General features: G+C 40.3%; 14 protein-coding genes, 1 long non-coding RNA gene, 1 other non-coding gene and 4 pseudogenes across 43 annotated transcripts; 12 read left to right on the forward strand and 8 right to left on the reverse strand.

Annotated features, from left to right (window-relative positions):
• The first annotated feature begins 478 nt into the window (after positions 1–478).
• On the forward strand, positions 479–72,861 carry ACSM1 (acyl-CoA synthetase medium chain family member 1). Of its 6 annotated transcripts, none has more exons than XM_070460971.1 (15): positions 488–589; positions 11,292–11,405; positions 13,011–13,251; positions 51,735–51,945; positions 54,807–55,014; positions 57,006–57,146; positions 57,901–58,060; positions 59,952–60,031; positions 62,747–62,870; positions 65,061–65,141; positions 65,688–65,789; positions 68,555–68,682; positions 69,574–69,673; positions 70,665–70,784; positions 72,515–72,861. In XM_070460971.1, the coding sequence occupies exons 3-15, from the start codon at positions 13,060–13,062 to the stop codon at positions 72,599–72,601; spliced, it is 1,734 nt and encodes a 577-aa protein (XP_070317072.1). In that variant the 5' UTR covers positions 488–589; positions 11,292–11,405; positions 13,011–13,059; the 3' UTR covers positions 72,602–72,861. The 6 variants fall into 6 exon arrangements, with proteins under 6 accessions (XP_070317070.1, XP_070317075.1, XP_070317072.1 ...); XM_070460970.1 differs by having other exon boundaries at positions 13,015–13,251; XM_070460972.1 differs by having other exon boundaries at positions 491–589; positions 11,301–11,405; positions 13,015–13,251.
• Positions 72,862–80,009: 7,148 nt separating this feature from the next.
• Positions 80,010–107,220, forward strand: LOC110152618 (transport and Golgi organization protein 1 homolog). Of its 3 annotated transcripts, none has more exons than XM_020916407.2 (18): positions 80,010–80,441; positions 83,133–83,264; positions 88,395–88,416; positions 90,210–90,298; positions 90,560–90,637; positions 90,729–90,839; positions 91,520–91,591; positions 91,741–91,839; positions 99,357–99,429; positions 99,578–99,716; positions 101,051–101,152; positions 101,787–101,847; positions 101,950–101,985; positions 102,063–102,130; positions 102,253–102,347; positions 103,412–103,482; positions 105,346–105,508; positions 107,056–107,220. In XM_020916407.2, exons 1-18 carry the CDS (start codon positions 80,376–80,378, stop codon positions 107,067–107,069), a joined length of 1,491 nt encoding a protein of 496 aa, XP_020772066.2. In that variant the 5' UTR covers positions 80,010–80,375; the 3' UTR covers positions 107,070–107,220. The 3 variants fall into 3 exon arrangements, with proteins under 3 accessions (XP_020772066.2, XP_070316832.1, XP_070316831.1); XM_070460731.1 differs by lacking the exon at positions 80,010–80,441 and adding an exon at positions 81,131–81,227; XM_070460730.1 differs by lacking the exon at positions 80,010–80,441 and adding an exon at positions 81,974–82,078.
• A 10,287-nt stretch (positions 107,221–117,507) lies between these two features.
• Positions 117,508–117,828, reverse strand: LOC139032831 (cytochrome c oxidase subunit 7A2, mitochondrial pseudogene; annotated as a pseudogene).
• Positions 117,829–176,098: 58,270 nt separating this feature from the next.
• Positions 176,099–193,800, reverse strand: LOC110123392 (T cell receptor beta constant 1-like; annotated as a pseudogene).
• Positions 193,801–225,472: 31,672 nt separating this feature from the next.
• Positions 225,473–248,966, forward strand: ACSM4 (acyl-CoA synthetase medium chain family member 4). Its single transcript, XM_070460992.1, has 13 exons — positions 225,473–225,673; positions 227,833–228,043; positions 231,180–231,387; positions 237,919–238,062; positions 238,789–238,945; positions 240,885–240,964; positions 242,565–242,688; positions 243,322–243,402; positions 243,538–243,639; positions 244,088–244,215; positions 244,306–244,405; positions 247,265–247,384; positions 248,544–248,966. The coding sequence occupies exons 1-13, from the start codon at positions 225,473–225,475 to the stop codon at positions 248,628–248,630; spliced, it is 1,743 nt and encodes a 580-aa protein (XP_070317093.1). The 3' UTR covers positions 248,631–248,966.
• A 391-nt stretch (positions 248,967–249,357) lies between these two features.
• Positions 249,358–256,653, reverse strand: THUMPD1 (THUMP domain containing 1). 2 transcript variants are annotated; one of them, XM_020913671.2, is made up of 4 exons: positions 256,354–256,653; positions 254,920–255,094; positions 253,714–253,962; positions 249,358–253,365 (listed from the first exon to the last, which is right to left on the reverse strand). In XM_020913671.2, the coding sequence occupies exons 1-4, from the start codon at positions 256,582–256,584 to the stop codon at positions 252,941–252,943; spliced, it is 1,080 nt and encodes a 359-aa protein (XP_020769330.1). In that variant the 5' UTR covers positions 256,585–256,653; the 3' UTR covers positions 249,358–252,940. The 2 variants fall into 2 exon arrangements, with proteins under 2 accessions (XP_020769330.1, XP_020769329.1); XM_020913670.2 differs by having other exon boundaries at positions 254,920–255,097.
• Positions 256,654–308,823: 52,170 nt separating this feature from the next.
• ACSM3 (acyl-CoA synthetase medium chain family member 3) lies at positions 308,824–361,688 on the forward strand. The gene is made up of 14 exons (XM_020873777.2): positions 308,824–308,972; positions 316,005–316,274; positions 317,063–317,273; positions 338,537–338,744; positions 341,493–341,636; positions 345,289–345,445; positions 345,928–346,007; positions 347,212–347,338; positions 348,409–348,489; positions 357,009–357,110; positions 358,085–358,212; positions 358,317–358,416; positions 360,918–361,037; positions 361,434–361,688. The coding sequence occupies exons 2-14, from the start codon at positions 316,074–316,076 to the stop codon at positions 361,518–361,520; spliced, it is 1,746 nt and encodes a 581-aa protein (XP_020729436.1). The 5' UTR covers positions 308,824–308,972; positions 316,005–316,073; the 3' UTR covers positions 361,521–361,688.
• Positions 317,602–377,407, reverse strand: ERI2 (ERI1 exoribonuclease family member 2). 4 transcript variants are annotated; one of them, XM_070460982.1, is made up of 9 exons: positions 377,318–377,407; positions 373,505–373,572; positions 373,335–373,418; positions 372,451–372,578; positions 371,689–371,845; positions 370,227–370,327; positions 369,572–369,653; positions 364,073–364,161; positions 317,602–321,519 (listed from the first exon to the last, which is right to left on the reverse strand). In XM_070460982.1, the coding sequence occupies exons 1-9, from the start codon at positions 377,338–377,340 to the stop codon at positions 321,469–321,471; spliced, it is 783 nt and encodes a 260-aa protein (XP_070317083.1). In that variant the 5' UTR covers positions 377,341–377,407; the 3' UTR covers positions 317,602–321,468. The 4 variants fall into 4 exon arrangements, with proteins under 4 accessions (XP_070317083.1, XP_070317084.1, XP_020729434.2 ...); XM_070460983.1 differs by lacking the exon at positions 317,602–321,519 and adding an exon at positions 325,506–327,113; XM_020873775.2 differs by lacking the exon at positions 317,602–321,519 and adding an exon at positions 360,908–363,869.
• Positions 377,408–377,685: 278 nt separating this feature from the next.
• On the forward strand, positions 377,686–436,634 carry REXO5 (RNA exonuclease 5). Of its 4 annotated transcripts, none has more exons than XM_020873772.2 (20): positions 377,686–377,775; positions 377,882–378,026; positions 384,460–384,572; positions 385,527–385,653; positions 386,759–386,855; positions 390,088–390,231; positions 408,642–408,730; positions 409,964–410,079; positions 413,226–413,364; positions 413,507–413,601; positions 417,966–418,068; positions 419,965–420,056; positions 420,780–420,900; positions 426,283–426,387; positions 426,882–427,019; positions 430,324–430,416; positions 431,044–431,260; positions 431,508–431,692; positions 432,826–432,944; positions 436,351–436,634. In XM_020873772.2, the coding sequence occupies exons 2-20, from the start codon at positions 377,886–377,888 to the stop codon at positions 436,430–436,432; spliced, it is 2,316 nt and encodes a 771-aa protein (XP_020729431.2). In that variant the 5' UTR covers positions 377,686–377,775; positions 377,882–377,885; the 3' UTR covers positions 436,433–436,634. The 4 variants fall into 4 exon arrangements, with proteins under 4 accessions (XP_020729431.2, XP_020729430.2, XP_020729433.2 ...); XM_020873771.2 differs by having other exon boundaries at positions 377,690–377,779; XM_020873774.2 differs by having other exon boundaries at positions 377,690–377,779; positions 431,044–431,122.
• Positions 436,635–441,673: 5,039 nt separating this feature from the next.
• On the reverse strand, positions 441,674–495,904 carry DCUN1D3 (defective in cullin neddylation 1 domain containing 3). Of its 7 annotated transcripts, XM_070460987.1 has the most exons (6): positions 495,276–495,427; positions 491,569–491,714; positions 490,774–490,814; positions 490,580–490,671; positions 448,497–449,032; positions 441,674–447,119 (listed from the first exon to the last, which is right to left on the reverse strand). In XM_070460987.1, the coding sequence occupies exons 5-6, from the start codon at positions 448,925–448,927 to the stop codon at positions 446,636–446,638; spliced, it is 915 nt and encodes a 304-aa protein (XP_070317088.1). In that variant the 5' UTR covers positions 448,928–449,032; positions 490,580–490,671; positions 490,774–490,814; positions 491,569–491,714; positions 495,276–495,427; the 3' UTR covers positions 441,674–446,635. The 7 variants fall into 7 exon arrangements, with proteins under 7 accessions (XP_070317088.1, XP_070317090.1, XP_070317089.1 ...); XM_070460989.1 differs by lacking the exons at positions 490,774–490,814; positions 491,569–491,714 and adding an exon at positions 489,044–489,119; XM_070460988.1 differs by lacking the exon at positions 490,774–490,814.
• LOC110138424 (mitochondrial import inner membrane translocase subunit TIM44 pseudogene) lies at positions 471,513–495,620 on the forward strand (annotated as a pseudogene).
• Position 495,905: 1 nt separating the features above from the next.
• LYRM1 (LYR motif containing 1) lies at positions 495,906–529,174 on the forward strand. Its single transcript, XM_020895496.2, has 4 exons — positions 495,906–495,994; positions 521,397–521,588; positions 525,519–525,611; positions 528,521–529,174. The coding sequence occupies exons 2-4, from the start codon at positions 521,430–521,432 to the stop codon at positions 528,635–528,637; spliced, it is 369 nt and encodes a 122-aa protein (XP_020751155.1). The 5' UTR covers positions 495,906–495,994; positions 521,397–521,429; the 3' UTR covers positions 528,638–529,174.
• A 3,492-nt stretch (positions 529,175–532,666) lies between these two features.
• Positions 532,667–769,147, reverse strand: DNAH3 (dynein axonemal heavy chain 3). 6 transcript variants are annotated; one of them, XM_070460976.1, is made up of 64 exons: positions 766,171–766,427; positions 765,167–765,234; positions 763,895–764,200; positions 763,447–763,496; positions 758,407–758,511; positions 757,674–757,896; positions 752,944–753,016; positions 752,509–752,674; positions 749,583–749,772; positions 747,744–747,939; positions 742,167–742,292; positions 740,578–740,773; positions 738,246–738,425; positions 734,141–734,277; positions 731,376–731,481; positions 731,005–731,183; positions 723,139–723,323; positions 721,781–721,904; positions 715,914–716,067; positions 714,987–715,131; positions 705,481–705,692; positions 701,607–701,698; positions 694,419–694,533; positions 691,321–691,437; positions 689,745–689,924; positions 688,931–689,067; positions 685,610–685,811; positions 683,632–683,724; positions 679,718–679,828; positions 672,949–673,063; positions 667,098–667,296; positions 665,260–665,368; positions 664,917–665,030; positions 663,973–664,149; positions 661,638–661,729; positions 659,366–659,585; positions 658,648–658,782; positions 650,648–650,759; positions 648,803–649,044; positions 646,229–646,329; positions 643,754–643,859; positions 640,042–640,171; positions 627,501–627,746; positions 608,584–608,687; positions 605,771–606,065; positions 602,414–602,593; positions 597,924–598,047; positions 597,686–597,842; positions 597,313–597,456; positions 595,167–595,833; positions 593,704–593,869; positions 590,648–590,864; positions 586,571–586,753; positions 575,874–576,072; positions 562,284–564,425; positions 557,123–557,348; positions 553,996–554,240; positions 552,018–552,134; positions 546,213–546,367; positions 545,220–545,387; positions 543,883–544,025; positions 540,267–540,471; positions 539,189–539,326; positions 532,667–533,068 (listed from the first exon to the last, which is right to left on the reverse strand). In XM_070460976.1, the coding sequence occupies exons 4-64, from the start codon at positions 763,483–763,485 to the stop codon at positions 532,715–532,717; spliced, it is 12,210 nt and encodes a 4,069-aa protein (XP_070317077.1). In that variant the 5' UTR covers positions 763,486–763,496; positions 763,895–764,200; positions 765,167–765,234; positions 766,171–766,427; the 3' UTR covers positions 532,667–532,714. The 6 variants fall into 6 exon arrangements, with proteins under 6 accessions (XP_070317077.1, XP_070317078.1, XP_070317080.1 ...); XM_070460977.1 differs by lacking the exons at positions 765,167–765,234; positions 766,171–766,427 and adding an exon at positions 768,885–769,147; XM_070460979.1 differs by lacking the exon at positions 763,447–763,496.
• On the forward strand, positions 540,227–546,583 carry LOC139032830 (uncharacterized). The gene is made up of 2 exons (XR_011485451.1): positions 540,227–541,976; positions 546,087–546,583. It is a non-coding gene; the product is annotated as an uncharacterized lncRNA (long non-coding RNA).
• Positions 618,192–618,268, forward strand: TRNAR-CCU (transfer RNA arginine (anticodon CCU)). Its single transcript has one exon. It is a non-coding gene; the product is annotated as a tRNA-Arg (tRNA).
• Positions 725,155–727,658, forward strand: LOC139032845 (protein SET-like; annotated as a pseudogene).
• On the forward strand, positions 768,441–787,807 carry LDAF1 (lipid droplet assembly factor 1). Of its 2 annotated transcripts, none has more exons than XM_020895498.2 (5): positions 768,441–768,549; positions 771,088–771,284; positions 782,103–782,271; positions 784,416–784,554; positions 785,842–787,807. In XM_020895498.2, the coding sequence occupies exons 2-5, from the start codon at positions 771,189–771,191 to the stop codon at positions 785,921–785,923; spliced, it is 486 nt and encodes a 161-aa protein (XP_020751157.2). In that variant the 5' UTR covers positions 768,441–768,549; positions 771,088–771,188; the 3' UTR covers positions 785,924–787,807. The 2 variants fall into 2 exon arrangements, with proteins under 2 accessions (XP_020751157.2, XP_020751158.2); XM_020895499.2 differs by lacking the exon at positions 768,441–768,549 and adding an exon at positions 769,162–769,256.
• Positions 787,808–812,988: 25,181 nt separating this feature from the next.
• ZP2 (zona pellucida glycoprotein 2) lies at positions 812,989–845,773 on the reverse strand. 2 transcript variants are annotated; one of them, XM_070460993.1, is made up of 19 exons: positions 843,925–845,773; positions 842,132–842,177; positions 824,196–824,275; positions 823,179–823,262; positions 822,666–822,760; positions 821,094–821,246; positions 820,342–820,383; positions 820,037–820,201; positions 819,219–819,315; positions 818,950–819,131; positions 818,142–818,268; positions 817,305–817,492; positions 817,126–817,217; positions 816,902–817,026; positions 816,558–816,747; positions 814,854–814,989; positions 814,683–814,779; positions 814,188–814,271; positions 812,989–813,184 (listed from the first exon to the last, which is right to left on the reverse strand). In XM_070460993.1, exons 2-19 carry the CDS (start codon positions 842,155–842,157, stop codon positions 813,039–813,041), a joined length of 2,109 nt encoding a protein of 702 aa, XP_070317094.1. In that variant the 5' UTR covers positions 842,158–842,177; positions 843,925–845,773; the 3' UTR covers positions 812,989–813,038. The 2 variants fall into 2 exon arrangements, with proteins under 2 accessions (XP_070317094.1, XP_020751142.2); XM_020895483.2 differs by lacking the exons at positions 842,132–842,177; positions 843,925–845,773 and adding an exon at positions 824,371–824,525.
• A 1,831-nt stretch (positions 845,774–847,604) lies between these two features.
• ANKS4B (ankyrin repeat and sterile alpha motif domain containing 4B) lies at positions 847,605–859,056 on the forward strand. The gene is made up of 2 exons (XM_020895484.2): positions 847,605–847,857; positions 856,851–859,056. The coding sequence occupies exons 1-2, from the start codon at positions 847,694–847,696 to the stop codon at positions 857,923–857,925; spliced, it is 1,239 nt and encodes a 412-aa protein (XP_020751143.1). The 5' UTR covers positions 847,605–847,693; the 3' UTR covers positions 857,926–859,056.
• A 3,877-nt stretch (positions 859,057–862,933) lies between these two features.
• On the reverse strand, positions 862,934–885,521 carry CRYM (crystallin mu). Its single transcript, XM_070460995.1, has 8 exons — positions 885,249–885,521; positions 884,622–884,775; positions 882,688–882,750; positions 877,140–877,241; positions 869,603–869,786; positions 865,877–865,998; positions 865,104–865,188; positions 862,934–863,289 (listed from the first exon to the last, which is right to left on the reverse strand). The coding sequence occupies exons 1-8, from the start codon at positions 885,416–885,418 to the stop codon at positions 863,225–863,227; spliced, it is 945 nt and encodes a 314-aa protein (XP_070317096.1). The 5' UTR covers positions 885,419–885,521; the 3' UTR covers positions 862,934–863,224.
• Between the last annotated feature and the right edge of the window lie 2,634 nt (positions 885,522–888,155).

Below are 888,155 nucleotides of genomic sequence, written 5' to 3' on the forward strand. Positions count from 1 at the left end.
TGCCTGTAAATACAGGCTTTCTTAAAATGTATACATCTTTTTTTGGAGGATAATTGCTTTACAATGTTGTGGTGGTTTCTGCCATACATCAACACGAATCAGTCACAAGGGATATATATATATACATCCCTTCCATCTTGAGCCTTACTCCCTCTGCCCCTAACCAAGCACAGGTTTAACTACTAGGTGATGCTGCCACCTGTCTCTCACTTAAATGAGAACACTGGAGACATAAGACTGGGAAAGGGGAGCAGGTTATCCACAGAGAACTTGTGAAAGTGCTCCATTTGGCTTTATTTGTTCATTCAAACCACAAGGCAGGCTGACAATAATTGGAAATTATGTGATACAGTTTGCTTTTCTAACTGGCTTTCTCTCCATGAGGGATTGTGATTGCTTTCTGCCCTGTTACATGTGTGAATCTCCTCCCCCTTTTGAATCATTCCATTCCTGCCAAGTTCTCCACCCAAGCTGTAGTCAGGAACCAAGTTCTGTTGTATAAACACAGAGAGAACTGAACTTCTAATCAGAAGAGAACTGAACTTGCAAAGTCCCCAACGTAACCCAAGCATCTCCTAGACAGTACCAGGTAAGGGACCACTTCTTTGGGTGTATGTGTCTGTGTGTGTTTGTCTGCCACAGGGCAGTAAAGGCAGTAATGGCAGTAAAGGGCAGTAAGGCAGTAAAGGCAGTAAAGGGCAGTAAAGTATGTATAGAGCCCTGAACATGAAATCTGAAGCCCTAATTTCAAATTCTAGCAATGCCCCTTACCGACCTGGGGCAAGTCTCTTCTCTGACACTTATTTCCTTTGTTGCAAAGTGAGGATGGTGAAACTGAGACAGGGATCAGAGGGAATACATGGTATGCTCAGCACCATGACTGGTATACAGGTGATTGATTTAATGTTAGATATTTGAATGTGGTAGGGTGTGGGAGGAGGGTGCTGAGGGGAGTAAAAAAGACCTAGAAGTTAAAACATTGAGAAGAAAGCTCCATTATGTGAAAATTTGTTCAAATCACTTAAGGTGAATGCCTTTTATTAACAGTCTATTTTTTAAATATCTAACTTGGTAGGGATTGACTTCAGTATTTTCTGGGAGTTAGAAGACACCTCAACATTTATTAAGCCCTTATTCTGTATCAGACACAGCACTGGGAAATTGATTATATAGATTATCTCACTAATCTTTATGAAGCATAATGAGTATTCTTACTCACTGTACACAGTGAGAATTATTACTATGCCCTCCAAGTCTGGAGACATAAATGGTGGTCGAGATCACTCACCTGGTACCAAGTGGAGCCAAAACTGGCTCTGTAATACTGGGATCCTCTATAATGTACTAAAAATGTTGCCTCATGAAATAAATAGCTTTTTCAGTCCAAATGCTTATGAAATCAAAGCTCTGTTGTAAGAACTCATCAAGGCACTCTGAACAAGTCGTATGAGGTTAAGGTTCATTTTAACTGAATTACCTCTTTAAAGACCTCATTTTAACTGAACTACCTCTTTAAAGATTCTGTCTTAAATATAGTCACATGTTGAGGCACTGAGTGTTAGGACTTGAACACATAAATTTTGATGGGGCACAATTCAGCTTATATTAAAGAGATAATTTCCTCATTATTTCTCTTTATGTTGTCTTGGTTTTAGCCACTTATTAAAGGGTTGTATGGAATGTCCTTGAGTATTTTAAGGACAATCTGTGGCTATGTAAACACCTGTGTATAAAATTAGCAACTGAGTCTGGTGTTCTTGCTCCAATGGGATCACGCATGTGAAGAGAGGTATGTGTTGGAAAAAAATAGAAGGAAGAGCAGGATTTTAGAACTATCTCTGCTACTAAATTTGCCTTGCAACTTTGCGGAAATCCCTATCCGTCTTGGAATCTGGCCCTATGGCAAAGATTTTAAGCTCAAGTGTCAACAAACATTAGATAGGTAGAGTCAGTGGAGAAGCAGGTAGCTGTGGGAAAATAGAGAGTGATGGACACTATGTTGAATTGGAGAACATTTCATTTAATGAAGCAGGCAATTTTCAGGCTTCCTAGGTGGCTCAGTGGGTATAATCCACCTGCAGTGCAGGCAGCACAGAAGATCCCCTGGAGGAGGGTATGGCAATGCACTCCAGTATTCTTGCCTGAAGAATCCCATGGACAGTGGAACCTGGCAGGCTACAGTCCATAGGATCTCAAAGAGTTGGATATGACTGAAATGACTTAGCATGCACACAGGCAATTTTCAGCTCCTACCAGTTGATGCCAGATTGAAATAAAAGCTTTCCAGGCCTTCTAAGTTTTCAAGAGAAATCTTCAATTCATGTTTTAAAGAAAATCTCTCTGTGTTTACATATTGGCAATTCAAATTATTTTTCTCCAAAGGGTGAGAGTCAAACATCTTTGGGTCTTTCTTCGCTTAAGTGTTCTGATAAAACAAAAGACAGTGGTATTTTAAAAAGAAGGGGAAAAAAAAAAGAAAGGCAGTGCTGTTGAGGCAGTACAAGTACAGACTGGAAAAGAATTTCTAGACACAGAGTATTGCACACAGGCATGAGTTTATTAAGAATAAAGATAAAGTGGGCACTGCGAGCACAGCGGGCTGACAACTCCTAACAGACTAGGGAGAGTCAACAGTTTCTGTGGGTTATTAGCCAATTTTTATGTCTCAAAACAACAACAAAAAAATTCCTTCTGGAAGGTTGGTATTAGATGATTGGTTAGGGCACTGTAAAATGAGCACTGGGGTGGGTATTTTTGCCTAATATAAGTCAAGAAGCCTGCTGGTGATGATCGGGGGGGCTTTGGCAATGTTACAAAGGGGCTCAGTCAGCTTTGGATATGACCTTGGTTCTGGGCTCCACTTCCGTGGCCTCGGTACACAGCCTCACACCTGTGGCCTGGGGACAAGACTCAACATTCCCTGCTCTTCTTATTAGTAAGACACACCTTCGGCCCCTTAACACTCTGCTCATGTCTAACTAGCTGCCTATCCAGCTCTCAGGTTATGAGGATACAGGTCATTGGGAAAGAGATGGAGACCATCGCTGGCTTCTTTCTGCTGGACAGGGGCTTCATGGGGTCCCGGGTCCCAATGACTGCTCTCTGTCAAGGTTTACCTGCTGAGGGAGATGAGAGTCCATGGAATGACAAGGCAACTGTTTCCAGTGTAGTCCATGTGCCAACCAGCTGATATCCTTGTAGCATCATCTGCAGATTTATTTGTATTCTAGAAGAAAACAAACTTAACAAGAAGATTAGGGATACATGTCCCAAAGATTACATGTCCCAAGGGATCTAGAAGAGGGGATAGTAAGGAGCACCAGGACAAGACATTGGTCTGTGATGTTAGTGTTTCTCTAGGTATGAGATGATGCAAGAATTGGGGTTCATGAGAATATTTTCTTGAAAATATCTATCTGAAGGCCTGTCCTGTCAGTTTTTCCCAGAGTGTAGAATGCCTTATTTTTAATTTCTACCCTGAACTCCTTTCAGAGGGTGGTGAATGTCCGCAGCTCCAACGGCTCCTGATTTAATCTTTGTAGAGGCAGATGGCAAGTGCCAATTTCCAGTCAGCAGGGCCCTTCATGGCTATAAATTTGGTCATTGGTTTAGGGGCTTTTTATTTCCCCCATTTATTTTTATTAGTTGAAGGCTAATTACTTTACAACATTGCAGTGGTTTTTGTCATACATCGAAATGAATTAGCCATGGATTTACATGTATTCCCCATCCCAGTCCCCCCTCCCACCTCCCTCTCCACCCCATCCCTCTGGGTCTTCCCAGTGCACCAGGCAAGATCATTTCATCCCACAATGATAGGAATGCTCATTCCCAGGTCTAGTGAAGATTTTTCTAACAGGTCACTTAATATGCTATTGTTGGACTTGATCATGAAAATAGTAAAAGTTCTGGCCAATACCTGCCTTACTAGTAGTCTCTTATAGTCCAGGAAAGCATTCCCTCTTGTTGATTCTTCCCATATCTAGAGTTATGCTGCTATAATCATTGATCTCATATGGAACTATATATCATTTTATTAGAGACTCAGTCACACATTTGGTAATGTAAGAGATGACAATTTTGTGTAAGAGACAGCAATTTTCTGAAACAGGCAGTATAGCAAACAATAAAGGTAGCAGTAATAGTAAGTTTACAAGTAAAAATTTAAGAACTTTTATCAGATGCAGTCCAGTATATCCCAGGTTGCCTGATTTAGTGTGTTAAATGACTGTAGCCTGGTGTTAATCTCCTGGTTGTAGATCATGGAGCATCTGATCTTTATCCAAAGATTGACTGTAAAGTTAGTCTTCAGAAGCAAACTTAGAGCATCTTTCTATTAATTCAGTTAAATCTTGTAACAGAATAACATCTTGTTGCAAAGGACTAACTGGAAAGTGAGTCTTAGTAAATACAGACCTTAATTAACAAAACTAGTATTTACCATTTACTGAAACACAGTTTTTTGAAATTACCCCCATTTTTATTAAACACAGCCAAGACTAATTTGTTTTTAAAATAAATTTGGTCCTTTGACTATAGATGTCATAGGCCTGTCATCAGATTTTACTACAGTGGATTATTTTCTCTCTTGGAGGTCCCCAAAATACTTTGAGATTTCTGTACATTCAAGACACAGTCTTTTTATTTACCTAGTAAGGCTGTTCAGAACCCAAGTGTCTCCAATTTCTTGAGGGACAAGGCGGAGAGAAAGGAAAAATGTTTTAATTTTACCCACAAGTATAAATGACCAAATTATTTTGAACCATAAGGAGCTTGAGGAGAACAGCTTCTTTATATCTAAAAACAAGGATTAGAAGCCAAGTAGTATGTCAGACAAAAGGTCATGAAACTTATAATTATATTTATTTATTTGATCCTATGTAATTAATTTCTGTTCTTCTGTCCTTGCCTGATGATTGAGGATGATAGTGACAGTGATAGTTTTAAGAAGTTTGTGAAGCCTTTATTCAGACTTGCATGATTTGTTCAGTGAAGTGGGTGCCTTGATCACTGGAGATTGTAAACCATATACCTAAGTGGAAGACACATTTTAAACATTTTTTTTTCTCCATTGTGAGAACATCAACCTTGCAGCCAGGAAAGGCTTTACCCCATTAAATGAAAAATGAGGTTTATCAAGGAGCCAGGAAAAGTCAAGCAGCCATTTTGGATTTCCCATGACTCTGACTATTTGACTTACAGTCATTGTTTATCCATTTTAAATTCCCTGATTTAGGAGTAGATGAGGGGTTAATTTTTGTAGAAGCAGAATGAGCTTTGTGTGTGTGTGCCATAACCCTCATAGATCATTGTGGAATAATATTTATTTTATCACAGTAACAATGTTTTAAAAAATAAATCAATTAAGGGCAAAGAAATTCACACAGTCCATTATCAAAAGCAGCATTCCAAGAAAAGTTTGTTCTTTTAACAAGGAGAGAAAAGTCAAATTCCAGTTTGGTACCAGCTAATATTCACTGTGAAACAAAAGTTATTCATTTAACTAAAGTAATAATAAAAGATTTCAAAGGCAATTCAATGTCTTAAGAAACTTGTACCATGCACAAAACTCTCTTCTTGGGGTCCATATCTCACAAATCTTCTCTTCACTATTTTCATCACTTTATTTGCCCATTCAGAGACCCTATAAATCAAAACGCATAAGTTTGCCACCTATAAATCAAACTTATTTCCTTTCCCTTAATAAAGTAATTCCATTCCTTATACCTTTTTTTATTATTAAAAACACACATCCTACTTTCCTTCAGCAACCATGAACTGTCCTTTATAACAGCATTCTGTAAATTGGAAAATGTAAATCACCCAAAGCTCTTATCTTATTTGCATTTTCTTAAAAGCTTCTTCACAGTGTGTTCTTAAGATGTTGTTGTTCAGTTGCCCAGTCATGTCTGACTCTTTGCAACCCCATCGCCTGCAGCACACCAGGCCTCCCTGTCCTTCACCATCTCCTGGAGTTTGCCCAATTCATGTTCATTGAATGGGTGATGCTGTTCTTAAGATATGTCAATGTTAATTAGGTTAACAAATATTAATACCAATCAATGGTGAACTTTTCCCCAGTTCATGTGAACCGTTTCTCTTTTATTTAGAGCTGTTTGATTTATAAGTGCTTACTTTTCTTTAGTCCAATTGAATTAGAGCTCATTTACAAATTAACCTTAGCAATATTACCCAAAGACAGAGACACACACTGAGATATACATATATATCCAAAGAGACACAGATCTCACAGTTTTCTGCTTACGATTTAAAATGTCTCTTTGCCTCTTTTTTCCTTGGCTTGAAGCTCTACTAATTAACATAAGGCTGACATCTCAGGCAGAGTGGGCTTTGTATCTCAAGGACATGGTAAGAGTTAACTTTAGAATTTTTCCTAGGCATATTTTTGCTTCTCTCAAGACTGGAGCTCCAAAAAGAAACATGTTTCAACAAACCAGTTTTGTCTAATTGCATGTGCAAGAAGAACAAATCTTAAAATTTCAAAAAGATTTCATTTTAACCAGTTTTATCCAGAATCTAAAGAATATCATGGCCATCTTGTGTCAAAAATGTCATCCTCCTTTTTGTAGTCATCATTTCAGAGCTAAAATATAGACCAAACAGTGCTCAAATTGATTCTGATGACAGGAGCAAACTGACTGATAAAATATCATCCTAGTAGGGATTGTTCCTTCAGGGAGATGGGGTCTATGTTCAGTCAGAAGAATCTGAAGCAGTAAGGGAATCTGAAGGAATGGGGGAAATTTCTTCCCTCCCCACTGCCACCTCCTGCAAGAGATAGTAGAAGTTAGAGGGGGATTCTTTACAATTTTTTGGAGTTTTTTTGTTTTGTTTTGTTTTTTCCTTTTCAGGTTTATGATTATGGGAGAAAGTCATGGTCTAGGACATCTAATGGAGGGAGAGCCATAGGAAGACAGGGGATAAGGTGACAACAGAAAGGTACATGTAGCATGAGCCCCTTAGATCCAAATTCTGACTGAGTGCCATAGGGAACAGCAAAAGAGATCATGTAATTTACTGTGCCATTAAGAGGCCATTTTTCTTGGTTCCCCAATATGTAGGTTGGCATTAGGTAATTGGGTAGGGCAGTATAGGGTGAGCACTAGGGTACGCATTTTTGGCTAATATGGGTCAGGAATCCTGATGGTGATGATCGGGGCCGGGGGGGGGGGGGGGGGGGCTTTGGCAACATTACAAAGGGGATCAGTTAGCCTCTGAGGTGACCTGTTGCTTCTCACACCTGTGGCCTGGGGACAGAACTCAGCAAGTATTGTTGACTGACAGACACTAAAAAGGAAGGGGACATACTTTAGTTCACATGGCCCAAGGATCTACACTGACAAACTCTACAAGACGAAGCTTTCATATATCTATCCTCTTGTTGACTTAAAAAATATACACAACCTAAAAATTGAGTGTTATGTTTTATCTGGTGGAGAATTTTAGCACTTCAGCCCATGAGACAGCATCTCAAGTGACCCTGAGAGAACTGCTCCTGGAATCAAAGTCTTAAATTTTCCCACCGAATAAAACATACCTGTTGACTTTTAGATTATGAATATTTTTTATGTTGACAGTTATAGTGACTGCAAAGAAGGGACCCTGACCAAATTCTTCTTCTCCACCTGAACCCAGTGAGTATCCAGAGCCTTGGTACCATCAGAGGCCCCTTGTGCCCATTCACTTTCCTGAGGAGTCCAGACAAATTTGAATGAGTGCCTCCTGGTTCTAGGATCTCCTGTTTATTGGTTGATGATCCTAAGTTTTATTCGGTGGGAGAAGAGGTTATCCTTGAAACTTGGTTTCAAGAAGAGGTACCTGGGTTGCTCAGTCTAGACATTGAGTGGGTTATCCTCAGTCAAAAGACTGGGGAGATTTTACTCAGTTTAGGTGCTTAGTGGGTTATCTTTGATGTAAAGTGCACTGAGAAGATTTTGTTTGGGAAGGTTATCCTCAGTGTAAAAGGTACTGGGAAGACTCAATTTTGATACTGAGTGGTTGGCTATCCTCAGTTAGAGACTGGAGGAAGACTTAGTTTAAACACTGAGTAAAGTGGGATGGAATTACTAGGGGGAAGATGGACCTGTCATTTTTCCTTTTATTGGCTACCTTAATAGAGTTTTTTGAAATAAACTGAAATCTTATGAGAGCTTCTGAGCTCCGAAGAAGGGACTCTCTCCTCCTGGCTGGCAATGGCTTTCTCAGGGAGCTGAGAAACCTGCAGAAGTGGCAGCGGAGAGACCTCATACAGCCCAGCCTATCCCCACGGGGAAACGCAGCCATGTAATTAACAAACTGCTCAACCAAGTATGCACATAAGAATTGGCCATTCTGTGACCTGAGCACCTGTGGAAGTCTTACACTCCAATGGGAGACTGGAGACATGTAAGATGGGGCTGAAAAAACTCTGGGGCAAAATCAGAGAAGTTACACTCCCAAGCAGCACATGCTGGCCCAGCACACAATCATTACTAGCAATTTTATCTCAACAAACTGACTTCAATATGGAAAATAAAGGTTTCAAAATAAAAGAAAAGGAACAACAGATTGCCAGCCTCCAGCTAACACCCCAGCTGGGTAAATGTACATGCAAAAATTGTAAGTATTTACTTACGTAGAAATTGAAGGAAATCTCACCCTAAAAATTGAGGAGGCTCTTTCATTGCTTACACAGTTAAGTTACATTAAGGTTAAAAGCTAGCTTAGTAAAAATATCTTTTTAGACTTTAAACAAAGGCTTTCAAGGGAAACTTAGTTTTTGAGATATAAATGTTCTACCTGTTCTTCCTAAGACATTCTGTGCTGCTGTGCTTTGTTTGCTCATGTTTTTAAAAACTTGACCTGTTAGGTAGTTGGAATAGGAAAAAGGAATCCAAAATGGTGGTGGCTAAAAGATAAAGAAGGGAAAAAACCCACAAAAAATGGAACAAAAGAAAATCTGAGGACAGGCGTGAGAACCTCAGGTGAAACAAACAGCCCTCCTGGCTAGCCCAACTTACATAGGGCAGGCTCAGGGGGAGGAGAAAAAACATAAAAAGAGGAGCCAAAATTGAGCCTCTCTTCTTTGGGGTCTGCCTGCCCTCATGCCTCAAGGTTGCATTTTCCCTTGCTTGCCAAATAAAACTGAGCTTTAACTGAGCTGTAGCACTGGTCCACTATTTCAAATCTTTGCTGTGGTGAGATGGAACCGAAGAAATTACACACTCCCCCGACATGGCCTTTGCTATTTTTGTGTTTTTTCTGGTGGCTCAGACAGTAAAGAATCTGCCTGCAATGCAGGAGACCAGGTTCAGTCCCTGGGTGGGAAAGGTCGCCTGGAGAAAGAAATGGCTACCCCCTCCAGTATTCTTGCCTGGGGAATTCCATGGACAGAGAAGCCTGGTGGGCTACAGTCCATGGAATTGCAAAGAATTGGACATGACTGATTAAGAAACACAATACAGTACTGTTTTTGAGAGTAAATTCTCCAAATTTGGGCTTCCCTGATAGCTCAGTTGCTAAAGAATCCACCTGCAATGCAGGAGACCCCATTCAATTCCTTGTTGGGAAGATCCCCTGGAAAAGGGATGGGCTATCCACTCCAGTATTCTTGGGCTTCCCTTGTGGCTCAGCTGATAAAGAATCTGCCTGCAGTGCAGGAGAGCTGGGTTCAATCCCTAGGTTGGGAAGATCCCCTGGAGAAGTGAAAGGCTACCCACTCCAGTATTCTGGCCTCTAGAATTCCATGGACTGTATAGTCCATAGGGTTTCAAAGAGTCGGACACAACTGAGCAACTTTTACTTTCTCCAAATTTAGGTTACATCATTCCCCACTCTCTAATGGGGAAGGCTCTTGCATATTTATGATTTGAATCACTATTAATATACCAGCTGAGCCACAAGGGAACCCCAAATAAGGAAAGAAGTAGGGGAACTAGACAACAAGTGAAATTGAAAGTCAGTGAGTCATGTCCAACTCTTTGTGACCCCATGGACCCATGGAATTCTCCAGGCCAGAATACTGGAGTGGGTAGCCTTTCCCTTCTCCAGGGGATTGTTCCAATTCAGGGATCGAACCCAGGTCTCCTGCATTGCAGGCAGATTCACAGATTTGGGCTTTCCTACTACCTCAGTTTGTAAGGAATCTTCCTGCAATGCAGGAGACCTCAGTAAGATTCCTGGATCAGGAAGATCCCCTGGAGAATGAACTGGCAACCCACTCCAGTATTCTGGCCTGGAGAATCACACAGACAGAGGAGCCTGCTTGGCTACAGTCCATGGGGTTGCGAGAGCTGGACACGACTGAGCAACTAAACCACCACCATTGATTTACATTTTATAGATACAATGAAACTTCAAAATAAATGTTACTGAGATAAAAGCTTTGAGGTAAACTCTTCTATTTTAGAGAAATCTATTTAAAATAATCTTTCCAGATAACTTAAAATTCTAAAGTTGGGCTAATTTAGGTTAAATGATAAAAGTTTATTGAATAACTAGATAATTTCACTAATGATATACTGAGATATAAATTACTAAATAGAAAAACTAAAAGTATTTAGAAATATTAATGAAAATGCTTGATGTCACCCCAAAATGTTTTCTATAAGAAAACAAGTGCTTTTAGAAATTATCACTGCTGTTTATGCTCACCAATCTATAGAATGCCAATGTAAAAAGCAGTTCATAATTACTTACTTCTTACCTTTTACTAAGAGTAAACTCTGGGAGTTAATGATGGACAGGGAGGCCTGGCATACTGCAATTCATAGGGTCACAGAGTCAGACACGACTGAGTAACTGAACTGAAGATTTTAAGAGTTGAAGTTTCTAATTTAAATATGTAGTTAAAGCTATTAGAAATAATACAGTAACATTTTAGCATACAGTAGGAAATAAAATGTGTGTTTTCAGTAAAGAAGGTATGAGGAATAAAATTGCATTTTATTGCGAAAAAAGAAGGAATGAGCTTGTTGAACTTATTTGGATAAACAATGAGACTAGGTACAGAATGTGATGAGAGACTATGAAAAGGAACCCTGAGGAGGAAAAAGTTTTATGCATAGTCAAGGTTCACTAAATTTAGACTGACATTAACTAAATGGATTTGGCTAAGTAAGCTAATATGAAACTGGAATTTGATTTCTCTTTTACTTTGATTAAGTTCTCTTTTACTTTGGTTAAGTTTCTCTTTTACTTTGGTTAAGTTTCAGTGACCTATGATCCTGTTGTGTTTTAAATCTTTGTTAATTTTTCTAACAAACTTCTCAAATATCAAAATCTAATTAAAGTTCTTTTAGCTTCCTGCTGTCTTTGGGATGCTTTGAAGAAAAACCTCTGAGACATCGCAGAGAGGAATGTTAAACCAAGTTTATTTGGCATTCAGATTTGGCGAGTGATTGAAGGTGAACTTTACCTTGCTTCATTTAATTAACAATAATCTTCTGATGTTCAATCTATCTATCCTCTGTTGCAAAATTTTAATTGGTTCCTCCTCTCACTTCTTCAGAGCAATTCTCTCAGAGTCACTTGAGATGCTGTCTGCTGGGATTCAAGTCCTAAAAATTCCCACTGAATAACACATAACTATCAACTTTTAGTTTGTGATTATTTTTTAAGTCAATACTCTTCTCTGCAGACAGTAGCAGGGTTCAGAGGGCAGCACCAAAATTAATTGGGGTTAGGTTACTACAAGTCTAAACAGATTGGAAACAGAGTCAAAATATTGAAAATAAAGTTTTGTTGATTTCTTTCATGGGTCTATCATCTAACAGTATTATCTTGTTGCTGTAACTGAGGGGGAGAGGGCTTAATTATTTGTAGGGACAAACTGCTTCAACCTCAAAACTATTTGTGAAGTGGGTTTCTGCTCATAGAACAGAAGTTCTTGCTTAAGCCAATTTCCACCATCACACTTCAAAAAGTATCCTAGTAAATGAGCATTCTATCCCCATGTCAGAAGCATTTGTTGGATCTGGAGTAGTAAAAAGTTTTTATTTTGTAGGTCAAATGATGGTTTTGTAATAGGTATCTGAATGCTGCCCTGGGGAAGACCTTGAGGCCAGATCCCTGTGTAGTAGGGAGAGTGCTGTGATATTAGCCTCCTCTGTCTGAGTGTGATGGTGCATATTTGTCAATATTCTTATAATACCAAGTGACAGAAATGCAATCTCAGACAGGAAAAATTGTTGATCCACAGAATTCAGGACAGGATATTAACAAGAGCCTCAGGAGCAATAGTTATGAACCAGAGACTTGCATGCCTCTAAGATTCTCTCTACCCCTTGTTTCCATGTCTCTGAAAATTTCCAAGTTTTCCTGTCTTATGCAGAGCAGTTATCTCCACTTTATAGGAATTATAGCCACTGACAGTTTCCAAAGTGTATATTTCATGGCTTCCACTAAGGCTTTGGTAACACACACACACACACACACAGAGTTTTGAAGAAGGATTATGATTAGCCCAGTTTTTGTTTTTATATATATATATATATGTGTGTGTGTGTGTGTGTGTGTGTGTGTGTGTGTGTGTATAATGGGAAATGATCGACCAATCAAATTTGGATGTGGTGGGATCATCTAAAACTATGACAGTTTTCATAAGAACCACATACTTGGGTTCAATAGGAAGAGATATTTCCAGAGCAAGGAGAGCATGACATACAGGACTTTGAAAATACTGTTTCTACCAAAAACGGGTGGCCACGTGGCCTCCATCCCTGGGGGTTAAAAGAAAAGGAGAAGACCCTTAGGAATATATGCCTACCTCATCTAGTAGCTATAGCCCCTCCTCATAATTTTTGCCTTGTGATTCTTCACTTGGGAAAAGAAATTCCCAGCTAAGTCAGTTTAGCTGTGCCTTCAAATTTCAGTGAGCTGTTAGTTGTGTCTTCCAAATTCCAGTGGACAGAAACAAAGCTATTACTCTAGTAATTAGCCAGCAATGTGCCTTCATTTTGTGGAAGGAATTTCTGCTCCAATGACCAACATATTAATCATCTCTTCTCAAGGCAGGTAGTGACCTGAGAATTCTGTCTGTTTCCTGAGGACTGCTCCACTATGCAAAGGCTGATGAAGTTTCGGGTCCTCTGGGGCATCCACATGTCCTGCCCTGGCTTCCACCATGTCCCTCAGCACCTGCGCTGCCAATCTTTATCAGGAGCTGGAGCCCTAAGATTGAATGACTACGACAGACCTGAGGCATTTAACTTTGCAAGTGATGTACTGGACCACTGGACTCAAATGGAGAAGGTAAGGAGGCCTCTGTGTTGGGTGCAAAAACAAGATTCACCTCCTTCTCCCAAAGGAAGAGGGGCACAGAACTAAAAGGGCTTTTGACTAAGCTTACAATTTTCATGGGAAAAGCTTATGTTTTGGGGTTAAGTTCTCAGCCTGGACACTTCCTCTATTCTCTAAGCCCTAGTGGCTTTATCTGTGATATGGGGATAATCTCATTTAAGAAACAAGATAGTAGGTGAAAGTATCTGGTACTTAGTCAGGTAATCATCACCAAGTGTCAAATTCTAATCACAGGTCAGCAAGTTGATGTTGGTCTGAATTCTCATCTTCAACTAATGAGACTGTGAGTCTAACTAGAATTCATCTCATAAAATGTCGGGTTGACTTTAGGTTACACCCAGAGGGAGGGTGTAACCTTGATTGTGCACATGAACATCTGACACATGTAACTAAATCATGTCATCTATCTTCCTATGAGGATGGCAGGTATAGCTGGAGTCCTCCCTATCAACTATCTACTTAAACGTGGCTTTAGGGTATATCCAGAGAAACCCACCCCAGTGGTCTCTGCAAAAAAATGCATTCTTGGTTTCTCTTTTCCCAAGAGAGGCATAGTGGTGACACTAGGAGTTGGGTAGACAACGGGGGGTGTTTCAGCTACAAAGTTCCAGCTGGCATTTTCCACATTGTGAAAGCCCACTCAACACTGTATTTGTTCAGAAGAAAGAATTCACCTGATATGGAGTCAAGGAGTTGATGTATTTTTAATTTACCATGAGCATACATTCATACTGAAAGCTTAAGGCTGCAAAGGTTAAGGCTACTGTGAGTGATGCCAGGATTTGTGATCTCCAGAGGAGAGGATTTTGATCTGGGGCTGGAGATGAGGCTTGATCACTCAGAACTTTCTGTATAGCAAAGTTTTATTAAAGTATAAAAGAGATAGAGAAAGCTTCTGGCATCGACATCAGAAGGGGGCAGAAAAGATACCCCCTTGTTGGTTTTTAGCAAGGCATTATATATCTGTTAGCAAGCTGCTAATCTGATAAAAGAAATGCTCAAGACTGAGAGAGTTATGGTTACTGAGAGAGTTACTGAGAGAGTTAAGGCCCCTCTCCCACAACATGCATTTTGAGATAAAATGGCAAAAGGGGAGTGATCTCCAGCCATAAAACAATTGACATGAATCTTGAAGAAAGGCAGATTTCCAAGCAAATACTTAGTTTCATTAACATAGCTTAAGCAAACTGTTTCCATAAGAAAAAGGCACTTGTTTGCTGAGCCATTAGCAGCTCAAGGTTACCTTCAGACAGAACCAAGTGTCCTCATGACAACACAGGATTAGAAGAGAAAAAAAGTCTGCCATTTGCAGTTTATTTCCTCCTGTTGCTTGGAGAGCTCTGGCCTTCCTACCTGACTGTTAACCCTCTCAATATGTTAGCATTCAGAACTTATATGCCTTTTACGGGGACTTTTATCCTACCTCCATCTTTTTCCTTTTTCTGAATTTCCAAAAAACTCCAAGGAAAATAGAGCCCTCACTTTTGGAGAGCCCTTTTTGTTTATGTGCCTTGCCAAGCACTTTGTGCTTATTATTCTGATAAGATGGACACTTTAATCATCCCCATTTTTGATAAGGAAACTGAAGTTACAATCGTTCAAAAATCTACAGAATTTGCTTATCTAATAAGTGGAGTAGCAGGATTTGGGTTCAGGCTGTCTGATTCTATAAGTTAATCTTTAACCTGGCCTCGTGAGATGATGATGTCAAAACGTCTCTGCTTTCAGACTACAAACTGACTTTCATCACTGCCCAGATCAAAAATCTGGTTAAGATCTTTTGAATCACAAGATGGGCTAGAAATGTCATAGTTTTTATTCTGCATTTATCTTCATAAGTTCCTTGTTAGTTCACACATCAACCCATGGAGTTTATCACCATATAAATATTTGCCCAGGGAATGCCACATCTTTGTTGGGTTTTATATTGTCAACTAAAAAAATACACACACCTAAAAGTTTTAGGTTTTATTTGGTGGGAATTTTAGGACTCGAGTCCAGGAGACAGTATTTCAGGTGACACTGAAAGAGCTTACTTCAAGCAGGAAGGGGAGGAGCCAGGCTCTATACAAGACATATGCATACGTCTGAATAAATTTGCATAAGTTTGAATATGAAAAAAATTAATGTTAATTAAGAAAAAACTAAGTCTCTCACATAAAGAGATTTAGCAATCTTCAATGTGTCCAGGCTGGCTGAAATCACTTCTTTCATACGCATCTAACTCTCTGGGGCCAATCCTGTTTTCTTTATTGTTAACATACAAATTTCTTGTTTACCACAAGAGATGGTGAACGTGGCAGATGGCTGCCTCTCACATCCCCAGCTCCTCGGCACTTACCAAGAAGGAAGTATCTGATGGCTTCCAAATAGATGGCTTTGTTTCACTGTGGCTCAAAATTTGCATTTGAAAAAGGCTTGTTTACTAGAAGACCACAGAGAAAGAAATATTTCATTTTACAGTCCCTCCCTGTGGTCAGAAGTTAAACCTTATTGGGAGACATTTCATGACCATTGTTTCTTTTTGTCCCATGGTGCTTGGAGGCTCATCTCAGATCAGGTGAAAGTTCTTTATCGATATGTCACTGCAGGTGTTAATTTCCAGAGTAGGCCCATTGATGGATAATAAATTGATCTGGATCTTCTATCTTCTAACCTAATAGGATCCAGGAGATATTTCCCTTGTTGCTTCTTCTCATACCTAAAATCATACTATTACAATTATTCTAAGTTATAAATGTGATCTATTTCTTCAAGATATTTATCTGTCTTTAATTTGTCCAGGGGCCTGGTTATACATCATGTAACACAAGAGACAACAATCTTATAAAATAAACAAATTACAAGCAATACAGCTAATAATGTTAAAGTTACCAGTAGAGACTTAAGCCATGAGCTTCCAGAACTGAAAGGTTGCTGCTGAGCCATAAAAGACACCGGGTTTCTTGGCCTCCAAAGGAGAGTAATTCAATCCGGGGCCAGTGACGAGGCTTGATCGCTCAGAGCTTTTGTGTAATACAGTTTTATTAAAATATAAGAGATAGAGAAAGCTTCTGGCATAGACATCAGAAGGGGGCAGAAAGGGTGCCCCCCTGATAGTCTTTAGCCAGATGTTATATAGCTACTAGCAGTCTGCTAAGTAGAGAAAGGAAATGTCTCAAAACTCAAAGACTGGCACCAGGCCCCTCACCCACAACATGCTTTTTGAGATAACATTGGCACAAGATGAGTTGTCCTGGGCCAAAAAATGATTGCCATGAATCTTGAAGAAAGGCAGTTTTCTAAGCAAAGACATAGTCTCATTAACATAGCTTAAGAGATTATTTGCATGAGTAAAACATTTGTTTGAGTCTTAGGTGGAACCAACTTGAAGAAAGACAGAGTATAGGGTAAACACATAGTTCATTAACATAGCTTAAGAAAAACATTTCCATAAGAAAAACATATTGGTTAGCTAAAGGTTTGAGAAAACTTTTAGGTTAACTTTGAGAAAAGTTAAGTTCAGGTGGAACCAGGTGTCATCAAGGCAACACAGAATTTTAAAAGAAACCCCCTTTTAAATTTGTATAGAGAAAGGGAAAAAATCTGACACTTGTAGTTTGTTTCCTCCTGCCGCTTAAAAGAGAGATAAAAAAAGATCTGACACTTGCAGCCTATTTCTTCTATTTGGGACCTCTAGACTTCCTGCCTGTTACCCTCTCTGAACCAAATCATCTTTCTAGAAGATCACCAAATCTAGGAAGTGGATCATCTAAGGAAGAAATCTGATTTTTCATATGAGTTGTTAAATGCATAACATTAGATGATTGTTGTATATAAACACAACATTTAGTTTGAATTATAGCACAGTTGCCCCCTTGAGATGCTGTAAGGATATCATGGGCCATATGATTTTGCAATTCAGCTTTTCATATCATAGAGACCTCAGAATTTGCCTGGTTGCTATCATTTAAGGCCTTTTGAGTGAATTTTGTCAAAGATTTAATGTGAGAAATAATATTTTCCAATCTTATTGAAGGTCCCAAGATAGCTGCTAAGTTATCATATCAGTGAAGTACAGACCTCTTGATCCATCAGGCTCGTATTGATGGTAAATTTGCTGGAGTCAGATCTAAGTTTGTTTGTACAAAAGTAGCCTTGAACCCAAGGGAATCCTAAAGTTCACTTTCCTATCCATCTCAGCAGAAGCCAAGGCCATAGACTGGACCCACAAAGCCATGGAGTCCCATTAGGTGCCAGCCAGTATATTTCTGGTCATCTGACCCAATCTGTTCCATACTAACCACTGTCTTTATGAAAAATGGTATATTGGCAGTTTTCATAAGACATTTAGCCTAATTTTTTAGTGTTATTAGGTTGATTATCTTTGATGTAATTTAATTGTTCCCAGCATGGTGGGGGTGGGGGGTGGGGGGCTTAGGCTTAGATGACCATAGCCTGGTATTAGCTAGATAAATCCACCCCATAACTGAGGAAACATTCTTCCTAATAGTCTGGAGTTTGCTTTTTTTTTTTTTTTTTTAATAGGAATTTATCCTCTTGTTCCATTAGAGTAAACTTAAGGGAAAAATTCATATTTATGGCCAAGTTTAGAATAAATATATTTGATTGACCAGGTAGGTGGGTCCCATTTAGTGACATCAGTACTAGCCCAGACTGAACTATAATTCCTTTCTTCTAAAATATATAAACTTTCTAAGAGCCATTAAGCCAGAGCCTTGGAGGGTAGAAACCCACAAAGGTAAACTAGAGGTACTGCTGCTGCTGCTGCTAAGTTGCTTCAGTCATGTCTGACTCTGTGCGACCCCATAGACGGTAGCCCATCAGACTCCTCCGTCCATGGGAGTTTCCAGGCAAGAGTACTGGAGTGGGTTGCCATTTCCTTCTCCAACCAGAGGTACTGGATGCAGGTAATTGACCACAAACCCAACAATTTGACTGATTTCTAAAATTTGCATAAGATCCTGCCCATGAGAGAAAAACATTTGATTCATGTGCAAGAGTCTAAGACACCAAGAAGAAAATGTTATGAAAAATCATATGGGTTCAGGTCTAGTATCTTAGGTCAGACTTCTGATGGTGTCTTCTCATTCTGGTGTTGGTGTTTTCTTATTATCAGAACACTGCTTTAACATGAGTTTGAGGTAAGCAGAGAACTGCTCCAGCCTGGTGTAGGAGCCGCTTTTAATTGGAAATATGAACCCAAGAGGCAATTCCCTTCAGTTTTGCCACACATGAGCTTGCTAAAAGTATCTGATAAGGGCCCTTCCATCTAGCTTGGAGGGAGTCCTTTAAGTGATGCATTTTTCTATATACCTAATATCCCTCTTTCTCAAGAGGCAGGTCAGGTGGTCTGGTATTCCCATCCCCTTCAGAATTTTCCACAGTTTATTGTGATCCACACAGTCGAAGGCTTTGGTATAGTCAATAAAGCAGAAATAGATGTTTTTCTGGAACTCTCTTGCTTTTTCAATGATCCAGTGCATGTTGGCAATTTGATCTCTGGTTCCTCTGCCTTTTCTAAAACCAGTTTGAACATCTGGAAGTTCACAGTTCATGTATTGCTGAAGCCTGGCTAGGAGGATTTTGAGCATTATTTTACTAGCATGTGAGATGAGTGCAACTGTGCAGTAGTTTGAACATTCTTTGGGATTGCCTTTCTTTGGGATTGGAATGAAAACGGACATTTTCCAATCCTGTGGCCACTGCTGAGTTTTCCAAATATGCTGGCATATTGAGTGCAGCACTTTCACAGCATCATCTTTCAGGATTTGAAATAGCTCAACTGGAATTCCATCACATCCACTAGCTTTGTTCATAGTGATGCTTTCTAAGGCCCACTTGACTTCACATTCCATCATGTCTGACTCTAGGTGAGTGGTCACACCATTAGGATTATCTGGTTGATGAAGATCTTCTTTGTACAGCTCTTCTGTGTATTCTTGCCACGTCTTAATATCTTCTGCTTCTGTCAGGTCCATACCATTTCTGTCCTTTATTGAGCCCATCTTTGCATGAAATTGTTCCCTTGATATCTCTAATTTTCTTGAAGAAATCTCTAGTCTTTCCCATTCTGTTGTTTTCCTCTATTTCTTTGCATTGATCGCTGAGGAAGGCTTTCTTATCTCTCCTGGCTATTCTTTGGAACTCTGCATTCAAGTGGGAATATCTTTCCTTTTCTCCTTTGCTTTTCACTTCTCTTCTTTTCACAGCTATTTGTAAGGCTTCCTCAACCATTTTGCCTTTTTGCATTTCTTTTCCATGGAGATGGTCTTGATCCCTGTCTCCTGTACAATATCACAAACCTCCGTCCATAGTTCATCAGGCTCTCTGTCTATCAGATCTAGTCCCTTAAATCTATTTCTCACTTCCACTGTATAGTCATAAGGGATTTGATTTAGGTCATACCCTGAATGGTCTAGCGGTTTTCCCTACTTTCTTCAGTTTAAGTCTGAATTTGGCAATAAGAAGTTCATGATCTGAGCCACAGTCAGCTCCAGGTCTTGCTTTTGCTGACTGTATAGAGTTTCTCCATCTTTGGCTGCAAAGAATATAATCAATCTGATTTTGCTATTGACCATCTGGTGATGTCCATGTGCAGAGTCTTCTCTTGTGTTGTTGGAAGAGGGTGTTTGCTATGACCAATGTGTTCTCTTGGCAAAACTCTATTAGCCTTTGCCCTGCTTCATTCTGTACTCCAAGGTCAGGAAGCAACAGTTAGGGGGCATTTATGACTGGTTTACTAATGGAGGCTGGAACATGGACATTTACTAATGGACATGGAACAACAGACTGGTTCCAAATAGGAAAAGGAGTACATCAAGGCTGTATATTGTCACCCTGCTTATTTAACTTATATGCAGAATACATCATGAGAAACACTGGGCTAGAAGAAGCACAAGCTGGAATCAAGATTGCTGGGAGAAATATCAATAACCTCAGATATGCAGATGACACCACCCTTATAGCAGAAAGTGAAGAAGAACTAAAAAGCCTCTTGATGAACCAGAAAGAGGAGAGTAGAAAAAGTGGGCTTAAAGGTTAACATACAGAAAACTAAGATCATGGCATCTGGTCCCATCACCTCATGGGAAATAGATAGGGAGACAGTGGAAACAGTGTCAGACTTTATTTTTCTGGGCTCCAAAATCACTGCAGATGGTGATTGCAGCCATGAAATTAAAAGTCGCTTACTCCTTGGAAGGAAAGTTACAACCAACCTAGATAGTAATTTAAAAAGCAGAGACATTACTTTGCCAACAAAGGTCCATCTAGTCAAGGTTATGGTTTTTCCAGCGTTCATGTGTGGATGTGAGAGTTGGATTGTGAAGAAAGCTGAGCACCGAAAAATTGATGCTTTTGAATTGTGGTGTTGGAGAAGACTCTTGACAGTCCCTTGGACTGCAAGGAGATCCAACCAGTCCATCCTAACGGAGATTAGTTCTGGGTGTTCATTGGAAGGACTGATGCTGAAGCGGAAACTCCAATACTTTGACCACCTCATGGGAAGTGTTGGCTCATTGGAAAAGACCCTTGTGCTGGGAGGGATTGGGGGCAGGAGGAGAAGGGGATGACAGAGGATGAGATGGCTGGATGGCATCACCGACTCGATGGGCATGAGTTTGAGTAAACTCCGGGAGTTGGTGATGGACCGGGAGGCCTGGTGTGCTGTGATTCATGGGGTCGTAAAGAGTCGGACACGACTGAGCAACTGAACTGAACTGAACTGAATATCCTTGTTGTAAGTCATGAGACATCTGATCTTCATTTGAGGATAGTTTGCTGTGTTATGTTTCAGAAACAAGTTTAGAATGCCTTGTCAATACTTTGGTTAAATTACTTGCAATAATACGACTCCTTTAAATAATACAGGATTATATAGACATTTATCCAGTCTCATTGGTCTCCGTGTAAGGAAGACAATGATGTTTGCCAAAAGAAGTGGATCTGATGCTGAGGAGAACCAATGGAAGAAACTTAGGCCAAGGAAGAAGCATCTGTTATTTTAGCCAATTGAGTTTTAATTGTTCCATTTGCTTTTTCCACTAACTCAGAAGACTACGGGTGATAGGCACAATGGAATGTTGCATAATCAGCCAAATTTCCTTAACAATTTGTCCAGTAAAATTGGTCCTTCTGTCACTGTGCAGTTTAAAAGGAATTATCCAGAAGGGAATCACTCATTCTAAAATCACTGTTTCTAAATTTCCCTACTGATTGTGCCATGGCCCTTCTGCATGGTTAAAGATTTGAGTACAATGTAATTAGGAAACTTGGGTATTTCTGTAACATATGACATTTCAGTATAATCACTAGAATTATGACTGATAACATTATATCAGGACATATCAGATGTAAGGGATTCCATAAAAATTTTGGGATATCTGTATTAGTGATATTTATCTATACATTGTAGCCTAAAGTTCATTGTTAATCACTTGACAATGTTTTTCAATCAAAAATACCAAGTAAGCTAGCTTAACGTTCATCTCTGAGGTTCCTCAGAGAAGTTTCTTTGAAGAATCCATCCCAGAGTCAGCTGGAGGCTAAAAAGCATGGTTACATTTTGATTTGGGGAAATTTGTTAGAAATATAAAAAAGATTTTAAAACACAGGATCACAGATCACTGAAACAATACCTATTCATTTAATGAAGGTCACAAAGAAAATAAATATAGAACATTTAAGGGCATAGAAACTCACACAACCTGTTATCAAAAGGAACATTTATAACAGGGATAAAATTTCCAGTCTTGCATTAGCTCACTTAACAAAGCAATTTACTTTTGTCAGGGGAATGGGTAATTTCTTCGGTTCTGTCTTGTCACAACAAAAATTTGAAACAACAGATGTTAAATCCCTTGGCACATCACAGCTCTCAGACAGTCCATGTGACAGCTCTCTGCTCTCAGACGGACCATGTTATACCTCTTGGTTCTCAGACAGACAGTGTTATATCTCTCAGACAGATCAGTGTTACAGCTCTGTGTTACAGCTCAGTTTTATTTAGAAAATCAGAGGAAAATGCATCCTCGAGGTGTGAGGGCATGCTGACCCAAAAGACACAAAGAGAAGAGCAAGAGAGAGCAAGAGAGAGAGTGAGGGAGAAAGACCTCCGGCCCTTTGGCTCCTCTTTTTATATGCTTTTTCCTCCCCCTGGGCCTGACCTATGTAAACTGGGCTAGCAGGAGTGCTGTTTGTTCTACCTGAGGTCCTCACTCTGGTCCTTGGACCTTCCTTTGTTCTTTTATCATGGACTTTTCCCTTCCTTGTCTTTTAGCCATTGCCATTCTGGACTCCTTTTTCCTATTCTAACTACCTAACATTTCCTCCTAAAGAGATGGGAGGCCCAATTCTCTGGGAATAGAGTCTTCAAGGTCTTTCTGGCTACTTCTTACTGAACTGGGATGGTGAGGGGTATTGGGCCTCCCCCTTTTGCTAGTCTCAGGCCACAGAGTCCTTATAGTGGTGTCCCTCTAAGGGTGAGTGTTATTTGCTGTGGTCAGCTGTAGTTTTATATATCCTTGCTTGAACTGGCACTGCATGTTGTAGTTTGTTGACCTGGGCAGAGACAAAATGGGTTAGACAATGGATAATACATGGAGCAATCATAAGCAGCATCAATATGGCATAACAAGGACTAGTAGTGGCATTAGCCAACTCCAAATTCCCTTTGCCAGGATGGCTCAAGTCCTTCCTTGTTCAGGGATCAGAAGATCTATCTCCTGTCTGTTTTGGAGTACAACCCCTGCCAAGCTGTGTTGGCTCTTTGGAGCTATCCTGAGAAATATCCCCAGAAACTAGATTTTGGGGGTGTTCATTGGAATGGCACTCATTGGTTGTTCTGAATAGGTATCTGAGAACTCCCAGGGGCTCACAGGTGTATTGAGTGTCCTCTTCTGTTTTCTTCCACGGCTTGACTCATGAGTAGTGAATCCAAGAGTCATGTCCTGGTACCATGACCAGTGTGGGGGTAGAAAGTATTAACAGGGTAGGGGCCCTTCCATGTGGACTGGAGTTGAGCCTTTGAGGATCCATCTTTCCAGACTTTAATTAGGGCTTGAGTCCCTGGATCATACAGTGGTGACCCCTTAGACTCTTTTGGGTCCTGGTTCATACCCCACAGGTATATATCCTGTTGGAATTGCCCAATGGCCATGGTATAAAACTGGAGGGTCTGAGCCTCTGGATCTAGGAAGAGGTCATTGACATAAACAAAAGGTCTCCCATATAGCATCTCATAATGACTAAGACCAACCTGTTCCTTAGGGGAAATACAGGTGTAGAGGAGAGCTATTGGTAAAGCCTCCTTCCATCCCAGGGAGGTCTCCTGGGTTATCTGTTTTATCTCTGATTTTAAGAATTTAAAAAATTTAAAAATCAGACTCTTTCTACTTTTCCTGAAGACTGAGGCCTCCAGGCACAATGGAGATAATAAGTAATGCCCAATGCTTTAGAGACCCCTTGGGTGACCTTAGAAGTAAATGGCGTACCATTGTCACTTTGTAATGACCTGAGCAGACCAAATCTCAGAATGATTTCATGAAGCAGGTTTTTGTTTCTTTTTTTTTTTTTTTTTTACCACCTCCTCAGCCTTCTTGGTCTGGGTGGGAAAGCCTTCAATCCATCCTGTGAATGTATCTATCATGACTAATAGGTATTTATACCCTTGAGAAACTGGCATCTGGATGAAGTCCATCTGCCAGTCCTCTCCTAGGTAAGTCCCACATCGTTGGACAGGCTGGGCCAGCTGGGGTCTTTGAGTTCCTTGGGGGTTGTTTAAAAGGCAAGTGGGACAAGAGGAAACCACTTGCCTTATAGTCGTTTGGAGGCCTATTCCTCTGAAGGGCCTTTCTAGTAATCTTTGGAAGGCCTTTTCCCCTAAATGAGTGGTGGCATGTAAGGAGTTAACCAACTTCCATTGGAGGCTCCCAGGCAGAAAAAGGAGTCCCTCCTTTTGGAACCACCCCATATGATCTTCTGGAAAGCCCTCACTCTTAGCTTTAAGAGTCTCGCCTTCAGTATATGAAGGCGTTTCTGGCAAATTAGTCTGTAGAACTAAGGTGGCAACCCCTATTAGGTCACTGTTCTGTAACAACTGCTCTCTTAGCTGCCTGATCGGCTGCTTGGTTCCGTCGTGCCACTTCGGTGCCCCCTTCTTGGTGTCCTTTACAGTGGGAGAAACCTCAGTGGGCAGATGGACTGCCTCCAAGAGTCTAAGGATTTGATCACCATATTTGACTGGGGACCCTCCGGTAGTTAACTGGCTCCTTTCTTTCCAAATAGCATCATGTGCATGTAGCACCAGTAAGGCAGACTTGTAGTCAGTATAAATGGATACTCTCTTTCTTTTTCCCAGCTCTAAAGCTCAAGTCAGGGCTATGAGCTCAGCTAATTGGGCTGAAGTACATGGTGGCAAAGGCTTAGCCTCTATGGCCTCAAAATTGGAGGCTACTGCATATCCGGCTCTTCTTTTTCCATCCAAGACAAAGCTGCTTCCATCAGTGTACTGGATTTCCTCAGGGTTTGTCAGAGGATCTTCCGACAATCGACAATCGCTCTCAGGAATTTATCCAGTGGTCCAAGGTTTCCAGGCAAGAATGAAAGGGGAGAGAGCCCTCGGGGGTAGGCAGGAGGGTGGCTGGGTTAAGAACATCACAAGGGGATATAGTGAGGCCTGGATTTTTCCATCAGCACTACTTGATACCTGAGGATTCTTGATCAGACATACATAAATGGCCTCTCCCATTTAGGAGTTGTTTCACTTGGAGGCTGGTAAAAAATTAGTTAGTTTGCGCCCAAAAAAGAGCTTTAAAGATCTTCTATCAGGATTGCAATAGCTGCAAGATTTCAAAGGCAGGGAGGCCAGCCTCAGGTGGTTGGGTGGAGCCTCTTGGATAAGTGAGCTACAGGGTGGGGCTCAGATCCCAACCTTTGAGTTAACACTCCCAAGGCTATTCCCTCTCTTTCGTGGACATAAAGTTGGAATGCTCTTTCTGGGTCTGGCAACATCAAGGCAGGTGCTTGAGTTAAGGCTTGCTTCAGTGTAGCCTCTTCTTTCTTTTGAGGAGTTCCCCACAACAGTGGGGTTGAATCATCCCGTCCCTTTAAACTTTCATATACTGCTGCTACTGCTAAGTCACTTCAGTCGTGTCCGACTCTGTGCAACCCCATCCCTGGGATTCTCCAGGCAAGAACACTGGAGTGGGTTGCCATTTCCTTCTCCAATGCATAAAAGTGAAAAGTGAAAGTGAAGTCGCTCAGTCATGTCTGATTCTTCACGACCCCATGTACTGCAGCCTACCAGGCTCCTCCACCCATGGGATTTTCCAGGCAAGAGTACTGGAGTGGGGTGCCATTGCCTTCTCTGAAGCTTTCATATAAGGGCTGGGCAATTAGACCATATGTTGGGTGTCCAGATTCTACAATACCCAGTTAGCCCCAGGAAAGCTCCCAATTGTTTTTGAGTCATGGGGGAGGGCAACTGGAGGATTCCTTGTACCCGATCAGAGGACAGCCCCCTGGACCCATGTGTAATCTGAACTCCCAGGTAAATGATCCTTGTCTCAACTATCTGTGCCTTAGCATGGGAGACTTTATATATCCCTTCCCTGCCAAAAAGTTTAGAACCTGAATTGCATGTTGTTGGGCATTTTTCTCATCTGGAGATCAGATTAGTAGGTCATCTACGTATTGAGAAGGGGACGGCAGAGGATGAGCTGGTTAGATGGCATCACCAACTCATTGGACATGGGTTTGGGTAGGCTCCGGCAGTTGGTGATGGACAGGGAGGCCTGAAGTGCTGCAATTCATGGGGTTGCAAAGAGTTGGACACGACTGAGCGACTGAACTGAACTGAACTGAACTATGTATTGTACTATTTTCCCATTAGGTCCCAGGTCCAGATCTAGGAGATCCCAGCTAAGGGCCTGTCCAAACAGGTGGGGGCTCTCTCTGAACCCCTGAGGTAATACTGTCCAAGTCATCTGTTGGTGTCTTTCTTCTGGGGCCTCCCACTCGAAGGCAGAAAGATATTGTGATTCTTTAGCCAGTGGTATGCAAAAGAATGCATCTTTGAGATCCAAGACTGTAAACCACTTGGCACTGGGTGGGGTTTTTCCCAAGATTACATAGGAAACTGTGATTACACAGTTTCACTTATGACTCAGAGATCCTGAACCATTTGCTAGATTCCGTCCTTTTTCTTTACTGAGAGGATTGGGGCATTAAACAGTGAATTGGTGGGGACCAATAGCCCACAGCAAGAAATTTATTTATTAAAGCCTGTAGTCCCTCCTAGGAGAAGGCAATGGCACCCCACTCCAGTACTCTTGCCTGGAAAATCCCGTGGACGGAGGAGCCTGGTAGGTTGCAGTCCATGGGGTAGCTAAGAGTCGGACACGACTGAGCGACTTCACTTTCACTTTTCACTTTCATGCATTGGAGAAGGAAATGGCAACCCACTCCAGTGTTCTTGCCTAGAGAATCCCAGGGACGGGGGAGAATGGTGGGCTGCCATCTATGGGGTCGCACAGAGTCAGACACGACTGAAGTGACTTAGCAGCAACAGTCCCTCCTGAGCCTCTCTTCTGAGGGGATATTGTTTCCGGTTAGGAAATCAAGTGGGATCTCGGAGGACAATGATGACCGGTTCAGCTTGGTGGGCTTGTCCAGGAGTCCCCTGGTCCCACACCTGGAGGTTAGTTTTGTCCTCCCATAGTTTTTGGCCCCTCTCTATTGGAGAGGGTATAATGGATTTTTCAGTAGTAACCAGAAGCTGTAGGACTCTAGGGGCTAAAAAGCTTCCCATCACAAGGGTGGTCCCCAGTTTAGTGAATATATTTCTTCCCAATAAGGAAGTAGGACACTTGGAGACCACCAGAAACTGGTGGGAAAATAGTTGTCCATCCCGCAACAAAGAAGCGCTCAGGTGAATCTTTTAGTAGTTGTTTTTCCTGTAGCACCCAAAATGATACAGGTTTGGGAGGAGAAGGCTCTGGAGTAGGTGATCAAGACAGAGTAGGTAGCCCCCGTGTCAACCAAGAAATTTTCAGACCTACCTGCCACATCCGGTTGCACCCTTGGCTCCAGCCCCATCATGGTTATGTGCGACAGGTGGTCTGGCTGGAGCGGGCTGCTTCAGTCCTGTTGAACCATCATGAGGGAAGATTTGGTGCTTGACCTTGAGGCTCTTGGGTCCCCAGGGCAGAGTGACACCCGATGTCCCAGTTGATGGCATTTATAGCAAGCCATTTTAGGAGACTTGTCACGGTTTGGACATTCTTTGGCCCAATGTACACCTGTCTACAGATTAGGCATTTGCTCGTGCCTTGTCCTTCAAAGACTTGGGGTTTGCCATATGGCTTCCCTGGAGGGTGGCCAGCATCTGGGCATGCCTTTTCTCTTTCCTTCTCTCCCTCTCCTGGGCCTTGGCCTCCTTCTCCTGTTCTCTGTTATAAAAGATATTGGGGGCTGTCTGGACCATCTCATCTAAAGAGGAAGTAGGGTCCTGCTGCTGTAGCCGTTGTAACTTTATTCTGATATCTGATGCACATTGGGACAGGAATTTGTCCTTTAAAACCACCTGTCCCTCCTAAGAGTCTAAGTCCAGATTGGTAAAATTTTGGAGGGCCTCTTTTGACCTTTCCAGAAAGGCAATGGGGTTCTCACTGGGCTCCTGAGTTACTGCTGAGACTGGACTCAGTCCCACAACTAATAGGCTTCCTTCTATTTGCACGGGTGGAGTTCCTTAGGGGTGAGTCTTTCTGGAGCTTATCCTACCCAGTACTGTTGCCACCTGAGAGTCAGGCATCCCCGGGTCAGGGTGCAGATCCCCAGGCAGGCTGAGGCATGACAGCCTCCTGGAGATTGAATCGCCAGGCAGACCGAGGCAGGTTGTCCTCCCGAGAATTAGGTCCCTGGGCAGGTCGAGGCGTGACCACCTTCTGGGACCCTTAGACTGGTGGATCCCAGAGCAGGTTGAGGCATGACAAACGTTAGAGAACCAGATCCCTAGGCAGGTCAAGGCAGGTCAAGGCAGTCCATGACTGGAGTTGGGCGTCCCCAAGGTCTCCAGCATGACCAGTGCTGGGTAGGATTAAGGGGTTGTAATTTTAACTCATTACCAGTTTGTTCACCACAGATGGGAACAGATATCATGATGTAAAGCAATCCAAGCCTGTTCCCTGAGACTGGGAACCTGGTGAAGCAGTCATAAGCCTTATCCTCTCACTGCTCTAAGGGATTGTAAGTTATTGATCCTAGTCCTCCATAAGAGCAGGTTAGGGTGTCTCCAATGGTAAACAATTCATTGTCATAGGCCCACTTTAGGTAATAACAGAACCAATGGCAAAGGAGTGGGTTATCTGGCCCTGTTAGGGGCATTAAAAGTGTTTTACTAATAGGCTGGGTGGAGCAATGTTGCCTACAAGGGGGCAGGGTCCTGGTTGTAGGTGTTAGTAAGTGTCTCAAGAACAAATTGATAAGAGACAACAGATAAGATGTTCTATAAAAGTGGAGTGAGATTTGATCCTGGGGTATATTTGTAACCTTCAGGGAAGAGTGCTAAGAGTTTTGGCCCAAGCGGCCTGCAGGGCCAACTCCCAAAGTGGCAAATATTATCCCCAGAAGCCAATTGCCTTTGAAGGGGTGCCAACTCATGGACTTCTAGCAGACACTATGTGCCTGTCCCTAGTTGGTTCACTGAGAGATACTGATGTTGCACATGTTGTAGGAAACATGGAAGATGAAGGCCTGAATATCTAAAGGGATTGGATATTACACAGTATTTCCCTCCCAGGGGCCAGCTATTTTCTGATTGTCCCTCTAGAAGATTGTAGAGGCAACACTGGGGACCTGGACGGGGCTCAGGAAAAGAGCATGAAACAGGAGGGAAGGGGCAGGGCATAACTTTTGAAAGAATGGCACGGCACAAAGGCATAACATAAACCAATTAAAATCAGTTGGGTCCAAGATGACAAGTCAGATTCAAGGAAACCTTAATCTCTGATCTGTAAGCTAAATGACACACATAGAGATGGCAGGACTGCTCCAAGCCACTGTCAGAAAGATGAGGAGTAGGTGGTTCCCCAATGGTTGAAATGATCCTCCCACTCCTTAGCAATTGAATTCACCTCCCCACTCATGGCCTAAATCCTTGCCCTCTGCAATGGCCCACACCCTGCAGAGTGTGCTTCTCTCTGAATCCTAGCAAATCCACCTCTTACCTATCGCTGTGTCTCGCACTGAATTTCTGCAAGTCTCGCACTGAATTTTTGCAATGAGACATCAGAGCCTGAGCTTCACTAGGTCCTGAAGCCAGGCATCATGGGTTTTGGCTGGGCTCAAGTCCCAGGAGAGAGGAGCTGAAGGACGGGAGGAAAAAGCAGTGGGCAAAACGTGCCAAGTAATCCCCTTCATAGCCTGCCAGAAAATTTGCTAAATACCTGACCTGTGCTCACAGTTTTCATTGGCCTGGTCCTTGGCACAAAGATTAAAGACAGAAGAACCCCCACCAGCTTGGGCAACAGCTACTGGGGCTCAGCAGATAGTGCTTTTGCGACATACCGAGGAGTAACCTTTCCAGAGTCCCTCAGTTGTGCCCACTGCCACTCGCCTTTTTGCCAAGTGTTCAAGGAAACAAGAAATGAGAGATTGTAAAGGAATTAAAATTTCATGAGGCATATGTCCCTCCAGCCATAAGAGTGAGAACCTCCTACCTAAACCGGAGGTCATCTCAAATCTGAGACTGAGCCCCATGAGCTTTCTACTGAGTTAGTTTTTCACTGTCCCAATTTCCAGTGTGATGGGCTTCTTGTCACTTCCCCTGTGCTGGGTTTTCTTCATGTTCCGCTTCCACCATGGGAGCTTTTGCCAAGTCGGGCTCCTGCTGTGCTTGGCCTCCTCCTTGTGGGGACCACACCGAGCTTGTTTCAGCCAGGTTAAATCGGAGTCAAGGCAACACAAATGTATGGGGAGCATGTAATTTCCTCAGTTCTGTCTCATCACAACAAAAATTTGAAGCGACCGATGTTAAAGCCCTCAGCACATCACAGCTCTCAGACAGTTCATGTTACAGCTCTCAGCTCTCAGACAGACCATGCTATAGCTCTGGGACAGATCAGTGTTACAGCTCCGTGTTACAGCTCAGTTTTATTTAGAAAATAAAAGGAAAATACATCCTCAAAGTGTGAGGGCGTGCTGACCCAAAAAACGCGAAGAGAAGAGAGAGAGAGAGGGAGAAAGAGAGACAGAGAGCACGTGCGAACATGGGAGAGAGACCGCCTGCCTTTTGACTCCTCTTTTTATATGTTTTTTCCTCCCCACCCTGGGTCTGCCCTATGTAAATTGGGCTAGCCAGGAGTGCTTTTTGTTCTACTTGAGGTCATCACTCTGGTCTTTGGACCTTCCTTTGTTCTATTTTCACAGGCTTTCCCCTTCCTTGTCTTTTAGCCACCGCCATTCTGGACTTTTTTATCCTATTATAACTACCTAACACTTAGTTAACGTCAATCTAAACGTCATTAATTCTTGACTGTGTGTAAAGCTTTTTCCTCAGGGCTCTCTTCATAATCTCTCATCCCTTTTTGGATCCAACTTGTTTCTCCTTTTTCATCCAAATAAAATTAACCAGCCCATTTTTTCTTTTTCCTCACTAAATTGTAATTCCATCTTTCATATCTTCTTTATTGAAAACTTATCTTTCCTACTGTATCCTGAAAAGTTATGGTATTATTTCTAATAGCCTTAATTTCAAATTTAAATTAGAATGCTCAACTCTTAAAACCTTAATTTTAGTAAACTAAGAAGTAAGCAATTATGCACTGTCTTTACATTGACATTTTATAAATTGGTGAGCTTAAACATCAGTAATAATTTTTAAAACATTTCTTTTTTATAGAAAACATCTTAGGTAATACCATTTTCATAATATTTTCAAATACCTTTAATTTTTCTATCTAGTAATTAATGTCTCAGTATTTTTTAAATAAACTTTCATCACATGGCTTAAATCAGCACAGCTTTAGAATCTTGTTACTAAACAACTGGAAAGATCATTTTAAGTGAACATTTCTAAAATATGATTACTTTAAAACTTTTGTCCCAAAGTTTTTAATCTCATTTATATTTACCTTGAATATTCATCATGTCCAGTTATTTTCTTGCAAGAGATTAGTAAGGTCTTTATTAAACTTAGGTAACACAGAGTATTACACTTAATTTTGATGACTCTTGGTGATTTGGTCACTAAGTTGTGTCTGACTCTTGTGACCTCAAGGACTGTAGCCTGCCAGGCTCCTCTATCCATGGAATTCTCCAGGCAAGAATACTGGAATGGGTTGCATCTTTATTGACTGAGCTACAAGGGAAGCCCATGACATATATTAATTTAGATACACAAACTTAAACATTAATATCAGGTATCAGCTTAACAGTGAATATTTTCCAATTTACCTGAATCTGAAAGTTATCTTGGCCAGTTTTCTTTAAATGTAGTGATTTTTATTAAAATTAAGTAGAGTTCTTTATAAATTCAATTCCAACGATACCTTTTAGAAGTAGAGATATCTCATATGTATAATGTGTATATAAACATAAGCAAATTGGAGATCTCATGACTTTGTTGCAGGAAGGGGGACATCTTCCAGGGCCCAAAACTGGGTTCTTGTCTAACACTCAGAATTGAATTGTCCAAGGAGACACATGTGCTGACAAAGCAAGAGATTTTATTGGGAAGGGGCACCCGGGTGGAGAGCAGTAGGTTAAGGGAACCCAGGAGAACAGCTCTGTCACATGGCTCGCAGTCTTGGGTTTTATGGTGATGGGATTAGTTTCCCGGTTATCTTTAGCCAATCATTCTGACTCAGAGTCCTTCCTGGTGGTGCACGCCTTGTTCAGCCAAGATGGATGTCAGAGAGAAGGATTCTGGGAGCTGGTCAGATAAGTGGTGTCTCCTTTTGACCTTTTCCAAACTCTTCCTGTTGGTGGAGACTTACTAATTCCGTGTTCCTTACTAGGACCTCCTGTCATAAAACAACTCATGCAAATGGTTACTACAGTGCTTGGCTAGGGTGGGTGGTTTCAATCAGTGTGCTTCCCCTAACAGCTTTACTAAAAGTTTAAATATGAACCTGAGAACCCGTTTTGATTCCTGGGTCCTGAAGACCTGCTGGAGAATAGGCTACCCACTACAGTATTCTTGGGCGTCCCTCGTGGCTCAGCTGGTAAAGAGTCCGCCTGCAAGGTGGGAGTCCTGGGTTCTACCCCTGGGTTGGGAAGATTCCCTGGCGAAAGGAAGGGCTACCCACTCCAGTATTCTGGCCTGGAGAATTCCATGGACTCTGTAGTCCATGGGGTCGCAAAGAGTCCGACACGACTGAGCAACTTTCACTCACTAGATACTAACCAGGAAGTACAATATTGATGTTAAGTTACTGATGCTAGTTAACAAACAGTTGGAATACCATAAAGTTGCTTGTTCAGATGATTATGGCTTACTGTCTGTAAAGTTTGGCTGAGGGAACATTCTCAGCAATTTTGATTTAAAACTGCCACTTTTTCTCCCCTCATTTTTAGGTTTCCCAAGTCTTGCCTGTTTAATTGGGCTTAGTCTCAGCTCCTAAAGGCCTGTATTCATATTCTGGTATAGACATTTGTGAGACAAAGGCAGTTGCTCAGTTTCTCAAAGAATAGTTTTTTCACCTAAAGTTACTAAAATCAGTGGCAAGATTTTTAATCAAACTGAAATGTAATTTACAAAGTTCTATGCTTTGTAACTTTAAAGTTTGAATCTACCATGTCTCCAAAGATTTGTACAAGGCACTTAGCAAAGACTTTTCTGAGTTTATAAGTTAAACCAAAGCAAAATCACTATTTTCTTTTTAATTAACTTTTGTATGTTAGTTCCCTGTTTACTTATTTTGCATGACTCGGGTAACTATTGGTTTTCTCAGTACATTTAGTTAATATGTCCTTAGTGGCAATCTCTATGCCTTGTTTATCCCACAGTATAATTAAATAAGAATTGTAACCACCTTAAATAAAACCCATTTAAAAATATCAATTGATATACCTTTATCTAAATTCCACCAACCTCTATACCTTTAACTTTAATTTTCCTAAGGACCAATCAACAAGCTTTGATCTTATGGGAGAATTGTAAGGTATAGTTCAGGCCGAGGCAGAAAAAGAGAGATGACCTCAACGGAACTCAGTTCAGTTCAGTTCAGTCGCTCAGTCGTGTCCGACTCTTTGCGACCCCATGAATCGTGGCATGCCAGGCCTCCCTATCCATCACCAACTCTCAGAGTTTACTCAAACTCATGCCCATCGAATTGGTGATGCCATCCAACCATCTCATCCTCTGTCATCCCCTTCTCCTCCTGCCTCCAATCCCTCCCAGCATCGGGGTCTTTTCCAAAGAGTCAACTCTTCACATGAGGTGGCCAAAGTATTGGAATTTCAGCTTCAACATCAGTCCTTCCAATGAACACCCAGGACTGAGCTCCTTTAGGATGGACTGGTTGGATCTCCTTGCAGTCCAAGGGACTCTCAAGAGTCTTCTCCAACACCATAGTTCAAAAGCACAAATTTTTCAGCACTCAGCTTTCTTCACAGTCCAACTCTCACATCCATACACGACCACTAGAAAAACTATAGCCTTGACCAGATGGACCTTTGTTGGCAAAGTAATGTCTCTGCTTTTAAATATGCTGTCTAGGCTGGCCATAACTTTCCTTCCAAGCAGTAAGCATCTTTTAATTTCATGGCTGCAGTCACCATCTGCAGTGATTTTGGAGCCCAAAAAATAAAGTCTGACACTGTTTCCACTGTCTCCCCATCTATTTCCCATGACATGATGGGACCAAATGCCCTGATCTTAGTTTTCTGAATGTTAAGCTTTAAGCCCACTTTTTCACTCTCCTCTTTCACTTTCATCAAGAGGCTTTTTAGTTCCTCTTCACTTTCTGCCATAAGGGTGGTGTCATCTGCATATCTGAGGTTATTGATCTTTCTCCCGGCAACCTTGATTCCAGCTTGTGCTTCTTCCAGCCCAGCATTTTGCATGATGTACTTTGCATATAAGTTAAATAAGCAGGGTGACAATATACAGCCTTGATGTACTCCTTTTCCTATTTGGAACCAGTCTGTTGTTCCATGTCCAGTTCTAACTGTTGCTTCCTGACCTTGGAGTACAGAATGAAACAGGGCAAAGGCTAATAGAGTTTTGCCAAGAGAACACATTGGTCATAGCAAACACCCTCTTCCAGCAACACAAGAGAAGACTCTGCACATGGACATCACCAGATGGTCAATAGCAAAATCAGATTGATTATATTCTTTGCAGCCAAAGATGGAGAAGCTCTATACAGTCAGCAAAATCAAGACCGGGAGCTGACTGTGGCTCAGATCATGAACTTCTTATTGCCAAATTCAGACTTAAACTGAAAAAAGTAGGGAAAACCACTAGACCATTCAGGTATGACCCAAATCAAATCCCTTATGACTACACAGTGGAAGTGAGAAATAGATTTAAGGGACTAGATCTGATAGACAGAGAGCCTGATGAACTATGGATGGAGGTTTGTGATATTGTACAGGAGACAGGGATCAAGACCATCTCCATGGAAAAGAAATGCAAAAAGGCAAAATGGTTGTCTGAGGAGGCCTTACAAATAGCTGTGAAAAGAAGAGAAGTGAAAAGCAAAGGAGAAAAGGAAAGATATTCCCACTTGAATGCAGAGTTCCAAAGAATAGCCAGGAGAGATAAGAAAGACTTCCTCAGTGATCAGTGCAAAGAAATAGAGGAAAACAACAGAATGGGAAAGACTAGAGATCTCTTCAAGAAAATTAGAGATACCAAGGGAACATTTCATGCAAAGATGGGTTAGATAAAGGAAAGAAATGGTATGGACCTGACAGAAGCAGAAGATATTAAGAAGAGTGACAAGAATACACAGAAGAACTGTACAAAAAAGATATTCATGACCCAGATAATCACAATGGTGTGATCACTCACCTAGAGTCAGACATCCTGGAATGTGAAGTCAAGTGGGCCTTAGAAAGCATCAAGGGAACTAGGTCACCTTTATTTAGGCAAGGAGGGGCGACAGTCAGTCTAATGACCAGACTGAGGGCAAGAGGGATCAGGGAGGCTTCATATTTAAAGGGAGGTTTGTGGAAGGGAAACATTAGTCAGGTGGGATGTTTTGGGTATTCTTGAGATGGCATTTGTAGTTGGGCAGGGGGTGATAAGCCTTCTGGGCAGGGAGTGATAAGTCCCAGATAGATACAACTGGAGCATCAGGGTGGGACCTAAAGTTCGGTTTTGTTTTCTCTGATGATTCAACAAGGGCCTTTGAGACTGCTGTTTTCTTTTCTAGGCCCAAAGACTCCTTCAAGAGTTTAGAAAGCTTTTTCTCTTTGTTCCCTGTTTGTTTTACCTACTTTTATATAAAAGGCTCTGAGATCCCCAGATTTGGGTAGAGTTGAGGAAGTCAGGCCCTTTGACGTAACTGTCCAAATATAACTGTTGGTCAGATATCCCAGGTTAAATTTTTCTAACCCTTAAATATTTAACTTTGAACTTTAAACAGAACAGACTTGTTTGGCTTTTAATGTTAGGGATCAGTAGGAGGTTACTCTTGGCTCAATTAGGTAGTGTAGTAATATCAAATCTTGTTTAATTACATTAAGATCTATTTTATTTATCACATTTAAAATAACCATCGAAAGAATTTTCTTATTCATTTGAGGTAACTGCTTAAAAAAATTTTTTTTACCTCACTTAAATAATATTTAGATATTTTTCAAGTTTTTTGTTGATATTCTTCAGCTCAGTTCAGTCGCTCAGTCATGCCTGATTCTTTGTGACCCCGTGGAACGCAGCACGATAGGCTTCCATGTCCATCACCAACTTCCAGAACTTGCTCAAACTCATGTCCATCGAGTGGGTGATGCCATCCAACCATCTCATCCTCTATCATTCCCTTCTCCTCCTTCCTTCAATTTTTCCCAAAATCAGGGTCTTTTCTAAGGAGTCAGTTCTTCACATCAGGTATCCAAAGTACTGGAGCTTCAGCTTCAGCATCAGTCCTTCCAATGAATATTCAGGACTTACTTCCTTTAGGATTGACTGGTTTGATCTCCTTGCAGTCCAAGGGACTCGCAAGAGTCTTCTCCAACACCACAGTTCAAAAGCATCAATTCTTCAGCGCTCAGCTTTCTTTATAGTCCAACTCTCACATCCATATATAACTACTGAGAAAACTGCAGTTTTAACTAGACGAACCTTTGTTGGCAAAGTAAAGTCTCTGCTTTTTAATATACTGTCTAGGTTGGTCATAGTTTTACTTCTTCCAAGGAGCAAGCATCTGTTAATGTCATGGCTGCAGTCACCATCTGCAGTGATTTTGGAGCCCCAAAAAATAAAGTCTGTCATTGTTTGCATCCTTTCCCCATCTATTTGCCAAGAAGTGATGGGACTGGATGCCATGATCTTAGTTTTCTGAATGTTGAGCTTTAAGCCAACTTTTTCACTTGCCTCTTTCACTTTCATCAAGAGGCTCTTTTGTTCTTCACTTTCTGTCATTATGCTGGTGTTATCTGTATATCTGAGGTTATTGACATTTCTCCTGGCAGTCTTGTTTCCAGCTTGAGCTTCATGCAGCCCGGCATTTCTCATGATGTACTCTGCATATAAGTTAAATAACCAGGGTGACAATATACAGCCTTGACGTACTCCTTTCCCAATTTGGAGCCAGTCTATTGTTCCATGTCCGGTTCTAACTGTTGCTTCTTGACCTGCATACAGATTTCTCAAGAGGCAGGTAAGGTGGTCTGGTATTCCCATCTCTTTAAGAATTTTCCACAGTTTGTTGTGATGCACACAGTCAAAGGCTTTGGCATAGTCAATAAGGCAGATGTTTTTCTGGAACTCTCTTGCTTTTTGATGATCAAGCAGATGTTAGCAATTTGATCTCTGCTTTCGCTGCCTTTTCTAAATCCAGCTTGAACATCTCAAAGTTCTCAGTTCACATACTGTTGAGGCCTTGCTTGGAGAATTTTGAGCTTTACTTTGCTAGCATATGAGATGGATGCAATTGTGCAGTAGTTTGAGCAATCATTGACATTGCCTTTCTTTGGGACTGGAATGAAAACTGACCTTTTCCAGTCCTGTGACCACTGCTGAGTTTTCCAAATTTGCTGGCAGATTGAATGCAGCATTTAACAGCATCATCTTTTAGGATTTGAAATAGCTCAACTGGAATTGCATCACCTCCACTAGCTTTTTTCATAGTGATGCTTCCTAAAGCCCACTTGACTTTGCATTCCAGTATGTCTGGCTCTAGGTAAGTGATCACACCATCATGGTTATCTGGGTCACTGTATAACCTTATCAGTATCTGTAAGGCCCATTGAGAGGAAGGTCACAGTGAAGCTTCCCAAACCAATTTTTCATTACAAAAAAAAAAGTTATTATTTTAATTTCACTTTTGTTTTATAAATACAACAGAGCAATTGTTTACAATGACAGAGTTCTAGATTTAATAATTTTGGTAGTTTCTCTAATTTTGAAAGGAGTCATCATTTGGCCACCAATAAATTATACCTCCACAGAGATGCAACCAATTGAGATTCAAAAAGTGAGACCTCTTATGGGCCTAAGAGGAACAAACAAACACACAACAGAAAAACATAGAAAGATCAGATACAACATTTACATCTCAAAGACATGGAGAAATCTGAGCTTCCCCCAGAAGCCCTTGTTTAAGGTTTTAAGGTTTTAACAAGCTGGCTTTTTAATTTTTAACTGTGCACTCATTAAAGAGTCTCCTCAATTTTTAGGGCAAGATTTAATTTCTCCAGTTAACTAGTTACAGGCAAGTATGAGATCTGTTCCTTATGTCTTTCTACAATGGAGTCACCTTGGTGTCTTCCAAAAGAGATATTTCTTGGCAACTTTCAACTGAGCCCCTCCCCACCAGTGCCTTTCAACCAGGTGGGTATTTTCTAGGTGTCTTTCAACCAAGCTCTACTCAGTATCTAGACCCTGGGTGGTATGTTCCATTGTCTTTCAACCAGGTCCCCTCCAGTTCTTCAACTGAGAGGGGGTCAGTTACCTACTATACCTCACCAAATAAAACTTCAGGATCTCAACCAATACGAGAGATCCGAGGACCAGGAGAGACTTACTCAAATCTGTCCCAAACTCCCAAGGAAGCAGATGGGCACAAGGGGTCTGTGCTGGTACCATAGGTTTGCCTTCTCATAGAGTTCAAGTGGAGGGGAGAAAGCTGCTCTGGATTCCTTTGTGGTTGCCGAAACTGTCAACTAAAAAAATACACTCAACCTAAAAGTGGGAGTTAGGTTTTATTTGGTGGGAATGTTAGGACTCGAGCCCAGGGGACAGTATCTCTGGTGACCCTGAGAAAGCTGACTCCAAAGAGGTAGGGGAGAAGCCAAGCTATATACAAGTTTGCAGCAAGCGGCAGGTAATCTGAATATGAAGAGATTACTGTTGCTTAAGAGAATACTAAATCTCTCACATGAAGAGATTTAGCGATCTTCAATGTATGGGAAGATGCAAGCATTCAGCCTTGCTTGAAATCATTTCTTCCACATGTATCTAACTATCTGGGACCAATCCTGCTTTGTTATTGTTCACATATGAATTTCTTGTGTACCATAAGAGATGGTAAATGTGGCAGATGGCCACCTCTCATATCCTCCAGCTCCTCAGCACTTAACAAAGAGGAAGTAGCTGCTGGCTTCCAAATAGCTGGCTTTGTTTCATCTGGGCTCAGAAATTTGCATTTGGGAAGGCTTGTTTACTAGAAGACCATAGAGCAGAAAATATTTCATTTCACAATACCATCATTATCAGTCACTGTCAGTTCCTCCATATCTCCAAATTTCTCCTACCCCCAGCATCCCCATCCCATTAAAAGTCATCCTCATAACAGTTCTGATCTGTCTGTTTCTAGTTTTCCAATTGCCTTGATCATGATGAATAGCTCTCTAGTGGCCCGTGGTATCTGTCACCCAGCAATCTCTCAATATGTATTTGCGGAATACAATAATTTTGAAACTTACCTTAAAAGAACACTGTAGGGACTGATGTTACTACTATGAAAAACCTTCCAGAGGGCATGTCACTACAGTTCACCCTAGCTTCCTGGGCCTCCTTTTACAACTTAACAGGCATCACTCAGAATCTGACCCATAGCCTAGTCAACAACACAACCCAAACCACAACAAATTGACAGAACTTCAGTTCAGTTCAGTTCAGTTCAGTTGCTCAGTAGTGTCCGACTCTGTGACCCCATGAACCGCAGCACGCCAGGCCTCCCTGTCCATCACCAACTCCCAGAGTTTACCCAAACTCATGTCAATCTAGTCAGTGGACCATCTCATCCTCTGTCATCTCCTTCTCCTCCTGCCCTCAATCCTTCCTGGCATCAGGGTCTTTTCAAATGAGTCAGCTCTTCACATGAGGTGGCCAAAGTATTGGAGTTTCAGCTTCAGCATCAGTTCTTCCAATGAATACCCAGGACTGATCTCCTCTGGATGGACTGGTTGGATCTCCTTGCAGTCCAAGGGGCTCTCAAGAGTCTTCTCCAACACCACAGTTCAAAAGCATCAATTCTTCAACAAAACTTAATTTGACTCAAGTTTCAACACATTTTATTTATAAAAATGTTAGAAATCCAACATTTTAATGCAATTTTTTTTTTTTTAGCCTAAGTCAGGCAATATAGGTTCAAGAATGGAATATAGTCACATTCAGACCATTTATAACTCCTGACTATCCTTGGAAATTAAACCTTATGTTACTATCTTTCTCTAGGTTCCTAGGATATTACATTCCAATTGATTGCTGGAGCAGCCTCCCAAATCTATTCACAAGAGGTCACATTCATGTCCAAAATCATGTATTCAGATAGAAAAGTAAACAACATACACCTCTCCATCATTCCTATTTTGATAGTATGACTCGCCACATCATGTCTCAGGAGAGATGAATATAACATTTGTGACACTGACTTCTGTTTATTTGGGCAAAATCATGACAGGAGCAAATTCTTCCTACTAACTCCTGATGCAAAGACATAACTGAGTGACTAAGCACATTGCTCAATAAATATGCTCAAATATCTATTAACCACAAAGCTTAAGAAAGCAACAGCTGAATGTCATTGCCACATAATGTCTGACTCATTGTCTTATATTATCTCCCCAAATAAATTAAGTGTTGAAGAACTTTCTAGATTTCTTAATATACCATGGTCATGTTTGCCTAGTTTTTTTATTTTTGTTTTTGTTTGTTTGTTTGTTTTTGAGCCAATAGGTCCATGTTTTCTGGCTTTTGAATTTAATTCTGTGTGCAAGCCCCCATACAGCAAGGGAAGAAAAATTTTTTTTAGAGAGGAAAAGGATATGGGGAGGGTTATAGCAAAAAGAGTCCATGGCTTCAGCTGAGTCCTTGTGAAGAAAGAAGAGTCTTTCTTTTCCCCTTTGGACTCTCATATCACTACAGCATGTGAGAGCTCCCCTGTCTCGTCTCCTACCTGTGTGTATGCTAAATCACTTCAGTCATGTTCGACTCTTTGTGACCCTGTGGACTATAGCTCACCAGGCTCCTCTGTCCAAGGATTCTCCAGGCAAGAATACTGGAGTGGGTTGCCACGTCCTCCTGCAGGGGTATCTTCTTGACCCAGGGTTGGAACCTGCATCTCATGTCTCCTGCATTGGCAGGTGGGTTCTTTACCACTAGTGCCACCTGGGAAGCCCAAAACCTGGTTTCTTAACTCTATTTAATTGAATCGCTGTTCTTTTTTTTTTTTTTTTTTTTTAACAATACAAAACCTTCATTCCTATATGGCAACAACCATAGAAGTAATGGTTACTGCCTCTCTGGAAGACACATGGCTCTCCAGTTTGTCCCAGAGGAATCTGGCAGACTTATCCCATTTGTAGTTTGTTTAGTTTCTATATACTCTGAGTTTACAATTTCTGGGATTAAAAACATGATTGTTTCAGCTTACCTAAATATTACTGGTGTAATACATATTATTTCCAAATTAAACAATGCAAAAATTTAATTTCCAGAACTTTAATCTTCTTTTATAAATTAAAGTCTGTATATCAATCAATTAGTTATGCATGTGAAATTGATACTCCATGACTGTGTCTCCTAGTTTGACATATCATATCACTTATTGATCATTTGATGAGTCTGTAAGGGGCATACTCATTGCATGCTTATTTTCAACAACAATTTACAAAAGCATAACATGGCACTTAAGATTTTAAATTATACATAAACCACCTTCTTTGTATATTAAATTACAATCAATCTGATATGTAACAATATTTAAAATTAATAGTTTGCTACAGGAAATTTAATTGCTGTGAAATTTTAAAAATCAAATCATGTTTTATATAAAGAAATAAATTCTAATCTTATATTTAGATATTTTATTGAAGTATAGATGACTTACAATACTATACTGGTTTCAGCTGTACAACATAGGTGATTTAACATTTTCATACATTACAAAATGACCTCCATGATATGACTAGTTACAACCTGTCACAATACATAGCTATTACAATGTTATAGACTATATTCTCTATGCTGCACATTTCATCCCTGTGACTCATTTATCTTATAGCTGGAAGTTAGTGCCACTTAATCCCCTTCAAGTATTTCATTCATCTCCCCCTACTGGCAACTATCTGTTTTCTTTATCAGTAAGTTTTTTTATGTTTGTTATTTTTTGGCCATTTACTTGTTTTTTTATGATTCCACTAGAGAAATCATATGGTATTTACTTTCTCTGACTACTGTAAGATACCCTAGATATCTATTTTTCAAAAATGTCAAGATTTCATTATTTTTTATAGGTGAGAGTAATATTCCATGTGTGAGTGTGTGTTTGTGAGTGTATGTGTGTGTATGTGTGAATGTGTGTGTGTGTCCCAAAATAACAGGCAAGTTTGGCCTTGTAGTACAAAATGAAGCTAGGCAGAGTTTAAGGGAATTTTGTCAAGAAAACATGCTACAGTCTAGCAAGCACCATTTTCAAAACAACCCAAGAGACTATTCTACACATGGACATCACCAGATAGCCAATACCAAAATCAGAATGATTATGTTCTTTGCATCCAAAGATGGAGAAACTCTATACAGTCAGTAAAACCAAGACCTGGAGTTGATTGTGGCACAGACCATGGCTCTTTATTTCAAAATTCAGGCTTAAATTGAAGAAAGTATTAAAAACCATTAGGCCATTCAGATATGACCTAAGTCAAATCCCTTAAGATTACACAGTGGTGTTGATGAATAGAATCAAGGGATTAGATATGGTAGAAAGAGGGCCTGAAGAGCTATGGATGGAGGTTTGCAGCATTGCACAGAGGCAGTGACAAAACCATCCCAAAGAAAAAGAAATGCAAGAAAGCAAAGTGGTAGTCTAAAGAAGCCTTACAAGCAGCTGAGAAGAGAAGTGAAAGGCAAAGGAGAAAGGGAAAGATACACCCAACTGAACGTAGAGTTCCAGAGAATAACATGGAGAGATAAGAAGGTCTTCTTAGATGAACAATGCCAAGAATTAAAGGAAAATAATAGAATAGGAAAGACTAGAGATCTATCTCTTCAAGAAAATTGGAGATACGGAGGGAACATTTCATGCAAGGATAGACATGATAAAGGAGAGAAACAGTATGGACAGAAGCATAAAAGATTAAGAAGAGGTGGCAAAAATACACAGAAGAACTATACAAAAAGATCTTAATGACCTGGATAACCATGATGGTGTGGTCACTCAACTAGAGCCAGATATCCTGGAGTGTGAAGTCAACTAGGCTTTAGGAAGCATTACTTTGAACAAAGCTAGTAGAGGTGATGGAATTTCAAATACACTATTTCAAATCCTAAAAGATGGTGCTGTTAAAGTGTTGCACTCAATACATCAGCAAATTTGAAAACTCAGCAATGGCCACAGGACTTGAAAAGATCAGTTTTCATTCCAAACCCAAAGAAAGGCAATGCCAATAAATGTTTAGACTACCATATGCTTGTGCTCATTTCACATGCTAGCAAGTTTAGCATGAACCGAGAACTTCCAGACATATAGCTAGGTTTAAAAAAGGCAGAGGAACCAAGGATCAAATGGTGAACATTTATTGGATCATGGAATCCAACGACGGGCTTCCCTGGTGGCTTAGATGATAAAGAATTCCCCTGCAATGCGGGAGACCTGGGTTCAATCCCTGGGTTGGAAAGATACCCTGGAGAAGGGAACAGCTACCCAATCCAGTATTCTTGCTTGGAGAATTCCATGACAGAGGAGCCTGGTTGGCTACAGTTCATGGGGTTGCAAAGTGTCAGACATGACTGAGTGACTTTCACTTCACTTACTGGATCATGGAAAAAATCAAGGGAATTCCAGAAAAATATCTACTTCTGCTTTAGTAGATAAAGCCTTTCACTATGTGGATCACAACAAACTGTGAAAAATTCTCAAAGAGATTACAGTACTAGACTACCTTACCTGTCTCCTGAGAAAACTGTATGCAGTACAAGAAGCAGCAGTTAGAACTGGGTATGGAACAACGGACTGGTTCAAAATTGGGAAAGGAGTATGACATCCTGCTTATATTGGCACCCTGCTTATCTAACTTCTATTCAGAATACATCGTGTGAAATGCTGTGCTGCATGTATTACAAGCTGGAATTAAGATTCCTGGGAGAAATATCAGCAACCTTAGATATGAAGATGGTACCATTCCAATGACAGAAGTGAAGAGGAACTTAAAAAAAAAAAAAAAAAAAAAACCTCTTGATGAGGGTAAAAGAGAAGAGTGGGAAGCTAGCTTGAAACTCAACATTAAAAAACTAAGATTGTGGCATCTGGTCCCATCACTTCATGCCAAATAGAAGGGGGAAAATTGGAAGCAGTGACAGATTTTACTTTCTTGGACTCCAATGTCACTGCAGACAGTGACTGAAGCCATGAAATTAAAAGATGCTTACTCCTTGGAAGAAAAGCTATGGCAAACCTAGACAGCATATTAAAAGCAGAGGCATGACTGTGCCAACAAAGGCACACATAGTCAAAGCTATGATTTTTCCAGGAGTCATGTATGGGTGTGAGGGTTGGACCGTAAAGAAGGCTGAGTACCGAGGAACTGATGCTTTTGAACTGTGGTGCTGGTGAAGACTCTTGAGAGTCTCTTGGACAGCAAGGAGATCAAACAAGTCAGTTTTAAAGGAAATCAACCCTGAATATTCATTGAAAGGACTGATGCTGAAGCTGAAGTTCCAATACCTTGGCTACCTGATGCACTCATGGAAAAGACCCTGATGCTGGGGAAGATTGAGGGCAAAAGGAGAAGGGGGTGGCAGAGGATGAGATGATTTGATAACATCACCAACTCAGTGGATATAAATTTGAGTAAACTCTGGGAGATAGGGGAGGACAGAAAAGCCTGGCATGTCCATAGGGTCTCAAAGAATTGGACATGACTTAGTGACTTGATAACAACTATCTCTATTTCTATATCATCTATATATCTATATCTACATATGCACATGAGCTAAGTCGCTTGAGTCATGTCTGACTCTTTGTGACCCTATGGACCATAGCCCACCAAGCTCCTCTGTCCATGGGAGTCTCCAGGCCAGAATACTGGAATGGATAAGCTGTTCCTTTCTCCAGGGGATCTTCCTGAACCAGGGATTGAACCCAGGACAATATATTTATGTATTTGTCCATTCATCTCTGGATGGACTTCTGGGTGACTCCTTTGTTTTGGCTATTGCTAATAGTGTTGTAATGTACATATCTTTTCAAATTAGTGTTTTTTCCTTCAGATAACACTCAGAAATATAACTACTAGATAGTACAGTAATTCTATTTAACTTTCTGAGAAACTTCCATACTGTTTTCCATAGTGATTTCACAAATTTACATTCCCATCAACAGTACATGAAGGTCCCTTTTTCTCCACATCCTTGCCAACACTTGTTATTTGTTGTTTTCTGATAATATCCATTCTGACATGTGTGAGTTGATATTTCATTGTGCTTTTGATGTTCATTTCCTAGGTGATTACTGATGTGGAGCATCTTTTTATATATCTATTGATCATCTGTATGTTTTCTTTAAAAATATCTATTCAAGTCATTTTCCCATTTTTAATTATTTTCTTTTTTGTTGTTGAGTTGTATAAGCCCTTTGTATATTTTAGGTATCAGTCTTTTCAGATTTATCTTTGGCAAATGTATTTTCCCATTCAATAGGCTGTCCATCTGTTTTGTTAAAGGTTTCTTCTAATGTGCAAAAGGTTTTTATTTTGATATAATCCAATTTATTTACTTTTTCTTTTGTTGCCGTGGGCCTAAGGATATTCAAATAAATACTACTCAGATTAATGTCAGAGCATACTGTTCTGTGTTTTCTTCTAGGGCTTTTCTGGTTTCAGGCCTTATATTTAAGTCTTAGTTCCATGCTATTTATTTTTGTATATTGCATGATAAGTTGCTCTAGTTTGATTCTGTGGCACCTAACAGTCCTGTTTTTTCAAACCATGTATTTAGCAGATTGTATTTTCTGCATTTCATAGTTTTGTCTCTTGCTGTGGATTAGTTGACCAAGTAAGTGTGGTTTTGTTCCTGGACTGTATCCTATTCCATTGATCTATGTGTCTGTTTTTGTGCCAGTGTCATATTGTTTTGATTACTATGGCTTTGTAGTATGCTTTTAAGTCACAGGAGTATGATACTTACAGCTTTGTTCTTTTTTTTTTTCAAGATTGTTTTGGCTATCTGGAAAATTTTAGAATTCTTTTCTTTTAAGTTCTGATGTTTTGATAAGAGTTGCATTAAATCTATGGATTTTGGGGGGAGTCTGGTCATTTTAACAATGTTAATTCTTCCAATCCATGTTCACAGTTTCTTTCTATTTGTTTTTGTTGTCATAAATTTCTTTCATCAATAAGCCACAGTTTTCAAGATACAAGTCTTTTACTTCTTTGGTTAGATTTATTCCTACATGTCTTCTTTTTGATGCAGTTGTAAATAGGATTGTTTTCTTAATCTGTCTTTCTGAGAGTTTGTTATTAGTGGATAGAAATGCAACAGGACCCATAGAGTTCAAAGTTGTGTTGCTGAAGGGTCTACTGTATTTGCTTTATGAATTATATATTCTTATGTTGTGTACATATGTTTATCTTCTTGTTGCATCAATTCCTTAATCATTATGAAATGATGTCTCTTCTTTGTCTCTTGTTACATGCTTTGTTTTAAGGTCTGTTTTACCTGATATGTGTATGGTTATCCCAGCTTTTTTTTCACTAGCATTTATATAGAAAACATTTTTCCATCCCCTTACTTTCAATCTGTGTGTGACTTTAGATCTGATGTGAGTCTTCTTGTAGGCAGGATATAATCAGTCTTGTGTTTTTGATTTTGCTTTTTTTTAAACCATTTAGCTACTCTATGCCAGTTGATTAGAATATTAATCCATTCATATTTAAAGTAGGTTTTGCTAGGTATGTACTTATTGACATTTTGTTGTTTTCTGCTTGTTTTTGTAATGACTTTTTTGTTCCTTCTTTTTTTGCTCTATTCCCTTATGATTTGATGTGTTATGTTTGAATTTCTTTCTCTTTTGTGTGTGTACCTATTGCACGTTTTTGGCTTTTGGTTATCAATATATATAAAGTTGATGATCCCTTAAAGTGAGATGCTTTCTAACCACCCTGCATTTTTACTGTTCCCCCCATGTTTGTTGTTTTTTATGACATAGTTTACATATTTTTCTTTTACATATCTCTTAACTGCTTATTGTGAATATAGATGATTTTATTGCTTTTGCCTTTTAACCTTCTTCCTAGCTTTACAAATGGTTTCTGCTGTTGGTGAAGTGACCTAATGTGAAACCTATGGGCTCAGCAGCACACTCCCCTCTGGTCGCTAGAATTATACGTTCTGTGGTTCCCCCCTCTGTGATCATGTGGGCTCTTCTGTTAAGGCATGGCAAACTACTGTGGGCATGCTGGCAGACAAGGTTGGCCCCTAGACTTGTTGGCTGATATTGTCTGTAACATGTAGTGGTTGCCAACTGGTGGGCAAGGCTGGTTCCTGGTGGTGTTAGCCATGTGACCTAGTGTGTTCCAGGGCTGATCTTGGCACACTGGTGGGTCAACCTGGATCATGGAATAGCTTCAGGTACCCAACAGTGGCTACCTGGAGCTGGTGTTGGCCTACTGATGACTGTGGTCATCTTTAGATTTAATTTAACCCTGCAATTCCTCATTATTCGCTATTTATATTCCAGAATTTTTTAAAATGTATTCATTCAATACATTTGCTTTATGCAAGATGCTCTTCTAAGTGCTTTGATAAAGAATTTAAAAGTTATCACTAATTTTTTTGTTCTATTGAGATAGGATTGAAATATAATAATCACTGTATTCTTAAAAAAAAAACAAAAAGAAGCAGTTTTTCAAGTCAAACTCTTAACACACTAATATGCACAGCAAAATATTTTGCCATAAAATCTGGGATTTTCATTGTAGGAAAGCTTTTTGTAATGGATTTAACTTTTTAAAATAGAGGTGAGTTTATAAATATTAATGTAAGTATTATAATAATGTACACTTTTTATTCCTAATTATTTTGATATTTTTATTGTCTTTCTTTTCTTGACACATCTCGCTAAGAATCTACCAATTTTATTAATCTTTTCAAAACCAGTTTTTGTTTTACTGGTATTCTGTATTGTGTATTTGCTTTCCATTTCATTGATACTTACTCTTGTCTTTATTATTTCTTTTCATGTACATTCGCTTGATATAATTTTCTATTCCTTTTTTTATTTTTTAGCTTATTGAGTTGGAAGATTATGTCCCTACCTTTCAGCCTTCCCCTTTTCTAATATATACATTAAAAATATAAATTTCCCACTAAGCACATTCTTTTGGGGTACAAATTTTGATATGGCATATTTTGTTACCATTAGGTCAAACTCTCTTTATTTGCCTTTTTATTGGCTAGTTTCCTGATAGTTGAGATGAGCTTCTCCTCTTGTTAATGATTTCTAATTTAATTGTGACCAAACCACATACCCAAACTTTTGAAATTTCTGGTGGTTAGTAAACATTCCAAAGGCAATTAAGAAAATGTAAAGTATATCATTGTTGGGGAAATGTATTATCTATGTGAATTATGATTCGAATTCTATGAAATCTATCATATTCTACCATTAATTTATAGAAATTCTACTTTTATTTTATTCTAATTAAAACTGAGGCAAGTCTTTTTATAGTCAGTAAACTCACATGTTTTAACATTCAGAAAGAATCATATCATTCGTCAATCACATGAGTAATTGGTCTACCTTTCCAATTTTTGTATTCAAATTATATTCTAGTTAAAGATTAACAAGGAGTAAGTTTCTATTTATTTAAATCAACTCTTTTAATCTATAATTTGCCTATAATATAGTTCAAACATTTTAAATGAAATTTTAATAAGTTTTAGTATCACATGACCATTTCCTTTTGTCCTTTTCTAATCAATATCCACCCACCCCTACCTGGAGCCCCAGGTAGCCATTGATTTGCTATCACTAGCATTATATTTCTCTTTATTAGTATGTCATAGAAATGGAATAATATAGGAATAATTATATAGGAGCAATATAGGAATAAAAATAATATAGGAATAATAATAAAAAAAATATGCTCTTTTGTGTCTGGTTTCTTTTGCTCAGGGTGTTTTTCAGATTCATCTATATTGCTTTGTGTATTTCTTCTTCATTAATTTTTATTGCTGAGTCAGTAGGTTTTAAAAAAATCTATTTCTCAACTTCCCTTGGCTTCAAATCTCACTGCATAAAGCTTTAAATCTCATATAAAGTTTAAAGGTTGTGTTTTATCTTCTTCATAATATGCTAATCTTAGTATCATATTATCAGATTAATTCTGAGCACAAAAACCCACAACTGTTTAATCAAGATCTTCAAGTTGCTAGAATTCAGTCTGAATTTCTGTCTGAATTAAAGCAAATATTGTTTTCACTTTGATACCCCAGAATTTCTATTATTTTATAAAATCCTACAGAAATGTTACATACTCTGTTCCCCTTATACAGAGAATGCACAACTAGTCATTTATATTTGCTAACATTCCTTAATTCAATGGACAAGAGTGGTTTTTTTTAGCACTGATTTTTCCATGTGTGTGTGTGTGTGTGTGTGTGTATTGTATATATATGCTACTGCTAAGTTGCTTCAGTCATGTCTGACTCTGTGCGACCCCATAGACGGCAGCCCACCAGGCTCCCCCGTCCCTGGGATTCTCCAGGCAAGAACACTGGAGTGGGTTGCCATTTCCTTCTCCAATGCATGAAAGTGAAAAGTGAAAGTGAAGTCGCTCAGTCGTGTCTGACTCTTAGTGACCGCACTGACTGCAGCCTACCTGCCTCCTCCGTCCATGGGATTTTTCAGGCAAGAGTATTGGAGTGGGGTGCTATTTCCTTCTCCATACACACACACACACACACACACACATAAAAATTTATATAGGTATGTGTGTATGCATGTATGTATATAAATCATATATCAGGTGAGCCACACTCTAGTGTTCCAAGTATATGAGGCAAGGCTGATATGATCACGTTTGCACTTATGTGGGAAGAATTGCTGGAAGATTATACATCAAGCAATTTTCAGTGTTGACATTCAGAGACTGAAATTGTGATAAGGAATTTGAAGAAATTTTTCTGTTAGTAAAATTGTGTGTTGCCTGAACTTTTACTCCAAACGTGTTTTCTTTTGGGAAGTTAAAAAAAGCTTAAATCATTTTACTTAGGTAAAATTAAAGATTTGACTTAAACAAGAAAATGAAAATTATCCATAAACACTTAAAACCATTCATTTACATGTGCAGATGGATGTCTTGTACACCATTGTATCATGTAGGTTTAAGAACAGTGCCCAAGAAATAATGAGAATTAGCAGATATATAGTAAATAAATGAATGAATGGATGGATACTATTATAGAACTGAAGACTCAATGTAAATATGATTTTACTTTTCTAAATTGATATTGTATGATTTTTACTGCAGAAACATTCTGAAAGCATTTTTGATTGGTTTTATCATATCCCATTACATAGAAATAACAGTTTTGTCAACAGTATTTAGTTGAATTCTGTTTTTTAATCCAGTTTACCAACCTAGATCTTTTGACTGGGGCATTTCATTCATTACATTTAAAGTAATCATAGATGAAGATGACTTACTATTGTTATATTGTTGTTTCCTTGATATCACAGCTTTCGTGTCCCTCAGTTTATCATTGCTGCCTTCCTCTGTGTTTAGTTGATTTTTTGTAGTGATATGTTTTGATTTTCATTTCCTTTTGTGTATATTCTGTAGATAATTTATTTATGGTTACCATAGAGATTGTATATAACATTCTAAATTATAACAATTTATTTTAAACTAATAGCAACTTAACTTTATTCACATCCAAAACCCTACTCTTTTCCAGTTCCCTTACTTCTTCCTATATTATGTTACTGATTTCACAAAAGATATCTTTACATATTGTGCACCCATTAACATAGTTTATAATTATTTTTTATGCTTTTGTGTTTTACATATGGTGAAAGAATAAAAAGTGAAGTTATGAACCAAAATTATAACAATACTTCTTTTATATTTGTCTGTATATCTATCTCTATTAAATAATTTTATATTTTTGTATTTAAGTTACTCTCTAAAGTTCTTTCAACTTAAACTCCTCTTAGCATTACTCATAGGGAAAGTCTAGGGGTAATGAAGTTTAGGGTTGGTTGGATGGCCTCACCAATTCAATGGACATGAACTTGGGCAAACTCTGGGCAATAGTAAAGGACAGGGAGGCCTGGCACCCTGCAGTCCATGGGGTCACAAAGAGTTGGACATAACTTAGTGACTAAACAGAAACAACAAATTTTATTGAACACATACTATGCGCCAGGCACTTTTCCTTCTAAAATAATTAATTTAAACTTTACTATATTCTGGGTAGTATTAATCTACCCTTTCCATAGAAGAGAAAACTGAGGCACAGAAAGTAACCTGCTGTCCATGTGGAAAAAAGGCAGACACACGGGAGAATAAAATTTTTAAGCCTTCAGTAAGTGACATGAAGGTTATTTGTGGTTTTACGTGATTTAAGAGGAGAGGGTTACAGTAGACCAGGAGTTGGCTGGATCACACATCCCCCCAACTTCTCTTGGCTCTGTAAATGTTTTAACACAGGATCTCGGACCTTGAGCTACACTCACAGGAACATGACTATGGTAGTGGACCGACCAAATTAGTGCCCTTTCCTTTGAAGCAGGACCTAACATGTGGTTTATGATCTTAACCAGGAGGGCAGGAGAAGTCCAAACCCAGCCCTGTGGTGGGTGAATGACCAAGGCGATGAAGTGAAGTGGAGCTTCAGAGAGATGACAGACTTAACCCGTCGCACAGCCAACATCCTCACACAGGCCTGCGGCCTTCAGACGGGAGACCGTTTAGCCTTGATTTTGCCTCGAGTGCCTGAGTGGTGGCTGGTGTCTGTGGGCTGCATCCGAACAGGTTAGTGACCAAAGAGACCTTAGGATGAGCCTAGAGCTAATGGTCCTGAAATATTAGGTGCTTCCTCTTCCCCTAGTTTTTTTCTTCTTAATAGTCTTTCCTTCTGTCAAATTCCTTTAAATACTAGTTTACTCCTTCTCATTCACTCTTTCCCTTATACTCACACCTATCAAGCACAATGTGATAATTCTCCCTTCCTCTCTCTCTCTCACACACACACATACACACACTTTCTCCTACACAGTCTCAGACATTCTTACTTCTTTATAAGATTCATCAGTTATTAACATTTTGTCATATTGGATCCTCTCTCATCCCAGGGAGTCATTTAAGAATCAGTTGCAGACACTGTGACACCCATAAACACCAGATAAATACTGAAATATGTATCTGCTAAGATTCATGACATTTCTTTCACATAACTGCATAAGAAATCTCACTCTGATTCAATATAGTTACCTGATGTACATCCAGAGTCAAAATTCCTCAAATATCCCAATAATGTCCTTTATAGGATTATTTTTGTGCTTAAATCAAAAACCCAGGATTTCCCCTGGCAGTCCAATGGTTAAGATCTCATGCTTCCAATGCAGGGGTCACAGCTTCTAGGAACCAAGATCCCATGTGCCACACTGCACAGCCTACTGTTTGGTGTGTTTTTTTTTTTTTTTTTAAACAACTGTATAAAATCCAATTGAGGATCATGTGTTGCATTTAGTTGTTGTATCTCCACAGTCTTCTTTAATATAAAATGTTTCTCTACATTCTATATTGTCTATGTGACAATACAATGACAGTTTTGAAGTGCCTAAGCCAGATGTGTTGCAGAATATCCCTCAAAATGTGTATTTCTGTCTCCTTCTTTATGATTATATTCAGGATGAACATTCTTAGCACAAGTACTAGAAGGACTTGTGTCTTTCTTGGTGCACCACATTGGGGATACACACAGTTGGTTTGTCCTAACATCAATGACACTGTTATATCACTTTAAAAAGGTAGTATCCAGTTTTGTAAAGGTACATTTTCCCTTTGTAGTTAGTAAGTAATCTGTCATGTAATATTATGGGACTGTGTGAATATCCTTTCCTGAGCTGTCTTTCACTTTATGACTTGAAAATTCATTGATGAGTCTTGACTGAATTAAATATTTTAATGGTGGTTTTATATTAGGTATTTCTATTTATATCATACACTTCACACTTATTAGCTGGCATTCTTCTGTAGAGATTTTCCTTTCCCTTTAATGATTGTCTATGCATTGACCTATATAAACACTACGAGGCTCATGGATTCTTTTTTGAATCAACTTCAGTTCTGTCATGCATGTTCATACAGTAATTCATGTTCTTGTTCATATATTCTCTCATATTTCCTCACAAACAGTTGTTTAATCCATCAAGATCAAGAATTAACAGCAATGGCTGAGTGAGTATGGAGATGCCATGCCATCTGTATCGTTAAGAGATGTTCCATGATTTATATCTAATCCCGTTCACACTCTGCACACTGTTCCTTGAACCCAGGGTAAGGCACGAGCTGAGGCTGGAAGGAGACTCGCGGAGCCAGAGGAACTGCAGACACATTTATTCTCTCCTGGCTGACGCAGCAGCCATAGCATAACCTAACACAACACAACCTCTTTCCTGCCTGGGACAAGCCGCTGTAGCAGCAGACACGTATTTTCTCTCCTCTCGTGGCTGACCCAGCGGGACACAGCCGTGATCCAGCAGGAATGCTGCTGCTTTGTAGGCGGAACTCCTATCTGCCCGCAGCACTGAACCCCCGACCAAGCGGGAACCTCGTGACGCGCATGCGCCGTGAGATAAATGCACTCAGCTGCTACGCAGTCATTATTTACAAAACGTGGAGCGAGAGAGCTTGAAGACACCGTCTTGGCTCATTTGTTCTCTCTCCACACATGAGAGATCCAAGACATGAGTTGAGACCTCTGGGATAAAAAGAATGAAAGAAGAGTAGACGCAAAGGATGAAATTTTAAGAAGATGCATAGTACATGAAAACAATTCTGAGTCAGGAGTAGCCTAGATGGAGAAGGGTCATTTTGAAATAGAGAATGTAGTTGTGTGAGAGAAAGGTGAAGAGTGTGCAGTGCTCACTCCAATGTCAGGATGACGAGAAGAGGGTTTTCCTGGAGAGAGGGCACAGGTGTTAGCAAAACCTGTGCTTTGGGAAGGACACAATTAGAATTTAGACACAATTTAGAAGAATTGTGAAGGAGAAGAATCAGTGCACTGTGGAACATAAACAGGCTAGTAACATGGAAGGTGAGTAGCAGGAAGACTCAGAAAAGGGCACCTGGTGGGAAAATTAGAATCCAATAGAAGCACACAAAACTTGAATTAATTGTTGGTGATGGGAGAAGGAAGGTAGGAAAGTTGAAAAGAGAGTGTGGTTAACTTAGGGTATGAGGAACAAAGGAAACAGAGGAAATTCAAGGTGACACAAGAGATGGATAGAGAAAGAAGTGAGAGGAGAAAAAATGGGGGCAGAGATGCAGCAGCAGGGACACTGTCCTACTTGTGTCTTTCCCAGATCCCATGGATAGTTGTGTAAAGAAGGACTCTACTGGCTAGATCCATCCACAGTAGAAAAGTTTAGGGTAGGCTTTTCAAATTTTTCATGTGCATAGAAATCACTTGGAGATCTTGTTAAAATGCAGATTGAGTTAGTAAGTTTGGGGTTGGGGGTCAGATTCTGTGTCCTAGGTGGTACTGATGCTCTGGACCGTTTGCATAACAGAGGCTAGCAGATTTCTATGCAGATAAACCAGGGCTGAAGCCCTTGGTTGTGGAGCTGTGAAAACGAAAGAAAAACAAGCAGTTTCCTTCTCATACCTAGGGGTCATCTACATGCCAGGGACCACCCAGATGAAGGCCAAGGACATTCTCTACCGACTACAAGTGTCTGGAGCCAAAGCCATCGTGACCACAGATACCCTTGCCCCAGAGGTGGATTCTGTGGCACCTGAGTGTCCTTCTCTGAAAACCAAGCTCCTGGTGTCTGACCACAGCCGTGAAGGGTGGCTGGACTACCGATCGCTGCTTAAGTGAGTTTCTGTTCTGACAAGTGTACTTTCTGAAGAATGGCAGAAGGCTACTCACTCCCAAGTGCTGGTAGAGAATCAGCCAGTGGGAGGAAACTCACCAGGTCTGAGCTTCTCTCTCCAGATATGTCACTGATTTGCTAAGCAGGCCTCAGTTAGGTCATTTTCCTCTCTTAGCTGCAAGTGTTTTTATCTGTAAAATAGGGAAATTGAGCTTCTATGCCTCTCTCACTAATATATATATACACTAATAATATATACCCTTGTGCAAAGATACATAGAGTCAGAGGGTTATTGTATTTCATTTTCCTTATAGTTGGAGAATCTGAAACATTATTTTTATATAAAAATTAACATTTACAGGAGTTGAATGGAAAGTTAAGATGAATTTTTAAGGTGAAACTTGAGACAGTGAAGAATGAGGCTGTGGCTGACAGGCAGTTTTAGGAGCACTTTCCGTCTCTTAGGGTAGGTGCCAAGAAGGACACCTTGAGGGAAAAGTCAGGGAAGTATTGGAGGTAACAAAAACTCCCTCAAAACTGATTCTGCAAGCCTTCAGGCATTTTTCATATCACACACAAATCATGCTGGATTTGTTTTCTTAAAGTAACTCCACAGTTTTTGAAGCTCTTTAACCACAAAAGGCAAATATACCAGTGGAATCACATCTTATGCTAGATTACAAAGAAAATTGAATGAAAATAGCCTAAACAAAGAATATTCATTTGAACTCCCCTAAATTGCCCAAAGTCAGTATGGTATCATTTCTCCGCAACAGCCAGTGCTTCCCCCAGCACTGGGATTATTTGCAGTCTCTCTGATTGAATACTTGCAAGGAAACTTATATTTACCATCAAAATAGGCTCAAGAAAGAGACTCTCAGTCTAGGAGAAGCTCCCACATACAAAGCAGCAATATGTGGGATATGAAGGAACCTGGTAGCTCAGCTGGTAAAGAATTCACCTGCAGTGCAGGAGACCCCAGTTTGCTTCCTGGGTCAGAAAGATCCCCTGGAGGAGGACATGGCAACCCACTCCAGTATTCTTGCCTGGAGAATCCCCATGGACAGAGGAGCCTGGCGGGCTACAGTCCATAGGGTTGTAAAGAGTCGGACATGACTGAGCAACTAAACACACAGCACAGATTCTGCCTGTGTGTGTGTGTGTGTGTGTGTGTGTGTGATATATCACTTCCATTCTCCCTAGCTTTTTCTTCCCCACCCCTCAACACCAAGTTTATGAGGTTAAATTCCTATAAAGGTAGTCTGTGGGGCTTTTCAGGTGGTTCAGTGTTAAAGAAATTACCTGCGAAGTAGTAGACACAGGAGATGTGGGTTAGATTCCTAGGTCAGGATGATCCCTTGGAGAAGGAAGTGGCAACCGACTTCAGTATTCTCACCTGAGCAATCCCATGGACAGAGGAGCCTGGTGGACTCTAGTCCATGGGGTCACAAGAATTAGACACGACTGAGCACACATGGGACTTAGCGACTAAACAACAACAAAGCTAGTCTGTGTAAAAAACAAGGTTAGCAATTTGACTAGGAGCACAGTGTATGGATCAGACTGAGTTTGAACCCTGGCTCTGCAACTTGCTGGCTATACGTCTTTAGGTAAGTTACATAATCACTCTGAGCCTCCGTTTCTTCATCTGCAAAAGGTGCATAAAAGCATCACTTACCTCTTAGGGTTGTTCTGAATATTGAATGAATTCTTACTTGTAAATCATATAAAGCCTTGTCCAGAATCATAGGAAATACTATTTCAATGTTTGTTAAATTAAGAAATAATCCATCATATTTTCCCCGTTTTTCAAAAGGAAGAAATGTCAGGTCACCTATCTGAGCCTCCCATAAACTTTGTTTGATGCCTAATACTGGGAGTTACAAACCCCATTTTTCTAACTCAAAGCCTCATATTGTTTCTTTTGCTGCCCCAGAGAAGGAAAAAGTAAGAAACATGACTTCTGTCCTTTTGCATTGAATTCCTTTGCAGATCAGCCTCCCCAGATCACATCTGTATTAAGTCAAAGACCCTGGACCCAATGGCCATCTTCTTCACCAGTGGGACCACAGGCTTCCCCAAGATGGCAAAGCACAGCCACGGATTTGCTTTACGATCCTATTTCCCTGCATGGTAGGAAAGGGGGCACCAACTTAGAAGCTGGGCCACAGATATGGGGTGGAGTGTGCATGTGTATGTGCTGGGAAAGGAACTCTAGGTGGAATTGACCCCATCCTGTTTATTCCTTTTGCTGTCTTTGGTTCAGACCCCTAAGGGTGTGAGTATAGGCTAGGTATAAGTGTTTGCTGACAGAGACCTCTGAATGTCAAAAGAGGAAACTTTGGGTCCTACCTAAGCACCTTCAGAGGAGATGGGTAGAAACAGAAGGCATTCTGAAAACCACACAAATGACAGGCCTCTGCGTCCCTGTCAGTGGCTTCAGGGTTTGGTGGGAAAGATAAAATCCTCCAGCAGTATGACCTTACGTGACAGATCTTCTCCCTCCTCGACTGTGGACAAACTGGGCGTGGAGTTTCCCAATCATGAGCTCTTAGGGGAAATAATATCTGAAACTAAGCCACACTAAGCCACTTCCCTATCGTGGAACAAATATAGAGCTGAAGCTGGGATAACTATTTAATCAATGTTAAACCAAACTCTTCTCCCTCTTCTTCCCCTCCTCCAAATAATAATATTAAGACCAAACCATGTTCTATATATTTTCTAGCTTTTCAACCAAACCAGGGGAGGAGAAGGCTTTTTGGAGACAGTTGATATCTGTACTAATGATAAAAACTGAGTAGCAAAACCCTGAGGAATGAGGGTGGAAAGAAGGGGAGGATAGTAGTCACAGTAGTATCTGAGGCCAACCGTATTTTGGAGATAGCAGGAAATTGTTGCAGCTGAAGACGTCTGATATCTTCTGGTGCCTGTCAGACACAGGCTGGATTCTGGCTAACTTGGGGTGCCTATTTGAACCATGGACAGCGGGGTCTACAGTCTTTGCACATCATCTGCCTCAGTTTGACCCTAAAGTCATTATAGAGGTAAGAAGGTTAACCTTTCAACATCAACAAACTCCCAGAAGAAAGTCATTTCAAGCTGAAAAGTTGGACCCAATTGAGAAATATTTTATTTAGCAAAGGAGTCTCTTAACACAACCCTGGCTCTGGGTTTCTTAAAGTGTGAAGCACTGAATCAATCATTGTATCAGAATTACATCAAGATGTAACCTTGAAGAAAACACACATGCCAAACCTTTCCCTAGACCTATGGATCAGACTTTGTGGACTTGGGAACCAGAATATAATTTCTGAGAAATAAAAGCAAGCTCAGGTCTCATGGATCCTGGCTCTACCAGGGCCAGGTAGCTGGAGTGTGAATGTGTGTGCGTGCATGTGGGTGTGTGGGGGTGTGTGTGTATACTCAATTTAATGATGTGTTGAGAAACAGAGGCCTTTGAATATGGCAGAGCTAGTTACTTATCCCATGTTTGACATTTATTAGTGGCACTCTGAGCTTCAGTTTCCTTATCTGTAAAATGGGAGTTTTAGTGGTTGCTATCTCCAAAATTGTTGGGAGTATTAATGAGATTATGTGTGAAGTGCTTAGCCCTGAAAGTAACACATAGAAAATACTCAATAAATGGTAGCAGTTGCTATTAAGTATACATTACGACAGTAATTGAGGTCACCTGCATGAACACCTTCTCTGTATTTCTCTTCACCTGAAAATTGTGTCTCCACTCATTCCCCTGCTTTATATCTCAGAGACAGACATGCCTCTTCCCCTCTCAAAGGCCAGCTCCCACTTGGCACCTGCTGCCAGTCTTGTTCTTTTCCCTGCCCTCTGTTTGGAGCCCCTCTCTATTACTCTTAAACTCACTACACCTTTTCTCCTGTATTTTCAATCTGTCACTATTCATTGATGCTACTCCCTCAGTCAATAAACATTCAAAGTTCCTCATCCTAAAAATATCTTCCCTTCACCATGGTACACATTGGACCGACCCCATCTTTCCTTCCTTAATGTCAAAATTGTTCCATAGAACATTCTCCACTTGGGACAGCCACAGCCTCTTTACCCAGCTTACTCCTGAACATTGCACTCTTCCAAGACCCTGCCCTCAACTTTCCCTCCCTTCCAAGTAATTTCCTTCTCTTCAGTTTCTCCAGCAGGCGCATCTACTCAGATGGCTCTCAAAATTATCTCCTCTTTTCTCTCCCAGATAGTTTCACCACATCTTTCTGCTGGCTGATTAGGCCTATCTGATCATCCCTTCAACACCCGAAACTGCCCCTTCAATTTCTCCTTCCCTGATCCTATATCAATATCTGCCTCTCCTGCATTATTTTCTGCCTTCATTCTACCAGTCTCTGAGGCATAAAGCTGCACAAACGACCTCAATCTATTACCTTTCCTCTTCCCCCGGCAGGTCCAACTCTCCTTTCCCTACAAAGGGTGTCCCTAAAGTCTCAGTGTATTTTAGGCTTGAGTTATTTCAAAGTATTAACTCTACAAATTTACTCAAAACTGCATTTGAAAGTTTGTTCACTATAGTTTATACTTGTTACTTCCATGAACTTTTAATAATAAGCTTTTGAATTGACTTATTATTAGTTTCAATCTCTCTTATTGAAGATGGGAGATAGTGACTAAAATGAAAGGTGTCAAATTAAAAAATTACTATTCAAATTCACAAAACTTTCCCTCCATCAATTCTTTGACCAACACCTCAACTTAGGCTTTCTTGTGTTCCCCCACTAGTACCTGACACATGCCATGTATAAAATTCGTGCTCAATTTATATATTGAAAGAATTAACAAATGAATAAATGGGCTCCCCTAGAGGAAAGATCAGAATTAAAACGCTAATAACAGATTTGTATTTTAAATGTTAATTGTACAAATAAAGTTTCTTCTCTCCTCACTTCCTAGACATTGTTCAAATATCCAATTACCCAATGCCTTGCTGCACCTTCTGTGTATCGAATGATTTTGCAGCAGAATTTTGCCAGGTAAGGTAGAAGTGGCTGTGGCTGGTAACAAGAACATTTGGGTACCATTTTAAGTAATCTGATACACTGAAGTCTGTTTTTAACTATGGTTCTTTGAGGATATTCTATGTGTGTGTGTGTGTGTGTGTGGTAAGTGTTGGTGGTGATAATTAGCAGCCAGTCTTAGTTCTTTACACAGGAATCAGAGAACCAAATGAAACATTGAGTGAACCGTCATCATTTTGTTTCTTTTTCTTTTTTAAGCATTTTTGTTGTGAAATAAACATACAGAAAACATTTACTGAGTTGCTGAAAACAAAACATCTATGTAACTACTCACTGAAGTCATAAAAAGAGAATATTGCCAGCCCCCCACAGCCCTTCTCATGCGTCTCCATCTCCCCTAAAGGAATCTACTGTCTTGGCTTTCATGGCGTTAATTTCCTCATTTTTCCCTTAGTTTACCTCCTAAGGAAATATCCCCAGAAAAATTGTTCTATTTTACTTGCTTTTGAACCTCATGTAATTATACATTGTTCTATAGTATTTGGCCTAGTTTTTCACCCTTATGTTTCTAAGATGTGTCTGCACTGTTACCTGATACTGGAGTCAATTTTATAAAAGTACCACATTTTTAATGAATTATATTAGTGGACATTTGGATAAGTTTCATTTTGGGGTTGATTAATGCTACATCAAATTCTTGCACATGTATAGTGATACATAAACACACATTTCTGTAGAACTTCTCTGGGAAAGGAATTGTTAGGTCACACTGACATTGGACCCTACTACTTTGTTTTCCAAAGTATTCAACCAATGTATGCTTACACTAGGAGGGTAGGAGAATTCCCATTGCTCCATATGTTTGGTAGTATTCAGTTCAGTTCAGTTCGGTTCAGTCACTCAGTCGTGTCCGACTCTGCGACCCCATGAATCGCTGCACGCCAGGCCTCCCTGTCCATCACCAACTCCCGGAATTTACTCAAACTCATGTCCATCGAGTCGGTGATGCCATCCAGCCATCTCATCCTCTGTCATCCCCTTCTCCTCCTGCCCCCAATCCCTCCCAGCATCAGGGTCTTTTCCAATGAGTCAACTCTTCGCAACAGGTGGCCAAAGTATTGGAGTTTCAGCTTCAGCATCAGTCCTTCCAATGAACACCCAGGACTGATCTCCTTTAGGATAGGCTGGTTGGATCTCCTTGCAGTCCAAGGGACTCTCAAGAGTCTTCTCCAACACCACAGTTCAAAAGCATCAATTCTTCTGTGCTCAGCTTTCTTCACAGTCCAACTCTCACATCCCTACATGACCACTGGAAAAACCACAACCTTGACTAAGACAGACCTTTGTTGGCAAAGTAATGTCTCTGCTTTTTAATATGCTATCTAGGTTGGACATAAGTAGTATTAGTTATTGTCAAAGTTTTAAATTTTGCCAACCTAATATGTTTATATTCTCTGGTTTTGTTTTTGCATTTTCACGTTTGTGGATTATTTTTTAACAAACTTGAAATCTGTTCTTTGAACCTTATGATCGATCATATAACTCTTATTTAACTTACATAACTCTGAAAGTGAAATGGCTACTTCAAAATCAGAGCTAATATGTTTTAGACATAAGAGTTAAAATATTAAGGAGTTCAGTTTATTAAGATAACTGACACACAGCTTGATTTTATTCACGAACCCTCAATCTGGTTGAAGTATGTTTCCAACTTTACTTCAAATCTTATATTACAGTCTCTTCTTGTAACAACCCTGAGAAGGTGACCAAACCTAGTTAAAGTTCAACCAGGGCTTAACTATTGACTCCACTGGACACTCTGCCCATTTTATGTATTTTGGATAAAGCTCAATAAGAATGAGAAACATGCTCTCAGTGAAACCAGTCATCCTGTCCATTACTACTGGCTCTGTTTTTGCCAAGAGAGAGTGATGAGGGAGTCTGCCACCTCCCTCATCCCTAGAAGCTGTTCCAGCTCAGCATCATGCCAACTGCTACTAAGACCTCAATCACATTTACCCACTTCCTTCAGGGAATCCATCATTTTGTGATAGTTTCTGTGTTATTTATGGACATTGTCATGGAGAAATGGATGAGAGGATTTACACACACAATGTATCTGGCAAACTACTGCAAATGTTCACAGCAGACTTTTCTGTTCAGTCCAGAATTCCTTCAGGGCTGCTACCTGTGATCCTTTTCTTTTCTTACAGAAAGCTCAATCTTCCTGATGTCCTGAGCAATTCACTTCCAACCCCCAATTCATGTTCTCCAGCCAGAGAATAAACAAAAACTCTTCAATTCATATAAGTCCACTGAAGACAGTGTAGTTTTATTATCATCCTAGCATAACCTCGGGGTCTTATCCCTCAGTCCTTATGGTTTATGAAATATCCCTTTTAGCTACACAGAATGCTTCGAATGAGTTCTAGGCACACTCCCCACCCCCATTAGATCAATATCCAAATTCAATCCTGATCTCTGTGATTTAACCCCTTAGACTCACCACTACCACCACTTAGCTTCTTCTAGAGAAGTTAACAGGGACCAAAAGGAAATGAGTGACTTCCACCTGGATCTGACCATTAGTAAAATGCCCAAAGGCAAAGTAAGAAAGTGAAGAAGCAGAAGCATGAGTGATCCAGATGATAGTGCTGTTAACATCCTGGGCCTAAAGTAGAGCACCCAAGCCTAATCTGAGTCTCTGTTGACACCTTGCCTTCCCCTCAGTCTTAGGTTCCCCACCCTGGAACACTGCCTTACTGGTGGGGAAGCCCTGCTGCCCGAGGAGCAAGAACAGTGGGACAGACAGACAGGGGTTCTGCTCTACCAGGCCTACGGACAGTCAGAAACGGTAAGTGAAATGTCCCTTCTGGACCAGTCAAGATGTGCTCATCCACTGGGCTCAGGAGATAAGCTGAATCATGCTGAGGATGTGCAGAGGCACCACTGTATGCACAGCATTGCTCAAAGTCAATGGGAGGCTCCAGAGCTCTTAGCTAATTTATCCCAGACAAACTGACAGAGAAGACAATTCGTAGCTCATCCATTTGTCAAAAGACCAACGTGCTGAAAACTACTGGAAAAAAACTTAGAAAAGGGTCTAAGGACATGGTGCCACTGTACCTGTGATAATCAGTTTAAGGGAGCCCAGGAGGGGCAGTGGGATCAATGGCATTCTCCAGAAACATGCAGGCCACCACCACAGATCCTGTCCACTTCACCATCTCTTCCTAGGCAGCACCTAGAGGAGCAGGCAGGAACTAGTACTAGAAGTTCGCTAGTTCATTTCTGCCTGTTTAGAGAACAGACAGCTTTGATTGTGAGACACTAGCATGGGGAGAGACTTCTGTATACACCCCCATATACACACAGCGTGATCCCCAAAAGGATCACTGACCAGTCAGGTGGGCAGGACATTCATAGTATCAAGCGTGTCTTAACCTCAAGGACTTTATCCATGATAGTGTGATCAGGTACTTTTCTTCCAACACTTTCTCAATCCATTTCCCATGCTGGACCAATCAAGTTTCCCCTACCTCCCTATCATCCCCTTAGGTGACAGAGGGATGACTGTCATCTCAGGACCTGTAGCAAAATAGATGTTCTAGACCCAATTCACTTGTCTGACATTATTTTCCAAAACAAAAATTAAATAATCAGTTTTGGGGTCTGCTTCCAGATCTGAGAAATGTTAAGACTCTAGGTATGTCCTTGCTGGTTTACAGTTTATATTCGGACAAGGAGAATGAGGTTAGAACTACACACTACACTCACGACACTTGACCCTTTTTCTCAATGACTCATGACAGAATACTCTCTGATACCTAGATGGTGCTTCATTTCACCAAAAGTTTTCACACCTGTCCAAGCATCTGTGCAACATTTTCTACATGCCTATAGTATGACCAGTGACAGCCAGGGAGAAAGTGCTTCTTCTTCCAGGAGCTCAGACCCCCGTCCAGATCTCAACCTTCCAGTTATAGGTTTCAAGACTGTAGGCATATTACTGAGCCTTGCAGAGTCTAGCTTTCCCATCTCTAAAATGGAAATGCAATGCCAATCTTGCAAGGTTGTGATAAGGTAAATGAAAGAAACTATACACATCTCTGGGCACAGTGCCCAACTCTTACTGCATTTATGGTTTTCATTGTTGGTTTTTAGGTAGATATTGTGTTTAGATGCTGGGGGTGCAGAGATGGGTGGGACATCTCTATTCTCTGAATGCTCAGTATCTACTGAGGGAAACAGACTAACAACAACAAATATAATGCCCTATTGGCAGCAATGGAAGTGTGGGGGAAAATACTACAGAAAGAGAATCTTCCAACTTACTTTTCTTGGGACCTGAATGATAGTTAGAAGTAGTTGTTTATTGACTACTTGGTGTGTGCCTGGCACACACTCAAAAGCACTCAAAGTGATAAATGTTATAATTATCCTCCTTTGACAGAAGAGGAAATCAAGGGGGATTAATTGGTACATGGCTAGCGAAGGGTGGAGTCAACCTGTGGTCTATCTGGGTATAAAGCTCTTAACTCTAGGAAGAATGATATTTTAGAGAACTGTTAAGAAGGAAAAATCTTCATCAGGAAGACTGAAGGCGTAGGCCAGTACAAAAGGAACAACATAAACAATGTGAATAATTTCAACATAACTCTGAAAAGTAGTTGAGGCAGCTCCAAATAAATGTTTATTAAATGGACTTGTGGCCTTCTCCCGGCACACTGACACATGTCCAGCATACAGTGTGAACTCCGCAGCCTAAATTACATGCCCCCAGCCTGGAGCTTACTCCTCTGATTCTTCTTGGCCTCTCCCACTGGAATCAGATCCAGCATCAGGCTCAGTCCCAGTTCAAGTCAGATGCAGCGAATGCCTGCTGACTAGAGTTGGGTCAATACCTTCCAGCTTCCCCACAATGCTATGCTTCTTCGCATAACATTAAATGACATTTGTGAGCATGGATGCTGTGTTTGATTCTTGCAGCTTTGTGATCAGCCTAGACTCTTGGCCAACCCCAGTTCTCTTCTTTTGTCAACAGGGAATAGCTTGTGGCACTCTCCGGGGGATGAAGATCAAGCCAGGTTCCATGGGGAAGGCCATCCCACCCTTTGACATTCAGGTTTGATGGGAAAGATGTTGGCAGAGAGCAGTTGGTGTTGGGCTAAGATGAGACCATTGTGTGGCATGAGATGACAGAACCGGCCATGCCTTCCAGTTTTCCTTTCTCCTCTTCTGCCTACATTTCCTCTAATTTCCTGGGGAGGTGTCTGGTGAGAACTACAATGTCCTGGGCACGAGTGCAGTTTGCCAGGACAGCGAGAGGCCTCACTCACCCAGCCTGGTGAAAGAGTACTTCTAGCAGCCCTGGAGGCTCTCTCCACTACTTTTGTTTTAGTCTTTCCTGATCCATGTTTTCTAGCTTGAAGACACATTTGGGATGCGTATATATCTATGAAACAAATAGATGCACCCATGACTTGGATTTCACCATTTGCTGGCTTCGAAGACTCCTGACAGTTTTATTATTTTCTGAGATGGCTCCTCTATCCCAACCCCGTTCCCCAGTTACCCGTACTGTGTCACATGAATAAGCCAGGCAATATTTGGGTGGGGCAGGAATGTTGGGGATCCTTGCAGGGTGGGATTCACAGATCTCTTGCTCCAGATCATTGATGACAAGGGCAATATCCAGCCTCCCAACACGGAAGGAAGCATTGGCATCAGGATCAAGCCCACCAGGCCCATAGGCCTCTTCATGTACTATGAGGTAAGAACACACCATCTGCTTCCAAACAGGCTCCAAGAATCCTCACAGGGAGCTGTGTAGGTGATAACAGACTGGACTCAACTCTGCATCCTGAAACTTCTTCCATCTTCCTTTATTCACGCCAAGTCAATGAAATCTGCTTTAATTAATCTCAAAGCTCATAATGTGGTCCCACATCCCTTTCTATCATAACCCATCTGACACTTACAGGATAGATAATGGAGTAGATAACAGCTTAACTTCAGAACCAATAGACTTGAAGTCCAACTATCTCTTCTGGTTAAGAATGTTGGCTTTGAATGGGTCCAAATCATACCAACCTACTACCAACAGGATGCACACAGATCTATGAAATCTTGCTGAGCCTCCAGGAGTGTCATTATCCCCTATTTCAGAGGAAGAAACTGCAGATTGAAAGCTTGACATGTCTTCCCCAAGACAAATAAATGGCAGGATTAGGGTTCAAAGTGATGTGTTTTAGGGCCCAAACTCTAAATGAGAAATTCAGTGATTAGAGAAATCTACAATAAAGGAATCTACAAAAAATATAAGGAAACCTGCTATAACTCTTCATCAGACAAACTCTAGCTAGCAGTGGCCACTAAAAGGAAATTCTCAGCTTCCAAGATTGACTGTGTAAGTGTAGACAAACCCTGAAACTGATCTCAGACTCCATCCCGTTTCTATAAAGTCACAACCACTGGTGTCACTGTTGTCCTCACACTATGGCCTGAAGTGGGAAGGGAATCCTGGTTCTCTTGTGGTGCTATGTTGAGAAGCAATTATGCAAGCCTTAGCCTTAATTCTCAGTAGCACAGTTTAAAGGTTGGATAAAAGAGAAAGAAACACAGAGTAACAGGCATATAGATCATCAGTTCTTAATCCTGCTTACAAGTTAGAATTATTTGAGGAAATATTTTTTAAATGGTAGGATCCAACCACAGAGATTTTTGTTAAATTGAATTGGGGTGGTCAAGAGAAATGACTTAAAAGAAAAAAATTGTACATGATGTATTTTATTTTGCAAAAGTGTCTTCACATATGGCCACATCGATTTCTCCCATTTCACATGCTCTCATGGCAAGGAGACATCATGTTGCATTAAGATTTGTTGGTTTATATTCTGTTCTTTCATTTCCTTTTTCTTGAAGTAAAATATATATTTATATATATTTAACATAAAGCTTACTCTTTTCACTATTTTTGAGCATACAATTCAGTAGCACTGAGTAAAATTTATAATATTGCATAACCATCACCACTATGCATCTGCAGAAAAATTTCACCATCCTCAGAAGAAATTTTGTTCCCATTGAACTGTAGCTCCCTACTCCCCTTCCATGGGGTTGTTCTGTCCATTATTGAAAGTAATATATTGAACTCTTTAATTTTTATATAGAACTGTGTATTTCTCCCTTGAATTCTGTCAATGTTTATTTTATATAATTCTGATTTCTCCCTTTAATTCTGTCAGTGTTTGCATCAAATATTTGGTACTAGGCTATTAAATGCATTCTTGCTTCTAAACGTTATATAGTCTTGGTGAGTTAACCCTCTTTTCAATTTATAATATCCTTTTCTTATCACTTGTAACAGATTTAACTTCAAGTTTACTTTGTCTAATGTTATTAGATAGCTACCTCAGCTCTCTTTTGGCTCCTAATTGAAGGGAATATCTTTTTCCACACATATGAGTGCAGATAAAAAACTAGGGAAATCTGAGTAAGATTTGTGGATGGTATCAATGTTAATGTCCTAGTTGTGATATTGAACATTATTTTTGCAAGATGTTACTATGGGGAGAAACTGTGTAAAAGGTAGGTAAGATCACTCTTATTATTTCAGATGAAAGCAGAGTGTTAGTTGCTCCATCATGTCCAACTCTTTGGGACCCCATGGACATGGGGTAGCCTGCCAGGCTCCTCTGTCCATGGAATTCTTCAGGCAAGAATACTTGAGTTGGTTGCCATTTCCTTCTCAAGAGAATCTTCCCAACCCAGGGATTGAACTCCTGCATTGAACTCCTGGGTCTCCTGCATTGCAGGCAGATTCTTTATCATCTGAGCCACTAGGGAAGCCCATATTATTTATTATGCTGTGTTTAGTCATTTATTGTGTCCAACTCTTTGTGACCCCATGTACTGTAGGCCACCAGGCTCCTCTGCCCATGGGGTTTCTCCAGGCAAAAATACTGAAGTTGGTTGCCATTTCCTCCTCCAGGGGATATTCCCAGCCCAGGGGTCAAACCCACCTCTCTCACTTCGCAGGTAGATTCTTGACCATCTGAGCCACCAGAGAAGCCCAATTATTTCTCATAACTGCATGCAAATCTACAATTATCTTAAAAGTTTAATTAAAACACCATTTTCATAGTCTTTGTGTGAGGCTCAAATAGGTAATATTTTGATAAGAAAATTCATTCAGCAACATTTATTGACACCTCCCATCTGTCCAGGCACTGTGTGAATGCTGAGCTTATAAGAGAGAATAAAATAAATGGAGTTATACTCTAGTAGAAATTTTATTCTACTGGAGTACCACACAAAATTGAGTTGTTATTTTTTTTTAATGCTCTTAAAATTTGTTTAGTATTGTTCATTATTTTACCCGTAGCATGCATTGAGTGCTTGCATGCAATGAAAATAGAGATAAAAACTGCCCAAGTCGGGTAGAGCAGGATTTGAAGCCAGTATCTGAACCCTGTGTTGAGGCTCATCATCTCTAAACTCACTGCTTTCAACAAGGGAGTGCTGTTCTCTTTGCAGAATAACCCAGAGAAAACAGCTGAAGTGGAATGTGGGGACTTTTATAACACCGGGGACAGAGCAACTGTTGATGAAGAGGGCTACTTCTGGTTCCTTGGGAGGAGTGATGATGTCATCAATGCATCCGGGTAGGTGTAGCTGACCCTAGCCAGAAGGTATCACTCCCATATGCCTAGTGGAATCTAGCTTGCCCAGACATTCCTTCGTGCGTTGGTGATAAGACTCTCAGACTAGTTCTGAAGCAGGGTAAGACATCATGCAATTTAAAGGGGCTGGGAAGGAAAACTTTACTTTGGCCCCTCTTTGTTGAGGGAGCTTATTCTGTGTGCTCCTCTGATGAAGCACAGAAAAACATAACAACAACAATAATAAAATTCACCTTTATGGAATATGTATTATGTGACAGTGCTCTGTGCAGTGTTTTATACAATCCACTTCTCAATGCTAGAAGGTAGATGTGATTATCCCCATTCTATTTTTGTTGTTTTTTTTTAATTGTAGGGAAGGTGGCCCACACTGTGCAGAATGAGGGACCTTAGTTGCCTGAGTGGAGATTGAACCCATGCCCTCAGCAGTGGAAGCACAGAGTCCTAACCACTGAACCACCAGGGAATTCCCTTGATTATGCCCATTTTACATGAGGAAACGGAGCCAGTGACCGGTGAAAAAAAACTTGCCTGAAGTTTCAAAGACAGTAGAGGGTGCAGCCCAGATTTATAATTATAATTATAAATTTATCATTTATAAAGAAAATAAAATGACACATTACATAGTTTAGGAACAGGACATAAAATTTCAACAAATGTTAAAGATAAAGAGTTTTCATGCCAGAGGAAGCTGCTTGACTTCAGGAATTCACATTTCAGTCCTCTGAACACAGGCCTTTGCACAGGCCTCTGGCTCCCTCTGACAGTTTCCTTCTGTGCCAGGGGAAGATGTATCTCTCCAAAAGGTGAGATCTGAGGGCCTGGGTCACCATAGCCCTGGAATTTGCTCAGAAGGAACCATTGGTCCTGCAGGTACCGCATTGGGCCAGCAGAAGTAGAGAATGCCCTGGCAGAACACCCAGCGGTGGCCGAGTCTGCTGTGGTGAGCAGCCCGGACCCGGTTCGAGGAGAGGTGAGGAGGAGGACATGGGGGTCATCGTGGCTGGGTGTGGGCCTGGGAAGACCCAGGTATGGTCCAGGCCCATACCTACCCAGCCTTGGGTGGAGGGAGGGCCGTCAGTGTAATGTGCACTTATACCACGTTGTCAGCAGGCAGCACTGTGGCCTCTTCTTTGACTGAAATGATGCTGATTGGGAATGCCGCTGCTGATGCCATCTAGGAGTTAATGAACGCTTTCGATGCACTAGTTCATTTATCCCTCACAGAGCACAATGAATTAAGGACTTTTTTTATACCTTTTTACAGAGAAGGAAACAGAGGCATGAAGAGGTTAAATAACTTGTCTGGATTACACCGCTAATGAGTGGTAGAGTCAAAAGGGAAATTGCGGACTCTGGGTCCAGAGGATACATTCATTGATTCAACAAGTGTTCATTGAACACCTTCTGTGTACAATCCCTGTGAAATTAAATGAAGACATAAATAATATGAAACTAAGAGATTACTAACACTTATTAAATGCCAAGTTTTAGCAATTATTAAATGTCCATAGAACTCTACCTACAATAATAGTGAAAATGGTGGTGATAACAATGATAGGAATGCAGATAAATTTAAACTAGCTTCATGTTTTATATGCATTATCTCATGGCATCTTTACCTAAACCTGATGAAAAATGAACCTCTTCTCTCCCCATTTCACAGGAAAGGAAATTGAGATTAAGAGAAGTTAAGTGATTTTTTCCGGGGCAAAAAGTGGAAATCAGAAGTATTTGGATTTCTAAAAGCTCAATTGTCAATTTGTTTTTCCATTAATTTAATGAGCATTTACCCTTTATTTTATTTTTGGCCACACAGTGCAGTGTGGTATGTGGGATCTTAGTTTCCTGAACAGGGATGGAACAGTGCCCTCTGGTGCAGAGGAGAGTCTTACCCATCGGAAGTGCCAAGCATTTACTTTTGGAACTCTTGCCTGAGTCTCCCCTCTGGTTCATCACTACAGGTAGTGAAGGCATTTATTGTCCTGAACCCAGAATTCTCGTGCCGTGACCAAGATGAGCTCATCAAGGAGCTGCAGCAGCATGTGAAGTCAGTGACGGCCCCTTACAAGTACCCGAGGAAAGTGAGTGAGAGCAGATGGATGGGGTCTGGTCTTTTTGAGTGGTTCTGGGGATTCCACTGCCTGAAGTCTCATAGGATGTAGTGTAGCTGGGGTGAAGCATTAGTACCCAAGAGGACTAAAATTTTTGTCTCCAGAAGAAGCTTTTCAGCTTATGGGTGTGGGGGAGCCCACTTAATTGGATAGAACCTCTATCCTGTGTCAGAAACTCATCCATTGCTGGCATGTCAACCTAAAGAAAAAATATTAGACAGCTGTCCAAAGATATCCACGTGAGTTATTTATAATCTTTCAAAATTTGAAAACAACATCCAAATCAGCAACTTCCAAACTTTTAAAAAACATTATTTGCAGTGAAATATACATTTTACTAGGGCTTCTCTGGTGGCTCAGAGGTTAAAGCATCTGCCTGCAATGTGGGAGACCTGGGTTCGATCCCTGGGTCGGGAAGATCCCCTGGAAGAGGAAATGGCAACCCACTCCACTATTCTTGCCTGGAGAACCCCATGGTGGGCTACAGTCCACAGGGTCACAAAGAGTCGGACACGACTGAGTACTTAGCTAACTAATATATTTTATATTGCAATCCAGTATACATATACACAAATAACAAACAAAAATTAGCAAAATGATATTTATCCTAACAATGTGTAATACATTCTGATACTTTTTATTCAACTTCATTTGTTTTAAACTCCATGAACAACTTACAAAAAATTTTCAACAATAGAGAAAGGTTTAAATTATTCAAGAAATCTAATATTATTCTGTAACTTAAAACGTGATTTTTATTTTTAACATAAAAATATCATGACAATGTATTATTGAGATAATAACGCAGGCTATAAAAGAATATATATAATACTATACTATTTAAAACAAAAAGTTAATATTTCCTTCTTTTGTAATAATACTTTGCTGCATTGTCTGAATGCTTACAATCCATACATATTATAAAGCCATATATCTAACATTTATTGAGCATTTACTATGTGTACCAGACCCTAGACTAAATGCTTTACGTGCATTTTTATTTTATTTAATCCTCTCCATAACCTGAGAAAATCTTCCCAGTCTACAAAGAGGAAGCTGAGGCTCAAACACTCAAAGTAAATTGCCTGAGATTAGAATAAATAAAAGGTGGAATTTAAAACCATGTGTACCTGACAACAGAGGTCATGCTGTTAAGATTAGGATCTGATGCTTTTTCAAGAGCAGAATATAGGATGCATAGCAGTTAAGAAGGGTTTGATGTTATTGTGGGTAACTAACAGTCCCAAATTGGTAGTGGGTTGTAACAAGGAAGATGTCTTTCTTGCTCATGCCACCTGTCCACCATGGCTGTCCTGGGGCCTTTGTTCCACATCTCCTCACCTTGGGACCAGGATAAAGGAACAACTGCCTTGTAGGTACCTACCAGAGTACTAGAAGAGATGGACAGAGAAGGTGGCCTGTCTCAGTGATTCCCAACTTTTTTATTAGAGGTGGCATACTTCACTCCTACTCATATTTCATTGATCAAAGTACATCAAAGAGCTGCATCCAACTTCAGAGGGTAGGAGAAGAATTTGACAAATGGTGGACCCCCAAAATGGTGGCACCAGACTGTCCCAGAGTGTCAACCTGTCTGGGGGTCTGTGAAGGGGCTAAGGAGGAGAGCTGCTGGGAGTTGATAAAAGATGACGGGGGTCAGGGGAACTCAACTGGAATGGGTTTGATTTGTCTTCATCCAGGTGGAGTTTGTCTCAGAGCTGCCCAAAACCATCACTGGCAAGATAAAAAGAAGTGAGCTTCGGAAGAAGGAGTTTGGTCAGAAGTAGTTGGCAAAAAAACTCAGAAGTCATCCTGTGATCTTGGCCAAATTCCTAACTGCCTCAGTTTCCTCATGATGGTGAGGATGAGGAGAGGAATGTTGAGAGAGATGACTTGAAAGAGAACCAGGAGGGACAACATCCCAGCATTTTGGTACTTTCAAATTATCAGTCACTGTCCTTTCTTCAAGTTCCCTGTTCCTCTAAGATTGCCCAGGTGAGTGGGCAGAATGGAGCTAAAAGAAATAAAATATTTGAGTTAGCATCAACAGTGACTCTATTGTGTGTTTATTTTGTGAGATATCTGGTGCTAAATGCACAGTTCAGTTCAGTTCAGTTGCTCTGTCATATCCCACTATTTGCGACCCATGGACTGCAGCACACCAGGCTCCCCTGTCCAACACCAACTCCCAGAGCTTGCTCAAACTCATGTCCATCAAGTCAGTGATGCCATCCAACCATCTCATCCTTTTCTCCTGCCTTCAATCTTTCCCAGCATCAGGCTCTTTTTCAAGGAGTCAGTTCTTTGCATCAGGTGGCTTCAGCCTCAGCATCAGTCCTTCCAATGAATATTCAGGACTGATTTCCATTAGGATTGACTGGTTTGATCTCCTTGAAGTCCAAGGGACTCACAAGAGTCTTCTCCAACACCACAGCTAAATGCTGGCCCTCTGTAATTCCCAGAATCCCCATCAAAGTTTGCCCCAGGGCCTGACTCTCACTCCTGGTTCCAGAGACTCTGGGTGACCCCTCACACCTACTCAATGACCAGGAGCTGGAGGTCTAGGAGGACAGTCTGTGGGGCCCCAGGGGTCTGGCTTGCCTCTCCCCATCTAGAGGGTGGGCAGGAGGCAGGGCATCTGTGGTGTCTCAGGAATGGAGCAGAGGGGAGGGCAGCCCAGCCTGGTGACCACAGTTGCTTGCCAGACCATCTCTCTTCTTCTACCACCCAGTGGATCCACTGCCTCTCCTCCCACTAATAATGCTGATGCTGGTGCTTGCAGGTTCAGCTGGGGTCAGCACAGGCTAGTGAGAGTCCTACCCTCTGGGGATCCAGGAGTCCTGCAGGACTCCACCAGTTCTTCCAAGGGACACAGGAGCTTTGTTCCCCAGCCTCTTCCCGGGGGCCCAGAGTCCTCCCCAGACACCGCTCCTTATTGTGCCATTCAGGGCCTTCGATACCCCTGGCCTGTGATTCTGTGAACTAATCCTTCACTCCACTCATCCATGCAGATTGAGATGGAACCACAGAGACTGGAAGGAGGGGAGTCAGATCAGTTCAGTCACTCAGTCGTGTCCAACTCTTTGCGACCTCATGGACTGCAGCACACTAGGCTTCCCTGTCCATCACCAACTCACAGAGCTTGCTCAAATTCATGTCCATCAAGTCGGTGATGCCACCCAACCATCTCATGTTCTGCCGTCCCCTTCTCCTCCCACCTTCAATCTTCCCCAGCATCAGGGTCTTTTCTAATGAGTCAGTTCTTCGCATCAGGTGGGCAAAGTATTGGAGTTTCAGCTTCAGGACTGATTTCCTTTAGGGTTTACTGGTTTGATCTCCTTGCAATCCAAAGGACTCTCAAGAGTTCTCCAACACCACAGTTCAAAAGCATAAATTCTTCACACACAGCTTTCTTTATAGTCCAACTCTCATATCCATACATGACTCCTGGGAAAACCATAGCTTTGACAAGACAGACCTTTGTTGGCAAAGTAATGTCTCTGCTTTTTAATATTCTGTGTAGGTTGGCCATAGCTTTCCTTTCAAGGAGCAAACAGGAGATAGGAGTTGAATCCGAGAGGGAGAGAAGGACACACTGTCACCCTTCTCACCCATTCCTGGGGGTCACCGATAGGCAGAGGGGGTCACCTCTGCAGCTGCCCTCTTTTGAGATGCACAGATAATACAGACTCACAAGGAAATATACAGACACCACAAACATGGAGACACTCTGGCACGGAATCCCCCCAGCCTCCCCTGGGGACTCAGGTGGTGGGCTCATGTACGGCTCACATGCAGACTAACAAAGGCAATGAATGAAACTCTGAGGGGAGCACATAGACACACACAGGTGCACATACTCAGGGCCATGGGAAACATCTCACAGGACAGACCCACACATATTTTATGGAGGCACAAACACAAACATGCAGGCGGAGACAGATGCAAACACAGAACATAGACACATGCAAATAGATATGAAGAAGAAGACAATAGATACAAAAATGAACATCTAAATGAACAACAACTTCACATACAACACACTCTCATACATATAAAATACAAACACAACTCCAAGGACACATATGCCCCGAGACACATACACACATATCTGATATGTAAGACCCCAGTCACAGACACACACAGATTTACACAACCAATGTACACTCAATTAGTGACAAAGATGCAGACACACAAGTACGTAAAGAGAAAAACAGAGAGACACTCAATAATACCTGTGCAGTGGAAAATTCACATTCACAATCAATATCCTCACAGACACAGAAACTCAGACATACAGGTCCATCCATGCAGACTTATATAACCACAGTCACACTCAGGCTGGAATCCATTTTGGTTAAAAGATGTGTGGGTACATTGGGGAGAACCCTGAGTCAGACCAAATATGAGCAAAAAGCACAACAAAGCAAACTGACTGGCTAGAGGGAACTTGGAAAACTGCCCCCATGTAGGCAATTTAAGCCACCTCAAAAACGTGATTCTAGCCTTCCACATGTACTTTTCTTCTAATAAGTTGTACCTGCTTCATTACCTTCTGTCTCTCTGCTGAATTTTTTATACAAAGAAGACAAACGCTAAGCTCCTGTTTCAAGCCCAGTAGCTCTTGTGGTCTAGTGGTTAGGATTCAGTGCCTTCACTGCCACAGCCTGGATTTGATTCCTGGTCAGGAAACTAAGATCCCACTTCAAGCCACTGAACTGTGGAAATCAGCATGACCTGCCCCATCCAAACTGTCATGGAAGGGAAAGTTTGCAGCTATGAACCATGAACAATGCTAGGATTCTTGGCCTCCAGAGGCAGTAACGAGGCTTGATCACTCAGTGCATTTGCATAATAAAGTTTTATTAAAGTATGAAAGAGATAGAGAAATCTTCTGACATAGACCTCAGAAGGGGGCAGAAAGACTGCCCCCTTGCTAGTTTGAAGGAAGAAGTTATTTATCTATCAGTTCAGTTCAGTTCAGTTCAGTTCAGTCGCTCAGTCGTGTCCGACTCTTTGTGACCCCGTGAAGCACAGCACGCCAGGCCTCCCTGTACAGCACCAACTGCCGGGGTCTACCCAAACCCATGTCCATTGAGTTGGTAATACCATCCAACCATCTCATCCTCTGTCGTCCCCTTTTCCACCTGCCCTCAATCTTTCCCAGCATCAGGGTCTTTTCAAATGAGTCAGCTCTTCACATCAGGTGGCCAAGGTATTGGAATTTCAGCTTCAACATCAGTCCTTGCAATGAACACCCAGGACTGATCTCCTTTAGGATGGACTGGTTGGATCTCCTTGCAGTCCAAGGGACTTTCAAGAGTCTTCTCCAACACCACAGTTCAAAAGCATCAATTCTTCAGTGCTCAGCTTTCTTTATAGCCCAACTCTCACATTCATTCATGACTACTGGAAAAACCATAGCCTTGACTAGATGGACTTTTGTGGACACAGTAGTCTCTGCTTTTTAATATGCTATCTAGGTTGGTCACAACTTTCCTTGAAGGAGTAAATGACTTTTAATTTCATGGCTGCAATCACCATCTGCAGTGATTTTGGAGCCCAGAAAAATAAAGTCTGACACTGTTTCCACTGTTTCCCCATCTATTTCCCATGACATGATGGGACCAGATGCCATGATATTAGTTTTCTGCATGTTCAGCTTTAAGCCAACTTTTCCACTCTCCTCTTTCACTTTCATCAAGAGGCTTTTTAGTTCTTCTTCACTTTCTGCCATAAGGGTGGTGTCATCTGCATATCTGAGGTTATTGATATTTCTCCCGGCAATCTTGATTCCTGCTTGTCCTTCCTCCAGCCCAGTATTTCTCATGATGTACTCTGCATATAAGTTAAATAAGCAGGGTGACAATATACAGCCTTGACGTACTCCTTTTCCTATTTGGAACCAGTCTCTTGTTCCATGTTCAGTTCTAACTGTTGCTTCCTGACCTACATACAGGTTTCTCAAGAGGCAGGTAAGGTGGTCTGGTATTCCCATCTCTGAGAATTTTCCACAGCTTATTGATGCTAATTTGAAAAAGGAATTGCCTCAAAACTGAGAAAGTGGCACCAGGCCCCTCACCCACAAAATGTCTTTTGAGATAGCATTGACACAACATGAGTCATCCTGGGCCATAAAGGAATTGACATGAATCTTGAAGAAATGCAGATTTCCAAACAAATATATAGCTCATTAACATAGCCTAAGAAAAACATTTCCAAAAGAAAAATTCATTGGTTAGCTCAACATTTGAGAAATGTTAAGTTCAGGTGAAACCAGATGTCATCATGGCAACACAGAGTTTTAAAAGCAAACTTCCAATTTTGTATAGAGAAGGAAAAAAAAGTCTGACACTTGTAGTCTGTTTCCTCCTGCCACTTAAGAGAGAGATTTTTAAAAAATCTAACACTTGCAGTCTTAGTCTTATTTCCTCCTCTTGGGGACCCCTAGCCTTCCTGCCTGTTACCCATTAAGAAGTAGGTGTTTTCCTGGCTTCAAACCCTGTGCTAGGCTTCTGTCCCATTGCAAGGTCTTGCAGAGGGCTGTGCCCACGTCCTGAGATGCCAGAGCGGCCAGCATGGGGTGGCTCTGAGGACAGGACATACTCTACGGACAATGTGCACTTGAAGGGGGGTGTTGCATGGGGTTTAGCAGACCCCAAGGTCAAGAGAGGGAAAGAGGGGAGCCTCCCCAGAACCTCTGCTATGTGTCAGAGTGGGCTGTGCTCTCCTACAAAAACACAGTAACAGTAAAGGCATCATCAAGACTATTGTATAATAAAATTATGATCACCACAGCGATGGCTGACCATCAGCCCGAGGTGGAAGAGTCAGGTATGACCATGGCCACCTGCTTTGCTTCATCTTCAGAGCAGGGCTGACCCTGAGCAAAGTTGGACTACAGGTAAAGCTTCTTTCTGGCCCCTTCTTTCTCTGGAGACTCCAGTCTCAGCTTCTTCCTCTCCCAACATTCCCTCCTAGACCTAAGTCCCTCCTGACCCTTTTCTCAGCCTGGGTAAAGCACATCTCCCTGACCACTCTGAGTCTGATTCTGTATCTGATTCTGTATCTGTGCAATGAGGATGCAGATGCTATGGACCATAAGAAGATGCCTGCAAAGTGCAGTGCTGAGCACAGGCTGGAAACAGGAGAGACCTTGAAAGGCTTCATACCTCCTAAGCTGTGAAGTTGCCCTTGGGGAGACGGTGATGCTAACACGCACAGGTGCTCAGCACATGACCCCCCTTTACCCTCATGACACTTTTTGGATGCAACAGTGGACACTCCCATTTTAGGGAAGAAAACCCACCCAGGGTCCCACTGCAGGTGAGCAGCACAGCTGGGTCTCAAGCCCTTGGCTCCTGGCCCTGTCTCCAGGGGCCAAGGAGGACTCTCCTGGATGAGAGACTGAACGGGTTTTGGGGATGCTTCCTCGGCTGCACAAATGGTCTCACAGTTTCCAGGCCCCTTAACTCTGCTCACCTCTTACTATCGTCCTTGCTTGAGCTATAACTAGGGTGACTCCCCAGTCCCTTATAGGCCTCCCACTCACTTCTGGCCTACTCTGACTCCCACCCTCTTCTGTGCCTAGTCTGTCTGTTTATAACTAGATAGCCCAACTGTGGAGCTTAGTAGGCAGGCAAATGCATCTAAAGAAAATTAGACACTATTGTTTTGTTATCTCTGGTTTTTGTTTTGCCTTTTTTATCATTTCTTTGTATTTATGGTAAAATGCATTGATTTTTCATTGTAACATTAATAGAATGCTTCCTGTTTACAATAAATTTCCATAAAAATAAAAAGTTATAGATTTAAAGCAACTATTTTAAAGCTGCCATGGGCCTGAATGAGCTGGGAAACACTGTAGATCATGCTGAAAAGTATCTTTAGGAAGTTTACCTCACAGTATGGCCCAGAATAGATGATCACCAGTAGGGTTTGTCTAACCACCTGGGTCCTTTGGCCCTTGCCCACCTGTTTGGCTCTCCCCACCCAGCATTCCTGGTATTGCCAAGTTGCTTGGGTGTTGTCCTCAGAGTCCCCCAGAAGAGACATTAATAAATTTAGGGTGGATTTTATTACCCTTGTTTAGGTTCATAACCTAAAGCACATGCTTGTATCTAACCCTGTTTCAGGTATTAAAATGTCTACATTATTTACGGATGATTTTGAGACCATACCATCTTGTCACACAAAGAGGAATTCTCAGGCCAGAAGGAAAAAAGATTTTATTGCTATATTATCACAACCATATAGTTCAGTTCAACTGTGGCTTTGGAATTGCTTTGGAATTGCTTTTTACCCATATTTATTTGTAAGGGTACTTCTCAATTCCCAAACTTCAAAAATACTAGTTAGCTTTCATCTTTGACTCTTCTAGAACAATTACATTACCAAAAACATGCTCTGTGTGATTTTGTTCCTCTGAAATACATTGAAATTTGCTTTGTGGCCAAAATAAGTACTGTTAGTTCTTGTAAATATACTATATGTGCTAAAACTAATGCTTCCTTTACAGTTGTTATATGATACTGATGGATATATGGGTACAGTTGTATGATTAAAATGTCTGGTCACTAAGTTGTATCCGACTCTTTTGCAACCCCATGGACTGTAGCCCACCAGGCTCCTCTGTGCGTGGGATTTCCCAGGCAAGAATACTGGAGTGGGAATACTGGAGTGGGATGCCATTTCCTCCTCTAGGAGATCCTCCCAACCCAGGGGTGGAACCTATGTCTCCTGCACTGACAGGCAGATTCTTTACCACTGAGCCACCAGGGAAACCATCATGATTAAAACGATTTACTTAATAGAAGATCTTAATAGATCTTCTACACCTTACAGATTTCCTGTGTGCACGTTGTATAACTTTCTGACGGAGGGGTGGGAAAACTACCCACGCTGCTTGTGTATTTGATCATTCTTGTATTTCTGTCATTAATTGATTTATACAGTTTTACGCCACTGCCCATGGGAAAACCTGGGAGTTCTCAAAGGAAGCCCAGAAGTGGGGGACAAGGAACCTGGATTCAAGAGGACGAGAAATCATAAGGTCGGAAACGGTTCCAGAGGACCAGGGTGAAATGGCGTTTGAGGCATCAGCAGATAGGGGAGGGGCATTCTAAAACCGGGGTCGCGAGGGATGTTACTATGACGAATCAGAGGCTAAGGCAAGGGATTGGCTGAGACAAAGTTTAAAGCATCCCTGTTGCTATAGCATCATTCAAAGCGGAGAAGACGTGGAGGGAGACGGAGCCCCATCGTCCACTCCAACTGCTCCTACGGTTCCACTTGAGCTGGTTTTTGTTGCCTCCTGACTTGCTGACCTTCTGGCCTACCGACCTGTCCGGAACCCTCCCTTCTCCCCTCTGGGACTTGCTTGATCCCCTGCTACTTTTTCCGGAGCCCCTTCTACTCCTCCCAGGAGGCCTCACCTCCTTCCTGCCACACCCCCTCCCCAAGCCCCTCCCCAATTCCAAATCCAACCTCTCTCCACCCCTCCCCACACCTCCCACCCTACCTCTTAGCGGGCAACCTCAGAGCCCCTGAGAGGACCAGGGTATGGAGGTGAAGAGACTGCTCTTCTGGGTCCTCCTACTCAGGTCTCCGCTTTACCCAAAGATGCATGTGAGTAGCACCAAACACCAGTGGCTTCTTCCTTTTTATTGGGCTTACTTAAATAACTGATTTTTTCATGGCACGCTCAATGGGAACTCAGTTCTTCGTGAAGACCAAGGTCCTCAGGGCAGGTTTCTTGACCAGCCGGAACCAGCTCTCGCCGCTGCTGTTCTCATCGTTGTCCTGGCCCTGTCGCTGCTGCCTGTATCAAACACAGCAGGGTTGACAGGATGAAACCTGAAATAGTAACTTGATTTAGTAAATGAAGGAAGTGGGAATGTACTAAAAGTTGTTGGGTCGTATATCAAAAATGGATGAATTGTATGATATATGAATTATGTCTCAATAGTGTTTTGGTTTGTTTGTTTTTGTTTTTTTTTTAAGTAAGGAACTCTTATTTATTAGGAGTCCTGGGCTCAAAATTAGACTGGCTCCTGGAAAGCTTGTCAAGATCCTGCTTCAAGCTACACAGGTGCAGGGTCCTCCTCTATGAAGTGTGTTTTCCTGTAAGCACACCCTTCCTATTCATGAAGTTTGGCAGCCCTGCGAACAGTGGTATTTAAGCTTTGGTTTGGTACTAGTCTGCTAAAAAGGGAAATGCCATTTGTGCTCTGTGCTTTCTGGTTTGTTGACTTTTATCAGCTTCTGAGGCATCCCTTTCCTTGTGCTTCTGAATATTGCCTTCAGGGGCTCTGCCCAGCCAGATTGATGGGAACCCTGAGAGCCCAGTCGTGTGGCTGCATCCTGCTGGGATGTTCAGACTGGGGAAAGCCTTAGGAGTGACATAACCTGGAGGTGAATGAGACATTGTCCTTCCTGTAATGAAGTGTCTGTGTACAGAGTGCTGATTTACCAAAAACAGAAAGGTTCTTCAAGTCCTTAGAATTGTTCAGATATAAAGAAACGCCAGGTTCACCATACTATGAAAGTTTTCACTGCCATAAACATGTTCCTCCACACCCAGGAAAGAAAGATTAAAACTGAGAACACCCCAAAGAGATAAATGGATTTGTTCTCTTTGGCATGCACCAGGTTCTGAGGGATCTGGAAAGGCCCAGTGCCTGGGACAACCTTTGCATAGAGTCATGCCACATGAATACCTCCACCTGTTTCTTTTGAGCCTACAAGGGAAGAAATGTCTACATAATCTTTGTTGGAATTTTTTTTCCCTCAAAGGGATTGAGACTGTATTCTCATAGATTAGTTAAGTCCTCTTTCCACTACCTCATCTATGGGCACTCGGATAAGGCAACTTGCCTTGCATTTCCCACCTCCACTCTTGTTTGTGGCCACTGACTGTGATAACCTCAGTTTATTGACCCCACGGGATCAATTCTAGGTAGGAGTCAGCTGCTGGTGTCAGCATTTAGACAGTTGCCATGCAGAACAAGAGTGCCCAGGCCTGAGGATGTTTCACCAGTTACTGACCAGATGGTGTTTGCCTTCTGTGTGCATTTGATCTGTGTTTAACCTTTGTGCTGAGAGCCCCATTTCCCTCTCACAGTGTCTACTCAAAGACAGTGTATGATTCCCAACAGCACACATTTTACTGACCTCAGTCATGAGGGTTGACACTGAAAATGCTGTTGATTTCAGAAGCTACTTTCTAGAGTAGAGGGATTTTATTTGTACAAAACTGAAACTTGGTATGTAGATTACTATGAATCACAGTGAGTTTCTTTTCTCCTAAAATACTTACATCGCTAGATTTTGGAAGAAAATATGCTTTCCTCTTGTTTTTATTATTCAGACACATTGATTTTTTTATAATAATTTTCATGGTTGCTATTAATTGTTTAGGTGCAATGCTATAAAAGTTGAAAGTGAATTCCTTTTATGGACTGTTTGGAATTGTATTTTTAGCTAAATTCAATTCTTATCATTTTAATCATAATATATGAGATGATGCTGTTGTACAAATCATTATGTACTCAGAAGTCTGACATTATGTGCTCTTGTTCAGAATCAAAGTGCACTTAAAAAAAACTCAATGTTTTTAGAAACTTGGGCTAAATAGAAATTTTTAATTAATTTTGGTTGAGAAAATAATTAGTTTTATTGCACCAGAAGCTGCCCATCTTTGTCACTTATTTCCATATTGATAAATATGTCTGTATTATTCTCATTTATATGTTTAACATACATTTTTATTCTTATATTTCCCATCCTTCTATACATTTTGGAGTTATTTTAGGAAACGTTCAGTAGGAGTTTTTCCAGGTACTTCATTGAGATACAACAGAAGATGTAGATTTCTCATCCACTCTGTTTGCATTCACTTATTTTTCAATTTTAAGATGTCTTCTACATTCATAAGTTAATTTCTGTTAACTATTTTTAAATGTTTGTTAGCAAAATAAAATCTCTGTTTGTGTATCAGACTTTTTTTCTACAGCTCAAGTGTGGAATAATTTACCTATGATAGCGAGTACCTCTTCAGCGAGTACAGTCTGTTGATATTTGACATGTGTGTGCAGCAATAAAACCATTACTACATTAAGATTGTAAACACACCCACACTCCCAAAAGTTTCCTCCTGCTCCTTTAGAATCCTGCTGTTCCCTGTCTCCTCCATGAGGATATGTAAGAGGGATGTAGGGGCCTCTTGGAGGTTAGTTTATGTTTTCTAAAGTTGATTCTTTGTGATGGATATTCTGTAATTGTCTTCAAGTTTCCTCATCATCTCAAATATTATTTCAGCTGGTGCATATTCTGCCTGACCATTTCCATCTTGTGCCTGATGCTTATGAAATTCTTTGGAAGCTTACCATGATTACTGCCTCCTTGGGAATTTCTGCATTTGTTGTTTTCTTCTGGAGGACTATCCTTGCTGTGAGTATTACTAAAGCATATTACTAAAGCACCTTATAGATATGCTTTTAATCATCCATGATGGGAATTTTTATAGTCACAGACATTTTATTTGCATTCAGTTCTACAAATGTCCCTCCAAGCAGCGCTTTCACTGAATCCCACAAATTTTAATGTCTTGGATTTATTTTCAGTTAGATTGACATCTTTTCAAATTTCTGTTGAGATGTTCTCCTTGACCCATGTTTTCTTTAGAAGTATGTTGTTTAAATGCCATTTTTCATGTGATTTTCCAGTTGTCTTTCTATTACTGATTTCTACTTCAGATCCATTGTGATCTGAGAATATCCTTTCTGTGCCATTGTTTTCAATTTGTTAAGTGTTTCATGGCTCCCAATTATGGTCCTAGTGAATGCTCTGTAAGAGTTTGAGAAGAATGTGTATTCTGCTGTCACTGGTTGAAGTCTTCTGTAGATGTCATTCGACCCAGCTGATTGATAATGTTGTTCAGTTCAAGTGTATTCTTATTGAATTTTTATATTCTGGATCTGTCAATGACTGATAAAATGTTTGATTTCTAACTCTAATGATGAGTTCATCTATTTATCCTAGAAATTCTGTCAATTTTTGTTAACTGTTGTTAACACATACTTATGAAGTATTGCTATGTCGTCTTGCAGAATTGACCTCTTTATCATTAAAGTAATGCCCTTCATTATCTCTGACAATTTTCTTTACTCCAGAGTGTGCTTTGAAGGCTAATTTCAGTGTTTGCAGAAGTCTAGGTTGATGATTCTTTCCTTTCAACACTTTTAATATATTTCATTCCACTATCTTCTTGATTCCATGGTTCCTGAATAGAAGTCTGATGTATTTCTCTTTGCCCTCCGTGGGTATGGTGTTATTATTACCCAAATGCCCTTCACACCTGGCTTCTATGTAAGTTTTTCTTTCTCTTATATGTTATATAAATTTATAAACAACATATAAATATATATGTATGTATTCATTCCCACATGGAAATCTGTGAGCATCCTGAATCTGTGGCTCAGTGATTATCCTTATTATCATTATTTTAGAAGTTCTTGGTCATTACTGTTTCAAATGTTTTTTGCTTTTCCTACTGGTATTGCTATTATGTTCAGGTTATATCCTTTGTAATTGTCCCACTGTCTTCAATCATTTGTGCTTTATTATTAGTTTATTTGCATCTGTTTAAGTTTCTACTGACTTTTTTTAAGTTCATTGATTCTTTCTCAGCTATGTTGAGTTTTTTAATTAACCCATCAAACGTGTTCCTCATTTCTGTTATAGTGTTCTTAATTCCTCAGTTTTCCTTTGGATCCTTTTTCCTCATCTATTCTTGCATATTGTCCACTTTGTACCATTGGATCCATTACCGTGTTAATCACAATGGTTTTAAATCCCCAGAGTTAATGATTTAATTGTCTCTTCCATATTAAGTGTGATTCAAATATTTGCACTTTGAGTTCAAGCTGTATGATTTCTTCCTTTAGTATGCCTTGTCAGGATTTGTTGCCAGCTCCATATTGTGCCCTGTTGTGGTGGAACTGAGGCATTATATGTAGGCCTTTAATGTAAGATTTTATATTTATCAGGCTAGAGGGTAGGCTGAGTTTAATATAGATGAGACAGGAAGGAGAGAGAGAGAACGCTGGAATTGGGCATTTCCCTTTGCCGATGTCACCTTGTCTTTGGGCCAAACTTAGGCTCTAGTAAAACTGTTTCTCTTGAGGACTTGACTTCCTTTACTGAGGGATAGTTGATGTACAATATTATGCAAGTTTCAGGTGAACAGCATAGAGATTCACAATTTTTAAATGGTACACTCCTTCATTTATAAGTACTATCAAAACTATTATAAAAGATCTTTAGTCAGTGTTTTTTATGTTTCTCCCCTGGCCACAGTGTACATTCTCCTTGATGAAATTACTGTGTGTGCACATCACAAGGAGTGGGGAGTTATATTTCACATCTTGAAGAACTGAACATCTACATAGTCATGCAGATTTCATCCTCTAAGGAAAATATTTCCATATGGATTTATTGAAATGTATTTTCCTTTTTCTAGAATAATGCAATCCTCTTTCATTCTGTCACTCAAATAGTTCCAGCTTTGGACATTGGGTCACTTTCAGGTGGTTCCCGTGTTCTGTGAGAAATGCCTTTGGTATTTTGATAAGGGATTGCTTTGATTATATAGATTGCCCTGGGTAGTAGGGTCATTTTAACAATATCAATTCTTCCAATCCCTGAACACAGTATACCTTTCTATGTCTGATTTCTTTCATCAGTCTCATAGATTTCTGAGAACAGGTTTTTTTAAACTCATAGGTTTCTGAACACAGATTTTTTTTTAATACAACTGTAAAAGAGATTGTATCCTTAATTTCTTTTTTTGATAGTTGATTGTTATATAGAAAACCAACAGATTTTTGTATATTAATTGTGCATTCTGCAAATTTACAAAATTTATTAATGAACTCAAGTTGTTTTTTTGTGGTATCTCTAGGATTTTCTGTGTACAGTATCATGTTATCTGCAAATAGTGACAGTTTTACTTCTTCCTTTCCAATTTGGATTGCTTTTTTCTTTTTCTTCTCCGATTATTCTTGCTGATTTCCAAAACTATGTTGAATAAAAGTGATGAGTGAATGTCCTTTTCTTGTTCCTGATCTTAGAGGAAATTCTTTCAGTGTTTCACTATTGAATATGATATAAGCTGTGGGTTTGTCATGGATGGACTTTATTATGCTGAGGTAGTTTATATATATATATATATATATATATATATATATATAAATATGTGCTAAAATTTTCTCCATCTATTGATGTGATCATATGAATTTCATTCTTCAATTTGTGAATGTGTTGTATTACACTGATTGATTTGTGGATATTGAACCATCCTTGCATCCCTGAAATCAGTCCCATATCACAATGTATGATCCTTTTAATATACTGTTGGATTTGGTTTGTGAGTATATTGTCGAGGATTTTTGCATGTTTGTTCTTCAGTAATATTGGCCTATAATTTCCTTTTTTGTTTGACATTTTGTCTATTTAAAAATAGAAAAGAGTTCAGTGTTTATTTTTAAATGACTGTTTTCCCTTTCTCATGCCAACAGCATGTGGAGATTATTCCCCCAATATTTACACATCCTTTAGGATTCCGAAGATAAAACTGATGAAAGATAGGGGATCCCCTATCACTGGGCAATCTGGAATTATTAAATTTCATGCTTGTCCACACAGAGCCCCCAGGACTTCATCCATTAGAGTATAGTTTTCTCTCCCATGACGTTCCGTTCTGTAGAGAATTCTGACCTTGGGCCTCTGCTCCAGTAACTGATGATTGCCTGTATCTGCAAGTCTGTTTTTCTAATTCTCTAGCAAGAGTTTGCCTTGTGACTTCAGTTCTCTGAGTGATCTATGAAGAGTTTTGATTTTTTCCAGTTTTCTGGCTTTTGTCTTTGGATGAGTGACAATTTCCAAGTCCTTACAAGTTGGACCAGAATCCAGGAGTCTAGCTCTCCTCTTTATTTCCTTTTAGAGTATAAACTTTAATAGAAATTAGCTTTGAAGTGACAATGCTTTGCAAAATACTCTAATCTTTTTACTCAAGAACTCAGTGAGCAAGATAAGTATATTCTCATTGGAAATATAACAGTCTATAAACTGTTCTCTTCATGATGAAAACATAAATATCGAGTATTTGGTGACCCCATCCTTCTTTTCACATGCCCCTGCCTGGGGGATTAGTTGACAAAGGACAGTAAAGCTCACTGTTTTCTTGTGCAATGTGTAAAGTTAATGATATTTTAATATCTTGGTAAATCTTGGTGCTAGCCTCAGAAAGCTTTCAGTCTCAATCTGAATATTGCTTATGGTTTTCAATGAGGAACTATGTTTTACGGTGAAGAAAATGTATCTTTGCATAATATTAAAATGAAACTCTGCCTGGATTTGATTGAGCTAAAATTCCTCAGGTTAGAATTCATATATGGGAAGCACAATTTTCCTTTCTTGAAATGTGAATTGTCCTTTCTTTTGTTGCTTGTGCTTTTCCTCTAGCCATCTCCCACCTTCTTTCTCGTAGATTACCCTCTGTGTTCATGGGTCTGGAAAATTCAAACCATGATTTGTTTCACTGTTTATCAGTTCAGCAAATAGCCAACTCCCTGAAAGATTTCAGAAAAGCTTCTAGTGGGTGAAGAGGCATATCTCAGCATGAAGATCTTGCCTTTTCCTTTTGGAAGCTTTTAAAATAATCCCAGACTCTGAACTGCAATGTACATATTGCATTTAAGAAAATAAATAATAATGCTTTAGTCTATTTATAACATTGTGTTATTAAAAATAAATGGATTGATTATCAAAACAAAATACATTGCATTATCAAAATTAAATAGATAGGTGTTCATTTAATAGAATGCAAAAGATCTTTTGGTCAAAAATAAGTTATTTACCTTTGTGTTCCTTCTCAGAAATTATGTAGGAAGTAGCCTGACTTAAATAGTAAATTCTAATTTTTTTTGTTATTTTTAATCATATAGGTCATTATCCTGAATCAAAATGATTATTATAATTTTTGGATTATTATTTTGATATTTTATCAGGAACTATTTGTTGTTGTTCAGTCACTCAGTCATGTCCAGTTCTTTGCAGCCCCATGGACTGCAGCACATCAGGCTTCCCTGTCCTTCACCATCTCCCTGTTCTTGCTCAAACTCGTGTCCATTGAGTGAGTGATACCATCCAAACATCTTGTCCTCTGTCGTTGCCTTCTCCTCCTGCCTTCAATCTTTCCCAGCATCAGGGTCTTTTCTAATGAGTCAACTCTTTGCATCAAGTGGGCTAATTACTGAAGCTATAGATTGTTAAAATAATATGTTTTGCACTGGGAAGACCCAGAGGGATCGGGTGGAGAGGGAGGTGGGAGGGGGGACCGGGATGGGGAATACATGTAAATCCATGGCTAATTCATTTCAATGTATGACAAAAACTACTGTAATGATGTAAAGTAATTAGCCTCCAACTAATAAAAATAAATGGAAAAAAAAAGAAAAAAAAAGAAAAAAAAATAATATGTTTTGATATCAACTTTAACTTTGTTTCTTCCTTCCCTAGGTAAAGCCCCCAGTATATCAAGGTAAGAGTTTAAGCTTTAGATTCCTTTCTGATATTTTCTCAGTACTTGTTTGATGTTAGTTTCAATTCAGCTAGAAGTAAATACAGTGACTTTTTGTATTTGTCTAATTGACTTCTATAAGTATAATTTTTTAATTTATTTTTTTAATTAGAGGATAATTACTTTATAATATTGTGATGGTTACTCTTGAAAAATTTCTTGCTCCTGGGTTGAAGTCTAATGTTATTGTAGAGGGAAGTGCCACCCATTGAGATAAAAAAAAAAAAAAAAAAAAACACTAGGAAAAGATCACAGGGGTGGGGAGTGGGGAGAATAGGATGGATTTAGTTTTGCATATAAATGTTTAGGAAGCAAGGGATGATGAGACTGAAGTTTGGAATGAGTACCTGTCATGACCTGGTTCTTGGTGAAAGGTAAAGATGATGACACAATACTGAAGAAGCTTCAAGTTTAAGGAAGAATGCAGATATTGCCAGGCATTTTGTGTCACAACAAAGGATGAAGCCGTGGGTTATGAGTCTGAAGTGGAGGAAAACATTCATGCCACTGGAGAATGAGTGGAAAGGAACATGATGCAAAATAGGGACAGTGAATTCGGTGTGGGCTTTATAGATAGTGGTGATTATGCGGGCTTCTCAGTTGAGAGCAGGGTGGCTGCTGGCACGTGGTAGGCCCTCAGAGGTCGGTGTTCATCACAGTGCGGGAAGCAGTGCTGGCAGGAATAACAGTGATCTCCGCATCCGAGCTTTCACCTTGGGCAGACAGAAGATAAGCTTGCACTGTGTGGTCAGATGCGGGAATGAAATGTCTGTTGGGGGAGTCTGGAATTGCAGGCTGTGTTCTTGAGCTTGACACATGTGAAAGTGAAAGTGCTAGTCACTCAGTCGTGTCCAACTCTTAGCAATGCCATGGACTCTAACCCCCCAGGCTCCTCTGTCCATAGGATTCTCCAGGCAAGAATACTGGAGTGGCTTGCCATTCCCTTCTCCAGGGGATCTTCCCAACCCAGGGATGGAACCTGGCTCTCCTGCATTGCAGGCAGATTCTTTACTGTCTCAGCCACCAGGGGCTTCATACATGTGTATACACCTGTAATTGGGTGCTTTACCCATTCTGTCTTCCTGAAAAGCGATGGTAACATTCTCCATCCTGGGGACGAAAATGCCATTTTTTAGGGACTGCGAGTTTTCCTGGTCCTCTAGCACCAAGTTAGTGAAGCCCACATTGCATGCAAGTGTGTTCAGTTCCAAAGAGAAAGGCAATCTGCAGGGCATCAGGAAGACATTGGAAGTCTTTCAAGAGCCTATCAGTCAACATTTTGAATTTGCCTTCTGTGGAACTGCAAATAGGGCCTGGATGTGGGTTGAATCTGGATGAAATAAGGAGTTTCTTTTTCTTATAGCAACATTTATATTCACCTTAGTAATTGGAGGCAAGAATTTTCAGTTAACAGGATGTTTGCTTTTCCAACTTCATCTTTGGTGACAGAACAGCTAGTTGAAGTGACTGAATTTTCTGAGAATGGTACTTATAGATGGGGAAGAATTTAGAAGTCGATTTAATGTTTTTATTCATCTTTGAAAGCATTTTACATAGGAATCTCATTGAACTAATGTTTCTTATGTTTTAAATTCTGCTAGCTAAACTTTGCTTGTTTTAGACATAATAGTAAATAAAAAAGTTATATGAAGAGAAAAGAAAAAGATAATATATGTCTGCTGCTTACACTGAGATAATTCCATTTTAACTGAGTTTTTCTACTAAATCTTAGAAACTGTTTTATCTATCTTTAGTTACCTTGCAGCAAATATCAGCGAAAATCAATAATTTTGTGAAGGAAAACAGACAACTTGCAGAAAATATATCCATTATGGAACAGAAGGTATCATTTCCTTTTGTTATTTTTCATGATTTTACCTTCAACTTCTTCCACCTCTGAGAGTTCAGTTATTTTTCTCTGTTTTATTTCATCCTACTCTCCTATTTCTTATGTTCCATAAGCAGTCCAGGTTCATAGCAAGCTCCATAGTTGTAAAGCACTGTTTTCTGTATTTGTGGAAGGACCCACAATGAAAAGACAGGTTTGGCTGGCCCTGTAATCAATATTTGTAATGTTGATTTCCTTTTGCACATATTTGCATAGATCAATGACTCAAAGAAACGTCTTCAAGAAACTAGGAGACAAAATAAGATGCTCTCTCATGAAGCACTAAAATTTAAGGTAATAATCCCGTCTCTACCTGGGATTACATTCTGAAAACAGAAGTAAAAGTAATGAGTAATTATTACTGATTCAATTTGTTTTGTTACAGGATAACATCAAAACAATTGAGAGGGCTAATGAATATCTGAATGACCTCCTTCAAAGTTCTCATGCTAGGTTGCGGTCTGTGACCAGTCAGAATGTCAAGACACCCAACTTGGTAAGAATTTGGCTGCTGAGTTTATCACAGTTAGACTTTTGAGGCTTTCTGTGCATTGGGTGAATTGAGGGCTCCATCTTCTCTTACTACTCACCACTGTAGATTGTGGGTGTTTGGGAGCTGAACCTCCTTCCGAACAATGGTCTGGAATATCACTTACTCATATCTCCATGACTTTTCCAGTTTCAGAGACTCGGAAGTTTTTTTATTTTCCAAGTTTTCTCACTATTTGGCACTGCCTTCACATAGACAATCCCAGGAAATATATGAGAGGTGAAGGAAAATATCTAGCCAAGTTGTATGGGCCCTATCCTCCTTTATGCTGAACAAAGAATTTTCAATGTGAATTTGGGAACATTTTCTTTATTTTCCATCAAGAACACCCACTGATGAGCTCTTTGACATGGACAATTTTCCACCCTTGTCATCCAGTCATCTCTGTTGTTATTCAGTGAGCAAGATTTTTATGAAGCTATGAAATACTTGTGCCTTAATGGCTTTCTTTGTTCTGCATTTCTTTATGGGCTGGACATTTTTCCTGGGCCCACCCTGGATCTACTCTCAAATGAAACTTAGGGATCACCCTGTGATGTGCTTGTTTGATATGACCACTTTTCAGCATATCACTGAGTGTATCCACTAGAATCTCAGTACATTTTTTGTTTCTATCCTATGTGCAGATACAGGAAAAAGAAAATTCTGCAAAGAACATGAAAGATGCTCTTTTAGCGAACACCTCAGCAATTTCAGAGGTAAACTACCTATATTTGCTGCAGGATTTCCACTGTATACATTAGTTTTTACAAAGGACAAATTTTCACATCTTAGAAGCTTAAAATGATATCTGCTTGGAATTGTTTTTCTTGGGAATTAAGTCATTGATGAGAATGTTTTGCTTCAGTTTGAAAGTGCCTTTAATGAAGCTTGTGTCAAGGAAGTGGAAGTGAAACCTGAAGAACTGCGTGAACAGAATATTCAGCTCAACACTGAGAAGAATCAGGTAACAAGTTTTACTCTCATTGACTGTTTAATTCAGAGAACTGGAAAATGGTTACTTCCCTTTCAATTTTTTAAAAAATTCTATATTGGAATATAACTGACTGAAAATGTGTTAGTTTCAGATGTACAGTAAAATGATTTGGTTATACATACACATGCAACCTTTTTTCAGATTTTTTCCCATATAGGTTATTACCAAATATTGAGTAGATTTCCCCATGCTGTATAGTAGATCCTTGTTCATTATCTATTTGAAATACAGTAGTGTGTATCTATTTAATCTTAAATTCCTAATTAATCCCCCTACCATTCTTCTTTGGTAACCATAAGTTTATCTTTTATGTCTGTGAATCTGTTTCTGGCTTATAAATAAGTTTATATGTATCATTCTTTTAGATTCCACATATAAGTGATATCATATATTTGTCTTTCTCTGTCTGACTTACCTCATTTAGTATGATAATCTCTAGGTCCATCCATGTTGCTGCAAATGGCATGTTTTGCCAAAAGTTTTTACTTTCATTTTAAATTCAATGGATTCAAACAAAATAAACCACTCATGACACACAAATAAAGTTTCAATTTTCTATAGAAGATTAGTTTACCTAATTTCAATATACAGTCATTAAAAGATAGGAAATAGAAACATCAGAGAAAAGTAATAGCACACACATCACCAAGTTGGACTGACCTACATCCAGACTTGAGCAGCATTGGAAAGTCCCTCGTTAATATCAATTTGAAGTGTGAGTGTGTGTGCTAAGCTGCTTCAGTCATGTCCGACTCCTTGAGATTCCATGGACTGTAGCCCACCAGGCTCCTCTGTCCAAGGGATTCTCAACCCAGGGATAGAACCCACATCTTTTCATCTCCGCTTGTGACTCAGCTGGTAAAGAAACTGCCTGCAGTGTGGGAGACCTGGGTTTGATCCCTGGGTTGGGAAGATCCCCTGGAGAAGGGAAAAGCTACCCACTCCAGCATTCTGGCCTAGAGAATTCCATGGACTATACAGTCCATGGGGTCACAAAGAGTCAGACGCGACTTAGTGACTTTCACTCACTTACTATTGGAAGATGGGTTCTTTACCAGTAACACCATCTGGGAAGCCCTACAATCTGAAGTCCCCACTGGGAAATGATCCTGGGAGGTGCTCCACCCTAAGAATGAGACTTCAAATTGCAGTATGGCAGGCTCCAGCTTATAATCCCAGGCAGCAAATTGATAACATCATCAGTTTGAATGCAAAAAGGCAGCTCTGGTTTAATTTTTACAATGCTGTTTGTTTGTCCTTGTGAGTTGTAGGATTTCACTAGACCCTGTCAGTTCAGTTCAGTTCAGTCACTCAGTCGTGTCAGATTCTTTGCAACCCCATGGACTGCTGCATGCCAGGTCTCCCTGTCCATCACCAACTCCCGGACCAAACTCCTGTCCATTGAGTCAGTGATGCCATCCAACCATCTCATCCTCTGTTGTCCCCTTCTCCTCCTTCCTTCAATCTTACCCAGCATCAGGGTCTTTTCTAATGAGTCAGTTCTTCACAACAGGTGGCCAGAGTATTGGAGCTTCAGCTTCAACATCAGTCCTTCTAATGAATATTCAGGACTGATTTCCCATAGGATTGACTGGTTTGATTTCCTTGCAGTCCAAGGGACTCTCAAGAGTCTTCTCCAACACCACAGTTCAAAAGCATCAATTCTTCGGCGCTCAGCTTTCTTTAGCGTCCAACTCTCATATCCATACATGACTACTGGAAAAAACCATAGCTTTGACTAGATGGACCTTTGTTGGCAAAATAATGTCTCTGCTTTTTAATATGCAGTCTAGGTTTATTGTAGCTTTTCTTCCAAGGAGAAAGCGTCTTTTAATTTCATGACTGCAGTCACCATCTTCAGTGCTTCTGGAGACCAAGAAAATAAACTGTCACTGTTTCCATTATTTCCCCATCTATTTGCCAGGAAGTGATGGTACTGGGTGCATGATCTTTGATTTTTGAATGTTGAGTTTTAAGCCAGCTTTTTCACTTTCCTCTTTCACTTTCATCAAGAGGCTGTTTAGTTCCTCTTTGCTTTCTCCCCAGATCTTCAAAAAAATACCATTGATAGTTTGATAAGGATTGCATTGAGTCCTGGGTGGTATGGTCATTTTGATAACATTGATTCTTCCAATCTGAAAACATGGTATATCTTTCCATTAGTTTGTGTCATCTTTGAGTTCTTTCATCAGCATCTTACAGTTTTTGGAACGCAATTGTTTTGTCTCCTTAGGTAGGTTTATGTTTAGGTTTTTAATTCTTTTTGATGAGATGTTATATGAGATTGCTTCTTTATTTTCTCTTGCTGTTATTTCATTTTTGCTGTATACCATACAAAAGATTTCTGTGTATATATTTTGTATCCTACAACTTCACCCAGTTCATTGATGAAATCTAGTAGTTTCCTTGTGGCATCGTCAGGATTGTCTATGTATAGTATCATGTCATCTCTAAACAGTGACCATTTTACTTCTTCCTTTCCAATTGGGACTTATTTTCTTTTTCTTCTCTGCTTGCTATGATTATGACTTCCAAAACTATGTTGAATTAAAGTGGACGGGGTGAACATCTTTGTTGTTCCTGATCTTAAAGGAAATGCTTTCTGCTTTTCAACACTGAGGATGATGTTAGCTGTGAGTTTGTCATATATGTTCTCTATTATGTTAAGGTAGATTCCCTCTATTCCCATTTTCTGGAAGGTTGTTTTTTTTTTTTAACAAATTGTGTTGAATTTTGTCACAAGCCTTTTCTCTATCTATTGATGTGGTTATAATGGCTTTTACTTTCAATTTGCTAATCAATCTAGTTGATTTTCAGATATTGAAAACTCCTTGCATTCCTGGGATAAATAAAGATGATCTTTTTAATGTATTTTTGGATTCAGTTTGCTAACATTTTGTTGAGGATTTTGTGTGTGACTATGTTCAAAGTTGATATTGACCTGTAATTTTCTCTTTTGTGGTATCTTTTTCTGCTTTTGGTATCAGGGTGATGGTGGATCACAGAATGAACTTATGAGTTTTCCTTTACCTGAAACTTTGGGAAATAATTTCAGAATGTGTTTAATGTTTGAAAGAATTCACCTATGAAGCCGTGTAGTCCTGGTCTTTGGTTTGTTGATAGTGTTTTAGTAATGGTTTCAATTTCAGTCCTTGTGATTTGTCTTCATATTTCCTGTTTCTTCCTGGTTCATTCTTCAGAGATTGTAGCTTTCTTATAAGAATATATTCCTTTCTTCTGGGTTGTCTGTTTTACTGACATATAGTTGCTTGTAGTAGTCATTTACAATTCTTTATATTTCTTTGATGTCAGTTGTAACTACTTCTTTTCTTTTCATTTCTAACCTGATCGATTCAAGCCCTCTCCTTTTTTTTCTTCATGAGTCTGGCCAAAGGTTTATCAATTTTGTTTATTTTTTTCAAAGGACCAGATCTTAGTTCCTTTGATCTTTTTTATTGTTTTCTTCATCTTTATTGAATTTACTTTTTGCTCAGCTCTTTATGATTTCTTTCCTTCTACTAACATTGGGTTTTGTTTGTTCTTCTTTTTCTAGTTGATTTAGGCACATGGTTAGGTTATTAATTTGAGGTTTTCCTTGTTTCCTGAGGTAAGATTGCATTGCCATAAACTTCCTCTTAGAACTGCTTTTACTGTGCCCCATACATTTTGGATCATCATCTTTTCATTTTCATTTGTCTCTAGGTATTTTTTAATTTTATCTCTGATTTTTTTCTTTTCAGTGACCCTTTGTTTGTTCAGTAGCATATTGCTTAGGCCCCCAAGTGCTTGTTTGTATTTTTTTTCTTGTAGTTGATTTTTTATTTCATGACTTTGCAGTCAGAAAAGATGTTTAATTTGATTTCAATTTTCTTAAATTTACCAAGGCATACTTTCTGGCCCATCATGAGGTCTATTCTAGAGAATGTCCATGTGCACTTGAAAACAATCCATATTCTACTGCTTTCAGATGGAATGTTCTGTAAGTGCTAAGTCCATCTTGTCTAGCATGTCCTTTAATGTCTGTGGTTCTTTATTGATTTTCTGTCTGGATGATCTGTCCGTTCATGTAAGGGGTGTGTTAAAGTCCCCCACTGGCAATGTCTACTGCCAGTGTCTCCTTTTATGGTGTTAGCACTTGCCTTATTTATAGAGGTGCTCCTATTCTGGTTGCATATATATTTACAATTGTTATATCTTCCTCTTTCATTGGTCCCTTGATCATTATGCAGTGTCCTTCTTTTTCTCTTATAATGGTCTTCTTTTTTGTTGTTGTTTTAACTGTCTTCATTTTAAAGTCCAATCTGTCTTATATGAGTATTGCTATTCCAGCTTTCTTTTGATTTCCATTTACGTGGAATACCTTTTTCCATCTTCTCACTTGCAGTCTGTATGTATCCCTAGACCTGAAGTGGGTCTCTTATAGACAGCATATATACAGGCCTTGTTTTTATATCCTTTCTGCCATTCTGTATCCTTTGTCTCAAGCATTTAATCCAGTTACTTTTAAGGTAATTTTTAATAGGTATGTTTTTATTGCCATTTAGTTAATTGCTTTGATTTGTTTCCATAGGTCTTTTTTCTCTCCTTCCTCTTTGTTCTCTTCTATTTTGATTTGATGGCTATCTTTAGTGGGGTTTTTTTATTCCTTTTTCTTTTTTGTGTTTATATCTATTGAAGATTTTTGGTTTACCGTTACCATGAGGTTTTGATATAGCAGTCTGTATAAACACAAGATTGTTTTCAGTTGGTTGTCTCTAAATTTCAAATGCATTTCCAATATCCTGCATTTGTACTCTCTTCTCTTGACTGCTGGGTTTGATATCATATTTGTGTGTGGATAATCTCCTCCCTTTACTATATTGTTGTTTAGTCTCTAAAGTGTATCCAACTCTTTGCAACCCCATGGTCTGCAGCTTCCTTGTCCTTCACTCTCTCCAGGAATTTACTAAAATTCATGTCCACTGTATCAGTGATGCTATCGAAATATGCTTGCCTTTTTTTTTCCATTTATTTTTATTAGTTGAAGGCTAATTACTTTAAAATATTGTAGTGGTTTTTGTCATACATTGACATGAATCAGCCATGGATTTACATATATTCCCCACCCCGATTCCCCCTCCCACCTCCCTCTCCACCCCATTCCTCTGGGTCTTCCCGGTGTACCAGGCCCGATACTTGCCTTTTTTAAAAAAAAAGATATTTAGTTTATATATTTATTTGTCTACTCTGGGTTTTAGTTGCAGCACACAGGATCTTCAGTTTTTGCTTTGGCATTTCCTTGTGGTATGAAGGTCTTTAATTGGAGAATGCAGGATCTAGGTCCCTGACTAGGGATCCACCAAGGCTCCCTGCTTTGAGAACACAGACCTTTTGTTCCTGGACCACCAGGGAATTCCCCTGTATGTTTGCCTTTACCAATAAGTTTTCTCATTCATAATTTTCATGTTTCTGTTGTGGCTTTGTGTTTCCTGTAAGAGAATTTCCTTTAGCATTTGTTAAAGCTGGTTGGGTGCTTAGGGCTAGGGTTAGGGTTAGACAGTTTGATTAATATGTGTCTCTGTGTATTCCTCCTTGAGTTTACCCTCTGTGGCACTCTGTACTTCCTGAATGTGAGTGACTGTTTGCTTTCCCTTGTTAGGAGAGTTTTCACCTATTATCTGTTCAAGAATTTTCTCAGGCTCTTTCTCTCTCTCTGTTCTCTCTCTCCCCCATAATGCAAATGTTGGTGCATTTAATGTTGTCCCAGAGGTCTCTTAGACTGTGTTTATTTCTTTTCATTTTTGCCCTTTTAATCTGCTTCATGGCAGTAATTTCCAACATCCTGTCTTCCAGCTGCTCACTTATCCACTCTACTGCATCATTTATTCTGCTGTTGATTCCTTCTACTGTATTTTTCACTTCAGTTCTTGTATCCTCCAGCACTGTTTTCTGTTCTTTGTTTCTTCTAGCTCTTTGTTAAACATTTCTTGTATCTTCTAGGTCTGTGCTTCCATTATTTTTCTGAGATCTTAGATTGTGTTTACTATCATTACTCTGAATTCTCATTTGGGTAGATTGTTAACCTCCACTTCACTTAGTTGTTCATCTGTGGTTTTAGCTTATGCCTTTGTCTGGAACTAATTCTTCTGCTGTCTCATTTTGTCATCTGACTTTTTGTGCTTGTGGTCTTTTTCCCACAGTTTGCAGGGTTGTACTTCCTCTTGCTTCCTCTTGCAGAAATCTGCCTTCTGTTGGGTGAGGCTGGTCTAGAGACTTGTGCAGGCGTCATGGTGGGAGTGCCTTGTGCCTATCCACTGGTGGGTGGAGCTGGGTCTTCTTCCTTTGGCATGCAGTGCCAAGGCAAGGAGTGTGTTTAGAGATAGCTCTGGGCTCAGAAAGGTTTTAGGCAGCCTGTCTGTTAATGACTGGGGCTGTGTTCCCACCCTGCTGGTTGTTTGGCCTGAGGCGTCCCAACATTGGAGCCTACAGTCTCTTGAGTGGGGCCAGGTCTGGGTGACAAAAGGACAGCCTCAAGGAGAGCTGATGTCAGTGAGTATTTCAAGGAACTTCCATCACCAGTGTCCTTGTCCCCACATTGAGCCATAGCTGCCTCTGCCTCCTGGAGCCCCCTCCAAGACCAGCAGGTAGGTCTGGCCCAGGCTCCTATGACGTCATTGCGTCTTCCCTGGGTCCTATTGCTCATGAGACCTTGATTGCACCTTGCAAGTGTGGAGTGTCTCTTTCCCCTAGTCCTGTGGCCTTTCTGTGATCAAGCCTCACTGACATTCTAAGCCAAAGAGGTTCCTCATCCCAGTGACAGATGCCTAGGCTGGGGAGGCTGACGTGGGTCTCAGAACTGCCACTGCTGTGGGAGAACATCTGTGATATAATTACTTTCCAGATTGAGGGTCACCCACTCCAGTGGCTCAGCTGGTAAGGAATCCGCCTGCCAATGCAGGAGACACAAGAGATGCAGGTTCAATCCCTGGGTCAGGAAGATCCCCTGGAAAAGGAAATGGCAACCCACTCCTGTCTTCTTGCCTGGAAAATTCCATGGACAGAGGGGCTTGGTGGGCTACAGTCCAGGGAGTTGCAAAGAGTTGGACATGACTGAGAATGCATGCAGGCAGGCAGGCATCCGACGGGTATAGCATTTGATTATGTTGTAGTTGCGGCCTTGATGCTGTTTTTTGTAGCTTCTTCTTTGTCTTTGGATGTAGAACTATTTTTTTTGCTAGGTTCCAGTCATTTTTGTCTATGATTGTTCAGCAATTCGTTTTGATTCTGATGTTTTTGTGAGAGGAGGTGACAGCAAAGTCCTTCTCCTCTGCCATCTTACTTCGATATCTTCCTTACCAATTTTTGACTGTGCTGTAATGCGCATAAATCAAATGAATCATTTTAAGTGCACAATCCTCCTGTATTAAGTATACTCACATTGTTGAGTATACTCACATTGTTGATCATTACTTCTTGAATGTTTTTTTTATTTTCATGTCTGTTTAAAGTTACAAGATGCCAATGCTGAATTTAAGGATTCAGAGCTGAGAACCTTGAGAATCAAAAACTGTGAACTTGTAGGTATGTTGTTTGTTGGGAAGAATGCCCCACATAATGGAAATAAGTTTGCTGGGGGGAGGCACAGAATTCTTCTTGCCTTCAGGGTTCTTCCTCACTTTTTTCCCCACCCCAAACAACTTCTCACACAAAGAAAATGCCTTCCTTCCAGAAGGTGAAAAGAACCTGAAAGACATCTGTGATGCACTGAGGTCTGTGAAAGCAGAGAAGGAAATGGAATTAAAAATGCTGAAGAGAAATGAAGCCTTCCTTACTGAATTCTATGAGCAAAGGAAAATGGCTGCAGAAGAGTAAGATGTTCATATGTTCCAAATACTGTTATATAAATGAATGTGTCAACCTATGTAGATAATCACATTTCTTTTAGAATAGGTTCCAGGGTAGTTTTGCCAAATTCATCCAACACATTCCTCCTACCTTGATTTCCATAATCCACATTTTTCTTTCTGTTCTAAGTGATCATCACACATTCTTTCTTACAATTTATTTGGGTAGTAGAGGCATTGTCCCAGTGTCAATTAAATTAATCCCTGATCCCCTCTGGATCCATTTACACTGTCCTTCAAGTTTCAGTCCCAGCACATTGTCTGGCTCTCCCAACCCTACGTCAAGTCACATTTTATTCTGCACTCAATACCTTACCATACAACCACGACACTATAGCTAGTCTAAAGCACTTCCTTAAAGATTGCCTGGGAGGCCAGACAGAAATGCAGGTACCCTTTTCTCTTTAGTATTTTTATCCTTGTTTCTAGAATTTTTGAATTTTGCACATGAGTCCATAGAAGAGTATCAGATTGAAACCCTGTGAACTGGAACCATGAACAAAATAATCTGACAAAAAACACAGCCCATCATCCCTTGTTAAGCCATTGACCTTTACTGTTCTCAATATCAGTGACTCAGTCTTGTGAAAGTAGGTTAATACCCTGAAGTTGTTAGTTTTCCATCTGAAATCTGTCTCCTGGAGATAACACCCTGAGTGTGTGACAGTTCACATCATTTTAATACAGCACTAAGATTTGCTTTTTATTCTTGGATCTTTTTTTTCCTTTGAAAAAGAGGTAGGAATTCCACTCCTGAACCATAGAAATTTTGGATAGTTATTGGAGAGTGTTAATGAAGCCATATCTTCAAAGAGTCTCTTTGGCTGATTGTCAGCATCAAAACACAGCCTGGATAAAGAATCAGGTTTCCCCAGGAAGGCATAAAACTAACTGTGGTCCCCTGCTTCATCATAATGTGTTTACTTGGGATGAGTTGATCAGATATCATTTTCCACATTGAAATAAATTGAGTCTTTACCATCTCAATCGCAAGACTGACCCTGGGAGGGCACCTAGTACATTTTTTTCTATGACTTTATGATGAATTAATAGGAGTAAAGAACTGTAAAGAGAAACTTAGATTGCAGAGAGACTTGCTAGCAGGTCAAAGTTTGGTTTTTCTTTAATCCTAGATGGGGGACTTCAGTTCATTCATCGGATTATGTTGTCAGTCTACGCACAACATGGGGACGTGGGGAGGAACATTTGAAGCTAGACCCTCAGAATTCTGGGAGATAAGGAAGGCAGAATTTCACACTGGCTACTGGACAATATATATATATCTTTTTCCATCTTAGGAAACTGAAAAAGAAGCAATGTGAGTGGATGGAAAGGGAGAATCAGCTGTCCACTGCAGAGGAAAATTTGAAATTAGTTTCAGGAGAAGCACACAATTACAAGTAAGGTTAACTACTAAATACCAGTGGTTCATGAAACTGCTTTTCAGTTTTTGATTTTAACTTTTGTGCAATGTTTGGAACCAATTAGCCCAAAAGTTCAGAAGATATATACATAGAGAATGTATGGGGAAAAGGTAAATATTACAAAGAACAAACAGTTTGTCACTAATCATATACTGATCCCCAAAGCTGGCCAGATTGTATGGAAACTTAGCAGAAGTTACTTGAGAATGACCCTTGTTTTAGGAAGAACTGCATCCACTAATTTAGTAGTGTCACTAATGGACCTAGTTTTTGCAACCCTGGAAATTATGGTAAGAATATAAGTACAAAGAGAATAAAAGCTTTATGATCAGTCACTCATCACACAATAAATTAGAGAAATATTGAAAATGTATGGTAATTATATCAACTCAGAACCCTGTAGGCATTATTTAAAATAATAAATAAGAGAAGAATGTTCACAGTAGGTTTGCTCTTACTTTCACTTTATAATCATGTGAAAAGTGCTTTATATGTATTAATAAATTGCATTTGGAGATAGATATGAGGATAACAGGAACTTGGGCAATTATTAAAATCATGCTCAGTGTTAAGCTTTATGTGATGAAAGCCATTGTATTATAACTCACAGGCAGCAAATTGAACGAATGCAAGAAGAACTGCAGCAGGAGGAGATCAGCTTCAGACACCAGGTGACCTGCCTCCACCCACGTTCCTGAGCACCTCAGGCTGCTTGAGGGGGGGCCTTAGCCTTCCTCATCCTGGAGGGTTTATTGATGTGTTGCCTTTTTCAGATTTCTCTTCTTGAGAAGAAGGCTCAGGACAACCAGGTAAGTGTTTTTCTTTCTTTCTCGCCTTCATTTTGTAGTTGCCACAGCTGAACTTGGGTGTGCTTCTCCTCCCACAGATCAAGGGTCGGATTTTGGAGAGAGAGATGGCAGAGCAGAGCAGGGAAGCCGCGTACTTGAGACACAGGTATGGGATTTCCCGTTCAGTTTGTAAGGGTGTCTTTGAGGTGGTAGGGCTAAGCCATTAGTGTCTAGTCAAGGACTGGTGTTGGAATTCTCACTGAAGTCCATTCCTTTTCTATGTTCAAGATTGGCAATCATTGAAAAGCAGGGACTGCAAGAGAAATACGGGGTGCCGAAACTGGTGCAAGGAAGACCTGGGACGCAGAGACCCCCCGGGAGAGGTAGGGAGCACATTGCGAAGTGCAACAACTTAACTTCTGCTGCAAAACCGCACCGTGTCTTTCTTTCTCCTGCGAGTGATGACTGTGTTGTGTGTTGCCCGGGAACGATAACCAGTGCACACTGAAGACAAGAAGTTGTCTCAAGGAGTGACAGATGTTTTCCTCCAATGCCTCAGTCAGAATGACTTTCTGGGCCTGTGCCCTGTGATTGGTGGAGCTCAGGCCCCACCACTTACTGAGGACCCTCCCCATCCCTTTAGCCCCCAACCTAGGTTCCTCTAACTAAAGAGACAGGCCTGGAGGGCAAGTGGGTCCAAGCTTTCTTCCCCACCTCGAAAATATGGGAGAGAATTTATTATTTTTATTAGCAAAATGGGCATTTATTTACTGTTTTTGGTGGTTCCTTTATTCTGTTTGTTTTATTAATTTACAATGGGTTACGTATTCCACTCAAAAATTAAATTTCTATGTAAGTTTGCTCCTCTAATATCATTGCCATGACATGCACTTTCATTGATGAATCTCCACAGCTTTCATTTTCTCATTACTATAAAATTAGTCTAAGTCTATTTCCCTTTATGAATATTTATATAATACCTGGTCACATATAGAAGACAACTTACACAGAGACAGGAAAATTGAGAAATTCCCCTGTGGCCAAAAATAAGAATTTCTGCTCTTCATGTTGAGGGTTTGTTGATATTCTACATATCCAAGGATATTCTCATTTCAGTTTCTAATCTGAGATTAATTTGGGATTTCCTCAGACGCATATTGGGAAATGGTTGCTTCAGTGTTGATTTCCAGCTAGGTGAGACCTATCCACAGTTGGTTGATTTGTTATGAAAATACATGAACTCTGGCCCTGTGGTCTTCCTCAGAGGTCAAGGTCTTGCTCCCCCTCCTGGGGATCTCTTGAGGCATGGGGGAAACCCTTGGCCTCTGGTAATGGACCTGAGAGTGGAAAAGAGTGTAAGATGGTGGAAGAAGGCATGTAGGATTGTTTTTCTTTCTCAGAATCTATACAAATTGGAATAAACCTTCAATCACTTCTTCTTTATCAGATACAGGACCTGGCATGGCTCCCATGACAAACAGCAATTCTTTCCCTACTAAGGATGTACAAAAGGGCCAGGTAAATGCTGTGGTCATTCATGGTTGTAACTATTTCTGGAAACTTCTTTTTATACAACACCCTTTCTTGACCTCATCTCTAGACTGTGTGGTTGATTGTGCTGTATCTATCATGTCATTTTTACTTGGGTAAGCAAACTCCTCCCCAAGAATCTACAGGCTTCTCTGTTTTCAGCTAGTCACGTTTGGTATCCCTCCCAGAGCCAGCGGAAGCATGGGTTGACAGTGGTCTGTCGCGAGGTCAGGCACACTGGCAGCAGCATTCCTGAGAAGTGTGGCATGTTGGCGTAAGTCCTCCTAGAGGAGGTTGCCATTAGGCTTACCACAGAGACTAAATCTAAAATCACTGCAACTGGTGACTGCAACTGTGAAATTAAGATGCCTGCTCCTTGGAAGAAAAGTTAAGACAAATCGAGACAGTGTCTTAAAAAACAGAGGCATTATGTGGCAAGAAAGGTCCGTATAGTCAAAGTTATTGTTTTTCCAGTAGTCATGTACTGGATGTGAAAGTTGGACAGAAAGGAGGCTGATTAACAAAGAATTGATGCTTTTGAACTGTGGTGTTGGAGAAGACTTTAAGAGTCCCTTGGACAGCAAGGAGATCAAACCAGTCAATCCTAAGGAACTCAACCTTGAATATATTATATATATATATATATATATATATATAATAAATATATATATATATATATAAAATCAGCTCCATACTTAAGTCTCCTGGCACAGTAGAATCCTTCCTGGTCTCCTTTATTTGGGAATGTTACTAGATTACTGAAATGTGATTATTACTATTGTTATTTTGTACCTCTGTGTGTTTTGCGAAAATTGAATGTGCTTGGGTAATATAAACTTCATAATTCACTGCTATCCCATCTCTGTTGGAAAATATGCTAAACAGAATCCTTCTAGTGACACCTAGGTTTAAAAATCTCGATTTTCAGAAATCTTATATTTTTAGTAGAGCATGTACACTAAACAGAGTAGTGGAGAGGAGAAGGTCAATAATAGCCTGCAGGGGTGATTTCCAACAAGTCCTTACATTGTGTTCATGTAAGCAGGTTGTGTTGTGTCCTTTAAGCTGTTATAGCTGAGACCTCTCTCATCTTACATCACAGGATTTATATACCTGAAATCAAAACATGTTTAACTTAGTTCTGTTATTTAGAGTGATCAACTCTTTTTTTTTTTCCCATAGTATGCATTTAATCTGCATCCCATAGGGTGGTTGAAGTACAGAGTCTCCTGTGTATTAAGATAAATGGAACTGGGCCTGTCTGTTTATAGATTTAGGATTCCCTGAAATCTGAAAACAGATGCACGGCTCCCCTGCAGGCCTCCAGGAATTCCCATCTCCCGGGACATCTTTGTGCCCATGGGCAGCACTTCCAAGGAGGCTAGGTCTCCTTTGTCATTAAGAAGCACCGAGGATGAGGGCATGGTCTTGCAGGCAGAGCTTTTACCCAGGAGTAGCTATGATTCCATGTGCAGAGAATGGGCTTTTCATTTCCTTTCATTCTCTCTGTTCTTAGTGTGTTCTTCTGCACACGGAGGCCTTCCTGTCAGGAATTTGCTACTTGATCATTTTGGTATTTCCTCTGTTCATCCTCTGAGACAGGACCCTTGACTTTATACATTTACAGATGCAGGCATTAGCATGTGTTGACAGTGTTTTATACCCTTTTCACCCACACTGTGGGCAGGACCCAGAAAGATGTGTGGAGTTGTCAGGCATTAGGCTGCTCCCTTGGAACCTGGAAGAGGGGAGGGTACCAGGTGCTGGCACCTGCTTCACTGGGTTTCGGCTTTTGTTGATATTGGGGCTCTTGTCTGTCATATCAACATATCTTAAACTTCTGTTCTACAGGTCAGTATGGATGCAAGAGGGCCCTTTCCTTTCCCAGGACCACCCAGCATGCCCTACCCCATGGGCTGCCCTTTATCACCACTCAAGGGCTGTGGGCCTCTCCCACCTCCTCCACCCTGGCGTCCTCTGGGACCCCACCCAGTGCCTCCACATCTTCCAGATGGTAAGATGATCTGAAGGGTATGCTAACTTGTGAAGCATCTTCATCCATTTCTCTGTTGAGTTTTTAGAGGCAATGCAGATATGTATACTGATGGCTCTGTAATGCAAAGACAAACCTGACTGAGGTCTTGGAACATTTATTCCTCAAGTTTCTCAGGTCATACATGTGATGGGCTGGTCGCCCAAACTGAGCTGGGCATCAGGTGTTCCTGCAGAGGAGGAAAGAGGCTTTTTAGAGAATGAGAGAAAGACCAGTTTTGCAGATTCACCTCATACAGAAGCCACTTGTTGGGTTCTGTGAATCATAAGACACATCTCTAATTTCAAGGATTAAAATATTCCTTGAGAGAAACAGAGAGAGAGAGATAAATGATACATAAGTGACCCAGAACTTGTGATCCTCATAACAGAAGCACCAGTTCAAGGCCCTAGAGTGCAAAAGAGGGATCTGTGAGTCACACAGGAATACATAGGATGTTTTAGAAGAAAAAGTAAAAAGTGAAGTGGTGTCACTTAGATGGAACTGGAAGGCCATTCCCAGCAGGGCAAATGGTTTGGGCAGGAACTCTGAGGCAGTAAGATGTCCACACGGGGCCGCTGTGTGTTGAAATGACACAGACCTGGCAATGCATGATCCCCTTCAGATACCACTGTTGCCATAAAGCCCTTAGATAGTCATGTCTCATAAAGGTTATTGTTTCATTGGATTTCTGAAAGTTCTGCTTATGGGTGAAAGAAGGCTCTGGATATCAGGGAAACAGAGATGTTTAACTTGGTTATTTTGTGTGGCTGAAGTTTTTTTTTTTTTTTTTTTTTTTGGTCCAATGATTTGAAAACACAGTCAGGATCTAAATGAGCTGAAGAGCTGCCTTGGCCTTCAGCATAAGGCGGGCTCTTCCCAGGGAATTCAAGGTTGATCCAGAGCCACTCCTGCAGGACCCCTGTCACCACATCCCTGCATCCTCTAGTCCCCACCCTTGTCAGCTTTGCATCTCCCACATTTTCCTCACAGTATACTATACATGATTCTTTGCTTGTATACCTGTTGTTCAGTGCCCAGTGCTCAGTGGGACCTAGACAGAGTGTGAGCTTTTTATCATTAAAACAGGGATAATATTGATTTCTCATGTCATCATGAGAAAGATGAGATCAAGTACATATAGAATTTTGCAGACTGGCTGACACATGTTTGCTCTTGTAGTTTAAAAGAAACTGTCTGCACCCAGAATCATGAAAGATACTCTGGAAAATATGTTAACCTAAGGATATAAGCCCTGAGGCCTAGAGCTTAGCAATCTGTGCTTTAAAAGACAAGGCCAAGACACTCTTTCCCCTGTAAAAATTCAGGCCCTACTAGTTAAAAAAGAAAAGAAGAGAGTGTGTACATTCAGAGACCTGACAGGAGTTGTTTTCATTACGTATAGAGTCGCAGATGCAGGCACACAGTAAAGCATTCATCAGAGATCACAGATGTATTAGAGAAGGCAAAATGCATGTAGGGAAAAATCAGATTATGTTGAAATAAATCCGAATATCTTTCCCTTACAGGAGAACCAGTTTAAATTTGAAGAGACTCTTGAGCCATGGCAGGCAGACTATGGTAATAGGATCCTTAGAGAAGGTGTCAGATCTACATTCTGGCCCGAATGTTTCCCTGCCCCTTCCACTACTGTCTCTCCCATTGTCAGCCCTAATAAACCTTCCACGCTTCTACCTCTGTGTCCATGTCTGTTCCCTGGAGGACCAACAGTCACAGCCATTGTGTACACAGGGAGTGACTCACTTACACCCAGGTCACAAACAAGCAGGACCAACAGTGATGGGGCAGAAGCAGGGTCATCCGGTGAGGTAGTGTTGAGTGCAAGGGGGCCCAATAGATCCTTCCAGGGTGCTGGACACATCCTATGCCTAGACCTAGGGATGGTTGTGTTTATTCAGTATATAAATACTCGCTGAGTACATGGATCCTGTCAGTCACAGGGGTGTCTGGTCATCAGAGAGACAGGCATCTCTCCCCACGAAGTGGCCATTTCCTATTGTGAGGAATGGAGGAGGTGCTAGGAGTGGCTGAGAGAGTCCAGTGCAGGGGTCCTGCCTTAATCCAGGCTTTGTACTCTTCTTCCCCCACTCTGCCAGCTGTCCCCAAGTCCAGGTGGCTCTGAGTGGGGTGGGTAATGGCAAAAGTTTCCTTACTAAGTCCCATGAGCTCCCTTAATCTTCCACAATCTCTTTATTGAGAAATGTGCAGTGATGGTTGAGACTCCCATCAATGTCAAGAAGAAGGTGTTGGGTAGGAATATCTATCTCCCTTCAAGTCCCCCAGTCCAACCCATCCTGCCCCAGTAGCCCTTGGAGCCTGCATAGTCCCCCTTCCGTCCAAGTGGCAAAGGCATCCTTCCTCCAGCAGCTCTGGGGTCAAGGCTGGGCCACCAACAGGTCCAAGGAGTGACTGGGCCACCCAGGATTAGCTGGGAGCCCCAGGGCAGCAGAAAACCTCAGCGTGAGCAGTCTCTCTGAAACAGATTCTCGCCCACTATCAGCAGAGCCTGGGCCAAATCTCGCCAATGAGGGTGGGCCCCGATAGGAATGGACTGGAGCAGCGTGCCTGAGGGCCTGCGGAGAGACAGGGGAAGGGATAAGCAGAGTGGTTGAGAGAGAGAGCTAAGAGTCAAGTCCCGGAGAGTGACAGAAAGTGACAGAAGGGGACAACTGTAAAGAGAAGCAGAGACAAGAGGAAGCAGAAAGGAAGGAGTTGGCCAGGCCAGTGCGTGTGGTGGGGAATGATGGGCCGCACTTGAAGCCACTCTGTGAAAAGACCCAGAGTGGAGGAGGCAGAAAAGGCAAGATTCCTGGGCATCACAGTTGCTGGAGTTGTGATGCTGCATCCTTCCTGAAACTGAGCTTCCTGGGGATCATCACACTTGGAAAGACTTGTACCTTCCGTTTTGTTTGAGATTGCTGGTTCCAAAGGAGTAGCTTTCAGGAGTAGAGCTTCCCTTTGGCAATAAACCCTACAGTCTAGCTTGTGGGGAGTTGACCCTGACTCCTTATACACCTAGTCATGCTGCATTTCCCACCGCACCAGCTGGGACTTCATTGTTCAAACCTGACTTCAGGCAATGTGCTGGCCCCACTATCCATAGCCTGGAACTAGCGAAGATGGAATTGAATCCCTTCTGAGGTTATCAGGCTTCAAAGACACAGGGTCTCTTACTGTCAACCAGGCTTCCCTGGTGGTTCAGATGGTAAACTGTCTGCCCGCAATGCGGCAGACCCGGGTTCAATCCCTGCGTCAGGAAGATCCCCTGGAGAAGGAAATGGCAACCCACTCCAGTATTCTTGCCTGGAAAATTCCATGGACGGAGGAGCCTGGTGGGCTACACAGTTCATGGGGTCACAAAGAGTTGGACACGACTGAGCGACTTTACTTTCACTTTACAGTCAACTGGAATTCCTTCCAACCCTAAGGAGCTGGGACCACCAATAAATTACTGAGTAGTATCAGATAAAATGTACTGTGGGTTCACACTGAGCAGTGTAATGTGCACATTGACCACATTATTTAAGTGCAGTGTTGCATTTACATAACACTCTTAATAACCCATTTTGTGGAGTTATTGAGGAGAGACAGAGGGGATGTGAATTTCCCAAGGTCTCATGGGAGGTGGGTACTATAACTTTGCCTTGAGCCAAGGTCTACCTTGGAGAAGGATTCCACCTTTTACAGTCCCCTTCCTGTGACCTGCTCCCTGAGGTGGTGAGGAAGATGGTTGACTCTATATTAGGAAATTTCTCTTCCAAAGACATTAAGTCATGCATCACTCAGGACAGACATGGTTATAGTGTGTTCACTTGTGATTCAGATTCTCAGTGGCTTCCCACAGGAAGGTTTAGTTCTCTCACAAACTGCATATTCACAGAAGGTCAACTGTGTTTCTGTTCCACATCATCATCTTGGTGACATTTAGGTTAATAGTTTAATGTCCCTTTGGAACATAAACATTCCTGTGACGTTTCAAGGAAGACTTGGTAAGGCACCATTGTCTCAGGAAATTGACTCCCTACTAGTGTTAAGTCATGTATCATCATAAATAATGGTAAAACCCCTCAATCCGATATGCATATGCCTAATACTTAAAATATAAGTAGTTTAATGAAATGTAAAGCACTGCATTGCTTTATTCCATGACAAACAAAATGTAACACTTAAAATGAATTGCTATTTCGAATGGGAAAGTGGTGAAAACAGCAGTGACATTTTTGCAGGGATGCAGGTACTGCAACTCTCTGGAACAAGCTAAGTAAGTTTACAGTGCTTTTCTCCATCACAATCATCTACTTCTGATCATAAAAAAGCTAAAAGCCTGTGCACACATTACCGAGCAACATATCAAATACACAGATCACAGGATTCACACAGACACTGTCAGTATTGTCGCCTTAAGATATGCCTGACAGTGCAGGCATGGGTGTCATTATGAATGATCTGACACTTCAGCATCTGCACAGAAAGTCAGGTGAAGAGAGGGAGACGTGGGAGAGTGATAACATGGGGAAAATGCACAGCTAGTCGTATACATGCATGTCAATTGCCCAGCCACAAACCACCCTGTGTATCTTTGATCGTTTTCCTTAGTGACTAGCATAACAGAATCTTTGAGGCACAATCAAAAATACAATCCTGTGCATAGTGCAAGAACTATGATCAACAAAAGAAAAATTTTTTAAAAAGACTCACATAGATTAACATGCGGAAGTTAGATTAAACGGAATTCAAAACAAACACTATATAAAAATTTTTTTAATGAAATTATTAAAAATAAAAAATAACTTTTATATATCATATCAATTTCTTAAAAATCAATTGAACATTTGAGAGCAGATATCCTAAATTATATTTGAGCTGAAGAACTCAAAAGAGAACTTTGGTAGGTTGGACTCCTAGAAGATTTAATTTGTAAGCTTTAATATAGTTAATAGCAAATATCCCACACAAACAAAAAACCTAGAAAAATATTGGGGAAAAAAAGAAGAAGCTATCTAAATAATTAGGAAATCATAAGCTTATTTATTTATATGCTGCTACAAATCTCCATTTCCTTATCTGTACAACACATGTATGCATTGCTTCTTCTGTGGTTTTCCCTGGGGAGGAGAGGCTACCCTGAATCTGTTGAAAGTGCTCTGCATGAGCATGTGGTCTGAACTGGGTTCTTCTTGATTGGTTGGTTGGTTGAGGATTTTGAAAAATGCAAATGTCTTGAGTATTTTGGAGAATCTGTATCCTCATGACTCTGTCCTCCCTCCCTGAGCTTTGCCTGCTTACTGCTCTGCCAATCCTAAGAAGAGACCTGAGGAGGAAATGTGGTGTTGTGGCCTTTGGCAGTGCAACCACATATGATAGGGATTTCCCCTTTTCCCTGATAACTCAGTTGGTAAAGAATCCACCTGCAATGTAGGAGACACCGGTTGTTTCGATTCCTGGGTCTGGATCACCCACTGGAGAAGGGATAGGCTACCCACTCCAGTATTCTTGACCTTCCCTTGTGGTTCTGGTAAAGAATCTGCCTACAATGCATGAGACCCAGGTTTGATCCCTATGTTGGGAAGATCCCCTGGGCGGGGGGAAGACGACCTACTCCAGTATCCTGGTCTGGGAAGACGACCTACTCCAGTATCCTGGTCTGGAGAATTCCATGGATTGTACAGCCCATGGGGTTGCAAAGAGTCGAACACAACTGAGTGACTTTCAGTTTTCACTTCACTTGCACTGATATGAGTACATCTTCATTCCTGGATGATGTAGTTTCCTGCCTCTTTTCCATCTCCCAGGCCTAAATCTTCTTGCCCAAACCAGATCATGTCCATGACTCTAATCTCCAGTTTTGCTCTGCCTAGATCACAGTGATTCTTACTGTAGTCAAAATCTCAGTAAGAAATTACATCCTATCCAACATATACTCAAGGCTTCCCTGGTGGCTCAGATGGTAAAGCATCTGCCTGCAATGTGGGAGACCCAGGTTTGATCCCTGGGTCAGGAAGATCCTCTGGAGAAGGAAATAGCAACCCACTCCAGTACCCTTGACTGGAAAATCCCATGGACAAAGGAGCCCGGTATGCTACAGTCCATGGGATTGCAAAGAGCCGGACACGACTGAATGACTTCACTCACTCACTCATTAATGTTTAAGATTGTTGACATAATAATGTAAACACCTTGAGTCATCAACGTACTAGATATAGTATTGCTGCAGGAAGGGGGACGCCTTCCAGGGCCCGATAGTGGGCTTTTGTCTAACACTTGGAAATGAATCATCCAAGGAGACATGTGTGCTGACAAAGCAAGAGATTTTATTGGGAAAGGGCACCAGGGCAGAGAGAAGTAGAATAAGGGAACCCAAGAGAATTGCTTTGCCATGTGGCTTGCAGTCTCCGGTTTTATGGTGATGGGATTAGTAGCCAATCATTCTGACAGAGTCTTTCCTGGTGGTGTATGCCTTGTTCAGTTAAGATGGATGCCAGAGAGGATTCTGGGAAGTGGTTGAACACGTGGTGTCACTCTTTGACCTTTCCTGAACTCTCCTGGTTGGAGATGGCTTATTAGTTCCCTGTTCCTTACCAGGACCTCCTGTCATAAAACAACTCATGAAATGGTTACTATAGTGCCTGGACAGGGTGGGCAGTTTCAGTTAGTGTGCTTCCCCTAACAATATGAAGTATAATACTTTCATTGTGCCTAAGTTTAACATCAATAAAGTATTGTATCTGTTACAAATTTGTGAGCCCCCCAAAAAAGTACCTCAATGTGAAAAAACGTTTAAAAACTTTAAGAAAACCAAGATTTTTTTTTTGTCATTGTCTGTGCACAGGTTGGAAAACAATTTCCAGGCATGAGACAGAATGAGAAGGAATAAAGTTTATAATTTGTTAGAACATTGTGCCAGCTCAAGGGAGAACTGGCGTTGAACAGGGAACCCTTGTCCACCTTTATACCCAGGGTCACTGCAGATGGTGATTGCAGCCATAAAATTAAAATATGCTTACTCCTTGGAAGAAAAGTTATGACCAACCTCTACAGCATATTAAAAAGCAGAAACATTACTTTGCCAACAAAGGTCTGTCTAGTCAAGACTATGGTTTTTCCAGTAGTCAAGTATGGATGTGAGAACTGGCCTATAAGGAAAGCTGAGTGCCAAAGAATTGATGCTTTTGAACTGTGGTGTTGGAGAAGACTCTTGAGAGTCCTTCGGACTGCAAGGAGATCCAACCAGTCGATCCTAAAGGAAATCAGTTGTGACTGTTCATTGGAAGGACTGATGCTCAAGCTGAAACTCCAATATTTTGGCCACCTGATGTGAAGAACTGACTCATTTGAAAAGACCCTGATGCTGGGAAAGATGGAAGGTAGGAGGAGAAGGGGACAGAGGATGACATAGTGGGGTGGCATCACCGACTCAATGGACATAAATTTGAGTAAATTCCAGGAGTGGGTGATGGACAGGGAGGCCTGGCGTGCTGCAGTCCTTGGGGTCACAGTGTCAGACACGATTGAGCGACTGAACTGAACTGAACTGAATACCGAGGGTGCAAGGAGTGGGATAGGGGTCTTGTGGGCCATTTGCTAATTGAATGAGGACGTATACTGGGTGGGGGCAGAGAAAGGCAAATACCTTCTCCATGTGCGGCTGGTTACAGGAGGACCTGAAATTCGTTAATAGTTACAATATAGGGGAGGGAAGGATGATAATGGTTTTTTTCCATTCCTGCATTCCAAGACCCTCCTCGGTTTTATCTGCTCTTTCATCCTTCAGTCACCACATTTTTCAGTAGACAATATGAGAAAATAAAAAAATACTGAAAACAGTTATACATGATCAGGATTTCCTAAGACTGGATTAAATTTTGTTGGGTAAATGACTTATGGGAGTGAAGTAAGACTTGGATTGGGCTTTTTTTTACTTTCTGTTTAGAAAAAAGTTTTCTTGGAATACATTTTTGATAACAGATACCTTTTTTTTTCATTTATTTTTATTAGTTGGAGGCTAATTACTTTACAGTATTGTAGTGGGTTTTGTCATACATTGACATGAATCAGCCACAGAGTTTTTAACCTATATTTCCCTTTAAATATATTATTGTCACTTTGGCTAACTTTCACACTGACCCATGGTCAGTTGTATTTTAAAATATTACTTGGTGTTCCTTTGACAAGTCTTCCCAAATCAAACTATAATAAACTTCCTTTGACCTCTAGCTAACTTTGGGCGCTTCAAAGTTCCCCTGAGGAACTCAAGGGAGATACTAAACTAATCATGCTTATTTGGTGTGTTTGGTTTAAGGGAACTGTTGTCAAATGAATAATAAACTTTGTTATATAATATGGCAAATGATACAGATATTCTAAAGATTACATGGAGTTCCGAAAAATCTGATATGTCTTGGTAAAATAATTTTAGTTATTTGAAAATGTTACATGTCACAGCAGTAATCAGATTAAAATTTGCCTTTTTTTAAGCCTTTTGTTAATATAGACAGTTATGGTTTTACTCTAATGCCTTTGCAAAATGTCTCATCTTCAAGACTCATAAAAAAAGACTTTACAAGTTTCTGACTTTCAAAATATAATACTGAACTGAATAAAAACTTGAAGAATTCTAGAGAAACCTGACGACTTCATAAAGCTGTTAACAAAAAGGATTATTTATATAAAACCTAAGTAAACTGGTAAATATGGTTGCAATTTTTATGGATTTCAAGGATTACTGGTTTAAATTTATGTTTTCCAGGTGAAAGAAAAACTTCTCCAATTAATTATGACTTCCAATAGTTTGGTAGATTTTACCTTTTGGAACATATATCATTTTCTGTCTACCTGGTCAATTCTGCCAGTAACACACACTCATCTCAAAGATTAGGCTATGCATAAGTATACATGGCCCATGCAATGAAACTGCAGATAGCTCATTAAATAAAGTATGGTTCCTTTGGTCACTCGCTTATCGAAACTGGATTACAACTAGTTATTCTAATCATCTAATCATTGTTTAAGTTTGTTCTTTGTTTTCAAATTATGCTTTGTGTCTCCCTACTGCATTGTGTCTTTGTCTACATTATTTATATCCAGTTTAACTTATAAGATTGTTTCTCTTGCAGGAACCAGTGTGTAATCAGGCCTCCAACAAAACTTCTATGGCTAAACATTTTAAGAAAATCACATTTGTAATATCAAATATTTGTAATACTATGATTCTAGGCATGGGAAGGAGCAACAAGGAAAAATGTCTCCTGGATTATAGTTAGAATCCAGAGAGTTTTTAATTACTGATGGGGCCTGATCTAAAACTTAACACCTGAAATGAAATATCAAGAAATTGTGACTGCACTGGGATGAGCCACCTAGTCATGTGGGACAAATGTTGATCATGAAATGTTTCCCAGATAATGCTCATTCATGACCAAGAAGGGAAGACTTGAAGAATGGAATCAGCAATTAGAGCCCTTCAGTGTGAGCCAGTGAACCCCAAGGAAGATGAATACAAGCCACTTACTAGTCATTAGACTGCAACCATTCCAGCCACTTCCTATGGTGAACCCCAAGGAACCTCTGAGAGTGCAGGATTGCAGACCCCGGATGGGTGAGATACATACCAAGGAAATAATTTTAATGAGCCCTGACTTTTGCATCTCCCTATTCAGAAAACTAAGATCATGGCATCTGGTCCCATCACCTCATGGGAAATAGATAGGGGAACAGTGGAAACAGTGTCATACTTTATTTTTGGGGGGCTCCAAAATCACTGCAGATGGTGATTGCAGCCATGAAATTAAAAGACACTTACTGCTTGGAAGGAAAGTTATGACCAACCTAGATAGCATATTAAAAAGCAGAGACATTACTTTGCCAACAAAGGTCTGTCTAGTCAAGGCTATGGTTTTTCCAGCGGTCATGTATGGATGTGAGAATTGGACTGTGAAGAAAGCTGAGTGCCAAAGAATTAATGCTTTTGAACTGTGGTGTTGGAGAAGACTCTTGAGAGTCCCTTGGACTGCAAGGAGATCCAACCAGGTCATCCTAAAGGAGATCAGTCCTGGGTGTTCATTGGAAGGACTGATGCTGAAGCTGAAACTCCAATACTTTGGCCACCTCATGAGAAGAGTTGACTCATTGGAAAAGACCCTGATGCTGGGAGGGATTGGGGGCAGGAGGAGAAGGGGACGACAGAGGATGAGATGGCTGGATGGCATCACTGACTCAATGGACATGAGCTTGGGTAAACTCCGGGAGTTGGTAATGGACAGGGAGGCCTGGCGTGCTGCGATTCATGGGGTCACAAAGAGTCGGACACGACTGAGCGACTGAAGTGAACTGATAGATTGAATGTATTATTCCCTGGTGGCTCAGCTGGTAAAGAATCCAGCTGCAATGCGGGAGACCTGGGTTCAATCCCTGGATTGGGAAGATCCCCTGGAGAAGGGAACAGCTATCCACTCCATTATTCTGGGCTGGAAAATTCCATGGACCGTATCGTCCATGGGGTCACAAAGAGTCAGATACAGCTGAGTGAATTTCACTTTCACTTCATACATAGAAAAGGGCTAAATTTCTTAATTTGAGATCCTCTCATGTATTTGAAGTTCAGTTTTTCTAAGTCCACCAGTGTAAAATAAACACTTTCCAAAAAAAATAAAAGACAAATCTCAACATTTGAAACATTGGCAATGAGAGCAGACACTCCCTGAAAGATCCATCTGACTAAGCAGAAATATCATCACCCCCTTTTCCCACAAGGTTGTGGAAGGGACTTTGACAGTGGGGAATTGTTGCACAGAAGAAGCCAATTCTTCCTACATTTTGGAAATTGTTTCTTTCACTTGCTTTTCATTGCTTTTGCTATTATAATAATACAGAATGGTCTGCCTCAGAGAATCCTGCCCCTCTGTCTGACTGTTAAACTAAAGTGCCTTGTTCAAAACTCTGTTCACCTGTAGGTGGCAGGAAGGAAGAAATTAATTCATCACTGCCTCAGGCTTGCCGTTCTAGGAGATGTTTGCAAGATTAATGGCCTTTTTACTTTGATTCCTCACCTCCCGTCATATCTCTGACCTATAAAAAACCTGGCATCCAGACCAGATAAGATGGTTATTTGGGGCTGCTAGCCTGCCATCTTCTCAGTCAGCTGGCTCCTCAATTAAAGTCTCTTCCTTGCCTCAACCCCTCATCTCTCATATTCACTGGCCTGTCATGTGGTGAGCAGAGCGAGCTTGGACTCAGTAACAAAATACACTGAATAACCAATATAGAGATCTTCCAAGAAAATAAACTGATGATATACACTTTCCAAATTATGTTGGGAAGAGAACCCCAGGTAACAAGTGAAAATTCATGCCAATGCATATATTCTTTCACTAATTTTTAGTGGCTGTTTTCCAACAACTTTGAAGTAGCTTAAAATTATGGAGAACATGGCAAGTAAGTATAATAAAACTTACATTAGTTTAAGCTTTAATATTTCATTTATACTCAAGTGAAAGTCGCTCAGTCGTGTCCAACTCTTTGCAACCCTATGGACTGTACAGTCCCTGGAATTCTCCAGGCCACAATACTGGAGTGGGTAGTCATTCCCTTCTCCAGTATTTATACCTGAAACAGTGTTTATTATAATTTTATTTTACTGCCTTTAATAAAAGTAAAGTCATTAATAATGTTTTAAGAATTTATTTGTTAGCTTATCTCCTTTTCAGCTGAAAGACTTGCTGTGTTTTACAATTTGTCATGATCTATGATGATTTTAAATAATTTTGAGTGATTCAGCTTACTAAAAATTCATTCAAAGGACCTCACTGTAGTTATTATCATTAAATAAAAGGTTAAGACCACATTAGAATTGGTTAAGATTGCAGTAAGCAAAGTTCATGCATCAGTTGTCTTTTGTTGTGTTTTTTTTTATGGTAAAGACTGCTTTATTGGTGGCAGTTATACAAGTCAATAAATCAGTTATGTATCAGATTACTGGTCCACAGAGAGCTGAATGGAATTGAACCAACTGATTGCTGGGAGGATAAACTGAAATCAATCCTGCTTCTTGGGAAATGAAGCCACAGCCAGCTGATGTATGGCATATGCCATTCCTCCAACTGTAAGAATCATGGTGGCTCTATACAGGAGGACATCAGCCATTCCACTCTTCAAATGCACTGGAATTCCATTACCTTTCTGAAACAGCTTTTGTTTCTTTGGAACCTTATTTTCAACGGCCGGTGTGAAGCAGTACTTATGGTCCTCTTAGTAATCTGATGGAGAACAAGAAAATTCCGTAGCATCTTGGCTCAGTTACTGCTCACCAACCACGACAGCTGACCACCAGGAACCCACGCATCAGATTTAGAAGCAACAGTATGATGGTGTTTTCTTTTAATTTAAAAAATTTTTTTACAATGGTGCTGTTCTCTCGAAACATCCCACCCTCGCCTTCTCCCACAGAGTCCAAAAGTCTGTCCTATACATCTGTGTCTCTTTTTCTGTTTTACATATAGGGTTATCATTACCATCTTTCTAAATTCCATATATATGCGTTAGTATACTGTATTGGTCTTTATCTTTCTGGCTTATGTATTTCTTCAATATATGGACATTGATGTGTGCCTTCATACATTTACAATTTATTTTTCTTTTTTGTGTACTTTCTAATTCAGATATATTCAAATGTTTTCCTATGTTTTACATTCATCACCTATATTTTCAAGGCTCATTTCATTTGCTGTAAGAAAGGAGATAGGCCTTGTACTGAGCATGTGGCTTTATCTAATATCAGAATTGGTTTTTTTATATCTTTATTAACACCACTATATTGAAAATATCATCCAGTAATGACAAGTTACATATATAATCACATCTCACTGGAGCACAATGATTTTATTTCCTCATAGTGTATTTCTTCATTTGATATTTTGTGTCTATGCATATTTATTGGCTATATGTATATTAGACATGAGACTCTTCCATCAGTTCATTGAATTTAAAAGTGAGGAAGTATTTTTCTTGTTACAGTCTCAGTAGTTACAGGTCTAGCATAATTACCTAGGAGCATTTTAAATTCTTTTTGAGTTTTATTACACAATAAGTGCCATAACTCATCCATAATTAGCTGTGTTCTTAGGTGTGTTGTTGTTTTTCAGTCGATAGTTATATCTTACACTTTGCAACCCCATGGACTGCAACATGCCAGGCTTCTTTGTCCTTGCCTATCTCCCAGAGTTTACTCCAACTCATGTCCATTTAGTCAGTATTGCCATCCAACCATCTTATCTTCTGCTGCCTTCTTCTCCTCCAGCCCTCAGTCTTTCCCAGCATGAGGGTCTTTTCCGTGAGGTGGCTCTTCACATCAGGTGGCCAAAGTATCAGAGCTTCAACTTCAGCATTATTCCTCCCAATGAATATTCAGTGTTGATTTCCTTTAGGATTGACTGTTTTGATCTCTTTGTAGTCCTAGGGACTCTCAAGAGTCTTCTCTAGCTCCACGGTTTGAAAGCAACAATTCTTTGGCACTCAGCCTTCTTTATGGTCCAAAACATCCATACATGACTCCTGGAAAAACCACAGCTTTGACTATTTGGATCTCTGTTGGCAAAGTTACATCTCTGCTTTTTAATTTGCTGTCTAGGTTTGTCATAGCTTTCAAAGAGAAAATGTTTATTCATTTCATGGCTGCAGTCACCATCTGCAGTGATTTTGGAGCCCAAGAAATAAAAAGTCTGTCACTGTCCATTTTTTTTCCCCACCTATTTCCCCATAAAGTGTTGGGACCAGATGCTATGATCTTAGTTTTTTGAATGTTGCATTTTAAGCCAGCTTTTACCCTCTCTTCTTTCACCTTCATCAAGAGGGTCTTTAGTTCCCCTTCATTTTCTGCCATTAGGGTGATATCATTTGCATATCTGAGGTTATTGATATTTCTCCAAGCAATCTTGATTCTAGCTTGTGATTCATCCAGCCTGGCATTTCACATTATGTACACCACATATAAATTAAATAAGCAAGGTGACAATATACAGCCTTGTCATACTCCCTTCCCAATTTTGAACCAGTCCATTTTTCCATGTCTGTTTCTAACTTTTGCTTCTTGACCTGTATATAGGTTTCTCAGGAGGCAGGTATGTGGTCTGGTATTCACATCTTTTTAAGAATTTTCCAAAGTTTATTGTGATCCACACAGTCAAAGTCTTTAGCATAGTCAATGAAACAGATGTTATTCTGGAATTCTCTTGCTTTTTCTATGAACCAACAGATGTTGGCAATTAGATCTCTGGTTCTCCTACCTTGTACATCTGGAAGTGGTACAACTAATTCCAGCTTGCACATCTGGAAGTTCTCAGTTCACATACTCTTGAAGCCTAGTTTGAAGGATTTTGAGCATTATCTTGCTAGCATGTGAAATGAGAGCACTTGCGTTGTAGTTTGAATGTTCTTTAGGATTGCCCTTCTTTGGGATTGGAATGAAAACTGACCTTTTGCAGTCCTGTGGTCACTGGCGAGTTTTCCAAATTTGCTGAAAGAGTGAGGGCAGCAGTTTCACAGCATCATCTTTCAGGATTTTAAGTATCCCAGGTAGAATTCCATCACCTCCACTAGCTTTGTTCCTTCTAATCCTTCCTAAGGCCCACTTGACTTCCAGAATGTCTGGATCTAGGTGAGTGACCACACTATCAAGGTTATCTGAATAATTAAGAAATTTTTTTACAGTTTTTCTGTGTATTGTTAACCTCTTCTGCTTGTTAGGTCCATACTGTTTCTGTCATTTAATATGCCCATCTTTCCATGAAGTGTTCCCTTGGTATCTAATTTTCTTGAAGAGATCTCTAGTCTTTCCCACTCTATAGTTTTCCTCTATTTCTTTGAGGAAATAGAGGTTTCACTTAAGAAAGCTTTCTTATCTCTCTTTGCTATACTTTGGAACTCTGTATTCAATTGGGTGTAATTTTCCCTTTCTCCTTTTCCTTTCACATCTCTTCTTTCTCAGCTGTTTGTAAGACCTCCTCAGACAACCATTTTGCCTTGCATTTCTTTTTCTTGGGGATGGTTTTGGTCACCACCTCTGTAAAATGTTGAGAACCTCCAACATAGTACTTCAGGCACTCTATCAGATCTAATCCCTTAAATCTATTTGTCAATTCCACTGTAAAATCATAAGGGATTTGACTTAGGTCATACCTGAATGGCCTAGTGGTTTTCCCTACTTTCTTCAATTTAAATCTGAATTTTGCAATAAAGAGTTCATGATCTGAGCTGTAGTCAGCTCCCAGTCAATAAAGAGTTCATGATCTGAGCTGTAGTCAGCTCCCAGTCTTGTTTTACTGACTATATAGAGTTTCTTCATCTTCTCCTACAAAAGAATATAATCAATCTGATTTCAGTATTGATCATCTAATGATGTCCACTCAGAAGAATTATACAAAAAAGATCTTAATGACTCAGAAAACCATGATGGTTTCATCACTCACCTAGAATCATATATTCTGGACTGCAAAGTCAAGTTGGCCTTAGGAAGCATCACCATGAAAAAAGCTAGGGGAGGTAATGGAATTCCAGCTGAGCTATTTCAAGTCCTAAAAGATGAGGCTGCAAAAGTGCTGCACTCAATATGCCAGAAAATTTAGAAAACCCAGGAGTGGCCACAGGACTAGAAAAGGTCAGGTTTCATTCATTTCAATCCCAAAGAATGCTCAAACGGCCACAAAGTTGCTTTCATTTTGCATGCTAGCAAAGTAATTCTCAAAATTCTGCAAGCTAGGCTTCAATAATATATGAACCAAGAACTTTCAGGTGTTCAGTTTGCATTTAGAAAACGCAGAGGAACCACAGATCAAATTGCCAACATCTGCTGGATCATCAAAAAAGCAAGAGAATTTCAGAAAACATCTACTGCTTCATTGGCTACATGAAAGCCTTTGACTGTGTGAATCACAACAAACTGTGGAAAATTGTTAAAGAGATGGGAATACCAGACCATCTTACCTGCCTCCTGAGTAAAATGTATGTAGATAAAGAAGCAACAGTTAGAACTGGACATGGAACAATGGACTGGTTGCAAACTGGGAAAGGAGTATGTCAAGGCTGTGTATTCTCACCTTGCTTATTTAACTTATGTGTAGAATACATCATGCAAAATGCCAGGGTGGATGAAGCACAAGTTGGAATCAAGATTGCTGGGAGAAATATCAATAACCTCAAATAAGCAGATGACACTTCCCTTACTGCAGAAAGAGAAGAGAAACTAAAGAGCCTGTTGTTGAAAGTGAAAGAGGGGAGTGAAAAAGCTGACTTAAAGCTCAACATTCAAAAAATGAAGATCATGGCATCTGGTCCCATCACTTCACGGCACATAGATGGGGAAACAATGGCAACAGTGACCGACTTTATTTTCTTGGAGTCCAGAATCACTGCAGATGGTGATTGCAGCCATGACATTAAAAAAGATTGATCCTTGGAAGAAAAGCTATGACCAACCTAGACAGCATATTAAAAAGCAGAGATGTTACCCTGCCAATAAAGGTCCATCTAGTCAAAGCTATTGTATTTCCATTAGTCCTATATGGATGTGAGATCTGGACCATAAAGAAAGTTGAGCATGAAAGAATTGATGCTTTTGAACTGTAGTGTTGGAGAAGACTCTTGAGAGTCCCTTGGACAGTAAAGAGATCCAACCAGTCAATCGTAAATGAAATCAATCCTGAATATTCATTGGAAGGACCGATGCTGAAGCTGAAGCTCCAATACTCTGGTCACCTGATGCGGAGAACTGACTCATTGTAAAAGACCTTGATGCTGGGAAAGATGGAAGGAAGGAGAAAGAGGACGACTGAGGATGAGATGGTTGGATGGCATCACTGACTCCATGGACATGACTTTGAGCAACCTCAGGGAGTTAGTGATGGACCAACGCAGGGAAACCTGGTGTGTTGCAGTCCAGGGGTTGCACAGACTGAGCAATTGAACTGAACTGAACAGGAATCTTAAAGTTGTTGTTACAGGACGTGACCACAAGGCACCAGCATGTCTTCATGCCTGACTCTGGGTCCTTGGGCAAGCAGAGCCTTTTGCGAGTACTGCCAATTAGAGTCAATAAACCAGGAGAAACACCCAAGGCTTGTGTCTCATTACTTCTTCCCCCTTAGCCCTGAGTCCAAGGACTCATCTTAACTCCTGCAAAACCACACTGCCAAAGGTGCAATAATCCATAGCTGAGGTCATACTAAGGAAGGTGCCGGTGTTGAAATCTTCAGTCCAAGGGACACAGGGAGCCCAGGGTGTTTGGAAATCTCTTGCAGACCAGAGTTTCCACTGCATTTGGGTGCAGTTCGCTTGGATTTCCTCGATGAAGGCCAGCCAATATCTAGACTTTGGTGGGCTCAAGGAGATGGCACGAGCCACTCCAGGTCCATCTGGGGTCACACTGCCATCCACATGCTGCAGGCTCCCTCAGCATTCCACACTCCAGCCTCGGGGCCCCCCGCCTCTCAGGCTCCAGGGATGTGCCACTGCTCACATCAGAGCAGCCTGTGATTTTCTCCTTGTTTGTCCTATAATTGGAGCTGGGCTGGACACGTTAGTCACAAGCTTGGGGGGCTGGGGTTTTTTTGGTAGGTTTTTTTTTTTTTTTTTATGAGTGGTTGATTTTTTGCCTTTTTTCTTGTTTTTCATCTACAGAAACAAGATTTACATATAGATAGAAACATACATTCTTCTTGGCTTCTTTTTCCAAATGGGTTGCTATGGAGTGTTGAGCAGGGTTTCTTGTGTTACATACTGGGTTTCTTTGCTGTTTTGTTTTGTTTTTATATTAGTGAGCACATGTTAGTCTGAACCAGTTCATTTCACCCTGCCACCCACCATTCTTTTTTTGGTAAACATAAGTTTTTCTTCTCATTCTCTGAGGCTGTCTCTCTTTGCTAAACAAATTCATTGTATCCCATTCATAGGGATGCTGAATATTTTCCATGTGTCTAATGCAATCTGTATTTGTTCCTCAAAGAAATCTCATTTTCTACTCTGGCCCATTGTTTTTTGTTTGTTTTGTTTTGATCCAGGGGAGGTTGTGTGTATTTCCAAAATGTAGCTGCATGTGCTGTTTGTATATTTTGGAGACAAATCCCTTATGGGTGTCTTCATCTGTTAATATTTTTCCTTTTCTGAGGGTTGTCTTTGTCTTTCTTTTAGGGTATCCTTTTCTGTGCAAATGTCTTTAAAGGTAATTAGGTCACGTTTTCTTATTTCTGATTTATTTTCATTATTCTTAGAGGTGCATGAAAAAGTTGCTTAATGAGATTTAAGCAATGCATGCATGCGTCCTAGTCACTTCAGTCCTGTTCGATCCTATGGGACCCTAAGGACTGTAGCCTGCCAGGCTTCTCTGTCCACAGTATTCCAGGGAACAGTACTGAAGTGGGTTGCCACACCCTCCGCCAGGGCATCTTCCCGACCCAGGGATCAAAGCCATGTCTCTTACATCTCCTGAATCAGCAGACAGGTTCTTCACATAGAATGCGAATGGGGAAACTCCCATCCTTTGTGATACAGTCCTCCAAAGTTTCCTAGGATCCGTGCCTACAGTTGACACTTTTAATTATTTGTAGTTGCTTTTGGTATGTGGTGTTAGGAAATCTTCCCAACTCATTCTCATTTACATTGTTTAAGGGACCTCTGCACTGCCCTCCCTCAGGGTTCTTAGCAATTTACATCCTCAACTGCGGTGGAGGAGTGTTCCCTTTTGTCCACACCCCCTCCACAACTTACTGTTTGCGGAGGTTTTCACAGTGACCATTCTGATGTGTGCAAGGTGATACTGGGTGGTAGTTTTGATTTCCATTTATCTAATACTTAATGGGGTTGACAGCTTTTCATGAGACTTGTTTAAAACATGTGATTTTAACTAGCCTTTTGAAACCAGCTTCTCTAAGTTCTGCCCAGGTTTAAAATCATGTTGGCTGACCAGCCCTAGGACATTGCCTGAGGGGAGGTTGTTCTCACTGACGACCCTTGGCCTTTGTGAGTATTGAGTGCCTATCAGCATAGCTTTCAAGTGGTTTTATGGCAAAAAACCTAGAAGGTGACAGCATGTCTTCAGCCCCACTCTTACTATTCACTGCGGTAATTTCACTGTTATTGTGTATCGGTGAAGGATTCTTTTGTGTTGTGTTTCTTTCTGGTGTCCAAGAACTTGGTTCGGTTCCACCCAGACTTTCATTAGTTTGGGGGTGGTTTTTTCCTTTACAGTGATTACGAGGGGTTCTTGACTTTTCCTGTGGTATTCAGTATGTTTGTGTAGCTTATCTATTTGAAATATATTCACCTGTAGATATTTATTCCAACCTCTTAATTGCTCCCTTTGCCCTAATATTTTCCTTCTGAGAATCAGAAGTTATTTAAGTTTCTGAGTCTGTTTCTCTGTGTAAAGTATTTTTTTTGCATGAATTTTTAGATTCCACCAGTTAGGGACATCATGTGATATTTGTGTTTCTGTCTCTGACTCACTTTCCTTGGTATCCCAATCTCTGTCCTTCCATGCTTAGACCACTTTCATTATCCTGTTCTGTTTTATATAGTAGCAGGATTGCAGTGGAGAGGTGTGCTACTTAGACCTCTTTTTTTTTCCCCTGACACATTTGCTTTCATTCCAATGTATTGGCTCTTGCAAGTCACACTGCCCTGAAAGCAAGGGCACATGGGTCATCTCAAATTCACATTTTCTCTGGATCTAAGCCCAGGAGTGGGAGAGTGGGATTCGCCCATCACATGGTTCCTCTATGCTGTTTTTTTGTTTTGTTTTGTTTTGCTTTTTAAGGAAACTCATGCCTCTTCCCATACTTCCTATACCCATTTACATCCGAACAAAGAGAGAAGGAGGATTCCTTTTTCCCTATGCCCTCTGCAGGACTTCCTTTTTATAGACCTTTTGATGTCAGTCTTTCTGAGCCATGTGAGGTGATTCCTGGTAGTGGTTTTGATTGGCATTGTTTCAGGAGTTCCTGATATGGAGTATATTTCCAGGTGCTTCTGGACTTTAAACAGTGTGAATACTGTTGCCCTCCTGAAATTGGCTTCTTGAAATTGGACTCTACTCTGAAATCTTTTGGGATGATTTTCCTAGGGACATTACCTGAGGGCAGCTGTCACTTACTGGTGCAGGGGCCATTTGATACAAGGGAAATTTCCATACAAAGATGAGCACAATAAAGGACAGAAAGAGTATGGACCTAACAGAAGCAGAAGATGTTAAGAAGAGGTGGCAAGAATTCAGAGAAGAACTGTACAAAGAAGATCTCAATGGCCCAGATAACCACGGTTGTGTGATCATCCACCTAGAGCCAGACACCCTGGAGTGTGAAGAGAAGTAGGCCTTAGAAAGCATCACTACAAACAGAGCTAGTGGAGGTGATGGAATTCCAATTGAGCTGTTTCCAATCCTTAAGAATGATGCTGTGAAAGTGCTGCACTCAACATGTCAGCAAATTGGAAAAACTCAGCAGTGGCCACAGCACTGGAAAAGGTCAGTTTTCATTTCAATCCCAAAGGAAGGCAATGCCTAAGAATGTCCAAACCACCGCACAGTTGTGCTCATCTCACAGGCTAGCAAAGCAATGCTCAAAATTTTCCAAGCTAGGCTTCAACAGTACGTGAACCTTGAAATTCCAGATGTTCAAGGTGGATGTAGAAAAAGCAGAGGAACCAAAGATCAAATTGCCAACATCTGTTGGATCATCGAAAAAGCAAGAGAGTTCCAGAAAAACATGTACTTCTATTTTACTGACTATGCCAAAGCCTTTGACTATGTGGATCACAAAAAAACTTTGGAAAATTCTTAGGAGATAGGAGTTCCAGAGCACCTTACCTGCCTCTTGAAAAATCTGTGTGCAGGTCAAGAAGCAACAGTTAGAACCGGACATGGAATAATAGGCTGGTTCCAAATTGGGAAAGGAGTACGTCAAGACTATATTCTCACCTTGTTTATTTAACTTATACACAGAGTACATCATGCAAAATGCCAGGCTGGATGAAGCACAAGCTGGAATCAAGATTGCCAGGAGAAATATCAATAACCTCAGATATGTAGATGACACTACCCTTATGGCAGAAAGCGAAGAAAAATTAAAGAGCCTCTGATGAAAGTGAAAGAGGAGAGTGAAAATTTTGGCTTAACACTCAACATTCAAAAATGAAGATCATGACATCTGTTACCATCACTTCATGGCAAATAAATGGGGAAAAGAATGGAAACAGTGACAGACTTGATTTTGGGGGAGCTCCAAAATCAGTGCCTAAGGTGATTGCAGCCATGAAATTAAAAGATGCTTGCTCCATGGAAGAGAAGTTATGACCAACCTCTACAACACATTAAAAAGCAGAGATATTACTTTGCCAACAAAGGTTCATCTACTCAAAGCTATGGTTTTTCCAGTAGTCATGTATGGATGTGAGGGTTGGACGATGAACAAAGCTGAGCTCCAAAGAATTTGTGCTTTTTTCTGTAGTGTCAGAGAAGAGTCTTGAGAATCACTTGGACTACAAGGAGATCCAATCAGTCAATGCTAAAGGAAATCAGTCCTAAATGTTTATTGGAAGGACTGATGCTGAAGCTGAAGCTCCAATACTTTGGCCATCTGATGCGAAGAACTGACTCATTAGAAAGGACCCTGATGCTGGGAAAGACTGAAGGCAGGAGGACAATGTGAGGACAGAGGATTAAATCGTCGGATGGCATCACTGACTCCATGGACATGAGTTTGAGCAAGCTCCGGGACTTAGTGATGCACAAGGAAGCCTGGTGTGCTGCAGTCCATGGGGTCACAAAGAGTTGGATGCTACTGAGCGACTGATATTAGGCTCATCTGAACGCAGCGGCCAGGCTGGCGCGCCTCTACCGGGAAGGGGCTTTTAGTGCCGAGCGCACCTACAGCGCGCCATCAGGGCTCCTGGCCTTGGGCCGCAGCAGCAGGTGGGAGTCTCTGAAGCCAGCGAGTAGGGGCTGGAAACGACCCGACCCATGGGTCTCTGGCACCCCAGCGTCATCGGAGCACCGAGTGAAGGGTCGCAGACTGTGGGTGAGGGGACAAGGTGGAGGTGGGTGGAGCAGGGAACCCAACCCTAAACCTACCTGTTTGCACAGTTGCGGAGCCACCTAACCTGGCCGTCGTGGGAAGGGCTCGGCTTTCGAGTAAGGTTTTGAGGTCACCCCCCAGCCTACTGCTGCTGCTGCTGCTAAGTCGCTTCAGTCGTGTCCGACTCTGTGCGACCCCACAGACGGCAGCCCACCAGGCTCCACCGTCCCTGGGATTCTCCAGGCAAGAACACTGGAGTGGGTTGCCATTTCCTTCTCCAACCCATGAAAGTGAAAAGTGAAAGTGAAGTCGCTCGGTCGTGTCCGACTCATCGCGATCCCATGGACTGCAGCCTACTTGCCTCCTCCGTCCATGGGATTTTCCAGGCAAGAGTAGTGGAGTGGGTGCCATTGCCTTCTCCACCCCCCAGCCTACCCCTGGTATTTCACTGAAATCTGCAGGTGTGAAGCTCAGTCTCATGCGGGTTTTCCCAAGGAGCCCAGTGACCATCCCCCCGCCCTTCCCCCGCTCCAAGGTGTCTGCAAGCTGAACCTGAGAGGGGACTTTGGCCTATGGGAAGTCCAAGGGATTGATCCTGCATGGTGATTTCATCTGCTGGGACACCGCAAAACCCTCACTCTGGACAGCTGGCCCATCCCTGCTGCCTGCACTTCTGCAGCCCAGCAGGCCCTTGGTCACCTGCTGGGATGGGAAAGGGGAAGGGCTCTGAACTGCATCCTAGAAGCTTTCCAGGGGTCATGGACTTAAAAACCTGGTGGCCACCCAGGCAGAAGAGAAGGGAGGAGGGCGTCTTGCTATCCTTTCATTGTGGATCCAGTGGCTGTCCTGCTGAGAGGGGCCTTTCCACCGGCACTTTGTGCAATGGGGCTGTGTGTACGCTGAGAGGAGCTGGGTTGACTCAGTACCCACCAGCCGGGAGGCCCTGTAAGAGGGGAAAAAATGAGGCAAACAGATGTTTCCTGTGTCCAGCTGAGTGCTGACTGGGAGGTCGATCTCAGAGGACTGAGGAGGGAAAGAGCTCGCTGCAGAAAATGGTAGGTTTTTAGTGAGATTTCTGTGTGATGTAGAGGATGACCAGAGATGTTCTTTGGTGTAAGGTGTCCGGTTTTCCTGGCACTGTGTCTTGAGAGGACTGTCCTTTCCTCTTTGCATACTCTTGGTTCGATTTTCATGAATTAACTGTCCACATACACATGGGTTTTTTCCTGGGCTCTATTCTGTTCTTCTAGTCCCTGTGTGTGTGCAGTTCCTCACTGTTATGGTGACTACAGCTCAGTGATGTAGTTTGAAGTCAGAGAGGAAGATGCTTCCAGCTGTGTTCTTCTTTCTCAGGGTCTTTTTGGCTGTTCAGGGTCCTTAGTTGTTGCTTACTAATAATAGGAATATTTCTATGAAAAATGACTTTGGATATTATATTGTGGCTATGGCTTTCAATGCATTTGCTCATGGCTTTCAATGGAACAGACATTTTAAGAACTCATTCTTCCAGTGCATGAGCGTGGAATATTTTAGCTTATTTTTTTCTTCAGTTTCTTTATCAGTGCTTTCTAGTCTTCAGACTTTCTGGTCTGCTATGTCCTTGTTTAAGTTTGTTGCTAGATGATTTATTTGTTTTGATGCAATTAGAAATGGCATTCTCTTAATTTTTCTTTTTGATTTTTATTAGTGTATAGAAACACAGCTGATTTTGTATGCTGATTTCAAAGTATTCAACTTTACTGAATGTATTCTAATAACTGTTTGTGAATTGATGTGGAAAATTGTATTGTAAAATCTCTGTTTCTCCTTCCCTAGGTCATCCAGAGGACCCAAGACATGGTGGCTACTAATCGATTCTTCCCACAGTGTTTCTTCATTTCATGTGGACTTCTACAAGGGCGATGAGCATCACAACTTCCCTTTAACTTGATCTGGGTAAGTCTTGGCCTCTATAAGAAAGTTTCATGCTTGTCTTATCTGATTTTCTGTTGTGGTATTGATATGGTTGTTTTGAAAACGAATTTACTTTCAGTAATTTAAAATGTACAGAAAACTAATAATAGTAAAAAGTAGTTACATTTGCCACATCACCTAAAATACTCCATGTGTTTTATTCAAAATGGGCACATTCTCCTACAGAACTAACACATAACCCCTGAAATCAGGAAATCATATGTTTTCCACATTATAATGTAATTCACAGGCCCACTTCCACCTTCAGCGATTGTCCCAATTATATGAATATATCTTTTTTTCCCACCCTCATCCAGGTTTTCTTTTTGGGGGGCATGTTACTGAGATGTTTGGTGATTTGAATGACCTTGGTGGATTTAAAGCAGACAAGGTGAATATGGGATCTGGGTGGGCTTTTCTGTATGGATTTTTTTCACTAAAGATGTTTTTAATATTTATTCATGTTGTAACATGTATCAATACTACATTCTTTTTTCCCTATTGTAATCAAAAATAAATAACATGCCATTTACCACTTAAATCATACTAAGTATACAGTATTATAGTATGAACTACCTTCACTTGTGCAAACCAGTTTAGTAACATGTGTACCTTGTGTATGCTTTGGGGAAACCCAAGTAATTGAGTCAGTGTCTAAAATGGCCCAGGATATCATCTTAGATATCACCTTCATCTAGAAACAAAACAGGGACTTCCCTGGTGGTCCAATGGCTAAGAATCTACCCTCCCAAAAAGAGGGCCCAGGTTCAATCCCTGGTCAAGGAACTAGATCCCACATGCTGCAACATAGATTTGCATGCCGCAGCTATATATCTGGCTTACCTCAACGAAGGTCAGCCTGGCACAGCCAAATGAATAAACACATTAAAAAAATAAAAACAAAAGAAAAGAAGGGTATGGTTGTTGTGAAGATTTACATCTTAGCCTTCCCTATTGATAAAGAGTTTCACAAGACTGTCTTCCTTCTATCTGGTATACAGAGAGACTTCATTTGAAATGAAGATGTCCCTTGTAAATGTGACTCACCAAAGAGCCATCTTGACTTGGGTTTCAAAGCTGATCATGTCCTCTTTAAAAAAAAAAAAATTTCTCATGCTAAAGAGGTCTATTTGGGGTAGCATTTGCTCCCCTTCACTTGGATGTATCCCAGTTCGCTTACACAGTCATCTACCAAAAACGTCCTGATATTTGAAAGTTTTTAGCTATTACAAGTAGAGCTGCTGTACATAATTGCATGATAGTTTTTGTTTGGACACTTTTCCAAGGCCGTTTTTGAAATACTAGACATGCATGTTTGATACTCAGGTGAGCTTTGTTTAGTTTTGGGAAAAAAACAACTAAGTTGTTCTGTGGCATGTGGGATTTTCCTGGATAAGGGCTCGAACTTGAGTCTTTTGCATCGGCAGGTGGATTCTTTACCCCTGAACCACCAGAGGAGCCCCTCTTTGGTTTTTCTTTTTTTTTTTTTTGAGTTTACTGGTTCTAATAGGTGTGGAGCGATACTTCACTGTTGTTTTAATTTGTAATTTCCTAGTGATATATGATTTTGAGTATTTTTGATATGCTTATGTACTACCCATATATTTTCTTTGGCCAGGTGTTCAGATTTATACATTTTTTATGAGGTTGTTTGTTCTACAGTTTTTGGTATAATTTGAGTATAATCCTTTATCAGATATGTATTTTATAAATATACTTCTCTGTTTGTGGCTTGTGTTTAGGTGTTCTGATTAAGGTCTTTCACAGCATTAAAATTTTTAATTTTTTAAAGTTCATGTTATAAAATTTATATCTTTTTGGGATAGATTTTAGATTTTGTTTGTTTAAAGTCATAAGCAAACTGAGGTACTGAAGACACAGTTTTGCATTTCGTCTGTTGAGAAGTTTGAGTGTATCTGGTGTAAGTTGTAAAATTTCTGTCTATATTCATTTGATTGCATATGGTTTTCAATTAATTGTATAACTGATTTTGGAGAAGTCATGGGAAGTCAGTTTCCCCAAGTGAAACTGCGTCCATGAAACATCAACTCTCTTCAACCCCTGGCAATCACTTTCTGGTTTTTCTGGCTTTGAATTTGACTTGTTTGGATATCTCATACTAGTAGAATCACAGAATATTTGTCCTTTTTTGGTCTGGTTTGTTTCACTTAACGTAATGACTATAAGGTTCGTCCACATTGTAGCATTGTCAGAACTAACTACTTTTAAAGACCAAATCATATTCCATTGTGTGTATACCACAGTTTGTTTATGGAATTGTCTGCCCATGGACATTTGGATTGCTTCCATTTGTTGGCCAGTGTGAATAATGCTGTTGTGACTGTGAGTGTAGAAATATGTAATTTTTTTCAGCCCCTTTTTTCAAATCTTTTGGGTATATAACCTGATTTGGAATTGACATATCATATGTTAATTCCATGTGTTAATTTTTGAGGAACTTCTATAATGTCTTGCAGAGTGGATACATCAATTCACTTTATGTTTTGTATGGCAGAATATTCTTGAAGCTTTTGAATGTACCCTATTTTGCATATTCATTCATCCACAGATGGATACTTGAATGGGTTCTACTTTGGGGCTATTGTGGATAATGTTGCCATGAATAGTTGTGTACCAGTTGTTGTTTGAACAGCTGTTTTCAGTTCATTGAGGTGTATATCCAGGCATGGAATTGGTGAAGTAAACAGTATATTTTCATCTTTCTGAGGAAATGGCAAACTGTTGTGCATATAGTCTGTACCATTTTCCATGTCCACTAGCAAAGTGTAAGGTTTCCAGTTTTCTACATTGCTGTTTATATTTTGATCTTGATTATAATCATTTAGTGAATGTGAGCAAATATTGCATTGTGATTTTAATCTGTATTTCCATCATGACAGAAAGGAAATATATCTAAGATGATTTTATTATAATCTCAAACCTCAGCATCCTGCTTAGTAATCATAGCTCTCGCATTACCAAAAACTACTAACAGTTATCCTATATAAAATTCAAAAAACATTAAGCCCCAAAATCATTCATCAAAATTCATTAGGATAACACTACCAATTCTACCATGTTAATAAATCCAAGCCCGCTACAAATTTGTGACATCTTTGAAGAAAAACCTTATAAAACTAACAAGAGAAATAGTCCTTAAAATACAATGAATGTCATCATTATTCTCACATGAAATGGAACCATGGAAATGAAATGAAAAATCATCATTGTGTTTTAATTATAAGAACACTAATGACCAACACTTGAAAATTTGAGATGTTAATCAAAATCGTTAACAGTGCATTTATTGATCTACCATCCCCATCAAATATCTTATAATAATGAAACACCATTGTTTGCTTTCATTTGTTTAACTTTGTAAATAACAACAGATTTATTTCTAGCAATTCATTATATATGAAGTACAATAACGATCTTCTCATATGTAAGTCATATGTACCAATATGTAAACAATCTATGGATTATTTGTTACTTACTGAAAGTGGAGGTTCCATATTCACTGTTCATTTATTCATGTAGCAAGAGGCTTGCAGTGAGGATTTTATACCTTACTAGAGATATGAAACAGTAGATTCATCTTACTGTTTATTAGCCACACCATTGTCACCTGTTACAATGAGGCTAAATGTCCTTTTGGGGAGAAACAGTTATTCCAAATTTCATTTTAGCCATTCTTCCCATTGTCACTAACTTAGTCAAAAGAATCAGAGGAGGATTCTCAGTTGATAAAATCACCTTTATTTGATTCTTTGCCTTTCACTTCATCCTCCCATTTTTTATTGCAGTTTTAGCAGTTGATTACCTACTATTCTTTCATGAAACAGAGTCTAGTCATCCAACAGGGATCCCATCCTGTATGGAAAAATCTCATTTCATCCATCCTACAAAGTGAAGGATCTCTTGGTTGCTTTGTTCTTATTAAAAGTCCTAACTAATTCTAGTAGTAGTCTCATCTGAACTTCTAGGAGACCAAGAAAATTTTACTGTAGCTAACCCCTTCAACACTCCCCCCTTACATCAAACTGAAATAATACTTGTAATTTGAATATGCTGTTCTGTGATCCATTCACAATAAATAAGTGTATTACCCTTTATCTTCTCAATTGTCATTTTAGTCAGTTGTCCCTGTACTTTGTGTATTAAAACAATAAAGTGAAACATTCTGATCTCTTAGCTAATGTTTCTTTAGATTCCTAACAGTGGACCTATTAACACTAACTTGAATTGGAAGAGAGTTCATTATCACCGATACATTATCTTTGAGAACTAGCATCTGTCTATAAGTTCAGTTCAGTCACTTAGTCGGATCTAACTCTTTACAACCCCGTGGACTGCAGCACACCAGGCTTCCCTGTCCATCACCAGCTCCTGGAGTTCACTCAAACTCATGTCCATTGAGTCGGTGATGCCATCCAACCATCTCATCCTCTGTCATCCCCTTCTCCTCCTGCCTTCCATCTTTCCCAGCATCAGGGTCTTTTCCAAGGAGTCAGTTCTTCACATCAGGTGACCAAAGTATTGGAGCTTCAGCTTCAGCATCAGTCCTTTCAATGAATATTCAGGACTGGTTTCCTGCAGGATTGACTGGTTTGATTTCCTTGCAGTCCAAGAGACTCTCAAGAGTTTTCTCCAACACTACAGTAAAAAAAAAAAGCATCAATTCTTCGGTCTCAGCTTTCTTTATAGTCCAACTCTCACGTCCATACATGACTACTGGAAAAACCATAACTTTAACTAGATGGACTTTTATCAGCAAAGTAATGTCTCTGCTTTTTAATATGCTGTCTAGGTTGGTCATAGTTTTTCTTCCAAGGAGCAAGTGTCTTTTAATTTCATGGCTGCAGTCACCATCTGCAGTTGATTTTGGACCCCCCAAAACCAAGTCAGTCACTGTTTTCATTGTTTCCCCATCTATTTGCCATGAAGTGATGGTACTGGATGTCATGATCTTTGTTTTTTGAATGCTGAGTTTTAAGCCAGCATTTTCACTCTCCTCTTCCACTTTCATCAAGAGGCTCTTTGGTTCTTCTCTGCTTTCTGCCATAAGGGTGGTGTCATCTGCATATCTGAGGTTATTGATATTTCTCCCAGCAAACTTGATTCCAGCTTGTGCTTCATCCAGCCCTGCATTTCACATGATGCACTCTGCATATGACTTAAATAAGCAGGGTGACAACATATAGCCTTGATGTGCTCCTTTCCCAATTTGAAATCAGTCTGTTGTTCCATGTCTGGTTCTAACTGTTGCTTCTTAACTTACATACAGATTTCTCAGGAGGCAGGTAAGGTGGTCTGGTATTCCCATCTCTTGAAGAATTTTCCACAGTTTGTTGTGATCTACACAGACAAAGGCTTTAGCATAATCAATAAAGCAGCAGTAGATTATTTCTGGTTTTCTCTTGCTTTTTTGATGACCCAGTAGATGTTGGCAATTTGATCTCTGGTTCCTCTACCTTTTATAAATCCAGTCTGTACATCTGGAAGTCCACAGTTCATGTATTGTTGAAGCCTGGCTTGGAGAATTTTGTGCATTACTTTGCTAGCATGTTGAAATGAGTGCAATCGTACAGTAATTTGAACATTCTTTGGCATTGCCTTTCTTTATTATATATTGGAATAGCATGGATTTCTAATGTGTTTTTTAGGTGTCCAGGAGTTTGATTCAGATATGTATAGACATATATCTATTCTTGCTCTGAAAAATGTGCTCTGAAAAGTTGTTCTCTGTGCGACTCAGTATGTCCTTTCTGATTATCTAATGGATACATATTAGCATGTATGTGATGATGCAAAAGTATTAATTTATTCTTCTTTCTCTTTTTTTTTTTTTTTTGGTAATCATAATTTGGTTTTCCAAGTTTGTAAGTCTGTTTCTGTTTTGTATAGTAGTTCATTGTATAAATTGACAGATTCTACCCATAAGTGATATCTGATGATATTTCTCTCTCTCTCTCTCTCTGATTTACTTCACTGCACATGGTAATATCTTGATCCATCTTTGCTACTGCCAATGGTATTAGTTAATTCTGTTTTATGAGTGAAGAGTATTCCAGTGTCTATTTGTCTCACTTAGTCTTCATTTTTCAATCTCTGGCCTTGGTCGATTCTCTATCTCAGCTCTAGTAAATAGCGCTGGTCTGAATATAGGGGTGCACAAGTCATTTCAAATTATGAATTTTTCCATATCTGAGCCCAAGATAGGATTGCTGGATCATATGGTGCCTGTGTGTTGAGTTTTTTAAGGAACATCCATGCCGTTTTCCATAGTGACTGAACCCATTTACACCCCCACCAAGAGTGTAGGAAGATTCCCTTTTGTTTCCAAGCTTTGCAGCCTTTAATCTTTGTGGATCTTTCTGATGATGGCCATTCTGACCATGGTGAGGTGATTCCTCAGTGTTGTTTTGATTTGCATTGATTTGATAATTAGTCATGTGGAGTATGTTTCCATGTGCTTTTTGATCTAATACAGTGTGAGTATAGTTTACTGTGGAAATTGGCTTCTTGAATATTGACCCAGTTTTGAATTCTTTTTTTGGTGATTTACCCCAAGGATTTTATTGAGGCAAATGTCCTTTCCAGTCCTGCATGCCTTGTGAATATTCAGAGATCACTAGCACCAGTTTTAAAGTTGTTATTATGGGAAATGGCGACAAAACAGCAGCATTTCTTCCTGCCCAACTCTGGTTACTTAGGCAACCAGATCCTATGGGAAATCCTTGCTCCTGGATTGTCAATTAGAGCGGAATGCGACAGAAGTAACAGACAGCCAGGGTGAATTGTGTCTCTTGACTTCTTGTCCCTTAACCTTTACTTCCCGGACACGTGCTAATTCCTGCAACTCCACTCTGCAGAGGGTGATGTCATCTGTAGGTGGGGTGACCCTAAGGAACCAGGTTGGAGTTGGGATCCCCACCACCAAGAGCCTTGGAGCCCCGAGGACTTTTCAAAGCTCTTCCATCCCAAAATTCCAGCATTCTTTGGGTGCAGTAGGCTTGGGTTGGCTACAGGAGGACCTCACCCAACCCCTGGAACTGGAGAGTCTCCAGGTCTTTTGGTAGAGGGCTCATTGCCGGGCACATCTCACTAGCCCTCTCAGATCCAAGATACTCCAGCCCTGGGACCCAAGTCTGCTCATGTTCTAGGGGTGTGACACTGAAGAGGAAAATTTAAAACTTACACTCAGCTAGAAATAACTTCATGCTCATTCTGCTTCTGTAAGATGCTTGCTGCACTGAACTAGGAACAAGATGACCTAGCAACCAACTCTATGTAACCATAAGATACTCTGCTAAGCATGGAACATTCTGTTCCTGCTTCTATGAGTTTCTGTTTGAAAATTCCCTGAATGTAAGCCATACCAATTCCTATGCTCTGTAACTGCTCATAGCCCATAGCAATCAGGTAATCAATCAACCAGCTGTACTTGTGTGTACTCACCCTATAAGAGTAAAGCTCACCCTGAACTCAGGGCCCCAGAACTTCAGAGCATTAGCTCATCTGGGACCACCAGCTCAATAAACCTGAGTTCTCCAGCCCTCCAAGTGTGGTGCTTGGGTTCTCAACAGTCCAACTCCTGCAGTGTTTCTGGAAGCCTCAGTGAGATTCCAACCACACCGGCCCCTTAAGCCACCAGACCAGTGGCTCAGCCAAGCCAGAGCAGAGGAACTCTGAGACAAACAAGGAGGCATGCCACCTGATGGTTTTCTGGGTTCTCTTTCAGACTGGTGTTCTGACTCTCCGGACAGCTGAACCCTGACCAGACTCATTGGAGGGGTGGACCAACTAGCCAAGTATGGCCACAGGATAAGGTAAGGCCCTGGGGCACAGAACCCAGTCAAGTCCCGTCTCTGGATGCAAGAGGAACTTGATCACCTGCTACAGTCTTCAGTAAGAAGACCACCAGTTAGGGACCTTCCCAGAGTGGGGAGGCACTGTGATAAGCTCTGATCCGAATGGTGTGTGAGTGAACACTCTGGTTCGTCCTCGTTCCGGGGTGATTGTGTGGCTCCATGGCCGCGTGGCTGCAGAGTCTGAGTGGGCCCTAACCTGCAGTTCCGTGGTGACATCATATGGCTCAGGGCCGTGTCTGTCTCTGGGGGACCCAGTCCCTTCCTGCAAGTCAGATCCTGGTCAGGGGCTTATACTGACCCACCAAAGCTAAGAGACACCTAAGTTGCCCGTGGGAATGTGGCCAGGAGGGCACCTGAATGGTCTCCTCTTTTGAGGGGGCACCCACCCTTGTTTGTCTCCGTGCCACCAACACAGGGCCGGATACAGAGGAAGGGGGACAATTGGTTACTGATTTGATTTAGAAGTTGCATATGTCCAAATGGCCCTTTTACCCTAGGGCCCTCCACCAAAACCACTTTCTTAAAATTTTTAAGGCTCACTCTCCCCTTCCATCAGTTGACTCTTTGAGCTGACTTATTGAGAAATTGGGTTTTTCTCAAAAAACTTGTCCCTTTTGCCAAACAGATCTTACCTCCCTCTCTCTTGGTCCCCTGAGCCAGCCCATGTGGAGTGGCACACGCTGACATGCTCCTGCATACTTTTGGGTTTTCATTACAAGGCCGCCTTCCTCTGTTGCCTTTTCCTTCATAATCCCCTGATTCCCCAAGGATTTAAGGCCCTTCACTTAGGTGAGGAGTACACATACTGCTCTCTCTGCCTGCTCAGCGCCCTCGAAAGGGTCAATCACCCCAGACCCCGTCCGGAGCCCCACCTGAAATTATTCCTCTGTGAATCACATTACAAGGGATCACCTCCTTTCAGTCCTGTCTCCCTGAGGCATTTAGTGATCAGGGCCATCTTCAAAGAGGCATATAATTGCACTATCTGGGAATACTAGGCCTTCCAGGACTGGTGACCTCCATGCTACCTAGGTCTCCCTAAGATGAGGCCCTTCCTGTGTGTCAAGATGGGGTTAAGATGACCTTGAGAAAACTCCACACCCTGTGTGAGTCAGAATGGCCCACCTTTGGGGTGAGATGGCCTGCAAAGGGTACTCTAGACCTTCCTATAGTTGGAGCTGTATCTGAGTGATACAGCCTGGGCACGCAGACCAGTTTCCACACATAGATTCCTGGTTACAAATTGCCAATCAGCTGCCTCCTTGGGTTCAGTTCGGGACCACCAGATGGATAGTGATTACTGTGTTGATGCTGCATTGGAGGTCCTAGATGGGGTGATAGTCATTCCCTCCAGGCTTCTTGACTGGTAGCAGCAGTGATCCAGGGAGACTGACACTCAATCAGAATTTCAGCACTGCATAGGCTTGGATGTGGTCCCAAATTCCCAGGTATGCTTTCCGTGGTACTGGATATTGCCTCTGTCTGACAGGAGTGGCCCCTGGCCTCAGGTCCACCATGATGGGTGCATGGTTTTTGGCCAAACCTGGGGGCCCCTTTTCTGCCCAGACAGCAGGGAACTCTTATAGCAGGCTGGTTGGATTTGTTTGTTCTCTCCCTGAAGAATAGGGGAGTCATTCATCTTCCCTGGGCACAGTCACAGCCATCATCAGAAGTGGACTCTACTGAAGTCAAGCCCTGCAGGGGCTATAAATGTTTATTTGTGGTAGTCTTCACCTACTCAGGATGGGCTGAGGCCTAGCCCCCACACACTGAATGGGCACACGAGGTGGCCAGGCCCTACTAAGAGACATAATCCTGAGATATGGGCTACCCCTCTCCATAGGGTCTGACAACAGGCCAGGGTTGCCCCTCTCTGTAGGATCTGATAACAGGCCAGCCTTTGTGTCTGAGATAATCCACACTTTGTCCAAGACACTGAGAGTCAAATGAAAGCTCCACACCGCTTACAGGCCACAAAGCTCAGGGAGAGTTGAGTGCATGAATTGGACCCTCAAGACTATGTTAGCTAAGCTCTGCCACCCAGTTACTTTGGGTCGACATGCTACCCCTAGCCCTACTCTGAGCCCAGTGCACCTTGAGGTCCTCAGGCTATTCTCCCTTTGAGATCTTATATGGGAGACCACCCCCAGTGATAGGGAAGCTCAAGAGAGACCCCAACAACTAGCTGACCTGGAGATGTCCCGACTCCTCCAGACCCTGGGAAAAGTCTTCTGCCATATTACTCGAGAAACCATAGGAAGGATTTTCATTCCTTTGAGCAATTGGTTTCATCCCTATCCATCAGGAGATGAGGTATAGGTTACAGACCACTTCAGCCAGTCTGGACAGGCCTTCATATGGTCGTCCTGGTGACCCCTATTGCTGTTAATGTCACAGGTGTCACCCCGTGGATTCACCAAACCAGGGTGAAGAGAACAGCACCTCTAGAAGGGCAAGAGACCTGGACTGCTGGGGCTCATCTGAACCAGATGCTTCTGATTTTCTTTCATAGGCACCTGAATCCTGCCCAAGATCTTCAGCCCTGCTCCAGTCACTTGAGGGCTGGCTGGTCCATGCACGACAGAAGCTTGAGGAATTCAATGAGGGACATCTGAGAGTCAGGGTTGTGATGACACCCTGCCAAGTAGGGACTGGTTGCACCACTGGCCTTGATGCTTTCTGTGGGTCAAACGCGAGGGGTCACTTTGGCTATAATTTACCCCAAAGTAATGGGATTATTAAGTGCATTCAAATGTTTTGTGTAATAGTGGTTTATATTTCGCTGAGCTGTAATGCATTAGAAAGTAAAATAGACCCCTCATGTACTCCATGCTTGCACAAGACTAGCTCAGGTCAGGGGGTCACTTGGACCTTGTTTTACCATACTCGCTTCTCCTGTCAAGGAGAGGTCCAAGAAACCTGTGTGCATAATGAAACAACCTATTTTATTTGTCTCCAAGAAGACGAACATAGTTGTTTTGACCCCCTGTTCCCCTCCAGTGAAGACTGGTTAGAGGTTAGGCACCAAAGAGGGACTCTGATTAACCAGACACTAATTGAAAATTTAGAACTTCCGGTGTCAGTATACTCTGATGCGTGTGCTGCTATTGGGAAAAAAACCCCTGAATGTTATAAATTGCGGGAGCTTATCATGGGAACAAACGTACACACACAATGACAAATATATGTGTGAATTAGCATTCCCCAGCTCCTGCTATGGTGACCACTGGGCTTACTGCCCTTCCTGGAGCTGTGTCACATGGGCAACCTGGGAAGTTAACAGCAAGATAGCTCGCCTTCAAAAGGGAACTGCTAGCCCCAGTTGTAAACCAGGGACATGTAATCCTGTCAATTTCACTATCTTCCATCCGGGAGACTCACAATGGAAAACTGGCATCAAAATCGGTATTTATATCCATGGGACAGGTGTTGACCCAGGAACTGTGTTAGAGTTCCACCATATTTCTATTCTACTCCAGGATTCTTTACAGAAGGTCTTCCATTCTTTTTATGAAGAGGTAGAAAGTGGTCCCCCCCGCTCCAATTTCAGTCAAAACTAAAAATCTATACTTAGCTCTAGCAGAAACCATAGCCCAGACATTAATGGTTACTTCTTGTTATGTAACCATTCTTGCTATGTGAGGGGGGAATTAATATAGGAGAACAATGGTCCTAGGAAGCTGAAGAATTAGATCCTCAGAGACCCTTCAACAACTCAGGGGAATTCAAGAAAACCAGGGTCAGAATTTGGTATTGAAAGACTTCCATAATTGGCAAGAACTGCCTGGCACAGTGCGGCCCATTATTCAATGTTCTGGTAGGAAACCTGTCTTGTCTTGGCCAAAAATATTATGATTCAACTACTCACATTTCTGATTGGTGGGGAAGCCCAAACTATACAGAGCTTAATCCTCACCCTCTAGCAAGCTTCCCTGATTTAAGACCAGCTGGGATGACTTGTCCACTGAAGGCCGTTGGTCTGCTCCAGAAGGATTTTATTGGATTTGTGGGGCTAACACATATTCAATTTTGCCAGCCAACTGGTCAGGGGCATGGGTATTGGGGACTGTCCATCCCTCCTTTTTCCTTCTTCCTCTAGCCCAAAGTGAATCACTGGGAGTCCCAGTTTATAAAGACAGAGGCCTCACCAAAAAATGCAGGTCTCTACAGATTGGAAACTGAAAAGATGACGAATGGCCTCCTGAATGCATAATCCAATACTGCGGGCCAGCCATTTGGGCAGAAGATGGGTCCTGGGGCTACCAAGCCCCAATTTACATAGTTAATAGACTTATCTGATTCTAGGCAGTGGTTGAGATCTTTACTAATGAAATGGTCAAGTTTCTTAACTTATTGGCAGAACAACAAACCAAGATGCATAATGTTATCTCTCAGAATCACCTGGCTCTAGATTACTTACTGGCTACAGGGGGAGGGGGCATCTGTGGGAAGTTCAATCTTAGCAACTGTTGTCTACAGATAGATGATAAAGGCAAGGTCATAGAAGAAATAACCAGGAAAATGACTAAAATAGTTCCTGTCCCAGTCCAGACTTGGAAGGGATGGAATCCCAGAGAGCTATTTCTTATCTAGGAGGATTCAAAACTCCAGTGGGGTTAGTCCCAAGGAGGACCTTGGGACCTGCCTCCTCTTATCTTGCCCCTTGCCATTATTCATGAGGATGGTTTCCAGTCTAGCTGAAGCTGCCACAGACAGGAGGGCTACCACACACCTCCTAGCCCTGAGAGGTTATCAGCTCCTGGGCCATCAAGCGGTTGATGCCTTATAAGATTTAAGGGGCATCAAGAGGGGGACCCAGAAGAGGAAAATTGAAAACTTACCCTCAGCTAGAAATAACCTCATGCTCGTTCTGCTTCTGTAAGTTACGCTTACTGTGCCAAGATAGGAACAAGATGCTCTAGCAATCAACTGTAACCATAAGATGTTCTAATAAGAATGGAATGTTCTGTTCCTGCTTCTATGAGTTTCTGTTTGCAAATTCCCTGCATGTAACCTATAGCAACTCCCACGCTCTGTAACTGCCCATAGTCCATAGCATCCAGGTAACCAATCAACCAATGCCAACTGTTCTTGTGTGTACTGACCCTATAAGAGTAAATCTCACCCTGAACTCGGGGCCCCAGAACTTCAGAGCATTAGCTCGTCTGGGACCACAGGGTCAATAAACCTGAGTTCTCCAACCCTCTGTGTGTGATGCTTGGTTTCTCAACGGTCTGACTTCTGCAACAACACCAGCCTAGGTCACCATGTCTGAGGGAACTAGAGTCAGCATTTCCATTTTTTTTTTTTTTATTGTATCATTCGAACTGGAGAATATAAGCGATTTATGATGTTATAGATTTTTTTTTCCCCAAAAGACAGCAACTTTATTCACTTATTGGAAAAGAAAATGGCAACCCACGCCAATGTTCTTGCCTGGAGAATTCCATAGACAGAGGAGCCTGGCAAGTCGCAGCCCATGGGTTAGCAAAGAATCGAACATGACCGAATGATTTTCACTTATTCACTTATGTATAGACTTCTGTACGTTCTTTTGGGGTGCTTTTCCCATATAGGTTATTGCAGAGTGTTGAATAGGGGTCCACATGCTATACAGTGGGTCCTTCTGGATTATTTTATTATTAGGAGTGTGTATATGAACCAGCTAATTTCTCCCCACCCACTTTCCTTCTTGGTAACCGTTAAGTTTCTTTTTCTATGTCTGTGAGGCGGTTTCTCTTTAGGAAAAGATGTTCATATGTATCCATTTTTTATTCCACCTAGAGGTGATATCATATAATCCTGGTCTTTTCCTGTCTTTCTACTTCACTTAGCACGATCACCTTTATTTTCGTCTTTGTGACTGTGAATGGCCTTATTTCATCCTTCTTGATGGTTGAATAATATTGCACTGTGTCTGTGTACCCATTTCTTTATACATTCATCTGTCCTTTCACACGTGGGTTGCTTCTCTGCCCTGACTACTGTCCCCAGCACAGCCGTGACTGCAGAGGTGCAGGCGTCCTTTAAAGCTTTGGTGTCCTCAGGATCCAGAACCAGACATAGGGTTGCTAGCCCATGAACTTATATGTTTAGTTCTTTAAGGAAACTTCATACTATTCTCCCTAGTGGATGTTCTGATTTACATTTTCAACAACAGTGTGGGAGAGTTCCCCGTTCTCCATACCTACTTTAAGATTTATTGTTGGAGATTTTTTGAGATGGCCATTCTTGATCTTGGTGATGCAGCAGGGAGATCTTAATTCACTGCCCAGGGTTTGAACCTGGGAGGCCTGGATGAGAACCAGGAATCCTAGCCACCAGACCAGCAAGGGTTAGATGCTACAAACTACTTTTCCCTGGATCTTTGCCCTCAGTCAAAAGTGCATTTGTCACAGAGGCAGAAACTATAAATGCAGGTACAAAGTTTATTATTAGATACACAGTACAACAACAAGTGGGAGAGCACATAGATAAACCATTTGTTTAATTAAGACAGAAGCAAGGCAGAGATGCACACCCAGAGAGAAAGGGTGTGGGTGTTCCCCCCCCAGTGAGGAGTGCAGTAAAGAGGAGGTCAAGTCATTTATATAGGGCAGTTCTTCCAAGTCTTTGTCTTCCTTCAGGCCAATTATCTTGTTTCTTTTTCCACACCTGACTTATCCTGGGACCCTCCCTGGGTGTGCACACACCCCTCAGTCAAGATGGGTCTCGAAATGAAGGCTTCTGGGAGGAGCAAGATTCATCATGGCCTGGCATTATTCCTTGACTTTTGACCCACAAGGAGCTTTTCTGTGCATGTGTAGCGTCTCCCTTGTCCAAAAAGAGGAGGGAGGGAGATCCCTTAATCCTTTACTCACACAGGGTTTTGTCCCCTCTTTGTCCTTGCCTTGACTACTGCCATGACTATTACCTTAACGTGTTTACAAAAGACAAACCTGGCTATTTACCCTGTTTCTGTTTTTACTTTCATTTTGGAGGGCAAACAGGAGGCTAATTTAAATACCTTAACTGGAGCCCATCTGTCTTTTGTCTCAGGAAATGTAAACAATTCTAAGTATTCAGCCTGCAGCCTGCTTCTTCATGCCCGGTGTAATGTAAACAAGAGGTCAGTTGTAAATGTCAAACCTAGAGCCTACCCATCTCCTAACTCATTCTGACTGGTTTGAAGTGATACCACTTTGGACTTGATCTGCCTTTCTCTTATAATTTGTGATGCTGAGCATCTTTTCATGTGTTTCGTGGTCCTATGTCTGCCTTTTTCAGAGAAATGTCCATTGAGATCTTTGGTTCAATTTTTTTAATTGAGTTATTTATGTCTGTTTTTTACATTGAGCTGCACGAGCTATTTCTACATTTTGGTTTTTTTCTTGTTTTCTACATTTTGGAGTGAAATCTATTTCATTTGCAAACCATTTTTTCCCACTCTGAAGGTTGTCTTTTTCTTTTGGTTAGGCTTTCCTTTGCAGTGCAAATCCTGTTAAGGCTAATTAGGTCCCATTTATTTTTGTTTTATTTTTCATTAGTGTAAGTGGTGGATGAAAAACAACTTGCTGAGATTTATGACAAAGTGTATTCTCCCTATATTTTCCTCAAGAGTTATATAGTACCTGTCCTTTTGTTCAGATTTTTAAGCTGTTTGGCATTTATTTTTGTGTATGGTGTTAGGAAGTATTCTAATTTCATTGCCCTTTTCATTGTTTAAGGAAGCTCCACACTGTCCTCCAGAGTGGCTGTCCTCGATTTATATTGCCAGCATCAGGGTAGGAGGGTTTCTCTTTCTCCACACACTCTCCAGCACTTATCATTTCTAGGGTTTTTACCAACGGCCTTTCTGAACAGTGTGCGGTGATACCTCAGTGCAGTTTAGATTTGCAGCTCTCTGTATGTATCGATAGTGACATTTTTTCCATGTCATTTTTCGAATGGGTGTGAGTGAAACATGCTTCTTGAACATCTCCCTGCTTTGAATCCCTTTTTGATGACCATGCCTAGGACATTTCTTGAAGGCAGGTGTTTTTTACTGATAGCCCCACAGGCCTTGTGAATGTTAAATGCCTATCAGCGCAGCTTTTCAGCTGTTGTTACAGAAAATGGCCACAAGGCAAGAGCATTTCTATTTTTTGTTGTTGTGTTTTTCATTTTTATTGTATATTGTGGTAGCATAGATTTCCAATGTTGTCTTTGTTTTAGGTATCTAGGAAATTGATTCAGATATACATAGACAGGTATCTATTCTGGATCTGGGTTATTTTCCTATATAGGTTATTATGGTGCATTGAGTAGGATTCCCTGTGCAGCTCAGGATGTCTTTTCTGATTATCTATTGGATATATATTAGTGTGTGTAGGTTTATGCAAGAGTCTTAATTTATCACTCTTCCTAACTTCTTTTTTTTTTTTCCTCCATTTATTTTTATTAGTTGGAGGCTAATTACTTTACATCATTCCTAACTTCTTTTTGACAAGCAGAAGTTGGTTTTTGAAGCTTGTGAGTCTGTTTCTGTTTTGTATAGTAGTTCATTTTTATGGATTGATAGAGTCCACCTGTAAGTGATATCGTATGATATCTTTTTCTCTCTCTCTCTGATTTACTTCCCTGTGTATGACCATGTCTTGGTCCATCTATTCTTCTACCAATGGCATTATTTCATTTTGGTTTTTGACTGAGGGGTATTCCAGTGTCTTGGATCCCACTTAGTTTTCCTTTGTCAGTCTCTGTACATGCTGGTTGATTGTCTGTCTTGGCTCTAGTAAATAGTGTTGCTCTGAAAATAGGGGTGCACAAGTCATTTCAAATTTTTATTTTCTTAGGTTTTGAGCCCAGGAGTGGGATTGTGGGATCATATGGTACCTGTGTGTTGAATTGGTAAGGAAACTTCATGCTATTTTCCATAGTGGCTACACACACTTACACCCCCACCAAGAGTGTAGGAAGATTCCCTTTTGTATCCAAGCTCTCCACCATTTAATCGTTGTGGATCTTTCTGATGATGGCTATTCTGACCATGGTGTAGTGATTCCTCAGTGTTGTTTTGATTTGCATTGATTTGATAACTAGTCATGTGGAGTGTGTTTCCATGTGCTTTCTGATCTAATACAGTGCGAGTACAGTTTACCTGTTGAAATTTGCTTCTTGAACGTTGGCCCTGTTTTGAATTGTTTTCGATGGTTCACCCCATGAGATTACCTGTGATCAGGTGTTTTTTCCAGCCCTGCAGGCGTTGTGAATATTCAGAGGCCATCAGCACCAGCTTTGAAGTTGTTAGGGGAAATGGCCAGCAGGAGCATTTTTTCCTGCCCAACTCTGCTTACTTAGGCAATCAGAGCCTGTGAGAAAGCCTTTTTCCTGGATTGTCACGTAGAGCAGAACTTTCCAGAAGAAACACCTAATGCTTCTTGTGTTTCATGACATCTCCCTCTTACCTTTTAGCCCCTGGACATATCCCAGGTCCTTCAGCACCCCTCCATGGGAGGTGATGTCATTCGTAGGTGGGGCAACCCATAAAGAAGGAAGCTGGAGGTGGGAATTTCACCACCAGGGACTTGGCACCCAGGGGACTTTTCAAAGCTGTTTCATCTCAGAGGTTCAGTATTCTTTGGGTACAGTATGCTTGGTTTCACTGCAGGACACCCCCCCCCCACCTTGGATCTGGTGATCATGGACTTATGCAGAGGGCAGCAGGAAGTTCAGGTCCAAGCAAGGAAGGCTCATCATCTGGCACATTCTCTCAAGCTCCCTCAGATCCAGGACACTGCAGCATTGGAACCCAAGCCTACTCAGGTGCTAGGGATGTCACATCAACACTGGTCACCATACCTGAGGGGAGTGGAGTCAGCATTTCTTTTCCACTTTTTTAAGATATGATTTTTTTCCTTAATTTGTTTATTTTTAATTGAAGGATAATTACAATATTGTGATGGCTTCTGTTGTACATCAACATGGATCAGTCATAGGTATGCATATGTCCCCTACCTCTTGAGCCTCCCTCCCACCTACCACCCAATCCCACCCCTCTGGGTTGTCACAGAGCCCTGCTTTTAGTTCCCTGAGACACACAGCAAATCCCCACTGGCTATCTATTTTACATATGTTAGTGTACATGTTTCCAAGCTACTCTCTCCGTTAGTCCCACCTTCTCCTTCCTACCCAACATGTCCATAAATCGGTTCTCTATGGCTGCATCTCCAGTGCTGCCCTGCTAACAGGTTCATCAGTAGCATTTTTCTAGATTCCATATATATGCATTAATATATGATATTTATCTTTCTCTTTCTGACATACTTCATTCTGCATAATAGGTTCTATTTTCATCCACATCATTAGCACTGACTCAAATGTGTTCCTTTTTATAGCTGAGTAATATTTAATTGTACATATGTACCATAACTTCTTTATCCATTCATCTGTCAATGGACATCTAGGTTGCTTCCATGTCCGAGCTATTGTAAACTATGCTGTAATGAACACTGGGATACATGTGTCTTTTTCAGTTTTGGTTTTCTCAAGGTATATGCCCAGTAGTGGAATTGTTGGGGCATATGGTAGTTTTATTTCTAGTTTATTTTAAGAAATCTCCATACTGTCTTCCACAGTGACTGTCTCAATTTACATTCCCACCAACAGTGCAAAGGGTTCACTTTTCTCCATCCCCTCTCCAGCATCTATTGTTTGTAGATTTTTTGATGATGGCCATTTTGCCTGGTAAGAGGTGATATCTCATTTTAGTTTTGATTTGCATTTCTCTAATAATGAGTGATGTTGAGCATCTTTTCATGTGTTTCATCAGTATGTCTTCTTCAGAGAAATGTCTGTTTAGGTCTTCTGCCCACTTTTTGATTGGGTTGTTTTTCTGATATTGAGTTGCATAAGCTGTTTGTATACTTTGGAAAGTAATACTTTGTCAGCTGTTTCATTTGCTGTTATTTTCTCTCATTCTGAGGATTGTCTTTTCACCTTGTTTATAGTTTTCTTTGCTGTGCAAAAGCTTTTATGTTTAATTAGGTCCCACTTATTTATTTTTGTTTTCATTTTCATTATTTTAGAAGGTGGGTCATAGAGGATCTTGCTGTGATTTATGTCATCGAGTGTTCTGCCTATAGTTTCCTCTAAGAGTTTTATAGTTTCTGGTCTTACACTTAGGTCTTTAGTCCATTCGGAGTTTATCTCTGTGTATGGTGTTAGGAAGTGTTCTAATTTCTTTTTTTTACATGCAGCTATCCAGTTTTCCCATCACCAGTTATTGAAGAGACTATCTTTACCCCATTGTATATTCTTGCCTCTTTTGTCAAAGGTAAGGTGCTCATAGGTGAATGGGTTAAGCTCTGGGCTTTTGAGCTTGTTCCACTGGTCTATATTTCTGTTTTTGTGCCAGTACCATACTGTCTTGATGATTATAGCTTTGTAGTATAGTCTAGATTCAGGAGGGTTGATTCCTCCAGCTCCATTCTTCTTTCTCAAGTTTGCTTTTGCTATTTGGGATCTTCTGTGTTTCCATACAAATTGTGAAAATGCTTGCTCTAGTTCTGTGAAAAATGCCATGATAATTTGATAAGGATTGCATTGACTCTGTAGATTGCATTTGATAATATACTCATTTCCACAATATTGATTCTTCCAACCCAGGAACATGGAATATCTCTCCATCTTTTTATGTTGTCTTTGAGGTCCTTTATCAGTGTCATACAGTTTCTGTACACAGCTTTTTTGTCTTCTCATTTTTTAAAAATATAATCTGAATTGTAGTATATATGTAATTTGAGGGCATCTCTGATGGCTCAGTGGTAAAGAATTCATCTGCAAAGCCAAGAGACATGGGTTTGAACCTAAGGTAGGAAGACCCCTGGGAGAAGGAAATATTCACCCACTCCAGTGTTCTTTGCTTGGAAATCCCATGGACAGAGGAACCAGGTGGGCTACCTTCCATGGGGTCACAAGAGTCAGACACAGCTTGGTGAGTAAACCACCACCACATGTATGTGATTACAATGTTGTGGGGTTTCCCCCTGATATACAGCAACTATGGGGCTTCCCAGGTGGGGCACTAGTGGTAAAGAACCCATCTGCCAATGCAGGAGACATAAGAAATGCAGGTTCAATCCCTGGGTCAAGAATATCCCCTGGAGTGGGGCATAGCAACCCATTCCAGTATTGTTGCCTGAAGAATCCCACAGACAGAAGAGCCTGGTGGGCTGTAGTCCGTGGGGTCGTAAAGAGTTGGACTATATAGCAGGTATGTTCACTTGTACATTGGTGTTTATATTCTTTTGGGGGTTCTTTTCCTATAGGTTATACAGTGTTGAATAGGGTGCCTTGTGTTATACAGTGGGTCCTTGTGGGTTGTTTTATAAATAGTTGTGCATATACATTAATCTGAACCAGCTAATTTCTCCCTGACCCCCAGCTCTTTTTCTTCGTAACCATAAGTTTCTTTTCTAAGTCTGTGAGGCTGTTTCTCTTTGGAAAAGAAGTTCATTTGTATCTATTTTCAGATTCTTCCTAGAAATGATATCATATGATACTAGTCTTCCCTTGTCTTTCTTGATTCACTTAACTTGATCATCTCTACTTTGCTCCCTGTGGCTGCCAATGTCATTATTACATCCTTCTTCATGGCTGAGCAATATTGCACTGTGTTTATGTACCTCATCTTCTTTATCCATTCATCTGTCCTTCTACATTTAGGTTGCTTTCGTGTCTTGGCTATTGTATCTACTGTGGCCATGATTGTAGGGATGCAGGTATCTTTTAACATTTTGGTATTCTTCAGATCTACACCCAGGCATGAGATTGCAGGGTCCCATGGTTCTTGTGCTAACTGTGGTGTTGGGGAAGACTCTTGAGAGTTTTGGACTGCAAGGAGATCAAACCAGTCAATAATAAAGGAAATCAGCCCTGAATATTCATTGGAAGGACTGATGCTGAAGCAGGCCTCTGACCTTGCCTCTAACTGCCTGGATACTGCCGTGACTGTGAGTGCCCTGACTGCCTGCTCTGAGTACAAGACTTGTGGCACCACAGATAAGATAATGGACAAATCTTGAAATTGTTGAGCCCCTGAAGTGGGGCTGGCTGACCAAGCCCCATGCTTAACAGTATTCCATTTACAAGACAAAACAAACAGTATTAACATGAAACCAGAGCTGCAATTTGCTCACAGATTGATGAAGGCATCAGTTTGTGTCCTGGGATTATCAGCAGGAACCCTGAACTGAAATCTTTGAACTCTCACCCACAGAGTGGACTTAGTGCCTGGGACCTTTTCCCAATTGGGACTCCAGATGTGCTGTGACACGAGACTTCCCAGAGCCATTTGAGTCTGAATGTTGGTCAGAACCCAATTTGATGATGTAGCCTCTGCTGTTTTTATTTCTGTTTTCTTTTAATGTTAGTATATTTAGAGTCAGCTAGATAATTCTCTAATAAACATTGGTATTAATTATTAATATAGAATAAGTGGCCTATTTTGTTACCAAATCCTTTGAACCTGAGACAAAAGTGAAAAATGAAAGTGAAAACTTTCAGCAAAACAATAGCCTTCACTCTTTTTTTGGCGGGGAGGCTATTTGTATATTTGATGAAGCTATAAGAGCTGTTTATGTATATTACAGACCAATTCATCCTAGGTATCTTTGTCTGCCAATATTCTTCCTATCCTGAGGGTTGTCTTAGTCTTTCCTTTAGGATTTCTTTTGCTATGCAAATGATGTTGAGATTAATTAGGTCCCGTTTTCTTATTTCTGGTTTATTTTCCATTATTCTAAGAAGTGCATGCCATTGATGGCAAAGCATCAATGGCAAAGCACTTTCAAAGTCCTTCAGAAATATTCCTCTGGAATTTCCTAGGATCCACGCTTACACTTGGAACTTTATATACTTGGAATTTCTTTTGGTGTATGGTGTTAGCAAGTCTTCTCATCTCATCCTGTTTTTCATGATTTGAGGAACCTCCACACTGCTGTCCATCATTGCTCTTACTAAGGTCCATTCTCAACGTCAATGGAGATGAGTTCACTTCTGTCCACACCCTCTCCACAGGTCACTGTCTGTGCAGTTTCTGACCATGGCCATTCTGACTGGTGTAAGGTGATAGATACCCTGTGGTACTTTGGATTTCCATTTTTCGAACACTTAATAATGTTGACAACTTTTCATGGGACTTGTTTAGAATGGAGTGATTGAAACTTGCCTGTTCAAATTGGCTTCTTGACGGTCTGCCCAAGTTGGACTTCCTTTTCACTGACCAGCCCTAGGACACTTTGTGAGAGGACGTATTTCCTACTGACTGCCTTGTGGGCCTTATGAATATGGAGTGCCCATCCACACACCTTTGCAAGTGGTTTTATGGCAGAAAGCCAGAAGGTGACCACAAGTCTTCAGGCCTCACGCTGATTGTTTTTCTGTTATAATTTCATTGTGGTTGTGTACTGGAGTAGAGTTAATTTTTGTTGTGTACAAGAACTTGATTCAGTTCCACTTAAACATTCATCTATTCTCTTTTGGATTCTTTTTTCCTATGAGGTGATTACAGCATGTTCTCTAGCCTTTTCCTATGGTATTCAGTAGGTCCTTTTGGCTTCTCCATTTGACATCTATTAAAGTGTCATTCAGAAAACTAAGATCATGACATCTGGTCCCATCACCTCATGGGAAATAGATGGGGAGACAGTGGAAACAGTGTCAGACTTTATTTTGGGGGGCTCCAAAATCACTGCAGATGGTGACTGCAGCCATGAAATTAAAAGATGCTTACTCCTTGGAAGGAAAGTTATGACCAATGTAGACAGCATATTAAAAAGCAGAGACTTGACTTTGCCAACAAAGGTCCGTCTGGTCAAGGCTATGGTTTTTCCAGTGGTCATGTATGGATGTGAGAGTTGGACTATGAAGAAAGCTGAGCGCCAAAGAATTGATGCTTTTGAACCGTGGTGTTGGAGAAGACTCTTCAGAGTCCCTTGGACTGCAAGGAGATCCAACCAGTCCATCCTAAAGGAGATCAGTCCTGGGTGTTCATTGGAAGGACTGATGCTGAAGCTGAAACTCCAATACTTTGGCCACCTCATGTGAAGAGTTGACTCATTGGAAAAGACCCTGATGCTGGGAGGGGTTGGGGGCAGGAGGAGAAGGGGAAGACAGAGGATGAGATGGCTAGATGGCATCACCGACTCGATGGGCATGAGTTTGAGTAAACTCCGGGAGTTGGTGATGGACAGGGAAGCCTGGCGTGCTGAGATTCACGGGGTCGCAAAGAGTCGGACATGACTGTGCGACTGAACTGAACTGAACTGAACTGAAAGTGTATGTCATGGTCCGTGTGTGGGTTGGAAAAGAATTTCCAGATGGGAGAAAGAATGAGAAGGAATTAAAGTTTATCAGAGTGGGAGACAGTCAGAACAGTGGGTGGGCTCAAGGGAAAACTGACACTGAACAGGGGTCCTTAGTCCACTTTTATACTCAGGGTACAAGGAGCGAGATAGGGGTCTTGCAAGTCTTTTGCCAATAGGATAAGGCACGTATACTGGGTGGGGGGAGAGTAAGGCAAATAATTTCTCCCTGTGTGGGGTAGAGGGGGAAAGAGGTTATACTGCTCAGGAAGACCTGAAATTCATTCTGCCTTAACGGTTTCTTTCTGAGAATCATAAGTTGGTTTTGTAAGTCTGTGAGACTATTTCTCTTGTGTAAATGAGGCCCTTTGTATGAATTTTTAGATTCCACCAGTCAGGGTTATCTTATGCTATTTTTCTCTCTCACTTCCTTTAATATCCCAGTCTCTGGGTTCATTCATGCTGTGGCCACTGGCATTATTCTGTGCTGTTTTATGACTTAGCAGGATTCTGGTGGAGAGGTGTACCTCTTAGACTTCAATTTCTGTTTTTGGACAATTGGTTTGATTCTAATGCTTTGGCTCTTGTAAATCACGCTGCCCTGAAAACAAGAATGTGTGTGTCATCTCAAATTCTGATTTTTCCTGGATTTAAGCCCAGGAGTGGGAGAGTAGGATAGCTCGATCAGAAGTGTTGACTAAAATTTATAGTCACAACCTGAAAGTAGAGAGTTATTTTATTTGGTGGAACGTTTAGGCCTCTGAGCCCAGGAGATAGCATCTCAGTGGCTCTGAGAAATGTGCTGCAAGGAGGCAGGAGGGGAGACAGGCTATAGGCAAGTTTGCAACAGAGGCAGCAGGTATTCTGAATATCAAAGACCAGGTATCAAATCAAGGAATTTAGCGTTCTGTGTAACGGGAGTTGCAAGCCTCTGAGCTCACTGAACTCTTCCTTTCATATGCATCTCTGCGATTTGGCATGAATCCTGTGTCCTTGTTCACCTTGCTTCCCCAGCTCCTCAGCAGTCACCCTGAGGGTTGGAAGCATCTGAAGGATCGCAGTTTGGGGTGCCCTCATTCACATTTGGAGGCCAGAAATCACTGATGACTGTGACATGTCCTGTTTATTAATATGGCAAGAGGTATTTTCACTTCAAAGAAGGTTATCCTATCTTAGTTTTTTTTGTTTTGTTTTGTTTTGTTTTTAAAGAAATTCCTATGCTGCTTCGCATATTTCCTATACCCATTTGCATCCCAATGAAGAGGAAAGGAGGATTCCTTGTTCTCTAAGCCCTTTGTGGGACTTAGTATCAATAGATCTTTTTGAGCAATATGGTCTTTCTGAGCAATATGAGGTGATTCCTCATGGTGGGTTTGATTGGCCTTGTTTTAGGAGGTAGTCATGTGTGATAGGGCCCACGTGGGATATCATTGATAAGATGGCTTGTTACCTCACAAACAAAGAATAAATCACAGTGATCCTTGAGGCTGACCAAATTGCCCAAATGGTATCCTGTTATCTCACTGGCACCTATCTTCTCAAAACGGCAAGACCACCCGATTCCAGACCTCCGGCTACATGACCATCCCTCAGAGAATTTTTCATTGGTGGGATGTAAGAAGGATTCCATCAAAAAGGGGGACACTGGTTCTCCTTAAGAGCCAGTCACCGTCTCTTTTCCCTCTAATAAATTTCCCTTTTCTTGGCTGACTGCCCGGCTCACTCTTTTTCTCTGCACTCGCCTTACAATGTGGAGTATGTTTCCAAGTGCTTTTGGACTTGGACTCTGCTTTGAATTCTTTTTCGATGAATTATCCCGGAGACGTTACTTGAAGGGAAGGAGTCATTTACAGCCCCTCAGGCCTTTAGAATAAAATTTAGGCTTCCCTGGTAGCTCAGTCAGTAAAGAATCTGCGTGCTATGCAGAAGACCAGGGTTCAATCCCTGGGTCGGGAAGCTCGCCTGGAGAAGAAAATGGCAACTCACTGCAGTTTCTTGCCTGGAGAATCCCATGGATGGAGGAGCCTGGTAGGCTACAGTCCATGGGGTCACAAAGAGTCGGACACGACTGAGCGAGGAAATCACCACAGACTCCTTGAGTCTCGAGAACGGGTTTTAAAGTTGTTTTACTGGACACAGCCACAAGGCGGCAGCAGTTACTCATACCCAACTCTGGTTCTTTGGGCAGGCGAGAGCCTCAGGGAAAATCCTGTTCATGGATTGTCGATCAGAGTGGAATACTTTGGCCACCTGATGGCGAACAACTGACTTATTGGAAAAGACCCTGATGCTGGGAAAGATCAAAGGCAGGTGGAGAAGGGGACGAAAGAGGATGAGATGGTTGGATGACATCACTGACTCGATGGACATGAGTTTGAGCAAGCTCCAGGAGTTGGTGATGGACTTGGAAGCCTGGCATGCTGCAGTCCATGGGGTCGCAAAGAATTGGACACGACTGAGCAACTGATCTATACTGATCAGCAGCTTTCAGTGTTATTGGTATGGAAAACGGCCACAAGGCGGCAGTATTTTTTCATGGCCCTTTCTTTTTTTCTTCTTCTTCCTGTGTAATTTCATTTTGATCTTATATTGGAACAGAGTTGATTTCCAATGTTGTGTCTGTATAACGTGTACAGGGACTTAATTCAGTCATGCATAAATGCATATCTATTCTTTTTCAGGTTCTTCTTCCCATATACAGAAGATCCTAAAAAGTACTGAGCAGCAAAACTCAGAGAAGAGAATAAAAAAGCAGCAAGAGGTTGTGAAGGTGTTGGAAACAAATGCAAAACCCAAGAAATGTAATCCAGTAGAAGCAGGGCTCTACAAATTTAAAGCATGGAAACTGGATTCTGGTATTCTTTTACTGGGGGTGTATTTTCCTAGGAAACTGCCAGAGAAGACACCCACCTTGCCTATTGGCTTTGATTTTGAAACACAGAAAAGAATCAAACAGCGAGAAGCAAAGAGGGTATTGGAAGATAAACAATCTAAATTTAAGCAAAGACTTGCCCTACAGTATTTTGTTAGGTGTTGTGGGTGTCCCTGATAAGAAAGAAATTCCACTCACTGTCCCCAGGACTCCTGCCTTTGTTCAGAAAAAGAGAACCCCCAAACCCACCCAAGATGATGAGGATGAGAAGCAGTCAGCAGCCAATAATTGCCCCATTATGGAGTACCTTTTAAGCCCAAAATCCCAGTAAGGAAACCGGTGGAAATACGTCCTTTCTCTTTTGATTCAGAAAAGTCACTTACAGAAAGAGAAGAAAATAAAACAGCTGCAGAAAAGGGAGGTGCCCAAGTTCTAGGAGCTTCCTTTGCCTCATTTTACCCCCATTAACCTGCAGCAGAAGGTGAAGAACAAAACTCGGTTGAGCCTTCTGCTTGGCGCCTGGCAGAAGAGGAGCCTGAAGGCACAGTCTTGGGTTCTCTCCATGCCCCGGTGACAAAGAAGGCTCCTCCTGGTGTGATGGAAAGAGCAGCTCTGGTGCCCAGATGGCATCTGCAGCCGAGTTTAGTGGTGGAGTCGGCTGGAGAACTTGGGTGGTACCCCCTTAGTCAAGGGCTGCTCACTTACAGGAATCTATATTGCTTCCATCCTTCTCTTCTTTTTTATATAAGCCAGAATATATAGTTGATTTAGTTTGTAATTTATTCACTTAAAGTGTAATTTTTACTGCTTTTATCCTTCACTTTTTATATTTAAATTTAAAAATAAATACACTTGATTTAGTTTCTAGTTTATGTCTGATTCTTTCCTCTTCTCAGTGCAAAATGAATTTGGAGTTAAGGAGCCCCTTGCTGTGAGGAGGGAGCCTTGTTAACCGCCTGACGAGGAAGAGACTGGACTGACGTGTCCTTCATGGAGGCTGTCTGCTGGCTTCGGATGGAGCTGCTTGTTCAGGCACCTTCTTCCCTTTTGGGTTCTGACAATGAGGGAACGCTGAGCAGGACATGTTTTAAGTCCTCCTGTGATCTGGCTTGGAATCAATATGTTTGTCTTACCAAAAATTAAAAGAGGCAGTTCCATACTCCTCTCAAAGTGATTATTAGCATTTACATCTCATCAGCACCTCAGTGTTCTCTTTCCTCCATGTCTTCTCCACCATTTACCTTTGTAGACTGAGGATGGCCTTTCAGACAGGTGCCGTGTTCCATCACTGTGGTTTTGATTTGCACTTCTCTAACAATTCCTGATGTGCAGCACATTTTCATGGACTTTGATTTTAACTAGTGTGTGTGGAATTGACTGTGGAAATTTTCGTCTTCACAGTCTGCCCAGTTTTAATTTATTTTCAATTAGTTACGCATGGAAATTTTTAAAGTGCTAGTATCATTAGAGCCCAGCAGTCCTTGTGAATATGAAGTGTTTATGTGTTGCAATGAAATAAAAATTAGTTTTCTTTTTCTCTTTTGTCTTTTGAATCCTTGTCTACTTTAACTACTCCTGATCTACAGTCCGGAAAAGACAATGGCAACCCACTCCAGTACTCTTGCCTGGAAAATCCCATGGACAGAGGGGCCTGGTGGGCTGCAGTCCATGGGATCACAAAGAGTCAGACACAACTGAGCAACTAACACACACAAACGCACACACACACACACATACACAGGTGCAGGATATAGCTTACATAACAGGTTAGCCTTCTGAAAAGAAGGAAACTTAATTATCAATGCAGACTGTAGATCTGCTGCTGCTGCCGCTGCTAAGTCACTTCAGTCGTTTATGTATGAAATTCTCTAAGAATACTGGAATAGGTTGTCATGCCCTTCTCCAGGGATATCCCGCACCTATCACCCTGTAACTCTGCATGAGCCACACTTTACATCTATTATCTTTTAATTTTACACTAGTCACATCCTGATGCTTAACTTTATGATACTCTCTCTACAAACCTCCCCTTATGGTTTGTTTTTCCCTCTTTTTGCATTACAGAAAGAAAGCTGCGGTGCAGTCCACAAAAGACAAAGGACCCAACTCCTGGGACTGCCAGCCAGACCCAAGTTACTGGGCTCTCTGATGCCAGCCTATTGACTGTTTTGAAACAATGCAAAAAGAAAGAGTACAGGATCCTTACATGTTTGTTCTTTATCTCCAGCCTCTGACTATGAGCCCCAACTGCGTGATCCCCTTCATTCCCCATGGAGGGAGACACAGTTCTTGAGGCACAAGCCTACTGTGTTCTCTCCTCTGCCAGCTTGTGGATTAAAGTCATCTTTCTATTTCCTCCAAAAAACATTTATTTCTACAAAGGTATAAGGGTCCTATATTCTTGTTCCTTTTTGCATTGTTTCAAAACAGTTCATAGGTTAATCTTCTGAAAAGAAGGAAACAGTTATCAATGCAGACTATAGATCAGCAACAGCTAAAATAGAGGAGGACTCAAAAGGCCAAAGAGAAAATACTTTTTCTTATTTCATTGCAGCATAAGCGATAGCTTGAAAGTTTCTGTTGCAGGAAATGCAAAAAAGGCAGGATTTCTTCATGCCCTAATCCTGTTACTACAGTCACCAGAGCCTTAGGGTTACTCCTAGTCCATGGTTTCTTCTGGCACATGCCAGAAGCCTGTGTCTCATTAATCTTTTGTTTTTTTTTTTGTTTTTTTTTTTCAAAGTTAGTGTTTACTTTCTTTGGAGGATAGCCGACTTACAAAGTTGTGTTTGTTGGTGTAGAGATTCTTCGTCAGTTATTCCATACACATATTGATTCATCTGTTTTTTTCACATATACATTATTACAGAGTGTGTAGCCCACCACTCTTTCTAAAATAGGCCTGTGTTGATTCTATAGTCTATATGTATTTGTGAGTATAAATGAATCCCAGCCTCCTAATTTATCTCTTCCACCCCCCACTCCCCTTTGGTAACCATGTTTGTTTCCTAAGACTGTGCGTGTATTTCACTTTTATAAAATAGCTCATTGGTATCAGTCTCTCCTTCTGAAGTACTTCACTTACTATGACTGTTCTAGATTAATCTATGATTGTTCTAGACTATCCCTGCAATATGATTCATGACTGAATCATATTCCATTCTATGCAAGTATGACTTCTTTATTCATTCATCTGTCCATGTACACATTGGTTACTTCCATGTCTCAACCGTTGTAAATGCTGCTGCAGTGCACGCGTGTGTGCATTATTGTTCAGTCGCTACTTCTATTTTGCAAAACTGAAACAGCCCCCATGAGACACTCAGTCCCCATTCCCCTCCCTCAGCTGCTGGCACCCACCATCCTGCTTTTTGTGTCTGTGGAACCGACTGCTCTAGGGGCTTTGTTTGAGTGGACGCAAGCATCATTTGTTCTTCCCTGTCTGCCTTATGTCACCGAGCATAATGCCCTCAGGGTTCATGCACGCTGTAGCCTGTGCCAGAACTGCCTTCCTTTCAGGCTGAACAACATTCATTGTGTGGATGGACCGTGGTCTCCTTGTCTGTTCTGTCGAGGGGCCCATGGGATATCTACATTTATCTCTCACATCTTATAATATTTGTGGAATAACTTCAGAAAGTCCCATGATCCAAAAGTCATTCACCATTAGCTACTTTATAAACTATTTTATTTTGAAAACCATCAAAGCTCAGAAGAAGCGAAGAATGTATGTGAACCTCACTTGTGTTTAGGAATGAACACTTTAGGATACTCATTTTATTTAAGCCCCAGTGTGTGTGCCATGAGTGTGTGTGCTCCTGTTTGCAGACATGTGCTGTTCATGTGCACGGCGTGTGTAGGTGTGCACGTGCATATGTGTGTGTGAGGGTGGTGGTGGGTCATGGGGTTTGGGCTTGGAGCCCCAGGTGGGCAGGCAGGCGCAGGTGGGAGCTCCCCATGGGTTCTCTGCTCTGATGGCATCTATGCCCTACCTCTGCCCACATTCTCTGCTTGGATGCAACATGGTGCCCTGTGGGCATCAGCCCCAGCATGAAGTCACCTGACCGGGAGCCTAGGAGGTGTCAGCCCCCTCCCACACCCACCCTCCCCACCACTCCCCCCACCCAGGCTGCAGGGAAACAAGACCTGAGTGCACTCCACCCAGAACTGACCATCAGGATGGATGGACCAGCTCCCCACACTGGACCATGAGGGATGGTCCTTCCTGGGTGTCAGGGGCAGCGCCTCTGCTGGTGAGCCCCCTGTCCAATAGTGAGAGATCCCAGGTATGTGCGTGTGCCTCCTGGGAGCACAGCCCTAAGCTACTTTGAACCTGACCAAGTTCTGTCTACGTGGTAGATTCAGACCTCTCCAAGTCCTGTCTACACTGATTATGTTTAGATGAGACCATGTGCTTCTACAATGAGAACAGTTACACCTGACCGGGTTCTCTGTGCAGTAGGACGTGGAGACCTGGGTAAAGACCTAGCCTGGCCTCTGTCCTGGAAAACCCCATGCCTGCATCTGAATGTCAGTGCTCAGATGTCTGGGGTCTAGATCTGAGGTCAGTTTCTCTGGTTAACCGTGCTCTTCTCTGAGTGGGGTTCCATGGTCCTCCCAGGGGTCAGCGTTGAGGTAGGGCTGCTAGGCTTTCCCTCTGACGGGTACACCTTCCCTGGTCTCGAGACACCTCAGGTAAGCTCCCTGCTTTTTGTCGTTCAGCCTCTAAGTCGTGTCCAACTCTTTGTGACCCCATGGACTACAGCATGCCAGACTTCCCTGTCCTCCACTGTCTCCTGGTGTTTGCTCAAAATCACATCCGTTGAGTCGGTGATGCCATCCAGCCATTTCATCCTGCATTGGCAGGACATGTCTCCTGCATTGGCAGGTGGATTCTTTACCCCTGAGTCACCAGGGCAGCCCCCAGCCATCTGTATTTAAATAAGCCTCTGGGTGATTCTGTCATGTCTTAAAGTGTGAGAACCATGGTTACAAGATGTCGGTAGAGCTGTGATGAATGGACCTGGGGAGGAGCATGTGGCAGCGAGATGCCAAAGACAAAAATGGGTTGAAAGAAGAGGGATTTCCTCTTCTAACCAGGGAGCTACCTGACATGTCTCAATGAGCCCGCATCTGGTGTGTTTTCTCTGCACCTCAGCGGGACAACAGGTTTGAGCCTGCAGGAACCAAGGTAGTGTGTTCAACATATCATGACAGCTGTAAGAACAGTTAATATCACACAGAAGCGACCGGAAAAGAGGAGGATTTCTCTGGGACAAGTTGGGGGAGGAGAAAGACCCTACACTTCTATCTACCAAGCCAGGAGCTTACAAGAACTCACTCGTTTCCACTGTAGGAGCTCAACCAGCAGAGACCTGGTGTCCTAACCAAGGGTCATGGGAATCGGGGTGCAGGGTCTAGAGAGAGGGGTTACCCTGGAGACTGTGGACATGTGACTCCAGTTTCAGGGTCTGGGGAGGGGGTCACCCTGGAGACTGTGGACATGTGACCCCAGTTTCAAGGTCTGGTGAGGGGGTCACCCTGGAGACTGTGGACATGCGACTCCAGTTTCAGGGTCTGGGGGTGGAGTCACCTTAGAAATTGTTGATGTGTGACCGTAGGTGCAAGGTCTGGGGGTTGTGTGGGTCTCACCCCTCTACACCAGTCAGGATCATGTGTACCCAGAAACCCCGTCTCGGCCCTTTTCCTGCAGCATGTTTTGTTGCCTCTGAGATTTCCAACATTGAGAGTGTTGCCCTGGCTAGCCTGTGGCCCTTTGTCTCATCCTGTCACAGTCATATGAAGTCAGGCCCTTGGGGCAGCTGTGCTCCATGTTCTGCTGAGTGACCGATAACCCTTGGTGAGCTCTTTCTGAACCCCACTTGAGTCTGGCCCCAGCACAGTGAAGTCTGTCCACTGATCCCAGGCTGTGAACCCCACTTGAGTCTGGCCCAGGCACAGGGATGCCCGTCCATTGACCGCACGTTGTGGTGAAGGAAAGGAAGCATGTGTTGTAGGTGCTGAACAAGGAGTCCAGGGCAACCCGTGCTTAAAAGGCTCACACTCTCTGAAGGCTTTCGAGGGAAGCTTAAAAACAAGGTTAAGGAGGGTGTTATGGAGTGGGTGATCTGCTCAGAGACCTCCTCCTGATTGGCTGGTGGTGAGGTCATCTGGAGTCAGCATCATCACCTTCTGGTTCTAACGGGTCTGGAGTCTGTGTACATGTGGGCAGCCTGCAGTCAACTTCTCCACCTCGTGGGCATATCAGTGTGTATACGACAGCTCACAGGGCACGGCTTGGAATTTTATCTACAGCCATTGAGGAGGAACATAGGTCTTTGACTTTGTTTAATGGCTAACATTGTTTTGTCTTCCTTGAATGTTTTCCTTTCATGTTCTCACTTGAAAGAACCTGCATGTTCTCACTTCTCTGATTAAGTGTACTTTTTGGAGATCAGAGAAGCCTCGGAGTCTAAAGGTTTTCTACAGACAGGAGGCAAACAGAGGACATGCTATGTTATTCCTTAAAATTTGATTATTTTTTGGATTAATGGATTAATCAGTGCTTCATAGGTTCTTCTCTTGTTTTATTCCCACCTCATCCTGGGAAAGTCAGTTTCACTGATTAAAAGACACAGTAGGGACTTCCCTGGTGGTCCCGTGGCTAATAGCACTTAGAGTACGGGAGACCCAGGTTCATTCCCTGGTCAGGGAACTAGATCCTACATGCCACAGCTAAAAGATCCCTCTTACCAGATTGGCCCCAGTCAAATATTATAATAAATACATTACACATATAAATAAAAATTCTGATTAAAAATGAAATACTTGGTAAAACCCACACGTAGCCGTTCTTGCAAGTCCTTATCCAGAGAACACAAGGCCGTGCTCCGTGTCCACAGACGGGATCCCTTGACAGTTAGAGAGATGTCACTGGACAAGCAGTGCATCGAATACCCAGAACTCCGAGAGGCAGTGTTCTTGATAAAGAGGCAGGATTTGTGATTGCTGAGTTCAGTCACTTATTTCACTCTTTCCTTAAATGTAAGTCTATGCTTGAAACAGAGCAGGGCCCTGTGATCCATGCACCACCACCCCCGCCCCCCGCCCCCCACACCAGATCCTCTGCCTGCCTTTTGTCTGTGGAAAATTTCGGTCGAAGAGTAACTTTAATCAGAGAAATGAGAAATGCTGAAACAAAGGAGAACAGTCAAGGAGACTAAGTAATAATCATGTGGTCATCAAGCGTCCTCAAGGACGTTTTGTTCCTTCTCGAGGTCTGTAAATAATATTCTGAGTCACATCCCGTGAGCTGTCTTATAGCTACCAAAACATCAGGTGGAGAAGCTAATTACACGATGATCAGATTGTACCCAGGACATGAGCTGCCACAATCCAGAGAACTGGCCACAAAGAAAAGGGAACAAACTGACCCTGGAACTAAAGATTAACTCTACTTTAAGAAAGTTAATGCTGGTCAGACTACCGATGACCAATTTCAAGATGACAGTCAGCGCTGACTGTGCTGTTTCTGTCTGTATCCCCACCCCCTACCCATCTATTAAAGTTCTCCTGCCCTGCTTGTGGGGGAGGGAGGGGAGTCAGCCTTTGGACAGAGGTCCAGCACCCGGCCCCCCAAGCTGCTGGCATCTAAAATAAAGCAAACTTCCCTGTCTACCAACCTGCCCTGTTTATTGGCTTTTGGGCAGCGAGCAGCCAGACCATACTCTTTCACTAATATGCTGATTAACGATTGTTTTGATAAACAATTAGGCATTGATTTAGGTTTATTTACTGTTCACTATCTGTGGGTTTATGCATTCTAATATAAGCTTTATGCAAGGAGAAATATTTCTTGTTACTAATATGAACAGTATTGCTTCTATTAATTAATTAATTCATCTGGTATTAATTCGTAGGCATGTATTTACTATTGGTATTTAGGTGATGGCATGATTGACCTTGAATGCTTTCGTAATTGATGGCAGCTCTTAAGCCAACTGTGGTGAGGTATATGCTTATTCTCTAGAGACGTCTGTTGTTGTTGTCATTGTTTAGTTACCCTGCCATGTCTGACTCTTTGCAACCCTATGAACTGTGGCCCGCCAGGCTCCTCTGACCACGGAGATTCTCCAGGCAAGAATATTGAAGTGGGTAGCCATGCCCTTCTCCAAGGGATCTTCCCCACCCAGGAATCAAACCTACATCTCTTACATCTCCAGCATTGGCAGGCGGATTCTTTACACTGCACTACCAGGGAAGCCCAGAGACATTTGTACCCTGTATCTAAAAATCTGCATCTAAAAACTTGTGTCTTTTAAAATAACCCTGAAAGTTATATTAAAAGTTATGTTTTTAAATAATATTTAAAGTTGAACTAAAGTTCTTTTCTGGACAACCAGCTATCACCAGGCTTATAAGATTTACTAATTCTACTCATAAATCATTGGATGAGTTTGTTCTTGTAACTGCCCATGAGCAGCCCCTCCGGCTCCAGGATATTTAACTTCTTTCATCATCCTTTATGGTACTTTATCTGTAGCACCAGCTTTAAATTTCTATCTTCTACACATAAATGCTAAGTGAATCTTTCATTTACTTATGAGAGTTGAATCTGGTGGGAAGTTTGGGCTGGTTTTAGCACAAAGTGTTCTGAGGTTTAAAATCTCCTCTAGGCTTCACTTTGATCCATCCAAGCACACTTTCCAGGATGCTTGTCTTGTCAGGACTTATCTCTTCTTGTATGTTAGGAGCTTATTAATGGGTTATGAAGTTACTGATATTGGAGATGGTAACTGTGTGTGCTTCATGACTCCATCAAGCTCTTTATTCTTTATTTACCACTAAATTCTCCTTTGGTTTTTTTATTTCATAAAAACTTTTGTATAAGTTATGTTCCTGAGATACAAAATGTAGCCTACATCTTCCTCTCCCATGGGCTACGTCTTGACCAAACATCTGATAATTATGGTAACTATGCTTTCTGCAGCAGGGTTCCCCAAGGATGGGGTTTACCAGAGTATGTTGATTATCAAACAGGCTCCTCTCGAGGAGCATGAATCACTGTCAATTTCTCTAACTTTTAGGCTGATGCTCATCCTATTCTGGTGAATAATTTTGTGTTATAATTATGCGAACATAAGGTTAAGCATAGAGGGATATCTAATCCCAGTGTGGATCTTCGTTGTGGTGTAATCAGAAGTATTAAAGTCAGCTTCATAGCTTATTTATATATTTTTATTATTTTTATGTTTTAATTTAAAAACTTGTCTTCCACTTTTATTAATATGTAATTGACGTATAGCACTGTACAATTTTAAAATATATGACATAAGGCGACTTACATACATGATGAAATGATTACCACAAAAAATTTAGTGAACATCCAATCTTATATAAATACAACATTAAATAAGTGAGAAATTTTTTGTGTGTGTTGAGAACTCTTAAAACTCTCTTAACTTTCATATGCAACTTACACAGTGTCAATTTTATTTTGTAGCTTATTTTCTTTTAGCTATGGATTTTTACAGCTTCACTAGGACTTAACTTTATTTTGAGGTAATCTTTAACGTGCTTTACACTGGATTTCTACTGATGTGAGTTAATCTGAGGACCAAAGCGGCTGACATACAATGTGCCAACCCAAATTATTAGTTAATATAACTTACTCAGACTTCCTCTTGTGTGTTTTAGCCTCTCAGTTATCTCCGACTCTTTGTGACCCCATGGACTGTAGGCTGCCAGGTTCCTCCGTCCATGGGATTCTCCAGGCAAGAGTACTAGAGTGGGTTGCCACTTCCTCCTCCAGGGGATCTTCTTGACCTGGGGATGGAACCTGCGGGTTCTCCACCTGCTGGGCCTCCTCTTAGGGCTTACCTTTCATTCCAGCCATTTCCCACAGGGCAGGGTTACACAAAGCACAGCTTTTATGCACCTGGTATCTGCTCCTTTTAATCTTCTATGTTTAGAGACCATTCTCACTGGATTCAGATAGTTACATGTATAATTGTATCAATATTAGACATTAGTAGACTGGAACTTGTGTGTTTATGGGGTTATTAAATCCATCCAGGCATTTACAGGGCTTCACTTTAATTATTAAGCTACATCACCCACCAGGTTGAGTAGGACTTTGTATGGATAAGATGTATGTGTTTAAGCGATATATTGGTATTCAGTGTAGTAGTTTGGGTTGGATTAAAATTAGAATTGAAATATTTAACTTTTTTTTCTTTTGAAGATTATTAAAATATACTTCATTGCTTGTTTTGTTTGAGATACATGGCAGGTCCAGGGGGATGTCTTTTTTTTTTTTTTACATACATTCCTTTTTTATTGGGGTATAGTTGCTTTACAATGTCGCATTGGTTTCTGCCATACAACCAAGTGAATCAGCTAAGGTATAAATATATCCTCTTCCACTTGAGCCTCCCTCCTCCCCATCCCACCCCCCTAAGTCATCACAGAGCACAGCGCTGAACTCCCTGTGTTTTACGGCAGATTCCCACCAGCTGTCTATTTTACAAATGGTAGTGTATATATGTCAATGGTACTCTCTCAACTCATCCCACCTTCCCCTTCCCTGACTGTGTTCACAAGTCTGTTCTCTAAGTCTGTGTGTCTATTGCTGCCCTGCAAGAAGGTTCATCAGTACCTTGAATCAGCATGTAGTTCAGTAGGCCAGGACACGGGGGCTCATACACGTTTCATTAGCTGGAGCACAATTAGCTCCTCATGCTGTCTACTCCTTGCCCAGTGGCCAGAGACAGACTGGTCTGGAGGGGAAGGGGCATGTATTCAACAAAACTAACTGGAAAATGGGACGGCAGGGGGCGCAAAAGAAAGATAAAGACCATTACAGTATACTAACACATATATATGGAATTTAGAAAGATGGTAACGATAACCCTATATGCAAAAAAAGAAAAAGAGACTCAGATGTATAGAACAGACTTGTGGACTCTATGGGAGAACCCGGGGGTGGGATGTTTCAAGAGAACAGCATCGAAACATGTATATCTAGGGTGAAACAGATCACCAGCCCAGGTTGGATGCATGAGACAAGTGCTCAGGCCTGGTGCACTGGGAGGACCCAGAGGGATGGGGTGGAGAGGGAGGTGGGAGGGGGGACCGGGATGGGGAATACATGTAAATCCATGGCTAATTCAATGTATGACAAAAACCACTGCAATGCTGTAAAGTAATTAGCCTCCAACTAATAAAAATAAATGGGAAAAAAAAATAAATAAATAAAGTGGCTCTGCCTGGTAGCTTTTGTTAAAAGCGCTAAAACAAAAACCCAGTTCCAGGAGCGTCTCCAGGAACCAAGCCTGCAGCTGACTCAGAGCATCTGTATTAAACCCAGCCATGCCACTCTTGGTGTCTCGCCACACGATCATTTACATGGAGTCCGTCAATTTATTGGGCTTTCCTGGTGGCTCAGCTGGTAAAGAATCTGCCTACAGTGCAAGAAACCTGGGTTCGATCCCTGGGTTGGGAAGATTCCCCTGGAGAAGGGAACAGCTACCCACTCCAGTATTCCAGCCTGGAGAATTCCATGGACTATACAGTCCATGAGATTGCAAAGAATAGGACACAACTGAGCAACTTTCACTTTCACTTTGTCAATTTATTACCACTGCTACACTCAACAACACTTTAATACATCGTGTGTATCTCTGCAGTTTGCTGTTGTAAAATCATGCAGAATGTATAGTGATATAGCTCAGTTCAATTGTGGGTTTCCATTAAACAGCTTCAATCTACTCATCCATAAGATAAACTTTTAACCATGGTCAGAGTGCGCCTATCCCAGCTCACAAGATGGTTTTAAAAACCAAGTAAAGTAACTCATTTTTTCATTTATTTGTTTATTTTTGGCTGTGCTGGGTCTTCATTGCTGCTCAGGCCCTTCTCTAGCTGTGGCAAGCGGAGAATACTCTCTAGCTGTGGTGTGTGGACTTCTCATTGCAACTTCTCTTGTTGCGGAGCACAGGCTCTAGGGCACAGGCTCAGTAGTTGTCGTTTACAGGCTTAGTTGCTCCACAACATGTTGGATCTTCCTGGACCAGGTATTGAACCCGTGTCCCCTGCACTGGCAGGCAGATTCTTCACCACTAGACCTCCAAGGAAGCTCATGAAGTAACTTAAACACAAGAGAATTTTATGCAAGCCATACATGCAAACAATTCCAGTAGTTGAAATTCTTCAGAAGGAAGTAATGAGCATACAATTTCAGTTTTATATTTAAAGCTTTGCTTGCATAATAGTTTGAAATCATTTCTTAAAAACACAGCAATACCCACACCTCCAAACAGGAAACTGATGTAGTGGAATGCTGTGGAGAGACAGCAGGGAACTGTGGGTTTATCTACACACACACTAATCAGAAAAATCATTAGTGGCTGTTTTCTCTGGGTAGTGGAATCACAGAAAATATTTAAAACTTTCTGTTTGCTTTGCAGTAAGTTATGAATTTTCCCATATATGTATAACTTTGATAATTTTTTAAAAAGAGAATACTTGAGGGAAAAAATTCAATGTTTCCCTGTAAAACAGCATTTAAATAGCTCTTCCCAGAATTTTCATTTTACAGAATTCCATTATTCAAGACTTGCAGTAGAACAGTAAGTGCAAGGCCATTCCTGAGCATTATCAGAAAAGTCTGTTTAGCAAAATCACTGCCTTTCCAAGTAATCACAGCAGCAAAAGAAAAGGATTTCTTTTCCATTTCCCATCATTATAAGTTTAAATTAAATTCTCTCTTCTCTTGGTTTCTTTGTTCTCACATCTGTGCTGTTTCTCTGTGGCTTAGAAGAGGGTCATTTTGTGACATTGTCTTGTCTCTATGGAAACTCTAAGAAAATACAGAAAGAATTGGCCAAGTTGGAACAAACACACACAGTGAAATCCATTCCTTTGGTCCTTTTGTGGACTGTGATTGTCCAGGGCATCTCTGTCTCCTCTGGTTCTGATGCTGAAATGCTTCACCTCGTTTTGTACAACCTCAGCCCCCTCTGAGACACGGTGTCCCTCCGACCTGCGGAGGAAGGCTTTGCTCCCTACATAACAGCACCAGCAAGAAACTTGTTCTCATCTGGGCTAACGTGTCTGGGGATCCGCGGTGAAGGAAACAATGCTTTACTTGCTTTGTGTACAACTTTTCCTTCTCCTTGATGGAAGCTAAGGCTCTGTATATGTTATTGTGTTCTATTCAGACTACTTAGCAAAAGGCTTTATCCTTTCTTCTCTGCTGAAACTCAAATGAGAGCCTTTTAAAATGTAACTTCTCTCTTCAGGTAATGCAACAGTAACACATATATTGATGTGTGTGTAATATAGCATACACTTTGCCCAGATGGACTTATTGTTAGAGTCCACACGGGGCTCATAGCGTATTATTTAAAGATGATCCATTGTGGTGACCTGCCAAACAAGGGATGAAGTCACAGTGGCCACATTGCCCTGTGGCATCCTGTTTTTTTCTTAAAGTGATATCCTGCTTTTCCCTGCTGGTGCCAGTTTCTCAGGACTATGTGACCACCCCACCATGAGACCCCTCTGACTACATTATCACAAGACCCCAGCTGCGGGCTGAAGATAAACAAAGGCCCCCTCCCTTCAGGGCACAATTTCCCATCGATAGGGTATAAGAAGGGTTGGTTGTGAAGGAAGAGTACTAGTTTCTCTCTAAAGCCAGTCACTTGCTTTCTTCCTATAATAAATCTTTCTCTGCCTGACTGTCTGGCTCATTCTCTTTTTCTCCACACTCACCTTACACTTATAATAGCAAAAATTTTAATGAAATTATTTAATATGTACTGTTTTCCAAAATATGCCTTGTTGAAGACCAGCTCAGTGGATGAACTGAGTAGAAGCTCAAAAGCACTTCCCAAAGCCACACTTGCAAGAAAATGTCACGGTAAATGTTTGGTTGTCTGCAGTCTGAACTAATCCACTACAGCTTTTGAATCCCAGTGAAACTATTACATCTGAGACGTATGCTCAGCAAATCAATGAGATGCACCAAAACTACAAGGCTTGCAGCCAGCATTGGTCCACAGAAAGGGCCCGATTCTTCTCCATGACAGTGCCCCACCACACGTTGGCACAACTAACACTTCAAAAGTTGAACAAATCGGGCTATGACATTTTGCCTCATCTTCTATATTCACCTGACCTCTCGCCAAATGACTACCACTTCAAGCACCTTGACGACTTTTTGCAGGGAAAACGCTTCCACAGCCAGCAAGATGCAAAAATTGCTGTCCAAGAGTCTGTCATGTCCCGAAGCATAGATTTTTTTTTTTTGCTACAGGAATAAACAAACTTATATACCATTGGCAAAAATGTGTTGATTCTAATTGTTCCTATTTTGATTAATAAAGATATGTTTGAGCCTAGTTATAATGACTTAAAACTCATAGTTCTAACTCATATTTCTGTTTGCCCCAAACTAATAGATGGACAACAGGCACATAATAAGACGCTCAGCATCACTAATTATAAGAAATGTAAAACGCTTGAAGTACCACCTCACACCAGTCAGAATGGCCATTATCCAGCCCTCCTCATAGATAGGACACAAGTCAGCGGTCTTTATGTATCTTTGTACCTATTTGTGTCTTTCACTTATAAAAATAATTAATAACAGAGAGGCAGAAAGTAGCATGATGTTTTGAAAGGTTCTTAATTCTCATCAAAGGAGAATTTCTAGCAAAGTATTTATTTTAGATAAAACTGAAAGATGATATTAAATGTGAAATTATGAAAAAGAAGGAACTGAAGAAGCTCTGAGGCAAACACTGTTTAATTCTTTTGTCAATCACAGGGAGAGGGTACTAAATGTTTAATGGCATTCTAATTATGATAACCTTGGAATTAGATTTCTCCAGCAGTGTTAATGCTGAGGGAAACTATTTAATACATTTTTAAAATGTCGTATAGGTGGGATTTACATAGATAGGAGCAGTTATATACACATTCAGATAACTAACATTTGCTTTGCTAATATGTATCACTGTAAATCTAAGACAGGACACAGAACAATAGATTGAAACATTTGTAGAAGCAATGAAACAGGCAAATTAGCTAGTTGCCATGGATTTTTAATTGGAAAATTGCTGAGTAGATCCAGGCATGGTATGGTATTTTACCTTAGTATCTTCCCTTATCAGATCATTTCAATAATTTGAGGATGTGAGAAAGAAGCAGCACATCTTTTGTCTTACATAGTTTGTGATTGCAGGAAAAGGGTGTTCGATATTCTATATCTGAAAGACTAGAAGGCTTTTAGTCCTCAGGGCAACGACCAGTGTGTTTTAACTCTGCTCCCTTGGGCACATGGAGCTTTAGAACTTCCTATAAACCCAAGTTCAACACTGTTCCTTTGCCTAAGTCTCACCTCTCTGAGTAAGCTAGTATTCATGCTACCCTCAGGAGCATGGGTAAGCAAGTTTCATCTAGAGAACTAAAGTGAATGCCCACGGAATTTCATGTAGAAAGAAAACAATCTTCCAATCCAAAGCACAAGGTCTTGTCTGTTTAGTAAACACAAATGTGTGTCTTCTTGCTTAAACCCTTTAGTGTTGCAAGTTATTGTTCTTATCAAAACTTTAGTAAAACGTCAAGCAAGCCAGTATAATTAGGAGCAACCTTGACTGGAAAAGGAGTCTATGTTCCCTGCCAGGAGAAAGCTCTAGATAATAATACTTGACCAAGAAATGTGTCCACTCCAGGCTGTGTGACTGCAGCAAGTTGTTTCCCTTTTTCTTTCACATATTTATATTTATGGGCTTCCCAGGCGGCTCAGTGGTAAAGAATCCACCTGTCAATGAATGAGGCGCAGGAGATGCAGGTTTGATCCCTGGATTGGGAAGACCCCTGGAAGAGGAAATGACAACCCACACCAGTATTCTTGCCTGGGTAATCCCATGGACAGAGAAGCCTGGCGGATTACAGTCCATGGGGTCACAAAGAGTACAAGTGACACAATCATTTAACAGTTTGCGAAGGACACAGCTCAGCACTATCATTTAATAGTCACAAAGGTCATGACTGAGCACAGTCATTTAATAGTTATTTTATTTCTTTTTTTTAAGGCACATTTTATAGAGAGAATAAAGGCTGAGCACAATTGAGTTCCCAGAAGCTAGAATGGATATCCAGCCTATTAAATTGATCATATCACCAAACGTTAGCAAAGTCCTTCATATTCCAGCCTTATCAGCAAACTCGTCCGTCTGTATAGGTATTTAAATACTGCAAGACCTGAAACAAAGCAGAAGCTGGGAACACACAGTTTGCTTTGGTTTGAAGAATTTTTTTTTTTTAATCAAAACAGCATTTTCAATGTTAAACAAGGAATGGTGAAGCCCTCTAACTCTTCAGGGCTATAACTGTCAGTTCCTGCTGGTTAGTTTTATTTTCAGTACTGTTTGCAAAGACTGTTTCAGTACAAATAATCTGTGGGAGAGAGACTTCTCTGAGTGGGGTCTGAGGCCAGATCCAGGGCACTCTCTTACTAATACCATTTAAAGACAAAACTCAAGTGAGCACTCCTGGATGGCAACTTACTCTTGGCCTGTGGATCCATCAGACTGGCTTTTACATGGAAGTTCCTGAGGATGAATGTGTGTGATTTAATCTGCTTCTCAAACCCAGGATACCTGAACACTTGCTCGAGATCCCCAAGGAAAACAGAGATCTTGAAAGGACAAAGCAAAGTTCACCACCAACTCCTTTATGATGGTCTCCAGTGATAGATGTAACACGGAGAACATGCCTACCATCAGATGGTCCCCAGAGCCCGGGACCCCAGCAGGAGGACCACAGCCACAACCATGGGCCACCCAACTTGGAGTATCAGACCTTCACTTCCTACCACGTCTCCCAGCATGCAACAAACAATAATTTTGTTGAATGGATGAGAGAGTATCGCCCTCATGACAATGAAAGATGCTCTGGAGCGAAGAGCCTGGATGGAGGGAACTGTGCGTGTCTCATCACCTGTAAAATGTGAGAGTCAGTGGCCTTATTCTGCACAACACACACACCCAGAACACACACACACCATATGTGTGGGACACACACACACACACAGAACACAGCACATACACAACGCACACACAGAACCTTTTTCATGGGAGTAGAGTAAGCAGAGGGCCTTGGTCCCTTTGGGCTGCTATAACAAAAGACACAGTCTTGGAGGCTTATAAACAATAGATGATTCTGGAGGCTGAAGCCCAAGTGTGGTTCCGGTCAGGGTCAGGGTCGGGTCCACGTGGACCTCACAGGGAGGAAGGGGGAGGGGTCCCGTGGTCCTTCTATAACAGCACTGACCCCGTTCCTGAGGGCTCCACCCTCACAATGAAGAGTCTCCCCTAGGCCCCACCTCCTAATACTGTCACATGGCCATCAAGATCTAACGCGTGAATCTAGGCACAAACGTAGCCGGAGCTGAAGTGAACATCCCTGGGCCAAACTTTTGAATTATTGCTTTTTCTATCTTTTTTACTTAACAAGATAAATTTAAAAGCCAGATGTGATTAACCAGGATTATTATGCTTTTTAAAATTAAAATTAATAGAAATGTTGCACCAACTTTGCATACTTGTGATAAACCACCCTTGATTGTGGTGTATAACTATTTTTATGCTTTGTTGGGTTCTATTTGCTAATATTTTCATGTAGATTTTTCTGTTTATGTTCATGAGAGATATTGGTCTGTAGTTTCCTTTCACTTTTTAGAATTCATTTTTGGCTGTGCTGGGCCTTCATCGCTATGTGAGATTTTCTCTAGCTGCGATGAACCGGGGTTTCTCTCCACTTGTGGTGCATGGGCTTCCCTTTGAGGTGGCTTCACTTCTTGTGGAGCACAGGTTCAGGAGGTGTGGTGCACAAGCTTAGTCGCTCTGTGGCATGTGGAGTCTTCCCAGACCAGGGATAAAATCTGTGTCCCCAGCATTGGCACATGGATTCTTATCCACTGTACCAACAGGGAAGTTCATTGTATGACTTCTGTTGTTTTAAATTTCTTAAGGTGTGTCTGTGGCCCAGAATGTGGTATGGTATATCTTTGTGAATCTTCCATGTGAGCATGAGAATAACGTGTGTTCTGTTGTGGCCATAATTAAAAGATGTGAATTGTATCCAGTTGATGAATGTTATTTTTTTGATATTTATTTATTTGGCTGTGTTGGGTCTTAGTTGTGGCACCCTGGATCTGCATTGCATCATGTGGAATCTTTTGTTTCCGATCACAGACTCTCTAGTTGTGATGTGCAGGCTCAGTAGTTGGGGGTGTGGGTTCTAAAGCATGTGGCTTCATAGTTGCAGCACACGGGATTAGTTGCTCCGTGGCATGTGGGCTCTTAGTTCCTGAACTGGAGTTTGAACTCACGTCCTTTGCATTGCAAGGCAGATTCTTAACCACTGGACCACCAGGGAAGTTCTTAGATGTTATTGTTGAGTTTAACTGTGACCTTCTTGATTTTCTGCCTAAAGATCTGTCCATTTCTAACAGACAGGTTTTGATATCTCCAGTTCGGATAGTGGATTTACCTATGTCTTTTGCACTTCTATTAGTTTCTCCTTCACACAGTTTATCCATTATTAGGTTCATTCACAAGAAGGATTGTTATGTCTTCCTGATAACTGATCCCTTCACCATTATTTAATGCCCTCTTTATCCCTGATACCTTTCCTCACTTTGAAGTTTGTTCTCTGAAATTAATAGGCTAATCCTGCTTTCTCTTGACTACTGTTTACAAGTGTATTTTCCTTCCTCTGTCTTTATACAAAGCATGAGTTTCCTATAGACAATGTATGACTGAGCCTGCTGTTTTGATCCAGCTTACAATCAATTATTGGTCATTTATACCACTGACTTTCAAAGTGATTATTGATGTAGTTGGATTAGTATCTACCATATCTGTTACTGTAGTTTATTTGTTGCCCTTCTCTGTCTAATTTTTTTCTACACTTTTTCTGCCTTTTGTGATTTTACCTGAGCATTTTGCATGATGTCATTTTCTCCCTTTTATTAGCATATCACTTAAATATTCTTTTTTACTTTTTTTAGTGGTTGCTGTAGAGCTTGCATCATACATTTACAGCTAATCAAAGGCCACTTTCAAATAATGTCATAATCCAAAGGTAGTATAAATACCTAAAACAACAAAATAATCCTAGACCCTTCATTCGATCTCTTGTATCTTTGCTTCATTCAATCCTTTGTATCTTTGTCATTTTTTAAATTTATATACAAGCATGTTGTTGTTGTTTTCTAGTCACTAAGTCATGTTCGACTGTTTGTGACCCATGGACTGTAGCCTGCCAGGCCCTTCTGTCCGTGGGATTTCCCAGGCAAGAATACTGGAGCAGGTTGCCATTTCCTTCACCAGGGGATCTTCCTGACCCAGGGATCGAACCTGGATCTCCTGCATTGGCAGGTGGATTCTTTACTGCTGAGCCACCTGGGAAGCCCATATATAAGCATGCATTGGCATATATAAGTATATAATATATGCTTGCATAATTGAATATACTGTTGGTAGTATTATTTAACAAAATGTTATCTGATAGATACATGAGAAATAAGAAAAATAAAAGTTTATTTTGACCTCACTTTTTCTTTCTTACTTTATGTAGGCCTGAGTTTCTGACCTTCTCTCTAAACAACTGTTTTTTCCTTTTGTCTAAACAATTTATTTTTTTCCTTCTCTAAACAACTTATTTTTACCATTTCTTGCAAGGCAACAAATTCACTCAGTCTTTGTGTGGCTGAGAAAGTCTATATTTCTCCTTCATCTTTGATAGATAATTTTGCAAGATATAGACTTCTAAGTTAGTCATTTTTTTCTCAACACTAAATACTGTACTCTCTTCTTACTTTCATGGACTCTGAGAAATCAAATATAATCCTTAACTTTGTTTCTTTAGGGTGTTAGAGAATGCTTAAAGAAAATTTATGCAATGCAAACTTTAACCCTTCATGAAGCAATCAGTCCCCACTAGGAAAACTGCAAAATGGGGGTGAAAGCAAGAAACTTTTCTAAGAAAGAATGAAGAACAAGATGGAGACAAATATGAAATTTCTGATTGGCTGGGCAACATAGTCAATCTTGTTTAGGATGAGAAGGAGCAAGGTCATAACTATAGAGCCCAGAATTGGCTTGGCCTTTGGGGATTGACTGGCTGGATATGCAGTGTTTCTGGTTCAGAGAAGAATTATGGCCAGAGACACAAAAGTCATGTTAAGTTTTGTGTGTTTTTTTTGTCCATCATGACACTTTTATTGATTCAGTCAATTTCACATGTTCGGGGTGCGGCACTCCACCTGCAGGGCAGCTGAGAGAAGGAGCAGACATCCATAAAGGAAGGAGATTAGAGAAAGAGAGAGAGAAACTCTTGAGCAACACAGACTGGAAAGATGTTAAGGAGAATCCAAGGCCAGAACGACTTGGGATGCACTTTTGGAGCTGGTCTCAGGAATCCTTCTCCTTCACCATGGCCATCAGCACCAGGACGCTGACCAGCACAGCATACAAGGTGGGCTTCCCCAGCAGGATCTCATAGAGAAGGGTGGCAGACAGGACCCCTTGCTGATAAGACACGGAGGTGACACCACAGTCTGCTCTGCCCCAGGCCTCAGTGCTGATGTTCTGGGTGACAGGCTTGGCCCTGTCCTCCTCCTCCACTTGTCCTGGTCCGTGAGCCCATGGAACTGGACTTGGCAGTGAAAGTGGTTGCGGGGGTTGTGCCAGAAGGCGGCGTCACTCTCAGCTGGCTGCTCAGACAGCATCTGGAGTCATCTCGCGTGGGGTCGTGCTGACCCCAGTCGTGACATGCTTCCTGTTCATCCACCAGGTCAGTTCCACATGGTCGGGGTAGAAGCCCGTGGCCAGGCACACAAGTGTGGCCTTCTGGGCCCAGGAGATCTCTGCTTCCGAGGGTTCGAACACAGCCACCTTGGGTGGATGCACCTGGCTCAGATCGTCTACGACTGTGAGCTTGGTGGCTGGGCAGAAATACTGCTCATATGAGCGTGGAGGAAGAGCCCCACACTCCGTGTTAAGTTTTAATTTGCTGCCACGGCACCATAGGCAGGAGCAGCTCAATCTTGGACCTAGAAAGTTATTTCAACACCAGACAAGATGCTTTTCTTGGTTTTCCCCCCTCTGATGTCTCTCAAGATTTCTTGTTTCTTTAGTCTTACATAAATTGAGCATAAAATTCCAGCCAGTATTGTTTCATAACCCTAAAAAAGAAGATGCTGTTAAAGTGCTGCACTCAGTATGCCAGCAAATTTGGAAAACTCGACAGTGGCCATACAACTGGAAAAGGTCAAATTTTATTCCAATCCCAAAGACGGGCAATGCCAAAGAATGTTCAAACTACCACACAACTGTGCTCATTTCACATGCTAGCAAGGTATTCCTCCAAATCCTTCAGCTGGGCTTCAGCAGTATGTGAACTGAAAACTTTCAGATGTACAAACTGGATTTAGAAAAGGCAGAGGAACCAAGGTCAAATTGTCAACATCTATTGGATCATAAAAAAAGCAAGAGAATTTCAGAAAAAAACATCTACTTCTGTTTCATTAACTATGCTAAAGCATTTGATTGTGTGGATAACAACAAACGGTGGAAAATTCTTAAAGAGATAGAAATACCAGATCATCTTACCTGCCTCCTGAGAGACTTGTATGCACATCAAGAAGCAACAGTTAGAACTGGGCATGGAACAATGAACTGGTTCAAAATTGGGAAAGGAGTACATCAAGGCTGTATATTGTCACCTTGCTTATTTAACTTCTATGCAGAGAACATCATGTGAAATGTGGAACCGGATGAGTCACAGACTGGAATCAAGATTGTCGGGAGAAATGTCAATAACCTCAGTTATGCAGATGATACCACCCTTATGGCAGAAAGTGAAGAGAAACTAAAGAGCCTCTTGATGAGAATGAAAGAGAAGAGTGAAAAACCTGGCTTAAAACTCAACATTCAAAAAACTAAGATTATGGCATCCCGTCTCATCACTTCATGGCAAATAGATGGGGAAATAATGGAAACAGTGACAGACTATTTTGGGGGGGCTCCAAATCACTGCAGATGGTGACTGCACCATGAAATTAAAAGACACTTGCTCCTTGGAAGAAAAACTATGACAAACCTAGACAGCATATTAAAAAGTAAAGACATCACTTTGCCAACAGGTGCGTGACTATTCAAAGGTATGGTTTTTCCAGTAGGCATGTATAGATGTGAGAGTTGGACCATAAGGACGGCTGAATGCCAAAGAATTGAAGCTTTCACACTGTGGGGCTGGAGAAGATTCTTAAGAGTCCCTTGGACTGCAAGGAGATCAAACCAGTCAATCCTAAAAGAAACCAATCCTGAATATTCATTAGAAGGACTGATGCTGAAGCTCCAATACTTTGGTCACCTGATGCTAAGAGCCAGCTCATTAGAAAAGACCCTGATGCTGGGAACGATTGAAGGCAGGAGGAGAAGGGACAACAGAGGATGAGATGGTTGAATGGCATCACCGACTCAGTGAACATGAGTTTGAGCGAGTTCCAGGAAACCATGAAAGATGGGGATGCCTGGAGTGCTGTAGTCCATGGGGTTCCAAAGAGTGGGAAACAACTTAGTGACTGAACAACAACTTGTTTCATATGTTTCATTTGTTTCTCTCTGCTCCTTCAGTTAGACTCTGATGACCCCCATGTGGGTTAGGTTTGAGCTCCTAGGTTTCCCCAAGTGCAGCCTTATTAAGAAGAACAGAGTGCTCTATCTGTCAGAGTATAAAGGGTTTTCTCACTGATATTTAATGTAAGGACCTGGTTGAGCTCCTCAGGATAAACCCCAAAAAAATAAAGTCTGACCCTCTTTCCACTGTTTCCCCGTGTATTTCCCATGAAGTGATGGGACCAGATGCCATGATTTTAGTTTTCTGAATGTTGAGCTTTAAGCCAACTTTTTCACTCTCCTCTTTCACTTTCATCAAGAGGCTCTTTAGTTCTTCTTCACTTTCTGCCATAAGGGTGGTGTCATCTGCATATCTGAGGTTATTAATATTTCTCACAGCAATCTTGATTCCAGCTTGTGCTTCCTCTAGCCCAGCGTTTCTCATGATGTACTCTGCATGTAAGTTAAATAAGCAGGGTGACAATATACAGCCTTGATGTACTCCTTTTCCTATTTGGAACCAGTCTGTTGGTCCATGTCCAGTTCTAACTGTTGCCTCCTGACCTGCATACAGGTTTCTCAAGAGGCAGGTCAGGTGGTCTGGTATGCCCATCTGTTTCAGAATTTTCCACAGTTTATTGTGATCCACCCAGTCAAAGGCTTTTGCATAGTCAATAAAGCAGAAATAGATATTTTTCTGGAACTCTCTTGCTTTTTCGATGATCCAGCAGATGTTGGCAATTTGATCTCTGGTTCCTCTGCCTTTTCTAAAACCAGCTTGAACATCTGGAAGTTCACGATTCACATATTGCTGAAGCCTGGCTTGGAGAATTTTAAGCATTACTTTACTAGCATGTGAGATGAGTGCAACTGTGCAGTAGTCTGTAGTAAAATGCTTATAAACCATGTCCACAAGAAAGGCACAGGATCTGTATAAATAAAGCAACTGAGTCATTCTGAAAGAAGTAATGGAAAATGCCAACAGAATGGAAAAGTATGAGAAGAATAAAAGTATCCATTTCTCCCAAATTATCATAGAATTCAGTCTTAAAGGACCACAATACTTTACAAACATTTACCATGTTAAACTATTAGCACCATTCTCAAATTGGTAGCTTTAGATGAAATATGAGTGTAGTGTTACATCCATAATTTATTTTGGCAGCTAAATGATATTAAACTAGATAAACACTAGTCTTATCTTTATAAAAATAAATAAGATTTAATTACATCTTCAAAAGCATTTAAATTCAGCTTAATTTCTCATTCTGATTTCTTTATATTTTTCATTCCAGTTTATCTTTTAATTTTAAAGATAATGTTGAAGTAATATAATTTTCATTGAACAAATTGAGGTTATCTATTGAAGGGAAAGTAATGTTTAAATGGAAAAAAAATTGAGTCATACTTTGTAAACTTTTAATGCCTTCATTTTAGCAAAATCACTGTTTTCAATTATTTATATAAATACCCCTTCCCCCCCCCCAAAAAAATAAATAAATAAATAAATAAATACCCCCTTCCCTTCAACAGAACATGAAAACTGTGCAGTGATAGTGGTCTTGGATATTTTATCAAATTTCAGTCACATAGCACTCATAATTTCACACATGTTAAAGTCTCGTCTTGGAGATTCACATATTACTTGGTAGTTTATTGGTATTTGTAATTTTATCTTTAAAAAAGTAAATAAGACACACTCACCTCACTTGTACTGTGGCTCACGACTGTTAGGAGGGGCTGCAAGGGAGTTCCTGAGTTCATCTGAGAAGCTGGCAGATGGGTGGGGAAGCGCGGGCGTCCTGATTGAGGAGCCGGAGAGGGGACAGGGCACAGGGGGAGCCTGGAGGAGCTCTAGGCCCAGAGAAACTATGGAGGGGCTTTGACCACGCTTTCTTGACCACAGTACTTATTTATTTTTACTGCGGTATCTTTATGCTTTTATTTGTACCTTTTACTACTGTAATACAGACAAAATGGAAGACAAGTATTGGACTGTGGTAAATTCAGCAATGTCATATCACTTAATCTAGTCCTTGGTGAGGATTATTCTCAACATCATGATCTATGAAGCTATAGCACTGATTATTGTAAAACCCTTTTTGCATAAGCATGAAAATACAGTATCATGGGTCTGAAATGTTTCTGAAACAATCTCATAAGAAATAGAAACTTTTATTTGTTTTTTAAATATTTATTTTTCTGCACCTGGTCTTGTTTGTGACATGTGGGATCTAGTTCCCTGACCAGGGATTGAATCCAGGAGGAAAAAATGCATTGCCTAATTGCATTGGGAGAAAAAAAATTTTTTCCCTAATTTTTATTTAGTTGTTAGCTCTGAATATGGCCACTAGGTTTCTATATAGGACAGTCTGGATATGATGAAGAATTTAAGAATAGAAGACTTAGGAGTTTTGTGGTGGTAAACAAAGCAAAACAGGGGAAAGAGCAAGTTAACACTTTGCTCTAAATGTGAGACAAGTGCAAGTTCAAAAACGCAAAACGTGGTGGAAAAGGCCTCTCCAGTATTAATTGAGGAAAATATTGTGTGATGGGCCAGGCAGTTTCCAATCCTGTGAACTGTACATTCTAGTAGGCAGAGGGGACACCCCATTTTCTGAACCCCAAGCATGCCCTTGACGTGTTTTTATCAGAGAGTGTGGTTGAACCTATTTGAGTTGTGTGAAGCAGCAGAATCCAGTGAGCCAAAAATGCACACGCTCTGACATTCTGCAGTTTATGAGGAAAGCCTTACAAACAGGTTTTAGTGAACAGATTTCACTCCTCATGTTGCTTCCATTAAATATTTTTTTTTCCATTTATTTTTATTAGTTGGAGGCTAATTACTTTACATCATTGCAGTGGTTTTTGTCATACATTGAAATGAATTAGCCATGGATTTACATATATTCCCCATTAAATATTAACTGTTCCATGATGAGGCAGAACCAAACAGGGTCAAAATCACACATGGATCATTGGAGTCAGACTTTGTAAAAAATGTTTGCCATGCTAAGTCACTTCAGTCGTATCCAACTCTTTGTGACCCCAAAGATTGTAGCCCACCAGGCTCCGCTGTCAGTGGGATTTTCCAGGCAAGAATACTGGAGTGGGTTGCCATTTCCTTCTCCTTAAAAAAAAAAAGTTTATTTATGTATGTATTGATTTACGGCTGCGCTGGGTCTTCGTTGCTGCATGGGCTTTTCTCTAGTTGCAGGGAAGGGGCTACTCTAGTTGCAGCGCATGGGCCTCTCATTGCAGTGGCTTCTCTCGTTGTGGCATGCAGGTTTGCTGCTTGTGGCACGTGGACTCAGAACTTGCGGGCGCTGTGATGTGCGTGCTCAGTACTGGGGGCCCAGGGGCTTAGTTGCCCCACAGCATGCGGGATCTCTCTGGATCAGGGATGCAACCCAGGTCTCCTGCTCTGGCAGGGGATTCTGTACATCTGAACCACCAGGGAAGCCTTGGGGTTAGTCTTTTGATAAGTGAGCCTCAACAAGATATAGCTGAGCCTTATGGATGACCATGGTCCTCTTACTTGCATTCATTCTCCCTAATAATAATCACTGGCATTTATTGAGCGCTCTCTGTGTACCACGCAATCACAATGCTCTTTAAATGCATTATCCAATTTGTTATGTAACTGTACCAAAGATATGTTGGATATTGATGTTTAATGTCCCATTTTCAAGTAAAGTGCATTCACCACCATCTATTAATACTGTTTCCATGAGCTCAGCTTCTCTGGCTTAATCCTGTTATGGAAGGCTTGCAAGACACAGGTCTCAGCAGGTTATAGTTGAAGGATTTTCTTCTAATGTATTCTTTTATCATTCACGTTTAATGTTTTTGTGTTATGCCTACTGGTGTTGTTTCTTACTGAAATTAGTCCATTTCTACCTAAGTACATCTCATAATGTCAGCATATTATTTGTGAATTCCATAATTGTAGCTTAAATCGTGGATGATACTTTGGCATGAGTTATTTTTTTCTTAATTTTGTAATCCTATGTTTATTGGTTTTTTATGCAAAACCTTCTCTTGATCATCACTTTCTCCTTTCCTCCTGTCTATGATTTTTATCTGTTTCTTACAACTTAAATCGATTTGTTAAAAAAAATCTTATCATCCAGGTGGCCTGTAAAATACTTTCTGCTATTTTTAGATAAGAAAAGGGAGAAAAGAATTCCCTGGTGGGCCAGTGGTTAGGGCTCCATGCTTCCACCGCAGGGGCTCAGGTTTGACCCCTGGTCAGGGAACTAAGATCCCACAAGCCACTGGGCCACTAAGCCCATGAGCCACAACTAGAGAAGAGCCATGTGCTGCAAGGAAGACCCAGCACAGTAAAAATGAAAATATTCCCTCCCTCCTGTGTCCCACCTCATCCCACACCTCTAGCCTGATACATATGTGTACTCATGACTGATTCACATTGTTGTAGGCAGAAACCAACAAGACATTGTAAACCAATTATCCTCCAAACAAAAATTTTAAAAAATAATAATATCAGGCCTCCCCTCAAAAAATCAGTGGAATATGTAATGAAGGTACATGAGTCAAAATTCATTTATTTGAAAAAAAAAAAGTTAACAATGTATAAATTTAAATGAAAAAAATTTTAAAAGTCATGAACTTTGCTTTATCTTCCCGGCTTATGTATTAACCCTTTCCTTTCCCAGGGGTAGGGGGTGGAAATCTCATGAACTAAAACAGAATATATTCGAGAAAGACAAGTATTTGAGAAGAATTGCAGCAAATTTGCAAATATTTATTGGCTTGTGCAAATTCAATAGCTAAATCACTTTATGAATTTTTCCTTTTTCTCTCATGAACCCTTTCTAAATGACTCAAGATGCTGTCATTGGTAACTCACATGGAGCCTGGCTATTTTTAATTATTGGTTCAGAATTCAGAAAGACAAATAAATACATATGCAAGTGTTTGTGTATTCACTCAAATTTTCATTTAAAATTTCAGAATCAATAGCAAATGAATATATTAACTCTTTTGCTCTAGGGAGTATATTTCTACTTTCAATATTGGTGGTGGATGCTTAGTCACTAAGTTGTGTCCAACTTTTGTGACCTCATGGACTATATAGCCTGTCAGGCTCCCCTGTCCATGGGATTCTCCAGGCAAGGATACTGGAGTGGGCTGCCACGTCCTCCGCCAGGGGATCTTCCCAACCCAGATATTGAACCTCATCTCCTGCATTGGCAGGAAGATTCTTTACCCCTGAGCCATCAGAAGTCCATTTTCAATAATAAATGACTACAACTACTGTGCATTTTTGAGCTGAGTAAGGTAACACAGAGTCAAATTATGTTATTTTTCTATTCATGAAACAATATTTAATGTGATGAACTAAGGGCAAAGTCATCTTTGAAACTGCGTTATCAGAGAAATAGGTAATTAAATTAACTTTTAACCCAAGAAGGTTCTGCAGTGGTGATCTGACATTGATTAAAGTTGTATGAAAACCACAGTGTTTTCACAAACTGTTTAAGAAGAGAGAAAAAGTTGTAACCATGCATCTAGGTATATCTTCTCTTCCTGGAGTTGCAGTGCCTTTCAGAAATGCATGTCTTTACCCCTGTCCCAGAACTGATTTTCAAGTGTGCACAGTTTCAATTATTAATCATTATGGAATCATGGGAAGCAAATCCTTTCTTAGATGCACTCATCTTAACCATTAATATCATCCTGTCTTTAGTACATTCAAACATCAGCTTTTCACCTCATCGTCATCTACCTTTGGATCCACATACATTTCTGATATTTTTTGAGACCAGAAAAGCCTAAGGAAGAAGAAAGCCCAGAAAATAAATAATTACGTTGTTTTCTCCATGTGTACTTGCAAATTGTCAGCAATTTCTCATTTTTCCATGACCTGAGGTTAGTTTTCCCTTAGTGAGTTTTTCTTCACACCTTTAATATGTGCTGTGTTTTATCACAGAAAATGCTGCTTTTCAATGAATTCCAATCTCTTCTTTGAAAGCTGTCAGAAATGTTCAGCCTTGTGTGAACAAAAGAACAAAAACTGCCTAGAACAAATCTGAAACTGTAATACCTGAATGCTATTCTCCACAAAGAAATAAACAAGTGTTTTAGAACAAGATAATAGTAATATAATAAAAATAAGATTGGGAGTAACAAAAGAATCAAGCAATAAAGTTTGAAGACACATTTTAGCTCGGGAAAGCAAACATAAGTTGTGGATAATTTGTATGTGCTCAAACAAATTAATTAGTGCACTTTCAGGGTGAAATGCACATTGCTCTGTTTAAGGATGTTTCTTTTTATCTAGACAGATATCTTAATGCCCAATCCAAGGGGAAGATATCTAAAAGTCACATTATGTGTGCACTATAATTATATCATGTCCATAGTTTGAATAATTCTGAGTTTGTATATTTACATAAAAAGTTTCACTGGAAATCCAGAACCACAACTAAATTTGTTCAAAAGGTCAGTGGTATTGACGGGTAAGAAGCAAAGTCAGGTGAATCATCTGGAGAACAGAGCAGAAACTATTTTAAAATAAACACCAGTTTAAACTGTTCTGACTATGGCATTTGGTATGCCTGAGTAAATAGGATATTGTTTCATAAGACAATTTAAAAATGACATGAAAAAAGAACAACCTTCCAAATTAACAGCTTAAAGTCCATTTTGTAGTACTGAAATAAAAGGACGAAGTTTGAAAAAAGAGAAGAATCAATAAAAACATATTTGTGAGGAGATGAGAGTACCCGCCTTTTGTTTAAATAGTGTGTTGATTGAATATTGGCTTGGATTACTGCATTCAGCCTTTGAAACCGTTCCATGCACAGCACTGATGCTAACTTCCAATGTAATGCCAGGGCTGAGTCACCAGAACCGGGTGGTGGGATTTTACCAGTAAGGCTTTGTGCTGTCCCGTTTCAGTGTGGACCACAGGAGAATGTGGGAGATGTTGCAGGGCCTCAGGCAGAATAGGGTTAGGATGAGCACAGTCACTGCAAGCTGGTGTGCTGGTGATAACTTGCATTCTAAGATGCGCCTTCAGAGGCAGATATTATTGAATGGTAAGAAAAAAAAAAGATATTTCCCTTGATATGAAATTAACCCTCATGCTCATTACTATGTATGAAATAGTAACAAATGAGAACGTACTATATAACAGCGAACTCAGTGCTCTGGAAGAAAGTCCAGAAATGAGGGGGTTTATGTACATGTATAGCTGATTCACTTTGCTGTGTGGTAGAAATGAACACAAAATTGTAAAGCATCTATACTCCATTTAAAAAAAAAAAAAAACCTGATTGGATACAAGGCACTTGTGTAGGCTCTAGGGTGGCAAGCACTGGATAAGCAATCGGAACCTGTCCTCGTGGAGCTCAAGGTCTAGTGGGGAGAAAGAGAAGATGGGGGATTAATAAATCCATAAACAAAGGAAACTGCAGAGATATATGTCGTTAAGTGCTGTGAACAAAACAAGAGCGAAGCGATTTAGGGAATTTCTGGCGATGATACAGTGTTTGTAAGGATGGCTAAGGGTATCTCTCTAAGAAGGTAGCATTTGAACAACAGCCTGAGAGTGCAGGAGCTCCGTGTGTGCCAGAGACGAGGGGACACTTGTGGAAGCGTGTTCTCAGGAGAGGGAACAGAACCTGCGAAGACCCTGAGGTGGGGGTGCAGCGAGGAGGCCTGTCTGGGGCCAGTGAGTGGGAGCAGGACTGAGGAGGCGCAGGGCGTGCAGGTTATTTATTGTGACGACTGTGACTCCTGCTCCAAGTGACAGGAAGGCTTTTGAGGGGAGTGGTAAAGAGAGGTTTTTGTCGACTTAGTGTGAACAGCCATTAGATTTACATTTAACCTCCAATTCTATCACACTGAGGATTCGATTTTAAGTTTCCAATATAATATTAAGGCTTCTTAGGTGGTGCAATGGTAAATAATCCACTTGCCAGTGAAGAGATGCAAGAGACACAGGTTCGATTCCTGGGTCGGGAAGATCCCCTGGAGAAGGAAATGGCAACCCACTCCAGTATTCTTGTCTGGAGAATCCCATGGCCAGGGGAACCTGGGGGGCTACGATCCATGGGGTCGCAAAGAGTCAGATACAACTGAGCATATTGTCAAATGAAGAAAAGCATTAGAAATGCCCAGGGGTCCAGTGGCAGCTGGAGAATGAGATGTTGACTGTCTCGTGAATATGAAACCATCTTAGGAGATGATACACACTTTCTCTAGCATATAAACCCTTCTATAACCATAGTACTCTACAAAAGGCACTTTCTGACTTTCAAATATTTCATGTGTATGTATTCTTTCTGTTATAAAGAATGTAAGATAGTAACAGCGCACTTTATTGATCATTAGAAAATATGTGTTTAACAGAAAGTTGTTTTCAAAAAGCAGAAAAACACCCAGCAAAGATCATTAAAATGATTTATTTTTAAATTCCCTTCTTAGAGTAGGTCACTGCAGTCAATAAATGTGTTTTGCATCCTTTTCAGCACAGTTATAGTCTTGCTATTTAAGACTTACAGCGTGGACCTTTTGTTAGTCTTATTTTTTTGGTTTTGATTATTGTTTTATTTTTGGCTGTGCTGGGTCTTCTTGCTGCACACAGGCTTTGTCTAGCTGCTGAGACAGGGGGCTACTCTCTAGTTGCCGTGTGTGTGAGGGCTTCTCCTTGCTGTGGCTTCTTCTTTGCTGTTGTCGAGCATGTTGTGGGCTCTGGGTGCACGGGTTTCAATAGTTGTAACTCTTGAGCTTAGTTGACCACAGCATGTGGGATCTTCCCAGACCAGGGATTGAACCCACGTTCCCTGAATTGACAGGTGGATGCTTACCCAGTGGACCACCAGGGAAGTCCCAGTTGTTAGTCTTGATACATGACGCTGTGCCCCTGGATCTTGGCGAGTTGGTTTTAGACTCACAAACCCTACAAGTGTGTCTCACTGGAAATAAAGCTGTGATGATTATCTTACTCCTGAGAAACAGTCATCAGAAACATTAGTCTAGTTTTTATTGATGTAAACACACTATTTTTCACAGTGAACCATAGTAGGCCCTGGAATGTTTCTGTCGTCCTCGATGCTTGAGAAGAAAAAGTTTTCCTTTTTTTTGTATTGAATTACTAGTCATGAGTAAGGAAGTCTAATCTTTTTTTTTTTTTTTCCTTGACACACCTGGGTAAATAATTCAAATGTAATCCTTTCTTTTAAGTGATAAGAAATCGTAAATTGTCTAATATGTGCTTAACTGACTTTGTGCTTAAGATCACCAACAGTGAGACTAAAAATGATAATAATGAAACACAGCCATTATTTCTGCTGATGATGAATTTTTAATAGTAAGTACAGAGCTGAACCTCTACTATTCTCTTGCCATTTATGTAACATGAGCCAAAATATTTCCATTTTAGATCCCATTACATCGTATTCCTTGGTGGCTTAGAGGGTAAAGCGTCCGCCTGCAATGCAGGAGACCCGGGTTCAATCCCTGAGTCAGGAAGATCCCCTGGAGAAGGAAATGGCAACCGACTCCAGTATTCTTGCCTGGAAAATCCCAAGGACAGAGGAGCCTGGGAGGCTGCAGTCCTTGGGGTCGAAAAGAGTCGGACACGACTGAGCGACTTCACTTTCACTTTCACATTGTGTTATAATTGTGGAAATTGTCACAGTTCCCCACTCCACACTTTAGGAATGTGTTGTAACAAATTTTTATAAGTCAAGATATATAGGTCAAGCAAGTTGTTTCCACTTGGAAAAATAACCAGGCTCAGCCTGCGGCAAACCTTCAGGAAACATCTCAGTGGGCTGTTTAGTTGGCAGAATAACATGACCAAAAGAGAGCCAATTACATGAGAAAAATAAGGGCCACTTTTGTCAGCCATGGCATGCATAGTTTTCTTGCAATAAAATGATGGTTATAGTCCTTGTTTATCTGAAGTTTTTAAATGTTGTGTTACAATAATATTTTCCTTCAGTACATTTCACCATCTTGTAACATTTCTTTGCAATCATATAACATTACTCAATATTCTTACTTAGTAAAAATGGGCTCAATGTTTTTTTTTCTAAAAATTTATTTTGAAATTTATTTGGCTGCCCTAGCTCTTAGTTACAGCACGTGGAATCTTTCATCTTCATCGCAGCATGCACACTCTTTAGTTGTGGCATGTGGGGTTGAACTCACACCCCCTTCACTGGGAGCATGGAGTCTTAGCCACCGAACCACCAGGGAAGTCCCTGGACTCGGTATTTTTGATTCATCTAATTGCCACTGTCCTTCCTTTTATGATACATTTGGTCTTGTGCTTGAGCATTTACTATTTGAAATAAATTCACTATGCTTCCATTTATTATGTACTTTTCTCCACTGCAACATGGTATCTTAGATTCCATCTGGTTTAGGTCATGGAGATGAGAGTGAGGGATGAAGTGTGTGTGGAGCTAATAGTACCATCAGTCCCAGTTTTCCCCAAACATGAATTCAGAAACACCCTTCACTCCTCCATCTCTGAGTCCCTCTGTTTTGTGGAACACACCGAGCACTGCTGATCAAATAGAGCCTTACTGTTTTCCTTTGACCTGTCATTGTTAATGGGCTTACCTGGTGGCTCAGATGCTAAAGAATCTGTCTGCAGTGCAAGAGGCCTGGGTTTGACCCCTGGGTTGGGAAGATCCCCTGGAGGAGGGCATGGCAACCCACTCCAGTATTCTTACCTGGAGAATCCGCATGGACAGGGGAGCCTGGTGGGCTACAGTCCCTGGGGTCCCAAAGAGTCAGACACAACCAAGCGACTAAGCACAGCGCAGCACATCATTGTTGATGAAGCAATTATAGGCCTCCGCTAGTGGCTCGGGGGGTAAAAAATCCGCCTGCAATGCAGGAACCACAGGAGACTCGGGTTTGATCCCTGATCAGGAAGATCGCCTGGAGCAGAAAATGGCAACCAGTCAGGGAAAGTTTCATTTTAAGGAATCCTATATGTTGTTTTCTCTTTCTCAAAGGCCCTCTGTTCCCTATCAGTTCCTGGAAAACAGGAACGAAAAGAGCTGCAGGCAGTTCTCAGGACTGAGGTCATGAGACGGAGCGCATACGTGGATTCCTTTCCGTAACCTTTTACTTTTCTGTAAAACTACTTAGTCGTGTTCCTATTTCTCAAGATATGGATCGTCTTCTGGCCCTGTGACATTGTTATGCCCCTAGTTACTCTTGTTATGGCCCTATGATGATTTTTATTTCCTTAGTTACTGTTCTTATGAGTCTGGTTTCGGTGTTCTTGCTCAATTTTATTTTCTGCCTAAAGCTTCCTTGTATGACAATATATAAGCACACGCTGCCTAAAATAAAGCACCCTTGTTTCACTCGAGAATTGGGTCCCCCACATGCTTCTTTTCATCGCTTTCTCTTCGTCGACTCTCGTCCCTGGGTCCCAGTCTGCAAACATGACAACAGCAACCCATTCCAGTATTCTCACCTAGAGAATCCCACGGACAGAGGAGCCTGGCTGGCTACAGTCCGAGGGATCACAAAGAGTAGGACATGACTAAAGCACGCACCCACGCATGTGACAAGTACCCTTCAGTACCTCAATGAAACAGTAACCACCAGTAATATAGATATTTCCATCCTACTTCTATAAAAGCAACAGGAAATACTTTTTTAAAAAATTGGGTCTCATATTCGCTTTGTTTCTGTTCAGTTGCTAAGTTGTATCCAACTCGTTGTGATCCCATGGACTGCTGCCTATTCATACCATTCATGGGGTTTGCCAGGCAAGAATATTGGAGTGGGTTGCCATTTTCTTCTCCAACAGACCACATTTTGTCAGAACGCTTCCCTGTGACCTGTCTGTCTTGGGCAGCCCTGCATGGCATGGCTCATAGCTTCATTGAGTTATTGCAAGCCGTAGAGAATCCACCTGCAATGCGGGAGACATTGTCCTGCCCCTTTGCCAGGACAAGGCTCTAATGTATAAAATAGATAACTAATGAGAACCTACTATATAGCACAGGAAACTCTCTCAATGCTCTGTGGTGACTTAAAGGGGAAGGAAATCCAGAAAAGAGGGGATATGTGTGTACACGTGGCTGATTCACTTTGCTGTACTGCAGAAATGAACACAACAGTGTAAAGAAGCTAACTATACTCCCACAAAAGAAAGTGAAGAAAAATAACAAGACTGCTACAGTTCTGCTCACAGTCATTAGAATGAGCACAGCTCAGTCAGAGATGCAGGAATCTTCTAAAGCCTTATGAAGTATTCAAAGCATCATTCATGAGATAAGAAAATGGTGAATAAGATGAATGTTAGCTAAGCCTGCTGTGGTAATCATTTCACAACACATATCAATCAAAACTGTCATGCTGTATGCCTTAAACTTAAATAGGGATGTATGTCAATTATTTCTCAATAAAGCCGGAAAAGTAATAAAATAAACTTTAAAATTAAAAAACAAAAAAATTAGGTCTTATTGGGGCCATTTATATAAGCCCCCTGAGAAGCCTTCTGTCTTCAGGGGGGGTCTTCCTTCAAACAGCAACCTCCCCTTTTGAAGTTTCAGTGTTTCTTCAGTCCCTATGTGCGAAATTCAAAGCCTCTGAAATGGTGTACAGAAGTGCTCCGAATCTCAAACTTGTAAATCACCCTCACCTTCTCTTACATCCTAACACTTCTTTGTCTTAGGTATACCGAGTCATTTGTGATTATTTCTGTTCATCTTCTCTGCACACGTTGTTCTCTCCTGACTGCCTGGAAAACTCCCAGCATCCTCTAAAAGGTAACCTAAGTGTTAATGTCCCTAAACTGAATCCTATTCAGGATTGAGCACCTCCCCTGAAAGGTTTTCTTCTGGACCCTGGACCTGCTTTCCTTGTGCTGGGGCCTGGCTCAGCCTGGCGACCCGCTACGCTGAAGCCCCACGGTGAGCTGTATGTGCCATGAATAATTTGTATCATAACACATCAGACACCACTGAGCAACTGAACAAGGACTCACAAGCAAATCTTTGACAGTTGCTATTGCAAGGAATGGCCACAAGACTACAGGCTTTTCTCAAACCCAATTGTGAGTACCTGGAAAATGAAAGCTTTTGAGAATTTTAATTCAGGGTTGTAATTTAGTGTGGAATGTACCTGAATGAAAACCCAAAAGCTTTTGTGTTTTTCCTGAGTATTCTTTTTTAAATTAAACTTTAGTTCTTATTATAGTAACACTGATAGGCAACGTGTTGTTGGTGGCAGATGAATGGAATATATTTTCTATTTTGCTGTTATGTTATTTCTGCTTTCTCACATTGTGCCCTGATTAAGTCTAGAGACGTAACTCTGTTTCTTTTAATTTGCCATCTAAGCCACTGGGGAAACCCCTCATCGCTTTAGCAGAACAAAATTTATACCACTAAAGTTAGAAATCTGATTATGAAATAACATGTTCCCAATTATTTGGAAGTAGTTAGGTCTTTCTCTTTGAAAGGAATGATTTTGAAATAACCCAAACTTTGGGCAATCTTGAATTTCTGTGTTAAAATAGCAGAGGTATTTGAAACATTCTTTCCATTTATTTGAACTCTTCTCTGACAAACTAGACCACACAGTTCTTTTGCCCATTAGGCTCAGGCAGTTTGATAAAAGAGAATGAAAAAAGCAAGACATCTCAGATGTCCTGAGACAGTCTGGTAAGTGATTTGTCCCACAAGAAACTGCGAGGCTTGAGTTCACTGCTGCTGATGCATAATACACCTCATAAGCATGGACGGGTGACTGAGCATGATCTTTTGTCAACCAGAGACCAAGGGTTTCAGGAAAAGTGACAGTAAGCTCTCGCCTCCCACTGACTGTGAATCTGACTTCCTGAGCTCTTGAAAGTGAAAGTCACTCAGTTGTGTCTGATTCTTTGTGACCACATGGGCTGCATACTCCATGGACTATACAGTCCATGGGATTCTCCAGGCCAGAATACTGGAGTGGGTAGTCTATCGCTCCTCCAGGGGATCTTCCCAGCCCAGGAATCGAACCAGGATCTCCTGTATTGCAGCTCAGATTCTGAGCTTCTTTCTTTAATGAATTCCATCCCATTGCTTTCCTCCCTGATGACTGATGGTGACAATAGCCCACAGAGCACAAGGTCTGGTCCAATACCTGATGACGGGCTCTTCTCTTCCCTTTCCAGTCCTGCCTTTTCACCTCTTTCTCTTTCGTCTGCTCATTGCTCACCTTTGGATTATCATTGGGAGGCAGTGGACAGGTATTATCCTTCATCCAAAACAGAACAAGTGAAAATGCATTGCTATCCCAATAGGAACATTTTAATTTAGACATAAGAGCAACTTACAATGAATATGGACATGTACGGTTTTCCGTAGATTTGTTCTTGTTCAGTCACTCGGTTGTGTCTGACTCTTTGGGACCCCATGGACTGCAGCACGCCACGCTTCCCTGTCCTTCATCATCTCCCAGAGTTTGCTGAAGTTCATGTCCATTAAGTCGGTGATTCAATCCAACCATCTCATCCTCTGTCACTCCCTTCTCCTCCTGCCCTCAATCTTTCTCAGCATCAGGGTCTTTTCCAATGAGTCAGCTCTTTGCATCAGGTGGCCAAAGTATTGCAGTTTCAGCTTCAGCATCAGTCCTTCCAATGAATATTCAAGTTTCATTTCCTTTAGAATTTACTGGTTTGATCTGCTTGCAGTCCAAGGGACTCTCAAGAGTCTTCTCCAGAACCACAGTTTGAAAGCATCATTTCTTCAGTGCTCAGCCTTCTTTATGGCCCAACTCTCACATCCACACATGACTACTGGAAAAACTGTAGCTTTAACTAGACAGACATTTGTCAGCAAAGTAATGTCTCTGCTTTTTAATATGCTGTCTAGGTTGGTCATAGCTTTTCTTCCAAGGGGCAAGCATCTTTTAATTTCATGGCTGCAGTTACCATCTGCAGTGATTTTGGAGCCCCCCAAAATTAAGTCTGTCACTGTTTCCATTGTTTCCCCATCTATTTGCCATGAAATCATGGGACGGGATGCCATAATCTTCATTGTTTGAATGTTGAATTTTAAGCCAGCTTTTTCACTCACCAGTTTCACCCTTATCAAGAGGCTCCTTAGTTCCTCTTCACTTTCTGCCATAAGGGTGATGTCAGCTGCATTTCTGAGGTTATTGATATTTCTCCTGGCAACCTTGATTCCAGCTTGTGATTCATCCAGCCCAGCATTTCAGTGATGTATTCTGCATAGAAGTTAAATAAGCAGGGTGATGATGTACAGCCTTGATGTACTCTTTTCCTGATATGGAACCGGCCGCTTCCTCTGCCTCCCCTTGGGACCCTGGTTGGGCGGAAGTGGCTGCCACGTGACGGGGGACACAGCAGCTTGGAAAAGCACAAGTGACCTGGAAGTGGGGCCTCCCTCCCACTCTCACCCATGCAGCTGGACCACGCAGAGGCAGACGCCCCAGTTCTGGCCAAGCCTTCCCGCAGTGCCCATGACACTCTGCCTGCATCCTGCAGACACCAATCTCGCAGATAACCTGCTCCAAGCATCCAATTCAGAGAGAGAGCAGTGAACAATGGGATACATGTGTCTTTCTCAATTTTGGTGACAATATACAGCCGTGTACAGTTCTAACTGTTGCTTCTTGACCTGTATACAGATTTCTCAGGAGGCAGGTCAAGTAGTCTGGTATTTTCATCTCTTTAAGAATTTTCCACAGTTTAGTGTCCAGTTTATTAGAACTGGACATGGAAAAACAGACTGGTTTCAAATCGGGAAAGGAGTACATCAAGGCTGTATATTGTCACCCTGCTTATTAAACTTATATGCAGAGTACATCATGAGAAATGCTGAGTTGGATAAAGCACAAGCTGGAATCAAGATTGCCGGGAAAAATATCAATAACCTCAGATATGCAGATGACACCACCATTATAGCAGAAAGCGAAGAACTAAAGAGCCTCTTGATGAAAGTGAAAGAGGAGAGTAAAAAAGTTGGCTTAAAACTCAACATTCAGAAAACTAAGATCAAGCCATCTGGTCCCATCACTTCATGGCATACAGATGGGGAAACAATGGAAATAGTGACAGACTTTATTTTGGGGGTTCCAAAATCACTGCAGATAGTGACTGCAGCCATGAAATTAAAAGACACTTGTTCCTTGGAAGAAAAGTTATGAGCAACTTAGATAGCATGTTAAAAAACAGAGACATTACTTTGTCAACAAAGATCCATCTAGTCAAAGCTATGGTTTTTCCAGTAGTCATGTATGGATGGGAGAGTTGGACTATAAAGAAAACAGCACTGAAGAATTGATGCTTTGGAACTGTGGTTCTGGAGAAGACTCTTGAGAGTCCCTTGTACAGCAAGGAGATCCAACCAGTCCATCCTAAAGGAAATCAGTCCTGAAGGATTGATTCATTGGAAGGACTGATGCTCAAGTTGAAACTCCAATACTTTGGCCACCTGATATGAAGAACTGACTCATTAGAAGAGACCCTGGTGCTGGGAAAGAGTGAAGGCGGGAAGAGAAGGGGACAACAGAGGATGAGATGGTTGGATGGCATCACTGACTCAATGGACATGAGTTTGAGTAAGTTCTGGGTTTTGGTGATGGACAGGGAGGCCTAGCATGCTGCAATTCATGGGTTTCGCAAAGTGTCGGACATGACTGAGCGACTGAACTGAACTGAACTATTGTGATCCACACAGTCAAAGGCTTTGGCATAGTCAATAAAGCAGAAGTAGATGTTTTTCTGGAACTTTCTTGCTTTTTCTCTGATCCATCAGATGTTGACAAAATGATCTCTGGTTCCTCTGCCTTTTCTGAATGCAGCTTGAGCATCTGGGAGTTCACATTCACCTACTACTGAAGCCTAGCTTGGAAAATTTTGAGCATTACTTTGCTAGCATGTGAGATGAGTACAACCGTGACTAGTCTGAACATTCTTTGGCAGTGCCCTTCTTTAGGATTGGAATGTAAACGGACCTTTTCCAGTGCTGAGTTTTCCAAATTTGCTGGCATATTGAGTGTAGCACTTTCACAGGATCATCTTTTAGGATCTGAAATAGCTCAATGGAATTCCATCACCTCCACTAGCTTTGTTCATAGTGATGCTTCCTAAGGCCCATTTGACTTCACATTCCAGGATGTCTGGCTCTAGGTGAGTGACCACACCATCGTGGTCATCTGGGTCATGAAGATCTTTTTTGTATAGTTCTTCTGTGTATTCTCCCACCTCTTCTTAATATCTTCTGCTTCTGTTAGGTCCATGCCATTTCTGTCCTTTATTTTGCCCATTTTTGCATGAAATATTCCCTTGGTACCTCAAATTTTCTTGAAGATATCTCTGTTTCTTCAAGAAAATTTCTTGAAGAGATCTCTATTTCTTCATGAAGAGATCATGTAGGCCCGATCAGATCCCAGGAGCCCAATTTCCTCATTTAGTGGCATTTTGATATTACCAAGTGATAGTCCATCATACACACGGAGCACATCTAGTTGAAGCTTTAATCTGTCGGTGAGGATTTTGCTGTTTATCGGTGTTGCCTCTTGTAGGTGGTGCTGCAGTGCTCATTGGGGTGCATGTGTCTTTTGAACGATGGATTTCTTGGGATCTAGGACTGGATGGGGTAATGTTAGATCCTGGACCTAGCCTCTCTCAATAGTTTATTTTCAGGCATTTGGAGACTGTCAACTATCCTTTGTGTTGCCAGACTACCTTCCCACCTATTGTGTAGGGGGTTCTTTTTACTCAAGGCTCTCTCCCACATTTATTGTTTGTAGATTCATGAGGATGCCCAATCTGAAGGGTGGGTTTTGACTTCTGGTTGTCATTTTTGATTGGCATCCCTGCAGTAATTAGGGATGCAAAGCATCTTGGCCTGTGGTGAAGACTTGGGTTTTGTATTTTTTTGAAAATTCCTTAAAGGGCATGCAGAAAATTTCCCTTTGCTTTTGCCTTCCTAAAAGTCCGTTGTGTTTGGAATTCCTTTCTGCAGAGCCCACCCCAGGAAATGGCCTCAGGGTAGCTGTGATTAACAACCCCCCAGGACATTTGAATGTTGGCTTAAAACTCAACATTCAAAAAATGAAGATTATGATATCCGGTCCCATGACTTCATGGCAAATCGGTGGGGAAATAATGGAAACAGTGACAGACTTTATTTTCTTGAGCTCCAAAATCACTGTAGATGGTGACTGCAGCCATGAAATTAAAAGACACTTGCTCCTTGCAATAAAAGCTGTAACAAATCTAGACAGCTTATTAAAAAGCAGAGACATTACTTTCCTGACAAAGGCCCGTCTCGTCAAAGCTATGGTTTTTCCAGTAGTCATGTATGGACGTGAGAGTTGGACCATAAAGAACGCTGAATGCCGAAGAATTGATGTTTTTGAATTGTGGTGTTGGAGAAGACTCTTGAGAGTCCCTTGGACTGCAAAGAGATCCAACTAGTCAATCCTAAAGGAAATCAGTCCTGAGTATTCATTGGAATATTGATATTGGACTGATGGGCTGATGCACTGGACTGATGCTGAAGCTGAAACTCCAATACTTTGGCCACCTGACGCAAAGAGCTGACTCATTGAAAAAGACGCTGATGCTGGAAAAGATTGAAGGCAGGAGTTGGAGACGACAGAGGATGAAATGGTTGGATGGCATCACCGACTCAATGGAGATGTGTTTGAGTAAGCTCCGGGAGATAGCGAAGGACAAGGAGGCCTGGCGTGCTGCAGTCCGTGGGGTCGCCAAGAGTCGGACACAACTTAGCTACTGAACAAGGACATTTGAAGACGTGCCATTAAGCACAGGTGGGGCCGTTGTCATTACAGGAAGTCTCCACAAGGTGGCGTCAGTACGTTCCCCTGCCGGCCTCTGGTTCCGCAGAAAACCAGAGCCTTAGGGAACGTGGGCTTCCTGGGCTGTGAATTGGAGTGCCAGAGCGAAATACCTGCAGCCTTGTGTCTCACGGCTTCTTCCCCCTAAGGCTGCACACACCCTACCCCCACACTAATCCCAACCGGGACCACGGCACCCAGCTGAGGCTACTTAGGTGCTAGGAGGCTGCATTCTAAGGAAGAAGGCTTGAGCTGGGAACCCCAGCACCAGGAGATGTGCAGGTTAGGTGACTATTGCCTCCACGAGCCTCCAGGCTTTGATCCCACTCAGGACTCTGGTCCCAGCTGAGACAAGCCAACAGTTGTGATTTTCAAGGGGCTCAGAAATAATAAAATTAACTAAAAAGGGGTTCAGTGAAGGTCACCTTGCCAGGCTGTCTGGACCCCACCCCAGTCCAACCTTGGGACTCAAGCCTACTCAGGCTCCTGGGATGCCATAGAAGCCCAAATGAGGGAGGTTGGAAAGAATAAAGTTGGCACTGATTTTCTCTCCTTTCCTTTGACTTCATGCCGATGCTGTGTAGGAGTAGAGTCAATCTGCCACCCTGCGCTTGTAGTCAGGGTACAGTCGCCTGATTCAGGCACGACGTATCCATGGAGTATATCTAGTCTTTTTTGGGTTCTTTTGCCATAGAGTTTATTGCAGAAGGTCGAGCAAAGTGCTGAGCATCTGGTCCTTGTGGCTTATCTATCTCACATACACTGTTCTGTGTATATGAGGAAGGAAGGAAGAAAACAGTCTATGTGGAGTATCTCTTAGAGATGCATGTTTCCATGTATATAGGTGAGAGATAGAGATTTCTGTATGTGGAAGGGAGGAAGGAAGGAAGCTGATAATCCTTGTGAATTACTATTTCAGACACAGATATGTGTCTATATTAGTCCCAACCTCCTAATTTATCCCAGGCACTTCACTTTTTTCTTGAACTCTTGGTTTGAATTTGAATTCTCAGTCTGTCTTCAGGTTGTAAATTCTTTCTTTTGTTTCACTTTTTTTATTTTGCCTAGAAGGGACGTCTTATGTTATTGCCTTCCTTTGTTTGGCTGAGTTCCTTTAGGGTATGATCCTTCTAGATCTATCCCTGTGGCTACCAGTGGCACAACTTCCTCACTTCAGTTCTGGTTTTATGGCTAATAGTCCATCGGACATATGTAGCACATCTTGTTTAAGCTTAATCTGTGAGTGAAGATGTTGCTGTCTCTCTGTGTCAGCTATTGTGAGTAGTGCTGCAGGGCTAGTTGGGGTGCATGTGTCTTTTCAAATGATGGATTTCTCGGGATCTAGGCCCAGACATGGGGATGTCAGATCCTAGACCTAGCCTCTCTTGACGGTGTATTTTCAGGCATTCAGAGATTGTCCATTATACTGGATGTTGTCAGTGTACCTTCCCGCCTACTGTGTAGGGGCGTTCCCTTTCCCCAGGCTCTCTTGCCTTTAGTGTAGCCTCCTGAGGATGCTCTGCTGGGACTTGATTTCTTGTTTTCATTTTGATTGGCATTCCTGCAGTAGTTAGGAATCCTGAGCATCCTGTCCTGTGGTGGACATTTGGGTTTTTGTTTTTTCCATGAACAGTGTGAGGAAAATTTACCTGTGGCAGTTGGCTTCCTGAAAGCCAGTTGTGCTTCGAATTTATTTCTGCAATCCTTGCCCCAGGACATGTCCTGAGGACAGCTGTCATTAACAGGCCCCAACGCTTGAGAAATACAGGTGCCAGTAAGCGCCCGAGGTGCAGTTGTAGTTACAGAAAGTGTCCACAAGGTGGCAGCACTTTCCCTGAGGCCACCCCTGGTTCCTTAGGCAACCAGAGCCTTAGGGCAACTTGGCTTCTTGGGCTGTGAATTGAAGTGCAAAGTGCCTGAGCAACACTTTAATGGATTATGTCTCACTTCTTCCCCCTAAAGCATCACCCCTCCCCTCCAGACTCATTCCAGCCAGGGCCACAGCACCCTGCTGAGGAGCCTAGGAGGCTGAACTCTCAAAAAGGAAGCTTGAATTGGGAACCCGAACACCAGAGGTCCTGGGGGCTAGGTAATATTTCCAAGGTCCTGGAAGATAGAGGGTCGCATCCCCATCCTTTGGGAGCATTAGGGACTCTGGTCTCAGTCAGGGAAACCAGACAGAAGAGGTTTAAGAGGGGTCTCAATTAAGGGCTTGTTGCTTGGCTGTCTCAGCTCCACCTCAATCCAACAATGGGACCCAAGCCTGCTCAGGCTTCAGGGATGGGATGGCAGTGCAAGTCAGGAAGGTTGGATGGAATAAACAAGGCAATGCTTTTATTTTCCTTAATTTCATGCCTATGCTATGTTAGAGTATATTAATTTTGTGCTTTTCTGTTTGTCATCAGCATATAGCTGCCTGATTCATTTATGAAATATACAAACAGCACATCTGTTCTATTTGTATTCTTTTGCCATAAAGGTTTTTGCAGAAGGTCAGCATGGTTTCCTGTGCTGATCATCAGGTCCTTGTGGAGCATCTAGTACAGACACAAATTTCTGTGTATGTGTTATTCCCAACCTCCTAATTAATTCCTTGGCCTTTCCTTTATTTTTAAAAAAATTCTTGTGTTTGAAATCTCAGAATCAATTTTTGTGTTGTAATTTGCTTCCTTTGTATCTCTTTTTAAATTTTGCCTAGAAGGGACATCATATATTCTTGTCTCCCCCTGGCTGATTTTGCTTAGAATGTGATCCTCCAGCATCCATTTCTATGCCTACAAGAGGAATAATTTCATAATTTCAGTGCCAGCTTTTCATTGCTGAATAATAGTCCATTGTTGGTAAGTCCCAGGTCCTTTTTGAGCTTTAATCTGTCAGTGGACATTTTGCTGGGTCTGTGTCTTAGCTCTTGTAAGTAGCTCTTGTAACATTGAAGTGAATGTTGAGGTGCATGTGATTTTTTGAATAATGGCTTTCTCAGGATATAGGCTGAGATGTGGGAATGTCAGATTCTAGGGTTAGCTCTCTTGAAAAAAAATTTTTTCTGCCATGCAGAGGCTGTCAGTTCTAGCAGCTATTGCCAGTGTTCGTTCTGCCGAACATGTGGGTGGCTCCCCATTCCTCCCTGCTCTCTCCCACATATATTGACTTATGAGAATGGCCTTTCTAACTGGTGGGATTTGATTTCTTGTTGCCGTTTTGATTAGCGTTCCTCCTGCAATAATTAGCGATGCTGAGCATCTTGTCTTGTGGTGGTTAGGGTATTTTTCCTTTCATTTTTTTTCTTTTAGGCATGTGTGGGAAATTTACGTTTCGATTGGCATCTTGCAAGTTGGGTGTGTTTGCAACTTTTTTCTCTAATATTTACCCCAGGGCCTTTCTTGAGGCAAGCTGTCATTGACAGCACCCCCTCCCCGCCCCCCGCGCCACCTTGTAAATTGGAGTGCCAGTAAACGGCTTTGGTCAAGTTGTAGTTGCAAAAATTGTCCGCAAGGTGGCAGCACTTTTGAATACCACTGCGGTTCCTGGGGCAAACGGAGCATTAGGGAAAGTTAGCTAGGATTATGGAATAGAGTGGAATGTACCTGAGCGAACATTCAAGGGGTTGTGTCTCACTATTTATTCCCCCTAAAGCACACGCACGCACACGGCTTCCAGACTACTCCCAACGGGAGCCACAGCACCTGGCTGATTGTGCTTCAGTGCCTGAGCAGTCTGCACTCTCAGGAAGGAGTCTCCAGCACCAGGAGACTGGAGGTTAGCTGACTCCTGCCCCCAAGGTCTTTGAGGACCTGATCCCACTCGGGCCTCTGGTCCCAACCAGATCACAGCGGACTGTATAGGCTTAAAAAGGGCTCAACGAACACCCTGACGGGCTGTCTCGAAAACACAACAGTCTAGCCTGGAGACCCAAGCCTGCACAGGCTCCAGGATGGATCACACCCCAAGTCAGGGAGATCGGAGGGAATAAAGCAGGCCCTGTTTTTCTTTCTTTTTCTTTAACATCGTGCTGATGCCATGTTGGAGGATAGTCGATTGCAGTGTTTGCTTGTCCTCAGTGTACAGTCACCTGATTCGAGTAGAACATATCCGTGGTTTATCTCTATTGCAGTTTTGAACTATTTACCATAAAATGTCAAGAAGAGTGCCAAGCATCAGGTCCTTGTGAATTATACATCTCAGATACACTTTTCTGTGTACATAAAGAAGGAAGTTAGGAGATAATTTTTGTGGATTATCTCTTAGAGATACAGATTTCTGTCTTTAGAGATACGGATTGCTCTCTATATATGGAAAGTAGAAAGGAAGAAATGGGATAATCACTGTGGATTATCTATTACAGTACAGATTTCTTGGGTATGTGTGCCCAGACGTCCTAATTCATTCCTGGGCCATCACTTACACTTCTCTGGAATGCTTCCTTTGAATTCTCAGAGTCTCTTTTTGGATTGTAAGTTTGTTGTCTTATATGTCTACTTTTATTTTGCCTGGAAGGTACCTCATAAACCGTGGTCTTCCTCTGCCTGACAGACTTCCCTTAGTGTATGATCCTTCAAGGACCATCCCTGTGGCTACTACTGTCATAATTATCTGATTTCAGTGATGGTTTTTTATGAGTGAGAAACAGTCTACTGTATACATGTACCACAGCTTGTTTCAGCTTTAATCCCTCATTGGAGATTTTGTTGGTAGTGTGTCTCGGCTATTAGAAGCAGTGCTGAAGCTTTGTTGGGCTGTCTGTGCCTTTTGATCAATGGTTTTCTCAGGATAAAGACCAAGGTGTGGGAATGTCAGATCCGAGTTTTAATCTCTCTGAGAGTTTTTTCCAGGCTTTCAGAAACTGTCCATTATATTGACTGTTGCCAATGTATATTTCTAGAGACAGCTTAGGGGGATTCTTTTTCCTCCGAGCTCTTGCCCACATTTTTTGGTTGTAGATTGGTGATGATGACCGCTGTGACTGGTGGGATTTGATTTTCCGTTGTCGTTTTGAATGGCTCTCCTGCAGCAATTAGGGATCCTTAGTATCTTGTCATGTTGTGGAGGTTTGATTTTGTTTTGGCTTTTTTTTTCCCCCCCTAAAAGGTTGTCAGGAGAATTTGCCTTTGACAATTGGGTTATTGAAAGTGGGCTGTGTTTGGAATTTATTTCTCCATTATCCGCCCCAGGACATTTCCTGAGGCGGGTAAAGTTAATTTCTGTCATTAACAGAAATCCAGCCCTCCTGATTTGAGTTGCTGTTGAACGCCGGAGAAAATGTTGTAGTTACAGAAAATGTCCACACGGCGGCAGCATTACTCAGGCCTACCTTTGGTTCCTGGGGTAACAAAAACCTCAGGGGAAGTTTGCTTCTTGGGCTGTGAAATAGGGCGAGTGTGCCTGAGCTAACCCGAGAGGGCTTGAGTCTCAGTAATCTTTCCCGCTAAAGCACCGCACAAACAGCCCGCCCTGGCTAATCTTTCCAGGACCACAGCACACCGCTGAGGGTGCTTAGGTGCTGGGAGGCTGCACTCTCAGGAACAAGGCTTGAGCTGCGATCCCCAGCTCCTGGAGAGGTCGAGGCTAGCTGAGCCTTGCCTTCAAATCCCTGGAGGCCCTTGATGCCATTCAGGACTCTGGTCCCAGCCAGAACGTAGGAGACAGTAAACCTTTAAAAGGGTCAACCAAGGGCACCCCGCCAGGCTGTGTCAACCACCCCAGTTCAGCAGCGGGACCCAAGCCTGTTCAGGCTCCAGGGACATGATAGCCTCCCCAGTCAGGGAGGCCGGAGATAAGAGAGGAGGCCCCGCTCTTCTCTCCTTTTCTTAGCATCCTGTCAATGCTGCGGTGCAGTACACTCAATTTGCAATCTTGTGGTTCTTGTCAGAGAACAGCTTTCTAACTCAGGTATACGTATTTATGGGATGGGGTAGCTCTATTTTTTTTTTGGCCATAGAAGGATGAGAAGAGTGCTGAACATCAGCTCCTTCTGAATTATCTATCTCCGTGTATACATAGGAAAAACTTAGATAATTATTGTGGATTATCTCTTAGAGTTACAGATTTCTGTGTATCTGTGCAAGGAACGAAGTTCCCAAAGACCATGGTCTCAGGCTAATTTCAGGGGTTTAATCTGCTGCACCTGGGGGTGCAAGAGCTAATTTCTTTCCTCTTCTTCCATCTCATTGCCCCTGGTGTTCTGCTTTGGTTTTGGACACAGCTCTGCCTGTATGCTGCTCTGGTGTGTTCTCTGCTCAGACAAGAAAGGGTGAAGGCCAAGAGTTATTAGGGCTCACTTGTTCAGTCAGGCTGGCATATGGTAGCCACAGCTGGGACTTACTGGGGAATGCCTGCAGCTGTAGAGACCTACTAGATGTTGCTATAGTCAGGTGTGTCATGCACTCTCCCAGAGGAATTGGCCCTGCATCATGAGCTCCTAGGAAGAGCCAAGCTGCTTAGGCTCCCAGCAAGTGGCGCACAGTAACCTCTGCCTGCTCACAGCTTGGAGGCAACGGCCACCTCTGGAGTCAAGACCACAGGGGCTTGTTTTGTCCTCTGCCTCATGTATTCTCCCTGGCTTTGGCAGTGGCTAGTGGCTTACGTTTTCCCCTCTGGAATCATAAACTGAAGTCCTTACATAAGCATAAAGTGAGTGATAACTAATGTAAAATTAATAATGTGCTATTATTATTCGCAAGAGTTGGACACGACTGAACAACGTTCACGTCATGATGATCATGATTATTCTTCCTGTTTGATAACTTTGCTTTCAAAGAATTACATTACTGTACATTATGCCCTTTTTACTCTCTTTTAACTGGAGAAACTGCATTTCAGTCTATCATCACAAATAAGCAGGTTTTTTTTAATATAATGTTTCTGGTATTGTATTATGAATATGACTGTAATACTATATGCCAAGAACTTTTATGATTCATTCATTAATGCATAATGTGAAGCAATCATATGGTTTACTCTAGGCTACCATAAAGCAATCATATTTCTGCTTCTTCATTATCAATGCATGAATCATTGTACCTTGTAATGATATAAATAAAATTTTCTTTTTCATATCATGTTTTCATTTTTGATGTCTAGCATTAGTAATACATATAACACCTACAGTATTTTGTATCATGTAAGTAATATTGATGTTTGTACTGACAGACCATCTTGTAAACAGATGGTATAAACTTAAAGTATTGATAAATACAGTATGGCAACTCACTCCAGTTTTCTTACCTGGAAAATTCCATGAACAGAAGCGCCCAGCAGACTACGGTCCATGGGGTAGCAAAAAGTTGGACACAACTGAGTGACTAACACACCTGAGATAGCACACATCCACAAAATATACATAAATCTGTTTATAACAACAACTGACGGACCATCTTATAAACAGATGATGTAAACTTAGCATATTGATAAATACAGTATAGTACTATAAATGTATTTCCTCTTCCTTATGCTTTTAATAGCTTCTTTCTCTAGCTTACTTTATTGTAAGAATATAGTATATAGTAAATATAACACACAATATATTTCAATAGACATTTATGTTATGGTTTCTGGTCAGCAGTAGGGTAATAGTAGTTAAGTTTTAGGGGATTCAAAACTTATACACAGACTTTCAACTGTGCAAGAGTCAAATGTATATTAAAATTCGAGAAGACACATTTTAGAAAGAGAACAATGAATGCAAAGGTCCTGAATTAGGAACACCCTTGGTGTGTTTGGTGAACAAAAAGATGGCTGGAGCATGATGACCAAGAGAAAGAAGGTGGTAGTAGATGAAGCTGGAGAGGTGAGTAAGAGCCAGAATATGTGGGAAATGGTTCTCAGTGCTCATTAGAATCAGTAGAAGTGCTTTAAAAAATACACATGACTAGGTCCCCTCTCTTCAAGAAACCAATTTAATTAGACTTAGGTAGGGCTGAGACAGAGGTGTTGTGAAAACATCTTTGGGGATACCAATGGATAGCCAAGGTTTGGACTTTCTAATACTGAGACTTTCAGAGAAACTGGAGTAGGAAGACACATGTGAAAGATTATGTGCAGAAACAGAGAATTAATGAAGGCTACCCCAGTAAGCTAAAGAATTATTTCCAAAGAATTGCTCTTTCAAGAACATTCCCCCACAGAGAACTCTGAGCAGTCTTAATTGCTAGACCTCCTGAGAACATAAAAGCATCCTCTGCCAAGAAAACTTAGCCCAAGAGACACCAACTAATAAAATGTCAAGACAATCCATCTTTCAAGTAAGCTGATGTGTATTGAATTTCTATAATGTATCAGACATTGTGTGCTTGGCACATCTTTATAAGATCTCATTTTATCTTCACAACAATTACATTTTACCTATGAAGTAGATCCATTTTAAAGATGATAATACTCATCTTGGAGAGATTAAGTGTCTCACATAATGCCACACGTTAAGTGGCAGAGCTGAAATGTGAACTCATGTCTCTCTGATTCCAAAAATTCTATGATCGTCACCCTGTGCTGTATGCAAGACCTGGTTTGCTAAGGTTACAAAGCCTTAGCTGGAAGCAAAAGCAAAGAGGAACTAAAAACCCTCATGATGAAAGTGAAAGAGGAGAGTGAAAAAGCTGGCTTAAAGCTCAACATTCAGAAAACTAAGATCATGGCATCTGGTCCCATCACTTCATGGCAAATAAATGGGGAAACAGTGGAAACAGTGACAGATTTTATTTTCTTGGGCTCCAAAATCACTGCAGATGGTAACTACAGCCATGAAATTAAAAGATGCTTGCTCCTTGGAAGAAAAGTTATGACCAACCCAGATAGCATATTAAAAAGAAGAGACATTACTTTGCCAACAAAGGTCCATCTAGTCAAAGCTATGGTTTTTCCAGTAATCATGTATGGATGTGAGAGTTGGACTATAAAGACAGCTGAGCACCGAAGAATCGATGCTTCTGAAAGTGGTGTTGGAGAAGACTCTTGAGAGTCCCTTGGACTGCAAGGAGATCCAACCAGTCCATCCTAAAGGAAATCAATCACCCTAAAGGAAATCCATCCTGAATATTCATTGGAAGGACTGATGCTGAAGCTGAAACTCCAATACTCTGGCCACCTGATGCGAAAAACTGACTCATTTGAAAAGACCCTGATGCTGGGAAAGATTGAAGGCAGGAGGAGAAGGGGACAACAGAGAATGAGATGGTTGGATGGCATCACTGACTCAATGGACATGAGTTTGAGTACACTCTGGGAATTGGTAATGGACAGGGAAGCCTGGCGTGCTGCAGTCCATGGGGTTACAAAGAGCTGGACACAACTCAGAGACTGAACTGAATTGAAGGTTACAAAACAGTCAATCTTTTTTTTTTTTTTCCAAAACACTGCTTCTCTAAAAAAATTCTTGAGTTTCTTATGAAATAACTCCAGATATAGAATGAATCTAAGACATTCTGGTTAAGTGATAATTGTAATAGTCATTACCCAAAACTATCCATACCTCCCCATGTAGTGATAGAAAATGCAATCTAGCCAAGAGACAAGTTCTGGACAATGAAAGGGAATGAGTGAGAACAATTTTCATCATTTCTAGGATAGAGCACATAATTTCTCCCTATACCACATCTGCTAGCAACCCTTCAAATAACAGTTGTTCCATCAGCCAATTCACAGGAGAACCATGATGGACAAGTAGTAAGAGCAAAAAAATAAAGGAATTTTTGTTTTTTTTATCAATGACTGAGATCTGTGGGATTGTTATACAGCATAGCACACTTCATCATTTATCCTGATACAGATTTGATCCCCTGTGTGTGTTTTATAGGGATGACAAATTACCAGTTCTATTTACATAAGACACATACCCCAAAGCAAGTATATTTTTTGTTGTTGTTGCCAAGTCTACATGAAATTTAAAATTCCAAATCCTTTAGTGAAAAGCATTCCTTGAGACATTTTTTCAGTATTAAAAAATCAGTTGTCAAGGCAGTTGAGAGGAAGATTAATAAAAGCCACATTCAGACCACAAATCCTTCCTTGGACAGAAAACGCATATATGAACCAAACAAGGGTAAAAGGAAAGTCCCCAAAAGAAGAACCTATGCATATTAATGTTCCAGTGGAAGAAATACATCAATTTATTCAGCAAATATTGACAAAGTTACTAGATTCCAGATATTGTTCAGAGTTATAGAGATAGGATAGTGGCCAGAACAGACAAAGATTCTTCTTTTCATGGTGTTCATATTACAGTGGAGTGAGGGAAGATAATGGCATGGGTTTGAAAGCATTTAATTGTGCCAGTATAAACCCTCCTCATTTCTCATATGATCTGAATAAATGAGAAATGTGGAAAGCCAACAACTGCATTCTTGCCTCAACATTTAAGGTTAAGTATGAAGCAATACATGTGGTAATGTGACCTATATCATTTGGAGCCCTGAGATGCAGGTCATTAATTTGTCTTAAACTCTTAAATACTGGTTTTTTATTTCCCTTCACAGGAAACAACAGCTCTTTCTTCTTCTAGCTGCACCTGGAGACCTGGCCATTCTCCTGGAGAAAGAAGTTGTATTGATGCTTTGATCCTACATCTGGCATCTAAGGTTGCCTTCTTCCTCTTGGGAACCTCTGAAGCTATAAGAGTACGGTTTAAGAGGAAATTCTTTCATGAGAGTCTACTGTTGGTTCCCTCTAGTGTATTTTTAATCTAAGTTATAATGTTGTTCATTGCTTATTGTCTATTCTTTATTTCTTTTCCTGTTGCTATTGTTCAGTCACCAACAGCAATGTCTGACTCTTTGTGACCACATGAACTGCAGGTCACCAGAATTCCCTGTCTCTCACCATCTCCCGAAGTTTCCCAAGTTCATTTCCATTGACCAGGTGATGCCATCAAACCATTTCATCCCCTGTTGCCCTCTTCTCCTTTTGCATCCAATCTTTCCCAGGATCAGGTTCTTTCCCAATGAGTTGGCTGTTCATATCAGGTGGCCAAAGTATTGGAGCTTCAGCTTCAGTATCAGTTCTTCCAACGAGTATTCAGGGTTGGTTTTCTTTACGGTTGACTGGTTTGATCTCCTTGCTGTCCAAGGGACTCTCAAGAGTCTTCTCCAGCACCACAGTTTGAAAGCATCAATTCTTCAGCACTCTGCCATCTTTATTGTCCTGCTCTGACATCCATACATGACTACTGGAAGAACCATAGACTTGAATTTATGGACCTTCATTTGAAAAGTGATCTTTGCTTTCTAACACACTGTCTAGGTTTCTGATAGTGTTCCTGCCAAGAAGAAGAATCTTCTAATTTCATGGCAGCAGTCACCATCTGCATGATTTTAGAGCCCAAGCAAAGGAAATCTGCCATTGCTTCCACCTTTTCCCCTTCTGTTTACCATGATGTGATAGGACCAAACGCCCTGGTCTTACTTTTCTTAATATTTAGTTTTAAGCCAGCTTTTTCACTCTCCTCCTTCACCCTCATCAAGAGTCTCTTTAATTCCTCTAAGCTTTCTGCCATTAGAGTGGTATCACCCACATATCTGAGGTTGTTGATATTTCTCCTGGAAGTCTTGATTCCATCTTTTAAGTAACTTATTTCTTCTAGGCCTTTGTTAAACATTTCTTCTGTCTTTTCACTTTGTTTAACTTACTGTGTTTGTGGTCTCCTTTCTGCAGGCTGAAAACCTCATAGTTTCTCTTATTTGTAGGGTTTGCCCCCCATAGGTAGGGTTGACCTAGTGCATTTCGAACAATACTCTTTGGGGGAACTTGTGTCTGTATTCCGGTGGATAGAGTTGAATCTTGCCTCTCTGAAAGTCAATGCTGTGTCCAGTAATGTGTTTGGGGTTGTCTATGTGCTTGGTATTGTTTGGGCAATCTATCTGCTAATGGGCAGGGTTGTGTTCCTGTTTTGCTTAAGGATTGGTATCAGGCATCTGGCCCTGAAGCTTGCTGGACGTTGGGTGGCATCTGGTCTTATTGTTGAGATGGAGGCCTTTGGGACAGGTCTTGCCAATTAATACTCTACGGGATTGGGAGTTCTCTGGTAGTCCAAAGTCCTGAACTTGGGTTCCCTCACCTCGGTTGTTGAGGCCCAACCCCTTACTGTAGCACTAAGACTTCACAGGCCATATAGCACAGAAGACAAAATCCAAAGACTAAAGGTGAAAGCAACATTTGACAGCCAAGAACACCCAAAGAAACTCAATGCCTACAAAGAGAAAAGTGAAAAAGGAAAAGAGGATAAAAATGGAGTCAAAAAAGGAGCACTCAAGCCAATAAACAAAGCCATAAGTCAAAACAAAAACTAAAAACTAAACTAGAAAAAATACAAAATCAAAAACACAGGGGAAAGTGCAATATAACTAAAAGAGTACTGTAAAACTAAGGAAATAAAACAAAATGAATATCTAAAAGTAAGATGTTTTTAAAAAGCAATAAGTAGTTTACAAAAAATAAAAATTAAAGGAATAATAAAGAAAGGACAATACTAGAACAATATGCAAAAGGAAAAAAATAGAAAATATACAGAGAGGTAGTAGAAGAATGTCCTCATGATTCCTCCATTTTCCACTTCATACAGTGTGCTCCAGGCAAACTGCCTACTCAGAAAGTCCTCCAATATTTTTAGGAAGACCTCTGGACCTGTTGTTGGCTGTGTGGGGTCAGCTCACACTCAGATCTTGCCTTACTCCATCTGGAACTTGCTCCCAAAATCCACAACTGCCCCTAAAGTCTCAGGCTAATTGCAGTGATTTAAGCTGCCGCACCTGCAGCTGCAGGTGCCAATTCCCTTCCTCTTCTTTAGTCACACCGCCCCTGGATTTCTGCTTTGATTTTGGGCCAGACTCTGCTTATAGGCCACACTCTGGTGTCTGTTCCCCACCCATTCAAAGGCAGGCGAAGGCTGAGGCTTATTAGGGCTCACTTGCTCAGTCAAGCCACAGAAAGGGCAGGGTACGGCAGCCACAATCGGGATGTATCAGGGAGTGCCTGCCATGGTAGAGACCTGCTGGATGTTGTTACAGTCTGAGGGGGGCTGTGCAGTCTCCTAGAGGAATTGGCCCTGGACCATGAGCTTGGAGGAAGGTCAGCGGCGGCCTGCTGCAGGGCTGGGGCACTGAGTATAACAGTGTGTGCATCGGACCTTCTGAAGGAAGCCATTATCCTCATTACCTACACCAAAGTTTGGCCTCAGGTCAAATAACAGGGTGGGAACACAGCCCCACCCTACAACAGAAAATTGGATAAAAGATTTACTGAGCACGGCCCCACCCATCAGAAAAAGACCCAGTTTTCCCCTCAGTCAGTCTCTCCCATCAGGAAGCTTCCATAAGCCTCTTATCCATCAGAGAGGAGACAGACTGAAAACCACAATCACAGAAAACTAACCAATCTGATCACATGGACCACAGCCTTGTTTAACTCAATGAAACTATGAGCCACCTGTGTAGGGCCACCCAAGACGGATGGGTCATGGTGGAGAGTTCTGACAAACCATGGCCCACTGGAGAAGGGAATGGCAAACCACTTCAGTATTCTTGCCTTGAGAACCCCATGAACAGTATGAAAAAGCAAAAAGATAGGACACTGAAAGATGAACTCCCCAGGTCGGTAGGTGCCCAATATGCTACTGGAGATCAGTGGAGAAATAACTCCAGAAAGAATGAAGAGATGGAGCCAAAGCAAAAACAACACCCAGTTGTGGATGTGACTGGTGATGGAAGTAAAATCCAATGCTGTAAAGAGCAATATTGCATAGGAACCTTGAATGTTAGGTCTATGAATCAAGGTAAATTGGAAGTGGTCAAACAGGAGATGGCAAGAGTGAACATCAACATTTTAGGAATCAGCAAACTGAAATGGACTGGAATGGGTGAATGTAATGTAGATGACCATTATATCTACTACTGTGGGCAAGAATCCCTTAGAAAAAATGGAGTAGCCACCATAGTCAACAAAAGAGTGTGAAATGCAGTACTTGGATGCAATCTCAAAAATGATACAATGATCTCTGTTCATTTCCAAGGCAAGCCATTCAATATCACAGTAATCCAAGTTTATGCCCCAACCAGTAATGCTAAAGATGCTGAAGTTGAACAGTTCTATGAACAATTACAAGACCATCTAGAACTAACACCCAAAAAAGATCCTTTTCATTATAGGGGTCTGGAATACAAAAGTAGGAAGTCAAGAAATACCTGGAGTAATAGGCAAATTTGGCTTGGGAGTACAGAATGAAGCAGGGCAAAGGCTAACAGAGTTTGGCCAAGAGAATGCACTGGTCATAGCAAACACCCTCTTCCAACAACACAAGAGATGACTCTACACATGGACATCACCAAATGGTCACTACCAAAATCAGATTATATTCTTTGCAGTCAAAGAGGGAGAAGCTCTATACAGTCAGCAAAAACAAGACCAGGAGCTGACTGTGGCTCAGATCATGAACTCCTTATTGCCAGATTCAGACTTAAATTGAAGAAAGTAGGGAAAACCACTAGACCATTCAGGTAGGACCTAAATAAAATCCCTTATGACTATACAGTGGAAGTGACAAATAGATTCAAGGGATTAGATCTGATAGGCAGCGTGCCTGAAGAACTATGGATGGAGGTTCATGACATTGTACAGGAGAGAGTGATCAGACCATCCCCAAGAAAAAGAAATGCAAAAAAGGCAAAATGGTTGTCTGAGGAGGCCTTACAAATAGCTGAGAAGAGAAATGAAAGGCAAAGGAGAAAAGGAAAGATATACCCATCTGAATGTAGAGTTCCAAAGAACAGCAAGGAGAGAGAAGAAAGCCTTCCTTGGTGATCAGTGGAAAGAAATAGAGGAAAACAATAGAATGGGAAAGACTAGAGATCTCTTCAAGAAAATTTGAGGTACCAAGGGAATATTTCATGCAAAGATGGGCACAATAAAGGACAGAAATGATATGGATCTAACAAAGCAGAAGATATTAAGAGGAGGTGGCAAGAATACACAGGAAAACTATACAAAAAAGATCTTCATGACCCAGATGACCACGATGGTGTGATCACTAACCTAGAGGCAGACATCCTGGAATGTGAAGTCAAATGGGCCTTAGGAAACATCACTATGAATAAAACTAGGGGAGGTGATAGAATTCCAATTGAGCTATTTCAGATCCTAAAAGATGATCCTGTGAAAGTGCTACACTCAATATGCCAGCAAATTTGGAAAACTCAGCAGTGGCCACAGCACTGGAAAAGGTCAGTTTACATTCCAATTCTAAAGAAGGGCAATGCCAAAGAATGTTCAAACTAGCGCATAGTTGTACTCATCTCACATGCTAATAAAGTAATGCTCAAAATTTTCCAAGCCAGGCTTCAATAGTAGGTGAATGTGAACTTCCAGATGTTCAGTCTGGATTTAGAAAAGGCAGAGGAACCAGAGATCAAATTGCCAACATCCGTTGGCTCATTGAAAAAGCAAGAAAGTTCCAGAAAAACATCTCCATCTGCTTTATTGACTACACCAAAGCCTTTAACTGTGTAGATCACAGCAAACTGTGGAAAATTCTTAAAATATAGGAATACCAGACCACCTGACCTACCTCCAGAGAAATCTGTATGCAGGTCAAGAAGCAACAGTTAGACCTGGATGTGGAATAACAGACTGGTTCCAAATTGGGAAAGGAGTACATCAAGACTGTATATTGTTACCCTGCTTATTTAACTTATATGCAGAGTACATCATGAGAAATGCCGGACTGGATGAAGCACAAGCTGGAATCAAGATTACCAGGAGAAATATCAATAACCTCAGATATGCAGATGACACCACCCTTATGGCTGAAAGTGAAGAACTAAAGAGCCTCTTGATGAAAGTGAAAGAGGAGAGTGAAAAAGCTGGCTTAAAGCTTAACATTCAGAAAACTAGGATCATGACATCTGGTCCCATCACTTCATGGGAAATAGATGGGGAAACAGTGGAAACAGTGACAGACTTTATTTTCTTGGGCTCCAAAATCACTGCAGATGGTGACTGCAGCCATGAAATTAAGACGCTTGCTCCTTGGAAAAAAAGTTATGACCAACCTAGATAGCATATTAAAAAGCAGAGACATTACTTTGCCAACAAAAGTCCATCTAGTCAAAGCTTTGGTTTCTCCAGTAGTCATGTATGGGTGTGAGAGCTGGCCTTTAAAGAAAGCTGAGTGCCAAAATATTGATGCTTTTGAACTGTGGTGTTGGAGAAGACTCTTGAGAGCCCCTTGGACTGCAAGGAGATCCAACCAGTCCATCCTAAAGGAGATCAGTCCTAAATATTCATTGGAAGGACTGATGCTGAAGCTGAAACTCCAATACTTTGGCCACCTGATGCGAAGAGTTGACTCAGTGAAAAAGACCCTGGTGCTGGGAAAGATTGAAGGCAGGACGAAAAGGGGATATGAGATGAGAATGAAATGGTTGGATGGCATCTCCAACTCAGTGGACATGAGTCTGAGTAAACTCCGGGAGTTGGTGATGGACAGGGAGGCCTGGTGTGCTGCAGTCCATGGGGTTGCAAAGAGTCGGACATTACTGAGCAGCTAATTGAACTGAACTGAACTGAACTGAACTGAACTGGAAGAGCTAAGCTGCTTAGGCTCCCAGCAAGGTGCCTACTCACAGTTTGGTGGAGCCGCCACCTCTGGGTTCGAGACCACAGCAGTGGCATTTGGTTTGCTGCCTCAGGCACTCTCCCTGGCTTTGGCAGTGGCTAGTGACTTACATTTCCCCCTCCGGGGTTGTAAACTGCAGTCAGGTCTATCTCCACCGCTGGTACTTCTGCCCGTTTTAGTGGCCTCCACTGGGTATACATACAGCTGCTGTCTGGGAGTGGGCAGAGTTAAAGGGCCCTGAGGCCAATGATCTCTTGTCTCTGGGAGGCCCAGTATTTTCCCTGGACTCCCTCAGCTGTTGTATTTGCCCCCTCAGAGTATCTTTATGGCAGTCAACCCCTAATCTTCTCCCTGTGGTCCCACCCCTACCCCTCATGAGCCTGAGCTTCAGCACCCAGCCCCCACTCTCTGTGATGGGTGTGAGTTCAAGCCGTTTCTCAGCTGGAAAATGCTGTTCAGTAACCATCTCTATGGTGAAGTCTCTCTTTTGAGCAACTGTTGCCGCATTCCCCTCTGAGGTTTTGAAGCTGCCCCCAGCCCCCTACCCCCGACTCTTGAGTGTGCGGAAACTTTTCCCCCACAACTCCCTCCCTGGGGTGCAGGTCCCTGTCCCGAAATTCTTTGTATCTTTTTCTAATCTTTATCTTTTGCCCTACCTCATTCTAAGGAGATTGGCTTGCCTTTTTGGAAACCTGGGGTTCTTCTGCCAGCATTCAGAAGGTGTTCTGTAGGAGTTGTTCCACATGCAAATTAATTTCTGATGTATTTGTGGGGAGGTAGGTGATCCTCCTGTCTTATTCCTCTGCCATCTTGGAAGTCCCCCACAATGGAGTCTTGTCAAATTTTTTTTTTTTTTTTTTTTTTTTTATAGGAAAAAATTTTATTTTTTTATTTTTTTTTTTTTTTTAATTTTTATTAGTTGGAGGCTAATTACTTTACATCATTACAGTAGTTTTTGTTATACATTGATATGAATTAGCCATGGATTTACATGTATTCCCCATCCCAGTCCCCCCTCCCACCTCCCTCTCCACCCGATCCCTCTGGGTCTTCCCAGTGCACCAGGCCCGAGCACTTGTCTCATGTACCCAACCTGAGCTGGTTATCCGTTTCACCCTAGATAATACCCATGTTTCAATGCTGTTCTGAAACATCCCACCCTCGCCTTCTCCCAGAGTCCACAAGTCTGTTCCATACATCTGAGTCTCTTTTTCTGTTTTGCATATAGGGTTATCGTTACCATCTTTCTAAAGTCCATATATATGTGTTAGTATACTGTAATGGTCTTTATCTTTCTGGCTTACTTCGCTCTGTATAATGGGCTCCAGTTTCATCCATCTCATTAGAAGTGATTCAAATGAATTCTTTTTAATGGCTGAGTAATATTCCATGGTGTATATGTACCACAGCTTCCTCATCCATTCGTCTGCTGATGGGCATCTGGGTTGCTTCCATGTCCTGGCTATTAAGCATTAAAATAATCCTCAGCCCTCAGCAACAACTTAACCTCTCAAAGTTCCAGTTCTCATTTGTAAAATAATGGTACTACTAGTGCCTACTTTATAAGAGTTTTGTAAGGATTACAATGAAATAATAGCACATAGGATCCCAGGAAATTATGAAGTATTGTACTCATGTTAAAATAGCTGTTCCTACTATGTGAACCATTTCCAAATGAAAGAAATCTCTGAAGGTGAAATCTGGATTGGTGTGCTTATCCCTGAGGAGTGATTCAACATTCTTAGCCTTCGATTCAAACAACTTACCTAAGGGGTTAAGTGTATATTTTCTATTCTGATATGATTTGCAATGTCCCCTAGTAACCTGTGGGTTACAGTTGCTGTATTCCCTCACTCACCAGGGATGGAGTATGTTCCCTAAGCTCTCAGTCAATGGTCCAAGCTGCATGTCCATATACTCCCTGGGGTCTACTGCATAACAAGGTCCCCGATGTTTATCATCACTGGAAGAAATATTGGTCCTTCCAAAAGAATCATTAGAGGGCTGGTGGCAATCTAAATCTAATGATGGTGACTTATTACCTCGCCTTCCTAGTTACTGCAAGAAGCTCCCACAGGACACCTGAATAACCAAGTAAGAAAGCATAGAGTACATGCTGCTCCTTGCTGGAGGGAGAATACAGTTCTTATAATCCAAAAGAAACATTAAAAGGCCTCAGAGAGGCTCAAGGAGCCAAATGGATCCCAAGTCACCGTTGGATAACTTTACCCCAAATTTTGGATGAAAGCACTAACAGGAAGGAACGTGTGAGAAGTGGAGTTTGGGAACAGGTTATCCAGGAACTACTGATTTTTGCAGGGGCAGGGGTATTCCTGAAAGAGAATATTGAATACCGTCTCATATCCCCAACTCTGGCCTTGAGGCTGTTATAATAAGAATTTAATAAGCAAGACAGATATCTAAAACTGTCTGTCCAGCAACCATCTTCCTGGAGTAGCCTGTCTCCTCAACTATAAGTCTATCAGGATAGCTTTCATGTTTTTCCTTGACCCCATCCCCACCTTGACTGCTATTAATTTGTTCTTAACCAAACCCAAATCTTTTCTCCAGAGTTTTTCAAATTATAAACCTATTTATAGGCACTCTCTTGAGTGGCAGAGATCTTAAGATGAAAAAAGGCCAGTGTTCAGTGTGGAGAAAGCCAGTTTTGGGGGGAATAAAAATCTCTCCACACAGAGAGGGAATTCCCTGGGGGTCCAGTGGTTTAGGATTCAGAGATCTACTGCCCTGGCCCTATGTTTGATCCCTGGTTGGGGAACTAAGATCCCACAAGCCAGAAGCGAGGCCAAAAATATTAAACCAAAAACAAACAAAACACACACACACACACACACACACACACAAAACAACAATGAAATGGAACAACAACAACAAAAACCACACAAAAAATAGAGACGAGAAAAGGAAAGTACAGATTCCTTGACATTCAAGAGTCTCTGGTTTCCGAAGGTCCAGGTGTACTCTGGTCTTCCTATCATTTGATCAATGCACTCTTGATTCAAGAAGCTAACAAACACTTCCTTTCCAGCAAGCTATGTAGATTTGGGTTCTGTCACTTCCAACCAAAATGGTCTTGACCAATAGATGAAGCTCATATGGGCCAGAAACAGAGTTCAATATCCAAGCAATCTTTCTATTTCACCTCTGGAATGCCTCCAACTCCTGTGTGCCTCTGGAATCTTCACTTCCTACACATTTGCTAAACACCACCAGAGTAACCATCCTAAATACCTCTTCTTCACAAGTATACTCTGATTCCCACATCTCCTTCAGCACCACCAGTAGGGCTACCCTCTCTATAAACCTGTTCACATGTCACATGTGAAGTAGCTCTTCTCAGCCAGAAGGTAATACGCACCAAAACAGGTACCACCCACATCTTATTCACCTAGTGCCCAGCAAAAGGCATAAAATACTCTAGTGTCCAGTGATTATTCGCTTCCCTGGCCTGTCTCTGTGTGGAGTTGATATGATCCTTACCAGGCTGCTTGACTTTCTGGAAGATACTAATCTAACCCTCATCCCAGCTGATTACCTGCTCTTAACTTCTGTGTTCATTAAAACTCTACTCCCAGACATTCATAGTATTTGCTTTTACTGTATGTTACTGAAATGTTATGGATTGGGTACAGAAATGAACTAAAGAGAAACCTCTTTGTTGAATTTACTATAGGAATGACAGTAAAAATGACGGTCACAGTAAGATACAAAAGAAAATTCTCCCTCTGGTCTCAGTATCAGGAAAACGTGAGATTTTTCTGCACAACTGGTCTGTATTACCTTTATGGACACTCCATGTGCCTGATCATATTCCCCTCTAGGGAAAGCTCTTGCCAAACTGCTGGCACACTTCCAGCAAATGAAATAGGTCTTTGTGGCATGTGTTATGAGTGTTTCTCTCACTCTGGTTTGTATCTTGCTTTCCTATTCTATTTTTTATTTACCTGTATTTCCTCATCTCTCTTTTTTAACAGAAAAATATTTTGAGCAATTCTCCAATAACCACAATCACTTACTGATGTAACCACTTGCTGGACACTGCACCACTTCTCAATCCTTGGAACCAGATTGGAAACAATCAACATCATTTTCTCTTCCACACTGATTTTCATACAGTACTTTTTAAGTAAGAGATCTAATACGTTCTTTATCCCATTTCCTTGAATATAATTTTTATTTTAGAATAGTTATTTACTTACAGAAAAGTTGCAAAAACAGTACAGAGTTCCCATATACCTGTCACCCAACGTCCCCATTGTTAACATCTAACATTACCCTAGCACATTTGCCTCATTATGAACCAATTTTAGTACATTAGTATTAACTAAACTCCACAGTTTTTTATGATCTCACTAGTTTTTCTGTATTGTCCTTTTTCTGTTTGAAGATCACTTTAATGTAGTAATGTGAAACCATATTACATTTAGTCATCATGTCTCTTCGTTTCTTTCGGTCTGTAACAGTTTTTCAGACTTTCCTTACTTCTGATGACCTTGACAGTTTTAAGGTGTGAGGTGTGCTGGTTGAGTCCTTTGTAGAACGTCTGTCAAATCAGGATTTGTCTGATGTTTATTCCGTGGTCTGACTGGGGTTATTGGTTTTGGGGAGGAAGACCGCAGAGGTAAAGTGCCATTCTCATCGTACATGTCAAGGGTGCAGGCTATTAACTTGGCTTGTCACTGATGATATTAACCTTGATCACCTTGCCAAGGTACCATTTCCAAACTTTCTCCACTATAAAGATAGTTTCTGTACTCTACTCTTTAAATCACATTGCTAAGCACAGCCCAAACCCAAAGGGAGGGAAGTTGAGCTCCACTTCCTTCATGTGGCACCTACATAAATTGTTTGGAATACTTTTGCCCCATTTATTTATTGAATCTTTTTTCTTATAAATATACTCACAGTTATTTTCTTTTTCCTCAGCATCTTTTTAAAGGTTGAGTTGGATGGTATTTGGAGATATTAAATGAGGTTGTTTTCAGTTCCAAAATGTGTTCAAAATCCTTATCAGCATCAGTAATACTGAAAACAGGTTTTCAACTGAAGAGCCAGGCTTTTATAAATCATTGTGCATTTTTTAATAATTCATTGTGGTGTGTATCCAGGAGCTTAATTATGCTTATGAAGAACTAAAGACTCTGGATAACTCAGAACATAGGGTGGGAAAAGATGGCAAGAATGTGTAAATACCTTTATTCTTGCCCTGAAGATAAAGGTTAACTACAGGGTGGGCTGTGTGCCTGCCCACGAAAAGGCTCTCTACCCAGGGACAGAACACCACACACACACACACACACACACACACACACACACACACACATTCCAATAGTGCACGTTAAGTCTGAGGGAGCATAGCCTGAGAGGTCTTATGACCCATTTCTAGAGAGAAGCCCACAAAGCTCTATATCTCCATATATAAATGTGCCCCACATGTACAGATGAGTAAAAAGGAAATGATGGTGTGGAAGAGAAGACCTAGATGTCCCTAGCACCCCAACATGACATAGAAGAGCATCTAAAAGTGTTCCAAGAAGGGTGCTGCAAAGAGGTGGAAGATTTTCAGGCAGGACTATAAAGAGGACCTTTCAACTCTGGTAGCTATAGAGCAAAGAATGCTGGGGACAGTTCACAGTAGATGAAGCAGAAGGGTGCAAGAATTAAAGATCAGTGAGGGTTGCACCTTTCAGTAGGAGTACCATAGATGATGTCAATAACCATGGACCAGATTCTGTTCTTTGATTCCAGGATGACACATTAGCTCTCTGAATTCTATACCACACCCTGGGAGATGGAAAGGAAGGTCAGTATGTTGACTGAATTTTAGCTTTAAACTGGACAAAAAAAAAATTTTTTTATTGGAGGATAGCTGATTTAATATATTGGGTTAGTTTCTGCTGTACGGCAAAATGAATCTGTTACACATATTCCTATTCTTTTTTAGATTCTTTGCCCATACAGGCCGTAACAGGGTATTGTACATAACTCACCTTTTCAATATTGTCATCCACCATTCCCTAAGAGAAAGCTTTGCTTAAGAAACTTGTCTATTTACCATCCCTGACTAGGCCTGCTTATTATTACCTCCATGTCTTTCTCCATGTCGTAGTCTCCTTCTGACCACCAAAAGCTCTCTCTTCTACCTATAGTCTTGCCATCCTCCAAAGCCCAGTTCAAGACTCACCTCTTCTTAGAAGCTGCTCAGGCAACTCAGCCTGCAGTGAGCTGTATTATATCAGAGCTCCCACGGGGAGATGGAAAGAACAAAGGAGAAGGATGCCTCTTCCTAATGAGCATTGTCGTTGTTTACCCCTCGCTACTTGCCAGGTGCTGCCTTCCCCTTATAAGGACGCTTGTGCTCACCCAGGTAATCTGGATAACTTCCTTAACTTAATCACATCTGCAAAGTCCCTTTTGCCACTTAAGTAACATATTCACCTATTCTCAGGGAGAGGCTTTATTCAGTCTACCACAATGGAGTTCATTTATTAAAGGACTAAGGCTCATGTCTGAGCCCAAAAGATATACTGCCTTCTGGATATCACATGAGGTACCAAAGAACACAAGGTGGAAATTGCCACTGTCAGATCACCATCACCACCATTGCCACAAAAAGCAACATTTAGGCACAGACTTCATGCAATCCAATCCTTATTGCTTATAATGGACATTCAAAAAGGCAACGGCAGGCATAGTTTACATTCAAACTGTCAATGACATTGTCCCAAATGGTTTCTAGTGAGGTAACATTAGGACGCGCATCTAGTCCTGTGGTAGCACACAGACAGTGCTCAATGAAAGTCAGGAGTTTGGAGGATTTCTCATAATCTCTAATTAGTGAGTTGAGAGTTCCAGTGTGATTTCTCTGGCTCTCCTTGGGCAGGTTTGCCAGGCCAGATCCATTATTGCCCAGTACTCCTGGGTTATTCAATAGTCATGTCAAGAAGTCCTGAAAATATAGTCCACTTGAGTAGTATGAATCTTCATATTGTCAGTTCAATGGATGATGATAATCTAATAAGTGGGCTTCCCTCTGGCAGCTCAACTGGTAAAGAATCCTCCTACAATGCAAGAGACCCTGGTTCAATTCCTGGGTCAGGAAGATCCCCTGGAAAAACGAATGGCTATCCACTCTAGTACCTTGGCCTGGAGAATTCCATGGACAGTATAGTCCATGGGGTCATAAAGAGTCTGACACAACTGAGCAACTTTCACTTTTCACTTTCAATCTAATTGGTAGAGTTAAGCCATTGTTTGGCACTGAACCATGAGAGGAGGTTGCTCCTACATTTCCTCCCTCCTCCTCAAACTGTGTCTTATAAGTTGCTATCCCTTTAACCACAGGTTGTTCAGAGAAATAAGAACTCTCCTCCCAAGGGATTGTGATCCTCCCAGCTACACACCAGAGACTTGGGGCTACAATGGCATAGATACCACCAAGAGAAAAGAAGGAAGAAAGCAAATTTCTGGCAGATACAGTGTGGAGTCTTTGTGAAGGAGCTGAAGGCTTTCTGGATCAATAAAACCATTTTCTGGTAAGGTAAAAAGTGCATGTGATGTCATGAAAGTGACTTTAGTAAATGAGAAGTTGTGAAAGTGTATTTAAATCCATAGAAAGCTCTAAAAGTCACATTGTCTTGTCTTAACTGAATAACTGCAGACCCTGGATAAGAATGTCTCTTTGACAGAAAAATGGGCTGTTCTTCTATTTAATGAAGTTTAGTAGAAATATTACAAAAATCTGTGATAGTATTTCCTTTCACTGGTCTTGGAGACAACAAGTGCAAGCTGCTTGCTAGATGAATGGCCTTTGGTAAACTGCTCACCTCTTAGTGCCTCAGACATCCTGCCTTCTAGGTCTGTTGAGAAAATTAAACAAGTTATTGGATAGAAATGCCTAACAGTGCTCAATACGTGTTTTTCACTGTTCGTTTCCCCTAACACATTGGAAATAACTGAGACTTCAAAAATTGCCTAGTTCAACTCTTTCACTTTTAGAGATACCTTCTGGAGAAATTTTGTTAAACACATTTACATACAGATTTCTACAGAGATAATGTCTTGACCCAAAACAGTCAGTAATTCCTCAGATTTGATCCTGGAATCATATTAACTTTCCACAGAATACAAAGTCAGAAAATGGGTCTCTTCAATGCAAAATGGCAGCTCTTCAGAGTTTTGTGGTCTCCTTAAAAATTTGTCCATACTAAACATTTAAGAGAATCAAAAGCAGACAGATAGGAAGAAAATTATTGGCAAAAATATTTTAAGTTCAATTAAGAAATCCTACTCTATATATTTTTACTTGTTTTTATCAGTAATGATCATGTTTGCACATGTAAAGCCATTTCACTCTGTTTACTCACATAACATAGGGGATGCTGAAATATATATTCAGATCCAATCTTTTTATGATGTGGTTTTAGATTTGTTGATATGTTAATTTGATGATTTATTAAAGCATGGAAAATTTGCCCATAGAGATATGCAAAATAAAACAATTCATGAAGAATTAGTTTTCAATTTGGAGAAGATTGGAGAGGAAATTTGCACTAAAAATATTCACTATATTTTCTGGACTACTTTCTCCGAGAAGCAAGAATACTCCTGGTGTCCCATATCTTAAGCGTCTTTCCAATACATCATTAAAATGGAACCAAGAAAGATCAAAATGATGTATTAATAAGTGAAGGTCAGAATGTTTCAGATGGATTGGGGCTCATTTTAGCCCCAAGAGCCTGTCAGGGCATTAAAAGAGGCAGAAATAGGATAAGGCACCAAGATGCTGGTGGCTCCAAACCAATACTTTTCTAGGGTTTTTGTACATCAAGCAATTAAAGCCTTCTGCCAAAAATAGTTCTGAGGTTTGATTTTTTTTAATGTGCAGCATCTACTGAGTCCTAGTCATATACCTTGCACTATCCTAAGGCACTCATTTGAACCCTACAACTAGCCGATTAAGAAGGTACAATTTTTACTCTCATTGCACAGTTAAAATGAGACTTAGAAATATTAAACACCTTGACAAGATCATCCAGAGTGGCAAATGCGGATGCATGATAGTATGTGGTATGTGTGTGTGCATAGGTGTAGTATATGTGCCTGTATACATGCATGTGTGCATGTGTGTATTTAGGAGGGGGATGGGTTCTCGCTTTCAGCAGAATGATCCTTCTCCTTTCTACCTGGACATAATAAAGATTTTTTAATATCAATGATATTGCCAGACTTAATTTATGTAACTGTGGCTAAATTGGGCTTCTGTGGTGGCTCAGATGCTAAAGAATCTGCCTACCAAGCCAGAAACCCGGGTTTTCCTGGATTGGGAAGATCTCTTGGAGGAAGGCATTGCAACCCACTCCAGTATTTTTGCCTGGAGAATCCCACGGACAGAGAAGCCTGGCAGGCTACAGTCCATAGCACTGCAAAGAGTTGGACATGACTGAAGCGACTGCTTGCACAGATGCATGGCTAAATTACGCTGATCTTTTCTTAGAAGTTTTCATATTTTCATACATAAAAATATAAATATTAGCCAAAAAAAGAAGTAAACATGATCATTTTGTTAAAGTTCAGTCCCCCATTCACGTCCAACTCTTTGCAACCCCATGTACTGCAGCACACCAGACTTCCCTATCCTTCACCATCTCTCAGAGCTTGCTCAAAGTCATGTCCATTGAGTTGGTGATGCCATCCAATCATCTTGTCTTCTGTTGTCCCCTTCTCCTCCTGCCTTCTATCCTTCCAAGCATCAGGGTCTTTTCCAATGAGTTGACTCTTCCATTCAGGTGGCCAAAGTATCGGAGTTTCAGCTTCAGCATCAGTCCTTCTGATGAATATTCAGGGTTGATTTCTTTTAGGATTGACTGGGTTTGATCTCCTTGCAGTCCAAGGGACTCTCAAGAGTCTTTTTCCAACACCACAATTGGAAAGCATCAGTTCTTCGGTGCTCAGTCATCTTTATGGTCCAACTTTCACATTCATACATGACTACTGGAAAAACCATAGCTTTGACTATACAGAACTTTGTTGGCAATGTAATGTCTCTGCTTTTTATCACACTGTCTAGGTTTGTCATAGCTTTTCTTCCAAGGAGCAAGCACCGTTTAATTTCATGGCTGCAGTCAACATCCACAGTGATTTTGCAGCCCAAGAAAATAAAGTCTTTCACTGTTTCCATTGTTTCCCCATCAATACGCCATGAAGTGATGGTACTGGATGCCATGATCTTAGTTTTCTAAATGTTGAATTTTAAGCCAGCTTTTCACTCTCCTCTTTCACCTTCATCAAGAGGCTCTTTAGTTCCTATTTGCTTTCTACCATCGGGTGGTGTCATCTGCATATGTGAGGTTATTGATATTTCTTCCAGCAATCTTGATTCCAGCTTGAACTTCATCCAGCTCAGCATTTCGCATGATGTATTCTGCATATAAGTTAAATAAACAATATACAGGGTGACAATATACAGCCTTGATGCACTCCTTTCCCAATTTTGAACCAGTCTATTGTTCCATGTCCAGTTCTGATTGTTGCTTCTTGACCTGCTTACAGGTTTCTCGGGAGGCAGGTAAGGTGGTCTGGTATTCCAGTCTCTATTACTGAAGATAGTTGTATGAGACATGTTAAGTGCTAAGGGTGCAAAGCATAGCCTCTACTCACATCATCAAGATAGGTTAGGAGACAAGGTATATATGTTAAAAACAAGAGTTAATGACACAAGGTAGACAACTGTTGCATGAATAGTATAGATGCATGTTATGGAAATTCAAAGGAAGAAATAAATCAGAGAATTAGGAAAGAAAATGTTAGAATACAGATAGCAGTGCAGAAAGGGAAGGTTACTTTATCAGTGTCATAAAGCTAGTTTTGAAAGAGTTGAGAGTAAATCACAAGTTTCCTGATTCATTTTGTAAGACTGTTTCATGGAACTATGCTAATGAAAATGATCTTAACAATAGCATTAATTAACACTTTGAAGACACTTTTTACATACTGGGCATTTTACAGACATTATCTTATTAAATTCTCATAATAACTGTAGGACAGAGGTGCTGTATTTTTCCCATTTCACACATGAGGAAATTGAGGTGTAAGAAAGATACTTTTCCTAAAGCACTACAGCCAGAAAACAGCTGATCCAATAATTAAACCAAGGTTTCTAAAGAGCTATAATGAGGGCAGGTAGTGTGGCCCAAAAACTAGGGGAATGACGGGTCAAATCTAAGTGGTGGGAACAGACATTTATGAAAAGTGAGTGGGCTGCTTTACTGGAAGAGGAAATTCAAGAGAGGACTTAGCAGATAGAGATAGAACAGAGTATGAAGCAGACAGAAGGAGGTCTTGAATGTCAATCCAGGCAGCAAATATTCTATTTGTCTATCATGTGTTTGGGAAGAAGGTAGGAACAGAAGATAGGAGCTTGACAACTCTATAGTTGTGGGCTGTTGTTGCTGTTGTTTTTAAGATTAACCTGGTCACAAACAGAATGAAGAGGAAGAGTCTAGTAGTAGAGGACTGATCAGGGGCTAAATCCTCAGCTCTAAAGAAAGATGGGGTGTTTCAGGTGTTCTCCAAACTCCCGAGGGTACACAGCTACAGGTCCATTTCCCGATCTCACCACAGAGCATGGGAAGAGACTAACACTCCTCACCAACCTTTCCCCACAGACTGCAGTATTTTCACATCCACACAAGCTAACAAAGCCCTTTGGAACCATGAAGATTTTTTTCCGCTACCAGACATTCAGATTCGTCTGGCTCACAAAGTCCTCTGGCCAGCGCTTCCACAAAAGTCACCAGCCGGGGGTGCCTCTGACTCTTGCCGACTTTGAAGCCATAAATCGCTGTGAGAGATCATTGCCTAAGAAGTTTAACTTTGCTCGGGATGTGCTGGACCAGTGGTCCCCAAAAGAGAAGGTATATGATGATGGGCTTCCTTTAACTGCTTGGTGTCTACCTATCTCTCAGCCTTCCATTTCCTCATTCTGTGGCCATTTTTAATTCCATTCTTTCATACCTCTTGGTTTCCTTTGTTTTCCAATTGCCCTTCTCTCTCTCCAGGGAAGAACTTTGCACCTCAACTATGTATGTCTTTATCCTCAGCCCCCGTCATTATGGTTACTCAAAGAATTATGCATCTTTCCCCTCATTTTCCCCAAGTTGCACATAGCAGCTCTTTGTTCTCCAATTCTTCTGTTTGGGTTGGGAACAAAAAGCAGTAATTTGAGCTTTGGTTTTATGAATAGTCATTGGTGCAGAAGCAGAGGTTGAGAAGGAAAAAGCAAAGAGTTTTATGAACTGTTTAGTGTATCCCCAGGTCAAGGTCCCTGCATACTGACACCCCAGCTCCCAGTCAGGCACTAAGCTGAACACTTTACTTATCAATGCTTACCGAAGTGCACTTCAAGGGCCTGTGCTTCAGAATATATACTAGATGTACAAGGTACTGAATATGTGGAATTAATTCTTCCTATTAAATAGAATGGACAGTCTTCCTTCAAATCTATTGTCTTTAGCAGCTCTCTTATATTTAATGCACTCACTTTTGAACAGAGAGTGCAGGTAGAAGATGAAAATCTCTAGATAAAATTTAGGGACATATTTTGTTTTCAGTACACATATTTATTTTTCAGTAACCCATTTTTAGCAAGTTGTACTGATTTTCCCATTATGGTGGTATTAATAATTAAACATATTTTCCTTCTTAAGTAAAGCATACAAGTAAAAATGAATCAACAATGTAAAGAAGCAAACAAAGAACAATAGCACAAGTGTAGACAGATCTGGCAAAATAGTGATACTCAAGTGACTAACGATTGAGAAATACTAATCTATATTATTTCATCAAATCCCCATCACCACCCTGAGATAAGGGGGCTGCAGATAAGGAACTTAACCTGCAGAAGTTAAGCTACTTATCCAAGTTCACCAGTTCAAAGGTAAATGAACCAGCTTCTGATCTTACAGAGCTTTAATCCATTGGGTAGGGATGCATCTATGATGTCACAAAGTTTAATGGAATAAACGGGAATGTGCATACAAAGCTGCAGGAACATAGAGAAGTCAGAGAGGAGCAGAAGTGGAAGCTCAGAGAGACTTGACCAAAGAAGTGAAAGGAGAACCGGGCTTCGAAGTATTTTCCAACTAGGGAATATAAGGGGAGATTTCCAGACAGGGGAAGAAAAGGGAGTAATATTTCCCCCAAGTAATACATAAAGCAAAGACGTTTTACAGTACAGACTTCTAGATTCACGTATAAGAAATTTGCTCCAGAAAGCAACCAAGCTCCTTCCACAAAGGCCCTCCATCTTGTTCTCGGTTACCTATGAAAGCCATAGCTTGGCCTTTCGGGTAAAAAATGCTAAGTTCCTAATCAGCCTTAGTCCATTCATTTTGGCTTTTGATTGGAAGAGAATCTAACTTAAACCAGAGAAAAAAGAAAGTGAAGTCGCTCAGTTGTGTTCAACTCTTTGCGACCCCATGGACTGTAGCCTATCAGGCTTCTCCGTTCATGGGATTTTCCAGGCAAGAGTACTGGAGTGGGTTGCCATTTCCTTCTCCAGGAGATCTTCTTGACCTAGGGATTGAACCCAGGTCTCCCGCATTATAGGAAAATGCTCCACCTTCTGAGCCGCTAGGGAAGTCCTAAACAAGAAAGACATTTATCAAAGGGATGTGGGAGAACTCACAAAATTGGGTTGGAACCTGGAGTTTTTACAAGGACGGGAAGCGGGACAGATGCATAAGCGCCAAGCGCCAATAGACAGATTTTGCTCCAACCATTTTCTATCTCTTTGTTCTTCTCAGAAAACTCTAAATCAGGGACAGAAGGTGTGATTGGCCCAACTTTGGGTCACAGGCCCACACATTGATCAGGGGAGGACAGGCACCCTGATGGGTTGTCTCAACAAGGCAGTATTTGAGAGAACAGTGGCTCCCCCACAGACAAACTGGGTGCTGTTACTGGACCCCACCAGCATGAGTGCTGAGGGAAAGATACCAAGGATGTCCCATCTATTTGATGACCACTCATTCAAGCCTTCTCCCCTCTTTCCCATGTACCTATGCATACCTAGACAGGAGAGAGACCAGCCAACCCAGCCCTGTGGTGGGTGAATGGCAAAGGGGATGAGGTGAAATGGAGTTTTGGAGAACTGGGCTCCTTGTCCCGAAAGGCTGCCAACGTGCTCACCAAGCCCTGTGGTTTAGAGAGAGGAGACCGAGTGGCCGTGATTCTTCCCCGAATCCCAGAGTGGTGGCTCATAAACGTGGCATGTATGAGAACAGGTCAGTGCCAATATTTAACATTTCTAAATCATGCAGAAACAGAAAAAGACTGAAAGTAGAGGTTTTTCTGAATTGTTAGTCCTGACTGAAATTATGCTTACAAAGAACAGAAAAATTGGGTTGAAATTAGAGACAATCATGATGCAATAATAACACATTACCTCAAGAGAGAAGTTTTATTGGTGCCCGTTTGCAAGAAAGGAAACTTATGTTCAGAAAGGTTGTCTTCCCAGAGTCAAGCTAGGAAGCTATGCAACTGGGACTTAAACACAAAACTCTATAAAAGCAAATGTGGGTTCCTCTTTACAGTGCTGGTTATGATATGTTCATCCAGATACTCCAGAACTTACTTCTCGGAATATATTTGGATTCTCCCTGACATAAAATTACTAAAGGAAGAAGAAAGGACTTTATAACAAAATGACCTTTAAGACTAAGGTTGTAGATTCCAGCTGGAAAAACTTTGCCTCTTTCCAGAAAATTAATGTATTAAATGACACATTTTTTCTGCCACAGTAGTAATGTATAATGTACCCCAGTAAAATTTCTACAGAAATCTTTTCCTTTCTAGGACAGAGTTCAGCAGAAACCATGGCCTATGAGTTGGCCATTTATTTTTGTAAATAAAGCTTTAGAGTTTTAATGGAATACAGCCATGCTCACTTATTTACATATTGTCTATAGCTCTTTTTGCACTACATCAGCAGAACTGCTCATTGAAGCAGAGATGGTACCACTCACAAAGCCTAAAATGTTTACTATCTGGCCTTTTACTGAAAAAGTTTGCACACATAACATAAATGTTTATGTCAATCAAAAATAAACAAGAATACCAAAAGATATACTACTATACAGAACACGAAAACATTTGTAACAATATCATTAATAATAGGAAAAAAATGGAAACAACTATACAGGAACTATTAAATAACTTAAAAACTAGCTGAGAATGAAGTTTAGTGGAGGTGTGGTTATTGCTAATCGAAATTATGATGCCTCAATTTGCTGGAATGTCATTAAAAGAATAATTATAAGGATTTCATAATAGTGTTGAAAAATGCTATCATTGCCAATATTACATAAAAATAGCAATATATAAAATTCTTTTTACATTCACTATAAAAAGGAATTTGCAAATGTGAAACCAATTGTGGGTTGGAAAGAGATTAAAGGCTTTATTTGTCTTAAAAATATACTAATATTACTTAACCTAATGTATGCCATTTGTGAAATGCTGAGATTAAAAACAAACCCACAAGCAAAATGGTCAAAAATATACAATTAATTAAATGTTAAACAAGAAGCTGAGGATTATGTTTTCAAGTTCAGAATAATTAAATCTCAGTAAACACTGAGATACTAGTACTATGCACCACATAGCTAAATACTTTGCTTTTGTTGTAAAGCGTAAAAATCTGAAATCCACTAGAAGAGAACTTACTCCTGACCCCCAAGCTATCCATTAAATACATCCACATCACAAATCCACCAAGAGTACTAATAATTTCTGAGCCCCTAAGAACAAGTGGTTTGCAAAATAATCTTATATTTTTACATTGAGCGAATGAGGAGATATTTTCTTGATTAACTTCCTATCACATCAAATATTTATTCATCTTCTCAAGAGGGGATGACATGTAAGAGCTTTTAAAATACATTCAGTAATTAAAGTTTCCTTACTAGGAATTCAACTCCATATCTTCCTATTTAGCCTACTTCAGGGAACTCGCCAAGAAATAAGGAGTCTGGTACATGACACAGGTCTTGGGAGTCTGGGAAGTGTATCTTTGAATCTTGGTTCTGCCACTTACTTTACAGCCCCTCGGCTAGTTGTCATCTGTATGCTGGGATTAATTTTAAGTGAGACACCAGGCATATATTACATAATAAATGGTAGTGGCTCTTTGTCATGCTTTACATACATTCCACTTTCTCACCATTGATCTGCTTTAGAAAGTGCAAACCACTTTCCCTCTGTTTTTCATCTAATTCTCCCATGTATGTTCTTATCATAATGAACTAGTACTTTAAAATCAGGCCCATCACAGGCCAGGGTTTAGAATTATGTGTAAAAGTGGAATAAATTAAACATTGCCAAAGCAATGTAGGCATACATCAATGAGCACAGACCACTGAGAAAACCCAGGTTTGAGGGCTGGCTCTGCCACTTGCTTGGCTCATAATCCATCAAATGGAAATAACTGCATTGATTTACATGGTTGCTTAGAACAGTGGTCTCCTAGTATTTTTGGTTATACAGTCTATCAATAAAAATTCTTGGGACACATATACTCCCACCTGGATGTAGTTATTTAAGTTGTTCTACTTTGCTAATACAGTATATATATTATAAAATATATGCAAAAATGAGATAAAGTCATAAACAGAATTCCATATCTCCAATAAACTTTTTAAATTCTAATTTCTTCTCTTATCCCGAATGGATTATCTTGCCAAACTCAATTTGTAAACCATAGGTTCAAATGATTGGATGAGTTGATGTTCATGAAAATGCAAACCTGTAAAGTGCTGTAAAATGTAAAGTACTGTTTAAGTGTGATGTAACAAGACTCAAATGTTCCATTAAAAATGGTACATAATAATAGCCCACCATTATGACAGCTCATGGTAAAGAATCATCTGCCAATGCAGGAGATGCAGGTTCCTTCCCTGAGTCTGGAAGATCCCCTGGAGAAGGAAATAGCAACCCACTCCAGTATTCTTACCTGGGAAATCCTGTGGACAGAGGAGCCTGGCAGGCTACAGTCCATGGGGTGGCAAAAAGAGTCAGACATGTCTTAGCAACTAAACAACAACAGCGTACTGCTTACTATATGCCAGAATTACTATTAGTTTCCCCGTTTTACAAAGAAGGAAAGGAAGACACAGAGAGATGAAGGAATAAGTTCAAGGTCACAAAGCAAGTATGTTACAAAGATGGGATTAGATCCAGGGACTGTCGGACTCTGAAGCCAGTGCTCTAAGGATCTCTCAGAGACTTCATGGTCCTGTGGGATGTCCCTGGAGACCAAGACAAGGGTAGCTGAAGTTTACATTTTGCAGCTATTTGCCACGCAGGCACAAAGCCCAAGTCTCCACAGTCCACAGTCTATTCAGAGCCCTGTCTCTTTCCCAGGTCTTGTCTTCATGCCAGGAACGACCCAGCTGACAGCAAAAGACATCCTCTATCGGCTGCGAGCATCTAAAGCCAAGTGCATTGTGGCCAGTGACGAGGTGATCCCAGCAGTGGAATCCATTGTGTCAGAGTGTCCAGACTTGAAGACCAAACTCCTGGTGTCTCCACACAGCCAGAATGGGTGGCTCAGCTTCCCAGAGTTATTTCAGTGAGTATTTTCCCCACATCACTTCCAGTGCCAGCAATAACACCAGTCACAACTACATCTCAGAGTCTCCTAGCCTCCCAGGACTCTTGCATACTGTGAGTTGATCCAGGCTCCTTCTCAGGAAAAAAAAATAAATCACCTAATAAAAAGGTTTTAAGGACAGAGAAAGGATGTAGCTCTGCTTCCATTTCCCTCCTTTTTACCAGGGCCTGAGATGAGTGTCCTACATGACTTAGCATTTGCCTAAGTCCTGGAGCACATCTCCCACAACTCTCACTGCCTTGACTCTGCCCACCATTTTTTTTTCCTTAAATGTGGTCCACCTCAGGGCCTTTGCACTTGCTGGTTTTTTTTTTTTTTTCTATCTGGAATTCTCTTCCTCAGTCCTTTTCACAGTTGATGACTTCCTGTCAAATTTGAACTCAAATGTTTTGTCCTCAGCGAGACTATCTCTGACCACCATGTCTAGAGTAGAGTTCCAAGCCAGTCTACCACATCATCCTGTTGTTTTCTTCATAGTACTCATCACTATCCAAATATCATATCCCCTCATTTGTCCCTGTATTTACTATTTTTCGCCTCTGCAGTTGACAAATGAGGACCCAATTCTGGCACGGCACTCACTTTTAGAAAGTTGTGTTGGAACCTGACCACACCCACTTGTGTACATATTGTCTAGAGTGGCTCTCATCTTATAAGAACAGAGTTGGGTGGCTACAGCAGAGACTCTATGACCCCCAAAGCCTGAGATATTTATTATCTGGGTCTTTACAGAAAAAAATTTCTATCCCTGCTCTAAACAGTAGGCTCCAAGAAGGCAAAGCCACTATTTGTCTGTTTGATCACTCTATTTCTAGTTCCTACCATTTGGTTGGGCCCTAAGAAATGCTTACCGAGCACTGAACAAAACAGCACACTTAACCTCAGTTTTCCTTATATGTAGAATGGGATGCACATGTCTCAAGTGTTGTTTTGAGGATAAAATAAGCTAATAAGCAAGAAAGTGCTTCCTAAACTGTAAAAAAGGGAGTAAAATGTTTATTAAATCTATTATCCTTCAAAGAGCTGATAAGTAGCTTATGTTTTTTTTTTTAAATATTTTGATTAGCTTATAAAAAGAAGACATATAAATTCTGTTGAATAAAGGTAGTTTCCATTGCTGGAATAAAATTTTACTAGTAATCAAAACCAAACCCTGTTGATCAGACCCAAAATGTTTTCCCACAGCTATGCCAGAGAATGCTGTTTGTGTCTTTCATAAACTGTGTACCTCTGGTTAAGTCAAATAACATCTCTAAAACTCTGTGTCTTATCCATAAAATAAGGATATGATAGTATCTACCCCATTGAGTTGTAGAAAAATCAAATGTGATGAAGCATGTGAAGTTTTTAGCATAATGCTTGGTACAGAGTAATCACTCTGTAAGATTTATAGCAATTATAGTTATTATTAGTCTCAAGTTAATAAAGCCATTCACCTGTGCAATAACTCCCTAAGGTAGTGTTATTCAATTGAATATTCATATTCCTTAGTAAAATATTTTTAACACACTCCCCTAATACATATGTATTTATTTATTTATAAATTATATACACGTACTTTTGTGCACCACACAAATATCAAAAATAATTATTTTAAAGAATTAATTCTAAAATAAATATAATTTGAAATTCTATTTTCTTCTCATCCCAGTCATCTTGCATACACTCCTGGGCAGCAAGGTCCCCCACTTTCAAGACACCTGTCCTAAACAACTCTGCCACATTCTGTTGAGTCCCCAGAAAACCTTTAAAGTGTCACAAAATCCACAGGAGACAGAGAACTTTGAACTCACATGAATTTCAAATTGAAATTTATACATTTGGGGAGTATTTTTCAAGGTAAAGGAAATCCTCACTTCAAACTAACAACTTTGGAGTGTCATAACTTGACAACTGCCATGGATTGTTTCTCTAAAAGCTAAGGAAAAGAGAGCCATAAATTGCCAACAACTGGCCGTTCTCTCAGAAAACCACGCACAGCCATAATTAGGACTATTTCACTTGGCTAGAGTCAATCTTCTGGGGGTTCACTTTAAGGTTTCTCACTGTACTTCTGTCTCCCATGGATAGACGTTCATGAACATTTTCCAGAATATTATACTAGAATGGGGAAACAGTTAAAATTATGGGCCTGACTGATATTTCTCTTTTCCTGTCCTAATAAAAAGGACCCTTCCCTTCAGCTCAAGACCCTGGATTCTGATCATAAGGGGCTTAAAACAGTGTTCCAGGAAGAAGAACTCTATGAACAAAAGTATGGAGGCAAAGAAAATCCCAAAATGTGCAAAGAAAGGACTGCAAGCAGTTTGGGGTGGCTGGAAAATAAAATATGAAGTCAGAGTGGAGGCCAGAAGAGCGAGCAGAGGCCAGATAATGGCCTCTCATATAAAGATCTGACTCCTGGCGATCCCATGGACTATACAGTCCATGGAATTCTCCAGGACAGAATACTGGAGTGGGTAGCTGTTCCCTTCTCCAGGGAATCTTACCAACCCAGGGATCAAACCCAGGTCTCCCACATTGCAGGCATATTCTTTACCAGCTGAGCCATCATGAAAGCCCAAGAATACTGGGGTTGGTAGACTATCCATTCTCCAGTGGATCTTCCAACCCAGGAATAGAACCAGTGTCTCCTGCATTGCAGGAGGATTCTTTACCAGCTGAACTACAAGGGAAGCTCAAAGATTGAACATGTATGCTAAATTTTTAACTTTACCCTATGAACAAAGGATCTGGAGAGGGAAATGGCAACCCACTCCAGTATTCTTGCCTGGAGAATTCCATGGACGGAGGAGCCTGGTGGGCTGCGGTCCACAGGGTCACAAAGAGTCAGACACGATTAAGCAATTAACACATGAACAAGGGACGCCAATGAAGAGTTTTAAGAAGTGAAGTGTCAAGGTCAGTGTGCAGTTTTAAATAGATTTCTCTGGCAACTGCATAAAAAATAAATTTGAATAGAACCAAACTGGAACCAGAGAGACCATCTGAAAGGCTTATCTAGGGGAGCAATGATGAAATTCTAAGGCCAAGATCTGATGAGTAGTACTGAGAGAAGGAGGCATGCTAAAGAAAGAACTAGAAGGATTTGGAAACTGATTGGACATCAAGAATGAAGGCAGGAATCTTCTGCTTTTAAACTCAGATGACTTAGTGGGTGGGATACTATCAGCTGGAGAAAGAGTTTAAAGTTGTGTGCTCAGTCACTCAGTAGTGTCTGACTCTTTGAGAGCCCACAGACTGTAGCCTGCCAGGCTCCTCTGTCCATGGGATTCTCCAGGCAAGAATACTGGAGTAGGTTGCCATGCCCTCCTCCAGGGGATCTTCCCAACCCAGGGGATCAAACCCAGGTCTCCCACATTGCAGGCGGATTCTTTACTGTCTGAACCACCGATTGAGGGGACTAAGAACAAACAAATGTGTAGCAAGTAGTAGATATTTGAGTCTTGGGCTCAAGGAGGTAAAGATATAAATCTGGAATCATCAGCATATAATCAATTCCAAAAAACTGATTACATATATAACTCATGTATGCAAAGAAAGACTCAAGTCATACAGTGGAAACCCTGCTTGAAAATCTACTTGTCACTCACAGATTATAATGTTTCTTTGTTTTAAAAATCAAAAGCTTTATATCAAAAGTTTTACATACTAGATTAAGAAGCATTCAAAGATGAGTTGGGCTTTTCTGGTTTGTTTTTGTTTGCTTGTTTGTATCAGATACTGTGATGAAATTCCCCTTTCTCCAGTCCAACACATACCAATTTCACCATATATTTTACTGAAAACGTCAATACAACTGAATGGTCTATTTTTATTTGGGGAGTGGGGACGAGGGGCGGCATAGGCAAGTTACCAAGAAAACCACATTAATATTTTATGAAACTATATTTGACAATATAGTATGTGTTTATATCATTAATCCATACTGTTTTAAATTTTCAGTGGCAATCTTAATCTAATTAGCATGGGTTAAAATGGTATCCTTCAACCTGAGATATTAAAAATATAGTATGTGAGTTTCAAAAATCCATAGGTGTTCTATTGGGTATCAAATACTGAGTAGCAAACCAACTCAAAAGTTAGTGATGTAAAACAATCATTTTATTTGCTCAGATTCTGTGAGTTAGAAATTCATGTAGGTCTCAGCAGAAGCAACTTATCTCTGCTCCACATCAGCTTGACTGGAGCTGGAGGATCCAAGTGGGTTCACTCATAAGTCTGAGACTTTGGTGTTAACTAAACATTTCTCTTCTCCCTCTTCTCCCACACATGCCCTGTCTCTCCAGCAGGACAGTCTGAACATTTTTATATGGTGGTTGTGTTCCAGTGAAAAGTGAAACTACAAAACCTTTGTGGCTTAGGCTGAGAAGATGCACAACTTCTGTCATATTCTGTTGGTCAAAGCAAATCTTAAGACCAGCCCAGATTCAAGGAGAGAGGACACAGGCTCCATACCTCAGTGAGGCATGCTTGGATGGAAGGAATTGCTGGGGCTGTCTATGCAGACAATATTACATAGATATTATTATCAGTTAACATGCTCTTAGCTTTAGCAATAGAAGACCCAAGTAAGCATGGCTTAAACAATACAAGTTTATTATATTACAAATAAGAAGTACAGAGGTAGAATGGAATGAGAATTGGTTAATTCAATGTTTTTTGAAGATAATATGGACCTAGATTCATTCATCTTTTCATCATGCCATCCTCAGTGTGGATGATAATCCCTCTTGTGATCCCAACATGGCTAGGCTAGTTCCAGACATCAAGTACTCTTGCAGCAATATCCACAGGTCAAAAAGCAAGATGAATGGGGTAGGGGGAGGCAGTATTTCTCCCTTGTGACTCTTTAGAACAAGGAAACATGTCTCATAAAGCTTTTAAATCCCTTTGACATAATTGCATCTTATGCCCATTCCTAACTCAGTAACTCAGAGAAGGCAATGGCACCCCACTCCAGTACTTGCCTGGAAAATCCCATGGACGGAGGAGCCTGGTAGGCTGCAGTCCACGGGGTCGAGAAGAGTCAGACACGACTGAGCGACTTCACTTTCACTTTTCACTTTCATGCATTGGAGAAGGAAATGGCAACCCACTCCAGTGCTCTTGCCTGGAGAATCCCAGGGACGGGAGAGCCTGGTGGGCTGCTGTCTATGGGGTCGCACAGAGTCAGACACGACTGAAGCAACTTAGCAGCAGCAGCAGCAACTCAGTAATTACTAAGGGAAGAAATTACCATGACTGACTTAAGCTAATCAAGATTCACCGCCCACCCCCCGTAGGTATATAGAAAGCAGCCTCCCCTGAAGCACATGATTGCCTAATACTAGAACAAAATCAGAGTTTTATCAATTTCAGGGAAGAAAAATAGGATGCTACATATGTCTGCCTGCAATATTGAAGATATTGAATAAAAATAATTAAACAGTTTAATTCAAATACCAAAAGATCTTCCTATAAATCTTAATAACAATTACAAAGATTCAATACATATTTTTAATTTTATGAATTAGAAAAAAGTGCTTAGGGGAAAATGTTTAAATAAATGAAATAATATCCTTTTGTTATTGATATTGAAAGGTATCTTGGCTATTTATAGGGAGATGCTGCTACTGCTGCTGCTAAGTCACTTCAGTCGTGTCCGACTCTGTGCGACCCCATAGACGGCAGCCCACCAGGCTCCCCCATCCCTGCGATTCTCCAGGCAAGAACACTGGAGTGGGTTGCCATTTCCTTCTCCAATGCATGAAAGTGGAAAGTGAAAGTGCAGTCACTCAGTTGTGTCCGACTCTTAGCAACCCCATGGACTGCAGCCTACCAGGCTCCTCCATCCATGGGATTCTCCAGGCAAGAGTACTGGAGTGGGGTGCCATTGCTTTCTCCAATAGGGAGATGGGAGCTTTGAAATAAGAGACAGGGGAATTGCTGGGTGGTCCATCCTAAAGGAGATCAGTCCTGGGTGTTTATTGGAAGAACTGATGTTGAAGCTGAAACTCCAATACTTTGGCCACCTGATGCAAAGAGCTGACTCATTTGAAAAGACCCTGATGCTGGGAAAGATTGAGGGCAGGAGGAGAAGGGGATGATAGAGGATGAGATGATTGGATGACATCACTGACTCAATGGACATGAGTTTGAGTAAACTCCAGGAATTGGTGATGGAGAGGGAGGCCCAGCGTGCTGCAGTTCATGGGCTCGCAAAGAGTCAGACACGACTGAGCGACTGAACCGAACTAGTGGTTAAGTGGTTAAGTGTTTATGCCCTCACTTCTGAGGGCACAGGTTCAATCTTTGGATGTAGAACTAAGATCCCACAAACCCTGCAGCAGAGCTGCGAAGTCCCTGTAAGTTTTCTTGAGAAATTTCTCTCAGGGAGGCTTTGGATTATGTTCTGGTGTCAAGAAGACATAAGTAGCAAAGCAAAAGACGATCAGAGCTAAACTGGTCTGCCATGTTCAGTCATCATCTTGGGGCCCATACTTTCAGAACTGCTTCTGCAGAGCACAGTTGTGTGGAGACGGGAAGTCAAGAACCAATGGCCATTTATTTCACCAGTGGGACCACGGGCTCTCCCAAGATGGCCCAGCACTCTCAGAGCAGCCTGGGAATTGGGTATACCCTCTGTGGAAGGTAAGGAGGAAAACTGGTTTTTTTTTTTTAATTATCCCCTGAGCTGCCAACATGTATATCCATTTGCCTAGTTGGCATCTCTACTTGGATGGCTATTAGCTATTTCCAATGAAACATCTACAAAATAGAACTCTCAATGTCTTAACTCAGGAAATTGTACCATCTAAGCAACTGGTCAAGCAAGAACTTAAGAATGACCTTGATTCAGTCCCCACAACAGCATGTCTGGCTCCTTCTCCTTTTGGCCAAGTAAATCTGCCCACCCAGAAAGGCCTTCCAAGATGTCCTAAAACTATCACATTACCCTATTTTCCTCATAGCACTTATCACTATTTGAAATTATGATATTTATTTATATAGTTATTGACTATCTATATCCCTAAAACAAGGGCAGAAATCTGGTCTTCCTTGCCCTCTGCTATAGAACAATGTCTACTATAGAATATTTGCTTAGTAAATAGCTGTCACCTCAATGGACAAACTCAGAAAACCATGCCAAGCCCAGACTCCCACTCTACCCTCAGACTACCTAAGATACTGAGAAGTCCTCTAGCAAGGATGAGAGGTAGTGCTGCTCATCCGGCCGTGGGGCTCCTTGTGATCCTTCTCCATGGCCATTGAGGTTCCAAGGCAAGGCCATCCCCTAAGGACACAACTTTGTTTGCTTTCCTGCTTCTTTGTTTTATTTCAGCTTGGTCTGTCTTGTTGCTTCCCCATATCACTTAGGTATTGGCTAGACCTGAAGTCCACAGATATCATATGGAACATGTCTGACACTGGCTGGATCAAGGCTGCCATTGGCAGTATGTTTTCCTCCTGGCTTCAAGGAGCCTGTGTCTTTGTGCATCGGATGGCCCAGTTTGACACCGACACTTTCCTGGATGTAAGTCACTACTTCAAATTACATATAGTTAGGTTTCTCTCATCTTCCCCAAAACCATAGAGACTTGATTCCTCAGAATGCAGGACTTCTTGGGCTTATGAAAATCATTTCTTTTTTAAGAAGTAAAGTCTCCAGAGACTTGGCTTTAGAATGTATTTAACAGAGTGAAGAAGGAACACCCACAACACTCTTAAGCATAAGAACCCCTCTTGTGCTTCAAGTTGTTCAGGATTTGCTAGTATCACTAAATCAGTGGCCACCTGAGAGTCTGGTTCTAAATAACAGATTAAGTCTCAAGTCTAAATAAATCTTTGGTTTCTGTTTCAGCAAAACAAAGACAATAGTTGATAAATCCAAACTCTTGTGTAGAGATTGAAGATGGTGTCACCTTTCTCCCAGAGTAGCACCTTTCATTCTCCCCTCACCCTATGCTTCTCACTTTGCTAATTCTCAGAACCCAATATTCTTCTTGAAACCAAGCACATCCATCCTTCTCAGCCAGCAATAGCTAGAATGAGGTATCAGATGGTTCCGGTTTCTTTAGCCTTTAGAAAAATGTGATTCAAGGCCAATTATTTTTCAACCCCATGAATGATCAATCAAGTTTAACAAAATACTTGTTATTAAAAACACCACACCTGTGTGTGACTAAAAGCTATGCTCACCCTGTTATTTTGCCAACTCGTTTGACGAGAAGGTTTGTGAGTTTTCAAAGAAATTGAGGGTAACATAAGAACTTGGGTCTCTACATCAGATTTGTACAGTGACTTCAAGTAGATAAGTTAATTTTACAGTTTTAAAATTAACATTTATAAAATAAGAATATTTTATTCTTTATGAAATATTCTTTCATAAAGTATTAAATGTTATGTAAATATAAATATTTAATAATATATTAATATAACATCACATATAATTATATATAACATTATTAGTATTCTTATTTAGTATATTCAATGAGACAAAATGAGAATAAATATTAAAATAAAATATTCTCTTTATAAAATATTAAATGCATAAGATCTAAATATCTTATGTCATTGACAAATTACATATTAATATAATATTGATATATCTGTTTCATGTAATATTAAATACAAATATTAAAATTGTTCCCATTCAGTTGCTAAATTGTGTCCTAATCTTTGCTACCACACTGACTGCAGCATGTCAGGCTTCCCTGTCCTCCGCTATCTCCCAGAGTTTGCTCAAACTCATGTCCATTGAGTCAATGATGCTCTCTAACCATCTCTTCCTGTGACACTCTTTTCTCCTTTTGCCTTCCATCTTTCCCAGCATTGAGGTCTTTTCCAATGAGTTTTCTCTTCACATCAAATGGCCAAAGTATTGGCACTTCAGCTTTAGCATCAGTCCTTCCAGTGAAAATTCAAGGTTGACTTCCTTTAGGTTTGACTGATTTGATCTGTTTGCTGTCCAAGGGACTCTCAAGCGTTCACAATTTGAAAGCTTCAGTTTTTCAGTGCTCAGCCTTTTATATGGTCCAACTCTCATATTCATAGATGACTACTGGAAAAACCATAGATTTGACTATATGGACCTTTGTCAGCAAAGCAAGTGTCTTTTAGTTTCATGGCTGCAGTCACCATCCACAGTGATTTTGAGAGCCCAAGAAAATAAAATCTTTCACTGTTTCCATTGTTTCCCCATCTATTTGCCATGAAGTGATGGGACCAGATGCCATGATCTTAGTTTTTTTAATGTTGAGTTTTAAGCCAGCGTTTTCACTCTCCTCTTTCACTCTCATCAAGAGGCTCTTTAGTTCCTTTTGCTTTCTGCTGTTAGAGTGGTATCATTTGTATATCTGAGGTTATTGGTATTTTTCCATGAGATGATCGCATGTCAATGAAAGAAAAGAAGAGGTTGTAGAATTGCCTTTAATTAACCACTGCTGATATTTTTGTCTTTCTCCATCATCCAGACGCTTACCACTTATCCCATCACGACCCTCTGCAGTGCTCCCACCGTGTACCGGATGCTTGTGCAAAAAGACCTTAAGAGGTATTTGGGCAGAAATCTCCATTTGAACCACAAACAAAAGTTATAATCCAGCAACATAGATCTCCCCTTTTCAGTACAAGATAGTTTCCCAGTCTCACCATTACTGACATTTTGAACCAAATAATTCTGTGTCATGGAGTGCTGTCCTTTGCTTTGTAGCATTCTACCTGGCCTCTACCTTCTATTAATCTATATCAGTAGGACTTCCCTCTCCATCAGTGGTGATGATCAAAAATGTCTCCAGACATTACCAAGAGTCTCCTAGAGGGCAACCTCCCACCCCTGGCCCCCAACATCCCCAGTTTAAGAATCACTGGGAAACCCTCTAGGAGCAACAGAACACTCTTCCAGAGACAACAAGAGTTCTGTAATCACAGCGCTTTCATCACCCCTGCCCTAACACACACACACACACACACACACACACACACCTATATTTATACTCCCTTGAAGTTAATAAAGTCTTATGACTTAAAGCTTATATTCAACTTAGCCAAATCACCTGAACATTAGGTGAAGTTGCAAAGTATATTTATTTAACTAACATGAATTTAATACATAAGGAGAGAGAAAGGAAGAAACAATTTAAGTCATTACAGTCACCTGCTTCTCCCCTAAACCTGGATCCTTCAAAGACAAAACAAAACAAACAGGAAAAGTGCATCCTTTGCTCCCCCAAGGTGTGGATGTCTAGGAGGGAGATAGCTATGAGAAACAATAAAGGAGACATGAACCTTCCCTTTTCCTAATCAACTCCTTGTGACCCTCAGAATGTGACATCTTGCTCAGATTTTAAGATTAATTCAAGGACTTCTATTCTGAATAGGCACAATTCATTTTCTACCAAATCCTCCCTCCCATTATGGACCTCACTATGTTAGAATTGGGCTGTACCAAGCTTTCTCACATGAACCTGGTTGGGCAATTGAGTAGGAAGCCACTGGTTAAAAGCTCAAGCTACAAAGTCAAACATGCAAGACTCTGCTCCTAATAGTGGATCTCAATCACTCAAGAGGACCTTGCTAAGGCTCCCTTAACTCCATCCATAAGAGATATTTAAGAGCCACCTCACAGATTGTGGTAAGAATTCAACAACAGCAACATGTTTGGTGAATGAGATACTTGACAAGTGATAAATGTAGAGTACAGATTATTCAACTCTGCTCTTTATCATCTGGGAGGGCTTGGGCAAGTTCTTTACGTTTTTTCAACCTCAATGTCTTCATCTGTAAAACAGAGTTTGTGAAGATTATGAGTGCTCCGCAAACCCTTTTAATGTCATAAATGTTCGATTAATATTAGCTATATTTCTTGGCTCTTAATAAGTGCTTAATATCATTATTAGCATTCTCTCCAACATTTTCCTCTCTTGAATAACCTGCTAAAATGTAAACTCCACCAAGAAAATGTTTTAATAACATACCCCATGTGCCTAGAACAATGTCTGACAAGAGTAGTTGCTCAACAAATATTCTCTGAATGAACTTTCCTAAGACTTGCCCTTCCTCACTCTTTGCTTATTTCCAATGTCCTAGTTATCTGGCAATGAAAGCCACTCCTATTTTGCTCCCCAAAGACCTCAGTGAAACTCTCTCTCCAGATATAAATTCAAGAAGCTGCGGCACTGCTTGACAGGAGGGGAGCCACTCAATCCAGAGGTGCTGGAACAGTGGAAAGTGCAAACTGGGTTGGAGCTGTATGAGGGCTACGGACAGACAGAAGTGGTATGTTTAATGAACGAAGCTTAGCCTTTCAAACCCAGGACTGACAACCGAGCCCCCGAAGTGTTCCCATCATGCTCTAAATTGTGATGGTATTTCCTAAAACTTCTAAATTGCCCAGCTAGGTTTGACTGCAGGGGAATTATGATTATTCTTGGCTTCCCTGCCTCCTTCTCACACAAGAGAAGTCTCAGAGGTGTTAGAGATTGAAGAGGTTCAAAATTGAATAGCTCCTCTTTCCAATGCACTGGGAAGGACCCCAGAGAGTCCCAGTGGGGCTTACTAGAACTTAAAGTGCACTTAATGGTACTCAGCCAAAAGGAGTGATTTTCAAAGTGTAGTCCTCAAACCAGCAGTATCAGTAGCACCCAGGAATTTGGTAGAAATACAAATTCTTAAACCATGGCCCCTCCCTGACCTACGAATGAGAAACTGGAATGGGGCCCCAGCAATGTGTTTTAACTGATACATACTCAAATTTGAGAACTACTAGTCTCAAATAATATATTTTGGAAGATGAGCTTGAATACTTGGAAAATCAGTCAAAACTAGGTCTTGGACTTCATTGTCATGATATATTAATAGCTACAGAAAATGAATTTTTACATTGTGACATAAAATATATCTTCTTAATAGGGAATAATTTGTGCCAATCAGAAAGGACAAGAAATTAAACCAGGCTCAATGGGGAAAGGAGTACTACCCTACGATGTCCAGGTGGGTAATACCCAACTGGTTCAATAAAGAAGAGACTATTTCAGATTTCTGCTATTTGTTACACAACTGTTAACCACCCATTTTCATTCTGTGAGAAGAAAGTTTTAGGTACCTAAATTGTTTCTTTCATTCTAGATTATAGATGAAAACGGCAACATCCTACCACCTGGAAAAGAAGGGGAAATTGCCCTCAGGCTAACATCTACACGACCCTTCTGTTTCTTCTCTGAATATGTGGTACAAGAATGTAGAACTTTAATAGACTTTAATAGAAAAGGTGGTATAATAGGGAGTCATACAGACGTGGGTCCAAATTTCATATCCCACATGTTTTGCTACCTAACCTTGGACAAGTCACAAAATCCAAGTCTATTTCATCAGCTGTAAAATGAAAAAAAAATTATCTCTCTCCTAAGGATTTTGTAAAGATTAAACTCTATGCGAAAGAAACCAGTTACTTTGGTTGTCCTCAGAAAGGACACCTGGATAGGCTTTAGGGGGTGAGGGGGGAGGTAGATATGTGGTGCCATGGGTGGCATAGATAATATTTTTTATTATACTCTTGTGTCCTTTTGTATTCTTTACTAGGAACTACCTTTTTAAATCTTTTTTTTTAATTCACGGGTGCCACACCCCTTCTTCTATTCTGATCAAACTAATCCCCAATGTTATATTTGATTCATAGGACAATCCAGAGAAAACTGCTGCCACCATAAGAGGGAATTTTTATGTCACTGGAGACAGAGGAGTGATGGACAGTGATGGCTATTTCTGGTTTGTTGGCAGAGCTGATGATGTCATCATATCCTCTGGGTATGTACATTTGCTTTTAGAAAGTCACGATTTACCAGGGGAAATCTCCTGCTTAGGTGTAGATATCAAAGGCTTCTTTTCCTCTTCTAGGTACCGTATTGGGCCATTTGAAGTGGAGAGTGCACTAATTGAGCACCCAGCGGTTGTTGAATCAGCTGTCGTCAGCAGTCCCGATCCAGTCAGAGGAGAGGTAGTATGAATGTCACTAATTAAAGTGGCAATCTTGTATTTTCAAGTTGTCCATCTAATCACTTTAAAGAAGGAATCAAAAGTAGTCATGTAATACTCATTATGAGACACACACACACGGCAATATATACTAGGCAATCAACTTTACAAGTGAGTTGTGTACCAAAGGGAATGTTATAAGATTCTTTTAGTAGCAAATGACAGAAACTCAACTCAAACTGACTTGTATTTCTTTTTAAAAAAGGAATCTATTGGCTCACACATCCAAGGGTCCATGAGATGTCAGGAAAACTTTGTCTCTATTTCTTGCTCCACTGTTCTTTATGTTGGCATTATTTGGGCAGGTTCTTCCCACCTGATGGTAACAAACTCCAGACACACTTAACAAATTACAGCTTAACAACCCCAGGAAAGGAGACAGCTTTTTGCTGTCTTTGCGAAACTCTTTGCTATCTGGCTTGACTTGGATCATATGCCAGTCATTGACATAGGAGTTAGTGTCAACCCCATCAGAGAGGTAAAGTAATCCTCCATAGGCAAATCAGGGTTCTGTTACTGAAAAGGGAAGACCAGATACTGCACAAGCAAAAGCAGAATTTACTATATGTATGATTGTTGTGAAATTCAGACTATACTTTCTCATAGAAACAGTGCAAATAAGAGATTGTGACCAAGTTCCCAAACAAATCCCACAATCCTAATTAGGACCCAATGAAAGGGACTTCAGGGAATGACAAAAAGTAGCCTTAGTTTTTGATGCTCAGTCACTCAGTTGTGTCTGACTTTTTGGGACCCCATGGACTGCAGCACACAAGGTTTCCCTGTCCTTCACTATCTCCCAGAGTTTGCTCAAAATCAGATCCATTGAGTCAATGATGCCATCCAACCATCTCACCCTCTATCACCCCCTTCTTCTGCCTTCAATCTTTTCCAGCACCAGGGTCTTTTCCAGTGAGCCGGCTCTTCCCATCAAGTGGCCAAAGTATGGAGTTTCAGCTTCAGCATCAGTCCTTCCAATGAATATTCAGTGTTGGTATCTTTTAGGATTGACTGCTTTGATCTCCTTGCTGTGCAAGGGACTCTCAAGAGTCCTCTCCAGCTCCACAATTTGAAAGCATCAGTTTTTTAGCGCTCAGCCTTTTATATGGTCCAACTCTCACATCCATACATGACTACTGGAAAAACCATATTTTTGACTACATGGACCTTTGTTGGCAAAGTGGTCTTTTTTAATATGTTGTCTAGGTTTGTCATAGCGTTCCTTCCAAGAAGCAAGTGTTCTTTTAATTTCATGTCTGCAGTCACCATCCACAGTGATTTTGGAGCCCAAGAAAATGAAGTCTTTCATTGTTTCCATTGTTTCCCCATGTATTTGCCATAAGTGATGGGACCATATGCCAGGATCTTGGTTTTTTGAATGTTGAGTTTCAAGTCAGCTTTTTCATTCTTCTCTTTCATCTTCATCAAGAAGCTCTTTAGTTCCTCTTCACTTTTTGTCATTAGTGTCATCTGCATATCTGGGGTTATTGATATTTTTCCTGGCAATCTTGATTCCAGCTTGAGCTTCATCCAGCCTGGTATTTCCCATGATGTACTCTGTATATAAGTTAAATAAGCAGGGTGACAATATACAGCCTTGACAGACTCCTTTCCCAATTTGGAACCAGTCCATTGCTCCATGTCTGGTTCTAACCATTGCTTATTGGCCTACATACAGGTTCTCAAGAGGTAGGTAAGGTAGTCAAGCATAACCATCTCTTTAAGAATTTTCCACAGCTTAGTTGTGTCCAACCCTTTGTGACCCCATAGACTGTAGCCCACCAGGCTCCTCTGTCCATGGAATTCTCCAGGCAAGAATGCTGGAGTAGGTTGCTATTTTCTTCTCCAGGGGATCTTCCTGACCCAGAGATCAAAACCAGGTCTCCTGCATTGCAGGCAGATTCTTTACCATCTGAGCCACCAGGGAAGCTCCAGCCTTAGTTCTAGGAGGAAGTCAAATAGTATGAAAGAGAGAATTTTCCCTTCCTCATGGAAGTTTCCTATATACTCTATGTCGAAATTTCAAAAACACTTTGCTTATCAGCATTCTCCCACATGTCTCTCTGTATTCCTGGCTCAAATTATACTTGACCTTCTGTGGATCCCATACTCATACTTCCAGTATCACCTCCATGATCAAGGGATCCTGTTGTTCAAAAAAAAATACTTTTCTCCTGTCACCAAATTCTCCTTCTCTCAATATAACTAACTTATTTCAGCTGAACATCAGAAGTAAACATGAATTAGAATCAATGTATGAATTGTTAATAATTTATATTCACCTCAGTAATTATTTAGTTAGTGGGTTTTAAATAGTATTACAAAGAGAAGCAAAAAATATAGTCAAGAAAGACTTTTTATAGGTAGATCAGTTGTTTCTGAGTCCATCTCTCAACATACACACTTTCTCCATCAGGCCTCCTCAAAACCCTCTCAAAACACATATTCTCTAACCCTCCAATAATCCTCTACTACTTCTTAAGTATGATGGAATAAGTGGCTACCTGTCAATCAAGGACTGCTTATTTAATAAACAGGATTAGTCTGGTTGGACTAGTGTGACATGAAAATAAAATGAAGCCTTTAGCTTTACTGAACCACTGCATTCCTCACACCCTCAAACCATTTATCTGGAATTAGACCTCAAAACCTCACTGTATAGGTTGTATTCAAGCTTTGTTCATAGCTGATCTCCAGCAAGCGGATGCATTACTTAACCTACTATTAACAAACAATTAAGTATTGATGTTCAGCATTGGTTCCAAACTCTTTAGTGTGCCTGAAAAAGAAATATATTGATATAAACTTTTTTCCCCTACAGGTAGTGAAAGCTTTTGTTGTTTTATCTGCACCCTTTAAATCATCCAATCCAGAAAAATTAACTCTTGAACTTCAGGATCATGTAAAAAAATCAACTGCCCCTTACAAGTATCCAAGAAAGGCAAGTATTGTCCCCAAAAGTTAAATGTGTTACCAAATAACTATCTAAACTAGTAAGCACATATATTAGCTTTTGATTTTATAGTAACTCATTATATAAGTAGAAGACACCTGTTTCAAGTTTAGCTCTAAGAATTTTGCTTTAAAATACTTTATATTAGGATATTACAGATGCTTGAAGAAGGAGAATCTTTGGTCATCTCTACAATACTAAGTAACTACTAAATATCCTTATCAGACTAATCAGTCCCATTTCATATGAGAAAAAATAGTGTCCAATTGTTTTCAAAGACAGCACATGACTTATCTATCATAGTACTTTGGGGACATTATACCTTTCTAAATTCAAAGCATGTGACTTTAAGTATTAAGGGATCAAATTCAAGGGACAGGAAGAAAATATTATCCAAAGAAACTCTGGAATTTTTCCTGAAACCTTCTCCAAAGGAGGGATTTAAGGACAATTCTATATAAAGACACACAGATGGCACTACAATTTCCTTCTAGTCCCAGAATCCTATTCGTTGATATTGACTGATCCTCTACATGAGAATTGTTTCAGTTGGCATCATTTCAGCTAAAAGGTAGTTAATTTCAACCTAAGCAACCTAATTTCCATTCAGTTTACTTAATCAGTGCCTAGTTTCTTTTCATAAATGTTTGAGGATATTTTAAAATACAGTAGTCATATCTTGAGGGAGAGCAAAAAGGGTATTTTACTGTCAAGTCAGGGCCTAAGTGGAAAATTGTATATACTCAAATTCATCTTCAAAAAGTCTCCCCAGAACTTCCAGGACCCAGTTCTTAAAAGGTCAAAAACCCAAGAATTAACTTGATGTTTCTCTTTGCACTCAGCTGTGGCCTCCATCTCCCTGGGGAAGTAGAGACCTAGGTCTGGTTTGAACTAGAGGAAAGCAATAGAACAAAGGGACTGTTCTTCTGTAAAGCAAACGGGCGTTACAGACCAGCATGATGGCACTCCACTGTCATCTTCATATATAAACAGAACAGTTTCTGGTGACCAAGACATTCAATTAGCTTAACATGACAGACACTGACAGTCAACAGACACTTGATCAGACACTTAAAAGTCACATGCTTTACTAGTGGGCATAGCAAACTTAATCAAGTGTCTCATTATATGTTTTTCTGTTAACTAGGTGGAATTTGTTAAAGAACTCCCAAAGACAATCACTGGGAAAATCAAACGCAACGTTTTAAGAGACCATGAATGGGGTCGAACCTAGCCTGATGAGAACACCGTGGCATTAAGCAGTTAACAGGGCTGCTTTCTTTTAGTCCTTGCTTCCCAATAATTCAGTGACTACTCTCTTAAAATGCTTACGATCTTTCCTGGTTGAAAAACTCTACTGAATTTTTGTTTTGCACTTCGCCAAAAAATAAGTAAGTAAAAATCTAAAAATATTTGGGAAGAAAATGATGACCAAACAACAAAGGCAATGATAAATGGCTTGTAGTGTTTAAAATAGCAGGAGTCAAATGATTAACTAGAAAAACATAATGGACAATGAATTTATCTTGTGCCTGATTAATTCAAAATAAAGATTAGAAGTATTCTAAGAGAAATGCTCAAGACACAATTTCTTCTACTTTAAATCTTTATATGCTACTAATTCTTTAAGGTGAATCAAAACACTTCTGTTCAAGTAAGGACTCTAAAGAATTCAAAAGTCAATAAATGAACTTAATTAAGTACTGTACTATATACTTCATTTGGAAGCAAACTCACTGTAAAATATCTAACACTTGAATTAGACATAAAATGCTTAAAAGTTTTTAGTTATTGAAGAGAAACTAATATTTGTATCTTTACTTTTTGGACAATGCACATGACTTGATACATAATTTGACATAAAAACATCTTTTATGATTAAACTACTTTATAATTACTTTATAAAAGCAAGAGCTTTACTAAGAGGCAGAAAGAAAAAGTAGAGATAGAAAACACTAGTCTTTAGGGAACTAATTTATTTTTATTTTTCTGAAAACATTAGGAACAATAAAAAAAAAAAGCTGAATATCTGGCCATATCAAAAGCAAAATACAAGTAAAAACAAATTCAGAAATCATGTTTAATCATAGAGAAATATGTTTTAAAATGTCAAATTTAACACTTTCCTCCATAAAGCAAAACAAGTTTACTAAACCACAACACTTAAGTGGAGTTTAATTTTTTTTAAATAAAAATTGAGAAAAAGCACTCCATTCCCACCCTGGATTCCCATCATATATAAAATAATATGCTCAAACATGAGTGGAAACAAACAACTGGTAAACTTGAAAATAAATCTTTCAGTGAATGAACTCATATTCTGACAGAACAGAACTCAGATTCCAACAGAACACAGTAGTACCTTGTATTTGCAGAAGAGCTTTTGTCACACTTAGGCCTTACCAAATACAAATATAAAAGGGGATTAAAAACAAACTACTAAATCAAAATCTTTATGTAGAGTAGCAGCTTTCACAAAATAAAATGAACTTAGTTCCATACAATTGTATGCATACAGCCAATTTTATTCCCAGAGTCCCAGAGTCTTGTACTATCAAAATAAAAGTATCTTTGTCTTGGAAAAAGTCTGATGAAGGCACCAAAATCCTATTATTCACGTTCCCCCAATGGTACTTAGAATGCTTTTATTATCCTTTCAAGGTAACTTCAACTTATTAAGAGTTAACACTCTAAAGATATATAAGGAAGTGCCAGTCTCATCTGCATTAGCAAGGTCCTTTCTACGAATATAGCATGGGTTGGCCTGTTCATTCACCTCTGACTCTTTGCAACCCCATGGACCATAGCCCACCTGGCTCCCCAGTCCACGGAATTCTCCAGGCAAGACTACTAGAGTGGTTTGCCATTTCCTTCTCCAGGGGATGGATATTCCTGACCCAGGGACTGAACCTGCGTCTACTGTGCCTCCTGCATTGGCAGGTGGATTCTTTGCCACTGAGCCACCTGGGAAACTATTCTCTTTGCCCCATCCCAAATTCTTCTGGTCTGGTTAACCAGCAGAATCACTAGCTTAGAAGGATAAAAATTATTTCCATGTTCACTAGCCAATAAACAAATACAGCCATTGGTGCAGAAGACTTAACAGTTATACTGCCAAACTTGTTAAAAAATAAATCCAACTCCAAAAACTAATTTCACAACCCCTCAGTATTCTCAATTCAGATATTTTATTTTGCAATCCTCTTTGTTATCTCTCTTCTTTTTTCAGTGTTACCCAGGAGGAACCACTGAAAAAACTTGCAAAGTATGTGTGTGTGAGCACCAAGTTGAAGGATACTCATGTTTCAGAGAAATCCACAACAGTGAGATTAGGACTCAGTTTTTCCTCTCTCAATGACAAAATCTCAGGCTGAGATTTTGAGAAAGGGTTCCTCACCCAGTCATATAGTGTTGGGAAAAGGAGAGGAACTGCTATTTAATTTGGTTTTGCAATTCTTCAAGGAGAGTTTAAATAAGGCTTGAGACATTGCTTTCTTCATTCTCTAACCGAAGTGTCTATGGAAATCAAGAGTGCCTTATGCAACATAATTATCCCTAAGAGTCAGTTTCTTTTAATCCAAGACTCCTGTCACTTTTAAGAAAAATATATTTTTCTCCAGGCCCTCATAAAAACAGCTCATTTGTTCTTGCAATGAAAAAATGTCTAATTAGACCATTCTTCATCTTCAAAGCACTTAGCAAAATCTGGCCTAGTGTATTCTTGTACTTAGAGAACTTACTGGTAATTCACTTTTCAGCTCAAATATCCTGTGGCTAACTCTTCCTCAGATAAGCATTGGATTTCTGTATGTAAGAGATTTTATTTACATGCTCTTGGTTCAGGTTTTAGTTGGTTCTTTTGTTTTAAAAACATTCTTGCATAAATGTATATTTAATTAAGTTAACCACTTTTGTAGCATTATTTAAAACTTTCATTTCATCTCTATGCTTTTTATATCTCCAAGTTTTTTCTTCACACTGTGAAGAAAGCAATGTGCTGTAATCACCAAAGTCAGGATATTCTTTTATTAAAGTGATGCAAAACTTGTCATGGAGCCAGCCACTGATGGGGCACTAGGAGTACAGATGACAGACCACTGAGTTTTCAGATATGAAGACCTACTAAATCTTATTGACCACTGTTTGGAGAGGCTCCTAGCAACTTAGTTTTCTTGAATTTACAAATCATTTTGTATTGAATTTTCTGATCATTTACAAATCTTACAAATGCTACAGCATGACAAATATTCATGAAACCTGTTGATTCATCAGCTCACACAGAGAAGCTGCTGCTTTTAATACAAAACCTCTTTAGCATCACGTAAGTCAATTTATTATACTGACAGTAAAGTCTTTTCAATTTCCTGTACTCCTTCTTGATCTAGCTAAATGTTGGTATTATTAGATTCTTATCAATTATGTGAATTTTTCTTTTCTGGAAAAAATTATACCACTAAATAATTTGCTTTCGAAACCTTTTCACTGAATGTGATTTTTCTGAACAGAAGTTTTACTGTCCTGGTATTCCAAAGCCATTAAAATAATCATCTTTATTTGTCAAGGGGCTATGATTTACAGTTACAACTGCTAAAACAAATATTCAGTTTGTAAGTTGCATTTCACAAAGGATATTCCATTCTAATGGAACGGGACAGCTTGGATTATAAATCCCTTTACATTGTAAAGGAGCCTACAGTGTAAAGCATTTGAGTCCCTGTTGCACTAGTGGACTGCAGGGACTCAGAAAACACATTCTTTATAACCAACCTTATCAGATATGTCTGTAATTCTAGGCCTAGAATGGAGCATTTTTCGTTCAAACCTTGCCTTCAAAAATTGCACCACTGCACCATCAGATTTGTTTGTGACAAATGTTATTAAAACATAAAAACGAGCATAACTTCCACTGTAGGGGTTATGGGTAGGATCCCTGGTCTGGGAACTAAGATCCCACACGCTCTGTGGTGCTGTCAAAAAAAGGGGGGTGGGGAGTGGGATAAAAACAAAACAAGAAAAATCCCAAAAAGTAAAAAAAATTCACAAAACAATTCACTTCTAACCTATACAACCCATGTTTGTCCAATGTTTATAACAAAAAGTGGCAGCGGACAACTGAGTTGCAATACACAAATATTCCTTTCTTAGAATGGAAATTTCCCTCTTGAGTGTTGATTTCACAGAACCTGTTCACTCCTGTAGGTCAGCTAGGAGTGCAGAAGGGGAGAGTGGGGAAGGTAATCATGAGGGACAGGCCAACATCATTCCCCTACCACCCTCTGCTCTGTGCAGTAGTGTTCACCAATTTATCCAAAGTCTCTTCTAACCCAACCAAATGCATGTGGGCCTACTGCACACTGCCATATAGGGTTGAAAGACCTCTAACAAAACTATTAACACAGCTGCTCCACTACTGTGAGTAAACGATTATGCAGAACTCAATATCGAAAAGTATTTTTAGTCACAATTTTATACGGAATCCCAGCAATATCTCACAAAACTGCAGTTGAAAAATCCACCTCCAACACCGAACAATTTCTTTTCCTATCAGAGATCATTTTCATTTGATTCAGATCCTTCTGTGACTTGACTTGCAAGTTCAGGTTTAGGTTTAGCCACCCCCTCATTCACCACCTGTGTCTCAGATATTGATCCTGTTGGACCCAGCTCCTCACTGTTCTCTGGTACCACTTGCTGGTTATTTTTTCCTTCTGCTGGGTCATTTTGACTTGATTTGTCACCAGATTCCAATTTAGCTTCTTTCCCATTTCCTGTTTGTGCTGCCTGCTTTGGGTTAAGCTGTGACAAGTCCTTAGCACTTTTCACCACCTCCTGGAGATTGTATTTTCTGAACAACATGTAATCTTTCACAACACTCAGGCAACAGACAGCTTTAATGATTTCTACTACCACTGTGTACTGTGGATTGGTAAGATCCACTTTATTTTCCGAATTGAGGCTGCCTACTATTCCTGTAACAAAAAGGAAAATAAGATAAAAAAAGATACCATTAAGCTTGGTGGATAGAAAAACAATCTTTCACCTCCCCCTATTTAGAATTTGTTAAATTTATAGCTAACCTTATCAGAAATGTAGTTGTTGAAACACTACATATACTAGTAGTGTTATACTATACTATATCTAACTACCAAAAATAATCTCATACCCAATATATTGAAAAGTTAGGCTTGATATTATTTAATGACATTTTAAAACACTTGCTCTCACTCAAAAATATAAGCCCTAAATATTAAAAAAAAAATCTTAAAAGCAAATATTTACCATGGCACACCTTTGCAAAATCACTAAGAGAAACATACCTGCCAATTCTTTGATAACTTCTTCTCTATTCATATGGCTGTTATTCCGAGATTTGTATACAATCTGAAATGTTCCTTTGTTTGGAGCTTTAAACCATGGTTCCAAAAATGTTTCTGCATATTTTTTCATATCTTCTAAGAAAGCCTTGCATGTGCCTGAGATGGGCAACATTCGTAGAATAACCCGAGTCTTCTTCTTCTTGGTTTTGTATATATCTTGGAGAATATGATGCACCAATTTCTCAGGTTCTAAAAGAAAAAAATCAACACAAAACAAACAGGTAAGTTTCAAAGTCCTCACACATTGTAAACTCTTCAAACTGTCTAAAAAGAATTTTCACTGGCAGTGACATAAACTGACAGTAGATTAGAAAAACTTATGATAAAGAATTTTAAGCAAGTTTAACCAATCATTTCTTCCAACTAATATTTCTTTGGTGCACTCTGCATTAATACTGTATCTAATATTTTAACTCCGCTTTTATCAAAAACAATTGTTCACGAAGACTCTGGAGTTAACCTATTCGTGATGTCTGATTTATCTGATGACAATGTCATCCTGTTGTTTTCCTATAACAGCAGCAACAAACTAATAAACATTAAAAGAACATGTTTTACAAAAACAAAAATCTTCAAGTCACTTAAGATTTAATCAATCCACTAGCTAAGTTTGTACAGAAGTCTAGATTTCAGAGTCATCCCTGAGCCACAAGATCATAATGCAGTCCTTAGGATGCATCCTGACTACATACAATTCTATTTGGGGCTGTTCAGTGTTTTCAATATTTTTAAATGAGTTAGCTACATTTAGAAACATAGAAACTTCCAGATTTCCAACTTCTTTTGAAAAATCAGAAGATCTGGCTCTCCTGAGACTACATTCCCAAATGTCTGGAGCCATTCCAAATTGGGAGAGCTGAGTAGCGCCTGCTCCTTTTAGACAGAACCATGTACTCTTGTTTTGCCTAAAGTTAAATACAAAGGAAGTGGCAAACCTAGGTTTCTACTCCTAAGCCCATGCTAGTCCACCACCCCATTTCACCCTTCCACATGCCTAGCGCCAACACAGTACTCACACAGAGAGGATGCAACCAAATGATTAACTGAGCCATGCCCATGAAGCCATTTTGTAGGCAGTGTTCTGAGACAGGGTGATGTCCTGGTATTAGAGGATCAATAATCTTAAAGTGTATTAGTCAGACACACCTATCCCAAGTGTCCTGATGAAGACTACATTATTCGCTCCACTCTCCACTGACTGGAATCTTCTTAGCCTCATCTCTGTGGATGCCTTAATGTCACCAACTTCTTTCTTCAAGGCAGCTTCCACATCATCATCTTCTCCCTCACTTTCAGAGGGTTGTTGATCCTTATCTGCAAACTGCTTGCATAAAATTAATGAACAGAAATGCCACAACAGCTCAAGTTAAAAGCTCTTAATTAACTATTTATGTAAACGCCACCCCCAGGGGCAGAAGATGCAATATTAACAATAAAGTTTTTTATTTAGACACCACCTACTCCAAAATGTGGAGAAAGAAGGGAGTTTCCTCAGACTACCATACATATCATTTGAAAATGTTTTCTAAAGCATCTTGACAGTCTGGGACAGAGGGAAATGTGCTCACCAGATGAACCATTTCAGGGTGGCCTTTAACCCTATCAACAGATATCTCTGTGCCTGATATAACACTCTCCTTTCATAAGATTAAACCAAATAGTTACGAAGTTAAAAATCCTTTACACTTGTACTACTGAAATAGTTGAAGAACTTGCTCAAGGTATCCACATAGACAGGACATGCACTTGTTGCCCAGTTCTCGGCTCCACTAGTGATGAATGTGGTTGCCAATCAGGCACTAATCTTACACATTTATGGAGCTTTTTTTGTTTACAGGGATGTTATATTACATACACATGCAATTTTTTTAGCCAACTTTCCAAAGTCCCATAACATTCTTTTTATGTAGCTCAGCAGAATTAAATAACATGTTCATTCTCTGAGCTAGTAAACGACAGTACCTTACCTGAATTTAAATTAAATAACCTTTGTACTATGCTCCTCCATTTAATTCCCTGGGGTGTGCATGTGTGTGTAATGGTCCGAATCCTAAACCAATAATATACTTATTTCCAAAATTGAACAACTAGATTTCATACAGTTTTGTTATAAAATATTTTTACTGCTTGAAATCCATTTTTATAAGCATTTGAGAAGAAACTAGCACTAGTACCCAAACCACTATTTTAGAGATGTTACTGCTTAGGACAAACACTGTACATTACAGCCATACTGTTCCAAATGGTGGCAAAAACCTTAAGCACGAACCAGTGTCCTGGTGAGCAATACTTCCCAAAGCTAAGATGAGAAATAGATGTTTCTGAAAGAGCTGCAGAAACAACGCCTGAACCGAAAGAAGCAATCTATACCTGGAAGCCACCGTGATTAACAATGGGGGTGGAAAACAAAGAGGTGCAAGCATTTCAAGCACAAGACCAGGTGGGGATGGGGCAGGCGGGGGGGAAATATACCTAGGCGAGGCCACGCCTCCTCACCGCCACTCTGGCGGCCAAATTCACGCAACTAGCTTGCCACCCTTCTCTTTTCCCTCAAAGGCCTGCCCTCCCTGGGACTGGTACCTTTTCTGGTCCATACATGTCGTCGCCGTATTCGTTGAGCAGGCTATAGGCCTCCTCCACGCACTTGCGCTCGTTCATGTTACAGGTGATAAGAATGCCCTGTAGCCCGGGCTCCAGCTGGCGGGGCCCACCGCCATCCCAGCGCCGAGCCCGCTTGGCCTGCACATACTGAGCCTTGCCTTTACGCTTCCCGCCGCCAGGCTGAGGAGACTGCTGTATGCGGGCCGCCATGTTAGGTCAGCGTTGAGGCCAGCAAGAAACGTGTTTCTCCACAGCCCTGGCCGCTGCTGGCGCGGGCTGATTACGTCAGCTGTGTGCGAAGACCTCCCCTAGCCCCTCCCCCGAGCCTCATTCCGTTCTACGCCGGGTCCTAACGCCGGTACTAAAGAGCGGAAGGCTGTGGCGCAGTGGCGTGAGGCCCGCCTCTCGCCAGGACCGACAGTCACTCGCCTTAGCCTCACCTCGGGAAGAAGCTGTTTTCCCTGGTGTAGGGGCCGGCCACAGGTGGCAGCAGCTTACTGCATCCAGTATCAGCAAATCGGCAGCCCTTTCAGCAGTGGCGTTAGTGGCAGTTTCCAGAACATTAATGCCGGTTCAAGCCTCCAGGATTCCCCAACTGGAAAGCCAGTGCGGAGAAGAAGACAACAAGCCGGGCAGTTAGGCAAAGAAAAGGAGATTTATTAAAGCGAAATGAAAGAGTGATTGGCTCTCGAAAAGAACCCACCCTTCTGGTGAAATCTTCTTATACCCAGTAGAGGGAAACTGGGTCCCCTGAAGTGGGGTGGTTAGCTTATCTTTAGCCTTCAAGTGGAGTTTGGCAGTCACGTAGTCTTGAGAGAGCCAGAGGTGTCCCACGGTAGGGTGATCTTATAGTCTTGGGAAAGTAAGTGCCAGCGGTGAAAACAGGATGTTGCTTGGGCAATGTGATCAGTTTCGTGTGTCACTGTGATGTTATCTTTTGTTGGCGAGGTTAGCACAATGAGGCCCCATGCAGACCCTATCACCAACCATCTTTGGCACCTGTTCCTCCAGCCTTCCCTATAATTCTATCAGCTTTCCAAAAGTTTCCAATAAATTCCTTTTTAGCCTAAATTTGCCAGAATATGTTTCTGTATGACTTACAACCAGGAATGGTGGGTCACATAAATGTTTCACACTGCTTTCTCTGTGATTTTATCCATAGGCTCAGCAACTATCATGTTAATATATTTATCTTAAAAATCATTGAAAAGATACCCGTTTTGAGGTATGTGTTCAGGAGGAGTAAGTGCTCCCCACACTCACCCACAGTTACTACTCAGGTACAAAGTTGTTGCCAGATTTGAGTTGCCACAAACCCTAAAGGAGGTAATCTGCAAAAGGTGGACTGAACTTAAGAGTCAATAATCTTTTATTATTGGTAAACAATCTTTTTTAGCCCCAGGTTTACCATTATTTCAAGAAACCTTTTCACCATCTTCCTTTTTGCTTTCACTTTTGCTGCCACCTTTACTTTTCAGAATGTCATCTGTGGAGTTTGCATAGCATATGTTTCTGGAGATCCTGAGCTGCTTGTGAAAAGCAGTCGCATTACACTGGCCATGCTGTGGTGTTGTAGCAGTGGTCTCACATGGGACCTAAGGCATAAGGGGCCTTTCCCTCCCTGGCTTTGGCCCGCATGCTCGTTGAGACAGACACCAGCTGTAACAGTCCCATTGAGCAGCGGTCAGGGCACCCCAGTGGGACCGCCCCTCCCACCCAACCAAGTGAGCAACTGTCAACCAGCAACCACCTTATAGCCCTGTTTTGCCATTGGTTGGTACCACTGAAAGCCCCTTCCCCCCTCCCTATTGTATAGAAAAGGACCCTGAACCCTGAGTGAGATGAGATGGTTTTTGGAGACTCTAGTCCACCATCTCAGTCTGGTAGCCTTCTAATTAAAGTCATCATTCATTGCTCCAACAACTTGTCTGTTGATTTATTGACCTGTCATGTGTTGAGCAGAATGAGCTTGGGCTCAGTAACAAATTTTGGTGAGCCAGCCAGGAGCCATGCTGCTCGTGGTGAGCTGACCCCACTTGTGGAATTTTCAGGTAAGGCCCTAGCAGCTGCCAGTACATTTGTCCTGAGGATCTTCCCTTCAAAATTTCCTAAAGTGGCACGGGCTGCCCAGTGCTTGGCAATTGGAGCAAGGAATTGACATTTGGGAGCTGACAGGCTCCATATAGTAAGGTAAGTTGCTCTGGTGTGTACAGCTGGGAACATATTCCCCTCTCAATTTGGGCTTTTCCTTTAAAGGAAAAGCCAGGTTTCAGGGTACCCTTTTGAAAGGGGGAATTGTTGAATTTACCTGATTTTGTGAACTGGTTCATTTGCTTTTGTTTTTTGTGTCCATTCATAATGGAATCTGTTTGTGTCTTTGGTTTTAAATTTCTGTTTTGTGATTCTTGAACTTATCAAATAGGGGAAATATTCCATCTCTCCCTAAGAAAAGCCCTTTGGGCTGTATCCTAAATAAATAGGCAAGATATAGCTGTGGGCCCATGACTAAGAAAGAGATGATAGCCTGTTGGTAATGGTGTGTGGTCCCAGTATACACTAGAATCAGGAAATCGATGACCCTTAAATGGCTCACTTAATTATATGATCTCACAATTAAAATTGTTTTGTGAAAGGGCAGGTAAAAATGATGAGATTCCATAGGTAGAGGCATTTATGCTATTACATCAGGAAGAAAAGTCAGATGGCTACTGCCTTATGGTGCAGCAATCTGGAAGGAAACCTATTCTACAAGAGGGAGAGGGAGAAAGTGAGAGTGAGGATATTTTGTTTCAGAACTTAAACCCAACTCCTCCACTGGTGGAGCCACCAGTATATCCCCTCCTTGTGGAGATCAATTAGGGGTTTCTATGTTAACACTCAGGGCACAGGAGCCTGGCTTGGCATCATCATCCAATTGGTAGGGAACCCAATTTGGATTGGGAGCCACTTCTAGAGCAGGGCAATTTCCCTTGCACCAATATGCCATCAGTTCAGTTCAGTTCAGTCGCTCAGTCGCCTCCGACACTGCGATCCCATGAACTGCAACAGCCTCCCTGTCCCTCACCAACTCCCCGAGCCTACCCAAACTCAAAAATAAAGCATCCAGCAAGAGGCACTGGAAGGGGAAAGGAGCAACCCTTCCCACCCCCCTTGCTAGTTTTTAGCAAGGTATTATATACTTTTTCAATTGGTTACTAATAATAGGTCAAGGTTGTAAAGGTCTTACCAAACCCACTCCCACAACATATATTTTAAGATAGTAAGATTAGCCAGAAGAAACAGGTTTCTGTAAAGAAGGAGAAACATGTCCTCCAGAGCAAGATACATTGTTTCATTAACATAGCTTTAGAAGGACATTGGGACAGTCTTATTAGCAAGATATATGGGTTTGTTGAGCAATTAGCAGCTCATGGTTTGAAAAAGTTAGTTTCAGGTAGTCGGCATAGCAACACAGGATTCAAGGTGCCTCTTACATGACTAAGGCCCAGTGAAGGAATGTAGAGGAAAAAAACGTCCGCTGTTTGTCCATTCACCTCTTCTCTTCGTTTGGGGACCCTGGAGGCCTACCTGATCATTAACTGTTTTACCATAAAGACAAAGTTACTCCCAGCTCTGGCCTTAGGACTACCAGACTTAAAGAAACCTTTCAAATTGTATATCCATGAGAGACAAGGCAAAATCACCGCTGATGGTGATTGCAGCCATGAAACTAAAAGATGTTTGCTCCTTGGAAGAAAGGCTATGACCAATCTAGACAGCATATTAAAAAGCAGAGACATTACTTTGCTGACTAAGGTCCATATAGTCAAAGCTATGATTTTTCCAGTAGTCATGTATGGATGTGAGACTTGGACCATAAAGAAAGATGAGCACCGAAGAACTGATGCTTTTGAACTGTGGTGTTGGAGAAGACCCAACTTTTGTGAGTCCCTTGGACAACAAGGAGAGCCAACCAGTCAATCCTAAAGGAAATCAGTCCTGAATATTCATTGGAAGGACTGATGCTGAAGCTGAAGTTCCAATACTTTGGCCACCTGATGCAAAGAACTGACTCATTGGAAAAGACCCTGATGCTGGGAAAGATTGAAGGCAGGCGGAAAAGGGGACAACAGAGGATGAGATGGTTGGATGGCATCACCGACTTGATGGGCATGAGTTTGAGCAAGCTCCGGGAGTCAGTGATGGACAGGGAGGCGTGGTGTGCTGCAGTCCACAGGGTCACAAATGGTTGGACACAACTGAGCAACTGAACTGAACTGAATGTGGCCAGATGCCATGATCTTAGTTTTTCTATTTCTTTTTATCTTAGTTTTTTTTTAATATATATTTAGTTTTAACTGGCTCTTTCACTCTCCTCCTTCATCTTCATCAAGAGGCTCTTTAGTTCCTCTTTGCTTTCTGCCATTAGAGTGATATCATCTGCATATCTATGATGTTTCTCCCACCTATCTTGATTTCAACTTGTAATTCATCCAGCCCAACATTTCTCACGATGTGCTCAGCATATAGATTAAATTAACTGGGTGACCCCAGACAGCCCTGTCACACTCCTTTCTCAATTTTGAACCAATCAGTTGTTCCATATAGGGTTCTAACTGTTGCTTCTTGACCCACATACAGGTTTTGAAGGAGGCAGAAAAGATGGTCTGGTATTCCCATCTCTTTAAGAACTTTTCACAGTTTTTCATGATCCACACATTCAAAGATTTTAGCATAGTCAATGAAACTGAGATAGATATTTTTCTGAAATTACCTTGCTTTCTCTATAATCCAATGAATGTTGGCAATTTGAGCTCTGTTCCTCTTTCTTTTCTAAACCCAGCTTGGACATCTGGAAGTTCTTTGTTCACATGATGCTGAAGCCTAGCGGGCAAGATTTTCAGCATGACCTTACTAACATGGGAGATGAGGGCAGTTGTCTGATGGTTAGCACATTCTTTGGCACTACCCTTCTTGGGAATTGGGGTAAGGATTGACCTTTTCCAGTCCTGTGGCCACTGCTGGATCTTCCAGATTTGCTGACATAATGAATGCAAAACCTTGATGGCATTCTCATTTAGGTATCTGAATAGTTCGGCTGGAATTTCATTGCATTCACTAGCTTTATTAACAGCAGTGTTTCTTATTAACAGCATCTACTAGCTTTATCCACTTGACTTTGCACTCCAGAATGTCTGGCTCTGGGTGACTAACCACAGCATTGTAATAATCCAGTTCATTAAGATATTTTTTATACAGTTCTTCCAAGTATTCTTTCCATCTCTTCTTGATCTCTTCAGCATCTACTAGATCTCTACCATATCTATCCTTTATTGTGCCCATCTTCGGGCGGAATCCTCCCTTGATGTTACTGATTTTCCTGAAGAAATCTCTAGTCTTTCCCCTTCTGTTGTTTTCTTCTATTATTGAACACTCTTCATTGAAGAAGGCCTTCTTGTCTCTTCTAGCTATTCTTTGAAACTCTGCATTTCTCCCTTGCTTTTCGCTTCTTTTCATTCTTCCACTATTCATAAAGCCTCCTCAGATAACCACTTTGCCTCCTTGCTTTTCTTTTTCTTTAGGATAGTTTTGTTCACTGCCTCCTCTGCCCATAGTTCTTCAGGCACACTGTTAACTAGATCTAGTCCTTGAATCTGTTCATTACCTCTACTGTGAATTCATACGGGATTTGATTTAAGTGATACCTGGCTGGTCTAGTTTTTTTTCTGGTTTTCTTTGGTTTAAGTCTCAATTTTGCTATGAGAAGCTGATGATCTGAGCCACAGTCAGCTCCAGGTCTTGTTTTTGCTGACTGTAAACAGCTTCTCTGTCTTCAGCTACAAAGAGCAATTTGAGATGATGTCCATGTGTAAAGTAGTCTCTTGTGTTGTTGGAAAAGGGTATTTGCTATGACTAGTGCATTCTCTTGGCAGAATTCAGTTACCTTTTGCCCTGCTTCATTTTGTTCTCCAAGGCCAAATTTGCTTGTTACTTGAGGTAGATCTTAACTTCTTAATTTTGCATTCCAATCTCTGATGATGAATAGAACATCTTTTTTAGGTGTTAGTTCCAGGAGGTCTTCTAGGTCTTCATAAAACTGATCGACTTCAACTTCTTCAGCATCAGTGGTAGGGGCATAGACTTGGATTACTATGATGTTGAATGGCTCGTGTTGGAAACAAACCTAGATCATTCTGTTATTTTTGAGGTTGCACACAAGTGCTGTATTTTGGACTCTTGTTGTTTATGAGGGCTACTCTGTTTCTTCTATGGGATTTTTGCCCACAGTAGTGGGTATAATGGTCATCTGAATTAAAGTCACCCATTCCTGTCAATTTTAATTCATGGATTCCTAGGAGGTCACTGTTTATTCTTACCATCTCCTGTTTGACCACATCCAATTTTCCTTTATTTATGGACCTAACATTCCAGGTTCCAATACTGTTGGTCCTTTAATGGACCAGAACCTGGTGGTCCGGAGTCGACAATAAGAAAGTAAGAGAGAGAAAGAGGCTGATATCTCCTGGTTTATGTGGAGAGCCAATAAAGCCCTATTCTTAGAGCTCGCGCTGCTGCACGTAGGCACCAGGCGCCCTCTCGAGTGGGTGAAGGCACAGTGCGCCTTCTCGAGAGGGTCTTAGAAGCCTGGGCAAGAACGTGAGCTCTGCGAGCCTCTGCTCTACAAGGAATTAGCCTGAAAGAGAGAGAGAAGGAAAGAAAGACATGGGGACCCAAGCTCTGATGGAGCAAAGGTGTTTTAATCAACATGGTGTGGGCATATATACTGTCTTACAAGGTAGTTATTCTCAGCAAAGATAAAGATTAAAATTCCAGATATACAAAACATAACATGATCCCTATCAAAGACAGAGTTGCAAACAATCGCTTTTTACTGTACGGTTCATAAAAGGAAGAGGGTACTTATCATCGTAATGAGAAATGCCTGGATTCCTCAGCCCCGGGAAAGGCGTGCCTCTCCTCTTAATTCCTGAGTATTCAGGAATTAATAAGGACCAGAGGATTCCTGACAGATCCAAAACAGCACACAGGAAGCCTCTTGTTAAATGCTTCCTGACACAATACAATACTGTTCTTTGCAGCACTGGATTTTACTTTTGTCACCAGAGACATCCACAGCTGAAATTCACGTCTGCTTTGGCCCAGGTGCTTCACTCATTCTGAGGCTATTGGTAATTCTCCTCTGCTCTTTCCCAGTAGTGTATCAGACAACTTCAGACCTGGGGGATGCATCTTTTGGTGTCATATCTTATTTGCCCTTTATGCAATCCTATATACATATATATAGATATAGATATATAGACGTCTGGAGAAGGCAATGGCACCCCACTCCAGTACTCTTGCCTGGAAAATCCCATGGACAGAGGAGCCTGGTAGGCTGTAGTCCATGAGGTCGCTAAGAGTCGGACACGACTGAGCGACTTCACTTTCACTTTTCACTTTCATGCATTGGAGAAGGAAATGGCAGCCTACTCCACTGTTCTTGCCTGGAGAATCCCAGGGACGGTGGAGCCTGGTGGGCTGCTGTCTGTAGGGTCGCACAGAGTTGGACACGACTGAAGCGACTTAGCAGCAGCAGCAGCAGCAGAAGCATATAGACATCATTTATATATCTATATCTATCTATCTATATATATATCTCAAAATGATGCTTGATAAGACTTTTGCCGTTCTCCACATTTCTCAACTAAAGCTCAAAGCTAAGAATTAAGGGGCACTGTCTCAACCCTTTCCAGTGTAAAAAGAACTGTAAACAAAGACTAAGTTAGGCACGGCTCTCTAAGTTTGGAAAAAGATGACTTAATTAGCCCTGCTACATCCACACCACTCTGCTTCTCAATTTACATCAAAGCCTGGTGAGAGGAGAGAAGAGAGTTCCTTCACCTCCCTTTCCTACTTCTTATTTCCACTTTAATCAGTGCTCAGAGAGGGGCATAAATAAAGGGAATCCCTTATAAAGGTTAAAGGTGTTTGGGAGGAAAAGAAACTGGCATCATATTCCTGAGTTGATGTCCCCTTCCACCTGGTTAAGTGAGAAAATGAGCCAGGATGGCAAGGAGAGATAGGTGGCAGGATACAGAGAGGGGGAATGGGGTGGGACACAACCAGAGAGGGGAGGACTGTCGCCCATGACAAGGTGTTCTTAAGATGTGTGAGTTATCTGTGTCAAGTAAACTCCCGGAAAGTACTTGGGCTTAAACAGGTAGACCCAACAGAAAGAGGATTAAAGTCACACTGTCATGGTAACTCCTGTGACCCTAGTATTTTTTCCTTATCCCCAACAAGAGAGTATCTAGAGGTTAGAATTGGGAAGGGAGAAAAAGTGGGAGATCGATAAGACTGCTTGTTTCTATTCCAGGCACTAGACTTGGAGGAGAAGCAAAAAGAGTGGTCAGCCCTCCTGTCCACTGCTGGGCCTCAGAAGCACAGAGCAAGTCTGTGCTGAAGGGCAAGGAACAGATACAATGTACATCGTGTTTGACATTTAAATTTTGAGTGGACAAACTTTTAATAACTGAAAGTGACTGGAAAGTTGTAGGACTATCCCAAGAAGTCTTTCATTTTTCTCAGTTTAATTACTGTGTGTTTTGGTTTGTTCCTCCTTGGGTTTACCTACCTGGGACTCTGCCCTTCCTAGACATGAGTAACTTTCCTTTCCCATGTCAGGGAAGTTTTCAGCTATTATTGCTTCAAATATTTCCTCGGGTCCTTTCTCTCTCACTTTCTTCTCCTTCTAGGACGCCTATAATGTGAACGTTGGTGCATTTAATGTTGTCCCAGAGGTCTCTTAAACTGTCTTCATTTCTTTTCATTCTTTTTTCTTTATTCTGTTCTGGGGCCTTGATTTCTACCATTCTGTTTTCTGGGTCAGTTATCTGTTCTTCTGCTTCAGTTACCCTGCTATTGATTCCTTCTAGTGTATTTTTTAATTCAGATATTGTATCATCTCTGTTTGTTCTTTAATATTTGCCTCCATTCTTTTTCCAAGGTCTTGGATCATCTTCATTATCATTATTCTGAATTCTTTTCCCAGCAGGTTTCCTATCTTCATTTCTTCTAGTGTTTTATCTTGTTCTTTCATGTAGGACATATTCTTATGCCATCTCATTTTGTCTAACTTTCTGTGATCGTGGTTTCTATTCTGAAGACTGCATGATTGTAGTTCTTTTTGCTTCTGCTGTCTGCCCTCTGTTGGATGAAGCTGTCTCAGAGGCTTGTGCAGGCTTCCTAATGGGAGGGACTCCACGGGTGGGTGGAGCCGGGTCTTGTCCCTCTGAAGGGCAGGGCCATGCTTAGGAAAATTTTAAGCAGCCTGTCTGCTGATGGGTGGGGCTGTATTCCTGTTCTGTTGGTTGTTTGACCTAAGGCATCCCACCATGAAGTCTACAGGCTGTTGGGTACAGATAATGGCAGCCTCTGGGAGAGCTTATGGCAATGTGTAGTCCCTAGAATGACCACCACCAGTGTCTTTGTCCCCACCATGAGCCACAACCATCCCCTGGCTCTTCAGGGGACCCTCCAGTACTAACAGGTAGGTCTGACCTGGTGTCTTATGAGGTCACTAATTTTTTTCTCCTGTGTGCGTGGGACCTTGCATGTATCCTCCAAGAGTAGAATCTCTGTTTCCCCTAGTCCTGTGGACTACCTGTAATTAAACCATACTGGATTTCAAAGCCAGATTCTTTGGGGGCTCCTTCTCCTATTTGTTGGACCCCCAGACTGGGAAGTCTGATGTGGGGCTCAGGACTTTCACTCCTGTGGGAGGGCCTCTGTGGTATAATTACTCTCCAGTCTGTAGCTCTCCATCCAGCAGGTATGGGATTTGATCTTATTGTGACTGCACCCCTTCTACAATCTTGTTGTGGCTTCTTCTTTATCTTTGGATATAGGGTATCTTTTTTGCTAGATTTCAGTGTCTTTCTGTCAATAAATGTTCAGTGGTTAGTTGTGATCTTTGTGTTTCTGTAAGAAGAGGTGAGCCCATGTCCTTCTATTCCACTATCTTGAGCTCAAACCCACCTCCAAGAAGTCATTAAGTGATGGAAAAGGGATATTGAATATTGAGGAGGAAAACAGAAATTGAGGGGGAAATAGTTTTGAGTTAAGAGTCATTTGAAAAGCTACATATAAATAGTTACATACATATGTAACTAATTTTTATAGATATACAATAAATATAGATTTACGTATCTATATCTATATATATCTCCCTTGCACTCCCTACAAACACACACGTACACACACTGTTTCACAACACATTTGGTGACGACTTTATTCTTTATGTCATTCTGTATCTTTTATACTGCATGTATAATGCATATGTTCTTTTTACAAGTTAAAATAAAGTGCCATTTTCTTGATGTAGATATTCACCAAAGTATTTCTCTTTCCTCCTTGGGTATACAGCTAGACTAATTTTCAGCCCCCTGTAGGTAAGACTGGAGAAGCATGGGTAGATGTGATGCATGCTTCTAGGCCTAAATTCTTGAGATCCTCCACAAATGTGATTTTCCTTTGCTCTGGCTCTTACTCTCCTGCTTGTCAACTTGCTTATTTTAGAGGATCCAATACAGGAATCTTAGGAAGCCTAGGAGAGAGTGAAATCTATGAATATAAGGACTCTGACTACTGTATAGAGGTGAGCCATCTAGGAAAGTCCATCAGCCAGGAACTCCTGCATTAGACTTAAGCCTCTGAGTTTCGGGTTTGTTTCTGCAGCACAGCCTGAAAGAAAGAAAGTGAAGTCGCTCAGTCGTGTCCGACTCTGTGCGAACCTGTGGACTGTGTCCATGGGATTTTCCAGGCAAGAGTACTGGAGTGGGTTGCCATTTCCTTCTCCAGGGGATCTTCCCGACCCAGGGATCGAACCCAGGTCTCCCGTATTGTAGACAGACGCTTTACCGTCTGAGCCGCCAGGGAAGTCTAAGGCTGTGTGCAGCACCGCCTAGCACACCTTAACTAATATACTGGGAATCTAAAGTTTGTTCAAAATGTCTGTACTATTCTTGTTAAAGTCTTATTGTCTATAGTGGTTATGAACACTGTCTTTCTGATAAATTAAAAGAATAGGCCTCATAAGAAAATAAAGAGAGTGTGGGTTTTGAAATCTGACCTGAGTAGAAAGCCCAGCTCTGTTGTTTCTTTGGCGTCTCAGAGGGAAATTTTAGCCTGTTAGCCAGGCCTCTCTTTTCTTGCCAAAACACCATACTGTGCTTCTTACTTCTTCCTTACAAAATGCATATGAAGTAGACTTCTGTCTGAAAGTAGATTACAAAATTGTTGAGACAATTCTATAAAAATTTTTCCTTTTTCCTGTAGAACCATTGATTAAAATGTTTTATTTTTAAAGAATTTTTTGGTTATTGTTTAAATTGTTTGGGGGATATATTCATAACTTCAGACTAATTTAATAATACATTTTGAGAAAAGATTTAGCCAGCCTTGGCTGGTGTGACAGGAATTCAGGAGGGATGGAGACTATTCCAGGTAACATTTTCCCCTGTTTGACTTAATGGTGTCAATTCCACAGAGCACACACACCCAGCTTTTGCAAGTGATGGAAAACCTCAATGGGGCTCAGAAAAGACCTGCCATTTTCCCTCTGCTTTTGTATACCAGAGTTGGTCTACATAGGGGTTAGGGTCTATTGGGGAATAAGAATGGAAAGATGGGGTCTAATCACATATTGGTTATATCACCTTGCCTTTTCCTACCCTTTTCCCTTCCCTTGGGAACTTTATGGGTAGGCCACATAAGGACTGTTTCAACATGTTCATTATCAAAGTCTTTGCTCAAGTCAAGTTGATTCTAAGTGTAATCAAATGACTTGACATTAAAGTAGGATATTACCCTCCTAACAGAGTCACTTTCAAGCTGTATGACTTATTTTGTTCTCTGCTCAACATCATTTCCTCATTTTTAAAAAATGGGCATAGTTCTACTTACCTTACAGAGATGCTATATGACATATGAAAAACATTCAAGAAATGGTAATCCTCTTCCACTCCATGTAAGATGTTCTGAGGGAATTAAAGCTTAGGGACCTTTAAGAAGGAGGTGTTGGAGAAGACTCTTGAGAGTCCCTTGGACTGCAAGGAGATCCAACCAGTCCATCCTAAAGGAGATCAGTCCTGGGTGTTCATTGGAAGGACTGATGCTGAAGCTGAAACTCCAATACTTTGGCCACCTCATGAGAAGAGTTGACTCATTGGAAAAGACCCTGATGCTGGGAGGGATTGGGGGCAGGAGGAGAAGGGGACGACAGAGGATGAGATGGCTGGATGGCATCACCGACTCGATGGACACGAGTTTGTGTAAACTCCGGGAGTTGGTGATGGACAGCGAGGCCTGGTGTGCTGTGATTCATGGGGTCGCAAAGAGTCCGACACCACCGAGTGACTGAACTGAACTGAGCTCAACTGAAGAAGGAGGTGAGCATTCTTGCTCATGCTTTCCTTAAGCCTTGTGCAACAATGTATCTTGCCCAAGAACTGGCCTTTCTTTAGGTCCCCAGCTAATGATCACACAGCACATTACTCATGGAAATACTTTTCTTAGAGTCTGTGTTAATAATTATAATTGTAACAAATCTTGCATGGGAACCTGTTTCTCAGCAACAATATATCTCACCCAGAAACACCTTGCCCAGAACCGGTTCCTTCTGACTAATCTTGTACTGAAAGTATCTCAGCATGTGTGCCTTGGGAAAGGGTCTAATGGAACTTGAACAACTTGAAGTGTTCTTTTTATCTATTCTCAGCAGCCAGTTGAGAAGTCTGCAATGTCCTGCCTAGTCAGGCAGCTACTCTACTACCCCCTTCTAATGTCTGCGTCAGTAGCTTTTTCTGTCACTTTCACTTTAAGTAAAAATCTACACAAAGCTCTGAGTGACTGAGACGGTCTTTTGATCCCAGAGTTAAATATTCTTTGGAGACCACGAAACTGGCAGCACTGTTCACTGTAAGATATCAGTTCCAACATTAAACTTATTTTCTTGTTGTTATCTTATGATGGAAAAGGAGGTATGTTAAAAGAATCTCTCAAAAATCTGGTGTTGACTGGGAAGTGCATTTATTTGTTCACATTTTTCTTAAGACAGGTGGGTATAAGAATGATTCCAATCACTTAGGTCAGAATTCTCCAGGAGAATTCGTTTCATAATCTTAGAAGACTCAAGTGCAATGGGTTAGTCTCTGGGATTAAACTTGGAGTGAGGGTGGTTATTATATTTGAGTTGCGTGCTTGAGAAGAAAACCTGATCTACTACTTCCAGAGATAACAGATCTCCCTGTAAAATAAGGGGATGTAGGTGTTAACAAAATACACTGGGTAAATCTTAAAGCTCTAGTTGGTTTCACTGAACAATTTCTGAATTGAAAAGTGTCCCATCTAGCAAACAGAGAGCAACGCCAAAGAACTACAGAGAGGGAAAGGTGTTTAAAAGCAAGACAAAGAAGTCATAGACAAATACTATTATTTCAGATTTATCTGTGGGGGACAAAGGGGTCTAAGTGGCAGATGACTTCATCCTTCTTTTGAGGATGGAAAGGATTACCTCATTGGTTCTGATCAATAAATTTCTTATTGACCTATTAGAATTACATTCTTGGAGAATGTTGTGAGCTTTTGAAAGACTGCAACGAAACAGGGAGATTATTGTGATTATTATAAGCAGGATAATTCCCAACATTTGGAGTGTACTTTGGAGCCCTGGTCCCTAAGGACCAAAACAATCAAAATCAAATAAGTTGAAAAAAGACTGAAGTAGTCATCTTTTTAAGCCAAGTTGGATCACTTCAGTGGTCTCACGTAACTGAATTTTAACCTCCCAAGAAGTGTTCATCTACATGCAGTGGGTGGTGTTGGCTACAACACAGACACTTCCTTGTTCAGCTAAAAGGCAATCAAGGGCTAACCTATTATCAAGAATGACTTTGGCCAAAGAATCTAAAGATTTTGGTAGACAGTTATTGCTAAAGCAGCAGATTCTGCAACATTTTTAAGAGTTAAGGAGAGGCTCCTTGTTTGTAGGGAAGTAAGAATCTATCTAAGCTAATTTTGACTCTTGAATGCCTCCTGGTAATTTCCATTTGAATCAGTATAAAGGTTTGTAGGCCACACAGGTAGTTTTATTCTGGTACTGTTACTTTATATTCCTTTCTTTGTATAGATCCTGAATGCAAAATTCCCCAAGTTTATGGTAGTTAAGCAGAGATAGGGGTTCTTTGGCAGCCGGGGCAGATATGATCTTTTTTTTTTTTCTAATGACAAATCGATCAGTCTGAGAAATTAACTACACCCTCCCTCTCCTTAACAAAGGCCTAGGAGATACAGTCAATGGTGTCATCTTTCCAGGCTAAAGGAAGAAAGAGAAGAGAGGGTTTTATATCTAGCTAACGTATCAAGTCCTAATCTGGCATCTTGGAAGGAAGCAGTCTACTTTGATGTCAGCTACTTATCTTCCCAGTCAATTTGATTTGGCATTCTCCGATGTTTCTATGGAGAAGGCAATGGCAACCCACTCCAGTACTCTTGCCTGGAAAATCCCATGGCTGGAGGAGCCTGGTCAACTGCAGTCCATGGGGTCGCTAAGAGTCGGATACAACTGAGCGACTTCACTTTTACTTTTCACTTTCATGCATTGGAGAAGGAAATGGCGACCCACTCCAGCCTTCTTGCCTGGAGAATCCCAGGGGCGGCGGAGCCTGGTGGGCTGCCGTCTATGGGGTCGCACAGAGTCGGACACGACTGAAGCGACTCAGCAGCAGCAGCAGCAGCAGTGTTTCTACTGGATCAGATTTCAGGTAGAGCCTTCTTTAGCTGTGAGATGTATGTTCAAAGTTCAAGTCCCTGAAGTTTGGCTGCCATCTGGATAGTGAAGAGGACCTGAAACAGTCTCTTCCAAGGAGATCTAAGAGCAGTCTTGGTTCTTACTATCTCCAAATCAGAAGGATAGGGGGAAAAAATGTAAATGGTAGTTTGGAGAGTTGTAGCCAGATTTCAGGAAGCTGGAAGAATTTAAAATCCAGTCCAGGGAATTCCCTGGCAGTCCAGTTAGGACTTGGCACTTTCACTCTCGAGGCCTGGGTTCAATCTCTGGCCGAGGAACTAAGATCCCACAAATGACACAGCCAAAGAAAGGAAGGAAGAAAGAATCCAGTCCAGTTTGCAAGTATAAAAGAAAACCCCAAAGTTGATTAACAGAATTATAATCTAACATCAACAAAAAAAGTGCAAATATAATTTTTCTCTTTCAATTACTACTGTTTTTCTTTCTTATTTTTCTAGGATAATTAAAGTAAAACTAATCTGTTTACATAAGACTTAGACTAAATATTTACATAAATACAATAAGAATAGTGATTGGCCATACAAATTCCTTTTAAGACTGCTTTGCTAGAACTTTTTATAAATTTAAACTTTCAAGGCCAGGAGACCAAACTAAAGTTCAAGCAAGTCCTTAAAGCTGTCTGATCATATCTGAGTCTATTCATAGTTATTTCAAATGTTATTACAGTCAGAGCATTGTTTCTAATTACAGTGTTTCTAATTGTCCTGTTACGAGATAGCAGCTTTTTATTGAACTTACGTAAATACCTATGTTGCCAGAAAAGAACACTAAACAGGTTCCATATATTGGAGACAGGTAGGGAGAAAAAGTAAATGTTTCATCTTTGTTTACAAAGGTATATTTTATCAAATTGATGTAAGTCCAAATAGCTTAGGAGAAAATATTTACTTAAATCTGGAATAGGAAAATATTTGAGAACTGGCAATGTTGCCAAAAGAAGTCATAAGCACTGTAATTATCTTCCTCAGCTTATTCATTCTGATGTTATTAATTCTTATTCTTGAATCCTCTTTTCCTCCTAGTTCTAGAAGAAACTAGGAAGAAAAGAAAATTACCAGTTCAGTTTTATGATCTTAAAGTTAGCAGAAAACTGCACTTGTCAAAGTTCTTTTCCATGAATTTTCTTTGAGAATGAAGCACTTTTGCAGGAGGGCTTTTGGAAAAGCATCAGAGTAAAACAATAATTCTCTGCAAATGACAAAGAGTTTAAAATGCCCATTATGATGAGAGTTCATTATAATGAAATTAATAAGGAAATTTGGTTATATCTGTGACAAACAACATTTTAAGATAATAACTAGAATTATGACTGATAGTACCAGGATGCATCATATTTCCAGGATAATAGCTAGAATTATAATAATAATTTTAAGATAATAACTAGAATTATGACTGATACTACCAGGACACATCATATTTCCAGGATAATAGCTAGAATTATAATAATAATTTTAAGATAATAACTAGAATTATGACTGATACTACCAGGACACATCAAATTTCTAGGAATTTCATACAATTTCTGAAGCAAATCTAACCCATATAAACAAAACAGAAAGAAGGCTTTGTGTTACTTATTTGACACTACTTCCCATGTAATTTTGAGACAGAAAGACAAGAATATAGCCATTTTGGAAAAGAACTGGGAAATGGGCTTGGGCAAAACAGGCCTTAGAAGCTAATGAACAGAGGCCTTAGGGTCTGAGTCCCAGAGACAAGAATCAGAAATAAAATATTAACTTTATCTCTGTTACACTAAGGAGTGTATCTAGAAATTCAACTATAAACTTTAACTTTATGTCTTTTGGTGTTTTCTTGCAGAAAATTCTCATGCACTCCTTTCCCCTAATAGAACCACTCCCTATTCCTGAAGCCATCTACTACTGATCTAGAAGTCTGATAATTTCCGGAAATTATCAGTGATCATGAGACACACTTTCCCTTTTTTATAAAAGTAACCTGCCCATTCTATCCCTCGAGTTGGCACTTTAGTTCCCACTTTTCCTTTGAGCACACACTATCTCTTTTAATAAAAAGCTTTGTTTGTCTTAAAGTCTTATGGAAGCAATATTCATTTCTATGGTATTGCTGTTCAAGAATCAGGAGAGGGCCCCTTAACCTACCAAATAAGCCTAAATAAGCTGTCTACCTTTTTATAAGGAGAGAGAACAAATCTTTTGAAATGTTTTAGACACCTTTTGGAAATTTTCAAAGTTACTTTGTGGTCAAAAAGGACTACATACAGAATTTGATTCGGGGAAGTTTGTCACAAGATATCAACAAAGGTTTTAAAATACTTGGTTAAATAGGATCATAGGTCACTGTGAAACAGCACTTAGTTACCCATTCAACTAAAGTGACAACAGAAAATGTTAAGGTAAATACAGAAAGTTAAATAGCTTTCTTTTTAACGTTAGCTCTTTTAATGGAGAAGATTAGAATTTCTGAACACAGAAGCTTATTTGACAAAACACAGAATTCCTATTTTTAGGAAGATGATTTTAAAAGGTAAGTAAAAACCTTTTGCAGTCTGTTATCAAGAGCAAACAAATAGCCCAGAAGACTTTGTTCTTACAGCAGAGAGAAAACCAAATGATAATTTTACAGCAGTTTATTTTTGGTATTAAAACCCTTATACTTAATTAAATTCCAATCTTAGCCAGTTTTGACTACACAAAAATATTCCTTTCCAAAGATTTCTCTGTCACGAATCTTCTTTTACTGAAAACACATATCCTACTTTCCATGTACATGGAAATGTTTTCCTTATTATTTCCAATAGCTTTAATCACATATATTAGAATTTTTAACTCTTAGAAATCTTTAATTTTGAAATGAAAACTAAAAGGTACATGTTCATAACTATTTTTTACATTAGCATTCTGTAATTTGGCAAACATTATTTTTAAAATAATTTCTAGAAAAATGTACTTTCTGAAAGAAAATTTCTCAGCCTAGAATTAAGCATCAGTTCAGTTCAGTCACTCAGTCATGACCAAGTCCTTGTGACGCCATGGACTGAATCAAACCTTGCCTGTCCATCACCAACTCCGGGAGCTTGCTCAAAACTCATGTCCATCAAGGGGTGATGCCATCCAGCCATCTCATCCTCTGTCGTCCCCTTCTCCACCCACCTTCAATCTTTCCCAGCATCAGGGTATTTTCCAATGAGTCAGTTCTTTGCATCGGGTAGTCAAAGTACTGGAGCTTCAGCTTCAGCATCAGTCCTTCCAATGAATATTCAGGACTGATTTCCTTTAGGATGGACTGGTTGGATCTCTTTGCTGTCCAAGGGACTCAAGAGTCTTCTCCAACACCACAGTTCAAAAGCATCAATTCTTCGGTGCTCGGCTTTTTTCATAGTCTGACTCTCATATCCATATGTGACTACTAAAAACCATAGCTTTGACTAGATGGACCTTTGTTGGCAAAGTAATGTCTCTGCTTTTTAATGTGCTGTCTAGGTTGGTCATAGCTTTTCTTCCAAGGAGCAAGTGTCTTTTAATGTCATGGCTGCAGTCACCATCTGCAGTGATTTTGGAGACCCCCAAAATAAAGTATGTCACTCTTTCCATTGTTTCCCCATGGATTTGCCATGAAACGATAGAAGTGGATGCCATGATCTTAGTTTTTTGAATGTTGAGTTTTAAGCCAGCTTTTTCACTCTCCTCTTTCACTTTCATCAAAAGGCTCTTCAATTCCTCTTCGCTTTCTGCCATAGAGTGGTGTCTTCTGCATATCTGAGGTTATTGACATTTCTCCTGGCAACCTGGATTACAGCTTGTGCTTCATCCAGACACACATTTCACATGATGTACTCTGAATATAAGTTAAATAAGCAGGGTGACATTATACAGCCTTAACATACTCCTTTCCCAATTTGGAACCTGTCTGTTGTTCCATGTCCGGTTATCACTGTTGCTTCTTGACCTGCATACAGGTTTCTCAGGAGACAGGTAAGGTGGTCTGGTATTCCCATCTCTTGAAGAATTTTCCAGTTTGTTGTGATCCACACAGTCAAAGGCTTTGGCATAGTCAATAAAGCAGAAGTAGATGCTTTTCTGGAACTCTCGCTTTTTTGATGTTCCAGTGGATGTTGGCAATTTCATCTCTGGTTCCTCTGCCTTTTCTAAATCCAGCTTGAACATCTGGAAGCTCTCAGTTCACATACTGTTGAAGCATGGCTTGGAGAATTTTGAGCATTACTTTGCTAGCAGGTGAGATGAGTGCAATGGTGCAGTAGTTTGAACATTCTTTGGCATTGCCTTTTTGGGGGAATGGAATGAAAACTGACCTTTTCCAGTCCTGTGGCCACTGCTGAATTTTCTAAATTTGCTGTCATACTGAGTGCAGCACTTTCACAGCATCATGTTTTAGAATTTGAAATAACTCAGCTGAAATCCCATCACCTCCACCAGCTTTGTTCGTAGTGATGCTTTCTAAGGCCCATTTAACTTTGCATTCCAGGATGTCTGGCTCCAGGTGAGTGATCACACCATCGTGGTTATCTGGGTCATGAAGATCTTTTTTGTATAGTTCTTCTGTGTATTCTTGCCACCTCTTCTTAATATCTTCTGCTTCTTATAGGTCCCTACCATTTCTGTCCTTTATCGTGGCCCTCTGCATGAGATGTTCCCTTGGTATCTCTAATTTTCTTGAAGAGATCTCTAGACTTTCCCATTCTGTTGTTTTCCTCCATTTCTTTGCATTGATCACTGAGGGAAGCTTTCTTATCTCTCCTTGCTATTTTTTGGAACTCTGCATTCAGATGGATATATCTTCCCTTTTCTCCTTTGCCTTTCACTTCTCTTCTTTTCTCAGCCATTTGTAAGGCCTCCTCCAACAACCATTTTGTCTTTTTGTATTTCTTTTTCTTGAGGATGTTTTTGATCACTGCTTCCTATACAATGTTATGGACCTCCATCCATTGTTCTTCAGGCACTCTATCAGATTTAATCTCTTGAATCTATTTGTCACTTCCACTGTATAATCATAAGGGATTTGACGTAGGTCATACTTGAATGGTCTGGTGGTTTTCCCTACTTTCTTCTATTTAAGTCTGAATTCTGCAGTAAGGAGTTCATGATCTGAGCCACAGTCAGCTGCCAGTCTTGTTTTTGCTGACTGTAGGGAGCTTCTCCATCTTCAACTGCAAAGAATAATCAATCTGATTTCAGTGTTGACCGTCTGGTGATGTCCATGTGTAGAGTCTTCTCTTGAGTTGTTGCAAGAGGGTGTTTGCTATGACTGGTGTGTTCTCTTGGCAAAACTCTGTCACACTTTGCCCTGCTTCATTTTGTACTCCAAGGCCGAACTTGCTTGTTACTCCAGGTATCTCTTAATTTCCTACTTTTGCATTCCAGTCCTCTGTGATGAAAAAGTGAAAAGGACATTTTTTTTTTTTTTTTTTTTTAGTGTTAGTTCTAGATGTTCTTGTAGGTCTTCATAGAACCATTCACCTTCAGCTTCTTTGGCATTAGTGGTTGCAGCATAGACTTGGATTACTGTGATATTGAATGGTTTGCCTTGGAATGAACAGAGATCATTCTGTCATTTTGAGGTTGCATCCAAGTACTGCATTTCAGACTCTTTTGATGACCCTGAGGGCTACTCCATTTCTTCTAAAGGATTCTTGCCACAGTAGTAAATATAATGGTCATCTGAATTAAATTCACCCATTCCAGTCCATTTTAGTTCACTGATTCCTAAATGTTGATGTTCACCCTTGACATCTCCTGCTTGACCACTTCCAATTTACCTTGATTCATGGACCTAACATTCCAGGTTCCTATGCACTATTGTTCTTTAAGCATTGGACTTTACTTTCATCGCCAGTCACATCCACAGCTGGGTGGTTTTTTTTCGCTTTGGCTCAGCCTCTTTATTTCTTCTGGAGCTATTTCTCCACTCTCCTACAGTAGCATATTGGGCACCTCCTGACCTGGGGAGTTAATCTTTCAGTGTCATGCCTGTTTGCCTTTTCATACTCTTCATGGGGGTCTCATCGCTCAAAGATTTTGTTGGGTGTATTGTTTGATGGGGAAACAGAGCCTTGCTCCTGCTCTTGACTCTTTTACCCAGGTCTCACATCACCTCCTTTCCCTAATTAAGAACTACTTGAATCTCATTGGATCTCAGGGAAGGTCGTGGAGGATGAATGAAGGCTGTTTCCTATTACCAAAGAAATAGAGGAGACAGAAAGGCCTTGTACCCAGGAACCCCACAGGACTTTGCACAATGTCAATATCAGTTAAGATAGGTGTCCATTTTTCTTTGTTTAATATGGGAACGCTTGCTTTCAATTCTACTTCTTAAGTAACTGATCTTGTCTAATTGCGGTATTTTCCATAGTGGGCATTGAAATTCTAGGCTGTCTTTAATGACATTTTTGCCATTTTTGTAGATATTTACAATCTTCCAGGACTAGTTCTTAGACATAAAATAAACAAGTGTGCTGAAAGATGGCACACTTGACTTTTTAGAAATTATGGATCCTATCTTTATTATTATTATTACTTTAGCTAAGTCTTTGGGTTTTTCAGAGCCAGATTAATACTTAAGAGGAGCGTGTCATGGGGTTTGGGGTTGCATGGTGTTTCACAGTGTACCTCACTGCAAGGAAATTTTCTTGAGGTTGGCAGGTGGCCTGGTTTCAATCTAACTCATTCCATGACCCACTTATCCTGAAACAGGAGTCTTGGAATTAGGTGGAAACACTCTTAACAGCCATTAAATGTTCAACTGTGCCCACCAAGTTTTGCAGCTTATTTTGACCTCTAAGATTCCAATTAGCAATTAGTCTTTACCTCATGTTCACTTTAACAGAAACCAACAGTAATGAAGGAAATGGAATTGGGGACACAATGAATAACCAAAGAACTGGGGGGAAAATTGAACCAGATGTCAACTGGGCTTCCCTGGTGGCTCAGATGGTTAAGACTGTGCCTGCAGTGCTGGAGATGTGGGTTCCATTCCTGGGTCCAGAAGATCCCCTGGAGAAGGGATATTCTTGCTTGGGAAATCCCATGGACAGAGGAGTCTGGAGGGCAACAGTCCAGGTGGTCACAAAGAGTCGAAAATGACTGAGCAACTGAGCACATACACAGAGACATCATTTAATGGTGACTGTGGATTGATTCCAAACAAACAAACAAGGACTGTAGACTAAACCACCAGCAGTTCTCAGCATGGAATCTGAGACAGACCAAGGCCTGGGGTTTGGAAGTTACTGAATACTTTCCAATAGAAGTCTCTGTGAGCACTGCCAACAATTCCCGTGGAATGCTGAACTGAGGACAGGGTTGAACCAACAGACTTCAGAAGTAAATGGGTATTGCAGATGAGTGGCTCCACATGAACGTGAGACTGTACTTCTACTAACAGTTGCCGTGTGGATCTTGTGACAAAATTAAGGGCCGGGGTTTCTACTAGAACACCTGGGAATTGTAGACTGAAAAGAGAAACAGACAGGGGATTTGACACAAAGAGAGCAAAGCTCAGAACTTACCCATGGCCTCAGAAATGGCAGAAAAGACAATGAACTCAGAGGAAACAAAAGTGAATACCAGGTTTTTCTAGTGGCTCAGACAGTAAAGAATCTGCCCATAACGTGGGAGACCTGGGTTTGACCCCTGGGTTGGGAAGATCCCCTAGAGAAGGAAATGGCAACCCACTCCAGTATTCTTTCCTGGGAAATCCCATGGACCAAAGAGCCTGGTGGGGTATAGTCCATGGACTATAGTCCAAAGACTTGGACGTGACTTAGCAATTAAACAACAACAAAGACAGGGAAAGGTATTTTAAATGCAAGACAAGAAAAAGTGAATGTTAGTCACTCAGTCTATCTGACTCTTTGCGACCCCATGGACTGTAGTCCACCAGGCTCCTCTGTCCATGGAATTCTCCAGGAAAGAATACTGGAATGGGTTGCCATTTCCTCCTCCAGGAGATCTTCCCAACCCAGAGACTGAATTTGGTTCTCTTGCATCATAGGTAGATTCTTTACTGTCTGAACCACCGGAGTGGCCAACAAGAAAGTCATAAGCAAAAAAGATCATTTCAGGCTTAGGTAACATAGTGGCAGATTATCTCATATTTCTTTGAAGGATGGAAAGGATTACCCATCAACGCTGACCATAAAATTACACACTGATGGCTTAGGATAGCATTCCTGGGGAAAGCTTTACCTACAATTAGGTTAGGTAGTAAGTACTGGTTTTAGCACAAGTGACTCCATTTGGGGCCTTTTTTTTTTTTCTTTTTTTAACATAGATGTTGATAATCAATAGCTGCATTGGATGGATCAGGCCGGTATCTTAATATCATATAAGGTGAGCCTACTAAACATATTTCTCCAGATTTCATGCAATAGGAACTATAAAATATTATTTATGTAATCTTTTTGCTAAAAATTGACCTAGCTTCTAGTTCTAACAATCAGCTTACAAAAAATAAAGATAGAAAAACATGTTATACTTAACCACAGGGATGAATTAGCAAAATCCAGAATTTTGAAAACTCTTCAGGATAATTCCCTATCTTCTACAACAAATTATAAGTTAAAAAGATGAGGGATATGGAATTTATGGATAAAAACCTAAAGTATATATCAATAAAATGCAATGTGTGGGCCTTGTTTGGACTCTGAGTGAAAAGAAAATGATAAAACAAGACTTTATGAGTCATCTAATAAAATGTGAAACTTTTAAAATGACTTACCAAAAAAAATGATTTACCAATATTTGATAATGATAATAAATGATTATTATGACTTGTTCAAGTGTAATAGTGGTACTTTTAAAAAGAGTCCTTATCAAAAAAAAAAGTCCTTATCATATAGAGATACATAAAGAAGTATTTATGGATTAAATAGTATTATATTTAGGTTTGTTTAAAAGTAATGCAAAGAGAGGAAGGAGGGGGGTAAGGCTATAAATGAATTATTCAAGTTGAGTGATAGATTCACGAGGTTCATTATACTCTTGTAGCTATTTTTATATATGTTTGAAATTTTTCCCATAATGAGGGAGAAAAAGACAGAGATTGAGAGCCAGACAGCAAGAGAGAGCCAGACAGCCAGACAGAGAACAAAGAAGTAAAAGCAACAAGTATAGATAATATTTTGAGAAATCATGCTACCAAAAGAAAAGAAATGAAGAGGTGGAGGAAGACAAATGGCCTAAGATATTTTTGTTTTAATATGGGAGATATTCTCATGTGCTTGTGGCTGGCTATCTTTCTCTACTACAGTCCTACTTCAAAAAGAGGAAGAAATTGATCATGTGGGAGAGAGGAGAAGTGACTGAAGTATAGTTCTTGAGTAGTGGAGAGAGGATGATGTCAAGTGCACACTGGAGGGATTGGTCTAAGCAAGGAACTTGGACAGCTCATTCACTGGAAGGAATATAGAAAGTGTGGGCAGAGTTGAAAGAGTATTGGTTGATTAAACATTAGGGGGTTGAGGACATTCTTTTCTGGCTACTTTCAAATCTCAGTGAAATAAGAGGAAGGAAGGAGAAGTAGAGGTTTAAAATAGAGGAATGTATGAAATAGTTATCTCCAGTTACAGAAATGTAGTGGGCCTTCCAGGCAGTGAAGAAGGGTTCACTTGAATTTTTAAAGTCCATCATCAAGTATCACCAACTTCCAAAATGTATTTCTCCAGTACCGTGTTAAGCTGCTCTTGCGAAGGCACAAGATAGGCAGAGAGCAATTTGGAGCATGGCAGAAAGTTGGGTTTTGCCAGAGTAATATTGTGAGGAAGAGTAGTGCAAAGGAGTTGAGTAGTACATAGAATCTAAGATGGGTGAGATTTAAGTGAGGGCATGAAGAAGCTGATGCTCAAGTTAATGAACTGACTATTTTAGTGGATTCCAGAAATTATTCCCATACTAGTTGCAAGTTTGGGGGGGTTCCCACACCCCCAAACCTCTGACTAACTGACTGCAAACTTAGAGGGTTTCACAAGCACCTCATGCTTGTTCATTCACTAGAAAAATTAATATAATTCATAAAGGTATTAATTTGTGATTATAACTTTATTATAAAGAATATAGATCAGGACCAGCAAAATGAAGAGAAGCATAGGGTAAGGTCTGGGAGGATCCCAACTGCAGAACATCTGTACCCCCTCTCTGTGGATTCAGAGCATGTCACCCTGCCAGCACACGGATCTGTTCATCATCCAGGAAGGTTCACTAAGTTTTTATTGGGGTTTCATATATAGGCATTCAATTCAGTTCAGTTCAGTCACTCAGTTGTGTCCAACTCTTTGTGACCCTGTGGACTGCAGCATACCAGGCTTCGCTTTCCTTCACCAACTCCTGGAACTTGCTCAAAACTCATGTCCATCAAGTCGGTGATGCCATCCAACCATCTCATCCTCTGTCATCCCCTTCTCCTCCCACCTTCAATCTTTCCCAGCATCAGGGTCTTTTCCAGTGAGTCAGTTCTTTGCATTAGGTGGCCAAAGTATTGGAGCTTCAGCTTCAGCATCAGTCCTTCCAAAGAATAGTCAGGGTTGACTTCCTTTAGGATTGACTGGTTTGATGTCCTTGCCACTGTCAAGAGTCTTCTCCAGTACCACAGTCCAAAATCAATTCTTCGCTGCTCAGCTTTCTTTATGGTCCAACTCTCACATCCATACATGACCACTGGGAAAAACCATAGGTTTGACTAGACGGACCTTTGTCAGCAAAGTAACGTCTCTGCTTTTTAATGAGACATTAGTCTGCCATCTTCTCAGTCAACTGGCTTTCCAAATAAAATCATATTCCTTGCCTCAACACTTTGTCTCTCATATTCATTGGCCTCTCTTGTGGTGAGCAGAGGGAGCTTGGAGTTGGTAACAAGTTTGTCTTAGCCAGCCAGGAGCCTTGCTGCTCACAGCTAGCTGGCCCCAGTCAGGGAGTATTGACTAGCAGCTAGCAGCTGGGACCATTTTTCCTAAGGGCCTTTCCTTCAAAATTCCCTGAAGTGGCACTGGTCACCCTGGCACTTGGCAGTTGAAGCAAGGAATCAACAAACTTATTCAAGTCAATGGACTCAATTTTCTAGGGTACTACCCAATTCACTAGTTGGTTCATCTGTTTGTGATTTTGTGTGCCCTTTTGTATTACAAGTTGAGGGACTTGATTTTGTAGGGTAAATCACTCTAGTGTGCACACTGCATTGTGCAAATTCCCCCCTCAATTTGGGCTTTTCTTTCACAGGACAAACCAATTTGGCTGGGGTACCCTGTTGGAGGGGGAAGTGTCATTGGACTACCAGTGTGGGAACTGGTTCATTGGAGAACTAGCTCTTGTTGGGCTAAGTCTACCTAGATGTAATTAGCTCATTTGTTTTGTAGGGTAAATTTATTTACCTGAGTTGGACCTGCTTCATCTGTGCATTGATGCTGGAAATTGTTTGTGCTGTTTGTAACGAAATTTGCCTGTGTCTTTTGTGTTTTGGTGTTATCAAACTTATAAAACTGGGAAATATTCCATCTGTCCCAAAAGAAAGCTCTTTGAGGCATATACTAGGCATATATTAGGATTAGAAGAGCAACAGACCCTGAATGGCTCACAATATACAATCTTACAGTTAGAAGTGCTTTATAAATGAGAAGGACACTCTGATAAGGAAAAGGCCTGGGACTTCTCTTGAACTTGAGGCATCTGATTCCAGTTTCCCCTATAGGAGCCCCGGGTAACTTTGACAGTGGGGAACTTCAGCTCCAGTTTGGGGACCTCCCCCTGGGAAGGAAAACTCTGACCTTTTGGTGAAAAGTCACAAGTCTAGTGGGCCTGGGAAGTTACATTAATGTGACTTTCAGGCTGGCTAGGCTTTGGTTTATTCTGGTTACTTTGGTAACACAGAGACATCTGGTACTGTTTTCTTTAAGGCTTCCTCTATTTTTTCTTGTTTCTTTCTCCTTGAACCCTCTGTGAACAGGCAAGTGGCTGTGGAAGCAATTTAGGAACTCTGGTCAGGGTTACTCTCTGGTGTGTTCTGAAGGCTCACAGCTCACTGTGCCCCAGTAGCTGCCACCCAAGTGGGTGAGGGCTCTCCTTTCTTCATCCTCCCATAAGTTGAGGGTCAGGTCAATTTTAATATCATGCAGGCACAGGTCAGGCACTTAAAAGCTATTAGGGTGCCTGCAGCTTGAAGACTCCCTTGATAGGGTAAGGGTAATATGGAACAAACCAGGCTCTTAGAGCACCTGCCCCCAACAAGACAACTTTCACACATCATGTCAGGCACATATTGGTTCAAGTAGAACACTGAGTCCACCGCCCCTCCCTGCCACCTTCCTGGTAGGATTACAAGACACATTCCTCAGCCTCCCTTCCCTGTCTTTCCTGTTGCCTTAGCCTCTTTCCCCCTCCATTCAGATTGATTTGTGGGAGCCTGGGTGTTGTCTCCGGGCCTTCCTTGGAGGCCTTCACACCTAGACTAGAGAAGGAGAGGTGGAGCTTTCCAACATGGGTGGATGGGTATGTCAGTCTTTCGGCAATCTTGATTTCAGCTTGTGCTTCATCCAGTCCGGCATTTTGCATGATGTACTCTGCATATAAGTTAAATAAACAGGGTGACAATATATAGCCTTGATGTACTCCTTTCCTAATTTGGAACCAGTCTGTTGTTCCATGTCCAGTTCTAACTGTTGTTTTTGACCTGCATACAGATTTCTCAGGAGGCAGGTCAGGTGGTCTGGTATTCCCATCTCTTGAAGAATTTTCCACAGTTTGTGGTGATCCACATTTGGAAGGCAAAGGGCTGCTACAATCTCAGCCCCAGAGATGGCATCTTCCATCAAACTGTGAGCAGGCTCCTAGCTGCTAAGCACATCTTCCTGAGATCCTGGATGGTTGGCATCTGCCAGGTGGGTTGCAGCCTGAGATCAGCTCTCAAAGGAGACATATGGCACACGTGAGATGTGCTCTCATGGCACACCCAGGAAACCAAGCGGCCAGGACTGGGGAGGTGACTAAGACGCACGGCCCACCTGGACAGTGTGCTCACCAAGCACCTGGTCACCTGAGCTGCTCACACCTGGGAAGGGCACAAAACACATGCCCATCCCACAGAGACTGAGCCAGAACTGTGTTGGTATCTCCTGTGAAGGTGTGGGTCAGCAGTGGCCCGCCGCAAGGGCTCTGGGTGCAGCAGACCTGGGTATGGCATAAGTCCTCTTGCAGGAGGTCACCATTAACCCCACCATAGTACCACCAGAACTTACACAGAACTGGAGAACAGACTCTTGGAGGGCACAAAGAAAACCTTGTGTGCAGCAGGACCCAGGAGAAAGGAGCAGTGACCCCACAAGAAACTGACCCAGACATAACAATGAGTGTCCAGGAGTCTTCAGTGGAGGCGTGGCTAAGTGGTGGCCTGCTTCAGGGTCAGAGGCACTGAGTTCAGCAGTGTGTGCATGGGACCTTTTGAAGGAGACTGTCATTATCTTCATTACCTCCACCATAGTTTGGTCTCAGGTCAAGCAACAGGAAGGGAACACAGCCCCACCCATCAACAGAAAATTGGATTAAAGATTTACTGAACATGGCCCTGCCCATCAGAACAAGACCCAATTTCCCCCCTCAGTCAGTCCCTCCCATCAGAAAGCTTCGATAAGCCTCTTATCCCTATCCACCAGAGGGCAGACAGAATGAAAAGTAACCACAATCACAGAAAAGTAACCAAACTGATCACATGGACCACAGCCTTGTCTAGCTCAATGAAACTATGAGCCATGCATGTAGGGCCACTCAAAACAGACAGGTCATGGCAAGAGTTCTAACAAAACAAGGTCCACTGCAGAAAAGTAAAAGTGAAGTCACTCAGTCGTGTCCACTCTTTGCGACCCCATGGACTGTAGCCCACCAAGCTCCTCCATCCATGGAATTTCCTAGGCAAGAGTACTGGAGTGGGTTGCCATTTCCTTCTCCAGGGGATCTTCCCAACTGAGGGATCAAACCCAGGTCTCCCACATTGTAGGCGGATTCTTTACCCTGTGAGCCACCATGAATGTGACGGAATGGCAAACTACTTCAGTGTTCTTGCCTTAAGAACCCCATGAACAGTATGAAAAGGCAAAAAGGTATGACACTGAAAGATGAACTCCCCAGGTTGGCAGATGCCCAATATGCTACTGGAGAAGAGTGGAGAAATAGCTCCAGAAACAATGAAGAGACAGAGCTAAAGCAAAATCAACACCTAGTTGTGGATGTGACAGGTGATGGAAGTAAAGTCCAATGCTGTAAAGAGCAATACTGCATAGGAACCTCGAATGTTAGGTCCATGAATCAAAGCAAATTGGAAGTGGTCAAACAGGAAATGGTAAGAGTGAACATTGACATTTTAGGAATCAGCAAACTAAAATGGACTGAAATGGGTGAATTTAACTCAGATGACCATTATATCTACTACTGTGGGCAAGAATCCCTTAGAAGAAATGGAGTAGCCATCATAGTCAACAAAATAGTCCAAAATGCAGTACTTGGATGCAATCTCAAAAACATCAGAATGATCTCTGTTCGTTTCCAAGGCAAATCATTCAATATCACAGTAAGCCAAATCTATGCCCCGACCAGTAATGCTAAAGAAAGTGAAATTGAACGGTTCTACGAAGACAATACATTGGAATATGTAATGAATCCATGCACCTTTTCCAAAGGTATACTCAAGAAAGAAGAAGCAACAAAGTTATAAATGACAGTCATCAATCAGATGAAATAATTTAGATGAAGTTTGCTTCTCTCAAAGAGACCGCGACTGGGCAAGTGGTGAGGAAGGAAATACAATGTACTTTTAACTTTGTATGGAAAATAATGTTCAGTTTCAAGCTGCTGAACATAGTTCTGCTGTCGCCACATAAATCCTTTACTTCAAGTTACTATCCAAATGCTTTATTAAAACTCTACTTCTGGTCTTTGTTTTGAAACCTGTTGCTTTTATTGCCACTCCCTGACCACTGTCTTCTGAAGCTTCTACTTCTTTCCCACTGTCCCCTGACACCTGACATCTCAGTTGCCCTCGTGCTATCCCCTGAAGCCTTGATTGCCTTTCTGCTGTCCCTGGAAGTTGCGATATCCTTCTGTGGTCCTTACAGCTCTGGTTGCAAAGTCATCTTAGGAAGAATGTGATTTGTTCTATCTGCCAAAAACCCAATTTTTAATCCCTCTTTTGTAGACTGATGGGTTTTACATTGCTGTACCTAACTCAGGATTCAAATCTGGAAGTAAAAACTGAGGCCTCTCTGTGTCCTTGTATGTATCTCTGTCTTTAGATAACATTGCCACGGTTGATTTGTAAAAGGGTTAATTGGCTTAAATAAAAGTAAGAGCTTACAAAGCAACAATTCTAAATATAAGAGAAATAAAGCTAAATAAATTTCAGGTTCACATGAACTGGGAAATATTCAATACTAAATTAGTACCTGGTATTTATGTTTAAGTTAATTGACCTAATAGACAGGTCTTACATCATCAACATTAAGTATAATATTTAAGTATAGTGCTTAATATTTATACTGGAGGAGGGCATGGTGGCAACCCATTCAGTATTCTTGCCTGGAGAATCCCATGGACAGAGGAGCCTGGAGGGCTCATGGGGTCACAAAGAGTTGGACATGACTGAGCAGCTAAGCACAGCACATAATGCTTTTATTGTGCCTAGGTTTATTGTAAGCTAAGTAAGTTCTTATTATATCTGTTCCAAACGTGTCAGCAAGGAAAGTAACCCAATGTGAAGGAACTACTGAGGAAAGAAAGTGCAAATGAGAAAAGAGTTTTGAGTGAACTTATAGAAACATATGTTTTAGATCTCTCCAGATATTCTACAACTTGAAAGCTAAAATTTTAAAATAAGTTAAGTGATGAAAAGTTTATGGAAAATGGACCCCAAAAGGGTTTTATACATGATCAGTCAGGAATGACTAAGTTTAAAAGAAGTTTAATTAAATAAATGAACATTTAAAGTAAGCTGGTGTAAAATGTAGATGTGGCTTTTCTGTTAAAACAGATGTATTTTCTGAAGATGCTAAACTGCCTTTGATAACAGATTTTAAGTTTATTTACCTTCTAAGTAATCTGTATTTGCCTTTGAAATCTTTTATTGTCACTTTGGCTAAGTTTCACAGTGACCTATGATCCTACTGTGTTTAAAAAAAAATTTTTTTTGGTGTCCCTTTGACAAAGTCTCCCAAATTGAATTATAGTATGTTCCTTTGACCTCCCCTAACTTCAGGGTGATTCAAAGGGCCCCTGAACTATCCTAAAGGGAGATATTATGTTAATTAGTTTCACTTGGTATGTTAAACTATAAGGGAGTTGTTGTCAAATGAGTAATAAATTTTAATTTATATTATATGATAAATGGTACAGGTATTCTAGAGATTATATAGAGGTCTAAGAATCTGATAGACAGAGTGCCTGATGAACTATGGATGGAGGTTTGTGACATTATACAGGAGACAGGAATCAAGACCATCCCCAAGGAAAAGAAATGCAAAAAACCAAAATGGCTGTCTTAGGAGGCCTTACAAATAGCTATGAAATGAAGGGAGGTGAAAAGAAAAGGAGAAAAGGAAAGATATACCCATTTGAATGCAGAGTTCCAAAGAATAGCAAGGAGAGATAAGAAAGCCTTCCTCAGTGATCAATGCAAAGAAATAGAGGAAAACAACAGAATGGGAAAGACTAGAGATCTCTCCAAGAAAATTAGAGATACCAAGGGAAATTTTCATGCAAAGATGGGCTCAATAAAGGACAGAAATGGTATGGACCCAACAGAAGCAAAAGATATTAAGAAGAGGTGGCAAGAATACACAGAAGAACTGTACAAAAAAGATCTTCATGACCCAGATAATCACAATGGTATGATCACTCACCTAGAGCCAGATATCCTGGAATGTGAAGTCAAGTGGGCCTTAGGAAGCATCACTACAAACAAAGCTAGTGGAGGTGAGGGAATGCCAGTTGAACTATTTCAAATCCTGAAAGATGATGCTGTAAAAGTGCTGCACTCAATATGCCAGCAAATTTGGAAAACTCAGCAGTGGCCACAGGACTGGAAAAGTCAGTTTTCATTCCAATCCCAAAGAAAGGCAATGCCAAAGAATGCTCAAACTACCTCATAATTGCACTCATCTCACATGCTACTAAAGTAATGCTTAAAATTCTCCAAGCCAGGCTTCAGCAATACGTGAACCGTGAACTTCCAGATGTTCAAGCTGGTTTTAGAAAAGGCAGAGGAACCAGAGATCAAATTGCCAACATCTGCTGGATCATCAAAAAGGCAAGAGAGTTCCAGAAAAACATCTATTTCTGTTTTATTGACTATGCCAAAGCCTTTGACTGTGTGGATCACAATAAACTGTGGGAAACTCTGAAAGAGATGGGCATACCAGACCACCTGACTTGCCTCTTGAGAAACCTATATGCAGGTCAAAAGGCAACAGTTAGAACTGGACATGGAACAACAGGCTGGTTCCAAATAGGAAAAGCTCAAATATCAAATATCAAGGCTGTAGATTGTCACCCTGCTTATTTAACTTATATGCAGAGTACATCATGAGAAACGCTGGGCTGGAGGAAGTCCAAGCTGGAATCAAGATTGCCAGGAGAAATATCAATAACCTCAGATATGCAGATGACACCACCCTTGTGGCAGAAAGTGAAGAACTAAAGAGCCTCTTGATGAAAGTGAAAGGAGAGTGAAAAAGTTGGCTTAAAACTCAACATTCAGAAAACTAAGATCATGGCATCCGGTCCTATCACTTCATGGCAAATAGATGGCGAAACAGTGGAAACAGGGGCTGACTTTATTTTTCTGGGCTCCAAAATTACTGCAGATGGTGACTGCAGCCATGAAATTAAAAGATGCTTACTTCTTGGAAGGAAAGTTATGACCAACCTAGACAGCATATTAAAAAGCAGAGACATTACTTTGCTAACAAAGGTCCGTCTAGTCAAGGCTATGGTTTTTCCAGTGATCATGTATGGATGTGAGAGTTGGACTATAAAGAAATCTGAGCGCCGAAGAACTTATGCTTTTGAACTGTGGTGTTGGAGAAGACTCTTGAGAGTCCTTTGGACTGCAAGGAGATCCAATCTTGCAACAAGATCAGTCCTGGGTGTTCATTGGAGGAACTGATGTTGAAGCTGAAACTCCAATACGTTGGTCACCTGATGCGAAGAGCTGACTCATTTGAAAAGACCCTGATGCTGGGAAAGATTGAGGGCAGGAGGAGAAGGGGACAACAGAGGATGAGATGGTTGGATGGCATTACCGACTCGATGGACATGGGTTTGGGTGGACTCCAGGAGTTGGTGATGGACAGGGAGGCCTGGTGTGCTGCAGTTCATGGGGTTGCAAAGAGTCAGACATGCTGAGCGACTGAACTAAACTGAACTGAAGAATCTGATATTTCCTTGTAGAATATTATCAATCATAATTCTATAGTTTCACTCTGATGCATTTGAAGAAAGGCCTCCTCTTCAAGATTTATAAAAATTAATTTTGGATAAATACAAGTTTCTGACTGAAATGAAGTGAGCGAAATTTTCTCAGTCATTTCCGACTCTTTGCGAGCCCATGAACTGTATTATACAGTCCATGGAATTCTCTAGGCCAGAATACTGGAGTGGGTAGCCTTTCCCTTCTCCAGGGGATCTTCCCAACCCAGGGATCTAACACAGGTCTCCCAGACTGCAGGTTGATTCTTTACCAGCTGAGCCACAAGGGAAACCCAAGAATAATGAAGTGGGTAGCCTATCTCTTCTCCAGTGGATCTTCCTGACCCAAGAATTGAACTGGGGTCTCCTGCATTGCAGGCAGATTCTTTACCAACTGAGGTATCGGGGAAGCCCAAGTTTCTGACTATTAGACCATAATGCTGAACTGAGTAAGAAATTGAAGAATTCTAAAGGGAAACCTGGTGACTTCAAAAAGCTGTTAACCAAATGGATTGGTTAGATAGGATTGAGTAACCTGGTAAATATGTTTGTGATGTTCATCATTTCTATCTAAAAGCATTACTGGTTTAAATCTGTGTTTTCAAAGTGTGATGAAAACATCCTTAAATTAATTATGACTTACAGTAACTTGGTAAATTTTACCTTTTGTGAGCAAAACTGAAACATTCATCTTTTTTTCTCTACCTGGTTGATTGTGCCAGTAACATACCCTTGTCCCAAAGATTAAGCCATGCATATCTAAGTACACATGGTTGGTACAGTGAAACTGTAAATAGCTTATTAAATCCAGTTATGGCCCCTTGGTCTCTCAATTATTGCAACTGGATTACAACTAATGATACTAATCATGTTTAAATTTGTTCTTTGTTTTCAAATCATGCTTTGTTGTCTCCCTGCCACACTGTGTCATCATCAATGTTACCCTTGACATTGCAATGTTAATGCAATACTTAAATCCTGCTTAATTTATAAGATCATTATCTCTTACAGTAACCAATGTATAATCAGGCTCCAACAAAACTTCTGTTTTGAGAAAATCACATTTATAACATAAAATAATTGCAATAGTGTGACTCTAGATATGGGAAGAAGCAAACAAGGGAAAACGTCTTCTGGATTATAACTAGAATCCAGAGAATCTTTCATTATTGATAGGGCCTGGTCCAAAAGTTAACACCAAGAGTGGCATATCAAGAATTTTTGCATGATCTAGGATGAGTCTCCCAGTGCAGTGGGACAAAATTTGATCATGAAATGTCTCCCAAACACTGGTCAAATTCCTGACCAAGATGGGAAGAGCTAAGAAAAATGGAATATTTTCTGGCATCAGTGGTTGCAGTCCTCCAATGTGAGCTTGTGAGCCCCAAGGAAGGGGAATCAGACTGCAGTTACTTCCTATGGCAAACTCTGAAGAAACTCAGAATACAGGATTACAGGTCCCAGATAGCTGAGGTATATGCCAATGAAATAAATTTAATGGGAAAGCCCTGACTCTTGCATCTCCTTATACAGAGAAAAGCACTAAATTTCTTAAGTTGAAATGCTGCCTCCTGGATTCGAAATTCAGTATTTCTAATTCTACAGGTAAAGTAGACATTTTCCCAAGAGGAAAGAAGAAATCTCAAGTTTGGAACACTGACACCGATGGCAGACACTCCCAGAAAGATCCTTCTGATGCAACAGTTAGACGGGTCACTGCCCCTCTTCCCACAGTATCGTGGAGTGGAAATTGACAATGGGGAATTGTAACCGGAAAGAGTCTATTTTGACTCTTCCGTGCTAGATCTGTTTCTCTAACTTTAACCCTTGTTTTTTGCCTCTTTTGTTATTATAGTAATACATAATGGCCTGCCTCAGAGTCACTGATAGCTGTGACATCCTTGTTTATGGATATTCTATTTCACACAATGCACAAGACAGCCTCTACAGCAAAGAATTAATTCTCTGATGCTAAACACAGGTGCTGAGTCTGAGAAATCTTGATCAAATGTATAAGTGGACTCAGTACTCACCAATAGTCCTTTTCAAACAGCTTCTCCCTAATGTATTCTTTAAAGATTTTCTTCCTAACTGAATTCAAAATGTATGGGTATATATATATATATATATATATATATATATATATGTATTTTTTTTTTTTTCCATCATGAGGGCTTGTAATGACTGCATTCCCTTGCTTAGTTGACAGTACCTTTGCATTGAGTTTATATGGAGACAACTTGGCTGGGTGTAAATTTCTTGTGTTAAATTTTATTTCCCTTGGAAAACCACAGACCTAGTTCCACTGTCATGTGGCATTAAATATTACTATGGCTCAAGGTCAACCAAGTTCATTTGTTCTGGTATGTGCCTGTTATATAATAATTTAAAACAATTTATTGGCACTTGTCTCTGATTCCTAAGTCCTTGGAAACTTGTGGAATTTCCTGAATAACAGAAGTTCCTTTATTATTGATGAATCCCTTAAGTTACACCTGAGTTTATGCTACCAAGACTCAGGATGAAGGGTTTGATCACCAGAGAAATCACTAATGTGATTTTGTTACTGCATCCAAGCTTGCTCTTCTCTCCACAAGACAGGCCAAGAATATGAGAGAAGTGTTGAGGCAAGGAATATGACTTTATTTGGAAAGCCAGCTGACTGAGAAGATGGCAAACTAATGCCTCAAAATACTATCTTTTGAGGGTCTGGATGTCAGGTTCTTCTATAGATCAGAGATGGACACAGGTGAGGAAACAAAGTAAAAAGATCATTTAATTTTGCAAGTATCTTCTAGAATGACAAGCTTCAGGCAGAGGGATGTATTAATTTCTTCCTTTCCACCATCTAGAAGTGGACAAGGTTCTGAACAAAGGCACTTTGAGTTTAACAGTCAGGCAGAGAATCAGGATTCTCTGAGGGAGGCCATTATGCATGATTATATTAATAATAGCAACGAAAGCAAGTCAAAGAAAAGTTCCAATACGGAATCAGAATTGATTCTTCCTTGCAACACAAAAGCAAAAACAATGCCCAGTTGTGGATGTGACTGGTGATGGAAGTAAAGTCAAATGCTTAAAGAACAATATTGCATAGGAACCTTGAATGTTAGGTCCATGAATGAAGGTAAATTGGAAGTGGTCAAACAAGAAGTGGTCAAACAAGGAGATGTCAAGAGTGAACATCAACATTTAGGAATTAATGAACTAAAATGAATTGGAATGGGTTAATTTAATTCAGATGACCATATATTTACTACTGTGGCAAGAATCCTTTAGAAGAAATGGAGTAGCCCTCAGGGTCAACAAGAGTCTGAAATGCTGTACATGGGTGCAATCTCAAAAACAACAGGATGATCTCTCTTCATTTCTCAGGCAAACCATTCAACATCACAGTAATTCAAGTCTATGCCCCACCACAAATGTCAAAGAAATTGAAGCTGAATGATTCTATGAAGATGTACAAGAACTTCTAGAACTAACACCAAAACATAGATGTCTTTTTCATCACTGGGGACTGGAATGCAAAAGTAGGAAGTCAAGAGATACCTAGACTAACAGGCAGGTTCAGCCTTGGAGTACAAAATGAAGCAGGGTAAAGGTTAACAGAATTTTGCTAAGATAATGCACTGGTCATAGCAAACACCCTCTTCCAACAACACAAGAGATGACTCTACTCATGGACATCACCAGGTAGTCAATAGTGAAATCAGATTGATCATATTCAGTATCAGCTATGTTGCTAATATTGAAGCTGGTATCAGCTACGTTGCTAATATTGAAGCTGGCACATGCCATTCTGAAATACTCTAACCCTGCTAGCACCTGTAACTGCACTCAGCCAAGAGCTCTGCACACATCTGTGCCTCAGCTGGGCCTCAAACTGCCAAGTGATAACTCTGCCCACCAGCACCTGGCAGCAGCCATGTCCTGGCCCTGCAGCTGCGGGCCATCCTCACCCACCAGCATGCCACAGCAGCAGCGGCAAGTCTACACAAAGGAAGATGAACAGAGCCTACATAAAAGGTACTTCTTGAGCACCTCTCTCTATGGCCAGGTCAGACGGTGCTTCTGAACCCTATAGGACGTCTCCTATATAAGTCACTCCTTCAAGATTCAGAGAGGTAGATGACTTTATCTACTACATAGAAACAAACATGGAGAATTAGGGAAAATGAGGGGATGAGGGAATGTATTCCAACTGAAAGAACAAGATGAAACCTCAGAAAAAGAACCAAGTGAAACAGGAACAAGTAATCTACCCAATAAAGAGTTTAAGGTAATGGTTCTAAACATGTACATTGAACTTGGAAGATGAGTGGACAAACACAGTGAGAGCTTAAAAAACAGACAGAAAATATCTAAAAATATCAAACAGAAGTTACTATGAACTGAAAAATATTCTAGAGGTGTTGAACAACAGACTGGATAAGATAGAAGAATGAATTAGTGAGCTGGAAGACAAAGTGATGAACTCAGACAAGAGAGAAAAATAAGAGAATTTTAAAAAGTAAAGATAAATTAATGAACTTCTGTGATAACATCAAAGATATTAATATTCACAATATAGGAGTGACAGGATGGGAGAGAGAAAGAGAAGGGGTCTAGAAAAAATTATTTGAAGAAATAGTGGCTAAACATCTATAATCTGGGGAAGGAAACAGACATCTGGATCCAGGAAGCTCTGAAGTTACAAATAAGATGAATCTCAGGGGGGAAAAAAGTTGAATGTAAAGATAAACACATCAAGACACACTATAATTAAAATGTTAAAAGTTAAGAATAAAGAAGAAATCCTAAAATCAGCAAGAGAAAAACAACTAGTTATGTGCAAGGGAAACCCTATAAGGGTATCAGCAGATTTTTCAGCAGAAAGTTTATAGGCCAGAAGGGAGTGGCATGACTTATTCAAAGTGCTAAAAGGAAAAAACTTCCAACCAAGAATTCTCTACCCAAGAAGTTTATCATTAAAAAGAATAGAAGGATAGATTAAGAGTTTCCTAGGTAAACCAAAACTAAAGGATTTAATCACCATTAAACTGACACTACAATAAATAGAAAACACATGAAAATAAAAATCTCACTATAAAATGTAAATGTATTATAAAGGTAGTGAATCAGTTACCTATAAAGCAAGCAAAAAGACTGAGAGATAAAAGTAGTAAAATAAACCAGTTCAGTTCAGTCGCTCAGTCGTGTCTGACTCTTTGTGACCCCATGAACTGCAGCATGCTAGGCCTCCCTGTCCATCACCAATTCCCAGAGTCTACCCAAATCCATGTCCATCGAGTTGGTGATGCCATCTGACCATCTCGTCCCCTTTTCCTCCTGCCTTCAATCTTTCCCAGCATCAGAGTCTTTTCAAATGAGTCAGCTCTTCGCATAAGGTGGCCAACGTATTGGAGCTTCAGCTTCAACATCAGTCCTTCAAATGAACATCCAGGACTGATCTCCTTTACGATGGACTGGCTGGATCTCCTTGCAGTCCAAAGGACTCTCAAGAGTCTTCTCCAACACCACAGTTCAAAAGCATCAATTCTTCAGCACTCTTAGCTATCTTTATAGTCCAAATCTCACATCCATACATGACCACTGGAAAAACCACAGCCTTGACTAGATGGACCTTTGTTGACAAAGTAATGTCTCTACTTTTTAATATGCTGTCTAGGTTGGTCATAACTTTCCTTCCAAGGAGTAAGCATCTTTTAATTTCATGGCTGCAATAACCATCTGCAGTGATTTTGGAGCCCAGAAAAATAAAGTCAGCTACTGTTTCCACTGTTTCCCCATCTACTTACCATGAAGTGATGGGACCAGATGCCATGATCTTAGTTTTCTGAATGCTGAGTTTTAAGCCAACTTTTTCACTCTCCTCTTTCACTTTCATCAAGAGGCTCTTTAGTTCTTTTTTGCTTTCTGCCATAAGGGTGGTGTCATCTGCATATCTTAGGTTATTGATATTTCTCCCTGCAATCTTGATTCCAGCTTGTGCTTCCTCCAGCCCAGCATTTCTCATGATGTACTCTGAATAAAATAAACCAAAATTAAAATAATTAGTTAAGTAATACATCAAATAAAAAGATATAAAATGTATCATCAAAAGAATAAAATGTTGGGGTGGGGGGTGAAAACATAAAGCTTTGAATGTGCTATAATTTAAGTTGCTATAAAACAGACTGCTTTTTAATAGAATGTTGTGTGTGAATCTTATGGTAAGTACAAAGAGTAAACTTACAGTAAATACACAAAAGAATCTAAATATAACACTAAAGAAAACCACCAAAACATAAGGGTAGAGAGAAAGAGAAAAGGGAAAAGAGAGGAAACACAAAAAGAACCAGAAAGCAATCAACACAATGGCAATAAGCAGACATCTATTAATAATTACTTTAAATGTAAATGGACTAAATTCACCCATCAAAAGACACAAAGTAGCTGAATGAATAAAAAAACCCAAAATACATTGATGTGTTGCCTAAAAGGGACTCATTTCAGAAGTAAGGACACACAGAGACTGAAAGTGAAGAGAGAAAAAGATATTCCATGTAAATGGAAATGAAAAGCTGAAGTATCTACACTCATATCACACAAAACAGACTTTAAAACAAAAATTTTCAAAAAAAGACAAAAAAGAGCATTACATATGATGAAGTGACCAATGCAGCAAGAAGATATAATTTTCATATGCATCCAGCATAGAAACATCAAGATACATAAAACAAATATTAACATCATATATCAGGAAAAAGACAAGGATGCCCTTTTTTCATCATTTTTATTCAACGTAATATTTGAAGTCATAGCCCTGACAATAAGGCAAGTAAAAGGAATGAAAGGCATCCAAATCATAGAGGAAAAAGTAAAACTATCATTATTTGCAGATGACATGATCCTATAGACCCTAAAGACTCCACCAAAAGAAAACAATGAGGACTAACAAACAATGGGTTATTGCCATTGTGTTGATTGCTTTCTGGTTCTTTTTGTGTTTCCTCTCTTCTTTTTTCTCTCTTCCCTTATGTTTTGGTGGTTTTCTTTAGTGTTATATTTAGATTCTTTTGTGTTTTTACTATAAGTTCATTCTTTGTAGGTACCATAAGATTCACACACAACATTCTATTAAAAAGCAGTAAAACCAAAGAATACAAAATCAATATATAAAAATCAGTGGCATCTATACACTAGTAACAAACTATCAGAAAGATAATTAAGAAAATAATCCTACTTACATTTGCATAAATAGAATAAAATACCTAGTAATAAATATAACCAAGGAGGTGAAAAACCTGTACACTGAAAACTATAAGACATTGTTGAAAGAAATAGAAGATAGAAAGAAATGCAAAGATATACAAAGCTCATGAGATGTAAGAATAATATTGCTAAAGTGTTCATATTACTTAAAAACAATCTACAGATTCAATGTAATCTCTACCAATATGCCAATGGCATTTTTCACATAACTAGAATAAATAATTCTAAATTTTACATGGAGCCAGGAAAGAATAATAACCAAAAAATCTTGAGAAAGAAGAAAAAAGTTGAAGGTATCACATTTTCTGATCAAACTATACCACAAAATTATAGTAATAAAAACAGTATTGTACTAGCACAATAACAGACATATAGATCAATGGAACAGAAGTGAGAGCCAAGAAATATACCTACACATATATAGACAATTAATTTGCAACAAAGGAGAAAAGAACATATTATGGAGAAAAGACAGTCTCTTCAATAAATAGTGCTGGGAAAACTGGACAGCCACATGCAAAAGAATGAAATTAGACTATTACATTTGGGCTCCAAAGTCACTGCAGATGGTGACTGCAGCCATGAAATTAAAAGACGCTTGCTTGTTGGAGGAAAAGCTATGACCAACTTAGACAGCATATTAAAAAGCAGAGACATTACTTTGCCAACAAAGGTCTGTCTGGTCAAAGCTATGGTTTTTCCAGTAGTCATGTATGGACATGAGAGTTGACTATTAAGAAAGCTCAGCACCGAAGAAGTGATGCTTTTGAGATGTGGTGTTGAAGATTCTTGAGCGTCCCTTGGACAGCAAGAAGATCAAAGCAGTCAATCTTAAAGGAAATCAACCATGAATATTCATTGGAAGGACTGATGATGAAACTGAAGTTCCAATACTTTGGCCACCTGATGCAAAGAACTGACTCATTGGAAAAGACCCTGATGCTGGGAAAGATTGAAGGTGGGAGGAGAAGGGGACAACAGAGGATGAGATGTTGGATGGCATCATCGACTTGATGGACATGAGTCTGAGCAAGCTCCCAGAGTTGGTGAAGGACAGGAAAGCCTGTAATACTGCAGTCCATGGGGTTGCAAAGAGTTGGACATGATTGAGCAACTGAACTGAGCTGGTACATCATACACAAAAGTTAAAAGGTGATGAAAAGCTTGTAATACCTGTGATAACTGAAATAATAAAATTTCTAGACAAAAAACAATATCCTCACCCACATGGGTCTTAATGATATTTTTGTGGCTCTAACTCCAAATTAAGGGAAACAAAAGCAAAAATATACAAATGGACTACATCAAACTAAAAAGCTTCTGCACAGTGAAAGAACCCATTATCAAGATGAAAAGGGAGGGGGAGGAGCCAAGATGGTGGAGGAATAGGACGGGGAGACCACTTTCTCCCCTACAAATTCATCGAAAGAACATTTGAACGCTGAGCAAAGTTCACAAAACAACTTCTGATCTCTAGCAGAGGACATCAGGCGCCCAGAAAAGCAGCCCATTGTCTTCAAAGGGAGGTAGGACAAAATATAAAAGATAAAAAGGGAGTCAAAAGAGCTACGGACGGAGACCCGTCCCAGGAAGGGAGTCTTAATAGAGGAAGTTTCCAATCACTAGAAAACCCTCGCACTGGCGGGACTGGGGGAAGTTTTCGGCAATCTAACTGGGAGGAAAAATTAAACAAGGCCCACAGATTACGTGCCTAAAAGCAACTCCCAGCAGAAAAGTACCCCAGACGACCGTACCTGCCAGCAACAAGCAGGGGCAGAACGGAGAGGAGCGGGTGGCATTGCTTAGGGTAAGGACCGGCCCGAAGACCCTGAGAGCAATCGGAGGGAGCTTTTTTAAACTGTGGGATAGCAAGGGTCAAAATTAACCGGCCCGAACACAGTGCCGGTGGTTCGCAAAACAAAGGGACTGAGAATCTCCAGAGAAGAGCCGGCCCATCCCTGCTGGAGGTAGGAGGCAGGGGGTAGGGGAAAAGGGCAAACTCAGCCCCTGAGAAGCCACCCCCTCCCACACTGCAAACAGGCCCCGGTTCCTATATAAAGACTTCCTGAGACCCGACTGGCGGTGCGCACGGGGGCCACGGAGGGAAAAGGTGCTCCATACCCGGGGAGAGTGCTCCCAAGCCTCTGGCTGCCTGAGCCGCTCGCCGTGGAGGGAAAAGGCACGCCTCATCCGGGGAGAGTGCGCCCAAGCCTCTGGCTGCCTGGGCCGCTCAGGCCGGGGAAGGCACAAAACGCAGGCGCAACCGAATCCACGCTTTTGTGGAGTACCCGAAAACTGGAACCGCACTCAACGCAGGGACTGCTCCATATAGAGCAGCCGGGAACCTGAGCAGTGTAGACGGGGAAAGCACTGACACCCGTGAGCGGGGCAAACCCAGTGTGGCCGGAACACGGTGAGTGCTATCCACACAGAGTGGTATCTGTCTGCAGCGCCCCGCCCTCCCCGTAGCAGGACTGAACTGAACTAGTGAACCTAAATAAGAGATCACCTCTGCCCGCCTGTGTCAGGGTGGAAATTAGACACCGAAGAGACGGCAAACAGAAGCCAAATAAACAAAGGGAACCGCTTCAGAAAGGACCGGTGCAACAGATTAAAATCCCTGAAGGTAACACTGACTACACCGGAAAGGGCCTATAGATATCAAGAAGTGTAAGCTGGAAAGAGGAGCTATCTGAAATTGAACTGAACCTACACTGACCGCAACAACTCCAGAGAAATTCCTAGATATATATGTATATTTTTTTTTAATTAAAAAAAAAATATTTTTTTCTTTCCTTTTTTTTTTTAAATTTTTTCTCTTTTATTTTCTTTTAAAATTCCCTATTACTCCCCCATTGCTCCTCAACTTTCATTTTCATATATTTTTACGATTTTTTTAATTAGGGAAAACAATTTTTTTTCTTTTTTTTCTTATCTTTTTTTCTCTCCTATTTCCTTTTAAAGTCCTCTAATACTCCTCTGTTATTCCTTAATTTTCATTTTCATTTCACTATAACCTTGCCAAAAAAAAAAAAAAGAGAGAGAGAGAAACCCTATTTTTAAACCGAACTTCATATACATTTCTAAATTTTTTTTGTGTTTTTTGTTTTTAAATATTGTCTTTCAAAGAGTCTAACCTCTACACTAGATTTTTAATCTTTGTTTTTCAGTATGTGATATAAATTTTGGACATTTAAGAATCCAATATTCAGTTCCCATTTCTATTCAGGAGTGTGGTGATTACTTGCTCCCACTTTTGACTCTCTGTTTTCTACCTCAGAACACCTCTATTTCCTCCTTTCCCCTTCTCTTCCCAATCCAATTCTGTGAATCTTTGTGGGTGTCTGGGCTATGGAGAAAACTTTAGGAACAGATAACTGCGTAGATCTGTCTCTCTCCTCTTGAGTCCCCTTTTTCTCCTCCTGCTCACCTCTATCCCCTTCCTCCCTCTCCTATTCTTCATGTAACTCTGTGAACCTCTCTGGTTGTCTCTCATGGTGGAGAATCTTTTCACCATTAACCTAGAAGTTTTATTATCAGTGCTGTATAGTTGGAGAAGTCTTGAGACTATTGGAAGAATAAAACTGAAATCCAGAGGCAGGAGACTTAAGCCCAAAACCTGAGAAAACCAGAAAACTCCTGACTACATGGAACATTAAGGAATAAGAGACCATCCAAAAGCCTCCATACCTACACCAAAACCAACCACCACCCAAGAGCCAATAAGCTCCAGTACAAGACATACCACGCAAATTCTTTAGCAATGCAGGAACATAGACCTGAGTGTCAACATACAGGCTGTCCAAAGTCACACCTAACATATAGACCCATCGCAAAACTCATTACTGGACACTCCATTGCACTCCAGAGAGAAGACATCCAATTCCACGCACCATAACGCTGACACAAGCTTCCCTAACCAGGAAACCTTGACAAACCAATCATCCAACCCCACCCACTGGGTGATATCTCCACAATAAAAAGGAACCACAGACCACAAGAATACCGAAAGCCCACTCCAGACACAGCAATCTAAACAAGATGAAAAGGCAGAGAAATACCCAACAGGTAAAGGAACATGAAAAAAGCCCACCAAGTCAAACAAAAGAGGAGGAGATAGGGAATCTACCTGAAAAAGAATTTAGAATAATGATAATAAAAATGATCCAAAATCTTGAAAACAAAATGGAGTTACAGATAAATAGCCTGGAGACAAAGATTGAGAAGATGCAAGAAATGTTTAACAAGGACCTAGAAGAAATTTTAAAAAGTCAATTAAAAATTAATAATGAAATAAATGAGATCAAAAACACTCTGGAGGGAACCAAGAGTAGAATAATGGAGACAGAAGATAGGATAAGTGAGTTAGAAGATAAAATGGTGGAAATAAATGAAGCAGAGAGGAAAAAAGAAAAAAGAATCAAAAGAAATGAGGACAACCTCAGGGACCTCTGGGACAATGTGAAATGCTCCAACATTCGAATCATAGGAGTCCCAAAAGAAGAAGACAAAAAGAAAGGCCATGAGAAGTTACTTGAGGAGATAATAGCTGAAAACTTCCCTAAAATGGGGAAGGAAAAAGCCACCCAAGTCCAAGAAACCCAGAGAGTCCCAAACAGGATAAACCCAAGGCGAAACGCCCCAAGACACATATCAATCAAATTAACAAAGATCAAACACAAAGAACAAATAATAAAAGCAGCAAGGGAGAAACAACAAATAACACACAAAGGGATTCCCATAAGGATAACAGCTGACCTATCAATAGAAACCCTTTCAGGCCAGAAGGGAATGGCAGGACATACGTAAAGTAATGAAAGAGAATAACCTACAACCTAGATTACTCTACCCAGCAAGGATCTCTTTCAGATATGAAGGAGAACTCAAAAGCTTTACAGACAAGCAAAAGCTGAGAGAATTCAGCACCACCAAACCAGCTTTTCAACAAATACTAAAGGATCTTCTCTAGACAGGAAACACAGAAAGGTGGTATAAACGTGAACCCAAAACAACAAAATAAATGGCAACGGGACCACACCTATCAATAATTACCTTAAATGTAAATGGGTTGAATGCCCCAACCAAAAGACAAACGCTGGCTGAATGGATACAAAAGCAAGACCCCTATATATGCTGTCTACAAGAGACCCACCTCAAAACAAGGGACACATACAGACTAAAAGTGAAGGGCTGGGAAAAAAATATTCCACGCAAACGGAGACCAAAAGAACGCAGGAGTCGCAATACTCATATCAGATAAAATAGACTTTAAAATAAAGGCTGTGAAAAGAGACAAAGAAGGACACTGCCTAATGATCAAAGGATCAATCCAAGAAGAAGATATAACAATTATATATGCACCCAACATAGGAGCACCGCAATATGTAAGGCAAACACTAGCGAGTATGAAAGAGGAAATTAATAGTAAAACAATAATAGTAGGAGACTTTAATACCCCACTCACAACTATGGATAGATCAACTAAACAGAAAATGAACAAGGAAACACAAACTTTAAAGGACACAATGGACCAGCTAGACCTAATTGACATCTATAGGTCGTTTCACCCCAAAACAATCAACTTCACCTTTTTCTCAAGTGCACACGGAACCTTCTCCAGAATAGATCACATCCTGGGCCATAAATCTAGTCTACCTTCTCCAGAATAGATCACATCCTGGGCCATAAATCTAGTCTTGGTAAATTCAAAAAAATTGAAATCATTCCAGTCATCTTTTCTGACCACAGTGCAGTAAGATTAGATCTCAATTACAGGAAAAAAATTATTAAAAATTCAAACATATGGAGGCTAAACAACACGCTTCTGAATAACCAACAAATCATAGAAGAAATCAAAAAAGAAATCAAAATATGCATAGAAATGAATGAAAATGAAAACACAACAACCCAAAACCTATGGGACACTGTAAAAGCAGTGCTAAGGGGAAGATTCATAGCATTACAGGCCTACCTCAAGAAACAAGAAAAAAGTCAAATAAATAACCTAACTCTACACCTAAAGCAACTAGAGAAGGAAGAAATGAAGAACCCCAGGGTTAGTAGAAGGAAAGAAATCTTAAAAATTAGGGCAGAAATAAATGCAAAAGAAACTAAAGAGACCATAGCAAAAATCAACAAAGCTAAAAGCTGGTTTTTTTGAAAAAATAAACAAAATTGACAAACCATTAGCAAGACTCATTAAGAAACAAAGGGAGAAGAACCAAATTAACAAAATTAGAAACAAAAATGGAGAGATCACAACAGACAACACTGAAATACAAAGGATCATAAGAGACTACTACCAGCAGCTCTATGCCAATAAAATAGACAACTTGGAAGAAATGGACAAGTTCTTAGAGAAGTATAACTTTCCAAAACTGAACCAGGAAGAAATAGAAGATCTTAACAAACCCATCACAAGCAAGGAAATCGAAACTGTAATCAGAAATCTTCCAGGAAACAAAACCTCAGGGCCAGATGGCTTCACAGCTGAATTCTACCAAAAATTTAGAGAAGAGCTAACACCTATCTTACTCAAACTCTTCCAGAAAATTGCAGAAGAAGGTAAACTTCCGAACTCATTCTATGAGGCCACCATCACCCTAATTCCAAAACCAGACAAAGATGCCACAAAAAAAGAAAACTACAGGCCAATATCACTAATAAACATAGATGCAAAAATCCTTAACAAAATTCTAGCAAACAGAATCCAACAACATATTAAAAAAATCATACACCATGACCAAGTGGGCTTTATCCCAGGAATGCAAAGATTCTTTAATATCCACAAATCAATCAATGTAATACACCACATTAACAAATTGAAAGATAAAAACCATATGATTATCTCAATAGATGCAGAAAAAGCCTTTGACAAAATTCAACATCCATTTAATATTAAAACTCTCCAGAAAGCAGGAATAGAGGAACATACCTCAACATAAAAAAAGCTATATATAACAAACCCACAGCAAGCATCACCCTCAATGGTGAAAAATTGAAAGCATTTCCCCTGAAATCAGGAACAAGACAAGGGTGCCCACTCTCACCACTACTATTCAACATAGTTTTGGAAGTGTTGGCCACAGCAATCAGGGCAGAAAAAGAAGTAAAAGGAATCCAGATAGGAAAAGAAGAAGTGAAACTCTCTCTGTTTGCAGATGACATGATCCTCTACATAGAAAACCCTAAAGACTCTACCAGAAAATTACTAGAGCTAATCAACGAATACAGTAAAGTTGCAGGATATAAAATTAATACACAGAAATCTCTTGAATTCCTATACACTAACAATGAGAAAACAGAAAGAGAAATGAAGGAAACAATACCATTCACCATTGCAACAAAACGAATAAAATACTTAGGAGTATATCTACCTAAAGAAACAAAAGACCTATACATAGAAAACTATAAAACACTGATGAAAGAAATCAAAGAGGACACAAACAGATGGAGAAATATACCGTGTTCATGGATTGGAAGAATCAATATTGTCAAAATGGCTATACTACCCAAAGCAATCTATAGATTCAATGCAATCCCTATCAAACTACCAACGGTATTTTTCAAAGAACTAGAACAAATAATTTCACAATTTGTATGGAAATACAAAAAACCTCGAATAGCCAAAGTAACCTTGAGAAAGAAGAATGGAACTGGAGTCAACCTGCCTGACTTCAGACTATACTACAAAGCCACAGTCATCAAGACAGTATGGTACTGGCACAAAGACAGAAATATAGATCAATGGAACAGAATAGAAAGCCCAGAGATAAATCCACGAACCTATGGTCACCTTATCTTCGACAAAGGAGGCAAGGATATACAATGGAAAAAAGACAACCTCTTTAACAAGTGGTGCTGGGAAAACTGGTCAACCACTTGTAAAAGAATGAAACTAGAACACTTTCTAACACCATACACAAAAATAAACTCAAAATGGATTAAAGATCTAAATGTAAGACCAGAAACTATAAAACTCCTAGAGAAGAACATAGGCAAAACACTCTCCGACATAAACCACAGCAGGATCCGCTATGACCCACATCCCAGAATTTTAGAAACAAAACCAAAAATAAACAAATGGGACCTAATGAAACTTAAAAGCTTTTGCACAACAAAGGAAACTATAAGGAAGGTGAAAAGACAGCCCTCAGATTGGGAGAAAATAATAGCAAATGAAGCAACAGACAAAGGATTAATCTCAAAAATATACAAGCAACTCCTCCAGCTCAACTCCAGAAAAATAAATGACCCAATCAAAAAATGGGCCAAAGAACTAAACAGACATTTATCCAAGGAAGAGATACAGATAGCAAAAAAACACATGAAAAGATGCTCAACATCACTCATTATCAGAGAAATGCAAATCAAAACCACAATGAGGTACCATTACACGCCAGTCAGGATGGCTGCTATCCAAAAGTCTACAAGCAATAAATGCTGGAGAGGGTGTGCAGAAAAGGGAACCCTCTTACACTGTTGGTGGGAATGCAAATTAGTACAGCCACTATGGAAAACAGTGTGGAGATTTCTTAAAAAGCTGGAAATAGAACTGCCATATGACCCAGCAATCCCACTTCTGGGCATACACACTGAGGAAACCAGATATGAAAGAGACACGTGCACCCCAATGTTCATCGCAGCACTGTTTATAATAGCCAGGACATGGAAGCAACCTAGATGCCCATCCGCAGACAAATGGATGAGGAAGCCATGGTACATATACACCATGGAATATTACTCAGCCATTAAAAAGAATTCATTTGAATCAGTTCTAATGAGATGGATGAAACTGGAGCCCATTATACAGAGTGAAGTAAGCCAGAAAGATAAAGACCATTACAGTATACTAACACATATATATGGAACTTAGAAAGATGGTAACAATAACCTTATATGCAAAACAGAATAAGAGACTCAGATGTATAGAACAGACTTGTGGACTCTGTGGGAGAAGGCGAGGGTGGGATGTTTCAAGAGAACAGCATCAAAACATGTATATTATCTAGGGTGAAACAGATCACCAGCCCAGGTTGGATGCATGAGACAAGTGCTCGGGCCTGGTGCACTGGGAAGACCCAGAGGGATCGGGTGGAGAGGGAGGTGGGAGGGGGGACCAGGATGGGGAATACATGTAAATCCATGGCTGATTCATTTCAATGTATGACAAAAACCACTGCAATGTTGTAAAGTAATTAGCCTCCAACTAATAAAAATAAATGGAAAAAAAAAAAGATGAAAAGGCAACAGACTAAAATGGGAGAGGATATTTGTAAATCATATATCTCACAAGTGCTAATATCCAAAATATATAGAGAATTCATATAACCCAGTGACAACAACAACAACAAAAAAACAACTAGGTGAAAAATGGGTACAGAGTCTGAATAGACATTTTCCCCAAGAAGACACAAAGAAGAGGGAAAGATGTTCAATATTGCTGATTATCAGAAAAATCCAAATCAAAACCATAATAAGATATTCACACCTATGACTATCATCAAAAAGATAAGGAGTAACAAATGTTGGAGAGAATGTGGAGGAAAGGGAACCAACCCTCTTACACAGTTTATGGGTACGTCTTACGGAAAACAGTATGGAGATTTTTCAAAAAATTATGAATAGAACTACCATATGATTCAGCTATTTTACTTCTGGGTATTTATCTGAAGAACAAAAAACCCCACTAATTTGAAAAGGTATATGCATCCCTATGTTCATTGCAGAATTATTTACAACAGAAAAGATGTGGAAACAACTTAAGTGCTTATTGACAGATAAATGGAAAAAGAAGGTAACAGATAATGGATAAACATATATATGTTCATATATGTGTGTGTGTTTAAATAGAATACTACACAATCATAGAAAGGAATGTAATCCTGCCATTAGTGACAACATGGATTGACTTTGAGGCATTACGCTAAGTAAAGTAAGGCAGACAGAATATGAAAAATACCATATGATTTTTACTCATGCATGCGTGGCTTCCCTGGTGGCTCAGATGGTAAAGAATCTGCCTGCAATGCAGGAGACATGGGTTCAATCCCTGGGTCAGGAATATACAACAAATAAAATAAGTGAAAAACACAGAGAATAAAACAGTGGTTACCAGAGGGTAAGGGGGTTTAGGGTAGGTGAAATGCAAAATTCAACTGTATGCTGTATGGATGGTAACTAGTCTTGTAGTAGTGATCATTCTGTAGTGTATATAGATGCTGAACTATAATGCTGTGTACCTGAAATGCATATAATTAAAAAAATATCAGGGCCCCAGAGATCTGTGGTACTATCATTAAAAAAAAAAAAGTAACATTTGTGTCATCAGAATCTCAGAAGTTGAGAAAACTAGGGCAGGTCTTTATTCAAAGAATGGTTAAAAAGTTCTAAACTTGGGCAAGAAAAATAAACTATAGAATTTGGCAATATATGAAAATAATTATACAAAAGGACCAAGTGAGTTTTATTCCAAGGAAGCAAGGCTGTTTAATATTTGAAAATCAATCAACATAATCTACCTTATTGACAGGGTAAAGAAGAAAAATCACACGATGGTGTTAATTAATGCATAAAAGACATTTGCCAAAATTCAAGCCTTACTGATGATAAAAACTCTCAGGAAAATAGGAATATACAGGAGAATTTCCTACACTTGGTAAAAATTTTTTGTAGATGCTCTTTATCAAGTTAAACATAAAGGACTGAATGTTTTCCCATTAGTATCAGGAACAAGGCAGGGATGTCTGCTCTCAGCACTCTTAATCAACATAGGGCTAGAAATTCTAGGCAGTCTTTAATAAGACAAGAAGGAAAGTAAAAGGCATATAGATCTGAAAGGAAGAAGTAAACCTGTCCCTGCTTGCAGATGATATAATTATCTACATGGAAAATCCCAAGGAATCAACAAGAACGACAACACACTCCTAAAACTAAAAAGGGACAAATAAATTCCTCATTTTGTTTAAGTGAATTTGATTTGGTTTTTGTCCTGTGTAACCGAGTCGTTTATCTTTTCATTTTCCCATCAAATATTTATTGAATGCCTAAAATTTGCCAACTGTTCTAGACGATAGTGATACATCCATGGAAAAAAGAATTGCTTATTTGTCAGGGTGGTAGTAAGAGATGTAAAAAGTTAAAACAGGGTAAAGAGACAAAAATGAGGGATGCTATTTTAGAAAATGTGGTAAGGGAAGACTTCTTTGAGAGGACATCTCATAAAAGAGGGATTTGGTGAAGGCAATAGTCCAGGGAAGAATGTTGTAGGCAGTGGGAACTGTAAGTTCAAAGATCCAAAAGCTGGAACACATATGTTACAAGGAAAGTGAGGGGGCTGATGTGGCTGCAGCAATGAGGGAGAAAAGGAGAGGGCGGTGGGTCAGAAAGGACACTGCGCCAGATCATGCAGTTTCTTGTAGTCCATGTAAAGACTTGAATTTTTACCTGGAGTGAACTAGAAAGTGTTGAAGGCTATAAACAGAAGAGCAAGCTGACACTATTTATTCTTAGTCCTGACCGGTTCAACAGGTCCAAAGATAAACATAGCAACTGGTTCACTGAGACCTAGAGCAACCTACACTGTAATTTCTTTCCTTTCTATTCAAAACCCCTTTGTTTTCTTTCACCCTTTTCTCTTTCCTTCTGCTGAGAGAAAATTCCCTCAATCCCTTCATGAAACTAACCCCTCCAGCAATTCCATGGACATTTTCCCTCTAATAAATACATTATTTTCCCATTCCTGCAAAAGCCTGTGGTATGTGTAAATTATTAACTATAAAAGGGATAAGTAACCTCAGGGGATTGTGTAAACTTACAGTGTAAACTTAGCCCAGAAAGTTTGCTCCTCCCTCCAGAATTGTCTTCACCAATCCAAGCAAGACACTTCTGAGCTTGACACCAATCCAAGCAAGACACCTCTTCCAACTGTCAGGCTATTCTCTCTTTTGGTTATTACCACCACCAAAGCAGATGCAAGAGTTCAAGTTTCAGGGATCCTCCTCTAGGAGTTAAGTCTGCCTCTGCCATCATCTCCAGCTGTGTCGGAATCTGTCACTTTAGTGAGTACCACCTTATCTGTCTTCTAAGTAAGGTTTGCTGGGCTGGCACATGTACTTTTAAACAAAGATAGCAAACAAACAAGACCAAGAAATCAAAAATGGTCTCACTGAAATCTTGGGTAGCTGGGGTGTTTCTATCAGAATTTGTCAGTTGTCGTGTAATACTATCGAGTAAGTGACCAGGAGTATGTACACAAAAAAGGCTATAAACATAGCAGCTAAGTTTTTCATTTTAAGCTTTACATGCTATTTAATTTTTTAAAAAACATGTTCATTTGTTAATTTCTTAAAAAATGTTTTTTAAAAAAATTCAATTGAGTCCAAGTAGCAGCTGAGTTTTTCACTGTACTGCTTAGCTCCCTGCCCTGCTCAGTGGCAAATAAGACTCCATCTTCTGCATCATCCAGGAAGTATGCAAGCTTCTTCTAGGAAATCTTAGGAAACATGCATGCAAACTCAAGGAAATAACCTGGGGGCAGCCACTTTTCTCCGCTACATGGTCAAGCGTAGATCTAAAAACTCTGTATAGAAGTTTTAAGGCAGGATCTTGTTAGGTTGGGGAAAATAGTGGGATTTTACCTTGCTTTCAGGCTATGTATACCAAGCCACCATTATTGATTGGATTACTTGATAGGAAAGATAGTTATGGAGATGTGGGGTGGTGAAAACTCTCTTGGCACTGCAGCTTATATGGATGTAGAGGCTACATTGCAGATGAGACCCTGAAAAGTTCATCTGACCAGAAGTAGTATTGTCTTTATTACAAGAGTTTTCTATGGCTCATTATAAAAATCCAGGCTCACACTGGGAAACTTATCTCAGCTCTATCATCTACAAAGAATACTAAAAGCCTAGAAAATGGACGTTATGAAAAGTTAAAATCACTGAAAAGACAGGAAAAGGACTTTGTTGGGGAAAAGGTGGTCTTAGTTTTGATGATAAAGATGTTGGGATTTTCTTTTTGGTAGAACAAAATGCTTAGGCCATTTTAAGCTCCAAATGCCTGGCCAATTTTCTTTTCAACATATGTTTGAAGGATTCTGAATGCAGTGGAGAAAATTGTTTGAAATTTTCACCTTAATTGCAAAATAACGAAAACAGTTCAAATGAAGATTGATAGGGGACTGGCTTAAGATATTATATCACAGCTGTTCTGGAATGCCATACAGCTATTTAAAAGAAAAAAGCAAAATAAGGAAGATCTGTGCACAGATATGGAAAATACTCCAAAGTTGTATTATGACAATAATAATAATAATAATAATAATAATGGGCAAAATTGTGTGTATTCTGGACTACATGTGGTATAAAAGTGGTGGAGAAAAAAGAAACTATAGTCATTTGCTTGGATATATATAAAGAAACTTTGAAAAAATATGTAGAATTAATAATAAGGTTTTCTGAGGGAATAAGGATGGGATGATCAAGACCTTCCCTAAGAAGAAGAAATGCAAAAATGCAAAATGGTTGTCTGAGGAGGCCTTACAAATAGCTGAGAAGAGAAAAGAAGCTAAAGGCAAAGGAGAAAAGGAAAGATATACCCATTTGAATGCAGAGTACCAAAGAATAGCGAGGAGAGATAAGAAAGCCTTCCTCAGTGATCAGTGCAAGGAAATAGAGGAAAACAATAGAATGGGAAAGACTAGAGATCTCTTCAAGAAAATCAGAGATACCAAAGGAAGATTTCATGCAAAGATGGGCACAATAAAGGACAGGAATAATATGGACCTAACAGAAGCATAAAATATTAAGAAGAGGTGGCAAGAATACACAGAACTATACAAAAAAGATCTTCACGACCCAGATAATCACGATGGTGTGATCCCTCACCTAGAGCCAGATATCCTGGAATGAAAAGTCAAGTGGGCCTTAGGAAACATCACTATGAACAAAGCTAGTGGAGGTGATGGAATTCCAGTTGAACTATTTCAAATCCTGAAAGATGATGCTGTAAAAGTGCTGCACTCAATATGCCAGCAAATTTGGAACACTCAGCAGTGGCCACAGGACTGGAAAAGAAAGGCAATGCCAAAGAATGCTCAAACTACTGCACAATTGCACTCATCTCACACGCCAGCAGAGTAATGCTCAAAATTCTCCAAGCCTGGCCTCAACAATATGTGGATCAAGAACTTCCAGATGTTCAAGCTGGTTTTAGAAAAGGCAGAGGAACCAAAGATCAAATTGCCAACATCCGTTGGATCACTGAAAAAGCAAGAGAATTCCAGAAAAACATCTACTTCTGCTTTATTGACTATGCCAAAGACTTTGACAGTGTGGATAACAACAAACTGGAAAATTCTTCAAGAGATGGGAATACCAGACCATCTGACCTGCCTCCTGAGAAATCTGTATGCAGGTCAAGAAGCAACAGTTAGAACTGGACATGAATCAACAGACTGGATTCAAATAGGCAAAGGAGTACATCAAGGTTGTCACCCTGTTTATTTAACTTATATGCAGAATATATCATGTGAAATGCTAGGTTGGATGAAGCATAAGCTGGAATCAAGATTACTGGGAGAAATATCAATAACCTCAGGTATGCAGATGACACCACCCTTATGGCAGAAAGCGAAGAAGAACTAAAGAGCCTCTTGATGAAAGTGAAAGAGTAGAGTGAAAAAGTAGGCTTGAAAGTCAACATTCAGAAAACTAAGATCATGGCATCCAGTCCTGTCACTTCATGGCAAATTGATGGGGAAACAATGGAAACAGTGAGAGACTTTTTTGGGGGGGCTCCAAAATCACTGCAGAGGATAACTGCAGCCATGAAATTAAAAGATGCTTCCTCCTTGGAAGGGAAGTTCTGATCAACCTAGAGAGCATATTAAAAAGTAGAGACATTACTTGGTCAACAAAGGCCCATCTAGTCAAAGCTATGATTTTTCCAGTAGTCATGTATGGATGTGAGTTGGACTGTGAAGAAAGCTGAGCCCCGAAGAATTGATGCTTTTGAACTGTGGTGTTGGAGAAGACTTTTAAGAGTCCCTTGGACTGCAAGGAGATTCAACCAGTCTATCCTAAAGGAAATCAGTCCTGAGTGTTCACTGGAAGGACTGATGCTGAAGCTGAAACTCCAATACTTTGGCCACTTGATGGGAACACGGACTTACTCAGTAGAAAGGACCCTGATGCTGGAAAAGATTGATGGCAGGAGGAGAAGGGGACAACAGAGGATGAGATAGTTGGATGGCATCACCAACTCGATGGACATGATTTTGGGTAAGCTCCGGGAGTTGGTGATGGACAGGGAAGCCTGGCGTGCTGCAGTCCATGAGTTTGCAAAGAGTTGAACACGACTGAGCGACTGAACTGATCTGAAACTGGGCAGCTATGTGATGGGGTGGAAGGCAGATTTTTCACTGTGCACCTTTTATAAATTTCTAAATCATTTGAAGGTATTATCCTCCAAAATTAAAAACAAAGTTATAACAGTAGAAGCAGTGTTGTGCTGTGCTCAGTCTCTGTCTGTGGCATAATGGACTGTAGCTGCCAGGTCTCTCTAGCCATAGGATTTCTCAGGCAAGAATACTGGAACCAGGTTGCCAAAAACTTAGTGTTGACTACTTAACTGTTTCCTTCCCATCGAAGGAAACACTAATTCTGTAAGAAGGAAGAGAGCTGCAAGATGTGCAGGATATAACCTGCCAGCAAATAGGAGAGAAGCTTTGTTCCTTCCACTCAACTGTCACTGCCAAACAGAATGATGTTTGAAGATTCAGGGGTTCATTTCTATTCTAAAAAGCAGCCTCTTCTAGAGCCTAAGAGAACTGCCAAGGGATCTCTGGTTAATAGTTAACACTTTTCCTCGCACAGCTTCAGACAAGGGGAAAGTGATGAGTAATAATTGACTAAACCTGAACTTTTAGAAAAATCTTATCCTGGGAACATTTCCTCTCAAGTTTCCTGTATATTAATGTCTCATATCACTTCAGTTCTGAGCTATTATCAATATAGGTTAGCACTATCAACAAGAATTTTCTGCAATGATAGAAATGTTTTGTGACTGCACTGACATATGCATGGTAGCCACTGGCCACATGTGGTTATTAGGCCCTTGAAATGTTGCTGCTGCTGCTGCTGCTAAGTCACTTCAGTCGTGTCCGACTCTGTGCAACCCCATGGACAGCAGCCCACCAGTCTCCCCCGCCCCTGGGATTCTCCAGGCAAGAACACTGGAGTGGGTTGCCATTTCCTTCTCCAATGCATGAAAGTGAAAAGTGAAAGTGAAGTCGCTCAGTTGTGTCCAACTCTTCGTGACACCGTGGACTACAGCCCACCAAGCTCCTCTGCCCATGGGATTTTCCAGGCAAGAGTACTGGAGTGGGTTGCCAGTGCCTTCTCCGTGAAATGTGGTTACTGTGGCTAAAGAACTAATTTTCAAATAATATTTAAATTAATCTAAATTAGCCACATGAACAGTGCAAGTCGTCGCACAATTCTGGTTAAAGTAGGAGAGGCACTTCTCAGGCCTACTATAATTCTGCTGTGTTGTGTGTGTGTGTGTGTGTGTGCGCGCTCAGTCCTGTCTGACTCTTTGCAACCCGTTGGACAGTTTGGAGTTACTGAAAAAAAAACCATGGTGTGCAAAGTTTCTGCCTTCTGAAGAAGTCATTTATTCATTCAACAGATACTTATTTAGCAGTTACTCTGGCCAAATGCTATTATAATTCCCATGAACATAATAGACAATGCCCATACCCTCATAAACTTTACATTCTAGTGCAAAGATTAGCAAACTATGGCCCATGGGCTAAATCCAGCCCTCCACTTGCTTTTGTACAACTTGTGAACCAAGAATAATTTTTGCATTTTTAACTATTTGGAAAAATAAAAAATGGAATAACAATTCATGATGAGACATATTAGTATTTTTAGTAACACAGTTATGACTTTATTTATGTATTTCAGTGGCTGCTATCTCAACTAGAATTGAGTGGAGCAGTTGAAACAGAGACCAAATGGCCCACAAAGCCTAAAATATTTATTATTTGACCCTGTACAGAAAAAGTTTGCAGACTCCTAAGCTAAAGGATAGTAATATGCTAGACACCATGATAAGCACTTTGTCTCATTTAATCTTTGGGACAACTCTCTGAGGGTGATTCTACTAGTCTCTTCATTGGTAAAATGTGAAACTGGGGTCTGAAAATGGGTATTTCTTTTTTTTTTTTTTTAAATGGGTATTTCTAATAAGCTTCCAGGTGATGCTGATATTGATTGTTCATGGATCATAACCTCCAAATCAGTGACTCTCTGCCTTGGTTGCACAGCAGAATCCTCTGAGGAAATTTTTAAAAATATGATTCCTAGGCTCTAACCCCAGAGATTCTGATTTAATTAAGACTCAGGCATCAGTACATTTATAAAACTTTCCTCATGATTCAAATATATAACCAGGTTTGAGAAGCACTGCTCAAATGAAATTCCATTGATCTGTAGACCAACATTCTAGTTCTAATTCTCATATCACATTAATGCAAGTTGCTTCCCTTCTGTGGGATCCTGTTTTCTTAGCAGGTGAAAAATGAGGAGGTTTAAATCAGATGATCTCAAAGGGCTTAATCTCATTGCCTTGTCAGGTCTGTCCACAAATAGATCAAAGGGTCAGACGAAGTACCCAGGTCTCCTTGGCTCCTTGGCTTACAGTAAATCTCAGTGAAATATTTGTTGAATTAATATCTTTATTATCATAATAAATCATTATATTAAGTAACCATGAGGATGCATTGAGTGCAACAATATGATGCCCAATTGCCAGGTCCATTTAGGGTTAAATGTATGGCTGGCATCCATTATTAATCATTGTTTGGAAATATATCAATACATAAATGCTTCCACACAGCTACTCTGCCTTACATACCATAAAGTTAGAATTGAAGCTAAAAATGATGATTTAATGATTGTGAGAATAGTGTTTCATTGCAGGAAATTTAGAAGATTACATAAAGAAGAAAACCCTTAATCCCTAAAACTGTTTTTAAATAGCCTCAATTATGAGACCTCAGCCAAATAAATGACATTGTGATCAAATGATTCCCCGTAGGAGGGAGGGCTGGGTGGCCCAGAGAGGCCCCTCCTACAAAAGGCTAAACTCTATTTTCATATCTCTGGTAAATGCAGCTCCAAGCCTGGAGGTAGTGTGCGCTCCTATCTGGAGCATGGGAATTATAGTCTATAAACTAGAGGACCTTTGACAGTACTTTCATGAGTAACTGGTACTTTGCTATCTCAGTTTCTTCATCTATGGGTTATCCATTGCTAAAAATTCTCAACATTTCTACACTCCTTTTGAAATCCTTAGATGAAAGAGATTAAAAGCTTAATTATTTGCTTTTATTGAGAGTAACTGGGTGACCCAGATCTTTTCTTTTTTAGAAATGTATATGGGAGGCACTAGCCCTTACTCGTCAGAAGAATGGGCTAGAATGAGACAGTTCTAGGTTCAAATCCAATCAATGCCTCTGTTACAGACTGAATGTTTGTATCCCAGTTCAAAACAGTTCTTATGTTAAAAGCTTTGACCTCCAATGTGATGGTATTTGGGGATAGGGCCTTTGGTAGGTAATTAGGTTTAGATGAGGTCATGACAGTGAGGCCCCTGATGGGATTAGTATCTTCCAAGAAGAGGAAGGGTTCTCTCTCTCTCCATCATGTGAGATCACAGAGGGACAGCAACCACCTGCAAGCTAGGCACAGAGACCTCATGGGATAACTGAGCCAGCCAGCACCTTGATCTAGGACCCCCTAGCCTCCAGAACTGTGAAAAATAGTTATCTGCTGTTTAAATCAGAGAGGACCGAGACAACCTCTTACTCATCATATTCTCCATCTGCAGAGATAATAGCATCCACTTCACAGCGTTACTCTGAAGATTTAATGATAAATTGTATGTAAGTGAAGCATTGAGCACAGTATTTGGGACATAGTGAGTTCTCAGAAAATAGTACTATTATGATAATAATAATAAAACTTAGCTGCTTGAGGATACGGCTGAAACAAATGCATGTCTTTTTGCTTGTCTTTTAGATGGATTGGTGTCTGTAGAAATCCTGGGTGCTAAAATACTTAGCCAGACTGACGTTAGCCCTTGTCACCATGAGGATATTACCTTGTGCCAAATATTTTCAGTGCCTAGCAATTCCTGGCTCTATGAGAGCATTGCATAAAGATTACAGAACAGTGACCCCTCAGAATTTCTCCAACTATGAATCCATGAAACAAGACTTTAAACTAGAGATCCCAGAGTACTTCAACTTTGCCAAAGATGTCCTGGACCAATGGACCAATATGGAAAAGGTATGGAGCAAGGACCAGTCAGACTGCAATTTCTTAACTGAGAGTGATTTTTTTCCCCCAGGGGACATTTGGCAATGTCTGGAGACACTTTTGTTGCTATGAGTTGGGGGAGGGTGTATGCTAATGAGTGGAGGCTAAGAGGTGCTGCTAAATACCCTGTAATGCATAGGACATCTGGTTCACCATCAAGACTTCCATGGTTGAAAAAGTCTGGGTTATAAAAATGTATGATTATAGGTTAATTTTTTAAAAAATAAAAAGGAGTAGGGACTTCCCTGTTGGTCCAGTGGTTGGGATTCCACCTTCCAAAGCAGGGAACATGGATCTCACATGTCATGGGGCAACTAAGCCTGCTGGCCACAGGCCACAACAAAAGATCCCATGTGCTGCAGTGAATATCCTGTGTGCCACAACGAAGACCTGAAGTGGCCCAATAAATAAATAAATATTAAAAATAAATAAAGGATTAGAATGAAATGTGAACCCAAGAATAAAAAATGGTAGGAAATGAGGCAAAGAGCACTGAGAGAAATATAAAGGGATGCAAGAATTCTACCTTTATGGAAAGAAAATAATCAGGCTAAATGAGAAATCACATGTACTGAAAGAAGTGACATGGCTCTCAAAATCTAGAAATAATGACCCCAGAGTTACTCCCAAATACTCCAAGTAAGTCCTAACTAAAGACCTGTGAATTTTCTTCAGAGAAAATATTACATTAAATCAGTTGAAATAGAATTTAGCTGCATAACCACCTTTAAATCTATGACTGGTTTGTCTTTCCTCAGGCTGGGAAGAGACCTTCCAATCCAGCCTTCTGGTGGATAAATGGAAACGGAGGAGAAGTGAGATGGAGTTTTGAGGAACTAGGCTCTTTATCAAAGAAATTTGCAAATATACTTACAGAAGCCTGTGGCCTGCAAAGGGGAGATCGAGTAATTGTGCTTTTGCCCAGGATCCCTGAATGGTGGCTTGCAAATATAGCCTGTCTGCGCACAGGTTAGTAGTTTTGGCATTGCAATATTTAAAGTATGGTGGGTGAGAGATTTTACAAAACATCTAAGTAATCATGAGACATTTATTTTGGCCAATTATTTGAAGAACTATAAACAACATGGTATTATTCTCAAGAACCTTAGAAATGTGTTGGAAACATGCCGTATCTTTTGACCTAACTATGAGTTGGGCTTTTTTTTTTTATAATGAAATAGTTTAAGTTAATACCAATCAACAATCGAACACCTATATATCAACTTCTTCTCTCCTCCTATAGGATCCACAATCATCTGCAACTCAATCAGTCACAAACTCAAGGAACCCATCCTAGTTCTTGCATCAAAACTTTATTCCTCTCATGGTTAATTATCATTCATCTAGTACCCCAGGCAACTGTGACTCCTCCTTCCTAATCAGTTCTTACATCTTATAAATTTGACTTCCTATGTGGCTCCAAAGTACCTCCTCTTCTTCTCCAACTTCCCTTTTCTCACTTCATTTTTACCATCTTCTGAGTGGATCTAGAACACACATGTTATCTTTTTATTTTGTTGCTTGATAATATTTAATAACTGTTTGTTGCCTACCAGATAAAATCTGAGGTGAACTGTGGAAGGTTCTAGCTATCTTCCATTTGTTTTTCTCATTTTCCCACACTCCTACTCTTCAGCCATCTCAAATAGTTTCCTATAAGGTCTGTGATTTTTCTTGTCTCCTTGATTTTGTGCACACTATTTCCTACGCTTAGAAAGCCTTTCATTCATACCTAATCCCCTGGACAACTCCTATTAAACTTAAAAGTCTCAGTTCTAATGTCACCTTCTCAGCAACATCACCCTGATCTCCCCAGTCTAGGTGCTTTCTCTTTTGGGCTCCCCTAAAGACATAGTGTGTGTTTCTAATTTAACTTGTACTGTATTATCTGGGCATACTATTTGTTTATAAATCTGTCATTCTCATCATTTCACTTCAGTTCAGTCGCTCAGTTGAGTCCTACTCTTTGCAACCCCATGAACTGCAGCACGCCAGGCTTCCCTGTCCATCACTCCTGGAGCGTGCTCAGACTCATGTCCATTGAGTCAGTGATGCCATCCAACCATCTCATCCTCTGTTGTACCCTTCTCCTCCTGCCTTCAATCATTCCAAGCATCAGGGTCTTTTCTAATGAGTCAGTTGTTTCCATCAGGTGGCCAAAGTATTAGAGTTTCAGTTTCAGCATCAGTCCGTCCAATGAATATTCAGGACTGATTTCCCTTCGTATTGACTGATTTGATCTCCTTGCTGTCCAAGAGACTCTCAAGAGTCTTCTCCAATGCCATAATTCAAAAGTATCAATTCTTCATCACTCAGCTTTCTTTATGGTCCAACTTTCACATCCATACATGACTACTGGAAAAATCATAGCTTTGACTAGATGGACCTTTGTTACCAGAGTAATGTCTCTGCTTTTTAATATGCTGTCTAGGTTGATCAAAGCTTTTCTTCCAAGGAGCAAATGTCTTTTAATTTCATGGCTGCAGTCACCATCAGCAGTGATTTTGGAGCCCCCAAAAATAAAGTATCTCACTATTTCCATTGTTTCCCTGTCTATTTGCCACAAAATGATGGAACTGGATGCCATGGTCTTAGTTTGCTGAATGCTGAGTTTTAAGCCTACTTTTTCACACTACTCTTTCACTTTCATCAAGAGACTCTTTAGTTCTTCTTCACTTTCTGCCATAAGGGTGGTGTCATCTGCATATCTGAAGTTGTTGATATTTCTCCTGACAATCTTTATCCCAGCTTGTGCTTCATCCAGCTCTGCATTTCTCATGATGTACTCTGCTTATAAGTTAAATAAGTAGGGTGACAATATATAGCCTTGATGTATTTCTTTCCTGATTTGGAACCAGTCTTTTGTTCTATGCCCAGTTCTAACTGTTGCATCTTGACTTGCATATGAATTTCTCAGGAGGCAGGTAAGGTGGTCTGGTATTCAGATCTCTTTAAGAATTTTCCACAGTTTGTGGTGATCCACAAAGTCAAAGGCTTTGGCATAGTCAATAAAGCAGAAGTAGATGTTTTTCTGGAACTCTCTTGCTTTTTCGATGTTCCAGTGGATGTATAGAAAAACATCTATTTCTGCTTTATTGACTATGCCAAAGCTTTTGTGTGAATCACAATAAACTGTGGAAAATTCTGAAAGAGATGGGAATACCAGACCACCTGACCTGCCTCTTGAAAGCCTGTATACAAGTCAGGAAGCAACAGTTAGAACTGGACATGGAACAACAGACTGGTTCCAAATAGGAAAAGGAGTACGTCACTGCTGTATATTGTCACCCTGCTTATTTAACTTATAAGCAGAGTACATCATGAGAAATGCTGGGCTGGAAGAAGCACAAGCTGGAATCAAGATTGTCTGGAGAAATATCAATAACCTCAGATATGCAGATGACACCACCCTTATGGCAGAAAGTGAAGAAGAACTAAACAGCCTCTTGATGAAAATGAAAGAGGAGAGTGAAAAAGCTGGCTTAAAGCTCAACATTCAGAAAACTAAGATCATGGCATCCGGTCCCATCACTTCATGGCAAATAGATGGGGAAACAGTGGAAACAGGGGCTGACTTTTATTTTTCTGGGCTCCAAAATCACTGCAGATGGTGACTGCAGCCATGAAATTTAAAGATGCTTACTCCTTGGAAGGAAAGTTATGACCAACCTAGATAGCATATTGAAAAGCAGAGACATTACTTTGTTAACAAAGGTCCGTCTAGTGAAGGCTATGGTTTTTCCAGTGGTCATGTATGGATGTGGAGTTGGACTATAAAGAAATCTGAGTGCTGAAGAATTGATGCTTTTAAACTGTGGTATTGGAGAAGACTCTTGAGAGTCTCTTGGACTGCAAGGAGATCCAACATCCTAAAGGAAATCAGTCTTGAATATTCATTGGAAGGACAGATGCTGAAGCTGAAACTCCAACACTTTGGCCACCTGATGCGAAGAGCTGACTCATTTGAAAAGACCCCGATGCTGGGAAAGATTGAGGGCAGGAGGAGAAGGGGACGACAGAGGATGAGATGGTTGGATGGCATCACCGACTCAATAGACATGGGTTTGGGTGGACTCCGGGAGTTGGTGATGGACAGGGAGGCCTGGTGTGCTGTGGTTCATGGGGTCAGAAAGAGTCAGAGACGACTGAGCGACTGAACTGAACTGAATGGATATTGGCAATTTGATCTCTGGTTCCTCTGCATTTTCTAAAACCAGCTTGACTATCTGAAAGTTCATGGTTCACGTATTGTTGAAGCCTGGCTTAAAGAATTTGGGGCATTACTTCGCTAGTGTGTGAGATGAGTGCAATTGTGCAGCAGTTTGAATGTTCTTTGGCATTGCCTTTCTTTGGGATTGGAATGAAAACTGATCTTTTCCTGTCCTGTGACCACTGCTGAGTTTTCCATTGCTAGCATAGTGAGTGCAGCACTTTCACAGCATCATCTTTTAGGATTTAAAATAGCTCAACTGGAATTCCATCACCTCTACTAGCTTTGTTCGTAGTGATGCTTCCTAAGGCCCACTTGACTTCTGGCTCTAGGTGAGTGATCACACCATCATGATTATCTGGGTCATGAAGATCTTTTTTGTAGAATTCTTCTGTGTATTCCTGCCATGTCTTCTTAAACTCCTCTGCTCTGTTAGGTCCATACCATTTCTGTCCTTTATTGTGCCCATCTTTGCATGAAATCTTCCCTTGATATCTCTCATTTTCTTGAAGAAATCTCTAGTCTTTCCCATTCTCTTGTTTTCCTCTATTTCTTTGCATTGATTACTGAGGAAGGCTTTCTTATCTCTCCTTGCTATTCTTTGGAACTCTGCATTCAAATGGGTTTATCTTTCCTTTTCTTTTAGCCTTTAGCTTCTCTTTTTTTCTCAGGTACTTGCAAGGCCTCCTCAGACAACTCTTTTGCCTTTTTGCATTTCTTTTTTTGGGAGGGATGGTCTTGATTACTGCCTCCTGTGCGATGTCATGAACCTCTGTCCATAGTTCTTCAGGCACTCTGTCTATCAGATCTAATCCCTTGAATCTATTTGCCACTTCCACTGTATAGTCCTGAGGGATTTGATTTGGGTCATGCCTGAATGGTCTAGTGGTTTTCCCTACTTTCTACAATTTAAGTCTGAATTTTGCAATAAGGAGTTCATGATCTGAGTCACAGTCAGCTTCCGGTCTTGTTTTTGCTGACTGTATAGAGCTTCTCCATCTCTCGCTGCAAAGAATATAATCAACATAGTGATTAGTCATTCTCATAGGACTGTGAAAAAGCTTCTAAAAGGCAATGATATATTCATCTCTGTGACTCCAAAGATTGGCTTACAGTAAATTTCAGCGAAATATTTATTGAATTAATATTCTTATTATCATAATAAATCATTATATTAACTTTCTTAATTTACTATAATCATTACTTGCATTTGAGGAGAGCTATATGCTCTAATCTCATGTGTACATGTAAATTATTCACTGGAGTTGCACAGTCTACTTTTGCATAGTTTTTTTTAACAAAATGACTGCTTTCATGAATACTGTTAAGCTCACTCTCTTAATAACACAGGGCTTCCCTGGTGGTTCAGTGGTACCTGTCAATGCAGGAGATGCAGTCTCAGTCTGGGTTGGGGAGATACCCTGGATAAGAAATGGCAATCCACTCCATTATTCTTGCTTGGGAAATCCCATGGACAGAGGAGTCTGGCGGGCTACAATCCATGGGGTCACACAAGTGTTGGACACAACTTAGCAACTAAAAAACAGCTTAGTAACAGACTAATGTGTGTGTGTGTGTGTGTGTGTGTGTGTGTGTACTATTTATTTATTTATGGCTGCAGCAGGTCTTCTTTGCTGCACGGACTTTCTCTAGTTGCAGAGACTGGGGGCTGCTCTCTAGTTGAGGTATGTGAACCTTCGCATTGTGATGGCCTCTTTTGTTGTGGAGCGTGGGCCCTAGGGCAAGAGGTCCTCAGTAGCTGCGGCTCAGGAGCTACAGAGTGCGGGCTCAGGAGTTGTGGCACACGGGCCTAGCTGCTCCAAGGCATGTGGGATCCTCCCAGACTAGGGATCAAACTGGTGTCCCCTGTCTTGCAAGGTGGATTTTTAACCACTGAAGCACCAGGGAAGCCCCATTAACAGACTATTTGATTGCCAGGACTAGAAATCCATTCATATTAAATAGTTCAATAGTGAAGAAAAATTATTGAATATTTACTGGAGAATTTTACAGGGGAAAAAGTGCAGAAAGAAAAACTTGTCTCTGTAAGAGGACAGGCTATTCAGCAGGCAGTTTCTGTCTCTACTTTTTCTGCTCTGAAGCTGCTGCATGAAGGGGGACCCCTTCCAGGGCCCAAAACTAGGCTTTTGTCTAACACTTGGAAATGAATTGTCCAAGGAGACATATGTGCTGACAAAGCAAGAGATTTTATTGGGGAAGGGCACCCGGGTGGAGAGCAGAAGGTAAGGGAACCCAGGAGAACTGCTCTGTCACATGGCTTGCAGTCTTGGGTTTTATGGTGATGGGATTAGTTTCTAATGGGTTGTCTTTAGCCAATCATTCTGACTCAGAGAACTTCCTGGTGGTGTATGCCTTGTTCAACCAAGATGGATGCCAGAGAGAAGGATTCTGGGAGGTGGTCAGACATGTGGTGTCTCCTTTTGAACTTTCCCGAACTCTTCCAGTTGGTGAAGGCTTTTTAGTTCTGTGTTCTTTACCAGAACCTCCTGCCGTAAAACAACTCATGCAAATGGTTACTATGGTGCCTGGCCAGGATGGGCGGTTTCAGTCAGTGTGCTTCCCCTAACAAAGCCACAGGGCCTCTTGTCTCTGATTCTCTCAAATTCCTGCTCCTTTGACCTCTTCTTTCTTGCTAAGGAATAATTTCTCTTCATTTTGGTTGGTACATGGTTTTGATTTGCCAGACAAATATCTCAGGTCCTAACCTATGTCACATACACTAATCCACTCAGTCTCTTAAAATTTAAGGCAGAATCTGATTGGCACATCTTAGATTAGGCTAATCAGAAGTGACAGAGGCAGCTTCAACTGATAAAGCTTGGTTATTGGGGCTGTGGGCAGTAGGAAGGCAGGTTCTCTTAGAATGAAGGGGAATAAATGGTAAATCTAATATACTAACAATGCTAGTCTTCATAGTAGAATTAAAAATGAACTTATAGTTATTGGATTTCTTAATAATTTTTCCCTTTTAATAAAACAACTAATTTTTTCAAGTAACCTCAGCTATTTATGTATTACATAGGGCTATATGCATGTGACAAAATGATAAAGAAATGCAAAGGAATGGTTAACACAATATTCTGGATCATGACTACCTGGTAATTTGGGGCAGAGCTCACAGAAGGCTTTAAACATATTGTTAAACTCTCTTTTTAAAGCTAGATGGTGGGGAATTCTTATTTTCATATTTTTTAAAGGGGATACACTACATAAACTCTGTTGCGCAGTTGGTAGTTTTTGCAATAAAATATGAAAAATATACAATTGAACTGTGCCTTTGGAGGAGTCTTAAAATGTTTGGGGATGCATTACTAAAGGGTATAGTAGTGAGAAAACTGTTACTGTGCTTTCAAAAAAGGAAAAGTACATAGTACTAAAGAGGGATAATGTTACAATATAGCATTCGAAATCAGAATTACTGGAAACTTGGGAGAAATATAAGCTCTTCAGCTCCATTCAAGATTTACCGAATCTAAAACTGGGGTTGAGATATAAAAAACCTAGAAATATGTTTTATGAAGCCCTGCAGGTGATTTTGGTGCATGTCCAAGTTTGAGAACCACAGAACTAGAAGAAGTAAGCCTCTCTCTTTCTGGGGGCCTGGAGAATGACAAGAAAGACCTTGGTAAACTAGCAGATTTTGCTACTGGTCACTAACCAGCTTATGTTAGTGTGTGGAGAGTGGAGCTCTGCATCTTAGGACAGGCCTCTCATTATCCTGTGTATGATACAGGGTGTATAAAATTACCAATTTATTAATTTGCCTGAAGGGCCAAAAGACTCTGGCAGAGTAGCCCTCTCTCCCTGCTAACAGACCTACATAAGACAAAATTAAGCCAGAAGTTTGTTTAGCGGACAAAACAAGTAACTTTCATAATTTAATTTATTGGCACTGGGGTTTGAAAGTTCAGTTTATCCACCTCATCTTATTATACCCATCATCCTTTCAAGCAATAAGTGTTTACTGGTCACTTGCTATGTTTTAGGAGCTGTCAGACAGAGTTAGGAGTCAAGTAAACACAGAGTTGATAAGTGTGACAAGTGCTATAAAGGAAACAGCACAAGAGCCACTGTAATGTATGAGGGGTACTACTATAGACTGAGAGAAGGTCAGGCACATAATTTAAGCTGAAACTGAGGGATGAGGCAGCCAGAGGGAGAAGGTATGGGTGATGGGAACATTCATTCTAAGCAAATGGAAAAGTTTCTACAAAGGTCCTGAGGCAAGAAATAATTTGTAGATTTGAGAAAATGGAAACAGTGCAGTGTGAATATAGTTACTGGCTAGGGGCCACCTCATCCCAGGGACTATAATATGTAAAATCCCTTAACAGAGACTTCTCCTCTAGACAGGCTTAGATGAGTACTATCAGGATTTCCTCTAGTAAGTCTCCTTTTTCTATGTTCTGTGGCTGCAATATCCCTTTCTGAAACCAGTTTTATATTAATATATTATATATAAGGGTATGGCTTAATCTTGCTGCTCTGTGAATCATTATGTCTGTTTATATTGACTATGAATATCTCTATTCTATTTTATATTGAGTTTACAGTTTAGCTCTTGGAAGGCAATCTATTTCCCTTATTTCCAAGTTCTTAGAGAGATATGCCTATAGTCTCCAGGGCCAACAACAAACTCATCATATTTTCGTTTTCAAACTCTTGCATATGTATGGTAGGTCAAATTCCTTTACAACAGAAATCTAAGTATATAATCATTAAAAGAAATAGTAATTGCCAAGAATATGTTCCTTTAAGTGACATTTACCACAAAAAGCTACTATCCCACCCAATCTCGGCCTACAGGTCTTGAGGAAGTTTATATAATACTTGTGGTCCCTCCGGAATTATAATAAACATTCACTCATTTTGAAAGATTGTTGCTGAGCCGTGAAAAGACACTGGGATTCTTGGCCTCCGGAGGAGAGGAATTCATTCCGAGGCCAGTGACGAGGCTTGATCGCTCAGAGTTTTTGTGGAATAGAAGTTTTATTAAAGTATAAAAGAGATAGAGAAAGCTTCTGACATAGACATCAGAAGGGTACAGAAAGAATGCCCCCCTGCAAGCCTTTAGCAAGTATGCTATATACCTATCAGCAAGCTGTTAATTAGAGAAAGGAGATATCCTAAAATTCATAGAGGCACCAGGTCCCTCACCCACAACATGTATTTTAAGGTAACATTGGCACCTGGTGAGTCATCCCAGGCCATAAAATGATTGACATGAATCTTGAAGAAAGACAGGTTCCCAAGTAAATATATAGTTTTATTAACATAGATTAGGAGAACAATGTACGAGTAAAACATACAGGTTTTTGAGCCCTCATCATTCTGAATCTTAAGCGAAGTGACTTGAAGAAAGACAGAGTCTAGGGTAAATTACATAGTTCATTAACATATCTTAAGACAAACATTTCCATAAGAAAAAATGCATCGGTTAGTTAGCTCAAGATTTGAGAAAAGTTAAGTTCGGGTGGAGCCAGGTGTCATCATGGCAACACAGAATTTCAAGAGAAACCTCCTTCTAATTTTGTATAGAGATGGGGAAAAAAATCTGACATTTGTTTGTTTCCTCCTGCCGCTTAAGAGAGAGATAAAAATGTCTGACACTTGCAGGCTATTTCCTCTGTTTGGAGACCCCTGGGCTTCCTGCCTGTTACTCTCTCAATTTGCTCATTTTATCATCACAAGAGCCTTATGATTAGGAAGAGAAAAATCTCATTTTATAAACAGAGAAGGGAAAGCTTTCATAGTTGGGGAAAAAGGAACATTAAGTCATTTGCCCAAAGGCATTCAGAAACTCAGTGTAGAGCCCAGTACACCCTCTAGAATTTTCTAGAACTTTTTATAAAATTTGAAAATAAAAACAGTTCTTTAAAAATCAACTATATCTCAATAAATTAAAAAAAATCATCTAGATGTGGTAATTCAACATCATGGTAGTGTAAGATGTTTCCTTTTCCTCTCCCCTTCAATTTGCAACAAGTAAAACATGTAACTCTACAAAGGTTCCTCTGCCCAACACACCAGGATACCAGAGAGATCCACACATCTGTACATCTGAAGGTGGATGGAAAAGTACATAGGAGGTGGAAGCAAGGGAACAAGGTGGGGGAGTGCCCATAATCCTGGCTCTCCGACCACAGAGGATAAACACACATCTGAGAAAGAACTCAGTGGTAGCTGGGGAGGTGGTGTACACAACTCCAGCTTCCCAGTGGCAGCAGTACCTGCAGCTAAAGGGAACCAGGCAGCAGCGGCAGGGCCTGCAACAGCCCGACCAGCTACAGGGGTGCCTAAGGCTCCAGCACCCCTGCACAGGGCAGCAGTGCCTGCAAACCTGGCAACCCAGTGGAGCAGAGGTGCCTGCCATCATGGTGCATCCAGTGGTGACATGAGCAACAACAGCCACACTTACAGCAGAAGGCACCAAAGACTCCAAAGGCACAAGCAGTGACGATGAGGGCTCCAGGCACACCCCTGACAGAGGTAATGAGGGTGGAAAAGACTGAGTCCATAGCACCGTCAGAGGCTGGTCAGGTTAGGGAAAACAAAGACTCGTGTTGTAGTGCCACCTGCTGGAAAACAAAAGACGGTCCTCTAATTACCAATGTATTGAATTTTTAGGATCAAAGTAAACAAATCTTCCCAGGTGGCCCCTAGTAGTAAAGAATCTGCCTGCCAATTCAGGAGACACAAGACATGCTGGTTCAGTTCCTGGGTCAGGAAGATCCCCTGGAGTAGGAAATGGCAACCAACTCCAGTATTCTTGCCTAGAAAATTCCATGGACAGAGGAGCCTAGTAGGCAAAGAACTCAATAAATGATATAAAGAATGCAATAGAAAGCACTGGAAATAGAGCAGACCATAAAGAAGAAAGAATTAGCAAGCATGACTTCAGAAATCTAGAAATGATCCAGACCAGAAAGGATAACTAAATTTTATTTTTTTTAATGCAGAATTTCTAAGAGATCTATTTGATTCCATTAGGAAAGGCAACATAAGGAGGCTTCTGCAGAAAAACTAAAGCTGAGGGAGTCCATCACCTCTACACCTGCCTTAGAGGAAATGTTGAGGGCTTCTTGAAGATGGCAGAGTAAGAGTACATGGCAGTAATATCCTCCATGAACAGATCAAAAATACATCTACTTGTGGAAAATTCTCACTGAAAACTAATTGGAAACTGGCAGAAGGACTTCTGTACAACCAAGGCTATAAGAAAGACACACATGTAAAAGGGTAGGATGGGAATAAAAGTGATTGAGTTGGGGCCTGTGCCCCTGGGAGGGAACTTAGAAGAAAAAGGAGATTTCTTGGGTGGACACCTGCCCTAGGGAGTGAGTAGGTCAAGTCACAGACTGGGCATCTCAGCCCTGGGGACCCATATGGAGGAGGCAACACCCACTAGCTGCTTGGAGAACTATTGGTACAGATAGAAAGGCTGGAGAAGCTTAGATTCCTCTCATGAGGAGCACACAGATGCTGGTTTGTCCCTGGGCAGGGCAGACAGAGGTCTGCCCTAGGGGTTACCAGGTTTTCTGAGACCACCCCATTGTGCACCCTAGTCCAAGGTGACCAGTTTCCCCTCATTCCACACCACAGCATGGCACTAGATATAGGGCAACCACAATCCAGGAAAAGACATGACAATAGGCTACATCTAAGTGGAGCCCCAGACACCTACATAGACAGAATACTGGACCTCTAGACACAAAAGCCCTACTTCCTTTATCACTTCCCACCTTTGGGCAAAGGTCCTGGTGCAGGAAGAAGGAAAAACACACATTCAAATGGAACAGTGCCAGCTCCAAATGGCCAATAGACACATGAAAAGATATACAACATTACTGATTACTAGAAAACTATAAAATAAAACTACTAGATATAACCTCATACCTATTAGAATGTCTATCATCAAAAAGCCTACAGATAACAAATGGAGAGGATGTGGAGAAAAGGGAACCCCTGTACACTGTTAGTGGGAGCTCAGATTGGTGCAGCCACAGTAGGGAGGTTCCTCAAAAACTAAAAATAGAACTATCAGATGACCCAGCTATTCCATTCCTGGGTATATATCTGGAAAAAATGAAAACACTAATTCAGAAAAAAGCTACATGGACCCTAATGTTAATAGCAACACAATTTACAAAGTCATGGAAGATATGGAAGCAACCCAAGTGCCCACCAATAGATAACTGGATAAAGAAGATGTGAGATATATAATGGAATATTATTCAGTCATTAAAAAGAATGAAATTTTGCTATTTGCAGCAACATAGATGGACCAAGAGAATATTATGCTTAGTGAAATAAGTCAGACAGAGAAAAACAAATACTATATGTTATCACTTATATGGAATCTAAAAATAACACAAATGAATGTGTATGCAAAATAGAAACATTCACAGATATAGAAAACAGAGTGGAAGGGAGGGAGGGAGGGACAGATTAGGGGCATGAGATTAACAGATACAAACTACAATGTATAAAATACACAAGCTATAAGGATATACTGTATAGCACAGGGAATTATAACCATTATCTGTAATAACATAAAGGAGTATAATCTGCAAAAATACTGAATCATTAGGCTGTACACATGAAACTAATGTAATATTGTAAATTAACTAAACTTTAAAAAATAAAACATTGAAAGGCTCTTCTACCAAAAACAAAAAGGCAGAAGTACACAAAACCTTGAGGAAGGTAATAGAATCAGAAAATTGCAACTGTACATCAGAATAGGTTGTTAAACAATTATAGCATAAAGGTTAATGGGGGAAAGCAATAAAAAATAGCTACAGTTACTTCAATTTGATAATGAACTCACAACACAAAAAGATAATTTTGAAACAACAAAATAATTTGAGACAACAGAAACATAAGAGGGGAAGAGAGAAAGGAGAGAAACTGTATAACTAAATGAAGAGAAAGTGAAAGTGAAAATCTCTTAGTCATGTCTGATTCTTTGCAACCCTATGGACTATACAGTCCATGGAATTCTTCAGGCCAGAATACTGGAGTGGGTAGCCTATCCCTTTCTCCAGCAGATCTTCCTGACCCAGGGATCAAACCAGGGTCTCCTGCATTGCAGGAGGATTCTTCACCAACTGAGTTATCAGGGAAACCCCCAAGTGAAGACAAGATATTATCGGTAGCAAAAGGACTATTGAGATATAGTGCAACCAGAAAACAAAGATAAAATGGCAGTACTAAATCCTCATTTATCAATAATTACCCTAAATGTAGATTCATTGGTAAAAACTTAAAAAAAAATTTTAATTAAAAAATTAAGTAAAATTAACTAAAAAAAAAATTAAGTAAAAAAGTAGCTGGATGGATTAAAAATAAGACCCAACTCTATACCTCCTCCAGGAAACTTCTCTCAGCTCTAAGGTCAAAAATAGCCTCAAATTCAAGGGATGTTAGATGATACTCCAAGCAAATGGCAGCCAAAAGAAAGTGGGCATAGTCATACTCATATCAGAGAAAACAGACTTTCAAGCCAGAAGATACAAAGCCAGAAGAGATAAAAGTGGACATCATATAATGACAGAGGGGATGATCCCTCAAGCAGACACAAATAACTGATATCTATCTATGTATCTATATATCTATATTTGTCTATCTGTTGTCTGTCTATACATACATGTATGTACCTATACATGTATGTATCTATAGATATATGTATATCTATACATATACTTACATGTATGTATATACATACACATTTAACACAAGAGTAGCAAAACATATAAAGACCTACATGGAGAAACTGACAGGAGCATGATAATGGAAGGGGATTTTGCTGCCTCACTTACATCAATGGACAGATCATTCAGAGTGTCAATAAGAAAACACTGACTTTAAATGAAACATCAGACCAGATAAACTTAATAGATTTATATGAATATAGCATAGCCCATCCAGTGCAACAGAATACACATTTTTCTAAAGTGCACATGGAACATTCTCCAGGATAGATCACATGTTAGGTCACAAAGAAAGTCTCAATACAATCAAGGAGATTAAAACCATATCAAGCATCTTTTCTGACCACAATAAAATGAAACTAGAAATCAGCTATAGGAAATCTGGAAAAATTACATATATGTGAAGACTAAACTATTGGCTCAATGAAGAAATCAAAGGAGAAAATTTAAAATACCTAAAGACAAATGAAAAGAAAAAGATGATATACCAAAATCTATGGGATGTAGCAAAAGTGGTCCTAAGAGTGAAGCATATAGGCCTACCTCATGAAATAAGAAAAACCTCAAATAATCTAAACCTTATACCTAAAGGAGCTAGAAAAAAAGAATAAAAAGAAAAAAGAAAGAACAAAGCAAGCACAAAATCTGTATAAGAAAGGAAATGATAATAAAATAATAATAAAAGTTAGAGCAGAGATAAATGAAATAGAGACTTAAAAGACAATGGAAAATATCAATATAACCAAGAGCTGGTTCTTTGAAAGGATAAACATGACAAACCTTTAGCTAGACTCACCAAAAAAATAGAGAGAAGGCTCAGATAAATAAAATCAGAAACAAAAGAGGATAAATTACAATGGATACAATAGAAATACAAAGGATTATAAGTCTACTATGAAGTCTACTACTATACACCAACAAATCAGACAACCTAAAATAAATGAATAAATCCCTAGAACCCTACAATCTTCCCAGACTAAAGCATGAAGATATAGAAAATCTGAATTGACTGATTACTAGTAAAGAGATTGAAACATTAATCAAAAATCTTCCCCAAAATAAAAGTCCTCCAGCAGACAGCTTCACAGGTGAATTCTATCAAACATTCAGAGATTTAATAGCTATCCTTCTCAAACTCTGGGGCTCCCCAGGAGGCACTAGTGGTAAAGAAACTGCCTGCTAAAGCAGGAGACTTATGAGATGCAGGATTGATTCATGGGCTGGGAAGATCCCCTGGAGGAGGGCATGGAAACCCACTCCAGTATTCTTGCCTAGAGAACCCCATGGACAGAGGAGCCTGGCAGGCTACAGTCCATAGGGTTGCAAAGAGTCGGACATGACTGAAGCAACTTAGCACACACACATGCACTTCTCAAACTATTTCAAAAAAATTGAAAAGGAGGGAATGCTTCCCTAACTCATTTTACAAAGCCATCATTACCCTGATTACAAAATCAAACAATGAAAACACACAAAAAGAAAATTACAGGCCAATGTCTCTGATGAATATACATGCAAAAATCCTCAACAAAACATTAGCAAACCAAATACAAAAATGCATTAAGAGGATCATACATCAGGATCAAGTGGGATTTATTCCAGGTATGCAAGGATGATTCAACATCTGCAAATCAATCAATGTAATACACCACACTAACAAAGTGAAGAACAAAAATCATATAATCGAGAATTCACAGGTGATCCAGGAGTTTGGACTCTGCTTGCTCACTGCCAAGAGCCTAGGTTCAATCCTTGGTCAGGGAACTAAGATCCCATAAGCCACAGGGCACAGCCAAAAAAAATTTAAAAAATATCTATATCTATATCTATCTATATATATATCATATGATCATGTCAATAGATGCAGATGCAGGAAAAGCATTTGATAAATTTCAACACTTATTTATGATAAAAAAAAAAAACTCTCAAAAAGGGGATAGAACAAATGTACCTCAAAAGGCCATTTATGACGAACCCACAGCTAACACAATACTGGTGAAAACCTGAAAGCTATCCCTCTAAGATCATGAACAAGACAAGAGTACCCAATCTTACCACTCTTACTCAACATAGTGCTAAAACTCCTAGTGACAACAATTAGGCAAAAAAAGAAATAAAACACATCTAAACTGGAAAGAAAGAAGTAAAACTGTCATTATTTGTAAGTGACATGATTTTATATATTGAAAACCCTAAAGATTCAAACGAATGAAACTAGACCATTATCTTACACCATTCATAAAAATTAACTTAAAATGGATTAAAGACATGAATGTAAAAACTAAAACCACAAAGCTCCTAGAAAAAAAAACACAGACAGTATGCTTGACATTTTTCTTAGCAATATCTTTCTGGATATGTCTCCTCAGGCAAGGGAAGCAAAAGCTAAATTAAACAAATGAGGCGACATCAAAATAAAAAGCTCTGCCCTGCAAAGAAAACCATCAACAAAACAAAAAAGAAAACCTACCAAATGGGAGATGTTTGCAAATCATATCTGATAAAAGGTTAATATCCAAAATATATTAACTCACGGAACTTCCCTGGTGGTCTATTGTAGGACTCTGTGTTTCCTTTGCAGGGGGCATGGGTTTGATCCATGGTTGGGCAACTAAGATCCCACATGCCACACAACACGGCCAAAACCACACACATACACAAAAGTTAACTCATGAAACTCAACAACAAACAGTCCAATGAAAAAATGGGCAGAGAACCTGAATAGACATTTTCCCAAAGAATATACATGCTGTTCAACACCTGTATGAAAAGATGTTCATCAGCATGAATTATCAGGTAAATGCAAATCAAAACCACAATATCGCTTCACATCTATTAGAATGACTATTGTCAAAAAAAACAAGGAATAACAAATGTTGGAGAGGATGTAAAGAAAAAGGAACCCTCATACACTGTTGGTGAGACTGTAAATTGGTGCAGTCACTGTGGAAAACAGTATGCAAATTCTTCAAAAAATTTAGAACTACCATATGATCCAAATATTCCACTTCTGGTTATTAACCAAAAGAACATAAAAACACTAATTTGAAAAGACACACGTACCCCTATGTTCATTGCAACATATGGAAACAACACATGAACCCATCAACAGATGAATGAATATAGGATATAGGGAATGTTTTATACACACATACACACAAACACACACACAATGGAGTACTACTCGGCCATAATGAGGAATGAAATCTTGCCCTGCAACAACATGGATGGACCTTGAGGGTCCATAAGGCAGACAGACAAATACAATATGATTTCACTCATATGTAGAATATAAAACAAATAATAAAACAAAATAAACAAAAATAAAATAACAAAAACAAACTCAGAGAACAAAATAGTGGTTACAAAGGGCAAGGGGTTTGGGGTGGGAGAAATGGGTAAAGGAGGTAAGATGAGCATGGAAAATAGTCTTTGGTTATAAGTTAAATTATAATGTTGTCAATTTATAAGTCAAATTATAAGTAAATTTACAATTATTAATCAAATTATAATTTCTAAGTCAAATTAAAATGTGCACACAAAACATATGTTATAAACCAATGTTACTGGAATTAAAAAAAATCATCTAATTCACTTTTGCAAACCTTGATATGCATATGAATCACTGGGTTCTTGTTAAAATGCAGATTCTGATCCAAGAAGCCTGGGAGAATCCTGAGATCCTGCATTTCTAACAAGCTCCCAAGTGATGTGGATGCTGCTATTCCAGGGAACACCCTTCAGTTCATTACAGTCCCTCCGTCGTGTCCAGCTCTTTGCAACCCCATGGACTGCAGCATGCCAGGATTCCTTGTCCATCATCAACTCCCAGAGCTTACTCAACTCATGTCCATTGAGTCGGTGATGCCATCCAACCATCTCATCCTCTGTCATCCCCTTCTCCTCCTGCCTTCAATCATTTCCAGCATCAGGGTCTTTTCAAATGAGCCAATTCTTTGCATCACGTCGCCAAAGTATTGGAGTTTCAGCTTCAGCACCAGTCCTTCCAGTGAATATTCAGGACTGATTTCCTTTAGGATTGACTAGTTAGATGTCCTTGCAGTCCAAGGGACTCTCAAGAGTCTTCTCCAACACACAGTTCAAAAGCATTAATTCTTTGGCCCTCAGCTTTCTTTATAGTCCAACTCACGTCCAAACATGACTACTGGAAAAAACCATAGCTTTGACTAGGTAGACCTTTGTTGGCAAAGTAATGGCTCTGTTTTTTAATATGCTGTCTAGGTTGGTCATGGTTTTTCTTCCAACGAGCAAGCATCTTTTGAGTTCATGGCTGCAGTCATCGTGTGCAGTGATTTTGCAGCCCGATAAAGTCTGTCACTGTTTCCATTGTTTCCCCATCTATTTGCCATGAAGTGATGGGACCAGATCCATGATCTTAGTTTTTTGAAAGCTGAGTTTTAAGCCAGCTTTTTCACGCTCCTCTTTCACTTTCATAAAGAGGCTCTTTAGTTCCTCTTCACTTTCTGCCATAAGAGTGGTGTCATCTGCAAGTTATTGATATTTCTCCTGGAAATCTTCATTCCAGCTTGTGCTTCATCCATCCCTGCATTTCGTATTATGTACTCTGTATATAAGTTAAATAAGCAGGGTGACAATATATAGCCTTGAAGTACTCCTTACCCAATTTGGAATCAGTCTGTTGTTCCATGTCTGTTTCTAACTGTTATTTCTTGACCTGCATATAGATTTCTCAGGAGGCAGGTCAGGTGAAATGGTATGCGAGATAGCAATAGAGACATAGATGTATAGAACAGTCTTTTGGACTCTGTGGGAAAGGGCAAGGGTGGGATGGTTTGGGAGAATGGCATTGAAACAACATATATTATTATATGTGAAATGAATAGTCAGTCCAGGTTCGAGGCATGATACAGGGTGCTAGGGGCTGGTGCACTGGGATGACCCAGAGGGATGGGATGGGGAGGGAGGTGGGAGGAGGGGTCAGGATGGAGAACACACATGTACACTTGTGGTGGATTCATGTCAACGTATAGCAAAACCAATACAATATTGTAAAGTAATTAGCCTTCAATTACAATAAATAAATTTATTAAAAAAGGATTTTCCACAGTTTGTGGTGATCCATACAGTCAAAGGTTTTGGCATAGTCAATAAAGCAGAAGTAGATGTTTTTCTGGAACTCTCTTGCTTTTTCGATGATCCAACGGGTTTTGGCAATTTGATCTCTGGTTCCTCTGCCTTTTCTAAAACCAGCTTGAACATCTGGAAGTTCACAGTTCATGTACTATTGATGCCTGGCTTGGAGAATTTTGAGCATTACTTTGCTAGTGTGTGAGATGGGTGCAACTGTGCAGCAGTTTGAACATTCTTTGGCATTGCCTTTCTTTGGGATTGGAATGAAAACTGACCTTTTCCAGTCCTGTGGCCACTGCTGAGTGTTCCAAATTTGCTGGCATATTGAGTGCAGCACTTTCACAGCATCATCTTTTAGGATTTAAAATAGCTCAACTGGAATTCCATCACCTCCACTAGCTTTGTTCGTAGTGATGTTTCTTAAGGCCCACTTGACTTCACATTCCAGGATATTTGGCTCTAGGTGAGTGATCACTCCATTGTGGTTATCTGGGTCATGAAGATCTTTTTTCTATAGTTCTTCTGTGTATTCTTGCCACCTCTTCTTAATATCTTCAGCTTCTGTTAAGTCCATTCTGTTTCTGTACTTTTATGCCCATCTTTACATGAAATGTGCCTTTGGTATCTCTAATTTTCTTGAAGAGATCTCGTCTTTCCCATTCTGTTGTTTTCCTCTGTTCCTTTGCATTGATCACTGAGGAAGGCTTTCTTATCTCTCCTTGCTATTCTTTGGAACTCTGCATTCATATGGGTTTAACTTTCCTTTTCTTTTTGCCTTTAGTTTCTCTTCTTTTCTCAGCTACTCTTAAGGCCTCTCAGACAACCATTTTGCCTTCTTGTATTTCTTTTTCTTGGGAATGGTCTTGATCACTACCTCCTGTACAATGTCACGTACCTCCGCCCATACTTCTTCAGGCACTCTATCAGATCTAATCCACTGAACTGATTTGTCACTTCCACTGTATAATTGTTAAGGGATTTGATTTAGGTTATATGTGAATGGTCTAGTGTTTTTCCCTTCTTTCTGAATTTAAGTCTGAATTTTGCAATAAGGAGTGCATGCTCTGAGCTACAGTCAGGTTCTGGTCTTGTTTTTGTTGACTGTATAGAAATTCTCCATCTTTGGCTGCAAAGAATATAATCAATCAAATTTCAGTATCAACCATCTGGAGATGTCCATGTGTAGAGTTGTCTGTCTCTTGTGTTGTTGGAAGAAGGTGTTCGCTATGACCAGTGCATTGTCTTGGCAAAACTCTGTTAGCCTTTGCCCTGCTTCATTCTGTTCTCCAAGGCCAAACTTGTCTGTTACTCCAGGTATCTCTTGACTTCCTACCTTTGCATTCTAGTCCCCAGTGATGAAATGGCATCTTTTTTTTTGCTGTTAGTTCTAGAAGTTATTGTAGGTCTTCACAGAACCATTCAGCTTCAGCTTCTTTGGCTTTATTGTTTGGGGAACAGACTTGGATGACTGTGATATTGAATGGTTTGCCTGGGAAACAGAGATCATTCTGTCGTTTTTGAGACTGCACCCAAGCTCTGCATTTCAGAGTCTTTTGATGACTCTGAGGGATATTCCATTTTTTCTAAGGGATTCTTGCCCACAGTAGTAGATATAATGGTCATCTGAATTAAATTAGCCCATTCCAGTCCATTTTAATTCAGTGATTCCTAAAATGTGGATGTTCACTCTTGCCATCTCCTGTTTGACCACTTCCAATTTACCTCATTAAAAAATTTAACTCATTTAATCCTTAATAATCCTATAAAGAAGGTAGTGTTATTATAATCCCCATTCTACAGATGCAGAATCTGAGACTCTCAGAGGTGAAGTAGTATTGTTCAAGACCAAGCTCTAAGAGTATCTGTCTCTAGGACACGCTCTTGACCACTACACTGTACCTGACTGTACCTTACAGTACAGTTTATAGCAGATGGGAATAGAAGCACAGAAAAGATGAATGCATCAATCCTTCTCTTGGGAAAGAAGGTATAAAATTAATGTATGTTTTAAGAGGCCCTTTGGCCACCTGATGCAAAGAGCTGACTCTCTGGAAAAGACCCTGATGCTAGATAAAACTGCGGGCAAGAGGAGAAGGGGGAGACAGAGGATGAGAAGGTTGGATGGCATCAATGACTCAGTGGACATAAAGTTTGAACAATCTCAGGGAGATAGTGATGGACAGAAAACCCTGGTGTGCTGCAGTTCATGGGGTCACAAAGAGTTGGACACGACTTAGCAACAGAACAACAACAAAAGAGGCACTGAACCAAGGTGGTTAAATTACAGCTTAAGTCAGGCTGCAGTGATCAGTCCATGCACTGCCCCTGCTACTTCAGTGATCCAGGCAAATTACTGATAGGGTGGACTAAGAATGCTGCCTGCCATATCAGCAAACAAAGGATGTTTATGGCCACCAAGACATCAGCTACTACCGCTGCCTCCAGTGATGAGCCCTGAGGGAACTCTGGTTGAGAAAGAACAGAATATTAGCCCTAGATAGTTAAGGTGCATATCAAAGGAATGAGATCAGTGAACCTAGACTCTTGCATCTTCCCATACACAGAAAAGCACTAAATTGATTAACTTGCCATGTGTGGTTTTCTTTAATTAACAGTAATCTTTTGATGTTCCAACTACCTGGTTTTTGTTGCAAAAACCCCTGTATATCCTGACTTCTCCCTTCACCCTTCAGAGCAGTCCCTCAGAGCTATCTGAGAAAGCCCTCAGAAAGTCCTCCCAATAAAACATAATTCTCAACTTTTATGTTGTGTATTTTCTAGTTAACACTAACATTTGTGTTTTTGGTAGAGATTAAATGTTAAAATATGCAAACACTTACACAGCACCTGACACTCAAAGTACTCAGTAAATGTTGGGTAATATTCTTTTCAATTCAAAACCCTCTTCAAGTTAAGGGTTATGAATGGTCTCCAGACAGAAAATAATCAATTATCCAGGATTTAACATCCTTTCATGTTAGATCAAAAGGGTCCTAGACTTTGCGATGCCTTTAAATGCAAAAGTATAGTAATGAAAGGAAGACAAACAGATACCCTGCCTGGAAAATCGACTAACTCACCCTGAGAAACACTGAATATACATGGGTTATCTATACTACCTTAATTAAGATGATGAAGGAAATCCTTTCTAAATACTTTATTTTCTTCTCTTTTAGGGACAGTTCTAATTCCAGGAACCACTCAGATGACCCAAAAAGACATCCTCTACCGATTACAATCTTCAAAAGCAAAGTGCATTATTACCAATGAAGTTTTAGCTCCAGCAGTTGATGCTGTTGCATCTAAATGTGAAAATCTGCACTCCAAACTAATTGTGTCTCAGAGCCCCAGAGAGGGTTGGGAGAACCTAAAGGAGATGATGAAGTGAGTAACCATAATTGTTGTATAACAGCTTTCCAAAAAGAAACACAACATTGATAAGATAGTCAATCCTGGATTAACCAGAAAAATGAAAATTAAAAGAATAGACAAAGGGAACAACTGGTGATTATAGTGCAAAGCTCTGAGGCAAGGAACTGGTGGTGTTTTTCATAGGTTGGGATCTCAAGGAAGCACACCATAAGACAGACATTAGTTGTATAAGTTTATTAAGAAGTTATCTTAGGACCAATACCTGTGAAGGAAAGGGAACAATGTGGGATTGGGCAGCGGTTGAAATTTATCATCCATGTACTTCAAAAAAGCCATCAGTCAACCTATGGGGATCACTGGAGTTTGGATAGCCCTTCAAAGCTATGTCCAGCTAAAGCAAGAGGTCCAATGCTAATAAGTAACTGGGTACAAACTGTCTTTACAAGGAGGCTGACCTTAAGCAAGGCAGCTATCTTCAGCCAAGGTAATATCTAAAGAGGGATTTCAGCACCTGAAGGGAAGCATGTTCTAAAATTCTGCAGCAGGATCTAGGAGGTGCATCACAGCATCAACCACAGAGCTATTATCATCTCCCACAGGAACTAATCAGAATCAATCCTTCTGTGGAGGCTGTATTATTCCCTTGCTGACAGCGACATTTCTATCAGGTTATAGTAAGAAGAATACTTAATAGATGCAATTAATAAAACTATTACACAGATATTCAAGTCCTGCTATGGGGTGCTTCTAGGGGTCACTTGGAACTCTTTGTCCAGTATTGGTTATCTTAGCTTTAGGGTGGCAGCAAATTCCGTCCCTGGAATGAGCTTCCTACCTTTACTCTACGATTTTGGAGCAAGTTTGCAACTATGGACTTGTTCTTTGTCATTGTTTAGTTGCTAAGTTGTGTCCGACTCTTTGTGATATCATTGACTGTAGCCCACCGGGACTTGTTATGACTCTTCTAAAATAGCTAACATTTATTGTGTGCATACATGCTCAGTTGTTGTGTCCCACTCTTTGAGACCCCATGGACTGTAGCCCACCATGCTCCTCTGTTCATGGAGTTTTCCAAAGAAGAATACTGAAATTGCCATTTCCTATTCCGGGGGATCTTCCCAACCCAGGGATTGAACCCATGTCTCCTGTGTCTCCTGCACTGGCAGCTGGATTCTCTATTGAGTTCTTACCAAAGGCCAAATTCTGTTCTAATAAAACTATTGTTATAATTGTATAATGTCTAACACTTACATGGCACTGATTATGTGCCAAAAACTGCACTTCAGATATATTGGGTTGGCCAAAAAGTTCATTAGTTTTTCAATAAGACATTATGGAAAACCTCAAACAAACTTTTTGGCCAACTCAATATTAACTCATTTAAATATCACAACAAACTATCGGGTAGGAACTGTTAAATATACAGATGCTCATGCTCAGTCGCTTCAGTCATATCCAACTCTTTGCAACAATATGGATGGGATTTTCTGGGCAAGAATAGGGTTGCCATTCCCTCCTCTAGGGGTTTTTCCTGACCCAGGGATCAAACCCACATCTTCTGCATTGCAGGTGGATTCTCTGGTTAGACAGATAAATAAGGTCAAATGTTAGGATGTGGCAGAACTGGGTTTCACACTCAGGCAGTCTAGCTTCTAAGCCCATACTATTACCTGCTAGGTTTACTGCTTCTGAGAGACTGGTACAATAAACCTGCCTTAGGTTTCATGAGCAATAATATCTGTGATAGAAGTGATAGGTACACAGTTATAGGTACTAGCTTCATAATGAAAAAAAATTATGGAATCATAGCCTAAACATTTGGTTTAGCTATGTTAGGATTTAAAAATAAAAATAGTTCTCATAGCTGAATATTTCTGATTCACTCATTTTCCTAATAAAATATTCAATATTTCCTAATAAAATTCTGTATGATTCTCAGACACTCAAATGTACAGAGTTTACTTCCTCTCAGCTGCCCTGATGTATGACATATATAGAAGCCCAATTATCCTTTGGAACCAAAATGTTTTCTTTCTTTAACTGAAATCCTTCCTTCCCTAAGTGGATACTTAGATCTTCTTCAGTCTTTTTGCTTACTATATTCAGAACTATGTAGGCTCTCTTGTGGGAAACAGAAAAACCATCCTTTTGAGGGGTAAGCAATGGTTTTTTACAAAAGGGATAGATGATAAATATACAGTATTTGCAGGCCATGCAGTCTCTCATAGCTACTCACTGTCATAGTGTAGAAAGCAGTCATAGGCAATATGTAAAAGAATGGACATAGTTGTGCTGCAATAAAACTATCTGTGAAAACAAAAGGCAGGCCATATTTGGCCCATAGGCCTATAGTTCAATGATCCCTGCCTTATACCATTACCCATGACTTCTATTAACATACTTTTTTTAAAAAAATCACATTTTACCTCACATATACTTGATTAGAAGATCATAGAATACTCATTCTGTAGAAGGTATGATAAAATTCTTGAGGTTTTTTGTAATGCTTGCGCTCTTCTTTATCACACAGTAAAAAGCTATGAAATCAACCTGTTATAAATTGGCTATTGATGGCAAAGTTTAGCTTGTTTCCAGAAAGTACCTTAAAAGATGGAGAGAGATGGCTTTTACCTTGGAATACAACCTAAGTCCCTGGGGCTTAATCAATGAGATGAAGAGGTCTGAGTAAATCCTTTTCTCTGGTAACAGTCTATGATACTGTGTTTAATGTATACAATCATTGTAATTCTTCCTTCATAGACATGCCAGTGACAACCACACCTGTGTGAAGACAAAACACAATGAGATGATGGCCATTTTCTTTACCAGTGGAACAAGCGGCTATCCTAAAATGACTGGACACACCCACAGCAGTTTTGGTTTAGGATTATCTATAAATGGAAGGTATTTTCACAGAACTGTAGTTTGAAGTGTCAATGCTACAAAAATGATGATTCCTTTATTTGTATTTTAAATTTGTTTCCATATATATATATATAGTTAAGTTTATGTATATATCTCAAGTGTGTGTGTGTGTGTGTGTATATATATATATATATATATATATATATATAAATATATATATATTTATATCTCAAATGTATATATGTTGTTGTTGTTCAGTTGCTAAGTCGTGTCCAACTCTTTGTGACCCCACGAACTGCAGCACGCCATGCTTCCCTGTCCTTCACTATCTCCCGGACTTTGCTCAGATTCATGTCCATTGAGTTGGTGATGCTATGTAGCCATCTCATCCTCTGCTGCCTTCTTCTCCTTTTGCCTTCAATCTTTCCCAGCATCAGGGTGTTTTCCAGTGAGTCTGCTCTTCGTATCAGGTGGCCAGAGTATTGGAGCTTCAGGTTTAGCATAAATCCTTCCAATGAATATTTAGGGTTGATTTCCTTTAGAATTGACTGGTTTTATCTCCCTGCTGCCCAAGGGTCTCTCAAGAGTCTTCTCCAGCACCACAGTTTGAAACCATCAATTCTATGGTGCTCTGCCTGCCTTATGGTCCAGCTCTCACATCCATACATGACTACTGGAAAAACAATAGCCTTGACTATATGGACTTTTGTCAGCAAAGTGATGTCTTCTCTTTTACTGTGCTGTCTAGCTTTGAAATAGCTTTCCTTCCAAGGAGCAAGTGTCTTTTAATTTCATGGCTGTAGTCACTGTCCACAGTGATTTTGGAGCCCAAGAAAAGAAAATCTGTCACTGCTTCCACTTTTCTCCATTTTAAGTGATGGGACCGGATGCCATGATCCTAATTTTTTAAATGTTGAGTTTTAAGCCAGCTTTTTCACTCTCCTCTTTTATCCTCATCAAGAGGCTCTTTAGTTCCTCTTCACTTTCTGCCATTAGCGTGGTTTCATTTACCATGCTGAGGTTGATGATATTTCTCCAGACATTCTTGATACCAGTTTGTGATTCATCCAGCCTGGCATTTCCAATGATGTACTCTGCATATAAGGCAAATAAGCAGGGTGACAATATATAGCCTTGTCACGCTCCTTTCCCAGTTTTGAACCAGTCAGTTGTTCCAAATAAAGTTCTAAATGCTGCTTCTTGACACACATACAGGTTTCTCAAAAGACAGGTAAGGTGGTCTGGTATTCCCATCTCTTTAAGAATTTTCCAGTTTATTGTATATATCAAGTCAATTCTTTGTACAGTCAGTGGCTCAGACAGCAAAGAATCTGCCTGCGATGTGGGAGACCTGGGTTCAATCCCTGGGTCAGGAAGATTCCCTGGAGAATGAAATGACAACCCACTAAAGTATTCTTGTCAGGAGAATCCCATGGACAGAAGAGCCTGGCGGGCTACAGTCCATGGAGTCACAGAGTCAGACATGACTAAGCACAGCACAGAAAATACAGTCAGCAAAAACAAGACTGGGAGCTGACTGTGGCTCAGATCATGAACTCCTTATTGCCAAATTTAGACCTAAACTGAAGGAAGTATGGAAAACCACTAGACCATTCACATATGACCTAAATTAAATCCCTTACGATTATACAGTGGAATTGGCAAATAGACTCAAAGGATTAGATCTGAAATACAGAGTGCCTGAAGAACTATGGACAGAGGTTCATGACATTGTAGAGGAGGCAGTGATCAAGACCATCCCCCCAAAAAAGAAATGCAAAAAGACAAAATGGTTGTCTGAAGAGGCCTTACAAATAGTTGAGAAAAGAAGAGAAATTAAAGGCAAAAAGAAAAGGTAAGATATACCCATTGGGATGCAGAGTTCCAAGGAATAGCAAGGAGAGATAAGAAAGCCTTCCTCAGTGATCGATGCAAAGAAATAGAGGAAAAAGACAGAATGGGAAAGACTAAAGATCTCTTCAAGAAAATTAGAGATACCAAAGGAACATTTCATGCAAAGATGGGCACAAAAGTACAGAAGCGGTATGTACCTAACAGAAGCAGAAGATATTAAGAAGAGGTGGTAAGAATACACAGAAGAACTATACAGAAAAGATCTTCATGACCCAGATAACCACAATGGAGTGATCACTCACCTAGAGCCAAATATCCTGGAATGTGAAGTCAAGTGGGACTTAGGAAGCATCACTACAAACAAAGCTAGTGGAGGTGACGGAATTCCAGTTGAACTATTTCAAATCCTAAAAGATGATGCTGTGAAAGTGCTACACTCATTATGCCAGCAAATCTGGAAGACTCAGCAGTGGCCACAGGACTGGAAAAGGTCAGTTTTCATCCCAATCCCAAAGAAAGGCAATGCCAAAGAATATTCAAACTACTGCACAATTGCACTCATCTCACACACCAGCAGAGTAATGCTCAAAATTCTCCAAGCCTGGCTTCAACAGTATGTGGATCAAGAACTTCCAGATGTTCAAGCTGGATTTAGAAAAGGCAGAGGAACCAGAGATCAAATTGCCAACATCCATTGGAACACTGAAAAAGCAAGAGAGTTCCAAAAAAACATCTACTTCTGCTTTATAGACTCTGTCAAAGCCTTTGACTGTGTGGATCACCATAAACTGTGCAAAATTCTTAAAGAGATCATAATACCAGACCACCTGACCTGTCTCCTGAGAAACCTGTATGCAGGTCAAGACGCAACAGTTAGAACCAGACATGGAACAACAGACTGGTTCCCAATTGGGAAAGGAGTACAAGGCTGTATATTGTCACCCTGCTTATTTAACTTATATGCAGAGTACATCATGTGAAATGCTGGGCTGGATGAAGCACAAGCTGGGATTAAGGTTGTCGGGAGAAATATCAATAAAATCAGATACACAGATGACACCACCTTATGGCAGAAAGTGAAGAACTAAAGAGCCTCTTGATGAAAGTAAAATAGGAGAGTGAAAAAGCTGACTTAAAACTCAACATTCAAAAAACTAAGATTATGATATCTGGTCCCATCACTTCATGGCAAATCGATGGGGAAACAACGGAAAGAGTGACAGACTTTAATTTCTTGGGTTCCAAAATCACTGCAGATGGTGACTGCAGTCATGAAATCAAAAGATGCTTATTCCTTGGGAAATAAGTTATGACCATCCTAGACAGCATATTAAAAAGCAGAGACATTACCTTGCCAACAAAGGTCCGTCTAGTCAAGGTTATGGTTTTTCCAGTAGTCATGTATGGATGTGAGAGTTGGACTATAAAGAAAGCTGAATGCCAAAGAATTGATGCTTTTGAAATGTGGAGTTGGAGAAAATCTTGAGAGTCCGTTGGACTGCAAAGAGATCAAACCAGTCAATCCTGGAGGAAAACAGTCCTAAATATTATTGGAAGGACTGATGTTGAAGCTGAAACTCCAATACTTTGGGCACCCAATTCAAAGAACTGACTCATTGGAAAAGACCCCGATGCTGGGAAAGATTGAAGGCAGGAGGAGAAGGGGACAACAGAGGAATCAATGATCGGATGAAATCACTGACTTGATGGACATGAATTTGAGCAAGCTCCAGGAGTTGGTGATGGACAGAGAAGCCTGGCATGCTACAGGCTATGGGGTCAGAAAGTGTCGGACACGACTGGGCGACTAAACTGAACTGATTCTTTGTTTACCTAGGTTCTGGCTGGATTTGACCCCTTTGGATGTCATGTGGAATACCTCTGACACAGGCTGGGCAAAATCTGCATGGAGTAGTGTTTATTCTCCATGGATCCAGGGAGCATGTGTATTTGTACATTATTTGCCGCGGTTTGAGCCAACTTCCATCTTGCAAGTAAGGCAGAGCACAAGAGGTCAATATTTAGAAGTGAATTAGCACTATTATTGACAGGACTAGTGAATAAAGTAATTTGTAGAAATTAGAGTAGATAACATTATTTAAGGTATTCCACAATAGAAAATCAGTAAGCCTGAAAAGATATACAGAGGAAAGGTGTGAGAGTGTTTGTTTGTGTGAAAGTCGCTCAGTCGTTTCCAACTCTTTGCAAGTCCATGAACTGTATTATACAGTCCATGGAATTCTCCAGGCCAGAGTACTGGAGTGGGTAGCCTTTCCCTTCTCCAGGGGACTTTCCCAAACCAGGGATTGAACCCAGGTCTTCCGCATTGCAGGTGGATTTTTTACTAGCTGAGCCACAAGGGAAGACCATGAGAGTGTTTACATTAGAATAAATAATGGTCTAAGTTTTACTATGTCTACCATAGGTATTTAGCACTTATTAAAAATTGTGTAAGGTCACTTCTTCTAAATTGCAGACACTTTCCAAGTTTCCCATCACAGTCTTCTGTTCAGCACCAACTGCATATAGAATGCTTGTACAGAATGATAAGGCCAGGTAAGCAAAGTTGGTAAGTGGGCACTTATGGGCAGAGAGGAAAGGAAGAGGAAGATACAAAATAAAAGATCTCTCTGCCTAAAAACATATCTCCAGATCAGCAGATATGGTATTTAGCAATCTTTTCTCTTCCTTGTCCTTCTTGCTTATATTCTGTACATGATAACTACTATATCCAGTGTGGGTTCCCTCAAGCAGAGAGAGGAAAGATGGTTCAAGCCACATGTATAGCTCTGAGCCCAGTGTTTATCCTTTGTCTGTTATATGAGCTGAGAAAATACACGTCACCCCTATTCAAAACCCTACCCCAGAAAACAGGAAAGAAAATGAATATCTTTTACTTTATTACTGATTCCATTTGAAAGTATTACTTGGTTACTACTTTTAAATTGATTTTATTTAATTTTTAAATAGGAAATAATTAAATTAAAATTCAGTTCCAAACTATAATTAATAATACTGTATTACATATTTGAAGTTGCTAAGACAGTAGAGCTTAAAACTTCTCATCACAGGAAAAAATAGTCTTGTAACTATGTAGGGTAGCAGATGTTAACTAGACTTGTTGTGCAATCATTTCACCATATGTGCAAATATCAAATCACAACATTGTAAACCAAAAAGTAATATAACATCATAAATCAATTATATTTTAATGAAAAAAAATTCAGTGCCTTGGTTACACTAGTCATGTTTCAAGTGCTCAATAGTCACACAGGACTAGAGGATACAACAGTGGACAGCTCAGTATAGAAATTTCTGTCATAACAAAAAATTCTATTGTATAGTACAACCCAGGAGCATCTTCATTCCTTCCATTCTTTTTTAAACAACTGTATAGTGTTCTATTGTATAAATGCTCCATAGTCAATTTAACCAACTAGGAAGCTTTTTATCACTGATTTAACATAATATTATGTGGTACCTTCCCTAGGGATGGCATGGTTTTTCTTTGCAACAAGTCACGCCACCCCCAATCCTCCCCTCCCTCCCCCGCCCTCTGCCAATAAAATGGAGAAAAAGAAAAAACAAAACTTGGTGTTTGGGAGTCATTTCATGATAAAAGGTTTTGTTTATTTTGTGTCAGAGAAGAAAGTTAAGGAAAAAACTAAAATATTTTGTACTGAAATTTCACTAGAAATAATCCTAATTTCCATTTTTATCCATTTTCCTCCTAAATTTAACTCCTTATCTGTCTTCTAAGAAACTATAAGTTCAAAAGCTTAAAGCACTGTGTAACTGCTGGGGAACCAATCAACCCTGAAGTGACTGAACAATGGAGAAACAGGACAGGTCTGGATATCTACGAAGGATATGGACAGACTGAAACGGTATACAGACTTCACTGAAAAGACACGGCTGAACTCAATTCAGTCAGATAAATAAAAACCAAAGTGCTACCATGTGTAAAATAGCTAGTGGGAAGCTGCTGCTATATAAGACAGGGAGTTCAGCCTGGTGCTCTGTGATGACCTAGAGGGGTGGAATGGGGGTGTGTGTTGAGGGCATTGTTGTATGGAAGAAACCAACACAACACTGTAAGGAAATTATCCTTCAATTAAAAAAAAATTGTTCATTGTAGCTTTGTGATTGAGGGATAGGGAGGGAATGGAGTGATTAGAAGAAACAGTTTCTTTAAAAAAAAATGAGGGAAGACGGTTACAAAAGAGCTCTGTAAGAGATGCAATTGTTTAGATAGTCATTCACTGAGGAAAGCCACTATATAATTGACTAGGACCAGGGCATTAAAAGTTTTTAGTTCAATAATACTAAATCTATAAAAAGATTTCTCTTTGTATAATAAGGCAATATCTTAGGGCTTTGCTGCAAAAATAGAAAATGCTGAGCTCCTTGTTACTTGAAATATTAAGTTTGCTGGACAACTCCTTCACAAGAACACTCGAAAAAGGTTTATCTAAAGAGCTCATAGAAATAAGAAGAAATTCTAGAGGAAATGAAATAACAAAAATTGTTATGTAGGAAACAGGGATAAGATAGAGCAGATAAGGAAAACACTGAAATAAATTTTTCATTGTCTTTATATACTGCTTCAATTTATGAACCATGAGAAAGTAGTACCTGGTCAAAAATTAAAATAAAAAAAATAAAATAAAAACAAAAATTGATGAATTTATTAAATAGAAATAGCATAACAAGTATCATGTGAATATGAGCACAAATGTTTTCATACATATGGATGTTTTAGTAGTTACAAATTTACTTAACATTTTAGCTGTATTAGTATCTATCTATAATTCTTGAGAGCAGAAAATACGTTTTAATGTGAGCCTGGTTCATAGTAAGCTCTGAGTAAATATTTATTGAATGAATGCATGGTGGATAAATGAATAAATATAAGTTATTTGTAATGTTACTTTACTCTTTTTTTATTCTTAACTAGGTACTAATCTGTGGAAATTTTAAGGGAATGAAAATTAAGCCTGGCTCAATGGGAAAACCTTCTCCTGCTTTTGATGTTAAGGTTTGTACATCCCTTTCCAGGAAAATATTTAACAACCCAATCTGTTTACCCCTATCCCACTTCTACTCCCTTACACTATTAGTTTTTTATTTATTTATTTATTTATTTTTTCATTTATTTTGATTAGTTGGAGGCTAACTACTTTACAATATTGTTTTGGTGATGATTATGCTACTTCCATATCTTAACTTCCACATAAAGATGGAAAGGGTTTAGAAACATTAGCTTGTCTCTTTTTTTCTCCAAAGCAGTTATTTGTGCCAAATAGTTTTATGCATTTTATAAATATTTATTTCCAAAAGGAACCTATGAGAGACATAGCAATATCAGAACCATTTTACAGATGAGGCTGAGAAAGGTTAAAGGACTCACCCAAGGTTACATAGTAGCTGCTAGTTCTAGAATACAATCCTAAGCAATCTAGTATGAACATCCATACTCTTAACTGCAACACTACATTACCGCTTCTGGTTAGGGAGCTCCAGATCTTCTAAACAGGTTGACTAGGACAAAAGAGGCTACAATTCAACAGTGGCTATAGGTTATCCCTCTTCCTGCAGCATGCCTGGCCAGTTCCTGGCAGTCAAGAAACTATTTTCATCACTTGATCCTGAGGGGGCATCCTATTACCTCATTAGTGCACTTTGCTCAGGGTTAGAATTGTTCTCAGATCAATCCAGCCAAAGTTAAGTGTAGACAGAGGAACTTATATTAATACATAAAACCATACCAACAAAACCACAAAATGGATGAGTTTACAGAGAACTCAGAATCAAACTTAACTACAACTAATCTTAGTTGTGGATTAGACCAATGTTTCCCAAGCTTATCTGATCATAAAGAATCATATAGGTACATGTTAAAAATACAAATTCTCAGGCTTCTTCTTCTCTAGAGAGTCTGATTCAATAAATTTAGGGTAGGATCCTAAAATCCTAAGGTGTTTTAAACAAGCACCTCAGGTAATTCTAACTCTGCTATGAAAACTTGTCTAAAGGTAGGATTGCCTGATGGCTTTTATTCTGGCTCTGCTATTCATTACTGAGTATCTCTGGGTAAGCTGTTAATGTCTGTTTCCTGATCTATAAAACAGGGACCAAGGTGAACAACTTGTTCCAGTCTGACTGGAACTTATTTAGCTTTCAGTTCAATTCAGTCACTGTCGTGTCCGACTCTTTGCAACCCTATGGACTGCAGCACACCAGGCTTCCCTGTCCATCACCAACTCCCGGGGCTTGCTCAAACTCATGTCCATTGAAGTCGGTGACACCACCCATGTCTCCTCCTGCCTTCAATATTTTCCAGCATCAGGGTCTTTTCAAATGAGTCAGTTCTTCGAATCAGGTGTCCAAAGTATTGGGGTTTCAGCCTTAGCATCAGTCCTTCCAATGAATATTCAGGACTGATTTCCTTTAGGATTGACTGCTTTGATCTCCTTGCAGTCCAAGGGACTCTCAAGAGTCTTCTTCAACACCACAGTTCAAAAGCATCAATCCTTTGATGCTCAGCTTTCTTAATGGTCCAACTCTCACGTCCATTCATGATTACTGGAAAAACCAAAGCTTGGACTGGATGGAACTTTGTAAGCAAAGTAATATCTCTGCTTTTTAATATGTTGTCTAGGTTGGTCATAGCTTTTATTCCAAAGAGCAAGCATCTTTTGATTTCATGGCTGAAGTCACCATCTGCAGTGATGTTGGAGCCTAAGAAAATAAAGCCTGTCACTGTTTCCATTGTTTCCCCATCGATTTGCCATGAAGTGATGGGACCAGATGCCATGGTATTGTTTGAGTGTTGCGTTTTAAGTCAGCTTTTTCACTCTCCTCTTTCACTTTCATCAAGAGGCTGTTTAGTTCCTCTTCATTTTCTGCCATAAGGGTGGTATCTTCTGTGTATCTGAGCTTACTGATATTTCTCCCAGCAATCTTGATCCCAGCTTGTGCTTCATCCAGCCCAGCATTTCACATAATGTACTCTGCATATAAGTTAAATAAGCAGGGTGACAATATACAGCCTTGATGTACTCCTTTCCCAATTTGGAACCAGTCTGTTGCTCCATGTCTGGTTCTAACTGTTGCTTCTTGACCTGCATACAGATTTCTCAGGAGGCAGGTAAGGTGGTCTGGTATTCCCATCTCTTGAAGAATTTTCCATAGTTTGTTGTGATCTACACAGTCAAAGGCTTTGGTGTAATCAATAAAGCAGGAGTGGATGTTTTTCTGGAAATCTCTTGCTTTTTCTATGATCCAACAGATATTGGCAATTTGATCTCTGGTTCCTCTGCCTTTTCTAAATCCAGCTTGAACATCTGGAAGTTCACAGTTCACATACTGTTGAAGCTTGACTTGGAGAGTTTTGAGCATTACTTGGCTAGCATGTGAGATGAGTGCAATTTTGTGGTAGTTTGAATATTCTTTGGCATTGCCTTTCTTTGGGATTGGGATGAAAACTGACCTTTTCCAGTCCTGTGGCCACTGCTGAGTTTTCCAAATTTGCTGGTATAATGAGTGCTGCACTTTCACAGCATCATCTTTTAGGATTTGAAACAGCTTAACTGGAATTCCATCACTTCCACTAGCTTTGTTCGTAGTGATGCTTCCTAAGTCCCACTTGACTTGACATTCCAGGATGTCTGGCTCTAGGTGAGTGATCACTCCATTGTGGTTATATGGATCATGAAAATCTTTTTTGTATAGTTCTTCTGTGTATTCTTGCCACCTCTTAATATATTCTGCTTCTGTTAGGTCCATACCATTTCTGTCCTTTATTGTGCCCATCTTTGCCTGAAAAGTTCCCTTGGTATCTCTAATTTTCTTGAAGAGCTCTTTAGTCTTTCCCATTCTATTGTTTTCCTCTATGTCTTTGCATTGATCACTGAGGAAGGCTTTCTTATCTCTCCTTGCTATTCTTTGGAACTCTGCATTCAAGTGGGTGTATCTTTCCTTTTTCTCCTCTTCTTTTCTCATCTATTTTATGGCCTCAGACAGCCATTTTGCCTTTTTGTATTTCTTTTTCTTGGTGATGGTCTTGACCACTATCTCCTGTACAGTCATGAACCTCTGTTCATAGTTCTTCAGGCACTCTGTCTATCAGATGTAATCCCTTGAATCTATTTGCCAATTCCACTGTACAATCATAAGGGATTTGATTTAGGTCATATGTGAATGGCCTAGTGGTTTTCCCTACTTTCTAAGTCTGAATTTTGCAGTAAGGAGTTCATGATCTGAGCCACAGTCAGCTCCCGGTCTTGTTTTTGCCGACAGTATAGAGCTTCTCCATCTTTGGCTGCAAAGAATATAATCAATCTGATTTCAGTATTGACCATTTGGTGATATCCATGTGTAGAGTCTTCTCTTGTGTTGTTGAAAGAGGGTGCTTGCTGTGACCAGTTCTTCCCTGGTAGCTCAGTTGGTGAAGAATCCACCTGTGATGCAGGAGATCCTGGTTTGATTCCTGGGTCAGAAGATCCAGTATTCTTGGGCTTCCCTGGTGGCTCAGCTTGTAATGGATCTGCCTGCAATGTGGGATACCTGGGTTTGATCCCTGGTTTGGGAAGGTCTCCTGGAGAAAGGAAAAGCTACCAACTCCAGTATTCTGGCTTGGAGAATTTCATGGACTACATAGTCCATGGGCTGCAAGAGTCTGACATGACTGAGCAACTTTCACTATTTAGCTTTAGGCCTGAAAGTATTGATAGTATGTCCTGAGGATACACCCCTGCCTTAGTCAAGGGCAAATCAAGATGGTTAGTAACTATATTAATAAAAGGATAGATTTTATAGGTTTCTAGTGAGGATTAATGCAATAATATTTCTAAAGAACATAGAAAAGTGCTTGGCACATAATAAAGATCCATAAAATAGGTATTATTAGAAATATAGGCCAATGGAACAAGATATAAAGCCCAGAGATAAATACACACACCTATGGGTACCTTATCCACAGAGGATGCAAGAATATACAATGGAGAAAAAACAGCCTCTTCAATAAGTGGTGCTGGGGAAACTGGATAACTACGTGTAAAATAATGAAATTAGAACACTTCCTTAACACCATACACAAAAATAAATTCAAAATGGACTAAAGACCTACATGTAAGGCCAGAAACTATAAAAGTCCTAGGGGAAAACATACGCATAACACTCTTTAACATAAATTGCAGCATCTATTTGACCCATCTGTTAAGAGTAATAGAAATAACAAAAATAAACAAATGGTACTTAATTAAACTTAAAAACTTGTGCACAGCAAAGGAGACTATAAACAGATGGAAAGACAACCCTCAGAATGAGAGAAAATAATTGCAAACAAAACAACTGAGAAAGGATTAATCTCCAAAATATATGAGCAGCTCATGCATTTCAATATCAGAAAAACAAGTAAACTAATCAAAAATAGGCAGAAGATCTAAACAGACCTTTCTTCAAAGACACATGGCCAAGAAACACATGAAAAGATGCTCAAAACTGCCCATTATTTGAGAAACGGAAATCAAAAAATCAAAGAGGTATCACCTCACAATGATCAGAATGGCCAGCATTGAAAAATCTGCAAACAATAAATGCTGGAGAGGATGTGGAGAAAAGGGAATCCTCTTGCACTGTTGGTAGGGATATAAATTGATACAACCACTATGGAGAACAGAATGTAAATTCCTTTAAAAACTAGGAATAAAGCCACCACATGACCCAGTAATCCCACTACTGGGCATATACCCTGCGAAAATCATAATTGAAAAAGACACATGTACCCCAAAGTTCATAGCAGCACCATTTACAATAGCTAGAACATGGAAGCAACGTAGATGCCCATCAACAGATGAATGGATAAAGAAGTTGTGGTATATATATACAATGGAATATTACTCAGCCATAAAAAGGAATTAATCTAAGTCAGTGGTAGTCAGGTAGATGAAACTAGAGCCTGTTACACAGAGTGAAGTCAAGTCAGAAAGAGAAAAACAAATATTGTTTATTAACACATATATATGGAATCTTGAAAAATGGTACTGATGAACCTATTTGCAGGGCAGGAATAGGGATGCAGAAGTAAAGAATGGACTTGTGGAAACAATGGGGAAGGAAAGGGTAGGACAAACTGAGAGAGTAGCATTGACATATATACACTACCAGGTATAAAACAGATAGGTAGTGGGAAGCTGCTATTAATATACAACACAGAAAAGCCCAGCCTGGCACTCCATGATGACATAGAGGGGTGGGAGGGAGGCTCTAGAGGGAGGGGTAGTTATAGTTATGACTTATTTGGGTTGTTGTATGGCAGAAACCAATGCAACATTGTAAAGCAATTATCTTCCAATTAAAAATAAAATAATAATAATAAAAATAAAAAGCAAAAGATAGGTGCTATTATTCACTCCCCCTTGAATTTGTTTCCTTTGAAAAGCTTTTCCAAGATGAGATGGTAGAGCAGCACTAGTTACATTGAGTAGAAAGACTTAATAGTTCATTGGCTAATATTAACAGGCTGTCTTAAGTTAGAGAAATATTGATGATTAAGCATTATCTGCAATACAAGTAATCAAGTTGGCATTTCACACAGATGTTTTCTCTTGACGACAACCCCCAACATACATGGCTATCAGGGTCTCACAGGCATAGCTGTATTCATAGACATCCCAACTGCAATGTACCACCAGTTCCCCCACTCATTCAAGCCCAGTGATTTATTAGAACTATCTTTGAATGAAAACTTGTGTGGACGAGAGGAACAGTGCACCAGCATCTCTACCTTCATTTGTTTATCCAAATCTTTTTTATTGTGGTAAAAAACATGTAACTTAAAATTGATTAGTTTGACCATTTTAAAGTGCATCATTCAATGGTATTAAATAATACCGTATTAAATAATGTTGGGCAGCTGTCACCACTATCCATCTCCATAACTCTTTTCATCTTGGAAAACTAAAACTCTATATCTACTGAACAATAACTCAATTCCTCTTCCCACCTGACCCTCACAATCACCATTCTACTTTCTGCTTCTATGATTTTAACTACTTTAAGTACTATATATAAATGGAATCATACAGTAGTCATTTTTTGTAGTCCGCTTCTTACATTTAACATAATGTCCTCAAAGTTCATCCATGTTGTAGCATGTATCGGGATTTCCTTCCTTTGAAGGCTGAATAATGTTCCATTGCATATATGTACCACATTATGCTTGTTCATTTGTTTATTGAGTGCTTGGGTTGCTTCCACACTTTAACCGTTATGAATAATGTTATGATAAACACAGTAAACAAGTAACTCTTTGAAACCATTTTTTATTCTTTTGAGTATATACCCATTAGTAAAGTTGCTGGATTATATGGTAATTTTATTTTTAAAATTTTTTATTGGAGTATAGCTGATTTACAATGTTGTGCTAACACACAACAAAGGTATACAATAGGTATACAACAAAGTGAATCATTTGTACACGTGGTAATTTTAATTTTTTGAGAAATTGCCATACTGTTTTCCACAGTGGCTGTAACATTTTGCATTCCCACCGATAGTGCACAAACATCTTTACCAACACTTATTATTTTGTTTTTTTGATAGTAGCCATCCTAATAGGTGTGAGATTGTAGTTTTGATACGCATTTGCCTCATGTGGTCAGCTTCATTTTTAACTCTTTCCCACGGGCTTTTGTTATTGTGCCCCTCCTTACCTACCTAGGAGCATATTTAGTGATATTCTAAAATCTGAGCACGTACTCTAACTAGCTGGATGTCAGATTTTTGCAACTTCAAAGATCAACACTCATAATTTTCATATTTAAACATTCTAAGACCCTTTGAACAGGGAGGTAAGTGATTCTCCCCAGAGATAGAATATTTTACCTATGTTCCCATCTATTAAATAGTAGTCTGTGTAAAGTAATCAGAACTCTTAACATATCTCTTTCCTATCAATAATACCTTGATACCTGCAGCCAAGTATTAGATGACTGGGTGGGAATTTACACGTTTTTATTTGTAAAAATTTAAAAGTAAGTTCTTACATTTAGAATTCCTTTGCCTTTTCAGTTTCGTATTGGGGACATAAACCCTTTTTGTTCTGGAAAGGGCCGGATAAAGATATCCTTTGCTAACAAGCTACATCTCAGATGTGAAGGGTGTATATAAAAGCAGTGTAGAGTTTTCATATTTAGAAACAGCTAAAAGAGCAGAATAGGTAAGCAAGCAATCTGAAAAATGCTTAGTTGTATTTTTAGAAAATGAATTGGACTCCCTGGAAAGATTACACAGAGAAGTATAATGATGAAAAGCACAGGCTCTACAGTGTAATTGCTGAGATTTGAATTTCACCTCAGTCATGCACTGTGTGGCACAACTCTCTGTGCCTCTGTTTACTTACATGTAAAATAAGCATAATGATGATACTCCTAACCAGATAGGGTTGTCTAAGGATGAAAGAAGATAGCACATGTGAAACAGAGCATTAACATTTACTATGTAGGATGTGGTAAGTTCTTAATAAATGCCAGCTACTATTAGGTACTTCAGAGAATATGAGAGGATTAAGAGAGCAAGGCTTCAGCTTACCCACCACTGTCTCAGCCACAAAACAGTCCCCTTTTCCTGATAACTCACATTTGGCTTCTGAGGTAAGATTTTGTTTGTTTCACAAAGTTGGAAAACCAGTAATGAAATACTTACGAAAGAAAAAGACAATAAGATATACAACAAATGATAAAAGCGGGTTGCAAAACACTATATTATAAAGTGATCCTGTTTTTTTCTGTCTATATCATCTCAAAGGATATTACTAGAATGTGATTATTGCTGGATGACAGAATTAAAGAAAAATTTTATTCTGTCACATTTTGCTAACCTGTATTTTACAATGTAATTTACAATAAGAATTTAAATAACTATTTCTCTTAGGAACTTAGTTTTTAATTTTAATTTTGCTTAATTTTTTAAACTTAAAGTTTTTCTGAAGTCTGCATTCTTTTTTTATATTTTTTAAAATTTTTTTTATTATTATTTTTTTTCCATTTATTTTTATTAGTTGGAGGCTAATTACTTTACATCATTACAGTTGTTTTTGTCATACATTGAAATGAGTTAGCCATGGATTTACATGTATTCCCCATCCCAGTCCCCCCTCCCACCTCCCTCTCCACTCGATCCCTCTGGGTCTTCCCAGTGCACCAGGCCCGAGCATTTGTCTCATGCACCCAACCTGGGCTGGTGATCTGTTTCACCCTAGATAATATACATGTTTCAATGCTGTTCTCTTGAAACATCCCACCCTCGCCTTCTCCCAGAGTCCACAAGTCTGTTCTATACATCTGAGTCTCTTTTTCTGTTTTGCATATAGGGTTATCGTTACCATCTTTCTAAAGTCCATATATATGTGTTAGTATACTGTAATGGTCTTTATCTTTCTGGCTTATGAAGTCTGCATTCTTAAATGGCAAAAAAGAAAAAATGCAATGCAAAGATTTCAGATGTGGCATTAAATAAAAATTTCCTTAAATAAATTACTCTGTTTTATCCTAGATTTTAGATGTAAATGGCAATGTTCTACCACCTGGAAAAGAAGGAGATATTGGCATTCGAGTTCAACCTAACAGACCAGTTGGCCTTTTTACCCATTATATAGTAAGAGACTTATTACTAAATAGCATCTCATTTCCTATTTATTTCTCAGAAGTGCCGGGTAACTATCCCTATTTGCCACAAAATACAACTAGGATAGGTATTTGGCCTTTTCTTGAGAGATTCGTTGTCCTGAACAGTAATCCCTCAGACAGGGAACTGAAGAAACACCCAAATGCTTATGAAAGAAGGGCATGCTGGTCCCCCCAGGCTAGATCCCTGCTCCAAGCCCATGAAAGTAAAAGGAAGGGGACCCTAGAAAGAAGACTGCCCTCTTAACATCATTAATCCACTCCACTGTAAATCAGCACCCAATAATTTTCCTGAAATCTGGTTAGTGGTCTCCCTTCATGGAAAGAGTGAGAGAAACAAAGAATGGGGCAGTGGACTTAAGTAAAACCAAGCTCCTCACTGTTTGCAAACATACTTTCATCTCTAATTACAGTATACAAATTAGAGAAAAGTTTACACCAATATAATCAAAGGCCCAGGTTCTGTCAGTAAATTTTACATAATGTAACAATACTCTCTTTTGCTTCCTGCCAAATTTACAGAATCAATTTTCTATTTTTGTGTAAGCCAAACCAAATACATAACAAACACACAATAAAACCCTGTTCTTTGACTCATTAGGTATTGGTACTTTCTTTAACTCTGTGTATTGACTTCTATTTTTTCCTGAGTGTTGAGATATTAACCAATTAGCAAAAGACTTATTTAGCCTACTCCTCTAAGTTCCTGCAATATTTATTTTGTGACCAATCTAAAAAACTTCCCAGCACGCCTAGTCTTTGTAGTTATAGTTTACCTTTCTGATATTGGGCTGGCTCAATGTTAGACTTCCATCTCTATCATGTTAGCTCCTCTTCATTCTAAGAATTCTTAAAAACACCAAATTTTTTTTTCTCCTTAAATATTTAAAAATCCAACTGGATCAAAGAATAACATTCAAAATAAAATTATTACTTGTTTTACAGGATAATCCTACAAAAACAGCTTCAACTCTACGAGGCAGTTTCTACATCACTGGGGACAGGGGCTATATGGATGAGGATGGATATTTCTGGTTTGTTTCAAGAGCAGATGATATCATATTATCTTCTGGGTAATTTTCATCTGTGGATATGTCTGTGTTGACTGCTTGTTAGTAGTTTGGAGTGAACTTTTTGCTCACCTTTATAAATTCCTGCCTTATGTTTTATTTCCCAGTTACCGAATTGGTCCGTTCGAGGTAGAAAGTGCCCTGATTGAACACCCTGCAGTTGCAGAGTCAGCTGTTGTCAGCAGTCCAGATCCCATCAGAGGAGAGGTAACTGATTCATATCTACCTTAAGTTTGTTGGCAGTCTAACACATACTTTTAAACAGTAGTTCATTGAAACAGAGTTACCTAAATGATTCATTCACTAATTATGTAATTTAGAGACTCATTATTAAATATGCTAGTCAGATAGAAATATGCTAATCAGAATGAACTGCTACAGAATGAGACTGAAAATATACACAATATAAAGAATTTGAATCCTTTCCATGGAGTATTGGGGCAAAGACAGTGTGAATGCTAGGTTCACACCAGAAGCGACCCCATGGGCTGTAGCCTACCAGGCTCCTCCATCCATGGAATTTTCCAGGCAAGAATACTGGAGTGGGTTGCTATTTCCTTCTCCAGATCTTCCCTACCCAGGGTCGAACCCAGGTCTCCTACATTGTAAACAGACGCTTTATCATCTGAGCCACCAGAGAAGTCAGAAGCTAATTAGATAGGTTCAAGTTGTTACTCAGATCTGGAAACTAACATGGCCTTAGTGTAGCTGAGGATAGGCTGGCATCAGATATCAAGACTAGGAACAAGGTCAGAGATAGGAACTAAGTAACCAGAAGCAAGTTGGGTCAGTCAGTAAGTAGAGGCTTCAGGAAATAATAAACAAGACAGAAGTCCTGAAAGCTTACTTCCTTTGGGGCCGATCACATGGTAGTCTGGGTTTAAAGATTCCATGACACTCTTCAGGTCCTTTTTGCCAGGCATGGTCAATAATATTCCACATTCCAGTAATGCAAGTAGGGAAAAGATTCAGTGATTATTGAAGTTTGTCCCTTTGCTCTGAATTCCATCAGTAGGTAGAATGAGTCTCTCCCCTAACATCAGTCATTTCCTCCTCTGTAAAAGGATTCTGTGAGGGGAATTACATTCCATATTTTGTAATAAATCTATAAGGGAAAAGAAATCTGAAAAAAAAAAAATCTTATCTATATCTGAGTCACTTTGCTATACACCTGAAACTAACAAAACAGTTAATCAACTATACTTCAACAAAAAAATGACAAAAAGAGAGAAGATACAAAGTTGTAATGTACAGCAGGGTTCCATTTTTAAGTATAAATGTCTTAGGAAAAATAGAAATAATTCACACCACTTTGCTGGTTTTCTCTGGAGAATAAAATTAAAAATGATTTTTAATTTCTTTAAAAAAAGTTTGTGAGGATTAAATAAGTTAACATAGGTATAGGACTTATAACAATACTCAGCACATATTAAGTCATTAAAAATATTAGGTATTAGTTGTAGAAGTATAAGATTTTTTTAACCTAAAATCTGTAAGTGGGCTTCAGAGTTTCCCTGAAATTCTGTGCAAGAGAAATTACTACAACCAATACCTAATATTTTTAATGACTTAATATGTATGTTCCAGGTATTGTTATAAGCCCTATACCCATGTTGATTTACTTAATCCTCATAAACTCCTTTCACAGAGAAGGAAATTGAGGCAGAGATGTGTCCTAACTTGCCTGAGATTACAGGCAAAATGTGACTCAAATCCAGGTTGTGTACTTCAGAGTTCATGCCCTTAACCATGTTAGATTGTTCTTTCTTAATTTATCATTTTCTGTAATGGTTTATAAAGAATTCTGTAAAGATAAGTTAGATTTTATCCAAAGTGCATGAGTAATCAATATGCAAACCAGTAATTACAAACACTAGTTCTTAAAATAACTTGCCTCTGCACAATTCACTTATAGCAAGGATGAAATTTTTTAATTCATAAAAATATTGATAAGCAATATAACAAGCATAAATACAAATAAATTTTATGAAATGTCAAACAATGAATAGAATAAAATGATATACATGCATAGACACACATACACAACTGCCTTGCGTCAATAGAAGTGTCTATGGAATAAAGAGCGGACAGTCTCAGTGAACTGTTTCTTTTAACAAGGATATGGCAAACCCAGTGAGAAGACTGTTTATTAGGACCATACTGAGGGTGGTGACCTAGACTAGATCAGGATGGGTTCTTTTATAAAAGACCGTGCTTAGCGCACTGCCAAGTTTCCAAAAGAAAATTTTTTGAAGGGGATAACAGATGAGGCAAGAAGTCAAGAGCAGAAATGATCAGAAACAGGTCAGAAAGTAGTTTAAGATGTAGTGAGATGAGACAGTTCAAGTATAGATCAAAATCAAAGTAGGGGTTCCAAAAGCTCTGTTGTATTAAGATCCCCTGGAGTAGGAAATGGCAACCTGCTCCAGTATTCTTATCTGGAAAGTTCCATGGACAGAGGAGCCTGGCAGGCTATAGTCCATGGGGTCAGAGTTGGAGACGACTGAGCAACTGAGCACTCACGCACACATTAGATATAAAATCTAGGTGTGGGAGTCAATTGGCTGGCTTAAGAGCATAAAGCTGAGATCAGACCCTAATAAACATTTTGGCTCACCACATGAGGTATTTATTTAGATTTCCAAGTTAAGTGAAAGATACATTGAAACATAAAAATATACAACTCATCATTCAAATATTTATTTTAGGTAGTAAAGGCTTTTATTGTTCTGAATCCTGATTACAAGTCACATGATAAAGAACAACTAAAAAAGGAGATTCAGGAGCATGTAAAAAGAAATACAGCACCTTACAAATATCCCAGAAAGGTAGGTACTCTAATTAAGAACAGTATTTGCTTAGTATTCCGGAAGTTTTCAGCTGTTTATTTTTTCCATTTTAATGAACATTCTCTTGAAATGTGCTATACCAAACATTTCAAACTGAACTAATGACATGGATAAGAAACAGAATCTTTGAGATTAAAATGAAACTCTTAACCTAATTTGTAGGGTCATTTGGCTTACTGGACTTAATAGTAAATACTAAATATTAAAAAAATATCCTCAGCAATATCCCTTCTCCCTTTTTTCGCTGTTACCAAAAAACCCCCCAAATGGTGTCCTGATTCTTTCACCCAGAGTTCATAATGGAACTGTTATATAATTGACTTTGTCTAAAGATGAAAACCTCTGGCCTAATTTTCTTCCCTTGGATATCTACAGGTAGAATTTATTCAAGAGCTGCCAAAGACTATTAGTGGGAAGATAAAAAGAAATGAACTGAGGAAGAAAGAATGGGAAACAACTTAAGTCTATTCCATTAATTATGATGGTCTCTGTAAATAAGACTCTGTAAAATCAAAGATTATGAAAAGGTGGTAAAAAATGTAATAGTATGCTTATAAACTAATTGATTTAAAATATCCTGTGGTTATAACCTCATAGGCTAGATTCTGAAATAAAACATTCAATAAATTCCTCTGCATTGGTGTCAATGTTTTTATAACTGGTAATATAAAAAGAATACCACCAGTTGTTGAGGAATTTTTAGACACATAGTGTAGAAGCAATTTCTGAACTAAATCTCTGACCTATTGCATTTCAGATCTTAGTTGAGTAATTCTACCGATACATTGACTATAAACCAGAACCAATTTTTAAGGGTTGAAATAAAATGAAACAAGTTATAAAGTTTTTAGAAAAGTCTTAAATAATAGATTATCATAATTCTCAAAGTACAAGTATCTACCTGAAAATAGTCTAGGGATTTTTTATTGGTCACATTGTTATTCAGACAAGTTAAAAACAATTTAAAATTCATTTCAAGGTCTAAGTGTAAAAGGATATCATATATTGTACACCTGAAACTGATATAATATTGTATGACAATTATAATTCAATATAAAGAAATAGGATATCATGTATTAATATTGCTATTATATTTAATCTGATAAATACAGTTTACCAAGTATTTAATTTGTGGTTCTTCAAAAAAGTGTGGTAAGTTTGGTAACAGTTAATATATGAAATATAAATAAAATAGTATAAGACATTATCAGCATACTCACGTGTGGAAATTCAGGGGACAATCAGGATTCATACATGGAGAGAAGACAAATTAGATAACTGGTGTATGAAATTAGAAGGCTGTGATATTATTGTTTTCTATTTTCAGTGTGTGTGTGTGAATGTGCTGAATAGCCCCAGAGTAGCTTACAGAGCTCAGATATGCCAAGTCCTTACAACATGTAGCCCTATATGTAATTTTTACTGCACTAAAAGTCACACTGAAGTAAAAACATAGTTTAGACATAAAAAAGGTCAATTTCTCATTGAAGGTCTGAGTCTCAATGAATTTTTAGTAGAAAAATTTACATTTCTGTCACAAATAAGGTTTGTTTCTAGAGAACTAAAAGTGAGTCCTCCTGGGGAATGAGATAGAACTATACTGTTCACTCTTTCCTTTTGAAGTGTTTGTTCCCACTTGAAATAACCACAGCATTTTCTCTTTTCTTGGTACTTCCCAACAGGACAACAATAGAAGACTTTCCCATGGTTTGGTCCATTATTAGAAACAGTAAGTCTCTTAGATCTTCGGCCACACTTGCATAAAGGAGGTGTTATTTTTCCACTCTTCCAAGGCTCTTGGAGATTAACTGTAGAAGTTAAGACAGAAGGGAGGATCTTCCAGGAAGAAATTGCTGCTGGGGAGTCATTAGATGATGCAGGCTTTTCTTCATGAATAGTGAAAGTCTGTCTTTTTGCTGGTGGGAAAAGTGGAGGACTGGATGGATTCCTTTTACTATCATCTAAACAAAGAGGATGTTTCCCCAAAACTAAAGGATGAGACACATTGGAATTAACACTTTTGAGATTACTTGATTTACATTCAGGTAATTTAAAGCCAAAAGTATCTAAACCTGGATCTTTGGCTTCCTTTATATTATAAACAGTGGTATGGGGACTCTTATATACAATAGACTTAGAGGTAACAGATTTTTGAGGAGTTTCTTCTGTGCCTCCAAAGTTTTCATGACTTAACATTTCAGATTCTTCCAAAACCATTACTCTTTCTCCAGAATTAAGTGAAGTGTCTACATTTGAGTCACTAACGGGAGGTATACAATATATATTTTGCTTGGGCTGAGATGCTGGCAGTAAAGCTACATCCTCCCAATCAGCCAACATAGGTAAACAGTCAAGAGCAGAACTGACTTCCATATCAGAAACATTATTAAAAGATGAAATGGTAGTTGAAACAGGTACCAGTTCTGAATCAACTGCTGAAGTCTTAGAATTGATATTAAATGCAAGATGTTGGTTTATTTGCTTCTGCATAGGTGTATTCCAGCTGGAAGACTGCAGCTTCCCTAGAGAAGTCCAGGACTTAGGAGCATTAAAGAGAGATAAACAGCTTCTGACATTGCAAAGACCTGCTTTTATGCTGTCCTTTTGCTGTAACTGATCCTGCTGTACCTTTATAGGAGAATTCACACTAACAGACTTCATTTGAATTTTCTTGTAAGATTTTATTGAATTTTTAGGCTCCCTACCATATATGCTGGGATCATGAGTGTTATTGGTACAGGCTGATGTTTCTTCAACTTGATCCATATTCAAATTTCTGGTGAAAATGTTAGGATTCCTCTTAGTGGAAACCTATGATTCCACAGACAAAACCAACAACTTTAGAAACTCTGCATTCATAATTTCTTTATACATTATATGAGATGACAAAAAAAGAAAAACGTCAGCACTGATTGATCTATAAATGACAGCATACATAACATCAACATTTCAGTTAGCCTATGATTACTTCTGGAGTTTGAAATAACAGAATAAAGAGGCAAGACACCACTAACCTTGTTCAAAGACCTTGTAATCTTCATTAAGCAACCATCCCTGATCATCTTCCAAGCAAGAAGGGCAGTATTCCGAGAATCATCCAACCCTGAGGAAACAGATATCAAAGACTGAATTTAGTGGTACTTATATAAAGAAATATACTACCACCTAAGCAGAAATTGGAACATACAGTTGGTTTTATGATCATCTACTAATTTTCATCATAAAAAATGGTCTTGTGGAAAGCTGCGGCAGCCTCACCAATGTAAGATTTCCCACATTTAGTCACCTGGTCCTGAACTTTTGTTTGTTGGGAGTTTTTTAATCAATCTTGATTTCAGTACTTGGGATTGGTCTGTTCATAATTATTTTCTATTTCTTCCTGGTACCTTTCTAGGAATTTGTTCATTTCTTCCAGGATATCCATTTTATTGCCACAGAGTGACTGGTAGTAGTCTTTTATGATCCTTTGTACTTCTATGATGTCAGCTTTTCTTTTTTGATTTCTAATTTTGTTGATTTGAGTCCTCTCCCTTTTTTTTCTGGATGAGTCAGGCTAAAGGTTTCTCAATTTTATCTTTTCAAAGAACCAGCTTTTAGGTTCACTGATCTTTTCTATCATTCTCTTTGTTTCTATTTCACTTATTTCTGATCTTCATGATTTATTTCCTTCTATTAACTTTAGATTTTGTTTGTTCTTCTTTCTCCAGTAGCTTTAGGTATAGGGATAGGTTGTTTGAGACTTTCTTGTTTCTTGAAGTAAGATTGTATTGCTACAAACTTCCCTTAGAACTTCTTTGGCTCCAGCCCATAGGTTTAAGATCACTGTGCTTTCTTTTTGTCTCTAGGTATCATTCTTGTAACACCATACATAAAAATAAGCTCAAAATGAGTTAAAGACATAGATGTGAGACTGGGCACTATAAAATTCTTGAGAAAAACACACAGCACTCTTTGACATAAATCGCAGCAATATCTTTTTTTATCTGTTTCAGAGTAATGGAAATAAAAACAAAATAAATGGGATCTAATTAAATTCAAAAGCTTTTGCAAAGCAAAGGAAACCATAAACAAAATGAAAAGACAATGCACAGAATGGGAGAAAATATTTGCAGATGATGTGACAGACAAGTTATCAGTCTCCAAAATTTACAAACAGTTCATGCAGCTAAATATCATCAAAATAAACAACCCAATCAAAAAGTGGGCAGAAGACCTAAATAGACATTTCTCCAAAGAAGACATACAGATGGCCGAGAAGCACATAAAAGATATTCAACATCACTAATTATCAGAGAAATGCACATTAAAACTAGAGATCCCTCACCTCACACCAGTCAGAATGGCTATCATAAAAAAATTTACAAACAGTAAATACTGGAGAGGGTGTGAAGAGGAAACCCTCCTACATTGTTGGTGGGAATGTAAATTGACACAGCCACTATGGAAAACACATGTAAGTTCCTGAAGAAACTAAAAACAGAGCTACTATATGATCCTGAAATCCCACTCCTGGGCACATATCTGGAGAAAAACATGGTCTGAAAGGATACATGCACCTCAATGCTCACTGCAGTGCTGTTTACAATAGCCAAGACACTAAAACAATCTAAGTGCCCATTGACAGAACAATGAATAAAGATGTGGTACATATATATATACAACAGAATATTGTTTGTGGTAGTTATACTAAGTCATGTCTGACTCTTTTGTGACCCAATGGGCTGTAGCTCACCAGGGATTTCCCAGGCAAGAGTATTGGAGTGGGTTGTCATTTCTTTCTCCAGGGAATCTTCCCAACATAGGGATCAAACTCATATCTGCATTGCAGGCAGATTCTTTACCACTGAGGCACCAGGGAAGCCCAATGGAATATTACCCAGTCATTAAAAAGAATGAGATGATGTCTTTGCCACAACATAGATGGACTTAGAGATGGTCACAATGACTGAAGTAAGTCAGACAGAGAAATATCCTGTATCACTTATGTGTAGAATCTATCTATCTATATATACAAATGAACTTATTTATAAAATAGTAACAGACTCAGAGACTTAGAGAAAGAACTTATGGTAACAAGGGGAATGGTTGGGGGGAGCCACAGTTAGGACTTTGGGATTGACAGATACATTCTGCTATATTTAAAATGGATAACCAACACAGACCTACTGTATAGCACATGGAATACTGCTCAGTGTTATGTGGCAGCCTGGATGGAAGGGGAGTTTGGGGAGAATGGATACATTTACATGTATGGCTGAGTCTCTTCACTGTTCACCTGAAACTATCAGAACATAGTTTGTTAATTGGCTATACTCCAATACAAAATAAAAGTTAAAAAAAAAAAAGAACAATAAAAATTAAAACAAAAATAAAATGGATGGGGACTTCCCTGGTAGTTCAGTGACTAACACTCTGTGGGAGGCTGGGGTTCAATCCCTGGTTAGGGAACTACATTCTGCATGCTGGTAACTAAAGATTCTGCATGCTGCGACAAAGACCACAGATCTCATGTGCCACAGCTAAGACCCAGTATAGCCAAATAAATTTAAAAAATTATTTTTTTAAAAAGGATAATCAGCAAGGAACTACTGTATAGCACAGGGAACTCAGCTCAATATTATGTAACAACCTAAATGGGAAAAGGATTTGAAAAAGAATAGATACATGTATATGTATATAGCTGAATCACTTTGCTGTATACCTGAAACTAATAACACTGTTAATCAACTATAAAAGAAAAAGACTAAAAAAATAAAACCACATGATTATCTCAATAGATGCAGAAAAAGATTTTGACAAAAATTCAACACCCATTTATGATAAAAGCTCTGAAGAAAGTGGGAATAGAGAGAACTTACCTTAAAATAATAAAGGCCATATAAGACAAACCCACAGCTAACATCATTCTCTATGGGGAAAAGCTGAAAGCATTCCCTCTAAGATCAGGAACAAGGCAGGGATGTCCACTCTCACCATTTTTATTCAACATAGTTTTAGAAGTCCTATCCATGGCAATCAGAAAAGAACAAAACCAAATAAAAGGAATCCAAATTGGAAAAGAAGTAAAACTGATACTGGATGCTGATGACATGATACTAGTCATAGAAAATCCTAAAGATGCTACCAGAAGACTACTCGAGTTACAACGAATCTGGTAAAATTTCAAGATATAAAATCAACACACAGAAATCTTGCATTCTTATATACCAACAATGAAAGAGCATAAAGAGAAATTAAACAACTTCATTCACCATTGCATCAAAAAGAATAAAATACCTAGGAATAAACCTACTTCAGGAGACAAAAGGCCTATACTCAGAACACTTCACAATGTTATATGAAATACAGCATATCTTATGATACTGATGAAAGAAATCAAAGATAACACAAAGAGATGGAAAGATATACTGTGTTCTTGGACTGGAAGAACCAATATTGTGAAGTAACTATACTACCCAAAGCAATATACAAATTCAATGTAATTCCTACCAAATTATCAGTGGCATTTTTCACAGAATTAGAACAAAAAAAGTTACAATTTGTAGGGAAACACGAAAGACTCAGAATCGCCAAAGCAATCTTGATTAAAAAAAACAAAAAAACATAGCTAGGGGAAGCAGGCTCCCTGACTTCAGACTATACTACAAAGCTATAGTAATCAAAATAGTATTATACTGGCAAAAAAACAGATATATAAATCAAGGGAACAAGATAGAAAACCCAGAGATAAATTCATACACCTATGGTCAATTAACCTATGATAGAGGACGCAAAATATACAATGGAGAAAAAACAGTCTCTTCAATAAGTGATGCAGGGAAAACTGGACAGCTACATGTAAAAGAGCCAAATTAGAACACTCTTTAACAATGTACACAAAAATAAACTCAGAATGGATCAAAGACCTAAGCGTAAGTCCAGACACCACAAAACTCTTAGAGGGAAACACAGGCAGAACATTTTCTGACATAAATCACAACAGTATTTATTTTGATCTACCTGCTAGAGTAATGAAAATGAAAATAAAAATAAACAACTGGGACCAAATTAAATTTAAATGCTTTTGCATAGCAAAGAAAACAATAAAGAAAATGAAAAGACAACTCACAGAAATCAGAGAAAATATGTGCAAATGAAGCAACAAGCAAGGGATTAATCTTCAAAACAAACAAACAAACAAAATAAATGGCTCATGCAGCTCTATGCTAAAAAAAGCAAATTACCCAATTAAAAAATGGACAGAAGACCCAAACAAACATTTCTACAAAGACATACAGATGGCCAAAAGCACATGAAAAGATGTCCAACATCACTAATTATCAGAGAATTGCAAATCAAAGCTACAACGAGGTATCACCTCACCCCAGTCAGAACTGCCATCATCAAAAAGTCTAGAACCAATAAATGCTGGAGAGGCTGTGGAGAAAAGGGAGCCCCCCTACAATGTCAGTAGGAATGTAAATTGGCACAACCACTACAGAACAGTATGCAGATTCTTTAAAAAACTAAAAATAGAACTACTATTATGATCCAGCAATCCCACTCCTGAGCATATATTCAGGGAAGACCATAATCTGAAGATATATGCACCCCAATGTTCACTGCAGCACTGTTTATAATAGCCAAGACATGGAAGCAATTTAAATGTTCATCAGCAGAGGAATGGATATAGAAGATATGGCACATATATATAACTGAACATTACTCATCCATAAAAAGGAATGAAATAATGCCAATTGCAGTCACATGGACTGACCTAAAGATTATCATACTACGTGAAGTATATCAGATAGAAAAAGACAAATATGATATCACTCATGTGCAGAATCTGATTTTTTAAAAAGATATAAATGAATTTATTTATAAAACAAAAACAGACTTTCAGATATGAGTGGAAAAAGGGGTGAGGTATAAATCAGAAGTAGTGTGAACATACACATACTATCTTATATAAGACAGATAACCAACAAGGACCTACTGTATAGCTCAAAAAATTCTAATCAATGTTCTATGATAACCCAAATGAGAAAAGAATCTAAAAAAGAATACATGTATACGCATGTAAGAATCATTTTACTGTACACCTGAAATGAACACAACATTGTCAATCAACTATACTTGAATAAAACTAAAATATATATAAAAAATATGACCAACATTCTGTAGGGACCATGTTTTATGCGTAATCTAATAGTCTTGTTCAGTTTTTTCACTAGTCTACTCTATTATTTGGGCATTTGTTTATAATCTCCACTTGATATGGCTAATTCTTTTCATTTTTTTTTTTAAGAAATTAGAAATCCACTAGGTAACAGTCTTATATAAAACCTTACAATATTTTAAGGAAGTGGTCATTTGAAAATTTTGGAAACAATCTGAATGTACAGACTAGGGCTTTTTTCAGGCTGAGGATATTCTTTGTTAGTGACATCATTGAAAAATGAGATGCAAATGGAAGACTATATAAAAATAAAATGACTTACATAGTAAAATTAATCTCAAGATATACTAACCAAAATGTTCTCGTCCCAAGAATTGCATTCCCACTTCCTGCAGGGCACCACTGAGTCCTTTCGGTTTTCTTTTATAGAAAATCTAGTCAAATAAAAGACAATACATCTTAAAAAATAAATACTATGTGAAAGGCTATGTATTTAGCCATTTACTTCTCATGATTTTTATTCTATTAGATTTGAAATGTGCTTTTTTTGTGTTGTTTTTATATACTTTAAGAAGAGTATTTATATGGATGCTTCAAAACAAAATATTTTGTTTGTAGAAACCCATACCCATGTGTGAAGTGAAAGTCGCTCAGTCGTGTCTGACTCTTTGTGACCCCACGGACTATACAGTCCTTGGAATTCTCCATGCCAGAATACTGGAGTGGGTAGCCTTTCCCTTCTCCAGGGCATCTGCCCAACCCAGGGATCTAACCCAGGTCTCCTGTATTGCAGGTGGTTCCTTTACCAGCTGAACAACAAGAGAAGCCCAAGAATACTGGAGTGGCTAGCCTATCCCTTTTCCAGCAGATCTTTCTGATCTAGGAATCAAACTGGGGTCCCCTGCATTGCAGGTGGATTCTTCACAAATTGAGCTATCAGGGAAGCCTATGTGTAGGATAAAGTTTAATAACTTTTCAATAGAAGGAAAATGAACATGCCCCCTTACCTTGTAAGTTACTCTGAGATCAATCCAAGAATTAAGGAACACAGGTTTTAACAGTTGTTTTCTTTTACATTCATACTCCAGGCAAACCCCCAAGTCCCAGTCTGCATCAAGAATATTAGAACAAAGTCAATGATGCTAATGGTTTTTACTTGTGCCATTATTTATAAACAAAATGCTGAAAGTTGACATAAAACAGAATAACAGGACTTAGAATCACATACACTATATTTTATATATAGTATATATAACATATGGTATATAATTATATACTATGCAACACATAATAGAAGAGTAAGATTTTGCTGCCCTAATATTTAACAATTATTCATAACTTACTATTAAGAAATTAGGTCAGTAACTAAGTTTCAAAATGATTTCTTAAAAGCCCAGTAAAACAAACTGACATTTCAGAAAGAAGAGTAAGGTGTCACATTACAAGGCTTAGATGGAAAAGATTATCTGCTTTCAACATTTTATAAAATATTAATGTAACTGAGAAACCAAACATCTTACAGGGACCCTGTTGGGCTGTAACCCAAAGCCATGCAAGCACTGTACTTGCCCAACCTCAAAACCAAAGAAAAGAGCCCAGAGTCAGTGACAGAAACATCAAGGGTTTAATGAACAGGGAGATTGTACATGTCTGAAGCAAGGTCTTGGAGCATACTGCATCATGTGAAGCAGATGGTGGGGAGGACATGGCAGCAGTCTTCGGCAAGGTGTTAGCAGTTATAGAGAGAATTGACATCAGTTGGTTCATCAGTTACCAGGGAAAGCAGCTGAGGAGAAAGCCCTTCATGTCCCTTTGATAAGCTATCATGGTGGAGATAAAGATTCTGGTCTAAAGATTAGAACAATCACTAGCTGGGGCTAAGGGCAAGTATGTATTAAGAGGAGAGGTCAGTTATATGAGTAGGGTGTAGGTCAAGCAGGGGTATACAGAGAACAAGAGAACAGCCATCTTGATTGGCCTGATCATACAGACCCAAACACAATTATCAATGCCATGCTGTCAATAACAGAACATTGTTAACAATGACTATTAATGGCAATACTCTATCAGGGCATATAAAAGATCTACTTTAAATGGCCCATTTTTTCCCTTGATGTCTACATTAGAAGCGTGAATGTATAAAAGCAAAGAATGCAAGTTGAATATGGACTCTTTTTATCAAAGTTGTAGAAATACCATGATAAAAAAATTTTCACTGGTCTTTGCCCAGATTCAGGAGAATAGAGAAATCTAGAAAGATTCTTAAGAGTTAGAGCTTAACTTTTAAAGGTGTTTAAAATTTTAAAAATATGAATAAGATTACTTTTGTTGGTTAACATCATGCTAGACATTTAAGATTTCTTTTTGTGGCCCAGGAAGGTAACAAATATAATTGTTACTAGAGATAAAGAATTATCTAGTGGCAATGCTACTCATTAATGATTGCTAAGTATAAGTTATTTTTTTTACCTGACCAAGTAACAAATGCACATAATTTTACTTCAGCAGTGGAAATATCTGAAACTGTAGTAGCAAAAATAATTTTCTTCTGTTGCTGAATCTTCTGAATCCATTTACAGAACTGAGATAAACAAATCTTCAGAGGGACTCCTTCATCAACTTGAGCCTAAATAGAGTCATATAATCTGAATTCAATAACTGAATTCCATAATTATTGTGCAAATAATTAGACACTATGAGGAGGATATACAAAAGGAAGAAGAGGTTTTAACTGGCAGTTTAGTGAAAAGATGTTTAAACACATAGGAGAGAGATAATACAACAATTAGAATTCTGCAAGATAAGAAAAATTACATTGACTAATCTAAAATCACACAGAAATACAATAAAGATATCCTGATAGGCAGAAATTTGATATCACTTAATTTCCATAAAATGTATTTGATATACATTTTTATAACACTATTCTTTCCAATTTTTTTTCCCCATGGGGAAATCTTAATTTCTCAACCAGGGATCAACCCCACAACCTCTGCAGTGGGCGTGCAGAGTCATAATCATTGGACCACTGTAGAAGTCCAATTTTTTCTGATTTTTAAAGATTCCAACGGGCTTCTGGAGGGGACAGTATTTCTAGCAGTGAATGAATCTAATTCCACATGGCATATAGCTTTTCTTTCTGAAAGTGATTTCTGAATTTCAATATTTACATCTTTCCTGCTTGTGTTTTGTTGTAATGGGAGGATGAGAAGTGGAAAAGAGAGGGCATACCTGCCTTATGCCTGTCAGTTCCATGCAAAATTCAGAAAGAATTGGATGTTCCTGAGGCTGAACATAAGCATGAAACTCAGATTCAATCTCTCCAGTTGATGTGTTCAGTAATACAGCTGGAAATTCAACTATATGAAAGAATCATCAATTGACAGTTGAATACATAATTGTTAAACTAATGCTGCAATCACTTTAAATTAAGTATATACTGATATTACCTTCACATAGTACTATTAAACAATCATTGTTTTAGTGAAAGCACATTAAAATGACCAAAGCAGTGCAACATAATGGTTATATAAAATTATGCCAAAGAATAAATCAAACTATTAAAGTTACAGGTATATCTATTTAAAACTCTTGAATGTATTTCCATAATTAGAAGACCATATGAAAGTTGAAATATAGTTCTTTTTGCAAAGGTATTTTTTTATCAGTTTCTACGTAGTTGAGATTTTGAATATAATCCCAAAACAATTATTTTATATGGTGACACACTTAGGTATTAGGTTTGTGGGTCTTTTTTGTCAAGTCAGATTTCATAGTAAATTACCAATCCGCAGATCATTTTGTTTTCTTATTTAGCATTGCATATGCTGTGTGCTATGGAGAAGGAAATGGCAACCCCCTCCAGTGCTCTTGCCTGGAGAATCCCAGGGATGGTGGAGCCCGGCGGGCCGCCGTCTATGGCGTCGCACAGAGTTGGACATGACTGAAGCGACTTAGCAGTGTGCTAAGTCACTTCAGCCATGTCCAACGACTCTATGGACTGTAGCCCACCAGGCCCCTCTGTCCATGGGACTCTCCAGGCAAGAGCACTGGAGGGGGTTGCTGTGCCCTTCTCCAGGGGACCTTTGGCCATTGGCAGTAAAGTTCAGACTTACTTATTTCCTGACTCCGGTGGTGTTTCCCGTCATTCCAACATGTGGACTCAAAATCAAGGACAATTAAGTAGTCAAACAACTGCTCTGCAAGAGATCAGAGTGTCCTTATGTATTACCAGTGTTAAAAGTGCAAGACTGCAGAATGTAAAGAAATGAGGCACATTACTTACTAGATTTGCTTCTTCCTAGGTTTCCATTTGCTGGTGGAATTGACTTTCTCCTAATTAATCCAAGCTGCCTAAAAATGTAAAACAATCCAGGTTATGTTCAACAAACTCATTCAAATTCCTGTTTACATAAGTTAACAAACTGATGGTATAACTCTCATTATTAATGTACTAATGTATTGTGATTGAGAGGAAACTGAACTAGACTTTGAGGGCAAAAGACTTTGGTTCTTTGCACTCTTCTGACTTTAGTAGTCATTCTACCAAAGAATGTTCAAACTACTACACAAACTACTATACTCATTTCACATGCCAGCAGGGTAATGCTCAAAATTCTTCAAGTGAGGCTTCAAACAGTACATGATCTCAAAATTTCCAGATGTACAAGTTCGATTTAAAAACGGCAGAGGAACCAGAGATCAAATTGCCAACATCTGTTGAATCATAGAAAAAGCAAGAGAATTCCAGAAAAATATCTACTTCTGCTTCAATGACTACACTAAAGCCTTTGACTGTGTAGATCACAACAAACTGTCAAAAATTCTTCAAGAGATGGGAATATCAGACCACCTTACCTGCCTCCTGAGAAACCTGTATGCAGGTCAAGAAGCAACAGTTAGAACCGGACATGGAACAATAGACTGGTTCCAAATTGGGAAAGGAGTACATCAATGCTGTATATTGTCACCCTGCTTATTTAACTTATATGCAAGAGTATATCATGAGAAATGCCGACATGGATGAAGCTCAAGGGGGAATCAAGACTGATGGGAGAAATATCAATAACCTCAGATATGCAGATGACACCACCCTTATGGCAGAAAGTGAAGAGGAACTAAAGAGCCTCTTGATGAATGTGAAAGAAGACAGCGAAAAAACTGGCTCAAAACAACATTCAAAAAATGAAGATCATGGCATCTGGTCCATTTCATGGCAGACAGATGGGGAAACAATGGAAACAGTGACAGATTTTATTTTATTGGGCTCCAAAATCACTGTGGATGATCACTGCAGCCATGAAATCAAAAGATGCTTGCTCCTTGGAAGAAAAGCTATGGCTAACCTAGACAGCATATTAAAAAGCAGAGACATTACTTTGCCGACAAAGGTCCGTCTAGTCAAAACTATGGTTTTTCCAATAGTCAAGTATGGATGTGAGAATTGGACCACAGAAAAGGCTGAATGCTGATGAACTGATGCTTTCAAATTGTGGTGCTGGAGAAGACTCTTGAGAGGTCCTTGGACAGCAAGATGAAACCAGTCAATCCTAAAGGAAATCAACCCTGAATATTCATTGGAAGGACTGATGCTGGAGCTGAAGCTTTAATACTTTGGCCACCTGATGTGAAGAGCTGACTCATTGGAAAAGATCCTGATGCTGGGAAAGATTGAGGGCAGGAGGAGAAGGGGGCAACAGAAGATGAGATGGTTGGATGGCATCATCAACTCAATGGACAAGAGTTTGAGCAAACTCTAGGAGACAGTAAAAAAAGGCTGGCGTACTGCAGTCCATGTGATCACAAAGAGTCAGACATGACTAAGCAACTGAACAACAAGTCATTCTACCTGCATGGGCCTCAAAGTGCATATTTGCAAACAGACTTTCTCTGTGCTCCTATTATTTTATAGTAATAATGAGGAACTCAAGTGGTTGTAAAGATGCATTGAAAACCTAATTTAATTTTGCTTTTGTATTTTTCAAGCCTTTGCTATGTAAATAGCACAGTGGAGAGGAGAGAGGGCAGATCTAGTCTTCCAGGAGTTTAAATTATCTGGGTAAATAAACTAGATATTCATGGAAAACTAGTGTAAGGTAATATATAATAAAGGATCCTTATGGGCAATATTCTAAGTCCACAGAAAGGGAAGAGCTTGTTACCTGAAGCCTCTTGGTAGGTGTCAAGCCAAAAGACCACCAAGGCAAAGAGGAGAAGGAAGGATTTATTACTTGCAGCAAGTAAGTATAACAGCAGGGGTCTTTCCTGGTGTTTCCCACACCAGTGTCACCCCTAAACTGCAAAACTGGGTAAGTTTAAGCTAAGGGTACATGCATATTTCATGTAGGGGCTTAGGTGGTTGAGATTCCAAACATTAGCTGATTGAAGTCAACAGAGTTAAAAAGGTCAACATCATCATCCCTTGGGTTACAGGTGATCAGATGGTTGAGTGCTTCAGGCTAATCTTTACCATTGAAACAGAACTAGGAATTTTTTTTTCTTTTTCTTTTTGGCAGCTTGCAGGATATTGGTTTCCAGAGCAGGGATCAAACTTGTACCCTCTGCAATGGAAGCTGGGAGCCCTAACCACTGGACCACCAGGGAACTCCCAGGACTAAGAGTCTTTGCTTCTGAGATATTATCTTTGCCATTGTTACTTCCCTTGCCTGGTAACAGTTATTTGTTTCTGCATTCTTTTGTTTCCTTAATAGCATTAATTCCCGAACTTCTCTGGCAGTCCAGTGGTTAGGAATCCACTTGCCAATGCAGGGGATATGGGTTCAATCCCTGCTCCAGGAAGACTCCACACGTTGAGGGGCAACTAACCCCACGCAGCACAACTACTGAGCTTGCCCTCCTCAACTACCAAAGCCAGTGCACCCTAGAGCCTGTGCTCTCTAACAAGAGTAGCCACCTCAATGAGAAACCTGCAGACCACAACTAGAGAGTGGCTGCTTGCTGCAACTAGAGAAAAGCCTGTGCACAGCAACAAAGATCCAGTACAGCCAACAACAAAATAAATTTTTTTTAAAAAAAGATCACTGTGGCTAGCCTCAGACCACAAAATGGCTTATGCCAAACATGGCTTCTTTAATATTGAGAAAGTCATGTCTGGTTGTCTTTCTCCAGAGAATATCTGCTTCCATGCTTATTGAGGTCTTAGGCTTACTGACATCTTAATTGTCCCGAGACAAAACTATTCAATACTTTGCTAAGTAGTTTAACAAGGCACACACCACTCATTATAGTTTCCCTGTTTGACCTGTGATGGGAAGTTGAGAATAATGGCTAACATCTTTTGATTGTTTACTATATAATGGTGGTGGTCGTTGAGTCAGTCTTCTGACTCTTGCGATCCTCTGTCCACGGAATTCTCCAGGCAAGAAAATTGGAGTGGGTTGCCATTTCCTTCTCCAGGGGAATCTTCCCAATTCAGGGATCAAACCCTGGTCTCCTGAACTGCAGGCAGATTCTTTACGGACATATTACTCACTGAATTAAGATGGTGATCTCATTTCATCCTCAACAACCGTACCAAATAGTCCCTTCTGCTACCTACATTTAATCGGTGAGAAATCGAATTCGGCAATTTGCCAGAAAACACGTATTTAGTATGTGAAACCAGAATGATTCAACTGTGAAACCAATGCTTTCACGAATGCATTCCACTGTTTCTATTAATCAGAAATGTGAAAAGCGTGTCCAAGAATCAGGAAAAAGGCCACGATTCACACTATGAATTAAACAGATCACTAGTAAGTGGTGGGGTGAATAGCTTGGTAGGTGGAGGGATCTTGATAGCTGCCGGTGACCTCCGAATGGTCCCGTAGGGCCGTTCTTAATGCTCCCGGAGACCTAGAAGAGGCAGACACTGGCTCAGGGGCACAGAGTCGAGAGCCCTCCCTGGTCCCTCCACGCTCCTACAAAGAGCTAACTGAGGCTCGAGACTGAAGTGCCAAAAGAGTGACCTTCCAGTTCAGGCTGGCCAGTGCACGCCCAAACTGCAGAGAATGGAGGCTGAACACGGCGGATACTGACGCGGACGCCAGCGCCGGATCAGGAGCGATCCCCCGCCACCGCCCAGAACCGCCTTGCATACCTTGCGAGTCTCTTGGTCGCCATCCCTGACGTTCCCTTGCCTCAGCCCAACTGCCGGAAGTCGCTGTACCCCCACTTCCGGCCCATTCAAACGGCCCGCGCAGTTGGGGAGGCTGCTGCGGCGGCTTCTCTGCCCGTGGCTGAGGCAGAGGCGGAGGTCATCTTTACTCTCCCTCCTGGCTTCTTTTCGGCGTCTTCGGGGATACGGAGTCTGGGGAATGGTTTTTGGCAGAGAAGCAGTTAGAAAGTGCCCTCTTCCCTCTTCCTAACTGACGGAGGCGCGTTTGCGCCGGTGGGGGACCGTTTCGAATTCGGCCTCCAGCGTCGGCAGTAAAGCCGTTTGCCTTGGTGCTGCGTGGTTTTCTGCGCGGAGTAACGGGGAAGACGGTTGGCGCCCTCGCTTTCCGCGGTGGGCGGGGAGCGCTCAGTAAACTGATTTGAGAAGATCTGAGGAAGGTGGTAGGTAGGCTGTCGAAGCCCTTGCTCCTCCCCACTCTGGAGACAGCCCGGGCCATCAGGGCGTCGGGCTTTTCTCAGAGAGCTAAAAAGCGATCTTTCTCAACAGGCTCATGGAGCCAGAGAGGCAAAGGAGCGGGAGGACCCTCAAGAAGGGCAGAAAGAGGAGCCGGATTCCGAGCAAGCTGGTCGGGGCCGCTGAGGCGATGAGATCCCGTTGGGATCTTGAGGAAAATCAGCAACCTGTAGCCAAGGTGAGCAATGGGGGATCCCGACTGGGCAGCCCTAGGCAGTTTGGAACTCCCAAATGATAATACAATACCACTTACCTTGGGGCTGATATTGGCGATTTAAAACCGGTATTGTGCCTGGCACACGAGAAGAATATTTGTTCAACAAATATTTTGAAGTCTTCCGTGTTCAGGAATTGTTCTAGGCTCTGCAAATATACCAGTGCATAAAAGCACAAAATTTCCTGCCCCCGTGCAGTTTACGTTCCAGTAATGGAATAATAAGGCTGATAATCTATCATTTCTTGAGCATTCTGTGGCATCCATCCCCATAGTCATCAGATTTCTATTGTCTTTCTAGGCACTGGGGGAACATTAGTGAGTAAACAAAGATCGCTACTACCTTTCTAGTGGAGAGAGAAGATAAACAATAGTAAGGGAATTAGTGCTATGAAGTATTTTAAAATGCGATTCCTTTTGGGGGAGCCTATCAGATTGGCAAAAAAAAAATAAGGTTAGCGTGGTAGAAAGTTGAAGGAAGTTGACAATCTCATCACTTTATTTTGAAACCCCTTTATTTTGAAACCGTCTCAAACTTAAAATTTGCGAGGACAGTATCAGAAACTACCTTCCACCCATATATTTTAGTGTTTACATATTTTCTAATATCTACATAACTAAAATGCAACCAGCAAAATCAGGCAATAACATGGATATATGCTACCATCTAATTTTCAGATCTCATTCAAGTTTCTCCAGTTCTAATAACATCCTGTTCAGCAATAAGATCTAGTTTAGAATAAATGTGTTACTTTAGTTGTTATGTTTCCTTCAATGTAAACAATTGTTCAGTCTTTGACATTTGTGGCTTTACTACCTTTGAAGAACCTGTACCAGTTATTTTGTAGAATGTCAGAATGTCTCTCAAGTTAGGTTTGTTTTCTCATTCATCTTTGACAGGAATGTCACAGAAGTGATACTATGTTCTGTTGTATTTTATCAGGTTGTACCCTAATTTGATTTGTCCCAGTACTGATGATATTAACCTTGATAATTTGATTAAGAAAGTATGTGCTAAATTTCTCTAAAGTTGCTCTTTTTCTCTTATTTTGTGGGGAGATGCTTCCTCATTAAACTTTCAGTTTATTCATTTTTTTGTTAGTATGAATTTGTGGATACTCAATTTAATCAATGAATTATCATCCATTACTATATTTATTTTGGTGCTCAAAATATCCCAGATTTGGTCATTAAGCTAACTTCTGTGTCCCTTTGACATGGACCTGTTCATTCTTGAGCATTTCCTTGTTTTTCTGGCACAAAAAGATATTTCAGACTCTTCTGTGCTTCCCCTGTCTTAGCCTGAAATCAGCCATCTCTCTGAGGAGACTTGGTTCTTTTTAGTGGAGAATGACATTTAGAAATTAAAGATCTGGGTGCTAGATGTGCTGATAGCTGTTGGGAAGTCAATATTCCAAATGAGAGCTAAGAGATATGTGTGTATAGATTTACACACATATACATATGTATACATTAAAATACCTTTATATTTATAGATATATCTATACATATTGAAAAACTGTCAATTCATACCCCTATCTTTGCTTCCAGTCCAATTCCACTGAGTTCATTCTAGTTGTCTCCCTTTTTATATATATAACTTCCTTATATAGCTGAAAAATTTGACTCTCTTTATCTTCTAATATATTTAATTTGGTCCCCTCTTCCTGCCATTGCCTCACCCCCTCACACCCTCCTCACCCAGCTTAGGCTCTGGTCATTCTGCATAATGCACCAGGTCACTCTTCATTGTGAATGCTTTCATTGCTACTGTGATAAGCTACTCACATGGATGCCTGCACATATCCTTTTCAGGCTCTGAATTCAGTGACACTACTATTTGTCCCTCAGGACTGGTGCCCTCCTTACCCTAAACAATTTCTTACATCTGATGCCAGCTTCACTACTCTCCAGTTCCCACTGCATGGATACCCTCCTCATTCTGCTCAGGCTTTGACACTTCACACTGAGCCACTGTCCTGCAGTGTATATTCTGGTTTCCTAACCCTTGTTCAGTCGCTCAGTCATGTCCAACTCTTTGTGACCCCATGAACTGCAGCATGCCAGCCGTCTCTGTCCTTTGCTAATTCCTTGAGTTTGCTCAAACTCATGTCCATTGAGTCAGAGATGCCATCCAACCATCTCTTCCTCTGTTGCCCCCTTCTCTTGCCCTCACTCTTGCCCAGCATCAGGGTCTTTTCCAATGAGTTGGTTCTTCGAGGCAGGTGGTCAAAATATTGGAGTTTCAGCATCAGTCCTTCAGCATCAATTCAGGGTTGATTTCCTTTAGGATTGACTGGATTGATCTTGCTGTTCAAGGGTCTCTCAAGAGTCTTCTTCAGCACCACAGTCCGAAAGCATCAACTCTTGGGCACTCAGCCTGCATGCAGCCTTCTTTCTGGTCTAGCTTTCACATGCATACATGACTACTAGAAAAACCATAGCTTAGACTATACAGACCTTTGTTAGCAAAGTGATGTCTTTGCTTTTTAATACACTGTCTAGGTTTGTTACAGCTTTTCTTTCAAGGAGCAAGCATCTTAATTTCATGGCTGCAGTCACTGTTCACAGTGATTTTGGAGCCCAAGAAAAAACATTTGTCACTGTTTCCATTTTTCCCCATCTATGTGCCATTTAGTGATGGGACTGGATGCCAAGATCTTTGTATTTTGAATGTAGAGTTTTCAGCAAGCTTTTTCACTCTCCTCTTTCACCTTCATCAAGAGGCTCATTAGTTCCTTTTCGCTTTCTGCCATTAAAATGGTATCATCTGCATATCTGAGGTTGTTGGTATTTCTCCCAGCAGTCTTGATTCCAGCTTGTGAGTCATCAGGCTGGCATTTCTCATGATGTACTCTGCATATGAGTTAAATAAGCAACATAACAATTTACAGCCTTTGATGTACTCCTTTCCCAAGTTTGAACCAGTCTGTTGTTCCGTGTCCGATTCTAACTGTTGCTTCTTGTCCTGCATACAGGTTTCTCAGGAGTCAGGTAAGGTGATCTGCTATTCCCATCTCTTGAAGAATTTTCCACAGTTTGTTGTGATCCACACAGTCAAAGGCTTTGGCATAGTCAAAGAAACAGAAGTAGATGTTTTTCTGGAACTCTTTTGCTTTTTCTATGATCCAAAGGATGTTGGCAATTTGATCTCTGGTTCCTCTGCCTTTTCTTAATCCAGCTTGTACATCTGGAAGTTGTCAGTTCATGTACTGCTGAGGCCTAGCTTGAAGGATTTTGAGTATAATTTTGCTAGCATGTGAAATGAATGAAACTGTATGGTAATTTGAACATTCTTTGGCATTGCCTTTGTTTGGAATTTGAATGAAAACTGACCTTTTCCTGTCCTGTGACCACTGCTGAGTTTTACAAATTTGCTGGTGTATTGAGTGCAGCACTTTAACAGCATCATCATTTAGAGTTTGAAATAGCTCACCTGGAATTCCGTCACCTCCACTAGCTTTGTTCATAATAACGCTTCCTAAGGCCCACTTGACTTCACATTCCTAGGATATCTGGCTCTAGGTGAGTGACCACACCATCATGGTTATCTGAGTCATTATAACATCTTTTGTACAGTTTTTTCTGTGTATTCTTGCCACCTCTTCGTAATATCTTCTGCTTCTGTTAGGACCTTACCGTTTCTGTTCTTCATTGTGCCCATCTTTGTATGAAATGTGTCTTTGGTATCTCTGTTACCGAGTCCAAGCTTGCTCTGCTTACCACACAACAGGCCAGTGAATCTGAGAGATGAGGTGTTGAGGCAAGGAAGAGCCAGCAAACTGAGAAGATGGCAGATTAGCACCTCAAAGTAACCATTTTATTGGGGTCTGGATACCAGGTTCTTTTAAAGGTTAGAGAGAAAGAAGCAAAGTAAAAAGGCCATTAATTTTGCAAACATCTTCTAGGATGGCAAGCCTCAGGCAGGGGATGTGTTAATTTTTTTCTTCCTGCCATCCACAGGTGGACAGGGTTCTGAACAAAGACACTTTAGTTTAACAGTCAGGCAGAGGGGCAGGATTCTCTGAGGCAAACCATTCTGTATGATATAATAACAAAAGCAATGAAAAGCAAGTCAAAGAAACAGTTCCAACATGGAGTCAGAATTGGTTTCCTCTCTACAACATCTCCCGTTTTCTTGAAGAGTTCTGTAGTCTTTCCCATTCTATTGTTTTCCGCAATTTCTTTTCACTGTTCACTTAAGAAGGCTCTCTTACCGCTCCTTCTGGAACTCTGCCTTCACCTGGACTTTGTCCTGTGTAGTATGCTCTCCCTATCCTACTCAGGTTCTGACATCCCATATTTGGCAACCATGATTACTTACTGCTATATATAGAGTCCTTCATACATTGTCAATATTGTATATTTTTATTTGGTAAGTATAAATTTGTATATTCTTTCAGGAGTTAGCAATATTGTCAGAATGTAAGGTATACATGATTATTTGACCAGGAATTTATCCTGAGAAAATAGGTGTGCAAGGATGTCTATACAAGGATCTTCATCATAATATTGTTTATAATTAAACAAGTGTCATCAGTAGGGAATTTTTTTCAGATAAGCTGTAAGTTTTTAGGTAAATTGAGAGAGTGGACTATTATTAAAATTGACATTTGTTATATTTAACAGATATGGAAAGATATTTACAGATTCTTTTTTCCCCCCATACCAAGCGGTTTGCAGGATCTCTTTTTCCCTTACCAGGGATTGAACCCTGAGCTACAGCAATTACAGTGTGCCAAATCCTAACCACTAGACTGCCAGGGAGCTCCCTCCCTGGGTTTTTCTTTTTTTTTTGGTGGAGGGAGTTGGTTACAAAACAATGTAAACTATAATCCCTTGGGGACAGTATAATATAGAGATAAAAAGAGCTTGAGCTTTGGAGCCTGCTTTCTGATTTTGGTTCTGTACTTATCTGTCATTCCTCCATTTCTTTATTTGTAAAATGGGGATAATAGTAGTGCCCACTTACGAAGAATTAAATGATTTAATAGATGTGGGTAAGAAGTGGGTAAGTGCTTAGCATTAGCTTTAGTCACATGGGAAAATAGCAATAATAATAATATCTGGTGTTTACTTATCTTAGGGCATGTTGGGCACTGGCTTCAGTACATTACTCTTGCCTCAGTACATTACCTTGTTGGTTTTCCCAATAATCTCATAAGGTAGAATTATAATTATTCTGTAAATGAAAAAGGTCAAAGTATTTGTCCCTAACCTCTTAACATCTTACGGCACTTAGGATGGTAGAGCTTGGTATTTGACCTTAGGTAGTGGTAACTCCGGAGAAGGCAATGGCACCCCACTCCAGTACTCTTGCCTGGAAAATCCCATGGGCAGAGGAGCCTGATAGGCTGCAGTCCATGGGGTCTTGAAGAGTCTGATATGACTGAGTGACTTCACTTTCACTTTTCGCTTTCATGCATTGGAGAAGGAAATGGCAGCCCACTCCAGTGTTCTTGCCTGGAGAATCCCAGGGACGGTGGAGCCCAGTGGGCTGCTGTCTATAGGGTCGCACAGAGTTGAACATGACTGAAGCAACTTAGCAGCAGCAGCAGCACCAGCAGCAGTGGAACTCTAGGGCTTGAACTCTGAGGCCACTCAGACCAAAAGGAAAATGATATGAGTTGTATTTGAATTGTACAAGTACATGAATTGTACAAGTACAGGTGACTTATTTTCACCTGCCTATTGTCAGTTTTACCCTTCTCTAGTATCTGACTCTTTTTTAACAAGCATGAATTACTTTAATAACTTTATGTAAGTACGAAGCTGCTTTAAGGAGAGGCCTAAAGTCTGACTCACTTGCTTGGGCCGTACTGATCTATGATCTGACTTCAACTTCACTTTCCTCTCATATCTCCATTGCTCTGCGAAACATGCAGTCTTGGCTCCAGCCAAACCAAACTACGTATTTAATCACAATGTTTTCTCCTACCTGGCTGACTCATTACTTTCAAGGTCCAGTTCCATTATTTTCTTCTCAGTTATGCTATCTCTAAAATTCTCCAACCCCCTAATACAGTTAGTTTTAGTCTCTTTGCTCCTTTATCTTTAGAACAGCACCTACATGTTAAATAGGAATTACCTGTTTCTGCATTTTTTTCACCCTGGTAGAATGGGCTTCTTAAGAGCATATTTTATTCATCCTGCTATCCCTAGCACATAACAAGTTAGGGATATCTATAATTAAGGTTCTGTATCAGTGTTTATTAAATATCTTATTAATAATGTCATATCACAGGTTGTTTTAGACCTTCATTTCTAATTAATTAGAACCCTCCTTATGTTTATATTATGGTAAAATAATCAGAAACTAGAATATTAAAAAATTTGCCTTGTTTTTATTGCTGTTGTTTATAATCATAATCTGTTATGCCCTGATTTACTTTTGCAGAAAGCTCGATTATCTACCATTTTATTTACTGAAAACTGTGAAATAACCCATGGCCAGCTATGTGAATTGCTGAAGTATGCAGTTCTGGGCAAATCCAGTTTTCCTAAACCCAGGTATGAGATGAACTTTAAAGATGGATATAGACCTGAGGTTTCAAATTTGTATCTAGGGAACCATATCTGCCTGACATTTTTTATTTGTCATCCAGAATGTCCTAATTTTTTAAACAAAATTACTAAAAATTTAAATTGGAAATTTCTTTATAAAAATCCATATTTCTTAAAAAAATTCTGGCAACTGTCCCTATGAATAGTGGCCTCTCATTTTACATGTATACTTCAGTGTCCCACCTGGCCTGCTTCCACCTGGCCTGCTTCCCTTATTTATAGTATCTGTCTGGCTGCTATAGGTATTTTAGTTTATAACCTCTGATGGAGACCTGATTGAAATAACATCATATATTAAGAATTCCAATCTTTTTTCTTTTTTATAAATCAAGGGCAAAGAGAATATGACTGTTCTGGTATTCTTAGTGCCATTATTAAATGTCTAATGAAAATTGTGTTCAGGTATGTACCAATAGAGAGATTTTCAGATGTACACTTCTGTGTGGGGGTGGGGTAGCTAAATATGTCAAAAACCCTCTCTGCTTAACAGATCCTGCCATTGCTCTGTCACTTTACCTAAAACTGGCTTTCTTGAAGCCAGTCATGTGCTTACTTGTTTAGAAAGGATTGTAGAGCAGATTGGGATGTTGAAGATAAGCCTTTGTAAATTGAGCTTAATTAGTTCCAGTTCAAAACAAATCTTAATAGGATTTTGGATTTGAATTCATTGTGTTTCACTTGGTATTCTACTTGATTTGAATGAAATAAATAATTACCTCAAGAGATCTTTGTTTAAATTCTGTGCTGTAATAGCTGTTCTCCATTTTCAGGCAGTCAGTGAGCAGTGATAAACTCTGATAACTGTTGCTCAGTGCTTTTTTCACACTTCCCTTCTGAATGCCTGTAACTGACTTAAAAGTTTCAGTCTTAGCTGTATGTATTGGTTTGATTTTTCAACAGCTGGTGCCAGCTTTTTCACCAAAACCACCTGAACAACGTGGTGGTTTTTATACTGCAGGGATTGAGTCAGCTACACTTTTACAAGTTCTATTTGGAATTTGGATTTCTCCGAAAGGCATTCAAACATGTAAGTCAAGAAAACTTTTTATTTGGACTTGATTCAGGTTCTCACACGTCAAGACTAGTGCATGTATTTCAAATTGTGCTGCTTGGCACCCTGATTGAACAAGAAGTAGAAGTTGTAGAAAGCTAAAAAGGTTTCGATTGATACCTTGTGTTGGGATTAATTTGTCTCTGATATTTTTCTTTTGGTAATCTAGGCAAAATCTCAGATTGCAATCTATAGTTCCCAGGCTGTAATCTATAGGTCCCAGATTGTAGTTGACATTGTCACATTTTATTTGAGTATTGGTGTTTTTAAAAATTGTAAAATTTATATAAAGTCCATATTTTTTGGCCTCTCTTGACAATATCACAAGATTGAGTTCCTTTAAGACAGTATCTGGAGCTGAATAGCAGCTGTCCCCTTTAGAAAGGGCATGTACTCTTCATTTTCCCATAGCCTCCTCCATTCTTTATCAGAGTGTTTCATCCATTTACCCTTGAGAGCATTTGAATTTGTTAGCCCTAACCTAATTCTCCTTGGGTCTTCATTTTCTTTTCTGCTCTAATTTATTGAATGCTACCTATGTGCTCAGCCCTTTATTACTCAGAGTTAGCATGCATCATCTTTAATTCTCACAATAGTCTTATAAGAGATACTTTTTAAAATTCCCGTTTTATTCATAAGGAAATTGAGTAATGCATCCAAATTACAGCTCGCAAGTGGTCAATCTGGAATTTAAGCCCAGGTGAGCCTGAGGCTTGAACTCTCTATCACTGCTTTTCTGTGTCATTTTTACCTGGCATGTTATCCACTAAAGAAAGTAATGGATATGAAAGTGCTTTGAAAAAGAAAGGGTACTTTTCTTTTCTGAGTTACACATTTTTTAAATGTTTGTTTCTTTAGTATAATGTGTAGTCAGGGAAGCAAAGAAAATTGCTAGGGTAGGATAAATGGTGCTTCACTTATTCAGTCATTTTTACACATTAAGGAAACAGTTCTCATTTTACAATGCAAACAGTTAAGGTCCAGATTTTTCATAGCACTGAGCTATGTCAAAAGTCTAGACCTTTGACAGTATTTTAACTGCTTTCAAACATTTTTGTAAAAGGCTGTTATGTATTTTCAGAAATTCTGCTTGCCTCCCCCTTCATCTGATTTCCTAGCTGATATCATTGGGCTGCAAAAGAAACAAATAATTGGGAATCTGCCCAAAGCAATGGAAGGTATGATTATGACTCTGGTTTGATGGTCTGCTCATATGGATATGCTTTGTTGTTGTTTAGTCACTAAGTCATGTCCAACTCTTTGCCACTCCACAGACTGTAGCCCACCAGGCTCCTCTGTCCATGGGATTTCTCAGGAATACTGGAGTGGGTTGCCATTCCCTTCTCCAGGGGGATCTTCCCGACCCAGGGATTGAACCCCCCAGCTCCTGCCACATCTCGTGCATTGCAGGCATTCATTGCTGCTAAGCCACCGGAGAAGCCCTTGGATATGCTTACAATTAGGTTTATCAGTCAAGTTTATTTTTGCAAACAACAAAACTCAATTCCAATTAAACTAAGCAGAAAAGCAATTTTGTGTGTGTGTGTTTTTAAGGAAAAAGAAAAGTATATTCCCTGGTTATCACTGACAGTGGACTCTTATGAATTACTGTGAATCATTTTTAAACTGTCACTGGGTCTTTGTACACACAAGTGTACAAATGGGAAGGAAGAGCTTACCTCTTACAAACATAGGGGATGCTCACTAATACTACTCACAGTAGGGAATAGGCAAGTTTAGATGCTGGCCAGCTAAAGTATAAACATCGACAATAGCAGTGTTTTTCAGACTGGGTTGTGTCTCATTAGCAAGTTATAGCTGACCTTGTCTTTTGAGGGGCAAGGAGGTGAGTGATGGAATAGACCTTAACAGTTCATTGCAGATAGTAAGGTAAGTATTGTTCAATACTGCTTTTTGTATGTGTATTCAGAAATAATTAAATTATTGAACAGTTGCACTGAGGGAACATGAAAAAGTGGTGAGGAAAAACCAATGATTCCTTTCCATATTCTCCATGACTGTGTTTCTTATTATCTTCTATCTCAAAGCATCTAACTTCCTATCTTTGCATTGTTCGCCTTTCCTTCTTTCCAATAGATGTCCATATCAGACCTGAAACTTCATTTAATTTGACATCCACTGTGTTTTGTCATATTTGAGTGAATCACAGAGTAGTCATTATGAGAGTCAAAACTCTTGTAAAAGCATTGAGTTGTAAAAGAAAGGATGTAATCTGAAAAAAGAAATTGATGTGACTGATTGATTCACAATTGATGTGAATTGTTGAGGGTGATTAGGGGTGGAGATGGAATAAGAGGGGATGTAATAGTGAGAGATGAGGCTTAGACGTAGGTTTAAACTTTGTTTTTCAGGCTGTAAATGCCATGCTAAGAATTTTGGGTTTATTCTGTAAGCATTGAGGAACTAGAGGGTAATAGCTAATTCTCCGTCCTAAGGATTTTGCTTCAGTTTCTCAACTTCAATATCACAGTCCCTAAGTTATAGTCCATTAGATCATAGCACTTTGATCTTTCTTTACTTCAGTCTTTCTTTGAAGTATTCGTCTATTCTTCTCCAGTTTACCCACCTCTTTTGTGGATAACTCCTGCATCTTTAGCTTTGATGTCCCAAATTGCAGGCCTACATTTTCTCAGCTGCCTGCTGGATGTTGGTACCTTGATACTACATTGTACCTTCAATCGTAGCATAATTAAAAGCATTTTTTTTCATCCTTAAATAATAGACTTCCACCTTCAAATCCTCTTTTCTGTTAGTATTGTTTTTCTCTAAGACACCAGTCTTGAATTTTAGAATTTCTTTTCTTTTGGCTCCCCATGCCCAATCTGCATGACTCATTCCCTTTGCTATTAAGAATCTCTATTCAAATGTTACTTTATAAGAGAGACCTTCCCTGGTTATAAAATATATGACATTAACCCTTTTCCTGCCCTAGCACTCCCTTTCCTCCTTTACTTTTCTCCATGGTCCTTATCCTTACCTGATATATTATGTGTTTGTTTATTGTCCATCTTCTCAATTAGAATTTAGCAGAATTTGTTGATTTTGTTCATTGGGGAATCTACTGGGTAGAGCAATGCCAGGCATATATGATAAGTACTCAGTAAATATTTTGTTGACTGAACTGAATTATTCTGTCACTATGCTTTATCAGTTTTTCTTCTGTAATGTTTGTTCTATCCTTTTTCTTCCATCCCTTCACCATCATAATCCAGACTTTTTTTTTTTTTGCCAGAATTATTGCAGTCATTTTTCTCTCTACTACATTTTCTCCATATCTTTGAGATTGATCTTTCTTAAAGTAGTGTTTGGTTATGCCACTTCCCTTCTCAGGAGCTTTCTGTTGCTCCATAAGTCCAAACTCTTGAGCCTGAAATTCACAGGGGTCTACAGTTCACTTTTTTCCTCTTCTTTCAACTTGTTTCTTATACTGCTCTTCTACAAAGACCTTTTTTCCTTCCTGGCTTGTCTAGTCATTGCCTTACCAAGTTTGGTTTGTACATTTCTCTTACTTGGAATGCCCTCTTTTCTTATTTCTGATACTTTGGCTCTGTGGGTTGCCAGGGCCAGTTACTCATTTAGGCCACCTTAAGTGAGAGGGTATTATTTGAAGGATGCATATGGACTAGAAAGACATCAAGAATCTAAGTGCCTCTGGTGAATACCTTTTCTTTATCCCCCCCTTTTTTTTCTTTATCCTTTTCATGGCATCTTAGCTTCTTTGTTTTCTGTTCTAACTGATCTGTTCTCTGTATTTCTACTTCAGTTTTGGAAGCAAGAAAGCTGATCAGCTTAGCTAATACCCTTGTCCCTTTTGAGCATGGCAAGGAATATCAAGTTACTGGTCAGTTTATAGTTGGCTCCCTCGTTAGCCAGGTCCCCACTCTTAATCCAATCAGTAACTGATGCTTCTTAAAGAATAGGCTTGTGTTTGAGCAAGTGGTTAGGGGTGCAGTAGATTTATTAGGAGTGGCAGACACTGTAACAGACTAGTGTTTAGTTGCTCAGTCGTGTCTGACTCTTTGCATCCCCATGGACTGCAGTATGCTAGGCTTCCCTGTCCATCATTAACAGGCTACTTTAATACAGCAAATATCTGAATTCTACTCTTTAAGACTAGACTCAGCTAGTCTTTTCCTCTCTCAAACCGTTTCTGACTATCTCAGCCAGTGTGTTCTCCCTTTCCCTTTTATAGCTTTTATTGTTACAACCCATTTGAGACTTTTGCTTTGTGCTCCTATAAATATATTAGAGTGCAGATTCCTTCAAAGTTGGGACTGGCCTTATAAACCTTTTGATCTTCACCATGTTTACCCTATACAGCATTAAAAGACATGTCCTCTGAGGTCTTATAAACACTTTATAACATATATGTGGTTGTCTTTGTTTCAGGGGCTTTACCTTCTGCCAGCTCAAAAGTTAGCATCAACTTGCAAAAAGACCCCATCATTCAGAAGTATGGCTCTAAGAAAGTGGGCTTGACTAGTTATCTTCTCACAAAGGAGGAAATGGAAACATATCACTTTCCATTACAAGGTTGGTATAGATTTTATCCTATGTTAGCAATAATGGAAGAATGTCAGTTTGCTTAAAAACATTACTGTGGAAAGTTCGTTTTTATGGACTGCTTTCCAAGTGACTTATTCCATCCTCTATTAAAGAGGAAATACTTTAAGTGCAGGAGAAGGAAATGGTAACCCACTCCAGTATTCTTGCCTGGAGAATCCCAAAGAGCCTGGTGGGCTACAGTCCACGGGGTTGCAAAGAGTCGGACACGACTGAGCGACTTCACTCATTCACTCACTCATTTTAAGTGCAATATTTCCTAAAGTGTAGGATGTATACTGTGACTGATCTTAGGTAGTACATGAACATGACCTTAAATAACATTGAAATATTTTGTGGGAATAAAAAAAATTCCTTTTTTATTTTTCTTTCATTCCTTCTTAGTGTATTGAAGTCAATATGTCTTTAACATTTTAACACTTCTCTAGTACTTCTAAGAAAGGCAATGCCAAAGAGTGCTTGAACTACCACACAGTTGCACTCATCTCACACGCTAGTAGAGTAATGCTCAAAATTCTCCAAGCCAGGCTTCAGCAATATGTGAAATGTGAACTTCCAGATGTTCAAGCTGGTTTTAGAAAAGGTAGAGGAATCAGAGACCAAATTGCCAGCATCTGCTGGATCATTGAAAAAGCAAGAGAGTTCCAGGAAAACATCTGTTTCTGCTTTATTGACTACACCAAAGGCTTTGACTGTGTGGATCACAATAAACTGTGGAAAATTCTAAAAGAGATGGGAATACCAGACCATCTGACCTGTCTCTTGAGAAACCTGTATGCAGGTCAGGAAGCACCAGTTAGAACTGGACATGGAACAATAGACTGATTCCAAATAGGAAAAGGAGTATGTCAAGGCTGTATATTGTCACCCTGCTTATTTAACTTATATGCAGAGTACATCATGAGAAATGCTGGACTGGATGAAGCACAAGCTGGAATCAAGATTGCCGGGAGAAATATCAATAACCTCGGATATGCAGATGACACCACCCTTAATGGCAGAAAGTGAAGAGGAACTGAAAAGCCTCTTGATGAAAGTGAAGGAGGAGAGTGAAAAAGTTGGCTTAAAGCTCAACATTCAGAAAACTAAGATCATGGCATCTGGTCCCATCACTTCATGGCAAATAGATATGGAAACAGTGTCCGACTTTATTTTTGGGGGCTCCAAAATCACTGCAGATGGTGATTGCAGCCATGAAATTAAAAGACGCTTATTCCTTGGAAGGAAAGTCATGACCAACCTAGATAGCATATTTAAAAGCAGAGACATTACTTTGCCAACAAAGGTCCATCTAGTCAAGACTATGGTTTTTCCAGTAGTCATGTATGGATGTGAGAGTTGGATGGTGAAGAAAGCTGAACGCAAAAGAATTGATGCTTTTCAACTGTGGTGTTGGAGAAGACTCTTGAGAGTCCCTTGGACTGCAAGGAGATCCAACCAGTCCATCCTAAAGGAGATCAGTCCTGGGTGTTCATTGGAAGGACTGATGCTGAAGCTGAAACTCCAATACTTTGGCCACCTCATGTGAAGACCTGACTCATTGGAAAAGACCTTAATGCTGGGAAGGATTGGGGGCAGGAGAAGGGAATGACAGAGGATGAGATGGCTGGATGGCATCACCAACTCGGTGGACATGGGTTTGGGTAGACTCCAGGAATTGGTGATGGATAGGGAGGCCTGGTGTGCTGGGATTCATGGGGTCCCAAAGAGTTGGACACGACTGAGCGACTGAACTGAACTGAACTTACTTGTAATCTTCCTCCCACCCACCCACACCTCCATTTTCTTTAATAAATAGGTCTAGGCTCAGAGCCTTGGTCAGTTATGTAGTAAGACTTTAATAAAAATTATTTTATTTATTACCTCTTAATCACAGAAATGATATTAAAATTCCTTTAAAAAAAAGCCCTATTGAGATATAATTAACCTACCATACACTTCACCCATTTAAAGTATATAATTTCAATAGTTTTTAGTATGTTTACAGATTTTGTCAACTATTGCCACAATCAGTTTAGAACACTTTCATCACCCCAAAAGAAACCTTGTACTATCATTTCCTACAATGCCTTTAGCCCAAGGCAACTACTAATTACTCTGTTAATAGATTTACCTATTGTAAATATAAATGGAATCACACAGTATGTGGTCTTTTGTAACTGGCTTTTTTAGCCTAGCATAAAATTTTCATGGTTTATCCATGTTGTAGCATGTATTATTATGTTATTTATTTTCATTCTAATGATATTCTATGTATTTTTATACATTTTATTTATCCAGTCATCAGTTGATGATATTTGAGTTGTTTATACTTTGGGGCTGTTGTGAATAATGCTACATCCAGATGAAAGTTTTTGCGTGGGTATATGTTTTCATTTTTCTTAAATATGTACCAAGGGGTATATACCTACCAAATCCTATAGTAACTCTATGTTTATCCTTTTAATGAACTACCATACTGTCTTTTTTTTCCTTTTTTAAAAAATTTAAATAATTTACTTATTTTAATTGGAGGCTAATTACTTTACAATATTGTGGTGGTTTTTGCCAAACATCAACATGAATCAGCTATGGGTGAACATGTGTCACCCCGTCCTGAACCCCCCTCACACCTCCCTCCCCACCCCATCACTCTGGGTTGACCCAGCTTTGAGTGCCCTGCTTCCTGCATGGAACTTGCACCGGTCATCTGTTTTATATATGGTAATATACATTTTTCAATGTTATTCTCTCAAATTATCCCACCTTCACTTTCTCCCACATAGTCCAAATGTCTGTTCTTTACATCTGTGTCTCTTTTGCTGTCTTGCAGATAGGGTTGTCATTACCGTCTTTGTAAATTGCATATATATTCTATATAAATTCCATATATACAGTGTTAATATACTGTATTGGTGTTTCTGTTTCTGACTTACTTCACTCTATATAATAGGCTCCAGTTTCATCCACCTCATTAGAACTGACTCAACTGTGTTCTTTTTTTTTTTTATAGCTGAGTAATATTCCATTGTGTATATGTACCACAACTTCCTTATCCATTCTCTGCCAATGGACATCTAGGTTGCTTCCATGTCCTAGCTATTGTAAACAGTGCTGCAGTGAACATTGGGGTACATGTGTTTCTTTCAGTTCTGGTTTCTTCGGTGTATATGCCCATCAGTGGAATTACTGGGTCATATGGAAGTTCTGTTTCCAGTTTTTTAAGGAAATCACACTGTTCTCCATAGTGGCTGTACTAGTTTGTATTCCCACCAACAGTGTAAAAAGGTTCCCTTTCTCCACACCCTCTCCAGCATTTATTGTTTGTAGACTTTTTGATGGCAGCCATTCTGACCCACATAAGATGGTACCTCATTGTGGTTTTTGATTTGCATTTCTCTAGTAACGAGTGATGTTGAACATATTTTCATATTTTCATTTTTGTTAGCTATCTGCATGTCTTCTTTGGAGAAATGTCTATTCAGTTCTTTGGCCCACTTTGATTGGGTCATTTGTTTTTCTGGTATTGAGCTGGATGAACTGCTTATATGTTTTAAAGATTAATTCTTTGTCAGTTGTTTCATTTGCTGTTATTTTCTCCCATTCTGAAGGCTGCCTTTTCACCTTGCCTATAGTTTCCTTCATTGTGCAAAAGCATTTAAGTTTAATTAGGTCCCATTTGTTGTTTTTTGTTTTTATTCCCATTCCTCTGGGAGGTGGGTCATAGAGAATCTTGCTGTGGTTTATGTCAGTGTTCTGCCTATGTTTTCCTCCAAGAGCTTTATATAAAGTTTCTGGTCTTACATGTAGATCTTTAGTCCATTTTGAATTTATCTTTGTGTATGGTGTTAGAAAGTGTTCTAGTTTCATTCTTTTACACGTAGTTGACCAGTTTTCCCAGTACCACTTGTTAAAGAGATTGTCTTTTCTCCATTGTATATTTTTCCTCCTTTGTCAAAGATAAGGTGTCCATAGGTGTGTGGATTTATCTCTGGGCTTTCTGTTTTGTTTCATTGGTCTATATTTCTGTCTTTGTGCCAGTACCATACTGTCTTGATGACTGTAGCTTTGTAGTATAGTCTGAAGTCAGGCAAGTTGATTCCTCCAGTTCCATTCTTCTTTCTCAAGATTGCTTTGGCTATTTGAAGTTTTTTTGTGTTTCCATACAAATTGTGAGATTATTTGTTTTGGTTCTGTGAAAAATACCATTGGTAGTTTGATGGGGATTGCATTTAATCTATAGATTAATTTGGGCAGTAAACTCATTTTCATTATATTGATTCTTCCAGTCCACGAACATGGTATATTTCTCCATCTATTTGTGTCATCTTTGATTTCTTTCATCATTGTTTTATAGTTTTTTGTATATAGGTCTTTTGTTTCTTTAGGTAGATTTATTCCTAAGTATTTTATTCTTTTCATTGCAGTGGTGAATGGATTGTTTTCTTAATTTCTCTTTTTGTTTCTTCATTGTTAGTGTGTAGGAATGCAAGAGATTTCTGTGTGTTAATGTTATATCCTGCAACTTTACTATATCATTGATTAGCTCTAGTAATTTTTTGGTGGTATCTTCAGGGTTTTCTATGTAGAGGATCATGTCATCTGCAAACAGTGTGTTTTACTTCTTTTCCATTCTGGATTCCTTTTATTTCTTTTTCTTCTCTGATTGCTGTGGCTAGGGTTTCTGAAACTATGTTGAATAGTAGTGGTGAAAGTGGTGAGCAAGACTTGTCTTGCTCCTGATTTTAGAGGAAATGCTTTCAATTTTTGCCATTGAGGATAATGTTTACTGTGGGTTTGTCATATATCGCTTTTATTATGTTGAGGTATGTTCCTTCTACGCCTGCTTTCTGGAGAGTTTTTATCATAAATGGGTGTTGAATTTTGTCAACGGCTTTCTCTATGTCTATTGAGATAATCATATGGTTTTTATCTTTCATTAATATGGTTTATCACATTGATTGATTTGTGAATATTGAAGAATCCTTGCATCTCTGGGATAAAACCCACTTGATCATGATGCGTGATCTTTTTACTATGTTGTTGGATTCTGTTTGCTAGAATTTTGTTGAGGATTTTTGCATCTATGTTCATCAGTGATATTGGGCTGTAGATTTCTTTTTCTGTGTCATCTTTGTCTGTTTTTGGTATTAGGGTGATGGTGGCCTCATAGAATGAATTTGGGAATTTACCTTCCTGTGCAATTGTCTGGAAGAGTTTGAGTAGAATAGGTTTTAGCACTTCTGTAATTTTTTTGGTGGAATTCACCTGTGAAGCCATCTGGTCCTGGGCTTTTGTTTGTTGGAAGATTTTTTTATTACAGTTTTGATTTCCATGCTTGTGATGGGTCTCTCTCTTCCTGGCAGTTTTGGAAGGTTATGCTTTTCTAAGAATTTGTCCATCTCTTCCAAGTTGTCTGTTTTATTGGCATATAATTACTCATGGTAGTCTCTTATGATCTTTTGTATTTCTGTGTTGTCTGTTGTGGTCCTTCATTTTCATTTCTAATTTTATTGATTTTATTCTTCTCTTTTTCTTGATGAGTCTGGCTAACTTTGTCTATTTATCTTCTCAAAAAACTGGCTTTTAGTTTTGTTGATCTTTGCTATAGTCTCCTTTGTTTCTTTTCCATTTATTTGTGCTCTGATTTTTATGATTTCTTTCCTTCTACTAACTTTGGGGTTCTTCTTTTCTTCTTTTTCTAGTTACTTTAGGTGTAAAGTTAGGTTGTTAATTTGATGTTTCTCTTCTTTTTTGAGGTAGGCTTCTATTGCTATGAACCTTCCTCTTAGCACTGCTTTTTCTGAATCCCATAGGTTTTGGGTTGTTGTGTTTTCATTTTCATTTGTTTCTATGCATACTTTGATTTCCTTTTTGATTTCTTCCATGATGTGTTGGTATGCAAAAGTGTGTTGTTTAGCCTCCATATCTTTATATTTTTATTTGTTTATTTTATTTATTATTTTTTTCCATTTATTGTTATTAGTTGGAGGCTAATTACTTTACAGTATTGTAGTGGTTTTTGTCATACATTGACATGAATCAGCCATAGATTTACATGTATTCCCCATCCCGATCCCCCCTCCCACCTCCCTCTCTGCCCAATCCTTCTGGGTTTTCCCAGTGCACCAGGCCCAAACACTTGTCTCATGCATCCAACCTGGGCTGGTGATCTGTTTCACCCTAGATAATATACATGTTTCGATGCTGATCTCTCAAGATCCCACCCTCGCCTTCTCCCACAGATTCCAAAAGCGTGTTCTGTACATCTGTGTCTCTTTTTCTGTTTTGCATATAGGGTTATCATTACCATCTTTCTAAATTCCATATATATGTGTTAGTATACTGTAATGGTCTTTATCTTTCTGGCTTACTTCACTCTGTATAATGGGCTCCAGTTTCATCCATCTCATTAGAACTGACTCGAATTCTTTTTAATGGCTGAGTAATATTCCATGGTGTATATGTACCACAGCTTCCTCATCCATTCGTCTGCTGATGGGCATCTAGGTTGCTTCCATGTCCTGGCTATTATAAACAGTGCTGCGATGAACATTGGGGTGCACGTGTCTCTTTCATATCTGGTTTCCTCGGTGTGTATGCCCAGAAATGGGATTGCTGGGTCATACGGCAGTTCTATTTCCAGCTTTTTAAGAAATCTCCACACTGTTCTCCATAGCGGCTGTACTAATTTGCATTCCCACCAACAGTGTAAGAGGGTTCCCTTTTCTCCACACCCTCTCCAGCATTTATTGCTTGTAGACTTTTGGATAGCAGCCATCCTGACTGGCGTGTAATGGTACCTCATTGTGGTTTTGATTTGCATTTCTCTGATAATGAGTGATGTTGAGCATCTTTTCATGTGTTTGTTAGCCATCTGTATGTCTTCTTTGGAAAAATGTCTGTTTAGTTCTTTGGCCCATTTTTTGATTGGGTCATTTATTTTTCTGGAATTGAGCTGCAGGGGTTGCTTGTATATTTTTGAGATTAATCCTTTGTCTGTTGCTTTGTTTGCTATTATTTTCTCCCAATCTGAGGGCTGTCTTTTCACCTTGCTTATAGTTTCCTTTGTTGTGCAAAAGCTTTTAAGTTTCATTAGGTCCCATTTGTTTATTTTTGCTTTTATTTCCAATATTCTGGGAGGTGGGTCATAGAGGATTCTGCTGTGATTTATGTCGGAGAGTGTTTTGCCTATGTTCTTCTCTAGGAGTTTTATAGTTTCTGGTATTATATTTAGATCTTTAATCCATTTTGAGTTTATTTTTGTGTATGGTGTTAGAAAGTGTTCTAGTTCCATTCTTTTACAAGTGGTTCACCAGTTTTCCCAGCACCACTTGTTAAAGAGGTTGTCTTTTTTCCAATGTATATCCTTGCCTCCTTTGTCGAAGATAATGTGTCCATAGGTTCGTGGTTTTATCTCTGGGCTTTCTATTCTGTTCCATTGATCTATATTTCTGTCTTTGTGCCCGTACCATACTGTCTTGATGACTGTGGTTTTGTAGTATAGTCTGAAGTCAGGCAGGTTGATTCCTCCAGTTCCATTCTTCTTTCTCAAGATTACTTTAGGTATTCGAGGTTTTTTTGAATTTCCATACAAATTGTGAAATTATTTGTTCTAGTTCTGTGAAAAATACTGTTGGTAGCTTGAATCTATAGATTGCTTTGGGTAGAATAGCCATTTTGACAATATTGATTCTTCCAATCCATGAACACGGTATATTTCTCCATCTGTTTGTGTCCTCTTTGATTTCTTTCATCAGTGTTTTATAGTTTTCTATGTATATGTCTTTTGTTTCTTTAGGTAGATATACTTCTAAGTGTTTTATTCTTTTTGTTGCAATGGTGAATGGTATTGTTTCCTTCATTTCTCTTTCTGTTTTCTCATTGTTAGTGTATAGGAATGCAAGGGATTTCTGTGTTAATTTTATATCCTGCAACTTTACTATATTCGTTGATGAGCTCTAGTAGTTTTCTGGTAGAGTCTTTAGGGTTTTCTATGTAGAGGATCATGTCATCTGTAAACAGAGAGAGTTTCACTTCTTCTTTTCCTATCTGGATTCCTTTTACTTCTTTTTCTGCTCTGATTGCTGTGTCCCAAACTTCCAAAACTATGTTGAATAGTAGTGGTGAGAGTGGGCACCCTTGTCTTGTTCCTGATTTCAGGGGAAATGCTTTCCATTTTTCACCATTGAGGGTAATGCTTGCCGTGGGTTTGTCATATATAGCTTTTATTATGTTGAGGTATGTTCCTTATATTCTTGCTTTCTGGAGAGTTTTAATATTAAATGGATGTTGAATTTTGTCAAAGGCTTTCTCTGCATCTATTGAGATAATCATATGGTTTTTATCTTTCAATTTGTTAATGTGGTGTATTACATTGATTGATTTGCAAATATTAAAGAATCCTTGCATTCCTGGGATAAAGCCCACTTGGTCATGGTGTATGATCTTTTTAATATGTTGTTGGATTCTGTTTGCTAGAATTTTGTTAAGGATTTTTGCATCTATGTTCATCAGTGATATTGGCCTGTAGTTTTCTTTTTTTGTGGCATCTTTGTCTGGTTTTGGAATTAGGGTGATGGTGGCCTCATAGAATGAGTTTGGAAGTTTACCTTCTGCAATTTTCTGGAAGAGTTTGAGTAAGATAGGTATTAGCTCTTCTCTAAATTTTTGGTAGAATTCAGCTGTGAAGCCATCTGGTCCTGGGCTTTTGTTTCCTGGAAGATTTCTGATTACAGTTTCGATTTCCTTGCTTGTGATCGGACTGTTAAGATCTTCTATTTCTTTCTGGTTCAGGTTTGGAAAGTTATACTTTTCTAAGAACTTGTCCATTTCTTCCAAGTTGTCCATTTGATTGGCATAGAGTTGCTGGTAGTAGTCTCTTATGATCCTTTGTATTTCAGTGTTGTCTGTCGTGATCTCTCCATTTTCATTTCTAATTTTGTTAATTTGGTTCTTCTCCCTTTGTTTCTTAATGAGTCTTGCTAATGGTTTGTCAATTTTGTTTATTTTTTCAAAAAACAAGCTTTTAGCTTTGTTGATTTTTGCTATGGTCTCTTTAGTTTCGTTTGCATTTATTTCTGCCCTAATTTGTATGATTTCTTTCCTTCTACTAACCCTGGGGTTCTTCATTTCTTCCTTCTCTAGTTGCTTTAGATGTAGAGTTAGATTATTTATTTGACTTTTTTCTTGTTTCTTGAGGTAAGCCTGTAATGCTATGAACCTTCCCCTTAGCACTGCTTTTATAGTGTCCCATAGGTTTTGGGTTGTTGTGTTTTCATTTTCATTCATTTCTATGCATATTTTGATTTCTTTTTTGATTTCTTCTATGATTTGTTGGTTATTCAGAAGCGTGTTATTTAGCCTCCATATGTTTGAATTTTTAATAATTTTTTTCCTGTAATTGAGATCTAATCTTACTGCACTGTGGTCAGAAAAGATGACTGGAATGATTTCAATTTTTTTGAATTTACCAAGACTAGATTTATGGCCCAGGATGTGATCTATTCTGGAGAAGTTTCCGTGTGCACTTGAGAAAAAGGTGAAGTTGATTGTTTTGGGGTGAAATGTCCTATAGATATCAGTTAGGTCTAGCTGGTCCATTGTGTCATTTAAAGTTTGTGTTTCCTTGTTAATTTTCTGTTTAGTTGATCTATCCATGGTTGTGAGTGGGGTATTAAAATCTCCCACTATTATTGTGTTACTATTAATTTCTTCTTTCATACTCGTTAGCGTTTGCCTTACATATTGCAGTGCTCCTATGTTGGGTGCATATATATTTATAATTGTTATATCTACTTCTTGGATTGATCCTTTGATCATTATGTAGTGTCCTTCTTTGTCTCTTTTCACAACCTTTATTTGAAAGTCTATTTTATCTGATATGAGTATTGCGACTCCTGCTTTCTTTTGGTCTCCGTTTGCGTGGAATATTTTTTTCCAGCCCTTCACTTTTAGTCTGTATGTGTCTCTTGTTTTGAGGTGGGTCTCTTGTAGACAGCATATATAGGGGTTTTGTTTTTGTATCCATTCAGTCAGTCTTTGTCTTTTGGTTGGGGCATTCAACCCATTTACATTTAAGGTAATTATTGATAGATATGGTCCCGTTGCCATTTACTTTGTTGTTTTGGGTTCACGTTTATACCACCTTTCTGTGTTTCCTGTCTAGAGAAGATCCTTTAGCATTTGTTGAAGAGCTGGTTTGGTGGTGCTGAATTCTCTCAGCTTTTGCTTGTCTGTAAAGCTTTTGAATTCTCCTTCGTATCTGAATGAGATCCTTGCTGGGTACAGTAATCTAGGTTGTAGGTTATTCTCTTTCATTACTCTAGGTATGTCCTGCCATTCCCTTCTGGCCTGAAGGGTTTCTATTGATAGATCAGCTGTTATCCTTATGGGAATCCCTTTGTGTGTTATTTGTTGTTTCTCCCTTGCTGCTTTTAATATTTGTTCTTTGTGTTTGATCTTTGTTAATTTGATTAATATGTGTCTTGGGGTGTTTCGCCTTGGGTTTATCCTGTTTGGGACTCTCTGGGTTTCTTGGACTTGGGTGGCTATTTCCTTCCCCATTTTAGGGACGTTTTCAGCTATTATCTCCTCGAGTATCTTCTCATGGCCTTTCTTTTTGTCTTCTTCTTCTGGGACTTCTATGATTCGAATGTTGGGGCGTTTCACATTGTCCCAGAGGTCCCTGAGGTTGTCCTCATTTCCTTTGATTCTTTTTTCCTTTTTGCTCTCTGCTTTATTTATTTCCACCATTTTATCTTCTTCCTCACTTATCCTATCTTCTGTCTCCATTATTCTACTCTTGGTTCCCTCCAGAGTGTTTTTGATCTCATTTATTGCATTATTCATTTTTAATTGACTCTTTTTTATTTCTTCTAGGTCCTTATTAAACATTTCTTGCATCTTCTCAATTTTTGTCTCCAGGCTATTTATCTGTATCTCCATTTTGTTTTCAAGATTTTGGATCATTTTTATTATCATTATTCTAAATTATTTTTCAGGTAGATTCCCTATCTCCTCCTCTGTTGTTTGACTTGGTGGGCATTTTTAATGTTCCTTTACCTGTTGGGTATTTCTCTGCCTTTTCATCTTGTTTAGGTTGCTGTGTCTGGAGTGGGCTTTCTTTATTCTGGTGGTCTGTGGTTCCTTTTTAGTGTGGTGGTTTCACCCAGTGGGTGGGGTTGGACAATTGGCTTTTCAAGGTTTCCTGGTTAGGGAAGCTTGTGTTGGTGTTCTGGTGCATGGAACTGGATGTCTTCTCTCTGAAGTGCAATGGAGTGTCCAGTAGTGAGTTTTAAGATGGGTCTATGTGTTAGGTGTGACTTTGGGCAGCCTGTATGTTGATGCTCAGGGCTATGTTCCTGCGTTGCTGGAGAGTTTGCATTGTATGTCTTGCTCTGGAACTTATTGGCTCTTGGGTGGTGGTTGGTTTCAATGTAGGTATGGAGGCTTTTGGATGGTCTCTTATTACTTAATGTTCCATGTAGTCATGAGTTTTCTGGTGTTCTCAGGCTTGGCGCTTAAGTCTCCTGTCTCTGGATTTCAGTTTTACTCTTCCAGTAGTCTCAAGACTTCTCCAACTATACAGAACTGATAATAAAACTTCTAGGTTAATGGTGAAAAGATTCTCCACCGTGAGGGACACCCAGAGAGGTTCACAGAGTTACATGAAGAAGAGAAGAGGGAGGAGGGAGATAGAGATGAGCAGGAGGAGAAAAAGGGGGACTCAAGAGAAAAGAGACAGATCTACGCAGTTCTCTGTTCCCAAAGTGTTTTCTGTAGCCCAGACACCCACAAAGATTCACAGAATTGGACTGGGAAGAGAAGGGGAAGGGAAGAAATAGAGGTGTTCTGAGGTAGAAAACAGAGAGTCAAAAGTGGGAGCGAGTAATCACCACACTCCTGAATAGAAATGGGAACTGAATATTGGATTCTTAAATGTCCAAAGTTTATATCACATACTGAAAAACAAATATTAAAAATCTAGAGTAGAGGTTAGACTCTTAAAAATGCAATATTAAAACCAAAAACAAAACCACAAAAAATTTTAGAAATATATATGAAGTTCGGTTTAAAAATAGGGCTTCTTTTTTATTTTTTTGCAAGGTTATAGTGAAATGAAAGTGAAAATTGAGGAGTAATAGAGGACTTTAAAAGAAAATAAGAGAAAAAACAAGAAAAAAAAATTTTTTCCTAATTAAAAAAAATCGTAAAAATATATGAAAAGGAAAGTTAAGGAGTAATGTGTGAGTAATAGGGAATTTTAAAAGAAAATAAAAGAGAATAAAAAAAGAAAAGAAAAACATTTTTTTTAATTAAAAAAAAAAAGAAGTGAAAATATATCTAGGAATTTCTCCGGAGTTGTTGCGGTCAGTGTGGGTTCGGTTCAGCTTCAAATAGCTCCTCCTTCCAGCTTATACTTCTCGATGTCTGTAGGCCCCTTCTGGTGTAGTCAGTGTTACCTACAGGGATTTTAATCTGTTGCACGGGTCCCTTCTGAAGCGGTTCCCTTTGTTTACTTGGCTTCTGTTTGCCGGTCTGTTCAGTGTCTAATTTCCGCCCTGTCACAGGTGGGCGGAGGTGGTCTCTTGTTCAGGTTCGCTAGTTCAGTCCTCCCTTCGAAGACAATGGGCTGCTTTTCTGGGCGCCTGATATCCTCTGCTAGCGATCAGAAGTTGTTTTGTGAAGTTTGCTCAGCGTTCAATTGTTCTTTCGATGAATTTGTAGGGGAGAAAGTGGTCTCCCCGTCCTATTCCTCTGCCATCTTCTATCTTTATATTTTTAAATAGTTTTTTCTTGTAGTTGAGATCTAATCCTACTGCATTGTGATCAGAAAAGATGCTTGAAATGATTTCAAGCTTTTAAAATTTACCAAGGCTAGATTTATGGCCCAGGAAGTGATCTATCCTTGCGAATGTTCCGTGTGCACTTGAGAAAAAGGTGAAATTCATTATTTTGTGGTGTAATGCCTTATAGCTATCAATTAGGTCTAACTGGTCTATTGTATTATTTAAAGCTCATGTTTCCTGGCTAATTTTCTGTTGGTTGATCTATCCATAGGTGTGAGTGGGGTAATAAAGTCCCCCACTATTACTGTGTCACTGTTAATTTCCCATTTCATACTCATTATCATTTGTCTTAAGTATTGAGGTACTCCCTATGTTGGTTGCATATATGTTTATGATTGTTTTATCTTCTTCTTGTATTGATCCTTTGATCATTAGGTAGTGTCCTTTTTTGTCTCTTATCATTGTCTTTATTTCAAGGTCTATTTTATCTGATATGAGTATTGCTACTCCTGCTTTCTTTTAGTCTCCATTTGTATGAAATAACTTCTTCCAGCCCTTCACTTTCAGTCTGTATGTGTCCCTTGGTTTGAGGTGGGTTTGTAGACAGCATATATAAGGGGTCTTGTTTTTGTATCCATTTAGCCAGTCTTTGTCTTTTGTTTGGAGCATTTAACCCATTTACATTTAACATAATTATTGATAGGTATGATCCTGTTACCATTTACTTTGTTGTTTGGGGTTCATTTTTATAAACCTTTTCTGAGTTTCCTGTCTAGAGAAGATACTTTAACTCTTGTTGAAGAGCTGGTTTGGTGGTGCTGAATTCTCTCAGCTTTTGCTTGTCTGTAAAGCTTTTGATTTCTCCTTTACATCTGAATGAGATCCTTGCTGGGTAGAGTAATCTTGGCTGTAGGTTATTCTCTTTTATAACTTTAAGTATGTCCTGCTATTTGCTTCTGACCTGAAGAGTTTCTATTGAAAGATCACCTGTTATCCTTATGGGAATCCTCTTGTGTGTTATTTGTTGCTTTTTCCCTTGCTGCTTTTAATATTTGCTCTTTGTGTTTGATCTTTGTTAGTTTGATTAATATGTGTCTTGGGGTATTATTAATATGTGCCTTGGGTTTATCCTCTTTGGGACTTGCTGGGGTTTTTGGACTTGGGTGGCTCTTTCCTTCCCCATTTTGGGATGTTTTTGACTATTATCACCTTAAGTGTTTTCTTATGCCCTTTCTTTTTGTCTTCTTCTTCTGGGACTCCTATGATTCGAAGAGGTCTCTGAGGCTGTCCTCATTTAATTTTTTTTTTCTCTCTGCTTCATTTATTTCCACCATTCTATCTTTCACCTCATTTATCCTCTCTTCTGCCTGTTATTCTACTGTTTGTTCCCTCCAGAGTGCTTTTAATCTCAGTTATTGCATTGTTCATTATTAATTGACTCTTCCTTATTTCTTCTAGCTCTTTGTTAAACATTTCTCATATCTTCTCAATCCTTGTCTCTAGTCTACTTATCTGTAACTCCATTTTGCTTTCAAGATTTTGGATCATTTTTACTTTCATTCTTAATTCTTTTTCAGGTAGACTCCCTATTTCCTCCTCTTTGGTTTGTCATGTTCCTTCACCTGCTGAATATTTCTCTGCCTTTTCATTTTGTTTAGATTACTGTGTTTGGGGTGCCCTTTCTGCAGGCTGGAAGTTTGTGGTTCCTCTTAATTGTGAAGTCTGCTCCCTGTGGATGGGGTTGGAATAGTGGCTTGTCAAGTTTTCTTGGTTTGGGGAACTTGCGTCTGTGTTCTGGTGGGTGGAGCTGGATCTCTCTTCTCTCTGGAGTGCAATGAAGTGTCCAGTAGTGAGTTTTGTGGTGTCTATGGGTTTGGCATGGCTTTGGGCAGGTTGTCTTTTAATGTTCAGGGTTGTGTTCCTGTTTTGCTGGAGAATTAGCATGGTGTGTCTTGGACTGGAACTTGTTGGCTCTTGGTTGGAACTTGGTTTCAGTGTAGTTGTGGAGACTTTTGGGTGAGCTCTTGTCTATTAATGTTCCCTGGAGTCAGGAGTTCTCTGATTTTCTAAAGTTTTGGAGTTAAGCCTCCTGCCTCTGACTTTCAGTCCTTCTCTTACTGTAGCCTCAAGACTTCTCCTTCCATACAGCACAGAAGATAAACCCTTAGGTTAATGGTGAAACAATTCTCCATAGCCAGGGACACCAGGGAGATTCACAGAGTTATATAGAGAAGAGAAGATGGAGGAAGGAGAGTTGACCTCGAGGAGAAAAGGGAGAGTCAAAAGGTAAGAGAACAATCAAGCCAGTAATCAAATCCCTAAGTGAAAATGGATACTGAAGACTAGATTCTTAAAGGTACAAAATTGCTAACAAATATCAAGAATCAAAGATTAAAAACCTAGAAAAGAGGTTAGACTCTCATAAGTACAATATAAAAAATACAAAACAAAATCAATCACAAAAATTAAAAAAAATTATAAATATGGAATTTGTTTTTATAAACTAGGTTTTTTTTTTGAAAGGTAATAGTAGGCTATAAAAATGGAAGTTAAAGGAGTAATAATTAAAATTTTTTAAAAAATTAAGAAGTGATAATAGTAAAAATATACCTGGGAATTTCTTTGGAGCTGTTGTGGGCAGTGTGGGGTCAGTTCAGGGTCAGATAGTCCCTTGTTCCAGCTTGTACTTGTTCTCAAGGTCTATAGGTGCCCCTCAAATGTGCACAGTCTCAGTATTAACTGCCGGGTTTTAGTCTGATGCACCACCTATCACTTTCAGAGTGGTTCCTCCTTTGTTTATTTTGGCTTCCTCTGTTTGCAAGTCTCTTCAGTGTATAATTTCCACCCTGACACAGGGGTCAAAGGTGGTTACTTATTTAGGCTCACTCGTTCAGTTGTGTTGTGGGGAGGGAGGGACACTGCAAACAAATACTGCTGGCGTGTGTGGGGAGTGCTTATGGTGGATGGACCACACTGGGTTTGCCACAGCCCAAGGTGGCATGTACTTCTCGGGTCCATACTTCTCAGGCTCCAGGGTGCTCTTCAAGGTCTCTGTCCCAAGTGGGCCCTGCATTTCGTGCACTTCCCAGGTCTAAGCTGCTCAGGTTCTTGGTTTCTCCACGGAAGCACAGACCCTGATGGGCTTCCAAGGTCCTAGCAGCTTATGTGAGACCTGGTGCTTGGTGAGTGCACTGTCCCAGGGGGGCTGTGTGTCTTATTCACCTCCCAGGTCCTGGCTGCTTGGTTTCTCAGGTGTGCAGTAAGAACACAGTCCCAGATATGCCATATGTCTCTTCTGGGGAGCTGATCTCAGGCTGTGATACTCCTGGCAGATGTCAACCGTCCAGGATCCCAGGAAGACATGGTTAGCAACTGGGAGCCTGCTCAGTTTGTTGGAAGATGTTGTCTCTGGGGCCAAGATTACAGCAGCCCCTTGCCTTCCAGCTCTGGCTGTCACATGCCTGTCTCTCCACCTTCGGGGAGGAACAGCCCTATACAGCAGCTGGCTTGCTGTCTTTGGTATTGTCTCAATCCTTCATTATGTGAGCACACCAGGGATCGCCATGTGGTGTTAGAGCCTTTTGAGGGAAGGGTCTTTTTTTTGTCTCTGGGGAGCCCATGGTTTGGGTTGCTGTCTCACATTAGCTCCCTCAGATTGTCCTCAGGGCATTCAGGCCTGGTCCTCGTCATGGGCCTCTATGCCACTTCTCCATCTCCACTTGTAGTTGCAGTTAGGCACATATTCTGTGGGTTTTGTTTTTTTTTTCTCCTGGTTGTGTTGCCCTCTGAGATTCCAAAACTCCCCACAGACATGCCTGTGAGAGGGCTTCCTACTGTTTGGAAACTTCTCCTCCTTCATGACTCCCTCCCCAGGCTGGGTCTCCATCCCTAAATCTGTCTCTGTTTCTGTCTTATATTTTATCCTACCTCCTTTCAAAGAGATTGGACTGCCTTTGTGGGTGCCTGGTGTCCTTTGCCAGTGTTCAAAAGTTGTTTGCTCAACATTCAAATGATCTTTTGATGAATTTGTGGGTGAGAAAGTGGTCTCCCCATCCTATTTCTCCTCTATCTTTGGACCACCTCCCCCCAAACTGTTTTACAAGGCAGCTGCATCATTTTACATTCCCTCAGCAATGTATAAGGTTTCCAATTTCTGCACATCCTTACCAACACTTATGCTCTTTTTGATTATACCCATCCTAGTGTGAATTAGTATCTCACTGTGATTTTAGTTTGTATTTCTCTGATGGCTGATGATATTGAGCATCTCATTATATGCTTATTAGCCATTTGTATATCTTTTCAGATCCTTTGTCCATTTTTTAGTTGAGCTGTCTTTTCAAATTAAATTACTGGAGATCTTTTTGTATTCTGCATACATAACATTCCTTTTAAAATAGATTTACTTAAGTAAAAAAGCTATTTGTAAGATGGAGTTCACAGTTCATATATCATAGAATTGCCATGAAGATTGAGTTAATGTACAGAAAAAGCTTAGCATGGGGCACATAGTGCTTTAAAAAAATTATTTTGTGGTATTATTGATACTAATACTACAGATAAGGAGGTCAACAAGTACAGTGTCTCCAAGATTTGAGAATATTCCTTTTTGGTTAGACTATTTTGATTCTTTTAATTGTAATCAGTTGGAAATTTCAAGGTACTGTGACATAGAAACTGGTCAAAGCTTTTCATACTCCCCTTAGTTTCTTGTCAGATAAAGTCTAAGTGTTACCTTTACTGTTTCAGCCTCTATCTGAAGGTAGGAGTCTTCAGTGATTCAGACACTTTTGGGCTTCTGAAATGAATGTGCCTGATTTATTGACTTAGGAAGGGGTGTCCTAAGCCTATATCTGAGCCTCTCTAGGGAATTTTCAGGCTGGAAGTTTAGAAAATGTGGCACATTTCTAAAAAGAGATCTCAGAGAAATTTTAAGGGTAAGGTTGAGTACTAGAGTGTATATGGTGAATGTTAGTTAAACTTTTAGATCTCTGCTATGGTGGAATTTCATTCCTATTTTTTCTTGTTTTGTTTAGGAAAGAAAAATACCACATACAGTCATTTGCATACTTTATTCATCCTCTGTTAGTGCCTACATGGAAAAGGTCCCGTGACTTTGGATTTAGGTACAATTTGTTATTGCTAATAAGGAGGAAAAAATTGTTACTTGGTAACTGCAAGGAAGTCTAGGCCCTAGTATCCCCAATAACAGCAGCCTACATTATTCTCCCCAAATATAAAAATGAGTAGATGGAGAAGACCCAGAGGGATGGGGTGGAGAGGGAGGTGGGAGGGGGGACCGGGATGGGGAATACATGTAAATCCATGGCTAATTCATTTCAATGTATAACAAAAACCACTGCAATGTTGTAAAGTAATTAGCCTCCAACTAATAAAAATAAATGGAAAAAAAAAAATAAAATGCCTTACTTGTAAAAAAAAAAAAAATTAAGGACAGAAATTATTTCATTTAATCTTCATATTTCAGATGTCTTAACATAGAGAAGATGCCCCACAAATGTGGAATCTCAGTTTTCCCTGAATAAATATAGGAGTGATATTTATCATTTCTAGTTCTAAAGGTAAATGTTTTATTCCTTTTCCTCCTAGGTTTTCCTGACTGTGAAAACTTTGTACCTACCAAATGTAATGGTTCTGTAACAGACAACAGTCCTCTCTTTGGCCTTGACTGTGAAATGGTAAGTGCTACTTTTGATTTTCCACTGGAGTGTTGCACACTAGGCTCTAGTTGTCTTGATTGTGTTCAGTTCTAGCATTCAGTTTAAATAACTGAAAGTTGACCTATTTCATCACATTTTAGGAAAATTGAATCTTTGCTTCAGGATGAGGAATAAATATCACAAAAGTTTTCTAACTTGTTCAATCTAATTTTTGATTATTACTCAAAATTGATTGCTTCTTGTTTTTTTTTTTAAATTTTGCTGCACTGGGACTCTGTTGCTGTGTGCAGGCTTTCTCTGGTTGCAGCCAGCAGGGACTACTCTGTAGTTGCAGTGCAAGGGCTTCTTGCAGTGGCTTATCTTGTTGCAGGACATAGGCTTTAGGGCACATGAGCTTCAGCAGTTGGAGTTCTTGGGCTTAGTTACTCCGTAGCAGCATGTGGAATCTTCCCATTCAGGGACCAAACCAATGTCCCCTGCATTGGCAGGCGAATTCTTAATCACTGGACTACCAGTTGAAGTCTGCTTCTGTCTTTTTCACAGGTTTTTTGTCGTTGTTGCCTTGAAGACTTGCCTCAATTACCATTGGTTTGACTTGGTTTTACACATTTAAGATTAGAAGGATTTCCCTGCTTAAGCTTCCTTTGTGTTTTACTTTGTCTAAACCTCCTTTCAAATGCTGTGTATTACCTCACTTAGTGCTCAAGTAATAGTTTCTCAACTCTTAACAGTGGATAAGACCTAAGGATTTGGAGTCATATCAGGGTGTGTATCCTGGCCTTGCCTGTCTCCTTGGACAAACTAATTCCCTAATTCTCCCTCTGTGAAGTGAGGATAATGTTAGAGGCTATTTCATGGGGTTATTATGAGATGGTATATAAAATACCTAGTATTGCATTAGATAATAGTGCATGCTAATAAAAATTACTTTGTAGTGATACTTAGCATAATACTGGGTTGTAGTACACAGTAGGTGGTACAATTATAATTGATGTTATTGTGTCTGTCGCTCTTAAGCACATCCTTCCCAAAGAAATTGTACTGTGTTGGTTACCTTTAACTATAATAATGTTCAGCAGCCTGCCTAGCTTTAATTTCATACATATTGGATCTTCTAGTCAGCAAACAGCTGTACTGTTGTCTCAGGGACCCCAGTAGATTAGAATAGATGACAGCTGATATAGTCTTAAATAATGAGAGAAAGCAAGAGCTTCCACAGTTTAGCAGCCTAACTACATCCTAATCTTTCAGTGCCTTACATCCAAGGGAAGAGAACTAACACGTATCTCACTGGTTGCTGAAGGAGGCGACTGTGTTATGGATGAACTTGTTAAACCTGACAACAAGATTGTGGACTACCTCACCAGGTATTTTTTTTTTTTTTTTCCAACAATGCAAAACTGAAATTATTTTTTTTTTCCCAATTCATTTTTTTTTCCATTTATTATTATTAGTTGGAGGCTAATTACTTTACATCATTACAGTAGTTTTTGTTATACATTGAAATGAATTAGCCATGGATTTACATGTATTCCCCATCCCGGTCCCCCCTCCCACCTCCCTCTCCACCCGATCCCTCTGGGTCTTCCCAGTGCACCAGGCCCGAGCACTTGTCTCATGTACCCAACCTGGGCTGGTTATCTGTTTCACCAGATAATATACATGTTTCAATGCTGTTCTCTTGAAACATCCCACCCTCGCCTTCTCCCAGAGTCCACAAGTCTGTTCTATACATCTGAGTCTCTTTTTCTGTTTTGCATATAGGATTATCGTTACCATCTTTCTAAAGTCCATATATATGTGTTAGTATACTGTAATGGTCTTTATCTTTCTGGCTTACTTCGCTCTGTATAATGGGCTACAGTTTCATCCATCTCATTAGAACTGATTCAAATGAATTCTTTTTAATGGCCGAGTAATATTCCATGGTGTATATGTACCACAGCTTCCTCATCCATTCGTCTGCTGATGGGCATCTGGGTTGCTTCCATGTCCTGGCTATTATAAACAGTGCTGCGATGAACATTGGGGTGCACGTGTCTCTTTCAGATCTGGTTTCCTTGGTGTGTATGCCCAGAAGTGGGATTGCTGGGTCATATGGCAGTTCTATTTCCAGCTTTTTAAGAAATCTCCACACTGTTTCCCATAGTGGCTGTACTAATTTGCATTCCCACCAACAGTGTAAGAGGGTTCCCTTTTCTCCACACCCTCTCCAGCATTTATTGCTTGTAGACTTTTGGATAGCAGCCATCCTGACTGGCGTATAATGGTACCTCATTGTGGTTTTGATTTGCATTTCTCTGATAATGAGTGATGTTGAGCATCTTTTCATGTGTTTGTTAGCCACTCACCAGGTATTTTTAACCCTGCCTCCAGCTCTTGATAGATGTCAGACTAGAGTGAAATGAGACTTACCAGGAATAGCCTGTAGCTTCTGTTTAGTTAAGTATTATCTATTTATTATCAAAGAAAAGGCTTGGGTACCACAACTGTAAATTTTAATACTGAAATTGTACAATGTCGGTATATAATGCTCTTATTCTTCTTGCTTTCTAATTTTCCTGTGACTTTAAGTCACCAGAATATTATCTTCCTTGTCATAGAATCTGACAGTTGTAGCAACTGCCAAATACCTTTGCTCTCTCATAAGACCCCATCAGAAAAATCTATAAATCATCTTTTGGTTGTCAAATGATCTTAGACCTTAATCTCCTTTGGCCCCAGAAACCAAAACAAAACTAAGTTTTTCCACAGCAGAAATTTGGAGATCAAGAATTTTTTTTTTATCATTCCAAAGATTAGCATGCAATTTCAGAATGTACACAGTACTGTGATTAGGCAAAGAAAAGCCAGGAAATATTACTGTTGTTGTCCATTGTAGTTACATCTATCAGTTCATGCTTACTTAGGCACAGAGAGGCCATGATAATGATGAAGACTGTCCTATTAGTAGACAAGACAATTACATAATATTACTAGGGAACAGTCATATGTGACAAAGCTGTATGTATAAGCGCATTTGTCATAGTATTGAAAAAATATGGGAATATGAATATAGGGGGTTGGTTAAAAAGAAAATAGGGGGTTGGTTAAAATATTCTGTCTACTTAATGGAGTACTCTAACCATTTAAAAGGGTGTGCTAAAATAGATTTATTGATATGAAAGCTTGTTCATGACATATAGAAAATGTTATGTTTATATTATATAGCAATATGCATTATGATTGCCACGTGGCTTATGGGATCTTAGTTCCCCAATCAGGGATCAAATCTGGGCCCACCACAGTGAAAGCAGGGAATCTTAACCTCTGAACCACCAGGGTAGTCCCATGATAACATTTTAAAAATTTTATTTATTTTTTCATTTTTTTAACTTAAATTTATTTATTTTTAATTGGAGGACAATTGCTTTACAATATTGTGTTGGTTTCTGCCATACATCAACATGAATCAGCCATAGGCACACATATGTCCATTTCCTCATGAATCTCTCTCCCACCTTCTACCTATCCCATCCTACTAGGTCGTCACAGAGAACTGGATTTGCACTCTCTTTATCATATAGCAAATTCCCATCAGCTATCTATTTTACATATGGTAATATATATGTTTCCATGCTACTCTCTATTCAACCCACCCTCTCCTTTTCGCCATGTCCACAAGTCTGTTCTTTATGTCTGTGTCTCCATTGCTGCCCTGCAAATAGGTTCATCAATACCATATATGTTCTATATGTATAAATTAGTATATGATATTTATCTCTTTCTGACTTACTTTACTCTATATAATAGACTCTATGTTCATCCACCTCATTAGAACTGACTCAAGTGCATTCATTTTTATGGCTGAATGATATTCCATTCTATATATGTACCACAGCTTCTTTATCCATTCATCTGTCCATGGACATCTTAAGTTGCTTCCATGTCCTATCATAAATAGTGCTGCAGTGAACATTTGGGGTACGTGTATCTTTTTCAATTATGGTTTTCTTAGGGTATATGCCTAGTAATGGGATTGTTGAGTCCTATGGTAGTTTTATTCCTAGTTTTTTTAAGGAATCTCCATACTGTCTTCCATAGTGACTATATCAATTTATATTACTACCAACAGTACAAAAGTGTTCCTTTTCTCCATACTCTCTCCAGCATTTATTGTTTGTAGATTTTTGGATGATGGCCATTCTGACAGGTGCATTTCTCAAATAATGAGCCATATTGAGCATTTATTCATGTGCTTATTAGCCATTGCATTTTTATAAAAATGAAACATATATGAATATATATGTATCAAAAAATATGAAAGGGTATTAAAGTGTAAAAAGTGATCTCTGGGTAGTGGGATTATAGGCAGTTTTTAATTTCTTCTTTGTTTATTTTCAACCTTATTACACTGAGCATTTATTAATGTTTTGTCAATTTTAAAAAATATTCTTTTCAAAGTGACTTTCCAGGGAGGAAAACTTAGTAATACCCTGGCTTGTCCATTTCTCTTTTTTTTTTTTGGTGAAAGTTTTTCAGGAATCACAAAGAAGATTCTTAACCCAGTGACAACCAAACTCAAAGATGTACAGAGACAGCTGAAGATGCTTCTTCCTCCTGATGCTGTGTTAGTGGGCCACTCCTTAGATTTAGATCTCAGAGCACTGAAAGTGAGTATCTGATTTAGGACTTAGTTTTTCTAGTATATGTGCCTGTTTTATCTATCTTAGAGCTAAAGCCTTCTGTTCCCCAGTCCACTTATTTTTTCCTTTAGTATAGGATGCTACTCATTCTCTTCTCTTTCCTCCTCAGATGATACATCCATATGTTATTGATACGTCATTGCTTTATGTCAGAGAGCAGGGCAGAAGATTTAAGCTCAAGTTCTTAGCTAAAGCTATTTTGGGGTGAGTTTGTTTGAATATTATAATATTATCCTGATAGGCTGCATATAAATTAGCATATTGTGTCTTACTTAAAGCATATTGCAAAAGTTCAGCCTCTCTTCGTTTCCTCTCTCTTAGTTTGTAAACATTATTAGGAATTCTGAGATCCTAACTTCAGAGGGAAGTATGACTCATAAATGAAAATACTTGTAGCTGAAGGTTGATGGATAGAACTGGACAGAGGGGCAGAAAAGTTACCCAAAACTTTGAAACAACATTCCTATATTGAATGTATCCTAATACGTATAAACACATGTATAATGATGTTCATTGTAGTGTGGTTCAAAATAGCCCCTAAATCTTCAGATATTCTACAAGACTAGTTAAGTAAATTATGGTTATCTGTATAACTAATGGTTTGTTATTGAATGTGATGATTATGTGCTAATAGTTCAGTTGCTCAGTCATGTCCGACTCTTTGTGACCCTATGGACTGCAGCACACCAGGCCTCCCTGTCCATCATGAGTTCCTAAGGCTTACTCAAACTCATGTCTATTGAGTTGGTGATGGCACCCAACCATCTCATCCTCTGTTGTCCCCTTCTCTTCCTGCCTTCAATCTTTCCCAGCATCAGGGTCTTTTCAAATGAGTTAGTTCTTTGCAGCAGGTGGCCAAAGTATTGGAATTTCACCTAGAGCATTACTCCTTCCAATAAATATTCAGGACTGATTTCCTTTAGGATGGATTGGTTGGAATGCCTTGCTGTCCAAGGGACTCTCAAGAATCTTCAACACCACAGTTCAAAAGCATCAATTCTTTGGTGCTCAGCTTTCTTTATAGTCCAACTCTCACATCCATACATGACTATTAGAAAAACCATAGCTTTGACTAGACGGACCTTTGTTGGCAAAGTAATGTCTCTGCTTCTTAATACACTGTCTGCGTTGGTCATAGCTTTTCTTCCAAGGAGCAGGCGTCTTTTAATTTCATGGTTGCAGTCACCGTCTGCAGTCATTTTGACTGTGACTGGTGATGGAAGTAAAGTCCAATGCTATCAAGAGCAATATCGCATAGGAAACTGGAATGTTAGGTCCATGAATCAAGGTAAATTCGAAGTGGTCAAACAGGAGATGGCAAGAGTGAACATCGACATTTTAGGAATCAAGTGAACTAAAATGGACTGGAATGGGTGAAGTTAACTCATATGACCATTATATCTACTACTGTGGGCAAGAATCCATGAGAAAAAATGGAGTAGCCATCATAGTCAACAAAAGAGTCTGAAATGCAGTACTTGGATGCAATTTCAAAAATGACAGAATGATCTCAGTTCATTTCCAAGGCAAACCATTCAATATCACAGTAATTAATCCCAAGTCTAGCCCTGACCAGTAATGCTGAAGAAGCTGAAGTTGAATGGTTCTATGAAGACCTATAAGACCTTCTAGAACTAACACCCAAAAAAGATATCCTTTTCATTAGAGGGGACTGGAATGCAAAAGTAGGAAGTCAAGAAATACCTGGAGTAAAGGCATATTTGGCCTTGGAATACAGAATGAAGCAGGGCAAAGGCTGATAAAGTTTGGCCAAGAGAATGCACTGCTCATAGCAAACACCCTCTTCCAACAACTCAAGAGAAGACTCTGCTCATGGACATCACCAATTGGTCAATACTGAAATCAGATTGATTATATTCTTTGCAGCTAAAGGAGAAGCTCTATACAGTCAGCAAAAACAAGACTGGAAGCTGACTGTGGCTCAGATCATGAACTCCTTACTGCAAAATTCAGACTTCAATTGAAGAAAGTAGGGAAAACCACTAGACCATTTAGGTATGACCTAAATCAAATCCCTTACGATTATACAGTGGAAGTGACAAATAGATTCAAGGGATTAGATCTGACAGAGTGCCTGAAGAACTGTGGCCAGAGGTTCTTGACATTGTATAGGAGGCAGTGATCAAAAGCATCCCCAAGAAAAAGAAATGAAAAAAGGCAGAATGGTTGTCTGAGGAGGCCTTATAAATAGCTATGAAAAGAAGAGAAGTGAAAGGCAAAGGAGAAAAGGAAAGATATACCCATCTGAATGCAGAGTTCCAAAGAATAGCAAGGAGAGATAAGAAAGCCTTCCTCAGTGATTAATGCAAACAAATAGAGGAAAACAATAGAATGAGAAAGACTAGAGATCTCTTCAAGAAAATTAGAGATACCAGGGGAAATTTTCATGCACAAATGGGCACAATAAAGGACAGAAATGGTATGGATCTCTCAGAAGCAGAAGATATTAAGAAGAGGTAGCAAGAATGCACTGAAGAACTATACAAAGAAGATCTTCATGACCCAGATAATCACGATGGTGTGATCACTCACCTAGAGCCAGACATCCTGGAATGCGAAGTCAAGTGGGCCTTAGGAAGCATCACTAGGAACAAAGCTAGTGGAGGTGATGGAATCCCAGTTGAGCTATTTCAAATCCTAAAAGATGATGCTGTGAAAGTGCTGCACTTAAGTCAATATGTCAGCAAATCTGGAAAACTCAGCAGTGGCCACAGGACTGGAAAAGGTCAGTTTTCATTCCAATCCCAAAGAAAGGCAATGCAAAAGAATGCTACTGCACAATTGTACTCATCTCACACACTAGCAAAGTAATGCTCAAAATTCTCCAAGCCAGGCTTCAACAGTACACGAACCATGAACTTCCAGACGTTCAAGCTGGTTTTAGAAAAGGCAGAGGAACCAAAGATCAAATTGCCAACATCCACCGGATCGTCAAAAATTAAATGAGTTCCAGAAAAACATCTACTTCTGCTTTATTGCCTATTCCAAAGCATTTGACTGTGTGGATCACAATAAACTGTGAAAAATTCTAAAAGAAATGGGAATACCAGACCATCTGACCTGCCTCCTGAGAAATATGTATGCAGGTCAAGAAGCAACAGTTAGAACTGGACATGGAACAACAGACTGATTCCAAATCGGGAAAGGAGTACATCAAGACTGTATATTGTCACCCTGCTTATTTAACTTATATGCAGAGTACATCATGAGAAATGCGGGACTGGATGAAGCACAAGCTGGAACAAGATTGCTGGGAGAAATATCAATAACCTCAGACGTGCAGATGACACCACACTTATGACGGAAAGTGAAGAAGAACTAAAGAGCCTCTTGATGAAAGAGGAGAGTAAAAAAGTTGGCTTAAAGCTCAACATTCAGAAAACTAAGATCTTGGCATCTGGTCCCATCACTTCATGGCAAATAGATGGGGAAATGGAAACACTGACAGACTTTATTTTTTTGCAATTTAAAATCACTGCAGATAGTGGCTCCACCCATGAAATGTGCAATAAGGGGATGTCTAAGATGTTACTGAGAAAAAACCTGGGGATTATTCTCCAATTTATAGGTTAATCTCCATAAAATGGAGATTCAGAAGAAGATTCAAAGATTTTGAGATATTGATATGCTGTAGATTAGATTTAGATATATCTATAGACAGAAGTATATGTATTTTTAAAAATTTCAAAAAATAATGAGACTTCTCTGGTGTTTCAGTGCTTCCAGTGGAGGGGGCACAGGCACTATCCTTGGTCAGGGAACTAAGACCCATATGCCACACAGTGCAGTCAAAAAATTTAAAAAAAAATAGAAAACTTTTAAGTAGATAATAGACATGCATGCATGCATGCAAAATTGCTTCAGTTGTGTCCAATTCTTTGTGACCCTGTGGACCATAGCCTACTTGGGTCCTCTATCCATGGCATTCTCCTGGCAAGAATACTGAAGTGAGTTGCCATGCCCTTTTCCAGGGGATCTTCCCAACCCAGGGTTTGAACCTATGTCAGTTAACTCTACCTGCATTGTCAGGAGGCTTCTTTACCACTAGCGCCACCTGGGAAGCCTGTATATTAGACACTTGTATACAAATAGAAAATTTCTGGAAGATAACTTTAAAACCACAGCTACATCTAAGAAATGAGACAAGGGATTGACTAGGGAGTGAACCAGAGACTTTTTATTAAATAGCCATTGATGATGTGCTTACTGTAGACAAAGCCATTCCTGATCATTCTGTATTCTCAGTACCTCTCAGATCTTGGCACTAAGGAATAAACGAATCTTGATTGTTGTGATTCAAATCTAATTACTGGGATGCTAAAATTTTACATGTAGCTAGAACTTTGGGGTAGTTGAAAGAATCTGTTATTAAAGATGCTCTCAGGACTTCCTGGCCTTTCAGTGGTTAAAACTCCATGCTTGCAATGTAGGGGGTGTGAGTTCAATCCCTGGTTGAGGAGTCCCACATGCCGCACCTCACAGCCACAGAATTAAAAAAAAAAAAAAAGAATGCTCCCAGGTACCTCAATTTTACCTTGACTTTCCAGGAAGGATATACAGTGTCCAGATAGGCTTGGTCATGATGCCACAGAAGATGCTAGAACAACCCTTGAATTGGCTCGGTATTTCCTCAAGTATGGCCCAAAGAAGGTTAGTATCAAGGTGAACATATATTTGAAATTAAGATGTGTATCACTAGCATAAATATAGTGGTTAAATGTCTCTGAAGTTAGACTTAACCTGTTTTTCAATAGGTGAAATGATATGTGTTATAGATGAAGTGATATATGTTATAGGTGAAATGATAAGTGATATCTAAGGCAATTTCTCTGAAGAACTTTCGTTTCTAGTTTTTAGTTTCTAGATCTGTGAAATGGGAACACACTTCTCTGGGATATTGGTGAGGGTAAATTAGATATTGTATAGTATAATGTTCTTAGCACAGTGCCATGAATATATTAAGCACCATAAAGTGGTATTAATCATTATAGCTGATAGAATTCCAGTGGTTAAGACTCTATGCTTCCATTGCAGGGGGCATGGGTTTTATCCCTGGTTAGGAACTAAAGATCCTGCATGCTACTTTTAAGTCACTGTAACTGATGTTAATAATTGTGATAATTATAAATATCTACATAGATTTTTGCTCTCTTGGGGTAGCACTGTTTCAACAGCAGTTGCCACTTGATTTCTAGGAAGAACTGCATATCACTTGAGTAAAATCTAAGGGAATCTGAATTAAGCATGGGCTTTAGTTAATAACACCCTGGAAAAGAATTTATAAAAGAGTGTATATGTGTAACTGATTCACTTTGGTATAAGTAGAAACTAACACAACATTGTAAATCAACTATACTCAAATAAAAATTAAAAAAAAATAACATCAATAATTGTGTCAAATATATAATACTAATCTAAGATATTAATAATAGTTGAAAATGGCAGTTGAATATGTTTGGGAACTCTATACTCTCTTTATAATTTTTCTGCAAATCTAAAATGATTCTGAGTAAGAAAACTTGTATTTCTTACACGAAAAGTCCCAAAGGGCTCTCACTTTATACAAAGAGAATAAACTAGAATATTTTTAATAATTTTGTATTAATATAATAAAGTCTTTTTTTCTTCATATTGCCATGAAAACCATTCTTTTATAATTTCAAAGGTTGCATGTTTACAGAGAAGTAAGTTTTAAGTGACTTTGGAATGAATGAATTGTCATTGCTTTTCACTTAGCCCTGCTTGATCCTTTCCCATATTCATGTCACATCGGCAGCTGGTAACAGATTGCCATTCTTGGCTAAGCAGCCAGAAGCAATCTGGTAAGTGCTGAACCCAGTCTAGGACTGTGGCATCAGCAAAGTTCACTGTCTACAGAAGCAAAGAACACCACTTGAATAGGTTTTTCAGGTTTGAGCATTTTGTTTGTTTTGTTTTTTAGCCTCATATACTTTCAGTTCAGTTCAGTCACTCAGTCATGTCTGACTCTTTGCGACCCCATGGACTGCAACACGCCAGGCCTCCCTGTCCATCACCGACTCCTGGAGTTTACTCAAACTTATGTCCATTGAGTCGGTGATGCCATCCAACCATCTCATCCTCTGTCATCCCCTTCTCCTCCTGCCTTCAATCTTTCCCAGCATCAGGGTCTTTTGAAATGTGTCAGTTCTTCACATCAGGTGGTCAGGGTATTGAAGTTTCACTTCAACATTAGTCCTTCCAATGAATATTCAGGACTGATTTCCTTTAGAATGGACTGGTTGGATCTCCTTGTATTCCAGGGGACTCTCCAAGAGTCTTCTCCAACACCACAGTTCAAAAGCATCAATTCTTCAGCACTCAGCTTGACTAGATGGACCTTTGTTGGCAAAGTAATGTCTCTGCTTTTTAATATGCTGTCTAGGTTGGTCACAGCTTTTCTCAGTCACCATCTGCAGTGATTTTGGAGCCCCCAAAAATAAAGTCTGCCACTTTTTCGCCATCTATTTGCCATCAAATACTTTACAAGATATTAAATGATTTTTTACCACTTTATTTTCCTTTAAGATTGCGGAACTAAATCTGGAGGCACTATCTAGTCACCAGGAAAGCCAAGAGCCAAAAAATAAAGCAGAATTAGTTCAGCAGCTAAACACAAGGTAATATTTTTCAGTTCTAAATATTTACAAAGATAAATGGAGTATCTGATTGCTTATTTAACAACAAAACCTGGCAATTTCTTTTCTCCTTTTGAGTCTATTGAAAATGTTTACCAATAATATGAGTAACATTCTTCCATTACAAAAACTATGGAGGGAAAACTACCATCTACTTCCTTGAATAGCATGTTTTTCTAATTTTCTGAATATATTGACTTGTCTTACACAAAAAGTGAGATTGAAATACATTGAACTAAGTAGCATGAGAGGAGATATAGACTAGTGAGTATTTTGATTAAAGGAGTCGGCTATAGGCTGATGTCTTGCCCAGATTGGGGAAAATACAAACAAAAAACAGATTCAGAAGGGGTTTGTCTCTGCAGCATAGTAAATATATCAGATCCTTAGAATCTAGCCTAAACTTTGATAAAGAGCTTTGAATATATTTTTTGTTTATCCTTCCTCTCCCTAAATTGAGAGCAGCAATGACAAATAAAATGTCTATAATGGTGGACATGTTCTGTATCTGTGCTATCCACATATGTGAACCTTTTAGTACATATGACTACTGCGATTAAGGGACTGAATTTTCATTTTATTTAATTTTAATTAAAATAACCACATGTTGCTAATTGCTACCATGTTAGACAGTGTAAGTATAAAGAAGTAACTCTTGGGTTAGGGAAAACTGTTATTCCTACCTTAACCTCTCCTTCTTTACAGTGTTTTAGAATGCCTGGACTCAGTGGGCCAGAAGCTCCTTTTCTTGACCCGGGAGGCAGATGCCAGTGCACTTTCTTCTTCCCAAAACTGTCAAACTATTAAGTGCCTTTCAAATAAAGAGGTGAGTGACCCACTGTGTCTCTGAAGGTTGTATTCACAGCAGAGGCTAATGTAACCCTTCGTAACCTATGCCAGTATCGAGCTGTTTTTCATCAACAACCTTGTGTACCATTAGCCAGTCTTGCTTCTGTCTCAAATTTTGTATGAAGCACTTTTAGTCTTAGTTACCCAATAGGAGCAGAACTGTCAGCTGCCAGTGTCTTTTTCCAGATTCCAGCAGGCCCGTGGCTTTGGCCTTTGAATTTCTGTCTCTCATGACATTGGTAATTTCGTTTTGGGTTTCCTTATAATTACATTCAGGTTATGCAGACTATATTTTTTAGCCAGATCATACATAAGTAATATGTCCTTCTCCAGGTACCACATCAAGAGGCATATTTGTCCATCTTTCCCTCTCTTGTTTTTATTTTGATGATCTTAACAAGATGTTGTCTGCTTTCTCTGTTAAAGAGTTACTGCTTTTTCCCCTTACTTCAAATAAGTACTATGTGAGGATATACTTTAAGTAAAGCAGATACCCTGCTTTTCATCAAAATCCCCTCCTGCTCTTATATTTAGCAAAAACTGGTGATTCTTAGCTGAACCAATTTTACTGTGATTGTTGTACAAGGAGGAGTTTCCAACTCTGTATACTTCCTCCATATTTACTAGTTGTTACTCAGCATTCTATGAGCAAGAGTCCTCCCATTACCTTATTTATTTGTTCATTCATTCATTAATTTCATGTGGCCCTGTTTTATTTCAGTATGCTCAGTTGTGTCTGATTCTTAGTGACCCGTTGGACTCTAGCCGACCAGGCTCCTCTGTCTGGAATTTTCCAGGCAAGAATACTGGAGTGGGTTCCAATTTCCTACTCCAGGGGATCTTCCGGACCCAGGGATTGAATTCACATCTCTTGCGCCTCCTGCACTGGCAGTCAGATTCATTACCACTGCAGCTTCTGGGAAACCCTATTGATGTCTGTACATTTATGCAGAATAACTACTGTGCAGCCAAAACGGGCATTTCATTTCTGGACAATTTGAACTTTTTTTTAATATGAAACTTAAATATTAGTAGGTATCCTCCTCAGAGGATATTTTATTACTCTGGTTAGGACTCTCAATACTGTGTTGAATGGAGGTGGCAGGAGCAGGCATCCTTGTTCCTGATCTTAGAGAAAAAGTCTTTAGTCTTTCACCTTTGAGTATGATGTTATCTGTGGGCTTTTCATATATGGCCTTTATTGTGTTGGGGAAGTTTCTTCCTATTTTTAGTTTTTTATTGTTTTTATGAACTAGTGTCGAATCTTGTTAAATGCTTATTCTGCAGTTGAATGATCATATGGTTTTGTCTTCATTCTGTTAATGTGGTATATTACATGGAATTGTTTTCATACACTGAAACATCTTTGCATTCCAGGAATAAATTTCACTGGGTCATGGTGTCTAATGCTTTCAATGTGTTGTTGAATTCAGTTTGCTAATAACATTTTGCTGTCTAAAGTAATCATTGGATTGGAAGGATTGTTTCCATTTTGTTGTTTTCGGTATCTTTTACAGCTTTTGTCCCTCTTGTCTTTTCTACTGTCTTCCTTTGAGTTTCATTGATTGTATGTATGTGTGGGTGTGTAGAAACAGACTTTGATACCCTTCTCATTTCCTTTTGAGTATGTTCTGTAGATATTTTCTTTGTAGTCATATTGCAGTTACCTTAAAGTTAAAACATTGTATTTTAAACTGATAACAACTTAATTGCATACAAAAATTCTACTCCTGTAAGCTCCACACCACTCAACTTTATGTTACTGATATCACAAATTGCATTTTTATATATTATATACATATTAACGATCTCAGATATGTGGATGATACAACTCGAATGGGAGAAAGTCAAGAGGAACTAAAGAGCCTCTTGATGAGGGTGAAGAGGAGAGTGAAGAAGCCAGCTTAAAACTCAGTATTAAAAAAACTTAAGACCATGGCATGTGGTCCCATCATTTCATGGCAAATAGAAGAGGAAAAGATGGAAGCAGTGACAGATTTCCTCTTCTTAGGCTCTAAAATCACTGCGGATGGTGACTGCAGCCTTGAAATTAGAAGGCAATTGCTTCTTGTCAGTAAAGCTGTATCAAACCTAGTTGTTCAGTGGCTCAGTCATGTGCGACTCCTTGCAACCACATGCACTGTACCATGCCAGGCTTCCCTGTCCATCACCATCTCTGGGAGCTTGCTCAAACTCATGTCCATTGAGTTGGTGATGCCATCCAATCATCTCATCCTCTGTCGTCCCCTTCTCCTGCCTTCATCCTTTCCCAGCATCCAGGTCTTTTCCAGTGAGTCAGCTCTTCTCATCAGGTGGCCAGAGTATTGGAGCTTTAGCTCCAGTCCTCCCAATGAATATTCAGGACTGATTTCCTTTAGAATGGACTGGTTGAATCTCTTGCAGTCCAAGGGACTCTCAAGGGTCTTCTCCAACACCACAGTTCAAAAGCATCAGTTCTTCAGCGCTCAGCTTTCTTTATGGTCCAACTCTCACATCCGTACATGACTGCTGGAAAAATCATAGCTTTGACTAGATGGACCTTTTTGGCAAAATAATGTCTCTGCTTTTTAATGTGCTGTCTAGGTTTGTCATAGGTTTTCTTCCAAGGAGCAAGCGTCTTTTAATTTCATGGCTGCAGTCACCATCTGCAGTGATTTTGGAGTCGAAGAAAAGTCTGTTACTGTTTCCATTGTTCCCCATTTATTTGCCATAAAATTTTTCACTCTCCTCTTTCACTTTCATCAAGAAGCTCTTTGGTTCCTCTTCGCTTCCTGCCATAAGGGTCATGCCATCTGCTATCTTAGGTTATTGATATTTCTCCTGGCAATCTTGATTTGACCTTGAGCTTCATCTACCCTGGCATTTTGCATGATGTACTCTATGTGTAAGTAAATAAACAGGGGGACAGTATACAGCCTTGATGTACTCCTTTCCCAATTTGGAACCAGTCCGTTGTTCCATATCAGAACAACAATTAACATAGGCATGTAGTTATTTTTTCCATGGTTTTGTCAATTTAAGTTCTGGATAATTAAAAGTGAATTTATGCACCAAAATTACATCAATACAGTGTATTGTGTGTGTGTGTTCATGTATTTATCTTAATTGGAATACTTTCATGTTGTTGTCTGGTATCGTTTCATCTTAGGGACCCCCCCCCCCCTTTAGCATTTCTCACAAGAGCAAGCCTAGAGATGATAAACTTCCTCAAGTGTTTTTTGTTTTTGTTTTTTTTAACCTTGATTTTTTAAGCATAGTTTTGCTGAATATAGTTTTCTTGGTTGATGAGGTTTGTTTGTTTGTTTTTTAGCTCTTTGAATTTTTCACTCTCTTCTGATTTGCAAGGTTTCTGTAAAGAAATCCACTGATAATCTTATGACAGCTTCCTTGTATGTGATGAATTGCTTTTCTCTTGCTGCTCTCAAGATTCTCTCTTTAATTTTGTCTTTTAACAAATTTGATTGTAATGTATCTTTGTGTTGGTCTCTTTGGATTTATCCTGCTTGGAGTCCTTTCAGTTGATTGAATTTGTATGTTCTTTCCTTTGCTCAGATATGGGGGTTTTTCAGCTATTATTTCTTCAGATAAGCTCTGTATCCCTTTTTCTCTTCTTCTGGGATGCCTGTATTTTTGCATATTAGTCCTCTAGATGATGTTCCATAGCCTCTTAGACTCTATTTGCTTTTCTTTATTCTTTTTGCTCTAACTTAATGATTTCAAAGATATATTTTCAAGTTTGCCTAATCAAGTCTGATGTTGAAACCCTTTAGTGAATTTTACAGTTCACTTAATGTATTTTTCAGCTCCAGAGTTTGTTTAGTTCTTTTTTATATAGTTGTTGTCTCTTTAATGAAATTCTCATTTTGTTCCTGATTTCATTAGTTGTCTATCTTTGTTCTCTTTTTAGTTCATTCTGTATTTCTTTAGGTACGGTACCTCTCCCATTGTTAGAGTCTGGCACTGTGGAAAGGAAAGCTTTCACTGATCAGCTCAGCCTGAGGTTTCAGGACCTCTCAAACCTATTTTGAGGATGTGTTGTCACTGAGCTCGTACAGGTGCTTTTAGTTGTCTCATACTCCCTGAGCAGCTTGTCCCTGTTTCCTTTCAGAACTTGTAATCTGTTGCTCCTCCTGATATCTGCCTTTGGAACTGTAGCTCTAATGTGCAGTGATTACAAGTTCATTATTAAGCTGTGATTGCATCTGTTTTCAGTGGCTTCCAAACAAGGCTGCCAGTCTTATCAGTGCTTTGAGTCAAATGAGACAGAAACTGGTCTCTCAGGCAATGCCCAGTCTAACCATGACATTGAATGCATGGTCCACTCTTGTTTCTGACCAGAGGGAAGATCCCCAGTATGGGAAGTTTCCTCCATGTTGAGCTCTTCTAGGTCAGATAGTGCAGGCCTAGACTGGTATACAAAACTGCATATTTTCCTTTTCCTATTGCTGGGATCCCTTGTTGTTGTTGTTGTGTCTGGGTGCTGTAGTTCTCCACTGGTCTCTTACATTCTTGCAAAGATATTTTGGCCTACATAGTATTAAAGTGGTATGTGTGGGAAACTGAGGGCCTAAAGCTTCCTTGTACTCTTATCTTGCTGATGTCATGTTCTCTTTTTTCTTTTTTTAAAGTGTTGATGATTTTTTGAGAAAGATGTGCTAGGAAGAGTAAATTTATAATGCTCTTGGGAGGGATTAGTATTTATCTTTTCCTATCTTTTCTTTCTCTTTTTTCCTTAATTTCTGTCCTGATTTCTTTCTTTTTTTCCTTCACTGCAGTGGCTCCAATAGGGTATTGCCTCTTCTCTATATATCTGATTTTTCCCCAGAAACACTGCTTCTCTGAGGCTGTTAAGTCTCTTCTTTGTAGTCAAGGGCTTGAACCTTCAAAGTTGTGACCTGTGTTCATTGTTTTGGCATTTAGTTGTACTTTTTTCTGGGACTTATTTTGTTTGTTTCACCAAAGTCTTCTGTGCCCCTTGGTTCCCTGACCCCCAAAGTCTCTTGTACCTCTTCTCCCTCTTTATTCAAAAGCCTGCAAAAGTGTGGGGTGATGGTAGCTCTGTTGGAATTTAACTTGTTTCTTTACTTAGAGGTAATTTGAAGGTTGTAATAGTCTGCTTCTTAGTAATGCTAAAGATCTGGGTCATATGTGATTCTGTTCTTTTTACTGATTAGATGGTTTTTTACAAGGCTGTGTGGTTATCACCATTTTTTCCCCAGATCTTGAAGTCAGTCTCATATTGCTTTTTAATATGGGTAAAAAGACAACCATTGTTTATATTACTGTGGCTCACCTCCACAAGCCACAATAGACTACTAGATTCCTGCCTCATCCAGGCTGTGTGTGCTGTTTTCTACAGGTTCTTGAGCAGGCTAGAGTGGAAATCCCCCTGTTTCCCTTTAGCATCGTGCAGTTCTCTCTTGAACCCTTTTCACCCAGCCTCACTGAGGAGATGAAAAAAAGGGTAAGTGAATGGGTTCTACTAGATGATTTATTTAATGACATTATAATCTCCTCCAATTAAGGAAAGTAATACATACTTATATTAAGTTTACTATATATTTCTCTAAATTTTTTCTATAGGTAAATTGCCATTTACATTTTTATGATGGAAATCAGACTATATATTCTATTTTGCAACTTTATTTTTTCACTTAACACTGTATCTTATACATCTGTTCATAACACTGTATAATCTTTGTGCTGCATAGTTTTCTGTTGTAGGACATACCTATTGTTTTCAGCATTTGGATTTGATAAATTTTTGCTATTCCAAATAATGATCCCATGAAATCCCTGTATACAAATACTTGTACATTTGACAGGCTCTTTGTGTTGAGAAATTCCTTGAAAGGATTTGAAATCCTTGAAAGGATTTCAACTTATGATTTCTTTAGATTTGACTTGATTCTCTTTCCACATCCATCTCCTCACTGTATTCTGTTGTTTTTCTTGTAGATAAAGATCAAGTGGACAGAGATGTCAACTGTCTATGCTGGGCCATTTAACAAAAATTGTAACCTCAGGGCTCTGAAGAGGCTATTTAAGAGTTTTGGTCCAGTCCGGTCAATGACTTTTGTTCTTGAAACACATCAGGTAATGAGACAAGAAAACTTAGATTTTTGACCTTCTAATCTATTGTGGTAAATTCAGATGCCTTTTAGGGTCATTCAGATATTAGTGATTTGACCTTGATTGTCACCAACTGGAATGTGAGACATACTCTGTTTCATGGGAACAGTGTTGACCCACAAGAATGTGTGCCCAGTACTGACAAGATCTGATTTTTCTGAGAATCAAGAAATCTGCCAGTACTCATATTGCCTCCAATTAATCTTAACTATCATGTAGGCCAGACAAAAATTGTATCTACTGGTTTAATGTACCTTAATGTACCTCAGCTTTAAATGATAAAATTAAAAAGAGCAGTAGCTTCCATGTGTTGGAAGTCTGTAGGGCTTAAAATCCAAAGTATGCTCATAACTGGGTTAAGATTCTGGAGGAACACAACCTCTTTTTTTTGTTGCTATTAGCTCTCTAATCTCTTGGAGTTAAGGTTTGTTTATTAGTTTGTTGTATGTGTGAGTGCATGTTCAGTCACTCCAGTTGTGTCTGACTCTCTGTGACCATATGGACTGTAGCCCACCAGGCTCCTCAGTCCATGGGATTCTCCACTCAGGAATACTGGAATGGATTGCCCTGCCCTCCTTCAGGGGATGTTCCCGACTCGGGGATCAAATCCACATCTCTTGTATCTCCTGCATTGCAGGCAGATTCTTTACTGCTGAACCACTGGGGAAAAAACTGATAGTTTAATTACTTTTACTTTTTAAGAAATAATATTATACATGGTTTTTAAAACTCCTACTTTTTTAGAAGGACGTAATGAGCAAGCCTCCATCTTCATGGTCATAGAAGAAGTTGAATAAAGACTAAAGTTGTTATATGAAGCAATAATAACATTATAAGCACAGTACATAGAGACAGAAAGCCATGAAAAGAATTGAAAATAAAAACTTAGAATATCTGTAGAATGATATACAATAACTGGTAACAATGAGGGCCTCCAGGGAGAGAGGAACTAGGTGATTGGAAACAGGTTAGGGGAAGAATGTTCACTATAAATTTTTAGTACCTTTATAATTTTGACACAGGCAACTGTTATCTGGTGCAATAAACTATTACATGTAATAGCTATTCAACATAACATTATAATAACTATTAAGTTTTAAAATGAAACTATTAAAAGGAAGCAAAAATTAAAGTCTCCATAGTGATCTAAGTGCAGAATCCTAGGTGTTTAAAATGTTCTTTCCACAAATATTTTATGTTTATGTTTATATTTTATTTTATGTTTAAAATGTTCTTTCCTACACCTAAAAATAGAAATAAAAAGATCATCCCTGGGAAGATAGACTGAGGGATGGAAAGGGTATGTCAAGGGACTGTAACTCGTTCCTATAAGTCTTGTCTTTTTTTTTTCTTTCTTTATGCATAATACACATACAATTTGCCTTTTTAACCATTTTAAAATATAGTCCAGTGTTATTTAAGTACATTGTCTCCAGAACTTCTTCATCTGTACCCATTAAATAGTAACTCCCCAGTCCCCTTTCCCCGAGTCCTGTTAAATACTATCATATATCCTATCTTATAAATTTGACTACTCTATGTTATCATGTAAGTGGAATCCTACAATATTTGTCCTTTTGTGTCTGGCTTGTTTCACTTAGCATAATATTTTCAGAGTTTCACCCATGATGTAGTATATAGCAGAGTTCTTTTCAAGGCTGAATTATATTCCATTATGATTATACCACATTTTGTTTATCCATTCATCCATTGATGAATATTTGCATTGTTTCCACCTTTTAGCCATTCTGAATAGTGCTACTATGAAATGAGCACAGATATAAAAGTATCTAAGTCCCTGTTTTCAGTTCTTTTGGGTATATACACTAAAATAGAAATTCTGGGTTAAATGATAATTCTATTTCATTTTTTGAGGCACTGCCATACTGTTTTCTATAGAAGATGCACCATTTTACATTTGCACTGCAGTGCCAAGGGTTTCAGCTTCTCCATATTCCAGCTGACACTTGGTGTTTGTTTTTTTGGGGGGTGGAGGGGTGGGAACCCCTTGTGGGATCTTAGTTCCCTGACCAGGGATTGAACTTGTGCCCCCAGCATTGGAAGCACAGAATCCTAACCACTAGACCACAAGGGAATTCCCCAACACTTGGTTATTTTTGTTGTTTTTGGTTTGGGGGGCATTTTTTCTTTTGATCCATCTTAATGGGTGTGAAGTAATATCTTGTGGTTTTTCTTGACTTCCATCTCCCTAATGATTATAGTGATGTTGAGTACCTCCATATGTTTATTAGCCATTTGTATATCTTTGGAGAAATGCCTCTCCAAGTCCTTTGCCTATTTTTTAATTGGGTTGTTTGATGTTTTTGTTGTTGAGTCTTAGTAGTTCTTTATATATTTTATTTTTTAAATGCTTATTTATTTGACTGTGCCAGGTCTTACTTGCAGTTTGATCTTTTTTGGGACATGCAGACTTTTTAGTTGCAGCATATGGGATCTGGTTCCCTGACCAGGGATCAAACCCAGCTCCCTTGCATTGGGAGCATGGAGTCTTAGCCACTGGACCACCAGGGAAGTCCCCTATATATTTTGACTCCTTCAGTAGATATGTGATTTGCAAATATTTTCTCCCATTCTTTCTGTTGGCTTTTGACATTGTTGATAGTTCTTCCTTGAGGCACATTTTAATTTTGATTAAGTTCTCTCTCTCCTTTTTTTATTTTGTTGCCTGTGTCTTTGGTGTCATGTTCAAGAAATCATTGTCAAATTCAGTAAAATGAAGCTTTTCTATGGGAGCACTTTAATCTCTATGATGATGTTTTGGCTCAGACTATCACATTGATTTAGCTATTCTGGTTAATCAAATGGAAAAGAAGTAAATTTGAAGATACAAATCCAGTGGAAGAACTTAACCTCCAGAAGTTTGTGGGAAAGCTGCTTATTTAAAAAACTAAGCTAATAAGACAAATGGGAATTTCTGCCTGTGACTTACAGTGATAACTTTAGTGATTAATAATAAATAATATGAAAAGCAATTTGGGCAGTAAATAATTTTGTTACTTACCCCATAGCACCCAGAGAGAGAAGGGCTTCAATTTTAAGTGACAAACTTAAGGTCTGAGAAACCAGGTCCTGCATGTGGTGATTCTACTTAAAATGACAGTTTGTGATCACTGTCTAGCCCAGCACAGCAGGGACATCCATTCTGGTGACTTTGGCCACTGTAGTTTAGGAGGACTCTATTCCCAGCCCCTTCTCTGGCAGTTTGAGCTTGCAAAGCCAAAGTAAGAAAATCTTGGTGTTCCTGCAGCCACATCTCTGTATACAATATGAAGTCCTGGAAGCTGCCCAGCTAGCCATAGAGTCTTTGGATGACATCCTGGTAGAGGGTTCCTGCATCAAGGTAAGGTCAAGAAAAAGCATAAAGTAGTACCCTTCACTCAACCCTGTATTTTCCATATCCGTATTTACTCAACCTTATATTTACAGTGCTGTAAGACAAAACAGCTTAGATAAGCATCCTTCAGAAGCTTAAATATGAGACTTTGTTATGGAAAGTCTTCATCCAAGCCTGGTATTCTTATAGTGGTGACCAGGCACATGATAACTTTCATTTTTGTCAAAATCAACCTGGGCTGCATTGGCATCTTCCTTGTACTCTTTATCACTACTTAGATCCAAATGGTTTGTTTGTTTTATGGTTTCCCTTTAGCTTTCAGGGGAATCAATGGTATCTTGATGTTTCTTATATAATTAGACAGAATTTCATTGGTGTAGAAGGCAGAGAACTGATTTCCATTGCAGGTGATGGAGTGAGAAGGAAAGGGAAGAGAGTATTATTTACACAAAAATATTTAAATTTTGTATTTATTTATCTATTATGTAAGTTTCTACCATAGTCCTCTGGGGCAGTTATCATTAGCCTCTGTATATAGATAAGGAAACTGAAAAATTAAGTTACTTGCTAGTATGTAACAGGCCTGGGGATTGAAGTAGTGACTTAGCACTAATGCCATGTTTCCTTGGTTAGGTGCAGAGGCCTGTGACAGAACTCACCCTTGATTGTGACACCCTTGTGAATGAGCTGGAACAAGATTCTGAGAACCGAGGTACTATATACCTGTCTGGAGTGAGTGAAACCTTCAAAGAACACCTGTTGCAACAGTCTAGCCTCTTCCTGGGCCTGAAAGCTGTGATCTTGCCTAAAGATCTTAAAAGTGGAAAGCAGAAAAGATATTGTTTCTTGAGTAAGTCTATGCCACCAAATATAGCCTTGGGGAAGGAGATTACAGATGGTGATAACATGAGGTCAGAGAAAGGAAGTGTTCACCAAATAGGCTCTCCTGGGCTGGATCAGGTCAGCATCTCCTGATTTTGTCCTTCTTCCTTGGCTCTGGGTGAGCTCCAACTTGGATGGTGATCAGTTTTGTTTTTGGTTGTTTTTTTTTTTTTTGGGGGGTCCTTAATAACAGAACAGAGTATTCTTGTTTTCAGGATTCAAAACATTTAGCAGTGCCCAGAGAGCCCTCAGCATTCTCACGGGCAAGGACTGGAAGCTGAAAGGCAGGCATGCCCTAACCCCCAGGCACCTCCATGCCTGGCTCAGGGGCTTACCTCACGAATCAAGGCTACCAGGGGTTCGTGTCATACCTCCCCCTTTGGAGCAGGAGGCCTTGCAGGTGAGTGAGTTAATGTATCCTGGGGCTTGAGGGGAAAGGTAGCTAGATACTTTAGTTTGCTTGGTCTTGGTGTTGGCCTTCTGATGTTTATGGAAATTAGTCATGAGAGTCCTGGCACTAGTCTTCACTCTCCAGCTTCTTCCAGCCCTGGACACACCTTTCTTTCTCCAAGATATCTCATACTTTGTCTCCTCCAAACTTGCTAAAATCAAGTTTTCTAGGTGGCTCTCCAAGGCATTTTGAGGGGGTGATACAGGAAGTTGGAGAGCTGGACAAGTCTTAAGTGATCTAAGGTTTCCTGTAGTGTATACACCAAGATGATTTTTGGTGGTCATAGGTGGACCTCTTTTTTCACTTTTTTTAAGTTATGAACTTTTCCCCCTAACATTTATTTAAGGTAACAACCACCACATTGAACCTATGATTTCATGGATAGTATTATTTTAAAAGTGAAAGTGAAGTCCCTCAGTCATGTCCAACTCTTTGCGACCCAATGGTATGTAGCCTGCCAGGCTCCTGTATCCATGGGATTTTCCATGCAAGAATACTGGAGTGGGTTGCCATTTCCTTATCTCGGGGATCTTCCTGACCCAGGGATTGAACCTGTGTCTCCTGCATTGCAGGCAGACTCTACCATCTGAGCCACCAGGGATCCCTAGTATTACTTAGATGAAGCTAAGGAAGAAATTGATTCATTTTAAGGAAAACCATTAGGGAATATCCAACAGAAGGGTGAAGATAGGAGGTGAGTGGCTTCAGTTTGTGAACCCTGCCCTAGTCTCATGTCCCACATTTAGCAGATGAGAAATAGAGATGAGAGCTAGTGAATGACTTGCCCAGGTTACAAATATACTTAATAGAAGAGGCCAGGCTAGAGCTCTCCTTAGTGATTTGGTTCCCCTAACTCAGGGCCCTGGAATATCCATCTGGAGGAATGGACAGCAGCTGTCCTAAACTGACTTGAAAGCCTGGGGATGCTGGGATGGACTGGGAACTCTGCAGTATAGATTCTGGCTTCACACTGAGGATTTGAACAGAGCCTTTCCTGGGATCCTGAGGAGGAATGTTGCCATCTGTCCAAAAGTGAGCAGTGGGTACCCTGGCTGAGTGTCTATATCTGGCTTTGATCCTAGATGCTGAAGGTGGACCACCCAAAGATAGCTGCCTGGCACTGGGGCCGGAAGATAGGAAAGCTCTACCACAACCTGTGCTCAGGCACCCTCTGCCTGATCTTGCTGCCAGGAACCAAGAGGTAAGAATTGAAGGGTTGTTCCTTCATGATTCTGACCTCTGGACTTAAAGCTTTTCTTGGAGAAAGGCCTTTTGTTAATATCCAGGCACGTAAATGAAGACTGAAATGAATCATCTCTTTAACTCTCACAGTTCTAAGAGATAGGTTATTGTATTCCCATTTTACATGTATTTGCTCTTCTATAACTACACTTTGTGGTCCCTCAAGGAGATGGCTTATCCTGGTTTAAAGGCAGAGTTCTTAGATCCTGCAGCCTCTCTAGAACAAGAAGCACTTGAGTAAAAATGGTCAAGAAGTTCTAGGCAAGGCATAGGCTCAGATGTGACCAGAGCCTACCTTTCCCACATATAAGGAATGTGTTCCTGTCTTCCCTACCCTCTTCCCCTTTACCAGTTCTGTTAACTTTTAAGAGATAGGGCCTGTTTTGTTGATCCTAAGCCTGAGGAATAGTGGAGCAGGACTCTGGGTCTAGTCCCAGCTGTACCACTTAACTTTTCTGACAAGTAGTGGCCAAGCCACCTTCCCATTATGAATCTGTTTCCCTTTGGTAAGATGAGGGATTTAGAATAAATCAGTAATTTTCAAATACTTTAAACTATGAAAGTGAAAGTGTTAATAGCTCAGTCATGTCTGACTCTTTGCAACCCCATGGACTGTAGCCCACCAGGCTCCATGGAATTGCCCAGGCAAGGATACTGGAGTGGGCTGCCATTCCCTTCTCAAGGGGATCTTCCTGACCTGGGAGCAAACCCGGGTCTCCTGCATTCCAAGCAGATTCTTTACCACTGAGCCACCAGGGATCAGTTCTTTAAACTATAAAACCCTTTATTAAAGAGAAAAATTTTGATGTTAAATCTTTACTGAGGCATAAAGCTATGAGAAGTTCTGAAATGGGTGAGTAGGTATATGAATGAATATGTGTATTGGGGGAGGAGGGAAAGAAGGCAGTGGCTCTTTTGAAATAGGCAGTTAAAACTCACTGGATTGTATTATTTCTAATGAGTCCCTTAAAATTTTGACATTCTAGGATTATTTCATAGGCCCAGGGTTCCAGGTGGTGAAACATGAATGCCTCAGGCCTTGAATCCTGGATCAGAAGTTAATTTCCTGTCATAAAATTCTTATAACATGTATTAGGGCTACTAGTAAAACGGTACCTGCTGGGGAGCTTATGAGAATTACTATCTCTGAGAAACAGAAATAATTACTAGGTGTTTACAGCAAAAAAAAGTTCTTCCCTGGTGGCTCAGAGGTTAAAGCATCTGCCTCCAATGCGAGAGACCCTGGGTTCAGTCCCTGGGTCAGGAAAATCCCCTGGAGAAGGAAATGGCAACCCACTCCAGTATTCATGCCTGGAGAATCCCATGGATGGAGGAGCCTGGTAGGCTACAGGCCATGGGGTCGCAAAGAGTTGGACAGGACTGATTGACTTCACTTTTACTTTCACTTTTTCACAGCTAAAAAAAACAAAACAAAAAAACACTTGGACTGATACACTTTAAACAGGCTTATAGGTAGACTTAAGAGTAAGAGGTTAAAAAGTGACCCAAAATTGCCAAAGAAGATAAAAAAAGCTTTTTGGTTAACAGTGTGGTCTCTAAAGGAAGCAAACTTGAACTTGCCTGGACAAAACTTCTCAGAGCCAGTGCTATGGAGGTTGAGGTAAAATAGGCAGGTCTTCATGTACCAAGTGGAATACTTAGCTTGTAGTTCCCCATCGTGTGGGTAAACTAAGCCAAGGGATGGTCAAAGCTTTCTTCTAGAAGTGGTTGGGATGTTCTCTGGGGATGAGGGCTTAGAGGTGGCAACACTGGGTCAAGAAGCAAAAAGGCTTAAGTTCTGACTGAGGCAAAGGTCCCAAAGGCATGTTTGACAAGTTAGAAGAAAACTGGAAACAGCAAATCCTGTAGTAACAAAACCTGATGTTAGTCCTTTGTTTCAAAAGTTACACTCTCATTTCTGTAGTCATAATGATCTGTAGCCAGCAGCAGGAGCATGTTATTTCCCCAAGCTATAAGACTGCTGTGTGACTAACTTCTTTTGGCCTCTTCTGTGCAGTGTCTCTATGATGCCAACATATAACATTTGGGAAACAGTAAAAGTGGCTCAGGAAGGAGTAGCAAGGAGAATAGAAAGTTTTCCCTCATGCTGGGAGCTTGACTCAGCTCTTAATAATTGCTGTAATTCATCAAACCCTTAATAAATGTCAAGTAATGCTAAGTGTTTTATATGCAGTTTTGGTTAAGGTTATTGAATCTCCATTTTAATAAGATGAGGAAAAGGCTCATCAAGTTACGCAACTTGCCTAAGGTCACACAGCTAGTAAGTGCACAATTAATACTTGAATTATGAAGTGTGAACTGTTACTTGCTCAGTCATGTCTGACTCTTTGTGACCCCATGAACTGTAGCCCACCAGGCTCCTCTGTCTATGGAATTCTCCAAGTAAGATTACTGGAGTGGGTTGCCATTCCGTTCTCCAGGGAATCTTCCCGACCCAGGGATTGAACTCAGGTCTCCTGCATTGCAGGCGGATTCTCTACTGTATTTGAATTATGATTGTCTCTAATTCCAGAGCCACTCTCCAGCACTCAGAACTCCAGTTCTCCATACCCAACAGGCCTGTGGCTTGTTAGCTTAAGTTCAGACATCAGGTGGAGACAGATTGTGTGTTTGTCTTTGCTCATTTCTGCCTCCTCTGCCTTGGAGAGCACTTCAGCCCTCTCACCCAATTCCATGAGTATTCACTGTGAGGTCGTAGGAAACTAAAATATATCAGGTGACTCCTAAATTCTAAGCAATGTGCTAGGTGTTTCACAATATAATTAAAAGTTAACATAAAGTTTTTAAACAGTGCCTGACATGCGATAGGTGCTACAGAAGTATTTTTAGCAAAACAACATTCTAACAGCAGTTTAAAAGGATTCTGATGACAGACTGTTGTTATCTACAGCAGTACCTACTCAAGGTACATAAGCTGTTTGGGAGGAGTAAATGAGGACACATAAAGTTCACTGCTTGACTTGCAGTAAGTGCTCCCCATCTACATTAATATGTTAGCTGTTACAGTCTACAGTCCTTCCCAAAGCCCTTCGAGATAGTAATTTAAATATTTAATAGTTCTTTATTGTTGAAGAAACTGAGTTTGAGATCATTCACCCTTAGTTGAGAAGTGCCTCACATCTGTTAAGTGGCAGAGCGGTGATTTGATTCTGGGCATCAGGGACTAGTCAGTATTCTTTCCATTGAACTATTTTCAGCAGGCAGCTTTCCAAAGGCTGTCTACCTACCTGGCCCTCACCCCCATGGCACATACACATACCAAAAAACCCCTTTCTCCTTTACCTTACTTTTTGTCAACAGGGTTGAATGAATAGCTAACTGTCTTTACTCATCCTCCATTACAGCACTCATGGATCACTCTCTGGCCTAGGACTGATGGGAATAAAAGATGAAGAGGAAAGCACCACTCCAAACACGTGTTTGTGAGTCTGCCCACACTTTCCAGGTGTCAATTCTTAATCCCTTGTGGGCAATGGCAGAAAATGTCGTCAGGCTGCCAGACCTCTCTATATAGCAGACAGTTTGTGGAAATATTGTATTCATTTGAGTCTAGTCCATTTATATGGCATGTACAAATTTTCAATAAATACCTAAAGCTCAAACCTCATCTTAGAGTGAGGGAAGGATACCAGTGTGTACTTTCTTTGGTGTCAGTGGGTTTGTATACAAGTATTCTAGCAGGTGCTCATTTCATGTAGCACTCCGATTAAACAGTATATTGTATATAAGTAAGGAAACCAGGAAGAGAAAACCCAGACAGTATGTAGTCTTGTCAAAGTTGTAACATCTCTGAAGCAATTTCTGTAAGGCAAACTACTTTCTATTGAATGACTGTTATAAAATTGAAAGAAAAAGGCTGACTGAAAATCTGGCAGGTCCACAGAGGAAAATAGAAGACTCTTAGCTTTTAACCAACCCAGGAAATCCTCTTTCAGTTCAATTTTTAGGAACACTTCCTTCCAGAGTAACTGCAGTGTTACCCTTTACCAGTAGGTGCCTCCAATACCAGCTGTCCTAACTTAGAAGCTTCAATTTCAGTTAAAAAAAAACCTTTGCTTTTTTAAAAATTAACTTTCAAATTATCAACATTCTGTGTTGGAAAGGACATGGGCACAGGCACACACAGTTCCAAAACTGATAGAGATACTAGCTGCCCTACTGAAAAGATGAACTAATCTGTCAAGCAGTATGTATCATTCCAAAAAACTTTGTAAATTGCTCCCTACCCTGGGACCCAGCAGTTCTACTCCTAGAGTATTATCCTACAGTAACAAGATAGTTTCTCAAAAACATGTATGGAGGAGATGGTATGGGGTTATTTGGTGGAATTCTATTCTTTAAAAATTATGTGTGTGTAAATAAAATCTAGTGAAAGATCTACAAGCAGCAGCAGTAGACCATCTCTGGATCCAGACTACCTGACTCTGAATTCCAGCTTTCCTACTTTTAGTTGTGTGAACCTGAATAAATTATTTAACACCTCTCTGCTGGGTACGTAAGAGTGGTATACATCTTACAGGATTGTTGTGAAGATGAGATTATGCATTCAGAGTATATCATAGGTTGTATAATGCATGGAGGGTTACAGAATAGTCTGTATAGTTGAGTAGAAAAAAAGATATGCACAGGCTTGGAACAAAACCTGGAAGGCTATATGGCAAAATATGAAGAGTTTTTATCTCTGGCTGGTGGGATGGGCAGATTCAATTTACCAGATGCTTTTCTGAAAGTAGGCTGGTTTGTTTTTTTAAATCAGCACATATTTGTTTCATAATCAGAAAAAAATAATTTACTTAAAATTAACTCTCAAGATTGGGCATTTGAGTCTGTGTTTAATCCTTTAAATGCAACTTCCACAAGATCTGGAAGTTGGGAACCAGAAGCCAGAACTGAAGAGCTGCTTGATTTTGGATTGAGATACTACCATTTGAAGTTCCCTTGTAAATTCCCTAGGTGGACTGCTGACCTCAGCTGCAAGGCCTTGAGAACATCTTGAAACAGTGTTGCTGGATTCTTTCCTACTGCAGAACTCCAAAGCTGTGGGAGTTTAGCTGCTGTTTACCTCTTGAGACTCCAGTTCTGAGACACAAAATAAATGTCTGCCTGAAGGTTGGCACTTCAGCTCTGCTGCTGGGCCAGTTACTTAACCTTGTTTGAGCCCATTCCCACAGCTCTGTAAAATGAGGATGTATCTACTTTTAAGGATATGAATATTCAAAGATTCAGTTTGTGAAAAATGACTGAGTAGTGGAATGTGTTATGAATTAGTTTCCCTCTCTGAGCCTCAGTTTCCTCCTTTAAAATTTTTTTTCATTTTGGCCACAGCACACAGCTTGCCAGTTCCCTAAACAGGGTTGACCAGGGATTGAACCCAGGATACAGCAGTGAAAGTGTGGAATCTTAACCATTAGACCACCAGGGAACTCTCTAGGTTTCATTTTAAAGATGGCAACATAAATTACCTACTTCATAAGGTAGTTATGAGAATTAAATTGGGAAAGCCTACATTTTGTTGAGGATCATCTTTGAACTGCAGACTCAGAGTAGATCAAGGCTCCCTGTGCCAAGAGCACTCCCTTTGTTCCTGGGGACAGCCAAGGCTATTCCTTTTTCTCGTGGGTGGGGTGAAGTTTTCCCTTGGGCCCCCAACTCTAGAACTCTGCAGAGATAGGCCCAGACCATAAAGTCTCTTGAGGCTCCAGTCTGCACACATTGTTCTTTCTGATGCTCCCACCTTTTGGAAGCCAAAGCTGCCAACTTGGCCTCTTGCAAAACACATTCCATTCATAAGTGCGTTTGTGCATTTTTCCTCCCACACCCTTCTAGGCAGCCACTGAGCTGCCAAGGCAGCTGCTAGAGAAGCAACTTCTCATTTGGGGGAAAAAAGCAACTTGAAGGATTTTCACAGAATACTTGGTTTAGGCTTTGAAGGTACTACTCCCAAACTTCCTAGCCTCCTCACCCATAATGGGGTTGTTTAGTAAAACACTCAGCCATGTTATTTTCATTTCCTTTTGTCCCCCTTTTTGTAAATTCTCTTCTCTATTATAAAGGAAACCCATTGATGGAAACTTGAAAAATCCAGAAAAGTTAAAATCTTACCTAATCCCACCAGAGTCAGTAACTACCACAATTTTATAATCTTCTATCATACATTTTACACTATTCAAAAGCAGTTTTTAATAGCTGCCTAATATTCCAACATGTTGATGTGTGCCATAATTTCTAAACCAGTCCCAAGTTGTCCCCAAATGATGCTGCCAATCATATCCTTGCACATCTTTGGCAGATAATTATTTCTGGAGGAAAAATTCCTAGAAGTGAATTTAATTGGGCTGAAGAGTATGAACCACTGAAGGTTTTTTTAATCCCAGAAAAGTTTTTACCTTGTTTGCTAGCATTTTTTCAAATCTTTGTCAATTTGATAGATTTAAAAGTTTTTCATTATAGGTTTAATTTAGGATTTAAAAATTAATTATTTGAATACCCTTTAGATTGTCATCTATTTTTTCCAGAAGCTTTTTGGCCAATTGTTTTTCTTTAGTTGTCCATATCCTTTGCCCATGTTTCTGTTGTCTTTTTCCATAATGAATTTTCCATTCTGTTTTTAAGTTCTCTTTACAAATGTGTTCATTTGTCAATTATTGCAAAAATGTTTCTAGTTTAAGTTTTAGAAGTCTGTTCTTGTCTATAATGATTTTTTTTCTATTTGCTTTTATGTGTAAAAAGTCTTGACTGATCCAGAGATAATTTAATATCCACTGATTATATTATGTATATTTTTTAAGTGACTTAATTTTTTACACATATACCTTTATTCCTCCTAGAACTTATTTCGGCATAGGTAACTTTTTTTAGATTTTATCCAATTACTATCTTTACTTACACAGTAAAGGAGGCTGCATTGTAGTCTGTGTATTCAAGAGCCTTGTCTGTGTCTTCTTCTGTCTTGTCTCACACTAGTACCATATTATTTTGTAGCTCTGCATTGTAATATACTCGAATTCTCAGCAGTAACACCACACATAAACATGGGCCCAGCATGGATTACAAAACATAGAGTTAGATGCTCTGCTGCTGACTGTATTGCTGCCATATTTCACTAACTTTCTCAGCATCCCACAAGGTAAGAGAATCAAAGAATATTACATAGGAAGAATGTTAAACCCACATAAGAGCCTTATAGCTTTCCTAAGAGAAGGCATCCTTGGAAGTCATAGCAAAGGAGGTGGGAGAGGTTAGGCTGGCTCCCTTGCCTTAACTTCCCAGGCAGAATAACCCTTTAGTGTCTAGGTCAAAATCCAGAGTTAGAGAATGACTTCCAAAGCTAACCCAGCCATGTACTTTGGCAGCTGGATTTGAGAGGAAGGAGGTGGCCAGTGCTGGGGTGACTACAGTACTCTGAACCCTCAGAACTACTTTCAGTATAACATTCCACATACTTATCTGGTAGTAGTGTTAGTTGCTTATCCCTCATCTAGTCAAAAATTGGTTTTTAGCCCTATAGCACCATGATGACACTTTGAATAAATGGCCCCATATTCTAAACAAGCACCCAAATCAGTAATCTTCACTTTATTATTTCCCATACCTCTATTTGTAAAGCCCTGGCTGGGCTCAGTAACTCAAAAAGCCAAAGACAAGCCCAAGAGCCAACTGGGAAAACAAGTACATATTTTTTAAGTGAGGAAAAAATCATCCCCTAGATTTCCTGATGGCTCAATGGTCAAGAATCCACCTGTCAATGCAGGAGATGCAGTTTCAATCCCTGGGTTGGGAAGATCCGCTGGAGAAGAAAATGGCAACCCATTCTAGTATTCTTGCCTCAGAAATCACGTGGACAGAGGGGCCTGGCAGGCTACAGTCCATGGGGTCGCAAAAGAGTCAGACACGACTTAGTGACTAAACAAGGTCTACCACAGTTAGACTTCTAGAATGCAAAAGCCAGAGGGAGCCATCAGGGACCATGTTACTTTAAGCCCACCACCCTCCCAATTTGGCATAGGGAAGTTGAGTCCCCAAGAGAGGCAGTGATTTTGAAAGGTCATATGTGACCATTCCAATCCTCCTGTTACCTGGATTCCCTGCATTACCTAACAGCCTTTGGAAACCTTAAACTTTTGTACCTTTGGTGCTTTATAAATCATGGATGTTCTTTTAAATCCTAACATTGATAGAAATAACAGTCTCTCTTGATTTTACAGATGACTAAAAGGAAACTCAGAATTTCACTAACTTGCCAAAGATCACAGAACAGTAGCACCTGACAGTTTTCAGCTTGCCTCCTTTCCCTTAGTCACTGCCAACCTAGTAGATATAGGAGCCAACTACTAAGAGAGTTCTAATTCACTTTTTATTCTTCATGGGAATCCACATCAGTTGATAAACTAAGACTGTTTAGGTAGTGGCCCTGTGAGGATGCATTTGCTTCTTGCCTAGAAGTACTGGGACTTCAAAAGCCGTTAAGCTTGGTGAGTGGGAGATCAACATCCATATCTGTAGCTGGGGATCCTGTAAGATCTGGACGGTTTTCCAAAGCACAGGATTTGCCATCCATTATGTTGGAAGAGGCTCCTGGTGGGTAAAGCTCACCCCAGAATGAAGTCACAGGTATTTTTTTGTTTGGGGGGGGGGGGGGTGGTTTTTTTGTTTCTTGCAGAACTGTCATTAGTCAAGTAAACAAATTTATTAAGTCCAACAGCAGGTTACCTTCCAAATAAAAAAGTAGACAATAATGTGTGTAACAAGTTAATAAAAATATTCAAGGAGCCATTTGGAGAGTGCAACAGTGCAGAGAATACAAATCAAAGTATTGACTTTTGTCAACAAGTTTGTACAACTTCAAGAAACAGATACGCTGGTCACAAACCAAGAGGAATCCACAAAGGTGGAGGGTCACATGAGTAGTGGACTCATCACCTCAGCGGGATAAGGCAGGGTATCTTATTTGTAGGACCAGTTTATCCAAGCCCCATTTGCCTATTGCTTCAAATCCCTCCTTTGAAACCTAGTATCATATTCATTAGTGCAACAGGTAAGAGCAATTAATAGCAGACTCAAGGGGCTAGGACCAGGGTCAGAAGGAAGACACTTCTCCCAGAATAAATGTGTTGGGGGGAAAAAACCACAGCAGCTGCTGGATGGCTTCCTTTGGCAATATGCAAGATTTATGCTGAAAGTTGTAGGGAAGGTGGGTGGTAGAAGAGCAGGCTCAGTTTTCAAAGAGAGGAACAGGGAGAAGGATATGCTAACTCCAGCACCTGAATCAGAAACAGAATCTGATGGTTACTCAATATTGTTTTTCAGTGAGGAAAAACACCTGCAGATTCTCAATGTAAGGCAGTGCTAGTCAAGGTTAACCTGGATAAATGCTAATGATTACAACTTAACAAAGGTGTAAACTCTGAATGGGGAGTGGGTGGGAAACCCCTCTATATGATTCAGAAAACTGTGGAGTAAGAGGAGGATCAATGTTACATTTCTCAAATGAGTCCCAATTAACACTTTAATGACTTAATAGTCCTTTTAGTCCATCTTGTTTAATCAAGGGCTTCCCAGGTGGTGCTAGTGGTAAAGAATCCACCTGCCAATGCAGGAGACATAAGAGACGCCGGTTCAATCCCTGGGTTGGGAAGATCTCCTGGATGAGGGCATGGCAACCCACTCCAGTATTCTTTCCTGGAGACTCCTGTGGACAGAGGAGCCTGGTGGGCTATAGTCCACAGGTCACACAGTGTCGGATATGACTGAAGTGAATTAGCACACGCACACATTTAAACAAGATACTGCTGAGTCCCCCAGGGAAAGACCTTTGTTAGCTACCCAGTTACCAAGGCGTTCAGGTCATGACTACCCAGACACACAAGAAAAGTGGCAAAGTGGGCTACTGCAGCAAAGCAAACCTAGCAGCAGCTTTCTTCCAGGCTTTATAACTGTCTGACTGGGTCTACCTTTGGGCTTCACGGCACTGAAGACTGACTGACTTTAAGTGCAAACCAAACATGGCCCCAAATACAGATGTTTTGGTTTTTAAACTTTTATACCAGGTCTTTATCTAAGTAATTTCCCATCACTAATACAGTTTGGCATGGTTAGTATACTATATGCGGCCATCACATGAACTATGGAGTCCCACACCCTGCAAGATCCATCACTCACTGAATTTTGCCACCAGTCCTTGGGAGATCTGTACTGTTTTAAGACCCACTAATAAATGTGTGGCTTAATCCTTTCTTCCTCTCCAAGAAAGCTAGTTTGTGCCTTCCTTAGGGAAGTTTAATATTGAAAACACTGCCTTGTACATTTTCTGTTGGATTTCCTTGAGCCTGAGGGCTTGGCTGAAATTTGGATCTTTACCTAGCTCTAGATTTTTTTTTCTTACCAGAAGGGTAGAAATGGAATCTTGAACCACTCACACATGTGAGCACATCTGGCAGGGAGAACTGCTGAGGCAACTAGCCTAAGTATAGCAAAGTGTCATTACAGGATGCAGGGTTAAGAATGATACATTCACATTTGGCAGGTATAGGGGAAGAGCAAGGCAGTGAAGCACACTTCATCTCATATTGCTTTCTAATCAATTGCTAAAGAAATACCATAGAAGCTCACACACAAAACTGCTGCCAAAAAACAACTTCCCAACATACTCAGTTTGTTGTGGTCACTCTGGTATTTGCCTATTTTCAAAATGGCATCCACATCCTGCCCCTGACCACACCACCACACCACTCTGGTGTCCTATTGTTTGAAGTGTGCACTGGCTTACCTGAGGGGCATGCACTGACCTCTTCAACACAATTACTGCTCACTCATTAAGCAGCAAACCTATCTGTAGGTGAAGAGGAACAGGAACCTCTCATTTCCCAGAAGTATAACGGCAAACCCTATACACACATTCCATCTTGGATCCCTCTGCAGAAAACTGCTTTTCCTATAGCCATGAGAAAGTCAAGCATTGGTCCATGTGACTGCATAAGCTTGAATTCCTTGCATCAAAGACTCAAACCTGGAAGGAAACTAAGTCCCTCCCTAACCATTCCCTTTTCAGGCTTCTAACTTGAATTTGTGTAACAAATAGACCATTAAATATATAACCAAAAATATTTTAAATGGCTCTTTTGTTGATGAGGAAGCTGAGTGTTTTTTTAAAATCCGTCATAGCACACCTAATGCATGGAATGCTTTCTTGTAGGCTGGGGAAGGAATCCAGTTCCTCCAGTTCTTAGGATAACTCAGCATTTTGTGTCCTCTCCGTACCCCCTTCTGATCTGAGACAGAAAGAGTCTTACCTGGCTAGAAGCAGCTTGCTAGGTTAAGGTTTTAACCTTAACCTCTGCGCAATCCAGAACTGAGGAAAAATGGGGCTGTAAATTGACTGGATGAGATGGCAGTCTCAATACCTCAGTCTAGGTACCTTGACTTCAACTGAGCCCACGGAACCTGCTAGGACCCTTAGAAACTGTCCACAAGGATCTTGTGTCTTAGGCTAGAACAAAGCCAGATATCTGGACTGGGACCCATCAGCTTTCCAACAGTAGTGCTAACTACTGTGGCTAACTTTAGTTTCTCATCCACTCCTGTAAAAGGGGCAACTCTCAGGGTTCGGATTAAAAATATATATATATGTTCCCTACGTCAATACCAATTTTACAAAAACATTGACTGCAGAAACTCCTTAAATCATCTTTGTAAAGATGGGAGCCCAGAGCCATAGGTAAGTAATAAAAGAAATAACTCAAAATAAACAATTCCTGCCCAGGCTGAGAAACATACCTGGGAGGGAGATGGGGGGTAAGTTGAGGGAGAAAACTCCAAATATTTAATAGACAAACTCTCACTGCCTCAAGAGTATAAATATTTTTATAAATTTTTATTTAAAAATTCCCTTTTCAATCTGTTCCAAAGTATTGGAAGCTGAACGGTACAAGTTCCTGCCATCCATCCTTCCAGTACAGTTTTATGAGGACATTTTTTTTTTTTTTAATGGAAAAATAAGAGGACCCTCTACTAAAACCAGGTAGGACCAGTCAGCTCTTGTGTGGCAGTTTAGCCAAAGCTGGCCTTACAGAGCAAGCACGTGGAGGTGTCTAGGGAATTGGGACTCCCTCTTGTGAGGAAAAGACTGAGAGAATTCATCTTTAATGAAAATGATCTAAATTAATATTCAAAAGCCTTCATTATGATGCTCCCTGACACTCTTATACTTTGTATATTGAAGGCAGCTCCCTTTTATAGCTAGTTTTAGCAGGCAAAGAAACAAAGGAATATAGATACATATATGTGTATATATATATATATATATTATATAGGTAAAATATATACATATATATGTATATATACATATTTGGGGGTAGGAAAAGGTGAGGAGGGTCATGTAAACCTAAACAGTCATCACATTACCCCAAATGAGCCTGACATTAACAAAGAAGAAAATAAATAACTCTGGGGGTTAAGTGACAACACGGGTGCAGCAAGAAGGGACAGGGCCCGCGTTTAACCATTAAATACACTATGTATTTGTTTGGCAGAGTTCAGGCCAACCCCAGGCTCCTGCATTTGCCAGACAAGTAAGCTGATGATACTCAATTAGGAAAAAAAAAAAAATTCAAGCAGAGCTCCATACCACAGTTTTCCTTCAAGTCAGTTGGCCGGCAGGCACAGTTTTCCGACCACCAGGAACAGAAACTTTGGCTCCAAAGCAAATGAAAAAAAAAAAAAAAAAAGTATTTCCACTTACAACATGAAAATACAGAAAATTCATCAAAGAAAGAAAACTATCAAAGTCTACTTCCAGCAAAACTGAGGTAGCACTGCTTTCTCTGCATTCAATGCTTAAGTGGTTCTCAGTACAATGTGTTCTAACAAAACTGCTCACTTGACTGACAGGTGCAGCATGTTGACGGATAAACTCAACATGAAATGAAGTAGGTCAAAGAAGGAATGAGCAAGAAGTGAGAAAAAATAAAAGAGTTTCAGATAAATTAGCTTAAAAGGGGGTCATCACCAGACTACAAATGCTCTTGGTTGGCCTTGGCTCTCCAAGAGCTTTAAACTGCCTGGGAATTAATGCAATGTGGTTACCAGTTAACACTGCTAATTCAAAATTCAACTCTGTGTAAATCTTTAAAAAGTAATTATTACAACCTAAATTCAACCATGTAAACAGCACTACACACAGTACAGACCTGCCCTGAAAAACAAGAATATGCAAAACTGAGATCTGGCACTGTATCATTTTATAATGATAATTCAACCTAACTGTCCCATTCCCCACTACCTGCTCTACACCCTCCCCCACCAAAAAAAAAAAAAAAATCTAATTTGTGCAAGAAGTGGCAGGCTTATTCTGTCTGAAGTCTTCAAAAAAAAAAAAAAAAGATATACAACATGTAGCCAGGTTCAAATATTTTGGGGGACCCCTCCCCAAAAAAGGGAAATAACCAAAATAACCAAAAGTGAAGAAAGTGCCTAAAACATGATACAGCATTTTAGAGCCCTTTCAGATACAAGGCAGAGAAAGGTGTAAAGTAGAAAATATCCGGATCTTCAGTAATTTCCAGAAAGGTCCAATTCCTTGGTTGACTGCAGGGCAGCAGGCAGATCCTTGCTGCTGCTCCTGAGACAGAGCCACTAAGTCTGCTCCTCGGGACACAAGCCCTCGGGCCCTGAGCTGAGTGCACCTCTCCCTTCCCCTTCTCTTTTCCTTCGCTCCATTTCCCACTCCACAAAGGTATCGAAGAGACTTGGCCAGGCCTCATCTTCACTGTAGTTGCTGAGGTCAGGGCCAATCACCTGAGTGAAGTTAAGGAACATATTCCAAGTGTCCCTGGAGATGCCCTTGATCCCCGAGGGGTTCTCTGTTAGGAAGTTTAGCCATTGGTCCAATACCGGAGGATTGTTCTGGGTAAAGACAAGTTTCCACAGGGCAATGGCTATTTCTCGATGCAGTGACCGCTGCCCTTCTTCAGAGTCCAGGCCAAACTGAAATGTAAACCGGTAGAGATCCTTGAATTTATCCTCTTGTTTGGCTTCTGTTAAGAGGCTAGGGAACCGTGCACAGATCCCATCAATGCTGTCTGCACTTATTGCTTTGCAGCCGTCAAAAAATTCCTTCCTGCAATAGGGAGGAGGGGCATAATTAATCATTGTAAATGATATCATTTACTGAGAGGCGATATAGTATCATAATTAAGAGCATAACTATGAGGCTGTCGGGATTTGAACTCCAACTCCTCTACTAATTGCAATTCTACTTCATCTGTCAAATGGTAAGAATACTACCTTACTTCATAGGGTTTAACTAAACAAGTTATGTCAACTTCTAATAGTGCCAGGCACATGGTAGGCAGCTGATATCATTCATTCATCTATTCATCTTTCCAAAGCTAAACTCAAAGTCTCCTGCTCCATGCGGTTTCTCATTCTGCAATAGTTATTAAGCTGTAGACTTTCCTTGGAGATGGGAGGGAGTCTTCCTGTTTTCCTTTTGATTCTATAGAATAGGGGTGGTTTGTTTTTGGAATATTTTTGGTTACTGCCAAGGAAAATTTTTGGAGTCCAAAGATTCTGGATGAACCTGGGGAAACTGCCACCAGAGATCAAAATTCTGTTACTAAAAAGCAAACATTGTATGTGTATTTTTTAACATCTATATATAACACTTCTGGCTTACAACATGGTCTCACACTGATCATGTTCTTTGAGATTCTGTATGTTCTGAAGATAGAACATCTGAGGTCTGCTGAGTAACCTACCCAGGGACTAAAAGTTGTATCGAGGGGTTCTCAAAGTCAATTCTTCTTACTTATAATCCAGTGCTCTGCAAACCACCCTTGTGGTGACCCTGCCATGCTGTCTCCCACAAATAATCTCTGTAGGGATGGATGCATGATCATAACAAAGTACTTAACTACTGGTTGACAGGACTTCCCAGGTGGCTCAGTGGTAAAGAATCTGCCTGCCAGCACAGGAGATATGGGTTCAATCCCTGGGTTGGGAATATCCTCTGGAGGAGGAAATGGCAACACACTCCAGTATTCTTACCCAGAAAATACCACAGACAGAAGAGCCTGGCAGGCTACGGTCCACAGGGTCACAAAGAGTTGGACATGATTGACTGCACGCACGCACTAGTTGATAACTGGGGCCAGCTGTCCTTACTGGAACACAGGGTGGCTAAGGGTATTATTCGGAGAGCTAAAAGGGGCAACAAGCTTCCTACAGTGACTAAAGCACATCCCCAGTGGCACTCGATGCCTGACACATGAGAGGTTACTGAGTAAGGAAGTAAGTGAACTGACAAAGGAGCAGAAGAAAAGACAGAAGTCTGAAATAGCAGTGGGGTGGGACAGCAACTTGGCAACATGGATTAGTCATTTAACTTCAGGCAAGGATTGTTGATGCCCACTTCTATCCTAGCTGAGCACCACTGCTCAATGGTGCTCTTTTTCCTCCTCTGTTCACCTGGTGACACCAAGTATTTGTGACTAACCTGGTGAATTTGCACATGGTAGCAGCCTGGAACTTCCAAGCCAAAAGCAGCACTCGAAATTCCGTGGGGTCCACACATAGATCATTGCAAAAGCGCTCCATGCCTTCCTCCAAAATTGCATCCTCCCGTTCATCCTTATAGCGCCTGAACAGTTCTTCCAACCTCTGCAAAGACGACTCCTCGGCATTTGACTTGGGCTCCCTCCCAGCATCTCCGGAGGATGTTGGCAGCTGGCAGGCCTCAGGAGCAGCCTCTGCCTTCTTGGTCCCATTAACAAGGATATCTCCACCTGGCTTGCCACAGGCGGGCAGCTGTTCCTCACGGTGGCTTGCACTCCGCCTACCATGTGACTTGCTGCTGGGGTCACGGTCTCCATTCTTGCTACCCAGAGTTGATGAGGGATTCTTGCACTTGGTGACACACTGGCCCATGATGCTGGTGGCCGGGCCTCTAGAGCGGCCCTCTCTGGATTGGATGCCCTCGTTGCCACTGGCCCATGTGCCTCAACATGCCATCAGTCAGAGGAGCCAGCCAACCTAGAAGAAAATTAAAGAGCAATCACCACTGAACAGGAAGACAGAGTATGCAAGCTCTTGTCCAGGGACTGCACAGTGCAACACCATTCTTGCAATGAGCCAACCATGAACTAGCGGAAGTACCCCAAGTTCCCCATCACCTTCCTCACAAGCCTATACCTTTACCTTGGAAATGCAGTGGCTAGGACACATACGGAGAACCAATAATGGAAATTCCTAAAATTCTTAAGGTAACATAGATCACAAAGAATTCATGTGCAGAATGCATCAGGAAGACTATGGGTTTGCCAGAAATATTCCAAAGGAAATTTGTCTTGCCAATTCGCCATAAGAAAGTTATTTGAACCTGTGTTAACACCAAAGGTACAAATAAAAGATTCATCTTCTAATCTCTAATGTTAAAATTCTCAGATTTTCTTTTTAAGTAGGATGAACAGGGAGAAAGAGTGGTCACATCCAAAATAACTATATATAGTTTCATAATGCCCTAAAGATGAGGTAAAGAATTTGCAAGCCCTTTCTCCACCCTTACCGTATCCACCTATGGGAGTCATCCACCAGGACTCTATTCCATGCCAAGGGTCCCAGTCGCTGAGCTTCTTTTCTAAATACCCCTCCCAGAAAGGCAGTATGTAGAAGGAAAGTCAAGTTCACACTAAATGTGAATGTCCTATAGGGCCTGCAGGTTTACTAGTCTTCTAAGAAGGTGTCTCCATTTTAAAAGAAGGGCTGATTTACCCAAATACAATCTCTAAATGACAGGATGACCGCTAGATGAAAAAGAAAAGTCTGCACTAATACATAACATCATAGTGATTTACTTATTACTTAACTAAAAAGTGTTTTATAGGAAGATTGCTAGAAATTTCTTGGCCAGGAAGGAGGTGATTTCTCTGGAGACACTTTATCTACTTAGACTCATTCTTACTTTCAACTAGTCTACCAGAAGATCCATCTAAAATTTAGTGCTTGTAAAATTTTGCTACCTAAAGAATCTGCCTGCAATGCAGGAGACCCCAGTTCAATTCCTGGCTCAGGAAGATCCCCTAGAGAAGGGACAGGCTACCTGCCCTGGTATTCTTGGGCTTCCCTGGCGGCTCAGAGAGTAAAGAATCCATCTGCAATGCAGGATACCTGGGTTCAATTTCTGGGTTGGGAAGATCCCTCGGAGAAGGGCATGGCAACCCACTCCAGTATTCTTGCCTGGAGAATCCCCAAGGACAGAGGAGCCTGGCAGGCTACAGTCCACGGGGTTGCAAAGAGTTGGACACGACTGAGTGACTAAGCACAGCACAGCAGAGCATAATAATTGTAGCCTCTGAAATTATGTTAATAGAAACCTGGAAGTATAGCAGGGAAAGTGGCCCAAATCAATGTCAGACCCATGTCTCACCAGCTCTAGAGCCATGGACCTTCACAATCCAAATTCGAAGCTCTAATAAGACTGGCAGTAGGGTAAAAGCGTGCTTTTAATGTAAAGTTGGAGCTTTAAACTTAAGCTAAAGAACTTTACTTCCTCCAAATAATACTTGCATAAATTCAGAGTTATCCTCAAAAGGAATTCCAAGGGTATGTTCTGAGTGTACAAGTTTAAAATGAAGACCATAATCATTCCCGTGTTCATTGGAATCACATAGTATCAGGGTGTGTCCCATTCTCCACCTTCAAAAAGAATAAATGACAGACATGACTATACATGCCTTTTTTGGATTTGCAGTTTCACTTAGGTTTCAAAACCACACTGAAGCCCTTTAGAAGGGTTTTGGTGTGGAAAATGACAGACCCAAGTAAGTTTTCTGAAACCTTTTTATGCTTTTAGAATATAGCTAGTAAGCCATAGCACAACTTATTAAAATTGTAAAAGCCAAGGGGTTAATTCGTGGAAGACCAGAATACATGAGAAGCAACCTGTTCAAATTATCCAAAACAAACAGCACTATACCACATGGACGGTCTGGTTTCCAGATCTGTGTTTCTAAGACTGAAATGCTGAAAGAAACAAAAGGCCTAAACTTAAAAATTCCACATGCTCACAGACTGGCAACTCTAATTCCCAGACACGCTGACTCACCAGATTTTGCTGCTCAGTTCTTGCTGCTGAGGAAAGCCCAGGTATCTGGCATGATAAGAAGATTTCCTGGTTTCTGACTGACTCACCTACCCTAGGCCACTCACCTCTGCTCCCATTGGACAGATGCTATATTATGCCAGCTTCCTCCAAATCCTGATGCCAAGGCCTTCAAGTAGGGACAGAACAGATGGACCTCTCTAAGAGGTTCTAATCCATTTACCCATTTACAAGCCCTCCACATGAGAGCATCTTTGATGACCTGACATAGCAGAACCAGCTGAAACCTGAGGCATTTTATACCAAAGAGATAAAAAGAAAAAAAGGAGTGGGATTTCAGTTTAGACAGATGATCAAAGTGCCAGCAGGCTGGGTCCCTTCCTTCCATTCTGGTCCTTTCCTTTCAGGCAAGTGATGGTCTCAAGCCAGAAGGAAGTATTTACAGATCTGATGGTGAGTGTGGTCCCCTGATTACCTAATGGGCTCCCTTCTTTACTGTCTACCTCTTTCTTTGGGAAACAGTTCTGCACCAAGAGATTTCTCAGGTTCGATCAGGGGCTCCACCCTATGTCACAGGATGGCCACACTTCAAGTGTTTTAAAGTTGCAAGCTTCCCTGGACACACTAGCTGTTTGCTAACTCCTAATAAGAACAATTATCAATTACTTAGCACTGGATAGCACATCATGCATTATACAAAGCACTTTATGGACAATAAAACTCATCATATATGCTTACCACAACTCCATTCAAAGACAGGAAAGTTGGGGTACAAAGAAGATTACCCAGGATCACAAGCAGAACCTGATATGTCTGACTTGAAAAACCCCTGATAGCTCAGCTGGTAAAGAATCTGTTAGCGATGCAGGAGACCCCGGTTCGATTCCTGGGTCGGAAATATCCATTGGAGAAGGGATAGCCTACCCACTCCAGTATTCTTGAGCTTCCCTTGTGGCTCAGATGGTAAAGAATTCACACACGATGAGGGAGACCTGGGTTCGATCCCTGGGTTGGGAAGATCCCCTGCAGAAGGGGAAGGCTACCCACTACAGTACTCTGGCCTGGAGAATTCCATGGATTTCTATTGTATAGTCCATGGGGTTGCAAACAGACATGACTGAGTGTACTTTCACTTTCAATTTAACCATTAAGCTAGACTGCTTAACACACCTATGTCAGAAGCCCCTTCATAGATCACAGCATGGTTTGGTAAAGGGGCTTTGTAATGCAATGAAGTTATAAGCCATGCTGTGCAGGGCCACCCAAGATGGGCGGGTCATAGTGAAGTGTACTGACAAAATGTGGCCCACTGGAGGAGGGAATGGCAAAACACGCCAGTATTCTTGCCATGAGAACCCCATGAGCAGTATGAAAGAGCAGAAACACATACCACTGGAAGATGAGCCCCCCAGGTTGGAAGGTGTGCAATATGCTACGGGGGAAGAGCAGAGGGCAATTACTAATACGTCCAGAAAGAATGAACTGGCTGAGCCAAACCGGAAACAACACTCAACTGTGGATGTGTCTGGCGGTGAAAGTCAAGTCCAATGCTGTAAACAATACTGCACAGAAATCTGGAATGTTAGGTCTATGAATCAAGGAAATTGGACGTGGTCAAGCAGGAGATGGCAAGAGTGAATATCATTTTAGGAATCAGTGAACTAAAGTGGACAGGAATGGGTGAATTTAATTCGGGTAACCATTATATCTCCTACTGTGGCCAAGAATCCCTTAGAAGAAATGGAGTAGCCCTCATAGTCAACAAAACAGTGACATTGGTTCATTTCCAAGGCAAACCATTCAACATCACTTTGCCTCAACCACTGATGCTAAAGAAGCTAAAGTTGACTATGAAGATCTATAAGACCTTGTAAAACTAACAGCAAAAATGATGTCCTTTTCATCATGGGAAGTGGAATGCAAAAGTTGGAAATCAAGAGAAACCTGCAGTAGAAAGCAAGTTTGGCCTTGGAGTACAAAATGAAGCAGGGCAAAGGCTAACAGAATTTTGCCAAAAGAACACACTGGTCATAGCAAACACTTTTCCAACAACACAAGAGATGACTCGACACATGGACACCACCAAATGATCACTATTGAAATCAGATTGATTATATTCTTTGCAGCCAAAGATGGAGAAGCTCTATACAGTCAGCAAAAACAAGACTGGTAGCTGACCGTGGCTCAGATCATGAGCTCCTTATTGCAAAATTTAGCCTTAAATTGAAGAAAAGTAGGGAAAACTACTAGACCATTTAGGTATGACCTAAATCAAATCCCTTATGATTATAAGGTGGAGGTGATGAATAGGTTCAAAGGATTAGATCTGGCAGAGTGCATAAAGAACTATATATGGGGGTTTATAACATTGTACAGGAGGCAGTGACCAAAACCACCCCAAGGAAAAAGAAATGCAAGAAGGCAAAGTGGTTGTCTGAGGAGGCTTTACAAATAGCTGAAAAGGGAGAAAGGGAAAAATATACCCAACTGAATGCAGAGTTCGAGAAAAAAGCAGAGAGATAAGAAGGCCTTCTGAAATGAAGTGTAAAGAAATACAGGAAAACAACAGGATGAGAAAGATTCTCTAAGAAAAAATTGGAGATAGCAGAGGAAACATTTCATCCAAGAATGGGAGTGAGTAAGGACCTAACAGAAGAGATTAAGAGGTGGACAGAATACACAGAAGAACTATACAAGAAAGGTCTTAATGATTCAGATAACTATGATGATAGGAGTGTAGTCACTCACCTAGAGCCAGACATCCTGGAGTGTGAAGTCAAGTGGACTTTAGGAAGCATTACTAAGAACAAAGCTAATGGAGGTGATGGAATTCCAGCAGACCTATGTAAAATCTTAAAAGATGATGCTGTTAAAGTGCTACAGTCAATATGTCAGCAAATTTGGAAAGCTCAGCAGTGGTCACAGGACTGGAAAAGGTCAGTCTTCATTCCAATCCCAAAGAAGGGCAATGCCAAAGAATTTTCAAACTATGGCACAACTGCATTCATTTCACCTACCAGCAAGGTAAGGCTCAAAATTCTCCAAGCTAGGCTTTAGCAGTATGTGAACTGAGAAATTCCAGATACATAAGCTGGATTTAGAAAAGGCAGAGGACCCAGAGATCAAATTGCCAACATCCGCTGGATCACAGGAAAAGCAAGGGAATTCCAGAAAAAATTTACTTCTGCTTCATTGACTATGCTAAAGCCTTTGACTGTGTGGATCACAACAAACTGGAAAATTCTTAAAGAAATGGGAGTACCAGACCACCTTACCTGTCTCCTAAGAAACATATGCAAGTCAAAAAGCAACAGCTAGAACTGGACATGGACAACGAACTGGTTCCAAATTGGGAAAGAAGTATGTCAAGGCTATACACGGTCTTGCTGCTTATTTAACTTACATGCAGAGTACATCATGCAAAATGCCAAAGTGAATGAATCACAAGCTGGAATCAAGATTTCTGGGAGAAATACCAACAACCTCAGATACGCAGATGATACCACCCTAATGACAGAAAGTGAGAAGAAACTAAAGAGCTTCTTGATGAGGGTGAAAGAAAAGTGAAAAGGTTGGCTTAAAACTCAACATTCAAAAACTAAGATCATGGCATCTAGTCACACCAATGCATGGCAAATAGATTGGGAAAAAATGGAAATAGTGATAGATTTTATTTTTGTGGGCTCCAAAATCACTGTGGATGGTGACTGCAGCCATGAAATTAAAAGACACTTGCTTCTTGAATGGAAAGCTATGACAAACCTAGAAAGCATATTAAAAAGCAGAAACATAATTTTGCTGACAAAGATCCATATAGTCAAAGTTATGGTTTTCCAGTAGTCATGTACATATATGAGAACTGGACCATAAAGAAGGCTGAGTGCCAAAGAATTGATGCTTTTGAATTGTGGTGCTAAAGAAGACTCTTGAGAATCCCTTGGACTGCAAGGAGGTCAAACTAGTCAATCCTAAAGGAAACCAATCCTGAATATTCATTGGAAGGATTGAGACTTAAGCACTAATACATTGGCCACCTGATGCAAAAGAGCTGAGTCATTGGAAAAGACCCTGCTGCTGGGACAGATTGAGAGCAGGAGGAAAAGGGGGCAGCAGAGGATGAGATGGTTAGATAGCATCACTGACTCAATGTACATAGATCTGAGCAAACTGTGGGAGACAGTGAAGGACAGAAGAACCAGGCCTGCTGCACTCCATGGGGACTGCAAAGAGTCAGACATGACCTAGGGACTAAACAACAACAACTGGAAAAAGAACAGCACATGGTCTGTGCCCACTGCTAAGAATGACGTCCGAGCCACTGCTCTCTCCCCCGAAAGTCTTACCACCATGAAGCAGGCAGGCAAGATGCCCTTAGGCTCAGCCTCACCAGAGGATGGGGCTAGAATTAGTCCAGAGTCCTTAAACCTGTGATGTTTCAGGACCCCATCATGGCTAAAAACTCTAGCTCTTTAAGTCCAACTCTGCTACCAGCTATTTGACCCTGATCAAAAACCTGAATTTCATCAACCTGAAAAGCAGTACCTACTTCACAAAGCAGTTATAAGGATTCAGTTAGGATACACTAATAAAGAGTACCTGGCACACAATGACTTCCACAGATGAAAGCTGTTATTAAAAGCCAAGTAGTATCTTCTTACCCTGATGGAAATCCCAGCTTGTCCCATTTGAACAACAGGTCTAGGCTTTGGACTTTCCCAGGCCCAGAGGACAGAACGCCTATGCTTGACTTGAGTCACGCACATGAGTATTGCTCAAAAACAGTCTCTTGAACTACAGAAGTAACCCTGCTCAAATTCACCACCAATCAGAAATACACAGGGGATCAGATTCTCCATCGGATGAGACTTGTGAATAATCCTGAATAAAATCAAGCTGGCTATTTGCTATGCCCTCTGGATATCTGAATTATTGCTCACTTTCTGTCCCTAACTGCAGAACAATTATATCAAAGAAATTCTCACACTGTTAAGAAAGTTCTAGGACCCACAACAGATTTCCCCACCTGGGGAAAGGGAAAGGGACTGAGAACCCCCAAAGAATTTGACTTTGGAGACCAGTGGGATTTGATTACAGAACTTTAACAGGAATGGGGAAACAGACTCTTGGAGGACACAAACAAAACCTTGTGCACATCAAGAGTCAGGAGAAAGGAGTTTCCTGTGAAGGCATGGGTCAACAACAGTTTGCCCTCAGTCCAGACAACAGGGAGGGAAGAGCCCTACCCATCAACAGAAAATTGGATTGAAGATATACTTAGCATGGCCCCACCCATCAGAACAAGACCCAGAATCCCCCACAGTCAGTCTTTCCCATTAGGAACCTTCCATAAGCCTCTTATCCTTATTCATCAGAGGGCAGACAGAATGAAAACCACAATCTCAGAAAATTAACCAAACTGATCACATGGACCACAGCCATGTCTAACTCAATGAAATTATGAGCCATGCTGTGTACAGAGCCACCCAGGATGGATGGGTCATGGTGGAGAGTTCTAACAAAACGTGGTCCACTGGAGAAGGGAATGGCAAACCAATTCATTATTCGTGCCTTGAGAACCCCATCAACAGTATGAAAAGGCAGAAAGATAGGACACTGAAAGATGAACTCCACAGGTTGGTAGGTGCCCAATATGCTACTGGAGAAGAGTAGAGAAGTAACTCCAGAAAGAATGAAAAGACGAAGCCAAAATGAAAACAGTGTCCAGCTGTGGATGTGACTGGTGATGGAAGTAATGTCCGATGCTGGAAAGAACAGTATTGCATAGGAACCTGGAAATGTTAGGTCCTTGAATCAAGGTAAATTGGAAGTGGTCAAACAAGAGAGGGCAAGGGTTTGCACATCGAAATTTTAGTAATCAGTGAACTAAAATGGACAGGAATGGGCAAATTTAATTCAAATGACCATTACATCTACTACTGTGGGCAAAAATCCCTTAGAAGAAATGGAGTAGTCCTCACAGTCAATAAAAGGTTCCGAAATGCAGTACTTGGGTGCAATCTAAAAAAAACGGAATGACCTCGGATCGTTTCCAAGGCAAACCATTCAATATCACAGTAATCCAAGTCTATGCCCCAACCACTAATGCCGAAGAAGCTAAAGTTGAACAATTCTATGATGACCTACAAGACCTTCTAGAACTAACACCAGAAAAAGATGTCCTTTTCATCATAGGGGACTGGAATGCAAAAGTAGGAAGTCAACATTTCCCTGGAGAAACAGGCAAGTTTGGCCTTAGAGTACAAAATGAAGCAGGCCAAAGGCTAACAGAGTTTCGCCAAGAGAACACATTGTTTGTAACAAGCACGCTCTTCCAACAACACAAGAGATGACTCTACTCACTGACCATATGGTCAATACCAAAATCAGACATATTATCTTCTTTGCAGTTGAAGATGGAGCAGCTCTATACACTCAGCAAAAACAAGATCAGGAGCTGACTGTAGCTCAGATCATGAACCCCTTATTGCCAAATTCAGACTTAAATTGAAGAAAGTGAGGAAAACCACTAGACCATTCAGCTATGACCTAAATCAAATCCCTTATCAAATACAGTGGAAGTGAGAAAAAGATTTAAGGGACTAGATCTGATAGACAAGAGTGCCTGATGAACTATGGACAGAGGCTCATGACATTGTATAGGAGACAGGGATCAAGATCAACCTCAAGAAAAAGAAATGCAAAAAGGCAAAAAGGCTGTCTGAGGAGGCCTTACAAATAGCTGAGAAAAGAAGAGAAGCAAAAGGCAAAGGAGAAAAGGAAAGATACACCCATTTGAATACAGAGTTCCTAAGAATAGCAAGGACAGATAAGAAAGCCTTCCTCAGTGATCAATGCAAATAGAAGAAAACAATAAAATGGGAAAGACTAGAGATCTCTTCAAGAAAATTAAAGATACTAAGGGAACATTTCATGCAAAGATGGGCACAATAAAGGACAGAATGGTATAGACATAACAGTGGCAGAAGATATTAAGAAAGGTGGCAAGAATATACAGATGAACTATACAAAAAAGATCTTAATGACCCAGATAAGCATGCTGATGTGATCACTAACACAGAGCCAGATATCCTGGAATGTGAAGTCAAGTGGATCTTAGGAAGCATCACTACAAACAAAGCAAGTGGAGGTGATGGAATTGCACTGAGCTATTTCAAGTCCTAAAAGATGATGCTGTGAAAGTGCTGCACTCAATACGCTAGCAAGTTTGGAAAACTCAGCAGTGACCACAAAACTAGAAAAGGTCAATTTTTATTCCAATTTCAAAGAAAGGCAATGCCAAAGAATGTTCAAATTACTGTACAGTTGCACTCATCTCACATACCAGCAAAGTAATACTGAAAATTCTCTAAGCTAGGCTTCAGTATGTGAACTGTGAACTTCCAGACATTCAACCTGGATTTAGAAAATGCAGAGGAACCAAAGATCAAATTGCCAATGTCTGTTGGGTCATCAAAAAAGCAAGAGAGTTCCAGAAAAACATCTACTTGTGCTTTACTGAATACACCAAAGCCTTTGACTGTGTGGATCACAATAAACTGTGAAAAATTCTTCAAGAGATGGGCATACCAGACCACCTTACCTGCCTCCTGAGAAATCTGTATGCAGGTCAGGAAGCAACAGTTAGAACTGGACATGGAACAATGGACTGGTTCCAAATTGGGGAAGGAGTACATCAATGCTGCATATTGTCACCCTGCTCATTTAACTTACAAGGCAGAGAACATCATGTGAAATGCAGGGCTGGATGAAGCACAAGCTGGAATCAAAATTGCCAGGAGAAATATCAATAACCTCAGATATGCAGATGACACCACCATTATGGCAGAAAGTGAAGAGGAACTGAAGATCCTCTTGATGAAAGTGAAAGAAGAGAGTGAAAAAGCTGGTTTAAAACTCAATACCAAAAAACTAAGATCATGCCATCGGGTCCCATCACTTCATGGCAAACAGATGGGCAAACAATGGAAACAGTGACAGACTTTATTTTCTTGGGTTCCAAAAATCACTGCAAACAGTGACTGCAGCCATGAAATAAAAGACGCTTGCTCCTTGAAAGAAAAGCTATGACCAACCTAGACAGCATATTAAAAAGCTGAGACATTACTTTGCTGACAAAGGTCTGTCTAGTCAAAGCTATGGTTTTTCTAGCAGTCACATATGGATGTGAGAGTTGGACAATAAAGAATGCTGAGTGCTGAAGAATTGATGGTTTTGAACAGTGGTGCTGGAGAAGACTTTTAGAGTCCCTTGGACTGCAAGGAGATCAAACCAGTCAATCCTAAAGGAAACCATTCCTAAATATTCATTGGAAGGAGTAATGCTGAAGCTGAAGCTCCAATACTTTGGCCACTGATGCGAAGAACTGACTCACTGGAAAAGACCTTGCTCTTGGGAAAGACTGAAGGCAGGAGGAGAAGGGGACAACAGAGGATGAGATGGTTGGATGGCATCAGTGACTTGATGGACATGAATTTGAGCAATCTCTGGGAATTGGTGAGGGACAGAGAAGCCTGGCGTGCTGCAGTCCACAGGGTCACAAAGAGTCAGGCACGATTGAGCAACTGAACTGAACTAAATTCTGTCCCTAATCTGGGGCAATCTTCCAGTCAGTTCCAAATTTCATTCCCTTTCCACTAGGTTCCAGGTGTGCAGATCTGGAAAAAGCCAGGATTTTTAACTTGATACTGATTTACACTAATCTAAGGGGACTACCTTCCCAGTGGTCCTCCTGCTATCCCTCTGAAATGGATAGCCTCAGCACAATCTGGGCACCCCCAGAACCAAATTTAATTACTAACAGAACATCATCATTAATTAATCCCACTTTTCATTGTTAGTACATTGTAAGAGCTACACTGAAGTGTAACTCAAGGAAATAATTACTGCCACTTTGTAGGAAAATAAATATAAGTACACAGAGGTCAAGGAGCTATCTAGGAAAGGAGAAACTGGAGCGGAGTAACTAACAGGACGAGCTCTGCAAGCAGATGAACCTGTATCTGAATCATGGTGATGCACCAGGTTTGTGACCATCATATATAACTTTAAAATGGGACAGTTGTACCTTATGGACTGGTGGATAGAGGAAATGAGATGTCCCATATAAAATGCTCTGCCCTAATACCTGGCTCATAAAAAGTATTTGGTAAGTGTTAGCCTTCATTGTAATTGTTATTATCAGAAAGTTGGTGACAGGATCAAGTTCCTCTTTTCCTAGAAAAGTGCTCTTGTCAGCAGCCAGGCCAGGTAGGAGACCAGGTAGGGGCACTTCAGGAATGCTGATGCCCCAAATGCCCACAGTAGTTCTCCTGTTCTTGCAGTGACTCTGGTCTCCTGTTTCAGCTGAAGTGGCATACACTGAAATGGAGTGACAGACAAGAAGGGGTGGGAAGAAAGGAAGAAGAATAAAGGGAGAAAAATAACTACAAACCAGGACACATACTTCTAGGCATAGCTTTGGGGGTTTACTTGAAAGATTAAAGCCAGTAACCGCTTAGTTTATGTTGGCCCAAGATAAGCCTCCAGCTTTTCTCCTCCAATCTCAGCTCTAACTGCTTCTGCCTCTCTCTCTCCCTCCTCCTCTGAATCAGCTTCCAGCCTTCCTCCTTTCCTTTGGCAGACCCAGCTGCTATTCCTGGGGATGGGCTTGGTTGCTTGCTTGCCCCCAGGTCTGGAGGTGGCACTGCTGGGCAGTCCTAGAGATCCTAGAGATCACGGTCCCAGTGGATGCCTGGCTCCACAGATAGCCAGAGAAGGGAAATCAGAAAAGTGTTTCTAATTCTTAGGCAGCTCCATGAAGTGACAATCAGGCAAGTCCCTGTATTCTAGAACTTACAGTCTACCTTTCAAACAGAATCACCCCTTATGGACAGAAAGACCATGAAGGGCAAAAGCACACAAAGATGAATGGAGACAGGAAAGGAGAGAAGAGTGTGAACCAGTGTTATGGAAAGGAAGGTGGAGGGACTGATGAAGAGGAATTGGTATTTGTTATATGATTCATATACATCATCATCTTCACAACAACCTATGATGTCAGACATCTTACAGATTAGGAAACTGAGGTTTCTTAACCACTAAGCAATGGGACTAGGAAATAAAATCAGTTTGTCAGACTCCAAAATCTACTCAATGGGAAAGTTTCACAGAGATGTTGAGTCTTGTTCTGGTCCTTCAGTGATTGGGAGCATAAAGTAGAAAGGAAAGAGGCAAATGGTCAATCTGGTTGGTCCAGGCTGAGAGGGGATTTTAAAATGTTTATTAATAGCAATATCTCTTAAGTCAGTTGCATGTACTGAGGAAACTGACATGAATTATCACTTTTAGCCAACTACAACTCTATGAGGAAGAAAATATAATCTTCATTTCACAGTGGGATAAACTGAACAGAGTTTAAGGGATTTGGCCTGAGGTCACACAGCCAATCTATAAAGGAAAAGGGACTCAAACCTAGGAGTCTGATTCTAAACTCATCATATTACATCACTGGTGTCACTACTTATTGTTCTTTGCTATGCTGTTCCAGGTGGCACAGTGGTAAAGAATCTGCCTGCCAATGCAGCAGACACAAGACACAAGTTCAGTACCTGGGTCGAGAAGATTTCCTTGAGTAGAAAATGGCAACCCACTTGAGTATGCTTGCCTGGAAAATTTCATGAACATAAGAGACTGGCAGGCTACAATCCATGGTCACAAAGAGTCAGACACAACTGAGCAACTGAGCATACACACACATGCCAGGATATACTGTTCCCCTAAGGAGACGATGGTGGCCCAAGAAGAAAAAATACATTATCAACACGTGATTTACTCCAGAGGTACTGAGTCAGTAGGATCAGAGTAAAGTCTCAGGAAGTCTTCAGTTCTGGTCTGGGATGTCCCTAAGTGACTTATGCCCTTGCACAAGTCTCTTAACCTCTCTGAGTTTCTATGTTCCCAACATTGAAATCCTTTGAAGTCTAACATTCTGGGACAACCTTTATTTTTCGACATGCAAAGAGGCTGAAGTTCTAAATTTGCAAGCCTTCTGAGGACAGGGTTTTTGCCTCCTCAGTGAACAGCTTTCATACTTCTATGCCCAAGCCTACTAGAGTCAAAGGAAAATGGGAAAGTCGGTCTATTCCAATCTGAACAAGAGGTGAAAGATGACACTGTTTTTGCAGCCTTCCCTCTCCTGATCATCTTAGTTTGATCTCTGCAGGCTAAGAAGAAGGCCCTGACATATAACATATGGGCTTTCCAGGTGGCGTTAGTGGTAAAGAAACTGCCTGCCAATGCAGGAGACGCAAGAGACGTGGGTTCAAACCCTGAGTGTGGAAGATCCACTAGAACAGGAAATGGCACCCCAGTCCATCATTCTGTCTGGAAAATTCCATGGGCAGAGGAGCCTGGCAAGCTAGTCTAGGGGGTCACAAAGAGTCAAACACGAGACTAAGAATGAGCACAGGTGATATGGAAAATAGAGCAAGCTGGCTTATTGTTGTACCTGGTTGGGAGCTTAAAAAAAATGAAGCAAATACTGCTACCAAAAGCCAATGTCAGCAAGGCACATGAGGTCTATTCTGATGACTTCTTTGAAAGAAGGAAATGATCCAATCCACCTCTCCCATCTGTTCCCACCTAGAGTCTATTCAGAAGCAAGAAGCCACTAGCAAATGTTAGTGCTTTTACATATGACAGCAGTAAGAAACCCATCTTTCCAACTTTCATCCAAACAGTCTGTATAGCTAATTGGGCACATATTTTTACTTCTTACTATATATGCCAGACACCCAGCTGCCAGGGGCTGAAGCAGCTATAGTGGCAAAAGCCATCACCCTGAGGAGTCTCAAAGCAAGACCATAAGAGTCTCTTGATGCAAACTGGCAGATGTTGATGCTAAATGACCTGAGAAACAGTCAGGAAATGGGTAGTATCCATTTCTAAACTACCTCTTAGAAAGTAAACTTGCAACAAACAAGGAGGAAAGACTGGAGGGAGTACTTTAAAATACAAGGTCTTCTGCTTTCTGTCATTTGGAACTTGGGACTTAAAAGATCACCTTTGGAGATTAGGTCTTACCTAGAGCTACTTGGGAGAAAAAGCTGTTCCCTCTGCCAAAGCAAATGAGGTGTGTCTGCTATTTTCATGCTTTTAAGACTTTTTGTCCTAAAATTTACTGCAAGCAGCAAGCTAAGACAGCAGTTCCAGTCAGGGATGGGTAGGAACACATGACTTTCTATATCCACCAATCTCTAAACTACAAAAAGAAGCGGGGGATGGGGGAAAACAGGGAAGAAGGAAGGGAAGATAAATTTTTTTTAAAAAGAAAATAAACCAATTGGTTACATTTCTGTAAAATAATCTTAGGTCATTAAGACCAGTCAGTTTTGTACAAAATAATTACTCTCTTCTTTTTGAAGGATTCTTATGTTCCTTACCTAGCATACTTCAAATATACTGAGAATATATATGCAATTGAGGTCTGAGTATTGAGGACACTGTGGGCTGGCCAGAACAAATACTACTTGCCAAATTCAACAAAGTCAATACATACATACTATAAAGTTCCCAAATACCAACGAATCAAGCATTTTTGTCTCTGGGTTCCAGAGTTGCTACATATTTAATCCCACATGACTCAAAATAACCAAAAAAGAGCTGAATTATTTTACTGACCCACACTTCGAATATTTTTGCTGTTACTATTGATCCAGACAAGTCTGACTGCATAGTTTGTGCAAAGTGGACATCATAAGGGGCATCAGATTTCTAGGCTGGTTACGCTTTGTGTTTCTGCACCAGCTTTTTCATTTGCTAACTTTACTGTTTACAAACACAGGGCCATCTTGGGTTTATGCTCCATCAGTTCAGTTCAGTCGCTCAGTACTTTCCCCATGGACTTTGTGACCCCATGGACTGCAGCACACCAAACTTCCCTGTCCATCACTGACTCCTGGAGCTTACTCAAACTCATGTCCATTGAGTCAGTGATGCCATCCAACCATCTCATCCTCTGTCATCTTCTCTTCCCACCTTCAATCTTTCCCAGCCTCAGGGTCTTTTCTAATGAGTCAGTTCTTCGCATAATGTGGCCAAAGTATTGGAGTTTCAGCTTCAGTATCAGTCCTTCCAATGAATATTCGGGACTGATTTCCTTTAGGGTAGACAGGTTGGATCTCCTTGTAGTCCAAGGGACTCTCAAGAGTCTTCTCCAACACCACAGTTCAAAAGCATCAATTCTTCAGCTTTCTTTACAGTACAACTCTCATATCCATACACAACTGCTGGAAAAACCATAGCTTTGACTAGACATACCATTGTTGGCAAAGTAATGTCTCTGCTTTTTAATATGCTGTCTAGGTTGATCATAGCTTTCTTTCCAAGGAGCAAGTGTCTTTTAATTTCATGGCTGCAGTCACCATCTGCAGTGATTTTGGAGCTCAGAGAAATAGTCTGTCACTGTTTCCATTGTTTCCCCATCTCTTTGCCATGAAATGATGAGACCAGATGCCATGATCTTAGTTTTCTGAATGTTGAGCTTTAAAGCCAACTTTTTCACTTTCCTCTTTCACTTTCATCACAGGTTCTTTAGTTCGTTTTCGCTTTCTGCCATAAGGGTGGTGTCATCTGCATATCTGAGGTTATTGAAATTTCTCCTGGCATTCTTGATTCCAGCTTGTGCTTCATCCAGCCCCACATTTCACATTATTTACTCTGCATATAAGTTAAATAAGCAGGGTGAAAATATGTAGCCTTGACATACTCCTTTCCCAATTTGGAACCAGTCTGTTGTTCCATGTCCATTTCTAACTGTTGCTTCTTGACCTGATGTTGCTCCATGGTACCACAATAAAAATAGCCTGACCGCTATACTCTTTAACTCTGGTTTTAGCTTGGAGCTTATCCTCAGAATACAGGCCTCATTAGGTCACACTGAAGGTAAAACCACTGGTTAGGCACGAACTGCCTGCTTCCAACTGGCATATGGTACCACCCATCCCAGACATCTACCAGATAATTTACATTTACTAGATAATCATTCCTCAAACACCCAATGACCACATCAACTGCTTTTCAGTCACCTGTGGAATTCAGTAGTTACTGATGAAAAATAGTTAACTGGAGTTGAGATATGGTCTTTGTATCTAAGAAAGGCAAGAAAGGAAACTATGAAATGAGTCAAAAGATGAGAAAGGAATCCAGTATAAAGATGATAAATGACTGCATGCAAATGTCTTCTTAGAGGGGTATCTGAATGACCACAAATATACAGATGTAGTTTCCAGAGCCACATTTCTTCTAAACAGCTCTCGGGTTCATCACATGGTAACAAATGTGATGTTTGCTAACATTTAAATGTTTGCTAATTCTTAAGGAAAAAAAAAAAATCCAAATTCATTAACGCCACATTTATCATTTTTTTCCAGAGATCCAAGATGGAAGCTGACTGCTAAAGCTTAGTAGATCAGAAAAGGAAGAGGGACAGAAAAAAGATCTATATAATAAAAGAATATCTTTTTTCAATCACATCAGTAAGTTGGTCAGAGAAGTAAGACCACCAAGGCTTTCTTTCCCACTGCCAAATTCAAAAACATTGTTACACAGTTATTCTGTAAAGTTTAGAAACTATGGAGTAGCATAAAGAGAAAAAGTCCCCTAGTGCCCCACCACCTGCCGCTTCCCAGGTGGCTCAGTGGTAAAAAAAATCCTCCGGCCAATGTAAGAGAGTCTGGTTCAACCCATCTTAAGATCTCCTGGAAAAAGAAATGGCAACCTACTCCAGTATTCTTGCCTGGGAAATGGCATGGACAGAGAAGCCTGGGAGGCTACAGTTCATGAGGACCCCAAAAGAGTTGAACACAATTTAGTGATACAATCCCTCCACCCAAATTAGTATTTTGGAATATATCCTTTCAGTGGTCTATATAAGCATGTAGGTGGCACACATAAATAAATACATGCATGTTCATAGTACACATATCCAACTTTTAAACAAAACTGAGTCATAATGTACATTCTATTTTGCAACACTTTTTCATATAAATCTTCCCTCATCAAATGCTTTAAAAGAGCCACAAATCAATGGCTGTACTACGAATACTGTGGCAGTATTACCACTGACACACCAGCTATTTCACATAACCCATTAACTATTTATTGCCTACGACTTCAATATGTCAAAAATTTGGTGCTACGCTGCAGAAGGGTTGCAGAAAGGTTGAGACTCTCTGTTAAATATATTTAATTGCCAGATATGTCTTTCATTGATAATTTGTCAGTTTAAACACTCATGGTTGGACATTTAGTTTGCTTCCAACAGTTCAGTATTATAAACAATATTGGGATAATAAACAGAATATGCAGCTAAAATTCAGCTCCTGAGAATAAACTCCCAGAAGTGGAACAACAGACCAAAGACTATGCAAAAAGATATTATACATGTATGTGTATGAAAAGTGAAAGTATTAGTCACTCAGTGTCTACCTCTTTGCAATCCCATGGACTGCAGCCCAAGAGCCTCTGTCCACGTGGGCAGCTCTCCAGGCAAGAATACTGGAGTGGGTTGCCATGCCCTTCTCCAGGGGATCTTCCTGACCCAGGGATTGAACATGGTTCTCTGGCACTGCAGAAAGGTTGTTTATCAGCTGAGTCACCACATAAAATCAATCTGAATTAAAAAAAAGTAGTGTCAACTTACATAATGGGAGTGTACTGGAAGTGTGTATTTCTCCCAACACCACCTGGTAATATTTGTCAATTCAATTTCTTAAAAAGAACAAAACCCAACACCTTACAAAAGTACTTTTAGACATTATATTTTAGGAAAAATATCAAACTGCCAAAGGAGGATGGAAAACATGAGAGACCATTTGCTTCATTATAAACTGCATCAAAAGATTGACAAATCCAACAATTTTGGCTCCAAGGATTTCAAGACAGTACTGTTAAATGATGGGGGTGGGGTGCAGAGTAGGGAACAGAAAAAGATTAATCATGTTCCAATAATATCTAAATTCCCCTGATTTATTCTTTCAAAAGAAAATGAACCTTTCCTCATGTCCCATACACACGCAAGAAAGATAAGGCTCATCTAATGACTAACAGTCTAATGATAATAATAGATCATATGAATAATAGTCCCCTTATCATAAGTTTAGCATTGGGGGTAGAAGGGTCTGACCCATGGCTTGAACCAGAGTGAATCACATGCCCAAGGAGCAAGAATTTCATTCAAAATGGAACTATGGTGCACTTGAAATGGTTAATAGTCTGGATTTAGACCACCGACTTAATATATGGCCTTTTAGCTTCAGACTGGACCAAAGGCTTGCAGCAGAGACTCATCTGCTCCCCCAGCATCCAGGTTCTTCATCAGGTGGCCACTCAATTTTTCTTCACTAGAAGATCCAACTCCCTCACTCTTAGTCATGTATGTTGGGTAGGGCTGATAATGAACTATTAGAGTCAAGTCCACCAAAGTCTCCCTATGCCCTTGGCTTTCAACAACTGGGTCAGGAATATGCAGGAGACCTAAGTGAGACAAAGTGAATCTTAGCACTAAAAGCAAGGGAGGTTGGAGCTGCTTTGGTCTTATCAGAAAGAGCACCAAAGAAAATAATAATGCCTATCCAAGGGTCACTGTGAAGGTTAAACTGTCTCTTCTTATCAGATGAATTTCAATTTAAATGCGTGTTAAGACACAAGAATAAAATCAGTGCCAAGAGACAAAATCAGTTTTAAAGGCATTATTTGAACCAGAATCCCACTGTACCTAAAGTCAGATCAAAGCCTGAACCTCACAGTTGTATGAGCCAATTAATTCTCCACTGGCATAAGCCAGATGCCAGTTTTCCTGTCACAACAGAAACAGTCCCGACCAAGACATGACTGTGTCATTCAGATCTACTTACAGAGCAAAGAAACAGAAGATTTGATACCATGGTCAGAGGCCAACTTAGCAGGCCACAATTTCAACCAAATATATCAAGAGACTTCTTAGCTGAACACTAGGACCAATGATCCCAAACTTGAGAAAATCTAAAATCTCATGACAACTGGGTGGACCATGAGGATGCTATTTGAAAGATGATATGACTAAGAGAAAAAGAATCTTTCTTGCAATTCTTACCATCTTAAGCCTCCTTCAAGCAAAAGGACCACAGAGCACTTTCAGCTGCTTTATCCTACTGTGTATACTTCTGTCAGCTTCACATTTCCAAGGAAGAACCTCCTCCCAACACTCAGACAACACGTGAATGACTGCAAAGTAAAAACTCCTGCAAGTCTTTCCCTATGCAATAACACGATCAATCTTCTGACTAACATAGGCTACTGGATCTAAACCACATCCCATGAAACTGAAAGACCAGACCTGACCAGAACTTTGCTACTCTCTTGGTTTCAATTACTATTATGAAAATAATTTCTCTTCAGTGTCAAGTACTAAAAAGTCTATTTAGAAAGTATTTAGGTTTTGAAGATAGTGATAGGAAGTGCTCATGTTAGTGTGTCTTTATTGGAAATATATTCCCTGTAGGTTGAAACCTGAGGCCCCAATGTTTTGACCTTTTTTTTTTTCGGTCAAGTTACTTATTTCACAAATGTGCACTCATATGGAATGAGACCAAAGGGTACATTAATGAGGGTAAAGATAAGCAGATAATTAAATTTAAAAATATAGGGGACTGGAATGTGAAAGTAGGAAGTCAAGAGATCCCTGAAATAACAGGAAAGTTTGTTCTTGGAGTACAAAATGAAGCAGGGTAAAGGCTAACAGAGTTTTGCTAGAGAAGGCACTGGTCATGGCAAACACCCTCTTCCAACAACACAAGAGACGATTCCACACATGGACATCACCAGATGATCAATATCGAAATCAGACTGATTAAGTTCTTTGCAGCCTAAGATGGAGAAGCTCTATACACTCAGCAAAAACAAGACCAGGAGCTGACTGTGGCTTAGATCAAGAACTCCTTCAGGCTCTACTACAAAGCCACAGTCATCAAGACACTATGGTACTGGCACAAAGACAGAAATATAGATCAATGGAACAGAATAGAAAGCCCAGAGATAAATCCACGAACCTATGGTCACCTTATCTTTAACAAAGGAGGCAAGGATATACAATGGAAAAAAGACAACCTCTTTAACAAGTGGTGCTGGGAAAACTGGTCAACCACTTGTAAAAGAATGAAACTAGAACACCTTCTAACACCATATACAAAAATAAACTCAAAATGGATTAAAGATCTAAATGTAAGACCAGAAACTATAAAACTCCTAGAGGAGAACATAAGCAAAACACTCTCCGACATAAATCACAGCAGGACCCTCTATGACCCACCTCCCAGAGTATTGGAAATAAAAGTAAAAATAAACAAATGGGACCTAATTAAACTTAAAAGCTTTTGCACAACAAAGGAAACTATAAGCAAGGTGAAAAGATAGCCTTCAGAATGGGAGAAAATAATAGCAAATGAAGCAACAGACAAAGGATTAATCTCAAAAATATACAAGCAACTCCTGCAGCTCAATTCCAGAAAAATAAATGACCCAATCAAAAAATGGGCAGAAGAACTAAACAGACATTTCTCCAAAGAAGACATACAGATGGCTAACAAACACATGAAAAGATGCTCAACATCACTCATTACCAGAGAAATGCAAATCAAAACCACAACGAGGTACCATTACACGCCAGTCAGAATGGCTGCTATCCAAAAATCTACAAGCAATACATGTTGGAGAGGGTGTGGAGAAAAGGGAACCCTCTTACACTGTTGGTGGGAATGCAAACTAGTACAGCCACTATGGAGAACAGTGTGGCGATTCCTTAAAAAACTGGAAATAGAACTGCCGTATGACCAAACAATCCCACTCCTGGCCATACACACCGAGGAAACTAGATCTGAAAGAGACACATGCACCCCAATGTTCATCGCAGCACTGTTTATAATTGCCAGGACATGGAAGCAACCTAGATGCCCATCCGCAGACGAATGGATAAGGAAGCTATGGTACATATACACAATGGAATATCACTCAGCCATTAAAAAGGCATTTGAATCAGTTCTAATGAGATGGATGAAAGCGGAGCCCATTATACAGAGTGAAGTAAGCCAGAAAGATACAGACCAATACAGTATACTAACGCATATATATGGAATTTAAAAAGATGGTAATGATAACCCTATATGCAAAACAGAAAAAGAGACACAGATGTACAGAACAGACTTTGGGACTCTGCCGAGAAGGCGAGGGTGGGATGTTCTGAGAGAATATCATTGAAACAAGTATACTATCAAGGGTGAAACAGATCACCAGCCCAGGTTGGATGCATGAGACAAGCGCTCAGGGTTGGTGCACTGGGAAGACCCAGAGGGATGGGATGGGGAGGGAGACGGGAGTGGGGATCGGGATGGGGAACACATGTAAATCCATGGCTGATTCATGTCAATATATGGCAAAAACCACTAAAATATATGTAAAGTAATTAGCCTCCAACTAACAAAAATAAATGAAAAAAAAAAAAAAAAAAACTCCTTATTGCCAAATTCAGACTTGAAGAAAGTAGGGAAAACCACTAGACCATTCAGGTATGACCTAAATCAAATCCATTATGATTATACAGTGGAAGTGACAAATAGATTCAAGGGTTTAGATCTGATAGACACACTGCCTATAGAACTATGGACAGAGGTTCTTGATATTGTACAGGAGGCAGTGATCAAGACCATCCCCTAGAAGAAGAAATGCAAAAGGCAAAATGGTTGTCTGAGGAGGCCTTACAAATAGCTGAGAAAAGAAGGGAAGTGAAAGGCAAAGGAGAAAAGGAAAGATATATCCATTTGAATGCCGAGTTTCTAAGAAAAGCAAGGAGATAAGAAAGGCTTCCTAAGTGAACAATGCAAAGAAACAGAGGACAGCAACAGGATGGGAAAGACTAGAGATCTCTTCAAGGAAATTAGAGATACCAAGGGAACATTTCATGCAAAAATGGGCACAATAAAGGACAGAAATGGTATGGCCCTAACAGAAGCAGAAGATATTAAGAAGCAGTGGCAAGAATACACAGAACTGTACAAAAAAGATCTTCATAACCCAGACAACCATGCTAATGTGATCACTAACCCAGAGCCAGACATCCTGGAGTATGAAGTCAAGGGGGCCTTAGCAAGCACCACTACAAACAAAGCAAGTGGAGGTGATGGAATTACAGCTGAGCTATGTAAAATCATAAAAGATGATGCTATTAAAGTGCTACACTCAATATGCCAGCAAATTTGGAAAGCTCAGCAGTGGCCACAGGACTGGAAAAGGTCAGTTTTCATTCCAATCCCAAAGAAGTACAATGCCAAAGAAAGTTCACACTACTCCATGATTGCATTCATTTCACATGCTAGTAAGGTAATGCTAGGGGAGATCATGGGCACTGTGAAGGAGAGTCTCGAAAAGTCAGTAAAAGTGACCTTGGCAGAAACATCAAGGAGGGTGTGGAAGAAGCAGCCAAGACTGCCAAGCAGTCAGCCAAGTCGGTGTCCAAAGGCAGGGAGAAGCTTGGCTGGACCACTGCCTTCAAAGCCCTCTCCCAGGGCGTGGAGTCTGTCAAGGAGATTGACGACAGCATCCTGGGACAAACCGGGCCCTACCGCTGGCCTGAGCAGCCCTGGAAAAGGAAGGAGTTCGATGGAGAGAAATTCAAGGAAGAAAAAATGTTTGAGGGCAACGAGGAGGCGCTGGGGGTCATGCTACTTGTGGACTCCAAGTGGTATCAGCAGTGGAAGGACTTCAGGGACAACAATGTGGTGTTCAATCGGTTCTTTGAGATGAAGATGAAATATGACAACAGCAACAACACCTTCATCCGGGCATCCCGCATGCTGACAGACAAGATCACAGACTTGATGGGGGGCCTATTGTCAAAGATGGACATGTCAGAGGTGCTCACAGAGATCCTGCGTGTAGATCCCGCCATCGATAGGACCGCTTCCTGCAGCAGTGTGAGAACATCATCCCCAACGTACTGGAGGCCATGACTTCTGAGGAGCTTGACATTCTCAAAGAATGGTCTATGAAGCTATCTACAGCCAACTGGCCAACCCGATCCAGCAGGCCAATGGTCTGGGCCTCCAGTTCCACTCCCACATTGTGGACATTGACAACATCGATATAGCAAGTAGGCCTTACTTTCCAAAAAAACAATATGAAAAACATCCTAAAAGAAAGCAATGGTGCACTAGCTATTTTTGTCATCACCTTCAAAAAGGTGAAGATAGCTTTGGATTCCAGAATAAAATGTACATACATACACACACTCATACTCAAATTTTGCATCCCAGGATTGAGGGGTCCATGAAATTACAACTTTTCTGAATTGCCTGAGGGTTTTACCTGCACTGCAACCACCTTCATTTCTTTTACTCAAAACCAACTGCATACATTTTAACTCCTACAGCTGCCCTTCTGGGAAGGACATGATATGCTTTGGATGCAGAATGATAGGGTTTGTACAGCCCAGCTCTATTTACTTTCCACACATACTTAGTCACTCTGCATCTGTTTTCTCACCTGAAAATTGGGACAAAGGATCACTGTGAAGAATAAACGGCTCCTTCGTATCAGAGGGTTTCAGTTCAAATGCTGAGATGTATTCCTTGTCCGACCAATCTAAAGTACCATCTCCCTCTGATCCAGCAAACTATTTTATTTCTTTAGCACATACCACTCTGAAATTCTTGTTAACTTATTTATTGTCCACTCTCCCTACAAGAAAGCAATTTCCAGAAGAGTGGAAATTATTTTATTCAACATTTTGTCCTGGGCACCTAAGCTTTATCATGTAAGTAAATGTTTTGATAATATCTATTGAATAATAATTTCTGATATTTATTAGCACTCTGTACAAGGTACTAGTCTATGCACTTAAATGTATTAACTCACGACTGAATGACATGCTTAGCACTGTCCCTAGCACAGTTAGTTATCAATAGATGATAGCTATTTATACCAATTCTATGATGTTATCAAATACTCAACAGTCAAGGAACTTGAGACCTAAGGATGTAGAGTAGGCCTTAATTTCACCACTCAAGAGCTGGTTCCTAAGATCCAATTCCTGGACACCTCGCCTCTCAACACCCCACTACCCTCAAAGAGAAAACAGGAAATTGTCTCATGGTTCCAAATTATTCCCTGCCTCATCAGTTAACCAGATAATGTGACACAAGCACAGCTTCTCAGTCAGCAGTATATAGTCCCATCTCTCCTTACTCCACAAATTAATTTTCACCTCAAACACAGCAAAAGCCAAAATTTGAAGCTAAAGTTGGGGGATATTCACCCTGTAGTACCTCTTTTTGACCTGCAACTTAGTCTCCTGGAAGAAATCTACATAATAATGGAAATCACTCCTGCCTGTCCTTCAAGCAAGGGTGAAAGTCCAGATAGTTTATTCAAGCCATAGCCATACATCACTGTAGGAAGCTCCAAGGGTTCTCCAAGCAATGAAAAACCTTCTGGTGCTGGTCCGAACTGCTTCTTCTCTATCACAATAAACAAAGGAATGACTTCTAAGGTGTCTAGAGATTTAAGGGCAAAAGGCAGCAGCTTGTCTGCATGCTATATAGTAAACATGAAGAACTCACAGCAAGTTTTACACTTCTTAAGATATTTTTTCCACAGTAGTATTCTTAAAAATTTGCTTGATGAGAGATTGGCTTTTAATTATGAGGGATGAAGCACATTGCCTGCAAAGAGGCTAAGGGATGTGGACCATCAAGGCCCTGCATCTCTTCAGAACCACTGGAGACAACAGACTATGTTTCATGTAACTGCCAAGAAAAGGCCAAAACCTAAAGTCCTAATCAGGGCCTTCACAGCCAGATGTACCTGCCAAGAAAGCAAAGGGCAGCTTCCACCTCTGCTGGCTGGCAGACCAGCCCACACATTCTGCTTAGCCATGTGAAACAGTCAGTTCTTGCTCTCCCCACCCTTAGGCCTAGTATTTGGGGTAGCGACACCAGTGACTTTTCTAGGAGAGTATTTTCTAAAAATAGAACTTCCACCTTTAGGTTTAAAACTGAAGAGAAAAATATCCAGGATTAGTAGTCTGTTTTAACACAATACACTGAAAACCATAAGCTTAAGTGCTGGTAGCTGGGGACAGGGATCACACTACCACATGACTTCTCAGCAAGTTATAAAAAATAGTACAGGCTTGTTTAACAGCAGGCATCTACCAGTAATAGAGTTAAGAAGTCCATGTGCCAGGCAAAGGAAAACTAAACTGACACTCCTCCTGCATTTGTTTCAGCAGTGACGGGACTGACACAAATGAACTGCAGCAGCAATTTACGAGACAGAATCATTAATAAACCGTTTTTGGAGGCTAGCTGAAGAAGAAATGTTTGAAACCCTGAATTGACTCATTTTTCAGAGGTTAAATCAGTTTAACGGGGGGAGGGGGGAACCCTCTAAATGACAATAAATCACTAATTGAAACATTACAGGATTTCTAACAGCCATTCTTGATTAGCATACCTTTGTGTCAAAAGCAAAAACCAAGTGCCAGCACTTAACAGCAAGCTGCTGTTAAATCAGTCTGGTGGAACTAGATGAGAACACCAAAAATTAATCTTCAGGCCTAGGTGGATACTGTCCGGATAATAAGATGATAAAGACCTCTTCAAAGGGCTTCTGGGTACCATAAATTATATAACAAATCGATTTCTGCCAGGCAGCCAGGATTAACTCCTATTCACTCAGCATGGGCTAATCAAAATGGAAGAATTATTATCCACCACTGCTCTGAAAAAGACACAGCATGTTGCTCACTGCACATCAGTTTGCTGACATCACTACTCACTGTAAGAGAAGTCACTTAAATACTTTGTTAAACTTAAATACAACTTCCGTACTTGTTTCTAATAGGTCAAAAAGAGAAAACACAGAAAATATTTCATTAACTCCTTCCTCAGTAAGTTCTTCTGACTGAACATTTTTTATTGTCTATGATGACCCCTATTATAATAAACAATTATTTCTACTATGCATTCAAGGCTTTATGCATTATGCATGTTACCCCTATGGAACATATTCATGGCTCTCAAGGAGATAGCAAAAAATGACAAGTACAAAAAAGATGTTACTGTTTTAGTGACTCGATCTTGGATTAAAGTTCCAAGAAGGCAGGAAGTGTATATGGCAAAATGAAAACGGCTAACTGGCAGCTAACAAACACTTTCTAAACTCAAATCCATGTTCTACTCTTTCTCAAAGTTAAGGATAATGTTATTCAAGCCTACTTTTTAAAAATATGGACTTCCCTGGTGGTACAGTGGATAGACATCTGCCTGCCAATGCAGGGGACATGGGTTTGATCCTTGATATTGGTAGATTCCACATGCTGTGGAGCAACTAAAGCCTGTTGCCCCACAACTACCGAGCCAGTATGCACAACTGCTGGCGCCACACGCTTTAGGGCCCGTGAGCCACAACTACTGAGTCCGTGTGCCGCAATTACTGTAGCCCAGGCACCTAGGAGCTTCACAAGAGAAGCCACTGCAATAAGGAGCCAGCGCACTGCAACAGAGAGCAGCCCCCACTCGCCACAACTAGAGAAAGTCTGCACACAGCAACAAAGACCCAGGGCAACCAAAAATACGTACACACATTAATGCAATTTAAACTGCCTCTTCCAAAAAAGTATAATAGAATACAGTCACTTTTTCGTTTAGTATATTTAAGTCTTTCAGTACTGTAAAATGAGAGCTTGAATTTAATCAGTGTTCTTTCCAACTGGAACTGCAACAATCAGTGAGAAACAAGTTACATCCTGACCGAATGCACACACATATATACACACACACACATACAACTTATGAAGCAATATTTACTCTCACTTCGATGATGAACTCTAATTTACGCTGCTTCTTTGTTTCACTTGGTTTTTAATTGTTGGTTTTAATCCACTAAGTAAACAATCACAGGTGGCTCAGTGGTAAAGAATCCCCCTGCCAATGCAGGAGATTCAGGAGACTCAGGTTTGACTCCTGTGTTGGAATAAACCACTGGAGAAGGAAATGGCACTCCACTCCAGTATTCTTGCCTGGGAAATCCAATGGACAGAGGAGGCCTGGCAGGCTACAGTCCATGGGGTCGCAAAAGAGTCGGACATTACCGAGGACACCCACCTAGAGCACATAAGAAGAAAAGTTCAAGATCAAACTTAAAGGGTCCCTCTACATTGAAATGAATTAGCCATGGATTTACATGTATTCCCCATCCCGATCCCCCCTCCCACCTCCCTCTCCACCCCATCCCTCTGGGTCTTCCCAGTGCACCAGGCCTGAGCACTTGTCTCATGCATCCAACCTGGGCTGGTGATCTGTTTCACCCTAGATATACATGTTTCGATGCTGTTCTCTTGAAACATCCCACCCTCGCCTTCTCCCACAGAGACCACAAGTCTGTTCTATACATCTGAGTCTCTTTTTCTTTTTTTGCATATAGGGTTATCGTTACCATCTTTCTAAATTCCATATATTTCAATGTATGACAAAAACCACTGCAATGCTGTAAAGTAATTAGCCTCCAACTAATAAAAATAAATGGAAAAGAAAAAATAAATAAATAAAAAATTTAAAAAAAAATAAATAAATATTAATTAAAAAAAAAAAAAACTTAAAGGGTCCCTCTAATATCTTTACTGTGCCAGACAAAATGCTAGGCATTTTACAGTTGTGACAGCAGTTAATCCCTAAAGCTGCTCAATGAGGTTGGTACTTTTTTTAACTGAAAATTTTAAAAACATTGTATTAATTCATTTAAAACATCACTGCTATATTTAAGATAGATAACCAACAAGGACCTACAACAAGCACCCCCAGAGAACTCTGCCCAATACCCTGTAATAACTAAATGGGAAAAGAATTTGAAAAAGAATAGATACATGTGTTTGGATAATCACTTTGTTATCTGAAACTAACACAACACTGGTAATATAAGATAAAAATTTTAAAAATAAAAATAAAGACACATCATGTGTTACCATATATGTAAGCATTTTAATGTTATCGAAGTATATAGTATAGTACAAAGAATAAAAATATTGAAGAATTAGGGAAAGGGGAAGTCTGCATAAGAAAATAATAGCTTCTAAAAAATAAATATCAATAATAAATCATTATATGTTAACATAAATGACAATTTTATGAAAAATAACTATTTCCAAAAACTTAATAAGAGCAGCAACACTGTTTTACATTTTTGCAAATGTCTCTAAGGTCTGGCTTAGAAGACAGCTAATTTCCCATGTGCTTCTCATTCTTTGTGATATAACACACCCTGTAGACTCTATAAAATTCATGAGAGATGAAAGTATAAAGGACAAATAATGTTGGTATTACTAAGAAGAGAACCTGGTCTTTCAGATTGGGGATCCTCTAAAAGAGACTCCAGGAATGAGGCTGGTACTCTTGATATTCCTATTTTACAAATGAGGGAATACACTCAGAAATAAAGCACCTTACTCAAGACCCTACACTGTAGCACAGACAGAGAAGCTCATTCAACATTCCATCAGTTCCCCCAGTTTCCCAGCCTCTTCAGTTAAAGACGAGGAAATATGTCCATTTCTGGCCAAACAGGTACAGGCAGAAATGACACGATGAGCTGTAGGCAGATGTGATACTTATCATCTCCAAGCCCAAGCCTAAAGGTGGCACAAGACATCTCAGCCATCTTTTCACTTGCCATGGTGACCAAGACAATACAAATGGTACCACACATGATGGTGGAACCCACATCAGCTTGGGTCTCTGAGCAACTTCTGGAGCTGAGCACCTTTTAGCCTGAAACCCACCTGGGACATGCAAGCAATAAACTTTTCAACAGATTATGCCAAACTTTGTTAAGCTCTAACTCCTGAATATCTATCCCTCCCTCAGTAATTTTACAGTTCAGGCCTCTGCCTTCTACTGCAGTATTCTCTCAGTTTACCTGCTTCTGGGATTGCTCCCTTCAATCTCTCTTCCAAATTGCCACTGGGGTGATCTTTATAACACACTTAGCCCATGTGAATATGCCATGCCTCTACTCAAAATTATTTAATAGCTCCCCTTCACCTACAAATCCAACTTTAATAAGGTATACAAGGTTCTTTTGAATTTGGCCTCAATTACTGCCATTCTCCTGTTCTCACTCCACATCCCTCGGGCATACTGAAACATCTGCCGCTTCCCAAGATGCCATGGCCTCTCAACCCTCTGTGGCTTTACACATACTGTTACTTGTGTCTGGAATGCCTCCTCACTCTCCAGTCTTGGTATTTCGATCCCAGCTCAGAGTTTGCTTCTTACAGGATTCCTCTCCTGACTCCTTCAAGTTGACCTACAGCCTCTCTGTCCCTTCACACCTTCACTTGTTTTTCTATGTTTTCTTACCATAAAGCTTTTAAAAACAAGGTCCACAAAAGACACTCAAATTTACTAGAATGAAAATATGGCAGCATATAAACACATTTATTTTACGTGAAGCACTATGCACCCAATCCTAGGGTTGACCCTTCAGAAAAATTCAGACTACACATACTTCACTTTGAATATTGGTGAAAGAATCAAGTTTGGAGGCCAAGACTTAACAAGACTAGTTTTCACCTTCACAAGTTCATATAAGACCCACATTCCATCTGGGAAACCTGGTTCCCTGCTCATGTATGTCTAAGCTGAAAACCACATGGACTGGCTCTTCTTAGAAAAGTTTGTATCTGTTTGGAAATCTTGAGTAAAAAACAACCTTCAAGTGTGTTTTTAAAGGTTTTGTTCTGTTAAACCACTATTATAATCTTTTGCTTAAGCTGCCTGAGTCAAAGGTACTAATGCTGGAGACATTCAGAACTTGGTGTTGAGTCAATTAATTTAAGCACTGTACGAAAACAGTAAAGTTTCAGATCAGAAAAAGGAGGAGCTTAGAGGCCAAACTGCCCAGAGGGAAGGGAAAACTCTGCTTCCAACCGGGGAAAAGGCAACTATAAAAGATTTTTACCTGTTGTTTAACTTTTTATTATTTCTTCCTGCTAGGCCATGGAATGGTTATGAGCTGAAAACTTAGAAAAGCAAATGCTCTAATAAATTAAGCAATTCTGGTTCTCTAACAGGAAGGTTTAAAGTCAAGAGTTAGAGAGTCTCTGAGTACACTTTTGTTTTTTACTTTAACTTACCATGAAAGTTCAAGTTTCAGCATCCTAAAAGGGCTTTATTTTAGAAGTGAAAAGGCTCCCAATGAATTGTTAGTCTACCAACAGAAAACCAAAGTGGCCCTGGAAACATGTAAGAATGGCCTGAAAAGGTTTTAAACTCTATCACTATGTTTGCACATCTTTCATTCTGACTCAGTATTAAATTTATCTCTTTAAATGTGTGGTCCTGAGTACTTACACTCCATAGATGGAAGTTATACTATCATGGAGATAACTATTTGTATGATTGGGAAAGAAGAGATTTTGATGTGCCTTTCATCTTTAAAAGCCTAACTTTCAGCTGCCCACAAGAGACCTGAACCAAGACTGACTGATCCAATGGCAATTTCCCAAGAAGAGAAGGTATTAAACCACCTCACTCTAGGTTTGCAAATTCTAGTCTATAGACCAAGGGTGAACGTCACAATCCCTACATATTCCCTTTCAGAATTTCTCCAGACTCATCAGCAATTATCTGTAAATAATGATTAGCCTTTGCACCTAGGGAAATAGTTGTTATTCAGTTGCTAACTCATGACTGACTCTTTGTGACCCCATGGACTGCAGCATGCCAGGAGTTCACTATCTCCCAGGGTTTGCTCAAATTCATGTTCACTGAGCTGGTGATGGCATCCAACCATATCATCCCTTTGCCACCCCTTTCTCCTCTGTCTTCAATCTTGTTCAGCATCAGGCTCTTTTCCAACGAATCAGCTCTTTGCATCAGATGGCCAAAATACTGGAGTTTCAGCTTCAGCATCATTCCTTGCAAAGAACATTCAGGGTTAATTTCGTTTACAATTGACTGGTTTCATCTCCTTGCAGTAGAAGGGACTCTCGGGAACCTTCTCTCCAGCACCACAATTTGAAAGAATCAATTCTTCAGTGCTTAAGTCTTCTTTATGATCCAACCGTCACATATATATGTGACTATTGGAAAAATCATAGATCTGACTATATGGACCTTTGTCAGCAAAGTAATGTCTCTGCTTTTTAATATGCTATCTAGGTTTGTCACAGCTTTTCTTCCAAGGAGCAAGCATCTTTTAATTTCATGACTGCAGTCACCATCCACAGTGATTTTGGAGCCCAAGAAAAGAAAATTTGCCACTGCTTCTACTTTTTCCCCTTCTATTTGCTATGAAGTGATGGGACCAGATACCATGATCTTAGTTTTCTGAATGGTGAGTTTTAAGTCAGCTTTTTCACTCTCCTCTTTTACCTTCATCAAGAGGCTCTTTGTGAAAGTAACTCAGTCATATCTGACTCTTTGTGACCCCATGGACTATACAGTTCATGGTATTCTCCAGGTCAGAATACTGGAGTGGGTAGCCTTTCCCTTCTCCAGGGGACCTTCCCAACCCAGGGATCAAACCCAGGTCTCCTGCATTGCAGGCGGATTCTTTACCAGCTGAGCCACAAGCGAAGCCCAAGAGGCTCTTCACTTTCTGCCATTAGAGTGGTATCATCTGCATATCTGAAGTTACTGATGTCTTAATTCCAGTTTGTGCTTCATGCAGCATGGTATTTCACATGATGTACTCTACATATAAGTTAAATAAGCAAAATGACAATGCACAGCCTTGTCTCACTCCTTTCCAAACTCGGAAACAGTCAGTTGTTTCACGTTCAGGTCTAACTGTTGCTTCATACAGCTTTCTCAGGAGACAGGAAAGGAGGAAGATACTGGAGTGAGCTGCCATTTCCTTCTCCAAAGGATCTTCCCAACCCAGGGATAGATTCTACACCTCCTGCATTGCAGGCAGATTCTTTACCACTGAGCCATCAGGAAGCCCTAAGCGAAACAGACTGTCAAAAACCTGACATCTACCCTGAGTAAGGTGGGTCTTGTGAATATGTGCAAAGGATGAGTATCATGCATGCCATGAAACAGATTTTAATAAGAAAATAGATTTTTTTAATCCTGCAAAATATAGTCTTGAATACAGGTTTGTCCAATATGCTAAGTAATACAATTTACTACTTCTTCTCAGAGACAAAATAGTATGGTTGACAAAACCAAAATTTACAAAATTTGAGAGCTTGTGGCTTGGAACATTAGATGCTACCCCAATTGGGGAACATCTGAGAATTTCTCATTATGAAATCATGTAGAAACTTTTTATTAAACCAATGACAGAGAAAAAATGAAGGAAGAAAAGAATCTTAAGTTACGGCACTGTCACCATTTTGTAGTATTTTAACCTAATCTTGACTAGATAACTAAAAGATCCTAAAAGATGATGCTGTTAAAGTGCTGCATTCAATATGCCAGCAAATTTGGAAAACTCAGCAGTGGCCACAGGACTGGAAAAGGTCAGTTTTCATTCCAACCCCAAAGAAAAGCAATGCCAAAGAATGTCGAACTACCACACAATTGCACTCATCTCACATGCAGTAAAGTAATGCTCAAAATTCTCCAAGCCAGGCTTCAACAGTACATGAACTGAGAACCTCCAGATGTACAAGCTGGATTTAGAAAAGGCAGAGGAACCAGAGATCAAATTGCCAACATCCATTGGATCACAGAAAAAGCATGAGAGTTCCAGAAAAACATCTACCTCTGTTTCACTGACTATACCAAAGCCTTTGACTGTGTGGATCACAACAAACTGTGGAAAATTCTTCCAGAGATGGGACTACCAGACCACCTGACCTGCCTCCTGAGAAATATGTATGCAGGTAAGGAAGCAACAGTTAGAACTGGACATGGAACAACAGACTGGTTCCAAATCGGGAAAGGAGTACATCAAGGCTGTATATTGTCACCCTGCTTATTTAACTTATATGCAGAGTACATCATGCGAAATGCGGGGTTGGATGAAGTACAAGCTGGAATCAAGATTGCTGGGAGAAATATCAATAACCTCAGACAAGCACCCTTATGGCAGAAAACGAAGAGGAACTGAAGTGCTTCTTGATGAAAGTGAAAGAGGAGAGTGAAAAAGTTGACTTAAAACTCAACACTCAAAAAACTAAGATCATGGCATCTCGTCCCATCCTTCATGGCAAACAGATGGGGAAACAATGGAAACAGTGACAGACTTTAGTTTCTTGGGCTCCAAAATCACTGTAGGTGGTGACTGCAGCCATGATATTAAAAGACGATTGCTCCTTTGAAGAAAAGCTATGACCAACCTAGATAGCATATTAACAAGCAGAGACATTACTTTGCTGACAAAGGTCTATCTAGTCACAGCTGTGATCTTTCCAGTAGTCATGTATGGATGTGAGAGTTGGCCCATAAAGAATGCTGTGTGCCAATAATAGATGCTTCTGAACTGTGGTGCTGGAGAAGACTCTTGACAGTCCCTTGGACTGCAAGGAGGTCAAACGAGTCAATCCTAAAAGAGATCCGTCCTGAATATTCATTGGAAGGAGTGATGCTAAAGCTCTGGCCACCTGATGCAAAGATCTGACTCACTGGAAAAGATCCTGATGCTGGAAGAGATTGAAGGCCGGAGGAAAAGGGGATGACAGAGGATGAGATGGTTGGATGACATCACCGACTCGATGGACATGAGTCTGAGCAAGCTACAGGAGTTGATGATTGACAGGGAAGCCTGGCATGCTGCAATCCACATGGGGTTGCAGAGTCGGACACAACTGAGCAACTGAACTGACTAGATAACACATGGCTCAGAAAAATAAAAGACTTGAAACCACCTTTATAGCAATTTTTAAAAACTAGTTTGAAACATGCAACAATTTATTACAAGGTGCTATATCAGATGCATGGCCCTTTATGTTGAGAACAAAATAGAACAATATCATTTACAGAAGAGAGGACAACAACTAAATGTAGATAATGAATGATGACAGTGTTAAGATATACAGAAAATGTCAAGGTAACACAAATAATTAATACTTAAAAAAAAAACAACTCTAAACCATAGACTACATCTGAAAGCAGATTTCTTGGCTCCTACTATACAATCAAGATTGCACTATTTTTTCTGGATTTTGCTTAAAAAGAAAGTACCTCCCACAAGTTTATTTCATTTCTACCACTGCTCGTTTTACTTCTCAAGATTCCCACTGTGTGAAAACCAATACAACAAAAAGTGATAGGAAATTTTCAAAAACCCTGCCTCAGAATTCATGTTCATTTTAGGGTACACCTTTAAAGTGGCTACCAGGAAGAAGTAAGGTAGAGATCATTAGGATGGGGCAACCTCAGCATTCCAGAACAGAGAAAGCCTGCACAGGCATGCATTCAAGAGATGGGGGTGGCTTTTTCTTCCTCCCCAACAGAACAAATGGGAACCCCTAACTCCTGTCTTAGGGAGTTCCAACAACAGGAGTGAAAAGAACTAAAGATCAATCCAGGTTTTGAGGAATCTGCTAAAAGTGAGAGGAAGCAACATTACTCATTTTTTGTTGTTTAAAAAAAAGCCACCACTTCTAAAGTCTATGCTAATTTAAATTCTACACAACCAACTTATGGGCATTTTCACCATGAATGCATAAAAATAAATTTGTCAATTTGCTTAAGTTAGGCAAGTTTTTTAAAGCCACTCAAATTTAGACCTGTCTATTGAGTCCATCACCACAAATGCTTTATGAAAGTATGGCACTGCACTAGAATTACTTTGTCTTAGAACTTATAAACACATCAGCTATTCCTACACAACCTTTATGATCATCTATATCCGTTTACCATCCCAACTATCGTTCCTCAAAGGTTTTTCTTGAAAGGGTAAAAAAAATCCACTTTAATATCACCCTAAGTAACATTATCCACAAAGTCATAGGTCTAATATGCTAGTTACACTTTCATTAATACACGTTAATGAAAATATAGGATAAAAAGTATTCATCAGGCAAAAATCATCTCATGTACCATCAATAGTATAAAAAATACCCCTTTGTACACTTGTTTCAGCAGCACACACATTAACAATGTAACCAAAGGCACACTTTGGGGAACAGTGATTTAGTACCAAATCCTTCATTGCAGCTAAGGAAACAGGCTCAAAGAAGGGGTGTAACTTGCCCAAGGACACACAGAACTAGTGGCAGACTCTAGACTAGAACTTAGTCCAACGGTGGTCAACTAAAGTAGAATGTACAGAAGGGTAAGATACAGGGACAATTAGTCCTTGGGGACTTCCCCAAGAAATGAACTTCAAGCAGTTGCTAAGCCCTTTGACAGCAGATCAGGTTTTTCATTTTCTCTGAGAAGCCACACACATAACATGGTATTTGCTGGTGGACTCTCAGAGTGTCTGGATGGGATGGAATAAATCTGTTGCTTCCTTCCTGAACCCTCATGTGGTTCTCCCAACCTCACTGAAGACCAAGGCATGCTGCCAATGATAAAAATGTCTCTTGGATCAGTTTCCCACTTTTTGATCCAACAATATCCTAGCCACTGAGCTCCTGTCCCCATTGCTAGATTCATGCATGCTCTATATGGTTTCAGGAGGAAGATTTTCCATCTCTGGGTTTTAGGCTAGCTTTGGAAACAGGCTGGAAGTTTCCATTACAGAGTTACTCCAGTATTTCCCAGATACCCAGGCCAGGTTTTATTTTCAAGTGATAGATAACTTGTGTCTATTATGTGCCCAGCAATGTTTTATACACCGTCCCATACTTCCCATATAAGAGAAGGCAAAATGATATAGTTCCTGGCCTGTTGGGAGCGGCCAATCCATGTGAGTTTCACTGTACATGCAGGCATTTAACAATAACTAACATTATTAAATGTTTATCTATATGCCAGGCATTGTACCATGTCCTGCAAATGTCTTATTGACTCCTCACAACAATTTATTGTGATTATTTTCACTTAATACATGAAGGAAACAAGGCTTAGAGATGCTAAGTGGCTCATCCAAGGTTAAGTGACAAGTAGATGGTAAAGTTCAGATGCAAACCCAGACTCTACGCAGATGCTCTTACCTGTGCACTATGTACACTTGAATCTTTAAATTCACAGTGAAAGGAAACATGATTTCTGTATACCTAATTTCCTAAAAGTGAGCTTATTTATTGCATTAGGGAATGCATATATTAAATTAAAAAATATATATAACACATTCCGAGAGTGCCATTTCATACTGATTGAGGGAAGAGTTTGCTCCTTGTAATCTGAAACTACACAATTTGCACTCTCTCGACCAAAAAAAAAGCCATCAAATTAAAACTAAATGCATATTGTTACTTCTCACCTAAATCAACTTTGGAATGTTAGTTGCTCAGTCATGCCGGACTCTTTGCGACCCCATGGACTGCAGCCCACCAGGCTCCTCTGTCCATGAGATTTTCCAGGCAATGATACTGGAGTGGGTCGCCATTTCCTTCTCCAGGGGACCTTCCCAACCCAGGTATGGAACCTGGGTCTCCTGCACTGCAGGCAGATTCTTTACTGACTGAGCTTATTCGTGGTAGCTCAGTGGTAAAGAATTTGTCTGCCAATGCAAGGAGATGAGATTCAATCTCTGGGTGAGGAAGATCCCCTCGAGGAGGAAGTAGCAACCCACTCCAATATTCTTGGCTGGAGAACTCCATGGAGAGAGGAGACTGGGTTATAGTTCATGGGATCACAGAGTTGCAAAGAGTTGGACAGGACTGAGCGATTGAGCACACTCGCAACCTTATTCCTACTTTTGGGATACAACTGGAGTACTAACGTGGTATAATAAAAAATATACTTGGTCTTTGTCCCCAGTTACTACCAGAGGTCCTAAAACCCCTGGAATTCCTTTACAGATAGACTTATTGTTATTCATTAAGGAGCAGGGTTTGGACCACACCTGAGTTCCTCTTTGATAGTTTGAAAAGAAGCTACCTTTGTTAGAAAGCCCAGGCATATGACTGGAACTTTCAGTCCCACCTTTAGCCCTTAAGGAAGGGAAGGGTGGCTGAAGTTTCATCAACAAAGGTCAATGCTTTAATAAATTATGCCTACATAAAGGAACCACAACTGAAAGCCAAACAAGGCTAGGGGAGCTTCTAGTCTAGTCTAGTCAAAGCCATGGTTTTTCCAGTGGTCATGTATGGATGTGAGAGTCGGACCATGAAGAAAGCCGAGCGCCAAAGAACTGATGCCTTTGAACTGTGGTGTTGGAGAAGACTCTTGAGAGTCCGTTGGACTGCAAGGAGATCCAACCAGTCCATCCTAAAGAAGATCAGTCCTGAATATTCACTGGAAGGATGGATGCTGAAGCTGAAGGTCCAATACTTTGGCCACCTGATGCGAAGGTCTAAATTACTGGAAAAGACCCCGATGCTGCGAAAGACTGAAGGCAGGAGGAGATGGGGATGACAGAGGATGAGACAGTTGGACGGCATCACCAACTCGATAGACATGAGTTTGAGCAAGCTCCAGGAGTTGTTGATGGACATGGAAGCCTAGTGTGCTGCAGTCCACGGTGCTGCAAAGAGTAGGACATGACTGAGTGACTGAACTGAACTGAGGGGAGCTTATGGCTTCCCAGGTGGCACTAGTGGTAAAGAACCTGCTTGCCAACACAGGTAGACGTAAGGGATGCAGGTTTGATCCCTGGGTTGGGAAGATTCCCTGGAGAAGGGCATGGCAACCCACTTCAGTATTCTTGCCTAGAGAATCCCATGGACAGAGGACCCTGAGAGGCTAGTCCATAGGGTTGCAAAGAGTCAGACATGACTGAAGCAACTTAGCATGCAGGGGAGCTTCACGGTTGGTGAATACACTGATGTGCTGGGAGGCTGGCATGCCCAGAGGGGACATGGAAGCTCTGTGCCCATAATTCAAATCTTGCCCTATTCAGGTCTTCCATTTGGCTGTTTCTGAGTTGTAGCCTTTATAATGAAATGGAATTCATACCATGCTTTACCAGCTAAATGAGTTATATGTACTAGCAAATTATCCATCATGGGGGAGGGTGCTCATGGGAACCCCTAAATTTGAGGTCTGCCAAGAAAAAGTGCAAGGAGGAATTTGAGACAACCTGATACTTGCGGCTAGCACTTGAAGTGGGGCAGTCTCCTGAGACTGAGTCATTAACCTGTGGGATTTGCACAAACTCCAGGCAGTTTGTGTCAGAAGTGAACTGCTGGATACTCAGTGATGTCAGAGAATTGTTGAAGGGACGGCATAATTAACCTCAGGAGAAGAGGTCCATGTTACAACCAACTGGAAGTGAAGTGAAGTGAAGTGAAGTTGCTCAGTCGTGTCCGACTCTTTGCGACCCCATGGACTGTAGCCTACCAGGCTTCTCCCATGGGATTTTTCAGGCAAGAGTACTGGAGTGGGTCGCCATTTCCTTCTCCAGAGGATCTTCCCCATCCAGGGATCGAACCCGGGTCTCCCGCATTGTAGGCAGACGCTGATACTTATTTAATTGACGCCACCTTCCTTGATCTCATCATTAAATCTGTAGCTGTCACCAATTCAGAGTAGTACTTGCCATTTTCAGCACTAGAAGAAAATCTGGCCTTATGTCAGATTCACAAGTACCTGGTAGAATAAAATTTCTTTTAAAAAACTAACAATTTAATTTGACCTGCTTAAGAGACCATGTGATGTTACAGAAATATGAAGTCAAAATATATTTTCTTTAATTATTTTAGTTGTGGTTTAACTCACATTTAGTCCCCGTGAGAAAATCATGAATTACCTCAATAGTTTACATGTAACTGTTCCCTTTGGGTAACAGACATTGTTAAATGACAATCACCACCACACAGTATTATATACTTAACTCAAACTCTAATGGACCCAGGAACAATACATTCCCTCTTGTTTGCCAACTTATTTGTCAAAAACAAAAGTCAAAAGAGAGATCTCAAAGAAGTTAGGCTTAAGCAGTCAATCATGACCAACTAGTGAATCTTGAAGATCAATCTGGTCAAACCAGACACTGCATCAATGCACTCATCCCTTCCCATCAGGAATATACTTTTCAATCAGGGGAGAGAATACTGTCATCAGAGACCTGGTCAGGGGCACTGGATTACCCAACTCCAAAGGTCCCCTCCTTGTAAATGGTGTTGTCTAGCACTGGGCAACAGTGTGGGCCTGTTCCTTCCTGAGCCACTCTTCTCCTATCAAGCGCCATTGTTAGCAATTTCCACCTTTTCCCAGCTGGACAACCAATGGAATTTTTCTTCACCCTATGCATATGGCCCACAATATCACCACTGCCAACACTCTGCACTCCCAAAGGCCTGCTTCCTGAAATGTTCTCCTCCCGAGCAACTGAACCCACATATCTAAATGCCTCTGGAAAGGTCTTTAGACTTTTCTCTTTCATATAATGTTAGTAAACCCCCAAGCAAAATTCTCCTACCATTGACATCAGCTATAACCAACTGTTTTGAGTAAATGACTGGACAAGTGACTAGTTATTTCAAAGAAAAACTAATTTACTTGGAGAAAAAGAATCACAGAAACATCCTTTAAAATGAACACATCACTCCTTACTTTTGAACTGTACTCACTTAGAATAAAGAAAACGTCACCACTCTGAGAACCTGGAACTTCTAGCATGTCTATAATCCTGCCACCCAGAACATATGCTACTAGAGTCCCAGCACCCTCACTGGAGTGGTATTCCTTGTCTTCCCTGCCTGTTTAAAGGCAGCCACTAGGTAGTCATCAAGTAGATATAAAGTAAATGTTTAATTGGAAACAAATTTGTTTCAGTTTTTTTTTTAAGAATAAAGCAATTGTAGATATTTTCACAGAGCCATTCTAAAAATGTTTTGTCCATGGATATACCTGGGTTTTCCTGTTCATATTCCAAGGCAAGTCACTGGAAATGGGAATATGCAGGTCAGCATTTTGCATAGGCATTCTGGACAGCATATAGAAGAGACCAAACACCAAGGATTCAATTAAACTCAAACAAACTCTACTCAGTGCCTATAAGGGTATATTTAAGGCAGTGTAAATAAGAAAACAAAATCAGTGCAGAGAAGTCCTATACCTGACAGTACCTTCTCTATAACTTTAAGTGAGTTTACTTACAGAGTTTACTATATAGAGTTTATACAGAGCAAGTTTACTTTATAGAGTTCCATTTACCTTCTGCTTTTTTATCTGTTTTCAGCCTCAAAACATTTTGATCAACTGAAATCTTATGGGGAAACTCAATATAACAGCAACTATAGCAAAGTCAAACATGGGTGTGGTGGTGGGGAGCAGCAGCAGTGAAATGGAAGCTAGACAGCAAGATGAGGGGGTTTTCCTTGTCTATCATGGATATACTCCAGAAATGACCCGAGAGGGCTCTACATAGCCCAGTTTGAAAAATTATCATGCCAGATATTCTAAGATTCTTGGAGGGTCTTCTTCCTGCCTTATTCTTAGCTGGACAAAGAATTAAATGCATTCAATATAGTAAATGCTATGATTTGAGTCTTGTTCAGAATCAAAGTTATAGGTCACACACCAACCCACTTTTAGGCAAATGCTGCAGAATCCAAATACTTCATCAACCAGAAAGAGCTAAATGCTATAACCAAACTCTGTGATCTTGATATGGTGGAAGTGATCTACTTTTAAAATAATGAAAGCAAGTTTTTCCAAAACACTGTATCCTAGACTGACCAGCAGAGATTAAGGCAAAAATGAGAAGTCCTACACTATGCAGTGATGCTACCCAAGATCCTTGGTCAGTCATCATATCTGGTCTGGCTCTTCAGGCCATGGTGACAAAATCATTTTCAGTCCCCAGGTCCTGAGACTGAATCCTCCAGCAGAGCAGGGAGAACAGGAAACAGGATTATGCATCGCAGCAGTATGCAACCTAAGCTTCCATGATGCAATCCAGCCCAAAACCCAACAACACACCTCAGTCAAAGGACACTGCTAAGCAAGGACAGGCCCTCAGGAAGTCAGTAGTTATCAACATGAAGCCTACTTTTTTCATATAATCAGGTTGGTATCAGGGCACTCACTGACCATGATTTATTTTGGTACAAGGGCTATTCACCACCTCAAGATCCCTTTACTGAGCTTCCCTATTCTGATGTATGGTATTTAAATAGTTTCATCTGCACACAACTTAAAGAAGAGGATTTGGCATTTCTCCCCTCCCATTTTCTCCTTTCTACATATCACAACTTCAAAAGATTAGTTTGAGCCACTTCAGATAATTAAAATGCTAAGTTCTTACTTGTAGTCATTCACTAATTGAACAAGTCAGGTGCTATAGTAATCTCCTTTTTCCCCCAAAATAAGTAGGTTCCTCCATCACCAAGAAAAACAGATATAAGAACTGGTAAAACTAGATTTGAATTGAAAGACACTAACTCAATGAAACACTCTGGTCCATTGTGCAGAGAGCTTCAGAACACTGTTCCAACATTTAGGGAGAATTGATCCTGGTTCACTGGTATCAACATCTGTAAATAGACACAAAGAGGTAACTGTAAGTAATCAAGAGCTGGGGAATAGGAGTCACCACATAATTACCATTGTTTCATTCAGAGTTACCACATCTTTACCTTAAAACAACTGGCAGCCAGTGTACAATTAACTCTTCTTACTGCAGCACAAAATAGTAGCAAAATCAGATTAATTGTAAGTCATCTAATGCAATGCAAACCCACAACTCCAAAAATTAGTGGTATCAACTCTTCTTTCAGAAGAGTTTGTCCAAAAGCCCCAGGAGTTTAACAAACCCACTGGTACTCTAGATTAAAAGGCCAGTTCATTAAAAGGCCAGTTCAGCTCTGAGAATCTAAATTCATTTAGGTTTGTAGATTCTTTCCCCAAACACAATTAGTGGCCAATGCAGGAGTCAATGGCTTCTCCCTGTATTCAAGTTCCCCTCCTACCCATCCGACCCATTTCACAAACTAGAAAAGAACCACCACTCTCCAAACTGACTGATGAAATTTCAGCCTACAGGGTATTTTCATACTTGAGTTATAACTGAAGATGAATAGTGGACATCTTAATAATCCATTAGCTAGATTAAAATCCAACATTAGGATACAATCTAGACCAAAGACACATGTGTGCATGTGTGTGTGTGTGCACATGTGCACTGTCGCTTCAGTCCTGTCCAACTCTGCAAAGTGATGGACTGCAGCCACCAGGGTCCTCTGTCCATGGGATTCTCCAGGCAAGAATACTGGAGTGGGTTGTTATGCCCTCCTCCAAGGGGATCCAGGGGAGGGATCTGATCCAGGGATCGAACCCGAGACTCTTGCATCTTCTGCGCTGGCAGGCAGGTTGTTCACCACTAGAGCCCCTTGGGAAGCCCGTATGTGTGTGTAAGTGAAAGTGTTACTCACTCAGTCATGTCTGATTCTTTACAATCCCATGGACGTAGCCCATCAGGCTCCTCTATTCATGGAATTCTCCAGGCAAGAATACTGGAGTGGGTAGCCATTCCCTCCTCCAGGGGATCTTCTTGATGCAGGAATTGAATCCAGGTCTCCTGCATTGCAGGCAGATTCTTTACCATCTGCGCTACCAGGGAAGCCCTCATATATAATCAATTCTCAGTTCTTTGAGTTACTCTGCAGTATAAAGGGTAGAGTCTATTGTTTGCCTAATTCTAGCTGTTCACTTGCTTGCTAACCAAAGACTTCCTATTTACATTCAAGATGGGATTCAGTAAGATAGTTCAAGCTCAACTCCAACCCCTTCATTACCCCAGGACTGCCCAGGACTATTCAAGTTACTTTTGATAATCCATCTACCCATGCTAGAACTTAAAACAGGTGACAAGTCCAAAATTTCTGATTCATTTTTTGCAAACACGAAAAAGTTTTACTTAGCATTTCTGATACTAACTTTACTACAAACAGCCCAAGCAACGTTTAAGTCTCTCAACTGCCTAGCTCAAAGAGCCAATTCACTCAAAGAACACACTAGTCACTGTTGTGGTGTTCAAAGGAAGAAAACAGCATATTCTAACTGTTTCAGCCCACTGAAACATTTGACTCAACAGGGCCAAATCAAGGAGGAGTCCTGATTGGGCCTCTCCAGTGGACAATCTGGTCAAGGTGAGGCTGAGAAGCAACTGGCTACTAGAGATGAACGGCCCCAACAGAAGGCAAAAGTAGGTTACATCACTTGGCTACATGCCAGCCCAAAGATGCCGACAGAGTGGGATTATGCCCACAATGGTCATTTATCTAATGTAATCCAGAGTGAACTTTTAGCACCGACCTACGCACACACCTCAGCTGAAAGTTATTAGTCATCAGGCAGACCAGACAAAAGTGGAAATAGTGCAACATAAAATCTGCCTTCCTACAAAAAACAACTTCAAACTTAGATTGTAATGGTCATCTTGTAGACCAACAAGGGTATATTATTATCATTTGCCCAATCTTCAGCCCTAAATTCACAGCTAGAAGCAAAAGAGGATTCATATACTAGAACACATTTGGGGTACCCAATATGCAATTTTAAAAAGCATATAAGACAAAATCCTGTAAGGAAAAAGGCAACCTTCAATTGAACATCCCATTGAATTCTTAACTCATGCCTTGAGATTCATCTGCCAGAAAAGACCCAGATGACCACTGCCGCCTCCTCTCCCACTCTCAGCAGGGTGACCTTTTTTCCCTACAATACTCTAAGTAAAGTGAAAGTTGCTCAGTCGTATCCGACTATACAGTCCATGGAATTCTCCAGGCCAGAATACTGGAGTGGGTAGCTGTTCCCTTCTCCAGACAATACTGTAAGAGTATCCTTAAAACAGTATGTGGCAAGACTCTAGGAAAAGCAACAGAATTAAAAGGAACATCATTTTCTATATCCTTCTCACTCTTATTTTGCCTAACTATTCTGAGCCCAGCCTCCATCTCTCTGACCTAGACTCTCTTCACTCTTTTCTTTGATCACTAGGCTCTAGCTATTACAGCCTCTTCTACCCCTAATCCTCCCCTACCTCCTCTTCACCATCCCTTTCTTCCCACTTCTTGGAACTTGCCACACTCCAGCCCAGTTTTTGCACTAGCTAGTCCCTAAACCTGGAAGGTTCCTCCCGTATTTTTGCAAGGCTGGCTCCTTTTTATTTAAAGTTCAACTTCAGTGTTGCCTTCTCAGAAAGGTCTAGACTGTATCCCAATCAGACACATCCTATCACAACACTCACAATCACAGATAAGAGCTGATTTTCTTCAGCTCTTATCAAAACCCAATTTGCTTATTTATCTGTCCCCACCCCACTCCATGAGAGCATGGACCTTACTGCTATGTTCCTCTTTGTATGCCCACTGCCTAAAATACTGGCTAGCAACTAGTAGCCTGTCAATAAATGTTTGTTGAATGAATGAATTTTGGACTTTTTATTCAATGATTCCAAATCAGTTAAGGTGAGAACAGTAGTCATTTTTTCCTTTTGTTGCATTTCTGTGAAACATCCAAACATGCTGTTACTTGTACAATGAAAGCATTAAATATTGTTTTATCAGGCCTGAAAGCCCTGATGAGTAGGATGGAACCCATAACGATAATTCTAGCAATATGCACATAAACTCAGTTACAGAGGAAAAGGATTTACAGACACTTTCTAATCATCAAAGGATCCCTAAAATTTGGGAACCATCTCTTAAAGTTCTTTAGAAAACAGTTCCAAACTCAAGAGGATTTCCAAAGAAAATATCAACACCAAAGTAGGAATCATTACACTTCACTCTGAAATCCCTACTACAGGCTAAAGAAGCACTACATTTTTCTCCCCATTAAACCAACAAAACATCAACGAAGAGACCTTCTTTTCGAATCATTCTCTGCTAAATAATTTTTTCACAGCCGTTACTGGTTTGTATTCTTCCCTGAAAGAAAACTAAGCAAATCACGCTCATGTAAGACCACCTATACAAAAAGAATAAGCTAAATAAATAAGATGGAAATCTGCACAAGCCAAGTGTGTCACTGAAGACTTGTGTGCCAGACACACAAAAGAAAAAATAAGAGAGCTATTGTCCAATTGTAGAAACAAAAGAGTAACATGGGCTTTTCTGTTCTCCAAAGTGCATCATGAAGTGTGGGTGGAGAGAAACAAGAAATCTAGAATTAGCCTAACATCAAATCATTTTGGAAAGAGTTGACAACATTTAAATTCCTCACACATAAAGTATTTAGAGCAAGAGACCTTGATTCCTGGGCTATGATGCCATTTAGGAATCCTTGCAAGGGCTTTGGAATTCCAGTATTCAGAGGGTAAAACGCTCATTTTAATCGGGAGCGACCGGGGATTGAGAGGTACTCCCAAAGAGAGACAGCTTGTAACTGAAGTATTACAAAGCTTGCAGTTAAGACCTGGGATGGAGGCGGAACACCAAATCCAAAAGAGGTAACCAAGATACCAAGTACAATAAAGGAAAAAAAAAAACAAAACCCAGAGTTACCACCTAGTCACGGAGAATTAAAGTGGAAAGGAGGGCTATGCACGGGAGAATATGGGGGGGGGGGGGATGGAAAAAAAACCCCAATACATTTGTCACTCTGTCCCACTTCCTATACAGGATACGGGCAAAGCTTCCAGCCCCATCACCTCAGGCACAGATGGTTATCGTATATAGCAAAGGTGCATAGGAAGGACTTCAGGTCTGAGCCCCTTAATTCCAGGGCTGTTAATGATTAAAGAGGAAGATGGGGGTGGGGAGGTAGATGAGGGCGGAGGGAGCTGGAGATTCACCCACCACCTCTCGTTTGGGCTCCTACCTCACGGCGCTTACAAGGCGCAGAGGACCAGAGTCTGTACCCCCTCCAGGGCAGCTCCGGCCCCCAGAGCCCCAGGCCCTGGGTTGAGGGGTGCTGGCGGTGAGGAGGCAGGGACAGTAGGTAAGTTTTCTGAGCCCTGCGGCTGACACGCCACAGGCTCCCCTCACAGCCTCTCCTTCCAGCGGGACCAGTCCAGACAAGGAGCTGATTTCCACGCCTCCCCTTCCACCCCCCCTCCCTTTCTCGAAGGTACCCAACCCCCGCCCCTTCATCTCCCAAAGCCTCCCCTTCTCCTCAAACCCCCCCTCAAACTCACAGCTGCTCCAGAGGTTCCTCCAGTCAAACCCTTTCTGGAAACGACGGCGGCCCGGCGGGTCCAAAACACCTACCATCCCCGCTCGCGTTTCCAGGTTCCCTACCCCCTCCGCCGCCGCCGCCGCCGCCTCTTCTCCCACCACTGCCGCCGCCTCCCCTTCATCTGCCGCCCACCAGCGGCGGCCTCCCCGAAGCCCCGCCCCCTCCATCGCCTCCTGCATCATCACTTCCGGTAACCCCGCAGGCCGCCCGCTCCGGCAGGCGGAATAGGAAAGGAGAGAGGAGGGAACGAGTGGCAGTTAGCGTCACGACGTACGCAAAGGCGTACGAAGCTGTTGCCAAGTAAGGGCAAAGACTTAGCAACGCCGAGGGAGGGCTAGGAAGAGATGGAGTGGACCATTTTTCTCGCTGGAATGGGGTGGCGAGAGGAGAACGAAAGGGGTAAAAGGGAAATAAGGAAAGGATGAGCTTGGCTATCTTGTTGGGTATACGGCGGACCGTGATCTAGAGTTTGAAGTTTAACGAAGGGTCGAGCCTACCCTCGACTTGGGACTAATGCTCCCACAGAGGTCCGTCCGGTGGTTTGGTCCGGTCTGGCCTACCAGACCTGCTAGAGAGCTCTATCCGCCGCCGCTCAGCTGCGCTCCCGGCGCCGCCTCCTCCCAGCCTGCCGGAGGCTGCGGTGCTTCTGTGGGTGGGGGAAGGCTGGACTGACGCAGAGTGAGTGTTGAGGATGGAGACGCCGACTCCTGGCGCGGGAAACTGGGGGAAGGGGTGGACTCCTCAGGGGCAGGGATGGGGTGGGGGTGGGGGGGGTACGACGTTGCTAGGAGACGAGCCTGTGTGACCCCAGCCTCGCGAGGGCTGCTTCGTGTCACCGCCGCTCTCCTCAGGAACCTGCTGAGGGAAGCGGCTTGAGGGCCAGGAAGGGGAGGCCTGGTTTGGGAACGCTGAAATGCCGATTTGGGGCCCATCTCTGAATGCTTTGGATTCCCCCAATGTGTTGGTGGATGGGAGATTAATAGGGGCAAATCCGGAGGCGAGGCGTCTAGCCGAGGAAGGTTGACACAAACAAGTACCCTGCACGATACTGAGATTTTCTAAGATAATGAGAACTAGCTTCTTAAATCCTTTGGTCCACAAAAGACGTTGCTACGTGATTTTTTCGAGTCCGGGAGTAACTTAAAAAGTAGAGCAATAGGGTAGATATCAGCAAGAAATGTCCCAAAGGAAGTAATATCAGGTGAAGTGGTAGAAAATGAGGGGGAAATGAAAGTCGCTCAGTCGTGTCGACTCTTTCCGACCCCATGGAGTGGGTAGCCGTTCCCTTCGCCAGGGGCTCTTCCCAACCCAGGGATCGAAATCAGGTCTCCTGCATTGCAGGCAGATTCTTTACCAGCTGAGCCACAAGGGAAGCCCAGAAGATGAGGGGAGGGCCACTCTAAATCGGATAGGGCTGTTCAAAGGAGGCCGGGTTTGCAAAAGTCCCAGAAAAGAGGGAAGCGAGGGAATAAGTTTTCTAGGTGGAGAAAAGAACCAACGGGAAGGAAACGGCGAGGTCAGGTGCTTCGATCAGAAAGGGAAGAACAAGAGCCAGAGTGGTCTGTGATGGAGAAGTGGCATGACCTGATCAAGCATAGCTTAGCCCAAGGTGAGAGCTTGACTGTTGGGTTACAGGAGGGTTTAAGGAGTGGCAGATCTCATTTACTGTTTTAGAAAATCATTCTTGGCTCCTGGATAGAGAAAGATACACGTGGTCAGACCTGTTTGGCAGCTGTTGCAGTAGGCCTAGGAAGAGGTGACAGTGAAATGAAAGAATTAAATTCAGAATGTATTCTGAAACTAGAACTTGCAGAACTTGTTGCCAAATTGGATGTGAAGTGTATGTGAAAGGATGGAACCAAGGATGACTCCTCAGAGAAAATAGTTTGAAAGGCAGTCTCTTCTTTTAAACATACTAGTTTTGATAAGTTTGTTAACTGTCCAGGTATAGACGTTGAGAAGTTAAATATGAAAATCAAGGGAAAGCTCAAGAGAGATAATAAATGTAGCCGTTTATTCCTAAATCACCTAAGAAGAGAGTGCAGATAGAGAGGACATTCTCTGGGAAGCCCTATTTTTCTTTGTTAATCAAGGAATAAAAAGTAAATTTAAGAATGCAGGTGAAGTTTTGAAATTGGGCAATTTTGGCTTAGCTATTGTGCTGTTAAATATTTATGTATTAAAACATATTCTTGGTGGGGTGGGGAAGAGGAAGGCCACTAAAATCCTTGGGGCTCTTTGCATTGAGAGATGATCCAGAAAAGGAAAAGCCAGCAGAGGAGGCTGTACATATAAAGCCTCAAAGATAAAAGGAGGCCCTGTAATATTCTTGAATAATGGGACCCACCCTCATAATCATTGAGACTTAGTCTGGAAGTTCTGGCTCAAATCTCTTTTCTTTCCTCTGCCAGCTGTCAGTGCTTTTGGACTCCTGCTTAGGTGGTTTGTGTTCACTGTAACAGACTTTACTTTGCTTGTGGTTTATGGGTCTGACTATCCTGTGAACTATTTCTTCTTTGTGCCCTGTTGGCCTCTAGTTCAGAGCTTTGCCCATCGAGCCCAGTGTATAGGAACTCTGTGTCCTTAATGTATAAACCATGAATTTCAACACCTTCTGACGAAGGAGCGTTTGTCCCTGATGTTGCTGCTGCCTCCATCACTAGATATGGTTGATTTCATAAAATGTAGAAAGAGTATCAAAAGAATAATCAGAAAGGGCTTTTCTGGCTGTCCAGCGTTTAAGACTCTGTGCTTCCACTGCAGGGATTGCTGGTTCGATCCCTGATTTGGGAACTAAAATCCCATATACCAAAAAAACAAGAGTCAGAGGCTTGGATTTCAATCTTAGGTCACTACTGACCAGCAGAATGGCCCTGTTCTTTGAGTTTAAGGGGTTACAGATTGACCTAGATTACAGATTACAAACTGCCTGAAAACATTAAAAAATTAAAAAATTCAATTTTCAGCTTCATTTGAAAAAGTAACAATCTGGCAATGCCAGCCTGAGTTTCCTGCACAGCAACAGTCAGCTGGAGCCAGTGAGATTCTTTTCCCTTCCTCTACCTGCCTGACCCCTATGGACATTTGATTTGCAGTTCTTGGTTTAGAGCTCTGCTGTCTGTCTGTAGGCACAAGCTACATGTACCTATTCCGATTTAGATGAAGTAAAATTAAAAATGCGGTTCCTCAGATGTACTCACTGTATTTCAGACACCCAGTGCCAGTGGCCACCCTGTTGAACAGCAAAGATAGAAAATATTTCCAACATTGGAGAAAATTCTCTTGGTCAATGTTGGACTGGAGGAACTTAAAGATACTCAGGTCTAATCATTCTGCACACTAAAGATGGATAGTGTGGATATCCATGGATAGTAAAGTCATTGCTCCTACTCTGAAGGAAATGTGTCTAGTAAGGAGCTCCTTTGCCTCTGCAGATGGGAAGAGCAGTTCATTCAATAGTTGGTGGGTGCTTGGAAACTGTCATGAAGGTGGAGACCCCCTGTGCAGAGTAAGGGCTATATATCAGGTGGTTGGATCAGGGGTCAGGTGTATCTAAGGTTATAACCAGAGCCCTTTTGTCTGCTTCTCAATCCAATTCCTTAGGACATTATCACAAAGAAGGAGTTTGAATGTCTTAAATGTTTCATGTTCTCTGACTTACCTAGTTCCTTTGAAGGGTTCAAATCTTGGGTAGTTAGTTATGAATGAATGACTGGGGTTGATCTTTAGCATTGACCAAGTTCCCTGATGGCTCAGATGGTAAGGAACCTGCCTGAAATGCAAGAAACTTGGGTTCAGTCCCTGGGTCAGGGAGATCCCCTGGAGGAGGGAATGGCTACCCACTCTAGTATTCTTGCCTGGAGAATTCCATGGACAGAGGAGCCTGGCGGTTGCAAAGATTCAGACACAGCAGCAAATAACTCAATGCCTAGTGCCCTCACGTACAACACACTTCCACACACACCTCCTACTTCTGGTAACTTGTTCTCATTTCCCTGATTGACCTTGTCTTTGTCTCTTAAAATATGATGATAAGAAAGCAGTTACTTCCACTTCTTTTTAATTGAGAAACTGAAACTTGGTGTCCATTTAGAGTTTCTATCCCTGAAGGGGCAAATAGCTGAACATCTCAATGGTTACTATAGCCTGACTGGAGTTCCCCTTATAAGTATAATCTTGTGTGTGCTCCTGTGCATTCTATATTTAGAATGAATATATGTGCCTTATATGATCTTGTTTGGGATAGTTTAAAAACCTTCCAGACATAAATATTTTTAGTTTTTCCTTGTGTTCTAAAGATTTCCTGTGTTATAGAGCCTAATTTAATTTCTCTTCCTTTAGGTAAGATAAAAGTATATAATCCTTTCTCTTTCCCATGACCCTTAACTCTGACATACCATATTGTCAATTTCTTGTAAAAAGATGCTGTTTCAGAGAATAGCTGTAGTATGATTAAGTACACCACACAAGCATATCCTGAGATATGCAAAACAGTGTGTGGCATTACACTTCCCTTATTGGATACTAGTAACCAAAAACTGAATCCCAGTCAGGAAATAAGTCCATGGCGTATGTGTGGGGCAATGAGATGAGGCCCATAGTTGATCTTGAAAGTTATTCAGTTTAGATAAGATGATACTGTATAAGATATGGAAATACATCAGAAAGTAGGGAAGGATAACAGATCTAGGAGAAAAGTGCACTGACGGGTAAGCAAGGAGTAAGAGATAAAGGAAGAAAAATAGGAAGGGAAGCTTGGACATGCTCTTGATATTGGCACCTGCATTGTATTTCCAGTAAGAAGTATGTGCTGTGGTCTGAAGATAAGCAATGCCTCCAGCAGGGTTGGTTAGTCATACTGAAGAACAATAGCTTTTTACTGTACATGGATTATTAATAATCAGAGGGAAACAGCTTTAGGAAAATCCATTACTACCGCAAAGCAATAAATTCACCAACAGACAACACATTTCTTTTCCCTCCTCTACAGATAAAGTTTAGCATAGATAAAAGAGGCCTCACTGTTCCTCCTTTATTTCCTATTTCAGGTTACATTTTGCCTTTGTTAATTCCCAATGCTAAGTAATTTACGTGGATAATTATGAACAGTCCTTACAGCAACTCTTTGAAGAAGGTTCTGTTGTTACCCCATTTTAAGAAATTGAGGCTCTGGAAGATTAATATCTTGCCTGATGTGGTGAAGTCAGTAATCAAACTCCAATTAGTTCATTATTTGTATTATATCTTTCTTCTTTACATGTGTGGAGAATTTTTGAATGCCTGAAATCAAGGTAGTCATTCTCTATTCTGCTATCCTGGGCAAGAAAACCTGATTGCTTTGACATTATAAGAACACTTCAATTCCCTGCAAGTTTTCCAGATGACTAAAGCTTTAAATTATAATTTGGGGAGTTGGTTTTGAACCCTGATCATTTGCATGCCATGGACCTTATTCCCCCAAAGGATTGTTTTTATGAAAAAAAAGTACCAGAACCTCATTTTTCTATGTGTTTGTTTCTGTCAACTACAAATACATTCACAACCTGAAAGTAGAATGTTTTACTTGGAAATGTTAGGACTCTAAGCCCGGAAGACAGAATTTCAGGTAGCCCCACGAAACTGCCCTGAGGAAGCAGAAGAGAGAGTCAGGCTATATACAAGTTTGCAACAAAACTGGCAGGCAGACTGAATATCAATTATTGTTAAGTAAGGAAAACCAGATACCGAGTTAAAGGAATTTAGCACTCTTCTACGTATGGGAAGATGCAAGAATCTGAGATTATTGAAGTCATTTCTTCATATGCATCTCGGCTATCTGGGGCCAGCATCCTGCTTTTCTCTTTTTTTTCTCACTCTTCCCTCCTCCCCCCACCCCCCACTCCACAGCTCCTCAGCAATCACCATGGGGAGTTGGGGGGCATGTGATCTACTGGATCACAGGCATTGTGTCCCTTCTTGGAAACCCTCAGTCACATTTGGAGGCCTGAAATTGCTGATGGCTTTTACATCCTTGTTTATTGATATGGCAGGAAATATTCAATTTCACAGTTCTAAGCTTCATGGAAACATAGTATATCATTTTAGTCCTATAGACAAACCCTAAGTGGCGTTAAAAGAACTTTAAGAGTGAGGGTTAGGTAATGGCTCTGTAGACTGCTCTAGATGGGAGTAATAAGACTACTTTCCCAAATAACACTTAAATCTTCAGTTCTTCATCCTGATACCCACAGTGCCACTCTTGAAAACATCATTGTGAGGGTTAATTAGTATTTTTAAATGTGTTAGGGTCTTCTGTTGTGAAACCTGGCCCAAATACCAATGCATATATCTCAGGATGAGAATGAAAATTACTGGTAATTATTCTGTGTGGGTAATTTTTTTTCTTCTAACAAAAGTATTTTAAGCTCCAACTCTGCCAGGCATGGGAGTATAATGGATAAGACAAAGTCCCAACCTTATTATCTCTCCCCCTCCCAAAACACAGTGAAGGAAGAAATGTAGGTCAAACAGAAAATTACAATAGAGTAGGAAGAACCTAGTGTGAAGACCTTGGCCTAGTGTGAAGAAGACAGCCTGTTAAAAGTGATGAAAGCCAAAGGCTGAGAATCAGCAGTTAAGCAAAAAATAAAAGAATATTTCAGTTGTATGAGTTGGAATCTTCCATTTGGCAAAAAGGAGGAGTCCCAGGTCTAAGGAGATAAGGCAGCAGGACACAGGATAGGTAACAATTGGTGTATGGTGAACATAAAAATGGATTTCTCTGGGTGAGTTTCACTATCACCCTCCCCCCCCCCCCCCACACACACACACAAATCATAAAGTAGTTGGGAGAGAAATTTGGCTACATTATATTCATTGGTTATGATTTTTTAAATTTTATACATAGGGACAGATCTTGAAAGAATGGATGGAAAAAGTCTCCTTCCATCTGGGGTTTGAAAGTCAGTTAATCCCCTTGCCTTTCTGTCCCTTGTTTGTACTGCAACACTTTTTCTTCAGTAGATGGCAAAGCCTCCTGGGAGTGCAACATTTGAAATTTTGACATTCCTGAGACCAAAGTCATTCTTCTATAAATTTCATCTGAAGAAAGGGAATTTTCATCTCTGCTCTTAATTCTTCAGTGTTCATGCAGTGATGTCTTTCCAAAGGTGAAAAAAAGTGTTCCGGGGTGGGGAAAATGGTAAAGTGGATAAAGCCCCTAGTCCTAGCAAATTTTCCCACATGTGCATGCTTGCTAAGTGGCTTCAGTCATGTTCAACCCTCGGCCACCCTCTGGACTGTAGCCTGCCAGGCTTCTCTATCCATGAGATTCTCCAGGCAAGAATACTGGAGTGAGTTGTTACGCCCTCCTCCAGGGGATCTTCCCAGCCCAGGGATTGAATTCGCATTTCTTCTGTCTCCTGATTTGGTAGGCAGGTTCTTTAGCAATAGCGCCATCTGGGAAGCCCAATCTTCCCATAGGCCTCCTACAAAAACTATATCTAGACATGCCAAGTGCTTAGCATGTATTTTCATTCTCAATAGCAAGTGGAAGAGTGAGTGGGTAGTGCTTTTTTTTTTTTTTTTAAAGGAAATTGATCACTGCTCCTCTCAAGTCCCCATTACTGACTCCAAAATGAAAACAGGGGAAAAGTTGCAGCTAGAAAAATAACCATCTAACTTTTTTGGCTCTTAATTCTAGCTTTCCTGTCAATTAGGTAGCATTAGGCAAGACTCTTCACCATCTGCAAGGTTGGTAGAATCACAAATACTTATGGTATAGTTTGAAATACAGCATGTTTTAAAAAATATAAATCAGGTCAGACCAGTATACTGTTACTTGCCTAAAACCTACCAATGGCTTCTTTTGCTCTTAGACTACAAATCAAACTCCTTTCCAAGGCCTGCTTTCCCAACCTGTGTTGGATTCTGTACACCTATCGCCTCACTTCCCCCATAGACTCTCGATTGTGTTAACACGGAGATTGGTTCCCACTTCATAGCCTTTGTCCCTACTTTTCTTTCTTCCTGCATCTTCTTCCCCTGAACTCTTACCATTTATAGGTTCCTTAACACCATTCAAGACCCAACTCAAATATCACTGACTACCCAAAATAATCCCCACCTCTTCTCATCCATATCATATTATTGTTTCATTCTTTGAGAATATGTATCACCAAGAAAAATTGTTTTTCTTGTATATCATCTGCCTCTGCCACTTGGATATAAACTCTAGGTCAGGGACCGTGGCTGCTTGTTTATCACTGTATGCCTAGAACTACATGTACCTGGCACATGGCACTGAATAAATGTTAGATGGTTGGATGGATAGATTCTTGGGAGGGAAGAGTAAGACCTGCAGGGTAGTAGTGTTGTAATGAGTGCTGGTATCTCTTCTGTGATGTCAGCGCCCTTTGAAGTGTCAGGAACAGTGTTGCTACAGGGAACAGAAGATTAAAGCAGTCCAGTCAAGTGCACGGCCTCCTCTAAAGGTGCTGATGTGCAGCATCATTCCTGAGGAAGGCCAGTTGCAGGGGAGGGGTGGATAACATATTTATAAGGTGGAGACCTTATAAAAGGGTAATTGCAATTCATATCTAGGTGCAAAAAGAATGGTTTTTTGCTCTTTGTAGGAAGGGAATAGAATTTAGTTCCCATTGTCACAACTGGCTAAGTTCTTTAAAGCAATCAGCAAACATTCAACTACATTTACTTAGATTGAGCAGCCTCTTTAATGATTAAAAGTTGGTGCTCTGACTCCAGACTTCGATTTTGAATCCTGGCTCCACCTCTTCCTTTCCTTGCCTCTGTACTCAAGTTACTTAACCTCTTTTTGCATCAGAATCCTCTTTTATAAAATAGGATAATGTGTTTACCTTATAGAAGGGTGATGAATATGGGAATTAATATATATGTATGTAAAGTACCTAGAAAGCCTGGCACAACAAAGTAAGTGTTTTTGTTTAGTTGCTTAAGTCGTGTCTGATTCTTTGTGAAGCACGCCAGTCTTCTCTGTCTTTCACTATCTCCCAAAGTTTGCTCGAATTAATGTCCAATGAGTCAGTGATAGCTATTACTATTATTTTTATTCCTTTAGTGAGCAAAATGCAGTCCCTGCCCTCCAGAAGAAGGGAGAAAAGAAAGAAAAAGACACAGTGAAACTGGATGTGATAAAAGCAGAGAAAGAGGTGCTCCAAAAAAAGCTTGAGAGCAAACTAGTGTCTACAAGTTGGTTTGGCCAGCCAAAACAGGCATCCTAAGTGAAAAGGTTAGCCAGAACAAGCACCACAGTAGTGCCTTAGAGCTCCATTTCCCAAATTTGCTTTTTTGGGGGACTCCACATCATAATTTTTACTATTCCTATATTTTAAACCTGCTTAAAAATTTATGTAATATGTGTAAAGATAGAACTACAAAATAGAAATCACTTTAAGTCATGGGTTTCAGTTCATTTCAGTCGCTCAGCCGTGTCCAACTCTTTGTGACCCCATGTACCGCAGCACGCCAGGCCTCCCTGTCGATCACCAACTCCTGGAGTTTACTCAATCAAACTCATGTCCATTGAGTCAGTGATGCCATCCAACCATATCATCATCTGTCATCCCCTTCTCTTCCTGCCCTCAATCTTTCCCAGCATCAGGGTCTTTTCCAATGAGTCAGCTCTTCATATCAGGTGGCCCAAGTATTGGAGTTTCAGCTTCAACATCAGTCCTTCCAATGAACACTCAGGACTGATCTCCTTTAGGATGGACTGGTTTGATCTCCTTGTACTCCAAGGGACTCTCAAGAGTCTTCTTCAACACCACAGTTCAAAAGCATCAATTCTTCAGTGCTCAGCTTTCTTTATAGTCCAACTCTCACATCCATACATGACTACTGGAAAAACCATAGCCTTGACTATACGGACCTTTGTTGGCAAAGTAATGTCTGTGCTTTTTAATATGCTGTCTAGGTTGGTCATAACTTTCCTTCCAAGGAATAAGCTTTTAATTTCATGGCTGCAGTCACCATCTGCAGTGATTTTGGAGCCCCCCAAAATAAAGTCAGGCACTGTTTCCAGTGTTTCCCCATCTATTTACCATGAAGTGATGGGACCGGATGCCATGATCTTTGTTTTCTGAATGTTGAGCTTTAAGCCAACTTTTTCACTCTCCTCTTTCACTTTCATCAAAAGGCTCTTTAGTTCTTCACTTTCAGCCATAAGGGTGGTATCATCTGCATACCTGAGGTTATTGATATTTCTCCCAGAAATCTTGATTCCAGCTTGTACTTCATCCAGCCCAGCATTTCTCATGATGTACTCTGCATATAAGTTAAATAAGCAGGGTGACAATATACAGCCTTGATGTACTCCTTTTCCTATTTGGAACCAGTCTGTTGTTCCATGTCCAGTTCTAACTGTTGCTTCCTGACCTGCATACAGATTTCTGAAGAGGCAGGTCAGGTGGTCTGGTATTCCCATCTCTTTAAGAATTTTCCATGGTTTGTTGTGATCCACACAGTCAAAGGCTTTGGCATAGTCAATAAAGCAGAAATAGTTGTTTTTATGGCGCTCTCTTGCTTTTTTGATGATTGAGCGGATGTTGGCAGTTTGACCTCTGGTTGGCAGTTTGACCTCTGCCTTTTCTAAATCCAGCTTGAACATCTGGAAGTTCACGGTTCATGTATTGCTGAAGCCTGGTTTGGAGAATTTCGAGCATTACTTTACTAGCGCGTGAGATGAGTGCAATTGTGCCGTAGTTTGAGCATTCTTTGCTATTGCCTTTCTTTGGGATTGGAATGAAAACTGACTTTTTCTGGTCCTTTGGCCACTGCTGAGTTTTCCAAATTTGCTGGCATATTGAGTTCAGCACTTTCACACCATCATTTTTTAGGATTTGAAATAGCTCAACTGGTTTTCCATCACCTCCACTACCTTTGTTTGTAGTGATGCTTCCTAAGGCCCATTCGACTTCACATTCCAGGATGTTTTGCTCTAGGTGAGTGATCACACCATCATGATTATCTGGGTCGTGGGTTTGGTGGGCTATTAAAACACATTAAGAGAATCACAGTAAGAAAATAAATATTCTATTATACATCAAAAATTACTTCATCAACTAGTCTTTGGGACACTTGCTTTAGGGGAAAGTTCTGACTATGTCCTGAGGCCCAAATGTACTAGCAGGAACATTTATCAGCCTTTTCTTAATAGTACAGGCTGCACATGGTAGGTGCTTGATAACAAGTTTTATCCTGGCACTGTGTTTATACATGAATTATGACTTGAAATAAAGAGCCCAATTTCCAGTCACAGTTCCTCCCAGGCACACTTCCTATATCTTATCTTCCCTCATCCTGGGATTTGAGGGTTAAGGAAATGAAAAGCAGAATTTGAGGAACTGTCAGTCTCAGGATAAAAGTTACAAAACTTTAAAAAGTTCTAAATATAAGAACTGATTTCGCAGGCAGTTGTGACTGCAGTTCAGTTGTGGTCCTCTAAACAATATTCCTTATATTACGCATGGGAGAATCCCAGCAGACTGCTGCATCAGGTCAACCTCTGATACTAGTGAAGAAGAATAAGGGCTGACTCAGCCCTGCATCAGTAGTGAAAGATGATTGATAATTAGAGGAGTAAATATTGGTTTCAAGCTATTAAATCCAAAAGGAGGAAAACTCTTAGGGAAAAGGCACTTTTCCTAAATACGTTGCTTCCTAGGAATAGAAGTATAAGCCAAAAGGAAAAGAGCTTTAAATTTTTTTTTTTTTTTACTTACGTGACTGATTTTGTTTCTAGAATCACAAGCTTTGTAACACCTACTTGTTATTAGTACGTAATGCAGCTTAGGCTGTGTGTGGCAATCTTTTGGACTTGAGTTTTCTAGGTCACCTAGTGTTGGAAAGGGAGATATCACTTATTTCCCTTTCAGGATTAGGGTTTTTTGCAGCATGTGAGCCTCTCTTGTAGAGCACAGGCTCTAGAGCACAAGGGCTCAGCAGTTGCCTCAAGGCATGTGGGATTTTAGTTCCCTGACCAGGGATCAAACCAGCTTCCCCTGCATTGGGAGGCAGATTCTCAATCACTGTATCACCAGGGAAGTACCAGGATTAGTTTTCAAAACACTTAAACATTAAAGTGTTTTGAAGATGGTCCTATTAAATACAAGTTGTTAGTTATGCTGGTTACCTCAAGTATTGTAATGGCAAAGCTTGTGTATCAGATATATATAGTATGATCAGTTAAAAAGTATGAAGCTGTGGTTCTTAGAGTAGTAGAAAGAAAGAAATGAAAGTCAGACTTTGGAGAAGGTTGCTGCTGTTTTAATATGCCAGATCGCCTTCACCTTCCTCTTTTGGTATTGTGTGGTCAAGGAAGTTTAATCTGTTAATGACAGGGAAGTGAAGCAATTGTGAATAGAAGTTTATTGCAGACTCTGCTCCTCACAGGAACTGACTCATGTATTTTCATATGAAACCATGGTGTTCTAGGGATAGCCAGAAACTCAGAAACCTGTTTCTTTACCAGGAAAAACATCATCAGTTCTATGAGTTTTCATTATGATTAGCCATAATGCATGATGATCTCTCTTAATTTGTATGAATTCCTTTTAAGTGTTTTTTCCTGTGAGGTGTAATGGATATTGGGCTTCCCTGGTAGTGCAGCTGGTAAAGAACCTGCCTGCGATGTGGGAGACCTGGGTTTGATCCCTGGGTTGGGAAGATCCCCAGGAGGAGGGCATGGCAACCCACTCCAGTATTCTTCTTGCCCGGAAAATCCCCATGGACAGAGGAACCTGGAGGGTACAGTGCATGGGGTCCTAAAGAGGCGGACACAACTGAGCGACTAAGCATAGCACAGCATAGTCCATGTCAAAATGAATATCAGGTATAATGGATATAACTTTAGCCCTTTTAACTTTTGGATTTGGGTGAAGTAGTGATTTCTTAACCATTTTAAGAAATGGTTAAGCCATGGTTTATTCCTCATTGCTTAAGAAAGGTCATCAGTGTCAGGATAAGTAGGAGATACAGCCATACAGACATTCTCTCTCAGGTGAATTCCTTGAATTCCTTCAGAATTTCTAGATAACACAGCTCCTTCCAGCTCCCATTTGCTTTATTTAGCTGCCTAAATCCTCATAAGCTTAGGACCACCCTAAAGTGTGGAATCTCCATGTATTACCCCTCCAGCTTGGGTTGGAAATTGGTCTTGTTCTCAAAGGGCAATGAGCAGCAAATTTCTCAACAGATGACCTGTTTGAGAAAAGTCCTAGACTCATAATGAGGTGTACCACTGCCTGGTCTTCCTACTCACTTGCCAAATCCTCATCTTCCCAGCCTGCTAATTTGTTTTAAAGGCAAATACAGTATTCTTTCTCCAAATCTGACTAATCACAATCTCTAGTAGTGAGCTTTCTTTTCCTATCTTCTTTGAATTTCTTTTTTAAGTCATTTTTTAAATTGAGGTATTGTTGATTTATATTAGTTTCTGATGTTCAACATAGTGATTCAAAATTATTATAGATTGTACTCTGTTTAAAATTGTTATAAAATATTTACTCTAACACCTGTGCTATATAATATATCCTGGTAGCTTATTGATTTTACACTTCGTAGATTGTGTTTTTAATCCCGTACCTCTCTATTGCCCCACTGCCTCCCCTCTGGTAACCAGTAGTTCATTCTCTGTATCTGTGAGTCTGTTTTGTTTAATTCATTCATTTCTTTTATTTTTTAGATTCCATATATAAGTGATAACATAGAATACTTCTCTTTCTCTGTCTGATTTATCTCACTAAGCACAATACCCTCCAGGTCCATTCATGTTGTTGCAAATGGCAGAATTTCATTTTTTTTATGGCTGAGTAGTATTACATTGTGTCTATATATTACATCTTCCTTATCCATTCATCTGTTGATAGACACTTAGGTTACTTCCCTATCTTGTCTTGTAAATACTGATGTTATGAATATTGGATGCACTTATCTTTTTGAACTAGTGTTTTTCCCAGATACATACTCAGAAGTAGAATTGCTGGGTCATAGGGCAAGAATACACAGAAGAGCTATACAGAAAAGATCTTTGTGACCCAGATAACCACGATGGTGTAATCACTCACCTAGAGTCAGACATCCTGGAGTGCGAAGTCAAGTGGGCCTTAGGAAACATCACTGCAAACAAAAGTAGTGGAGGTGATGGAATTTCAGTTGAGCTATTTCAAATCCTAAAAGATGATGCTGTGAAAGTGCTGCACTCAGTATGCCAGCAAATTTGGAAAACTCAGCAGTGGCCACAGGACTGGAAAAGGTCAGTTTTCATTCCAATCGCAAAGAAAGGCAATGCCAAAGAATGCTCAAACTACTGCACAATTGCATTTCTCTCACACACTAGCAAAGTAATGCTCAAAATTCTCCAAGCCAGGCTTAAACAGTATGCACACTGTGAACTTCCAGATGTTCAAGCTGGATTTAGAAAAGGCAGAGGAACCAGAGATCAGATTGCCAACATCCATTAGATCATCAAAAAAGCAAAAAGCAAGAGAGTTCCAGAAAAACATCTACTTCTGCTTTATTGACTACACCAAAGCCTTTGTGTGGATCACAACAAACTGGAAAGTTCTGAAAGAGATGGGAATACCAGACCTCCTTACCTGCCTCCTGAGAAACTGGTATGCAGGTCAAGAAGCAACAGTTAGAACCAGACATAGAACAACAGACTGGTTCCTAATTGGGAAAAGCGTACATCGAGGCTGTATATTGTCACCCTGTTTATTTAACTTATATGCAGAGTATTTCATGAGAAATGCCAGGCTGGATGAACACAAGCTGGAATCAAGATTGCTGGGAGAAATGTCAATAACCTCAGATACACAGATGACATCACCCTTATGGCAGAAAGCGAAGAGGAACTAAAGAGCGTCTTGATGAAGTGAAAGAGAAGAGGGAAAAACTTGGCTTAAAAGTCAACATTCAGAAAACTAATAGCATGGCATCCAGTCTCATCACTTCTTGCAAATAAGTGGGGAAACAATGGAAACAGTGACAGATTTTATATGGTTGGGCTCCAAAATCACTGCAGTTGGTGACTGCAACCATGAAATTAAAAAACGCTTGCTCCTTGGAAGAAAAACTATGACCAACCTAGACAACAGCATTATTAAAAAGCAGAGATGTTACTTTGCCAGCAAAAGTCTGTCTAGTCAAAGCTATGGTTTTTCTAGTAGTCATATATGGATGTGAGAGTTGGACTATAAAGAAAGCTGAGCACTGAAGAATTGATGCTTTTGAACTGTGGTGTTGGAGAAGACTCCTGAGAGTCCCTTGGACTACCAAGAGATCCAACCAGTCAACCCTAAAGGAAATCAGTCCTGAATATTCATTGGAAGGACTGATACTGAAGCGGAAACTCCAATACTTTGGCCACCTGATATGAAGAACTGACTCATTGGAAAAGACCCTGAGGCTGGGAAAGATTGAAGGGAGGAGGAGAAGGGGACAACAGAGGATGAGATGGCTGAATGGCATCACTGACTCAATGGACATGAGTTTGAGCAAGCTCCAGGAGATGGTGAAGGACAGGGAAGTCTGGCGTGCTGCAGTCCATGGGGTTGCAAAGAGTCGGACACAACTGTGTAACTGAACTGAACTGATGGTAGTTCCATTTTTAGCTTTTGAGGAACCTCCATACTATTTTCCATAGTGGCTACACCAGGTTAGATTCCCACCAACTGTTCCCTTTCCTCCATGTCCTCACCAGTATTTATTATTTATGTTCCTTTTGATGATAGCCGTCTAACAGGTGTGAAGTAATATCTCATTATGGTTTTGATTTGCATATTTCTGATGATTAGGATAAGTGTTAATCACTCAGTCACATCTGACTCTTTGCAACCCTGTGGACTGTAGACTGCCAAGCTCATCTGTCCATGGATTTCTCTAGGCAAGAATACTAGAGTGGGTACCCATTTCCTTCTCCAGGGGATCTTCCTGACCCAGGGATCGAACCTGTGTTTCCTGCATTGCAGGCAAATTCTGTACCATGTGAGCTACCGGGGATTACTGATGATTACTGATGCTGAGTGTCTTTTCATGTGACAGTGGCCATGTGTATGTCTTCTTCAGAAAAACGTCTATTTAGGTCTTCTGCCCGTTTTTTAATCAGGTTGTTTTTATTGATATTTAATTGTATGAACTCTATATATTTTTGGATATTAACCTCTTATCAGTCATATTATTTACAAATATTTTCTCCTACTCAGTAGGTTGTTTTTTCATTTTGTCAATGGTTTCATTTGCTGTAAAAATGCTTTTAAGTTTAATTAGGCCCCGTTTTGTTTAGTTTTGCTTTTGTTTCCTTTGTCTTAGAAGACAAGTCAAGCAAAATTGTGACAATTTATGTCAGAGTGTTCTATCTGTGTTTTCTAGGAGTATTATGGCTTTCAGTCTTTCATTTAGTTCTTTAATCTATTTTAAGTTTATCTTCATAAGTGATGTATGATACTGTTATGATAAGCATAACTTTATAGTATAGTCTGAAGTCAGGGAGTGTGTTACCGCCAGCTCTGTTCTTTCTGAAGATGTTTTGGCTATTCAGGGTCTTGTGTTTCTATACAAATTTTAAAATATTTGTCCTAGTTCTATGAACAATGCCATCAGTATTTTGACAGGGATTACATTGTATTTGTAGATTGCCTTAGGTAGTAAGATAATTTTAGCAATATTAATTCTTCCAGTCCAAGATATCTTCTACCTCCTTAATAGGTTTATTTTGAGATATTTTACTTTTTTGACATGATGATGAATAGAATTATTTAGTTGATTTCTCTGTCTGATAATTTGTTGTTAGGGACAAATGCAGAAAGTTTCTATATATTAATTTTGTATCCTGCAACTCTACTGAATTTATTGATAAGCTCTAGTAGTTTTCTGGTGGGATCTTTAGAATTATTTATGTATGGTATCATGCCATACATAATACATTGCAGACAGTGACGGTTTTACTTCTTTCTTTAAAATTTGGATTCCTTTTATTTTTCTTCTCTGATTGCTGTGGCTAGGACTGCCAAAACTATGTTGAGAGCATGGGCATCCTTGTCTTGTCCTCATCTTAGAAACAATGCTTTCAGCTTTTCACTATTGAATATGTTATTTTATCATCTATGGTGTTTATTATTTTGAAGGATATTTCCTCTGTGCCCACTTTCTGGGAAGTTTTTATCATAAGTGGATGTTGAATTTTGTCAAAAACTTTTTCTGCATCTATTGAGATGATCCTTTGGTTTTTATTTTTTCAATTTGTTAATGTAGGGTATCACATTGATTTGCAGATATTGATAAATCCCACTTGATCATGGTGTATTACCCTTCTAGTGTATCATTGGATTTTGTTTGCTAATGATTTGTTGAGGATTTTTGCATCTATGTTCATCAGTGATGTAGGCCTGTAATTTTCTTTTTTTGTTATGTCTTTGTTTGGTTTTGGATCAAGGTGATGCTAGGGGCCTCATAAAATGAGTTAGGAAGTGTTCCTTCCTCCAGAATTTTTTGGAATAGCTTGAGAAAGATAGGTGTTAACTCATCTCTAAATGTTTGGTAGAATTCACCTGTGAAGCCCTCTGATCCTGGACTTCTGTTTATTGGGAATTTTAAAATTACGATTCAGTTTCATTACTGGTAATTGGACTGTTCATATTTTCTGGTTTTTTCCTGGTTCATTCTTGGCATATTGTACATTTCTAGGATTTTGTCCATTTTTTTTTTCTGTTGTCCATTTTACTGGCATATAGTCATTCCTAGTAATCACTTATGATTCTTTGTATTTCTGTGCTGTTGACTGTAACTTTTCCTTTTTAATTTTTGATTTTATTGATTTGGGCCTTCTCTTTTTCTCTTCATGAGTCTGGCTAAAGATTTATCAATTTTGTTTTTCTTTAAAAAAAAATCTGTTGGTTTCATTGGCTTTTCTATTTTTTTTTTAATTTCTGCTCGATTTTTTTTTTCAGATTTATTTATTTATTTTTGGCCATGCTGGGTCTTTGTTGCTGCCCATGGGCTTTCTCTAGGTGTGGGAAGCAGGGACTACTCTCTAATCACTGTGCATGGGCTCTCTAGTTGCTGTGTGCAGGCTTCTCATTGTGGTGGCTTCTCTTGTTGCAGAGTATGGGCTCTAGGCACATGGGCTTCTGTAGTTGCAGCTCAAAGGTTTAGTAGTTTCGACTCACAGGCTCTAGAGTGCTAAGTCAGTAGTTGTGGCACATGAGCTTAGTTGCTACACTGCATGTGGGATCTCCTCGGAGCAGAGATCAAACCTATGTCCCCTACATTGGCAGGCAGATTTTTAACCACTGAACCATCAGGGAAACTACCTGCTCTGATCTTTATTATCTCTTCCCTTCTACTAACTTTGGGGTTTGTTTGTTCTTTCTCTAATTCCTTCCTTTAGGTATAAGATTGAAAGTGAAAAGTGAAAGTGAAGTCGCTCAATCGTGTCCAACTCTTTGCGACCCCATGGACTGTAGCCCACCAGGCTTCTCTGTCCATGGGATTCTCCAGGCAAGAATACTGGGGTGGGTTGCCAGTTCCTTTTCCAGGGGATCTTCTCAACCCAGGGATCGAACCCAGGTCTCCTGCATTGCAGGCCAACGCTTTAACCTCTGAGCCACCAGGGAAACCTGGGTATAAGATTAGGTTGTTTGATATTATTCTTGTTTCCTGAGGTAAGCTTGTATCACTATAAACTTCCCTCTTACAGCTGCTTTTGCTGCCTCCCGTAGATTTTGGATCTTTGTGTATTTGTTTTTAGTTATCTCTGGGTATTAAAAATTTCTTTATTGTTGTTTCAGTTACTCATTGATTGTTTAGTAGCATATTATTGATATTCAGCCTCCACATATTTGTGTCTTTTGCAGCTTTCTGTTGTAGTTGATTTCTAGTCTCATAGCATTGTGATCAGAAAAGATGCTTGATATGATTTCACTTTTCTTAAGTTTACTGAGACTTGTTTTATGGCCTAGCATGTGATCTATCCTGGAGAAAGTGCACTTATAAAGAATGTACATTCTGCTGCTTTTGGAGAGAATGTTCTTTGTAGATCTTTTAAGTCAATTTGTCCTAATGTGTCATTAAAGGCCAGTGTTTCCTTATTGATTTTCTGTCTGGATGATTTTTCCTGTTGATGTAAATTAAGTGTGAAAGTCCCATGATATTGTTGTGTTGCTGTCAGTTTCTCCTTTTCTGTCTGTTGTTATTTGCTTTATGTATGTAGGTGCTCCTATGTTGGGTACATACATATTTATAATTTTTATACTTTCTTCTTGCATCGGTCCCTTGATCATTATGTAATGTCCTTCCCTGTCTCTTGTTACAGTCTTTGGTTTAAAGTCTGTTGTCTGATATACAGATTGATATCCCAGCTTCCTTTTGATTTCCTTTTGCATGGAATACCTATTTTCATCATTTCACTTTCAGTCTGTGTATGTATTTAGATCTGAAGTTAGTCTTTTGTATGCAGCGTATATGCGGGTTTTGGCTTTGTATCCTTTCAGCCTCTGTATGTCTCTTGATTGGTACATTTAGTCTGTTTACATTTAACATAATCATCATAGGTAAGTACTTGTTGTCAGGCTTCCCAGGTGGCTTAGAATCCGCCTGCCAAAGCAGGAGATGTGGGTTCGACCCCTGGGTCAGGAAGATCTGCTGGAGGAAGAAATGGCAATCTACTCCAGTATTGTTGCCTGGAAAATCCCATGGACAGAGGAGCCTGGCAGGCTACAGTCCATGGGGTCACAAAGAGTCAGACACAACTGGGTGACTTAGCATGCATAAACACATGTACTTGTTGTCATTTTGCTCATTGTTTTGGGATTGTTTATGTAGTTTTTGTTGTTCCTTTCTTCTTTTGTTTTCTTCTTTGTGATTTGATGAGTATTTTTAGTGTTATGTTTGGTTTACTTTCTCTTTCTTGTGTATTATTATAGATTTTTGGATTGTGGTTACTATGAGATATATGTATAGTTATATGTATTTATATACACATACACGATTATGTATAGCAATATAGGTTTATGTATAGCCATAAATAAATGTGTATGTGTGTGTGTGTGTATACACACATGATTGTTTTAAATTGCTGATCTTTGGATTAAAGATCTAAATGTAAGACCAGAAACTATAAAACTCCTAGAGGAAAACATAGGCAAAACACTCTCTGACATAAATCACAGCAGGATCCTCTATGACCCACCCCCCAGAGTAATGGAAATAAAAGCAAAAATAAACAAATGGGACCCAATTAAATGTAAAAGCTTTTGTACAATGAAGGAAACTATAAGCAAGATGAAAAGACAGCCTTCAGAATGGGAGAAAATAATAGCAAACAAAGCAACTGACCAAGAATTAACCTCAAAAAATATACAAACACCTCCTGCAGATCAATTACAGAAAAATAAACTACCCAATCAAAAAATGGGCCAAAGAACTAAACAGACATTTCTCCAAAGAAGACATACAGATAGCTAACAAACACATGAAAAGATGTTCAACATCACTCATTATCAGAGAAGTGCAAATTAAAACCATAGTGAGGTACAATTTCATGCCGGTTAGAATGGCTGCTATCAAAAAGTCTACAAACAATAAGTGCTGGAGAGGGTGCAGAGAAAAGGGAACCCTCTTACACTGTTGGTGGGAATGCAAACTAGTACAGCCACTATGGAGAACAGTGTGGAGATTCCTTAAAAAACTGGAAATAGAACTGCCATACGACCCAGCGATCCCACTGCTGGGCATACACACCGAAGAAACCAGAAGTAGAAATAGACACATGTACCCCAATGTTCATCGCAGCACTGTTTACAATAGCCAGGACATAGAAGCAACCTAGATGTCCATTGGCAGACGAACGGATAAGAAAGCTGTGGTACATATACACAATGGAATATTACTCAGCTATTAAAAAGAAGGCATTTGAATCAGTTCTAATGAGGTGGATGGAACTGGAGCCTATTATACAGAGTGAAGTAAGTCAGAAAAACAGCAATACAGTATATTAACGCACATACATGGAATTTAGAAAGATGCTAACGATGACCTTGTATACGAGACAGCAAAAGAGACACAGATGTACAGAACAGACTTTTGGACTCTGTGGGAGAAGGCAAGGGTGGGATGATTTGAGAGAATAGCATTGAAACATGTATATTATCATTTGTGGAAAGATTGCCAGTCCAGGTTTGATACATGAGACAGGGTACTCAGGGCTGGTGCACCGGGATGACCCTGAGGGATGGGATGGGGATGGGGGTGGGAAGGGGGTTCAGGATGGAGAACACATGTACACCCTTGGCTGATTCATGTCAATGTATGGCAAAACCACAACAATATTGTAATTAGCCTCCAATTAAATTAATTAATTTTAGAAAATTGCTGATCTTTTAATTTCAGATGCAGTTAATAACCCTGCATTTTTACTTCCCTCCCCAATGATTGCTGTTTTTGACATCATATTTTACAACTTTTTGTTTTGTATATCCCTTATGTACTTACTGCAAACATAGATGAGTTAATTCCTTTTGTCTTTTAACCTTACTAGCTTTGTATGTAGTTTTTTACTACCTTTACTATATATTTGCCTTTACCAGTGAGCTTTTTACCTTTTGTAATTTTTATGTTTCTAGTTGTGGCCTTATTTTTCACTTAGAGAAGTTCTCTTAACATCTTCTAAACTATTTTGGGTGGTGCTGAACCCTTTTAGCTTTTGCTTCTTTATAAAATTTTTGATCTTTCCATCAAATCTGAATGAAAATCTTTCCAGGTAGAATATTCTTGGCTGTAGGTTTTTCCCATTCATCCCTCTGAATACTAACATATTATGCCACTCCTTTCTGGCCGGCAGAGTTTCTGCTGAAAAGTCAGCCGAGAGTCTCATGGGCATTCCCTTGTAGGTAACTTGTTAGTTTTCTCTTGCTGCTTTTAATATTCTCTCTTTATCTTTAATTTTTGCCATTTTAATTGCAGTGTGTCTTTGTGTGGCCTTCCTCAGGTTGATCCTATTTGGGACACTCTGTGCTTCCTGGACCTGTCCATCTGGTTCCTTGCCCATGCTAGAGGAATTTTCAGCTATTATGTCTTCAGATATGTTCTCTGCCCCTTTCTCTCTCTCTCTCTCTTTCTCTCTTCTTTTAGGACCCTTTTATTGTGAATGTTAATATGCTTGTTGTTTTCCTAAATGTCTCCTAGATTTCTTTTTATTCTTAATTCTTTTTCTGTTCACCTTCAGTGATTTACATTACTGTGTCTTTTATTTCAGTTATTATACTCTGTCTCTATTTGGTTTTCTTTATATTTTCTAACTCTATATTTTCTCTTTGTTAAAAATGTCTAACTTCTCACTCTGTTTATCCATTCTTCTCCCATGTTCTTTGATCATGTTTATGTTTATTACCTTGAACTCTTTATTGGGTAAATGCCTATTTCTACTTCACTGAGTTTTTCTTCTAGGGTTTTATTTTATTCCTTCATTTGGAACATGTTCCTTTATCATCTAATTTTGCCTAATTTGCCATTTTTATGTCTATATATCTGGTAGATTGATTTCATTTCCCGACCTTGGAAAAATGGTCTTTTGTAGGAAACGTTCTGTGCATCCTGCCACCATACCCTTATCTTGTCATCAGAACTCTATGCTCAAGGGGTACCCACTAGGTGAACTGCATGGGTCCTTCAGTTATGGTGGGCTGACTACTGTGGGCAGTCTGGTAGGCATGGCTGACCCCTTGTCTAACTGCTTGTTAGGTCCTAACTTGTTCTGATACTGCCAACTGCTGACTGGTGGGACTGGGTCATGAGACCACTGGCTATAAAATCATGAGGGGCCGCAGGGCTAATGCTGGCTCACTGGTGGGTAGAGCCAGGTTCTGGAGTGGGTGTTTGCAGAGTCATGGTTCCCTAGTCTAGCATCTACCTGCTGATGGGTGCAGCTGATTCCTGACACAGCTAGTTACAGGGCACAGGGTGTCCCAAAACTTGTGTTGGCTGCTGGTAGATGAGGCCTGATCCTGGGGCAGCTGGCTCTAAAAGTCCCAACATGTCTCAGAGCTGATACTGGCTTGGTGGTGGTGGCCTAGGGATTCTCTGCCTGGTGCCAGCCTGATGGTAGGTGGGTTGGGCCCTGCCATGGCAGGCTTCAGGGCTATAGTGGTCCTGAGGCTGGTGTTGCCCCACTGGTAAGCAGAGATAAGTCCAAATGACCCTTCATGGTAGGCCGCAGGGTCTTGGAAGTCCTGGGGCTAGTGTGTGTGGTGTGTGGGGCAAGTTCCTGGCCCTTTTGTGGATAGAACCATGTCCTGAGATGGCTGTGGGTTCAGGGAGTCTTAAGGCAAACTTGTTTGGTGGTTGGTGGGGTGTGTCTCTGCTCAGCTAGCTACTTGGCCTGAGGCATCCCAGACAGGTTGGTGATGTCTGGTTGATGTCTAATAAGCTAGAGGAAGAATTTCAAATTGACGCTTGCCAGCAATAGGTCCACATAGTGAAACAAGCCCCCCAAAACACTTGCCATCAGTTTCTATGACTCCAGGATGAGCTCCAGTTGCCTCTTGTCTCTCCAGAAGACTCTTCAAGATCAGCATGTGGGTCTGACCTAGGCTTCTTCACATTACTGCTTCTGCCCATGTGATAGTCTATATGTACCCTTTAAGAATAGTCTCCATATCCCCCCGCTCTCTGGATCTCTAAAAAGTAAGCCTCTCTGACTTTCAAAGCCAGTCATTCTAGGGGCTTGTCTTCCTTGTGCCAGACTCCCAACCTGAGGAACCTGATGTGGACCTTGGAGCTATTGCTTCTTGAGAACTTCTGCAATTGTAATTCTTCTTCTGTTTGTGGGCCATCCACTTAGGGATATGGATCTTGACTATACCACAGCTCCACCCCTCCTACCCATTTCATTGTGATTCCTTCTTTATATATTTAGTTGTAGGAGATCTTTTCTGTTATATTCCAGGCTTTCTCTTCAATAGTTGCAATTTTGGTGTGCCTGTAGAGGTGAGCTCAGGGTCTTCCCACTGTGCCATCTTGCCCAAGATCCCTGAATTTCTTTTAGATGTAGAAGTTAACAGTAAGGAGATAGGCTGAGGCTTCCCTGGTGGCTCATTGGTAGAGTCTGCCTGCCAATGCAGGAGATACGGGTTTGATCCCTGGTCCAGGAAGATCGTACATGCCGTAGAGCAACTCAGCCTGTGCACCAGAACTGTTGAGCCATGCTCAAGAGCCCGGGAGCTAAAACTACTGAGCCCACATGCGGCAGCTGTTGAAGACTGTGTGCCCTAGAGCCAGTGCTCCAGAACAAGAGAAGCCACGCGATGAGAAGCTCATGAACCACAACTAGAGAGCAGCCCCCATTTGCCAGTCTAGGGAAAAGCCCACACAGCAACAAAGACCCAGCACAACCATAAGTAAATAAATAAAATTATTTTTAAAAAAAAACAGGCTGAAGTTTTTGCATAAGTAAAACAGAGGGAAGGGGGAAAAATTCAATGTCCGTCAGTAGGAGAATAGACAAGTATGTTGGGATAGCTTCATGCAGTGGACTGAATTGCAGTAGTTAGAATATATGAACCACAGCTATAGGATATGGATGAATTGTACAAGTATGAGCAAAAAAGGCAAGTAGAAGGATATAATACCTCACATATATAAAAATTTTAACTGGGTAAGCAATATTATGTTAAGCATAAAGCTATATGTGAGAAGTGAAGTGAAAGTCACTCAGTCGTGTCTGACTCTTTGTGACCCCCATGGACTATACAGTCCATGGAATTCTCTAGGCCAGGATACTGGAGTGGGTAGCCTGTCCCTTCTCCAGCAGATCTTCCTGACCCAGGAATCAAACCAGGGTCTCCTGCATTGCAGGCGGATTCTTTTACCAACTGAGCTATCGGGGAAGCCCAATATGTGAGAAAGGTAAACAAATTCAAGATAGTGATTCCTTCTAGGGGAGAGGAGAGGAAATTTGATTTGGAAGGGGTACAGTGGTGTTTTGACTATATAATTTATTCTTTAAGGTTCTTTATGAACATATGACTGTTAATTATATTATTAACTATATTTTGTATATCTGAAATATTTTATAATAAAAATGACTTTAACAGGAATTTAATTTTTAAAAATGCTGCTAACTTTCAAGAATATACTTGGGTTGGTTCCCTTAGCTAAATCCTCTGAAATTAAAACTGATGTATTTCAGAGTGAAAACTCAGAGGGGCCACAAGATCTTCAGTCATCAGAAAGATTTTCAGTTGTACTTATTATACAGTTCTTATGTGGACAAGGAAGGAAGGAAGCAGACCAACAATTTTGAGAAATATTTTCAACAAGATTATGATGAACTAAAAAAGATTGCAACCTGACAAGTGGAATTGAGCCTACAGACTCATTTTATTTGGCCCTCTTGGTACTTGCATTTTCAAAAATAAATACTGTGTTTTTTGAAATTTCTTATTTTAAACATCTTGACTGCCACCTATTGTTAAGCTGTCAGGAAATCTGGCACCCTTAGGCCCTCAATTCTACATGAGAATAGCTGGCTGGGACTGAGTAGCAACTGTTTTGTTTCAAGGGGGCGCATCTTCTCCAGTTGGCCACTGTCCCCCACTAGCCAAATTTCCTCATTTTGTTGCCTGCTTGGCCCCAGAGGCACTTCAGTTTACAACCCTGCATTAAACTCAAGTTCTCACATAACTAGAAAATTCAGTTATTCAAAATGTGCCTTCTCTTGTGCACTCAAGTTAGTAATGTAATTTTACCAGTATATACACTAAAAGCACCATTTCTAAGATATTCTGGGAAAGAATGTACTGGTTTAAAGAACATTAAATGTGCATTTTTGTTTTGTCATATTCATAAAAATGGTCATCATGGCAAACAGCAAGGTTGAACAACCTTCAACTAAGGGATGATGTACAAGGCTGTCTAAGAGATTACTGATATTCATACAGCACCATTCTGGTAATGTTACCAAACATATCTGTTGAGAAAGAGCAGTTATTTTCTAGACTAATTAAAGAGCTCGATTTTTTTAAATGTACAGCTGCTGTACTGCCTACTGTCAAACTGAATTTTTATGCAGGTTATCCTCCCTTCTATTTTGGTGGGTCGGAAGATGACAATGGCAACACGACAAGAAGTTCTTGGCCTCTACCGCAGAATTTTCAGGCTTGCGAGGAAATGGCAGGCTGCATCAGGGCAGATGGAAGACACCATTAAAGAAAAACAGTACATATTAAATGAAGCCAGAACGCTGTTCCAAAAAAACAAAAATGTGAGTAGGCCCCGTTGGAGATTGCAAGGAGGAGAGCAATTCTTGTGGCGTTTGTTCATTTCTTTGCTATCCTATACTTGAGAGGACTGAGCAGCACAAATTAGAGGGGCAGAATGCGGAGCAAGAAGGGGCCAGAGGCACAACCTAGCTGGCTTACCAACCACTGGAAAACAGAGCCCAGCCTGGGTTCTCTCTTCACTTTCTTCAAGTCTCAGTCCAGCTGGTAAGTGGCTCAGCATCCTGAGAAGACTGCGTGAGCCAGGTGACCTACATCAATCCAGTGAGAATTTTCAGAGTAGGATTGGTTCCTCACACACTGTGCCTGTTGTCGGTCACTCCCACAGGAGGTGCTCAGAGTTGTGTTTGGTTTTTTCAATTCATAAGCTATTCAGAGCCTCCAAGTATAAACCCATTCAGAGGAAAGAGAATAGGATTAAGGCAAAGGTTCCCTTCATAACTTAGCTTTGAACGCAAGCCTCTTTGGCTAGCAGAAAGGCTTTGCCCTTTGAGACCTCAGAACTGGGTAAAATAGTGCCTCCATTAGCTAGCTGAACCCAAATACCAGAGAGCCAAAAACCATTCTAAGAGGCTTGATTTGACAAACCATAAAGTATTATCTGTCAGCTTCCTGGGAATACTGTTTGGCTCTAAGCGTGGAAAGATGTTTTCAGCTCCTGACTGTTCTTGCCTCTTGTTGATCTCATGGATTCAGTGTTGTCACTGTTCACTTTGTGAAACTTCCTGACAATCTACTGTCTTTACTTTTCCCTCTCTTACCCCTGTCTCAGTCTCCTTTGTGCCCTGTCTTTTTCACACACTTTCCCACCAGCTATAAGGGTCCTCTGAAGGTCATCCCTCCATACAGAGGCCCAAAGACCATGGCTCCAGATCCCATATCTTGGTCTCTCATCAGTCCCTGTAGGAATTCACCAGAAGCATAATAGCCCAAAGCAGAATTCATCTTTCCACAAGAACACCTCACTTTCCCATTTTGCCCATTTCTTCTATAGCTTCTGCCACTACTTCGTGACCCTTTGCTCTCATCCTTTTATTTAACAAGTAGCTAAGTGTCTACCATGTTCCAAGACTAGACATCTGTCTAGTTCCAGACTAGACATCAGGGATATAACTGAGCAAAACCAACACAGGGTCCCTGAAAGATGTTTCAGAGTTAGATGGAAAGAAGTGTAAAATTACCACTGGGGTTAAGTGCTAGCTGAGAAACCCTCCCAATCTATAATATCCTTCCCTTCTCATAATCCCTGAAGCCTGCATGCTTTTAATACCAACCTGCTTATGAAACTCCTTTCCTCTCTTCTGACCATCCTCCAACTTCCCCAAACTTTTTCTGCTTTTAGCATAGACCATGCTTACCACATCAGTGTGTGTGTACCCCCTGAGGTCCTGAATAGTCCTTTGAGAAATAGAAATAAAATATTACAAGTGCTGTTTCTTTTAATTTTTATTGCTTCTTTAAAAATGTCTATTACATATATATAATTGAATTATTAATAGTTTAATAAATTTATAAATACACACATGGAAGCTATGGGCTCAGGATTTTTTTTTTTTTTTTTTTTGCCACACTGTGTGGCTTGTAGTACCTTAGTTTCCTGGGACATGGCAGTGAAAGTCCTAACCACTGAACCACCATGGAATTCTCAGGGCTCAGAAGTTTTTTAATTGAAAGAAGTAGATGATCAAAAACTTTGTAGACCACTGACCTATACCCTTCCCTAATTAGACAGTCATAATATTTTTTCCTTATTTGTTTCATTTATGTTGGTATGGTCTCCTTAACCAGATTGTCAGTTCCTTGAGCACATAGACAGTTTCTTATACCTTTCTAGTATATCTCATGGCCTTGTCTGTGGTTGTCACTAAATTTATGAGCACTTACAAATACTTTGCTTCAATTGATCTTCTCCAGGAAGTCTTCCTCAAGTCCTCTGCCCTCAACCAAACCCATGATGACCACCTACTCTGAATTCCTATATAGCAGTCTGCAGTCATTGCCCTGCTGATTATGTACCATTGTGCCTTTTCTGTAGCTTCATGTGTCAGATTTGTTCTGCCCAGGTAACATCCTTGATAGTTGAAGGCAGGTACCATGGCCTCACGGTGTCTAACCTGGGAAAGGGGATATCGTAGTAGTATATGACCAGTAAAGCTTTGCAGGTTCAATCGCCTAAGACTACTCAATACCCTTTGAGCTTTCAGTTAAGGCAATAATAATCCTTCATTTGCCTCTGCTTGAATTGGCTCAGTGTGGTGTAAGCCAGAAAGAGGTGTATGTGCCAGTACATGAGTGAGATAATATTGTTGTGTTGGGGGATGTACATGGGTTTTTTATTTTAAAATATGTACTGTTTTACCATGTTTTAGAAAGGAAACATAGTATCAGATAATTTTGCAAGTACTGTACTTACAGAGTCCATTTAAAGAGAAAGTTTAATATTAGTATAGGTAGTTCTGGAGATGACAAAATCACGCAGACAGCCTCTGAATGACTGAATTTGGAGAACTCTAATCCAGCTTGTTTAGATGGACAGCTGGAGCCCTAGAAGCCCTCAGTCCCCATATCTTTATTAGGGGCTTCTTTCTCCCTAATCCCTCATGTAGACCTAAGTAGTCTCCTGTAACCTCACTTGCTATAAGAGCTTAATAATAACCCAAATGTATTTCATTAATTGCTCTGAATCCCAATAGGCAAATGAGAACATGGAAATCTTCCCCCAAGGTAGACAATCAGAAGAATAGCTTCTGAGAAATAACAGCGGTCAGAAAGCTAAGCCTCTGTCCCGAGGGACTCAGCTGTGGTTCTTTTTATGCATTGCAGGTCCTAGAACTTTTCTGTGCTCCAAGAGGACCACAGGACAGGAACACCCTTGGAATTTGCAAGCCATGGCAGCCCAGGCTTCACTGTGGGTGTCATCTGGGGCTGATGCAACCCAGCTCTGCTTTGAAGCCCACTTTCAGACTCTTAGTAGAGTCATGTGTTGACTCATTTTCCATCCTCGAAACATTGTCTCCTCATCTACTTCCTGGCTTCCTGTTTTCAGAATGAACTTTTTATTCCTTTACTTGAAATTGGACTACCACAGTTTAACTGTTTGGAAATTTCAAACATCATTTCTTCTCAGTAATGAGCAAACAGTTTACAGTTCAAAATAGAAGGTGGATCATTTTCCAATATCTTAGGGGGTTTCTCAACAGCACTTGCTGAAACACTTGATCAACATGGGGAGGGTATGAAGAAGCACTCTCGTTCTTTGTTGGTAGGAATATAATTTATGGATTGTTCATAGGAATGTAAATTGGTAGAACCTCTTAGAGGGTACTTGTAGGGACTATCAGTAAGAGTTCAAATACGAGATCCATTGTTTAAAATGGCGAAAGACTGAAAATAACTTAAATGTCCATTGGTGGAAGATTGGTTAAATTATAATGCAGTCATATGTTGGTATTTTGTGCAGCTGTTAAAAAGAATGAAGCAGTTCTATACGTGTAAATATAGAAGGAACTTCAAGTTGTTTGTGAAGAAGCAGGGTTCAGAGGTTTCATTTTTGTAAGAAAAACTACTAGGTATTATAGAAGTATACTTACATATGCATAGAATATCCCTGGAAAAACAAACTTCTAATAATTGTCTCTGAGAAGGGGAATTGAGAGACAGGAAGAAGAAGAAGATTTTGTTTTACATTACATCTGTTTGTATTATTTGAATTATTTTTTACTATGTGCTTATATTAGCTAAATGATTTTTAAAAGTTTAATCCACAGGAAATCTTAAATTGTTTTTGATTTTTCAAATGACCAATATTTAATTTAGTGGCTGATGAACTGAAAAAGTTTAAGAAAATGTGTACCTCTACTTTATGTAGCATTGGAAAGACAATAACAATCTCACCTCTTTTTCCCTTTTAATAGCTCACAGACACAGACCTGATTAAACAGTGTATAGATGAATGCACAGCCAGGATTGAAATTGGACTGCATTACCAGATTCCTTATCCAAGGCCAGTAAGTGTGACTTCAGTTAGTATGTGGTGTGTACCTATCCTTGTCCACCCAGTTATTTCCAAGAATATATACCAAGAGGGCTTGTGTTTGCCGAAAAGCCTAGAGCCCCTGTAGGAGGCATGTTGGAAATAAGTTATGCTTGCATGGCCACCAACCCATTACAACAAGCTAAAATGTCAATGAATGCCTGACTTCTCCTACTTATACAACTTTCCCCTAAATGGAAAGGAAATCCAGCTCACATTTATATAGTTTTCTAACTTTTACCTTCCTTATGGAAAGATCTTTATTTCTATTATTTTAAAAAACAGGTTTATTGTTAATAAAGAAATAAAATTCAGGATTTCCCTGGTTGCCCAGTGGTTAAGAATCCACCTGCCAATGTGGGGGACACGGGTTCAATCCCTGACCCAGGAATATTCCACATGCCACAAGGCAACTAAGCTCATACATCACAACTACTGAGCCCTCACTCTAGCACCTTCGAGCTGCAGCTACTGCACCTGGGTGCCCTAGAGCCCGTGCTCTGCAAGTGGAGATGCCACCACAATGAGACGCCCGTGCACCACAACTAGAGAGTAGCCCACCTGCAGCATTGAAGACCCAGCACAGACAAATTTAAATAAATAATTTTTTTAAAAGAATAAATAAAATTCAAACTTTAAAGGAAAGCATAAGACAGTGAAAATTGTCAAAAATTCTCACCCTGTGGGAGTGACCACTATAACTTTTAAGTTGGACTGTATGAAATTGCCAATATTCTACTCTTGACCTACAAAAACAGCAATTTTATATTTTATTGACTCAGCCTAATAGTTTGGTAATATATCCTTTTAGTCTTTTTTTCTATACTCATGTACATAAATTTTCTTAAAGTACATGGGAACCTAGGCATACTGTTATTGACTATTTCTTTTACTTCCCTTTTTTGCATATCTCTGCTTCCATCTTTTAAAATGGATGCATTGTATCCTTTTGTAAGAATATGCCATAATTTAACTAGTACCCTTTCACTGGACATTTATGTTGGTCCAGTTTTTCACTCTGCACAGAACAAGTTTGTATACACACTTTTCCCTCACCTTCTTTGGACTCTTGTTTCACTATGTGACCTGTGGTTTTTCCTCTCCATGCAGGAAATAGGGCAAAGAAGAGCACAAGCTTTGGAGTCAGACAGATCAGGATTCAAATCCTGGTTCTACCACTTAATATATAATCATGAGCAAGTTATTCAACCTTTTGAGCCTCCATTTTCTCATCTGTGAATATTAGAATAATATTCTTTGTGAGATTATATTGAGAATTAATGTATATAAGCACTACAAGGAATAATGAATCAGTACAGAGTCACAAGCTGGATGTACCAACTGGATTTAGAAATAGCAGAGGAATCAGAGCTCAAATTGCCAACACCCATGCTTCATTGACTGTGTTAAGGCCTTTGACTGCATGGATCACAACAAACTGGAAAATTCTTCAAGAGATGGGAATAACAGACCACCTTACAACAGTTAGAACCAGACATGGAACAGCAGACTGATTCAAAATTGGGAAAGGAGTATGTCAAGGCTGTATATTGTCACCCTGGTTATTTAACTTATATGCAGAGTACATTATGTGAAATGCCAGGCAGGATCAGTCACAAGCTGGAACCAAGATTGCTTCGAGAAATATCAACAACCTCAGATATGCAGATGATACTACCATAATGGCAGAAAGCAAAGAGGAACTAAAGAGCCTCTTGATGAAGGTGGAAGAGAAGAGTGAAAAAGCTGACTTAAAACTCAGCATTCAAAAAACTAAGATCATGGCATCTGATTCCATCACTTCATGGCAAATAGAATGGGAAAAAAATGGAAACAGTGGCAGATTTTATTTTCTTAGGCTCTAAAATCACTATGGATGGTGACTGCAACCATGAAATTAAAAGATGCTTGCTCCTTGGGAAGAAAAGCTATGACAAACCTAGATAGTGTATTAAAAAGCAGAGACATCACTTTACTGACAAAGGTCCATATAGTCAAAGCTGTGTTTTTTCCAGTAGTCATGTATGGATATGTGAGTTGGACCATAAAGAAGGCTGAGCGCCAAAGAATTGTTGCTTTTGAGCTGTGGTGCTGGAGAAGACTCCTGAGAGTCCCCTGGACTGCAAGGAGATCCAACCAGTCAATCCTAAAAGAAATCAACACTGAATATTCATTGGAAGTACTGATGCTGAAGCTGAAGCTCCAATACTTTGACCCTGATGCAAAGAGCTGACTCACTGGAAAATAGCCTGATGCTGGGAAGGATTGAGGGCAGGAGAAGTGGGTGACAGAGGATGAGATGGTTGGATGGCATCATGAGTCAATGAACATGAGTTTGAGCCAACTCTGGGAGATAGTGAAGGACAGGAAAGCCTGAGATGCTGCAGTTCTTGGGGTTGCAAAGAGTTGGAGATAACTTAGCAACTGAAAAACAACATAGAGTTAGCACTTAGCAGAGAGCATAGTACCTAGTAAATCTTTGGCGAATATCAGCTGCTGCAATGATTGTAATTCTTTTATTAGCTTTATTTATTTGTTTTTGGTTGTGCTGGGTCTTCATTGCTTTTGTGTGGGCTTTCTCTATTGCAGCAAGCGGTGGCTACTCTTCGTTGCAGTGCATGGGCTCCTCATTGCAGTGACTTCTCTTGTTGTGAAACACAGACTCTAGGGAGCTGGGGCTACAGTAGTTGCAGCACACGGGCTCCGTATTTGTGGTGTGTGGGCTGTAGGGCACACAGCCTCAGTTGCTGTGGCATACAGGCTTAGCTGCTCCTGGACCAGGGATCAAACCCATGTCCCCTGCATTGGCAGGCAGATTCTTATGCACTGTGCCACCAGGGAAGTCCTGTAATTTTTAATATTGTCATTATTCTTATTATTCAGATTCATCTGCCTCCCATGGGCCTTACCCCACTACGAGGCCGGGGACTTCGAAGCCAGGAGAAACTGAGGAAATTTTCCAAACCAATATATCTCAAATCTCATGATGAAGTTTCATAACCCAGAATAAAGTTTTTTTTTTTTTTTCCGAGAATGATAAGCCAACTAAGCCTTGACTGTAAACTAGTTAACAAAATTCTTCTTGATTAGGAGCAAAAATCCAATTATCTTCTTAAAACCTCTGAAATATTGGTACTGTCCGAATGATGCATGCTCACACATCACTACAGTTTTCAGGATCTTGCTGCCTGATGAGATAAACACTAACCTTAGAGGTCATGGACCTTATATCCTCACTGAAGCACCACTTGGAAACAAAACTAAGGCCTGTGGGCAGAAGACTGAAGGGTGACAGAAGCTTTCAAGGGAATGCCAATCACCAGACATGCCAGCTGATATGAAGAAATTAGCCAGTTGATGGAAGTTCTCATGGCTACTTTAGAATTATACAGTACCCCTCAGAATATTTTTAGGTCTTTTTTTTTTTTTCCAAGTTATAGATTTACTTAAAAGTGGGCTTTTTGTGTGTGCTTTGTTGTCTTTTGGAACTTCCCATTTCCAGATAAAATTCCCTTAAAAAGTGCATCTTTGAATCAATCATGGTTTTTCATTGAAATTTTATGAGACACATCTCTGCCCCAGATGTACACATACACAAAAGCGTATCTGTTAGGTAAATGCATATATTTAGTTTATCTTAAAGCCTGTGATTACTTTGAATACACCTAAGACCTGAAAGGCTCACTAGAAATTCATACTGCATTCATTATGAGAATTTTATCATAACATAATGAGGAAGTACAAGAGCTAAGCTGGCTTTCAAATTATGTCCAAACAGAAATGGAACAAATCCTCTTACCTCCAGAGGGGATGGGTAATCACCAATAAAGAAAAATCTCTATTTATTTTGGTCTCTCTGTACCATTTACCAAAATGGCCTTGTGACCCTCAGAAGCAGTAGTTGATAACTTCCTGCCCATACCTAGTTTAGGATTCCCTAGTCACACAGTCTCTAATTTAAAGTATATGTTTTTCAGCTTCAAATATATTCCTGTGAGCAGGAGCATACTTTTTCATGCTCAGGTTAAGTAAATATTGCAGGGTTTGTCAATAACATTGAGAGCAAATATAATACTGTGTCAATAGAGATATAGCATGTACATATTTAATAAAAATATAGCTATAGGCCTTTGATGAAGAGAGAGAAATGTAAATGTGTTGGTTGGCGTGTTGGCCACTCCACATTCAGTGAGCACATACCCCAGCCTAACTTGACTTCGGAGACATCAATACGCTGTTCCATCAGTCAGTCTCTTTCTGTCTCATCTCACTGTGGAAGTATTTCCCTACCAAGAGGTGGTTCTAATGTTTAAAGTTAAGTGTTTCTAAAACAATATAAGGCCTGTGAACTCAAGCCAGCTACTTTATCTGGTGGTCAGTCAATGAAACAATGACGTGTTCTTGGGGTGGAGGAAAAACTAGCTGTGCTGAACTTAGTGAAACATGACTTGCTGTCCCCATCATGATCACTTTCTAAGTAATTCAAGGTGATTTTGAATATGCAATTTTTATCTTACTCTATGAGAAGTAGAAATCATCCTTCCTCCAAAATGGAAGGACTCCTCCAAAATGAAAGTCCATCGAATTGCTAGTTAACCTCTAAGTACCTTCTGTGTGCCAGGAATCTTAAGCTAAATGTGAATTATATATGCCTACCTGCCTTTGCAAAGATGCATACTCTGTTACACAAAATCATAATTTCCTCCCCAACTTTCCATGAAACCTACTTGTTTATAATAACTTTTTCACTTTCTCTTCTACCCCCTATTAAATCTCCTTCTTTGGTCTTTGGAAGCATCCCCTGCACCCCCTCTTTTAATGACATTTTCTTCCAAGGCTGACAAGGACTGAAAACTATTTACTCAAGAGCCATATTTTTAGAGAGAGAGAACTAGCTTGGTGACAAGGTTTTCTGATGTCATCTGCTGAGCTATTTATAGACAGGGCCTACAGCTTCTCACGGAGCTGATCTCTGGCCGTTTCTGCTCCAGAGTTCCAGCCTCTAATTCACCAGGACTTCTGAAGAACCTACTGCACTTTCCCAGAGGGAAATTTTTTTAAATTACAAAAATTTAATCCATCACATACAAACATTCTGTCCCTTGACCGCTGAGGAATGAAACAGTCCCTGCCTCCATCAGCTTTTTGCTGCTGAAGCTGGAGTTAGATAACTATAATTGAATTTCAGTTGTCCTTTTAGCAACCTCTTTACTGCCTTATATTTTGCAGTCTGACTTACCTCAACCAGTCTAAGATTTCAGGGATTTGGGTTCCTGACCACCTTTCCATCTCATATGACTTAACAATCTATTTGGAATAATAGACAATATGACAGTTCTAGCTATCTGTTAATTCTGATTTTTTTTTCCCTCCATTGGAAAAAGTTACTTTTCTTTAAAAAAAAAAAAGCTTTTGAACCACATACTTAAGAGCTGAGAAAAAGTATCTCCTCCTCACTCTTTATTGCCCACTGGCAAGATTTGGAGAACCACACCACCCCACCCCCCAGCCCCACCCTGCTTTTGCACTTAGGATCAATTAGATGATTTGCTGACCTCAGAATTCAGAATCCTCAATCATAATTTGATTGACTCCATGTTCCCATGAAGAAACAAGTTTTCTGAAATATGTTTATGTGGTTCTCAGAAGCTTTGTTCAAGAAAAACAGTCCAAGTCAGAACGTTTCTTCTAGTGTAGAAGCTGGGAAGCCAGGCCAGACACATTAAGACTCAAGAAGTCTTATGTCTTTGCTCATCTATGAGCTGACCAATGGAATGCCTTGGAAGTAGCTATTTAGAGCCAAAGAGCTACATGAGAGTTAGTTGAGAATGCATCAAGAATTTTGTTTTTATCTCCTTTGGGATTCTCTTCCAGCTGGCCCTGGGAAGAAACAGTGATAAACTAGAAATTTCTTGGACATGGTTGTTGGAACTACACATCTCTAAAATTCCACATCACAATATACCCAAGTCCTCAATAAGGAGGCACCATGAAGCAGTGAAAAATGAATGGGTTCTAGAGCCAGAAAGATCTCGGCTCAAAACCTGGCTCCTCAGGGTGAAAGAACTGGGTGATCATAGGCAAGATACTTAGTTTTCCTGAGCTTCTACAGGGGAAAACAATCATAGGAACAGGCAAGATATCTAAAAACCCAAGGATAAACCATGTTAGTCACTCAGTCATGCCCGATTCTTTGTGACCCCATGGACTGCAGTCTACCAGGCTCCTCTGTCCATGAGATTTTCCAGGCAAGGATACTGGAGTGGGTTGCCATTTCCTTCTCCAGGGGATCTTCCCAACCCAGGGATCAAACCTGGGTCTCCTGCACTGAAGGCAGTTTCTTTACCGACAGAGCTACAAGGGAAGCCCATGGCAAGCAACAAATAATAGTTCTCCCATGCCTCCTTTCTTCCTGAAATTTCTACCCACCTGTGTAAGCTAGTGAAGAAGAATTGGGGGTCCAATTCTATCACTGGCTAGCTGTAAAATTGAACTAGTTACTTTTCTAAGCCTCCATTTTTGCATCACTGAAATGGAGACAACAGTGATTATAATTCAGTCACTAAGTTGTGTCTGACTCTTTGCAACACCATGGAGTGCAGCACACCAGGCTTCCCTGTCCTTCACTATCTCCAGAGTTTGATCAAATTCGTGTCCATTGAGTTGGTGATGCTATCTAACAGACTAGGAGAGAAGCAATTAAAATTCAGTGACAGTTATGGCAAAATAATAGGAAAAAAAAAAATCAGGGAGCTTAGCCACATGACTCAAGGTCTAGGCTGAAGAATCCTATTGCCTGTATTCAAAACTAGGCTCCACTATTTTAGTAACTACCTGACTTGGAGAAATATTACTTTCTCTATATCTTGGTTTCTGCACCCATAAAGTAAGGATAATAACTTACTTTATAGGACTGCTCTAAAATACCTAGATCATAGCAAGTGCTCCATTAATATAATTGTCATCATCATTGGGGCTTCCCTGGTGATCATCATCATACCATGTGACTCTCAAGAAAGAAAAACTATATTTCAGTCAAGAATGATACTTTTTTATTTTGTGTTGAAACACGTGCCATCAATTATCTAGCTGGCACAGAGAGGCTACTCCTCGGTTTATCCAGTGCTTCTGAGGCCTGTCAGTTGGGAGTTCAATGGATAGGACATAGTTGGTGGAGTGCCCTGTTGTGGAGAGGGTACCTCTCCGGGCACTTGTTTTGTAGACTGGACACACATAAATGTTCTGATGCAGAAACGTTGCACTTTCCCCAGGTTTCAGCCAAATGATGGGCAATGGATCATAGAGGATTTTGGGGAAAGACTCCCCGATCTGCATCTTTTTCCTGTCCCAATGGGCACCTTCTAAGAAGAGTCCTTTTATGTAGGCCCCATCTTCTGGGTTACTCTCCATGACTGTTTCTTGTGTGGTTACCTGAAAGACAGGAAGCTGTGAGTTCCATTGTTACCTGCCATGTTCCTAAATGAGGCAGCATTAAGAGACTGAAAAGGTAAAAACTGGCTTTACTGTCTGTCTCCCAGGACACAGACTTCTCTGATAATATTCCTACATGCTACATGGGCCATGTCTGATTTCCAGTCAGCAAGAACCAGGAGGCCACCTTAACTATTACCTAGCTTAGTGACCTTGTATAATCTTTCCCCTTTCTGAATATGGATCTGTAAAGTGAGGGGTTAGATTCAGCTGCATGCTGGTAAAACAGTTCTCTAGTAGAAGAAGTACAACTTTGATTTTTAGTTTCTGTCAATTTCTGTGGTGTAAAGAGCCCCACCATGATCAATTTCAGTGTATCCATTATTTAACAACCACCTGTAACTGGCTCTGGTGAGTTAGTATGAGCCAGTCCCAGCACACCATTGTTTAGATTCAGAGCTGATAAACTTCTTTAAGGTTGCGGAGTAGAAGGACGTGTGCTCATCTTCTCTTGTAAGAACACCAAAATCATAACTAGCTGCTGAACAACCATCGACAGGAGAATGTAGTATCCCACCAAAAAAAAAAAAAACAAAAACAAAAACAAAACACGCCACATCCAAGGGCAAAGGAGAGGCCCTGACAAGCTGGTAGAAGGGGCAAAATCACATTTAGAATCAAACCTCAGACCTGCCAGAGATGCTTGGAGGGTACAAACAACACTGTGAGCACCAGGACCAAGGGAAAGGAGCAGTGACCCCCACTAGAGACTGAGCCAGACCTGCCTTTTGAGTGTTTGCATGTTTTCCTGTGGAGGCACAGGTCAACAGTGGCCTGCTGTGGGGACAGGGGCTCTGGCAGCAGCAAACCTGGGAGGCGTGGTATGTGGCATAAGTCCTTTTGGAGGAGGTCACCATTAGCTCCACTATAGAGCCATCAAACAGACGACCCACAAACTGGAGAACAGTTACACCGAAGAAGTTCTCATACTTGTAAAAGTTCTAGGGCCCACAACAGGTTTCCCAACCTGGGGATCCAGCAAAAGGACTGAGAACCCCCAGGAATTTGACTTTGAAGGCCAGTGGGATTTGATTACAGAAGTTCCACAGGACTGGGGAAACAGACACTTGGAGGGCACAAACAAAACCTTGTGTGCACCCAAACCCAGGAGAAAGGAGCAGTTACCTCACAAGAGACTGAGCCAAACATGCCTGTGAGTGTCCAGGAGTCTCCGGCAGAGGCGTGAGTTGACAGTGGCCTGCCATGAGGGCAAGGGCACTGACTACAACAGTCCTGGGAGCTGTGGTGTGCTGGCAATAAGTCCTTTTGAAGGAGGTCACCATTACCGCCATTACGGCTACCATGGTGTGGCCTCAGGCCAAACCACAGGGAGGGAACACACTGTGTTGTCCCCGCTCCCCCCATCAGCAGAAAATCAGATTAAAGATTTACTGGGCTTGGCCCCACCTGGCAAAGCAAGACCCAGTTTTCCCCACAGCCAGCCCCTCCCATTAGGAAGCTGCCACAAGCCTGTTACCCTCATTCATCAGAGGACAGACAGAATGAAAACCACAATCACAGAAAACTAGCCAAACTGATCACATGGATCACAGCCTTGTCTAACTCAATGAAACTATGAGTCATGCCTTGTAGGGCCACCCAAGATGGATGGGTCATGGTGGGGAGTTCTGACAAAACATGGTCCACTGGAGAAGGGAATGGTAAACCACTTCAGTATTCTTGCCTTGAGAACCTGAGGGTGGTAACAGACACCGTAAGAGGTCCCCAAGCTGTAGGAGAAAATAAACTACGAGTGGCAAATTTTTTTCCCTTCTCTGTTGACAACATCTGAACTCAACTTTTCTCAGACCTTGAGCTAACCATTTTTTATTATGGAAATGTTTTTCTTAAGCTATGTTAATGAAACTATATTTTGCTTTGGAATTTGCCTTTCTTCAAATTGGTTCCACCTAAGACTAACCTTTTTTTTTTTCTTCAAAGCTTGGGCTGATAATGACTCAACCAACCAGTATTCATGTCAATTACTTTATGGCTGGGGGATGACTCAACTTGTGCCATTCTATCTCAAAATGTATATTGTGGGAGAGGGGCCTGGTGAAACTCCCTCAGACTTGAGGTGTCTCTCTTCAGATTAGAAACTTCCTAACAGACATAAAATGCCTTGCTAAAAACTAGCAAGCAGGCACTCTTTCTGTCCCCTTCTGATGTCTATGTCAGAAGCTTTCCCTATCTCTATTATACTTTAATGAAACTTTGCCACACAAAAAGCTCCGAGTAGTCAAGACTTGTCTCTGGCCCTGGATTGAAATCCTCTCCGATGTCATGAATCCCAGGGTAACATGGCTCGCAGCCACAACCTTTCAAACACCATGAGTGTATGAAAAGGCAAAAAGATATAACACTAAAAGATGAAATCCCCAGGTCAGTAGGTGCCCAATAGGCTACTGAAGAAGATCAGAGAAACAGCTCCATAAGAAGTGAAGAGTTTGAGCCAAAGTGGAAAAAATGCCCAGTTGTGCATGTGTCTGGTGTTCAAAGTAAAGTCTGATGCTGTAAAGAACAATACTGTATAGGAACCTGGGATGTTAGGTCCATGAATCAAGGTAAATTGGAAGTGGTCAACAGGAGATGGCAAGAGTGAACACTGACATTTTAGGAATCAGTGAATTAAAATGGACCAGAATGGGCAAATTTAATTCAGATGACCATTATATCTACTACTGTGGGCAAGAATTCCTCAGAAGAAATAAAGTAGCCTACATGGTCAACAAAAGAGTATGAAATGCAGTACTTGGGTGCAGTCTCAAGAATGAAAGAATGATTTCTGTTTGTTTCCAAGGCAAACCATTCAGTGTCACAGTAATCCAATTCTATGCACCAACCACTGGTGCCAAAGAAGCTGAAGTTGAATGGTTCTATGAAGACCTGTAAGACCTTTTGGAACTAACACCAAAAAAAAAAAAAAAAAAAAGATGTCCTTTTCATCATACATGTCCTTTTCATCATATGCAAAAGTATAAAGTCAAGAGATATCTGGGGGAACAGGCAAGTTTGGCCTTGGAGTACAAAATAAAGCAGGGCAAGAATAACAGTTTTGCCAAGAGAATGCACTGGTCATAGGAAGCACCCTCTTTCAGCAACACAAGAAATGACTTAACACATAGACATCACCAGATGATCAATACTGAAATCAGATTGGTTATATTCTTTGCAGCCAAAGATGGAGAGGCTCTATACAGTCAGCAAAAACAAGACCGAGAGCTGATAGTGGCTCAGATCATGAACTTATTGCAAAATTCAGGCTTAAATTGAAGAAAGCAGGGAAAACCACAAGGCCATTCAAGTATGACCTAAGTCAAATCCCTTATGATTATACAGTGGAGTGACAAATAGATTCAAGATATAGATTCAAGAATAGATCAAATAGATTCAAGAACAGATCTGATAGAGTGCTTGAAGAACTATGGACAGAGGTTTGTAACACTGTACAGGAGGTGGTGATCAAAGTCATCCCCGAGAAGAAGAAATGCAAAGAGGCAAAATGGTTGTCTGAGGAGGACTTACGGATAGCTGAGAAAAGAAGGGAAGTGAAAAGAAAAGGAGAAAAGGAAAGATATACCCATCCGAATGCAGAGTTCCAAAGAATAGCAAGGAGAGATTAAAAAAAAAAGCCTTCCTCAGTGATCAATGCAAAGAAATAGAGGAAAACAATAGAATGAGAAAGACTAGAGATCTCTTCAAGAAAATTAGAGATACAAAGGGAACAGTTCATGCAAAGATGGGCACAATAAAGGACAGAAATGATATAGACCTAACTAAAGCAGAAGATACTAAGAAGTGGTGGCAAGAATACACAGAAGAACTAGACAAAAATGATCTCCATGACCCACATAACCACGATGGTGTGATCATTCACCTAGAGCCAGACATCTTGGGAGTGTGTAGTCAAGTGGACATTAGGAAGCATCACTATGAACCAAGCTAGAGAAGGTGATGGATTCCAACTGAGCTGTTTCAAATCCTAAAAGATGATGCTGTGAAAATGCTACACTGAATATGTCAGCAAATTTGGATAACTCAACAGTGGCTACAGAATTGGAAAAGGTCAATTTTCATTCCAATCCCAAAGAAGCACAATGCCAAATAATGTTCAAACTACCACACATTTGCACTTATCTCACACGCTAGCAAAGTAATGCTCAAAATTCTCCAGGGTAGGCTTCAACAGTATGTGAACTAAGAACTTACAGATGTTCAAGCTGGATTTAGAAATGGCAGAGCAGCCAGAGATCAAATAGCCAGCATCTATTGGATCAAAAAAGCAAGAAAGATTCAGAAAAACATCTGCTTCATTGACTATGCTAAAGCCTTTGTGTGGATCACAACAAACAGCGGAAAATTCTTAAAGAGATGATAATGCCAGACCCCCTTACCTGCTTCCGGAGAAACCTATGTAGGTCAAGAAGACCTGGACATGGAACAACAAACTGATTCAAAACAGGGAAAGGAGTATGTCAAGATTGTGTATTGTCACCCTGCTTATTTAACATATATGTAGAGTTCATCATGCAAAATGCCAGACTGGATGAAGCACAAGCTGGAATCAAGATTGCCAGGAGAAATATCAATAACCTCAGATGTGCAGATGACACCACCCTTATGGTAGAAAGCAAAGAGGAACTGAAGAACCTCTTGATGAAAATGAAAGAGGAGAGTGAAAAGCCTGGCTTAAAATTCAGTATTCAAAAAAGTAAGATCATGGCTTTTGGTCCTATCACTTCATGGCAAATAGTTGGGGAAACAATGGAAACAGTGACAGACTTGAATTTCTTGGGCTCCAAACTCAATGCAGATGGTGACAGCAGCCATGAAATTAAAAGACGCTTGCTCCTTGGAAGAAAGATTTGACAAACCTAAACAGCATATTAAAAAGCAGAGACATAACCTTTCCAACAAAGGTCCACATAGTCAGAGCTATGGTTTTTCCAGTATTCATGTATGGATGTGAGAGTTGGACCATAAGAATTGAGCGCCAAAGAATTGATGCTTTTGAACTGTGGTGTTGGAGAAGACACTTGAGACTCCCTTGGACTGCAAGGAGATCAAATCAGTGAATCCTAAAGGAAATTAACCCTGAATATTCAATGGAAGGACTGATGCTGAAGCTGAAGCTCCAATACTTTGGCCACCTGATACAAAGAACAGACTCATTACAAAAGACCTTGATGGTGGGAAAGATTGAAGGCAGGAGGAGAAGGGGACGACAGAGGATGAGATGGTTGGATGGCATCACTGACTTAATGGACATGAGTTTGAGCAAGCTCTGAGAGGTGGTGAAGGACAGGAAAACCAGATGTGCATCCATGGGGTCCCTAAGAGTCAGACACAACTTAGTGACTGAACGACAACAACAACAAAGGCCAATCAAGTTCATTTATAAACTAAATTAATATCTAAGGCAATTATTTTGTGACATCTGGATGAAATGATCTCAAAGGATCTTTCCATAAAATTTAAAATTCTACAATGCTCTATTAAAGTCTGTCTTACTCCTTTCTCTCCAAACATGGATTGGGTGATTCTTGACTATTGGCATCCTTTGACTTTAAGCAAAGCCCTACACAAGGCCTTTAACATCCTTCCAAATGAAAAGTCCACCATGTTGAATAGACAGTATAGAATATGCTTTCATTATTCTTGGTACAGCTGTGGCAGAGTTCTCCTCTGGAAAGATTCTTTTTTTATATACACAAGAGAGAAAGCATTGGGAATCCTCTGATTCAGTTGGGGATAACTTGGAGCTACTTTGCTGCTGCTGCTACTGCTGCTAAGTCTTTTCAGTCGTGTCTGACTCTGTGCGACCCCTCAGGCGGCAGCCCACCAGGCTCCTCCGTCCCTAGGATTCTCCAGGTTAAAATACTGGAGTGGGTTGCCATTTCCTTCTCCTTGGAGCTCCTTTAAGTCATGCTAAATACTTTATTTGCATCATCTCAGAAGTATTTGAACCTTAACACATCTAAATGTTTGGACTCAAGGAAATGGACAACACTACTTTCTCTGGTTGCCCCTTTGAGCTGTTGTACTGTAAAATGCCCCTACCTCAAACTCAAATCCAATGTGGTCAATGGGGATGGTGTATTTCCGAGCATAATTCTGAGAGACACCTGTCAAAAAAGACTGTGTAAAGTAGAATCCAGAGATCCAGAAGACCACAGGAGGTCCATTGTCAATCCAATCCTGGAGAACCACAGAAATAAAAATGCAAAATCAATAATACATCAAAGATAGTTCAAAGACAATAATAAAAATGAGTCCCATAAAGAAATAGGCTTTTTCTCATTTTTCTGGAAACAGGCAGACTTTGTAGTTTATCTTATATTTTCCCACTTTGAAGTAAAAAGCACTGGTGCAAGCTGGTGTCAGGGATACAGTAGAGAGTGGGAGGGACTATAGCAGTAGAGAATATATGTCTTGTCTAAACTAAGCAGCAGCTACTCAACTCCAGCAGTAGTTGCCAAGCAGGTATGCAGGTCCATTAATTCAGGTCTTCCTTTTTTTGCAGGACAAACATCTGTATATTTATATATAATAATCCAATATTTATATGCTAGCTCAAAGTTTTCTTTTTTTAAATACTTTAAAAATTGTATTCACTTTCATTGCTGCACAAACTTTCCTCTAGTTGCAGCAAGCAGGTGCTACTCTGTAGTTGAGGAGCACAGGCTCTAGGGTGCTTGAGCATCAGTAGTTGTGGTGCATGGGTTTAGTTGCTCCAACTGCATGTGGGCTCTTCCTGGATCAGGGATCATCCGCTATCTCCTTCATTGACAGGCAGATTCTTTACCACTGAGCCACCAGGGAAGCCCTCCGATTTTTAAATTACCAGGTAGCCAAACCAAGTCTATCTGTTAGCCCATGAGCTGCATGTAGCCCATGAGACACCGGTTTGTAGCATTTATTCTTGTTCCTATTCCTGCCTTTATAGGCTATAAACTTTTCAAGGACTTTGAAAGCCTCCCTCCTGTTCTCAACCCTACTAAGAATTTCCAGTAGGTGCTCAATCCAGGATTCTCTGTGGCTACCCTATCCCCTTCTACCTCTAATCTGTCATATTTCAGAATGTCCTCTCCACCTGAATGAGAATCCCAGGTGCCCAGTTGCCCTGACTCCGAGGTACCTGGAAGAAGGCCAGGCGGGCCAGCAGGTCAGCCACATAGCCTCCCAGGGGCTTCAGTGATGGGTAGGACTTTGCCATCCACATGGCTGGCACTTTACCCACAAGCATGCTACTGAAGACATCCTCCAGCTCTGAGGACATCAGAACCTGCCCTTTAATTGCCCGGCCCAGATCGATGAGGCTTCTGTGGACCACTTCTGTCAATCTGCAAGAACAAAGGAGAAGGCTCAGCCTGGCTCTCACTGACCCCATTCTACCCCAAGTGCACTGCCTCCAAGCCTCCTTTTACTTCTCCTCCCTTTAAAAAGTCAGATATATACATTCATGAGAGAAGAATTGTAAGGATGAGAAAAAAGTAAGTCACCCATTCTCTCACCACCCAAAGATAACTCTGATGTATAGCTTTCTAAATTTTTCTATATGTAAACACAAATTATTTTTAATGGGATCATATATGTGTGTGTGTGTGTATGTAATTTGTTTTTCTCTCTTAGCATAAAGGGAACATCTTTCCTAGTCAATAGAGACCTACCTAAAATCATCCTTTTTAATGACCGCAAGGTGTTCCATTTTATCTAATTATTCCTCTTGCTGAAACATATTATTTCTAGATTGTTGTTACTATAAATAACATTACTAGGGGCATCCATCTATATCAAACTTTGCAGAGACTTATAATGATATTCTTAGTAAAAGTAGAACTTCTGGGTCAAAGGGTAATGCAGTTTTAAGGCTTTTTCTTTGTTTTAAAAACAAAATTTTTTTATAGACTATGAGGTTCATGCCTACCTGAGAAAAGGCAGCTGAAGGGCAGCCTAAAAGATTCTAAGATCATCTGCCGTTGTCTCTGGCCTCTATTATGGGGAGTCACCAAGTCCAGGGGGGCCTGAGACTGCCAAAGAATCTGCTACCAGAGAGAGCTTGTCATGTCCAAATATTTACGGAATCCCAGCCAAATGGACATGAGAATGCTTAAACCCGAGAAACAGATTCCTGAATGTGTAACCATTAAACATTTATATTAAGAGGAATTTAAGGTTCAAACACGTCATTGGTGTATATACTTAGCTGAGGAGTTAAGAGCAAAACTACCCTCTAAGGGATTATACCACAGACCTCTATTACACCTAAAGACCTACTTGCAAAAGTTCTATTTCTATTCTTGCAACTATGAGATCTACTGGTTTCAAGATTTTTAGTACTCAAGGAGGAAAGTTTGCCCTAGAAGATGCAATAATGGTTCCCCTGAACTGGAAGCTGAACTGTCATTCTGGGCTTCTCATACCACTAGGTAAATAGACAAAAAAAAAAAAAAAAAAGAGGGTAATGGGAAGGTATGTTACAGTATTGCCCAATGTAATTAATCCTGAGCATCACTGAAATATAAGTGCTGTTACCCTCTTCTCTTATATTATAATGGCCAGTGGTAAAGGCTAGTGAAAGTCACTCAGTTGTGTCTGAGTCTTTGCGACCGCATGGACAACACAGTCCATGGAATTCTCCAGGCCAGAATACTGGAGTGGGTAGCCTGTTGCCTTCTCCAGGGGATCTTCCCAACCCAGGGATCAACCCCAGGTCTCCCGCATTGCAGGTGGAGTCTTTACCAGCTGAGCCACCAGGGAAGCCCAATAATACTAGAGTGGGTAGCTTATCCCTTCTCCAGTGGATCTTCCTGACCCAGGAATTGAAGCGGGGTCTCCTGCATTGCAGGTGGGTTCTTTACCAACTGAGCTACTAGGAAAGCCCAAAGGCTAGTGAAGGTGACTGTAATCACCAAGAGCTCCAATGACCTGAGGGGCAAATGAGTGGCGGAGGAGGAAAGTCATTGGCCTGGTGTCTGGATGAACGAGGACTGCATCCTATCATACCAAGGTATTGACTCAAGTAGTCAGCAACCTTGACTCTGTATTTTGCTTGGTCACCCATATGGCCAACTGACTACTGACTCTAGAGAGTAACACTAAAGCTAAAGGGGTCAATCAATTCTTAGATGAAATTCTTCCAGTTCCCTTGTCTTTCAGAGTCAGGGCTGTCCCTATAACTAAGCAATGACCATTGAGCAAAAACAGAGACAGTAGCATTTAGAGTCTGTGGTCACAGGCTCAGACATTTGGTGTATGTGCTTGGTTGAGGAGCCAATGGGGCGAAGTTACCACCTGTGGGATTATGACTGAATGCCCCTAAGTCAGAATCTCGCCCAGGCGGAAGGATCTGGCAGCGCCATGGGCGCATCGGCTGTCCTCGGATAGCCGGTCCCCCACCATCCCTGCCAGCAGGCTGCCACCAGCATCCCTGGGGGCATGGTGTGGTGTGCCCTGCTGTGCATCAGGACTGGGGTCCGGTGCAGAGAGTCCTTCGTCCTGAGACATGGGGCATGGCTGGAAAGGCGGGCACCCTCTCGCCCCACCCTCTTCCCCACACGTTCTTGGGGAAGCAGGTGCTAAACCATTCCATGGATGACCTGCTTCTGGTCCTGGAATTATTACATAGCAGAGCAGCTCCCTCACTGCAGTCTATTGAAAGTCAGCCCTTGACACAAGGGTTTGTAGTAAATGAATAAAATTAGAGGAAAACAATGAGGATAAAATATTTATTAATTAAAAAATTTAAAAAACAAAATAAAAATAAGAGTATGTGGAGCAGCAAGAACCTTGACTTGAAGGTGGAAGAGATGAGTTCTCATCTCTCCTAGATGGTGTTTTGGAATGCTTTCAGTTTTGACTATCTAGAAATTAAATCAAGGTGATCCCATTGGGTTCTGTGCTCTGGAGAAGTGAGGGGTGACTAGAATAGAAGGCCAAAGACCCTTAGCCCCATGCCATCTTATAATAGCCGTTCCTTGCCCCTGGAGTAGAGGCAATGGGTTGAACTTCTCCCACCCTTTTTAAGTTTACCCTGATGTCACATACTGCCTAAGTGCAGGGGCTTTGGAATCAGTCTGAGTGCAAACTCAGTTCAGTCACTGAATCACTGTGTGACCTTGGGCAAACCACTTAGCCCTTCTGGGTGTCAGTTTTCTCATCTGTAAAACAGTAGTAGAGGGAGTACTAATTGTGCGTATTCTGAAAGACTACTGTGTGGTTTGAATGCAAAGGCCTGAGTGGTACTTGGCGCCATATCTGGTAATAAAGGCTCAATAAAAGTGGCTTTCATGATTACTTTCACTATTAGCCTATTGGTTTTAACCCCACTTTACAGATGTCACTGATGCTGGGAGGGATTGGGGGCAGGAGGAGAAGGGGACGACAGAGGATGAGATGGCTGGATGGCATCACCGACTCGATGGGCATGAGTGTGAGTAAACTCTGGGAGTTTGTGATGGACAGGGAGGCCTGGCGTGCTGCGATTCATGGGGTCGCAAAGAATCGGACACGACTGAGTGACTGAACTGAACTGAACAGATGTCACATGAATGAATAAGAGCAAATGAATAGAAGGAATGATTTAACCCTGGACCAACACATGCTGGGATGCCCCTATTTATAGGCCTTCCTCCAGGTAGGGCAAACCAACTCTGCACAGCAACCTTTATCAAGTGTCCTTTCTAGTTACTGCCTACTAGATCCTTCCCCTCACACTCTAACTCCCAGGATCCAAGTAAGACCGTACAGCCCACCTGTTGAATCTGATGAGCTCTTGCCTTAGGACAGTGTTCATGGATTCTTCATAGACCACAGGGTACAACTTCATGACCAGCTCCAAGTCAAAGTCATTGGGAAGCTTGGAGAGTACGTCCTGGGCCAGCTCCTCAACCACTTCCTTAAAGTGTAAGCATCAGAGAGGCGAGTGAGAAACAAGACCCCTGCGCTCTGGCTTTGTCCAAGTAAACCTAAGGCAGAGAGCATTTGTCTTTTTAAACTTAGTCTATAAGAGCTTCTTGGGAGCTCTCCTACAGAAGCCAATTCTGCCTCAAAGGTAAGGAGGCTACCCATGCTGGCCCCAGACTTAGGGAGGACATTGCCTCTAAGCCAAACAGTGAGAGTCCTGGCCAGAGCGAAGGCCTGAGGTTTGGGTGAGGAATTCTGGCTCAGCCAGCCTGGTAGCATTAGGGAAGTGCTGAACCCTGCAGAACTCCTCCAGTCTTTAAGGTCACTCCTGGATGGATGCAAAACCTGCAGATATGCAAAGCCAACTATATGCAAAATCCACAGCTGAGAAAAGTTGAACATGGGGTGGCTTAGAAGTTGGAGATGAGAAGAGAAGGAAAAGAGAGAACAGGACAGAGTCAGGAGATGTGGTTTTGGGTCTGGCACTGCCTCTGGGTTTATGAGTGCCTTGAAGTGGGTCACTTCTTGTACGGCTCATTTTGCCCTCATCTGTAGACCAAGTGAAATGATCATAGGAGGCACCCAAAATGATTCCAGATGTCTCCAGGACTTGGAGAAATAATATTGAATCCTATGGTGAGAAAGTCACTCTCTTGTCAAGTTTTAGCCACCTTTTTCTTTTCATTCCCTTCAAAGAAAAAGTCTCAGGTCAGGTCAGGACTAATTAAATGCTCTGTAACATTTGTCGATCCTCCTCTTTTCCCAAGCAGCCAGCAAGACCTCAGCAGCAGCAGCCGGAAGAACCTAATAATGTTTAACCTTCATTTTCTTTTTGTGGCTGTCATGACTTTATCGAAATGGTACTGGATTTGTTTTCACTTACTATCCTGATGTGCAGTTTTTTAAATGTTTTTAAGCAAAAGAGGTTTGGTTTAAAATATTATGTAAATGGAGTATAGATGATATGTGGATATAACAATGAATCATGAAGGTTATATAGGAATAACTGATATTTTAAGAAACCAGCTCAGTATTTAAGGGCGCTCAACAGTAAGACCAGGGCATCCATGCCCTTCCTCAGGGGTCTGCCACGCCTCTGCTTTTCTTCCTGCTTGGTCATCACCCATAATCCTGCATACCCACTACAGGGAAGATTGCCTAGGAAATTGAATTCAAGGTTGGTTACCTGAGGGGACTTGCCACTCCCTCCTGATTGCCTAGGGAGGGTCAGGAGCACTCCTTGAAATAGCTGGTTGGTTTCCTGGTTGTCTTTGGTGATGTCAGCATTCTCATGGAGGCCAAACACTTCAGGATGGGCTGTGATAGGGAGGGTTCTGAGATAGTCGATATAAGACTGGAAAGAAAATCTTCAGTTAATGTAAGTTCAGGTTCTTGGGGTCCCACAGATCATCCAGGGTTTGGCCAGACCAGACTCACATAGAAATCACATTGTTTCGGTAGCATAGGTCATATACACACACATGCACACACCACCAGGGCCAAGTCATCACAGGCTTTCCCTCCTACGGGTTTCTGAACAGTGAGTATGAATATGAAGGTAGATGGGTTATCTCCCCTCCCACCTCTGCTGGCTTCCTTCCTGCTCCACTAGCAGTCTTGGTTTTGGAGACAAAATTGGATTTGGATTCAGAAAGAACTGGATTTGGGTCCTAGCTCCATCTTAAACTAATTGTGTAACCCTGAGCTAGTCACCCGAAAGCCCAGTTTCCGTATCTGCAAATGGGAAGATAAACGAGGTTATGAAGGAATAAGGCCTTGGTATAGAACAGGTACTTGATAAAAAGCAAGCCCTTTTCATCCTTCAGATCTCTTGTTTTCTTCTTCCATTTATCATTCTCCATCCGGTTCTTCTGTCCCTCCCTGTGCCACCTTCTGAACCGTCGTTTTCAAGTAGCAGTTTCCAACCTGTTCACCAGCAAAGCTTCATCTTAACCATCCCTTCCTTTTTCCCCCAGATGGACCCCATATTTGGAAAGATCTTGTCTACCAAATGCCTAGGATTCACTAAATAGTAATAATGTCTATCTTGTAGGCTTTTTGGAAGATTTGAAATAGCTTATGGACCCAAGTCAGGAAACCCAAGCTGTCCCTGGGCCCTCCTTGGATACAACTGCAACCCTAACCACATGGAGACTGGCAAGCTCCTCCTGCCCCTTACCTGGTAGGAGCCATGAGGAGGGATGTAGTAAGTGTCTCCAGGAGCAAGAAAGTAATGGTCCTGCTCGACTTCCTCACAGAAGAACGTGGACAGAAGGGATAGCAGGAGCCTCCGATCTTTGTCATCCGTCACTCTACCTCCATAATTACATTCCCCTGGGGACAGCCAACAGAAGAAGTTGAATCCATAATGAACTTGGTCATTAACCTAAAACAGAGGATTCCTCCAGCCAACAATGAGACACAGGGTTGCTAAAAACCATGCTCAGCTTAGTTTAAGACCAGGCCTTTTTGGTATTATGGTTGCTACAAAAATAATACATGTTCCTATATTAGAATTTAGAAAACAGCAATAAACTGAAATAAAAGCAATACTGTCACCAATTATTTCAACTAAGGTAACTTAACATTTAGGCATCTTCCAGATATTTGTCCGGATGTTTGTGTATATGTGTACATATATGTGAAAAGCAGTATAGAAATGTGGTTCAGGGTAAGAACTGTGGCATGAGACAGTACTGAATTCCAATTTCAGCCAATTTCTAGGGTCCAACTTTTGCCACTTATTAGCAGTTTCTCATCTGTCAGTAAGAGATAACTGCATACCCATCTTACATGGCTGTGGTTAACAATACTTATAAAACATTTAGCACAATGCTTGGCATATAGAAGACATTCAATTACCACTTTCACAAATTTAGAAAATTGAGACTATCCATAGACACTAGGATATGACTCTCCTACCCCAACCCCCATCATCAACATCATTCTCTGTAACTCAGGTTTCTACACTCAGATTTCTACAAAAAGAATTAGGTAATTCTTTTGAGGAGATAGCAACCCAGGATGCATTTTCTAGCTGGATCAGATTCAATAGTATGTGTGTTACCTGATATTTGGAAGTTGGGAACAACACATTAGTCTGAAAGGAAAAGACACATCTCTGTGTGTGTGTGTGTGTGTGTGTGTGTGTGTGTGTGTGCACGCGCACGCGCGCGCATACACAGCCTCTCCTGAAGGGTGGGTTCATTTCCAATTCCAACCATGCTAGGAAGGGGCAGGGCTATGGACATGAAGCAGGAAGTATGACAAGTTGAAGAGGCTTCAGCTTCTCTTGGCGTTGGAGGGGTCTAAATGACTAAGAGGAACATCTTGGTGGCTCATGACAGGAGAAGTAAGAGACTAAGGGGGCGTTCATACCTACTGAGTAATAATTTGAGTCCTGAGGAAACTGTTTTACCTTAAACCACCACCTAGATCTCTCTGTTGACTTCTCAGGCCTTCAGAAAAATTTAGTGTGAACATTACAGTTTGTCCCAGCTGTAAATAGGTTCATGATGACACTAGAACTACAGTGTTAAAGGGAGAGTGGTTCCCCCTGATGTCAGCGTGGCAGTGCTAGAAGGAACCAAAGAGGGACTGCAGGTGAAGGTAAGCCTGAGGTGCGGAGTCCGGGCTCAGGGAGCCACCACCCCTCCCTCATCAGCAAATTTTACTTCAGGGGATATCCTTAAGGCCCTGGGTTTTATGTTTATGAAGGAAGGTGCATTTCTTTACTTACATAGCTCTTCTTTACAGCAAGAACACAAGTTTCTACAGAGACAGGATATGTCTTATATATCTTCAAGATTTCCCACTGGCTCTGCCACAAGGCTGGGGGTACCAGATTAAGAATGTATTCAACTTCAGTCCATCTATTTAGATCACCACTCTCCAAACAAAACCTATCTCTTCGGTTAGTTTGTCTCTTGGTCTCGAAACTCTAATAGTGTTCTCTATCTAGTTCTTCTTTCCTTCCAGGCACATAGGAAGGTTACCCTTCCCTTCTCCTACACTTCCCTCACTACACTTCTTTTTTTTTTTTCATTTATTTTTATTAGTTGGAGGCTAATTACTTTACAATATTGTAGTGGTTTTTGTCATACATTGACATGAATTAGCCATGGATTTACATGTATTCCCCATCCCAATCCCCCCTCCCACCTCCCTCTCTACCCGATCCCTCTGGGTCTTCCTTGTGCACCAGGTCTGAGCACTTGTCTCATGCATTCAACCTGGGCTGATGATCTGTTTCACCCTAGATAATATACATGTTTCGATGCTGTTCTCTTGAAACATCCCACCCTCGCCTTCTCCCACAGAGTCCAAAAGTCTGTTCTGTACATCTGTGTCTCTTTTTCTGTTTTGCATATAGGGTTATCATTACCATCTTTCTAAATTCCATATATATGTGTTAGTATACTATAATGGTCTTTATCTTTCTGGATTACTTCACTCTGTATAATGGGCTCCAGTTTCATCCATCTCATTAGAACTGATTCAAATGAATTCTTTTTAATGGCTGGGTAATATTCCATGGTGTATATGTACCACAGCTTCCTTATCCATTCGTCTGCTGATGGGCATCTAGGTTGCTTCCATGTCCTGGCTATTATAAACAGTGCTGCGATGAACATTGGGGTGCACGTGTCTCTTTCAGATCTGGTTTCCTCGGTGTGTTTGCCCAGAAGTGGGATTGCTGGGTCATATGGCAGTTCTATTTCCAGTTTTTTAAGAAATCTCCACACTGTTTTTCATAGTGGCTGTACTAGTTTGCATTCCCACCAACAGTGTAAGAGGGTTCCCTTTTCTCCACACCCTCTCCAGCATTTATTGCTTGTAGATTTTTGGATAGCAGCCATCCTGACTGGCGTGTAATGGTACCTCATTGTGGTTTTGATTTGCATTTCTCTGATAATGAGTGATGTCGAGCATCTTTTCATGTGTTTTTTAGCCATCTGTATGTCTTCTTTGGAGAAATGTCTGTTTAGTTCTTTGGCCCATTTTTTGATTGCATCATTTATTTTTCTGGAGTTGAGCTAGAGGAGTTGCTTGTATATTTTTGAGATTAATCCTTTGTCTGTTGCTTCATTTGCTATTATTTTCTCCCAATCTGAGGGTTGTCTTTTCACCTTGCTTATAGCTTCCTTTGTTGTGTAAAAGCTTTTAAGTTTCATTAGGTCCCATTTGTTTATTTTTGCTTTTGTTTCCAATATTCTTGGATGTGGATCATAGAGGATCCTGCTGTGATTTATGTCGGAGAATGTTTTGCCTATGTTCTCCTCTAGGAGTTTTATAGTTTCTGGTCTTACGTTTAGATTTTTAATCCATTTTGAGTTTATTTTTGTGTATGGTGTTAGAAAGTGTTCTAGTTTCATTCTTTTACAGGTGGTTGACCAGTTTTCCCAGCACCTTGTTAAAGAGGTTGTCTTTTTTCCATTGGATATCCTTGCCTCCTTTGTCAAAGATGAGGTGACCATAGGTTCGTGGATTTATCTCTGGGCTTTCTATTCTGTTCCATTGATCTATATTTCTGTCTTTGTGCCAGTACCATACTGTCTTGATGACTATGGCTTTGTAGTATAGTCTGAAGTCAGGCAGGTTGATTCCTACAGTTCCATTCTTCTTTCTCAAGGTTATTTTGGCTATTCGAGGATTTTTGTATTTCCATACAAATTGTGAAATTATTTGTTCTAGTTCTGTGAAAAATACTGTTGGTAGCTTGATAGGGGTTTCATTGAATCTATAGATTGCTTTGGGTAGTATAGCCATTTTGACAATATTGATTCTTCCAATCCATGAACACAGTATATTTCTCCATCTGTTTGTGTCCTCTTTGATTTCTTTCATCAGTGTTTTATAGTTTTCTATGGATAGGTCTTTTGTTTCTTTAGGTAGATATACTCCTAAGTATTTTATTCTTTTTGTTGCAATGGTGAATGATATTGTTTCCTTCATTTCTCTTTCTGTTTTCTCATTGTTAGTGTATAGGAATGCAAGGGATTTCTGTGTGTTAATTTTATATCCTGCAACTTTACTATATTCATTGATTAGCTCTAGTCATTTTCTGGTAGAGTCTTTAGGGTTTTCTATGTAGAGGATCATGTCATCTGCAAACAGAGACAGTTTCACTTCTTCTTTTCCTATCTGGATTCCTTTTACTTCTTTTTCTGCTCTGATTGCTGTGGCCAACACTTCCAAAACTATGTTGAATAGTAGTGGTGAGAGTGGGCACCCTTGTCTTGTTCCTGATTTCAGGGGAAATGCTTTCAATTTTTCACCATTGACCTCACTACACTTCTTGCAGTGAGGTGTGGCCAGGTGACAACTTCTTGCATATTTAATTCCCAACCTGAGCTCTTCAGTGCTACCCCTGTGGCAGTGACCACAGAAGTCTATGTTGAGATGGTGGCATCAAAAGTTGGTAGAGCCTTTGCCAACTGTGCCTCTGATAGACAATGACAATGAACAGAGACCCTCGCCAATTCACACCAGACATGCATAACAGGATGGGCAAGAAATAGACCTTTGGTGTCCGATATCCTTGAGATTTGGAGATTGTGTGTCATCTCAGCCTAACTAGTCTATCCTGATTTGTATAGTTGAAAAGTGACTATCCTCAGGCCAGCTGGCACGACTGGGGTGGATTGGTTTATGAGCTGCAGGCAGTCCAACACTAAGACCACATCACAGGACACTAATGCACTCATTCTGTGATCTGAAGAAGAGCTCTGGGATGTACTTCTGTGTGGCCTGGAATAATGGGAATATGGCTCACTTATTTGGAAAAGTTCTTTCACCAAACTAAAATCCACTGAACTCATGTTGTGCATGTCACTTGGGGTTTTGTTTAAGGGGACACTATGCTGAAGTAAGGTCTGTGTCACCTTTTACTTTAAACTGAATTTAATCACTCTAAAGCAGAGTTTCTTAATCTTGGCATGATTGACGTGTTGTACACTGGGTAGTTCTGTGTTGCAGGGGGCTGTCCTGTGCTTTGGAGGATGTTTAGCAGCATCCTGGCCTCTACCCAGTAGCACATCTATTTAGTTGTGACAACAAAAAATGTCTCTTCAATTTTTCAAATGTCCATTAGGAGGCAAAATCACCCTTAGCTGAGAACCCATGTGCTAAGATCTTGGTTTTGCCAGCTGTAAAACAGGGTCACTAACATGAAGCTTATAAGATTACTGTGAAAACTGAATGATGTAGACAGCGCACCTGCCATTTGACTGGGGAAAGGATCCAGAGTTGAGGGAGGAACTTGTATGTGACCTTGAAGATGCCCAGGTTTTTCTTTTGAGCTGCACTTTGACTTTTGGCCATAGTAATCCACTCATTTAGACCATCTATATTTTATCTCATCTCTCTAGGATTACATGGTATTTTTCTTGAGGGCAGTGATCAAGTTTTATATATTTACATTCTTCCATATTATGTACTGGTATATATTGGATGGTTAATAAAAGACTGCTGATGAATTGCTTTAGTACAAACCAGCAAGTGTCATTTTCACCTCAGGGTATCTCTGTTGGGAGCACTTGCCTTCCTTTTTTTCACCACCCACTCCCACTCCTTCTTCCAGTTGTAAAAAACTCCTACTTTTCCCTCAAAATCATCTGTAATGCCTTAGGAAGTTATCCCTAATCATCCCCACCCTATATCTGAAATTTAATCATTGTGCTGCCTTTCTACTTTGTAAATGTTTCTCTTATTGAAATTACCACTGTACTGTCACTTATTTTGTTATATTTCTCTCCCTTTGTAGACTGTGCACCACTTAAGGGGAAGGATTGATCGTGATTTTTTTTGTTTTTTTTTGTTTTTTTTTTTTTTACAACATCCAGCATGGTGACCAGCATCAGTAAGAGATCAATGTTTGTTGAAAGCATAAGTGGGTAAACGAATGGAGATGGGAGCAGAGCAGCAGGAAGTTAGAGCATAATTGTGGAGGTTTATGGCTGCCAAAGCCTCCTCCCATAAATACCTGTCAGGTAGGTCAGAGCTTCAAATGGCACCTCCTTGTAATCATTCAGAAACATCTGGATCTGTCGCATACTAATCCTCAGGTCAGATTCGTTGAATTCATAAGGAATATTCCAACCTGCATGAGGCAAAGATGAATTATATGCTTAGAGATGAGAGCTCTTAATTCCCACCCAGAGATTGGACTGGCAAAGTTAAACATCATTATGGATCAAGAGCCTCTTTTCAGTCCCATGAATATTAAGCACCTTGCCAACTATTAGCTTTGACATTTACTGCCAGCGTGGGAGACATTCTGCCTGAAAAAAACATCCATTCTAAAGTCAATTTCCTTATGGATCTCCCCATTTGTTAAGGAAGACGTTACCATCCTGGCATTTGTGGAATGAGGATTATTCACCCTGGCTGGAATACCATGCTAATGCATAGAATGCCAAAAATAACACTAAAGTATAGGTAGCAGTATCTGTGATTGGGCAATACTGAGTTAGCTTTGAGAATTCCCCTCCTTGCACTGTATTTCCAAAGTTTATAATGATAAATGCCCAGTGGGGCTATACAAGTAACATAAATGTATGAAGCAGTTCTGATGTAAGACAGTAGGGTGTGGTGGGACCTGCATTCAATGGAGATGTTTAATTTCCTCCTAAACATTCACATTCAAATTAAACACAACAAAAACTTGGACTTCCCTGGTGGTCTAGTGATTAAGAACCTGCCTGCCAATGCAGGGGACACAGGTCTGATCCCTGGTCCAGGAAGATTCCACATGCAGCAGGGCAGCTAAGCCTGTGTGCCACAACTACTGAGCCCATTCCTTAGAGCTGGTGCTCTGCAGTGAGAGAAGCCACTGCAATGAAGAGTAGCCCTCACTCGCTGGAACTAGAGAAAACCCTCAGGCAGCAAGGAAGAGCCAGTGCAGCCAACAATTATTTATTATTAATAATTAATAAATTAAAAAAAAACCCAAAGACTTGTGTTCTGGCAAACAAAACACAACGGGGCAGTTGACTATAAGCCAAATTGTTGTATGGATTTTTGGAGGTTAGGCATGTATGGAAGAAATTGGTGTGTGAGATGCAAGTGTAGAGGGAGTGTCCACTTTGGCTGTCTCATCCCTGAAACCCAAGTAGAAGAGTCAGGTGGTGTGGTGCTAACTGGGACAGGTAGAAGGAAAGAGAATGTTCTGAGAGAATCACCAAGAAGACAATTTGCCTCTTTTGGTAACCTCCCAAAATTGCTAAGAATACCTTGAGGTGGGTCATTTCAAGAAAAGAATTGGAGGTAGCCCATGGGATTAATGAGAAAAATGATCCATGAGAAATGATATGGGTATCCATCCATTCTCCATAAGAAAAAGAATCCATCCTTAAAACCATGGTGACTTGGGATCTGTATTTAGTTTGATGATCTGCTCCAACAAGAATACTAAATCACTTAAGTTAGGGCATGGATAGGTTACATTAATAAAGAAATGTATGTTTATTCTTTTCAAGGAGAAGCATAGACAGCTTTCCCAGTTGTATTTCTTTCATTGTTATGCATATGTAAAGAGAGCAACCTAAACTGTTATAAATTACCTGGTGAAAATTCCCTGGAAAATGGCCATTGTACCAAAGCTAGGCAAATACACACTAAAGGGAAGGGCTTTCGATCTTCTCATTATCACATAACTTCAGTAATTAGGAGACCTCTGATTCTGGAGCATCACCTCTTTCCCTGACCCTGATCCTAATCTGGTTATAAGGTTGCCAGACTTATTAAAGAAAAATACATGGACACTCAGTGAAATTAATTTCAGATAAACAACAGATCATATTTAGTATAAATATGTCCCAAATAGTACATGGAACATATTTATACCTTATCTTTTTTCTTACACCTTATTTTACTGGCAACCCTGAGTACAAACTTGAATGCATTTCTGCATCTGTCTGTGATCCTTCCCCCAGCAATCCAGGTATGCTGTCATCTCTCACCTAGGGGTCCAAAGTTTCTCCTCTCTTGAACGATGGCATGGAAGAAGCAAAGGCCAAACAATAGCTTTTGCCACATCACTGCTTTGGTACAGCTTTGGAAGAACACGGGGTCTGAGATGGGATCATTGAGGTAAGAGCGCAAAAGATTGGCCCGGAGCCCTTTAGGGGGCTCATTGGTCATTTTAATCCCATTCTGGAGGATGCTGACTGGAAACTTCTCTGATGGATAGCTGGTTAACCAGAGTCTAGAAGAGCAACAGATCCAATTATTTAGAGCAATGTAATACATATATTTAAAAACAGTAACAAAAAAATAACTTTTTTTTTATACTCTGATAGATGTTGAACCCAATGCTAAGAATTTATGTCCCTTCATTTACTTTAATCCTCACAGCCAACCTCTGATTTACCACCCCCTTTACCAGTGAGGAAACAGAGGTATAGCAAGGTCAAGTGGGGTCTTCAAGGACACACCTTGTTTCTTGCTTCGAGATCACTCACAGTCTTGCTGCTGGGGATGTCAGGGGCGGGGTGGGGGTGCGGAGGAGGGGAAGGGAAATGGGAGCTGAGGAGGGGAGAAAAGACAAGCAAACAATGCCAAGAAGTTTTAAAATCAAGACTGCAGGGAGGGAGGGAAGTAATAGGCTGTGGGGATACATGAGGTGGGGAGAGCAAATGTCTGCAAACTACTGCCAGGGAGACAAATCTAGCCTTAACCTATTTTTATAAATAAAGTTTTATTGGAATATGACCACACCCCTTTATTTACAAATTATTTAGGGATGCTTTCATGCTACAACAGCAGAGTTGAATAGTTGCATTTGACAATATGGCTTGTAAAGTCTAAAATATTCACTATCTGGCCCCTTACAGGAAAAGTTTGCTGACTGCTGTCATAGAGGCCAGTGGCATTTGAAATGGGCCTTGAGAATATGGAAGATTTTTTTTCTTAAATAATAAAATTTTATCTATGTCCATAAAAAAATGAGAACATAGGTAAAAGTAGTAAGAAATATATATATATACATATATATATATATACATACATAAAATTTTACCATCTACAGGTTAACATATTGGCATATTGTCTTTCATTTGCTTTTCTTACTCAGGCTCAAGCTACATACGTACTGTGACATCCTGTTTTGTTTCATTTTTGTGGGGTTTTTTTGCTAGACATTAGAAAGGTTTCCAACAGGCAGATTTGGGGGATGAAACATCATTAAAGACACAGGGTGAGCAACCACATGGAGGAGGGAAAGTTGGGGATGTGGTCAGGGCTGGTGGGCAGCCTGCTTTGGTCCAGGCACAGGGCTCAGAGGGGCAGGAAAGGCCATAAACTGGTGGCCTATGACCTGACCTCAGTTTGCAGCTGGCTGATGTTTAACTCTCACCATGCAAACCAATACAATGCTGCAACATATTTTTGAAGTAGTTGCCAACTTTTACAAATCTAGGGCTTTCTTTTAAAGTTCTAGTTTCCCATCTTTCCTTTAAAATAATCAGAAAATCTAGACACAAGAGGCCTTCATGCCTGCTTGGCAACAGTTAGCTGTCATTAGACAGTAGTAGCTCATCTCTACAGAGCATGTGCTCTAGTTTACCACAGTCCCCACCTCTCCCTACTGATATTCAACTGAGGCTGACTGCCCATGATGATAGCTACTGCAGTGTGGAATGTGGAATATTTCTTGTGCCCAATCCTCTTCAGTCATTTATCACTGGCTTGCATAAGTACTTAAGCTTGTGACTTTGGGGTTAAGTTAAAAGTGAAAGTGAAGTCGCTCAGTCGTGTCCGACTCTTTGCGATCCCATGGACTGTAGCCTACTAGGCTTCTCCATTCATGGAATTTTCCAGACAAGAGTACTGGAGTGGGTTGCTGTTTCCTTCTCCAACTTTGGGGTCAAGAAGTCTTAGATGTCAACATGAATAATTTTTCTTCATTGAGTATGTAACTGAAACAACTCAGCATCCCATACTAAATAGAATTCTTGAAATTAATGGATTTCCTCTTAAACTTCTACATTAATTTTGTATAAGCCTTACATGAATACAATCAACTATGGCCTAATCTGGCTTTGTAAATAAACACCAAACACTTTTCTATTTTCAGGCAGACATAACTAAAATAAAAATAACTAGCAAACTTGGTTGCCTGGTACAGGATTTGGCAACCTTTTCCTATGAAGGATCAAACAGTAAGTGGTTTAGACTTTGCATGCCATATGGTCTCTGTCACAACTACTTGAAGCATAGAAGCAGTTGTAGACAATATGTGAGTGAATATGATTATATTTCAATAAAACTTTATAACTCTATTTATAGACACTGAAATTTAATTTTATATAATTTTCACATGTCATGAAGTATTATTCTTCTTTCAGTTTTTTTCAACCATGAAAAAATGTAAAGATATTCTTAGATTGCACGCTGTACAAACATAGGCTGCTGACTAGATTTGGCTATAGTTTGCTCACCCCTGGTCCAGAATAAGAAGATCACTGAAAATCTAAGTTAAAAGACTTCAAAGCCTATCTGGTTCATCTCATCATTCTCTAAATGCAAAAATTTAGGCCTAGTCTTGCTGGACTTTAAAGTTCATAGAGAACAAATGGCTGCTTCCAATATTGATTAAAATTCCATGGATCTCCAGAAACAGAAGATAGAGCAAGTAGCTAGACTACAGGTGGGATTTTTTTTTTTTTTTTGGACCAATAAGTTTTAAAACTAAGCTGGTATTAAATCTATCTTTTCAGACACATATCATATCACCTCCCTACAACAGTTTCTCACAGCATATACCCCAGAATCACAAGATAATGTCTTGGTGTTTCCTTTGCTTTTATAAATGTTGTCCCTTTTGTCTGGAATGGCCTTCCTGGAAAATTCCTATTTATCTTCCAACACTCAAGGCCTTCCTCAACTTTTCCTTCCTTTTCCATTCTTGTTTAAACAAATATAGCAGGTACTGTATGGTATCAACATTATTCATATATGGTCTGCTTTCTACTAGACTGAGAGCTTCTTAAGGGTTGAACTGTATCTTGTTTGGATTCCCAGTCATTACAGTGACATCTGGAGCTCAAGACTGGGTCCCAGAGACACACTGGTGGGACAACATCTCACCTAAATCCCATGTTGGTGCTCTCAGGAACAATCACCTCCTCACAGATCTTCTCCAGAGCAGGCATCCAGCTTGTGGCCAGATGACAGTTCTGTAAGACCACCCAGGTCCCATCTTTGATGGCACTGTTGATCATTTTGGCAGCAATAGGGCCTTGGCCTTGGCCAAGGGAGATGGTCTGTGTTTTGGTACCTCCCATGCCAAGATCATCAGCAAATTTCAGCAGGCCTGAGATCAGGAAGAAAAAGGACTTTTGAAAGAGAACAGGCTACTTAAGACCATATTAACAATAACAACACAGAAGAGGGGGTTTACATTTCATTTTTAGTGGAGTATAGTTGATTTACAATGCTGTGTTAGCTTCAAGTGTACCACAAAGTGAATCAATTATACAAATACATGTATCCACTCTTTTTTAGATTCTTTTCCCATATAGGTCATTACAGAATATTAAAAAGAATTCCTTGTGGTATACAGTAGGTCCTTGTTAGTTATATATTTTATATCTAGTAATGTGTATGTATCAATCCCAATCTCCCAGTTTACCCCTACCCTCCTTGCCCGCTGGTGACTATATTTGTTTTCTACATCTATGACTCTATTTCTGCTTTGTAAGTAAGTTAATTTAGGAACTGGGCTTTTACAAACTTACTAGGAAAACTGGTATTTGGACAGTGAAATTTCGAGTAGGTCTCTTTCACATCTCTCTTCCTCAGAGGGAGCCAGTGTTATATTTTTTGTGTGTGAGTTTTTCTTCTTTGATGATTTTTAGGTGAGTTTCTTTTATGGTCTGTCCCAGAGACAATATTAATCTGCTAGGATTGCCATAACAAGTAACTAAAGATTGGATGACTTAAACAACAGAAATTAATTTTCTTTCTGTTCTGGAGGCTAGAAATCAAAAATCAAAGTGCTGGCAGCCTTGGTTTCCTCTGAGGCTTCTTTTCCTGGCTTGTTTGTGGCCATGTCTCCTCACATCATCTTCTCGTTGTGTCCTTGCATGGACTTCTCCCTGTCAGTGTATCTGTGTTCTAATCTTCCAGTTATATTGGATTAGGACCTACCCTAATGACCTCACAATTAACTAGTTAAAGACCTTATCTCCAAATACAGTCACATTCTGAGGTATTAGGAATTATGTCTTTAACATACAGACTTGGGAGGGACAAATTCAGTCCATAATATCCCCATAATCCTGAGGGGGTATTAATTCTCTTAATTGTTTAATGTGCTGATTATCCCTTATAGTGATGTGTTTCCTCATGTAGATTATTTTTTTTTTTTATTGTCAGTTCACAATCAGCAAGTTTGTGTTATTCTGTGGGAGTCTGACATACCGTGGGTTTAAGGGGTGCCCTCACATAACAATTTTGCATATACAAACACTAGTGTCCCCAGGGTTTCCCCATTCTGGATCCGTTTTACAGGAAATTTCTCAGCCTGAGAATCCCATACCACAGGGTACTATAACTCTAAACCCTCAGCTGCAAGTAGCCTAGGCTTGGTATTTTAATTTCTCACCAAAGAATTGTAGCTTTTTTGTTTTTACCCAGGCTCTAGGCCAGTGACAAGCTTCTGCATTGCTTTCTGAGTCAGTAGCCTAAATTTCAGACTTCTATGGGAAAAAAATACGTGAATTTGGAACAAAAAAAAAAAAACCTAGAAATGGAAAGCATTGTTACTGAAGATAAAAATTCAACATGGAAGTGTTAGTCTCTCCCATCATGTCTGATTCTTTGTGACCCTATGGATTATAGCCCATCAGGCTCCTCTGTCCATGGGATTCTCCAGGCAAGAATACTAGAGAGGGTAGCCATTCCCTTCTCCTGGGGATCTTCCTGACCCAGGGATCAAACCTGGGTCTTCTGCGTTGCAGGTGTATTCTTTACCATCTGAGCCACCAGGGAAACCTAAAGATTACATGAAGTCCTTCGAGCCATGGGTTCTAGCCTTGGTCTGGGAAGACTGTCACAGAGCAACACTCAGCCTGTGTGTCACAACTACTGAGCCTCATGCACTGCAACTACTGAAGCCCATGTGCGAGAGACTGTGCCCCGCAACAACAGAAGCCTCCTCAATGCACTGCAATGAAGAGTAGCCCCCGCTTGCTACAACTAGAGAAAGTCCATGTGCAGCAATGAAGACCCATTGCAACCAAAAAGAAATACATTTTAAAAATTAGCATTAAAAAAAAAGCAGGTCGGATGTAGCCAAAAAGAGAATGAGTGGAAAGTAAGGTCTGCAATCAATGATGTACTCAGTAGTGACAGGAAGCCTAGGTTTCCAAATACCATGACCCAATAAAGGAATTGGAGTTCCTTGGAGAAACGTTTGTTCAAGATAAGCCTGAAAGATATATGGTAGTTCTACACAGCAAGAAAGTTATCAAAACCACTGGGGTTATGTGAAAAGCATATAGCCATGGAGGTACTTCTATCCTAATAGGCCAAAGGATGAATAATCTGAACATCACAAAGAAGGATGACAGGAGTGGAGTAATCCACTATGTTAAAACCCAAACACTAATAAATGTACCAGAAAACCACCTTCTTATTGCTTTCATTACTCTGCAAGCTGGTAAATAGAGTATGAGCCAAGAACCTTTGCTGCCTGAGTAAACCAAAGAGTTGATAAAGAAAAATTCTCCTTTATGGAAGAATTCCAGTTAAATTTATGATGGAGGAATGATAGAATTAAATTCTCATCATTTTGCAGTCCCTAATGAAATAATGCATCTGGGTAATGATTTTCTAAGGCCAATAAAACCATTAGGTCATTGGTTCCCAACATTGGCTGCATGTTGAAATTACCTGAAAAGCTTTATAAAACACAATGCCTGGGTCTAACCTACAAAGATTTTAATTTAATTGGTAGAAGGCAAGGCCTGCACATGAAGATTTTCCTTCTTTTTTTTTTTGGTTTTTAATTAAGAGTTCTCTTTATTTCATTCTCATTCTTGAAAGATGAGATTTTATGTTTGTGTATTTTCCTTTAGCACCATGATGGCATTATTCCACAAACTGCATTGTTGCTATTGAAACACTGGTTGCTAGTCTAACTGCTGTTCTTTATAGGTTATCTTGTTTTTCTCACTGGCTGCTTTTAATATATTTTTATCAAAGTATATAGTTGATTTACAGTGTCGTGTTAGTTTCTGCTGTACAGCAAACTGATTCAGTTATATATACATTCTTTTTTATATTCTTTTCCATTATGGTTTATCCTCAGATACTGAGTATATTTCTCTGTGCTATACAGTAGGACCTTATTATTTATCCATTCTATATATAATAATTTCATCTACTAACCCCAAACTTCCAAGCCTTCCCTCTCCAACCCCTCCTTGGCAATCACGTCTTTTCTCTATGTCTGTGAGTCTGGTTTTGTTTCATAGATAGGTTCATTTGTGCCATATTTTAGATTCTACATATAAGTGATACCATACAGTATTTGTTTTTCATGGAGATTTTCTTAAAGTTCTTTAGGTGATTTCAATGTGCAGCCAGGAGTGAGAGCCACATTAGGTGGAAAGGCTGATGGGAAATTTTATAAAGGAGGCAGTAGAGAGGTATTGACGTGAATCACGCTGACAACTCCTGAACCCAGTGATCAATCTTAATGATAAAGGATAACCAGACGCAGCATCTGTGGATGCCTGGGACATCATCCAAGCTGAATCTGATGAAGCCTCTAGTGTGGAGGGACAGGAATAAGCTATATACACCATTAGATTCTACAGGCCTGTTCTCTCCCAACACATCATCACTTTACAGAGCATATTCTACTCTTTCCTCCATTTCTTTTCTCTACTTTTCCTAGTTTCCTCTCATTTTTCCTATATAAGCCTACCACAGAAACAACACAGGGGAAGAAGCAAGACGCTAGTAAGGGGTCATGAGTTGAGCTTTGACAATAACAATAATTTAAGTGTTGGAACCTGGAAAAGTACCAGTTCATTTCAGCTCCTTCTTCTGATTTTCTTTGAAGAGCAGGCTTTCTAACAAGGCCAGAATACACGTCAAATTTCTCAGTTTTCACAGGAGAACTGCCAATCTTGTCACTTACATTTCTGGTATTCTTTTTTCATTCAACAACAGAGAAAACTAAAGCTTTAAGATCCCCTAACAGAATAGAAAACTAATCTATTTCTATCAATAACTCATATCCCTTTACATGCACACACACCTTCTGGAAAATTATGCAAACTACTAGCAGCAGTTGTTTCTGAGAGAGTTAGGAGGAAGATGTACCTTTCAGTCTTCTAAACCCCAGTACTATTTACATTATGGTCTGGATAATCCTTTGTCATGGGGGCTGTCCTGGGCATTGTAGGCTACTTAGCAGCATCCTTTATTTCTACCTACTAGATGCCAGTAGTACCCCCTCTTTGTGAGAGCAAAAATGTCCTCCCACTTTGCCAAATGTCTGTTGAGGTAACAAAATGGTCCTAATGGAACCATAATCCTATGCTTTTTGCATTTTCTTTTCTTTTCTTTTTTTTTTTTTACTACATGAGGCATTAATTACTCAAAAAATTTAAAGATTCAAAAAAGAGAGAAAAGCATAGCTGAGAGAAACAATGGTCTGAGAAAATGGTCTAAGACAAAGGTGATAAACTAGCAGTCACCAGGCTAAATCTAGGCCCTCTTAAAGTTTTTAAGAAAAAAATTGAATGAGCTATCAAGATTTAAAAATGGGTAATTTCTGGACTTCCCTGGTGGTCCAGTGGTTAAGAGTCTGCCTTGCAATGCAGGGGACACAAGTTCAATGCCTGGTCAGGGAACAGAGATCCCACATGCCACTGAGTAACTAAGCCAGTACACAATAATGAAAGATCCCACAAGATGCAAGGAAGATGCCATATGCTGCAACTAAGACCTGATGAAGCCAAATAAATAAATATTTTTTTAAAATGGGTGATTTCTACCTTTCTTCTTTTGAAGAAGCAGATAATCTGGTCATCCTAAAATCACATTATCAAATGGTACAATACAAAAGAGCTGCCCTCTAGGCCAGAAAAGAAGTCTTATGTTGTTCCAGCCCTGCCTTAGTCTGTTAACCGGATTGCCCTTCAAAGCCATTTGAGTTTGAGATTCCTGCTCAATAGGGACAAGCTATTGTTATCCATCTATTAATATTCCTCACACAACATTCTACACTTACCTGCCATTGGGTCTGCACCTGGAGACAACACGAATATCAATGGTGCACAGCAACTGGAATCATTGTAGGACCCCTGGAGATCAAATGTAGGGGCTTCAATGTATACATTTCCCATGTGTTCAGCAATGAACTCCCGAATGGCTGGAATCATTTTGTCAGGCCGCAAACATCGGAGGATCACCATCCTCTCCAAACCTTCAAGAAACTTCCAAGGTCCAGGGAATGTTTCCTCGTGGGGCCAGGCTGAGTCATAGATGAACTTCCATTCATTACCATTTTGTTCCAAATGTTCCATAAGGCCTTTCAGGTTTGGCAATGCAGATGCACGGACCACTTCTGCCCATGCCTTCTCAGACAGCCACTCAGAAACTGGGTTGGGGAAAGGGTTGTCCAGGGCAATGCCTCCAGTTAGAAGAAAGTACCAAATTTCCTCATTAATTTGCTTTTTCTCTTTCATGATTCCTATTGTCAAGAGGAGGGAGAAAAGCAGCTTGTCCTTCTCAAACAGAGAGCGGCAGACGTTGTTGTAGATACTGAGGGTGAAATGATCAATGATGTACTCAATTCGTAGCTCTAGTTCCTCACTCTTCTTGCTATGGGCCAGAGACTGCATGTAGAGGTTTATGAACCATGTCAGCGAGTACTGGTACATGGGTTCAATGTGGGCCAGGTCAGAGATACAAAAGAAGATGGTGGCAGAATGAACAGCCACTGGCTTGTAGCCCATACGGGTCTCATCGATCTGTGTTTCTGTCACTGAAGCAATTTCCTGTTTCTCAGAGATTTCTTCAGACAGCACTTTGGAAGAAGACAAAATTTTGATGGCAGTCTCATCCTCAAGTATGTTGCCCTCAGAAAGGGAAAGGACCTCCAATATCTTATCTTCAATTTCCTTTAAGTGTTTCTTGTTCTTGGCACTTTCCATAATCAACTTGTTCTTTTTCTCTTCAAGTTCTGGCTTCTCCTTGGCAGCCACGATGCCAAGGAGTTGATCTTGGAGGCCCAAGGGAGTGATCATAAAGTTGAGGAGACAGACTTTCACGGCCACCTCAGGGAGGTAATGTGGGTTCCTCAAACGGGTTGTGATATATAACTTAAAATCTCTGGAGTATTCGATGATGTTTTCACCAAGCCTCATGTACTCAACCCCTTGCTGTTTGAATGTGGACTTGAGCAAGATGGGTTCAATAAAGGCATCCAACTCTTCCCCAACATTTTCTAGTAAGACTGGGGCACCAAACTGCAGAGCGTGCTCCAGCGTCCTCACATAGTTGGTATCCGAGAACTTGATGACTGACAGCTTGTTTGCTTTCTCCATATTCTTGATCCACTTATTGGCCTGCCCCTGAGGGTCAATCATTAAAGCCCAGCGTCTGGAATTGGATACAATGATGCCATTGTCAATGGAGAAGGAGTCAATGGGAAGCCCAGCAATCTGCCAGGCACGAATTTTTACAGGATCTCCTAATGTGTTGCTAAGACTGAAGTCAGTGGAGCTAGGGATGACCTTGTCCTCACACTGGGCCAGCCACTGCTTCTGGCACTCAGCCCGATAATCCACAGTAAAGGCCCCTAGGTAAGCCACAGTCCCAGAGGAGAGCAACACATCCCCCGTCAGATTAGTGTAACGGATACCCAGCTGCCGAGCGGCTTCTGTCCATCTGTCTTTCTCTCCTCCAAGACCACTAATCAGTTTTTCTGCCCTGATCAGCTTTTGGGAACAGATTTCAATGTTTCCCTCCAATGTCTTTTTCTTGGTATTCATCTCTTCAAAGTCATCGTTCAGGGCCTGGAGGCGGTCTTCCACTAGCTTCAGCTCTGCTCGCTTCAGGTTCAGTTTCTGCATCTGCGTGTCCAGCTTCCCCTCAGCTTCCTTCAGCCGCTCCCGTTTGGGGGCCACCACTTTGGCCACACGATCATACACCTCCATGGCCCTCACCCACTTGCACAGACCCTCACATGCAGATGATACATTTTTAATTACAGCAGGCTGGAAATCTGGGTGATCGATAAACCTTTCCCGGATCCGCTTCATGATCACTGGGGGAATGTTGTCTTTGTCATATGTCTTGAGACTTTCCAAGAATTTCAGATCTCCGAGAATCTTTCTTGATACCCCCCAGTAATCTTCTATCATTTTACCTGTTTGAGGAAAGAAGTAGAGATAAAGCTATTTAAAAAAAATTTTTTTGGAGGATAATTACTTTACAGTGTTGTGTTGGCTACTGCCATAAAACAACATGAATCAATCAGAAGTGCACACATATCCCCTCCTTCTTGAGCCTCCCTCCAAGCGCCCCCATCGTACCCCTATGAGCTGTCACAGAGCCCTGGGATGAGCTCCTTGTGTTATGTAGCAACTTTCTATTAGCCAAGACATAAGACTACTATTAAGACATATTGGCAGCCCTGCAGCCGCTACTCATATTTAGCAAAAAAAACAAAACAAACAAACAAAAACCACCAACAAAAAACCCAAGATCTTACAGAGGAATTTTGTGGCAGAGAATATACATGTCATTACATATTTATTCAAGCTCATAGAATGTATAACACCAAGAGTGAACCCTAATGTAATCTATGGACTTTGGATGATAAGATGTGTCCATGTAGGTTCATCAACTATAACAAATATACCACTCTGGTGGGAGATATTAATAAGGGAGGCTATGCATGTGTCTGTGACAAAGGTCTGTATAGTCAAAGTTATGGTGTTTACAGTTGCCATGTATGGATGTGAGAGCTGGACCATAAAGAAGGCTAAGTGCCAAAGAATTGATGCTTTCAAACCATGGTGTTGAAGAAGACTCTTGACAGTCCTTTGGATGGCAAGGAGCTTAAACTAGTCAATCCTAAAGGAAATCAACCCTGAATATGAAAGACTGATGCTGAAGTTGAAGCTCCAATACTTTGGTCACCTGATGTGAAGAGCCTACTCATTGGAACAGACCCCAATGCTAGGAAAGATTGAAGGGAGGAGGAGAAGGGGATGACAGAGGACAAGATGGTTGGATGGCATTACTGGCTCAATGGAGCTGAGTTTGAGCAAGTTCTGGGAGATGGTGATGGACAGGGAAGCCTGGTAAGTGAAGTCCATGGGGTCTTAAAGAGTTGGACATGGTTGAGTGACTGAACAACACGCATGTGTGGGAGCAGGGGGTATATGAGAAATTTCTGTATCTTCAACTCAATTTTTCCGTGAACTTAAAACCACTCTGAAAAAAAAAATGATCTCAAATCCCAAACTGCTTGCCATCTTTGCCTCATCTTTGGCTTGCTCCATGGTCTTTAATTACAAGAAGCTTCCTTCAAACTCCTGATGATCCCAAGTGCTTCCCTAACATAAGCTCTTCACCCAGGTTGTAAATGGCATCTAGCTGGCTACTGAACAAACTTCAGGCTTACTTTAAAAGACACCTCTCTATGGAATGGGTGAATTTAACTCAGATGACGATTATATCTACTACTGTGGGCAAGAATCCCTTAGAAGAAATGTTGTAGCCATCATAGTCAACAAAAGAGTCTGAAATGCAGTACTTGGATGAAATCTCAAAAACGACAGAATGATCTCTGTTCATTTCCAAGGCGAACCATTCAATATAACGGTAATCCAAGTCTATGCCCCGACCAGTAACACTGAAGAAACTGAAGTTGAACGGTTCCATGAAGACCTACAAGAACTTTTAGAACTAACACCCAAAAAAGATGTCCTTTTCATTATAAGGGACTGGAATGCAAAAGTAGGAGGTCAAGAAACACCTGGAGTAATAGGCAAATTTGGCCTTGGAGTACAGAATGAAGCAGGGCAAAGGCTAATAGAATTTGCCAAGAGAATGCACTGGTCATAGCAAACACCCTCTTCCAACAACACAAGAGACGACTCTACACATGGAAAACACCAGATGGTCAACACCAAAATCAGATTGATTATATTCTTTGTAGCCAAAGATGGAGAAGCTGTATACAGTCAGCAAAAACAAGACTGGGAACTGACTGTGGCTCAGATCATGAACTCCTTATTGCCAAATTCAGACTGAAATTGAAGAAAGTGGGGAAAACCACTAGACCATTCAGGTATGACATAAATCAAATCCTTTATGATTATACAGTGGAAGTGAGAAATAGATTTAAGGGACTAGATCTGATAGAGTACCTGATGAACTATGGACGGAGGTTTATGACGTTGTACAGGAGACAGGGATCAAGACCATCCCCAAGAAAAAGAAATGAAAAAAGCAAAATGGCTGTCTGAGGAGGCCTTACAAATAAAAGAAGAGAAGTGAAAAGCAAAGGAGAATAGGAAAGATATACCCATTTGAAGCAGATCCAAAGAATAGCAAGGAGAGATAAGAAAGCCTTCCTCAGTGGTCAGTGCAAAGAAATAGAGGAAAGCAATAGAATGGGAAAGACTAGAGATCTCTTCAAGAAAACTAGAGATACCAAGGGAACATTTCATGCAAAGATGGGCTCAATAAAGGACAGAAATGGTATGGACCTAACAAAAGCAGAAGATATTAAGAAGAGGTGGCAACAATACACAGAAGAACTGTACAAAAAAGGTCTTCATGCCCCAGATAATCACAATGATGTGATCACTCACCTAGAGCCAGACATCCTGGAATGTGATGTCAAGTGGGCCTTAGGAAGCATCACTACAAACAAAGCTAGTGGAGGTGATGGAATTCCAGTTGAGCTATTTCAAATCCTAAAAGATGATGCTGTGAAAGTGTTGCACTCAATATGTCAGCAAATTTGGAAAACTCAGCAATGGCCACAGGACTGGAAAAGGTAAGTTTTCATTCCAATCCCAAAGAAAGGCAATGCCAAAGAATGCTCAAACTACCACACAATTGCACTCATCTCACACACTAGTAAAGTAATGCTCAAAATTCTCCAAGCCAGGCTTCAGCAATATGTGAACTGTGAACTTCCAGATGTTCAAGCTGGATTTAGAAAAGGCAGAGGAACCAGAGATGAAGTTGCCCACATCTGCTGGATCATTGAAAAAGCAAGAGAGTTCCAGAAAAACATCTATTTCTCTTTGTTAACTATGCCAACGCCTTGGACTGTGTGGATCACAATAAACTGTGGAAAATTCTGAAAGAGATGGGAATACCAGACCATCTGACCTGCCTCTTGAGAAACCTGTATGCAGGTCAGGAAGCAAGTTAGAACTGGACATGAAACAACAGACTGGTTCCAAACAGGAAAAGGAGTACGTCAAGGCTGTATATTGTCACCCTGCTTATTTAACTTATATGCAGAATACATCATGAGAAATGCTGGGCTGGATGAAGCAATAGCTGGAATCAAGATTTCTGGGAGAAATATCAATAACCTCAGATATGCAGATGACACCACCCTCAGGACAGAAAGCAAAGAAGAACTGAAGAGCCTCTTGATGAAAGTGAAAGAGGAGAGTGAAAAAGTTGGCTTAAAGCTCAACATTCAGAAAACTAAGATCATGGCATCCATGACTCATTTGAAAAGACTGTGATGCTGGGAAAGATTGAGGGCAGGAAGAGAAGTGGTTGAGAGAGGATGAGATGGTTGGGTGGCATCACTGACTCAATGGACATGAGTTTGGGTAAATTCTGGGAGTTGGTGATGGACGGGGAGGCCTGGTATGCTGTGGTTCATGGGGTCACAAAGAGTTGGACACGACTGAGTGACTGAACTGAACTGAACTCTGGAGGATTTTCTTTCATCTCAGAGGCTAGAATATCCATAAGTGCTTTATATATTGCCAGAAATGGCAATTTGTGATTTTTTTTTTTTTTTTGGTTCAGTTTTAGCTGTATGCTTCTCCCTCAAAGCTGTAACCTTCTGGGGGAGGGCACAAGATTGCAGAGTAGTATGATACTGAGCTTACTTCCCCCCATGAACATATGAAAAATACATCTACATGTGGAGCAAATTTCTTTGAAAACCAACTGGAGACTGGCAGGAAGACTCTTTGACAGTCAAGGCTGTAAACAAAGATCCACATGGAGTTGTATAGGAAGGGAGGAGAAGCAATCAGGTTGGGACATGTGCCCCTAGGAGGTGATACAGAGGTATCATAATTGTAATGGCAAAAACTTAAAGATAGAGAGAATTCTAAAAGCATCAAAAGAAAGACAGAGTCACATACAAGGGAACTCCCATAAGGGTATCAGGTGATTTTTCTGCTGAAATTTTGCAAGCCAGAAGGCAGTGAAATTACATATTTAAAGTCCTGAAAGGGAAAACCCTACAACCTAGGATATTCCTGTAGCAATACTATCATTCATAATTGAAGGAGAGATAAAAACTTCTCAGACAAGCAAAACCTAAGATTTCATCAATACTAGCCAAATCTAAAAGAAGTGTTAAAGAGTCTTCTCTAAGTGGAAAGAAAAGGCTATAACAAGAAGTAAGAATTTATAAGAAAGGGAAAATCCCACTAGTAAAGGCAGGAGAAGAGGACAACAGAGGATGAGATGCCTGGATGGCATCACTGACTCGATGGGCATGAGTTTGAGTAAACTCCGGGAGTTGGTGATGGACAGGGAGGCCTGGTGTGCTGCGATTTATGGGATCACAAAGAGTCAGACATGACTGAGTGACTGAACTGAACTGAACTGAAAGGCAAATATATAGTAAAGGCTGTGGATCAATCACTTAAATAAGCTAGTATGAGGATTAAAAGACAAAAATTGTTTAATCAACTATAGCTACCATAAACAGTTAAGGGATAAACATGAAGATGTACAATATGACATCAAAAGTACATAATATAAATATTTTAGAATGTGTTTGAATTTACATGACTATCAGATTTAAACAAGTAGATACACTTTATAGGTCAACACATACTACCCCCACGGTAACCACAAATCAAAAATCTATGATAGATATAACAATAAATAGAAAGGAACAGGGTATAAGGATAAAAGAAAATGATCAAACCATAAGGGAAGAGGCTAAAAGAAGAAAATAACTGAGAAAAACTACAAGCACAACCAGAAAAGAAGTAACAAAATGTCAATAAGTTTATACTTATCAATAATTATTTTAAATGTCAATGGACTAAATTCTCCAATAAAAAGACATAGAATGACTGATTGGATAAAAAAAAAAAAAAAAACAATCCCAAGACTGCTCCTAATAAGAGATTCTTCATAGAGCTAAAGACACACAGACTGACAATGAGAGGATGATAAAGGTATTTCACAATATGAAAATGAAAAGAAAGTGGGGGTAGCAACACTCATATCAGATAAAACAGACTTTAAAACTAAGTCTATAGCAAAAGAAAAACAAGACCATTGTATAATGATAAAGGGATCCATACAAGAAGAAAATATAACATCTGTTAACATATATGCACCTAATATAGGAGCATACAAATATATAAAGCAAATATTAACAGACATAGGGGAGAAATTGACATTAATACACTAATAGGAGGGGACTTTAGTAACACTTTACTTACATAATTAGATCATCCAGAGAGAAAATCAATAAAGAAACAGAGGTCTTAAATGACACATTAGATCAACTGGACTTAACAATATCTAGAAGAAATTCCAACCCAAACCAGAAGAATACACATTCCTTTCAAGTGCTCATGGAATGTTCTCCAGGATAGATCACACGCTAGGCAACAAAACAAATCTTGACAAATTTAAGAAGCTAGAAATTATATCAAACTTTTTTTTTTCCTGATCACAACAATATGAAACTAGAAAAATGGTTAGAGGAGAAAAATGGTAAAAGCACAAAAACATACTACTAAAAGTGGATCAGTGAAGAAATCAAATAAGAAATCAGAAAATACTTTGAGACAAGTGAAAAGAAAAATGCAACTTTCCAAAATCTATGGGACAAAACAAAAGCAGCTCCAAGAGGGAAGTTTATAGTGATATAGGCATACCTCAAGAAACAAGAAAAACCTGCCAACTAAAGGAATTAGAAAAAGAACAAAGCCCAAAGTTAGCAGAGGGAAGGAAACAATAAAGATCAAAGAAAGAGAAATAAAATAAAGATAAAAATAGAAAAGATCAATGAAACAAAGTCCTAGCCACAGCAATCAGGCAAGGAAAAGAAACAAAAGGCATCCAAATTAGCAGGGGAAAAGGAAAACTGTCACTATTTCCAGATGACACATATTATATATAGAAAATCCTAAAGTCTCCATGAAAAATAATTGGAACTGAAAAATAAATTCAGTAATGTTGCAGGATACGAGATTAATATACAGAAATCTGTTGTTTTTCTATACATTAATAGTGAAAGAGAAAGCAAGAAATCAGTCTCCTTAAAATCTTCAAAAAGAATAAAATACCTAGGAATAAACTTAACCGAGGAGGTGAAAGACCTATACCATGAAAACTATAAAACATTGTGTACTCCGCTGTTGAAAATAATTCATTTGAATCAGTTCTAATGAGATGGATGAAACTGGAGCCCATTATACAGAGTGAAGTAAGCCAGAAAGATAAAGACCATTACAGTATACTAACACATATATATAGAATTTAGAAAGATGGTAACAATAACTGTATATGCAAAACAGAAAAAGAGACACAGATGTACAGAATAGACTTTTGGACTCTGTGGGAGAAGGCGAGGGTGGGATGTTTCAAGAGAACAGCATCGAAACATGTCTATTATCTAGGGTGAAACAGATCATCAGCCCAGGGTGGATGCATGAGACAAGTGCTCGGGCCTGGTGCACTGGGAAGACCCAGAGGGATCAGGTGGAGAGGGAGGTGGGAGGGGGAATCGGGATGGGGAACACATGTAAATCCATGGCTGATTCATGTCAATGTATGACAAAAACCACTACAATATTGTAAAGTAATTAGCCTCCAACTAATAAAAATAAATGGGAAAAAAAAAACACTGTGGAAGGAAATTGAAGATGGTACATATAAATGGAAAGATATCCCATGCTCATGAATTGAAAGAATATTAAAATGTCCACATACCCAAAGCAATCTAATGTAAAAATCTTTCAAAATATTAAAAACAGAACTAGAAAAAATAACCTTAAAATGTACCTAGAACAACAAAAGACCCTGAATAGCCAAAACAATATTGAGAAAAACAAAAACAAAGCTGAAGTTATCTCAGTCCCTGACTTCAGACAATATTACAAAGCTACAGTAATCAAAGCAGTATAGGACTGATACAGCAAAACAGATGCAAAGATCAGTGGACCAAAATAGACAGCCCAGAAATAAACATACTTACTTATGGTCAATGGTCAATTAATCCATGATATAGGAAATAAAAAGGGCTTCCCTGGTGACTCAGATGGTAAAGAATCCACCTGTAATGTGGGAGACCTGGGTTGGGAAGATCCCCTGGAGGAGGACATGGCAACCCACTCCAGTATTCTTGCCCAGAGAATCCCCATGGACAGAGGAGCCTGGTGGACTACAGTCCATGGGGTCACCAAGAGTCAGACATGACTGAGCAACTAAGCACAGCACAGGAGATAAGAATAAATGACAGGGAAAAGATAGTCTCTTCAATAAATGGTGCTGGGAAAACTGGACTGCTACATGTAAAAGAATGAAATCAGAACACTTCCTAACACCATACACAAAGATAAACTCAAAATCGATTTAAAACTAAATATAAGACTAGAAACCATAAAACTCCTAGAAGAAAATATAGGCAGAACGCTCTTTGATATAAATTATAGCAATATTTTTTGTATTCTTCTCCCAAGGCAAAGGAAACAAAAGCGAAACAAAACTAAACAAATGGAATCTAATTAAGTTTAAAAGCTTTTGCACAGAAAAGGAAATGATGAACAAAACAAAAAGACAACCTACTGAAATGGGAGAAATTATTTGCAAATTGTATGACCAGTAAGAGGCTAATACCCATCTATGAACAGCTCATACAACTCCACATTTAGAACAACAATCCAATCAAAACATGGGTAGAAGACTTGAATAGACATTTTTCCTGAGTAGACACACAGATAGCTAACACACACTGAAAAGATGCCTAACATCACTAATTATTAGAGAAATGCAAATTGAAACCACAATGAGGTATCATGTCACACCTGTCAGAATGGTTATCATCAAAAAGACCACAAATAACAAATGTTGGAGAGGATGTGGAGAAAAGGGAACTGTCAAATACTGTTAGTAGGAATGTAAATTGGTGCAGGTACTATGGAAAACAGTATGGAGGCTCCTCAAAAACCTAAAAATCGATCCAGCAATTCCACTCCTGGATACATATCTCGAAAAAAGCAAAACTAGTAATTAAAAAAGATATATGCACCCCAATGTTCATGGACCATTACTTATAATAGCCAAGATATGGGAACAACCCAAGTGCCCATCAAGAGATAATGGGATTAAGAAGATATTGAATACAAAGGAATATTACTGAGCTATAAGAAAGAATGAAATACTGCCAAGTAGCAACATGCATGGACTCGGAGGACATTGCTCAGTGAAATAAATCTAGAAGAGAAAGACAAGTACTATATGTTATCACTTATATGTGGAATCTAAAAAATAAAACAAATGAATGAATACAACAAAACAGAAACAGATTCACAGATATAGAGAACAAAGTTAGTGGTTACCAGTGGGGAGATGGAAGGGAGAGTAGCAATATAAAGCCAGGGGATTATGCAGTACAAACTGCTATGATTAAAGTAAGTAAGCTAAAGAATATATTGTACAACATAGGGAATATAGTCAGTATTTTATAATAACTTTATATAATCTATATATATAGATTATATCTATAATCTAGATAACCTATAATAATCTATAACCTAATCTATAATCTATAATAATTTTGAGTCACTAGTTATACATTTAAAACTAATATAGTAAATCAATTATATATTTAAAAAATTGTTTGCTCCTTCTGTGTTTATTACAATCTGGCACAGTGCATGATTATCAGTTTTTAACATGAATTTAATGAATGTTGCCCTTTTCCCCAGTCATACATGAAGAGGGCAACTGGATCCATAAGCGTGTATTAATACTTTGAATATTCTTTTCCAAATATGGGAGGTGGGTCTGATAGAGCATGTTTTGTCATCCGTGGGGTGAATCAGTCCTTCTAGTGAGTGAGTGAGTGACTGAATGTCTCCAGAGAAAGAGTGAGGGTGGGGTAAGCAACTTGCAGACTTGCAACCAGACAGAGGGCTGTCCTCAGCCTGCCCTGAAACGAAACAGGGCCTTTGTTCACCTTAGCACCCCTCATGATGACTAATAAATGAGTGAGCCCTGATCCCATCCCAGGAAGTGCTCCTTTTGTCAATGTGTTAGAAAAAAGTCACTCTTTTTGATGATTAAACCCTTGCCAAGCTCCACTCATCAAAAAATATCTACTCAATGTTATGTGGCAGTCTGGATGGGATGGGAGCTTGGGGTACAAAGGATACCTGTATATGTATGGCTTAGTCACTTCACTGTTCACCTCAAACTATCACAATATTGACCAGCTAAACTCCACTACAAAATAAAAAGTTAAAAAAAAAAAGAGTTGTACTTGAGATATTGTATTAGATACAACAGGTCAAATATATCCTATTTCTAAAGCAAGCTTAGACACCAAACAAATATTTCCAATGAAAGTTTTTGTTTCTATCCTAGGAAATGATCTGCTTTGTTTAAATTTAAGGTATCCAAAACTAATTTGGGCTTCCCTGGTGGCCCAGACAGTAAAGAATCTGCCTGCAATGCCAGAGACCTGGGTTGGGAAGATCCCCTGGAGGAGGATATGGCAACTCACTCCAGTATTCTTGTCTGGAGAATCCCCATGGACAAAGGAGCCTGGCGGGCTACAGTCAGGGGTCTCAAAGAGTCAGACACAACTGAGCGACTAAGTACAAAATTTATTTGTGTTTTTGCTCCATTCCAATATACTGGCTAAATTCTGTGAGTTATTTTGTGAATAATACACAAACTTCACTTCAATTTTAAAATAAGAAAAGTGGATGATGCATCCTGTGGCCAACATCAATGATTGAAGAAGAGAACTGGTTTTTGAGACCTGACCCTGCTTTGCATATTTCAGTAGTTCTCAATCTTGGTTGTACCTTAGAATCACCTGGGAGCTTTAAGAAAAATACTAATGCTCAGGCCACACCCTAGGCTAAAGGAATAAGAATCTCTAGGAGTGGGGGCAGGGGCTTTAGCATTCTTTAAGTTCCCAGGTATACCAGGGTACAGTCAGAGTGGAAAAGCACTGGCTAGCTCATCTTTACTCAGACTAACTTATTACGCCTCAGGTGCTTCTCTAGAGGAGTCTCCTGTAGCATCCTCTCCCTATTTGTCCATTTCTGATCACCTCTGCATTTCTTCATGTGGTTTTTTTCTGAAACCAGCCAAGGAAGAGGGAATCCTATTCACTGGGAAGCAGAAGCCAGTCTTCCAAAGGAGGGATCAGGCATTTCTAACATTTCAGAAGCAATGGGGGAATAGCGGGACTGTTTGAAGGATACACGGATTCAAAAGGCAAGAAATATCACAGGAGATGGTTTTTAAAGTTCAGTTTTAAGACACTGATTTTAGTGCAAGCTTCTATATCTAATTTAAATTTTAAAAATGAATTTTCACTTATTCATGTTTCTAGGCTCTGTTATATAAACGTTCCTCTCTCTCTCCCCTATTCCTTTTCTCCCCTCTTCTGAGTTTCTGTATCCTGGTCTTCCTCAGGCCTGTCAGTTTCACTCTCCGTCTCCTTTATCCCTGCCTTTCTTCCTCTAATCCTTCACCAGCAGCTCATGCTCCACCTCACCTCCTACCACCATTCTCTGTGTGTGTCTTTGTTTCCCTGTCTCTATTTCTCTTCTTTCTGGTCTATTTCTTCCCACTCACTCTCTATTTTTGTATGTCTCTGTGTCTCTTGAGGCGGGGAGGGGGAATCCTCCATTGTTCACTTTCAGCTTTTCTGTGTCTTAGCTTATTTCTGCTTTTCTCTCTTGCCAATATCTTTCTCTGTCATCAGTATCTGACCCTGTAAGAGTCTCTCACTCCCCCATTCACCCCTCCCTGTGTTTGTCTTTCTTCCTCCAGATTTCTTTTCACCCCGACCTCTCTCTCTCTCTCTGTTTATGATCTCTTCATGCCCATGTGCGTATATCTAGGTGTCCAGGTCTCTCTATTTCTCTCTCAGTCTATCTTTCTCTCCATTTCTCTGTCTCTGTCTCCTTTTTCCTCTGGTCATCTTTCAGTGTCTCTCTCTTTTTCTCAGTTTCTCCTTTATCTCTCTCTCTCCAGCTCTTTTTGTTTCTCTCCCTCTCACCCACATACTGCTCTGTGTGTTTGCTCCCTATCAGTCCTCTTGTCTGCATGACCTTCATTTTTGTAACAATTTGTAGGCAGGGGCCTGGACTGAGTTTGGCTTCACCTAAAGATGCCTGCGTTTTCCTTACTGACTGAGAGGAGAGAGGATGGTGAAGAAACACAAGCGACCACACAGAAATCCTGGGGCCCATCTTATTTCCCCTAAGACACCACGGTACGGCCTGCAGGCCTGGGGCAGGATGAGTGGGGATGCTGGCACCCTTCCTGTCAGGAGAGAGCAGCCTCTGTACGCCTCTGGGTTGGGAAGGGTGCTGGAAGGGGTTACCGCTGCCACTGGGGTCCGGCTTCCTCTCTGGTCTCAGCCCTTTCATCACACAGATGCTCTCCATGACCAGCTTGACAGGACCAGGTGGGTTCTGCATCGACTTCACCAGTGAGATATCTGCTGGGTTCAGAGTGTCCAGCGCAGCGAGCGCAGCCTCGAGTGCCGGCATCGCCTCTGCCAGGTCCCCTTCACATTCGTTCTGTAGAAGCACGGGGACAGAAGGGGTGAGGGCCTGGCGCCCGGTATACTGAGGGTGAAGCAGTTCTGCCCCCGGAAGAAGCAGCAGAAGTGGGAAGTGGTCCTGCCCCTGTGTCCCTCCAGGACAGTGTCTTCTGGAGGTTTGCACGCAACGATGGCTCCAAAAGGCCGCAGGGAAGCATGCATGCATTTGGGAGCTGTGGTTTGGATGCCTTGGACATTTGAGAATTTACCTGGTTTATAATCTTTTACAAAATCAAGCTTTTAGTTTTTAACTAATTCCCAAGGGGTATATGCCACGAGTGACTTCATACCAACTGATCAACGATGGGTTGAGAGATTATGGGGAATACACGTAAATTCATGGCTGATTCATGTCAGTGTATGGCAAAAACCACTACAATATTGTAAAGTAATTAGCCTCCAATTAATAAAAATAAATGGAAAAAAAAGAAGCCTATTTGTGAGTGACAGATGGGAAGGGGGTTACGGCAAGCTTGGTGAGGAATAAGGCACGAGGGGTGGGAGAATGTCAGAGATAGGGTGAGTCTGGGATGCACTGTAGCTCAGAGATGGGATAGGGGTGAACCTGGGGACAGGGTGATGTTTAAGGCCAGAGTTTAAGGATGAGGAATGGGGATAAAGATTAGAGCTGGGTAGTGAGTCCTGCAAAAAAGAGAACAGAATATGTTTTGTCCATTATTTCTTTGTTTAAAAACAAAACTAATACAATGGAATATTATTCAGCCATAAAAAGAAATGAAGTAATGATTCATGCAACAACATGGATAAACCTTGAGAACATTAAGCTAAGTGAAACCAGCCAGATAGACACAAAATGGCACCTGTTATATGATTCTATTTACATAAAATGTGCATAAAAGGAAAATCCATATAGGCAGAAAGTAGGTTAGTGGTTGACAGGGGCTGGGTAGAAGAAATGGCTAGTGATTACTAATGGATGTAGGTTTCTTTTTGGGTGATGAAGATGTTCTAAAATTACATAGTGGTTATGACTGTATAACTTTGTGAATATACTAAAAAAAAAATACCCTCTGAATTGCATGATTTTAAAAGGTGACTATTAGTGGTATGTGAATTATATCTCAATTTTTTTTAAAAAAGGAAATTTCAACATTATAAAATTCTGTGTAGATTACAGTTGGCCCTCTCTAACTGTGGATTCGGAACCACAGATCCAGAAGGCAGGGGGCTGAAGAATCTGAGCATTTTGGTATCTGTGGGGTCAGAGGTGGGGATGGGGTGGGGAAGGCTGGACCCAATCTCCTATACAACTGTATTTAGCAGTCCAATCCTTTTCCTTCAACAACATCAACAACAACAAAACAATGAGGTCTTGGGAGAAAAAATGAGTTAGCCAAGGCCACAAAACTGGTTAGTCATTGAGCCAAGGTCCAACTTTGGGCCCCTGGCTCCCCACTCAGTGAATTTTCTGATAATCTCCCAGCCCAGGGAGTGATAACATAGTCATGATTGAAGTGAAATTTCACGAGAATGTCAAAAGCAGCGTGTGTCAAAATCTATGTCCTGCAGGTTTATTTTGATAAGCAAACAAAATAAAGGAGGTTCCACCTTCTTACATGTATGTGTGTACTGGAGCTTCAGCTTTAGCATTAGTTCTTCCAGTGAAGATTCAGGGTTGATTTCCTTTAGGATTGATGGGTTTGCTCTTCTTGCTGTCTAAGGGACTTTCAGGGGTCTTCTCCAGCACTACAATTTGAAGCATCAATTCTTTGGCACTCAGCCTTCTTTATGGCCCACTGTCACATCATGCCTCCCAATGCTGTGATGGCTCTGCTTCTTTCCTAAGGGGTAAGGCCCGGGTTCCAGCAAGGTTGTTCATCAAATGACTCAAAAGGCCTCTTTTGTTGCTCAGTCACTAAGTTGTGTTCAACTCTTTGCAACCGCATGAACTGCAGCATGTGAGGTTCCCCTGTCCTTCACTATGTTCTGGGGTTTGATCAAATTCATGCCCATTGAGTCGAGGATGCTATCTAACCATCTCATCCTCTGCTGTCCCCTTGTCCTTTGGCATTCAATCTTTCCCAGCATGAGGATCTTTTCCAATGAGTTGGCTCTTCACATCAGGTGGTCAAAGTATTGGAGCTTCAGCTTCAGCATCAGTCCTTCCAATGAATATTCAGGGTTGATTTCCTTTAGGATTGACTGGTTTGATCTCCCTGCTGTCCAAGGGGATCTCAAGAGTCTTCTCCAGCACCTCAGTTCAAAAGCATCAGTTCTTCGGTACTCAGCCTTCTTTATGGTCCAACTCGCACATCCATACATGACTACTGGAAAAGTCGTAGCTTTGACTACATGGACCTTTGTTGGAAAAGTGATATCTCTGCTTTATAGTATGCTATCTAGGTTTGCCATAGCTTTCCTTATAAGGAGTATGCATCTTCTAATTTCATGACTGCAGTCATTGTCTGCAGTGATTTTAAGACCCCCAAAATAAAACCTGTCACTGCTTTTGCTTTTCCCCCTTCTATTTGCCATGAAGTGATTGGACCAGATGCCATGATCTTAGTTGTTTTCATGTTGAGTTTAAAGCCAGCATTTTTTGTAACTTTAAACTTTTTATTTTGTATTGATGTATAGCCAATTAGGCTTCCCTGGTGGCTGAGACAGGAAAGAATCTGCTTGCAATGTGGGAGACCCAGGTTCGATCCTTGGGTCAGGAAGGTCCCATGGAGAAGGAAATGTCAACCCACTCCAGTATCAAACCAGTTAATCCTAAAGGAAATCAACCCTCAATATGGTTGGAAGGACCGATGCTGAAGATGAAGTGCCAATACTTTGGCCACCTTATGCAAAGAGCCAACTCACTGGAAAAGATCCTGATGCTGGGAAAGATTGAGGGCAGGAGGAGTAGTGGGTGACAGAGGATGAGATGGTTGGATGGCATCAATGACTCAATAGACATGAGTTTGGGCAAACTCCAGAAGATAGTGAAAAACAGTGAAGCCTGGCGTGCTGCAGTCCATGGGGTTGGAAAGAGTTGGACACAACTTAGCGACTGAACAACAACTCTGCATTAAAGTTAAATAAGCAAGGTGACAATATATAGTCTTGACAAACTCCTTTCCCAACTTTGAACCAGTCTTGTTTCATGTAAAGTTCTAACTGTTGGTTCTTGACCTGCATACAGGTTTCTCAGGAGACAGGTAAGGTGGCCTGGTATTCCCATCTCTTTAAGAATTTTCCACAGTTTGTTGTGATCAACACAAAGGCTTTAGTGTAGTCAATGAAGCAGAAGCAGATGTTTTTCTGGAATTCCCTTGCTTTCTTTGTGGTCCAATGGATGTTGGCAATTTGATCTCTGGTTCCTCTGCCTTTTCTAAACCCAGCTTGTACCTCTGGAAGTTCTCAGTTCACATACCGCTGAAATATAGCTGGAAGGATTTTGAGTATAAGCTTACTAGTATGTGAAATGAGCACAATTGTATGGTAGTTGGTACATTCTTTGGCATTCCCCTTCTTTGGGATTGGAATGAAAACTGACCTTTTTCTATTCTGTGGCCACTGTTGAACTTTCCAAATTTGATGACATATTGACGGCTGCATTTTTTTTTCCATTTATTTTTATTAGTTGGAGGCTAATTACTTTACATCATTACAGTAGTTTTTGTCATACATTGAAATGAATTAGCCATGGATTTACATGTATTCCCCATCCCAGTCCCCCCTCCCACCTCCCTCTCCACCCGATCCCTCTGGGTCTTCCCAGTCCACCAGGCCCGAGCACTTGTCTCATGCACCCAACCTGGGCTGGTGATCTGTTTCACCCTAGATAATATACATGTTTCAATGCTGTTCTCTTGAAACATCCCACCCTCGCCTTCTCCCAGAGTCCACAAGTCTGTTCATAACAGCATCATCTTTTAAGATTTGAAATAGCTCAGCTGGAATTCCATCATCTCCATTAGTTTTGCTTGTAGTAATGCTTCCTAAGGCCCACTTGACTTCACACTCCAGGATGTCCAGCTCTCAGTGAGTTTCCACACTATCATGGTTTTCCAGGTCACTAAGACTTTTTAAAAATAGTTCTTCTGTGTATTCTTGTCACTTCTCCTTAATCTCTTTTCTTTCTGTTAGCTCCTTACTGTTTCTGTCCTTTATCATGCCCATCTTTGCATGAAATATTCCCCTGTTATCTCCAGTTTTCTTGAAGAGATCTCTATTTTTTCCATTCAATTGTTTTCCTCTATATCTTTGCATTGTTCATTTCAGAAGGTCTTCTTATCTCTCCTTGCTATTCTCTGGAACTCTGCATTCAGTTGTATATATCTTTCCCCTTCTCCCTTGCCTTTCACTTCTCTTCTTTCCTCAGCTATTTTTACAGCATCTCAGACAACCACTTTGCTTTCTAGCATTTCTTTTTCTTTGGGATGGTTTTTGTCACTGCCCTCAGTACAATGCTATGAACTTCTGTCCATAGTTCTTCAGGCACTCTGTCTACCAGATTTAATTCCTTGAATCTATTTGTCACCTTCACTGTATAATCATAAGGGATTTTATTTAAGTCATACCTGAATGCCCTAATAGTTTTCCCTACTTTCCTTAATTTAAGGCTGAATTTGCAATAAGGAGCTTGTGATCCAAGCCAAAGTCAGCTCCGGTCCTTTTTTTTTTTTTTTGCTGACTGTACAGAGCTTTCCCATCTTCAGCTGCAAAAAATACAATCAAGCTGATTTCAGTATTGACCATCAGGTGATGTCCATGTATAGAGTCGTCTCTTGTGTTGTTAGAAGATGTCTGCTATGACCAGTGTGTTCTCTTGGCAAAACTGTTAGCATTTGCCCTGCTTCATTTTGTACTCCAAAGCCAAAGTTGTCTGTTACTCCAATATCTCTTGACTTACTACTTTTGCATTTCAATCCTCTGTGATGAAAAGGACATGCTTTTGCTGTTAGTTATAGAAGGTCTTGTAGACTATGTGGATCATAATAAACTGTGGAAAATTCTGAAAGAGAAGGGAATAGCAGACTACCTGACCTGCCTCTTGAGAAACCTGTATGCAGATCAGGAAGCAACAGTTAGAACTGGACATGGAACAACAGACTGGTTCCAAATAAGAAAAGAAGTACATCAAGGCTGTATATTGTCACCCTGTTTATTTAACTTATATGTAGTATACATCATGAGAAATGCTGGGCTGGAAGAAGCACAAGCTGGAATCAAAACTGCTGGAAGAAATATCAATAACCTCAGATATGCAGATGACACCACCCTTAAGGAAGAAAGTGAAGAAGAACTAAAGAGCCTCATGATGAAAGTGAAAGAGAAAAGTGAAAAAGTTGGCTTAAAAGAAAACTAAGATTGTGGCATCCGGTCCCATCACTTCATGGGAAATAGATGGGGAAACAGTGGAAACAGTGGCTAACTTTATTTTTCTGGGCTCCAAAATCACTGCAGATGATGATTTCAGCCATGAAATTAAAAGACGCTTACTGCTTGGAAGGAAAGTTAACACCAACCTAGACAGCATATTAAAAAGCAGAGACGTTACTTTGCCAACAAAGGTCCATCTAGTCAAGGCTATGGTTTTTCCAGTAGTCATGTATGGATGTGAGAGTTGGACTATAAAGAAATTTGAGCGCTGAAGAATTGATGCTTTTGAACTGTGGTATAAGAGAAGACTCTTGAGAGTCCCTTGAACTGCAAGGAGATCCAACCAGTCCATCCTAAAGGAGATCAGTCCTGGGTGTTCATTGGAAGGACTGATGTTGAAGCTGAAACTCCAATACTTCCGCCACCTGATGTGAAGGGCTGACTCATTTGAAAAGACCCTGATGCTGGGAAAGATTAAGGGTGGGATGAGAAGGGGTTGACAGAGGATGAGATGGTTGGATGGCATCACTGACTCAATGGACATGAGTTTTTGTAAACTCTTGGGAGTTGGTGATGGACAGGGAGACCTGGTGTGCTGCGGTTCATGGAGTCGAAAACAGTCAGACATGACTGAGTGACTGAACTGAACTAGAAGGTCTTGTAGGTCTTCATAGAACCGTTTGACTTCAGTTTCTTTAGCATTAATGATTGGGGCATAGACTTGGATTATTGTGATGCTGAATGGTTTGCCTTGGAAATAAACCGAGATCATTCTGTCTTTTTTGAGATTACACTCAAGTACTGCATTTTGGACTCTTGTTGACTGTGAGGGTTACTTCATTTCTTCTAAGGGATTCTTGCCCACAGTAGTCGATATAATGGTTACCTGAATTAAATTCACCCACTCCTGTCCGTTTTAGTTGACTGATTTCTAAAATGTCGATGTTCACATTTGCCATCTCCTGCTTGACTGTGTCCAATTTACCTTGATTCTTGGATCTAACATTTCAGGTTCCTATGCAATACTGTTCTTTACAGCATTGGACTTAACTTTCACCACCAGACACATCCACAACTGAGTGTCATTTCAGCTTTGGCCCAGCATCTTCTTTCCTCTTGAAGTTATTTCCCTGCTCTTTCCCAGTAGCATATTGGACACCTTCTGGCCTGGGGGGCTCATTTGCTGTCATATCTTACTGCCTTTTCATATGTTCATGGGGTTTTCTTGGCAGGAATACTGGAGTGATTTGCCATGTCATCCTCCAGTGGCCTGTTTTGTCAGAACTCTTCACTATGGATGACCTGTCTGTCTTGCATAGCATGGTTCATAGCTTCATGGCTTTACACAGCAAGCTCCTTTGCCACAGCAAGGCTGTGATCCATGAAGGGGCAAAAGGCCTTTAGTTGTAACCTGTCTCTAACAGTGATTCTCAGCACTGACTGTGCATCAGACTCACTGAGGGGCATTTAGAGCCTCCACATCATCAAGTCCCACACCCAGAGCTTCTGGTTCATTCAGTCTGGTGTGGGGGCAAGGGGGTCTGGGCATCTGCATTTTTAAAACTCCAGAGGTGATTCTGGCACACAGCTCTGTTGAGACTCAAGCTGATACTCTGGAAACACTGAGAACAAGGCAGGAAATAATAGACTTCAATGCCCAATAGGGGAATGGCTACTTGATGGGTGAAGCACCTACTTAAAATGGTCATTACAATGATTATATAACATTTTGGAAAAACATTTGTGATAAGCTGTTAAGGAAACAAAACCATAAAACAAGTTACAATTATGCTATGGTTGCAATAATAAACCTATGCACGTGTATAGACAGGAACTAGGGGAAAGCCTGGAAAAGCGGAAAAGTGTTAAAGCTGAGCTCCTAAAAGTCGTTTTGTATGTGTTATTACTGTTACATCATTTGCTTCCATGATAAGAAATTATAATTAAAAATGACCCCTGTAGCTTAGCAGTGCACAGAGCAGCAGGGCTGTTTGAGGCTTGTGAATCACAGTGATTACTGACAAAATGTAATCAACCCTGCAGTACTTCTGGCATTAGTTATTATTCTCATGGGGGAAAGAAATGACACATTAGCTTAAAAAGAATCGACCAATTTAAGCAAACCATTTTTCTTGGGAGCAAAGTGTCTGAGCACTGACTCTTTTCTTGCACATCTCCTGATCCTCCTAGTATGAATCCCATTCCATTGCAGGACCTCTGAACTTCATTAAGTACCACACTGGGTGCCCTCCCATGTTCTCTCATTTCTAGGGGTGTGAAGAGTTTAAAGAAAATCAGCCATCCTTGTGTGGAAAAGGACTGTAGCCATGAGAGGTTAAGGAGGGGTTTCTGGTCCTTACAAAAAAAGCCTTAGAGCAAGCACAGGTTTTCTTCTCCTCCTCGGATAGTTTCTTCCACTTCCTGACTCACCTCCAGGATGTCGCTCCCAGTACTTGGGGATGGGATGGCAGAGCATTAGACCTTACCCTTCACACCAAAACCATGGGTGGCAGTTTATTGCCCAGGAATGGGTGTGGTGAGCCATCTCCTTATAAACCTGACGTCACCTCTTGCCTCCCTCCTGTTCCAGCAAGTCACTGTTTTCCCCTGATGTTGTACAACAGAACCCTATATGTGAGAATACTTGCATATGGTGAGAGACTGGTATTCATAAAACAGGCAAGTCCACTTGGTACAGGGTCAAGAGTGACGATTTTGGAGGATAGTTAACATGGGCTGTTAAGCTCTGATTGTATGCTGGACACATGCTATAAGCTTTGCATGTTTTTCTCTCAGTATCTCCATTTCATAGGTTAGGGAACTGGTTAGAAATGGACAGAGCAAAGTTGAGCCCTGACATGCCTGATTCTAGTATAGAACCATGGAAGAGTTGCAAATTCACATGCTCTAGGGGCCAGCCACTGGGCTTTCCTGGTGGCTCGACAGTAAAGAATCCATCTGTAATGCAAGAGACCTGGGTCCGATCCCTGGGTTGGGAAGATCCCCTGCAGGAGGACATGGCAACCCACTCCAGTATTCTTGCCTGGAGAATCCCATGGACAGAGGAGCCTGGTGGGCTTGAAAAGAGTTGGACATGACTGAGCGACTAAGCACTCAGCACAGAGGCCAGGCTAGTGATATGAGTGTGGCAGGTAAGCTGACTGGGACTTTGATGAGCTGGAACACACAAAGGACGGCATCTATTTAATGCTGCCAACGGATGCAACCCAGGAATGCAGGTCCAGCGTTACCCAAGAGCCCTATTTTTTTCTAAGGAAAGCTGAAATTTAAGAATTTTTATTTGAAATCTTTCAACTATTTCAAATTAAAAGAAATACTGTAAGTGTCATAGCTTATTATATTGCCCAGCTGCTAATTTTTGTAACTCCTGGAATAATGGTCATATGCAAGGGCTTTGGAATCACAGAGAAATGGATTTTAATCCCGATTCAATCACATTGTCACTGTGTGATCTTAGGCAAATCATTTTAGTTCTTGTACCATGATTTTCTCATTTGTAAACTAGGGATGATACCATTTGCCTTGCAGGGCTGTTAGGATGATGAAAGTTAATGTAAATCAAGTAGAGGAGAGAAGAGAGAAGAAACTCTCTTATTCACTCCCATTTCCCCACTGCCTAGAAAAGTGCCAGCAAAAAGTAAGTGTTCAATAAATATTTGTTAAATAAAGGAATACCAAACACACCATGGGCTTCCCTGGTAGCTCGGTTGGTAAAAAAAATCCACTTGCAATGCAGGAGACCCCAGTTCAATTCCTGGGTCGGGAAGATCCGCTGGAGAAGAGATGGGCTACCCACTCCAGTATTCTTGGGCTTCCCTTCTGGCTCAGCTGGTAAAGAATCTGCCTGCAATGGGAGAGATCTGGGTTCGATCCCTGGGTTGGGAAGATCCCCTGGAGAAGGGAAAGGCTACCCACTCCAGTATTCTGGCCTGGAGAATTCCATGGACTGTACAGTCCATGGGGTCACAAAGAGTCAGACATGACTGAACGACTTTCACTTTACTTTCAAATACACCATAATGGTGCTGGTAAGTAGTAGCTCTTATCATCTTGTTATAGAATGGTAAATCACCTGCTACATTATGTGGCCAGTGGTCAATGTCTTTTATGGTTTTTCACGGTTCCACTGGCAGTCCTACCAGTAGGACTATGAGTAAGCATGCCTCTCTTATCCAGGGCATGTATTGTGGAACTCAGACCAGCGACTGGACCCAAGTGAATCTCAGGACTCACTGGAGAAAAGGCCTATTCTTTTGAAAAAAGTATCCCATGATCGAGAAGTGAGACACAAACTAATTCTTGTTCAAGCTCTTGTTTGAAGAATGGTCAAAAGAGTTTTTCTAACTGCTGTATGGGGCACAGGGACAAGTATCTTCAGCAAAGTGCCATGAGCCTTGGAGTTGGATCCTACCAACATGCCGTGCAAAGTCAGTTTACCACTGAACTCCAGTGTTGTTGGCTTCTAGACCTTGATGGCGGTCATTACTGTAAGTCCAAAGTCATTGTATACTCAAATGGAACTGTATACTTGAAAGTGCTTGGAGAAATATATAACATGAGCATTAATCAGATTTTCTTCTAATATCTGAATACAGGTGAAGCCCTTCCCAGGACTTTTCTTCTTTGGTACAAAAATTATCTTCAAATGGGGCCCTCTAGATTCAACATTCTGTCATTTGACAAATATTTACTCCACACCTTACACTAGCCACATTCGAGCAAAAACATGATTGAGGTGAAGGAGATAGTCAGAGGAAACAGCCAGTACAAGGGCCCTGAGGTGGGACATGCCTTGTGTTTGTTTGGTGAATAGCTAGGAGGCCACTGTGGCCAGAAAAGGGTCAATGAGAAGAAAGAAATATGAGACAGGGTTAGATCCTGCTGGAGCTTATACGACTCTGAGTGAGATGGAGAGCATTTGTAAAACAACAATTCTTCCTGGAGAGAACCAGGTCCTTTACTAGCTATGTGATGCTGGGAAACTAATCATTCGAGTCTCATTTTCTCCCTCCGCAAGATAGGCATGACCATGTATATTCTGTGAGACTCTGCTAGGCTCTAGTGAGACAACAGATGAATGCTGAAAATGCTGGTTCCCTTTCTTTCCTCTCAGCAAGTTATACCTTGATTCCTTGAGCAATGGCAGCAGCAGCATTGGCTTCCTTTTCATCTGCTTGCACTAGAAGTTTCTTGGCATCAGCTTCTCGAGTCTCTGCTTCGATTTTCACCATCATCTTAGCGGTCTCCTCAGAGGTCTGAATGAGCTGGGGTTGGAGGGCCGTCAGTTCTACTTGCATGACGGCCACCTAGCAAGGAGAGCGGGCGGGTGGGGTGCCAGGTCAGCTATGTAAATGCCAAAAGTGGAACAGTTGGCAAAAGTTGAAATAATTCTCTAACTGATAATACATGCAGAAAATACAAATGATGTTAATGGTACTGGGTACATATTTGTTGGCTGGAGTTTCTCTCTTTGATCTTGTAATATTTCATTATTTAGTTCATGCTATGTGTTGTAAATTATCAAGCTCCATGATAGGCACTAGACATACAATAGTAATCTTAAATTTTTTTTTAAAAAGATACAACATTTAAAAAAGGTATTCTTGTATTGAGCCTACACTACACTTTAGTATTGGGGGCAGGGAAAGACAGAAGTAAGTTAGGGGAAAAACCCCTACATTTTTTTAAGGAATATACATGGCTGAGATAGCTGGGAGGGACAGAACTCTAAAGGTCATATTTTCCCCCCAACAGTCTGATGCCCTCTACAACATTCCTGTCTAGTAGTTTTCTGGCCACTGTTTGAACACTTCTACTGATGGGGAGGTCACCACCTCTCAGGGGAGTTGACCATTTTTCAGACAACTTAACACATTAGATTTTCAATGTTTATTTGAAGAAAGTCTCATAACCTTGAACCCAGTGTCCACAGAAAGCGCATGTGAGAAAGGAAGCACAGCAAGCTGGTTGATTAGGAACACAGACTGGAGTCACTCAGACTTAAGTTTCAGTTTTCACATCATCACTTGCAGCAGCTACTCATGAGCCTGTGTGATCATGGGCAAGTTGCCTGTCCTCGCTGGGACCTTGATCTCTTTGTGTGTGATGTGATGATAACTGTACTTTCCTCATATAGAGCACCAGACACGTGGGACGGCTCAAGGAAAGCTAAGTGGCACCATCATTCCCTTTACTGGTCTAGACTGTCTCAGGTCATTTTGCTGCTCTTCAAATAACACAGTTTGCTCACCCTTATGTGGATAGACTCCAATTTTCAACATCTCTCTAAAAGCTTAAGGACCTTGAGTTGAGCCCAGCAACTGAAGGAAGAGAGCAACAGAGGCCACTTCTGATGTTCTTCCCTACCCCGTGTGCTGCGTGCTGGTGGATCTGCTGTGTATTCAGAGCCAGGCCAACCCACTGAAAACCATTCGGTTGCCTTAGTTCTTTACTGGTGCTGAAAATTCATGTCTTAATATGGTTTTGTCAAGTGGCTCAAGCACAAATGAATTACTAAATCATAAGCCAGGCATTTTGCTAAGGGTTATACTTGGGTTAGATCATTTAATCTTCATAATAGTCCTATGAAGTGAAGACTTCTTATTATTTTTTTACAGAAGAGAATCTTCAAGGTTCTATACCTGATAAGCTATAAAGCTGGAATTTGAGCCTAGGCCTTGTTTTTAACCACTGCCTTATTCTGCCCAGTTCTCCATTGAGAATATCCAGGGCTGGGGCAAAGGTGAGGTAAGTGAGGCACTTACATTGGGCACAAAATTTAAGAGGGATCCAAAAAACTCAGTCTATTTATATATACTATTGTATTTTTATATACTCTTAATATTGTACTTTATATATGTGTATATATATATTCATATATGGTGGTGGTGGTGGTTTAGTCAGTAGTTGTGTCCAACTCTTGCGACCCCATGACTCCTCTGTACATGGGATTTCCCAGGCAAGAATACTGGAGTGGGTTGCCATTTCCTTCTCCAGGTGATCTTCCAGACCAAGGGATGGAACCTGTGTCTCTTTCATCTCCTTCCTGGCAGGTGGATTTTTTACTGACTGAGCCACCACAGAAGAGAAGCAAAAGGCAAAGGAGAAAAGGAAAGATATAGCCATTTGAATGCAGGGTTCCAAGAATAACAAGGAGAGATAAGAAAGCCTTCCTCAAGGATCAACGCAAAGAAACAGAGGAAAACAATAGAATGGGAAAGTCTAGAGATCTCTTCAAGAAAATTTGATATACCAAGGGACCAGTTCATGCAAAGATAGGCACAAGAAAGGACAGAAATGGTATGCACCTATCAGAAGCAGAAAATATTAAGAAGAGATGGCAATAATACACAGAAGAAATATACAAAAAAGATCTTAAAGACCCAGATGAACACAATGGTGTGATCACTCACCTAGAGCCAGACATCCTGGAATGTGAAGTCAAGTGGGCCTTAGGAAGCATCACCACTAACAAAGCTAGTGGAGGTGATGGAATTCCAGTTGAGCTATTTCAAATCCTAAAAAATGATGCTGTGAAAGTGCTGCACTCAACATGCCAGAAAAATTGGAAAATTCAGCAGTGGCCACAAGACTGGAAAAGGTCAGTTTTCATTCCAATCCCAAAGAAAAGCAATGCCAAAGAATACTCAAATAACTGCACAATTGCATACATTTCACACGTTAGTAAAGTAATGCTCAAAATTCTCCCAGCCAGGCTTCAGCAATACGTGAACCATGAACTTCCAGATGTTCAACTGGATTTAGAAAAGGCAGAGGAACCAGAGATCAAATTGCCAACATCTGTTGGATCATCAAAAAAGCAAGAGAGTTTCAGAAAACCTCTACTTCTGCTTTATTGACTATGCCAAAGCCTTTGACTGTGTGGACCACAACAAACTCTGGAAAATTCTTAAAGAGATGGGAATACCAGACCAACTGACCTGCCTCTTGAGAAATCTGTACTCAGGTCAGGAAGCAATAGTTAGGAAGGTAAGGAAGCAACAGTTAGAATTGGACATGGAACAACAGACTGGTTCCAAATTGGGAAAGGAGTATGTCAAGGCTGTACATTGTCACCCTGCTTATTTAACTTAAAAGCAGAGTACATCATGAGAAACACTGGGCTGGATGAAGCACAAGCTGGAATCAAGAATGCCAGGAGAAATATCAATAACCTCAGATATGCAGATGACACCACCCTTAGGGCAGAAAGCGAAGAACTAAAGAGCCTCTTGATGAAAGTGAAAGAGGAGAGTGAACAAGTTGACTTAAAACTCAACATTCAGAAAACTAAGATCATGGCATCTGTTCCATCACTTCATGGCAAATAGATGGGGAAACAATGGAAACAGTGAGAGACTTTATTTTTTTGGGCTCCAAAATCACTGCAGATGGTGATTGTAGCCTTGAAATTAAAAGATGCTTGGTCCTTGGAAGAAAAGTTATGACCAACCTACACAACATATTAAAAAGTGGAGACATTACTTTGCCAACAAAGGTCCATATAATCAAATCTATGGTTTTTCCAGTAGTCATGTATGGATGTGAGTTGGAATATAAAGAAAGCTGACTGCAGAAAAATTTATACTTTTGAACTGTGGTTGTTGAAGAAGACTCTTGAGAGTCCCTTGGACTTCAAGGAGATCCAACCAGTCCATCCTACAAGAAATCAGTCCTGAATATTCATTGGAAGGACTGATGCTGAAGCTGAAACTCCAATACTTTGGTTACCTGCTGTGAAGAACTGACTCATTAGAAAAGACCCTGATGCTGGGAAAGATTGAAGGCAGGAGGAGAAGGGGATGGCAGAAGATGAGATGGTTATATGGCATCACCAACTCAATGGACATGAGTTTGAGCAAACTCTGGGAGTTGGTGATGGACAGGGAGGCCTGGTGTGCTGCAGTCCATGGGATTGCAAAGAGTTGGACATGACTGAGTGACTGAACTGAACTGAACTGAGTCACCATATACCCTCTGAGCCACCAGGGAAGCCTCATATTTTACATATACTATTGTATTTTTGTATATACTATTGTATTTGATTGTAATGGAGTAGGTCAAGGGAGTGAGATGAGTGCAGGGTCAGATGCTGTCTTAATTTTTTTGCACTCTCTTGACTTCTGCAACTGAACAAGTGCTTCACCGCATCCAATTAGTTCTGGACCTCTTTGTCCCAATACTATTTTGTCTGTGCTTACCTGTGAAGCTGCAAATTCAAGTTTCTGCAGGCCTGTCAGATATCGGTTCCTCATCATATCAACCTCTTGCCTCTTCTTATTCAGGAGTGTCTTGAATGTTAGGATCAATTCGAGGTAGGAGGTGGGGGTAACATAGTTGTGTCTGCGAAGGATGTTGTAATAATCAAGTGACAGCTTTTTCACACTCTCCTGGAAATATTTGCACATGAAGATGACCCTGTAGAGGACACAAAGGTGGTCAGACAGGCCCAACTTGCTCCAGAGAGATCGAGCACGGCTTTGGTTCACAGCAGTAAGGCTATGAGAAAGCCACTCAGAGTGGCCAGCTAGAACCCCCAATTCTTTGAAGCACGTCAACAGAGCCTCAAGAAGGATTGGGGAGGTATGTACTCTTACTAGAATGAACTTTGATCAGGCAATTTCTAGCTTTAACCACTTTTGTGAATCACCAGGTTTTAAGCAGGAGTTTTTAATCTTTGGAAGTCTGATGAAGCCTCTGGGCTTTTCAGAATAATATTTTAATGCATAAAATAATACATTATAGAATTACAAAAGAAGCCAATTATGTTAGAGAGTTTTCTAAATATTTTAAACACCAAATTTATGATATAGTAATGTGTGTGTGTGTGTTTGGCTGCACCTCGTGGCATGTAGGATTTTAGTTTCCTGACCTGGATCGAGCCCACACACCCTGCAGTGGTTAAGAATCCACTGGAAGCATGGATTCTTAACTACTGCAGGTAAGTCTCAATATGTGTGATCTTATTTACATGTTAAATCAGGGGTCAGCAGACTTTTTCTGGTTAGGACCAGACAGTAAATATTTTAGGCTTTGTGAGCCACATGGTCTCGAGTAGCAACTATTCAACTCTGCCACTGCAGTGTGCATGGCAGTTTACCAATAAAGCATATTTGCAAAAATAAAGTTGTGAACTGGACTCAGCCATGGATCATAGCTTGCCAATTACAGCATTAAATAGTAAGATTGGACAATAGGTCTGAAAACTACTATCATTTTGAAGGGGATGATATATTGGTGCATCTGTAATGACTGAACAAGTTATGAAAATAACTGCGATTCCTACTGGTAACAAAGTCACAGGTCCTACACAACCCTATGGGGGTTTATTGCCTATGTTCATCATTGAAAGAAATGCAAAGTACCACTTAGATGTCAATGAAAACGAACATGTACTTTTTCCCCACTCACATTCACTGACCCTCTGAGTTCTGGTCATGAGCCTATCAGTTCAGTTCAGTTGCTCAGTCGTGTCCGACTCTTTGAGACCCCATGAATTGCAGCATGCCAGGCCTCCCTGTCCATCACCAACTCCAGGAGTTTACTCAGACTCATGTCCATCAAGTCAGTGATGCCATCCAGCCATCTCATCCTCTGTCGTCCCCTTCTCCTCCTGCCTCCAATCCCTCCCAGCATCAGGGTCTTTTCCAATGAGTCAACTCTTCGCATGAGGTGGCTAAAGTATTGCAGTTTCAGCTTCAACATCAGTCCTTCCAATGAACACCCAGGACTGATCTCCTTTAGGATGGACTTGTTGGATCTCCTTGCAGTCCAAGGGACTCTCAAGAGTCTTCTCCAATACCACAGTTCAAAAGCATCAATTCTTTGGCACTCAGCTTTCTTCATAGTCCAACTCTCACATCCATACATGACCACTGGAAAAACCATAGCCTTGACTAGACGGACCTTTGTTGGCAAAGTAATGTCTCTGCTTTTTAATATGCTATCTAGGTTGGTCATAACTTTCCTTCCAAGGAGTAAGCATCTTTTAGTTTCATGGCTGCAATCACCATCTGCAGTGATTTTGGAGCCCCCCAAAATAAAGTCTGACACTGTTTCCACTGTTTCCCCATCTATTTCCCATGAAGTGATGGAACCAGATGCCATGATCTTAGTTTTCTGAATGTTGAGCTTTAAGCCAACTTTTTCACTTTCCTCTTTCACTTCCATCAAGAGGCTTTTTAGTTCCTCTTCACTTTCTGCCCTAAGGGTGATGTTGTCTGCATATCTGAGGTTATTGATATTTCTCCCGGCAATCTTGATTCTAGCTGTGCTTCATCCAGCCCTGCGTTTCTCATGATGTACTCTGCATATAAGTTAAATAAGCAGGGTGACAATATACAGCCTTGACGTACTCCTTTTCCTATTTGGAACCAGTCTGTTGTTCCATGTCCAGTTCTAACTGTTGCTTCCTGACCTGCATACAGTTTCTATAGACCCAGGTTAAACATTCCTGGGCCTAGAGAACAAGGTTCAAAGATCTTAAAATGGAATTTAAAGCAATGAACATTCTGACCACTACTTGTTTCTTCATTTTCTGTTTACTCATTTAATAAGCAGTATTCAAACCTACTATGTACTAGGTACTAAGGATATAAAACTATACAAGGCAGGTGACATGACCCTTACCTTCATAGGACACTTAGAATGGTCAACAATCTTATCCTTTCTCTTACTCTAGCCAAAATTCAGTGCTTTATTTTGTTTATCTGTGCTTTACACACAAATTTTTTTTTTTCACAACAAAATCCCTCCCAAGTACCAGTTTTCCATCCCCTAGGCAGAGATATCTCCCCTGTTGAGAATGTATGCTCTAAGATTATTGAAATCCAGGTTCTCATAGCTATGACAACAGTATATCTCTAGAACAATTCTGAACAAGGAAATGTTCTTCTTTTTTCAGCAAAGGTGTTTTATTAAATATATAAATGGTATTTATTTTTTATAATTTATTTCTCATTGGAAAAGACCTTGATTCTGGGAAAGACTGAGGCAAAAGGAGAAGGGGGCAGCAGAGGATGAGATGGTTAGATAGCATCCCCAACTCAATGGACACTCTGGGAGATAATGAAGGACAGGGAAGTCTAGCATGCAGCAGTCCATATGGTCACAAAGAGTCAGACACACGACTTAGTGACTGAACAGAACAGAACATACATAAATTGATAAATCTTAAAACAGCAAAAAGAATAGAGCCAATATCTTGATTTTCATTTGAAATATTTGTTTGGAGTACTAAAATGCAGCTAGCACTCACTCTGTCCGAATATTGTCATCGAGCTCTACATCTTCTAGAAATTTGTTGGCCACCAACTCCAGGGCATCTGTGGGCCAAGACTGGAACCAGTCAATTGTGCAGCAATTGATTAGAGAAGGGAACATTCGCAGGCGGTTCCGGAAGGTGTCCCCAATTGGACTCATTGCTAATGAAAAGCAGATTTCATTAGTTCTCTTTCTCCCAGTCAAGGAGGCCAAAAGGGACAGACAGGTCATTCCAAGCATTCTGATGGGGATAAGGGAGCAGTCATGCTTCCTGTTGGCACTCCAGAGTATAAATGGGAATAGTCAGGATGAGTGCCTGGAAAGCATAGGGAAATCATGGAATATTTTCATGCAACTTTGTCATGGGAAGTCAGTTTATTACAATACTCTTCTGTCTGGTTTTCAATATTCATATTATCCTATATTATCCATTCTAGATCTTTAGGATCATATAGCCAGAGTGTTTTAAGCCCTTTGACCCACTTGCTCCATTTGTCCTGATTCACAGACCTCAGGAAACCACTGGTGCCCCATACATAGCTACTTACGGAGGCTGCTGTGGGGGCCCTATCAGCTTGTTTCTGACCTCATCTCCATCTAACCCCAAATTTTGGATTATATGCCCCAAATTTTGTTAATTGTTTATTTAGATTCAATGTGTACCAGGCACTTGCTAGGAGGAAGCATAATGCATAGGTGGAAGTGTGAGAAAGTCAGTGTAGCTAAAAAAGGAAGGGGAAGCACGGTTTGAGATGAGAGTGGAGAGGATGCAGGGGACAGTCTGGCAGGTGTTCTTATAAAACTATAGGTTAGGGATTTTGGTCTTTATTTGAATAGAAAGTAATTCAGGTGTTTTAATTTGTGTATGTGTATGTTAATATACAATGAACAGATCTGCAATACAAGAAAAACAAATCCTGACAGTGGAAAGCATCCTGATTCAGTGGAACATAAATGTCTGGAATGGACAGAGTGGGCACAGAGAGAACAGTTAGAAGGCTATAGAGGTGAGGTCTGGGTGAGATGATATTCGTAGGAGCTTAGCTAATTTGAAGGTGGCAGAGATAGAGATAAGTGGGTTGATATGAGCACAAGAAGGCAAAAATTGACAGGACATGGTAATGAAGAGAAGTATTAAACAAGACCCCTAAGCTTCTGGACAGATTGGAGATGATATTCACAGAGAAAAACTCCATATGTTATTTTGTAAGGCTGCCAGGGTAATGTACTAAAAGGAAGGAGAGGGTTCACAGCAGAATCCAGAGAATTGAAGAGAACAGAACAGGTTTAAAATAGTTTTTCAGGGAAGTTTGCACAGGAATTCCAGGCACCGACTGTTGGGCAAGTTAGGTGCCTTGGTTGGATCAATTTTGGCACCATTTTAAGAGGACTAGGCTTAGGGCAAGGAGATGCTGAAACATCCAAGGAAAAGGGCAAAATGAATTTTCTCATTCTTACCAAGGACAATGTGAAGGTTCTTTTTCACTCTCTCAATGAAGAAGTTATACATAGAAAGAGGAGTGATTTCGATCTTTTCTCCTTCTGTCCTGGCTGCCATTTGCATCTTCTCCACAATGTCAGCCTTCTCATCAGCAGGGAAGATGTTGGGCACATCACCAGTGTTCAGAAGCATGTTGATGTCCTCAACGAATGACTCATCCTTGATCTGATTATCAGCGAAGAGGAACACAGTACTCTTGGTGGCCACACCAACCTGGAGCATGATCTTCTTCAGGTCCTCTCGCCAATCGTTGCCTGAGTAGCTTTTTGTGATCTCGATCTGGTATAGCTCGTATGAGTTCATGAATGTGGACAGTTTGCTGGCACTTTGCCGCCCACTGCCCCCAATGCCCACCAGGAGCAAGTGGCCTTTGTCCTGCTTCAGGACCCTGCAGATCCTAGAGATGTGCTCAATGGCGAACCTGAACATCACCAAGGACATGGGGGCCTTGCTGATATTGTTGAACTCTTCCAGGTAATATTCCATGACCACTGTGAGCTGTTTTAAGTCAGTGATCTCATCATATATCTTTTGGTCACTTTCTGGCTTGAAGAAATCTCCAAAGAAGAGGCTACGGATATTATCATCAACTATCTTTCCAGTGGGTGATAGGTGGATGAGGACCTGTGGAAAAGATAAGTCTCAGCCAGGCATTCACTCCAACTACCATGGTAGTGGGAGCTAGAAGGAGGGAACAGGAGATGTGTTTGTCTCCTCTGAGCACATTTTTAAAAGTCATGGTTCACAACAGTTTTGTTTTTCTAAACAAAAGAAGTGTATTTGATGGTTGTAAAGACTATGATAAAAGGACAGTTGAGAATAGAGTGTGAAAGCAAGGGTCAATGGGTTTGCTAAGTGATTAAAACATTGGTGGACAGATTATAAGATCCCAGGAGGACGTGATCAAAAGGTGAGATCATTGTTAATGTACTTGCTTCTTCACCAAATAGAGGTGCAGGCCTTACCCCTGTTCCCCACTCTGTACCTAGAGTAGAAATGTTTTAGTTGCTTCTTCTTTCTGATATTAGAAACTAGCAGTGTTTCTGTACATGGCCTCTGGATGAGATATGAAACACTTGTCTTTTTTCTATGGAGAAATCACAGCTTCTTAAAAGTAGAGGTAGAACTAGATGATGCAAATATATAGGGTTTAAACTTTTTTTATATCAAAATGGGAAAGAGAAAATATTTAAAATAGGAAACCAAGACAATCTATCACTTGGGCTTTACACAGGGCATCAATCAAACAATAAAAATTCATGGTAATTTTATTTCTTAACTCAAAAGTTAATTGACTTTGAAAATGCATTTTACATTAATTATAAACAAAACATCTTTGGGTGCATGAGACAAGTGCTCGGGCCTGGTGCACTGGGAAGACCCAGAGGGATCGGGTGGAGAAGGAGGTGGGAGGGGGGACCGGGATGGGGAATACATGTAAATCCATGGCTAATTCATTTCAATGTATGACAAAAACTACTGTAATGATGTAAAGTAATTAGCCTCCAACTAATAAAAATAAATGAAAAAAAATTAAAAAAAAATAAAATAAATAACAAGTGTGAATGGGTCCAAACTTAGATGTTACCTGGAAAGTCAAGTGAAATTGGGCCAAGTATTATATTACTTGGGACAGGGAAGCTTGGTGGACTGCAGTCCATGGGGTTGCAAAGAGTTGGACAGGACTTGGTGACTGAACAACAAAAAACAACAGTATATCACCAAATCAAGTGACTAATTGGCTCCATACACTGTTTCTTGAGATTCAGAAAGCAGAGCTAAAAGTCTCTATTTGGGCTTTCCTGGTGGCTCAGTGGTAAAGAATCCACCTGCCAATGCAACAAACCTGGGCTTGATTCTTGGGTCAGGAAGATCCCCTGGAGAAGGAAATGGCAACCCATTCCAGTACTCTTGCCTGGAAAATCCCATGGACGGAGGAGCTGGTGGGTTACAGTCCAGGGGGTTGCAAAGAGTTGGACACGACCGAGCGACTGAATAACAACAATAAAGTCTCTACTAGGAAGGGTGCCTGAAATCTGAGACTACCATGATCACATATTTGGGGCAATTTCTGAGGTCCAAAGATCACAGGGTCTTGCTTACCTTTTCCACAGACTGCTTGAAGCAATTGGAGGTGGTTTCCCTTACCATGTTAAAAAAGACCTGTCTATCTTCATGATCAATCAGACGGTCATAGAAGACGCGGTAAACCTCATGAATCCAAAGCCGGATAAACTTCTCTACATCCTGAAAATTCAGTCAATTATTTGAGTGGCTGAGGCAGTAGTTGTCAAACAGTTTCTAAATCCTGGGTTGTTGTGAGGATTAAATGAGATAATGCTTACAAAATACTTAGCACAATGCCTAGCATAGATTAAATGCTTAATAAAAGTTAGCTGTTACTATTATCATTATATATTCCACATAGCCAAGGATATCAGTGAATGAACTTGTAACAGAAATGCCAGTGGCTGACCTGCAGGTGGGTGTGAGGGCAGAGCAATACCCCTTGGATCACCCGTGAGAAATCCCGCAGGTTAAAGACATAGTGTGACTTGGAGGGAGTTGGCAAGAAATTCTCCACTGCAGCTTTATAAATTGTCATTGTTGCTTGTACCATCATCTTTCCATACCTTGGGAGGAAGGAGAAGGCAGACCAGTTAAGGAAGGGCCAGACATGAGGATCCCAGGCCAATCATACAGGAACCGCCTACCTTAAAAACACCACATCAAACCCTTTTCCAAAGTGCCAGTCAGCAATTGAACTGAAAATCTTGGTTAATATGTCATCCTCGAAGGCATTGATGGAAATGATATTCAGATGGCGAGTGAATCGTCCTGGAAAACATGCACAGGTGTGAATGTGCACACACACTCACACTTACCTCCTGGGCAGAGCTATCCTAAGATATAGAACAGTTTTTCCTCTGCCTTTAAGTTCTAGAGCTGTGCTATTCAACATGGCAGCCTCTAGCCATATGTGGCTATTTAAATTTATATTAAAATTAAGTAACATTAAAATGTATTTCCTCAGTCTCATAACCACATATCAACTTCTCAAGGATAAACATGTGACTAGTGGATGTTGTATTGCACAGTATAGATATAGAACATCTCCATGACTGCAGAAGTTCTGGTAATAGTGCTAGTCCAGTGCTCAAGACTGTTATTAGATAATGGCAATATGATATTTTTGAAAAATAATCAAATAATTCAGAAATACTTTTACAGAAAGTAACCCTTGCCTCCTACACACCAAATCCATTCTCTCTCCCCTCCCAAATTAATCACTGTTAGTTTGGTATTCTTACAGCTATACATCTATATCTATGTATCTAATATTAGATACCCATATATTTATATCTGCAAAATTCATCCATTTAAAGTACACAATTCAATAAATATTTAGTACTTTAGTTGTGCAACCATTATCACAATCAATAGCAGAATAATCACTCGAAAAAGAAATCCTTTACCTTTACCACTTTCTATTTCCTTTCAGCCCTTGGCAACTAATAATCGATTTTCTGTCTCTATGATTTGCCTGCACTATCTTTTAAAAAAATATTTTATTGTATAAAGTAAAGCACAGATACAGAAAATAGCCAAAATTATAAAGTGAATCATTATAAAGTTAACATCCTTCCATCTACCATCCACATCAAGAAATACAACTTTGCCAGCCCTCCATAGAATCCCCTCCCTATATCCCATCCCAGTCATAGCCCTTTCCCTGTCTCCCTCCAAAGCTTACCACTATCCTGATTTTAAAGTAACTACTATCTTGCATTTCTTTATTTTTTTTTATCACCCATATGTACTGACATATGTAGGTTTACCTTTTTTTAAAAAAATGCTGGGATAATATTTTACACATTGATTGAGAAATATGGAGAGTTGCATGAACTTGAGGAAGTCATGTATTCTTTTGATAGTAAGCATACTAATGGTACTTAATGTGTGCTAATGCTTATTACACGTTACCAAAACCCAGATCAGTCTTCTGCCAAGCCATGCTCTCCACCACCATATGATAATGCCTTGAGCCTCAGTTTTCCCATATGAGCCCTAACAGCTGGCCGCTGGTCTGACAATTGTCAGATAGTCTGTTGGTTCTTCAATGAACACAATCTCTTTAAATATCAACATCAAATGAGGTTATTCCCTAGCTATGATGGAACAAGACAGAAAAAAGTTTGCTTTGAAATCATGAAAACTGAGGAGCTAAGATGGTGGAGGAATAGGACAGGGAGACCACTTTCTCCCCTACAAATTCATCGAAAGAACATTTGAACGCTGACCACTAGCTTCTGACCACTAGCAGAAGACATCAGGCGCCCAGAAAAGCAGCCCATCGTCTTCAAAAAGAGGTAGGACAAAATATAAAAGATAAAAAGAGAGACAAAAGAGCTAGGGATGGAGACCCATCCCGGGAAGGAAGTCATAATAGAGGAAGTTTCCAATCACCAGGAAACCCTCGCACTGGTGGGTCTGGGGGAAGTTTTTGAATCTCGGAGGGCAACCTAACTGGGAGGAAAAATAAATAAAACCCACAGATTACATGCCTAAAAGCAACTCCCAGCAGAAAAGTACCCCAGACGCCCGCATCTGCCACCAGCAAGTGGGTTCGGAATGGAGAGGAGTGGGCGGCATTGCTTAGCGTAAGGACCGGGCCTGAATACTCTGAGGGCAATCGGAGGGAGCTGACGCGAGATAGCAATTTAAATTGTGGGGTAGCAAGAGAGAGTGTGAAATCATGAAAACTTCCCCCCAAACTAATATGAGTGACTCTAGTTGTTTACTAAGTACAGAAAAAAAATTAAGATACCTACTCTTCAAATTGTCCCCACTCCCTGAGATTACCCAATCTAGAACAGAGTACCTGGTTTCTTAAGCCTTTCTCACATCACCCAGCACAAGCCCATTTAACACCCTTTCACCAGGCACTCTCATGGTTCTCCATGCTATATAGACACCCTTGCGGCAGCAAATTAATAGACTCAATTTCACTTGACCACAGATGTGTTCTTGGCAGTTTTGGGCATTGGTCTTTAAGATCTTTTCAATATGTCATATTTGGGCCATAGCTTGAAAACCGTCAACTGCTGTGCAAATGTTAGCAATTACTATTTCCTTGATATGTACAGGAAACAGACATTCCCTTTTGAATAGATCTCTCCTGCCCCACTGGTTTTAGTGAGAATTAATTGACATAAATATAAACTGAAGGTTTACCACATGATGATTTAATGCATATAAGATATTGCAAAATGCTTGCATACTAAGGTTAAGTAACAATTCTGTTGTTGCTGCTGTTGTTAATTAGAGTCACCATATTGTACATCAGACCCCCAAAACTTGTTCATTTTATAACTGGAAATTTGTACCCTCTGACCAACATCTCCCCATTTCCCCCACCCCTTAGCTCCTGGCAACCATCATTCTACTGTTTCTGTGAGTTTGGCTTTTTTAGATTCCACATGTAAATGATATCATATAGTATTTATTTTTCTCTGTCTGACTTATTTCACTTAGCTTAATGTTCTCAAGGTCCATTCATGTTGTCACATAGAGTAGAATTTCATTATTTTTATAGCCAAATAATATCTCAGGGTGTGTGTGTGTGTGTGTGTGTGTGTGTGTATACATTTTCTTTATCCATTCATCCATAAATAGACACTTTGGATGTTTCAATGACTTGGCTATTGTGAATAATGTTGCAATATGGGACTGGGCTTCCCTGGTGGCTCAGCAGTAAAGAACCTGCCTACAATGCAGGAGACACAGGAGATGAGGGTTCAATCTCTGGATTAGGAAGATCCACTGGAGGGGGGCATGGCAACCCACTCTAGTATTCTTGCCTGGAGAATCCCATGGACTGAGGAGCCTGGTGGACTACAGTCCATAGGGCTGCAAAGAGTTGGACATGACTGAAGTGACTGGGCATGCAGTGCAAACATGGGACTATAGATATCTCTTCAAGACAATGATTTCATTTCCTCCAGATATATACCCAGAAGTGGCATTAGCAGATCACGTGGTAGTGCTATTTTTAATTTTTTGAGGGACGTCCTACTGTTTTTCATAGTGGCTGCAAGAATTTATATTCCCACCAACAATGCATAAGAGCAGTTATTATCTCTTGACTTTTGTTAATAGCCATTCTATCAGGTGTGAGGTGATATCTCATTGTGATTCTGATTTTCATTTCTCTAATAATCAGCAATGTTGAACATCTTTTCATGTGCCTGTTAGCCACTGTATGTCTTTAGAAAAATGTCTATTCAAATTCTCTATCCATTTTCTAGTTAGATTGCTGTTTTGCTACTGAGTTGTATGAATTCCTTACACATTTTGTATTTCAACACTTTATCAGATAGTTTGCAAATATTTTCCCCATTGAATGAGTAGGTCTTAGAGAAAAGTAATATACCAAGTTCCTTTCCCTCTAAGTAGTTAGAGAAGTCTTGAGTTTATAGATGCTAAGTGCCTGAGATCCTGCTATATTCAAACCCAAGGCAAAGGTACCCTTGGACTCTGTACTTGAAGTGGAGGGTGATGGTTTGTATACTCAAGTAAAATCACCCTGTTTATCTTCCTTATTTTACAAATGAGAAAGATATATGCCACAGGGGAAAGCAAGGTCACAGAATGTTAAGTCTGAAAATAGCATTAAGATTCTTAACCAAGGATGTATCTCAGAATAAAAGTATGGAAATCTGTAGACCTGGATTGATGAAGTTGCACATGAAGCAAAATATACTCCGAAAGTGTCAGATGATGGGGGAAAATCTTATTTGTTTATTATTATTATTTTACTTAGGCCTATCTGGCTCCAAAGAATTGTAAGAAACATAACAGGTGAATCTGTCATTCACCTTTAGTTGAGACCCTCTAGTCTAGCCTTGCTCCTAGAACACAAGCTGATCACACAGAACTTACCTGTTCATGAGACTCTGTTCCTCTATGCCTAGCCAAAGACTCCTCAAATCCTCTTTTCATCTTCTCATCCTATTTCATACAACTTTCAACATGGCATATTCAAATGTCACTCCTTGAATCTAACTCAAGTGTCTCTTGCCTAAATACACCTTGCTCTATCTTCCATCAGGACAGACTGCCTTGCACTAGCCCTCCATCCACAAAGATGGTCTGGTTCTGCAGGGGGTGGGGCAAAAAGTAATGAACTTTCTCCTTCACGTACCAGTAATGTCATTCCTTCCTCCCCCAGGAGGGCCCATGGCTGTCACAAGCAGCACATCAGTGATGTCCAGCTTACTGGTATCCTTCCTGTCAAACCAGTAACCATGGTCAATCCATTGCCGTAGGAGCTCAATGGGGGGCTGGGCTCCATATACCTCTTTGGCTGGCATGTTGAGGTCATCTGGGGAAAGAAGTGATGACCACAGATTGTAAGTCTATGGGATCCTTTGCTCTTTCAGGAGGTAGCAGATGACTATCCTTCCATGGGAGAGTCCATACTCAATTGTTATACCCTCACTCTAGGTAGGGCTCAGCCAGTGGACATTTTCACCATAATGGAAGAGATTTTTCAGGGTTCTGGCTTTCCTGGTTTATTGAGATCTCTGTGCATTTATTGAGATCTCTGTGTGTGAGATCCTCTGTGGAAGAATGCATAGATTGGCATTAACAAATAGATATTTAAAAATTTCCTATTCCTTTACCCAAAATATATAGATTGTCTACTATGTGCTAGACACTTTGTTAATTTCTAGGGATATGATGGTGAGAAAGACAGTCATGCTTCTAGTTGACAGAGTATTTAATTTACCACCAGGTAGTAGTGGGAACTCCAGTAGCAGAAAGGCTTCAAGCTAGGGTTTTTGAAGAGCAAAATCAAAAAGGCAAGGATAAGTTGTGATTTCCTCCAGGGTAGGGATTGATTTTCTCCAAAAGTACATTGTTCAGTCCTGGCACATAGAAGGCACTCAATACATTCCAATAAACACTGACTAAATGCCCAGTTTTGTGTCATGTACAATTTTAGGGATTTTATATGTATTATATCATCTACTCAAGATGATGACTTTATAAGGAAGATGGTATTACCTTTATGTTAGAGGTGAGGAACTGAAGGTAATGGAATAATATGCTTAGGGTTAAAAAGTGAGATTTGGACCTAGGTCTGTTTGACTGCAAAGTGTGAATTGCTTTTGGATATACCATAAAAATAGGAAGGGAGGACAGATGAGAGGAAAGGACAAAGGAGGGAGGGAGGACAAGAAAGGGAAAAGAAAATAAGATCCCTGCCTTTAAGGAGCTGTTGTTACTTGGCAAGAATATAAATACATGCAATGTTTACTACCAATACCTTAATCGTAAAGACAGAACATGAGATAACTCAGAAGAGCAGGGAATTATTATTACTAAATGAGAATTCTATGAATCAGCAGTAAGAGAGTAGAAAACATAATGTATTTGGCACCAAGAAACCTGGTTTTGGCTCGTGGTTCCAGAATTTTCTAGACATTTGGCCCTGAACAGGGAATTTAACCTTCAGAGCCTCATTTAATTGACTAGTAAAGTGATTTTTTTTTTAAAGTCAATTTTCATTCCAATCCCAAAAAGGGCTATGCCAAGGAATGTTCAAACTAACAGACAATTGTGCTCATTTCCTATGCTAGTAAAGTTACTCAAAATCCTTCAAGACAGGCTCCAGCAGTACATGTACTGAGAACTTCCAGATTTACAGGCTGAGTTTAGAAAAGGTGGAGGAGCCAGAGATCAAACTGCCAACATTTGTCGGATCTTAGAGAAAGCAAGGGAATTCCAGAAAAACTGCTGCTTCAATGATTACAAGGAAACCTTTGACTGTGTGGATCACAACAAACTGGAAAATTCTTAAAGAGATGGGAATACCAGACCACCTTACATGTGTCCTAAGAAACTTGTATGCCTATCAGGAAGCAACAGTTAGGAACTTATATGGAACAACTTACTGGTTCAAAATTGGTTCAAATTTTATGATTCAAAATTGGGAAAGCAGTATGATAAGGCTGTTTATTGTTACCCTGTTTATTTAACTTATATGTAGAGTACATCATGTGAAATGCCAAGCTGGATGAGTCACAAGCTGGAATCAAGATTGTGATGAGAAATACCAATAACCTCAGATATGCAAATGATACCACTCTAATGGAAGAAAATGAAGAGGCGCCAAGAGCCTCTTGATGAGGTCAAAAGAGAAAAGTGAAAAAGCTAACTTAAAATCCAACATTCAGAATACCAAGATCACTGCACCCAGTCCCATCACTTCATGGCAAATAGAAGGGGAAAAAGTAGAAGCAGTGACGGATTTTCCTTTCTTAGGCTCTGAAATCACTGCGGACAGTGACTGCAGCCATGAAATTAAAAGATGCTTGCTCCTTGGAAGGAAAGCTGTGATAAACCTAGACAGTGTATTAAAAAGCAAAGACTTTGCTTTGCTGACAAAAGTCCATATAGTCAAAGCTATGGTTTTTCCAGTAGTTATGTATGGATGTGAGAGTTGGACCATAAAAAAGGTTGAACACCGGAAAATTGATACTTTCAAATTGCGGTTCTGGAAAAGACTCCTGAGAGTCCCTTGGACTGCAAGGAAATCAAACCAGTCAGTCCTAAAGGAAATCAACCCAGAATATTCATTGGAAAGACTGATGCTGAAAGTGAAGCTCTAATACTTTGGCCACCTGATGCAAAGAACCAACTCATTGGAAAAGACCCTGATGCTGGGAAAGATTGAAGGCAAAAGGAGAAGGGAGTGGAAGAGGATGAGATGGTTAGAAAGCATCATCAACTGAATGAACAAGAACTTGAGCAAACTCTGGGAGGACAGGGAAGCCTGGCTTGCTGCAGTCCATGGGGTCGCAAAGAGTTGAACATGACTTAGCGACTGAATAACAACAAGAAAGTGATCATGATGGCCAATAAACTCAAGGGGTTGTGAGGCTCAAAAGAAATAAATGAGGAAGTGCTGTGTAGACAGATAAAATTCTGGAAAAATTCAATGTGCTTATTTGGCAACTATTAGATTTCTTCATATGCTGATAACATATTTATCTGGCACTTAATGGAACAGAAGCTTATCACAGTGTGTGAGTTGCTTCTGGAGACACAAGAAGAGCAAACACTACAATCCCCTTCTGAACCTAACTACTGTCACTACAAAGTAACTTGGCCTGATCCATGGGCTCAACTTCATCCCAGGAGAAACTGGGATCCTCCCTCAGGCAAAAAGGCCTGGACTATGCCTCAACATGGAAAATTTGGCATAGAGTACATAGTTAAAAATACTTGGAAATGAATGAAGGGAAGGACAAGGAACAAAAAATGAAAGAAGCAAGAAAGGGAGGGAGGAGAGAAGAAGGGATGGAAAGATGGAAGAAAAGAAGGAAGGAAAATAGGAGCGGTGGGAAGGAATGCAGAATTATATTAACCAGAAATATTTTATCTTCCACAGACAGTAAAATGAATATACAGCAGTCCTACAAAGGGAGATTCTAATTTGCTGCAACTTAAAATAGAAGAATTTGGTGTGTCCAGATCCAGGCCAGTGCCTTACCCACAAATACCACTGCTTTCTTCCCTATGGGAGGCCCAAAAAGGCCTTTCCGCCGGCGATCCAGCTTGGACATGATGATATCCTGCGTCTGATTGGCTGAAGTTCTGGCAGAGAAATTGATGCAGTTGGGCAGATATGTATTTTTGGGAAGGCGAAGAAGGAAGTTGTTGGTGATGACTGATTTGCCTGTGCCGGTGGGTCCTACAAACAGCATTGGAATCTCATGGTCCAGGTAGGTTTTCAAGAAGAAGGACTGTCGGGCTGTCTCCATGGTGGGGATGATGAGTTCTGAGACCTGTGCCACAAAGACATGGTGAGTCCTGATGCTGGGACCAGGAGATTGGGTCTTGGTATTCAAGAGACTTGAGTTTTATCCTTACTATCCATTCAGCTCTGTCTCTTATTTATCTTTATAATTTTGAGCATTTTACCTCTCTAGCAGCCTAGTTTCTTCATCTGTGAAATGCGGATAAAAATGGCATCTAGTTCACTGAGCTGTTTTGAGGGTTAAATTTGATTTTGTATGTAAATAGACAATAACTGTCTATTGTCTCTGTTTTAGAGATGAGGAAACAGATCCAGAGCTCACTAACACAGCAAGTAAACAGAAATGCAAAAATTTTAATCCCAGCTTGTCTGATTCCAAGGACTGTATTCTTAATTACTGAAATGTCATATTATAACCACCAATTATAGTAAGGCTGGGTCTACAGCTGCTGCCCTCTGAGATCTTCTCTTTGAGCCAAGCTGTCTGTCTTGCCCTAGGAAAGATCCACCTCCCAAATGCCATCTATACTGCCTGTCCAAGAAGGGTTAGGTATGACCCTTGACCCCCATTTCTTGTGCTTATTCCTCATCTGCTTTTCCTAAGGCTCATATTCTTGGTTCCTCCTATTGATCCATTTAGCAACATGGAAATTGCACCACTCTTCCTGGTATTCAGACTCCAACTGGGCTCTAAGGGCTTGGTCTTGGATTCCTGGAATCTCTATTACTTTGAGGAGAAAACCTTGCTTTAGATTGGCTTTTCTGAGCTTGAACCCTATCATCAACCATCTGGCTGCTTTTGGTCCCTCCAATGATGGGTAGAGGAAGGGGTTTGCTGTTGTTTAGTCACTAAGTTGTGTCCAGTTCTTTTGTGACCCCATGGACTTTAGCCTGCTAGGCTCCTCTGGAGCCATGGGATTTCCCAGGCAGGAGTACTGGAGGGGGTTACCATTTCTCTCCTCAGGGTATCTTCCCAACCCAGGGACTGAACCTGCATCTCCTGCATTGGCAGGCAAATTCTTTACCACTGAGCCAGGAGTGTAGCCACAGAGAAGCAGGTTGTAAGATCTAAATCACATGCTGAAGTCTACTTACACGTCTAGACTGGAAGAGGCTAGTGAACACGGAGCCACTGTGTTGTGTAACTCTAGGGAGCGCCACCCACACTGTGGTTTATGTGAATGGTGGCCCTAAAGCAAAACTAGACCATAAGCAAATGGCACCAATAGGAACTGTGCAGCGTGGTGGCTATGTGTATACTGTTAGACTAAGCTCAACTTATTTTGATTAATAATTTGATCAATGTAAAAGGAACAGAACAAAGAAATTGAAGTGGCAAGGAAGAGAATTAACAGGTATTGAGCTATGGATGTTTTGCTGTGTTATTCCCTGCAGTTTTCCCAACAGCCCTCTGAGGCAGTTGTATTATTAACTCACTTTTTCAGATGAAAAAATTGAGACTGGAGGATGGCCAACTTGGCCAAAGTCACATAGCCAGTAAGTGATACTGAATGCTAAACCAAGTATCAAGACTGGGAATTTAAAGCAGGTTGGATTTCACAGATTTTTATTTTCAGGGGCTAGAACAGTTTTTTGACAAGTGAAAAATTCCCAGTATAACTAAAATATTTTCTGCATTTGACTCATTTTTAGGGATCTAGCAAGATTTCACACCCCTGGAGCTTAGGTGATGAAGCTCTTTTAAGGAGAATGAAAGTTTAGAACCTCAGTGCTGAGGGGTTCTTTACAGTCTTTTCGGTCTCCAATGTGTGTCCTGAACTCATCCCACATTCCCTCCTGCCTGTGGCACCCTTTTCACAAGCAGCTGTGGTCCTGTCTGGTGTCTGATTTTGTTTTCAATATTTCCACATTTCCATCCACCATCTACTACTCTACCTAGGGCCTGAAGAAACTACAAATACCCCAAGAAAGATAAATTTTGTCCACCAGATACTGCAAGTAGAGGCATGGAAGTGCACATCTGGAAAAAATTTCCACAAGAAAATGAGTAGGAGTTGTAAGTGAATCTTCTGCTAACCAGAAAATCTATTAATCAGTATCGATTTTTCTGAGAATTCTGATTAAAGAAATCTTTCTCTGGGGATTTAAAGAAAAGGCAAGGATCTTTTTGGCTGAGATATCTGAGAGGGGGACTGATGACTACCTGGCATTGTTCATACTGACAACAATTAGACTAGCAACAGTATGATCTAGCACAATGTGAATGCCACAAATTCATGTATATTGTCTTCAATCTTTGCAACCATCCTTTAGGTATTTTTTCTTCTATTGTGTAGTTGAGTAAACTGAGGCAGAGAGGGTGAAGACTGAATAAGAAATCTGGGACTCTCTGATTCTAAAGCCCATGCTTTTGGAAGGCTCAATTCAATTCATGTTTGAATTGAATTTGAATCATTTTTCTAAAGTAAATTCTTTCACTTTTTCTAAAGTAAGTTCTTTAACTAACCCAGATCTGATGTTAACGTCTCTACTTTGCTGAATATCAGGTCATTACTGAGGTTCTATGACCAATAACTCTCTTTTACCTTTGCATTTGCAGAGATATTTTCCTCCTCTTTGGTGATATACTCTGTCCATGTGTACCAATGTCCACTAGCTTGCTTGAGGAAATAAAAATCATAGATGCTTCCTGGACCCAAAGAAACAGAACAAGTTATTAGCGCATCAGAGATTTACATTTCATATTTGAGATATTTAACTACCTCAGCCATAGGCATCTGAAATGTATGACTATCAGTATTGGTAACTGTATAAACTATAAAAACATCTTTTAAAGAATAATGACTTCATTATATGAATAAAATTAATAGGTGTTGATTATACAAATAATGATAATATAAATTATATATATATATAATATATATTATAATATAAACAGGAAGCATTGAAAAGAACAAAAAAGGGAGAAAACAAACGGCTCCAAATCTCACAGTCAGAGATTACTTTTGACAGCAGTCCTTCCAGGCCTCTCTTGAGGCATACAAACATATTGAAGGTGGAAGTATAGGTAAATGAAAGAAAGAATTTTATTAGGATAGGATCATTTAATATTATATAAGGAGCATTTGAGCTACTGGTTGCAAAGCCTGCTGAATGATAAAGTTTTTTTTTCTTTTTTTTTAATGTGAGAAAAACCTGAAGAGGACATGGAAGAAATACCCAGGCCTCAGTGAGACAAGCGTTGGGCCGTGTGAGTCACAGGAGCTCGGGGCACTAGAGGCTTTCCAGTTCCATTGCCGAGCCAACCCAGTAGCGGCACAAGTGACTTGCTTCTCTCTCCACAGGACTCATCTATAACTGACCCAAAGAGGACAGCACTGGTGGTTGTAGGGTGTATGTGTGTGTGTGTGACAGAGAGTCTTGAGCTTCAGTTAAAGGGCTGAAACATTCCAATCAAAAAAAATTTTTTTTCCTTGTGATGAAAACTTTTAATATCTACCCCCTTAGCAGGAGATGCTTCATTAGGGCTTAAAGTCATTATAATTTAAAAAATAATTTAATCCAACTTTGCTATTATATTTTAATTTTTCATTGTGAAAAAAGATTTAAAATACACAGTGCTCACTTGAAAAAATGCACAACATGAGAACTGCAAGTTAAATTTTATTTGGGACAAAATGAGGGCTATAGACCAGGGAACAGCATTTCATATAGCTCTGAGAAATTGCTCCAAAGAGGTTGGGGATAAGGTCAGTATATATGTGATTTTGGTGAAGGGGGAGTACATGCAATTAAGCATTTTATTTTTTTGCAGAATGTTTCTGCTAGTCACTAGGAGCAGTCATCACCATGAAGGATTTTAGTGTTTTTCTAGATATGAGGAAATACAAGAATCGGGCTTATAAAGTTGGCTCCTGAAAATATCTATCTGAAGACCCATTCTGCTAGTTTTTCCCAGAGCACAGAGTACCTCATTTCTGCTCTCCACCCTGAATTCCTTTCAGGGGTGTTTAAAATCAGCAGTAACAGCAGCATGTGATTTAATCCTTGTAGAGGTAGATGGCAAGTGCCAGTATGCAGTTGACAACAAAAAAAGGAGGATAGTATAATAAACTTCCATGTACCCATTATGTAGCTTCCATAATCTTCAACATTTTGCAATTGTTTCATGCATTTCCACAACACCAACAACCAGCATATTCATTTTCCTTCCCTCCTCACTTCCTCCTTTTCTTTCTTCCTTTTTTCTTAGACTGGAATATTTTGAAGCGAATCCTGATATCACATTTCATTTGAAAATACATGTGACTCAATGCCAGACCAATTTCATTGATTCCTTTATGAACTATGATGTGATTAACTCTCATTCTTCCATTTCCTCTCCTTTGGTTCTTTTTGTTGTTCTTGATGATACTGTTGTTGCTCAGTCACTAAGTTGTGTCCGACTCTTTATGACCCCATGGAATGCAACACACCAGGCTCCTCTGTTCATCACTGTCTCCCAAAGTTTGCTCAGACTCATGTCTATTGAGTCAGTGACTATCTAACCATCTCATCCTCTGCAACCCCCTTCTCCTTTTGCCATCAATCTTTCCCAGCATCAAAGTCTTTTTCCAGTAAACCAGCTGTTCACATTGGGTGGCCAAAGTATTGGAGCTTCAGCCTCAGCATCAGTCCTTCCAATGAACTAATCAATGTTGATTTCCTTTAGGATTGACTGGTTTGATCTTTCAGTCCAAGGGACTCTCAAGAGTCTTCTCAAGCACCACAATTCAAAAGCATCAATTCTTTGGCGTTCAGTTTACTTTATGGTCCAACTCACATCTGTACACGACTACTAGAAAAGCCACAGCTTTGACAATATGGACCTTTGTTGGCAAAGTGATGTCTTTGCTTTTTACTACACTGGATAGGTTGTCATAGGTTTCCTTCCAAGGAGCAAGTGTCTTTTAACTTTTACTTTTTCAGGGATTATAACACTGACATTTTGTTTTGCAACTGTAATTCTTTCATACCTTAGTCTTAGGTCTCTATTTAAATAGCTTCAACACTCAAACCTGGGGCTTTTAACATAAGACTACTTAAGTTCTTTATCTTGATTGATTAGTTGGCTGATTTAATTTTTTATTCCCAAGAAGGGACTTAAGAGGGCTCAGTTCTCTCAGATCTTGCATGTTCGAGAATGTCTGCCATTTTGTATTTGAACAGTGACTTGGCTGAGAATAGTATTCTAATGTCACATTTTCTTTCCCTTGGAGTTTTGCAGACCATTGCTCCAATGTTTCTTTCAGTCTAGTTTGCTGTGTAGAAGTTTGAGGCCCATCAGATACTTCCACTTTCACTGATTTTTCTTTCCTATCCAGATGCCTGATGGAATCTCTTTTATCCTGGAAATCCAATAATTTAATCAGATTATTTTTTAATCAATTATCCTGTTATCAGTTTTTCTTGGAACACAGAATACTCTTAAAATTTGAAGAAACACTTCTTCATTTTAGGAAAAATTTCTTCACTTGTTTCTTGGTATATATTGTCTACATTATTTATTGAGATAGCAATTCAAGGAATTAACACTGCAAGGTCTCCATGTCAATCATATTTTTAGACTGTCTTCAATAGCAAGTGCAGTTATCTCAAACCTTTCCTCTAAGCCATTTGTTAGATGTCTAGATTTATATGCTTTATTCCTTGCTGGTTCTAATTTATCAGATCATTACTAATATTGTTTAGTTCTCAATTTGTTTCTTTGGTTTTTCAATTCCTCTTTTTCTCTGATTCTGTGGTTTTAACACTTCATTTAAATTTTTTAAAATGATAGATTTATTAAGATATAATTCACATATGCTATATTCACTCATTTAAATTGTATAATTCAATGGTTTACTAAATATACATGCATGTATAAATATATTAATATTCACAGAGGGGTGTACAGTCATTACCATAATCAATTTTAGAACACGTCATTACACCAAAAAGAAACCTAATACCTCTTAGATGTCACTTTCCAAATCCTCTTCCCATCTCTCACCAGCCTGTTTGCCCTCCAGACAACCACTAATGTACTTTTTGTTCCTATAGGTTTGCTCTTCTGGACTTTTCACATAGATGAAATCATCCAATAGATATTCTTATGTGATTGGTTTCTTTTACTCATCAGAATGTTTTTCAGATTCATGCATGTTGCAGTATACATTATTACTTCATTTCTTTTTATTGTTGAATAGTATTTAATTGTATGGATATGCTATATTTTCCCCTTCATGGATCACTGCTTTGTCATGGTGAAGGGGCCTGCATAACTCAATGAAGCTATGAGCTATGCCATGTAGGGCCACCCAAGACAGACACATCATAGTGGAGAGTTCTGACAAAATGTGAGCCACTGGAGGAGGGAATGGCAAACCACCCCAGTATACTTGCTGTGAGAACCTCATGAACTGTATAAAAGGACAGAAAGATACGACGCCAAAAGATGAGTCCCCTGGGTCTGAAGGTGTCCAACATGCTACTGGGGAAGAGTGGAGGAGAACTACTAATAGCCCCAGAAAGAATGAAGTGGCTGGGCCTAAGTGTAAATGATGCTCAGTTGTGGATGTGTCCCATCTCTTTAAGAGCTGTGAAAAGTTCTTAAAGAGATGGGAATACCAGACCATCTCAACTGTCTCCTGAGAAACCTGTATGTGGGTCAAGAGGCAATAGTTAGAACCCTGCATGTAACAACTGATTGGTTCAAGATTGAGAAAGGAGTATGACAGGGCTGTCTGCTGTCATCCTGCTTGTTTAACCTATATGCTGAGCACATCATGAGAAATGCCAGCCTGGATGAGTTACAAGCTGGAGTCAAGATAGGTGGGAGAAACATCAACAACCTCAGACATGTGGATGATACCACTTGAATGGCTGAAAGTGAAGAGGAGCTAAAGAGCTTCTTCATGAGGGTGAAGGAGGATAGTGAAAGAGCCAGCTTAAAACTAAATATTAAAAAAAACTAAGATCATGGCATCTAGCCTCATTACTTCATGGCAAATAGAAGGGGAAAATGTGGAGGTAGTGATAGATTTCCTGTTCTTGGGCTCTGAAATCACTGCGGATGGTGACTGCAGCCAAGAAATCAGAAGATGATTGCTTCTTGGCAGGAAAGCTATGACAAACCTAGACACTGTGTTGAAAAGCAGAGACACTACTTTGCCGACAAAGGTCCATATAGTCAAGGCTGTGGTCTTCCCAGTGGTCACATATGGTTGTGAGATCTGGACCATAAAGAAGGCAGTATGCTAGAGAATTAATGCCTTCAAACTGTGGTGCGGGAGAAGACTCCTGAAAGTCCCTTGGACAGCAAGGAGATCAAACCAATCAATCTTAAGGGAAATCAGCCCTGAATACTTATTGGAAGGACTGATACTGAAGCCGAAGCTCCAGTATTTTGGTCACCTGAGGCAAACAGCCGACTAATTGGGAAAGTCCCTGATACTAGGAAAGATTGAGGGCAGGAGAAGAGGGCATCAGAAGATGAGATGCCTGGATGGCATCACCAATGCAATGGACATGAACTTGGGAAAACTTTGGGTGATGGTGAGGGACAGGGAGGCCTAGCATGCTGTAGTCCATGGGGTCAAAGAGTCAGACATGACCAGGTGACTGAACAACAACATACTATATTTTATTTATTCACTCATCAGTTGATGGTCATTTGGATTGTCTTCACTTTTTGGCTATTATGGATTATGCTGTTATGAACATTTGTGTATAAGTATTTGTGTGGATATATATTTTGTTTCTCTTGGGCATATATCTGGGAGTGAAATGGCTTGCTCATATGGTATGTCTGTTTTTAACTTTGTTTGTTTGTTTAACTTTAGAGGAATGCCAAATGTTGTTTTCCAAGCCTGCTGTACAATTTTACTTTTCCACTATAATATGTGAGGGTTTCAATTTTCCCACATTCTCACACTTGTTCTTCATCTTTTTTATTATTCTCATTGTAGTTGTGAAGTGGCATCTTGTGTTTTTGATTTGCATTTTCCTGATAGGCTAATAATGATAATAATGTTGAGTTATTGTCATGTATTGGCCCTTTAAATATCTTCTTTGGAAAAATGGTTATTCAGTTACTTTGCCTATTTTAAAATTGTATTATAGCTTTGTATAATTGAATAATAATACTTCTTTATACTTTCTAGATACAAGTCTCTTATCAGATATTTGATTTGCAAAATATTTCAACTATTCTGTAGATAGTGTTATCACTTTCTTCATGTTGTCCTTTGAAGCACAAAAGTTTTTAATTTTGATGAACTTAAGCTTAATTATTTTTTCTTTAGTTGCTTGTATTTTTGTAGTCCTAAGATATTGTTGCCTAGTCCAAGATCATGACCATTTATCTGCACCTTTGTTTTCTTCTAAGCTTTTATCATTTTAATTCTTGAATTTAGATCTTTCATCTGAGTTAATTTTTGACTATGGTATAGAGGCCAAATTCATTATTTTATATGAATATATTCATTTAATCTATGACCATGTGCTGAAGGGATTTTTCTTTTCCCATAAAATTATCTTTATACCTTTGCCAAAAATCAAATCACTATAAATATGAGGAGCTTATTTCTGGACTCTCAATTCTATATATATATTAATACATCCCTTTGCCAGTAGCATGCTGTTCATCTATAAATTTTAAAGTTAAATTTATATATTACATATTATACTATAAATTTATAAGTGCTTGTAATACAAATATTTTATATTTCTTATGTCATGTTTTTCTTCTTATAAAAATATTTATTTTTATTTGTCTATTTGGCTGCACTGGGTCTTAGTTGTGGGATGTGGGATCTAATTCCCTGACCAGGGATCAAACCTTGGCCCCCTGCATTGGGAGAGTGGAGTCTTAGCCACTGGACCACCGGGGAAGCCCCAGTCATGTTTTTCTTTTAGACTCTCATTCTCTGTCTCTCTGTCTCTGTCTTCCTCTTTCTGATATTCTTGCTCTGCTCTAATCAGGTAAATTCTCCTTGACATTTTCCCCAACACTATCTGGAGTGAGTTTATTTCCCCCAATTTTGGTCATGATTCAGGGAATGGTGTGTGGATTTCTTTTCTGTAGCCTGAGGGTACAGGGGCTGGGTAAAGGAAATACTCAGTTGCCTTTGCCAGGAAAACTGGGCTTTGCAGTCTCTTTCTAAAATTTGGTCAATTTTCCTGAACCATGGGTCCATCCCACTTCCACTCCAGCTAGAAACATGCTTCACTCTGGAAAAATTCAGCTCACATCCCCCACCCAGCATGGAGTTGCAAACCCTGGTAGTTTCCTCCCACTCCTGATAAGACCTTACCAAATTATGGAAGTTTCATGCTCAAAGGTTTCTCCTAGGCATTTTTTTGCAGCTGCCCAGTTACCACTCAGTCTGCTTTTTTCTACACCGGTGATTACCAGTGAGAACTCCCAGAATTTTGTCAACTAATTTCCTTTCCACCCAGCATTGATTTCAGGACAGTTGGGTTGTGGGTTGAGAGATACATCATGAAGGATCTTTTGTTTCTCTCCCTGTCCGCTACCTTTTAATGTTCAAAGAATCAGGCTATAACTTTTATTTTTGAAGTTATTGCTGGGAAATGTTTAGGCTTAAACTTAAAATTAAAAAAAAAAACAGTTTTAGGCTTAATATATTGCATTATGTATTAAAGGAGAGCTTATCCTATGTTACTGTGCAGTTCTACCTAGAAGTCAATCTGGTACATTTTTAGAAAGCAATCTGGCACTATGCTTACAAAAATGTTCTCTAGCTCAAGTCAGAAATCCCATTCTGGGAATTCATCATAAGGAAATAATTCACAATGAAGATAATCTCCATACACAAATATATAGCACTATTTGTGATAACAAAAACTGAAAATAATTTACATGCTCCACATTAGAATTAGTCAAAATTATGTCTTATAAGATAAATGGACTATTTTGCAGTCATTAAAATGATTACACTATTTACAAAACAAAAAGACATGCAAAGAAAACAAACATGGTTACCAAAGGGCAGTGGGAGGATAAATCAGGAATTTGGGATGAACAGATATAGCTATATCTAAAACAGATAAACAAGAAGAACATACTGTATAGCATGTCAAACTATATTCAATATCTTATAATAACCTATAATGGTCTTTCCTGGTGGCTCAGCAGTAAAGAATCTGCCTGCAATGCAGGAGAATCAGGTTCAAACCCCGGGTTGGGAAGATTCCCTGGAGAAGGAGATGGCAGCCTATATAGTATTCCTGCCTGGAAAATGCCATGGACAGTGGAGCCTGGAAAGCTACAGTCCATGAGGTCTCAAAGAGTTGGACATGACTTAGTGACTTAACAATAACAATAATCTAAAACAAAAAAGAATGTGAAAAAGAATATCTATCTACATATATGAAAGCTGAATCACTTTGCTGTACATCTGAAGCATTGTAAATCAACTATACTTCAATTTAAAAAAAAGAACTAGGGGTATTTCAAGAGAGATGAATTGACTGTAAGAAGAGAATTCACATTTCCCTTCATAAACAAAAGGGAAAATCATGTGATATATGCAATTAATACTTAAGTAAAATAGAAAATTAAAAAATTAAGTTTTGAAATAAACTATCTGTTAAATACTTAAAAATGATAGTTACAAAGCCTAAGTATTAACATAGAAAAAATGCTTTCAAAAAACAATGACAGATAAAATAGAAGAATAAAAAATAGAATATATAGGCTTATGGCAACTATGTAAAGAGATGAAAGCAGACAGACGAGAGAGAAAGGTTTTTTGAAAGGGAAATACTTAACAATAGTATGGTATGAACAAAAATGTTTTTTGATCATTTTTACTTAATAGAATTGAATTATTTTTACAATAAGAAAGGAGACACAAAAAGCATAATTCAGAAAGCATTTGTCCCTCTCTCTTGCTGATATTATCAGCTGGAGCTAATTTGTGGCTTGAAACAAACATTTGGAACATTTTGGCCAAAGGGAAAAGGTCCAACTGAATAAAAGTAGATTTATGGCCGTGTGACTTTGGCCAAGGTTACCATTTGTATATCTGTAAAATGGCCCTGGTTTTATATCAAGCTTAGAAAAATCCCTGTGGAAGGCAAATGAGATATATGTGTCAGACATTAGCATAGCTGTGGGCACACAGAGAGGCACTTGAGGTTATTTGGTTCTCATCAGAGTAGGGCTTTTGTTTGCTCTGTACTGAGATTTAAACTCAAATTCTGATGCAAGTGCAGGGGCAGAATGGAGGGAATAGTAGTAGAAATCCAGGAAGATGAATTAATTCTATCACCTTTTCCCACCCCATGCCCCACCTGTTTTCTTCTCCTTCACTTGGAAGAATAAGATAAACTTTAACAGAGATGTGAGTGGGTTTTCAAAGGACACACAACGAATGGGTAAACAAAGAGAAATTTAGCACTTTCTGGACAAATAAAGATAAATGTCAGTTGATGATAACGCAACCTTGAGAGAATTCCCCAAAGGACTGCCAGCTGTCCTTAGCATGTACTCCCCAACACAGTTCCTTCAGCACTCATTTGAGAGGTCCATGTACCCCAAAGGCTCCTAGATCATGAAAAGTCCAGAAAACAATATCCCATGAGGTCAGAGAAGGCCTCCCTGGAGCTCTCACCATGAGAATTTTAAACCCTGTGAAAAGGTTACAAAGGTATTTCAAACTTTGTTAAGATGGTAATAAGTATAACCAAAGCCAGATCAAGATGCCGCATATTACACCATCCCATAAATCTGAAATGTCCAGAAATGGCAAATCTATAGAGAGCAGATGAATAGCTGCCTGGGACTGAGAATGGGAACAAAGATTCCTTGAAAATGGGAATGAAGGATCTTATTGCAGTGATGAATGTTTTAAATTTGTTCTAATGTTCCAGTGTTCTAAATTGGATTAAACAGTTGCACAACTAGGCAAATTTACTAAAAACCACTGATTGCTTACTTAAATGAGTGAATCTTATGATATGTAAATTATACCTCAATAGCTGTTACATAAAAAAGAACTTACACTTGGCACTTAAAACACATTTTTGGATTCCAATGGGTTCTGGCTAGGAGCTTGGTAATTTCCTACTAAAATACTCAGGAAGGCACAAGAGAAAGAAATGGAATAATGTCAATGGAAACAAGACTAAAAGAAGCTAGGGGACTTCCTTGGTAGTCTAGTTAGTTGTTAAGACTTTGCACTCCTAATGCAGAGGGCCCAAGTTCAATCCCTGGTCAGGGAACTAGATCCCACATGCTGCAAATAGGAGTTCACGTGCCACAAGATCCAGTGTACCACAACTAAGACCCAGCACAGCCAAATAAATAAAACAACAACAACAACAACAACAAACCAAAGACTAAAAGAAGTTAGGTTGAATCTCCTCTAACTAGATATCAAGTGGGCTGGACTGAGAAATTTTACCTCAAGAGACTGCATGAGAAACTGCAACAGGCCCACTGGTATACTTTTAATTTCCCACGTCCTTGCAACTCATGATATACAGAGATGTAAGTGACATCCCACATAGAAAATTAGACAGCTGTTCCTCTGTCCTGCCACATACTACTCTAGGAGAATTGTCTTATTTTTATTTTGTCACCCTTGCCTTGCCAGGCCATCTTTCTCCAGCTGATAGGGGTAGCAGGGTCCCAGACCGCAACGAGGAAAAAGGAAAATAGTTGTGGCGCCTTAAATTCAGTGAGGTAGGTCTTCCAAAGTGAAAAACCACAATCACTCTTCTGTTGAGAAATGTCCTCTTTTAGAATGTTCATATGAAACAAATAAAAAGGCTGCCTCCAACAGATGGCATTAGTTGATCATACATGGTCTTTGGATCTTGGCCATCCCATTGTTTCTGACTCTAAAGGAGAGTTTACAGCATTTGGGTTTGTTTTTAAGGAGGGTTGTGAATACCATTTACCCTGATCATGTCCAAAAGTAGCAAGAGTTTTGAAAACCAGTAGAAAGAGAAGTGTATGATTACCATGGAGACAAGAGTAAAGCTTAACTTTCCATGGATATATTCACAGTGATCACTGGTAAGGTGTCATTTTGCTCTTACAGACAGCTTTTTTCAGAACCAAACCTACTTTCAAGTAGAGTAGTTGTAAGAGAAGATATATGAAGAAAGCAGTTTGCATTACATTATGGAAATTATAGTTTTTCTTACACTGCATCAGCTGAACAGGACATGGAGGAGATGAATCACCGTAGACAGGAGATGTTGTAGGGCAAAGTTACCTGGAAAACTTGGAAGCTGTGCACATAATTAGCTGTCAGCAGCAGAATGGAAAGAAAGATGTTGTCACAAAGTGGACCAAGAATGGGGTCAAGGGTACTTTATCGACCAATTTTCTGGCACAGAGCATAAACAGACTGATCTTGAATGATGGGGAAGCAGAAAACAACATATGGAACCTGTGGAAAAAATACTGCTACATAAAGGAATATAATATGGAGAGTATACCTTGACAGTATACCTCTGAACCTTGTTTAATGCAGGACTCATAATCAAATTTGAGGAAACTGTTTGGTATCTTACATAGGGTACAAAAAGACAATTTTTTCATGAAATAAGAACAGAAAGTCATAAAGAGAAAATAGGCTTAGATGAAAAGGTGAAATGAGATAAAAAAGGGGAGTAGATGAGTGAGCTAATATAGATGATGATAAGGAGGAAGCAATAAAAGTTACTAACATTGATTTTATACTTTATATGCATCATACTTAATTATAAATGTTTTATATACATTAACACATTTAATTCTTATAAGCGCACCACCAATGCCTAGTGCTATTGTTGTCCTCATTTCATAACTGAGGAAATTGAGAGATGTTAAGGAACTTTCTCAAGGGCACCCAACGAGTAAATACTAGAGACAGGATTTAACCTCTGAAAATATGACTTCATGGCCTGTGCTTTTAATCATACACTAAGGAAGGACAGCAAGGAAACAAAAGATACAACAGCAGAATTAAAATCACTCAAGACAGGAAAAGCATAATTGAAGTTGTGGGTGAATCATATTAAAATGAAAAATCTAAACTAAAAAAGTAAAAATATAAAAATAAGGAAGGACAGATGATAAATATGGAAGCCAGAGAATAAAACTTTCCTTTGATGACTGAAAGTATCATGTTCTAGGAAAAATAAACAAAAGAAGACCTACATCTTGACATAGTCTGTTAAAAAAGAAAACTACAATAGAACATTACAGGAAAGGACATCAATAAGCCAATAAGAACCTGTGAAAAATAACTGCTATATATATATATATAATTCAATCTCACCCTAATTAAAAAGAGAAGAAATTTACGTTAGTACTATTTTCAAACTTCAAACATGAACAGAACATCAATATACCTGAGGCAAAACTGATGGAAACACAGGAGAAACAGAAAAATACACTATTATAGTTGGAGACTTCTATACTCCTTTATCAGTAATTAACAGGTAGCAGGCAGAAAATGAGTAAAGATATATCAATAGTTAATCATCAATCAACTGGAACTAAATGACATCTATAGATTACTTCATCTAACAAGAGCAGAATATATTCTTCTCAAACTTACATGGAACATTCACCAAGATAGATCATATTCTGGGCCAAACATTTTTAATTAATAGAAATCACACAGTGTATACTCTCAGACAAGAACACAGTTAAACTAGAAAGAACTCTGTATTTTCTGTTCAATTTTTCTGCAAACCAAAAACTGCTCTAAAACTAAAGTCTATTAATATTTTTTTAAAAAGAGAAGAAATTTGGGCTTCAGCCACCATGGCAGAATAGAAAGACCCGGAGCTCAATTCTCAAGAATACACCCAAATCACAACTATTTGCAGAACAATCATCAATGAAAAAGACTGAAACCTACCAGAAAATATCTCCTACAACTAAAGACATGAAGAAGGAACCACAATGAGACAGGTAAGAGGGATGGACTGGCAATATAAATCAAGTCTCATACCTATAGGGTGGAGGCAATCCATAAACTGGGCAATAGTTAGAGTATAGAGGTTCTCCCACAGGAGTGAGAGTTCTGAGCCCCATATATAGCTCCTCAGCCTGGTGGTCCTGCACTGGGAGGACAATATCCCTCAGAGCATTTGACTTTGAAGGCCACTGGACTTAATTTTGGGAGTTCCAAAGGACTGGAGGAAAGAGAGACTTCACTCTGCAAGGGCACACACAAAATCTCACATGCACTAGGACCCAGGGCGAAAGCAGTAATTTGGTAGGAGCCTGGGCCAGACCTACCCGCTGGTCTTGGAGAATCTTGAGGAGAGGCTGGGATTGCAGCATAGCAGTGGCTTACCGTGGGGACATAGACACTGGCAGAAGCCATATTTGTACCATGTAGATACTACTGCTATGAGCAGTCACCGTGGAATCCTACCTGTAGCTCATTAATACAAGATCTGGCCCCACCCAATAACCTTCAGGCACCAGTGCTGGAAGGTCTTGGGCCTAACAACTAACTGGGTGGTGACACATCTTCATTCATCAGCAGACAGGCTGCCTAAGGACTTCCTGAGCCCACAGCCCCTCTAGACACAGGCCTTTCCACCAGTGAACAAGCACTAGCTTGGCCCTCTAGGAAACCTAGATTAGCCTCAAGACTAGCCTCATCCTACGACAGACATATTAGACAGCATATTAAGAAGCAGAGACATAACTTTGCCAACAAATATCTGTATAGTCAAAGCTATGATTTTTCCAGCAGTCATGTACAGATGCGAGAGGTGTATCATAAAGAAGGCTGAGCACCAAAAAAAAATTGATGCTTTTGAACTGTGGTGCTGAAGAAGACTCTTGATAGTCCCTTGGAGATCAAACCAGTCAATCCTAAAGGAAAACAACCCTGAATATTCATTGGAAGGACTGATACTGAAGCTGAAGCTCCAGTATTTTGGCCACCTGAAATTGAAAGCCAACTCACTGGAAAAGACCCTGATGCTGGGAAAGATTGAGGGCAAGAGGAGAAGGGGATGACAGAGGACGAGATGGTTGGATGGCATCACTGACTCAATGAATATGAGTTTGAGAAAGCTCTGGAAGATGGTGAAGGACAGGGAAGCCTGGGGTACTACGATCCATGGGGTTGCACAGAGTCAGACATGACTGAGAGACTGAACATCAACAAGAAGGAGCAGAGAAAGGGCCTGAGAACATATTTAAAAACACAGTAGCTGAAAACTTCCCTCACATGGGAAAGGACAGTTACCCAAGTCCAGGAGGTGCAGAGAACCTGATACAGGAGGAAGCAGAGAGGAACACACCAAGACATATTGTAGTAAAAATGACAAAAATTCAAGAGAGAATATAAAAGCAACAAGGGAAAAGCAACAAATAACATACAAGGAAACTCTTATAAGGCTATCAGCTGATTTATCAGCAGAAACTCTGCAGGCCAGAAAGGAGTGGTGCCATATTTTTAAAGTGGTGAGAAGAAAAAACCTACAACCAATAATATTCTACCTATCAAGGCTTTCATTCATATTTGATGGAGAGATAAAAAGCTACACAGACAAACAAAAGCTAAAAGAGTTCAACACCACCAAATGAGCTTTACAACAAATGTTAAAGGGAACTTTTCAAAACAAAGAAGAAAAGGCCACACCTAGAAATAAGAAAATTACAAACCAAAAAAACTCACCAGTAAAGGCAAACCAACAGTAAAGGCAGGAAATCATCCACACACAAAACTAGCAGAGAGGTTGAAAGTCAAAAGTAATAAAATCTAAAACAGAAGTATAGTCCAATGGAACAAGATAGAAAGCCCAGATGTAAACCCATACACCCATGGATACTTTGATAAAGGAGGCAAGAATACACAGTGGGGCAAAGATAGTCTCTTCAGTGGTGCTGGGAAAACTGGACAGCCATGTATAAAAGAATGAAATTAGAACACTTCCTAACACCATACAGCAATATAAACTCAAAACGGATTAAAGGCTTAAAGGTAAGGCCAGAAACTATAAAACACCTAGAGGAAAACATAGGCAGAATACTCTACAACATAAATCACAGCAAGATCCTCTATGACCCACCTCCTAGAGTAACGGAAATAAAAGCAAAAATAAAAAAGGGAGACCTAATTAAACTTAAAAACTTTTGCACAGTAAAGGAAAGTATAAACAAGGTGAAAAGACAATAGCAAATGAAATAACTGACAAAGGATTAATTTTAAAAATATACAAGTAGCTCATACAAATCAATAGCAGAGAAACAACCAACCAATCAAAAAGGGGGGGAAAGACCTAAACAGAAGACATACAGATAGCTAATAAACACATGAGAAGATGCTCAACATCACTCATTATTAGAGAAAAGCAAATCAAAACTAACAATGAGATATCACCTCACACCAGTAAGAATCAGTTCAGTTCAGTTCAGTCGCTCAGTCGTGCCTGACTCTTTGAGACCCCATGAATCGCAGCACACCAGGCCTCCCTGTCCATCACCAACTCCCGGAGTCAATGGCCATCATCAAAAAATCTACAAACAATAAATGCTGGAGAGGGTGTGGAGAAAAGGGAACCCTCTTATACTGTTGGTGGGAATGCAAACTGATATAGCTGCTATGAAGAACAATATGTGAAGTGAAAGAGGTCCAGTTGTATCCAACTTTTTGCGACCCCATGGACTATACAGTCCATGGAATTCTGCAGGCCAGAATATGGGAGTGGGTAGCCTTTCCCTTCTCTAGGGCATCTTCCCAACCCAGGGATCAAACCCATGTCTCCTACATTGCAGGTGGATTCTTTACCAACTGAGCCACAAGGGAAACCCAAGAATACTGGAGTGGGTAGTCTATCTCTTCTCCAGTGGATCTTCCCAACCCAGGAATCAAACTGGGGTCTCCTGCATTGTAGGTGAATTCTTCACATTGAATCCTGCATTGCAGGCAGAGTGCAGTATGGGGATTCCTTTAAAAACTAGGAATAAAACCACCATATATCCCAGCAATCTGACTACTAGGCACATACCCTGAGAAAACCAAAATTGAAAAAGACACATGTTAACCAATGTTCATTACAGCTCTATTTACAATCCTAGACATCCACCGAATGGATAAAGAAGCTATGGTACATACATACAATGGAATATTACTCAGTCATAAAAAAGAATGTGTTTGAGTCAGTCCTAATGAAATGGATAAACCTAGAGCCTATTACAGAGTGAAGTAAGTCAGAAAGAGAAATACAGTTATCATATACTAATGCATATATATGAAATCTAAAAAGATAGTACTGATGAACCTATTTGCACAGCAGCAGTGGAGACACAGACATTTTGAGAACAGATTTATGGACACGGCTGGGGGTGTGTGTGGGAAGTACGGAGAGAGTAACATGGAAATAAACATTACCATGTGTAAAATAAATAGCCAATGGGAGTTTGCTATATATGACTCAGGGAACTCAAACAAGCGCTCATTAACAACCGAGAGGGCTGGGATGGGGACAGAGGTGGGACGGATGTTCAAGTGGGAGGGCACATGGGTAAACTTAAAGCTGATTCATGCTGCTGCTTTGTAGAAACCAATGCAATACTAAAGCAATTAACCTTCATTTAAAAATAAATTTAAAGAAAAAAAAGTAGTAAAATCTATACCCACGGTAAGCATTTAAGAGACACAGAATACAATTATATGTAAACTATGATAACAAAACTAGTAATAGTGAGGGGAGGAGAGTACAAATGCAGTATTTTTAAAATGTACTTGAAGAACTCAGCAACTTATACACACACACACACACACACACACACACACAAACATACAGACTGCCATATAACTTCATGGTTTCCATATACCAAACATCTATAATACACACACACACAAAAAAAAAGTAAAAGGAATTCAACCATAACACTGAAAATAGTCATCAAATCTTAAGAGAACAAAAAAAGAAAGAAAGAAAGATCACAGAAACAACTCCAAAACAATGAACAAAATGACAAGAATATACACCTCAATAATTACCTTAAATGTAAATGGATTAAATGCTCCAACCAAAAGACAGAGTGGCTGAATGGATACAAGAGATTGACTACAGACCTAGGGACACACATAGACTGAGAGTGAGAGGATTCAAAAGGCTATTATTTCATATAAATGGAAATCAAAAGACAGCCAAAGTAGTAACACTTATATCAGACAAAACAGACTTTAAAATAGAGTGTTACAAGAGACAAAGAAGGACCCTACATAATGACCAATGGATCAATCCAAGAAGATGGCTGTAAATAAATATGCACCAAACATAGGAACACCTAAATATATAAGACAAAATACACGAGACATAAAAGGAGTAACTAGTAACACAATAATAACAGGGAATTTTAACACCCCACTTACATCACTGGACAGATCATCCAGACAGAAAATACATTAGGAAATGCTGGTCTTTAATGACACTTTTGATCACACAGGCTTAATTGACATTCACAGAGCATTCTGGCCAAAAGTAGCATGATATACATTATTTCAAGTGCATGTGGAACATTCTCCAGGACAGATCACATGCTAGGCCACAAAAAAGCTTCAGTAAATTAAAGAAAACTGAATTCATATCAAGTATCTTTTTCAACAACAAGCTATGAGACTAAAAGTCAACTATAAGGAAAAAATACTGCAAAAGACACAAATAAGTGGAGGCTAAACAAGCATTCGGTTACTGAATAAATCAAAGAGAAAAACAAACAAAAATACCAACAAACAAATGAAAAGTGAAAACACAACAATCCAAAGCCTGTGGGAAATAGCAAAACAGTTCTAAGAGGGAAATTTATAGCATTATAAGCTTACTACCTCAGCACACAAGCAAAAATCTCAAATAAGCAACCTAACTTTACACCTATGTGAAACAGAAAAAAGAACAACAAATAAAACCCAAAGTTAGTAGAAAGAAAAAAATAATAAAGATCAGAGGAAAAATAAATAAAATTGAGTCTAAAATCAAATAGGAAAGATCAGTGAAACTAACAGCTGGTTCTAGGAAAAGATAAACAAAATTTATAAAACTGTAGTATGATTCATCAAAAAAGCATAAAGTCAGTCACTGTTTCCCCATCTATTGTCCAATGATGGGACTGGATGCCATAATCTTAGTTTTCTGAATATTGAGCTTTAAGCCAACTTTTTTCACTCTCCTCTTTCACTTTCATCAAGAGGCTCTTTAGTTCTTCTTCACTTTTTGTCATAAGGGTGGTGTCATCTGCATATCTGAGGTTATTGATATTTCTCCTGGCAATCTTGATTCCAGCTTGTGCTTCATCCAGCCCAGCATCTCTCATGATGTACTCCACATATAAGTTAAATAAGCAGGATGACAATATACAGCCTTGACGTATAGCAAACAGATGGGGAAACAGTGGCTGACTTTATTTTTGGGGGCTCCAAAATCACTGCAGGTGGTGATTGCAGCCATGAAATTAGAAGATGCTTACTCCTTGGAAGGAAAGTTATGACCAACCTAGACAGCATATTAAAAAGCAGAGACATTACTTTGCCAACAAAAGTCCGTCTAGTCAAGGCTATGGTTTTTCCAGTGGTCATGTATGGATGTGAGAGTTGGACTGTAAAGAAAGCTGAGCGCCAAAGAAATGATGCTTTTGAACTGTGGTGTTGGAGAAGACTCTTGAGAGTCCCTTGGACTGCAAGGAGATCCAACAAGTCCATCCTAAAGGAGATCAGTCCTGGGTGTTCATTGGAAGGACTGATGTTGAAGCTGAAACTCCAATACTTTGGCCACCTCATGTGAAGAGTTGACTCTTTTGAAAAGATCTTGATGCTGGGAAAGATTGAGGGCAGGAGAAGAATGGGACAACAGAGGATGAGATGGTTGGATGGCATCACCAACTCAATGGACATGAGTTTGGGTAAACTCCGGAGTTGGTGATGGAAAGGGAGGCCTGGCATGCTGCAGTTCATGGGGTCGCAAAGAGTCGGACATGACTGAGCAAGTGAACTGAACACATAGAACATTAATACATGACTAAAGTGATCATTTTGAAGATAATGTATGTAGCAAAACTATAAACATTTCAATATTAGGTTATAATGAAAATTATTAAAGGAAATGTTAAAACCATAATCACCATGATATGACATGTATAAATACAGAATAGGACGAGAAGGGAGTAAGAAAAACAGAAGTGGTTGTATTTCTCATGTTGTTCCCTGGGGCCTATTATGCTGTTGAGATTATAGATAACTTTAAAAAGTCATATTGACTTTTTCTAAGTTAACAATTAGTAGTTAAATTAACTCATAAGACCTGACTTCAGGGTCACCCATCTCTACATACATGGGCCAGCTCTGAAGAAGTGTACCTGCTCAGGCAACCCACAAAATCTTTCCTGGCTTTTGTAAAGGTCCTGCATGGATCTCACATTTTGACTTGGTTTGGAACGTATGCTCCAAACACTGTAGGGAGACAAAACAAACAGGTACCAAGTTACCTCTTTCTGGAAATATGTTGTTTTTGGTGAGTTTGACGCTTTTGGGTCTTGGGTTGTTATTATCCATACCCATGATCAGGTTACGGAAAAACAGATCAAATTTCTTTCTGCTGTCTGCATTGATGGTGCCGGCCACCGTCCATACCAAGGCAAAAAGGAACAGACCTTGTAGCCAGAGGAAGATCTGTTGGCTTGTCAGGCCTTCAAACAATTCACTTTCCTCCTCTTCTGCTTCCCTGATTTCATCTAAAAGCAAGAATAAGAATCTCAGAAAAAAGTGCACAGTACAATAGATATGAATTGGGTAGTTCTGTCCTTGAAGGGCCTGGGGAAGGGACTGATATTGAATGAGAGGCCCTATCCTTTTTCTACATATATTAAAATATATTCTTTTATTGTAGTAAGATATGCATTAACATACAGATTACTGATCTTAACCATTTTAAAGTTCAGTGGTATTAAATTCATCCATGTTTTTGTGCAACCATCACCACTATTCACATCTGGGACTATTTTCATCCTGCAAAACTGAAACTCTATACTCATTTAACATTAATTCATTATCTTCTTCCCCATAGCCTGACAAATAGCATTCTACTTTTCATCTTCATAAATTTAACTAATCTGGATATGTCTTCAGTTCAGTTCAGTCGCTCAGTAGTGTCCGACTCTTTGCGACCCCATGAATCACAGCACGCCAGGCCTCCCTGTCCAACACCAACTCCTGGAGTCTACTCAAACTCATGCCCATCGAGTCGGTGATGCCATCCAGCCATCTCATCCTCTGTTGTCCCCTTCTCCTCCTGCCCCCAACCCCTCCCAGCATCAGAGTCTTTTCCAGTGAGTAAACTCTTCGCATGAGGTGGCCAAAGTACTGGAGTTTCAGCTTCAGCATCAGTCCTTCCAATGAACACCCAGGACTGATCTCCTTTAGGATGGATTGGTTGGATCTCCTTGCAGTCCAAGGGACTCTCAAGAGTCTTCTCCAACACCATAGTTCAAAAGCATCAATTTTTCGGTGCTCAGCTTTCCTCACAGTCCAACTCTCACATCCATACATGGATATATCTTAGAGGTGAAATAATATTGTCTTTTTCTGACTGGCTTATTTCTCTTAGCACAGTGTTCTCAAGCTCCATTTGTATTGTAGCATGTATCAGAATATGTATCAGAAGTTTTGACTGTGCCTCATGGCTTGAAGGATCTCCATTTCCTGACCAAGAATTGAACCCTGGCAGGGAAGTGAAAGCACTGAATCCTAACCACTAGACCACCAGGGAACTCCCCATAATTTCCTTCATTTTTAAGGTGAATAATATTTCACTGTATGTATATATTACATTTTATTTATCCATTCATTGATTGATGGACACTTGGGTTGCTTTCATCTTTGGTTACTATGAATAATGCTGCTATGAACACAGTTCTATGTTCAAAAATAATATTGCTATGAATAAAATATCTGTCTATGTCCCTACTTTCAATTTCTTTATATATATACCCAGAGTGGAAGTGCTAAGTCATATGGCAATTATATTTTTAATTTTGAGGAACTGAGAAACTATTTTCCATAGCAACTGTACCATTTTACATTTCATCAATGGTGCACAAGGATTCCAGTTTCTCCACATCCTTGTCAATACTTGTTCTTTTTGATTGTTAATATTGTTAGTACTGTTGTTGTTTGGATAGTATCCAACCTAACAGGTATGAGATGGTATCTTACTGTGGTTTTGATTTGCATTTTCCTATTAGTGGTGTTGAGCATCTTTCCATGTGCTTATAAACAATTTGTGCATCTTCTTTGGAGAAATGTCTATTTAAGACCTTTGACTATTATTTATTCAGTTTGTTTTTGTGTTGTTAAATTTTAGAAATTCTCTATATATTCTGGATATTCATCCTTTATCATATGTGATTTGTAAAGATCTTCCCCCATTTGTGAGTCATCCTTTTAGTCTGTTAAGAGTCTTTTGATATTCATCCTTTATCATTTATATGATTTATAAAGATTTTCTGCCACTTGTTAGTTGTCTTTTTACTCTGTTTATAGAGTCTTTTGAAAACAGTAGTTTTCAATTTTCATGCACCCTATTTGTCTTTTTTCTCTTTTGTTGCTGTGCCTTTGGTGTCATATCCAAGAAATAATTTCCAAATAGCTCTCTACCTTAGATTTTCTTCTAGAAATTTTAAAGGTTTAGGGCTTCCCCAGTGGCTCAGCAGCAAAGAATCCATCTGTGATGAAGAAACGTGGGAGACCCTGGGTTCAATCCTTGGTTTCGGAAGATCTGCTCAAGGAGAGCATGGCAATCCACTCCAGTGTTTTTGCCTGGAGGATCCCATGGACAAGAAGCCTGGCAGGCTACAGTCCATACGGTTGGAAAGAGTCAGATATGACTGAAGTGACTGAACATACACAGTTCTTATGTTTAGGTCTTCCATTTGTTTTGAGTTAATTTTTGTACACAGCATTAAGTAAAGGTCCAATTTCATTTATTTCTAAGTGTATATCCAGGTTTCCTGGCATCACTTGTTAAAAAGACTGTCCTAGGGACTTTCCTGGCAGTCTGGGGGTTAAGAATCAGTGCTTTCACTGCAAAGGGCATGGGTTAGATCCCTGGTGGAGGAGCTAAAGGTCCTGCATGCCACATGGTGCATGCAAAAACAAAAAAAAAGAAAGAGGAAAAAAAAAAAAGAGGAAAAAAAAAAAGAGGAAAAAAAAAAAAAGGATTTCCTTTCCCCATTGAATGGTCTTAGCATCCTCGTGGAAAATCATTTGAAAATATATGCATGAATTTATATCTAGACTTTCTACTCCATTCCATTGGTGTATATATCTGTCCTTATGCAAGCACTATACAGTTTTGATTATTGTAGCTTTGTAGTAAGTTTTTAAATCAGAAAGTGTTCTTTGTTCTCCAACTATGTTCTTCTTTTTCATGATTGTTTGGCTATTTAGTCTTTGAAATTCCATATGAATTTCAGGATGGATTTTTGTATTTCTGTAAAATATGTAATTGGAATTTTGATAGAAATTGCACTGAATAGATTATTTTCGGTTGTACTGACATGTTAACAATATTTAGTCTTCTATTCCATGAACTTAGAATGTTTTTCTATTTTAAATGTCCTTTAATTTCATTCAGCATGTTCTATAATTTTTATTGCAGAAGTCTATCACCTTCTTGGTTAATTTCTATGTATTTTATTCTTCGTCAGGTTATTTTAAATGGCACAATTTTTTAAATTCAGGTTTCAGACTGTTTATTGTCAGTGTACAGAGATGCAACAGAAATGCATCATTTTTGTGTTTGATTTTGTATCCTGCCACTTTGTTGCATTTGTTTATAACAGTTTTGCCTGTGTGTGTGTAGTGTTCAGGATTTAGTACATATTAGATCATAACATCTGCAAACAGATAAATTTACTTTTTCCTTTCTAATATGAATACATAATTTTATTTCTTTTCCTTGCCTAATTACCCTGGCTAGGACTTCCAGTACTATGTTGAATAGAAGTAGTGAAAGCAAGCATCCTTTCCTTATTGTAGTTAAAATGGTAAAGTGTTTCACGATTGAGTATGATGTTCACTGTGAGGTTTTTGTATTTTACTTTTATTATGTTGAGGTAGTATCCATTTATTCCTACTTTGTTCAATGTTGTTTATCATGATTTCATGAATTTTGTTGAATGATTTTCTGCGTTGAGATAATGTGTTTTTTCCTTTATTCTGTTAATTACATTTGTATGACATGTATCACATATTGATTAATTTTCATGCATTGAGACATCCTTGCACCACAGAAATAAATCATTGGGTCACAGTGTAGAATCTTTTTGTTATGCTGATAAATTTGCCTTTCTGGTCTTTGGGGGAAATTTTTACACTAATGTTTATAAAGGATATTGGTCTATAATTTTCTTGTAGTGTCTCTGGCTGGCTTTGGTTTCAGGGTAATGCTGGCTTCATAGGATGAGTTAGGAAATGTTCTCTATTAAACATTTTGGAAAAGTTTGAGCATGATTGATATTAACTCTTCCCTAAATGTTTGATAGAATTCACCAATGAAATGGTTAGATCCATGATTTTTCTTTGTTGTGAGATTTTTGATAACTTGCCAATACCAGTCACTGATCTATTCAGATTTCTTTGTGCTGCACTTGGTAGATTTTGTGTCTTGGTAGGCATTGTTTTTCCATTTCATTTAAGTAATCAAATTTGTTGCCATAAAATTTTTCATAGTGCTCTCTTATAATCCTTTTTCTTTCTGTACAATGAGTAGTAACGTCTGCATTTTCATTTCTGATCTTAGCAATTTGAGGATAAAAACATGTTAAATGACCACAGGAACCAACTTGAAGGTGTCCCCAATTGTCAAAGCCATTTGAACAATAAAATAAATAATTATAGCATTGGATTATAATTCATAGAACAAAATGAATATCCATGAATTCATATTTGATCACTAAATAATTGAATAAGTAAGTAGGGAAGCATAGTTCTTCTTTATAGAATAATTCTAATCTTTAAAAGAAATATAAATTTAAATAGAAAATTTACATTAGGAAATGCCACCCTAATAACTGCTGTAGACAAGATCTACCAATGAATGTTACAATCAGTACACAAAGTCTGAGGAGAAATAGGATATTTGTATTGTTTGAAATTATCTCCCCTGATGTAATTATTAATCCCAAAGGGAAAAAAATAGTAACATCATAGTGGAGAAATATAACTATGAACAAAGAATTTTGACCAGAGCCTTCACCAGGAATAAGATATGCTCACATTATGTACCTGCTGAAGGTTTACTGAGGATACGTAATCACTTCTGTGATATTCTTACTAAAAATGCAAATCTTGATTTTGCTTATCTTTTCAAAGAACCAATTCTAAGTTTCATTGATCTTTATTTTTTAAGTCTCCATTTCATTTCTTTCTCTTCTGATCTTTAAGATTTCTTTGCTTCTAATAACTTTGGATTTTGTTATTTTTTTCCTGTTTCCTTTAGGTATAAGGTTAAGTTCTTGCTGCTGGTTCTTGAGGTTGGTACCACTGTAAACTTCCCTCCTAGAACTGCTTCTGCTGCATCCCACAGATTTTGTATTGTTGTGTTTGTTTTCAATTTCCTCTAGGTATTTTGTGATTTCCTCTTTAATTCTGTTATTTATTGTTTAACAGCATATTGTTTAGCCTCTGTACTTTTTGCAGTTATTTTTTTCTTGTAGCTGATTTCTAGTCTCATAGCATTGTGGTTGGAAAAGATATTTGATATGATTTTCATTTTCTTAAATTTACCAAGGCTTGTTTTGTGGCCTCGAATGTGATCTATCCCAGAGAATGCTTTGTGTGCAGCTGAAAATAATGTGTATTCTGCTGCTTTGGGGTGGAATGTTCAATATATATCTATTAGGTCCATATAGCCTAATGTCATTTAAAACCAGTCATTTAAATCTTGAGCCAGACTGGTTAAGAAAAAAAGACAGAAAGCTCAAATCAATAAAGTCAAGAATAAAAAAGGAGAACTTATAACCAACATTATGAATACAAAGTAATTGTAGAGATTACGATGGACAAGTATATACCAATAAGATGAACAATCTAGAAGAAACGAACAAATTTTTAGAGAGGTATAATCTCTGAAGACTGAACCTTGAGGAAATACAAAATATGAACAGACCAGTAATGAAACTAAACCAGTAATTTAAAAACTCCCAGAAAACAAAAGTCCAAGACCACAGGGCTTCACAGGTGAGTTCTACCAAACATTTACAGAAGAGATAACACCTACCTTCTCAAATTATTCCAAACTGCAGAGGAAGGAATACTTCTGAGCTCATTCTATGAGGCCAGCATCACCATGATACCAAAACCAGACAAAAATATCACACAAAAACAGACACATAGCTCAATGGAACAGGATAGGAAGCCCAGAAGTAATCTATGCACTTCAGGTCAATTAATCTATGACAAAAGAGGTAAAAATACACAGCAGAGAAAATTCAGTCTCTTTAGTAAGTGGTCCTGGGAAAACAGGACAACTACATGTAAATGAATAAAATCAGAACATTTCCTCACACTATAATACAAACAATAAACTCAAAATGAATTAAAGACCTAAATGTGAGACTATAAACCATAAAACCCCTGGAAGAAAACAACAGAACACCCTTTGACATAAATCATAGCAATATTATTTTGATTTTTCTCCTAAGGCAAAGGAAACAAAACCAAAGCTAAACAGCTGGGACCTATCAAAGGAAGCCATGGAGAAAATGATAAGACAACCTACTGAACTGGAGAAAATATTTGCAAATGATATGACTAATAAGGGAGTTAATATCTAAAAATATATAAATAAGTCATACAACTCAACATTAATAAACAACCTGATTAAAAATGGGCAGAAGACTTGAATAGACATTTTTTCAAATAATACATTCAGACGACCAACAGGCACATGAAAAGATACTCAATATAGTTAATTATCAAAGAAATGTAAATCAAAACTGTGATTAGTTATCACCTCACACCTATCAGAATGGTTATCATCAAAAAGACAAAGTATCTAATGTGGCAAGGATTAGGTGAAGATTAGTGGGAATTAGTGGAGATTAGCGGGATTTAGTGGTAGTTCAGATAGGTAAAGCCTCTGCCTGCAATGCGGAAGATCTGGGTTCAATCCCTGGGTCGGGAAGATTCCCTGGAGAAGGAAATGGCAATCCACTCCAGTACTCTTGCCTGGAAAATTCCATGGATGGAGGAGCCTGGTAGGTTATAGTCCATGGGATTGCAAAGAGTCAGGCATGACTGGGCAACTTCACTGGTGATCAGCTAACTGGTACTCCAGGTGAGCCTTACTCACTATGCACCAAAACCACTTTCCAATATAGGTTGCTGTACTTGGAATAAAAATTAAAAGACGAATGCAAGGCAATTTCTGTGTAGAACCCTGTAGTAGAGATTAGTGGGATTAGTGGAGAAAAGGGAAACTTTGTACACTGTTAGTGGGTATGTTTATTGGTGCAGCCACTGTGGGAAATAGTATGGAGGTTCCTCAAAAAACTAAAAATAGAACTACCATATGACCCAGGGTTTACTCCTGGGCATATATCTGAGAAAAATGAAACACTAATTCAAAATGACACATGCTCTCAATGTTCATAGCAGCAATTCTTACAATAGCCAAGATATGGAAGCAATCTAAGTGTTTATCCACAGATGAATTGCTAAATAAGACTATATATACATACATACACACACACACACACACAAATGGCATACTGCTCTGTCATAAAAATGAATGAAATTTTGCCATTTACAACAACATGGATGGGCTTGGAGGTTATTATTCTTAGTAGAATAAGTCAGACAAAAAGACAAATACTTTATGTTATCACTTATCTAAAACTACAACAAACTAGTGAAAAGATATGGACTTATAGATACAGAAAACAAACTAGTGGTTGCCAGTGGGAAGAGGGACAGGGGAGGGGCATGACAGTGGCTGGTGATTAAGAGGTTTGGACTACTAAGTATAAAACAGATAAATTACAAGGATATATTGTACAACACAGGAAATATAGCCAATGTTTTAAAAAACTTTAAATGAAATATAATCTTTAAAAATTGTGAATCACTAAGCTGTACACCTGAAACATATAACAATGCAAATCAACTACACTTCAATTTTTTTTAAAAAAGCACAATCTTAGTCTAATTATGATGAAACTAGGCAAACTGGCAAGATCGCTGGGAGAAATATCAATAACCTCATATGCGGATAACATCACCCTTATGGCAGAAAGTGAAGAGGAACTAAAGAGCCTGATGATGAAGGTGAAAAAGGAGAGTGAAAAAGCTGGCTTAAAACAACATTCAAAAAACTAAGATCATGGCATCTGGCCCCATCACTTCATGGCAAATAGATGGGGAAACAATGGAATTAGTGACAGACTTAATTTTATTGGGCTCCAAAATCACTGCAGATGATGACTGCAACTATGAAATTAAAAGACACTTACTCCTTGAAAGAAAAGCTATGACCAACCTAGACAGCATATTTAAAAGCAGAGACATTACTTTGCCAATAAAGGCCTGTCTGGTCAAAACTATGGTTTTTGCAGTAGTCATGTATGGATTTGAGAGTTGGACCATAAAGAACGCTGAGCATTGAAGAACTGATGCTTTTGAACTGTGGTGTTGTTGGAGAAGACTCTTGAGAGTCCCTTGGACTGCAAGGAGATCCAACCAGTTAATCCTAGAGGAAATCAGTCCTGAATATGCATTGGAAGGACTGATGGTGAAGCTGAAACTGCAATATTGTGGCCACCTTATGTGAAGAGCTGACCCATTGGAAAAGACCTTGATGCTAGGAAAGACTGAAGGCAGGAGAATGGGATGACAGAGGACCAGATGGTTGGATGGCATCACTGACTTAATGCACATGAGTTTGAGCAAGCTCAGGGAGATGGTGAAGGGCAGGGAAGCCTGGCATGTTGCAGTCTGTGGGGCTGCAAAGAGTCGGACATGAGTGAGCACTGAACAACAAGAGGCAAACGTAAACTGAGAAGCATTCAGAAACATAACTGGGCAGTATTCACCAAGTGACAAGGTTATGAAATATCAGGAAAGGCAGAAGAACTGTCATAGCTTGCAGGAGACCAAAGACATACAACAATTAAGCACAACGTGGCATTTTGAATTGGATCTTGGAACAGAAAGAATTGTGGGAAAATGTGAAATTCAGATAAAATGCAGTTAATAGTATAGTACCAATGTTAATTTCCTTATTATGGTAATTGTTCCTTGGTTATATAAGATGTTAACATTAAAGAAATCTAAGTAAAGAGTGTATGTAACTCTACATTCTTTTAGTAAGTTTTCTTTAAATCTAAAATTATTTAAAAAATAAAAGCTAAAACTGTATTCAGTGTTCCTCATCTCAAGTTATTGCTAATCGTAGCTACCATGTTCTTGCATTTTAACATTGACAATATTAAATGTTATAACTCCAAAATCAAATTTAAGCCTATGTCCCAGTTTTGGTGTTTTGTTTTTTTTTTTCATTTGGCAGCATCAAGAACTTTGTTTGACATTTGAATCTAGTTCTCTGACCAGGGATGGAATCTGGCCCCTCTGCACAGGGAATGCGAATTCTCAACCACTGGACCACTAGTGAAATGCCTATTCCCCAGTTTTTAGCAGTTGTATGTATTTCAACACTCCCAAGAGGATTCACAGTTATAGATTCAGGAAGACAAGAGTTGAGGCTACACAGGATTGTAAACAATAAGTCCATTTCTCATGCTGGTGCCTTCTTTCCTGAAGGAAATACTATATAAGAAGAGTGAAAGGAGCTTGGGAAAGTATGAAAAATTTACAAATAAAAATACAAATATATAATGTATGTAATTCATGTGTTTCTGCAAACACTGTCTGTAATTTTAATTTTAATACTTGGTTAAAGAGAGTCTCTGATCAACTATTTTCAATTTACTTTTTAAAAACAATCTACACCTATATGCCTCTGGAAGAAATGGGCTGAGAAAATATGTTCGTAGAGCAGAAGCTGTAAGAAGATTCACCATCATTTTGAATTATGTGTTATCTTGAGAAAGAAATGGTGTCCAATTGAATGCAGAGTTCCAAAGAATAGCAAGGAGAGATAAGAAAGCCTTCCTCAGTGATCAGTGCAAAGAAATAGAGGAAAACAGTAGAATGGGAAAGACTAGAGATCTCTTCAAGAAAATTAGAGATACCAAGGGAACATTTCATGCAAAGATGGGCAAAATAAGGGACAGAAATGGTATGCACCTAACAGAAGCAGAAGATATTAAGAAGAGGTGGCAAAAGAAGAACTGTACAAAAAATATCTTCATGACCCAGATAATCACAACGGTGTGATCACTCACCTAGAGCCAGACATCCTGGAATGTGAAGTCAAGTGGGCCTTAGGAAGCATCACTACAAACAAAGCTAGTGGAGGTGTTAGAATTCCAGCTGAGCTATTTCCAATCCTAAAAGATGATGCTGTGAAAGTGCTGCACTCAATATGCCAGCAAATTTGGAAAACTCAGCAGTGGCCATAGGACTGGAAAAGGTCAGTTTTCATTACAATCCCAAAGAAAGGTAATGCCAAAGAATGCTCAAATTACCACACAACTGCACTCATCTCACACACTTGTAAAGTAATGCTCAAAATTCTCCAAGCCAGGCTTCAGCAATACATGAATTGTGAACTTCCAGATGCTCAAGCTGGTTTTAGAAAAGGCAGAGGAACCAGATATCAAATTACCAATATCTGCTGGATGATCGAAAAAGCAAAAGAGTTCCAGAAAAACATCTATTTCTGCTTTATTGACTATGTCAAAGCCACTGATTGTGTGGGTCACAACTAACTGTGGAAATTCTGAAAGAGATGGGAATAACAGACCACCTGCCTGACCTGCCTCTTGAGAAATCTGTATGCAGGTCAGGAAGCAACAGTTAGAACTGGACATGGAACAACAGACTCGTTTCAAATAGGAAAAGGAGTACGTCAAGGCTGTATATTGTCACCCTGCTTATTTAACTTATATGCAGAGTACATCATGAGAAATGCTGGGCTGGATGAAGCACAACCTGGAATCAAGATTGCCAGGAGAAACATATCAATAACCTCAGATATGCAGATGATACCACCTTTATGGCAGAAAGTGAAGAAGAATTAAAGAACCTCTTGATGAAAGTGACAGAAGAGAGTGAAAAAGTTGGCTTAAAACTCAACATTCAGAAAACTAACATCATGGCATCTTGTCCCATCACTTCATGGCAAATAGATGGGGAAACGGTGGAAACAGTGAAAGACTTTATTTTGTTGGGTTCCAAAAATCACTGCAGATGGTGACTGTAGCCATTAAATTAAAAGATGCTTGGTCCTTGGAAGAAAAGTTATGACCAAGCTAGACAGCGTATTAAAGAGCACAGACATTACTTTGTCAACAAAGGTCTATCTAGTCAAATCTATGGCTTTTCCAGTAGTCACATATGGATGTGAAAGTTGGACTATAAAGAAAACTGAGCATTGAAGAATTGATGCTTTTGAACTGTGGTGTTGGAGAAGACTCTTGAGAGTCCCTTGGACTGCAAGGAGATCAAACCAGTCCATCCTAGAAGAAATAAGTCCTGAATATTCATTGGAAGGACTGATACTGAAGCTGAAACTCTCATACTTTGGCGACCAGATGCGAAGACCTGACTCATTGGAAAAGACCCTGATGCTGGGAAAGATTGAAGGTGGGAGGAGAAGGGGATGACAGAGGATGAGCTGGTTGGATGGCATCACCAACTTGATGGACATGAGTTTGAGCAAGCTGGGAGGTGGTGATGGACAGGGAAGCCTGACGTATTGCAGTCTATGTGGTCGCAAAGGATCAGATACGACTGAGCAGCTGAACTGACTAATGACTCAGTAGTTCCACTCCTAGATACATACTGAAAAAAAAAAAAAAAAACACTAATTCAAAATGATACATGCACCCAATGTTCATAGCAGCATTATTCATAATAGCCAAGATATAAAATCAACCTAAGTGTTCATCAAAAGATGAATGGATGAGGATGTGGCATACATACACAATGGAATAATATACAACCATAAGCAAGAATGAAATTCTGCCATTTGCAGCATCATGGATGGACTAGGAAGGCATTATGCTAAAGTGAAATAAGTTGACAGAGAAAGACAATACTGTATGATATCACTTATATGTGGACACTAAGGTGGGAGGAGAAGGGGACGACAGAGGATGAGACGGTTGGATCGCATCATTGACTCAATGGACATGAGTTTGAGTAAACTCCAGGAATTGGTGATGGACAGCGAGGCCTGGCGTGCTGCAGTTCATGGGGTCACAAAGAGTCGGACACGACTTAGTGAATGAACTGAACTGAAAAGTTATCAAAATTAACATATATTCTGTCATTTCCAGTAGAATTCTGTGAGATTTGATGTGTGTGAGACAGCTATAGAGAACTTCTCCAGGACATTTAAAACAATGATTCATTTAAACCAGTGGTTCTCCATGTCCTGGAGTAGTTCCATAGTTTTGGAGACTAAAGTGATCAGTTTTCTTATAGTGTATCCATCTGCTTTGTGAATTCAGATTTTTTTTTTAATGTGAATTTTTTCACAGAGGGAAAACTTCCTATATTACTCTTTTCAGGATCTTTTTTCTGACACACATTTACACATGCCATCGAAATTCACTTTCCTCCAGGATGGCCCTGATAGGCAAAGAGGAACAGGAATTATTATTCCCACTGTCTGGAGGAATCTAAGCCTGAGGAAAAAATGGGCTAATTTGCACAAGAATACCCAGGAAGTCAATGAAGGATTAAGCCAAAATATATGGACTCTTTCCAGCAAACTCTATTTTGTAAACTCAAAAGGCTTGCTTGTTCTTGACCAAAATGCTGGTCTCATTGTAACTTATGGGGGGACTAGCAGGGGTGGGGGCATACCCTTGTTTGGCTTAAGAATTGCAGGGAAGCACTTACCAAGGAGAGACGAGTACAGCCTCATCATTGAGAAGGCCAGGTGGATGGGAGATGTCTGGACCACAAACTTACAATGGAGGCGAGTAAATTCAAGGCAGGGCTGGACAAGCCACATGAACATGTCATTGACCTAAGAGTAAAAGTAAAATTTGATATTAACAAGTGTGTTTAAGAGCTTGGTACGCCTCAAGGAGGTTGAAGATAAGACTACTGGTGACTCTTGAGTCTAGGTATGTTGAAGAAAGTCCATAGGCAACAAGACCTGTGCCCCCAGCTTCCTATTTAATGTGAAGTCCACTGACTATGCCCACTCCTCCCATCCTACTGAGCTGAATACGGAAGAAAAGCTTGGAGCCACTATGGGTCATCTACAGGAGGCATGAAACAGGTTCCAGGAGCCACGGTATCTGACTTTTCTATAGAAAAATGTTAGGAATTCTAAACAACTGATTTGGAAATGACTGACTGGCATTTATGAGGCAGGACTCCTGTAGAAAGTGGACATTGAGAAGTCCGGGCTTATTTGCAGTAATTCCCCACATATATGTATGTATGTATACACTTACTGGTGGGTATGATGATTCTTATCTCTTGGCTCTGCTCCTACCCACTTACTCTTTAGAAAGAAATTACTTGATTTTCTCCTCTTATTTTAGTGTTTTTTTCATTTTTCTTAAACTTTCTAACTCTTACTGAAAATTATTTTGTTATTTTTTTGTAAATAGGCAGGTCATCACTAAATAAATACACTCATAGGTGATTATATGTGGATATGTGTGCATATATAAATGTATAGATGCTTTTATACATATAATCTCAAAGAAGGGCAATGCTAAAGAATGTCCAAACTATGGCACAGTTGCACTCATCTCACTTGCTAGGAAGTAATGCTCAAAATCCTTCAAGCTAGTCTTCAGCAGTACATGAACCGAGAACTTCCAGATGTACAAGCTGGATTTAGAAAAGCCAGAGGAACCAGAGATCAGATTGGCAATATTTGCTGGATCATGGGAAAAGCAAGAGAATTCCAGAAAAACTTCTGCTTCACTGACTATACTAAAATCTTTGACTGTATGGATCACAACAAACTGGAAAATTCTTAAAGAGATAGGAATACCAGACCACCTTACCTGTCTCCTGAGAAACCTGCGTGCAGGTCAAGAAGCAACAGTTAGAACCGGACATGAAACAATGGACTGGTTTAAAATTGGCAAAGGAGTATATCAAGGCTGTATATTGTCACTCTGCTTATTTAACATCTGCAGAGTATATCATGAGAAATGCTGGGCTGGATGAATCATAAGCTGGAATCAAGATTGTCGGGAGAAGTATTATCAACCTTAGATATGGAGATAATACCATTCTAATGGTAGAAAGTGAGGAGGAACTAAAGAGCCTCATGATGAAGGTGAAAGAGGAGAGTGAAAAGCTGCCTTAAAACTCAACATTCGATGGGAGAGAAAGTTCAAAAGGGAGGGGATATATGTATACCTATGGTTGATTCAGGTTGAGGTTTGACAGAAAACAAAATTCTGTAAAACAGTTATCCTTCAATTAAAAAAATAAATGTAAAAATCCTCAACATTCAAAAAACTAAGATCATGGCATCTGGTCTCATCACTTCATGGCAAATAGACAGGGAAACAATGACAGACTTTATTTTCTTGGGCTCCAAAATCACTGCAGATGGTAACTGCAGCCATGAAATTAGAAGATGCTTGCTCTTTGAGAGGAAAGCTATGACAAACCTAGACAGTGTATTAAAAAGCAGAGACAGTACTTTGCTGACAAAGGTCCATATAGTCAAAGCTATGGTTTTTCCAGCAGTCATGTACAGATGTGAGAGTTGGACCATAGTGAAAACTGAGTGCCGAAGAAGTGATGCTTTAGAACTGTGGTGTTGGAGAAGACTCTTGAGAGTCCCTAGGACAGCAAGGAAATCAAACCAGTTAATCCTAAAGGAAATCTCCTGAATGTTCATTGGAAGGACTGATGCTAAAGCTGAAGTTGCAATACTTTGGCCACCTGATGTGAAGAGCTGACTCATTAGAAAAGACCCTGATGCTGGGAAGGATTGAGGGCAAGAGGAGAAGGGGGTGACATAGGATGAGATGGTTGGATGGCATTACCGAGTCAATGGACATGAGTTTGAGTAAACTCTGGGATATAGTGAAGGACAGGGAAGCCTGGTGTCCATGGGGTTGCAAAGAGTTGGATACAATTAAGTGACTAAACAACAACAATGACTATGTATGAGTACATGGATATGTAGTACTCAGTCAGCAAATATTTATTGTGCATCTATTAAATGCAGTGTAATAGGTGCTAAGGATAAATGATGAACAAGATAGACAAGGTCTCTGTTCTCATAGTCTACAGTCTCAGGGGCAGGGGAGACAATAAATAATTAAACAAGCAAGCAAATGACTTAAGTATTTACAAATCCTGGAATGTACTAGCAGGAAACAAATAAATGATTTACAATTGGAAAAAATAAGAAGCGTTTAATAGGGTGGTCAGGGAAGACTTCTTGGAGAAGGGGGACTTTATGATAAGACTTGGGTGACAAAGGTGAATCGACCCTTATGAGACTAAATGGGGCAAGCTTTCCAGAAAGAGGAATAAAAAGTGCAAAAGTCTTGAGGAGGTAAAATCTGGGGTTTTCCAGGAATGGAAAGAAGATCCTAGGGCTAGAAGGTAATAAGCTGAGCCTGAGAGGAGTGTAGGTGATGAGGCTGGAGGGGTAGGCTGGGTGGAATCACAATCTCAGAAGTCCTGGTAAGAATTTAGACTACTCAGGACACTGGGAAGTCTGTGAAGGCTTCCTGTGCATGTGTAGACTGACTTCTGACTATGCATCTGGACATGTGTCTGTAAATAAACATTATATATATATATATAATATGTATATTATATATATGTATATAGTACATGTATACAGTGCATACATGTGTATACTGACATGTATATGGTACATGTATACAAATGCGATAGGAAAGGGGCCATCCTATGCAGATTCCCCAGAGCATTTCTACAGTGAGAAGAGAATCTAACTCAAATCCTTCTTGGCTTCTTCTGTGGGAAGCTTTACTAGGGAACCCTGTTAATGCAGCAAAAGGCAAGAAGTACCATAAGCACTCATTCTCCCTTCCTACTTCCATCATCTGTGTGTGTTCTAATCTAACCTGAACATCCACACCTCTTTTAGGTAGGGAAGAAGAAAATGGACACTCTCACTAGCTACACTAAGAGAATTTCTCACTGGTTTTAGCTCCCTAGATTTAGGAGGTATGGAGTCTAGGTTACAGGGATGGGAAGTGGCAGGAAAAAGACATGGATCTTCCTAACCTGATACACCTCTAGAGCAACTCCCAAAGGCATTTCGGCTGGTGGGCAAAGGGTCAAGGGATGACATTCCAGTAATCATATAGAACATTTCTCAAGCACCAGAATTCACTGAGGAGTCAAAAAGTAATGGAGAAGATGGAAGAGAAAGCAGAAATTGACTACACAATTCCAGTTCCACATGCAAAATAAAATAAAATAATCATGGCAAGAAGCCAGGAAGCAAGGTAACTGGGGACAATCAGGGAACTTCCTGCCCTTCCCTGCCTTCCATAATTATGAGCATGAAAACAATCCTAGGCGGTGTTTGAGATGAGGAGTCGGGAGACAGGGAAGGACAGAAAGGAAAGGGACCAGAGGATCTCACCAATTCCTTGTGTTCCTCAGTGAGACTGGAAGGCAGGGTATCCATGTATGAATCCTTCAAGGGCTTCCAGCCTAGCTGATGGGGTTCCATGTAGACCATCCCACACCTGGCAAGCACAAACAGAGGACCATCTTGGTTCACACTGGGCTCCCAAGCATGTAGGGGTGAGGTTAATAGGCTGGAGCTTGGGTTGGAGCACAGACCTTCACCAGCTCCAAGCCAAAGGAAAGACGCACAGATTTTTGCCAGGAAAGGGTAGAGACCAGTGCTAAGAGTGGGGTCTTGAGAATCAGAGACTTGTATTCAAATCTCAGCCCCAGATCCTACTAATTGAGTGACCTCGGAAAAATTTATTTTCTTTCTCTGAATTTGTGTCCTTGTCTGTAAATTTATGAATATAAAAAATAAGTAGCTTATAAGATTATTATAATGGTTAAATGAAAGGCCAATAAAGAATTTGGCACTATGTCTAGCATACAGAACACTTTTCATCAATGAAAACTACTATTATAATTTTCATGTTATTACATTACCATGTACTGACATGTAACATTGTATTTAGCAATTTCTTCCCCATTCTGTTGTATCTAGGCACACTCTTCTTTGTTACTAACACTGGCTACCATTTATTCAGCACCTGCTATGTGTTGGCCACTCTGCTAAGTCTTAATGGCCTTCATTTCTAAATATTCCTCTTTATGGTTTACATTTTAGACATGAGGAGACAGTAGCTCAGAGAGGCTAATTGCCTTGGAAGAGATCACACAGCTAGCAAGTGGTGTGTTCAAGGTAGGAGCCCAGGCTGCTCTAACTTGCCAAGTGCTTTTTTTACTCCCTTATATTGCCTTTGGGAATGTGGGCTTATTTTTATTTTATTATTTTATTTGTTATGGACTGGGAGGTACATGATTGGATTAATTATTATTCTCAGCACACTCATCATTAGCCCATGCATGACCTCCCTTAGTTAATTGTTTTCAATAATGTAATCAGTGTCCATGAACCCAACACCCAGGCAGAAGCTATGGTTTTGACAATAACCTTTATCTAATTATAAAGTCTCCCTTATCCTATCCCCCTGGCTTCCCCCACCTGAGATTACACAGTATCTTGAAGCTCACATTCACTGGTCCTTTGATTTCTTACCTCTTTATAGTTTTATATACATATACATATTTAGTTGTTTAGTTGGTTTTAATAACCTAAAAGGGAATACTAAGCTGCATGTAATATTACAGGCTTACTTTTCTTGCATTTTAAAAATTATCTATTTATTATTTATTTTTGATTGGGTTAGGTCTCCGTTGCTGTGAAGGCTTTTCTTTAGTTGTGGCGAGTGGGGGATTACTCTCTAGTTGCGGTGCACGAGCTTCTCATAGCAGTGGCCCCCCTTGCTGTGGAGCGTGGGCTCTAGGTATGCGGGCTTCAGTAGTTGTGGCTCCTGGGCTCTAAAGCACAGGCTCAGTAGCTGTGGCACAAGGGCCTAGCTGCCCTGGGGCATGTGGGATCTTCCCAGATCAGGGTTCACTGCCATGTCTCCTGCATTGGCAGGTGGATTCTTTACTACTAAGCCACCAGGAAAGTCCTACAGGCTTACTTTTATATATAATACTGCTAAGAGTTTATCTTTAATTTTATTAAGATTTAGCTATATAGTCACTTATCAGTACAGTTCACTTATTTTGAATGACATACAAATACTACAATCTGTGATTTTATTATACTTTCTAATTCTCTCCTATTAATGGGCATTTGGGTCATTTCTAAGTGTTGTTGTGAATCGTGCTACTCTGAAAATTCTGGTACATGTCTCCGTTGTACATGGGCACAAGTTTATTTTCAGTATATACTCAGAAGCAGAATTGCTCAGCCATGAGGCACATGAAGGTTCAACTTTAGTAGGTAGTTCAGTTCAGTCATTCAGTCGTGTCTGACTCTTTGTGACCCCTACGGACTGCAGCATGCCAGGCTTCCCTGTCCATCACCAACTCTTCAAGCCTTCTCAAACTCTTGTCCATCACATTGGTGATGCCATCCAACCATCTCATCCTCTGCCATCTCCTTCTCTTCCCACCTTCAATCTTTGCTGGCATCAGGGTCTTTTCAAATGAGTCAGGTCTTCCCATCAGGTGGCCAAAGTATTGGAGTTTCAGTTTCAGCATCAGTCCTTCCAATGAACACCCAGGACTGATCTCCTTTAGGATGGACTGGTTGGATCTCCTTGCAATCCAAGGGACTCTCAAGAGTCTTCTCCAACACCACAGTTCAAAAGCATCTTATCCAAAGTGTTTGCTTGATTTTGTATTCCTACCAGCAGTGTGGATTGAGGACTGATGTTATGACAAAGTCTGGCAAAAGGTAATATAGGTGATCTGCTAGAATTTAATCATGTTTGTGGATTTTTAGAGCTTTTCCTCCTGCCTAGGGTTAGTGAGGCTTCACCTTCCCTCAGGGGGCCCATGCAAGCTGACTCACCTGCTCACAGTGGCTGGGGAGGCCTGTTCCAGGTCAGCTGGCTCGAAGATCAGACTCATCTTGGGGCTCATCTGGATAATCTCTCCACTCATTAAACACAGCTGAAAGTACAAAGCAGAGGGGTCGAGGGCAGCAAATGGGTTGAATTCTATCTGCAAGTAAAAGGCCTCAGTGGAGACAGAGATGGTTTGAATTCATTCAACAAATGTTTCTTGAGCACCTACTCTGTGCCAGGCACGATGCTAGCTGCACTGAATAAAACAAACAAAACAATTCCTGTCCTCTTGAGGTTTGCATTCTGCTGGGAGGTTACAGATGATAAGCAAAATATATAGGCTATACAAGGATGAAAATGCTTTGGAGAAAAAGTAGAAGAGGGTTGGAGAATGCTGTGTCTGGTAAGATGTAATGTTAAGTAGGGAAGTCAGAGAACCACTGAATGGAAGCCTTAGATGAAGAATCTAGAAATTATCAGATTACAGCTAGTTTCATGGTTCCTTCCTCAGTGTTTAACACAGAACTTAACTGCACACTGGCATCCTATTTTATTTTCTCAAGTTTCCCACAAAGACTCCTTCTGGAATACCTCAGGGTCTGGTACAGGGTTAGAGTGACAAGAATATCTCCATATCGTTTTTGAAATGGAAAGATCATTAGAAGCCCTAGTGTTTAGCAGGTATATCCCCACAGAAAGTAGTGCAAATATAGAGGACAGCCTCTGAGTATATACACTAAGTCTGTGGCACTGCTTCTCATTTCCCAACATGGGTTAAAGTGAGATGTTAAGTCTTAAGATGGCTTGAAGCTTTGGTCTCTCAGGGGGAAAGAAGAAATTCCATTGCTCCATACTTTTCCTCCTAAGTTGGGGTTTAAAGAGCTTCTTGCAAATTACCTGACCCACATCAAACATGTCTGTAATCAGGTCATTACTTGCAAGCCCAGAAAGGTCACAGCTGTTATGGGACTAACACCACTAACAGTGTCATCTCTGAATATCAAGAAAAGTAAAATAGACCCATAGCTGTGCCAGTAGTTTGATTTCATTCCGAGCCAAGAAGAGCCATCAGGAATTTCACTGACTCTTTATACTTCTGATCTCAAGACCAATCCATACATGTGTACAATTAGTTTATATAATATAGTCCATATCATGGAATAAAATGCACTTCTACATTTATATGTTATATAATCAAAATTATGAAAATGCTATTATTAGTGTATGTGTGTAATTTGGATAATTAGGCTTTCCATTGTTGAGCGTGACTCACTCTTAGTCTTGCAAAATGTAAATGCTCCTGGAAAATATATTTTGATTTGATAAGGAAGTATAGTCAATGTAAGAACTCTTCCTTGAAATGGTGATAAATATTATTTTTTTTTATTTTAACCCTTATATAGCACTTGTTCTATGCCAGGCACTATTATAAGCAGTTTGTAAATATTAATTTATCTAATCTTGCTAACAATATTATAACACAGACACAACACAAACACTATTATCCTCATTTTACAGATGATGCAATTGAGGTATAGGTATAGTTTTCTTGAGGTGACATGACTGCTGAGTGGTAAGACAGGATCTGAACCCAGGCTGTCCAGCTCCAGAGACTAAGCTCTTTGCCACTACGCTTACTGCAGTAGGCAGAATGCATCTTCCAAAGACGGCTGTGATGTCTGCTAACCCATGTGTACTTTTGCAGTGTGATCTCACCCACCTCCATCAAGAGGTGGCATCTATTTCTCTATTTCCTTGAATCTGGAAAGGTTCTGTGACTTCTTTGACTTAACAAAATTCAGAGAAAGTAATGCTGTGCCAGTTCCAAGCAGAGATTTTAATTTCTTGCCTCTTTCAAATCAACCACCAGGTAAGGAGTGCCACTACTGCAATGATAAGACCAAGTCATGTGGACAGGCCTGGAGGATAAGATGCTATTTGAGAGAAAGAGAGACAGAGACAGAGAGTCATGGAGAGATAGACAAGTCAAGGAGGAAAGAGCCCCCAAAAACTGAGTGAAGAAGCTACCATGGATGTGGCTGCTCTAGCCCTAGCCACCCCAGATGACGTCATGAGGATTAGCCTAGCCCTTTTGAGCCTTTTCAAAATTTATAATCCACAGTATCATGAGCAAAGTTAAGCCACTAAGTATTAAGATAGTTTGCATCTTTATTTATACAGTAGTGGATAAAAAAAATACATCCCATGTATCACAGACTTTGTATGGACTATCTTAATTATCAACACCCCTATTTTATTACTACTTTTTTAACAAATGAAGAAATTGGTTCAGAGAAGTTAAGTGACTTGCCCAACTTCCTCAATTGTAGAGCCAGTAGTCCAATTTAATGCCAGAACCAAGGCTTTTAACCATTATAAAACAGTATCTCAAAACACACTCAACTTACCCACTACAAGTACAAACAAAAGTATAATTCATGAATTGATAACTGTTACTTTCTTATGTGGCATTTATTCTCAGTGTAAATAAGTGTATACATTATACAGTATTGATCAATCACTCACTTCAGTAAAAGAGTTTATTCCCCATCCGTGTAAAAGTGATATCAGACAGGTACCTTTTTATTGTCATCCAGAACAGTGTTCATATTTTCAATCCAAACAGCATCCACTGGCCCATCAAATATAATCCACTTGCGGTCATCAGACAAAGAAGATGCTTGCTCTCGGAAAGCATTGGCAAGGACACCATCTGTCCATTCATGGCTCACTTGGTCAAAGCACCCATACAGTTGTCCCATGGTGATAGCTTTGGGATTAATGATTTTATACTCCACAGCAAACTCTTCCATCTGGTTGGCTGGACAAGAAGGTCCAACACAAGTTACAAAGTTTCTGGTGAGACCAGAACATTAGACAAGAGTCAATGCCATCTAAAAGGTCAAACAAATTTATCAGCGTGCCATCCAAGGAGAGTCCTTATAAAATTTATACTCAGTCTATATAAAAATTGGGATAACTGGATAGGCAATGACTTAAATTGTTAGGCTATTATAGCTATTAGTTTCTTAACATATTGTCTTCTGACGCTCATTTCAAACAAGTCAAATGAGCCAGTCAGATCTAAATAAAGTCTGGGCCTAAAATAACTCAGGCAGTAAAGGAGAGAGATGCCATATAATCAGGTCTCTTTATGTATCTGGCTTTCATGGCTACCCTAGAACTGTGGCTTTGACTTGAGTTGAGGAAACAACTGACAGGTAAAAGATGGTTACTTTCCTTTTCCTCTATCTGAAGGGCGAGCTAAGCCCTGAAACCTATTCTTTCGTTGCTCAATAAATGGTCCCTAAGAACAGAGCACCAGTACCTAACTGGAATACATAGGCTGATGGATGGCACATCACATGTATTTAATAACAGAAAATAACCACACTTTTACATGATCCTTCAAAGCAAGGAAAAGCTGGAGTGCATGAACCAAGAACTAAATAAAAAATTGTTCCTGCAGAATCCTGAGGCAAAGACAATGGGGTAGCCTCCTTCCTCTTCATTTAGTTTCCTAAACTATACTCAACACCTAAATTACTATTGAAGTTTGAAATGCCCAAATTAGTTTTTAATGTCAAGTCAGTGCTGAAAACAAAAATCTCAAAAATCCAACAGTAACTCAATGTTATTACAAAAAATATTAAAACAAAGCATACTGGAAGGGATTGTGTAAACATAGGCAGAGCAAGGCACTGCTTTTCAAAATCACAGCATTGTGTTTTATAAAAGGAAAAACCTCCAAACTGTTTCTCTGGCAATAGACATAGCTTTTATTTGTTGAGTAGACACTGTGCTAGCTTATTTACCTGTATAATCTCATTTAATTATCACAATGATCCCATTATCACAGTGATGCCTCTGGGAAAACAGAGGCAAAGAGAGGTTTAGTAACTTGCCCCAGGTCTGTGTCTGATTCAGAAGTCTGAGGCCTTATCTTCTACATTAAAAGAAAGGAAGGGTAGAAGGAAAGGGGGAGGGAGGGAGGGAAGCAGAGGGGATAGGAGGGAGGGAGAATGGGAGGAAGAAAGAAAGGAAAGGGGAAGACAAAGAAAGAGAGGCAAAGAAGGGATGGAAAGAAAACAGAAACCATGCAGTGATCTGTTTTTAGAACAGTTTTGTTTAGGCAAGTGGCAGGAGTTTCCCTCTCTCTGGGAAGCTTTTGGAGAAACCACAGTTCAGCATTTGAGAAAATTCCTACAGCCTAATGATGCACATAAAACCCCCTGTTAGAAGCTCTCCCTCTCTTTATTTTCTGCCTGCAGACCGCTGTGTGCCATGTTCTATTTCTGCTAGATTGTGACTCTAATGTCACAATCCAGGGATGGCAAAGCTAACAGCCTAGCATCATCTCTATGGAACCAGTCAACTAAGTGGGGACACCTGTTCTTCCTGGAAGTTAGGGATGTGAGTTTTACCTTCGTATAAATCACCCAGAGCTGCAGCCAACACTTTATAAGCACAGGTCTTGCCACCCATGGGATCTCCAACAATCATATAGCCATGTCTTACCAGCATCATCTCGTAGATCTGGGAGGAAACATCATGTAAGAAGTTAATCATTGCAAACATCCCAAAATTGCAATTAGTCAGAAGTCAACAAAGAATGAGGTCTACAGTCTTTTTTTTCATCTATTGTTTAAATATCTTTTGGATGAATAATAATATATGTGTGCATTTCAGATTATTTAAGGGATGAGAAATACTATTTAATCTGCACCTCTTCATGTGCTAAACATGAAGTGATTCACCTAAGTCATTTCGTTTAATCCACTCAGGCATCATCTTGTGCTGTGTATGCTGTGCTTAGTCACTCAGTCCTGTCTGACTCTTTGTGACCCTGTGGAATGCAGCCCACCAGGCTCCTCTGTACATGAGGATTCTCCAGGCAAGATTACTGGAGTGGGTTGCCATGCCCTCCTCCAGGGTATCTTCCCAACCCAGGGACTGAACCCAGGTCTCCTGCATTGCAGACGGATTCTTTACCAAGTGAGCCACCAGGCATCATTAACTACTTTCAAATGGTGGGAACACTGAGCCTAAGAGAGGTTAACTAACTTGCCCAAGCTCATCAGTGGTAGGACCAGGATTTGACCCCAGGGCCTCTGATTTCAATGCTGCTAATCTTTTCCTTACACCATTTCTACTTGCTTTTAAAGAGGAAAAGGAAACAGTGGTCATTTTAGCAAATTGTATTTCTATTGGAAATTTCCTTTCTCAAGGCCTAAATGCTATTCTGACTTAATTTGAATTCTCAATAGATTAAAATGTATTTTATGAGCCAGGAGAGATGCTGTTAAATACAAATGACCTTCCATGTAATTTTAGCCCTTACCCTTGAGAATCAAGAGCGAAGTGGAAGCTCATTTTTTGAATTTTCTAACTGTTTTGTCTGTCTGTGAAGAGTAGTCTATGATAACTGAAATGGAAATGCTTTGGTCATTTATATTAATGTGACATGTTTTCTCTCTCCTTCTAAACTGTGAATCTCTCAGAAAAAGGGAGTACGTGAAGCTTTTTATTTTAAAGATTATGTTCTCATTATTTTTCACCTTCCCTGGAGGAGGAAATGGCAATCCACTCCAGTATTCTTGCCTGGAAAATCCCATGGACAGAGGAGCCTGCGGGGCTGCAGTCCATGGGGTTGCAAAGAGTCAGACATGACTGAACAACTAACACACATTTTTCACCTTGGAAGTGAGTTATACAGAGGGTCTAAATGAAGACAATAGGGGTGGTACAGGTACTGATAAAAGCGAGTCAGCAAATATTTGTTAAACACCTACTATGTGCCAGACACTCTTCTAGATGCTATAGGCACAGAGGATAAAACAAAAAAAAAAATCCCCAACCATCCAGTAAGGTTTACATTCAGGTAGGAAAGACATTTCAGATAGAATAAAGATAAGTGAGTTGACTGTGCATTAGAAAGAAGAAAGGCACTTAGCCTTCAATAGCCTTCTCAGCTTCCTCCTCACACATTTTTAAATGGATTACTGAAAGTGAAAACCTCTCAGTCATGTCCTACTCTTTGCAACCCCACGGACTATACAGGAGGAATTCCTGTGGGATTCTCCAGGCCAGAATACTGGAGTGGGTAGCTCTTCCCTTCTCCAGGGGATCGATCAAACCCAGGTCTCCCACGTTGCAGGCAGATTCTTTACCAGAAGAGCCACAGGGGAAGCCCAGGAATACTGGAGTGGGCAGCCTAACCCTTCTCCAGGGGATCTTCCTGACCCAGGAATTGAACCAGGGTCCCCCTCATTGCAGGTGGATTCTTCACCAACTGAGCTATCAGCGAAGCCCAAAATGAATTATTAAGGTATCAATATAACAGAAGGGATGGTAACTCCATACATATATTTTTGGCTGTGCTGGGTCTTCATTGCATTATGCATTGTGAAGCACAGGCTTAGTTGCCCTGTAGCATGTAGGATTTTAGTTTCCCACCCAGGGATTCGACCTGAGTCCCCTGTATTGGAAGGTGAATTTTTAACTACTGGATCACCAGGGATCTCCCCATATGTTTTGTTTTTGAAAATTAGTACTACAATATTTAAACTACATAAAAGTTTACCTATAGATCAGTTTACCTGTATTTCAATTACTTTGAAATACATAAAAAGTAAGATAAGTGGATTATGGATGTACAGATAAGTGATAAAGCAAGTGTTATAAAATGTTCATTATAAAATCTCAGTGGTGGGTACATAGGTATTCTCAGCAAAATACTTTCAATTTTTCTGCATGTTTAAAATATTAATAATAAAATATTGAAAATAAAGACTCATGTTTAGTTAAAAAATAATCTATAAATAGTGCCATTATCTTCATTACCATAGTTTGGCCTCAGGGCAAAAAAGAGGGAGGGAGCACAGCCCCATTCATCATCAGAAAATTGGATTAAAGGTTTACTGAGTATGGCCCTACCCATCAGAACAAGATCCAGTTTCCCCCGTCAGTCTCTCCCATCAGAAAGCTTCCATAAGCCTCTTATCTTTTTCCATCAGAGGGCAGACAAAATGAAAAACACAAAAAACTAACCAACATGATCACATGGACCACAGCCTTGTCAAACTGAATGAAACTATGAGTCAAGCCATGTAGGGCCACCGAAGATGGACAGGTCATGGTGGAGAGTTCTGACAACATATGGTCCACTGGAGAAGGGAATGGCAAACCACTTCAGGATTCTTGCCTTGAGAACCCTGGGAACAGCATGAAAAGGCAAAATGATAGGGCACTGAAAGATGAACTCCCTAGGTTGCTGGGTGCCCAAAATGTTACTGGAGATCAGTGGAGAAATAACTCCAGAAGGAATAAAGAGATGGAGCCAAAGCAAAAACAACACCCAGTTGTTGATGTGACTGGTGATGGAAGTAAAGTCTGATGCTGTAAAAAGCAATATTGCGTAGGAACCTGGAATGTTAAGCCTATGAATCAAGACAAATTGGAAGTGGTCAAACAGGAGATGGCAAGAGTGAACATTAACATTTTAGGAATCAGCAAACTAAAATGGACTGTAATGGGTGAATGTAACTCAGATGGCCATTATATCTACTGCTGTGGGCAAGAATCCTTAGAAGAAATGGAGTAGCCATCATAGACAACAAAAGAGTCTGAAATGCAGTATTTGGATGCAATCTCAAAAATGACAGAATGAGCTTTGTTCATTTCCAAGGCAAACCATTCAATATCACAGTAATCCAAGTTTATGCCCTGAGCAATAATGCTGAAGAAGTTGAAGTTGAATGTTTCTATGAAGACCTACAAGACCTTTTAGAACTAACACCCACAAAGATGTCCTTTTCATTATAGGGGGACTGGAATGAAAAAGTAGGAAGTCAGGAAACACCTGGAATAACAGGAATTTGGCCTTGGAGTACAGAATGAAGCAGGGCAAAGGCTAATAGAGTTTTGCCAAGAGAACACACCGGTCATAGCAAACACCCTCTTCCAACAACACAAGAGAAGACTCTTCACAGGGACATCACCAGATGATCAATACCAAAATCAGACTGATTATATTCTTTACAGCCAAAGATGGAGAAACTCTATACAGCCAGCAAAAACAAGACTGGGAGATGATTGTGGCTCAGATCATGAACTCCTTATTGCCAAATTCAGACTTAAATTGAAGAAAGCAGGGAAAACCACTAGACCATTCAGGTATGACCTAAATCCAATCCCTTATGATTATACAGTGGAAGTGACAAATAGATTCAAGGGATTAGATCTTATAGAGTGCCTGAAGAACTATGGACAGAGGTTTATGATATTGTACAGGAGGCAGTGATCAAGACCATCCCCAAGAAATAGAAATGCAAAAAGGCAAAATGGTTGTCTGAGGAGGTCTTACAAATAGCTGAGAAAAGAAAAGACGTGAAAGGCAAAGGAGAAAAGGAAAGTTACACCCATTTGAATGCAGAGAATAGCAAGAAGAGATAAGAAAGCCTTCCTCAGTGATTAATGCAAAGAAATAGAGGAAAACAATAGAATGGGAAAGACTAGAGATCTCTTCAAGAAAATTAGAGATACCAAGGGAACATTTCATGCAAAGATGGGCTCAATAAAGGATAGAAATGGTATGGACCTAACAGAAGCAGAAGATATTAAGAAGAGGTGGCAAGAGTACACAGAAAAACTATACGAAAAAGATTTTCATGACCCAGATAACCACGATGGTGTGATCACTCACCTAGAGCTAGATATCTTGGAATGCGAAGTCAAGTGGGCCTTAGGAAGTATCACTAGGAACAAAGCTAGTGAAGGTGATGTAATTCCAGTTGAGCTATTTCAAATCTTAAAAGATGATGCTGTGAAAATGCTACACTCACTATGCCAGCAAATTTGGAAAACTCAGCAGTGGCCACAGCACTGGAAAACGTCAGTTGTCATTCCAATCCCAAAGAAGTGCAATGCCAAAGAGTGTTCAAACTACTGCTCAATTGCACTCATCTCACATGCTGGCAAAGTAATTATCAATATTCACCAAGCCAGGCTTCAACAGTACGTGAACCATGAACTTCCAGATGTTCAAGCTGGTTTTAGAAAAGGCAGAGGAGCCAGAGATCAAATTGCCAACATCTGTTGGGTCATCGAAAAAGCAAGAGAGTTCCAGAAAAACATCTACTTCTGCTTTACTGACTACGCCAAAACTAGGCCAAAGCCTTTGACTATGTGGATCACAGTAAACTGTGGAAAATTCTTAATGAGATAGGAATACCAGACCACCTGACCTGCCTCCTGAGAAATCCGCATGCAGGTCTAGAAGCAACAGTTAGAACTGGACATGGAACAACAAACTGGTTCCAATTTGGGAAAGGAGTACTTCAAGGCTGTATATTGTCACCCTGCTTATTTCAGTTACATGCAGAGTCTATCATGCGAAATGCTGGGCTGGATGAAGCACAAGCTGGAATCAAGATTGCTGGGAGAAATAACAATAACCTCAGATATGCAGATGACCCCACCTTTATGGCAGAAAATGAAGAGGAACTGATGAAGAGCCTCTTGATGAAAGTGAAAGAGGAGAGGGAAAAAGTTGGCTTAAAACTCAACATTCAGAAAACTAAGATCATGGCATCCGGTCCCATCACTTCATGGCAAAGAGATGGGGAAACAATGGGAACAGTGACAGACTTTTTTTTCTTGGGCTCCAAAATCACTGCAGATAGTGACTGCAGCCATGAAATTAAAAGACACTTGCTCCTTGAAAGAAAAGTTATGACCAACTTTGACAGCATATTAAAAAGGTGTTGTTAATATTACTTTGCCAACAAAGGTCTGTCTAGTCACAGCTATGGGTTTTTTCCAGTAGTCATGTATTGATGTGAGAATTGGACTATAAAGAAAGCTGAGCGCCAAAGAATTGATGCTTTGGAACCGTGGTGTTGGAGAAGACTCTTGAGAGTCCCTTGGACTTCAGGGAGATCCAACCATCCATCCTAAAGAAATCAGTCCTGAATATTCACTGGAAGTATTGATGCTGAAGCTGAAACTCCAATTCTTTGGCCACCTGTTGCAAAGAACTGACTCATTTGAAAAGACCCTGATGATGGAAGGCAGGAGCCGAAGGGGACGATGGGGGATAGATGGTTGGATGGCATCACCGATTTGATGGACATGAGTTTGAGTGAGCTCCAGGAGTTGATGGTGGACAGGGAAGCCTGAAGTGCTGCAGTTCATGGGTTTGCAAAGAGTTGGACACAGCTGAGTGACTGAACTCACTGAACTGAACTGATATATAGTGCATCTATAAAATCCCAGTGAATATTTGGGATTCAATATTGGGTTAAATGAATTGTGTCAAAACTACCACACTTGATGACATAGTAGGGGAAAATATTATTCTTAAAGATAATTTTTTTAGTAATTAAAAAAAATTAATTTATTTATTTTTGGCTGTGCTTCTTTGTTGCTGCATGGGCTTTTCTCTAGTTGTGGCAAGCAGGGGCTACTCTCTAGTTGTGGTGTGCGGGCTGCAAATTGCAATGACTTTTGTTATTGAGGAGCATAGGCTCTAGAGCTTGTGGGCTTCAGTAGTTGCGGCACATGGGCTCAGAAGTTTTGGCTCCCGGGTCCTAGAACACAGGCTCAATAGTTACTGTTCATGGGCTTAACTGCTTTGCAGAGTGTGGGATCTTCCTGGATCAGGGATTGAATCTGTGTCTCCTGCGTTGACAGGTGGATTCTTTACCACTGAGCCACCAAGGAAGCCCTGGGAAAAATTTTTATTCCTAGAAATTTTATTCTGATTTGGAATCTGGAGACCTGGGTCCTAACCTTGATCTTTGAGTCTAAATAACATGATTTTGTGAAACGATGATGCTTCGCGTGTCTGTGGAGATGGCAGGGTTGACAATGATACAGTAATCAGGCACTATATCTGGCAATTTACATATTTCTTGTCTCAATATTACTCTATGAGAAAGGTTTTACTGTCTTTATTTTATAGATGAGGAAATGGGTTCAGAATGGTGAACTAACTTGCCTAAAATCTCACAGCAAAAAATGGAAGGGGGTGAGATTTGAAACTAGGTCTATATGAATCCAAATCTGTTCCCTCTCTGGATGCCAGTGTTCTTATGGGGCCAAACACCAGATGGCATTTAAAATCCCTTGTAATGCTGTCCTATGATTCTGCAGAAAAAGTGCATTTGAGACTTACATTATTCAGTTTATGTCTTTAAGGTAGTTTTACATAGAAAGCGATCATAGGGAAGGAAACCTGAAATTAGGTGAAGTTTCACTAAGGTTCTCTAGGATTGAGACTGTAGAGACGTTTCTTTCATGTATTAATAACAGCACCTTGATTTTCCCTGAGGAACCACCACTTTATGTTTCAGTCCACATGACTTGACTTGGGTAGCTCTGACTCCTGACTCCATCTCCACTTCTGGCAGAGGTGGGGTTTTATTGTCTCCTTCTTATCTTTATAATTGGTTCAGGGATGGTCGTGTGACTTTATCAACACCATTCAAAGCTAATCTTGAGACTTTTTGCTGAGGGCATGTTGAGAGTGATGTTCTTTTTCCTTTTGGACTTGAACATGAGACAATTTAAGTCTGAGGTTACCGGGGGCCTAACTGAGAATGAGTTTTTCATGCAGAGAGAAGCAGAATCCAGAAATGAAGAGAGGTGGATTCCTGATGACATTATCTAAATAAAATCTGTATCCCACTATGCCTGAGGCCAATATATTTCTGGACTTTTCAAGTTAGCTGGGTAAATTCCCTTTTATTGACTAAGACAGTTTAAATTGAATTTCTATCATTGGGAAGGTGCTTCCCTCATAGCTCAGTTGGTAAAGAATCTGCCTGCAATGCAGGAGACCCTGGTTTGATTCCTGGGTTGGGAAGTTCCCCTGGAAAAGGGATAGGCTACCCACTCCAGTTTCCTTGGGCTTCCCTTGTGGCTCAGCTGGTAAAGAATCTGCCTCCAATGTGGGAGACCTGGGTTCAATCCCTGGGTTTGGAAGATCCCCTGGAGAAGTGAAAGGCTACCCACTCCAGTATTCTGGCATGGAGAATTCCATGGACTGTATAGTCCATGGGGTTGCAAAGAGTCAGACACAAGTGAGCGACTTTCATGCTCACATTCTATCACTGGGAACCAAAAAAGCCTTGACTAATTCAAAGCACAATGCCCCGAAAGGTTCTATTTCATCCCTAAATTAAAAAAAAAGAACCCCCAGGGAAGATAGTGATAGGAAAAATATTGGATTTTTAAATATCAACTCCTGGAAATGAAAATTGAAGGCACAATGGATTATTAAGTGTCTTCATTTCTACCTCAAGCTCTAATGAGGCATTTCCAATTACAATCAGTTCAGTTCCAATCTATCATAGTTCTTTCTGATTTCTGACCTCAGCAAACAATAAACAGGTACATTTCCACATAGGTACATGAAACCAACCTGGATAATTTTCCCAATAAACCAAGGTACTGGCTGAAGTTTCATCTTTTTGATGTTCGCATTTAGTACTTCCATAAAAACTTCATAGTCTGGCTGTGGAAGAATAACTCCAGGAAACAAATCTGATATAATTCCCTGTTAACAGAAATTCAAGATGTGAAAGGATGAATTATCAGATATATAACCTCAACATTTTTTTAAAATGAAATCTACAAATAGCAAGAATCCTTGGAAATTGCAAACCTCAGTTTTCCTGTACCAAAATCATGTACCTTATCCACAATTACAAATTCCGACAATATTTGTTAAACATGATGTTTCTTCCCAATAATTTAAAAAGTCAGCAAATAGCTAATGTCTGTGCTATTTCAGTCATTACACTAGGAATGAACAAAATAGCCACGATTTCTGTCTTTAAGAGCTTACAGTCTAGTAAGGAAGATAGGTGTTAAAATAGTTACAAAACTAATTATATTTGATATAAACAACTAACTACTCACCCTCAACAGCAAATATTATCCTATCAGTGAAACTTTTTATTAAAAATCAAGAATTAGGGATATTGCTATTACCATTATTACTTAATATTTGGGGGAGGGTATCTGGCAATAGGGATGCTGGCCAGAGAATGGAAAGGGTGTAAGGAGTGGAAGAAAATTATTTTCATCTTGGGAAGCAGAATCTCATTGCTTAGCCAAGGTCCCAAACCATTGCATACCTGAAAGAGAGGGACATCTTGAGCCAAGAACTTGGCCAGGTTGACATCAAGCAAAGCCCGGAGCAGCAAGACACTCTCATTCTCCTCTGGATACTTGAGTTTCAGGTTGCCAGCAGCAGTGAGCACAGACTTGACAGCACGCATGCCATAGTCATAGTGATGCTGGGAGGAGAGTTGCTCTGAACACAGGCGGTAGGTTGCAACAATCTTCTGAGCAAGACTGGGAGGGCAAAGACATGTCTGCAGACCCTCCAGTAAGGACCATGTCCTGCTCAGCAGACATTCCCAACATGTTGTGCCCTGTCCCTTCAGAAGCCAGGCTTGCCCATGAACGTGATGGAAAAATCTTATCATTTGAAGATTTCTTTATAGAGTTACCATAATGAGCTAAGGAAGCACTATAACTCTCTTCCAAAGGTAGGATGAAACATAGCAAGCACATACATAACTAATATGTACTGTATAAGAAATTGTGTTTATACTTTTTTGTGTATGTATGAGTGTATGTGTATGCCACACATATACACATTTGGGAAGATTACATTGAATGATTAACAATGTTAGTGCCTGTGGAGTGGGACTACTAAGGGACACAATGGGGACACTCAATTTTGCACTTCTGTAACATGACAATTTTTTTCAATATCCATCTTTTAATTTAAGAAAACCAACTCAAAAATTACTGTAATGATGTAAAGTAATTAGCCTCCAACTAATAAAAATTAAAAAAAAAATTAATATACTTGGCACATAATACATGTATGCTCATGTGTACTACCATATCTTATTCTTCCTGAGCGCATGTGTGTGTATGTTGGGTGTGTTAGTCGTTCAGTTGTGCCTGACTCTTTGCGACGCCATGGACTGTAGCCCACCAGGCTCCTCTGTCCATGAGATTTTCCAGGCAAGGATACTGGAGTGGGTTGCCATTTCCTTCTCCAGGGGATCTTCCCAACCCAGGGATCGAACCTGGGTCTCCTGTGCTGCAGGCAGATTCTTTACTGACTGAGCTACGAGGCATAGGGGACCACATTTCCCAGCCTTCCCCACAGGGGTGGCCACATCACTGACTCCTAGCCAGTGGCATATGAATGAAGTGGAAGTATGCCACTTTGAGGGCTGGTCCATAAAAACCTCCTCCATAAGCTCCTCCATGCTCATGTGTTATAGCTGTGAGATATAAGTTACCTGGGTTCCTTGGGGAAGAACTCCCCTGATCACAGACACCCATTTTGGATTTCCAGGGAGTGAAAAATAAAACTTTTACTATGCTAAGCCATTGGAATTTGGAGATCAGGTTTACTGTAACTAATGTACTAATGCATGTTTTCCTTGCAGGACTCCTAACAAAACTGATTTACTTTTAAAGCAAAGATTGTGTTGCTCACTAGCACCTAGGACTGGGCAGGGCATAAGATAGGTGGCTCAGTGAAGGTTTGCCAATTGAATAAATGAATTGAACAGGCAAATCAATGTAAGCCAAGTCTCCTATAGAAGACAATAAATTAAACCTCTTATGACCGAGGCAGCTTCTTAGCCTAGGAAGGATGACACACTCCGTTGAGAACATCTATAGCCCCATGCATTAAGAGCAATGACCTCCAGACCACAAAGACACTTTGGGCCTTGTGGAGATATCTGTGGTAACAAAAAAATCAATTGATTATGACCAAGCAATGTGAAAAGACAAATGTAAAATTTGAAATAGATCAATAAAAGCCATTTTACAGTGAATATTCACAATTCTGGTTATATGTGAAAAAGACACTGATACTTGTGTATGCCTGCATCTCAGAAAACTGGATAATACTTGAATGAGAGATAATCAAGTTGATTGGAGTAAATAAATATTATATTGACAACAAAGTTAATTCTAAATTATATTAATTTTTCTTCTTCAATCTTGGTCAATAACAACTCAATCTTGAAATAATTTCATGTCTTTCAGTCATTTAGGAGTGTGTGTGTGTGTGTGTGTGTGTGTGTGTGTGTGTGTGTGTTAACAGTGAGGGACAGAGAAGAAATGAGTGAGTCTTCTTTAGCAGTAGTCCAGGTATATATAAAGGGAGTGGAGAGCTCTTTCTTGAGAATCTTGGCTATTTCCTAGTCAGAGAAGGGGTCAAGACCAAGACCAGGCTATATGCATTCAGAAAAACTTGTGAGTAAAAGCATATACCTCAAGTTTCTCTTTTCTGTTTTCCAATGGACAATTTACGTTGAATACACCCTACAAAAAGTCATTCCATCACTCTGGAAAGCCAATATAACGTACCTTCTGGAGTCTAGAAATCCCATAGAGTAGAGGGAGATTTCTCCAATGAGGGCATAATCTGGCACCATCATGGCCACTGTCCGAAATAAGGCCTGGAAAAGAAATGCCATTCAGAACCTAAATGTGCAAGGCGAAAACTGGGGAAGGCACATCTAAAGAGGCAAAGAGAAGTAACATGATCATTCAGACCACCCAGTGATAATTAAGGAAAGGAGGGCTGAAGGACAAATCAGTGCAGAGAAACTGTCTTTACCAGATGGATCCACTGCTCCATGAACCTCCCCACTAGCCTTGTTCAAATACATTGGGTCCCTCAATGGTTGTGTGGAAGGCCTTAGGTGCCAGTATCCTAGCAACATTTCATCCTCCTATGCCAAATGGAGTTTCAAGAGTTTCATTCGAATATTGGAGCTTGCTGGTATTCAATGTAGACAGCAGAAGTCATCCAGGGATGCAGGAAAATTACATATCAGAAGAATCCTGAAGTTAGATCCTGACTTAAAAAAAATCAAGTCCTTGTTCTGCTACATACCAACTGTGGGTAAGTTAGGTGACCCCTCTAGACCTCAGGTCTTTCACCTCAAAATGGTCTAACAACTATGCCCTCTTCATAGTTATCATGAGACAAATAATATTATATAAGTGAAGTGCTTAAAAAGGTGCGTAGCACATAGTAAGGGCTCAGTAAATATTGGGTATTGTTATTAATGGGGCTTTCCAGGGGGCGCTAGTGTTAAAGAACCCACCTGCCAATGCAGGGGACATAAGAGACATGGGTTTGATCCCCAGGTGGGGAAGATTCCCTGGAGGAGGGCATGGCAACCCATTCCAGTATTCTTGCCTGGAGAATCCCATGGACAGAGGAGCCTAGTGGGCTACAGCCCACAGGGTCACAAAGAGTCGGACATTACTGAAGCGACTTTGTAACTTAGATCTTAGAGGAGAAGAGACTTGCCTAAGTCATTCAGTTAGAGGTAGAGCTAAGACTAGAATCCAGACTTCCTAACACCAACCCTGAGTGCTTTCTACTAGGTCAAACTGTCTCATGAATGTTGTTTATGCAGATCTAGCATGGTTGTTAGCTGAGAGGGATGTAGGAGGGACTTACAACAATTGTGCATTATAAAATGAGAAATGTGGTTTGAAATTCTACTTTGGTGTCCACTGGTCTATGTTGACCTAGAGAGGAGGATCACTCTTACGCATTTCCTTGACTTCTTTTCTATTCCCAGGGAGGAGGAGGAGTGGTATGTTTGAATTAGATTCCAGGAACCAATCAGAATGCATTTCCAGCAGATGGAGCATCATATGCTAATGTGAATATGGGTTTTGTCCAGGTCTCTCTTGCATCTTTCATTTGAAGGAAAGAAGCAATAATTTAAAAGAAAATCCATAAAGAAGTGGGTCTTTAAGTCTCCCCTTCTGCATGTAGTTGGGGTGCTATCTACTCCAAAGGTGGAGACCCAGTCACTTTGCAATTTGGGTTTTTTTCATTTATGAGAGCAGCATGCTAAGGTCATTTAGTGCCTGTCCCCTTGAAGATGGCCTGGCTGGCATTCTCTCTTCCCTACTTCAGAGGCACTTTTCTTTTCTCACAGCAGCAGGGCCAATGCTTATTGCCATGGTTGTAGCTCAGGCCAGTTCAGCAGTAGGTCTCAAGGACATATTCTCTCTCGTGTTATCTCTCTAGCTGGTTGGAACATCCTGCTTTGGTGTGGACGCCATTTGGGCCTAACTAGCTGAGCTCCATGTGCTCTAGTCTTGGTTTGCCAGCATACTCTGTGTTGAACTCTGATGCTGTCTTATATGCTGATCTGTTTTATTTGGTCTACAATGATTTTATTTTGCCTACGATGATTTCAGTTTTTGCATTAAGCCAGCATCTAAAAATAAGATTTTATGTAACAATCCAAATTTCTGTTTTTTCCTGAAAAGTGAGAAGGTCCCACAATTCCTGCTTGGCCAGAGTAGGCTGGGGATAAGTAGGGCCTGCTGCCTCTAGGTGGGATATCTGTCAGAGTCTCTATCAGGCCTATTTGGCTTTTCTCATTTATATGAACTGTCTGACCCTTGTAGACAACAGAAATAGTGACACTTATTCCAGTGTTCATTGTTTCCTCTTTGCCATTGGTTATTATGGTATATATTTTCTCCCACCTCATGAAAGATAGAGTTGGGGAAATGATTTGAGTTCTGAAGTCAAGTAACATCTTCACTTCTCATAGTTGAAAAATGTGACATGGTCTACTCTTTGGCTTCTCTGTGAGATGCCTGGATACTTCCAAAGGTTTCTATATGATAAAGTACACCCAGTATTTCCCACTCTGATGTTTACCTTGAGGTTATCTGGTAGCTCAGCCCTGCCAGCATACCCAGGGTTCATGGTGATGAACACGGCACAAGTTGGGTTTAGAGAGAGCTCAGTGCCTTCAAAGATGAATGTCTTTAGCTTCCGGATAATGGCTTGTTGAATGCTGAGAATCTGTTGGGCTACCACAGACAGTACTTCTACCTGGAGTGAGAATGGCTGGTTGATTTGAGCTCTTGCTTCTGATGGCCACCCACCCCACTCTGCCACAGTATCTTTCACCTAGTGAAGGAAGAACCCCACCACCTGAGAATAAGAACTTCGCATTCAAAGTCAGGAGCATGATTTAGAGTTTTGGGAAAAGAACAGAAAACGGGTGTGTATATGCATGCATGTGTGTGTGTATGCATGTGTGTTTGTGTGTATGTAAGTAGTTTCCATAGTATTTTATCTTTGTTCCTGTACCTAACATAATACTTCACCCATAGTATGCATGTATGGTGTTTATTGGTTCAAATTGTGTGTTTACATTCCCTAATCTCAACAGCTACCAAATAGAATTAACCACTCATTCATTTGTGATGACTCCTTTGTACCACTGGTACAGACTTCTCTCATATTCTACTTGTATCATTTAATTTTCATCTCCCTTGCTGAACTGTAACAGTCTAGAGGGCAAAACTGTTTCTTGCTCATCTCTGTATTATGAACACATAAACAATATCTGACGTAGGGTAGTTGCTCAATAAATTTTTGAATGAGCAAGTGAGTGAATGGATTTGGTGAGAATGCTTATGTATACCCTAGGCATTTTGTCTCCTTAGGGCTGTTTTTGTTTGGTTCATGGAGTACTTACTTTGTGCAAGGGGCCATAGAGGAGACATAAGCCCTGTCACTGAGGAACTGAGAGCCCAGAAAAAAAGCCCCTGCATGTCCAAACCCTTTATTCAGCAGCCTAGTAGTAGGGTTACCTCAATCCTGTTGAACTCATCAAAGCAGGCCCATGCTCCAGCCTGGGCTAGTCCTTTGAAAAACTTCCCCATGGCTTTGTAATCCAGACCATCAGAGCAGTTGAAGACCACACACTAGAGAGAGAGAGAGGATGTTGGCTCCATTTAGGATGGGTTTCTTCCCATCTGAATCATCCTGCACCTTGAAACAGAGGTGGGGCTCCCCTCTTCTCATTCTACTGGAGGAGCTGGGGCCCCACTCTGCCTGGTACTCTAAGCCATCTTGAACTTCATGCCAACTTCCCTGGATACAGCTCCAGAGAGGGACAGGAAAAGAGTGTAAGGATGGACAGCATTTCCCTACCTGCTTGGCCAAAGCTTTGGCCAGATCTTTGGTGGTTTCTGTCTTGCCTGTCCCAGCTGGACCCTCTGGGGCTCCTCCAAGGTTCAGCTTCAAAGCCCCCATCAGCGTCCTAAGGGGAAGAAAGTAAGAACTCAATGTCATGTCCTAAGGTACAAGAAATAAACTGACTTTTGGTTTATTTTGTTTTGAATCAAATAATTAAACATGATTTTCCCTGATTATATGGGCAATACATCATCATCATAAAAAATTCTATTTTTCTCAGTGTTGTAACCTTGGTGCCTGGTATACGGGTGGCACCTATAAGCATTTGTTTGAATGAATGATTGAATGGATAAATGAATATATACATACTAAATGACAAACTAGACAGCATATTAAAAGGAGAGACATTACTTTGTCAACAAAGGTCCATCTAGTCAAAGCTATGGTTTTTCCAGTAGTCATGTATGGATGTGAGAGTTGGACTATAAAGAAAGCTGAGTGCCAAAGAATTGATCCCTTTGAACTGTGGTTCTGGAGAAGACTCTTGAGAGTCCCTTGAACAGCAAGGGGATCCAACCAGTCCATCCTAAAGGAAATCAGTTCTGAATTTTCTTTGGAAGGACTGATGCTGAAGCTGAAACTACAATATTTTGGCCACCTGATGTGAAGAACTGACTCACTAGGAAAGACCCTGATGCTGGGAAAGATTGAAGGCAGAGGAGAAGGGAATGACAGAGGATGACATGGTTGGATGGCATCACTGACTGGATGAACATGAGTTTAAGTAAGCTCTGGGAGTTGGTGATGGACAGGGAGGCCTGGTGTGCTGCAGTCCATGGGGTTGCAGAGAGTTGGACATGACTGAGCGACTGAACGGAACTAATATTAAATGAGTCAAATGAAAGTGAAAAACCCTCTGCATTCCAAAGATCACCGATGCTAATGGAATAATGAAAAATAAATATATTTCTCCCACTAGATTATGAACTCTTGTGTTCAGAACCCATTGTTCAGTTCCATTTGGGAGGCACAAGATAAATATTAGAAATCAATGATATGTCAACTGTGGTTCCACAGCCCTATGTATGAGCCTCTATAATTTCAGTTAACACACTTTCTTATAATCACCTGAATGTCTCTCTCTCCCCTACCCCATTAGATTGAGGATTCCTGGAGGTCACACATCATGCACAGTAAAGTTCAAGAAATGGTTGTTGAATAGTGAGTAGAATAGATAAATGATTGAGGAAGTCATAGAACATAGAAAACAAGTGATTGAGGACTTTGAAAGAAAAAAAATACTCAAGTACTACCTTTATAATTCAAAAGTTGCACTCTAATAATATATAAAATCAAAGAAAAATCTAAATATCACAAAACTGACAAATTCACAAAGTCCAAGTTTCTAAAGCTATGAATTCCAAGGAAAGCGGCAAAGCAATTTGCTGAGCACAGAATGGCCCAATCTCTTCATCAGACTGGGTGGCAGAGCTCAGAGACTCCTTGCCTGGGTCCTTTACCTGGCTCCTTTTCTATCTCTTGGCCATAGGATCTCCTAGCACCTTTTTGATTTCTGCCATTGGAGAGCTTTCTTTCTTAAGCACTGTGCCATTTTCAAGGATAGGCATCAACGTGCTAATTGTTGGTTTGAACACAATACTTTGCTTTATTTATTCCTAAGGCCTAAAATGCCCATCTGTGAGACCACTGACTAAGGTAAAAATTCTAAAATCTGAGGCTCTAGAATACAGAAGGTAAAGGTAGCAAATTTAAGTGGCTCCAAACTTCTTTCTCGGATTTTCCTTTTGGAATTCTCTATTCACCCTTCAGGTCTGGGGAGGCCCAGAGTTTACCTGTAGCAGCGGTCAGTGAGGGGTGTGATCACCAGCCGGGGGGAGTTTCCCAGGTACTCATAGCCGTACAAGGCTTCTGTAGTAATCATCTGCACCTGTACATCCTTGGAGTCCCAGTAATAGCGCAGTTGGGAGATCCACTGGAAATCATTCAGATCACAGACGTTGTCCTCAGATAACTTGGCTACCACATCACGAGCTGTGGGGACACAGACATGGAAACACACCTGCAGAGTCACTGGCATCCTCCTATCTTCGTGGATTCCTAGGAAGGGTCGAGGATGTCATCAAGACCACTCTATCTCAACAATTTTAGGTTCAACTACCCTCTCTGCCCATCTCTAAACTTCAAGCAACATCTTTATTTATATACTATATAAATTTATAGTATTGGGTTGGCCAAAAAGTTCCTTCAGTTTTAAAGTTAAAAAAAAAAGACAGTTTTTTTTTCATTTTCACCAAGAACTTTATTGAACAACATATTCATCATTTTGTTCCACTACCTTCTGTAAATCTTCAGGCAACTTCATAATTCCATCTTCCCTCAAATTTTTATCTTTTTGAGCAAAAAGTTGTTCCAGGTGGCTTTTAGTCTTCCAGGGAATCAAAATTTTTTCCATTAAGAGAATTTTGTAAAGACTAAAATAAATGGACATTTGAGGGTGCAATGTCTGGTGAATATGGCAGACAAATCAGATCTTCCAGTTTGATGACCAGTTTTTGACCAGCTTTGCTTGGTCATTGAAGAAACATGTGGGCTTGCATCATCCTGATGAAAGGTTATATGTTTTTTTCTGCTGACTGATTCTGGATGCTCTTTGTCAAGGGCTGCTTTCAGCTGGTATAATTGGGAGTATTTGTTGGAATAAATTGTTTAGTTTTTTGGAAGAAACTCATAATAGAGGACTCCTTTCCAATCCCACAATATACACAACATCACACCTTTGGACGAAAACTGGCCTTTGGTGTGATTGGTGATAGTTCATTTCACTTGCCCTATGATCTCTTCCATACCACATTATTGTACAGTACCACTTTTCATTGCCTGTCACAATTTGTTTTAAAAATGAAACATTTTCTATGCATTTAAGAGAATCGCTGGGGAATATGGTCAAGGAGGTTTTTTTGCTTAACTTATGTGGAACCCAAATATCAAAGTGATTATCACAACCAAGCTGGGACAAATGATTTTCGATGCTTGATTTGGATATTTGCATATGTCAGCTATCTCCTGCTGGGTATAATGTTGATTGTACTCAATTAATGTCTTGATTTGATCACTCTCAACTTCAGCAGGTCTACCCAACCACCGAGCATCATCAAGCAAGAAATCTCTAGCATTAAATTTCACAAATGACTATGACACATACAATCAGTCACAGCACCTTCTCCATACACTGCACAAACCTTTTTTCTTTTTTTGTTTTGCATTTCAGTTGTGTTTTTACCTTTCTTGAGTTAGTAAAGCAGCATATGCTGAAAATGTTGCTTTTTCTTCCATCTTCAATATTAAAATGGCTACGCAGAAATTCCCCTTCACTTCATGGCAAATAGAAGGGGAAACAATGGAAACAGTGACAGATTTTACTTTCTTGGCTCCAAAATCACTGCAGATGGTGACTGCAGCCATGAAATTAAAAGACGCTTGCTCTTTGGATGAAAAGCTATGACAAACCTAGACAGCATATTAAAAAGCAGAAACATTATTTTGCTGACAAAAGTTTGTAACAGTGAAAGCTATGGTTTTTCCAGCAGTCATGTATGGATGTGAGAGCTGGACCATAAAGAAGGCTGAGTGCCGAAAAAATGATGTTTTTGGACTGTGGTTCTGGAGAAGACTCCTGAGAGTTCCTTGGACTGCAAGGAGATCCAACCTGTCAATCCTAAAGGAAATCAATCTTGAATATTCATTGGAAGGACTGATGTATTGAAGCAAAAGCTCCAATACTTTGGCTACCTGATGAGAAGAGCCAACTCATTAGAAATGACCCTGATGCTGGGAAAGATTGAAGGCAGGAGGAGAAGGGGATGACAGAGAATGAGATGGTTGGATGACATCACCAACTCAATGGACATGAGTTTGAGCAAGCTCCAGGAGATGGTGAAGGACAGGGAGGCCTGGCGTGCTGCAGTCCGTGGGGTCACAGAGAGTCAGACACGACTGAGTGATTGAAAAACAACAACACAGAAATTCACCAAATTGGTAAGTTTTTTTAAATGCATGCTGATATGAAGAGGTGGCAAGAATACACAGAAGAACTATACAAAAAAGATCTTCATGACCCAGATAACCACTATGGTGTGATCACTCACGTAGAGTCAGACATTCTGGAGTGCAAAGTCAAGTGGACCTTAGGAAGCATCATGATGAACAAAGCTAGGGGAGCTGATGGAATTCTAGTTGAGTTATTTCAAATCCTAAAAGATGATGCTGTGAAAGTGCTGCACCCAATATGCCAGCAAATTTGGAAAACTCAGTAGTGGCCACAGGACTGGAAAAGGTCAGTTTTCATTCCAGTCCCAAAGAAAGGCAATGACAAAGAATGTTCAAACTGCTGCACAGTTGCACTCATCTCACACACTAGTAAAGTAATGCTCAAAATTCTCCAAGCCAGGCTTCAACAATACGTGAACTATGAACTTCCAGATGTTCAAGGTGGATTTAGAAAAGGAAGAGGAACTAGAGTCAAATTGCCAACATCCATTGGATCATCTAAAATGCAAAAGAGTTAAAGAAAAACATCTGCTTCTGCTTTATTGATGATGCCAAAGCCTCCGACTATGTGGATCAAAATAAACTGTGGAAAATTCTTAAAGAGATGGGAATACCAGAATATCTTACCTGCCTCCTGAGAAATCTGTATGCAGGTCAAGAAGCAACAGTTAGAACTGGACATGGAACAACAGACTGGTTCCAAATCAGGAAAGGAGTACATCAAGGCTGCATATTGTCACCCTGCTTATTTAACTTATATGCAGAGTACATCATGTGACATGCCGGGCTGGATGCAGCACAAACTGGAATCAAGATTGCTGGGAAAAATATTAATAACCTCAGTTATGCAGATTACAGGAAATGGCAACCCACTCCAGTACTCTTGCCTGGAAAATCCCATGGACGGAGAAGCCTGGTCGGCTACAGCCCATGGGGTTGCAAAGAGTTGGATATGACTGAGTGACTTCACTTTCACTTTCGCTTTATGGTAGAAAGTGAAGAAAAACTAAAGAGCCTTGTGATGAAAGTGATAAAGGAGAGTGAAAAAGCTGCTCAGCATTCAGAAAACTAAGATCACAGCATCCAGTTCCATCATTTCATGGCAAAGAGATGGGGAAACAATGGAAACAGTGAGAGACTTTATTTTCTTGGGCTCCAAAATCACTGCAGATGGTGACTGCAGCCATGAAATTAAAAGGCTCTTGCTTCTTGAAAGAAAAGTTATGACCAACATATATGACAGGATATTAAAAAGCAGAGACATTACTTTGCCAACAAAGGTTCGTCTAGTCAAAGCTATGATTTTTCCAGTAGTCATATATGGATGTGAGAGTTGGACTATAAAGAAAGCTGAGCACTGAAGAACTGATGATTTTGAACTGTGGTGTTGGAGAAAACTCTTGAGTATCCCTTGGACTTCAAGGAGATCCAACCAGTCCATCCTAAAGGAAATCACTTCTGAATATTCATTGAAAGGACTGATGCTGAAGCTGAAACTACAATATTTTGACCACCTGATGCAAAGAACTGACTCATTTGAAAAGACCCTGATTCTGGAGAAGATTGAAGGTGGGAGGAGAAGGGGATGACAGAGGATGAGATGGTTGGATGGCATCACAGACTCGATGGACATGAGTTTGAGTAAGCTCTGGGTGTTGGCAATGGAGAGGGAGGCCTGGCATGCTGCAATACTTGGGGTCACAATGAGTCAGACACGACTGAGAGATGGAACTGAACTGAACTTATATGACAGCTGTGACAATACAATCTAAGAAAAATGTTTCAAACGAAGTTCAAGACAACTACGTGCTGCTAGAGGTATCTTATGGAAAATAATGTACAAATCTTTGGTCAACCCAATATTAACTACTGTTATCATTCCCAAACTCTTGGGAAAGTGACCCAGAGTGCTTTGCAATATGTAGTTACCACAAATGCTATCTCATCATCAGTGCCATCTTTCTAGCCCTGTTCCAGTCATCTAGGATATCCTAGGAGAATACAATTAGCCTGGTCTGATATACTTAGCAAGCAAAGGGATCTCATGAACCCATGTTAGGTGTAGTCTTTTCATGGAAGTAAGGTGTTGAGAAACTAAGTAAGAGATATATTTCTAGCTTTTATCCTTTCTGTAATAGAATTGTGAGCTTAATTTAATATTTTCACAATGATGGGGGCCCTGTAGTTGATGAGTGGACATAGTTTATGAGAATCATTATTTTTTAGGTAATTCACAAGGCAACTGTTATTTCAACCTCAGAACTAATATAGTGCTTGAAATCAGGATCTCAGAAATAGAACTCTGCAAAGGAACACTTCTGTAAGTCTACTCCCTCCCTGTGAGATAAATCTTTATTACAGTAAAATCCAAAATCCTGAAGAGTCCTTGCAGAAGATTACACCAAAATCACACTCCTTCATTCTTCCTGAGGAATTTAATTCCAATCCAGGTCCCTGGGAGGACCCAGAAAACAGGTGAGTATGAGAGATCCAAGAGCAAGTTGAATCTCAAGGTTGGGGATGCCTTTCCAAGGCAGTGTATGTTCATGTGTTCACACATGAATGTGTATGTGGGTGCATGTGTATAAACTCAACCACTCTGAGGCATCCTGGGCAGTAACCATGCCTTCACTTATTACTCCTACAAGTTAAATACATAGCCAGATGAAGAGCACCTTCTCCCTCTCTCCTCCATATTTTATGCTAGTCTATCAAATGAAATCAGATTGAAATGAGCATCAGGGAGCTCCTGGGTGCCTTTAGTGGTTAAGATTCCAGACTTTCACTGTCGTGGCCTGGGTTCAATCCCTGGTCAGGGAACTGAGATCCCACAAGCCATGTGGCCAAAAGAAAAGAAAAAAGGAAAAGAAATGAGCATCAACTTTATGGAGAGTAAGATGCATGAAATGCCAGTAGGAAGCTGGGTGTGTGAGCAAAAGGGACACTGTTACCAGGCAACCAGTTTGGTTCAGCCCTAGTTTCCTTGGTAATAATGGTATGAGGGTGTGGGGGTGGTTTGTTTTATATAAAGACTCCAGTTCTTCCTCCTCCTTTCCTCCTTCCCTCTTTCTCTTTCTCAGGAAGAGTTGGAATGCATCTTCTCTTACCCATTCTCTCCCTGCATCACTGCCCATTTTCCAGTCTTTGGGTTTGGAATCAGACACAGCTTCAAATTACAAAAGAGCCTCTGCTACTTACTAGCTGGGTGCCTCTCAGCAAGATATTTGCCTCTATAAACTACAGGCTCTTAATCTCTGAAATGTATATAAAAATGAGACAATGTAGTTCACGCAGTTAGCACAAAGCTTGACAAAAAATTATTAGTTAAGATCAGTAGAAGGAAATTGCTTCGAGTTGGTAAGTCTCAGAAATGGCTGTGGCCATCACTTTCTCAGAGCACTGTTTGGTGCTGGTGGTGAGGTTCTTGGAAATAAGGTTGGGGATGGGAGGGAAAACATAAGATAGAGATACACAGAAGCACTGATTTCTCTTCCTTACCCCCTCATTTATTCTCAGTTGGAGAAGCCTTTCCCTAATGAAAAAAGGAACCTGAATCACCCCATCCAGGAGGGAGAGAGGCAAGCTTGGCAGCTATTACTATACAGTCACTAATGCTAGGAAAACCTCCTTGCTTACCGTGGACATCAATGACTGTGAGGGCCCCGAGGGTGAGTCGAGCTCCACTGCTCAGCTTCCCTCGCACCAGCTGAACAATCTGTGCAATCTGATCATTGCTCTTCTTCAGAAAATCCTGGCAGGGGCATAGGAGGGAACATGTTAAGTTGTATTCTCCTGGTAATCCCTTTTCTGGAATGACACCATCCACACTCCATGGTCCAAACCAGACTCCTAGATGTCATCCCTCAATCTCCCTTTCCCTCAGCCCCAGTCATTAACTTCCAGACAAATTTCAAAAGCATAATGCTAACTGAAAGAAGTCAGATTTGAAAGTCTAGATACTGTATGGTTTTAATTTTATAAAGCTGTGGAAAAGATAAAACTATAGGGGCATAAGACAGAAGGGTACTTGCCGAAGGCTGAGAACAGTGACCACAGGCAGGAGGAAAATTTTAGGATGTGTGGAACTGTTCTGTATCTTGACTGTGATGATGGCTACACAAATGTATGTGTTTGTCAAAACTCAGAAATACACAGTAAAAAGGATGAATTTTACAATATATATAAATTAGGCAGTAAGCCAGAATTAACAAAAATAACTGAAACTCTTTTAGATTAGACAAAGGAAACATGAAAACTAAATGTAATTCTGGATTGGATCCTAAACCAGACAAAAAGATGAGTTTAAAAGGTTAAATAATAACATTGTATCAAGGTTGTTGGATATTGTACTGTGGTTATGTAAGATGTTAGTATGTTAATACACCTGGATGAAGGGTGTATGGGAATTCTTCATATTATTTTTGCAGCATTATTTGCCGGTCTGACATTATTTCAAAAAAAATTAAACAATAAAAATGAATGGAGAACATATGAGACCACCCTACGCTCATCTCACCTTCCTTACTTTTTTGTTATGTGCTTCTGGGCAAATTATTTTAACCCTCTGTGCCTCAGTCTCCTCATATGTCACATCTAGATAATTAAAGCTATTCTTCAAGTGATTTTGAGGAGTAAGACCCTGATGCTGGGAAAGATTGAAGGTAGAAGGACAAGAGGGTGACAGATGATGAGATGGTCGAATGGCATCACTGACTCAATGGTCACAATCCAGAAGATTGTGAAGGGCAGGGAAGCTGGCGTGCTGCAGTCCACGGGGTCACAAAGAGTTGGACAGGACTTAGCAACTGAATGACAACAAATGTAAAGCACTTGGCACAATGTCTGGTATGAATAATGTGTCCAGTAAATAGTGGTGGTTATTATTAATTATAATATCCTTAACACATAGCAAAAAAAAGTCTTATAAAAATATTTATTTGTTTGGCTGTACAAGGTCTTAGTTGAAGCATGTGGGTACTTTAGTTGCAGGATGTGGGATCTTTAGTTGCAGCATGCAAGATCTAGGTCCCTAACCAGGGATCGAACCTGGGCCTCCTGCATTGGAGGCGCAGAGTCTTAGCCACTGGACCACTAGGGAAGTCCCCTAAAAGGCTTTTTGATGCATCCCTGTTGCCCTTGGTATGTCTGCAAGCCACTGGGGATAGAACTGTCCTCCACATCTCTCTTAACCACACACATCACACAGCCATTCTGGATCAAGTTGCCCTTAGTTGCTGGAATGCACCATGCTTTTCGTTGTCAGATTTTTGCACATTTTTGGTCTCTCTCTCTCTCATGCTCTTCATCCTGATCTGTGCCTGACTACTCCCTATTTATATTCTATGTCTCCTCTTAGACCCTGTTTTTCTGGGACATCTTACCCTCTCTTGCTTTTAGTTTTCTCCTTCCTTTCCATGATTTCTGGATCCGTGTACTTTCCTTATCACAGTTTGATAAAAGAGCCTTTTTAAAAAAATCTTTCTCACTTGACTGTAAATCCATGTCAAGGACAATGACTGTTTGATTCACTTCTAATTCCCTTTCCCTAGCAAAGTTCCAGTTGCAGATGTCAAACAAATATTTGTTAAATGAACAATGGATCGGTGATAGATGGAGGGACAGAAATTCTGTACCAACAATTTTAGGATGCCATGGCACATCATTCAGCATGCGTGGTACTCCAGAGCTTGAGTGTGTGATGGGAAGCATTCTATTCTTTACAGGTAGGAAATTGTAGCACACAGTTGCAAAAGTCAGAATTTTCAGTGTTTCTAAGGTTTCAAATAATGTACATGAAAGCAGTTTTCAAGTGTAAAGTGTAACACATCTATTAGGAATTATGAACAATGAATCTGTAAAAAGTACAGCTGCTTGTTGTTCAGTCATTCAGTCATGTCCGACTTTTTGTGACCCCGTGGACTGCAGCACACCAGGCTTCTCTGTCCTTCACTATCTCCCTGAGTTTGCTCAAACTCATGACCATTGAGTCAGTGATGCCATCCAACCATCTCATCCTCTGTCACCCCCTTATTTTCTTGCCCTCAATCTTTCCCAACATCAGGGTCTTTTCCAATGAGTTAGCTCTTTGCATTAGGTGGCCAAAGTACTGGAGTTTCAGCTTCAGCATCAGTCCTTCCAAAGAATATTCAGGGTTAATTTCCTTCAGGGTTGACTGGTTTGATCTCCTTCCAGTTCAACAGACTCTCAAGAGTCTTCTCCAACACCATAATTTGAAAGCATCAATTCTTTGGTGCTCAGTCTTCTTTATGGTCTAACTCTCACATCCGTACATGACCAGTGAAAAAACTATAGCTTTGATATGCAGACCTTTGCTGGCAAAGTGATGTCTCTGCTTTTTAATATGCTATGTCTAATTTGCCATAGCTTTACTTCCAAGAAGCAAGCGTCTTTTAATTTCATGACTACAGTCACTGTCTGCAGTGATTTTGGAGCCCCCCAAAATAAAGTCTGTCACTCTTTCCATTTTTTCCCTATCTACTTGCCATGAAGAGAAGGGACAGATGTCATGATCTTAGTTTTTTGAATGTTGAGTTTTAAGCCAGCTTTTTCACTCTGGTCTTTCACCTTCATCAAGAGGCTTTTTAGGTCCTATTCACTTTCTGCAGTTAAAGTAGGATCTGCATATCTGAGGGCTGGTGATATTTCACCTGGAAATCTTGATTCCAGCTAGATTCCAGTCATCTAGCCAGGGATTTCATATGATGTACTCTGCATATAAGTTAACTAAGCAGGGTGACAATATACAGCCTTGACATCCTCCTTTCTCAATTTTGAACCAGTTCATTGTCCCATGTCCTGTTTTAAGTGTTGCTCCCTGATCTGCACACAGGTTTCTCAGGAGACAGGTAAAGTGGCCTGGTATTCCCATCTCTTTAAGAATTTCCCACAGTTTGTTGTGATCTACACAGTCAAAAGCTTTAGCATAATCGATGATGCAGAAGTAGATATTGCTTTTGGAATTGCATTGCTTTTTCTATGATCCAGTAGATGTTGGCAATTTCATTTCTGGTTCCTCTGCCTTTTTTAAACCCTGCTTGTACATCTGGAAGTTCTCACTTCATGTACTACTGAAGCATAGATTGAAGGATTTTGTGCATAATCCTACTAGTATGTGAAATGAGTGCAACTGTACAGTAATTTGAACATTGCTTGGCATCACCTTTCTTTTGGATTTGAATTAAAACTGAACTTTTTCAGTCCTGTGGCCACTGCTGAGTTTTCCAAATTTGCTGGCATATTGAGTGCAGCACTTCAATACCATCATCTTTTAGGATTTGAACTAGCTCAGCTGGAATTCCATCACCTCCACTAGCTTTGTTGGTAACAATGCTTCCCAAGGCCCACTTGAATTCACACTCCAGAATGTCTGGCTCTAGTTGAGTGGTCATACCACTGTGGTTATCTGAGTCATTAAAATCTTTTTTGTACAGTTCTGTGTATTTTTACCACTTCTTCTTAAATCTCTTCTCCTTCTCTTAGGTCCTTGCTGTTTCTGTCCTTTATTGTGCCCATCTTTGCATGAGATGTTCCCTTGGTATCTCCAATTTTCTTGGGGAGATCTTTACTTTTTTCCATTCTGTTGCTTTCCTCTATTTCTTTTCATGGTTTACTTAAGAAGGCTTTCTTACCTCTCCTTGCTATTCTCTAGAACTCCGTATCTTTCCTTTTCTCCTTTGCCATTCCCTTCTCTTCTTTCTCAGCTATATGTAAGGCCTTCTCAGACAACTACTTTGCCTCTTGCATTTCTTTTTCTTGGGGATGGTTTTGGTCACCACCTCCTATACAATGTTATGAACCTCCGTCCATAGTTCTTCAGGCACTATGTCTGCCAGAACTAATTCCTTGATTTATTTGTCACCTCCACTGTATAACTGTAAGGGATTTGATCTAGGTTATACCTGAATGGCTAGTGGTTTTCCCTACTTTCTTCAATTTAAGTCTGAATTTGGCAATAAGGAGTTCGATCCAAGCCACAATTAGCTCCTGGTTGTGTTTTTGCTGACTATATAGAGCTTCTCCATCTTCAGCTACAAAGAATATAATCAATCTGATTTCGGTATTGACCATCTGGTGATGTCCATGTGTAGAGTCATTTCTTGTGTTGTTGGAAGACAGTGTTTGCTATGACCAGTGTGTTCTCTTGGCAAAACTCTGTTAGCTTTGCCCTGCTTCATTTTGTACTCCAAGGTCAAACTTGCCTGTTAGTCCAGGTATCTCTTGACTTCCTACTTTTGCATTCCAGTCCCCTATGATGCAAAGGACATCTTTTTTTTGGTGTTAGTCTTGTAGGTCTTCATAGAACTTTTTAACTCAGCTTCTTCGGCATCAGTGATTGGCGCAAAAACTTGCATTATTATAATGTTAAATGGTTTGTTGGAAATGAACTGAGGTCATTCTGTCATTTTTGAGACTGCATCCAAATACTGCATTTGGACTTTTTTGTTGACTATAAGGGGTATTCCATTTCTTCTAAGGAATTCTTTCCCACAGATATAAAGGTCATCTGAATTAAACGCATGCATTTCCATCCATTTTAGTTCACTGATTCCTGAAATATTGATGTTCACTCTTGCCATCTCCCTCTTGACGAAATCCACTGTACCTTGATTCATGGACCTAACATTCCAGGTTCCTTTGCAATATTGTTCTTTATAGCATGGGACTTTACTTTCACCCCCAGACATATCCACAATTGAATGAAATTTCTACTTTGGCCTAGCCTCTTCCTTCTTTTATGGAGTTGTTTCTCCACTCTTCCCTAGTAGCATATTGGACACCTACTGACCTGGGGCAGGGGGGCTGCTTATCTTCCAGAGTCATCTTTTTGCCTTTTCATTTTGTTCATGGGGTTCTCAAGGCAAGAATACTGAAGTGGTTTGCCATTCCTTTCTCCAAGGTACCATATTTTATCAGGCCTTGACTAGCAAGGACATGCCCTTCAGCCACTCCATGCAGCTGGATGATGCCTGGTGTCCCGGTTGTCCCACTGCTCGTCCATGTTTAGTGTAAGACCTGCACAGGCTGGAGGGTGTCTGTCGATGTGCTGCCTGGGGGGTGGAGCCGAGGCCCTGCTGGAGGTGCTAGGAGTGGGGTCTACAGAAGGCTAGAGCCAAGGTTGGAGGACGCCCTGGAGTGGAGGGCTCCCTGGCCTTGCTTCTTCTGCTGGCCAACCTGGGACAATCTGCTGCCTGCATGGCCCGCTGCTGGCCAAGCTCTGGCTCCTCCTTTCCTCCCTTCCAGTTCCTCGACATTATTATCCAGGGTCAGCAAGCCTGGCTGCCCAGAGGGGTGTGCGCATTGCTTTTTGGACTCCTGCCCCATTGTGCTTCCTAGCTGGCTACCACCCTGCTCCTGCCCCGACTTCCTCCATGATCCCTCCCCCATGATCCCACGCTTCCCTTGCCAAAAATTGCAACTTGGTCAAATACTAATGTTCTAATTTTAATGTATAAAGCAAAATATAGCAAATTAAAATATATTCTGGCTCCCAGATAATCATATATAGGGGGAATAACAGGAAATCTGATGTGATAATCATAGAAAATTACACCATGGTAAAAATGTTGGGAATGGGGTTACCATTTACTCAGTCAAAAAATATTTATCAAGCAACTACTTGGCAGTGCAATAACCCCCTGAGATATAATAATGAGCAAACCAGACATGGCCTTTTCCCTGTGGGGTTTATAACCTATGATCTTAATACTGAATAACTTACCAGCATCTCACTTAACCCTCAACAGTAGTAAGGTGCGGTGGTATAATTCCTTTCATTTTATAGACAGAGACTGAGACTCAGGTTAGGCAACTTGCCCATGGTCACATAGCTAACAAGTGAAGGTATCAGAAGTTGAACTCAAGTCCATTTAGGTCCTGAACTCTCAAGTATAGGTATTAGTGGCAGAGTTAAGGGGAAATATGAGTGTCTGGATCTGAAGATAAGCAGGACCTGAGTATTCATGTTTTTAAGAGAAAGCTGAAGAAAAAGCTAGAGGTGGGTGAGTGTTGGACTGGGGGTGGTGAAAAGGGATATGGCGGAGGAAGAAGAGAGGAAAACAGGGCCAGGTGGCTTCTTGGCACAGGAAAAAGATGAAGAGGTCTCTGTTGGTAGAAATTCTGCCAGGTTGGCACTTGGAAGGAAAGGCTGATAAGAGTTAAGATCATTTAGCCTAGAATTTCTATCTAGGAAGAAATGTGAGAGTTCCTAACTACAGAATTTGAGGATAGTCCTAATTCCAGACATGTGTCCTGAAGAAAACCCTGACTCTGTGACACCAAGGGCCTGTTTATTTTTTATTTAGAAAAATGGCACTCTAACTATGTGTCATTCAAATAATAATCTAGCTTAAATCTCCTCTATAAGCTTCATGACAGGCTCACTTACCGGTAGGGTTTTTTCAATCAGGGCTTGGGAAACCTCCTTGGTCCAAAAGATGGAGGAGACACAGATAACCACCTGGCCAGGCCACTGCAAGACCCACTGATTACGCGGGACCTGGGAAAGTGCAGGAGGGCAGTTTGCAGGGTCAGTTCATCTTGTGTGATTTAAACTGACTTTCTAAAACATCCACCACGATCTTATCCCCTCAACAAAACCAAAAGTCATCCCCAGCCTCAAAGGTTACATATAAGTCATAACATTTCTGGGATTATTGATTTATGTCTTCTTCCCTCAATTTTATAAAAAAAGAAAAAGATCCTCACCAACAATTTCATTAATTCCATCACCTACAAATTGGCACTTGCCATCTACATCTACAAGGATTAATTAGGAGCTGCAGCAGCTGCTGACCTTCAACACCCCCGAAAGGAGCTCAGGGTGGAGATCAGGAATAAGTCACTCTATGCTCTGGGAAAAACTGGCAGAATAGGTCTTTAGATAGATATTTTCATAAGATGATTTTATGAGCCCAATTCTTGCAAATCCTCTTATCTAGAAAAACACTAAAATCCTTCATGGTGGTATCTGCTCCTTGTGATTAGCAGTAACCTTCATGAGACTAGAAAAAAACCTTCTGTAAATAACGTGCTTGATTGCGCATACTCCCCCTTCACCAAAATCACATATACACTGACCTTCCCTCCTTTACCTCCTTGGAGCAGTTTCTCAGAGGTGTCTGAAATGTCGTCTTCTGGCTATAGTCCTCATTTTGCCCCTAATAAAACTTAGCTCACAACTCTCACAGTAACAGAGATAGACTACAGGGACAAAGTAGGTGATTAAACAGTTAATCCCACTAGGGGATTGTAAGTAGGATAAATATGGGAGACCCCTGTAAGTTAATGACTGTGCAAGAAAGCAGGTTTGCTTCACTACAAGACAAAGCAGCTTGTTTAGCAACAAAACCATGCAACAGAAGCATAAGACAGGCCCCCAAACAATAAAACAATGGGGGCATGAGAGCCACATCTTTCCCAGTGAACTAGTACGTTAGCGACCCCTAGGCCATGCTCTCTGCATGCATAAAAAACAATTTGTGGGGCTAGCTTGGTCACGTAGGGACAAGAAAACTCCCCTGCCCAACTTGAAGGAGAAGCTCATGATGGAAGCACAATGTCTACTTGAAAAAGACAAAGAAATTCTTCCCTTACCCACTTTTTCTTTGATTATGACACTAGCGCTGTAGGTTCCTGGGGCATGGTATCCTCTTGCCCACCCACTTGTAAGCCTCACAAGCATCTTATTCTAATAAATCACTTTTTATCTATCACTTTGCTTCTTGCTGAGTTTTTTTCCTATGCTGAGATAGAAAGGACTATAGAAATGGAGCTCTTTAAATGAGAGTTGAACCATAAAGAAGGCTGAAAAAAAAAAAAAAAAAAAGAAATGGAGCTCTTTTCAATGTGCATCTTTTTCAATCAATAACTTTTTATTTTTAATGCTCCCATCTAGGGAGTTTACATAGTTATAATCAAGGTGTTGTTCAAAAAGTATTTATATAACTACTCTTTTTGATAGCTACATAATATTGCAATACTGCCCCACAATTTTCATAGCCATGACATCCCCCAACTTTTTTAAACTTCTCTGTAGATAAATAGAACTTATCCACAGATAGGCAAGTTATGGCTTGAGAGCCATGTCTGAAGTTAGGTTGTAACACAGTCAGGCCATTGTTGAACCTATCATCTAAGCATGCTTTTGCACTACAAAGGCAAGGATAAATAGTTGTGACTGGTGTATACTGCAGAGTGAAAATCATTTGCCATCTGGCCCTTTACAGAAAAAACTTGTCTGGCTATAGATGCAACTGCATGAAATAACTTCATGCAGGTAGCCATTTTTCTTTAACTTAATTTTTGATTTATAATGTATCAGGGGACAAAGGACTTGGTTTTGCATTTACAATACAAATACTACTGAGAGAGGCAACAGTGTCAGTCCTGGGTACATCAGTGGGAAGGTGTTAATTGAATATTTCTTTCTTTAATGGAAAAAGTCCTGGGGGTAGGGGTGGGGGCCTCAAAGTGAGAAACACTTAAAATAGAGGAGACTAAAGATCTAGTCAACTTTTTCACTCTCCTCTGTCAACTTTCATCAAGAGGCTCTTTAGTTCTTCTTCGCTTTCTGCCATAAGGGTTCACGGGGTTCTCAAGGCAAGAATAATGAAGTGGTTTACCATTTCCTTCTCCAGTGGACCATGTTTTGTCAGAAATCTCCACTGTGACCCATCCGTCTTGGGTGGCCCTATGGCATGGCTCATAGTTTCATTGTTAGACAAGGCTATGTTCTGTGTGATCCGTTTGATTAGTTTTCTGTGATTGTGGTTTTCATTCTGTCTGCCCTCTGATGGATAAGGATAAGAGGCTTACAGAAGGTTCCTGCTGGGAGGCTCCTTGGAAGAAGAGCTATGACCAACCTAGACACAATCTAAAAAGCAGAGACATTCCTTTGCCAACAAAGGTCCATCTAGTCAAAGCTATGGTTTTTCCAGTAGTCATGTATGGATATGAGAGTTGGACTATAAAGAAAGCTGAGCACTGAAGAATTAATGCTTTTGAACTGTGCTGTTAGAGAAGACTCTTGAGAGTCCCTTGGACTGCAAGGAAATCAAACCACTAAATCCTGAAGGAAATCACTCCTAAATATTCATTGGAAGGACTGATACTGAAGTTGAAGCTCCAACACTTTGGCCATCTGATATGAAGAACTGACTCACTAGAAAAGACCCTGATACTGGGTGAGATTGAAGGAAGGAGGAGAAGGGGATGACAGAAGGTGAGATGGTTGGATGGCATCACCGACTGGATGGACATGAGTTTGAGCAAGCTCCAGGAGTTGGTGATGGACAGGGAAGCCTGCATTCTGCAGTCCATGGGATCGTGAAGAGTTGGACACAGCTGAGCAACTGGACTGAAAGATCTAGTCTGCCAACATTAAACTTAAGAGTAATTGTGACAGGTTCTTTTCCCTTATGCCTTCTGTTCTACAAGTCACCTAAAGTTTTGGGAGCTAAATGAGTTGTGCCCTTTGGAGTGTCAACTACAAATTGCCACTTGCCATCTACCTCTATATGGATTAAATCATGTGCTGCTGCAGTTGCTGATTTTCAACATCCCCTAAAAGGAGTTCAGGGTGGAGAGCAGAAATGAGGCACTCTGTGCTCTGAGAAAAACTTGCAGCACAGGTTTTCAGACAGACATTTTCAGAGGCCATTTTTATTAGTTCAATTCTTATATCTCCTTACATCTAGAAAAGCACTAATACCCTTCACGGTGACGAGTGCTCCTTGTGACTAGCAGAAACCTGAAAAATATGTTCGATTGCATGTATTCCCCCTTCACCAAAATTACATGTATATTGCCCTGCTCCCTACCTCTATGGAGCAATTTCTCAGAGCTATCTGAAGTGTTGTTTCCCAGACTATAGTCTTCTTCTTGTTCAAATAAAACTTAACTTGCAATTTTCACATTATGCAATTTTTTAAAGTAAACAGGGCATGTGTAATGTTAATGAAAAACCTAAGGGAGGGGATGCCTAATTGGGAAGGGGCTCTAAATAAACCTCTTGCCATCAATTATTTTCACAGAAAGGACTGGCCCACAGCAATCAAAGGGTTCTGGCTCATAGGATATACTGGTATGGGCTACTTATAACTGTAAACCTTTCATGTTCAGAACTATATATACTGTCCCAGGATTTATAGGGGAAAAAAAAAAAGAGGCACAGAGGGGTCAGGTGTTACTTATCAGGAGAGGGATGGGTTTTAGTGGAAGACAGGCTTCCATTTAACCTTGTCCCCCAAATTTTTCTTGGTGTACCAACACCCTGGCATGTGTATTTCAGTTTTCATTTACCTGGACATATGCTTCAATCCCAAGTTTAATAACTTCCTGCATACTGGCGAGCATCATCTGTTCCACCTGCTGGAGCCATTTTTCCACCATGCCCTGCAGGTTGAGACAGACAGAGAGGCAGTGACAGTTAACCAAGCCTGGTGGAAGGGACCATGGGCAGAAGCCAGCTTTCTCTCAGCAAAGGGCTGGAGGGAGGCCAAAGGTTTTACACCTTCAAGCCAATATTCTTTAACTATTGGCTACACTTATTTACTGTATTCTCAGAAGTGTATGTTTCAAAAAAGGGACAATAGAGACTTTTTAACACACATTTCTTGCACATTTTCTGAAAGACAACTTCTTAGGAGACAACTGACACATTTATACTTCAGACTGAGAAATAAGATATTGCCTGTCACGTCACTAAACAAAAGAAGTTGCAGCCACTAGCAATTGCAGCCACCCCGTGTCCCCTGAAGGTGAGTCCTGAGGCAACTCAGGAAGGAGGCAGAGAATACCTGCCTATAAGCTGCAGTCACCTCCAAGGGTGCAGCTTGAGGAAACTCAGGATGTGAAAACACAGGATACTGGCCCCAGACAGCTGAGGTGGATATCAAAGGATTGATTTCAGTGAGCACAGACTCTTGCATCTTCTCATACATAGAAAAGCACTAAATTCCTTAACTTGTGATATCTGGTTTTCTTTCATTAACAATAATCTTTTGACATTCAGAAGTTGCAAAACTCCTAAATCTCTTGGCTCCCCTCCAACCTCCAGCAGTTTTCTCAGGCTTACTTGAGATGCTGTCTCCCTAACTTGACATCCTGAGAATGTACGGTGAATAAAACAGAACTCAACTTTTAGGTGGTACATTTTTCTTAGTTGACAAGTTCATAAAATAAATTGTTCATTTCTAATTGAACAGTTTTAATTCTTGCATTATTCCAGCAGTCCTCAAACTTTGCTGAGCACTGGAATCATCTGGAGTTCTTTAAAAATTATGGATTCCTGAACCCCACTCCCAGACATTCTGATTTGATTGGTATGGGACGCAACCAGGGCATATGGATTTTTTTAAATCTCTACAAGTAATTAGAATGCGCAGCATATTATTCAGTGTTAGAATTTCAAGTAACTCTACCTGCTGACTTCAAGTGCTTGGAAGCTAGCTGGTGTTTGGTTCTAAGGTGTGATTCCTAGTTGCTGAAACTTAAATGTGTGGGTGGCAAAAATGGTCTACCAAGCAAGGCCAAGAATGCTAGTCTATTTCTACTGTGAGGTGCTGTCAAGTTCAGCAAGAGTGGAAGTAACTTACATTTTACTCGTTATATAAGGGCATATGTATAAAAAATGTGAGTTAAATGGCATTAAATCCATGATGTATTATTGACCTTTAAAAACACCTGCCCCTACTGAACAGTTTATTGATCTGACTGGATCTCTTTGAATTTGGATCTGCTCATGGGGATTTAAACAGTATTAGTTGTTTGGATCTGGCTCCTGCTGCTGTCTCCACATCAAGTTTTGTTGAAATGTTTCCACAAATTTAGGGTGCCATGTGACTTGCAGTATTATCTCCATCTTAGAGATGAACAAGCAGACCCAGAAAGATTAGTTCCCCAAAGTCTGCTGTGCTGTGTGCTTAGTCACTCAGTCAAGTCTGACTCTGCGACCCATTGGCCTGTAGCCCGCCAGGCTCCTCTGCCCAGGGGATTTTTCAGGCAAGAATACTGGATTGGTTGCCATTTCCTTCTCCAGAGGATCTTCCTGATCCAGGGATCGAACCCACATCTCCTGTGTCTCTTGTATTGCTGGCAGATTCATTATCTGCTGAACCATCAGGGAAGCCCCAAAGTTACCCCATCATCAAGCTGTGGGATCTAAATGTTCCACACTCAGTCTGAAACCAGAGTCTAAATACTTAACCAACATACAATCTGCTTCTCTCTGTTTTGCTGTTATAAAGAAAAGAAATAAAAAATGGGTAAATGGAATTACTTTGGCTTGAACTGGGTAGATTTTCTGTTTGAATGGAACGATTTCTTTTTCTGAGCTGATCATGCCCACAATCTCCAGACTGTCTGTAAACTCCAGCTTGGCAATTCCTTCAAAGCACTTCTTCAAGTGTGGCTGCACCCGGAGAGGGTCCTTTGTCTCTGACAATATCTCCAGCAGCTCATCATTTGATAGGAAGAAGAACCTATTTCAAAGCAAAGCAAGATGGCCACTGGAATCTCTTCTAAGAGCTTCCCAACAAATTCCCAACAAAAATGATACTCCCCAACAGGAAGATGACACTCTAGTGAACACCAGCTACTTCTAGGGCCTTATCCAAGGCCAACTCCCCCTCACCATTTTTCATCTAGGGCATAGAGACTGGAGACCGTTTTGACTCAGAGCAAAAAAAAAAAAAGATGAAAACTGGTATATGTGGGTTTTATATGGCTGTGTGTGAGGAGTTGATATCAGTTGAAAGACATCTCAACAGAGAAGTGGTTCTTAACCTTGTCTACAGTTTAGAATCATCTACAGAGCTTAGGGAAAAAAAAGTTTCAATGTCAAGGCTCCACTGCCCAGAGATTCCAATACTGATCTGGGATCTTATATTTTTAAAAATCCCTGCTGATTCTAATGTGCAATCAGTGTTGAGAACTACTAGGCAGGAGGATAGAAAACTTCCTTATCTTTCCTTATTAGAGAATGTTACAGGTGGAAAATAAGTGCACATTAATAATGAGCCTATTTATGTGCAGAGGGCTTTATCATGTTTTATATTAGAGATAATAAGATAGCCTCACTCTCTTGCTTAGACCTTAAAGGCAGGGACAGCAAACTTTCAGAAAATGTGCTAGGGATAAACCTCTACAGTAACCACTAGGTTTTAAATTCAGTAATGGAAAGGTCATATAATGACAGTTTTCACTGTATGTATTATTGTTCAGTTGCTACGTCATGTCCAACCCTTTGTGACCCCATGGGCTGCAGCATACCAGGCTTTTCTGTCCTTCACTATCTACAAAAAGGCCACAATATTTGTAACTTCTTTGTTCAAGAGGTGAAGTCTGTTTTCACATCTCTTGAAACTTGGCTGGCTGAGTCCTGCTTTGGCCAATAGATTTTGGAAGATGTGAATTTGCACTAGTTTCAAGCTTAGACATCAAGAGGTTTCAACTCTTGAAGTTTCAACTCTTGCCGCTCATGGGAACACTGCAACCATCACCATATGAATAAACCCAGGCTAGCCTTCTGGAGGTTGAAAGACATTTGGCCCAATTATCCTTGCTGCCCTGGCCAACAGGAAGCTAACTACCAGACAAATGATTGAGGCCATGGACTGCCAGTTGACTGTGGTCAATATGAGTGAGCCCTGATGAGGCCAGAGGAACTACCCAGCTGAGCTCTACCTAGTTTTCCAACACACAGAATTGTGAGCTCAGTAAACAGTTGCTGTTTTAAACTTCTAAGTTTGGAGGTGCTTGTTACACAGCAAAGCAAATTAACACACTGTAACTGTAATATTGAATGGATAATTGAATTGATTGAAGTCGCTCAGTCATGTCCAACTCTTTGCAACCCCATGGACTAGAGCCTACGAGGCTCCTTGGTCCATGGGATTTTCCAGGCAAGAGTACTGGAGTGGGTTGCCATTTCCTTCTCCAGGGGATCTTCCTGACCCAGGGATCGAACCTAGATCTCCTACATTGTAGGCAGATGCTTTACCGTCTGAGCTACCAGGAAAGCCCCTGAATGGATGGGAATAACTCAATAATTATTTGTTGGCTGGTTGACTAACTGTTATCTAATTAGGATGCCAATTTCTCCCACTCCCAAGTGAAATTCAAATAAGTGATCTCTATGAATTCATCATGTGTGATAATGAATAAGACTCATTGGCCATAAGAGTAATAATTAGTATATTTGTATAATTTAAAACTAAAAATATTATTTAGCACTCTGTATTTTCAAGATAAAATTCATTTAAAACATGTGACTATCAAGGACATTTTCAAAGTCTTTTCTGAGAGTGCTTACTTTTATTCCATAAAAATACACAAAGAAATACTGATACTTTGTGTATGTAGTTAATTAACTTAGGGAGAAGATGAAGCTCAGAGAATTTAAATAACTGAATGTCTTATCCAGACTACTTGAATTTGTCCATTTACCAGTCTTATGCTTTTCAGCAATTTTTGTTTCGTCATTTGTAAAATTGATATAAAAACAATGTTAGCAACTTCACAGGATTATTGTAAGGGCTACATCAGGTAATATGTGTAAGCACTTAAAGTGGTGACGAAGCATATGGTAAATACTGTATTAATGTTGGCTATTATTCATATTTTTATTAGGAAAAACATTAGTAGGTATATGATTGGAAGCTCGTATTTCAGAGGTTTCCTCTTAACAAAGTTTTGTGCTTCCAAGTCAAGGTTTTTTTCACTATCTGTGCTATATTTGTGTTATTCAACACTAAAGCCCTTAGCCAAATGTGGCTATTTACCTTCAAAAAATTAATACTAAATAAACTAAAATTTTACTGTCTAAGTTACACTAGCCACATTTCAAGTGCTGGATAGCCATATGTGGCTAATGACTCAAACTGAGGTCTGCTTAACTCCAAAGTCCAGGCTTTTGAGTACTATATCCCCCTAGTTGGGTGTATGACCATAACAGCTCCACTGGTATCCATTCAAAAGTGAAGTCGCTCAGTCATGTTCAACTCTTTGCGACCCCATGGACTGTAGTCCACCAGGTTCCTCCATCCATGAAATTTTCTATCCAAGACTACTGGAGTGGGTTGCCATTTCCTTCTCCAGGGGATCTTCCCAACCTGGGGATCGAACCCAGGTCTCCCACATTGCAGGCAGATGCTTTACCATCTGAGACACCAGGGAATCCTGGTGTCCATTCAACCTCACTTTAAATAGTGACTATGAAGACATGCCTTACCCCTGAGAGCTGTCTCCTGGGGAATGGACAACCTCTAGAGAATATGAAATAGATGTGTGTGTGTGCTTAGTCACTCAGTTGTATCCAACTCTTTGCGACACTGTGGATGGTAGCCAGGCAGGTTCCTCTGTCCATGGGAATTCTCCAGGCAAGAATACTGAAGTGAGTTGCCATGCCCTCCTCCAGGAGATCTTCCCAACCCAGAGATTGAACCCAGGTCTCCACACTGCAGGTGGATTCTTTACCTACTGAGCCATCAAAGAAGCTCATGGAATAGATGAGTAGAAGCCAACTCTCAGTATAAAAAGAATGTAATTCTACCAATATATGGGTCAAGAGGGCAAATTCAAACAAGAGAATATTAGATACCTGGGGAAAAATAGTCTCTTCTTCTCCAAGTAATCATTCAGCCCTTTCTGGATGTCCTCCAACAGAAGGTTGGCTTCTTGAAGTCTCTCAGCCATCCGTGGCTGGTCCGCTGCCATCAGAACCCTGGTATCTTTCACCTGGGTTCCATAAAAAGGTGATAATTATCAAGGGGTTCCCAGATTCTGAGACTGATTACTGTAATGAGTGTACTAGTGCATCAATTAATGACCCTCCTAGCCTAATCACCTCCTAATCCCACAAGGGTGACCGCTTGCAACAATACCCTTTTGCTCTGGTCATGACTAAATGGGGTGGGGTTGAGCACCTAAAAGCAACAAAGACAATTATATTTTTATTACTGGGGTTGTGGAATTCAGACCATGATATTCTATACTAGTCTGCTCTGGCCCCTTGAACATTTGTTAAATAACTGAGTAACTGAATATAGCGAATTATTTGAATTCTAAAATTATTCTTGATTTATAAGTTTTATTACATTATCCTGTAACAAATAAAGTCTTATATCTCATGAGGAATGGGAGCGAAATTATCCAAATTTTAACAGTTAACTCTACGAAGTCGGGACTTCAAAAGGTCACTAATTTTAATATTTCCTATTCCCATGTTTGAATTTTTAATAACAAACAACCAGAAATTTAAAAATTATAAAGATAATGAATTTGCAAAAATCAGCTTAGGTAAAACCCAGTTTACTTCTAGATTTCAAGGGACATGGTAGGATTGTATAATGAGGAACATCTACATGGCATCCCACATTCCCGATGGTGAGATGTGCTAGGGAGTGAAAACTCACAGCTTGGGACATAAGTGATTTCCAGTAATTATCAACGATGGCAAATTTTCTGCCCTCTTCTGGCATCTGGGCTATGATGTCCTCTGAACTGAAGATTGGTTCCAGGTACAGCCAAGTGACTTGGCACTTTAACCAGGCATCCAAAATTTCCTGCACACGAACTAGCTTTTCTTCCCATTTCTGCAAATTTAGCATTTCACATCGGAATCATTAACACGCCACTATGCATCACAGACCCACTGGTTAAACAAATGGATGCATTCATTAACTTATTCAGTCATTCATTTGTTCCACAAATACTTACTGAGTGACCCCTATGTCCTGGTCACTCTTCTAGGCAAAGTGGATACAGCAATGAAAGAGAAAACAAGATTCCTTATCCTTACAGAGTTCCTAGTGGAATAATCACAACAACAACAATGCTGCTAATTAACTGAAAGCATCAGCTCTGCTACAAGCTTGTTAAAAAATTTACACTGGAAAGCATCCTGAAAGAGATAGTTAAAAAGTTAAGGTTCACCTTAACTTTTTAAGGAATAATTTTAAAAAACAGGAATAATAAAAAGAATAATAAAAAAAACAAGGAATAATTTTTTATAAAGTCTAAAAAGGAATAATAATAATAAAAAAAGCATAAAAAGGAATTAAAAAAATTCCGATTTTCAGGGTCATCTTAAAAAACAACAACGATAATAGTTTTAAGGCTTACTCTGTGCCAAATGATGATCCAAGGGCTTTATGTATGTGAAAACCAATTTAATCCAACAGACTCATGAAGGAGACGTTATTATAAAACTTCCTTTACAGATGCAGAAACTGACATATTCAAGTAACTGGTCCAAAGTCACACAATCAATAAGGGACAGAGTCAGAATTTGAACACAGACAGTTTGACTCGAGGCTATGTCCTTAGCCTATTCCACTTCTATAAACAGTGATCAAGGAGGCTAACCTCCAGTGGTGTACATTCTAGATTTCAAAAACCGATAAGATACCTTCCAAAAGTATTTTTGTTTGGTGCACTCAAAACACTTATCTTCTCTTTTAGCAGACTGTTGCAAAAGCTAAGACTGCCAGAATGTTACAAAGGCTTACTTGGTTATTGCTTTCAGTCTTTATAAGCTTCCCTGGTGGCTTACTTGGTAAAGAGTCTGCCTACAACGTGGGAGACCCAGGTTCAATCCCTGGGTGGGGAATATTCCCACTCCAGTATTCTTGCCTAGAAAACTCCATGGACAGAGGAGCCTGGTTGGGCTACAGCCCATGGGATCACGAGTCGGACACGATTGAGTGACTAACACTTTCAGTCTTTTGTTGTTGCTGCTTTTTATCAAGAGAAAGTGGGTTTTCTTTTTAATTGAACTTAAAAATCTTTTAGGACTTCCTTGCAGTCCAGTGGTTAAGACTCCATGCTTCCACTACAGGCGGCATGGGTTAGATCCCTGGTTGGGGAGCTAACATTCTACATGCCTTGTGGTATGGTCAAAAAGTAAAAACAAAACAAAAACGTTCGGCTCCTCCAAGAAACCCAGAGCTAATGGGCCATCACAAAACATTCAATCTCATTTCCTCTTACCCGGCATTCAGTTTCTATTGGTTTGACAAATGGAGAGCCACACATGGTCTGGGTTTTTATCACGTGATCATCAAGTAATAGTTGAATGTCATCAACTGCACACAAGATGCTTGTATCCTGCAAATAAAAATGACCCACCCTGTTAAAATCACAAGACCTCTTTCCCACAACTTTTCATACTGATCCCCAAAGGACTCACAGCTCACATCTCCACCTCTCTGGGACACAATGTCTTATAGGAGAGACAGTTTTCTATTTTCTACTTTGAAAATATTCTTAAAGACTTTTCTACCTCCTTTGCAGAAATCAAATATGGTCCAAAATTAGATATGCAACTAGTATCAGCTGTCTGGGGGAGAAAAAGTTCTGTCCTCTTCTCTGTGTTTCTGATTTTATTTTACTTGTTTTCCTGGCTCCCTCAGGTAGAATCAACTGCTAATCTGCTTAGATTAGGTTTGATTCCCAAACCATGTGCCCCAGGGCACTACAGCAAACAACTTCAGTTATTTTCAATAAAATACAAATATTCTCTTTTAATTTATATGTACTTTTTTCCAGTTATTAAGTTGATGGGCCACAAATATTTAAGTTGTCTGAACTCAGTTACCTCATAAGCAAAGCTGTTAAGTATTTCTTTTGGACTGGGGAAGGGAATCATTTTAAAAGTACTCAGATACCAACAACACCATGAACCAAGAAAGTTTGGGAACCTCTGACTAAATAATTATTTGGCATATTTTACTAGTAGTTAGGGTCACTATGTCTTAAAAGTTAGCCCTTGTACATGGACTTTTCTTCTTGGGCCATGTGGCAAGCAAGCTGATAGGGGCTGTTCCCCTGTGGTAGGTCTGGTCTTTCTTACTCTGTTTTCACTTCCTTCAGGCTTACATCTGGGTGGTTAATTTGGAGCTAGAATATATTCTCAGATCCACCTTTTACCAGTAGCTCTGTAGTGGGAGGTGCATCCAGCTATTTAATAAAGTGGTACCATGATTCTCATTTTGCTGTTGACCATTGTCTATATTCAATCAAAAAACTCTGAAGACTGGCCAGAAGTAACTGAGCTGTTGTCAGGTTCCTCAACTTAACTCCTCAACTCAGCCCAAAAGCCTCTATCTAATCCAATCAGATCACAACACCTTTTGGCCTGGTCTTGCTGGGAGAGGCCCCCAGTTCTCCTCCCTTCCATTGACTTGTCTACATTTGCTCATCAAGTGAAATCAAGGCATTGAGAGAAAGAGGAAAAGAAGTCACAAAGGATGACATGCAGCCTGGAGAGGGGGAAGTATGAGAGCCTTTAGGGTTTTAGTTCTCAACCCACACTGCACTTTAGAAAAGTCAGGGGTGCCTTAAAAATACAGAATCCCAGGCCAGAGTGATGCTGTGATTTATAGTAAGGCAGATATTTGGCCTCTGTCCCTGTTGTTGGCACAGCTCCTGAAACCCTTGGAATTTCCTAAGGGATGACAGAGATTTTGTTTTCTTAATGAGGTGGCTTTTGTACCACATCTAAGGTGAGGAGTTGGTTGTCAGGAGAGTCAGCCCTGTGATGAGAGGGTTGGAACTTTTAGTCCACCAACTTGTCTCCTGGCAGGGGAATGGGGATGGAGACTGAGTTCAATTACCAATGGCCAATGATTTAGTCAATTATGCCAAAGTAATGAAGCCTTTATAAAAACTCAAAAGGAGAGGGGTCAGAGAGCTTCTGAGTTGATGAACATGAGATTTGGGTGAGTGGCATGCTCAGAAAGAGCACAGAAGTGCCACACCACTTCCCCCTACCTTGCCCAAGTTATTCCATCTAGCTGTTTCTGGGTCCTATATCCTTTTATAATAATCCAGTAAACTATTAAGTAAACTATCTCTGAGTTCTAACAAATTAAATGAACCCAAGGAGGGACCTCCAATCTATAGCTGGTCGGTCAGAAGCACGATAACCTGGGCTTGAGACTGGCATCTGAAGTCGGGGGTGAGGGGAATTGACACTCTTGTAGTCTTAACCTATGGAATCTCTGGGTAGATAGTGTCTACTTACAATTGAATTGAATTGTAAGGCACCCAGCTGGTGTCACATACTGCATGGTAGTGTGGGAACCCTCCCCAGCCACTCCCAACACACGCACATTGGAATTGAGTGACCAGAAAGAGTATCAGGGTTGAGAAGCACTGCTTAAAGAGCTGATGGCCTGCAGTATATGAGGTTTCTGCCTGTTGCCTCACCTAAACAGCAAGCCCTCCTTCCCATGGCTCACCCCAGGAGCAAGCCAGCCTCTGAAGATGGCTGAGCAAACCCTTCAGGTTTATGCACTCTATGAACTTACATATTTTCTAGAAGTGCCAGTGAAAAGAAAGTGTACAGCTTTGCTCTTCAAAATGTGGTCCAGAGACCACAGCTTCAGTATTACTTGGGAATTACTTGGCCTGCTGGAATTGCAGAACCTCGGGACCCAGCTTAAACTTGCTGGATCAGAACCTGCACTTTAGAAAGATTCTCAGGTGATTCCTGCACTTAAATAACACTTGAGCATGGCTGACCACTGTCTACCTCAGTTATATTTCTGAGGGAACTGGGGTGCCTTCCCTGGGAGATGCTAATTCAGGAGGCTGTTGAGCTCCTTTTCAACAGAAAGCTTGTTGCTCTGAATTAAAAGGTCTTTCTCACTTGAAAATGCATCCCTCCATGGTGTCTGGAATGATGGCTGACTGGCACAGGAAGGCAGACAGGAGAAACAATCTAATGCAACAGCATAGTGGTTATAGACAACAATACTGTATTAAAAACTTCAAAGCCGCTAAGACTAGACCTTAATTATCCTACCACAAAAAGGAAAGGATAGGCATGTGACATGATAGGGGTGTTAATGGTAATCATATTGGATGGTAATCAGTGCAATATGTAAAAGTATTAAATCAACACATTGTATACTTTAAACTTACAAGTGTTATATGTCAATTATGTATCAATAAAAAATTTTAAGACAGATTAGAGATTCTTCTTCCTTGAATTCTCTTGCAATTTTGAAATGAATCCCTTCTGTAATTTACTACATAATAAATGGGCTGCTCTCAGGGGGCTGAACTGTTGGACTGAGACTCACAGTGTCCCTGTACTTCACAAAGTTGAACGTCATGTTAACCCAGTCTAACTTCATTTTCTCCAAGTTTTTCTCCAGGGAGTACTCCTTACTGGCAGCTGCACCGATGGGCTCCAGTCTAAAGAGAAGACAGAGTGGTAGTAACATCAACAGAGGAGGCATCAAAAATACATCAAAGGAGGAATTTCAAGCTCAGCCATTAGAGAAATTTAAAAAGCCTTTCATTTTAACAAAAAGTTTACCATCCTACTTGAATATTTACCAGTTATCTCCAATGTTTTGCAGGGTGTCTTTGCTCTCAGCACTATTGACTTTTGGGGCTATATTAAAGGCTGAATTGTATCTCTCCAAAAGTCATATTGAAGTCTTAACCTCCAGTACCTTATAATGTGAGTTATCCCATTTGGACATAAATAGTTCTTTGTGTGCTAAGTCACTTCAGTTGTGTCTGACTCTGTGTGACCCTATGGACTGCAGCCTGCCAGGCTCCTCTGTCCATGGGATTCTCCAGGCAAGGATACTGGAGTGGGTTGCCATGCCCTCCTCTAGGAAATCCTCCTGACCAGGGACTGAACCCACGTCTCTTATGTCTTCTGCATTGGCAGGTGGGTTCTTTACCACTAGTGCCACCTGGGAAGCCCAAATAAGTCTTTAAAGATGTAGTTAAATTAAAATAAGGTCATTAAGGTGGGTCCAATCCAATATGACTGGTATCATTTTTTAAAAAATTATTTATTTAGCTGGGTCAGGTCTTTAGTTGTGGCATGTTGGATCTTAGTTCTCCAACCACGGATTGAACCTGGGTCTTTTGCACTGGGAGTACGAAGTGTTAGCCACTGGACCAATGACTGGTATCTTTATTAGAAGAGGAGATTAAGATATATACATAGAGGGAAGATCATGTGAGGACACAGGGAGAAGGCAGTCATTTGCAAGTCAAGGAGAGAGACCTTAGAAGAAACCAAATCCCAGTCCCTAGTCCCTATCCCCTGCCCCCCAACCTCCGCACCAAAAAAAAAAAAAAAAATCCCTTTGATCTTAGACTTCAAACCTACAATTGTGAGAAAGTACACTTGTGTTGTTTAAGCCAATCGGACTATGGTATTTGTTATAGCAGCACTAGAGAACTAATACAGGGAGATAATTCTTTGTTGTAAGTGCCTGTCCGGTGCGCTGCAGGCTGTTTAGTAGCATCCTTGGCCTCAACCCACTAGATACCAGTAGCTGACTGCCCTAGCCCTCATCCCTAGCCAGTTGCAGCAACCAAAAATGTCTCCAGGTATTGCCAAGTATCCCCTGGGGGTGGGTATCCCCAGTTGAGAACCACTACTTTAAGCATTAAAACAAGACCTTTATCCCATTGTCATTTACTCCTTATTATTCCTATTTACTTCATAATTATTGGGCTTCCCCAGTGGTACTAGTGGTAAAGAACGTGCCTGCCAGTGAAGGAGACTTAAGAGATGCAGGTTCGATTTATTATTGACTTCTTATTCAGATCTTAGAACTTCTGTTAATTTATACAATGGCTTTGCCTCCACTTTCTGTCCATACTTTTTAAAAACATATCTGCTATTTTCCTGATGCATTGGGCCCGTCCATGGAACAGCCCCTCTGTTCCATAGAAAGAGGGACATAGTGAGAGAAGGAGAAGATAAATTCCTTTCTTCTTGTTTCTGCAGGAGAGCTAAATCCAGGTGTGACTGAAGAACTAGGAAACAAAGTTTTTGGAGGGAAAAGGAGGGATTATTCTTTCTGCTTCAGCACTGTCTTTCACTGTATCCATCTGGTCTTTACTTACACTTCAGCAAACTGAAGCCCAGAGGAAGCAAGTGACATGTCCAAAGCCACGTACACAGCTGCGGAGTGCCAGAACCAGGTCTAGATACCAGTTCCTCTGACTCCTAATCCAGTGTTTCTTCCTCCCCAACGATGTGCTTTCTGCCCTCTCTATCAGAGGAGCAATAGAATTGCTAACATGTGGTCAGCCAAACAGGGCAGCTGAAAACCCAAATTTAGCCTCATGTACGGAAGTAGAAGAGGCATGGATAATGCCAGATGAACACCTCAGCAGCACAGTCACCATCCTAAATGTGACCTTCTCAGGACACAACTAAAATGAGTGAGCATATAGAGAATAATAAAGGCAGGTGTCAACCCAGATGAGTATGGGACAAATAGGCTGGAAGTATGGCTGTGACCAAGTCACTTGACAGGCCTTCAGTCCCCATTTGCCCATATCAAGGGTTTTGGTGTAATTAAATAAGACAAAATGCTAGGAAATGTGCCTTATGACTTATGATTATGCAGATAATTGCAGGAAGGGATTAATAAGGTTGGCAGTCCATGAAGTATATCAAATTGACCTTATCCAAATGCACTGTTAGTCACTCAGTCATGTCTGACTCTTTGTGACCCAATTAACTGTAGCCTCCTCTGTTCATGGAATTCTTCAGGCAAGAATACTGGAGTGGGTAGCCATTCTTAACTCCAGGAGATCTTCCTGACTCAGAGATCAAATTTGGGTCTCCGGCAGTGCAGATTCTTAATACTGTCTGAGCCACAGTTAGGAAGCCCCCTAACTGTGGGCTGTGATAAAATTACCTTAACTACAGAGAGTGGGATATAGAGGGCACCACACTTCACTAATAGGTGGTAGCTGAGAACTTAGACATTAAGTCAGTTCAGGTTACATGCCTTATCTCATAAGCCTCACAATAACTCTTGATTACCTAGCTACTATTATTATTTCTATTTTACAGATAAGGAGACCAGGCACAGAGAGGTTAACAACTTGGCCAAGGCATTACCACTTCTGGATTTGTCACAAACGAGCATGTGTCAGGAAGTGTGGCAGTATGCTGTGTATTAGCTCAGTCTCTGTCTCCAGACGAGGGTTTATCTTTTCAGGCAGTAAAGAGAAACATTAAGGCTCTGAAGTCAAGCCTGGGCTCAGGTCTTGGTTCTTATGACCTCTGGATCGTTACTTAATGTCTCTAATCAATTCATTTTCTCATCTGTAAAACATGACTACAATTAGCTAGAATATTAGGTTGTTGTGATGGATAAGTTGGCTAATGCATATAAAATACTCAGTGCAGCATAATTGCTCTAGAGCTGCTATTTCTTGGGAACATCTTACTGGGGAAAATGAGGCCCTTTGATAAAATTACATGAACCTGGTAAAAATGCATGTGTCCAATCCCAAAGAAAGGCAATGCCAAAGAATGCTCAAACTACTGCACAATTGCACTCATTTCGCACGCTAGTAAAGTAATGCTCAAAATTCTCCATGCCAGGATTCAGCAATACGTGAACCATGAACTTCCAAATGTTCAAGCCGGTTTTAGAAAAGGCAGAGGAGCCAGAGATCAAATTGCCAATATCTGCTGGATCATCAAAAAGGCAAGAGAGTTTCAGAAAAACATCTATTTCTGCTTTATTAACTATGCCAAAGCCTTTCACTGTGTGGATCACAATAAACTGTCGAAAATTCTGAAGGAGATGGGAATACCAGACGATCTGACCTGCCTCTTGAGAAACCTGTATGCAGGTCAGCAAGCAACAGTTAGAACTGGATATCGAACAACAGACTGGTTCCAAATAGGAAAAGGAGTATGTCAAGGCTGTTTATTGTCACCCTGCTTATTTAACTTATATGCAGAGTACATCATAAGAAATGCTGGGCTGGAGTAAGCACAAGCTGGAATCAAGATTGCCAGGAGAAATATCAATAACCTCAGATATGCAGATGTCACAAACCTTATGGCAGAAAGTGAAGAGGAACTAAAAAGCCTCTTGATGAAAGTGAAAGAGGAGAGTGAAAAAGTGGCTTAAAGTTTAACATTCAGAAAACTAAGATCATGGCATCTGGTCCCATCATTTCATGGGAAATAGATGGGGAAACAGTGGAAATAGTGGCTGACTTTACTTTTCGGGGCTCTAAAATCACTGCAGAAGGTGATTGCAACCATGAAATTAAAAGACACTTACTCCTTGGAAGGAAAGTTATGATCAATCTAGACAGCATATTGAAAAGCAGAGACATTACTTTGTCCACAAAGGTCTGTCTAGTCAAGGCTATGGTTTTTCCAGTAGTCATGTATGGATGTGAGAGTTGGACTATAAAGAAAGGTGAGCACTGAAGAATTGATGCTTTTGAACTGTGGTGTTGGAGAAGACTCTTGAGTCCCTTGGACTGCAAGGAGATCTAACCAGTCCATCCTAAAGTTCATTGGAAGGACTGATGTTGAAGCTGAAACTCCAATACTTTGGCCACCTGATGCGAAGAGCTAACTCATTTGAAAAGACCCTGATGCTGGGAAAGATTAAGGGCAGAAGGAGAAGGGGATGACAGAGGATGAGATGATTGGATGGCATTACTGACTCAATGGACATGGGTTTGGGTGGACTCCGGCAATTGGTGATGGACAGGGAGGCCTGGCGTGCTGTGGTTCATGGGGTCGCAAAGAGTTGGACATGACTGAGCGACTAAACTGAACTGAACTGAACTTGTTATGATATTGCTTATATGTGGAATCTAAAACAATAATACAAATGAACTTATTTACAAAACAGAAACAGAGTCATAGATTTAGAAAACAATCTTATGATTACCAGAGGGAAAAGGAGATAAACTGGGAGATTGGGATATACACACTATTATATGTAAAATAACTAGTAAGAACCTACTGTATAGCACAGAAAACTCAATATTCTATAATTACCTATATGGGAAAAGTATGTAGAAGACAGTGGATGTATGTGTATGTATAACTGATTCACTTTGCTGAATCAGAAAGTACTACAGCAGAAAGTAACACAACATTGTAAATCAATTATTCTCCAATAAAAACATAAAAAACAAAGCATGTGTCTCTCTAGGCTTGCTCCTTACAAAGGGATAGTAGTGGTGGTATTGGGGACTTATCAGATCATTCGAGCGGCAGATAGATTTGGGGGCCTGGAAGGCCTTAGATTAGACTTGTTCTGACCCAGTCTGAAAGGAGGAGCTTTCAAATTCTAGCAAGCATCATTATTGCTAGAGCAGCACTGTCCATTTGAAATATAACGTGAGCCACATAAGTTATTTCAAAGTTTCTGGTACCCAATTTAACACAAGTTAAAAAGAAACTATTTTATTTAACTCAAGAAATCAAGATTGTCAAGAGAAATATCAATAATCTCAGATATGCAGATGAGACCACCTTAAAGGCAGAAAGTGAAGAGGAACTAAAAGCCTCTTGATGAAGGTGAAAGAGGAGAATGAAAAATCTGGCTTAAAACTCAACATTCAAAAAACTAAGATCATGGCATCCAGTCCCATCACTTCATGGCAAATAGATGGGGAAACAGTGGAAACAGTGACAGACTTTATTTTCATGGGCTCCAAAATCACTGTGGATGGTGACTCAGCCATGAAATTAAGAGACATTTGCTCCTTGGAAGAAAAGCTATGATGAACCTAGACAGTGATTTAAAAAGCAGAGACATAACTTTGCTGACAAAGGTCTGTCTAGTCAAAGCTAAGAGTTTTCCAATAGTCCTGTATGGATGTGAGAGTTGGACCACACAAAAGGCTGAGCATCACAGAATTGATGCTTTCGAGCTGTGGTGCTGGAGAAGACTCTGGAGGGTCCCTTGGACTGCAAGGAGATCAAACAAGTCAATCCTGAAGGAAATCAATCCTGAATATTCATTGGAAGGACTGATGCTAAAGCTGAAGCTCCAATACTTTGGTTACTTGATGCAATGAGCTGACTCATTGGAAAAGATCCTGATCCTGGAAAAGATGGCAGGCAAGAGAAGAAGTGGGTGACAGAGGATGAGATAGTTGGATGGCATCACTGACTCAATGGACATGGGTTTGAGCAAACTCTGGGAGACAGTGGAGGACAGGGAAGCCTGGCTTGCTGCAGTCCATGGGGCAGCAAAGAGTCAGACACGACTGAGCAACTGAACAACAACAATAAACCCCAAATATTATAATTTCAACACATAATCACTATTTAAAATAGGTATTTTGCTTTTTTTTTTCCTTAATAAATCTTTGGAGTCCAGCCTATATTTACACACTCAGTGCATCAAATTCAGAATAGCTACATTTCAAAGGATGAGAGGCCACATGTAGCAAGCTGCTCCCATACTGCACAGCGCTGACCTGGAAGATTTGTTAAAACACAGATTAAAAAAAAAAAAAAAAAAGCACAGATTGCAGTGCTTACCCCCTGAATTTCTGATTGAACAAACTGGGGTGGCGCCTGAGAATGTGCATTTCTAACAAGTTCACTGGTGACGCTGATGCAGCTGGACTGGGGTCACAGTCTGAGAACCATATGTGTTGAGTGAGCCCAAATCCAGTTGCATAACAGGGTCTTTAGTCTCAGGAACACATCACCCTGAAGGAAGTATGGAAAAACAAACAGGGTTCTGAGACTCTCTGGTCATAAAAACAGCAGTTCCAATAGTACAAATTCTCACATGCACACTCCAAGGGCATTTGGAGAAAGAGAGAAAGCAAGTGAAGAGATCTCTCATTTGACCATATTTCATTTGGCTCAGAAAGCCCCTCCTGTTTGTTGCTGTTGTTTGTTTAACAAGGAGAAAACTGAGGCCCAGAAAGGTTCTATGGTCTTGCCCAAAGTCTAGCTGGACTTGGAGCTCAGGTTCAAAGAACTCTTTAAAAAATTTTATTTTTGAAATAGAATCTCTAACTCAATGTTCTAGTCATAATCTGACATCAACTCTGCAACTGGAGGGACTTCCCTAGGTGGTCCAGTGGCTAAGACACTGCGCTTCCAATGCAAGGGGCTGGATTCAATGTCTGGTCAGGGAACTAGATCCCACATGATGCAACTAAGAGTGTGCATGCTGCAACTAAAGATCCCACATGCCACAACGAAGATCAAAGATCCTGCAACTAAGAACCTGTGCAGCCAAATAAATAAATATTAAACAAAAAACAGAAACTCCACAGTTGGAGAGGAAAGCTTCACCAGCTGCTAGTCAGCTGAAATAGAGGTTATCCTAACCAGCTGGAGATGAAAGCTTTACCAGCTGCTAGTCAGCTGAAATAGAGGTTATCCTAAACCAGAATGAGAAATATAGCCTGCTATATGGCCATTGAGTCACACAACTGTAGGAAATTATAGATAGCTTGACCAAAAAACTTTCTGAAAGGAGAAGTCTTACTTTTCAATGAATTTGCCAAATCCAAATTCCAGCATATTTGAGAGACAAGTTGTTTCAGTGGGCTTTATTTCATAGCCAACAATCTCACTGATCTGCAAAGAGAAAAAAACAAGTGTGTATTGCCCAACTTAGTGATGTTCAGTAGACTTCTTGTGATGACTGAAATGTTCTATAGCTGTGCTGCCTTGCGCAGGAGCCACCAGTCACATTCAGCTGGTGAGCCCCGAGATGGTGGCTAATGTGACTGAGGAATTGATTTTCCAATTTTATTTAATTTTACTCATTTATGTTTAAATAGCTGAGTGTAGCAAGTGGCTATCGAATTGGACGGTGCAGGTGTAAGGATCTGGGAGGCAGCCTAGGGCCCCGCCTGCATTGTGTCTTGTCTACTGGGGGTTGTTTTCCCACCAGAACTTGGCATAATGCAAACATGTGGGCACCTTACAGGTCCCACACTACCTAATTGTCCTCACAACTAGGTCTGGTTTTGGGCTCCCAGGCAGTGAACCAGGGCAAAATGTGATTCATGCTCAGAAGCTGCTGGATGTGCTGAAAAGGAGAAAGTCATGAGGACACGGGACGGGCAGATTCCCAAATTCTGTGATCTGAGGGTGCTGGGAAAGAGGAAAATCTTCCTTCCAACTCTGTGTACTAACTGATTGAAAATGTTAGCACTTGTTATGCCCATTCCTTTGTTGTAAATATTACCCAACTTATCTTTTAAGTGAAAATATCCCTGTGAACAGTCTTTGATGAAGTCTCTGATGGCCTTTGAACACTTTTATAGAGATTGAGAGATCTGGGCAGCATGAGGCTTATGTGTGCTCAAGAAGAACATGTGGGTTGGGGGAATGAAGCTCTGTAAAAAACTTAACCTATTGCCCAGTTTTGTATCTGTCCAGCTCCAGTAGGACTAAAAAATATCAGAGCAGGAAGGGATATGAAAGTTGCATCAGGTTCTGTCTTATTCAGCCCTGTGTCCCTGGGGCCTGGAATGTAGCATCAATAAGCACTTGTGGCGTGAAAGCATGAGTGATTCACGCAATACAAACAGCTTCCAATCTGGGTTCTGAGATCACCTGAAGGACCACTGAGGTAACGGAAATAACAAAAGCAATATTACTGAGGGCTTACTATGTGATAGGCACTGTTGTAAGAGCTTTATGTACTTCCTTCATTCACCCAATGTGAGGAAGGTACTAATACATTATTATTCCCATTTTACATAAAAGGAAACCGAGACAAAGAATTTAAGTATCTTGTTTATGACCATTTAGCTAATAGATCATAATAATAGATCAAACAGCCATTTCAGAATTGGGACTTGGATCTAATTCTGACGCCAAACCTCTCATCCATCATACATTAGTGTTTCCTATAGGTCTTCTAGGTATAGTTGTACAGATTATATACTGCATAACTCTAGCAAGTACAATTCAAACTGCAGGGCACAAAAAATAGCATGCCCTCAAAAACAAACTGCACAATTGTTTCTGGTGGCTCTGGGCTCTCATTTATTCTCTAATTCTGCAAGTATGACTTCAGAACATTACATTATCTCTAGGGTTAAATGACATAACTGTGTAAAGCACTTGGCATAGCACTTGGCCGATAAAAGACTCAGAGATTTGTAGTTTTATTTTAAACTGCTTTTGTTAATTATATAGATTAAAAAGGCATCTGGTTTTCTAATTCTAAGAGCCTGAAGTTATACTATCCAATATGTAGCCACTAACCCCCTGTAGTTATTGAGAACTTGAAATGTGACTAATTCATATCAAAATGTGCTGCAGTTTTATAAAAGCATGCCATATTTCAAAGAGAGATCACATTAACATTTTTATATTGATTATCTATTGAACTAATGATGTTTTAGACATGTTTAGTTAAACATATTCACAATTTATTTCACCTGTTTATACTTTTTAAAATGTGCCTACTAGAAACTTCAAAATTAAATGCATGCTTATTATTTCCATTGGGCAGCAGCATCCTAGAGAGTCAGCTTTGGTACATATCAGAGCAGCGTTACCTGTTCTATCCTGTTTTAAACCCCAGTAGCAATAAAGTCTACATTTCAAACATGGAGACTAGCCTTTCTTGCTTAAGTTCTGGGAAGTGGTCAGAAATCTCAAAACAACCACCTCACAGCCCTAGAAAATCCATTTTGTAGCCTTGAGAGCTACAGATGGTTAAGCCTACAGAACCCCCGCCAGAGCCAAATCTGTGAACAAGGATCTCCTGAGTTGGCACTGAGAATTAGAACTGAGAATGCTTCCTCCACTGACCATGGAGAAATTTATTGTTCTTCAAAGGATTGTTGGGAAGATGAAATGAGAGAATCCACATAAAGTATATAACAGTACTCAGTACATAGTTGGTACTCAGTACACTTTAGCTATTATTGTTATTATTTTAATTCCAGGGAATTTCTCCCCCAATCTGTCCATCTAAGTGGCTTATAAGTGAGAATTATTAATGTCTAGGAATGGTTGGGGTTTTTAAAGTGCCCAACTATGAGAATACTATCATCACAGGGGAAGCAGCAGATGGAGACAGGAAGGCTTTCTGAGCCTCCCCTGTAGCACTGTTTAAATGCCATTGATGAGGATACTTTCTATAATGCCATCTCATGGAGAGACTTAGCACTGCTGGAGGGCATCTGGCTACCTCACTCTCTAAATGGGTCAAAGTTCTAGGCAGGTTAGACCCACAGGGAGAGGCACCCATGAGTACCAAGTGAAGCAGCTGTCCCTGTAAAGATCCCTCCGCTGAGGCAGTTCAAGACCCAAAGTCTACCAGATGTCTTCGCTCTGTCCTTTACGTCCTATGCTTATGTCTTGAATGTCAGTACTCCCAGTAAGGGTGCTCTCAGACTGCTTCTAGAGACACTGTCCCTGGTGTTGTGCATGGCTTTCAGAGAGAGAATTTCAGGCCCAGTCAGGGAGGGATCTGTGTAGGGAGAGCCACTCTCCTCTCCGCCTCCACATAGAGCAACTCCCTGGTAGAATATGTTTCAAGGCCATTGCTAGCTCTTGAATGTGATGATTATTTTAGAAACACAGTGAGTTTCCTTTTTTCTTATTAGTATTCACACCACATTTGTCACCCTCACACTTGATTGCTTGTAAAAATCCCATCGTTTTCAGGGAGAATATTTATTATTCTCATTTATGGACTCAAAAGGGCTGAAGGAAACAGTGCAAAATTATCTTGGAACATAGCCTGCTGGATGATGAAGCTGAAGTAGGAATCATTTGGCATCGTTAGAAGCCCCTAGAGATAGACTTTCTCTTTTGTGTAGCCTAGGTCAAGGAACAAGTCCAGGCCCCTCTCATTGTAATTCGAGATCCTTATCATCTTTTGGGGATTCCCAGGTGGTACTAGTCGTAAAGAATTTGCCTGCCAATGCAGGAGACAAAAGAGACATGGGTTCAACTCCTGGGTCAGAAAGATCCCCTGGAGTAGGAAATGGCAACCCACTTCAGTATTCTTGCATGGAAAATTCCATGGACGAGGGAGCCTGGTGGGTTACAGTCCATTGGGCCCCAAAGAGTTGGACACAACTGAGCAACTGAGCATTATTGTCTTTAGGACCCTGAGCAGCCATGTGCTTGGGAAAGCAGATAAGGAGAGCTTTTGTGGCCACTAGCTGGACTAATACTCAACCACCAGCAATGGGGTCCCCAAAGAAAAGGATCAGCCTGTTCACATAGAGAGGCAGGAAGGGTATCACTGCCTTCACCACTCTCTTGGCCTCAAGTAGATTCTCCTTTCAGAAAGAAGAACCTTGCCCCATTAGTGGTTCCTGCCTTCCAAAGGGCTATGGGGACCAGAAATGGGCTGGGCGGCTGGAGGGGGCAGGGACAAGGACCTGCTGCCAGTGCCGGTCTTTCATTCCTGGGTTGCAGGAAATGGTGAGGATAGGGATGTGCTGCTTGAATTTATCAATCTTGATTTTCACATTCTCCGCTAAGCGCCTCGGTGCAGGCATGTCCGCAAAGGTCTTGGTCAATTTGTATATTGTCCTCCACATATTTCCTATTTCTTCTGCGATTTCCTCAGCATTCAGTAAAAAGAGGGGTCCTGAAATAGAAAAGATGGGGTGGGAGAAAGGTCAGATCACCAAATAGTGTTAATCACATGTACCTTCATCCTCTGAATTTAGAATTGTGTCTATGGTATGACTTTGTTAATAAGCACAAGTTTTGGAGTTGGTCTGAAACCTCTACCTAGCCAGTGAAGCCTTGGGCATACTGATTGAACTTTTCTAAGCCTCAGTACCCTGACCTGGGACACAGCGATAATAATGGGTACCTTGGAGGTACCTTGGAGGGTAGCTGTAAAAATTATATGAGACAAGTAAAGTGGCCAATATAATGCCTGGCATAGAATGTTAGTATGGAAGCAATTGTTAGTGTAAGTTGTAGGTCCTATTACAGAAGTACCAAAAGGTGTTCCACAAATGCTGTGAAATATTAACAACTGGAGAATGTGGGTGAATAGGCACATGGGAGTTAACTGTACAGTTCTGACAGATTTTATGCAAGGTTAAAATTATTTTAAAATAGATATTATTTAAAGCAGAAAATGACATATCTTTTAAAAAAAAAACTTTGCCAAAACATTCATTTTCTTCTCCTTTTCTTTCACAGGTATCTTTTAATATTTGGGTTTCACATTCAGTCTTTCCATGCTGCTGCTTTCTTCTCCTTTGATATTTCAAATTAGTATTAACTCTTATATTATGATGTTGCTAATTAACTCAAAAACACTTTCCTTCCAGGGCTGCTGAGACTAAAAATAGATTCATTCATAGAACTTCATTAATAAATAACACTTTATCAGCCCACACAATTTTGTTAAGTAATAGAATATTAAAAATTTTTTAAAAGAAGGAAAAAATGCATATTTCTTTATATATATATATATATAAAGATGCAATATATAAAAAGAATCACACACCATGTTTAAGTGCAGTTTATCACAGAATGCAAGGTTGATTTAACATTTGAAAATCAAGCAATGTAATATATGACATTAACATTCGAAAGAAGGAAAATCACATGATAATGTAAATTGAAGCAGAAAAAGCATTTGACAAAGTCCAATATCCATTCATGATAAAAATCTCTAAACAAACTAGGAATAGAAGGGAATGTCCATAGGCTGATACAGAGCATCTATGAAAACCTACACTATCATTACATTTTTATACATATTAAGTATATACAGCTTTTTATATGTCATTCACACTACAAAAAAGTGGTTAAAAAAATAAAAGCAAAAAACCCATTACAATTAATGGTGAAAGATGGAATACCTTCTCCCTTACATTGGAAATGAGGCAAGAATTTTTATTCTCATAACTTAATAACAGAAAAGATAGTTGGAAAAATCCCCAAATACTTGGGAAATTAAACTACATACTTCTAAATAACACGTGGTCAAAAAAGAAATATCAACAGAAGTTTTAAAATATTTTGAGGTAAGTGAAAATAAAAATTAACACCAAAAGCTGTGAGATGTCACAGCCATTATAATATTCAGTGAAAAGCCTTCCCACTAAAATCTGGAACAAGACAAAGATGTCCATTTTTACCACTTTTATGCAACATAATATTAGAAGTCCTAGGCATAGCAATCAGACAAGAAAAATAAAAATAAAAGGTATCCAGATTGGAAGGGAAAAGGTCAAACTGTCATTATATGTAGATGACATAATACTCTATATAGAAAAGCCTAAAGATTCCACACAAAAGCTACTAGAACTGAAAAATGAATTCAGCATGGTAGCAGGATATAAGATTAACATACAGAAATTGGTTGCATTTCTTTATACTAAAAATGAAATATCAGGAAAGGAATGTTAAAATCTTTTAAAATCTCATCCAGAAAAAATAAGATATGTAGGAATAAACCTGACCAAGAAGGTGAAAGACTAAGAAATACAAAATATTCATAAAGGAAACTGAAGATGATTCAAAGAAATGGAAATTTATCCCATGCTCTTGGACTGAAAGAAACTAAAATGGCCATACTATCCAAAGCAATCTATAGATTAAACATGATTTCTATCAAATTACCCATGACCTTTTATCACCACAGAACTACAACAAATAATACTAAAATTTATATAGGACCACAAAAGACTCAGAATTGGCAAAGAAATCCTGAGGAAAAGGAGTAAGGTGGGACACAACCCTTCCAGACTACAGACAATACTACAAAGTTACTGTAATGAAAACAGCATGATTCTTGGCACAGGAATGACATGGATCAATGGAACATAACAGAGACCTCAGAAATAAACCCATACATATATGGTCAATTAATCTTCAACAAAGGAGGCAAGACTACACAATGGAAAAAAGACAATCTCTTCAGCAAGTGCTATTGGGAAAGTTGGAGAGCCACATGTAAATAAATGAAGTTAGAAAACACCTTCACACCATACACAAAAATAAACTCAAAATGGCTTAAAGACTTACATATATGACACTACAAAATTCCCAGAAGAGAACATAGGCAAAATGTTCTCTAACATAAATTGTACAAAAATTTCATTTGTCTCCCAAGGCAATAGAAATATTAGTAAAAGCAACAATAAACAAATGGAGCCTAATCAAACTTACAAGCTTTTGTATAGCAAAGGAAACCATAACAAATTATTGACAAGGGCTTAATTTCCAAAGCATACATACAGCTCATACGACTCAACCACAAAAAACCAAACAACCCAATCAAAAAATGGACAGAAGAACAAAATAGGTATTTCTCCAAAGAAGACATACAGATGTTGAAAATGTACATGAAAAGAAGCTCAATATCGCTAATTATTAGAGAAATGCAAATCAAAACTATAGTGAGGTACCACCTCAACTGTCAGAATAGCCATCATTAAAAAATCTACAAATAATCAATACTGGAGAGGGTATGGAGAAAAGAGGACCCTCCTACATGTCCATCAACAGATGAGTGGATAAAGAAGATATGGTACACATACATAATGCAATATTACTCAGCCATAAAAAGGAATGAAATAGTGCATTTTGTAGCAACATGATGGACATACAGATTATCATATTAAATGAAGTAAGTCAGAAAGAGAAAGACATTTAGGTTTTTTCCATTGCTTGGCTATTGTGAGTAGTGCTGCTATGAATACATGGATTACAGGAGTACATGGATCATTTTGAATTATAGTTTTGTCTGGATATACACTCAGGAGTAGAATTGTTCAACCATATGACAACACTTTTTTTTCTTTATTACTTTGCCAACAAAGGTCCGTCTAGTCAAAGCCATGGTTTTTCCAGTAATCATGTATGGATGTGGGAGTTGGACTATAAAGAACGCTGAGCACTGAAGAATTGATGCTTTTGAATTGTGGTGTTGGAGAAGACTCTTGAGAGTCCCTTGGACTGCAAGGAGCTCCAACCAGTCCATTCTAAAGGAGATCAGTCCTGAATATTCATTGGAAGGACTGATGCTGAAGCTGAAACTCCAATACTTTGGCTACCTGATGGGAAGAACTGACTCATTGGAAAAGACTCTGATGCTGAGAAAGATTGAGGGCGGGAGGAGAAGGGGACAACAGATGATGAGATAGTTGGATGGGCTCACTGACTCAATGGACATAAGTTTGAGTAAACTCCGGGAGTTGATGGACGGGGAGGCCTGGTGTGCTGCAGTCCACAGGGTTGCAAAGAGTCGGACATGACCAGGCGACTGAACTGACTGACAGACTGATGACAACTCTAGTTTTAATTTTTTGAGGAATCTCCATGCTGTTTTCCATAATGGCTGTACCAATATACATTCCCACCAACAAAGCAGGATCAGTTCAGTTCAGTTGCTCAGTCGTGTCCAACTCTGTGATGCCATGGACTGTAACACGCCAGGCTTCTCTATCCATCACCAACTCCTGTAGCTTGCTCAAACTCATGTCCATTGAGTCGATGATGCCATCTAACCTCCAACCATCTCATCCTCTGTCGTCCCCTTCTCCTCCTGCCTTCAACCTTTCCCAGCACCAGGGTCTTTTCCAATGAGTCAGTTCTTTGCATCAGGTGGCCAAAGTATTGGAGCTTCAGCTTCAGCATCAGTCCTTCCAATATTCAGGGCTGATTTCCTTTATGATTGACTGGTTTGATCTCCTTGCAGTCCAAAGGACTCTCAAGAGTCTTCTCCAACACCACAGTTCAAAAGCATCAATTCTTCAGTGCTCAGCTTTCTTTATGCTCCAACTCTCACATCTTTACATGACTACTGGAAAAACCACAGCTTTGACTAGACGGACCTTTGTTGGCAAAGTAAGGTCTCTGCTTTTTAATATGCTGTTTAGGCTGGCCATAGCTTTTCTTCCAAGGAGCAAGTGTCTTTTAATTTCATGCCTGTCATCACATGTGTGATGTGTGATGTCATCACATCACATCTGCAGTGATTTTGGAACCCAAGAAAATAAAGTCTGTCACTGTTTCCACTGTTTCCCCATCTATTTGCCATGAAGTGATGGGACCGGATGCCATGATCTTAGTTTTTTGAATGCTGAGCTTTAAGCCAGATTTTTCACTCTCCTCTTTCACGTTCATGAAGAGGCTCCTCTTTGTTTTCTGCCATAAGGGTGGTGTCATCTGCATATCTGAGGTTACTGATATTCCCCCTGCAAGCTTGATTTCAGCTTGTGCTTCATCCAGTCTGGCATTTCGCATGATGTACTCTATATATAAGTTAAATAAGCAGGGTGACAATATACAGCCTTGATGTACTCCTTTCCCAATTTGGAACCAATCCTTTGTTCCATGTCCGGTTCTAACTTGCTTCTTGACTTGCATACAGATTTCTCAGGAGGCAGGTAAGGTGTTCTGGTATTCCCATCTCTTTAAGAATTTTCCACACAGTGGAAGGCTTTGACTTATGATACACACAGTCAAAGGCTTTAGTATAGCAGAAGTGGATGTTTTTCTGGAATTCTCTTGCTTTTTCTATGATCCAACGGATGTTGGCAATTTGATCTCTGGTGCCTCTGCCTTTTCTAAATCCATCTTCCCCACAATCTCTTCCAGAAGACAGAAGCAGAAATACTTCCCAACTCATTCTATAAAGCCAGCACTACTTTAATACCAAAAGCAGACAGAGGTGTTACAAGAAAACTAAAGACCAATATATCTCTCATGAACACACATGCAAGAATCTTCAACGAAATGTTAGCAAACTAAATCTAACTCATGTGTGTGTGTGTGTGTGTGTGTGTGTGTATAAAATTATACACCACAATCATTTGGGACTTCTTCCTGGTATGTAAAGTTGTTTTCACATTCAAGTTAATATAATTCATTACATCAACAGGCAATTGAAGAAAAGTCACATGACCATCTCAATAGATTCATAAAAAGCATTTGAAGAAATCTAATACCCATTCATATAAAAACTCTCAGCAAATGAGGAATAGAGGAGAACTTCCTCAACTTGACAAAGAACATCTACAAAAAACCCTACAACTAACATCATACCTAATGGTAAGAAACTAGAATCTTTTCTGCTAAAATCAGGAACACAGCAAGAATGTCCCCTCTCACCACTCCTTTTTCAACATCATTATGTGGTAGTTAACAGATAATGCAGTAAGACAAGACAGGAAATAAAAGTATACAGACTGGGAAAGAAGACACAAAACTTTATGCAATGACACTATCATCTACACAGAAAATAGGAAAGAACAAACAACAAACAGAAACCTCCTGAAAATAATTCACAGCTACAGCAAAGTTGCAGGGTACATGGTTAATACACAAAAGTTAATTGCTTTCCTATATATTATTAATGAACAGTGGACTTGAAATTAAAAACATATCCATTTACATTAGCACCCTCCAAAACTGAAACACTTAGGCATAAATCTAACAAAATATGTACATTGTCTATATAAGGAAAACTACAGAACTCTAATGAAAGAAATTATGGAATAAGGAAATAAGTGCAGAAAAAAATTAATGTTCGTGGATAGGAAAATTCAATGTTGTCAAGATGTCAGTTCTTCCCAGCTTGATCTATAGATTCAGCACAATCCCAGTCAAAATCCCAACAAGTTTTTTTCTAGATACTTACAAAACTGATTCTAAAGTTTATGTGGAAACAGCGAAGACTCAGAATAGCTAATATAATATTAAAGGAGGAGTGTAAAGTTGGGGGACTGTCATTATCCAGCTTCAAAACTTACCATACAGCTATGATAATCAAGTGTATTGTTGGTAAAAGAAGAGACAAATAGGTCAGTGGAACAGAATAGAGAGCCCAGAAATAAGACCCATGATAGTCAACTGATCTTTCACAAAGAAGCAAAGGTAATAAAAAAGAGAATGAAACTTTTCAGCAAATAGTTTTATAATAACTAGATATCCACCTGCAAAAACAAATGAATGTAGATGGAAACTGTACAGCCTTGACACAAATTAATCAAAATGGATCATGGACTTAAATGTAAAATGCAGAACTATAAAAATTCTAGGAGATACACAGCAGAGATACATAGCAGAAAAATCTAGATGACCTTGGGTTTGGTGCTAACTTCTTAGATACAAAACTAAAGGCATGATCTATGAAAGAAATGACAAACTAAACTTTATTAAAATTAAAATCTGCTTTGTGAAAGACACTGTCAAAAGATTGAAAAGATAAGCCAAAAATTAGTAGAAAAAAACTGCAAAACACATATCTGATAAATGATTGCTGTCTGAAATAGACAAAGAACTCTAAAACTCAACAGTGAGAAAACAAAATTAATTTAAAAATAGGTTAAAAAAATGCTCTCAAACCCCAGTTGTTTTAATATACACAATGAAATTTAAAAACATGTAACACAGCTTTATATAAAGATATATAAAATATACATCATAACTCTTAAAGAAATGGGAATACCAGACTACCTTACTTGTCTCTTGAGAAACCTGTATGCAGGAAAAGAAGCAACAGTTAAAGCCAGACATGGAACAATGGACTGGTTCAAAATTAAGAAAGGAGTATGTCAAGGCTATATATTGTCACCCTGTTTAGTACATCATGTGAAACCCCAGGCTGGATGAAGCTGGAATCAGGATCGCCAGGAGAAGTATCAATAACCTCAGATATGTAGATGATACTACTCTAATGGTAGAAAGTGAAGGGAACTAAAGAGCTTCGTGATGAGGGTGAAAGAGGAGCATGAAAAAGGTGGCTTAAAACTCAACATTCAAAAACCTAAAATCATGGCATCCAGTCTCATCACTTCATGGCAAATAGATGGGGAAAAAGTAGAAACAGTGACAGATTTTATTTTCTTGGACTCCAGAAATCACTGCAGATGGTGACTACAGCTGTGAACTTAAAAGATGCTTGCTCCTTCAAAGAAAAGCTATGACAAACCTAGACAGTGTATCAAAAAGCAGAGACATCATTTTGCTGACAAAGGTCTAAATAGTCAAAACTATGGTTTTTCCAGTGGTCACGTACAGATGTTAGAGTTGAACCATAAAGAAGGCTGAGCACTGAAGAATTAATGCCTTTGAATTGTGGTGCTAGAGAAGACTCTTGAGAGTCCCTTGGACTACAAGGAGATCAAACCAGTCAACCCTAAAGGAAATCAATCCTAAATATTCATTGGAAGGACTGATGCTGAAGCTCCAATATTTCGTTACCTAATGTGGAAGAGCTGACTCATTGGAAAAGAACCTGATGCTGGGAAAGATTGAGAGCAGGAGGAGAAACAGGTGATAGAGGATGAGATGGTTGAATGGCATCACCAACTCAATGGACATGAGTTTGAACAACTCTGGGAGATAATGAAGGACAGGAAGTCTGGTGTGGACCAGTTCATGCGGTCACAAAGAGTAAGACTTAGCAATTGAACAACAAATAAAAAGAAATACATGTAAATTTAACAAAACATGTATAGAATTTATATGTGGAAACCTACAAAACATTGGCAAAATGAAGTCAAAGAAGATCAAAATAATTAAATATGCAGTGTCCATGGATTGGAAGATTTCATGGTAAAGATGTCAATTCTTTTCCAAATTGATCTCTAGATGTAATACATTTCCAATTAAAATTCCAGCAGATTTCGTATATAAATGAATAAGCTGAATCTCAAATTTTATACAAAAGATATAAAGACAAAGGTACTGCAAAAGTTGTAATAAAATTTGAAAAAGAAAATGGAATTTATATGACAGTCTCAAAAAGACAAAGCTGTAGTAACAATGAAGAGATCAATAGTTGCTAGGTGTTAAGGCTGTAGAGAGTGTGATTATGAAGGAGAAGTACAAGGAAGTTTATTGAAGTCATTGGAACTGATAAACAAAATATAAAAATTTTAAATATATTATCTCTAACAAAAAGACATGCTAAATTAAAAATACTTCCTTAACACCATAAATATTTTGTGCCTCAAATCAACAAAAAGCATCATGTTTAAAGGTGACATTCTAGAAGAATTCCATTGGAATCAGGAATAAGACAAAGGTGTTCATTATAACTACTGCTTAATTTGGAAGTGCTAGTTAATACAGAAAAGTGAATTTTAAAGAGGTGTGAAAGTGATAAATAAGGTAAAATATTCTAAATGTGTAGATATGATTGAGTACTTGAAAAACTAAAATGCATCCATAAAAATATTATTCAAAACTGAAAATTATTTAAATAAGGTGGTTTACTAATAGAAAAAAGTGAGAGAGCACATAAATAGACTTTAATATTAAACAAGGAATTCAACTGACCAATAAACATTCAACTTCTATTAAAGGAAAAAACACTTTTTTGAGCAAAAAAGTAAAGCCCTCACTTCTCATGTTTGTTGAAGGTATGAGGAATGGGCACTCAAATACTGCTAGAAGAATATTAAATTAAAACATAACTTTTCTGGAAAGCAATACCAATAATAAAAGTAAATTCTAAAATACTTATATTTTTATTACAACCCTTTCTTTGATCTAGCCATTTCACTTCCAGTAATTTATCCTAAGAAAATTCTCATTATTGTATCCAGAAAATTGGCAACAAAGGTGTTCTTCATAGTTGTGTTTATTACATTGAAGCTCTGGCATAAAGCATCAGCATAATAGGGGAACTGCCATCTTATCCTCCCACCACTTGCCTCTCTGAGTCACTACCCAATCCATGGCTTTGAGTGGTTGCCTATTATATTTTATCCTAGCTACAGGTCTGGCTTTTTGATCCCCACCTTTCATCGTTATCACATCAGAAAAATTTAACTATGGTTGCCTTAATCCACAGTATGAGAATATGATAAAATCTGAAGTCCCAGTCTTATTTCAAAACTGGCTGGGTTGATTCTGCTACCCTACTCCCATCCTGCCCGAGTAGAGTGAAACTGCGGCTTACCATTCATCCATTCCTCTGACTTGGTGCTAAACTCGTAGGCTGTCACCCACAGCTGCTCATAAGGCACTTTGTTGGTCATCACAGTTTGCAGAAGAGGGAAGGTACTCTTCTCCTTTTCCAACAGCTCCTCCTCCTTATTGATCAACTGCAGGGCAAAAGGGGGTGCTGTTTATTGGGTGGGTGGTTCTCCTGAACCCTAGAAGCCACCATGGCAAATTCCTCAGTGCTTTGAAAACCAAGTTGAGGAAGATGTATGTTCATCTGGAGAGTAAGACTGGAAAATAAGGTATGAACCCAAGCAAGAAGGTCTCTCTGTTACCTCTGAGGGTCATGGCACCTGAGATCAGTGAGTGAAACTTTACAATAATTGGCCACTTGCCCCATCATCTTTGCTTCCACTGTAACACGTACATATTCCCATTTTCACAAATTTTTATACGTACTTTAACTGTTAACACAAGGTTACCTTCTTGTGCTGAACTGCCTCAAAGGTAAGAACTTTAATGATTAAAGAACTTACTACTGTAGACAACTTCAGGGCAAGTTACTTAGCTTCTCCAAGACTTAGTTCTCCCATTTTAAATAGAGATAAATGAATATATAGTACCTACCCCAAAGATTTATTATGGATATTAAGTGATATATCATATATGAAGTCCTTTGCACATTGTGTACATAATACATGCTTGATACACATCAGCAATTATTCTATTATATTAATAACTCTTCTTTGTGTACTCAGTGACTAACAAAGCTGATATAATGTAGGGGGGTATGGGAAAAGGTAGTTGAAAGTACCAGAGAAAGAACTGGTCAATCAATCAACTAATGCTATCCACCTGACAGGTGATGTTAGGAAAACACATAACTAAGGACCAGAACCAACAGAGCAGTATAGTCATAAGTGCCCATCCCAAGACCCCAAACCTCAAATTCCACCAGTGCTTGTTCCAGGTTCTTTGAAAGCTCATTAAGCTTTTCAACATTGTTCTTCATTTCTTCTGTAGTCATTACTTCACGTTTCCTAAAACCTTCTAGTTCCTTGCTGTAGCCCTCAAGTTTCACTTCAAATTCTGAGCACCTGAAAATAAAGACAATCCAATCATATTTGGATTTTCCATTTATCAGCACTGCTCAGCCATATTCAAGCCTGGGGAGAATATGATCTTCTGATACAATAGATGTAAAACTTACAAATATATGCTATTATATATAATTTGTAATCCTACCTCCCAGAGACAGCTGCTGTGAACCTATCAGTGGTTAAATATTTCCAGATGTTTCTCATACAGGTAAATGTATATAAAATATGTATTACAATATATATGCTATATAATATATGTTGTTGTTTAGTTGCTAAGACATACCTGACTCTTTTGTCACCCCAAGGACTGTAACATGCCAGGCTACTGCTGTCCACGGGATTTCCCAGGCAAGAATACTGGTGTAGGTTGCCATTTCCTACTCCAGTGGATCTTTCTGATCCAGGGATCGAACCTGCGTCTCCTGCTCTGGCAACTGGATTCTTTACCATTGAGCCACCAGAGAAGCCCTGGTGTATATATATATATGTATATGTGTGTGTGTGTATATACACACATACATGTATAAAATTCATGCATACATATTATCTATTTATATATTAGATATTTATTATTAAATGCCTAATTCCAAGAACTGCTCTAGGCATCAGGAATATATTTGTGAAGTACACCCTTACACTCCCTACCATTATGGAGCTTGTATTTTAGTTTGGGGAAAACCAAACAGTAAACATATATGAATGGATGAATGAATGGATGGATAGATAAAATCATACATAGATAAATATGAAATAAAATATTTCTGATAGTGATAAACGCTCTGAAGAACACAGAACAGAGCAGAATGCCTAGTGGACAGAAGTTACTTTAGTTAGAGTGATCAGGGAAGACTATTCTAGAGATTTATCTACTTCATTCATATTATCAACAACGCAGTTCTCAAATTCACTTCTCCCTTTTCCTAAGAGGTAGATTAGCATAGTATTAAGTGGATAGGTTCTAGAGCTGAACTGACTAGTTCAAGTCCCTACATTGCTACACAGTAGCTATGTGACCTTGTTCAAGTCCTTTAAACTCTTTAGGCCTCAGATGAAACAGGGATGGATAAAGTACCTACTCTAGCAGTCAATAAGCTAACATATACAAAATGCTCAAATTGAGCCTGGTACATAATAATCACTATACAAGTGTTCAGTCTTATTCACAGAATTTAAACTCTACCAATGCAGTTTTAACCTCCTTAAATCCTTATTGAATCTCCAGCACTTAGAAGAAGCATCTGCCATAATACCATCAATGTTCATTGAATGAATAAGGGGAATTTGGCATGGAGAACAACTATAGTAACATAAATTTGGCTATTATCTTAAAAATACTTAATTTTGTCATGGCAGTTTTGATGTTCTTTTTTCTCTTAAAAATAATTTAAAAGAGTTAATTTTCAATGGTTCGATTTGAATTTATTTCTAACTACACTGTGTGGTGAGTAGCCTCTGGTAAGGTCCTCAAAGAGCCATACCTCTTGGTACTTCTATCCTTGTATAACCATCCTCTTGAGTCTGGGCTAGAGCTAGTAACTCACTTCTAACAAAGAATATGGCAAAATTGATGGAATGTTACTCCCTCATTTTATAGGCAAAGGTAGTCTCAAGTTGGAGCCATTGGTCATGCTTGATACCTGCAATAGAATAGGACATCCTTCTATTCTCTCCCTCCCGTCTTGCCTTATTAGGCTCCTTCTCATCCTTCTAGTCTCATTTACATGAGCCCTTCCCGGATTTGCCCTTTGAATGCAACCACTGTGCTCCATTTCCCCATTCTTTTCCTTCACAGAGCTTCTGTCTTATCAGCTTTATCTTCCACCTTCCACGTCCCTTTTCTTCTCTGTATCCTCTGAAAAGAGAAATGGATACAGGAGCCCAAGAGGAAGGAAGGCAAGGTGGCTACTGCCTCTCGAGCTTGTTTTTCACTAAAGTTTTAAGGATTCAGAGATAGAAAACATTAGTGCCACGAGACACGTAGCACTAAGTTTTTGCTTTTGTTTTGTGATTTTATACTCTGATAGGTATTAATTTCAGAGAATATCCTAATTAGGAAAAAGTCTCATTCATTCACTCATTCATTCACTCATCAAAAGAGTGAGAACTTGCTATTTGCAAAGCACTATGTTCTCCCTGGACCCCAGAACACAATCTGGGTATTCTCCCTAAGATACCTTTCTTTCTATTCACAAGATGCACTTTCATGGCCAAGAGCAGCTCACATTCCTGAGATGTTTGTCATGTATATTCCAGGTTACTTTTAGGCCCTTGGAACCTACCACTGAGTGGAACAAAATGGGAGGAAAGCTGATTCTCCTGTTGTCCACACAATTATGTGCTGCTGACTGCCTTTTCACGTGGTTAAGATTCTTTTTAGATGTCAAATACAGACTTACACACAAAAATAAATCTCTGATAAAAGCACTTTTGAATTCTTCCCAGAGGGAAGTAGTATACAAACTCAGTGATTATTGTAAAATATTACTGTTTACTATGCTTTACATTTCTATTTTACAAATTTTATTGAAGTACAGTTGACTTGCAATATTGGTCTCAGTTGTGTAACACAGTGATTTGATATCTTTATAGATCACACATTAGACAAAGTTATTATAAAATATTGACTATGTTCCCTATGTTGTGCATTACATCACTGTAAAATATTTTTTATAACTGTTTATACTGTTTTAAATTTTTTATAATTGCTTAGCACATTACAATTTCTAAAGTACTTTCAAATCCATAGTATATACATACATATAAGTATGTCATTAGTAAATAGTAGGTACTCGGGAAATTTGGTTAAGTAAATTGAGTTCTATTCCTAGGACCACCTGAAGTCTGTGGGAGAATATTGCAATAATTTTAAAATGTTATATTGGTGAGAATTCTGGCAAGAAACATAATTTACTCTGATGCTCAAAGAAAGAGACTTCAATGAAGGGACTACTTGCAGAGGTGAAATGTGGGTAGGGTTAAAGGAACAAAGAGAGGAGAATGAAGCATCCAGAGACTAGTAACCTCAGAGGGAAGTCACTATGATCCCTAGGCCTGAGGGGACAATGAGAACTGGAAACAGGAGGAGAAAGAATTGTCATCCAGGAGGGAAGCAGCTACTGGCCAGAACCCCAGGAAGAAGGAGGGAGGGAGGGAGAGAAGCAGCACGGCAGCCACTCTCCAACCTCGAGGGGGCTTTCCACTGGCCCTGCCCGTCTGGATCCAACAGACACGGGAGCTGAAGGCTAGAGACTGCAGGAATCAGCCAACCACGCAGGGAGTGGACAGAGGAAGGTGGATAGAAATTGGGAGAGGGCGTGGGGACAACAAATGGAAATTGGCATTGAAGTAAAAAAAAAACCACTGTGACCTGGGAAAATAAAGTCAAGTCTCTTAGAGAGGGAAGGGCATTGTTCTCATAGAAGATGAATAAATGAGTATTTCTAAGCCCTCCTCGTAGGTTTTCTCAGGATTTATGCAAAAATGATGGACAAGAAGTTTAAGAGTTCACTAAAGAGAGGGCTGAGCCCAGGGTTGCAGGTGTCCCTAGAGCTGCTTCTCTGCTGAGCTCTGTGATTGAGAGCTCAGATACCAAGTGATGGGTCATGCTTGCATTGCCACTCCAAGAAGAAGTCTGGCACTCTCCTCTCACCATAAATGACATGTGTTCCAATTTCTTCCAGAGCTACCCCTCAGTCCTATTAACTTCAAAAGTTACTGTGAATGGTCTTAGAGTAATGTTCTAGAAGTCCGCTCACAGGTAGTGGTTTGAAAGTTAAGCAGTTAAGACTTCTTTAACTTAAAGAAGTCATCGTTAATGTGCAAAAGAAGCTGATTGTTCCTGAATGCCTGCCATGCGCTGGATATCACTTAGGCACCACCTCAGACCATCTGATTTCATCCTTTAACACAATGACACCTCTCACAAAATCAGATGATCTAAGATTGGTTCTACTATCCCCATTTTCCAGATGAGGACACTGAGGCTCAAAAAAGATGGAAGAAATTTGCTCCTGTTCATCTAGCTTTTAAAATGGTTCTGCGTCTTGGTGAGGCATCAAAACCCAGTTCCACTGAAGGGGGAGGCTATGTGTAAGGGGTGAGGGGGTATAGGAGGACCCTATACTTTCTGCTCAATTTTTCTGTGAACCTAAAACTGTTCTAAAAAGGAAAAAAGATGCTTGATCCTTGGAAGGAAAGCTATGACAAACCTAGGCAGCATATTAAAAAGCAGAGACATCACTTTGCTGACAAAGGTCCATATAATCAAAGCTATGGTTCCTCCAGTAGTCATGTACAGATGTGAGAACTGGACCATAAAGAAGGCTGAGCATTGAAGAACTGATGCTTTCAAACTGTGGTATTGGAGAATACTCTTGAGAGTCCCTTGGACTGATTTCCTTTAGTCAGTCCTAAAGGAAATTAACCCTGGTTATTCACTGGAAGGACTGATGCTGAAGCTGAAGCTCCAATACTTTCGCCACCTGAAGTGAAGAACTGACTCATTGGAAAAGACCCTGATGTTGAGAAAGATCAAAGGCAGGAAGGGAAGGGGATGACAGAGGATGAGATGGTTGAATAGCATCACAGACTCAATGGACATGAGTTTGAGCAAATTCTGGGAGATAGTGAAAGACAGGGAAGCTTGGCATGCTGCAATTCATGGGGTTGCAAAGAGACACACCTTAGCAACTGAACAACAAAAACATTAGTTAAAAAAATAAGTTCTATTCATTGGGCTAAATTCTGGGTTCTGGGGACAGTAGCCATTTAGGCAGAGGGAGGAGAAGGCTGTAAGTGGAAACAAACATACACATCTCTTTTGTTGTTTTTCTGGGCAAAAGTTGTTGTGAAGATAGCAACTTCCTCTCTTGGGATTATCCTTCAGTGCAATCTCCCATTCTGTGTAGAAACCCCTGCTTTATCTGCCCTTTTCCTTTCTCCTGAGTATTAGCAAGGATTACAGAATCTAAAGTTGGGCACTGGGGGTTTCATGTGTGATGGGGATGGTAACTGGTGTGAATTTGCTGTCCCTAAACAAAGTGCTTATAAATTGGTATGTGTATGTGTGAGTGTGTGTGCATGCATGTGCACATGCATTTGTACACAAGCATGTCTTTACCAGATACGTGATACTTGGCCCAATTCACTGGACATTGTCTGACTTCTTCAGTATGTGATATTTTGTCACTGTATTAAAATCTTTATTTAGCAGTCAAACACACTTATGTGTCTAGAATAGAGCACAACACATAGTAAAAAGTCATAATACTCAATGAAAAAATGATTACAGGCACATTAGTACTGAATGAGATCAGCTTCAAAACATGCAATTTCTCGGCTACCAACCATGCTTTATTATCCCTGCCTTGGTATCTCACAGATCCACGGTCTCAAATGTAAGGCTGACAATTTTGCTATTATTATTGTAAGGCTGCTCTTATATGCTACTATTTTTGCCTTTTTCTCTCTGCAGCACTAAATTTCAATTGTTCAAGGCAGGGAGGGAAGGCATTGGTTGGAGTTATTACAGTGAAGCAGGCTTAAAGAGAATATCCCTTAGCAGGAAACAAAAGGAAATTCCTTCTCCACCAACTGTAATGAACCTTCACCCATGCATTGCTGGATCAGGGGTGGCCCCAGACAGAACCAGGAACACGTAGCATATTATAAAGCTGGATATCACTTCTTAAACATCAGACTTTTACTATACCTTTTAATGAGGTCCATCTCTGCCTGATCCCTCTTGCTAAGGAGAAGGTTCCGGCTGTTTTCAAAGATATCTTCAATCTGGTCTGGCCAGAGGAACACAGTGCTGTTCAGTTTGATATCCTCTTCTGCAAAACACACACAGTCTGCTCAAGGACACTGCTCAGTTCTCAATGAATTAACTCAGCAGAATAAGAGGTCAACAGAAGTGAGTATAGGGGTGGCAATTAATGAGTGGGCCCATTATTGATGAATGTTACCCAACATTTACTGAGCACTTACCAAGGGCCAGGCTAGAAGGTAGATGGTATGATCATCTTTGTTTTTATAGATGGGAAACAAAGTTAAGCCAAGTGGTCATGGTCACACTGCTAGGAGACAGCAGAACAGATTTCAAACCCAGGACTAACCAACTCCAAAGCCTGTGTCCTAACCACTATGCACTTCATTATCTTCCTAGGCTAGGTCTGAGTAGAATCCTAGCTAAAGTTTGCTACTATTCTTTAAACTATCTCACCTCATCTAAATTTCAGTCTGGGTTAAAGGTCAGTGGTAATATCAACGTCAGATACCCTACCCATTTTATGGCTCTGGTCAGTGAAAATGCACTGGGTTCCCTGTGTACCTTTGGGAATTCAGGGGGTAGAGACCACAGTGAGGGAATCCAGTGTGTGTTCACACGGTCAAGAGCACAGCTTATGAATGTGCAGGTGGATGGTTATGGGACCAATTTTTCACTCCCACTCCCTATCTCTCCCTCCCATAACCATTCCTCCCTAATCATGGTGAACACCAGATAATTCACAGGTATTTCCAGATGGAAAAAGGTCCTGAAATGTGACTTGTAGACGTGATACTAGCTTTTCCTTCAGAACCTGGTCCTTACAAAGTTAGGTCCTTATTGAGTCCTAACTTGGCTCAATAAGCCATGAAGGGGCCCTGACTATTTCTTTCCTCTTAAAATATGCAGGAGCATGAAGGAAAGTGCCCTAGCTTCCTCAAAGGTAGGATTGTGTTAAGATTATAGATGAATGAAATCTACCCATTTATAAAAGGACTCTGCATTTGAAAGAGACTCTTTTAGGAACACCATGCATAAGATGCAAAGACAGGCATCTAAGAACCAGACAAGTCCCTAGATATTTCTTTTTGTCTACCAATAAGATTCTCTTCATTTGATTCAAATTCCTCTGGAAAAGAGTGTGGAATTAGTGTCTCTAATATAGAGACACACTTAAAAAGCAGCTCTTCTGATACAGGTATTTAGCAGGAGGATAGTGAACTCTTCTTTCCAAGCTCCTTATATCTAAACATATAAATATATACATACATTTGCATGTACACACATAACATTGGACTTACGGGGCAAGTCTGCATAGTCCATCAAGAACTCCAGCCGTTCAACTGCATCTCTAAGTTGTCTCCTGAGTTTGAACACGGTGACATCACTGGATTTCTTTAAGAATTCAATGAGGAATACTAGCTCCCCAGTGTTGATAGGAATCTCACTGACTTTGTCGGCAATGATGCTGTACTGATTACAGATGCTACAGGGAAAGTAATAGCCATCATCAACATCTAAAATAACTTTCTTATAAAATCCACTATACTAAGCAGACATGATTACTATTTGGAGATTAGAACAAGGTTTTCCAAATTTTCTCTACCTGCAAATTCTTGATGGATAATATTCACATGTATACCATATTTAGAAATAATAACAATAGAAATGGTAATAATATATGACATGTACTATGCCCTTTACCATGCCCATTCTAATCACTGAATGAGTATTAACTCATTTAATTTTCACAAAATTTTTAAGAGTTAGGAATTATTAATATTACTAACATTTTATAATGGAAGAAATGAGGCTGAGTAACTTTATCCAAAGCAACGTGATGTTTAGGCATCAGAGCCAGGATCTGAACCTGGTTTAACTGATTACAAATCTTATACTATTAACAAATAAGAGTTAAGTCTTATTTGGTTCAGTCTTGGAAGACTGAACTTTTCTAAGAGTCTGTCCATTTCTTCCAGGTTACCCATTTTATTCAACATAGTTTTGGAAGTCCTAGTTACAGCAATCAGAGAAGAAAAAGAAATAAAAGGAATTCAGATTGGAAAAGAAGTAAAGCTCTCACTGTGTGAAGATGACATGATACTATACATAGAAAACCCTAAAGATACTATCAGAAAATTACTAATAAGTGAATTTAGCAAAGTCAGGATACAAAATCAATACACAGACATCACTTGCATTCCTATATACTAACAATGAAAAATCAGAAAGAGAAATTAAGGAATCAATCCCATTCACCCTTGCAACAAAAAGAATAAAATATCTAGGAATAAGTCTACTTAAGGAGACAAAATAACTGTATACAGAAAATTATAAGACATTGATGAAAGAAATCAAAGATTACATAAACAGATGGAAAGATATTCTATGTTCCTAGGTAAGAAGAATCAATATTGTGAAAATGACTACACTACCAAATGCAATCTACATATTCAATGTGATCCCTATCCAATTAACAATGGCATTTTTCATGGAAAAATTTCACAGTTCATATGGAAACACAAAAGACCCTGAATAACCAAAGAAGTCTTGAAAAAGAAAAGTAGAGCTGAAGGAATCAACCCTCCTGACTTCAGATTATACTACAAAGCTACAGTCATCAAAACCTATGATACTGGCACAAAAACAGAAATATAGAACAATGGAACAAGATTGAAAACCCAAAAATAAACCCACACACTCATGGGTACCTTATTTTTGACAAAGGAGATAAGATTATACAATGGGGCAAAGACAGCCTCTTCAATAAGCCATGCTGGGAAAATTGGACAGCTACGTGTAAAAGAATGAAATTACAACACTTCCTAACACCATACACAAAGATAAACTTAAAATGGATGAAAGACCTAAATGTAAGACCAGAAACTATAATAGAGGAAAACACAGGTAGAACACTCGATGACATAAATCAAAGCAAGATCCTCTATAACCCACCTCCTAGAGTAATGGAAATAAAAACAAAAGTAAACAAGGGATATTTGATCAAACTTAAAAGCTTTTGCACAGCAAAGGAAACTATAAGCAAGGTGAAAAGAGAACCCTCAGAATGGGAGAAAATAATAGTGAATGAAACAACTGACAAAGGATTAATTTCCAAAATATATAAGCAGCTCATACAACTCAATACCAGAAAAACAAACAACCCAATCAAAAAATGGGGAAAAGACCTAAACAGAAATCTCTCCAAAGAAGACACACAAATGGCTAGCAAACACATGAAAAGATGCTCAATATAGTTCATTATTAGAGAAATGCAAATCAAAACTACAATGAGATATCACCTCACACCAGTCAGAATGGCCATCATCAAAAAGTCTACAAACAATAAATGCTTGAGAGGGTGTGGAGAAAAGGGAAAGCTCTTGCAATGTTCGTGGGAATGTAAATTGATACAGCCACTATGGAAGACAATATGGAAATTCCTTTAAAAACTAGGAATAAAACCACTGTATGACCCAGCAATCCCACTCCACTCTTAGCCATATACTCTGAGGAAAGCAAAATCGAAAAAGACACATGCACCCAATGTTCATTGCAGCACTATTTACAATAGCTAGAACGTGGAAGCAACCTACATATCCATCAACAGATAAACGGATAAAGCAGCAGTGGTACATATATACAATAGAATATCACACAGCCCTAAAAAGGAATGCATCTGAGTCAGTTCTAATGAGGTGGATGAACCTAGAGCCAATTATACAGAGTGAAGTAAGTCAGAAAGATTATCATATATTAATGCATATGTACAGAATCTAGAAAGATGGTACTGAAGAATTTATTTGCAGGGCAGCAGGAGGAGAAGGGGACGACAGAGGATGAGATGGCTGGATGGCATCCCGACACGATGGACATATGTTTGGGTAAACTCCGGGAGTTTGTGATGGACAGGGAGGCCTGGCGTGCTGCGATTCATGGGGTTGCAAAGAGTTGGACATGACTGAGCGACTGAACTGAACTGAACTGAATGGAGAAACAGACATAGAGAACAGACTTAGGGACACTGGGAGAGGAGAAGAGAGGGTGCAACCTATGGAGAGAGTAACAAGGAAACTTAATCACCATATGTAAAACAGTCAATGGGAATTTGCTGCAAGCCGCAGGGAACTCAAATAGGGGCTATGCATCAACCTAGAGGGGTGGGAAGGGACGGGAGATGGGAGGGAGGGGACATATGTACCTACGGCTGATTCATGTTGAGGTTTGACAGAAAACAACAAAATTCTGTAAAGCGATTATCCTTCAGTTAAAAAATAAATAAAAATTTAAAAAATAATAGCTATCATAGTGTTGCCCTGGCCGTGAGGAGGAGGTGGAGGAGATGGAGCATCGAGCTGGAGCACGGAGCCTGAGTGAGGGAGCCTAGCCGCCTGCCCGCCCGACGCCGCCGCCCGCTGCCCTCGGTAAGTCGGAGCCCAGGCCAGGCCGGCACGCCGCCCCAGCGCCTCCGTCGTCGTCAGGCCGCGAGGGCAGCGCGCGCCAGCCAGGAGGGGCGACAGCGAGCGAGCGGAAGTGCGCCGGGAGGGGGCGGCCGGACCGAGCGAGCGCCCGCGCGTGTGTGTTGTGAAAGGAAGCTGCCCGGCCCCTTCGCCTTCCCGTCTCTCCCCTTCCCCGCTCCCCGCTCCCCGCTCCACCCCGAACGCGGCACCAGGTCGGCGCCGGCGGCCAATGTCAGTAAAAACGAGCTCAACTCCAACCACTACGGGGCCGACGAAACCTCAGAAAAAGAACAGCAAGAAGCAATTGAACATATTGATGAAGTACAAAATGAAATAGACAGACTTAATGAACAAGCCAGTGAGATTTTGAAAGTAGAACAGAAGTATAACAAACTCCGCCAACCATTTTTTCAAAAGAGGTCAGAATTGATCTCCAAAATCCCAAATTCTGGGGTAACAACACTGGGGAGGAGGATGAAGAGGTGCTGCATTATTTGACAAGAGCTGAAGTGACAGAATTTGAAGACATTAAATCAGATTACAGAACAGATTTTCATTTTTGATGAAAACCCTTACTTCGAGAATAAAATTCTCTCCAAATAATTTCACCTGAATGAGAGTGGTGATCCATCTTCAAAGTCCACTGAAATCAAATGGAAATCTGGAAAGGATCTGACGAAACGATCAAGTCAAACACAGAATAAAGCCAGCAGGAAGAGACAGCATGAGGAACCAGAAAGCTTCTTCACCTGGTTTACTGATCATTCTGATGCAGGTGCAGATCAGTTCAGTTCAGTTCAGTTCAGCCGCTCAGTCGTGTCCAACTCCCTGCGACCCCATGGACTGCAGCATGCCAGGCCTCCCTGTCCATCACTAACTCCCGGAGTTTACTCAAACTCATGTCCATTAAGTCAGTGATGCCATCCAACCATCTCATTCTCTGTCATCCCCTTCTCCTCCTGCCTTTAATCTTTCTCAGCATCAGGATCTTTTCAAATGAGTCAGCTCTTCACATCAGGTGGCCAAAGTACTGGAGTTTCAGCTTCAACATCAGTCCTTCCAATGAACATTCAAGACTGATTTTCTTTAGGATGGACTGGTTGGCTCTCCTTGCAGTCCAAGGGCCTCAGATGAGTTAGGAGAGGTCATCAAAGATGCTATTTGGCCAAATCCATTACAGTACTACTTGGTTCCTGATGTGATGATGAGGAAGAGGAAGGAGAAGAGGAAGATGATGATGATGATGAAGAGGAAGAAGGATTGGAAGATATTGATGAAGAAGGGGATGAGGATGAGGTGAAGAAGATGAAGATGATGATGAGGGGGAGGAAGAAGAGGAAGATGAAGTAAAAGATGACTAGTGGAACACTGATGGATTCCAAACTTTTTTAATTTTCTCCAGTCCCTGGGAGCAAGTTGCAGTCTTTTTATTTTTCCTCCTCTTGTGCTCAGTCGCTGTTTTTGAGGTCTCTTTTTTCCTTTATACGATGGTTCACAACTTATTTGCGGGGGGGTGGAATACTTGAGCAGAATTCAGTGGGAAAAGAATCTCTACCCCTTTCTGTTCCAAACTCATTTTTATCCCTTCCTGTCTCAACAAAAAGTATATACTGGTCTCTGCCCCCAGTTCCTAGCATCCAGCCCATGAAACCCATGGAATTTTATGGGTGATAAGAGTATCTTTCATTCTAGTGAGGTGACTCAGGGTGACTCCTGGATGAGGAGCTGGTCACTGGAAAGACTAAGCCATGATTAGAAGCTTGGAACAAATTAATTAAACCCAAGAAAAGGGTCACGAGAGCCTTCAATTTACAGCTGGTTGGTCAGAAGCACAGGAGCACAACTCAACTTGTGACTGGTGTCTGAAATTATGAAAGACAGTCTTATAGGACTGAGCCCTTAACCTGTGGAAGCTGATGCTACCTCTGGGAAGACAAGTGTCAGAATTAAGTTGAATTTCAGGGCACCCAGCTGAATTGATTTGTGTGGGGAAAGTCCTCTACACATTTGGTGACCAGCAGTGACAAGAATGAAGAGTTCTATATAAAAGTAAAGGAGACACACAGAACACACACAGTAGGGAAGATGTGGATTTTTGCTACTCACGAGCTAGACTGAGTCGAGTCTTTCTTTTACACCCATTAACTACTAGACCCTCTAAAAGTCCTGAATATGGGTTGATGATATCAGAAATCTGACCAAAATAACACCTGAGCAATATCCGGGGATAAGTTAAACACAACAAACACTGTTTTCTACATGCACTAATATCATTTAAAATAAAGATCCAGGGGTCCTGTAAGCACAGGGCTATTCTCTGTCTGGTGTAGTAATGGCATAATGGAGACCAATATATTTTGCATCAATCTATGGCCTCTCTACTTTGTTGTCACTATTTGGACAAGATATTCCACCCCAAGGGGAACACACATTCAAACCAGAGGGATAATTTCTTATATCCCTACTCAGGGCCATGGAATTTCTGATCAATCTTTCAAGTCATGGTTTTAGCAACTTTAGACCAATGCACCTATAGTGGAAATGGATGGCATGTCCACTTTATTACCAATGCACTTCAAGGTGCCTCCTGCCTTTATGGCCAGAGCATCCCCTTCCAGGGCACACCTATCACTGGAAATAGGAAGTTACGTCACTCAGCAAAAAAGTAGCAAGGCTGGGATGTGGGTTCAGAAGATTCAAACTCACCTAATTGGGCAAGTGAGTTTGTTTTTTTTCTTTTTTTCTGGGCCTCTTCTCCATTCAGTAGGGTGTTTTATATCTGTTTTACCTACCTCATTGGATGGCTGAGAACAAATGAGTCAGAGTCACTATTTTCAAGGTAGAAAGAAACTTCAGAACTCAATCACTGACCAGGAGTTTCTGTTTCTGGGCTCTTAGAAATCCCCAGGTTTGTAATGAGACCCTTACTTTCATTTATATTAAAAAGACCAAGGGAAATTATACATTTATTTTGATGGGGAAGGAAGCATGGACCAACCAAGGCACGATGTTGCTTGATTTGACAGGAAGTGAAAGTGAAAGTCAGTCATGTCCAGCTCTTTGCAACTCCATGGACTATACAGTCTAAGGAATTTCCCAGGCCAGAACACTGGAGTGGGCAGCCTTTCCCTCCTCCAGGGGATCTTCCCAACCCAGGGATCAAACCCAGGTCTTCCCCATTGCAGGCAGGATTCTTTACCAGTTGAGCCACCGGGGAAGCTCTGATTTGACAGGAACAAATACTTAAGAAAAAACAAACAAACAACAACTACCTCATGCTCAAACTTTCCAAAAGGAAGTGTCCTAGTAGTTCCAAGGCTGAAAATGTTTTACTGTCCTAGTCCCAAATATTTATTCTACAGGCAAAGGAACTGAAGATCCAAGAGGTGAAGCCAGAGAACACAAACAAGTAAATGGAAGGCCTTGGATTCAAACTCAAGACTTTTGGCTCCCAAAACAGGAATCTCATCATTTCATTACTCAGTCAGAAAGCTGAATGCAATGGTGGAGAGTGTGGATTTAGAGTCAAAATGAACTAGGTTAAGCCCTAGATGTGCCACTTGAGGATCTCTTGGAGGCTCAGTTTCTTTATCAACATAAAGGAGAACAACTTCTTAGGGTTGGTGTAAAGACTGATTAGATATTGAATGTTCAGAACACTTACACAGTGCCTGGACTACAATGTGTGCTGGAAAAATGCTAACTATTATCATCATTAATTTGCTGATGAGTTTCTGATATGTAGTTTATAAATCTTAAAAGTGCCATAAAATGCTAAATTTATACTTATCTACAAATGAATGATATATAAAATGATATTAATAATGATTATTAGTGTTAAATCATTTTAGTCTATCATTTGAAGCTGTCTGAGAAAGAGAGCTAAAAACAACACACATTCTGTAACATTCAAATAGAAACAGAGTAGCAGATATTTACTGTCCCAGCATCTTAGCATCATTTCTTTTTCTAGTAACCACAGCTTACGTCTTCTCAGGGTACCCTCTCTTTCCTTTTCTTGGTTCTCATGGTTTAGGTAAGGCTGACATCCACTCCAGAGATGAGACTAGTACCCAGATCTAAACCATCCTCTTGACTATGGTGTTTGCCTTGGTGTTGGCCAAACAATCCAAGTCAGGCCAGTGCCACACCTACCCAGTGGCACAGCGTTGGAAAAAAGGGAAATCTTTTTTCCCCTGTGAATGAGAACTTGGGAGGATTAAATCTGGAGCTGCTGGGGCCCACAAACTGGAGAGAACCTGTGCAAGAATGAAGCTGACACAGCAGACAGCAAGCAGAGGGAGGGAGACTACATCCTAATTTGTAGTATTGAGGGCCTGAGGCTAGCAACTCCTATACTTTTCAACATGCATACTCCAAATTTCTTTTTTACATTAGCCAGTCTCACCTCCTATCCCTTACAACCAAAAACATATTGAATAACATATGGCACACAGCAATCCATGGGATCACAGTCAGACATGACTGAGTGACTGAACAACAACTCTAAGTCCCAGATAGTTTTCTCCTTATTGTTTATCATCTCGCCTGAGCCTAGAGTCCCTGCAACCCTCACTTTGGGGGCAGAAACAAGTTGAATTGGAAGTTCAGCCTGGTCACTGCTGGAAGGTGCAAGTTCAGTCCACTTTTTCATTCTCCCATTTGTGCCAATTATCATTGCTATTTCCCTGCATGCAACAATAATACCTGGTGTTGGTGTCCCGGTTTACATCCACTTGGAATTGAATCAGACGGTCTTTAAGATTTTGGGCTCGCTCACAGAGATCATAATTTAGGGTCATGGTGTCAAGGCAGAACATGGCCAAAGGCACAGTTATGTGCATGGATGCAATTTCATTTCTCCGCTTTTTAATGCTATTGATCCTCTGTAGAAAAGAGTAGATTCAGTAGTTTAATTTGTCTTTAGCCTCTATGCATTTGCCCCTAGCCTCATCCCCAGCCAATACAGTACAATGTTGAGCACTGTATAATACTAATGAAACACACTGACTACTCATTGGACTGTCTGTTGTACATGTAACCAAGATACAAAAAAAATGTCAAGTGGCATCTCCTACCATCACAAAATCCTCAATTTCATGATTTTCCTTCAGGAATGCAGTGATGTTTTGTTCTGCCGTGTTATCCAATAAGTCATCATACTTTTTGTATACATTTAAGTATCTTCCATATTGAAGAGCATAAAATCAAACATACAAATACAGGTCACCAAATCAGATTAGTCAGAGTGGCAAACAAAGAGATAATATAAAAGCTAGTCCAAACTATGAAAGAAACACAACATGGCAAAAGGCACAGTGAACTGGGAATTCAGAACTTTGCCTTCAAATTCCAATTTTGCCACTTCTGAGCTACATGAACTTAGACAAAATATTTCTATTTTTCAAAGGTCAGTGTCCTTAATTTTAAGTGGAAACAACACCTCATTGGATTGTTGTAAAGCTATAATATAAAGCAATTAATACTATGCCTAACCTACAGTAAATGTGCAATAAATAATACTTCCTATTCCTCCTTCTAGTTCTAAAATTCTATGTCTAAACTTTAAGATGAATATTTGGAACTAATGAACCTAAAGTCTATTGAACAGAATTAAGTTTCTCTCTGTCTGTTGTCAGATAATGTAAAAATGGCTGGACAGATTTTCCCAAAATTGGAGGATGTTTTGGGATGCTCTGACTTAAAATATGTTCAAAATAAAATAAAGATGACATGGAGTAAGCAGAATTAACTTTGCAGAGCCCAGTGGCATACTTCCAAGAGTTGGCCAACACTTCAGAGACTGAAACTGAGATATAGAGAAGCTTCTGGAACTGTCAGTCCAGAAAAACAAACTATATATATAAGAATAAACAGGGAAAACAGAGGTTTCTAACAGAAGATCCTAGGCTGAATTCATGAGGGCAGAGCTTCCAAATCTGAGGCCATGATTTTCAGAATAGACAAGCAGCTGTTCTCAACTGGAGGTGAGTTTGTCCCCAGGGGACATTTGGCCATGTCTGAACACATTTTTGGTTTTCAAAAGTGGGGAGGGTCCTACTCACAGGGAAGAAGCCAGGGATGTTGCTAAACATCCTACCATATAAAGGACAGCCTCTCGTAATAAAGAATTTTTTGGTCTAGTCTTTCTTGCTTCCCTTCCTTTTGTTCTCTTCTCTTGTGATTTGATGACTATCTTTAAGGTTGTGTTTGGATTGCATTTTCTTTTCTGTGTGCCTATCTATTGTAGATTTTTGATTTACAGTTTCCACGAGGTTTTGACACAGCAGCCTACACATATACACACACACACAAACTCACACAAGGCTGTTTTAAGTTGCTGATATCTTAGTTTCAAATGCATTTCCAATATCCTGCAGTTGAATTCTCCTCCTCTCACAATTGCTGATTTTCATATATTTGTGTGTGGATGATTTTCCTTCTTTAGTGTATGTTTGCCTTTATTGGTAAGATTTCCCTTTTGTAAATTTCTTTTTTTCTAATTGTGGGCTTTTTGTTTTTGCCTAGAGAAGTTCCTTTAGCATTTGTTGTAAAGCTGATTTGGTGGTGCTGAATTCTCTTAGCTTTTGCTTGTCTATAAAGCTTTTGATTTCTCTGTCAAGTCTGAATGAGAGCCTTGCTGTGTATTCTTGGTTGTAGGTTTTTCCTTTTTATCACTTTAAATATACTGTGTCACTCCTTTCTGGTCTGCAGAGTTTCTGCTGAAAAATCAGCTGATAACCATATGGGGTTCCCTTGTATATTATTTGTTGCTTTTCCCTTGCTGCTTTTAATATATTCTATGTCCTTAATTTATGTCAGTTTGATTAATATGTGTCTCAGCATGTTCCTTCTTGGGTTTATCCTGTATGGGACTCTCTGCACTTCCTGGACCTGAGTGTTTCCTTTTCATGTTAGGTAAGTTATTGGCTATTATCTCTTCAAGTATCTTCCCATGTCCATTTTTCTCTCTCTTCTCCTTCCTGGACCACTATAATGTAAGTGTTCGTGTGTTTAATGTTATGCCAGAAGTCTTTGAGGCAGTCCTTACTTCTTTTCATTCTTTTTCCTTTATCCTGTTCTGTGGCAGTGATTTCCACCAATCAATCTGTTTTCCAGCTAACTTACTCATTCTTCTGCCTCATTTACTGTGCTATTGATTCCTTCCAGGGATTTTTCATTTCAGTTACTGTATTTTTCATCTCTGTTTACTTGTTCTTTAAATCTTCTAGCTCTTTGCTAAACATTTCTTTTATCTTCTCAGTCTGTATATCCATTCTGTTTCTGTTTCTGAGATCTTGGATCATCTTCACTATCATTATTCTGAATTCTTTTCTGGAAGATTGTCTATCTCTGCTTCACTCAGTTGTTCTTCTGTGATTCTGCCTTCTTTGTCTAGAACATATGCCATATAGAACATATGCCTTCTCATTTTGTCAGACTTTCTGACAAAGAAGAACTATAGTTCTTCTTGTTTCTGGTGTTTGCCACCTGGTGAGTGAGGTTGGTCCAGAGGTTTTTCAAGGCTTCCTGGTAGGACTGGTGCCTGACCACTGGTTAAAATTCAGAAATTTCAGAATCTATCTGGTGCCAAGGCTTTCAGATAATAGGGGTAAACCTGTAATTTGAATTCTGGCTCTCCTATATATTTGCTGTATAACATTGGGAAAGTTATGGTTTCCTCATCTGCAAATAGGGATAAATAGTAATCCCTATGTAAGTATTGGCTACTTATTATGTATTGTTTCAGGTCTGTGGGAATAGGGATTATTTATTTGATGATAAATAATGCCAAACTCTAAACCAATGCCATAATGGCTAAGTTATAACTAAACCAACTTACTTGTAGGGACCAACTTGATTTTTCTGAAATACCTCGAAAGTTTGATCCACAAAGTCAGAAACCAGTTTTTCATCAGCATTAACAGTTCCAAGTATCAGATTATATCCTTTCAACTCTGGGAACAGGATAGATTCCACCTAAAGAGTAGAAACCACTTTTAAATGTCATAAGAGATCCACAAGACACAAGGAGGAAGATGGCATCAAACTAAAATCTCTAGCAGTGTACACATTTTCAGGGACAACAGCTGCATTTCACCTCTATGTTCCCTTAGATGGTGCTGGATTCACTCCACTGCTCCCTTTAATTGTATTCTCTCTCTTCTTCCTCTTACTGTATTACTCATGTTTCAAATCCCTACCCTTTAAACTTTCATTTCCTTAATGTGTCCCCCTGGGCCCCCAGTGGATGTTAGGTTTCCCTGCTATAAGCTCACACTCTAAATTTATCCCTCTTGACACTCATCATAATTGTAATTAGATGAATGTGTAATGAGCTGTTTTAGGTTTGTTCTGGGATATCGATGCCATAAAGGCCTGGATCATATCTGACTTCTTCACTATGGTGAGCGGCCTAACGAGTTTGGCACATAGTAAGTGCTCAATAAACACTGTGTGACTAAATAAATATTACAGTGGTACTCCGTCCCCCTACCAAACACTTTTCCTCTCTAATGAAAAGCTACTAGAAGCATGCTTTCTAATTCAAACTCTTCCACTAGCTGACTGTGTGACCTTAGGTAAGCTACTTTCTCTGGACTTTCATTTTCTCATCTGAAGAAAGGGAGAGAGATACTAGATTCTTCTCTCAGTTCAGGGAAAAAAGCTGTGTCTTTATGATCTGAAGCACAAAATAAATTTTTCCTGAGAATTCAACTCTCTAACTTCTTAATGGCACATGTGTACTTCTAAGAATGTTCTCAGTTGCATGGCTCATGCAGGCTACAAGTCCTTGTTGGGGGTCCATTGCTTTCCACTGCTCTCTCTGCTAAGGAGGCTTTTAGTGATCTGTCTCAGAAAAGATTCTTCTGAGTGCTTTACTGAGTTACATGGGTTATATGCAGTTGATGAGAATGCATCAATTTAGAAAGTGGTAAAAGCAAGTGCAACTGAATTTTCTCTTCCCTCTTTGGACAACCCAAAGGTTTTAAAACCAGTGAAGGAGCAACTTCTTTGCTATAGCCATAACATAGACAGTGTTTGAAAGCAAGGATGTGAATGAAATGGTTTAGGGCAGCATGACTGGAGTATTCAGGCAACGCAATAGATCACAGGTGAGCAGGATAAAAAGATTGCCTCTTGGGGGAAGTCTTCAATTGAAAAATGACTTTTAATGTGGCTGATTTTCACTAGGGAGAACAATATGGAGGTTCCTTAAACACTAAAAATTGAGTTACCTTATGATACAGAAATTTCACTCATAAGAGATATATCCAGGGAAAAGTCTAATTCAAAAGGATCCATGCACCGTGATGACCACAGCAACACTACTTATAATAGCCAACACGTGTCCACTGACAGATGAATGGATAAAGTGTGGCATATATATATATATATATATATATATATATATATATATACACACAAACACACACACACATATGGCATATACACATATATACACACACAGTGGACTATTACTCAGTCACAATAAAGAATGAAATAATGCCATTCGCAGCAACATGAATGGATCTAGACATTATCAAACTGAGTAAAGTATTAATAAGTTAGAAAGAGAAAGACAAATGCCATATGATATCACGTATATGTAGAATCTAAAATATGACATAAATAAACTTATTTACAAAACAGAAACAGACCTGCAGACATAGAAAACAAGCTTATGGTTACCAAAGGGGAAAGGAGAGGGAGGGATAAATTTGAAATTTGGGATTAACAGATATACACTGCTATATATAAAATAGATAAACAACAAGGAGCCACGGTTTGGCACAGGAAACTATACTCAGTATCTTGTAATATCCTATAATGAAAAAGAATCTGAAAAAGCATATGTATATAAGTTGGACACAACTTAGCAACTGAACAACAACATATACACATGTATATGTATAACTGAATCATTTTACTGTAAATGTGAAACTTTGTAAATCAACTACACTTCAATTTAAAAAACACACCTTTAAAAAAGTGGCTGGGTCTCTTATATCCTGCAGAGCAGTCTGTAAAACTGAGCCAAGAACAACAGTGCTCTTTCCAGGTAATCACTGTTACTATCTGCTTATCTCCCTGGCTCTCTGATCCCAGACTTCTTGGTTTTGTCATCACCTTCAGTATTTTCTCCTCTATACTTCTCCAATTTTGGCATTTCTCTGGCATTTTGAGTTAGAAAATTCTTCCATGAGGAGAGACTGACCCAAGCAATCTTATTTCACAATTATGAAAGTAATGCATCAACTACTAATGCTGTTTTAAACTCTAATTATTGCAATTTTATAAAATCCTTCCCTTATCTCATCCAGCTTCCTTTTATTTATGCCTCTTTTCATTTCAGTCAGTACCACAGATTTATATTTTTATCAACTTTTGGCTACAACAAATATTTTCTAATATTTACTTTTGTTTCTTTAGTAACTTTCTCATAAATACACTTTTCTTTTGCACCTTGAGTACTGTTTTCAAACATCTCAGTGCTGATGTTTTTTCTAACTTTTAAATTCATGTTTCTAGATAAGGCAGGACTGAGAGGAGATAGGGTACTGTCCACCTGTTGCTGTTCTCAGGTATTCTTCTTAGATATTCAATCTGAAGGGTTTTTCTTTTAAAATGTCACTAGCCAGATCAGAGACAATACAGTATGAGGGGTTTAGGGAGGGAGACTGTGCCATGGGCATCTTTAGATGGAGAACTCAGATCCTGGGCCGCTTTTTCTTAGTCTAGAAGAGTCATCAGCATTTACTTGGGTCTGGCTTTCAAACCTTGTACTAACTGTGACCTATGACTGTATCTTTTTGGCACTATAATTCACTAAATCTACTACCAGCTCCTGCTGGGCTGTCTTGAAGCAGCAGCCACATAAACCCTGGGTTCTCCCAACCCAGCTGCTGGTAAACATTGCTGATCAACAGCAGTGGAGGGGGACTTGAGTGGTGTGTACGTTATCTGTCTCCAAGCCCCACACTTATCCTTCCAAATTACAGGGTCTTCTCTTTCATTTCCTTCCTAGGGATGTTGATTGTAGGAGAGCTGCCATGCTTCTTCCCTCCTTGCACATCCAGTTTTCCTGTTAGTCTGACTTGGCTGGGTTAAAACCCTCAATTTAGAGTTCTCTGGTGAAACCAACTGGGACATGTGGCTTCACATGCTTTCCTAAAAACTCCAACTCTAATCATGAGATCTCAGAACCCTCTAAGTACAGGACTGCAAAGAGAAGGGTGCTTAAGGGTACCTGAGCATCATACATAAAGCATGGGGAGGAAGGGAGAGTAGGAGGCAGAGGTGAGCTGGGTAGAAACATCTCACAAGTCCCTTCCCTATGTGGGGCTGGACATTGGCCTCTCCCCACATCAACCACCCAGAAAGAGGCAGAAGATGGAATGCAAAAGAGTCACACTCATGTGGGTGATCCTGCCCAGTTCTAAAAGTCTGCTGATAACTGAAATCTGATTAGTAAAGTCACCCTGGAAAGGAAACTTGGAAAAAGGTTTCCTTTCTAAGTTCCCTCGGCCAGGAAGGGAAGGTTTAATCTCTCCCCTAGAAGCTAAACAAACTAATAAACAAACAAACACACGGAGCTTCAAGAACTAAATGAGATACATAGTCTTATGAAAATGCTTGGCAAAGTACATAGCAACTGATCCATCATGAATTATTAACCCAAGATGGATATGGCTTGGGACACATCTGCCCTTTTGAGGTTGACATCATGCAGGTAACTCTGCTTGCTCACAAAGTAGATCTCAGTGTCTTTGTTAATGGGATGCATGGAAATTTCTTTAAGGCCCAAATTCTCTTTCGGGGGGTCAAGAGGGTGTACTCAGGCTATATCTCCCATAGTAAAACCCTAATTTGCACAAGCAGCCATTTAAACATAAGTTTTATTCAATATGTGAATACAAATATGAACAAATAATTGAGTTCTATACCTTGGGAATCCCTTTAGAGTTCTTAATAATTTCCAAGAAAGAGTTGTGTATTAATTCCCAGCAGTCATCAAAAGATGGCTTAAAGGCAATAATTGGCTCGTTGACTTCAAGTTTGATCATAATCAGCTGAGGTATAAAGAACTCCATTTCCTGGTAGGGCTCCTCAAAATCATTTCCATCCTTCAGGAGACATAAGATATGGTGATTATTACAAAATGGAACCTTTTAGAATCAAAGGAGTGACTTTTACATGTTCATAGCACTACATGGGCACCAGAAAAGGAAATGAAAGGTACCATGTACTGTTCATATTTAAAATAAGGGCTAAGTATGGCTTAGCCCACCTGAGTTCACCCTCTCCCCCTTCTTCAAAGTATGTTTACATTGCTTGGAAATTATTTTATCAGTATTTCCAAATCCTCCGCATCTGTTAAAATTCCAACCAAAATCTCCTCCTTTGGGAAGCCTCCCTGTTCCCTATCAAGAAATAATCTTCTACCTCTGAACTTTCTTATTTCCATTTCCGTGTGGTATTTTATCTTTCTCTCATGAGATTTACATGCACAGGATCTGTGTCTGAACCATCTATGTCCTCCAAAATATCCAAGATAGCATTTAGTACATCATAAGAGCAGATGGCACAAGGGGTAAAGAACCCACCTATCAATGCAGGAGACATAACAGAGGTTTAATCCCTGGGTCGGGAAGATACCCTGGAGGAGGAAATGGCAACCCACTCCAGTATTCTTGCCTGGAAAATCCCATGGACAGAGGAGCCTGGTGGGCTACAGTCCACAGGGTCACGAAGAGTTGAACATGACTGAAGTGACTTAGCACACATGCACAGGGCTCAATAAAAATTTGTTGACTGAATCCAGAAGTATAAGAGTTTATCTGTACATCCCACATGGAGTTTCTAATTAGCATATAATATATTTTAGACACTCAAAATGTCAACCTTTCTTCAGTAGAGATACTGATATGGAAGTTTAGTGAAGTGAAAGTCGCTCAGTAGTGTCCAACTCTTTGTGATCCCATGGACTATACAGTTCACGGAATTCTCCAGGCCAGAATACTGGAGTGGGTAGCCTATCCATTCTTCAGGGGATCTTCCTGACCCAGGAATCGAACTGGGGTCTCCTGCATTGCAGGCAGGTTCTTTACCAGCTGAACTATGAGGGAGGCTATAGCTCAGTTGGTAAAGAACTGATGTGGAGACATTTCTAATTCCTAACACAGGCTAATAACACAAGATAACCTTTCATAAAAGGCATAGTGCCTAATAAAATTGGCATGAGGCAGTTGTAAAGTATTTGCTCAAATAATTGATTCTAAAGAATAAATTTAGAATCTAGATATTCTAGATTTGTTTAAGGATTATTGATAAGCATTAGGTGAATGTCTACTATGTATCAAATACCCATACATTTCTTTCTTTAAGACATATGCAAATTTTAGTTTTCCCTTTGTTTGGAATTTTAGAACGAAACTTGGTTGAGTTTGAGTCTCTTCTGCTTAGCTAAATAGATGATTACATTGATATGTATAGATTAGTCCACTGTAGAATGCTAACAGTGCAGCCTAAAGTTGACAGCACTGGTTCTATATTTTTTTAATAAAATGTCAACTGTTCATTTTTACTTTATTTGGCAAAATGCTTAGAACTTAACCTTTTCTAACCAGGCAATTTTAAATTTTATCACTCTTTTTAAATTAAAATGGCACATAGTTTAAAATACAAAAAAGTCTTCCTTGATTTCCCATGTTATCTAAATTTAAGGGAGTCTATGATGCTTTGAAAACCATCACAGCGTTTTAGTTTTTATCTTAGTGCTTTAGTTTTTATCTAGACTTCATTTAAGTAGTGTCATGAAAGAAGTTATTAATTAGTTCAATGAAGTCTCTTGTTTTTAGAGGTACCCATTCCAAAACCAAAGAATAAAAGTCAGTATCTGCAATGAACATGCACAACACTTCCTAAATAGCAAGCCAAAAGATTGGTAACAAACGCTTTTCAATCCCTTTTTTTTAAACAGAGAGGATGAAAAAGTGACCACTCCTCTACAGTAGGAGGTAGACATTCCATTTTATTCACTCTTTCTTTAAATTAATTTCTCTAGTTCTGTAGATTTTTACTATATAGCAGTAGGTAATTATCTTGGGAAAACTTGCGTGTATTTAAATAAATCATTTTTATAAACTAATAATCACCACATATGTGTTCAAGTCAAGAAGTTTACTTTTTGGCCTGGCTTACAGCTGAGGACCTTACATGATTAAATACTGAGTCTTGATTCCACTCCAAAGAGTCTACTGCTGATCCCCTACATACCTTGTGTATCATGAAGAAGGAAACGAGGTCCTTAAGAGAGTTAATGACCAACTCCCTGAGCTGGAGGGACATGAAGGATGCAACAGAAGCAAAATATTCTTCAATGTTACGAGAGGAGTCATAGTCACTCTTGGGAGCAAAATGGACCCACTGCTCCTTCCGGGAGACAAATAGCTGGGCACAGGTGGGGATCCATCTGTAAAGAAAGCAGGGCATCTGACTGAGAATCCCTTCCAAGTTCCAAGATGTCCTCTCAGCCACTCCCAGCTCTCCACCACAAGGCAGATGGCTCCTTTCCCACTGAACAGCTCCGCAAGCTGGTACTCTCACATCCCTGGCCACTTCACCTGCCATCACCCATTTCTGGGGAAGAAAGTAATAAGATTTGGATTGACAGACTGTTTTCCCATTTAGCAATACCCAAATGGACAGTCCTGCTGAAAGATGAAGGTGTTTATACTTTATTATATTCAGAGATTGGGGTAAAAGGGCATAAGGAACTGCAATGTTCTGTCCAATTTCTCTCCCTGGCAGATGTCTGTTTTCTAACTGAAACTTTACAGGGGAAAAGACAAAGGAGAAAAGGAAGAAAACTTGGGAGGAGAAACTCCAGTGGGGCGGTGGATGCTCAGAAGTTGAGAGCAGAAATTAGAAAACCAAAAGAAGAAATGGATGCCTCATTTTTCCTTTCATCCTATTCCCCCAATTTCTAAATTCCAACAGGAACTACTGGGATTTGCATCTTATCAGGTCTTTTTTCTGACTGCTAGAAAAGTATTACTCTAACAATCAGGGAAGTACTGGTAATAGTCATAGTTGTAGAGGTAATAATTACACTTAAGAGCTACTATATGCCAGCTATTGCATAAACATTTTCTCTGATAATGAAAACCGCTTAGTAGATATTATCACCATCATTTCACATAAGGGAATTTCTCTGGCTCTGGACACAGTCCTGTACACATTTGCAAAGGAAAAGAGAATTAAGTGGCTAAAAACTCCCATCCCTGGATTTTACAGGTGTCTATCTAGGCCACCTGAATACAAGTCATTCAAATGCATTATCCTTCCCTAGTGACTCAGATGGTAAAGAAACTGCCTGCAATGCAGGAGACCCAGGTTCAATCCCTGGGTTGGGAAGATCTCCTGGAGAAGGAAATGGCAACCCACTCCAGTATTCTTGCCTGTAAAATCCCATGGACAGAGAAGCCTGGCGGGCTACAGTCCATGGGGGTCACAAAAAGTTGAACACGACTGAGCGACTAACACTGTGTGTGTAACCCAGCAAGGCCTAAAGGAGTTCAGAGGGAGGGAATGGAAGTGCTCAGCAAGCAATGGTAATGAGGAGGCTTCAGAAGGGCAAAGAAACACTAGGAGTGAGGGTCAAAGAGCAGTGTGTATGAGGGGGCACAGAGGCTCTCAGGGATGGAAACACGGACGGATGAGGACAGAGGGAGGTGTCAGAGACAAGTCAGCAAAATCTGCGCACCAGCCCCCACCCCCCCAGGATGGAGACCAGTTTTCACGTCGGAGAACTTTTGACTTTTATGATACTGTGACACAGCGCCATTCTGAGGCCAGATACTGACTTGTTGAGAAGAATTTGGCGTGTTTCCATGCAGTGTTTCTGAATGACATCCTGATATTCATGAGTCTGCAGAGGTAATCTTCCCGCCAGTAATTCTGCTGTTCGAACAAACCTGAGGTCTTTAAATCTGCCAAAAGAGAGGGCAAAACACCCTAAGCCAAGAAGATGCTTAATAAAAAACTTTGTATGACGGATTCAGAGGAAATATATTTTTCATTTTTCAATGAGAGGAGATTTAAACAGATTAAAACTAATTATATCTGAAAAATCTGAGTCAGGGGAGGGAGTAGATAGTCCACAAGAACTCGTGCAAGGAGCAGAGAAACTCAGGAGCTGTTATTGAGCCTTCCTATGGGTCCTTCCTTGGGTAACCCATGGGGAGTGGGATTTTGACACTGACTTGGCATTTGGCTGACTGGAAACTAGGATATGACATGTCAAAGCTCTTTCCAATACAGGGTAAGACAGGTTGAAGACTCAAGAGGATAGAGCAAGCAAAGCATCACCTTCATGATCAAGTGGGTTCTACACAGTCCTCAATGTGGCCCCTTGGTGAGCTACTCAAGACAAATTGGAGGACCACTTTGATCTGGACCCAAAAACCCTACAAACCTGCCTCTGACAGCTGGTAGGCTCATCAAGACACCCAAGGCATTCCTGGGATATTGCCTTACACAGTGTAGGAACTCAGTAAATATTTGTTAAGTGAACACTTGGATCTCTTCCTGCCCTCTCTGATGATCTTATTTTCTCCTATTTCTCTCAGGTTAATGGAGGTGCTGCCCTTTACCACACTCCCCAAGGCCCCCCCCCCTTTTTTTTAGCTCACAGGGCCAGCATTTCTCTGCCTGACACATACTCATTCATTTATTAATCACTCTTTGAAACCATCAGTGCCTACAACTTCCCCAACCAGATCTCTGCTCACTTTCTTAGCTTGCCCCAGTTCTCACTTCTCATTTTCATCATCCACTGTAATGACCCACTAGGCACTTTCCCTCATACTCCTAAAATCCTACAGCCTACATTTCTATTCTTTTTTTGATGGAGGTGATGAACTTAGGCTTCATCTTGTCTGGCCAGTCACAAAGCACTGCTGGGGAGGACAGAATTCAAGAACCTCACTCTCCATATATGTTTGATATCCAACATTAGCATGGCCCTGGTCACCATCTGATAATTATGTCACTCATCTTTAGTTTAATCGTAACAAACTTTCCACATTGGCCAGAAAAATCTATTTTTTGTTCAGACCACCCTCATTCTGGCCCTTAAATACTTCCCTTCACTGGTCATTAGGTGACCTCTTGTTTAAAGCTAAATATTACAGGTCACATAAGAACATTTCTCCATAGCATTTCCTTAACAAATCTTTCTCATTGCTAATTTTTTGGTTCAGCTGACAAAAACCTAAATGATTTTGGTTCACTCTTGTACAGTCAATTGATACAGCCAATATGGAAGTCAGTGTGGAGATTCTTTAAAAAACAAGGAACATAACCACCATACAACCCAGAAATACCACTTCTAGATATATACCCTGAAGAGACCAAAACTGAAAAAGACACATGTATTCCAAGAGGATGTACACATGAATTTAACTTGATCATAAAAAGAAAATGACAAATTATTAAATGTATAGCTTTTACTATAAGAAGGATTCTTTATCACTTGCTTTGTTTTCTAATCTAGTCCTTCTTTATATTTATTTATTTTTGATTGCTTTACAATATTGGTTTGATTTAAGTCATATGTCAACATGAATTAACCATAGATGTACATATGTCCCCTCACTCTTGAATCCCTCTCCCACCTCCTGCACTTTCCTACCCTTCTGGGTTATTACAGAGCCCAATGTAAGCTCTATTCACTGCAGCTCTATTTACAATAGCTAGGACATGGAGGCAACCTAGATGTCCATTAACAGATGAATGGATAAAGAAGCTGTGGTACATACATACAACGGAATACTACTCAGCCCCGAAAAGGAACACTTTGAGTCAGTTCTAATGAGGTAGATGAACCTAGAGCCTATTATACAGAGTGAAGTAAGTCAGAAAGAAAAAAAAATTGTCTATTAACATATATATATGAAATCTAGAAAGATGGTACTGATGAACCTATTTGCAGAACAGAAAAAGAGTTGGACACAACTGAGCGACTGAGCTGAACTGAACTGAATGGAGGTGCAGATATGGAGGACAGACTTACGGACAAGGGTGGGAAGAGGAAGGAGAGGGTGAGATGAATGGAGAGAGTAGCCTGGAAGCATACACACTGCTGCTGCTGCTGTTCAGTCACTTCAGTCATGTCCGGCTCTGTGTGACCCTATGGACTGCAGCCTGCCAGGTTCCTCTGTCCCTGGGGATTCTCTGGGCAGTTGTACTGGAGTAGGTTGCCATGCCCTCCTCCAGGGGATCTTCCAGACGCAGGGATTGAATCCAAGTCTCTTGCACTGCAGGTGGATTCTTTACTGTCTGATCACCAGAGAAGCCCCAGCATATACACTAACATACGTAAATAGACAGCCAATGGAGATTTGCTATATGACTCAGGGAACTCAGACTGGGGCTCTGTAATAACCACCCATTTCCCTGAGAGATTGCAGAGGGAGGGGACATATGTACACCTATGGCTAATTCATGTTGATGTATGACAGAAATCAAACCAATATTGTAAAGCAATCAATTAAAAATAAATAAACATAAAGAAGAAGGAATAGATTAGGGAAAAAAGCAAGTGATAAGAACTCTTCTTATAGCAAAAGCTAATAATAATTTGTCACTTTCTTTATGTGATCAAATTAAATTCATGTGTACATTCTCTTGGCACTGAACTTCCGGCAATTTTATCAGCCTTGTGGCTGACTTTCTTGTTAATTTCTAGGTTAATTTTTTTTTTTGAGGCTATAAACATGCTTCTACTTAAAGCAGAACTTATTGAACAACCACTGTATGCCAAGCACTGTCCTAAGCACTTCACCCAACAATCCCATTTTGCATATAAAGAAATAGGGGTCCAGAGAGATTAACTTTCCCAAATCACACAGTTCATCAGGGACAGAGCAAGAATGAGAACCTAGACTGGTTAGTTTCAGAGCCTACTCTATCTATACATTATTACTTTTCTATAAATTATTGTTACATACTTCTATCTCATTAGAAAACTACTTTTTTCTCATGTCCTGACTAGCACCTCTAATACTTTAGAATTCAGTTAAAGGAAAGGAATGTGCTTACTTCTTATGATTGATGGGCTCTATCCTAGGTTGACTCTACCTGCAATTATTTTTTTAAAATACAGGTAAAACTAAGAATGTGAAAAACAAATAAGTTATCCAAGTAATAAGATTCCCCAAAGATGAAACACATACAAAGCTATAGATCCTCCTCAAACAAAATATTTGAGCTACTGATTAAGTTTAACCAATCACAATTACACACACATATCTGCCTCCAATTTTTCTAATAAAAAACCCACATGGTAGTAGCACAACATTTCATTAACCTGACCTTTTGGTGAACTCTGGTGGCCTCATTCTCCCACCAGGATTCACACTCATTCTTGAGGGGCTCATAAGAAAAAATCAGTCTTTATTATTCCCAGTGCAATTGATAAATGGATAAATAAAATGTGGTATAACAATAAAATGGAATATTATTCAGCCATAAAAATGAAGGAAGTACTGATAATGCTTCAATATGGATGAATCTTGAAAACATGAATCTTGCTAACTTAATGTAGCCAGACATGAAAGGCCACATATTGTATGATTCCATTTATGTAAAATATTGAGAATAGGTAAATCCATGGAGACAGGAAGCAGATTAATGTTCTGCCAGGGGCTGAGTGGAAGGGAGAAGTGGGGTAACTACTAATGACTACAGAATTTCTTTAGGGGATAATGAAAACATTCCCAATATTTTCAGGAAAGTTGTACAAATTTGTGAGTATACTCAAAATTACTGTATTGCACACTTCAAGAGGGTGAATTTTAAATTATGCGAGTAACATCTTAATTTAGAAAAATGAAAGAGAGAAAAAGTGATTCCTGCCTCCTCTGGACTTCTACAATATCTGTGGCCAACTTAGTCACTGATAAATATAAGTGAGACTATTGTATGCCAACTCTGCACTGGCCCTGAGTTACATAAAAGAATTAGCTTAAAAAACTAAAAATAGATTGTTATATGATTCAGCAGTCCCACTCCTGGGCATATACTCACACAAAAACTATAATTTGAAAAGATATATGCACCAGGACTGCCCTGGTGGCTCAAATAATAAAGAATCTGCCTGCAGTATGGAAGACCTGGGTTAGATTCCCGGGTCTGGAAGATCCCCTGGAGGAGGGCATGGCAGCCCACTCCAGTATGCCTGGAGAATCCCCACGGACAGAGGAATCTAGTGGGCTATAGTCCATGGGGTCACACAGACACAACTGAAGCAGCTAAGCAGCAGCAGCAAGCACGTCTTCGTTCATAGCAGCCCTATTTACAACTGCTGAGACATGGAAACAGCCTAAATGTCCAAGATGTGGTGAGATGAATGGATATTGAAGATGTGGTACATATATACAATGAAATACTACTCAGCCAGAAAAGAGCATGAAATAATGCCTTAACAACATGGATGGACCTAGAGACTATCATACTAAATGATGTAAGTCAGAAAGAGAAAGACAAATACCACCTAATGCCACCTGTATGTGGATTCTAAAATAAGAAACAAATGAACTTATCTATGAAACAGACTCACAGACTGAGACCACAGACTTGTGATTGCCAAGCAGGAGGGAGCATAGGAGAGGGACAGAATGGGAGTTTGGGTTAGTGGAAACTAACTAGTATATACAGAATAGTATATATACAATAGATAAACAACAAACTAGCATATACAGAATAGATAAACAACGAGGTCCTCCTATATAGCACAGGGAACTATATTCAATATCCTGTAATAAACCATAATGGAAAAGAACATGAAAAAGAATGTATGTATACAATCACTTTGCTATACAGCAAAAATTAACATAACATTGTAAATTAACTGTACTTCAACTACACAAATTTAAATAAAGAATTGAGAAAGGAACAGAAATAAGAAGATGCAAGCCCCCATCCCATACATTTCATAGGCTAGAGAGAGTCAAGCTAGCAAAGGTACAATTATAATTCAGTATTATAGACCTCATGATGGAGGTCTAATTAACACCTACTGGATACTTGTATCAGGCATTGTTCTAAGTACTCTAAATTATGTATCCCTCCTACCAGCGCTATGAAGTAGGAAGTCTTCTCCCAAATTTAGAGGTAAGGATGTTACTTATGAAGCGGCAGAGGTAGAGGTGGACCCGAGCAAGCTGGCCCCATGCGAGTGCTCTTAACCAGGATGTTCCAGGGCCCACACACAGACACGGCTGCCGTGGAGGCACAAAGGAGGGCCACTTAGCTCTCCATATGCAACCTGGTCTAGGATTTGCATCATTTTACTTCAAGGGCAAGGCTACTCCCGCATAAGATGATCTCTTACGTGTGGAAGCAATAAAGGGAAAAAAGGGGCAGGAGGCACTTCTTACTCCGAAAACCACAGCTGCTTCAGGCTGAGCATCATGGGGTTCACCGTGTGCAGGTGCTCTTCGTTCCACTTCTTGGCATTCTTGTAGACACTGTGCCAGGGCACGGGGGCCCGGATCACTCTTTGAGGAAATGCTCGGGGGATGCTCTGAATGAAGAGTCTTGTCCTCTCCATGGGGTCCATGAGGATGTAATCAACTATAACCAAGAGGGCAAACGCTTGTTATTAACCAGGGGCCTTGAGCAATTTCTGCTCTTAAGTTTCAGCACTTAGAAGGTAAATAAGCTTCTGTCCATTTACACTTGGAAATGTTCCCTCATTTACAAGGTCATTGGTAACCCCCTGGGTATAACTTAACTGAGTAGGTTTCACCCTGTTGGTATGTGAGACATTTGGGGGGAAGCAGAATATAACTTCAGAGTCTGGAACACTTAGAATCTGGAGTTTAGTCCTATTAGGATATCTAGCATCATGCATATCAATTCGCTGAAATGTCATTACGACACAGCACACCAACATAGCTACATAAAAAAGTAAACACAATACATGACACCAGATACCTATGAATGGAAATTTAGAGGCCAAATGTTTCACATGATATGGACGGGCAAAAGCCTCATAGGGGAAGTAACATTTAAGCTGGGTCATAGAAAATGAGTAGGATTTTGTCTGACAGGATAAGTGCAGTTTCATGATTTTTGTATAACATGCTCAAGAAGCTGTGGGTCATGCTGTGGCAGAAATATCAGGTACAAGCAGTAGAGTTCAAGGTGATAAGACTAGAGAAGTGGGTTGAGGCTGAAATTGGAAGGGCTTTAGCCTATAGCAGACAAGGAGCCATTACACTGTACCACTAGAAGACTGATTAGAAAATTTTAAAAAACCCATTAATTTAGTAAGTATAGCTGTTTTCCAGATAAATGGGAAGGTGGGGAGCTAATATGATCACCTCTCCCCTTTGATGTGTTTTTCACATTATTCTCACATTATTAAGGGCTTCCCTGGTGGCTCAGAGCTCAGCTGGTAAAGAATCCACCTGCAATGCAGGAGATCTGGGTTTGATCTCTGGGTTGGGAAGATCCCCTGGAGAAGGGAAAGGCTACCCACTCCAGTGTTCTGGCCGGGAGAATTTCATGGACTGTATAGACCATGGGGTTGCAAGGAGTAGGGCACAACTGAGAGACTTTCACTTTCACTTTTCACAATACTCACTATCATCAAACATTTCCCAATGCCCTACTGTGTGCACAAGACATGTAGCTAAACATGAAAGGGAGTGAGGACTGATGATATATCAGTAAATGTCTAATAAGGGAGCTGAGACCCATGAGAAAGACAAGGCCAGTGTTAAAGGCCATAGAGAAACAATGGCACAGGAGAAGTTCCAAAATGGTTTGAGTTGAAAGGAGAAGGGAGAAGTGGTATGAATGCACAAAATGGAGGGATCACTGAGGGTTGCAGAGATCAAATACTTGAAGGAAGAGGTCTTGAGCTACATTTTAACTGTCTATGGGCGCCTGCTACTTACGCTGTTGCCCAGGGTGAGAAGCACCTGCATCACCTGGGAGTTGGTTGGAGGTGCAGGATCGTGGGCCCCTCCCAAACTCTACTGAATCAGAATCTGCCCTTTAATAAGATCCTTAGGTTACACAGATGCACAGTGAAATGTGATAAGCACTGGTATGGACATGAGTGATGGTGGCAGTGCCGGGGAGCAACTGAATGAAAAGTTACACAATGTTTTGGCTTTTTTCTGAGAAAACAGAGAGAAGAACTGACAGTGAAAGGAAAGAAGGTACCCTCCACATAGGAACCCTGCCCCATTTATGCACAGCCTTACCAATGCTTTTCATGAGGCTGCTGTAATAGTCATTTTCCTTCTCCTCCACAAGGGCAGCCATCAGGGGTTCCAGGAAGGGACTTGTCAGCAGTGTGTTTGAAATCAGCTTTGAAATCCGAACCATCACTTTGTCCTCCTCAGGGGCAATCATGTCTTTTCGGATTCCACTGGTCAAATAGTAGTAGTATCTCTTCCATAAACAAACCACCAGCAACAAAATGATCATAATCAGTTAACTAACTGTGCCCACTTGCCCACACCCATCAGCTGCTAAAGTACCCTGTTCATACAGCACTGATCTCCTTCCTTCCCTCACTTCTTGGTCCATGACATCACACTCATTGTAATAAATTGTTGGTGAGTATTCCTCATGGCTCTGGAGGAGTCAACCAAAGCCAGAGAGATCTCAGTGCTGTCTAAGGAAGGATTTGTCAAATGCCATGCAAATAGGAGCAGTGGGAAGAGGACTAAGCCCCGGCGTTGGTGATAACATATCTGGTGAGTTTTAAGAAGAGGAATGACAAGCTCCTCAAATGGACTCAATTCACCCTCCTTTATAACAACGACCCTATATGAAGAAAGTACTTGATCCTATGGCTTATGGGAAAACCCCCAAGTCTAAGTGAGACTTATGATAATTACTCTAATTCAACCATGGTCTTGAGTTTAGAAAAACAACACAAACACATGAACTGAACAGGCCCAATGTGACCTGGTGACATTAGGAAGTTTGGTTAATTTATGGCTTGCCTCTAAGCTGCTAGATGGCTGAATGGCTCTAGAAACGAATTATTGCAGATAAAAGAGAGGCAAAAAGTATAGGAAAGGGTTTGAAATCAGCTTTGACCTTCTTTGCCAATTGTCTTGTGGTCAGAAAAGGCTGAACTTGGATCTCTCCAAACTTGATAAAGGACAAATTTCCAAAGTTCTCTCATTATAAGAACTGCCTGGGGTGAGAAGAGAGGCTCCTTTTAAAATGCAGATTCACAGGCCCCTCCCTCCTAGGGCATTTAGGATACGTCAACAAGAACCCCAGGCGATTCTTATTTTCAGGCAAGTTTGAGAAATGTTGTTGTTCAGAATGTTAGTATCAGCCAGACTGGTCTAAATTCTAGTTTTGCCTCTTACTGACTGTATAACTTGGGGCAAGTTGATTAAGCAGTCCCCACCCCAATTTCCACAACTTGACAACAGGAATAATCATAATCCCCAGGTCCTGAATGGGGTCAAGCATCTAGCGGGTTTAGTATGGAATTTTGCTAATAGCACATTCTCAGTCACTATTAGTTTTTATTGTTAATCATTTTACTATACACTCTAAATTCAAAAAGCTCTTTGCTCTAAAGCTTTGCAGGTCTTTCAAGTTAGGGGTTAGAGGCTCAAAAGTCTATCTGGGACCAAGCAGGTAATGTTAATAACTGAAAGTTGGCTGGACATAATAAAATAATAAGGAATTGTGGAGACTGACAAACCAGAGAATGTATTTCTCATCTCAAGGAGGTAGCTATTGTTCAGTTTCAAATGTATTAATTTTTTCGAGAGAGGTTTGTAGAATGTAGGGAGAGCAAACATAACGCCATGACAAAAGGCAGAAGCAGGAAGACCAGGCCCTCACCCTGGCAACTAAGGCGACTATCAGGTCACCAAGACACAACCAGTCAGAGACTATCAGGCCACCCAGATACAGCCAATCAGAACTTGTTTACGGAAAGATCCCGCGCGCGCGAATGTCTGACCAATGAAAAGACCCCCGCGAACATGTAACCAATCCGCTTCGCTAAATGACCCCTGCTTATGTTTGAAATTGGATGTTCTATAAATATGGGTAGAAAACCGGGCTCGGGGCTCTCAGCCTGTGCGCCACTGCGTTGGACACAGCGGGGGCCCTAGCTCGAGCTAGCAATAAACTTCCTTCTTGCGTTTTGCATTGTCTCTTGGTAGCTTTCTCTCTTCCCGCTCGGGGATTCGGACATCGGGCATAACAAGGTTAGAAATCCAGCTTATGTGAAATTTCTTTCATTTTTCCAAGCACATCTGTAGGCCATATTTAACTTATGGTTGGGCTGCTGGATAAAATATGAGATGCACTGGAATATACTAAAAATTATTCATCATTTATCTGAAATTCAAACAGAGTGCCACATTTTTTGTTTTGTTTTTCAAAATCTGGCAACCCCAGCCTATGTTTTATGCAGCCATTTTGCAACCTATGTTCTAAGAGGACCTGAAGGCACCGGTTTCTAAGACTTGCTAAAGCAGAAGACTCATGCATGCACACCTTTATTCAGCAGTCTGCATGGGGTCTGGACTTCAGTACCTTTACTTATTTATTTTTAAAATAATTTATTTCATTGGAGTCTAATTGCTTTACAATATTGTGGCAGTTTTTGCCATACATTGACATGAATCAGCCACAGGTGTACCTGTGTCCCCCCATCCTGAAACCCCCTCCCAAAGCCCTCCCCACCCCATCCCTCTGGGTTGTCCCAGAGCATCAGCTTCACGAGTGCCCTGCTTCATGCATCGAACTTGCACTGGTCATCTATTTTACATATGGTAATATACATGCTTCAGTGCTATTCTCTCATATCGTCCCACCTTTGCCTTCTCCCACATAGTCCAAAAGTCTGTTTTCTACATCTGTGTCTTTTTTGCTGTTTTGCATACAGGGTCGTCATTATCATCTATCTAAATTCCATATATATGTGTTAATATACTGTATTGGTGTTTCTCTTTCTGACTTACTTCACCTTGAACAGCCATAGCAATGTTGAGAAAGAAGAAGGGAAATCAACCTGCCTGTCTTTGGACTTCAATATTTTTAAAACATTCCTCAGGTGACTACTGCTTTTCTCCAGTTTAGAATCACTGAGATGTCAAGAATAATACTTAGCAAATTGAGAGAAAGGAGGCAATAAGAATGTACCTCCAAGTCTGATTCGGATGGTTTGGTTTCTTTACTTTCTATTTTCATCTCCTGCTGTAACATCACATCAATCTGTTCTTCTGGACTCATTGGTCTGCTTCCTGGGAAAGTCAAAGATGTCACAACCTCCTTCTTCATAGGTAAGGTAGTTGAGGCTGACTTCATCCTGAAAAGTAGACACAGCTTAGTGCCTGGTTCCATGAACACTTCATTCTTCATAAGTTTGTAAGCAATGGTTTTGCTTAGTTAGCTAATTTATTTTTATTTCAGGCCTTAATAAATTGGATTAAGAGTACTGGTGGGAAAAAACATAAGTAACTAGGTATCCAGGAATGCTTTAAAGTCAAGAAGCAGAGTGTGGCTTTCATGAGACCGTAACCTTCTTCAGTTCATTCTAGTGTCCTGCAATCCCCTGTGCCCATAGAAAAACCTTACCCAGCGAGATCCTCTTTGTCTTTGGGGGAGAACTTCATTTTCTTCTTGTTAGGCTCTGATGAGCTTTTATTTGCTAGAACAGTGGAGACGAAAGATATCAGTGATGGGCAGTGACCTTGGGCCACCTTCTGCCCACGGGGATGCAAGTCTTAGGGCAGTCCAGGAGAACACTAAGAAGGGTGGACTTGGTGTGGTGGGAGGAAGCAGGTGATGCAGACCCTGGTCCCACTTGTACCACTAATTGCCTGTGTGACCCTGAAGAAGTGACCATCACTCCAAGCCTCAGCTTCCTCAACTGTGAAATGGGGATGAGCATGCCTTCTGTTTTCTCATACACTGGACAAATATTAATATATCCTCAATTCACCCCCCCCAATCCTATGTGCTCTATTTTCTAAACATGAGGTGTATTATTGCTAAATATTTTTCTTTAAATAGATTCAGACTTTTAAACTTAAGCTATTTATTTTAAAGGAAATATTATATGAGTGTCACAAATAGAAAAACCAGTATCATTTTCAATAAATATAATTATTGCAAATAGAAAAAATGATGTAATTTGCCACAAATAGAAGGCATTGCAATAAATATCATTTGTGATAAATAAATTTAATAAATAAAATACAAAACTCTTCTAAGAGGACTTCCCTGGTGGCCTAGTGGTTGAGAATCCGGCTTCCAGTGTAAGGAATTCGGGTTTGATCCTTGCTTGGGGAACTAAGATCCCACATGTTGTGGGGCAACTTAGCCCATGTGCTATAACTACGGATCCTGCACACTCTAGGGCCTACATGCCACAACTAAAGAGAAGCCCACACCCAGCAACAAAGAGCCTGCACACAACAACAGAAGATCCCTGATTCTACAACCGAGGCCTGACACAGCCAAAAATAGATAAATAAATATTTTAAAATAAAAAAAATGTATATACATACAAAATGTGTGTGTGTGTATATATATATATATATATATATATATATATATATATCATTCTACTACTAAACCTTAACTGGATATTTGCTTAAGAGTCTAGTGTAAGAAATTAACATGTCATTTTAGACACGTTGAATACATACTAATAGGAAATGGATATTTTGATAGAACCAGAGGATTGAAGACTCTTAACCAAGATGTATTCTGAGTTCATACTTCGATTTCCTCAATCTACTCCAAATATCAATCCTAAAGGGAATCAACCCTGAATACAAACCAGAAGGACTGATGCTGAAGCTAAGCTCCAATACTCTGGCCACCCTATGTGAAGAGTTGACTCCTTGGAAAATACCCTGATGCTTGGAAAGGTTGAAGGCAGGAGGGGAAGGGGCAGCAGAGGTTGAATGGCATCACTGACTCAACAGACATGATTCTGAGTAAACTCTAGGGGACAGTGAAGGGCAGGGAAGCCTGGTATGCTACAGTTCAGGGTCGCAAAGAGAAGGACATGACTTAGCAACTGAACAACAACAACAACAAATTTAACAGTAACAGAAAAAATTCTTTAAAATTAAAAAGACGGTGCATTGTTCAAAAAGATGCTCTTCTGTGTGAACTCAAACACAGTGTGAAGTAAAAATCTTAAACTTGGCTTCTGGCACCAAAGCAGGCAGAAAAAATTAGGTGATTGACACCTGGGGGATTAATGAAATCCAAAACACACCATGACTGTGGGAATTGAAGCTAGGTTCACAGTATAAAGCCATGGCTGCCCTACCCATGAAGACAGGCTGAAAAGCCAGCAACACTGTCATGCAGATAAAGCACCTGTATCCTCAATTCACACAGTGACCACAGATAGCAAAGAAAAGTTGGTAATAACTAAGGCAAGCCTAACATAACCTCAGGGACCAGATCGACAACATCCCTTAAACAGTACCTTAGGATGGAAGTTCTAAGCCATCAATAATAAAATCTGGTACTAATTTGGGGTCCTAAGATGCCAGGTGAAGGCATAAGGAAGAAAGGCAAGATTTTAAAAGGTATTTCAAAAGAATGCACTGAGTACATTTATAAGTATGAACAACCAAAACTAACTTATGGTGACAGAAATCAGAAAGGGGGCAGGATGGTACTGGGGAGAGGAAGGACCTGATGGGAAAGGTGCACAGGAGAACTTCCTCTAGTAATGGAAATGCCCTATATCTTATTTGGGTGGTGGCTATATACAAATATGTATAAGCAAATGATAAAACTCACTGAACTGAACACTAAGATCTGTGCATTTTATTGTGTGTGAATTAAACAACAAATGGGAAATTCATGTAGCAAGAAGGGGAAAAGCTCTCAACATAAGCCTGCAAACTAAAATCCCATAACACATGAGAAAAACCAATATAAGAAAGATAGCAAATAAACTCAACAACTGAGGGAAATATTTACAAAATGGAAATAATATAGCAACACTAATATTGCTCCAAAATAAATGTTTAAGATCCTCCAGGTAATACTGAAAATGTTATGTCCATGAGAATAGAATAAGAAACTGGCAAGGGTGGTGGCACTCATAAGTAGAACCAATTAAGAAATCTGAAAATGAAAGACAGTGTTATTAAAATAAAAAAAACAAAAAAAATAAAGATAAAATTTAAAAAAAAAACATTTATTATACAGGATAAACTCAAGACTGAACAGAGTTGAAGAGAAAATTAGTGAGTTGGAAGATAAATTTGAGGAATTCACCCAGACACAGCACAGAAAGAATAAAGAAAAACATGAAAATGAGTTTGAGACAGCAGGCAGATTGCAAATCTCCAACATATCTCTAACAAAAACTACTAATGGATATCTTTAAGCAGACATATGTGTACCCAGTGGAACTAAACAAATTAATACATAAAAAGTACTATGGTAATTTTGGCCACCAAGATGGCAATCAAGGATCCCCACTTTCTGTAATAATCGTGCTCTTGTATAGTCCTCTTGAGTGTGGGACTTAGCAACTTGATTCTAACACAGAGAAAATGGCAAAAACCATAGGATGTCACATTCAAAATTAAGCTCCCAAAAGATGGTGGTTTCTATCTTACTGGTTCTCTTCTACCACATTTCCTCCAAGGGAAACTAGAAGTCATGTTGTGAGTTCCCTGGTGGATAGGCCCATTCGGTAAGAAACCGATGTCTATGGCCAGCAGGAAGTGGGGGAGGTGAGTAAGCTTGGAAGAGGATCCTTCCTTGGTTGCCTTTAGATGACTGTACCCTTGAATACTTTGATTGTACACTTGTAAGAGACTCTAAGCCAGTTAAGCCATGCCCAGATTCTTGACAGAAACTGTAAGATAACAAATGGAGCTTATTTTAAACTATTGAGTTTGGGAGTAATTTGTTATGCAGCAATCAACAAGCTGGATTTAGAAAAGTCAGAGGAACCAGAGATCAAATTGCCAACATCCACTGGATCATCAAAAAAGCAAGAGGGTTCCAGAAAAACATCTACTTCTGCTTTATTGACTATGCCAAAGCCTTTGACTGTGTGGATCACAACAAACTGTGGAAAATTCTTAAAGAGATGGGAATAACAGACCACCTGACCTGCCTCCTGAGAAACCTGTATGTAGGTCAAGAAGCAACAGTTAGAACTGGACATGGAAAAACAGACTGGTTCCAATTCGGGAAAGGAGTATGTTAAGGCTGTATATTGTCACCCTGCTTATTTAACTTATATGCAGAGTACATCATGCAAAATGCTGGGCTTGATGAAGCACAAGCTGGAATCAAGATTGCTGGGAGAAGTAAGAATAACCTCAGATACTCAGATGACACCACACTTATGGCAGAGAGTGAAGAAGAACTAAAGGGCCTCTTGATAACAGTGAAAGAGGAGAATAATGAAAAAGTTGGCTTAAAACTCAACATTAAGAAAACTAACATCATGGCATCCAGTCCCATCACTTCATGACAAATAGATGGGGAAACAATGGAAACAGCAACAGATTTTATTTTGTTGGGTTCAAAAATCACTGCAGATGGTGACTGCAGCCATGAAATTAAAAGACACTTGGCTCCTTGAAAGGAAAGCTATAACCAACCTAGACAGCATTATTAAAAAGCAGAGACATTACTTGGCCAACAAAGGTCTGTCTAGTCAAAGCTATGGCTTTCCCAGTAGTCATTTATGGTTGTGAGAGTTGGACTATAAAGAAAGCTGAGTGCGAAAGAATTGATGCTTTTGAACTGTGGTGTTGGAGAAGACTCTTGAGACTCCTTTGGACTGCAAGGAGATCAAGCCAGTCAATCCTAAAGGAGATCAGTCCTTAATATTCATTGGAAGGACTGATGCTGAAGCAGAAACTCCAATACTTTGGCCACCTGATGCAAAGAGTTGACTCATTTGAAAAGCCCCTGATACTGGGAAAGAATGAAGGCAGGAGAAGAAGGGGACGACAGAGGATGAGATGGTTGGAGGTTAGACAGCATCATCAACTCAATGGACATGAGTCTGAGCAAGCTCTGGGAGTTGGTGATGGACAGGGAGGCCTGGCATGCTGCAGTCCATGGGGTCGCAAAGAGTCAGACATGACTGAGTGACTGAACTGAATTGAGCAGTCAACAAGAAGCTCGGTGTATGTTAAACATCATGCTAGCCATCACAATCATTCCCATTTCACAGATGAGGAAACTGAGGCTTCATGAGGTTGCCCAAAGTTATCTATAGTAAAGGTGGAGCCAGGACTAAACCCAGCATTAGAAATCTCCCAAAGCCCCATTCTAAGTAGGTATGACACTGCGGGAAATACCTGATGGCAGTCCTTGGACGACCTTTTCCCTGGGGACACTGATGGTGACGGGCTGGTAGACTTTCAGCAGGTCCTTCAGCTTCAGGTCCCGAGCTGTCAAGGAGTAGTTGTTGGCGATGGAATCACTGGGTCCACAGTGATGCTGCTGCTCTTTGAAGGGTGCAGCCAGGGTCCATGACGTGCGCTGCATCAAGGGCGGATAAAAGCTGTGCGACATGACTGTCTACAGGGGGAGAAATGCAGAGAGAGTCACGTGAGGGACATCATGCAGGGAGCCTGGGCTCCTCTCGGCCAGGCTCCACTCACACTGAGACTCATGGCATCCCACATGCCTAATATTCTGCAAGCTGAGTTCAAATACTTTCGGAATGGACACCAATTTTACCTCTCTGACCACCAAAGAGCATGCTTTCTGATGGAAAGGATAACAGCTGATTTTCAACATGCAGTAAATTTGTGATCAGGTAATTTACATCTATTGTCTTTATATGTACATGGCTATCCAGTAGAAATAATTGTTCTCATTTTATAGTTGAATATGCAGAAGTTCAGAGTGTTTAAATAATGCAGCAGGTAAGTGAGAAGGCTAGATTTGTGCTACTACATAGCTCTTTTTCCCACTGTGCTATAGCCTCTTCCAGTGGCAGAAATGACTAGGCCTCTAATCCTACCTGTCAAGTCCATTTGACCCCCAACCGTTAGCAGCAGAAGAGCAGCGCCCAGGTGAACATACCCGATAGAGTTCAGATGGTTCTTCATTAGCAGAAGCAGGCAGAGGGGGCAACTCTGGCCGCATCTGGGAGTGGCTCATGTGATATATGGAGTCACTTTTGGGGATCTGTGGGAAACAAATACAAAGCCACTCTTCAGGAATTGGGAAAGATTTCCAAGCCTCTGCAGTGCATAATGAGTCAAAAGTTCCTCAGAAAAGGACTTAGGCACAAAGGTCTGCCATAAAACACCCTTCTCACCACTATCCATTGGTTTCAATTCTTAAGAGCTAAAGTCTCTTCTCTAGCATCTCCTCATGGCTACCCTTCTATGAGCAAATTCATGTATTTTTCCCCTGGGAAGAACCCAAATCTGAGGGCACTCCCAGCTTCCCTACCCTGGGTTGTAATTAAAGGGGTTGACTTAAAAAAAAATTGACTCTTGTATTTCACACGGGCAAAATTCCAAACAGAAACTCGTTTATGTAGTGGTATAAATAACTCTGTGCTTCCTGTGGAAAGAAAAGAATATATTTAAAGAGTGTGGGTGTTTGAGTCCACCATTCCATTCAGGGAGTGTGTTCTTGGGAGTGAGCCTCAGACAGAGGTGAACCTGTGGCCCCCATGGCCACACTCAGTTCCCAGTGCTTCTTCACCTCAGAGCTGGCTTTCACGTTGAGAGGTGCCCTGAGTTTCTTTCCTATGCCCAAACCCTAGAAGCAAGACAACTACTTCATCTGGGGCTGCGGAGGGAACCCTCTGGGCTGGATTTACTGAGAGATGCTGCTATACAGTACTTTAAAGGTAGTTCAAAGAGATCCGCCAATGCAATTTTGGCTCTGTGCTTTTTCACCTCAGGCAACGACTGTGGACGGAACTCTTGTGTAAGACGAGACATTATTAGATAGATCTGATTTATTTGGGTCAGCAAATTAAGCCATGCAGGGTAACTGGCAGAAGGTAGACATGTAGGGGGTGAATGAGTCAGACGTTAGTCATCCCCATGCCCCAACCAATTTCTCACTGATGACTCAACCTCATAAAATAATCACATTAACAATAACATTTGCCATTATTCAAAACATTATGTGCCAGGTATGTATGAGATTTTTTATATCCAGTTCTAGCTGAAACTAAGGTTCATAGGGGATAGGTAGGATATTTTGTTATTCTTGCTGTTGTTCAGTCACTAAGTCATGTCTGACTCTTTGCAACCCCATGGACTGCAGCCACCAAGTCTCCCTGTCCCTCACCATCCCCTGGAGTTCACTCAAGTTCATGTGAATCCGACCATCTTATCCTCTGCCATCCTCTTCTCCTTTTGCCTTCAATCTTTCCTAGCATCAGGGACTTTTCCAGTGAGTCTGCTCTTCACAGCAGGTGGCCAAAGTATTGGTGCTTCAGCTTCAGCATCAGTCCTTCCAATGAATATTCAGAGTTGATTTCCTTTAGGATTGACTTGCTTGATCTCCTTGCTGTCCAAGGGACTCTCAAGAGTCTTCTCCAGCACCACAATTTGAAAACATCATTTCTTCTGTGCTCAGCCTTCTTTATGGTCCAGTTCTCACATCCATCCATGACTACTAGAAAAACCAGAGCTTTGCCTATATGGACCTATGTCGGCAAAGTGATGTCTTTGCTTTTTAATATGCTGTCTAGGTTTGTCATAGCTTTCCTTCCAAGAAGCAAGTGTCTTCTAATTTCATGGCTGCAGCAATCATCCACAGTGATTTTGGAGCCCAAAAAGAAAAAAATCTGTCACTGATTTCACTTTTTCCCCTTCTGTTTGCCATGGAGTGATGAGACCATAAGGTAAGGTAAGACATACTAGCCATGAAGAGGTGCTTTTAAATACACACTAGTTTGCATCCCAACACATTGGAAATGGCAATTGTTTTGAGAATGTGTTGATTTTAAAATTAAAAGAAAACTTGCAAACTCTTAAAAAAAATGCATACTGAGCCTGGAAATTTAAAAAAATATAATAGGTTCACTGATCTAATGGCCTAATTCAGTGGTTTCAAAAATTGTGGTGCATCAGACCCACTAACAGAATCACGCTGCTTAGGCTCCACCTTAAACAAGATGACCCTATTGTTTTCTGCTTAGAGAACTTGCTTTGTCGATTTAAATCACTGTGTCTGTCTCTCGGCTGTGTCTGTCTCTCGGCTCTTGACCTCAGTTTCAAGGATCTAAGAATCAACCAACCACATCCAAGAGCCTGCTCTTTCACTACTGAAGTTAGTATCAAGATCTGCACTTAAGAGGTGAACAAAATGAAAAAATTCAGCATCAACTTGAACGGAATCTGGTTATCCAAGGTAGATTTCAGCAATAGTATTTTCCGGGAAATGAAGTCGTTCATGATTTCCTTCAGGAGTTCAGATGTACAACATATACTGATTGATAAGTTAGGGCTGCCTGCATTTTGTCTTGGCAAGCAAGAGGGTTTTATGGTCAGTGGTAATATTTCCCTTGGCCTAGCTTTTAAATCTGTTTCAAATAAAAGCCTTCATTAAAAAACAATAAACAGAAACAGATTTTGGACATCTTAAGTTACAAGAGAGGGAACGAGTAGTTAAACCAAAAAACCCTGACCTTTTGCAGTTGAGGAGAATATTAATATTATTCAGGAGGTGTCTTGGCATTCATGCTTCTGTTTATAGTTAGGATAAACCTGATTTCAGCCCTCAGACGTATTGAAAAGTTACTCTTACTAGCAAAGCAGGCAGAATATAGCCCTAGTGGACATAACGGGATCTATTTCAATTTCAGTCCACATTGTACAGTGTCCAAGCACCTGTGTCCTGGCCAGAGCATGTGATACAGGTCTGGCCAATCAGAATACTCTCCTCCAGACACTCTGATTGGTTCAGGGACAGACATGTGACCCAAGGTGGGCTGATCATAGTTGTTCCTGATACTTTTGCTGGAGCCACTGGGAAAGAGGCAGTCTAAACAGCCATCTTTGCTTTATGTGGGAAAAAAAAAAGCCTTCCTTAGACTAAAACCATCATGAAGCAGAGCACCAGAATGAGAAAGACTCTCAGTGACATCATCTGGACCCCAGGACGCAGCTTGGACTTCTCAGTTACTTAAGCCCCTAGAATCCTTTTTGGATTTGAGTCGGACATATTTATGTCCCTCTATATGGAGAGCTGGTCAGCCAAGAGATAGACACAGAGGCAGCTGAGCCTTCATACAAGGAGAAAAGCCATTCTTGGGATAATAAAGGAAGTGCCAGTGCTAAGTCGCTTTCAGTCATGTCCGACTCTTTTCGACCCCATGGACTGTAGCCCACGAGGCTTCTCTGTCCATGGGATCCTCCAGACAAGAATACTGCAGCGGAAGCAAAACATTTTCCAAGAAAACAAACTAACCTTGAGCATTTTGCAAAACATAATGGAGAGAAGCAGAACCTCTGAAAAACAAATTAAACTTTGAGCTGGTTCACAGGCACAGACTAAGACTTATACATATAGAACTGTAAAAACCATGATAGTAGAAAACAGCTCAGTTCATGGAACAGGCATACAAGACCAGCAGATCTAGAAGTCAATTCACAGAACAAAAAGAGTTTTCTTAAACATACTTGGTTAAGAACTCTCTGTGGCCCCTTCAAGGTGAAAGAGATGGAGATTTGTAAGACCTACTTGGATACCCAGAACAGTTTGTTAAAGATTAATGCTTAAGTGTTCTCTCTGGTAAATAGCAGCATGTTTTCACTTTGGGGGTAGGCTCAGTAATTGTCAACACATTTACTTTTTTTCCCTCAACAAATCCACTTTAATTTTACAAAATTTTGATTTAAAATGCTCCTCTGGACACCTCAATATATGGCAACTTAATGGATCTTAGCTTTTCCACGAAGATTCTGCCACATAGATTGGGTAGAACTGTTCCTTTCAGGTGCCTTATTTCTAACTGTACATGATGTTTGCAAGTCTTTCATGGAAACAGTTCCCAAATGCTCACTTGAGGACCTGGAACAGCAGAATCACTAGGATCTTAGCTAAAAATACAGATTGCAGGACTCTACTTCAGATATTCTGAATCAGAATCTTTGGAAGTGAGGCCAAGTCTCCATATTTTCAAGAGACTCCCAGTATATTCTTACTTACATCCAGTGTTGGGAGCTGTCGAATGAAATATATGATCTAATGGCCTTGGAAAGGAAGGGAAAGAAAGGTGTCTATTCCTGAAATTTTCTCAACAAAACCTAAAGATGTCCAAAAGTCTAATGCATCACAAAGCATAATTCAAGGACACAACAAAATGTAATTAATATACATGCTTGGTCAGGGGCTTCCCAGGCAGCTCAGTGGGTAAAGAATCTGCCTGCAATGCAGGAGATGCAGGAGACAAGGGTCTGATCCCTGCATTGGGAATATCCCCGGAGGAGGGCATGGCAACCCATTCCAGTATATTCGCTTAGAGAATCCCATGGACAGAGGAGCCTGGTGGGGAGAGTCCATAGGGTTGAAAAGAGTCAGACTTGAGTGAAGGGATGGAGCATGCAGGCATGCACATGCTTGGTCAAGGAGATCTAACACGGCTATTGGTTTGTGATTGAAATGCCTCCTTCCTACCCACTTTCAAATTCCCTACATGCTGAAAATATTACAGGTATAAAGAAAGCTGAGCGCCGAAGAATTGATGCTTTTAAACTGTGGTGTTGCAGAAGACTCTTGAGAGTCCCCTGGATTGCAAGGAGATCCAACCAGTCCATCCAGTCCATCCTCAAGGAGATCAGTCCTGAATATTCATTGGAAAGACTGATGTTGAGGCTGAAACTCCAATACTTTGACCACCTGAAGAACTGACTCATTTGAAAAGACCCTGATGCTGGGAAAGATTGAGGGCGGGAGAAGAAGGGGACGACAGAGGATGAGGTGGTTAGATGGCATCACCGACGCGATGGACATGAGTATGAGCAAACTCCAGGAGTTAGTGATGGACAGGGAAGCCTGGTGTGCTGCCGTCCATGGGGTTGCAAAGAGTTGGATACAACTGAGCGACTGAACTGAATGAAAAGAGAAACACACTTTAAAATTCACCCCTACCTTCTGAGATGAGCAATCCGTGTCATTCATGTTGTCCATTCTAACTGGACCTATTAAAAAAAGGAACAACGAGCTCTCTCAGCTTCTTCCTCTTCTATCAGTGGCTCTGAGATTCACACTTCCTTATAGCATAATGGGGATGTCACAGATGATGGAACTTTGCAGATGTTCTGAAAGCTCTGTTCACGGGGCTGCCTCTCTGAGGTCATAGACTTCAGCCCACTGAGCAGTTTCTTGGTAGAAGAGGAGAGAGGGGAAAGCTGGAGAATGAAACAGCAGCCTTGGGGTTCTGCCAGCTCTGTGCTGTGGCTTCCTGCAAAGGCCACACTTCCCTTCCACTGAGTGGCCCTTCTCTTGAACTTTTCCAGGAACACACCTAGTTCACAGAAGAGGAAAATCTGAAGCAGAGTCCCACGCTAACACAGAGAAGGGGGAGGCAGCGACTCACCAGACTATCCCTCTGGGGCCCGAATTCTTCTCTCCTCCTCCTCTCGGGTTATTTTAACACTGGAGGAGCTTGTACCCAGGTCCTGGAGCCAGTCACCAGGCTTCAGCGTCTGTTGCTAGGGAAGGAGGGGCCTCTGCTGTGGCCCGATACAAGACTGGGCTTGACTCAGCTCGGTGTCCAGGTCTCTCCCTTTGCTGGAGGCCATCTGGGCAGCAGGAAGTTTTGGTGACAGAAGGGAAGGTGGAAAGGTGTTTAGCAATGATCCAGGTGGTGACAGGCAATTAGAGGCTGGGCCTTTGGAGGAGTCTAAAAGCACACAGAAAACTGAAAGTTGCTCAGTTGTGTCCGACTCTTTGCAACCCCATGGATTATACAGTTTATGGAATTCTCCAGGTCAGAAAACTGGAGTGGTAGCTGTTCCCTTCTCCAGGGGATCTTCCCAAGCAAGGGATCAAACCCAAGTCTCCCACATTGCAGGCAGATTCTTTACCAGCTGAGTCACAAGGGAAGCCCATTGCACACAGAGTGGTGGTTAAATTCTCGGGTCCAAGAGTCATACAGGTCTGGGTTCAGATTCTGCCCCTCCCATTAATTAGCTATGTGGCTTGAGTAAACTGCTTGATCTCTCCAAGTGTCCTTTACAACGTAAAATGCCAATAATGTGACAACCTACCTCATAGGTGGGTTTGAGAGTTTAATGAGATAATGCCTGTAAAGCAATTTGCACATAGTAGAAGGATGACCAACTTGTCCCAGTTTCTTGGGAACTCCCTTAGTCCTGGACAGACTGGGACAGTTTGGTCACTCAACACAGTAGGCAGTCTGTAAATGTGGCTAAACATCATTCTCATGATAAACACAGAAACACATGCACATATATGCTCACACATCAAAGACATGATTAACTGCTATGCCATTCAATCCCTGGATTGGGAAGATCCCCTGGAGGAGGGCATGGAAACCCACTTCATATTCTTGCCTGGAGAATCCCCATGGACAGAGGAGCCTGGTGGGCTACAGTCCCTGGTTGAAAAGAGTCAGATACAACTGAATAACTAAGCACAGCACACAGACATTCAAAGCACATGTTAAATGGTCACTTTCAAAATTCTTTTAAAATCAAATTTGATTTACTGAGCTCTTTTTGGGAGACATGCTTCTATATCTGTTTTTCATTCAATTTCCCCCCAAACTCCATGATGTTGCCATTTTATGATTGATGAAACAAACACTGAGAAAGATATACAACTTATCCAAGTTGCCAGGACTCACAAGTCATGCTGACACAATTGAAGCCTGTCCTTATGACTCCGGAGTTCAGTGTTCTTTCCATAAAGTGCCTGCCCAGAACACAAACATTTCTAGATCTTACAATGAACATCATATAGTAAGAAGTACTTCTATTTCTCCTTCTTACTTCTTCCTCAAGTTTGGCTTTCCATACTTAGAAAATAACCTTGAGGCTCCTCATTTCTTACACTCGCATTCTCTACCATAAAGTATACATAACAGTTTCAAATAGTGTTTAGAACAAATGAGCCAGCCAGTGACACGGTTTGAAACTTTAGACAGAAATGGGGTTATTACTAGGCCTCCTATAATAGGACATGAAACCCCATGTCTCACAAAAAAACCCAGCAGCTGTAACCCAACAAAGTAAAGTACTTTAGAAAGGGCCTGGTAGGGAGCCCATGAACCTCATGACCTTGTGGGTGAGTAGAGAACATGCCTCCTTCTGAAATTGTGCTTTAAGGCTTTAATTCTATGTGTATACGAAAACATCAAAGTAATCATCATAGCTTTCATTTCTCGATATATATCAGCTGCTGGCACTGTGGAAAGCACTTAATGAGCATCATGTTTCCAAATCTTCTCAACACTTTGAGAATATAAATACAATTATCCCAAGTTTTATAACTGAGGAAACGGAGAAACAGGGAGGTTAATTTGCCCATAGCCACTCAGCTAGATCAATGGCAAAGTTGGAACTTGATTATGGTATATGCTCCATGGTTTTAACCAAAAGCCTACATGTAGTCTGAAGGAAGATACAAAATAAATAAAATATCTGCCAAAGAGAATGAAAATTCCATCACCCCTCCTCTAACCCAGACCACCTCACTAACACCAGAATTGTTTGCTGACTTAATCTACAGATCAGTAATTTCCAAGTGAGGATGCAGGCCTCAAATCCCTTAACTTCAAGCATATAGGGTTGCCAGATAAAATACAGGATGCCCATACATACTCATATGAAAAAGTTATGTGTTGCTCACCTGAAATTCAAACTGAACTGGGTGTCCTGTATTCGCTAAATCCGGCAATATGGGAGAAGAGGTCAGCTCGGTTCTAGGTTGTCTTCATCTTTGTTAACAGTTTAGAGTCTCAATCTATTACCGGAATTTTTCACACATTTCTAATTCAGGGTCCAGTGCTTCTGGCACGTAGTTACTGAGGCTGAAAATAGCTGCTAGCCAGGGTAAGTAACTCTGGAAAGGTATAGAAGAAGCTGCACATGGATTTATTTGATTGAACCACAACAAGCCAAGTCCTTGTGTTACAAATAGATGCTAAGATTCCCACCATCAGGGAATATGTAGTGTTGTACAGGCGTCAGCCAACACACAAGGAAAAGCAAAATCTGTATCTGTCTGGGCAAAAACGGGAGTGGAAGGAATTAGAAGATTCACAGAGTCACCCCTAGATGGCATCCTTGAACAAAATTTCCAATGGAGGCTCGACTTCAGCTTTCCAAAGCAACACCCACCAGGGAAGGAGGGGTTTAGTTATGTTCTAAAAGAAAAAAACCCTTAAAAAAAAAAAAAAAAAAAAAAAAATATATATATATATATATATATATATATATATACACACACAACCGACCCTTTCCTGGGTGGGGCAACCATCACACCTCAGCTAAACAAAAGGCATGAAACCAGACAGAACTGCTTGAAACGTAAAAATTTAGGGACACATCTGTTGGTCCTCCTATCTTCACCATTAGCTTCTCCCTTTCTTGGCTCTTGCAGAGTTAGGAGTTAGAGCAGGATCCTTTAGCTTATTATTATTATATACCCTAAGCTTATTTCTCAATCCACTAGCCTGATTATTTCTAGAAATATTAGTTGGTAGAACTAATACATCCTTGATGGATGGGCAAAATCAGTGAAAGAAGTAAAAACTGTATCACCTATTTAAAGTTACTAATAGAGTAAATCTTCAAAGTTCTCATCACAAGAAAAAAATTCTGTCACTGTATATGGTGACAGATGTTAACTATGCTTATTGTGGTGGTTATTTTACAATATAAACAAACACTGAATCATTGTCATACACCTGAAACTAATACTTATTTGTCATATGTCATATGCTAACTATACTGCAATTTAAAAAAAGAAAAAAAAGAAACCAAATAACCTTGAAAAAACATAGGTTTAAAAAAGCACAATACATTAAATATTTTTGGGCTCCTCCCATGTTTCTGATAGGTGCTAAGTTCTTTACAGCCATTATGGCACCAGTCCTCACGACAACCCTGTGATTGCTTTTCTCTTTCTTAAAGAGCTATTTTCCAGATGGCTACTGACATAGGTCACGGATGAAAGTATATCAATACATTTCCCTGGATGGATGGAACCTGAGAACTGTGCAGTAGCAGACCAATTTCTCGTCTATCCTTTTCTCCAAGTAAGAGTCTGACTTGGGACCAAAGTCTGGGATTGTTGGGCCCAGTTCACTGTCTTCACCAGTATGTTCTACGGCAGTTGTTCTCAACCTAGACAACTATGCAGGGAACATTTGCTGATGTTTGGTGACATTTTTGGTTGTTTGCAGGGAAGGAAAGTATTACTGGCATCTAGTGGTTGGAGGTCAGGTATGCTGCTAAACATCCGACAACTCATAGGACAGTCCCCTCAACACAACTTTTCTGCCCAAAATGTCAATAGCGCTGCCCCTTGAAAAACCCTGCTATAGGGCTGGATTTCAGGTCAGGGAACATGCGTTCCGGCTCTGGATTAGACGTTTTCATGTATAAAATGGAGATACTAACCTAACAGAGTTTTTAAGGATCTCATTGGCTCATGATATTTGCATTTGAGAAGTAATGATGAAAACCTTTCAGTCAAGGAACCGTCTCATCACTTGCCTGTCCTGAGCTCCAGAGATGCTTCCAGAAGAGGTAGCTCAGGGTATTTAGGCAGAAGCCCTAAGACCCTGTGAAAACCCATTCACACCTGCCAGTTCACCTGTCTCAGAGATGGCCGGGGCACCCTCACTACAAGCCAAGAGTGTAGGAACGGTAACTCTCTCTGAGCCTTAGTTTCTTCACGTGCTCCTCGCTCGGGTTTCTCCCGGAAGCTCCAAAATGCTGGAGCAGGGAGCCCTGGGAGGGCGGCCGGAGGCTGGAGCCGAGCGAAGGGGAGGGGCGGGGAAAGGAAGGGGAAGAGCGGGGCGGGGCCACGCGGCGGAGGGGCGTGGCTGGCTGGGGCGCGCGCGAGGGCGGAGGCTCACGCGCGAGGGCGGAGGCTCACGCGCGAGGGCGGAGGCTCACGCGCGAGGGCGGAGGCTCACGCGCGAGGGCGGAGGCTCACGCGCCCGCCCGCGGCTCCGTCAGCTCTCCTTTGCTCCGCCTGCACCGCGGCCCCGGGGACCAGGTGAGGACTCGGGCTTGGGGGACCGAGGGCCCCGGCTGGCTAGACCCCTGGGCCGGACTGGACAAATGGAGGAGCGCGGGGGCGGTGGGTTGAAAGGGGAGTCGGTGACATATACACACACACGGAGTCTCATCCTTCCCGGCCCCTGCTAGACATCCCCGCCCCCCCAACTAAGGGAGGTCTCATCCCTCCCCAGCCCCTGCGACACACACAACACACACACACACACACACACACTTCTACACCTGCTACTACTTTCGGTAAAGGATTGCCACCCCATCCCACCCCGAAGATCCCGCCCTTTCTTGGGAAACCTGGTTGGGAAGTCTCCACACCTCCTCTTCAGGAATCATCAAAACGGTGGCCCTCATCCCTGCCGGGTCTCCCTGCCCCGTCACTGCAGGGTGTACCCAAGGTGGATTTTTCTTCCCAAATTAATGACGGGGTCCTCGGTGCGACTTCTCTCCATCCCGGCTGGAACGCTCAGGCTTTCCGTTTGTCCCGGGAGGGGCGGGCGAGGAAGAGAGGGGGGCTTTTAGCGGGTGGGCCGTGGAAGGGAAAGAGCGGGTTGGCTTGTGTTTTCCTGGCTCAGCCCGGAAGGCGCGGAGATCTCAGAAGGCGGGGAACTGTGCGCTGCGTCGGATTAAGGGGTTGCCCCCTTCCCTCCTCCTGAGACCGGTCTTTGCTTGAGGAGTCCCCTCCGAGGAGTGAGTGAGAGGGATTGGTGACCAGCTGATTGTATTCTACGGCTATGGCCGATGGCTTTCTACCCACGCTATTCACATTGAACTTCCCAAACCTGTCCGGATGGCCCCTAGGTTTCCAAGGCCCTGGGAACCAGTGACGGGAGCTGGGCTTGTTCCTGCCCGTTGCAGATTTGAGATTAGGGGAGCTGAGTGCTGGGAACATGGCCAATTCTAATCTATGCCAGCTGCAGCTTCAGAGACAGAATATAGGAATGAAGGGTCTACTCCTGTCCAGTCCAGGGGATTCCTGTTTCACAAAAGGGATTGTAGCAGAGAATCTCTAGCTGGGTGATTAAAATGTGCTTTAATTTGCTACTAGACCGTATTGGAGAAGGAAATGGAAACCCACTCCAGTCCAGTCTTCTTGCCTGGAGAATCCCATGGACAGAGGAGCCTGGTGGGCTGCAGTCCATGGGGTCACAAAGAATCAGACACGACTTAGCGACTAAATAGCAACAACAACAACAGACCCTATAGATATTAGGAGATAAGTCATCCCTGGTGGCTCAGTGGTGAAGAATCTGCCTGCAATGTGGGAGATTCGGGTTCCCTCCCTGGGTTAGGAAGATCCCCTGGAGAAGAACTCCAGTATTCTTGCCTGGGAAATCCCATGGACAGAGAAGCCTGGCAGGCTACAGGCCATGGGATCCCAAGATTCCACACGACTTAGCAATTAAACCACCATCATCACTTCCCATCTCACATAATTACCATGTGGGATGTTGAGTATGGTAAATAAATGTGAACATTTAATCAGTTAATTAACATCAGTTAATTTTGTCCACTGTGATAGAATCTTTTAGCATTTGTGCTATAGGTCAGGAGATAAGTTGTAAGGAATAATGGAAAAGATATCTCTGTGACAGCCCAGCCTTACAGTATTGTTCTGGGAAATATAAAATAATAATGTATTTGTTTATATGAAAATTAAAAAGGGTTTAAAAGATAGATATATAATTTAACAAACAGCTTTTATTATTGGGACAGTTCTGGAAATTCCAGGCCATTGAGTCACAGAGTATAATTGTGGCAAAGTTTGTCCCTTTCTTGTTATGGAAGTGAGACTTAAAAGTAAATAGAGAGTAATTTATGGCACAATGTAATTGGGAGCCAACCTGTTTAGTGTGGGTAGTAAATAAAGAAATTGGCCACTGTCATTTGTTTGAGAAAGGCTTTCTGGCAAAAAAAAAAAGGCAGTGGGATTTGAAATAGTGTCTTCAGCCTTGCTTTCTTCTGTATTCTTTTCAGCATTTTATCAGGCTAAAAAAATAAACATAAGCTCTCAGAGATAATACCATTAACATCTTGTTATATGTCCATCTAGATCTTTTATTTTACTGTGGATATATGTATTTATATTATGGAGGTATACATAAAATATGTAATAATTGGTATTTTATAATTTTTTTCACATCATAGACATATTTTCATTAAATAAATATCAACATCATCTTAATGGCTATACAATACTCCATTGTATGAATTTATTATTATTTAATCTAGTTCTTATCAGTAGACAACTTTTTCCTGTTGTTTTACTATTAAGTATGTATTATAAACAGGGATAATCACACATCCTTTTGGCATGTTTTGATATAACTGATTGTTTCCTTCAGGTTCCTGGGAAATAAATTTTTGGATGAAGGTGTGTACAATTTGATACTTTGATGAATATTGCCTGGTTACCCTTCATCTCTATGCCCATCATTAGTGTGTGAGGACAGTAGAAGCCCTCATTGGGTCAATTGAGTGAAGACCAGTAATGGTTTAAGATACTTTTCATTTCTTCCAGTGACAGCAACAGACAAAGTGACGTGAGAGATTTGACTGTGCCCTGCATTGAAGAGCTTCCTGGTCGAATTAATCCTTAAAGAGACTGAAGTGGGTTTCAGGATGGCGAAAGAGGAGCCCCCGAGTACTTCAAAGGACTTGCAGGAGCTGCAGAGGAAGCTGTCTTTGCTGATAGCGTCTGTCCAGAGTAACTCCAAGGTCAGGTTCTAATCAGAGCGCATAATGGAAAATTCCAAAATAACACTAGCTTAAGACCATAGAAATTATTTCTCCCTTAAGTAGGGAAAATTTGGAGATAGATCAGAATCTTTCTAACTCACCACCATGTCATGTTTAAGTTATGACCTTCAAACTCACTGACCAAGATGACTGCTAGAGTATCAGCCATTGAATCCACATTCTAAGCAGTAAGAGGCTGAGGGGAGAAAAAGACATGCAAACCACCTCCAATTTAAGGAGACTTCCTAAAAGTCACACATACACAAAACTTCCAGTTGCATCTCACAGACCAGAATTTAGTTTTCTGATCATCCCTTGTAGCAAGTATAATTCTTTAGCTGGAGATAGAGGCAACTCTCAGTCTGTACCACAGATGCCATCCTTTTGTTATAATTTTGACCTGTTACCCTAAAAATGAGAGACTACTAGTGTTTCACTAGAAACCCAGTGTCCAATGTAAATATGACATAGAACACATATGTAACTTAAAATTACCTAGTAGCCACATTTTAAAAGTTAAAAAAAAGCAGGTGAAATTAAGTTTAATAGTTATTTTACTAAATCTGATATATCTAAAATGTATCATTTTAACATGTAATCATTATAAAAATATTTTAAAAGTTATTGAGATGTTTTACATTCTTTTTATACTAAGTCTTTGAAATCAGTGTGTATTTACACTTACAGGACATTTCCATTTGAACTAGCCACTTAACAAGTGCTCAGGAGCCATTCAGTGGCGGTGGGACTTGAGATAGTATATTTTGGTTTCTTGAACTTTTATATCTGTTGTTTTCTTCTATATGTCTTTCAGCATTTTTTCAGGGGAAATAACAGCTCTCAGAGATAATATTATTAACATTTTGTTGAATGCCCTTCTAGACTTTTTTCTACGCAATACATATATGTATGTAACAAAGTGAGCTGGTTGATGATCTGATTTTTGTATTTGATGCCACAATTCCACTAGGATCTCTGAGGACCCACCCCTTTGTAGTCTAGAGCAGTGTACTCTATAGGAAACTTTTCTGAACTCATCCCAAAATGCCTCTGGCACTTTGTGCATCTAGCAAGCTATTTTTAGATTAGACAAGTAACTTTCTAGTCAGCAGACTGAGATTCTTGTTACTAATGTTAGTGAGAAAGGTGCTCATACTTATTTACATTTTCAGTTGATTCTCATTATCTGTGTTCTGTTGACTCACCTCAGACACTGAACCATTCCAATTGCATCTCACAGATCAGTTGAACCTTTGCTCAAATGGGAAATAGGTTCTGGCAAACTTCTGGTGCCAACGTTTTCATCAGCCAATAAAACCATAGCCTGTTTTGTGTGTCTTTGTTTAAAGGCACCTTTATCCTATACATACTGTTGATTTATTAAGATTGAGCTCCAGGCCAACAGCCTATACTATATAGGCAGCTGTATCTCTTGCCTGAATGAAGTTTGTCTGGTATTTGCATTTTCTCTATAAGGCACATCACAGCCTTCTTATTCCTAGGAATACAAGCCAGTACTGCTACACATTTTAAATGGGAAAATCACCACCACCAACCAAAAAACCCCATAAAAATGCAGAAAGAGATGGCAGTAAATATACCATGAAAAGGACAGTTGTATAGAGAGCTGAAACAAGAAGGTAGAGTGTTAACCTAGTTTGACCTCAGATGCAAACATGTGCCTCAGGTGGTTCATATTTTTCACTGCTGTGTGCATGCCCATGAAAGCACCTTAAAGTGTTGATTTTAGGGTGACAAACCAATTTTAGTGAGTAGGCAAGTTCACAGATAAGGATTCTGCAAATAATAGGAATTGACTATACACTAATTAACCTTGGTTGAGCACTTACTATATGCCAGGCACTGTGCTAGGCACTTGACATCTCTTAACTTATTTAATATTTACATCTACCTTCTAAGGTAGGCATTTTGAAGCATTAGAACTCTGACTTCTTGGCATTTCTTCATTTTTTCACCTTAGATCCTCAGCCACGGTCAGTGGAGTGGGTTTGAACTAGATAACTTCCAGGGCAGTCGACTCCCAGAATGAGGGATGGATCATCAGTTTGCTCAGCCTTGATGTTCTTCAGATAGTCCTGAGGTAGAGTAGTTTCTTTTAAATTTTTTAATTATATTAATTGAATTGAAAAGAAAGTGAAAGTGAAGTCGCTCAGTTATGTCTGACTCTTTGTTACCCCATGGACTGTAGCCCACCAGGCTCCTCCATCCATGGGATTCTCCAGGCAAGAATACTGGAGTGGGTTGCCATTTCCTTCTCCAGGGGATCTACCCAACCCAGGGATCGAACCCAGGTCTCCCGCATTGCAGGCAGACACTTTAACCTCTGAGCCACCAGGGAAGCCCATATTAACTGATTAACTAGTATTAATTGTGTCTGAGTAGAGTAATATTGGCAGACAAAGGAGGGGAAATCACCTGTAAACCCATCACTGATAAATCTAGTGATGGTATTATCTTTTTTTTGTTGTTATTATTAGGCCTCTTCAGTATGTAATTTTTAGATACAGTGTTTTTAATTATGGCAGATGTAGTTCTATATTTTTGTTTGGTATTGTATATTGGTGTTTTTCCATATTGAAGCATAGGTCTTCCTACCAATTGCTTTTTTGGTGGTAGAAACTTCCCTCAGATTGATATACCATAATTTGTATAGTCATCCCCTTGCTTCAATGATATTTAGGTGATTTCTTTGTCCTAAGTAATTTATATCCTTAGAGTTCATAAGCCCTTTGAGTTCCAGATAAGAAGAGATGGTTTCCAGATCGAGTGTTTGTGAAACAACTCCATCATCTCTTTTAGGAAACCTCTTAAACATAAAGTCTTAATGTCTTACTTTTACGCTGACAGAGTCAGAAACCTGCCAAAAATAGCTTAAACAAACAAATGGTGGAACCTGCCCGAACTTTGGGGAAATGTAAAGCTGTCACAGAAGCCAAAGGCAAGAAATAGCAGGGCGGAGCCTCAGGAGGGGTTAAAACGGTCAGGCAGGTCCCTGGAGTCAGAGGTAACTCTCAGTGCCCTCTCTTGAACCGTATTGCTCCTCATTATAACTTTTCCTGTGTATCAGCTTCATCCTCCTCTCGCTGCAGCCTGGCTTCCTTTGCTGTCCTCTTCCCTTGGGCAGACACGCTTGCCCAAGACAGTACCTTTAACTCCCCATGTTTCCTCCAGTTCCCTGTTGACACCTTCTGTGGAACTAGGTCTTGGGGCTGCTTGATTCCTAGGAGCAAGAATCTCCTTGACCAAGTCACCTATAACCAGGGAGATGGCAGCTGGGCTGGGACTTTTCATTTCATGGGTGTAAACATGGCTTCAGGGGTATATCCCTGCTGTGGGAGGGGGCAGCTTTCAGAGAGGAGAGAGAGAGCATGGGCTGGGCAGATACTGCTCCCCCACCCCGCCCTGTCAGTGATATCTCCATGTGGATTACCTGTGACAAAATCGTTTTGCTGTCATGCTGGCCCTTTCCTTCCACAAAGGATGTTTTTGAGTTACCTCCTTTGCACCTGAGTCCCAATCCTGAATTATAGGACCATAATCTAGAAGAAACTATCACATAGAACCTTGGATTTGTCATTACCAGTGATTTTAAATAATCCTGATCCCTCTGCCCTCCAGAGCCCTTCTGGTAGCAAAGGACAGTGGATACTGATTATTTTTTTTTCGTTCTCAGACCAGGGAATTAGCCTGTCTTCTAAATAGTTCTGGATGGAGGCTTCATGTCCTTAAACACTGGCCACGTCATCCCTACTTTGGAACCTCCCATACTCATGTGTGCATTTTAAAATAAGTCATCTTTGTCTGACCTTGGGCAAGTTGCTCAGGCTCACTGACTCTACATCTCATCTTCTCTAAAATAAGCAACGCCAGGCTCATAGATTTGTTGTGAGGATGATCTCAGATGCTATTTGAGAAGGCCTTCGCACAGAGTCTGGCACTTAATGGTGCCAGTCTGTTCCAACGTTGCATTCCTGGGTTATTCAGCACTGCCCCATGCCTGTAAAATCCTGATTAGAATACCTGGATCTATTTCAGGGTAGGGATGGAAAATGTTCCTGAGTGATAAGCTCTCCCACTTTCTGTCCTTCAATTGTGTCACCCTCTGTTGCCTGGGAGAATGAAAAGTTAATTGCTATATTCTAATTCCCAAATTTAAATAATGTTAAATTTTCCCTTGTTATCTATCTCGTAGCATTGTAGACAGAAGTAAGAAGTTTATTGAAAGTCCTTAAAATAGTACTTGGCACTTGAGCATTTAATGAATATTCTCTATTATTATTAGGCATAACTGAATCATATCTTCCCCTTCTGAGACAGACTGTCGGAGCAGGGCCATCCTCCCTAAGGGAAGACAATTGCTGGGCTTAATTGTGTGCATCTCAAATTGGTCTCTCTGCATATCTGAATGACTTTCTATTTTTTGGTTGTAGGCCCCAGATTTAGAAGAGGTTAAGAAAAAATTAGATTTTTTAAGGACTGTAAGTAGTCCCTTCCTGCATTTCTCCTCTTGGATCCCCATGCCAGACAGTCCTGTTGATTTTTCATTTTTCATTCCTCTTTCATACAGCATCTCCTCCTCCTCTGCCATCAACCTAGTTTTGGCCATCATTATCTCTTGCTAGTTTCCCTGCAAATCTTCCTTGTTGCCTCTTCCACAGGACTGCCAGGTTCATCTTTTTAAAAAATAATTCCTTTGAATCTAAAAAAAGGGTACGTATGAACTTGTTTGCAGGGCAGGGATACAGGTGCAGACATAGAGAATGGACATATGGACATGGGGGAAGGGGAGAGTGGGACAAATTCAGAGAGTAGCCTTGACCTATATATGCTCAGTCAGTTCAGGCGCTCAGTTGTGTCCAACTCTTTGGACCCCATGGACTGCAGCACGCCAGGCCTCCCTGTCCATCACCAACTCCCAGAGCCTACTCAAACTCATGTCTATTGCATCGGTGATGCCATCCAACCATCTCATCCTCTGTTATCCCCTTCTCCTCCCACCTTCAATCTTTCCCAGCATCAGGGTCTTTTTCAGTGAGTCAGTTCTTCACATCAGGTGGCCAAAGTATTGGAGTTTCAGCTTCAACATCAGTCCTTCCAATGAATATTCAGGACTCATTTCCTTTAGGATGGACTGGTTGGATCTACCTGCTAGGATGTGTAAAATCATGTTGGATAGATATGCTACTGTGTGTAAAATAGCTAGTGGGAAGCTGCCCTATAGCACAGGAAGCTCAGCTCAGTGGTCTGTGATGACCTGGAGGAGTGGGATGGAAGAGTGGGAAGGAGGCTCAGGAGGGACCAGATATTTATATACTTATGGCTGATTCATGTTGTCGTCCAGCAGAAACTAGCGCAACATTGTAAAGCAATTAGAAGCCAATAAAAAATATTAAAATGTTTACATTAGTTAAAAAAATTATTCCTTTGGTTGTATGGCAGTCTTGCCCAAAAGCCAGCAGTTTGCTTCTTATTTTTTTCTAAATAAAGTTTGAGTGAGCACTTTCCAATATAAATAGGATGTGAGCCACATATATAGTTTAAAATTTTCAAGTAGTCATATTAAGAAACATAAAAAGAACTGTGTAAAATTAATTTTTAATAATGTATTTTATATAACCCAATATATGCACAATAATATAATTTCAACATATAATCAATATTAAAAAATCATTGATGAGATATCTTACATTTTAAAAAAATTTTATCTGTTTTGTAATTGGTGGAAAACTGCCTTACAAGTTTGTGTTTCTGCCATACAACAATGCAAATAGGTCATAATTATATATATATATATATATATGTATACCTTCCCTCCTGAACCTCCCTCACCTGCTCCCATCTCACCGTCTTAAGTCATGAAGCATTCTTTTTTTAATACACACAGTGTACCTCTCAATTCACATGCTAATTTTCCACTGGAAATACTTGGTCTCTATTCAGATTTCATAAAATTTGTAATTGAAAAACTATTTGAAACATACCCAACTTATTTGAAATATAATTAACTCTTTTCAATGACTGAATCAAATAGCAATTTTTAAATTTAGATTAAAAATCTGGTTTATTGGTCACACTAGCCATGTATCAGGTGCTCAGGGCCACATGTGGCTACTGTACTGGACAGTCTGGGTATGAAGTCCTAAGCCTGGAATTCTGGTGTTCCAGCCTCATCTGCTGCTCCCCACTGTGATTACTTGGGTCTCTTGTTTATGAGGATCAGAGAGAACAATTTATTCTGCCAGATGACATCTGGGGCTTTACTCAGGGTGTCTGTGGACTAGAACTGGAAAGCAACCAAGATCTGAGGCAGCTCGAAGGACTAGCCCCACTCTCTCTCACCTCTAACAGCCCTAACCAGAAGATCTCACTGGGTTCTGATGCTGGAGTATCCACAGTGTGTATTTCTAGCTCAGAGCTGATTTTTGGCACAGTCAACCTCTGACAAGAGAAGCTGAATAGCAAAGCCTTAGATAGCTTTTGTCAGAAAGGAGTAGCTGGAGGCGTTGTAGCCAGTGTACATTATGCCATTTTGTGGCCCGGCAGGAAGTAAAGTTTGTCAATACTGGAAGCCCAAGACTGATTGCTGTGGCTTCTTCAAACAGCCTTTTCTAGTTAAACAGAGGGAGTCCTATGCTTTTTCGTCATCAACTTGAACTACAGAACCCTCATGCCTTCCAGCTTGCCTCCAACTTCTGCATTTGAATCACTTGGGTGAACAAGTCGTTTAGGAGCATGTGTTTTGATTAGTGGCACCCATGATCACTGTAGCTTAAATTATGTCTTCAGTTTCCCTGCTGGCCTACACAGCCCAAAGGAAGGACCACGTTTGATGGGGAAGAGTTCTGGAATGATGGAGGCTTTCAAGGGAATGGAAACCAGCATGCCAGCACTGAGGAGAGAGATGGCATGGAGCCTAAGACGATGAGGGAAGCCTGTCCTTGTGAGGATGCTGTAAGGAAGGAGCAGATTAGCTAAGGTGGCGTGGTCAGGCCGTCTCGCCCCGTGTCCTCTCGCTCTTGCCCCGTGTTTTGTAAATAGTGATTATGTAATAGCTGAGATCACTTACAGCTCTGCGCATGTGCCTCATGAGGTACTTGCTTGACCATGGGCTACTTTTGTTCTGTAATCATATTTAAGCTCCACCTGGCAAGCCCTTGTGGCTGTGCTGTGTTGTGTTGTATTGGGGTGTGTGTTCTGATGTGTTGTGTTGTGGTTATGTTATGCTATGTCTGCTACTATGGCTCCTGTGCCAGCCTGGAGAGCATAAACATGTCTGCAGTTCCCACAGCTCTTTGAGTTTTCTTCCAGCTTCCCTGCTCTCCCCTTTCCTAACTCTGGGTTCAGCGAACAGTGAGATACAGTGAGACAGATGCTGAGGGCCTGCTCTGTATTAAAGCGGCCCTCCCCCACTGAGCCAGCTCCAGAAACCCTTTTGCCTGGTGGCGGAAGATAACCTACCTATTAACACAGCATAAGCTCACAGCAGTCATCAGGCTGTGGCCTGCCTGGTATCAGGTTGATGACATAACTATTTTCTCCTAATGAAATGGCAGCCATTGCAAACATGTGACATCCAGAGTGAAAGATTTAGCTTTGAATGCCTAGATTTTGCCACTTGGAAGCCATGTGACTCTAGGTGAGTCATTTCATCCCCACTGTTTCTCAGACTTTAATGTGTGTACAAATCACCTGGTGCTCTTGTTAAAAAACAGAATCTGATTTGTCACATCTGGGTCGGGGTCCAAGATGCTGCATTTCTAACAAGCTTCCAGGAACTTCTCTGGTGGTCCAGTGGTGAAGACTTCACCTTCCAATGCAGGTGTGGGTTTGATCACTGGTTGGGGAGCTAAGATTCCCACATGCCTCCTGGCCAAACTAAATAAATAAAACAGAAGCAATATTATAACAACAGACTGGTTCCAAATAGGAAAAGGAGTACGTCAAGGCTGTATATTGTCACCCTGCTTATTTTAACTTATGTGCAGAGTACATCATGAGAAATATTGGGCTGGAGGAAGCTCAAGCTGGAATCAAGATTTCCAGGAGAAATATCAATAACTTCAGATATGCAGATGACACCACCCTTATGGCAGAAAGTGAAGAGTAACTAAAAAGCCTCTTGATGAAATTGAAAGAGGAGAGTGAAAAAGTGGCTTAAAGCTCAATATTCAGAAAACTAAGATCATGGCATCTGGTCCCATCACTTCATGGGAAATAGATGGGGAAACAGTGGAAATAGTGGCTGACTTTATTTTTCAGGGCTCTAAAATCACTGCAGATGGTGATTGCAACCATGAAATTAAAAGACACTTACTCCTTGGAAGGAAAGTTATGACCAATCTAGATAGCATATTAAAAAGCAGAGACATATATATGTGTTAGTATACTGTAATGGTCTTTATCTTTCTGGCTTACTTCGCTCTGTATAATGGGCTCCAGTTTCATCCATCTCATTAGAACTGATTCAAATGAATTCTTTTTAATGGCTGAGTAATATTCCATGGTGTATATGTACCACAGCTTCCTCATCCATTCGTCTGCTGATGGGCATCTGGGTTGCTTCCATGTCCTGGCTATTATAAACAGTGCTGCGATGAACATTGGGGTGCACGTGTCTCTTTCAGATCTGGTTTCTTTGGTGTGTATGCCCAGAAGTGGGATTGCTGGGTCATATGGCAGTTCTATTTCCAGCTTTTTAAGGAATCTCCACACTGTTTTCCATAGTGGCTGTACTAATTTGCATTCCCACCAACAGTGTAAGAGGGTTCCCTTTTCTCCACACCCTCTCCAGCATTTATTGCTTGTAGACTTTTGGATAGCAGCCATCCTGACTGGCGTATAATGGTACCTCATTGTGGTTTTGATTTGCATTTCTCTGATAATGAGTGACGTTGAGCATCTTTTCATGTGTTTGTTAGCCATCTGTATGTCTTCCTTGGAGAAATGTCTGTTGAGTTCTTTGGCCCATTTTATGATTGGGTCATTTATTTTTCTGGAGTTGAGCTGGAGGAGTTGCTTGTATATTTTTGAGATTAATCCTTTGTCTGTTGCTTCGTTTGCTATTATTTTCTCCCAATCTGAGGGCTGTCTTTTCACCTTGCTTATAGTTTCCTTTGTTGTGCAAAAGCTTTTAAGTTTCATTAGGTCCCATTTGTTTATTTTTGCTTTTATTTCTAAAATTCTGGGATGTGGGTCATAGAGGATCCTGCTGTGATTTATGTCGGAGAGTGTTTTGCCTATGTTCTCCTCTAGGAGTTTGATAGTCTCTGGTCTTACATTTAGATCTTGGTAATGATAACCCTATATGCAAAACAGAAAAAGAGACTCAGATATATAGAACAGACTTGTGGACTCTGGGAGAAGGCAAGGGTGGGATGTTTCAAGAGAACAGCATTGAAACATGTATATTATCTAGGGTGAAACAGATCACCAGCCCAGATTGGGTGCATGAGACAGGTGCTCGGGCCTGGTACACTGGGAAGACCCAGAAGGATCGGGTGGAGAGGGAGGTGGGAGGGGGGACTGGGATGGGGAATACATGTAAATCCATGGCTGATTCATTTCAATGTATGACAAAAACTACTGTAATGATGTAAAGTAATTAGCCCATTAAAAAAAAAAAAAAGGGAAAAAAAAAAAAAAAGCAGAGACATTACTTTGCCAACAAAGGTCCATCTAGTCAAGGCTGTGGTTTTTCCAGTGGTCATGTATGGATGTGAGAGTTGGACAGTGAAGCTAAGCACCGAAGAATTGATGCTTTTGAACTGTGGTGTTGGAGAAGACTGTTGAGAGTCCCTTGGACTGTGAGAAGATCCAACCAGTCCATCCTAAAGGAGATCAGTCCTGGGTGTTCATTGGAGGGACTGATGTTGAAGCGGAAACAAATACTTTGGCCACCTGATACAAAGAGTTGACTCATGGGAAAAGAACTAGTGCTAGGAAGGATTAGGGGCGGGAGGAGGAGGGGACGACAGAGGATGAGATGGCTGGATGGCATCACCAACTCGATGGACATGGGTTTGGGTAGACTCCGAGAGTTCGTAATGGACAGGGAGGCCTGGCATGCTGTGATTCATGGGGTCGCAAAGAGTCGGACACGACTGAGCGATAGAACTGAACTGAACTGAATATTGTAACAAATTCATTAAAGACCCCCCCCCCCAAAAAAAAAACCCCAAAGAAGCTCCCAGGTGATGCCAAGTAGCCAGGACTTAACCTCCCTCAGTAGCCTCAGCTGTGAGGTAAGCAGCTAGTTGTACATATGTTGAAGTGAAGTGTTGGTCACTCAGTCGTCTGACTCTTTGCAGCCCCATGGACTGTAGCCCTCCAGGTTCCTCTGTCCATGGAATTCACCAGGCAAGAATACTGGAGTGGGTTGCCATTCCCTTCTCCAGGGGATCTCCGCAACCCAGGGGTCGAACCCCTGCCTCCCCGCATAGTGGGCAGATTCTTTACCGTCTGAGCCACCACATCAGAGCATATGCTGAGCGTGTCTTCTGAGAGGGTGTGTGTGAAGCAGTAGAGCAGTAGTGCCTGGGTCTTTCCTTCTTTCACAAGACTTGAGGTTGGGTGGGCCCTCAAACTTAACCGCTGTCCACAGCTGCCTTAAGTTGTTGCTGGGGCAACTCATGTCTTGGAAGGATTATTATTGTTGACTTCTTATCAGTGGGCCTTCCAACCTTTTGACCTTGGCTTATACTTCCTGCAGCTCGGGCAAACTCATCAACCTGGGATTCAGACATGGCTTTCACACCTGCCCTTCCCCTTTGTCCACAGGTGGTTTCCTTTATGAAGTCTCCAGTGGGTCAGTACCTGGACCAGCATCCTTTTCTGACCCTCACCTTGCTGGTGTTTGTTGCTGTGTCAGCTGTTCCTGTCGGCTTCTTCCTGCTCCTCGTGGTGCTCACCTCCCTGGCTGCTTTTGTGGGAGTCATATTACTGGAAGGTATCCTACTCATTTACCCACCCTCTTGGAAAATGACTCACTCCTGTCAAATGTTGCTGTTCTTGTCAAAATCACATCAACCAAGGCAGCTTGTTGGAGTAGTTAAAACATGGACTCTGGAATCTGTTAGAATTCCACCTCCCCCAGTGTGATTTTGGACACGTTGTTTACTCTCTCTGAGCCTCAAATTCCGCATATGTAAAATAGGGATGTAATAATACTGTCTCAGAGAATTGTGAGGATTGAAACCTATAGTTCTGTAAAGTACTTAGCACAGTCCTTGACACAGAGTAGCTTCTCCATGAAAGCTAACTGTTGTCATTAAACAGAGAAGCCATTCACTCAACAGACAGTTATTGAGCATCTGTCACATGCCAGGTGCCTTGCTGTGTATTGAGGGTCCCCCTTCACCTTTCCTCCTGAAGTCCCACTGCCTTTTGCCAGCTTCCCCCTGAGTTGCTAAAAGTACTGAGAAAGTAAATCTGATTGGCTCAGTTTGCCTTTTCAAACCAGATCATAATCCGCAAAGAGATGTCTTCCATTTCTTTGTGGTTGTTAGCCATCCTTTGAAAAATACTGATCTAGGATTTTGTGAATCTTTATGAAAAGGTAGCACATCTGTTTACTTTCTCTATTTTCCTTTCTTTCCATGCTCCATCCCTGAAACTGTCACTGTGAAGTACCGGGTGGGCTATTTGACCACTTGTGAGGCAAGGGGAAGGAGGTCTGCCATGCAGCATTTGCTATGTTATTAATTCTACATTGGAAGGGGAAATTTGGCTATGAGGGAGGCAAGAGAAAGTGTGCTGAGCAGGCAAAAACTACCACAGACTGTTACGTGTGTGATAGTCATTTAATCGTCATGCCATCACTTAGAGCTAGTTATTATTATATTCCTTTTACAGATGAGTGAAACTAGAACTCTAAGGAGGCCCAGGAAGTCATACTACAAATGCCTTAACTAGGGTCAAACTCAGTCATGTCAACTATAAAAAGTCATGCTCTTTCTGTAGTACCTTTTACTATTTTCCCCCATATACCCCATATTATAAAAATATATTTGCTCTGCACTTATTAGATGCTAACTCATTAATATTCCCGTTAAACATAATGATGGGTAAAATGATCATTCAGACCTTATGGTTACTGCATAATGGTTGCCAGGTGGGGTTGTAAAAGATGTAATCAAAAGTTATGTTTAGATTTTGCTTTACTTAGCCTGCATAACCTTTATTTCCATAGGTTGTAGGTAAGTGCAAGTTATAGTATTTGTTAGGCACTTTGAAACATTGGACGTAATTTACCACCCCTATTACTGTCTTGGCTAACTCCTTCTGGAGGATTCCATTGGGAGTCCATCCCTGACCTTGAGGGTGAGGGAGTTTCAAATTCAAATACCCATGGGCCAGGCAGATAGCAAAAGTGAGCAAAGCAGTCCAAGAACGATACAGTTGGGTACACTGGGGCCTGGAAGAAACTGGAAGGTCAGTCAATTGGTGCCATGCAACGATGCTCATGTGGGTATTGAGACTGCCTCCTTTTTAAAGTAATGCCAGAAGTCTGGATTTTTATGGGAAATCTGCTCACTTCAGTTCAGTTCAGTCGCTTAGTCGTGTCCGACTCTTTGCGACCCCATGAACCGCAGCACTCCAGGCCTCCCTGTCCATCACCAACTCCCGGAGTCCACCCAAACCCATATCCATTGAGTCGGTGATGCCATCCAACCATCTCATCCTCTGTCATCCCCTTCTCCTCCTGCCGTCAATCTTTCCCAGCATCAGGGGCTTTTCAAATGAGTCCACTATCCACATCAGGTGGCCAAATTATTGGAGTTTCCGCTTCAACATCAGTCCCCCCAGTGAACACCCAGGGCTGATCTCCTTTAGGTTGGACTGGTTGGATCTCCTCGCAGTCCAAGGGACTCTCAACAGTCTTCTCCAATACCACAGTACAAAAGCATCAATTTTTCTGCGCTCAGCTTTCTTCACAGTCCAACTCTCACATCCATACATGACCACTGGAAAACCATAGCCTTGACTGGATGGACCTTTCTGAATTAACTGTTGTTTTAAGCCCATTGGTACAGGGTTTGTCATTTTCAGTCTGTTTTCGATGAGTGATTCTTTTGACATGCTCTCCTCCAGGACTGGTCATCTCTGTGGGCGGCCTCTCACTGCTTTGTGTCCTGTGTGGCTTGGGCTTTGTGTCCCTCGTCATATCAGGGACAATCATGGTGTCCTGCATGGTAGTCTCCAGCCTCATCAACTGCTGGTTTTCTCTTAGGTAAGTACATGTCAGTGCAGTAATTCAGTCTTTACCATTTGGGGAGATTCTCACAAATGACACCGTAACACTGGTCACATCACACTCAGTCTTCAAAGCTAGGAGGTGCCTATATCTGAGGAGATCCTCACATCTCTTCTTATGGAGGAGTAAGGTTTCCTTCTCAATTTTTTTTTAGAAAATTATCAGGTAGTAAGGTAGTAATGCTTTGGTAATGAAAAACCTAAAGAGATACTAGCTTAAAGAAATAGGAATTTATTTTTATTGCATAGCAAAAAGCTAGAGATAGCTCAGTACTGGCACAGAGCCAGCCTAGCGTCCTCAAGGTACCAGGCACCTTCTGCTTTTCTGTGTTGCCCATTGACCTGTCACCTCATGACCACAAGAAAGCTGCTGTGGCCTGGGCTACACCAACCGCATTCAAGGCAGGATGAAGGGAGAAATAAATGAGTCCTCCCTCACCAACTGAGTATGATCTTTTTTATCAAGTAAATGAAATCTTTCTTAGAACCTCCCCCTTTCTTAGCCCAAGCAACCTCATTGGCTGGAATTTTGGCAGATGGCCATGCTAAACTGGAAGGGAGGCTGGGAAGTAGAGTATAATCCCACAAGGAAAAAAACTTTAAGAATGTGTGTTGGTCAGCCAAGCTCTAGTGTGTGCCATAGTTCCCCACCATGCATTATCAGTGTTAGGAAGGCTACTTGAAATTCAGAGACAATCCATGGAGCCAGTTAAGTTAATACCAATAGTGTTACCTCTGCTTTCACTTCCCTCTGAAACCTATCATCACTGGGATGAAAAAAGACAGACCTATTTCTCTCCCCCTACTACATCTCCCTTCTGTTAATGATGTAAAGAAATGGTCAGTTAATTAGGATTTGGTGATAGGGGTCTGAATCCCAGCTATGCCATTTTTTAGCTGTGTGATCTTGAACTCGGTATCCAACATCTCTGTTCTCAATTTTCTTTCACGGGTTAAACAGGGCTACTCCTTGCTCTACCTCTCTCACTGGATTGTTGTAAGGGCACAAACAGTAATTGGAGAAAATGTAATATCCAAATTAGAACAGGGAAAAGGATCATAACCTCTACCCCTAACTCAGGCATTTTAACCTCGTGTCCCCAGTTTCCTCATCTGTAAAGTTAGTGTAGCTCCAAATCTGGTGTGGTTGCAAGAAGCAGCCAAAAATAAACCAACAAAGAATGTCATTTATTGAGTCGTGTACACTCAACATTGCTCTTTAAAGAGGCCTTAGAACTAATCATTTCCTCTTGTTACCAAACAGGCTGTTGCCGCAACACAACTCCAGCGGTGACTGTCCGCTGGCCATGAAGTCTGCACACGTAGAGCGGCTCTGCCAGGAATGACCAGCTGAATGGAACCAAAGATTTTATTCAAGCCCCTCTGGAACACCGTTGGATCATCTTTGCCGCCTAGGATTATGACTTAGAAGGGACGGGTAGTTAAACACTTCCTGGAGGCGTCCTCTAGCTTTTTCACTTACTTGTTGGGTCCTGCAGTAGACAGTTTTGGAGATCTTGTTGCTCTGGGTCAGTTCCATCAGCTGACCCAGCCTCACTAGGAGAGTCAGCAAAGAATCCCATTGGCTTGGCGGCTCTTCGAGCCTCTCATCTCCTCCCCAGAGATGCAGATCTGACCTTGGCAAGGGCTCGAGCCTCTACAGGCCGGTCACCCGATTCCCAAAGGCTCAGATCGTGTATCTGAAGTCCAGTTTGGGTAACCATAGCTTGTTTTTCCTTTTTCTTTCTTTTTAATGAGAGCTGCTTATTTCTTCACTCATTTGAAAAAAGAGGTAGGGGGAAAAATCCAAAACAGAACAAGCTCTTCTGCCTTATGACCCTTTTATCAGAAAGATAAACAGCATTTGGGAATAATGGCCTCTCAGACAAAGTTAGAAAATAGAGTCCAAACTTATCCTTATGGCCAAGAGCTTTTTTTCTAAGTCTAAAGGTATCGTTTCCACCTTGAATACTGTTCAGTGATGTTTCTCTTTAAAATATTTGCACTTGACACTTTTGCATTGTATTAAGGAAGTTGTCTTGTTAAGCCATTTCTTCAAAAAGTCCTATGCAAATGCTAAACAACTACAAAAATTTTTTAAATCCTATGGTATTTCTACTTCAGTAGCTTATTTGCTATGGAATTTTATTAAGTAAATATTTATTTAGATGAGCTTTTTTTCTTTACTCTTTATTTCCACATTCTCTCTAGACATCATACCCATTTAGTCCTTCTGTGTCAATTTAATGGCAGATCCTGGGTAATAAGGCTTTTCTAGTTGCTAGTGGTAGACGCTCAACTCAAAGTGGCTTTAAAAAATGGAAGTAGAGGGGGAAGAGATTAATTTCACTGAAATAAAAAGTCAAGAGGTGGGTCTTTAGGCACTGCTGGATCCAGGGGCTCAAGTGATGTCATTAAACATCTTTGTCTCTTCATCTCTCAGCACCACTTTTCTCAGTGTTAAATGACTTTTACACAGTCCCTCCTCTTGTGGAGGTCCCAGCAGCTCTTAATTTTACATCAGCCTCATAGTTAGCACTCCATATTGGGCAAAGAGGCTGCTGTTTTCCAATAATACATTCAGATTTTCGCTCTGATTGGACAGACTTGAGTCAAGTGGGCAACCCTGAACCAAGTGCAGGGGAAAGTGGAGGATAGAATACGCTAATGGATCAGGGCTGGGACATATGTGCATTCAGGAACCAGGAGAGGGAATGGGGAAGCCCCCTCTGACTCTGCATAGGTGAGAGTGATAGGGTATTAGAGATGGGAGGACGATCTGACCCCAAAGGAAAAAGGGCAGACAGAAGCAAATACTTGCTATTTGATTCAGGAGAACTTGAAGCCTTTAATTAATTTGGTACTTTTTCTGTATCCCATGACAGTCAGCCCCACCTGTCCTTAAAGGTGCCTTCAACTCTGTTAGAGAACAGGAACTGCATATTCCTGCCAATACATGGGAGTATATATTAATATTAACAGTTACTGTTTATTGAATGTTTCCTACTTAAATGCAAGTGTCTGCTACTAGCTGTCTAAACTAAATACCCTGCTGGGTTCTGAGCTTCAGAAATGAAGAGTGAAAAGGCCCTTGGCCTCCTGAAGTTTACTTTCTAATGTAGGAGTTACTTAAGTGTATTAATTATCTCTTGTTGCATAACGGTTTACAAAGAGCATGTTTGTTTTCCCACATTTTTGGTATGTTAGAAATACAGGTCTGGCTTAGCTGAGTCCTTTGTTGTTTAGTCACTGAGTTATGTCCGACTGTTTGTGACCCCATGGACTATAGCCTGCCGGGCTCTTCTGTTCATGGTATTTTCCAGACAGGAATACTGGAGTGGGTTGCCATTGCCTTCTCTAAGCTGAGTTCTTTGCACGACAGCAATAACAGTGATGTCAGGGCTGGGTTCTCCTTTGAGGCTCAACCCGGAAAGGATCCGCATCCAAGCTCACATAGTCATTGGCAGCATCCATTTCCTTGTAGGCTTTGGGGCTGAATTCCTCAATCCCTGTCATAAAGAAGCTCATAACCTGGCAGCCTGCTTCTTCAAAACTACCAGGGAAGAGGGTCTCTTAGCAAGATGGGCATTACAGTCTATAGCACATAATCATGTACACATAATCACATACATTCTGTGGGTTAGAAGCAATCGGGTCCCACTCACACTAAGAAGAGGGATCATATAAGGGAACGCATATCCCAGATGGGAGTTATGGGCTCCATCTTACAGGGTACCTGCTACAAGTAAACAAAATATCAGATTATGGTAAGTGAGTTAAAGAAAGTCAAAAGGGCAGGCCATGTCAGCCACAGCAATCTTCTCTTTGAACCACAGAATGAGAATTTGTCACCATGCCAAGAGCTGGGGTTATTCCCCTGCAGAGGGCACAGGAACACAAAGCCCAAAGACTGGAAGGAGCTTAAGGAAAAAAAAAATGATATCAATGTGACTGGACTTGGTGAGCAAAGGATAAATGGAGGAGAGACAGGAGCCCATCATACAAGACCTCATAGGGTAAGAAATTTATAGCAAAGAGCAACGGGAAGATGATAAAGAATTTCACACTTTGCATTAAGAGAAACGTAGATTAGACTTTTTTTTTTGAAAGATAATTCATTTATTTTGCTAGCGTCACATTGATACATGCTGCTATGGCAGCTGCTGGAATGAAAATGTAGCACAAACAGACATTAAAACTAGAGTAAGGGTCACAGAGTTATAAAGTGTAAAAGAGTAGCCTCACTGAACAGGTATCACTGACTCAGTAGAATGAAAAAAGTAAAGGTGATAAAATGCTACCGGTTATGTCGACACTGCCTACACTAATTTGCAAAATAAAAATCCAAGTCACTAATTTGTGTAATAACACACCTTACGCCAGTCAGAATGGCCACCACGAAGAAGTCTACAAATAACAAGTGCCGCAGAGGGGGTAGAGAAAAGAGGGCCCCGTACACTGCTGGCGGGAATGTAAACTGCTACAACCGCTATGGAAACCAGTACAGAGGCGCCTTAAAAACAAAAAGTGAAGCCGCCATATGATCCAGCAATCCCACTCCTGGGCATATATCTGGAGAACAATATAATTCAAAATGATACACGCATCCCGATGTTCACAGCAACACTATTCACAATAACCAAGACAGGGAAACAACCGAAACGTTCAGTGACAGATGAAGGACAAAGAAGGTGCAGTATACACATACACGTGCGTGCATCTCAGTCCCTGCAGTCGTGTCCAACTCTTCGTGACTCCATGGACTACAGCCCATCAGGCTCCTGTGTTAGGGCATACTCCCGCAAGAACGCTGGGGTGGGTTGCCGGGGATCTTCCCGGCCCTGGGATCAAACCCACGCCCCCCCGTGTCTCCTTCACCACTGAGCCCCAGGGGAAGCCCTATATACACACACACAGGTATGTAACACACACACACAATGGAGGATTATGAAAAAGAATGAAAGACGCCACTGCAACAACATGGATGAAACCAAAGATTATCATCACAGCAAGTGAAGTCAGTCAGAGATAAAGACAAATATCATCCAATATCACTTATGTGTGGATAGATTAGACTTAAATTTTTAAAGATCACTTGTGGCTGATGGATTGGGAGTCAAAAGGCCGTTTAGGAGGTCTGCAGAGGTCCAGAGCAGAGGATGGTTTATGCTAGCGTAGAGAGCTAGCAGCATTTGGTGATGAATTGCATGTAGGTAATGAAGGAAAGAGGGACACAAGATGGCACCTAAATTTTTAATTTGAGCCAGTGGGTAGTCTGATACTATTTTCTGAGATGGCATCTGAGCTTTTCTCATATTAAGTCAAATACGCCTTTTTGACACCAAGAGAATGTCAAATGAACAATGGCTTAGCGAGTAGGTCTGGGCTGGGGATACAAGATTCCGAAGTATTTTAAGTGCTGAGGGAGACTTCTTGTGGAATAAGAAGCTTATTAAGCTTCTTAAGCTTCTTATGGAATACTATCTGGAGAGTAGGCAAAAGATCATTTTAAGACATTTTTCTGATCACATAAACAGCCTTGCTTCAAACTCTGCAAGGTACAAGGTGCTTTCCCATTGCACTTAAAAGTGCTAAGTCCTTTATATCATAAGCTATATCTGCTGGCTTCTCATTCTTCATATTCCCTTAGCCTCTGGATTTTAGCGTGAATGAAACTAGGGTTCAGGGTTAAATGATTCACCAATTCTGCCAAGAAGTGACATACAAATCAAAGTTTGCAATTCAGGATCTGTCTGGCACACTACCTGGAGCCTGAGGCCTTGGCAAACAAATGAAGTAAAATAATATACAGAACCCAGCAGAGTGCCTGTCACAGAATAGGCCCATAAAGAATAGTTGTCAAAGTGCATGGTGCACTGTCATTTGAAACTGAGTGGAATGGAAACACATAGGTAACCTATAGTTAATAGCCCGGAGATAAACCCACATACCTTTGGGTACCTTGTCTTTGACAAAAGAAGGCAAGAATATACAATGGAGAAAAGATAGCCCCTTCAATAAGTGGTGCTGGGAAAACTGGACAGCTATGTCCTGGGTGTTCATTGGAAGGGCTGATGCTGAAGCTGAAACTCCAGTACTTTGGCCATCTCCTGCGAAGAGTTGACTCATTGGAAAAGACCCTGATGCTGGAGGGATTGGGGGCAGGAGAAGGGGACGACAGAGGATGAGATGGCTGGATGGTATCACTGACTCGATGGACATGAGTTTGGGTAAACTCTGGGAGTTGGTGATGGACAGGGAGGCATGGCGTGCTGCGATTCATGGGGTCGCAAAGAGTCGGACACGACTGAGCGACTGAACTGAACTGAACTGATGTGTAAAAGAATGAAATTAGAATACTTCCTAACACCTTACACAAAAATAAACTCAAATGGATTTAAAGACCTAATGTAAGAGCAAAGCCTGTAAAATTCTTAAGAGGAAAACATAGGCAGAATACTCTTTGACATGAATCATAGCAAGATCCTCTATGACCCACCACCCAGAGAAATGAAATAAAAGCAAAAATAAATGTGACACAATTAAAATTTTTTGCACAGGGAAGGAAACTATGAGCAAGGTGAACAGACAACTCTCAGAATAGGAGAAAATAATAACAAATGAAACAACTGACAAAAGATTAATCTCCAAAATATACAAGCAGCTCATTCAGCTCAATACCAGAAAAACAACCCAATCAAAAAGTGGGCAGGAGACCTAAACCGACATTTCTCCAAAGAAGACATTCAGTTCAGTTCAGTCACTCAGTCGTGTCTGACTCTTTCCGACCCCATGAACCGCAGCACACCAGGCCTCCCTGTCCGTCACCAACTCCTGGAGTCCACCCAAACCCATGTCCATTGTGTCAGTGATGCCATCCAACCATCTCATCCTCTGTTGTCCCCTTCTCCTCCTGCCGTCAATCTTTCCCAGCATCAGGGGCTTTTCAAATGAGTCAGCTCTCCACATCAGGTGGAGTATTGGAGTTTCTGCTTCAACAGCAGTCCCCCCAGTGAACACCCAGGACTGACCTCCTTTAGGATGGACTGGTTGGATCTCCTTGCAGTCCAAGGGTCTCTCAAGAGTCTTCTCCAACACCACAGTTCAAAAGCATCAATTCTTCTGCGCTCAGCTTTCTTTATAGTCCAACTCTCACATCCATACATGACCACTGGAAAAACCATAGCCTTGACTAGACAGACCTTTGTTGACAAAGTAATGTCTCTGCTTTTTAATATGCTGTCTAGGTTGATCATACAGATGACTAATAAACATATGAAAATATGCTCAACTTCACTCATTATTAGAGAAAAGCAAATCACAACTACAATAAGGTATTACATCAGTCAGAATGGCTATCATCAAAAAATCTACAAACAATAAATGCTAGAGAGATGTTGTGGAGAAAAGGGAACCCTTTTGTGCTATTGGTGGAAATGTAAATTGATACAGCCACTGTGGAGAACAGTATGGAGATTCCTTAAAAAAATAAGAATAAAACTACCATTTAAAAAATCTTCCGTGTTTTTTTCAGTCACCAAGTCATGTCTGATTGTGACATCATGGACTGCAGCATGCCAGTCTTCCCTGTCCTTCACAATTGCCCAGAGTTTTCTCAGAATCATGTCCACTGAATTAGTGATGCCATCCAACCACCTCATCCTCTATCGTCCCCTTCTCCTCCTGCCTTCAATCTTTCCCAGCATCAAGGTTTTTTTCCAATGAGTTAGCTCTTCACATCTGATAGCCAAAGTATTGGAGCTTCAGTTTCAGCATCAGTCTTTCAGGTATCATCACAGTTGATTCCTTCAGGATTGACTGGTTTGAGCTCCATGCAGTCCAAGGGACTTGCAAGTCTTCTCCAGCACCACTATTTGAAAGCATCAATTCTTCAACATTCAGCCTTCTTTACGATCCAGTTCTCACATCCGTACATGACTGCTGGAAAAACCATAGCTGTGACTATACAGACCTTTGTTGGCGAAGTGATATCTCTGCTTCGAATATGCTATGTAAGTTTGTCATAGCTTTACTTCCAAGGAGCAAGCGTCTTTTAATTTCATGTCTGCAGTCACCATCTACAGTGATTTTGGAGCCAAAGAAAACAAAATCTGTCACTGTTTCCACTTTTTCCCCTTCTAATTTGCCATGAAGTGATGGGACAAATGTCATGATCTTCAGTCAGTTCAATTCAGTCGCTCGGTTGTGTCTGACTCTTTGTGACCCTGTGGACTGCAGCATGCCAGGCTTCCCTATCAATCACCAACTCCTGTAGTTTGCTCAAACTCATGTCCATTGAATCAGTGATGCCATCTAACCATCTCATCCTCTGTCATCCCCTTCTCCTCCTGCCTTCAATCTTTCCCAGTATCAGGGTCTTTTCTAATGAGTCAACTCTTCGAATCAGGTGGTCAAAGTATTGGAGCTTCAGCTTCAGTGTCAGTCCTTCAAATGAACATTCAGGACTGATTGCCCTTAGGATGGATTGGTTTGATCTCCTTGCAGTCCAAGGGACTCTCAAGAGTCTTCTTCACCACAGTTCAAAAGCATCAATTCTTCAGCACTCAGCTTTCTTTATGGTCCAATTCTCACATCCATAAATGACTACTGAAAAAACCATAGCTTTGATTAGACAGACCTCTGTTGGCAAAGTAATGTCTCTGCTTTTTGATGTGCTGTCTAGATTGGTTATAGCTTTTTTCCAAAGAACAAGCGCCTTTTAATTTCATGGTTGCAGTCACTATCTGCAGTGATTTTGAAGCCCAAGAAAATAAAGTCTGTCCAACCTCTTTAACAAGTGGTGCTGGGAAAACTGGTCAACCACCTGTAAAAGAATGAAACTAGAACACTTTCTAACACCATACACAAAAATAAACTCAAAATGGATTAAAGATCTAAATGTAAGACCAGAAACTATAAAACTCCTAGAGGAGAACATAGGCAAAACACTCTCCGACATAAATCACAGCAGGATCCTCTATGACCCACATCCCAGAATTTTAGAAACAAAAGCAAAAATAAACAAATGGGACCTAATGAAACTTAAAAGCTTTTGTACAACAAAGGAAACTATAAGCAAGGTGAAAAGACAGCCCTCAGATTGGGAGAAAATAATAGCAAATGAAGCAACAGACAAAGGATTAATTTCAAAAATATACAAGCAACTCCTCCAGCTCAACTCCAGAAAAATAAATGACCCAAACCAAAAATGGGCCAAAGAACTAAACAGACATTTCTCCAAGGAAGACATACGGATGGCTAAAAAACACATGAAAAGATGCTCAACATCACTCATTATCAGAGAAATGCAAATCAAAACCACAATGAGGTACCATTACACGCCAGTCAGGATGGCTGCTATCCAAAAGTCTACAAGCAATAAATGCTGGAGAGGGTGTGGAGAAAAGGGAACCCTCTTACACTGTTGGTGGGAATGCAAACTAGTACAGCCGCTATGGAAAACAGTGTGGAGATTTCTTAAAAAACTGGAAATAGAACTGCCATATGACCCAGCAATACCACTTCTAGGCATATACACCAAGGAAACCAGATCTGAAAGAGACACGTGCACCCCAATGTTCATCGCAGCACTGTTTATAATTGCCAGGACATGGAAGCAACCTAGATGCCCATCAGCAGATGAATGGATGAGGAAGCTGTGGTACATATACACCATGGAATATTACTCAGCCGTTAAAAAGAATTCATTTGAATCAGTTCTAATGAGATGGGTGAAACTGGAGCCCATTATACAGAGCGAAGTAAGCCAGAAAGATAAAGACCATTACAGTATACTAACACATATATATGGAATTTAGAAAGATGGTAACGATAACCCTATATGCAAAAAAAGAAAAAGAGACTCAGATGTATAGAACAGACTTGTGGACTCTATGGGAGAACCCGGGGGTGGGATGTTTCAAGAGAACAGCATCGAAACATGTATATCTAGGGTGAAACAGATCACCAGCCCAGGTTGGATGCATGAGACAAGTGCTCAGGCCTGGTGCACTGGGAGGACCCAGAGGGATGGGGTGGAGAGGGAGGTGGGAGGGGGGACCGGGATGGGGAATACATGTAAATCCATGGCTAATTCAATGTATGACAAAAACCACTGCAATGCTGTAAAGTAATTAGCCTCCAACTAATAAAAATAAATGGGAAAAAAATAAATAAATAAATAAAAGGGACCCTGAATAGAAAAAAAAAAAAAGAAAATAAAGTCTGTCACTTTTTCCATTGTTTCCCCATCTATTTGCCATGAAGTGATGGGACTGGATGCCATGATTTTCTTTTTTTGAATGTTGAATTTTAAGCCAGCTTTTTCACTCTCCTCTTTCACCTTCATCAAGAGGCTCTTTAATTCCTCTTCATTTTCTGCCATAAGGGTGGTATCATCTGCATATCTGAGTTTATTCATATTTCTCCCTGCAATCTTTCTGCTTCATCCAGCCCACCATTTCTTATGATGTACTCTGCATATAAGTTAAATAAACAGGGTGATACACAGCCTTGACATACTCCTTTCCCATTTTGGAACCAGTCCATTTTCCATGTCTGGTTTAGTTGTTGCTTCTTGACCTGCGTACAGACATCTGAGGAGGCAGGTAAGGTGGTTTGGTATTCCCACCTCTTGAAGAATTTTCCACAGTTTGCTGTGATCTACACAGTCAAAGGCTTTTGTGTAGTCAGTGAAGCAGAAGTAGATGTTTTTCTGGAATTCTCTTGCTTTTTCTATGATCCAATGGATGATGGTGAGTTTTAAGCCAGTTTTTGCAATCTTCTCTTTTACCCTCATCAAGGCTTTTTGCTACTAGAGTGCTATAGTCTGCATATCTAAGGTTGTTGATATTTCTCCCAGCAATCTTGCGTGTAGCTTGTGCTTCATCCAACCTGGCATTTCAGATAATGTACTCTGCATATATATTAAATAAGCAGAAGGACAATAAACACCCCTGTCCTACTCCATTCCCAATTTTGAACCAGTCCGTTGTTCCAAGTCTGTTTCTAATTGTTGCTTCTTAATCTACATACAGTTTCTCAGAAAGCAGATAAGATGTTCTGGTATTCCCTTCTCCTTAAGAATTTTCCAGTTTGCTGTGATCCACACAGCACACAGCCAAAGGCTTTAGCATAGTTAATGAAGCAGAAGTAGATGTTTTTCTGGAACTCCCTTGCTTTCTTCAGGGTCCAGTGAATGTTGACAATTTGATCTCTGGTTACTCTGCCTCTTTGAAACTCAGCTTGTACATCTGGAAGTTTTCGGTTCATGTACTTCAGAAGCCTAGCTTGAAGGATTTTGAACATAACCTTACTAGCTTGTGAAATGAGTGCAATTGTGTGGTAGTACGAACAGTCTTTGGCACTGCCCTTCTTTGGAACTGGAATGTAAACTGACCTTTTCCAGTCTTGTGGCCACTGCTGAGTTTTGCAAATTTCCTCGCATATTGAATATAACACTTTAACAGCATCATCTCTCAGGATTTTAAATAGCTCAGCTGAAATTCCATCACCTCCACTAGCTTTGTTTGTAGTAATGCTTCCTAAGGCCCACTTGACTTAACACTCCAGGATGTGTGGCTCTAGGTGAGTCACTACACTATCATGTTTATTTGGGTTATTAAAACATTTTTGGTATAGTTCTCTTGTGTATTCTTGCCTCCTCTTCTTAATTTCTTCTCTTTCTGTTAGATCCTTACAGTTTCTGTCCTTTACTGTGCCCAGCCTTGCGTGAAATGTTCCCTTTATAGCTCCAGTTTTCTTGAATACATCTCTAGTCTTTACCATTCTATTGTTTTCCTCCATTTCTTTGCATTTTCATTTAAGAAGGCCTTCTTATCTCTCCTTGCTATTCTCTGGAACTCTGCATTCAGTTGCATACATCTTTCCCTTTCTCCCTTGCCTTTCACTTTTCTTCTTTCCTCAGCTATTTGTAAAGCCTCGTCAATCACATTGCCTTCTTGCATTTCTTTTATCTGGGATAGTTTTGATCACTGCCTCCTGTACGGTGTTGTGAACCTCTATCAATTGTTCCTCAGGCACTCTGTCTACCAGATCTAATCCCTTAAATCTATTCATCACTTCCACTGTATAATCATAAGGGATCTAATTTAGGTCACATCTGAATGCCCTAATGGTTTTCCCTACTTTCTTCAATTTAAGCCTAAATTTTGCAAAAAGGAGCTCTTGATCCAAGCCACAGTCAGCTCCAGGTCTTGTTTTTGCTGACTGTATAGAACTTCTCCATCTTTGGGTTCAAAGAATATAATCAATCTGATTTTGGTATTGACCATCTGGCGATGTCCATGTATAGAGTCTTCCCTTGTGTTGTTGGAAAAAGGTGTTTGCCATGACCAGTGTGTTCCTTTGACTAAACCATGTTAGCCTTTGCCCTGCTTAATTTTGGACTCCAAGGCCAAACTTGCCTGTTACCCCAGTTATCTCTTGATTTTCTACTTTTGCATCCAAATCCCCTATGATGAAAAGGATATGTTTCTTTGGTGTTAGATCTAGAAGGTCTTATAGGTCTTCATAGAACTGCTCAACTTCACCATCTTCAACATTAGTGGTTGGGGCATAGACTTGAATTACTTTGATGTTGAGTGGTTTGCCTTGGAAAATGAACCAAGATCATTCTTTTGTTTTTGAGATTGTACCCAAATACAGCATTTTGGACTCTTTTATTGACTATGAGAGCTACTCTATTGCTTCTAGGGGATTCTTACCCACAGTAGTAGACATAATGGTCATTTGAATTAAACTTGCCTGTTCCTATCCATTTTAGTTCACTGATTTCTAATATGTCGATATTCACTCTTGCCATCTCCTGCTTGACCACATCTAATTTACCTTGATTCATGGACCTAACGTTCCAGGTTCCTATACAATATTGTTCTTTACAACATCAGACTTTACTTTCACCATCAGACATCTCCACAACTGAGCATATTTTCCACTTTGGCCCAGGTGTTTCCTTCTTTCTGGAGTTAGTAATTGCTGTGCCCTTTTCCCCAGTAGCATATTGAATACCTTCCGACCTGGGGAGCTCATCTTTTGGTGTTATCTATTTTTTTCTTTCTTTCTTTTTTTTGCCTTTTTGTATTGTTCATGGGGTTCTCATGGCAAGAATACTGGAGTGGTTTGCCATTCCCTCATCCAGTGGACCATGTTTTGTCATAAATCTTGCTATGACCCGTCCATCTTTGGTGGTCCTGCAAAGCATGGCTCATAGCTTCATTGAGTTATGCAAGCCCCTGTGCCCCAACAAGGCTGTGATCCATGAAAGGGAAAACTACCGTATGACCCAACAATCCCTCTCCTGGGCACATACCCTGAGAAAACCATAATTGAAAAGGACACATGTACCCCAGTGTTCATTGCAGCATTGTTTACTGTATCTAGGACATAGAAACAGTCTAGATGTCCATCGATGGGTGGATAAAAAGTTGTGGTACATATACACAATGGGATATTACTCAGCGGTAAAAAGGAGTGCCCTTGAGTGAGCTCTAAAGAGGTGGATGAACCTAGTGTCTGTTATGCAGAGTGTAGAAAGTAAGAAAGAGAAAAGCAAGTATCATATATTAACACATGTATATGGAATTTAGAAAGATGGTATTGATCAACCTATCTGCAGCAGTGGAGACACAGACATAGAGAACCAACTTGTGGACATGGAAAGGAAGGAGAGGGTGGGACAAATTGAGACAGTAGCATTTGAACATGTACATTACCATAAGTAAAATTAGATAGCCAGTGGAAATTTGCTGTATGATGTAGGGAGCTCAAGTCTGGTGCTCTGTGACAACCTAGAGGGATGGGATGGGATGGGAGGTGGGAGGAGCATTCGAGACAGAGGAGACATATGTATACCTGGCTGATTCATGTTGCTATATGGCAGAAACCAACACAATATTGTAAAGCAATTATCCTCATGTGGTTGTTAAGTTGCTCAGTCATGACCAACTCTTTGTGACCTGATGGACTGCAGCACAACAGGCCTCCCTAGCCTTCACTGTCTCCTGGAGTTTGCTCAAACTCATGTCCATTGAGTCAGTGATGCCATCCAACCATCTCATCCTCTGTCATCCCCTTCTACTCCCGCCTTCAATCTTTCCCAGCATCAGGGTCTTTTCCAATGAGTCAGGCCTTCTCATTAGGTGGCCAAAGTATTGGAGCTTCAGCTTCAGTATCAGTCCTTCCAATGAATATTCAGGGTTGATTTCCTTTAGGATTGATTGGTTTGATCTCCTTGCAGTCCAAGGGGCTCTCAAGAGTCTTTTCAGCACCACAGTGTGAAGGCATCAATTCTTCAGCATGCAGCCATTTTTATTGTCCAGCTCTCACATTCATACATGACTACTGGAAAAACCATAGCTTTGACTATATGGACATTTTTCAGCAAAATAATGTCACTACTTTTTAATATGCTGTCTAGGTTTGTCATTACTTTTCTTTCAAGGAGCAAGCACCTTTTAATTTCATGACTGCAGTCACCATCTGCAGTAATTTTGGAGCCCAAGAAAATAAAGTCTGTCACTGTTTCCACTGTTTCCCCATCTATTTGCCATGAAATGATGGGACTGGATGCCATGATCTTCCTTTTTTGAAGGTTGAGTTTTAAGCCAGATTTTTCACTCTCCTCTTTCACCTTCATCAAGGGGCTCTTTAGTTCCTCTTGGCTTTCTGCCATAAGTGCGGTGTCATCATCATATCTGAGTTTATTGATATTTCTCCCCACAATCTTGATTCCAGTATGTGCTTCATCTAGCCCTCCATTTCCATAAAGTTCTCTGCATTTAAGTTAAATAAGCAGGGTGACAATATACAGCCTTGACATCCTCCTTTCCCAATTTTGAACCAGTCTGTTGTTCCATGTCCAGTTCTAATTCTTGCTTCTTGACCTCAGGAGGCAGGTAACATGGTGTGGTATTCCCATCTCTTTAAGAATTTTCCACATTTTCTTGTGATCCACACAGTCAAAGGATTTAGCATAATCAATGAAGCAAAAGTAGATATTTTTGTGATATTCCCTTGCTTTTTCTATGATCCAACATATGTTGGCAATTTGATCTCTGATTCCTCTGCCTTTTTAAATCTACCATGTACATCTGGAAGCTCTTGATTCATTAAGAAAATTAGGGACACCAAGGGAATATTTCATGCAAAGATGGGTACAATGAAAGACAGAAACCTTCTGTTAGGTATGGACCTAACAGAAGCAGAAAAGAGATTAAGAAGAGGTGGCAAGGATACACAGAAGAACTGTACAAAAAAGGTCTTAATGAACTGGATAACCACAATGGTGTGATCACTCATCTAGGCCAGACATCCTGGGTTGTGAAGTCAAGTGGGCCTTAGGAGGCCTTACTACCGATAAAACTAATGGAAGTGATGGAATTTCAGCTGAGCTATTTCAAATCCTAAAAGATGATGCTGTTAAAGTGCTGCCCTCAATATGGCAGCAAATTTGGAAAACTCAGCAGTGGCCACAGTTCTGGAAAAGTTCAGTTATTATTCCAATCCTCTAGTGGAAGGGCAATTATCCTCTAGTTAAAAACAAATGAAAATTTAAAAACCCTATTAGTAGCCAAGCTTGGAAGAATGGTAGGACTCCCTGGTTACTCCAAATGTTTCATTCATGGAGATGTAAGGTTAACCGTTGAGAAGATAGTCAGGAATACTGAATTAGCTTCGTATGTTATAGATGGTAACAGACTTATGGTGATAATCATTTTATAATGCACAAAGACATTGACTTAGTGATTTATACCCCAAAATAATATAATGCTGTATATAAATTATACTTAGGTAAAAATGGTACTGTTGACCTTTTAAGTGAAGTTCAATATGTTCTTATTTGGAAAGGTAAATCAATTAAAATTTAAAAGGTAATTAATCCCCAGAGGGCGAAAACTGATGTTATACAGACAGGATGCTAATTTATCAGTGTAATTATAGGTGTTTGTTTTTTACCATATGTCAGTGCTATCTTCAGCCCTCTACACTTCAATACATGCTTTCAGTCAATCCTCAGTACCGCCAACTTTAGAAATGAGGAAGCTGAAAAATTGAGTTGTTAAATTGTTTAAGGTACATAGAAGCAGAAGTGGGATTCATGCCCAGCTTGCCTGACTCAAGAGCCCACCTTTGTAACCAATGTGCTCTTAGGTATTAAGGCCTCCACCTGCCTTCAGTCCTGGGATCTGTATCCATGCTGTCATAGACATTGTTTGTCAGTTCCTATAACCTTTGCTGCTAGCTATATCAGGCAACTTCGGGGATCCCTGTTCTCATAAAGTGGAATATAAAGAGTGGTTCCCTCTAGAGTTGTGCACATAGAAGTACTATATCCACCATCACCCCTGTATGGCTTCTACTGTCTGCTCTGAATAGAACAGGAGTTGCATCCCAGATGTTGTGATGCCTGGCAAGGTATGATCAGGTGTGAGTTGTCACAAAGTTGAGGATGACTAGTGGTACTTCATTAGAAATGGGATGGAACTTGAGAATAACTTTCTTTCTCTTACCTATGCCTCAACACCCCTCAAAACACATGAGTGTGTGTGAGCACATATATATCATAAGTGATTTATTATGTGCGTGCACACACATGTATACTGAAGTAATTAAGCATGTGTGCCAAAGTACATATGCACACACACACACACACACACACACACACACACACACACACCCCATGACTGGTAAGAGTTCTGACAATTACAAATTATTGAAGCTCTTTCTTTATCTTCTTGGGGAAGAGGTAGGAGGTGAGGATTACACCCAAATCTGGCATGCCTCTTGGATATGTCTTTATGGTGAATTATCTATTTTCTATTTTGTGTGTAGCAGAAGTCTAAGATCAATGATGTTGGAGCATCCCACTCCACACCTCCTATTTCCAAACATTTCCACCTTCCATGATCCAGCTCAAGGCTCATCCCCCAGTGAAGTCATGTCTCACTTATGTACATGTTACTACACTTACAGTTCTCATGGACCAGGCATGGTAAGCGAATGATAAATTCTCTGGTCATTGATTTCCTCAGTCTGTAACAAGAATTCTGCCCAATGTGAGTCATTGGGAAACTGATGCAAGTGATCTCTAAATTATAAAAGTCCTACAAAACACTAGAACAATCAAACTGACTAGATTGTCTCTTGTCTGTTGCCATTCCCTTATCTTTTCTTCCTTCCTCACACCTGCCCTACTTGCCTCTTTTCTGCTCGTGCTCTGGGAATGGAAACAGTATCTATCTTTCCCTGGGATATCCCCTGGGATATCTTGGGTATCCCAGAACCTTCTATATAGAAACTCTTGCACAATATTTTGCATTGACTAGAAAGACTGAGTAGACTGAATTGAGAGCAGTTATCTATCTGGGATGACTTTTCCCACCCCTACTCCAGGACATTCGGCAATGTCTGGAGATATTTTTGATTGTCATGACTGTGTGTGTGTTTGGGGGGAATTCCGCTGGCATCTAGTGGGTCGGAGCCGTGGATACTGCTCAACATTCTACAATGTGCAGAACAGCCCTTTACAACAAAGAACAATTGGGTCCACATTTCAGTGCCAAGGTTGAGAATCCCTGACCTAGACAAATAATGAGAATTTTATAAAGAGCATTAGGCCACGTAACAGCAGCTCTGGATTGGAGTGGGGCTGGAGTTCGCTAGTTCTGCACCAGAGCAGCTGGTTACACTGGTAGTTTCAGGGATATATATATACCTTCACATTTGTGAAATATTTCAGGTTTTCTAAGCATTTTCACATCTGTTGTGATCTCTGGCTTTTCATAAGAGTTCTGAGAGATCCTTCTCTTCTCATTTCCATACCTTACTAGCCAACGGGTAGCAGAAGAAACTGGGTGAGCAAGCAAGTCATTTTCTGAAGGTCTCAGAGATATCTAGTGATTAAGCCAGGAATTCACCATCACCTGAATCCCTCAGGCACTCTTCGTTTGTTGCCTGCTTTCGCTTAAAGCAGAAGTGGCAAGGATGAAATATCAGGAAGGCAGACTACTCGGGAATTGGGGAATCAGAGCCATCTGAGCTAGAGAGGGTGTGGGCTCCACTGCTCTGGCTATAGACGTTGATCAGCTTTCCAAAACTCGGAAGGGGGCTCAAGCCTCATACATATGCTCTAGTAGTCCTTATGGCCCTGTTTAGGAGCTTCAAGCCCCATTTGAAAACCCTAAGAAACCAGCAGAGGGAAATGCGACGGAAGTGTTTCCTAAAGGACGCGCTTAATTTCTAAGCCAGTAGAGGGCACTCACATCAGAGAGTCTGAAGAACTGTTGCTTCTGAAGCAGCTGTGCTTGAGGACTGGAAGAAGTTTTAGACTGTGTGTTTTTTTGTTGTTGGTGGTGTTTTCATTTTTTTGCAAGCAAAAGTGAAGTTGCTCAGTCATGTCTGACTCTTTGCAACCCCAGGGACTGTAGCCTACCAGGCTCCTCCGTCCATGGGATTTTCTAGGCAAGAGTTCTGCCTTCTCCAGGGGATCTTCCTGACCCAGGGGTCAAACCCAGGTCTCCTACATTGCAGGCAGATGCTTTACCGCCTGAGCCACCAGGAAATCAAGACAGGCTACTATTCATCGGACAGAGACTGGAGAAGGGGAGCTCAAGCTCTAAAGGCCCCTTCTCTCCGAAGGAAGGGGAGGGCTTAATGAGGAAGAGGGCAGAGATTTCCAGGGCAGTCATAAACTGTGCTTCTTAAATGTTAATGTGCATGTGTTCAAGGGGTTAAAAGGTAGACCCTGAGTCTGTAGGCATGGAGCAGAACTTGAATTTCTGTGTTGCTCACTGGTTTCTGGCAAAGCTGTTACTCAACAGGTTTTGTTTGCCCAACAAGTGCTGAGACACTGAAGTTTACAACAGAGAAAGGGTTTATTCACAAGGCAACCAAGCAAGGAGACAGAAGAACAAGTCTCAGGTCCTGTCTCCCCAAAGGCAAGAGGCTTGGGGTATTGATGTGTGGAGAGTATGGGGTGGTCGAAGGTGCAGGATAAGGTGATGGGAGGCAGGAAAAAGGCGAGATAATCAGTGCTTTGCACAGGCATGTCGGAGTCACAAGCTTCTTCGTGGGACACATACTCAGAAAGTGGTGGCACTAACATGATTTGAAAATGGAATTTCTAGCCTTCTGACATCAGAAGGTCACCCATCAGATACTTGCACAGGCCTGGCTGAATGGTTGGTGGTCTCAACCACTTTTAACTGGGCAAGAGTAGCTTCATGCTTCTTATAGACAACTTAAGTAAATGTTACTATAGAGACCCACACATCAGAGATTTTTTTAAATTAATTTATTTTAATTGGAGGCTAATTGCATTGTAACATTGTGTTGGTTTCTGCCATACATCAACACGAATCAGCCATAGGTATGCATATGCCCCTCCTTCTTGAACCTCCCTCCCACCTCCCATCCCATCCCACCCCTCTTGGTTGTCACAGAGCACTGGATTTGAGTTCCCTGCATTACACAGCAAATTCCCACTGGCTATTTATTCTACATATGGTAATGTATATGTTTTTTTTTTTTTAAGCATGATTTTTGTTTTTTTATTTTTATTTTTATTTTCCATTTATTTTTATTAGTTGGAGGCTAATTACTTTACATCATTGCAGTGGTTTTTGTCATACATTGAAATGAATTAGCCATGGATTTACATGTATTCCCCATCCCAGTCCCCCATCCCACCTCCCTCTCCACCCGATCCCTCTGGCTCTTCCCAGTGCACCAGGCCCGAGCACTTGTCTCATGCACCCAACCTGGGCTGGTGATCTGTTTCACCCTAGATAATATACATGTTTTGATGCTGTTCTGTTGAAACATCCCACCCTCGCCTTCTCCCAGAGTCCACAAGTCTGTTCGATACATCTGAGTCTCTTTTTCTGTTTTGCATATAGGGTTATCGTTACCATCTTTCTAAATTCCATATATATGTGTTAGTATACTGTAATGGTCTTTATCTTTCTGGCTTACTTCGCTCTGTATAATGGGCTCCAGTTTCATCCATCTCATTAGAACTGATTCAAATGAATTCTTTTTAATGGCTGAGTAATATTCCATGGTGTATATGTACCACAGCTTCCTCATCCATTCGTCTGCGGATGGGCATCTAGGTTGCTTCCATGTCCTGGCTATTATAAACAGTGCTGCGATGAACATTGGGGTGCACATGTCTCTTTCAGATCTGGTTTCCTCGGTGTGTATGCCCAGAAGTGGGATTGCTGGGTCATATGGCAGTTCTATTTCCAGCTTTTAAAGAAATCTCCACACTGTTTTCCATAGTGGCTGTACTAATTTGCATTCCCACCAACAGTGTAAGAGGGTTCCCTTTTCTCCACACCCTCTCCAGCATTTATTTCTTGTAGACTTTTGGATAGCAGCCATCCTGACTGGCGTGTAATGGTACCTCATTGTGGTTTTGATTTGCATTTCTCTGATAATGAGTGATGTTGAGCATTTTTTCATGTGTTTTTTTGCCATCTGTATGTCTTCCTTGGAGAAATGTGGTAATGTATATGTTTTAATGCTACTCTTTCAACTTGTCCCACCGTCTCCTTCCACCACTGTGTCCACCAGTCTGTTCTTTATGTCTGTGTCTCCATTGCTACCCTACAAATAGGTTCATCAGTACTATCTTTCAAAGTTCCATATATGTGAGTTAATATATGATATTTGTTTTCCTCTGACTTACTTCACTCCATATAATAGGCTCAAATGTGCTCCTTTCTATGGCTGAGTACTATTCCATTGTATATATGTTTCACAACTTCTTTATCCATTCTTCTGTTGATGGGCATCTAGGTTGGTTCCATGTCCTGCCTATTCTAAATAGTGCTGCAATAGACATGGGTACACGTGTCTTTTTCAGTTATGGTTTCTTCTGGGTATAGGCCCATTGGTGGGATTGCTGGGTCATATCGTAGATTTATTCCTAGGTTTTTAAGGAATCTTCACTGTTCTCCATAGTGGTTGTATCGATTTATGTTCCCACCAACAGTCCAAGAAGTTTCGCTTTTCTCCACATCCTCTCCAACATTTATTGTTTGTAGATTTTTGGATGATGGTCATTCTGACTGGTGTGAGGTGATATTTCCTTATAGTTTTGATTTCCATTTCTTTAATACAGGGAGACGTTGAGCATCTTTTTATGTGTTTATTAGCTATCTGCATGTCTTCTTTGGAGAAATGTCTGCTTTATTTCTTCTGCCCACTTTTTGATTGGATTGTTTGTTTTTCTGGTATTGAGCTTGTATGGGTTGCTTTGGAGATTAATTCTTTGTCAGTTGTTTCATTTGCTATTATTTTCTCCCATTTGGAGGGCTGTCTTTTCACCATGTTTATAGTTTCCTTCACTGTGAAGTTATTGAGTTTAGTTAGATCCCATTTGTTTCTTTTCTTTTTATTTCAATTAGTCTGAGAATTAGGTCATAGAGAATCTTGCTGTGGTTTATGTCAAAGAATGTTCTGCCTATGCTTTCCTCTAAGAGTTTATAGTTTCTGGTCTTATATTTAGGTCTTTAGTCCATTTTGAGTTTATCTTTGAGTATGGTGTTAGGAAGTGTTCTAATTTCATTCTTTTACACAGTTTTCCTAACACCACTTATTGAAGAGACTTCAATATTTTCTCCATTGAATATTGTTGCCTCCTTTGTCAAAGATTTTACTCATAGGTGTGTGGGTTTATTGCTAGGCTTTGTTATCTTGTACTATTGGTCTATATTTCTGTTTTTGGGCCAGGAGCATATTGTTTTGATGATTGCAGCTTTGTAGTATATACTGAAGTCAGGAAGGTTGATTCCTTTAGCTTAATTCTTCTTTCTCAAGATTGCTTTGGTTATTCAGGGTCTTTTGTGTTTTCATACATTATGAAATTTTTAGTTCTAGTTCTGTGAACGATACCATTGGTAGTTTGGTAGAGATTACATTGAATCTGTAGGTTTCTTTCGGTACTAAAGTCATTTTCACAATATTAATTCTTCCAATCCAGGAAACATGGTATATCTCTCCATCCATTTTTGTCATCTTTCTTTCATCAGTGTCTTATATTTTCTGCATACAGGTCTTTTGTCTCTTAAAGTAGGTTTATTCCTAGGTATTTTATTCTTTTTGTCACAATGGTGAATGGCATTATTTTCTTAATTACTCTTTCTGATTTTTTATTGTTAATATGTAGGAATGCAAAGGATTTCTGTGTATTAATTTTATATCCTGTGTGCTGTTTTCATTGATTAGCTCTAGTAATTTTCTGGTGGCATCTCTAGGGTTTTATATATATAGTATCACGTCATCTGCAAACAGTAAGAGTTTTACTTCTTTCCCAATATGGATTCCTTTTATTTCTTTTTCTTTGCTGATTGCTGTGACTAGTACTTCCAAAACTATGATGAATAATAGTGGTGAGTGGGCACCCTTGTTTTGTTCCTGATCTTAAACTGATGCTTACAGTTTTTTCCCATTGAGAATAATCTGTGCTGTGGGTTTGTTGTATATGGCCTTTTCTATGTTGAGGTATATTCCTTCTGTGCCTACTTTCTGGAGAGTTTTTATCATAAATGGATGTTGAATTTTGTCAAAAGCTTTCTCTGCATCTACTGAGATGATCATATGGTTGTTATCTTTCAATTTTTTAATACAGTGTATCACATTGATTTGCATATGTTGAAGTATCCTTGCATTCCTGGGATAAAGCCCACTTGATCACGATGTTGTCATTGTTGTTCAGTCACTGTTGTGCGACTCTTTGTGATGTTGTGATCTGTAGCACACCACACTTCCCCGTACTCAAATCTAAAAGTTTGCCCAAACTATCCTCTGCTGCCCCTTTCTCCTCCTGCCCTAAATCTTACCCAACATCAGGGTCTTTTTCCAATGAGTTGGCTCTTCGCATCAGTTGGCCAAAGTACTGAAGCATCAGCTTCAGAATCAGTTCTTCCAGTGAATATTCAGAGTTCCTTTAGAATTGACTGGTTTGAGCTCCTTGCTGTCTAAGGGACTCTCAAGAGTCTTCTCGAACACCACAATTGGAAAGCATCGATTCTTCAAAACTCAGCCTTATTTATGGTCCAACTGTCACATTTGTACATGATTGCTGGAAAAACCATGGCTTTGACTAGATGAATCTTTGTTGGAAAAATGATGTCTCTGCTTTTTAATACACTGTCTAGGTTTTTCATAGCTTTTCTTCCAAGGAACAATTTCTTTTAATTTTGTGGTTGCTGTCACTGTCCATAGCAATTTTGGAGCCCAAGAAAATAAAATCTGCTACTGTTTCCACTTTTTCACCATCGATTTGCCATGAAGTGATGGGACTGGATGCCATGATCTTAGTTTTTTGACTGTTAAGTTTTAAGCCAGCTTTTTCACTCTCCTCTTTCACCTTAATTAAGAGTCTCTTTAGTTCTTCTTCGCTTTCTGCCCTAAGTGTAGTGTCATCTGCATATCTGAGGTTGTTGATATCTCTCCTGGCAATCGTGATTCCAGCTTGTGATTCATCCAGCCCAGCGTTTCACATGATGTACTCTGCATAGAAGTTAAATAAGCAGGGTCACAATATATAGTCTTGATGTGCTCCTTTCCCAATTTTGAACCAGTCCATTGTTCTATGTCTGATTCCAACTGCTGCTTTGTGACCTGCATACAGGTTTCTCAGGAGACAGGTCAGGTGGTCCAGTATTCCCATCTGTTTAAGAATTTTCCATAGTTTGTCGTGATCTACACAGTGACCTAGAGTCAGACATCCTGGAATGTAAAGTCAAGTGGGCCTTAGGAAGTATTATGCGAACAAAGTGAGTGGAGGTGATGGAATTCCAGTTGAACTATTTCAAATCCTAAAAGATGATGCTGTGAAAGTGCTGCACTCAATATGCCAGCAAATTTGGAAAACTCAGCAGTGGCCACAGGACTGGAAAAGGTCAGTTTTCATTCCAATCCCAAAGAAAGGCACTGCCAAAGAATGCTCAAACTACCACATAGTTGCACTCATCTCACACGCTAGTCAAGTAATGCTCAAAATTCTCCAAGCCAGGCTTCAGTAATATGTGAACAACCGTGAACTTCCAGATGTTCAAGTTGGTTTTAGAAAAGGCAGAAGAACAAGAGATCAAATTGCCAACATCCGCTGAATCATTGAAAAAGCAAGAGAGTTCTCATCTACTTCTGCTTTACTGACTATGCCAAAACATTTAACTGTGTGGATCACAATAAACTGTGGAAAATTCTGAAAGAGATGCAACTACCAGACCACCTGACCTGCCTCCTGAGAAATCTGTATGCAGGTCAGGAAGCAAAAGTTAGAACTGGACATGGAACAGCAGACTGGTTCCTAATAGGAAAAGGAGTACATTAAGGCTGTATATTGTCACCCTGCTTATTTAACTTATATGCAGAGTACATCACGGGAAATCTGAACTGGATGAAGCACAAGCTGGAATCAAGATTGCCAGAAAAATATCAATAACCTCAGATATGCAGATGACACCACCCTTATGGCAGAAAGTGAAGAGGAACTAAAAAGCCTCTTGATGAAAGTGAAAGAGGAGAGTGAAAAAGTTGGCTTAAAGCTCAACATTCAGAAAACTAAGATCATGGCATCTGGTCCCATCACTTCATAGAAAATAGATGGGGAAACAGTAGAAACTGTAGCTGACTTTATTTTTGGGGGTTCCAAAATCACTGCAGATGGTGATTGCAGTCATGAAATTAAAAGACACTCCTTGGAAGAAAAGTTATAACTAACCTAGACAGCATATTAAAAAGCAGAGACATTACTTCGCCAACAAAGGTACATCTTGTCAAGGCTATGGTTTTTGCAGTACTCATGTATAGGTGTGAGAGTTGGACTATAAAGAAATCTGAGTGCCGAAGAATTGATGCTTTTGAACTGTGGTGTTGGAGAAGACTCTTGAGAGTCCCTTGGACTGCAAGGAGATCCAATCAGTCCATCCTAAAGGAGATCAGTCCTGGGTGTTCATTGGAAGGACTGATGTTGAAGTTGAAACTCCAATACTTTGGCCACCTGATGTGGAGAGCTGATTCATCAGCAAAGACCCTGATGCTGGGAAAGACTGAAGGCAGAAGGAGAAGGGGAAGATAGTTGGATGGCATCACTGACTCAATAGAGATGAGTTTGAGTAAACTCCAGGAGTTGGTAAAGGACAGGGAGGCCTGGCATGCTGTGTTCCGTGGGGTCGTGAAGAGTTGGACACGACTGAGTAACTAAACTGAACTGAACTGAGCAGAGTCAAAGGCTTTCACATAGTCAATGAAGCAAAAGTAGATGGTTTTTTTAGAGTTCCCTTGCTTTTTCTATGATTCAATGCATGTTGGCAATTTGATCTCTGGTCCCTCTTATTTTTCTAAATCCAGCTTGTACATCTGGAAGTTCTTGGTATACACATACTGCTGAAGCCTAGCTTGAAGGATTTTGAGCATTTCCTTGCCAGCATGTGAAATGAGTGCAATGTACAGTAGTTTAAACATTCTTTGGCATTGCTTTTCTTTGGGATTGGGATAAAAACTGATCTTTTCAAGTCCTGTGACTACTGCCAAGTTTTCCAAATTTGCTGGCTTATGAGTGCAGCACTTTAACAGCATCATCTTTTAGGATCTGAATTAGCTCAGCTGGAGTTCCATCATCTTCACTAGCTTTTTTGATCATGATATACAATCCTTTTAATCTGCTCTTGGATTCTATTTGATAGAATTTTGTTGAGGATTTTTGCATCTGTGTTCTTCAGTGATATTGGCCTATAATTTTCTTTTCCTGTGGCATCTTTTTCTGGTGTTTGTATCAGGGTGATAGTGGCCTTGTAGAATGAGTTCGGAAGTTTTCCTTCTTCTGAAACTTTCTGGAAGAGTTTGAGCAGGATAGGTGTTAGCTTTTCTCTAATTTGCCTGTGAAACCATCTGACTCTGGGTTTTTGTTTGGAAAATTTTTTATTACAATTTTGATTTCTGTTCTTTTGATTGGTCTGCTCTTATTTTCTTTCTTCCTGTTTCCATTTGGAAGTTTATGCTTTTCTAAGAAGTTGTCCATTTCTTCCAAGTTGTCCATTTTATTGGCATAGTTGCTCATGGTAGTCTCTGGTGATCCCTTGTACTTCTGTTTTCTGTTGTAACTTCTCCTTTTTAATTTCTAATTTTATTGATTTGAGTCTTCTCTTTTTCTTGATGACTCTGGCTAATGATTTGTCATTTTGTTTAACTTCTCAAAGAACTAACTTTTGGTTTTATTGATCTTTGCTATTGTCTCCTTCCTCTCTTTTTCATTTGCTTCTCTCTGATCTTTATGCTTTGCTTCAACTAACTCTGGGTTTTTTTTATGAGAACACGACTTTAAGCAACTGTTCATTACACTTGTTTCAGGCTACCATGGCAACACGTGTTCATTCCAGCAGCTGCTCTATAGCCTGCTTGGCTTTCTTCTCTCAGATTTCTGCCTTTGCAAAAATATCAGAACCAACCTGCCCTGGGGCAGCCTTCAGGCCCAGATCATTTTTTATTCTGGCCTGTGACACAAATAGACCATCTTGGGGATGCTAGGCTCCTGTTCCATTATCAATATACTCTGATATCTTAGACAAATTTGTTAGGGCTCAAGTTGCTCATCTGTAAAATGTGCATTTCTAGCAAAGTGTTTTACAAGTTTTAAGTAGCAGCTTCTTAGAAGGTGCATTAGTTTCCTGTAACAAATTAATACAAAGTAATGGTTTGAAATGAGTTATTTTATATCCTTGGGATTCACAGTCCAAAATGGGGCAATAGGACTGTGATCTTCTGGAGATTCTAGGGGAGAATCCATTTGTCATTCCCAGCTATTTTAGGCATCTCACCTTCCTTGGTTTGTGGACAACCTCCTTCTAACTTCTGCTTCCACTGGTACATCTTTTCTGACTCTAATGTCTGTTTTACAGGGGACCTTGTGATTGAACGCCCTTGGATAACCTTCCTATGTCAAGACTCTTAACCACACCTGCAAAGTCCTTTTGGGACCATGAGTCGGTAACAACATTCAGTTTCTGGTGATTAGGATGTGGACATGTTGGGGGGTGTTCATTATTCAGCCTACCATATGAGATCTAGAAGCCATTTAAGTAGCCAACAGTTTTTAAATGCCATTTTAAGAAGTGCATGCAGCACATGCCATATGTCTGATTCTAACATGTAACACTAACATGATGTAGCCACAGGAAAGTTTGAATCCAAGACCATTTGTTTTTATCAGTGACAGACTAATGCCTTATTCTCTTATAAAACACTGTCCAAAAAATAGTCTTCATGAGAACCTGAATTTTGACCTTATTACTCTAGGAAGACAAATTTTTTGTACACTATCAGTGTAGTTGTTTCCTTCCCTATACCAGGGTTGAATTTTATCATCTAACTCTTAAAAGGAGTTAGAATCAAAGGCTCTGTTGTGCAAAAGGCAGAGGATTCATCATTAAAGACCTACAAGATGACCAAGTATATAGAATATTCTTTCACGGTTTTGAAAAACTCGGGAGTATGACAAGTCACAATTGAAGGGTAAAGTTCAAACACCAAAGGATGTTCATATTTCTATTTACCTCCACGATATACAGAGATTCGGAGGCTGTACAACTTTTCATAGTACAGCTCTGGCTTAGATCCAGCCTTTTTTCTAGTTCAAGGATACAAGTTAATGTCTATATTAGATATCTTGAATATGGTTTGTTAGAGCTACAGTGTGAGACAGACTAATCATTTTGACATAATTACAGCCTAGTTAAGAGGGGGTAGCCTTAGGAGGAAGTAATAATTGAGTACTGGGTAGTGGGAAAGCAGCTCTCCAGGCTCAGCTATGAGGCTCATGTTCAGCTGTTTAGTTTTAATGAGACCAGGAATGTTGTAATTGCTCTTAATGAAGCTAGAATCTTCATTTCCATCCCCCAAAGAGAGCGTGCAGGCCTTTAATTAGATTGGGAATGCATGAGAGAATAACTGAATCCCTTACGTTCTCAAGGAACTTGTCATTGGAAAGAGTAATTTGAGTTAGGAAATACTACTTCAAGTATGATACTAGATTACTTCCTTGGGAACACCTAGCTTCCTTTCCCTTTTAGAGAACGGAAGTTATCCCAGTGATTAGGAGTGACTTACCCTCATCTTGTATATATGAATGGAGAGGGTAAAAGACATTAAAAGTCACCTAAATGTACCCCTAGAGGTGGGCTGTCACTAAGTCCCATTATTGAATTTTCTGGCACTGCCAGTTTGAGGGGTAGAGGGCAGAAAAAGTTGGTGACAGGAAGGAATTTATTCAGGAATACCTTCATTCACATCCACACAGAACAAAGCCTTTCAAAAGGACTGTGGAAAGGTACTATAGTCTCTTAAGAAGAATGATTGCAAGAAGGAGTCCTTGAACTCCATCTAAACTTAAGAAGCAAGAGGCTTACTTCCACATTTTATTTGAAAGTACAATTAGTGGTTTAGCATTGTGATTCTTTTCTTGCGAAGGTAGCTGATTAGGCTTAGAGTTGCCACAACACCTGCTAAGGCAACTACAGCAACCATAGTTTTGAAAGCAACATATCCAGGAGTCCCATGCCCTTTAGAATTCACAGCATCTGGAAAGGAAACAGACATTCAAGTCTTAAGATCACTTACACTTGGTTTAAGTTGAAGCTGAAGCTTTACAATTAAAGTCACCCAGAGAAGGAAGTGAAAAGAAGCTTCAGAGGGCTCACTTGGGAGCTTGCAAGAGTCTAGTCTTTCCCCTCAATCCTCCTCGCCTTACTCCGCTCCCACGGTTTTTCCCACTTCCTACTTGCTTTCACGCAGATCATATGGGCTGACACCTGGAAGGTTCTCACTCCCAGCTTGTTTAACATTCTGGCACTGATATATATGGTTAGTCGTCCCAAGTGCATGATTTCTTGCAGTTAGTAGCTAGTGATTTAAGTTAGTTTAATTTCAAGTTCTAGGCCTAAAATTAAAGACTATCTGGGATGAAGATATATTAACATAATCTAGTAGAGACTAAAGTTTTGTAATAGCAAGCACATGTTTTCTGACCTATTAGTCATTTTAAAGAAACATAGCTTGATATTCTTCTATAGTAGGCCCAATATTTGAGGACCAAGATTTAAGGATTCTAATGTGGCATTAGTGACAAAACTGGAATTTTTTTTCGTTATTAACAATGAGAGGTCTCTATAGTAGGTAGACTAAATGATCCTTGTGGGAAAGGGATTTTGGGAAGGGTAGACGACTTAACAGAACCTGTTGCTGGGGAAAGATGCATTCTCTTGTTTAATCATAAGCATTTGATATCTGTGGGCTCCCCTGGTGGCCATTAATAGTAAAGTATCCACCTGCCAATGCAGGAGACACAAGAAAAGCAGGTTCGATCCCTGGGTCAGGAAGATCCCCTGGAGTTGGAAATGGCACCCCTCTCCAGTATTCTTGCCTGAAATATTCCATGGGCAGAGTTGCCTGGTGGGCTACAGTCTATGTGGCCACAAAGAATTGAACATGACTGAGCACACACCTATGTTATCTATGCACACTTAAGTTGACATAAAACCAAGAGCTTCAGTTAAAAAAGTACCTAAGGCTTTGAATCCATACCTCTGAATGAAGAGCCATCTGCCAACAGGAGGATGGGGCCTGGGAGACTCACTATCATCTTCTCTTCCTCAGTGGCCCCTGTGGCTGAAGACAGACAGTTTGACCTCTGGGATAACGAGTAGTGGTAAGGAGTGTTTTGAGGGAACACCTTGAGCTACTCTGTATGGAGTCCCTGCTGTATGTAATCTTGCCTCCTTTCACAGGAGAGAGCATACACCTTACTGTAAAAACAGGATGAACTATCAAAGAATATCAGAAGACAAAGTTCAGAGTTTACCTAGACTCAGGAAGAATAATTTTGGGGGGTCTCAAAAGATCAGGCTACAAGTTCATGTGCAAATACAAACTTATCCATGGGACTGATTGCAAACCTCATAGACTCCTAGGTGTCTTGGGCTCTTGGAGTAGATGAAAAACAAAGCACTCTTTCCTAAATTCCGAAAGGATGAGGCTTGCTTTAAGTAAACTCATTAATTAAAGACATGAAAATTTTACCTCGCCTGCTTCTGGATGACACAAGGCAAGAAGCAGAACACAGGGGGAGTTTAGAAGAAAGTTGATTGCAGATTAAGGCGCTGCAGTGGAAGTAGACCTGGAGAGGAGACAAGAGTTGAGTGGAACTGATGTCTCAGTCAACCTGTCCCAGGTAACTAGTTAATCACTTACCAAGTGAGGGAACACCGGGGCCTCTGACACAAAAGCAAAGGTCTTCACATCAAACCTCTGATAGTGATTAGGATAGGTCACCGAGGAGCCAACCGGATGGAAGGTGGTTCTGTGGTTGTCCAGGTTGTATTCACAGCTGGAAGGTACATTTCAGGGTGGGACATCAGCTCAATTCACCTCGGGCTCAAACTCAGCATTTGCTCATATTCAGTCACGTGTAACACTTTCAAGACTATTGCTATACCTTCTACCTGTGCTGTGCTGTGTTTAGTCGCTCAGTTGTGTCCAACTCTGTGACCCCATTTACTGTAGCCCACCAGGCTCCTCTGTCCACGGGGATTCTCCAGGCAAGAATACTGAAGTGGGTTGCCATGCCTTCCTTTAGACGTTCTGCCTGTACTTTTAGTTTATTTCATATACCTCTGACTTGACTATCCAACAGTATCCATGAAGTTATGTTACTTGTGCTGTTTTCTTCTACTTTGAGTTAATAGTGCCAATACCTATTTGTATGCCAGCTAAACTCATCAAGAATTATGTAACTCTCCAGATGACAATGGCTTATTTCTTATGAATCTGAATATTATGTCCCAGGCAGTTAGTACATGTTGCTGATAAAAAAGGTAGAGAACTGCCATTTTTTATTTTAAATGCTAGCAGAGGGTTGTAGCCTCAGTCGTGTCCAACTCTTTGCAACCCTATGGACTGTAGCCCACCAGGCTCCTCTGTCCATGTAATTCTTCAGGCAAGAGAACCTGATTGGGTTGCCATTCCCTCCTCCAGGGGATCTTGCCCAACCCAGGGATCGAACCCAGGTCTCCTGCAGATCATACATTGCAGGTGGATTCCTTACATCTGAGCAACTGGGGAAGTCCATTCATGTCCTGTCACTTATTACTTTGGGCTAGTTATTTAAATTGTAAGCTTGAGTTTCTTTATGAAGTGAGGGGGTTAGTGTCCCTCACGGAGTGTTGTGGTTTAAATAATGCATCTGGAGTACATAGCACTGTTTTTTTTTGGCACATGGTAGTTATTCAATGGGCTTCTCTGGTGGCTCAGACGGTAAAGAACCTGTCTGCAATGTGGGAGGCCTGGGTTGGGAAGATCCCCTGGAGAAGGGAATGGCAACCCACTCCACTATTCTTACCTGAAGAACTCCATGGACAGAGGAGCCTGGCGGGCTATGTACCCCATGGCATCACAAACAGTCAGACACGATTAAGTGACACACACACATGCATTCAATGCACCTTCCCCAGGTGGTTCAGTGGTAAAGAATCTGCCTGGCAATGGAAGTGGGAAGATCCCCTGGAGGAAGAAACGGCAACCCACTCCAGTATTCTTGCCTGGAAAATCCCATGGGCAGAAGAGCCTGATAGGTTACAGTCCAGGGGGACACAAAGAATTAGACACAACTTAACAATGAGCAAAAAAGTTATCCAATAAATGGATAGATACTAGAAATCTATTCTCTTTCCAGATGTTAGAGTATTAAAGTCATTGTTTCCTTGGGAGGGATCCTTCTAGATTCAAGGGTAATAAGACTTGAGTCAACTTATTAGACTGAGGACTGGTTGGTAAGAAACAAGAACAAAAATTAGGGTCTTTGACATAGTGCTCCTCTCAAGCCCAAGAGCATTTTATTATTATTATTTTTTACTGGCAGTTTGATTAGCTGGACTACCTTATGTGGAGAATACATACCCATCCACGATAATATTCCACTGAGGGAGAGAGGCTGGGTCCTTGGTGGATGTTGCCCAGCAATCATCTAAGACCAGCTTGATGTTAGGGTCAGTCCTGTTTAGGACTCTCACTTCTAAGTAAATTGGTTGGCGGAGGTATCTCACCACAGGGTAGTCCTTGTCCCCGTACGGTCGCAGGTAGGAATTATCTGAAATGGAGTAGAAGCCACTCTGGCACTCAAGTAGTTGGTGGTTGCCACAGAAGCTTAAGCATCGCTACCACTCTAGTCTGGTGCAAAGTTCATTTTAGGAAAGAGTCCCCTGAAAGTATTTAAGCAGATTTTTTAGGTTATAATGTCTCACCTGGGTAGGTTTGCAGGGTCAAGGCAAGTGGACCTGGCTTCACTGAGGCTACTGGAGGAGGAAGGCTTTCGATGTTGGTATTTATTAGCATCTTACTGCTGCTATAATAGCACCTCACCGTCATTCTGCAAGAGTGGGTAGGTGGGGGTATTAAGAATTTTAGGTTAAAAGACTGCTCGAGTTTATTCTGGCACTTAAAAAGTTAAGTAGCAATTGTGTCACACCTGAACTCACTATCTCTGGAAATTGTGCTTGGAGGAAGATCCGCCCAGAGAGCATGTATTTCATTTTCATAGATGACTTTGTCATTCTCAAACTTAGAGTAAGGTTAGAGAAAGTGGTTAGTTATTTCAAAGGTAAGTCTTAATCTCTTGCTATGTGCCAATACTAATCTTATACTAACCTTATGTCTTGTTCCACATCCATTCAGGGGTATGTGAAACTTTACCAGTCCTTGAAACGGAGCTTTAAAGGTTGGCTGGCAGGAGGAATCTCCCACTCTAATAGCGTCCAAGTTGAGAGCTGGTTTTGTTTGATGGCGGTAGACCTCGACATCCATAAACCCATCTTGAGTACATAGCTCACCTGAAACTATATTAGTGGTGGGAGTTTAAAAAATGTCTGCCATGTGACTATTGTCATTACCAGCTTGGCATGTAATGAAGTTTGGATTTTCATCAGGAGACAACAGAATTTGTCTTAAGTCTATTTAGGAAAATAACTTGACAAGCAGCTTGCATTACAAGGGGAGGCCCTAAGGTACCGAGACAGCAGTGAGGCTTGCTCTATCTGAGAAGGATTTTTCATCCAAAGGAAGGAGGAGCAGGAGACATGGGAAGAGGCACCAAGTGGGGTAAGAAACCCATGATGAAACCCTGATGCGGCTTGAAGTGTGGTGCCTTGTGTCCTAACGTTCCTTCTTTCAAGACTCAGTGGTTTGAGGGGAAGTTGAAGCAGCAACTTAATTTTTCCTATTTGACTTGACCTGATACAAATAAAGGACCACAGAGGTAATAGTAAACAAGAGCAAATACCTATATTATTTGAGGAACTTAAGAGTTTGGGAAAATACTCATGGTCCCTCTAGTTTCAGATTTAAAGAAATCTTACTTAGATGGTGGGCTCAGACTTCAAACATGAAGCACACCCAGGTTGCTTAAAAACATTAGACAGTTATGAAACCTTTCTGTATGTGTATTTTGGAAGTGTTCCCTTACTTAGATTAGAAAATGATCTTTACCTATAGAAACTGTTGGCTCGCAGACACACTCAGGATAAATCACCATGGATACCGTCTCCAGTTGAGTATAAAATGTCAGCTTGAGTGAAGATAAGTAGAACTGATAGGGTAGGCATTTTTCAGAGAACTGAAATGAAAGAATATCAGTTAGCAGCCACAGCCTGTTGAGCAGGCACGGGAGATAGGAAGGAAGTATGCTGAAATCTGCAAGGCACACTCCAGACTGAATATGGTTTTCCTTTAAACCAGAGTAAGAGATCCCATCACTTCTCTAAACTGGATTCTTCCTGAGGCAGGAAATTTCTCTAAGTTCATGCCCTAAAGTACCCAGCACTGCATGCTCTTTGTACTAGGAATTTGATCTGTTAATTCAACCTCTAAAGAGCTGAGTACCCTGCAAATCCAGGAGTTATAAAATGTTATTGCAACATATACACCAATGTAAGATTTTTCTGTGTCCCTGGCAATTGCATCATTCAAGACTGGCTTCATGAGGATAGCAGGGGACACTTGTTTGGCTCAAATTGTCCTGTTTCAATGGGCCATGAAAGGTTCATCATTAGATGCTTAATAGCAGTTTGTACTAGTCAGTGAATGAAGACACTTAAGGAAAACTTCCATTGAAGTTGAAAAAGACTTGGTGTTTGAGAGTGAATTTCAGTTACTTGAGAATTACTTATGCAAGCTGTTCAAATGAGGCCTCCCAAGTTTTAGAATTTTTTTTTTTTTAACACTAGCAATTAGACTTATGGATAAGTCAGCAGCCAAATCACAATGGCCTAAAAGGCTAGGGTTCAATGGAACATACTTTTGTTTTAAGGAGAGTTTTGCTGAAATGCAACCTGAGGCCATTTGCTGTTTCCATAACAATCCCGCTGTTGTGCAACTGGTTGACAGCAATATTCTTATTTTCAAAGCTCACAGATTTTAACTTCCCAGGAAATTCTGGTATGGTGAGAGTCATGTGTGTGGCATTACAGGTCACAGGATCTAGAAGGAATGACAGAATGGTCAGCTTTGGTTAAGCCCTTAGAACAATGTCTTCCACAACTGGACTTGCCTTTTCCTAGGCCTTACCTGAAACACAAATGAGTCTTGATGACAAGATGATCGTCTGCCCAGGAGATACATGCGTAAGCTTCAGAGGCACCATGTAGAGATGGCTGTTACCTTGCTGAAGAGAAGCATTTTCAAAGACATTGGTTTACCTGAGTTACTTGAATTTTTAATCAATGCTAGAAATAGTCAGGGCAAACATACTTAACTATTGGGCACCATCTTGGTGCAAGTAAGTTCAGGTATTTCACCCTATAGTTGTTCTTCAGGTGCTCTAGTTTTGAAATCTTATACTTTATAACATCTGGCAAGGTGATTTCTACTCATGACCTGTAGCTGATCATTTCTCAGCAGTAAGAGCTCTTGTTTTATGACTCTTTTACCATATCAGTATTCAGAAAGAATGTTTAAGATTCAGCAGTTTGTTTGTACTCAATGTACAACAGTACTGTTAAGATGGCTGATATTTGAACATGTAGGTGCCAAGATCTGTTCTAAGTACTTTGGCACATTAACTGATTTAATGTAGTATCTTGGTTGTTGGTCCCCAAAATACCTTCTGTAAACACTAAACGTGGCAATGATAGAACACCTTTGTTAGTTTAGTACTACCGTAGCTCCACATTGTTTAGTGAATTTAGATCTATGGAGAAGAAAAACTGATTGAAGTAAGAAACATTTATTTTGTTCACCATTGTATCATCATCTTTAGTACTTAGTACAGTGCTTGGCTGTTGAATGAGTTATAACCTCAATTTGAGGAAATGGTAGAGATTATGCTTGCATTTAGAAATACTGGTCTGAGCCTGGATGCTGGTATAAACAGATTTCACACCTACCGAGTAGTGAGTCACTCCAGTGGCATGAAATAACACTTGGATGCTCATCTTCTGGTTCTCAATCAGGATATTATACCCTTGTGTCAGAGCCTCTTGAAGGGTCAGATTTTGGGCTCTTTCACCATCACCAACTGTAATGGTCCATCCCATCTCAGGTTTGGGACCCTAAAGGCAAAAGATTCATTTAGAGGGCTGGTGCTCACCTTAACTCCAAGACTATTTAGTATTTTAACCAGGATTGAAGTTATGTCACCTTTAGAACTAAAGGTAATTTAGGCTTGTAATTTAAAAAATAGCTTTCATACCTCAGTGTCATCAGCCATGCCAGGAAAAAAGTGAAAGGTAAACTGGAAGAAAGAAAAAGGATGATGTGAAGCTTTGAGTTGGAGAAGATCTCTGAAGTCATGTTATCTGATGATACATGGAAAACACTCAGAGCAACTGCTGTGTGGTTCTTACAATGTGAGGGCTGGTGTGGGATATAGTAGAAACACAGGACTAGTCAAGAATCCTATAGGTGCCCTTAGACATCATTTCCCCATTGATCTTTCGAGACCTAAATGTAATTGGAAGATCTAAAGCTCCCTTCCAGTTGTACGTTGAGACACTAAGTCCTGTCAAGCCATGCAGTTCCATCATTGTTATAATAGAGTATGAATATTTTTTTCCACTGTTGCTATTAGCCATGTGAGACTATAAAGTCCACAAGTATGTGATTGGGCTGTTTTTCTCATTTACTGTTTCCTAGCATCTGGTATAGGGCCTGGTACATAAATATCCAGTTTGTCAAGCTACTGACTGAATCCTTTTTATTGCTAAATATGATGTGCTGCACGCTTATATCTACTTTCTCAGTCAGTTTTTAAAGTCACCTTATGTTGGTGTTATTGTCCCCCACTTCAGATTTTAAAAAGGTTTCATTGCAGTTAAGAAATCAATCCAAAGCTACATAGCAAGTCAGTAGCGAAATACAGATCTTGTTCTGAAGTCCAGCTCTCTCTAGACCACATTCCCCCTGGAGTAGCTGGATGAGAAGCAGTCAGCCTGCTTCACTCACAGACATGAAATCCTTCGAGCAGATTGTGGATCCCGAATGCTGTTCATGTCTTCCTGCTTGCATAACCGGACAGCTGACGTGATACAGGACATTCCCTTGTCTAAAGGCAGCATTGTCATTCATGAATGTGATGGTCATCTGGTGCTGGCCAAGCTGTATGAAAATGAGATAGTAAAGACAGAATGCTAGAACTTCAATGAGAAAGGGGATTCCAAAATACCATCTGACTCAGCTGATTAGCAAAACCCTTTAAAGTCATCAGTACCACAGTTCTAGAAAGTCCCTCATTCCTAAACCAGGAGATTCTTTAGCCTCTTTAGATATCCCAGGAAAGACTCATTCACTGGCAGAGAACAGGTCCTTGAGTTTCAGGGCTCAGAGTCCAGTTTTTATTTGCCCTTTACATTCACCCTATGTCTGAGTATCATGGTCCTATTGGGTTTGCTGCCTCTATCAAGAGATAGAAATATTTACTGAGCACCTACTTTAGCAGCCATTGTGCTGGGTGCTGGACAGAGCCATCTTTGCCATTTCCCCTGGCCCAGGGAACTTTGTCTAAAGCAGTGGTCAACTAACAGTTTTCTGTAAAGTGTTAGTAAATATTTGGACTTTGTAACATTTTTAAAGTGCTTAAAAAAACTAAAGCCATTCTTAGCTTGATGACCATCACACACATAGATCATGGACTGGCTGTGGCCACACACAGGTCATATTCTGTGTACCTTTGGTCTAAAGAAATGCAACCCTAAGCTCCCTAAAGTTGGAAAAGGTCATTTCAGAAGGGAAAGTTTTAATTACTGGAAATCTTCAGTAGAATCAGTTAAACCTAAGACTTGTAGGATGTACCCCAGACCTATTAATTCAACTAAATGAATTCAGTACTTTAGAAGTTCCCTAAGTGATTGTGGGCACACAAAGCTTGAAAAGGACTTAGGCTTCTTTTTACTGCTCCTAATAACCCTGATAGGGTAGCACTATTGCTTAACAGTAGAAAATCCTATTTTTCAGCTGCTGCTTGCCTTCCAGCATAGAGGTACCAGCACTCCATTTGCCAGCACCAAAATAGCATCCCCTTTTCCATGAGGGTTGTAGGTCAAAATGGCTCATGTTTGATCATTTGCTGTCATGCCTAGTTCTTCATTTGTGTCATTCATCTTTATATACCTTATGGAAAGGTATCATAATCTATCTTCCAGTGAGAAAGTAGAGGCTTAGAAAGGTTAGCTAACTTATTTCAAATCACATATAGATAATGGCAGAGCCAGAAATAATGCCCAAAGCCTCAATTCAAGGCTTTTGTAAGCTCAGCATTGGAGTTTTGAGCCTAATATATCTTTATTGAGAGTTCCTGTATGCAATGAAGGTTATTTGGCAATATCCTTGGCTTGTACCCACCAGATGACCAGAAGCTGCTCTTTCCCTCCTCCCCTACCAGCTGTGGTGTCTCCAAACATTGCAGGATGTTCTCTGGGATGACCAAAGAGAAAGATCACCCTGATTGAGAACCACTGCTCTACTGCAAAGCTTTAACTCCTAGCTTGCTACTTTCTAAATTACTCCTCAACCACTTACCACTCTTTTGGTACAGCTTTCATATGAGGCCTTCAGGGTGAGCTTTTCTGGGTCCAGAACATAAGTGCAGTTCAGCATTTTAAGACCAAGGGAATCTACAGAAACAAGAGCAACTTAGATAGGAGATGGCCAAGATGTATTTACATCTTATATTTCAATGACAGAGCCAACCAAAACTACATAACCAAGACTGAAAATCCATTTCTAAGGTACTTTAATCACTTCTTACTTTTTGTTTTCCCAACTGGGATATAACCCAACTTCTGAGAGATGCTGTGACTTGAAGATAGACTTTTTCTTAGGGGATTCCTGAGATAAGACAGATTTCCAAAGACAGATAAGGTTTTCCACTCTTAGGAGTCACCATGCAGTTCAAGGACCCTGTGACATTGTGGAATTTGAGCACCAACTGCTCCAGAGTTTGTTTACTCTGTTCACTGGAAAATGGTGATGACCTTGAGCCAAGGGCTTCCTACTAAGTGAGACTTAAATGAGACAATATACATTACTTACCCACCACAGATGCATGCTGAATCTTGTTGCCAAGAGTTCTTTTAAACTCTACTACCATTCTATCTTCATAGCAAGTGACAGTACCTGAAGAGCAAAGAAAGTACATGGGGCATCTTTGAACACAGGAGGCATGATTTCCTACAGAAGTGTATTGAGGAAACTTCCACTCTCTAATAGGCATCAGGGAGGATACCAGTTGGGAGAGGCAAAGCTTATTCTCCATCCTGGGGAGCTTACAAGTTGATGGGAATACATAACTACAGTGTAAGATACCAAGAACTGTAATGAAGATATCAACGAAATGCCTAGGGCTTTCTAAGTATTCCAGGATAAACCTGGATTCAGGTTAATAAGTATGCATGCGGGAACCAGCCTGGACCCCTGATGGAGAAGGAGATGGTAGGTCTGTGAAGAATTGGGGAAAAGTTTTGTCTAAAGATCTTTCAATTTGAAGTTTAAAAGATTCACTAGGTAACTCCAAGAACAGATTCTTAAAGACTGAATAATCTGCCAATAGCTTGACACTTTGCATCCTCTGGCTCAGGTGAAAATCTTGAGAAACTCCTCACGCAAGTGATTTTGCCTGTTACTGTTGATGCTTTCCTTAAGCATGAGTATGTGTATGAAGATGACTGCTCCCAAAGATGAGGACTGAGTGTGTGGTTTGCTATTCTTTGGGTGCTGTAAAGCTGGAGGCAGTGAGGAAATAGAAAGTAGTGCAGGTGTTTTTCCAAGCTTTTCCATTTAGCTGTAGAGTAAGCTATAGGAAAACTGAAGTGACTTGATCAAGATAGGCAGAAGAATGACTGGAGATCATCTAACTCAAGTTTGCGTTTTCTGGCCATAAACTTTGGGTAAGTTGCGGGAGTTGGTGATGGACAGGGAGGCCTGGCGTACTGCAGCCCGTGGGGTCAAAAAGAGTCAGACACGACTGAGCGACTGAACTGAACTGAGGCACCCTAGTTGCAATCTATTTGAGAGATGCTTAAGGGCATTTTTCTCACCCAAGAGGCCTACCTGGGAAGGCAGGATCCACCAACTGATTAACATCTATTGAGTTCACCGAAGTCAAAAGGGCGAAGAATAGAAAAAATGACCTGTAGGTGCAGGAAGGCATGGGGGGGAAAGTTAAAGAGGAGTGAATTTCAGCAGACAAGGCATTATGTCCCCTTCCTTCTGCCCCCAGCATTACCTCCGGTCTGTACGGAACCAGCTTGAGGGTCTCCCGCTGTCTCCTCTCTGCCTGCATGCCATGACCGAAGACACCACCAAATCAACCAGGCAGAGGGGCGTGCTGTGCAGGCTTTTATAGCAGGAAGCAGGGCTGGTCCCCGCCCTCTCCCCATTGGAGTCACCTGAATCTTCTCTAGCCCCCCCAGCTGAGAGGAAGGGATTTGGGAAGAAGAGCCTTTCCAGAAGGCCTAAAATAAGCAGAGTTTTGCCTTCCTGACACTTGGCTTGGTTTCCCACCAGCTGCCCTGCAGCCAATTTAGGTCCTTGAAATGGGCTCAGGTGAATGAATTGGTGCATTTTTAGGATCTTTTGGACAAACTCTTTACAACTCAAATGTAGAGTGAAAGTGGGGTGGGATTTTTTGGAAGAAAGAACATGTCTTGTTTACACTGTCTTTAAATTGCAAACCTTTCCTGTAAGTTACTCCTGGTCTCCTGGTTATTGTGGATATCACCCTGGCAATGTGCATGAAGAAGTACCTTTTCAAAAGAGATGAAACATAATTTTCCTCCAAGTATAGATTTTAAGTTTACTTCAAAACATACAGACAATTACAGAAGGATATAGAGAAAGGAAAAATCATCCACTCCTTGTACTTAGGTGTGTAACTCTATGGTCTTTTTCTACAAACATAGCACTTAAAAAAACAATAGCAACCTGGGATTGAAGTTTAAGTTATGTTTGCAACCTGCTTTTACTACTTTATATGTCATGGACATTTTCCATATCAAACATAAAGATCTCTATTACCATTTTTAATGTTGCATAATATTCATGTCTAGATAAATCAATGTTTAGCTGTTCTCATTATTTAGCTGTTTTCATTATTATAAACAATCTGCTGGACTTGTACATTTCCCTGGTTACCTCTCAGGATAGATTACTAGAAGTAGAAATTCTGGGTCAAAAGGAATAGTGATCTAAATAAGAATGTCATACTGTGTAGGAACTGGGAGTTTATAGGTGGGGAGACTGAGGAAAACAACTTGCTCAAGCTTTAACAACTGGGTGTCAGGGCCAGGACCAGACTGAGACACCTTGATGTCTGCAGACCACATTCCATGACAGGTGATAATGCTCAAATTCTGTACAAGTTAGTGGGGTAGCATTTACAATTATTTATTTATGTGTTGCTTTTTATGTCTTTATGTGTTATGATGTTTGTTGAGGACTAATCTTCATTCCCTGTTACAGGTGTCTGAAATATTGTTCATCAGAGTAGTGGTTTCCCTAACTTCCTTGATCAAAACATTCACAACTGGTACTGATGAACCTATCTTCAGGGAGAGAATGGAGACACAAATGTTGAGAATGGACTTGAACACACAGCAACAGGAGAGGGTGGGACTATTGCGAAAGTAGCATTGACATATATACACTACCATGTGTGAAATAGTTAGTGGGGAACTGCTATATGACACAGGGAGCCCCGCCTGACACTCTGTGATGACCCAAAGGGATGGGATGGGGGAGCAGGAGGGAGACTCAAGAGGGAGGATATATGTATATAGTTATTATTGATTCGCTTTGTTGTATGGCAGAAACCAACAAATCGTTGTAAAGTAATCATCCTCCAATTAAAAATTTTAAAATGATCACATGGGGCTCTTTGTTAATATCACAGATTCCTGTGTCCCACCCAAAAGCTGCTGACTCAGAGTCTCCGGGGGAGGAAACTGGGGTACTGTATATTTAAGAAATCAGGTGAGTCTTATGATCAGGAAAACTTGGGAAATATCTGAAGGGAAGTAGACAAGAAAATGAATGATTGCTGGTGATTAATTTAACTTCTTTATGGGAGTCAGTTGATTATATACCTGTGGAATGGAGGAGAGGGAGAAAAATTCAGGATAAGCAGGATTTTGAGGATAGAGGTGGTGAAAGGATTTAGATTCTGAGCAGAAGCATGATAGCAATAATTACTCCTAAGCATATTTTCCAAAAAGTGGTACTTTTTCTACAACTGTGAAGGTAATTTGTTACCACAATGGTTAAGACTATGATAAGAAGACCGTTGGAGAGATGTGAAGACCATTCCATCCATTAGAGGATGCAATGTAGGGGTAAGATTCAGAGAGACCTATTAAGAAGGTAGTCAGGTAGTAGATTAATGTGTTCCACCTTCCCAGGGCCCACCCCGGGCTTGCTTCTCCCAAAGCTATACCTTTTTCTCCAGAATGTGAGGTGTTGCCTTGGAAAGGGAAGCTCTGCTCAGATCCCTAAACCGGGGGTTCTGCATGATGAAGGGGCAGCACAAAAGCCCTGAGCAGGAGGCATAGAGATAAGGAGGACCACTCTAAGAACTGGCGAGGGTGATGAGGGTGGTGAGTGTGCCAGAGATTAATTTCATTTGCCTTGCCCAACCCAGCCAATGCTGCACTTGGGACAGTCACTGAACAACTAGCTCCAGACCCCCTAACAATCAATTCTGCATAAGTGCAGAAGGATACAAATGTGTTGTTGCGGTTAACTTTGAGAATGAGGAAGGCATGGCTCTCTACAATCAAGTAGTGCCTCATTTCACTAGTTAGGAAAACAAATCTTTCCAAAAAGATAGATACTTAATCTTTTACTAAATAAAGAGTAGGATCTCTTTCAAAAGTATGTTTTCCACATTCTTTTCATTGAGACATTTTAAGTGTGTTTGTAGCTATAAGGTGTTCTTTCTCCTCTTTTGTGAATGCCATGGTCTCTATTTGACGTGAGGCCTCGTCTCACCTGCTAATCACCAGGCATTTCTTGAGGAGACTTTTAGGTTGTCATGCATAACAACAATGCAGTATTTTTGCCTCCTTTGGGCAGGTGCTCTCTTTCCTTTCTGAAATGCTGTTCTTTTAAACAGTAGTTCATAATTCTTAATTTCCAATTCTGTTGCCTTACTTTTCACAACTGTAAAAATATTAATTGAAGATGCCCTAATTGTTATCATCAGGAGATGGTTAGATAAACTCTGAAATAATCTTCAAATACTAAAATATATTAATTCAATGAGATCTGTGAATATTGATACTAAAGACATCCACAATAAATTGGACTATTGGAGCTGTTAGTATATTTTCATATCTTACTTAAAAAAAGAAAAATGAGAAACACATGTGTTTCCTATCCACTTATGTGTTTATGCGTGGGTATGTATGTGTGTGTCTGCATTTATTTACCAGGAAGCCAATGAGTCATCTGAGGGAGGAGACAGTGCAGATATCCAGGCAGTCTGCATCAATCCAGCTATGCTGGACATTCACAACTGTTGTCTGTTTTGATTTGTTTGAGCTCTTGATGTACTGGCTATAAATATACATAACATATCATTCTTGGAACAGGAATAGGGAGATAAGAGTGGTACTTTTTCTTAAATTTCCTTCAGTTGATTGAATTGTCTTGCTGATAAATAACAAAGTAAAGTAATTTAAAATTGATAATAGTAAATCTGATTTGTATATAAGTGATCTGTAAAGGTTGTAGGATGAAAGGCCCGTGAATTCAAAATTCATGATATCAAGATATATTGCCCAAGTGAGTGAATTTGATTCATACAACTTTCTAAGTCCAACTCTTCAATATAAAATGAAGAAAATAAGCCCAAGAGGTTTTTGTGACTTGCCCAAGGTCATATAGAAAGTTAGCAGAGCTCCAGGGAGAAACCAAGTCTTCTGATACCTACTTCCAGGCTTATTCTAATTCATTATGGTTCTGTGTGTGTGTGTGTGTGTGTGTGTGTGTGTGTGTGTGTGTGTGTGTGTGTATGTATGAGGGAGTGTTCTAAAGGTCCATGCTTCTCTTGCAGTTCACGTAGCTTTAAAAATACAAGATTGCACTAATTATAATTTAGCTTCAGAAGGTTGTGAAAGTCACTCAGTTGTGTCCAACTCTTTGCAATCTCATGGACTATACAGTTCATGGAATTCTCCTGGCCAGAATACTGGAGTGGTTAGCTGTTCCCTTCTCCAGGGGATCTTCCCAACCCAGAGATCGAACCCAGGTTTCCCGCATTGTGGGTGGATTCTTTACCAGCTGAGCCACAAGGAAGCAAATACTGGAGTGAGTAGCCTTTCCCTTCTCCAGGGGATCTTCCCGGCCCAGGAATCGAACCGGGTCTCCTGCATTGCAGGTGAATTCTTTAACAACTGAACTATCAGGGAAGTCCCATATAATTTAGTGGTATTAGATAAATAAGAAATATAGACTCTTCTATCAGGTAGGCTAACATAGCTTAACATAGCTTTCAAATATAAAATATGAATTTAACTTGTAAACATAAGATAGACTATGTTAATGAGAATGTTCTTGAACAACATATGGTAGCTCCTTTAACTGTATAGTGTTAATGTCATTTTCACCCTTTGGATCGTTAGCTAAATTGAAATTTAATGAGCTTTGTAACAGAAATGGATTCATAAAGAAATTGGACAAGGGCATATAAAAGGCTTCATTGATCTATTAATAGAAAGATAGGGCATCTTAAATGAATGACAGAGAAGGCTCAGGAGTTCTAAATAAAAACTTATTTACATACAAATATTTTCAGGTGACTCTATACCTAGTAGCTAGGATAATGGTCACCACAGAGATAAAGATTTCCTTGGCAATACTGTGTAGTCCCTCCAGTTGATAGAACATAAAATGTTTAAGCTCTTTAGATGATGTGGTAGATCAGTTGTAAAGGTCCCAGTCTTCCACCGCTTTGTGGACTCCCATTCTTTGCAGTTAGCCTGGTCCTCCTCGCTCCTCCTCCTGTCTGAATCTAACTGACTCTGTGACTTGTTTTGACCAACAGAATGTGGTGGAAATGATGGCATGCCAGTTCTGAGGCTAGGTCTTTTGAGGCCTGTATACATACACACTCTCTCTTAGCATTCTTCATTCACTGTGAGAACAAACCAGAGTAGCCTGCCAGATGATAAAGAGTCACAAGGAGCAGAGACAGGTCATCTAAGCTGTTCAGTTCAGTTCAGTTCAGTCACTCAGTTGTGCCTGAGTCTTTGCGACCCCATGGACTGCCACACACCAGGCCTCCCTGTCCATCATCAACTACCGGAGTTTACTCAAATTCATGTCCATTGAGTCGGTGATGCCATGGACTGCAGCATGCCAGGCCTCCCTGTCCATCACCAACTATTGGAGTTTACTCAAATTCATATCCATTGAGTCGGTGATGCCATCCAACCATCTCATCCTCTGCCATCTCCTTCTCCTCTTGCCTTCAATCTTCCGCAGAATCAGGGTCTTTTCAAACGAGTCAGCTCTTTGTATCAGTTGCCCAAGTATTGGAGTTTCAGCTTCAACATCAGTCCTTCCAATGAATATTTAGGACTGATTTCCTTTAGGATGGACTGATTGGATCTCCTTGTAGTCCAAGGGACTCTCAAGAGTCTTCTCCAACACCACAGTTCAAAAGCATCAATTCTTCAGCACTCAGCTTTCTTTATAGTCCAACTCTCACATCCATACATGACTACTGGGAAAACCATAGCCTTGACATCTAAGCTGAGGCCATGCTAAGCAACCAGTTCCCAGCTGACCTGCCAGTTGACTGCTGATGAATAAGTGAGCCACGCCAAGGTCAGCTGAGCATAGAGGAATTGACCAGTTAACTGAAGATTTGTGAGTCAAATCAGTGCTTGTTCTTTTAAGCCACTCAATTTTGGATGGTTTGTTAAGCAGCATGATTGTGGCAACAGTTGTGTGTGACTACTATTTAGAATTCCTATTTCAAAATGAGCCCAGTTTTACATTATGGAAGTACAGGTATTTTCTGAGGGAGCATGTACTCAGCAACCATAAAATTGTGGAGTCTCAAAAAAAGCAACACACACATTTGTATAAGTGCAGACAAAGACAGGCTTTAAGGGCTATGCTTTCTGATGGGAGAGACCAAATGACTATGTATGTGACAAATAAAACCTAAGTATAATTAAGTAAACTTAAATACACAGACGTATGTTTTTTTCTGTCCAGTATCCTTGTCTCTGGTTTCCCAGGTGGCATAGTGGTAAAGAATCTGTCCGCCAATGCAGGAGACACAAGAGACAGGGGTTCGATCCCTTGGTTAGGAAGATCCCCTGGAGTAGGAAATGGCATTCCACTCCAGTATTCTTGCCTGAAAAATTCCATGGACAGAGGAGCCTGGTGGGCTATAGTCCATGGGGATGCAAAGAGTTGGACATGCATGAGCACAAATGATCTTTTTCTTTTGGCAGCAATACCATGATGGGCTTCAGGGAGTTCTCCCATTAGATACAATCTTGGTGAGACTTCCAGTCAAGCTGCTTCCATCACCCTCTGGACAAGGGGGAGGCGCAAGGCTGAAGCTGTCAAACAAGCTCTCTGTAGAATTTGGGTCTTGATTAGGGTAACACGGGTTGAAGCTCCACCTATTTCCTGAAGGGTTGTCTATTCAAATAGCCCTTAATTCTGTTAAATCTCCTTTCACTAAATTTCTAATCTACTCCTTCCTCTTCTGGTTCTTAGGGGATGTTTTATAAACCCATGCCTTTATCATTCACATTTCACACAGAATACTGGGAAAGAATAGATGGTCCTCAGAAACCCTGATAAGTCTCTGTAGGAAGGAGGGAAGGGCATTTTTCCCCTTTGTGTATAGGTCCTATGCTGGACACTGATGGATACCCTTCAAGCTAGGAATAGAAAAGGAAATAAAGGCTCTGTTAGTGAATTTCCCCCAAGTTGATTAACTACTAAGCAGAAAGCTTAGTTATGGAATGAATTTGTCCCCCACAATTTTATTTTTTTTTCTTTTTTTTTCTCTTTCTTTTTTCCTTTCTTCTTCTTTTTTTTCTCTTTCTTTTTCTTTTTTTCTTTCTTTTTTCTCTTTTTTTCTTCTTAAAAAAATTTTATTGACATATGATATGACAGGGCTGTCTGTTGTCACCCTGCTTATTTAACCTACATACTGAGCACATCATGAAAAATGCCAGGCTGAATGAGAAATGCCGAGCTGGAATCAAGATAGGAGAAGTATCAACAACCTCAGATAAGTGGATGATACCACTTTAATGGCAGAAAGTGAAGGACTAAAGAGCCTCTTGATGAGGATGAAGGGGGAGAGTGAAAGAGCCAGCTTAAAACCAAATATTAAAAAAACTAAGATCTGACCCCATTACTTCATGACAAATAGAAGGGGAAAACATGGAAGTAGTGACAGATTTCCTCTTCTTGGGCTCTAAAGTCGCTGTGGATGGTGACTGAAGCCATGAAATCAGATGATTGCTTCTTGGCAGGAAAGCTATGACAAACCTAGACGGGGTCTTGAAAAACAGAGACATTACTCTGCTGACAAAGGTCTGTAGTCAAATGGTCTACAAATTGGAAGACAAGTGGTCTTCCCAGTAGTCTAGTATGTTTGTGAGAGCTGGACCATGAAGAAGGCAGAGCGCCAAAGAATTGACGCCTTCGGACTGGGGTGCTGGAGAAGACTCCCGAGAGTCCCATGGACAGCAAGGAGATCAAACCAGTCAATCTTAAGGGAAATCAACCCTGAATATTCATTGGAAGGACTAATGCTGAAGCTGAAGCTCCAGTATTTTGATCACCTGATGCAAACAGCCAACTCATTGGAAAAGTCCCTGGTGGTGGGAAAGATTGAGGGCAGAAGGAGAAGAGGGCATCAGAGGATGAGATGGTTGGATGGCATCACCGATGCAATGGACATGAACTTGGGCAATCTTCGGGAGATGGTGAGGGACAGGGAGGTCTGGTGTGCTGCAGTCCATGGGGCTGCAACGAGTCGAAAATAGCTGGGTAACTGAACAATGACAACATAATTCATTTACAATGTTGTGCTAATTTCTGCTGTACAGAAAAGTGATTCATTATACACACACACACACACTTATATATATAATATATATATATATTCTTTTTCATATTCTTTTCCATTGTCATTTATCATAGGATATTGAGTATAGTTCCCTGTGCTATACAGTAGGATCTTATTGTTTATCCATCCTATATACACTAGTTTGCATCTGCTAATCCCAAACTCCCAATCCTTCCCTTCCCACCCTTTCCCCCCTCGACAACCACAAGTCTGTTCTCTGTGTCTGTGAGTTTGCTTCTGTTTTGTAGATACATTTATTTGTATTATATTTTATATTTCACATATAGTAATATTATATGATATTTGTCTTTCTCTTTTTGACTTACTTTGCTTAGTATGATAATCTCTAGGTCCATCCATGTTCCTGCAAAAGACATTATTTCATTTTTTATGACTGAGTATTATATATCTCACATCTTCTTTATCTATTCCTTGGATATTTAGGTTGTTTTCATGTCTTGGCTATTGTAAACAATGCTGCTATGAGTATTGTTTTTTGTTGTTGTTGTTTTGTTTTTGGTCATTAAATCATGTACGACTCTTTTGCAACTCCATGGACTGTGGCCCGCCAGGCTCCTCTGTTCATGGGTATAGGATGCATGTATCTTTTCATTTTTAATTGATAGTTAATTTTTATTTTATATTGGAATATAGTTGATTTGCACTTTTTTGTGTTAGTTTCAGCTGTACAGCAAAGTGATTCAGTTATACATATACGTATGTTGTTTCTTTTTCAGTTTCTTTTCCATGTAGGTTATATACAATATTGAGTAGAGTTCTCTGTGATCTACAGTAGGTCTTTATTGATTATCCAGTTTATATATAGTAGTATGTGTATGTCAATCCCAAATTCCTAATTTATTCGCCCCCCACTTTTCCCCTTTTGTAACCATAAGTTTGTTTTCAAAGTCTGTGAGTCTGTTTCTCTTTTGTAAAGAAGTTCATTTGTATAATTTTTTAGATTCCACATATAAGTGATATCACATGATATTTGTCTTTTTCTGATTTACTTTTACTTAGTATAATAATCTCTAGGTTCATCCATGTTCCTGTAAGTGGCATTATTTCATTCTTTTCAATGGCTGAGTAATATTCCATTGTATAAATGTATCATATCTTCTTTATCCATTCCTCTGTTGATGATATTTAAGGTTGCTTCCATGTCTGGCTATTGTAAATAGTGCTGCAATGAACACCGAGGTGCATGTATCTTACTGAATTATGGTTTTCTCTGGATATATGCCAAGAAGAGTTATTGCTGGATCATATTTTCATCAGATATTGTCCTGCAGCTTTATTTTTTTGTGATATCTTTGTCTGGTTTTGGTATTAGGGTGATGGTGGCCTCATAGAAGGAGTTTGGAAGTGTTTCTTTCTCTGAAATTTTTTCAGAGTTTCAGAATAATAGGTATAAACTCTTAATGTTTGATATAATTTGCGTGTGAAGCTATCTGGTCCTAGACTTTTGCCTGTTGGAAGTTTTTAATCACCATTTCAATTTTAGGACTTGATATCAGTCTGGTCATATTTTCTATTTCTTCCTGGCTCAGTCTTGGAAGATTGTACCTGTCTAAGAATTTCTCCATTTCTTCTAGGCTCTCCATTATATTGGCATATAGTTGCTTGTAGTAGTCTCTTATGATTCTTTGTATTTCTGTGGTGTCCATTATAACTTCTCCTTTTCTACTTTTCCTTTTATTAATTTGAGTCCTCTTCCTTTTTTTCCCCAAGATGAATCTGGATAAGGACATATCAATTTTGTTTATCTTTTCAAAGAACTGTTTTTAGTTTCATTATTCTTTTATACCATTTTCTTCATCTCCATTTCATTTGTTTCCCCTCTGATCTTTATGATTTCTTTCCTTCTGCTAACTTTGAGTTTTGCTTGTTCTTCTTTCTCTAGTTGCTTTAGGGTAGGGTTAGGTTTTTGTTTGAGATTTTTCTTGTTTCTTGAAGCATAGTTATAGTGTGTAAACTTCCCTCTGACAACTGCTTTTCCAGTGTCCCATAGTTTATAGTCATTTTTGTTTGTTTGTTTATTTTGTTTTCATTTCCCTCCAGATACTTCTTGATTTCCATTTTGTTTTCTTCACTGATCCATTGTCTGCTTAGTAGCACATTGTTTAGCCTCCATGTGTTTGTGCTTTTTATATTTTTTCTCTTAGTTAATTTCTAAGCTCATAGTGTTGTGGCTGGAAAAGATGCTTGAAGTGATTTCAGTTTTCTTAAATTTACCAAGGTTTGCCTTGTGACCCACCTTGTGATCTATCCTGAAGAGTGTTCCATACCCTTGAGAAGAATGTGCATTCTGCTGATTTCAGATTAAATGCTCTATAAATAGCAATTACATCCATCTGGTTTAATGTGTCATTTAAGGCCTGTGCTTCCTTATTGCTTTTCTGTATGGATGATCTGTCCACCTATGTCAGAGGGGTGCTAAAGTTCCTTGCTATTATTGTGTTACTGCCAATTTCCCCTTTTAAGTCTGTTAACATTTGCCTTATGTATCAAGGTGCTCCTATGCTGGGTGCATATACATTTACAGTTGTTATATCTTCTTGGATCGATCCCTTGATCTTCAGCGAAAGTCCCTTATCTCTTGTGTGTGCATGCGTACTAAGTCACTTCAGTCATGTCTGAGTCTTTGTGCTTCAGTCATGCCTGACTCTTTGTTCCTCTGTCCAAGGGATTCTCCAGGCAAGAACACTGGAGTGGGTTGCCATGCTCTCCTCCAAGGAATCTTCCTGACCCAGGGATTGAACCTGCGTCTCTTATGTCTCCTGCATTGGCAGGCAGATTCTTTACCACTAGCACTACCTGGGAAACTCTTATCTCTTGTAACAGTCTTTATTTTAAAGTCTGTTTTGCCTGATAAGAGTATTGCTACTCCAGCTTTCTTTTGATTTTCATTTGCATGGAATATCTTTTTCCAAACACTCACTTTCAGCCTGTATGTGTCCCTAGGTCTGAGGTGGTTCTCTTATAGACAGTATGTACATGGATCTCATTTTGGTATCCATTCAGCTAGTTTATATCTCTTGGTTGAAGCATTTAATCAGTTTACATCAAGTTGGTGGACTAGAAGTATTTGAATCTCATCTCCTCCACAAATACATCAAAAATACATCTACAAATGGAACAATTCCCACAGAACCCCTCTAGAACACTGGTAGAAGATTTCAAATACCTGAAAAGGACAAGAAAGATCTCCATGTAACTGGGTAGGATGAAAGGGAAAAAAAGAGGAAGTGGGATGGGAACTGTGGCCTTGGAAGGGAACTTAAAAAAGGAAAGGTTCCTGTATCCTGGGAAGCCCCCTCACTTGCAGGGAGATCTGTACAGAAAGTGTGCTTCAGAGGCTCAGAGAAGGTCACAGCAACTGGTTTGTGGCAGACAGAATAGCGAGACACCTATCTAAACATTTGTGTCAACACCCTGCTCATTGTAGCCTTAGACACATGTTGCCAGGCTGAGTGAGGGCTGGGTGCTAAAACTTGGGGTTTAGAGGACAGTCCTGGAGAGGGGAGTGCTGTTGATTGCATGGAGACACCTGAAGGCACTGGAGTGTACCATGGCTGCAACTGAGACTGTGTGGAGAAGGAAACCCAGGCCATTATAGAATTGAAGTGCCATTGCTGAGTGATGCAAAAAGGGAGAGATGGGGCTGCCTTGGCAGCCTTTTTCTCCACTTGCTACCCCCTGCCTCCAGGGGCTCTGGAAGAGCCACTCGCCCCAGCCACCACCTCGGTGGGCTCTCAGAACACAGCCACCATCTCAGCAGGCCTCCATACCACAGCTGCCACCTCAGGGCATCCCACACACCACAGCTGCCTCAGGAGGCTCTGGGATGAGATGCCAGTGGGTTGCCCACAGGCAGTCAAGGCTAAAAACCACAGCTGAGCCCCAGGGCCTTCATGGCTTAGGAAGCAAGGCTGAAAGCTCTTCCCTTGGCTTCACGAGCTGCAGATTTACATCTCCACGGCTGGTTTTGTAAATTCAGTGCCTGCAGGACATCTGAGTGGACAACAGGTGCTCCCATGGCTGAGACAGCTCTGGCCTTGGCAGCTGTGGACTCTGTGGGCACACACACATGGGGCCTGGACTGGGCCAGGGTCTAAGCTGTCTCCATCGTGTTTCTAGCAGGTTCAGGTGCCCAACTTCTGCAGTTCTTGAACCTGACTTCAGTGAATCTCTGCTGGTGGCCTTGTAAAAACAATGTCTGATAGATACCAGAGCTCACTGCCAGCATTTCCAAAGATGAGATGGGGCCAAGGGCAGTGCCAACCGTGGTGTACTTCGTAAGCCTGCAAAACGCGTGCCGGATAACACAACAGAGCACCGTCTCTGGCTAACAGTCTGGCAGAGGAATACTCAGCAGCCTCTTCCAGGGCAAGCACTGCAATTCCACCTGCCTCCCACTGCAGCTCAGAATCACAGCTCAGAAATGGATCTGAAGGCTTCTACTCCAACAACTAGGGAACATACCTGGCCCATGACAGGGTAGTGACAGCCACATAGCAAAGAGGAGCCCCTGCTCAATGTCCAATGCAGGCACTGCTCACCAAAACATCAGTCACACCTCCTATCAAGGGGTAATGGCCAGCATGCTCTGAGGAATGAGGCAGGAGGCAGACATACTAAAAATAACGTTCACACCAAAATAAATCCATACGAACGACACAGGGACTCTCCCTAGAAAAAAAGCCCCTCCAAGACCACAGTATATAATTGTTTCTCCTAAACTCATGGAGCAAGAGACATAACTAAAAGAAGCAGAGGAGCCACTCCTGATGAAAAGATCGAGAGAATTTTCCTGAAAAAAACAAATGATGTAATAGATCTCTTCAGTCTAATAGACATGAGTTCAAAATAAGAGATAATGAAAATACTGGAGGAACTAGAAATGCTGATCACTATAAAAAGAAACTAGGAAGTGTAAAAGGAAAATATTAGGGAACTCGTTCACCAAGGTTAAAGCTAAGCTAAAGGCAATGAGAGCAGAATGAATAATGCAGAAGAATGAATAAATGATATGAAAGATAGAATAATGGAAATCACCCAGTCAGAACAACAGACTGAAAAATCAAATGAAAAAAATGAAAGCAAAATAAGAGACCTATGGGAGAATATAAAGTGTGCCAATCTACATACAATAGGGATCCAAGAAGGAAAAGAAAGTAAAAAGCAAATTGAAAATGTATTTGAAGAAATGATGGCTGATAACTTCTCAAACTCAACAGATATCCAGGTACGGGAAGCAGAGAAGGTTAATATACTTGAATAACAGGGTAATTGGAAATCAAAAACGTACAATAGATTCATGAAAACCAAAAGAAAAAGAACATAAGCATAATATAATACAAAAGAAAATTATCAAACCACAAAAGGGAAAACAGAAAAGCAAAGGGATAAAGAAAAAATCAACAGGAGAACAACATTTAAAATGGAAATAAATGCATATCTATCAATACCTTAAAAGCCAATGGACTAAAGGCTCCAATCAAAAGACCCAGAGTAGCAGATTGGATTAAAAAAAAACAGGAGTCTACAATATGCTGCCCACAAGAGACCCACTTTAGGCCAAGGACACAAATAGATTGAAAGTAAAGGGATGTAAAAAGATATTTCATACAAATGACAATGACAAGAATTAAAGTTGAAGCTCCCCTGCCCCCCTCCAAAAAAGCCTAGGTACCTCAGAATGTAATTGTATTTGGAACTAGGGTCTTTACAGAGATGATTAAGTTAGAATGAGGTCTTTAGGGTAGGCTCGAATACACTATGATTTGTGTCCTTGTGAGAAGAAGGAATTTGAGCATAGACATATACAGAGGGAAGATAAGACATGGGGAAGATGACCTTTTATAAGTCAGGGACAGAGGCCTGGGACAAATCTTTCCCTCGTTGCCCTCAGAAGAAACCAATCCTGCCAACACTTTGATCTCAGATTTCTGTCTTCCAAAACTCTAAGAAAAAATTCTGATGTTTAAGCCACTCAGTTTGAGATACTATGTATAGCAGCCTTTATTGATGCTGTTGCTAAGTTGTGTCCGACTCTTTGTGACCCCATGGACTGCAGCACGCCAGACCTCCCTGTCCCTCCCTATCTCCTGGAGTTTGCTCAAACTCACGTCCTTTGAGTTGGTGATACTATCCAACCACCTTATCCTCTGCCACCCTCTTCTCCTTTTGCCTTCGATCTTTCCCAGCATCAGGGTCTTTTCCAATGACTTGACTGTTTACATCAGGTGGCAGCCTTAGAGAACCAATATAAACTCTCAGATTGAAACACAACTCTGTGTGACTATAAGATATATATTTCTTTCTACTGTGTTGTAAGATATGTTGTTTAGTTGGTAAGTGGTGTATGACTCTTTTGCGATCCCATGGACTGTAGCCCACCATGCTCCTCTGTTCATGAAATTTCCAAGGCAAGAATATTGGAGTGGGTTGCCGTTTTCTTCTCCAGGAATCTTCCTGACCCAGGGATCAAACCTGCATCTCCTGCTTGGCAAGCATTCTTTATCACTGAGCCACTTGGGTACAGGATGATGAAAACTCCAGATCCCAGTTGTTGTTCTTATTTTTGAAAAGAAAAATACAGATGAAAGAGAAAAAAATTTAAGAAAATGAAGAGCTTACTTTATGACTTAAGAATCTATATTCTTAACCATTACTGTACTCTGGCTTTATTTCAGTACAATGCTTGACATTCACATTTTCCTGTCTTCCCAGTTCAACTGTCAGCTTTGAGAAATGGTTTTAACGTCATTTAGTAATCTCCTTTAAGAGTGCTATAATACACTTCCCCTGTGTCATAATCCTGCTATCTTGAAACAAAATGGCAGCTAATGTAGGTTTCCCAGTGATCACTGTTTCTGAAGTTTTTATAGAACTTAAACTTTGGGTGAGGAATCAGGTAATATGATTTATGTTGATTGAGCTTTTCAGTTCTTAAAACCACAATTAATTAAGGGAAAAGGCATAAGGTAAAAGGAAATTTGTTCAGCTAACAAAGTCAGTTAATCCAAGTATGAACTTTAAATTCATAGCCCCTGCTTAGAGTATCTAATATTCACAATTTTAAAGAATTTGTTTTTTGGAAACTTTATAAAGCTCTCCACTGTTACAATGTATTGCCATCTGGAGTTTAGCATTTATAAAATGTGCAGTTAAGGGATGCCAAGATATGCCTCATGCAGACCAGATGGTACAATAACAGCTCTGTCTGTTTTTCTGGCAAAAAAAAATAGGACTTTGAATGTCTTGAAACTTATGTGAATAAATTAAACCCCATCAATACTTCAGGGACATTATAATTTCAATACTCCATTTATCCACCTAAATATTTTCATAAATGCTTTCATTTGAAGAAGAAAAAGCAAAAGGGAAGACAATGGTTCTTTTGATTGCTTCATGTTTATGTTTAACGATGTTTCAAAGGAAAACACCCCCAATGATCTTCAGTGTGGGAAAGGAAGTTTCTCTGTACTTTGAGTTACCTATGAGTTTAAATGAAAAGCAGGGTTGTTGAAATCTCTTTTTAGTAGAAAAAGTCCACATCAAATAGGTTGAACAGTTTTAGTACTGTGATGAAGAGAAAAATACACACATAAGTGATGTTTCTTAATAATCCATATGAAAATGTCTTTACTACAACAGATATATTTATATCATAAACCCATTCAGCACATACAGTTATGTGTTAACAGGGCCTGGTTCTGCCCTTGCCTGATTCATCTAAGTTTTCTGGGTAACAACAGGGCTTTTGTAATCCCCTTTATTTTCATTTACTTTCTGTTATTGCTTTTATTTTCAATAGAATTTATAATCAGATACTCATTAGATGAAGTAATCTTGTTAAAAGTAAATTTTCTGCTTGGATCTCTCCATTTTCCTTACTACATAAAAATTGTGCTTCCCTACCAGACAAGGGAATTTCCTCTGTAATTAGATGTGAATAGCTTTGAAGAACAAACAATGTGTGCTTTTGAAAGCCAGATCCCTTGAGGTTCAGGGGGCAATCTCATTAATAAAAACATGGGTTGCACAAGCTGTTGAATTTCTTTCCCAAAGAGCAGTGAATGGTTTTTCAGAACAAAGAGAAGATTGTTTTTCACTTTGCTGGCATGGTTTTTCTTGCGGTAGACTGGAAGTATTACCTACACTAGTCTTTGTCTCTTTTCCTCTCCCTGAGCAAAGGATCATATACAACTCTCTTATATAGATAGATCAGAGTCCTGAATAAATCCTCCATCCAAAGGCTACTTGGCCAGGATTGCCTTCGTGGTACATGGGACTCCTATTCAGACCACTCAGCTATCAGGTAACTTCTATTAAACAAGAGAGGTCACAAAATTAAAAACACAACAATGAAGAGTTGAAAATGGCATTGCTCTGTGGGGAAAAGGAGACCCATTGGTGAGAGAATCTCTGCAAATACTGTCCCTGGAAGCTCATTAACTGTGTTTTCCTGAGTCTTTGGCACAAAGAAGTGGTATCTAGGCAGAAGGGCTCTCAGAATTACATTCTTGGGGGTCCTGGTAATAGGTTGAGTTTCTGGAGTTTTAGAAAAACAAAGAAGGAAATAAAGCCTACTCCTCTGAACCTAAGCAGCAACCAGCGACACAGAAGTCCCTTGCAGGATGTTTCACTAAAGTTACACTAATACTGCAGGAGTGTAGGAAGATGTGGGTAGCAGGGTTGGTTGCAACAGGAAGGTTGATGAGAGCCTTAACTAGCTAGTTAGAAGAACGATACAAGGAATGGTCATCACCACTTAAGTCTAATCCTCAAAATCTCTGTATGTACAGCGGGTCTTCTCTGACCTTCCTAGAGAATAGCAGCAGACTGTTGGAATAGACTCAAACAGTTATTTCCATAAGAAAAATATAGTCAAAATTCACAATTGCCACACAATTATCCAACCCCTCATAAGGAATTGAAGATAGGATCATGAGCAATTTCCTCCAACTTTATCCACAAAGAAAGAGAGACTCAAATAGATGGAATAACTTGCATTAGACCATATGGACTCTATCCAGATCCAAGTTCAACTCTCTTTCTCAACCTTCTCTTTAAGGAATGAGGTAAAGAGGAGTTACAAGTTCAGAAATACTTATTTCTATTTCCCTTCTCCCTCCCCATCCAATCTTCTCTAGGAAGTTTTCTTAGGGAGATGCCAAAGGGTGCCAAGGGAAGCCTATATATATAGGTGGTAGGCTCAGTGGTAAAGAATACGCTTGCTAATGCAGGAAAACCGAGTTATATCCCTGGGTCAGGAAGATGCCCTGGAGAAGGAAATGGCAACCCACACCAGTATTCTTGCCTGAGAAATCCCAAGGAAAGAGGGCCTGGCAGGCTCTAATCCATGGAGTTGCAAAGAGTTAGACATGACTGAGTGATTAAACAACAACAAATATACATGAGTGTGTGTATCTCAGTTGCTTTACCATTTCATAGGGAGAGTTTAAGTCCAAGTCATAAGTACTACTGGAGTTGAGAAACTCTTCTTTCTCCTGTTTGTCTCCCATTTGCAGTCCTTATTTCTCTCCTTTATAATTGCTCTGACTTCCTTTTCCTTTGCTTCTACCCTAATTCTTACTCTTCTCTTCTCATCATCCTTACCGTTGTCATTATTTTCACCATCATGATCTTTATCTGTCAGCAGACTCCGTCTATGATTGGCACTTAGCATTCTATTACTGTAGAATAGAATACAATGCAATACTGCATAGTAGAACAGAGTATTCTATTAATCCATTTATCTTTAAGAAGCCCTTTCTCAGGTTACATATGATTTTCTATTTTAGAATACATTAATGAATGCAATTGTGTCTAAATTTTAGTGGCTCAGGCAAAAATGATAGAGAAACAATGTTACCTTGTTCTGAAAGGATCCACAGTCATGTTTGGATATTTCACTTTTTCTAGGATAAAAAAAGATTCCTTTTTTTAAAAAGCAAATAAATAATGTTGCCTTCCAGGTTTTGCTTCTACAGCTTCCACTGTTCTCATAGAAACAAAAAAAAAAAAAAAAAAAAAAGAAAGAAACAAATATTGACCTCTAGAGCTAACTATTGTAAGGATTTGCAGATGAAAGCTTTTGCTTTTTCAGAGTGGGTTTTATCTTAGAATAAAGACTTGAACAAAATAGATGAGGAATAAACAGTTACAGACTTCAAATATATACCTTTCTCACATCAATACCATGAACTATTATCCAAGCATATTAGCTATTTTGTAACAATGTGGGACATATTTATAGTGCATTAAAGAGAGGAAAAAATACAATGCAAGATGATGACAATGATGCAAAGTTTATATCACAAAAAACATATAAACAGTTAATCAATTGTATAAGGATGATGGGTTCTAATTTTATTGCAATGTTTTCAGAGAATATGATCTACATGAAACCTACTATTTGATGTTTGTTGAGGCCTGCATGGGTTCTATTAGGTTCTATTTATGTAACAGAATGTTACAAATATTCTTAGTGTGCTTTTAAAGAACATGCATTTTCTATTGAATACAGTGTTCTATATAGGGTTGTTAGATAAAACTTTTTAACTGTATCCAAATTTTTTATACCTTTCCTAATCTTTAGTCTGATTGACATATAATATTAAGGGAGTGTGTTAAAAATCTCTTGCTATGATAGCAGATTTGTTCTTTAAATTCTATTAATATTTGTTTTTTTCTATTTTGAGGCTATATTACTTGGTACATACCAAGTTTAGTATGAACTATCATATTTTCTTGATAAATTTTTCCTTTCATCACTATCTCTTTATCCTTGGTAATTGTTTGGCTTAAACTACATTTTTGTCTGATACAAATATAGCTACACAATTTGTTGTTAGTATTTTCTTGATATAACTTTTCCTTTTTTGCTTTCTTTTTTTTTCAATTTTATATTTTAAGTGTGTCTATTACAAATAAGACATGGCTGAGTCTTCTAACTGGTGAATTTGGTCTGTTTACATTTACTTTGATTACAGATAAATTTGAACCATGTTTTGGTTTTATACTGTGTTCTTTATTTACACTAATTTTTCTGTTCTTTCCCTTCTTTCCATAAGGCAAAAGTTTAAGTTAATGATTTGAGATTTTTCTTCTTTTCTATTAGTAACATAAGCATTAAAAACTGCAAAATTCCCCCAGTTCTGTTTTAATTGTGTCCTGTAAATTTTGAAATGTTTGTTTTCATTTTCATTAAGTTCAAACTATATCTGATAAAGGATTTTTATCTAGGACATATAAAGAACTCATAATTCAATAATAATAAGACAAACTAATAAACAAAATTTTTAAAGACAAAATGTAAGAATAGCTAATAAGCACTTAAAACCATATCAACATTGTTACTCATTAGGAAAAAGATATTTAAACAACAGTGTTTAATTTAAACAGTGGATATTTAAATACCCACTAAGATAACTTTAAATGAAAAGGCAAATAATAAAGGCTGCAAGGATATGAAAAAGTCTGAAGCCCGTTTTGCCAAAAGTTTTACTTTCATTTTAGAGTCAAAGGATTTGTTAACAAAAGAAACCACTCATTACACACAAATGAACAATTTGAATTTTTGTTGAAGATTATTTGACTTAACTTCAATATACAGTCATTAAAATAAAAGAAATAGAAACAATAGAGAGAATTAACAGCACATACATCACCAAATTGCACAGACCAACATCCAGAATTAAACAGCACTGGGAAGTCCCTTGTAAATAGCAGTGTGGAGTCCTAGTTAGGAAATGACCCTGGGCAGTGTATCCACTCCACTGGTGAGACTTCAGATTGCATTTTCAGGGGCTCCAGCTTATAATCCCAGGTTGCAAACTGATATCATCATCAGTTTGTACACTAAAATGCAGCTCCTGTTTTACTTTAACCTTTTTATGGTGTTATTTATCTTGTGAGTCAAAGGGTTTCTTTAGACCCCAAGTGGTTGGCCAGACCTCCAGTGGCTCAAGAATTCCAAGAGCCACTTACTTTCTTATCTAAAGCGCTGCCTGACTTTCCGTGCTTGCAGGCAGGCATGGAGTCTGGGTAGTGTACAGGCAGGTCAGCAGCAAGGCCAGAAGCCTGCTCTCCTGCTTCTGAAGACTGAACAAGACTTTCTTCATTTCAATTTCCCTAACAGTCTCACACACCAAAGCCTTTGGCAGTGTAGATCACAGTAAACTGTGGGAAATTCTTCAAGAGATGGGAATACCAGACCACCTTACCTCCTCCCGAGAAATCTACATGCAGGTCAAGAAGCAACAGTTGGAACCAAACATGGAACAGCAGACTGATTCCAAATAGGAAAAGGAGTACATCAAGGCTGTATATTGTCACCCTGCTTATTTAACTTATATGCAGAGTACATCATGCGAAATGACAGGCTGGATGAAGCACAAGCTGGGATCAAGATTGCTAGGAGAAATAACAATAACCTCAGACATGCAGATGACACCACCCTTATGGCAGAAAGCAAATAGGAACTAAAAAGGCTCTTGATGAAGGTGAAAGAGGAGAGTGAAAAAGCTGTCTTAAAACTCAACATTCAAAAAACTAAGATCATGGCATCCAGTCCCATCACTTCATGGCAAATAGGTGGGGAAACAATGAAAACAGTGATAGACTTTATTTTTGGGGGCTCCAAAATCACTGCAGATGGTGACTGCAGCCATGAAATTAAAAGATACCTGCTCCTTGGAATAAAAACTATGACCAACCTCAACAGTATATTGAAAAGCAGAGACATACTTTGCCGACAAATGTCTGCATAGTCAAAGCTATGGTTTTTCCAGTAGTCATTTATGAATGTGAGAGTTGGACTATAAAGAAAGCTGAGTGCCGAAGAATTGATGCTTTTGAACTGGGATGTTGAAGAAGACTCTTGAGAGTCCCTTGGATTGCAAGGAGATCAAACCAGTCCATCGTAAAAGAAATCAGTCCTGAATATTCATCGGAAGGACTGATGCTGAAGCCGTAGCTCTAATACTTTGGCCACCTGAGGTAAAGAACTGACTCATTGGAAAAGACCCTGATGCTGGGAAAGATTGAAGGCAGGAGGAGAAAGGGATGACAGAGGATGAGATGGTTGGATGGCATCACTGACTTCATGGACATGAGTTTGAGCAAGCTCCAGGAGACGGTGATGGACAGGGAAGCCTGATATGCTGCAGTCTATGGGGTCACAAAGAGTCGGACATGACTGAGTGACTGAACAGTTTCATACATTGCTAATGGAAATGAAAATCTATACAGTCACTTTGGAAAACAATTTGTCAATTTCTTAAAAAGTTAAATATACTGTAATGGTCTTTATCTTTCTGGCTTACTTCGCTCTGTATAATGGGCTCCAGTTTCATCCATCTCATTAGAACTGATTCAAATGAATTCTTTTTAATGGCTGAGTAATATTCCATGGTGTATATGTATCACAGCTTCCTCATCCATTCGTCTGCTGATGGGCATCTGGGTTGCTTCCATGTCCTGGCTATTATAAACAGTGCTGCGATGGTAACGATAACCCTATATGCAAAACAGAAAAAGAGACTCAGATGTATGGAACAGACTTGTGGACTCTGGGAGAAGGCGAGGGTGGGATGTTTCAGGAGAACAGCATTGAAACATGTATATTATCTAGGGTGAAACGGATAACCAGCTCAGGTTGGGTACATGAGACAAGTGCTCGGGCCTGGTGCACTGGGAAGACCCAGAGGGATCGGGTGGAGAGGGAGGTGGGAGGGGGGACTGGGATGCGGAATACATGTAAATCCATGGCTAATTCATTTCAATGTATAACAAAAACTACTGTAATGATGTAAAGTAATTAGCCTCCAACTAATAAAAATTTAAAAAAAAAAAAGAGAGAAAAAAAAAGTTAAATATAAATTGCCATATAATTGAGCAATTTCATTTGTTGATTTATATCTTAGATATGTGAAAGTATATGTCCACATAAAAACTTGTATATTCATGGTAGCAGTATTCATAAAAACAAAATGTGGAAACAGTTCGAATGTCTATCAACTGTTGAAAGAATAAAGAAAATTTGGTGTATTAGTATAGTAGAATATTATTCAGAAATAAAAGGGAAGGAAATAATGTTACATGCTGTAAAATGCATACACCTCAAAAATTTAGGTGAAGCTACAAAAGGCTATACATTGTATGATTCCATTTAGGTGAAATACCTACCAATAGCAAATCTGTAGAGATAGAAAACAGATTTGTGATTTCCTGAGGCTGGGAGTGGGAAAGAGGAGTGATTACAAATTAGCATTAGGGATATTTCAGGAGTTACAGATATGTTATAAAACTGGATTATGGTTGTTACCAAACAGAAGTTGGGTTTGCTCACTGTCTGTGTGGCAAAGCCAATCTACTGATACTAGGTTGTGGTGAAGGAATATGCAGCATTTATTGCAGGGTGCCAAGCAAAAGCTTTTACTTGAAAGACCCAAACTCACCAGTGGCTTTCAGGGAAGGGTTTTTAAAGACAGTGTGTGGGAAAGTGTCACAGGTTTTGTGACCAGCTCATCCACAGTTCTTGATTGGTTGATGGTAAAGTAACAGGGTGATATTTTGAAAATCTCAATCATCAACCTTCTGGTTCCAACTGGTTTGGAGTCTATGTGTTGATGGTCAGCATGCAGTTAACCTTTTCCACCTGGTGAGGGGTTTAGTGTCTGCAAAATAGCTCAAGCATGTTGTTTATGATATTATCTATAAGCATTAAGGAGGAACTAAATGCCCTTAACTTTGTTTTATGGCTAAACAATTATTGTTTTGTTTTGCTTGACTTTTTCTTTGTTTCTACCTTTTCTTTCTTCTCTGATTAAATTTGCTCTTTAGAGCTTGGAAAGGCCTAGAAAGCTACAGCTTTTCTACAAACAAGAGGTAATAGACTGGTAAGGAGGGGGTCTGTCTCTGGGAAGTTCCTACAGGGGCCTGCTTGGTTTCACGATGACAGTTACACAACTCAAAATTTGGTAACAATCATTGAATTTTGCACTTTAAATGGATGAATTTCATAATATGTAAATTATACCCCAATATAGCACTTTAGAAAAAATGGACCACTCCAGTGAGCTAGCCTAGTTCTGAGTTGTTTTGAAATTATTTTCTTCATTCTGTGCCTAGATGACCAATATTATATTCAAAACTTGTTAAGAGACAAGAAATATGTGTCTCTTTTAAGACATTCAAGATGAACACAGCAGTCTTCAATTTTCAATGTCATGGCCATTCCAGAGAGAAAAGGTCTAAGTTCAGAGCTGTGAATTTTTCTGGCTGCTTTCCATGGAGGGAGGCTGGAGTGAGCTTTGCCCTGGGCTGACACTGTTCCTTGTCACTGATTAACCAGCTTTGTAGGAAGGCAGCTTCACTGACATCCTGTTCCGCCTGGAGAGTGATACTTGGCAAAGCTTTGGAGAGCAGAAAAATGTCCACTCGCTATCACCAAGCTGCTAGTGATAGCTACCTGGAACTTCTGAAGGAGGCTACCAAGAGAGATCTGAATCTTTCTGATGAAGATGGCATGACTCCCACACTCCTAGCAGCCTATCATGGGAACTTGGAAGCCCTAGAAATAATCTGCAGCAGAGGGTAAGTTCAACCCAATGGTTTTGACTGGAAACTGTTTATGGGAGGATTTTGCAGAGAGGAGCAAAGGCAGGGAATTAGTGAAAATACTTTGCTCTCATTCTAGTCTGTGTAAAAACTGTCTGTTTAGAGGAAATGAGAAAATTTCCCAGCTATATTCTCTTTCCACCCTGAGAATTGGCACCATGGGGTGGCCGATCCCTTATGAGCCAAACACACAGAAATCCTGAACTCTAAGTCACCATTATTTCCCTTCAGGGTAAGATATTTGAATTCTGTAGCTTTAAAACTCCTTTCCATGACATGTAAATGCTAGACTCTTTAAAAAAGATCAGTGATCTACCTGGTTTTAAGATGTCAAGTATACTTGGAACAAATGATGTGGTTTTTTTTTTTTTTCATCTGTGCCATTAAAATCCCATAGCCTTAAAAAAAAGAGTCAATCCAAGTGCAAGGTCATGGTTCTTAGATGAAATTTCTGGCTTTATAAGCTATAAAAGGGAACTTCAACCTATCTTAATTACCACTCTGGTTGTCAAATACATACATGTACATATACTCTCCCTTCAAATTCTAAAGCAGAAATTAGCTAGCTCCTATCTTCTACTTGTTGCTGGAGGGGCTAGTCACCATTGACAACTATAACTCCAAGTAGACTAAAGAAAGAAAAAAAGAAAATGTGAGTAAAGGAGACAAGTGAATTTATACATATTAATATATAACATATGTATTTATTAATACCTGTATCTGCTCTGTGTCAGCATTTTGCTAGATCAACAGGAGAAATATGATTCTTTCCATCTTCAAATGGTGATCAGATTTGAGAGAGGAAATGTCATGAATGTGTTATAAAGGGATAAAGAGAGAACACTAAATAAATAAGACAGGTATCCCAATCTAGGTAGTGAGGGAAGGCTTTCTTGAGCATCTAAAATGGAGTTTGAACAATAAGGAGTTGGCCAGATGAAGGTGGAAGGAAGAGTGTTTCTCCTGAGGAAGAGTACTGTATTCTAGGCACTGAAGAGGTCAAGTATGGCTAGATATGGCTTGAGTGGGGAGAGGCCGAACTGTAAGCAAGGAGACCAGACACAAGAGTCTTATAAAGACGCTTAAGGAATTGAACTTTTCCCCAAGGTCGTGGAAAGGCACTATGGTGGGTTTGTGCAGGGGAGCCCCCTGGTAACTTTTTGTTTACAGAATTTTCCTCAGGTGGTTGTATAGCAGTTAAAGAAAATGTTCGGGGACTGTTTTAATGGTTGAGATGAGGGGCGGACTGGATTAGGAAAGTGGCAGTGGGATCAGAGAGACGTGGATGGATGGCAATTTGGATGTGGAATTGATTATAACTGACTGAACGTTGAGTGGGTAGAAGGAAGAGGAGGATCAAGTTTGAGCTTTGACAGGATGTTGGATGTTGGCATCCTTTATTGAAGTGAGTGGTACTTTAAGGAGTTAGAAGAACCAAAGGTGGAGAGAATTCCTGAGTTGAAGACTAAATAAGGAAGTAAGTGGACTTGATGTACTCCATTCCTTTTAACCTCCATATTCCAGGTTTTCCAGACATCACCCTCTACCCCGACCCTTTCAGCCAAGCTCTTTCATATTGTAACACTGTATCATCTTTCCTCTTCTCCCAAACTTTCTTCACCTACTCAAAGTATATAACCTCTGGAGGAAGTGCAACAGGTCAGTTACCATTTCACAACCAGGGCTGAAAACCCTTTCCCATTTTAAGGTCCAATTTAAATGAGGGGGCCTAGATGTTCTCCTATGCTCTCTCTCTTTGTAAGCCTGAAACTTTTTCTTATACAAATTGTTCTACTGGTCTTTACTTATGACAAAATTAACATAAACTAAGCTCCCCAAATTAAACTATATATATGCACACAGATTATAAAGAATAAAATACCCTGTTATGTCATATATATATTGTGTGTATAAAATATATATAGCACCTACAAATATATGCACACATATATTAAAACATATATATTATATATAAATAATTATACATGCCTATTTGTACATATACATGAAATAGTATACTAAGTAAACACTTTCTGTGTGGTATGCAGTTTTTTTTTTATGACTCAATATGTCATAAACATTTTTTCCATGTCAGCATATATTTTTACAGTTTAATTTTCAGGAACTTCTTAGTATTCTAGTTAATATATATAAATATATATAAGTATATTTATAATATTTATAAGTATATAAATATATTTTTTAGTCAATCTCTCTTTTGAACAAATAACTTGTTTCCCATGGTTTAAATAGTGCTGTGATAATTATCCTTGTACATAAATCTTTACTCATGTTTTCTTGAGAACAAATTCTTCAAAGTGAAATTTCTGGATCAGTTGGCACGTATACCATTTGAAGACTTTTTTGGTGTCTATTGACAAATTGCTCTTCAGAAAGTGAGCACCTGTTTCTGTCAATATTGTAGGTTTGAAATGATATATCAATGTGCCTTTAATGTTCTTTGGTTACTGGCAGGGCTGAAAATTTTTTTATATTTTGAAGTCATTGTATTTCCACTTTTGTCAGCTAAGTATTTATAACCTTGTCCTACTTATATATTGGAGTCTTCAACATTTCTCATTGATTTTTTAAAGTTAGAATATCAGCCTTTTGTCATTGTATTTCCAAATATTTTCACAAATCATAATTCATATTTTTGACATCAGATATTTAATATTGGTGAAAATATAAATTTAAATATATATATTTATGTACTTAAATCTATCAATTTTACTGTGTATTTCCAACTTTGAGGTCATGCCTAAATATTGACAGATATTTTCTTTAGTACTTTAGTTTTTTTATTTTAAATAACTCATATTTTATTTCTTTGATTTAAGATTTGAGATTGTGATCTAACTATGTCTTCTCCAAGTGGCTAGTCATTTGTCCCTAAGCATTTTGTCATATAATCCACTCTTTATGTATTTATTTGGCATGGTAATTTCTCTCAATGTAATTGTTTGATATTTATTAAAAACTGATTATGAACATCAACATTCTAACCCTGATTAGTCCTTCCTTCTCAACTCTTGTCTTCTGGATCAGTTCTAATACATCCCAGATTTTTTTCCTTCTCTCCAGGAGCATTTAAGATCTGTTAAGTTGGCCTGGTATAAACTTATGAAAATGTCTTATAAGCATTTTCACAGGTCACCACCTATTTTGATCATTGCGTGTGTGTGCTATTCACTCAGTTGTGTCTGACTTTTTGCGACCCCATAGGCTGTAACCGACCAGGCTCCTGTGTCCATAGAATTCTCCAGGCAAGAATACTGGAGTGAGTTGCCATTTCCTTCTCCAGGGGAATCTTCCCAACTGAGGGATTAAAACTGGGTCTTCTGCATTGCAGGCAGGTTTTGATCATAGCCAATCTTTAAGTACTTGTGTGAGAACAAAATGCCCATTACATTTAAGGGGGCTAAAAAGTAAAACCAATCAAAAATTGAATTTAGATGTAAATCACTTATTGAGGTCTACTGCAGTCTGATGATTTTAGTGTCTTTCTGTCACTACCTGATTGAACTATGGATCATGTGACAAACAATAATATCCAAACTCTGGCTTTGTTAAAAACTGTTTTTCTTCCTATTTTACTTTTAAAGATGGAAAGCAATAATTACCTGTCTTACATTGGGAAGATGGCCTCAGTTATACAGAATTTAATTTTGCTTTTAAAACAGGCAAGGGTTTTTTTTAAGTATTTTTGTTCTATTTTCTAAAATGAAAATAATTTTTTTCCTTTCTGATTCTCAAAGGAATACAAACTTCTTGTAACATTTCATGTCATATTGGAAAATATACTTAATAAAGCAAAAATCACATGAATTCTCACAGTCATTAACGTTTGGGTATATATTCCTTCAGATGTTTCCCTTTAAGAACATACACTTAAATGTACCTATGTTCAGCCCTTAAAAAGGCAATCACAGTATACAAACTCTTCTGGATTATTCTTCTAATTATTTAATAATACAATATTGACAATCTGCAGTTAAAAGGAGAGATTCATGACATTATTTTCAGTGGCTATATAGTATCCTGCTTTATAGTTTCATTATAAATTTATTTAATCAGTTATTTGCTCATGACATTTAATTTGAACCCAGTTTTTGTATAAGATGGAATGAGCATCCTTGATCACTCAACTTTGCACAAGTGTCTGATATTTCCTCAGGATAAATTCCTTAAAGCAGAATTGTTGATTCAAAGGAGCACTATGTTTTACAGTCTTTTGGCACATACTATGCTAGGAAATTTGAACCACTCTATGCTTCCTCCAGCACTCTTCATTTCCTCACACTCCTGCCAAAACTGAGTATTATTATTCTTTTATTTGTTGCCTATCTGATAGGCAAATAGATGGTGGTGTATTACTTTCAATTGCATTTATTTGATTACTAATGAGTCTAAATATTCCTTCTTACATAGAAAAACATTTTTTGAAAAAGTGATTTTTCTTCTGAGAACAACTCCAGAAAAAATCAGATCAGCTTCAAATGGAGAAACTGAAATGGAACAGATGCTCAGAGTAATTTAATATAAGAAAATTGCCTATTTTGCAACAATAATATAAATTATTTCCAAAATGTACTAATCTACCTAAAAGCAAGGGCAAAGTATGATTACTTAAAATCTTTTCATTGAGTTTCTCTTTTGGGAAAAAAAAGGATAGAAAAAAATCAAATAAAAATTTTACAAATTTAGACCACAGAAACAATATGGCATCAATATTGGATTCAGATCAACAAATGAGGGGAATGAGTTTTTGAATATCTGGACAGGAATGTGTAATGGTTCTATCAAAAAAGGTGAAAGACACCAGAGATTGAAAGACAGAATTAAGAAGAACCCCCAAATTGTCAATAGAAAAAATTTTCATTTAAGTAGTACATCAATTTGGAAGGTTGTCTGTAAATAGAATTTCTACAAGTGGAAATAGCTTAAATGTTCCAGGGCAATTCATGAATCAGCTTACTGACAGTTTCATCTTTAAATTTGGAATTTTGTGTTTCTTAGGAGAGGAACGATCTTTAAGGGTCACCTCAGGTTTTCTTCATGTTCTTCCTATTTTTGAAGGATCATTTAAGTTCCCTTGGGTGGGGAAAATTCCACTGTTTTATGACCTGAAGCATGTGGATTTAATCCAACCTCTTAATACTTGTAACATCCTCACCCAAACTCACTCCTCTCAATAATTTGTTTTTTAACTTACCCAATCTAATGTCAGGCAAATTTAATCCATATGTTTATATTTACAGTAATGTCTTAGATGTTTTACAACCTCTCTTTGAAGTCTTTTGAACGTGGTGTTTAGTTAAAATAAATAAAAAGTGAAACGCCATCTTTGAGGCTACTGTGCTTCCCTAAGATGCACAACTGTTTTAAGGTTGAAAGAGGTCTCCTTTGACCCAAGACAACTAAATCAGGCAGACTGACTAGACCTCTTTTGAAAACGGTTGTGCAACAGAACCATGTTATTTAATACTTGCTTTCCTTAGATTCAGTTTCATTTTCTTTCCTTCCTCTTTGAACTTATTTCCCTTCCTCTATCTCTGGCCACACTGAGTATATTCCTGGTATCCCAAATAAGTAATCTCACCTATATGTGCATCTGCTTACACTCACTGTTCTCTCTCTTCAGAAGGAAGTTGCCAACTGTCACCTTATGGCTGGATCTAGCCCACAAACATGTTTAATTTGGACCTCAGTGTAATTTTCTCTTAAATTTAAGCCAACACTTAAAAATCAAAAAGCTTCACCTGAGATTCTGGATTTCTGGTTTTGTTTGGAAAATAGAAGCTCTGGCAATATCGTGTCTGCTTTTATTCAGGAGAGCAATTAGCCACAGCTGAACAATGCCTGTTCTTTTAGATGGAGCTTAAACTTAACTATGACTTTGTTGAAAAAAAAAAAATGTGGCCCCATTAAGTTAGTTACATCACATCTTGGCTTCTTTAGGTTGTGTTCGAGACATCTGCTAGGAGATATAGAAGATACCATACAAAGGACAAAAGACATATTGCCCTCTGAGACATATTATCTAAATGGGGCAGGGTTTATTTGATGAATTAAGATTATAAGTGTTGAAAGGCCAGACAGGTTATTGTAGTGTTGCAGGAATTTACCAGATGGGTACAAGAAAAAAATATATGAAATTAGGTATTTTGAGTTTAGAGTCAAGGGAAATGATAACAGGTAAAATTTACTGAGTATTCACTATGTACCAAGCACTTTTCTAATGCTCTATGTATGTTGACTTTGTTCACATTATAGTTCTATGAGTAGGTAATATTATCCTCAATTTATAGACAAGGACAATGAGTCCTAGAAAAGTTGAACTTGAGGCCTCATTGCAGGTAAAAGGTAAAGCTGAGGTGAGTTAAGGTAAGACCACATTGTGTTGGAGACCATGAGACATGGAGGCAGGCCTGAGCCAAAGTGTACTCGTTGAACTGGTGAGCAAATCAATTGAGTGCTTGGTCTTATTTACCCCTCTGAGAGTTGTTCTTCTCTTTCTTTTTCAAGAGAAAGATTGTGATTTGTGGTAGTGGTGGTGGGGGCAGTGAATATGTAAGTGCTTTATAACAAAAAAGCATGAAGAGGAGGAATTATAATACAAATTTGATTCACTAAATTATAGGACACTGGTTGGGTCAGCTTAACTAGTGCAGGTCTTAACCTGCAGTGAACTTAACCTGGGGCTCTTGTTAAACTTCAGATTCTGATTCAGGAAGTCTGGGATGAGGTCCAAGATTCTGCATTTCCAACAAACTTAAAGGTGTTATTACTGCTGCTGGTCTATGGACCAGACTTTAAATAGCAAGGAACAGAAAGATCACAGTGCATTAACATGCCAGTTGCAAGGGCATGGACCTTTTCTCCTGTTTCACCTGCTGCTTACCAGGAATGTTAAGACACCTTCTCAGACTCTCTCTCCTGCCATCCCATGGGGCTAGCCTGGCCAAAGGGTGCAGAGATCCTGATTTTGGAGTCTGGATTAGGGCAAGGGAAGGTGCCCTTTAGTACCTGTATTATCAGAGTTCTCAACAGTGGCTTAGGGTCAGAGCCATAATTAACAGTAAGTTATTACTTTTCATTTATGCTTGTTTGTAACTTAAGGCCACACAGGAGAAGGGCAAGGGGTGGGGATTTAGTCTGGGGCAGGATTCTAGTAGATATTCATTCCACAAATCTTCTTTACCTACCATGTACCCTTAAAGCTATCTAATACTGCCCCCAATTCTACCTTAAACTATTGTAGTGCTATTTGCTCAGTCATGTCCAACTCTGCAACCCCATGGACTGTAGCCCACCAGGCTCCTCTGTCCATGGAATTCTCCAGGCAAGAATACTGGAGTGGGTAGCCATTCCCTTCTCCAGGGGATCTTCCCAACCCAAGGATCAAACCAGGGTCTCCTGCATTATAGGCAGATTCTTTTACATCTGAGCCATTATGGAAGCCCAAACCACTCGTTATTACGGGAAAGTAAAGTGAGGAATCAATAGACCCTTTGTACAAATATTAGTTGTATTAGACACTGCTTCCTGCCCAACATCCATTCCTCTTTTCTTTCTTGCTGTTGGGAAACCAGTTTTGTTATTATTTATTTCCTTACCTATGACTCAGATTAGCTAAGACTGTAACTGAGCTGGAATTGTAACTGAGCAAGCAGGCTTATTGCCCACCGTGCAATGGAAAGACCAAGGCAATGGTCTTTGCAGAGAGAAAAGGCTTTATTGAAGAGTGGAAGCAAGGAGACAAGAGGCGCTGCTTTAGATTCATCTCCTTGATTGGCTTTTGAATGGGGTATTTACTGTGGAAGTAAGGAAAAACAGGGGGAGGCTGCTTAGAAACAAATGATGGGAAGTAAGTGTAAGTTTCAATGTAAGTTTCAAGAGTGAAGGTGGGACAGTCCTTCATGCCTCTTCATGGGTTACATGTGCAGTTTTAGAGGTGAGAGGGTCCAGTACGTAATATGTAATGGATTTTCAGCTTGTGATATCCAAAGTGCACTATCAATCATTCGAGCCCCTCAGGGCGTCTGTGTGATGCTCATGCTCAGTTGGAGGGACTGTCAGCAAGCTGTTTCCACATCTGTGGTTTCCCTGACACTTTGTGAAACAGGTTTAGTGTTCTTGATGTTATCGTTTCTGTTTCTATCTTGTTTCTACCTTATGAACCTTGATCTTTTAAAGGTACAGGATGTGGTTTCAGAACCAGTTCTATCTAACAAACTCAGGAGAGATGATTGCTAAGTTTTAGGAAGTCTGAATCAGATAAACAATTCATTACTAAAAATAAAATTATATAAACTTAAATTTAATAAATTATATCGAAATACTCAAAACTTATTCCTTCTAATTATTTTACCACATTTTACTATATTATCTTTTCTCTTAAGATTGTGCACATCTATTAAATATCTATGTGGTGGGATAATTTATAATCAACTGCTACTATGCCTCTTCCAAATTCTGTGTCCAGTAATGTCATATTAGTGCGTAAAATGTGTTGTGGTGGTATATTTACACAACAGAAATTGGCACATGCTACATAAATCAGTGTTTGATTCTTTTCCCTTAATGAGATGGTTGTTAACATTTACCAGCATGGCATGGGGTAATCCTATCTAGGGGAAAATCGAATTAATCTCAGATAAAGAAAGTAGCTCTATTTCCTTTCTTCTAGGATGTGATCTGATTCTGGCCAATGAGACATGAAAGTTACTCATTTTTGGAGCTTCTTAGAAAGCTTTGTTGCTTCTAAAAACAAGATACAGGGTAGATATGGATTGTTTCTGGTCATGTGATGCCTAAATGTGACATATCTGGACTTTCAAAGTTGTCTTGTAACAATGTCAAGGCGAGATTAACTTGCATTTTGTTCTTTGTTTTAATCTTTTATTTCTTAGACCTCATCTTCAGAGAAAAAAATTAGTATGTATTTTTTATATTTTCTCTTCTAGAGGGGATCCTAATAGATGTGACATCTGGGGAAATACTCCTTTACATTATGCAGCCTCCAATGGTCATGCCCACTGCGTCTCGTTCCTGATCAACTTTGGTGCCAACATCTTTGCTCTGGACAATGACTTACAGTCTCCACTGGATGCTGCTGCTAGCAGAGAGCAGAATGAATGTGTCGCTCTTCTGGATAAGGCTGCCACCTCCCAGAACATCATGAACCCCAAGAAAGTCACCAGGCAGAAGGAGCAGGCTCAGAAGAATGTCAAGAAGCAGATCAAAGAGTGTGAGAGGCTCCAGGAGAAGCACCAAAATAAGATGGCCCGCACATACAGCAAGGAGGAATCTGGGACTCTTTCTTCTTCCAAGGGAACTTTCTCTAGGTCACCCCTTTCAAATGCTTCTGCTTCTAACACATTTGGGTCACTGTCTAAGAGTATTAAAGATACCCTCAAGCTTAAGTTCAAGAAGAACAAAGATACAGCAGAGCAGTTAGGGGATGGGAGCAGAAGTGGGCAGAAGAATGTGATGGAAGTGTTCAGAGAGGATGAGGAAGACGAATTCTCAGGGGACTTCATAGAGAAGCTCCAGTTATCTGCAGAGGGGGACAGCTGTATGCAACACGAATCCATTCTCAACCGTCCAGGTCTAGGAAATGTTGTTTTTGGAAGGAATAGAATATTCAGCCCTGAAGACATCTCAGACAGCAGGAGGGAGCTGGGGTTTACAATGCCCAGTGAATTGCTTCAGAGACAAGGAGAAGCTGAGGCTGATGAAGAGGGAGAGGAAAACAACCATGAAGATGATCTGCCTTGGGATGAGGATGAAGTGGACTGGGAGGAAGATGTGGTTGATGCTACTCCCCTGGAAGTGTTCTTGCAGTCCCACTACTTGGAAGAATTTCTTCCTATTTTCATGAGAGAACAGATTGATCTGGAAGCTCTGCTACTTTGCTCTGATGAGGACCTTCAGAGCATACAAATGCAGCTGGGTCCCAGGAAGAAAGTTCTTAATGCCATAAACAGAAGGAAGCAGGTGCTACAACAGCCTGGGCAGTTGGTTGACACCAATCTCTGATGGAGTGTTGGGTCAACAGGCTGAGTCTATAGAGGTGGGGGTGATGCTGTGGCCCACTGGAGATATTCCAGGCAATACCTACTCTGCACCCAATACCAGACTACCGGGTTTCTAAGGTTTTGGAGGTGTCCACCTAAGAAAGAAGCCCAAATTCTACTCTGAGAAATACTCTGTACCTAAATTCATATAAACCACTAGTGAGAAACTCAAGGAGGTAAGAAATGGGAATAAGGAAATGACCTCTTCAATTATCTTTTTGATATTTTTGAATATAGAAAGGATTAAATGGATGACAGAGAACAGAAAAGACTTTATTTCCTAATTCTGAACTTAAAATTATAGTCTCCTATCACACTGCTGCTGCTGCTGCTGTCGCTTCAGTTGTGTCCAACCCTGTGCGACCCGATAGATGGCAGCCCACCAGGCTCCTCCTTCCCTGGGATTCTCCAGGCAAGAGTACCAGAGTGGGTTGCCATTTCCTTCTCCAAAGCAGGCATCAGTCGCTTCAGTCATGTCCGACTGCGACCCCATGGACAGCAGCCCATCAGGCTCCTCTGTCCACAGGATTCTCTAGGCAAGAATACTGGAGTGGGTGGCCATTTCCTTCTCCACTCCTATCACACTAGCTGCTGTCTAATTTCTGATCCTTAGCTCCATGACTTTATCTGTTGATGGAAACTAAAATTCCTCCATTGGCCTGTGGCTTGATGCCCAACTTGAATGTGTCTAACCCCAATCAGTAGATGTTTACATGTTTACAAGTAATAGAAATGGGTCTGTAACATTCCTTCTTGGGAACAGAGACAGAATGCCAGGTAGAGAGAGAGATGAAATAGAATGTACAGTACCTCTATGGATTAAATTTTGTCCTTCCAAAATTTATATGCTTAATTTCTGATCTTGAGTCTAGGGATTCTGACTCCAGTCATCCTGTGAAGAGGTAGACACACTGGTGATGTGCTTGCATCACCATGTGAAGAGAAAGAATAGGCCATGTGAAGATAAAGCAAGAAGGCAGTTAGCTGAAAGCCACAGAAGGAAGCCTCAGGAGAAACCAAACCTTTTATCGCTTTTATCTTGGACTTCCAGCCTCCAGAGCTATAAGAAAATAAAGTTCTGTTCTTTAAGCCACCCAGTCTGTGGTATTTTGTTACAGCAGTCCTAGCAGAATAAGATTTTCCTTAAGACAGGAGAGGCAGGGAGGGGAAAATAAGAATACAGAAAAGATTAGATGATTTTTAGATGATGAGATGATTTTTAGATGGTTAGATGATTTTTTCCTAAGCATAAGTGCCTCCTGACATTTAAAAAAGGAAAAAGAGATCTAGGTTCTTTGTTGGGAAAATTCAATTGTAAAAGGTGAATTTTTGTATGCTTACTATATACATATCTTATTTACTGTTGTCTATAACCATTTCTATACATCTGAATACATGTAGGTTTTACAATATAAACTGTCAACACTAACACTGCTGCTCATATTTCAATGGTAATCTCAAATTCAAGATGAAACCCTACTTGAATAGTTAAGCTTCACTGGATTTTTATAGCCAGACGTGCATTAAATGGAATTTACCACTGATTATATGTATAACATAGAAATAGCTTCAGCATGCTTCCTGATTCACAGCTGTTTGTGTTACTTCAGAAGGAACCATGGAGGATACAAATGCTTAAATCTGATGAACAACTGGCACATTCTTCTTCAATCAATGGACTGAAAGTTGTCAGTCACTGAATATGTTTTACTACAGGATTATTATGTTTACAAATATCACATTGCATTGTTCTGGAATAAATTGCAACTGTACATGGAATAATGTACACCAAAGCAGTAGTTTTAGAAGGCATTCATAAAAAGTAGTAGTGTCTGAGTCCTTCTCTATTAGGATTTCATTATTGTAGAGGCCAGGATCCCCTCTCCAGGTAGACATCAGAATCTACGTGATGAGACACTGCTAGGATATAGGAGAAATATAAGCCACTGGAAGAATTCTACTGTTAACAAAAAGGATGATTTACAGCAGTGCTTTGTATATCACTGTCAGAGGTTAAAAATAATATAGAAAGCTTGATGACGTATTATAGCAAATGAGAGGTGGCATGGGGGTGGTACAAAGAATTTTGAGCTGGACACCAGCTTTGGTACTTGGAAGACAGAATAGGAAATAGAAAAGTACTCTTAGGGAAAATGAGAAAAGATAGGCCAGCAAAAATGTTACTGGAATTCAGCATTATAGGATTTAGTCTTGCTTCATGGCATTTGATCGTTTCTAATTGGAATTTTTCCATGTTACCCTACTGGAGAGGTAACAATTTGCTCAGAAATATGGGAAGGGGATGTTTGCCCAGCAGGACTGGAAGCGCTCACCAGGACAATTCCATTGGAGTTTACATGAATTCTGTGATGAGATAAAGGGATATGAATTTGGAGAACATGTAGATTTTAAAACCTCACATAAAACTTCAATCAAATTGCTGAATTAAAAAAGGGAAGGAGCAAACATAATCCTTTTATGTAGTAATAGTAAGTAACATAAAACAGTGAGGCCAGCATGGGTTGTTAGCTATTTTTCCCCCCAAATGGTTGCATTATATTTTCATTAAAGTATTCCAGCTTATAGACTCCATAGGTTCATCTACCTTTCTGTGAATAACTCCTGTTCCATTTAAAGGGTAAATTCTATATCGGTGATTATTGCAAAATTGGTTTAAAGTGTATGAACCAAACAAAATTACTTGGCTCTTATATATGAGGGCTTCCTTCGTGGCTCAGACAGTAAAGAATCTGCCTGCAAGACAGGAGACCTGAGTTCAATCCCTGGGCTGGGAAGATCCCCTGGAGAAGAGAATGGCAACCTACTCCAGTATTCTTGCCTGGGAAACCCCATGGACAGAGGAGCCTGGTAGGCCACTGACCATGGAGTTGCAAAGAGTTGGACATGACTTAGTAACTAAACAAAATCAACAACTTAACATATGAAGGCACAAAGGAGGCAAATTAAAGAGTTCTAGCTCCTGGGAATTCTCCTCTGCCCACTTCCCTAGCAGAGAAGCTAGGTTCTGCCCTACTACAACATAAGGTCCTTTAGGACAGGGAATTTTCTCTGTCTTTTATTCACTGACATCCCTTGTACCAAGTGCTGATCCATCACACAGCAGATAATCAATAAACATTGCTAAACAACTGGATGTGATACCTAGGCTGGAGGCAGGATGCAGATTACTCTGGTCTGTTGATTCCTAGGATTTTTGTCGACCTCGGTAGTTCACAAAGCAAGCATTTGAGGTGGATGGGCAATGTGAAATGGAAAAGAATAACCTTGAAAGGCAAAAAACTTCTTATTGCACAAGATATTCTAGATCCATTTCCTGCCCTAACTCTAAATAGCTGGAGAGAGTTATCTGTGCTCTCTGGGGTGAGGACTATTTCTTTTCTGTTAGCAGCCTAGCACGAATTATTGCAGGGACTCTTAAAAATGAAATAAGAAATCTATGAATGAATTAAGGTGCTTTTGGTAATCTCATTATCACATACCCTCTTTTACACATTCCTTAGAATTGTGGCCATTAAGATTCCCCCCAAAGATTCCATAGTCACTTGAGGTGTGCAGAGTAGATCATGTGGGTATTTTGGTTTAGCGCAAAGGCTAGACAACCCGGCTGACATGACAAACGTTTGGTTAAGCTACATAGAGCATGAAGAGGACCTGCCAGGAGGAATCTGGGTAAGAAAACAAAGCAAAATAACATGCTTTTCTTTCTGCTGACTTAGCACCAGCCTAGGAGAGGCTTGGAGAGGGAGAATTTGAATGGGTCTTTGGCAGGACATGGACAACACAGCTCTGTTAGCGATTCAGGGGACCTGAGAAAAGCACCCCTGCACCTCAGCTTCCCCATCTGTAAGCTGAAGAGGTTAGACTAGATGATTCTCAACAGCCTTCTCCGTACTGACACTGCAGGGGATATCTATACATTTTGCCTACTTGGTATACAGCCCTCTTTTGGTAAAAGACTCCTTTCCTTTTGTCAGCTTATGTGGTCAGATGGGCTGATTGTACTGCTGAATTCAAGGTGGGGGCATGTGACCCAGGACTGGATAATAGGGGAAGCAGATCCCCCAGGTGATGATAGTCACCTGGATCTGACCTGGCCAGAGTATTTCATTTCCTTTAGCCACTATGTCATGCATATGGGCATAGGCCCTAGATGGTCCAGTGTGACTCCATTCTGAGACTTTCAACTGTTAAGGAAGAGAATGTCTATTTCTGCTAGGATTGCTGAAGAGGACAGGCTATGCTTCAAGAGCTGTTGGTACCTATCCTGCCACTATCAGGGGAGAGCTTGCTTGATAATGGAGCCAACACTGAAGAAAACAGAGGCAAGGAACAGAGGAGCAAGACTGGGTCCTGATCCTGATAACAACTGGAACCCCTGGATGCAGCTATAGCTGAAATCAGTTACCTGTATACTTCTTAATTACAAGAGCCAATAAATTCCATCCCTCACTCATTCATTCAATTTAAGGTAGTTTGAGTTGTGTTCTCTGTCGATTGTGACCAAAGGAGTTCTAAGCAATAGAGAAAGCTCTGTGTTGCTTGAAATCTCAATAATAAGAAGCCGGAAGCAAAAGACTACATGATATATGATTCCATGTATACAAAAGTTCAGAAAAGGCAAATCCAAAAAAGCAGAAAGTAGATTAGTAGGTTGCCAGAAGCTGAGACGACTGGGAAGCAACTGCTAATGGGTACTGGGTTTCTTTTTGAAGTGATGAAAATGTTCTGAAATTAGCGGTGATGGTTGCATGACCCTGTGAATATACTGATAACACTGAATTATATCCACCACTTCAAAATGTGGACTTTATGGTATGTAAATTGTATCTCAATTAATAAAATAGAAAAAAATTAACTACAGCAATTGGCGAGCCTTCAGGGAGTGAACACGAGCACTTGATCCCCTCACTTCCTTTGCTGTGAAGGATGGAAGTTACCAAAACAAGAACTGCAGAATTGGAAAAAGCTTTATTTCAGGGAATTACAAAAGGCAGTGAAATACAGGGCAAAGGGAGCGCTAGTATAATCTGGTATAACACAGAACGGCCACTTAATTTTGTTTTCTAACTACAAACACAAAAGAGGATCTCATTGTTTAAGGTAAGACACAGTATGCATAAAACTACAGATCACTGGGCTAGAACCCTTCTTTTAATCTAGAGATTATGAAAAGATTGTGAGACAACTAGTGTTAACACCCTTTGAGCCGTAGCATCCACTTGACACAAAGTTCCTTTGTTTTATTTACCAGATGACCAGGAATCATATACTAGTTTGGCTGCAACCATGTCTTCCACCGCCATTCCTGGAATGGACAGAAATTTGGTTTAACTTTTGTCAGAACAACTTTTCCCCAAACAGCCCAGGTCCCAGAACTGGCCGTTCCCTAATACAGTGTCCACCAGGGTAACAAGGGCTCACCACCCAGAGGTGAGTTCAGGCTTGAAGAGTCTGTGAAGGGTAAAACAAGGCAAGCAATGAATGCTCACCAAAGTTCAGGAGTCAGAAAACTTTCGGTGAACAGCCAGATAATAAATATTTAAGACTTCGCATGCCAGTTACTTGCAGTTACTCACCTCTGCTGTGGTACAAGTGTGGCTTTAGACATCAGGTAAACAGATGAGTCTGACTGTGCTCCAAGAAAACTTTCCTTATGGACACTTTAGTTTGAATTTCTTGTAATTTTTATGTGTCATGAAATATTACTTTCCCCCCCAGTCATTTGAAAATGTAGAAACCATTTCATTGTGGGCTGTATGAAAACAGATGGTAGGTTGGGTTTGGCCCAAGCTGTGTAGTTTGTTGGACCTTTGGTCTAGTCCAAACCCTAAGTCCTTTAGCAATTCCCCCTTTATCTTATAGTTTTGGGCAAATATCCTTAACCTGGAATGGGAATATGTTCTTAAAGGCCAGGGGCTGGCTTTTATTTTTGTAACTACTACTGTACACAGTATGGAGCTTGATACATAGTAGGTATTTAATATGCATCTGCTAGATGAAGGGATGTGCCAGTAAACCAACCCCAAAAGTGAGAAAGTAAAAATTGCTCAGGAGTGTAGATCAGGTTTCCAGGGCTGTGTCTCCTGAAGGGGGCCAGCTGACCTCTGATCTGCTAAGGAACAATGAAACTCTTTCAGACTCAACTAGATCAGTGTGATGTCTCTGAACCAGGCTCTAAATACAGCTTATACTGTGTTTGCCTGTTTTTCTATGCATGAAAAATTAAAATATATATTTAACAGATGGTAAGGCATAGATACACTTTGACTGGCATTGGTGCTGGGTGGGCAGAGTACTCTTAATACTCTGCCAAGCAATAGCACTTTGGTTGCTTGATCATTAAAAAATATGTATGGTCTGGCAAGGTTGAGGGGCTCAAGCAGCAACTATTTATCAACTATTTTGAGAGTACTTCAATATTTTAGATGTAGGATCTGAATATTAGCTCTGTTACCATATGTGTCCATTTCCTTAAAATGGGAGAGCTGGGCTGAGAGGCAAACCAGCCAAAGAAAGGAGCCCCTTCTTTGATGGGCTTCTGCCTGTGCTAACTCAGAGTGGTAATGGGGCTCTCCATTGAAGACCTTCTTAAATCAGCAAACAGAAAGGGAAGGAGAGGGAAAAAAGGTCAGGCTGTACTTCCTGTCTGGGTTGCCCTCAGGTTGGGTCTCCCTGTTATTTCTCTTAAGCTCCCTGTTTTTAAACACCTTTTTCCCCTGCCCTTCCACCTTTGAAGGATATCTTCCTCTGAGTTTCATTTAGATCAAAGTCTAAATGTTTTAATGCTGGTGCTTGTTATGGGCAAATCATTTTATACATACATCTCACTTAATTCTCACAAAAACTCTAGGTAACAGGTGGGGAGAAAACTGTGACTCAAAGAGGTGAGATCACTTGCCCAAGGATGCATGTCCAAGGAATAGCATAGCGGGGAAGCCAACCTAGGACTGCCCAGTTCCAGAGTTCACGGGCTTCACCACTAGGCCAAGACGTAAATGATTTACCTAAGTGATAGACTGCACAATGATTCAGTTACGGAGACTGCTGACTCATTCCTCTTCCCACCAATGGGTAAACCTACCTTGTGTTTTGTGTTTTGCCCTGGGAGCAATGACTTACCCAGAGACTTGAACACGGTAGTCTTCTCACAGTGGGCTGGTTTCACTCCCTTCACCACTTCTCCCAGCTCAGCGAAGATCTCAGCCTGTCAAATGAACACACTGACCCAGGTCATGGAGCTAATATGGCTCAGGACCAGCTTCTGAAGCCAGGACAGGGTGTCCCTGACCTGGATAAAGGATAACTTGATAAAATAACCTTCTGTAAACGGAATGATGTCAGGGAGGATGCCTCTCTCTTAAATCTTTTTCTGGGGATGAGATGTGGGTACATCTGCTTTTGTGATACCATGATTGCAGAAATACAAATCTGCAGCCAGGGGAATGTCCAGCCAGGACACTGTATCAGTGAAGAAACAGGCTTGTTCTTATCTGAACACTCATTTTGGCAGCCCCCTTCTTACTGCTATGCCCTGGTTATGAAAAAAGGTCAGAAAGCGGTCAACACTAGTCCTGATTTGTTGGCCATACTGGGAAAGTTTCCAGAGGCTCCTATCTTCCAATCCTATTGCTTTACAGGACAGCCCAATCCAATGAAAAAGGCCATCAAGCTGATCTCTTAAGGCAAAGGGAACAGGAAGACACATGTCACCACACAATGGCCACATTATTCTAGAAGGGAATTAGAAAGGATGGAAAGATATTTGAGAGTGATAACCCCAAAAAGAGGTGGGAGTTACAGAGATCTGCAGCAGGCCAGACAGAAGGGGCTATTATGAAACCCGGGGATCCAGGTGAGGACAGTCAGACATCAGCAACAGAAAGATGGCTCACCCCCGACAAGAGGACATCTCCAGACTCTTTCAGGGCGGCCTCCTGGGAATCCACATACAGCACAGCCTGTTTCATGAGCTCGTCATCCAGCTCTCTCCAGTCAGGTCTGCTGGCGCCGATGGCTAAATGACAGCAAAACAGACCCTGAGCCTTGAAGTAGTCACAGGGGATACTGCAGGCTCCAAAGAATGAAAGGGGTGGGGAAAAGGAAGTGGCAGGGGACACGTGGGAACAACTGCGGCATGCCTCATCTCCCCAGGCCTACTCCCTCCCAAGCAACAAGACTGAGCTCTCTAACAAGAATGATACTTGGCATTTTCTCCTTTCATTTCATGCCCATTCTCATTAATCAAAAAAATTTTGAGGCAACTTAGCCCTTGTAGCTCAGTCGGTAAAGAATCTGCCTGCAGTGCAGGAGACCCGGGTTCAATCCCTGGGTCAGGAAGATCCCCTGGAGAAGGAAATGGCAACCCACTCCCGTATCCTTGCCTGCAAAATCTCATGGACAGAGGAGCCTGGTGGGCTACAGTCCATGGGGTCGCAAAGAGTCGGGCACGACGGAGCGACTAACACAGCATTCATGTACTGTGTGCCTACTATCACTGGGATGTTTCACACATACTATTTCAAGTCCTCACAAGTACATGTCTGATTCCCATTTAAAAGGTACACAAACGGAGGCTCAAAGAAGAGGTATGTGCCAAGGTTATATATCCAGTAAGTGCATCTATGACTCTAAAAGAACACATGCCTTTTCATGTTTCTTCTGCTTATCAGGAGCAGTGACTTCCTTACACAAACCCTAAAACAGACATCACTTGCAGCTTATTCATAACCACACAATCTTCTGTCTTCTGTCTGTCTGCTTGCTCTTCGATCATTCCCATTCCTTATTCCCAGCCACTTCTCTTACCTCATGAGAAAAAAAAAGCCCAGTGTCAGGGACACAGAGAAGCCCCAGTAAACAGGAAACTGGCTGCACCCCAGCACCAAGGTTTCACATCCTCTGCAGAGCCCAGAACCATAATGATGAATCCAAGGAATCATGCCTCCTGGCATTGGGACATAGGATAATGCTGAGACTGAATCAAATGCTTCCAGGACCAGGAAGGTAGTGAAAATGAGTGGCACTGGTCAAAAGAACTGGATTAGAAATGGTGGAAACCTCAGTACAGAGAAGAAAGCAGGCCCTTCTAAAGGGGACACTAACTATTCTGCTCAAGCAGAACTGTTGCCATGTAAGAATGCAGGGCCACTCTTAGATAGCCCTCCCCTGGCCCCCTGCTCCTTTTGTAAAAAGAGAAGCAGGGAATCTATTTGCATGTGTAATTTCTTGGTTTTCAGAACACTTAACACTCTATGGCCTAAACAAAACACATCTGCTGGCTGGATCCAGCCCACAGGGGCCAGTCTTTGGAAACGGCTATGAAGCTTTATACAAATATAAGGCAGCATTTGTAAGCCTTCTCTCACTGCCATCCAGTTTTCTCTACTTGTTCCCTCTCCTGTTGTTTTCCCTCACTCTAATTGTCAAAGACAGTGACGTAAAACGTCCATCTTGAAGGTTGTTTGTGTGAGGAGTTCTATAGAACAGAAGCACCAACTAATGAAGCTTGTAAATAAATCATAAGCTGGTGGGAAAAACCCTAGCTTCTCAAGCCACCTCTTCTGATTGCACTTGTTCCCCCTAATTTGGAGCACGGCGAATGCTCAAAGGGTTGCATAAGGCCACTCAAGCCAATGGAGGTGGTCCAGGAAGCAAAGCGAGGGGCCTGATTCAGGCTGGGCTTTGGCCTTCCTTCAGTGGGGCTACACTTGGTGAGGGTCAGACACTGGCTGGTGGGATGCCGAGAAAGAATGAGGGGCACGCAGGGAAGGTTGGAATTGGGCCTAACTCTCAGCCAAGTTGTAAAGTAAGTAAAATCTGTTGTTGGTGTTTCCCCGTCAACCGCACTTGTAACATACGTTTCTTAAGTATATTTACTGCCTCTAAACACACAAACCAGTTTTGTCTTTAGACCAGGGAAAGATATGAGACTCCTTGACTCAAAATCAAGTTAGCTCTTCCTAGAGAGACATTCGAAGTGTGAGAGGTATACCACATGAGGGAGATTCTCTGCTGCTGTCTTTGAAGGTAGAGTGTCCACAGGAAAAGAAATGTGGACAGCCTCCTGGAGCTGAGAGCAGCCCCAAGGAAACTTGCATCCTTGTCCTTCAACACAAAGAACTGCCACAACCGTGTGAGCTGGGAAGAAGACTCCAAGCTCTAGATGAGATTGCAGCCTGGAAAACACCTTGCTTCCATCCTGAGTGCGCAGAGGACTTAGCTAACCCATGTCTAGACTCCTAACCACAGAATCTAAGATAGCAAATACGTTCTGCTTTAAGCCAAAAAAAAAAAAAAAAACTGAAAAAAAATCAACTCAGTCTTATTGAAGATTCAGCTCTTGCCCATTTTACCCAGAACTGACTTCTCTTGAAGTTCCAAGTCCTTCTAGAAATGGTCTTACTATTCGAGTCTGGCTTTATGAACAATAAGACCTATCCCCTGGATTCACATTCATAATATCAGACCCATACAGGCTGAAACCTTCAATTTTCTATAGCCCATTCCTCAATCATACATGTGTTGTTTCCGTCATGGAACTTAACCTTTAGCTGGAACTATCTAGCTCATCTATTTGTTTACTTGTTTATTGTCAACCTCCCTTCTCTAGAATGTAAACAGCAGGAAAGCAGTGACCTTGATGGCTTTACTTGATGGTTTACTTTGGCTTTCCCAGCATGTAAAACAGTGCCTGAACCATGGTAGGGATTCAATACACATTTGTGAAAGAACAAATAATCATGATACTTGGCTCTTGCACATGTGTGCAGAGATCTTAGAGTTCATACTATGTGCCTGTCACTAAAACATGAGGCATTGGTACTGTGTTTAAATTCTCTAGCCTTCAATTGCTTGCTAATCAGACTCCAGTTTTCTTACTGAAAGATAACATAGGGTATCATTTAAGATCTTAGGCTTTGAGGGTATATTGCCTCAGTTCAAATCCCAGCTTCGCCTCTAAAAACCTTTGACTTTGGGCAAGTTACTTAATCTTTCCATGCCTTGGTTTACCTACCATACAGGGGTCATGATAATAATAGTTCCTACTTCATAAGGTTGTTTTCAAGATTCAGTGATATAGTACATAACAAAGAATTTAGAATAGCCCCTGCTATAGTAAGTATTTAATATAGACCAGATCTTGCTATAGCCCCCAGGGTCATTTAAGGATCTTTAGGAGCCCAAGAAACTCGTATGTTTAAAGTCCCAATTATCCTCCCCCACATATGAAAAAACATTCACATAAATACATTTAGTCACATAAAATGTATTTTGTGCTGTAATTAAAAAAAATTTAATCCCAAGTGTTGGTGAGTTCCCAAGAACAAGTGAGTCATTTGGCTTTTGTAATTAAATTTCATGGCATTTAAGAACGAGTTATAGTTGATCATTTGCCATACTATTATACTTTATAAAATTGTAATTAAATTTATTAGTTTTGAGTTTGTGATTTTTGTTTCATCTTTTGGAGTGCATACTGTTTCTTTAAGGTTCAAATGTTTCTGAGGCCATTAAAAAGCTCAGGCATTCTGCATGAGTGAAACAACTGCAGATGCAGGCCCTTGGTCCAGTCAAGGGAGAGGCTGGCCACCCAATGTTCATGGAGCCACTCTGCTTACCATTGATGTGAGCCCCAGGCTTGATCCATTCACCAAACAAAATGGGCTCTGTTGCCATGGTGACTGTGATGATCACATCTGCTCCTGTCACAGCCTCCTGGACCGATGAACAGACCCGCACCTCTCCTGGTACTGAGTTCACAAACTTCTCTGCATTTTCTTTGGTGCGGTTCCATATTCTCACCTTCATTCAGGGGAATAAAAGAGACATGGTGCTGTGATTATTTGGCTGTTTATGTTTCATCAAACCTAGGAGTTACAAGGAAAAGTTGAACTACTCTAGGGTTAAGGCTGCAGTTATTTAAATCATTCCTTATGGTGGATGAACATTTGTCTGGGCCAGATGTGAAAATGACCTTTCTCTACTCCATTTCCCTGTCAGGAAGGGGGGGAGATTTTTCAATTCTAGCTTGAGACACACAGCCTCAATAGTGTAATAGCTATTATATAGCTTAGTGATTAGCAGAGCAAATTCTGGAGCTAGACAGGTTTAGAATCAGACTTTGCTCTGTCACTGTTTCTGAAGCTATTTAACCTCATTCAGCCTAAGTTTACATGTATGTAAATGCAAATCATAACTGACAAGGTCAGCATCAAACTCACAGTTTATGTTTGGGACTCTGTAAGGGAGTCATAACAGGTGTGAGATTAACAAGCAGGATGTGCAGTGCTGTGCATGGAACAGCTTGATCTCTGAAGGATACGTAAGGAATTAAAAATTGGAAGGGTTTCAGGAGTAAATTGGGACTTCCCTGGTGGCTCAGATGGTAAAGAATCTGTCTGCAATGCAGAAGACTCAGGTTCAATCCTTGGGTCCGGAAGATACCCTGGAGAAGGGAATGACTACCCACTCTAGTATTCTTGACTGGAGAATCCCATGGACAGAGAAGCCTGGTGGGCTACAGTCCACGGGGTCACAAAGAGCTGGGCACAGCCGAGCAACTAACACTTACTTACACTTACAGGGGTGAATGGTACAGCAGAGCAGAAGGTCAAGAATAGTAGCTACGACGAGATTCCTAGGAAGTGCTTGCAGGGAGAAGCTGGTCATTGGCATCACCAGGAAGTGGGGACTGGCTAGCTTGTTTAACATATTTTAATGTCTGTGGTGGCAGTTGCCAGCCTTCAATTGAAACTAAGGCCTAAAGAAGCCCTCATAAGGAAATATAATAAATATAGAAATAAATGTTATATGTGAATAAGTTCATTAATAAAGGTGAAAACAGTATAAGCCCAGTTATAAGAAAATGGTCAACCACACTACCATTCTTGATAGAAAACTATGAAATACTATACAAATATGAGGTAATCAGGAAAACTGGTGTTACAACATTCAGTGAAAACTATTAAAACTATGGTTAAAAGATTAATGATTAAACCTGTGTTATAAGAAGTTAATATTAAAAAAATAGAAAGAACTTACAAAAATATAAAAATAAACAACCTTATTTAAAAATGGGCAGAGGCCCTGAATAAATATTTTTCCAAAGAAACTATTAAGTCCACCATTCACATCGCTATGAGATTAGAAATCAACTACAAGGAAAAAATTGCAAAAAACACAGACGTGATGGCTAAATGATATGTTACTAAACAACCAATGGATCACTGAAGAAATCAAAGAGGAAGGAAAAAAACACCTAGTGATAAATAAAAAATGAAAACATGATGATCCAAACCCTCTGCGATGCAGCAAAAGCGATTCTAAGAGGGAAATTTATAGCAATACAAACTTACCTCAGAAAACAAGAAAAACCTCAGATAAATAACCTAACCTTATACATAAAGCAACTAGAGAAAGAAGAACAAACAAAACCCAAAGTTAGTATAAGGAAATAAGTTGTAAAGATCAGAACAGAAATAAACAGAGACAAAGAAAACAACAGCAAATATCAATGAAACTAAAAGCCGAGTTCTTTGAAAAGATAAACAAAATTGAGAAACCTTTAGCCATACTCATTAAGAAAAAACAGAGAATGACTCAAGGTAATAAAATTAGAAGTGGAAAAGGAAAAGTCACAACTGACACTGCATAAAGACAAAGGATCATAAGAGACTACTACAAGCAACTATATGCCAGTAAATGGACAACCTAGGAGAAGATAACAAATCTCCCAAAACTGAATCAGAAAGAAGTAGAAAATATGAACGGATCAATTACAAGCACTGAAAGTGAAACTGTGATTTAAAAACTCCCAACAAACAAACCTCTATAACCAGACAACTTTATGGGTGAATTTCACCAAACATTTAGAGAAAAGCTAACACGATCCCTCTGAAACTACTTCAAAAATTGCAGAGGAAGGAATACTCCTAAACTCTCTTTGAGGCTGTCATCACCCTGATTCCAAAACCAGACAAAGATACCACAAAACAAGAAAATTACAGGCCAATATCACTGATGACCATACATGCAAAAACACTCAACAAACTACTAGCAAACTGAACCCAATAATATATTAAAAGATCAAATACCATGATTGAGGAGGACTGATACCTGGGATGCAAGAAGTTTTCAATATTCGCAAATCAATCAGTGAGATACACCACATTAACAAACTGAAGAGTAAAACCATATAAGCATCTTAGCAGAAAAAGTTTTTGACAAAATTCAAAACCCATTTATGATAAAAATTCTCCAAAAGTGAGCATAGAAAAATTCTCCAAAAGTGAGCATAGAGGGAGCATACCTCAACCTAATAAAGGACATATATGACAAACCCACAGATAGCCCAATGTTGAAAAGCTGAAAGTTTATCTTCTAAGAAGAAGAAGACAAGGATGTTTACTCTCACTACTTTTATTCAACATAGTTTTAGAAGTCCTAGCCATGCAATCAGAGAAGAAAAAGAAGTAAAAGGAATCCAAATTGGAAAAGAAGAGGTAAAACTGTCACTTTGCAGATGATACAGAAAATTCTAAAGATGCTACAAGAAAACCACTAGAGCTCATCAATGAATTCAGTAAAGTTGCAGGATACAAAATTAACACACAGGAATCTATTGCATTTCCATGGGCTAACAACAAAAGACCAGAAAAAGAAATTAAGGCAACAATCCCATTTACCATCACATCAAAGGAAATAAAATATGTAGGAATAAACCTACCAAAAGAGGCAAAGACCTGTACTCCAAAAACTATAAGATGCTGATGAAAGAAATAAAAGATGATGCAAACAGATGGAAAGATATACCATGTTCTTGGATTAGAAGAATCAGTATTGTCAAAATAACTATACTACCCACGGTAATTTACAAATTACTCATGGCATTTTTTATTGAACTGGAACAAAAAATTAAAAAATTTGTATAGAAACACCAAAGAACCTGAATATCCAAAGCAATCCTGAGAAAGAAAAATGGTGCTCAAGGAGTTAGGGCCACTGACTTCTGACTATACTAATCAAAACAGAATGGTACTGGCTCAAAAACCAGACATAGAGATCAATGCAACAAGATAGACAGCCCAGAAATAAATGCACACATCTATGGTTAATTGCTCTCTAGCACAGGAGGTAAGACGATGCAATGGAGAAAAGATAGTGCCTTCAATAAGTGGTGCTGGGAAAACTGGACAGCTACTACATAGGGCTTCCCTGGTAGCTCAGTTGGTAAAGAATCCACCTGCAATGTAGGAGAACCCGGTTTGATTCCTGGGTTGGGAAGATCCCCTGCAGAAGGGCTCTAGTATTCTTGGGTTTCCCTTGTGACTCAGCTGGTAAAGAATCTGCTTTCAATGTGAGGGACCTGGGTTCGATCCCTGGGTTGGGATGATCCCCTGGAGAAGGGAAAGGCTACCCACTCCAGTATTCTTGCCTGGAGAATTCCATGGTCTGTATAGTCTGTGGGGTCACAAAGAGTCGGACACAGCTGAATGACTTTCACTTACACTTTTCACATTTAAAAAATTAAATTAGAACATTTTCTAACATCACACACAAAGATAAACTAAAAATGGATTAAAAACCTAAATGTAAGCTTAGATACTATAAAACTTGTAGAGGAAAACATTGGCAGAACACTCTTTGACATAAATCATAACAATAACTTTTTGGGTCTACTTCCTAGTGTAATGGAAGCGAAAACAAAAATAAACAAACTTAAAAGCTTTTGTACAGCAAAGGAAACTGTAACAAAATGAAAAGATAACCCACAAAATGGGTGAAAGTATTTCCAAATGAAGTGACCAACAAGGGATTAATCTCCAAAATATTCAAACAGCCCATGCAGCTCAATTTAAAAAGAATCTTATTTAAAAAATGGGTGGAAGGTCTAAATAGACATTTCTCCAAAGAAGACATAAAGATGGCCAAAAAGCCAATATGAAATGATACTCAATATCGCTCATTACTAGAGAAAGGCAAATCAAAACTACAATGAGGTATCACTTCACATTGGTCAGAATGGCCACAATCAAAAAGTCTACAAACAACAAATGCTGGAGGAAAGTGTGCAGAAAATGGAACCCTCCTACACCATGGGAATGTAAATTGGCAAAGTCACTATGGAAAACAGTATGGAAGTTCCTTTAAAAAGTAAAAATAGAGCTACCATATGATCCAGCAATCCCACTCCTGGGCATATATCCAGAGAAAACCATAAATTGAAAAGATACATGCACCCCAATGTTCATTATAGCACTATTTATAATAGCCAAGACATGGAAGCAACCTAAATGTCTACAGACAGATGAATGAATATAGAAGATGTGGTACATACATAAAATGGAATATTAATCAGCCATAAAAAGAATGAAATAATGACATCTGCAGCAACATGGATGACCTATAGAGTACCATACTAAGTGAAGTAAATCAGAGAAAGACAAATATCATATGATATCACTCATATGTGGAATCTAAAAAAATGATACAGATGAGCTTATTTATGAAACAGAAACAGACTCAAAGACTTCAAAAGCAAATTTATAGTTACCATAGGGGAAAGGCTGAGGGTGAGGGATAAAGTTGGAGGTTGGGATTAGCATATACACACTACTATATATAAAGCAGATAATCAACAATGACCAACTGTATTACATGGGAAACTCTACTCAATATTCTGTAATAATTTGTATGGGAAAAGAATCTGAAAAAGAATAGATAAATATATATATATGAATCATGTTTCTGTATATCTAAAACTAACACAACATTGTGAATCAACTATACTCCAACAAGCAACTGATACAGCTCAATATTAGGAAAACAAACAGCCCAATCACAAAATGGACAGAAGACCTAAAGACACTTCTCCAAAGAAGACATACAGATGGCAAAGACAAAAGATGTTCAACATCATTAACTTATAGAGAAATGCAAACCAAAACTACAATTAGGTATCACCTCATACGAGTCAAAATGGCCATCATCAAGAAATCTACAAATAATAAATGCTGGAGAGGATGTGGAGAAAAGGGAACCCTCCTACACTGTTGGTGGGAATGTAAACTGATACAGCCATTATGGAGATTCCTTAACAATCTAGGAATAAAACTACCATATGACTCAGCAACCCCACTATTGGGCATATACCCTCAGAAAAAAATAATCGAAAAGATACATGTAGCCCAGTGTTCAGAGCAGCACTGTTTACAATACCCATCACATGGAAGCAACCTAGGTGTTCATCAATTGATGAATGGATAAAGAAGATGTGGTACATACACACAATGGAATATTACTCAGCCATAAAAATAATAAATTTGAATCATGTCAGTTCTAATGAGGTAGATGAACCTAAATCCTGTTATAAAGAGTGAAGCATGTCAAAAAGAGAAAAACAAATATAGTATGTTAAGACATATATATGGAATCTAGAAAAATGATGCTAATGAAACTATTTTCAGGGAAGGATTGGAGATGCAGATGTAGAGAATGGACTTGTGGACATCGTGTGGGAGGGAGAGAATGGCATGAGTCGAGAAAGTAGCATCAACATACATACACAATCAAGTGTAAAAGAATAGCTGGTGAGAAGTTGCTGTGTAGCACCGGGAGCCCAGTCTGGCTCTCTGTGATGCCCTGGAGGGATGGGATGGGGGTAGGGGAGGGAGGCTAGAGACAGAGGGGATGTATGTATAATTTACACTGTTGTATGGCAGAAACCAGCATGAGATTGTAAAAATTTTTTTTAATTTAAATAAAAAACAGAACAAAAAACTACCATATGATCCAGTAATTCCAGTTCTGGGTATTTATCTGAAGAAAACAAAACTGTAAGGCAAAAAGCTGTAGGTACCCCCCTGTTCACTGCAGCATTATTTACAATACCCAGGATATAGAAACAACCTAAGTGTCCATCAGTGAATAAATGGATAAAGCAATTGTCATGTGTGTATACACACACACAAAATGAAATATTGTTCACCCATAAAAATAATGAAATCTTGTGATCTGAGACAAAAATGTGTGGATCTTGAGGGTTTTATGCTATGCAAAATAAGTCAGACAGAGAAAGGCAAATAGTATATGATCTCACTTACATGTGGAATCAAAAAAACCTCAAATGAATGAACAAATAAAATAATTGAGAAACTGATATATACACACAGAGAACAATTTAAAGAAACTACTTGTGGTGATTGCTGGAAGGGTGAGGGAGGAGCTGGGGATGAGTGAAACAGATGAAGGGGATTAAGAAGTACACACTTCTGGTTATAAAATAATTAAGTCATGGGGATACAATGTGCAGCATAGAGAATACAGTCAATAATGCTATAATAACTTTGTATGGTGACAAGGGGAAACCAGATTTATCATGGTGACCACTTTGAAATGCCTATAAATATCCAATCACTATGAGGTACACCTGAAACTAATATGATATTGTATGTCAATTAAACCTTGGTGAAAAGCATAAAAAATCATAAAAAGCAGATGAGAGAAGACTAGAAATGTTAACTACTTGTCTTTGAAGACACATAAAAGGGAATTTTTCTTCTTTTATCTTCTTTATATTTTCATTTCTCAAAGCAGAGGTACTAGTTCTATCATAAAAAAAATCACACCTTAAATCTGTCCCACCCCTCTCACACACATAGAAAAAAAATCAAATATAAGCAGTATCAGGTGTATCAAAAATAATGTGAGCCAGGCAGAATGGAGAAAGGTGGACTGATGTCTAGGCTTTGAAGGGGCACGTTGTGGCCTCCTGCTCTCCAGACCTCATTGTCAGTTCCTGGATTCCTAACCCTTGAATACTTAAGGACCCCAGATTCTGCTAAGAGAAGCAACAGAAAGGAGCCAAAAGAAAAACTGAATGCATGCAATGGATATGATACAATCCTTTAAGTAACTGAGTAGGCTCTGTGTACCGAGGTGTACTCTACAAACTTAGAAACTGGAAGAAGTGACTCAGGCCTTTCCCCCAACTCTTCATCTCCAGTGGGACTTTCACACAAGCCATTAAAAGAATGGTCTAGATGGTGGTACTCCCAATCTGACGATTGCAGCATAGCTTACATTTTAACAAAGGAGTACAGAGAAATGTCACTGCTGCTTCCTCTCCACATCCCCCACCTCCCTCCCTGGACTTACCTCCTTAAAGAAGAACTGTTCTGTGAAGATCTCATAATGGCTGTAAGCCTGGACCCCAGCTCCAAGGATACACAACACTTCACTGTTGGGAGGCTTCAAAAACTATTTGAGAGAAAGGAGATAGAAAAGATCAAGACAGACTCTTGAAGTCAGGAGAGGATCAAGTACAGTTTGAGAATCAGGGACCTTCATTCAGAACCTCTCAGGCAATCAAGGAAATGTCATTTTGTATTTCCATTTCCACTCTGTATGGTGCGGGCAGGAGAGAAAAGCCTTCACTGGGTACTTAATATATACCAATGCTTAACCTTCATGATCTCTTTTAGTCCAGACAATTGACCCTATGCGCTAGATGCTCCCACAGTTATCCTCTTCTTACAGATAAAGAAATTGAGGTCCAAAGAAGTTATGTAACTTGCTCAGAGCCCTGTAATTGTTAAATGGCACAGTAGGGCTCCAAAACCTTGTCTTTCTCCAACGCCCACATGCTTTCTCCTCTGCTACCCCATCTCAGGGACATGATAAGCCAACCTACTTCTCAGAGCTGTTGAGTTGTTGCGTTTGGAACCATGACTCCTTGTGAACTTAGGTTCTCAAATGATATTTGCTGTGCCTACTCTCTGTTGATCCTGTCTCAGCCTGCCTTCCTTAAGAGGAATGTAGAGATGGCATTTGTGGGGCCTCCTCAGGGTATATGTGTGTCTTTATTTGGGAGTGATGTTGTGTGATCAGCTCTCCAGTAAAGCCTTTCTGACCTCTCTGACAGAATTTACCACTTCACAGCACTTGTTTGTTTACAAATTTATTTTCCTGTACTGCTGTATAAGTCCCATTAAAACAGAGACAGTCTTATTTGCACAGAATTGGCATGAATCTACTATTACCTATGAGAAATAGAGCAGGGTTTCTTGACCTCAGCACTCTGATATTTGGGCTGGATAATTCTTTGCTGGCAGGGTTTGGGTGGCTGGCAGGTGGGAGGGCTGTACTATGCACTGCACGATGCTTGGCAGCATCCCTGGCCTCTGTCCATTAGCACCCCCTATGCCCTCAGTTATGACAACCAAAAATGTCTCCAAACATTGCTAATTGTCTCTGGGGCAGTTGGTCTCTGGAAACAGTTGGTCTTAACTGCTTCCAGTTAAGAACTACTGGCATTGAGAAAGGACATCACTTGTGTCTCAAATCATCCATGTTAAATAAGACCATCTTCTGTCTTTTCTCTATCTCATTTAACAAAAGTTGATTTTGATCTGCTCTGTATCAATAATTACCATTATTGAGATTCTGGAGTGCAACCTTAAAAACAAAAGTGTTTTTAATATTAATCACTAGCAAAAAGGAGTCTCAAATATTAGTAGATGTTTAGAGATTCTCTCTCCTGCAGCTGCACAGGAGAGAAACCATTTTCTGCTATCAACTATAGTTCAAAGAAACTTGATTTGAAAAGGTTTCAAAATGACAATAACTTATGTTCCCACTCAGTAAGGAGAATTAGGTAATTTTTCTTTAACTAAATAATTTTTTTTCTGTTCTCAGTTAATATAAATCTATTCTTGGAAGTACATGTGGGCTTCAGAAACTGTTGCGGTATCCTGTAAAAGTAACCTTTAATCTCTGAGAGTAAATGTGTGGTTCTGCTTGCTTGTCTCGCTTGACACGTTGCTGCCCTGATAATAATGTTATAACTGGCATCTCTTTTCCTAAATGGTATAACATTTATGATATTTATTAAATCATAATAGGATTGGTGCCACTTCATTCTTTTCCTAGAGCATGCAGATAATTAAAAACATATATATGAATCTGCTAGGTTTCTTAAAGAGTTTGAAAGACTATGTTTCATTTGCATTCACTAAGGCCTCGTGTGGTCTGGTCCTCTGAGCAGCCCAGCTTCCCCTCTGGACACACTCTCTGCACCTCTGGTCTTTCAGGCAAGAAGCTTCCTTGCCGCTCCCCAAGCGCACATGCCTTTATCAGCCACAGGGCTCTGCTCTCCACAGGTTCTTCCCTCTGCCTGGAGTACCTTCCCCTCAGCTTCTCACAAGTAAGTGCTATTGTTATTCTAATGCAAGCTCAGCTATTTTGGATCTTGGTTCCAAATCGAGAAAGGAGTACGTCAAGGCTGTGTATTGTCACCCTGCTTATGTAACTTCTATGCAGAGTACATTATGTGAAATGCTGGGCTGGATGAAGCACAAGCTGGAATCAAGATTGCTGGGAGAAATATCAACAACCTCAGATATTCAGATGACACCACCCTTATGGCAGAAAGCAAAGAAGAACTAAAGAGCCTCTTGATGAAAGTGAAAGAGGAGAGTGAAAAAGTTGGCTTAAAACTCAACATTCAGAAAACTAAGATCATGGCATCCGGTCCCATCACTTCATGGCAAACAGATGGGGAAACAATGGAAACAGCTACAGACTTTATTTTCTTGGGCTTCAAAATCACTGCAGATGGTGACTGCAGCCATGAAATTAAGACGCTTGTTCTTTGGAAGAAAAGTTATGACCAACCTAGATAGCATGTTAAAAAGCAGAGACATTACTTTGCCAACAAAGGTCCATCTAGTCAAAGCTATGGTTTTTCCAGTAGTCATGTATGGATGTGAGAGTTGGACTGTAAAGAAAGTTGAGCGCTGAAGAATTGATGCTTTTGAACTGTGGTGTTGGAGAAGACTCTTGAGAGTCCCTTGGACTGCAAGGAGGTCAAACCAGTCCACCATAAAGGAAATCAGTCCTGGATGTTCATTGGAAGGACTGATGTTGAAGCTGAAGCTCCAATACTTTGGCCACCTGATGTAAAGAACTGAGTCATCTGAAAAGACCCTGACGCTGGGAAAGATTGAAGGCAGGAGGAGAAGGAGAAGAAAGGGACAACAGAGGATGAGATGGTTGGATGGCATCACTGCCTCAATGGACATGAGTTTGAGTAAGTTCCGGGAGTTGGTGATGGACAGGGAAGCCTGGTGTACTGCAGTCCATGGGGTTGCAAAGAGTCGGACATGACTGAGCAACTGAACTGAACTGAACTGAAGCTCAGCTAACCCTCACAAAGGAAATGAAAGTCTTTCAGTCGTGTCTGACTCTGCGACCTCATGGATCATACAGTCCATGGAATTCTCCAGCAAGAATACTGGAGTGGATAACCGTCCACTTCTTCAGGGAATCTTCCCAATCCAGGGATTGAACCCAAGTCTCCTGCATTGCAGGCAGATTCTTTACCAGCTGAGCCACAGGGGAAGTCCATAAGCCTTGGCAAATCCCACAGCCTGGAGCAAGACACTCCCCCCACCCCTTTTTGTTTTGCTCCCCTTTCATTCAATGTATCTGTCAGGATTGTAATTTTCACATTAACTGGTGCGATCTTTAGATTAATATCTGTCTCCCCAAATGCACCCTGTGCTCCGTGACTGCAGGTTCTGTATTTGGTTTTAGTCACCATTCCATGTCCCATGCTGAGCACAGGACCTGGTGCCTAGTGGGCACCTAGGTATTTGTTGGATAATTGCATGTCAAGAATAAACCCTGATATATATCGTGACTCTGAGACAGCATGCCAGAGTCCCCAACTCAGGGTACATGCAACCCAAACACCAAGTTACAGTGTCCATCAAACCCAAGAACTTCCTAATATTCGTCCTTCTCCCGAAAGCCCTAAATAAAACAGAAGTGATGGAAAAGAAAACATTCTATTCCTATAGCACAAAAAGTAAAATAAATCTTTGCTCCTTATTGAAAGAGCCCAACTGAGTCCCTAGGGAAAAAGTGGTGTAGTTTAAGCCTAAACTCTGAAGCATCAACTCAATGATTCTGAACATTTCTTGGAGTGCATATTTTTATCCATGCAAAAAAGCATAGTGTAACTGAGAGCTGGGTCTAGAAGAATTAACCTGGTTGATCATCAGAATTAACTAGAAACCATAAAAAACTAAAACACCTAGCTTCTTTGGCCTTGTCCTCAGCAATTTTAATTCAATGGTTTTGGGAACCTGAATTAAAAAAAGAAAAAACTCCAGAGGCTGCTACTGCATAGCCTGGGTTGGAAAATATTGACCTGGAACAAGAAGACCTACAGCTACCTGTGCTGACTTCAGGAAATCCTAGTCTTCATTTCTTTCTGCACAAAATGAGGCCAGTAATTCTTGCTCTGCCTTCCTCACACAAACCCAAAAATAAATTGAGACAATGGGTTGAAAATTATTTTGGAAAAAAATCAAAGTCCTTTTCAAATGTAGGGCAATATTGTTAGAGTCCCTCTAAGTTACCAGGGAACATACCTCAGAGTCCCTTGATCACTTCAATCTGAGTTGGGTCTGGATATAATTAAACAAACAAACAAACAAACAAATTTCCTCAAGGTGAGTACTGCAGTCTAATGCCTTGCTACATAGTTACCAGATTTATCCCCACATTCTTCCCTTATCATCATGTGTTTAGAAGACCTTAAAATACTCACAATCTGAACATCTGGTCTCTGCTGCTCCAACCCTTCCCTGGACCCCACATTTCCTTTATGCTTAGGTCTCATAAGTCAGCACTCCCAGATCTTTAATGTGAAAGATTCCAGACTCTAACTGTTCTATTGACACCTCTTCTTCTTCACCCTAACCTCTAAAAATACTGTTCTTCTTGTAGGATGCCCTTGCACTGCTTAGAAAAACATTATCACCTGTATCACTTGCTATTCCTTCTGTCTCAAGGGCTCCTCCTTTCCTCCTGTTTCAATCACTCACTTTTTTTTCAGTCTTTACTCAAATGTCACCTCAGTGAGGTCTTTCCTTGATAATTTTAAATGCCACTGCTTCCCAATACTCCAATTCTGCTTTATTTTCATCCTTCTAACTGGTGGTGTGGGGGGTGGTTTAGGAGCAAATCCTAGCCTATTACTAAAGACAAAAAGGGTTTGTTGTTGGTTAATTTTCTTTTTTTTAAGTAAATCATACTATGTATTTCACTTTTATTTTATTTATTGCCTTGCCAGCTCTGTGTATGTCACCCTCTGTTTTGTTCACTACCACATCTCCGACATTTAGAACAGTGCCTGATACATGATAGGATCTCAGTCAACACTCGCCGAATGAATACATTTGTCTGGCTTGGATATGCTGTCCCCTCTACTTTTTGTGCAGTCCTGACTCTGGCCTATGGGGCAACCACACTGATTTGCCAGGAACAGTGTGGATCAGGGGCAAGAAAGCAGTCTGGGAGTCAGAGAGGTCAAGTTTTAAATTCCTGCTCTGCCACTTATTTGCTGTGTGATCCTGATAAACTTGCAAAAACTCTGAGTCATATTCCCTATACTTGGCAAATGGAGATAAACATCAAGGCTGGTGTGATGATGAGAAAGAGCACACGTAAGGTACCCAGAATCTTGGGCTCATTATGGTAGCCAATCATTTCGTGAATCACTGTGCTCACCTGACATCCTACATTTGGCATATGATGTTTCAGCTATGCCCATAGAAAATAAAAATGTTCCTCACTTCTTCTTAGATGTTCAGATTTGAGATACTCAATCCCACCCACCAGCTTGCACTAATCTTACCTTGGTGGCAATGGCAGACACTGCAGCTGTTCTCTTTGCAGTTATGACATTTCCATCCATGACCTTGGAGGAAAGGAGAGACAGTGAGCAAGGGGCACCTGTATTCACCACTTAAGCAGAGAGAAGATGCTCTAAAAGAGTTAGCCCTAGAAAGCATTGTGTGTGTGTGTGTGTGGGGAGGGGGGGTTCAGTTGTGTCTGACTCCTTTCGACCCCATGGACTGTAGCCCACTAGACTCCTCTGTCTATGGAATCTTCCAGGCAGGAATACTGGCTAGAGTGGATTGCCATTTCCCACTCCGGGGAATCTTACTGATCCAGGGATTGAACCTGTGTCTCCTGCATCTCTTGTGTCTCTTGCATTGACAGGTGGATCCTTAACCACTAGTACCTGGGAAGCACCAGAAAGCATCTAACAGTCTGCAAGGAGAGTGTTTTGCCTGGAACCAATTCCTCCACTTATAAGAAATGCAACTTTGAACAAATATTTTAATCTATAGGCACTTTGTTTTTCCTACCTGTAAAAATAAAGATAATGGCAACCATTCAGAGGGTTTTTGTGAGGTTTAAAAGCACTGGCATAAATGAAGCCATCTAACATATGGCCAGCCCTCAATAAATGCCCATTTGCTTTATTTGCCCCCAGATTCTCAAAGTAAGTCACCTGACATCTGTGCAAAGGCCCTGAAACTCTACCTCAGCGGCTCTCAACTCCTCCTGCACACATGGGTAGGTTTGTGAAGATACTGGTGCCCAGGTATATCCTTAGGCTAACTGAATCTGGATCGCTAGGGATAGGACCCGGACATCATTGCTTTTAAAATCTCCCCAGGTGGTTCTGAATTACACCTGGCTAGTAATAACCACCATCCTTTGCTCTGCTGTCCTCTGTTTATATTATTCATCTCAACTCATCCTCATCAAGTACTATCAGTATTCTCATTTTATGAACGAGGAAGTCATATTCAGAAAGAATTTCAGGCCTTGTCATTTAGTTCCAAAGCCTGAGGTGGTATCAATTTTCTGGGTAAGCCCTCTTGGTGAGTAGTATGGATGTCATTTCCGTTGGGTGAGCAGAAGTTGTCAAGAACTAAATACTCTTTTCAGAGGAGTAATACATGGCCAGCTTCCTTGGGGAGCCTGAAATTCTGAGAAAATTTTAGAGGAAAGTTGTCAGAATTGAATGAGATCAATTTCTCCTGCCTGGCACATAATAAGTGCCCAGTAAGTGGCAATTATAAAGGCGGAAGAGCATAGGCTACTGTGCTAAGAGAGTATAGGTCCTGGGCTTACACAGAGTAGGTATGAAGTCCATCCATGCCCCTGTTAGCTATGTAAACTTGGCGATGTTTGGCATAGTGGCTCTATGACTCATTTTTTTCATCTACAAAATGGGGTAATAAAATTACCTCACAGAGTGGTTTTAAGAATTAAAAGCATTAATACTTATGAAGTATTTAGAACAGTGTCTGACATACACAAAGTAATTCACAAGTACAGACCACTACTTTTTTTTTTATATTATATTAAATGTTAAAACAGGTCACTGTGTACCCCTTACAAAAAACTCCCAGGCATTAGAGAGCGCCCCTAACCTGTAACTCATGTAACTTCATGTTACAGATTCACTAAATAAAAGTTTCCTTAGCTACTGGATTTGTGCAACCTGTACATTTGCAGTAACTGGTATAGGACAAGATCACGACAAGAATGACGAGATCATCACTTCCACAAGTTCACACACTGGAAGCACCAGTGGTCTCTGATGCTGGGCTACATCCTCAGGCAGTCCTAGAAACAGATGCACAGTCACAGGTAAGCTTCACAGTCACCGGCATCCAGTCATTCCGAGAGGGGCATATATGGTCACAGGCAATACTCCCCGTTGCCTGAATTCTGAGCCTAGCTCTGTGCACAGGGCAGGGAGCTGCTCACCGCCAGCAGGGCGCCGTTGTTCGGCTGGAAGAGCAGCACTGTGGCCTGATGGGAGGGGACCGCGGAGGCGCTGCTGTGACCCTCATAGAAGGTGACCAGCTTGGTGGTCAGGGCGTCCTCTGCGGCGCTGTAGGCGGGCATGACCCCCAGGAAACTACAGGAAGAGAGGGAGCAGTTTCAACCCCTTCCCGTCAATGATGAGACCTCCTATCAGGTCCCCATGTCCCTCACTCACCGCCCTACTGGCCTTCTCCCTCCTTCATCCCCACCCCTCTGCCGGTCCTGTTAGCAGTGCGCAGAGCACGCTCAAGAGTCTGCCTCTGGGTGAGAAAAACCACCCCAGTTCTGCCACTTACTAGCTGCCATCACCTTGGGTCCTTCGCTTCACCTCTTGAGTCTCGGTTTTTCCAAATAGCTGCATCAATAGCCACGTACATATGGAGTGTGTTGAATGAAACCAGATAACGGCTTTAAAGCGCCCACAGTGGGTTGCACACATTAGGTGAAAGGTGTTATTAGTAGGGGTTAGGGAAGCCCTCCTTTCTTTTCTCCTGCGGTTTCCCTTCTCACCCCTCCCTTTCCTCCTTTCCAGGGTCTCCAGCCCCGGCCCCGGCCCTCCTCACTTACCCGCTGTGCTTGGCGACTGGCACCACGGTGCGCACAGGCTGCACGACCCCTCCGTCGGGGCCGCTGGAGAAGTTGGCCAGAGCGGTCTCCAGGGGCGGGATGAGCAGGCTGGAGCTGCGGAGGTGGTCCTGTACCTCGGCCGCGCTCAGGAACACCGGCCTCGAGCTCATGTCGCCGCCGGACTTCTAACCTCAGAGGGCTCACCGCGATCCGCGTTTCTAGTGCTGCGCCCTAAATGAGAGCCGGGAAAGCGGGGAGCGCTGCCGCCTACAGGTCGCCGCCCAGCTCGGAGGGCGGAGCAGAGCCGTTTTCCTCCCACCCCCATCTGCAGGATTGGGAGAATTGGGTCCGCTCCAGTCGCGGTTTCTCTTAGGTTGGAGTTGAAGCAGCGGGCGGGCTGGGACTTGGTATCCTTGGGTCCACTTTCTCAATGCCTGTGGTTAGCTGTGGTCACATTCCTTGCAAAACGTGTTAGTTTGGCCCCCCACTTTTGTCTCCACCAACTCCACTATTAGCTGTCTAGGCCTTGCTGCCAGGGAAAGAGGGGACAGAGGAGATGAGGGTAAACAGTGACAGGCTCCCCTATTTTTTAAATTATTGCCTACATCTTAGGAGGTCTTGGATGTAAGGCGATAGAAGGTTATTAAAAACCATTTTCCTTCCAATTCTGTCTCCATCTGGAGTCTCTTACCCCAAACTCCTTCCCACCCCCATTCCCATTCCCACCCCCAGTTGCCTGCCTGTTGCACAGTTTTCTCTTGCGGTTAACTAATTCAAGTAATTAATTCACCTTTAAAAAAGGGGAAAGTTCCCAGGACAAGATATAATGTTAATTACAAATTGCTTAATGCATCAGATGTCATATCAGCAGAGGAGTTGGGATCTGCCCTTGAAGTGAGACTCCAAAACTCTACTCTTAACCATTAGGCTACACTGGCAGAGAGGCTGGGAGATGGCATTTCAAGCCAGGTGAAACCCAGGAGCGGAAGGAATGTTGTCTCCTTGAAAACAGTATCTTGCAAGACTGGAACCAGGAACTAGCTCTATCTAGGAGCAACAGGCATAAGACTGGGATGCTTCTTGAAGAGGCTAAGGAGGGTGATTCTTTGAAAAGGAATTACATGGCTAAAGAGATTAAATATTTAGAAAGATGGGTCTTATGCCAATACAGAGGATGAAAGAAATGAGCAGGAGTGTAGCTTGGGATACCGGTAAGGAGACTTCAGTGCTTAAGTTGTGTTCCCTTGATATTTTCATTGGGAGCTACTTAGGGCATTTCTTAGGAAATGGTCACTTCATAATGAAAGACAGTATAGTGAAAAAAAAGCTTATTTTAGTTATACAATTCTGTTTCTTCAATTCACCATCTCTAGAAGTTCATGCTCAGGGCTACTGGGATTACAGAAGTGTTTATGACTCATTATTTGTGTTGTTATAATTATGATGATATAACATTTATTAAATTTAGAAAACAACAGGGGTATAAAGAAAACAGCAGTTTGGCTCATTATTCTAAGGGAGAAGAAGCAAAACTGAATACCAACTAAAAGAGAAATGAAATAGGAAAGCCAGATGCCTTTTTTTCCCTTCGCCGTTGTGAATTTAAAAGTTGAGCCATGGGACTTCCCTGGCGGTTCAATGGGTAAGACTTCACCCTTCAATGCAGGGGGTGCCGGTTCAATCCCTGGTCAGGGAACTAAGATCCCACATGCCTCGTGGCCAAAAAACCAAAACAGAAAACAGGAGCAATATGGTAACAAATTCAATAGAGACTTTAAAAACAGTCCACATTAAAAAAAAAAAAAAAAAAAACTTAAAGAAAGAATAAAAATTGAGCCCTGGTCAAGTTGAAATCTTTTGTATTTGTTTCTATCAAATCTTATAGGAACAGGACTAGTCTGTAAATTACCTGAAATCATGTTACAGCTTTGTGTAACATCACCCAGGTCCTCAGTAAAGTAGCACTGGGAAAATTGGTCTTGACTGAATTAGTTCTATTGGGACTGGAGTCTCAGGCAACTAACTGTTCCCTAGAATCCAGAGCCTTTTCAAAACTAATATTATGCAATATGCAGTATCTCATTAGGATCAGCATTTGTACAACCTGGGCAGATAGAATAGAGTTCTTGGGTGGTCACATATGCTGGGAGTCTAACTGCCAAGTTCTGTGGATGCTCTAATAGCTTCTGAGAGCTCTTTTATTATTTACTTTAAATATATTGTGTTGACTTTTACTACTCTTTTTAGCATCACTAGAAACAAAATTAACCTGCTATTGTAGTTTAATATACTATTTCAATCACTTTGAATTTGCATCAAAGTAAATGTATAATTAAAAAATTTTTCATGCAAATTGAAAATGATTGAAATAATACATTAAACTATAGTAGCAGGCTAATTTTGTTTCTACTGATGCTAAAACTAAAAGCATGCTTGGGCTTCCTTGGTGGCTCAGTTGGTAAAGAATCTGCCTGCAATGAAGGAGACCTGGGTTTGATCCCTGGGTTGGGGAGATCCCCTGGAGGAGGGCATGGCAATCCAGTATTCTTGCCTGGAGAATCCCCAAGGAAAGAGGAGCCTGGCAGGCGACGGGGTCACAAAGAGTTGGACATGAATGAGTGACTAAGCACAAATGCATGATTATTCAAAAGACAATAATCAAAAGATTATTAGAAAGGTCTTTGAATCACCTCAAATCATCTTCCTTATGTGGGTTTGGATAATATCACCCAGGTCTTAATTTTAGCTGCCAAACATCATGGTCTGGTTTTAACTCAAGAGTCTGGAAAGAAGTCATCATAAAAGGGGAGGGCAGTCTTCTTTCTCCTCCCCAGCCTGCTGGTAGCAGCAGTGTTTCTGAGGAAGCTGGCTGGAATGCCAGCGGACCAGCGCAGGTCTGATGGCCAA

Source organism: Odocoileus virginianus, chromosome 33, assembly GCF_023699985.2.
Source record: "Odocoileus virginianus isolate 20LAN1187 ecotype Illinois chromosome 33, Ovbor_1.2, whole genome shotgun sequence".
In the NCBI taxonomy this organism is placed as follows: Eukaryota; Metazoa; Chordata; class Mammalia; order Artiodactyla; family Cervidae; genus Odocoileus; species Odocoileus virginianus.

Bases quoted from the DNA above. Each gene is read 5' to 3' on its own strand.
- DCUN1D3 (XM_070460986.1), bottom strand. From the start codon at position 448,927: ATGGGCCAGTGTGTCACCAAGTGCAAGAATCCCTCATCAACTCTGGGT. The intron at 447,120-448,496 runs GTTAGTCACAAA...TCCCTATTGCAG, and splicing joins ACCATGTGCAAATTCACCAG to GAAGGAATTTTTTGACGGCT.
- ACSM4 (XM_070460992.1), top strand. From the start codon at position 225,473: ATGAAGATTTTTTTCCGCTACCAGACATTCAGATTCGTCTGGCTCACA. The intron at 243,640-244,087 runs GTACAAGAATGT...TTTGATTCATAG, and splicing joins GTTTCTTCTCTGAATATGTG to GACAATCCAGAGAAAACTGC. The intron at 244,406-247,264 runs GTAGTATGAATG...TTTCCCCTACAG, and splicing joins CCGATCCAGTCAGAGGAGAG to GTAGTGAAAGCTTTTGTTGT.
- CRYM (XM_070460995.1), bottom strand. From the start codon at position 885,418: ATGAGCTCGAGGCCGGTGTTCCTGAGCGCGGCCGAGGTACAGGACCAC. The intron at 865,999-869,602 runs GTAAGCAGAGTG...GCTGTCATTTAG, and splicing joins GCCTGGGGCTCACATCAATG to CCATCGGCGCCAGCAGACCT. The intron at 865,189-865,876 runs GTGAGCCATCTT...TTCATTTGACAG, and splicing joins GAGATGTCCTCTTGTCGGGG to GCTGAGATCTTCGCTGAGCT.
- LOC110152618 (XM_020916407.2), top strand. From the start codon at position 80,376: ATGGAGGTGAAGAGACTGCTCTTCTGGGTCCTCCTACTCAGGTCTCCG. The intron at 99,430-99,577 runs GTATGTTGTTTG...CCTTCCTTCCAG, and splicing joins CAAAAACTGTGAACTTGTAG to AAGGTGAAAAGAACCTGAAA. The intron at 101,848-101,949 runs GTGACCTGCCTC...TGCCTTTTTCAG, and splicing joins AGATCAGCTTCAGACACCAG to ATTTCTCTTCTTGAGAAGAA.
- LDAF1 (XM_020895498.2), top strand. From the start codon at position 771,189: ATGGCGAAAGAGGAGCCCCCGAGTACTTCAAAGGACTTGCAGGAGCTG. The intron at 771,285-782,102 runs GTCAGGTTCTAA...CTTTGTCCACAG, and splicing joins CTGTCCAGAGTAACTCCAAG to GTGGTTTCCTTTATGAAGTC. The intron at 782,272-784,415 runs GTATCCTACTCA...GCTCTCCTCCAG, and splicing joins GGGAGTCATATTACTGGAAG to GACTGGTCATCTCTGTGGGC.
- DNAH3 (XM_070460977.1), bottom strand. From the start codon at position 763,485: ATGGACAACATGAATGACACGGATTGCTCATCTCAGAAG. The intron at 667,297-672,948 runs GTAAGCAAGGAG...GTGTCCCCACAG, and splicing joins CACAGTCATTGATGTCCACG to CTCGTGATGTGGTAGCCAAG. The intron at 650,760-658,647 runs GTTGGTTTCATG...GTTTCCTCCCAG, and splicing joins TTATTGGGAAAATTATCCAG to ATCTACGAGATGATGCTGGT.
- THUMPD1 (XM_020913670.2), bottom strand. From the start codon at position 256,584: ATGGCGGCCCGCATACAGCAGTCTCCTCAGCCTGGCGGCGGGAAGCGT. The intron at 255,098-256,353 runs GTACCAGTCCCA...ATTTTATGCAAG, and splicing joins ACATGTATGGACCAGAAAAG to CAGTTTGCAGATAAGGATCA. The intron at 253,963-254,919 runs GTGTGTCTGACT...TTTTTCTTTTAG, and splicing joins CATCAGGACACTTGGGATAG to AACCTGAGAAATTGGTGCAT.
- ACSM1 (XM_070460969.1), top strand. From the start codon at position 13,060: ATGCAAAGGCTGATGAAGTTTCGGGTCCTCTGGGGCATCCACATGTCC. The intron at 60,032-62,746 runs GTAAGGTAGAAG...CCTTCCCCTCAG, and splicing joins TTGCAGCAGAATTTTGCCAG to TCTTAGGTTCCCCACCCTGG. The intron at 65,142-65,687 runs GTTTGATGGGAA...CTCTTGCTCCAG, and splicing joins TCCCACCCTTTGACATTCAG to ATCATTGATGACAAGGGCAA.
- ACSM3 (XM_020873777.2), top strand. From the start codon at position 316,074: ATGAGGATATTACCTTGTGCCAAATATTTTCAGTGCCTAGCAATTCCT. The intron at 341,637-345,288 runs GTATTTTCACAG...TTGTTTACCTAG, and splicing joins GGATTATCTATAAATGGAAG to GTTCTGGCTGGATTTGACCC. The intron at 357,111-358,084 runs GTAAGAGACTTA...CTTGTTTTACAG, and splicing joins GCCTTTTTACCCATTATATA to GATAATCCTACAAAAACAGC.
- REXO5 (XM_020873772.2), top strand. From the start codon at position 377,886: ATGGAGCCAGAGAGGCAAAGGAGCGGGAGGACCCTCAAGAAGGGCAGA. The intron at 413,602-417,965 runs GTGAGTTTGTTT...TTGACTTTCCAG, and splicing joins TTAGCTAAAGCTATTTTGGG to GAAGGATATACAGTGTCCAG. The intron at 420,057-420,779 runs GTAATATTTTTC...CCTTCTTTACAG, and splicing joins GTTCAGCAGCTAAACACAAG to TGTTTTAGAATGCCTGGACT.
- ANKS4B (XM_020895484.2), top strand. From the start codon at position 847,694: ATGTCCACTCGCTATCACCAAGCTGCTAGTGATAGCTACCTGGAACTT. The intron at 847,858-856,850 runs GTAAGTTCAACC...TTTCTCTTCTAG, and splicing joins GAAATAATCTGCAGCAGAGG to AGGGGATCCTAATAGATGTG.
- LYRM1 (XM_020895496.2), top strand. From the start codon at position 521,430: ATGACAATGGCAACACGACAAGAAGTTCTTGGCCTCTACCGCAGAATT. The intron at 521,589-525,518 runs GTGAGTAGGCCC...CCCTTTTAATAG, and splicing joins TGTTCCAAAAAAACAAAAAT to CTCACAGACACAGACCTGAT. The intron at 525,612-528,520 runs GTAAGTGTGACT...CTTATTATTCAG, and splicing joins AGATTCCTTATCCAAGGCCA to ATTCATCTGCCTCCCATGGG.
- ZP2 (XM_020895483.2), bottom strand. From the start codon at position 824,432: ATGGCATGCAGGCAGAGAGGAGACAGCGGGAGACCCTCAAGCTGGTTC. The intron at 824,276-824,370 runs GTAATGCTGGGG...CTGCACCTACAG, and splicing joins TGGTTCCGTACAGACCGGAG to GTCATTTTTTCTATTCTTCG. The intron at 820,202-820,341 runs GTATGAAAGCTA...TTTTGCCTTTAG, and splicing joins GCATGGCTGATGACACTGAG to GGTCCCAAACCTGAGATGGG.
- ERI2 (XM_020873775.2), bottom strand. From the start codon at position 377,340: ATGGCGACCAAGAGACTCGCAAG. The intron at 371,846-372,450 runs GTATGCCCTCTC...GACTCTATTTAG, and splicing joins AACTGACAGGCATAAGGCAG to GCTCAAGTTGATGAAGGAGT. The intron at 364,162-369,571 runs GTTAGTATATCT...CTGTTTCCTCAG, and splicing joins CTTGGGACGAGAACATTTTG to GGTTGGATGATTCTCGGAAT.